Here is a 1138106-nt window from a genome sequence, read left to right on the forward strand (position 1 = left end):
TGGAAAGCCTCAAAACTTTCTCTCAAGTGTTCAATAAAGCGTAACTAAATACCAAGTATGAAGTAACAGTATATAGACTTATAAAAAGATTCTGTGCTTCCCCATACCAATTAAATCTAAAACAGACTAATTCCCCAAGCACAATTAACATCTTGTCCCAAGACAGACAAAAGCCCTTCATTCAAGCAAAACCACAGAAGCAGCAGAGAGACCACATCTGGGACTCCAGCTCCATAGAACTCATCAGTTTACAGGCTAAGGGAAGAGCTGGTCCCAAACACAGGCTGCTTCACTCCTGAATTCTCTCCCAGCAAGAACAGATGGGCCGTCCTTGTAAACAACTTGTTATGGTGGGCACTGATTCTCAATGGGGCATTTACACATCTCATTTTCAAGTAGTGTCTGGAGGTTAGCAAGGATACTTGATAGGCAAACAATTCCATAATGGGAACTGAGCTCTGTATGTCACCAGTCTACTTCCCAACTTTACTAAAAACAAAATGAACTCATTTAATTTTCATTGATTTTCCTTTCGCCTTTCTCTCCTAGGAAGAAGCCCTTATGGGCTCCAAAGAGGAACAGGCCTGGTTAGGGTCATAATTTGAAAGCATTAAGCAATTATGAGTTGATCCCAGAGCTCCACAGGATGCCCAAGCAAGGAATCATCTCCTTTATGGAGTGGGATAACAGGTCATTTCTAGATCGCATTATGTTAAACAATTGTCTCGGGGGCTGGGTGTGTGTGTGTGTGTGTGTGTGTGTGTGTGTGTGAGAGAGAGAGAGAGAGAGAGAGAGAGAGAGAGAGAGAGAGAGAGAGAGAGAGAGAGAGAGAGACTCAATGAGTAACGTGCTTGATTTGCAAGCCTAAAGACCTCAGTTCAAACCCCAGGATCTACGGGAAGCCCAAAGTGGTGTCTGTGGTCCTGCTGCTCCAAGGAGAGAGTGGAGGCAGAGGCAGAAGAACTCTTGGAAGTTCCCAGCCCTCCGAGTGGTTGTATAGGGAGAGACCGAGTCAGACAAGGTGAGAAGTGAGGACTGGCACCCACATGTACTGTGAGGTGTGTGCACCTGCATGCACACACCTGGATTTGCACACACGAAAGATAAAATTGTTTTTCAAATCCGAGTAATTGGAGCTAGGTTTGTGGCTCAGTTGCTAGACTGCGAGCACAAAGCCCTAGGTTTGATCACGAGCTTCTCATAAACCAGCTGTGGCAGCACATGGCCATAACCCAGCATAAGACGTTGATACAAGAGAATCATGATTTCAAGGTCATCCTTGGTAGCCAAGGATATGTAGCATCTGGGGTTCTGGACCATATGAGACCCTTTTCTCAATAAATAAATAAACAAACAAATAAATATAAATAAATACAAACCTTGAAACATGCTGAAGGGAAAATATTTTTATTTCATAGATGTGGCTAGAAAATTTCCTGTGTCCTACCAGGTCCTGCAACCATTCAGCCCCAAGTAAACACATAGAGGCTTATATTAATTACAAACTGTTTGGCCTATGGCTCAGGCTTCTTGCCAGCTAGCTCTTTCAACCAAACTCAACCCACTCCTATTAATCTGTGTATTGCCACGTGGCTTTGTGGTATTACCTGTTCTCTCACATCTTGCTTCTCCTGGAGGCATCTCTCAGTGTCTCCTGACTCTACCTTTCTTCCCTATCTCCTTTGGATTTCCCAGCTGGCTCCATCCTGCCCTGCCATAGGCCAATGCAGCTTTATTTATTAACCAATGGGAGCAATACATATTCACAGCATACAGAAAGACATTCCATAGCACATAGATATTTACTAAATTGTGAGTACTTTTGATGTGTTTAGAGCTAGGGATGATGTGGCAGGAGCTAGGGATATTTCAACCATAGGATGCTTAAGAATGCTTAACCAGCATGTGAGAGTTCCTAGGTGTGAGTCCAGCACCCCCCCCCCCCCCCCACACACACACACACACACACGCACGCACGCACGCACACACCTTTTCATGTTGAATGGTTTGTGAGCTTTAAGTGAGGTTTCATTAAATAGGGCATTTTGGACATTCCTTGCATATATGAAATGCAGAGAACCCATCTCAACCCTCCCATGGGTCTAATTCCAAGAGAAGGCAGGCAGGGTGGTGGTGGTGGAGGGAATTCAGATTACACACAGCTTTGGAAGCACATTTTACTTCTTTCTGTTAAGATGAGCTACATTTAACTCTGGACCTAGAACGGTTTTCATGCATGAGTCTCAAAAGTATCTCTCAGAATTAACCAGATGAACTATATATCCTGTTTTCAGAAGAGAATTGAAGACCCAAGAGAAACAAGAAGAAAGTCAGGATTCAGACCCCAGTCTGCCTTTCTTTAATAAAACACTTCATTTTTTAGGGACACTGCTGGACAGGTGGAGTTGTTGTGAAATGCTTATATCAAAACAAGGCAGTATGCCAGGCAGTAGTGACACATTCCTTTAATCCCAGCACTTGGAGGCAGACACAGACAGATCTCTGAGTTCCAGGCCAGCCTGGTCTACATAGTGAGTTCCAGGACAGCCAGGACTACATAGAGAAATCCTGTCTTGAAAAATCAAAAATAAACAAACAAGCCGGGCGGTGGTGGCGCACGCCTTTAATCCCAGCACTCGGGAGGCAGAGCCAGGCGGATCTCTGTGAGTTCGAGGCCAGCCTGGGCTACCAAGTGAGCTCCAGGAAAGGCGCAAAGCTACACAGAGAAACCCTGTCTCAAAAAAACCCCAAAAAAATAAAAATAAAAATAAAAAAAATAAAAGCAAGGCAGTAATAGAATAATCTACCATGTCTTTTCAGCAAAATGACTTTCAGGTAATTGGGGAAAGAAAGCCATCCACTTTAGTGGGACACAAAGATATGCAAGTATATATTCTGACTATGGTCTTCATCCTGCTGCCCAGGGAAGAGATGTGTATAGGGTGGCATTGGATGGGTATCTTTAAATTAGTGAAAAAGTATCTGGTAACTGAAACAGGAGGACTACACTGTGCCAAAGCAGTGTGACATTTCAGCACCTGCCTGGGGCTGACCACACTCGCTGGGGATCTCTGTCCCTGACCGGCATTGTTCGCTATCTCAGAGGCCTTCCATTTCAGTCAGGCTTGCCTTCCAGGATCAGCTCTGGGGAAGGAGCCTTCTTGGCAGCCCATTCCAGATGGCTGAGTGATGACCCACTTCTCTCAAAAGTCACATTGGGAGAGAGCTGCTGCTGGGGGCTTCAGGACAGCAGCCAAGGACACCAAAGGATTTCAGTGAGGGCGGAGAGGGGGAGGGAAATGATCTGCCTTCACCCCCAAAGTTTATTTCTTTTTCAAATAGGGAAGGGGCCTGAGAGATAGTAAAGGCTTGCTGTACAAGCATGGGAACTTTTGTTTGACTCCAGAATGCCCCAACACAAAAGCTGAACGTGCTGATATGTGCATATAATCCCGCACTAGGGAGATAGGGACAAGAGGATCCTTGGGGATTTCAGGCCACTCTCATAAATGCCAAGCAAGTGTGGCAATCTGCCTTTAATCTCAGCATGCAGAAGGCCGAGTCAGAAGATCCCTCAAGCAAGCCAGCCAGTTGGACTAGCCGAATCTGAAAGCTCTGGGTTTACATGAGTGGCCCTGACTCAATAAATATGGTGAGAAATTGAAGAAGACACCTGACACCAACCTGGCCTACACACATACACATCATGTGCACCTGCATGCACATATATGCTATATATACCCCCCCCACGGACATGTACACACACATATACCACTCATACATATACATACCCCAAAACAAACAACAAAACCTCCCCCCAAAAAACCCAGCAACGTGGGCAGTACCCAATGAATGACACCTGAACTTGACCCATGGCCTCCATACACACAGGTACAAACATACACACACACACATACACATACACTTGTACTTGCATATTCACCGACACACATAAACAAAAAGAAAATTCTGGAGTCTGTTACTAATTACAGTGCAGCATGGCCACCGAATTTCCCCTTTTTTTTCATTAGTAGGCAAGACCAAGAGGCTTGGCATGGGCATTTTGAGGGGAGGCTACACGTGTAATTAGACCTCGGTGGGAGAAAGGCCAAGCTCGTAGGGATTAGGGTTCTGCTGTCTCATGAGGTTCCCACAGTCAGGGCCCTGTCAGAAATGCTCATTGTCTCAACAACTTCAGTGGACCTCTAGGTCTACGTTCCTCTGCTTGGTCTACAGTTCTGCTCCGTTCCAATCCCTTGCGTCTCCTCTTGCTTAGACATTTGTGCCTATGTTCTCCTGAGCTCTTCCTGTGCGTTCTAGCTCCAGGCCCTGGCTTGTACTCTTCCCATTCTGGGTCTTGTAGAAATCTTGCTATTCTTTGAAGTCCTGATTAAATACTGTCCCACAAACAGTGTTCTGATTGGTGGCTGGGATGCTTCTACACCTGCCTTATTCTGTATCCCCAAGGGATCAGAAACTCTTTGATGGTTGTAAAGCCGGGGACCATGCACTCATTCACATCAGGACCCAGATTATGGGCCAATGGACTTATTGATTAACAAGTGAAACTTATTAATGGGAATAACAGAAGAGACTCGGGGTTGAAGATGTGCTAAGTCTGGTCCCTTGGCCTTGGAGAAGACAGCCAAACATGTCCCCATGCTTTCTTCTCCCCTAAAGTGACTGGCGCCCTGCTCCATAAAGAAAGTTACCCAGGGATGCTAAGAAGAACCTGAACAGACAGGCCTTGCTAAGTGCCCCTCCTGGTATTTATTGCCACTGAGCAGACCTTCTCACCCTCCAGTCACCTCTGGACTGGCAGCCGGGTGTGTGGGTACTCACCCATAAGCCTGGCACTCAGCATTGGGAGGCAGAGGTAGGAGAGTCAACACAAGCCAAAGCCTAGCCTGGTCTATGGAGTGAGTTCTAGACTAGCTAGGGCTACACAGCAAGACCATGTCTCAAAATATAAAGCAATAACAAAACTTGCACAGACTTCCTTGTTTCTTTGAGTTTTAATTTCTGAAGGTTCCAGTGGGACATAAAAGTTAAATTTTGTTAGCAGGGCAGTAGTGGTGCACACCTTTAATCCCAGCGCTTGGGAGGTAGAGGCTGGTGGATCTCTAAGTTCAAGGCCAGTCTGGTCTACAGAGCTAGTTCCAGGACAGCTGAGGCTGCACAGAGAAACCCTGTCTAGAAGAACAAAACCAAAATGAAACAGTCAAATTTGTTATGCGTTTCTCTTGCTGTTAAATCTTGTTGGAGGGGTTTTATCTAAGCCCTTGGGGTGGGTAAAGAAAGGAGAGTGTTCTCCTCTGCACAGGTCAATGAGAGAAGAAAGAAAGTTGGTGATAAAAGGCAAGAAAAAGAGAGGTTAGGGGATTGTTAAGTGATGACCATTTCCTGACAGGAGTCACAAGTGGGAAAGAACTGTGGGCAAGGATGCCATGCAGATTCTGGACAGGGAAATACTAAGTGGGACAAATGCTACACCACAGTACTGCTCCTTAAGATGTCCTGGGGATTCAGGGGACATTCTTAATGGCCCAGGGCAATAGCATCTTAGAGGGAAATCATAACAAATGTGTCACCTTGAACAAAGTATGGGTCCACGTCTTGTTCTATTTTCTTCTGTTATAATGGGATACCACGTGCTGGCAAATATATTGAGAAATGAAGTTTGTTAGACTTGTAGTTCTGGAGGCTGTGAAATCCTAGAGTATGGTGCTGGCATTTGTTTGGCCTCTGGTGAGGGCCTTGTATTCTAGGATAATGTGGCAGAGCTCCCACATGGTGTGAAAAGGGAAGCATGCTAGCTCAGGATTTCCTCCTCTGGGAATAAAGTCACTGATGTCATCATGGGGTTCCACCCTCACAGCCTCATGTATTCCCGCTCACCTCCCTGAATAGCCTCCTCTGAAGATCCACCAATATTAATTTTATGACTAAGATCTCTGCCTCTGGACATTTGAGGGACACATTCAGATCGTGAGTCTATATTCCTGAAGCAACTCAAGCGTATGTTTGGGTGATTCCTGAGAAGACAAAAAAGTCAAAGCAGGGTTGAGCGAGACGTCTCAGTGGGTAAAAGGCTTGCCATCCAAGCCTTGTGACCTGAATTTGTTCCCCAGAGCGCACAATGAAAGAAAAGAACTGACTACCAAAAGCTGTCCTGGGACCTCCACACGACGCTAGCGCATCCTTATATATTCTCTCTCTCTCTCCTATTGAAAGTGAATAAAATAATAATATAATAATCATAATCATAAACTCAAGACACCCAGGGCAACTGTAACAACAGCTCGCGGTAAGTCTGTAGGTTGAGAGGTCACTATTGAGATGAGCTGCGTCTATAATGCACTGACGCTGAGGGGAAACTGTGGGGCGGGGCCACATCACGGAGGGTATACACAGGACCATTGTCCAGTGCTGTTCGGGAGCGTAGCAGCCAGGAGAAATTATTTATGAATAGAACTGACCGTGTGCTCTCTGTACTCTGAGGAGCCAGTGTTAGGGGTGGTGGGTGAAGAAACCAGATGGGCTGGAGGGAGCAGAAGCCTCCATTCAGCACCGATGGCTGGACTCTGTTTACCAGAGTCGGAGTGTAAGTCATAGAAGCAGGAAAGGAGGGGCTGAGAGACCTGGTGCTGCTCCTCAGAGTGGGGCCCCAGAGTGACGCAGCTCCATGAGTCCCTGCACTATGTGGGAGAAAAGAGCCATGAATAACTCAGCACAAACCTGACTGGGGGCCATTCTTCTAGGTATGAAACCTAGGTGGTGAAATCTGAAGGGAGCCTGAGGGACAGCCTTTGACAGAGAGCTAGCTAGTCGTTGCCAGCTTTGGGTTGCTACAATCCCTAGGGTTCAACCAGGAAAAGAAATGTTTTTTTTTTTTTTTTTTTTTTTTTTTTGTTTTTTTTTTTTTTTTTTTTTATGGTGGGCTCTGGGGCAGGGTCTCATGTAGCTCAGGCCAGCCTTGAACTTGCTACATAGTTTAGGATTACCTTGAATTCCTGATCCTCCTGCTTCCACTTCTTGAGAGCTGAGGGGACCACTGTTTTGATTTCGGTGGTGATATTTTTTATGATCCCTTCAATTCAGAAGGGCTTTAACTTATAGTCCATTGCACTGATTATATCATATTAATTTTATTAATTTATAGTCCCATTGCACTGATTAGCAACTGTTGATTCTCTCTCTGCCTGGGTCTTAAGCACCTAATCACACCTCCCGGGATGTTTTATATCATCCCAAGGCTTTTGAGGCATCGTGGAAAAACCTTGATATTTCTCTAGTACGCATGGAAAAGCTAGGTATGAGCATAATGGAATAAAGACAGTCTAATCAGGAAATACTGACGATGGCTTTCAGTTCATGCTAAAGCCAGAGTCCTGGGAGCCTGGCGTACTGAAAAGAACGGTCGTGTCTTCACAGGCTTCAGAAAAATCTCCTTCTTCCACTCCTCACCTGCGTACCAGTGGACAAAGGCAGCCTGGGCATGTGGTCTAGGTGGGCCCAGCCTTCTGCAATGGCTGTGGCATTGCTCAGCATGTATACCCTGGCCAGATCTCCCCCAGGTACCCTGGTAAGAATCTGGTGATTAATGCCAGCCTTGAAGCCAGCTGGCACCAGCCCATAGATGAGACCTCTGCTCCTGGTCTGACGGTAGCGAAGGCAGTGTGCCTGTTTGTACCATGGTAGCATAAGCCCCACCAAGGAGCCCAGCTCTAATGTTGACAAAAGAAGCCCGAGAGTGGGCTGAGGGTCTGTTGCTCACCCTAGAGGATGGCTTCACCAGAAAATCCTGCCTCGGTGAATCTGGTCTCTGAAGGAGATAAATGAGACACAGATTGAGAGACAGGGTTTCAGAAGGGGAGCTGAGGGCCTTAGAGGGCTCCTCTGAGGTCAGGTATTGTAATAAGCTGATACTGCAATTGCGTCCCCTCAATTCATAATTTGGCATTTTAAGCCCAGCCCTCAGTGTGATTCAGTGTAGATGGTCCCTCAAAAGGAAATTAAATCAAATCGAGTCGTTAGAGTGGACACTGGTGTCCCGTAAGAAGAACACAGACAGGCCAAGGGATGGCCATCTGAAGACACACAGAGAAGGTGGCAGTGGATAAACCAGAAACGGAGGCTCAGAAACCAACCAGCGGACACCTTGGTCCTGAAGATCCAGCTCCACAACTGGGAGATGATTAACTAGTGTTGTTTCAACCACTCAGTTCGTGGTGCATGGTTAGCAAGCCTGTCAGTGGACCCAGGGAGAGAGACCCGAGTGAGGAATGCTTTTACGGCACGCAGACAACTGGACTGTTCTGGATTAGGGAACAGAATGAGGGGGATGATTTTAAAGCTCATGAGTGAGGAAGACTGGGCTAAGGTGGAAGCAGCATGCTGGGCCGGCTCTCTGCTCTCCAGTTTCTTCCCCTCAGTCCATGTGTAGGCACCACTTTCCCTAGCGGCCTAATTTACTGCTTACCAGTTAGGGACATAGTTGCCGCAATACCATCACGTCTCTCGGAAACACAGGCAACTTATTAGCAGATTCCTGAATACGGAGTTCCATCTTTTGGGGCCTGGGTATGCTAGGCCCGCACTCTGCCACTGAGTCACAGCCCCAGCCTGATGATGGAGAAAGATCTCACTTCTCCTCCAGTACTCGGTACTGACAGATTCTCACTACAGTGATAGTAAAAGAATTTAGGATAAAGGGGCCTCCATATTATATTCTATGAGGCTGCTGGCTTCTTCTACCCTGGAGCTGTCTTAATCAAGGTAAAACAGTCAAAGAACTAAAAATAGTATGTAAGGCAGATGCCAGATCTAGACGGAGTCTGGAGCCTGACTTGACTCCTGTCCTTGATTCATGTCCTGGATCTTTTTCATTCTGTTTTGTTTTGTCGAGATAGAAGCTCATGTAGCCCGGGCTGGCCTCATGTATCCAGAGATGACTTTGAGCTTCTGATCCTCCTGCCTCCTCCTCCTGAGGGCTGGCATTACAGTTCTGTGCCACCACATCTGGTTTATGCAGTGCGGGGCACTCACCCCAGAGCTTTGTGCATGCTAGGCCGGCACTCAGCTGACCGAGCTACGCTAGCCCTGTTTTGGCAATCCTAAAACAATCGACAAATGCCCGACATGGTTTTAAGGTGGGCCAATGGTGGAAGCTGTGTTACTGAGTACACTTAATTCTAAGTAAGTTATTCAGGGCTGGAGAGATGGCTCAGCAGTTAAGACCACTGCCTGCTCTCCCTAAAGGATCCAGGTTCAATTCCCAGTACTTACTTGGTAGCTCATGAACATCTGTAACTCCAGTTCCAGGGGATCTTCTACCCTCTTCTGGCTTCTGTAAGCAGAACACACATGTGCACAGACATACATGCAGGTAAAATATTCATACACACAAATTATTATTTGTTTAATTTTTTTTAAAGTTAGTGAGTTATTCCATTAGTTTGCATCTTGCTTGACTCTGCCACAAGCAAATGTGGAAGTTATGCTGCCCACCACTCCATTCAAAGTGAAGAATCAAGCTAAAACACTCTGCAGCTATTGGGTAGCTAGCTCACTCTAACCAAAGTGTCCCTTTGTAACCTTTAAGGTTGGAAAGGACTGCTTACTGATTTTTACAAAAAAAAAAAAAAAAAAAAAAAACCTACTCATTTTACTCATTAAATTGTTATAATTTTCTTTTAATAACAGGTCTGTAATAGGTAGAAATTCCTGAAACCTTGGAAAGAATGGCTTCTTGTTTCTCTATAATTTGGGTAATTATAGATGACAGCGGCTAATGCGGCTGGCATCATCTGAGAGAACTGAACCTTATCTTCTTGGTAATGTCGTTGACAACTGGCATTGCTGTACTATCATGTGTGTTGGGAGAATTCTCAAAAAGTCAGCTAATGCATTTTTCCTCCTAAATATTGTCTGTCTACACAGGGAAATGTTAGCTTCCAAGGTGGTAACACTAATTTTGTACTGAAGTATGATTCAGTGATATCATTAATGAGAAACTGTATTGTCTGTGGCTGGCTAAATAATTGTGTCTTTTGAGTCTACTTTGTGCTATTGCATTTTTTTTTTCATACTGTCTACTCTGAGTATGCCCATCCTCTTTCAGTAAGCTGGGAGGCCAGGCTTCACGCTTATTAAGAATGTGCCTATAGCTTCATAAAATAGGCTTGAATGCTCAGGACTCTGTAGGAAATGGGGGTACAGTGGATGTTATGGATTGAATATGTGTATCCCTCCCAGATACTATGTTGAAATCTCAACAGCCAACATTATGGTTTTAGGAGGCGGGGTATTTAGGAAGAATAGAACCTTCATGGATGAAATTAGTGCCCTTATGGGAAACCTGAAAGCTTAATTCCTGTCTCTGCTCTGAACCATGTGAGAACACAATGAGAAGATGAAAATGTGAACATTGGGAAGAAAGCTCTCGACAGATATGGGGTCTGCCAGCACCTTGACCACGAACTTCTAGCCCCTAGACCTGTGAGACGTAATATCTGTTGTTGTGGTAGCCAGTCTGTGGTATTCTGGTATAGGAGTCCAGAGAAGACAGAGGGCATTGGTGAATACTTCCTCAGCAGCACCACTCCCTTTCCCACTGTCTTTGATGTCTACTTGGGGATCTGTGTGTTTCTACTTAGTTTCCAGTGACAGAAGCCTGTACATTGCATTTCTGTAGGCATGTGGCTGGTCCAGAGGTAAACAGTAGATCCACTGCATTTCTGTAGGCATGTGACTGATCCAGAGGTAAACAGTAGATCCAAGCAGGCCCAGTCAGAGTATTTTCAGCAAGCATCTCCAGCCCATAATTCTATAATAAAGATGCATGGTTATTCTCTGGACATGGAAGAAGACACAGGCATCCCTGATCTAGTGCCAAGGAAGGCAGAGTGTGGAGAACAAATGTAGACAGTTTGGTGATATCACTAACCACTGGACCACCATTGTCTGAAGTTCTCTTTACCATTTTTTCCTTCTGGAAGGAGATTAAAAGCAGTAACTAAAACATTAAATAATTAAATTAATTTATTATTTTTATTATTATTAACCAATAATTAAAAGCTAACACTAGTGCTGATGTCTCAGAGTGTTCTGCCCTGCCTTGTATTCTCATCATGGACACATCTGAGCTCCCTTTTCACTGTTTTCAAATAATGAAATATTTTCCCTGAAATAACAGGGGTGGAAAAGTAGTTTATAAAAATAGTGTCGTCATTTGCATTTTCCTTTTGTCTGTTGTCTGTCTGGGGACAAGGTCTACTGTATCACAGTGTGTCCTACGCTTGCTGCGCTTCTGATTCTGCCTTCACCTTCTGAGTGCTGGAATTATGGGCATGAGCTACCACAGTTTTTGTGACATTGAGAATCAAACCCAAGCATTAAAACATCAAACCAGGCCTTTGTGCATGCCAGGCGAACACTCTACCAACTCAGCTGCATCCTTAGCATTTCCTGTTGTTTTATTTTAAGAAATGGAGAGCAGCTACTGAATTATAATCTGTCTGATAGATGGTGCTGTGCTTTTCTCAGAAGACATTGGTTGTGCAAAAAAGAAAATCTTCATGCAAAAAAGAAAAGCCATAGAAGATACAAAATAAATCATCTTAATATATGTACCAATATTCTCATAGCAAATATTAATATTTATGAGTGATATGATTTTCCAAGAAAATTAATAACAGAAAATTAAAAAATTCACAAGGTAGTTTTTCCAGACAGAGAATTATGTACAGCATCAACTGCATTTCTTTACACCAGCAACAGAGAGAAAATTTAGTTCAAAAAGATAAGGAAAAAAAAAAAGGTCAGGCAGTAGTGGCACACCTTTAATCCCAGCACTTGGGAGGCAGAGGCAGACGGATCTCTGGGAGTTCAAGGCCAGCCTTGTCTACAAATCGAGTTCCAGGACAGCCAGGTCTGTTACACGGAGAAAACCTGTCTTGAAAAACAACAACAAAAAGATACTTAAGAAGGTATGTGTCAAAAACATTTTCAGAGAAAGTTATGAAGTCCAATAGAGATCTTAAAGAAATAGGACGTGAATAGAAATGCTGTCATTATAAAAAGTAAGACTCAGTATCATAAGGAGGTCAGTTCTTATCAAAGTGATCTATAGATATAATGCAATTTCTTTTCAAGTTTTGACTTGAAATGTTAGACAAGATGAGTTCAAATTTAAAATGAAACGGAAAAGTGCTGAGAATAATCTGATCTCTCGATCTTCTCCACAGAGAAGAAGAGTCTGCAGGGCCCCTCCAGAGAACACGCTTTACTACTGAGCTGAAGTCAAGATGATGGGGTATGGGGTAGGTACAAGGACAAGAGGAAAATACACTGGGGTAGCCGCATAATGGGCCCTGGAGCAGACCTATATGAATAAAGAAGTCTGGCATACAGAGAAGTAAAAGATGGGACATTATCTGGAGCAAATGGACCAGCCACACACAGGTCACACAAATCAATTCCAGGAGAATCAATAACTTTTCCCCCAAATGCAAAACATTATAAGTCTTTGGAAAAATACTTATATAAATATATTTATATTATATATTATATTAACATAATACAATATATTGTATATGTAAATAACTTAAGAGTTATAGAGGTTTTTTTTTTTATGTTTGATATCTTGGGTTCAATTCCCATCAAAATACAGAAAGAAAATATTTCTTAAGACAAAAAGGCCTATGTTACAAAGGAAAAGACTGGCTGGCTTGACCTGGAATTAAGATCTTCTGTTTGAGGCAGGGATTCTGAGGCAAATCTGTGATCCTAGCGCTTGGGAGGCATTAAGCAGACAACTTCAAGTTCGAGGTCAGTCTGGGCTACACAGTGAGTTCAACCCCATACTGAGCTGCATAGTGAGATCCTCAACCGAAAACCATTATGTAGGGGCCAATGAAGTGGGTAAAGACACTTGCTGCCCAGTCTGATGACCCGGATTTGATCCTTGGGACCCATAGATGGAAGGAAAGAATTGACTCCTGTAAGCGGTCCTCTGACTCCCACGTGTCCATGGTAGCAGGCCTCTAACTCAAAAACAAACAAAAAATAAGTAAATAAGCAAATAGATAAATGTATTTTTAAAGCCAATAAATAAATACAGTTTAAAAATAGCTCCCAAAACAAAAGAACTTCTGTTTGTCACAAAATGTTATGAGAAGACAAGCCATGAGCTTGTAATCACCAGTGAGTTATTATGTAGAATTTCTCAAAACAATAAAAAAAATTTCAAACAACCTAAAAAAACCATACCTGGCACCACCACCAGGCCAAGAACCCGTGGCTGGACAGGTCCCAGACCCTAGGAGAGAACCTGCTACTGTTGTTCTGCTAGGTGACGTAGTGTTAAACTGACTCCTGATGAGTTATCATTACACCAACAGATAGAATCACTTCTCAAGCCTCATCAGGGAAGCTCTGTTTACAGCCCTCTGTAACCAACACAGAGACCCGCAACCAGCCAAGGAGCAGAGAGCTAGAGACTGCAGGTTGCTCATCCCCAAATGGAACACATACACTGCACCTCCTCTCCAAAGGCTCAGGGGTTGTTGCAGAAGACGGGGCAGAAAGGATGTAAGAGCCCGAGGTGACAGATGACTATAAGGAAGCAGTTGAGTCCTGGACACTGCAGGGAAGCTGTGCAATAGGAAGGCACAACAGTTGTGATGGCAGACGCAAGGCCTGCTAAACCCAAGCCAGACCAAATCCCAGCATGAGGAAGGGCGTTGGGCACAAAGCCCACTCCTAGCCCAGGAGCTATTGGCATTTCTTAGCTGCTGAGGGTGGAAAGGTTGGTTTTCTCTGTAGTGTAGCTCTTGATAAATCATCCGTACTCTAGTGGAAGGACACTCATCCCAGAATATTTAGGCAACACAAATTGACCTTGATGAGCTGGGGGGGGGGGGGGAGCTGGGCGGGACACAGGGTTGGGTGAGAAGAGAAGTGGGGAAGACTAGGAAGTGGGGTGGATCTGGGAAGAGTTGGGGGAGGGAGGGTGAATCGGGTCAAAATATGTTCGAAATTCTCAAAGAACTAACTTTAAAAAACATGAAAGGCACGCATCGTTTCACAGGAAAAATGTGAATGACTCATGAGCAAATGAAAAGATGGCCAGCCTCAGGAAGTAACCAGAAAAATGCAGCTTAAAACACAGTGGGACCATCCACTTGTCTAGTGAAATCATCAGCTCCTTGCAGTGAGACTCAGACTCTCACATTCTCTGGAAGGAGGCGGACCAATTGTCTTGGGCAGCCATACAAAGCAGAAACAGGCAAGATTCCTGTAACAACAGGTTTGTTGTCTACAGTTCTGGAAGCTAGGCATCCAAGATCAAGGTGCTGACAGGGTTGGTTTCTCCTGAGGACTTCCTTCTTGGCTTGTGGATATCCAAATTCTTCGTCCTCTTCACATGTCTTTCTTTTGGTTTGTACTTAAAGGACCCCAGTCTTGCTGGATTAGGGCCCACACTAATGGTCTCATTTTTAACTTAGTGGCCACTTTGAAGACTATCATTCCAAATAAAGTCAATGGAGACTGGGTTAATGTTATGAAAAAAAACCCAAAGATTTAGGGATATACATGGGGATCTGTTGTTATTTTAGACACCATGACTGGGAAGGCCTCTCTAATGAGGTGGCATTTGAACAGCACACCAGGGAAGGAGGCTTGAAGATATGAGGGGGTCAGCAGGAGCTCTCCAGGTGCAGGGACCCGTGTGTGCAAAGATGCTGTGGTGAGAGCAAGTTGGTGTCCTCAAGAAACAGCATGAAGGGCTGGGGCTATAGCTCAGCTGGAAGAGGGTTTGCCTTGCATTCACAAAGCCATGGGTTCAATCCCCAGCACCTCCTAAAACTTGGCATGGTGGCACATACCCGGAATACCAGAATTCGGAAGGTGGAGGCAGGAGGATCAGGAATTCTAGGGGAGTACTTTGATGCCAGCCGGAGCTACACAAGACCAGCGCTCCCTCATGAAGTAGAGAAAGGGTTTCAGACGGCGGCTAAGAACAAGGCATGCTGTGCGATGGCAGGAACTGTGGATGACGTGCGCGGTGATGGGAATGTTGGGGAGTTTTGAACAGGACGTGTTAGACTCACCATGCGTAGAGAGTGAGGTGGACAGAGGGAACAAATCAGGACCTCTGAGGACGCCAGTGCAGACAAAGCCGCCCAGGTTAGGTTGTGACAGTAGAGTACTGGAAGATGGGCAGATCCTGAAAGCTCAGTCCAAACTGTCAGGCTGTGGGTCAGCTCTAGCGTGGAAGGCATTGAAGAGAATCGTGGATGCTTCCGGGCTTTCTCCTCAGGAACTCTTGAAGACAGCAGTTTCAGACAGGGCATAGAGATGTCTGCTTTGGACATGAGTGATGCCTGATTGGAACTCGTGGAGCTCTTGTAGGCAGTTAATTGTGGGACTTTTGGACACAGGTCAGTGTGTAAAGTACCCCTAGAAGTCTTAGCATTGCTTAACCTATCAGTAACTGGTGGAAAAGAAACACACAGTGAACTTTCTTATGATGTCCAAAATGCAGTGGCTCTGAGGTTTCGGATGGCACTGCCCACAATTGGCTGAACCTTGTCCTTCATCAGGAAACGATGCCATCGAGGGACAGAAACCGACGCGATGAAACCTCGGAGATGCGGTGGGACTGAGTTTCCAGGCTGTTGCCTTTAGCAACCTGAGTGGGGACACAGAGGGTCACTGCACCTTGTCTTTCCTCCCCAATGCCTTCCACATGGTAGGTTCTTCTATTTTGCATCAAATGTCACTTTTCACTAAGTAACTGGTGAGCCCATAAGCGTAGCAGCCGTACAGAGAGCACATAATGACATAATGACAGTCCTGCCCTGGATGCTTGGCCATCTTACCCTTCTATCTTCCAGCGCCACAGAGCAGTCAGCGAGACACCAAGGGCCACGCTGGCCACTGGGGTTGACCTCTGCTCTCCGCGGAGGCGTCAGTCAAGTGCATTCAGACCTCAGACCCTGACTGCTTCTCTGCAAGCTGGCTTAATCTAATTTCAGAATGAAGAGCCAACACAAAGATTCTCAGAGCCAACGAGAAACACTCAGTTATCATAGCTGAATTCCTTCTCTGCTTTCCAAGAGGGAGAGGGGCAGATACCTCCTCAGATGGTCCCCAAGGAGTCTTTCTGATGAGGAATTAAGGTCCCTTGGAGGCATGCCTTGGGATGTCCTCCACGTTAACTAATGAGACAATCCTCGTGGCTCGGCTTCCGGTCCTGAGTCATGATGGGTGCTGCAGTCTTGCTAATCATTTCCTGCAGTTTCCCTCTCTCTGGCTGTGATAGATATTAATGCCTATAATTGGCCATTCCTCCTTTGGGCCCGAGTTTCTGGTAAGACCTAAGTTTACTTGCTTTCGATTTCCTCAGAGACAAACAGTGCTCATTTTCTGTAATGGCATTTGCTAGGTCTGGTTTTTAATTCAAAATCTCCCCGCTTTGTGCCCCAAAGAGGAGAAGACTACAATTAGAGCTGGACCCTAGAATTTGCAGCTCTTTGTGGTCTCATGCCTTGTCCAATGTTTGTTTGCTTTTGAGAGCCCTTAACCTGGGCTTTGAAGAGGTGGGGCAATGCGCTGAGGTTATATGCATGTTTTCTTTGAATATGTACCTTATTTCCCCTAGATATAGTATTGTAACTTCCTTTGGGTTTTCTTTTTCTATAAAATTTTTAATTTTTTAAAAGTTTTATGTGTATGGGTGTTTTTTCCAGCATGTATGTATGTGCACCATGTGCATCCCTGGTGTGAGCAGAGTCCAGAAGAAGACATTGAGGCCCCTGGAACTAGAGGCATAAATAGTTGTAAGCTACCATGTGGGTGCCAGGAATTGAATCCAGGTCCTCTGAAGAGCAGTTAGTGCTCTTAACTGGTGAGCCATGTCTCCAGCCTTCTCTGGGTTTTCAAAACATGATACCAAAATAAATGGAAAGCATTTTGAAACATTGATGAACTATTCTGAGGAAGAATAGTTTTTTTGGAGGGTACTTCTGGGTGACCCCACCACCACCCCACATGTGGGGACATCAAATACCATCATATCTTCTGGACATAATAAACAGGGGACCACAGAGCCTCAGAATGAAAACTGAGGGGGTGGAGAGATGGCTCAGCAGTTAAGAGCATTGACTGCTCATCTCCAGCACCCACCCATGGTGGCTCATAACCATCTGTAATCCAGTCCCAGAGATCCTTTTCTGGCTTCCTCCGGCTCCAAGTACACAGACATACATGCAGACAAAATACCCATACACACAAAAATAAATAAATTTGGTGGGACATGGTGGCACATGTCTTTCTTTAATCCCTCGGGAAGCAGAGGTGAGTGGATTTCTGTGAGTTCTAGGCCAGCCAAGGATACATAGTGAGACTCTGTCTTAAAAAAAAAACAAAATAAAACAAAACAAACAAAATAAAACAAAACTAACAAAAAAGGGAAACTGATGTTCTGCTCCCAGTTCCTCATTTTACACATCAGGAAACTGATTTCCCAAAACAGGAGATGGTTAGTCGAAGTCACATCCCCTGGAGTTACAGAGCTGAGTGAAAGAACTGAGTCTGTAAGTTCTTGATTCTGTGTTCTCCCCACCACTCACTATTAACCAAGAGTAAGATGATGTACAGCACTCCAGGTCTTGTTCTTCAGGTACATCCATTTACTCTTTTTTTTTTTTTTTTTTCAGAGATAAAAGCCAAGAGGTCAGAGCAATAGCTAAGAGCTAAAAACCTTACCCTTCACTATGCGGTGGTCCTACCTCTCCAAAAAACACCTACTTCCTGTGTGTCTGTCTTTATAAAGACTTTCTGTTCTGCCTTTTCATTGGTTGTAAACCCAACCACATGACCGCCTCATCACTGCCTGTCTGTACAGACCTCCAGGTCTTCTATGGTTGGTATTGAGATTAAAGGCGTGTGTCTCCATGTTGGCTGTATCGTTGAACTCACAGAGATCCGCCTAGCTCTGCCTCCCAAGTGCTGGGATTAAAGGCGTGCACCACCGCCGCCCAGCTTCTGTGATGGTTTGCTATTAGCTCTGACCCCCAGGAAACTTTATTTATTAACATACAAATAAAATCACATTTCAGTTACTCTTTTTAAATAAAGCAATTTCAGGGAAGTAAAAGTTCCTAACAGACAATTACTAGCAGAAAAGAAGCCTCTCCAACTCTTTAAAGTGCTTGTGTTACCCACCTGAGAGGATGTGGCTTGTCTGTCTCAGCCCACAGAGCATTCTGTGCCAAGCTCGAATCCCAGGCTGGCGTGTGGTGAGTCAGCATCGTGTGCACCACGTGCTCTGTGTGCTCCTGCTCCGAATCTCCCTCAGGATTTCTGAGTCCTGTCCTCAGTGCTCTTCTGAGATGTTCACAAGGGCCTTCAAGTCAGAGAGATGTTTCTGGAAGGATTAGCTAGCTGTATTTACAAATCACACTCCACTTTTAGGACAAGTGCCATCCCTGTGGACCATGGCTCCTAAGCTCTGGGACCTCCCGGGGACAGACAGCCAATGCAGATTAGTGAAGACCAGTGGAGGAGCACAGGGTGATGGGAAGCTGTGAAAGAGCCCTCCAGAGGCCAGACTCACAGCTATGGTGGTTTGTAGACATTAGGAGGTCTTCTCTTCCCTGTGTCCCATTCCCCACACTATAAAACTGATGGAGTGTGGTAAAAATTAAACAAAAACTCAAAACCAACCCTCCCAGGGCTCTGGACACCGGCCAAAGGCAGACACCACATACAAAAACATTAATCCTGAGAAACAGCTAGAACTTGAAGCAGGAGCAGAAGAAGCCCCCAGCCATCTCTGTCGGCTCTGTGCCCGACTCCACCCTCTTCCTTGGATTTTCAGTCACTTTCTTAGCAGGGAGCCCAGCCAGTACAGACACCAGCCTTGCTGCCAAGAGGGTAAATCAATTCTGGGCAGAGGGCACCCCTCACCCCAAGATACAGTATTGACAGTAAGCTATAGAACTCACTAGAAAACAGTTGAGAGAAAGCCCAGGCTTTGTAAACCAGAGGATGGGGTCCTGGCTGGGATGGGGAGTGACCAGCTGTGAACTGCGCAGATATGCTCACAATGAGACCCAGAGGCTCGGTGGGTTCCACGTATCCAGTGTGCAAGTGATGGTTTTGATGCCCTGCTTAATAAAGCCTCACATCTCCTGACCACTTCATATGGAAATTGCTATCATTTGCTTTCTTCCTTTTCTGTGGTCCTGAAGATGGGACCCAGGCCTTGCGCCTGCTGTACAAAAAAAAGCTCTATTACCAAGCCACAGCTCAATGGTATTATAGTGGTCTTCCTTTCCTTTTGGTTTTGTTTTCAAAACCATATTCTTTTTTACTAGGGTGGGGTGTCTCTCTATTAATTAGCCCTAGCTGTCCTGGAACTCTCGGTGTAGAACAGCGTGGCCTAGAACTCACAGAGATCCACCTGCCTCTGCCTCCGGAGTGCTGGGCTTCAAGGTATATGCCACTTTGCCTGGCTCTCAACATCGTATTCTGAAAGAAGTCATTGAGATTTTTCAAGAACTTAAATTCCAAATGCTCAAACCAATTTTGAGGTTCAGCTCCTCTCCAGAATTAGTGATGATGAAAATGTACATTTTTATTCCCATCAGTTGGGGACCAAAGTATTTCTTTAAAATGCAACCAAATAGCATTCAGTATCTATAGATCATGATCTGATCTCACGGCATGCCTCCCTTGAACTTTGGATGGATGGAGTCAGTTGTATAGGGAAGTCTTCCTTTCTCTGTCTCTATATGTGTCTCTATATCTGTCTGTCTCTGTCTCTGTCTCTGTCTCTGTCTCTCTCTCTCTCTCTGTGTGTGTGTGTGTGCTTGTGTGTGTGTGTGTGTGTGTGTGTGTGTGTGTGTGTGTGTGTGTGTGTGTAAGGGGACATGAATGGATGAGAAGAAATTCTCAGTTTTCTATGATGAAGGAATCTGGCAGTCATTTACCTTGTAAGTTAAGAAACGGGGCATCTTTCTTATCTCCTTAACCCTTTGTCCTACAAAAACACATTCAAGGTGTGCCCGAAGAACCAGATGCATACTTTACAATGCCCAGTGCAAAAAGAAAAAAAGAAAAAAAGGTCAAGCTATCAACTACAGATCTTTAAACCACACGTGAGGCCCTTCTGACTGGGCAGATCATGCTCAGAACGTGCAGGTGTGTCTCCTGACACGGCACAGCTCTTGGTGAAAGATCACCCCTTCCCCAGGTGACTTTTCACAGGAAGAATTTCCCATCATTTACTCCTCATCATTAGACCCCTTCTTCTCAGCCATTCTCCCGAGACTTGCCCCAGTTCTCTGGGCTTCTCAACTTTGGCTCCAGCTTCCTGTTTCTCCATAGCTGGGAGGTGTGGGTGAGGCTTGCTTCAGTGAGCATAGTAAACACATCTCCGTCATGGCCTCTCCCACCTGGCTCCTCCTTCTGTGGTTGACTAACTTCTTGAACTCAGCTGGGTGTGGTAGGAAAATCATAAAGGTCCTGTGAAACTGAACGGCGGGCAGGAATTCTTGGCATGTGCTTCCTCTCCAGTCAATCTTTTTGGTTTAGTGGGTTCTGAAGGGTAGATGGAGGTAACTCACCTGCTGGGTCGTGCCAAGTGCCAGCCAGTCCTGTGAACCCTGCCTCCCTGGCACTGGCTCAGAAAGACGGAGCACATGACCAGCTCAGCTTATTTCTTTATTCTTTCTCATCCTGACTCTTTGCCTGTTTCTGGTCAACATGGACATTAGGCACTGGCACCATGTTTTGGGGTACACACAGAGTCTCTTGGATGTTAGAAAGCTTCCTTTTTCCTACCCAGGTTCCCTTCAGACATGCCGAAAGGCAAGGATAAAGACTATCGCCAAGCCTTCTTCAGTGATTTTCCAAGCTGCACCTTAACACCAAGGTTCAAGCCTCTCCCTCTGAAGGGCAGGCAATGCTGTGGGGAGGGGCTATGGAGAGTATTGGGTGCATATGTGGGGAGCAGGATGGTAAGTGACCACTGCGAGAGGAAGTCCTCTGCCGCTATGTTTGAGCCTTTAGGATGCCCTTGAACCCTGGGTCTCCCAAGAGGATGGTTGAGACAGCTAGGGCTTGAGAGCTGTAGGGATACACATACCTCCCCCCCCCCCCATATCTCAATCCTCCAAGCTTGTGATTATGCTAATTTACCCTGCAGAAGAAACTTTTTACACCCCATTAAGTGAAGGCTCCTGGGTAGGGAGACTGCCTGGTTTATGCAGAGGCCTAATGGATCAAGATCCTTCTCAAGGGGAGGCAGGCTTGAGCATAAGATGTAACCAGGAAACAGAAGCTGGAATGATGCAATTGCCAGCTGATTCTTAAGTCAAAGAATGTTGGCAGTTTCTAGAAGCTGGCCAAGGAAGAGGGAAGGAAATGCAATTATTTCCCTTGCATCTTCCAGAAGGAATGCAGCTTTGTCCACACCTTCACAGCCTAGGGAAACCCACTGCAGACTTCTGACCTCCGGAACCAAAAGGCAATCTGTGTCTCAGTGGTTAAGTCGTTAAGTTTGCAGTTATTTGTCATAGCAGCAACCAGAAGCTAATACGTTCTACATCTGTGGTTAGGGAGCTTTCTGACTCTTCAGCTGGCGATTTCTTCCCCCTTCTAAGGTGTTTTGCTTTAGGGGGCATTACGCAAGCACATAAAACATTTGAAAGGACATCTAAAGTAACGATGTACTGTTTTCCGCTGGAATCCTATGTGGAAGTGTAACACAAAACAGAAGTGCAGCTTCTTTGTCAGGTTGGGGACCCACAGCAGAGGAGGTGGAGGTGGCAATGGTGGAAAAGCAGGCACTGTTTGTGTAAGACTGATTGACTACTGCCCACACAGACACACACACTTCGTCTAAACTGGGTGAGGCTTAAGGCACCATCACTGTGAACGAGGTGCATAGGTACATTTTATTCGGGGTGCTGAATGCAATATGAAAGAATAGACAACATCTTCAAGCAATTTCTTTTTCAAGATTCTCATTTCAAATCTCGTCCTATCGGAAAGCTCAAGCAGGAAGGTCATGTCCCTTTCTTCCACGCTGGTTTTAGTCATAACTAGTTTTTCATAGCGATTGAAGTTGGCTTTTGTAGTCTCCTGAGTCCCTGGGGGAAGTTCCTCATCCAGGGCCTTTTCCATCTGATATTTTCCTGTTCACCTTAGAGTCCAGCTCTGCAGAGAGCAGACGCAGAGATCTCCCTGTAGCTCTCGGTTGTAGCTGTCTAGAGTAGAGGACATCCTGAGACCCGGAGATCAAATAACCCCAGGGTGAAGAGGGCAGCAGACACCCAGCTTTTCCTGTCGGCACTGTCGACATTCTCTGGGAGGAGGCCAAGGACAACATAAATACAGCCGGGCTGTGAAATCAAAGCACCTTCTAAACATAAGCAAACACACGGAGTGGGCTGGGATTACTACTCCCTTATTAAAAGCAACCCAGGACAAGACAAAACAAACACGAAAGTGGAGGAGGGTTATTAAATGTAAATTCATCTTGTAGAGGAAAATTGCTGACGTGGTCACTTCATGAACGGACACAGAGAGCAAACTGAAACTCATGTATAAGTAATATTCCCTTCGTGTTGATATAATAAGCACCAGCTTAGGAACATGCTAAGAATGCAAGTTCCTGGGACTGGGGGATGGCTCAGTGGTTAAGGACTTCTGTGTAAGTCTGAGGATCCAAGTTCAGATCCCCAGAACCCACTTAAATGACAGGTAGGCATGGTCTCCCTTCTGCAATCCCAGCCTCTGAAGGCAGAGGTAGGGGTTCCCAGGAGCCTCTGGCTAGAGCTGTGGTTCTCACCTTCCTAATGCTGTGACACTTTAATACAGTTCCTCGTGTTATGGTGACCTCTGACCGTAAAATTATTTTGTTGCTACTTCATAATTATAATTTTGCCACTGTTATGAATCATATTGTAAATATCTGATATGTGACCCCAAGGGGGTCGTGACGCTCAGGTTGAGAACTGCTGGGCTAGTGAGAGTAATCGTGTTAACGGGCTCCGGGTTTGATTGAGAGACCCTGTCTCAATTCTCTAGCCTCCTCCTTTAATCCTCTATCCTCCCTGACTTCCACCCGAGGTAACAGCCCAGCTTTCCCTCCCAGCAGGCCAACTGAGGCTCGAAGCCACTGCTGGTCCCCGTTGCACAGGCCAAACTCAGAGTCTGCAGCAAGTTGCTTACTTCCTGGTAATAACTCCGGTCCCCACGAGGACTGGAGGCAAGCTCACGATCCTTGCCTCCCAGGTCCTTTTCTTTCAGGCTGGATCTCTTGCTGTTTTGTACCTACTCCCTCTGGTTCCTTTAACTGTAAGACTCTGATCTCCACGACTTTTCCTGGCACATGTGGATGGGTCTGTGTGGGTGTTCAGAACTCAGTATCTCTGGGCTGGATTCCTGGGCAAATTGTATACCTTCCCCTGAGCAAATATGGCTCTAGTTTGAGGGGTGATTACAGTAGAAGGCTGGACACGCCCCCCCCCACACCCCATACATACAGAGCAGGAATGCCTGGCCAGTGCACAAATTACACAGTCCAACCTTCTTCCTTCCTGGCCCTTGCCTCCCTGAATCTCATCTGCAGCCTCTTTGCCATCCTGATGTTATTCTGACCCTTGCCTTGGGAAAGGAACTTAGATTTTCCCCAAAGCTAATTCTCCCTGGGCAGCCCTCCAGGAACAGGGTCATCTCTCTTCCCCACTTTCAATACATATGTGAGACATATATAGAATAAGGCATGTATGGGGGCTGGAGAGATGGCTTATAGGTTAAGAGCACCAGCTGCTCTTCCAGAAGTCCTGAATTTAATTCCCAGCAACCACATGGTGGCTCACAACCATCTATAATGAGATCTGGTGCCCTCTTCTGGCCTGCAGGTATACATGCAGGCAGAACACTGTATACATAATAAATCTTAAAAAGAGACCTTTTCTTTTTTCTTTCTTTCTTTCTTTCTTTCTTTCTTTCTTTCTTTCTTTCTTTCTTTCTTTCTTTCTTTCTTTCTTCCTTCCTTCCTTCCTTCCTTCCTTCCTTCCTTCCTTTCTTTCTTTCTTTCTTCTCTCTCTCTCTCTCTTTCTCTCTCTTTCTTTCTTTCTCTCTCTCTCTCTCTCTCTCTCTCTCTCTCTCTCTCTCTCTCTCTCTCTTTCTTTCTTTCTTTCTTTCTGTGTTTTGAGACAGGGTTTCTCTGTGTTTTGACCCCTGTCCTGGAACTCACTCTGTAGACCAGGCTGGCCTGGAACTCACAGAAATCCACCTGCCTTTGCCTCCCGAGTCCTGGGATTAAAGGCATGTGCCACCACCACCCGGCAGAATACAGGATATTTTCAACATGGTAAGTATGACACACACACACACACACACACACACACACACACACACATATACATTATATATATCTTACCATATATGTGGTAAAAAAAGAATCATAGGCACATCATGCCATGTGCAAAAAAAAGTTATTGGAGTTTTGTGAGGGAAATCATGGAGCCAGCAAATTTCCTCCTGCGTCTTTGTTTTCTCATTCTCTTGTGGAGAATTGTTTTCTCATTGACCTTGATTCTTTTCACAATCCTTTTACTGGAAGGTTCTCTCCATGCAGACAGACTGCAGCTTTGTCAAGACCTGCTTAGACACCTCTGCCTTCCCACCTGCCTGCCTCCTTTGCTTCTTTCCCTCTCTCTTCTGCCCTTCCTCCCCTCCTCCTCCCCTCCCTCCCTCCCTTTCCTCTCTCTCTTCTTCCCCTCCCTCCCTCCCCCTCCCTCCCTGCCTGCCTTCCTTTCTTCTCCCTCTTTCCTCCCACGCAGAGTTGTTGAGCCTTATCTGTACTCCATCCTTACAGAAGTTCAAAGGTTCATCCATCCTTACAGAGATGCAAAGGACGGACAGGGTGCTGTTCTCGTGCAGTTTATATTCTCAGAAGGTGCCAGAGAGAGCGGGAATGGAGGGAAGATGGGGAAAGGAATGAAACCCAGAGTTCTAGGTGTCATGGGGAGAATTCAGATAGGATGGTGTGAGGGAGGACGACAGGGCTTCAACCAGGAAGGCCGTCCTAGCTCTGAAATCAAGGAATCATTAATGCTGACAGCGGTGGGGACGTGGGGGGAGGGAAGCACACGGCAGCATTCAGGCAGAAGGAAAACGAGTTTAGAGGACAGAAATTTAAGATCAGAACAATCAAACCATATAAATGTGTCTGTATACATATATATGAATTTGTATGTATGTATGTATACACACACACATACCGAGTGTGTGGGTGTGTTATTCATATCTCCACTGAAATAGGCTACTGAAAGTCGAAGCTGACGGTGGAGAAACACAGCTTAGCAGCAGAGACAACCAAGAAATGTCCAGGGGCTTAAGGGAGCAGCCAGTGCTGACCGAGTTTCTCCCCCCGCCCCAACAGTCTTTGTAAAGAAAGCAGAACCAAACCAAAGCTGTTCAAACTCAAACCATGACCGCGACCCAAAGCTAAGCAATCCCGTCTCTCCTCCCACAGACATGACTGCTCAGCAGCTCCTCCTGCAGCCGATCCCGGCAAGGTGGACGCTGTGCATTCGGTACTTCAGCACCAGAAGGCAGGAGAAGAGGTTTGGCAAAGTACTCACGGGACCCCACCAGCCCCGTTGGCAGTTTAGACAAACCTTGACGTTAAACGCTAAAAACACACCAGCAGTGCGATGTTTGAGCGGATCACTTGTCATTGACTATCCTGTGGGTCCATTTTCATGATTTGGAATAAATGTATTATTTAAACCAAAAGTTTAGCGACATTTCTTAGAGTGTCCCTCCCACATAGGCTGGGATGTCTGACGTGTTTGTTCAGTGAGTATATAAAATTATACCGCTGGCCCCACAATAGGCAGGAGTCGTAACTGGAATGTTTTTATCCTCTAGTATTAAACTCTTGTTTAACCAAAATTACACATATGTCAAGTGGGTACACATCATATACATTCTCACCAGAATAAAGTCAGCGGCACCACACAGGCGTCAGAACTGAAGGGTGACCTTAACGGCCCAATGAGGTGTTGTCACCTTCGGGATCTCCGTCCTCCATAAAAATAAAACATGTGTGTGTTTACTACACAAGCCATGACGTGTGATGCCACAATTAGAATTAGAGATCTTTGTGACTGGCACTAGTGGGTAGGGTACAAAGACTGTTCTGCAAGCCTCAGTACACATGTCCGCACCCGGAACCAAGGACTGTCTGGCCCCAAAGGTCCTGTGTTGCCAAGGTTGAGAATCCCTGTACAGGAGTCTTCCTGCAGTTCCCATCCCAGGGTGAAAACCAAGGAGATATATTAACAGCAGGCTACCTGGGCCGCTGGCTCTACCCCTAAAATCAAAATCAGCAAACAATTGTGTTTATGAACTTAGTCCTTTCTCCTCTGTGACCATCTAAATAACGTGACTGTATGACGCGCTAAATTGGTTATTTTTATTCTCAAGATTAAAAAGCGAATGGGCATATAGCTCAGCTGTAGAGTGCTTGCCTAGCGTATGCAAGGTACTAGGTTCAATCCCCAGTACCACCAAAGTCCCAACAACAAGAAAAGTGACTTTCCCATCAAGTAACCTGAAGCAAGTTTGGGTTACGATTTCAATCCAGAGGTAAGCAACTACCGCCCTCTGCTGGAAAATCACGTAACTGCTACACTAAGTGTGGAGACGTCAAATGAACACCGGATTGCCCTTTAGCAAGTACCCGGGATCCCTCACTTTCACCTTTGAACATGTAATGGCCTCCAAGGGTGGAGAATGTATTGCTTTATACAACCAACTAATATTTTAAATAATAACTTTATTCTTTGAAAATTCACACATTTATGCGTAAATCCATCCACTCCTCTTGCCTTCACACGCTCTTTGGTTGTTGTTCTAATTCCCTGAGTCCAGTTAGTGCTGTCCATATGCACACGGGTATGGGGACATCCCTTGGGGACATGAGCAATCTACCAGTGACCATGTCCCCAAAGGACGGTGACCTTCTCTCATCAGCCATCAACCGCCAAGAGCTCTTGTGTATAGGTAAGCACAGCTACTGTGAGCTGATGCACGCACAGGCATGTCCCATCCGGTGACATTCACAGCTCTCCTCTCCTCCACTGGCTCTTACGTACTTCCCTCCCCTCTTCCGAGTCTTGGATAGTGGAGGTGGATACTGGATAACCTATCCAGAGCTGGACACTTGAAGTGATTTCTGCTTGGCTTTTTGACCAGCTAAAGGTCTCCGCATTAACAACTCCCTGCAGCGAAAAGCAGCCTCTCTGCCACAGTTGAGAGCAGCCCACATCTATGGGTAAACGCCAGTATTTAGAAGGCAGTTTGACCACATGACCACTCAGCAAAACCACAGCAGTGGGTCCCTCTTAGGGTCTCTGATCTCCTCAGCCTTGGGCTTCTGACCTGGCTTAGAAGACCGGGCATGACATTCCTCCTCTTGAGCAAGTCCCAGATCCGATCAGAAAGCAGTTTGATACCCTTAGTACTGTCATGCCACAACCACACCAATGGGCATATGTTGCCAGCGGGTCAGTGTCATAGCTTGCAGAGTTCAATGCTGAGTAAGAAAGCACTTCTGGCCCTATGTAAGCTAGTTAGCAGGGGAGGGGTTCCTGGTCAGTGTGAGATTGATTTCTTTATGACTGCGTCCAAAGTCAGGGTCTCTTTAGCAAGAGTCCTACTATCTAGCTATGGTGGGCAGCCAAGAGCAATGGTAATAGCTTGTGTTATTTTGGGAGCCTCCCGGGCCTCCATGACCAGTACTCACAGGGACATAACACATGGTAGGCATTGAGATTTTCTATAACAGCCCAGGTCTTCTGGGAGCAGTGTTGTCCTCCCAGGGTACTTCTGTTTAAATTCTTCTTTTAAAAACATTTTAATTTGCTTACAAACTGGTGGATTTCCATAAAAGTTCTTCACGTATCCTTCGTTTGGTCTAACTACCAGCTACCCTCTTCCTTCCCCAATCCACCTACAGCCACATCAGCTTTCACCTTGAATGTCTCCCCATTTCCTCTCATGTCACTTGTGTGGTACGATCCCTCTCTAACTGAGTTTTGTCTTGGGTTAGAAATCACAGGTTTCCACATAGCCTTTTCAGGCTCCCTTCATTTTGGTTAAGGCTTCCACTGACATCTCATTTCTCCATTCCCTTTATGTTTCTTTCTTATACAGGACCCAAAAGGTTTACGTGTTATTTGATGATAATGAAACATTCTGTCCTTCTCTAGGAGAGTGGCATTAATGAATGAAACAGTATCAAAGTTTAACGATAGCACACAGAAGTAGATCCTAAGATGCCTTAAAACTATTTTTTTATTTTGATGGGCTAGAGAGATGACTTAGTGGATAAAGTGCTTGTCATGTAAGCATGCTCAATTTCCAAAACCCTCATTAAAAAAAAATCCCATGCTTGGTGGTGCATGCTTCTAACCGCAGTGCTGGGGAGGTCTTCTGGATTCTTTGGGCTTGCTGGCCAGCCTGCCTGGTCTAGTTGAACAGTACCAGGTCAGCCAGAGACTCACAAAACATGACAGACAGCACCTGAGGAATGACACCTGACGTTGTCCTTTGGCCTGCACATGCATGCACACACACATGCATACACACTAGCACACACACACATACACACATACACACACACACACACACACACACACACACACACACACACACGCCTGTGAGCACATATATACATATCATTTTGCTGTTCCATGGTAAAATTTATTTACCCTGCAGGCAGGCCTCCCCACCAACAACCCCCATCAGACCCTTCAATCTACAAGACCCACTCCCTACCCCAAACCCACCCATCCCCTGGTTACCTCAGCAGTTCCCTAAGACATAGAATCTGCCAGCTCTGATTGGACCAAGAGCAGCTCCCTGAGACACAGAATCCGCCAGCTCCAATTAGACCAAGAATTCCGATTGGTCCAAGAGTGGCTGCCTTGGACATAGACACAGCAAGCACAAATTGTACCAAGAGCTGTACCCTCAGACCTGAACATCACAATGTAGAAGAAGCAGAAGAAAGCAACCTTAAAAATAATTCTATGAAGATAATAGAGGCCTTTAAAGAGGAAATGAAAAATTCCCTTAAAGAAACCAAGGAAAAGACAAACAAAAAATTGGAAGAAATCAATAAATCCCTTAAAGAAAGCCAAGAAACCTAAGAAAAAGCAATTAAACAGGTAAAGGAAACAGTTTAAGACCTGAAAATTGAAATAGAAGCAATGAAGAAGACCCAAACCAAGGCAACGCTGGAAATGGAAAATGTGAGTAAACGAACAGGAACTACAGATGCAAGCATAACCAACAGAATACACGAGATGAAGGAGAGAATCTCTTGTGTGGATGACACAATAGAGGAAATAGATTTGTCAGTTAAAGAAAACATGAAAGCCAAAAAAGTCATAACACAAAACATCCAGAAAATCTGGGACACCATGAAAAGACCAAACCTAAGAATAATAGGGATTGAAGAAGAAGAATACCAATTCAAAGGCACAAAAAATACATTCAGCAAAATTATAGAAGAAAACGATCCCAACCTAAAGAAAGAAATACCTATGAAGATACAAGAAGCTTATAGAACACCAAATAGGCTGGATCAAAAACAAACAAACAAACTCGCCACATAATAACCAAAACACTAAAAATACAGAACAAAGAAAAATATTAAGAGCTGCAAAGGAAAAAGGCCAAGTAACATATAAAGGCAGATCCATCAGAATAATATCAAACTTCTCAATAGAGACTATGAAAGCTAGAAGGTCATGGACAAACATTATGCAGATACTAAGAGACCATGGATGCCAACTCAGACTATTATACCCAGCAAAACTCTCAATCACCATAGATGGAGTAAACAAAATATTCCATGATAAAAGTAGATTTAACAATAACTATCCACAAATCTAACCCTACAGAAAGCACTAGAGGGAAAAAAATCTAACCTAAGGAAATTAAACACACGCATGAAAACTCAGGAAGTAGATAATCCCACACCAATAAATACCAAAGAAGGGGAACACAACACTACCACCAAAAAATAACAGGAATTAACAATCACTGGTCATGTCATTAATATCCATCAATATCAATGGTCTCAACTCACCTATAAAAAGACACAGGCTAACAGAATGGATAGGAAAACAGGATCCATCCTTCTGCTGCATACAAGAAACATACCTAAACTTCAAAGACAGATACTACCTCAGAGTAAGAGGCTGTGAAAAGACTTTCCAATCAAATGGACTTAAGAAGCAAGCTGGTGTAGCTATCCTAATATCTAATAAAATAGACTTCAAACTAAAATCAATCAAAAGAGATCGGGAAGGACATTACATATTTATCACAGGGAAAATCCACCAAGATGAAGTCTCAATTCTGAACATTTATGCCCCCAAATACAAAGGCACCCACATTTGTAAAACAAACAAACAAACAAACAAAAAACAAAACAACAACAACAACAACAAAAATTACTAAAGCTTAAATCACACATCAAAACCCACACACTAGTAGCGGGAGATTTCAACACACCACTCTCACCAATGGACAGATCTATCAGACTGAAACTTAACAGAGAAATAAAGGACCTAACAGAAGTTATGACTCAAATGGACTTAATAGATATCTACAGAACATTCCACTCTAACACAAAAGAATATACCTTCTTCTCAGCACCCCATGGAACCTTCTTGAAAATTGACCACATGCTCGGTCACAAGGCAAATCTCAACAGATACAAAAACATTGGATTAACCTCCTGTATCTTATCGGACCACCATGCCTTAAAGTTAGATTTCAACAACAACAAAAACTACAGAAAGCCTACAATCTCATGGAAACTGAATAATGCCCACCTGAAGCACCAATGGGTCAAGGAAGAAATAAAGAAAGAAATTAAAGATTTCCTAGGATTCAATGAAAATGAAAGTACAACATACCCAAACCTATGGGACACTATGTAAGCAGTGCTAAGAGGAAAATTCATAGCACTAAATACACACATAAAGAAGTTGGAGAAATCTCACACTAGTGACTCAACAGCACACCTGAAAGCTCTAGAACAAGAAGAAACAAACTCACCCAGGGGGGATAGACACCAGGAAATAATCAAATGGAGGGCTGAAATCAATGAAATAGAAACAAAGAGAACAGTACAAAGAATCAATGAAACAAGGAGTTGGTTCTTTGAAAAAATCAACAAGCTAGACTAACCCCTATCCAAAATAACCAAAAGGCAGAGAGAGAGAGAGAGCATTAACAAAATCAGAAATGAAAAGGGGGGCATAACAACAGACAATGAGGAAATCCAGAGAATCATCAGGTCATACTTCAAAAACCTGTACTCCACAAAATTGGAAAATCTAAAAGAAATGGACATTTTTCTGGATAGATACCACATACCAAAGGTAAATCAAGACCAGATAAACAATTTAAATAGACCAGTAACCCCTAAGGAAATAGAAACAGTCATTGAAAGTCTCCCAACAACAACAACAAAAAGCCCAGGACCAGATGGTTTCAGTGTAGACTTTTACAAGAATTTCAAAGAAGAGCTAATACCAATGCTCTTCATACTATTCCACACAACAGAAAACAGAAGGAACATTAACAAACTTTTTTTAATGAGGCTACAGTTACCCTGATACCCAAATCACACAAAGATGCAACAAAGAGAATTACAGACCAAGCTCTCTCATGAACATTGATGCAAAAATACTCAATAAAATACTGGCAAACTGAACCCAAGAACACATCAAAAAATTATCCACTATGATCAAGTAGGCTTCATCACAGAGATGCAAGGATGGTTCAACATACAAAAATCTGTCAATGTAATACACTATATAAATAAACTGAAAGAGAAAAACCCATATGATCATCTCATTAGATGCTGAAAAAGCCTTTGACAAAATCCAACACAACTTCATAATAAAGGTCTTGGAAAGATCAGGAATACAAGGAACACACCTAAACATAATAAAAGCAATTTATAGCAAGTTGGCAGCCAACATAAAATTAAATGGAGAGAAACTCAAAGCAATTCCACTAAAATCAGGAACAAGACAAGGCTGTCCACTCTCCCCATATCTATTCAATGTAGTACTCAAAGTTCTAGCTAGAGCAATAAGACAACAAAAGGAGATCAAGGGATACAAATTGGAAAGGAAGAAGTCAAATTTTCGCTATTTGCAGGCAATATGATAGTATACATAAGTGACCTCAAAAATTCTACCAGGGAACGCCTACAGCTGATAAACACCTTCAGTAAAGTGGCAGGATACAAGATTAACTCAAAAAATAATCAGTAGCCCTCCTATACACAAATGATAAAAGGGCTGAGAAAGAAATTAGAGAAACATCTCCCTTTACAATAGCCACAGCTAACATAAAATACCTTGGGGTAACACTAACTAAACAAGTGAAGGAGCTGTATGATAAAAACTTTAAGTCTCTAAAGAAAGAAATTGAAGAAGATATCAGAAAATGGAAAGATCTCCCACGCTCATGGATAGGCAGGATTAACATAGTAAAAATGGCAATCTTACCAAAAGCAATCTACAGATTCAATGCAATCCCCATCAAAATTCCAACACAATTCTTCACAGACTTGGAAAGAACAATACTCAACTTCATATGAAAAAACAGAAAACCCAGGATAGCTAAAACAATCCTGTACAATAAAGCAACTTCTGGAGGCATCACCATCCCTGACCTCAAGCTCTACTATAGAGCTATAGTAATAAAAACAGCTTAGTATTGGCATAAAATTGACATGTAGACCAATGGAATTGAATTGAAGACCCTGACATTAATCCACACACATATGAACACCTGATTTTTGACAAAGAAGCCGAAACTGTACAATGGAAAAAAGAAAGCATCTTCAACAACAAATGGTGCTGGCATAACTGGATGTCAACATGCATAAGATTGTAAATAGATTCATATCTGTCGCCATGCACAAAACCCAAGTCCAAGTGAATCAAAGACCTCAACATAAATCCATTGAACCTGATAGAAGAGAAAGTAGAAAGTAGCCTTGGATGCATTGGCACAGAAGACCACTTCCTAAATATAACACCAGTAGCACAGACACTGAGAGCAACAATTAATAAATGGGACCTCCTGAAACTGAGAAGTTTCTGTAAGGTAAAGGACATGGTAAATAAGACAAAAAGACATCCTACAGAATGGGAAAAGATCTTCACCAACCCCACATCTGACAGAGGACTGATCTCCAAAATATATAAAGAACTCAAGAAACTAGACATCAAAATACCAAACAATACAATTAATAAATGGGCTACAGATCTAACCAGAAAATTCTCAACAGAAGTATCTCAAATGGCTGAAAGACATTTAAGGAACTACTCAACATCCTTAGTCATCATGGAAATGCAAATCAAAATAACTCTGAGATACCATCTTACATCTGTCAGAATGGCTAAGATCAAAAACACTGATGACAGCTTATAGTGGAGAGGACGTGGAGCAAGGGGAGCACTCCTCCACTGTTAGTGGGAGTGCAAACTTGTACAGCTACTTTGGAAATTAGTATGATTGTTTCTCAGAAAATTGAGAATCAATCTACCTCAAGATCCAGCTATACCACTCTTGGTCATATAACCAAGGAATGCTCAATCATACCACAAAGGCACTTGGTCAACTATGTTCATAGCAACATTATTTGTAATAGCCAGAACCTGGAAACAACCTAGATGCCCCTCAACCAAAGAATGGATAAAGAAAATGTGGTACATATATACAATGGAGTACTACTAAGCAGTAGAAAAAAATGACATCATAAAATTTGCAGGCAAATGGAACTAGAAAACATCATCCTGAGTGAGGTAACCTAGACTCAGAAAGACAAACATGAGCCTTCATTGAGTAACTGATGGAAGCAGATGCAGAAATCCACAGCCAAGCATTAGGGTAAACTCCAGGAGTCCAGTCTAGGAGAGGGAAGAGGGATTCTATGAGCAAGGGGCATCAAGATCATGATGGGGAAACCTACAGAGAAAACTGAACCAAGCTAGTGGGAACTCATGAACTAGACTAACAGCTGTGGAGCCTCAATGGGACTTGACTAGGCCCTCTGCATAAATGAGACAGTTGTGTATCTTAGTCTGTCTAAGGGGTCCCCTGGCAGTAGGATCAAGATCTATCCCTGGTGCATGAGCTGGTTTTTTGGAGCCCATTACCTATGGTGGGACGCCTTGCACAGCTTTGATGCAAGGGGAGGGGCTTGGACCTGCCTCAACTGAGTGTACCAGGCTTTGCTGACTCCTCATGGGAGGCTTTACCTTTTTGGAGGAAGGAATAGGGGGTGGGTTGGGAAGGAAGGCTGGGGGTGGTGAGAGGAGGGGAAAAAGGGGTATCTGTGTTTGGTATGTAAAATGAATAAAAAATTCTTAATAAAAAAAAAAAGAGTGCACCATCTCTGCCCTGCTGAAACTCTATTTTAATTACAGCATTTCCCCCTTCCGTTTCCTCCCTCCAAATCCTCTCATATACCCTTCCCTGTTCTTCAAATTCATGGCCTCTTTTTTATTAGTTGTATTGTATGCATATGTGTATTTGTAGATACACAAACATAGCCCGTCACACATATTTTTTGATAATCTAAATCTGATAGGGAATGGGCTGGAGAAGTGGCCTGAGGGTGTCATATTCCCTGGAGCTGGAGTTACAAGTGGTTCTGAGATACCTGACGTGGGTTTTCTTCAAGAACAGTAAATGCTCTTAACCACCGAGCCATCTCTCCACGCCCAGTACTGTGTGTTTTAAAGACTTTGAGCAGTATGAAAGGACAACCAATGCAAAGGAAGTCTTTCTCACTCCTGGATCCAGAGGTGGACACCATTATCCATTCTGTGTATCTGTCCAGGGCTAGCCAGTGCACAGACTCGCACAGATACTATGATAGTTAATTTTATGTATCAACTTGACTGGGCTTCAGGATGCCCAGAGAGCTGGTTGCACATTGTTTGTGGGTGTGCCTCTGTGTTACTCACTTTCCCTGTCACTCTAACCAAATGCCTGACCAGAAGCATCTTGAAGGAGGAAATGTCTATTTTGGCTCATGCTTTGAAGAGATACAGCCCTCCATAGCAGGGAAGGCGTGGAGGCAGGAGCATGCAGCAGCTTATTTACATCGTAGTAGATAGGGAAGTACAGCAATAAGTCAGACGTCCAATCCCTTTCTTCTTTTCCTTTTTTATATTATCCAAACCCCAGCCCACGAGACGGTGTCACCCACATTCAGGAGGTGTCTTCCCCCTCAGTTAATATCTGAAATGTCCTCCCAGACACACTAAATCTTCTAGGTGATTATAAGTCTAGTCAAGTCCACATGATGAACTATTTCAAGTTTTCCTTTGTCAACCTGACATTCAAATGCATCACTTTAATCCATATTATTTCATACTTGGCTCTCATAGGCTCATGGCCATCTTACAAGGTAAATTGCATTTAGCCTAATTCCAAATGTCCCCATAGTCTTAACTGTTCAGAAGACCAAAGTCCCTTCTGATATCCAGGGAAATTTCTTCATTTTCCTCTAAAAATTAAAAAGAAAAGTTACATCTTTCTAACATACAAGGGCACAAAGTAAACACTTCCATGAAAGAGAGGAGGGAGGGAGAAGGACATCAAATGCCTGAAGGTGTGTGTCCAGAGTCAGGGGCTTGGGCAGCCCCACCTCTCCCCCACCTCCCCAGCTCACAGTGTGGAAACATGGAGGCAGCTTTAGGTGGCCAGGAGCATGTGGCCCCTTACTCACATCTCAGCAGATGATGAATGCTGGGACTCAGCTCACTTTTTCCCTTTTCCTCTTCTCTTCCACCCAAGGCTGCAACCTGTAGGCTGGGTTTTTTTTTTTTTTCTTGACATGATGGTCTCTGATTCCATGGATATGGCCATTTTTGAGAATGCTGATTTGAGTCTCTGGTCTCTCTCCTGCAGAGTTGTGCCATTTGATTCGACCTAAAAAAGCATGTGCTCTTCCGATTCCCTTCTTCCTGTCTCCCACACAACTCTCTACAAGGTCAGTGGAAATGGCTGTGAGTTTCTGTTCATTTCTGGGAGATATGTCTTCCTGCTACTGGGGTTGAATACACTCTAGCCTCCTGCCCTAATCGCTGCCCTGCACTTCCCTCTGGTATCATTTTTGGAGTTCCCATGACCTCTTCTTCTGTTGGTTTCTTAGCCTGTGTTTGCCCTGAAATTAGAGTTTAAGGCCCAGGTTTGCATGTAGGTGGTTTATTCTGTAGGGTGATCCCATGGGACAGGAGCAGAAGGTCACACAAGAGGGGAAAAGTATACACCAAGGGTGAGCTACTGAGTTGGCCACTGCAGAAGGCAGGTGGGGCTCCATCCTGATGGGGCCACCCAAAGAGCCTACTCCATCCCCTGGCAGTCAAGGCTTATAACAACGGATGGTCAGCCCCTTGTACGTCTGTGATGAGTATGTGATTTGGAGACTGCTGAGTTGCCATCTGTGTAAATGAGTCCAAGGTGGCCTGGGAAGAGACGTGGCTTGACAGAGAAGCTATGGGGTTATTTGATTTCTGGTTTCTACATCTTCTTTCTTGGTTTATGCATTTGTTTTGGTGTTAAAAGGGAAATAATGACAATAGTCCTTTGAACTACCTGACTGCTAGTGGACAGGCTGGCTGCCTGTGACAATTATCTTCCTCCTACTTCACCTCTAGCACCCTTACCTGGATTCCCTTTTCATTCCAGGTGGGTTGAAATCCTGGTTTCTATACCCCTGCTTCTTCTTTTATGTTTACTCCATTGGGATGGACATTTCTCCTATTCTTTCTGAAAAAGGCAGATGGAGGAGGTCATTGTCTTTATGATATACATGCCTAGATAACATCCTTATTTTTATTGCCACATTCTATGAGAAGATTGGAAATCGTGTTTCTTGGTTATTTTGGAGGGATCTACTCTCTTGTTTTCTTAGTTCTAGAATTGTTGCGAAGCCCAAAGTCAACGCCTTAATGCCTTTATCCCTAAACTCCATACAGTCTGAAGAATGATTTGTGACAGCCACACTTCCAGTCTTTAGTGACTGGCTTTGTTAAGTATGTAGCAAGCCAAAATAAAATATTAAATAGCAAGTGATAGATAGATAGATAGACAGATAGATAGATAGACAGATAGATAGATAGACAGATGATAGTTAATAGATATAGATAGATGAGATAGATAGATAGATGGATGGATGGATGGATGGATGGATGGATGGATGGATGGATGGATGGATAGATAGCAAAACATCATCAAATCTGGTCCTCAAAACATCCAGCAGAAACTGCTTGGGAAGCCCTGTTGGGGCAGTCAGCTGGTGTCCCCAGTAGAGTCCCAGGCAGAGCTGAGCCCTTGAGTGTGGCTTCCATATAAAAGAATACCAGCAGAAAGGTGACACCATCAAATTCGGGGCTTACAAACACCCAGTAGAAATCAACTGGGGAAGTTGAGGCAGCCAATTGGAGTCCCCAGTTGAATTTTATCTCCATAGTTTAGCTTCCCATGGCTGAACTTCCCACTACCAGACTTTAGGCTTCTGGTTTCCACTGCAGGTACTTTTATATCATGGGATTAAACAGTAGGAACCTCTGTTGGAAACAGTTCCCAGCTTTTCTCAAGAACACAGTCTTATTACTCTTGAGCTGTTTTGCTATTCTCTTCCCTCCTGGTCACAAGAGTTGGGGGTGGAGAATTCATCCTGCGACAAGGGGCCTTGGAGGATATTTCAAAACAAACAAGATTGAATCTGAAATTGGCTGGGGGTGAGGGACAACCCCACTTCCAGAGTCAGCATCTCTGTGAGTGCAAACAACAGACACAGATTTGCCAATATAATGTCCACTACGATCCATATACTTCTCCCACCAGCTTCCGGCATCTTCTCCCTGTTCTTGTCCTGAGATTTCTCAATGATTCAACCTTGATGTGGGTCAATTTTACCCATGCTCTGGGCAGACGTGTCCTTTTAGCATGGAAACTATTATTCGGTTCTGGGGACGTTGCTTGGATTATTTCCTCTAAGGCTTCTTTCTCCATTTCCTCTGTTCTTATTTTGGGGAATTGCTATTGATCCTTTCAAATGTCCCTGCCCACTCCCTAGTGTTTTGAGTTTCAGCTGTTTTCAAGAGATTTCCCTCAGTTCAATATGACAATTTTATTGAATTTATGCCTTTAAAGATCATTTAGGTTCTTGTATGTTTTTTCATATATGTATAAAATCACATATGATATATAATAATATATAAAACATAGACCTCCCTGTATTTGTGAAATGACTCAGTCAATAAATGCTTACCTTGCAAACAAAGAGACCTGAGTTTGATCACCAGAACACATTTTAAAAGTTGGGTATTGTATTAATCAGGATTCTCTAGAGGAACAAAATTTATAGAACAGAATGAATCTGTCTATTATCTACCTATCTATCTATACATTTTATATATATATATATAATCTATTTACCCATCACCTACCTGTCTATCTAAAGTGGATTTATTAGAATGGCTTAGAGACTGTGGTCCAGCTAGTCCAGCAATGGCTCTCTACCAATGGAAAGTCCAAGAACCCAGTAGTTGTTCAGTCCCTGAGGCTGGATGTCTCAGCAGTTCTTCAGTATATACCAGAATCCTGAAGAAGTAGGCTCTAATGCCAGTGAAGAAATGGACTTGCCAGCAAGAGCAAGGGCAAGCAGGCAAAGAGAGCGAGCTTCCTTCTTCCATGTCCTTATGTAGGCTGCCAATAGAAGGTGTGGCCCAGATTAAAGGTGGATCTTACCACCTCAAAGAATCTGGATTAAAAGTGTATCTTCCCACCCTAAATGATCTGGATTAAAAGTGTGTCTTCCCTCTTCAAATGATTCAACTATGAAAAAAATCCCAGGGGCTGGAGAGAGGGCTCAGTGGTTGAGAGCACTGGCTGTTCTTTCAGAGGACCTGGGTTCAATTCCCAGCACCCACATGGCTGCTCACAACTGTCTGTAACTCCTGTTCCAGGGGATCCAGCATCCTCACACAGACATATATGCAGGCAAAACACCAATGCACATAAAATAAAAATAAATAAATTATTTTTAAAAACCCCTCAAAGGTGTGTTCAGCTGCTTGGGTTTTAGTTAATTCCAGATGTAGTCAAGTTTACAACGATGAATAGCCATCACAGATGTGGAGGTGCACAGGTTCTGGGGCTGTGTCATCTCTCTGACCCACTTACATTTTTTTTTCTCTTCTGTATGCTTCGTTCCTTCCAAATCTCTTTCTTGTAATACTACCTTCCACACTCGACTGTCCACAAATGCGGGAACCCCAGTGGTTGACTGCTGTGGTTAAGACTTTGCCTGTCACCATGGAGTGATCTGGCTGGGCCACGTGCAGGGAGTTTGGATGAGACCATCATCTGCGTGTCTTTCCCCATACGCTATTTAGGATCCCTCGAGTGTGTTCTCTCAAACTGTTCACCATAAAGCGTTGTCGTCCTTTTACGAGGGCCTGGGGAAGACGCGGTATTAGACGCGTGTTTCCCATCTGCTGCTTGGCTGTTCACAAGCACTTCCTGCAATTTCTCTCTTTCCCGGCATTTAGTCTCCTAATTCCCACATTTCTGTGTCTCTGAGGTTGAGAAAAGTGGTCTTTAAGAGCTTGGGTTAAAACGGTAAGGAAGTGTGAAATAGCAACCAGATCACCAAGCTGAACAACTCCAGGTGTTTGTGAAATAATTTATACAAGACAGCCTGGAACTCTGGATCATCAGTACTGTGTAATGATTTAGTGCATGAGATGCAGACTAAAACAACAACACACTTCACATCTCCAGTGAGGACCAATGAAGTCCTCAGATGCGCCCAGCTCTGTGCAGAATCTCTGTGATCTGGAGACAATGGATGCAGTCTGCTCAGATGGGTAGGGACCTGAATGCTGTAAGAAGTGCTGCATGTGGGTTTTCCAGATGGTGAATGACTCTCAGTAAAGTTCTAAACAACAATGAAATGAGTGACTTTTCAACTTACATAGTTAAACTTCTAGCACATTCTGTGTATAGTAAAGCCATGCCAACATATTATAAATTATACTTCTAAATGGAGTTATTTTGGATTTAGACCATTGCACCTGTCTGAATGAGTCCCGTATGGTGTGTAAGATACTTCTTTGGCCTGGGGGACTGCCTCATGTTTTATGAGACATTTTATAGCCCTGGCCTTTGGTGGCTGAATGCTTGTAGCACCTCCTAGTCTTGGGCTGTGAAAACCATTATACTGAAATTGCAGTTGCCCTGACCACTGGCAATTCTTCCACTGAGATTTGCTGTAACCCTACCACATTCTACTGGTCTAGGAAGCTCATCTCCTGGCTGGCTCACTGTAGAGGGCGTATCCCAAGATCCTTGGCGAAAATTGCTCTTTTGGGGGAACGTGTTCTCAGAGAGGCACTTACTGTTACGCTGTGCCTGGGAAGTGGTCAGGCATTAGTACCCTCTTACAAAAATTAAAACGTGGTCAGGGCTTGCTTTATAAAAGTCCTGGGTATGGGAGGGGTGGGTGGGAGGAGAAGGAAGGCTGGCCATAAATTAATCAATGTTAAAATGTGGTAATGGACCCATGGTAGTTTTTTTTTTTTAATTTCTCTCAATTTTCCCATGTGTTTGGAGTTGTTCACAAAAACAAACAAACAAACAAACAAATGTTTCTGAGGTGTGCCATTTCAGGTTAGATTCCTGTGCCTGCTGGTAGGGGTGGTGGAATAAGTAGATATTGGGGCCGATGAGTGGCAGAAATGCCAGGAAGGCCTTCAGATGCTTTTCTGTGTCACAATTATTTCAAGACGGTGCATTTGAGGGCTTAAATAAACAGCCTGTTAGGGACACTGGACACTCTTTCTCCTGCTAGCTTTCTAGACTTTTCCAAGGTAGACTCCTCGTCTTCTAGAAGATCACATCACCCCTCACAAGGAAGGTCTGGCGATTATTTTCACCACCAAGATCTCCATAATTTATTTTAAAAAGAAACAGAAGCACAGCTGTAATCAGTCTTTAAAGGGGAGCAGAGGCAAAGCCCTGGAGCATGTGCGATTCATGGCAGCCTGGCTGTTTGTCTCAATTCCCTGTGCATGCTCCAGGGCAGCCGTCACCGCCGCGGGGGTGGGAAGTGGATTATTGGAACCTTCGCTGCTGCGAAGATGGATAGCTTCTAAGTGGGACCTCTTCTCCTCGCAGTGACCAGGCGTGATATTGAGCAAAATAATGGTCAGAACGAACATTGCCAGGCCCCTAATGAGAAGCTGTTGACAGAAAAATTGCTCTAACATTCATCAAAAAGCCAATAAATGCCAAGGAAGGGAGCGGGAATGCAGTGGTTGATAAATTCCTCCTCAAGGGGACTCTGGAGGGGATCTGGGGCCGCACACCGCACTGCCTTCTCAGCATCCCTGAAGACGCCTCCAGAAAGCCTATAACACCAACGCGTGGCTTACCTGAGTAGTTTTCATCTACTTATTTTTGAGGGGAGATTATCAACAAGGAGGCCACTCCAGCCTTTGGTCAGAGGATTCTGTATTGGATACCAACAGTGGCTAGATCTCTAGCTCAGTCACGTGGCAGACTGTGTGAGGCCCCAGTTTGGAAGCTTTATAGGAATGAAGTACTTTGCTCGCTAACAAACCACACGGATTCCTCTGCGTTTCTGACATTCCCGTTGCTCACACTACTCGCTGTACAGATAGTCCTATTGCTTCACGATAGCATGCCTTCTGTGGTGGAAGTTTTTTTCCTAAGGGGGGGAGGGATATTTACTGACTGCCAAGTATGACTTAGCTTCTTGACTTACTTTGATTCCTGATGGCCATGCTGAAGGAGGGTCTTGTGTGAGGGAAATTGCTTTGGAAAGTGATCACAGGCATCAAGGGTGAGAGCTTGGGGTCAGGGAAGGCAGGGATGGGGCAGTCAAGGTTGCAGTAACAAACAGGTCTCCTAACTAGGCTCAGGGATGGATGGCTTGAGAGGATCCGGACAGTGACTGCTGGCAGGTTTGAGATTTCACTTGGGGGTGTCATGATTTCAATGTGAGATGGCCCCGTATGCTCACGTGTCTGAACACTTGGTCCCCTGCTGGTGGCTCTGACTGGGAAGGTGGTGGAACCTTTAGGAGATAGAACCTCACTGGAGGAAGAGGGTCATGGGAGGTAAGCCTTGAATTTTTCTAGTTGGTCCCACTTCCTGTGACTGACTACCTCAGGGTTCTGCCATCACGCCTTCCCCACTATGGTGGAGTATGTCCCCTCAAACTACAAGACAAAATGAACTCTTCCTTCCTTAAGCCTCTTTTTGGGTATTTTATCACAGCAACAAGAAAAGTGACTAATACAGGGCCTGATAAAAACTGATTGTGTTACACCATAAGGTGAGAATAGGAATAATTGAATTATATATCTTAAGTGGGTTCAATCATTTCATAGCATGAGGATCATATCTTTCTAATGCTATGTGTGTGTGTGTGTGTGTGTGTGTGTGTGTGTGTGTGTGTGTGTGTACATGTAGGTATATATACTTGTGTATGCAGTGTGCATATGCAGGTGTATGTGCATGTGTGCATATATAGACTAGAGGTTGACATTGGGTGTCTTAACAGTGTCTACCTTATTTTTTTCCCGAGACTTCGTCTCTATGAATCTAGGAATCTGCTTGTACTATGCTATCCACCCCCAACATCCCTATGCACGCTGGAGTACAGATCTGTGTCACCATGCCCAATTTACGTGGGTGCTGGGGCACAGTCTCAGGTCTTCATGTTTATGAATCAGGTACTTTTACTAACTGACCCTCCCCCCCCCCAGCTCCCTAATGAAATAAATATTATTATTTTTAAAAGCACCAGTAATTCTACCACCCCGGGGAGTCCTAGCAACCTATAATGTATGTAATAAAAGTGAAGGCTCTTCCCCTACTCTCTTCTAAAGAAATTAATGCTGGCAGAATACAATGAGTTGCGCGTAATATCGTATTTTATAAATGTGCGCCATTTTCTCATTCATAAAACACAGCCAGCCTCTTTCTTCACAAGGGATTCTAACTTACCGTTTGCTTTTAAAGATTTTGTAGATGTCACTTTAAAGATGAAGCAGGCTCACATGTCCTCTATCACGTTGACATACTGTTCTGTCTACAACACTGGTCTGTGGTTGTTTTTTTTTTAATTCTTGTTCGAACAAAATTGAGAATTTATTTCCCCAGATAAGCAACTACGTCATTTAGGTTGTCAAATAAGTAACTTTATACTTGCCTCCCCTGATTTTGAGGTAATGGGGATTGAGGCCATGGTCTTATGCATGCTAGCCCTAATACTGAGCCATAGTGCCAGCCCTTGGCTTTATTTTTTCTTTTCTTTTTGATATTATAATATAATTACATCATTTCTCCTTTCCCTTTCCACCTTCCAAACCCTTCCATATATCATTGTGTTCTTTTAAATCCATGCCTTCTTTTTTCATTGATTGTTATTGCGCGCGCGCGCGCGCACACACACACACACACACACACACACACACACACACATTTATTTATTCTTAAATATAACCTGCCCAGTCTGTATAGTGTCACTTGTTTGCCATTTTCAGGGCTGACCATTTGTATTGGATAGTCCATTTGTGTGTTCTTCCCCAGGGTAGATTATCTTTCCCACCCTGAGCATCCCTTTGTTGCCCATGGTTCTTTGCGTAGGGTTGATCCCTCGTGGTTCTGTTCCCACCCCACCCACTTTCAACCCTTGGTTTTTTTGAGGCAAGGTCTCCTTATGTAGCCCAGGCTGGGCTTGAGCCAGATTGGCTTTGAACTTATGACCCTCATGCCTCTGCTTCCCAGGTGCCAGGAATACATATGCGGGGGTACCACACCTGGACAATACTTCCTTTTCATTTATAAATTATGAAGCTGCAAACCTTTGTCTGCTGGGTTGAGGGAAAGCATCCCTCCTCTCAAAATCCGGAATTCCTTGTGTGATGTTGATCAAATATCTGACAGGGAAAAAAATATGGAAGACCCTGTGACAAACAACTCTGAGGATAACTGAAAGATGCTTGGTATATTAATAAGAGGAACATTTCGGAAATTCAAGCTATTGGTTGTCTGTTTTGTTTAAGCAGCTTGCTAGTGTCCAGATGGTGGCGGGCTCTTCTTTGAAGGTGTTGAGTCAGTCTGACAGAATGCACTGCCTAAGTTCACACCAAGGTAGACCCCTTATCCTCAAAGCTCAGAGACCCCTACGAAGCAGAGCACATGGGGTTGGCTCTTTAGAAGGCTGCTGGATGGAAGTTTGGAGAAAGAAGATTATATGTAAGACTGATGTTTCACCAAATCATAAATTTAAAATGAACTTCTACAAACCATCAAAAAAAGTTGGAATTTTCCTATTTTGATCCTACTTCTCAATTAGAAATCATACATGGCTCCCCACTGCTTAGCAGGAATAGCTTGAACTCCCTGGCTTTTTATCCTGGGAATTGGACTCTGAGCTAATCCACATGCCCCCATGGCTTCCTTGAGCAGACATCACATACCTAGCCCTCCAGGGGCCTTTCATGCCTTCTGCTGCCTTGTTCTTGGTTCACATTACCATGGTCCACAATTACTCATCCAGACAAACTTCATGAGGCTTCTCTAGCTGAGAGGAAACACTTCTTCCTCCGAACTCTTCACACAGGTCCCTCTGTATCTGAGGGCATCTTCCTTGGGTTTCTTAGATTTTCTTATCTCCTCCAGGAGCACATAATGGAGAATGCTTTAGGGTGAGTGTACAGAAGACTTGATTCGTTTTATTTCTTATTTTTTGAGACGGAGTCTCTCTATGTCTTCCTGCTAGTCCTGGAACTCACTGTGTAGACCAGGCTAACCTTGAACTCACAGAGATCTTCTTGCTTCTGCCTCCTAAGTACTAGGATTTAAGTTGGTCCTCACACTTGTATGAATGCTTGGCTGAATGAGCTACCTCCCTAGTCTCCTGGCTAACACAGACATCTTTGTGAGACAGTGAAGCAGAAAAAAACTGAGGTCATTTGGGTTCAAGGTTTACGTAAATGCAAGAAGAAATCTTAGCTATCTCGACCCTCTCAACCCTTCCCCACCAACCACCCATCTTATTCCTCTTTCTTTCTTTCTTTCTTTCTTTCTTTCTTTCTTTCTTTCTTTCTTTCTTTCTTTCTTTCTTTCTTTCTTTCTCTCTCTCTCTCTCTCTCTCTCTCTCTCTCTCTCTCTCTTTCTTTCTTTTTTTTTTTTGAGAGAGAATTTCTCTATGTAGCAGCTCTGGCTGTCCTGGAACTTGCTTTGTAGAGCAGGCTGGCCTCGAACTCTCAGAGATCTGCCTGCCTCTGCCTCCCCAGTGCTGGAATTAAAGGCGTGCGCCACCATCGCCTGGCTACCACCCATTTTCTTAGATCTTTCTGGAGACTGTTGTATCACTAGAAGCCGAGTGTTTGGAGACTAAAATACACACTAGTCCTGCTTTACCGAAACAAGCCCAGATTCCCTAAGTCAGATTTTCTCCAAGTGGAGTGGTGTTACTCTCACATGTCACCTTTAATTTAAAGAGAAATACCAACCGACTTCCTGACTTGAAAAAGAAAACAATTTAATTCATGTTTCACTCTGTAAAGCTGATTCAGAACATAGGGGCTGAGTACGGCAGAAAATCTATCTGTGTTGCATTGTGTATGGAAGGAAACTATGCATTGGCAACATCTAACATATAGCAAGGGACTCTGAAGGTCTGTTCTGTGCTAGGCACTGTCACGGACAACAATTCACTGTGCAGCCAGAATGAGCTGACATTCCATCCAAGAGACACAGGACACACAGCCCAGATGGTTTGTCGACTTTTCATGAGCCATCATCTGGAACATGAAAAAAACAAACTTTGAGGGCTGAGGACATGGCTGGGTTGGTGAAGCTGTGCAAGAATAATGGCCTGACAGGTGGATCTCTGTGAGTTTGAGGCCAGCCTGGTCTGCAAAGTGAGTTTGAGGCCAGCCTGGTCTGCAAAGTGAGTTTCAGGACAGCTAGAGCTGTTACACAGAGAAACCCTGTCTCAAAAGAAGAAGAAGAAGAAGAAGAAGAAGAAGAAGAAGAAGAAGAAGAAGAAGAAGAAGAAGAAGAAGAAGAAGAAGAAGAAGAAGAAGAAGAAGGGCCTGAGTTTGCCCCAGAACCCAGGTAAAAAGCCAGGCATGGTGGAACATGTTCTAGCTAGCGTTGGCAAGGGGATCCGTAGAGCTTTCTGGCTAGCCACTTGCACCAATTGGCAAGCCCTAGGTCCTAGTGAGCGACTCTGCCTCAAAACACAAGGTGGACAGCTCCAAGGTTGACTTCGGTTCCATGCACATGTGCATACACACACATACACACCACACACATGTACACATAAAAAAGAAAAATAAACTTTAAGCCTCAAATAATGAAAGAAAAATCTTTTCAGGTTAAAAATTTGACAATTTCTTAAACGCTGATAAAATACATGCCAACTTCAGTAATAGAGTTTAGCACATCAATATACTTGATTGCCAAGAAATCAAGACCTTTAATTAAGACACACTTGAATATCAGATTGCTCAATGCTTTCTCCTAAATATAAGAATAAAGTATGGCAGTTTAATGGATGTTTAATGGACTGGGCAGCTAAAAGCAGCAACATCTGGGGCCCATGGGAAGATTTTAAGAGGATTCTGGGCTCCCTTAGGTCTCTCTTCATACCTTTCAGATCAATTGCAACTGCCCATGATTTCATCATGCATGCTACATTGCTTCAACTTTACATTTACTTGTTTATTTACTTACTTGTGTTTGTGTGAACATGAACACACACACACACCATGGAGAGTGTGTGGAGGTCAGAAAACAGCTTGGGGGACATTGTTCTCTCTTTCTAACATGTGTGTTTTGGGGAATAAACTCAGGTTGCCAGGTTAGGGGGTGCCTTAGTTAGGGTTATACTGCTGTGAAGAGACACCATGACCACAGCAACTGTTATAAAGGAAAACGTAATTGGGACTGGCTTACAGTTCAGAGGTTTAGTACATTATCATCACGGTGGGAAGCAAGGCAGCACGCAGGCAGACAGAGTGCTAGAGAGGTAGCTGAGGTTCCTACATCTGGATCCACAGGCAGCAAAAAGCGACTGTGACACACTGGCCAGGCTTGAGTTTCTCAGGCCTCAAAACTCCATAGTGACACACCTCCTCCAACAAGGCCACACCTCCCCCAAAGGCCACACCCAATAGTGCCATGCCCTCTGGGCCTATGGAGGCCATTTTTATTCAAACCACCACAGAGGACAAGTGCCCTATTTGCTAAGACATTGCTGGACCATGCTGGGAGGACTTAACTTGATGCTTCCACACCAGTGCAAGTAGTCACAAATTTAGTGTGTGGCAGAATCTGGAAATCCTGTAAGGAATATTTTTGGAGCAATAGAAATTAGAATGTTCCCTTTAGTTGTTCTGGTGTGAAGTCTAGGCTTCTTCATTTTAACAGTCTAAACTTTAGATGTAGGTGACCCACGGGCCACACTGTCAACACCATTCTTTAATTATATAGTACTATCATTTTTTTTTTTTTTTTTTTGGTTTTTCGAGACAGGGTTTCTCTGTGTAGCTTTGCGCCTTTCCTGGAACTCACTTGGTAGTCCAGGCTGGCCTCGAACTCACAGAGATCCACCTGGCTCTGCCTCCCGAGTGCTGGGATTAAAGGCGTGCGCCACCACCGCCCGGCAAGTACTATCATTTTTTTAATGTATGAGTGCTCTGTCTTCATGTATGCCTGCAGGCCAGAAGAGGGCATCGATCCCGGGATAGATGGTTGTGAGCCACCATGTGGCTGCTGGGAATTGAACTCAGGACCCCTGGAAGAGTGCTCTTAACCCCTGAGCCATCTCTCCAGCCCTGGCAACACCATTCTTAGTGAAATGGGGTTTCAGAAGAATGAGAGGGACGGACGTGGGCTTCTGAGAACACCAAGACAGAATTAAGAGGAACGATCAAGTCCAGTGGGCTTTGGCTCTCTATGGGGTCCACTTTGCCATTGACATCCTCACAGATTGTGGTGTGACCTGAACTCTCAGGTCTGTGGGTGGACGTCTGGTTCCCAAATGGAACCATGTGTTTCTAGTGCTTTTCACTGCTCGGAGTCAAGCTCCGATCTTCTGCAAAGACAGGAAAGAAGTTCACTGGCATTGTAGAGTCCAGGATGTAGAAACTGGAAGGACAAATGAGGGTGTTTATTGGTGGAACAGCCATGATTTCTTCCTTCTCCATTTCAGCCCTCCCTCCTCAGGCAGGGCCTTGCTGTGTAGTCCAGCCTGGTTGGAATTCTCAGTCCTCTTGCCTTAGTTTCCTGCATGCAGGATTCACACGCATTTCCCAGCATGCCCAGCAGTGGGGGCACCTTTATAGGAAGAAAAACAGTGCTGACGGAGGCTGCCTCCCCCAACAGGCCCACACAACCAGGACCAGCAGTGAGTCACTCTTCTTGGTTGCCAAATGGATGCTTCTCCCCAGGTCTCCTTTGGAAAGCAGTGTTCCCTTTGCTCTGCCCCTTAATCTGGTCTCCTATGAGCACAGCTCTAGCTCTAGGCTGGTTAGCAGTTCTTGCACATGTTGGGAGGTACATGCTACAGCAGTTGGGAACGTAACCCTCATAGTCATGCAGATTCAAAAACCACGTGCTGGCTCTTCCCAGGGCAGTACCCTGACTTCTCTGGGCCTTACACATAGCATGAGGGAGAAGAATGGATTCTAGAGCTGTCTGGGACGGCTTTAGGCTCTCCTGAAGCTCTGATGTTCTTTCATTAGCCTGTTTCTATTTTCCAGGGGCCCAGCCAGCCTTTGAACAATGCTTCACTCGGGCCTAGCAGAAGTGAATGCCCATTCTACTGACTTGATGGGTACTGCCTGCTAGGGTATGGTCTGCTGGGCTCAACTCAGCTCATTCAGCTCAGCTCCCCATAGGTAAATGGTGCCTAGGGAAAGATGATATAATACGCTTTTCAAAAACGTGTGGTTATCAGAAAGTTTTCATTCAACAGCCTGGTAAAAGGGGACAGATACAAATAAACTGAGAATGATGTCAGCCTTGGGATAGATTATCTGACGCGGAGGGTGTGTGGCACATTTCTTGTTGGATTATTTTCTGCCCCAGTGACTACTGATATTTATAGCTAGTCGTCAACTGCACATCAGCTCACAGGCTGGGAGTCAGCCGAGAGGCCCGAGGAGCTCATAACTGGACGGAGCAGTGGTTGCTCATATGGAAATGGGGCATTTCGTTTGCATTTGTGGAATGTGTGGGAAGGCTTTGTTAGCCTCACCAAAGCCTGGATCGTGTCTGCGCCGTCTCTTTCTCGTCAGTATGATCCAGCACCCACCAGGCAGTCATCCAGCTACTCAGCTGGAGCACCAAAGAGGAACAGGCAGTGGGTGGCCCGTTTCTTTTGGACTAACTGCCATAGTCAGTCCTTAGATTAACCGGGAATGTCAGCCTGCTGTCCCTTGCCTGGTAGCAAAAATCCCTACCATCACCCTGCCAGTTAACAGACTCAATGTATCCCGTGAGCTGGCCAAGTCCCTAAGACCGGACTGTGTCTTCCACTCTCTTTGTGAAGACGGTGCTGCAGAGCAGGGCAGCCACTTGTCCTTGAGTTCAAGGCAGGCTCAGACCATCCCTGGGGACAGTGAGAGAGGAGCACAGTGTGTATCCCACCCACCCAGGGTAATTTTCTGCAGAAACAGTTCCAAACTGTGCTCAGCCTCTGGTAACAAATTCAGGCTAGCATCCGGCAAGCGAGCTCCCCAAGAGAGCAAGTGTGTGGATCGGGAACTAAGCCTTTTCCTTTCTGGATTTTGGTCTAATGATCTGGAACATTTCCCATGGGGCAGTGCAGCCAGGGACCGAAAACTATGGCTCCAGCAGGCAGACGTGTTGGAATCCTCAAACTTCAGTCCTACTGCTTGTCCGTGGACAGAGATGACGCCCCCGGCCTCAAAGCCTCACCTGAGGGCCACATGAGAGCAGGCAGAGAGGAGATGCTTGGCACATTCTGGGTCTGCAGGAAGCTGCAGCTCAGATGGTCTCTGCTCACGGGGCACTCTGACACCAAACTCTTTTCTGCTGTCTACAAGCTGGGGAAGGGAGCAACTGCCCGCCCTAAGAGAAGCCTGCCACGATGATATCTGGGGACATCCATGCCACAGGTCAGAACCATACAAGTCAGCCAGTCTCTGTCTGTCTCTCTGTCTGTCTCTGCCCTGCTTCCCGTTTTCCCCTCCCTTCCCTCTCTCTCTCCCTCCCCCTCTCCCTCTTCCTCCCCCCTCCCCCCTCCCTTTCTCTCTGGTGTTGGGGATAAAACCCCAGACCTAAATACATTCTAGACTAGTGGTCACCACCTAGCTACTACTTTACTTTTTAAAATTTTTGTTGTTTTGAGGTAATGTCTTGCTAAGTTATGAGGTCTGGCCTTGAACGTGTGATCCTCCTGCCTCAGATTACTGAGTAGGTGTGATTACAGGAATGTGCCATCACAGTTTGTTCTATTCGACTCTTAGGTGACAAAAATTGACAACCACAACAACAACAAAACAGGACTGGGGTGCAGCTCAGTGGCAGAGTGCTTGCCTCGCGGACACGAGGTTCTGAGTTCAATCCCTAGCCCTGGAAAGAAGGAAGGAGGGGAGGGAGGGAGAGGAGAGACAGAGATAGACAGACAGATGGACAGATGGGTACTCAATGGGTACTACCTGTTCTGGGTCCTCTCACTGTTCCCATCTGCTGTTATCCTCTGGTTTAGAAGTAACTGGAGGGCAAAGGACGTTCATAAGAAGACACGTGGCCCTTGCTATGTGCCCAGCAGAGTGGACATACAAAGAGAATGTTCACTCTTTTCTTAGCTTGCAGTGAGTTAGAAATGAATGACCCAGCTCTATAAATATTTAATTTATTCAGATCACATAAGATTATTCCAAAGCCACAGGCATGATTATTTCCTGATAGAATCAAGATTTTCAGTGTGGTGATGATCTCATGGAGATTTGAAATGTTCAGCTTGTCATGAGCAACCAGAACAGACTCCGCCTTAAGGAAAGTACAGGAGTGGGGGTGTGGTATCCCCACTTCAGGCCTCACTCGACTGTCACCCGTGTGTGGGTAGCACCTCACGTCTGGTGCCACTGGCTCTGTCAGGTACCAGCCTTTCTGTCACAGCCAGCATCCCCCAGTGCTCACTGACGTGGCCACTGACCAGCACTTCATTGACTCCCTGTATTCGTTTCCCACAGAATCATGGCTTTTAATGTAGACCACCCACTGGGAAGCCAGTCCCAGAGTCAGAAAGGCTGGCTGTCTTCTCTTACCCCCAAGAGCATGACTGGATTGAGAAGAAGGTGGGGGGGGGCGGCTTCTCATGCTGGCTCAGTGTGACCAGATGGGCTTTCTCTTCTGGATGAAGGCCTCGATTCCTTCCTGCCCGTCCTGCAGGCCTAGGTTGTCCACCATGGCCTGGGAAGCGAGGTAGTATGCTGTTCTAACGTCTTGGGAGAGCTGTTTGTAAAAGGTAGCCTTGCCCAACGCCACCACGGAGCGGCTCAAGGAGGCGATCTTCTTCGCTATTCTCATGGTCTCTTCCTCCAGCCGCTCCTCTGGGACCACTTTGCTGATGAGGCCGTGGCGGACGGCCTCCTGAGCAGAAATGGGCTCCCCAGTAAAAAGCATCTCCAGGGCCACCTGAGGGAAGGACAGGAGAGGTCAATAAAGCACAGTTCATGTCCCGTGGCTTCCTCAGCCCCCATCCCTGTTTCCCTGTTCTGAGACAGTCACTCTCCGGACTTACCTACATGCCTCAGCTCAGATATCTGTTTCCACAAGTGACATGTCATCTGTCACCCCTTGATGTTGTCAACACCCCTAACTCCCTGCCAGGGAGAAGATCAGATGATTCCAAGAGCCAAGAAAATACAGGTGGCCCAGAATGGGTGGAGTCTCCCTCTGGGTCCTCTTCCTGCACCACAGATTTGATGAGGAGGCCCTGGCAACCCAGGGGATCCCTTCCATCTACCCCTTTAAAGGCCACTCACAGAAAACAGCCCATCTGATGGGGGCCACTGTGACCGCCGCTGGAACAAGGCTCAGAGACTTCTGCAAACCAGTACAGGGGCCACTTTCCACAAGAACACATGTCCATGGGTCCCATTTCCTCAGCAGGACCCCAAAGAGCAGCTTCTGCCCTGGGGGCATGAAGGGACTTAAATATCCTCAAGGATCAGATACGGAGCCTAGCATGACTGTGATGCTCAAGGGGGCAAGACGAGGCAAAGAGAGGGTACTGTTGCCCTCCCACAAGCCTTCCCAAGAGATCAAGGTTGCAGGAGGATGGGTACGACCTCTCCCCTCCTCATAGGTCATGTACTGCATCCTGCCATGTGTTGGACCTCATTTAAGAACCCTAAAAAGCAGCACCCATAGTTTCAAGTTGATGGTATAAAGAGGGGCGTGAAGGTGCATGGGAACACAGAGTGAGGATGCTTCCTCTCCCTCTCTGTAAGCCCTGGTGGCCATTCTCAAACACACCAAGTGTGTTCTCACTTCAGGGTCCTCATACTTGCTCCCCCCTCAGCCTGGAATGTTCTCCCCCAGGTGTTAGCTCCCTGCTTGCCGCCTTATCCGTGAGCCTTTCCATTGCTGCCGTGTGAAAATTCTCAGTCAATCCATTTCTGGTTACACTTTCATCCTTTACACATTTCACCATTCAGTAGACTGTATATTTTACACACATATTTATTGATTGTGTTTGCTAGCATTTACCTCCAGTAAGGGAGCAGGTATTTGTGTGTGTTTTGTTCATTATCCCCAGCACAAGCAGACTGCTTTGCATGGTGGAAACAACCTTTCGTATTTATGAATGAATGAGCCTAGGATGGTAAGCACAGTGTGGCACAAAGGACATTATGGCTGTTGTAAATCTAGGTCAAAGGGTGCTGCAGTTTTCATCTGGCTCTCTCTTGGGTGCTCAGGCTTGGAACCTGCACCACGTTAAGGCGCAGGCTGAAAGAGGTCAGCCCAGAGCACTCTGGGGTGCTGCTCACAAGTTTGAGGACAAAATATTGGACTGTAGAAGGACACACGTCTCAATACGCATCTGTTTCTGCAATCCTGGATTCTTTTCCTTCATCCCAGAAGACTGAGAAAGTATGAATGGGGTTTAACACTGCATACTCAAGGAAGACCTGCCTGGAGCAAGGTCAAAGGTCAGAAGAGCTGGATGGAGTTCTAGCCTGCCTTTGGGTTCCTAATTCATCCTTCGGAGTTCATCCCCCTCTCTAGGGGTCAGTGTCTTTCTCTGCCTGATGAAGCCATATACTTTTACAGCATGTTGGCGTATGTACATTTTGTTCATGAGATTAGAGGTGACATTCACTGGAAAGCAGGTAGTTTTCCCAGCTAATCAGCGTGATCTTTTTGTTTCTTTGTTTTTGTTTTTCAAAACAGGATTTCTTTGTAACAGAGCCCTGGCTGTCCTGGAATTTGCTTTGTAGACCAGGCTGGCTTTGAACTAAGCAGCACACTCTTAACTTAGGGTCTAAGTTTCTACATTGCATGTTCTCCAGCTGAACTTCAGCTGAACAAGAAAAATACACACCCTCACCTTTCCCCCCATCAACTCACACTCCTCTTTGGTCATCCTAAGAAGTTGGTAAGTCAGTAGTTCTTTATTTCAGGGTTTTTTGTTTTTTGTTTTTGTTTTTGCATTAAAATAACAAGATGGATTTGAGGCTGTGGCTGAACCTGGACATCAGATGATGTCATAGAAAGGACAGGTTTGGAGTCAGACACACCTGGGTAGAACTGTGAGGGTTAAACAGGCCCTTCAGTGTCTGGGGCCTCTTCTGGACATGGGAATGAGTACCCCTATCCTCCATGCTCTCGTGACTATTACAGATAACAGGTGCTGGATTCTCAGTAGACTCTGATTCAGTGCTGGATTCTCAGGAGATACCAGTAAAGGGAGCGGCTAACATTAACATCCCCAACTGGATGTTTCTGAGACTCTGATTCTGGCTTCTAAGTTTCACCGCACCTGGACAGGTCAGTAAGGTAGAATGGTCACACAGGAGGGGACGGTGTGCTGCAGCATTCTGGGGTTCTCTGCTTATCATTTTGGGGGCCCCCATGTCTATCCAGACTGCTAGAACAAAATGCCATAAAACTGTGTAGCTTAGAAGGAACAGGAATGCCTCACACTCTGGAGGTTGTAAGTCCAAGTTCAAGGCATCAGCAGAACTAGCGTCCAGTAAGAACCTGCTTCCAGGTTGAGAGACTGAAATATCACTGTGTCCTACATGGGAAGGAAACTTGAGTCGGCAACCAGGTACTCCTTTTCTATGGGCACTAATCCCAACGTGAGGGCTCTACTCGACCTAACGATCACTTCCCCAGGCCCCACCTCTGACGGCTGTCACGTTGGTGGTCGCATTTCAACATATGAACTGGGAGAACACCACGTTCAGGCTATGGGCACGGTGTCTGTCCCCTAGAGATGATGAACTGCGGTTCAGGAGCTGCAGTGAGGTTGTGGAATGAGAAATGGGGTGGGGGAGGGTAGGACACGCTGCAAAGCCCACCAGGGGTGCCACAGGTGACACACTCGATCGCCGGCCTCATCTCACTGAGAACCTGAGGAAAGTCGCGCAGATTCTTAGATGCTTTTAAAGTGCGTTTCCTAAATTATGCTGGGCACACACATCACTGCTGAACAGTATGTGTCGGGAGTGAGTCTCTGGGGGCTGTGGTCTGGGTGAGGTCTAACTTTCTTTCCAGCTTCTAAATCCCACTCTCAGTTAGACTGGCAGGTGGGCAAGCACACAGTCAAGTGGGTAGGTACATGGAAGCGGGGATTTCCACTGTGGCGAAGGGACTGGTGTTGGGAAAGGGACTCAGAGTTTCTCCAGCTCTCCTGGGATACCCACGGCCTGAGGCACTGGCTCTGAGTGCGTGTGGCCAACCCTGGCTGGGGAAGGGAGCAGCTGGAATCCGCAGGGTATTTATATGGCACAATGAAGATGCATTATTTAATTCATGCAAAAAGAGAAAGACTTTAAAAATAAGGTGAATAATTCATGTCCTGGCACAGTAGACTCAACTCTATGACTTTTGCCCAGTAGACAAACAGCAGTCTTCGCTTTTCAGCACAGTGGAGCAGTTCCCCAGGTTGTCCAGCAGAGGGAACTAGAGTCTAACACATGCTGTCCCAATCTATGGGGAAAGGGCAGAGACTTCCTGGCCAGGACAGTTTGCAAAAGCATCTGCTGCTTGCTTCTTCTCTGTGGATAAACACAGGGACAGTCACCTATCGCCAGCACATGCATGGGCACGTGCACAGTGTGTTTGTTCAAGTTCAGTCTTCTTCTGGGGTCAGAATATGAAGAGAGACCAGAAGAGTCTTCTTCTGGGGTAAAAAAATATGAAGAGAGACCAGAGATCTCTGTAGGACGTGACTGCATGCACATCTGTGTTGTGTGTGCGTGCATTTGAGTGGGTGCATGTGTGTATGTGTGTTCAGAGGTCAGGAGTCAACCTTGGGTGTTGTTTCTCTGGAGTTGTTCACCTTATTTTTTGAGGCAGAGCCCTCAGTGGGGAGAAGGTGCTGGTTGCTTGGACTGGCTGGCCTGTGAGCCCCAGGGTTGCTTCTGTTTCTGCCTCCCCAGCTCTGGGATTCCAAGTGTGCACTACCAGGCTTTGATCCGTGGGTTCTGGGATCTAACTCGGGTCCTCATGCTTGAGCAGTGGGCTCTTTGCTGACTGAGCCTTCTCCCCAGCCCCAGGCCAGATTATTCTGACAAAAATAACTTTGGGATGGAAAAAGCAATCCTGGTTCACACAATGTCCCTGCCCTCATCTGTCACACTGGACATTGTGCAATGCTGTTCTGGGAACTGGGCTTCCATGGAATTTAAGGGATATTTTGACTACATTTCTCCTCCCCGTTTTAAAAAACAGATGCAAAGTTTGATAAACACAATACAGTATGAAGTTTCTAGGAATTTTGATAAGCCCTGATTTAGAAAGCATTCCCGACAATAAGGCTGATTTAAAGGCTTTAAATGCCTTGACCATGGAACCTTCCAGAAAGTCACGTGTTGGAAGAGAATAAACCAGTGCAGCAATTTCTAGCTCTGAAGGGCCTCATGGTTTCCTCTGCGGTTACAAGACAGTCTGTGGGTCTAACCAGAGATCTGTAACATATTTTGATTTAATGTCTGGGAACAAAGCAATGACCTAAGAAATATTCACTAAATAAATATGGACGCGCTTGAGGGAAATGTCTATCTTAGAATTATAAAAAACATCCCCCTTGTGGAAGACACTTGAGCAAACGATCGCCTCTCGCAGCATGTACCTGTAGTCGGCACGGTGGCGTGTAGGTAACCACAGAATCTCCCCAGGAGCACGTTTCTGCGGTAAGTAACAAGCGGTTCTATGGAAGGAAGAAATCCTCCCTGGAATGTCTCAGCTCGACCGCTAGATTCCCTGAGGGTCTCATTTCTTTTGTGCCTCAGGCATGTGAGCCACTGTTAATTTTTGTACTTGTTTCAAAACCAGAGAATCCATGCTAGGAAGCAGTTCACTTCTTTGCTCGCTGCATATGTAATTTGGGCCCTCCTTTCCCAGATTTCCCACTGAGAACAGAATGCCTTTTTCCTAGAACAGACACTGCTGTCTTCCACTTCGGGGATGCTCACTAAATGCTATTCTGTGAGGTCGCGGAAGGAAGAGAGCTTTACAAGGGAAATGGACTTGACTGTCACCTGTGATGACAAGACAGCCCTGACATACAGCTGCTCCCTGGGCAGAGTCACACAGTGCGGACAGGACAGTCCTGGCCTAACCATCGCCAACTCAACACCGTAAATCAGCAACTTTAAATCCTGTCTGGACTGAGGGAGGGTGTGGAGAAGTCATCAGCCAGAGATTCAGCCTCAGCTCCTTGAGGCTGGTGCTGTGTCAACATGGTGTTTATTGTGTCTTGTGGGCAGCCATTTCGTGTAACAAAGCTGCCTCAATTGCATTTCAAATAAGATTACACAAAGCCTATGCTTTCCCTGAAAAGGAAAAACCTAAACAGTCCTACTGAGGGGCTCCTGAGGTTGAAATGTGGCAAGTTCACAGGCTGATACCTGGTGTTTGATGCTACAGGAACAGGCAGTGAGCTCTTCCCTCCCCAGCACAGAAGGAACACTAGCGGCCTTTGGGCAGAGTGTTTGATATAGAAGATAGATACTGTGTGTGTGTGTGTGTGTGTGTGTGTGTGTGTGTGTGTGTGTGTGTGTGTGTGTGTGTAAAAGCCAAGGCTAACTTCTGGTAGTGTTTCTCAAGTACAATATATCGTGTTTGTTTGTGTAGATGGGACAAGGTCTCTCACTGAGCTGGAGCTCACCCAGGAGCCTAAGCTGGCTACCCAGCAAGCTCCAGGGATCCGCCTGTGTCTGCCTTCCCAGAGCCAGGATTACAAGTGTTCACCACTACACCTGACTTTTTAATGTGGATTCTGGGGATTGAACTCAGGTCTTCATGCTCGTGTGGCGAGCATCTCCCCACTCCCTTAGAGATACTTTCCCTAAGCTAATTCTGCAACCTGAGAGCACTAAAAGGCAGTTCACTTACCTTTCTGGGCACTGCTCTCCCCAGGGCAACCGCAGGGGTGGAGCAGAAAAGCCCGACATTCACCCCAGGAGTGGCAAAAGAGGACTTGTCGCTCGCCACAGCAATGTCACAGCTGGCAACAAGCTGGCAGCCGGCAGCTGTGGCCAAGCCATTGACCATGGCGATGATGGGGACTGGATGGTTCCGTATCAGCATCATGACCTGTAGGACAAATACACCCATTTCATGTCCACGAAGTGTGAAGAGCCGTGAACCTGCCATCTTACGGGACTGATTCCCCAGAGCGTGTTTCTCATGTACTAGCTCATCGTCGGAGTCAGGGGAAGAAGCGGAGCCCTGGCCACTTACATTTCGTCTCCACGTTGAAGCAGACTTGCAGGGTGTGGTGTTTTGGAAACCCATGAGCAAAGAGCCCTATTTAGCAACAAGGACGTGAAGCTGGGTGGGTGGGGAGCCATTCACCTAAAGCCGGAGAACCATGGGAAGTTGGTGGCAGTGGATCTGAGCCCATTGTCTCGCCTCCTGCCTCCCCAATACCCTGATGGAGAGCCGTGGGGTTTTGTTTCTGGGGAGCAAGCAAACCCCTTCACAAACTGTCAGCTCCCCACAGCTCTGGGCAGCCCTTGTGTTAAAAGTCTGAAATTGGCATTTGGTGCTTCCTTGGAAAATTAAGGTGGGAAGGGGACCCGAAGGCAATTTTCTTAGTAATTACTTCTCAAATTCCCATGCTGCAGAGTATACTTTCTCAGTTCCGTCAGAGTGGGGAGGGGGGGACACCCTACTGTCATAAAAATAAGCAAAATTCCTGAAACAGAGCCCTTGGCACAGAGAGGAGGAACACAGTCATGTTCGTGTGACCCCCACCACCATGAAGGGCCAGAGCTCTAACATATTTGAAGCTTTTTTTTTTCTTGACACTCTAAACAGATTGTGTTGCCATGGCAACTTCGATTTCTAAATTATTGCTCTTTGAACTTTGGCAAGTTGGGAGGGGAGATAGGAACTACATCTGGGCTTTCCCCCAAGGCAGCAATTGAAAGAAAAACGACCTTCACAGATTTGAAGAGTTTTGCCTGGGAAACTTGTCTTTTATATTCCTAAACATTTGATATTTGTCAGGTTTTTTCTCCCTAAAATATCCAATTATATAGTCAGGCACTATATAACGATGTTTCTGGTCAAGTACAAACTGTATATATGATGGCGGTCCTAGAAGATTATGATGGCCAGGGTGGGGAGATAACTCATTAGATAAGTGCTTGATGTGAGGTCCTTGATTCAATCCCCTGTCACACACACACACACACACACACACACACACACACACACACACACACACACAGAGCCTGGCATGGGGGCCTATGCTTATAACCCCAGTGCTAGGGAGGTGGAGACAGGAGGATTCCTAGGGATCACTGGCCAGATGGTCTAGCCTAATTGGGGAGCTCCAGGCCAGGGAGAGATGCTGTCTCAAAAGCAGTGGCTGGAGTTCCTGAGGATGGAATCTAGATTACGACAGGACTAATAAGTCCTGCCACATAAGTGACCATCCACCCTAACACTACAGCACAGTGTTGAGTGGGTGGGAATGTCAGCAGTACCGTAAAGAGCAATGCATAATCCTCAAGGATATGGATACCATGCTGTTGCTCCAGACTCACGGCATTAGATTTTGGTTTTGGTGTGTTGAGGATAGAACACAGGACCTTGTGCCTATCACTGCATCACATCCCCAGCTCTTCTGTTATATTTTGAGACAAATTCTTACCCAGTTGCCCAGGTTGGCTTCCAAACTTACTCTGTTTGAAATCCAAGGGAGGCCTTGGATTTGTGATCTCCCTGCCTCAGTCACCCAAGATTTTATGAATACACATTTTAAAAATAGTCACTGTAGGCTGAGCGGTGGTGGCGCATACCTCTAATCCCAGTTCTCGGGAGGCAGAGGCAGAAGCAGGCAGATCTCTGTGAGTTCGAGGCCAGCCTGGTCTACAGAGCGAATTCCAGAACAGCCAGGACTACACAGAGAAACCCTGTCTGGAACGAAAAAAATAGTCACTGTAGAGTGTATCCCTTCTACTTTTTAATAAGTTTCCTGGAAGACTGGCTGCCATATTCTTCTACACTATCCCATACAGCTTGTGTTCACCTTCCATTGCTGTAGCATCCACCTGGGCTTTATTTAACCTTGTATAAAATCTACTTAGTGCTGGATGGTGGTGGTGGCGGTGGCGGCGGTGGCGCACGCCTTTAATTCCAGCATTTGGGAGGCAGAGGCAGGTGGATCTATGTGAGTTTGAGGCCAGCCTGGTCTACAGAGTGAGTCCTAGGACTGCCAAGGCTACACAGAGAAACCCTGTCTGGAAAAACAAAACAAAAAAATCTATTTGCCATGTGGTCTGGTGTAGAGTTGGCTGTTCCATTCATATGTCATTAGTTTAGATGTGGAGTAGGCTTCCCCTCTATATACCATGTGGCCTGGTGTAGAGCAGGCTGTACCATTCATATGTCATTAGTTTAGATGTGGAGTAGGCTTCCCCTCTATATACCACGTGGCCTGGTGTGGAGCAGGCTTTTAGACTTTACCGTCTGCATACCACATATCGCAGGTGTGGAACAGACTTTCCATATCTACGTCATATTTTCTAGGTGTAAAGCTGGCTCTACCATCTTCAAGGAATGTAACCAGGTTTGCAGAGCTGGCTGTCCCATCTACATACGACACACTCTGGAAGGTTGTCAAATGGGCCTGAATGGGGCAGGTTATCCTGTCTATACCATACGCATGTAGTGTAGACTGTACATCAATGTTTGTGTAAGTGCGGTCTCTTGGTGGCTGGATTATGAAACCATCTACCCATGCCTTTCTCCAAACCCATCCTCATCATTAAAGAGTCATGCTTGTGTATTTAAGGGAATCCCTTAATATTTGATAGTAGCTTTTTATGATGCCTTTGGGAGGGTAGGGGTCATGTTTTAAGACTTTGATAAATGTTAATTACTCCCTTCCCAGAAAAATGCACATATGTATAAATGCATAAAGACTTATCTGTGAATATAACTGGTTCCTGCCTTTCACCGAAGGCCGTGGGGGCAGGTTTGTGATGGGTCTTGTTCCTAGAGAGAACTGGAGTAAAGAGAGGAAGAACTTGGGCACCCTCTAAAGTCTTGTTGCAAAGAAGAAAAAGGTTTTCCTTCATTTCGAGCATTGTTTTCTTATACCTCTGGTCCAGGAATCCTACTTGTAAGAACTCTGAAATAGATAGAGCTCTATGGTCAAATTGTTTGCCAGATCATTACCTTACAGCAGAAGAAACTAGAAATGATTCAAGTGTGCAAAAATGAGTAAGCAGGCAGTCAGTGAGATGGCTCCGTGGGTGAGCGCTGGCCGTGCTAGCTAGCCTGGCGACGAGTTCAAAACCCACAAACCACATAAAGGTGGAAGGAGAGAAGTGATTCCGTAAAGCTGTCTACGGATTTCCATGCTTGTGTCATGGCACGAGTGCCCACACACACCATGCCCCCACACACGTACATGTACACGTGTACACACACACACACACACACACACACACACTAATAATAATAATAATAAATCGAACAATTTTACAAATAAATGCTTACTATGGCTTGGGTGGATGTTCTCCAAAAGCCCACCCATTAAAGATTCATCTCAGGGTGGTGTCATCAGGAGATGATTGAGCCAGGGAGAGCAGGTCTTTTGGGAGGTCCTTGGGTCATTGGCACGTTCCCTCAAAAGGAATCGGGGTGAGGCTGGAGAGCTAGAGCAGCAGTTAGGAGCACTTGCTGCTCCTGCAGAGGACCAGGGTTCGCTTCGCAGCACCCGCACAGTGGCTCACAACCATCTGTAACTCGGGTTACACAGGCACCAACGCCCTCTTCTGACCTCCTCACACAATGCACACACACACACACACACACACACACACACACACACACACACACACACACACGGCGCACTTAGAGACCTGAGGACAGAACACTCATACACATAAAATAAAAATCAATCTAAAGGGGAGACATGGCTCAGGGGTTGACAGCCCCAGCTGCTCTTCCAGAGGTCCTGGGTACGGTTCCCAGCAACCACATGGTGGCTCACAACCATCTGTAATGAGATCTGGTGCCCTCTTCTGGCCTGCAGACATACATGCAGACAGAACACTGTACACATAATAGATAAATAAATCTAAAAAAAAAGAAATGCTGAAGTAAATTAAAATTTTAAAGTTTTATAAATTAAAATTAAAAAAATAAATCTAAACAAATGTAAAGGAACTGTGGGCTCTTGATCTCCTTCTGTCCCTTTTCTCTCTGCTTCCTGATTTGGGATTTGAGTAGTTTTTGTTTTTGTTTTTGTTTTTTACAAGCAAGTCCTCCCCTTGTCATCCGCACCTTCCACAAACTCAGAACAACAGAGCGACAGATCTTTGCGTGTTTGAGACAGGGTTTCTCTGCGTAGCCCTGGCTATCCTGGAACTCACTATGTAGACCAGGCTGGCCTCAAACTCACAGAGATCCGCCTGCCTCTGCCTCCTGAGTGCTGGGATTAAAGGCGTGTGCCACCATGCCCAGCCCCAAGTTACCAAATCTTAAATTTGAATGTCAAAACCCATTTTTTAAAACATAGATTCATTGCCTCGGTTATTTCTTTAGAGCACTGTGAGGCCGACAATACAATAGCTGTGCACACCGAACTACAGTGACTTAATACACGCAGCGTCCTCAGTAAATGAACATTTCTAAGGAGGAAAATAAAACATTTGGGTGATTTAGAGCTTATACGGTGACATGCAGCGAGCCTGCTAGGATTTGATGCCCAATCTGCATCTGCTCACTACCTAACAACTCTGAACAAGCCACATGACCCTTCCGTTTTCACAGCACTAAGATGGGTGTAATTTCAGCTCTAACCTAACACAGCACGGCGGTTACGTACATTAGCAAACCTGGAGTATATTAGAAGTCACTACCTGGCTTACTAAGCATGCAGTTATAATCATGTAATATACACCACTGTATACTATGAGCATACCCACCTAAGATCACTCAAACAATTATGTGCTTAGGAAAAAAAAAACACTAAAAGTGAATATACCAAAATATGAAACTCTTTCTGGGTTGGTGTGGTTATAATACGATAAGAGTATCTTTTGTTTTTTAAATTTTAAAAATCTTCTATAATGCATACTTATTTTCATCAATCAAAATATTTTAAATGAAGCCAGAGGGCAGTTCAGAAAAGACAAAGGGAAGTTAGATTAAAAACAAAAACAAACAAACAAACAAAAAACAAGCCAGGCTAATCAAGGCCCCGGGAGTCAAGAACTGATACCGTCCTTCTAATGTTCCTGAATGAAGGGCTGCTTTGAACTCTGCCCACCCCAAAAGTTGGCATCTGCTGAGCTCTGCCCTGGCATCATATAATGGCATCACTGAGGGTCTGCATTGGTTTGTTTTTCTCCTCCACATTATTTTCTAAAGCAGTCCACTCTCATCTCATTGGTGAGGACAGGGAGAAAGGAGGAGTCTTCAGGGAAAGACACTTCAGCTGTCAATGCATTGGATGAAGAGAGACAAGAAATGAGTCTTTGGGCCACCCTGTCAGTGCCCAGAAAGTCCCTTAAGCTTCTTCCATAACTGGTTCCTCCCATTCTTTCTGTTTGTCCTCCTGATTGGTAAATCATTAGCTGTCAGGCAGAATTTGTGGCCATAAGAATCGTATTCTAGCTTAGAGAGGCCAAGCCAAGGCAGGTCTGGATCCGCCTTTTAGAATCCGACTATCCTGTGCATGAACTGTGAAGCCTCGGCCTGCTCTGCTCTCAGATCACACGAGGAAGCGGAGATTTTACAAAGTTCCTGCTGTCCACATCTGTCCACGACGGTTTGAGTTTCACAGAATTAGTGTTAGAGAACAGCACTCGGGACCAGGTGATGACTCAGCAGCTAAAAGCTTGAGTTCTCTTCCAGAGTTCAGTTCCCAGCACCCTCTTGGGTGGCCCACACTGCATGTGACGCTGCTTCCGGGGGATCCAATGTCTCTGGTTTCTGTGGGCACCTGCAATCATGTGTACCTGCCCCCTCCACACACAGAGACATATTAAAAACAACAAAAAGAGCCAGGCAATGGTGGCGCACGCCTTAAATCCCAGCACTCGGGAGGCAGAGGCAGGCGTATCTCTGTGAGTTCGAGGCCAGACTGGTCTACAGAGTGAGATCCAGGACAGGTAACAAAACAACACAGAAAAACTCTGTCTCAAAAAAAACCAACCAACCAACCAACCAACCAACCAACCAACCAAAAACCAATATATATATATATTCAAAAGAACCAGTATCCTTGAATTCTTGTTTGATGCTTAGGACTAAGTCCTATTTATGTGCTGAATCTTTTCTGATGAGCCAGAGGCATGAATGGACTAGAAGCTTCCAAGGAACCAGGCCTTTACCTCCTGAAGAAGCCCAGGCTGCTGTGTAGCCCTCTGCTAACCTGTTCAGGTCTCTGTTCATCCAGATATTGCAGCAGACGGATAAAAAGCAACTGCTTTCAGGAGGTTATAAGGCATGTACTGGTTCTTTTAGATAGTTTTCTATTTTAGCTGGGTACACTGGGAATTTTTTTCCTCAGTGTAGTGGACTGAACTCAGGGCCTTCTACATGACAGCTAGCTGCTCTCCAACTGACTTCCAGCCCTAGTGGGAAAATGATTTTGAAAACATCAAACGCTGGCAAACCAAATAGGACACTGTGCAAACGTATGAAACCTCTTTGCTCTGTGGAGTAAGTGATGCACACTTACAGTCCCAGTGCCTGGGTGGTGGAGGCAGGAAGATCAGTTCAACAGTAGCCTTGGCTATGTAACAACTTCAAGGCCAGCCTGAACTACTTGAGACCCTGTTTCTATTTTGTCTCTCCCCGACCCCCCCACCCCTTTCGGAGCTGAGGATGGAACTCAGGGCCTTGTGCTTGCTAGGCAAGCGCTCTACCACTGAGCTAAATCCCCAGCCCCTGAGACCCTGTTTCTAAAACACTCTACGTCCTCGCTCTGGTTTGTTTCTACTCCTCCATAAAACTGAAAACGAATCACTTTTTCTTTTAGTCCTCCAGTGAAATGAGAAAAATGATAAGTTGATCTGCTTATGGGTTTTTTGAATGGGAAAGGAAACAGTTTGTGCTCAAGAATGTACCTGATCGTCGGGGGAGACAGGTCAGTCTGTAAAGTGCTTACTGAGGCCCCGTGAGTTTGTCCTGAATGCACTTGCAATCCCCGTGCTGGGGAGGTGGAGCCTGGAGGATCCCGAAGCTCACTGGGCAGCAAGTCTAGCCTAATCCCTGAGCTTACCTTCAGTGAGAGCCCAATCTCAAAACACAAGCGATTGAGGAAGGCACTTGGTGTCAGCCTTGGTCCCCCACATACAGAAAATAAAACGGACGAGGTTAAGTTTCTCTTTTGGAGGTCATAATTAGAAGGGCTGGCTAAAAAATTTAAAAGAATTGTAATTATTTCTATTTATGAATGCCCTCTTTCCCACTGACAATACTGTTTTAGTTTCTCTCTCTCTCCCTCTCCCTCTCCCCCACCTCTCTCTCTCTCTCTCTCTCTCTCTCTCTCTCTCTCTCTCTCTCTCTCTCTCTCTCTGTGTGTACCCACTTACACACATGCAGAGGCCAGAGGAGGCTGTCTGGTGTCCTGCTCTATCAGTCTGGACTCCCTTAAGGCAGAGTCCCTCACTGAACCCAGAGCTCACTATTTTGGGGTACTCTGCAGCAGCAACCTGAGGCGTCTGCTGTACCGTCACCCCTCACAGATGTGTCTGGCCATGACCAGTTTCCACAGGCACGTGGGGCTCCAAATGCAGGCTCTCACAATGGCACAGCAAGCGATCTCACCCCTGAGCCATCTCCCTAGCCCCCATGGTCACTTCTTAAAAGTCTAAAGCCGTGGTTCTCAGCCTTCCTAGAGCTGTGACCCTTTAGTACAGTTCCTCATGTTGTGGTGACCCCAACCATAAACTTATTTCATTGCTACTCCATAACTGCAATTTTGCTACTGTTATGAATCGTAATGTAAATGTCTGATATGCAGGATATCTGATCTGTGACCCCTGTGAAAGAGTCGTTTGACCCTCAAAGGTTTCACAACCCACAGTTTGAGAACTGCTGGTGTAAACCAAATTATCACTTGGATGAGGAACTCAGCAATGACTACAGAGCGTCTGGTAGCCATTCTCTAGAGCGGGCCCCATGGACAGACTCTTATCTGAAACCAGAAGGCTGTGATACCTCAGTAAAACCCCCCACTCTATCCCCTACAGACAAAGAGAAGCTTAAACCAGGATTCATAAGTGTAGATAAGAACTTAGACCCCTTTTCCCCAGGTGGCTGTATCTGCTACAGGGACTTTGGAAAAACACAGTCAGGATATTCGACCAAAAGACTAAAAAGGGAGGCAGGTTAAAATAAATTATATGGTCTGTGCCTTTAAGAACTAGCCTCACAAAGAAAGGGGAGTGCTCCTTCCAACCTCCCTGCTGTGAGTGAGAGATTTAGAAGAGCCTCCCTGGAGGTTTGTATACTTAGAAAACACCTTACTTTTGCATTCTGTACCTAAAGTCTCCAGTGGCGGCTTTGGGGACGTGATCTAGTCACAACAAGACCCTCACTCTATTGTCTCAAAAAGGGGGCCTTAGACAAAGATATCTCAATATAGATAGACCCAGGCCAGTTTCAAGTCCCCAGAAATGATGGCGCCAGCCCCAGGAACAAAAGAACAGAGTCAGGATGTCTGATGGTAACCAATTAACCACGAGATGCCCCTCTCCAGAGATAACATGACCAGACCCCGGAGATGAGTTGTAAAACTCCTGACAGGGCAAACAGACAAGCTAGAATAAGATAAAGTCCAGGCCCAGGAAAAACTGGACCAATCAAGGATGGACCCGTACTAACCCCCTCCTCTCTAAGAAATTTTATGGGTTTTGCCTATAAAAACTAACTTCCCCAAGAAAGAGGCACTCCTCCCTGCCTCACTGTATTGGGTGTAGGAATGAGTCCCTGTCTAGACTTGTATCTGCAGAATAAACCTTGCTGTTGCATTCTGGACATCCAAGGTCTTCGGTGGTCTCTTTGGGGGGTCACAATCTGGGCATAACAAAGGCTGCCTCGGTATTTAATACAACAACAGTTTTCATGCTTGCAATGCCGGCTGTCACCTTAGCTTACCTCAGAGCAGGTCTGAAACACTTCGGCGTGATAATCGCGGCCTTGTGCATCTGTCAGCTCCTTCAAATCATGCCCAGAAGAAAACACAGGGCCCTCAGCTGTGCGTGTTTCCAGTTGAGAAAAGAAAAGAAAACAAAAGAAAACAAACAAAAAAAACAAACAAAAAACAGTCAACCATCAGAGGTGGCCAAGTGGCAAAACTCAGTGACACAAGAAGACTCCGGGATCAGCGCCTTTTAGGGACCTCTGTCTGGTCTGATGATTTCAGCGATGCACTCGGTCTGGCCTAAGTATATCGACTTGGGCAGGGCCTTTGAAATCTGCCATGCCTTAAGCAATGCCCCTCTCATCCAGCATAGGTCAGAGTGTGAACAGAAACATGGGAGCCACCTGGCTCCAGCTCTTGATTTTACAGAAAGGGGCTGAGGCTGTCGCCGCCACCATTATCCTTAACAATGAAGTGACACTCCACTGGTAAGTGAGAACATTCCCTCCCGTTCCGTTCCCCTTGTGACAGGCAAACGTCAGCCTGCTTTTACAAGTGAGAAAGTGGTGTCGTCGTTAAGATGTGAGCTGCCTTTTTGCTGGGTCACGCCTCATAGGCCTGCTGCAAGCTACTAATTCCAACTTCTTTCCCCTGTCAGCGTACAAAACAGGTGAAAATTCCTATTTGGCCGTTGCTAAGAAGGTAGCTCCGAGTGTCTCAGGAAACACTGATGCCCACACAAACAAAGCGTCATCAAACAGTGTCTGTTGTATTTCTCTCGGGGTGCACGAAGGTGCTGGTGTGGTTTTTATTATGCCATCGTAATATGCATGAAGTGATTTTTATCTTTTTAAGAATTTATTTTAATTGTGTGTGTGTGTGTGTGTGTGTGCGCGCGCGCGCCTCTCCAGCTTCAAATGATCATTCTATAAAAATTTCTACTAGAGGGGCTAGAGAAATGGCTGAGCAGTTAGGATCACTGGCTGCTCTACCCCAGGACTGGAGTTTGAATCTCAGCACCCACGTGGCAGCTCACAACTATTTGGCATGCCAGTTCCAGGAGATCTGAGACCCTCTTCTGGCCTCTGCAGACACCAGGCATCAAAAGCGATGCACAGACATCATACACAAAGCATCCATACACATTTAAAAAAAAATCTTATTGGAAAAAGGAAGGGAAGAAATGGACAAAATATGACACACTTTTTGGCACCATTAAAGATGACACTACAGACTGGGACATGAGCAAGATTTAGCAAACAGAAGAGACAAACCAACCAGCTGTCCCAATAGCCAGCCTGCTAGCTGCCAGTGACTTATGAAGGAGATTAGTGACTAAAGCCATCTTATAAGTTCCATAAAGAAACGGAGCTTTTTAAATTTGAAATTCTGTTTTAAACTTAATTTTTTGTGTGTGTGGTCTGAGGATTGTCTGTGCTAGCAAGTGCTCTCTCACTGAGCTGCATCCCAACCCTGATTCTTTTATCCTGTGTGCATATGTGTTCATGTGTGAATGGGCACATATGTACATGTTCATGTGCAGTCAGAGCACAGCCTCGGGTGTCATGGCTCAGGTGTCTCCCATTTTTCCTTGAGACAGGGTCTCTCATTGGCCTGGAACTTCGCCAAGTAGGCAAGGCTACGGTTAGCAGGCTCTAGGCAGTCACCTATCTTTGCCTTGCATTCCCGCAGCCCCCATGTCTGGGATTATAGGCTTGCAAGACCAAGCCCAGCTTCTTATATGGGCTTGGCACTTGTGAGGCTAAGGGCCTCGCCAGCTGAGCCATCTCCTCAGCTCCCAGACTGTCTGGTTTTGATGACAAGGAGAAGCCATGCTTTCACTGAGTGAAGGCCTTTGCTACAGTCCCACAGCTAACAAGGACCGAGCCCACAGCATCCCGGAAGTTTTCAGTTCTTCAAAGGGGGTCAGAGCAATTCTCCAGTGGAGGGAGGGAAGGGAGTCCCAGCTCACCCACATGTTTTGAGAAACCTTACGTGAGCACCATGGACCACTAACAACAGGCTTCAGAGAAATACCTGCAATTATAATGACTTTCAGGTCTTTGCTTTCAGCTTCATGAAGGATGTCACTTCGGAGAGATTTCAGCATGGCCAGTGACAGCGCGTTCCTCTTCTTGGGATTGCTTAAGACAATGTTCCTGTGAAAAGCATTAGATGGTCCCTGGGTCATGAACCAGTCAAAACAAGCGAGGACCCGTGCAATTCCTTTCTAATTTAGGAGCAATTTTGGAACCCAAGAACAGAGAACTGCCAGGGCTTAGTGCCAATTTAGAGGGTCTGTCAGCACTCTGGAGTGACAGCGGAGGAAAAACAAGAAAAAAAGATGACCTGAAAGGTAGGCTAGCCTTTTTTTCTCTCTGGTTCCTTGATTTGTTTTTGCTCTCGCCCCCCCACCCACCCACATGTACTGTCAGACACCTGACTGCCACCTCCACAGCAAGGGTGAGTCACAACAGTCCCCGCATCATCTCTGCCCACAGAGGATGTGAGTTTCAGGCGGCAGGGCTAGGTGAATCTGACAAACAGGCTCTACCGGCAACTTCTTACCAGGCGGTGTTCTTTAGAATGAGGTTAGGAGGGGAGCCAAGGATGGACGTCACCCCTCCCCGTCTCCTCCCACCCATCCCAAAGGACAGGCAGTGGAGGCTGGCTGCCAGGGTGCACCCACCGCGGCATTTGTAAGGGTTTCCGGTGGGGTACGTCTGCAAGATCATTTGTGCAGCCCGAGAACAGATGATACACAAAGAGCAGACAGACAAACCCGTACAACAGACATAGCCTCTCACGAAGAGACGGCACCCAAAGGGCCTCTTGGCTATTTTGAAACCTCCCGCCTTCACGGTGAAAGCACCTGTATCATCGTCTTGCTGCCTTCCATAGAAATGTCTTATGTTTGCAATCCTAAGAAACCAGCGGTGAACCAGACCAGCTTCTCACTACACGCTTTGTATTTCCTATCAGTCTCCACCCACACGTGCTCTAAGCCTTCAATCTTCTCTGAATATGATATTTTATTGGTACATGGACAATTGGATGCTCCATAAATAACATTTAAGAGAATTAAAAAAAAAAACTTTGTGCAATTTTGCTTTGACGACTGACTTTATCTCAGCACAGTAAGAATCATCATTCCTTTTGGGATATCATCCCAGTCTCGATTCAGCTTCCAGGTAACTGTAGGCTTGTTTCGTTTCTCATAAACAGTCTCTCTCCTGAGTACAGGAATTACGTGTAGCAGACCTGCTGATACTCGGATACCTTTACCTGTGGAAGTCGTGGAGACTGCTGGTAACCTTTCAGTAGAATCATGACTGTGCTCACGGGGGCAAACAGAAAACCCTGTCACCCCAAGGCTGGGGAGAGGGCTCAGTCAAGTTCTTGCTTTGCAAGCATGAGAACCTGAGTTCCATTTCTAGAACTGTCTTTTTTTTTTTCCTCCTGGTGGGGTGTTGTGACATGTACTTTGGAATCCTAATGCTGGTGGAGATGGACAGCGTTTCAGAAGAAAAGGTGGGCAGCCTGAGAGGGATGCCACGCAAGTTGGTCTTCTGGCTTCCACATACATACACATGCAACTGCACACACACATGAACACATGCACATGAGAGTAATGCACACACACAAAAGCTGCCACCCCAGCATTTACGTCAGCTTAAATTAAATTCTAAGGCCTTAAGCAGAATGGCACAGAAATGTTCCTGCCCCAGTAGAACCTTGCTGTGTGGTGGTATCTGCTTCCTGTGGATCCCGTTCATCCTTCCGGACACACTGTAGGACAGTTCTCCCCACATGCACCCTTCTTTTCCCCCCAGTCCCCCGACACCCTTCTCAGTGGTCATCTGATTGTCAGGACCGGATGCACGGGCCTCCTGCACCCCTCCCCCCTTTTGGAAACAGTCTTCTCTGGGGAGGGGCTCATTCTTCTCTAGCCGCTTCTTGCCTTCTTTTACGGGGGCTCCCGGGTTCTGGCAGGAGACACTCGGTTCCATCCTTTGCCCTCTCTGGGTTCTGTGCACACTGCCCAGGCAACGTCAGTGGTGGCGGTGCCATCGACTGCTCCCTCCGTGCTGGTGTCTCCGGCCCCTCGCCCTGGTCCCTCACGCCTCTCTCCAGAGCTCTGCATCTGTGCGTTCACTATGACGTCGGCCGCTGCTCCACCAAGGTGTGCATTGGGCACTTTCCTCTCCCAACCCACCCCTCTCTGAGCTGCTGCTCGGTCACCCACGCGGGGGCCTGAAAGTCATTTCGCATTGCTATTGCAACTCTCCCTCATTTCACAGGGCATCCAAGCTCCTCTCGCCAGCTTCTGCCCTCCCAATGGCTATCTTAGTTCCAAGTGTGGACCGCCTTAAGCCGAGAGCATCAGCAATACCCACCCCAGCAAGGAGAAATTTCTTCCTGATGAGGTTTCTCCCAAGGCAACAACCGTATATGGGCAAAATCAGGTCCCTATAAATGCTCCAATGAGCTATCTGAAGATCATCACTGTAAAATACCATTTATTTTTTCATGGCTAATGCTACTGAACGTGGTGGACTGGAGTCGTCTCACGGGCCCACTCTCCCAGGATGGCACATGAGTGGAAACAACCTGGGAGGCAGAGGGGAGTCTCTTTGAGGCTGCTGACTCACCTACGCCTGACAGGCGTCTCTGCACTTGGCTGCCTCTGTGAAGAGGGGTGATAGCCACCTTGCAGGTCACTGTGTGATTTAGAAACACCGTGGAGTGCCTGACTCAGCACTTGTTTCGTAGCTGGGCTCTCACGGCATGACGGCGTTATTGCTCTGTGGCACAGCTTTAAAAGGGGACCACTGAAGTGGCTGAGGTGCACAAGCCCACCTGCTTAGTGCTTAAAATAGAAATGCTCTAATGCTTGACTCAGGGAGAATCTTAATATAGGATTCCTGTGATTTACAATCAATTGGTCTCATTATCTCCTCCCTCCCTTTCCGATTCCCTATACATGTCTAATTCTGAAGGACTCAGTCTCCTATCTTTTGCCAGCATTTTTGATCAGATATGACCAGACTTTATTTGGGGGGGGGGGAGGGCAGAGGTGATTAGTCTTACTATGTAGCTCAGGCTGGCCTTGAACTTGCTATGTAGTCCTGGTGGACTTTGAATTCAGGATCATCCTGCTTGGGCCTTTGAAATAGTGAGATTAAGTCTGTGATACCACACCCAGATTATGATCATATTTTCAGAAGCAGAGCTGTTCCTTAAACTTGGAAAGAAAGGCCCTATGTGGGCCCTACACTTCAGAGCTCTCCTCTGGCTTTCTTGGGGAGTGTCTCTATCTCTGTTGATGAGCAAAGAGTCCATAGGGAACGGATTACCCCTTTTAAGATACACTTTAAGTTAACTGAGCCCCCAAAATGCCTCCCTGTGGTGGCCACTCAGTGTTGTCCGTGGGAAGTTAGGGGACAGACAGATAGAGGCACCCTGCTCCAGCATCTGCAGACCTGTGTGCTAAGGCCGCAGTAGGGGTAGGGCGGGTAGATGAAGGGAAGATTCTGGAAAAGCTGAAGGCCAGAGACTGGCCCTCCATCCTTTTTGGGGAACACCTAAGACTTTAGGCGAGGATTAAAAAGTTAGACATGGTCTTCTAGGGTTAAGAACACCTGTTGACTGGAGTTGAAGAATACAGCACTGTAACCCTTGAACATGGAACCCGGTTTCCTTTCATAGCCTTGTCCTGGCCTGGCAAACGGTCAGGCCTGAAAGGATCTTCGTTACTCATGGTCCAGGTTGTGCACTGATTGACTCAGGGAGAATCTTAATATAGGATTCCTATGATTTACAATCAATTGGTCTCATCATCCCCCCCCCCTTTCCGATTCCTGATTCATGTCTAATTCTGAAGGACTCAGTCTCCTATCTTTTGCCAGCATTTTTGATCAGATATGACCAGACTTTATTTGGGGGGCGGGCAGAGGTGATTGATTAGTCTTACTATGAAGCTCAGGCTGGCCTTGAACTTGCTATGTAGTCCTGGTGGACTTTGAATTCAGGATAAAAGCCTTAAGGCTTTTAGGCTTGTTGCACAAAAGGGCAGAGAGCAGGGTGTTGTGCCCCTTACCCTGCTTAGTGACCCGCTCCCACCCTGCACTTCGGCATGGCCTCACCCTGCAGCCTGCCGAAGTTTGTAAAGACCATGGATCTCTTTCGTGGTGGGTTTTCTTGGAGACCATAGCAACGGTGGGTGGGGTGCTTGTACTGCCCACACCAGCAGAAATGTTCAGAAATGACTGGCGACTGGGCCCGGTAGCCCTGAGGGTTCAGGGGGCCACCAGGCAGTTGCACTTACAACCCTTACACATGCATTGTACTAGCGTGCACAGGGAAGGGACACCTGCACACGCGGTGTGCAAGGATTCCTCCACCAAATATTTTCTTTCTTTCGAAATGAAATCTAAAAGACGAGCAGTGACCGATAACTCGGGGTTAGTGGCGGCGAGGCCTGTTTATCCCGAGTCCTGGCGCCCAACTCCAGGAAAAGAGCCCTGGCACTGCCCGCAGGCTGACCTGATTCCGTCCAGCTGTCGCATGCTAGTGGGCCGTGGCTCCGACTCCGGCCGCGCGGTTGCTGCTGACCCCGGGCTGCAGAAGCCGGCGGAGAGAGGGGCCCACCGGCTGCGCCAGAGCCAGCTGGTCCCCTTCACCCCAAAGGCTCTTAGGCTGGCGACCATGGCCATTGCAGCCAAGAAACAGCGAGGTCGACGGTGCAAACGGCCTAGACCTCAGGTTTTCGCTTTTCCACCAGGCAGCTCAGAGGCTCGCCCCAGGGCCCCGCCCCCAAAGTCCTGCCCACTGTGTCCCTCTCCTGGAGCCAGGCCCCTGGAGCTCCGCCCCCTCCAACCCTGGGGCGCAGGTCCTGCCCACCCGAGTAGGTCACTGACCTGAAACTCAGGCCAGTTCCAGCGGTTTGTTTGGTTTAGTCAGGCTGTGAAAGAGTTTAAGGGAGGGGAGAACCGGGTTGGCTCGTTTCTTTCTGTAATGACACCCGGAATGTGCCGGATGTTATGAAACGGTGTCAGCAGGTGATGAGTGGCAGGAGCTGTGTGTGTTACACATTGCTGCACCCGTGCCTGCCACAGGAAACACTCTCGTGCCTTGTGAGTGATCCTGGATCACAAAGAGTATTTAGCCTACTAGAACTTCGAATGTTTTGCATTTTCTTCCCGTGCAGACGCGGGAGACCCATATGTATAACTTGGGCTGTCCACATTCATCCGGGGCAAGCCGGGACTCCTTTTCAGGACCCCAGTGGCTGGGTGAGAGACACATCTTTAAGCAGAGGGAGACTACTCTTCTTGTTTTTAGTAGTTCTTGCAAATGTGGGTATTTTGCGGGAGACACAGAATAAACAATCTTAGCTTTTAGGATGTATGTTGTTTTTAGAGGGAGGTGCCATCCCGAGGAGCCTGAACCCTTTCCCACAGGGTTCGGCAAGGATAACAGTATACAAAATGCATCCATTAAGTCTCAGAAAGTAAACAAAATTTACAAGTACCAGGAAGTTCCTGAAACTTATGTGATCCACAAGGCGCCTCTCCACGTTTTCATAAGTAGTAACAGTTGCTGGACAAAACAGACTGCTCTTTAAGCTGGCCCACCTGGAAGACATTCACGGAACTCCAGGGACATCACCTTCTGTGAGTCTTCACCTGTGTTGGTGAGACATTTTAATCGACGCAGCTGCCTTTGAGTTATCCGTGCTCCTGCAAGTAGCCCCTCGCCCCTACTTTTGTAGGGAACCCCAACAGACGTACTGGTTTCCTGAGCTAGCCTAGAGTAGATTGTTTCTTTGGTCTGTGGATGTCTTATTCATGTCTCCCTAGGAAAAGTCACACACGAAGGCTGTTAATGAAACACAACAGCTTAACATGAGTGAAGTCCTCACTCTCAGCTTCGTAACTGGACAGAACACTTAATGTACATGGCAATATTTTGAAATATCATTTAAGACTCCTCTACCATCCTTCATCCCTCCAATTTATTTTTATTTATTTATTTATTTATTTATTTATTTATTTATTTATTTATTTATTTATTTATTTATTTTTTGCATTTTGCTCTATCCAGAAAGCTGGATAATTCTTTGTTTCCTTGAAGAAACCCAAGATCACAAGATGCAGCAGAATCCAGGAGTTTAGAGGGTTGCAATTCTTGGCTTCTGAATTTTTAAAGCTTGGCTCTTAAGGATGAAAGAATATAAGCAAACATATTAGCCTTGCCTCACTGGACCAGACAACTGTAGCACTGACCTATGAGTTTTGGATTGATCTCCCTTACCATAGGGGTGTGGTGTGAGCAGTCCAGCAGTAGGTAGCAACAGGACCCGGATGTGTGAGCCTAGAGTGCCAGGCAGAGTGCCAAGGGCTGCATGCCATAGGGGGTTGTCTGAGGTAGGGTCAGGTGATTCAGAATAAAGCTTTCGGTCTGAGACTGAATTAAGATTTGGAGCAGGAGTAGGGCAAGTAGAGCCTATGGGAAGAGGAAGAAGAGGGTGACTATTATGGGAAGTTGGGAAAGAGAGCCAACCAAGGTCCTCTAGAGGAAGATGGAGGTAGTGAGATACCTCAGCTAGGATAGAGGCAGCCTGGCTCCTTTTTGGGGCCGGGGGTAGAATCTCAGAGAAGTCACAAGGACCCAGTGGTACAGAATGTCTGGGCAGATAGGCCTCAATACTACACAATACTACATAGAGTTTCTTGTGGCCTACAGAATGGTCCTTCTGAGAAGGGCTTGGAAATAGTGTGTAGAATGACATGTTGAAAACAAGGGATGAACAAAGACATGTTGGCAGCTTCATCAGTGATATCGCTTGTGCTGAAGTTTAGATTAGAAATGTCTCCCTTCCCCAGACCTATACATCAAAGGCTTGGTCACCAACGCCTGGTCTACTGGGAGATGGTAGAACCTCTAAGAGATGGGGCCTAGGTAGAGAGAGTTAAGTTGTTGACAAGATGCTTTTGAGAGGGATCCTGCTATTCCCTCCAAGATGCTAAAAGGTATAAAGCAAGAGGACCAAACAACCACGGGTCAAAACTCTGAAACAGTCAGCAATAGGAACTCTTTTCTCTGGTTAAGGGGGTTAGCTGAGGTTTTGTTACAGCCATGCAGCATTAACAACCCATATCCTTCAGCCATGCCAAGCTATGCTGAGGTAATAAAAGCAATAACAAGGAGGGCCATAAGTTCAAGGCCAACCCGGGCTGTGTAGTGAGACCCTTCCTCAGACAAAACAAAAACAAGAGCACACCCAGTGGTTCAGACAACATGTCTTCCTGTACGCTGTGAATATGTGCTGCTATGATTGGTTAATAAAGAAGCTGCTCTGGCCTATGGTGAGTCAGGTTACAGCCAGGCAGGAAATCCAAGAGAGACAGGAAGAAGAAAGGCAGAGGGTGGGGGAGATGAAACCCTGCTGCCCAAGGAGCAACATGCCAGCAGATCAGTAATGCCAGAGCCACATGGAAATACACAGATCAATAGAAATGGGTTGAGTTAAGATGAAAGAGCTAGCTAGCAAGAAGCTGAAGCTATAGGCCATGCTGTTTGTAAATAATATAAGCCTCTGTGTGTTTACTTGGGACCAAGCAGCTGTAGGAAGTAGGTGAGAGAGATTCGTCCCGACTGCCAGGCCAGCCAGGACTGGAGAAACTTCCGGCTACAGAGACTCATTGCCCACAAGTGCAGTGTCTGCTGCAGATCAGCTGAAGGCTTTGGGTCACATCAGCACTGCCCTCAAGTAGGATCTTGCTGGGAAGTTGCTAAACCCGGTGGCAGAGGGAGAGCAGAGAGAAAGTGAACTTTTCTATGTGGGAAAATCGTGAACAGGCATTTAAAATGTCCTTCTGGACATGCCACATGTTCTCATGTTTGATTTCTGAAGCAAGCCATGTGGCTATACTGAAGTGCAGATGTATGGGAAAATTTGGAAGAAGGACCCAGGATCTTTGCAAATAATCCCAGTGACTCACAGAACCATCTCAGTACAGTGCCTTGTTACGATAAGCTAATTTATGCTTACTATTTAAGGTTTGGTAATCCAAGTTGAAATGGGCTCAGGTTAAGTGTTTGCCGCTAGGCCAAATGGGGTTTGGAAATAACCTTAATCTCATAGAGCTGGTGGAATGGCCCAGCAGGTAAGGTTGCTTGCTGCCGAAGTTAACGACCTGAGTTTGATCCCCACGACCCATACGGCAGAAGGACACTAATGACTCCTGAAAGTTGTTCCCTGACTCCACAAGTGTGCCAGGGCGTATGCAGGTGTGGGAGTGTACACAGATGCACACATTAAATGTAATAAAGCATTTTTAAAAATCAAGCTCATATGCAGCCGGGCGGTGGTGGCGCACGCCTTTAATCCCAGCACTCGGGAGGCAGAGCCAGGCGGATCGCTGTGAGTTCGAGGCCAGCCTGGGCTACCAAGTGAGCTCCAGGAAAGGCGCAAAACTACGCAGAGAAACCCTGTCTCGAAAAACCAAAAAAAAAAAAAAAAAAAAAAAAAAAAAAAAAAAAAAAAAAAATCAAGCTCATAAAGTTATATTTTATAGTGATAGATACAGCATTGTGTTCTCTCTCTCTCTCTCTCTCTCTCTCTCTCTCTCTCTCTCTCTCTCTCTCTCTCTCTCTCTCTAAGCTTGAGGACAGTTTTATTAGAGTTTAAGTGGAAAGTCCCAGGGCAAGCAAGCTATAAATCTTAGCAACCTGGAGGAGAAGAAGAACAGAGAAAAGACAGAAAAAGCTAAGCTGTTTGAGTAACGTTGGCGTGGAGGTCAGCGCAGGGTGGCAGGCAGTCACATGGCAGGGAAGGGGGAGCGCAAAGTATCAGAAAAAACAATCTTACAACCGGCCAACATCCAAGAGAGACAGAAACAAGTAAAAGTTGCAGCTTTTTGACTCAGAAAGGTGGCTCACAACAGAAACTCGTGGTGGCTTATAGGGACTGCCATGTCTGTTCAGACTATCACCCCAAGAGATGCAGAGCACACAAAGCAAAGGCCTGCTCAGCTAATCGCATCATAGGCCAGAGCCAGTTGAAAGATGTTTCTTAGCTTATACAAGGCACTTTCCCTGAGAGGACTGGACGGTTGGTTTGGGGACAATATAGAGATAAAGAGACTTCATCTCAATTGAGTTGGAGAAAAGGAATTAATATGCAAAGATCCCTTGATGTCTGGGCGGCTTGATTCTAAGACTCCTGATAGACATCCAAATCTATGGGTACTCCTTTCTCTTGCATAAAATGGTGTGATATTCATGTAGAGTCTATAAAATACTTTTAATCATCCCTGGGGTTCTTATAACTTAATATTATACACCACTTAGTTCCAGGGATTCATCATAAACACTTAGTGTAGCAAATTCTTTTGTGGAAACTTTTTTTTTTTTTTTTTTTCAGATGGGTTTCACTGGATAGCCCTCACTGGCCTGGAACTCACTATGACCAGGCTGGTGTCAAACTTAGAGATCTGCCTGGCTCTACCTCCCAAGTGTGCCACCACACCCAACACCTTTTTGTACATCCTACATTTTTCCAATTTTGAATATGTAGTGCAGAATGTGTGGATGTGAGCAAGGCCTGGGGCTAGGGGTGTGTGGCTCATACTTATAATGCCAGCACTTGGAAGGTAGAGGTAGGAGTACCAGAAGTTCAAGGCAGTCCTCTCCCACATAATGAGTTCAAGTCCAGCCTGGGCACAGATTCTTGAGTTTATCATTTGCCTGAGACAGAGAAAACTCAGGAGCTTCCGATGAGGGATGAGGAAGAGTGGTATAAATATGGCAAAGTGTCAGTCTCAAAAAACAAAACAAAACAAAACAAAAAAACAAAAAACCACGCAGCAAAAGTATGGACATGGAGGGTGGAATATATAAGCCTGAGAAAAGGAATAAATTAGAACTCTCAGAGTATGGACATTGTGGATGGAAGGGAAAGTTTCAGCAATAACTTTCCCACAAAGGAAGATGTGGAGATGGACAGCTATTACAATATTGAGGCAGGAACCGACACATAACTGGGTGACCATTGCATTATGCAGGCAGGAATTGGCATGAGCCGCTGAAACGCTGGGCTATCCTGAGGCAGTGCAAGGCTCTTTGTGAATTCAGGCTGCTTCACCAGGCTCTGTCTTCCTCCCATTAATTTTTTCGGGGGACTGTCTGTCTTTATCCTCTCTTGTTCAGAGCCCTTCTAATCTATTTTCCACCCTGTCCTTCTCACAGACACAATTTGATTTCCGGGTTGCTAGCAGGCTTCTCTCTGGCTTTGATTTATTCACCGCTTCCTGAGACCCATGTCTGTGCTGGAGGACGTGTCTTCGCTTCCTTGAACATTCCCTTTAAAGACCCACAGGTGCTTGGAGACCGCTGCAGAAACCGTGCTGAATAAAAAGAGAGTTCCTGGGAGCCTGGTGTCTCGGGTTTGATGTGGGTATGAAGGAAGATTTAGGCCTCTTCAGGGTGCAGAGAAAGGAAAGTGATGGGCAGATTTCTCAATCTTTTGGAGTGATTTCTGAACTTTCTAAAAATTGTCTCAGTTCTCTTAGGAAGAAATGGGATGACGAGGTCAGAGGCACAAGGTGCAAGATGCAGGTAGGAACTTAGCTACAGCAATGACCCCTCTGGCCCCTGGCTGCCTCTGTCTTTCCAACACCATCTTCTTCCCTGTATCTCGCTCCCATCTCCCAGGCCAGTAGGAGGGTCAAGTGCTTTTCAACCAGAAAGGCTTCCGATGTTCATGATTCCCTATAGCCAAACATACTTCTCAATGCCCCAACACTATTATTTTATATTTTATTTATAATCCAGCAGCCAGCACCCAAACGTCTTTTGCAAACTTCCATCTCTTTATAAGGATCCATGCCTCAAGTGGAGTGAAAGTTAACGAAGAACCTAGGTAAGGGGAAGTGCACATGGGTGAATTAACTTTTTCCCCACTTAGCAGAGATCATTTTTTGTTTGATTGGTTTTTTGAGACAGGATCTCTACATAGCCTTGGCTGGCCTGGAGCTCGCTATTAGAGCAGACAGACAGGCTGTAAACTCACAGAGACCTACCTGCCTGGGTGCTGAGATTGAAGGTGTGCACACCGCACCCAGCCTGTAGCACAAATTCATTTGCTTTAGATAGAACAGACTCAGCACCTTCAGGTGAGGGATGGGGAACGTGTTATAAATAGGACAAAATGTGTGTTCGCAGCATTGTGCTTACAGATCTCTGGAGTCAGGCCCTTTCTAGTGCGGCGTGGAGCGCATCGTACACCTGTTCCCAGATGCTATTTTTCTAACTGGTGGGGAGATCAAGCTGTTACACTCCCTGTGGTGCTAAAATCCATGCTCATTGCTGTGACTATAGAGACAGTGGGGACCAGAATCGGTTCTGCTCTACAATACCCTGCCATCCTCCTCCTCTGTTCCTGCTCTGCCTTTACACCAATTCCCTTCTCCTCATTTTTTCTCCCCAGCTTTATTAGGACTGTATGTATTTATGTATTCTAGGGTGTATGGGGTGATCTGTGTGGGCTGTGGCATTTATTTATTTATCTATTTACTTATTTGTTTGTTTACTTATTTATTATTAAACAGGGTTTCATCTAGCCTAGGTTTAGACTTGAATTTGCAACATAGCTGAGGTTGGCCTTGAACTCCTGAACCTCAGCACAGTACTGGCAAGTATATATTTCCTTTTTTCCAGGTCTTTTTGAGACAAGGTTTCACTACACAGCACTAATTAGCCTGGAGCCTGCTGTGTAAATGAGGCTTGAACTTGCACTGATTCTTCTGCCTCTGCCTCTTGAGTGCTAGGATTTCTAATCAGATTTTTCTGTCCTTCCTGCCAGCTCCCAAGTAACCACATGGAGACTTTTCATTATGAAAGTCCTGCCAATAGCTTAGGCGTGTTGCTAGCTAGCTCTTACAACTTAAATTAACCCATGTTTGTCAATCTACTTTTTAATCTTGTGGCTTTATTACATTTACTCTATAGTGGCCATGCTGCTTCCTCTCTGTCTGTCTGGTGACTCCCCCTTTTTATTCCCAGCATTCTCTCTGCCCCCCAAATTCTGCCTAGCTATTGACCATGTAGCTTTTTATTAAATCAATCTGAGTGACATTTCCTCACAGTGTACACAAAGATTATTCCATAACAAGGATTGTGGGTCTGCACCACCACCCTAAGGTTGTTTTTGTTCTGAGAGTTGGGGATCTAGTTCTGTAGCTCAGGATGTCCCCATTCTCTCAATGCCTCTGCCTCCTCAGGCCTGAGATTACAGGTGTGCACCACCATAGCCAGCCTGATATATTTTTATAATTACATATTTATTTGTGTGTATCTATTGTGTGACACTCTTCCTGGGAGATATGAGCAAATATCTATTCACCCCAGAAAGGGAACCAGTGACAGACCAAAGTAATGACACCACCAAAGTCCAACTTAGTAAACAATGCGTTTATTGACGTTACTTATAGAAGTATGAGTGAAGGGTTACTTGTGGGAGAATGCACTGAAAGCCTAGCCCCTCCCCTTGCATGAGTGATGACTCATGAAAGCTAGATCCCTGGAGTTCACAGCACAACTTGCAGGCACCTTGGCAGGTTAGAGAATCTTTTCCATGCAACTCAACTAACTGGTCCAAGTCTCCTCAGCATCCCTTACTGATTATATAACTTTGGGGGCAGGGATCTTGTACATCTGGTTTTAGGGACTTCCTGAGACTTGTGAATTGTTTATTTCCTGTATCTTAGCAGCCTCCCTTTAACACTTACTGAGTCTTGTTTATTTGTTTGTTTGTTTTTCAAGACAGGGTTTCTCTGTGTAATCCTGGCTGTCCTGGAACTCACTCTGTAGATTAGGCTGGCCTTGAACTCAGAGAGATTTGCCTGCCTCTGCCTCCTGAATGCTGGGATTAAAGGCATGCACCACCACTGCCCAGTTACATTTCCTGAGTCTTAATGAACTTTCCTCCTGGATGGGACGTTTCAATATGAAGGAAATTGCTATACAACTCAGTGTGGCTACACACACATCCATGCCTGTGTGTGTGCATGCATATGTGTGTAGGCTAGAGGACTACTTGTAAGAATCCATTCTCTTCTTCTATCATGTGGGTCTCAGGGATAAAATTCAGGTCACTGGACTTGGTGCCAAGCACTGTTACCTACCAAACCATCTCACTGGCCCCCCAGCCTGGTATGTCTGATATCTGTATACATTATGAAATGATCATGATAATCAAGCTCATTAGCATATCTATCACCTATATAATTGTGATTTTCGGTGTGTTATCAGGACACTTAGGATGTATTCTCTCAGCAAATGTTAAGTGTATGATCCAGAGTTACTAAATGCAGTCATCTTGTTTTCCATTAGGCCTCCGGAACCCATTCTTCCTGCAAAGGTGGAATTTTATGCCCTTGGACGGCATTTCTTCAACTCCCCACTCTTAGCCCCTGGAAACAACCCTTCTTCTCTCTGCTTGTAAGAGTTTGATCGCCACTTATTAGAGTCCCCAAACACTTTTCTGCCTTGTGACCTTTACAAGGGCACGGAAGTGTCATCTCAAAAGTCCTTACTTGGACACCATTGATGTATCCTTCAGGCCCCAGTTCCAGAACTGTAGGTATATTTCTCGATCATCTCTCTCCTAAGTCTTCTGTAAGTTATGAGAACAGAGGCAATGTGTGTTTTCCTTACCCTGTACCTCACACTGATAGGCACACTATTTGCTTAATAAATGAACATTACTTCTCTGGCTCTCATTATGTTACTTAGACAAATACAAGTTCTTTAGTTTGATAAGCCAAGCCTTGATTGTTTTTCCAAATTTTTGTTTTGTTTTGTTTTTCATCCTGGGCATGGGATCCAGGGGATTGTACATCTGAGGCAAACGTCCTACACTGAGCTGGGTCCCACTCAGCCTTTGATGCTTTGAGGAAGGTTCTTGGGCTGTAGCTGAGTCTGACCTTGAACTCTGCATTCTTCTATTGCTTATGCCTCCCAAGTGCTGGGATTATGAGTCTATACTGCCACACACATGCCCACATGCACACACACACACACACACACATGCACACCCTACTCTTTACCTCTCTAGTCTTTACTATCCCACATAGAGGCAGGCTTCAGTAACACAAAGCTAGCTATTCTTTTTCTGGTCCTGTGTTTTTATACCTTGATGCCATTGTCTACTGTTTAAAATGTCTCCTGGGTGAGGGGATGAATTGGCCCTGTATGACACCCACTCTTTAAAGCAGGTATTAAATGTCATGTCCTGAAGTTGTTCAGATGTCCTCAGCTGAAATTCAGTCTGTTGTCTTCTAATCACCTCAGCATTTTTATTTACAACAATGAAAAGCATATCCCCACCTTCCTCTTCTAGCCCAGGCTGGCCTTGAACTCACTATGTAGCCAAAGACGACACTGAACTCCTGATCCTCCGTCCTCCACCTCGTAAATGCTGGAGTGATGTGAGCCACCACAGCTGGCTCTGTCATTTTTTGTAGTTTTTTTTCTCTCCATGTCTGTTCTTCCCCATGACACTAAGGATTTCTTGAGGACAAGCCCCATGCCCTCACCACTCCTGTATCTGCTACCCTGATGTTTTAGATGTAGCAGGTGTGCAGACAGAGAAGTGTGAAGATTCTGGGCTTCCAACTTAAATGACAGTTCTCTCCAGAGACACATGGTGGCGCCCTAACCAAGCAGACTTGCACAGATTCTACCAGACACATTTAGTTCCTCAGCAATTCTAAAGATAATGGCGACTCTTTTGAATGCTGTCTCACTGGTCATATCAAGCAGCTATGGATGATGGGGAAAGACATATAAAAGACAACTTAATGAGTAAAACGAGACAGGAAAACCCAACACAAAGACACTATCCGCAGAGAGACAAGCACCTGCTTTCTCTGAAGAAGGGGTCCTACCACCCCAGCTAAGGACATGACAGAGATTGTGGGCCTCCAGTGAAGAAAGGCTGTGCCCTGTGTGCTGGGGGAGAAGCTACCTTTCAGATTTTCCCTCTTCCCACGGGAAATTGCTTGTTTATGTAACAGGTCTTGAGTACCCAGGCTGGCCCAAGCCTCCCTATGTAGCTGAGGATAACCTTGACTCTCTCAGGGCCTCTACCAGGAAGTGCTGAGATGGCATGCACCAGCAAAGCCTGGTATTATTCGGTGTCAGGGAGCAAAGCCAGAGCCTCATGAATGCTAGGCAAATGCTCTCCCATGGAGCTCCACCCTACCTGTGAGTTCCTTCCTTTGTTTATGGTGGAATATTGTGCAGAGAATGAACTGTAACAGCTCTGTTGCCTCGGCTACATTGATACTCTCTTGTTTTATTAAGTGTGCAGAGCATGATGTATAATAGATACAAGAGTGTGTGTCCTGTCCCTTCATGCCTGCATCTGTCCACCGTCACTTCCTTGACTTTGCCTTTCTTTCTCATGATGCTACTATAAGACTTCTTTGTCTTTTTAATGGGGTCTCATGTATCTCAGACTTGCTTTGAACTTGAGGTATAGCAGGGATGACCTTGAACTTCTCATCCTTCTGCCTGTACTTCCCAAGTGCTGGGCTTCTATCTGTGACCACCACACCTGGTTTATATAGTGTTGGGGGTATTGGAATTCAGGGCTTTGTGAATACTAAGTAAGAATTCTCCCAATTGAGCCACATGCCCGGCGCCACTATAAGACTTTCATAGTTTAGTATTTTATTGGAATAAACTAGATGGCATATTGAGTAAGCTGAAGTGTAAGAAGCTGGAGAAACCAACAGAATTGAAAGCTGTGTCAGGAAATGGAAGTCAAGATGTGGTTAAAAGCGGCTTACAAATTCAAGCCATCCTCACCACCATGGTGAGACACTGTCTGAAGATAGCTGAATGAATAAATAGAGCTTTCAAAGCTAACATATAAACTCCTCCTTGCCTCTCTCTATCCCTGCACCACCCAAATGCTTTGGGCTGGTGTATATAGTCTCCTTCCCCAACCCCCTCTTTCTCTGTGTCTAATTATATAGTTGTATAACTCTTGGGGACCTACAGCCTTGATGTGGACTGGTATACCAGTGACTGGTTTACAGGGTCAGCCATGGAGTAGGAGAAGATGCTGGAGGGACAGATACAGGCTGCAGAAAACCCTCACTCTGAGTATAGCTTCATAGTGTTGAGAGGATAGTCAATGTTGGACCAGTGCAGAAAAGTCATCACAATAGACGGTCTCTGTCAACACATGCCTATCTGAAACAGACAGCTGTGCCTATTGGATTACTTCCTGTGCTTGCAAAGGAAAGAATCACCAAATCTCACTGGGTTTCCAGCATCTTATCTTTTAAAAAAATAAGGCACAGTTCGAAGATCAGAAATGATTTTCTGGGAAGCAAGGAAACTTTTGGTTGCTACTGTAGATTTACATGATTAAGAGGCAGCTTTAATTGTCATGATTCTCCTCCCCATCTGGAAGACTACCAACTGTCAGGACCACAGAAGTTACTTCTGGAGCTGTGGAAGAGAACACATCCCCCAAGTCTGATATAATCCTCACTTATTCAGTGAGTATCATCTATATAATTTTTTCCCTCAGATTGTCTTTTACTTTGTTTTTACAAACAACCTTCAAAATAAACTGTTAAAACACCAATAAATATAAATAAATTGCAAATGAGGTGCTGATGGGATGATGCAGCAGATACAGGGGCTTGAGGACCACAAGTCAGTTTTCAGGACCTACATGTTGGAAGAAGAAAATCGACTTTTGAGTGTTACACACACATGCACACACACACACACACACACACACACACACACACAAACTAGATATATAGATAAGTAAATGTAATTAAAAATGTAAAGGAAAAACAGGGCTGAGTTTCACATTGAGAGCGACCTGATACCCTCCCCCATCCCTATACCTGAAAGTCAGAGGCATCCTGGGAAAGTCTATGAGCTTCCATAGTTCATGGAACTGGAAACCAAATCGAAGTGGTGTTCAAATCAATTATAACTCAATTTTGAGAAACAGAGAGGTTTGTTTCGTATTCCTTACCCATGTTTTCTAAAAATGTACTTTTTAGATGATAAGATGAATCAATAGGGTAGGAGTTTCTGTTGCCAACCCTGATGAGCTGGGTTTGATCCCTGGGGCTCACTTGGTGAAAAGAGAAAAGTCCTCTCACCTCCATCTATGTGCCACAGCCCATGCACCCCCAAATATATAAATAAATAGATGTAACAAAAATACATTCTATAGTATGTAACATAAACTTAGAATAACATAGCATGCTGTTTTATAGTCTCCCTTTTCCCCTATAAATCATAAATACTTTCATGATGCAAGACTTTTCTTACAAATGGACTTTGTATTTAATAAAATGAACCATGCTATTTTATTATATAGCTTTACCATAATTTGCTTAACCAGTCTCTCTTGGCTGACACTTAAAATTTTAATACCATAAAAACAATCTTCGGCACAAATCTCTCTGCGCATCTCTGACATTCCTCTGAGGTTGAATTCCTGGGTCCAAGGCAATATCCTTGGGGCAGAGATTGTGACCTTGAATTGGGCTTAGAAATGACCTCTTGTTGTAGCTGGCATTGCTCTACAAATATAAAAATACCTGCTGGATACATTACCTTGTATGTGAGCACTCAGCCTTGTAGAATGAACAGTTTCTCAGATATTTTGAAGACTTCCTCTATATTCAGTAACTGGAGGAAATGAGGATTAATCAGAGTTCTCTAGAGAAATAGACTAATAGGAGGTGCATGCATTAAGATGTATTAAAATAGACAAGGAGATTTATCATGAGCCTTGGCTCATGTGATTAGCAGGCTGAGAAGTCCCACAGTCTACAAGCTGGGAACCTAGGACATGATGTAATGTGGCCCCAGTCTGAACAAAACCCAGGGAGCCAGAGTCTGAGGGCAGGAGAAGATGAACTGAGATGTTCCAGCTCAAGCAAGGAGACAGGAAGAAAAAAGAACAAGGGCCTCCTTTATTCTAATCAGGCCTTCAGTGGGCTGGATGATGCTCAGCCATTTTGAGAAGGAAAATCTTTACTGAGATCACAAACGCTAATGCCTTCCAGAAACACCCTCCTAGAGAAACACACACTGAGAGATGATATTTAATCTGAACACCCCTTGCCCTAGTCAAGTGGACATGTTTTAGCAATCACAGTGGATCTGCAAGTTTCAGGGAGAGAGAAAGAAGGATACTAAGCCTGGTGTGGGCTTTTGAAACCTCAAAGCCCACCCCCAGTGACACACCTCCTCCACCAAGGCCACACCCCCTAATCCTTTCCGAGCAGTTTCACTAAGTGGGGACCAAGCATTCCGACATGTGAGCCTATGGGGGTCATTCTTATTCAGACCTCCACCATTACTGTCAAGGGTTCCTACCATTCCCAGTGCAGTTAAAGAGAAGAATGAAGCAAGCTTGGAATCAAGACATCTGGGCTCGAGATCCAGCCTCTCTCGATGCGAGAGTCAAGCAAAATGAACTTTCACCGGGAAGCCCTGCACTTCTGAGTAGAAGGCTTAGACCTGTGAGTTGTGAAGGGATGCTACTGAGGCCCAGGCAGCCCAGCTCCAACCATACCTTACTCTGAACAGCTCTACTATTATCTGTCTTCTCTACAGAGTTCTAACCCAAAACTGAATGAATCCTGTGGATTTGATACAAGACAGCTTTGAAGACTGTTGAGCCCAAAGATGCATGAGTGTTCTTCAAACATTGTGTATTTATCATTTGGAGGCAGCCTAAAGAATGCAACGGGCTTCCATCCTCACAGACACCCCAGGGACTGGTTGGGTTGTTTGATTTTGGTTTTGGAATAGGGTCGCACTATGTAGCCTAGGCTAACCTTGAACTTGCTTTGTAGCTCAGACTCACTCTCTCAGGCCTTCTACCTTAGTCTCTTGTGTGTTCTGGCACTCACTACCACACCCAGATGAGAGGCTTTTTTATGAATGACATAAACTTATTATGATCCATCTCTTCTTTTTCTCAGAAGTGGATCCTTCTAGGGTGCACTCAATACAGGTCCCCAGACAGCATTCAAGCACTGTGTCCTAATGCATCTGCCCCACTTTCCAGGGATATCCAATCAGCCCTTCTCCTGACGTGGCATTCTAGGGCACTTGTTTTCTGTGGGAAGCCCTGATCCATTTCCACCACACGCCTGCTTCGTGGAGGAGGAAAAATGGGACAGAGAGGACGAGCCACACTGACCTCGAATGCATGCACCATCTGTCAGGAGGACCGCTTCCTCAGGCAGGTCCCCCCCCCCCCTGCTGCCCTGCCTGGGAGAAACCTCTTTCTCTTTTCTGATCTCTTGCTAGCACACAGCCTGCTTTTCTCACTTCATATTTTCTTCTCGTAGGAAAGCAGCCTGTCACTGTCTGACTGCTGTGTCTTGCAAAGGAGAGGCCACAGAGGGAAAGGGCACGTCTGCTCAGTCCAAGGAGCAAGGCCTTCCTTCCTGCGTGGCTGGAGGATGAGTGACAGGCATTGAGGACTGCCCTTGTGGTCCAACCCTGTCTCATTAGCTCTATTGCCCTATGTTGCCTTGGGGACATGCATATGTCATGCAAAGAGACATCCCAGAATAACCCAGATGGAACAAAGCAGTTGGTTGTTTCAAAGGAACACTGGAATTCACAGCAGAGTTCATGGTTTCAGAGCCCAGACCTATTTCATTTAGGAGAACCAAGCTGTTCTGAAAGGGACAGGATTTTAGTGTTTCAGAAGCTTCCATTCTGAAGGCTGAGAGGAAAGGCCAAGGAAACCAACCCTCTTGGCTTCCTTAGCTCGTCCTTTTTGTAGCACACACAGGAAATGATGACACTCTATTCACAGAGCATACTAACTGGCTACTAATGTAGGGGAACTGGTGGCTTTTAGCCCTAACTGGCCACCTGAGAACTGTGGGGCCGGGCATCTTAATCCATTCCTTCTTGTTGATGCTCAGCATGGAAACTACCGAATAAACCACAGAACCAGAACCAGTGGTACTACATACAAGCATGCTTCCAAAGAAGGGGACATAAAAGAGCACAGAGTGGTCCTTGGATGTGAGCATCCTGAAAAGGCTATTGCTCTGGAAGACTCTTGGGACAGACAAGAAGTCAATTAAAATTCAAAAAGAAGTTTTTGTTTTGTTTTTTTTTTTAAAAAAATGATGTGTTTGTGTGTCTCTGTGTTCGCACGTGCATATGAGTGCAGGTGCCAGTGGAGGCCAGGAGAGGATGCCAGACCCCTGGAGCTGGAGTTACAAACGGTTGTAAACTGAAGTGGGTGCTGGGAATTGAACTTGGGCCCTCTGCAAGAGCAGTATGCCTTCTTAACTACCGAGCCATTCTTTCTAGCCCAAGCTTTATTTTATTTTTAATTGCATATGTGTTCATGTGAGGGCAGGTGCCAAAAGCCAAAGGTGTCGGGTCTCCTTGGAGCTGGACTTTTAGGTGGTTGTGAGCCACTGTGATGTGGGTGCTGGGAACTGAGGCTGGGTTGTCTGCAAGAGCAGTACATGTCCTTAAGTGCTAAGCTTCCCCTTTAGTACCTCCTGTTTGTTTTGTTTTTAGATAGGATCTACAAATAGCCCAGGCTGGTGTGGAACTTTCTGCATGGCTGAGGATGATGTTAAATGATCCCTCCTCTACCTCCCAAGTCACCAAGATTACAAGTGTATACCAGTAAGCCAGGCTCACACTCGGTGCTGGGGACCACTTCCAGGGACTCATGGATGTTAGGCAAGCCCTCTGCCAACTGAGCTGTGTCTCCAGCGCCCCAAAGTCAACGTTTTCAAATTCAAGATTGAACCACAATGAGAAGGAGAATAACAACCATTAAAAACAAGCGAGCAAGCAAACAAAAACCCCAAATCCAGAGAATAACAAGTGTTGGTGAAGATGTGGAGGAGCTGGAACCCTTGTGCGCTCCTAGTGGAAATACGAAATGACTTGCCCACTGAAAACTAAACATACAGCTACCAGAGGACCCAGCAATTCTGCTTCTGCATATATGCCCCAAAGAATGGAAAACAAGACCTCGAAGAGATGTTTGTACTCCAGTGTTCACAGAAGCATCATGCCCAGTAGCTCAAATGCAGGTGTCTATCAACAGACAAGGAGAAAATATGATATAAACACCCAATGGAGTATTAATCAGACTTAAGACATTCTTTCGGGTGCTGCAACATGGAGGAAGCCTGGTGTCAGGGTTTGAATGAAAATGGCCCCAAGGCTCATTTATTTGCATACTTAGTATCCAGCTGAAGAACTGTTTAGAAGGAATTAGGAGGTGTGGCCATGTTGGAGGAGATGTGTCACTGGGAGTGGCTTTGAGGTGTTAAAAGCCCATGCCAGGCCCAGTCTCTCTCCCTCTCTCTCTCTCTCTCTCTCTCTCTCTCTCTCTCTCTGCCTAATGCTGCCTGTGGATCAGGATGTAAAGCTCTCCACTACTGCTCCAGCACCGTGCCTGTCTGCTTCTTGCCTCGATGAAAATGGACCAACCCTCTGAAACTGTAAGCAAGCTTTTTTAAACTGTAAGCAAGTTTTATTAAATGCTTTCTTTCCTAAGAGTTGCTTTGGACATGGTGTCTCTTCACCACAATAGAACCAAGACAACTGAGAACATCACGGTAAGTTATATAAGCCAGACACAAGTGAGTAGAGTATGGCTTCACTTAGTGATCCTTCTTATTGCTGAGCCCAGAGCTGTCAGAAAGAGAGAGAGACAGAGAGACAGAGAGAGAAGGAAGAGGAAGGAGAGAGAGAGGGGGAAAGAGGAGAGAGGGGGGGGGGGCGCGCAGTAATTGCCAGGAGCTGTGGGAGGAGGAAATGGGAAGTTAGCGTTTAATGGGAGCGTTTCTGTTTTGCAAGATGAAAATATTGTGGAGGTGGTGGTGGTGATGGTTGTGTAGCGCTTGCCTTTGACGGGATTTTCAGACTGTGTCCTCCACACTCGCACTTGCTTTCACAGGTCCCTTTCTTGGCTAAGGTGTGAGCTCTTACCCCTTTCTCCAGCACACACCCCTCCCCACTTTGGTTCTAACCAATCCTCTTCTAAACCCGTTGTAAAACCTCTCTTCTTTCATCTCCCCCTGCTCTGGACGCGCTGCTGTTTCAGGCAGTTCTGCCCAGTCTTGGGGCCCTCAGTGAACAGAATACATTTCCATTGTGGGTTTGGCCTCATCAAGAACCACAGCAGTCTCTCCCTTCTGGCTCCTGCCGGTCTCTGACTGTGGGTCAGTTTGTTTTGAGGCAGGGAGGGGAGCGGGGCGCAGCAGAGTAGCCTCACACAAAGACAGCCTCTCTGTTCCCCTACCGCTCTGGGATGCTTGGTGGGTGGTTCTTGGCCACAATCATTCCTCCTCCTCCTGCAATGCCAGCTGGACCTTTATCCCCTCTGTCCTGCCATGCCAGCAGAGTATGAAAGGACAGTTCTTCACTGAGGGCCAAGGAGAGCCTCTACCCCACCCATTCTCAGAGGACCTTCTTGGTCTGGGGCATGTCTGTAGTGCCAAGGGATTATCTCTGTGGCTTGGGGTGAATTTTGAAGTAAATCGACATGGAGACCAGCAATGGAGCCCTGGCTTTCTCTTTGACTTCTGCTCTATACCTGAAATCTCTTCCTTGAGGCCCGGGCTTCATGCTGGGCTGAGACCTACCTTGCCAGGTCCTCTGCCTGGGATTTCCTGGTTTTCCCAGGCCACCATTGTCAGAGGAAAGTTTTGGCACCACCCCATTCGGTTACTGGGCCACACAGAGGCCCTGCCATATCAGCCTCTTCACTTTCTAAAACCAACTGGACTGCCCTCCCCAACTGGGGACTCAGTTTTGAGGGGTGATGTGGGGATGCAGTTCAGTCGGTAGAGTCTTGCCCAATGTGCATGAGGGGCTAAATCCAGTCTCCAGGGCCATATAAACTGGCCTGTTGGTACATACCTATATGGATAAGAAGCTCAAAGTCATCCTTGGCTTCATAGTGAGGATAAGGCTAGGGCTGCATGAGATCTTGGAAAGAAAAAGAAAGAAAAGACCCAGTAGGGATTTTTCTACAACTCAGATCTTAATCCCTTTCAAAGATCCGCACGTCTTTTCTCCTCCACATCCAATAGCAGCTGTGTACACACATTCCATGACTTTCACAAAAGTTCCTAATGAGTCTTAAAGAAGTTTAAAAAGTTTAGGAGAGCCATGGAGTGCCTGAACCTTATTCCAGACACACACCCCTGAGCCTTTTGCCTGGGTGTGGCTGGAGATAAGTGGATTCTTGGCAGCGTGTGAATGGATGCTGGTGTGTGAGTCCCTGGGTTACAGTGACTACACACAGAGTCTCCTTCCAACACTATTTGTATGTTCAGCAGGGCCAGAGTTTGTTCCCACCATGTACCTCATGCAAGTTTCATTTCCATCTCTGTGTAGGAATGCTGGGATTACGGATTAAAGTCACCACATCTGGCTTAAAAATAAAGTGGGTTCCAAGGATCAAACTCAAGTCAACAGGCTTGCAAGGCAAATGCTTTAATCTTCTGAATCATCTCACTGACCCTTTATTTTCTTTTGAGACATGGGCTCACTCTGTATAGCTCAGGCTGGCCTTGAACTCAGTATGCTCCTGTCTCAGCCTCCTGAGTGCTAAGATTTCAGGAACTGGCCGAGTTCCCGGCCCATGATCTACTTCTGTTCAGGATGATTTCACAGCACAGTGGGTTCCAGAAACTCAGGTACCTCACTGTCAAAAAGTTCTTGGAGGAATGAGTACAATCAAGGGAAGAACTCCAGCAGCTGGAGGCTTGAGCATGCCCTAAGGAACAGATGTTTCACCCAAGTCAGTGAACAGAATTTGGAGGACTTAAGGAATTTTTATACGAGAAACAAAACAAAACATAAGTTATGTTAATGGTGATTCAATGGCAGAAATGTCTCTATTTGAAATAAAAACAAAATCCAAACCAAACCAAACAAACAAAATGAATGGTAACTGTGTCTTGTGCATCCTTAGAGTGTGCTAATGTGGATGAGAAAGCAGGTCGCTGAGAGAGACCCGGCGGTTGTCTGTCTAAAGATCACCTGTGATATTCCTGAAGGTCTCTCTGGACATAGCCAGTATACACCCTGGGGACCCACAGCAAGCTCTGCCTTCCCTTCTTAGACCTCGGAAGCCCTCTCTTCACCCTGTAGGAAAGGAGGGAGAGGAGAGACTGGTGGGCACAGGACTTCAAAGGACTAATGTGGGGATGTCTTTCTGTACACTGTGAATATGTGTTGCTCCCATTGGTTAATAAATAAAGCTGCTTTGGCCTATGGCAAGGCAGGATAAGAGCCAGGCTGGAAATCCAAGCCGAGATAGAGGGAGAAGAAGGTCAGAGTCAGGTGCAGATGCCAGGCAGCCACTCAAGGAGCAAGATGCCAGCAGACTGGTAATGCCACGGCCATTCGTGGCAAAATATAGGTTAATAGAAATGGGTTAATTTAAGTTGTAAGAGCTAGTTAGTAATAAGCCTGAGCAATAGAACAAGGATTTATAGTAATATTAAGCCTCTGACATAAGTAGCTGTGGGACCAGGCGAGATACAGAAAAGCCTCTAGCTACAAAGGACTCTCTACTCAGGTGTCACAGGGCTCTGCCATACTTCCCACATAGCATCACACAATGAACAACTTTTCTTTGTTCTGTTCAGATTTTCATGACCATGTCCCTACCTGCAGGTCACCCTAGCCTTCCTGTCATCCTCTGCTCCCCAGGTATGACCTCTACCTACTGATCTGCCCACCTTTTCACCTCTGAATAACCAGGATGAAGATAACAGTGATATAGAACACCCCTGGGTTCTACAGGACAGCAGGCTGAGCAGCCATGAAGAGCAAGCCAGTGAGCAGCTCTCTGCTATGGCCTCTGCATCTGTTACTGCCTCCAACCTGGCACTGACTTCCCTGGATGATGGACTACAAGCTGTAAGCTGAAATCAACCCTTACCTCTCTAAGTTGTTTTTGGCTACAGCATTTTAACACAGCAATAGACACTCTAACTAAAACTCCAGTCTCAACAAATTTGTCATCCTGCCAAACTGGAGCGCTGCCCTTACTATACAGCAAATTCCATTCCATCCTCCTCTTCTTCCGGCTGCTGGTGATCTACCATTCTACCTTCTGTTCCAATGAATACGATGGCTTTTGCCACCTCAGATAAGTGGGATCCTTCATGTCATCTTCTTTGTGACTGGCTTCTTTCAGTATTATGTCCTTGAGATCCATCCATGTCATAGCCTGTAAACCTAGTCTCTCCTAGACCTCCACAGCGACCTTATAAGTTGGCTTTGAGTCGCAGTTTCCAGGTAAGAAAACTGAGGCTCAGAAGGATAAAACAATTGCCTGAGATTGTATAATGGGTTGAATTATGCACCCTCAGATATACGGCTGAGTCCCCCCACCCATTGCCTATAAATGTGACCTTATTTGAACATTGGGTCTTTGTGGACATAATTAAGTTATGGACCTGGACATGAGATCACACTGTATTTAGACACAGTGGCTAATGTCTCTTCCTCAGGCATCTGGATAGGATAACAGAACTCTTAAGAACCAAGTAGATCTATAGTTACTTTCCTGGAGAGCACTGGGACTCCTCTCAGTGTCACATGAACTTACCTTGTGCCCCTCTGGCTTCTACATTTTCTTTCTTTCTCTGACAGACTCAGATGGAGTGGTCGGCATCGATCGTGTTTGCCCTTCCCTCAGGGTGCCTCCAAACATCCCTCCTGTCTGTCTCCACACTCGGGGGCAGCGCAGCCATTGACCTCTAAAGGTCAAGGGGCTCTTTATTTGCTGAAATGAAGGGCTGTTCTCTTCCTCTTCTCTCGCAGCGATGTTCCTGCATCTTCCCGCGCCCCTGCCCCTGTGAGCGTCCTCGGATCCATTTGGCTACAGAGTCTGTCTGCTTCTCTCCAGCTGCCACTCCCAGTGCAGGCAGTCACGTGTGGGCGGCCGGGACAGCACAGCTCCGCATTGCTTCCCGGAGCAGCCCGAGGAGTTTCCTTAATCTTTTAGGGCCCTCGACTCAGATAAAACTCCATCCTTGGCCTTGACACAGAAAACTATTTCAGGATGAGCCAGTAACAAGCAGAGTCAGTTTATTTAAGAATAGAAAGAAAGGTGCCTGGGGAAAGAACAAGGCACACCTGAAGCTATGGGTATGGACTTCTCAAAGGAGCGTTGCTTTTAAGTGTCCTTTCTGTGTCCGTATATAGGGTTTTAGAAGCTTCTGGAACTTCATTTGTGTAACAGGTTTCTAAGGGGCCCTCTCCTCCTCTGTCTCTATTCCCCTTTCCAATAACTGAGATCACAGGGTGGCCCTGGAGATGTCTTGGATGGGGTTACAGTGATAAGGTAAAGCCAGGAGTCACTAGGGTTGTACAGGCGGTTTCTGGTGAGATTCCTAGAGAATTGCAGGTATGGCTGGGAAGGAAGAAAGGCCTTAAGCAAATGTTCATTGCATTGCAATTCTTGATTCTCATCTTGAATGAGGCTTTTCCAGCTGCGTATCCTTCTCACGTGCAGATATTTCTCTTTCTTTCTGTTTTGCGTCAACAGTGACAAGCCATGGGTAGGCTAAATGCGGCTGGAGTGCCCTTGGAAAGCCCAAAGTCCTTCACCTCTGATCCCCCAGGGAACACCTCTTCTTTTTGGTTCCACCTGGCCCCTGCCTTACTTACACCTCCTAGTGCAGGCTAGCCCAGCACTGGCCTTCTGCTCCACTCTACTTAACTTCTGTGCGTAGAGGACTGTCCCTGGCAGTGACAAGTACCCCTTACAGTGTCCCTTCATGAGCTCTTTTATTTCCTCAAGTGGCTGTTGTCATCTGAAATGTCTGCCCTTCTCCCCTGTGCTGATTGAGGGTCAGGCTCTGCATTGGCCTTGAACAATTCAGGGTTGAAGCTAATTTCCCTTGATGTCGAAAAAAGAAAACAAAACAAACCAAAGCCCTACCCTCTCTGGAAGAGTGGCAGGTTGAGAAGCCCCGGAAGCCACCTCTTCTTGGCCCTAAGAACCCACTGATGATGCTTCTGACTTTGAGTCCAAGATCCTACAGCTCTGAGACAAAAGGAGCGGGATGACCGTGGCTGTCAGCTTTGTTTTCTTGGGTGGTGATGGGGACAGTGCTAGTTCCAACTCTGACACCGTTAGTCTCTGAGCCGGAGGCAGGGGACACAGCACTGCTTGTCAATCTGCTTCCTTTGGGTTTTAGCAGCCTATGGCGAGGCCGATGCAGCGTTTCTCAAAGTGTGCCCTTAGGGTATGGGGCAGCCTAATTTCTCAGGTTGTTACTGCTTCTCAATAAAAGTGTTCCTTGAGTCCAGAAGTCTGAGAAGTGTTTCAGGGCTGGTGGGATGGTTCAGTGGGTGGAGGCACTCGCTGTCAAGTTTGAGGACCTGAGTTTGATCCCTGGGCCCCACATGGTGGAAGGAAAGAGCCTCCTCTTGGAGGCTATTCTCTGACTGTCATATAGGAACATGTAAAAACACACACACACACACACACACACACACACACACACACACACACACTGAATAACTAAATTTAATTTTTAAAATAAAAAAATTAAATTACAAAATTAAAAACAAAACAGTGCCCAGCCAGGTGTGGTGGTGTTTCTAACATTTGGGAGGTAGAGGCAGAGAATCAAAGTTCAAAATCATCCTCAACAACATAGGGAGTTCAAGACCATCTTGGGTCACATGAGATCCTGCCACAAAACAAAACATCATACCCCAAAACCAAGTCAAAACCAACCAACCAACCAACCAACCAACCAACCAACCAACCAACCAAATCAAACCCAAACAACAACAACAACAACAACAACACAACTACAACAAATCAAAATAGCATTAGATTAGGTTCTTTATTCCAGAACTTTCTGGATAACTGAGTCATGAAATCAGCATATATTAACTGAGGGCCATGTGTATGGTCACATGAGATGCTGGAAACAGAAACCTGGGAAAGAGCCTTGTCTCCAAGTAGTTTACTTGTCTGCCGCAGACAGACTTCACACAAGGGGCTGCCCACTAAGTCACCTTTACAGAGCTACGAAGAGGAAAGACGAACTCCAGGGAGCGTGGGTTTGCCACTAGGAACATCAGCAATGGCTTTCTGGGGGAATGATGTCCACATTAAGACTTGAAGGAGAAGCTGTTTCCTAGGGGATGGGGTGTGGGTAAGAAGCATCTCAGGCAGGGCTGAGCGCACACAGAAGCTCTGAATGGGAGAGGACTCCAAGTCTCCTTGGAACTTTGAAAACCAAAATGAGCAGGGAACCCCCTTCCTCACCCCCACACCCCCTCTCTTCCCCACCCGCCCCCAGACTCTGTCTGGTTTAGGGGCTAGTGTTGGCTTTGGTGGCAGAGAAAATCCCAGCAGGGATTCTGGAGACCAGGGCTATGGTGGTAACAGTGTCATTCATTTCTGAATAGCAGGCTCACTCTATTCAGCCTTGGTTTTGTTGTCAATAAAGTCCGGAATAAAGAGTATGATCTCGGAAAATCTTCCAAGCTATGCTATTATTTTATTCTTTTTTATTGACTAGGGCTCATGTGTCCCAAGTTGGCCTCAAACTTACTGTGTAGCTGAGGATGACCTTGAATTCTTGCCTCCAACCTTGAGAGCTAGATTTGTAGGTCTCCACCATCTATACATTGTGTGTGTGTGTGTGTGTGTGTGTAGGTGTGTGTGTGTGTGTGTGTGTGTGTGTGTGTGTGTGTGTATACACATGTACATAATTTCTTGGGTTGCTTTTCTAGTACTTAGGGTACAAAGAGGATGAAAGCAGCCTTAATCATCAGTGAGAACATTTTTAAGCAGGAAGGGAAAGTAATAAAGTAAAAAAAAAATGCAACAAATATATTATTTATAAGTAAAATAATTATAAGTAAATAATAAAGTGATAGATAACTCAGCTCCATGGAGGGAGATGTGGGAAGGTGCAATATGGTTGCCACTCCAAAGCTTTGAGACACCTTTGTGGCTTGAGTGTGTCCCACAAAGCCTCATGTGTTGAATTTAATCCGTGTTGTAGGGTTTTAGGATGAAAACTTAATCCCAGTGTAGTGTTCAGAGTTAGAGTTCATGGGTAGTGATTACGACTGATAAGACCATCAGGGTGGGGCTCCATGACTAATGATGGCGACTTTATAAGTAGACAGACAGGAAGGGGCACACAATTACCTGCAATCAGTCTCTTTATCAATTGCCCTCTTCCATCTTGGGACACTGTCAGCAAGGCTGTCTTAGTCACTGTTCTCTTGCTGTGAGAAGACACCATGTCCATGGCAGCTCTTATATAACTAGGGGCTTGCTTACAGTATCAGAGGCTTAGTCCATTATCATCATGGCCAGAGCATAGAGGCAGGCATGATGCTGGAGAAGTAGCTGAGAGCTACATTTTGATCCACAGGCAGAGAGAGAGAGAGAGAGAGACAGAGACAGAGACAAACAGAGACAGAGAGAGACAGAGGGAGAGAGAGAGAGACTCTGGGCCGGGCTTTTGAAACCTCAAATCCCACCCCCAGTGACACACTTCCTCCAATAAGGCCACACCTCCCAATCCTTTTCAAATAGTGCCACTCCCTGATGTCTAAGCATTCAAGTAGGTGATGCCTATGGGGGGCCATTCTCATTCAAAATACCACAAAAGCCATAGTCAGATGCACCTTCAACCTTGAAGCAGAATCATGAACTGAAATAAACCACCTTTTAAAAAATAGATTTTTAAAATGTAACATGGTGGCACAAGTTTTTAATGCTAGAAAGAGGCAGAGGCAGGAGGATCTCTGTGAGTTCAGGGCTAGCCTGGTCCACATAGTGACTTCTAGGCCAGCCAAGGCTATATAGCTAGACCCTGTCCCTAACTAACTAACTAACTAACTAACTAACTAACTAACTAACTAACAACAGTTAGCTCCCCTCAGGTATTTTGCTACAGCAACAGACAACTAAACTGAACTAACACAGGGATCTAGGCAAGAAGCCCTGTGCTCACTGGGGCTTCACTTCAACCTATATTGATTGACAGATGTATTCGAGGGGCTCAGTAAAGAAAACATTGAAATGTTTGCTCCATGATTGGGGTGGGGGGTTACATAAGAAAGAGAGAGAACATCCAGAGGCTTCTGAAAGAGTCCAGAGTAGAGAGAGAAAGAGGCAGCCTGGACATGGCCAGCACTAGGGAAGTGGGGGTATGGAAAAATTACGTGTGTTATAAGGGAGGTAAGTAGCTGGGGGAAGGGAAGCCTGTGAGCTGGGGCGGGCCTGGGAGTTTAGGGTAGGGGAGGAGGGAAGAAGGGTCAGGATGCATGTATAACTGATACTTGCGGATAGGGACTGTAGGAGCCTGGAGGCCAGTATGGACTTTGACAAGCAACCACTGGTATAAGTCAAGGGAGACGTATTGTTCCTCAGCCAGAGGCAAGGGAAATGACTCCTTTTGGAGGAATCTGTTTCACAAGCTCCTGGGAAATGCTGGCTTTTATCTAACTGCCAGAAATCCTTCTGTAGTCCAGCTTGAGCTAAGCCAAGATTGTTGCTTCTGGACATATGCTCTCCCTTAGACCTAACAACAGCCATTATTTGTTAAGGATTATGGGGGAACAGACCTCTGAATACTGCACCCCGCACTTCTAACCCTCTTTCTTTCCTCCTCCTCCTCTTCCTTCTCCTTCCTTTTTGAGAGGGTCTGATCGTGTAACACTGGCAGTCCTGGAACTCGTTATATAGGCTAGGCTGGCCTCAAACTCACAGAGATCCGCTTGTCTCTGTCAAGAGTGCTGGCATTAAAGGCGTGCCTCACCAACTCTTCTTCAGGGCAGAGACACAGATGAAGGTTCTCACAGTCACTGGGGAGTCCAGAGAGCTGTAGAAATCGGTTGTCATTGCTTCCTCTCATCCTACCCCTGTCCTGGGAAGACGGGAAGCCGACAGCAGTGGCATGGAACAGTCTTGCATCTTGGGAATCCAGCAACCCTCATTGAAGCACGAGGGCCTTGCAGAGGAGCATTTATTGTCTAAGGGAGCACACTTGCTCAGTGTGCTTACCAAGAGGCCTGGTTTTCTAACTTCTGTCTTAGAGAAAAGATGCCCTGCGGCATCAGCTGATAAGTTAGGATGGATAACAAGGGAAACCGCTGTGTTCTAGGATCCTGTTTCTCCTTTTCTCTTTCTCTTTTGCTTTCTTTTGTGATAGTTAACCTCACTCCTGTTGTGGGATGACTGAACACTGTGAAGATGTGTTTCTGTGATTGATGTAATAAAAAGCTCAACGGCCAAGACCTAGGCAGGAGGTACAGGTGGCATTCTGGGGAGAGAAAGGGAAAGGAGAGAATCTAGGTGCAAGGAGATGCCAGGAGACACGGAATGGAAACAGGAGGGGCAAGATAAAAGAAAGGTAAAAAGCCACATGGTAAAATGTAGGTTAATAAAAGCAGGTTAATTTAAGTTCTAAGAGCTAGTGGGACAAGCCTAAGTTAAGGCCGAGCTTTCGTGATTAATAAGAAATCTCTGTGTCATCTTGTGAGCTAGAGGCCCAAAGAAACTCTCTCACTTTTTTCAGGCCTTGGGCCAGATCCTTTTGTCCTGTTTTTCCTTCTCTGCCATAGAAAACAGACACCATGTCAACCTTGCTGAGTTGTTATTCTCAGGTTATGTCACCTGAGGATGTTGCACACCTGTAATCCAGGCATTTGGGAGGCAGAGGCAAGAGAGTTACCACAAGTTCAAAAGCCAGTCTGATTTACATAGTGAATTGTAACACAGTCAGGGTTAAGACTCTGTCATAAGCAAATAAACAAAATAATAGAAAAGAATTTAGCAGGAGTCATTCAGTGCCTGTCTGCCCTGGCCCCATGGTAGATGCATACACAGTAAGAATCCTTCTCTTAGACCGCTGTATCAGTCAGTGCAATGCTGTTACAAAGCACCACAAATGAGATTCATCACTGCAGATCTGGAGGCCTAAAGGCCAAGGTCAAGACTGACAGGGCTGAGGGGAAGATTCTGTCCCAAGTCCTTCTCCTTGACTTGTACATGCTCATCTTGTCCTTATGCTCTCATCTTTCCATACCTGCTTCTGTGTCTCAATTCCCCCCCCCCTTTTTTTGAGACAGGGTTTCTCTGTGTAGTTTTGCACCTTTCCTGGAACTTACTCTGTAGCTCAGGCTGGCCTCGAACTCACAGAGATCCGCCTGCCTCTGCCTCCCGAGTGCTGGGATTTTAAAGGTATGCACCACCAGCGCTCGGCAATTTCCCCTTCTTATAAGGGTCTTCTCCTAAGAATTCATATCAGTTTGATTAGCTCTCTGTAAATGGGCACATTCTGAGCCACTGGGATAGGACGTTGGAATGCGAATTTGTAGAGAGACACAGCCCAACCTGTAACAATATAATGTAAGTTCCTTAGTTAGGGTTTCTATTGCTGTGAAGAGACACCATGACCATGGCAACTCTTATAAAGGAAAACATTTCATTGGGGCTGGCTTACAGTTTCAGAGGTTTAGTCCATTATAATCACGGCAGGGAGCATGGTGATGGTCAGGTAGATATGGTGCTAGCTACATCTTGATCAGAAGGAAACAGGAAGTAGACTAAGCATCACACTGAGAGAAGCTTGAGCTAAGGCACCTCAAAGCCCACCCCCACAGTGACACGCTTCCTCCAACAAGGCCATACCTACTTCAACAAGGCCATACTTCCTAATAGTGCAATCCCAGAGGACTGGAATAAAGACTTTCAATTGGCTGTAGACTATGTCTGAGTGATCATCTCTGGTGGGATCCCTATAATATTTTGGAGGCTCCACTGAGTTAGTGAGAGACCGGACCTCAACACTAAGGAGGTCCCAAAGCAGCAGGGAAGAATGTATGACTGGAGAGGACTTTTTGAAGGGTGCTCAACCAGTGGCATTCCAAGATTCTGGGAAAATCCTCTCTGATTGAGGATTTTCCTTGCTACCAAGCACTTTGGAGGCACCCAACTAACTCCACAACCCAAAATAAAAAGGCAAATAAAAAATCATCTGGTCTGAACACCTCTGGAGGTAAGTTTGGTCTATAGGAAGGGCCATCTGGTTGGGAGACAAGAGGGGAGGTTGGAAGTGACCATAGCCCCTATTGTGGGGATTTATCAAGGCAACTCCATGTAGTTTAAAAGGAGATTTATTTTGGGGTAACTTATAGCCAGTAAAGGGGTTGGTTACAGGATCTGGGAGAGGTGAGGTGCAGTCCAGCAGGGTTCTCTGGAGAACTCTGACTCCATCTGTCTTCCAGCATCCAGGATCATCAGGAACCAAGAGAGCCGGCACATCCAGATCTTGGGTCTTAAGGGCTCCCATCTTGGCCCCACCTCAGGGGCAGGTCATAGATAGGCATGGCAGTTACCAGAAGCCTCACTAGGGGTAGTACTTCCAGGTCAAAGCTGGAACAGCTACCCACTTCAAGAACCCGTTTCCAGGATCCATTTAAGACATCACCAGACTCCCCTGGTCTGTTCGGGTATATGGATGTGTGGTGGCCACCCCTATTTGTCTTTACCATGTGTCTTTCTGTGTGACTGTGTCCCACTGTGTGTCTCTCTGTGAGTTTCTGTCACTCCCGTTAGTTAGAAAAACAAACCTAAAGTACAAGTGGGAAGTTTCCCCAGCTGCTCCCATACTTAGGTTCCAAATACCTTGGGAGAGTCCCAGCTGGCGGGAGTAAAGACTTTCAGTTGGCTGTAAATGGTGTCTGAGTGGTCATCTCTGGTGGGTTCTTCATGACATGTATGTGTTAGGGAGAGTGCACATGTGTGTGGATGTGGAGGCCAGAGGTCAAACTTGATTGCCTTATTCAGTCTCTTGATACCCTGGTTTTTTTTGAGACAGGGTCTCTCACTTTTACCTGGATTTTGTCAGTTTGGCTAGCTGAGCTGGCCAGAGCAATAGGGATTCTTCCCGTCTTTGCCTTATCAGTACTGGGATTACAAACACCACCCACACTGGCTTTGTTTGTTTTCTGTTTTTGTTTCATTTTGTTTTTCGAGACAGGGTTTCTCTGTGTGACAGTGTCCTGGCTGTCTTGGATCTCACTCCGTAGACCAGGCTGGCCTCAAATTCACAAAGATCCACTTGCTTCTGTCTCCCAAATGCCTGAATTAAAGACGTGCACCATCACTCCAGGCATTTTTTTTTTTTTTTTTTTTTTTTTTTTTTAATGTGAGTTCTTGAGATTGAGCTCAGACCAAACACTGACCAGGCACTTTATCCATCAAGCCATCTTTCTAGCCCCTGCATTTTTAAATTTTGAGACAGGGTCTCAACTTTAGCCTAAGCTACACAGACCTTGAATTTGCAATCTTCTTGCCTTAGACTCTTGAGTTGTGTGGGATTATACGCCTGTGCTACCAGGCCCAGCTAAGACTCCATGCCTCTCAACCACCCCAGGATGAGTGTGAAGTTGCAACTCCAGCATCACCAGTCCTTCTCAGGATTGTTTCTGGATCGTGTGTAACACAAATGTTGCTCCAAGTCTGTGCTGCAGTGCAATCAAGGCATTCATGTCTAGACTTCTCCTAGGACCACTTCATGCAAAGGCCATGTGCACCTGTGTCCACACACCTCCAGGGAACCAACCTTCCTAGTCTCCCTTGCTTCCCTGTCTTTGTCTCCCTAAATGACAAGTGATGATGTCATAGGTCAGATTATAGAGTTGGAGAGCTGGTTCTGCCGCTTCATGGCTGGTTAGCATGAGCAGTTCACTTGGTCTCTCTGAGCCTGGGTTTTGCCATCTTTGGAAGAAGAGCCTTCCTTGCTGAGTCAGAGGGATCTCTAAGGCCAGAATGAAGCAGGACTGGTGTTGGATACATAGATAGGGCACAAGAGTTAGTAGTTACTACAGTGACTGACCCTACCCTACCATCCCAAACACAAAACCAGATTTCATTCATTTCTGCAAACTAAATAGTTTTTTTTTTCTTTTCTAAAGATAAGTGTGAGGAACAGAGTTTGGATCCCCAGAACCCATGTAAATGCTGGGTGGGTATCCTGGTCTGCCAAAGATCCTGGAGGGCAGAGACAGAGGTTCCTGGGAACAAGTGGCTGGTTAGACTAGCTGAACTGATTAACTCTGGAGAGCCTTCCTCAATATATAAGGTGGACAGCGATTAAGGAAGACTCCTGACATCAACCTCTGATCGCCTCATTCACACGCACGCGCACACACACACACACACACACAACACCACCACCACCACATACATATGAAATTTAAAAAATATTTAAAAAAAGAAAAAAGGAGATTATATGTTTAAAGCTCCTGGGAGCTGCCTGTCCTAAAACTGAGGAGAGTTAGCCTTGCCTTTGAACTCAGCCTCTCAGTGCTGGTCATGGAGATCTGCTGGGCCTGTGGTGAAAGCCTGGGTCCGAGTCCCTTTAATGACTTCTTGCTTCGAAGAAACCAGCTCACTCTGCCTACAAACTAGGAAAATGGTCATGCTGCCAATCATTCCCCCTACCCCACCCCAGGGTGTAATGGCCACAGGCACAGAGTCTGGAGCCAGATTGCCTAGCCCCAGGAACATCCACCTCCTACTATGTTATCTTTGGGGAGTTGTTTAACTGCACTGTACCTCGGTTTCCTCTTCCTCCTCTTCTTAGAAAAGAGGGATACACCATAGCTCTTATCTTATAGAATTAAATGACTCTGCAGAACCACCTCAGAGCTGAGCCCAACATGGAGCCTCTTGCCTCCACATGTTACCCTTTGCTGCTAGCTGTCGGTTTGCCCCATTAAATTTCTCCTTTATTTGTTCTCTCCAGCTCCATTTTCCTTCCTTTTCACACTGCCTGTTCTTGCACTTTTAGTCCACGTTCATTCATTTTCAGACATATGTGAGTGCAGATGGTCCCCGACTTACACTGGTTCAGCTTCTAATTTTTCAACCTATGAGATGGGGAAATCCCCTCATGCAAACATTTGGGTTTCATTTTCAATGTAGTAATCAATATGTTGCTTAAGATAGCCAGACAATAGACATATACCTTAATCCCAGCACTTGAGAAGGAGAGGAAGGTGGATTTCTGTGAGTTCAAGGCCAGCTTGGTCTATATAGTGAGACTCCATCTGAAAGAGAGAGAGAGAGAGAGAGAGAGAGAGAGAGAGAGAGAGAGAGAGAGAGAGAGAGAGAGGGAGGGAGGGAGGGAGGGAGGGAGGGAGGGAGGAAGGGAGGAAGGGAGGGAGGAGAGAAAATTGCACGTGACTGTCAACACTCTAGTATGAAATAGGCTTATATGAGATGACTCTGCCCTCCTGGAAGTTAACACGAGAGTTCTGAGCGCAGTTAATGTGTAAGGCCTAGGTTATGATGTTCTGTAGATAGCTGTTGTGATAATTTGAAAGAAAATGGCTCCCAAAGGAAGTGGCACTATTAGGAGGTGTGGCTTAGGAGTAGGTGTGGTCTTGGAGGAAGTGTGTCACTGTGGAGGCAGGCTTTGAGGTCTCATATATGCTTAAGCCATGCCCAATGGCACAGTTTACTTCCTGTTGACTGCTTATCAAGATGTAGCCCTCACCATGTCTGCCTTCATGCCACCATGCTCCCTGCCAGGATAATGGATTGAACCTTTGAAAACATAAGCCACCCCAATTAAATGTTTTCCTTTATGAGAGTTGTCGTGGTCATGGTGTCTCTTCACAGCAACAGAAACCCTAACTAAGACAGTTGTACTTAGTACATTTTTTTACTTGATATTTTCAGTCTGCAATTTGCTTTTTTTGTGTGTCAAGGTGTGTGTGGGGGGGTGGGGGGGTGGGGGTGGGGGTGGGGGAGTTAAATGTCCTCATAGGCGGAGGACATCAGTATATCACTTCCATTGTTTTGTGTTTGCTGAAAGTTATAAAGATATATTGTGTTACATGTCTCATATCTATGTTTGTTATTATCGACTTTTGTCATTAAGCCTCTGTAATCAGCCTGGTCCATTCCACTGTGTGTCAATACCACATCTTAATGACCTATTCCCCTGCCTATGGGAACTCAGGTGACTCCTAACTCTTAGGTACCCAACACTGCACTGCAGTGAGCATCCTTTACAACCCCCTGACACGTGTGCTTCTCTGGGCACAGGTGGTTCTTTGCCATCTTTTGTGTTCAGCAATCAGCTATTGCCTCTCCCACTGCCCTTCTAAAAGAGTTAGTGACTGAGTCAGTGCTGTCCCAGCAGCTCGCTGTGGAGGTAAGATCTGAAGTCACAACTCCATGTTGTTTCATAAAACATCACCTTATCACATGCAGCTAATGGAATGGGAGTATCTCTGTAGAATATGTGGTCTCAACCCCAATCTGTTGATTCCCATATGGGTGCGGAGATCAGGCACATGTGTCTTAAGAGGAACCTTCTGGATGCCAGCCACCCCAGGGGCATCAAGCGCACTTTGGCAAGCAGCCGTGTAAGTATGTCATCATTCAACACAAATAAATATTGTGTAACGACAAGAAAACTAAGGACGTGGAGCAGATGGTCTGGGCCTCCTGGCAGAGAAGGCAGTGTGAAGCCTTGGGTGGGATCGGGGAGTCTAGGCCACTGTGGCGGTTTCTGATGGTAGGAATTAAAATACTGAGAGCTTCAGAAGACCTCCTGTGGTCCAGACGACCAGAGTCTTGAAGAAGCCAGCTGATACAAAATCAAGGCTGGGAACCCGACCCAGAATGCCAAGTAGTGTGCTGTTTACTGATAATTTCGGAAGTGTAGGGGTCAGACCGTCTGGTGTTTAAGAAGAACCCAGTTCAAATATGGAGCTGTGAGAGGTGAGAGCCATTGCTCAGATCAAATGGAGCTTCATTCTTCCAGTAACTAGAAAAGAAACACAAGGCAAACAGAACAGCCTCACATTGGAGGATAGACTCTTTGAACTACGAAGAGGACAGAGACTTAACAAATGGGCCAAGTCCAGGGTAGGAACCAACAGGCTGAAGGAGGCTGAGAGTCACAGTGGGGCCTGTGCAAAGACTTACTTTTGGCTGCATCATTGTGCAATTCTCCAGGGCTCATTGTGCAACTCTCCAGGGCTAGGGTTGGGGCAGTGGCGTCTATTCAGAATGCACAGTACCATCTAGGGACCTGTCTAATGTGCGAAGCCTTTTTCCAGCCAGCCAAGAACTGAGGAGTGTGAGCCTGCACGACTCCATCTTGTTGCATTAGCTCTGGGGTGCGTGACGTTCGGGGCATCAGGCTGTGTCTGCGGTTGATGAAAAGGCAGACAGAAATCTAAGATCCGCGACAGTCTTCAGGAGAAGACACCAGCCTTTCGTCTCCTATTGTGATGGTGCCAGCAAACGGCCTCCAGAAGGGTTGCTAGGGACCAGTCTGGAGCTTTCGGTTTCTTCCGAACTCACCCACCCAGCCTGGGCCTCTCAAACGGGTGGGCCTGCCGTCCTTGGGCTAGAAAGCAGCGCCGGCACCACCACTCAGCAGTCAGTCAGCGCCATTGTACTAGTCACTGTTCTCTTGGAGACCAAATATCTGACAAGAAGCAAGTGAACGGAGGAAGGGTGAGCCCTGGCTCACACTTCTAAGGAAGGACACAGTCCATCATGGTAGGAAAGGCCAACGGCCGGAACAGACGTCAGCTGGTCACGCCGCACTGACAGTCACAAAGCAGGTGAACACTGGTGCTCGCTCAGCCTGCCTTCTTCTTCTGGTTCAGTCCAGGACCGCACCCATGGGATGAAGTCACCCACATGTAGGGAAGCTTTTCCTGTCTCAATCAATCATCTAGAAAGTCTTCCACAGACATACCCAAAGATTTGTCTCTTAGGTGATTACAGATCCTGTCAAGTTGCAATCAACATTAATCATCACAGCTGTCATAAAAAAAATAAAAATAAATACCAGAAACAGGCGCCTGAAACAACAGAAATGCTTCCCAAGGCACTGGAGGCCAAAAGGCCAAGAGCAGGGCACCAGCAGGCTTGATCTCTGAGGCTCTGACCTTGGCTTACAGGTGACCTCCTTTTCACTGTGTCCCCACATGTCTTTCCTTTGTGGTTAGCCCCTAACTCTTATAAAAACATCATCCATACTGAATTAGGGCACATCCTACTGGGCCTCATTTTATCATGTCTTTAAATACACACAGTTTTAATATTTTAAATACTCTGGAACTTTGTTAACGTCTGTGAGACCCAATTCTGGCCATAGTGGGTTTTCTCTCTTTAGCCTCTCCCTTCACGCCTACTTTGCATTCGTGTGGCTTCTGGCCATTTTGGACTGCATCTTGTTCTTGCAACTTAGACTTGAAGATGAAGCCCCATCTGCTGCATTGGCTCTGTGTCTTCTGGGACACAGCTGATACGTCTCGGTAAGCAAGGGCTTCCAGGAGGTGAGGGATGAAGCCACATGGTTCATCCTGCATCCAGCCCTTCCCCTGGGAGTGTTTATGGCATCAGGATTGACTCCAGGTCACCCAATCCCCTACCAACTCTTTGCCAGAGTTCCCAGGGTCAAGGGCATGTGATTAAAGTGTAATGAGCTGTGCGGGTCAATGGTCCAAGTTATTACATCTGTTCCCCAACTCACATGTGACCTTGGTGAGTTCATCTCTCTGAGCTTCTTCTCCACCAGCAAACTGGGATAGCTTATCTTTGGGGGAGAGTTGTTTTAAAGATTAAATTTAGTTGTTTTAAGGATTAAATTAAGTAATGTAAGAAGTGTATGGATATATAAGGCAAGAAGATTGCAAGTCTGAGGCAGATCCTTCTCAAAAGAAAAAAAAATTTTTTTTCAAGATAGGGTCTCACTGTGTAGTTCTGGCTGTCCTGGAACTCACTCTGTAGAACAGGATGGCCTTGAACTCATAGTGATCCATCTGCCTCTGCCTTCCAAGTGCTGGGATTAAAGGCATAGTGTCACTACACCTAGCTTCAAAAGAAAAATTTGGAAAGCCAGACATTGTAGCTCAAGTCTTCAGGAGGTTCAGAAGTTCAAGGTCATCCTTGTCTGCCTAGTGAATTCTAGGCTAGTCTAGGCTATGTCTATCTGAAAATGACAACGATTGGAGATGTAGCTAAGCAGTGGAATGTTTGCATAGCATAAGGCCCCACCACAAAAATATATACATGCATACACCATCCAGACACACACACAGATACAGACACACACAGAAACACACACATACAGATACACACAGACACACAGACACACACAGATACACAGATACACACAGACACACAGATACACATACCTACAGATAAACAGATACAGAGAGAGAGAGACAGACACACACACACACATACAGACACACTGGTACACACACATACAGATGCACACAGAGGCAGACACAGACACACGCATATATAGACACACAGATGCAGACAGACACACTATACACACCCATAGACAACAGAGATACACACACAGAGACACACTGATGCAGACACATACACCACACACAAAGACAAAGACACACAGAACCTGCTGTTCAACAGGTTCTCTGCTCAACTCCCTTTCTGGACAGAGGCCTGGATGGAAGATGGCCTTTGACCATCATATAGATGGTCATACAGACTCTGACTCATACAGAGAAATTTTTTTACTTTTTTTCTTTTTTTCAATTAAATTCATTTGCTTATTTTACGTCCACACCACAGTTTCCCCCTTCCTCCTCTCCTCAACTCCTGTCCCCTTCCCTCACTTCTGCCCCCCCCATCCACTTCTCACAGAGAAATATTTTTAAGATTTCAGAAGAATACCCCACTCTGGCAATATTTAGTAGTTATTTTTGTGGGACATAAGGAGCTTGGCTGAGATAGGAGTTGGGAGGAAAGAGCAACATTCTCCTCTCTCCCACCAGCAAGATGTGATGGCGAACTCGCGCTCCATTGGAAAGGCCATATTGGAAATTCTGGGGTGGGTGAGGAAAAGGTAACCGTTGCTCCTTGTGTAACTATTCTGAGGACTAGTGGTGATCTTTGGGGCATGGGTTTGTGTCAACACTGGTTTTAACCTTTACTGTGTGTTGGGAAAACCTAAGAGACTGGAAAAAAAAAAAGACTGTCCTTGGGCTAGTCTTTTTTTGTTTGTTTGTTTGTTTGTTTCAGAGGGAGATCTGGAAATCAGAATTTTAGAACAAGCCCTGGATGATTGCACTGTGTACCTAGCACAGCAACTGCTCACTTGATGGGTTCTACCAACCGTTTCCTCAGCAGTTAACAAGTCATCCAACGCTTATCCAGTGCCTGCTTCCTCTTAGACACAGTTCGTTCTTGGCTTTTAGATTAGAGCAGATAAAGTCCCTGTCTTTTTAAGGCCTCCACTAAAGTATATAGGGAAACATTCAATAAACAAAAATAACAAGTAGATTATATACCTTGTTATATGCTTTCCAGACAAGTGCCTGGGAAGAGTTCAATGGGGGAAGTTACCGGATATGGTGGGAATGTGGCGTTAGGATTTCACATAAGGTCATCCCTTGACAGGACATTTGAGCAGACTTTAGGAGGTGAGGGTCAAGCTGTGTAGTTATCTAGAGGAATAGTGCTTCAGGGAGAGGAAACAGCGGTGCGAAGGCCCTGAGGTGAGCGTGTGGCTCACAGAGTTGAACAAGGCAAGGAGACCGCTGTGGATAAAGCAGAGTGAGCTGGGAACATAATAGAAGGCGAACAAAATCAGAGACTAAATTTTGTATTTCTATTGAGTTCAGAATCCGTGTGAAGGTATGCGATGTGAGAAGATTTGATCTCCATTTTCAGTACGGGTTTTTTTGTTGTTGTTGTTGACTGTTGGAGTGTGAGGGCAGAGGCCAAGTTCAAGTCACCTTGCACATTGTGTCCAGTGACAAAAGCCAGACACAAAGGACAGATAGGTAATGGACAGTTCCGTCCATACAAGGTCCCCAGGGCAGGTACATTCATAGGGACAGAATGTAAAGGGTGGTCACTGGGGACTAGGGGAGAGGAAGATGTGAGGAAATGTTCAATAGACACAGATCCTGTTTGGGAAGATGGGAGAAGCTCTGGGAACCACCATGATTGTGCAACACTGTGAATGCTCTTAATGCTACTGAACTCTCCACTTGCAAAAGGTTAAAGTGGGGCCAGGGAGATGGCTTCAGGACCTGAGCTCAGATCATCAGAACCCACATAAAGCAAATGTGGCAGTCATCCCAGTGCTTCTGCTCTGAGATAGAAGGCAGGGATGTAAGAGAAAAGCTCATGAGCCAGCCACCCTGATGTAGGAAGTGGCCAGCAAGAACCCCTACCTCAGCCAAGGTGGAAGGCAGAGACCAGCGCTTGAGGTCATGTATTTTCTGATCTCCACGGGTGACTTGTGGCTTGTATATACCTGCACCCACACACTGAGATGTTTTAAAAATAGAATGGTAAATTTTACATTTATGTTTTCCACAATTAAATAAAAAAATAAGCAAGAGGCCATTGCAGTACTCCAGGTAATGGAATGGAGGCTTGGGCCAGAAGTTGATGGGGGGTAGAAGTGATAGATGTGGTCAGGTGACATCTAGTGGAACAGAGAATTTGCCAGAGTTGGAGGAAGGGTGTAGAATCAAGCTGCCAAGTCCGGCTCTGATGCTTTGGTTCTGAAAAAGTAGAAAGATGAAGGGTCCTTCTCTGAGAAAAGTAAGGTTGGGAGCAGAGCAAGTTTTATGGTAAGAGGTAAGGGGTTTGGTTTCAACACAGTGAGCTTGCGACATCTATCAGACACCAGAATGGACAGGTCAAGTTCAAGGTGGACGACTGCAGCTTGCATGGAGACCGACTAGAGATGTTGGTAAATGCCCAAGACACAGCCATTGTTTTCAGCCTGAGAGGAACTCTCAAGACAAGGTGCCAGGAACCTCAGAGGGGGGCTCAGCAAGGACAGGGGGCCCAGTTGGGAGAGGAAGGGAGACCCAGAGAGGGTGGGGAATGGAAGCCAGGCTTGGAAAGTGCTTCTGGTAGACCAGGTGGGATGAGGGTTGAGAAATGACCATTGCTTTGGCAACAGAGGCTGGCAGTGAGGAGGCGGGCGCAGAGCCCACGGATTGGGTGTAGTTGTAAGAACCGTTGAGGAACAGTCTCAAAACGTAGTAGACGAGTGTGCATACACCCACTCTGGACTGTTCTTTCGAGGCAGGATTAGGCACTGGAGTAGATGAGTCAGTGGAGAATAAACAGGTTTCTTCTCCAACAAAGACTACTCTAAAACCATCTTCAACCACTGGTTTTTTACATTAAAATATTTTTCTTCCTATATGAGAATTTGAACTCGGTAAATTTTTTTTTACAGTTTTAATTTTTTAAATTCATGGGTACGTGTGTCGGTATGAGTACGTGCCAAGTTTGTGTAGATGCCTGTAAAAGCTAGAAGAGGGTATCAGATCCTCTGGGGCTGTGAACCACCTGACTTGGGTGCTGAGAACTGAACTTGAGTCCTCTGTAAGAACAGGAAGTGGTCTATACTGCTGAGTCATCTAATCATCTCTCCAGCCCTGCACCCCCACACCCCATGAGTTTCTTTTTACTTTGTTAGTGTTGCTTGTTTGAAATATGATCTCGCTGTGGAGACCAGGGTGGCCTGAAGTCTACATCCCCCTGCTTCAGTCTCCCAGGATCTGCAACTACAGGTGCCTGTCACTGTACTCATGGTTATACTATGAATCGTGTCCCTCCAAATCTGTTTTCGGAAGTACTAAGCCCCAGTTCTTCAGAATCTGACTGAATTTGGAGACCTTTAAAAGAGGGTGATTAATGAAAAAGGAGGTGGGGTTATAATGCACCACACTTCCTCCTGGCCATATGCTGTGGGCTGAGCATGTTGATCTCTCCTGGGAGCTGCCTTTGAGAGAGGAGATCCTGTGCATCCTTGCTCTTACCTGCTCCCAAAGCCAGCTCAAAGTAAAAGTCATTATTGTTTAAAGCAGAGCTGAGGTGATGGGTAGAGTGGCATATGGCGTATGTGTCTGCGCCTTTCACCATTGGGGTGTTGGGGATCCAGGCTGTACTCTCTTTCTGCAGTGCCCTGCACCATCCCCTCTCTGTTCCAGTGATCACACCAGGAGGGCAAATAGCTCCCTGGTGCTGATGGATGGAACAGTCAGGGCTTGTTATAGCAGCATCAGCAACTGTGAATCAGGTGAGGATTCTTCCCATGGTGTGGGGTGGGGGTGGGGGGTGAGGGGGGTAGAAGAGGGGTCGGGGGCGGGAGTGGGGCGGGGAAGGTGTGCTGAAATGCCAGCTTCCACACTTCCACCAGTCTCCTGTTCCAGATGATGAAGATCTTGGCGGTGTTCCAGGTTCTTCCTTGGCATTTCTTGTTCACTCCAGTAAGGAGTGTGTGATAATGCTTCAAAATGGGGGGGGGGCAGGGAGCTGTGACCTAGCTTTAAATCCCTCAGAGGCATCTGTTGTAGTAGGGGCCTTCCCCGGAAAGTGTGGGGCACACACTGGGGCAGGAGCAGATGCGCTCTGCTGCACCCTATATCTTAGAGTACGGAGAATTTAAGGTAAGGCTATTTTAGAGATAGTGTAAAACTGTAAACTGGGAACTCCTGAAGACCTTGCAGGGGGCTCCCTCCCTCCCTTAGGATATAAGAGATGAATAATCTCTGGGGGAGGGGGAGGAGGGACCGTTTATTTTAGTGGTGTAGCTGTTTGTAAATTGTTCACACTCTGATAGCCCCTGACCCATGTTCATGTAAGTAATTCAATTAAGCTCACTAGTTTGCCAAGCTAGACTTGGGTACAATTATTATTATTATTGTTATTGGTCTGTCATTGGTACCCTATTTGGAGTCAATGGGCATTTGTTCACCTCTCCCCAGGAAAAGTCATGTGACAGCATGCTAGACATATGTGTCCATAGACTCTGGGGATAATTTTCAGAGTTTTAGTCCTACATGTCCAAATTGGTAGCTACTGCACTGAGAAAATAGCCTCTTTGGGGAGCAGGTGCAAAGGGAGGTGGTCACCAGCCATCATGAAGGGAAGTCTGGAAGGAACTCAAGGCAGGAACCTGGAGGCAGGCATGGGAGCAGACGCCATGGAGGAATGCAGCTTACTTGGCTTGCTTTTCATGTTTCCTTCAGCTTGATTTTTTCACACAACCCAGGACCAACTGTGTAGGGGTGGTACCACCCACAGTGGGCTGGGCCCTCCCACAGCAATCATTAAACAAGGAAATGCCCCGCAGGCTTGCCTACAGGCCCATCTGATGGAGGCATTTTCTTAATTGAGGCCCTCTCTTCCCAAATTACCCTAGTTTGTTTCAAGTTGACAGAAAACTAACCTGTAAAGCCGGCCACCTGAGCCCCGACCTAGTAGGCTCCAAGTGCAGGCAGTGGGCAGATGAAACTGGTTCTTCAGGCAAGGATGGGGGTGAGGTCACCAGCCAGCCACCCCTCCTCCTGTGTCTTAATACTATGAGTCCAGAATACTAGCAAGATAAAGAGGAAGAGGGATATGCATGGTCTAGTCTGACTCACACAGAGGAATTTTCTGCTCAGATGTTTCTCTCAGACCTGTTTTTAGATCTTCTATTGAGCAAAGCCCTCTAGTGGGCATCAGAGTCCCCTGTCACCCACTCTAGAGCAGGCTCGAGGCTACAGTACAGGCACTAGCCATCCCCAGGTTAAAGCCAAGCCAAAGAGGCCGAAAGGAAGGCTTGCTTGCTGCTGCAACACTGAGTAATGGTTTATCTTGAACACCTAGTCTATCCCAATGCACATGGTCCGGCCTTGCGTGGGGCTCAGGTTGGTGACACCCCCTCTCCTTTCTAATACCTCCTTCTCCTCCCAATAGCTAAAATTCTAGTTGGAGCCCATTCCTTTCCCTGAAGATTTTCTCTCCCCTCAGGAACACAGGAACACTTAGAGAGGAGCCAGCTCACTCAGCCACAATCTAGTCCTACATCTCAACAAAGGGTGAGCATCTGCTTCCTCAGGTCAAAGCTTTAGGAGCTTGCAGGCTGGCCTGGAGCCAGTGGAGGAAGGACAGGGTGAGCTAGAATCCAGGGAGAGGACACCAGAGAGGTTGAAGTCACTTGGTCTCTGGTATGGTGTTGGACAGGCCCAACATTGACCAGGTATGGACAAGAAGGTGACCAGAAACAAGGACTCATGAAGACTCCATGTACTGCCTCCTGGATCTATGCCAAACTCAGACTTTACCTTAAATATGATTGCAAAAAAAGGTCTTATTTATATGTAGAATCACAGATATTCAAATCCACAGAGCAGAAGGTAGAATGGTAGTCAGTGAAGGCTGCAGGGAGGTCATGGATAAATGGCTTCAAGTTTCTGCTATGTAACAAAAGTAGCTCTAGAGACTTACCTCACAGTTCAGTGCTTGGCGCTAACCATATAGTGTGCTCTCCATATCTGCAAGAGATACCTTCCAAGGCCCCCCAGTGAATATATGAAGACACAGTTAGTGTCAGATCCTATGGAGGCCTTCTCATATACACACAAACCTCTGATAAAGTTTCACTTATAAACTAGCCACAGTAAGATTTAATAACAACACAATAGAACAGTTATGACAGAACACTATAAAATGGTTATTTAAAACTTACAAATTATTTATTTCTAGACTTTTCCATTTACTATTCGCAGACAATAGTTGGCCACAGGCAACTAAAACCTAGGAAAGAAGTCAAAACTGCAGGCTGGGCAAAGCAGTGTGTACTGTTATATATTTACAGTTTTCTAAGAGGGGAGATATTAAGTAGACACACACACACACACACACACACACACGCACACGCACACGCACACGCACACGCACACGCACACGCACACTCACAGACCTGTGTGCCTGTAAGTACACATCCATAAATCGCAACAAAGGTTCGGGAAGAAACTTTGGAAGGAGGCAGACATGTTGATGAACTTGGTGGTGGTGATGTCATGGGTGCATATTAATCTCCATGTGTTGTGATATAATTAATGATCTCAACATCAAATATGTAGGTTTTTTTATTAAAAGGATATATTTATTTTTACTTTCTGTGTATGTGTGAGTGCTTGCACATATGTGCACACCACAATGCATGCCTGGTGCCTGCAGAGGTCAGAAGAGGGTGTCTGATCCACTGAAATTGGACACTTTGAGTTATCCAGTGTGGGTGCTGGGAACTGAGCCCAGGTCCTCTGCAAGAGCAGCAAGTGCTCTTTGAAAAGTTTCTGTACCCCAATATTGGGTTTCTCCGCTGATGCAATGACTCAGATCAGGCCTAATTAATAAGTCCAGGTTTAATCTGAGCAGAGCATTCCTGGGTGGTCCCAGGGGAAGAGGAGAAACCATGAGGGAAAAGCACTAGGGGAGTCTATGAGCCCAACCCAATACCTCCCAGGGGTGGAGCTGCTGCTTGGCTGACTTTCTCAGGGGCGGGGTCTGTGGAGAGAGGGAGAGGTGGGGCCAAGGTGGGGCTTCCACCCAAACCTCCCAGACTCCTTGAGTACGTGGCGCTGGTAGGGCTTTCACTAAACACTAAACACCTAAACACTCTTAATTGTTAAGCCTTCTCTCCAGCCCCCAATATGTAGTTTTAAAAGTGCCAATCATTCCTCAATAATATGGCTTACAAATCTAAGGTCAACCAAAGAAAGAGGCATGGTGACCTCCAGTCCCCACTCTTCAACTTGTTCTGTGACCAAAGAGGAAGGAGCCAGAAAGACCTCCTCGCCTGGCTTTGTGCCCTGCAGAGGCTGTGTGGTGACCAGACACTTAGTTTCTCTCATGCTGTCTCCGGGACTGTATTGTTTTCTTTATTTTTAAGAAGATGTTTGAAGTCCTTTAATGAGTTGGTGTTTATATTTCATGCCAAACGAGCGCTCATTATTATCTACAGCTACAAAAGCATGTGGTGTTTTCTGTGTTTAGGCAGCTAGTTTCGGAATCCAATAATAGCCTGTTTTACACTAGACAAGAGCCGGAAAAAGTTGTATGTAAATCAGGCTTCTGACAACTTAGTCCTGTTTCAAAATCACTGGAGGAGCGACCAAAAGGAAGGACACTTTGGATGGATTTTCTCTTTTTTCTTTTTTCTTTTTTTTTTTTTTTTTTTTTTTGTGAAATGAAACCATTCATCCCCTACAATGAACAGAATTGCCTCCCTTCTAGACCATTCCGATCTTAGAAGCTGAGATTTCGTGTTGGCACCTCTTTAGAGTCAGGATGCTTACATGCTTGCCTGCCTGACATCCTCACATTGCTTTGCCTCTTCTTTCTTTCTTTCCCTTGGCCACTTTTAATTGGACCGTGACTCCCACAACTCATCAAGTGCATTAGAAGCAGACCAAGATGTTCAGGGACAGTCCCAAGAAACCTGGGCCTGGCAGTCATCCCAGCTGTGGAGGAAGCCACATGTTTCCTCAACCAGCTCAACCGGCAGAGGTAATTACAGTCGGAGGCGATTGCTCAGAGCAGCAGGTGGGAGCAGTGAGAACAGGTCCAGCCGCCCTTTGTTTCAGCCCAGGACTTACGAAATGACTTCTGTTCACAGCATGCCCTAAGAGTGCTTACAAACCACTTCCCTAGGGGTCTTTAAAAATAGCAATGGTAAACACACTCACTACCCTGGGGGTTTTTGAATGGGCCCTGTCCAGAAGAAGAAGAAGTACAGAAGGAAAGGACTTCCCCAATGCCTGGCCCAAGCCCTCCAGCTTCCCAGAGAGAAGATGCTATGAAGATGCCTCCAAGTCCAGAACTACACTCAGAGCTCTGTTTCACTAGGATTTTGAGGAGTGATGCACTGGCTCCCATGAAATGTGACCTTCTCCTGTCCCCTCTGAGGGAACAGTCAGAACTCGGGTTTGACACGGGCCTCTGGTGCCAGAAGAACAAAGGAGTGTTCACCTTGAGGCTCCTTGAGTCAGAGGCTGGGCAGGGCCTCCCTGAGGTCTCCCCGCCGGGTCCTCTTGTAGACAGAGATGACCAGCAGGAGAACGACACCATGAGGAAGCAGGCCTGCAATCTAAATGGCAGATTCTTGCCTTGCTCTAAGCACACTGTGCGAGGAACAAGGTGTTCTCTTTTCTTACCCTTGTGCAGAGAGGGGGGTCTTTCAGAGGAGGGTTCTAGAGGATGAGGAAGTTTCTAGCTTTCTCACACAAAGGGTAATGTGAAGGAGAAAGCACCCTCCCATTCTGGAGCAGAGGACATTCAGGGTCCTGAAATCTCCCATTGCTCATCTCCAATACCCGACCCACCCCACACAGCCACTTTAGGCACTGTCCCCTCCCTTCCGAGTTCTTTCCTCCGTGTTTCTAGGGTCCAGTGAGAAAATCAGGAGCCCATCAGGCAGCAGAAAATTCTCAGTTGGAAGACTGGAGTTCACACTCCCCTTCTGGAGGTGGATGCTGTTTCTGCTTTCCTGTACATTGCCATCTGCTTATTCATTTACCAAACAGACACCTACTGAAATGCCAACTGTGTACAATACAGACTGTGCCTGGGAGGGGTGACAGCCACATCCTTGCCTCTGTGTGTGTGTGTGTGTGTGTGTGTGTGTGTGTGTGTGTGTGTGTGTGTGTGTGACAGAGAGAGAGAGAGAGAGAGAGAGAGAGAGAGAGAGAGAGAGAGAGAGCGAGAGCGAGAGCGAGAGCGAGTGTGTGAGACAGACAGACAGAAAGAGACAGAGACAGACAGATAGAAAGAGACAGAGACAGAATATGAACATACGATTATAATTTGTTTTAGAGGCAGAGTTCTATGGCACTATCTCAGATAATCACCACCACCACCACCCCGACACACACACACACACACACACATACACACACACACACACACACACACACACACACACACACACACACACACACACATGGCCACCCTCCCTCTATTGGACGGTTAGGTAAAATAGTAGGTCATCATTAATATCAAGTCCTCAATGAAAGGCAGCAGCTGCTAAAGGACACTGGGTAATTAGAGTGACGTGCAGCATGGCAGGCCAAGGATTCTTTGAGGGTTTGTTTTCAAATATACCATCACAGATCCATATCTGCGCCTTGACATCTAGGCCCGGCACTGTGGGCCCCTTTGGGATTTCTCAGTGGCAGAGACTGGGGACACTTCCCAGATCAGTCCAGTTCCCTTACAGCGGGGAGGGGCTCGGAGCCTGGCTGTGGTTGGCTCTGTCCTGGGGACAACACTGGTTTCATCTGGGCTGTGACTCACATATTAATAACGCTGTTTCCTGCTGTCCTCAATCAGGGTAGGTTAGACATCCCCTGCGGGTTGCCTGTCCTACATGTAAGCGCTTTCCTCCTCATTCTCTGCAGCATTTCAAGCTTAAATATCACCCTTTGTGAAGAACGTAAATGGTAGTGTGAGACTGTACAGAGCTAGACAGAGGAGAGTAAATAGCAGTTACGTTACTTTCTCAGAAAAGCCTGCGTAAGGATTTATACTGCATATATATTGCATGGGATTTGCTTCAGTCTCTTTGGAAGAGTGACCCTTTAAATGTAGCTGTACTGGTTTTAAAACAAGATCAAATTTAACGTCCAAGTACCCATTCTGTCACCCAGGAGTCAATGTTGCAGCACCAGGAATTAAACTATTTAACTTTGAAGTCATGGAGAGCCTGTGTCCAAGAGATGATTTTTGTCTTTAAAATGTTTAAAAGAAAAAAAAAAAGGCTGGGCAGCGGTGGTGCATGCCTTTAATCCTAGCACTCGGGAGGAGGCAGAGCCAGGTGGATCTTTGTGAGTTCGAGGCCAGCCTGGTCTACAAAGTGAGATCCAGGACAGGCACCAAAACTACACAGAGAAACCCTGTCTTGAAACAAACAAACAAACAAACAAACAAACAAACAAACACGTTAAAAAAAGAAAAGTCACCTGCGTTGTGACTTTCCTATGAGGACAGATTTTCCCTTGGTTTCATAGGCCAGAGTTGAGGATGGAGAAAGGCAGAACTCTCTAGAACTGAGTCTCCACGTGTGGCAACTCCCTCCAGGCCCTCTGGTTTTCCTGATGTTGAAATTCCCACTGTAGCTAGTCAGTCACGTTCAACGTGTGCCATCCTTAGCTAGTGAGATGAGGTAACAAAACGTCAAAAACTACACGCTGTTTGCTCTCCTGGTGTTTCTTCTCTTCACTCTTCATTCTCCCTACTGTCTATCTTTAGAGAGTGTGGACTCATGAGGATGACAGGCCCATAAATAGGCAAGTATAGAGCAATGGAGCCAGAGAACACAGAGACCAAGGGCCTACATGAAACCTTAGACCCCTCACATGGGCTGTTGCCTCAACCTAGCAATGTCTGTGGCTGGGCATAAGTATCACTGAATCTAGGCTTAGTATTAAGAAAATGCTTGTTTTCAAGAACTATATATGACATAGCCTGATATTAATTTTGTCACTACTAAAGGTGATACCTACTTAGTCTTCTCTGGACTTGGAACTTTGGTAGAGAAGAAGGGTGCTATTTGGGGACCATGCTGGATTCCAATGTGGACAGTTAATTTAGCCCTCAACCCTGAAAATGAAAAGAGAGTGGATGGCGGGAATGTGCTATGTATCAAAAATGATGGACAATGAAGAAGCTGGAGTGTGGCAGGTGAACTTTATCGGCATAGGGAACTGAAAACTTAGAAGTATAGAAGTGGGAAGAAATCAGTGTTTGAAGACTTAGAGTTTCTATTGTGATGAAACATCATGATCAAAAAGCAAGTTGGGGAGGAAAGGGTTTATTTGGCTTACACTTTCATATCACTGCTCATTATCAAAGGAAGACAAGACAGGAACTCAAACAGGGCAGGAACCTGGTGGCAGGAGCTGATGCAGAAGCCATGGAGGGGATGCTGCTTACTGGCTTCTTCCCCGTGGCTTGCTCAGCCTGCTTTCTTGTAGATCCCAGGATGATCAGCCCAGGATGGTACCACCCACAAAGGGCTGGGCCCTCCCCATCAATCACTAATTAAGAAAATGTCCTTCAGCTGGATTTTATGGAGGAATTTTCTCAATTGAAATTCTCTCCTTTCAGCTTGTGTCTAGTTGACATAAAACTATCCAGCATAAAGACCGTTGAGGCCGGGCGGTGGTGGCGCACGCCTTTAATCCCAGCACTCGGGAGGCAGAGCCAGGCGGATCTCTGTGAGTTCGAGGCCAGCCTGGGCTACCAAGTGAGTCCCATGAAAGGCGCAAAGCTACACAGAGAAACCCTGTCTCGAAAAACCCCAAAAAAAAAAAAACAAAAAAAAAAAAAAGACCGTTGAACATAGATCCTTCTAGAACACTGAATAAAGAAACCTATACTGAGAAGAAGCTGGAGAAGTGGCCAGATTAGATGATGCAGGGTCTGTATGTTGTGATAAAGAGCTTTGACACTGATGCTAAAGCCTGTGGGAAGTCAAGCATAATAATAATGACCTTAACTCTTCTAGGAGGCATTACTGTTACCATAAGAGAGATGACTCTAGAGATGGACCGTAACAACAGCCAGAGGAAGCTTATGTAAGAGATTCTTGCCTTAGTCCAGATGGGAGATCAGGGCCCCTTTGCTGGGGTATGACGATGCTTGAACAGAGAAACATTCTGATAGGAGATATCCTCGGGAGATCCAATCCTCAGAATGTATTGGTAAATTGAATGCAAGGGCTGGGAGAAGGGGTAGAAGTGGAGAGGAATCCCAAGTTCTTGGTCGATGAGAAGACAGGTGAGAGGACCATTTGTAGAGCTGGCAGAATGGGGGCAGGCAGTAAGGAAAATTCAGATGTCATGAGACTTCTCTACAGCAGCATCAGGTAAGCAGCTGGATACGGGGTCTGGTACTCAGAGGATGTTGAGCAGCACACGTGACCAAACCCACTTGTCCATCTCATCCACCTGGACAAGTTATTCAGCTGGTGTGTTAGTTACTCTGGGGTTGGCATGACCAGAATACAGGTGTAGATGAGGGCTCACGGTTTCAGAGAGATTTTAGTTAATGATGGAAGAAGCATTGGAATATGGCAGAGCCACACGACATGATGGCAGACCATGACGCACCGCAGTCAGGGTGGAGCCAGAGGCAGGTATAACTTTTGAAGACCTGTATCTGGTGACCTCCTTCTGCCAGGTAGGTCCCTTGTCCCAAAAGTTCCACAATGTCCTCAAATAGCACCCCTAGCTGGAGACCAGGAGTTCAAACACATGCACCTGCAAGGGGACATTTCAATTTCAAACTATAAAAACTAGAGGCCACCAGAGAGACTTCCTTATTATTGCTATTGTTCTTTTTGTTGTTGTTATTTCTCAGTGTCTGGGATTAAATATACAGACCCCCTTTGGAAAATTCAGCACAGACCAGGCTAGAGGGATGGCCCAGGGGTTAAGAACACTTAATGCTCTTTATAGAAGACATGAGTCAAGTTCCTAGCACCCATATCAGGTGGCTCACAATGACCGTGACTTCAACTCAAGGAGCTCTAACGCCCTCTTCTGGCCTCCATGGGCACCTGCACTCATATTCACATATTCATACACAGATACACAAACATATGCATAATTAAAAATAAAATATTTTTAAAATTCTGTCTAGAAAAAATCATAAAGAATTATTTCATGACTTTATTTTGAGGAGATTTTCATCATTTCCAGGATAATTTTTCCTCTTCATACAGTAGCTGATTGTCAATCATTTTCTTGTTGGGGCAAAGAATGCTGAAGACTTTTTATTCACTTCAATGAATGTCTTTTAGAAAAGAAAGACTCTTTAATTAATGTGTTTATGGGGCACAATAGCTTTTTAAAGACTCCAGTCCCTTCCTAACACACACAGCTGTGCTTCAGAGCGCATTCTTCACCCAGCCAAAGGGCCCCCCAGGGACCCACTATTCATCCAACCTCTGCCTCTCAGACTCTGCACAATGGAGCCACTTCCCTGCACTGCTCCTGCCTGCAGAATCTCATTCATCGGCCTGAAAGGGGCTGAGATATTTAAAGCTCATTTCAGGAATGTTTCATAATAAGAACTGGGGGAAAGAACATAATCTCATTTGAAAAGATTTCCTTCCTCTGTTCTGCTGATGGAATCAAACAATCGGGCATCCCATCTGTCCCATAACCCGTCCAGATTGTGTGATGTGGTTTTGAAGTTATTTGAGTTCCTTTGTTCCGAGGCACCTCTGGGAGGATTCTTCCCCCCCCATGGAATACACACACTCTGCCATTTGATCCTTGGATTTGCAATTCCAGGAACAAAATAATGAGCCAGCGCTGTAGGAAAATGTCACCCAGGACTGGAGAGTGAAGGTGATTGCTAAATGACAAAATGGATTTAAAGGAGCATTTTCAAGGTAACAGGAAAACAGGGCTGGCAAGATGCCTCAGTCAGTAAAGTGTCTGCCATGCAAGCCTGAGGTCCTAAGTTCAATCCCCAGAGCTCACATAAAAAGCCAGGTGTGGTGGTGTGTGCCTGTATTCCTAATGCTGGGCAGGAGGAAGACAGGAAGATTCTGCTTGTGATGGTGTACACCTTAAATCTTGGCACTTAGGAGGCAAAAGAAGTCGAATTTCTGGAGTTCAAGGCCAGCCAGAGCTATATGAGACCTTGTCTGAAGAAAAAAATTAATAAAAAATGACAAACAAGCACCCCCAAAACAAACAAAAACAAACAAGCAAACAAATCAGGTGAAAAACAGCTAAGGAAGACACCTAGGTTGATTTTTAGTCTCCACACGTACACACATGCACTCTGCACACACATGCACCCTGTACACACACTCACCCTGCACATACATGCATCCTGCACACACATGCACTCTGCACACACACTCACCCTGCACACACACTTACCCTGCACACACATGCACCCTGCACACACATGCACACACATGTACTATTTAATAGGAAAACACACAAATATTAAAAAATTAAAAACATTAGTAAAAACCTAAATAGGAACTAGGCAGTGGTGGCACTTGCCTTTAATCCCAGCACTTGGGAGGCAGAGGCAGGAGGATTTCAGCGAGTTCCAGGCCAGCCTGGTCTACTTAGTGAGTTCTAGGACAGCCAGAACTATTACATAAAGAAATTGTGTCTCGAAAACAAACAAAAAGCCCCCAAACAAACAAACAAACAAACAAACAAAAAAGCCTAAATAGGAATGGATCTCTGTAATGTGCTGACACCACACTTGCCATGTCCCCTCAGACTGCTTGGAAGAGTGCTTCCTGGAGTCAGCTCCGGCCCAGATGGAAGGGACGGCAGGCTATCACAGATCACCCTAGATGGTCTTTCCTGGTTTCTATTATACCCAGAACGTCTCTCCACAATGCAGTTCAAGGGCTAGCAAAACTTTTAAATGGTTAAAAAGTAAATATTTTAGATTTTGGAACTTGAGTGGAGCTCAGTGGTAGAGCCTTATGTAGTGAGAGTGAAGCTGTGATTTGAACCCCAGCACCTCAAAAAGTAAGTAAATATAAAATACGTTTTTCTAGTCGAGATTTTTTTTTCTTCTTTTGGGTTCTGGGATTAAACCCAGAGCCTCATGCATGCTAGGCAGCTAGAATTTGTTGCCAGCCAGTTCTAGAGTTTGTTGACCACGCGGTCTTTTAATAACAACTAGATTCTGTCATATAGCATAAAAGTTACCGCCCAGAACGTGCTAGCAAGTGGGATGACTGTAACCCAGCCAAAGTGTTTATGGGCGTTGAAAGCTGAATTTCAAATAATATTTACGTATCCCCAATTTTTTTTATTTTTAGAAAAATCATTTTAAAAAACCTAAGTAGCGTTCTTCTCCTGTGTGTTACCTAAGATTGGAGAGTAGACAGGTCAGGTGTGGCTCATGGGCTGTTGTGTGCCAACCCTTTTCTGGTTTCTGGGTTTTGTGTGAATCTTACCCCTGGTGACTAGGGTCGCGTGGCTTTGTCTCTGCTATCCTGGTCAAAATCCCTTGTCAACCAGCCACCATCACTGACAACATAAAGGAGAAGGCCACGAGGGGATGGGTTCACTTGTGGCTTGTTATGCTAAGATATGTCCTGCAGAAGTCAGCAACGTTTTCAGGATGAGACACAGAAATAAACACATGCCTGTCAGGAAAGCCAAACCCTGAAGAAAAAGCTGGGGGGTCCAGCTTTATAAAAATCACAATTCCATCTCACATAGCTCAGATAACATGTGATCTAATTAAGGTGGCCAGGTGATTCTGGTTGGGTAAATTTGCCTGTCATGGTCTTTAACAGCCTGTGCACAGCTGGATGGTAACAACTGACTACGAACTGTGGCTGACAAAACCATAGTTTGTATCTTCTCACTTTGATCCATCTTCTGCTTTCTGAGCATCTTCCATATGGTGGAAAACAAGACACGCAGCTTTGTTTGTAAGTTCAAGTGTACTAAAGTCAGCCTTTTGGTGTTTCTGCTTCTCTTTCACTTGGCGGAGTTCATATTAAGATTGTCCTTGAACACTGAGGCCTCCCTGAACCCTGAACAAAATGAAGCAGGACTCACCAAGGTCCCAGGGCCACATCCTGGCTCTGTGAGTGCAGGCTTTGGGCAGGTGTGTTCCCATCTGTCTTCACCCCACTCATAGACTCAGCCAGTTTCCATCAGAGGTCTGAAGGGATATTTCTTGCCTTTTTCTGTAGCACATTCATTTCTATTTACAAGAATCATGTGATTGTTAGCTGTCATTGCCAATTAGGTGTATCTGGGGTCACCTAGGAAACACACCTCTGGGTATGTTTGTGAAGATGTTTCCAGAGAACTTAAACTGAAGACTCACACTGGATGTGGGTGACACCATTCCAGGGGCTGAGGTCCCACACTGAATAAAAGACAAAAAAGGAGAAAGCCAACTGAGCACCAGCATCCATCTCTCTCTGTTTCCTGACCTTTGACAAAATGACCAGCCACCCTATGCTCCCGCCACCAATTCCATTCTTCCAGGTTGAATTCCATCCTCAGAACCATGGACCAAAAGAAACCTTTCCCTCTTGAGGTATTTGGTCACAGCAGCGGATACTGATACATGAAATCAACAGGAGAAGATGGAACCAAAGACTTTGGTCACACAAGCCATCAATTAGTTAACAGATGCCTCATTTCTTCTCCATCACAGGGGATGGAATCCAGGCTCTTGTACATGGCAAACATTTGCTTTACTACTAGCTATATATCTAATCTCGAAAGAGGTGTCTGAAGAGTCTCCCTGGAGACCCTCCCTATAGCAGGCGCTGGAGAGCTGCAGAAGTACACTGCTTCCGGTCTGTTTCCTGTCTGCTTTCTGTTTGTTTCCTGGCTGTCTGTCATTTGCACTTCAGGATACAGTGTTGTAGCTGGAAAGTCAGGTCCACCCACGTGAGGAGGATCAGGAAGAGAAGGAAGGAAGAAACCACCTGAGAACCCTGATGCTTGATGTTCTTTGCTGAGGCATGAAAGGAATGAAGGATCCACACGGAGATTGCAAAAGAGAACCGTACCCATTGACTGTCTCTGCTTAAGTTCTCGCTACAGCTGCCTGGAATGCTGTTCCCCCAGATACCATGGCCAACTCCCTTACCTCCGATCACACCTCTGCCGAGAAGCCTCCCTGACCTGGCTCTTGAAAACTGTAGTCCCCCACCCTCCTGAAGGACTTTGCTCCCGTGTTTTCCATCCCTCCTTTTTCTTTGGCAAATAGGTTTGCATCTTCCGATAAAGACAGTGTAAATATATTGACTTACTTTGCATATGCATTGTTTGCCATACCCTTGCCAAAGCGCTAGAATGTAAATTCTGTGAAGGGTTATGTCTTCATTCATTGATGTATCCTAAGTGTCGGAAAGATGCTAGATGCTCACTAGAGCATCTGTTCTGTGAATGTGTGATTTGCTCACATATTTTTGGTGAATTTACCTTTATTCACTATTATGGTTTGAATGTGATATGTCCCTCACAGGTACAAGTGTTCGAGCACCTGGTTCCCCAGCTTGTGGTGCCGTTCGGGGAGGTTTGGGAACCTTGAAAACATGGTGCTAGCTGTCAGATGTAGACCCTCAAGGATGAACCTCCGAGGATTCTAGCACAGCCCCGCGTCCAGTTTCCTAGTCCGCCAAGATAGGAAAGCTGCCAGCCATGCTCCGCCGCTGTGAACTCCACCAGGATGGACTCAGATCCCCAGAAACAGTGGGCTAACACCCTTTCTCTCCGAAGCTGCTTCTGTCAGGTCGCAGCAGCGAGAAAGGTAACCAGGGCACACACATTCAGAAGCATCCTCCCACCCGAAGACGGTCTTGACTAGCTCAAATCAGGCAGCTCTTGTTTCCGCCTATGATTCCCGATTCTTAGTCTTTTGTCACACACTCGGCACAGACCCTGCAGTCATTCCACTGAAGGTGAGAGCAGGAGTTTGGATGAGTGTGTTTCTGATTTCAGGTTCCGAAGACAGGGAATGAATGCATGGAAGCACGATTTTTGGATGAGACTTGAACCAGCCAAGATGCCACACGGGTAGAGGCAACAAGGAGGAAACAAAATGTTGGGGACAAGGCCAGCCCACAGGTCAGGGAGAACAAAGGTGAAACAGGCAGGAGGGGCTGGATCCGGCAAACCAGGAAAACCAGACAGAGGAGTGTTGGCTTTTTGTGGTAAGGCACGGCAGGGGAGTGGCATGCTAGAAGCTGTGTTTAGAAGAGTCTACAGATGCTGTAAACAGCCCTCGCTGCTCAGTGGAGCCTGCTGGGGATTGTGAGCCTCGGCTAGTGAGGGCTGAACAGAAGTTAGTAAAGGAACAACTCCAAGAAATCTTGAAAGAAACAACAGAAGTTTTCCCAGTGTCTCATTAGGAAAATCTCCAAACAGAGACACATGTGACAGTGTATTGTTATCTCTGTGTGTGACCTAGAATCAGCAACAGAAACAACAGAATTTTACTTGGGGTTGTTTTACTTCCAAGAACCTCAGTGATTGATCATAATAGATAAAACACACACACACAACGCCATTGCACACATGCACACTCACACACACCCCTGTACACACACACACACACACACACACACACACACACACACATTTTCAATTGTTACAGTGAAATCTGGCATTAAGTACTTGATCACATTTTCTTATCATAATGTCACAGAACCAAGACTGTAATCCCATGTGACCCTCTGTAGAAGTCACCATTCATTAAGTTAATGACGAGAGGAAGGTGCTGACTGGCTCAAGGCATCTGTGATTGTAATCATTACCAGCAAATTATTTTAAACGTTCCTGTTGGTTGGGTTGAGATGAAAAAAAAATGTTGTTTTATCTCTTTCCAAAGAAAATAAAAGCTTAAAACGTGGTTAATTTTTGATGCCGAACATTCTTTGCAGGTGAAGGGCTTGTCCAGGCTCCTCCTGTTAACCTCTCAGCTGGAAGAACAAAAAGGCAAAAGATGGAGTGTGAAGGAAAATCTCTCGAGGAAATGACACTCGCCTGACACCCAGTCCTTTCGGATTTCCACATTGCTTCCTGTCCCCAGACATCAGCTCTGCTTTTGTTTATTTGTTTTTCAGTCTGACCTGGTGTTACTTTCTGTGTCTGTCACTTCTCAGGTCCAGGGTGATGGCAGTTTCTCACCATCCTTGTCACTCTCAGGGTCTCTCACAGAGGACTTGTTAAAATGCCAGTTCAGGGCCGGGCGGTGGTGGCGCACGCCTTTAATCCCAGCACTCGGGAGGCAGAGGCAGGCGGATCTCTGTGAGTTCGAGGCCAGCCTGGGCTACCAAGTGAGTTCCAGGAAAGGCGCAAAGCTACACAGAGAAACCCTGTCTCGAAAAACCAAAAAAAAAAAAAAAAAAAAAAAATGCCAGTTCAGTAAATTCAAACCATTCCAGAGCCTCTGCTGTAAAAACCACAGATTTGCCAATTACTCATCGAAGTTAAACAGTGTAGAAATGAAGTGTCTTGTATTTGCTGCATAATAAACCCCACCTCCACACTGGACAGGGGCCAGGACAGACCTGACATTGAGTCACTGCTATAGGATAGATGATCATATGCCAGCAAGATTCCATTCACTCGGAGAAATGTGTCATTTTCCAAGTGCACTTACATAAATAATACAGTAGTTCCAGAATAGCTTGTGCATTCTTCATTCAGAGGCTGTGGGTATAAGGTGGTGGGATGCTGTAGTTGGACTTTTTTGTTGGGACCGTCAACTCCCCAATAATGACATGGAGACTTATTATTAATTATGAAATCTCGGCGGATAGCTTAGGCTTGTTTCTAACTAGCTCTTATAACTTAAATTGACTCATATATTTTAATCTATGCTCTTTTACATGGCTCGGTTACCTTTACTCTAATAATGTCCATGCTGCTTCCTCTGCATCTCCTGGTGTCCCCACCCTTCTTCCCAGAGTCCTCTATGCCTGGAAATCCTGCCTAGCTATTGGCCATTCAGCTTCTTATTAAACCAATCAAAGTGACACATCTTTACGGAGTACAAAAAGATTATTCCACAACAAGATGCCATGCAGATTTGGAACAGATTTGGACCTCCCAGTTAATATAGATGGGACCCAAGTGACAGGAGTTCATTCTGGAAGTGGAGACCAGGAGGGAGAGTGCTTTCATCGAGTTCCTTGAGGGAAAGTTCTATCCCTTCCAACATGCAATTCTTCAGTCCATCCCATCTGTAGTATTTGTCTGGCTCATGAAGACAAATGTCATGTTTCTTTTTTTCTCCATTCTCTTCAGATTCATTTTTAATTGCACAAACAAGACATGAATGCATTTTCATCATGAAAGTAGTTCTATAAGACATCATACCTGCTGGCATCTTCATCTTGAACCTCGCAGCCTAAGAGAAATGTGTTGTGAGAAATACAGCCCATTGTTTATGAATTCTTGGCCTGTGCAATTTGGAAATAGATGGGACTAAGGCAATTAAGAGATGGGCCTGTAGAAGGTTAAGTAAGAAGGGTGGGTTGGTTTAGGGACCTTCTAAAAGGGCAAAGTGATCTCGTTTCTTTTTCTTTTTCTTCCTTTTGTAAGACAGAGTTGAAAGTGCCATCTTGAAAGCAAAAACTAGGCTTCTTATAAGACATCACACCTGCTGGCATTTTCTTCTTGAACTTCCCAGCCTAAGAGAAATGTGTTGTGAGAAATACAGCCCATTGTTTATGAATTCTTAGCCTGTGTGATTTTGCAAATAGATGGGAGTAAGGCAATCCTGCAATCACTAACCCTTCCCCTTCAGGCAACCCTGAGATGCACAGCGGCAGCTCTGAATCTACCCAGGTTTTCTCAGATGCATTTGCATGATTGCATTTACACAGTCATCTAGTCATGCATTTACATTAACAGCAACGCTTTCCCAGGCATTCTGCAGCTTGCAGCTTCTAATTAACTGTGTCTTAGAAGCCCCCCATAAAGCCATTTCTATGTGCTTTCCCACACAAATCTTCGTGTTCCCCCGCCTTGCTACATTGTTCTTCAGATATGCCAGAATTTCATCATTATTCTTTTAAAAAATAATTATTATGTATGTTAATGTTTCGCCTGCATGTATGTCTGTGTACTACATGCATGTCTGGTGCTCACAGGGGCCAGAGAGGGCTTTGGATCCCCTGGAACTGGAGTTACTAAGTTTAAAAAAACAAAAAACAAATAAGTGTAGAATAGCTAAAAAAAACTATTTGAGGTGGCTGAAAGGGGATTGCTTAGATTTAGGACTAGCCCCCTTCCACTATGAGCAAGATCCATTGAAAGAGTGGTGCCCTCCCACCCCCCACCCCAGCTCCCTTGTGACCTACTGCTTCCAACTAGGCCCTAACTCTGACCATCTCCTGGGGCGGGGTGGGGGAGTGGGGTGCCCAAAACAACTTGACCACACAGCTGCCATGACAGGCTTAGAAACTCAGACACAGCTTCTGGCAGACAACACCTGGACCCAGGAAAAGCCATAAGCTGACCCCACCCAGAGAGGCCAAACAAATGTCAGCCAATCAGGGTCCTGAACCCTGGAAATCCCCTCACCCCAACCTCTGTTATGATAAAAACCCCACCACCCTGCCTAGGCTCTCTGTTCTCACCCTGCATCAGACAGGGAGTCCAAGCTCTGAGCTTGAAAATAAAGGCTCTTTGCTTTTACATAAGGGATTTGGTCTCCATGGTGGTCTTTTGGGGGAGGGTCCCTGAGATCTGGGCATAACACTCCTACTAAGGCAGCTCTTAAGTTATGACTTCATCAATGACTTGAACCATTGATGAAATCATAGCCTTCAGGCTTTGATTGCTTTCAGGAAGCCTATTAGCTGCAACCAAGCATCAGCCTTCTGGGGAGGACACTTTATAGCTAGTCCACAACAGAGTCTTCAGTGTGTGTATCCCAATTTAAAATTTCTGATTAGATAATCCTGACATTCCTGCCATGTCTGACTGGTTCTGGAACTCATTTTGTTTTTTCATGCTCATGTGTGCATGTGCAAGTGTGAGCATGTGACTACTGAGATGTGTGGACAGGGGAAACATTTTACAGTTCTGTGATTGGATCATTGTCTTTTAGGGAGACCGTGTTCCCAGATTGTGACCTTTACAAGTGTTTTTCAGCTCACCTTATGAAATGCAGGAATAGCAAGAGAGGATTGAAATGGAGGTATTTGTAGTCCCTCAGGTGGGACAGGCTCTGAGGAAACCCAAGCAGGTTAACAGTGGTTAAGCACTTTTTCCTCAGGAAGCTGAGGCAGAAGCACCACTCTGAGTTGAAGACTAGCCTGAACTACACGAGGAAACCCTGTCTTGAAAAACCAAACAAGTTTCTTCTCAGGGAGGGCCTTTTTAGGAAACAGAATTCTCTGGTGTATTTCTAAATGGTTCCTTTCCCTTCTTGCCAGAACCAGCACAGAGATTTCATCCAATATTCACTGTGAGGTCCTGATGGCCAGGTTCCAGAAAGTGCAGAACCCAATGTGGCTAGGTCCTATGGAGATTTTCACTTTCAAACTGGTCCACCCCCCAGCCAATCACCAATCAACTAAAGGTTCCTACTTCAGCTCCTGGGTGTCTGCAAGTATCTCTCTGACTGGTGGTAGGGATTTTCTCCATGCCTCATTCTTTCCATATGGAGGAGGGTTGTCACTTTTGTGTCTGTATAAAGACAGAACGTTCTTTGCTTCGAAGGCTAGATGACGCTGGGTTAGGTTTAATGACTTGTAAATCCCTAATGAGGTGTGTGTGATTCTAAATGCAAGCCAGCAGAAAGCAGAGACTCCAGAGCCCCTGTGTGCATCGCTTTCTGGTGTGTGTTGTTTTAAATTGTGTGTGTGTGTGTGTATTATATCATATCATATCATATCATATCATATCATATCATATCATATCATATCATATCATATCATATCATATATGAGTGCTCTGTCTGCATGTATGCCTGCATGCCAGAAAAGAGCAGCAGATCCCATTATAGAAGGTTGTGAGCCACCATGTGGTAGCCGGGAATTGAACTCAGGACCTCTAGAAGATCGGCCAGTACTCTTAGCCACTGAGCCACCTCTCCAGTGCCTTCCTGGGTGTTTTTATTCATCAGCAAAGATACCACTGGCCCTGCCAAGGCCATAATGTGGATGTAAGCACGTGTTCATTCTTGTGCTCCTGTGATCCCATGATGCTCTCCTCCACTGAGCACACATTTCTTCTTTTCATGTGTGTGTTACATGTGCACATACAGAAGCTAGAAGACCTTTACTGCTCTTGGCCTTATTCCCTTGAGACCAAGTCTCTCACTAAACCAGAAGCTTGGTGTTTTGACTAGACTAGCTGCCCAGTGAGCTCTTAGGATGTGCTTGTCTCTACCCCGCAGGCCAGGGTTACAGGTCTGTGTAACCACATCCGGCCTTTTGATGTGGGCACTAGGGATTTGAACTCAGATCCCCATGCTTGCACAGCAAGTGTGCTGATCTACTGCACATCAACCCCTGAATGCATTTAACCTTACTGGAATCCTCTGCTTCCCGGCTGTCACCAACCTCAAGCCTTCCAGGTCGTCTAGGACTCTGAGAACTACAGAAGGCTACGGAAATCCCCTGAAGCTGGAGGCAGAGATGGGGGATGGGGGTGTTTGTGGCCATCATAGCTGCTCTCTATCTCCTTCCAGAAAAGCCACCTCTGTCTCACTGTTCTCTGTGGGACACACCCTAACCATTGCTCCACTTCCTCCCACTCCAACCTCCCTGCTTATCCCCACACATCCTCACCTCCGCCTGGCTCCTTAGTTGCACACGCCAGCTCTACCTAGCAGGAGATTGAGGTGATGTCTTCAGGGGGGGTGGTGGTGGTGGTAGGGGTGTTTCTGCAATCCAGCCTGAGCATCCCGAGGAAAGCCACGGCCACTCACGCCAGGTGTGCCCTCTGCTGACTCCCACCACTAGGATGTCCTGACTTAGTCTGCTGAATGCCCCATTGACAAGTCATTGGGATGTTTAGGTTCCCACAGCTGGTTTGGGTTCTCAACCTGTTTGGCCAGGCAATTGTTATCTACCTTGCATGGTGAGGTCTTTAATCTCTCTCTCTCTCTCTCTCTCTCTCTCTCTCTCTCTCTCTCTCTCTCTCTCTCTCTCTCTCTCTCTCTCACACACACACACACACACACACACACACACACACACACACAGAGAGAGAGAGAGAGAGAGAGAGAGAGAGAGAGAGAGAGAGAGAGAGAGAGAGAGGCCAACACAGTTCCATGGGGCTCTCGTTATACAGTGATTAGCCTAGAACCATAAGCAATTAGATGCCTGGTAGGTGCACCTGGCAGTGAAATGCTACGGGAAATTATTCTAATTATGTATTTCTTGGACTTCCTCGGATTTTTGTCCCTCGAATTTGGCAGAAAGTGAGTAGAATTGGGGTGGGATTGGTACTTACTTTAAATTTTCTTCAGCAATCCAATTTCTAATTTTCACCTACCCAGTTCCCTAGGGTCTGATTTGAAGGGCAGTTCTGAAAATGAGAATCATAGTTATAAAACCGAGTGAATTCCCGTGCTCACAGCTGAGCGAATGTGAGTGAGGTCACCTCGGACTTGGCACTGAGACATTACAGGAGCCTTGTCACCCTACACCAGGAAGAACGTTAGGGTCAGGGACTCATCCCCCAGCCTAGGCATCACCAGGCTCTTTACCTAATGAGCCCCTGTCAGGAGCCCCTCCCCCATGCTCTTTCCCTTCCTTCCCTGTCTCTCTTCCCCTTTTAACCTCTCCTCCTTTTCCTTCCCTCTTGTCTTCCTCCCTCCCTCCCTCCCTCCCTCCCTCCCTCCCTCCCTCCCTCCCTCCCTCCCTTCCTCCCTCCCTCCCTCCCTCCCTCTCTCTTTCCTTCTTGTGTGTATTTGGTGTATGTATATGTGTGGTATGTGTGTTATATGTGCACATGTATGTGCAGCTGTGCTCACCTGTGCACACGTGCAGAAAGCAGAGTAGGACGTAAGATGTCTTCTATTGCTCTCACCTCAGCTTTTGAGGCAGACTCTTGCTGAGCCGAGCCTGAAATTGGCTCTCTGAGCTAGGCTGACTTGTCTGTTAAGTCATAAACTCTGGGGACAGTCCATGTAACATATCAAAGTGGGCCTGGCTGCCAGGTCCTCCCAGCATCCCTCAGTCCCTACCTATTACAGGGTAGGTCTCGTACCCTACCCTCAGCCCAGAACCCAGGGCCTGGCTGCCCCTCCTCCAGAGGCTCTTCCCTGTATGATCCGTCCTTTTGGTTACCTGCCCCTTTTGTACCCTCGCCCTCTTGGCTCCTGCACCTCCCTCCCCTCTCTCCTCTCTCCCTTCCCCTCCCCCTCAACCCACATAGTCCAGCTCAGTGTGGTCATGTCCACTCTGGACTCTCCCAGATGTCTCTGCCTCTGACTATGAGCAGTCATGTCCGTTCCTTTCCTTTTTATTTCTTTCTTTTCAGTCTCCACCCCACAATGTTGGGTTACAGGTACACACGGCCATGCTTTTTACATGGGTGCTGGGGATTTGAACTTGGGTCCTTTTGATTTCACAGCAGACACTTTTACCCACTTAGCCTTTTCCCTAGGCCCAGGCTTCCCTTTTAGACAGTTATGTGATTTACTGTTCCTTTCATTGTTTTGTTTTGTTAAATTTCCCTTTAAAAAAATAAAAATGTCCAAGCAGAAGAATAAGTTACTTGTAGCCTTGTGCGTTTCCTCATAGCCTTCAAGAGACATTACAGAAAGTGTCACCCTGATAATTGCCTTGGATAGATTTGAAAAGAATTGAGTTAGAGACAAAGACATAGGCTGGAACCCTGGCCAGATCCGGTGCCTCATTTTGCGGCTCTCACACACTAGAGAAGGTCAGATTGTGGTTTCCCTGTTCAAGATTAAGCATTCTAAGATAGGAATCGCTATGATGGTGGTGACCCTGGGCGACCGGGAAGAAAAACAGTGCAGAATGGGGAGGTGAGTTTAAAGGCTTTGCCCCAGGCCACAGATCTCAGCCTTAAAAAGACTCCCTGCCTCACCAGCTGGGGCCCTAGCAGAGAGGAAGTTAAAGGAGCCAGATCCAACAAAATGTTCTTGCAAGCTGCTGGGAAGTCTCCCAGAAGGAGCTTTCTCCCTGGTGCTGGGCAAGTCAAGTTTCTTCCTGGTTCTGTCCATGAATAACAGCCTTAGTGTGAGCGAGCTTCTGTCGGGGCCTCAGACAAGTGTAGCTGCTCAGAGAGAGGCTGGGTGTTGATGGCAGCCCAGCACAGTTAGACTCCTGTGTGTGTTCCTGTGCTTGTGACCATCAAAGCACACTTGAAGAACACATTGGTGGACCGGAGGATCCTGTTTGCGCTTCTGGGAACAATGCCGGAACAGGAACTCTGAGGAGGGGCTGGGGGAGGATAGTACAAGGGTAAGGGACAGGTAGAGACTTGAGGGGGATGCGTGCATGCACGTGTGTGTGTGTGTGTGTGTGTGCGTGCGTGCGTGCGTGTGTGTGTGTGTGTGTGTGTGTGTAGGAAATCAAGAGGCCAGGAGAAAAGTGGACTCCTTGTCCCATTTAACCTATTTTAGGATGATCTTCCTGTGGCTTTGTCTGTCTCTGCCCCCCATGGCTTCCACCCTGCTTCCTGGAGTTCAACTCTTCCCTTTGGTGTGCTTGAGTTCCTGGATGGCTTTGCCTTTTGTCTGTTTTCCATCTTAGCAGCTCCCTCCCCTCCCCCACCCCTCACTGGTTCCTGCAGTTGTTCTAGAACATACTTTAGCCTCAGTACACTTACGACTTGAATAAAAAGCTTTGTTTTTACAAGAACATTTCTTCTGCTTCCTCTCAAAAGAAGCCCTTTTGTCCGATTTTATTGTCCATTTTCACTCACTGCTCGCTTCTTTCTACCTGTTCCCATTGACACAGAGTTGGTCTGTGTAGAAGTGACAGTTTTATTGAGATATAATTCACTGCGCAACTCACCCACTTAAAGTGTGCCATTCAGTAGGCTTTCCTATCTTTCCCAGGTTCTGCAGCTACCACACAGTCGAAGTTAGAACATTTCACATCCTCCCAAAACATCCTGTGCCCATTAGCAGCCATGTCCAACTCCTGGCAACTGCCCATGCATTTTCTCTGCGTGTACCAGATCTTTGGATATGTTTTGAATAAATGGAGTCTGGTAACATGTAGTCTTTGCCTCTGGCTTCTTTAACTCAGCCTAATGTTTTTTGCCGTTCCTTGGTGTGGTAGTAACTGGTGGTGAAAAGAATTGCTACAATCATATTGAAGATCTATACATATCTCGGAAGAGACAAGATCAACACCAGCATTCAGGAGGAGTCCAGCCTAGAAATTTTTTTTTTCTTGAAAATCTTGTGCTCCCCGAACCCTCCCTCTTCCTGGCCCTCTAACGACCCCCACCCCCACCCCTGCCCCATGTAGTCTTTCTGTGGAAAGAGCAGGCCTGCCCTGCTTGGACACCGTGCCCCTTAGGCCGTTTCTATGTCTGCATATTTCGGTTCTATTCTTGGTGGAGCAGGGCAGACAGGGGGGAAATGATTTAGTTATTGCAATTTAAATGAGTTCAAATGAAAAATCAAGAGGCAAGAGCTAGACTGAATTGGCTTTTTCAAGTAGAAAAGACCTTATCAAATCAGAAGATGAAAAGGGCCCAAGACATTGAGAGGAGAGGGTTTGAAGCTAACTGACATTGAAGCTGGATGCCTTCACAAGATTAAAGAGGAGCCTGCGTATACAGGAGCTGGGATTCGGTTTTGGTAGGGTTTGCATGGTAAATGAGTCACAGGGATTTTGGATTGCCGTCTTTATGCCGACAGCAGTCAGAAACCTCTGGAATGCCTATGGCACAATGCTCTCCTGTAACCCAGATTATGATGTAGCAACAGAAACAGCTAGCCAGGTTGAAAGTCAAGGATTAAAGGCCCCTGGTCATAATACAAACCATTAGCCAAGAAATGAATATGTGAGCAGAGTAGGGCAGTTTGTCCACTGTAGAATTAGCTCTAGAAGTATATTAATAGTTACAAATCCAGTAAAGTTAAATATGAATCGTGGGTTTAATGTAATTTGTTAACACAGAACCAAAAGGAAAGGCCACCTTAAAGCCCCCGGGTGGCTGACATTAGGCCAGGCTGGGTTGAGGTCCGCTGGAAAGATAGAATCAAGGCTGCATAGACAGGCTGCTTGCTGCTACGAATTCTGAGCTCCCTGGATACGGAAGCTCCCTCCAGACAGTCCTCATCTGTCCCAGCCTCCGTGTGGAGAAGCGGTGTTGGCTGTGCCCCTGGAGATCTCCACACCAACTGCTTTTCTTTACTGTCTTTCTAATTCCCAAGATCTGAACCTCCTTTCCATGTGGTTGTCTAGAAACAGGCGAAGCAGTTAACCAGAATGTTCTACTTAGAATTAATCTATTTATTCAAATACTGAACGTGCCAGGGGGATTGAGCTGGGTCACTGTGATGACTATAATAGACATGGCGTGTGTTTATTTATAATTGAGGAAGTATCTGTGACACCTTCAAAGGTGTTTTCGGAGTCTTCATTTCTTTTCTCATTACTGTGGGGAAAAAAAAGACACAGCTGTCACAAGCACCTTAAGGAAGGATTTATCTTGGCTCATGGTTTTAGGGGGTCATAGTTCATCATGGGGGTGGGCTCTCATGGGAGAGTAGAGTAGCTCTGTCTGTCTGTGATGGGGGGCATGAGGCAGCAGCTTGTCTAGGTGGCTGCAGACCGGAAGCAGAAGAAACACACTGGACCCAGGGGCAGGTGGAACCTTCAAGGTCTGCTTCTAGCAACTTCCAGGTCCCACCTCCTAAAGACTCCAGGGCCTATAAAACAGTGTGGAAGCTGAGGACCAAGGGTTGGAAAACAAGTCTAGTCTGTGTGGGGTACTTCAGGTTCACACCCTAAAACCTTGCCTGAATTGGCAATTGATGAGTGAGACTGTCCCCGGTTATTGTTTTTTAAAGATGAATTCTCAAGCCCTTTTTTACAAAGTGCTGTCAGCCACTTTGGCATTTTTCTGGACCAGGCTGGAGTGGCTCATGAAACTGAGACGGTGGAACAGCTGTTTCAAAGGTTTTTTTCTTTTTCTGACAAAAAGACATAATGTAAAACTACTATCATAACCACCCTTAAGTTTGCAGTTTGCTGTTAACAATAATATGCATATTATTGGGCAACCATGGGCACCGTCTATTTCCAGAACATTGTCCTCTCCTCCGACTGAAACCGTGTGCCCATCAAACTCAACTCCATGTTTTATGCAGCCCCCTCCCTTCATCCCTGACAATGACATTCTTGTGTCCGCACTGACGGATTCATTCTGAGTATCTCATGTAAGAGGGATTGCAGTCTATTTGTCTTTTGTGCCTAGCTTTGTAGACTCAATGTGATATCTTTTTGTTGTTGTTGTTTTGGAGACAAAATCTTGCTACGTAGCCTAGGCTGACCTCAGACTGGCAGCACAGCAGCCTTCCTGCCTCTGCCTCTTCAGTGATGGATGGGCACTGCCATTCCTGGCTCACTTTAGCATAGCACCTTCAAGGTTAATCCAGGTTGGACCATGTGTTAGAAGTTGTGTTTGTATTCTTTAATGGCATTTTTCAACTTATTCCTTGAAAATTTCATATGCATAGTGTGCATCTTGGTCGTATCATCTCCCACTCCCCTCTTCAACATGCTCTGGCCCTGCTAACACACCTCCCTTCCAATGTCACATCTTTTTAAAACGTTTTTTAATTGATACATGTATCCACATGGGTGTGGGACTATCCACTGGACATGGGCAGCCCTACCAGTAGCCATCCCCCCAAGTGATTTCTCTCCCCCAGCAGCCACCAGCTGCCATAGCTCCTGAGATAGGGGTGTGGCCTTGGGGTCCCTTTCTCTTTCCATTTTTGGATGGAATTTTAACTGACTTTATCTTCTGCAGGTCTTGTTCAGGTAGCCACTATTGGTGAAATTATTAAGGCCACTCCATGTAGTTAAAAGGGAGGTTTATTTTGTGGGGTAACTCACAAATGGAGGGATAGGCTACAGGGTCTGGGAAAGATGTAGCGCAGTCCAGCGATGTTCTCTGGAGAACTCTGCTCAGTCTACCTCTAACGTCCAGGGTCTGGGAACCAAGAGAAGGTGGCATATCTGGATCTCAGGTCTTCAGGGCCCTCTCTTGGCCCCGCCTTGTGGGCGTGATAGTTACTGAAGCCTCAGTGTGGGTTGGAACTTCCAGACCAAAGCTGGAATGGCTACCCACTACAAGCCACAGCTGCTATGAGCTCATGTGTGTAACAGCCGTACCATGTCCACAAGACAGCACTTCACCCAGGTCCTCCCGACCTCTAGCTCCCATAGCTTTCTACTTCCTCTTCCATGCTGTTCCCTGAGCCTTTTGGGGTGCGGGATTAATATGGATGTCCCATCTATTGATGAGCACTCACAGTCACTATTTTTAGCACTTCGAACAGCTCTGAGTTTTTCTGTTAACCACTGCCCACTGCCAAAAGCTGCTTCTCTGACCGGGACAGAGAGCAGCACAGATCTGGTGCTGGAGGCCCTGAGAGTTGGGCTCCCGGGGTGTGGTTTTCATGGCTGTGTGGACTCTGTGTTGTTTTTTTTATTTAAGTACTCCTGCAGCCCTTTCCTCACTCTGTTGTCATGGTCCCTTGCAGGAAAATGCACGGCACTCTCAACATGGACATTGGGAATAACTTAATGAAGAGACTGCAAAGATATGGGCAAAGAAGGAAGGAAGGAAGGAAGGAAGGAAGGAAGGAAGGAAGGAAGGAAGGAAGGAAGGAAGGAAGGAAGGAAGGAAGGAAAACTAGAGAGGAGAACCAAGTGGATGGTGGCACTCTTGGCCAGTCTTAGGTTGAAAATGTGTGGTGAACCACACGTAGGACGTCGGTTGGAATCCGGGCTTCATGTTAGATGATGTCATTCTGTCAACGTTGGTTTCTGAGGTGCTGGTAATGGTTATGGTTTGGGCTGTGAATGGAGGAGATCTTTGTTCTTAAACATTCTCACATGCAGACTTTAGAGTAAAATGCCCTGTTTGAGATGTAGTTTTGAATGGCGGAGGGAATGGTAGGCAGGGAGGGAGACCCAGGTCGAACTAGAGTAGGTCACGTGGCAGAATGGTCGCCACTGGGGTGGAGCAGGGAGTCCAGCTCTTTCTGTAGTCTTGCTGGCGGACCTTTTCTGTTGTAATGAGAAGTTAGAGCAAGTGCTCCTGGATAATGTCTTCTTACGTCAAGGAGGAACACCAGGCGGACAGCCCTCTGGTTGATTGGCAGCCTCCTGAAAGCAGCAAGAGTACCACCTGGCACTCAAGCATCGTTAGCTGTGTGTCCTGGCTCCCATGGAAAGCACAGAACACAGTACCGTAAAAGATCAAAGCCTGTTCCCAGTGGGACTTAACAACATCTGTGACTAGGATTTATGACTCACCTAGCCCCAAGAAGGCAGGTCAAGCCTGGATGACGTCTTTAGGTCTTTGAAAAAAAAAAAAAATGGAGAAAACACAACCCTTTCAATGATGCAATGGGCAGGAATCAAGGCATTGTATTAGAGCTGCATCTCACTATTTTATGGGCTATCTCACTATGTTCTGCTTTATAGGCCAATTTGAAAATATGTTCTTTTTCCACATGAGGGCTGTTACAAATGTATCTGGTGTTTGTAGTTCTGTTACAGTGTATGATGTGAACACAGAGGCGTCTGTTTTGTACAATACTTTGTGGATTTATTTATTTTCATAACAATAATTTATCTCTTGGCTATAGGAGGGAGAGAGGAAGGGAGGAAAGAGTCAGAGGAGGGGAGGGAAGGGAGACAGTCTCTGCTGTGCTGAGTTCTGATAGGAGAGGGTTTCTTTTTGGATAGTTCAGTGAGATCTGATTGCAAATCTTAAATTGTTCCAACTGTATCTTTTAGGTTTGGGTGCAGGAGGACACATTGATGTCATAATGTGCCTTGGGGCATTGCACATTAATGGCATAAAGTCAAGACTGTCAGCCTAGTGGATAGCAGGAAGATTCCTCGAAGTCGTTCCTAATCCAGGACAGCCAGCAATAGCTATACGCAGGAGGGATTGCACGCCACAGGATGCATCCCACTCAATCCATGAACAGGCATCCCTAACTCAATCTGCTCTTAGTTACAACCCCGTGTGCCACAGCCATTCCAGGGTTTCATGTGCGTGGTCAAGTAGGATGGAGAGAAAACTGGAGCTCTGTGTCTGTCCCCTTCCCTGTGGCTGAAGGCATAGAGATACATGATTGCCCTAAACCGGCAGTCACCTTGGAGTCCAGAAATGGTAAGCCCACTCTGGAAGGCCCTCTTCATCCAGATGAGGACAGTTTTCCATGAAGATGAGGCTACAGGGTGGAACAGAATGGCTATCCTGTAAGAGCTAGATTGATCCCCACAAGCCACGACAAGGACTTCTCAGATCACCCTGCAGATCCAGAACACAGATAGAGGACAAGGACCACACTTTGACCAGGACTAATTAACTTTGCATATGTCTTGCCCCCTTCTCTATTTGAAACCAAAGCTCATGTTGGTATCCTGAAATGGACTTAGGGTCACTAGATCCCTTTACTTATTCATTTTCTAAAGTGGCCACATCAAATAACTCTTACCTCTAGACTTTTCACCATCACTTGTCTCTTAATTGGTGTGTTGGGGATGGGCGGCTGAGCCTAGCTCTTAGGGGCTGCCGGAGCTCTGGCTTCCCGAAAAACTCAGTTACACTTTCACCATAATCACAGCCGAGTGGATAGATGAATCCCCTTAAGTGAAAGTGTCCAAAGGAAGAAGAAAAAGGACTGAGCTCAGAACACTGGGTGGTGTGTGTATTTAGTTGTGGGGTATAGAAAGAGATGCCTTCTGAGCTCTGACTCAAGGCATCAGTTAGAGTGAGAAAGGGGAGCTGTGAGGGGAGAATGAGTCTAGACAGGGGTCTTCGCCATTAAAACAGAAAGGTTTCTATTTATGGGGTGCGTGTGAGAGAGCGCCTGTGAGTATGTGCTATGGTGCCCTTGTAGCGGTCAGAGGCTACCCTTGTGTGCTACCTTATTTAAACTTGTCAGGTGTTGCAAACACCAGGCTAGCTGGCCTGTGAAGTCATTGGGTTCTTCTGTCCCTGCCCCCCATTTTGTCCTAAGAGCTCTGGCACTGCAGGAACACTCGACTAGGCCCAGTTTCATGTGCGTCCTGGGGAACCAAAGTTAGTTCCTCATGTCTGCACAGCAAGACCTGTCCCCAACACGCCATCTAAGCCCACAACAGGGAGATTCTGACAATGCATGTATTTAAATATTTAAAACCAGACACAAAGTTATTGCCACTTTATACAATTATAAAATGAAAACATCTTCCGCACTAGCAGAAGCCTCAGCACTCATAACATTAAAATTAGCATTCAGTGCAACAGATGGTATTGTTTTGCTGGAATGAAATCATTACTGTGGGAGTTAACGGTCGAGAAACCCATTTCTATGGAGCAGCTCTCACATCTTGGTTTGGTCATGTTGATTTCACGCGTAATGTCCATCTTAATCTCTGTTGATATTTTTCTCTTTTTGGCAGAGTTGATTTTATGTTTCCCGTCTGCCGTTTAGCAAGAGGGAGTCTAATGTGCATCCCAAATATGATGACAAGACATTTAAAAATATCCTTTGAAGAAGTTCATTCACTGGTGGTTTGCTGCGCTACCATTAGCAACCTGTGGTAAGCTGGCGTGTGTTCGCACCACAGGAGACTTACATTACATCCACTCGCTGCATGAATACAGAACCAAATGCTGAGACGTGCTCTTCTGAGATTTCTAGGCGGTACCACCAGGTGTATTTTCATTGCTCACTTCTCTCACCATTGTGTGTGTGTCCAAGGCTTTGCAAGATCTTCATTGTCATGGAAGGTTTCAAAAGGCCTGTAAATTCGTAGGAATATAAAGAAAGTGACTAAAAATCTACAATGACTAAAATCGGGTGCCAGAGGGCAGAGGAAATAAAACAGAGATGGACCCAACTCACCCTTGTTCAAAAGAAGGCGTCAGACCCATGTAAGGAGTGTTCTGCCCAGGCTGGGAAGATGGCTCAGTGGGTAAGGGGGTTTGCTGTGCAAGCCTGAGGACCTGAGTTCAGATTCCCAGCACTCAAGGAAGAAGGCAGACGTGGCCATGCGTTCCTCGAACGCCAGCGTCATAGGGGTAATGACAGGAGGCTTGCTGAGCCTTGCTGGCTGCCAGTCTAGCTCCAGGTTCAGTGAGAGACCCTGTCTCAAGGGAATAGGGTGGAGGGCGACAGAGCAGGTCACTTGATGTCCTCATCTGGCCTCCATATGCAGACATGAGCACACACGTACTCTCATGTACATACACGCCACACTGATACACTGCGTGTGCTACACACACACACACACACACACACACACACACACACACACACACACACTGTACTCTTCTAACTGTTCACATTAAACCTTATCAGAGGAAGGGTAGGCAATAGGGAGGAAAGAGCACCGGCTTGGAGCCACGCAACTCTGAGTTTGATTGGTGCTTTTTATCAGCCTTGACATTGGAAATTTGCGTCATCAGTTGATTTTCTCACCTGTCCCACAGTGACGAAATGAGGTCCCGTAGGGAAAATGCCCATTGCCGTGCCTGTACACACTCGGTGACAGTAAGAGCAGCTGTGGTCGGGTGGCGAAGTTTGGCAGGCCTGGAACAAATGCTACAGCCAAACCCCTGGGCGATTAGCTCAGTAGTCCGCAGAGACTTGAAGTGGGTAGGAGAGGAGGAGGGCTGAGCTGCACAGGGTGGGGGCTGCCTGTCAGGAAACTCAGGCTTCATGCAGCGTGCTCCTTACTGTCGAAGAAACAGCTGGCGTGCAGTTTGACCCTAAGCAGTATTTGTGTTAAGTTCACTTACCTGTCTTCAGATAGTCAAAACCAACAACCCCCACCGTTATTCACGGTCACGCCTCTTCTTCTAAGTTTATGATCAGTTCAGAGTCTTCCTCTTGAAGACTCTGGACATCTTGGTTTTATTTCAATGTTTTTCATGTCTTCCTTTCGTAAAAGAACTGTTACTGTTCTTTTCGTTTGTGTGTTGCTAGCTGCAGAATTCAGTCCTGACCATATAGGATTTGATCATCTAAGCACACACAAGAAAGTATAGACAATTAATTACATCATTCTTAATCTTTGGAGAATAGGGAAAACAGTAGCACCACACTGGAAAAATAATTGCTGAGACATTCTTAAGCTGCAAGCTTGTTTTATTCAGCATGAGCAAATGCTGAAATTCTTAGGTATAGGCCAAAAAAAAAAAAAATTAACCGTTAACTTAAATAGATGGTTGTTAGCATACTATTTCCTTTTTCCTGGGGAGCTCAGATAAAGCTCTCTGAAGTTATTCTCTGAAGACTGTCTGTGAATGCATTCACTGGGGCAATGTGATCTGGCCCAAGTCCCTCCCTTACTTTGATATGGCATGATTCTTCTTGCTCAAGGAGGAAAGGAGTAGCTGAAAGTATGGCTGAGATATTGCTGCTATCCCAGTTGTTGTGAGGTCTGGGAGCTGGCTTCCAAGATGGCCATCAGTGAGTCTCGCTTGGTGGTGTTTAACCTCAAGCAACCCCTCCCATGGGATGCCAGGGTTGGCCCATGTGGCCAATAGGATACAGCAGAAGCCAAGGCATGCCATCTGGAGATAGGGTTCTGAATGGTATCACAGCTTCTGTCCCCCTGTGTCCCGCCTACTTCTCTGTGGAAAGCCTTATCGGGGGGCAGATATGAGGCCCATGCGGTGAAGAACTGTAGCTTCTTGCCCACCAGTCACGCCATCAAGTGAGCTTGGAAGCACTTCCTCCCCACCCAGGCAAGCTTCAGAAGCCTGCAGGCATGGCTGGTGCCTTGAATGCAGGCTCCTGAGAGTCCCTGAGTCTGACCCACCAGCTAAATTGTGTCCAGATTTCTAACCAATAGACACCAACGTAAAAAATAATTCTCGTTTTTATGATGCTAAGTCTGGAGTGATTTTCTTGTTCCATAGCACTAGACAACTAGTACAGAGCACACCTGGGTTTTCATAGGCTGAGTCAAGGATGCCATGTCCTACAGAGTAAAGACAGGCCAGCTCAGCAAGGACTGGGGTCCTCTAAGACCAAAGGCCTCTCCCAGAACTGACATAAAATCTCCCAGTTTGGAATATATATATATATATATATATATATATATATATATATATATATATATATATATATATTTACTTTCTTGGATTAAAAACAAAAGATTTAGGCTGGACAAGGTGATGCACACACTTAGTCCTAGTACTGCAAAGGCAGAAGCAGTCAATTCTCTGTGAGTTCCAGGCCATCTGAGGCTATATAACAAGACTGTGTCTTATGGGGGGAAAAAAAAACCCTAGGGAGATGGTTCGGTGGATAAAGTGCTTGCCATACAAGTATGGGGACCGGAGTTGGATCCTCAGCAGTGCCCAAATAAAGGCTTGGTGGGTGTGTTCGCCTACCTGTGTTCCCAGCACTCAAGGGGCCTGCTGACCAGCCAGACTAGCTGAATTGACAAGCTTTGGCTTCAGTGAGAGACCCTGCCTCAGTAAAATAAAGTGGAGAGCTCTGGAAGAAGACACCCCATGTCAACCTCTGTTCTCTCCATGCACAGATACTGTTACCCACATGAAGCAAGCATTGTCTTAGTCACTTTTCTATTGTTGCGAAGAGACACTTAGACCAAGGCACTTTACAGAAGGAAGAGTTTATTGGGGATTACAATTCCAAGCGTGAGTCCATGACCATCATGGTGGGGGACACGGCAGCAGGCAGGTGGGTGTGGTGGTGTAGCGGTAGTTGGGAGCTTACCTCTGATCCACAGCACGAGGCACAGAGAAAGCTAACTGGGAATGGCTTGGGCTTTTGAAACCTCAAATCCCACTCCAGTGACAGACCACACCTCCAACAAGACCACACCTCCTAATCCTTCCCGAACAGTTTCTCGAGTCAGAATCATCATTCAAATATATGAACCTGTGGGGCTGTTCTCATTCAAACCACCACAAAGCATGGCACATGAATATATACCACAGACAGATAGATGTACAAAAAAAAAAAAAAAAAAAGCCAGAGACCAAAGCCGGAAGTGGTGGTGCACACCTTTAATCCCGTCACTCAGGAAGCAGAAGCAGGTGGATCTCTAGGAGTTCCAGATCAGCCTAGTCTACATGATGAGTTCTAATCCAGCCAAGGCTACATAGTGAGGCCTTGTTTCAAAAACCTAACAAACAAAAAACAAAGTCAAAAATAAAAACAAAGGAACAAGAGCTCAAAAGGCAGAGGTACTCAGTGCTATGTGAATCCTCTCGAATAAATGCGGGTGTTCAGTGACCAGCAGTTCTTCCTTGAATGTTTCCTGAAGAAATTCTGACAGATACTCAGAAATATATGTACAATGAGGTCTCTCTCGTTTGTTGAAATTATCAGCATACTTTTTAAATGACCCAAATATGGAAAGTGTGATATATCTAGAAATGATATAGCTCTTAAAAATGAAGTTATTATCTATATAATGACACAAAATGAGCTCTAAAACATATTATCTAAATCAAAGAATAGTGTGATTAGTAACCACAAATTAGAGCTTTGAAAACTACATCAAATATATATATATATATATATTTGATGTGTGGGAAAGTATGTTTATAAATGCATAGAAATATTATAAATGATTCACCTCTTGTTTGTTTATTTCTTTTGGCTTATTGAAGGTCTCACTATACAGCCTTGGCTAGCCTAGAACTCACCATGTAGACCAGGCTGGCCTCCAACCCAAAGGAGATCCACCTGCCTCTGCCTCCTGAGTGCTGTTTATTAAAGGCTTCTGCCACCACCACCCGGCTCATCTCTAATTCTTAACAATGGATTCATTTTTTTCCCTTAAATTTTAGAGTGCACACGTGTGTGTGCCTGTGTGTGTGTGTGTGTGTGTGTGTGTGTGTGTATCTGTGTCTGTGTGTCTATGTGTAGGTGAAGGCTCGTGAATGCCAACATGACAAATGTGGAGGTGAATGTGGACGTTGTCCCACTTTTGGGAGTCGGTTCTCTCCTTCTACTGTGTTTTGGTGTCGAATCTCTCTTGTTTCTGCCACACCGTGTACTCTATGGCAGCTGGCATTTGAGCTTCTAGGCAACTGTGTCCCGCGTTGCTGTTGGAGTACCGAGATTACAGAAAGTCACCTCGGCATCTGACTTTTTATTTATATTTTTAACATGCGATCTAGGGCTTGGACTCAGGCTGTCAGATCATGCCGCAAGTGTTTTAACTCTGACTTATCTCACCACACCACCCATGGATCCCAATGGGGCAATAGCTATTCTAATAAAAATTTGGCTTTCTTTTTTTTCCTGTATATCACTGTACTGCTTGAATTTTTTCCCTAGTAAGCATTGTTTACAGTATCCTAAATTATTACATTCAGCAACATTGGTAATACTTATGTTCTTTTGGTGACTCTGAAGTTGCCCTGATCTTACCTGGCATGCAAAGGTGGGCTTGATTGACACTTGACTTCTTTCGATGGTTTGAGTAGAATAAAGTTAAGAAAAGTTCAGAAGGGAGGTTAGGACACTGTGTGAGCAGGTGACAGTATGCTAGAAGTCGGGAAGTGGGCATGGAGCAGGTTTTATTCTGGTGAGCTCTGCGCTCCAGAAATGAAGCCTCCAGAGGCTGTCCTGGGAACTCGAGAATCAGCTTCACCTTTAGAGGCAGATCTGGGAACACGGGAACCCAAGGAAGCCTTTGGCTCCTTCATTAAAAATTGAACTTTTGCTTCAACTTGTTGATAACCATTATTTTTGGTTTAAAAACTGAAATCAAAGACTTCAAGGGTGAAATACATTTTCGAATCAGTTTGCCTAGAATACACCCATTCCCTTACTTAAAGCTCATTACTTCCCGGTCATCGATTGTACTTATATGTGGGAACTTTGTCAAATAAGATGTGTGGCAGCAGAGCAGGCTTCATTTATTACTAACCAACAAAAGCTTGGAGCTTTGATTCCCACTCTGAGACTATGCCAGCAACAGGACTGGAATAGAGAGTCATAAATACAATGACGACAATGGAAGGCTTTGCTTTCTGTGCGAAGATCAAACAATAAACAGCGCGGACACCTCAGCAAATGATATAAATCAGATTCAAAGACTAGATGGGGGTGCGGGTGCAGGCTGGGGGGTGGGGGTGGGGGTGGGTAGAGGGTGTTGTTGTTAAAAGACTTGCTTTATCACTGTCTTGTCCTCTATGGAAAATAATAAATAAAAATGGGTATTTGGATTGCACAAGACCTCAAATTATACCAACATGTCTTTTGCTTTGAGTTTGTTACAAACAGTTCTCATCTAAGCTTGGTAGAGCCTAAGAGACTGGTATTTCACCACATCCCATAGACGGCTCACTCAGGGCAGGAAATGGACATTCAGTGACCGACCGTAAAGTCTCAGTCCGACCAAGGACGAGGAAACCTTCCTGCTTTTTTCTTTTGTGTGGAATTAAATTGCTGGAAAGAAGCCGAGGAAATTACGTGTCTAGCCTCCTGTTTCTGGCTGAATAATCCTTACATCATTGATAGTGATTAATCAAATTGTTTTGGATCTTAGATACCATGGATTTATTTATTTATTTCTCAGCCAACTAATTTTAATGTCTTCACATTTCCATTAGAAGTGGGATATGGTGCCTTTACATGAATTATAAATGTATTATAGCTTTTATTAAAGTTAGTGAAGAAATATCCTTTGTGTCATTTAGCTGACAGTTACTTTGGCTTGTGTTATATGAATGCTTCTATTAATCTTTATTTTAATTTAAGACTGTTATCATTTTGTGGTGTCGAAAAGATCAAATCCAAGGGCTTGTGTATGCTAGGCATACTGCTTAGCTATATCCCTGACTCCTTATGTTAATTTTTATTAAGAAATTTGTATTCAACCAAAGCAAGGCATAGACTAAATCTTTTGTTTTCCTCATGTTTTGAGGGGGTGGTGGGCAAACCTCAAGAGTCTTAGTTCTCATCTGAAGGTTGAAAGAATTTGTCAAAAGTGTTGTATATTTACACTATGTATTTCCTCTATCTATATTAACTGGTAGACAGATGAAGCTGACCTTGGTTGAGCCCAAGTTAATCCTAGCTATTGAAAACAGAGTCCTTTAAACTAGGGTAAAGTACCTAGTGGTGCTTCAACTCTCCAAGGGATATGTGAATCAGGTATTTTAGCAAACCCATTTCTAGGTCCTCAACTTCCATTTCTCTCTCTTTCTTTCTTTCTTTCTTTCTTTCTTTCTTTCTTTCTTTCTTTCTTTCTTTCTTTCTTTCTTTCTTTCTTTCTTTCATTTATTTTCAAGATAGGGTTTCTCTGTGTACCTCTGGATGTCCCGGAAATCACTCTATAGCCCAGGCTGGCCTCAAACTCAGAGATCCACTTGCCTCTGCCTCCCAAGTGCTGGGATTAAGGACATGTGCCATCACCACCTGCCCTTTTGTTTCTTCTTAAAAAAAAAATAGTTTTTTTCCAGTCAGGGTCTGTAGCGGTAATGCCAGCATTACCGATACCCATTTACCATGTCTGAGCGAAGGGCCGCGGATTAAAAAATAGAGACAAGAGACAGCGGGTCATTCGTACGATTGGTTGTCGAATGCCGTTTATTGAAAGAGGGAAGAAACCTTAAATACATACAGGCTTACAGCACAAATGGAGGAACCCCCGAGGGGCAGAAGTTCGCTGTCAATGGTCTACATTCCAGACCTAATGTTCTACATTCTTGCATCTAAGTTGTTAACGCCCAATATGCAGGATACACAAACAAGGAACTTCCCTTAAGCATTCAGAAGGGTGGATACCGGCAGGGAATCTGAATAGGGAGGACATCTGATCGAGGTCAGCAAGCAAGGCCGCAGCCACTCCCAGTCGGGGGCCAGGGCCCATGGCACCCACAAGGGTCTTACGTAGCTAAGGCTAACCTTGAATTCAGTATATTGTAGCCAAGGATGACCTTGAGCTTCTGATCCACTGGCCTCTACCTTCCAAGTGCTGGGATGTAGTCGGACTTTTTTTCAGGACTGTGAGCTCCCCAATAATGACACAGAGACTTATTATTCATTATGAAAGCTTGGCCAATAGCTTAGCCTTATTTCTAACTAGCTCTTATAACTTAAGTTAACCCATTTCTATTAATTTACTTTCTGCCTCATGGCTTAATTACCTCATCTCCATAGTGCCCATCCTGCTTGCTCTGCATCTTTTTCTTCTTCTTCCCAGCATCCCCTCTGCTCCGAAAAATCCTGCCTAGCTATTGGCCATTCAGCTTTTTATTAAATCAATCAGAGTGGCACATCTTCAACAGTGTACAAAAAGATGATTCCATAACACTGGATTACTGGTGTGCCACCTTGAGCTATTTATGTGATGCTAGGAATGGAACCCAGGGCTTCATGCTTCTAGGCAAGCACTCTGCCAACTGAGCTACATGCCCAGACCCTCAGCTTCCATTTCTTATCTTGTGCCAATTGCCTTTCTTTCCAAAAAAAAAAAAAATTATACCTCGCAGCATTGAGTTGCTTTATTCTGAGGCATGAAAACCCTCCTAGGCTTCAAAGGGGCAGCTGGTAATACTCAGATTGATTCTGAGGAATAGCCTCCCCCGCTGACCAAATAGCGGACCCTCTGCTAGCCAAATGGTTTCAGCTCTGCATGCCCAACAAAACCACAGAGGGGTCTTCCTGCACTGTGAGCTGTTAAAATTTTCCAATAGTATATGATTCTAAATGACTACATGACTTTTGGCACGAGTCACAAAGAGCTTAAAAATATTAGAGCCATTCCCATAAAATAAACAAACAAGAACCCTCTTATTTTCCCATCCATTTATTTATATGAATGAAGTTTCTCAGAGTTCACATGTATAAACATGAAAAATAGGAACAAAACTGATGGGAGTCCTATTTCATTCAGCCACAAGAACATGTTTGTCACCGAAACCACAGAAGGGGGAACAGAATCTGTCCATCCATCTGTCTGTCTGCTACGTATGTTTATATAGCTCTATCAATTAGAGGTACATTTCCCATAAAAATTTGATTTTAAAATCTTTAAAAATTTGTTTTATTTTATTATGTGTATGTGTGTGTCTGTGCATGGGTATGTGCACATGTATGCAGGTGCCTGTGGAGGCCAGAAGGGGGCATGACATTCCTTGGAGCTGGGGTTGAGCTGCCAAAGTAGATTCTAGGAACCAAACTTGCGTCTTCTACAAGAGTGATACTCACTCTTAACCTCTGATCCATCTCTCCAGTCTCCAAATTTTATTTTTAATGACAAAACTATAGTGACAAAAAACACATTTGTGACTGCCTTGGACTAGGGACCAGGCTTGGGAATTTCCTGCAGAGATGTGGACTTTTTTATTTTTTTAAGTATTTTGGTCTTGTTTGTGGTGTTGGTGTCATAATTGATGTAGTTACCCAAATTCACTAACATGTACAATTAAAGTGGGAAAATTTTTCTTGGATATAAATTATACTCAATAAAGCTGAGGGGAAGCTATGTTAAATAATTTTGCATCATATTTATAATATTTGCAAATATCACATTCAATCCATTGTATATTAATGATTATTTTAATATAGCACAATCCAGAAGAAGTCTTTAACACTTAGAGGCTAATTGATAACTTTGAATGAAAACAAAATTTTTTATGTGTGCTCATGTTTATCTGTATGTGTGTGCTCAAGTGTGTACAGACACATATGTATGTATGTGCATGAGTGTAAGGCTAGAGGACAACTTCAGCTGCATTTCTTTTATTTAAATTTTGAGGCAGGGTCTCTCACTGGTCTGGAGCTGGCCAAGTAGACCAGGCTGGCTGGCCAGCAATCCCGAGGGAATCCACCTGTCTTGGCGTTCCCAAGAGCTGCTATTAGAAGCACACACTACCATGCCTGGATTTTTCGAGTGAGTTCTGAGGATTGAACTCAGATCCCCCTGCTTGTGAGGCAAGCACTTTACTGAGTTATTTCCCCAGCTCTGGAAAGAGAAAATTTTAATTAATACTCATCCCACCCCTGAGAAAGTAATGATCGATAAAAGACTGTAAAGCTTAATATGGATAACATGGCCAAATTCTATCTGAAAGGAAATAAGGTATGAGAGAGGAAAAGAAGCCATATGCAGCCCCAGCTGCCAAACAAGAGCTGCTGAAGTATTTTTAAACACAGAAGGGAGGGGGCTATAACAAATCACTTTTTTAAAAGAACTTTCCCATCGGTTTAAAAGAATGATATTATCATGGTTGTATTTTAAGATACTGATACTTATAATAGGCTGGAAATTTCCCTCTCTGAAACTGTTTGGACTTAGGAGAAAGGTTTTAAGGTTTCCTTTTAAACATGTCCAAAATGTCTCAAAAAATTCTTTTAGAAACAAAAATGGTGGCTGGAGAGATGGTACGGTTGGAAAATTGCCTGCTATCTGTGAGTTCAAGCCCCTGAAACCGTTGTAAAAAAGTTGGGTAGTACCTGTAATCCCAGCCCCGGAGAGGTGGCATCAGGAGGATCTTCCCTCACTGGTCAACCAGTCTGCTTAACCAATGAGCTCTGGGTTTAGTGAGGGGCGTTGTTACTCAATGTTGTTACTCAAAGAGTAAGATGTAGAGTGATTGAGGGAGACACTGGGCATTGTCCTCTGACCTCCACATGCACACACAGACACACGCACACATATTCACACAAATGTACATGCATGGGCGGGGGGCGGGATGAGGAAACAAAAACAAGTTAGGGCTGTGAAGACCACAGAGGACAGAGAAACGATGGCCAAGAGCACCAAAGCAAACTAACTGAGAATGGGCATGAAACTCAGAGGAGAGCCTTGCGCGGGGGTGGGGGTGGGGGTGGGGTGGGGAGTTGGGATGGGGGTGGGGGTGAGGGTGAGGGTGGGGGTGGGGTGGAGAGTTGGGGGGGCATTTGTACAACACAGAGAGTTCCAGAAAAGCAAGGAAGGGCCACAAAATGCACTGTGTAGGCTTTTACTCATGGGTGAATACTTTGGTGGGAGAAGTTGGCATCTTTCCCCAGCCCAGGCACAGAATTTCCTTGGAGAACAAGAATTTCCTTGCCTCCCGGGAGCTCAAAGAAGTCTAAGTTGTCTGTGAGTGGAGGAGGACCTCGGTGAGCTTGTAAAATTAGATGCTCAGTAGCTAGGGATAGTAACCTCCAAGACGGAACACGATCGATCGGAGGTTGGGGGCAGGTGCAGTGTCTATTCAGGGAAGCGGTGTGTTTTCTAGACCAGGTAGCACCAGGCTTACTGCAAGGCAATGGACCCACCTGCAAGGCAGTAAGCCTACTGGCTTCTCAGGGGAGACTGTGACTTGACAAGAGGCACGTCACTCCAGACCTTACGAGCCTGAGACTCTACCCACAATGTTCGGTGCGGTCTAAAACCATCTTGACCCATGCACGATCCAGAATCTGGGTAAGGAATCCCCCAAATGGCTGGGATTGGATTTTTCTCTACTCAGCAGAACCTGGGTCCCCAAAAAAGGAACTCAGCAGCTGACACATTTTTTGGAAAACATAAAAATGTAGCATTTCTTAAAATTACTTCAGGATAAAAGGCCCTCTGTGAGAATGAGAAGTGTTGGGTTGAACATGCCAGGTGGGAAGTTCTAGGTGGCTTCAGCAGGGTGTGGAGTATGATGCAGATTATATGGAATGAGGAACGAGTGGGAGATGAGGAAGTGGAGGAAATATATGTAGATTGCTGCTCCAAGAAGCCAGGCTGTAAACAGTATGTAGACAAAAGGTGTGTAAAGAGGAGCCTTCAGCTGGGGCTCCATGCATCACTGATGACTGTTAGCCTGGCTTCTCTGACCAGCATTTTGATATTGTTTTTATTTGTATGTGTGCATCTGTGTATACATTTATTGTTTGTATGTGCACATTTATATGTATGTTTGTATTTGTGTGCTTACAGGTGTTCGGAGGCCAGAAGTCATCCTTGGGTATCTTTCCTCAGGTGCCGTCCACCTTGTGTTTTGAGGCAGCATCTCTCATAGGCCCAGCGTTCACTGATTAGGTTAGCTCTGGGGATCTGCCAGTATCTTCCTACCAAGGGCTGAGATCACTAGCACTGGATTCTGGGGATCAACGCAGGCCCTCATGTCTGCATGGCATGTATCTGAACCATCCTCCCAGCCCCTTTTCTTCATATTTATAAAAGTAATCATTAGGTAAGACAAGCGCTGCCACAAACTCCCAAATCTCTGACTTAGCACCACATGAGAAAGCTTTCTTTTTTTTCCTACTGTCAGTCTAGGTGGGTATTCCTATGCTATAGTCATAGCGTCAGGTTCATCTCCCTGGACCTCCCCCCGCCCCATGATATCTTCTATACTAAACCTCCAACATTGCTCTAGACAGGCAAAGAACATATAGGACTTCCTGTGGGAGGTTTGTCTGGGCTGGGACGAGACGAGGTATGCATATCTTCTGCCTACTGTGAGCAGAACTTGTTTATAACCCCACGTAAGTGTAAAGGGCTGGAAATGTGGCTCAGCCCTGTGCCCAAAGTGAGCAGGAGGTGGGTGTGATGAGTGTGTCACCGGGCTCTGCCTTATTATCCTAACCTATCCTTTACTGTGACTCTGTTACCCTATACCTTTGCCTGGTAGGGTTGCACCATCAATTCGGACTGGACGGTGTCTCTGTTCAACTTCCTGCCCTAATCTACTTCCTTCCTGAAATGTTCGAATCTCAGTTTCCTGTAGAAACAGCAGGGAATTGTTCCTGCTTGTAAAACAAGTCACACAGCCAGACTGCTACCCCCTCCCCCACCCTATATCCACAGCTTGGGAAATATCAGAAAGGAGGGCTGAGGGATTGGTGGTATTCCAGACAGCAGGGTCAGTCTCCCATGAAACAATTTCCTCCTTGACTCTGCCGTTGAGTTCTCCACTGTGATGACACCACCCTGGTGTGTGGGACTTTCCCCATTAGTAACCCACACCCAGAGTAAACAAAACACCTTCCACACAGCAAGATAAAAGGTAGTCTTTATTAAATTCAAAGGGAGAACAAATGGAAATTAACGGTGGTATTATGTCAAAGCCAGAGGCCACAGGATGTTGGGTTTGGCCTGGTTTAAGACGCTTCTCAAGTCTGAGATCTGACTCTTGGTCTCAGTGTTAGGTCAGCTGTGCTTGCTGCTGAATCATCCCACGGGCTTGGTTGGGTGCCCTGAGTTGTGGAGTGTGCCTGCTGCTCCAGGCTTTGGTGTGCCCCTCTGGGTGTCCGTCTGATTACAATGGCTTCCAGGTGGACTATCTTTATTGTGTTGACTAGTGAGCCAGCACCACCATCGGACTCAGCATGTGCTTCGGTCTGTCTTAGCCCCTTTCTGGTCACCTTTGTTTGGTTGGTTTAGTTTTTGAGACAGGGTTTTCTGTAGTCCAGGCTAGCCTTGAACTTGCTATGTAGCTAACGATGGATGGCCTTTAACTTTGAATCGCCCTGCCTCCAGCTGCAGGCTTCCGTTACCACATCTGGTTTATATAGTGCTAGGAATTGAATCCAGTGCCTTATGAATGTTAGACAAGCACTGGGAAGCCATGTGATAAGGACGGACATGATCCCCCAAAGTTGGTCCAATGAATGGGTCCCAGAGAGAAGATGCTAGATGAAAGTGCATGGAGGAGGGGTGGAAAGTCTGAGAGAGGGCTGGTATTTGTGCCATTTTGAGTGACGCAGTATGCTGAAGTATAGGTTGCACACGTACTCATATATGCATGTGCACATTTTTACATACTTGTCTTTAAAAAAAAAATTAGGCAATAAAAATTTTATTCTAGAAGCCTTTTCTCAGCATTACTGAAGCCAAAACAGAATTCTGGAATCTCATTGAGAGACTTATTTTAGTTTAAGCAAGACGACAATACTAACAGTAACTTGAATTAGAAAATGATCAAGATATGAATTCTTCCTGAAAAGAAACACACTAAAATTACCTTTCAATTATATGAAAAAAGTAATAACTAACCTAAATATATATAGGCTTTAATCTGTAAATATAATCAGTAAAGTACATCCCCACTAAAGAGGCCTCCAAACAATATGGGAAGGTCAAGGACATGTCATGTTTACTGTGGTGCGTGTGTGTGTGTGTGTGTGTGTGTGTGTGTGTGTGTGTGTGTGTGTAATAAAAACATTTAAAATGTTTGGATTTTTTTAAATTTGCATTTCCCTTGTGTCTATTGACCATTTTCCATTTTCATGGAGAAATGTCCATTTTAGTCCTTGGATCACTTTTAATGGTATTTAATTTTTTTAAATGATTTATTTGTTTGCATTGGTGTTTGACTACATTTGTGTCTATGTAAGGGTGTTGGATCCCCTGGGACTGGAGTTACAGACAGTTGTGAGCTGCCATGTGGGGGCTGGGAAGTGGAGCAGGCTGTGCTCCTAACTGATCCATCTCTCCAGCCCTGGTATTTAATTGTTTATACTAATGAAGTTCGAGAATTCTTTTTGTTAATTTTTATTTTTTGAGACACAGTCTTATGTAGCTCAGACTGCCCTCAAATCCACTATGTGGCCAAGGACGAACTTGAATTCTCAATCCTCCTGCTTCTACCTCCCAAGTGCTGGGATTGTAGCTATGTGTGACCTCACACAGCCATATTTGTTTATAATGTTGTTCTGTCTTGTTTTTACTTGCTGATCTTCTGTCTATTGAAAATAGAGTAGTGATGCTACTACCAACTATTGCAGATTAATTTTTAATTAATAGATTAATAATTAATTAATATATTTCTCCTCTCATGTACTTCGGGGTTCTGTTCATTGGTGCAAATTACATCTATTGTTACTGTATTTTCTTAACATGTAAAAAAAAGAAATGATACTTTTATTATTATCATTACAAAATATTTTTTTTGTTCCTCCTAATGATTGTATGAAAGTCCATTTTGTTAGCTATCCTTATAGTCAGTCACTCAAGGTATCATTTGATTGGTTTACTTTTACCTTCAATCTAGTTATATCTTTTACAAGAGTCTGTTTTATAGCCCACAAATGGCTGGATTATGTTTTTTTTTTATTCATCTTAGTAATCTTTGTTGTCTTTTAATTAGAATTTTAATTCATTTACATCTAGTGTAATTACTGGCTATGTAAGATTTATGTCTATTGTTTTAAAATTTATTTCTACTATCTACTGAATTCCTGTTCTTGTCTCTATCGTTGCCTTCTATGTCTTAAGTAGCTATTTTCTAGAGCACACTTTTCTTTTCCTTGCTATTTCTTTTTTATATAGATTTTTACTGAAAAAAAATTTTAGGCAGTATATTCTGATCATAGTTTCCCCTCCCTCAGCTCCTCCCATAACCTCCTCAACCCCTACCCATACATCTTCATGGCTTCTTTCTCTCTCTTTAGAAAATAAACTGGCAAAACCAAAAACAGACTAAAGAAAGAAAGAAAAAAAGCACAAGAAACACACACGCTATAACAATACAAAACTGGAAATCATAATATACAAGCAAAAGACCAGTAAGTTTAAAAAAAAAAAAGCCCAAACAAAGCAATAGGAGACCCCCTAAAAGTCTCCCCAAATACTATTGAGTTCATTGGTGTTGGCCATCCACTACCGGTCATGGGGCCTGCCTTTAATTGTAATTTGTATCATCAGTGAGACTCCATTGGAGAAAACTAATTTTTCTTTTGCAAGCAGTTGTCAGTTGGAGATGGCTTCTTGATTAGGGATGAAAGCTCATGTCCACTTTCTCTCTCAGTGCTGGGACCCCATCTGGCTTGGACCTGTGCAGGCCCTGTGAGTGCTGCCACAGCCTCTGCGAGTTCATATGGGCGTCAGTCCTGTTGTGTCTAGAGGACATTGTTTCTTTGGTGTCTTCCATCTCTTTCGCTCTTCCAGTCTTTTCACTTCCTTTCCCACATAGTTCCCTGATCCCTGAGGGAAAGGGTTTAACGAAGGCCTCCTATTTAGGACTGAGTGCTCCAAGGTCTTTCACTCTCTGCACATTGTCCAGTCATGGGTCTCTATATATTGCTGTGTTCCTTTAGAGTAACAATAGTATTTGGCTTTCCCCTCATTCCCTGGCCTAAGGCTCTGGGCCACCTGAGCAGTGTCAGGCATGGGTCCATCTCATGGAGTGGTCCATTCTTAACTGTCTCTATCAATGCCTTCTATTGTGTTAAGTCGATATTTTCTAGTGCATGATTTTATTTTCTTTGTTACTGCTTAACCAAAGTTAGTTATTTTCTTACTGCTTGCCTTGTAGATTAATATTGCATTTTAATTTATAACAATGTCATTTAGATTAATAACAAATTAATTTTAATAGTACACAAAAATCTTTTCTTTTTTGTATGTATAACCTTTCCCCTTCCTTTGTGTTATTATAATTAGATAAAGTACAATTTTATTCATTGCATTCATGTATCAACACAGACTCAAATTGTTGTTTATGTGGTTGAATTTAAAACTGGAGAGAAGAAAAAAGGAACTGAAACAAAAGTACATTTGTATCACCTGCATATTTACCCATATAATTTTTTTGTAAGCTACATTTCTTCATGTGCTTTTAAATTACGAGTATCCTTTTATTTTATTTTTTGCATGATTTATGTGTTTTTTGCACGTGTGATATGTATTTTGTATTGCATGTTCATGTGTGTACATGTATGCACAGGAAAGTGGAGATTGATGCAGCCTCTTCCTCAATGGTTACTGTTAGGATCCTGCCCTCACTCTTCCAGGTCTAATGTTTTATGTCATCAAGGGGGCGTGGGGCAACTTAATCCCTGCCTTAAAAATCCACACATGGACCCCCCCACACACACACTCTCTCTGCACTCCCCTTCTCTTTTCTGCTTCCTCTCTGCTCTGCTCCCGCTATCTTTCTGTCTCTCCAGGCCTGGTTTCTTTCTAACTCTGGTAGCTGTGGCTCGTAACTCATCCTTTCAGTTACCCACTTAATTTACTGAGGCAAAGTTTTTCACTGAACCTGGAGCTTGACTATTTAATTAACCTAACTAGTTGGCTTGCCCCAGGGATCACATGTTTCCACCTCAGGCCACCATGTCTGTGAGGTTTTTATGTGGGTTCTGGGGACCCAAACTTCAGGCCACATATTTGTGCAGCCGGCGACTGAATCGTCTCCTCAGCCCCAGTTCAATTTTTCTTTAGTGTTGTTTCTAGCTCAGGTCAATTACAAATTCACTTCTTATTTATCTAGAAATGTCTTGATTTCTGTTGGATTTTGAAGTATGGTGTTCTGGATCCTCTTCTGTTGGTGCTTTATTGCTTTCTGGCCTCGTGGTTATGGATGAGAAGTCAAGAGATGATCTGTTGAGGATCTTTAGATGTGGAACTCTTGAGTTCATCCTAGTCAGGGTTCTGGGTGGATGACTTCTTCAATGAGTAGATGAGTGGTTTCCATCATATCTGGGGAGTTTGGGCCATTATTTCTTTAAATATTTTGTTTTCCGTGTTCTGTGTTTTATTAAGGTTTTCAAATTTTATGAATTGTTTAGTAGAGTGGCACCCTGCAAATGGCAATACCACCTAAGAGAAGGCCAGCACCTCTGCAGGTCCTTCAATGCAGGAAGATTGTCCTGGAGACGGTCCACCTCTGGATGATCGTAGACAAGCTCATGATGCATTTTCTTGATTGATGATTGATATGGTGTCTTAGTTAGGGTTTTTATTGCTGTGAAGAGACATCATGACCACAGCAACTCTTACAAAGAAAACATTTAACCAAGAGTGCCTTGTTTACAGTTTCAGAGGTTCAGTCCATTATCATCAGGATGGGGAGGATGGCATCATGCAGCCAGACATGGTGCTGGAACTGAGAGTCCTACATTTTGTCTCAGAAGCAACAGGAAGTCCACTGACTGCCATGTTGAGTGAAGCTTGAGAAAAAGATCTCAGAGCTGGCCCCCACAGTGACACACTTCCAACAGAAGGTGTGGCCCAGATTAAAGGTGTGCCCTCCAACCTCAAGGTCTGGATTAAAGGTGTGTGCCACCCAGCCTCCTCTAACAAGATCACACTTTTTCTTGCAAGGCCACACCTCCTAATAATGCCACTCCCTATGAGTTTATGGGGTGATGGGATTATGGGGGCCAATTACATTCAAACTACCACATATGGGAAGGCCAGCTCACTGTAGGCAATATCACCTCTGGGCTGGTGGTCCTGGGTGCTATAAGAAACCAACTGAGAAAACCATGAAGAGAGGAGCAAGCCAGGAAATAGCATTTCTCTGTGGCCTTTGCATCACTTCTAGACTCTAGGCTTCTGCCCTGTTTGAGTTGTTGACATGACTTCCCTCAGTGATAGACTGATGTGGAACTCTAAGCTGAAATAAGCCCTTTCTTCCCAACTTGCTTTTGGTCACAGTGTTTTATCACAGCAATAGAAACCCTAAGACAGCATACAAATGAAATATTTACTGATAATGAAAGATATTTATTTAAAAATAATTCTTTGGTATATGTAGTTTTATCATTTATTAAAAACACACACAATAAATATTACATACTAGTGAGATTGATGTGTTTTTTTTTTTACATTTATATGAAGAATTAAATCTTTTTGGGCATGGGAGGACATTTCTCTGATCCAAGCACTTTGAGGTAGAAGCAGGTGGATCTCTGTGAATTTGAGGCCAGTCTGGTCTGCATGGTGAATTCCAGGCCAACAGAGAGCTACAAATAAAAGAGAGAAAAGAAGGAAGGAAAAAAGTAGGCAGGTGTAGATGAACAGTCTTATTAAATAAGAATCACAGAGCCAATTGCAGAGTTAAAAGCCCAAGAGGTCAGAGCAATAGCTAAGAGCTAAAAACCTTACCCTTCACTGCCACTGCTGTCCTCCTCAGCAAGAGCGCTACTTCCTGTGTATCTGTCTTTTTATAGACTTTCTGTTCTGCCTTCTCATTGGTTGTAAACCCAACCACATGACCTCCCCGTCACTGCCCATCTATACAGACCTCCAGATCATCTATGGTTGGTATTGAGATTAAAGGCCTGTGTCTCCATGCTGGTGGTATCCTTGAACACACAGAGATCTACCTGTTGTGTGATGGGGATTAAGGGCGTGTGCTATCACTGCCAGACTTCTGCTATGGCTTGCTATCATCTCTGACTCCCAGGCAACTTTATTTATTAACATACAAATAAAATCACATTTCAGTACAAATAAAATGTCACCATAGGCAGGTATCAAATTTTGATGGAATATTTGGATCTGCGGTTGTGCTAGATAGTTTTATGTCAACACTAACTGTAGTCATCCAAAAGGAAGAAACCTCAACTGAGAAAATGCCTCCATAAGATCGTGCTGTAGGCAAACCTTAGGACATTTTCTTAATTAGTAATCGATAGGGGAGGGTCCATGTAGCTAGAGTTTTCCTGCCTTGCCCACAGTCAGGACAAATCTTTGTCACCTGCCAGTCCCACAGCTACTCAGACCCAAGCAAGTAAACACAGAGACTTATATTGCTTACAAACTGTATGGCTGTGGTAGGCTTCTTGCTAACTGTTCTTATAGCTTAAATTAATCCATTTCCATAAATCTATACCTTGCCACGTGGCTTGTGGCTTACCGGTGTCTTCACATGCTTCTTGTCATGGCGGCAGCTGGCAATGACTCTCTGCCTCAGCCTTCCGCTTCCCAGAATTCTCCTCTCTCCTTGTCCCACCTACTTCCTGCCTGGCCACCTACTTCCTGCCTGGCCACTGGCCAATCAGTGTTTTATTTATTGACCAATCAGAACAATTTGACATATAGACCATCCCACAGCAGGTCCAGTCCATTGTGGCTGGTGCAATCGCTGGGCTGGTGGTCCTGGGTGCTATAAGAAAACAGGCTGAGCAAGCCATGAGGAGCAAGCCAGTGAGCAGCACCCCTCCATGGCCTCTGCATCAGCTCCTGCCTCCAGGTTCCTGCCCAATTTGAGTTTCTCTCCTGGCTTCCTTTGATGATAAACAATAATACGGAAGTGTAAGCCAAATAAATCTTTCCTCCCCAACTTGCACCTATATAATCCAACCATTGAAATTAATGGGGAAAAAAAGGAAAAGGAAAGGAAAACATGACTGCCTCTAGGTTTGGTGGAGGAGAAGGTTTGTTGTAGATATATAGGAGAGCATAGTCAGAGGCAGGGACATCTGGAAGAGTCCAGAGTGGACATGACCCTGAGCCAGGCCATGTGGGGGGAGGGGGAGGGGAAGAGAGAGAGGGGGGACCAGGTGAAGCAACCAGGAGGCCCAAGGACACAAAGAGAATGGGCAACCAAAATGGTTGGATTATATATGGAAGGGCAGCCCAGCCCCCTTGGGCTGGAGAGTTCAGGGTACAAGTGGAATAGGCCAGCCATATCCTATAACAGGGAGGGACTGAGGGATGCTGGGAGAACCTGGTGGTCGGTCCACTTTGATATGTTTAAATAGGCACCTTAAATAACATCCAGCCTTTTTGTTAATAATAAATGAATGATAAGGGGTGATGTAACCATTTATGACTGCTTCCTGTTGACATTGGGGCATCATTGTTGGGGTCCCCAAAAAACTAGAATGTTGGCCAAGTCCGGGAAGAGCAGGCTGTTTCATTTGCTATCCAGGCTCTTCAGGACCATCTGGAGCTAGGGATGTACAGGCAGCAGTTGGAGCAGTTTGCAGTCTTTAATTGATTAGAAATCTGCTGGAACACACACACACACACACACACACACACACACACACACACACACACACACACGGCAGAAGATAAGGAATTCAGGGGGAAATATTTGAAACTTTTAGGCCCATGGTCCTGATAGTTGGGGGAGGGGAGTCCCAAGACCAGGGAAAGGGGCAGGGTTCCCACCCTCAGGAATAGGCAGGTAAGTGGGGAAACAGGCTGTTGACTGACAGTGCTTATCTGGAGCCCATTTGACCTGTGAAAGGTGGATCAAGTCGAGTTCCTAAAGCTTACAAGAATTATTTTTTATATATAAAATTATATATATACATATAAAGATAAGTTTTAGAGATGTTAGCATTACCACTGTTTATAATCTATAATGAAATCCACATTGTAGAAAGAGCAGTAGACACACCTTTTAGTCATAGTAAAAGCTTGAAAACCCAAAAATGATTTGGGGTTAAGAGTATTAACACTCTTTCCTCTATCCAGAAGACTGGGTATATATAGATTTGACAGTTGTTTTTAACACCATGAGAAGCACTTTTAAGTCTATACCTAGAAAATAACCAAAGGGAATTTAAAATCTTGAGCTAGCAATTATGATAATAGTATTCAGCATTTATCAGAGCTAGATTAATAGCTTATCAGAACTCCATTGATTAATGTTTAGATTCTGAACTTTTTAAGTCATAGTATAACAATAACATAGTGAAGGAAAGAAATCTGAAGCATTTTTAATTTTTTATAAACCCTAGATACCCCCCCCCCAATTATTTACCATGAGACATCAGTCAGGTGGTTGATTACTAACAGCAGTCATTGTAAAGCAAATTACTTTAAATAAAGGGATAGTAAAAACCTACTTTGAAACCTGTTTTATGAGTTTATCTCTTTGTTTTTGCAGTCTGACAGCAAGGTAAACTGTGTCTAGACCTAGTAGTAGCTCTAGGAAAGTGAGACCTGTGTCCTGATTTTTACACATGAAAACAACAGAGAAGGCAGCTGAAGTCTTGGTTGCTGCTGTTAAACTGACAAAACTATCACTAACCTAGTCATCAACACACTATCAGAGACCTGAGAAGGGTACTAGAGAAAGACCAAGCAGCTTCCAAATCGATTAAAAATGACAGAGACTTACTGGCTACCTAGACTACTACCCTAGGTTCCTCTTGGTGGTTGGAGGTAGAGGTGCCAGGGCAGCATTAGTCTTTGGCTGCCAGGTCCAGAAGCTCTGAAAGACTTTTCTGCGGAGTAGGAACTTGGGGGTGGGAGGGACTGGCCTACCTTGTCTAGGTAAAGCAGGGCAATCAACTCTCCATTGTCCTGTTTGTCCACAGTTGGCACAGGGTTCTGGCAGCAGGCAAAGTGAAGGACAGTTTTTTTTTTTTGTTTTTTTTTTTCTACCCAGTGGCCGGCTTTGCCACATTTAAAGTAAGCACCAGGTTGAGTTCTTCTGTGCCCATAATCTTCTTTAGAGGAGATCCCATAGGAGCTGCAAGGAGCTAGCATGTCTCTCTATCATGAAAAGCCTTTTTTATTAAACATTTTAAATGCCATATTCAATAGATCTCTGAAGAATTTGAGGACCATCTACCATTAAGTATACCTAATTTAGTTACTTGCTTTAGTCTTAACTTTGAAACATATACAAGAGGCTAAATCTTGTTCTTGTAATGAATTCATTAGTACTTAGCATGACTACAAGTATAGTTCTGAACACATTAAAGAATTTGATCATTTATAAGGTGACTGACTATTAACTTGCATTTTTTTTTTTTTTTTTTTTTTTTTTGGTTTTTTGAGACAGGGTTTCTCTGTAGTTTTGTGCCTTTCCTGGAACTCACTTTGTAGACCAGTGTGGCTAGAGTTTTCCTGCCTTGCCCACAGTCAGGACAAATCTTTATCATCCGCCAGTCCCACAGCCACTCAGACCCAACCAAGTAAACAGAGAGGCTTATATTGCTTTATAAACTATATGGCCGTGGCAGGCTTCTTGCTAACTGTTCTTATATCTTAAATTAATCCATTTTCACAAATTTATACCTTGCCACACGGCTCATGGCTTACCAGCACTTTCACATGCTGCTTGTCCTGGCGGGCGGCTGGCAGTGACTCCTTCTGCCTTCCTGTTTTTTTATTTCTCCTCTCTGTTAGTCCCACCTATACTTCCTGCCTAGCCATGGCCAATCAGGTTTTATTTATTGACCAATCAGAGCAACTTGACATACAACCCATCCTCCCAGCACAGCCAAGTGCAGACCATCTCAGACACCTGCACTCAGGCCCGTGGTCCTAATCATCCTATATGTGGACCTGCTGGGTAAAGCCACGAGGAACCCAAGAACGGGCTCCCACAGGACATACAGAGCATCCCACAGCAGACCAGGCTGCCCTAGAACTCACAGAGATCCGCCTGCCTCTGCCTCCTGAGTGCTGGGATTAAAGGCGTGCGCCGCCGCCGCCGCCGCCGCCGCCGCCGCCGCCGCCGCCGCCGCTGCTGCCGCTGCCGCTGCCGCCGCCGCCGCCGCCACCGCCGCCACCACCACCACCCAGCTAACTTGCATTTCTTAATTATCCTTAACTGTTTTACAATTAATTAGTAGCTTTCATAAGACTAGTACTTTACATTCGTTTTTCCATCCTTGTTGGGTTTAGCCTTTAAAAATAACAATTTTTGAAATGAGGCTCTTCTAGTATCAAAACAAAACTCTTTAGTTATAGATACAGTCCATAGAGAGACTGACAAATTTACTGATCCTTTTATAGTGCTCTATTATGGAATATTGCAATTTTTTATATGGCTTAGTTTATCCAAGTAGCTAAAACAAAGTGAGCAAAGATGAACAAGCTAGCTAAATATTATTCTGAACCTGAGTAGACCTTAGGAATTTATAAATCTTGATTAAAGACAAGGAACCTAGACAAATACTGCTGTGAACCTGAGTAGACCTTAAGAGTTTATCAATCTTGATTAATCAAAAATACCGTACTTATCAAACATATATTGCTACTTATCTAAATTTTCTAGCAGCTTGGTGTTGAACAATTAGCAAAGACATAAGTAGTTAAACATAGATCTTAAATCAGCTTTTGTTAATCTGAGTAGACCTTTATATCCTTAAGATTTTATCACCATATAGAGTGTATTATAAACCAGAGTTGAATCACATATATAGTATGTTGTAGCAAATATAACCTTAAATTTTTATCATCATATAAAAATCCATACCAATCCAAAATATTTGAGACTTGTCGCTTCCTTATTATAAAAGGAGATACAATGATGAACAGAGAGTTCATTCGGACTATGAAGTTTGAGAATTGTTCTATGCCACGTGGTCATCTGAAGATGGTGAAGTCATGTGACATTTACCCTTTAACCTTAGCCAGTCATGTGGCTGCTTATGTCTTGAAAGTAATTAGCCAAGATAGAGGAGAGCCACGAGGTTGCTATTTAAAACATATTTTTCTAAACAAGAGTTGAAACTAAGTTACATATACAGTACTTTCTAGATAAGAGTTGAATCACATATATAGGACATTTTAGCACCTATTCCTATGTAAAGGTTTTAATTATAAGCCTTTAAAAATAAGTTTAAAGCCAAATTTTGTTATAGATTTTTTAGATTCTTTATCCATGCCCAATGAACTTACAAATCAATCCTGAGATAAAGACTGTTTACACAATAGTCTTAAAAGATTTCTTGAGACCAAAGCATAGAGACTTCATAGAGATAAAAGATTCAAGAGTGGAAAGTTATAAAACCTTAGAGATAAGAGACTTTGGAATGGTTTGCTTGTGTGATAGCAGAAGTTGTTACAATCTGGGAACTCAAGTGTGCCAACTTTTGCCATCAAGCTACACTGAGGCCAAATCTTTTTTTTTTTTTTTTTTGGTAAGACAGCACACAAGTCTTTATGAAAATCTCTGAGACTGAGAAAGGAATTGAGTCCAAGGAGAAACGGAGGATGAGTCAAAAAGAGAACTCAGTCACAGGGAGGGTTAGGCAGCTAAGAGACAGACAACAGTGTAGCCATAAGGGACAATGAAGACTCGGTAGGAACTCTAATATCACAGAAGCCAGGAGGGCATAGAAAAGCTGTGGGACTCAGCAGGCAGCTAAGGGACTGGGATATTGTTGTGATAGGCCTGAGGATGCCTTTGTTTGAAGAAATATGGACTTTGGGACTGTGGATTAGAAAAGCAGTTGAATGTTTTAAGGGCTGCTTAATGGGCCATACTAGTAGGAGCATGGAAGACAGTGGGGCTAAGTGTTATTTGAACTGTGAGGGGTTGGATCAAGAGGTTTCAGAGGAGGAGAATGTTAGTATGTGGCCTAGAGACTGGTCTTGTGATACTTTGGTAAAGAATGTGGCTGCTTTACTGCCTGGGGCTAAAGGGAACAGATTTGAATTAATTCTATTGGCAGAGGAAATCTCAAAACAGCCTAGTATAGACTCTATCATGCGGATATTATTGTTCACTCTAATGCAGATTTATAATAAAAAGGAACAAGCTGAGCAAATAAAAATACAAAATGTACAGATTGAGAAAAGGGGCACTAGGAAGTGGAATAGAGCTAAATCTTGTGTTCAAGGAGATAAACAGATTAAGAAATTGAATAAAGGGAGCAGTGACCTCAGGTCAAGATCCCACCCCGGTAAGTTTCTAACTTATGAAAAGGAATTAAAGAAAAGTTTAGGGGCTGGAGAGATGGCTCAGCAGTTAAGAGTACTGGCTGCTCTTCCAGAGGACCTGGGTTCAATTCCAAGCATCCACATGACAACTTATAACTGTCTGTAATTCTAGCTTTAGGGGATCTGACACCTTCACATCAATGCACATAATAAATAAAGTTAAGTGCACATAATAAAGTTAAAAAATAAACGCACATAAATAAAGTTGTTAGAAGGAGGAGGAGGAGAAAAGAGAAGGCAGAGGCTGGTGGATCTCTGAGTTTGAGGTCAGCCTGGTCTACAAAGCAAGTTGGAGGACAGCCAAACTTAGGCAGTAAAAGTAACAATCAAAAACAGAAAGCTGGTGAAGATGCAATTGAATGAGGAAGCCATGTTCCAGTCCCATTAAGCAGCAGAATTTGGCAGCTTTGGCTACATGGTGGTTCTGGCTTTAGAGTTAAGGATAGAAGAAATGAGTTATGGAATTTACTATTTACACCTAAGGAAAGCTGCTGAAGCCAGGCATGTTTCAAGTGTGTTCCTGAACAGAGGCCTAGTAGAGAGGCCATTTTGTAAAGCTGTGAAGTTGAAGCCTGCATTGCCTTGGAGCCCCCAAGATGTTAGAGTCATGGGGTACCTATCAAGGAACACTGATAACAGGGAGTGGAACCAGCCCAAGAGAAATAAGAATGTTGAAGTCAACAAAGCTGAAAGAAGTTGGAGATCTGAAGAGCATTTTGACATCGGACATGGCAATGCAGAGTTTGGAGTTTGCCCAGCTCGTTTTCAGTCTTGCTTTGGTCCTGTATTTCCTCATTATGCTCCTTTCTCTGAATTTTGGAATGGTAATCCAGTGCCATTATTGTAAATATGTGATTTGATTTTTGATTTTGATTTTTTTTTTATTTCTCTCCAGTATTTGATAGCTGATTTTGATTTTTATAGGTGATTAAAGTTTAGAGATTACATGAATCATAGAAGAGACTTTGAACTTTGGAATTTTAAACATTGTTGAGACTGTGATAGACTATGGGGACTTCTGAATTTGGACTAAATGTATTTGTTTTGTTTTTTGAGATAGGATGTCTCTGTGTAACAGTTCTGGCTGTCCTAGAACTTACTTTGTAGACCAGGCTGGCCTCAAACTCACAGAGATCTGCCTGCCTCTGCCTCCTGAGTGCTGGAATTAAAGGTGTGCGCCACAACTGCCCAGTGAACTAAATGCATTTTTGCATTATGATATGGCTACAAGCCTTTGGGGGCCAGGAAATATAATGTGGTGGTTTGAAAGAAAATGCCCCCCAACGGGAGTGGCATTATTGGGAGGTGTTGCTTTGTTGAAGTATTGTTGGAGGAAGTGTGTCACTGTGGAGGTGGGCTTTAAGGTCTTACATATGCTCAAGCTTCATTCAGTGTGACACTCAGTCCACTTCCTGTTGCTCTCTGATGAAGATGTAGCCAGCACCATGTCTGCCTGCACACCACCATGTTTCCTACCATGTGATAATGAACTAAACCTCTGGAACTGTAAGAGAGCTACACCAATGAACTGTTTTTCTTTAGAAAAGTTGCCATGGTCATGGTGTCTCTTCACAGCAAAATAAACCCTAACTAAGACAGATGGTCAGATAAGGTGGAGGGAAGAAGCGGCTGAAGAGGAGGAGGACTTGGTCATGACAAAAGCAGGCAGAAGCAAATGATCCATACATACCTTAGGAGAGTCAGATCAGCAGCTAGATTCAGAGTGGCTGAGGTCCTTGGAAGGGAGCGCATTTAAGCCACTGTTGAGTTTCGGCATCTGATGAATGAAAAAAAGAAAGAAAGAAAGAAGAGAGAGAGAGAGAGAGAGAGAGAGAGAGAGAGAGAGAGAGAGAGAGACAGAAAGAAAGAAAGAAAGAAAGAAAGAAAGAAAGAAAGAAAGAAAGAAAGAAAGAAAGAAAGAAAAAGGAAAAGGAAAAGGAAAAGGAAAAGGAAAAGGAAAAGGAAAAGGAAAGGAAAACATGATTGCCCTAGGTCTGGTGGAGGAGAAGGTTTATTGTAGATATGTGGGAGAGCACAGTTAGAGGCACAGACATCCAGGAGTCCGGAATGGACATGACCCTAAGCCAGACCATTTGGAGAGAGGGGGGAAGGAGGGGAGAGGGGGATGAGCCTTGGCAGCCAGGAGGCCCAAAGATAGAAAGAGAACGGACAACCAAAATGGTTGAATTATATAGGGAAGGGCAGCCCAGCCCCCTTGGGCTGGAGTGCTCAGGGTAGGGGGCAGGGTATGCCAGCCGTACGTACCTATTAGAGGCTGACTCCCTCATTTCTACCTTCACTATTGATTTTAATATGGGTTAAATAACTTATGTCATTTGCTAAAAAATAATAACAAAAACAGAGCCTCCGTTCCTCTTATTATTCAGCCCCTAGACCTGTTCCCAGAATCTTGATGTTTGTACTTGTGTTTCTTAGGTGTAATAAGATTTATGTTCCTATTGTGTATACTGTTTTTTCAAACCAAGAGACCACAAAGACCTTCTGAAAAAACAGGTCAACTTGACGAGGCTTTCCGAAACTGGCCAATCCCAATGACGTCAAGAGCTTTGACAGTGTGTCTGTGCTAAAAAGTTCTGCTTTTGTTTAAGCTTTGCTTGCTTGCAGAGGTATTAAAGAACTATATAAGATTCTCTCTGCTGCAACTGCAGACCACTCACAGTCTCCTACTTCTGAGGAGGGGACTGTAAGTTAGGCCTGGCTGTGAATAAATTTTACCCTGCAGTATCTTCTTCTTTAGCTCCTGGTTTTCAAAACCATAACAATACCCTGTAACAGGTAGGGACTGAGGGATGCTGGGAGAACCTGGAGGCCAGGTCTGCTTTGATATGCTAAGTTGGCCCCTCAGTCATTTGTCCCAGGTTTGAAAGTTGACATTAATAATCTTCCATAGCCAGGCGGTGGTGGTGCACACCTTTAATCCCAGCACTCGGGAGGCAGAGGCAGGCGGATCTCTGTGAGTTTGAGGCCAGCCTGGACTACCAAGTGAGTTCCAGGAAAAGGCACAAAGCTACACAGAGAAACCCTGTCTTGAAAAACCAAAAAAAAAAAAAAAAAAAAAAAAAAAATCTTCCATAGAGAAGGCAAGTCTCCTGCAGCCAGGCCAAGGCACTACCACCTCCAGCAGTGAAACCAAACAGGTTTGACAAGAACTTGAAGTGTTTGAAGAAAGAAATTAAGAAGATATCAGAAAATGAAAAGATCTCCCACGCTCTTGGATAGATAGAACCAACATAGTAAAAATGGCAATCGTACCAAAAGCTGTCTGCAGATTCAATGCAATCCCCATCAAAATCCAAACACAATTCTTCACAGACCTCGAAAGAACAATACTCAACTTCATATGGAAAAACAAAAAACCTAGGATAGGTAAAATAATCCTGCACAATAAAGGGATTTCTGGAGGTATCACCATTCCTGACTTCAAGCTCTCCTATAGAGCTATAGTAATAAACATAACTTGGTATTGGCATAAAAACAGACAAGTGGATCATTGGAATTGAATTGAAGACCCTGACATTAATCCACACACCTGTGAACATTCAATTTTTGACAAAGAAGCCAAAATTGTACATCTTCAACTAACTGGATGTTAACATGTAGATGAATGCAAATAAATCCTTATCTATCACCATGCACAAATCAAGTCCAAGTGGATCAAAGACCTCAACATAAATCCAGTTACACTGAACCTGATAGAAGAGAAAGAAGAAAGTAGCCTTGAACGCATTGGCACAAGAGACCACTTCCTAAATATAACACCATTAGCACAGACACTGAGAGCAATAATTAGTAAATGGGACCTCCTGAAAATGAGAACTTTCTATAAGGCAAAGGACACAGTAAATAAGACAAAATGACAGCCTACAGAATGGAAAAAGATCTTCATCAACCCCACATCTGACAGAGGACTGATCTCCAAAAATAAATAAAGAACTCAAGAAACCAGACATCAAAATATCAAATAATCCAATTTAAAAATGGAATACAGATCTAAACAGAGACTTCTCAACAGAAGAATCTCAAATGGCTGAAAGACATTTAATGAACTGCTCAATGTCTTTAGCAATCAGGGAAATGCAAATCAAAATGACTGAGATTCCATCTTACACCTGTCAGAATGGCTAAGATCAAAAACACTGATGACAGCTTATGGTGGAGAGGATGTAGAACAAGGGGAGCACTCTTATACTGCTTGTGGGAGTGCCAACTTGTACAGCCACTTTGGAAATCAGTATGGTGGTTTCTCAGAAAACTGGGAATCAGTCTATCTCAAGACCCAGCAATACCACTTTTAGGTATATACCCAAAAGATGCTCAATCATACCACAAGGACACTTGATCAACTATGTTCATAGCAGCATTATTTGTAATAACTAGAATGTGGAAACAACCTAGATGCCCCTCAATGGAAGAATGAATAAAGAAAATGTGGTACACATATGCTGGGGATGCTGTGAATGTGTTGCTATAATTGATTGATAAATAAAATGCTGATTGGCCAGTAGCCAGGAAGGAAGTATAGTGTAGGCGGGATAAGGAGAGAGGAGAATTCTGGGAGGTGGAAGGCTGAGGCAGAGGGACACTGCCAGCCACCAGGAGGAATAGCATGATGTAAGATACCAGTAAGCCACAAGCCACGTGGCTTACCGGTATCTTACATCATGCTTATAGAAATGGGTTAATTTAAGATATAAGAACAGATAGCAAGCAGCCTGCCACTGCCATACAGTTTATATGTAACATAAGTCTCTGTGTGTTTACTTGGGGCACGTGAGTGGGAGAGATTTGTCCCGACTGCCGGCAGGCAGGGACACAGAAAAACTTGAGCTACAAATATACACAATGGAGTATTTACTCAGCAGTAAAAAACAATGACATCATGAAATTTGCAGGCAAATGGATGGAACTAGAAAAGAAAATCCTGAGTGAGGTAACCCAGACCCAGAAAGACAAACATGGTATGTACTCACTCATAAGTGGATATTAGATGTAAAGTAAAGGATAACCAGGCTACAAACCCCAGAGAAGCTAGGTAACAAGGAGGCCCATAAGAGGGACATGCATGGATAAACCTAGGAAGGGGAAATAGTAAGATCTCCTGGGTAAACTGGGAGTGGGTTGTTGGGATGGGGGATGAGAACATGAGGGAATGATGGTCAAGTTGGGGGAAGGACAGAGAAGGAGTGTAGACGAATTTCTAAATGGTCTTATTAAATAAAAAACATGGAGCCAAATATAGGGGTGAAAGCCTTAGATCAGGGAAATAGGAAGAGCCACCCCTAACCTTACCATACCAACTCTGTAGCTTCCAAATGGGAGTTACTTCCTGTCTATTCTGTCTTTATTGCCTTGCTGTTCTGTCCTCTCATTGGCTCTCTTAGCCCAGCTACCTCACTTCCTCTTCCTACACAGCTCTGTCACTTTCCGTCTGTCTGTACAGACCTTCAGACCTCTATGGTTGGTACTGGGACTAAAGGCGTGTGTCACCACACTTGGCTCTGTTCCCTAGTGTGGCCATGAACACACAGAGATCCTGCCTGCTAAGGGATAGGAATAAGGGCGTGTGCTACTTCTACCTGACTTCTTTGTTTACTTAAAATGGCTTGCTATTTCCTCTGATCTCCAGGAAAACTTTATTTATTAAAGCACAAATAAAATATCACCACATGTCAGCACAAATAAAATATCACCACAAAGGAGAGCAAGGAAAGAGATATCTTGATAGAGGGAACCATTATGGGGTTAGGGAGAAATCTGGTGCTAGAGAAATTCCCAGGAATCCACAAGGATGACCCCAGCTAAGACTCCAAGCAATAGTGAAGAGGGTGACTGAACTGCCCTTCCCCTGTAATCAGATTGATGACTACCCTAATTGTTATCATAGAACCTACATCCAGTAAGTGATGGAAGCAGGTACAGAGATCCACAGCTAAGGACTGGGCCCAGCTCCTGGAGTCCAGTCAAAGAGAGAAAGGAGGCATTATTAGAGCAAAGGGGTCAAGATCATGATGGGGAAACCCACAGAGACAGCTGACCTGAGCTAGTGGGAGCTCACAGATTCTGGACTGACAGCTGGGGAACCTGCATGGGACCAAACCAGGCCCTCTGAATGTGGATGACAGTTGTGTGGCGTGGATAGTTGGTGGGATCCCTGACAATGGGACCAGGATTTATCCCTAGTGCATGAACTGGCTTTTTTTGGAGCCCATTCCCTATGGAGGGATACCTTGCTCAGCCTTCATGCAGGGAGAAGGAGTTGGTCCTGACTCAACTTGATATGCCAGACCTTGTTGACTTCCAATGAGAGGCTTTACCCTCTCTGAGGAATGGATGGGAATGGGGGAGGGAGGGAGAACTGTGGTTGGTATATAAAATGAAAAATAAACTTTTAAATAAAAAGAATAGCAAACCAACTAGAAATCAAATGCAAATATAAATAAATAAATAAATAAATAAATAATCTTCCATAGAGATGGAGAGGAGATAGAGAAAGTGAGAAAAATCAGGAGAATGAATGAATTTGTTTTAATTAAGCATGAATTTTAAGAATCTTAGGTCCACGTTACCCATTTGAAGCTAGCAGTGTTAAATGTAATCCTATTGCTGTATAAACAATATTCAGAACTTTTCCATCTCACCAACTAAAAGTCTGTACCTATTAAACAATAACCTCACTTCTAAACAGTTACCCCACCTCTGAACAATAGCCCCACCTCCGAACAATAGCCCCACCTCTGAACAGTAGCCCCACCTCTGAACAATAGCCCCACCTCTGAACAGTAGCCCCACCTCTGAACAATAGCCCCACCTCTGAACAATAGCCCCACCTCTGAACAATAGCCCCACCTCTGAACAATAGCCCCACCTCTAAACAGTTACCCTACCTTTGAACAATAGCCCCACCTCTGAACAATAGCCCCACTTCTAAACAGTTACCCTACCTTTGAACAATAGCCCCACCTCTGAACAATAGCCCCACCTCTAAACAGTTACCCTACCTTTGAACAATAGCCCCACCTCTGAACAATAGCCCCACCTCTGAACAATAGCCCCACCTCTGAACAATAGCCCCACCTCTGAACAATAGCCCCACCTCTGAACAATAACACATCCTCTAGTCCCTGGTACTCTGCCTTCTGTCTATCAGTCTGACAACTCCAGGTACCTCATCTAAGAGGATTGTGGAGTGTTTGGACTGTGACTGGCTTTTTTTCACTGAGCACATATGCTCAAAGATCATCCATGATGTAGCACATATAACATTGTTTTCACGATCAGTACAAGCAACAAATACTTTTAGGAATGAATCCTTTTTTTTTTTTTTTCCCCAAGACAAGGTTTCTCTGTGTAGCTTTGGTGCCTTTCCTGGAACTCACTCTGTAGCCCAGGCTGGCTTCGAACTCACCAAGATCCTCCTGCCTCTGCCTCCTAAGTGTTGGAATTAAAGGCATGTGTCACCACCACCTGTTTTTTTTTTGGGGGGGGGGGGTTGGTTTTTTTTTAATGTGGAGTATTGCATGATAATGGAATTCCTGCCTAGCAAAACATTGCTGAAGTAAATAAAGAATTGAATAGATATCTATGAAAAAGTTAGAATCATTGAGAAAACTTTTGTACAGAGTCATTTTGGTGATTCATTAATAAAACATAAAATCAAACAATGAGTATTGCTGTAATACCTTTGATTGCCTTAGTTTCCCCTACGCGTTTGTTAAGTTTCAAAAGACAATGTCCCCCATGGTCACAAATACAGCATAAATATTTAGATTTATGAGAAAGGCACATCAAAGTTATATAATCACTGATTCTGTGAGTTAAGATTTGGTTTAAAAACCCAACTAACAGTCATTAAAAGCAAGATAAAATGGTATTTTTTCTCAGATGTTACAGAAACCAAGGGTAAGCCACTTGGTCCAGTGTGATGCCACCCTGTTGTAAATGTCCCACTTTTCTTGTTTCCCCTTTTATATACTGAGAGCTCCTACAGAGGCTGGATGTTTGCTACAGGGCTCACTAAATTTCTGATTTAAAGAGGGAGAAAGGCCAGAGTAAAGGAGAAGCTTGAATCCATGCTTCATTTGTGTTCCATTGGCCACTCCTCATTCGGAAGGTCCGGAACTGTATTGTTTTGCCTGGATATGATGCTGATGTCACTATAACATCCTGGGAAGGAAGAAGATGATCAATGCAGGCACTTTGCAGCCTTTGACTCAGACCAATGAGTTCTTGACTAATATCCAATGAAAACTTAATTAGCTTTTACCTGTGGATATATTTTATCTGTGAATATTTCTCTAGTAGATGTGAAAAGAGTGGACGTTATTAATCACTGGCCATGGACAATTTGAAGTTCCTAGTTTTGAGTACCTTAGTCCTAAAGAAAGTGGTTATATTTAATTTTTTTCTGTTTTTGAGAATCTCATACACATATACAATGAAATATGGTGGTATTTACCCTCTGTTTTCCTCTCCATTCCTCACTAGCTTTGCCCCTCCCAGCTTCATGTCTAGCCATTAAGTCCAGTTAGTCCTGCCCACAAGCGCATGGGTGTGAGGCCATCCACTGGAACATGGGATCCTACCAGTAGCCACATCCTCCATAGAAGGGTTCTACCTCCTTCCGAATCTGTCTGCAGTCACCAGCTCCTCGGTAAGGAATGGGGCCTGGAGGCCTTTTACTCCATCCATGCCAGGATATTGGCTAGCCTGATTCTGTGTAGGTTTCATAAAGGTAACCACAGCAGCTGTCCACTCATGACTGAAATAGCCATGTCGTGTCTAGAGGACAGCGTTTGACAGCACCTCTCCCCATCTTTCAGCTCGTCCTTTTTCTTCCCGCCTTCCCTTCTGCAGTGTTCTCAAGCCTTAGTGGTGATGGGATTAATTCAGGTATTCTGTTTAGGCTGGACGTTAGGTGGCTTAGTCTGAGCATTTTGCCCGGCTGTGTATCTCTCTGTTGACTGCTTTCCATGGCAGAGAGAAGCCGTTGAGAGCAGCCAGGCCTTCTTTTGATAACAGGAAACTCTGATTAGTGTTTCACTAAGGATCTCTCTTTGTCTTTTGGAATTAGACGTTGTCTCTGGCCTCTGTCATTGAATGGGCCATGCCACGGTGATTGTACAGTCACACAGTCACAGTGAAGGACAGTCCAAGGTAAAGACTCACTATATGTGATAACTTCTGGGTCTCTGCTAAAATAGGAAACGGTCTTGTAAGCATTAAGAGCCGTCAGGAAGCCATAAGGGTGGGAATTCTTTCTCAATTTTTCCATACAAGTGTGAAGTTGTAGGTGGGTGGTGGTGGTGCATGTCTTTAACCCCAGCATTTGGGAGGCAGAGGTAGGAGGATCTGTGAGTTTGAGGCTAGCCTGGTCTACAAAGTGAGTTCCAGGACAGCCAGAGCTGTTACATAGAGAAACCCTGTCTTGAAAAACCAAAAATAAATAAGTAAATAAAAATAAAACAAAAGCAAGCATGAAGTTGTCTGGGGATGAGCTCCCAGGCAATAGAGAAAAATAAACATGGCCTCTTGCATGGAGCTAGGGACGACAGTGGGAAGGAAGCAGCTTGAGCGCTGCCAGGAACCCCTTGGCCTGAGAGTTTTGGCATTACAGCTGAGGGGATAGAGAGGACCTGGGAGTGCTGAGAACAGGTACTTAGCAAAGTGATCACAACGCTGTGCTCGGAAAACCATGACTGAGAGTTCACGAACTCTTTATCTTATGAATTTGATATTGATAAATCATCAAACAAATCTAAGCAGATGGACCTTTCTAAAACATAATAAACATGCCTTCTCCAAAAATCAATGCCATAAGAGAAAGGCTAAGGAGCCATCCCAGGCTTAAGAATGCTGAAGAAACATAACTACTAAATTCATTGTGTTATGGATTGACTCCTGGAGGGAAATTTTGTTTAACAGGCCTTATTAAAAGCCAAGGGCAGTAATACATGCCTGTAATCCCAGCAGCTGGGAAGTTAAGACAGGATGATTGTGAGTTGGAGGCCATCCTGGGCTTCATAGTCAGACCCTGTTTCAAAACAAAACAATATGCCTTACTGGGACAAGGGATTTGAATATGAGCTGCTTATTCAACTGCATATTAAGTTTCTTGATTTTGATAATTGTCCTGTGGGTATGTTCAAGCATGTGCAAATATTTGTGTGTTAGTAAAGGGGTATGTTGTTAAATTCCTCACAAGTGGTTCAGAACAGCCCTGGCACATAGATCAATGGTAGATCAAAATGTCTGGCATGCATAAAGCCCAGGATTCTATCCCCAACACCACAAGAAAAAGAGGAGTTCATGAGCTATAAGGATGTACCTGGTTTGGTGGAGGGCTTGCCTAGCATGCACAAAGCCCTGGGTCTGATCCCTAGCACCATACAAACTGGGCATGATGGTTCACTCCTGTAATCCTAGCATTTGGAAGGTAGAGACAGGAAGGTAAGAAATGTAAGGCCATCCTCAACTGCATTGTAAGTTCAAGGCTAGCCTGGGATAATATCAGATCCTGTTTAAAAACAACTTCAATGCCTCCCACCTCAAGCCCAGAAAACAAAGGAGAGAGAGAGAGAGAGAGAGAGAGAGAGAGAGAGAGAGAGAGAGAGAGAGAGAGAGAGAGAGAGAGAAATCTGATGTGTTAAAATGTTGACACTGTTTGGGTAAAGAATCTATAGGAATTCTTTGTAGCTTTTTCCCCTGAAAATTTTGTATGTTTGAAGTTATGCCAAGATAAAATGTTTGAGGGTAGAAAAGAAAAGATAATGCTAATGGGGCATAATTATGAGCAAAGCACAATGATATACATGTATAGAAACATCATGATGAACCCCATTGTATTGTATGCTCAATTTAAAAATTTAAGGAAACATCTTTAGAGAAGGCTTACTGCATGCCAGATATTGCTGTGAGTCAGACAATGAAGATTTTTCAATGTTAACAAAATTCCTGATCTTTATGGGGTTTTCTTCTTGTAATGGGAATAGCAGCAGCAACAACAACAACAACAACAACAACAAACTAAGAAAGTAAATATATTGGAAGATGAGAAAAGAAAACGGGGGGGGGGAGTGACATGCAGAGGTTGATGAAAAATTCTAGAATGAGGCCTTGGTGCTTTTATTCTTTTATTTTATTTTATATTCTAATTATTAAGAAATTTTCTATTCATTTTACATACCAACAGATCCCCCTCTCCTCCCTCCTTCTGCTCCCAGCCTTCCCCCCAACCTACCCCCCCTTTCCCACCTTCTCCAAGGCAAGGTCTCCCATGGGGAGTTAGCGAAGCCTGGTACATTCAGGTGAGGCAGGTCCAAGGCCCTCCCTCCTGCAGCCTTGGTGGTTTTAAACAGGTGGCAGGCTAGGCATGTCTCCTCAGCCTCACCTGTCCAGACATGGTAGAGCTGTGTGTGGATTCTGACCAACTCCATGCTGGGGGCCACCTCATCTTACTGCCTACATTCTCATCTCTGACCTCTCTGGAAATGGCAAGGCAGAGGCCACACCCCTCAGTGCCTAGGTTTGTATAGATCGGTTGCATAGTTTATTATATGGCCCTGTAAGGTTAACCTTTGACCAGTGAGAGGGGCCAGAGCTGATAGATACATGCCTTCACCTTTTACCTGCAACCTGCCTGTGTCTGCAGGAGGGTCTTGAAAGTCTTCTCAGCTGTTTGTGTAGAGCCCAGTGACCAGTTACCACATCTCTTCATGATTCTTAGTGATGGCTTCCCACCATCCCTGCTCATCTCCTCTGCTCTGTGTCTTCTGAGTCCTAGTAATGTTCTCATAATGACAGATTCTGCTTTCTGGGCAAACCAAAGCTAAGAGAATGGGCAGTCCCCAGCTCATTGAGATCTTTGAGTGGAAATTTATTTGGTGAGTTAAGTTCTGTTATTGCCGCCTCTTTTGTTGTTGTTATTGTTGAAGAAACATAGTTTTTGGAGGAGATGATGGAACTTGTCCAAGATGGTCTATCACTAAAGGAGCTGGTTGGTCTGACTCTTGCTCATTCTCTGCACCTTTACACTTCCTATCTGTTTTTGCCTATTGCATTTGTGTAGCTGTAAGTTTTCTCAGGTCCCGCCCTGCCCCACAGTCCATGTTCCTATGGTCTCACCTGGCCCCAAGGCCCCTCAGCTGCTTACAAAATAATCATTCAGAGGCTTAGTATTAATTATCAACTGTATGGCCTATGGTAGGCCTCTTGCTAGCTAGCTCTTACAGTTTAATTCAACCCATAACTATTAATCTATGTATTGCTGCGTGTTCCATGGCTTTACCTGCATCCCATTACCTGTTGCTTCTAGGATGGCAGTCTAGCATCTCTCTCACTCTGCCTTTCTCTTTCCTGTCTCTGTCCTTGGATTTCCCGCCTGCCTCTAAGCTGCCTTGCCATAGGCCAAAGCAGCTTATTTATTAACCAATGGGAACAACATATATTCACAGCATATTTGTTGATGCCATTTTAATTAATTAATTAATTGTGCATATGTGTGTGGACATAGGTGTGCTACAATGTGTTTGTGTGTCAAGGCTGGAGGACATGCTGTAGGAGCTGTTTCTCTCCTTCCATCACATGGGTCTCTGGGGTTACTCAGGAGGCCAGGCTTGGCCTTACTCACTGAGTCACTGTCATTTTGAAACAAGATTTTGCTCAGTAGCTTTGGCTGGCCTCAAATCTATGATCCTCTCCCTCCCTCTGGGTGCTGGGATTATAGGCAGGTACCACCATGCTTGGCTATTAATGTCATTAAATTTTTTTTCAGGTTATTTAGTTTTATGTGCATGAATGTCTTGCATGCCTGTATGTCTGTGTACCCTGTATGTGCCTGGTGTCCACAGAAGTCAGAAGAGGGTGTCAGATCCCCTGAAACTGGAATTATGGATAGTTGTGAGCTATCATATGGGTGCTGGGAACCCAATCCAGGTCCTCTGCAAAAGCAGCAAGTTCTCTTAATCGCTGAGCCATCTCTCCAGCTTCCTTAATGTCATTTTAAAAGTTTCAATATCTATCAAGTATGTCAACAGGAACTTAAGGTGTGTGTGTGTGTGTGTGTGTGTGTGTGTGTGTGTGTGTGTGTAGCAGGAATCTTAAAAGTTCTTATTAATAAAATCAAACCTGAGGCCAGTTATTGGGGTGAACACTGGAAAATCAAAGAGCCAGAACAAACCACAGCTATCTCACCTCACCGGATCCTCAGCTGGTCTTGTTTCCTCAGACTGGAGGCTTCTGAGTCCTCATCCAGAATGGGTCTCAGCTGAATTGCTGCTCAAAAGCCTGAATGCTTAGTCAGGCCAAATGCTTCTAGTTTCTGGTCTTCATGCCTTACATACCTTTCTGTTTTCTGCCTCACTCCCTGGGATTAAAGGCTCGCTTTCTGGGATTAAAAGTGTGAGTCACCATGCTTGGCTGTATCCTTGAACACATGGATTTCTGCCTCTGGAATGCTAGGATTAAAGGTGTGTGCTACCACTGCCTATCTTCTATGTTTAATATTGTGGCTGTTCTGTCTCTGACCCCAGATAAGTTTATTAGGGTGCACAATATTTCGGGGAACACAATACCATTGTGTGTGTGTGTGTGTGTGTGTGTGTGTGTGTGTGTGTGTGTGTGTGTGTGCATGTTGAGATATCAGTGCTAGGGAAAATTAATAATGAGGATCATGATATTAGTGATTATAAGAATCCTGTTGAAGTTAGGATGGGCTAAGTTCTTCTGTCTTAACAAATAGTCCCCAAATTTTAGCAGCAAAAGAGGATTAGGCTTTCTTTACATTGTACTTTAGAATAGTCATTGCAAAATAATTGGGGTTTTCTACCTCACACACTGCTTTGTAATTGATGCTGAGAGATCTGCCACCATCTGGAGCATGCCTGGCTATTGGGACAGAGAGAATACTCTGGATAGTTTCATACTACCATTCAGTGTTCTGCATAAGAAGTCACATATGCCACGTTCTGTTCACAACAGAGCAGACAGGATAACACCCCAACCCAAGGTGGCTAGCAAGCGGTCCCACCGTCTGTGAACAAGGCAGAAAGCCAGAAGTATTTGCAGAGCAGTACTGCCAACCACAGAAAACCCAAGGGGAAATGAAACTCAGAAGACAGATGTAAGTTCTCCGTGCCCAGCACCTTGTCCTCCACCACATTCTTCTCTTAGACATGAGGAAGACAGGAACTCTTAGGTTTGGGTGTGTATAGACACATATGCACACACTTTTAATTGTAATCTTCTGCTTATTTAAAAACAAATGGGGCCAGAGAGATGGCTCAGAGGTTAAGAGCATTAACTGCTCTTCCAGAGGTCCTGAGTTCAATTCCCAGCAACCACATGGTGGCTCACAGCCATCTATAATGAGATCTGATGTCTTCTTCCGGTGTGCAGTCAAGTCATGCAGATAGAACACTGTATACATAATAAATAGGTAAATCTTTAAACGAAACAAAACAAAAGCCACCACCAACAAATAAAACAAGACAAAACAAATATAGTTCAGTTGATTGATCACCATATAAGCCAGGCAGGTGACACGTGCCTGGAATCCTAGTGTTTGGGAAGTAGATGTAAGGGGAGCAGAAGTTAAAGGTAATCCTTGGCTATATGGTGAGTGTAAGGACAGGTTGGGCTATATAAGGGACCCTATTATACAAAATAAAAATAAAACTATTGGACAAATATTTTGCTGAGGATGACTTCTAAGATTAATCATCAATAATGTCCAGATAAAAACACAGGCTTCAACACCACTAGGATAAATGTTATTTTCCACCTTCAACAAAGTTGTGTTTCTTTTAATACATCCTGTTTACTCTGAAGACACTCAGCGTTATCTATGCAGAAACAAGACATGAGGGTTACCACTAGTCTTAGCTCTGTCAGCCACGATTTTAAGTTGGTCTACTGGAGCAAATTTTGTGATATTTCACAATCTTGATACAACAGAAGTGAAAAGGAGAAGTTTTATACCAATTTGTTCCTTTGCTCTAGATTCTGCAACATTTGAAAAAGTTGATCTTGAACTCTTCTCTGGAAAGGGTATTTATGCTGTTCCTTGGGAACTGGCTTGATGTGAGTGTCACACATATATCTGCAATTAGCCGCCCTTTAGCTGGATGGCATCCTCTCAGCCTCTTGGCAGTGATGTCATATTGGAATCTATTGAAGAGAGTTGATGACAGCTGGTTCTCCTTCCTTGCCAGCCTAGCCTGCCACCACATCACACACGAAAATTAAATTGCTCCTGTGCAGCATGCTCGGATCTGCATTATTGCCCCTCAGTACTTCTCCTTTTCTCCTCTGGATATTTAGAAATGACCTATTTCAAAGATTATCCCAGGTAGCACAGTCAAACAGATGATATATAATTACCACGGCTGTTTTTTATTTTTCTACTTTGAAAATGTTCCTTCCTCATCTGGGGCACTACGGGTCTCTCATAAATTCCACAGAATAATGCAAGTGACATACAACACACTCCCGTGGTTCTCTGAAGTGTCTTCTTGCCAGATGGCAAATATATGAACTTGTAATGTGTCACGAAACCTGGGAAGAACACACAGGGCAAGAAGCACTCATTCTAAGTCTTTGTTGGAGACCAACAGACTAGCTTATAATAGAAGATTTTCAGCCAAAGTCCTCCTAGACGTTCTCTGAATTTAATTGTTATTTACTCAGCCCACCAGTCATTTATTGACAGCTTTCCATAGTCTTTATTTTGAACCTACAAGTGGGCAGGTAAAACACATGGTCAGATTTAAACATTAGGAAATACCTGCTGTTGACAGAGGGAAACACAGCTTTAAACTTTTTGTATTGGTACTTTTGTTTTGGTAAGAATCTTTAATGTGAAATTTATCCTCAACAGATTTTGTTAATTGTTGTTGTTGTCTTTTGTTTGTTTTGAGACAGGGTTTCACTATGAAGCCCAGGCTAGCCTTGAACTTGAGCACCTTCTGCTTCAGCCTCCCAACAGCTGGGTTCCTGAGCCCCGGCATGGCTGAAAGTCAAAAGGGAAGGTAGGTGAGGGAAAGATTTTAAATTACATTTATCTACTCTGTGTGTGTGAAAGAACAACTTAGTACTTAATTGTACTGAAATGTGATTTTGATTGTATGTTAATAAATAAAGTTACCCAGGGGTCAGAGCTATTAGAGCCATAGCAAGAGTGTGGCGGTGGTGGCACACGCCTTTAATCCCATAGATCTCTGTGTGTTCAGGGATACAGCCAGCATTGGAAACATATGCCTTTAAGACCTGGGGGGGTTGTACATACAGACAGTGAGGAGACAGTCACGTGTTTGCGTTTACAACCAATGAGAAGGCAGAACAAAATACTATAAAAAGACGGACAGACAGGATATAGCTCTTTTTCGGGAAGCTGGGACACCGCAGGAGGAAGGGTGAGATTTTAGCTCTGAGCTCTGAGCTCTGACCTCTCGGCTTTCTCTTTTACATTGGTTCTGTGTTTCTTATTTAATAAGACTGTTGGTTACATCTACAGTTCTCCATCCCCCTATAAGTTCCACAATAGTGACAGTTCGACTGTCTTACTCACCACATCGAATAAACAGCTACTGCCCATACAGTACAATACAGATGAGCACCCATTACATACTCAATAACATTTATTGATTGAATGAGCAATGAATATATCTTATTAAATATCAAGATCCAGCATTTAGTGAATTAAAAATAATACCTTACCAATTTTAGAGCAATTTTATTTTTTCACCGAGAGTAAGTCATATTCTTTTTCTATCTGTTGCCTAATGAACTAAATCTAAACTCCTTACTCAGGCATTTGGAGCATTCCATGAGGTGCTCTCAAGTTACCCCCCTAGGATTGCTGATTTTCACCTGACACCAGTGGTCCAGTTAAAATGGGTATTAATCTCTATTTTTGTAAAAATGGATGACCAGAACACTCTTCTGCCATGTGACCAAGTAATCCCATCTCTTCTGTGAAGACCTACCTCTCCAGTGACCTTGGGGAACAGTATGCTGGCTCCTTAATATCTTGGTCTTTCCTTTTTTTTTATCATTTGCCCAGTTTACCATTTGAGAACCATGTGTGGAAGAAGCCGGAGTCCAGCTGGCAATGCAGGAAGAAGAGAATAATTAGCAGAAACTTACATTGTGACTATTGATATCCATGCAGGGATGGGGGTCGTTTCCTACCAGAGTCCAAACAGGCAAACCTTGGCTGGGAGCTGGCTGGCTGCTTTTTCTGGATGAGGTAGAGGAGGCCTGGGACTCTGGAAATTGTTGGCAGCCATCTTGGGTGGGTGGAAAGGAAAAACGCAGGCAGAGGAAGAAGCCGATGTAGACTCAGACCCCATGAAGCACACTGGTGTTCACCAGCCAGGTTTGCTGGTAGATGTGTCTGAGGTGGTTCTGTTATGACTTACAATTCTACGCCTTTTATCTCATAAACTGGTGGTTCAGTGTCTGGTCTCAGCCCTTTCTCACAGCGCGTTCTGTGTACTTCCTGCTTGTACATAGGACTAATATGAGATGTGAATAAATATAAATACAGATTGTGATAGAATCCACTACAGTAACTTGTTCATATTCTTGGCTAACCAAACTCATTTATTGAAGAAACAGTGTCAAGAGTGGGTAAATGCTTGTGGTTATAAAGTTAATCTGGGCCAATAGGTTTACCTTATATTTATGGAAGATATATAACTTAAAATTTTATGTTAATATAAGGGTCCAAACCATAAAACTTTAAAAAGAAAATGTAGAGATATTCATTACTTTGGATTGGCAATAGACAAATAAAAGTGATGCTAAAAATACAAAAGAAAAAATTAGAGAAATTGGATATCAGAAAAATTTAAAAATATGTTCATCAAAGGACATTATCAATAAAAATGAAATAGTAAACTGTTGAATGAGATAAAACATTTGCAAATCATATATGTGATAAGTGGATCTATAAAGAACATTTATAACTCAATAAAAATTTGAACAACCCAATTAAAAAAATGATCAAATGACCTGAATAGACAGTTTTCCAAAGAAGTTATGCAGAGCACGAATATGCACATAGAAGATAATCAACATTATTTGTTATTAGGGAAATGCAAATCAAACCACAAGATGCCACTTCGTGCTCACAGGGATGGCTATAATCATGAAAACAGAAAATAACAAGTGTTTATGGAGAATGTGGAGAAATTGGAACCCTTGTGCACAGTTGGTGGGAATGTAAGTCATTGTCAAAACAGTTTGGTGCCTCCTTAAACACAGAATTACAATAGGGCCAGCAATTCCACTCCTAAGCACATTCCTGAAATAATGAAAAATAATTACTCAAGCAAATACATACATGTTTATAATAGCAATTTTCCTGATAGCCCAAAGGTGGGAAAACCCAAATGGTTAGCCATACATGTACTAACCAATTGTGAAATGTATGACTATCCATGTAAAGGAAGTATCAATACACGCTATAATTTCTATGAACTCCAAAGACATGTTAGCAAAAGAAACGATAGATGCCGGGTGGTGGTGGCGCATGCCTTTAGTCCCAGCACTTGGGAGGCAGAGCCAGGCGGATCTCTGTGAGTTCCAGGCCAGCCTGGGCTACAGAATGAGTTCCAGGAAAGGTGCAAAGCTACACAGAGAAACTCTGTCTCAAAAAAGAAAAAGAAAAAGAAAGGAAAAAGAAATGATAGACACAAGGTCCCACATCACAGGACTGCATTTATATAGAATATTCCGGGGTTTGTCTACAGAAACAAAGTAGATTAGTGGTTGCCAGGACCTATGTTTGAGTGGGAAAAGAGAGTACATGTTTAATGAGCATGGGCTACAGGGTTTCTCTTGGGGGTAATGAAAGCATTTGAGAATTGGAGGAAGTAGCCATACAATATCATGGATGCACTAAACACTACTGAGAAGTTCACTTGAAATAGTTGACTTTGTGTCACGTGACTTTCAGCTCAATGACAGCAACAATGTGTTTGTGACCGAGTTAGCATGAGAAAAGCATAGTGACATAGCTCACACTCAGCTTCTGAGTAGTTGCCAAAATTGCATTACTAATATCCTGACTCTTTGCTAAAGCAGCAAATTGGAAGTAGCAGAAAGTGTGTTACCTGAAACACAGGGTATGGTCTACTGTGGTAGAGAAGATGGGCAAAGCTTTAAACACCATTTCATCTCATAGTGACCAGTTTGGTTTTTCATGCATTGTGGTGGTTTGAATAGGTATGCACCCCATAGACTCATGTATTTGAGTGCTTGGCCCATAGAGAGTGGCACTATTAGGAGGTGTGACCTTGTTGAAGGAAGTGTGTCACTGTTGGGGTGGACTTTGAGGTCTCCTATGCTCAAGCTATTCCCAATGAGGCACTCAGTCTCCTTCTGCTGCCTGCTGATCAAGATGTTGAACTCTCAGCTCCTTCTCCAGCATCATGTCTGTCTGCCTGCCACCATGCCCCACCTCCATGATGACAATGGACTAAACCTCTGAAACTGTAAGCCAGTGCCAATTAAGTGTTTTCCTTTATAAGAGTTGCTGTGGTCATGGTGTCTCTTCACAGCAACAGAAACTCTAAGATATGGCTCATGATTTCATTTTAGTCCTGGCAAATGTATCAGTTATTGAGTCTTGATTGGTGATAGGATATTTGCTGTTAGTACAACCAACATTTCTAACACATAATAATTTCCCTTCTCAACAAAGGGAGTAGGCATAGGGCGCAGAGCCTTCTTACTAACTAGTTTTAATGTTATTTTATTTTCAGTGTGTTCATTTTAATTTTTTATCCTCCATTTATATGACATGACATTTGTGTTCTACTGTTATGATTTGCATTTTACCTTAGATATTTATTCAAAATTTTCTCTATGAACTTATTTACATAGGAACGAGTCAACTTACAGGAAGGCAATTAGATAATATAAATTGAATGGAATTTTTTGAGGGGAGAGTTATTTGGTCTTGGAATGTTAAATGGGATGTGGAATAGCAAAACCTTTTTTTATTTGACACACAAATTCATTGATGGGCAACTGAACTTCTTTTTCGCCATCCACTCTAGGTGTGAAATACAGAATCTCTCCCCATGCAGCTGCAGACACATCAGGTAGCACCTCACTCTCTTTTATGGAAAATAGTGGGGCTGAAGATTGGGCATGTGTGTGCTTAGCACATGAGGGTCCAGGTTTGTACCCTAGCACTGCAAGAAACAAACAAACAAACAAACTGCTCTACCAATATAAACTGCTTCACTCAGACACTATTTATGCTGGGTGTTGAGTGAATCAGAAAGGCTGGGCACTCAGGAGCTGTGATTCCTCATGTTCCTCAGCAGTACAGTTCTGATGAGGTATAGAGTCCCCATGGCATCTGGAAGGCACAAGGACACACCATTGTTTCTGCAGCAGCTGGCCCGAGGGGTTTGGCAGATGTGCATTTTCGGAATGAAGCTAGCTAGACCCCAGTAGACCAGCACACATCCCTGGCAGTCACCAGCTGCTAAGTTGCAGGGCAGACAATGTATGGTCAGGGATGACATGGACAGTGACGATCTGCCATTTGCAGTGACTTTTGCTCTGGATGCAGTAGCTTCCTAAGAGGGTTCACAGCTAATTACTGGAAAGTTTTGGCCTTTCTTACCCTTCACCCTTCTACACATTCCAAAGACTCCAGATGCCTCTGATTCTCTATATCAAATGCCATTCTGCTGTTGATAATTTGGAGTAACTTTTTTTTTCTGACTAAATCCTTTTTGAAATATTATTTCCTTTGAATTTAGAAAAAAAATAACCTTGTATCTGAATAGTCTTACAGTAATTGTGGATGTTTGCTGAGTGTTCACTACTAGCCACTGGGCTAAGCATTTTGCATGCATGATCTTACTTAGCTCTGTAAAGGGCCTATGAGAAGCTTCCATTACTATCCTCATTTTTGCAGAGGAGCGAGATGAGGCCCAGGGTCACACAGCCACGCCAAGTCTCAGTGCTGACAAGCAGCTGAGCTGCAGGATTTGATTCCGGGGCTCTGACTCCAGAGATTGTGATTAAACACACTCAAATTTTGCAGCAAAATGAAAACCCACATTAAGATGAGAAGTATAAATAGGTGGCGCATGCCTGTAATCCCAGCATTGAGGAACCTGAGGCAGAAGAATAGCTTTGGAGTCTGAGGACAACTTGGGCTACAGAGGAGTTCAAGGCCAGCCTGAACTACACAGCTAGCTTCTGCCTAGAAACCAAAACCAAAGCTCCAAACCAACACCATCCCCAAAGAAGAACCAACAACAGTCATCATTTAGCTGCTAAACATATAAAAAATGTTTTGATTTATAGAGCTTTGTGGATTTCAAAATTACAGATTAAGAATTATGAACCTGTGATTTTCGTAGTGTATTAGCAAGCAGAAAGAACACGCAAGGCAGATTAAAAAGTCATTTTTTTTTTTCATCTCTATCCTCATTTTCAAGAGTCTTGAGCCTGGCTGCTTGCGACCCTTATGTCTTTTCCTTTTTAGTCAGAAGAGGCTGTCAAGGACTTATTTCATGTCTGAGTCAAATGTAATTGAAAGTACTGTGTATTTACTTTGATCAAGGTCATTATGTTGCTTCACACAGTCCAATAATGTATCATCCCACCTCAAATCAGAGAACCAGACAAAATTAGAAACTTCTCAGTAAAAGAAGGTGCCCTTGAATTCCCCAGAATCCACAGTTGTTTACCCTGTTTTCATAGCTTGACCTATGTCCATGGCACTTCGGCTAACTTTGATGATACTATTTTGTTATTAACACTTTAGGTGAAATATGGCTAAATATAGTTTTAGCACTATATTCTTTTTTGTGAGTGTGCTTATGGGTGCATGTGGGGGGGAGGTCCCTGCACAGTGTGTGAGTGTGCTTATGGGTGCATGTGTGTGTGGGGGGACTCATGCACAGTGTATGAGTATACTTATGTGTGCATGTGTGTGTGTGGACTCATGCACAGTGTGTGAGTGTGCTTAGGTGCAGGTGTGTGTGGAGACTCCTGCACAGTGTGTGAGTGTGTTTATGGGTGCAGGTGTGTGTGGAGACTCCTGCACAGTGTGTGAGTGTGCTTAGGTGCAGGTGTGTGTGGGGACTCCTGCACAGTGTGTGAGTGTGTTTATGGGTGCATGTGTGTGTGGGGACTCCTGCACAGTGTGTGAGTGTGTTTATGGGTGCATGTGTGTGTGGGGACTCCTGCACAGTGTGTGAGTGTGCTTAGGTGCAGGTGTGTGTGGGGACTCATGCACAATGTGTGAGTTTGTGTGTTTATGGGCGTGTGTGTGTGTGTGTGTGTGCGCGTGTACTTCTGCACAGTGTTTGAGTGTGTGTGTGTGTGTGTGTGTACTTCTGCACAGTGTGTGAGTGTGCTTGTGGGTGCATGTGGGGGGGGACAACTCATGCACAATGTGTGAGTTTGTGGAGGCCAGAGGTTAACCTTGGATGTTATTCCTCAGGACCTATTCACCTTGCTTTGTTGGAGACAAGGGTCTCAAATGTCCTGGAGCTCCCTGATTGGGCTAAGCTGGCTGACCAGAAAGCCCCAGGGATCTGCCAGTCTCCAGCTTCCCAGTACTGGGATTGTAAGAATGTGTCACCATGCCTGACTTTTTCACAAAGGTTCTGGTGATTGAAATTGGGTTTTCACACTTGTGTGGCAAATACTTTGCTGACTGAGCCATTCATTCTTAATACATTTATTGTCCTATTCCTGCAGGTTTGAGACAAACAACACTAAACTGTAAGTGGAAGTCTCTGTCCCGCCAGCAACTCCCAAATACCCAGCAGCCACTTCCTAAACTATCACACAGAGGCTTATATTAATTATAAATGCTCGGTCTGTAGCTCAGGCTTGTTACTACCTAGCCCTTACACTTAAATTAACTCATAATTCTTATCTATGTTTAGCCACATGCCTTGGTACCTTTTCTCAGTATGACATTCTTATCTTGCTTCCTTTGTGTCTAGCTGGTGAATCTTGACTCTGCCCTTCTCCTTCCCAACATTCTTAGTTTGGTCACCCTGCCTATACTTCCTGCTTGGCTACAGGCCAATCAGCGTTTTACTAAACCAACTGAAGTGACAAATCTTTACAGTGTACAAGAGGATTATTCCACAGCACTAAACTCCATTTCTTTTTTTTTTTTTTTTTTTTGTTTTTCGAGACAGGGTTTCTCTGTGTAGTTTTGCGCCTTTCCTGGAACTCACTTGGTAGCCCAGGCTGGCCTCGAACTCACAGAGATCCGCCTGGCTCTGCCTCCCGAGTGCTGGGATTAAAGGCGTGCGCCACCACCGCCCGGCCTAAACTCCATTTCTAAAGACAGCAGTTTGTTACTGTTCTATGGTTCCCCTGGCTGCCTAGGCTCAATGGAAAGGTTACCACTAAGAGTTTCTCAGGGTGTTGTTCAGCTGGAACTCCAGGCATGCAATGGCCAGCAGTTGAGGTTGGCTGCTGTTGGCAGTGGGCTTGGGTGAGGCTGGCTATCTAGTATGCCCTGTGCAATCTGCCTAGGTTTCTTACCTGACAGTATTTGAATTCTGAGAGAAAGTACACAAAATATTTCACAGACCAAGGTAGAAACCTTGAACCTTCTTCTTTTCTCACTTTAGAAATTGCTTGCCTCATTTCTACCAAACTCTTTTTAGGGGATAGAAGTGAGTCACAGGGCCATTGCAGATATAAAAGGAGTGTCACTGACAGTGTGTGAACATTGGTGTGCATGGTTCATTGGAAGGTTTCCTGGGAAAACTACCATACATAGAGTTTAAAAGTCAATTAAAATTCTATGTACATGAAGGCTGATGCTTTATCACCCTGAAATGAAGACAAAATGACATAAAATTACATTTTAATTTTTCAATATCTTATATATGTATGCATTTTATTATTTAAATTCCATCGATTTAATGAAACTTAAAAAAAAATAAATAATAGGGGCTGATGAGATGGCTCCATAGGTTGAAGCCCCAGCTGTCAATCCTGATGACCTGGGATCAAGCCCTGGGACCACATGGTAGAGGAAGACAACTGAGTCCTGAAAATCATCCTCTGAGTGCTATACTTTTGCCATAATGAATAAAATACATGCAATAAAAGTAATGGCATCAAAAGCCAGGCATGGTGGCACACACCTTTGGCCCCAGCACTTGGGAGGCAGAGGCAGGCAGATCTCTGTGAGTTCAAGGCCAGCCTGGTCTACAAAGTGAGGTCCAGGACAGCCAGAGCTTCACAGGGAAACCCTGTCTCAAAAACTCAAACCAAAACCAAATAATAAAATAATAATAATGATAATAATAACAATGGCATCGCATCTGAGAGGTGACTGAAGGGAAGCTGGAGTGTGGCAGATGGAAGCTCAGCTGACAGAAAGTCTTCCAGAGCTAGGAAGACATGATGACACACCTGAAAAATGATACAGACTCATAGATTTCTGGCGGCCCATGATAACTGTTTTACTGTAATCAGGAACAGAATGGCTGTTAGAATTCTGCCCTCACGCCAGCTGCATGACCGCACATGCGCAGTTCAGAAGTTAAGCAAAGGGTCTTGCGTCTTACGTCATCAGTGTGCTGGGGTGACCATGTAAGCGCAGCGTGGTTGCACAATCCATGCATGTGTGGCGTGGCTCTGTAAGCCCATCTGCACCTTAAAGAGCCTTGACTCAGACCCCACCCCTCTGTTCTGCTCTCTCTCTCTCTCCCCTCCATCTTCCCTCTCTCTGCAATGCATTCCTCCCCAGGCCTGGTTCTCTTGTCACCCTTCCCCCAGTAAAGCTCTAAAACTAATACTGGGTTCTGTCGTGACCGTGACCTTTCCACGCGGTAACCAGCGCTGCCACTGGTGCCACTTATCATTCATTTCAGTGGCTATGAGCACAGAGCAAAGGAGATAGTGAGAGGCAACTTCAGCAGTTGAAAAGGAGTCACTCCTAAACTTTTTTTTTGATCACAGATCTGTTTGAGCGTGTGAAAAAATTAGGAACTTCTCTTTATACATCAAAACATCGGGTATTGATACACCTTTGTGTCCTTTCCTCCTGACATTCTTTCCTTACTCCCCATTTCGTCTCTTTTCATTCTTTCTGTATTTTATTCAGAGGGAACTGACTCTGGCCAGAGAGCAAACTAGACTAAAGAACAGAATAGGAAGGAAGACAGACAAGTTCCCCAATCTCATGGAACGTGTGCTCTTAAGATAGGGAGATCTCCAAAGTCTCTTAGAATGCCAATAAGTAAGCCCATCCTAGATTGTTGTAACAGACTGTATGCAACATCTTACGTGCAATTATATTATCATAATCCATCCATGGAGTCTTCCTTTTGGCTCTGCCATCAATACTTTCTCTTTTAAACTGAAGGACTCTCTCTCTTTTTTTTTTTTTTAAAGAAAAAAATATGAGCCACGTGGATGTGGCTTTTTCATTGACATTTGGTCCACGGGTGTTGACTGATCTGCTTTATATGTTATTTGCTTTCACCATGATGAGTTACATACAGTGGCATTAGATCTGACTTCTCTAGTCAACAGAACATTCCTAGGGAATTTCAGAAATTACTGCAGGCGGTGAGATGAATCATGCTAGGCTTCCCAGAGTCTTCACCCCACCTCCCGCTGAGCAAGTTGTTTATTCTCATCCCCAAAGCTAAGTGGACCGTCCAGCCATGGATTCACAGTGCAGTCTCAGTTTACAGGAGACTCTAGGAACAGCCCTTTTCGTCCATATTTTTGAAGATGAAAGTAAAGGCTGGATAATTTTGGTGAAAACTTCCCCATGTCCTATATTTTCATGTTCTCCCCACAGATTGTACTCTTGCCTCTAGTGATTATGGCATCTCGTGGGAAATGTAAACATGTACTTTACCTTTGGCAGCATTCTAAGTATCGTCATTAGGATAAAATAACTTGCAAAAATGAAATGCAAATGTCAATCTCTTTTCCCGTTACGAGACAGGAGCAAGAGTCCTAAATGTTCGGCATTTGTGAAATAGTTTCATTGGAGATACTGTTTATTCCTCTTTTGGAATTTTATCGACAGTCAATTTTTATCCTTTTTTCCCCCTCCCAGTTGAAGGGCATCTTGGTATCTAGCATGTTCGAGAAAATATAATCATGGAGTGAATATAATCTAAATAAACATTTTTATGGCAGGGGTTGGCAAACGACTACCCCAAGGCTCAAGTGCTTTTATTTATGCAGTGAAATGCAGCCACCCTCATTATTGAATATGTTCCTGAATATTCATATTACAGAGTCAGAGTGCTAAGTCTAAAGTTGGACCAATAGTGCTGACAATTAAGTCCAGAATATAGCACTATCAGACTGATTTACACACAAAACATGTGAAACTTCTACTTCAGTTTGTGAAACAAGCTTGTGACCAGGGGTGTTCCTCCAACTCATTAGTGCTTTTGTATTTGCAGTGATATTTCTGAATGAGCTCTCTTTTGAGTCTCTGTGGGGTTCCCACAGTATCGTACAGAGATGGTAGTTCAAACACTGCGGTTTCATTCAGGAAGCAGTGTTTGGAGGACTTCTGCAATCTGCACGGTACAATGTGTGTCCAAAGACATGGAAGGGGTGGGTCTTGTCACAGACGGAGAATGCTTTGGAGATTTGCTAACTTCGGAATTCTTCACCTTTTGGAGAAATATTGGGGTGTTGATAAATTCCCCACGTCCTTCCATCAAACAGGTTGTGCCGTTTTGTACATACCAGAATAAGCAAAACAACAACAAAACCCCCCAAAAGTAGTATTTGCGAACCTGGTTTAAGTGAGAACCCAAATAAAAGCATACATTTTTATCATCTAATTGTCTTTAAACTGGGAATGCAGATCAATGGAAGTGTGTGTGTATGTGCGTGTTCAAAAGGCCCTGGGTGCCACTTGCAGGCCCTGCCTCCCCAACAATGTAAAGCGGTTAATGCGACATTTGAGAGACAGAAGGGCCATAGGAACCAACCAAGGCCTATTCTATTTACAGGTGTTCAAGTCTGCGTGCAGAGGAAGGGCCGGCCAGCGGCCTCCCCTTCCTTCCCTTCGGCCCTTAATTGCACACAGCACACAGTCATGAGTGTCAGGTTTCACCAGCTAGGGAGAGAGTAACAACAGTGCAGCGTTGCCAGCTTTAGTAATTCTAGTTCCTGGAAACTAGAAGCACAGAAGCCTTTTTAGTTATTCGCACACCCAAACTTTTGTAGCTTCCATTGAATAAATCATTTAACTGTCAGCAAATTGTAGTGTTGGGAAAGTTTACATCATCCTTTTTACAGCGGCTCTTAATGGACCGTGGAGATTAAAACTCTTGACAATTTCCACGACACACAAAAGAAAGCTGACCTAGAGAAAGATGGGACAGAGATGAACACGAACACGCTTTAGGCAGCAAAAGGCTCGCACACGGTAGCCTACTTAAAAGTTGTGCTGATCATTTGGCATAAATGCCTGGAAATTGCCTGTGCGACCTTGTCACTAACAGCGCCACTCTATTGACAGATTATCACTGTGCACACACTACCAAGCATTCGCTTGCGCAGGGAACAACTCCATGGAGCAGGTACGGTTACCATCCCCCCCCCCCTTCACGGAAGCGGGGAGAAAGCCAAGTGCAGTGGGCAAGGTCTCAAGGCTGGGAAGCAGTTGGCCCCCAGATGCAAACCGAGCCCCCCTGCTCTCCTGCCAGCTCCCAAGTGTCAGACACTGCATTTGGTCCCAAGCCATCTGCAGTTCTGGGGCCCTCCCTGGGCGCTGCCAGGTCCGCACGCCCACTCGCTTCTTGCAGTGGGGCGGGGGGCGGGGGGGGGGGGGGCTCGGCCTCGGCCTGCAGCCCGGCGGGAGCGCGCCCGGCGGGAGCGCGGGAGCAGCGCACGTGCCGCCGGGAAGGCAGGGGCCGCTTGTCCGCGCCAAGATGGCGGCGGCCGCCGCGGCCGCAGCGGCGACTGTTGGCGGCCGGTGAAGCGGGCGGGGCCGGCGACGAGGAGGAGGCGGGGTCCCGGGCGAGCCGCCCTGGGGAAGGCGGGGGCCGTTTCCATAGCGGCGGCAGCGGCAGCAGGAGGTGTCGCGCCGGGGAACTTCCTGGTTCCCGGGCTCGGCTTCGCCGGGAGCCTCCTGGAAGGGAGACAATGGGGCGGAGGGCACTGCGGTAGCCGCCGCCGCCGCCGCCGCCGCCACCGCGCCGGACCCGCTCGGCCTCCCGCGACTGGCCGCCGCCGGGACCACCCTGAGGTAAACTTCCTTTTCTCCTCGGTCGCTGCTAGAGAGGCTGGCGGGGGGTCTAAGGCGAGGGGGGCCCGGGACGGAATTGGCCCCAGGCAGCCGGACGCCGCCATTCCCGGCCCCGGGCAGAGGGCACGCGGTGGCGGCGCGGCCTGGACCGAGCCGGGCTCACCGAGAGCTCGCACGCCGCGCCGCGCGCGCCGGGGGTCTGCGGCGTGATTGGCGGGCGCGGGCCGGGGGTCCGGGGGTCCGGGAAGGCCCCGGCGCGGCGTGCAGAGCCCCTCGGGGAGGCGGAACCCTTCGGCCGCCATCCTCCCCCCACCCCGCCACCCCCCGTTGCAAGTTTCGGTCCCCGGGGAGACGTGTCTCCCTCACAAGTTTCAGTTGCGTCCTGCGGGAGCCGCGAGTGGGCAGGACCCAGGCAAACTTCGTTCCTCTGAAACCATTGCCGGGATGCCGCCGCCAGAACTTTTGTTTGGAGAGCAGCCTCGGGGGAGGATGGGCGTGAGGGAGGGACTCTGGAAAGCCTGGAAATGTGGGCGCCCTGGCAAAGTTTTGCAGGATCGTTTTGGAGCTCCCGGAGCCCGGTAGTTCGCAGGTGTTTTAATGCCGGCAAGTGAGAGAAGTCTGACTCCATGGTGGCGGCACGTTCGTATCAGTTGAACATTGGCTGTCTCTGGGCTGTGCCTACCACCCACCTAGCCACCCTCGTTTTAATCAACAGATACATTTTACTTTTCAAGTTCGCTTACAAGGCGTTAGCTGACATCCCGACATTTTCGAATAAAGCGTGCGTGCGTTAGTCGAGTCTCCTCATTCATCTCCTCTACCCTGTATGTTTTTAGAAGACTTTAATATGCGTTGTGCCTTATGGATTGGAAAGGCTCAGTGAATTGGGCCAATACCCAGTCTTTAGGAATAATGCCACACGCATGGAAGTAGTAGGGACACTGTCCCAGTATTCTTTCTGGACCAGCTTTCTTTTTTTCTTTTTTTTCCCCTTTCTTCCCCCCCCCCCACCCTCCTCCCGACAGTTATGTTTCATAGCTTAGAAAAGTTTTGCAGGATGTTTGAGATCACCCTGGTCAAGTCCTTCCCATCTTGAATCTTTGGAAAGTTTTGGTCAGGGGTTGGAGGGGGGAACTAAGTCAGAGTTTACGTTTTTTTTTTTTTTTTTATTTTTTATTTTTTCCCTTTCTTTGTTATCTTAGGAATCAATAAACTGGCACAGGATGAACAGTGTCTCATCACTTTTCTCCCTAAGACCCCACAATTGACAGAGTATTTTCTAGTTGGTCATAATTTTGTAAGAGAAGTTGTAAGCATGGTGTCGTTCACTCCTTAAGGTGGATGACTGGTCCTAGTCTGTACTCTCCACAGGCCATTAAGCTATAAGTCAAAATGGAAAAGGAAATGATGCTGATAACAGTGTAAATTAACTTCTAAGGCCCTAGTTGCAAGGACAGGTGTCCTGAGTTAAATAACCCGTGAGTTCTCAACAGGTATTCAGGAAGTATCCTTTGTCAAACTTTCAGAGTTTGGGTCCTGAGCCTTGGTGCTGGCCGCTGCTTAATTTTTATTTATTTATTTATTTTTTTTGGTTTTTCGAGACAGGGTTTCTCTGTGTAGCTTTGCGCCTTTCCTGGATCTCACTCTGTAGTCCAGGCTGGCCTCGAACTCACAGAGATCCGCCTGGCTCTGCCTCCCGAGTGCTGGGATTAAAGGCGTGCGCCACCACCTAGACTGTACGGCTCTGGGTTGTGGTTTTGGTGAGTATAAACCATTACACATTTCCCCTTAAAAATATTTTTTGAGGTTTATTTTATGTGTATGAGTGTTTTGCTGGCATTTATGTATGTGCATCACACATGTTCCTGTTACTCTCGGGGGTCAGAAGAGGGTGTCAGATCCCCTGGAACTGGAGTTGTGGATGGTTGTGAGCCATCACGTGCGTGGGTGCTGAGAGTCAGACCTGGATCCTCTGGAAGAGCAGCTAGTGTTCCTAACCGATGAGCCGTCTCTTCAGCCCTCCGTTCTTCCCTAACCGTGTTTTGTTCCGCAGGTAGCCAGCCCTCAGCGAGGACAGCTGGTCTGGTTAAACAAGTCAGGAAGGAGAAGTGACAGGCTTGGGGTTGGGTGTACATTGACTGATCCTCTTCAGGCATTGTATGGGAACCAGCAAATCCAGTCTGGGTCTCCAGGGCCAGGCAGTTTGCACTGGCCTGCCTTGCCGTCATGTCAAAGTATTGTGACAGTTTAGCCAGTTAAGATGGGCGAAGGGAGCTGGTGAGTTCAACCTCATAACAAATTGAGAACAAAATTATTTTGGTGAAAAGTTGAGGAATGTTAAGGACGTTCAGAAGTCAGCCAAGTAATTTAGGATACTAAAACTAAGAATTGCTACTTCAGGTAGAGAGAAGGAGACGTTTTCTGGATTTTGAGTTTAATTCTACTTCAGCCACCTTGTTTTGTAACTAGTGCAATTCAGACTAATTACCACAGACTTACAGTTTGTCCCTTCAGTGTAATTTGTGAAGAGCATTTTTCCATTTTACAGATGTGATCTAATTATATATTAGAGGATCGTCTTCCCTCTAAAAGGTTTCTACCATTTTTACAGTCAACGTAAGAATCACAGTTTGAAGTCTGACCTGTAGTACACTTCCCTATAGCATCCAGGACTGGAGGGGGGGGGGGAATTAGAGTCAGAGACGATTCTTGCCTGCTTAGTGTCATTTACCTGCTCTATCACCTCACAACTTAGGGGGTTTTTTGTTTGTTTGTTTTTCTGTTTGTTTTTTCGAGACAGGTTTCTTGGAGTAGTTTTGGTGCCTGTCCTGGATCTCGCTCTGTAGAGATCCAGAGATCCACCTGTCTCTGCCTCCCAAGTGCTGAGGTTAAAGGCGTGTGCCACTGCTGCCCAGCTGACTTAGTTTTAAAAAACATTTCTTTGGAAAATTAGGATACTCTGAGGGTGGGGAAAGAGTGTGCACATAGTAACAGAGTCGGGGAGATTGAGGTGGCGCTTACATGAGAGTCAGCTAGTTCCCTGCATGGCCGGTGTGCTGTCATCATTGGTTTGAAGAGACACTCCTGAACCATTCTCTCATCTGAAGTGGCTTGGTTTTGTTTCATTGTCATCACAGAAAGTGAGTCAGTCGGCTTGATCCTCATGGCCACAGGAGACTGTCCACCTCAGTGTCTGCTTTTAGAACACTTGGGCTCCATGTTAGATTCTGTAGCTCTAAAACTTGGATTAAGTGCCAAATAAAATATACTTCGATTTCCTCACAGACATAATGACTGTAAGGATTTGTTGATTTCCTTGTAATTCTATTTTCATTAGCTTAGACTACCTCATTTAAACATGTCCCACTCTTCACAAAGCTTTAGGAGTGATCTGTCCTGAAATAAAATGTCTAATAAGTGTTCATGTTTCATTTGCTTGTAGTAAGATCAAGATTGACTCTGGATTTTTGTGACTCCTTGAGTGGTTTTGGCTCTGAAGAGATGACTCAGTTATCTTGTGACAGAGGTCTACATTGCACCTGTGTCTTCCTGACATCGATAGGAGTGTAGCAGAAGTTACATTTTCCCCCTGGAATTTTCCTTCCACTGTATCAACAAGTGAATAGTAATAAGAAAAATGCTAGAGTGTAATGGTATACTGTCATTTTAAAACTGCTCAGTATATTAATTTACAGTTAGCCATGTTACCAGGGTGAAATATTCATGTGCTATTATGGTGTGGATGCAGTACTTATTTGCTCTAGATCTTCTTTGCCTGGTTTTACTTCTTTTGGTTTTCATGCAGTTTAATTTATTAGTATATGTGTAGTAAGATAAGACAAGGTGAAATAAAAATTTAAAAACTTAAGTCACAAAAGGAAAAAATTGAGTAGGTGTGGAGACTAGTTTTAGAAATTTGTCTTACTTGGGCAGTTTATTTTTATAATTCTTTCTAGGGTTGCTTTGCTTTCTTAAAAAATGATATTTCCACTTTTTTCTGTTTCAGTTTGGGATTATAAATGTTACTAGTCTCAGTGTTTACCTAGTTTTGATATTTTATTATTATTATTTTGTGTGTGGGTGTTAGCACACATACATGCAGGAGGTGTGAACACAGGATTGAATGTGGGCACATGTGCATGCCAGAGGTCACTGTCCCTCAGGAACCACCTGCCTTGTCTTTTGAGAGTGACTCTGGCCTTGCTGATTAGGCTGGGTTGGCTGGCCAGTGAGCCCAGGCATCCTCCTGTCTCCTGCTCCCTAGTTTATCCTTGGGTTTAGTTTGCTTTCAAGTTGTCCGTCCTTTGGGGGTTTGGGTTTTTGAGGTCTTAATTGAAATCAAGGGGATGGTTCCAGTGGTATTTCTCACACTGACACTCTGCCTTCTTAGTGTTCAGGGCTGCCTGAGTACAGTGTAACCTCTCAGGCACCTGTTCTGATCAGGTGGCAATTTCCTGGGATAAAGAAGCCCTAGGGTGTTATACTCTCCATTTTGGATTCTTTATTTCTTTTGGACTGTGATTGCCCATTCCTTAGTATCGTCTCAGTTCTTGGATATATCCTTTGAAAAAGTTATATCGTGTACATACTACAGTGTGTAATAGTCTGAAATGTATTCCTGAAGAATTTTTATAATGTAATTAACTGTGTAATTAACTCAGTTCAATCTATAGAGTATTTCTGGTGCTTCAGAGGTTCATTACAATTGTTTCCAATCAATACCCTCTTCCTGTCTTGCTAGGACTTAGTTTTCTGTCACCATAGGTCACTTTTGCATCTTGTAGTTTTTCATAGAAATAATGTCATGCAACAGATACTGTTTTGTGTTTGGTTTCTTTCATTCAGCATTGTATTGTGGAAGTGAATTTCATTTATGTTGTATGCAGCTGTTTCTGTTTATTGTCCAGTATTTGTTGTAGTCATTCTGACTACCTAAAAAATTGTTCAGAAGTGTATCTTAAACAGTGGGATTATTTGCTTTCTTCACAGATCCGCAATTTGGGCAGTGCTGATGTCTGTTTCACTCAGTTTCAGGTCGGGCTGCTTCAAGGCCAGACCTAGTGTTGTGTGAAGGGTTGCTTCTCTGTCTGAGGGTTGGTGATGGGACACGTAGATACAGCCTTGCAGTGGCTAGAGGGTGCTCACATGAGCGTGTGGCCGGAGTCCAAGAAAAAGAGAGGATTAGAGAGATTGGGGGTGAGCACACAGACGCTATATTGTTCTTGTCACTTAGACTTGGCACTTATGTGGTATTAATGCCCATTGTGTATTAATTACTACGTCAGGCAGTTGTAAAATGCCCGTCCTGTAAAGAAAGGGAAAATGGCCCCATTTCTTCACTGGGAGAGACAAGATTCTAAAACAATCACGCAGGGCCATACTGCAGTAACTATTATCAGAAAATACAGATTGCCACAGTGGTGGCCTAATCCATGACTATTCCTTAGTTTATCCATTCTACTTTTAACATTCTCAGTAACTGGCTGCTATAATACAGCTGCTGTGAACATTCTTGTGTTTTTTGTTGGATATATGAACAGTTTCCTTTTGGCTTTCCCTAGGAATGGAACTGTTGACCACTAGGTAGACATATAGTTATGTATATAGTTAGTAGCTACTTAGCAAACATTTGTTTATATCCTTGGCATTTTTAATGTCTTAAAACTATATGTAGTGTATATCGTTTGGCCTATTCTTTGTCTTCTAGTGAGACAAATGGTCTGGATTAACTTTTGTGGAAATGCAGATCCTTCTTTCCTTTTCTTATATGTGTTTGTGTGTATGGTGTGCATGTCTGTGTGTTTGCGTATTCTCATGTGTAGAGGCACACATGTGTAGGTGCACACGTGTGAAGATCCAAGGCCAGTATCAGGAGTATTGTATCACTCCCTGCCTTACTTACTGAGGCAGTGAGTGTCTCAACTGAAGCAGAGTTTGCTATTCCTGCTAGTGTCAAGCTGTGCACCGTGCTCCAGGGATGCTCTGCCACGGCCACCTGGCATTTACATGGGTTCTGAAGACCTCAACTTCATCTTCTCACTTGCTTGACGAGCACTGTTTAACCCCAAGTGATCCCCAGCCCATGAAGCTTTCATATGTTGTACCCAGCTGGATGCTTAGTTACTGGAAAATATGTCGAAGGGTGTGATTGTGGAGTACTAGGGCAGTTTTCAGAACAGCGTTTTATGGTATGTATTCAAAGATTTTGTACATTAATTACTGAAGAGAGTGTTGTAGATTTTTTTCTAGAAATTTCTTTGTAAAGACATTGAACACAGCCCCTTAACAATGTACATAGTATTTTGCTGATGGTCAGCACTTTAGTGTCAGTTTGAATCCTAAGCTCATTCCCCAGCCTTACTTGGGCTTTATTTTTCTGACTAGTAACGAAAAACTTCTCTCCAAGATTGTCATCATTCAGGATTGCTAAAAGAACACTATCTAAACTCTTAAATTTATAGTTGTATTTGACTACCTCACCATTAACAGTCACTTTGGCTTTTTTTTTTTTTCTCCCAGGGGTCAGTTGAATCTGTCCCTATCCCCCTTTAATGGAACATTTTAGACTGGTTTGTTTTAGTTCATACCTCATTTACTGCGATAGTTGATTTGTTGATCTTGCTTATGCTAAAGAAATTAGAGTCTTTCTCAGCTTCTCATTTAATTAGGATTAATTTTAAAGTCATAAATAACACAAGTTACAAATAGAACTTCAATATTGTGTTTCAACTTCCTTATTTTATGAGACCAAAAATGTGTCAGGACTGTTAATGCACGCATCAACTTTATATTTAGTTTACCAGGGCGTCTTTTGCACAGCATCCCATGATACATCTGGGTGCTAGTCAGCCTGGGAAACTTAGCTCTGGCTTTGCACACACAGGCCCAGGGAGGCCAAGTGACCTTGTTGCAGTGGCTTCTTTGAGAGGCCTTAGACTGTCATCTTGCTGACTTCCAGTTTCATCCCCACTACCCTGCAGATCTGTGTGTTTGCATCCTCTGGCTTGTAAGTTTACTTATTTTTACTTAATACAGTACTTAGGATACACTGAAGCCCTTGACTTCACTTCAGCCAATCCATTTCTATTGGCACTTTTCTTCGGAACTTATTCTGTTTTAGGATGACTGGAATCAAATTTGTCTTTTTTTGTGTCCTAAGCTAGTTGGACAGTTTTTATATATTGTACAGTTGAATTAATATTTTTTGAAAGAGCAGATAAGTGTATTACGGTGTTTAGAATCTAACTGATCACAAATCCCTTGGATATAGGTCTTAGAATTATGTCTACTTTTAAATCTCTTCCATCATGGTATCTGCTTTAGTGCTTATTATATGGCAACCTGGGATTTTAATGGACATGTTGAATGCTACCAGGCTTCTGAAAAGAAAGATACTGTGTTCTTCATTTTAGCTTTTATTTGTGGAGCTTAGCCGCTATGTACAGTTCTGATAAGATAGGCATATATCAAGTGCATATGGAAAATATAACATTATAAGCTACCTTTGAATACCCCTGCTTCTCTGTACCTGTTAGAAATAAGGAAGGTAAGCCGGGCGGTGGTGGCGCACGCCTTTAATCCCAGCACTCGGGAGGCAGAGCCAGGTGGATCTCTGTGAGTTCGAGGCCAGCCTGGGCTACCAAGTGAGTCCCAGGAAAGGCGCAAAGGCGCAAAGCTACACAGAGAAACCCTGTCTCGAAAAACCAAAAAAAAAAAAAAGAAATAAGGAAGGTTTAGAAATGACACTTGCTTTCTAAAATGCCTGTTAACCAGTGTAAACAAAGCCACTAGAATTTGATAAGCCACCTGGAAACCTAACTTAAACTCTACCTGAGGAGAGGAAATTTGACCTTATCCTTATCTTATGCATCATTAACATACACGTGTAAACAAACTGCTGAAACCGTTTATTCTCAGGCCTGTCTTTGATCTCATTAGTGGGAAGTATTTTGTTGACTTAGTGAGCAGAATAAACAGTCCTCTTCACTGTGGCAGTGACAGATTCACTGGACTACAGGCTGTGGGAATCTAGCGCTGTATTTTATAGGTATATGTTGCTCTAGAATATTGTTTATAGAAAGTCCGAGAATTATATAACCACTGGGGTGAGATATGTCTCAATGAATAATGACTGTAGTATTAACTGGAGTTATTTCTTCATCTAGAATAAGAAGACATTACCTGGGAATCTGCCCTGGCGTATGTAGTAGAACTAATGAACTATGACTGAATTAAAAAGGGAAGGTACTAGAATTATTATAATTGAACATTGCAAGGGGTAGTATTTTGTTTATAGCTTTGTTGGCTGGGCCTAGCATACTGCCTGTCTCCTGGGAGTTGCTTAGGAAGGGTTTATCGAATGCCTAATAAGTTTGTATGTTGTCTTTTTTAAATTTAAGGAGTTGTGTTGTTATTATTATTATTATTAGAGACAGTATCTTATGTAGCCTTGGCTGGCCTGGAACTTGCTCTGTAGAACAGGATGGCCTCAAGTTGTTAGAGATCTTCCTGTCTCTGCCTCTTGAGTGCTAGGTTAAAGGTGTATGTCACCGTGCCAGCTCATATCATCTATTTTAGATGTAAAAACTGAACAGTAGTCACAAGTCTTGGCTTGGGAGCCTTTGAGGAAATACATTTGAGTTGGATGAAGCTTCATTTCTGACATTCCTTTCTTGATGACTCTGTGATGCTGTGTAAAGGCCATCACAATGTTCGTTCATTACTTGTCCTTAAGTTGCCAGACAGTTTTAATGGCCGTGAGAGACTATTAATAATGAACAATCCAGTCAGTTATTTAATATTGGACATTTAAGTTTAAAATTTTGTGATATTATAATTAGTGCTGTGATGAAGGAAATTTTCTTAAGCATTTTGTGGGAGAGGAGAGAAAAATGACTTTTCAACAAATAGTAATTTAGAAAAATCAGCTACTAGAAAAGGATTATAGAGGGTCACCCGGCTGTGGAGGTGAGGTAAGGCACTCCAGTGGGTGGACAGTATAACTGATGTAGCTCTTTGGGTAGCCAGCTGTTCTGCCCATGGAAAACGTCTAATCAGATCTTTCCACATAAACCAAAAACCCCGCAAAGCCCCACAGTGAAGCTTGTAGTAGAGCTGCCCTTCACTTGATTTTTGTCTTTTACTCCTAAGGAATGAGTGAGTCACTACCATTGTTTCTGTCTCCTAATTACTGTTTAGAAATTATAACTACATTTAACACCTTTATACATGTAGCTCCATGTTTATGTTACTTATATTTAATTTTCTGTACTTTTGGGACGTTTTTGTTTTTTTATATAGAATGCTGTAAAATGCAAGATTCATAAAAGACATTACATATTGCATAAAGACTAACATAGTAACATCCATTCACTTCCCTCCCTCAGCTTAAGTGACATTACCAGTCTGCTCCTGAATGACTGTGTCCTGTCCCAGCCCACTGCTGGCTTGAGGGACCATCAGCCTCATATTCCTTTACTTTTCTTTATAGTACATTAGTGTGCAAATGTCTCTAATACATTATTAACTTTATGTATTCTGTAACATTATACAAATGATTTCATGTGTCCTTGTACTTTTATAAAATAGTAGACATGACTATATATCAGTAATACTTCTGAGCCTTTTTTTTTTTTTGGTTGATATGCATACTTTGGTTGATTTCACTGCTCCATAATGCTAAGTAATAAACAGATGATGTAATTAATTCTTCTGTAGAAATTTTGTATATTGTTTCTTTTGCTATTAAAAGCAGCATTGTGATAAGTTCCCCTTCCTCTCTCTTACAGTCAGACAAACTTGCTGTGAAATATCTCTTTTTTCCTTTTTCTGATATGCTGCTGGGGATTGTGTATGCCAGGCCAGTGCTCTGCTGCCGAGCCTTGCCCCCAGCTCCATGACCATTTCTGATTACATCTTAGCACAAACATGGCGTAGGTTTTATAGTCATATCTCTCTGTTTCAGTCAGTATTTGCCAACTCTGCATTTTTAATGCCTTAATTTCCAGCCTCTATGTGCTTTACTTATATAGATTTGTTTCCTGTGATAAGTTTGTGTCTAGATGTTTGAATACAGTATTTTTAATTTGAAATTTCTTTTTGTTGTTGTTGTTGTCATCACTACCCCCCTACCCCCAAGTCAGAGTTTCTCTGTGTGGCTCTGGCTGTCCTGGAACTCTGCTCTGTAGACCAGGCTGGTCTTGAATTCAGAGACCTACCTCTGCTTCCCAAGTGCTGGGATTAAAGACGTGCGCCACTGCCGCCCAGTTTAGTTAATTTATTTTACTTTTACTGATGTGTATGTATGAGGATCTGTGTATGTACATATATGTGTATGTGTGAATGCCAGGGCCCACAGAGGACAGAAGTGTTCGATCCCCTTGGATCTGGAGTTATGGGAGGTTGTGAACCCTCTGACATGGGTTCTGGGAATCAAACTTCCGTCTTCTGCAGAAGCAGTACTTGCTCTGTGTTGCTGAGCTAGCTTGCTTGCCCCTAAAGTCAGTGTCTTTATTCTCTGGCTTAGTCATCTTTGGCTGTAATAATGTAATTACCACAAAATTTCAGTGGCTGACAGCAGGCAGCCATAGATCTGTAACCTTGGCTGAGTTTGGTATGGTTTGGTCAGAAGCTGTGACCTGTTTTCAGTTATGTGTCATTTTGGGGCCAGTAGCCTCCTTGGGTGTCCATTTCTTATGCTGCTATGCTGTCCAAGAAATGTAGGCAAACCTGGTGTTCATACAGCTTCCAGTTAGGTGTAGTTCTGCCCCTTTCCAGGAAGGCATATCGCCACACCTCCCAAAGCCAATATGTGAAAAGTAAGATAAATGCTGGATTTTGCAGAAATAGTACAAAATACTTGGTATGTGAAGTTGTGTATTTGAGACATTGCTCTTCTCCAGAGAAGGGTAACTAGGTCAGGAGAAGGGAGCCTGAGTATTTTATCTTGTGTGCTACTGCTACTGAGCCACTTGGTTGCTGAAAAAATTGACTTTGAGAGTAGGTGGGGATGGGGACTGGGGAGCAGATCTCTGTTTTGAAGCTGTGATTAGCATAAAGAACCTTGACTAGGTGACCTCACTGTGTCATTCATAAGCACATTTCTAAGAGTTGCTCTATGGGTCCGTACATTAAATTCTAATACATGCGTTGCATGTTTGTAAACTGTAAGACTTGTGTGCATTTGTTACCTCATATGGTTGTAGTATACCCAGTATTTGTAAGTTTTATTATCCTGACTTAAAAATATTATTTTTAATTATGGGTGGCTATATATGTTTGCATGTGGATATGTGCAGCCTGAGGGCAGGTGGCTGAGAAGGTCAGACAGAGTCATTGCAGCATTGCATGTCCCTTGGAGCTGGAGGTACGGATCGCTGTAAGCCACAGTAACCGAACTTGGTTCCTCTGGAAGAACAGTCGTTTTTCTTAACTGCTTGTGCCCTTATCCTAATGTTTTTGAAGATAGTATTTTTAGGGCTGAGAAAATTCTTTATGTCTTAAACACTAGAATTAAGGATTTATTTGGCTTCTTGTGGTATGGTAGGAAGAGGGCATTACATCCTGAAGGGTACTTTGATATCGTTAAAAATGTATATAAACATAGGCCTCCGGGCAAAGACTAGTTGCTTCAAGTATGAATGCACGAGGACTCCTGGGGCCTCTGTGAATGTTTTAGCTACTTGGTGCTTCTGTGGCATTTGGCTGCCTGTCCCTCTTGCCATTCAGCATGTTATACCTTAGTTTCTAAGGCGGGGAATCAAATCCAATAAATTTAATGCAGTACCATCAAGAAGTGTATTTATTGTGAGAAACTTTAAACGTGTACCTGAAACTAACGTGAGATTATATGAGATTGTAGATTTGCCACGCTACTCATTTCCGTGGGATAATTGGGTTATCTGGAAATGGTAATCACTGGCTAATGCACAGATGAAGAAGAAAGCCTGTGGGCTGGGGTCAGGTGACAGGATGACAGAACTATGATTATATACCACTGCTAACTACAGTGTAGGCAGCCTGTGGTGCGTGTACATGCTGATGCAATTTCTGCATTGTGTAAATGTGTGCTGCTTATGCATCTTACATGATCTGAGTACAGTGTATGGATATGGCAAACTCACTCTTTAAAAGTGTTACCCTAACTTTGATTCATAGCTGAAGGGCTTACTGCTTTGCTGTTTTCTTGAGTGATTTGAACAATAAAGTATCACTTTTCATGGTTGCAGGAAGTAGTTTACTGGTTTATGAAGGAAGTTATGCTAGTGTGCATTATTGAATTGCAGAGCTGTAAAATTATGTATTAGATCTAGGAAGGCATTTATGCATCCCTGTTTTTGTTTAAATATACCACTAGTACTTATGCCTCATCTAAAAATATGTTAATCAATTGAGGAAGATTTTATAATGCAAATCTTAGTCAAGGGTCAAGTGTGTTTTAGTATTCATACTCATACAAGGCAATGATATTACACTTGAATGAAAAGAACTCAGTCTAAAAATTTAATTTACCAAATATATTTTTAGAATACTTAGAAAGAATGCCTTGAAAGGCTATGTGCTGCACATAACTAAATAAATGTGAATTCATATTATGTTTATAATGAGGAAAGGGGCATCATTAGAGAAAGTTCATAGCAATAACTTTTGTGGTCATTATTTGAGGCTTATATAAATACTTTGTATGCAATCAAAATAGACTTAGCAGGCTTTATTTATCCTAGGCAGACCACTCTTCTTTTTCTTGACTTTATTAGTTGGGAATAGGGAAGGAATAACTTGAGTACTGAAGACTCAGGATATCAAGCTTTTTTTTTTTTAAATGGCAGTTACCTTCTACATAGTAAATATCTGGCAGTTGTCTTCTACATACTAAGCTTCTGTGTGGCAGTTACCTTCTACCCATACTAAGCTCATGTATAATAGTTGCCGTCTACATACTAGGTTCATATATGGCAGTTACCATCTATGTATTTTTAATTCTCAAAGTTACTTGTTTTAGAAAGAGGGACCTGTGAATTGGATGGTAATTAGTAGTAATCTTTTATATGAAAAGGACTAGGGGTTCTATAGATAGTAGGAAAAATGGAATTAAAATAATTTTCATTTCTTTTAGGAAACTTTAAACATTGGCCTTTAAAAAATCTGACTTCTTTCTCTTCTGTTTTCAGAACAGGATATGTATTCCTCTGAGAAAGCCTGGACAGTAGATCTTGGTTTAATACTGGACTCGGACAACACACAGAGACTTTTCCAGTCATGAGTAAGTGTCCTGTTGATGTAATTTCTGTTGCCTTGGGAGCATGTATAGTTTTACTTAACAAAAGAAGAAAATGCTGCTATTACGTCACTTCCTGAGGGAATAATTGGATTCTCTCCAGTGCTGTGACCTGTCTCTCTTAAGACAACGAGAGACACCTTTTGATGTTTGGTTTATGCAAAGAGGTTAGATGTGATGAGGAAACCTAGCACTAGCTTATTAGCTGACGAATTCTATCATTAGGAGCTATTGGCTTTCTGTTTTCTCCTGGGAAAGGATTCTAAAAGTGTAATAGGGCATATTGTAGCTGACCACAATTAAGAGCGCGTTTATTGTGTGAAATTTCATCCTTGAGCAATGTAATAATATGTTTATGTAAAACCACAAAAATCTATCAGTGCTTTCCTTTATTTATTCATTCATTCATCCATTCATCCATTTATTTATTTATTTATTTATTTATTTATTTATTTATTTATTTATTTATTTATTTATTTATTTATTTATTTCTGGGGCTGAGGACCGAACCCAGGGCTTGCGCTCTACCACTGAGCTAAATCCCCAACCCCTCTATCAGTGCTTTTAATGGAGCAAGAAAATAAGGCTATCTTGGACTTAGAAGATTTGAAAAAAATTTTATCTTTTCAGTTTTAAGGGGACAGTATATGTCGTATTTTCTGCTCATTTCTGCCTGTGAGCAGAACTGGGTTTTATTGTCATTAACTTCTTACTTTTAGCGTAGGAAGAAAGAATTGGGGTTTTATTCTAAATGGGCTCTTAAATGGCTGTTGGAAGCATAGACTTTCTGATTATGGAAACTCTGGGATAGTGTGAACATTTCCTTATTAGAATGTTAGTTTAAACTTGCTTGTGTATTATTTATATTGGTTGTGTTTACCTTAATATGAATTAAGGCAGCTTTTCATATTTTGTTTTAGTTAATTTTTATAGTGAAATATTTGAGTCTTTCTACTAAAGATAATTGTAGAAAGTCACCTTTTATTTAAAACATCTGATGTGTCTTTTTTTTTTTTTTTTTTGGTTGGGGTTCTTTGAATAAAGAGGCTCAGTTGCTAGAGACATTCAGGTCCAGATTCGGAAGAGGCTACGTGTGCTAATTCAGTTCTACTCATGAACTTTTGTATGAGGTTATCTCATAGAAACCCCTGCTGCAGTCAAGATGGTCATGAGTTCATGAAAATTAAGGTGGAAGTTGCAAGATTTCTAAACTTAAAAAACCTCTTGAAAATTAAACTTCTCTTTGTAGTTTTAGAGTTCTGTTAGCATCGTTGTTACATGAGTTTCTGAGGACACGTAACTTGTATTTTCATTTTCTGATCTCACTGTTTTGTTCATGCAGAGATCAGATCTTTGTGAGGTTGAAGGTGGAGGCCTAGTAGGTGGTATTGTAGCATGTTTTGTTTTTACATTTCAATGGTTAGTGTTTTATTTAAAATTAGTTCTCTTTTAAAATATCTACTAACTTTTCTCATTTTTGCTTATTCTATAGCTGTTTCCTTTCTCTCTCTCTCTCTCTCTCTCTCTCTCTCTTTCTTTTTTTTTCCCCCTATATATGCCCTTATGTCTCTGAAGACCTCTTAGGGCTTAATTTGAAGTCCTTTTGAGATCATTCAGTACTGTATTTTCAGGTTTGTGTGCAGTGAGTTTATGATTGTTGATATTGCTGCTTTGCTCATGTTCTCTGGAACTTAGCAGACACACTCTAATGGACTTTGTTTTCCTTTGATGTTCCTGCTGTCTAGATCTGTCATTGTTTCTGCCTGGCTTTAGAATTCACAGATCAGAATTGGGTCTCATGGTGACAGAGACATTTACACTCAGTCCCTGAGTCAGCTGGCATTAGGCCAGCATCTTCCTGTAAGCTTCAGCACAGTTGACAGAAGCCTTCCCATGCGTTTTACAGCGAGGAAGAGTGCTTCGCCAGTCCAGGTTTGCAGTGAAGAGCCTGGATGCTGACCCTGCTTGTATTTACAGCTGCCCCAAGATACAGCCTCCTGCTGCCTTTCCTGCCCTCGGCAGGGCAACTTCACTTGTCTCACGGGATTTTTGATCCATATAGATGTGTTAACGTGCTTTGGGGCACAGCTGTGTCATCTTCGTGGTTTGTCTTATTTCATTTGTTAAAATAGTTGTTTCTGTTTGTCTTTTGTGAGAAGCAGAGCCCCAGAGAATGAAGAAGGTCACCAGTATTTCACTGTCATTGTTAGCGTATTTCCCATTTGAGGTTATTTTAAAAGCCAGCCTTTGCTTGCCGTCCTAGCTCCTAGCGGCCCTTCCTTTCATTCCCCATTCCCTTGCCAGGCGAGCCTGTTGCACTTGTAACGTGGTCAGTGAACTTCAAGGTTCATCCGCTTGTAGTTTTCTTTCTCTGGTCCATGTGCTCTTTGAGGGCAAACACTATTTTTGGCATTTAAGTACTTAATAAATCTTACAGATTTTTGTGTCTTTAGTCTGTGGTAGTGCTTCTGTGTGTTAACATTTTTTAGATAAAATTTGAGGTTTTCTTCTAAGAAGACTGTGTAGAGGGTGGCAGAAGAGAATACTTTGGGTAGATGGAACAGTGTAAAAAAGTCAGGTTGACTCCACAGGTGCACTGAGTGGCTGAACATGCTAGCATAGAGACAGATGGGAAGGGACGTTGGGAAAGAGAAATCTAGAGGAGGGAAGTCAGGCTCCTGGTCCTTCACATTGCAGCTTATGGTGTTAAAGATTTCAGTTACGGGAGTCTGAAAGATTTCATTGTGGAGAAATTACTCAGAAAAATACATGCTTTTATTGTAAATTTATAAAGTTAGTTACCTAGGCAGTATTTGCTTTTGCTAACTTGTTCTTAGACTTTGGTTCTTTTCAACTTTCTTTGAATCAGACTTGGTTACATTTCCTTTTCTTGACAAATTGATGCTATTATGTAGAAAAAGAAGTTGTTCTTGAATAGACCACCATAATAACGGCAGTCCTTCTAAAAGGAGTGTTACAGTAGTCATCACGTGCTGCGTTTCTAGGGGGTTCTAAATCTCAGAAGGTGGGACTTGAATGTAACAGAAATTCTTGTTTTGAAAAAACAAAATCCACATGGAAGTATAGTTAAAGTTGAAAAGGTAGTATCATATATTATTAAAACCTAGATGGAATTTCTGAACCTAGATGTGGGTGAATCATTGATTATTAATGATTATTTTCTTTAGTATTTATGTAGGTACCAGAGGAAAGATTGGATATTTGGATGTGTGAGCAGCTTTACCTGGCAGGTTCCCCAACTCATGTCACGAAACACATAGAATGTAGTAACTTTTGAACAGCACATGGGTTAAATGGATGAAGGTTAGAGACAACCTACTTTGATACTGCAGGCCTGGCCATCCTGTGTTCTCAGCAAGGGATGCTTTTCTCTGTCTCCCCAGGATTAGTCCTGAAATAGCAACTGGGATGCCCCAGTCCTGAGGACTTGAAAATTTGTTGAATGCTTTTTCAGCTCTCATTCTTGCCAATATGTATTCTAGTAAATTCTGAGCTGAGTACTTGTGATGTTATTATGACATTGTGAATTTCATTGTGGATTGTTAAATTGTTATTGCTTTTTTGTATTTTCATAGTTCGCATTTATTTAGTTTATTTTATCATGTAGAGCCAAAGGTGAAGTGAGGGAAGTGGGTATCTTAGATGATTATAAATATTATAGCAAAGAAAGCTGCCATACCTGGCAGTGTTTGTGATTATTTTGATGGGCATGTGTAAAACAAACAAAAAAAAAGGCACACAAATAACAGCAATTCAGTTATGCTTAATTTTCTTTTTCAAAGCTTCATGTTGAAACCCTGTTTTCTCTATTTTTAAATTTTAATCTCTGCTGTATTTTATTTCACTTTCGTCAGGAAAGTTTTATTTTGAAATTAATGACTTATGTTTTGTAAGTAGTTTGGATGTCAGTTCCCTTCTCCTCACTGGGTCAATCAGGAGTGCATGCTGTGTGTTGGTATGTTTGATCCTGCCCTTTGGCCTACATAATGGGATGCATTCTTTTTTAAAGATCACTTTTGCATAGGAAACATCTCTCATTCAGCTGAGGAAAAGAAATAGGCCTGGTATTTGGTGTAGTGTAGTGATGGTTTTCTAGCAGAGTGGGAACAGTTTGCTTTACTATGTGTTTTAGCAGATAATGTTATAAATCAAGTAGATCACTAAATCCCTCAGTGATAGCTTAGGGATTCTGCTAGTCTTGGTCATGGAAAAATAAGCAGTAATAGGTACTTTCCCTACATATTGGTTAACAGTTCTGTCTAGAACAATAGTCTACCTAGAAATCGAATAACTGCATACCTCAGAAGTAGGCTAGAAGTCAAAAGAAAATTTAAATTGACTTGTATTTTAAACACTGGTGTATCTGTCTTACCACCGAGTAACATCTTCAGTGTTGCTGCAGTGATTCAGTGTAAGAGATGAATCTGTAGATGTTTGGGGACTTTGTAGATGGCAGTTAAGGGGGGAACTTGGTTTTGTGGGCAGGGGAAAGTAGGGTGTGTTAGAGCCCCTGTTGAGAACAAGGGTGGTAACCAACCGGGAGGAGCGCCAGCAAACACTGCTTCTCAGGAAGTGAGTGCTGCTGGCTTCTGAATGAAACGCACTTCATTGTGTGACTCCGCCCACTGAGTGTGGAATGCACTCAGTTTTTAGCTGATTTTTCTTCTTGCTGTAGGAAAGTAAGTGAATAGCTCTTAATTTGAGACTGTCAAGACTAAATAGAGCCAAATGCAGTTTTATACAGTATATTCAGCTGTGATATTTTAAAGTTTTTAGGAGATAGCTTAATTTTTGTTTCTACTTTTGATACTTTTACCAAACTTAAAAGAAAAATTGTAAAAATAGTGGCCCAAATTCCCATCGACTTTTGACTGAGATTTATAGTTGTTTATATCCCGCCCGCCCGATTTTCATGTCTACTCTTTCCTTCTTTTCCTCTTCTCTCCTTCTACATTTATTTGTAATTAAAGTGTTTTTGATGAAATTTGGTTTCTTTTGATTAAAAGTCATTTAGAGTTTTATCATAAACATAAATCACTAAAGTAGTAATAGCTTTTCCAGCTTTTAAAATTACCTTATTAGTTATAATTGCAAGCCATTTATGTATTATTTCTCCAAAGCTACATTATTTACCACTTTTTGTAGGCCTGCCATTTAGAAAAATTTTTAGACATACAATATATTACAAAATGTATACAAATTAGATATATGAATTAACTTCAGTAAAATATTTTGGAATAACAGACATTAATGACTTCTTTATAATAGTTTTAAGACACTTCCTTTTTATTATTTATTGATTTTTTTTTTAATCTTTTTCGAGACAAGGTTTCTCTGTGTAGCTTTGGAGCCTTTCCTGGAACTCACTTTGTAGCCCAGGCTGGCCCTGAACTCACAGAGATCCGCCTGGCTCTGCTTCCTGAGTGCTGGGGTTAAAGGCATGAGCCACTACCACCGCTATTTATTGATATTTTCATGTGTGCATATTATGTGTTTCAGTTAGATCACTCTATTCCTTCTCCTCCAGCTCCTCCTTATTTCCCCCCACTTTCTCTCCTAGCTTCATCTTCTCTTTCTGTTTAAACCCAGAGTCCACTTAGTGCTGCCTGTGTGTGCCTAGGTGTAGGACCATCTCCTGGAGCATGGCTAGCCTCCCAGGGGCTGCATCCTTAAAGAAAACTGCTCCTCCCCACCCCCAGGCAACTGCCACTTGTCAGTAACTCCTCACATACAGATGGGGCTTCATGAGCCCCTGTCCTGTCCGGGCTGGGATTTTTGGCTGGTCTGATCTTATGCAGATCTTGTGCATGCAGTCCCAGCCTCGGTGATTTCATGCGTGCAGTGGTCCTGTCGAGGACAGTCCATTCTTAAGGGGACTTTTAGCATTCTATTGAGAGAGCAGTTTCACAATGGCAGTCCTCTTCAAGTTCTCAGAGCCCCAGGAGCCTGGGTTGGAACACTTCTGCTGCTGCTGACTAGCCTTATTGGGTAGGGCACATGGCTTGCTGTCGTTAATTGCCTGCCCATTGCTACTACTTACCTGCTGGCCTCCAGCTTTACTTATTTGTAAGTATGTGGATTGGAGTGGATTATTTGGAAGCCTCGTACCTCTGATATTTTTGTGATTAGACTGGTGGGAGGATTTTTATTCAGTTATGTCCTGAGGAGCATGCCTGGCTATGCCCTGATAGGCTTTGTAAGGAAACACAGTGTCAGGGCTTGGTTGGGGGCCTGTGTGTGTTGTTCCACACTTGTGTCCTGGCTGCTTTCAGAAGTTCTTTGTTCCAGATTAAGCCACATGTTCTCTGGTTCATTTTATTGGTTCTCTTGACAGTCAGATTTTAGAGGCATATATTTCAAATTAATACTTTTTATTTTCTCTTTCATGAGAGTTTGATTTTTGTGGTTCCTTTCTTGAGTCTGTGATTAAAAATGATGTAACATATAGAAAAGTTCACATTTCCTTTTTATTAAGTGCTCTAAAATTGAAAATAATATTTTTCACTTACCAAAAGATAGTGGACAGGATAGCTGAGGAAGTGGTATCTGTTATATGGCCTGTAATAAGCAAATTTATGATTGGCATCCAGCTTTTATTTTTTTATCTAGCAGCTGGCCAGCTGTGTTATCACTTGCTTCATTTCATATAAGTAGACATTTCTTGTCAAGGGAGCTTGCACCGTCTGTATGAATGAAGAATGTCTCCGTTTTCAGGACTAGGAAGTTGGTCTCCTAACTTCTGTCCATCTTCTCCAAATTGATATAAAATGGTATTTTGATATTATTATTTTTTTCTTTTTGGAGAGTCAGGGAGAGTAAATTTCCTGTGAGAGAAATTCTTTGTAGCTGTATGTAAGCTGGAGGTTAGAACAGGTCACAAATAGAATGAGCAGATCTAGTTCTTATTCCAGGGATCCACTTGCACTTCAGGCTTTGAGCTACAAGTTAGTGGGTTTTGTTTTTTGAATATATATCGTCTGTCTGTCTATTGTGTGTGTGTATACATATGCTGTATCAAGTGTGGGAAGGTCAGAGGACAGCTTGCTGGAGTCAATTTCTTCTCCTGCCGTGTCTGTCCTGGGGATGGCACTCAAATCTTCAGGCTTGGCAGTGGCTTTACCTCCCGAGCCACACAGCTGGCCCAAGTTTGTTTGTGTATTTGTTTTGAAATGGAAATGCCATGTCCTTGTATTGTGACTATGGCCCAGAAATTAGGAAGTCAAGTGAGAACAAAACCTCTAATGCAGTGAGTCTCAACCTGTGGGCCATGGCCCCCTTTGGGGGTCATATGACCCTTTCACAGGGTCACATATCAGATATCCTGCCTATCAGATATTTACATTATGATTTATAACAGTAGGAAAAATATAGTTACGAAGTAACAACAAAAATTTTATGATTTGGGGTCACCACAACATGAGAAACTGTATTAAAGGGTCGCAGCATTAGGAAGGTTGAGAACCAGTGTTCTAATGGGTTACCATTCATTCATGAACTCTGTAGCTACACAAGGTTATTTCCTTTTCATACAAAGAAAGCATTTAGGTATTAAATGTTAAGAGAATGTGAAAGATTATGGTCAGATAATACTTACAAAGATTTATATCAAACTATGGAACATTTGGAGCCATAATATCTTTTTTAAAATAGACATGCTTTAGATTCTAAAAGAATGGAATGGAATGGAAATGGAATTGATGTTATGTATTAGTAAAGTTGACACTGTTCTCTAGTGCCTTATTTGAGGTCTTCACTGGTTACCTTTGTTATGGTCTTATAAATACAAAGCAGGAAATACTTGCTTGTGTATGTCTGGTAAAAATCAGGTACGTGTGTGGATGATGTTTCTATGTAAACTAGCAATAGCAGACCCTGTGTGTCATCCTTAGTGCTAGCTTTATGTTGTCTTTTTGTGATGTGTGAAGTCTTCTGGGTCAGCTCTGGACCTTTCTTGAAAGGGATTTCCCTGTGGGGGTGGAGCACTCTGTTGGGAAGCAGAGCAGGGAGCTGCTCGCTGGGCTCTAGATTTCTGTCTCATTTAGTCTCCAACAGTAACACCATTTCTTCTTCAACTGACTAAACAGGATTCAGATTTCTTGCATAAAGAAATAATTTACTGTTCTGCTTTACTAAGTGTCTAGTTTGCTTTTATTACAAAGCTAGGAAAAATGTAACAAAATATTTCTAGAATACGAGGTGACCTTGTAAAGAGACAATATTTGGCTTTTATTTAGATCCCTTTTAGCAGAATTGCTGTTTTGAATTAGGTTAACAACAATCTCAGGATACTATTGAATAAATCCTCTGATGTTCTATGGAATAGTTATGTTCAATGTAATTGCCATATAACAATAAAATAGTTATAGAGATTAATAAATTGAGATTGCATCACTAACTTTCTCATAAACTAGTGTCTCTTTGAAATAGAGTAAATAAATGTGAAGACTGATTCCCAAATAAGATTTAGAAAGTTATTTTAATATGAAGTTTCAGGTACTTAGTCAGGTATAGGTACAACTTGCAAAAGTTTAATAATTATAAGGTATAGCAATACCTAGAAAATTCTTTTGGGTATTATAAAAATAAGCAAACAATTCAAGTATATAAAGTTGATAACATTGAGACACATTATACTATAACTTAGCTTCTTAAAATACTTTGAGTCATGATGTTTGGATTTTTAACATAAACTTTAAGGACGAGAATTAGGATTTTGTGTAAATACAGATTGTATTTTTATTTTAGTGTCTATAATGAGGGTCTACATTATATTGCTGCTGTGTTGGTCTTCAGAATTCAGCTGAGAACAAGAGACATAAGCTTGGCCTTTTAGAGCACAGAACTAGAAGGGAAGACAGAAATGACACTAGAAGCTTGGGATTGCTCCTAGAGGGAAGGAAACACAAGCGTCCGTGAGAGCAAGAGCCTGTGCTCAGCAAGGGCCTATGCTCAGGGAGGCCACAGGACCATGTGGGGATCTTACTCAGCTTCAGACCTTAGGAAAACAAGAAGAGGGAGCTGTGTGTGAAGACCTGCTATCTAGAGACAGGATAAGATTAGGAAATACGGGAAGTTCAGCTTTGGTAGAAGTAGGTGGATGAGAAGAGAGGGTGTAACTTTCCTGTGGGGAAATGCTCCACTTGTGTCTCACATTGCACTTTTTTTTTTTGTTTGAGAGAGTTTTGGTGCATAACTGGGCAGTCTGGAGCTTTCTGTGTAGATCAGCTTAATCTCTAACCTATTGAAATCCTCCTGCCTCTGCCTCCTGACTGCTGGGATTACAGTTGTGGACCACCATGCTCTCAGCCCATTCATACTTTTTATTTTTAAGATATATTTTATAATTTCCTTATGTTTATATATGTGTTTGTGTCTGTGTGTCTGTAGGTGCTCATGTGTATGGGTGCCCATGGAACTCAGAGAGGGTATCATGTCCTCTGGAACTGGAATTATAGGCATTGTGAGCTACCCAATATAGGTGTTGGAAACTAAACTCTGGTCCTCTGGCCAAGCAGTGTCTTAGAATTCTATTGCTGTGAGACCATGACCACAGCAACTCTTACAAAGGAAAACATTTAACTGGGACTTGCTTATGGTTTCAGAGGTTTAGTCCATTGTCATAACAGAGAGCATGTTGGCATGCAGACAGACATGGTCGTGGAGAAGTACCTGAAAGTTCTCTAAAGTTTTATATATATATAGGTCTACAGACAGCAGGAAAAGAGAGACTCTGGGCTTGGAATGGGCCTTTTGAAATCTCAAAACCTACCCTCAGTGACACACTTTCTCCAAATAGAGCCACTCCCTGGTGACCAAGTTCAACTGTGGGGACCATTATCATTCAAACCACCACAAGTAGCAAGTGCTCTTACCTGTGAACCATCCCTCCAGTACCTGCCCTTCATTTTTAAAAAAATCTGATCCAAAGTAATCTACTTTATCTTCTTCACTTACTTCTGCATCATTCAAATATATCATAGTAGTACTAAAATAAATATTGAGTTAGAAATGTCATTTGTAAGCCCATTCTGAAATAAAGAAACCACTTCTGATTTGCAAATGATCTGATATTGTTGAAAATAGTATATATTTTCTATTTCCTTATTCATAGTGTTATCTGTTAAGGATATTGTGGGTCGTCTCCTTTCTCGGTTGTATTTATAAGTTAGGGTCACTATAGATTTCATTAGGAAAATGACAGAGATGCCTTTGGCTGTTGTAGAGACACTTCTGTGTATACCATGTATATTCACACACTTTCGTGGTGTTTATGGAAGTAGTCGTTATAGTAACATGCTTTATATATATATGTTTGTATGTGATCATTTGATCTGAACTGTGATGTTTTGTTGAATTGTTTATTTCAAGACTATAAACATGCACCTAAATGCTTTTTTTTTTTTTTAAATAAATATGTTTTTGTGTCAGGTGGTGGTAGTGCACATCTTTAATCCCAACGCTTGGGAGGCAGTGGTCCGTGCAGAGCCAGGCGGATCTCTGTGAGTTCAAGGCCAGCCTGGTCTACAGAGCGAGTTCCAGGACAGGTACCAAAACTACACAGAGAAACCCTGTCTCAAAAAACAACAGACAGACAACAACAACAAAAACCAAAAAAACCCAAAGTTTTTGTGGTAATGAACTACAAAAAAGAAATGTTGATGTTTATTTGATAGCTTTGATAACTACATTAGGCTCAGAGTGCCTGAATGAGTTTTCTTGTGTTGTTGATTTTGAAAATGAATTCGTATTTAAATTTCCTTACTATGAAAAGAAAATGTCTTTTTCTTCTATATTTGAGTGGTGTTTACTTATATGTAGTTTAGAAAACTCAAAAGAGAAGGTTAGTTCTATGTAAAGCGAGACCTTCAGAAACTCAAAGTATATTAATTTGGAAATTAGATTTTGTTCAGTTATAATGCACTATGTATGCCCTAATTTAATTCACGCTTTTCCATAGGAGTAGGTACATTCTCCTGCTGTCCTGTGCTTGCAGGAGTCATCTTCATTGTAATTCACTAAGTACTTTTACAGTTCAGCATTTCATGCCAGTTTCTTAGAGACTGGGAAGAGGCTGAACATCACTGTGATAATGCAGTGGCGCGGACCACTGCATGTTAGGTGTTAGACATCTTGTGTGAGCACTCCTGCGATAGTGCAGTGACATGGACCACTGCATGTTAGGTGTTAGACACTTTGTGTGAGCACTCCTGTGATAGTGCAGTGACACGGACCACTACATGTTAGGTGTTAGACACCTTGTATGAGCACTCCTGTGATAGTGCAGTGACACGGACCACTACATGTTAGGTGTTAGACACCTTGTGTGAGCACTCCTGTGATAGTGCAGTGACATGGACCACTGCATGTTAGGTGTTAGACACCTTGTGTGAGCACTCCTGTGATAGTGCAGTGACACGGACCACTGCATGTTAGGTGCTAGACACCTTGTGTGGGCACCGCTGTGATAGTGCAGTGACGCAGACCACTGCATGTTAGGTGTTAGACACCTTGTGTGGGCACTGCTGCGATAGTGCAGTGACATGGACCACTGCATGTTAGGTGCTAGACACCTTGTGTGGGCACTGCTGTGATAGTGCAGTGACATGGACCACTGCATGTTAGGTGCTAGACACCTTGTGTGAGCACTGCTGCGATAGTGCAGTGACATGGACCACTGCATGTTAGGTGTTAGACACCTTGTGTGGGCACTGCTGCGATAGTGCAGTGACATGGACCACTGCATGTTAGGTGTTAGACACCTTTGGGCACCGCTGTGATAGTGCAGTGGCATGGACCACTGCATGTTAGGTGCTAGACACCTTGTGTGAGCACTGCTGCGATAGTGCAGTGACGCAGACCACTGCATGTTAGGTGTTAGACACCTTGTGTGAGCACTGCTGTGATAGTGCAGTGACGCAGACCACTGCATGTTAGGTGCTAGACACCTTGTATAAACATTAATGGATATTTCCTCTAAAATTACCTGGTTGTATATAGTCAGTAGTTTAGTAAATTTTTAATGTTGTGGAGATAAGTTGGGAAAATATTTTGTTTCTTGTTTGTGAAGCATTGCACATATTTATGACAGTTTCCACTGAGCTACAGATTTGATGACTTCTTTGCTTTTCATAAGAAAAATTAATTTCTTTTCCTGTTCCCCTGTTTTTTGAGACAAAGACAAACTAATATTCAAACTGGCCCTGAACTCTCTACCTTCAGCATCTCAGGTATACATTTCCAGATGTGTACCACCCTGTCTGGCCAAGTATTGCCTTTTGATGATATATTTTTAAAGATCAGTTTTAGCTGCTAATTAAATAGGTTCTTCTGTTTATAAGCAATTGTTGTTTTCTGTTCTGAACTTATGTAAGAAGAAGATGTTATTGTTATCTCCAGACACATATTTTGAGGCACTTTCCATATCCAACAATATCAAGATATTTTACCTTTTTATTTCTTTGTTTTCTTTTACTTGGTTTTTCTCCTTGGAATGAAAATTGTTGGTAAATTTTTTATAATATTTTGTGTGTGTGTGTGTGTGTGTGTGTGTGTGTGTGTGTGTGTGTGTGTGTGTTTAATTTCTGAGATAAGCTAGGGTGGTTTGAATGCTAGGCAAGCACTCTACCACTAAGCAGCAATGTCCTCAGTGTCACAGCATCAGTTTTTATTTTTAAAAGATTTGTTTTATTTGTGTGTGTGTGTGTGTGTGTGTGTGTGTGTGTGTGTGTGTGTGTGTGTGTGATGCATGTGTGTGAAAGCATGGGATCCCCTGGAGGTAGAGTTACAGGTGTATGTGAGTCACATGGATGGCCACTGGGAACTGAATTACCACCCTCTGCAAGACTAGTGTGTACACTTAACCAGTGAGCCATCACTTCAATCTCCAGTGTTAATTATTAAGTGAATTAAAACACTATTTGAGCATACAGTGTTACAGATTTTGGGTGCAGAAAAAGATGCAGAGAAAACAGTCCACAAGTTTTATTTATTTTTTTATAATTACCATGTTGTATTTCATATGTCAAGTTTATGGAGATTGATTTTTGAAATTTTAGAACAGAATGACATGTCTTTCCTCTAAAAATTCAATGGAATGATAAAGAAACAAAGTATGTAAACTAATTTGCTAGCGCAAAAGAGGGTGCTACTTAGAAATGGGTTTATAATTTGATTTTCAGTAGTCTTTTTCTATTTGTGGGTCATCTTGTCATCCTGAGTATTTATAGATTATTTTTGTCACAAGAAATGTGGCCTCTCACATTCTTTCCCTTGGGGGGAAAATGACAGTAGCTTAATTCTAAAGTACATTTCCAGGAAAGTAAAAAATATTATCTTGAAAATGGGTTAAAAAAACAACTATCTGAACTGTTGCCAAGAATAAAAGATGCTGGGTTGTTATTCGTAAGATCAAAAGGATTTCTATGTGGAGCACAGTGCCAGCATCCTTGCCCATGTTTATTGCATAAGGATGATGTTGATGAAATGTTTAGAAAGAATATGTGTAACACTATCACATTTTAGTAAAATCAATAGCAAGGAATATCTGGATCAGTCAGAAAGTTGTTAAATGATGCTTATTTCTATATGGCAGACAAGAAGCTGTTTCTTGATTTTGGTTCTTTTTTATTCTTGTCTTTCTGCACTAGAACATGGCATTATTTTTACTAATAAGAAAAAAAATCTCTTAAATTGACATTAACAAAAAGAAGACTAATAAGACCTATGAAGTTAATATAGAATTGCCTAAGATTCCGTGCTGTTGACTTGAATTATTTACAGCATTGCTTGCTGTATGTACAGAATTATTGTTTCTCTTTTGTAGTACACTGATTTTCTTGAACTTCTTCATACTTAGGGTCAAACAATATGCCCCACTGAAAATTTTTCGTGATTTTACTAAATGGATGAGAGAAACAATTCATAAGAGACAAGATCCAGTCTTGTTTTTTTTCTGTTTTGTTTTGATGAGTGAAAAGGTAGAAAAAGACTTCTTCCCTTGTCTAGCTAATTTTCTTTCTCCTTTTCAATATTACTCACTTCCTGATATTGATCCTTTCACCTAAAATATTTTTGACCAGTGTTTTTATCTGGAAAAAGTAGGTGATGAAGTCCGGTTGTGTGATGGAGGCAGAGTAGGTAGTGATTTTGTTTCTAGTCATTGCATCTCTCTATTGGTGATATTTGTTTGTGTTCCGACAAATAAAGCTTGTTGGAGATCAGAGGGTGGAGCTGGCCACTAGTTCACCATTGAGGCCAGGCAGTGGTGGCACACACCTTTGATCCTTCCCACACACACACTTGGGAAGAGGAAGCAGGAAGATCCGGAGTTCAAGGCCACCCTGGATTAAACAAGATTGAACCAGTCTAAAAGAGAAACAGAGCCCTGGGGGTGGGGTGGCTCACACCTTTGATCCCAGTACTTGGGATCTCATACCTTTGATCCCAGCACTTGGGAGGCTCATGTCTTTAATCCCAGCACAATTGGGAGGTGGAGACTGTAACACAAATGTTAAAAGGTCTTATTAATAAAAACCCAGAGCTTGATATTGGGGTGAATGCTGAAAGATCAGAGAGATAAAGGAACAAGCCACTGCCACGTCTTACTTCACCAACTCCACAAATCCTCTCACTGAAATCCTTTGAGTCTTCATCTGAAAGGCTCCAGCAGGAAAAGCCTTTAGTTCCTGTCTGTTCATGCCTTATGTACCTTTCTCTGCCCAGGCATCACTTCATTCCTACTGCTGGGATTAATGGCGTGTGTGCTTCCCAAATACTGGGGTTAAAGGTGTGTGCCACCACTGCATGGTTCTTTTTCTTTTCTAGAGATCTCCTAGTCAATCATGTAGTCCAGGGTAGCTTTGAACTCAGAGAGATTCACAAGGATTTCTGCCTCCCAAGTGCTAGGATTAAAGGTGTGTGCTACCACTGCCTGGCTTCTGTGTTTAATATAGTGGCTTGTTCTGTTCTCTGATCTTCAGGCAAATTTGATAGGGTACACAACGTATCACCACATTTCCTCTTTTTTTTGTCTAAAATAATAAAAGAAAGTTATAACTAATATAGTAATAAGTATATAAAGTAAGTACAATAAGTATATACAATATATACAGTCAAGAATCACATTAACAGGAGACAGGAATATAAGGTGGGTGGAGACAGGATGGTGGGCCCATTCAGTCTGAGGATTCGCAGAGACAGGATTGCCCCTCATTTGATCTGAGAGGTAAGAAGTCTCTAGTGGCTGGCTGCTCTGCTTCTTTGATCTTTCAGCTTTCACCCTCGATATCTGACTCCAGGTTTTTATTTAATAAGGCTAATTACATTCATGCATTATCTCTCCACCAGCAACTATCAACTGCCAGTAGCTTTTCAGTAAGGCACGATACCTAGAGATCATCTACCCATCTGTGCTGGGAATTTGGCTGGCTTGACCTTATACAAGTCTTGTGTAGATAAACCATAGCTACTGTGAGTTTATGGGTGTGATAGTCATGACAAGTCCAGAAGACAGCATTTTATAGTACTCCTCCTTGTCCTCCACCATTTAACTTCTTTCTGCTTCATCTTCTGTGTTATTACCTGGGCTTTGGGTGAGTGGGTGGGACGTAACAAGAATGCCTCATTTAGGAATGAGCACTCATTCTCTTATTCTCAGCATTTTGACCAGTATGTATCTTTCCACTGATAGCTGCCCACTACAGAATGAAGTTTCTCTGACTAAGGCCCCCTGCAGATGGTGCCGGAATAGGGACTTAGGAACTTGGCAAGCTTGGGGAGAAAGCCCCAAGAGAAGCAGTTGGACTGGTCCGGTTTTGTAGTGAAAGTGAAGGCTGGTTGATTTTTGACCCAGGCCCTCCCGAGGCTATCCTGTGTTTCTATCTGTCTCTCTCCTCTGTATTTCTGTCTACATATTCCTCATTTCTCCCTGCTCAAGAGTACCCTGGGGGAAAAAGTGGGGGCAGGACCCCCCACAGCCTACATCTATGGATATAACCAAGCATTTAGAAGGCAATTTGACAGGCCATTCAGCAAAATAATAATAGCAAGTTTTACCATAGGGCCTATGCCCTCCCAGCCATGAGCTTTTGACCAGGATTAAAGTACTAGACATGAAATTTATTCCTGTGGAGCAGAACTCAAGCCCCCCCTCCCCCCCCCAAAAAAAAAAAGCTGTTAGTTACTCTGGGACAGCAGTGCCAGTGCTGTACCAGTGGGCACGTCTTACCTGGGAGGTGAGTATTGAGTATTGGGTAAGACTGTGCACATGTATTTCTTAATAAGGTGATGGTGACATTTTATTTGTACTGAAATGTGGTTTTATTTGTATGTTAATAAATAAAGTTGCCTGGGGGTCAGAGCTAATAGCAAGCCACAGCAGAAGTCTGGCAGTGGTAGCACACACCCTTAATCCCCATCACATGTGTGATCAAGGATACAGCCAAGCAAGGTGACTCACGCCTTTAATCCCAGAAAGCTAGTCTTTAATCCTAGGGAGTGATGGCAGAAAGGTATATAAGGCGTGAGGACCAGAAACTAGAAGCATTTGGCTGGTTAAGCTTTTAGGCTTCTAGCAGCAGTTCAGCTGAGATTCATTCTGGATGAGGACTCAGAGACTTCTAGTCTGAGGAAACACGACCAGCTGAGGAACTGGCGAGGTGAGGTAGCTGTGGCTTGTTCTGCTTCTCTGATCTTCCAGCATTCACCCCAATAACTGGCCTCAGGTTTGATTTTATTAATAAGACCTCTAAGATGCATGCTACATAAGGTGATTAAGTTTTTTAGAAACCAAAAGTGTTTTCCTCTTTTAAAAGATAATAGTGAACTAATAAATTATATTTACTGTAAAAATATAACAAAAAGAAGAATGTAAACATTTCTATATAATGCTACTATGTAGGAACCCTCCTCTCATGTTAAGGTGGTGTCTTAGTTAGCGTTTCTATTGTTGTGAAGAGACATCATGATCGTGACAACTCATAGAAAGGAAAGCATTTAACTGGGGCTGGCTTAACAGTTCAGAGGTTTAGTTCATTACCATTATAGGAAGCATGGTGGCATGCAGGCAGACATGGTGCCGGAGAGGTAGTTGAAAGTTCTACATCTGATTGGCAGGTAGCAGGAAGAGAGAGTGACACTGGGCCTGGCTTGAGTGTCTGAAATTTCAAAGCTTACCCCCAGTGACCTACTTTCTCCAACAAGGTTACACCTCCTAAATTATGCCATTCTCTGTGGGCCTCTGGGGGCCATTTTCATTCAAATCACCCCAGGGGGTTTTCTGATGTTTTGTTATAGCAATGCAAAATTAACACAACTCATATCCTTCAGGCATGCCAAACTATGCTGAGGTAATAAAAGCATAACAAGGAGGGCCATAAGTTCAAGGCCAACCTGGGCTGTGTAGTGAGACCCTTCCTCAGACAAAACAAAAACAACAAGAGCACACCCAGTGGTTCAGACAGCAGAGACTCATTCCCCACAAGTGCAGTGTCTGCTGCAGATCAGCTGAAGGCTTTGGGTCACATCAGCACTGCCCTCAAGTAGGATCTTGCTGGGAAGTTGTTAGACCCCATGGCAGAGGGAGAGCAGAGAGAAAGTGAACATTTGATGCTGTGGTTCTCAACCTTTCTGATGCTGTGACCCTGTAATACATTCCTCATGTTGTGGTGACCCCCAACCATAAAATCACTCCCATTCTGACTTTATAACTGTAATTATGCTACTGTTATAAATCATAATGTAAGTCTCTGTGTTTTCTGATGGTCTTTGGTGACCCCTATGAAAGGGTCATTTGATTCTCAAAGGGATCATGACCCATGGGTTGAGAACCACTGATTCAGAGGAAAAATTTATAGGTACCATTTTGATATTTTCCTTTTTTTGATACACACTCCCTTCCTTCCTTCCTTCCTTCCTTCCTTCCTTCCTTCCTTCCTTCCTTCCTTCCTTCCTTCCTTCCTTCCTCCCTCCCTCCCTCCCTTCCTCCCTTCCTTTCTTCCTCCCTCCCCCCTCCCCCTCCCCTCTCCCTCCTTTCCTTCCCCCCTCCCCCACCCCCTCTGTGTGTTGGAATCCTTGTGTTTTGTACCTTCTGTGCTTACTTATTCCTGTATAGTCAGTGTTCCCATGACATTCTTCTAGAAGAGACCCTTAGTTTTTACCAAATGGTAGGTAGGATCATTTGAAGGAGGGTTTTTCAGATATTCTGGTAGTATGTTTTGGTGGTGATTTTCATTTTCAAATCAATACTAATCCAGTAGGGTGGGATAATGCAATTGAAATTTATGGAAAAATGAATTCTTTATATTTTTCATCAAACATAATGTTTATTGAGAGGATAATGTACCATATATCCCTTCATTACTGTGAAGGAAGAAGATTGGAAGAGAGCAAACTTTTCAGGGCCAGGCATATTGCTCAGTGGTAAAGTACCTGCTTCTTGGCTCTGGGTTGGATCTCCAAGAGGGAGAAAGGGAAAGTTGGTTTCCATTCAACTTGGTTTCTAGAAGAGAGATGCTAGGTATTTAGTGCTTATTACCTGTTCAGAACTGCCCTAGGAAATGAGGTGAGGGGTAGAAGGGATGGAGTTTGATTTGTTTCTATCCAGTCTTCATAGAGATTTACTAAAAGGACCACAGTTTTGGTTTGAGATGCTTTGACCTATCTGAATGTGTCAACCTCCCACTCACTCCCACCTCCTACTCACCTTCTAGCTGGGGACTCAGCTAGGGCCTTGTGCTAGCCAACAGTCTGCCACTGAGGAATATCTGCAACCCCTGAGCTTTAATTTACTAATACAAACATGTACACTAAAGCTAGCAAATAGTTGACGTAATTGCTCTGTTCTGTCCTTTCTTGACAAGTGTTTCCTGCTGTTATAGGGAGAGTTAACACCTGATGGGGACTGTGTTATCAGAGTGATATATATGCACATTCTAGAAGAGCTGAAAATTTTGCCTTGACTCCTAAAGCTATACATTTTTACAGAGGAATCATGGTGAGAAATCAAGATTTTACTTTTCTTTTAGCCATGTGGATCCATTGTGTACCTCAGTTGAAAAGTGGGAAAGCAAATAAGTCATTAACTGTCCATCTGAAGGCGAAGGAACTGCCTCTGTTTCTCCCCGGGATCCATTATTTCATGATGTTAAAAATATAAACACAATGACTTGGAAAGAAAGAAGAATAGGGAGGTTGGTGCTACAGCGAAAGGGAATGGGTTGCTGTGGGGATCACTTGAATAACTCCTAACACTTAGCAGTGTCAGCCTGGGTGCCTTCTCCTGTAGTTACTGTGGGATCACTTTGAGAAGGGCTGCTGAGTGATAAATGGAACGTGAAGCACAGGTAATTGTTGTCGGTTGTGTTTTGGCTGTTTTGGTCTTTGGGGGGCCTGCCACCCAGCTCCCAATAAATCACACACAGAGGCTTATTCTTGCTTATAAATGCCCGGCCTTAGCTTGATTTGTTTCTTGCCAGCTTTTCTTAAATTAACCTGTCTACCTTTTCCTCTGGGCTTTCCCCATTCTCTTACTCCGTGGCTGGCCCCTGATATCCTCCTCCTTCCTCTCTCATTCCTTGATCTTTCTCTCCTAGATGTCTCCAGAGTCTATATATTCTCAATGCCTGCCAGCCCCGCCTGTCTTTTCCCCTGCCTTGCCATTGGCTATTCAGCTCTTTATTAGGCCCTCAAGTGTTTTAGACGGCACAGTATCACAGCTTCACAGAGTTAAACAAATGCAACAGAAACGAAAGTAACACACCTTAAAATAATAGTCTACAACAGGTATTAAGTATTCATTGAGCATTGCTGTAGTTATGCTGTTGAAGCTATTACATGGCAGAAGCAGTGATTTTGCTTGTTTTGAGTTCTCTGGCCCATGTCTCTTTGTTGAGTGATATCAATTAATTTGTGGACTCCTTGGGGGAATTTCTGTGTTATGTGAACTTAGACTTATATTCATGTACTGAGAAGTCAGGTGTGTGTGAGGAGGAAGGGAGGGGAGGAGGAAAGAGGAAGGAGGGGAGAATGTATAGGATATTTTTGAGGCACTATATCTTTTATGCAAATCTGGGAGGTTGGATTTAGCAAGATAGATTTTTATTTTTATCTACATTTTCTGATTCAAATATGAGGTTTTTGAGAAATTGGAAGAAAGTATTAAAGCTTTCGACAGTACAGGGTATTTTGGTTTTACTTAAAAATTTGTACATCGCATCTGTGATACCATTTGAGCATTTATAACATAGACTTGGTTTTTCTTGTCGTGGCTCTTGTGCGAGAGTGTTTTTTGCTCTGATTAGTGATTTACAGATGACTCAGTTTGGTGCATAAGTAGTGTGTGCTTTGCGCAGAAACACAGTTTGGACTTTGAGGATGGCCTTTCACATGTGCTGAAGGCCTCCTCAGGAAGATAGAGCTGGCTCTCCCGGTGTCTTCTATTAACTGCTTCCGAGCTTCATTGTATCTAGGCAAAGCATTTATTTCTCTCAAGTTGAACTGTGTTCGTGCTTGAGCGTTCAGAAAGCAGAAATGCGTTAGCTCTCGTTGATGAAACCTGTTGGATCTCTAGTGGAAGCAGCTGGAGCCTTTGGCTTGTTAACTAGCGATGATTCAAGTCTTGCAGATTGTAAAGGAGCTGGTGACACCATCAAGGCAAAAGGCAACCACAGCGAAGGAAGGTAGGAGCATCCGCAGAATGAACAACGGGGCACTTTAAGGCACTTAGAGGCTTCGATAAGTATCCATCTAAAGAACAGCTGTAAACATTCTATTTTCATGTGTGCTTTTCCTTTCTGCATTATTACAGTGTCTGAAAGGGACTAGGCAATATGGCATGATTGTTAACATGCTCATTGTTCCTATTTTAAGCCCCAAATTAGAAGAATATTATTTTATTAAAAGGTACAGAGACCAAGAGGGAGTTATTACACTCTGCTGTGACAGTGTTTTCATATTGCAAAGATCCTCTTGCATTAGGGATTTTGGTGGTAGGCAAATAATTGCTATAATCCTCTTAATCTTAAAATATAATCACTGCAGAATTAGAAGGGAGTAAGCTAGAAGTCTGCTTGTAATAGGGCAGAAGTAGGTGATTCTTATTTCTGTGAAAAGCTGATAAAATAATAGTAGTAAATAAGACCTTGGCCAGTGCATGGTGAGTCTGTCTTTCTTAGTCAACAGTCATTTTTTTCTGTCTAAAATTGTATGCTTCATTAGCATGGTTTATATTGAAACCAGTCATGTATTTGGAGCATACGCCTGAGGCGTATTGAAATACAGTAAACATACTTTAAATTGCATGTCTGACTTACCTGTCTTAAAACGAGCGAATGCAGATCCGTTTAGAAGATGTATTGTATATTTTTGCTTTTTGAATGTTTGAAATAGTAAATCACTAATGTGGTAACTAGGGATGGATTTTCAGCATCTACAGGCAGTCAGCTAAGGTGATGACTGGCACTTTCTCTCATTTAGTTTCTGGGTAAAATGTAGCTGCTAATAAATGTATGTGCCAGCCTACTCACATATATATTAGAGTGTTCTGTTTTTATAGACTTGCATAATGTCAGTGTACCTCAGATGATGTTAAATGCAGATTTTAAAAATATTTGTTTCAACATGGTATGATAAGCGTTTGAAAATAAAACGTAATGAGATTCCACATATCCTGAGTAAATGGATTTGAGTCAGTGGTGTAAAGTGATACTGTGACAGGCAGCCCAGTCATATATAAAACAGTAGAACTGAAAAAAAACCCAAACCCATGGACTTGTCTTTTTACTTATTTTATGGTAGAAGATGGTATTTAAATGATCAAACAAAACTGCATCTCAGAAATCAGAGGAGCAGTTACTGTTTGCCATGGAATGTGATGGTGTTATTTATTTAGGGTACTTTGTAATCATTTACCTCCTAGTTTCTGCTTTCTTTTCTCTTCCCCTTCTGAAGTATAAACATTCCCCTCTAAATGGTAGGATTTTAATAATTAAGCACTAAAAAATTCTTACTCCATTTACTATTTCAGGAGAATATAATTAATGTACTCTCAATCTGTTTGAAAATGTCAGATTCATAATTTGACCTTTACAGTCAGAACTTTTTATTGGAATGTTTCTTCTAGTTTTTATGTTTTTAATTATAGTTACTTGGGATGTACCTGTGGCAGAGGATAATACTGGCTTTCTTTTTTAAATTTTTTATAATTTTTTTAAAGGTTTATTATAGTATTTTTGTGTATATAAGTGTTTTGCCTGCATGTATCTCTACGTACCACATGTGTACCTGGTACCTGAAGAGGTGGTGAGGCTCCATGTGGATGCTGGGAATCAAACACAGGTCCTTTGCAAGAACAAGTGCTTTTAAACACCGAGTCTACTCTCCACCCCAAAAAATGTTTTCCTTGTCTTTGAAATTACGTCTGTGTATCTTAAATACCAGGAAATAATATATGAATATAGAAAGAATACTGCTGAAAGGTAACGGCATATAAGGTGATAGTGTGCCATTTGCTCTCAGATTTTGGTTCGGGTTGGATTTTCCTAACTGGGAAAATGAAAGAAGTTTATAAAGAGTTTTCTTCTGAGAAGCCCTTTTAGACCTTTTCTAACTGTGTTAGTTGTGTCATTAACATTTATTACTTTTCTTACTTTGCAAAATACTCTTGTATTGTTCTCATTTTAAAGGAAATGGTTATTGTTAAAGACTTATTTTGGTTATTTTTTGAAGAGAGAGAGAGAGAGAGTGTGTGTGTATGTGGCTGTGCATGGATTTGTGCACATAAATGAATGTAGGTGCCTGTGGAGGCAAGAAAAGGGTATCAGATCCCCTAGAACTGGAGTTACAAGGCTGTTGTGAGCTGTCGGACATGGGTGCTGGGATCTGAACTTGGGTCTGTAAGAGCAGTGTGCACTCTTAACCATTTAGCCAGCTTTCTAGCCAACCATTACTTAAATAATGGCAGTCCCCTTAAGAAAAGCAGCGTCATGTAGAGCATTGGTTCTCAACCTTCCTATTGCTGCAACCCTTTAATACAGGTCACTACAGTTATGTTGTAGTGACCCCAACCATGAAATTATTTTCATTGCTACTTTATAACTCTAATTTTGCTACTGTTATGACTTGTAGTATAAATAGCTGACTTGCGACCCCTGTGAAAGGGTTGTTGGAATCCCAAAGGGGTCTCAACCTACAGGTTGAGAACCAATGGTGTAACTAACTATAAAACATGGGTAATAGGAGTTTAAAGTGCAGTGGAGAGTGGCCTGTGCGTGAGTGTGTACACACACACACCACAATTAAAAATAATAAAATAAATACTTTAAAAAGTTTAAAGTGACACTTTCAATGTAATATAGATTTGGGCCATATGGAGCAAATGTAGCATTTTTTTTTTTTTTTTTTTTTTTTTTTTAAGATTTATTTATTATGTACAGTGTTGTGCCTGATTGTGTCCTTGCTAGCCAGAAGAGGGCACCAGATCTCATTACAGATGGTTGTGAGCCACCATGTGGTTGCTGGGAATTGAACTCAGGACCTCTAGAAGAACAGTCAGTGCTCTTAACCACTGAGCCATTTCTCCAGCCAAATGTAGCATTTTTAAATACTGTGTTTACATTAACATTAGTAAGTAAGTAACATTAGTAAGAAAGAAAAATGAGTTTGTGAAGACATTTTACTATAATATCAAAGTTCAGGATGAAATAATCATGGTAAATGCTTTACGAAGTTTTCAGAATTAGTTTCCTTTGGTGCAAGATTGTAAACAGTCTTGAAGGATTCTAGGGAGTGGTTTAGAGTACCTTAGGCAAGGAGGAGAGTTTTGTAATTCAGTGACTAGTGAGCTTACACTTGTTAGGATGGTCTTTCTGAGAGGTCTGTCTAATCAGAGTAACCCAATGGGCAGTGTGTTCTGAGGCTCAGTCTTCAGGGACAGAGGTACAACAGTATAGCCTTGTGAAATGGAGATGGAAGGGATAAGCCGTGCTTTGTCCAACAGCAAACCATCACAGTTTCCTCTGAGGTTGCCTTAGCCTGCGTCTGTGTCTAGGGGAGTAAAACTAGTGGAGTGCTTGCTGTTCAGCAGACTGAATAGTCAAACCCTGCAGTCCCTTCTATGTATTGAACAGTGCATTCAACATAAAGGTGACTGATCACTGGGACTGGGACTGTCCAGGAGGCTGCTTTCTCTTTAAAAACCTCATGTTTATTTGGTTAAACATCCTTGAGAATAGTACATCTTTCTCTAGCTTGTCAAACAGAGGTATGCTAAATGTGATCGAATCTAAATGATTTAGACTCCTCATTTTCTTTTCAAAGAACATGCTTGTAAAATTTTAACATAGAATTGTAAAAGTTTTATGAGTAAGCAAGGCAGCATGCAGTGGTTCTTCTGTGATCTCTGCTTCAGTTCCTGCCTTGAGTTTCTGTATTGAGTTCCTACTTGGATTCTTTTAATGATGGACCTCTAAACTAAATAAAACCCTTTCCCCCAAGTTGCATTTGATTGGTGTTTTATCACAGCAACAGAAAACAAAGTAGGACACAGGCTAAATATATTTATCTCTGCAAATATCAATTCTTTGTGATGAAAACTTTTGTTGATGCAAAAAAAAAAACCCACAGCTTTTCACTTTAAAGGGACTAAGAGATAGTTTATTCTGAACCATTTTGAAGAACCATGGGGAACACAGATTTACCACACATTTCATGTCTAATGTGGAAGCAGTTTCATGAAGTTTTATAGTTACAGAACAAAGAAAGTCATAAATCAAGGCAAATTTAGAATTCTTGGTGGGCATATCATAGAGGTGGGAGAAGCTTTTCTGTAAGTTTCAAATGCTGATGACATTCTTAGCTTTTGTAAGCCAGTTTCTGCTAGGGATTTCTGGGAAACTTTACCTTTTGAGATGTATTGTACCTGCTTTGTTACAGACTTCTTTTACCTGGAATTCCTCCAGTAGCAGCAGCCATAATGTAACCACAAGGACAAAAGCAGTACAATACAAGAGAAATACAGAAGTCTAGACTTCTGTGGCACCAATGACATTAAGACACACGTGTCAACCCTGGCTTTCATCATCAAGTAATCCTAAGCAGCCTGCTATTCAATGTGATAAAGATGCAAGCAAGAAAAAGAAGTACAAAAAGTGTCATTTAAATATATAAAGTCTTTTAATGTACAGCTTTGTTTCGTGTTGATACTGACATATTTAATAAGGGGAAACACAAATAGGACCATTGCAATGTGGTGGTGGGGGATATTGGTGACCTGTGATTTTGTTTTGCTATTTATGACTTTATGTAAGTCCATATGTTTTCCAAGACTTCATACAGTTCCTAACATTGTGCTCTGTTTCTGAAAGCCATTTTTGTTTGTTTTTGTAGGGACCTTTTGGGCAATACTAGCAATTCCTAATACTTTTTGGAAATAAGTATTTCCTAGTAGTCTTAGAAAGTTAGGTATCTGGTGTAAATACGAATCACTTACGAGGATTTTCACAATTTAGTGCTGAGTTGGTACACAGTTATGTGAGATTGCTAACCGGGAAGGCAGTGTAGGAGGGTTGTTTAAGAGCACAAACTCCAGACAGACAGGTGGGGACTCTGACCTGGATTTGCTCACCTGGTGGCTGTATGCATCCGGTTTTGAACAGTAGGGGACACTAGTGACTGCTTGACAAGAATGTTGTGAGCACTGAATTAGACACTGTACTCGGGCTTGATACCTGATGAGGATGACATGTGAATTGCTGTTAGTGTTTTGTTGAGCTTGTTACTGTTGTGTCACTGTTGGGCATGTTTTGGTGTCTGTGTCATGGACAGTATACACAGCCTTGCAGTCAGCAGTTAGATGCAGTACCGCCATCTTTATGAGTTTCTGTGACAACGCCTGTGGTGGTGTGAGTAGGAATGGCCCCCATAGACTCACACTTGAATGCCTAGGGAGTGGCATTAGGAGGTGTGGCCTTGTTGGAGTAGGTGTGGTCTTGTTGGAGGAAGTGTATCACTGGGAGTGTGCTTTGGAGTTTCAAACACCTAAGCCCGGCCCAGTGGCTCCCTCCTTCCTGCTCCTTGTGGATCCAGATGTAGAATTCTCAACTACCTCTCCAGTACCATGTCTGCCTATATGCTGCCATGCTTCCTGCCATGACAATAATGACTAAACCTGTAAGCCAGCCCCAGTTAAATGTTTTCCTTTATAAGAGTTGCCGTGGTCATGGTGTCTCTTCACAGCAATGGAACAGTGGCTAAGAATGTACCCATTTACTTGTATTTTGAAAACTCAAGGCAAAGTAATTTGTCTTTAAATTTAGAAGTATAACATTGAAGTCAGAATTATGTGTGTGTGTGTATTAAAAAAACAAAAAAACACAGGGTTTTATTTCCATCCCATTGGGCAGGGCTCGGCAGGGCAGGGAGCAGGCTCTCCTAGAGGGAAGAGGCCTCTACTCTACTTGCCGGCGATGAGCGGGTTCCGCAGCACTACCAATGACTGAATCCCCGCGCAGGAACATCTTGGAGATGTAGCGATCCTTGTTGACAGGCTTGGACTTCTTCTTACCCTTGCCGCTCTTGGGGACCTCAGTCCACATGTCTTTCACATTCTCCAGCACCATGTTGCAGTGCCTGTCAAAGGCCTTCACCCATCCCAGGAGCTTCCTGTTGCTGCGACAGTTAATGAGCACCTGTGTGTTGTTCTTGACTGACTCTGTGAGAACCAGTAGGGGACCTGTGTTGAATTCCTCCTCCTCCCGCTTCTGCAGCTCCTCTGGGGTCATCTCACTCTTGGGTTTATTGAGGAGACTCATGGTGGAGGTTTCGCTCGCAGATCACTCCCGCCTCCACTGCGTTGCTCTGGCCTCCGGAGTCCAGAATTATGTATATTTTTAAGCAAAGCTAATTGATAAAAAGTTTATCAAGGTTGTATTCAGGAAATATATTTAGTTCAGATCATATGACCTTTTCTTTTCCTCAAAAACAAAAAACAAAAAACCAAAAAACACCTCCCTGGGTAAATGAGCCTTTTGGCTCGTGTGTCATTGCGTTGACATGGTAGAGAGAGCTTTTTAAGGAGGACAGCGTTCGAAATGGGGCAGTAAGTTTTCAGTCAGTCACAGCTTGAAACTCTTAACTTGTTGAAAGGTTACCTTTGAATTGATTACATGCTTCAAATTGGTGTAATAGATACCGGAAAGACTTTCTGTCTCTCAACGATCAGTAGCAGCAGTGCTGAGCAGTGCTGAGAATTCCTCATGTGGCAGCTCCTAGCCACATGTGGTTATTTCAGTCATTAAAATAAATAAGACAAAAATATGTCCGTCCCTCAGTTACATTGCACAGTGTTCAGTAGCCACACTGCAGTCAGATGGCAGTGCGTAGATGTTGTTTTCAGCTGCCTGCCTGGGTTTGCCTTTTGAGTTTAGTATTTACTAGATCGTGTGACACTGGGCAGGTTACTCAGTTTCTTGGTATGCCTTAATTTCTTCTGGTGTAAAAGGGGACAGATGGTCTTTTGTGTGTTTGTTTATTTATATTTTTGAGACGGGGGTTTCTGTGTAGCCCTGGCTGGCCTGGATCTCGCACTGTAGACCAGGCTGGCCTGGAACTCACAGAGATCCACCTGCCTCTGCCTCCCAATTGCTGGGATTAAAGGCGTGTGCCACCACTGCCACCACCCAGCAGGACAGATGTTTGTCAATTGTGGGGAAAGTGAGTCAGTATTTGTAAAGTGCTTAGAGCAGCACCTGGCAAGTGGTAAACAAATGTTTGTTAAATAAACAAATGTTTATTAAGTAATCAACATTCAGATTTATTATATTTTATGATTTACTGTTGGGTAATCTTTCTGTTCGTCCTCTATTTTCTGTTGACTTTTTAAAGAAAAGCTAAGTGTATTTTTTATTTTCACATTTGTCCTAATTTCGAATACTGTTTCTGCCCATACTTTACACACTTACTGACTGTGCACATTGAGGCCTCTGGGCAGAGCACGACCTTTGTCAGCTTGTACCTGCAGTTGCTCATCACTGCCTTTGTTGAAAAATATTGCATGCTGATGATTTCCCTCTTTAGACAGTGTGTAGACTCCTTTAGAATGTGCATCTTAGGCACATAGTAAATGTTCAGGGTGTGCTTGTTGAATAGAACCATTTGGTTTTGAAAGGTAACTAGTATTTCTATTAATATCAAAACTGTTTGTTCAGGTACTCTCTGAAGTGACTGACAGGAACCCCAGACCCATTCCACCATCTGTGATGGCAGTCTCTGAAAGTGCTCTGAGCGTATCTCTGCTTCTGTCCATGTGTCTCTGTGGAGAGGAGTGAGGTCATTTCTGTTTATTACCATTCACTACTCTGCAATACCATGACATGCAAATCACTGTTGTTAGCACCTTCAGATGACACTTTAATACAGGATTCTGGTCCTGGCTTCTCAATTCTTAAATTATCTCCTGTGTTTGTCCTGATTATACTCAAACACTTATCACACAGGAAAACATAGTCAATATCAAAATGAAAGCATGCCAATTAATGTGGCAAACAAGGTTTGATTTAGGGTTATTGAATCCACATGGGGAAAAAAAACCCATAAAATTAATTTGTAGGCTGATGTTTGCCTATGGTGTATGGTACAGCACATCCACTTATTAATGTAACAGTACATAATAGTGTTGATAGTTGCATTGAGATAGCTTGTATAATCAGATACACATTTTGTGTGCTACCTTACATTATGCTTATGAAGAGTAGATTATTACAAAACTGCAGATACACATCAAATGTATGGTTTTGCATATGAACACACTTGGACCTTGGAGGCACTGAGACACTGAAAGTATCTGTGCTCTTTTGGGTTTTGTCAGGGTGGATGAAGTAGGAATTAGCTGGGCATGGAAGAGCAGAGATACCCAGCTTCATTCGGAATGATTTAGAGTAGCTTTTTGAGCATATGTTCACACACTACCTTATAACATGTATATTTATAATATTTTGAGTACTGTTTTTTATTAAGCCATGACCTTGAGTTTTGGAGAAACTTAATTTCAAGAATGTAGTAATCCATACCTGAGCTTGCTTGGTGTTCACTTCCCTATAGTTTATCATCAGTGATGAATGCACATACAAATAACAGATAATTGGTAAATGTCATCAGTTGCCTAAGTACTGAGAGCATTCACTTCTTAGTATTACTTTATTACTGAAGCAGACTGCCCACTAGACATTATGAACATCCTCCAGAGAGTAATTTGGGTTGCAATGAGTTATTTTATTTAGATTGGTGCTTGGAATTAAATGTTTGTTTGTACCACTATCATAATATAATTTAAATGTCATTTAAACGTGCTGAAGCATCTTCATTCAAGTAACTTGTTACTCTTTGAAAATGGGCTGCTTGAGTATTGTTTCTCTCCCGTTTGGCAGACACCAGATGCAGTGATTAATAAAGGTCATTATGCTACTTAGTCATGGAGAGCTTTAATGATGATTCCCTGAACATCTGCTGGCTTCATCACTGAGTTACCAGAAGCATGAACAAATTATAGATACTGCGTCTTCAAAATATGGCTTAGACTAATGAAAGTATTTCTTAAGAATGTTTGACTATTCCTTGAAGTTTTAAATAATTTTGTGAAGCCCTTATCTTTCTGTAAAGCAAACAATCCAAAATGTCAACGAAGCAGTAGTGTTCTGGAGCAGTGGTTCTGACAGTCCCTGCTTCCTGCTTCAGGTTTCTCTCTCCTTGGCTGGGTGTGTCTGTGTACACACCTGGTGGGCAGCTGTGCTCTCCTGTGGTGATTACCATGAGAAACTGCATTTGGAAATGAGAAGTGTGGAGTATGACTGAAGAAAGGAAAGGAAGAGGCCTTACTGTAGCGGATTCCCTTGCACTGCAGTTCTGTTTGTGGACTGAGAGGTGTGCAAATTGGACAGATGCAGCAGAGGTGCTAGAGAAGTGCACATGGCTGCTAACTCCTGAGAAGAAGCTTGGTGTCAGAAGTATGAGAACGATGTGTAGGGTTAGGATTGCATAGAGATGCAAGAAACTTTTATCACGGTGAACAGCTCCAACTGTACAGGTAGTTGGATTCAGTAGCACGGTTACCGTGGCTTTGAGTAACCAACTCTTTTTACGTTCCGTCTTTGCCCTCATGAGTGTGCACTAGCTGCTGTGTTTGCGTCCTTTGGTCCAAAAGTCATCAGAAGGAAAAAGAAAACCAAGTCTAGAGTGGGTGATGCATGTGTAAGGAAAGCCAGTGCTTTCTCTTAAACCGCCCACCACCACCATGTGATCACCACTGCAAGCTGTTAGGGAAACTGCTGTTTTTTGTTTTTTGTTTTTTTGTTTTAAACCTTGCAGCATTTTTGTTAAAATGATTTGGGGTCTTACTAGCAGAGAAGTTATGTGAATATTGGAAAGGAACCTGCAGTGTTTGACAGTTCAGGTACACACGAATGAAATGTCATTTGCCTGAGACCAACGACAGTTAAAAAATGTGATTGATGTTCAGTGTGATTGTGTGTTATAGGTAAGAGAACAAGTAAGAGAATAACTTTAATTTTTTATTTTAAACTTATTTATTGTGTGTGTCTCTGTGTCTGTGTGTGAGTGCATGTGTGCATGTACCACAGTGAGTGTGTGGAGATAGAGGATAGCTTTTCAGGAGTTGGCTCTTTCCTTCCACCTTGCTCTGGCAGGACCCTTCTTGTTTTTGCAGTCACTCCAGGCTAGCTGGCCCATGAGTTTCTGGTCAATTCTACAGCTTCCACCTCCAGTCTCTCCTTAGAACTATTGGTGAAATTATTAAGGCCACTCCACGTAGTTAAAAGGAAGATTTACTTAGTGGGTAACTTACAAAAAAGGGATAGGTAGGTCGTGGGGTCTGGGGAAGGTGTATTGCAGTCCAGCAGTGTTCTCTGGAGCTCTGCTCGGTCAACCTCCACTGTCAAGGGTCCAGGAACAGAGAGAGTGCTGGCCCATCCAGATCTCGGGTCTCCAGGCACCTCCCTTGGCCCTGCCTTGTAGGCATGACAGTTGCCGAAGCCTCAATGGGGGTTGGGACTTCCAGATCAAAGCTGGAATGGCTACCCACTACATCTCCCCCTTTTTGTCTAAATAAAAAGGTTCTAACCTAATAGAAGACTATATACAAAGGAATGGTTATCAAATATTGTCCAGAAATAATGAGGGATAATGACCTAGATAAGGTGGAACTACAACCAATGCGAACAATATCAAGCAAGAAACACATACTAAAATCCAGAGAAGTATAGAGCCATAGGTAAATGGCATGTTACAAAGATCATTCCAAAAGGTGTCCTATCCTAAAGAACCTGAAACTAATACTTAATATGTTCTAAGATTACACACACACACACACACACATACACACACACACACACACACACACACACACACACACACACACACACACAAACACAAAGTTGTAACTGTAACTGTTAGTCTTCAATCCCATCGAAGGCCTGAGAAGGAATATAATGGTATCTGAGAAATGGTAGATGGATGCAAGCAACTTTCAGGAATCTTGTAAGAGTAGACCGAGACAGCTGGCAGCCTGGACAGTCACCTAATGTTTCTCAGCATTGTTGGTGCATTCAAATTGGCTACAGGCCGAGAGTATCTGACAGACCATTTTCAGAAGCAGGAATTCTGAAAGACCATCTTACCCTGTCTTGGCAGAGTACAGTGGTCGCTTTCCTTGTGTCCTGCTTGTCCAGAAAGGACAGCATTGTATTTGTACTGTCAGCTGTCAAGGCAAAGGCAGTTCTTTGCCCAGTAGGCCATTTTGTGCCAAGAATACAAACTTCCAAATGGAAATGTCTTAGAAGCCCAACATTCTCTCGGGATCAAATTGGTGCAGCCAGGAGCAATTGTGTCTCATGTCAACAGAATTCTAAGTTATTTAAATGCCATATTTTCTAGGGCTATGAAGTGTTTGAAGATTACCTATCCATCTGACCTATGTATTTGTAAATCTGGATAACCTAACTAACGTAATTATAGAGATGACAAGCATAGGTGACTATAAATCTATAAGTCTTATCTACCAAAATAACCTAAGGACTAAGGCTTCCTATAAACAAGGTAAACAGTCTATAAGCAAATGTATGGTAAAGAATTATGACTTCAAAATTGTGACAATACACAAGATATTTATAACAGAGGTAGGAATATACAGTGCGATATGCAATATGACAATAATCTTAAATATATGTCAATATACCAATTATCCTAAACAGAAGTAGAACATACATAAAGTATGACAGATATAAATTTACATTTGTATCAATATACAAGTATTTCAAATAAGAGTAGAAATATATGTACATTATAACAAATATAGTTCTGTATTTGTATCAATATACAAATTATCTTAAACAGGAATATAAAAATAGTTTACATTTGTATCAACATAGAACTGCTGGGATATGCTTGCCACTGCATGTGGTTTCTAACTTGGGCTCTAGGGGTCAAACTCAGGTCATGAGGCTTGTGTGGCAAACACCTTTACCTACTGCGCTGTCTCCCTGGCTCCTGGTAAATGGTTTTTAGTCTTTATTTATTTCATCTGGATTACCTATTCCAGTCTATGGCTCAGTGTTGTCAATATTCCTTCTGTGTGTGCACAGTCAATATTCCTTCTGTGTGTGCACAGTATGCAGTAAGGCCCTTACTATAGCTTTGTTTCAACCAACCACACTGCTCTACTAGAGACTGCCAGGAGAAGAGATGTTTATGTACTATAGTATATCCCCACAGTGAGTACAATGCAATGCCCTGAACAGACCTGGAAAAGAAATTGAAAAGTTGTAAAAGAACATGGGTAATACGATTCTTTGCATGCCTTCTTATGTGTATGTTTATATATCACTCATGTGTGAATATGATATGGTTATATATCTGTTTGGAATGTGCAGAGGAGAAAGAAGTTTTGAAAATACCTTTAACCCTGGGGAGTAGGATTGAGAAAGGGAGGAGAGGAATGAGATTGTACTTTATTTTTTAATTAAAAGAAATTGAGATTATAATTTGATTGCAACATTTCTCCCTCCCCCTCTCCTCCCTCCTGTTCCCCTCCCCTCCTCTCCCTGCTTTCCTTCAAATTTATGGCCTCTTTTTTTTAAACTAATTGTTATTGACCATATATTTCCCAAATATAACCTGTTCCGTCCATATAATGCTACCTGTATGTATGTTTTCAGGGCTAACTGTTTGGCACCAGACAACCAGTTGGTGTATTTTCCCTGAGGAGGACCACCACCTCAGCTCTTCCCAGCTGTCCTCAGTAGCCTGTAGTTCTTTGTGTATGGTTGAGGTCTCATGGGCTTTTCTCCATCCAGTCTGGCGTAGTTATTGATGTCATCCTTGTTCAGCTCACAGTCGTGTTGGTAAGACTTTATGGGTGGCTGACATGACTAGGAGACACAATGCCACAGCAAGCTTCCTGATCCTCTGGCTTCTACAATCTTTTCACATACACCCCACACCCCATTTTGCCATGTTCCCTGAACCTTATATAAGGTAGTGTTTCGTAGATGTATCTTAAAAAGAGACTTTTTCTTTCTTTCTTTCTCCTTCCTTCCTTCCTTCCTTCCTTCCTTCCTTCCTTCCTTCCTTCCTTCCTTCCTTCCTTCCTTCCTTCCTTCCTTCCTTCCTTCCTTCCTTCCTTCCTTCCTTCCTTCCTTCCTTCCTCCCTCCCCTCCCCTCCCCTCCCCTCCCCTCCCCTCCCCTCCCCTCCCCTCCCCTCCCCTCCCCTCCCCTCCCCCTCCCTCCCTCCCTCCCTCCCTCCCTCCCTCCCTCCCTCCCTCCCTCCCTCCCTCCCTCTTTTTTCTTTCTCTGAGACAGGGTTTCTCTGTGTAGCCCTGGCCCTCCCTCCCTCCCTCCCTCCCTCCCTCCCTCCCTCCCTCTTTTTTCTTTCTCTTTGAGACAGGGTTTCTCTGTGTAGCCCTGGCTGTCCTGGAACTTGCTTTGTAGACTAGGCTGGTCTTGAACTCACTGAGATCCATTTGCCTCTGTCTCCCAAGTGCTGGGATTGAAGATGCGTTATCACTGCCTGGCAGTTTTTATTTCTTTTATAGTTAATTTTTTCCCTGACTTTTTAAAAAATGAGTTTTAAAAATTATTTTTAATTACATGTATGTCTCTGTGTAGGCTTGTATACTTAAGTGCAGGTGCCCAAGGAAGCCAGAGGTACCAGATCCCCGTAGAGCTGGAGTTACAGGTGATTGTGAGCTGGCCAATGTAGTGTGGTTGCTGGGAACTGAATTCTGGTCCCTTGGAAGAACAGCAAGGACCAAGCCATCTCTCCAGCCTCTGTTTTCTGACTTTTTTAGACAAGCTCTTATTTTCTATACCTATTTTAGTATATGTTCTCCATCTTTAATTTTCTGTGTCTAGTCTTTCTTTAGCTTGGAATGAAAGCAACCATCAACTTGCTCTTAATTGTTTGTGAAAGTCATTCTGAAGATTTTGAGAGTTGTTTTTGGATAATGACCTTTCTTGCTATTTGAAATCTACTTTCTACTTTTTAGAAGCCTTTTCCCTTCTGTCTTTGTTAGCCTCAGGCCTCTGCTTCTTTGTTATTTGAGACAGCTTGATAAGTGAAGGGTTGGAACCTTAGAGACAAACTTAGGAGCCTTAAAAACAAACAAACAAACAATAGATAACCCAGCAGTGTGTCTTCCTCTTTTAGAGACAGTTGCTGTGATGCTGTGGGAAGGGGGCAGGTGTTTTAGGACCAAGTTATACATGAAGAAAGACCCTATATATTAAGTAGTTGGATCTTCTCTCTGTTCCTCAAGGTAAGAAGATTCTTGCCTGTGTGGAGAAGGTGCTAATGAATCTTGTTATGTTACATCTGGAATATATAAAATACACTAGGTATAAAATGAAAGTTGCTGTATGTAGACGAATTTCTAAACAGTCTTATTATATAAAAAAACACGAAGCCAAATAGAGGAAGCCTTAGAGATCAGGGAAATAGTGATAGCCATGACCCTTAACCTCTTCAGCTCTGCAGTTACCAAAAGTGAGTTACTTCCTATCCACCTGCGCCTTTATTGCCTTGCAGTTCTGCCCTCTCATTGGCTCTTAGCCCAGCTACATCACTTCCTTGTTACTGCCTGTCTATACAGACCTCCAGGTCTCTATGGTTAGTACTGGGATGAAAGGTGTGTGTCACCATGCTTAGCTGTTCCCTAGTGTGTCCTTGAACACACAGAGACCCTGCCTACCAAGTGATCGGATTAAGGGCGAGTGCTCCCACTGCCTGACTTGTGTTAATGGTTTGCTGTTTCCTCTAATCTCCAGGCAAACTTTATTTATTAACATACAAATAAGATATCACCACATTTCAGCACAAATAAAATATCACCACAGCTGTTACTGAGTTTAAAAATGTCCTTAGGCAGCCGGGCGGTGGTGGCGCACGCCTTTAATCCCAGCACTCGGGAGGCAGAGCCAGGAGGATCTCTGTGAGTTCGAGGCCAGCCTGGGCTACCGAGTGAGCTCCAGGAAAGGCGCAAAGCTACGCAGAGAAACCCTGTCTCGAAAAAAAACCGGAAAAAAAAAAAAAAAAAAAAAAAAAAAAAAAAAAAAAATGTCCTTAGGCTATATCCTTTTTTATGGTGTTTTCGAAATTTGAATTTGTTTTGTTTTGAGACAGGTCTGTGTAGCAGTCCTGCTCTGTAGACCAGGTTGGCCCTAAATTCATAAAAGATCTTTCTATTTCGGCTTCCTGAGTACTGGGCTTAAAGGTGGGCACCCATGTCCAGCCTGACATTCTAATTCTTCTGCCTTAGAGAAGTAGAAATTGTTATTTGGGTCAGTAAGTAACTTAAATATGCTGAAGCATTAATATTTTAAACCTGTAGTGTGTTTTAGTGTATTGTAAACAGAATATATCTATATTGGCACACACACACACACACACACACACACGAACACACAGTATATTTATATCGGTATATCTATGCATAGATATACAAATGCACACACAGTATATCTATATTGATCTATATACGCATATATACAGACATGGGCATGCACACACACACACACACACAGTCTGTGGTTTTAGACAGAATACCTTCATTACTTGAACTTCTAATTTAGGAATTTTAACAGCCTTAATTGGTTAGTATTGGCTTTTCTATAATTCTTTTCCCCTAAAAGTGTTTTTTTTTAATTAAATTGTGTTAGTATTTGAACTAAGTATATCATGTAGAGAATTATAAAACATTTCCTAATATTAGGCAAAATAAGTTATGCTTAAATGTAAATATTGTACTTTGAATTTGAACATTGACAAAAAACTCTAGGAAAGCAATCCTCATGTTTGTCCTTCTTTTGTACAAGAGGAGAGTGAATCTGTTTGAGATTTGAAAATATAGGTTAAGTATGATACTTTCAGTTTGAGTAGCATTAAATGGCAGGTTTGCTTATAGCAAGTTAGGTGAAGTAAATCAGTGTGGTGACCCATAGGAGCAGGAGTTGCTGGAGGAAGAGGCACACTGGGGCTTGATTTTGAGCTGCATGGGTGGAGAGGGGTAGCATGCAGTGATCAGAGGGCCAGACTGTCTTGTCTTGACACGTAGAGATTTCTATTGCAAGTGTCCAGGTACAAACTTCCAGAAAACTATGAGGAATGAGCTTAGTTTCAAGGGTGTGCCTTCCAGTTCTGTTTATCTGCAAGTGCCTTTTCCTTAAATTTGGAGGGATGTTCTTAAAATTAGCTGATGTTAAGTGCTAATAATTCTCTTTCTGTATTTTAAGGTTGTTATTTCACTGTCTTTTTTCATAGGTTTTGTTTAGGAATTTTATTTTTGCTTATCAAAAGCTTATCTGGCCTTTTCTCTGACTGCTTTTTAAGATTTATTCTTTGCCCTTTAATTTTTGCAAGTTTTTCTCCTAAGTGCCCTGAGTTCTTAATATTAATGGTATTGTCCTCTGAGGTTTTTATTACTTCTTCAAAAACTGCATCTCCATTGTCTTCTGGGGCTCTACTAGTAAGTGTTGTGTACTATTTCCTTGAGTTTTAAATGTCGCCCGTGCTCTTGTATCCCTTTCCTTTTTCTTCTTCCTTTAGTCTCTGTTTTCAGATTTGTCTAAAGAGTTGATCTCTCTTCCACTGTATCTAATGTGGTGTCAAATGGATTTTTAATTTTAGTGATTGTATTGAATCTAATTCTTGAAAAAAAAAACCTACTTGATGTCGGTGTCTGACACCCCCCCCCCCCCCCCCCCCCCCGCCTGCCACTTTGTTCCTCTTGTTTTCTCTCATTCCTTTCCTCCTTCCTTGATTGACAGACATCATGGATTTGTCTTATCCTGTGAACAATCTAATACTAATTACTAGAGTTGATTAATGAGTGGATGGAGGTGTAGTCTCTTAACATTGATTTTATAACAAGTATTCTTTCTGGTATTCTTGTCCAAATCACATTTCCTTTAGTCCCATACAAGGAAACAGAAATCCAAGTTAGTTAGAGAAATGTTATTCTAAATAAAATCTTGGATTCAAATGTTGGTTATTATTGGCAAGCCATGTATGGCATACCTCCAACGTGATCTCAGCAGATTATACTGGGCAATTATTGTACCTTTGTTTTGAATTCAACAAATGTTTGAATTCTATGGCCAGAATATGGTTGTGGGCTTATATAATAGTGAGACAAATAAAAAAATGCAAGGATGATTGAAAAGAATACAAAAAATTAGTGAGAAATTTTGTGCACAGGTGTGAAGGGGAAAAATTGCTAAAGTGACACTAAGGTTTTTAGTTTAAAGCTTAGGATGCTAATGGTATTTGTGGAATAGGTAAACGAGGAGGCGTGTTTGGCATTTATGAATTTCTGCAGGATGTAAATTTTGTTATCCCAATATCAAAGAGTTTGCTCAATCTTATTCTCATCCAAAAAAGTATTAGTTAACTTTACCAAGCCTGTGGTTGCAGCTAGTTATATGGGATATAAAATGCCATAGCACCATATCCACAGGAGTATTGTAAGGGTTTGTCTTTAAACCATATAGTTATTATACACGTGGCAAAATTATGACCATGGTTAGAACAGAATTCAGCACACAGCAGCATTATTTCCTTCATTTGAAGAGGGTTAAGACATCACAGAATTTATGGTAGTGTCCCTCTATAGTTCTGAGCTATGCACTTAAGGCTGACTCATTCTGACTCACTTGTTTAAATTCACTGTCTTTCAAAAACTCTTTTATTCTGTTTTCGTTTTTTTTCGAGGTTTTGTTTCTTCCCAGTGAATAGAATCATTGTAGAAAGTCTCACATTGCTGAACATAGTCTTTGTTTTTTTTAATTAGTGTATATAAGACATGCTACTACGTACATTAAAAGCCTTTATACACAGTGTCTTGCATTTTGCTCTTTTAGTCATGGCAGGAAGTGTAGTCTAGTGAGAGCTAGTAGTGTGTGAGAATGACACAACAGTGAAACAGCAGACTCCTATTAATCTCAAGTGAGACAAGAGACTCCTGTTAATTGAATGAACATATAAGCACTGCATTATTTAGTGAAAATGTACATCCCTTACATAAGGAATGTACTAAATTTAATTGTAGCTAATTAGTGTCTATTCTAGGAAGTACAATCAGTCTGAGTATCTCAGTTCAGTAAAATAATCATGCTGGCACAGCTATTCAAAGAACATTTGATCAAATAAAATTTCAAGAAAGGAATGTGAATACTTCTCAGACTGTGATGGGATCTGAGTTAAGATCCTGGGTACACAAGCCTAACATAGTCTGCTGTAGGGATCAGTGACTTTGTTAGGCTACTGATTGACACTTAACATGTAGTTAATTGGCTAGGACTTGGCATCAGAGGGGCCAGAATCTGACCCCTTAATAGCTATGTCCTGTTGGACCATTAACCTCTCAAGTCTGTTTTTGCATGCTTACTGTGGTACCTGTGTCACCAGGCTGTGATTAGTCATTCTGTAACTTTATTAGGTGTCAGGGTCCTGTTCCAGGATCTGGCTAGACTAGCAAATAAAATGCTGCACACTGAGCCCTGAGTCTAGAAGAGGAGGTTGAAAATGAACAGCACACAAACAAAGTGATGGTGAATTCAGAATTTTCTGTGAAGAGAGACACGGGGTGTCATACGACAGACATATCCCCGAGGAAACGGCTGTTAGGTCGAAATTGGAAAAGTGGTAGGAGTCAGCCATAGTGAATTTCACAAGGAACAGAAGGTGACTGGCTCCTAGGCATGAAGGTGAAATCACCTCATGGACTATCACTTAAGTAAAACCTTGAGGAAGCAAATGGCCTCCAAAGTCGGTGCCATGAGTGGTGCAGTGGACGCAGGCCCTGTTTGGAAGGCTGCGGGCTGCAGCAGAGCTGGCCGGTGAACACTTTTTGTACTGCTTATCTCTATCCAGTTCTTTGCATGTATAACAATCTAGAGGTGGCAGATTAGAAGGTACATGCTTGAAAATATGAAGTTGGGGTATAATAAAGCAAAATTTAAAATGCCCAGTGATTGTCAGAGCTTTTTTTTTCCCCTTCAGGTTTATTGCTGTGTAATTTATATAAAATAAGGTCCATCCATTTAAAGTCCAGTTTAATGAATTTTGGTAATTTTATAGTCACATCACTTCCTGATATAGAAAATTTCATCAAGAATCCTAAACATTCTTGTTTTCTTGTGCAGTGTGCTCTGACAGCCTCAGGCACCCACTGCTGCACTTTCTGACACTGTAATTCTGTGTTCTCTAGAGTTTCATAGAAATGGGTTTACACAGTATGAGGTCTTCGGTTTGAAATTGGTGGCAGTCTGCTATTGGTAGTTCTCTTCTTTTTTTTGTTGAGCAGCATTCCAATTCCAATGAATTGACCAATTTGCCGATCTGTTCACCAGCTGACATTTAGATTGTTCCTAGTTTTGGACTGTCTGAATGTTCACACAGTCTTTATAAATACGTTTTCATTTCTTTGGGATAAGTACTTGGCAATGAGGTGCTGGGTAGTGTAGCAAAGTTTATTGTTAACATGTACGATTCCTCTCTGTGATGTGGCTGAATCACTGTGTCTTTGCACCACTACTTTCTGCGAGTTCTAGGTGCTCCTCAGTGTTGTCAGCACTTGGTTCTGTGGTTCCTTTGACTTTAGAGCAGATAAATCATTGTAGTTTGATTTGCCTCCCTCTGATGATGAGTGATGCTGTCTTTGCATATATAATTTTTGGCCATTCAGATGTCTTCTTTTGTGATGTGTCTGTTCAAATACATTTTTGCTTATTAAAAAACACCAGCCTGTTATCTTTTTATATATGGAGTTGTAAAATTTTTATATATTCTGAGTAGAAATAAGCTTTTTATCAGATAGCAGATGTCTTACAAATGTCTTTTTCCAGTGTTTGTTTGCCTTTCATTTTTTATAGTATTTCTAACAGAATAGGAGTTTCAATATTTTAGAAAGTTTTTTTTTTTTTTTAATCTTATGTCTATGAATGCTTTGCTTGATGTATATATATTCTGTGTGCCTGGTGACCTTGGAGGTCCAGAAGAGGGCATTGAATCCTCTGGAACTGGAGTTACAAACCATTGAAATTTGCCTATCTCAGTGCTATGAAGATACAAATTTGGTAATTTTTGTTCTTGTGTATAGATCTGTGATTTATTGCAAATTAATTCTTGTGTACTGTGAAAAGTAATAGCCAAGTTATTTTTCCCTAATAGAGATAACCTGTTTATTCCAGAACCATTTGTTTAAGTGATTGTCATTTCCCTGTTGAATTACTCTTGACATTTTTGAGTTTATAAAATCTTGTTATTATTTATAATCCTCTTTTTTTTTCCAGTAAGAATTTGAGCCTGACAGCAGAACTTAATTATACACGTATAAATCCATTTAAGTATGTATGTTAGGAGGTTATGGGGACAATGAAAGGGATTGCTTTTCAAGGACAATTCCAGCTACCAAGTTATTTGTTAGTAAGATAAAAATGATAGCAATGACAACTTCTTATATTTACAAGGGAAGAAAAGCTTATGTGCCAATAGTGGTATATGCCTATCTTTAGGAAAGTGCACTAGAGTTATAGTAGAGCAAATTGGGGCTGGATTATACTCATAGGCTAGAAGAATCAGAAGAGAATCTACAGCCACTACTTAGTTCTTTGAGAAGGAAAAGGTTAAGGGATATACAGAAAATAAAATGACTTTGGGGGCTTCTTGAGATTGCACTGTAAAGGGTGTTGTTGGAAGGTGGAAGAGAGAGCTTCTAACCAGTAAGAAGTGAGAGAATGAGAAGGGCTAGGGAGATAGTTCAGGACTGGAGTTTAATTCCCAGAACCCACATAAGAATTGACAACATTCACAATCCCAGCACTAGGGAGGTGGACAGAAGCTGATCTCTGGGGCTTGCTAGCTTTATGAGCCCAAGACCTAGTGAGAAACCCTGTCACAAAAAACAAGGCTGCTAGGCTGCACGTAACTCAATGTGGGTAAGATGTTACCAAGCCAGACAACCCAGGTTTGATCCCCAGAACCTGCATGGTAGGAGAGAACCAATTATCCTTTGACTTCTATATATAGGCTGGGGTACATGTCCCCACAGACTCATCTACCCACAAGTAAATGATAAATATCTTTGAAAAATTTAAAAATATTTTTAGAAAGTTTTATTATTCCTTTATTCAAAGAAAACATTTCTTAGGAAAATCTAAGGCATTATAGACATGAACTAGCTAAAACAACCATTTTTTTGCCGGGCAGTGGTGGTGCACGCCTTTAATCCCAGCATTTGGGAGGCAGAGCCAGGTGGATCTCTGTGAGTTCAAGGCCAACCTGGTTTACAGAGCAAGACCCAGGACAGGCACCAAAACTACACAGAGAAACCCTGTCTCCTGAAAAAAAAAAAAACAAAAACCAAAAACCAAAACCAAAAAAACATTTTTTCTATTTTTTCATATATATATTACACACACACACACACACACACACACACACACACACACACACACACACACACACACATTGAAAGAACAGGTAGCCTAAGGAACTGCTGATGATATTTGGAGTGTTAGCAGGTATTTAATAGAGTCTTCTATGTACCTGCTATAATCTAGAAGAAGAAATGATGGTGGAGAAAATGTCATGTAGGGATCACATAATTAATTGATAGACCTTATTTAATTTATTGTTTTCAGTCAGAGTCAAGGTATTAGCTAGTGTGTCTTAGGGTTTTAGATTATTCAACGGTCTTTTGGTGACTAGGATGAAAATTTAGTTATAACTGGATTTATGAAGGGAATGGAGAAAGTATAGTTGATAGAGACAAAGGATGGATATGAAGTTTAGATTTACACAGATCTTTACAGACTAGAATCATGGACAATGATGAAAAAAACATTTAATTAAAAATGATACAGTATCAAGTTCTGTATTGAGATGGAGAAAATTGCTAAGGGGACTGAGAGATTTTAATTAAGTCAGTGCTAATATATCCATAATCACCTTGCAAACCAAGAACTGGAGGGCGAGGTGATGCCTGTAAATTCAGGAAAGTCTAGTGCTGAGCTCACTTGAGCCTCTTCTTGGGTATCACACTAAATTTGGAAAGTTAAGTTTTAAAGAGGACTTTACTAACTGTCATGTGTTGAGCAGTGTGAGAACATGTCAGTGGTTTGTATTTATAGGGCTGTCATGTGAAAAAGCCTAATTTTGTTTTGGACAAAAAGGAAGGCATTTCTAATAATAGCAAAAACATTTCAAGCTGGAATGGGCTGACCTGTGAGCTTGTGAGATTTTCATTTCTGGAAGCATTGGAGGAGAAACTGAGTGACCTAGTGAGAGATCTTTCAGGGATATTCATGTGAGGTTGAGCTTTAAAGTCCAATCCTTTAAGCTTAAACAAATAAAAATAAAAAAGTTTAGCTTACTTAGTTAAAACTCAGTAGTCAATTTTATCAGTCAATCATGATTTTGGTAATAAGTACCTTATATGTACATAGCACTTAAAAGCTTTCAGATGCTTCAATGAGTCTAAATGTGAACTTCACAGGAATTTTATGAGCTCGCAAGGTGATTATTTTATAATTAATAGGCAGCTATAGCTTAATGAGTGTGGATTCTGGATTCCAACTGTCTGTGTTCAGACCCTGCTCTGCCACCTGATGTGGGAGACATGTGGAAACTTGAGAGTATATGCAACTCATATGCAACTTAATAATTGTGGCTACAGTATAGGGTTGTTTGAGTTAGCAGGTGATAGAATGCTTGAAGATCTGTTTAGAGTATTATAACATGCTCTAAATATTACCTGGCTTACCCCGACAGTAAATGTTCATCTGACTTCTTTTTTCTTACAATTGAAGAGACTCAAGCTCTGGCAAGCTGTGACTTGCCCAGGCTGACATCAGCGAGTAGCCGAGAAGGTTATTTAGAGTACTGTTGAACTGGAAAAAAGCAAATGAAAAAATGGAGTGAAATTTTTGGTAGATGGATTAATTTTCTGGAACAGAATTGGTTTGGTAAAGAAATAGACTGTTGTGAAGCTCTTGACTTTAGACTTTAGGAGAGCTGAATTTTTTAAATGTTTACTGATATCTATGCATTCTGTACAGAATTCCACAGGAAAGCCCTTTCTACAGTATGTTGTAATAGAAGATAACCACATTTTCCAAAAGATTATAGTGCTTGATAGCATTTAAAAGGAAGTAACTTCAGTTTCTGTTGGCATTCCTGTGCACTTGTGGTATGAGAGCAGCCTGAGCTTCTGGTTTCTGGAGCAAATGGGCCAGAGGTCAGGCATGGCCTATAAGAAAAGTCAAAAGATGCTTGTTCATGATATTGAAATAACAGAGAGTGTTCACATTGAGATTTTGTTTAACTTTAGATAAGCTATGTAGTGGGTAGCTGTTCCAGCTTTGACCTTGAAACACTGCCCCTAGTGTGGCAGTAAGTAACTGCCACACCTCCTATGACCTGCCCCTGGGATGTGGCCAAGAGGAGACCCCTTAAGACCTGAGGTACATACGTGTTCGCTCTCTTAGCTCCTCATGGTCCTGGAGGCTGGATTTGCAGACCAAGTCAGAGTTCCCCAGAGAACTATGCTGGACTGCACTTCATCTTTCTCAGATTCTGTAATTGACCCCTTATTGGTTGTAAGTTACCCCTGAAATAAACCTCTTTTAATTACCAGATAAACTACGTGGAATTGCCTCGTTAATTGCCGCTATAAAGCTCCTCTTCAGATTAAGTTACCAACTGCTTAATAGTTCTCTCCAAGTAAGAAACAGTTGGTATTATGTAGTAACCTGGTGTCCCCCATAGATTGTATTGTGTTTTGAGAATAGCCCCCAATGCCTTTCATTGCTGATAAAGTCTTGTGGTAAGTACCTTTCTTAGGGGAAAGGCACGTTCATTGGTTGTAAGCATATTGAGGCCAGGTATCTTGCCTTTCACATGGGGAGTTTGTGAAATGATCAATTATGGATCATTATTTTATAAACTGAAGGACCCCACTAGATTGACTCTATTAAAATCATGTAGAGGCTATAGAGATGGCTCAAGTGATAAATCGCTTGCTGTGCAACCATGAGGACTTGAGTTCAGATCCCCAGGGAACAGAATCAGGAAGACAGAGCAAGACACTAATTTGACAGCCAGTCTAGTCAGATTGGTGAGCTCCAGGTTCAGCTAGAGACCTTGTCTCAAAAAAAAATAAAGTGACAGGTGACTGGGGAAGACAACAGGTATTGATTTCTGGCCTGCACAGACATGTGCACACATGCTTATGTGCACACGCACTTGAATGTACATACACACAAAATAAAAAATTAAAAATAAAGTATAATTCACAAGGATGGTAATATTTGTAAACAAGTTTGTTAAAGCCTTTTGTATGTATTAAAACCTTGAAAGTTTTGTTTTTGAAAAGCAGTATTTTTTTTGGCAAAACTGTGGTTGGTTGGCAAAATTAGTACCATGTGCAAAGCAGTTTAAAGGAAAAATCTTCCCAAAGCTCTAAAGGCACTTACTTTAAAAAAAAAAAAAAAGAAAGAAAGAAAGAAAGGAAGAAAAGAAAAAAGAAATTCCCAAAGACATTGATTTCAGAACAACTCAGATGTGTTTCAGGTAGGTAAACTGACCAGGAACATTACAGTGTTATCTGTTCCTTGGCTTATACTTAGTTCTGAAATATTGGAACCAGCTCTTGTTAGCACAGTGTTTGGTCCTGTCAGCATTTGTGTGACCTTTAAATCTTTCCATTTTGTTCATCACTGAGGCGATCAAATTTGTTTCTCTGGACCTTCTCTTCTGTTCATGTATTGAGAAGATGTGACATAGACACTTTTCCCCCTCTGTTCATTATGTGCACACTCCTTCCTGAACGGCCTGGTGGGAGAAGAACTTGCTTCGTTGTCTTTTGATCACAGAAGAAGCAGTAGCCATGGTCTTGGTCATTGTGTCTATCTCTTCATTTGCATCACTGCTTTTAGAGCAGCAAAGAAAGTGAGTGGGTGAAGGAGGCATGTGTGTGTCAGAAAGCTGAGCCACCCTGTGCCCAAGTCTCCCCTGACACAGTCTGGTTCCTTGTGTGGACAAGCTGGGTTAAATCTTCACCTTTTTCCCAAGAAGTTTTCTTCCAATGTTAATTATCTTTCCAAGAAAAAAAATGTTTTGTGTCTCGACTAGGTGGTAATTACCCATGATAAACACTTAGAGGTGCACAGAAGGTGACCGAGTGAGACATCAGTGTTCTCCATTCAGCTGCCTGTGTCAGTTCTCCAAACAACCACTGGATTACAGTGTCTTTATGCAAGTTTCTTCTAACCCCTGGCATTTCTGGCCAATTTTCAGAACCTGGCTTTGTGGGCTGTTCCCCTCAACTACATACTTAAATTATGTCTTGGAGATGAATCCAAAAGAGTACATGTAATTTTATTTTATTTTTCTTTTAAAGACCAGGCTGGCCTTGAACTCACAGTAATCTGCCTGCCTCTACTTTCTGAGTGCTGGCATTAAAGGCATGTGCCTAGCTGGTATGTGTAATTTTGCTTCAAGATTTAAAAACATTTGTATTCTATCCATCTGTCTGTCCATCCATCCGTGTGTATATGCGTGTATGTATATACATGTATGCACGTGCCCTGGACAACTTGTGTAAGTTCTTTCTACCATGTAGTCCCAGGGATCAAACTTAGGTCACCAGGCTTGATAGTAGGAAATGTTAGTCATTGAGCTCTTTTACCAGCCCCTGCTTCATGGTTTTTAATAGCTTGATTGATAGTTATTTATGTCATTTCTAGTTTTTCTTGCTGCATTGTCAAGTTGGTTATATTTATTAAAAGTAATTTAGATGAGTGTTATAAGTGGATTGTTACTTTGGGCAGTTTCCTCAATGAGTTGGAGACGCTCTTCACTGAATCTCCACCTTCTTCTCTCTGTTTATGGCACTGCTGACTGAACCTAGGGCTTCTTGCAGACTAGACAAGTGCTCTGCCATGGAGCTACATACATCCTTAGGTTTTTTAATTTTTAATTTTGCAATAGGACCTCACTTCGTTGTTCAGACAGGTCTTGAAGTTGTGGTCTTCCTGTCTCAGCCCCCAAATAGCTTTAAATTATTTGTGTTTCTATGTATGCAAGGATGAGCAACAGATTATGTAGACACACTATAAAATGTGTGTCTTTTTCATGGGCTCTGGGAATGCAAACTCTGATCTTTAGGCTTGTGTAGCAAATGATTTTCCATTGAGCTACCTCCCCAGCTTGAGTAGCATTTTGTTTATTTATTTATCTTTTGAGATAGGGTATAAGTCTGTCACCCGAGGCTGGCTTCCAACTCTCAGCAGCTCTCCTGCCTCAGCTTTCAAAGTGCTTGGGTTATAGGTGTTCGTCCCAGTCAGACTGTCTATTACTGTGATAAACTCCATGAACAAAAGCAACTCGAGGGTTCATTTCAGCTCACAGCCTATTGTCCATCATCTGGGAGGTCAGGGCAAGAGCTATAGGCAGGAATACTGTTTACTGGCTTGCTCCTCGTTCTTGCTCAGCCTACTTTCTTATAACACTAAGAATCACTAGCCCAGAGGTGGCATATATGACCCATAATGAGCTGGGCCCTCTGTCATCATTCCTCAGTCCAGAAAATGCACCACAGTCTTGTCCACAAGCCAGTCTGGTAGAGGCATTTTGTTAGTTAAGATCCCTATTTCCAGATGACTCTAGCTATGTCAACTAGACATAAAACTAGCCAGCACAGAATAATATTATACCTGGTTTGATAGTGTGTGTTTGTGTCTATGTGTGCACATGGGTGTGCAGGTTTATGTACAGTTACATGTGTGTGGGAGCCTGAAGTCGATGTCAGATACCTTACTTAATTGCTGTCCATCTGATTTTCTTGAGTCAGGGCCTTTCGTGAACCTAGAGCCGGTTGGGATAGAGCAGTGGCCAGCGAGCTCCAAGGACCCTCCTGGATTCCCCTGCCTAGTGCTGTGGTTACACATGGTCTCCTTTAGTCTGCACAGTGATTTCTTTCTTCCTTTCTTTTTCTTATTTATTACTTGTTTCTTTTTCTTTCATTTTGGTTCAGGTTGATCCAGGGCCTGGCATATACTAGGCAAGCACTCTACATTTAAGTGTATCCCCATCCCTCTGATTTTCTTGTATGTACGTAAGTTCTGTTCCACGGGATGATTATCCGGGTGTGATGGAATGTTGTGATGAAAGAGAGTGAGAGAAAATAGTCAGAGTATGAGTAACTAACTTGCCTTTCCAGGCCAGCATTCAGGTGGTCATAAGTGAGACAGCCGGTCCAGTCACAAAGGACCCTGCATTTTCATTGCTGCATTGTGACTCTTGTTAAGTGAAGAGTTCCTGCCATTATTGTTAACACTTTGGTCACATGTTGCTTTGTAGGTAAGCGACTTCACTGTTAACGTTATTAAGGGGCAGTATTTGCAGTCTCCCTTCCTTAAGGAGATTGTGACCTTTTGGAGGAACTGTGTTTTTAGACGTTTGTATTTGTGGTAGTTAGATGCAGTAGCAATAAATGGTGATTATAATTTTTGAATTAGTAAATAATGTATTGGAAAGTTTAATCCCTCTCATTTTTCCAAGAGAAGACACATCTTTTGTGTTCTTCATCTGCTTTTCATTCACTTATGTGACTGGCCACTAGTTATGGTCAGTGAAATTTTTAGATATCCATAGGGATAGGGGAGAATTATTTTGATTACTGTAGCTGACTTTTTTTTTTAAGTTTTTTAACTATCTGGCTAAAGTCTCATAAGAAAATTGAGAAAGTTTAGCTTTCTATTTAGCACAGTTGTTAAAAAGCTTAAAATGTGTTTGTAAAAATTTTAAAAACTATAAATTACAATTTCAATGAGATTTTAAAAAAATATTTTTATATTTATATTTTTAGGTGTATGGTATACATGTATAGTGTATGCTTGTGTTTGTGTGTGTGTGTGTGAGTGTGTGTGTGTGTGAGTGAGTGAGAGAGAGAGAGAGAATATAGAAGCCAGAGAGAGAGAGAATATAGAAGCCAGAGAGAGAGAGAGAGAGAGAGAGAGAGAGAGAGAGAATAGAGAAGCCAGAGATCTTCCTCTGTCACTCTCCACTTTTGCCTTTTTTTTTTTTTTTTTTTTTTTTTTTTGAGACTATGAGACAAATCTCTTTCACTGAACTTGGGAATTGCTTATTTGGCTAGAATGGCTGACCAACAAGCTCCAGGGACTCTCCTGTCTCAGATCCTGGCCCCAAGCACTGGGTAGAGATGTAATCTGTTGTGCCCAACTTTTACATGTGTAGCAAGCCAAGCACTTGACCTCCCGAGCCATCTCTCTAGCCCTGTATTTCTAAATTCTTTATATTTTTAAAATCCCAGTTTGTAATGTCTGTTAGAAATTCAGGAGAGTAAAGGGTTGTAGAAACTAGAATTGCACATTTGCTTGTCTCTGAAGTATTGTTAGTTCACATTAGCATTTTTGTGTATTTTGTTACAGTCTGTACTGCCCGTGTTGTCATTTTGTTTCATTTTACACAGTGTGTTGATGATTTATTGTTAAGTTTCATATAAAAAGTTTCAAACACAAATCTGGGGAGATACATGATTTTATGACTGCTGTAGATGTATCTGGAGAGGTTGTGCTGTGTTGCCTTAGTAAATCCCTCAAGTCAAACTTACTTCAGTGGACTGAGAGGTGGCTCAGCGGTTCAGAACACTTGCTCTTCCTGTGGACTCGGTTGGATTCCCAGCACCCACACAGTGACTTACAGCTGTCTCTGACTTGAGTTCCCAGGGATCTGATGATCTCTTCTGACCTCTGTAGGTACAGAGCATACGTGTGGGGCACTGACATACGTGCAGGCAAAACACTCATCACACAAAATAAATGTATCTAAACGTTTTTAAATTACTTCCAGGATACCACTTTTCCTCTCAGAGGCTGTTGCATTGTTTTGTTTGTTTAGGTTTTGTTGGTAATCCTCACCTCCACTCTCACCCCCGCCCCCATGGCCTTCTGGGCTGCGATAGAGAAAAATAGAGCTACATTGACAGGAACTAGCTGGGCAGCGAGGCATGTCAGTGATTTTATATTCAGTGTCTCAGGAAACTCACCATTGTTACATACTGCCTTTAGGAGTTGCTGCACAGTTGGAACTGATAAAACGTAAAATCTTCAGGTAGCAAGTGAACGCCAAAGACCTCATGTCTGAAGAGTAAGCCAAAGAAAAGTAATGAACAGAATTGAGAGAAAAATCAGCAAGGGGAGTAAAAGAGTGAAGGGAAAACTGTACAACTGAGGCAGTGAGTTTTAAGGCTAGAGAACATGTCCTACGGAGAGAGCGAAGATGACAAGTAACAGATTGTCCCCTCTCAGACAAGCCAGTTCTTCCTGGGTGCCTGGAGCAGTGTGGCCCATTCTCTCCAGGCATCTTCCTAAGGGGTCTGGAGCTTTGTCCTGTCCTGCTGGTATGGATCTCCTCTGGCTATCTGGGCAGACTTCCTCCTGCTGCACGGTCCAAACACACAGGTGGCATAAATCCCTTGAATAAACATACAACTAGGTAAATTGTAGTTATTTTAATAGCTATTTTTCAAAATTTGTCTCAGGATTAAGCATTGGCAACTTTACCTCCCACCCTGCTGGTAACCAACAAAAATGCCAAGAATAGGGCCTGTGAGATGGCTCAGTGTGCTTGCGGTCAAGCCTGCTGGTGCACGTCCTATCCCAGGGCCTTCAGGGCAGAAGATGAGAACTGTTCCCACAAGGTATCCATCCTTTGATGGCTATACGGCACTGTCACACACACACACACACACACACACACACACACACACACACACACACACACACACACACACACCGGATTTGGTGTTCATTGAAGATACAGTAGTGTTATGTATATTGTATAACATAATACAGTTGTACAGGTTTCTCACCAGACAGTTGGAAAATGCTTATATTTTATTAGTCATGTAAGTTAAGAGTTTGTCCCTGTCAAGTCTGGTTTTATTTATGTGTTTGTGTGTGGGTGCACAAGTATGAGAGTATACATTACGTACTTGTGTGTGTGTGGAAACTATAGATATTCTTGAGAGTGTACTTGAGGAGCCATCCACCTTGTTTTTTAGATAGTCTCTCCCTGGGACCTGGGATTTAGTGATTCTGCTAAGCTGGCTTGCCAGCCAACTCCAGGGTCTGCCTGTCCCCATCACGCCAGTGCTGAGGTGTTACAAGCATACACCAAGACACTCGGCAGTTTTTTAGTGGGTGCTAAGGCTCAACCTCAGATTTTCATGCTTGGCTAGGGCAAGTACTTTACCAACTGAGCCATCCCCTCAGGCCCCTGGCTCTACTTTTAAATTATTCACATTGATATTCAAAGTGATATCAAAGTTGAGTTTGTGTAAGTTTTAGTAAGTGGATGCTGTTTGAAGCAGCTGTGCCTTCATGGAAGCAGGAAGACAATAAATTCATGCTCTGTCTCTTAAGCTTTGTAGATGGTATTGAGTTTGCTTTATGAAACTGTCTTTGTTCGGAAATACTAAAGTCTTTGTACAATATTTAGATACCATAAATTGCCAGTGGTAGGTATGTTAAAAATACTGCCTTAAAGTTTGATCTTCAGAATTAATAAATCTTTGCTTCAAAGGATGTATGTGCCATGTAAGTTTATAAAAGAGATATTGAAAGGAGTTTGAATAAAATAAGTGTAGCACTGAATTCTATTAACTAGAATATAAATTGGAGACAAAAAATAGAGTATTTATAAATAAAGACCCTTTGTGAAGAACTTCTTTTTCTTGCCCAGCAACTTGCAATTGGTAACTAGTAAAATATTTTTAATATAAAGTTTTATTGTACTAGTGGTATATGAAATAATACCGGACTGCTTCAGTTTAACTTTGGAAAAACTCGTGTACTTGTTTATAATAAGCAGATTCTACAAAAGTCCATTTTGTATCTTTAAAACTCCTTGGCACTTTCTAATACTAGTGAAGCAAAACTGCAGAGACTTTATCCCTCAGAGTGCAGTGGAGTCAGCAGTGTTGGAGCCATCACAGCTTTCCTCTGACTGGAGGAGGATAGCTGCTTGTACAAACAGAACCCGAGCGAGCTGATTTGAGGTCACGGAAATCAGCCAGCCCACTTCCTGGTTACTGTGTGCTATTTTCTTAGTAGCATATGATTTATTAATTGGGAAGTCGACAAACATGTTCTCTTTTTGTGTATTTTGTGGCGGTGTGCCTTGGCGCCTTCTAGTGTGTGCTGAACTTGAGGCTCTCACAGTAACATAGCTTAAGATGGGTAGCTTTACCCCCGAGTTTCACTTTTCTCATTTGAAATGTGCAGACTGACTATTTCTGTAAAATGTAACTGGCAGTGGGGTTGTTTGGTATTGAGCAAGGTGGAGCTGTGTTACCTGACAGGTAGAGGAGCTCAGCGAATGTGTGTGTGAGCTGATCCCAGCAGCTGTTCTTTCCATGGGGCCTTGTTTCTTTCTCTGTGTTTCTCTTGTGTTCTCTTTATTTTGTTTCCTCTCATTGTCTTATTGACTCTGGGTATTTCCTTGCCTCTTGCCCTTATTTAATGCTGTGTTGAGCTTATGCTGACAAGTTTTCTTGTCCTTTTGATTATAGACCACATGACAGGTTTAAAAACCTTGAAGCCTTACCTTATTGCTTTGGTCCGAATGTCACTCGAGAACTTAAAAGCTGAATGATCTTTGCAGGTTAATTAACCTAATAATGTTCCTGCCTGTTTAATGACCAGTAATGATACTTACTTCATGGTTTTGATGTGAGGAGATTAAATGAGATAGATTTTAGACTGTGCAGAATAAATGCTATCTGTTATCTGTGAGCCAGGCCTTTCATTGCTAACTTAATTCATCTGGCCCCTGATGAGCGACTAGCACATTTGTATATCACTTTTGGTAATTATTATGTAGAGCACATCTTATTTAGTATAGGAGCCACCAAACACAGCAACTGTATTAGCATAATAGTAGTAATTGAATGTAAGGAATACCATTTCATATTAAACACACATATACATACATTTTGAAATGCTTGTTTGTGTATAAGGTTGCTTAGAATTATTGAGTTGTGTTTAAAATAGCTGTGTGTTGTGAGAATTTTGAGAGTCCATTTTTGAGTTTAGGGCCCTTTAAAATTTATTTTTTTATTTTATTTGTATGGATGTTTTGATTGCATATATATAAGTGCAAACATGTGTGTGCTGTGCCCTGGAAGGCCAGAAGAGGGCATTGGACTCCCCGGAACTGGAATTACAGACAGTTGTGATCTGCTGTGTGGGTGCTGGAAGTAGAACTCTGATCCTCTGCCTGAGCAGACAGTGCTCTTAACTGCGGAGCCATTTCTCCAGCCCCTAGAGCACTTAGAAAAAAGTAATTGGGTGACATTTTCTTGAGACAAGATTATATTGATTGATTGAATCATTTTTTTTTTTAATCAGAATGCTCACTTTGATGGCATTATGCTCCAGTTTGAACTAGGGACCAATGCTTAGACTCTTCCAAGCATGGCAATGCAGTTCTCTCTTCATATTTAATTGTAGTAGGCACTTTGTGTCCATTTTGGCAGAGTTTGGCTTTTACACACCATTTTTAAAAGAATTGAAAATAGAATATTTGATTGAAAGTACGTTTTCCAAACTGTCTGGAATTGTGTGCTATTGGAGTAAGCAATCTACAAATCACCTTCCGTTCCTTTTGTCTTATGCCTATAGCTTGCAGTGGTGGCACATGCCTTTAATCCCAGTACTGAGAGGCTAAGGCAGGAAGATCCTGAGTTCAAGGACAGCTTGGGCTGTAGTAATGGCTTAGGTCAGCTAGGCTGTGTTGTGAGACTTGGCTGAAACAACATCAGCAACACCTTGCAAACAAAATCTGCTCCAATTGCATTATTTTTTGTTAATGCATACAGGGTCAAATTCAGTACAAGCTTTTACTGTCGTGACTGTAAGTGTACGTGCTTCTTTTCTGAATGTCCTGGGAATAGCTGTAGAAAGAGAATAAATGAAATGATTCAATAGCATCTTCCTGTAATCGTGAAGGTGGTTGATTCAGTATCAACCAAAAGCATGGTGTTTACTTTATACATCAGGTGACTATTTGTCAAAGTTTTGCAACTTTTTGTTATTTTCTGTGTTTATCCTAAACCCAAAACATAATAGAAAGGCACGGTTGCTATCTCAAAGAATGTGTGTAAGTTGTTCTTATATTCTTTAGACACTATTAGTCTCCATTTTGCATAAATGACCAACAATTTGGTGAGATTAGAAGGCTATTGGAATCTAGAATACAACTGTAAGGACTTATAGGCGAAAAACTGGGCATGGTAGGACATTCCTATAATCTAGCATTCACGAGATGGAGGCGAGCGGATTAAGAGTTTCTGATTTGTTTCTAAGGAAAGTGTTGTAAGGACCAGTGACAGTAGGAGGAGCTGTAATAAGATTGCCATAACATACTTGGACAAACATGTGAGGTGGTTACAAACATGGCATTGAAACAGACAGCCTGGATTTCAGTCCTGCTCTGTAGCTTAATTCCTGTATGACCTTAATTGTTTAACCTCTCCATTCCAATCTCCCATGTGAAAACTAGACTTAGGTCATAAGCTAACGTGTAGGTTGTTGTTATAGGGAGTGAGGTTAAGCATGTTAAAGCCTAGCACAGTATGTGTCAGGTGGTAATAGCTCAGTAACCAGCTTCTGGAACATCCACAAATAAGGAGTTGTTGCAAACTACTCTTGTGTCATCTATTAAGACAATCATCCTGCTATAAAAACAGTTAAGGTATAATCTTGAGTTTGTTAGCAGCAGTAGGCGAGGCAAAGTAAGTGAAGTGACTCATGTCTTGTCTTGGTTGTGAGTATCATAAACATCTTGTGTTGGTAATGTGTCATTCTACCCTGCCCCCAAAGGTGGGAGTTACATTCAGATTCAACAGTTAGTAATTATATTTCTCATCAGTAGTAATGCTGTTTAAATATTATTACCTCCTTTTGTTTCTCTTTTCTCTGTGAATCATTGTACAAAGTGGAGGAGTTCTGCTCTGATTTTGAGGCTTCTGGGTGATGGTTGTGATTCAGTTTTGTCTTAAGAAGTAAGCCACAGAATATCCTCCACTGGCTGACTGGAAGACACACCATTGGGTTTTCCAGTGGCTCCTTCACTCTGCTTCACTTAGATGAACTTATTCAGTAGTGACTAACACAGCCAGGCGCTTCCAAGCCTTCCTATGGGGGAGGTACCTTCCTGAACAGGGAGGAGAGCAGAGCAGAGAGAGCAGGTGCCTGGAGACAGAGGTTGAGAGACAAGGAGGAGCCGGCCAGCCTTCTCCCATGCTTCTTTTGGATCCTTGACTTTAAACATCCTTTTGTTCCCTGGAAGTGGGGAGAGGGGAGTGTGGGAGAAGGCTCTAGGTGGTGCCCTGGCTGAAAGCTTTCCACTGGACCTGAAGGTTTATGGGAGCCTCAGGGAGCATGGAGCCTTGAGGTAGAGAAAGTGAGACTGAGCAAGACACAGGGGAGGAGGCACTGAGGAAGTAGGTGGAGTATAAATACTACAGACAAGGCGCAGGTGCCCATCCTTCCCAGGTGCCCTACTTTGTGAAAGACTTGTAAATAATCAGAAGTGCCAATTTAAAGAAATTGTGTCTGCTTGTGTCTAAGTGTTAGAGCCCATAAAAATGTAAATACTAGCTATAAACAGAATTTTAAAATAGAGTAAATATGTAAGAGAAAGCAGAAATACACTTTTGTAGTGGAAAACATGTATGAGACACTGATAGATTCCAAAGAGACCAACATGGAAGAGAGACTGTCTTCTGTTCATGGGGATTAGAGTTAGTAGAAGAGACATGTAAACTAATGTCACTAAACTTCTGTAGTTATGTGGAAATCTAGAGACCAAAAGCTCTAGCCAGTTCTCTTTAGGAAAATGGGCAGTGTACAGCAGTCACCTACAGCTGAGGTTTTGATTTAGTTTGAGTGAGGGGAAAAAAGATCTTCTCTTATACTGAGTCCTTATCAGCATTTGTTTTTTTAGACTTTCAGAAATTTATTTTGTTTCTTTCTAGGTGTTGGGAAGTAAGTTATAGAAGCATTTTCAGAAATTGTTTATTTTTTTTTATTTTTATTTATTTATTTATTTATTTATTTTTTGAGACAGGGTTTCTCTGTGTAGCTTTGCACCTTTCCTGGAACTCACTTGGTAGCCCAGGCTGGCCTCGAACTCACAGAGATCCGCCTGGCTCTGCCTCCCAAGTGCTGGGATTAAAGGTGTGCGCCACCACCGCCCGGCTCAGAAATTGTTAAAAATGTAACTTGTTTTTATAGAAATGTTGAATATCTACCCGATGTTAGATGTTTTATGTTTAAGGTATTGGGCATTTACCCTGCTCTCACTTATCTTAAGCATGTGTACTTACAAACAACTCACCTGCCATAAACTGTTAAATCTTTTTATTCCTACCACACAGAGGGGTGTGGGGACTGGGTAAGGCTGTCAGGGTGGCAGCTGAGGACCAATTGGAAGGAAATCGAACAATAATGTGACAAATATAAAAGTGGGAGCTGCAGCCTAATTGCTGCCCTTGAGCCCCAGCTGTGTTGCTGGGTCACTGTTGGGGAAGAGGAAAACAGTGGTCCCCCAGCCTCCAAAATCTGCTTGCCTTTGACATTTGAACTCCTAATAGAAATTGGTTTGCATATATGTATTTTGTAAATTTAAAGAAAAATATTTAAAGCATGACACAATGGTAATGTTGATTGATAATAATTCTGACAGTAATGTAAGGAATATTTTTAATGCAATGGTAAGGCATTCACTGATAATGAAAAGATAATATTAAAGCATTTAGGCATATTTCTTTGGTATGCTTTTATTTTATGAGATATTGCTTATTAATGCAGAGGGATGTATGTGAAATGGATGTGGAAACATGGCTGTTTGGGGGGACATTCGGTTGTTTCTGAGGATTCCCTGGCTTTCTTACCCTTCCCATGGTTACTTGTACTATTTTTATAATTGCAACTTTGATTAGAATCTTTTGTTGTTGTTCCAAAGTGAACATAAGAGAGAGGGCGGGAAGCCAAGTGATTTTTCTAAGATTAATGTAAGAGTTTAGGAAGAAGGGGGGAGAGAAGAGTTTTTCTTGAAGTTGCACATTTTGGGAAGACATTTGTGTACTGCGGAGTTACCAATTGAGATATATGGAAGTGGACTGTGTTGATGTGTTAAACTGGCAGTGAAGGGCAGGGGGGCACATTGGGCAGTGCTTCTTAGAGGATTCCCTGCTGAGGCCCTTGCTCGAGATAGACCAGGATGCTGTTTCAGAGTAAGCCATTTTGGGAGAGCAGCTGTGGGTGTCCACACTCATTTCATTTTGCACTGAACCACGAGTCAGAGTTGGTGACCCCTCAGGATCTTTTGTCTTGATTTGTTTTCAGTTGTACTTTGAATGTAATCTATTTACTTCTGCTTGAGTGTTCTAGCTTTGGGTTGAGAGCAAGGCAACGTAAGTGCTGAAGTTATTAAGGTCTTAGCATTTAAACATGTTAAAAAAACATAGTTTTTAAGATTTATTCACTTTTATGTATCTGAGTGTGTATATATGTGTATATATATTATACACACACACACACACACACACACACACACACACACACACACACACACATATATATATATATATATATATATATATATATATATATATATATATATATATATATATATCTGTATGTGCCCCACGTGTGTCCCTGGTGCCTGCAGAGGTCAGTAGAGGGTATTTAATCCCCTGGAACTGGAGTTACGTTTGGTTGTGAACTATCATGTGGGTGGCTGGGAACCAAATCCAAGTCCACTGCAAGAGCCCCCAATCTATTTTTTGGTACAGCATGGTTCATGATCCAATCAGAAAATCATCATAAGTCATTAAAACCATTACTTACAAGAACTGTTGATTTTGGTAGGAAGATGGAGGAGCTCTCAGTATAAGTAAAACAAAACAAAAAACAAAACTTATTTACATTCTTTTAGGGGAAAAAAGACCATTAGATTGAATTGAAAATCAAGTTCTCAGAAACAAGCACAAGCAGCTCCAGGCAGGCCGTTCTGTTTCTCTTAGGTTTAGGGGTCTCTGGTGACTGCTTGGCTTTGGACTTAGTAAGATGACTGTTTCCCTCCCTGTGGCAGCCCCTGTCCTCTGCTCTCTAGGAGTTTCTGCCTCCTCAGCTTTCAGCGTGCCTTTTGTCATGGTTGCCTATCGATTTGTTCCTTCAGCTTCTCCTGGTTCATGTTCTCCACAGTGATGATCTAGAGGTTACTTGGATGGGATGAACTTCATGAAAGCATCTTGGATTCTCTGTTCTAATGTAGATTGCTCTCTGGGCAGCTATGGATTTGGCACAGGGAAATGTCTGTTGCCTCTTGTGATTTCTTGGATCCTATGTTTTCTGTTTTTGACTCTGTAGAAAGAAAATTATTTTATACTTCTTTTAAAAGGCAAGGAATGTTTTGTTTAGGACTATTAAAACCAGTGTCAAAATTATTACTGTGGAGAAGAGAATCTAGATAAAATTCATTTCCAAATATAATAAGGATTTAAAATGACTAATTTGTGATGGGGCGGGGCAGTGTTCAATGCCTAGAAAATGACTTAAGAGATAAACTAACAGGAATCTCTCCAAAGGCTGGCCAGGCTGGCCAGCTGTGTAGGTGAGGGGGATCTGTACCAAACTGAGTTTGCAAGATCCCTCTTACAGTTGGCTGGAGAGGCTGAGACTAGGATGAAGACCAGGGCCAAGGTTTAAGGCTTCATAGAAGAGGAAGTTCACAGTCTTGACTACAGATTGATGGAGAGTGTGCCAGTGGCTTTTGTTATTTGCTGTTTTGGTTTGTTGTGTTGTTTTTCTGTATTCTCAAATTGCTTTAGAAAGAAGTAGTATAGAGGTAGCAAACTGTGAACCCTTGCATTTTTATGTTGCTGAAACAAATTGCCACATGGCTCAAATGGTCTAGATTTATTCTATAATTCTAGAGCCTGAAGTCTGAAAGCCATTGATTTACTGGTCAGTGAGATCGATTCCTTCTGGAGTCTCCAGAGGACACTAGGAGTCCCTTCATCTTCATCTTCTGGGGCTGCCACTCTCAAGCTACTGCTTCTGCTGTTGGCCAGCTTTCCTCCTCTTATTCTGGACTCTTATGGTGAAATTGGGCCCCCTGTGCAGTTAGAGTTAGTCTCCTCAAATCCCTAGTTCATCTGTGTGCAGACCCTTTCTCTTGTGGTGCTTCATAGGCTCTAGGGATTAGGCTTTGATCATCAGTTGTTTGATGGGAAAACACTCTTTAACTTATCTCAGATGTGACTTTGTAATATCTAGAAGCAAATTTATTTTTCCTCAGTTGTGTTGTAAAATTCTAAGTTCATGATAGTTTTTCTAAGAACTCTGAAAATGGTGCTTCATTATCTCCTAGCCGATAAGAAGCTTGATGTCAGTCAGATTCTCTTCCCTTAGTGTATGACTTGACCTCTTTCTTTCTTCCTGTGCTTTTCAGAGCTTTTGTTGTTGGATATTATCACTGCCCTAAGTGGAGCATAAACTTAATTCATGACTGTCTAGTTCAGTGTACTTAAAGTTCTTAGGCACTCGAAAAAAGTAACAGGGCTGTTAATTTATGCAAAATGACTTTCAAATTAGAGGTCTCTTCACATTTAAAGAGACAATAATGGTAAGGGAAAATAGATAAAAGAGAATAAAAGTTTCATTACAAGTATGTGGTTTATTAAAAATGTTTGGAATATAGGCTCACAAGATAATCCAGTAAGTAAAGGTACCCACCCTTATCCAGGTTCAGCTGGATGACCTAAATTCAATCCCTAGAATCCATAAGATGGAAGAAGAGACAGAATTCTTACAAGTTGTTCTCTGGCCTCCACACTGGTGCTGCTGTGATGTTTATGTTTCTCTTCCCCCCAAAAAAGTATAATAAACTTTAATTTCTTTTTAAAAGTTCCATTCCCAGGAGCATGTTTTTATATGAATATGAACCTTATAGATGTGTAATATGAACCTTAGCATATGTTTATAATATGAATCAGGGCCTGGCATTTTCACATTAAAATATGCTAAGATATAAAGTGAACTTGAAAAGTATTTCATCTTAGATTTAATTTATGATTTAAATCATTTGTCTGTGTGTGTATGTGTGTTTCATGACAACTTTTGTTGAAAGCATTGAGAATGTGGCTAATTTGAAATGTAAGAGTGGCATGCTTGTGGAAAGCCTGTTTGCTGAGATGGAATGCCGGGTGTAGGCTGCTCTGGCTCCTAGTTGGGATTCAGCCTGAAAGACATATTTTTCCTCTCAACAAATCTCATCTTTGTTTGAGTACCGAAGTCCGTGTAACCCCAGGGAGGCCTTTGCCCCTTTGGAAAAAGAAAGGATGCATTTTAAGCGTCCTCTCTTGTGCCTCTTTCACAGTAGAGCCGCACCCCTCCTTTGTTTCCGTCGGCTGCAGAGTGTCTGAGGTACCATCTCACACTCTCTCATAGTAAGGAAACCTTGGAGTCGATGAGTTTTCTATGAGGACTGAAACAGCTGTCATCTTCCAAGGCCAGCCTGATTATCTAACGAAGGGTAAAGTACTTTAAAGTGGATAGTGTTCTCTCTACTTCTCACCTCTTCAAGTGCGCACAAGGAGAAGGCAGTCTGCTGTCAGTGTTGCCTTATGGGATTGAATTTGAAGTTTACTAATGTTGTAATGTGTGTTTTTAAAGAATGTAGTTCAAATGGATACTTACTCTTAAAGGTTTGGGGGGAGATTTGAGACATCAAATGTCAGTTTTTAAAATGCTTCTGAAAATACTATAGTTGTCATTTTCTTCCATAAATTTGTGCAAAAAGATATTTTCCCATATACTTGAGTATTTAACATTGTAAGTAAGGAGACTGTTTAAAATAGTTATTTCTCATATTTCTCCACATGGCTTCATTTTTAAGGATATGGAATTTTTCTTTACATACGCTTATTTTAATAGCCATGGTATGTGTACTTAAATCATATAATATTTTGGCAACAGATTTTTTTCCAAATAAACATTTTATGGATTTATCATGAAAGTAGAACATGAAGTTAAAGTGGAAATAATGTGATAGCAGATTGTTTGCACTTGATTTGATGAAGAGCTGAGTAGCACGGCTGTCCTTGTTCAGGAGTTACCCACACTTCTGCATGCTTGTACAGACACAAGGTGGCTATTGGTGTTTTTGTGCCCAAAGCTTTGGGGTCAACTCTTAATTCTCACAATGGAAATGTTAAATAAGCAATCTAGTGTATGCTGTAAGCCGATCAACTGAGACAAGAGAGCAGGAAACACAGTGTCAAGATTGGCCCCTGTGCTATAGGTGACGACTGTGCAGTGTGAATTACTAATGCTTGCAAATTCAGCAGTAGAAAAGCTAGTGTGTTTCCTTTTAGTTTCTTCAAAGAACCACATTTGGCTATAATTTATAAGGTTAGGTGGGCCTTTAGTGTACTTTATTTCCAGAATACATTCATTAATGTTAATAAAATTTTCTTCCCAGAGAGACATACAAGGATAGGGCATGTATAAGGGAATTCTGAAAACTTATTTGCTAGAGTAAACCTCCCCCTCCCCTGCCCCGCACCCCGAGATAGGCTTCTCTGTGTAGCCTTGGCTATCCTGAAACTTGCTCTGTAGGCCAGGCTGGCCTTAAACTCATAGAAATCCACCTGCCTCTGCCTCCCGAGTGCTGGGATTAAAGTTGTGCACCCCCACCAACTGGCTAAGTAAACTGTTTTGCTCATGTTAAATAAAGTACATGATCATCCTCTCTAGAAATCAGGATGCATTTCCATCCCGTGCCGGAACAATCTCTAGACAATTGGGTCTTCCCTTGTAGAGTTCTTAGCCTGGTAGTGATCGGAGGAAAGGTTCATAGACAGTGACTTGCCCACGTTTTCTGGATTGTTGACATTTTAGCTCCTGCCCACATCATTTCCTCTTCTGTTCTTTCTTTTACATTTTAAAACTTTTCCTTCTTGTGTCAGAAATCTGCTGACAGTCCTGGGGCTGGTAGTGGGAATTAAGGGCTGCTGTAAGAGATATCTTGGGAAAACACTGGTCTGCTGGAAATGTTTAGCAGCTCTGATAGCACTCCTGGAGCTTAGTGGGCTTAAGTTGAATTTCTGTGCACTAACTTTCTCTCTTCAGGAGAGGTATGAGTTTGTTGTTTCAGAGCTGAGTGTCAGAGGGGGTAGGATGATGGTGTGTGTATGCTTATCTCAGACTTCTCTTTGCATTAGTCTGTTGCGAACATCTGAACAACTAGTGTGCATTTGGTTACTATGTAGAATCATTCTATTTACTTATTATTACACTCACACTGAAGGGAGAGCTTATTAACATTTGTGCTCTGAGAAATGTGAAAGAAATGGGTTTCTTTCCTGAGGAAAAGAACTTTAACCAAATGTACCAGTGCCTATTTTGCTGATTTTTACTATTATGAATAACCTGTACTTGTTTACTGACCTAAATCCCAAGAGGTAGGATGTTGGGTAAAGGATATGTCTCTTTGTAAGATTTCTGACTGTCCAGTTACTTTCCAGAAAGCTTTTGTATGTACATTTATATGTTTAGTCTTGTGTCCTGAACTACAGATGACCTCTGGCTTTTGTGAGTATTACCAGCACCTTTGCTATTGTTGAGTCCAAGTGCATGCAAAGTGAGATTTTCAAACTCTATTTCTGTAATTATTGAGGCTGATTTCTCTAAACTTGCATAGTTTAGTTTTGCGCGCGCGCGCGCGCGCGCGCGTGTGTGTGTGTGTGTGTGTGTGTGTGTGTGTGTGTGTGTGTGTGTACACCATGTGCATGCCTGATGCCTGATGAGGTCAGAAGAGGGGGTTGGATCTCCTGGAACTGGAGTTACAGATAGTTTTGAGCAAGCATGTATGTGCTGGGAACTAAACCCAGGTCCTCTGCAAGACCAATATGCTTCTAACCACTGGGCCATCTCTCCAACCCTATAAATTTTAGATTTCATTTTTGTTAGATCTATACATCAATATAATGACGCAGCAGTGTACAATAGTTGCTTTGGAAACAGTTGACTTGCACAGTATCTTTGCAGTTGGAATGATCGCTCTGCATCACCTAGACAGATTTCATTCCCTGTGCTAAGTGACATGCCATAATACTGTTGCTACGTCTTCAGTTTCCAGTGTTAGCTTTGTTTTCCTACTCCTACTTGGTTCACTGCCCTGCACTCACCTCTGCCACACAGCCCTTTCAGCATTGCCCTCTCCTCAGGAGTTCCTGTTTCCAAGGTGCATTGGTCAGTTCTCCTATCACCGAGAAAATGCCCCCGATAAACAACTTCAAAGGGACATTTATTTTGGCTTACTGTTGTGAATCTCAGTCTGTGGTTGGCTGGCTCCACAGTTGTTGACTTGTGGCCACATCATGGTTGAAGGATATGTTGGACAGAGAGAGAGCAAGAAGAAGGGTCCTGGGACAAGATAGACCCTTCAAAAGCATGCCCAGTGACTCTGATATGGGATACAAACTCTAGCTACAAGTGACCTATGAGTAGGCTCGACCTCCTAAAAACCCGTTCATTTGTGAACTCATCAATGGGTTAATCTTTGGGTGAGGTTAATGTCCTCATGATCCATTCACTTCCCTCAATGGTCTACTCAGCCAGGAACCAAGCTTTCAACACATGTCTCTGAAGGACAGTTCATATCCAAACCATAATGGTAGACCTTTAAGGGAGGGGTTCCAAGAGTCCCTAAACTGTCATAGCAATAGGATTTTAGGGAAAAATGTGTATGTATGTTCTCTCTGCCATCTTTTTTTGTGTGTTTTGAATTGTTTTTATGAAACAGTGGTTAAAGTTGATGACTATACAGTTAGGACTGTCTAATTTTGATTTTGAGCTTTGCTTTTTACTAGCTTTGTGGCATTGGACAATTTGTTCAATATTGCTAAGCTGATTGGTTATGATTGGTACAGGGTTAATAATGATACTTGTCTTACAGTGCTCTGAGAATTTTTTTGCAAGGCCCGTTAAAGAGCTCTGTGCAGTGTCTTGCTGTCTGCCAGCACCCAGAGCACAGCTGTAACTCTTGTGTTACTGTTGCTCTTGTGAATTTCTTGTTCCTGATGTTTGCCCAGGCTTTTTATTTGAACAGTGTTGTTTTTTTTCTCCTTGATTGTAATACCTTTTACACAATCTCTGATTTGTCCTTTATTTTTACTGTGGTACCTGGAGTGAGTATGTATGTATGTATGTATGTATGTATGTATGTATGTATGTATGTGTTAATCTTTGAGTGAGGTTAATGTCCTCATGATCCATTCACTTCCCTCAGTGGTCCACTCAGCCAGGAACCAAGCTTTCGTACCTACCTACCTCCCTACCTCCCTACCTACCTACCTGATGCGATGAAACATAGATCAAAACCAACTTGTGGCTCAAAGTGTTTATTCCATGTCACAGTCTGTCACTGAGGGAAGTAAGGGCAGGAACTGAAGCAGAGACCGCAGGAGGGGTGCTCTCCATCACTAGTTCAGTCTGCTTTCTTATACAACCCACGACCACCTGCCCAGGGTAGCACTGCCCACAGTGGGCTGGCTCCTCCCATTTCTATCATTAATTAAGAAAATGCCTCACTGACATGCAAACTGATCAGATGGAGACTATTTCTCAATTGAGAGTTCCTCTTTAGGGTATCTCTAGTTTATGTCAGGTTAACAAAACAAACCAAAGCACCTAATCAGCATACTCCCCAAGTTGTTTTGGGTCAGAATGTTTTATCACAGCAACAGAAAGCAAACTAGGACAACTTATACATTTTTTTTTTTTTTTTTTTTTTTTTTTTGGGTTTTTCGAGACAGGGTTTCTCTGTGTATTTTTGCGCCTTTCCTGGAGCTCACTTGGTAGCCCAGGCTGGCCTCGAACTCACAGAGATCCACCCGGCTCTGCCTCCCGAGTGCTGGGATTAAAGGCGTGCGCCACCACCGCCCGGCTAACTTATACATATTTTATATTGAAGCAAACATAAAATAATGTCCTCTATGGCTCTTAGTGTCCTTAGTGTTATTTATTCTTTCTCCCCCTCTCCCTCTGCATTGCCCTGACTCTCACTTCCCAGTTAAATCCCCTGTCCTCTTTTTTATCCGAAAACTTAAGAGCTTTCCATTTCAGTTTCTATTCCTGTTTCTATGAAATTTTAAATTCAAAGTTGATTCTTCAGTGCTGTGTTAGTTACTTTCCTTGTTACTGGGGCAAATACTATACCTCATACAAACAGTGTGAGGAAAGACATGTCTAGTTTGGCTCATGGTTTCTGGGGAATGGCTAGAAGTCAGGGTGGCAGGAACAAATGGCAGAGCCCTCTTAAATGGTGCTAAATCAGCAAGCAGAGAGAGGGGCTAGGCTGGGCTCTGTGTTCAAGGCCTGCCCCTGTGACCCCAACCCCATCTGCCAGTCAAGTTTCTGTGTCTCAAAGGTTTTGGCCTCCTAACAGCACCACCAGCTCAAGGCCAGAAGCTCAGGCATGGAGGTGTATGTGTGAGGGTCACAGCTCATTGAAATTAAGACCATAGCAGAGTCTTAGATTGTTGTCTGCGAAGTGTTTGCTGTATTAATAAATTTACACTCTTTGAACTTATACATAGTATTGAAGTGATAGATTAGTTGGTATTCTAAAGCTGCACCTAACTCATCATTTTGATTTTATTGCTTTCTCGTTGTAGGCAGTATTGCTTTTATGTTTTATTAGCTTTATGACTAACTTTATTATTCTCAGGATAATAGCCCATCTAAATTTGATCTCTCCACAGATTCGGACCAGGATGTAGCACTCAAACTTGCTCAGGAACGAGCTGAAATAGTTGCTAAATATGACAGAGTAAGTATCTATATTTATTCTTTGAGTAGGTTTTATTAAAAAATCCTTATAAATAGAACAGGGCGTGCTTTTTGGAGAAGGAAGATAACAAGGAGTTTGTTCCCTTTGTGAGAACATTGAGTTCCACCCTTTTTTCTCTGATTTCTGTGAATTCTCTCTCTCCTTTTTGCCTCCCTTCTCTTTTGCTGTTTTTCAGCACATGGACTTGCTCCTCCTCTGTGCTTATGCTTTGGCTGTTTCCTTCCTGGAGTACTTGTATCCTGGGTTTCTGAAGACCCCATTGCCCACTCCGTTTACATCTTTCTTCAGATCCTCCCTTCTGAATGTGATCTGCAATTGCTGTATCCCTGTGCTATCCGCTGGCTCTCCATGTCCATCCTCACACCAGTAACATCAGTGTGTGCTTTTATCTGCTGTATCCCTGTGCTATCCGCTGGCACCCTGTTTCCATCCTCACACCAGTAACATCAGTGTTGTGCTTTTATCTGCTCTTCCTTCTAGAAAAGAAACTCTCTGGGGCCAGGAATTGATTTTGTTTGATTTAGTTCTGAAAACTAAATACTTGGAACAATTTTTGACTTACAGTAGCTACTTAAATACTTGAGAGAGTGGATATATAGAATTAAATATTCTTGTATTAATAGTTTATATATACTCTATGAATTTACTATAAGTTTCAGATTCTCGTATTTATGTTTCATATAAATTTAATTTTAACGAGCATTTTACCTATATGTCAGAATGAAATCTGTTTTTCCATTTTCTGATATATTTTATTAATTCCTTGAGAATGTCAAACATATACAATGTGTTTTCTCATATTCATCCCTATTCCTCAGCCTAACTCCTCCCAGATCCACTCTGCACCTCTTACTCCTACTCCCAACTATCTCCTTCCCTTTCTCCTTCCTTCCTTGCCCATATACCACACCCCTACAGGAAACCGACTCTTCTTCTCCTGGCATCCATCACCCGTCAACAGTTCCTCAGTTCAGGGTGGGGGCTTACGATCCACTCCTCCTTGCTGGAATGCTGACTGGCTAGATATTCTGCAGGCAGCCACAACTGCTGTGAGCTCTTAAGTACATTGGACTTGGTTATACCCAGAAGCCACTGTTTTGTCCTCTTCTTCCTTGACCTCTGGCTCTAACAACCTTTTGGCCCTTTCTTCCACAATGTTCATGAACCATGGAGGAGAAGGGGTGATATAGAGAGTCCATTCATGGTTGAGCACCCCTCAAACATTTCCTGGCTGCATTTTGACCAGTAGTGAGTTTCTGCATTAACAGTTGAACAGAAAGAAGCTTCTCTGATGAGGCTTGAAAGCTGCAATCATCTGTGGGTATAGAGAGATACATAGGTAAGAAGGCAGTTTGATACTGTGTCATTTAGTAAAGTGGTAGTGTTCGGTTCACCCCTGGGACACATGAGCCCCCCAGCTGTGGATTCTTAGTCCGACTTACTTTACCAGGCATGTGTTTCCTCCCGTGAAGTGGGCCTGAAATAGAATTAGAAAGTAATTTGGTGACCTTTAATAGTCCACTTGACACAGCCCAAAGTTATCTGAGGGAAGCCTTCATTGAGGAATGGTGTAACCAGGTATAACCAGGTCTGTGGGCATGTCTGAGGGATTGGTTGATTGTTAATTGATGTAGGAGGGTCCATCCCACTGTGGGAGGTCCCATTCCTCAGGGGGTGGTCCTAAGCTATATAAAAATAGTTAGTTAAGCCAGAAAGCCAGTCAGCAACCAGCCTTCTTTCACAATTGCTGCTCTAGGTTCCTGCCTTGGGTTCCTGCCCTTACCTAACCTCAGTGATGGAGTGTGTCCTGCAGCTGTGAGCTGGAACTTCCCCATAATGCTCCTGCCACTACTGCACTCATGGGCGTGTATTGCCAAGCTTTCAGAGTTCAGAGCTGGGTCCGGCTGCTGATCTCTTCTCCTCCAATAGCCTACATAGCACTCCCTGATTCTAAGAAAGCTAGCCAGCAGGGAGGTGTTTATAAAAGAGCAGATTCTTTGTGGCCCTTACAGATATCCGTAGTGTTGGTTGTCCCTCTTCCTGCTTACCCCTTCCCCTTTCCCACTTAAACATCCTCCTCATTTCTCCTTTCTCTCTCTGTGTCACCTTAGCATGGAATCGTTCTTGGTTTTGATGTAAAAGATTATCAGCAATTTATTATCAATAATTTCTCCTTATTTGTCTCTTTTAATGAGTCATAACATTTATTTGTAGGTGCCATGTTCTATATCTGCATCACTTGAACATTGTTACGTATTTTTTATATCTATTTTGTGAGAATAATAGGAACATGAAATTATAGACACGCTTGACCTGTGCCCTTCCTCCAGGGAAGCACACAGGTAGTATTCCAACAGTCTTGTTCCCAGAGTTTCCAGTGTAGTAGTTAGTTGTTATTATCACCCATGAAAAACCTAGATAACTAGTTAACTAATAGCTAATGTAAAATGAGCAAGTAGCACTGTTTATCCATACCTACAGTCACCTCTCCCACTATGCAGCCACTCACCCATATGTAGTTAGCCTAAGGTAGGGCCTGAGAAACCTTTTTAAAAAAGTAATTCAAAAATGATTTCTGACAGCCCTTGCCCATAGGATGTTCATAGTCTCCTCGAAGGAAAGCATAGGAGTAGACATTATAAAATGCACTTAAATGGAAATGTCTACAAGTCTAAAATTTGAAGGGTTGATACGTTTTACTTGGGAATCCTAAAATCATCAGTGTTAGTGATGAGTAAGTGGTACCTAGAGTACTTGGAATTAGGGGTACACCAGCAGTTAAGAGTTACCTATGAAAAAGGAATCATCAGAGAGTTGGACTGCATGAAGAGAGCTGCAAGGGATCAGCAGGGGATAGTGCTCTGCAAGTGTGGAGGACAAAGAGCAGGTCAGCTGTTGCCAAGTAGTCCTTGCATGTTCAGTACTACAGACTGAATGAAGAGTGCTCTCAGACTTGACATTCTTTGGGGTGGTTTTTTTTTTTTTTTTTAAAGAGAAGGTCTAAGGTCTTGTTGTGTAGCTCTAGCTAGCCTGGAAAACTCACTGTGTAGACCAGGCTGGCCTTGAACTCATAGAAATCCTCTTGCCTGTGCCTCCTGGGTGCTGGGATTAAACGCATGTGTTACCATACCCATTTGGAACTCATTTTTGGCTTTAGCGATAAGAGTGGGTTCAGGGCCGGTGTAGTTGGGAGACAAGGCAGTGGAGAAACAAAGCGTCCATTGCCTTCTCTGAGAGGGTTGCGTGCAAGGCTTGTTCTAGATAGTTCACTAGAACTTAAGGTGTGTCCGTTTCTCCTGCAGTAGCTTTCTTGTCCTCATCGACTTCTCTCGGGACACCTTTTGATGGAGAAGTAGCTGTGTTAGTTCTTGCTGACACAGTATCTTCCATAGCTAATAACTAAGGAGCAGTGGTTACATTGCCAAAAATGGTTGAGTTAAAAAATACTCGTGTGTTTGGTATTATAAATTCCCAGTAATTCCTCTTGTCATCTTTTGTTTTAGGGTCGAGAAGGTGCAGAAATCGAGCCTTGGGAAGATGCGGATTATCTTGTTTACAAAGTCACTGATAGATTTGGCTTTTTACAGTAAGTTACACAGGTTGAAAGCTGTTGTTTTTCAGTTATAATCTGACTATAGTTATCTGTTACTAAATTTAGAATTTTTCTAAGACTCCAGGAGTGCTCTAGTATACATTTTGGTTCCTAGCATTTTTAACTACTGTGGTTAAAATTAAGCCATAGTTAAGACTATAACCTTTATACTTTTTGTGTTTTGTAAAGAGCATAGTAAGTGTGTAAATGAGTTGTATTAATAATTTATCAGAATTAAATGCATATGGATAACAGTTTATATTTTTAAAACAATATAAAAACATTTAATTTTATATAGATGAATTTTTAAAATAGCAATTGGAAAATGAGTGTTGCCTAAAAATGAGCAGTGAAAAAAATGCCATTGATCGTCCTTATAGTTTTAAAGGTAATCATGATATTGCTTCGCAAAATGAACTCTTGACCATGGTCTATCAAGACTCAAGAGAGGGAAGGCTAGACTACTGTAGAGTAATTCAGTTAAAGGGTTTTGACTTGTAAAAGTGTCCTGGAAACTGATGTCAATCTGCTTGTTTAGGCCCTTGTGTTACCTAAATTGGTGTGTCTTTTAGCAATGTGTATTCTTTTTGTCTGTTAGCTGGCTTCTCATCAGTAAATGATTCCATACTTCATCTAGGGAAAAGAATCAGAATTACCTTATGTATCATAAGTGTGTTGAGGCTTTGAAGAAGTCAAATGTAGGAATAATTCATAAAGCTCTTACTATGCTTAGAGATGATGCCTATCTGAAAATTTCTCCTGGATAGTTATAATCCAAAGACTTTGAACTTCACTAGACAACAGAGTGATGCTTACAAATGAAATTACTGTTCTCAACCCCCTGCCTCATTATTTTTATTTCTCCCTCTTTTCTTCCACTTCCCTTTTCTCCTTTTCCTCCTCCTTCTCCCCCTCTCCCTCCTCTTCATTGTCATCAAACATAGCCACAACTGTGTTGGGAAACCATTGTGTGTTTGTGTGAAGCAGGTACAGAACTGGGATGTTAATCCCATTTTGAAGTACTATTTGAATATGAAGACTCAAGCTCAGTAGGTCAATTGAAAAAAAGAAGATTTCTGGATTCTGTACTAGCTTTTGATTTAGCAGATGGGATGCAACTTAGGTCATTTTGACCATTCCATCCATATGGTAATGTCTTTTTTAGAATTATGGCATAGTCCAAATAGTATGAAGTGCATATGAAAAACCCGAACATGGGGGCTGGAGAGATGGCTCAGAGGTTAAGAGCACTGCTTGTTCTTCCAAAGGTCCTGAGTTCAATTCCCAGCAACCACATGGTGGCTCACAACCATCTGTAATGAGATCTGGTGCCCTCTTCTGGCTTGCAGTCATATATGCTGTATACATAATAAATAAATCAAAAAAAAATTTAAAAAAAAAAAAGAAAAGAAAAACCTGAACATTCCAAAAGGGTCTCTTAATTACCTAAATTTTCTTTCTTATTAGTTGAAACAAATTTAAGTGTTACAAATAAGCACATTCTTGCCCAAGACCCTAACTTGTATTTGTCAGTTGGAATGTTATAGTCAGCAGTTTTTCCCCCGTTTGTTTTTATTTATTTTTTTAAATTTTGGGCCACAGTCCAGTTGGTTGTAGGGGTGGAAGTGGGGGTTAGTCCATAACTTACCTTGATAATATTAGTTAGTACTCATTGAACACTTCCTGTGTCAGGCAGTGTTCTAAGCATTTACTCCTTCAAACATCTTTGGGGTGGGTTCTTTTTCTCTAGTTTTTAGATAGTGAACCTGTAGTTCAAAGAGCTCAAGCAAATTGCCATAAGTTTATTGACAGTGTCAGCTCCTAGGATAGGGTCTAGGATAGGGTCTCACTCCAGAGCCATGTTCTGAATTGCTGTAGGATGCTGCCTATTATTGCCTTCTTTTGTTTTAGATGTGAGAAATACAGGATAAGTGCTTTGAGATGCCTGTAGAGGAGGCTGAAATGGCTACATCTATTGACATAAATACTAAGATAGCAAAGGTCACCATATTTTTGAAAATGAGACTGGTAAGTGTCAGTTCTCATGATGTCACACTCATTTAAGTCCCAAAACCAAAGCCCAAATGAAAACGATGAGGCAGAGGAGTGGGTTTCAGTGTGATGTCGTTAGGCTTAATCAGTTGATTTTTTGTTACAGTGCCTACTCTCAGTAAAGCACTTTCCCCAAGGTTTGCTGCGGGTGGTTTTTATTGCTTGCCACAGTAGATGGACTTTATTGTACTGCTGGATAAAGTTTTTGCTGTAAGCATCCAGATATTATTTTCTCTCACACCTTGATTAAAAGAACACCTCTCCTGTCTTAGCTATGTGTAAGTCTTGATTGCTGCTGCAACTTAAATTAGATTTTAAAGTTATTGTTAATACAGTAAAAAGAACAACCCCCCAGCCTTTTCTGGTTATTGCTGAGTTCATACAGCTCTAGAAACTTAAATTCTTTGTTATGATATATAACGGAGTGACAGTAATTAACACAGTATGGATTGACTTGGTTTGATGATAGTGTTCACAATATGTACAAAAGCTGTTGGCAAACCAACTTGTAATGGAGGCACAGCTGCAGAGTAGGAGAGCTGAGCTTGCTTGAGCGGTTGTAGAACTTCAGTGTTGTAATCAAAACTAGCTACCACAGCTCTGCTGGTCAAGGAATGCTTGGTATTTGGATAATAATAAATAATGCTTTTAGGTCACAAGGTTTTAATAGGAGAAAGAATTAAAAGGAAACTGTACCAAAAATAGAGGAGCTCAAATTAACACTAAGCATCAGATGCTCAACTGCTTATTCAAATTTGTATATTTATAAAATGTAGTGGACTGTCCACAGTTTCCATGCTCTTAGAGATCTGTAGGAGCTTACTATTCTGTAGTAAAGGTGCTGTTGCTATCAGGATTATCCATTTTGATTAGAAGGGTTTGAGAATTCTTTTATCAGTTTTATATGTAAATTTTAACTTGGTTGAATCTAAACTCAGATATCTGCTTCAAAACCAGAATTGAACCATAGTCAATATATTCAACTTAATTGATTTTAACAAATTAGGTTTCTAAGTGAATGTTTATTTCTCATTTACAGAAATATTTTTGGGAATTGTTGAGAAATGACAGACACATACTAAGCTATACATTTAAAACCTAATCCAGATGAAAAAAATGCCTGCTCAAGTTTTTGTCTCTCTGCTGATTACTGCTGTATTTACTTACTGTGTATACGGAAGGGCTGTGCATCAGTGGAGTGCTGTCCCTGAGCGGTCCTCAGCTGTCTGTAGGTCCTAAAGCCACAGCTCTCCACTAGTGAGTTGCAACCACCACAGGGATCGAATATCAGATATCCCAATACTTACATTATAATTCATAACAGTATTAAAATTAAAGTTATGAAGTAGCAATGAAATGATTTTATGATTGGGGTCACCACAGTACAAGAAACTGTTTTAAAGGGTCGCAGCATTGGGAAGATTGAGAACCACTGCTCCAAAGCAAGGGATGGATAGTAGCATGTGTTACCAAGAACCAGGTACTAAGTGTTTCTGGATTTGTGGACTGTGTGTCTTTGTCACCATGACTCAGCGCTGCTGCTGTAGCATGAAGACAACCTCAGACAGTGTCTAAATAAGGAAGAATGACAGTGTTCCATCAAAACTTTATTTACAAAAATAGACAGCAAACAAGATTTGACCTGTGTGTGGGCCATGGTTTGCTGACTTTGCTGTGTATTCCAGACTCTGCTCTTTCCTCTTTTCTACTTGAAGGAGATTTAGGTAGCAAGATACAGGTTGTTGGAGCCAGTGTGGTTGTACACGGCTTTAATCCCAGCACTCGGGAGGCAGAGGTGGGCAGATTGTGAGTTTGAGGCCAACCTGGTCTACAGAGTGAGTTTCAGATCAGCCAGGACTGCACAGAGAAACCTTGTCTTGAAAAGAAAAAAGAAAGAAAGAAGGAAGGAAGGAACGAAGGAAGGAAGGAAGGAAGGAAGGAAGGAAGGAAGGAAGGAAGGAAAAGGAAGAGAAAGAAAAGAAAAAGGTACAAATTATTGGCATAAGCAAACATGCCTTTTAGTACACATCTATTTGGCATGTCACTGAATACCTTGGCTGTCCCAGTGAATATTCTGGACACACATCGGCGCTTGGTGAGGTGGAATTCTCTGTTCTCAGATGGCTGTGAGCCTCAGCATATACCAGCACAGAGACTTGAGGAGGGCAAGGTCTGTGAACACGAGATTCCACATGGAAAGTTCTAGGTATAAGATATGAAGACCCAATCTTGCTGTCATTTACATGAGGTCTGAAGACTACATTCAGTCCTTAGAATTTCTGTTTTTCTGAGAACTGTTTCCTCAGCCCATACCCTTCTTCTTTGTACACTCCAACAATAGCTGAAGATCATTTAAATGCTCTGGATTATGTTGTATTGAATATTTCTGTGTTAGGCTAAGTCACTAAATGAAAATGTTTATTTTCTTATCTATGAAAAGAGGGATTTGGGTTTTCTCTCTAAATTCTCTTTTAGCTTTTATACCACTGTTGTCTGTTCCATTGCTGTGGCTAAATGGTTCATCTAAGGACTCTTCAGAGAAGCAAAGGATGACATAAAAAATGCTGGCTCTTGAATACTAATCTGTCATTTTTTAGAAGTCATGCCACTTGATCTCAAAAGAAAACAGAAGCAAGAATATGCACAGATTGCTGCCAAAAGTCCATACTATTGAGAAAGCTGCTGAAATCAGCTTTGTTTATATGAAATACTTTATTACTGACAGTTAATATAAGAGTCTCAGGATATTTTAATGCTAGAGGTGATAGAATACATGAACCAGAGAAATGGTGTTTTTTTTATATTAAAAAAATAGTTTGAAGTTTTGACAGTAAAGCTTTATTTTACAGACTAAAAGTGTAAATTTCCTTTTAATTCACATGTCCATTGGAAGCCAATTTTTCTTTTCTCTTGTTTTGATATTGGTCATTAAACCTAGGGCCCCATTCTTGCCAGCCACATACCATACCCTACCACTGAATTACATCTTCAGCCTTCGTGTGTGTGTGTGTGTGTGTGTGTGTGTGTGTGTGTGTGTGTGTGTGTACACGCTTAGGCACATGTATGGATTTATGTGTATAGATGTTCACATGTGTATATGCATGTATGTAGAGGCCAGAGGTCAACCTTGGGTGTTGCTCAGAAGCCATCAACCTGAATTTTTTTTTTCTTCTGGTATAGGTTTCTCATTGTACCTCAGGACTTGTCAACTAGACTAGGCTGGCTGGCCAGTGAACCCCAGAAATCTGTCTCTGCCTCCCTAGTGAATGCCACCATGGTGCGTGCGTGCATGCGTGCGTGCGTGCGTGCGTGTACTCAGGTCCTCACGCTTGCATAGCAAGCACTTTATGAACTGAGCCGTCTCTTCTGGTCCCACAACCCTCACTCTTGTAGTGTTTTTTTGAGATGGGGTCTCACTAGGTTGCTCAGGCAGGTTTGCACTCACTGGAACCCAGGACGTTGTTGGATTTGGTATTTTTCTTCTACTCAGCCCCTTGGTTAGCTGGGATTTCAGTCCTTTTCCTCTAGGCCTGGCTCCGTTTTTTTTCTTCATGCAAAATTTTAAATAGTAATTTATTTTAGGCAGTAGTTGGATCCAAGAGTGAAAGTGATAGTCTAGGGCACAGAATGGCAGCCTGACCTATGTGTCAAGGCCAAATCTAGTTCACCACTTGGTTTTGTAGAAGTTCTATGGAGCTTAGCTTACCTGTCATTGGTGAGTACTGTCATACTCTCACTAGAGTCTAAGTAGTTGTGAGAAAGAGTATGTGATTCACAAAGCCTAGAACATTCAGTATTTACTGTGACAGGAGTTGCTGAACCCTGGTCTAGGGTAGTGTTCTCCAACAGTATTTTCTGCCATGATAAAAATGTTCAACATGGCAGCCTCTAGCTAGCTACATGACTTTAGTGTAATCAGGTTGTGGCTAGTGAGACTTACTTTGAATTGCTCCCTGCAGAATAGTGTCTACTGTGTTTGAAGATGTGGGATGTTATTATAGACCAGCCATTATTTTCTGTTGAATTCAGTGGAATGGAAACATGAAACACGCATCTCTTATGGTGACATGTTGCATATAATACACGCCTATAGGATACAGTTGGTAAAAAATCTGCTCTGATTTCAACCATTTCATGTATGTTGTTATTCTCTGCAGTGAGGAGGAGCTCCCATATCATAATGCAGCTGTGGACCGGGTAAGTGTTGTTCTTTGTTTATATGTAGTTATTGATGAATTGTCTCTAGAGGAACAGAATCTGCTTTTGTGAATTTTGAGTGCTGTGTTGTATGCAGCTGACATTATTAGAATTTGACCATAATTGTATTGCTGTTAAGAAAGTAGTTAAAATAAGGATGAAATAAGTTTAGGAGGATTTATGAGATTCTGGCCAGGCGGTGGTGGTGCACGCCTTTAATCTCAGTACTCAGGAGGCAGAGGCAGGTGGATCTCTGTGAGGCCAGCCTGGGCTACAAAGTGAGTTCTAGGAAAAGCTCCAAAGCTACACAGAGAAACCCAGTCTCAGAAAAACAAACAAACAAAACAAAAAGTAAGGCAAAGTTCAGCACTGTGAAATGCTCAGCCCCAGCTTGGGGCTCTACCTATATGAAACACTTCTCTGTGGCAGGAATTTCCATCCATCCATCCATCCATCCATCCATCCATCCATCCATCCATCCATCCATCCTTCCATCCATCCCTTTTGTGTGTGTGTGTGTGTGTGTGTGTGTGTGTGTGAGAGAGAGAGAGAGAGAGAGAGAGAGAGAGAGAGAGAGAGAGAGAGAGAGAAAGAGAAACAGAGAGAGAGAGAGAAACAGAAAGAGAGAGAGAGAGGCAGACAGAGGCAGACAGACAGAGACAGACAGACGGTTTTTGTTTGGTTATTTTCTCTCTCTCATTTTTTGTTAGTTCTTTGAAGAGCACACATAGTGTATTTTGACCACTCCTTCCTCCCATCCCTACCCACTCATCTTTGTGTCCTTTTTTGTTTTTAAGCCCATCAAGTACAATTTGTGCTGCTCAGATACCCTTGAATGTGCGGCCTTCACTGGAGAGTGGTCAACCCTTAAAGGAAATTGACTCTCCCTCTCTCAACAGCTATCAACTGCCAATAGCTTCTTAACTGGGGGCGTGGTTTCTTGCTTACCACCCTTTTCCATTCTGAAATTGTGTCTGGCTTGAGTCTGTGCAGATCTGATGCATGCTGTCACAGCTGCTGTGAGCTCATATGTACAATGCCCTGCTGTGTCCAGAAGAAAGTTTCCTTGTACTATCCACTGTCTCTGGCTCTTAGACTCTTCTTTCATAGTATCTGAGCCTCAGAGGAGAGGGTGTGGTGTAGATGTCCCATTTCGGATTGAACATTTCACAATCCCTTATTCTCTACACCTGAACAGTTTGAGTCTCTGTGTTAGTCACCATCCACTGTTAAAAGAAGCTCCTCTGATGAGGGTTGGCAGTTACACTAATCTCTGGGTATAACAATAAGTCATCAGGAGTAAATCCCAAGTGATGATCATGCACCCTCTGGATGGATAATAAAGCACCATTCTAGGCCAGTAGCTCCATAGAAAGTAACTGTCCATGAGATTTTTATCCAAATCCTCACAAGTAATAACTAGAACATTTCTTGTTGTTAGTTACCTTTTAACCCTTTAAGGATTAGACAAATGACATAAAACCTGTCAGCTTTTCCCTAAACATTTCTTCACTACTTAGCAAGGAGCTGCTTCTACACCTGGGTATTATATGAGAAGTAGGGATTGGAAGTTTTAATTGCTCAGAGTCTCCTTATTCCTCCATTTCTCTTCCTAAATGAATTGTAGATGAAAGTGAAGGTATTTTGTTTGTGTATATTCTACTGGGAATGGGGCTAAGCTTCAGGCATTGAGGGTGAAATTGCAATTATAATTTGAAAAATATTTTAGGAAAATTTTCTAAGATCAAATTTTTCTGAAAATCAAAACTGTAGAAAACCTTAAGATGCAAACAGAATTGTTATTTTGTATGTATGAAGAACAACTGTGAACACTTCCTGCAGATGAGAGCCTGCCAGATTCTCTGGCAGTACCATAGCATAGATGCTTTGACAGGGACTTTAACAGCTACATTGCTGAGTAATGTGTGTCTTACCCTGGACCAGCTACTGCTTAGAATCCCAGGAGTATGGAAAGCATCCCCCCCCCCCCCCCCCCCCCCCCGCGCGCGCGCGCTCTGGCTTAGAAGCCGTCTGTCCAGTGACTAGAGGAAAGTCATTTGAGATGAGATGGGAGGTGATTGATGGTACTCAGGTCTCTAGTACTGCTGAAATGAATTGTAGGCTGGCGGTCAGTGTGTAGTTCAAGAGTATATGAGAAGGAAGAGGCTTGATGGTGAACATCTTGTGATTTCTGCCTTAGGTGAACGTTGTACTGCTTCTGTCTTCTGACAGTCCCTTTTTGTGCAGTGCCCTGCTTCACTAATCATCTGGCCCACTGATGTCCTCACCTCCATCCCCTCAGCTCAGAGTTTATTGTAGCTATTCCAGATAGTCTCTAACGTAGGATAGTTTCACTCAAGGGCTGCTGGCCTCCCTTCCTCCCTCCCTTCCTCCCTTCCCCTCTCAGAGTCACAAAATCCATACTTTAGATTTTGAATTTGATCTTTTCCTTGGCCTAGCAATATTGGTCCCAAGATATGTCCTATAGACAAATGTCCCCATCACAGCGAGCGGGCGCTCCTTCTTCCAGACTGCAGCCCACGGTCTTCTGAGTTGTCTTTGACTCCTCCCAGACCCCATCGCATCTTTCAACCAGTGCTGTGAGCTTTGCCATCCAGGTCTATTCAGAATCGGTTGACTTCATCTCTACTTCTGCTACCCAGGTCCACTGTAACTTTTCTTCTGGAGCTTCCTGTCTTCCTACCTCAGTCCTTGCCCCTTTCTCTCACAGTCTTATCTCTTCACTGTAGTCATAAGTTTTCCTGTGTCCTGCCTGCCTGCATTCTGGACAAATCTCTCTCACCTGCATCCCGCAGCTGCCTGGACCCAAGTAAACACACAGAGACTTATATTATTTACAAACTGTATGGCCTGTGGCAGGCTTCTTGCTAGCTAGCTCTTATAACTTAACCCGTTTCTATTTATCTATAAGTTGCCACATGACTGTGGCTTACTGGTACTTTCACATCTTGCTTCTCCTGGTGTTGCTGGCATCTGTCTCTAGACTCTGCCTTTCTCCTTCCTTTCTCTCTCCTTGGATTTCCCACCTGCCTCTAAGCTGCCTTGCCATAGGCCAAAGCAGCTTTATCAACCAATCAGAGCAACACATATTCACAGCATGCAGGAAGCCATCCTACAGCAGCTCACACAATTAGAATGTTCCTGTTAAAATGGGTTAAAGTCACGCCACTTTCTGATCAGAAGGTCATAGTATCTTCCCGGTCCATCCCCAGTAAGGCCCAAGTGCTAAGAATGTTCCCCAAGGCTGTGCAGGGCCTCACTCTTTGCCCTGTGCTGCCTCTTTTCATTCAGCTGCTGGCTCCCTAGTGTCTCCTGAACGTGTGGGTGGGCCAGAGTTCCTTCCTCTTGTGGGATGTTTTGCTGTCCTCATAGTTAGCTGCAAAAACTTACTATAGTGTCACTTAAAGAATATGACTGTTCATCTAACCTAAAACTGGGGACTTCTTCCCTGATGTTAATTATCTTCTTTGTTTGTTTGTTTTCTGTATTGGACATGACACAATTAATGTGTTAGATACTTCGAAGATTTCTTCCTTTGTCTGTTTCTCCCACTAGGTTGTAATCTATATGATTCACATACCACTTTATAACATTAAATATATTGATGTAAAAGCTGCTGGAGAGTCTGTAGATGAAGTTAGGGAGAAAAGAATTAAAACTGTTGTTTGTTTTTAAACAAAGGCTAGGTTGATTTGGCAAAATAAAAATGTATTAATCTAGTACAGACGTCTCTCTCCAACTCCTCCTTCACTATTTTTGTTGTTGTTATTGTTGTTGTTGAGAAACCATAGAGTCTTCAAGCCAGTAATTAGATAAGTCAAAAAATGTACCAGTAAAGGAGAAATGTAAGGCAAATTAGCAGAGGGTACATGCTTAAAAATTAAGTTTGTTTAATTTTTTATAAGACTGAACAGTATGATAAGATTCTTACCCAATACAAGTATATATATAATTAATTTCCTATTTAAAGTCTTTTTTTTGTTTTGGGTTTTTTTTTTTTTTTTTTTTTTGGGTTTTTGTTTTTTTGAGACAGGGTTTCTCTGTGTAACTTTGCGCCTTTCCTAGAACTCACTCTGTAGCCCAGGCTGGCCTCGAACTTACAGAGATCTGCCTGCCTCTGTCTCCCGAGTGCTGGGATTAAAGGCATGTGCCACCACCGCCCAGCTAAAGTCTTAATATAATAGGGAATCACTAAAAGGTAATCTGTGTATGCCTTAATGATTTATTTGAACTTTCAAGCATGGTGGCACACACCTTTAATCTCAGCTCTCAGGAGGCAGAGACAGGTAAAGCTCTATAGTTTGAGACCAGCTTGGCTTCCATAGAGTTCCAGGCCACCAGGGGTCACTGTGAAACCTTCCTTACCACTTTTTAAAAAACTATGAAGATGAGAGCATATTTACATGTTTACTTGTCAGCCCTTTACTGGGAGAAGCGAGGATTCTGAGGTCGTTGTTGAGGTGGTTTCTTCCTTAGAGCCCTTTCACACATTGCACTGTTTATTTTATGATCTGATTTAATTTTTCTGCATTTATTGGTTGTGAATACACTCGTGCATATATGCATGCTTGCATATGTGTGTGTGCACATTTGTGTGTGTATTCACAGCACACATTGGAAGTTGGTTCTCTCCTTCCACCAGGTGGATACTGGGGGTTCAACTCAGGTTGTCAGGCTTGGCAGCAAGCGACTCTGACTTGTCCTGTTATTTCACCAGGTCCATAGATAATATAATAATCAGCATGGGATATATTAATAACTATATAATTATATAATACATATATGGACTAAAAACTCAGACATGTGCAAAGTAGTCTAAGATTGGAAACTAGCATTCCATAGTGTCTGCCTATATGTATGGCCAAGCTCTACCATTACTAGACAGGTAATAAAGGTTTATCTGTGTTTTTTCATTGAGTCAGATCGAGAAAAATGATTGGCTTGCTGACGCTTACACTCTGTAAAGCATGCAGCTGAGCTGTACTTCTTGGTGCTTAGGAAGGCTGTTGAATTGCTGTTTGTCTGGTCGAGTAATCGTGGCTTCAGTTCTAACTCTGCCCATGCAGAGTTGTTTTATGGCAGGCCCTTCTCCATTTAAAAGAGAGATAGTAAACCTCCCTCCAAGAGGATTAATGTGGTGTTTGCAAAATGATTTGGGTTCCCCCAAACAGGCACTTCAACAAATAAACACACTCATTATATTTACCCTGTAGAGAACAATATTAATAATGGATTATATTATTTCCTTGAGCTTATTGATGTTTTTAATAAGGAGGAAAGGTTATGTAAAACTATGAATTTTCATAGATAAAGCCATGAAGTGCAGTGCAGTATTCTGCATAATATATAAAATATGAGGGCCTTTTATTAAATTCTAATTTAATTATTAAATTTTTTATTTTATTTATTGTGTGCATGCATACATATGCATATATGCACATGTGCCACTGTGGGCATGTATAGGTCAGAGGACAACTTTTGGTGGTTGGTTCTCTGCATCCACCATGTGAATCCTGAAGATTGAGCTCAGGTTCTCAGGCTTGGTGGTAGGCAAGTGTTTTACCCCTGAAGCATCTTGCCAGCCTCCCCCCACCCCCCGCCCCTTATTTCTCCTAAAAAGTACACCTTCGTTTTACATAGCATCAAGTCATCAGTGATAAGTGACCTTACTTTCCACCAGCAAAGAATACTTTCCTATCCTCTCCTGACCTCTGCTGGTGAGATCTAGGCATGGGTGACTCGCAGCAACTTTACTCACATGTATCTTATTGATGACAAGTGGCAAAAAACAAACTTTGTACAACTAGTCTTGTCGTTTGCATTATATGGAGCACCTCGTATGTTTGAGTTTCTCCCCATAAGCAGTTCCTCCAGTGGAGAGTTGTTACAGATCTGCAGCTCAGTTCTCACCAGACTAGCCCCTTGTTAATGCAGATTGAGAGCCCAGATTTTAACCTATGGTGTACAGATTAGAGATTCACATGACCTGCTGTTTGAGTTTGCTAGGGCAGCTCACAGAACTTAAGTTTACTAAAAAAGGAATCTTCTCAGGAATGGCCAGATGGAATATGCATGTGGTGAGGAACAGAGGTGTAGAGCTTCCATGCCTTCCTTGAGTGCTTGAGTGAGATCCTGCTGAGAATGCCAGGGGATCACCAGCCTGGAAGCTGTCTAAACCTCATAGCTGAGGGAGGTTAATGGAGGCTTTATGACATAGCTGTAGTCAGGTGTGAGACCTGAGTTCAGCCCTCAGCGCTCGCGCTCTCTCTCTCTCTCCTCTCTCTCTCTCTCTCTCTCTCTCTCTCTCTCTCTCTCTCTCTCTCTCTCTCTCTCTCTCTCTCTCTCTCTCTCTCTCTCTCTCTCTCTCACACACACACACACACACACACACCAAACTACCATTTGGGGACAAATAGAAAATTTAGTGTATAGGCTATGAGATGATAATGATTTAATTGAAATTTCTTGGATATAAGAATGGTACAATGATGAGGATAAAATATTTTTCTTCTTAAATGGCTGCATCCTTGGAAATATTTGGATATGATATGCTCATGTCTGTCGCTAGAGTTTTCCGCCTTGCCCACAGTCAGGACAAATCTTTGTCACCCGCCAGTCCCACAGCCTCTCAGACCCAACCAAGTAAACACAGAGACTTATATTGCTTACAAACTGTATGGCTGTGGCAGGCTTCTTGCTAACTGTTCTTATATCTTAAGTTAATCCATTTCCATAAATCTATACCTTGCCATGTGGCTGGTGGCTTACCGGCATCTTCACATGCTGCTGGTCATGGCGGCATCTGGCAGTCAGTCCTTCTGCCTTCCTGTCCTTTTATTTCTCCTCTCTGTTAGTCCCGCCTATCCTTCCTGCCTAGCCACAGCCAATCAGGTTTTATTTATTGATCAATCAGAACAACTTGACATACAGACCATCCCCCAGCACAGCCAAGTGTAGACCATCTCAGACACCTGCACTCAGGCCCATGGTCCTAATCATCCTCTATGCGGACCTGCTGGGTAACGCCACAAAGAACCCAAGAAGGGCTCCCACAGGACATACAGAACATCCCACAGCACATGTCTGTGACTTTATAGTGAATTTGCCACAAAACCCAAACAAAGAAATAAATGAAATCTGGCAAAAGATTAATTGTGAGAGCCCACAGAGACTCCATAGTGAGGCCTTATTCCCTCTTGACTCAGGTCAAAGAGTTTGCTTTGCCAACTCTATTATGAGGCTGCATAATAGGCTGTTTTGGCCAAAGGTGTGGTTACCGGGTGTCTCATACTTCAAGGCCTAATTACAAGATCCTTTGCTGTAAGGCGTGGTCACCAGGTGTTTTGAAAATTAAGGAAGGGTTTACACTTGTTTGTACTTTGTACCTTGACTTTGGAACAGGGAGGTCCTTTGCCTCTCCTCTTGCTGGTGTATAAAAAGCCCATTAGGAATAAACTCGAGGTGATGTGTTATTGACCCAGAGCCCTCCCGAAGCTATCCTGTGTCTCTTTTTCTTTTACATCTACTACACTAGGTGTTATCCTTTATGTCTCTAGTTTTCATATCTATTATTTCTTAATCCTCACTCCTCCCTTCAAGGACTGTGTGATAGTCGGGTGGGACCCGACAATTAATAATTGTTAGATTTTTGTGAAGCATATAGAAACATATGATGTAGTTTTCTTTTAGTTTTCATGTAGGTTTGAAATATTTCAAAATGAAAATTAATAAAAGTAAGGTGTTTAAAGTCAAGAGTAAGTCAACAGAATCCATGCTCTATAGGCTTCTCATACACACCAGCAGTTGTGGTTTTTTGTCACATTTTGGAAACTGTCTGCCACCATGTGGAATGACATTCTTTCTAGCATTGTGCTACGTAGCGGCCTTGTTATACTTTCTTATGGTTACTTCTGTATTATGAGGTGAAGCTCCTACCTACAGCAACAGTTCATAGTCATCCTCTTTCCCACTCTGCTTTGGAGCCACAGGACGTTATGAATTATTTCACATTGCTGCCTATGTCCTGCTTTATGTAAACTGTTTAATATGTTGTTTTAGGCTCTCTTAGACAACTGCTGTCTTAGGTAATGAAATTAAAATATAAGCATATGCTTTGATCTCTGTGGTCGAGCAGTTAATACTTTAGTAATAGTCACGTGATTTGAGCACTTGGGCAGCAGAGTACACGTGTCAAGTACAACAGTAATTGTAGTTCTCATTCTTAGAGAAGCAAGGCAAGGAAGGGTCGAGTGCTTTGCCCCAAGGGAACCAATAGGAAGAGGCAGAACTCGGACTCAGCTGGGCCTTGGTCCGTGCCACTAAATGCTGAGGGAATAGTTGAATTAGCTTGAACATGGAGGCATTTGAGAGAGTCTCTGGACCTTGGATGTTTGAACTGGATCTTGAGAAGTTACAAAAGGTACTGCCACATGAATATGTGTGACTTTTCTCATTGCTTTGACAAACTCTCACAGAAGTCACTTAAGGAAAGGCTTGTTTTGGCAGTTTGAGGTGTAGTCCACTATGGTGGGGAAGTCATCGTGGCAGTGACAGGAAACAGATGAATCCTGGGGCTCAGATCACTTGCTCCTTTTTTATTCAGGTTCAGACCCCAACCAGCCTCAGTTACCTCAATTTAGAAACTCCCAGTTATGCTCAGAGTTCGGTCTCCTGTGCGGCTGTACATCCTGTCAAGTTGACAGGAAGCACGAGCCATCACAGGTGGTGAGGGAAACTCCACCAGCAGACAGACGGCAGACCCTGGTCAGAGAGGCATGGCAGTAGATTATGTGGTGGGAATAACTAGCAGTTCAGGACAACAGGTTTGCGTTGAAAGTGTCTGTTAAAATCTCAGGTAGAAATCCTGACACGCTGTTGTGTTCTAGTTTTATTTTGGTATAGATGAACCTGTGACTTTGATGCTCTGTAGCCTATTTTTCTAGGGCACTTCAGTTCACAGTTGTCATATGTGGTTTCAGTTACTTCGTTGAGATAATCGTTAGAACAGTGAGCTTCAGTATACTTGGTAAGGAAGTAGGTTTTAATGGTGAATTACTGATTAAAACAGAGAGGGAGACTTTCTGCATCAAGTCTAGGGTAGTGAAATGATAGTGTTGCGGAGTCAGCACTTACCTTTGCTAGTATCTAAGTTTAAACCTCTACACTAGGAGATTATCCAAGGTTTAATTTTTTTATATATATAAAGAAAAGCATGTTTAATGGTTCTTAAAATGGTATGTATATGTATGTCTTGTTCTTGCAAGATGCAGAACATTTGAACTACTTTAATATATGACAAATATTAATATACAAAACTGTATCTTAAAAAGAAAAAAATGACTACTTCCTGAAGTGATTTATTGGTAATTCATAGAAATAAAAGTGAAAGTTGGCAAGAGATGTCTGGATCACGTAGGGCTGCTCGGGTGAAGTGTGTGTTATGCTCTTATGCTGACTTGGATCACTTGGGTGTTTTCGTGTTGGTAGAGAAAGGGATTGGGCTTTAAGAAGCCAGAGGAGGGAATGTGGGATAGCAAAAACACAGCAAATGGCAGCTTAGATCAGTCTCCAGTTTTTCACAGTTTGGCCTTCTCTAAAGTCATATTTAGCGAAACATTAATTAGATTTCAGTGCCCCACTGAGTTTTAAAATTAAACATATTTCCCATCTGCATCATTTTATCACTAATAATATAATAAAGACTGTTTAGCCTTTTGAAAAAATGGGAATTAATGTTCTTTTGCTCACAAGTGATCATCTTTTATTATAAAAACTCATAAAAAACTTTAAAGAGTTAGAAAGTAATTACAGAGTTTTATGAATATACCTAAAGGTAAATTCTATAAAAAAACATTCTCATTGGTGAGGATCTTTTCTTAAATTCAGGATTTTCCTTGGGGATTTATGCTTTCAGATCTAAAATTATTGGTGGTGGGTGTGTACCATCTGCCAGCATCCTGCCTGCCTGTTGGAGGCTGGACTGAAGCCAGCCGGAAGGAGCCATAATTTTCATTCAGGAAGCATGATTGCCTGTGTTAGAAAGAAGACAGGATGGCAGCTGAAGACAGAAGAGAGGCGACTGCAGAGCACAGGGGGCCACCTCCCTGCTCTGAGTGCCTCTGCCTAGCTGGACGTGTCCCTTAAGCTCTTTGTATCTTAAGCTTCCTCAGCGGCAGACCTGCCTCATGAGGCTAAAGGGAGCGTACATCCTTGGAGTGTAAGATGAATCTGCAGAGCTGTTGCCTTTCTTGGATAGTTTTCTCTTTTCATTGCTTTTCATCACACATTTATTATGCTCCCAGGCCTAAGTACTGTGGGAGGCCAGCTCCTTCCCACCTTTTAAAGGGTTCCTATGAGGAGGTGAGAGGAATAAGAAACTTTTAGATAGAAAGATATCAGAGAGGAGACAGACAGAAACACAGGATGGCTTCAGAAGGACCTGGATCAAAATCCACAGACCCCCTTCTGTCTCTTCAGAAGGGCTTTTTATAACAATGCCAAGGGGTGGGGCAAAAGACCTCCCCCTTGCTAGATCAAAACACACCACACAGCCAAGTGCAGACCCTTCCAAACACCTGGTAACCACACCCGTGGTGCAATCATTTCTCTATGCAGCCTGCTGGGTAAAGCAAGTTCAGATCTCACCAGGAAGCCTCTGTGGGTCTCCACAAAATTCTTTTTTTTCTTTCTTTTTTTTTTTTTAGTTTTTCGAGACAGGGTTTCTCTGTGTAGGTTCGGGGCCTGTCCTGGAACTCACTCTGTAAACCAGGCTCTAGCATGGAGCTAGTTATATCACATGGTAACGAAATTGAATTCTTAAAATGGTCTTAGTCATTAAAACATCAAAAACATTAATGTGCTAGAATAAAGTAGATGAGAGAGAATTGAAGTTTGTAGTTGTTTTTTGTTGCTTTGCAAAATACTTCGAATTTTCCCTTTAAAAAACTTGTAGTATATGTAGGATTTTCTGTGATTGTCTTTACAGTCTTAGAAATGACAGACAAGCCCTTTCACAGTCTTCTCACTCACTTCAAGTGTTATGTACAGATTCCTAACTTCAGCGTTCGACTGCTGTCAATGCTAGTCTCTTATTATCCCATTCAGAAACAAGTTAGGTAGGGCATTTGCTCTCTGGAATAGTGTGACTTCAAAAAGCATTTTCCTTGGTTTTGTTATGTTGTGATTTATAAGTAAAGAAGCGTCAAACAAACAATAACACTACATTTGAATTTTATTTTAGCAAAAGCAACTGGAAATTGAAAGAACTACCAAATGGCTGAAAATGCTGAAAGGATGGGAAAAATACAAGAATTCTGAGAAGGTATTTAAAATAATGTTATTTCCATGTGAAACTATTTAAATTCATTGCGGATTTTCATAGTAAGAGTTTTCCTTCAATTATTCCAATGTTTACATTCATATTCCTTTTGAATTTTAGTTTAATGAAGCAGAATGTTTCATCTTAAAAGTCTTCACATTGGAAATAGTCGAATCCCCCGGTCAGAGTGGTTCCGTAGTCAGAGCTGTACTGAATGGTCCAGAGGTCGGGTATAATTGGGTTGAACTGCCCTGTTAGGTCTCCTGTGCCTCAGGTTTTTTTTGCCTTCACTCTGGCTTCCCTTGGGGTCAGAATCATTGCCTCAGTTCCAGGTTTCACATCCATGTCACATTGCTCAGAAGGAGAAGGAGCTGACCTCTGGATGCTTTCCTGGAAGCAGAACAATCTTCTTTCCAAAAGCTTCCAGAAACCCCCATGCTGTTCCGCCTTGAGTCCATGCTAAGTTTTAAACCAAGTAGAGGGGTTCTAGAGGGAACCAACAAAAACTAAAACTAAAACTCAAATCCTTTAAGATCACTTGAAGTCCTCAGCTGCTGAGATGGCTCAGCAGTTAAAGGTGCTGGTGCAAGCCTGTTGACCAGAGTGTGATCCCCAGAACCCGTATGAATAAAGTTGTCCTCAGGTGGCCATGTGAGTGCTGTAGCATGCTTTCAAAGTTTAATTTCTGCTTGGAAGGCCAAATGTTATCAGTTGCAACACAGTGCCAACAGTTTTCCTTCAAGTCAGAGCTCAGTGAGAAAATGCCTGTCTGTTAGTTCTTTCAATTAGAATGGCATTTTGGGAAATCAAACAGTTGGTGTAAATTGTCATTCAAACATCTTCAGAAGTGCTTTTTCTGAGGTCACCATCATATTTGAGTGGTACAAGCTCCAGAAGGACTTCTAGTTTCATTAGTCAGCATATTACTGCAACCTGTGCCCAAGAGTTTAAGAGTTCATTCAGTTAGTGCTTTCTTTGCTGTATCAGGAACATTCCTACGTGAAACTGAGCTTCTCAAAAACCGAGTCAAAAGCACAGTAATTGCAGTAGTCCAGACTGTACTGTCTTTGCCTTGGTTTGTGCCCACTGGGAGAGCTTTGTTGCCATCACTTTCTCCCATCAGTGAAAAGTCATAGTGAAAATGGGAAAAGATGTTGCGCTCATATTTTGAAAATGGTTTTGGTCTCATGCTTGCAAACCCCTGGTATCTCACCTTTAGTTCCTCCACGGTGTAATTGTACTCATTTTAAAGGGATGCGGGTCTGGTGGGCTAACACAGGGAAGCCAGCACCAGCCTGGCCTGTAGACACCACCAGTAAGTGCTAGCTAGCCACCTGTGCAAAGCTTTTAAAAGGGGGACATCCTATAGCAAAGCACAGCTAAACTAACTTAGAGGGTTCCCCCCCCCCCATTTCCCTACTCTTTAAAGTTTTTAGATTACATTTATTTAGCATGTGTATGATTATGGGTGCATGTGTGTTACAGTGCACGTTTGGAGGTCAGAGGACAGCTTGCAAGAGTCGGTTTTCTTCTACCATATGTGGGCTCTGAATTTTGAACTTAGGTTTTCAGGCTTGGCTGCGGCACCTTTACCTGCTGAGCCACCACCCTGGCCTGTATTTCTTTATACTTTTCCATGAAATCACACTTGTATAAATACAAATTATTGTATGTCAACATGACAAGAATTCCTTGGGTTTTAATAGGTCTGATGTAGAAGCAGCCTAGAGGTTAAGAGAAAGCTAGGTGGAACAGTCTCGCTTTAAACTCCAGCCTGTCACTTACTGACTATATGACTTTCTGTCACAGCATAGGAGGCGCTGCCTGCTAGCCCAGGAAAGGCTGTTTAGTAGTGTCGGGGAAGAGCTAGCGGAGTCAAGTAAGGTTTCTGTATCCTAGGACTCTTCAGTCGGTAATGTGGCCTGTGGCCTGCCTTTATAGGAAACATATTCACTGTGGGGATCTCTTGGTTATGGGGTGTCTCACAGACCTAATGTCATTGTTTTTTCTTTGTGAGCATCCCAAATAGCCTTATTTTAAAGTTAAGTTCTTACTATTTTATTTTACACCTAAGTGAGTTCATTTTGTGTTGTTGAGTCTTTGTTTCAACATTGGGTTTAGAACTCAAGATATTTTTGAAAGGAATCATTTCAGCATGGGAGATTAGGTGCAGCTTCTGTGCCCTTGTTTAATAGCACACCACCTCAGATCGGCTTGCGGCTGACAGCTCCTTTTCCTCTGTGGAAAGATTGCTCAAGCAATGATGACAGGATAAATTTCTAAGCATCACACCTACGCTTAATTTCACATGCAGTCTAATAAAGTATCTGTAGAATTAGGTGGCTTTATTCTTCTCTAGTATACATGTATCTGTTGAAGTAAGGAAGTCTCTGTAAAGATGAGTACTTCTGCTAGGCTATTACTCTGACAGCAACTCCAGCTAATGCAGTTCCCATTAAGAGGGATTTTAGCAGAACTATTTCTTTGATGTATAATTTTAAAGCACTCTCCCATAACGATAGTGCTAGAATCATTTGATGATATATATGGTCCAATTTGGTGTGAAACAGAATGTACCTTCTAAAAGAATTACCACCTTTCAATTCATACCTTGTTTTAAATTACACTGATGTAAAAAGGTAACATTTTATTTTTGTTTCTTCCAAAGGGAGGGAGGAATGTTTTCTTGTCAGAGTCCCTGCTTACATAGTAATAATGCAGAGAGATTCTAAATGTCTTGAAATACAAACGTGGCTCTAGAGGAGAATGTTTGGAGTTTTAGAGTTGAGCCTTCACGAAAGCTTTTGTGAGGGTCATGTTGCTTGTGTTCCCGCACTGACGGCCTACCTCCTGTGACAGGGAACTTGGCTTGTTTGCTTCCTTGTAGGTTTGAGATGTATGCTTACATCACGGCATCGCAGGGTAGTCACAGAAAATAGGTAGTAATGGTGTTCTCGTTGAGAGATCAGCAGATGGAAACTGTGCTCTGGGCTGGTCAAGAAACTACTTTGATGTGATGCCTAATGTTTTGCAAAATTTCAAAAACTTGTGTGATAATTGACAAGATGAAAGGAAAAATGTGTAGCCATAGCAAGTCAGTTATATAAGTGGTCAAGCATAGTCATCCCTCAGCATCTGAGGGGGTTGTTCTAGGACCCTTGTGGTTCCAGAGTCTGCAGATGCACTAGTCTTTCATCAAATGGTACAGTGTTTGTAAGTAACCAGTGCCCAGCTTCTGTCATCTCCAGGCCAAGTGTATATGTGGTGTGAATATTTGCTAGACAGCATTGACAAGAAAGAAGTTCGAGACATTTGTAAAACAGTTTTTTCCTGAATAATTTTGACTGTGACTAAGTCTAGAGATAGAGAACCATGAGTCTGGAGGGCCAAGTGTATGTGAAAATCTGTAAGTAATTAAAAATACTTATTTTAGAACATCTATTATTTTTCTGTTATGTTTAGTATGCATATTTTGTTGGATGCCAGAGATACTGTGTTTGTATTCCTTTTAACTTCATTTATATTGCTGGGCAGTGGTGGCGCATACCTTTAATCCCAGCACTCAGGAGGCAGAGACAGGTGGATCTCTGTGAGGTCCAGGCCAGTCTGGTCTAGAACGAGATCCAGGACAGGCACCAAAACTACACAGAGAAACCCTGTCTCGAAAAACAAACAAACAAACAAACAAACAATTCATTTATATTATTGTTTTAATGTTATCTATTCTTGAATTTTAAACCATCTGTCACTTTTCCATATATTTTAATAACTCGAGCTGACAAAACAGTTTGCTGTAGTTACAAAAGGATGACTTTTGTTCTTAAGAAATATACAATCCGTATTTATTTATGTATGCTTGCACATTTGTGGGTATGCTTGTGGGAAAGGGCAGAGGTTGACGCCAGTATCTTCCTCAGTCTCCTCTACCTCTGTGCACGTGTGTGCTGGGAGGTCAGATCAGGACTCTGGTTCTGCTCTGTCACTCTCTGTCTTATCCTCTAAAGCAGGAGCTCTCACTGAACCCGGAATCTGCCATTTCAGCTAGGCTGGCTAACAGTGAACTTCCTGTTGCCATACCCTTACCACAGTGCATGCCTTGTGGGTCTGCACAACCGTGCCCAGGCATCTTTACAGGGCGTTTGACAGAGATTGGAACTTTGGTCCTCAGGTTTGCACATCAAGTGCTCTTTCCCCAGAGCCACCTTCCCGGTCAAAGCAGCCTCCAGTCAAGGGTTTTTCTTTTTCTGTTGTTGTCATTTGTTTTGATCATACTAGGAGTTTAACCTAAGGCCTTATGCATGCTAGGCAGGCACCCTCCCTCTGAGCTACAGCCCCAGCCCCACCTTATTCTTGTTACAGGCTTGCTACCACTGGCCTGGAGCTCAGCAATTCAGCTAGTCTTAGCCAGCAATCCCTAGGGACTCTCCTGTCTGCCTCTCCAGCACTGGGGTTATGAGCACATGTTGCTGCGCTAGGCTTTTACACAGGGGCTAAGAATCTGAACTCAGGGCCTCGTGCTTTATGCTGCAAGCACTTTCCCACCCAGACCTCCCTTTTTAATAATCGGTAACTTTTTAGGCTTGTCATTGGGCAACTTATTTATCTTCTTTATGATTTACTTCCCATGTATGTACAGTTGGGTTGTTGGTATAATTAAATGGTATAAATATATGGCAACAAGTTTAAAATAGTTTCCTGGGTATAGTAAATGCTTAGTAAGATTTAGTAAGTTAGTTAGTTGGTTCTGTGGATGGGGATAGTGACAACATGTCAGTATTTCTTTTTCACTCATTTTAACATTTAGCTCTGGGATAGCCTGGTAGCCATTGAAATTTTTATTTCTTCCTGGAGTTTTGTTACTTTTTCTCTTAATTTAACCATGACAGCTTGATTTGTTCCCACTTAGATATAAAGTTAAAATATAGATTGTGCATTCTTGATAAAAGATTTTGAAATCGGAAATGTCCTAGAATCTAAAACTTTGTTGTGCTCACACGATGTTACAAGTAGACAGTTCCACTCTGATCGTATGTGACAGATCACAGTAACAACACTGAAGATACTGAATAAAATTACCTTACGGTGCTAGGTGTGGTGGCACATGCTTACCGTCACAGTTTGGGGGAGTACAGATAGGTGGGTCCCTGGGGCTTGCTGGTCTACCAGCCTAGCTTACTTGGCAAGTCCCAAACCTGTAGAGGCCCTGTTCCAAGAGATGAAGGTAAACAGTTCCTGAAGAATTAATAAACAGTACCTGAAGAATTAAGAATACTGCTGTGGCCTGTGTATGCACATGCATAACTTGTGTGTCTGCACACGTGTACCCTTGCAGCCCCCTGAAACAAAAATGTGTACACACACATACACACACAAAAAACAACAACAAAAACCTTCCAGCTTATGTGTTTAAGTTGTGGGTAAAACAAAAGAATTTAATGCTTAGACTTGGGTTTCATCTCCTAGATACATCATTATGTATATGCAAGTGTTGTAAAGTCTAAAGAAATAAGTAAAATCCCAAACCCTCCTTAATGGCTCCTGCCATAATTTAGCAATCATTTCTTTGTTTAGACATTAATTTTTAAATTTCAAAGTTATAATGACCTCAATAGATTTGTATATTATTTTGAATGGTCCTGAAATACATAATTATAAGGTAGGGAGGTCTGTTTTGTCTTAAGATCCTTAGGGTAATTGCAATACCTATTTCAAGAACCTAAGATGATAATGATTACTTAGATGCCTAATTTTTTTTTGAAAAGCAAATTGTGGGCTGGGGATGTAGCTTAGTAGTTGAGAGCACTTGCCTACCATGTGCAAGGCTCTGGGCTTGATTCCCTACACAGTTGGGGAAGGAGTAAGAAGGGGCCTTTGTCTTTCTTTGATGGAGATTTACCAACTGTTTTGCATGATCAGATAGGTTGAGTGCCATTTAAGAAAAGGAACAAAGGACGAGATGCACAGTTGAGCTCTGAGATGTAGCTCCCTGTATTCTACAGGGAGATAGTATTAGGAAAGAGGTTAGACAAAGCTTTCTCACTCCTGAGGATGCTTCCGTGCAAGGCTGTTTTCTGCTGTTTGGATCACCTTCTAGCAGTGTGGGGGAGAGGTGGTGTCTAATAAGGAAATGCATAAAATAAGATGTTCACAGGTACCAAAGAGCATGGGCTCTGTTCACATAACTCTAAGGGACACTTCTGTAATAGTCAGGTGTACCAATTCACCAAGTGTTCTTGACATTTTTCCTCCCTATTTTCTTTTGGTAGTTCTTTCTTTTTTCCTTCTGTGATTATGTTTCCCTTCTAGGACCTAAAAAAAGAAGAAGAAGAAGTGACAGAACTTAATTGTATTGACTAATTAAAATTTATAAATTAATAGTCATGAATATCTGAAAAAAAAAAAAAACCAAACCTGACAACTATTCAGTAGATCAATGGAAGGGACTGTCTAAGCTTTAGTCAGTTTGTAACCTCCAGTTTCTTTCTCTTTTAATCAGTTTCATAGACGAATTTACAAAGGAATTCCACTCCAGCTCCGAGGTGAAGTCTGGGCTCTTCTTCTTGAGATCCCTAAGATGAAGGAAGAAACACGAGACCTTTATAGTGTGAGTAGCTAAACTATCTATGACTCTAAAATGCAGAATCATTTCTCCTTGTTTTCAAGGTGACACGCTCTCCCCTGTCCCTGAAGTTGTGTGGAGATTTCAACACTTACTGCTTTGGTCCTGTTAGTGCAGTCTCCTCAGATTTTAGGTCAAGTGTTGTCTGTACCGACCAGGACCGTTAGACACCGGCGGGGATCAGTTAGTGCTGAGGCGCATTTATAAGGAAAACTGGCTTACATGTGATTGTTCTGCTAGAAGGAGCTTGACACCATGTTTAGAGTGTATGAGGAAGGTAAAAGCAGAATCGCATTTATCCAACACCTACCTGCATTGTGATTGTTCAGTAATGCTGAGTGAGGGGAACCCTGTTCCCAAGATGATTTGGTGTCTTCATGTTATAATTTATGAATTAAAAAGTTAAACCTGACTGACTGATGAATTTTTCCCTTAAATTGCATAATGATTAAATATACCTCCTTTTTATGTAGCCACACTCTTTCTAAACCTAAGTTTATATTAATTTTTGGAAAGAATAAGAACTTTACATCTTTACAACTTGACAAGATTCTTAGATCCATAGATTTTAAAGTTTGTTCCATGAAAAATGTATTTAAATAGAATGAATTACAACAGAACAAATGGGGAAGAAAAGGAAAAATCAATTTACACACCGCCGGTTGTAAAAGGCACTTTAGTGTCTTTTGATGTCTTTCTTTCCCATGTACAGATTCAGATGAAAGCTTGCCAAATGAAAGATAATAAGCAGTAGTTAAAGAGTTAATAGTTTTATGAGAATACAGGACTTCACATAGGCAGTGGGTGCATTTGTATTTCAGGGTATTAGAGTTTGAAATTATTTTAGACTACTGATAAGATATTTATTATTAGCCTCGAGGTTTTAGAGCCCACCCATGTTCAAAGTGATGTATGCCTGAGAGAACGTACATACAGCTTAACTCTAGTTCTTAGAACAGGGTACCCAGCATACAGTCCATACTCAGTAAATATCTGGGTAATGAATGAACATAGAAAATAACCAGAGTACACAGTAGTTTTATCTGTGCACTGTATTCACTTGCAGCCCTGCTAGAGCCAAGAGGTATAATGTGGGTGACTAAAAGCCACAGCAATCTAGTCTGTCACAATTCTGGAGGATAGAGTTCAGAAATTAGTGTTACTGCAGGACCTGGCTGCCTTTCAAGGTGCAGGGAAGACTCTTCCTGGCCTACTGCCAGCCTTTGTTGGTGTTCCTTGGCTTGTAGCTCTGTAGCAGCTTCTCTGTGTCCCGTGTGTCTGTGTCTTCCCTGAGAAGGTGGGACGGCCATTGGACTTCAGTTTCATTGTTATGCACATGGTCTCATCTGAGCTTGTCTTCAAAGGCTGTTTCCAGACAAGGTCATGTGCACTGCTTCTGGTCAGACATGAACTTTGGGGGACTCGTCAACCTAATATATATTTTTTTTCCTATATAAAGTCATCCCAACTAGTTAATGTAAGAGAGTGGGTTGGTAACCCAATAACAACAAAACAAATGAGCGTTAGAGCTCCCAGGCTCATTATTTAGTTTGAGACCTTCAAACATTACAATTATCATTTAATCCCCTCATGACATTATTTAATCATGCTTTCTTTTCCTGACCACTCTTTCCTTGTTCCTCTACAAAAAGTGGCTTATGCTTCTGTCTGCACATCTCCATGAACGACGCGTTCTCTGAGGGAGCCTGGCATGTTTTGCACAGTTGTAGTGATATGACCTTGGGCTGTAGGGTGCTTCTTGTCCTCCTTCGGGTCCTGTAGCCCAAGGTCATGGGCCGAGCAAATACCACTACACACAGTCAGGCCTTTAGCTTTGCCTGAGGACTACTGTGTCCCTTCTTGGAGCAGAGCTCTGCTTGGTGTTGCACAGCACACAGAGATAAGTAAGTATAGTGTCCACAACTGTTGCTTTCTGTAAGGACATAAAACTGGACAGAGATACTTACATTCTGGGTAGTGCATGACATTTAGACAGCAGAACAAAAAAGCCTTGACTGAGTTGAAATCACGATGTCTCAGTGGACTAGAAGGCATGAGAGGGGCAGGGAGAAAAAGGGTTGAGTTTTCAAGGTACTTTGGAATACCTTTGATTCCCTCTCTCTTCCTGGGATCTGGTTGGTTTTAGTTTGAAGTATTGTATTATTGTATTTTAGAAACATCTTTCCTACTTCACCTTGAGGAGCATTGATCTTGTTAGGATACTTTATGGACATTATCTGAGAGCTCTACAGGGATTATCTTACTTAATTTTTACCATTATAGCACCAGGCAGGTTTTACTACTGTTCTCTGTATTATCATTATCATTTCATTTAACAGACCAGGAACCTAAACTTGGTAAGGTTCGGTAACTTCTCACCAAGGGTGAGCAAAGAAGAAACAGGTTTTAAAATCCAGTTAGCTCTGGCTGTGAGCCAGTGTTTCCCCTTTTAATTTAATTATATCACATTTGTGTCTGTCTCGAATTTAGCAGCATACCTTAAAATGGCAGAAAGTCCATCTACCATGGTTATAAAATCTCCACAGCATGAGCCTGGCTCAGGCTTCTAGGAGGAACCCCACAGAGACGCTGCTGACCTTTCTCAGCTCACTGACTTCCTCTCTGCCACTATATTGGCTTACAGGCTCATTCCTCCGTGTATCCCTGTGATACTTGTGAAGATCTATCACAGGTCTCCGGTAGCTGGAGAGTCTGCTCACCTCCTGTGGGGGGGTAGGGGGCACTGGGTTTGTTTCACTGCAGCATCTTTTGCATTGGCTTGTAAGCCCTTGAAAACATGAGTACCATTTCTGCCCTGTACATTCCCCTACTCCCCTGGCCTTTGCTTCTGTCATAGTGTCTTTGCTCTGACTCACATGTCTTTGAGAAAAGCCAGTATTATAGGTATGTTTGGGTCTTTTTTTTCTCCAGCTAAATTTTAATTTAATACTTTTTTTTTGGTCATGTCTAAACATTTTTTCCTATGTTTTAACATCTCAGCTTTTACCAGGAGACCTTTAGAATAAGTTAAGCCTCTGTATTTGACCATTTCCTTAACAATAAAAGATATTTAAAAACCAATTATATACAGGTTACTGTGTGTACTGCTTCAAAACTCTGGAACATACTGTGGTTATTCTTCATGTTTTCTTTTGGGTATTTTGTAGTGCTGAGGATGAAACTTAGGGCCTCTTATAGACTAGAAAAATGTTATCTACTGGGTCACTCCCTAGCCTACTCTCTTATTTTAAAAAGCTGCAGAAGGTTGCACCTCAAAACATACTAAAAATACATACATTACACACACACACACACACACACACACACACACACACACACACACACACACGTTACATGTCAGGCCCATGTATATTCTAGATATAACCACATGGCCTTTACTACTGCACTTTTTCCTTCTTAACTTAGGGGTTAAAGTTATGTTTTATATGTATTTATTAGAGTTGATTTTCATCTCAGTCTGTATTACCAGTATATGATAAGTGAATCCATATGAATGTGTGTCTATGGATGATTATACTTAAACATAGATAAGTACAAATTGTTGAAAATGTTAATCATCTTTCTGGTTAAACACTGGTAATCAAAACAGTCACAAGTTAGTTCCCTTTCCCCAGAAATGCCACCAAATCGACAGCAAAGTTTTAAAAAGGCAAACCTATAAGGAATAAGAAAGTGGAAGAAGTAACATCTGCCACAGTCTAGACTGCAAGTCTCCTCCAGCACAGGCCCAGGGCTGTAGGTCTCTTACTAAGAGACACAGTCGGAGTGAGTCCCCAAGTCTCCTCCAGCACAGGCCCGGGGCTGTAGGTCTCTTACTAAGAGAAGTAGTTGGAGTGAGTCCCCAAGTCTCCTCCAGCACAGGCCCGGGGCTGTAGGTCTCTTACTAAGAGACACAGTCGGAGTGAGTCCCCAAGTCTCCTCCAGCACAGGCCCGGGGCTGTAGGTCTCTTACAGGGAGAAGGTGAAGCAGCACATGGCCCAGCTGTACACGAACATCAACCAAAGACCTGGGGTTCTCATGACTGCACTGCAGCTGCACAGCTACATCCCATTGTACAGTGACGTCACTGCACTGTCCTGAAGCCCCGTCTGGGCACACAGCTTTGTTTAATGCCTTACTTTCAAGTAAAAACAGATAACAAAACATTAGTAGTCATTTGAGGAAAGGGACTTAAATTGGAAACAAATAAAAACAAGTAGAAAAATACACCATAGAATAAGAAGAAAGCCTAAAAGATGGTTGTTAATATCTTCAGAAAAATGAAATCAATATTGCGTCCATAAAACAAGCATAGGAAGCTATAAAAAGGAGCATTCTGTAGCAACAAAGACCTTAAGAATATAAAAAATAGAAATGAAAAACTTAATTGAAAATAACAATTGAAGAAATTTTTCAGAAAATAGAATTTAAAGGCATAGATATGAGCACTAATAGAGAAAAAAGAAAATGAGCTGATTGCTTAGGAGATCCCACACTATAATAACCAAGCTCCAGAAAGAAAATGGAATCATGGCAGGGGAGGAAGAAGAAATTGATAGAGGAATCTGGAATCATTAAAGACAGTTTTTCAGAGATGAGACATGTATGAGTTTGTAAGATTAAAAGTGCCCAAGTCTGTGAGTGAAAATAGATCTAGAACAAGTAAAGAAATGGGCAACTTCTAAACAGAGTACTCCCACCAACTTCCAAACACAGAGAGTACTCCCATCAACTTCCAAACATGGAGAGTACTCCCACCAACTTTCAAACATGGAGAGTACTCCCATCAACTTCCAAACATGGAGAGTACTCCCACCAACTTTCAAACATGGAGAGTACTCCCATCAACTTCCAAACATGGAGAGTACTCCCACCAACTTTCAAACATAGAGTACTCCCATCAACTTCCAAACATGGAGAGTACTCCCATCAACTTCCAAACACAGTACTCCCATCAACTTCCAAACATGGAGAGTACTCCCATCAACTTCCAAACATGGAGAATACTCCCACCAATTTTCAAACATGGAGAGTACTCCCACCAACTTTCAAACATAGAGAGTACTCCCATCAACTTCCAAACATAGAGTGTACTCCCATCAACTTCCAAACACGGAGAGTACTCCCACCAACTTCTAAACATGGAGAGTACTCCCATCAACTTCCAAACATGGAGAATACTCCCATCAACTTCCAAACATGGAGAGTACTCCCATCAACTTCCAATCATGGAGAGTACTCCCATCAATTTTCAAACATGGAGAGTACTCCCACCAATTTTCAAACATAGAGAGTACTCCCATCAACTTCCAAACACAGAGAGTATTCCCATCAACTTCCAAACATGGAGAGTATTCCCACCAACTTCCAAACATGGAGAGTACTCCTACCAACTTTCAAACACGGAGAGTACTCCCACCAACTTTCAGAGAAGTAAAGATCTTGCATAAAAAGTAAGAATTCCAGTGGCAGCACAGGCCAGAAAATGATAGAGCAGTGCCTTTTGAGCAAGAATACTTGTGATTTATAACTCTTAAGCAGCTTCCAGAGTCATCTGAAAGAGTAAGTCACCAGATAGTCAAGGTTTCCAAACCTTTGTGTCTATGGTGCCCATTCACAGTAGCTATTGGAGAATGCAGTCCACAAACCAAGACCCAGGAATCAGGGACGCAGCCTCAGAGCAAAGCTAAGGAAGCGTCAATAGATGGTGAAGGAAGCCCTTGGGCCAGAGGCAGTAGCCCTGAGGACAAGCCACCCAAGCAGAGGCATGGCTGGCTGCTTTGGCAGAAAGTTTAAGAAGTTGGCCACTAGTGCATGTCTTTATACCCGGCACTCAGGAGGCAGTGGCAAACAGATAGATCTCTGTGAGGTCAAGGCCAGCCTTGTCTCTGTAGTGAGTTCCAGGCCAGCTAAGGCTACAGAGTAAGACCCCCCCCCCCAAAAAAAAAAAAAAAAAAAAAAAAAGATGGAAAGAAAAGAAACTGATCAGTGTTTGTTAGGATATCTTGCGAATTCTACAAAGTGCTCCAGACTTGGTGTTGAGTTTCCTACAAGGATGTAGAGAGTGAAGCAAATCAAGAAGCAGTCACTCATTCCAAGGGAAGAAAATACTGAGCCAGAGAGGAAAAGAATTCCTTGTAGAGTGCACCACTCAGCCGTCTTAGTCCTACAAACCTCAGACGTTCCCTGGCCTAAATCTCACTGTTGATACCATGGAAGAGGAAGGAAGGGGGGAAAGGCCGTGAGCAGAGTAGATGGGGTATAGAAGGAAGGAAAGTTTTCTTTGTGTGTCTTTTTATATTGCCTCGATCTTTCTTTAAACCCTGGGGATGATTTTCCCAGCTCTACCTTCTGCCAATACATACATACATACATACATACATACATACATACAAAGTTTTTTAATGAGGATCATTTTGCTAGTTATCGTAGACTTCCAGCAAGTGATTTTCATAAAAAATATGTTTTCTTCTCTTCTTTTTCAGAAATTAAAACATAGAGCACGGGGTTGTTCACCTGACATCAGACAAATAGACCTTGACGTGAACCGCACATTTAGGAACCATATTATGTTTAGAGACAGATATGGTGTTAAGTAAGTAAAGTTTAATATTATAAAATGTGAATAGCATGTGTAAGTGATCTTTATTGGATCCTTTAAGGTAAACTGTACTTTTAGAATGTCTTGTTTGAACTATAATCTTTATTTAGATCCTAAAGGCTTTTGCAGTTCATTGAGTCCATGTTGACTGAAACTGGGGTCTAACTTCATTTAACATTTTAAAACATTGACATAGTACATGCTGTAAAATTGGTAAGGGATTATTTTATGATTTTAAAATTCTTAAAAATATTCTGTGGACACTAGGGAGGCTGAGGCAGGAGGATTGCAAGTTTGAGGCCATTGATAGACATGAGAGCTTGTATGTGTTTGAAAACTGATAGTAATAAGTTTATCTCTAACTGTGACCTCATGAGTAAATGAAACCTGAAAGAAAGAGAGTGAGTTAAATGAGAAGTTAATGAATGGAGTGTGGCAGTTTGTGGGTCATTGGGTCAGTGTGTGGATGAAAAGGTGCTGTTGTGCCGACCTCTGTATCATCTAGAATCCAGCCAGCAAAACAGAAACTGTAGGAGATCTGTGTTAAGACTGGCTTGACCAGAAAGGGCAGGCTAGAAGTACATGGTTCAGTCTGTTTGGGTTGCCTTGGATAATTTCCCCAATCAAATTCAACATCCGTAAAGCACTTGACAGCAGCACCCAAGTCTGTACTTGAGTAATAAGGGATTGTAGCATAGCTGTTGACTGTTGTAGTTGGCCATCACAGCTTGTCCTTGTCAACTTGGTGCTCACACACATCCCTTTAAACCATTCTGATTTCTGTGTGAGGCCATAACAAAATCATACATCTGTCTAGCATGATGCAACTGTTTTACTAACAGCTGAAAACATACTAATCGTTTGTCCACAAGTGGATTCCAATTCCAAGATTGCTGGTATTCATGTTTAAATACTGTAGTATAGAGTTACCTATTAATACTTCTAATATAAGATGCTAAGAGACAGAAAATACTAATATGTAGACATTCACACCAAAATATAAGGGAAAGGTGCTAGTAATTACTACAGTTATCCTTATGACTAGCCATTTGTCACAGTATTTATCAATACATTTTTCCATTGCCTGTCCCTCAGCAAGTACCTCAGCTGTGTCTCAGGGCTTAGGACTTCAATCTTGAAAAGTCTGGACCCTTAGCAGTCTCCCTAAATCATGTTGCTATAGTTTTCCATAGCTTTCTTTACACATACACTCTTTGTATGTACTTAATACATAGTAAGAAATTCCTCAAATAGTCCCCTTTATTCTGGATGTGATTCCTTTGTGTCCTTTAGCATCAACTTCTCTCATAGTAATCAGGGTCAAGGTTACCCTGAACAATGCAGTCATCTCTCTTGCCTGGTGAGCCCAAAAGTGACATAAGAAATCCAGAGCAGTTCAGTGGCGGTCTCACTTCCAGCTTGATGGAATTGTTTTGTCTTCCTATGAGATCATTCCTCTCTTTTGTTCTGTTCTGCTTTGGTTTTTTGAGATAGGTTCTCACTATATAGCCCAGGATGGCTTAGAACTTGTGATCCTCCTGCCTTAGCCCCTGGGTGCTGGGATTACAGATGTGTACCACCAGGCAGTTCTGTTAGAAGCAAGATCTCTGAGTCAGCAAAGATCGAAGTGGCACCAATTGTAGCAGTGAGTCGTTAGGAGTGTAGTGAGCGCAGCTCTCCTGCCTCCACGCTGATGGATCAGCTAGTCTTAGGCTGGGACAGTTCAGCCTCCGAGGGGGTGTCTTCTCACGCTGCCACTTCCTGCACTTAGCTGCTGCTGTAAGAGTCTTCAAGAGGCCATCGACATGTTGTTTCACCAGTAGCTTCAGAGTGAGATAGGTGAATGAGAGAAGGAAGTGAACGTAAGAACTCAGCGAAGCCTTGATACTTCCCAGATTAAGTCTTTCTGTCTGAATGTATGATGGTGTAGTCTCAAATTTAAACTGTTGAGAATTCTGGTTCAATTTGAGCTTGGGGTGCTTTTTTAAAAACCAAAATAGTAATTTTATCTGGATTCTCTTTGTTTTTAGTCAACCTGGTTTTTTTAAATTTTATAATTTTAAAAATGAAATTCTTTTTAAAAAACTAAGTAAATTATATGTAATATAAATTTTCAATTCTCTAGGCAACAATCCTTATTCCATGTTCTTGCTGCATATTCTATCTATAATACGGTAAGTTGGGGCATGCTTGCCTAGTTCTTTGAATGGCGTTCTGAGGAACTAAAGGTTCTTGTTGGCACTCTCTACCTAACACAGCACTTGTAGGCCATTCTTCATGTCAGATGGTCTCCATAGTCTATGTTAGCTCTGGTGTTTTGAGAGCTCCCATGTTGATCCATGATTTGGAAGTAGGAAAACCTAAAGAGGACCACAAGGTGCCTGTGAGCCTCCCTTTTCCTCTCCCTCCAGATTGTTCTGTTTCGTTACATTTTCATGGTCCTTGGTTTTCTCCTTTAAGCATGTTAGACCAGGCATGGCAGGGTAGGAGAGGGAGCTGTGGCCTGATGCCTGGGCATTACTCTTGGAAGTGCTGTTGCAATAGCCTACTTTATCCCCATGGGAGCTCTGTGAGGAGTAGACCAAACTAAACCTTCTAGCTTCAGAAACAGAGGAGACAAGACATGAACCTGAGATTTCTGGAACAATTTGCCAGCATTGAGAACCATATACTCAATAAAATGAGGATTAGCACTCTTTAGAAACTATATTTCAGTATCACATACAAAACAGGCTTTTAAAATGGAGCTTGAGGCTTTCCCCACACCTGTTTACTCTTGAGCACAGTTGTGTTCTTGTATAGTATGTGCCCTGATGCTGTAGGTTTTGCAACAGTTATCTCTAGAATTGCTCAGTAATGTATCTAGGCATTTTCTGGTATTTTATAGATTAACCTTTCTCACGTATGTGTTCATGGAATTTGATTGTAAAGCCCCCAGTCTCTGTTTTCATTGCTCCTTAGGAAGTCGGGTACTGTCAGGGGATGAGCCAAATAACAGCCCTACTCCTCATGTACATGAACGAGGAAGACGCCTTCTGGGCCCTGGTCAAACTCTTCTCCGGCCCCAGACATGCTATGCATGGTAAGAAAGCTCATATATATATATGGATAAACAAGCAAGGGGGAAAGCAGCCTGAAGCAAAATCAACGGCTCTTGGCGAATTAAGTACAGCAGATGTTAATCCCAGACCTTATTTAGTTCATTTAGTTATTACTAATTTCTTGGTTTTTTTTTAATTACTCATTTCTTCTTTGATTTTTCTTTATTAACTATTTCTGTTCACATTGAGTTTTCTTTGTCTTTTCCCCAAACTGTATTATTGGCATTTTCAAATTCTTTTCTTTTTTACCCTCAGTCAAAAGAAAGTAATTTAGGTTTAGAAGAATTTAGGAAAATCTATATTAGGCAAAGTAAAAGGTAACCTTTGGGCCAAAACACTTGATGTTCTAATGAAATGTTGTCTTTCATTGAGTGCTCTGATGTATAATGTTGTTACAGAATATTAATCAGGAAACAACACTTAGGTATTTCAAGAAAAAGTACATAGTAATTAAGTAGTTTTATTTTTCAGGTGTGGTTTTTGCTTCTTCCTGCCTTATATATCGTTCCATTTTAAGGAAAAGGCCAATAACATGTTTTGACCTTAATTATTTAGTATTTCACAAAACACAAAACTTTTTTGTTTGTTTTCACATTAACAGATTGAGTTTAATGGCCTTTTCCTTACATTTGCCAAGAAAATGCATTGAACTTTATTTCAGAGTTGGCAGCTTGTCTTAGAAGTGTAAGTGATATTTGTTCCCATAATGCAGGATTATGTGCTCTTCTGTTTCCACTGCCATCCTAGATGGTAATAGTGGATTGAAGACAAGCATAGCGGAGGTCATCACTCAGTGATAGAGCACCTGACCCTGAAGTCAGTGCCCAGCACCGGTTACACAAAGGCAGTATTAGTTACTCTAAGAACAAACCTAAGAACCTAGGTCACTTTGTGAGACTTGACGCTTATACAGCAACTGAACCTAGCACAGAGAATGCTCATTTTTCTTTTTTTTTTTTTTTTTTTTTTTTCGAGACAGGGTTTCTCTGTGTAGCTTTGCGCCTTTCCTGGAGCTCACTTGGTAGCCCAGGCTGGCCTCGAACTCACAGAGATCCGCCTGGCTCTGCCTCCCGAGAATGCTCATTTAAATGTTTCAAAATTAGGATCCTCCATAATCCTATGATACAGTCAATCTGACAGGCTCGTTTAAAGAAGGGTGTGAGCGTGTGCTTCAGTCTTGCCCCCATGTTCCTCGGTAGTTATGTTAACAAATAGCTGCATGATAACTGATTCTGGGTACTTTGAGTGCCTTAAATGGACTGCAGAAGTGAGACATACTGTTGTATCAAGTTATCATCTAGTAAGCTGTATCATTTAAAAAGACATCTTGACAAAAAGAGCTCATCATTATCATTGGTCTTTATCTGGGCTCCCTGGTGTTCCCAAGCCACCCTGGAATATAGTGGAGTGTTTTCTGCTTCGGTGATAGGTTAATTGTGTGGTGATGTTTTTTTCTGATTTTAGAAAATGGCATTTTCTTTTAAACCTCTTGTGCTGACTTAGCTCCAGCTGTCACTGTCCTATCAATTGTTCTTACAGTACAGTTTAGGGCATTTTTATGGGCAACTTTGTACTTGAGGGATAATTTGTCTCTAGACCTGTGCAGTTTTGTGACTGAAGGTTACCTCTGCTCTTTGTATTTTCTGGGTGAAAGTTTATCACTTGTAAGTGTATGGGATCAACCTAGAACTGGGCAGAGACCAATTTTAGAATACTGAGCCCAGGATGTCACTGAAATGTGAAGAAATGTTAGATAATCATAGCATGTTTAAGCTGGTTCTTACTGATGTACACTAGCTTTTTAAAAAACACAGATTTTTCTTTAAATTTTTCTAACTCCCATTTTTATCTAATTGACTATGAAAGTGGCTCCAATGGAAAGATAAAGATTTTTAAATAAAATCACTTTACTGTAAAAAACAAAAAACACAACAACAACAAAAAAACAAAACAAAAAACTGCTACTACTACTTTTTGCACAATCATCAAAACTGAACACAAACTGTAAGTGCAGTTTTTCGTTGCTGTGTCCTGGGTTCTTGAAGCACACAGGATCCCCATTGCTTTTTGCTTTGGCTTTACTTCCATTAAATCATAAGTGTGAATTTTGTGTAGTTTTAATAACCAGTATCAAGTTATATTTACCAAGCTGTATGTGCATTTTGTTAAGGGTTTGTGTTAGAAAATTTACTAATTCAGTGTATTAGGATCTTTCATTATATTTGCTGATATGTTTAGAAAACCATTGTTTTTTAAATTATATGTTATGTGGAGGAATTAATGGACTCTCAGATCAAACAAATATGTGAGACTAAATTAAAGCAAAATAGGTTTCATTAAATCCGAAAGACAGCTCAATGTTTATAACCTATGGTTAATAATGAATATCCAAGGAGAGTGTGTATAACATACCTTGCTCTGGGTTCTTCGGAAGCCAAAAGATGTCTATTAAAATGTCCCAGATGTGCCTAGAAACTAGGTTCAGAAATACTAATTGCAAAAATAAAGTCCATTGAGTAAATGTTCTCGAAACTGATTGTATAACTATCTGAAAATATATAAAAATAGTTGTAAATTCAGTGAGCTTAAATATGCAAATTAGTACTAATTTATCATTTACAATTAGTTACTTCCTAGAAATCCTACAGATTACAATGAAGATAATTACATATAGGTTTTGGTATAACTTAAAGTGCCTTCATGTTTTAGCTACTGTTAAGCTATGAAAAGCTTTTGAAATGTTAGCTTATGAAAAGAATTTAAAAGTAATTTTAAAAAAATTTAGAAACACAGTAGTGAAATTGTTAATGTATACCTGGAGAGTGTAGTAAGATGTGAAAGGCATTAACAGTCGAGCGGGCTGGTTGTCAAGACTGAACAGCATGTAAAGGTACAGCCAGCACCAGGAAAAGAAGCTGTTTGACAAATGGATTCAGTTTCCTTTGTCTTTTGCTGTTAAAATTTTCCTCTTTATCGATTCTACAAAGTAAAGGTGGTAGTTAGCAAACAAGTACTAGCTAAAAGTTTTACTAACCTAAGTTCACATGAAATTATTTCCATGATGGGGAAAAAAAACACCCTGGTCACTAGGGATGGTCGTTTTGTTTTGACGGCTACATTATGTTACATTTTTAAGTTGGGGGTTTATTAGTATTGTCTCTGAAATTCTGTTTTTATGTTTGTGTTCTAGGTTTTTTTGTCCAAGGTTTTCCTAAACTCTTGAGATTTCAAGAACATCATGAAAAAATTCTGAATAAATTTCTGTCCAAACTTAAGCAACACTTGGTAGGTAGATGTGTCGCTGACTTATACCCACCTACACCAAGAGTGAAGATGTGGTGATTAATTAAATTCAGCCTGGGTTCCTTGTTCCCAGTTAGCTTACTGTGTAGTCAGAATCCTCAATTGTTTGAACAACATTAGATTTGTAAAATTTAGTATTAATAGACTACCACAGTCCTAATTCATAGGTTCAGACTACGTCTATGAAACTGATAAGTACTACTAATAAAAATTTTACAAATGTGTGATTTCTCCTTTTTTTTTTTTAGGTTTTAAATTGTACAGATAGTATTATAAGAAGCGTAAGAATTGCTTCCTTGTGAATCACATGCTTGCTTTACTATAAAAAATAATGGTGTAATGAAGCAGTTCACTGCAAAATATACTAATGATTGTGTTACAGTCCCAGTATGGTGACATAATTCTTGTGATAATTCTTATTAGTTAAATTTGGGAATTAAAAACAGGAATAGAAAAACAGTATGAAAAGATTTGTAGTGAGTTGCTCACCTTTGATAATCGCCTTTCTGTTGCTATTTTGTTTGCTGCAACTCAGAAATTATGAGATCTTTGTTTTTTAGGATTCTCAAGAAATCTACACAAGTTTTTATACAATGAAATGGTTTTTTCAGTGTTTTCTTGATCGAGTAAGTACTTTTTAGAAAGCTCAATTGTGAAAGTCCATGGCCAAGGTAAGGGGAAGCACTAACGGTACATCCCTCTGCTTTATCCTTTGTTCCAGACTCCCTTTACGCTGAACCTCAGGATATGGGACATCTATATCTTTGAAGGAGAGCGAATTCTTACAGCTATGTCTTACACAATCTTGAAATTACACCGAAGTAAGGACACGTTTGCCTGCAGACTTGACAGAAATCACGGCTTATTTTAACTCCTGCCAGCTTGGGCTCCCCTACCTTATGCTATTTTTTTTTTTTTTTTAGTGGTTTTGAAAACTACTGCTTGTTTTTACATTTTTCTTGACGATCATCAGAGAATTCCTGACTCTCAGGACTAGACATGTTACATCCGAAGCTCTTGGATCCTTCCTCCTCTGTCAGTTTCATTTTCACACTTAAACAGGAGGATGCAGGTCTCGGTGTCTTAATAATACACACTCTTCTCGTACTGGTTTCCACTGGGACCCTGTTCTCTAGTGGGTCTGTGTCTCAGGTTTGTAATAAGGCAGAGAGAGCAAAGAATCTAGGCCTCCTAAGTGAGTGGGCCGGAAAAAGAAATATGTCTATTACTGTTTCTTTCTCTAAGAGAAAGTACATCCAGTTTCAAGTCATGGATGGGACTTGACTCTCATGGCCTCTGGGACAAGTGCATTAAGTGTCTATCGCTGCATAAATGTGGCAAGGCTTTCAAAACAAAAAGTAAGGCCTTTTAGTCTTCAGTTTCAGTATTTCAGGGGCTGTGTGGATATTATGTGTTGGGCCTTAAAGGTCAGGAAATGAGAGTTTTTCTATCACTTTCATTTCAACCTTAAGCCTTGTGACTCCTCTTGTAGCTCTGTAGAGATGTGGGTCATGGCAGCCTAGAACTTTGTTGTGTACGTGCACATTTGTGTGTACCCTGGTCTTATACATCATTCTTGAATGGTTTGTTTGGCATTCTGACTAAGTCATAAACCAATTGAGAACATGGGGTCAAGTTTATGGGTTGTGTCCCTGCTGTTTCTGGCTATACTCAATGCTTTCATTGAGATTTCTTGATCACTGACTTGGACACAGTGAACAACACATCAGTGCCACATTAACCATGCTTCACCTGAGATGAGACCTCGGTATCTGTGCTTTTCCCGGGAAGCTGTCAGAAATGCTGTGGTTATGGCCCAACACACAGGCTAACACCAAAACGAAGCATTGGCAACACATTTCCTTCCCAGAATCGGGTTGTGTCATTGCTGGGTGAAAGCCCTTTCTCTTCCTTCTCCTCTCCTCCTCCTTTCTTTACGTCACTACTCTTGTTACAGGTTATAAATAGATCAAAATATACTTAAAAAGGATATCTTAATTAAACAGTAGTTTAATTGTCCCTCAACAGTGAAAAAAATGGAAGTGTAATGTTTATATTTCTTTATAGCTCTCAGCTCCCTCTTAAATTATTTGACTTAATATGACTCTTTATCCTTTACAAATAAACTCTGAGCATAGCAATTACTTTACTTGCCACTATATCATTAGATGGTATAAGCTATAAAAAAAATCCTGCCTGCTGCTCTTTCTTTCTCTTGTTGAGGAAGCAAAGCTCTTACATCTTCAGTGAGTTTCCTGTACCACCATACACTTCTATGTATACATAGAAGAATAAATGTTGAGGAACAGGGGACACCAAGAGATGCTGCCCTTGGGCTACAGAGTTTCAGTAGATGGCAGGATAAATTTTGAAGCTGTACTATGTGGATTAGTGAGCATAGTTAGTAGTTAGATATAACATGCTGAAAGTTACTAAGAGAGTAGATTTTAAATGATTTCCTCACAAAAGTAAGTATGCTTGGTGGTAGATCAAATAGTCACATTGATATAGTCCTTATAAACCCATTACAGTGGTCAACCTTTATTAAAACACTGTGTGGTGTGCTAGAACGTTTTACAGTATGTCACTTGCTAGTTTAAAAAAAATAGATAACAAAACAGAAAAAAATCTCTGGGTGCCTTAACAGCTGACACTAGCCAGAGTCTTTTCCTTCTCTTTGTTTCTTCCTGATTGCTTTAAAACTAGTATTACTGGAGAGTCATCACACAGTGATGTTAAATGGAACAAAATCAGAAACAATGCTGCTCAGTTAATATCCCTGCTAATAATAGTTGAGAGAGCGTTTGCATGCTTTTGAATAGGGCCAGGAAAGTGAGCTCAGACAGTGTAAGGTGTGGTGAGCTGACACCCAGGCATGCGGGGGAACAGAACACATCTAAGGTACGGGCAGTGACATCTTAGTGGGTGTCTCTTCCTGCTTTCCTAAGAAAGCTGATTTCCTCGGTAGAACTCATACAAATAAGTTAATACTCTTTTTTTTTGAGGGATTTTGTCTAACATTGTTTTAGTTAAAGATGACTTGTCAGTCTGAGTTAGAGTTCCAGCTAATAAATGAGATAAATAAACATTTATTGACTCATAGGAGCTCTTGTTACATTAGTACATAGGCTAGTACTAATGCCCAGACGTGGTTACTCTTAAACTGATGAGAAAATGTTTGGTCTTCCCTCCTCCTAAGATCAGCCTGCTGTTTCTAATGTCAAAATACTGTCCTACTGAGTTTTAATGATGTTCACAATGCCAAGTGTAAGCTGTGTATAATCCTTTTAGTACCCTTTTTAGAACTCACTACACTCAAATAGAAGTATTGACTGGCATTTGCATCTCTCTCATCCTTTCCTAGAACATCTAATGAAGTTGTCTATGGAAGAACTTGTAGAATTTCTTCAGGAGACTCTCGCCAAGGACTTTTTCTTCGAGGATGATTTTGTAATAGAGCAACTTCAGGTTTCAATGTCAGAACTAAAGCGGGCAAAATTAGATCTCCCAGAGCCTGGTAAGAAATGCCCTGGCATCCTACGTCGAGTTCTAGTGGCAGAGGGCATGGCACAGTTAACACTGACTGTTTTCTTATTGTGAAGATGTAAGCGTTACACTTGGTGATGGCATGGTATCAGTTAGAGTCTTACTGGCTGCTAGTGAAAAAGATAAATGAAAGTTTTATACATTTATGCAATGTATTTTGACCATCACCTCCTTCCAGTTCCCTCAAGTGCCCTGACTCTTACCTCCTTTCCAACTTCATGTCTTTTTAAAAGTTGTTGTCATTAATTACCTCTTTACAGGTGTGTAGGGTCGTCCTTGGGGTGGGGGTGGCACCCTCTCAGCAGCCATATCCCCAAAGGAGAGCGACTCTGCTCCTTCAGTAGCCATCGACTGCCAGTGACCCCTCTGCCAAGGGTGCGTCTGTATTGGAATTTGTTTACAAAAGTCATTTTCTCTGACCACGTTAAGAACAATACAGATCTTTGGTATAAACATAAATATTTAAAAGGTGATCAGACAAACATGGTCATTTACCAAATAGTAGTAGTAGTAGTAGTAGTAGTAGTAATGGATTTGCAAGGGCCTATAACCTTTGTAGTCATGGGCTTTTGACCAGATTTGTAGAACCAGGCATGAAATCCCTCTGTGGAGCAGGCCTCCTACCCCATCAGAAAGTGGTTGGTTACTCCTGTAACTGTCAGAACGTTATTGCAACAGTGAGCACATTTTGCCAGGCAGGCCAGTATTGTAGCATGCCGGGTCTAGCGCTGGATGAGACCGTGTTTGTCTTTTCTCCTCCAGCAGGCAGCATAGCACCTTCTGGTCCTTTATAAGCTATAAAGGGAGATGATTTTCCTGTTAATCAAGGTTGACTTCTCTGTGTTCTGCGACAGAAGTGTCTTCAACAGTAGTGTCTTTCCATCTCGCTGGTGGTCAGCCGAGAGGAATGGTGACAGCCAGCCTGTGTTCTAGGACTTGCTGACTAGTGTCTCTAGGGAGGTATTCTGTGCCTGTCACAGATTTTCATGTAATAATCGTGTCTTCTGACACGATTTCTCATTTTAGGAAAATGCATGTAAACATTGATTAAATATACCTCTGTTCACATTGAAACTTAGAAATTTGATTGAGAGATTATAACTAATTTGAAGAGCCATAACAATAAACGTTTTTTACGCTTAGCATCTTGTTTGGGAAACTGAGTGCAGTAGTAGAACAAGCAATGGCCTTTTGTAAACGAGGGAACTGATGCTTACGTATGGCACCCAGAACCACCAAATGCATCGCCATTTCTAGCTCTAATGCAGGCCTCTATGTAGAATGCTGCAATGTAGAGATAATGCATTTGCATATTTACCTCAAAGCATTTTATAGTACCTACCATTAGGTTTTCTGTGGGGACTTTGCTGAAGATTTGAAAAGTGAAAGAAAGGTATTTTTTTTCTTACTTTGGGAGAACAGGAGAGATAGGGGGTGAACAGGTTGTAGTGACTGTAAAAGGGACACTGACAGAGGCAGGTATGGGATCCATTGGGGACATAAGACAGCTAGTGAAGAGTGGGGGAAAACGAAGAAAACCTAGAAAGATGAGAGTAACAACATTTTTAAGTTTTGACTACATATTACTTGACAAGAGTATGATTTCTGAAAGAAGTTATTTTTTGCCATTTCCTTTTTTCACTGTTGTTATAGTAGATAGTATGGTAAGGGACTAGAAAAGTAGAAAGCGTGGGTAAATGAAAAGCGGATTCAGTTATTCATGATAACTGGGATTGGCATTTCCTGGTCATGTGCCCTGTTTGATATTCTTGTAAGAAAGGAAGCAGACTCACATCAGGAAGAGTTATTTCCCCTCAGGAAACCAAGCTGCTGTGCTTGGACTTAACTGAGGGGTTTAATCAGCACTTGAGTCCTGGGGTCATTAGAATTGACAAGGAAGCACCTCCTCACAGTGGTAATTGAGTTGAGCATAGGCTTTGGGAAAGTGTGGCCTTTGCTAAGTGAGGTCAGCCCTCCCTGCTCAGTATAATGATGCCCATTTTCCACTAATTTTTCCCTGTAGCAGGAAATGCACTTAGAGCAACAATTACTATACTCTCCCTATTGTAACATTTGTTTTAAATTGTCTTGCCTATATTAAAGAAGAGTTTAAGGCACTTTTAAGTAAATACATGTAAAGAAAAAAACATACACTGTAGAACTATTTAAGATCCTTATAAATACATGGTGAGGTAAGTTTGAAACCTGTGGAATAGATCATGATGATAACTGTTTAGGACCTAATTAACAACTAATGTTTTTCAAAATGTTACTATGTGTCACATACATGGTACTTTCTCATTTTCTCCCTATAATAATAACTGTAGAGTTGTGCTCTTAATTTTGTAGGAGTAGCAGTTGTAAAATAGTTTGTAAATTGTTTGTAAAATATTTTCACTAGGAAGATGAGGAGAGTGTGGCTGGGAGATAAAAGGAAAGGTAGGTAGCTAGAACCAGAAACACTGTAACAGTATTTATTTTCAGAGTGTTTCTGCCCCATGACCTCCCATTGTTTTCCTCTCTAAGTTGTAGACTACATATGAAACAGATGCGACATGAAATGAAATTTTATCAAGACCCTTCCAAGTCATACACATCCTTTAAACTTTTTATGTGCCTGGGTGTTTTTCCTGCATGTATAACTGTGCACCACTTGTGTGCCTGGTACTCAGAGGGACCAGGAGGATGTTGGATCCTCTGGACCTGGCGTTACAGACAGTTGGGAACTGCCAAGTGGGTGCTGGGAATCAAACATTGGTCCTCTGCCAGAGCACCCAGTAGTTTTAGCTGTTGAACCATCTTTTAAAAAGTATAATGAATGACACTCCCTTTGGCTCCTTACACAGTACACCAAATTGTATGCTTGCCAATAGTATATTGCAGGATCCTCACAAAAACATGCTATTGTGAAATGTTTAATATTTTTAGTGTTGGGGTAGAGGATCCCGTTCTTGTTTTGGTTTACATTCCTTGAGTTTTAAGTCTAGTATCCTCCTTATATATTTATTTCATCATCTGTGAGCTTCTCTGTTTACCTGTATGCATTGTTTGTGGGTACACTCTCCACGGGTACACTATACAGCTTCTCTGTTTACCCTCTGTGCATTGTCTGTAAGTATACAGGCCCTTGGCAGTTAAGAAAGTCACTGGCATACTCTGTGTTACAAATTCTTTACACATATTTTTTTCTTATTTGTACTAATAAAGACAATTTATATGAAAGTCTTCCCTCCCAATATTTCTCATAATTTTTGCAGGTTTATTTTGAAATGCTTAAATCTTTTTAGTGGGTGCCAATTTGTCTGATTAAGTCCTAGTTAATCTAGGAATTACTTTGGTTTATTGGATAATACTCCACTTTGCTTATTTTCCAAACAGCCACATGGATTAATACCATTTAATAATTTATATCTTTGTGTTTTGTTCTGTCTATTGGTCTCTACTTTTACAGTTGCATTTATTTGTAATATCTCTTAGGGCCAATTTTCCCTCGATGTTACTGTATTAAATTATCAAGAAAGAATCGCCTAATGTTTTCAGATTTGCACTTAATTTAAAGATTGATGGTTTTTGAGAGGGAAAAATCCTGTTTTAAAAATTAGATTCAGCTGGGCAGTGGTGGCGCATGCCTTTAATCCCAGGACTTGGGAGGCAGAGGCAGGTAGATCTCTGTGAGTTTGAGGCCAGCCTGGTCTACAGAGTGAGTTCTAGGATAGGCTCCAAAGCTACACAGAGAAACTCGGTCTCAAAAAACCAAACAAAACCAAAGATTGTCCTGAGGAAAAGCTTTACCCTTTAGTTGTACTGCTACACTGCACTACTCTAGTTGTTCCTTCCACGGACCCTGGTAGAGTTTGACTCCTGACTAAGGCTGTTGCTCACTTGTGGTGTACATACTTCGACCTCCCCATCTTCCCTTGCCTCAGTAGACACCTGGCCACCAGTGCCAAGGTCTGTTGCAGACTTGACAGCTCACTAAAGCTGTGGTTGTCATCAGGTTATGAGAGGAAAGTAGACAGAGGTCAGGCTGTGTTCCCCATTTCCTTGGGAGCAATGCTAGCTTTTCAATTGCTATTTTTTAAAAAATTAGATGATATTTATTTATTTTATGTAGTATGGTGGGATGGGGAGTGCCATGGGCACACAGGTGCAATTCAGAGAATAACTTTTGGAAGTTGGTTCTCAGTTTCCACCATGTAGGAGCTCCTCAACCTCGGGCCATGCAGCTTTACCCACTGACCCATCTTACCAGTCCATTTCCATTGCTGTTATAAGTTGAATCTATTTTATAGCTGGCAGCAATCTCCTGCTTCAGCCTCTCTAATACTGGGAATGAACTACCATGCCCAGCTTGTTTTGTTTTTAGTGTTGTTTCTGTAGTCATTATGTTTGATTGATTGACTCTTTGAGGTTTTCTAAGACTTTGGATGTGTTATTATATCTTCAACAAATAATCCTTCCTTGTTCCTCTTCCTTTTTTGATACTCAAACTAACTTTTCCAAGTTAAAAAAATATTCAGCTATTTCTAGACTGACTACTGTTATGTTTTTATACATTCATCTTATCTATATGTTTTAGTTACTTTTGGACAGTTTTGGAAACTGACTTTTCAAACATATACTCAAGTAGGGAAATTTTTAGTGACCATCCTACCATACACATGCCCATTACAGTTTCTTGAATTTATTGAATAATTTTCAAATGAAGTAAAGACATCAAGACACATCACCTAAAAGCTGCAGTCACTGTGTCCATGAAGCCAGGGTATTCTTTTGGCTTAACCACGGCACCATAGCCACATCCACAAGAGTAACAGTGTGATTCCCCAGGATCTCCCCGTCTGTTCCATGCTTAATATGTCTAGTTGTGTCCTGATTGCCTTCTACGTTGTTGTTTGAGTGGTTGATTGGTTGATTAAGGTTTGTGGATTTGGGGGTTATGGGTTGTTTTTTTTTTTGTTTGTTTGTTTTTTGTTTTTTTTTTTTTGTTTGTTTTTTGTTTTTTTTTTTTTTTGATCCAAGGGTTCGCCGTTTGACTCAAGTGGGGCAAGAATTTACTCTGTTCTTGAACAGGTCAGATATTTAACTAGAAGCCACAGAAGAGTGGATTTCACATTCATTGCTTTTACGTTTTTTGATAGACTTTCCTGTAACAGCTTTCCCTGTCGTAGCAGCAGGGGCTCTTAGATGTCCTTTAGATGTAATTTTTACTGAAAGATGGAATAAATGTTGAATTTCCCCCTTCACCAGTTTTCTCCTTGCCTGACCTCTATTCGGATGAAGCCATTGATAAACATGCTGTTAGGAACTGTATGTTGATCTATTGTGAACAACAGTTTAGGCAGAAGTTATAGCTTATTACCTATACACAGAAATCAAGAAAATTTTCTTAAATAACTTTTAATTTTCAGAAAATAGGAAATGGAGACAAGTTTTTTGAAAGCAAACATTTTGTTGCCATTGGCTCTGATACATGTGCTCCCTCCCCACCCCCCACAGAAAAAATTTGGCTTTTTGGTTAGCTCGTAAAAAATGAACTTCCACTTTGCATTTTTCTCCTGTACATGGTCTTTTGTACTGGTGGTGACAGCTGCTGACTGGAGCAGGGGAAGAAATCGTGCATTTGTGGGTGTCAGAGCAGCTTGGAGTCCTTTCATGCTGGGTTCCAGATGCTCTCGGTCTTGTTCCCAGCTCTTCTAGCCATTGCATTCCTCGATTCGGCATTGCTTTCTCTTGAGCTTATCTTGAATGCACTGTCTGAAGTTGTTTATTCTCTTCTGTGTACCTGAGAAGTTCATAATCATAGCAGGCTCTCTGAAGGACTTCTAATTTCTACTTCCATCCCAGACCTTAGTGCTGGGAACCTATGGTTCCAACCTCTTTTGTCAGTACCCTGAGTGGCCATCTTACCTGTCTGTCCCTCACACTTCAAACCATAACTGGTTCAGTTATCTCCACTCAACCTCTGAACTTCCTATTTTTCTGTATTTCCCAGTATGGTCAGCACACACTAATCCTTAGTCATTTAATATCTCCTATTCCATGTCATCTCCCAACTTCCCGGAACCCAGTCAGCTACAGTACAGTTGATCAGTTTCTGTGTTTCTGAGGCTTTGTAGTGTTTCCTGAAGATTTCCCTCAGAGCTGTGTCTGTTAAAGTGGGGCACCTGGCTTTGTGTTGCTTCCTTCCTTACCAAGGTGGGCAAGTGATGAGGAGTGGCCCGACTTGTAGGGAAGGCCGGTGCTTCAGGAGAAAACCCAAGGCTTTAGTTGGCAGAGAATAGTCTTTCCTAGCTACTTGTTTTCCACTTCATCTTTCCTCCGCTTCCATGCCTTTGGGGTGACCTCACAGTAGAGTGTGTGTCTCCTGTGAGTGTCTTTGCCCAGTGTTCACATCTGCGTTATCGACTCAGCTGTTCCTAACAGCCTTTTGGAATGTGGTATTTATTGACACATTTGCTTTTGTGTTTTTTTGGTCTTTAAAGGCAATTTTTCTGTATATGATTTATTTAGACTTTTAAAATTAGCATTTCATTTCTTAAAATCCAGATTATAAAACCTAGGGGTTTTTTGGCTGTTGTTTCATTTAAAAACATTAGCATAATATTTTTAAATCTAGTAATTAGTTTGTTTTTCAAGACAGGGTTTTACTGTGTAACCATGGCTGTCCTGGAACTCACTCTAGACCAGGATGGTCTTGAACTCACAGAAATCTACCTGGCTCTGCCTCCTGAGTGCTGGGATTAAAGGCATGAGCCGCCACCACCCAGCTAAATCTAGTAATTTTAACTTTTTTTGTTTTTGTTTTTGTTTTTCGAGACAGGGTTTCTCTGTGTAGCTTTGCGCCTCTCCTGGAACTCACTTGGTAGCCCAGGCTGGCCTCGAACTCACAGAGATCCGCCTGCCTCCGCCTCCTGAATGCTGGGATTAAAGGCGTGCGCCACCACCGCCTGGCACATTTTTTTTCTAAAGGAATATTAGTTAATGTTTGATTCTATTTGCAAATAACTACAAATATTTTAGATTGTATGTATAAATTTATTGTATCCATTTTCCTTTCAGCATACTTTAGGAACTAGTCTTACATAGCTGTAAAATAATCCATAATTGTTGGGCAGAAGCTCAGTGCCAGAGGGCTGCCCAGCACCCCACGGCTCTTTGCTTAAGTCCCAGCACTACAGACAGAACAAACAATAAAATAACCTGGAACTCTGTTCCTCCCCAAGACTGTGCTCAATGTCTGCAGTTAAAATCAAAAGTTCAAGTCAGTAACTCATTTAAATCAGTACAAAATTGCCAACTATAGTCAAATCCTCTTACATATTTTTAAAATAAAAATAATGCTGATGGTTCTTTATTTTATATCTAGAATCCACTTATGAGTGAGTACATATCATGACTGTCTTTCTGGGTTTGGGTTACCTCACTCAGGATGATTTTTTCTAGTTCCATCCATTTGCCTGCAAATTTCATGCTTTCATTGTTTTTCTCTGCTGAGTAGTACTCCATTGTGTATATGTACCACAGCCCATAGAACCATAGAGGCTATATATATAGTATGGAGGTCCCTAGGACGACTGTGGCTTATAATAAATTTCGGTTCTACTCAATTATTGAAAAAAAATAGCCAAATGAATGGAAACACATGAACTATGAACCAAAGGCTGAGGGGCCCTGTAGCTAGAGTTTTCTTGCCTTGCCCACAGTCAGGACAAATCTTTGTCACCCGCAGTCCCACAATCCACTTATAAAATAATCACTCAGATGCTTATATCACTTATAAACTGTATGGCCGTGGCAGGCTTCTTGCTAACTGTGCTTATAGCTTAAATTGATCCATTTCCATACATCTATACCTTGCCATGTGGCTGGTGGCTTACTGGCGTCTTCACATGCTGCTGGTCATGGCGGCGGCTGCAGCGTCTCCTTCTGCCTTTCTGTCCTTTTATTTCTCCTCTCTGTTAGTCCCGCCTATCTTTCCTGCCTAGCCACGGCCGATCAGGTTTTATTTATTAACCAATCAGAGCAACTTGACATACAGACCATCCCCCAGCACAACCAAGTGCAGACTATCTCAAACACCTGCACTCAGGCCCATGGTCCTAATCATCCTCTATACGGACCTGCTGGGTAACGCCACAAAGAACCCAAGAAGGGCTCCCACGGGACATACAGAACATCCCACAGCAGGGCCCCCAGCTGGATCAGGCCCTCTGAATACATGAGACAGTTGATTGACTTGGTCAGTTTGGGAGGCAACTAGGCAGTAGGACCAAGTCCTGTGTTCATTGCATGAGTTGGCTGTTTGAAACCTGGAGCTTATGCAGGGACACTTGGCTCCGTCTGGGAGGAAGGGGCTGGACCTGCCTGGACTGAGTCTACCAGGTTGATTGCAGTCCTCAGGGGAGGATTTGCCCTGGAGGAGGTGGGAATGGGGGGTAGGCTGGAGGTAAGGGGAGGGCGTGGGAGGAGGGAGAATAGGGGAACCTGTGGCTGATATGTAGAACTGAATGGTATTGTAAAATAAAATAAATTTAAAAAAAAGAAAAAAATAATAATGTTAGATTCTTTAATAAAAAATGCAGAATTGATCGGGTGCTTGATTCTTTTAAGCTTCTCTATGCTTAAGTCTTCAGGAGTTGAAAGATGTTGATTAATTTGGAGGTGGGTGTTGGGGGCATAATTGCCATCATGCTAGGACTCTGGAGCTCTTAGCAGTGACCCTAGCCGCTCCTGCTCCCGTGTTTGTTTGCTGTGTCCGGGTTGGTGCCCTTGTGGTGGTTTGCAGGCAGTCTAGATGCCTTGGCTTCTTGCTGCATACAGCCCCACTCTTCTAGGGAAGCCCGCTGCTTCTCACCAGGGCTTGCACTTCTTAGTTGTTTACCTCTGGCCTTTCCTTCTTGAGGTCTTTCAACCTGATAGAAATTTTTATCTTTTTTTTATTTCTTAGTTGTTAGAACTGTGAATAGTCATTATGCATCATTGTTACTAATCTATAGCTTATAGATGGGGAAACTTGGGTAAAGGTTAAATAACTGTCCAAGATCATCCAGCTGCTAAATGATAGTCATTTGGTTGTCCCGAGTGATTCTGGAGTATTATTATACTTTTGAATAATAAATGCTGTTTATTATGCTGTTCAAAAGTAGCTTCTACTGCTGTGCTCAGAGATTGCTAGAGTATACAGCCAGATGTGCACTTTAACCTCAGTTTGCCTTTGCATATGTGCGTCTTCAACATTGAGTTCTCGGACTTCACCCACTAATTGTCTGAATACATCTGACCTAAGCTGTCCGTCTTCAGTCTTCACACCCGACTTGGGCGTTATTTCCCACCTAAAGCCGCCTCAGCCTGCCCACAGGATCCCAAACCCTTGAATTTGATCACCTGTGCTTATGTCTGAACAGTGCTTGTGCATGCAGCTGTTTCTGCTTTTGGTGCTTGAGCACTCGTGTTAGTGTGCGTGTCCTTGGCTGCAGTGACCACATCTCAGCATCATGAGTGCTGATAATTGCCTGGCATGAAGCAGATAGCCTTTCGAAGTTTTCGTCCTTTTTGACATGGAAGAATCTGTACACCAAAGATTAACACAGAGACAATGGAGGATGGTGAGCCATTCTGTATCGTGTTTGTGTATGCCAGTCAGTTTCAGTGTGTGTTGAGATTGTGTGGTTGCATTTAGAAGTAGAAGGAGGGTCACCAGGAATCCCTGAGGAGCACTCTAATTACATCTCTTAGTGGGTTCAGAGAGCTGCTAAAGCCTCGGAGGCAGTCCACCTCCACTCTGTAGTAGAGTGTGGTGTCCACTGGGTGGTGACAGAGACCTGAGTAAGACCGGAAATGGACAGGCCTGAGGAGACAGAAAAAGGACCTTTTTGTCTTCTTAGGGAAGTTAGAGTAGACTGCTGGTGGCATTTGGGGGCTTTTAAAGACAAAAATGCTAAACAAACAAAAACTGAAAAGGAACCAAATATTTTGGCTTTGTTCTGAATTGTATTAAGTTCTATCTCTTTGAGTGGGGAGAGAAGATTGTTGCACTTGCACTACTGAACGTGGGTGAGGTGCCATTGGTGTGACAGCCTCACACAAAGCTATTGTAATAAGGACGTGGCCAGAGCTCACCTGCTGTGTTTTCAGGAAGAAGGAGAAAGTAAATTTCTGACATGAAGCTGAGCATCAGTGGAGGGAGCAAAACCATTGCTCTGTTTACTGAAAAGAGTCCCAGATTGAGAGCCTGGGCGATAAATCCTGACCCTAAAGGGTCCCGCATGACGCATCTGTGTTTACATCAGCTGTGCTTGAGTCTGCTCGTCACTGTTGCTTAGGGGTAATAAGGATGTCGGACATCGGGTGACCCAGAGACCGTGTGTGTGTGTGTGTGTGTGTGTGTGTGTGTGCATGTGTGTGTGCATGTGTGTGTGCGCGCGCGAGTGTGAGTGTGTGTGTGTGCGCGTGCGTGAGTGTGAGTGTGTGTGTGTGTGTGTGTGAAGGTAGCTACGCACACATTTGCTTAAATCTACTTTTGTGATAGAGAATACTTGTTAGCACATAAAAACAACTGATAGTGACATTTATTGTTTTTATGAGTTCCACACAGTTATTTCCTTGGCCCAGTAAAAGTTGAATACTTAATCTGAACCCAAAAAATAAAAATAAATAAATAAATCATCTTTTGTAGCTAGAGTTTTCTCCAGTCCTGCTTGGCCCACAGTCAGGACAAATCTCTCTCACCCGCCAGTCCCGCAGCTGCTCAAACCCAACCAAGTAAACACACAGAGACTTATATTACTTATAAACTGTATGGCCATGACAGGCTTCTTGCTAACTATTCTTTTTCTTAAATCAACCCATTTCTATTAATCTATAAGTTGCCATGTGGCTCGTGGCTTACTGGTATCTTAACATCTTCTCATGGCGGCGGCTGGCAGTCTTTAACTTTCCAGAATTCTCTCTGCTTGTCCTGCCTATACTTCCTACCTGGCTACTGGCCAATCAATGTTTTATTTATTAACTAATCAGAGCAACACATTTTACATACAGAACATCCCGCAGCAATCTCTGTGTAGAGATCATATAGGTTTTTTCCTCTTAATGTCATAGTTACAGAGGTCAAATTACATGACAAAGAGACTGTGGGTTTGGTCTGGCTATTGGAATTGAGAGGCCTTTGAGCATCGTTTAGAACCTGCTTCTGTGAGGGGAGCCCCGCTCATAGATCCTCTGGCACCACCTCCATCTCCTCCCTCATGTAGCTCTGGTCTCCTTCCTCTCTTGTCCTTTCCACCCTACCTACCACACAGGCGTTCCTTCCCTTGCCTTGTTCTCTTCTCTGATGGACTCTGTTCTGCTCCCCGTCTCTCTTTGATCTCCCTTCCGCACTTACTTCTCTTCCTCCACAGGAACTTTTACCCAGACCATCACTGAGATGCAAAAAACATGCATACATTGATTCATGGGAGTAATGTGATTGTAGTGTAACCCAATAGTCAGTCAGAAAGTATTTCTGGAAAAGGTATGCTATGCTGATGTCACTGTCGCAGGCTGTGGTAGTCCGAACCAGAATGGCCCCAATAAGCTCATATTTGAATGCTTGGTTCCCAGTTAATGGAACTGTTTGGTAAGGATTAGGACCTGTAGCTTTGTTAGAGTAGATATGGCCTTGTTGGAGGAAACCTATCACTTGGAGCTAGCTTTGAGGTTTCAAAAGTTCATACCAGACCCAGTCACTGTCTCTCTCCACCTGCCGTCTGTGGCTCAGAATGGAAAGCTCTCAGCTACTGCTCCAGTGCCATGCCTGCCTGCTTTCTGCCATGATGATCATGGACCAACCCTCTAAAACTATAATCAAGCCCCCAGTTAAATGCTGTCTTTTATAAGAGTGTCTCTTCACAGCAATAAAATAGTACAAAGACACAAGCTCTGCTGTAAGTATGCATTGACCTGTTTGCCATGCAGAGCAGAAAGTGGAAGTGAGTGGACACTGTTTGGAACTAAGCACCCGAAGCATTGCCTTCTGGCCCTGACACCTGTGAGGCCCCGCCCTCGCTATGAAGCGCTCTGGGCCTAGCTTGCTGCACTGCTTTTAACATTTAGAGGAATTGATTTTTAAGCACTTACATCTTAGGAGGCACTTTTCTGATATTCCTGTCTACTGCCTCTTTATTGAAAAGTTTTACGGGAACAAAGAGGCCGTTTCCTCTAAATGTTTTTGTGCATTTACTATATTGGCCATTGGCTTTTACACACAGGTACCTAATGAGGGCTTTTCACTTGAGAGTTAATTAGACTTTGTATAACTTTGTGTATGGCTTTCTTCCCCAGACTCTGTTTTTTAACTGTGTGAACTGTGGATATTATAATCAGAGTTTCCAGCCTACCAGCCATTGCTGTGATTCACACTTTTCTACTAATGTAGGTATTCTGAAGGGATACAGAAGGAGAAGCCACTGGCATGGTGAAAATGTGCTACATGTTGATGTAAGGAGCCTTTCTTGAATATTTTAGAACACAGACATTGTGCCTCAGTGTTCATTTTGGTCTCTTATCCATTCAATAAATGAAATATATTGAAAATTTCCTTTTTTTTTTTTTTTTTTTTTTGGAGACACAGTTTCTCTGGAACTCGCTCTGTAGACCAGGCTGGCCTTGAACTCACAGAGATCCGCCTGGCTCTGCCTCCCGAGTGCTGGGATTAAAGGTGTGCGCTACCAACACCCGGCCTTCCTTTAATTCTTAAATTTATTTATTTTTTTTTAGATTGTATTTTTTTTATTTTATGTGTATGGTTGTTTTGCCTGCATGTATGTCTGTGTACCACATACATGCAGTGCCCACAGAGACCAGAAGAGGGCACTGGATTCTCTGGAACTGCAGTTGCAAAGGGTACTGGGAATTGAACCTGGATCCTCTGGAAAAACAACCAGTGCTCTTAACTGCTAAGCCAGCTCTACAGCTCTCCTTCAATTCTTATACTATATATATATATATATATTGGGCTGAGAGATGGCTCACCAAATGTCAGATGCATATACTATTAATCACTTTTCCTTTGACTTACTTAAATAAAGTGAGAGGTAAAAATGTTTCTTGTTATTTACACTGAGAAATAAACTTTCCTGTACCTGTATGAAGTTCCCACCTCAGTCTCTTACTTGCTAGTTTAAAAATTCCTTCTCCCGAGAAAAACAGACCTTTTACCCATAACTCCATATTTTACTGTCATCCTGTTTTTACTTGAATCAAAGGCTTTCTGAATGAACACCAGTGACTGTTGCCAAATAAATATCAATGTCTGTGCCTAAATGTGGATGATGTGTGTTTTCTCATACATGTTCTTGGAATCCTCATCCAGTTTTTCCCCACCATCTTCCTGCACTTCTGGTTTTTCAAAGTTCTTCTTTGGTTCTTTCTTACACACTCTAGCTGTCTCCTTACCTTTCTTCTGTATCTTACAATGGAACCTCAGCCAGTGACTCTGTGTTGAGTAAAGAACCAGGAGCATAAGACACTTACAGCTGACTGGTCTGTAGGCATGCTTCCATTTAGGTTTTGCTTCCATGTTTCCAGAAAAATAAATACATAAAATTGGCATGAGAAAATTAAGTGGTTTCCTTCCTATATGGAATGGATTGAGTGAGGGTTCTGGAACTCTGCATTTGATGAGGTCAACTGTGGCTGTCAGTCAGTCACCTTTGTAAAATTATAAAAGTATGGAGATGAGAAAACTCTATTTTTCAACTTTTTGAAAGTAGTAAAGCCAGATGATTTAAATCCCATACCAGTAAACATTACATCTATGTAAGAAAAGAAGCAATGAATGGATTAGTTGGAAATGGATATTTGAGCATGTAGAAAGCAAAGTGTGTGATTGCTAGTACCAGCTCCATTGAGAATGCCTGATCTATTAGTCTGATCTTGTTTTTCCTGAAGGTTGCTCATTTAGTGAGTCAGAAAAATACTGTTAGTGTAATGTATAGAGTAAAGCTCTTGGAAATGTGGCCCGCAAGTCTTAAGCTAAACTGTATGTCCTTATTGTCTGGCCTATTGAAAAACATTATTGTGCAAGTACTACATGTTAATAGCAGACGTTTATGTCAGCTAAGGAAAAATAAAAACCCTCTGTCTGAGAGCACTTTTGTTACGTTAACCAGCACTGACTAGTGCGTATTCGGTACCTTCGTGCCTTAGATGCAGACTTAGAACTGTATAGAATTTGTAATTAATGGGATGTTCTCTGCATACTGCTGGTAACTCATTTCAGTTCTGGTTCATGTTAAAAATATTAGCATGGCAGTAGACTTAGAAATTTATTTTATGTTACCTATCTTATTTCATCATATTTTCTTTCATAATTTTAGAGATTCTCCAGTTAGGCATGTAGGTATTTTTTCTAACACATTGCAATTGTGAGCATTCTTATAACAATTGGTACCACAGTTTCCCTACTTTTAAGCAGCTGTGTGCACATCAGGGTCCCACTCAGTCCACTGCTGTAAAGTGGGTTTTGGTGATTGGCTGGTACATCATCTGATAGGATATTAACTAGGATTGAACTGCTCTACTCTCCTGGAATTGCCAGAGTTGGAACAAGAGGAAAGTTGTAAGCTGGGGTTTTGTGTTGCAGGTCTTTGTGTCATTTTGTTAATCAGTGTGTGTTCTAGACACTGTCCTGGCAGAGAAGATGATAGTCACATATTTTTCTGGGACTAACTGATTAACTATTGGAGAACTGATTTAAAAATAAAAACACTTTGTTGGGGTGCTAAATGGATTTTATTACTCGTTGGTCTTTACCCTAAGGAGCTGAATGCTCTGCCCTCAGCTGGCATTTAACCCACTGTACATATTCATAAGCAAAAACTTTCAAATGCTAGCTTTTTCAAGTTTGTGTTACCACTTGAAATAATTTTGTAAATAGCATGAAATAGCTTGGTCATAGAAGAGACACATGGGAATGCTGTTGAAGTCAAGATTGCTGAGTGGTGTGCTCTGCCTCTGAAGCAGCAGACGTCCTTCACTCTGCTGCTGGCCTCCTAGCTCACATCTTAACCAGCTGAGTAAGCACATGGGCTTCACATCAAATGTCCAGAACAGCCCATCTCACTGCTCCACTGCAGCAGAAGGGGAATGTGAAGATGCTAGAGCCAGCTTTGGGGTTGAACTCGGGATCTGCTACTTGCTAGCTGTGAACCCGTGAGCAAGTTCCTCTCTGCCTCAGTTTTCTCACATAAGAGATAATGAAATTACGTTCCTGTTGTTAATGTTTATGTGCACAGCGTTCTGAATGATGACTGACACATGGTGATTACTTCATAATGTTAGCAATTGTGACTATCATTGTCATTTATTATTACTGCAATTGAAGTCTAAACCACCACTTCAAGTAACTTCTGCGATATATTTCAGATTATGAACTGATCTGCTGAGAAGTCTCTAGAATTTCCCAATTAACTCAGGACAAAATCCCTAGTCCTCTTCATAGTGCCCTGTGGGTTGTGAATTAAGTCAGTTTTTTGGCCTCTTCCTGGGGCCTCTTCTCTTCTCGGGCCATTGTTCAGAGAGAGGGTCTTGTTCTTTCTGGCACTCTTCCCTGCTCTGCACCGTCCCACTCCCAATTTTTAATTGTTTTTACCACTTTAATTTTCCTGTTTCTTTGTTTTGTTTGGTGGAGATAGGATTGGGTTGGGTTGGAATGCTGGTGATGGCATCCAGGGCCTTGTACATGCTAAGCAAGTGCTCTGCCATATCTGTTTATTGTCTGTGTCATGTGCACTCCAGGATCGAACTTAAGTCCTCTGGTTGGCAGCCTTTACCCTCCAACCCATTCTGGGCCCTGCACAGTTCTGATGTTGGCAGCTTTTTAAAGGGTGATGTTACATATTCTCCCCCTCCGAACAAAGCATTGTGTTTTTCTTAAAATATCCTAAAGAAGTGGTTCTGTAACTGTTATGTACCAATTAAAACTTTCTATAAAGAAGCATGTGGTGTGAGAATTCTAAGACTAATCAACATGGTATCCCTTCCCCCCACTAAACAAAACAAAACAAACAAAACAGAAATAACAAGATTGTGGTGACTAGGACTATGAAAATATCACATCTTCATGTTCACAGCAACCCAATGCAATCATAGTAAGTACCAGTTAGATGGATCATTAAGGGAATATTTGAAGAAAGCAGAGCTTTATTTTAAGGTGACAAAAAACTGTTTTATAATAATGGGTAAAACATTTTGCAATTTTTACAGATGAAATCTTCTTTTCATGGTAGTTTCATGATAATCTGGCAATGTTGTAATAGAGCATTTAAAAATATTTCTTGCTAACTCGCCAGTTTATTGAACCTTCCTTCAATTCCTTACAATTCTGTGTTAATTATTTAAGATATAAAACTAAAATGGGCTGGAGAGACAGCTCTGTGGTTAAGTACACTGGCTGCTTAAGAAGACCCAACTTCAGTTCCCAGTGCTCACAACCATTTGTAACTCCACTCCCAGAGAATCTGGTACTCTCTTCAGGATCCCAGGCCCAGGCATGCAAGTGGTGCACATGCATACGTTCAGGCAATACACACACACACACACACACACACACACACACACACACACACACACACACACACATTTTTTTAATTATGTAAGTTACCTAATGTGGTTTTCATTCTTTTTAAATTTCTTTTCCTGTATTTACATTTTTAAGTAGGATGTTTTTAGGATGTTTGTTTTCAGTTGGGAGAGTATGTTTCTTTTAAACAGTAAGTTATGCTGTGAGAAATAACCAAGATGATGATAATTTGGGGAGAACTTTGGGACCACAGTAAGTTACCAAGTGACTTTCAACTTGGACAGATCTGCTTGAAGCTGAAAGTAAAGACTTCACTGACTTCAAAACCATTTTTGTTGAGATGAGTTAAAATGAAAGTAACATAATGTTAAGACTCAACCACTGACCAGGTCTTTTAGGAATGAGAGCCTCAGCTTTGCACAGAAAAGCTGTGGGACAGTATGTCTTAAGAAAATAAAAGAAAATAAAAGAATTAGATGTTAGGCAGTTTCATGAACCTTGCCTGTGAGGCAACAGGCCGTCTCCACCTGCACAGTGCCTACTTAAATTTTGAAGTTAGCTCTGTCTTAGTGTCATTTTCTCTAAAAATTGCTTCCTTTTACAGTATGAAAGTATGTGTTTCCACATACACAAGACAATCTGCAGTTGTTATAATGTGTCTCTTAGACTAAATACTCATCATTCCTATATTTGTTTTACTTATGAATTTATCTTTCCTTTTAGGTAAGGAGGATGAATATCCAAAGAAACCCTTGGGGCAACTTCCACCTGAGTCTAATTCTGCTTGTATTAATCAGTTGAGCAATGGACAAAGAAGTGTTGGCAGGCCCAGCCCCCAAATAAGCAGCAGAAGAGAAGGTGGATCACCTCACAAAAAACATGAGCATTCCCCTGCCCACCGCAGCAGAACTGGTACACCAGAAAGAGTCGGACAACCACGACAGAAGTCAGGGGATGACGATAGTAAAAATCTGAAGCATGAGGCAGGCTTTCAGAGAAAACCTTCAGTGGGTCCACAGGACAGTTCCAGGCACTATAACCATGCAGCTGCTAACCAGAATAGCAATGCAATGTCAAACATCAGAAAGGAATTTATGCCCAAATGGAGAAAACCATCAGATGCCTCAGCTATTGAAAGAACTGCTAAATATACCATCGAAGGCCGAAGTTCCTCGGTGCATCCTACACCTACAGCTGCTGTCCCAAGTTCTGCTGAGACTCGGATGTCCAGCTCAAGGCAAAAGATGAAGGGGTTTGATGGCAGTGATGGGAAGCGGGGTTCTAATGCTTCACAGTATGACAATGTGCCTGGGAGTGAAAACGAAAACGGAGCATCTGCGGAGGAGGCATCAGAACGGACTCACCCTCACAGCCCAAGAAAGCACACTGAGCCAAGCTCCAGTCCATCGAAAGTACCCAACAAGTTTACTTTTAAAGTGCAGCCTCCCGGCCATGTGCGATACCCATCCCAGTTAGAAGGGGAGGATCACAGGGTTGCATATCCACCCTCCTACAGCAACCCCCCTGTTTACCATGGAAATTCTCCAAAACACATCCCTATTCCCCACAGCAGCTTTGTGTCCCCACAGATCAGCCCTGGGACTCAAATTAATCCTTCCAGGAGACCGTATGGCTCTTCTCTTTCAGTTGATATTTCTCCGGAGAAGTCTTACAGCCGCCCAACTCCTGTTGTTCTACCATCTAGTCGAATTGAAGTTCTTCCCATTGACATTGGTGCTGGGGGATATGCAGGCAGTTCAGGCTCACCAAAGAATGGAACATTCATCCTTCCTCCAGTGGATTATTTACCAGAGAGCAGAAAGTGGTCAGAAGTTAGCTATACATACAGACCTGAGATACACGGACAATCATGGACTCGCGATCCTAGCCGTAGCCACTTAAGCAATTTACCAAAATATGCAGCCTTTCAACATGTACCTTTCCAGGACCATGGCCTTCCAGAAGTATCTGTAGACAGTCCAGTGAGGTATAAACCTACACCAACTGTGGAAGATGCCAGTTCTCCTGGGTATCAATATGCAGGGCCCTCACCTCCACATCACTACAGAAATAGAGAGGGACTTTCTATTCAGGAATCAGTATTGCTGTGAGAGTTTGGCTGTATTCACTGAAGACAAAAGAATAGATACCATATGGTAACCACATCGCTATGTTTATAATTGCCAAAGCAGTATTTTATACTATTGTAACCAACTCCTGCAGTTACAGTGTATGTCAGTATGAGAGTGTATGGATGGAAATGCTTCATCCCATGTAGATGCTGCTGAAGATGAGCGTTTCAATTGCATCGTCACTGAAACGTTAATAGGAGATTCAAAAGCTGGAAACATAGCAATAGCATTCAGGGATGCGCACACAGTGAGATTCTAAATGTTGTTTCATTCCTATCTTTCCCTCAGACCAAATGTTTTCGCTCTGGATACATTCTGTTCTGACTGCTGTTAGAAAGCACTGAGACGCCATAGAGGAGGTGTTCTGAAGGCTGCCACTCATTTTTTAATAGACATGACAAAAACCCGTGCATAGATTTTAATCACAGAATTTAGAAATGTTTTTTAAAACTACCTTTAATCTAGATCCGTGAAATAACTGTGGTTTTTTTCCCCCCTTATCTTTCTGCCCACCCTGACCCTGTCATATTTTAACCTAGGTTCTAAACTGAAATGACTTTAAAAATTTGTCCAGACTTTATGAATCCTGCATCTCACAGAATATCTTTCTCCTCCTTTTACTGCCCTTTTATCTCTACCTGGAAAGTAAAGACACTGAGGAGAAAGGCTAACCACTTAATGGTGCTTAAAACGCGGTCAGTTAGCTTGAGTGTGTGGCTTTAGTCTGGCCTGTGCCCAGCGTCTGCCTGCTCCTTGCCAGGTGCAAGGGACAGGCTGCAGAAGGAGCTGGAAGTCACAGACCCTGCAGCACTCGCTCCAGGCAGTGGAAGGTTGCTTTTCAAGTTCATTTGAAAGCAGCATTAACCATAATGCTGCTCCACACTCTGCTTCAGGTTTCATAGGGCCCCAGGGGAACCATTCACATGGGCTTTTTCGGTCACTCAGTCTTTACTGAGTGTAGTGGGTGGATATCGCTACATTTACTGGGCCATTACATTATCCTGGTCAAAAGTATGAAAAATACCCTAATTATTTATAAGCATCTAGAATTTTGATCTTTGTAAAAAAAAAAAAAATTACGTAGTATGTTTCTTAGTTTTTGAAAAATTTATCAGTGAAAAATAATTGAGGTTCATGGTTTAAAAAAAAATAAATTATGCTATCGTACACTACTGTTACCAAGACACTGACAACATGCTGGGCTCTCCAAGAGAGGGTGTCTTTGTGTGGATGCCTCTCTCATCGTTAACCTCCTTGTATCTGAATATCAGAAAGTAGGAAGTCCAACAGGGATGGCCCCCTCCTCCACATTGGGGATTTAAGCATTTGAGGTACAAGAATATATCTTAAGAGGAAAGTAACATTTGTCTAGCTAGCAAACGTGACTATTTTTTATGTATATAATGATTCTAATGTAATTTAATCAACGTGGTAATGATGTTATTAAGTGTGGAAACAAATGTGGTGTATTAAAGGTGAACACCACACTTAAACTCCAGCTCCTGGTTTAGATCATGTGGAAGGTGAGAAATAAATGTATAGAGAAATGTAGTTGAGGATATTAATTACAGTTCTTAAAGTATGACTCTGTGACTTATAAGGAACCAAGCTGTACAATTTAGTTTATGATGGCAGCATATATGCCTCTCCAGAAAGTATATATCATAGTGGTAAATAATGTAGATTATATATATATATATATGCAATATCTATATCACACACTATTTTCTTATGTCATCTATGGCATTTTTTATCTGTATACTTTTTGATGTGATTGTTTTTAACATGCTAAAAGTAATACACATATTTTGTTCTGTGTCTTCTATGTGCAGTTTTCATGTGGCAAGTGCTTTGTCCTGGTGCTTGCAGGGCCAAGCAGATGTCCTTCTGTGCTTCCCCCACAGCATCTTACACATGCCACAGTTCTCTGCCTTCATCTCCAGGAGACCATGTTTAGAACTGCATCACCTTTCCTTGGTTTAAGTAATAATGGCAATAAGTTCTTCCCCACTATAAAATGCATCTCTGTTAGTTTTTAAGTAGGAAATTTTAATTTAAAATTATTTTGCCACTATACAGTTTTATTATTTTAAATTTATTTTTAAATAAAAGAAATGATAACATAAATAATATTGGCAAAGTGATTCAAAATATATGTATAGAATACATTTGCTGAGGACATTCCAGGCACAGCAGCCATTTTGGTCTGTAACTGCATGCCCATAGTGTATTTCTTATGGTATCTTTGCCCGGTAGGATGAGTGAGCATTTGGGGTCGCATTGTAGGTTTCCTAAGAATGAGCCCTGCTGATTTTTAGTCTTAACTAGTGAACTTAAGTTTTTGTTTTTGCTTTTGTTTTTTTCTGCTCAAGTTTCACCCCAGACTACTTAAATCATATCTTGGTAGAACCCAGGTATTAGATAACTGTATTTCCCTCATGTCTTGATGCTTTTACCGTGTAACTGTCTTTAAGAAAAATGCCCACCAAGTTGTCTTATGTTTCTATTGTGGGATATTGTGTTTGTTGTTATTTCTGTTTTTGAAGACAGAGTCCATCCCTGCTTGACCAGAAACTCACTATGTATACCAGGTTAACCTTGACGTTGAAGTGATCTTCCTGCATTAGCCTCCAGAGTGCTGTGGTTACAGGCATGCGCCTCCATCTTACTTGGTACAGGGCTTTTGAGTGGTGGGGATTGAACCCATGCTCTCAAATGCAAACCCTACTGGTGAGCTAGCTTTTAAAATTCTTTGAGGTCAGACATTTCAGAGTTTAAAAAGTGATGTCAGGAAAGTTAGGAAAAAGTCCACTGGCAACAGCATTATCAGCTGTCTGTAAATTTGATGAACTTCTAGTCACGACTGAATAGCTTCAAGGAAGAAGGTGCGACCTTCCTTCCTTCCTGACCGCTTACACCACTCCTTCCAAATAGAGCCGTGAGATCGCCATTTTCCTTCAGTGGCCTATGGTGCAAAGCCCCGGCTTTTTAAAGATCTAAGCAGAGAGAAAACCCTGGTCTAGCTTCATCTGACCAATCAACATTTTGAGCAGCTAGAACTCACAAGGACTGTTTTCACACTTGAGAACATGAAAGGATTATTTTGAGTGCACAGATAATCCTGAACAGTTGCCCCCTTAATGGTCTTATTAAACTTTCTGATGTGTGCGCATGGAATGGTTGTCTGTTTTGAGCTGTAGTCTCAGTGATTTGTGGGTTTGGTGTGTGTTTTTACTACAGCTTTTCTGGAACTGTTGCTGTGTCATCAGAGCTGTTTTCTTCAGACCCTGTTCCCTGAAACCTGCCCTGCCATTGAAGGGGAGGAAGGCTTGGCTGGTATTCCCAGGGTGTTGGGGAGCTGGAGAATTGGGGCCAGTATCCCATCCAAGGAATCCTTGAGTCAGTTTCAGTTGAGTGACAGAGCAGCTTCTGTTGTGACGTGCGGGGTTTGAGGATTGGGGTGGATGGTTGTCGTCCTCCGTAGACAGGTGGTTGTTCCAGAGAGAATGGGGACTTTGCCAATATAAGGGAACAAATGTCACCGGAGAGCGCATGCCCTGGAGAAGATGGTCAAGCAAAGCAGTCACCCACATAGCAGAGTTACCTGAGGGGAGTGGCAGCCATGTTGTGTGCATCTCAGTTGGGCTATGTGGGCAGGAGGCTGGTAGGCCGCATGCTAGGCCATTTGCTCTTCAGTGGTTGTGTGACGTTGGGCAATTCTCATTCCCTTTTCTGTCTTCACTGTCTCAGCTATAACATACGGGCATTTGAGAAGTATGGGTGGAAGAGAAGACAGCCATGATTGAATTGAGTGACTGGAGTTAATAGTGATAGTGATGAGTTTTGTGTCTGTACCAGCTGCTCTGCTAAGTCCTAGTAGAAACTGTGATGTTGGAATTCCCTTCATGGAGCTTCCATTCTGACCCACTTCCTCACCTATAAACTGAAAGTGGTCCTCCCCACACACACACCCTCCACCCCGTTTCCTAGGACCGAAGTGCTTGGTGCAGTGTCGTGAACTCATACCATGTTGTTATCTGTGATTATATGCCACCATAGCACTAGACTTTAGTGGCCAGTATGATTTGACCTTGCTTCAATGGGGTTGAGAATTGAGTGAGAAGCCCAGGGATAAAGGCAGTTAACTTGCATGTGATGTAAGAGGAAAAAACATGGTGGAGACTTGAGATTTTGTCAGCCTCTCACCAATGGTGGTGGTATAAAATGCAGCAGACATGCCCTTTGATGTGGGGCTGAAAAGTCTGTTTGGATTTGACCAGGAGGAGCACTTGCTGGCCTGCTGTCTTCCTAGAGCCAAGTCAGATCACAGCGTTTGCAAGCGCAAACAGAAGGTAGCAAGCCCCTTAACAGGCTTGGATGAGATGAGATGGACAGTTACTGAAATGAGGAATTGTACTGTGGTGGAAGACAATGGAGAGGTTGCCTGCTGCATTCTCAAGGGTTTCTCGCTGGGTTGCCCCTTGCTTCTGGTCCAGTTCCTTCTTGTCCTCAGAAGTATTAAACACTGATTATTAAACTTTCTGTAATGCAGACTTGACTTTATTTGGAAGAAATCGCAGTCAGAATCCAAAGCAGGCAGCGGGGAGCAGATGATGTGTGAGCATCAACTTGGTGGAGCAGCTGTTTAAATGCTGCCACCACGAGTGCTGCACGAGGAGAATGTGACAAGGAGAGGGCACGTGTGCATGAGTGGGAGAGGGGAGCACACACTAAATACAAGGCAGCAGCAAGCAACGGCTTACAGAAAGCTGGGCCTTCTTGAGGGAGTTAATGAGCTCTGCCACTGATCTGTGGCTGCAGTATTGGCAGGTGCCTGAGCCCGTCTGGGACTCAGATGTGTGCACAATGGCAAACAGAAAATGGGAGTCTGAGCATAGTTCCTGCTGCTCTGAGGGGAGGGTGCCCCACTCTAGGCTGCTTGCTGCCTCTGCAAGGACCTTGAGTGCCAAGTGGTAGGAAAACTATGGGGAGTGGGAAGACCCTGCTTGGGGAGCAGATTGTAATGGGGAAGACATGTGTTTACCTACTTATGTGCAAGGACCAGGGAGGAGTGCTACCCAGAGCCATAAGTGCCGTAAAGTAATCACCTTGGCCCAAAGGTGACTCTCGAGAGAAAAGATGGGACTTGAAGTGGCTGTGTGTTGGGAGTAGCCAGGAGAGCAGGCAGAGGAGATGCTTACAGCCAGGAGAGGCCAGGCAGCTGAGTACTGATGTGGGTGCAACCAGCTGATGCTGAGAATATAGACAGGTTTACCTTAGCAACATGAATAACGGTGCCCGTGAATAGTCACCATTAGCATAGTATAGTTTCAGTGGTCCTCTGCATTTGCTAGTTTGGTACAGTGGCCTAGAGGCCAGTCTGTACAATAGCTTGAATTTGGCACTTAGTAGCATGATTTTGGACAAATTACATTCCCTCTCATGGCTTCACTTTCCTCTGCTGCCAGATGTATGAAGGGCAAGTCCGGGGAGGCCATGGATCCCAGCCTTAGCTGGAAAGTCTTGAAGGGCCTCTGCTGTTCAGCCCAGCCCAGGGAAGTCACAGCCTCTCGGTGAAAGTCCCAGGAATTGATTTTTGTCTGTTTGTTTTTAAGTTAAACACATGTCATGATTTAATAATCTAATCCTTAGAAGTATTACAAGAACAATTTAGGTTCTTGTAATAAAATTCTATTCTTCAGGAAACTGGAGAGAACCTTGAGCTTTACACCCTTGGTGAGAAATCACAAATGGCCCACCACAGTTAACAAGAAAAACAGTTTGACCCTTGGAGAAAGAAGGATGTCCCTCCCTTAGTTTTCTTTCCAAATTCTTCTAGCTCCCATATCTTGCTTCTGTTAGTACCAGGGAACACCTTGTAATCCTGTTAGAGGATTTGTATGTGAGCTTTGGAGTGATGATGCTGAGAATAAGAGCTGGGAAACACTTGGGAGTGTTCGCTTTCCCGCAGCCTTGCCAGACTCGGGCTCGGGGGTAGAACAGAGAAATGAGACTTGTGTCATTTCGTAAGTCAGAGAATGAGAAGGAATGGAGACTCCCTTCGGTCTGTGTCACTGACGGTTAAAGGATGTTTCCCATTTGGACTAGCACAATACTCCATGGAAAACGGGCCAGTAGTAGCAAAGGGAGATGGACCTACAAGGAATCATGCTACTAAACCTGCTCCAATCCCCATTTAACAGAAAACTAAAATCTCAGCAGTGGCATTCCAAAAGTGTGGAAATTTCTAGCACCAGAATTTACATAGTGCATATTAGGTCAAGCAATACATACTTCTTAAAGGATGTTTTGCACTGTACTTTCAATAAAACAAAACAGTAAAAACAGCCTGAATGTAGATAAGTGATAGGTTATGTTACTCTCCTATAGAGGATACTCTTGGTTTTAAAATATGTAGTTTTATAGGAAAAGATAACGGGGTTATCCTGACTAATGCCACAAGAAAATTGTAAAGAAGCCGGTAAGCCACCAGCCACGTGGCAAGCTATAGATTTATAAAAATGGGTTAATTTAAGATATAAGAACAGTTAACAAGAAGCCTGCCACGGCCATACAGTTTATAAGTGATATAAGCGTCTGAGTGATTATTTTATAAGTGGATTGTGGGACTGCGGGGCTTGGGGAACCTGGAGAGAAGCCCTCCAGCAACAAATGGCGCCCAACGTGGGGCTCGAACCCACGACCCTGGGATTAAGAGTCCCATGCTCTACCGACTGAGCTAGCCGGGCTATTCTTTGGGCCCTCATTGGTCTGCTAGGACAGTTTTGCCTCAGAAACACAGTGTCAGAGATAGAAATGGATTGGAGATGAGTGGTTTGAAGACTGGGCCATCAGGAGGACTATGAGAAGTTCTATTTGCAAAAACTTTGGGAGCAGACAGTGAAAAACCATTAGAGTAGATGGACAAGACGTGGGGAGCCACACTGGAACACAGCAGAGAGGTAGTAAGGGGCAAAAGCAGAAAGCCAGAGTAGTGTCTGGTGAGATGGCTCAGTGGTTATGAGCACTTGCTGCTCTTCCAGATGACCCAAGTTCAGTTCACAGCACCCACACTGGTTGGTTCACAACCACCAGTTTCAGCCTCTGAGGGTGCATGCACATGTGTGTGCACACACACAATACATCTTAAGGGGGGGTTAACTTAAACTTTCTTTGCTTTTAGCATGTTAGAAAGTGAAGACCATGACCCAAACTTTGAAAATAGTGATTGTAATGATTTAAAGGCAGATATCTCAGAAATATGAAGACCTTAAGACATGGAGCATCTCAGATCATATGCTTCTCTTTATGCTGAATATATCAATGTTGGGCTTAATAGATATTTTTAAAAGCATGTCTTTTAAAAGACTCAGAAGCCAGTCTTTCTAGCCTTTGCCAACCCTGTTCAGAAGCAAGAGAAAGGTATTGAACCCAGAAAGGAAGTGGAAGAGGTCTTGAAATATGGCTTGTTCCATATTTTAAACATCACCAGATTAGGGCACAGTTAGTTATATGCTTGCATTTTACCAAGTATGTACCAAGAAAAGCACAAACTCAGAAGCATAACAGTCCTTAAACTGAATGAACAGAGTGCTTGCCAAGCATGCATGAAACCCTGGGGTCGATCTTCAGCACTCCATAAACTCAGTGTGGTGACACACCTGTAATCCCAAAACTTTAAAGGTGGAAGCAAAAAGATGAGAAGTTGAAAGTCATCCTGGGCTACCCGAATGAGTTCAAGGCCAGCTGGGGCTGCATGAGATCCTGTCTCAAAACAAAACAACAAATCCTCTATATTGATTCATTAACCCTCTTTACAAATCAATAAAGAGCTGTGTGGTAAGTGTCAGTCTGCACAGCACTTAGGAGCTCCTAAATGAGTGTGTGTCTTGGTACTGGACAATATGATTGGAACATGTGGTTGTAGGAAATTAAATTCTTTAGACAAACCAGATGCTAAGCTTCTGCCCAGAATCAATATGCTGTCTGAAGTCCTGGAGACTAATAAACATACCATAGCTACTAATTTATGGATAGGTTTTTGGAAGTAACTTCAGAAAAGGAATCCAGGCTTGAAGTCGCTTTTGAAATGCCAGATGAAGTGTGTGAGTTTAATCAGAGGCCTGAAAAGGGAAGTGTAATTAATGATATACTGTGATCTATGAGTTATGTCTGAAATAAGCTAAGAAGTTCAGGCAGTGAGAACATGATTGAAGCTGATGGAAGAGATTGTGACCACTGCAAAGAAATCTGGAAGTTCTTTTAGGATAGAGTTTGATGATGAGCAGCAGGGTATGCCTGCTTGCCCAGAATTTAATCACCTAGATATTTCATGTGAGGACAAAGAAGCCATAAAGAACCTGGCCCAACCCAGAAACTGTCCCACAGCTCAAAAACTGTCAGAGATCCCTCAAGACACCTCAGGTCACACCCAATGCCACGAGGCTCAGTTCTGTGTCACTGATCTCAAACTAAATGGTTCTTAAACTGTGATTATTATTGACGTGTGTGACATTTGTGGGGGTGGGGTTCAGGCATGCTTGTGGAAGTCAGAAACTTCACTGGACAAGCCAGGCTAGTTGGCCCATGTGCTCTGGAGATTGCCCTGCCTCAGCCACCCATCTCTATGTGGCCTGCTGGGATTTCAGACACTTGAGCTATTGCATTCAGGTCTTATGTGGGTTCTGGGATAACACGGGTCATTAGGCATGTACAGCAAGTGCATTTACCCACTAGGCTGTTTCTGCTGCTGAAATCCCTGGACTAGGCAAGAGCCAGGGCTTACCATCCTCAACTGTATAGTTTTTTCTTGTCACTGACCAGACAGAAGCCTCTTAGGAAGGAAGGATTTATCAGGGTTTATAGTCTGAGAGAGGGTGGCCATTGTGATGGGGAAGGACTGGCAGAGGTCATGGCAGTGGAAGCCTGTGGCTGGGACTCCTGACACCTCTGTGGGCCTGGAAACAGATCTCTGGCCTCTGTTTGTCTGCTTTCCCGTGGCCCATTTCCTCCAGTTAGACCTTGCCCCCTAAAGCTTCTGTAACCTCCTAGGACAGCACTGGTAGCTGAGAACCAAATGTTCAAACACGTGAGCCTGTGGGGGACATGTCACATTCAAACCACACCACCAACTCCTGCTTCGTCTCTATGCACATTTAAAACAGTGACTAGTTAACATGCTCCTGCCCCAAGCCTAAGACCCAGAGAAGACCAGAAGCCAGATACTGTAAAATTAGCCAAGCAATCAGCAAGATTCCAGACGTGGTATTTTGATCTAGTTATTAAGACTGGAAAATGCTCTACTAAACTTAGGGCTCAGTGGCATGGCTGTAGGTTGGCTTGTGATCAAGCCATTCCCCAGGCTCAGGGCCTCCTGAGGACGAAGCTTCTCTTCAGAAGGCAGTTAGGAAAGTTCTTGAGGAAATAGGGTAAACAGCTGCCTTTGGGGGATTCTTGGAGAGGCTTCCAGGAAGTGCAGGTAGTGTGTGTTGACATTTTCTCAACACCATTTTCCCTTCTAGTTTGCATACAGATGGGACAAATTCTTTAAGCAACAGTTCCTGAGCGGACAACACCCACCCTTTGTTTACTTCTCTGTGTATTTCCACGGGAAAGAGAATGAAATTTAGCTTAACCAAGCTGTGGGTTGGAAGTTATAACCTACCTAATTCCTTAATTAAGCTATCAATTAAGCCTGTGTCTGTGCCACCTGCTATGCCTGGGCCTCGTGCCATGTAGAAGTGCCAGCACTGACAAGCTTGTCCCCACCGAACCCGGGGCTCCAGTCAGTCTTCACTCTTTCTTCCTCATGGTGTTCTCTTAAGGGATATTTCAGAGAGGTCACCCAGCTCATTCATAATGCATGCGAGGTTACAGAATGTTCAAGACAGCCAGCAGACTTGAGGACTCCCAGCTTCCCCGAAGGGAGTGTTTTATGTTGACTGTACAGCAGCCAGACACCTCTTTTGCCCCAAGTGTCCCAAGTTTCAATTCCGCAGGGCAGCGCTAGGCTGAGAGCTTGAGGAGAAAGAAAACTCAAAGATGGCGAGGGCATTGCAAATCGACTGAAACCTAGAGGAGTCTTCAGGAGCATTGTTGAGTGAATGCATGAATGAAAACGAGAGAAAAAGCTAGTGGGTGTTAAAGCATGGGTGTCACCAAATGCTTTAGTGTTTTAGGACTCATTTCAACTTACAGGAAGGCTGTCCACATACATGCCATGCTCCCTCTTAAGAGGCAGAAGGGCCATTCCCTTTGTGGGATCAGAGCTAGTCTCAGGTTGCAGAGCTCAGAGCCATGGTTGACTCTGGAACCTGGAATGAAGGAAGCTCCTAGTCTGCGGCCTGCACCTGCGCTGCATCTAACCATTGGTGCATCCCGGACATGTGCCCCCCGCCTTGTTTACTCCACCATGAGTGGTGCTCATGAGTTAAGTACCAAAGCCTTGCCACGGGCTGAACCAAAACATTTCCTAAAGAGATGACATTCCAGAAAGAAGAATTCATTTTTGAATTCTTTGTTCTACTCTCCACTGTGGGCAGGCATTTTTATCTCCAGAAGGGAACTATATTTCACTTACCAATGAGAGCAATGTCTAGGATCATAGGAAGTATGGACTGCAGGTTGGTAGTGGCTCTGAGGTATACTACTACATAACAGATGAAGATGAAGCCACCACACCACCTTCTGTGCTAGGGAAAGACCAATGTGACTGTATTTCAGTTAAAATATGAAGGATCCATACATGATGAGCTTGGGTGTCCTGTGATCCATCCTCCGTACTTCAGTGAACATAAGTTGAATATTTGCTTTTGTTGGCAATTTCCTTAAGAATCCATCTGTGTAGAAAAAGGTAAGTCAGTCAGTCAGTCTCTCTCTCTCTCTCTCTCTCTCTCTCTCTCTCTCTCTCTCTCTCTCTCTCTCTCTCTCTCTCTCTCTCTCTCTCTCTCTCTCTCGGCATTCTGTCCCAGGAAGCAGCAAGCAAGGCCAGTCTGCCAGACATGTGAGCATCAGGAACAGAAACAGCCTGAGGAGGATGGAGAACCACTGCTGTGCCTTTACTTCAGGTGTTGATGGAGCGCTCTCTGAGAAGTTGGCTTGGGGAATAGATGGGAAGGCATTGAGAGCAGCCCCCTAGATGTTTGCAGAAGCAGTTCTCAGAAGCAATGTCAGGTGCACCTGTTCTGAGGCAGGGGCCAGCCTGGCATGTGGTGGGAGAACAGGAAGCCAACAGGGCTGTGTTAGACTTCTTTCTGCCTTTTGTTTGGCTCACAGTCTTGAGGTTTTAGCCCATGGCCATTGGGTTCTGTTGTTCTTGGGTCTGTGGCAAGGTGACTATCAAGGCAGGGAGCATGTGGCAGAGAGTAGGAGACAAAACATGTCTTCTTGAGGCATGCTTCCAATGATCTTTCAAGTAGGGCCTACCTTCCAACTTCTCCATAACCTCCCTGTCACCATCAAATTAGGAATCCATCCGTAGATTAATCAATCCGTTTATGAAGGATAAACACTATGCCTCAGTAATTTCCTAGGAGCTCATCAGCTGGCAACTGAGCCCCTAACACATGAGTCTGAGGAACATTTCATATTCAAACCATAGCAAGAGCTAATGGGTAGTGAGAAGGTGTCAGGCTGGAGGGAAGATGTGATGGTTAATCTTGGTTGTGAACTTGACACACTTGGGGAGAAGGAACCTTGATTGAGGAATTGCGGGCATCAGATTGACATATGGGCATGTTTGTGGGGCATTTTCTTTCTTTTTTTTAAATTCATCTATTTTACATCCCAGCTGAAACCTCCTTCTCCTCAGTCTCCCCTCCCAACCCCTCCTCCTACCCACCAATCCCTTCCTCTTCTGTCTCCATCCAGGAAAGGGCACTTCTCCTATGAATATCAATAAGAAGACATGGCATATCAAGTCACAGTAAGACTAAGCACCTCTGTGGGGCATTTTCTTGATGGTTAATTTATGTAAGTGGGCTCAGCCCATTGTGAATGGTGCCATTCTTAGGCAGGTGGCCTCTGACTTGTATAAGAAAGGTAGCTGAGTAAGCCAGCAAGCTGGGTTCCTCAATAGCCTTGGCTTCCCTCCATTATGGGTGGTAACTTGTAAGCCAAATAAACTGTTTCCTCCTCCGAGTTGGTTTTGGTCAGTGTTGTATCACCACCACAGAAGCAAACTAGGACGAGATTCAAAGTGGGAACAGACTACTAGGTCATGAGGTCAATAGGAGGGCTTGGCCAAGATGAGAAGGTGGGGTTTTTGTTGTTGTTTGGGGGGGGAGTTCTTTCAAGACAGGGTTTCTCTGTGTATCCCTGGCTGTCCTGGAACTTGCTCTGTAGACCAGGCTGGCCTTGAACTTGGAGATCCGCCTGCCCCTGCTTCCTAACTTCTGGGATTAAAAGTGTAGCCGGGCGGTGGTGGCGCTCGCCTTTAATCCCAGCACTCGGGAGGCAGAGGCAGGCGGATCTCTGTGAGTTGGAGGCCAGCCTGGGCTACCAAGTGAGCTCCAGGAAAGGCGCAAAACTACGCAGAGAAACACTGTCTCGAAAAACCAAAAAAAAAAAAAAAAAAAAAAGTGTGTGCCACCACTGCCCAGCAACAAAACGTAGGATGCTTTCTCTCCCAAGTTCCCTTAAGGAGATAGCCCCATAGCAGGGGACAGGGAGAGGGAGGAGCATGTCTCAACTGCTAGACGAGTGGGTGGTGATTTGGGGAGGGTCAGAACAGTGGGGATGGGAGGAGGTCAAGTCAGCATTTGAATGCAGATCTAAATGCAGAACCCAAAGAGCGTTGCCATGGTTGGATGTAGAGTGTAAATCTAGGTTGTGTGTCTGAGGGGGGTGTTTGATGTGACAATTTCTACACTAACATGCCATTACCTGGAACGGAGCAGACAGGAAGTACAAAGGGCAATGACAGTACTGGACATACTTTATCAGAGAACGAGAAGAGCCCATGTAGGAAGAGCTTCCTGTGCCGGCACTGTGGGACATTCAAAGCTGTGAGAAGCACTAGTGTCGTCTCCATTTCCGAGATAAGCACACTGGCAGCTGTGCTCCCTTGTAAGCTTAGCAGATCTGCCTGCTTGGTTTCTCTGCCCTCACCATGCCGTGTCCAGGTTGGTATTAGGTCCTTACCCTGTTAACAGAGGGGAATTTTCATCTTTCCCTTCCAGAGCAGCGGGAGACCATTGACTTGGTTCTGCTCTCAGAGCCTGCTGCTCCAAGGCACTTGGGGAGCTGGTGAATAAATGTGGAAGTCTGTGGCTACTCCCAGGACCTGGACTGACAGAGCTGCTTACCTGTGAGGGTTGGAGCCTAGGAGTTAGTGCTGAGGCTGAGGGAGGTCTGAGGAGTGGATGCATACTTAGCATCCAAGTGTCCCACTGGTCTCTGTAACTAGAAGCTTCTGAAATAGCAAGACCGGACTGGCAACTAGGGTACAAATAGTCCAGTGCCAGGTATGAGGCAGAAATGAGCCTAAGCTAGGCCAAGCATTCAAAACTAATAAAAACTGTGTCATGATTTGGGAGCTGGTTGGCATTCTAAAATAAAAAGCCTCGTACAAGAGGACCCTGAGAAAATTGGGATAATGATCAAATCTTGGGATAGCTAGCTGTATCATTTGTTGTTCAGTCTCTGTATGATGGGAAAGTACAGGGCTTATCTGAAGTCCTGGCTGGATATTTTGTGAGGCTGGACCATCTCAGCTAGCCACTTTGAAGTTATTCTGGATGTAGAATTTTGAGGAAACTGTAACAGAGGCATTCTGAGAGCCTGGATCACCTGGGCTACTTGTCCTCGTTGATGTCTTGTCCTTTTGTTCTGAAAACACACCAACGTACATGCCTGCATTAACACAAGTATGGAATGTGTGGTGTGCACAAATGAGCTAAAATGATTCTGTGCTCTGTGTTTGGGCAGCAGATAAAAGACATCTGTCAACCTTATAAGACAGTTTGGACTGTATAACCAAACTAATATAAATCTTCATGCATGCCACATGAAAGGACGGCATGTAATAGTAAGTCATGAGGGCTCTGTAGCCAACAAGATTTATCATGTCTTATCCAGTCTCAGAGCTGTTCCCATGTAGAGGGATCAGCATATATGTCACCTGTCTTGTAATTTTTCTTTGTTTCTTCCTTCATGTCCACAGCCAAGATTTTCAGGAGGTCTCCCCTGATCAAATCTCATCTTCATAAATTTTGAAGGAATCCATAGCTTTTTGTTTCCTGTGAAAACAAAGGCATAGCCTCTCCCCCAATGCAACATATTTTCTGACTTCCATTCTAAAGTCAAGACATCCTTAAAATATATAGGCTAGTTTAATTTAGCAGTCTTTTCTACAACCTAATGTCTCTCAGCAGCATTTGCCCTTTATTCATCAGCATTTAAAAAATCTAAAGTTAACAAAGCACCATACAGGATCCAGATGCCCTGTGTATTTCCCATCCTATGTGACTTAATCTTTTTATATTACTTTACTCCCTTTTTTTTTTTTTTTTTTTTGGTTTTTCGAGACAGGGTTTTTCTGAGTAGCTTTGTGCCTTTCCTGGAACTCACTCTATAGTCCAGGCTGGCCTTGAACTCACAGAGATCAGCCTGGCTTGTTCAGGGATTTCTTTTCAGTCTGGACCTGACTTTTTGTGTGTCTGCAGCCTTTTCTGACTGTGTGAGCCAGGCCTTAAATGGCATGGCTCTGCTTAGTACCTGGCACTGGCAGCTGGCTCTGCCCACTTTGGGTCTACAGGCAGCAGTGAGAGCCATGTCTAACTGTCTCAGCTCTGGGAAGTTGCTGAGCCCACTTTCCAGAGTCCCCGAGAGCTGGACCATTGTGAGTGCTCACAGAGAAGCCCAGGTAGCAACTGTGACAACACTGGCAGGCATGACTTCTCCATTGGTGTGGTTGTGCCATGCATTGGAGTGCCAAATGTAGTTGGACTTTCTTGACCCGCCAGACCCCAAATAATGACATGGAGACTTATTGTTAATTATGAAAGTTTGGCCTTTACCTTAAGCTTGTTCCCAGTGAGCACTTACAACTTAAATTAACCCGCTTCTGTTAATCTACATTCTGCCACATGGCTCATTAGCTTTCCTCCATACTTTATGTCTGCCTCCCTCTGTATATTGCTGGCATCTCTCGCTTCTCTTCCCAGAAGTCCCACCTGTCCTCTCCTGCCTAGCTATTGGACATTGAGGCTCATTATTAAACCAATCAGGTGTCTTAGGCAGGCAAGGTAAAACAGCAGTAAATTTTACAGTTTGCTCAGATATCCCACAACATACCTTAGCTGCCTGAGTCCATGGTTGGAGACTTCTCCAGGCTCTTCTTACCCACACTCTGCATCTGGCCTGGGACCTGTGTGCTTACTAACCTTGAGCTTTTTTCATGCTTGTACGTTGGTGTGTTCTGCTGTGGTCTTACTAGTGTGGTGTCTTCAGGACATAGGCCATTTCTTACCTGCTAACTGTAGGCTCTAAGCTGTGTGTCCCCAGAGGTAGACTACCAAGCAATCTGCACCCCCTTTTTAACCTACTCAATGAAGATGGGTAGCCATCTTTTCTGTTCCCATGTTCTTGTAAGAAACAAGTGCCCACGGTTGGCCCTCCTTCAAGGGCAGAGGGAATCAGACCCTTCTCCCTGAACCTTGTATCAAAGACTGAAAGATGTGGCTGACACATTTTCTATCCCACAGAAGCCTAAGGCATAGTCTGAGGTCATCCTATTTATACCCTGTGTCTGTGACAAGTCTTTTGAGGTCTCTCAGGACTAGCAACCCATTTTTGAGATGAGGACGGTTCCTATAGCATCATGCAAATAAGTATGTTTTCTGAGATTAAATGATTGATCCATCTGTTTAGGATGGAAACTCCCATTTTTAAATTACATATATCAGAGTAGATTTTAAATTAATAAACCCATAGACAAAAAGCCTCAGAAGGGCTGGGCAGTGGACAAGAAAGTGGCCTTGACTTTGGATTGGAATAATAGTCACAGAAACACAAGTCTGTGAAAGGTGATGAATTCTAGCTTGACTTGTCACCAGTTGCCTCGTGAGGCTGAGGTGGTGAGCAGAGTTCAGGGACATCCATGCTGCTGGTTGCTGGTTCTAGCAACTTCAGTGTGAATGGCACTTAGCGCTCCTTGTCAGACACTGAATTATGTGGATAATTGTGCTATCAGAGGGGACTCCGGAAGCTCAGTGAAGTCAGATACACTTCAAAGCGGAACTCAAAGGCCCCCAGTAAGGAAACTGGCTGCATGTTAGCATGTGTGATGCCAGGTACTTGGGAAAACCCACTCTGGGGACTAGCTTGAAGGAGCTAGGGAAGGACAGGTGTCCCTCAAGCCAGCAGGTCAGAACCCGCTGACTCATAGCATTGAGTTTATCCCAAGCAGCCTTTCACTAATGCCCACGTGAGCACGAAGTGCTAGGCAAGTTTCCAAACTGCAAGTATAAGCGGCGGAAGTGCCTACGCACCAGAAGTGAGCCAGCCCTGCGTTTCCTGTGCGGTCCACACCCTGATTCCAGCACTACCATCTCAGTACTGACCCAGGTAGGGGAATTTTTCACTTTTGAGTTCCAGTGTTGTGGACAGATTCCCTGGAGAGGCCAGGCCCTGAGCAGGCACTTCTTATCCTGGCTGTAGCATGCACTCTAGCAAACAGAACAGAAGTGTAAGAATCAGTGAGGGCTAGGGCTGTAGCCCACTTGTAGACCACTGGCCTTGCATGTGTGAAACCCAGAGTTTGATCTCCTGTACCACAGAAACAAATTTAAAGGGAGAGAAAACGGAAGTAATAATACTTGTTTGGAAAACTTATCTCCGTAAAGGGTAAACAGGATGTTTTCTTTATTTCTTTTTAAAACCAGAATTTCTCAGCAGCTATATTATATCACCATGTGTCTTAGGGTTTCTACTGCTGTGAAGAGACACCATGACCATGGCAACTCTTATAAAACATTTAGTTAGGGTGGAGGTTTAGTCCATTTATCATGGTGTGACATGGTGGTGTGCAGTCAGACATGGTGCTGGAGAAGTAGCCCAGTGCCCTATATCTTGCAGGCGATAGGAAGTGAACTTAGACACTGGGTGGTATCTTGAGCATATATATATGAGACCTCCAGGTATCTTGAGCATATATATATGAGACTTCGAGCTTGCCTCCACAGTGACTCACTTCCTCCAACAAAACCACATCTTCTCCAACAAGGTGCTACAAGTGGCACCTCCTATTAGTGCCACTCCCTTTGAGGGCCATTTTCTTTCAAACCACCACAGTATGCAAACTCATTCTCCAACCCCAGTATGTCTCAGCACCTGTGTTACATCATTGCTCATTCCCTAACCCCAGTATGGAGCACTTTCCACACTCTTTGAATGTCAGACCATTTCTAGTGTTCCCTAGTCTGGGTCAATGCTGAAATGGTGATGCAGGATCAGTGTGCACACAGGAAATGCAGCAACCCACCTCTTGGGGAATAGGTATTAAAGTGACTACTTTGGGATATGCTATCCTAGACTAGAGTGGCTCAAAATGTGGCCCTAGGAATAGACAATTCAGAGACAAACTTGTTAACTGTTGGTAACGAGGTGAGGACAGAAATTAGCAGCAAACTTCTAGAAACTTTTGTGGCAACTGGACACAGCATTTCTGTGTCTTTTTAACCTAATAGTAAGTAATAAGATTTGTGTTTGTTTCACTAATTTCCTTGTCCTGGAAATTGACTTTGAGAGGTTTTTTTTTGTTTTGTTTTGTTTTGTTTTTTATCTGTGTATAGGATCCTGAAAAACTGAAAAGTTCGTTCTTTCCTTCCTAAGTTACGAGTGTTCATTGGGGCTGGAGAGATGCTCAGAAGTTAACAATACTTGCTGCCCTTGTAGACGACTCAGGTTCCAGTCCCAGTACCTACACAGCGGCTCCCAACCTTGTAACTCCAGTTCCGTCTGGGACTCTTTTCTGGCTTCTGCTAGCACCAGGCTCACACATGGGGCACATGCCTCCTCACCTAGTGTGTGTGTTGCTGGAGATTAAACCCAAGGTTCTGGGCATGTTAGGTAAGTGCTTTACCATGGAGCTAGACCCTAGACCCTGTGTGTACAGACTCTTAGACCCATGTTCCTTTTGGAGGGACTCTATTTCTCTTTCTCTCTTTGATCCCTGCTGAGCATCTAAACACCAGGAGCTTGCATATGAAGAGAGGCTTTCATGAAGGAGGAAGGTGACAGCCATGTGTCTCCACTGTGTGTGTGTGTGTGTGTGTGTGTGTGTGTGTGTGTGTGTGTGTGTGTGTGTGTGTGGCTGTCCTCATGTGTCCCTCCCACCCTGGGTTCATGGCTGACAGATCTTCGAAAATTTCAGGAAGTTCAGCATCCCTTCATGAATGGTGGTGGCCATGAAGTGTTTAAGCAGTGGGATTCCACAATGCTTGGCTCTTTGTCTCCCTAATGGTCATGTGGTTGTGTGGCCTCCCCTCGCCCCTTCCTAAGTGATCTCTGATAAGGACTTCAGTCTTAAGAACAGTAATTTCTGTGACAATGGTAATTACTTTAATTGGCGCTCTTTAAAGGTAGACCCTTCTCGACCACATCCCCTTGGGACTTGAGTCAAGTTCTGATGTACTGCATTCCTCTAAATCAGTGAGTTATAGTTGTTAATGGGCAGTGTGGGAGTAAGAAAATACTTCCTAACTTCGCTATTTTTTTCCATCTAAAATAATTGCAAGTAATTTTTCTTTGTTTCTAGGCAATAGTAGCTAATCAGCCTTACGTATAGAGAGAATGCAGGTTGCAGATAAGGATTGCACGCACTAAAGTCCTTCAAACAGGAAGAGAACTCACAAAGTCCCACAGAGCTCCATTTCACCACAAAAGCCTCTCCTGTCCCCTGGAAGATCTGGTTGGTGCTCCCTTTTCTAGGGGGACTTGTCCTATTATTAAGGGATAGTAGTTGGCCCTACGTAGTTCTTTTATCCCCACAAATAGCCACATCCTTTAGATTATTATTTGAGCTCCTTGTCAAAATAAGGCCACTGATCCAGCCTTTTAGAGCCTTTTCTTACTGGGTCTGTCCTGGGTGGCCCCGTCCCCCGGCTGGCCAGCTCCTCCCTTTGCATGTGTCACTGACTTGGATCCTAAGCGCAGCTGCTGCTAGGTCCAGGATGTAACTTTTCTAGTCTGAGGTGCCATCTCTACCTCCCATTTCCTTTCCCAGATGGTAGACACAGTAGTACCCCCTTGGAGGCCCCTGATAGAGCACAAATGGGCGAATTGGGGGTGTGTGCACATGAAGTTGGGGTCAGCGGTGTCTCATACTGCCATTCCCAGGCTCTTCGAGTCACCTGTTCCTCCAGGTGGCATTCCATTGCATTCCTTCAGAACTGTCCACGATAGGGGCATTGATGAGAAGTGGCAAGATCACATAGTTCTCTCAAGGTTTCAAGTTCATGGGTAGAGCCAAGATCTGAGAATAACTGTGACATTCCTGCCACACTAATTGTCCGGATGAATGGATGGGCGTTTTTTCTGCATTAGCCCTTCCACATGGCCAGGGATGCTGGTAGAACACAAGGAGATTCTGTCAGACGAGAGCAAAGGAACCTGCTGACCTTGACTGTGAGCCATCTTTCCAGGCATGTATTGCTGATTTTTAAAGGGTTATGTTTCATGTTGATATTATCCCAGAAGGGGGAGAGATAGACTCCCAGTGGAGCGTGCTGAGGATACCTGTATGGAATGTCCAGCATGGCTGGCGCTCCTCACCTTCCTTCCTTTGCTCCTGATTCACGTGTCTTCCTCATCCAGCCCAGTCCTGCCATAGTCAGGAAACCTAGTGTGACTTCTGCTTTGTGGTGCTGGGATCAAACCAAGGGCCTTGCACATATTAAGAAAGTGCTTGACCACTGAGCTACACTCCCCAGGTCTTATGGTAGGCTCATTCCCTACCCTGCTTTATCTTTATTATCTTTGTTACCTCTCTCTCCCACCCACCTGCTGTTGCAGGTGAAGCTGATTTCCCATTTGCCAGGCTCTGTCCCCTGCCAAGCAGTTCCCACGGGCTCCTCTGTGCACCCAACCTCCTGACTCCAGAGATGCATTCCTATTTTCAAGCCTGGTAGACATTTCTTTTTTTGGTTGTGCTGGTGATAGAATGCAGGGTCTTGCCCACGTTAGGCGAATGCTCCGCCACCAAGCTAGATCACTGGCATAGCCCTGCTAGATTATATTGAGCACTTGGTTGTAGAGAGCTGTACTTCCAGATGGAAGGAGCTCTAAGAAAAGTAATGTCTTCCATGCTGCACGCGCAGTTCAAGACCAGGAGCTAACTTTCTGAATTGTTCCTTAGGAGCCATCTAACTTGTATTTTGAGACGAGGTCTCATGCTGAGACCTGGAGGTTCATCCATTCAGCTGCTATGACTGGCCAACTTACCCTAGGGATCTTCCTACATCCCCAGTGACGGAATTACAAGTACATGACATCATGCCTGGTTTTTTAATGTGGGTGTTAGGGATCGAACTCAGGCCCTTATGGTTGTGTGATGAGCACATCACCAGATGAGCCATCTCCCTAGCCCCTCAATGCTAATTCTACAGCAAATTATCCCTGAAGCTTCCCAGGGCTCGCAGGCTGAATTTACAGCCCAAGGAGAGATTGGATGGAGACCAGCTGTGTTCCCATTAGCGCGGCAGCGCAGGGGAGCGAGGCGTTTTCATTCTGCCTCCCATCAAGGGTCTCGCTGCAGGTCTTTACATAATCTGTCCCTAGAGTTCCACAGAGGAAAGGATGTTTTTAAACTGAGGACAAGACTCCGACCCACGCAGGCTGCAAGGTTTGTGGGCTCTTTGTAGGCAGCTCTCAACGGAGAAATCAGCCACGGCTTCAGACGCTTGCAGTGCGAAGCATTGCTCACACACATTCCAGAACCCAGAGCCCCCAGGAGCACCACTCTGCCTGAAGCAGTGCGTTCAGCCACTGGAGGTGGAGTGTGGGTCGTCCCAGAAACAGATGCCCACCTTCGCCCTCCTTAGAGGAGGGTCTGTACTCCTGGGTGTCCTTCAGCAAGGCTACTCTGTACCACGAAATGGCCTTAACATTGACTTGCAGCCTGCTCATCTCTGTCCAACAGGCCGGGGGCTGCTGACTAGGCGCAGGGCTTCTCAGGGCTTCTAGAAATGGATGCCCAGCAGGCAGTTCCCCAGGAGTCCTGTGGGATGCTGTTGGGCCCAGTGGGCTGTTTCTTCCCGCGATGAATCTGTTGCTCTGTGTCCTTGAGGGCGCAGCCATGTCTCCGCAACAGCTTTTGGTTTTTATTTATTCATGTGTGTTCTCTAAGCTTGGTGTTGTTGCCAAAGGCTTTATGGCCTCTTAAAGTTTCAGAGCCTCTGATTTTATGGCCACTGTTTGTGGAGGAGAAGTGGCGTTTGGGGAAATGACTGGTTTCATTCTGACTGGATGATGAATGGAGGATTAGATTTTCCTATCTTCATTTAGAGCCCTCACTCAGCCTAGATGTATGTGTGCATCCCTGCGCTACCAGCAGGCCCGGAACGTGGGTTGTGTGACTCTGCTGTCCACGGAGCCTTGCTCTGTTCTCCTAGCGCCGGGCTTATGCAAGGGTTCCTGAAGTTTATCACCGCAGTCCAGGGGCTCAAAAGTGCGTCTGAGGACGGCGTGGCAATGGCACCATCTGGATGCAGACAAATGCGGCCTAAAGTTTCAACACAAGCCCTTTCTGACCTGGCCCTGTCGGGGGGTCAGGCTTCCAACCAGTTAGGTGCACTGCTGGAGACCTGCTGACTCCTCCAGTCGGGAATTCAATGTCTTAGGGCGAGCTGCTGTGACAAAGCGCTGTGACTGCTGGTTCACACATGCTACTTATTTCCCATGGTTCTTGAGGCCGGAACTCTGAGATCAAGAGGCCAGCGCGGGGTGGGGGTGGGGGTCCTGTCTAGGACCACCTTCTTTCTTATAGGTGACAGCTTCCCCGTTGTCTTTATTCAGCGAAAGCGGGAGATTGTTGTCTCTTTGGCCCATTCATGAGGGTTCCAGGATTGGGATCAGCTCAAACCCCACCTCCCTCTGCCACACTGCCTTGACAGTTAGGTTTCAGTAGGAGAATCTGGGGATATCAGCGTCTAATCCACGGTCAACAGAAATGCCACCAGGCGAAGGGAGCTCAGGAATGTGTGCCCCGATGCAGCAGTGTTCTGTCTGCCCAGTATCACGAGGACTGGAGTCACAAGGCCCACAAAACTTCATCTTGTGTCACCCAGTCGAGGACATGAAAGCGACTGGAGTGTTCAAGGCAGTGTGTAAGGAGAGAAGAGAGGGCACTGACCACTCCTGGGTGTGCTGGGCTCCTCTGAACCCCGGGGCGTCGGGGCAGAGGAAGGAGTATCCCACCTTCTAAAGCAGCAATGCAGCCCACTGGAGGCTGGCCTGGCCAGTGTCTTGGGGCATGCAGGCAGGCAGGGCCCGCTGCAGCAGGGAAATCCCTAATGGCTATCCTGAGGAGAAAGAGACCGGCCGGTGCCCACTGGGGCAAAAGATGCCATCAGCCCTGATGCAAACTAAGTCATCTAGGTAGGATTCACAACAATTCCAAACTGCTTCCACCTGAAGTTACCATGGAATCCCATGATATTAATCCGTGATGTGTATGATAGTGCCATGTAAATCCCAGGTCATATTTTTCAAGCTCTGAAGTCAGTGCTGGATAACCTACCAGGAACAGACACTATTGAGAGTGACTATGCACAATAGTATGTTTGTGTCTCCCCCAAATGAATATATCAAGACCCCCCACCCCCAATTTGATAGTGATAGGAAGTGGACTTTCAAAGGATGTTGGGTCATGGGGTGCAGCCCGTAGGAATGAGATCAGTGCCGTTATGAAAAAGACGACAGAGAGTTCCCTCTCCCCTCCCACAGCTAGAATATAGCTGTCTATGAAGGAGGAAGTGGATCCTAGCCAGATACCAAATCTGCTGATGCCCTGTCCACCTTCCCAGTCTGCAGAACTCCAAGAAATAGCTCCCTATCATTTATAACTCACCAGTCTGCGGTATTTGCTTAGCATCCAAGTAGACTAAGGCTTTCCAAGGCTTTCTTTATCTTGTGTTTCCAAAATAGCTGCCACAGCTCCATACAATATGTCTGTATTCAAGGCAGAAAAAAGGGAGTGGAGAGCTGAAGTAGTGATGTCTGTTATCCCTTTAGTAAGAAAAGCAACGCTTTTCACAGCCGCTCCCTTAGGTCTCATTGGCTAGACATGAATCACAGAGACACCCTGATTGTGAGAGTTCTTGGGAAAGTGAGGAGGGGGCTCGTCATGATTCATTCTGTGGTGCTGGGCATGAGGCCAGAGTATTAAAAAAACCAAACCAAACTGGAGTGTAAAACTGGAGGAAGAGGAATGTCATGTAGGCATGGGCAGGTGGCTTGTCTGGACTTACTTTTGAGAATCGTCTCTCCATCTAAAATCCTCGCGATTGAGCCTTGTTTATGATGTCATCTTTGGAGTACACAGGAGTTTTTCGGTGGCTGTCATATGTAAACCAAATGGCTTCTACAAATGACATCATTAACATCCCAGCTGAGCAGCCCTGCGGTCTGACCTTGGCCTACCACCTTGGAGGAGACTGCTGCGCACTGCATGTTTCACCAGCTGCTCTCTTCCGAATGTCTGGAAAGGGAAGAAAGCAGGTGGGCCCGAGCTTTTTGGAGGAGGTTGGAGGTCTGAGGAGGGGCATCCCCCTTCCATAGAAAATGTAGTCTCGAGAGCAGCGATGCTGTGTTCTGGAGAAGGCCTCTCAGAGCAGAGGGGCAACTGCTGGTTGCCCGTGGTAACAAGGTGAACTTTATCCCTGATTGGATAGCTTTGTGAGGGAACAAGAAATGGTAACCTTGGTGTTCGGCTTTAAATAAGATTCTATTTACTTATTTTTTTTAATTACACAAAAGACAAGAAAATGTTAAAGCGAGGGCTAAGAGCCATGCATGGGTTTTTACCCCCCTGCTCATTTCTACTTAAAAAGCCTTTCAGAGTGAGGAGTAGGCCTGAAACGCGGTGGGCATTAATACAGATAGTTCTGATCCAGCAGGGTAATTAATCATTTCTCACCCTAAGGTAAGGTGAAGTGATCTGTAAGGGGAGGGTGTCTAGTGAGTTGGTGCCTTCTGATGAGGAAGATGTGTGCTAGTCTGAAAACAATGAACACATTTGTATTAGATACCGTTTGGCTATGAGAAAAATTCCAGAAGAAGCAACTTAGTGGAGAGGGAACTTGTTTCAGCTCACCGTTTTGTGATGAGGAAGGCATGAAGCCCAAGACAGCTGGTCCTATTGTAGAGGCAGACAAGGAGCAGTCTACAAGAAGCCAGGCCAGCCTTGAATCCTCTACCCCCGATGGCTCCAAGGCAGCCAACCAGACCCCTAGTCCCAAAGTTTCAGCAATCTTCCCAAACAGCACCACTAGCTGGAAGCAAGGGCTCAAATGCATGAGCCTGTGGGGGACATTTCACACATGGCCCATAAGAACCCATCTTCAGATTACGGAGGGTAAGAGGACTGAGTTGAATGGCTTGTGACTTCTCCCCATCTCTCAGGATCTCTGGCTGAACAAGTGCCATCCCTACGCACCAGACTACCAAGTGGCCAAGGCTCATAACAGTGTCCCAGAGCCTGGGTGTTCTCTCTTCTGAGACATGAGTAGCAATGCAGCTCTTTTTCAGAGTCAGCGAGGAGGCACCATCTGGGGCTTGGCCTGACTCTCTCAAATGGCGATGCCCGGCTTCCTGGTCCCACCTCCTCTCAGGACGCAGCCCCTGATTTTCCCTCCCCATCCTGTGGAAAGAGCCTGGGCCTCGCTCTCAGGCAGCTGAGTACACGTTGCCTCTGTGGAGAGCTGGTGTTCTGTAGTACCCTGAAGCACCACTCCTGTTCTGATAAGAGCTGATAGGGAGTGGAGCTGGAAAGATAACGCAAATTCCCCAAGTGAGGAGTGGGGGGCTCTAACAGTGTGTTCAGTCAAGTGTGAAGAGGCCACTTGGAGCAAATGGCTCAGGGTGACTGAGTCCTGTCTCTCTGATCAAAGGACACACCTCCCTTCCCAGGGAAGGGCCAGGAGAGAAGCACTTTAGTTGCTGCAAAGGATGAAAAATGCACTCCTTCTCGGGCATCACATCAAGGTTCTAGAATATGTTTTTACAACTCCGTTTAGGTCTGCTTCTCTTACATGAACTTTGCCTTATTATGGTCCATCTAGGAGACTATGTGAATGTCGAGTGAGTTAATGTGACTTACGTCCTATTTGCTTCTTTTGGGAGAATCACCTCAGACCAATAGGAAGCTGCTCTCCTGTTTGCTTTCTACCTAGTGGATGGTCGTGGCTGCGGCTCAATTTGACCCTTCACCCTTATGGGTTATTTGATAATATGTCTTGTACATCCCCCACCCCATTTCCTGTGACACATCGAGCCTACACTCTGTGTGTGTGTGTGTGTGTGTGTGTGTGTGTGTGTGTGTGTGTTTGCTTGTATTTATGAAGTGGGGTGATAACTCAAAAGATACAGGGGATAGGATGGCAGAAGCTCCATCTCCCTTCCAGAACCATCTGTGAGAACAGACTGTTCACACCTGCCATCCACACCACCTTCTCCTGTGGGATGGGGAACCCACCTGGCCAAGGGATAGGGCTGTGGACTTCCCTGCCAAATGGTTCCAAGCCCAGTTCTATGGCCCTTTTCCTTGAGTGCTAAGGGCACTATAGGTATGCTCAGCTTGGACTTATATATGTGTGTGCAAGGCTCCCTGTGATGGTTCTAGGATGCCATTGTGGAACTCTAAGAAACCAAGAATTCAACATCGGAAATTGGCTTCAGTATCAGAGTGAAGTATAAGATGGGACACATTCTATTTAAGAATTCACTGCCTCAGTTGATAGCTTTCATTGTTTATTGTGTGTACATTCATGAGTGGAGGTGTATGGGAGTGGGGGGGGGGCAGTGCTGCACGTGTGTGCCCGTGGAGCCCTGTACCACGCTTTTTCTTTTGAGCTGCCAACCAGCTCCCAAATCATGACAAGGTGACTTATTAGTTTTGAATGCTCAGCCTTAGCTTAGCTCTTACTTTAATCTGTTTCTCTTTATCTACATTTTGCCTTGGGGCTTTTTACCTTTTTTTCTTTCTGTATATCTTACTTTCCTGCTGTCTCCATGCCTGGCTGGCAGCTGCCTGGCTTCTGGCCCTGGGAGTGGCCCTCTCTTTATCCCTCATTCTGTCCTCCTTCTCTCTCAAGCCTCGATTCCTCCTCCTACTTATTCTCTGCCTGCCAGCCCTCCCGATCCCTCTTCTGCCTAGCTATTGGCCATTCAGCTTTTTATTAGACTAGTCAAGTGCCTTAGGCAGGCAAGGTAAACAGCACACATCTTTCATAATTAAACAAATGCACATAAACAAATGTAACACATCTTTACATTGTTAACAAAGGCAGCAGGAACAAATGTAACACAGCTTCACACGGTTACAGTAATATTCTGCAGCATAAACAAATGTAACACATCTTTGCCTAGTTAAGATAATATTCCCCAACAGAGGCCAGAGGTCAGCCTTGGGTGGCATAGGAGACATCCTCGTTTTTGCAGACTGGGTCTTGCTACATAACACTGTTTGGCCTGGAACTCACAGAGATCTGCCTGCCTCTGCCCCTCAAGTGGGATTAAAGGGGTGCTCCATAATACCTGGCTTCCAATTGGGTTTATCACACAGGGTCTCTCACTGGGACCTGGGGGTCACAGCTGGGCTAGGCTGGCTGGCCATCCTTCTGTTCCTGCCTCCCCAGCGTTGGGATTACAAGCATGTGCCATGATGCCTGGATTTTTATGTGGGCGCTGGGTGCAAACTCAGCCCTCAGGCCTGCATGACCAACTCTTCACTGTGAGCTACCCACCCCATCGGTAACTTTTATATAGACACAGAATAGAGGCCTCTGTCATCTTCTCACAAATTAGATTGCTTTGAGGTATGACAATGGCACTGTTATATTTTTAAAAAGAGTATAATTTAGTTAGGTTAAAACAGATGGAACAAGATATGTATCAAAATAATTATGGGCAAGAAGTGGGAGAGATGATATAGACAAGACTGGCTGTGTGTTAAAAGGATTTAAACCAGGTACAGGGACTATTGTGCATTTAGTGTGTTTCAACTCTTCCATGTCTCAAAAGGTGTACCTTTTAGGGACTGGGGACATGGCTCAGTTGGTCAAGTGCGGAGTACCGATCCCAACACCTTGTAAAGGTTAGGTATGGCAGTGCATGTTTGTAACCCTAGATGTGGCATGGGGGTGTGGATAAGGGGGGGCGCCCCCCCCCCGAGACAGGTGGATTCATATAGCTTATTGGCCAGCCATACTTCCTGAATTGCTGAGCTCCAGGTTGAGTTAGAGAGCTTATCTCAAAAAATAAAACAGAAAGCAACAGAGGAAGACATGTGACATCAACCACAGTTCTCCACACCCCGCATGTGCACATACATCTGCATGCACACCATGCACACACCCACATGAACATGTATATGCACACCACAAATAACTTGAAAGGGTATTTTTATTATGCATGTGTGTGTGTGCATGCTGTCCATGTGTGAGTGTATGGTATGCAGGCATGAGTGCAGGCATGTGCATCATGACACAGGTGTGGAGATGAGATGACCATTCAGATCTTTATTAGACCAATCAGATGCTTTAGACAGGCACAGTAACACAGCTTCACAGAGTTAAACAAATGCAATATAAAGGAATGCAACCCATCTTTGCATCATTAAACAAATGCTCCACAGCATAAGCAAATGTAACACATCTTCAACTAATATTCCACATCACTTCTGTCTCCCCTACTTCTTCCACCCCAGGGTTGGGGTTATAGGCTTGTGTGGCCGTGCCTGGCTTTTTATGTGGGTGCTAGAGAGCTAAAATCCTTGACGCTGGCACAGCCAGTGTTCTCACTCACTGAGCTAGCTCCCACCCCCTGATCTCTATTCCTTTACTTTTATATAGGTGTGTTGTTGTGTGACTAGAATATGATCTGTCTTGGAGGAGGCACCATGCCAACAATGTGAGAAGAGGCTGTGTCCTGCTGTTGGGTGAGGCAGACAGCTGTCACTCAGGTCCAGTTTACAATGCAGTTGCATTCACTTACATCTTCATTATTTTTTTTAAACTGTGCCTTCTCCTCCTGGTTCAACCACATCCTTACTGGTTTGTATGCTGACTGATGGGTCCATTTCTTGAGTCTGTTTTGAGAGGGTGTGGCGGTCTTTGACAGTGGCGGCGGTGGATTTGTGTGTTTTTCCTAGCCGCTCTCATATGCAGGATGGCTCTGCCGTTAGGTGCCGATGCCTTAGGGCTGTTACACGCTCCTGGAGAGCTGACCCTCTGTCTCTATGTAACGCCCTGCCTTATCTGTGACAGCTTCCAGTCCTCGCTCTGAAGTCAGATCTGTCTGAAAGCGCCTCTAGCTTTTTAAAATTAGCACCAACACGGCAAATCCCATTCGTTTATTTTTAATGATGTGTATTTTTATATTTAAATTAGGTTTCTTTAGATATCTTACAGCTGGTCTGCTTTTTTGATCCATTCTGACAACTTTTGCTTAGATGTTTTCTGTATGCCGCCCCTTGATCTCTGTGCCCATTTCCCCTTCCATTTGTCTGTTCTTAGGACTTTAAACTGGCCTTCCCTCCCTCCCTCCCTCCCTCCCTCCCTCCCTCCCTCCCTCCCTCCCTGCCTCCCTGCCCTCTCCCACCCAGCTTCCTTCCCTTCCTCCTTTCCTGCTGGCAATAGAGCCAGGGCCTTGTGCGTGCTTACCCGAGAGCTCTGCACCCCGCCCTCCATCCACACACCAGCTCCAGTCGGTCCCCAACCCTGAGTGTTCTTTCTGATTCCATTTCCTCCACTTTTGACCTGTTTTTCCTCCTTACCCATCTTTCCTTCTTCCTTTTCTAAGTGCTTGTCCCAGACTTTGCACATTTATAACTAATCCACGGTCACTTTCAGATCACACTATGCTGTCTTGAGGGTAATTGTGAACACAGCAGAAGAATCCCGCTAATTCTCTCTCTTGTCTTTTGTGTCATTGGTGCATGATGGTGTTCCCTATATATTAAGTGTGTGTTACATAACTGAATATATTGTTGTTCTTATTTTGAACAAATTTAAAACATTTAATATTAGATCAATTAATTTAAAAAATGAAGGTTGTTATCTCCACTCACCTTTTCTCTGCTGTGTTTCCCCCCTCCATGGAGAGCTTACTTTACGGCATAGATAAAGACTTTCTTTTCTCCAAACGGCTTCTTCTTTTGGAGTTTCTTGCAAGGGCCTATCAACAAAGTCCTCTCCACCTTTGTTCGTCTGATAATGTGCTTCTCTTCAGTTTTGAAGGTTAGTTTCACAGTGTCCTTTCCAGATGGTTCTCATAGACTTTCCTCTCTCTGCTCACATGGCCCTTGGGTGCTTGTGTGCTGTCCACTCTGTCCATTAGAGCACTTCACATCACAATCACAGTTATTTTCCCATTCCATGTCCAATAATCCCACCATTCATGCAGTATCTGAGTTCTTTAAAAACAAAACAAAAACTGTGCTCATGTGTGGGTGTTGTTTTCCTTGTAGATGTATTATAATTTTCTTACATTGTTTTCTTAACCACCAGACATAATGTTCTGGGTAAAATGCAGAGCTCTGGATAAGCAAGACTGTGGCCACGTGATGGTAAAAGGTGGGGGTTCTTGTGGGGGATGTGGACATCAGTAGTGTTCCTCATGTGGTGGGATGGGCTGGCTCCAGTGGCTGGACAGAGCGTTCCCTTCCCCTGGGCCAGGGAGGCTCTAAAGACCTGTAGGTGAGCTCAGGGAGAGCAGACCTTGTTGAGAAGGCTCACAGTACTTGTGAGTAGTTCCTTCCTTCCTGGTGGGGACACGAGAATAAGAGATTTTCTTTATGACTCTCCAAGCAAATCTAGTTGAACTCTGAAGGTCAGAAGAGGGGGGGATCCTCTAAGGGTTCCCCTAGGACTTTTCTTCCCCAGACTGGTCTACACTGAGACTTCAGCAGTGGGAACCTGAGTTCTGGCTTCCCACTAGGAACCCTGTTCACTGCTCAGTTTTCTGTCCCATGAGTCTACAGCTCCCCAGGTGTCGGGGTACTGCTCAAGGTGTTGCTTTCATAGTGCGGGAAATTAAGGCTCACTGAGGATCCAGAATCTCCCTGGAACCCAGAGCCAGCAGGGCAGGGGAGCGAGGTTGAACCCAAGGCAGCAACAGTTAGTCTCTGCATTATGACACCTCCGCGTGACCTCGTGGCTTCCTGGGTAGCAATGACGTCATGCGGAGTAGCCAGTGCGTCTTTACTCAGGTGCTCTGCAGTTCTCTGGTGTATGGTGTGTGGAGCTCAGTAGATGAAGGGGACTTAACCATCCCCATTCCCCTCACAGCTCACCCACCACACGACTCAGCAGGCTTTCCTCTAAAATGGGACTGAGTAATAGACAGCAGGAGACTCACCATCTGGCTTTCACGGCCTGCAGAGATTTTTCTTATTGTTTTGGGTGGTGGTTGTTTTCCTGAGCCCTTTCCCGTTGGCTCAAAATTTGGAACATGTCGCTCGAGGGCAAAGGATTCTCAGAAGTCTCCCCAGTAACTGCTAAGCGAATTCTCTGCCATTGCAGCTGGAGACTTCGCCTCACCTCTTCTCCTGTCCTCGAGACAGGCTAGTCTCCAACCCAGGCCCCGCATACCTCGGCATGATTTCAGGATTACAGGCACACGGGCACCACCACACCTGGCCTAAGCCTTGCCCTCTTCCGCGGCTCTGAATTTAACAGCAAGCCTCGCTTTCCTCGAGGCCCACAGACACCTGTGAGACAACAGTACCGCTCTCTTCAGAGGAGGAAACAGGCTGAGCGCGTCAAGGGTTCAGCCAGGTTTTACAGAGTTAGGGATGGAGGGAGGTGGTTGAGAGTAAGTCGGTTCCCTCTTGCTCCTGGCCAATGCTGACCTGCAGTGCGTCCCCTAGTGGCAGGACTTGGAATACAGGTTCAATCGCTTCCCGTTAGAGTGGTTCCAACACTGTTTATTCCCTGAATAACAATCTGCAGGTAGACACAGCTTCTTCCTTGTCTCCTCTGTCCTCTAGACTGCGGCCACTGTTTAGCCGGAAGCTGAGTTGATCCTTCCTGTTGCCGTCCACAGGAAAGGAGAGAGGAAGACTAGAGCCTTATTGAATGTGCTCTATCATTGGCGTTCACAGTAGGAAATACACTTCATTTAAAATCAGATATACACGCATGGAAGCACATATTAGGCATTCTCACACAAGGGGATACGTTGATCCCCAAAGCTTGGAAGCAGACTTCTGCTCACTATTGCTGCTCCCTGCCCTGTCGCCGTCCCCACACCCAGAGCGGAGAGAGGGAGCTGTGATCACTCTGTGGCAACAGCATTTTGCACCAGGCCAGGGTGTGTAATTCTGCAGCAGGTGGGAAGGTGGACTGGCCTGACCCATCACGGGCAGCAGAAACAGCCTGGCAGCCAATTACAAATCCACGCAGGGCTGAGAGAAGGTGCAAACTCGTCTCCAGGCTTCTCCGATCTCTCTTCCACCGTGCAAAATGTCCCTCTCCAGGGCATTTTCTCTCTCCTCACCCCTGCCTGCTCTAAAGTATCCCCAGTCTATGCCTTGTGAATAAATTGTCAAGTCCCCTTCCTTCCCCGGAGATCCTCTTCCAGCGAGAGTGCCAGAAAAGCCAGCGGCCCCCTGTCTTGGGGATATTGGTCTCTTCTGTCCGCCTAAGTCTGTTTAGGCCCCTGCAGCCAAGTGCTGCAGTCTTGGAGGCTTGAGCATCAAGCATTTATTTCTCATGATTGCAGAGAAAACCTAAGATTGAGACAACGGCTGATTCTCTCCTTGCAAGGCCACTGTCTGTCTGTTTAGGGGCCCTTGCACATGACCTTGTTTTCCGTGACTCCCTAAAAGGTCTGTCTCCAAACATAGTGTTAGGGTTGAACAGTGGCACGCACTGTGTGTGTCCTGTGGCACCCTCATACCGTAGCTCTCAGTGTTTGCGAGTAGCGACGGTGAGGCCACTGCTACCTCCCTCTGTCGTGGGTTAACTTGTGTTGTCCCAAACTCTTACACCGGTGTCTTAAACTCAGTGCCTTGGCACGTGGCTGTTTGGAGAAAGGTTCTTTCCAGATGTGATAAGTTAAAATGAAGCTGTTAATAGTGGAGGGGAGTGTTATATGACTGGTGTCCTTGTAAAAAGAGGAATTTGAATATACAAGCGCGCGCGCACACACACACACACACACATAGAGAGAGAGAGAGAGAGAGAGAGAGAGAGAGAGAGAGAGAGAGAGAGAGGCCATGTGAGCAAGAAGGAAGGATATGCATGCCAAGCAACTCCTGAGGCAAGGGGAAAGGCACACAACAGGTCCTTGCTGCAGTCATTAGAAGGGACAGTCCCTGACTGTACTTTTATATTGGATTTCCAGCCTCAGAGCACTCCCACACCCCATTCTGTGTTAGTTAGGAAACAAGAACTCCTGTTCTGTCCACGAACAGAGAACATCGGAAGTCTCCAACTTCACACAGCGGGTCCTGAAGGCGTATTCTACAGTGGCTGACCTCAGACGATGGATCAGGGAGGCTGTGTCCTCTGGTCTCTGGCCCACCACCATTCATTCTCCTGTGCGATTGCCAACCTGTGTTTCTTTCTCCAGCCTCACACTAAACAGGAAGCCCCTGGCAGGAGGCCACAGTAGATGGAGTCTCCCAAGTCCAGATGTGACTTCATTGTTCCTGATTTATGAAGGTAAGACACAGAGCCGCACAGAAGCCTGAGGGCTAGTCATATTGTGTTATTCATCTTACAATCTATGTTGAAAAGAGTTGAATGATATATCTACCCCTTGGTAATAGGACAGAGGATGTCTGCCCTTCACAGACATGGGCTGACCAGTCTGTCTCTTCCCATTGTTTTGGGAAGATCCCTTTTCTCTCAATAGAATCTACGAATGTGTCACACAGAGCCTTCCGGATTCAATATTCTGAACTTCGTTAGCTGTCCAGCTTGAGTTCTTTCTAAGTTCTGGGGCCTGTATCTTCTGTTCTCTGAATCTCTGAATCGTTTTTACAACATGGGATTTCAGCTGTCTCTAACGCAGAGAAGTCTCAGTCCCCATGTTTAGGAGGAAAAGGGACGTTTCTGTCTGACCATAGCAAGAGGGCAGGAGAGATGCATAGTGCAGGTCTGCCTTCCACCAGGAATTCTTGTCTCCTGTCGCTTTGAGCCCTCAGCTGCCCTCTCTCATTGCTCGGTCTGTCGGACAGTGACTATAGAGGTACCTGCCAGGGGACTGTGTGATTCCTGAGTTATTTCATAGCTGTTAGTAAAGACTCCTCAGTGACCCAGTCCCTCCCTGGAGCTGCCCAGTAAGGACCAGCTATTTGAATAAGGACATGCTCCATTCTAGTGTGGGTTTTTTCCTGTCCAACACTGAATTCCTAGGACCATGCCTGAAACACGGTCCTTGCTGCAGTGTCCATGTGGGTCCAGTCAGGAGGCAGAAACCATAAAACGATTTGAACAAGGGGAAGACACCTCTAAAGAACTATTGAGCAGCAAGAGCGGTAACTGTAAGCATGGAAAGAGGAGCCTAGTGGGCACCCTAGGGCCAGGAGAGTGCACAGGGAAGGGCAAACTTAGAGCGGAGGTGCACGAGTTAGATTTGCACCCATGTGATAGACTACCAGCATAAACAGTACAGAGGGAGAAAGATTTCTTCCACTTGTGGCTTCAGAAGTGTCAGTCTACCATGAAGGGGAGGGTGTGCGAAATCCAGCACATCACACCATGGAGGCCAGGAAGCAGAGACATTGCAAATGGGATCATGAGCCAGGTATAACATCCCGAGCATGACCCAGAGGACCTACTTGCTCCAACTAGACCCCACCCCATAAAGTTTCTACCTTCTGCCAATGCAATGCCACAAGGTGGACAGCAAGTGTTCAACACGTGAGCCTGTGGACCGCATTCTGTATTCAAACCACAACGAAGGGGCTTCCTCATCCAGGAAAGCTTGGTTGTAGGACACTAGGCAACACACTCTTCAGGGTGGTCCTGGCCAGAACTGACCCAGGTCACAGGCTACAGCAACAGTCTTCGGGCACAGGGTTAAGCAAGGTGCATAGAGAGGTCAAGGCTTTGCTGCTGGCCTGAGGCTTGGAGCATACTGGTGTCTGTGTAGAGAGACCTTCAGCAAGGTGGTCATTTAGAAGGTCCAAGGGCCTGAAACCACTTGTGTGCTAGGGCAGAATGCCACAAGATGTTCTCTACAGGACCCCAACCATGCATAGGCATCAACCACCAGCAGGACGGCAGGAGCATCATAGAAGCAGCCCACACAGTCAAATATGCAGTGCCCCTTCCCTCTCCTGCCCTCTACTGGTGGATCTAAGCATTGCCCTTATGATAAAGGGGACTGGTTCAGGAGACCTTCCAGCTGCCACAGATCAGGTCCTTAAAGTGGGGATTTGGAGCAGTTAGATGATAAATTAATAATTGAAACCCCAGGCTAAAAACCGTGGAATTTATCCACAATGTAGAAAAGCGTGACATTATTAAGTATTATGTTTTAGAAAACTGTTTAGCATTTCCTTGGGGTTGAATGGTGTTGAACACCTGTCTTTTGCCCGCACATCACATGCCTTCCATGGAGCGGTCCTTAGCCCACTTTTGAGTTGGGTTATTTGGTGTTTTATCAAATGTTTGTTGTCGCTGTTTGCAGTTGTGTTGAGGGAGTGTCTGTGTATTTTGGGTAGTCTAAGTGGTCTGCAAATATTTCCTCGCCTCCCGTAGGCTGTTTTCTGTGCCGTGTGGAACATTTGGCCTCACATAGTCCTGCTTCTTTTTGGTCATGTTTAGGAAATCATTGCAAAGACAAATGTCAACACGTTTCTCCCCTGTAATTTCAGGAATTTTTATAGTTTAGCTCTTTAACCCATTATTGTTATTTTGGGGAGAATGGCATAAAACTGGGGTTCAATTTCACGATTCTTCATTTGGCTGTCCAGTTTTCTCAAGGCCAGATAGATGTTCAAGAGAGAGACTGTCTTTTTCCTAGTGACTGTTCATAGCACCCTGCCAGAGACCAGTTGACAAGTCCAGAGCCTCCCGTCCAGTGAGAGATCCTGTACTGAAAGCCGTAAGGATGGGAATGACAGGCAAGGACACGTGATGGCTTGCTCTGGTGCAGCACCTGTGGATTTATGGGTACATGCACATACATGTACATGTATCACCCATCTACCATACACAGAAATAAATAAAGACACTGACTATACCTCAATACAGCGGTGTTTCTTCAATAAAGAGGTCTGTTTAACTCTTTGAAAGATATCTTTGTGATCTGTTTTCTCAGTGGGCCTGGCATGTGAGAATTCTTTCCTTCTGGCACAGAGGATACTGAATGAGGGTCTGCATATGCAAGGCAAGTACTTCTCCACGGAGCCTCCTCCCGAGCTTTCTCCATGATGTAGTAAGTTAAAAAAAAAAAAAAGCAGATTCCTCAGAGTCAGCACAGTGCAGTACTAATTTTATTAAAAAAAGCAAATTCCCGTGTTTCAAAGGATGGTGTCTGATGCATTTTCTTCTTCACACTGCCTGTGACCCCCCACCCATTGCCTTTTCTTTATGTGATGAGAATGAGAAGATATAATGAACTAAGGGTTCCAGTTCTTCTCATCTGCCTCAGCCACGCTCAGGAGGAGCTGGGGAGAAAGCATTTAATTGTCTAGACTCACAACCAACAAGCATAACCGCCCCCCCCACATCCCCCCACCCCTACCCCCCCACCCTCCCCCACCCCACCCCCGTCCCCATCTCTGGGGTTCGCCTCTCTCAGGCCTAGGGAGCTGGAAAGGGCTCAGGAAGGGCAGTGAGGAGACCTGACTTCCTGACCCATACAGATCAGCGCCCATCAGTGTCATGCAAAGACACAGTCCCTGGTCCCTGACCCAGGGTCCCCTGTGCTGGGTAAACAGTGCTTACTCGTCTCTGTTGCTGGACTTTATATTGTGAATCTCTGCAGGGTCTGCAGTGTGTCCCAGCTTTTACAACAAACTCCACAATGTGTTTTGTGGAACACAGGAAGACTATTGAAGATGTGGAAGCTACCCGAACACCTTTAAAACTGTGTATTCTCATAACATCTTTTCTTATACTGACGACTGAAGACTGACTTCTATTTTAAGCGCAAGGGTTTGCTCATCAAGACATCACTGCAGATATGGACGCATGCCTGAATACATCATGCACACATGCATAAGCACTGACAGCCGAGGGTTCTGCACCCTCGCAGGAGCAGCTCTCATGGAGGAGATCCTGTATGATTCATTTCGTGGGTGCTCCTGCCTGATGTTTCTAGTAACTGCAGATCGCCTTCTATTATTTATTAGAACCACTGTGGTATTTAGACTCATCTGCAAGGCGGCATTCAGCAGGAGGGTGGGCATATCACCAGCCCCTTTCCCTGTCAGGGTGAGCGCACGCGGGGGGGGGGGGGGGGCCGGTGTCACCCATGTCAGATGTCTCGATGAGGCAGAAAGGACGCATACGCTAGCAGGGCGAGTTCCCTGACCTGCTAATGGACAGGCCCCCGTTTCCTCTAAAGGGGCGCTCTTTTGTTTTCCCAGCTGGTGAAGCCCTGACCCTCTTCTGACAATTATTACTTCGTGTCAAAGGCTGCTGTGCTGAGCTGTCCAAATATGACAGCAGAAGACAGAGCAGACCCCATCACATTTTCAGACCATGAGGCTCCAATCGGGGGTTAAACGTTCTTGGCTTTTTTTATGGAAAGTTTAACAGCTTCCTTCCTGTGTTCCCTCGCAGCTCCTGGTGGCTCGCAATAGCGGCCTCTGCCTCTGTGCTGCAGCGGAGAGTGCATCTGGTACCAGGGCCATCTTGGGGCCTGCCTTTTTTCCATGAACATGTGACGAGGAGGAGGATGGGGTGCTGGGGGCTGGGGCATGGGCTCTGTTGGACAAGTGCCTGTTGCATGAGCGCAAGGACCCGAGTGGGATCCTCAGAACTGGTGCACCAAGGCTCGGGGCAGAGGCGCATACTTGTAATCCCAGTGCCCCGGAAGCAGGAAGGAGAATTCTAGTGCCCGCTGGCTGTCCCGCCTGCCCTAGCCAACCAGCGACAAGCCCCAGGCCAGTGAGACTGTCTCCAACAACAAGGTGGACAGCGCATGAGAAGTATCACCTGAAGCTGCCCTTTGGCCTCCATATGCACGCACACACATGTGCACAGATATAACACATGTATCTGCACACACGGGAACATGCACACGCACACATTCACATAAACCAAAAAGGAAGAAGAGGAGAGTGGGGAGGGAGGGAGAGAGCTGGCTGCCCGTGTTTAGGACACCAAATCTTTATCTCCTGTAACCTGTGTTCAAAGAGAAACTGCAAGTGCTTTCTTGTTCTTGGAATGACAAATGGCGCATTTAAAGGCCTGGGCTTTCTGCATGTATAGAGTGGGAGCTGGAAGGGTCATGGGTCGGTGGCCCCTCTGTCTTCTTCACTTTATGTCACGCTGATGGATGCCTCTGTTGTCTGTTGTCTTCTTAGTGTTGACTCTTCTGAGGAGAGCAGAGGCTTCCCCAAGGAAGCAAGGCCGAGGTACCCAGAGCAGCTAACAGCCCAGGAGTTCCCACCTGGTTTGTCTCCGGAAAGCCACAGGGGAGAACCTCCCGGCTCCTAGAAGTGGCTCCTCGGACAGTCTTCTGGTCAGCTAGGGGTGGAGCATCTTACAGGCATAGACTCAGATGCTCTGTCAATGCTGAATCCTGTCTGGCCAGGTCTACTCAGCTCTGTGGCCTCCACATTCCCAAGACCACAGTCTCATGGACATGAGTCAAGTTAGAAGGGGGACAGCTGGTCATGGCACTTACTGGTATTTCTAAACGGTTTTGTATTGCCTGGGAGAATGCTTCAGGTAGATTATTTCATTGAAATCATCCTTTTTAGCATGAGGTAAGTGCCTCCTATGTACCACCATGGTTCTGGATGCTTCCATGCCACAAGAGACAAGAAACAGCCTCCTATGATAAACGCTGAATGATCTAACCACACAATAAGCTACAATTCTGCCTGGAAAAAGGAGGAAATCCCAATACTTGGCATAATGAAGATGGACATTTGAAGACATGGTGTTAATGAAATAAACCAGTTACAAAAAGAATAATACCACGGGATTCCGCTTACAGGAGGTCCCTGGAGTCTGAAGGGACAGAGCATAGCAGAGTGGCAGCCTGGATCTGGGGAGGGAGGACGCAGAAGGTCATTGATTAATGGACATGGGATTCATTTGAAGAGAGTCCTGGGGAAGAGTGCCGTTGGCTGCACAGAAGCATGAAAAGAAAGCCCTTGCTGCCCTGCACACACACTTGAAGGTGGCGGGGATGGAACAGTGTGTGTTAGGTGTATTTCAGCATTGTCTAACAAGGGGGGGGGGCTGTCAACATCCGGTCATGAAGGCAAGGAGGGGTTCATGGGACCCCACCCTTTCTGAGAATTTCTGCACAGTTAAGGGTTAATGGGGAAGAAGGAGCATTGTTAGCATTTAGGCATCTGCACTGGCCACCCTTAGGGTCCTGACGGGATACAGCCTCAGCTGCAGCCACTAAGAGCGCCCCCTGTGCTCATTCGCTATAAAAGATGGGCCTTGCCCACCTCCCGTCTTCTCTCTCTCTTCCTCCACTCTCGTCCCCAGGGACCAGTCTCTGCCCCCTTCTCTGCCCTCCCTTCAGGAAACCTCCTACATGGGCCCTGTTGTGTGGTGTGACTCCTTCCCAATGTCTTTAAAATGCAACAGACATGAGCTCCATCCCAGCCCATACTTTAAGTTCTTATTTTGTTTTCTCAGTGCTAAGGATCCAACATCTCAAGCCCAAGTCTTATTTTTTGGTGCCTGTCCTGGATCACACTCTGTAGACCAGGCTGGCCTGGAACTCACAGAGATCCGCCTGGCTCTGTCCGTCCCCCCCCCCAGTGCTGGGATTAAAGGCGTGCGCCACCACTGCCCAGCTTATTTTTATTTTATGCACCAGTACCTAGATATATGTCTCTGTGCCATGTGTATGTATGCAGTGCCCACAGAGGCCAGAAGAGGGTGTCAGGTCCCCTGGTATTTGAGTAACAGATGATTGTGAGCCATCATGTATGTGCTGGGACACATGTGTTGTTTTATGTGTAAGGCTTCTCGGGTAATTGGACAGCTGGAGTGAGAACCACAGATTCTCCACTTTGATTGCACCCTTGAACCAACCGGACAGCTGTAGATTACCAACATCTGGGTCATGTCCCTTGAGGTTCTGTGGCCGAAGCTGGATTGCCACATGGAGACAGGGTTTCTAGAAGCTCCCAGTGAAGGGACATTAGCCCACTCAAACATGTGGCTCTGGCAGGCCTTGCCCTTCTCCCCCATCCCCTCTGCCTTGCCAAAAGAAAAAAAAAAAAAAGGTTAGATTACATTCCTAAAGCTAGCCCAAGGTCTGTTCCCTCATCTGGCCACTCCTCCCCCTAAAGCTGACCTCTAAGTGCAGTATCAGAAGCTCCTTTGGCTCACCTAATTAACACGCCCAGTTAAATTAAACATCTCATCCTAAAAAGGCTCCCCAGTTTACCTTTATAAACCGCCATTTGCCCTCTATCCAGAGGTAGTTCTTTATCCCTCCAGGACAAACACCCCTGTCCCCTGTCCCCTGTCCCCTTCCCCTCGTCCCATCTCCTTTACCGTTCCTCCTGGCCCGTTCTAACACAGACCTCCCTTCTCTTCAGAGTACACCTGATGGTCATGTGCTGCTGTTTTCCTGCCTGAGTCAGAGAGCAGCCACTTTAATTTTTTCCACTTAATAAAGGATCTCTCTGTGGAAACAGGTGTTTGGGTGTGGTTTGTGCCTAATCTGGGGTCTGGGGATGTCTTAGGTAGGGTTTCTATTGCTGTGAAGAGACAGGCACCATAACCACGGCAACTCTTATAAAGGGAAACATTTAATTAGGTGGCTTACAGTTTCAGGGGTTTAGTCCATTATCGTCATGGGGGGACGTGGCAGCGTGCAGGCAGACATGGTGCTGGAGAGGTAGCCGAGAGTTCTACATCTTGCATAGGCAATAGGAAGTGGTCTGAGACACTGGGCATGGCTTGAGTATATGTGAGACCCCAAAACCCTGCTTCCACCATGACACACTTCCCCCAACAGGGCCATACCTACCAGAACAAAGTCACCTCTCCTAATAGTGCCACTCCCTATGGGGACCATTTTCTTTCTACTACCACAGGGCGGAAGCCCCTGCTCTGCAGAAGGGGAATCCCCATCACCCCATACATTTGGGGCTGAGCTCATGACAGCAAGTCTGAAATAGACTGCCAGCTCACTGAGGCTCCCACTGTCTTCCAGGGCCACACTCCACAGTGGAACACAGCCAGGACACTGTGATCACCACCCACTGTCTTCCAGGGCCACACTGCACAGTGGAACAGAGCCAAGACACTGTGATCGGCTCCCACTGTCTTCCAGGGCTGCACTTCACAGTGTAACAGAGCCAGGACACTGTGATTGGCTCTAGGAAGTGCTTTGATGTTCATTTCCTTCAAAATGAAAATGGGAAGGAAAAAAAATCTCAAGCTTTCAGTTTGAAGAGAAGGTTGTAGGTAATATGTGTTTGTCTTTGTACAGGTAAGTCATACAATATAATTTTACATATTTGCGGAGCAAGAGGGCATCCTATGCAGGTCCCCGTGGCTGCTGTCTGCTTTACTGCCCTTTCGGCCTGGTTCCCTGTCCAGACCTTCCCAGCCCGCCACCTCAGAGTGAACAATGCTGGGATGAGAGAAGCGTTCACAGGATTAAGTAGGTCAAGGGAAGATAAGAAGCCTGAGCACAGAGTGGGGGTGCTCCCCTCATGGAACTAATGCCCTGAAGGGAGCTGGAGAGATCTGGAGAGGGCAGGCTGGGAAGGAAAAAGGAAAATGAGGTGGAGGGGGAAGCCGCCTGGGGATAATATCCAGAACATCAACCCACCCGAGAGCAGCTTCCTGTTGACTGCTCTCAGGCTCTGAGAGAGCTTCCTGTTGACTGCTATGTGCCGTCTCTGTTCTCCTTAGTTCTGCCCTCCACCCCTTCCCTCCTCTTCATTCCTTCCCTCCCCAGCCCCCAGCTCCACAGGAGATTTTTTAAAAGAATTTTTAGTTTATTTATTTATTCATTCAGTGTGTGTGTGTGTGTGTGTGTGAGAGAGAGAGAGAGAGACAGACAGACAGACAGAGAGAGACAGTGCTGTGTGCATGCAGCTGCCTGTGGAGGTCAGACGAAGACGTCAGACCTCTTGCAGCAGGAGTTACAGGTGGTTGTTAGCCGTCGTGTGTGTGTGTGTGTGTGTGTGTGTGTGTGTGTGTGTGTGTGTGTGTGTGGTGGGAATGAACCGAGGTCCTCTAGAAGAGCAGCAAGTATTCTCGTCTGCCGAGTTGTCTTTCCAGCCTTCCACAGAGCTGTTAGCATTTTTACCTTCCAGAATTTAGGGTGGATAAGAAAGTAACTTCTAGAACCAACAAATTATCCAACACAAGAAAGAATTAGTCCTTATCACAGCTAGTTTTGAGTGAGAGGCCGGGGTGTGGAACATGAGGAGACACTAAGCTGTAAGGAGAGGGAGCGCCAGAGACAGTGCCTGACCCAGATCACTGCCTTGATTCTACAGCTCTGTGTGGCTCTCCTGGTCCCATGGTATTGGAGATGGCAGATGGCCATGTTTCTTCGAGTCTCCCAACCCGCCCTGATGTGGAAGCAGAGAATGGATGTGTTAACTTGGTAAAATCCCTTCTCGTGGGCGGAGCAGTCTTCCCGAGAAAGCCGAGAGGATCCTGGCCTTGGGCTCATTTACAAATAGCAAATGGAGACACAAAGCAAGCTGGCTGCACGGTGTCCCGGGATCCCAGAGTGTGTGACTTCAGTCGAGGGGAGATGTGCTCCGAGATTCCATGGTCAGCGCTTCCCAGGAGCCCCGGCCCAGGTGGCGCCTCCTCTTTCCAGTGGCCTGGTTAAGAGATCTACATAGGGTGAGGGTAGAAGGACAGCCTGTGTACGTGACTTATTCCCCAAAGTACAGAGGCATTTCCTTACATGCTGGGAGCGTCTTCACGCCTGTGTTTAAGGCATGGAAACCAGCATACGTCATGGTCAAGCCTGCTCCCAGGAGGACTGGATAAAGACCCTAGCCAAGTCCACAGAGCCCGCGGGCCACTCAGAATGCAGGCCGGGTCTCTGTAGGCGGCAGAGCTGGCAGCCGGGGAAGCAGACACCTGCACCGCCCCACTCTCTCTTCCGGTGGCAAGTCTGTGGAGGAGGCGGGGCTGGCATTTTCAAACCACGGTAACCCAGGCTTTTGTGCTCTGTCATTAAGGCTGTTATGTGACCACACAGAGCACTTTGAAACCTCCTCGGCTCCCACCATGCTCCGGAAGTGGTTCGCTCAGGATTCAAGACTACGAAAGGCCACAGGACCTTTCCTTCAATGGCTCTGCCTTCCATCAGTAAACGCCGGTTTAGTGATGGAACCATTGTCTGCCCAGGATAGTGCTCAACCCACTTAGAGAACCCGACAACACTATTCCTGTAACAATGCGTACAGCAACCTGAGACCCCATTTGTCTCCACAGTAGGAGACACTGCCCACCCCCCACCTGTTCCAAGGCTCACTTTCTGCTAGGATAATCAGAGGTACTCTGGGGCAGCCTGCCTTCTGAGGCCCCTGGGTATGGACCTGCCTTTTATCCTCAGCCTCAGCTCCTGGGGTGCCACAGCCTGTGACTCCTGTACTGCCTCCATCCCCTGAAGCCTGTAGCCCAGGCTGCCCCCCTGGGGGTGTAACAAAGGATGGGCGGCCACTTAAAATGTAGCAGTCCTCTGACAGCCCACCCTCTGGGCTTCACCACTGTGCATCTTTGTGGAGTGCTATAGACACCTTCATTTCCAGGGCGTTCTTCCAATCCCTCTCATCTTCCAGGCAGAAATCAGGTTTTGTTTGGCCTTGAATTGCTGCCCCCCACCCTGCTTTGGTATGTGAGTGTATAATAAAATATACATTCATGTGTGTATAAGTGTTTGCACATGTAGGGTGTGCATGTATATATTCAGATACGAATGTATGTGTGTACATGGAAGCCCAGTTTGGCTTGACTGTCTTCCTTGATCACTCAGCACCATATATATGAAGGTGGGTTTTCTCAGTTGAGTCCAGACCTCACTGATGGACCGAATTAGGCAGCTTGCTCTAGGGATCTCTATTTCTTGTCTGCTGGGATTACAGGTGGGCTGCCACACCCATCCTGCATTCCCGTGGGTACTGGGGATCCCAACTGGTCCTTGTGTTCTCCTGGCAGGCACTTTATCTGCTGAACCATCTCCCCAGCTCCACATTGCTATTCTTCACAGTGCTGATGGTTCAGCCCTGCTCCGCCAAGGCCAAAAAAGGCTCTTAACTGTATGAGGCTTTCGCAGCGGGAGCAGCATGTGATTCACACCCAGAAAGCCCTGGAAGGGTTGTTTTTGTGGTCTTCAAACCCAAACCACCTGGTGTCTATAATTACCCCTCCTGCAGCTCACTTGGGTTTTGGAAACTCTTGCTGAGATGCTAAAGTAGGTTGAGTGGGGTGTTTACAATAGCAGTTCCTTCCCCCATCCTGTGACAGTCAAGACCTGGCTGTGCATTTGACCCTGAGATAGACCCTGGCTTTAGGAAAAGCTGTAGGTGGCATCTAGCTCCTTAGTTGCCATGCTGGGGATCCCTGAACAGGGTTGTCGTCTCTCGGGGACCAGAGGCCATCACAGTCCATCCTGGGAGTGCCACCACATCCAGATGGGGTGTGGGGCTGCTTTCTCTCACTGTTTGTGGTTCCTCTTGTTCTAGGTGTGTGTGGGGTCACATCAGAGAAATAAGGTTATTACTGAATGTCTGTTAAGATCAAGGTCCAATTCTCCCCACTTCTAGCTAAAATCTTAGAGAGTGGGAAGGCCCTCAGGGACTCTGAGTGATTCTGAGTCAGAGAACACAGCATTTGAGACTGGCTTCCTGAAGGGAATCGGACACTTAGATGCATACCCATGTAAAGATACACATGTGTGAGCATGGATGCACAAGGACACATGTATGTTCACACATATGGGGAAAATACACATGTGCTCCACCTATACGTACACAAAGGCAAACACATGCGCCGGCAAACATGCATATGCATTTATGTACACACACTTACACGTGGTCACACTCATGCACCTGTGTAAGTAACTACACACACATCAGTAAACCCTGAAGCTGGACCCTGAAGGCACAGTCCCTGAGGGTCTGTGAACCGACAGAGCAGCTTTGGAAAGAACGCCAGAAGTGTGTTTTGTGGGTTGGTAGGTCGTGGGCGTGGCTCTGACAGGTGTGGGTACTTTAACCAGCTTCTATGGAGAGGGAAGAAAAGAAGGAAAAGCAGACACAGCTGAGCTTGTATCTTGGCAGGCAGCTAGAATGAGCACAGGCAGAAAAGATGTGGGACCCTTTTTCCAAGAGGGCAGCTCAGGGTGCGGGACGGGGGTGGATCTCAGTGAAGTTTTAATTCACATTTCTTGGTGGCTAAGAACGTTGTTGAACGTTTTTTTGTTTGTTTGTTTTTCTCTTGTTTACTGGCCATTTGCACTTTATTTTTTGGAGAATTGCCTGTTCATTTCTTTATTTCATATATCACACTCCAGTTAGAAACAGTAACTAAAATGTAACGACCAGTGCTGGCAAGGATGCAGGAAAAGGAACCCTCGACAGACACACTCTCTGGTGAGAGTGTAAGCAGTCGGGCCAGTGTGGATATCAGCGTGGAGGTGTCTCAGGAAACTGAAAATAGCCTTCCTGTATGAACCAGTTATGCCATGCCCGAGTGGATACCAAAGGTCTCCTAAGATAACATAGCACACATCCACACTACTGCGACACTAGTCACAATTTCCAAGTTGCAGAATCAGACTAGATGCCCGACAACAGGTGAATGCATAAAAGAGATGTACATAATGGTATTTCATTCACCTGTGAAGTGACATTGTTTATAGGAAAATGGATCAACTGGAGATCATTGTATTCAGGGAAATGTTAGACTCTGATAAACATCACATTTTCTTTCAGCTGTGAACCTTAGATTTAATATAGATGCACAAAGTCACTTACATATACATGCACTCAAAGCAAGACTGGTAAAAATGAAGAGGCCTGTCTGGAGTAGGGAGAGGGAGGGAGAGGTGTAGGGGGATGGGTATGATCAAGGAGAGTGAGAGACTGTGTGAGGATGTCTTTCTGAAACCCATTACTAAGTACAATGATTTGAGCCAATTGACAAAAGGTAGTTGCTGGGGAGGGGGAGGGGAGTGGAGGCCAGTGGTGGAGCCTCTGCCTAGCATGCTGGGGACCTCAGGTTCAATTCCCATGGCCAAAGCCAAATAAATGAACAAAGGGGGCAGTGTAAGTAAAGGGCAGTGACACAATTAGTAACCTGTGGGAGGAGACTGACGTGTAAGGGCAGCAGGTGTGCTGGAGAACAGTCTAGAAACAAGATTCAGTGTTGCCAGATCAAAATGGACAATGGGGCAGATGTTAGGATCTACAAGTGTTCCCAGAAGAAGCAAAAGGGAAGCCACACATTGACATTCCAGTTTGCAGGAGTCTAAACTAGCTAGTTTGCATTTATTTCATCCTTTCCAAAGTTCTTTGGGAGTAAAATCACATTATGTCTATGTGAACTAGTGTGCAAATCGCCTCAGAGGAGTGATGAGTAACCCAGAGTGATCCTAGAACTTTTTATGGATCCAACAAGCTTCAAACTCAGCTCACCCCAGTTCCCAGCTCCTCACTGCCCTCCATTCTGCTCCCTCCCAAGAAGATAACCGAGTTAAAAATCAGTTTAAAGAAATGGTAATTTGCCGGGCAGGCAGTGGTGGCGCATGCCTTTAATCCCAGTACTCGGGAGGCAGAGGCAGAGGGATCTCTGTGAGTTCGAGGCCAGCCTGGGCAACAGAGTGAGATCCAGGACAGGCACCAAAGCTACACAGAGAAACCCTGTCTTGAAAAACCAAAGAAAAAAAAAAGAAAAAGAAAAAGAAAAAAAAGAAAAAAAAAAAGAAAAAGAAATGGTAATCTAACTGCATTAAAGACACGGGCAAATTGGAGGCTGGCCAAGGGAAACACATAAAGAGGAGACGGACGCACAAGCAGAGCGTGGCAAATCTCATCACAGCAGAAGGCAAGGGAACTCTCCAAGTCAGTGTGAGCATTCAAGAACTCCTGCCCAAGGGCAGGGCAAGTCATGCACTCGGTACGACAGTAATGACAAGGGATGAGGATAGGTCAGCTGTGGAGAAATCCAAGCCTCAATAACATGGCTGCTTTGTGTGAAGATGTGATCTAAGAAAAGAAAGGTTGGCCGGGCGGTGGTGGCGCACGCCTTTAATCCCAGTACTTGGGAGGCAGAGGCAGGCGGATCTCTGTGAGTTCAAGGCCAGCCTGGTCTATAGAGTGAGTTCTAGGACAGCCACGGCTACACAGAGGATGCCTGTCTTGAAAAACAAAAAAAGGAAAAACAAAACAAAACCAGAAGAAAGGTCTAGGGAGACGACTCATTTGGTAAAGTGCCTGCCACACAAGCATGAAGAGGTAAACTTGGACCCTAGCACCCATGTAAAAGGGCTAGTGTGGTAGCTCATGTCTGTAGCCCCAGTGCTGGAGCTCACTGTCTAAACAGAAAACTGGAGAGTAATAGCAGCACACCTGTCAGTCTCTGGCCTCACCTGCATGCATGTGCACATACACACAGACGTGCATACCTACACACACAGTAGAATTTAAAAAATAGTGACGAATTGAGATTCACTCTACTGTATAAAGCCCCTCATTTGGGAAGTGATCCAGCAGCGCACCAAAGAAAGAGTTTTAGCGCGAGATCATCACCTTTTGCAACCTCTAATGAGTGAATGGATCTGAGTAACATTACAGAGTAACATTATAAACATCCTCCAAAGAGCCAACCAGATCTGATGTGCAGGGATGTGGTGAGATACCTGAGCATAGTTCCGAGATGGAGCACTTGCTCGGCGTCCTTCAGAGCCTGTGTTTGGTCCCCAGTACAGGAATCACAAACGACATGGTGCACTTTCTGATGGAAGGAACGTCCCTGTATTAGAAGTTTCTTGCCCAGACAGCCACACTTAAATCTGATTCTTTAAATTTACATATCAACTTCCAGGAAATTAAAGGAATGGGAACATATCAGGTAACACTTTGGGGACACAATCAGCAAATCCAGACCGCAGGGTCGTTGATTGGGTGTTTGATAATGTTCGGGAGTTAATCACTGTGGAAGGAATGATGATGGTACCGGAGATACAGTCTAAAAACCTGATCATTTGGTGATTATAACCAAAAATTCATGGATGAAATGATACAATGTTTGGGGCACAGGCTGGGGAAACTGGGGTAGGGGAGTATGAACAAAACAAGATTGGCCATGGGTTCAAAATTGTGGAATTTAAGTTATAGATGTTTATTAAATTTTATTATTATTATTATTATTATTATTATTATTATTATTATTATTATTATTTTGACTCTGAGTCTCAGGCTGGCCTCGAAATGACATTCCTCCTGCCTCGACCTCCCCTCCTCTAGGGGATGTTTCAAAATGCACCACTAATTGGGTCTGGTTAGTTTAGACCTGCAATCTTAGTTACTGTGAGCAGGAGAATGACAAGTTCGTGGCTTGTCTGGGCTGCAGAGTGAATTCCAGGCCAGCTTAGTGAGCAGCTTAGTGAGAATGAGTGCATCCCTCAGTAGTGAAGAGTTTGCCTGACATGCATGAAGGCCTAGGCTCCATCCCCGAGTGGTGAAAAACCAAACGACACAAAAAACAAATTAAAAGCCAATGCATGCATGAAGTCCCCTGCAGTGGAGCTGGAGAGGCAGAGTATGCAGGAGGCATTTTCAGAAGACACAGTCTGATGAGTCAGCTGCAGTCAGATGGAGGGAAGTGAGGGGCACAGCGGAGTCTGAGCTCTTCAGTGCTCGCTCCTCGGTGAGCTACCAGCAAAGTGGCCTGGCGTGACCCAGGTTCCCTCAGAGCCAGGTCCTGACTGCAGGGGAACTGCCCTAGGGAGCTGGGAGATGTTCTCAGCCCAGCTGGAGAGATGGTCTGCCGATTCTTAATGATCTGTCTGCTCAGTGTTCCAATGTCACCCACTCTGAGACTCTTTCTGGATCCCCCCAGGCGGAAGCAGTCATTTTTCCTCTGGGCTCTCCAGGGCCAGCACTGGCCTCCTTCCCTGACTGTGGACTGCTACACATGGGTTGTGCTTAGCCTTCTCTACTGGCTCTTGTGTCCCTGGGGGCAGGCTCCACACAGGAGCCCCAGTTCCCCTCATGGCAGAGGCCTTTTCATTATGTAACTCATTCCCTTGACAAGGCTCAGCCATAAGTCAGAGTGGAGGGTGGACAGACGAACATGCCCTTGGATAGCCTTGGCCATCACGGGGTGTGATGCTTTCTGTCTTCACCCACGACCACCTAAGACACCATCAGAATTGAGACCTGTTTCCATGGTCGCTTGAGCTGCTGGCGTCTCAGAATCAAGGACATCAGGATTCAGGGCAAGAGGATCCTGAGAGCCCTTCTTACCAGGGCATTTTCTGGGTCCTTTGTACCCCGCCCTGGAAGAGAGCATCCCACCTGGAACTTGAGATCTGAGCCCACCCTGCCTTGGGAGCCTGTGGGATAAAAGCACGCTGGAGCAAGCTCAGGTACAGCCTAATATACCTGCTGGGGAGCAGGAGACCAGGGCTCCAGGTCCCTCTCGGAATCCCTTCTCTGCTTAGGTTTGGGGAAGTTGGGCTTCTTCTCATGCTGTCACACTGTCGCTCCCGAGACCAGGTAGACACCCTGGGAGCAGGTTGATCACATCCCAGTCAGTGCAATTACACAATACCCTTCTTACCCCTTGTTCTGTTCCCTCTGTGGTCTCACCTGGACACTGTATTGCGTTTGCTTTGGAAATCTTTGTAGCTGAAAGTTTTTCTGTGTCCCACTGGGTCTGCAGCCACTCAGAACCAAGTAAACATACAGAGGCTTGTATTAATTAAAACTGCTCAGCCATTAGCTCAGGCTTACTGCTGACTAGCTCTTGCACTTAAACTCAGCACATTTCTGTTAATTTATATGTTGCCACATGTTCTGTGGCTTTACCTGTGTGCCATTACATGCTGCTCCCTGGAAGGCGGGCTGGCATCTCCTCACTCAGCCTTCTTCTTCCCAGAATTCTCCTTGTCTGTTTACCCTGCCTATACTTCCTGCCTGGCTACTGGCCAATCAGTGTTTTATTAAACCAGTGTACAAAAGCATTATTCTACAGCATTTCCCCTTTTCTGTTTAATTAAAAAGGAAGGTTTTCACTTTAACATAGTAAAATTACATATAATAAACAAGAATTACAGTTACAATATCTAGTCTATTTGTATTTTGTAAAATTAGAGAAAATATTCTATCTATCCTATATTTGTGAGTCTCAAGTTTCCTATCTACCTTATCTCTTATCATAACAAAGGAAAACCATAACTATAACTATCTAGTCTTCAGCTACATCAAAGACCTCAGAAGGATATAATATTATCTAAGTAAACAGGAAGTGCATTGGCTTTCAACAGGGCACGTGCAGGCAGCAGGCTGCTTGAACCTGGCTCATGAAATGAAGACATGGACCTAAAATGGGCTTTACAGATGTGGATTTCAGGAGTCCTGGCCACATCCCCTCTGCAGGGGTCAGGGTCCATCGGAGGCTGCTGTGGGCTGATGGGACAAGGAGGTGCTGGGGGCGGGGGTGGCTCTGTGCACTTGTCCTCCTGCTTAGGGCAGAACAATGAATGAAAACATTAGGACAAATAAGTTGTTCTGACACTGGGCAGAGCCCACTATCCAAAATAGATTCTTCTGAAGTCACTTCTAACTGCACGTTCGAGCGTGTGCGTGTGCGTGTGCGTGTGCGTGTGTGTGTGTGTGTGTGTGTGTGTGTGTGCGCGTGCGCGCGTGCGCACATGCGCGTGCGTGTGTGTCTAGGCCAGAGGTTGGCACTGGGTGTCTTCTTCAATTGTTCTCCACCTTCCTTTTTGGTACAGGTGTCTCACTGAACCAGAAAGTCACCCAGTGGTGGTCGAACCTTCCAGAGCTACACACCTTCTTGGAACCCTGCACTGGAGAGAGAAGTGGAGTTGCCTGACTGAGCCCCCTCCTTCTTGAAATCACATGACGCTTTGCCACAGGACCTGTGGGCACAGTCTCTGGGGCCTGGGCATTTGTGAAACCTTTGGGCACCTAGGACTCATCTTACACTTCCAGGACTCCTAGGAGCACAGCTTGATTCCATTTAGTCCAGTCCCCTGTAACACGAATTGCTAAATGGTCTTTTAATAAAAAACCCGGAGCCAGAAATTGGAGTAAATACTGAAAGATCAGAGAGACAAAGGAACAGGCCACCTCTTACCTCTAGGACTTCTCAGCCTGAAAAGCTTCAGTTCCTGTCTCCTCAGGCCTTATATACCTATCTCCGCCCAGCCATCACTTCCTGGGATTAAAGGCGTGTGTGCTTCCCAAGCAAAGGCAGGAGATCTCAAGTGCTGGGATTAAAGATGTGTGCCACCACTGCCTGGCTTTGTTTCTCTCCTAGACCAAGTCAATCTCTTGTAGTCCAGGGTGGCTTTGAACTACCAGAGTTCCAAGAGTTGTCTGTCTGTTTGTTTGTTTTTCTGAGACAGGGTTTCTCTGTGTAGTTTTGGTGCCTGTCCTGGATCTCACTCTGTAGCCCAGGCTGGTCTGGAACTCACAGAGATCTGCCTGGCTCTGCCTCCCGAGTGCTGGGATTAAAGGTGTGTGCTACCACTGTCTGGTCTCTATGTTTAATCTAGTGGCTTGTTCTGTTCTCTGATCTTCAGGCAAATTTTATTAGGGTACACACTACATCACCACAGTCTCCCTCTGTCTCCAAGCTGGAGATGGAGGTGCAAGGTCATGTGGCTCACTGGGGAACAGTGCAGCACCACAGCCCTGTTCTTGACAGCCTGTTCTAAGTTGTATATCCAGCACAGCCGGCCTTGCCTGACTCCCAGCAATTCGGAACTCCCCGGAGGAGACACCAAGGGATTTATCTTTAGTGCCTGTTGGTCACAGGTGCCCACGCAGTCTCTGAGAGAACTGAGCTGACACATGGGAGATGGAGCTGCTGGAGGCCCTGGATATCAGGAGGGATCAGGTGTTCCATCTATGTCATGAAGTTGCGTGCCCACTGAGGGAAAAAGTGGTATCTGAGTCCAGATCCTTTGGTAAATAAAACAAGGAACCTAACTCATCCAAGGTTCTGAATGTGCCTGGTCTATAGACAGCTGAGGACAGCTGGCTGCTGCTGAACTAGCTGAGGAGGTGGGCAGGAGGCCTGTGCAGTCTTTATTTTAGAATGCAGCCTGACAGTCCATCCCCTGTAGATTTGTCCTATATAGGAAACAAGACCAGATAGGTAGTTTTTTTTCTTAGAAAATCATAGTGGCAGCTGGCTCACAGGGCATGGTGGGTTTTTGTTTGTTTGTTTGTTTGTTTTTGTTTTTTGAGAAATCCTCAATGTGCCTGCATGTGGGTGCCATATGTATTGTGAGCAACACAGTGACCCATCCTAATTTCCTCCATCACAGATCCTTCTAAAAGATGGCACACATCCAGAAAACCTGATCTCAGAGAGGCCCCTCTGAGGGGGGCTTAGGGTATAGGGGTCACAACACAAAAGTTTCACAAGCTATGGTCTTAGTTATGTCACATGTATAGGGGACCAGGAGGGACCTAGCACTATGGCAACCAAATAGGACATAAGTTGGCTCAAGAGGCCCCGAGACTCAGAAGCCTCTCCTAGAGCATCTCCCCTACAGATGCCCTAAAACCTACCAGGTAGGGGCAAGGGTGGGAACTGTTACAGTTGCACTGTGAAATGTCTGAACACTTGATCCTCCACAGATGTTGCTGTTTGGGGACCTTTAGAATTGTGGTCTAGCTAACAGAGGTGGGTTGTCGGGGTGGCCCTTAAAGATGGCTGCACCAGAGGCTGTTTCTATTGGGTCACCAAGCAGCTCCCAAATCATAACATGGAGACTTCTTACTAGTTATAAATGCTGGGCCCAGCTTAGGCTCGTTTCTGGCTAGCTCTTTTAACTTAAATTAACCTGTTTCTCTTTGTCTACCTTTTGCCTCAGGGCTTTTTCCTTTTCTTTCTGTCTGTATACCATACTTCCACTGCTTCTTGTGTCTGGCTGGTTGGTGGCTCCTAGCCTCTCTGCTGCTCCATTTCCTCTAAGGCCTTTTCCTTTTCTTTCTGTCTGTGTACCATACTTTTACTGTTCCTCGTGTCCGGCTGGCTGGTGGCTGCCTGGCCTCCTGACCCGGGGACGTCACTTGTTCCCTCATCCTTCTTCTCTCGTCCTCCCTCAAGCCCGGATTTCTCTTTCTATTTCTTCTCTCTGCCCGCCAGCCCCACTTATTCTTCTCCTGCCTAGCTATTGGCCATCCAGCATTTTATTGGACCAGTCAGATGCCTTAGGCAGGCAAGGTGAAGCAAATGCAACACATCTTTACATAATTAAACAGACATCCTTGCTTCGTTAAACAAATGCAGCACCAACAAATGTAACACTTTACACACTTAAAGTAATATTCCATAGCATAAACAGATATAACACGCCTTTGCCTGGCCTGGACGCTCTACATCCTGATCTGCCACCTTATACTCCTGAGGCAACACTCCGGCCACCGTGCCTTTCCCACTGTGATGAACTGGCATCCCCTGGAACTGAGGCAATACTTCCACCTAGAGTTGCTTCTGTCGGGTATTGTCAGTGATGAGGAAGGTAAGCAATACAGTCACCGAGGACCTGACAAAGTCTTCCTTCCTCCATCCCTTGCCTGCTGTCTACTCTTGTGTCCCATCTGTTACATTCCCCCCACCATCACCTCTCCTGATCACTAAGGACCTCTGTGGTGCTACTCATGGGGAAGACCCTGGTTCACACATCATGTTTAAGACCACAGATGAGGGTCCCAATGGCAGATCACCACCTCTGTGATGGCAGACCACCACCTCTGTGTGAGGCACTGTCCTCCATGGAGGACTTTGGCCCACATAGGGAGGCCCAGGGATCCTGGCATTGCTATGACTCCCACTTTAGAGGAAATGGAGCAGCAGAGAGGCTAGGAGCCACCAGCCAGCCGGACACGAGGAGCAGTGGAAGTATGGTACACAGACAGAAAGAAAAGGAAAAAGCCCTGAGGCAAAAGGTAGACAAAGAGAAACAGGTTAATTTAAGTTAAAAGAGCTAGCCAGAAACGAGCCTAAGCTGGGCCCAGCATTTATAACTAGCAAGAAGTCTCCATGTTATGATTTGGGAGCTGCTTGGTGGCCCAATAGAAACAGCCTCTGGTGCAGCCATCTTTAAGGGCCACCCCGACAACCCACCTCTGTTAGCTAGACCACAATTCTAAAGGTCCCCAAACAGCAACATCTGTGGAGGATCAAGTGTTCAGACATTTCACAGTGCAACTGTAACAGTTCCCACCCTTTCCCCTACCTGGTAGGTTTTAGGGCATCTGTAGGAGAGATGCTCTAGGAGAGGCTTCTGAGTCTCAGGGCCTCTTGAGCCAACTTGTGTCCTATTTGGTTTCCATAGTGCTAGGTCCCTCCTGGTTCCCTATACATGTGATATAACTAAGACCATAGCTTGTGAAACTTTTGTGTTGTGACCCCTATACCCTAAGCCCCCCTTTGGGACCTCTCTGAGATCAGGTTTTCTGGATGTGTGCCATCTCTTAGAAGGATCTGTGATGGAGGAAATTAGGATGGGTCACTGTGTTGCTCACAATGCTTGGCAGGCACCAGAGAGGTGTTCCCCACTAAGAATGGCAAAAGCAACCCTGAGCGGTAGTTGGGGACTGGAATGCAGTCTAGGCTGAGTGATGGTTGTGGGACCAGTTCACCTTCTGTGTGCAAGACACTCGGCATCCACTCTCCTCGTGTGTGATGATGCCCCTTTCGCTACTAATAACATCCCTCCAGCGAACGTTCTAGTCCATGCACACTTGGACACTCCTGCTGTCCTGGTTATGCCTGAAGCCCTCAGATTAAGTCCATTCCCTTGATGAGATCTCACCTTTTCAAGGTGATCAAGCAAGTAAACTGGATGACTGGCGGTGGGCAAGAAGAGCGTCTTCCTTTTTGCCATGGTCTCTGGAGTAGCCCCAGAAGAAGCATCAGTGGAGTCCAAATTCCCAAAGGGCTCTGAACCCAGAACTTTCTCAGTTGCCAGCAGCTGCAGATGTCTCCCTAGAACCGAATCCCAGGAGCATCTTGGTCTGCCTCGCTGTTTCTGGCAGACCTTACTATTGAGTTATCTAGTCACTGTCAAAGTCCTCACAGTTCCTGGAGGGAAGACGCTGGAGTGCTTTGACACCCGTGGCCTGTGTGGTCCAAGTCAACTAGGCTGCCTCGGTGGATTCCACTTTTCCTGGCAAGCAGCTTCTAGAAGGTTCTTCTGACTCAGAAGATCTCAAGCTCTTGTCTGTGGATGGATTAGCAGTGGGACATTTTGGGGTGGTAGATTTCAGAAGCCTGAACTTACGTCTCTGGGGTGCATGGACACATGTCCATTCTGGTTGGAAATGCATCCTGATGTGTCCATTTTTTATGCTCTAGATCTCCTCTAATCAAAGGAAAGTTCTTCCCAAACATTAAAAACTTCAGTGGTTTTGCCAGTGACCTTCTCCTCCTGTCTCTCTAGTGGAGTCATAGAGGGGCAGTTTCCCTTCTTCACTTGCTCATGGCCCATTAGTGGCAAGAACTGTTCCATTATCTGAGCCCCGATGAGCTCACCAGCTGGAAAGAGAAGGGCCTATGGGGGCGATTTAATTTCGAATTCAGTGGCCCAGTTATTCTAGTGGGTTTAGTCTAGACCCCAAGGTCCACAGAGGTGGGTGTATCACGACAATCAGAGGTACCTGTGCTGGTGCGGAGGAAGACCAGAGGCAGGCGGGGAGGAGGAGCAGGAGGAATGGGCAGGGGGCGTGGAGAAGTTCTACTTCTCCATCAGCAAAGCAGAACTGCTGCTTTCTCTCCTCCTGACCCGGGCTCAGCCACAGTTCCTGCATGCTTTGTGGTCTGCGGCTTCAGGGGCTTAATCAGACTCCCCCAGCTTTTAGACCTAATTCAAAATGTTCTGCAGGAGAAGTTTGGTTTGCCCGTGGGTAGCTCAGTGGCCTACTTGCACATGGTAATAGGTGCTTCAGTCCGCTGCTGCAAGTACCAGATAGCCGAGGGGCATGTCTCAGGACAAGCCTTATACAGAACAACAGGCCTGAGCCAATGTGTCTCATCAAGTGCATTTCTCACGACTCATTTGTTCACCCCTATACTAATTTATTATCCTTTCTACCTCTACACACACACCCCTTCCATAGGTTTCCATTAGAGGTGAACGCAGAACTGGCCTGTCTCTCTCCCAAGGTCAAAGTCCCTGCTCACTGAGGCCCTCTCTTTCCTGTTCCGTTCCTCTCCAGCTTCGTCGAGGTGTGTCCAAATGTCATCCTGTCCCAGTGGGGCTGCCAGGCTCTGCTCCACCTTCCTGCTCTCACCCTGGGTCACTTTCTCTTCAGTCACGGTCTTTACCCACGCTGACCTCCTCTGGTTGTTTGAGCATACTTAACCCTTGTCTGCCCCAGGACTTTTGTGTCTTCTCCTGGGAATAGCATTGTTCCCCTTGCCTTTTCCTCGCTGTCTCTGTCTTTGGGTCTGACGTGCACTCCTCCATTCCAGAGACGCTGGCTGTGTGAGTTAGGGTCTACATCTACCTACTTATATCTCTGTTATCCATCTGCCTATGAAACGTACATTTTATTCCATTAAGCCGGGTGACATCAGGCAAGGATCTAATGTACTTTGAGCATGCTACTCCCATTCTCGGCTGCCAGCTCCTTCCCACCCCTCCTCCCTTCTGTTGGAACCTTTTATTCCCTTAGACAATTTCTACATATGCAATCTCATGTATCAGTGTCCAATTTAGAATATTTATCTTTCTGAGACTGATTTTATTCGCTTGTATGATGGTCTACAGTCGTGTCCATTTTCCTGCAAAGGATACATTTTTTTTTTCTTATAGCTAAACAACTCTAGTGTGTGTGCATGCATTTTCTTTGTCTGTTCCTCTCCTGTTGGACACCTAGGCTGGCTCTGGGGCTTAGCTGTTGGGAATAGCGCTGCAGTAAACCCCGATATGCAAATATCTCAGTGATGTGCTGACTTGGAGGCTTTCAGGTAAATACTGAAGGTTGATTTATATTTGTTCACAACTGCTTGGTAAATAATAATGTGCTTGGTGAAGGAGGAATAATGAATGGAAAGTGGGGTAGTGAAGAACCTCCCACCCCCACCCCTCACATACATAAAACACATACTGTAGGGTGTAGACGGTTCCTTCTCAGGCTTCCATGTCACTGAAAACATCACCTTCCCTGAAGACATGTCCATGGAGGTCAAACTCCTGCTGAGTCCAGTTTCTTCCTTTCTCCGCATAATTATCATCCTTATTTTAAAAACTCTCTTCTGTGTGGTGGTTATTGATGGCCAGTGTGAAGGGAGTTCAATTGACTGAGGTGTAGACCCAACCCTGAGTATGTCTGGGGGGTCGTGTGTGTGTGTGTGTGTGTGTGTGTGTCTGTCTGTCTGTCTGTCTGTCTGTCTGTCTGTCTGTCTTCTTCCATCACTTTCTATTTTACCTCTTGAGATGGTATCTCTCACTGAACTTGAAGCAGTCTGTCGGCCACACTGGCCAGCCGAAAATCTGAGGGCTCCTCCAGTCTCTATCTCTACAGCACTGGATAATAGCACATGCTGCCATACATAGGTGCTGGGGATTTGAACTCAAGGCCTCATGCTGTGTGCCAAGTACTTTGCTGACTGAGTCATCTCTTCAGGCCTGTGAGGGCGTTTCCAGAGACAATTAATTTATGTGGAAAGACCCATCCTGAGGTGGGCGGCATTACCTCATGGGCTGGCAGTCCAGACACAATAAAGGGGAGACACCAACACCAACAGCTTCTCTTGGTGTTTCCTGGTCCCTGGTTAAACGAGCTGTGAATTGTTTTCGTGTCTTCTCTGCTTGGAAGGGCCCAAATACATCTTTCCCCCTTTAAGATGCATATGTCAGATATTATCATAGCCACATAAAAATAATGTACTTTGGGGGTGCCTATGCCCCCCAGCTTTGGAGACTCCTTTCTCTGATTCCTTGCTTTCTTTCCATAGCTTTCCTTCTAACAAAGTTAGATTAGCATCTAAAACGTTTGTGGGCCAAATTGTACCTTTCCAGACTTCATATGTTGAAGTCCCAATCCCCCATAACTTAGATGCAGTTGCATTTGACGATAGACTCTCAAAGACTGTGATTAAGTTACTATAAATAAGTTATAAATAAAGTACAAAGTAAGTCATTAGGCTGGGACCATACCCTGACTGGTGTCCTTACCAGGAGATTAGAACATAGACCCACATACCAAGGGGACCAGGCAAGGACCCAAAGAAGACGATATGTACAGGCCAAGGAGAGAGCCCTCAAGCTCACGGACACCTTGACCAGAGTGTTCCAGCCTCCGGAAATTAGAGGAAATACATCTTGTTTAATCAATCCTAATACATGTGCTTTCAAATCCGTTTAAACTCCATCTAGTCAAGGGAGCCGTCACTGCCCCAGCCCCCTCCTCCAGTACATTCTTTCCATGCTCGAGGCTTACCAGGCAGCATTTCTTCGGAGTATTCCTTCCAAGTCGGAGGGTCTGGTGAGAGTGGAATCTTGAATTTGGGGCGTTTAAGGTTGTACTGCTGGGGCCTCGTACCTGGCCTGGTATCTGGAAGAATTTGTCGTGTGTCCAGCAGAATGAGCAAGTGAACACATCTGAAAACACTCTAGGAGGATCCCCTGAGCTAGAGGACTGCTCCATGTAGACAGCCTTCACTGCAGAAGCCAAATGAGGAAGGCAATAGGAACCTAGCTCCTCCATCTTACATCCTTTGCACTACGGATTGTTTGGGAGTAAATGGAAGGCAGGATTTTAAAGATTAGTGAAGGGAATGGTAGTGTGGGTTCCATTGTCCTATTTGTCTCCTGTGAGGTGACTCTCTGGGAAAGCAGAGAGATGTTAACGGAGGTGGAGTCTGGAGAGACTGACAGGAAGTTACTCATGGCAAGGACAGTCATCTTTACCCACAGATCATGTTCCCCAGAGTCTGTGTGAGAACTGAGGATCTGACAGGCTGCTCTTGTCTGGTAGCTACTGAATTCAGGAAAGATGAAGGGGGATTCCAGAGGTTGCCACAGGCACCTCAGGGGAGGTCTGCTGAGACCAGATTTTCCAGTCATGTTTTATCCTTTCATGCAGAAGATGGGGGAGCATCACACTTCGTCAGAACAGGAAGAGAAACTCTCCTTCCGTCTTCCTCCCAGGCGTTCTCTTCCCCTCTGACTGCTCTTCTTTATCTCATATTTTGCCACTTCCGCTTCAGACTGGAAATCCCTCCTGGGTAGATGCTGGTCAAGCTCACAGATGTGTGCATGCAAGCTGGCTCGATTTCTGTTCTCGGGAAACTGGTTGGAGACTCCCAAGCGGCCTGGGTTTTTCTGCATGCAGCTGTATGTGGGCTGTGGGCTGATTGCACAGATCCATGTGGATTGAGAGAAGAAAGCGGCCGCGGAGAGGGAAATGAAAGAGGGTGGAGGAGGGAGGGGGTGTGGTGAGGATGGAGACAGGGAAGAGACTGAGAAGGGATCCGGTTTTGGAAGATTTGCTAGTTCTTGTTCTAGAAATTTCCTTAGGTGTTTGATACAGATTTCCTCAGCTCTTCATCCCCCCTTCCTTTGCCATGGATGCTTCTCTTTTATTTATTAATTTATTATTATTATTATTATTATTATTATTATTATTATTATTATTATTACAACCATGGGTTTTGATGCTGGTGGTACAAAATCTTTTTGCCCACAGATCACTAGGGAAAACAGGAATGTTAAACACACAGGGGTCTCTCTCCAGTGGAGGAGATAAAATACCTGTTTTCCCGTCCAGAATGCTGGGAATGGATATTGTTAATGACCTGGTGACCTTTTTGCTATCTGTGGAGGCAGACCTCACCCACCTTTTGCTATAGAGGCAGACCTCATTCAAACCCTCCAGAATGTCCATCCCAGACTCTCCCTGCCTAGACCTTTATCTTTAGCTCCCAGTTAATAGGACCCATCCTTAGTGGGGATGTCACACGTACTTTACGGCCTGCTGACCTCTATGCTATTTCAGTCAGAGACCACCCTAGAGTCTAGGCCCTTAGCTATAGAATCCAGCCTCGTGGCCACATGTACTTTGCAAAGGAATTTCTAAAAAGTGACACCTTAAGCTTTATTCTGCACCTGGAATGGGAATGATTGTTGCCTGGAAACTTTTCCCCAAATTGTACTGTGTTTTAAGTAGGCTGACAATGAACCTCCTGGCCTCAGACTCCCCAAGTTTGATCCAGGTTGATGAAGTCAATCTGAGCCCTGTTTTTATTCTCACCTCTTCATGGCTCGTTTCTCTGACTTGGCATCTGCAAGGTCATCTTTGTTTCATTCTGAATTTCATGTATCATTGTCTACATAGTGATATATTGTATGTATCATTGTTGACATAGTGACATGTTATATGTATCATTGTCTACATATTGATATGTTGTATGTATCATTGTCTACATAGTGACATGTTATATGTATCATTGTCTACATATTGATATGTTGTACGTGTCGTTGTGCATATGAGCTAACTCCTGTTAATATGTACCCCATTGCCCTCCCTTGATGCTCAGCTCTTCTTTCTCTTGGCCCCTCATACCCTCTGCCATCTCCAATATATATATATATATATATATATATATATATATATATATATATATATAGAGAGAGAGAGAGAGAGAGAGAGAGAGAGAGATGCTCTCTTTCAGCTTAACTTTTCAGTTAAGCTGGTTTGAGCTGCTCTCTCCTGAGTGAGACCAAACTCATTTGCAGCCTTCCCCTCCTCCCCCCCCATCTCTCTCCCTCCCACCTCTGCTCTCTCCCTCCTTTTCCTACCCTTCCTTTCTGGATCGACATGCCCCGTGCTAGGACAGAGAACCCCAGGTCACAGACAGTGATGGCCAGAGTTGGGCGTCTTCTAGAGCTCTGGCAGTTGCTTCCAGGAAAGCCTCCTCCACACGTCTGGCCTGGCCTCCCTGGTTTCCCAGCCGGCCTCTCCCTAACCCAGCTCAGTTTCCTTGAGCACATCAATGCACAATTCTCGTGTTCCCAAATTTAATACCATTGCTCTCACAATGGAGCCAAGCAAACACTTGCTTTTATACACAGCCGTTCATTGTCACCTACATTTTCATATGTAAGGCTTCCCCCCCCCCCCCCCCGACAGATCCGAAAAGAGATGTTCAGTCCTACAGAAGGCTCCATTGTCCTCACCAGGTACGAGTGACGCAGCATGCGTGTGCATATCCACATTACACATTGAATGGAATCACAGTAGTGCGGTGTTAATGGAAGAGGGAGAGAAGAAAGCCCTTTAAAACACTTTGTTTGATCACACTTTCTCAGCCCTGTACGTCGTGTTTGTTAATCCTTCTGGAAGAGAAATGCTACAGTAATGACTAAAGCATGCTGAGTTTAGCCTCGCTTTATTGAAAATGTTTTTTTTTTTTTTAAAGGAGTTTAATTTGAACAGCAGCCTCAGCTGGCCTCACTTTAATTACAGTCTTCCATTTCTATTGCTGGTTGTATCAAGTTCAGGAGAGTCCTGGGGGTGTGGGGTGGGCAGGGGACCGGCAAAGGAAGTCTTTCTCAGATGATTTCAGTCACTTTTAAAGATATGGATGTGTTTTCTATTATTATTACTATTTTTTTAATGAGCCTACAGTTAACATACAGGGTGAGCAGCTGGGTTTCCGGAGCAGAGCTTGGAGTGAAAAATCCATTCTGTGTGTGTGTGCTTTCCCCCATGACAAACTTCCTCTGGTCTCTGTTGTTTGTTCTTCCTGCCCTTCCCATGCCCACTGCTGGCCTGCTGAGTGAGGAGAATCAAAGTGCCACACAAATGGAATAATCAGGGATGCAGGCAGCTGATGGCTTCAGCTGGTCGCAGAGCCCTGTGCTGTTGGAGTCTACCAATTGTCCCCAGCCTGCTGCGTCCCACTGGTCACATGCCTCTCCGTCTAGCTCTGTGTTTGGGATGGTCAGCTTCCAGGGATATTAAGATGCGCCCACTGGATACATACCATCCCTTACCCTCTGTTCCCGACACTGGGAACAGCCTCTATTTTTACCCTGTACCAACTTGGGAGCAATTTAAAACAGTCCCTTTGCACATAATGCTGGTGAGCAGAGAAGCACAGGCCTTGTTGGGAGAAAGACAGAGGATGCCATCACAGCAAACTACCTGAGATGCTTTCCTTCTCTGCACTTCTCCCCAAGAGGGTTTCTATATGTCCCTGTCCCCAGGAAGCACCCAACCCAGGTGGCTTGTCCTCTCCTCTTTCAGGTAATGCTTCCCCAGGGTCTTACCAGACCTCCGTGCAGGGCATAGGAAAACAAAGGTTGTTGGGTTCACTAGCCTGGCTTTTTGTAAAAGGCAGTTTCGTGATCTTCTTTTATATATTACTATAGTTACGTCACCCACCATAACTGATGAATCACAATAGTTCTTAGGCCTGGTGTGGTGGTTCATATTTGCCATTCTAGAACTTGGGGCACAGAGGGTGGTGGTGACTGGGGCACACACCTTTAATCCCAGCACTTGGGAGGCAGAGGCAGGAGGATCTCTGAATTCGAGGTCAGTCTGAAAAACAGCTAAGGACTGAGGATGTGTCTCAGTTTGAGATTTGCCTGCCTAGCATGTGAAAGACCTGGGTTCAGTCTGAACACAGACACCAATGTCTTCAAAAGAGGTTTCTCTGCTGAAGAGAAATAACTGAATAATCTTTTATTCTTCAGTTATTGAGTTTTAAATTGGTGGTTGTAACTGTCATGTCACATTTAACATCTATTTAACACCCTTCCCCTTTGGGGTTCCATACTGTATTGGCCATTAATTATTTCAGCAAATTCCTCTCGCCCTTCTCTGGGTACTGAGCCCTGATGAGGAAAGCTGCTTGAGCATCAGGGTCCCTGGTAGGAAGTAAGATGTGTTTCTGGCTCACACCCAGGCTCCAATCCACCTGCCTCCCACACAGCTTCCAAGTCTGCCCAGTGCTCTCTAGAAATAGTCCATGTTACTTAACCCAATGCAGAAAACCTTCCAATATGGCATCCCTTGAATTCTGAGACTCTCCTTCTTTCCATTTCTCTGCCCATTAGCCAAGCCAGGCATTAACTTGTCCTGAAGATTCCCTTATAATGCCATTAGTGGAGTGTGCTTTGAAACAAATCCTTAAATGGTTGGCTTCCAGAGATCTCCGGGGACTTGGAAGGTAATATCTGGACAATCTCCCTTTCTCACAGCCCACTGCACCATGGAGGGACAGTTTCTTGGTTTGTTTCTGTTTCTTATAACACAACACCACAGACCGGGAACATCACAAAGATGTTTACTTCAGCTCACTGGTCTGGTCCAAGGTAGGTGCTAATCCTCTTGTTGGTAGAGTCCCGAGATCTCTCAGAGCACACAACGGTGAAAAGGAAACTCGTGTGTGCGCGTGCGTGCGTGCGTGCGTGCTTGTGTGTGTGTGTGTGTGTGTGTGTGTGTGTGTGTGTGCATGTGTGTGTGTTTCTATCCTATTGATGCCTCACAGTGGGATTTAATTGCATGAGTTTCCAAGGGGACAAAGTGTATTTAAACCAGGGCAGAGAGCAACTTTGGCTTTGACGCTGTGGGAATCTGGTCACCCATGTTCTGTTTCCCCATTCGGTTCTGCCGGAAGCTAGCTCTGCTTCCTTGCTTGTCTGCAGCTGGGTGGAGTCGGCAGAGTAGAAGGCCCAAATCACCAACCAGGGCTCCACCCTGTGGCCAGAAATGATGGCCGGATGCTCGACAGGACTAGGAATCACGGGAGATGAGTGGCTGGGCATGCCTGTGGGGATTATCTGGTTGGGTGACTTGAGGTGGGAAGACCCTTGCTAATTGTGGCTGGGAACCCTGGGCTGTATGAAATGGGGAAAGTGATTGAGTTCGGCCTTCACCATTCTGCTCCTTCCTGTGGTGGATGTGACCAGCTTCTGTCACCCGCCATCACAGACTCGGACCTTGAACCTAGCCAGAATTAACCCTTTTTCCTCAAGTTGCTTTTGTTAAGATATTTTTATCACGGCCACAGGAACGTAACAATGGCATTTGGGTCGTCATATGGGAGAGTGCGCAGGAGTATATCTCAATGAGCTGGCCCGTTTGCTAGGCCTAGAGGGTAGGGGACAATTTCTTTCACACACGTGCATCTGGAATCCTTGTCTCAATAAGCCCCACACAGGTATCACTGTGTACCAAGCACTGAACACTCTTGAGTCCTGTTGTGGGACATAGGCAATATGCTGCTTGGATAGGACAAAAGAAAAAGTCAGCCCGGGACCTGACATCTGGCACAGCTGGGGAGTCTACCTCATCTCACACAGGCACCCACCTCACCTCTGGTCTCCCCAGCAGGAGGGATGGGCTCAAAAGTGACTGTGGGGGCAGCTTTGGGTCTCACTGGTAGATGGTTCAACTGTTCCGCCCCGGGGCCCTGATGTATTTTTGAGCACGAAAGAGCGTTTTGTGGAATACTGCAGCTCAGCTTTAATACCATCCTATTCAAATGTTGACAGCAGTAACCCGAACTGGCAAGCAAGGAAAACTGAGCCTCATGCTCTGGGCTGGAGGGAAGCTGGCAGCTTTCCCATCTTCTCTCCATGGGGTGAGGGTGGGTGGGGGGGTGGGAGGGGGGGAGGGCGGTCCTAACCTGCTTGTCTCTGAGACCTGGGTTTATAACAGGATTCTCTTTTTCCCAAGTTCCTCTTGCCTCTCCTTCCTCCCCCTAATCACCCTGGATCTGGAAGGTCCTCGGGCAGTGCACAGAGCCTGAGGTGTTTGTTAATGGGGTCAGTTTTCGTTCCAAACGAAGCTTCCCTGCATTGAGCCCAAACTGCCTCTGCCTGACCACACAGTTCCCTAACCTTGTCGGCCTTTTCTCCCTTGCCCCCAGGCAGCAAGAGATTGATTTGTTATTTCATATTTTGAAATTTTAATTGATTGTTTTATGGGTATGGGTGTTTTTTCCCTCCGCAGGCGTCTGTGCACGACGTATGTGCAGTACCTGTGGAGACCAGAAGAGGGAGCCAGATCCCATGAGACTGCAGTTACAGATGGTTGTGAGCTGCCACATGTGTTCTGGGAACTGAGCTCAGGTCTTCAGGAAGAGCAGACAGTGCTCTTAACTGCTGTCTCCCCAGCCCCAGCAGTAAGCAATTTAACTTGCATTTTCTTAAAAGTCTCTAGCAGATCTGCCCTTGCCCTCTAGGGCTAAGTGGTTGTGACCCTGAGCCACACATACCCATATGAGAAAAACGTTTAATCCCTAGTGTGATGGTATTTGGACATGGGGTAATGGAACAGTAATTGCGTCATGGTGGGACCCTTATGGATGGAATTAGTGCCTTTATAAAAGGACAGACAGGAGAGATGACCATGCTGTCCACCACATGAAGATTAAATCAAAAGGTAGCATTTGTATACATGGAAGTAGCCCTCACCAGAAATCAGTTCAGCCCCAAACTTCATTGTGAACTTCCTAGACTCCAAGACCAAGAGACAATATGGTTTGGGCATGAAATGCCCCTGTCCAGGTGTTGTTGTTGTTTTTGTTCTTTGACTCTTTTGGGGGGCCCACCACCCAGCTCCCAAATAAATCACACACAGAGGCTTATTCTTAATTATAAATGCTCAGCCTTAGCTTGGCTTGTTTCTAGCAAGCTTTTCTTAAATTATCCTGACTACCTTTTGCCTCTGGACTTTTCCTGTTCTCTTACTTCTGTAAATCTTACTCTTACTCTGTGGCTTGCTGTGTCACTGGGTGGCTGGCCCCTGGAGTCCTCCTCCTTCTCTGGCTGCTTGATCTCTCCTCCCAGTTTTCTCCTTCTATGTATCTCTCTGCCTGCCAGCCCCACCTATCCTTTCCCCTGCCTTTCCATTGGCTGTTCAGCTCTTTATTAGACCATTGTGTATTTTAGACAGGCACAGTAACACAGCTTCACAGAGTTAGACAAATGCAACATAAACAAAAGTAACACACCTTAAAATAATATTCCACAACACCCAGGCTCGTGTGTTTGAACACTCTGTCCCTGGTTAGAGGTGGTGTTTTAGGAGGTTGTAGAATTTTTAGGGGTAGGTGAATGGGTTGCATTGGGGGAGAATTTGGGATTTGGTTGTGCATCCTCCAGGAGGTTAGCTGGGAGCGATAGGATTTAGGGGTTAGAGGCTCGGTGTATTTCCGGCTAGGCAAGCAGGCTGTGCTGCAAGCTCCAGCGACCAGGCTTTCCTCACCATATCAAAGGGCAAGCCAAAATCAGTCTGCCTTTAATTTGCCTCAGCTCCAATTCACTGTGAGGAGTAATGTGGCTGATAAAGATGAGGACGTCAGTGAAGTCACCCGGTTCTTGTCATTCTGTTACACTAAACCCCACATTTGTCAGCTCTTATCACTGTGACCAAAGCACCCGAGAGAACACATCAAGGGAAGGGATTATTTCTTTGGCTCCAGGGTTTCTGTCATAATCCTTGGCTTTGTTGCTTACAGGCCCATGGTGTGGCAGAACATTATAGGAATGGGAGCATGTGGCAGAGGTGTCTTACCTCATCTCACGGCACACAGGAAGCAAAGGGAAGGGTGGAGGGAGCTGCTACAAGATACAGTCCTAAAGGAAGTACCCCTAGTGACCTGCTTTCTCCAACATGTCCAGGCCTCCTAGGTCTTTCAGAACCTCCCTAGATAGCTGCTACCCATTCTATGCACAATGGACAGTTCATACATAAACCATAATGACCCCCAACTGCCTAAGACATTGTTATTGCCTGAAGCTTTAGTACCAAAAGAGGAGGATTCATAATGACCTTCCAAGTAGATTCTAGAACCAAGGTTCCAGCTGTCTAGACCCAGCCCCTCTACCTCTGAGCAGCAACTCTGGTCCCAGGAACCTTGTCCCGGACACTGCAACAATCCCAGTACCAGAGCCTACCTCTGACTCTGTGGGAACTTCTGTGTGATTCAGGCACATCTCACAGAACCCTGAAGCTGGCTCCTTGTGCTTTCATCTAAGGTTCTGAAGCTAAGACTGGGAAGGGAGAGGCCAACTGACATTATCTTGTTGTTTGTATTAGCCGCTGATGATGGCTCATAGCCACACAATCTGAAGATGAGGCTATTGTCTGGGTTGACTGGAGCTGGGTTTGCAGCTTAATGTACATCTGTAGTGGCTGACCAACTTGTCCATGGTTCCCCTGAGTGAACAGAGCAGCGTGGGGGCTGAGGATGTCCGAGAACTTTAGAGTCTCTGGGGGTGGAGATAGAAGAAAACTAGACGGTAGATTGTTGTGGAATATTAGTTTTAGATGTGTTACATTTGTTTGTGCTGTGGAATATTCATTTAATGATGCAAAGATGTGTTGTATTCTTTTATGTTGCGTTTGTTTAACTCTGTGAAGCTGTGTTACTTTGCCTGACTAAAACACCTGATGGTCTAATGAAGAGCGGAACGGCCAATAGCTAGGCAGGAGAGGGATAGGCAGGGCTGCCAGGCAGAGAATAATAGGAGGAGAAATCTAGGCTTAAGAGAAGAGGGAGGAGCAAGAAAAGGAAAAGGAGAGGAGGACACCAGGGACCAGCCACCCAGCCACACAGCCATCTGGGGAGTAAGAAGGAAAGAAAGGTATATAGAATAGAGAAAGGTAAAAGCCCAGAGGCAAAATAAGGTAGATGGGATAACTTAAGAAAAGCTGGCTAGAAATAAGCCAAGCTAAGGCCGGGCATTTATAATTAAGAATAAGATTCCATATATTTGTTTGGGAGTTGGGTGGTGGACCCCCAAAAGAGTTAAAAAGAATCACCTACAAATCCCCCATCCCCAATCCCAGCCTGTGAGCCTGGTGTCCCGTTTCCATTCAGAGGCTCAGACCTTTGGGATGGCTGCTGGCAAGAAACTGTCAGCGTGAGGCATCGTCTCTGCTACTTATCTCATTCCTTCGCACCTAATTCTGTCCGACTCCCTCGTCTCTTTTATGGTATGACAACACAATTTCCGATGCTGGCTAATTCATGAAGAGGAATATCTTTATATTTTTGCAGTTCTAAAGGCTGGGAGGTTCATGTAGAGGGGCTGCATCTGGAAGGGCCTTTGAGCTTCTCCACCATATGGAAGAAGGCCAAAAGGCAACAGACCTCACACAAGGTGGGCAGAGAGGGCTGAGGCCATCTTTGTATGAGGAAGATGTCCTTGCTCCCTGGAGAACACAACTTCTTCATTCATGAACCCCCCCCTCAAAAAAAACCACACATGTTAAAGAGTCCACCTTCCAGTACTGTTGTGTTGTTGAGTAACTGCCTAACATTTCACCTATGGAGGGCACATTCAAACCTTAGCGTTCCTCTTTCCACAGGTCCCTTCTCCTGTTCCACCTACAACCCCAGGTGCCACTAGAAGTTAAGAAGTTTCAAGTGTCCTCAGCTATTTTGTGAGTTTTGGTACTTTGGGTATGGTCTTAAGCCCTGGAGAATGGAAAGACGGGTCTGGGGGCTTTCTGATATATCCCAGATGTCAGGAGTGTGTCATCTCCTTGAGCTTCTTAGTGACAAGGCAGATGGGACATTATCATGGGGTGTGATGGACAGTCTTCTTTGTTAGCAGGATTGGATTTGGAATCACCTGGGAGACACACCTCTGGGCATGTCTTTGAGGGCATTTTCATTAAGCTTTAACAGAGAAGGGAAGACCCACCCTGAATGTGGGTGGTGCTATCCCATAGACCATGGACTAGGGTCCAAGACTAGATAAAAAGGAGAAACTGCATGATGGGAAAGGGGGAGAGACCAGTGTAGCTCTTTCTTCATGCCTCACCTTACCTCTCCATCCGTGGGGCAAAGAGCCAGGTGTATGCTGGGCCTCCACACATAAAGGATCGCAGCATCCCTCTGCACTGCACTCCTCTGTCAGACCACCCAAGTGTGGCCACAGGATCTGACCCAAGAGCTGTCACCACTGCCACCATGATTCCTGAGCAATCCTCAGCTGGACGCAGAGCCAGGCAAGGGCTTAGAGTGGAGCCGCCTGGGACAGGGGAGGAAGCTGGGCCTCGATGACACTGTGGACCACAGCTCTGCCCGTCGGGTTCCAGGGAACAGCTCTGAGTTGCAGGCAGCTATGAGGCCAGCAGAGATGCTAAGTGAAGGAACACTGAAGGTCATCAAGCCTTAGAGATGGTCACGCAGCTCCTTCACGTGCATGGCTGGGACTCTGCCACTGTGGATGGGGCTTCCGAGGGAGTCCCAGTGCGGCTCTCAGGATGGGCTGAGCGGTTGACATTGCTAGTGGAGCAGCCACTGTGTGTGTGTGTGTGTGTGTGTGTGTGTGTGTGTGTGTGCAGGCATGTGTACCATGGAATGTAAGTGGGGATCAATTCTTCAGGGTTTATTCTTTTCTCCATGCATATTCCCCAGGGTGGAACTCAGATCTGAAGGTGCCTTTACCCATGGAGGCATCCCAAAGAACTCTTAACTGCCATTAAAAAACAAAAACAAACAAACAAACAACTTTTTATTGCTTCTTTGTTGATTTCACAGCATACACCTCTATCCCATTCATCTTCCCATCCCTTCATATCAGCCCTTTGCCCTTGCAACCTCCCCACCAAAAAAAAAAAAAAAAAAAAAAAAATTAAAAGAAAAAATCTTGTCATGGAAGCTGTAGTGTGACACACTGTGTCACACAGTCTACCCTTTAGCCCATACACCTTTACTTGCAAGTGTTCATTGCAACCCCAACATCCACCCCATCTATGAACTGCTGGAGCACGTGAAGGGGCCAAAGCTGTAGTGTAGATGTAATTCTGAACGGTCTTATTAAATAAGAAACACAGAGCCAAATGCAGAGTTAAAAGCCCAGAGATTGAGCAGCAGCTAAGAGCTGAGACCAAGACCGCCTTCTTACCCCTCACTGTCATCCTTCCCCTCAGAAAGAGATCTACTTCCTGTGTGTCTGTCTTTTTATTGACTTTCTGTTCTGCCTTCTCATTGGTTGTAAACCCAACCACAAGACCTCCTCGTCACTGCCTGTCTATACAGACATCCAGGTCTCTATGGTTGGTATTGAGATTAAAGGTGTGTGTCTCCATGCTGGCTGCGTCCTTGAACACACAGACATTCTGCCTGTCATGTGATCAGGATTAAGGGCATGTGCTACCACTGCCAGACTTCTGCTAAATGGCTTGCTATTAGCTCTTGCTATTAGCCCCAGCAACTTTATTAACATACAAATAAAATCACATTTCAGCACAAATAAAATATCACCATACTGTAGGGTTCCTATGACACAAGGCACCAACAGGATATCCAAGAGGTGTCCCAGTGAGGACTCAGTATTGATTGTATAGCAGAAGCCAGAGGCTTCAAACCAGACCAATGACTCATTGCAACAAACACTTGCAAGTAAAGATGCATGGAAAAGCCAATTTCTGAAGCATGGTTTCTTGACTCTGATTAACAAGAGCAGGGATTTCAGACTGCCAAACATCATCACCCTCCCTGGCTCAATGTGCATGTCCACAATGTGCATATCTACACTGAAGTATTTTAAAATGTGTTTGGTGGAGAAAAGAGCCTGAGGTGGGCTCCAGTTTTCAAATTTAATGAGAACGCAGAGGCCGGATCGAGGGGTTCCCAGAGGCTGCTGCCTCAGCTCTTGCCTTGAGGCTGCACCAATCCGTGACTCTGCCTCCCTGCGGCTCCTCCCCACAGTCACCCTTAAACTGGCTGGATCTTTTCCCTGTGCTCACAAATCTCAAATGCTCTCCAGATCCCAGTGGGATCGGATCTTCGTGCCCCAGGTTGGCATCTCAAGCCCAATCTACCTGGTCCCTCCAAAAATCCCTGCTACTAAAGGAACATCCCCTAGGACCATGATTGGCTTGCCCTCCCTCACTTTGGGAGCTGAGTGGGGACCATGGGGACCATTTTCCAAGCTGTCATTATCTGGAAGGAAGCCTCGGGCAGAATGCAAGCCATTGCTTGACCTACCTGGGACTTCTAACTGCCCTGCCTGGCCCTACCTGGGTGAGCCTTGCTCTCTGTTTTTCATGAGTCTCAGAAAGTTGGAGCTTGGTTTACCCTGTAGGAAAGACTTAGCTCATTAGCCATTTCCTATCCTGAGTCCCCTTGTCTCCCCTAACCCCTCACCCTGTATGTGCTTGAAATTTCTACCTCCAGCATTCTTTCTCTCTTCTTCCAAGATCTATTGCTCGCTCCCTTCAGTTCTGCACATATTCTGGGCATGACACAGCCCATGCAGTCATGAACCCACAGACCTGCAAAAGACTGGGCCCATCCTCAGCCAGTCATGGAGGGAAGGAGGCCTCATGGGACCCCACCCCTCCCTTCTGTACCGATGGATTCTGCAGGAGGAGCTGCTGTTTGTTTGTTTGTTTGTTTGTTTGTTTGTTTATGTGTCTCCACTGGTGAACCCACCAGGCTCCATTGGACATTTCCATGCCCATGGCCACATACAGAGTTCTGGTTAAACCCAAAGACATGAACATGGAAAAGGATTCTACAGAGTAAGGAATGGGGATTGCCAACGGTGGGAAGATAATAAGCGGATTGGTTGTATGAGAGCAGTCAGAATGTTACATAATTTCATACATGTGTGAAACTGTCAAATTAATTAGAATTCAGAGAGAGGTGAGGCCCAGAGAGGATAAGGGGTATGGACTGGACCACACAGCATTTGAGGCTAAATATGGTCATGCTTACTTTTCTGCTTCGGGAAGTCTTCTCTTGACACCCCACGGGCTACCTCTGTGCTGTTTGGCTGATTGATTTCCTCTAGGCCCCCTCCAACTGGGTCCTATAAGGAGCAGTGACCCCAGTGTGAGCAAACACTGGGGGAAGAAAGATTCCTGGGGGCTAGGCCAGCTCCTTCCACCTGCCAGTGGCCTTTGTCTGGAGTTTCTTGCTGATCGGAGGCATCCCCCTATGGCCTGTCCAAACCTGTTTCCCGCAGTGCCTCTGTCTGCTGCTCTGGGCGATCCTAAGCAATTATCTCTCCCATAAATGTGACGGATGGTCCCTCCTCGGACACTAAATCCACAGCTAAGCGGTTTGTGCTCATTTGCAAATCAGCTTTTCTCTCTCTCCCTCTCTACCCATCTCACCTCCCTCCCCACCCCCCCACAGCTGTTGATGCCTGATGCAGCCCAGGATTCATGGTTTTCATTAGTCTCCTTCCAGGGGCTCAGCTGACTATGGAGGCTGCGGGGACCAGTGGCTTCCTCCCTTCCATGTACTCTCCACAGGAGTTCTAACAAGGAGTTGATTTTCCGGGCTCATTAAAAGCAATACGATGAGCCAGCCAGGCCCGAGAGAGATGCTGCGGCGGATATGGGTGTCCTGGCAAATAGCATCTGTGGAAAACCTACGGGCTAAATGAGAATCTTAGGTCTGTCATCCAGTTCTAGACCTGCCCCTACCAGGCTGTGTGACCTTGAGCAGGGCTTTGGTTTCTCTGAATACCCATTTTTTTCTCACATGATCCTGGTCCCAGCTGGAAGGAAGCTGGTGGAGTGATTTGGATGACTTGGTCAAACTAGGTTCCAATTGCCGAGTGCTCGCAAAGCAGCACTAATGCTGTGCAGTTGACGCAGTTGATGCTCTTAGGATCCTCACGTAGGAAAGAAAAGGCACAGATCTCACAGGCGTTCATTAGCGTGTCAAAGAACACACAGCTAGTTAAGTCAAGGCTGAGTGAATCCCAGGTCTGTCTGGGGCCACACACAGGATTTTGTACCTTGAACTACTGCGATGGTTTGTTTCCATGGTCAGCGTGGTGGAGTTAGGAAATGCCTATGGCATTAGTGCCGCCCACCTTTGGGTCTTTCTGAGGGAGTGTTTCTAGAGAGGACTAACAGAGGGGGGCTTTACCCGAATGTGGGTGGCATCGTCCCACAGTGTGGGTCTGAGTCTGATTAAAGGGGAAGGTAAGCCCCCTCTGGAGCCTAGTGTTCATTCCACTGTGCTTGCTGATCTGTCCAGATGTGAGCAAGCAGCCCCTGGTCCTCCTGCCATGCCTGCCTTGGTCTCTGGTCTGCTCCCTGCATGTTTCCAGATAGAGAAAAATCCTTCCAGAGTCCCACAGTTGGACTCTTCATCTCTAAAACGGAGGTTGGGCCAGTCCTGTGGCCTTACCCCACAAACACCTAGTGAGGAGCTTTGAAAACACAGTGATGCTCAGCTGCACCTCAGACCAGCTAACCCAAAGAGAGGCTGGCCCTGGCCCTTCACAGCTCCTTGGGTGACTCTAGCATACACATAGCTGACAGTCAGCAGACCAGGTGACCTCTAAGCTCCTTCTCCACTCTAATATCTTTGCTGGCATAATTTATGGGGTGGTTTTTATCATTCCAGAATCAGATTCATTCAATGCATGATGCAACCTCAGATTGCATTAGTACCAACTACAGGTGAACTCGGAAGTGGGAGGGTCTTGTTTTAAGCCTAGCCTGGAGCCAGCTGGCCTCTGTATGAACAGGGACACCCAGATTTCCCTTGCTTATTCCACTTCCTCCTCTGCCACACCAAGCTGTGTCACCTCTGCTGAGACTGGCAGGTCATGTGACCCGCTTTGAGCTTCCAAGCCAGGGAGCTTGGAGATGGCTGTCTCTCTTCCCAAACGTTTCATTCCCAGCTTCTTTAGCATGTCATAGCCCCATTCATTACTTTGGTTGGTATGAATTAAAATTCTGCATGAGTTTTTTTTTTAAGTCATCTGTGACACCCCATGAAGAAATTGTACCCTCCCCTCAAGTATTCTGTCCTGTTTCCAATCAAGATGGTTGACTCTTGTGGAGTCTAGGATTTTGTGCTGACAGAAATGGCACAAACAAGGACACTGGGGTCCAAAAGGCTGATTGAGGTTCCATAGTGGCCACTGAGCAACCTTGGGAATTTGGAAAACATCCTGGACTATCGGGAACCTCTGCTTGACCTCTGTAAAATGGGCCCAATATGTCCTAACTCATGGAGATTTTGTGAGATGGCAGAGAGGGGTGTTCTGTGATGGGTCTTTAGTAGCAAGAAGATACAGCATGGGCTAGAGGCCAGGCCCAGGGAGACAGTGGCTCCACACATGACCTTCCTCAGAGAAGCACCTTGAAAAAGTCATAGCTGTGTCAAATGACCTAGAGCATTCTCAAGAAGAGCTTGGAGCAGGTGCCATGGTTTGGACACAGGAGCAAGTCTTAATCTGCCAACAGAGCAGTGGGATTCCTGGATAAAGCATTGTTCTTAGTGGGATTCTTGGGTCAACTGTGTTATTCATATCTGCACTACTGTGAGCCAAATCCTGGACATGAGCAACTTAAGTGAAGAGAGACTCACGTTGACAATTTCAGAGGGTTTCAGTTCATTGTGTTGGGGGAGGCCAAGCAGGGTTCACGGCAAAGGGAGTTGGTGGTAGAGGCTGCTTCCATCATGGTAGACCAGGAAGCCAAGAGCTAAAATGAAATTAGAGGTGAGCATAACCATCCAAGATCTGGCCCTAGTGACCTTCTTCCATCAACAAAGCCCTACTTCTTAGGAGTTCTACAACCCCCAGAAGCCCTGTCTCCAAGTGGAGGAAAACACACTTAAAACATGTCCCTGTGTGGCACATTTTAGATACAAAATGACACTCTCCAAATTTGTGTGGTAAGATCGTCACACAAAAGACGGTAATATATGGAGGCAGGAACCTGGGGGTGATTAGTCATGAGGGTGGGACCTTCATGTTGGATTAGTGGCCTTGAGAAAAAGACCTCAGACTCTCTTACATGTGGAATGATGGTGGCCTCTGGATGGAGTCTACCAGCTCTCGATTCTTCTGTCAGCACACTACTCATTTCTGGTTTGAGAGTGCTGGATTTTAATTTCGAGAGGCCACTGGTTATAGTGGCCTTCATGGAGAAAGTGACATCTGAACAGATTCAGGGAGGATGGGGAGTGAGCCTTGTATGGTACCTGAGGCAAGAGCCATCCAGGCTGAGGACACAGGGCTGTCCACAGGTGGGTGGCAGTCATCAGAGAAAATTTGAAGGAATGGCTGAGCAGAGAAAGACACCCAGGCATGGGCTGGGGACGTGGGAGTGATTAGAAGTTGAAGCGTGACAGAGTCAACAAGGATGACAGATGAGAAGGGAAGTCAGGCAGGGAGTGGTCAGTGGGGTGTGAGAAATCATGGTCCAAAGTCCACCTCACTTTGTACCTTTGTGTCCCCTCTGTGATCAAACCACCACCCTGTCTCCCTCTTTCCCTCTCAGGAGCAGCCCCAGTAGCTGCCACAGACCACTCCCTTGTCCCCTGCTGTCTTGGGTCTACAGTCTGTCCCAAGAGAAACCTCCACCTAGGCAATAGTCACACCCTGGATTCCCTGGGTCCCCGTATGGCCTGGCCTGCAGCTTTGCACACAGGACAGCATGCACAAGGACTGAGGTGAGAGAGAGAGCAATGGGATATCATTTCCTCAGCAGTGTTGACTGAGTCCCTACAACATGCAAGTCACAGGGCCTGAGTGACTTAACGTGGTGACAGGAAAAGCAAGTCATTTGGAAGACCCTCCCCGAGGGGCCATAGAGAGGGTTTCTGTGGATTAAGTGCTTGCCTTGTTCCGTCCCCAGCACTCACTCGACAGTGTGTACCTGTGATTCCAGTTCTGGAGCTGAAGAGACAGGAGGATTCCTGGAACACACTGGCCAGACACACTAGCTCAGCCTGTGAGCTCCAGGTTCTGGGAGAGACCTTCTCTCTCTCTCTCTCTCTCTCTCTCTCTCTCTCTCTCTCTCTCTCTCTCTCTCTCTCTCTCTCTCACACACACACACACACACACACACACCCCTATTAGAAAATCAGATCATAGATGTGTTCCAGGAAGGAAATAAAATGGGTAGAGAATGAAGCAGTCTCAGGGAGGGCTTTTAGGTTGCCTGACCCAACACTAGCTAATATGAGTCACCTCAGAGGGGAGACTTGTGAGACCTGGTGGATGTGAACTTGCTAGGCAAACTGTCCTTCCTTTGGTCTACCTATGTGCCTTGGTAAATCCTGGAGGTAACTGAGTCCTCAGTAGAGCATGTGGAGATTTTAGTATTGCTACCCAGAGTAAGGTGCCACTCCATGACCTGCTTTCTGCTGGGCTCTTCCTTATGGGGAGGCTCCCCACCACCCCCACATTTCCCCAGAGTGCTCTTGAGTAGGAGCAGCAGGAAATATTAGATAAAAAAATTTAGATGGGGGGAGAAACAGATAGACAATACAGGATAACCTCGAGAGGGCCTGGAACCTATTCCATTGGGCCCTGACTGTCTCTGCCCTAGGAATTATAGGAATGCCAAGGGGTGGAGCAAAAGACCTCCCCCCAGCACAGCCAAGTGCAGACCATCTCAGACACCTGCACTCAGGCCTGTGGTCCAATCATCCTCTCTATGCAGACCTGCTGGGTAAAGCCACTAGGAACCTGAAAATGGTCTCCCACACTTCCTGCTGGTCTTCCTTGTTCAGGTTAACCTCATACTTTTTCAGTATCCCCCACCCCTGGCCTTATCATTTGACCCCGAGAACAATCATTTCCAGACACATTCTCCAAGCTGCAGTCATGAGGGTCATTTAAGTCTTCCATCAAAGACCACAGGATAGGACTTCACGATTTCCAGAAACACAGGTGAGGAATGGGGATCTTCACTGGTCACCTGAAAGCTCCAAGCTATTCCTTTCTGTCCCTGAGTGCTCGTCCCTGTGGAAAGTTCTAGACCAATTCCTTTTTCTCTTGCATGGTCCCTCGGGCCAGAATCGCCCTTTCTTTATTTTGTGTTATTCTGAGCACATTTTGTCTGTGTCTGCCTCACTTTCTGTGTGTCTGTGTGGTGTCTCAAAGCCCAGGATCTGAGTCCTGGGCTTCTCCACTAATCCGGACTTTGCACAGCGGCCAGGTGACTGCCCTCTTTAAAGCTCAAAGTGCCCCATGCTTTTTCTGGAATCTGTGCCCTGCCTAGGGTTGAGCTCAACGGTAGTTTAAACGAAGGGAAAGCTTTGAAGATGCCCTTCCCTCACCTCTTACATCTACAAAGACACAGACCTTTCTGAGCGCAACTTTCCAGTCAGTTTTATCCCACAGAGCCAGCATGGGGGAGGCTGGCCTTGTGGGCAGGCCTCCCTCTAGTTTTTGCTTCTCTATGATCTGGGTTTATGTAATATTCAGTCATTCAGGTCATCACCTTTCCTGTTGCTCCTCCTAACCATAGGCCTGGGCAGAAGCCACAGCTGAGAAGCTTGGGTTATTTCCCCAGCTGGGAACACTATACCAGAAGGACCACAATTTGGTGACAATGGCGAAGAGCTGAATCAGCAGGGGTAGGATGCGTGTGGTCTTAGGTAAGCACTTAAGCTCTACCAGCCTCAGTTTCCCTGCCGAACATTAAAGATTACAGCATCATACCATCCCTCCCCCCCCAAATCTGTTTTGGCCTAGGACATCAAGTGGGACCTTACTTGGACGTAGGCTCTCTGTAGGTATGACTAAGGTGAGGATCAAGAAGAGGTTAGATGTGTCTTAAGTCTTATAAGGGTGTACACCTGTGTCAAAATAGAAGAGACACAGGGGAAAGGCCATGTCGAAGATGGGGGCTCCTGGCCCTCCTCAGCTTAGTCACTATGAGCTGAGGAGGGCCAGGCGCCAATAGAAACTGAAGCAGTTAATTCACTAGGGGCGACATGTCACAGTAGCCTTGGTAAACCAAGGCAGGGTGCCATCGTTAAGACATGTTCTCTTCTGCTCCTCCTCTACAGGGAAGACTGGATTCTGAATAGATGAACTCTCACAGTCCTCCTGCGTTAGAGACACTGGCCCTAGCAGAAAGCTGGAGGCTGAGTGGATGGAGGAGCTCTCTGGGGACCCAGAGCTTGTGGGTTGAATGGGGTGGGGTGGGGTGCATGGGTTCCTGAGGCTGTTTCTATCTTTTCTGCTCCTGTCAGTGGGACCTCCTCCCTGGGGGTGGGGACACAGAGTGGCTTCCATTGACTCAGAAAGCCAGTGGGCTTCTTAGAGAGCCATGTCTCCTGAACCAGGACAGGAAAACATTCAAAGGTGATCTAACTGAGCCTGGACCTCTATTTCCCCAGGTGCGGTGCCTATTAGAGGTGGCTTATCTTGCTATGGGTTGAACTGTACACCTGTCTAAGGGTCACAGTTTGAACTATGTGACTGAGGCCCAGGGCTCAGGGTACACAACAGGCGAGGGACAAGGAAAATGGACAGCAGTTGGGGTTTGGATAGGAAGCCTCTCCCTCCCAAAGACTTATGTGTTGAAGGCCTCACACTTAGCTGGGTGCGGTGTTTCCGAGTCCTGGCCCTGACAGTCTTTTCAAACAAAGCAGTCACATGATCACATCACTCCAGTATCCTTGTCATCTCTGCTAGGGGCCTTGGACCTCTCTGACCAGCCCTGGCTTTCCTTTTCTCCAGTATCCCAGTACCCTGGGGGATGGCCATCAACTTTTTGAGAACTGGCTCCTTGGAGCACAGCTGGACAGGACCATGGTGAAAGAACTGGGTGGGTGAGGGTATGCAGTTGGGCCTAGGGTTGGTGTGGAGGTATGTCTAGAGAGGGGGAGGGCACTCAGCTGGCATTAGCTCTCTCAGAACCCAGAGGCGAGGGCACAGGTGCTGTGCAGTTTCTTGGCTTTGAGGATCCTGGCTGTCAGGCCTCGAGGGGGGTAGAGTAGGTTCCCATGGCAGCGCTTGCCTAGCCCCTCTTGTTGTTTGTGGAAACACAGTTCACTGGCTCCAGAGTCTTCTGAACTGGCGAAGCAGGAGTTTTCTGGGCTCCTCACTCTAACTTGGTTGGAGGAGAAGAAATACAAGGCCAATTCCAAGAGGCTGCTAATGTCACTTTTTAGGTCTTAGAAGCTGTACGGTGCCACCTTTCACCTTTTCCTTAGTTCCCGTTACTCCTGTCAGCTTTGGGAGTGTGGTTCTGAGAACACTGCACGCTTCTGCCAGGGAGCTGCCAGGGCTGGGAAGTCTTAATTGCTGCTTTCAGGTGATCTGCAGTTCCTCCGCATGCCAGGGAGAGGTTAGGGCACTGAGCATTTGGCACAGTGCTAGAGGCTGGGTCTGGGCCTCATCCCTACCATACTCTCACCCTGGAGTGAAGCCCATGCCGGAAGGAGGGAGGTCTGAGCTGAGACAGGAGCAACAGGCAGTCAAGCTTCCTTAGCGTCCATGAAAGGATGAAAGACTCTTTGTTCTCTTGTAGACAATGGTAAGCAGTCTCAGTACAGCCCTGTTCTTTTGCTATTACAAAATACCCGAGGCTGGGTATTTCATAAGGACTTCTATATAAAAGATGCTTATATAGTTTGCATTTCTGGAGATTCAAGAGCAAGGAGCCAGGATCAACTTGGCTTTGGTGGGGCGGGGGGCTCATGCTATATGGCCTCATAATGGTGGGTATCTGCAAGGATGACAAGAAGAAGAATTCAGGAAGATTTCAGCTCCTTTGTAACAACTGACATTGTTGCAGGAATTAATCCAGTTCTGTCAGACCTTCATTAATCTCTTCCAAATATGGTTGCCCGCCCTTTCCTAATTAACTTTCCATGAGGCCTCGTGCCCTAAAGATTTTTCTTTTTTGACACCGCCACATAGAGGACTAAGCTTTCAACACACAAGCCTCTCCGACACCCTCAAATTATATTCAAATGATAGCAGAAGCCTGCGAAGGAAATTGGGCAGGGAGTAATATTACCAGATTTGCCTTTAAGAAAAGAATCAGAGCATGGGCAGCCATGAAGGGCTGCAGCAGAGGTCTGGGACAGAGGAGAGTGTCCTCAGTGGGGAAAGAAGCAGGAGGAGTTTGGGACCCATCTTCAGAGGTGAGCCAGGAAAGGCGAGGAGTCTGGTGGATTGGCTGGTCAAGGGGTGAAGGATTTTATACAGAAGCGCTCCAGACCCGGATACTCTGTGTCTTTCTTTTTTTCCCTATTTGAGAATCCTGCAGATGTCACTGATCGGCCACACAAGCACGATGACTCTGGAACTCTGTGTAATGTGTAATTATAGCAACACAGGCGTAAAATTACCAAGGACAAGGAGCTGCAGAGTAATTATACGATCCTTTGTTATTTGGATTTTTTTTTCCCCTTCTCTCAAAGCTGCTTCCATTAAGCACTCCCATTTGGTGGGTGGGTGGGGAGGGCAGGTGGCAGATGGGTAAGAAGATGAGTTGACATTGAAGAGTGAGTTCAGCATCGCTAGGGTTCCGAGTGGGGGAGGAGGCTGAGGTGAGGGAAATCTGGGGGTCCCTTCAGTCTACAGTATTTCTGCCCCCCCCATCCTTGCCCTTAGCAGCTTCACAGCAGATCCCCACCCCAACCCCTGTGGACTGGGGCGGAGCAAGGATCTGGGCCGGTTAGCTTTCACTGACCCTGAAATCACCATGAAGGAGAGCAGTGGATGGTCTGTGAACCACGGCATTCTGTCACAACTGAATCACACAGGCCGTAGTCACAGCTCAACTCCAACACCATGTACACCACTGTCACAGCTCACCTCTGACCCCGCAAATACCACTGTCATGGCGCAACTCTGACACCACACGCAGGCTGACTGAGAGTTTGGGGCTAGATAGAACTACATCGTGAGACCCTGTCTCTGGGGGAAAAAAAAAAAGACTGCTCCTGTATGTGGAGGTGGGTTAGCCTCTGTGGGGCTCGTTGTCTTGGGCATATGGGGAAGGAGAACATCAGTTAGCAGATCTTTTTGACACCTGTGTGTGGTGTCTGTGGCTCTTCCTTTCCCAGCTGCTCCCAGCTGAAGGCATTTCAGCTTCTCTGGAGAAAGCTGTCCCTGTTTCCAGGCTGGGAGCACAGCCCTGATTGCTTGAGTGGAGGCCGACTGTCTTGTTTCTCAGAATGCTAGCCTCGTTGTCCAGTGCTGCCTCCTTTCTGCCTGCTGTCTGCGGGGAGCCACTCCATATTTCCACGTCTTAATATTCTTGGAGGGTGGTGGAGAACCGGTCGTATAACTGGGTGGGGTTTGGGCAAAGGAGCCTTAAATTTCCTCCTAGGGACATTAAAACCATTTTCTTGGGGGGAGGCTGGGATTGTTGGCTCAGTTGGCAGAGTGCTTGGCTGAACACGAAGGAAGAGCTGTGCATTAGAGGAACAGCACTGACAGAATAAATATATGTATTACAAGGGAATTTGTTAGAGTGGCTGACAGACGGTGGTCTGGCCAGTTCATCAATGGCTGCCTCCTTTAGAAAGGCCAAGAATCTCCTAGGTGTTCAGTCCATGGCTAGATTCCTTAGCTGGTCTTCAGTCTATGTTGGAATCCCCAAAATGTAGATTTTTTTTTTTCCCCAGACAGGGTTTCTCCGTGTAGCTTTGGCACCTTCCCTGGAACTCACTCTGTAGTCCAGGCTGACCTCGAACTCACAGAGATCTACCTGCCTCTGCCTCCCGAGCACTGGGATTAAAGGTGTGCGCCACCACTGCCCAGCTCCAAATGTAGATATTTTTTTTAACACCAGCAAAGTAATGGGCCGGCAGAAGGAGAGATGAACTTGCCAGCAAGAGTGAAGGCGAGAAGGAAAAAGCAAAGCTCCCTCTTCCAAGTTGTTTTATGTGGGCTGCCACCGGAAGGTGTAGCCCAGATTCTGGGTGGGTCTCACCACCTCAAAAGATGCAGTCAAGAAAATCCCTGAGAGCCAAGCCCAGCTGCTTGGGTTTTAGTGGCTTCCATATGTAGTCAAGTCAACAACCAAGACTAGCCATCACACACTGAGTTCCATATAAAGCAGGTATGGCAGCTCATACCTGTAACCCCAGCACAGGAACGGAGAGGCAGGAAGATCAAGGAGTCAAGATCATCACTGGCGATACAGTAAGTTCGAGGCTGGCCTACGTGGGACTCAGTAAAACAGAACCATTTCCCGCTTCACCTCCTCTTCATTTTCTTCCACCAGTATGGTCTGAATTAGTCTCTCAGGCCTTGCCCAAGTACTTTTGAGGAAATCCAATTCCCAGTGTAATAGTGTTGAGAGGCGGGGCCTTTTCAGGAAGCTTAAGAGAGAACAAGGAGGGCTGGAGAGATGGCTCAGAGGTTAAGAGTATTGACTGATCTTCCAGAGGTCCTGAGTTCAATTCCCAGCAACCACATGGTGGCTCACAACCATCTATAATGAGATCTGGTGCCCTCTTTTGGCCTGCAGGCATATATGCAGGCAGAACATTGTATACGTAATAAATAAATAAAATCTTTAAAAATAAAAAAAAAAGAGAGAGAGAACAAGGACCTTGCTTCTTATTAGGACTGTGGTAGAGAGAGATGTTCATTCTGTGAGGCCCCAGTGCTCTACAGTTTGCCCAATACCCCTGGTGATTCAGTCACTAATTTTGCCCCTGAGGGATGTTTCTCTAAAGGTTTATCCTCCCACCAGAAGTGAACTGTTTTCATGATGTCTGATGTTGATGCCAGTGCGTAGGTGTAGGTATGGGGTAGCCTCAGACATCATTTAGTTATGACTGGGTTTAGTTATGTGGCATGAACTGTTGACTATGGGTATTTTCAATTTACAAAACTTATAACGGCTTCATGGGAGAAGGAATCCTGTGATGGCTTGGATTGAAAACAGCCCTCATGGGTTCATGCGTTTGAATATTGGTTCCCTGGTGGCAGAGAGTCTTTGGGGGCTACAGAGTCTTTAGGAGGCAAGGTGGTGCTGGAGGAGTTGGGAGACTCTTGAGGGTTACAGTGCAGCCAGCTCCGGCCCCAGGCTCTCTCTGCTTCCCGGTCCTCTGAGATTCAAGCAAGCGCCTGCACATTGCTGCTGCTGTAGCCTCAAGCTGTTCCACTCCAGGAGGGACTGTACCCTCAGGCCGCAAGCGCCAACATACCCTTCCCTCTTCCTCTGCTTCCTGACAGGAATTTGGTCACAGCAGCAAGAAACATCACGGACACAACCGGCAAACTGAAGGACTTTTTGCTCAGGCTTCTCTTTTGAGCAGATCTCTCTGGTTGTAAAGTGAGTCACTGGGGGGCGGGGAGTGGGGTGTTCAATACCTGGGGGCTGAGGACCCAGCTGAGTGAGTTTCCTCAGCTCAGAACTGAGACTGTTCCTCGCAGGCTGGCTATGCTGATTCCCGGTCCCTCTCTTCCTCCCTGGCACAATTCTGTTTCTCCTGTGTTGTCAATCACATAGACTGTATGGGAGACAAAACTGGCATTCTTTGTAGAAAATTATTATTTATTTTTTATTTCACAAAACCCAAGGTTGAGCGGATGCTCCGTGGTGCCCTTCAGTGGCGAGAGTGTTTTCCAGCTCTGGCTCAGGCCCGGCTGCTTATTATGCGAGCGTTGTATTGTAAATGTGGAACAAATGGAGCCGAGATATCAAATTAATACTGTGATCTGCTTTCCTGTTCTGTTGCCATAACAGTGTGTGGCTCTTGAAGCAGAGAGAGAATTAGAATTGTATTAAAGGTGTTTACACCGTGTGTACTCCATCCTGTGTTGTTAGTCCCTGCTGTAATAGGTGTGTTTAACATTCGCTTACGGAGGCTTGGCTGCTGCTGCGTTCTTGTATGGCAGTTTTCTGCGTGGCCTTCTGTCCTGGCCTTGCTTTTGATCCAGGCTTTTCTTATTGTCTGTGCAAGAAGGAAGGGGACATATGACTTCATGACTCTTTGTACTGGTCCTGTCCTTCTCAGTCCATAGGTCTGTCTGTCTGTCTCCATGACCCCTCTCTGTGAGTGTGTGTGTGTGTGTGTGTGTGTGTGTGTGTGTGTGTGTGTGCAGGTGTATGTGGAGGCCAAATGCTGATGTTGGGTATCTGCTTTCTACTTTATTCTCACTGCATCCAGAGCTCACAGATTCATCAAAACCATCTTTTCTCTGCTGCTCAGGAGGGCTGAAGTTACAGGTGTGTGTGCCACCATGCCCAGTTTATTTTTTTATTTTTTTATATTGGTTCTGGGGATCTGGCTTGCATGACAGGGACTTTACCAACGAAGCCATTTCCTTAGAGCTCCTGCCTCTGTTGAGACAGGTCTCATGTAGCCCAGGCTGACTTCAAACCCACTATTGCCAAGGATGAGCTTGAAATTTTGGCCCTCCTACTCCATGTCCCCAGTGACGGGATTGTAGGTGTGTACCATCATGCCCAGTTTTATGGGGTGCTGAGAATTGACCCTAGGGCTTTGTGTGTGCCAGGCAAGAGCCCTACCAACTGAGCCATGCAAAATACGAGCTCGATTAAGTTCTAATTATTTCTTTGTCCCACTTACAACCACTAAACCTTCCGAGGAGAGAAATTCAGAGGTGGAAAAAGGAGACATAGTGTCGTGTGTGTGTGGTCTCAGGAAGGGAGAAGTTGGAGGCCACGTCCCCCAACAACACCCTCAGCCAGTGCTTGGCTGCTCAGAGCCATCTTTGAAGTTTTCTGTCCCAGTCATCCCAGGCTGGTGGCAGACTCACCACTGAGCAGAGACCCATGTGGATGCCCAACCCCTGTAACGCTGGTATAGAAAGGTCTTTGAGGGCAGAGGCTTTTCCCCATGTGTGCACCTGTGTGACGTGTGTGTGTGTGTGTGTGTGTGTGTGTGTGTGTGTGTGTATGTGTGTATGTGTGTGTGTGTATGTGTGTGCTCAGGCCAGGTGGGTTGGGTATCTTTTGAGTTTGCTCCGCACTGTTTTTGGAGACAGGGCCTCTCACTGATGTTTGAGCCTCCCTGGCACTGGCTGGATCACAGGTATTGCTGTACCTGACTTCTACATGTGTTCTAGGGCTTGAACTCCCGTCCTCACGCTTGGACAGCAAGCACATTACTGACTGATCCATGGCCTTCTACACCCGAGATTCTGCCCAGTGGTGAGGGCTACAGATGCCTGGGATAAGAGGAGAGTATGTGTTAGGATCCTGCCCTCATTCCCACACATGCGCAGCTCAGAGTCTTGTGTCTTACATCATCAGCGGGCACTGGTGACTACGTCCCCCGCCTTAAAAAGCCGGATGCGGACCCCCACCCTCTCTCTCTGCTCTGCTTCCCGCTTCCCTCCCCCACCAGGCCTGGCTTGCCTCTCTTTCCCTCCCCCCCTTTCCCTCCTAATAAAGCTCTAAAACTAACAGTGGGTTCTGTCGTGACTGTGACCTTTCCACATGGTAATCAGCACCGCCACCAGTACCACCACCAGCGCCATTTACCTATCTTTCAGTATGTGCTGTCTGTATTTGCATGCTACTGTATAGGGACAGTCAGATCTCAAGGCCTGGACAAGATGAAGTCTTTCTTTGGAAACAGGATACACTGAAACCTGGGATGAGCCCGGGACACTCCAGTGACAGAGGTGAGAGAGTCTGCTAGGACTGGGCAGAAAGCTAACCTTTCTCACAAGGACAGTATTCTTCTTCTTCTCAACACCCCTCCCCCCACCAAGATTATACACGATGAAAAGTACAAAAATAGTTTGGGAGGTTCAGGTTGCTATGTGTTTGGTCATCGTCATCGTGCTATCAAAGGAGGCAGCTGCTTGTGACTATGGAAACGTCAATGCTGAGGAAGGAGAATGGAAAGGAAGGTGTATTAACTTGGGCTCAGGAAGGGAAGGTGTTTAGGAAGGCTGGGAGTGACAGGGGACTGTAAGACGGTAGGGTGAGCTTGTGGTAGAGTTGACATGAAGTGTTCTGTCGAAAGGTTTAGATCTTGCAGTGTGGACTCTGTTGCATGGTCCAGATCTGGGGCTTTTTAAAAGTTATTGGTTCATGAGGGATTAATCGATGGATGGATTCATAATTGAACAGACTATTGATATGTGGGGAAACTATGGAACGTGGGCCTGGGTGGAGGAAATAATTTTCTGGGGTGTGCCTTTGAGGGTCCATCTTATCCCTGGTCTCATCTCTCTATTTCCTGTGTGCGTTGACTTCCTCTGCCAAGGCCATCCTTCATAATGCCCTGTTTTACCACAGGAACACTGGAGCCAGCCAGACTGAGTCTTTGGAGACGAGGAACACAAACCCATCTTCCCTCCTCTGTAGCATGAATCTTAAAGGTTCTTATTAATAAAATCAAACCTGGAGCCAGGTATTGGGGTGAATGCTGGAAGATCAGAGAAACAGAACCAGCCACAGTCACCTCACCTTGCCAGTTCCTCAGCTGTTTCCTCAGACTGGAAACCTCTGTGTCCTCATCTGGAATGAATCTCAGCTGAATTATTGCTCAAAAGCCTAAAAGCTTAACCAGCTTGCTGTGGGATGTTTTGTATGTCCTGTGGGAGCCCTTCTTGGGTTCTTTGTGGCGTTACCCAGCAGGTCCGTATAGAGGATGATTAGGACCATGGGCCTGAGTGCAGGTGTCTGAGATGGTCTGCACTTGGCTGTGCTGGGGGATGGTCTGTATGTCAAGTTGTTCTGATTGATCAATAAATAAAACCTGATCGGCTATGGCTAGGCAGGAAGGATAGGCGGGACTAACAGAGAGGAGAAATAAAAGGACAGGAGGGCAGAAGGACTGACTGCCAGATGCCGCCATGACCAGCAGCATGTGAAGATGCCGGTGGGCCACCAGCCACGTGGCAAGGTATAGATTTATGGAAATGGACTAATTTAAGCTATAAGCACAGTTAGCAAGAAGCCTGCCACGGCCATACAGTTTGTAAGCAATATAAGTCTCTGTGTTTACTTGGTTGGGTCTGAGCGGCTGTGGGATTGGCGGGTGACAAAGATTTGTCCTGACTGTGGGCAAGGCAGAAAACTCTAGTAACACCAGCTAGTTCCTGTTTTTCTCGCCTTATATACTTTTCTGCTTCCTGCCATCATTTAATGCCCTTCCTGGGATTAAAGGCGTGAGTTACCATGCCTGGTTGTTTCCAGTGTGGCCTTGAACTCACAGAGATCTGGATGGATCTCTGCCTCCAGAAGGCTAGGATTAAAGGTATGTGTGCCACCATTTTCTGGCCTCTATGTCTGTCTAGTGGCTGGTCTATTCTCTGACCCCAGATAAATTTATTAGGGTGCACAATATTTTGGGGAACACAATATCGCCACACTCCTCTACATGGTTTGTATTTAGTATTTTGTTAGAGCAATGGAAAAATGACATTGGGCACATCTTTATGAAAAGCTAATTATGCCTTTTAGAGTGTCATTGTCATGGAGTCTTGGGGGCAGGGACACTCTGTAACTAGGGATAGGTGAGGCAAGGTTTCTGCTGTTATGACAACCTCGGTCACGGTGTTCCATCTTACACACGCTCTCTGGCATGCACAGACACGGCTGCTTCTTTTTTACTAATGGGTCTAAATTGCTTAGGAATGTCGCAGATGCTGCTATGGTCAAGCCACCAATTCTGACTCAGCCGGAACGGTGTGTGGGTGGAGGTGGGGAAGTCACTAGGACTTTGCTCAACTCTTTTTGGCTGAATTTCCTTTTGTCCTTGTGGCCTGAATATCCACTATGGAAAGAATCAAGGAGAGCAGGTTGTGGTGACTGTGCATGCAGAAGCATGTGCTTCCCAGCATATGCAACGCAGGATAATTTAGTGTTCTCAAATTAAAAATGCCTTGAGATACCCAACTCCATGGGTTTAGCAAATAAAAGGTCCCCCCTCCTCCTTCTTCTTCCTTAAGTTCATGAAAGGTGAGCATTTTGAGTGGGAAAACCAACTGTGAATATAAATGTGATCTCCTGTCTACCAAGGGCAAACATAGACCATTTATCTCTTGGCATTATTCCAATTGAGGGTACTAAAAAAAAGAGACCCATGTATGCCCAAAGGATGGCTGTCAGACTTAGCAAATAGAAATATAGGATGCCAAATTAAACCTGAATAAGTCAAGCAGCAACAAAATGTTAGCAAAAGTAATATCCCATACAGTATTTGGCACATACTTATGCTATAACATGACTTGGTATTTTTCTGGAATTTGAATGAATTGGGTATTGTGAATTTTCCATTATGCTCTTACCTTCAGTAAGAGTGAGATCAAAGAACAAAATGCCAAGTGCTTGACTTTACAGCTTAGGAGCCCAGGACCCAGCTACAGCACTCCTGGGTATATATACTCAAAAGCATCTAAGTCAGGACATTGCTAGGATATCTGCACATCCATGTTTGTCATGTCGCTGCTCACACAATAGACAGGTGACGATGGAGTCAGCTGAGGTGCCCTTCACCAGCTGAATGGGTAAGGAACATGAGATACACAGACATCATAAAGTTTTACTTAGCAACAAACAAGAATAAAATTAGGTCACTTTTAGGAACATGGATGGAACCAGAGATCATGTGTTAAGTGAAATAAACCAGTCCCCAGAAGACAACTGTTGTGTGTTTTTTAAAAATATGGAATCTAGATGAAAACAATTAAAGAAAGTAGAAGGGAGACTAATTGGGAAGAAAAGGGGACCATTGGTAAGGGAAGAGATAAGAGAGTCAATAAGGGGGTGACTATGATCAAAATAGCTGGTACACATACATGAGATGGTGACCAATCCCCCCTCCCTCACGCTGTTTGAAACAAAGTCTTACCATGTAGCTCTGGCTGGAACTTGCTATGTAGACCAGGCTGGCCTTGGACTCACAGAGATCTGTCTACCCCTGCCTCCCCAGTGTTGAGATTAGAAGCTGTACACCTCCATGCCCCGTGAAACCTATTATTATTATTATTTTTACTAAGTTGGAAATACTGAAAGACATTGGGCTGACTTTTCTTTTTTTTCTGCCTGAGATGGGAAAACTCTGGAATGGAGATGACACAGAGGGAAGGGAAGGAAGAGGCAGTGGGGAAGGTGATGGCTTCCTGCCTTTTTCTTTGCTGCCCATGGACCAGAGGAGATGGAGGATACAGGAGTCTTTACAAATGATGTCTGCTTCACCGGACCTCTGGGAGGGCTAAATGAGAGACTAGGACAGAGCTCCTAAGGCTCAATGCCCGGCACACTGCAGAGGTGTCAAATACTATGGGTGTTGGGCATGAGAGGCAATTTGTATCTATTTGTTCTACCTCATCTGTTGGAGTAAAATCACCTGTCGGAGACGAGCCTTTCATGGCTGCAGGTGGCCTCCTGCTGTTTAGCTGTGTCAGGATGGCTGCATTCTGCCCTGGTGTCCAAGCTGGAATGGATGGTACAGATGGCTTCCGTTTGCGTGTGGAACTTGTTAGGAGGCTCTTGGTGCAGAGACAGCATCTTGGTGGCAGGCATCAGAGCAGGTGCAGCCTGAGGAGTGACGTGGCCTGGGGCCAGGCTAGGGTCTGGCCCAGGGTTGTTTCACAAGGTCCCCTGCTCTTCCCAGTCTCACCTGGGCGAGACTGCACCCTGCACCATTTCATGGGCACACCACAGCTGGCGTCTGTTTTTGGCTAAGCCGGTTAGCCTCAAGGTGAGAGTCAGACAAACAGAGAACAGGGGTTTCATGCAGGCAAGGACATGACGGATGGTGGTTGATGAGCGCTGTGCTTCAGGAGAGGAGAGGCAGCTAATTGGATGAGCCAGTCCGGCCTGGAGATTCCGCCAAGCCACTGGGACTAGAAATGAGCGGGGCTCCGGGTAGGGAGTTTTACTGTGGATTTGATAGAGTTGCTTTGACATAGGTGTGACAGGAGGAAAAACATGTTTTATTTTCCCCTTTTATTACAAAGTAATGTGTACAACAGATACTGTAGACTCGGCACCCATTGCAAACTCCATCCCTCTGCCTCAGTGAACTTCAGGGATGCTGCATTCGGTCCAAGGAAGGGATGAAGGGATGAGAGCATCAGGGATAGAGTGAAGGTATTAATGCAATTATTGGTAAATTGAGCATATACTGCTGTGTATGTGTACACGCGTGTGTGCAAGCGTGTGTGTGTGTGTGCGCGCACCCTGGTGACTGAACCTAGGCCCTCATTCATGTGAGGGCTATCACTGAGCTGTAACCTCAGCCCAATGTTCCAGGTAAAAATTGAACTGTATTCCTTATTCCTATGCTAGGTTGCCATATTATACGGATTTTAACTTGACGGTCACTATCATGAATTGTATCTATCATGGTTGCCCCTGAGGACCCTTGGTTGATTTTTCCCTCATAATAACTTTTCATACTGGAAGAAGGTAAGACATCAGAGTAGTGTGTGGAGTTTTACCAGCATGTGAATCCTAACTCTTTTATTAGCTGGAGACATATGAGCTGGATTCTGGCTTAGGCAAAGTCATTTTTTTTCCTGACCACCAGTGGCCCAAATTGCAGGGGTAGACCTGATTTGTTTGCTGTGCAGAACCATTTCCGTCAGGAAGTCCCCATCAATGGCACTTTGCAACCCTGGGCCCCCATGTCTCCCTTCCTAGATTCTAGGGGACACTAGGATCTGTTTCTCATATGCTGAAAGTTGATGTTTTGAAATACATACTACATAGTTTCATGGACTGAAAGGAATTTGGCAATCCCTAGCCAGCATGGAACAAGGAGAAGGGACCCAGGCTGTATTCATCAGTAGGAAGCTCAGGCCTCTGTCACTGGGGAGAGGCAGGAAAGGAAGAGTTACAGCTTCAAGATGTTATCATCCCTGTTGCCCAGAGTATTCATGATGCACTATGCTCCTGCATCTCTCTGGTGGTGTGGTCCATGGCTCAGGACAGGGCTCATTCTCTCCTCCACACATTCTTGTACCATATGAACCCAGGCATTCCCATGATTGCTTGCCTCTCACCATGTGAGATCAAGACCAGGATAGATTTGAACCCTCTCTTCCCAGGGCACCCATCATCTGTATCCATCCTGAGGATGGTCCCTACTGCCCTGGCCTCCTTCTCACCCTCACCTCATCGTCTGACCATCTTTTCTCCTGTCTCTGCTAATCTCATGTCTCACGTTTCTTCTTGGTGTAGTCCCATGGCATTTTGATATTTGTCAGTTTGGCTACAGACTCTCTCAAAAGCTCCTTCACCATTAGAAGTATTTATTCCTTGCCTTCTCTGAGCTCCAATGTCCTCATTCATTTCTCATGATTTCCACTAATTTGCCATTTTCTGAGCTGGTTCCCACTATGTAGCCCTGGCTTGCCTTGAACTTACTACTATGTAGACCAGGCTGGCCATGAACTCCACCTGCCTCTGCCTCTCCAGAGCTGGAATTAAAGGCATGCAATGATCAGCTAGTCTGCAGTTTTCTCAAGGAGCCCCAGAATCCTACAGGGACTCCAATTTTCTTGTACTATTTCCCCAAATGTCTTAGAACATGGGTTCTGCTTGGCATATAAATGCTGCTCTGCTGTCCATTGTACTGCAGTACAGGAACTATCACTTTACACGCTGGTGGGTATCGTGATCACTACATTCATGTTATGGCTGGAAAAGATTTACTAACATGCTTCGGGTCATTCAGCTAATGTGTGGCAGAGCCGTGGTTAAATCCAGGCCGTAGCTCTTTGACACATGGTTGCTCCTGGTTACTGCATGCCATACGGCAACACAGTTCAAGGTGAGGTGTGTACCTTCATCACTGGTTAAACACTGAGGTAGATGGACCTGGCTGGGGGATGTGAAGACTTCTCCCATGTCATGGCACATGACGAATTGCTAAGAAGGAAGCGCATCTGACAGCATTTCACACCTCTCTCTGACCACCAAATGGTTTTGTTTTTTTTCTCTCAGAGATTACTTTGCAGTTTACGTTTGTAATGTAATCTGGGACACAAGTAGTATAGATCTGTGCTTCCAAATTAGTAGGGCAATGTCAAAAGGAAGCAGCTGAACGTCAAAGGGACCGGGGCAGTTGCAGGTGTGTGGTACCTTCGTCATCATCGCCTTGTTGCTTAAGGTGCTGAAGTTGGAACCCAGGGCCCGGTGCCTGCAGGGAAGCACTTTGCCACCGAGGTATATCCCAGCCCTGCCACATTCTTTAATGAAGAGTGTCTGGTCATTTGTTTCGGTTTTACTCTAGTTAACCCTGGACGGCTGCCTTTCTTCATCCTAGACTCAAGAAGGTAGTTGGTTCTCTCTTGGTTTTTGACCCCTATTCTGCAGAGGTCAGTGCCAGAGAAAGCAAGCTGGTGTTGACCGAAAAATTATAGCTACCAGCTATATGTAGTGTATAGGGAGAACTGAATAGGCCACATCAGGGATCCAAACAGTCACGATGGGATGGGAGGTGGGCAGACTGGGGATGTGGATGGGGGAGAGAGCTTCAGCTTTGGGCCCCCAGAGCTCTGGTTGCCTGGTCACCGCAGAGTCTGCCTAATGGAGCATTTTCCTCATGCCGCAGCTCCATCCAGCATACCTACAGAGGCCCTGGCCACCAGTCTCTTTCCCGCTTCCGCAAGGCTGGCAGGCTTTGCTTTTTAGTTCATAGTTTGTAAAAGGGTGAAGTTCTTCCATGGAAAATATTTCTAAACTGGTTAGAATGTGCCTCCTGATCACACGGGCCACTTTTATCAGCTCTGCCCTTGGGGGAGATGCTTGTCTATAGATGTCTAAGAGAGCTCCTTTGCCTCATCACCTGTAGTCTTCTTCCTTGTGCTACGACCAAGCTCCAGCACGGAGACATTGAGTCTCAGCAGTAACGAGCTTAGCCATGGGCCAGAGAGTCTGGGCGAGTGGCCACCTGTCCTAAGTCTTCTGTGCACCATCAATGTGGGCACTACAGCGATCCAATGCCTTTTAGAGAGAGTGTGGTTTGACTGGACCATCTTCCTTTGAAGGGCTTTCCTTTATTGGGCAGAGGTGCCAGCTGTGGGAGTATTCTGTAGGCAGGGATGGTGTATTAGCTTTCTATGTATCCTGGTTCCTACCCAAGGAGGGGTATGGGGGAACTGTTTACAGCAGGTCTTTTGAACAAATGATTAGTGGATTATGCCTTACCTCTTTGGAATCTATGAACAAGTTGGGACGCATTTCTAGGACTCAAGGACATTCCTGGATACCTGGGCCTGCTGGTATCCCAGAAGCAGTATGATCCTTTTGCCTCTTGAAGGCTGTTGCAATGGCTGTTCTGCTGTGCTGCTGAGGGACTGGGTTCCAGCCAGCTATTGACTCCAGCTTGCCAGGCCCAGCAAGAACACAGGAGGAACCAGAGAAATGGCTTCTCAGGAGGGCCTTCCAATCAGCCGCTTTCACTCAGTTTTCTAGAATTGTATTCAATTCTACCACGGCTTTGTTTTCTTAGATGTTAGAACTGTACCAAAGAACATCCCTCGGATAGAAAACCGTCTTGAGAGGGTGAAAGGTCACTTAAAAGAGATCTTCAGTAGAACCAGGGTGGGTGGCTTTGACCAACTTATAGGCATCCCCACCATTGAGGACCCAGTGCCTAAGAACTCTGGGAAGATTCTTTCTGCTTATTTGGAGCTCACAAGCACAAGAATTCTTCCTCATTCCCACCTCTGTCTGTCCTAGACCTCCCAAAGTGGTTCCTGACTTTTGCAAAGAGGCTTCCAGTTTGCACCGCCCTCAGCTCATGCCACAATCAGACCTCTCTCTGCATGGATTTCCCAAGTTATTGTCCCTTTAATAAGGAATGCATTTCTACAGTCCCAGCCAAATCACTGGCCACATTCCTTCGTCCATCCAGTTTGCCCACTGACCCACTCTCTCTCCCCGCCTCCATGATCACCACGGGGCACTGAATAGAGTGAGGAGTGAGACTCAGTCCCTTTCCTCGGAGAGCATTCACCTTGCCTGGGAGGAGGCATACACAGCCTGTACTCAGCACCTGGTGACTATTGGGTATCGTGCTGTATTATCGTGTTCTCCAGGGAGTTGAGGGAGGCTCCACACACAATGTTTGCTACGAGGTTTAGGGAGTGGAGGACCGCTGTCACTCTGTGGCCAAGCAGTGACTTTTTACGTGTGCCCTAACGAAATTGTTTTTCTAAATGACACACGATGTGGACACTAAGTAAAACAATGGAAGGAGAATGTCTTTGGTTTAAGTGGAGGTAGGGTAAGGATGTTGTAGAGAGCTCTGCACTCGGCTCCTCTGTGCTTCTGAGCCTTCCCTTTGCCCTTCCCCGAACGGTCACAGACGGATCTAACCAGTTTGTTGTTAAAGACATCGATAGGCCTTGGAAAGGCCCAGAACAGTGGTTCTCAACCTTCCTAACGCTTCGATCCTTTAATACAATTCCTCACGCTGTGGCGACCCCCCAACCATAAATTTATTTGGTTCCTACGTCACAGCTGTAATTTTGCTACTGCTATGAATCACCATGCAAGTGTCTGATCTGCAGGGTATCCGATCTGCAACCCCAAAGGGGTCCAGACCCACAGGTTGAGAACCACTGCCTTAGACCCTGCAGGCCTGGGAGAGGCAGATCCGCAGGGGACCCTGTCTCTCTCCTGTGTTGGCTACAAACCGGAAGAGCCAGGCTCTCCTGTTGGGAATGATGACTAACCCTGATTCTGAGGCACACAGGAGCTCACTGAGAAGAACGTGTTGGCTTGCTGGCTCAGGTCCTAAGTGTGGTCTGCTGGCTTCACAGGAGGCTCTCACCCCTGGACAGTTTCTCACGAGGGAAAATGTCTGTTCTAGGACTTGTTAGTACAGCGCGCTCAGATGGAAAGACTGTAGATTCTGGCTAGCCATGATTGAGTTACCCAGGAAACCCAGAGAGCTGCGAGGAATTCCGGAGATGGCTGAGGGGATACCAGCTGGAAGGCCAAGCCTTGACCGTGTACTGCTGCGCCTTTGTTGAGTCTTACTGGACAGTTGTGTTCCAATCATCCAACCAAACCTCGTGGGTTTGGTTAATCCTCATAACAATGGCACCCACTAGGTACAGGTTCACCCTTGTTATGCTAATGGGGAAATTAAGGCACCCAGAGGCTACAACCAGTAATTAAGGGGAGCTGGCATTCAAACTGAGGTAGTCTGGTCTCTCCAGGGAGTGTGCCTTTTTTCTGTGCTTTTCACACCAACTTCATGACAGAAGCGTCATCCAGCGATCCACACTTGGGGATCCTAATGTGCAGCTTAAGCTGTGGCTGATCAGTTACAGAACACAGAGCCTATGCGAGTTCTGTTCGTAGATACACATTTTTGCCTTACAGACGTCCCTTTGATGCAGCAAGGGGGAACTGCTCTGCTGACCACCAGCAAGATTAAAGAAAATGCAGTATTCCCCATGCAGCAGCTCTTGGTCCTGGCCTGACATGATGCCAACTCAGCTGGCACCCTGAGCTGGTCTCGCAGGCGTGCATTCTGGGTTTCCAGGCATGGAGCACTCCAGACTCAGGGCTGTAGACCTCTAGAGAGGGAAATGTGCTAGTCTGCATTTCTCTTGTGCTACCAAGGCTCAGAGTGCTCCTGCCAATAGCCTCGGACATGGTCTTCAGCGAGGGAACGTTGTCTTTTGTCTGGCCAGCCCCTAATGTCTGAGCCCAGATCAGCACACCAGTGTTTCCAGTGTTGTCTCTTTTACTTAGACAGCATGGTGCCACCGAGAGCGTGTTATCAAGCCCCTCCCTTGATTTGACAACCTGTTCCTGACCCTCACCTTTCACTACAAGCTTTGATTTGGGGGTGTGACAAGTTTATGAGTTGAAAATTTGGGGTGGGAGGAGGCAGAGAATGGAAGAGTTCTGGTTTCTCAGTGGGTTTTCAGGAGCCACATTCTTTCTGTTTCATAAAGGGTTAGGTAGGTGTCCGGGCCATTTTGCAGGCAGAAAATTAGTTTTTCTTAGACTCATACGTAAGTAAGAAACACAAATTTAACATAAAACTCCCAAGGTGGAGAGATCTAATAGAAATGCCATTCTATTCAAACTTAAAGCCTGTAGGAATATTTCAAAAGCCTCCTTTCAAAGGGCCAAGCAGCAGGCCTCCTACTTACAGCCTGGAAACTTACAGGCTCGCTCCCCTCACAAGCGACTTTGAAATCTTACCATCTCAGGCAGAATGATCAATGCTTTCTCTGCTGTCCCTCACTCTGTAGTCTTGAATAGAACTGCGACTGCCCTCCACAGGCTGTGGTATTAGTGGCCACTCATCTGACACAGTCCTGACACACCAGCGTGAGTCTCAGGCCTGCCCTTCCTCTTTTGTCCCCTTCTTCAGAGCCCAAGATCACACGTTCGAAAGGCAGTGGGCTTTCTGGGGGAAGATGTATAGAGTTGCTTCCTCATGGTCTTTGGAAGCAAAGGGATTTTTCTGTTTTGCCTCATGCATCTCTTGGCTAGAGATTAGCCACAGCCGCCAAGGAGGATGAGACTTCACACCTCACTAAAATGCACTCAGAAGAACTCCCCCCACCAACTCTGTTTTGTTTCCAAAGTCAATTTATTGAATATTAATTCATAAAGACAACGATATAATTTTAATGAAAAATATTCTATATCACTCAAGACTTAAAACAATACCCCTTAGAAACACCACTTTGAGAAATAATCACATTAACTTTACACACGAGTCCTTTCTTAAGCTTTATTTAAGAAATCGAGTACTATATAGTTCAATATATATAAGACACATCCAGTATTGTGTTCCTGATAGCAAGTGCATAGATTTTGTTAAGATACCATTTTCACTCGATAGAAATGGTTCATGGTCACATGAAGGTAATATTCCCAGTGATTTTGCCCAAGCATGAGAGGAAAAAAACAGAACACAGCAAAAATAGTGAACTACAACAGAAATGAAAAACAAAAACAGTGAATTAGTAGAACAGTCGATTCCTGATAAGTGAATAAGCTGATTGTCTGGCCACAATGTTTTATTCACTTATCAGGAACGATTCATGGTCCGCTTATGTTCACTGCATTGCCTAGCTTGCTAGCTCTGAGACTGCTGATCATACCCTGTTGCCATGGCCTGGCAGGCATGTGGTATCCATCAGCCAGGAAATGTATCTGGTTCTGTGGTTTCTCAAGGTGGTCTGTGCATGGGCAGTAGACAGACCTGCTCACACCATAGCAGCGTTTTATAAAGTCAACACTGAGTGCAAAGTTAAGCAGTGGCCAACTTTACAGTCACAAGTGCTTACAGGAGCAAGCCTTTGTCTTCTGTAGAGAAACCTACTTTGTCTCTCTGTGTGTGAACATTATGCCTTGTGCTGAATGGTGACCATATTTGTGTTTCAAAAAGAAACCCATCCTGGAAAGAATTCGATCATCCGCTTTCCCAGTCTTTCCCCGCCCTTATGCCGCCCATTCTTCCAGAAAAGAAAGAAAAAGAAATCACACCTTTGGCTATCTCTCCTCACTAAGGGAAGCAGCGGCCTTTCCGAGGCAGACTGACTGACTAGGCGGTGAGACAGAGCAGGAGTGTGGCTAGAAATCAGCTTCCAGCAGTACAGGCTGAGGATTCTGAAACGCATTCCCAGTGAGCTGTTCAGCCTAAGCAAAGAGTCGCCCTTCTTCTGCTCGGTAGGCCCGAGGTTGTTGACCTGACTGAAGAACAGGGACCTGAGGGGCCGGCTGAAACCAGAGGGTGGGCAGCCAGAGCTGCAGGGGACTCTTCCTGGCCCTGGGCTCAGGGTGGCCTGTCGCAGGCCGAGCGCACACCGAAGAGTTAGAAGGCGTGAGAAGGGAGGAGAGCAGCCAGCCATGGCATCTGTGAAGAACACCGTGAGGGTCGCCAGATCCCTGAGCTGGTGGGTAGCAGAGCAAGGCGGGCCTGTGGCTTTCACTGCAGGGAGTGGGGACATTCTCTGGCCAGGGGCTGGGTGACCGTGGGAACACAGCTCTTCCTATCCTGGGTCCATCCAGGAGGGAGCATGGGACCTATGGCATTATGAGCTACCCTCTGGAACTGGACAGTGAGGACTTGAGCAGAAGTGCCCCACCTCCCTCATTCAGTCCAGCTGCCATTGGAGTACCTGGCAGTCTTCCCTCTTCCGTCCGTTTTAATAGTTGAAGCTACTCCTGGATTGAACTGATTAGCTTGTAGAAATGCAATTTTATACATACCTATTCATCGATGTAGCAGACACCTAAGTTTAATTCTTTTCATACCCCCATTGACCAGCTAGTTTTCTTTTGTCTTCCCTAAGAGCTCACCTCTTTTGTAAAGGTGATCCTTTCCTAAGCTCAACTGCAGGGAGGTGACTTTGGACTGGAGGGCAGACAGAAGAAACCCTGGGTCTGCTGCTTCTGTTCCTCTTAAGGTTGCAGCAGAGAGTTCATGGTGGTTAGTTAGGAACTGTGGATATGAGGGAGAGGAGAGGGAAGGAACAGGTGTGGTCAAAAGACCATAAAATGCCTTGTCAAGTCCAGCCCTGTAAGCAGTTATTAGATGAGTCACAGGGAAAAGACATACTGTCTTGGAAGCAGTGGGTAGGGTAGGTTACGCATAAACCAGAGGTGGGATGTGCAGTTTCCTCGTTTCCCAAATCAGATATTCACTTAGGTGGAATCGACTGTATCTTTTTACACAACATATAGAAAAAAAAACGGATACGTGCAACAGTGAGGTGTAGAGATGCATCACCAACACAGAATGACTACCAACAACACAACACGCAGAGAGAAACAAGTATTAGGAAAATGGTTTAATATTGGAGACAGAAGCAAAAAATCGCATCACACAATAACATACATTACAAAAATAAGTCTGACTGTTTCAACTACACGGTTATGTTCACAATGAGGACAGGAGGGTCAGAAAAAACTTCGATCTAAACAGCAAAAAAGCAAACTCCTAAAGTTTAACTAATACATTTATCCACTTAAAGTGACTGAGTACTTCTAAGTCTAGTTATCTTATTGTGTAACTGCACAATACAGAATAAAAAGTGAAACTTACCGCTGTATTTTCAGACAAAATTCTAATGCTAGATATAAGCAAAGGGAACAAAGAAATCAAGCCAAAGTTTTTAATTCTTAAAAGAAAAGCAACTTTCTTTCTATCAGCCAGAAATCAAACTTGAAATCAGTCATTGTCAGGGGCCCACAAGAGTAAGCCACAAAAATTTCCATTTTTTAATCTCCAGTATAAAAAATCCCACTGGTACAAAATGCATAAGTACAATCAGTTGTAGAAATAGGAAAGCCTGCGTTTTTGTTTTTTGGCTCAAATTCCATCAAACAACAAAATCCAAATGCATCAATAAAACAGAAACAATACTCAAATGGTCTTACAGTTTCCACTAGGTTGCATTAACTTTGGCTTTTCTCAGACAATATTTAAAAACTATTTTGTAATTCTAAACAAAATGGTATTATTAATCTACAAACAACAATTCCCACAGCACAAAAAACACAAATACATTTTTTGTATGACATTATTCAAAAGGTAATGAAACTACATTTTTTTAAAATTTTATTTCTTTTTAATTAGCACTTAAGATAATAAAAACAGAAACAGTAAATGATTCCAGAGTAGCACAAGCCAAAGAAGCAGAACCCCTGCGGTGAGAGAAAGGTGAACTTGGGACACCTGGGGGGTGCCATTCAATCAGAGTTCTCGGAGTGAGCTGGAAAAGACTACGCTCTACACTTGATGTTTAAAAACGCAGTTTCCCTGTGTTTCCAAAGTCTTCCAAAACAGGCCCTGTCCACCTCGCAGCTTTGTCCTTTTGACAGTGAAAGATAGAGGACAGTTTGTCTCTGAGGAAGGTTATCTTTCTAACAATGAAACATGCAAAACCAAAAACCTCCCTCTTAATGTACTGTCTTGGTTGCCTGCAAAATGAGAAACACTCAACAGAAAGTCCTGCCGGCCCGAGCCTCTTCGGGGGACTGCAGGGGGTGAAAAGGAAGGAGGGCAGTTTGCATCCATGGGGAAAAAAAATCTGATTTTTTTTTTTAAGATTTATGTCACTGATAAAGGAATAGATTCTGAATGAGATGGTCTATGAAATACAACTGGAATTCTCTTGGTTTCTACATGTGTATCTACACACCACCATATAGTAGAGACTGAGAAATGCGTGTGACCACTTTGTTATTAAGCTGAGTGCTGCAGAAAGTACAAAATAGCCCTCAAGGATGAAGGAAGGCCCCGGCAGTAGTAAACAGGTGTGGGGAACACGAATCATGTCATTGGAAGTGCACGTGCTGTAAGGAGGAAACTTGTTTTTTTGCATTGTGAGAGGCTAATCCTTTCCATCTCAGGGCTATCTAACACATTCACACACACACATTTAAACCAATGGGGTGGGTGAGCAGGAAAAGGGAGCTGAGACCAGAAGCTTGCAGGGTATGCTTTCCCCGAGGCTGGGTGTGTGCTGGGACTGTAGGTGTGACATTAGGGTCTGTCAGAACAAGACTTCTGTTCATCCAAAGCCAGACTCAGAGGAATATGGCACTTTAAAAAGTGGCAGCAGGAACTGGGCCTGGGTATTTGGTTCATTGTGGTGAAGAACACAGCTGAGCTCCTCTTACATGGCCAGCCCCTTTAAATGTGTTCAATCAAAAGTCAAAACACCCTGGAAAACTGGAGTGCAAGGAAAGGCCGGGGGCTTTTCACACAGATACCCTGCATATTCAGGTGTCCACTGGAGTCCAGGAATCCCTAGCACAATGGCTGATTCAGCATTACTTACAAGTGTTTAAGAAACAGGAGCAAAATTCCTTGAAAGACTGAACCATTCAAAAGCCATTTAACTGCAGGGTGTATGAAAATATTATACACTAGGACATACCATGGAACCCCATCTCAAAAAGCCAATGGTGTCTTTAGGGTTTATGTTGGGGCTAAGTCTACCTGTTTTTACCTTCACAGGGTTTAACTCCATCTTTTACACTTAAACTAAAGGAGTGTAAGACAATAGGAATGAGGGGGAATTAAAAAAAAAAAAACAGTGTAGGAAAAAGACTCAAGAGTTTTGGGTGTGTGGGTGTGGGTGGGTCTTAAAGAACAAAAATAAAAACTTAGAAGATGTAGATGGGAAAAATCCAAATCAGAAACACCCCAAAACCACCCAAGGCCGACAGTATAAAAAGGTACCAACATTCCAGATAGCTCTGGGTAGAAAGGGTTAAAAGTTCAAGACTTTCTCACCTTAGAGGTTTCCAGATATTATGAAGAAAATACATTGTGAGGGTGGCCTTCACAGCAGTGATGTGTGTGTGGAGTGGTTAAAAAAGTGACACATGGGCACTTATACAATGTCTTACAAAAAACAGCATAGAGAAGTAACAAACAATAACAAGTTCAGGCAACAAGACCACAGGATAATAGCAAGTTAACAAACTTTGTAACCTTTTTTTTTTTTTTTTTTTTAAATATTAGGGATTTATACAAAACACATAATAAAATACCCATGTTATCAAATTACTTCTCACAAGAAACACACCGGAGCTCTAGGAAGGAAGTACCTTTGGAATTTGGCACTATATAGTTTTCACTTTTTTTCTTTAAAAGAAAAAACAAAAACAAATCACATTTTGCTGAACACAAACACATCTAATAGTCCACAATAAAAAAAAGTGACATCAATGCTTCTCAAGCCAACACAAAACTTATTCTGGAATAGTTTTTTTTTTTCTCTCACATGAAATTATTTTTTTAAGCAAACAACTTTTTTTTTTTGAAATTCTTTTTTTTTTTGTTTTAAGAAAACCAATTCTAAGCTTGTCTTATCAACAAGTAACATTAAGACCTTGAGACTCATGAGGAGAGCACAACTGAATCCACAGAAGCACCGACATAACACAGTTTACAGTAACCTTTCTCCTGTACATTGAGACAGTATAAAATATAGGTCATTTCATGGGCGTCAAACCATGGATTGTCTAACTGTGAGTCAGTTCAGCAAAAGGTGACACAAATAGGTAGCATTTGCCCCAAAACAGGGTAAATAGTTTTCTTATACTAATCTACAAAAAGTGGTTCTATATATATATCTTAATGAGAAAGTGAGCCACCTAAAATGGCCTTATCAAAAAACTTTACACTGCCTGAAAAATGTAAAAACTATTACAGACCTCTAGAGACTTAAAATCAGACAGTTTTTTTTTTCTCAAACTGTTTTTGGAAGTAGTCTGTTAGAAACCAACATTCTGTGTCCCTGGACACATATTGCTATTGTCACCAGTGACCGGGAAGAATGACAATCCCTGTGTAATACTTTCAAGTCTGTTTTATGAAAAGAAAAAAAATAAGAAAGAAACATTTTTGCCACAGGTTTTTTTTTCTATAATTTGTCTAATAGTTTCAGTCTTGCATGAATGCAGCAATGTTTTTCACATTGACTTCCCAGAATTCATAGCTAGATGAGGTCACATGCAAATTTCAAAGGTCAAACTAGATCAAAGGTCAGTAGGAGAACCAAATATGATGTGAGGTCAGAAAGACATCAGAAACAATGACGGGACGATGAAACTTTTTTTGAGACGCCACAGGGACATGCTAGGCAAACGATGAACTAACGGGCATGAAGATGTCTAGGGAAAAAACAAGGAAGAGTCAAAAGTTACACAGAATCTACGCAGCAGCAACAAAATCACTTTCAAGGGTGCAGGAGAAAAACTAATGCAAATCTTAGGTCTTCAGGGAGTCTATGAGCCATTCACATAATTTGCATTTCTTACACTCTTTTTCCACAGCACAATGAAACCCCAAGAGAATCCATCTGGAGAGAGTGAGAGGGGATGGATTCTGGGTGTTTTGGGGTGAGGGACCAGCGAGGGACAGAGGAGAGGGTCCAGTCTGAACAAAGGTGACATATGGGGAAGTCAAGACAACTGAACTGTAAACTAGATAATGGAAATTACAAACAAAATAATCAGACAGATACAAACAACGAGAGGATAAAGCATGAACTTTAGGTCTAGGGTTCAACAGTGAAAAAAAGCCCATTCCTAGAACAATTCCTCTAGAGACTACTTCAGAAGGTCCTAGCTAGACAGAGAACTGCTCTTTAGGTACCCAATAAGTTAACAATAGGCAATAAATAACTTCCATTATTTCTGAGGCAGTAAAAATTTTGTATAAAAATAGAAATGCTTTTTTTACAAATAAAATTTACAGGCCTGTGGCTTTCTTTTTTTATTTAAGTATTATTTATGTATTTATTTATTATTAAATTTATCTTTCAAGAAACATCAAGTATTTTCACTCATTTTTATTTTATTTTTAAACCCTGTAGCTTTAAGAAACAGATCTCTAAATCTTTTTTTACATTAATCCTTTCTAAAAACAAAAATAAAACAATAACAAAATAGACAACCAGTGTAATAATCTGACCAATAAATGTCATGTTTCTTTGAACCCTAAAATAAAACCCTACCTATAGTAAAACAAACCAATGTAGTGGGAGGATGTTCTGTGGTGGTTTAAGTGCATCTCCTGGCTTCCCCTCTGCTAGGCCACCGTGTTAACTCTGAAGGCGGGGCCCCTGAGGGGCGGGCAGGCGGGCGGGCGGGCGGGAAGGAGGGGTGAGTTCTCCAGGCAGTGCTCTTGGGGCACCAGTGGTTTCTCAGAGTTAGAACTGCACATTAGTGTTTGCTTGCCTTTTAAAATCTCAAGATGTCATCTATTTGTTTACATGTTTTTCTTTTAAAAAGGAAAACAAAACAAAAAAAACTTTAAAAAGGAGTAAGGATATTCAAATTGCAAAACGAAGGAGAATACAGTGGCACATTAGAGGAAGGTTTGCTCAACAGAAACAAGGTAGCCCAGGTTTTGATTATGGCAAACTGGGTGGGGCATGAGTGGAAGGAATGGAGGCCTTATTGTAAAAATAACCGTCTCTCCTGGTAAAAGTTGGCATTGTGGTCCCTCCTCTGCCTTCCCTGTTGAGAACAGGCTGGCTTGTGGGACTTACCCTAAGAAAGCTAAAATAAGAGCAGGGAGCTTCTGGGGTTAGGATCAGTAAGGTTTGCTGTCGTTTTTGGAGCGCTTCAGCTGCACCTTCAAGCGTTTCATGCCGATCTGAAAGCCGTTCATAGCCTGGATTGCAGCTTGTGCAGAGACTGGATTGTCATAGCTAACAAAACCTGGAAAACACAAAGGGGAAGGAGGTAGGGAGGTCAGGGTGAAGGGGAAGCCAATCAGAAAATGGGGCTGGCGGGGCTGGCCGGCGGCGGTGGCATAGTGTGACAGCAAATGCTGAGAGGTGCCTGTCCAGGATCTGAGCTGGGCTCTGCTAGGTTTGCGCTGTCCCATGCATGCACAGTACATGCCTACGGACAACACTGGTAATACCCACTGGCAAGTAGTCAAAGAGCTAGTTGGGAATGCAAATTCTCCATGTAGGACAAAAACCCTCTCCATAAAACTAAAGCTAAGTCGTTCTAGTCAACCTTGTCCTTCTATTTAGTGCTTGGAAGTCATACCTGTTTGTCTTACCCTCCCCCTTCCTGCCCCCCAAGGGATCCTTTGGAAAGAATCCTTAGAAGAGAGTAAGTATTCAATCTATTCACAGACAGAGTCTACAAGGGGCTGGCTTAGGATGAGTCAAGCACCAAATTAACTGAATTAGAATAATGTATACTAGCTTCTTAACAGTTTGGAATTACTGTTCAAACCCAGAGTAAAAACCTCCATGCCTTTCTCTTTGTGTCAGGACTTAATAATCATCTCAACATATTCCAGTTATTTGTATCTGCAACAATAAGCCACCATCAGAGAGAGAGAGAGAGAGAGAGAGAGAGAGAGAGAGAGAGAGAGAGAGAGAGAGACAGAGAGAGAGAGACAGAGAGAGAGAGACAGAGAGAGAGACAGAGAGAGAGAGACAGAGAGAGAGAGACAGAGACACAGAGAGAGACAGAGAGACACACAAAGAGATACAGAGAAAGAGAGACACACAAAGAGACACAGAGAAAACATGGAGAGAGAGAGAGAGAGAGAGAGAGAGAGAGAGAGAGAGAAGGCATGCCTGTTTCTGAAACAGAACTGATATTCTGGAAAGATTCAAGAATTCTGGTTGCAGAGTTTATTTTAACAGGGTAGTGGGAGGCCAGTCAGGCAAGTGGTGAGCTTATGCACCTCCTGATTTTGAGTGGTGACAGAAAGCTAGTCCATGGATTGAATTTCATTTTGAAACATCAGCAACTTGGAAGATTCTGGCATTTTCACTTATCTACTACTATGAAGGTTTAAAACTAAAGCGAAAATTCTTTTACAAACCAGTGGAGGGAGCAAAGAACATAAACATACTTTGAGCAGAGTTCTCGGCTGATAAAAGTGGACACACGGTCTAAGGCAGGAAGGCATTCAGTAGGTAGGTTATATCACAAAAATGGTTGTTTACATTCTATTTACTCCAGTTCTGTAAAAGTAATCTCAATTCTAAGACTTTCACTCTGATGTGACTTCTCCTTTCTCTCGGGGTCTTTTAGGTAGAAGTGGCAAGATGATTAAAGAATGGAAATGGGTCAAGAGTGAGATGGATGAAAGAATGGGTTTATTACGACGAGCAACTCAGCAAACTGGGAGCTTAAGACATAGACTCACTCACTGAGAAACTTGGGAGGCAAAGCTTTTAAGACAAATTGAAAATACATCCTGGATTCTCACAGCTACAGCTTGTATTATCATGAACATATTGGTTAAGTAGTTTGTGGACTGATAAAATCTCTTTCCAAGGTAATGTTTCCTCAAATCATGGACTACAGTCCCTTTCAGTCTCCAGATCAACTTAGAACAATTATGCAGCTATGACAAATATGTCTGTCTAAAAACCTTGCCCAGGAAACCTTCCCAGAGGTAAGCCCTGGCTCTCACATGCATGCACCCTACGTGACAGCTTAGTCTCCATCTCACTCCTCAGCTGTTACAAGGGTTTCTATACAGTTCCCACAGCAGAGGTGTAGTGCGCTTAGGCTGACAGCCTTTCTCCTAGGGTAAAAACAATCACTGGAAATGGTTGGTGCATTAATTCTTCTAACCCCTGAGGCTTAGACCATTCTGGATGATGAAAGACTTTAGCACCAGAGCTGTAGAACCAAAACACTACCTACCAGTCAGCCAGATAAAGTCTGAACTTATGGCTACTTGAGAACTACTCTACTTTAGATATTTTTCTTTGTAACACATACAATCCTATTTCTTTTGGTCCATATCTTACTTTCATAAAATGTACCACCTCCTACAATATGAATTATTAAACTGTAGGAGTGATGTCAACAAAATGCTGTGATACACACTGGGCCAGAGCTTGCAAAACAAAGCTCTGAATACCCTGGTCCTTAATATCTTTGGGGCTAAATCAGTTTGAAAAATAAGGAAGTCATGAATTTAACAAATGCTCTCCTTGTCATATAGAAACACCAGGACAGGAATTTTCATTACTCTGTTATGAAAGGGGGGAGGCTCCCTCTGGACCCTAAGGGTGCAAGGTCTGACAGCTAGGTGCTTTGTAGTGTTTGATGAATACCTGCATATTTCTGTGCTCTGGCCTATGCACACAGCCCTGGCCATTTTACAATCTAAGCCTATCATAGTGCTTTGTTCTCTGTAACCACGGGATACACCAACTGCTGTCCTTAGTCTGCAGAGATCCAGTGTGGCAGCAGCCTGCTTATGAGTGTGGACATTTGTAAGCTAAGTCTGAGCTCTTGGAGACTGTAGGAGTAAGGAGAGTTAGTGGCAGAGTGTCTGCAGTGTCATCTGTAACAGTACAGACTGAAAACTCATGGCTCCATCTACAGGGCTTGAAGGAACTACTGCTGCTCTATGGTGAGAAAGAATCAAGATATATAGGGAGATGCTTTAATACTACAGTATAGACTATTACCTAAGATAAGGGAATGTCCCCTTTTATGTAGCACTTCCCCCTTTTCTGATTAAATAACTTTGCCCAAATCTGTTTACATGCAACTAGAAAGTCAGGAGCCACCACCATAAGGAAGGCCCTATCCTGACTCCTGACTGGGAAACCTGCAATATTTAGCTAGGTTTCTTTTGCATACCAAAGCACTTGCTCAGATTGGTCTGTTTGTCAATGAAGACTTTAGCAGAGATAACATTTCCAAAGGGCATGAACATCTGCAGAATGTCCTGGTCTCCAAACTCCTGTGGAAGGTGGTAAATAAAGAGGTTTGCCCCCTCTGGACCTAAAGAGGAAGAAAAAATCAGAGTAAGGTATCCCCCAAGTCTTAGTCCCCAAAGCCTCTTAGGAATACTTTAGTAATAGGTAGGTTAGCCATTTGGCTTTTTCTTATAAAGAATAAGCAGATGGATAACTTTAAGTGCCAGCATGATCTTCAGGAAAACACTCATCCTTTAAAATTTCTTAGTTGGTGGCGGGGTGTGGTGGGGAGGTGGGATGTGCTCTAAGTAGCTTCTGTTTCACAGAGACTCTTTGGCTTACTTTAGCTGCGCATTAGATCTCATCTCCATGGTGGTGAAGGTGGTTGCAGTAAGCAGGACAGGCATGGAAATTATGCATGGGTTATTCCTGGGTGGCCATGTTTTATGTGTAGACTATCTCCTGAAGTGGAAGAGAATGATCTTTGTATTCTAAGCAAATTGCAGCAATTTAGAATAATGAATACAACAGCAGTAATGCTGCTCAGGTTTCTCAATCATTTGCCCAGGTATTCAGGCAGTTTTGATTTGGCAAATCTGTGCGCACACACTGTAATAATCATCTTTATTAGAATGACTGGCAGAGAGTCAACAACTAGGGGAAAGGTAGCTAGAATCTTACAATTTGGACAGGCCATTATCAGTGAGAATTAGACTTTGTGAGTGCAGTGGACCCAAGAACTTCTCCAAGAGGGAGTTAAACACAGCCTTTCCCTTTCCACGCAAATTCCAGAAAGCAAGGGGGAAGGGAGAAGGTCTTTTTAGCTACACTGTTTGAAAGGTTAGCTGTCTTAAGTTCCTCACTGAACTCAAGACTCACCTATACAAGAGCTGCATGGAAGTTAAAAGAATGAAAAGAAGGAAACCAGGTGCACTGGACAGAGAGAGGATAAAGCTGGGATACTTCTTGATGCTGGGGAGAAAAGGAGCTCACAGACCTGGGGAAGTGACTTCTATACGTGGCTATCACAGGAGAGGGAACTTGCCTGCCTATCCCATGTGGAGTTCAGGGGCCCGCATCCTGTGAGTTCCTTATAGAACTCTTACAGTGGGGAATGGTATCTATGTGTATGGACATGAGGAAGATGAGGATTAAAAAGAACTTTGTAAAAATAAGTGAATTGGCACATCTTTGTCTGCCCCCAGAAAATTAATGAAGACAGTGTCATAAAGAATAAGACTTTACTGAAGCCAGAGATGTAGTTACTTCTTGTTTACTTAAAAACATGTCTGTATTACTAGATTGCTCACAGATTCTCTATTTCTAGAATCCAGCTCAAGGGAGGCCTGTTTTAAAGGGAGACAACTATAGTTGACACTGCTCCTTCTCTGTTTTCTGATCCTAATATGGATAGATGCGAAAACTCAAATGCTGGAAATGGGTGTGCTAGGTGCTACTGTACTATGTGTGTTCTTAGTAATAGGTATACTGGCCAATTGTATACCGCAGACTTAGTGTGTCTTTAAACAAAGGATTTAAATGCTTCAAGAAGGATGAATGGGGCTCAATTTGCATTGTAAGGAATGTTGCTACTCCTGAAGCCTGAGCAGCAAGTGCATTTTAATGAACAAGACAGACTATCTGTGCTTGAATGATCCTGGGGATGCAGAATGCTATATACATCCTGATTCTGTCCATGCCAGAGAGGGGGAGACCATGAACAGTGACACAGAAAAAAAAGAGGTATTGGTCCTTTTGTTTATTATTTTCCCAGGGACAAATTCCCAATATCTTGATCCCCCTCCTCTGCCATGCCATTACCAAGAAGCAGTTTGATCTTTTAACCCTCCCAACTGAGATTTAAAAAAATAAGTTTCATATAAAAAAACATTCATTGTATGTAACTGATGTAGCTGATACCCAAACCAACAAAAATTCAAACATACACACACACACACACACACACACACACACACACACACACACACACACACACACCTCCCTCTCTCTCCTAGATCTCTAAAAGTAATTTAAAATCTTTTCATAACTCACTCGCTTTGTCTGTCTGTCCACTTTCTCGTAGCACAACACCTTAACTGGAAGTTCTGTTATATTAGTGGTCCCTACAGGCTGGTTGCTGTAGTCTGTATTTCTCATAGGGTGCTTGATTTAGCAAAAAACTCCAAGGCCCAAAGGCAACTATCTTCTAGAACAAAGCTACACTAAACCACAAGTGCCACTTGCTGGGTACTTGGGGGCTCTAACTATCTGTGTGTACAAAACTTGCCTCCTGTTGAGGAAGGGAGATGGGGATGTAGGAGAGCAGCCAGAGGATGTTCCCAATGGCAGGAAAGGTGATGGGCTTTCCTGATCTTAGATCTGTAGAAATGCTATCATCCTTCAGAAAATTAGCTATGGAAACATTCATTTAAATCTTTTTTTTTTTTTTTTTTGCCAAGTAAATGGCTAATTTTCCTGTGGTGGAAAAATATACCAGAGTCCATGACTAAATAGTTCAGGGTACATTTCAACTCTAACTAAAGGTCAGAACAAGGACAGATCTTTAGATTAGGGAATCTCAAAATCTGCTGAGTAGTAGACCTGTTCTCTCCCTTCATTTTAAACTAATGGCAGATGGATGATATCCTTGAGTTACATTAACTGGGTGAGAAGATGATCAAAAGAGAGATATGAGAAGGTAAGAGATGGGGCTGGGGGCAGGGACAAACAACCCACACCAATGAAACGAACAAACCAAAAGCTATGACTAGTACCAAAAATAAAGAGCCCTAAAGCAAATCACTGGTAGCCAACATCCCTAAATTAGAAGTAGGACGTGGTGATCCTGACTCCTAGTCCTTACACGCCATAGAAAAGCAGCTTACAGTAGCAATAAGCTGGGGTGAAGTCATTTAGAAAAATATTGTTACAGTGCCCAGACTTTAACCATTGAATTTTTAATCTTTTGGTACAGTTTTATATCTGAGTGACACAAGTATATTGTCCCGTAAAGCTATGCTGGATAATGGAGAGACATCCAGCATTCTCTGGAACCATTTAGGGGACTTGGCTTTGTTACCTCACAGGTTCTCTCCCATGGGACTTACTGCTCACAGGCTCATAGGAACTAAACAAAGACGGGCTTTCTCAGGGGAGATCTGTGGTGTTCATGATGAGGGGGTCCCTTTCAAACACCCCATGAGACACAGCTGGACAAACACCTGGGCATGCTTGAATACTTACAGAAGTCACAGCTCAGAGGAAAGAGCTGAGAAGTAACTTAGATCTCATGGATTTTTTTCTTTTTTCCATGATCTCTATGCTATTTGTCAAAGGAAACTTTTATTTTCTATTTTTAAGTTGTATCTCCTTAAAGATACTAACTTTGCAGAGTAAAACTATGATACCACTTAGCAGATTACCATCTTTAAATTAATATCCAAGCAAAAGCCATTTGTAACTAGAATGAGTATAAAAGGGAAGAAGAAAACAACCAACAAAATCTTCTCCGATTTACCTTTTCCCATATTCTGAACAAGTCAGAAATAAAACCACACATTACTGACTGCTTTAAAGCAACTTCAGCTAATAAAGAGATGAAAACAGTGGAGTGTGGTAGTGTGCAAGTGTAATCACAATCCTAGTTCTGGGGAGGTGGAGCCAGCAAGACTGGCACAAATTCAAGGACAGCTGGGCTCAAGGATGAGACCCTATCTTAACCAGTCAACCAATAAAGCGAAAGAATGAAAAGGAAGAAGGACAAGCTATTCTTATTTGAATGAGGCCATATACCATTTTATAATTAGCTGTAATTTAGTCTTAGTATTAGCTTTCTGAAATGTACCCTGCCTCACTGAACCCATCACTTACCTTCTTTCCCAGAAGACATCCTCCCTATGCAGCAAACTAAGTCATTTCTAACTGTGGATTCCATCATTAGTTGGAGCCCATTGCTTACTGAGAACTTCAAGGGACATGGACACCAAGAACCTGGGGAATTCAGGAGAGAAGTTCTTCCCCCACACCAGACTGCATTAGATGGCACCTCTCACTAACAAGTTTCTGTGTGAGGAGAGAGACCGAGTGTTCATCCTGACTGGGGAGAGGATGTACCAGGCATTTTTGATGATAGCAACTAGAAAATGATTTCCTGTAAGCACCCGATGGATGAGAACTTCTTAAGGGATTCGTAACAAGCTGAGGAACATGTAAGATGAACAGGAGATTGTGACAGAGGGCTCAAGCCTGAGACTTTAACAGGAACACCAGCAATTAAGCAGGTGCTTCCTCTTGAGACACTGGCTTGAGTCAGCGTCTTCTGGGCATGTTGTAGAGGCAAATGCAGACCCGGCTGGCCCCGCCAGGCCCTGAGGTGCAGCTAGACACCCACCTTCCTTCTGGCTGCCCGCAGCACTCTGCTGTTGCAGCAAGCTCTGGCTGTACAGAGTGGGCAGGGCAGCTGCCGCATACTGCTGAATTCCTGAGTAGGCCTGGGTTAGGGCGTCCATGGTGCCCGCAGTGCCATTCGTCAAGCCCGTGGCGCCAAGTCCTCCATTCAGAGCCGCCATACCTGAGAGCATTTGAGCAACTTTACAAAAAACCCAACAATAGAGAAGAGAAATAGCACTTATTCATTAGTGCTTTCCAAAGGAAGTCAGAGAATCATTTGACACAGTACAACAGCAAGAGCATGCAGCCAGCACACCAATTAAACTGACAGAAAGTCAAAAACGACACACAGGAAGAAATAAATCACAAGAATGTGGAGAACAAAAAGAATTAAGCAATGATAACTCTCCCTCCCTTTGCCAGTGATAAAAATGCAGTGAGGCCCTAACGTCAGACAGAACCACTCCATGCAGTGTGCTGCTGGCAAGTACCATTGCTACCTTTTTGAAATATATACCTTCTGTTTCTTAGATCTTAGAAGCATGTAAAGGAAAAGAAAACCAAAACCAAGCCCAAACCTTCGTGGCTGAGGCCTATCACATCTGTATGCTGCTGTCTACTGACCACAGGCTCTTAGGGGCCAAGGGTGGCTCAGGAAGCTTGAGAACCTTCACATTCAAGCTGCGTGACTAGGAAGCAGCAGAGCAGACCAAGTCTTAGATGTGTACTTCAGTGAGTCAGCAGTACCAGAGAACTGACTTCCCTAAATAGCAAAGGATGCTGTGAGGGACTGGGCTGCAGGAGTACTTACCTAGCTGGTTCTGAACTGAGGAACAGGACACCTCGAGCTACTTAACAGAGAGCAATCAGTGCCATGTTTCCCAGTGAACTGGAGTGACACTGTCTGTAAGCTGGATTCTGGCAGCAGCTTGGGGGATCTGAATGTTGACCAGTATGTGATTTTGTCCTGGTGTCTTGGTTGCTCTGTGTGGTTGCTGACTGTGTCATTTTCTTAAATATTGAGTCAAATCAGACAGTGCTTCATGTAGTATGAACTTTCCCATGAACTCAGGAAATGGAATAGGTAGCACAATTACCTTTGGTTTCTTTTATGATTAAAAAGCTTTTAAAAAGATCTGTTTCTGAGAACAACTTACTGGAAATAATGCTAATCTTGATGGTAATGGAGGATCGCTACCAAAAGGTGCTTGCAAAGTATGAAGAAAAATCAAGTGTCAGAAGCACTTAACACTCCATCAGAGTCACCTGCAGTCCACAGGAAGGAGAGAGAGTAGGAGATGTCCTGTTTACACTGTTTGTACTTATACTATGTGGACAATGTCATCTCTTGAGATAGGAAGTTGGCTATGACTTAGCAAGAGAGGACTCTCCTAGTGCTTTGGCATTGGGTTTCCTATTGTGGGGCTTGAGGAGACTGAACTGGGCCTTTGGGGAGTGGTACAACATACAGTGTCTTCATAGACACTATGTAAGGACGAGTCTGAAGGCCTCAAGAATGAAATACTAGGCCTTGGAGAAAGAGAGTAATTTCGAGTCATTCAGCAAGTACAGAGTAGGCCAAGAGGTGCTGGCCAGAAGGGGACCTGCTGCATCTGCTCTAGGTTCTTATTATGAATAACTCTATTCTAGTCCACTCATGCAAATAAGCACTGTTAAAGAGCTTGGAGAGAGTTTGTCCTCCTAGTTACTCCAAATGATCCCTCGGACACCAACTAATCACGCTTACCTCACTGTGTCTTTTCTTCCCACTCATTCCTATTGTTATGGCTGCCAAAGGGCTGGAGAGGAATTTTCTTTTTCCCTTTTGGTTCTGTTTTATCCTTACTGCTCAGTGTGTGTGTGATACTTCTGAGAAGCCTAAAGGAGTACGTGGGACAACGTGGAAAAACTAGTTCCCTCAGTTCACAACGATGTTAGGGATACAGACCATCAAGCTGTGGACTCAATTCTTCTATAGGAGGGAATTAGGAAAGGAAATTGTCCTTCTCCCAGGCTGTGTGGTTTCATGTGCACACAGAACCTTTGGAACTCTGGGTTGCCCAGCTGCCTGACATGTGCTGAGGCCTAAGTTCTACTCTAATGAATACCTCCAATTCTGTCACTCTTCATAGCTTGTCTGATAAGGGCCGTGGAGTTCCCATACGCTGTCACATAAGTCCCATACAAGGACTCTACTTAGTCTGCATCTTTGATTCTTCCCATTTTGTTATGTTCCACCTCTTAACACAGAAACAGAACGAACTTCATATTCACAAATATTGAAGGAGGTTTCCTGACTAAGAAGAGTATGGGGGAGGCCTGCAACTCCAGCTATGTCCTCCATCCTTCTGGGCAGTATTTTGTTATGGCCTGCTGTGTTTTTACACTATACTCTAACAAAGACCTACTTTCTGGAAGCTCTGCTGGCTTCTACTGCTGCTTTGTGTGTCGAAGAAAACTCCTAGCCATCTGTACTTGGGGACGGTTATACGAAGGCAGGAAGTAGTTGGAGTACAGATGCCAATGTAGGGGAACTGGTCAGGGACTTATGCAGATAAGAATGAGACAGCTTGGTCTTCCCAGCTGAAAGCTTCCCTTTTCTAGAACATTACCATATTCTTGTATAAAGAATAGAGGGGAGTTTAAAAAGTTCTTTCAAATACAAATGCATTTAGAATGTTTATACTGTCCTGGAAAATCTGGAGGCTATGTGTTGGCCAAACTCAGGGAGCATCTGAAGAACCATCAGAGGAGGATTTCAATTTTTGAGAGTAATTCTTATGAATTACCTGATGCTATTCTACATTAAATAATCATGGTACCAAAGTTAACACTTAACAACTCAGCTGCTGGCATCTGATTACCTCTAAAAGCCTTGGACAACAGAAGCAGAGATTTGAAAAAAGTTTAGTTGAATAAAATATTTCAATGTAAAAGAATAGGGCTTTTCTTTGAGAAAGCTGCACAGATCAGTTCTTTTCCCCATTCATCTAAATTCTCCCGTAGGCTATTTAGACAGAGAAGGCTGGATAAAAAGATAGGTCTAACAAACCTCTGTACGGGAGTCTGGGTAGCTAGCCTGACACTACAGTTGGTATGCAGCCTGATTACTCAGTCTTTTACATTCACTCTTCAGACCCAAGTGAAATGACAGGCACACCCACAATTATTTTTGTGAGCATCATGGAAATTGTACTAAAAGAGCAGAACTAGAAGTGTGCCATAAGTAGACTACATTTATTTGCAAGCCACTCTTCTAGGAAATAGATCATATAAATAAGAGAAAAAGTAAAAGTTAAAAAAAAAATAGAATAGGTTTATGACCTACTGACTGAGGTAAGTTTTCCTTTGGGTAATGTGCCCAACGCTCTCTTCTTTTCTTCACACAAAAGAATTTCAAAATAACTTTTCACCAAGTGTTCATGACTAGTTACAGTAAAACAGTCATAATTTCAAGGACAACATGTTAAGCCATATGGAACACTAACAATTTAAAAAAAGAAAAGGAAGGATGCCATTTCACATACATTTAGAAATAACCAATCAGATAGAGGCTCTCAATTAGATATATCTGCACAAAGCATTTTTCATCTTAATTTAGATATACAGAATATAAAACATATCCATGGAATCCTTGAACTGTCCAGATGAAAGATCTGAATGACCAGTGTTCTTTTTGATCTCGTTGATTCTGGATTTACCTTTAGAGGGCTGAACTTCTATTTTGCTTCACTCATTAATATATAAGGGAAAGGAAAGGTTTTTCAAACAGTTTAACCTAGCAACTTAGCTATGAAGCCTTTCAGAGAGGGGCTGACCCTCTGGCAGGGAAGAGGTCCAAGTCTAGGCCAAGATGCCTCTTCTACCTCCTTCCTGTCTGCTGCTTTGTTCATGGAGAATTAGCTGGCTCTGTTCAGAAAACCAGAATCCTCTCAGTACTGTAGCCACAGGACCAGACAATAACCATCCTGGGGCATAGCTGGGAGGAAACAACACAAGCTGTCATGAACTGTTTTAGGAGCTGACTGTCAGAGAAATATTTCTTGATTACCTTGAGAGAATTATTTGCAACAGGTAACAACATAATTTCTGTTGAGGAGAATGAACCAAGAGGAAGTTCTACCTTAAAAGAGTTTCCCTTACTATTTAATCTGAGACAAGTATTAAATACTCTCCCCAAGTTGATGCTGAGGTTGTAGAAGGGTTGCACTAGTAACACAGCGATCAAAAAGGAATGTATTTCTATTTGTGCATAATTTTTGTTTAATTAAACATTTTCTTCCTGGTTCACATTGACTGGTAGGTAGGGATATGTAAAATTAAAAACATTCTTTCCTAACTTGCCACAAACTATGCATATTTCTATTAGCCCAATTGCAAACGATGAAAATCAGCAACCCAATTTGAAACTGTTGTCCTTGCCAGAGCAAACTTTGTGTTACACGTGACCCCACACAAGGACTAGCTGTGGTTTCTCATCATTCAACAAAGTTCCCCCTCACGATAAAGATGGGAAAAGCCCAGCAACACAAAACAGAGCAGGTGCAGAGGCACAAGACACGGACAAGACACACAGCAGTCATGAGCACGTGCTGAGGAGGACAACCATTCCCACTGGCCTGTTACTCTGCAGACCAAGGACAGGCAGGCGATCAAATCAAAGTCCTTGTTTGAGGGGAACTAGGTCCTGGGGCAAGAGAAGCAGCATGAGGGATGTGTGCACCGACCCCAGGGGAGGGTCAGTGGAGGGCGCTGCTGCAGGACAAGGTCAAAAAGAGGAGCTGCGCCGGAAACGGCCCCGGGCCTCCAGGCTCCTAGGTGGCTGCGGGAAGATGTAAAAGCTGGAGGCAGTTTTAACTGGAATAAAACATTCTGGCTGTTACAAGGTTACCAGGCCGTGTGCTATATGTTAATTAAGAGCCATCACATGTGGAAAGAAACTTTTTTTTCTTTATGGTGAGATAAAACTCAGTCTAGTTTTTTTGCTTTTTTTTTTTTGCCTCCCTAGAACATCTAAATGAAAAGACTTAATAAAACCTGAATATAATCTACTTATTAAAATATGGTTCACTTTCTTACGAGGATTAAACAAGTTAATCTTTATGTGGATACATCTGAGAGTTTAAACTCTTTCATTACATTTATTTATTTATTTGCATGTGTGTGTATGCATGTGTGTGTGAGTGTGTGTGCTTGTGGAAGTTAGAGGACAACTTGTATAAGGTCATTCTCTCCTTCTACCAAGTGGGTCCTCAGGGGTTGAACTCAGTTCATCAGGCTTGGCAGGTAAGGATGCTGCTGGTCCAATTTGTTTTTGCAAATTATTACTTTTTGAAATTTTAAATGTACAGGAGGATTTGGGATTTAAAATAATTGTGGTGTGGCTACTCAGTAAAACAGTTTGTTACTTACTAAATCATGGCTTAAAGTGAGGTAAATGGCCAGGACCCACTTACTACAAATTTAAGCAGGCAGGTGTTACAGTGCTTAGGCCGTCTGGTAGACAACTAGGTCCACAGTGCAGAACTCTGTTGGCTGTTCTGGGCCTCCTGGGCAACCAGGGTGACCAAATGGATGGGCAGGTAAATTAGATGACCTCCTTGTGGCTGAGGCTCTGTTTCCCCAGTGCAGAAGCCCACCTCAAACTTGATCCTCAAGTGTGACTCATCCTCAGGCCTGGGCACTATTCCACATGCATCTGAGTCACAGAACAGTTTGCTGTGTGGGGCAGAGGCTAGCATCCTTTCTAAATGGGTCGGTTTGTTTCAGAGTCAAGTGTAATTTGCTAACCTATTTGCCCAAATCCTGTGTTGTCTGCAGCAGTAAAATGACACCCCTTTCCAGTCACTGTTGTAGAGGCACCCACCTCTCCAGGTACTTAGTGAAGATAGGTCTCTTCCTAGCAGCATCGCCTTGACCAATGAAAATGGATTGCATTTCTCGCTTTCCAAGGACTAGTTTTTTGCTTCTACACTTATCTGGAATCCCTGATTTTTCAGGCTGGAGGCACCTTTAATATCATTTGACCCAGAATTTTCAATTTTCCCATGGAGACAGGCCAGAGGGAGCTGTGATTTGCCTGAGCTCTCACAGTTGACTGGCAGTAGAGCTGGACATTTGCTCCCCAACTTCCACTCTATTTAAACTTTTCTATTCGAACACCCTGCCTTGCAGCAGGGCTGAGAAAACCAAAAACAAAACCAAACTCCCTGGAACCTGAAACTATCTGTCACGATCTAAGGATTCGGACTGATCCTAGACATTGGAAAGGAGCAGGGACGGGATGCGGTTGGGTTATTTTGAGAGAAAATCAGAGGGGAAAGCTGTTGCCTAGTGAACCATGTGCTCCTCCATCCCAAGTTTTAGTTCTCCCCATTTCATATCCTTTTTTGGTCAATTCTGGCTGACCATTTTCTGGAGAATTTAGGGGAAGGCTGTCCACCAGAGCAGCGAATACTCACTGTTTAAGGTACCTGCTAGTGCATTAATATTATTCAATCCGACAGTGGCTCCAGCCAATCCTTGCAGAGTCCCAAGAGAGGTCAAGGAATTCATGGCTGCACCAGCAGTGGAGTTGGGGGTTGAAGCAGCCACTGTGAGAGAGAGAAAGGGAGAGAGAAAACACAAGGTAAGAGCTGACTGGAATGGAAAGAAATCTGTTGTCACTATACAGGCTAACCTGGAGTCACCAGGCATGTGATTTTTCCTTGAAGTTTTTCTGTAAAAAAAAAAAAAAAACAAATGGAACTGTACTTGTAGGGCCTTTGGCACTTAGAGTGTGTAACTGAAGAGATCACATGGTGGGCTGGGTTCGTAGCTCAGTGGTCTTCAGCTTCACGGAGTAAGGCCTTGATTTCAATGCCCACCTTTGCAATAGCCCACCTCCATCTGTTTTGTCAGCATCGTGAGTATGCTGCTTTCTGTTTCCTGGGAAAAGTTGTGAATGGCAACCCTGCAAGTCCAGGTTATCCTCTCAGTTCCACTGTAGGAGACTCTCAAATTTATATTTTGTACTATTTTGCCCACCAAACTTTCTTTAGCTATATCTAAAATGCTCTTAGATTTAGAGTCACCGTATGTTACATTATAATTTATATTTCTAGAAGCATCAGTATGGTCATTTCAATATTAAATTGCAATTCTAATTTTTAAAATCCCTTAAGTTTCTCTAAACATATTAGTTTTACTTCCTTTCTGTAAATGTGCTAATAGTTCTAATATCTGAGGCCATGGATTGATCTAAATATATTGTCCAACTCTGACTCTGCTGTTTAGTTTTTAAAAAGATTTGTTTTTACTGCTTATTTATTTTTATGCTTATGTGAGTATATGTGCATATGTATGTTGGTACCTGTTGAGACCAGAAGAGGGAGTTGGATCCGTTGGAGGCACACTTAAGATTCAGAGACAACTTGAAAATATAGATGCCCCTTGACTTCAACAGAACAATGAACCCATTCAAAGCAGGAAATATCCTAAATTGGAAATGTATTTGCTACAGCACCCTACTGAACATTACTGATTCAGTAACACAGCTAAGACACCTGATATTTCTTCTTGTGACTAAGTGGCTGACTGGCCCTGTAACTCACTGTTGTGCATACATGGAAAATGCTGAACCCACTAGCTCAGGAGAAGATCACAGCTCAAATTTTGAAGTATCGTTTCCACTGACATATATTGCTTTCAGTCCATTTTAAAGTGAAAAAGTCAGAAGTGGATTCATAAGTCTGTTAAAGAACAGAAAATATATACCTGCCAATAGCAGCTCTAAGAAGACATGTTGGCTAGACTAATAAGAGACTAACATAGAACAACACTGAAGAGAAAGACATTAGCCTAATCTATTGCATTGCAAAGGAGTTTCATATATTTTCACAAAACCTGTATTTCATCAGGGACTAAGAAAATTACAAAGAATTTGTCCTGATGAATGTAGCCAGTACAGTAGCTCAAGTGCTAATGTACAGTGCCTATCAGAAGACTAATTTTACTCAGAGATCGATTTTTCTTTCCTTTCCTCACACTCCTCAGAGCAAGGAGAAGTGAATGGAAGAGAATGGACTGAGACATGGGATAATCCTCATACAGCAGTTCAGGAAATGAATAGAAACCAAACTTGGAGGACATATGGAGGGGAGGAAATCTCGGTCACTGGTCATCTGAGAAATGTGTAACTACTGTTCTATCAGACAGATCTTACATTTGGCTGCCAATTACACCAACTCGAAGAAACAAGGGTCTGAGAACCACAGTCAAACTGCAAAGACTAGGTTCAAACTGTTCTCCCAAGCTTTGTTTTTTTTGTTTTCATCATTGTAACTAAAGATTAACAACAACAACAAAAAGACTCAGCTCACTGTCACTGTAAGATTACTTATCTTTGGTTCTCATCATTTACAAATGGAAGATGAAATGAAGAGATGACTATCTAGGATGTATTTCCCACAACAACAAAGAAGAGAACTCCCCCCCCCCCTTCAGTCTAAACCACTATGATTGTTAATCTTGATGGCCAACTTGGCAGGACTTAGAATCACCACAGAAACAAACCTTTGAGCATGTCTTTGAGGGATTTTCCTGGATTAGGGGAACTGAGGTGGGAACACACACCCTAAATGTGCACAGTGCTGGAATGAAAAAAAAGTAAGGTGAGCACCAACACTGATCCTTGTCTGCTTCCTGACTGCAGATGCAGTGTGACCAGCTGCCTCATGCTCCTGCACCGTGACTTTCCTTGCCAGTATGGACTAGAGCCTCAAACTGCGAGCTTAAACTATATTTCCCTTCCCTAGGTTGCCTCTGTAAGGTATTTTGTCTCAGTAACAAGATAAGTAACTAATAAATCATCTTGAACTGTTGATGACATCATGGCTATTATTTTATTCCTGCTGGGTGGCCCTCCTCCTCCACTTATAAAGAAGTCAGAAGGTGCCATGTGTCAGGCTGTTTGCCCACTGTCTGTGGTCAAATACAGAGGAAACAACACAGAAGGAAGTGGACTCATCAGCAGCTTACTTCACCTTCGAGTTTCATTTAGTGGTTAGAGAGAGAATGACTTTGGAACTGGCAGATTCTATGGCTCATGGATGATTTTAGGGGGTCCTTTAGGTCTGAGAGGTGAGTCCGAGGAGAAGGGAGTAACAAATTTCCTCTGCTTGCTCTTGTGTACACAATTCACAGCTCCAAAGGTAAACAGTAAGTTTTTCTAGTGAGAACCTCATTAGAGACAAATAGAGTACTCCATTGTCAAGTAAGCCTGGATTTATGGAACAAGAGAGCTAGTGAAAGAGCTTGGGAACCACAGGACCATTCTGTCATGGGCAATAAACAAACAGGGTGCCAGTCACAGGTCTGTTTGTACCTTGTTTTTCTACTTAATTTAAAAACACTTGGGGCTGAGTATAGTAAGTAGATTGAATATGGTTTCTCACTTCATTGAACTATGTTCTGGAAATCCTAATAGAAGGCAAAGAATAGGTACAAAGTAGAATTAAGTATGAAAATGTGAGAAGTTACCTGCATGAAGTGTCTTAAAGTGAGAGGACTCTATGTATGCTGTGTCATTGGCTAAGACTTTAAAAATCCGCCCTAACTTTAGTGGCAAAGAGATCTTTCTATTGCATATGGAGCTGCCTTTAAGAACCTTCTGAATTTTAACCATCTGTTTAAATTCAGATTTGTCACAGGGCCAATCTCAGTCAAGCACTTAAAAACTAAATGTTCGGCAGATGCACAATAGACGAAAAAGATCCTCAACACAACACAGGAACAAATTAAATGACATCAACCCACATATTTTCCTATTTCAGTGTTGGCAGACTGGCAATGGGTAACTGCATTCTGTCCACCTAAAATTCTCTCCAGCCTCTACTGGGAGCCATTATCTTTTACTTTCTCACAAAAACTATTTGTAAAATTCCAAAAGAGCACTCAGGAAAGGTCTAAGTGTTGGCTCATTTTCCAAGAATGCTTGTGGGTAGGAGGCTGTTTCATTTCATACGAGAGGTTGCAGAGTAACATAAGGAGATATCCAAATGGGGCCCAGCCACGTTTGCTTCACCTTGTTTCTGTGGCGACAGTGATAATTTTCATGCACAGCATTTGAAGCCTGCTTTACCACAGGTTAGATCTTACCAGCCTATAGCTGTTTGGACAAGCTGGCTAACAGGGAAAGAAAATGAAACACAGTAGACAAAAGCCTTGTCTTTATTGGCTCCTGCTGCAGACCCAGTCTGTGCCCTTGTGTGAAAACCATTTGCAGGGCAGTATAAATTCAACAAGTGAGATAGTCAAAGGAGACTGGTGGTGAGGACATGCTTGCTTTGATATAGTCACAGCATTTCCGTGCTCATTGACTAGATTTGTTCCTTACTGTAAAAACTCCACACTGAGGAATCCCTAATACCAACCCCAAAGGAGGGAACCTAATGGCTTGTCTTCAGAATTTGTCCTGAGTAAACAATAGATCCAGGAATTTATTGGTTCAGATGAAAACTGTGGGTTACAAGACTGAGGGCTTTGTGATTCAGAACGGCAATAGTGTCCGTAGATCCCCTAGAAGAACTGCTATCTACTATGGTACTCAACCAGGGGTTTCTCTTTCTTTCTTTCTTTCTTTCTTTCTTTCTTTCTTTCTTTCTTTCTTTCTTTCTTTCTTTCTTTCTTTCTTTCTTTCTTTCTTTCTTTCTTTCTTTCTTTCTTTCTTTCTTTCTTTCTTTCTTTCTCTCTCTCTTTTTTTCTCTCTCTCTCTTTCTTTTTTTTTTTTTTTCCCGAGACAGGGATTCATTCTCTGTGTAGCTTTGTACCTTTCCTGGAACTCAATTTGGAGACCAGGCTGGCCTTGAACTCACAGAGATTCGCCTGCCTCTGCCTCCCGAGTGCTGGGATTAAAAGCATGCGCCACCGCTGCCCGGCTCAATCAGTGGTTTCTACTCTCTAGTTGTCAACAATTAACAATTAACAAATCTCTCAGACATTCTTTCACTGTAGGTATATCCTTTAAGACAACTTGAAAACTAGTCAGAAGTCATTTCCTTTACTTTAAGGATGAGGAAGCATAGATTAAGGTGTGAATAGATTGACCTAGTTAGTACACAAGAGAGGCACAGACGGCAGCTAGGATTCCAGCTGTGTACAGGGTTCACAGAAAGACCACATGACATTTTCATGTGGATATAAACAGAAATCTTTCTTTAACCAGCCCAGATATTAAGGTAGGATTAGTCATCACTGTTAAGAAAGTTTAATATGGGGCTAGGGGTATAGATCAGGGATAGAGCACATGTTTACCATATACAAGGATCGGGGTTTCAATCTCAGCAATAAATAGTTCAGTTTGTTTTCTTTCAAAGGTGATTTGTGCCAGAGATAAATGACTATTTTCATTTTCTTAGTTTTCCAGTGATGAAAGGACCATAACTTTTCTTCCCATCATAAATTTCACTTTGCTTATGGGAAGACTTGGTGACTTCATGGAATGGAGAGAATGGCAAGATCTTGCACTCACTGACCATGATCACCACAAGGGCACTGAACTGAAACAAAAAGCATGAAGCCTTGATAAAGGCCTTCTTGTCTGTTCTCTTTCTATCCTGGGTAGGAAATAAGCTTTGGTTCCAAAAGACTGTGTTTCAAGAAAGAGACAGGCAGAACAGCATTCTCTCCTGTGATGTCCAAGCTTTAATTCCTTGAACCTGTGAACATGCTAGACAACATGACAAAGATGAACTAAAGATGCAATTACAGTTAGTTGGTTGATACCCAAATGGGGATATTTTCCATATTATCCTAGTGGGCTCCTAGAAGTGGACGTGAGAACTGGAAAAGGAAACTCCAGGAATATGGCAGCATGAGGAGGATTTGGCCTGAGGTCCCTGGCTCTGAAGATGGAGACAGGCCAGGAGGGAAGTCAAGTCAGTGGCCAAAAGCTGCAAAGGGGATGAAGTGGGACCTCCTCCAGCACTTTTGGAAGGAATGCAACCAGCTAATATATTCTGGTGTCAGTCCAGTAATTATGCTTGATTATTTATCTGTAGAACTTTAAGATCGTGTATTTTTGAAGCAACTATACTTGTAATTACTAACAGAAACAGAAAACTCATTTTCACCAGGAATGACACTAATAATGATGGCAGCTAATATTTTTTGAGTGCATACCAGGTGCTAGGCATTGTAAATGATGGAACTAGGATTTACATGTAGCTCGTTAACTATAGAGGCTCAACACTATGTTGACACTGAACTTAAAATCCTATTTTGTGTTTTGGATGGACCTCATAGATACCACAGACTTACTTATGGAGGCAATGAATTTGCTTGTAGATCCTAGATCCACCTTTAATGTTTTTGGTTTTGTTTCTTTCAATCTGTGAGATATTAGGCAATCTCAATTTAATTGAGGCTTAGCATTAATTCCCAAAGAAGTAATTTATCTTTGAGAGAGGGCATGAAAATCAGATGGATACACTGGTTTGCTATATAGCAGGATATAAATTTGTTGGAAAATCTTTGGCCATTCTGTCCTTAAGAGAATTCACTACCATTTCATCATTCTGCAACACTTGAAGATTCAAAGCTTCCTCACCCCTTGGTAACTGGATGAACAATGACAAACTGTAGCTTTTACTGCTAAGTTACTCATCAAGAAAACCATCCCCCTCAACTCACTCACTCTCTCTCTCTCTCTCTCTCTCTCTCTCTCTCTCTCTCTCTCTCTCTCTCTCTCTCTCTCTCTCTCTCTCTCTGTGTGTGTGTGTGTGTGTGTGAGTGTAGTTTTGAGAACATCCAGGAGAATGATCAGATATGAAAGTTGAAAAAAGAGAAAAAGTTGAAAAATGTAATATTTAGTTTACAAAGAGAAAACCAAGGAATGAAACAGTTTTAGGTTCTGACATTAAAAAGGTATTCTTTGTAGCTCGAGAAATCCAAATTAGAATCAGTGGATAGAAGTTATGAATGATAGATTTTAGGTTAATATGAAGGAGACTCATCTGAGAATATATGTCTTCTAAAGTGAGGGAAGCTGTCCCAGAGACATATTGCTCTTGCTTGTAAAAATTCTGAGTGCAGGGACCTGGATAATTATGTATGACGAGCTTGCTGCAAACCTTGGAGCTAGCCCTGGTAGCCTCAGAAATCTCTTCAATCAGCTTTTTAAAAGCGCTTCGTTTTTACTAGTTCCAAACATGGCTGCCATCTCCAAAATGAGCACTCCAATGAGGCAGAATTGTTACAGTTCAAGGCAAAACTTTGGGAAAGTTTCCAATTTCACTTCTCACAGCATAAATGAAGATGTACAGTGCAGCTCTATTTAGATAATATCAAAGCTATCTATGTAACTTTATGACCCCTTATGCTTGCCCTATTTGTAGTTTCTGTCTTCTCTCCAAGGGATGTTTACTAGCACATGCCACTCCAATTCCAAAGGAACAACCACAAAGGCCAGCTTTTTTGTGGTGTAAACCCAGAAGCCAGTGTTGCTTAGATGTTATCTGGGCCATCTGGTCAGAGTTGCCCCCCCCCCTTTTATTTAAAGAAACAGATAGCTGTAACCATATATGCACTTAGTGATAAAGTTGTTTTTTTTTTTTTTTTTTAAAGAGGTAATTAGGACTCCCCACATCTCAGAGTCAGGAGACTCTTGGGGCTCCCTTGGATTCACTACATACTCTACCTGCAGGGAAGGGCTCTCAGAAATCTGATTCAGAAAGCCACCTTCACTCTATCTCTGCATGAGTGATTGACTTGGAACCATTGGTCTTAGGGATGTCTGATATAATTCTATGAATTCCCCTTAGAACCATGAAGTGAAGGTTTATGGAGAGAGGTCAGATCTGCCAAGGAAGTTAGAGGAAGTGCCTGGCAGGAGTTTGTTGACCTTTCACACCTGCTACTTCTTTCCTGAAGAGTCCTTTCTACATCAAGACATTCCCTTTACCCGTGTATTTACAGGTCTTACCTAGCACAACTCTACACACAGGGAAAACACAGATTTTTCTATTGACCCTTTTCCCTACATTTTCTAGGCAGCAAGAGTTTTCTTTTAAGCTACATAAAACAGCATTAATAGAAAAGAGCAAGAATTGCCTTCAGTGCATTCATTAACCACTTTCCACAGAATAATTGGATAGTGAAAGCACAGTGTCTTTGTGGTTTAGGAAACAAAACAGTTGTAAGCACACAGAAAATATCTTCTCAGTGTAAGTCACTGGAGCCCGTGGTTGCTGGTTTGTCTCCGACAAGCCTGGATGCTGTATCCCAGCAGTGCAGGAAAACAACGTGAGGGGCAGCACAGTGATGCAAGGGCACAGGCACTGTCATTATTAGCTGATCACAACCCGAGGGCATTAATGAAATACTGAGTGGCTCATTTCCCATGGGGCCTCATTATTCCCCAATAACCGTACCTCTGACTTTAACTTATTTCTGAACAGATTCTTGGGAAGAGAGAGGAAAGGAAGGGGTGATGGGAGGAGGAGGAAACCGTGCTGCAGGACAGCATACAAGGTGCTGAGGCAGTGTTAGCTCATTACTTGACGGTCTGTGGTGGCATGTGCTTTACCCCATGTGCTCTGCCCCTTCACTGGGAAGTGTGTACAGCCTGGTGCAGCACTCAGACAGAGGGACTCTCCAGAACTCCAGAGAGGAAAGTTCAGTCTCAGGACGATTGTGATTTGAAATTAATTTTCAAATTTTTCATTCCAAGAGCCAAAATTTTGGAAGAGGAGAAACTGATGTGGACAAATACCATACTTTAATATACAAAGTAGTCTCAGTGATTCCATCACTTTAATTTTCATTTTAAATGCCTTTTGGAACTCTCACTAGTTTATTTGAAAAAAAAAAAAACAACACCCTATAATTGTCACTAAACCGGGTATTATTTTTGGTATCTTCTCCAGTCCCATAAAGACACACTTAAGGACAAAAATGGCCCTTGAGGCCTTGAGTTTGAAAGAGTTAGTTTATATAATTTTACCATACATGGATCTTTTAAGAATGGAATAGAAAAAAGAGAACACTGACACTTTAATAATATTTGCTCATGATTTATCCCAATAAAAAGTATTAAGCCAGCTGTGGTGGGGCGTGGCACATGACAGCAGCTGGGAAGCTGAGAGAGGCAGAGGCAGTGGCAGTTAGCTCTCTGTGAGTTCAAGGCCAGCCAGGGATGCATAGTGAGATCCTGTCTTTGAAAAAGTACATTTCCCTTCTTAGCTGCCCTCAGACAGACATGTGCTTTTACAAATGGTCATGGATACAGACTGAAAATGATGTTGACAACTACTGACTGACAAGGGCGAGAGGATGGAAATACAAAGATCCAGAAATACAGATCTTGTTTCCCAGAAACTCTTGCTTTCTAGCCTTTCACAGTCTAAAAATAACTCAACACCTGCTGGTAAAACATTCTTCCTTTCAGAAAAACTATCCTTTAGCCTCTGGGTCCTTGTCAGGATTATGGATGAGGTGTCTGGATAGATGACCACGAAGACTTTTTGCCCCTTTAAAGTATGGTATGGTGTGGGAGCCCATTTTCAGGTTCCCTAGTGGCTTTACCCAGCAGGTCTGCATAGAGAGGATGATTGGACCACAGGCCTGAGATGGTCTGCACTTGGCTGTGCTGGGGGGAGGTCTTTTGCTCCACCCCTTGGCATTCCTATAAATACCCTAGGACAGAGACAGTCTGGGCCCGTTTGGATTGGGATCCAGGCCCTCTCGAGGCTATCCTGTATTTTCTATCTTTATCTTTTCCCTCTATATCCTTCTATCTAATATTTCCTGCTGCTCCTACTCAAGAGCACTCTGGGGAAATGTAGGGGTGGTGGGGAGCCCCTCCACAGTATGGCCCCAGAAAAAGAGTCTGAGGAAAGGGGGCCCAAGTCATCTGCTTTACTAACTTCCTGCCTTATGTCTGACCTTCACCATGGTGGAAAGGGGGGATTTTCTCAAATGAGAGGATGGCCATTGCTATGTATGACACAGACTTCTCTCTGAATAACAGAACCTCAAAAGCTCATGTCATACTGCCCTCCATTTGGAAAACAGGGATGTGGGCTTGTCTGTGTCAGGATCAACAAAACTTTGTTTTTTTCAAGTAGCCAACACAGACCACACATTAGTGTGTTGCCCGGACAAAAAAACAAAATGACTCTGGACAGGCCTCAGTGCCTGGTCCTTGATAATAAAACCCACTCAGACATGAGTGTCCCACTCTATTTAATCCAGTAGCATTGTTCTGTCTTTGGTAGGGAAATGTTAGTCTTCCAACCTTGCATTTTAGGCATTGTGGGAAGTTTCCTGACAGCTGGGCAATGAAACACAAAAGGGGACAAGGGAAGAAGCCACACTAGCAATCCATTCACATTCTAGCACTGTTGGGAAGACTGTGGAAATGTTTGTTTCCCCAAGGCAGGGGACTACAGAAATACCCCTGGGTCCTGGTTTAGCACGTCTCCAGGAACAGCACTGTATGGCCATACCAAAGAATGATCTTTCCCATAATACTTAACAATTTATTTTAGAAAAAGTGATTATAGAATACATATGTACTATGTGTGTATATGTATATAAACTCACGTATGTCAAACCTCAGTATTTCAGTGAGGAAAGTGAAACAATTCCATTTCACCACTGAGAAAATTAAATGATTAGCTCCACTGACTCTTGTTAAGATGTCAGCATTCTCTCTAAAGACAAAGGCTCTTCCTCCATTACAATCTTTACTGTTTTTTAAACCTCTACCCTGAATAGGAATCTTTCTTGTTTCTAGATACAGATACTTAATATTTTCAATCTATATGTGCAATAAGTACTTTTCAGCCTCAGCTTCTGGAATGTTTCCAATTCTGCTGAATTTTCCCTCATGTCTCAGAAGCTCTTTTAAATTCACAGTTAGCAGATTTGAGTAAGACACTACATAGCCATCACTGTCAGACTTACTGGGAAACTGTTGGTCCAGTTTTACATCCTGGATGAGTGCCTTCCCATCTTGTTCTGCAGTACTAGGAATTGTACAGAGGACCTTATGTATGCTAAGCAAGTGCTTTATTATAGAGCAGTATCTTCAGCTCTGTTTCATTTTCAATTTTAATACAGGGTCTTCTAAGTTGACTAGGCTAGCCTTGAACTTGTGATCTTTCTGCCTCAGCTTCCCAGGTAGCTGAGATATACTGGCCTATGCCAGTAGTCCTGACTATGAATGCATCCCCCGCCCTGCAACATCTATCACTTTGGAAAGCATACCAGCAGAAAAGGGGAAGGGTTCCAAGCGCAGTTCCTAAAAACAGGCTTTGGAAGTAGATCCGAAAGTGGGAAAGCATTTATGAAATGTTCATCTAGTGGACAAAGCAAGGCGGTTTCTCCAACACTCTCGGCTGGGGTTGTTGTACTGAATCAGTGAGCCAGGTTCTGAGGTCAGCCTCTCAGCTTTCCCTGGGGGCTTCCAGATATATTTATTTAGCTAGGTGAACAACACGGGACAGGATAGACAGGCTCCCATCTATTCTTTGGAAGGACATCTTGGTGGCTGGTTATAAAACTATACCCACTTCATTTCTTTGTTTTAAGGTTACAATCCACTTACTCAGCATTTATTCCGTGTTCTGCCTTTCACTTTGTGCACTAGGTGCCTGGGAGAGAGGAACAGGCCATGGCTGGGGATGTTACTAGAGTTCCTCTGGGAGATCAACTTTAGGACTGACTCTTCCAAAGATGGTTCTGTGACTATCACAGCCCTCCAATCTGCCTTCCTGTTCTAGTTCCTCAGTCTGCACTTCAAATCTTCCTCTTTTTGTTTCTTTTGTTCTGGCTACTTCTCTGCAGCCTAGAAAAACGTTTGTTTTGTCCATCTTAAAAACCTTTTCCTTAGCAATGATGTAACTTTTACAGACTTTTAAGAATTGCTTATTTTTTAAAAGTTATTTTTAATAATGTGTATGTCGTGTGTCTGTGTTGAGGTATGCACATGTGAATGCAGGTGCCTAGAGAAGCCAGTGACATTTGATCCCCTGGAACAGGATGGCTGTCAGTGGCCTGAGTGGGTGTCAAGAATCTAACTCAGGTTCTCTGTCAGAGAACTACATGCTTCTAAAAGCTGAGTCATCCAAGTTCAAAAAGTTGTCTGTAATTGCAGTCTTTAACTCTCTCTGCCTACAGAACAGACCTCTGCTCTACCAATGTAGATGACTATTTCATAGAGAAGCAACCACATAAATGTCAATGTCACAACATCACCTCGCTGCTCTCACCTTTTCCAATCCTGTTCTGCATGGCCTTCTTGAGTCTGAATCATCTAGAGAGTTCCTTTCTTCCTCTTGCTCCATCTGTCTATCCCACAAGTACAGAGACTAAGGATTTATGCACAGACCTCTATTTTCTTCCTTGTTGATGCTACTATAATGACTTCCTTTATGCTTAAGTCAGCAGCTTGTCCCTGTAGCTGGTTTTTAATTCACTCTTCTAGCTGTGAGGATGAGCTAGTCAACTTCTATTTGATATATTCCAGCAAGGTTCATTCACAGGCTTCAGTTTAACATGTGCCAAATCAAATCATCTCATACTATAAAGGTTTCCTTCTCCTTAAACATGTCTCTACTAAGTCAAAAAGCCGGTTGTGGTAGTGCATACCTTTAATCCTATTGTTTGAGAGGCAGAGGCGGTTGGATCTCTGTGAGTTCGAGGCCAGTCTGGTCTACATAGTGAGCTCCAGGACAGTCTGGACTATAGAGAGAAACTCTGTCTTAGGAACAAGGTTCTTATCACCACACCACGCTGTGTCCTTGATCACAAAGAGACTCTGCCTGCCATGGATAGGATTAAGGGCGTGGGCTACCACCGTCTGACTGCTGTCCCTGGCTAGCTATGACCTCTGATCTCCAGGCAAACTTTATTTATAAACATACAAATAAAATCACATTTCAGCACAAATAAAATATCACCACACTATTGCTCACCAAACCTAAACTTGCTGGGGTTATCTCTTAGTCTTCCCTTTGTTCTTCTTCACATCAAATTGGTACCTACGTCTAATGACTACATTCGTAAGGTTGAGGTCCACACATGGATAGCTCTTCTCTGCTGCAAGTTCTGGCTCTAAACTCTAGCTTCCAGGAACCCCCATAGTTATTGTTTTCTGAATATCTCATACTTTGAAATAAATGAGAAGATCCATTTGCTGATTAGACCATTTTATATACACATTCACACTTGATGTGTTCTTCATTCTACTTCTACCTGCAACATCTCCTACTAATTCCTAAGATTTTGGCTTTAGTACCAACTCATCTATCAAACTCCTTTTCATTTCCTCAGGACAGAATACTTCCTGTCACCGACAGCAGGCACTTTATCTAGCTGACTGTTCTCCAACTAGATTTTATAGGTTGGAGTGTTTTGCTTATTTTTCTATGTGTCTGTGCTACATAATTAATAAGGTGTTCATGACCTAGACTTTGGTGGCACACATCTTTAATCCCAGCACTCAGGAGGCAGAGACAGGCATATCTTTGTGAGTTCCAGGCCAACATAGTCCACAGAGTTCCAGGACAGCCAGGGCTATACAGAGAAACCTGTCTCAAAAAACAAAACAACAACAACAAAAAATAAAACAAAACATTTTATGAATCCACATATAAAATGAAAACTCCTTTTATCTTTTTTCTAAAAAGTGTGTTTGCCTAATATGAGTGAGGTTCTTGGTTTAATTACCACTACTTCCAGGAAAAATGGAGTCTACTGACTTTAGGTTGTCTTGGCAGAACTTTACGGCTGGGCTACAGCTCGGTGGTAGAGCACTTGCCGCATGTGTGAGGCCATTAGTTCCAAAAGTTTCTCAGGTGTTTAAAAAAAATAGACATTAGATAATAGAATTCTAGGGAGGTATGACTAGAATCATGTTTTGTATTCCCCATCTATTGTAGAACACAATTGGGCAATTAATACCAAATACTTTTCATCAGTGCTAGTAATGATGCATAGCTGTATTTCACAGCAATCTAGATACTCTTGCAGAATAAAAATCTCATTAAATGGTTATGATGGACAAAAACATACCCTAAGTTCATGCAAATATCACAAGAAGATTGAGTGTAGATTTGCTGTATAATATAAGAGATTGTGAAGACTGAGGATCAAAAGTCCATCACTTAACACTTATCCAGGGACAGTAAAAGCAAAAAGCAAACATAAAGAATTAAGAGTCAATATCTGTAAATATTAAAAAAAACAACACATCCAAAACAACAATGCACTGAGTCATCACAGGGACTGTTTCTCCTTAGAATGACAGGTTACCAGAAGCAGAGTATGGGGCACAGGGGGAGTGTGTTTACATAAGTCAGAGTATGGGCTCTGTGGTGAGCCATGAATATCCCTTGGCTGTTCAGCTTTAGTAACTTTGGTTCAGAACTATTAAGAAGCTCTGGCCTGCTCTATGCTCTAGTTAGGAGCATCATCACACAGACCTCTGGCTGCTCAGTCCCTGTGCCCAAGTCATTCTGCTAGGTGCCAGACCCTCTGGCATGTGAAGATACTAATGCAGTAGAGAATGAGCTGTGGATTTGACTATTTCAGACTCCTCACAATCATTTTCGTTAAAGATTATTATTTTAAATGTGTGAGTGTTTTGTTTGCATGTATGTCTGTGTACAGTGTGTGTGCCTAGTGTCTGTGGAAGCCAGAACGGCTGTGGGATCCCCTGGAACCAGAGTTTCAGAGGGTTGTGAGTTGTCATATGGGTGCTAGGAACTAAACTTGGAAGAGCAGCCAGTCTTCTTAACCACTGAGCCAATCTATCAGTCTTCTTAACCACTGATAGAACCAATCTATCTCTCTCCAGCCCCCACTCACCGTTTTCTTGATGAAAAGTGTAATTTAAAGGCAGTTGCATGCATGCATGCATACATTCATAGAACACACACACACACACACACACACACACACACACACACACACACACACACACACACCCACACCCCCTTCTGTTTGAGAAATACTTGCATGCTTTACCCTCACTCTTAGTTCTTGATTCCTCCTGAAGAGATGACCTTTCAGTGAAAGAACAGGGTATTTCTACTTTTCAAAAGCTCAGATTTGAAAGTGTCAGACAAAACACACACATTGGTTATCATGCAATGCTTCGACTGGGAAGCCAGCAGGCAGCAGTGGGGCAGACCCTTTCCCATGGCAACCCCCTGTGTTTCTAGTTTCGTTCCTTGTCAAGTCTCTGAAGAAGGACAAAAACCACCCAGAGCTCTTGGTTACACTGAATATATAGAAAAACACACAGCTTAAAGAAGATAAGGAAAACCAAGGAAGGTTCTTTCCTTACATCTATCCAATTCAAACTTCAATATTAGGTATTAAAATATTATGTAAAGTTTTTTTAAGAGAGTAGAAATTATAGTTTATACTTACAGGCTGCTTAAGTTATTTTACTATGGGGAATCTTAGAAAATAATGGTTCTCAAAAAGCTAATTGTAGCGTATGCACTATATGGGAAAAGACTTTTTGTCAGCTTATCTACTAACATGTTAAGCACTTACAGGAATTCCAGGTCTGAGGCTAGTGGTTTAGAGCACTTGTTGCTCTTGCAGAGAAACAGGTTTGATTCCTAGCACTACATAGTGGCCCCAAACCACCCATAACTCCAGTTGCAGGGGATCTGATCCCATTTTCCTACATCCAAAGGCAGCAGGCACACATACGGTACACGTGCATACAAAACATACATCGAGCCGGGCGACGGTGGCACTTTAATCCCAGCACTTGGGAGGCAGAGAATTCGAGGCCAGCCTGGTCTACAGAGCGAGATCCAGGGCAGGCACCAAAGCCACAGAGAAATCCTGTCTCAAAAAACCAAAAAAAAAAAAAAAAAAAACAAAAAAAACCAAAACAAACCCATTCATATACATAAAATAAAGGGAAAAAGGAATTCCAAGTTCACAATAGATGGTCAACAAATACTTGCTGAGTGAATGAACACTCTATCAGGAGATTATAATTACCATGGTGTCATTTTACTTATAAAACCTCTTATGTAATGTTTGATTCCATTGAGTTATAATGTCAGGACCAAGAACAGATGTGGGAACTTTCAGAAAAGCAGCTCAAAAATGTTGAAACTTACAGGAAATGAGCCAGTAAAACTTAAGAGGAAATGAGTCATGAATGTCAATCTCTTTTTGTAGTAAAAAGGGCATGGGGGCAGTTGACTGATTCAACCCCACAAATAAATAGCTCATTTTACTAACTGGTTTGACTTTGCTTAACTAGAACACATACAAGAATGGCTAATAGAGGGGAGAATTGCCTGCTTTGAGATTTATTTCCTTTCTGTGATAATAAGCAATGAAAAGCAATAAGCACGAGGGGATAGAGGGGAAGGTATGAAACTGAGGTATTCTTTATGAGTAAGATGAACTAATTATGAATTCATTATGAACTAACAAAATGCCTTGTGTTTTATAAGTACATTATAAGTAAAAAGTAGTCTAAGCTAAATAGATCTCATTTTATCTACCCAGTGTAGCATTCCATTGCTATATGGAATGAGCAATACACATGTAATTAAAAGGTGCTTCCTAAGGATTATTTGTGTCATTTTTCAAAAGTCTACATTAGAGTAGATGTTTCTGAAAATAAAGTGCTTTTTGTTGATAAACAGTGGTCACATATTCTGTACTATGAAACAAGAACATTCTGAAAGCCACACTTCTAAGGATCTTGTAATAAAAAACAAACTACCTTGTATAACTTTGTTCTAAGATGTTAGCACTGATTAATTCTCAGCATCCCATCAGAGGTGAATATCCACCTGTCAGGTAGAGCAATGTTTGGATTCCTTAGGAACCAAATACTATGTTCATCTTGTCAACATCTCTGTGAATGGGCCTGGCATCTGCTCAATGATGCACGCACGCACTGTACTAGACTAGAATAAATGGCTCTTACACAGTAAATGTAGAGTTTTCATTTGGCTATTCCATTTGCATGAAAAATCAAAACATTAGAAAAAACACTTTGAAAGTTAGTGTGATGTCTCAAATGCAAGGAGGAATTATGAGCAGAGAAACTGTTTCTACTTTGAAAGTGTAGGAGCAATGCTTCTTAACCTGTGTGAGTTGCAACCCCTTGGGGTCGTGTATCAGATATTTATAATTCATGACAATAGCAAAATTACAATTATGTAATTGAATGAAATACTTTTATGGCTGGAGGTCACCACAAGATGAGGAAATGTATTAAAGAGTCTCAGCATTAGGAAGGTTGAGGACCAGTGAAGAGAGTGTCTTACGAAGACAGTACGGCGAGTGTTACAGTGGAGGGGTGAGGCATGTACTTTGGCAGCAGAGAAGAAAGTGGTGTGATACAGGATGCTTATTTCATGTTGACACCTCTCTCCCTTCTTTGCCCTCAAGGAGCTACTTCCTGGAAGCTCCTGATGAAGGAACTCCTATTGACTTAGTTAAGCAGTTGTGTTAGAGTGATACCCATTCTGCATGGAAGGCTTACGTGATGAGGAAATAATTTACACTGATTATTATAATGTAATTGAAAATATAAGTACTGGGATATTTGAGACAATTTTTAGTAATTACCACAAAACACTTTACTGCAGTTTATTTTACACAAGTAATAATATGTAATTTTTTTATAGCCACTTTTAAGCTGGTATGGTGGCGCACACCTTTAATTCCAGCACTCAGTAGGCAGAGGCAGGCAGATCTCTGTGAGTTCAAGGCCAGCCTGGACTACAGAGTGAGTTCCAGGCCATCTAGGGTAATGGGAGATCCTGTCTCAACAAACCAAACCAAGGGCCAACTCTGTACCTCCATGCAATCTCAGGAACAAGGACCACTATAAGCAGTAGATGGCTTAGAGCTTTACAGAAAGAATGAGCGGAAGGAGAGATTCCAGGATTCTAGAAGACAAAGTGCAAGAAGAAAGGTGGAATGGCCAGGCCTGAGTTTGCTGAAGAATGACATAACTTGGTTTGAATGTTGGCTGCCCAGGGGCAGTGCCTTTCTGACAGGAAAGGAAAGAGCAGCCAGGCAGGACCTGGCCATACTCAGGAGCTTGTTTTACTCCAGCCTGGACCATACTTCTGAAGTTCTAAGCAGGGTTATTTTGTTTGTGTGAAACAGTGTGAAATGGTCAGAGGGTGGGAGTTGCACTGGGGGTTCTTACAGCAGTACAGAGAACGTGAAAGCAAGGGCCTCCATCAGGCTAGTGTGGGCTGTCAGGAAAGGGACCTGTAGGGTGAACCCACCAGGAAGAAGACTGATGAGGTATGCTACTGCTGTGGTTGGATGTGAGACTCAGCTACTATATCCCATTAGGTTGAACAGAGTGGGAAGGTAGCAGAAGGTCAACAGGAGATGTTTAGTCTTGGAATTCCTGAAGCTCATGCATCATTGTAGTAGCTTCAGAGAGATAGCATCGCTCAGTGTTTTTCTGTGTCTCTCTGGGCCTTCACATACACCCACATGTCATTGCTTGGGGTTAATGCAGGGCCTAACACATCTTAATACACTGGACTTGCACACACTGAAAGGCTCATACTGTGGTTCAGTAATCTGCGGATCACTTCTTTCCACAGAGTGCAGACTCTGGTGATGAAGATACATATTAAAGATGACAAGGCCTCCTACAAACTGAAATGCTGCAGGATCACCTCTAGGGATAATTTTTGTATCGTATTATGTATGTATCTGCCTGAGTGACACAGATATGGAACAGGGATAGCAACCACTCATCAGTCATTACTATCTGAGGAGGGCAGAATGGGTCCGAATCACATGAAAACGCCTCTGCTTCCTCTAACCTCAAGTGCTCCAGCAGGTTGAATCAGTGTTTCCCTGGAACTCTGAGACTGTTGCAGTCTTCAAGGATACTGAAGATAGAGGGAAATACTGCCAAAAATTCAAAGGGAAAACTCTTTGAAGAGCCAGCAGTGAGAACTGAGTAATGCTTCCTGGCATTTAAAAATGTCTTACGCTATTGAAAGAAATTATCCATTATCTTGAAGTGTGTACTTGACTGAGTCTGCTCTTACAGAAACATTTGGAGAATTTTAAAACATCTTTTTCTTAAAAAAAAAAAAGAAAAGAAAATGGGAGACCAGTGAAATGAATGCAGTATTGCAGCATTAGGTTTTAGACCAACAATGCCAAAGAACAGTTCACATGTGCAGAAAGGAATGCTGTTTCCAAGCTCTCAACATCACCAGACAAAAACAGCCAACCTATAAACAGTGTAGGGAACAAATCTTACTCCCTTTAATATCTAGCTACCTGCTGGACATACAATTTGCCTTTCTATAAAAACAGACACAATTCTAAAAAACAGGTTTAAAACTGGATAATAAGAAATGACCCAAGAATTAATTAACTAAATAGAAGACTGAAGTAAATAAAGGAAAAATTAGCCTATCAAAATAAAAGAAACATGATTAAATTAGGCTCCAAAAGACCCATGAGGAACTCATAAAAGGAGTAATATGCACTTACCTGGTTTTTATTCTTTCATGATTTAATTTCTAATTTTATTCACTACTATCTGATAATTGCATGAAACAGTTATTCTAACCATGGGCAATTTAAACTATTTTAATTTTTATTTCAAGACCATGAGACAAAGGAACCTATTTATTGCTTAAGGGAATTTTTTAAAACAAAAATTAAAGCTTAATCTTTCATGTTTTAAAGCCAAGACTATTTAAAATCATTTATAATAATGCTGTAGGGAGACTTTTTCTTGGTATGCAAAATTAAAAAGATAAATTTACAATTATGAAAAAAATTAATAGTTTGGGGATTAAATTGTCCCTTTCCTTTGTAGATGAATTTGTCTGGAAATGAAGAGACATTTAAACACAGGGTAAATTCAAGCCCCATGTAAAAGTGAGAGGACGAGGCTTCATGCATTTTACAGTATGACCGTTCATGGTACAGAGAGGGAGCCCGTTCTACTATTATTGTTAAAATGTGTAATAGCACTAGCCTTGGGAATAGATTGTAACACTTTATTTTATAAGTGATAATCCTGATGAAGAATAGAGTCAGGAATGCTACTAGCCACATTTTCTATGTCTCTGAAAGAGTCCCTGATGGAAATTAGACAAGTACACTGACTTTTAGTTAAACAACAACAAATTTTTTTTTTAGTTACGTAGAAAAAATAATCAAAATGTAAGATTTAAATAGTTCCCATTGCCACACTTAAAGGTTCTAATGAAATACTTTTAGTTATGTTGCAAAGCAGTGAAAAGCACTTTCAGTGGCCCTTAGGCAGCAGCATCTACTAAAGGGCAGCACGCTGCTGCTTAGGGAAGACAGGGAAGGACACTTTGCTAATGGGACATTTTGACCACAGCAGAAAGGAGGCAGATACATCTTCAGATACATTGTCTCTTTGGCTGAAAGGAAATGGAATGTTTTCATATAAGTTAAAATTCCCTTCTGGCAAACAGGCCATCTTCCTAGGCTGAGCACCCTCCATTTTAAGAAGGTTAAAAATACATTCATAGCCAGGCATAGTAGCACACAATTTTAATTCAGTACTTGAGAGGCAGAGGCAGGCTGATCTCTGTGAGCTCCAGGCCAGCCAGGCATATACAGTGAGACCCTGTCTCAAAAACCCCAAAACACAATACAATAAAATAGAATATAAAAAATTTATGATATCCAAAATATTGGATGAAATGGCATTATCTGAAATGTCTCCTATAGGCTAATATGTTGAGAGCTTGTCCTCTAACTAGTGGCATAACTTTGTAAAGCAGTAACTTCTGGAGTTGGGAACTACCTAGTGGAAGTACATTACTGTTGGCATATTGGTAGAAGTTGTATCTTGCCTTGGCCACTTCCTGTATTTTGTCTTTACTTCCTGTTGGCATTAGGCAAAAAGCCTCCTCAGCTACACGTTCTCACGAATAGTGAAGTTCTTGTGATGGGCCCAGAATCAGTGGCAAATGACTGTGGCCTGAATCCTCTGAAAGCATGCGCAAACCAAATCTTTCTTCTCTTGGCAATCTTATGTCAGGCATTCTGTCCCAGTGCTGGCAGAGCTGACTAACACAAATGGCTATGGATCCACTGACATGGACCTGTTTTGCTCTGTTTTTGAGACAGAGTCTCACTATTTTCTCTAGCTATCCTGGAACTCACTATGTAGATTGGCCTGGTCTCACAGAGGTGGAACTCAGAGGTCCTCTGCCTCTCTAAGTGCTGAGATTAAAGGCATGAGCCACCACACCCAGCTAAGCCTTCCTGTTTCTTTCCCCTCCCTCTCCCTCATTCCTGCGAGTACCAGGACTGCTTGTTCGTTTACTTTCACTCCAAGCTCCTTCTGGCCGCTGTCCTTTTCTGAAAACTACACGGCTTCCTTCACTCCATTCAGGCTTTGGCGGAAACGCCACCTTTTGATAAAGAACTCACTTCCTTCAGATCCTTCACTGTATACCTTACTCTGTTTTTATCAATATCAACAGCCTTATCTCATCCAAACGAACATTTATGTACTTAAGTTTTTTCTGAGTTCTCCTGAAAGACTTACAGACTCCTAGGTATTATGTATTTCTGGTTCACTTGCCATATTCCTACCACAAAGGCAGTACCTAACATTGTGAAATAACTTATTTATTGAAGTATATTTTCACACTTAATGTATTTCAAGAAAATCAATGCTGTTTTCATATGGGAGAAACTGATAATGTTAAAGGTTTTTGTGATGACTGATACTGTCAGCTCACAAGGTCTAGAACCACCTAGGAGACAAACCTTCAGATGCATCTGTGAGGATATTCCAGAGATGTTTAACTAGAGAGAAGAGACCTGCACTGAATGTGGGCTGCACCATCCTCTGATCTAGAGGGCACACTAAATGAAAAGGTGAAAGTGAGCTGAGTACCAGCATTCATCCTCTGCTTCAGACTGTCGATGCAGCATGACCAGCAGCCTCAAGCTCCTGTGGCTATGGCTTCCCAACCATGATGGACTTGTATCCTTGAACTGTGAGCAAAATACCACCCCCGCCCCCAAATTGTTTTTGTCTAAGTAAGAAAAGTAGTTAATATAGGGCCATTAAAGGATTTATTCAGATAAATCTGTGGATCAATTAAAGCTATAAGTTAATTTCTTGAAAAATTAAACTGTCAAAAGTTGATTTTTCACCAGGCGGTGGTGGTGCACACCTATGATCCTAGCACTTGGGAGGCAGAGCCAGGTGGATCTCTGTGAGTTCGAGGCCAGCCTGGTCTGCAGAGTGAGATCCAGGACAGGCTCCAAAACTACACAGAGAAACCCTGTCTTTAAAAACCAAACTAAACCAAACAAAACAAAACAAAAACCCCAAACAAACAAAAAACGTTGATTTTTCAGGAATACTATTCATTGCATAAAATGAAGCCCACATACAGTAATGATGCATTTTTAAAATGCTTGAAAGAATTAAGTCACTATACTTATGGGCTGTTGTTAGAAGATTTTAGCATATTAGGGTTAAATCTAGGCAATTTGCATAAATGTTGCTTGGGTTTCTTCTCTTAAAACTAAACTGGTATAATGTTTTAGATACACAATATTTTATAAAGATCCAAGGGCTATTTCTCCCTTCAGTTTTACATGTTGGGGGCATGACTGGAGTTGGAATTCTTAAGAAAGCTGGTCAGTAAAACGCCGCAGCTTTCATTTCCTATTTTTCTACCAGAAAACCTTGCAGAATTACAGTAGTGTTCTCTAACTATTTAGCTAATTATTTGGGCACAGGTGATATAGAATGTCATGGAATTTTCAAAGTTATAAGCAAGATTGTCCAAGCCAACTCCCTCATAGGTTACAGAGGAGAGAAGATTATATATTGAGGCCGAGAAAATTCAGAGAAGAAAACAGATGAAACATAGTTTTTTTTCTTTTTAAAAAATAAAGAAAAAAATCATGGTATCTAAGTAACTATATTAGGTATTTCTTGTACAAAAAAGAAAAATGGTATTAGCCCTTGAAAAAGGCAACAAAATTTCTAGAGAAAAAGGACAATTACACAGTGTGTAATTACACATTGTCCAAAGTGTGACCATAAATGAATGACACAATGTCCTTTACTACATCATGAATTTTAAACTCAAAGGTACAGGATAGAGTTGGTGTGAAGTTCAACAGAAAGATCAGAGTTTGAGAATCAGCAGAATTCTTCAGTGGCCCTTCCCCCCTTAAGAGAACAGGACACCAAAGCAGGACTGTGAGACTGAAGGCCATAGCAGTAATACCCAAGTATCAGGTGAACAAATGGAAACTTCTGTGAAAATAAAGTGAGTATATAAATTCTTTCATTGAAAACCTTTCTCATTTTTCCTTGGAAAATAAAACCCATGCATTCAATTTCTTCTTAAGAAAGTCTGAACTATAACAAATCTGAGTCCCTGTGTTCTCCTGGCTCTATCCTGGGCACATCCAGCCTCAGCCCTTGCCTCTGGGTGCATGAAGACTTGCATGAACACTAGTCTTGTCTCATGTGCAGGAAGAGTAAGACCTTCCACTTACCGGGACTTGTGAGGGCTCCCAGGGCACTGCTTGTAGTAGAGAGAGGGTTTGCATTGGTGCTGGTGGCTGAGGTTTGGGCGGCGGCAGCAGCAGCAGCCAGTGTTGCCAGATTCTGTAATTGTAAAGCATTCATGCCTGGAGAGAAAAGAGAGGGTGATGTTAACCACAGACCCAGATTTTCCTGTTTCTAAATTGAAATTGACTACACACACACACACACACACACACACACAAAACAAAACAAAACAAAACAAACAAAAAAAAAACAATTTCTGCACTTGATCCTGTGATATTATGCTCATTAGAGTTGCCTCAGGGACATATGTGATTACACCACTTGAATAGGAACTGGGAACTGTTTCTCAGAAGACACCTCCTTTGAGTTTTAATGATATCATCTTCCATTTCTAGAGATGGAGTGCTGAGAAGGGGGACCTGCACTATATCTAGTACTTCTGAGCAGACTCAGCTCAGTGGGGTACTGTCTATTCTAACTTAGGACTGTCTTCTCTCCGAGTTGTAGAGGTGACTGTGGAAGTTAAAAGAGTATTCTGTATTGGCTGAGTAGGCTAATGGGGACTGGCAACTTTTACCTATGCCTTAGCTGTTGTGAAAGTGGTGAGCGCTGGGCATGGGTGGCTGCAGGACAAGCACGGGGTAAACTCTGCATTCCCTAATTTGACAGGTACACAGATATTACAGAGGAATTCAAGTTCACTGCCATGAAATTGAACTGACACAGGCTCTAATCTTTGCTTTGTCATTTTTCCAGGTATGTAGATGTAGGCAAATTGCTCAGCCTCTTCATTTCTTGGTGGCCAAGCTAATTGTACCCGAATGCAGAGAGTTGGGCAAATAAATATGATGAGTGCAAATTATTTTAGCATGATCTAAGTACTCAATGAATGATAGTGATGAATATCTGGAGATTTATCTTATCATGCCTCCACAGTAGGAACTCATGATAGGATGGACAAAAATTAAGTGTAGCCTGATGACATAAGGTCTCCATCCTCAGGACCTTACATGGAGGAGAGAACCAACTCTGGCAAGCTGTCCTCTGATCTACACATATATGTGGAAGTAGACAGACAGGCAGACAGACACACATGCTAAATCTACATCCAACATATTTTTTTAACTAGAATGAATTTCTGATTAGTAAAAGTTAAGAAACAAAATGCAAATGAAAATGTGCAAGAGTGTAAGATGGGCTGAGATTAGGTTCCAGCCTGTTGCCTTTGCTGTTTATACTTTTAACATTTTTCCCTTCACTGCTATTTCCCAATCAACAGGTTCTCTAAATACCTGAGGTATTTTATAGTAAGTAAAAGTAACAATGTTTCTCTTCTTCTATAGAAGAGTTCTACATAGAAAGAGATTGGAGTCAAGTAATCAGCTTAATTTTACCTTCTCAAATCCAGATAGTCAATAACTATCTCCTCAACAAATTTGATTTGTTTAAAAAAAGTGGCCTGATAATGGTCCATGTGTGCTGGGGGAAGGAATATAAGTTTTTCTAGCAATATTCCTAAGCAGCCTTCCAGGCAGCAGCGCATGGCTGGCTGAGTGCATGAATAAGGCCTGGCTGCTGAGCCCTAGAAACAGCACTGCTTCTGTGCTCTCTGGCTTGGGCTCCTGATTTGAAAAGAAGCTCCTGAGGGTTCTGCTGTAAAATGAGTTCTCAGTATGCCCCAAATCACATCTTGCCTTCCCTCAGGAACCATTGGACTTACTGGGTTGTGGTAAAATCCAAACAGTCACCCACTTCTTTGGCAGCGATGCATAGAAGCAGGATATGTAATTTGTGAAATCTAGTGATCAAATGTGTCTGGGAGTAAAGCTCTCTCTTTGTCTCTCTGATAATGGCCAAACAGTGGCATATTTATTAGAAGCACTGTGGGTATTAAGAAACACTAGGCTAATTTTTCAGTTTCACTTTAACAAAGTGGAAGTGGAAAAGTATGGGTGCTGCCTGGCTTTAGTGGAGACCCACTCAGACCAAATAAAGGTTGCATGAAAGCTACATGAACACACTTCATACTCAAGTGTGATAAGAGGATCTGGACTGAGTGATCTTGCAAAGAGTGAGCCTACTGCACAGATTCATCTGTCCCCTTTTATTACTAATGGTCCCTTTAATGTTCTAATGATGTGAACCAGATGACCATTCTGCATCATCAACAGACAGCTGGGTATATAAGAAGAGGATTTAGCACTGAAATTAAAACCTCTACCATATATTTGGCACCAGTCAATAACAGATAATTATTATAGACTCAGGCCAGAGGGTCCTTTTTCAGTACATCTAGGATTCTCCCTAAGAGGGAAGCACAGTGTTAGAACCAGTCAGAAGGCTCTGTATCAATTGGCCTGACTGAGTACATTCAATGGGTTAGTGACATCAAGTCCTTGTCTAAAGCCTTGAGCATAGTCTTCTGAACCCATGGTCACCACATTCTGCCATACCTCACTGCCTCACTCTGACAACTCAGTTTGCATCTAACACATCCATTTTCTGTTAACTCTTTGTGTTATCTACAAACTTCTTTACTTGTCCTGTATCCTGTCTAGAAACTATATGTAATTCCTTCCTTTATAACAAAATACTAAGGTTTTTGAGAACAAAGATTCTCATGTTCAAGTCTACACACACACACACACACACACACACACACACACACACACACACACAATGTATGATAGGTCATAGACTCACATAAATTGAATGATCTGAATAACAGCACACAATTTTAGTAAACTGCTATAAAGAATGTTGTCTAGGGGCTGGAGACATGGCTCAGCGGTTAAGAGCATTGGCTGCTCTTCCAGAGGACCTGGGTTCAATTCCAAGGACCCACATGGTAGCTTACAGCTGTCTGTAAATCTAGTCCAAAGGGATCCAATGCCCTTACACAGATGCACCAATGCAAATAAACAAGTCACACACACACACACACAAAAAAAGAATACTGTCTATACAGCCAATCATGGTTTTAATTTTACCCACTGAATACCAGTAACAAATACTCACTGTTTCCCCCAGTCATTAGTTAATTAAATATATACTTGTTAGACAGACAGCCTTTACCTTACATACTGACGTACACTACAGGTCTTGGAGCCAAGCTAGCAACAATGAGGCTCTCTTCCTACTGTTTTGTCCCTGTATGAATTCAGGGTGAGGGTATGTGTCCCTTCCAATGTGACCTTTCTCATTCCCCCTTCACACATATCACCACCTGAGAGAGTCTCTGCCATGCTCTTTTTGATAAATAGAAAGGCAAGGCAGAATGACAGACTCTAGGATATCACTCTGGGGGAATGGCTAACACAGTCCAAAGACCATACTGCAATGCAAACATAAGCTGTTGTCCAAGAGAGCCAAGATGAGTAGGAAAATGGAAAGACTTTCATAATTCCTAGCATCTGAGTGATTTGAGGACAATGGAATGGGACAGAGTTTGACAGAGTCAGACAGACTCTTTATTTACCTATTAGTCCATTCCCTCATCCATATAGCTAATTAGTACTTACTAAAGAGCCATGATGAGACAGCCCCTGTACAAGACACTGAGAATAAATGTACCACAAGGCAGACTGGGTCCAAGGAGGCTGCTGGACACTAGAGCAGGAAGAAACCAGTGACTGAGAGAAGTCCTTTTAGTTCACTAGTTTTGGGAAAGAAGCCCACCCTCAACTGCATCATCACCAAAGGCTTTGTTTGGACAGAGATGAGAGAGCAGCACAGTACTGGCTTTCCCTGCCATGGTATCCTGTACTCTATTCTAAAGCAGAAGCACTCAGTATCATGGGGTAAGAGGGGTAAGACAGCTTACCTGCCAACCTCTGAGGGCTAGGCCCACTATTTACAGCCACGGTCCCTACATTTCTGGTTTCTTAATCCAGCCCTGGCAAGAACATCTCATCCTTTACCCTTATCTTCTATTCCTAATGCCTGGAATGCACAAGACTCTATGTTGACAACAACAACCACTATTTATCAGAAGCAGTGTGGCCTGGTGAAGAAGTGTGCAGGCTCTGCTGTGAGATGGCCTGAATGTAAATAAACCCAGCTCTCTCACCTTTTCTTTTTTAAGACAGGGTTTCTCTGTGCTGTTTTGGTGCCTGTCCTGGATCTTGCTCTGTAGACCAGGCTGGCCTCAAACTCACAGAGATCCACCTGGCTCTGCCTCCCGAGTGCTGGGATCAAAGGCGTGCGCCACCACTGCCTAGCTCTCTCACCTTTTCTGATTCCAGCTATCTGGAGTAAACTGGCTAACTGCTTATGTCTTGGGATCCCCAACTAGAGTATAATTCAAATAGAATCTATTTTCTGAGAATCACATGTGTAAAGTCCAAAGGATGTGACCTTGGACACAGCTGGGTTCACACAGTAAGTTCTCTTCACTTGAACTAGCAATAGAATTTCATCTCAGGTAACAATCAGGAGAATGGAGACACAGCAGCTGCCAGCATGCTTCTCCTCATTGCTTTACATGGGATCTCAGTGCTCATATCGAAATCACATGGTACAGGCACTCCTCCTGTGGAACAGGGCATATAGACAGAGGGAACTGAAGAATGAAGAGGTCAAAACACCACTACTCACTTGTAGCAGGGGCAGTCCTAGGTAAGTGTGAGCACAGTCATGCTTTCTTCTTTACACACTTGTCTCCTCCTGCCAATCTCGCCTTTCCATGGGTTTCCTCTGTCCTCCTGGTCCCCACCTGGGGCTCTCCTGCCTGCCCTCTTCCTCCTCATGCTGTAGCTCCCATTTACTTGACTAAATTGCACCTCAGAAGAATTTAGAAGGGACATGGAGAAAGAGAAGGGAAGAGTGGTACTGAAAGACCCTAGCCCTTCAGGCTTTGAAAGACCCTAGCCCTTCAGGCTTTGAAAGACCCTAGCCCTTCAGGCTTACACCCCCAAGCCTCAGGAAAAGAGAAACTTCAAGCACCAGGAAATGAGAAACTAAAAATCTAGTTCCAAGAGCAAGCTGACTTAGCCATTGTTCAATCTCCCCTGCAGCCATATAACAATGTAAAAAGATTTCTGTTAAGAGATGTGCTCAACTGTGACTGGGATAGTTGCAGGTATTCCAGGAAGGACCACTGTGACTTTGTGTAAACTCCACTCCTGCCCTGATACCCACCTTGAGGTTTCAGGAAGAATGTACCTGTTGACGTAATTGTACCCCCTCTGTACCCAGACCATGATCTTGTGAAATGAAATTGTATGGGAATTGTAATCTTATGGCTTTTGTGGGTTTTTCCTTTAAAAACCCCCACGTGGCTGCAGTAAGATGTGACTCTTGCTCTTAGGAGCAGAGGAGACCTTCTGTACAGAAGCTTAATAAATCCTCCTGCTATTGCATCAACTGGACTGGAGTCTGGGTTCTTGGGGGTGCCCACTTGAGACCCCAAACTTTGGGGTCCAACAGTACCCCATAGTTTCAAGAGAGAATATGGTTGGGGCACCAGAACTTACCTCTTCTCCATGTTTGCCTTTAGTGTTGTTAACTTCCAAAACAATCTAAGACAATTAAAGCTGTCCAGTGAGGAGGCATTTGGGTCGATTGCGACCAACACAACTCCTGCTTGGTAGTCATGCCAAGCCCGAGAGCTAGCACTTCACAACACTCATCTCAGCTGCTTCTAGGACTTGAAATTCAGGGTAATCTTGCTTCATCAGTAGCAAAAACCCAAGTTGACCCGTAACCATTTCACAACATGTGCTACATCATCTTTCTGAATCAGTTACTTCATTTCTTAATTTGATCTCCTTTTTCACCCTCTTCTCTTGTTTCATCCATGTTGGACACAACAGATAACTGGCTATAGTTGCCTCAGTGAACAGATGGATCTCCATGTTCTCCCCCCCCCCCCCCCCGCGCCCCTCCCCAGGGTTTTCAAGACACAGTTTCTCTCTGTAGCCCTGGATCTCGCTCTGTAGACCAGGCTGGCCTCGAACTCACAGAGATCCGCCTGCCTCTGCCTCCCCAGTGCTGGGGTTAAAGGCGTGCGCCACCACCGCCTGGCACGGCCTCCTTCTAAATACTAAGTCTGTTACATATTCTTTCTCTCACACAGCTGTTAGTACACTGACGGGGGGTTCAGGCAGTGTATGAACCCTCTAAACTTTATGAAAAAAGTATGTTTGTTATGTGTGAAACTCTTTCTTTGGAAGACCCCAGAAAGTTGTATATAACCTTGGACTTACCAAGATAACTGAAAAAGACAAAGGTCCTGGCAGAAAACTGAATGGAATTTCTAGAGATGGGGCAATGATTATGTGATGGGAGAAATCAAGAAAAAATTAGAGCCATGGGGTGGAAGAAAAATAAAAAGAAAGAGATCCTCTTCTGCAGTATGAAGACACACACACACACACACACACACACACATGAAACAGAAGAAGTGCACGAAGCCAGAGTCGTCTGTGTTCATATTGGCACAGGTACAGCTGAAGAGAGGACACCACAGAGTGGAAGCCAGGCAAGGCCACAGGACAGCGCTGAAGCTGGAGAAGGGCCCCATCTCCCCTTGGCTGTGTCCTTACACCAGCTGAACAGAGTATGCACAACAGGTGAAGCCAGGACACAATGCCTTCTCCCTCTCCCCAGACCCACAAGCCTGATTCTGCGGCCTTCCCTCTCTGTGGATATTCCCACAGCAGTCCCTGGTCTAAATGCTACCAACATCTCATGCATGCTTTGTTCTAGAATGGTTCTGATCCTACGATGAACAGAGGAGCTTGGAAAACCTACTGGGCATGGTGTTTCCTCAACCCTTTACTGACAAACAACATATCCCTGGTGACAAATTTGGGCTTTTTCTGCCACAAATAGGTACCTGGCCAGGGTGTTCTCATTTAAGACTAGACATCTCACGTACTATCCCCTTCTTCCTTAGGGTCAGCTATTTGGAGATAAGGCAATAGGCTCCATGTAAGAAGGGGCAGGCTCTCAGAGTTCCTCTGCTGCCTACCATCACCAGACTTCCCCAGAGCACTAATTGCCTTCTGCCTTAAGCTGCTTCCCATCTAAAGCTGCTCTGAGGGATTGCAACATCTTCCCTCTATTAACTCTGCCTTCTTCTCCCTCGGCCCAAGTCAACAGCTAGGGTTCCAAGGTAGTCTTTGTGTGGTCTTTGCTACCTACCAGTCATTTGGAATTCCCGCTTCTGGTTCCTCTCACTTCTTCTCGGGGTGGGGAGTGTTCCCTGTCTTTCCTTCTTTCCCAGTTCCTACAGCAGGCCCTTCTTCCCACCCAACTCATACTTTCTCTTTCACCATGAAAGGGCACCAGACAGGAAGGCGCCTGTCACCCTTCTTGGAAGCTGGCTCAGGCTTGGCAAACAGCTTTTCTGAGAAGAAAAATGGCCACATTTAACTTCTGCTCAGCTGGGCACCTCTCAAACCAAGGGCAATCATCTAGGTGACTAAACATAGGAAACATTTGAGTTTTAGGAAATCTAAAAGTGAGCTATTATGATGATGGCAAAAAGAAAAAAGTCGAGAGTAAGGAGATTTAAGTTTTCATTTGTTATTTAATAAGAAAATTCCTCAAAAATAAAGAAATTAGGTACAAACCAAATGCACAATATTCCTACTTGAAATTTAAGATTAAAAAAATTATTTATAAGGAGAAGGGCATGAAAATTTAATTTAATGTTCACCTTAGGTAATTTTGTGTCTTATTGTTCATGGCAATTACCATAAATCTGCATATCAATAAGTGAGAACAGATGTCAGTTGTTACAAGTGCTTGCCAATCAGGTCTGTTAAAAAGTGACAGATGGGTGGTTATAGAACATTCTCATAAGGCCTATTAGCACATTCACAGGAAGTGTCTGTGCTGTGGCCTGCTGGAGACTCGGGGAAGAACACAGGGTCTTTGTGGGCCTCTGAGCACACTTCACGCTGGGAGCTGCTCCAACCGGGACTTCTCAGACTGCCCAGACACTGTTTCTGCAAACCCTCTTCTCTACTTGGGAAAGACACTTTCAGACAGTCTTCTCCGAGACTGGACTTGAAATTCACAAAAGGAGAGAAGTCTTGGTTGTTTTAAGCAAATGTTTCACTTTACACTTTTCTATTACTTTCAAAATCTAGAGCAGACTTCTGGAAGGGAACTGCAGTCAGCTTCATCAGATTTAAAATGAAGCCATTGCACTCTCTACGATTTTCTGATCTGAGGGGTAGGACAGAGTTCACTTGGGAGAGTACTTGCTCACCATGTACAAAACCCTGGGTTTCATACCCAGCACCATGGAAACTGGCTGTGGTGCTACATACTAGCCCTTCAAAGGGGAGAGCCAGGAGTTCAAGGTCATTCTTGGTCACATATTGAGTTTGAGGCTAGCTAGCCTAGGCTACAGGAGAACCTGTCTTTAAAAAACACACACACACACACAAAACCAAAAACAAACTTTTTGTTCTTGAACGAAAAAAGTCATTTACATACATAGCCTACTCGTAATAAACTGGGAACATTTTCCAGAAGGAAGTGAGACAGTTTACTGTCTGCCCTAGCAGCTACTTCTTGAGCAGCTGTGGGGTTCTGCTTCCAACTTGGATTTGTCATTTGCCCATTAGGCCATCTGTGCAGGCACTTCACTGGAGCTTCCGTTCATGCAAACATACCTGGCCGAGCTGCGACACAGTGGCTGTTCATAAGCCTGATGGGGACAGGCAGCTCAGGTTTTGGATCAGGCTGGACTGGTCTTGAAATATGGGTCCATACCCACTAGTTCAATGACTTGGGTTAAGTTTATTAGCCCTTCTTCTCAGCCTCACTTGCCCACTTGTTAAAAGACACGCCTACAGTCCCAATTGATAGTGGTATTCAAGAGGTCTGTATCCTAATCCACGACTCCACTCAATGGTGCTATGGTCTCAAAGTAACCTTTGTAACTATTTCATACTTCTGCTTTTCCAATTTGCAATGTAGTAAACAGGTGATTTTTGCTTTTGGTATACTCTTAGAACTGCATTCAAGGATCCAAGTTAAATGCAAATGTTGAAGTGTTACCGTTATTTTCTCATTAGACAGTCTGCTGAGGTAACAGTAGCCATGAAGAAGTTGAAGATCAAAAGGATACTTGGCCCTTGTTCTTTCACCTAAGATACAGTCTTAGGTGAAGTATGTAGGCCAGAAGTAGATCCCATGTTTCTTAAATTTCAAAAATTCACTTAACAAATACTAGAGGAGAGCTAAATATGACTATGCTTTTGTTAGAAGTTTTAAAAGGGAAAATAAAATCAATTACCTTCAAGCAATACATAAAGGGTTTAGCTTATGAAGATTTGATCATAAACCCATTTCTGCTTTAAGATTCCACATTTAGTAAAGGTTCCTTTTTATATAAATCATAAAAAATTGTAGTTTCAAAGGAAGATGGTTAAAATTTTTTGAAGAAAATATATACTTGATATATACCTGCAGTATAAAGCATAGCTCATTATGCCATAAATCAGAGATACAGGCCAGATGCAGCTGGTTTGGGAAAGGAGCTTATATGAAATTACATTCAGAATGAGCATTATGAGACCACTTGGGAGAGATATATGATACCAAAGACAACATGATGGGGCCTTGAAGGGAGAGAGCCTTCTTTTAAAAAACCTGGAGTAGCTTCATGAGGAGAGAGCTTGAAGTGGTAGAGTAGGAGAGACAGCCATGGAGAGATAGGAGAAGCATGAGGAGGTTCCTAAAGGAAAGCCTTCGGATGCTCTCAACAACAAGAGGAGTTTCTGACTTCTCTAGGTTTTCAGGAGGTGGTGAGAAGTCTGTCACATGATTAAGTATGGCTTAGCATGTGTGCCAAGATGCAGACATTAGGTAGTACTTTAAACTTATCTTGCAGTAGCAAGAGGGAGGGGCCGCAAGGATACTGTGTAGCATAGCTTTTTAACTGTCCCACAACAGGTGCAGGGGTATGTGGCCTGATTTCTGTGACTGACAGAGAAAGGCGGTAGCCACAGGGTCTGTGGTCTAACAATCACACTTTACTGATGCAGTTACTTTGTAATGTGTCATCTAAAATTAATTTTTTTATGTTTTCTTTTTTGCCTTTTTTCTCTCTTCAAATGAGAAATGTTTTGCTCATATAAACAGTGGTGGCCCGCAGAGGCTTCCTAGTGAGACCTGACTCAGGGTCAGAGAATCTGCACTTGCTTTACCCAGCAGGGCTGCATAATGGATGATGTGGCCAGGGGTGTGGCTACCAGGTGTTTGGAAGGGTTTACACTTGGTACTCTGTGTTTTGATCTTGTAAAGGGGAGGTCTTTTGCCTCTCCCCTTGGCATGTTATAAGAAGCCCTTTTGAATAAAGCTCTGGGTGGCTGGGTATTGACCCAGGGCCCTCCTGAAGCTATCCTGTGTCTTTGTCTTTCTTATCGTTCCTTCCTTCCTTCCTTCCTTCCTTCCTTCCTTCCTTCCTTCCTTCCTTCCTTCCTTCCTTCCTTCCTCCCTCCCTCCCTCCCTCCCTCCCTTCCTCCCTCTCTTTCTACCTATTATTTCCTCACTCCTCTCTCCTCTACCCAAGAACCTTTCGAAAGGTGGGAGCATGTCGGCATTGGACTCTGGCCGACTCCCACATATGGTGCCAGAACCTGGAACTTTAGGTACAGAGGATAAAGAGAAGGAACACTGTGAGTTAAGTGGGCGTGCTCAGCATTAATTAATTGAGGCGGTGATATTCTTGTCTTCAGGAGTAAAATTGTAACCATAAAGCACAGTAGTTCAAGTTAGGCTGTAGCAAGTATCTCTTTCTGTTTCTCTCTCTTTACTAAGTTAGGTTTAAAGTTGTAAAAAAGTTTTGGTGAAGTTTGAGAAAGATAGGCTTTAGGTATAGGGATATGGTGAAGGTTTAATAGAAGGTTTAACTTAGAGTAGGTTTTCCTGAGTGCTGGACCTGGGATGCAGAAGCAGCGTCTGGATCCAAGCAGCCACTGTGGGTTTAGCAGTCCAAGAAAAAGAAGCTGCTTCAGAGACTGGCAGTTTCAGAAAGCAGCAGAAGCAGCAAGAACAGCAGCTGCCCCAGCCAGGTGTGGATGGCTGAGACCTGGGGGACTTTGTAGTGTCACAGGCAGCAGGCGCTGAGCCAGTATGAGCAGCGAGGGTCTGAGAGTTTTAGGTCTTGAAGAAGCCGTTGTGAGATCACAGTCAGCCAGAGTGATCAGGAGAACTGGACTGACATGACTAGAGGCTATGCTCAACCTTGATGAGCCAGGCAGAGACACTGCAGCAGAGGTGAACGGCAGGCAGCAGCTGCAGCTGCAGCAGAGGCTTTAGACCCCAGTGGCGGGAGCAGGTCTGCCAGTGGGCAACTGGAGGTGGGGGGGGGGGGGAGTGCACTGGGCGCCTTGGCTGTGCAAGAGACAAAGCCTCCAGAGAAAGATGCCTGTGGGGTGCATACCAAGAGGGCCAGGGAACAGGTGCCTCTGAGTGCATGTGTGCATTCTGGGGACACCAGTTTCCTGCCAAGACAGGGCAGCATCCCCCCCTCCCGTAGGGTGGAACTATGGCAGAGGTAGTGCTGAGGACCCAGGGAAACTGCTGGCTGACAGAATGCCTGGGTGAGACATGCTGGAACTTGGACCAGCCCAAGCTCCCAGGAGCAGGGTGTGGCCAGAGCCATGGAGCTGCCTTGGGGGTAGCATTTGGCTGTGCAAGCAAGGCAGTGCACAGAGGACACCAGGCTATTGGCAGAGCAAGTAACAGAGCGGGGTGCAGCAGCAGCCATGACTGGCTGTGGCTGGGTTTCTTCCCTTGAGCCCCTGTGGTGTGAAATGATTGAAAGCCCTTGGTCCCCAGGAAACAGGGGTCTCTAGGACTTGCAAGCCAGAAAGGTGACCAGGACTGTAAAAAAACAAAAAACAAAAAACAAAAACAAAACAAAACAAACAAACAAAAAACAACAAAACAACTGAATGGGAACAGCGCTAGCAGCCAAAACCATGCAGCTTCTGTTTGCTGTGAACCATTGCATGGCTCCTTTAAGAGACAGTTTCCTGGGTCATGCTGGCTGCATTGAGGTCTTTTTCAAGAGGATTGATTCTACAGCAGCTCAGCTATGGTGACACAACCTTCATCGTGGGGCAGAGTTCCTAGGGGAAGACTACCATAAAGTGCCTCTGTAGCTGAGAGTGAACGTTTCAGAGACTCTTGTTTGAACTGAGTTGTTGCATTCAAGGGAACTGAAAAAAGTTTTTGGTTTTGGTTTTCTTTGTATTTGGAACTTTAAGACTGTTATCAGAAAGCTTTCAGTGGAACATTAAGACTGGTATCAGAACTGACTTTTTGAAATTTTCAGACTGCAGAAATAAGACAATTTTGATTTCACCAATGCATAGATGTTTTGCTAACTGTGATGACTCATGAACTGTTTGTGTAAAAATGGAACTTTTTGTGTAGAAATGGAGAAATTTGTTTTTTCTACCCAGGCTCAAGATGTAGCTTAAATTATAAAGAAAAGGGGGAGTTAATATTCTTCAGTCTCTTTAATTAAAAAAATATTTTATTGTCCCTTGAGTAGATTAATGTTAACTTGTGTTAATGTAACCTATGTTTTGTATAGTTCTATTAAGAGATTGCTTTTGGATGTTTGCTCAAGTTTGTAAAGTGTAAATAGTTCTATTGAGAGTTTGCTTTTGGATGTAAATTTGTGAGAATTATAATTGTGTATAGTAATATTCATACCAGAGTTATGATGTTAACCTGTTTATGTTAATGGTGATGCTAAGGAGTCTTTAGATGTGGTTGCATCAGGAGTTTATCGATTTATTTGATGCAGTTGCATCAATTTTTTATTGATTTTAAAAAAGGGCTTCGTGCAGCTAAGAACTGCAGTAGTCATCTTAGATCCATTCAAAAAGGACATTCCATCATTATCATCCTCTACTCCTTTACTAGGAGGTATAGCACCTATAAAGAGCAGGAGTTTTGCTATGATTATTCCAGCTGTTTGCAAGCTCTTAGTGGAAAGTGGTTTCAGAGTTGCATAGAGTAAGCTCTGAATCCTCACCTGAGGTCTTTATATTGTTAAGTAGGGAGAACTGTGGTGGCCCAGAGAGGCTTCCTAGTGAGACCTTACTCAGCATCAGCGACCCAGCAGGGCTGCATAAAGAGATGATTTGGCCAGGGGGCATGGCTACCAGGTGTTTGGAAGGGGCTACACTTGTTGGTACTTTGTGTTTTGATCTTGTAAAAAGGAGGTATTTTGCATCTCCCCTTGGCATATTATAAAAAGCCCTTTTGAATAAAGTTCTGGGTGGCTGGGTATTGACCCAGGGCCCTCCCGAAGCTATCCTGTGCCTGTCTTTCTTATCATTTCTTTCTATCTTTCTACCTAATATTTTCTCATTCCTCTCTCCTCCACCCAAGGACCCTTTGAAAGGTGGGAGCAGGTGGGAGCTGGACTCTCATAATAAATGAACCATTTTTAAATCTCTGTCTCCTGAAAAACTATTATGGCCTTGAATGCTGTTCATAGCCACATAGTATTGGTTTCCAAAATGTTTCATACTCTTTGGTGGTATGAGTTGTGTATATCCTCACTTTTACTATGTCAGACTATTAACCATTCAATAAACACTTGAACACCAAGTAGGGCTGGGATTAAATAACTTCTTGGGTTCCTTCTACCTTATTATGCTGTGGCTTCTACTATATTTGTCTTGTATAATGTGCTCTGTAACATGTTTTATATTAAACTATCTCCAAACTCTCAGTATTGCATTTGTGAAGGTAACAATGATTTTTTTAAATGGTGATTTTCAGTTTATATGTAAGGCTAAAGTTAAGTTTTGTAATTAAAAAAACTGGGCATTTAACTTGAGCTCTGTTGGGAATGCATCCAAAATACAAATTTACATCTCTCAATTCACAAATTTATTTTCACTTATCTGTTCAGAAATAGTATCTAGCATCATTATAGGACCGGCTGCATCCATAAGCCATTGGGGCAGGCCCTGCTCTCCAAGAGTTCAGTGTGGCTTGGAGCACTGACCAATTTGAGGTATTCAGGTATACTCTGTGAGGGAGGAACAACTTTAGGAAAGTTGAAGGAGTTAGCCAGTGTGGTGTTTGGAATGAGAATGGCTCCTATAGGCTCATATATTTGAATGTTTGGTTCCCAGTTGGACTATTTAGGAAGGATGAGAAGGTGTGTCATTGGGGATGGTCTTTGAAGTTCCAAAGGCCGGTGCCAGATCCACCTACATCTGTATTGTGCTTCTGGACCAGACCTAAGCTGCCAGCTAATCTCTCCAGTGCCACGCCATGCCTCCTGCCATGGTGATCATGGACTAATCCTCTGAAACTAAGCAAGTACCCAATTAAATGCTTTTTTTTAAGGTTGCCCCGTCATGGTTTATCTTCACAACAACAGAAAAGGAACTAAAACAGCAAGCAATCGATGTCACCCATCCACCATGATCACCCCATGATGCTGTGGCAGATAAATGACAGGTAAAAAAATTAAGTCCTAGCAAAGCTAAGTACTATTTTGGGGACATGACATTTTATTACTTTATTGAAAAAATAAAATACTCCAAACCATCAAGCTTTAAATACTTAGAAAGATGTAACTTGATTATTCTCATAAGTGAGAAGTACTTTTTCTAAAGCTAAAAATAAAGAGGTGATACACACACACACACACACACACACACACACACACACACACACACACACATATATATATATATATATATATATATAAATATTTTAAATATCCAAGATGTTGGTACATAATGGACTGTTCAGGATTTGATTTTTACCGTCTGTGCAGACTTAGTATGGTGGATTTAACATGGTGAAGGTTCAAGAAAAGGATATTTTGGAAACCTCAGGGCATTTACAGAATGTTTTTAAATTAGCCATCTGCTCCATGACACCTTTTAGGGTGACTCTAGATACCCTTAGTTTTCAAAGGAGCACACAGAACATGTAAATGCTAATATCTTGACCTGTAGCTGACATGGCAGAGGCACACACATTCTAATGAAAAATGGTAGGGTAATCTGTCCACCTGGGAAGGAATGCTGTGCCAGCCTCAGGAATAAATGACCTTTCTGCATAATGCATCTCTGAGAGTAGGGGAGCCTGAGGCTTCCTTTGAGGAGAACTCCTAATTTTGAATATGGGTGGTCTGTGCTACTAGAAGGGAAACAAATCTCCCACCTACCCAAAATGTGACAAATGTTAGCATGTATTTTAGCAGCTTGCATCTGAGAGGTTTTTTTCTTTTCCTTTCAAAGAATAGAAACTCCCTGTATATTTTACTACTATCTCTCCAGTTTCCTTCACAGATTATAAATACATTAGCCATTCAATGTGATTCTTAGCTCCAAGGCCAGCTTCCTAATACATTTTCTTAAATATGATGCAATCATTTAACTATCATTTTAAAATACATTTTTGAATAATCTAAAAGCTGTATTATAGTGATGACAATAGATTTGACTAACTTATACAATCTGAGTTGCCCTTACCCTGTGGACCACAACAGACGACTAGGCTATTATTCACAGAATACACATGGGGAGAAACCCTTCAGAATGTAAAACAACAACAATAATTAAACCAAAACAACAACAATATAAAAACCAACTAAAGGTATGTATTTGGAAAAAATAAAGTGGAAAAGAAGAATTTTTATAGTGACAAACAAATCTGGCTTTTATTTTACACATGTGAATTTCATTTAGCGTAATTAGGGATGTCTCTAATTAACGAAAACTGCTTCATTCTAATATGCCCCCATCACTTCTTTGCCTCCCCCCATTTTGGAATCAAACAGAGAAAGGCTTTTTACTGCTCCTCCTGGCAGGTTAAGCACCTGCATTCTGACTTCCTGCACATACTCCCTTCCCGGGCCCTGAGCTAGGGTAGGGTGTCAGCATGGAAGGTGGCACAGCAGGACTGACCTTTCACTAATCACTCCTGCAGCAGCTACTGGCACAGCTCATTATGAAAAGGAATCCTTCAAGAAGCTGCTTTTCACATACAGTCACACTTTGATTTTTCTGAGAACAAAGATTATACCTTTACATAAAAGCTTCTGATATACAATTCTGTTAACTGCGTATTAAAGTAAAAAAAGGCACTGTGTTAATTGTCTGTCATTATCAAGGGACTACAAACTGTATCAAATGTAGGCTGGTAATCTTGGCTTTTGTTATGGGGGTCAGAACATTCTTATTGATTACCAGTTATTAAAAATTTTAGAGATGTTAATCATTTTAGCTGCCCTTAGATATAAAAATATCACTAGAAACCTCCTAATCATCAACCTATTAACAACAACAACAACAACAACAACTAAAAATCCCATAAATAATTAAAGAATATATTCTGCTAAAATTTGCAGCCCCTCAAATAGTTCTGCAAGGTGAAGTGTGAGCATGAAGTGCAAAGGGCAGAAGGGCACTTCCAAGCAGTTGATTCCAATTTTAATATCCAAGACACAAAACTAATTTATTGCTAAGTACTCTCTACCCTTTTCCTTTGGTTCTTTCCTTTATCCTTCGAAACAACCAAAAATTCAGAAAATAGCACGGTCAAAGGAATGGCATGCTTCATGACTTACCAGCCATTTGCTGAATGCCACTGAATGCACCCAGGTTGCTGGAGGAGGTGGCCTGCTGTAGAAGCTGCAAAAGAACACACGAGCTCAGTCAGAACAATGCGGAGACAAAGCGACTTCCTCATTATACTGGGTACAAATTTATTTTCCTTTACTCATATAGTTGGCTGCCACTCCCTGTTGATGGGCTGAAGGCCCCAGAGTTGGAGGTATAAATCCATATTAATGTCTAATCTCTATTAAGAGACACAGACACTAGGGAAACTAACACTGCTGCCTTAAAACAATTAATCAATTTACTCTTTTAACAGCCAGGTGCTAAATCTTTTGACACCAACAAAGCATGACTAATTATAACTCTCTGTAGTCTAGTAGTTACCATAACTCATCTCTGTCAATCAAGGTCCATTTCCTCCTCCTTTCTACTTTCCTTTCCAGATCAGTTTTTCCTTTTTTCTTTATTAAATAACATTTAAAAATATTTATTCTTTGAGAACTTCATACATGTGCACAATATACTTTGATCACCATTTTTCTCCTCCAACTCCCATTAATCCCCCTCCATGTATCCCCCTCCAGACTTCATTTCATTTTTTTTTGAATCCCACTGAGTCCACTTAGCCACCCATATGCACATGGTTAATGAATGGGGGACCATCCATGGAGCACAGGCAACCTACCAGGGGCTATACACTGACAGAAAAATGGCTTTCCTTCACAACAACCACTGACTGCTAGCGGCTCCTCAGCTAGAGGGCGGGCCTTGTATGCTCCACCCCATCTCTATCCAGAGTCAGTTTTCTTTAGCTCTCATCAGAAGCACATGTATTTACTGACTTGGAACAACATAAGAATCATAACGATGACTGCAGACCTAAGAAGAGCTATTCACAGCCATAGTCAGAGCCATATGGCCAATCAAGTCAGACCTTCTTAAGATGGTCTTTACCAGCACAAAAAAGACAAAGTACTTGTCAAAGTCTGGAATTATCTGCTATATACTGAATCTGTGTATACTAGTACATGAGAAAACCTACTTACAGCTTATAAGAAGGCAATTCTATAAATGAGGCTGTTTTATTATCTTTCAGGTAATGGAAATAATTTTCAGAAGTGGTCACAGGAACACATTCCAGAGATTTCTGTGAGCTATGGAGCAAGGGGAATATGTCCTAATACTGAGACAGATACCCATGTCTTGGTTTTCAGAGATGAAACAAAAAGCTGGACTCAGGACATATAAAAAGGCAAATTTGATATTAACCTTGAATGAAAATTTGCTAACTACAATTAAGATGATGGTCTGTGATACCTCAACAAACAAATTTATGAAAAAAATAATTCATGCAAATTTTAACTTTCTCATTTAAAAAACTTTTAAATGAGCGTATAATGCAGTGATAGAATATTTCACAAATACAAAGGTATAGTTAGTTTTAGGGTTGTATAGTTACATCTATAACACCTTATGAACATGACTGCCCAAATGTGAGCTGAACAAGGTTGACACCGATAGATATGCCAGACTGGATGGAGGCCTCAACCCTACATGAAAAACTAGAGGCGACTAAGGAAAGCTGGGAGAGGGAGAGAGAGAAGCTGGTTTTTCCCGGGAAGACCACACCAATTGGTTGTCTGGTGCCAAACAGCACTTAAAACATAATACAGGTAGTATTATATGGACAAAACAGGCTATATCATGGGCCTATACATATATACATACAATAACAGCAAAAAAAAGGTTATGATTTTGAGAGGGAATATATTGGATGGTTTGGGGGGAAGAAAGGAAAGGGAGAAATGTTTTAATTATCTCAACAATTAAAAGAAAGATTAAATAAGTAAAATACTAATTACTTCTGGAAAAGAGGAAGAAAGTGAAGAGTATTGGGGGAAGGGAAACAGGACAGTGCTAGTATAGGTTATATTCTACTTTTTGATTCTTTCTTGAAAATAAAATTACTGGACCACAGACTAGGAAAAAACCATGGCAGCATATATGTAGATTTAAGCAAGACACCTGGCAAAAATATCCATGCTATCTTTAAGGATAAAATGGAGAAAGAGCCGGAAAACGACAGTCCACATGTCTTTTACTGGCTCAGACAAAGACAGGAAAAGCAAGCCCCACCCCGCCCTCCATGCTCGCAGGGCACGGGGGAAGTGTTGGTGATAAAGGCCGACAACTCAGATAGCTGAAGGCCCACAGACACTAGCAGCTGTATGATCTAGGTAAAGGCACTAGGCCTCCTTGAGCCCACTTTTCTCATCTCCCCTTCCAAGTCAGTAGGGAAGATGTCTTACAAAACAGTGCAGCTCCTGCTACAGAGTACAACCCATGGATGATACGTGCCTGAGAGGAACAGTTAAAATGTGAAATGGCAGAATTAGGGCGTGAACATGTTCTTGCTAAAACTCTCAGGCTAGAATAAACAGTCTCAATGAATCACAAAATTAAACTTCATTAATAAACATGTAGTATGGAGTTGAGGTTTCCAAACAGGTCAATAAAGCAGAGAAGCAGGGCACTCACTGCTTCCCAGCCCACAGTTTCTACAAAGGCTGCCTACCATCTGTAGCTGCAGTAAGAGGTTCTGAAGTCCATGCTTGGGGTTGCTATTCTGTCTGGCTTAGATCTTAAGAGAGGAACTGTCTTAAATTCTGGCTACTGTATCTCAATAAGGACAATGACAAAGTGAGATTAATACAAAGGAAACACTCAGAAACTATGAAAAATGTTAAGAGATGGTTCAAAGATGGGAGTCTGGCCTAAAAAGAACCATCAGGGTCATCCAAACAGTTCCACTGGAAAGACACAGGGTACAGACTGAAGCTGAAATCTCCCTCCTGGCTACTACTACTAGTACTAACCGCAGCTGGTGAGCTCTCTGCCAATTCTCTTGGGATCTTTAGAATCTAAAGTTTAGATGGTCGGTTATCAAGCATGCAGCATCACTTATCTAGAACAAGCTTTTTACGGTGCCTTAAAACACTGTTTAGAAGTCTAGTGTATTAGGTTCTACTCAATTGCCAACTAGCTACAGTTAAATTTGGCACATTCTTATGCTAATCAATTTAATTAACAAAAGCCTCCCCTAACGCTGGTTTTATAATTCCTGGGACTCAAAAGGTATGGAAAGTAAATTTTGGCCTAGTTATGGACAAGTAGCTTTTGACAGTTTGGAGTTATGTTCCTTTCCTCCATGGAGACCACACAGAGACCACTTTCTCTAGCACTTACCGCCAGGTACTGTGGGGTAAGTCCGCCCAGCCCTGTCAGGTTCCCCCAAGTGGCAGTGTTGAGCTGTTGCATCTGCTGTGCCAGCTGCTGCTGGAGGCGTCTTTGCTCTTTGTCCTTCTGAGTGTCAGCAAACTTCACCACGATAGGTGAAGAGCAACCCTGTGGTCAGATACATTGGAAAGTGAAGAGGATGTTACAGCGTGATTGAATCCCTTATACTCGTCAGTCATCACTGGATTTCTCTTTCTTAACTATCTTGGGGCACACAGAATGGTCTGGGATGGTTTAAAATGGTTTGCTATTCCTTCTTCTCTGAATGGTTCCATCAATAGAAACTCCATATGCTGTCACTGGCTTCTTTAAGGGGATCTGTTGGTTGGTTATTACACTGCCTCTCTTCTCTTCATGTGTCTTCCTTCAACTCTCCAGGACTTCCTTCAAGACAAAGACCTAATCTTTAATTAAACTTTATAGTTTGCTTGACTTAAAGATAGCTTGTCTGTGTGACTGCCATTTCTATATATGGGTAGAGGATAAAGGGACAGAAATCACAATTGGAATGAAAATATCTCACTCATTTTTATTTTTACCATTTATTTATTTTAGTTATGTATTTCTGAACACTGGAACAGTGAAAATAACTGACACAATAAAAGAAAGAAGTGAGTTTCATTTTAGGAACATGGATGAAGGACAGAGATATGAAGAAATACATATAGGCACTGATCAAAGTAATTATTTACATGTTCTCAGAAAGTCTCTTTTCCTCCTTCCATGTCACTTCTGTTCTATCCAAAGTCCCCAGAGCAAACCAAAAGGTCCAGAAGCACACTCTCCCTAGTCCAAGTGATATATCTTACATGGCAGGAGAAGGAGTCCATATGGTTCCTTTTCTCTAGAATTTCACAATTCTACAAGCCTTATCCAGTTTAATTTCCTTTAAAAAGTAAGGAATAAGAATGGCGAGAAAGATATGGTCAAAGTCATAAAATATATTAAACTCATCTTTGAGTTAAATATAATCTTTGGGAAAATATTAGCCTACTCCTATCCCAATCACCTCTGAAACATCTGCTCCGTGGTAAGAGCTCAGCAGAAAACACCCTCTGACCCCAAGCCTCTGCTGTGATAGGGAGCCTGAAGCACATACCATCATCATCCTGTTGCATTTTGCTGAGTTTTTTGAAAAAAGGTATTTCTACCCAATTGATTAAATCTTATTTATGTGATAACGGGACTTCTCTCACAAAAGATATATTCCTCTTTAAATGAACTCTTCCCTTCTCTTCCCATTTGGTCCTTTTTCTTTCTTCTAAAAGACAAATTTGCATGCTTTTCCTTATCACTTTGGGCAGTTACTGGGAATTTAGCTTTGAATTAAGGCTATCAAGAAAATGAGAAGAGTGAGGTGACAGTTTCAGTGTGGAACTTCTATCAACCTACAGCTCTGGTAAGCAGAGTCATGATCCAGAATGTTCAAGGACAGTAAATTATACTTATAGTAACATTTCTACCATTAAAAAAATCCACTATGCCTTTTTCTTTATCTGCTCCATATTTCAGTACTCTATTACTTCTTAAATGAGAGCAAGACAAAAATAACACAGAGAAGTTTTGCATGGAGAAGTTCTACTGCTTCATCAAATGTGTCCGTAACAAATGACAGCATCTTCTCCTAATAGTACACTCATTGATTTCTTGTTCTTAAATATGAAAAAAGGCATAAAAGCATAAAATTAGGTAAATAACTGTAGTTTTAAATGTGACCTGTTTAAGTCATGAAAGAAAAACAAGTGGGCATAGTGTAGAAGAAAATGGGGAAATAGATGCTATATGTGTGTTTAAAAACAAATCTTTGAACATTCTCATCATTTTATATTAAATAATAGTGTCTTACTTAAAGATGTATACCAAAGTCCTGAAAAATAATGTAGTTTGTTAAAACTCAAACAACTCTAGTTGTATGATTGTAGTAGAACTCCATGGCATGTACTGTTCTGTTTAGAGGTCAATTTTTGTAACTCAAACTGAGGGTCCTTTGTTTAAACATGGGTATCCAGTTTTAAAAAGAAGTATACAAACTCTGATCACAACAGAGATCTTAAAAATAAACCTGTGCCAGCCTTATATAGTGTTTCTTCACACAAATGTCTCCTGTACTTTGGTTTAGGTTCATGCCCAGTTTGGTCTTATATCTTGGGTTCTTCTGTAGTAGAATGAGAGTCTTAGACCATAACAGCATTCTCTATGAACTCATTTGGGGATGGCCACACTTTTAAGTGTCAAAAGAACTTGAAAACCTTATCTACGGGGAGATAAATTTTGGTATAAATCTCTGAAATATAGGAAATACAAATAGTTAAATGCATGTATATAAGTAAGTACACATGAGGACTGTTTTCTTAATGGCACTTTCATTTTTAATGTCTAAGCTGAAAAATAGCTGGAAATCTACCAGTCTGGAGCAGTCTACGAGAAAGGGAAAGTCAAAATATCAGCAATGTGACTGCATGGTATGCAAGATTGGAATCCTGTTTATTATTTTATATCATGTTTGATTTTCACCCGAGCTTGCCTTCAGGTGGGGTGGGGGTGGGATTGTCTTAAAAATGCATTGCACTGCAAGGAAAACACATTAATTATATATGTTAGGAATATCAAAGTCAAGATAAATGTTCAAAAAAGACAATAGGCTTTGCAATGCTGGTGTCACAACTCAAAAAAGTACAGTAAACACTTAATGACAATGCCATGCACACCCCTCCCACCCTTTCCACCCACCTTCTGAATTATATATAGACGTTTCCCATAAAACATGACGCATAATGATCACTTAGCTCCCAACATGCTTTGGAAGATGCAGCATTGCAAAAACAAAAACAAACAAATAAACAAACAAACAACCCCCCCAAATAAAACTCCAATCACGGGGATTTTAAAAAAAGCTCAAACAATTACTATTTTTTGCACATTAAATAAAACTGAAAGTATTTTTGTTCAAATAGAAAAACACAGCTTCAGATAACACCACAAGGCCACCACCTCTGGAGAAAATCACCCATACACAGATACAGTGTACATAACACAGCAGCACATGCACTCTCAAATGATCCTATCAGACAATACAGAGTAAGTGATGGCATGTCACTTTTGGAATGTTCTTGTGCAAAATTCTGAAAGGCCACGACCCAAATCACAGACTGAGTACAGAGAGCCGTGCGTCTCCACCTGTGGCATATTTCACATTGCTGATTCTCCTGTTCAAGTCACAACCTCTTAAGAGATTGGATTTGAGCCCACGTATTTCTTTGTTGTTCACTTTAAGTAAAGGGACCAATTTGATTTTTCAGGAGACTGAAAATTAACATTTCATCGTTAAGAAGGAGAATAATTAACTTTCTTCAATATTCCTAAGATGAAAAAAAATCTTTAGCCAAGTGACTTATTATAGCAGCAATCTGAGGTAGGAGTTGTTCAGCTTAGTCCATACCAACCCTGCTGTGGGGTATACATTCCATCCTCTAGGTCCAGAATGACACTTTGCTTCAAGTGCCTCATATCTCAGGACCCGTGCTACTCCAATAAAAGGCTCAAAAGACAGCTGTAGGGCAAGTGGAAGGTTTCACTAAAGTGCATTTCAAGTCATTAGGAGGGAAATGCAAGTGGAAAGAGAGAAGAGGGAAGGGAGGGAGGAGGGAAACAGAGAGAGAGGGGGGATGAATATGAGTGAATGAAAAGCGAAATGGTGAAAGTTTAATCTGTGATTGTCATGTGAACAATCCACACAGGAGAGAATTGCTTTACCATTCCCCATCATTTGCACAAAGAAAACAAAGAAAGGGCAGATGATACAGTACCTCCATGGTCTGAGACTGATGCATGGCTTTGATTGCATTCTGTGCCATTGCCCTTGTAGAAAATGTGACAAACGCACAGCCTGTGGGAAACAAGGGGACAGGGAGCAGGAAAGACAAAAAACAACAAGACAAAAGGGTTGGACGCTTGTTAAACCAACACAGTCTACGAGAACCGCCACAAGACGACACTGTTCTCAGTAGTACATGAAGATAAACAGCTTCTCGCTTTGGTTTCATCTTAGTTCGCTTTTTATTCACAGTGCTGAATTGCTAATCCAACTAAGCAGAACAATGAATTCATCAGCTTTTTTTTTTTTTTTAAAGGGAACTAGGGAGCATGTTGTGTACTCTTTTCTTTTTCTTTTTCCTTTTTTGCCACAAGATTTGAAAGTAGCAAGAGGTAACTTGCATTTTCTAAGTTAAAACTGGGCTGCTTTCTATCTTCTTCTTGGCTGATGATTTCTACACTGAGAGCATGCACACACCGGGGGGTTGTTATTTCAAACTCTATCTCTGAGTTTTAAGAAGTAAATAAGGAATTCATCACACCAACGGTAAATAAGCAAATAAATTTCAAGGTCTCAAAATGTTAACAAATATATCTAATTCATCTTGGATAGTTAAAAACATATATAAATAGAAATTGATGCTATTCAAATGTAAACAAATATACTAAATCCATTACAAAGTAGTAATTATGTATTAGTGACAAGAACAAACTATTATTCTGAGAAAATTCAACAGTGCATACGAAATAAATAATAAAAACTGTAATTTGTACAAAAATTTTCATAACTTTGGAAGTTGTAACTTTCTGAAAGGAATCAGAGATTTGAGCTAAAGTTTAACACACACAAGACAATGCACATTTCTCTAAACATCTACTGTGAGACCCGTAAAGCTTTCTGTGTTTGTTTTCTCTAGTTCTATTCAATAACTAGTGTCTAGAGTGCTGGCTCCTGCTTCTGATAGCAGCACTGGCCACCATGCAGGTCACCATTTGAACTACATGGCTCACCACCCTTTGTACTAATAGAAACACTGCCTTGTGGAATTTACATTTTATTCATCATGTACCCTTGGGCTTCTTAGAGAAAAAGGCTGTGAAATTAATGCAGATTTAGGCTGATTTTATAATATACCACAGCACACTAAAAGCTTAGCTAAAGCAATACAGACTTATTTCATTTATGATCGCTAATGACTTTAAAAGTGCATTGATTTTCAGCTTCTTTTGCCCTGCACAGTTTGAACTTAGGTATCAGCGAATAATTTAGTGTTCCACTCAATTTCCTCAAAACATTATTATTACTACTTAAAAGATTTCCAAATGAAGCAGATCTAAACAGTGAGAGGCTAAAGCCTATTGTCATTTCAGAGCAGATGCATGAAAGCAGAATTCTGGCATCAACAGTGTAAGACTGTTGCCCCTGTGGCCAATAAACAAAATAGAACATTCTACATTCAAAAAGCCAGTAGACTTTTTGCTTTATGTAAATCAATTTGTGAGTCATAAAATACATTTTCTTCTTTTGTCCTTCATTTTACACCTGATAAGAATATCAAGTCAATACTGCTGTAGTGCCTTTTAATCAAACAGCATTAAGAGAAAGCAGTGCCTGTCCATGATCCCCCATGCACCATGACATCCAGTCATGAAAGTAAGTAAATGCATAGTTTCCCACCATGTTATAATCATTACTATACAAAAGTTCCCAGTACAAAGGAAGGTCATCCCATACTCCCCCACCAGTCCAACAGTTCTTAAGAAGCAGGCAAGAAGTCTGGCTGTTATGGAGTACTGAGCTGCTGCATGTAGTTCTCTGACAGAGCAGCAGCCAACAACGCTTACTACTTAAACATGTTGCATGTGCCCAGACATGACTGTAGCTTTTGTTACCAATGAAAGCAATGGCCTCCTCTAAGGCATCTAGATCTCGTGTGTAAAATAGCATGTGAGACAGACAACAGTGTCTCCATTGGCTTCCATATTGATTCTGAGGTCTAAAATTATACTCTCAAATTAACCATCTGTTTCAAAGTATTATCTCCTTAAAATGTTATGATCATCACTAAAATTTCTGAGGAAATAAGACTAAGAGATTTTAATTTTTTCCACTTCTTGCCTTGAGACTACAATATGGAGGCCAAAGCAAATCATCTAGCAGAAGTATATTTGAAAGCATATGAATTCTGCTTTAATAGTCACAAAGATTGTTATATTCACTTCATTTGCTCTTATTATCTAGGAATATGTGCCAAACTGACAGTTTCCAAGTGGAGGTTAAAATGCATTAGAAACATGTAAAATGTCAATAGGAATCAATAAGGCACAGTTTATGCATTTATCACAATTTCACACAAGTAACTTGTAACTAACTTTGAGAGAAAGATACAGCAATTAGGAGGCACAATAAAATTTCTATCAACTCAAACCACTGCCCTCTCCTTTAAAAAGCCTGCAATTAAAAACCCAAGCAATGCTTCTAATTTTACAAGCCTAACCCATTCAAAAAATGATCTGACAAATGTGATGACTTCTTTAACCTTTTTTATCCTACTGGCAGTGATTCAGGAAGAGAGAAGCTGTCTCCTTAGGGGCCTTTGTCAAGTTCTGTACTGTGTGCTGTGCTCAATTACTTAGGAGAAAAAAATTACTGTGTCATTTATAAAGTGGGAATACATGTGAAAAATTTTATTCTCAGTGCAACTCTGGATGAAGTAAGCAACTTAGGAGTCAACTACTTCTTGGGATAGTAAAGCTTGTTAACCTTTGTAATTTCTCTAAATCAGGAGAGGTTGTGGCAGTTGTCTGGCTAGATTTTAATTTTCCTTTTAACACAAGTACAAATACAGTAGTGGCTCCAGTTCTTGGTCTCTGATGTATCAACACAGGGTCATAAGAGTTCTACTATTAAAATTGGCTACTGCTTTTTCTACAACTGAATCAGAAGGTTTTCTATTGGACAGAAGTCTCTTATGTCCTAACTGGTCCTTTCTTCTGCACACAGCAGCACCGACTGAGTCTTGACAGGACAGCACCTCTGATTTGGTAGTGTTAGCCCTTAACTATTGAGGATTGTTAAACGTACTATCTAGGCAACTAGTACTCTGATAACTGACCTCAATGTTGGAGAAATTAGACTGGAGGAAGAAAGACAGAAATATTAAAACAATGACACCATGTTTTGTTCATTTTTGGTTTGAATATAGTAGCATATATACATCTAACTGTCTTAATACTGCCAAATAAATATAAAGGAAAAAATCCTTTTGTGGATAACCTGTAGTTTAGCTTGCAATTACTGTCTCTCCTTTCAGAATGCCAGAGATTACTAATAGGAATGAGGAGTGGAATTCTTATTTTGGTGAGGCTGCCTTCTTGCTGCTAAAACAGATAGGTAATTGACTGGAGAAAGGTTTCACAAAGTGATTTCCTCCTACAGACAGGATCTAAGTAAAGCTCGAAGCTGTAATAGAGGGTGGGGTTTTTGTCATTTATCACACTTGTCATTTTAATTGAAAGGGCATTTCCCATTTCTTTTCTTTCTTTCTTTCTTTTTTTTTTTTTTTTTTTTTTTTTTTTTTTGAGATGTTTCTCTGTGTAGCCCTGGCTGTCCTGGCACTCGGTCTGTAGACCAGGCTGGCCTTGAACTCGTAGATCCACCTGCTTTTGCCTCCCAAGTGCTGAGATTAGAGGAGTGAGCCACCACCTCCAGTGAAAGGACGTCTTACCTCAGAGGTTCTACCTCTTATCTCAGTTACCAAGAAAATTCTAAAGAACTAGATGAATTCTTGCTTCACACACACACACAAAAAAAAAAAAAACCCTACCCCCAAGTTAGAGGTACTTTTAAAAGCATAAATGATGACAAGGTCTCTTAGTTTTTTGTGACCACTTTCAAAGAGGCACAGTGGCCTGCTGTATCTCAAATAGAAGAAACATGATTTTAAGTTACTATGCAGCATGAAGGAGACTTCAAACTATGGAAAACTTACTTATAAGTGAATCATTACCTAAAGAAGACATTAATGTAGCCAATTTTCCTTGCTGTATCTTTTTAGCACTGGTAGCAATGATCAAACACATAGTCCAGCATAATACTTGGGCACATGCATTAGTAATCTAATATATCATAGGCAATGTTGGATTAGTGTTCTGAAAACTGACATTGATATATCATTCATTCATTTATGGCACCTGAATTTGGGTACAGACTAGGACCCACTTAGCAGCTGGAAAAATCTCATTGCTTAGATGGGGCTGGAAGACTATTTTGAACAAGATGGCAAAATGTAGTCAGTATTCCAGGGGACATGTGATGAAAGTTTCCATGTAGATGAATGTTTAGGTACTGTGTGGACAGGATGTGAACGACATAGTCTTCTCCACATACCTGTCTGAATAGTCAAAAGCCCTATCCTAATATACTTCTTGAATATAACAAGGAAAAACAAGGATTTAACTGCTAAATCCAGTCTGTGCTCGTCCCTGAAAACATTCATTTGTCAAAGGTTTAGGCAGGGAAATGTTAGAACACAGTTGGAATACAAGCAGAAATAAAGTTACCCAAATGGCAGTGAAGATTGGACTATAGTTTGTGGAAAAGAAAAGTGAAATCAACGTTTTCACTGACTCCAAGTTATAGATACTCAATTGCCACTGTGCAGAAAATCCCATAGGTTAGATCTCAATAACCTTTCTGACTATATGGATCAGTAAGAACATGTTTATTTTAGGAGTTCAACATCCTAAAGTGACACTGTCAAATATGTACATTTGGTTTAGAAACCTGAAGCTTTGCTTTTGAGAACAAATGTCTCACTGGAAAAGCAATAGATGGGTTGTGGTAGCCTACTAGTTTTCTCATGGAGAGCTGTGCAGGTGCCTGAGAGGTGTAGCTGTCCTTGCAGATGATGTAACTACTGATATGAAGTTGTTTCAAAGTGATGGGCAACATGCTTTCCAAAACAAGAGAGTCCAGACTGTCCCCAGTGGAGAAAAGGCCTCCTTAGATTTGGGCATATTGTCCTTTGCATGGATGAGACAAAATATTTGCTGAGTAGTCATGTATGACTGGCAGGTGCTAGGTACTTTCCATGTTGATACTTACAACCATTTCTTGAGGGTGTCTGTCCTGGGACATGTACTAGTTATAGTGAGTTTTTCCCCACCAAAAGATAATGACTCTAATTGAAAGTATAAATAGAGCTTGATAGGTACAGTTGTGAGTCCTGGCAGCTTTCAGGCCTCCATGCTGATGAGTGGTGTCCTGAGTCAACATGTCTGAGGAGCCTCGGCAGAGTGTCTATTAGTGAGGAATTGAAACAGTTGATGTGGCAGAGGAAGAATGGTGGGGGAGGCCTACTTGACTAATTGTCTTCATAGTTATAGTTAAACTGGTAAACCCAGAAGAAAGGGAAGTGGCCAACTATTTGACTGCACTTTGCCTTTATCGTCACTAAACAGTCTAATGTAGAAACTTTCTTACTGAGCAGTTTATATTCTGATTTACAGGTGCTCTTCAGAGCAGCCATACTTTCATTTCACTTAATTTTTATTTATTATTTTTTTCAACAGTTGAGCTAGCAACAGATATTGAGGGAAAAAATGCCAAGTGTCTTTTATCTTAAGTGCCACTAATAGGAGGCATTTATTAATATAATGATTGAAAACTCCTATTCTTTAATGAGAACAAAATAGTAGCATGAAAAAGAATTGTTCTTTTATCAAATACAGGGATTCAGGATCAGGTCCCTGTAGCCAGCAGTCCCTAGGTTCTACTAATTGAAAAACGTACCACTGCCTGTCTTTGTATTTCAGAACAAATGGTTATAAATGAGTATTTTCTTTTTTCCAAAGGGAATTCTTACCAGTTCACTAGGAATTACTTTTCCGTTGAAAGCAAGCAGTGGGGAGGGTATTCTCTTCTTTACACTGAGCCCAGCCATTTGCATAAAATACAAAATGAGAAGGCTCCCCTAACTTACTATAGGAAGAAGCTACTTATGTGGTTAAGTGTTGGTTAATCAACTAAACAGTAGATAATTAGCTAAGTTCTCCTAGCAAGTAGTGAGTGTTCTGCTCTTTCCCATGAAGTTGTACTGTTTTGAAATCTTATAGGCAAAAAATACTAACATATACCTAAAGATAACCAAAATGTTTTCCTCACCATCTCTCCTGCACAGCAGAGGCAGTGAGATGGAGGGTCACTTCAGAGCTAGCCAAGGCAAGCAGAGAGATGACAGAAAGTCAGCACTCAGCTTCACACTCACGGTCTCTATGCACTCATACAGACAGTAAGTGAGCAAAAACCAGTAACTGGTTACTAATGTTGTCCTGTGAGAGAAGCAAGACAGATACACGTTCACTGCTGTCGTCTATGAATGGGGAAACTAAGAAATAGAAATAGGAAAATAAATTGATTAAGGTCGCATGTCATTATCAAAAATTCTGGGACTGGATTAGAGTCACTGACCTCTGAGCTACAGTAAACTTCACTCTGATTAATTTAAAGACATTCCTGTCTCATTGTCTTCTTCATGCTGTTTGTATTGCTTGTCTTAAGTACTGTCTGTTACTTAAGGGTGACAGTATCTTCTTTAGCTTTTAGAGATTCAGCCTTGGAGTGCAGGCTAAATGACAAGATTTCAGAATTGACAGAGAATGAATGAACTGGGATTTGCACACTGCTCTCCCTTCCCCACCCCCTTAAACCACCCTCAGAGGAAAATACAGGAATCAAAAGTTAGGTGTCAGTCTACTCTTCCTAGTTTCTTGACAACCTCCATTTGGGAACTCTAAAGGTGGATGTGTGTGACACTTTTGTTCTCTGAGACTTTAGTTCCAGAAGCCAACAACATGAAGCTTTATGTCTAAGATTAAAAAAAAACAAAAACAAAAACAAAACAAAACAAAACCTTCCTCCCATGGTTTTAAAATTAGGTAAGAATGGTGAGACAGGTGAAAGTGATCACCTTGATACTTATGGCCTGGCTACTTATTTTAATGTTGTGGTTTGGGTACCAGAGCCGGCCCAGAACCTGAGCTTGAGAATGAGCAGTCTTAACTATCCCCCATGGAAACTGTACTGCAAAGTGATTTCTTCCTCAAACTGAAAAATGTGTGACATACACACTTTCTCTTTGGGTTGACTTGGGACACTACAGTCAGACAACTGTTAATATGCACTGTCAACCTTTGTGTAGTTTAAGGAAGGAGGTGTGTGGTCTTGTTAAGGGGAGGAGAATATGGGAAGAGAAGGGTGATCTCCACTATTCCATACAGTGCCTTACAAGACTGTGGCACTCCTCAGGGTGGGAAGCCACGGCTTGTGCTCCTTTTGTTGTGGCAAAAGAAGAGCCTACGATTTTCTTAAGGTCAAAGTCATCTTTTCTACCATTTAGAAGACAGGACTGTGGACTAGAGGCTTGGTAAGATGCAGGGCAGGACAGGTCTGTTTACTCTGAGATTATATACCTGCTCTGCACTGCATGGGCAGTGATACTCTCTCTGGGTTTGGATGGCTGTTATGAGGATCACATCTTTAATGTTTGTTCAGGCAAACAGAAAGAAAAGTATGGCTGAGTATCTATCCTCATCTTCCACCTCTCCTCGTCACCTAAATTTGCTCAATTTGAAGATGAAAAGGGAGTACAGAGGTAGGGCAGCCTGTCAGCATTCCATGGGACCTGGCACTCAGACCTTTTCACCTGGAGAAGTATGAGATGATCATTTTGGTTACAGAGAAAAGTTCAGGTTGGATAACTTGCTCACACGGGATACATTGCAAGCTGACCTCCTGCTGTATGTGATGCCTACATCTCCCTTGACTGTGACACAGAGTTCCAATTAGCACTTAAGGAAAGCGACTTTACAGAGAGCACACTCACCTCGACTCAGCCCGTCGGGTCCCCGGAGAATCCGGCATTCTTCTATCTGGCCAAATGGAGAAAACATCACTCTGATATCATTCTCATTACATTTCTTCGAAACCATTCCTATGAACAATTTTCGGTCTTCCACAGCTAGGAGATAAAAATAACAAACAAACAAAGGCCATGTTATTTTTTTTTTCTTGCAATCAATGCTTCATTACCAACCAGGCTTGACCATGTGTGAATGAGTACAGTCCTAGAGCTAACTGTAGACCCGTATCTGCCCTCTTCCTCTAGTTCACCCCATCCAGTCTGTCTTCCACTCTGACCCCAAGAACAATTGGTTAGCTTCTAACTAGCCAGGCTGGTTACACTTGACACAGAAGTCGATTCTAGAGGAGAAAGTTGTTGCTCTTCCCTGAGAGTCATCTCTGACAGCCCCTTCCTGGCAAAACCAGAAAAAGAAGAGCGAGGGGAAGCTGTATGGGTGCAGTAACTTGGAGCTAGGTTTCTCAAGGAATGGGGATACATTTTGAGTAGCACGGCAATACAATGCACACACTTTTGACCCTGACAGAGGGAAAGATTAGACAGGCTTTTCTTCAGATCTGGAAGGTCCCCCCATCTCCATTGTTTTTGCTCACAATATTTGAACTACATTTAGCCTATGAGGCAAAATTACAGCTGATTTCAGGACAGTGTTTGCAGCCTTTCTAGGAGAGAGGCCCTTTTTAAACATGTCTGAAGTGCTGCTAGAAATAATACTTGCTTATTTCCTATTGCTTCAATTTAATCTATTGCTCAGAATTAAAAGTGTGGGTGGGGGAGGAGGGAGAGAGTCATACACCTTCAAGACCTGTCTGAGGCTCTGTCCCAAGTCACTGTGTGACCTCTGGTACTGAATGGATAGTAGCATCTTGACACTGCTGTTCAGGTGGCGGTTACTTCTCTTTCTTTTGTCCTTTATAGGGCAGGGTCTCATTGCCGTGTACACAGTAAGTATTTAGTCTGGATTTTCTGAGTCTGGGCGCTACTGGAACTCAAGTTAAGGTATGTGATCTGAGCCCTCCAGGACTGGGTCATCTGTTCCTGAAGACTGTTGCAATTCAGTGACTTACCCTGAAGCAACACTGTTGCAGAATTCCTTATGATGGCCCCAAAGTCCGATGTCTGTGCTACCCCATATCCAGCTAAAGCCATGTGAATTCATTGAACACTTAAAAGGGTCCAGTATGATGGAGAAACACACTTTTTAATGTCATCTCAGTTTAATTTAAAATTTCAAAGCCCTATGTATCTATTACATTGGTCAGTGCAGCTCTGAAGAACCTAAATGAAGCAGAGAATTCCATGTAGTAAGTAAAGGACTTAGGCTATCCATTTGTAAAACAGATCTGAGTCCATAAAGGGGAAAGGGACTTTCCGAGGGTCATTCAAGAGCTCTGCGGTTTAACGTGGACTACAACTCACTTTCCTACTCCCAGCCCAGTAGTGTTCCTTTGCCCATTCCTCCAAGCTAGAGGAGGCAGCTGAGCCGGAAAGGGAAGAGCAGCGGTCACGACTCAGAGGCTCCGCTCTCTGCTCTAGTGTTGTTATTAATCAGAACGGTGGCTCTGAGAACTGTCTCACTTCTGTCAGCTTCTCTTCTTTTCCTTTTCTTTCTCTTTCTCTTAGCACTGCAGAGAAGGCAACCCAGTTAACCAACCCAGCTGTGGTTAACTGAAGCACCGGGATGGAGGGTGCTAGAGCAGGGTGCAGAGTCCCTCTTCTCCTGTCTCCCTCTACACTCAGGGTACTTTCCAAGACAACTCCAAAGTCTAGGGCTCTTTTAATGTCCTCCTGAGATGAAACTTAAATAAAGGCAGAGTCTGGAGAGACCTGTAGTGGGATGGGACAACAAGATACTTAACATACAAGGGACAAAGTCAAGAACAACAGTGGTGTATCTGGGAGGCAAAAAAAATCTTATGATCAGAGAATGGGCTCAATGGAACAGGACAGTAATAGAATTAAAAGTCACTGGGTGGGCTATAGAGTATCTTTCATTTGGATAAAAAAATGTCAAGTACTGTTCTTTTTGTCCCTCTGGAACAAGCGAAATACCAGCTATCTATTATGAATTAGCACAAACCTAGTGGTTCCAGGGCACCAAGCTCCAGCAACCCCAGATCCCTTGACAAGGAGCCTTTACAGCCTCCCACCTGTATGATTATACGCTACCTATGGGCTGGCCACTGACCATGCAGGGTTTTGGACAGCGGGGCTGTGAGGATGTGGCAGCCCCTTGATGGAGGCATGGAAATGGACAGAGGAGGAAGGGAAAGACTACCAGTGTCCACCTCTTACTATTTCCTGCTCAGGACTCCTATACCTACTAAACACTATGGCTGGCAGCTGTATGAGAATAAAAATTCCTGTCATGTTTCTTATCTTGAAGAATCTTGCTTTAGTTCTTTAATATAAAAGCAAATTTTAAAAGTTTCATTTGGTTTCTAGTTTCACTGATAAATCTGAAATTACAGTGTTTAGCTAAAACAATTTGTACATTTTGAGTTCCAGGGTGGTATTACAGTAAACTATACATGCAGATCCTGAGCCTATGCCCACCCCCACCCCACGCAAGATGAGTGCTATAAAAATGGAAATAATTTAAGAGGAAATATTGACTTCCTGGGTACCACTAAGAATAAACTCAACCAGATATCAAGAAAAAAGACAACTCTTCCTTAAACTACTATTAGCTAAGAAAAAAGGGAAGGGGACCTCTACATGCTAGTAAAAATGCTAATTTCCCTTTGTGTGAGGCTCATATCTAATTGTCAATCAGTAAGAATGTGGATTGTTTAAGTCAATCTACTGTATCCAGAGTAATCTGGTAGGTGCTTTAGAGGAATTTAAAAAACAAAAGGAAGCTCCCTTTTCTTTAGGGCAGAACCATTTTCCTCCAGGACGCAGTGAATTGAACAGGGGCTGGACTTTCACACAGGAAGTGCTGTACAGATGGGTTCCCTACTTCATCAACAGCAACAATAGAACCAAAAGACCTTCCAGACCAGAGGTCAATAAGAATTCTCCTCCCATGGTATAATGAGAAAGAGTTAATGTTCTGAGTATGAGGATAACTTCTTAAAGTGAGAGGTCTACAAATGTCATTTTAAAACATTCCTAATTGTAAGTCTGTGCTAACACCCTGGCATACAATCTGTCAAAGTCACACCTGGATTTGGGGCTGCTTGAATTAATTAACAACTTTTCAATGTGTTGGTGCTAACATATGGCATTTAATTACTGCCTCCAAATCTGCGAGTGGCTCCACTTTGAATTTCAAAATTATTTTTTCGTCTTGTAGAAAATCAGAAAGTGACTGGATGAAAATATTTTGTGATTTCTACTTGTAATGGTGGCTTTGAAGGTTTTCACCTTTCCATGAAAATAGTTATTAAGACTTTGGCTAGCTCTGAGCTTGACAAAAGAATACAGAGGTTCTAGAGGCCTTGAGAAAGGGACAGGTCTTAATTAGCATTTCTGGAGTCTAGGAATTAAGGTCTCTCAACAAGTATGGCTGTAAAGTTAAAACAGGATATATTCTATGTTCTTTCTAGATAGCATCTTCCTTGACAACAAGACACATGACAACAGTCAATACTGGCTCTAGCCAATGAGACTCAAGCACAGCATAAGAAGTAAGTAAGCTCATGCTTTTGTTATCACTCACTGGTAGACTAGCTTCGGCAACTGCTTTTAAATCTTGCACAGCTGGCACCTTGTATTTCATAATAAGAGAACTGAAAGCTCACTGAAGACTGAAAGCTGGATGCTACAGAAAAATATATATGGAGAATGGAAGAAAGTAACTGTGCTTATGCTAGTTAATGCAAGTACTTATGTCCACACCTCCTCAAACACACTTTTCACACCATCACTCAATTTTCTGCAGTGGAAAATAACAAGAAAGTTGAATTCTGTTGATGCCTGAGCATTTTAAGGTATTTGTATTAAACACCCCATCAATTATTACTTATCTAGAGTAGTATTTTTTATTTCCCTTTGCACATATGGCTTAGTAACACAGAAAACAAAATGCCATGGAGTAGAATGAATGTGATAGAGGATGTAGATTATATTATAGCTATTTGAAGGATGGATTAAAGGAAGCCATAGAGGTTTAGGAAGCCCATTCAGTTAAGATCCAACAGTGCAGAGCTGGTGTACAAGCATCTAACATTTCTGAGCTCACTAGAGAGCCCCTGTATCAGACTATGGACGGCTAGGGACTCAAAGGGTGACTATTTTGCTGGAATTTACTTATGTATAACTGATTGATCCATGATTAGCAGTCCTTGCTCAGAAAATACAAAATTTCAGAATCTGAGCACACAGATAATGAAGACAGTAACTGTCTAGCTGTGATGAGTCTTTTGTGCTATACATAAATGTCAGCAAACTCAATAAAAGTGCAATTAGAGCTCGTTATACTTCTTTCATTGCTACAGGAGCGATTCAGCGCGTCTGAACCAAAGAAATCTTTGTGTTCTTTATGCTTCTGAAACTATGCTTACCTGTCAAAAATGCCACAAGGAATCAGAAAGAGCTGCACCACTTATAATTTGAGTTAGAAAAGTACACATTTCTTCTGATTCCTAAGTTAGGTCCAAAGGGGACTATGTAAGCTGTTCATATCTATGCAAGGCAAAGTTCCATTTGAGTTCTCATAATAGAGTTTTTGATACATAATTATAAGTCTATTTGCACGTTTTGACTTTTTTAAATCAGAAATTCAGAAAATGAAAGCAAAAGGAGAACTCAACCCACAAGCAGGTTTGGGGATCCTCAGTCTGTGTGTGAGCTTGTACTGTGGTGTGAGCAGTCTAGGTGTGCCAGGCTGGCCACATAGAATGCAATAAAATGTCTCACTCAGTTTATGGGCTGTGCTGCTAACTTAGCATTAGCATAACACAGCAAACTGAGTGTTTCTGGTGTGCCAGATATTAGGCCAAGTTCTTTACAGACTCTGTGGGAGTTTGCTTGATAAATGTTCCCCAAAGGCTCATGCATCTAAACACCTGGCACTTTTTGGGAAGGTTATGGAATTTTTAAGACATGGAGCCTTACTGGAGGAAGTATGCGAGTTCCCACAGCCTCACTTCACTTCCAGTTCACTTTGTTTTTTTATGTGTGCTTGAGAGGTTGAGATGTGATCTCGTAGCTTTCTGTTCTGGCCTCCTACCATCATGTCTTCCCTAATCTTATGGACTCTCCCTCTGAAACTATCAGCCCAATAAACTCTTTCTTCCTTAAGTTGCCTTTAGTCATAATCTTTTCTCAGAGCAACAGAAAAGTAACCAATATAGAAGTTGGTACCAGAGAGTATGGCTGTTTCTGAGAAAAACTTGATCATGTTGTTTTTTGGAAGAATGTGGAAGACTGGAACTTTGGACTAGAAAAGTAGTTAAATGTTGTAAGCATAACTTAATGGCATATTCTAGAAGGAGTGTGAAAGCCAGAAGTGCTGAACATAGTGAAGGTCTGGCTCAAAGGTTTCATGGGGGAATAAGGACTTTATTAGCAATAGAGCTAGAGACCATTTCTATCATATTTTGGCAAAAAATCTGACTGTCCACTTCTATGATATTTTGGCAAAAAATCTGACTGTTTTCTGTCTATGTCCTGAGAATTTATGCAAGGCTAAATTAAAAAGAAATGGACTGCTGGGTGTTTAATCCCAGCCCTTAAAAGGCAGAAGCAGATGTATCTCTGAGTTCAAGGCCAGCCTAGTCTACATAGTGGGTTCTAGGCCAGGCACAGCTATACAGAGAGACCTTATCTCCATAATAAATAAATAAAATAAAATAAATGGCCTAATTTCTTGGTAGAAGAATTTCAAATCAGCATAATATTGAATCTTTGGCATGATTTTTACTAATAACTCTTATGCAGGTCTACAATAAAAAAGAACAAATGGAGAAGAAATTAAAAATGCATAGGTTGACTAGGAACAGAACACTAGGAAGCTTAATATTTCAGCTAAGGCATGTGCTTAAGGAGAGACTGATTGTTAAAGAGAGTGGGGCCATGAAAGAGAGGCCTCCTGCTCTGCACTGGAACAACAGGAAGGGTGCCATCAGGAAAAGACTCTACCCAGCTAAGACTCCAACTTAAGAAAGAAAGAAAGCCCATGGGGTTGCTTGCTCATAGAAAGCAATTGCTTCAAAACAGAAAAGCCGCTGATAATTCAGTCAAATGCTACAAGGGGTTCATCTCAAGCTGACAGTTAACTTGGCAGTTAATCTAGATGGCACTGCCTTTGAAGGCATGAAAGATTCCGGAGTGAGGGGGTTATGTATTCTTCCTCCATAGTTTGAGAGAGAAACTGAAACCCGACAAGCTGGAGTCCCTTTGAGAAGGCCCTGACAGGCCATTACATGAAGTTGTAAAGCTGTAAAGCCTGGTTGCAAGAAAAGACTACAAGATGTTGGAGATGTCAGAGCCAGGAGACACCTGCTACAGAGAGCTGAATACAAGTGGTAGAATCAGCTCAAAAAAGAGATGTATGTTACATCTGACAGCAAAGCTATAGGACTGAGATATCTAATCCCTTTCAAACTAAAGCCCTAGATACTGGACACAGAGCTACAATATTTTCCCTGCTGGGTTTTAGTCTTGCTTTGATCTAATATTTCCTTACTATGTCCCCATTCCTCCCTTTTGGAATTTTCTAAATTATATACTTAATTTTTGGTTTTATAGGGGCCACAGTTAAGAGACTGCCTTGAGTCTTAAAACAGACTTTGAACTTCTAAATAGTGTTGAGACTTTAAGGACTATGAGGACTTCTAAAGTTGGACTAAATACATTTTACAACATGAAAGGCCATGGACTTTTGAGGGCCAGGGAATGGCATGTGGTGATGAGTGTAAGAAATGTCACCCATAGGGTCATTCATTTGAATACTTGGTTCCAGCTGTGGCTTACTTTACCAGCTACTCCATGCAGCTTCCTCAAAAGGGGAATTTTAAGGTCTTTTTATTGTAGTAAAAAGGATACTGAAAACCTCCTTGACTTTGGGGCACATAGTTTAGTTTTAGACTTAAAGGAAACGCTGTGTCCAGAGTTAACAATGTAGATAAAAGCAGCAAAACACTGAGAACTCTTGGCAGCAAAGGTTTGTGCATCCGGTTGTATACATGAACAGTAGTAGACAATATAAAGAAGAAAACATACCATATTTCAATACTTGGGTATTCCAGGCCCTATGTGTTCATCTCAATTATCTAATTTGTGTGTTTATAAATGCAGCATAAAGCTTTCCACAGACTTTCATTCCATGACTTTTGCTCTGATATAATTTAGAGAAGTGTGGAGCCAAAGCATAGGGAGAACATCTTAGTGGCTAGAAACTTCAAGAAGACATAAACTGACAGGGTTTGTCTCACATGATTCCTCTCCTCTGTTTGCCACAGAGTATACAGGAAGTCTGGGGGTAGAATAGAAATGGCTGTCTTTAGAGGAAGGTATGCTCAGCAAAGAATGCTCCACAGCCAGGGTATCCCTCTGGGAGGTAATAACTAACACTTCAAGGAGTGTCCATCATTTACAAAGACTGTGTAAAAAATCTTATTGAGACTCTAGAAGAAACAAAAATCCGACCCATTTAAGGTAGTTACCACTATTCCTATTTTATGAATGAGCAGATGCAAAGTTCCATGTTAGTGACATAGTCTTTCTTCTTTTTCAGATTTACTGCTGTAATACCATTCCTTAGACAACTTGCCTGGCACATAGTAAATGATAAATGAGTAACTAATGAAGGAAGGAAGGAAGCAATTTGTTCATGGTCTCACAACAAAGCAGTGGTAAATTTTGAGAAGTTTCTCATGATAAATGCCATTGTGTATGATAAGAGAGTACAGGGAAGGGGAATCAGCACTGAGGGAAGTATGGGGCTGAGAGGACACAAGCAAAGCCCCAGAACCTGCTCAGAGGGAGTGGGTAAGTGGTAGAGAGTGAGCGCTAGCTCTGACAAACCAGGGTCCTTGGGACAACTTGGGAGTTTTCTTCAAAACTTTACAGTCCAGGAGGAAGCCAGAAAACAGGATACCCTACAATTAGCAGAAAACAAAAACAAAACCCCCAAACAACAACAAAAAACAAATAAAAAACCAAAAAAAACCCAAAACCCAAAGCAACCAACCAACCAACCAAACAAACAAAAAACAAAAAAACCCCACCTTGTGGTGAGATTTGGAATCCAATCATCATTTACAGGTGCAGATATATAGATCTCTAAGTGCATGGCTTCTGCCCTGATTATTAATTAATGAGGTGCAAAATTCCAAGCTGGAAGGAAACAGTGCTGATTATGTCAGTCTTGCGGGACAGAGGAGCTCTGTGGTCCAAGAAGATAGATGATTTTTTTAAACATATATTTCCGTAAATTAAAGGAGACAGGAGGCTTTTAGAAATGGGAGCAAAAACAATAAAAAATGTGGACTATCAAATACATATTTTTTTTTGTAGCAACTGTATGTTTATTTAATCAGCAGAGTGAATACTGAATGGATTCTGGTGCAAATGTATTGGTACAATTTAGAGAAAAATGTAATAAGACAAAAAGGAATAACGAGAGAGCAAAAAAAATGGTGGCTTTTACTGGGCTACTCACTTTCCACTCATGTTCTCCCCACTCGTTAGGTAACCCTGTGTTGTACTAGGAGTAGATCGATACTAGCCAAATCCCACAAGGTTACCACACAGGGCAAACCCTAAGCAAAGGAAGTGGAAAACCATTCCTTGTCACAGTCATTACAGTTGCTGTTGTTTTTTCCCTCCACAAATAATTGAGAAGGAAGAGTGGAGCACAAATTTCACCAGATGTGCTAACCATAATGGCTGGAGTAGTAGCTGTCCGCCTTCCAGAGGGAGACAACAGCTAGAGTGGCTCCTCCCTCCCCCCCCTGACTTAAAGTAGAAGACATTATTACATTAGACAGTTGGTTGCCACCTACCGTTTGACTTTTCACTATCTGCAGGTTTCATCTGAATGGGATGATGCATCTAAAAATATAAAAGTGAGAAAGTAAAGGCACATTGAACAACTGTAAAACCAGTCTCAGAAATGTGATACTATTCAAGTACTGCTATAATTACAAGGGCACATAACTAATAACAAGGCTTCTAAAGAATGATATTACCTTAGTTTGTTACCTAAGTTTATGTTCGGGAATCTAACCCTCAAGCCAGGGAACACTGTAATAATCGGTAAAAACGTGAGCTTTGGAGTCAGGCTGGAGAATGAAACCCTCTACATCACAGGCGAGGCCGGCCAGCTCTGCGATCCCAGCTGTGTAATCTGGGCAGTGTAACTTCCCCAGGGTGACCGCTCATCTGGGAGATGGGGGACACCTGCAGAGAAGGGCTCTGCGAGTCAAATGAGAGCACACATGGAAAGAGCTCAGTGCATGAGCAGAGCCCAAGATGTGCTGAAGACTTTAGAATTACAGCTGTACTACTTAAATGATAATCATCTTTGTCCACCACCTACTCTGTTTGCTTTATGGGTTTATTTCAAGTCTCAATAGGAAATATTTGAAGGTCTATTAGTGGCTTGATAGAGGTACGGATATATAATGCGGAGTCACTGGGACATAGGGAACAATAGGAGCAAGGGCAGGAGGGAGACAGGAACCTATTAATTCAGTTAGTACATGTGCAGGCAGGAACAGAGAAAACTTGAAACAAATGAAGCTGAGCTCCTGAACCATGGCAGACCTGGATGCTCCATGGTTCATTATACAAGCTGATGACACTGCTGTGTATGATCCAGGGTTTACTCCAAGCACAGAATGCTACCACTATTTCCAATTAAAATAAATTCCTTAAACTACTTCCAAAGGTCCTCTTGCTTGATATTTCATCATACCCCAAGGAACAGGGAAGCCACAGGGTGGATGGAATCACTGGCTGTGCAAAAGCTTTTATTATAATGGGTCCACTCTTAGTGAACTTTTAATTTCCCCAGTGGACTTCCATTACTTGCAAGCCACAGCTCTGGGTTTTATCTAATTGAAATGAAAGGGGAATGGTACTTAGTTATGGCACTTAGATGATGGGACAGTATGATCAGGTAGTTTGTGTGCACTGCCAGTGTCTTTAGAGTACCTGAGGAAGAAGACAGTGAGAAAGAACTGCCAAGGGATAAGACCTTAAGTAATTTAAAGCTGCCTATTGCCCTCAAAAGCAGGATGTTTTTATCCATAGAGCACAGGCCTCGAGATACAGCATCTGCTAGCATTCCCACTTCATAATTCATATATTCAGTTTGTGGAGCAGAGACTACTTGAGGGTGATGTGGAATATTACTTTAACTATGTAAAGATGTGTTACATTTGTTTATGTTGCATTTGTTTAACTAGGCAAAGACATGTTACATCAGTTTATGCTACATTTGTTTAATTATGTAAAGATGCATTGTATTTATTTCACCTTGCCTGTCCAAGGCACCTGATTGGTCTAATAAAAAGCTGAACGACTAATAGCTAGGCAGCAGAGGGATAGATAGGGCTGGCAGGTAGAGTGAATAAGGAGGAGGAATCTAGGGGAGACAGAAAGGAGGGGGGGGGCTGGGGCCAGCCTGTCAGCCAGCCAGCCAGCCACCAGCTAGTCAGACACAGAGGAGGAAATACAGAATGAAAGAAAGGTAAAAAGCCCTGAGGCAAAATGCAGATCAAGAGAAACAGGTTAAATTGAGTTGTAAGAGCTAGTGGGACAAGCATAAGGCTGAGCATTCATAATTAAAAATAAGTTCCTGTGTCATGATTTGGGAGCTGGTTGGTGGCCCAAATGAAAGTCTGCTGCATGAGAGTATAATGTTTAGGAGTACTAAATAGTCCTTAAAAAACCACAAAAGCAAAATGTGGAGTGTTCTGATTCGACCAAGGAATAGGGAGAGAACAAGGTTTAAGAAAGATCAATATCTTCGAGAAGGCTATCCTTTGGTTCCATTTGCCCACCCATTTAGCCAGCATGCTCTTCTCGTGCCAGGATCGAGGCTAAGTCCAGCTAGCTGTCAATGGCCATGAGAGAGGGTTTTCCCCTCAGGTGCTGTACGGCTGGCAAACACAAGTGCAAACAGCTAGCAGAGCAACATGCCAAGTGCTGGAGGAAAGGCAATACACAGTTTCTAGGAACCAAGGGACAAAAGAATTTTCACTTTGCCTGGAAAAAAGGAGAAAGTTTCCTATAAAACATGGTATCTATTTCCAGTCCTCAGACTTGTTAGCCAAAGAGAAGATGGCTTGTCAGACCTACAGATGTCCTATCAAAGACCCAATGGTAAAAATGAACCCATATCTGACACTGCTCGGGTGGCCAAGAACCTGAGACAAGATAGGCCAGGGACCTAGGGGAAAAGGAAATACTCCTGTTCTGCTAAAGGAACACAGCAATAAATGGCTCCTAATGACATTCTGCCATACTCATAGATCAGAGCCATCATCAGAGAAGCTTCTGGCATTAGTGGGGAACGAAGATAGAGAACCACAGCCTTACAATCTCAGAACACTCAGTCCTAAATGGGATGTCTCCATCAAATTCCTCCTCTCAGAGCTCAGGGAACTATGTAGAAGAGGAAGTAGAAAGAGTGTAGAAGCCAGAGGGGATGAAGGACACCAAGGAAAAAAGGCCTTTTAAATACAGCAGGACCAACGAACAGTAACTCACTGAGACTATGGCAGCATGCACAGGGCCTGCTTAAGTCTGCACCACATGGGGTCCCAGTGATGAGAAGAGAAGTAGACACAAGCCTCCATCTCTAACCTAGAAGCAATCTCCAACTGATGATCACTTGCAAATGAAAAATTTATTTTCTCCAATGGAGTTTCAACAGGGATACAAACCAAACAACTCTTTCTCCTCCTTTTATTGTGAAAATAGGAGTTTTTTTCTTATATAATATATCATGATTGTGGTTTCTTATTTCTCTGCTCCTCCCAGTTCCTCCTTGCCTCCCCTCCCATCTGGCTCCATTATCTTTCTAACTCTCATTAGAAAACAAACAGGGTTATAAGGGAATATAATATAATATAATATAATATAATATAATATAATATAATATAATATAATATAATATAATATAATATAATATAATATAATATAATAATATAATATAATAATATAATATAATATAATATAATATAATATAATAAATATAATATATGAAAAGGCAGAACTGAGAAAAGTTACTAAGCCATGTGGCTAAACATAAATAAGAATTATGGGTTAAATTAAGTGTAAGAGCTAGTCAGTAATAAGCCTGAGCTAATGACAAAGCAGTTATAATTAATATAAGCCTCTGTGTGTTTACTTGGGGGATGTGAATGGGAGAGATTTGTCCTGACTGCCAGGTGGCCAGGACACATGAAAACTTTCAACTACATTTGATGCCCAATGTGGGGCTATTGAATTTCCATAAGGCCTAAAAGAGTTTAAAAAGGTCTTCTAAACACACATTAATAGAGCCCCAAAGAGCTTCCTACTTCATGTCTCATACATGTCAAGATATAGAGACACTGAGGTATAGAGATTCTGTGGCATAGAGACTTGAGCTACAGTATGGCAGGTTCATGGCATATGGGCTTGAGTGCAGCATGGCAGATTCCTGCCACTGTACACAATGGCGTCTACAAGCCACACAGCATGGTGTGTGGCAGATATAGCTTTTGCTAGCACACACACACACACACAAAAATAAAAAATAAAAAAAAAGGAAAGAAAAGGTTTTTGGGTTATACACTACTGGATGGAAGCATAGACCCACTGCTTCCCAGAGTTGACAGTGAGCATAGTTCCCAGAGCTGGTATGTTATTCTGTATGCAGTGAATGTGTGTTGCTCTGATTGGTTGATAAATAAAATGCTGATTAGCCAGGCAGAAAGTATAGGCGGGATAAGCAGACAAGGAGAATTCTGGGAAGAGGAAGGCTGAGTTGGGAGTCACCAGCCAGACACAGAGAAAACAAGATGCCAAGGCAGAACTGAGAAAAGGTACCAAGCCACATGGCTAATAATTCTAATAAATAAGAATTATGAGCTAAATTGAGTGTAAGAGCCAGTAAGTAATAAGCCTGAGCTAATGGCCAAGCAGTTGTAATTAATATAAGCCTCTGTGTGTTTATTTGGAGGATGTGAGTAAGAGAGATTTGTCCCAACTGCCAGTTGGCCAGGACACAGGAAAACTTCCAATATAAATATAAATATAATATAATAAACAAAAAGTAACACATTGGAATTGGACAAAACAAACAGAAGGAAAAGAACCCAAGAGAAGGTACAAGAAACAGAGACCCATTTATTTGCACACTCAGGAATCCCACAAAAACACTAAATGGGAATATGCAAAGTATATATAGGGTAAAAATAAATAAATAAAATAAAAATTTAAAAATTAAATAAAAATAAAAAAAGAGAAAAACTCTGATATGACATTGTGAGACAAGAGCCTCCAAAGATGCCTCTGAATTTGTTTTCTGTTGGTCATCTACTGCTGACCATGCAGTCTACCCTTAAGAATAGTTTTACCCCCTGTGAGACTCCCTTGGTGGAAATTAAATTTTCATTTGCAGGTGGTTCTCAATTGGAAACAGCTTCTGGGTTAGAAATGGGGGCTTGTGTCCATTTCTCCTTTCAGCTCTAGCACTCTGGTGCAGACCTGTACAGGCCCTGTGCATGTGGCTTCAATCTCTGTGAGTTCATATGTGCATCCATCATATTGATTTAAAGGGCCTTGTTTTCTTGGTGTATCCATTCCCCCTGGCTCTTACACTTTCTGTCTCCTCTCATTTGACAGAGACATCCCATTTAGGACTGAGTGTTCCAAGGTTTTTTATTCTCTGTATAATATCTGGCTGTGGGTCTCTGTATTTGTTCCCTACTACTCCAGGAGGAAGCTTCTGTGATGATGGCGGCTGGAGAAAGGCACTGATACATGAGTATAGCAGAATGTGTAGTAAAATGTCATCAGCAGCCATCTGGAGCCATTTTGTTGCTAGTGTTGTTTTGTTTGTTTGTTTTACACCAGTAGTGTTTGGGATACCAACCACTCTTAAAGGCAGGCCCATGCCAAGCAATAGATGGCCAACACAAAAGTCTTCTTCAGAAGTTCTTTGTCTAATAATGTTTGTCAGGGCATTTTCTTTAGGCCATACAGATCCTTTGTATATAGATTATGGCTTCTGGTTTTTGTGTTTTTATGGGATTCCCATGTCTGCAAACATGTGTGTCTCTCATTCTATGTGTTTATTGTGCTTTATTTTCAGCTATTTTTCTTCTCTTTGTTTGTTTTGTCCTATTCTAATTTGTTTACTTTTGTTTTATCTCATTTTATTATTATTATTTAGATGTCTGTTTTCTATGAGATAGAAAGGATATGGATCTGGATGGGAGGAGGAGGTGGGAAAGAACTTGGAGGAATTAAAAACTATGAAAAAAACTATATTCAATATCAATAAAAGAAAAAGAAGAGTGAACACAGCTCCTTTCCAAAAGGAGTTTACCATGCCAGCAAAAAGGCAGCATAAGGCTGTGAAGGAGGTTAACATACAAGGCTTATGCAGTGTTTCTCAACCTGTGGGTCTCAACTCCTTTGGGGGGTGGGAAATCAAAGGACCCTTTCACAAGGGTTGCCTAAGACCATCAGAGAACACAAATATTTACATTATGATTCATAACAGTAACAAAATTACAGTTATGAAGTAGCAATGAAAATAATTTTATGGCTAAGGGTCACCACAACATGAGGTGTTAATACACAACATGTATTAAAAGGTCTCAGCATTAGGAAGATTGAGAGCCACTGTGTTAGAGGGTCTTGTAAGCTAATAAACTGATGGTCTGTCAAGTGTATGGTCAGGACAGAAGCTTTAAGTGGGAAAGGCAAACAGGAAGAGTTTTGAATTTAGAAAAAAAGTCAGTTTTGGTGATATCATGGAAGGCAGATGATATAAGACACAGGGGCCAAGAGGGAAACTAGTCAACAGCCCCAGTGACACTATGAGCTTTAGTGCCAACTGCCTCTTTTGGGGATGAGGGAGAACTCCAGGCCCAGACAGCCAGAGAGCCATGAGAGGAAATCATTTCAGAGGAAACAATGCCAGTCTGAAAATACTAAAGTTGATGTGACTATGGTATAGCAAGAAGTTGGAAATGCAAGGCTCAAGCTTGAGAAAGGATCCAGTATAGGAGAGGTAGCAGTGGAAGCCACAGGAATTAGTGGATTGAAAGGAACCAAGAGCAAGGACAGAACCATTGAGGGTATATATTAGGAGACATCTTTAGAGGACAGAGCGAATTGCTGGCAGAAAGGCAGGAAGCCACGATAGGGAGCTTTAAGAATAAGGGAGTTAGAACTGGAGAGATGACTCAGTGGCTAAGAGCACTGATTGTTCTTGCAGAAGAACATGGTGGCTCACAAGAACTATAACTCTAGTTCTAGGAGAAGTCTTCTGACCTTGGAGGCATTGCATGCACATGGTGCACATGCATATATGCAGGCCAAACACGTATAGCCATACAACAAAAGTAAAGAAATCTTTTAAAAAAGAATAAGGAAATGATCAGAGCACATGGTGTTGAAGGCTATAAATGCCAAAATATTTTTCTAGATTAAGCAATAAAAAATTTAGGGATTTTTGTTAAAAGCAGTATCTGTGGAGTAGTAGGGCCTACTATAGGAAGTAGAGGAGTGGGAAATAGGGAAGACAACAGTGCATATGATAAATGAAGACTACTGCTTTCATTATTTGCAAAGGGATGAATATACGAATCTTGACAGATGGCAACAGTGGCAGATGGCATTTTTTTCTTTCAAGATAATGAAAAACTATATGGGTTAATACACTGCAAAGAGTCAGATGAGATTCACAGATTAAAGATACAAAAGATAGAGGTAAGTATATATTTTATGGGATATAAAGATGGAATGAAGGTGACTCTTTCCCTCAGGAAGCCTACTGTCCATCATGGTGATTGATACATACATTTTATAAACGAAAGTGACACGTACCAGAAAAGGAACAGGTGCTGTGAGCATCAGGCCTAAGTGCTATGGCCATCTAGGCTCATCTGTGATCTGAATAGGACACGTGAGGAGGAATCTGAGTCACATGAGCAGTATCCGTCTATAAAGCTGCTCTCAGTTGCAGTTATGAAGGGAACAAGTGCCTTCACTAAGGACACACAGCTGGTTAACCACAGACTCGGGATCAGAAGTCAAATCTCCCTGCTTTTAATACAGTGATGGCTCTCCCAGACCACACTGCTTCTCCACAAAATGCCTAATATGGGACTTGGACATATGGGCCTTTAATTAAGAGTTTCAGGCTTCACTCACCAGAGTCAGGTAAAAGTATTCTCTTTTCCCTCTAAACTCCCCAAACGCTTGATCTCCTTAGGCTCAAGACTAGTATTACAGTAATACGTCATTCTTCATCTTTCTGTAGCTGTTCAGTTTCTGACCTAAGACCATCTAGAAGTAACAGGAGCAGTAATAAAGCAGCTACTGCCACTATAGACTTGAACTTTGTTTTGTTCTTTATTGGACCCAGAGGGGGGTAAAACCTAGTTCACAGAAATCTTGGTTGTCAGACTATGGCGAACTCTGAGTGGGTGATCACCTACTGCAGGTACATTCTGAAGATAATTCGGTAATGTATGTAAAGCACTGTAACCTTCGAGAAAGTGTTCAATCAGTACTGTATTAAGAATGGCTCATTATCATGAACATTGTTCATTTGAGTTACAAATTTCTGATCACATACAAAATGTAAATGTCAAAAAGGACAAAAGCAGCATGGAGGAGTCAGTCTCATCATGTTGCTTTCCTTTCTCAAAACCTCCTGATTTAAAGAACTTTGAGGGATTTCTTTTCTTTTCTTTTTCTTTCTTTTTTTTTTTTTTTTTTGGTTTTTCGAGACAGGATTTCTCTGTGTAGCTTTGAGCCTTTTCTGGAACTCGCTTTGTAGACCAGGCTGGCCTCGAACTCACAGAGATCCGCCTGCCTCTGCCTCCCAAGTGCTGGGTTTAAAGGCGTGCGCCACCACCACCTGGCGAGATTTTTTGAGTGGAATAGGGAGGTTACTACAAATGAACGGGCATTCTAGTTTCTTTCAGATTATTATAAAGGGATTCTTTCTTCAACAAAGAGGGTTTTAAAGGTTTGACCTAGAATTACCCTGGAACTATTCATCCATCCATTTGTTTTTGCTTTTTCATATACTGTTATATGAAGGAAATGAAAAGGAGAGCTGTCATCATGATGGAATATGTAGAGGATATTGAGACAGACCCATCAACATTTTTCCAGAGTACAGTATGTGCTAAGACAATATGGGGACTCAGAAATGCCCAATACAGACCAAAGAAGGACAAACTGAATGTGGTGTCTTAGGTACTCAAGGTGTTCTTTCTTGAATAAATCCTTGCTGAGCCTATGGCACAAGGATTGTGCATTTAAAGTCTGCCTGGGCTATAGAATGGGTACAAAGCCAGCCTGAGAAACTGAGAAACACCTGTCTTAAAAGTCAAAGAAGACTAGTGATATAGGTTAGTGGGAGAGCATTTACACAACATGCATGAAGCCTTGGATTAATTCCTAGTACTATAAAAAGAGCTGCAGGAAGGACATCTCAAGGAAGAGACCACATATCCAAAGGCACAAAGCAAGTGTAACAGGATATATTGTTAGTATAGAATGATGCTATGACATTCTAACCAAAATATGTTATTAAAGAATGATGCTATGACATTCTAACCAAAATATGTTATTAAAGAATGATGTTAAGACTTTCTAACCAAAGCAACAGGAGTTCTTAAAAAAGACCATTCACCATGAACAAAGTAGCTGAAGCATAGCAAGACTAGGAAAGGAGCTCTATAATCATGAGAGACTTTCAAAGAAGTAAGTGATGCAAGACTACCCAACTGTGAACTAAAACTGTCCTAGTCACCAGGATTGGCAGCTGAAAGCCACGTCCTCAGCATCTTTTTCAAGAACTGAAGATGAAACCAATGGTGTCAGCATGGTTGCTTTGTAACACTTTCCAACATGACTAGGGAACCTTATCTGCTGCCTAGGCTGTAAGTGGTCCAAGGATAGATTTCCATGTTGTGCATAGCACCTGGAGCTTCTACCTGATGACAACAGAGCAGAAAAGGCTCAATGAACTTGGTAGTTCCCATTGTAGTGTCTAGTGTCTCAGCAGTGCTAAGGGAATTCCAGAGTCAGAACTGAGCCTAGTTCTGTGTGGCAAGTGATTGTCAAGCATATGATTGCCAAGACTTTTTTTTTTTTTTTTTTTATCAAGGAGTTTCCTTAGAGATGTGTGCTAGTTAAATTAAGGCTATGTCTTCACAATCATATATAACAGGCCATGTCTGAAAAAACATTCAGTGATCTGTCTGAAATTTCTGATGAGTCTAAGAAGTTTTATAAACTCTAGCCACTGACACGGAGAGGGTAGTCTTCTTGGGTCATGATGAAACATGAGCAATGAGTCCACTAACTTATGTACTGGTAGCAAACTGAAAAAAAACAACAACAAACCACATATCCCTACTCTCTGTGAGTAGTATGCTTTCAGAGAAAAATGATAGGTGCCAGTTTTATACCCAGATCCTTCACACAGGAGTACAGTTGACTTAACATACTTCAGGTTGGCATATTTATGAAGAAAGGTTTCTGAATTTGTGTTACTGCAGATTTCTTTGACTGACAGCAAACTCCTTTTCATGCTTTCATAACAACTCTTTGCCCATAGTTACACATCAAGTTGCTGGCTAGTTTCTTGGTCTCTATTTAGCCTTACTGTTTTGAAATAAATGAAACGTAATGAAAAGGGAAAATTTAATAACTCCCTCCCTTCTTTACTGGGGGTAGGAGAGTTCTAATTATGGTCTTTATATAAGGACTACTTATTTCTTTTACATTAACTACTGGAATTATGTATATAGTCAAAGCAGAACCATTCAGAGCAATATTATCTTACTGTAGCACACTAAGCAATGCTTCTGTGGAGCTACTTAACTTTCAGTGAGGACACATTTATATTTATCATATTTTCTACCCTAAAGTTATGAGTGTACAGCATCCACAACATGTAGCTTTTTTTTCTCAGACAGGGTTTCTCTGTGTAGTTTTGGTGCCTGTCCTGGATCTGGCTCTATAGACCAGGCTGGCCTTGAACTCACAGAGATCCACCTGGCTATGCCTCCCGAGTGCTGGGATTAAATGTGTGCGCCACCACTGCCCAGCCAACATGCAGCTTCCTTTCTGTAATGCTGGTATCTTGGACATACCCTGAATGGTGCTGCAGTACACAGGATTCCTATATAAAGCTTTTCCACTCTGACCCCTCCTCTTATTGGGTTAGTATCATGGGGTACATCTTCTTTTCCCTTCATAGATAACCTAGAACTGATCTGTCCACTACTGGTGCTAAAAATGGCAAACTTGAATGGAATGGATATACTTTACTCCTGAAAGTGTTTTAGGTTCGTCACAGAAGAAGCCAGCTGTGGCTGATGAAAATGAAAATGAGATTAGAACTTTGGAACAAAGCCATTATTGAAGGTCTGTGAGGGTAATAGAGTACTGCACCTAGCTCTGACAGCAGCTGTCACTGCCTAGAATCCAAATATTATGCCACAGTGACAGGTACAAGGCAAGGCCACATCACCAGCAATCACTGACCACTCTTTATAGAGCCCATTATAGAAGACCCTAGACTGATTTCTCTTAACTTCTCTTCTCAGTGCAGTGATACCTACAAGGAAGATTTTGACTTACAACATGTCACTGGGGGATGGTGAGAGGATAGCCGGGCAGAGTTCTTACATACATGAGATCTCAGGTTGAAACTTGTTAATCCCAGCCATCACCAATTGATGAATTAATCACCTTCCACACAAGATTCAAAATAAAACATACCATTTCAAACCTGAAATAGGTTTTAGAAAGTCACTGCTATGCATCTCATGATTAAAGCTATCTCAACTCCTTGATAGAACAGCTGTGCTGGCACATATTATAAGCTTACTGCAATAAAATATTTAAAAGTAGAGAAGGAGGGGAGTGAAATAGGCAAATTTGTGAAAGAGCTCCATGCCAAATGAGAGAATCAAAGGGTTCCAGTTTGTGAACAAACAAACAAACAAATTAGTATTTCTATTTCACTCCAAGACAACACAAAAATGATTTGTGCAGAATACTTGGTATCTTGCTTCCATAATGACAATGAAATATAAAATGCAACTATACTGTACTATCAAAGTTTTTATAAAAACAATTTTGTGATCGATAAGTTGTAAAAGAGTTGCCACCAACTGTAGGTAGGTGATTCCCTGAACTAGAAGACTGCATGTACTGCCAAAGGTCTCTTTCTTACAGCAAGACACAGTGATATAGCTTTGCTACTCTAACTTAAGTACTTCCGTCCTTCCAGTCACTGTTATACCATGCTCTGCATTAGGAGACAGGGAAGATACAAGGGCGGCTTTACGACTGTCATCCACCAGCACTGAGCAAGAACCTCTCTCTGCATGTGCTGTTGTTTCAATGTAAATCTGCTAAGATGTGGTTACTAGAATGAAAGCTAAGCAGGAACACGGATGGCAAAAATAATTTCTCAGATCAGTCATAAACAACTTTAATCAATAATTACCAAGTATTATGAATACAGAGGAAATCATCCCTTCACTCCTAATTTTCCAGGCATTTGTTGAAGGCTTTCTGAAAGTTAGTCAATTATTTCTCACAATAGTCTTGTGAAGTTGGCACTAAGAACAATCAAGAGGGCAGGGCAAAATGACTTGGCCTAGTCACATAGCAAAAAGCAAGGGGCAGGATTCTAACTCATGTCGGTCTGTGACAAGAGCATAAGTCCATAGCCTTTGTTCTCTCTATATATGGTTTTATGTATCTACATAAAATATAAAAAAACGCAACTAAAACATTATATATCTTTCTGAGATTGTCTTAATTCACTTAATATGGTTATCTCCAGTTGTTGGAGTCTTTAAAATCAATGTATGGACAACTTACTGCTATGTAAGCCATCATTCACCCAAAGGCTGTGTTAGATTATTCTTAGACTTTTCATTGTCATAGTTATTTCAACACTTTTTGTAAATTCTGGAGAAAGCTGTTACCCTCTGAAGATACACATTCATGAAAGTAACAAAGTATACAAGATTCATCTACATCTGACCACAGGGCCACAGGCCATTCATAATAGCTCTTTTGGAGCATTATGATTGAGTTACCATCATAGGTACATGGAGAATTTTCAATCACTGTTTGCTGGCTTATTTTTATATACATGCTCTAAGCCAGGGGGGAAAAATAGGATTTGAATGGGATAGAAACAAGAAATATGACACACACATAGATATTTTTTCCCCACAGCAAATCACAACTGGAGAAAAATTCAGTAAAAAAATTATGATTTCTTCCTCATAGTCATTGAGCTATGTGAAGTGCCCAATAAAGTTATTATCATCTTTTTTATATAGAACTTGCCCTGAGGGTTCAGTAAAGGTCTATTTGAAATGAATGGCCTTTTCTGGTCCTTGGGAAGGAATGCTCAACTCCCAGTTTTTTTGAAACATAATAATAATATCGTGATAGGGAACATAGATAATTCAGAATTCTATATCTGCTTTTGGTTTAGTGGGCTCCAACTCAGCCTTTTAAAACCATAATAACATGAACTATTTATATTTCTGCTTGAATAATGCAGTGTACTAAAGGGGATAATATAAGCAATATAACTATTTAGTCCTGGCAAAATATAAAATAAAATATGGCAAGAAAATTAGATTACTCTGGGTAGAATTCTATGAGGGAATTTGGAGTTTGTTATGGTGATTAAGTCATCATTTCTGACAGATTACTCTAATCGGCTGTCAAATAACATTCCCAACCCCATCTGTAACTTGGCATCCTAGTTATTCAGTCCATGTTACCTTCTGTGTATAAAACACACACCAAACAAGAGAGGTACAGACTAGCATTTATTATATTCATTAGCTATGATTAGGTTCTGTTTTCACACTAAATAAAAACACAAGCTTCCATTTTGCTTTATTTATTCCTAAAATTAGAAGAAAAAAGGAATGATTTTAAAATAGGAAGCACAGGCCATGAATAAAAAAATTACAATAATAAGAGAGTATATACCTTTCAGAAACAGTGCTATTTAAAAGTGATAATCCTTTTAGTTTTCTTTGACATATTAGAGATAATGGCAAACCCATGTTACTTTTTAAAATATGGTTTATTTTACTTCTATGTGTATGAGTATTTGCTTGCATTTATTATGCACACCACATCCATGTCTGATGCCCTCAGAGACCAAAAGAGGGCATCAGATTCCTTGGAACTGGAATTATAGATTACTGTGAATTGTTATGTGGGTACCAAACCTGGGTCTTCTGCAACAGCAGCAAGTGCTCTTAACTACTGAAGCATCTCTATGACCCCGCCCTCCATGCCACTTTGAACTCTCTTAACAGATCTGTTACTAACTGGTGACTTCTTCAATAAAAGGCACTGTGCTTAGCAGTTACTGTGTGCACATTTCTTGTGCAACATTCCAGTCCTTCCACATTTGTCACTGCATCTTGGTGATATAAACATCTGGTCTAGATAATTGTACTACCAACTAAAAGCCAAACTTGCTAAGACTGTGCCTAGGTCTTAAGATCTACATGTATTAAAGACAAAAACAAGCCCTCCCCCCCAACCAAAAAGGAACTTAAAGGTATGAAGCAATTTAAAAATGGAGATAAATGGGGGGTTTCAGATAAGAAAAACCTTACAGAATTACAATGCTGCTGAAATGAAACACACACCAGCTACAACAGAAGCAAAAGACCACAAAAACCTTGTGTGAACACAGCTGCAAGATCAAAGTCACCACTGCTTAATGAGCCAAGATGAAGAGAAAGGTAATACTGTGCCCTTTCTTATCACTGAGTGGGAAATACATCAGTATCCTTTCTATTTCTTTTTGTTGTGGAACTGTCTTCCAAAGTCAACAATTGCTCTAATGATCATTCTTCCATATGTTAAACAGATGCTAAATTAGACATGATGTTTAATGGAGCAAAACAACATATTCATTGAAACAGTAATGTCTTACCTGGCCATTAAAGATTGCTCAATGATTTGGTAGCTTGTGTACACTTCTAGTATGAAATTCCATATGCCATAAATTTAGTATAATCTAGTACTTTAAGAGAAATGAGTCTCTTTTTTAAAATAAATTATCCCTTTTGATATTAGTCTCTGCCCATAATTATCACATGTGGCTTCTGGCTCTGTTCCCAGTGTTAGTTATTTTCAGGTTCGTAAATTCCTCATCCCCAGAATTGGGATGAACAGGGTCCTGCATGCAGGCAAGATGTAACACTGCAGTCTTAAGTTTTAGTGGCTGTGCAGAAACCTGAGGTGCTGGAATGAGAACACTGCTCCTGAAGTGTCCCCTCTGGCACAGGAACAACCCTTCCCACAGAACACTGTGCTGTGGCCTTCAACATGCTTAATTTTCTTATCTTTGGAGTCTCCAGGTTAGACCTATTCTACTCATTTTTCCCCTTTTCATACTTCTTCCTATTTCCATAGTCACTACCTTAGCTAGGGCCTCATTTCTGCTCATCGGAATACCTTCAGCTCCTCCTCACCATTTCTGGTCACTGCCTTCCAAACTGTTTTCTACACTATTACCTTCTGAATACTCTTGAGACTTAGGTCTAGAAGTTTTCCCTTGCTCAAAACCTCACAAGTATCTTCTAAATCTAGTTCCAGTTCTCTGGCCTGCATTTCAGGGTAGTGTAGACTTCAACTTAGTACTTTCATCAGTTTTGTCTCTCATTGTAATGCTGTATTTCTCTTTTATTCAAATTAGTTGACTCTTTCTCTTCTCGGAGCTTCTGCCATATGCTAACCAATAAAAAAGCATCAGAACCCCTTCTTATGCATGTAAACATGCTGTTTCTTTTGGCAAGGGAAAAACTTCTAGATAAAGAATAGTTAATAATCATATAGTGCTTTACACTTAACCACACACTTTTATTTATCTTAGGCAATGTCCTCACAGTCAGTGCACTGACTTTTCTGCTGAGATACTTACTTCAGGCTTGAGTTTAACAAAGCTTAAGGATATTGAGATTTTATTGTAAATATTTGAAATTGGCAAAGCCTGTCTGGTCAATCCCAGACGTTATGGTTCTAATTATAATCTTCTTTTTCCTACAAAATCAAGTGCCCCAACTTCTCAATCCCCAATTAAATGTTCCGTATATGGTTAAGTGTAAACCACTATATGGTCATTAACTATTCTTCCCTAACTTACCAAACTTACCATCTATATAATTTATTTATTTACTAAGAGAATGTCTATGACCAAAAACTACTCTTGAAAATTCACTGATTCAGAAATATTTGTGGGCACCATCTATGGTATGAGGCTCTGACAATATTTCCTCTCCACAAGGAATTTGGACCTCATTGTTAGTACTGAGATGCTAATTATTTTTCGGGAATATTAATATTTTCTTTACCATGATAAAGGCATTGTGAGGTTACATGACCCTTTAAGATGTTTCACTGGGTTCTCTTTTATACTCAGTTGTTCTCTAATCCAGCTGCTTCTATCTTCTAACTGTAGGACAGACCCCACAATTCCTTTTCAAATTAAATGTCAAGTCTGATCAGTTGACACATTTATTCTCTCATTGTTTAGTATTTCCTGAAGTCTAAACTAAACATTATCTTTCCCAGCAAAACTTTTAAAATTATAAGAAAGTCAAGATAGAATGCCAGAGAACACACTGAAAAAGTGCATCCATAGAGGATGAAGATGATTGTATAGGAGTATAGGATGCTATTTTGGGGAGTTAGACAACTTGGAACTTCACTTTGACAGAGTTGCCTCTCATTAGAGCCCATTGAGGATCCAACACATTCTTTCATCTTCCTTTCACATCTAAGAATGTGGCTATGCCATCTAAATCAAATTATGTAAAATGATATACCATGGACATGTTCTTAAAATCAGTATAGGCCTTTTAGTTATCAAGACCATCTTAGTGGCATTAACAAAGATATCCAAAAGGATGAAAATATCTCTTTAATTTTGTTCTTTTCTTCTTTTCTAAGCAACAAGATTAGTCAAGTGGGCTCAGAGTCCAGACTTAATTTTACTAGCGAGCTGAGATGCTGATTATGACCATGTGATCTTGCTTCTGTGTAAGCAGCTGACTTCAGATGCTTTTCCCCAAGACTAAGGGTCAAGAAGATTTAACTCATAAGACTCAGAGGCATAGACACTGATGAGAAAGCAGTAAGGATTAAAATCTTCAAAAATACACCAGTAAGAAACAGCTATTCTTTCATTCCCAGTCTGCCAGTTCAGCCCCAATTAGATACTAAAACACAAAAATGGATAGAAGAATGTGTGGATGAACGGTGTCAGAACTATACACAAACTCAGTAGACAAGGTTTCTACCCCAAGAGTTAGATATTTGACTGTGATGAGAAAAATAAATAAAATTCATGTGTCTTTTGTTTCAAGGGAAGATGATTTTTTTTTTAATCTTCCATCCTACATACCCCTTTCTGAATGTCCAGTTCTGTTTAGGTTTATCACACCACCTGGCTGATACTAGTCCTCAAGATTGCTTTCCTTTTGGCGTGTGCATTATCCCCACTTTACTTCTTTTTCTACATGGGTCCTTTATCCATGACCTGCTTTATATTTGGTCAACTAACTGAAGCTCACCCTTTGATACTGGGCTGATAAGCAAAGCTATTAATTTAGACAATGGTAAATTTCAGTCTTATGTGGTAACAAATGACTGCACTTTGTGGTGATATTTTATCTGTGCACCCCAATAAAGCTTATCTGGAGGTCAGAGGAAAAAGCCAGTCACTGTATAAAACATAGAGAGGTCAGGCAGTGGTAGCATATACTCTTAACCTTAGCATTCAGGAGGCAAAGATTCATCCAGATCTCGTTGAGTTCAAGGCCACAGTGGGAACAGAGCCAGGAGTGGTGGCCCACGCCTTTAATTCCCAGTACACCAGTTAACCATAGAGGTCTGGAGGTCTGTACAGATGGACAGAAAGTGATAGAGCTGGGAGGAAAGAGGAAGTAAGAGGCATGGACAGAAAGGCATATAGGCATGGGTATACAGGAAGTAGCTCTCTCTGGAGGCTGAGGAGTTAGTAGGGTAAGGTTGGCTGTGGCTTGTCCTATTCCTCTGATCTCTCAGTTTTTACCCCAATATCTGGCCCTGGGTTGTTTTTTTTTTTTAATTAATAAGACTGTTTAGCAATTCATCTTACAGTACTTAACAAACTGTTATGGATGTCTGCTGGACTATAAGCAATCACAAAAATCTCAAACTGTGAAAAACTCCTGATCTGTAAGAAATAAGGTTAGCGTTCAAGAACTTATTAGAAAAGAAATCTTATAACTGTTCAGGGCAGATAACATTCTTTTAAAGTCTTCCAAACTGAAGAAAGATAAGTGTATACACAGCATCCCTTATTATGCAGTAGTAGATCTACCTTAGCATTCATGTGGTAGTTAAATGTTCTTCCTCAGCAAAAGTCTCTCAAGCTGTGGGTATCAAGAAAAACAGCATAATAAATGCTTTGCTTTCCTAGCAAGTAATTTCAAACTCATGAATGATGAAGCAGAAGGAACTCTACATTCTTATGGCTTCTTTACAGTGGAAATGGGCTGCTGAGTATTACTGATTAACTCATTGTAGGCAGAAAATTGTTCCTCATGCTTTAGGATTAGTTTATTCTGACCAGGAAGAACAAAATAATACAAAGGAAAACTGCTTGAAATAGCACCAATTCCATTAATCGCCTCATAGTCTAGGACGTATTAATTCTATGTAGGTCTCATTCAAAGATTTTTCCCAGCAGGTTTAAAGTACCAAGGAGAAGAGAAAATAGAGTTATGCACTAAAGATCCTAGAAAATACAGGCCACCCTTGTAGATCTATTTACTTCTTTTCCTAGGTGGTCAGGTCACCTTACCTTTTTTTTTTGAACATCTGAAAAGAGTCAGCAAAATGAGTCTTTTGTGCCACAGCAGATTTTTGCTTCTTTTTAGTTGTCAGGGGTGGAGGGTAATAACAATTCACAAAAGGTACATCTTTACATATATTCAGAATTGACTTATGTTGGGTTATGAGAGAAACCTAGAAATACAGTACTAGTGAAACCTAGTCCTCTGAAATGTTACTATATTTATTACTAATGACTTAGTTCAACTTTTGAAAAGTGAGCACTGTACACATAATGATATTTTAACTTATAGATAAGAAGCACTGCGAAATGAGTATCACAACCAAGAAGTGAAAACAAACAAACAAACAACTTCGTGTGAATATGTGGCAAGGACTAGGGATTCCATTTAATTGCAGGTCTGGAGTAGAGCCTGAGAGTTTCACTTCTTACCCAGTCTCAGGTGATGTTTATGCTGATAGTCTAAAGACCACACCTTGAATTAGCAAGATCATGCTGTACTTGGAGGAAGATAATTAGCAATGAGAGTCCGTTCATCAAGGTGAAGACTGATTGCAGATATTTACTAGGGATGTAGAAACTGCTTATATTAAAAAGAACTGGCTCCTTACTTGGGTCTAAAAAGTAACTAAAAGCTGGATGAAATCATAGTATCTCTGTCTTTACCATTTCGGTCTACTTTACTTTGGGACCACCTACTCACCTTTATATGTATTTAGGCATGTTGTAATAGCTGACATTGTCAACTTGACAGGATCTAGAATCACCTAGAAGCCAAACATCTGTGCATGTCTGTGAGGGAGTCGCTTGACTAGATCTGAGGTGGGAAGGCCCACACTAAATGTTGATGGTATCATTCCATGGGGTGGGCTGCTGCATTCTAAAACAGGAGAAAATGAGCTGAACACAGCTTTCCTCTCTGTTCCTGGCTGTGGATGCAATGTGACCAGCTGCCTCATGCCTCACACTCTTATTATACTTTTCTTGCCACAATGGACTGTATTCTTGAACTGTGAGCTAAAATAACTCTTTCCTTCTTCAAGTTACTTTTGTTAGGTATTTGATCACAACAATGGGTAACTAATATTCATGTTAACTTGTCAAGGTGTATCTGTCTACAAACTACAATATCTAACTCGTCTCATTCTTCTTCAAAGCTAAAGTCACAAAGGTAAGAGTAACTGAGACACCTTACTATCAGCATACTTTAATGACCAACATATTATTTTCCTGATCTCCAATAGGTGCCTGAATGTCTTCAGTCAAATCTTCCTAAACCTGCAGTCACCATGGATTTTAGGGCAGTAGACCCTCACAGGACAAGCCCCTTGAGGCAATTATTCGTGATGAAGGTCTGCACCTTAAGCATGAGTAATCATCTTCTGAGAAACAGCTTGTCCCTTCAAGTAATAAGGACCCTTTGGAACACCCTGTAGAACCAGAATGGAGAGAAGGGTCTCAGACTACGCTTTGGCCAAGACAGTTTAGTTATGCATATCTTTAACCCTGTGCCACAATTTTTCCTCAGTTTAAACACAAAGCTAATGTCAGTATGTGAAGATAAAACTGGGGACACTGGACCCTTTATCAGTTTCTCTTCCCAATACACACTGATTAAATCCCCTTTGTCTGCTTTTCACTATTAATATCACTCGATTTTGTAACCGATGAACTGTGATGGTCGGCTAAGTCTAGCTTATTGGGCTCCATGGGGCTAGGGCTTCTACCTTAAAACTCCAGTTACAGAAAAAGAAAACTTGGTGTTTGTTCATCAATGCTCATTCCTTGAAGCTGATACTGGCCACTTTATGAACTAGCAGTTCTGAAACGAAACACTGGAACCACTTAGGAGGCTTTAAAATACTGATGCTAGGCTCCCATCTAAGATAGACTCTTATTTAATCTACCCATGGTACAGCTTTGGCATACATAGTTTTAAAAGCTTCCCAAGTGATCTTAACTTTACAGGCAAAGTTGGGAATCACTGCCCTAGTTGTAGACACAAATAGATTGAGGATGAAGGGTGGCTTTCATTTCCTTCGTCAATGTTACAAACTCATCTACTTTATGGTCATTTTAGGTGAATGGCCAGAAAGATGATTAATATTCCTTTAGGTCTTCCTCAGAATATGAAAATGAGGAAACAACATCAACAGCTCCCTATGAAGGAGGAAAACCCAAGAATATGCTGGTAATTTGGACTCTGCATTTCTGATTCTTTAAACTACTGTACTTGGCACAATTTCATAGAGAAATTGTGAGAACATGACAGGATTTTTTGTCCTATCTCCACCAATACTTGAGTGTGTTATTGTTAGCAAAGAGTCTATCATCTGACCTTCTGGGTTTCAGTTTCTTCATCTATAAAGTTGGGAAGTTGGCTAATAAAAGCTTCTGCAATATGTGAACTATCATTAGATTCAGCCTACTTTCTTTCCTCCATATGTCTTATTCTTCTGTTGACCCACATAACAAACTGAAACAAAGAAAAACCTATTTCAATTAGTTATAGGATTTCCTGAGACTTTGACTCTTTTCTGCACTGATACTTAATTTTTGTTAATGACCTATGAATGTTTTACATTTACTCAACTGTGACTCAGGAGTGAATTAAGTCACTTTATGACTGAGATTCTCTAGCAAGTGATTCAGTGGTACTTGTCTTGTGAGGATATTTTAGAGCTGTGGTTATGGTTATCTTCTATGAGGTGTACACAAACAAAACAAAATAAAATAAAACACAAGAATTATAACTAATCAAAATCCAGGGCTAGAATCTATGCACCTACTTAAATGACAGCTTGTAAAGAATAGTTCATAAGTCTGATACTAGCAATGAATTAGAAAGTCAGGATGAGCTAAATCTCAATTAAATGACAGTTGTCCTCTATGTTATACAGTAAGAAGTTGTCAGAATTTTTGCTTTCCATGGTCAAATACATCCTTGAAACAGTAAATGGAAACTTCCAGAAGTAATGTGTAAGTTTTAAGCACCATGCTATTCTGAACTTGATGCTGAAATGTTGCTCAGTCCTTCCCTGACTGTGAGCCATTCCTCTCTCTGGCATACCCATACTATACTGTATGAATTTAAAAGTATGTCTGCAAGAAAGAACTACATACAGGGTTCAGTACTATGAAGTTTCAGGTGTAAAGTGGGGTGATGGAACCCATAAATATACTTTTTACTTGCATCCAGTTGGACAAGGTCATAAAAGACATTCATTCATTGATTTTGTTATTTAAAAACTTCTTTATTATGTATAATTACTTTAGCTCTCTTAGTCTTAACAGACTTCTGGCTGAAAAAGGCAACCAGAAACAGAAAATAAACCATCACTATTTTATTATATGTAATCAGATACAGGTCGGTAGGTACATAGACAGGTAGGTAGATAGATAGTGCTCTTGGCCCATTTCCCAGGACACAGTAAACACAAACACTATTACTTTTTAAGTTTTTTTAAAGCTTTATTTTTGGTTTATATGTATAAGTGTTCTGATTGCACATGTGTCTACACATTATATGTCTGCAGTGGCCATCAAAGGCAGAAAAGGGTGTTGGATCACCTGGAACTGGAGTTACAGTTGGTCATGAACTGTCATGTGGGTGCTAGGAATTGAACTTGGGTCCTATGGAAGAGAAACCAGTGCCCTTAACTGCTGAGCAATCTCTCCAGGCCCTAATTATAACTTTTATTGATTGAATATGTACTATTATTTTATTAGATTACTTAAATCTTGAAAGCCACTAAAAACAGAAATCATGTACACAAACATTTACAGAAGCACAATCTGATAGAAACATACTTATTCTGATGCTCTGTAACTACTCTGCTCTACAGCTAGCATATAAAATATATGAAATGATAGTAATTTATTTACAATTTCCCAATCTCTATCACTTGTTGACAATACTTCCATTGTACACTGGGCATCACAGGCTAGTTAGTACAAAGTATCTCACACAGTTCCCTGGTATGTATTTAAAAAGGTGCTCTTTCTGAAAATAATAATACTGTGTTTGGGCAAGCTCATAAACTGTTCAGCTCACACAGTAGAATATATAACATTGAGTTAAGCTTTCAGAGGTAAAACGGGGTTTCTTGTCATTTTGCACCTCCTGTCACTGAAGTGTGACAGTGCCATGGAAAGTGTGGGCTAAAGGGGTGGCAAAAAGTAATTTCATAAACATGACTGCTCCTTTAAATTTGTGTGAAAACAAGAGATCACAACGAACAGAAAGATTAACATTTCACTTACTGCTTCATCTCTTAATGGGAATGGGGAGGGCAGCCACGAGTCCTTCTGCAGACTGGCGATCTGTGTTCCCAGTGCAGCAGTCACTGGTTTTCCTGGCAGGTGAGGGCTGTGCTTAGTCTCATTACACTGTGTCTAAGGAAGCTGATGTCTGGTTCTGTTGCTCAGAGCCCTCCCCCATGGTGGAGTCCAATCTCTCACTGGCAGCACTTCAATCTCTGACTTCTTAAATGGTTATGAAGACTTCACTGCACAAATCTAAGTTTCCTCATCAATAAAACCACAGGGTAAACATAGCTACTTTCTGAAAGCCTCCAAAGGTATCTAGTACAGTAGCGTGTGACGGTGGTGGGTAGGCTGAAACTTGTAGTTATTTCCTCATCTCCCCCCTCCCCCCAGACAGGGTTTCTCTGTGTAACAGTCCTGGCTGTCCTGGAACCAACTAGTTTTGTAGACCAGGCTGACCTCAAACACACTGAGATCCACCTGCCTCTGCCTCCCAAGTGCTGGAATTAAAGGTGTGCGTCACCACCACCCAGCTGTTTTCCCATTTTTTTTAAGTCAATGACCATGATTCTTTTTTTCCTGTTGCTTCAACCATAAGAGGTTTTTGCTTAGCTTTTTTTTTTTTTTTTTTTTTTTAATTTTTTTTTTTTTTTGGTTTTTCGAGACAGGGTTTCTCTGCGTAGTTTTGCGCCTTTCCTGGAGCTCACTTGGTAGCCCAGGCTGGCCTCGAACTCACAGCGATCCGCCTGGCTCTGCCTCCTGAGTGCTGGGATTAAAGACGTGCGCCACCACCGCCCGGCTTGCTTAGCCTTTTAAGATAAGCCTCAGGCCTTGTAATGTCTTCCCCTCGGAACAGGGAAACAGAACAATGGGGAAGAGTATTGAGGCTAGCTGGATAGAGATAGGTCTTAGAATGCAGATGGTGGGCTGGCAGCAAACCTGTGTGTATATAAAGAAAAGCCCCTAAAACATGAATCTCAATGGGATAATGTTAGTAAAACTATATTCCTCTGAAGAAAGGTATTGCATTTATAATCTTTTTTTTTTTTTTTTTTTTTTTGCCAAGCTGTTCTTCTTAGAATAATGGCTGTCTTTGATATTCATATTCTTCTTGGAGAGCCCTAAGGTAGCAGCTTCATACTTGAGTTTTGAGCAAACTTCTTGCTTTGTTTGACCTGTGTCTGGTAGATAGTATAGTTTCATATTTGGGGCAGAGTTGAGCCACATGCTCTGATACATATGCTGCATCTGGATCAGCCCATGGTGTGAGCACGTGTGGAGATGTCTATATGACCTTCTGGTCTCAACTACTGGTGCCATCCTGAACAGCTGGAACCTGTATAACTATCCTGATCCCACTGACAGCTCAGCACACCAAACTGCACACTGCAGCAGGATAAGGGTTGAGGACTTTTGATTTATTTTGAGATAGTCCCCAAAAGGAACTCCAGGACTCTTGGCAGACTCTGTTGTGAAGGAGTAAGGACTGCCATACCAATAGGGTCCATAACAGTAGAAATCCCGTCATTGACTTTATAATCCAGACTCTCAGTTTTGAACTTGATTGCCTGTGAACTCAGTTCTAGGATACTCATTTAAAAAAAATGTTTCTTTTTTTTTAATTTTCCATGTAGCAAAATCAAGCAGTTCAACATGTATTTTGTGACACTGAAGTCAAAAGTTAAAATATAGTACTGGAGTTTCCACAAGGGCAATCAATCAGGAGTATGATTGTAACTGTTTTTACTTTTTGCATGTGCCTATGTGTATGGTGTTTACACATATGTGTATGTCTATATAACAGGGTTTAATGTGTAAGTGCATGAGTATGTGTATATCTGTAGAGGCTTGAGGTGGAAGTCAGGAGTTTTCCTGATTGTTCTCCACCTTATTCCCTGAGGCAGCTTCTCTCACTGAGCACAGAGCTTGCTGTCTGCACTAGTCTAGCTAACCACATTGTTCTTGGACACTGTCTATGACTGTCTCTGCTGGAATTATATGCACAGTCTGCCATGTCCACGTGGTATTTAAGTGAGTGCTAGGGATCTGAGTTCTAGTCCTCAAGCTTGTTTGGCAAGGGTTTTATTACTGTGCTGTATTGTTTCTCCAAGTCATGCTTCCACTCTCTAAAACACTCTGTCTAAGTCCACTCAGAGACACAGAGACTAGTGTCCTAGAGACTGGCCTGTTCCTTGTTGGTACTGCTTTGCTAGAGGAGGCCAGAGAAATGAACTTGATCTCTGGCACTTTAGTGTCCCCAGTTTAGCAAGATGAATGCTATTGATATATCCCTGAAACATTTCTAGAAAGGATAACAAATAATAACCCCACAAACCTACTTACAAACAGAGATGACTCAGTTAGCCTTGTTAACTGGGGACAAGAATCAAACAGAAGACAAAAGAAACCCACTAATAATCCTAAAGCCTCATTAGGTTAAACATCCTTTCAACCTAACCAAACCAAAGGTTGTAAACAAGGAATTAAGTTGACTTGACAGAGTTCATCCTCTTCCTCTTTCTTTTTGCTCCTTGATGGAAAAATGATGAATGCTAAGATACCTGTAGGTTCTTAGAAAGGAAAGGGAAGCAGGTTCCTGAAGAATTTCCAAGTGGATAGTGAAGTTCTGTGTGATCCAGATTTTTCTATATAAAGTACTCTCCAAATATTAACCAGTAACTGAAGGAAGTAAAGTCCGATAGATATAGACTTTTTTCCCTCATTAAATAAGACAGGACTACAGACAAGGCAGAGTATAACTGTATAAGACTGGAAAGGACTCCTTTAAGAATCATTTATTCCAACACCTTGATGTTGCAGGTGAAGGAGGAAGTAATTTCAAACACCTTAAAGTGCTTGTAGAGGAAGGGATGGCAGCAGGCATATGTGATGAGTCCTCATGGGAATCAATGATAGGAACAATGAAGAAGATAAGAGTATTTGTCATACTGTCTTTTTTTTCAATCTCCCACACATACTGTTCACTGGTTTTCTTTTCATCTCAATGACTGTGACAGCTGTAATGGCATTTTGAAATACTATTTTATTATGAAAACAATTTTAATAGTGTGTGTCACAATGCTAATGAGACTTCCTGAGCACCTGTGTACAATGCCATTTACAGCAAAAGCAAGTAGAAAAATACATGAAGCTCTTTTCTCTGTTTCCCCTCTTTTTTTTTTTTTTTTTTTAAAGTTAAAAGGGAGGTTTATTTTGTGGTATAACTTACAAGTGAAGGAATAGGTTACAGGGTCCAGGAAATGTGTAGTGCAGTCCAGCAGTGTTCTCTGGAGAACTCTGCTCGGTCTACATCCAGCGTCCAGGATCCAGGAAACAAAAGTGCAGGCACATCTGTATCTTGGGTCTTAAGAGCTCCTCTTTTGGCCCTGCCTCATAGGTGTGACAGTTACCCGAAGCCTCAATGAGGGTAGTACTTCCAGATAAAAGCTGGAACAGCTACCCCCTACATCTCCCATCCAGAATATATAAAGAACTCAAGAAATTAGACATCAAACTGCACAACAGTCCAATTAAGAAATGGGCTATAGAACTAAAAAGAGAATTCTCAACAGAGAAAACTCAAATGGCTGAAAGACATTTAAGGAATTGCTCAACATCCCTAATCAGCAGGGAAATGCAAATCAAAACAACTCTGAGCTACCACCTTACACCTGTCAGAATGGCTAAGATCAAAAACACGGAAGGCAGCTTTTGCTGGAGAGGATATAGAGCTAGGGGAACTCTCCTCTGCTGCTGGTGGGAATGCAAGCTTGTATAACCACTTTGGAAATCAATATGGCGCTTTCTTAGAAAATTGGGAATCAATCTCCCCCAAGATCCAGCTATACTACTCTTCGGCATATGCCCAAGGAATGCTCAATCATACCACAAGGGCACTTGCTCAGCTATGTTCATATCAGCATTGTTTGTAATAGCCAGAAGCTGGAAACAACCTAGATGCCCTTCAACTGAAGAATGAATAAATAAAATGTGGTACATATACACAATGGAATACTACTCAGCAGAGAAAAACAATGACATCATGAGGTTTGCAGGCAAATGGATGGATCTAGGAAAAAATCATCCTGAGTGAGGTAACCCAGACTCAGAAAGACAAACATGGTATGTACTCACTCATAGGAGGATACTAGATGTAAAACAAAGATGACTAGACTGCTAATCTGTTTCCCCTCTTAAGTGAACAATGACTTCTTTTGTACTAAGAAGACCTGGCCCAGCAGTGGGGTTCTCTTTCTTCAGTTCCCAGAAGAACATTCTCTACATTTACCCATGACATACACTTTTATTTTGGGAGCCTCAAGCTTGAGGCTACAAATTGGCCAACCTGCTTCAACTGTACATAAGTCTTCTGAGCCAAACATAGTTCCCAATGAAGGATTAATGTTCTGCCACTATTCATTCAGATGATGAATTCTTATTACTATGGTAACAGAATTTGGACAATTATTTGGTTTTATGTCAAATTTTCTATCTTTGACTCTTAAAACCCATATTGTCTCTTTCTTTTCAACTGCGTGGAGACCTTTAATCAAATTTATAGATGCTTCCTCTCTGGTTTTCTTTTAAAGTTTTATCAATTTTTTTGGGATCTAAGGTCTTAGAAGTGAACTTAGCATTCCAAGTTTACTACTGAGCAACTGTAGAAAAATGGTGATATTTGAAATCTGTTACTTTATTTTCCAAGTGGGCCATTCTCTCAAATGTCATAAAATAATAATCAAATCATAGTCCTTGTCAAAGAATAACAAAGAGCAATTTTGAAAAGTTGATCAGGTACCAGTGCCAGGGCATTTACACAAATTCTCTCATAAAGCCTCAAAAGAATCCTATTATTTAGGCATGTCACCGAGACTGTTTGCAATATAAAACAGAAACACCCTTTACAGAATTCTGTTTTTAAATTTTTTTCAATTATTTTTAAGACAGTATAGCTGGATCTCTACTTTTATCCTGTGCTGGCATTTTCAACTTTTTATCACTAAGGAACTCTCATAAATTTTCTCCTGTATATTTCCTTGTACTGAACAGGCCATGTTCAAAAAGTACTTTGATTTTCATTTCATTTAATCAGATACATACACAGTAACTGCCCGTCAAAGCCAGCTTAAAACAAACATCCTACTATTCAGGTGGCATGCAAAAGTCTACAGTGGGTGGGATGAATAATTACCCATGGTCTTTAAACACTTTATTTTTATTTTATTATGTGTAGAATGTTTTGCCTGCATGTATATCTGTGTACTACATGTGTGCCTAGTGCCCACAGAGGTGAGAAGAGGGCACTGGATCCCGTGGAGTTGGAACTATAGACAGTTGTAAGCCACCTTGTAGGTGCTGAGGATAGAACCCTGTTGTCAGAAAGTGTACCCAGTGCTCTTAACTAGTGAATCATCTTTCCAGCCTCCATGGTCTTTTATGAAGTATTAAAATCTTCCCAGGTCCCTGGGATCTGGCTGGGGGTATAAACTGGTGACTATTTGGCTAACGTTTCTTTCCATCCTATAACCATAACTCTTTTTTTTTTTTTTTCTCTAAAGCCATGAGCTTGGAGCAATCTGGTTATATCTGACTGAGTCTCACTTGGGGATGGTTCTACACCTTGACCCTGATATATCACTCTGGTGTGACTCTTAGGGTAAAAGGGACTTTTGCACCTATGGAATTCCTGTGCAGCCATACCTTATAAGACTTCCTTTTCTTCTTCTTTTTTTAATAAGACTTCTTTATAGCCTTAAGTTATCATAAAGAAAATCAAGGACTTAACTTTTTGGTTAGCTCATATTTCGGCAAGATTAAGCATTATATGAAAATAATAGCAACAAGCAGGGCATGGCTCCTTATAGGCAGTTCTATGAAGCCAAATATTTTAATTCTGGTCAAATTTTGCAAATGTAAAACTACATGTGGTAGTTTGAATGTGACTGGCCCCCATAATCTCATGAGGAGTGGCACTATTTGGAGGTGTAGCTTTGTTGGAGTGGGTATGGACTTGTTGAAGGAAGTGTGTCACTGTGGGGGTGGGCTTTGAGGTTTCCTATGCTCAGGATACCACTCAGTGTCTCAGTTCACTTCCTGTTGCATGCAAGATGTAGCACTCCATTGTTCCTCCAGCACCACATCTGCCTGCATGCCACCATGCTCCCCATCATGATGATAATGGACTGAACCTCTGAGACTGAATCCCCTCAATTAAACATTTTCTTTAGGAGTTTCTGGGTCATGGTGTCTTTTCACAGCAATAGAAACCTAACTAAGACACTACAGAAGGCAAACGGAAATGAATGCTCTGGTTTATACAATCCATAAAAAGTGTACTTTCTGCTCTGGGTGGCTGCCTAGAAGAGTTCACACCTATAGAAGCTACCAAGTAGAAACAATGACTTCTAAGGCATATCTCCAGATTCCAGGGGCTTCACAGGCAACATGCCATTTAGTTACCAAGTGTTTTGTTAAGGTGAAAGACAGGGATCATCGCTATTTAATAGCAGTTCTCAAGTATTTTTTCACAATGTACAATGCATCAGCCAAGACTCTTATCGAAATATAAGAATTATTATTATACAGTGAAGTTGAGACAGTTGATGAGGCCTAAGAAAGATGACTATAGTGAAGCAATTAAGAATGTTGGCAGGCAAAGTAAGAGAGTAGGACTTACCTTGTATCTTTCTGCATTTACACAACTGAACTGCATATACCTCTTTATAGCTGTATAAAGATGTACACAGATACAGCTTTGTATATGCAGAATGAACCAGGTCATCATTCACATATATATGCATTAACATAAATTCATCTTGTATTATAACATTTACAATACAGGCAGAATTATCTCTCCTTTCAAAGTAAAACATGACTACTTTGGAAATACTGGAATAAATAATATTAGCCTATTATTTGGAAATTAAATTTCCTACAGCTATTTATTGAAAATTTACTTAATATAAACATGGTGCAATCATTTTTTTTTTTTTTTTTGGTGATTCAGTTATGAAGGGCAATGGTACTACTCTGTATTCCTTAGTATCCAGCAAAGTATTGGGAAAACAATAAAACATTTCTAATTGTTTGTTGAATGAATGAATGCATATTTTATATTACATATGGCATGCAATTTTGGAGATGCAAACCTAGTTATAAAGATGTTTTGGCTATTTTTTAAATTAATTTGTGTGGTGATATTTTGTATATGCTCTAACAAATAAAGCTTGTCTGAAGATCAGAGGGCAGAGCCAGCCACAGAGTTAGTCATAGAGGCCAGGCAGTGGTGGCACACACCTTGAATCCTAGTACTCAGGAGGCAGAGGCAGACGAATCTCTGTGAGTTCAAGGTTACCCTGGATTAATCACAATATTAATCCAGTCTAAAAGAGAAACAGAGCCAGGCAGTGATGGCTCACACCCTTGCTCCCAGTACGTGGGAGTCACATGCCTTTAATGCCAGCACTAAGAAGGTTGAGACAGGAAGTAATATGGCTGTGCAGAGAAAGAAATATAAAGTGAATGCAGACACGACTCAGGGGTATTCAGTCTGAAGATTTGCTTTCAGGCTGAGTAGTTGGTGAGGTAAAAGGTGGTAGCTGTGGCTTGCTCTGCTTCTCTGGTCTTTCAGCTTTCACCCTGATATCCGGCTCCAGTTTTTTATAAATAAGACTAATTAGAATTTGTGCTACAAATTTATTTAAAGGACAACTGAAGAAATTTACTCAAGTTGGTCTAGTTAGGTGTTAATTCAAACAGCATGACTTTTTTTTGGGGGGGGGAGGTGGAGGGCGTTCCATGATATGAGGATATAAGAGTTGAGAGATTTTATGACAGAAATAATGATGATAAAGGTAAAATCATAACCATGGCTCTAAGAACAAAGACATTAAATACACATTAATAATTAGGAGAAGTGCTTCAAAGAAAATGAGTGACTCACATTACAATTGGCAAATTAAATTTGGTCCCAGGGAGAGCCCAGATGTTCTGTAGAAAAGAATAAACCCTAGCATTCTACTATTAAGGACATGAAAACAATTCTATAGATAGCTTAGTCAATTCCACTTGGAAGGAAGGTGCCTACCCACACAAGTAAATTATCTCTTCCAGGGCATCCAGGAAAGGGCCCATTCATGTCATACGGGTGAACATACTTGTCCCAGGAGGCCATTTTATTTTCAGCTTCTTCCTAATGTATCAGGATCATTTGTTTTATAACTCAAATATATATGTAGTTCTTGCCCACACTGCATGTGTTATTATAAAACACCTTTCAGTATGCCTCTGCTAAAATGGAGTGCTCTAAACAAATGTTCTCTTGGGGCAATATCTCCTTAATATAAACTGCATTTAATAAAATTGGGAGTGATTCTAAAAAGAAAAGGATAAGGCATATTCATAAAATATGACTGAAAGAAATTTATGATTAATATTTTACAAGACATTTAGATTTCAGATTCCTCTTTGCTGTTAAAGTTTAAGAGGTTTCTCAAATTTGTATTCTATGTTATTACATCCTTAATTAAATTAATTTAAACAGAGAATGCTCTACTGATACCAGTGTAGATTTCAATTCAAAAGTCTTATTGCCATAGACTGTGTTAAGACCTTGAGAAAGTGGCACATGGCGCAGTGCTATCACTGGTATGAGGGGATGTGACTCTAACATTTGACCACTGAAAAAGTCTTAGGAGTTTTTCTGTGCCGCAGACATCTTTACTTTCAGTTTGTAACTGCACCAAATAAATAAGATTAGTTAAAACAAAAGTATAAAATCCAGGTTGCAGTCATAGGAATATCCTCTGGAATACACAATGCTGGACACTGACATTTCCTCTGAATGATACTACCCTGCTTGCCAGTTCCAGCTGCTTGAGGGAGACTATTACTGAGAGTGAGTGGGTGCACAAACCTGTAATCCAAGCACTGGGAGGTTGAGGCAAGTTTGAGACCTTGAGCTGGACCTTTTTTTTTTTTTCCTTCAACAAGCAAAAAAGGACACTATCTGTTTGTTGTTTATTTTGAGATTGTAATTTAATCACAAAGTTTCCCCCTTCCCATTTCTCCCTTCAAAGCCTCCTCTGTAACCCTCTGAAGGGACTCTAGCCTTCTCCACAATTCCCTCTGCCTTCCTAAAAACTGTTAGATTACATTCTTAAAGCAAGCCACCCAACTCTATTCCCTTATCTGTCTACTTTCTCATCCTGAGGCTCACTACCAAGGTCCAGCTATCAAAGTATTGAAGTCCAGAATCAAAAGACCCATTAGCTCACCTAATTAACATGCACAATTAAAATTAAACAACTCCTCCCAACAGGCCTTACCTTTATAAACCACACTCTTGCCTATGGGCCACGTTTGTCTCCTTTCTATCTAGAAGTAGTTCTTTGTCTCCCCTCTCCCCTTAGACAAATACCTCTTTGTCTTCTCCCTTGTTCCCTTCCCCTTCTCCCTCTTCCTCTGTCTCCCGTCTTTGTCTCTTATTCTCTTCCCCTTGTCCCTCTGGGGCAAACACTTCTCCTTTGTGCTGAGAACTTGGTCTTGGGGGTCCTAAGCTGATACCCTCCCCTGCTCTCCTTGGGACGCTATGATTTTAGAAATTATGATTGATACATTCTCTGTGTGTATGGTGTTGGGGGTTGAACCTGAAGCTTTGCACCTATGAGGCTACAACTCTGCGACTGGGAGATACTGTATTCTTATCATGAAAGGAGACATTCTTTCAACCTAGTATGTCATTCCTTGAGATCAGAGGCAACTAAAGTTTTTCCAAAAACATAATGACATAGGAAAGAAAAAAATAAAATACTGCTGCAGAAAATGCAACGGCTTATTAGGTATCCTCGCCTGTGCACACAGGACTACAATATTCTCTATCAGACTATAAGAGTACTACTTACTAAGGACCTCAAGTGTGTGTGTGTGAGAGAGAGAGATTTCCATACTGTGTCAGAAGTAGAAAGGCACTAAAGCACGGGTCAAATATGTATTAATTGTCTACTATCCTTCAGCTAGACCAAGTAGAAGTCTTGTCAGGATTGATCCTTGCTACTTCCTATATAGTACCTGGGACACAGTAGTTGCTCAGTAACTACCTGTGACTTATTAACCTCATGAAGTATTAGATATAAATAAACTCTATGATTTAATCTGTTGCTTAAGCATTAAGCAACCCCTTCTAGAAGTGAGGTTGATCCAATGAAAAAACTGATTCAGACTCTCATTCTTTCCTCTCAGGGTGGAGTTTCTGGATTAGCTCCCTTTGTTTCTACTATTCCATTTCTAGGGGTTTGTGTTGAACATGGGGATACAAGATTTAGGGTTTTTCTGAGTTACACATTTCTCAGAACAGGCTTAAGATATACATTGTGGGTTACCAAAAAGGTCCCCAACTCTTCACCTCAGTCACATCTTACTTAATGAAAAAAAGGGTGCTTCAAAGTTCAGTTGAAGAGCAGATACATCAAACTGCCTGCCAGATGGACCTATTGGTTTCTTTCTCTCCTGCACTAATCAAGTTCTTTGTTTCTTTCAAGATGGGAAAACGGTGCATCAGACCAAAAGGAAACCCCAAACATTAGTCAAGTTCCACTGTACAATAAAATTTCCTTAGGATACAAAACATGAACTGTATAAGAAAGAAAAAAATGTACTATTTGACCTTGTTATAAACTGAAAGTTTTGGACACGTTAGAAAAGAGGCAGTAAGTAATGGACTTTATCCACAGGAAAATAATTACAACAACCAGAAAAGATTTAAAGTGTCAGCAGATGATGTGCTTTTCTTTGTCCCTTTTATTTTTATTCAAAAAGAAACTAAAGGCATATGGCAAAGTGCATCATTAATTTCTTATTAATTTTATAATACGAAGGCAACCAGTTAAAATAGTCGTGCTACAACTTTAAATAACTGAGCTTACTGGGTATTTAATGAGAGATTTAGCACAGCAGGGGTTCTGCTAAATTAAGTCGTGCCTTCACATCACAGTGGGAAAACAGGTGTGTATTGGTTTAGAATTATGGAAATGTTGACTAATTCTAAGGCTTGTAATCAAACAGCAAGGTAGTCTGTAATATTTTTTCTCCAAGAATATGCATTAATCTTTTATGTCTGGTCCCATTTCTCCCTGTCTACCAAAGGCTCACAACTGAAAGGCAACTACTTTCATGTCTTCCCTGCAGCTGTTAAAGTGATGCTTTTAAGACAAAGCTACACATAAATATGAGATGTGAGATTCTATTCCCATTGACCACAAGTGAAAAGGTAAATGTAGCAAGTGTGTGCAGGGTAAAAACTTTGAATCATTCTGTCACTACAAACTTGCTCTTCTATCCTTTGATTTGCTCAGATGAAAATGAGGAAAACCAAAATGGTATGGTGAATAGCTGTGTTCCCTAATTTATTGCTCTTGGCAATCACTGAGTGTGGGGACAGTTGCCTGTAAATTTCTGCATTCATCCACAAGTTAGAGGTCAGCATTTTGAGATCCTGTCTCAAAAATCCATCTACCTCAAAAGAAGCAGCTCATATCTTGAAAATCTTTTGCTAAACATCTTTCTACTACAGACATTATACGTTTTTCAGTGGGCCTAACATGAATTACACAAATCCTATCTTTTGGGGAAGCAGAAGGAAAAAATATATATGTGTGCCCATATCAGTCTGTGACTGCACATGGTTACATGTGTACAGGTACAGGTAAGTAAGCAAACATTGAAATTATACCTTGAAATATCAGGAGCATTTTATCCTTCTTAACAAAACATGTTTCAATAAAATCATGGACTTAAGTGTTTACCACAGATCCTTTGTAACAAACACATATCACCATGATATTGAATTAACTCTCCACTGACATTTAAGTAAATGGAGAAAATACACCATATAAACAGCAACGGACAATTTGTACTACCATGCAATATGTAAAAGTCCCACAAAAACCTGATAAGTCTTGATGAAAATGTCCTATGCAACATCAGTTCATGTCTAATAATTGTACTAATCATCAGCTATTACTAGGAAGGAAATGAAAAATAAGCACGGCAAGCTTTCTATTTTCTCTTCTAACCAACACCAAGGCACACACAGGCATTAAAACACTGACTTTGTTAACACATTGACTGTTTAGAAGTCATTAGGAGCTTTAATATTCTATCTATACAAAGCACATTGTGTCCTTTCAAATGAAAATCTAAAGAGTAAATTTGAAAAGGAGACCCTGGAGAGTAAAAGCTTTTCCCTTCCCATTGGCTTTCCTTGTATGTGTGGGTTTCCACCACCTTTAAAATCTTAACCCACCCAATACTCTTTGGCAGCTGCTGTACCCAGTGGGGTCACTCTGATTTCCTAACCAGGGGACATGCTATTTGAGAATTCTTCCCATCAGTCTTAATGCCAGCCTTCTTTGTGGGCTGGCCAGCTAGTCTGGCTACTGCAGGGAACAGAGGGGTCAGAACATACTCCTCAAAAGACCAAAGCCATTTTTGGCACTAAGAACCCATAACTAGAACCTTTAGTTGAAAGGACCATTTTCAAGCAATAAAGTGATTCTGGTACAAAAGTAAACCAACTCACCCCAGGTAAAGTTTTAATATTGTGCAGTGCATTCTGGGCCTCAAGTGCAGCTTTTCTTGTATAAAATGTTACGAAACAACAACCTACAGAGAGAAATGAAAAGGTTTTAGAAATTTCTGTGAAGGCTTTGCTTAGATATAATGGAGACTGTGGTGAACAAATAATCTACTTAAAAGGATGCACAATTTAAAAATAATAAAGCACATGAGAGCAGTAATAACAACATCTCAAGCATTTACACAGTGCCTTTCATCCTAAATTACATTTATTAGCTTTACCTGCATTGGAGACCTATTCATAGCTCCCTGTACTAACTACCTGGGATACAGCTATTTAGAAATGAAAGGAGGAGGTGGAAGAGGGAAGGCAAGGTGTTTCTGGGACTTGGACCATAGCAACTACAATAAAGGGATGTACTTAACCACAGTAACATTTGTATACATTTATATTATTTGTAATTTTCTTAGAGTATATCTAGAATGTCACACTTACAAAACACTTTGTAAGCTTAAAGGTTTAGAAATCCAGATAAGTAAGAAGGTTCTTAAAAGCTTGGGTAGTGCCTTATTCTCTTATCTCGAAAACAGAGTGCATAAAGTCTGTGCATAGGACCATTCAATTCTGGTTTGTTAAAAAATGATTAGCTAATTTTAACCAATTTAAAATTAACTTGAGCCAGGCATGGTGGTGCACACCTTTAATCCCAGCACCCAGGAGACAGAGGCAGGAAGATCTCTGAGTTTGAGGTCAGCCTGGTCGACAGAGCGAGTTCCAGGACATCTAGGGCTACACAGAGAAACACTGTCTCAAAAACAAAAAAACAAAAACACCTGCAATATGAATAAGTATATACCCAAACAGTTGTGAGCTGAATCTAGCCCATGTAATAAATAATGGCTGTAGCACATCTCTAGGTTCTTCATTTCTAAGAGTCGATAGAAACCTAGGCCAAAAATCCCCCAAAGCAGGCCAGAAGATACTTCTTTTAAATCAGTCTTCTCTCCCATTCTCAGATCATTACTTCAGTGACCTGAAGGCTTGCCTGTCCCTTTCATCAACTTGTAATGAAACTGGTTATCATCAACAATCTGTTGATTAACACTATACAATTCTCAGCATAATCATCTTGGGAAGGAGTAATATACATAATTTTCACAAATTGTCAGCTAAGACTACATAGTGAGACCCTGTCTCAAAACCAAGCAAAGCAAAAAACCCCAAATAAACAAACAACCCTCTCAAAAAACTCTTTTCCAAATTTACTCATGGCTCAGGCCACAGCATGAGGGAGAAGACTGGAGGACAACTTGCAGGAGTTAATTCTGTTTTGACTACAGGGATCCCAGATCGAACAAACTCAAGTTGTCAGGTGTGGCTGCATGTGCCTTTACCCAATGAGTCTTGTTGCCCCAACTTTACAAATTTGAAGAGAAAAGATTCTATCTTTGATCTGTCTGTTAAGTTTGAGATTGTTACAACCAAGAACTGAACTTTTAGGCTTGATTCCATAGCCATATCTCCCTGCAGCGCACGCTCTCTGGGACAGAGAATTAAGAAGTTGTCTGTGCTGTGGTATAGTGGCATTCTCTCATTTTGTAATTTCAGTTCCAATTGGTACCTGGCTCCTCTATGGTCCCTATCCATATGCTATGCTGAACTAAATTATGTGAAGCAAAACTTCTTACCACTCTAAATCTCCAGATCAGAGCCCTTGAGAAATTTCAGATCAATTCCCAGAACAATGTACATCAATTTAAACAGAGATTCTTAAAGATTACACCAAACAAACTCTGGCTTTCCTTGTAATATCATAGAAGAATAACTGAAGACCTGGGTAACATACTTCTTTCACTACTTGCCCATTTGCTGAACCCAGTAGCTCAGTTCCAGTAATGCCATCTTAGCGAGCAAATTTGGGAGATTTTTATGTAAATTCAAAAACTCATCCCACCTTCAGGTGGATACAGTTTCTTACCATAGTTCATTAATGGTCCAGACTAATTTCTGCCCCTAATTATAACTTCAGTTGGGCACTCTCAGAATGAATAAATCTTAGTAATGTGGGAGGAGTGTCATAGGACAGACATATTTTCTTTTGGTTTCATAGTTTGGTTCTTGGATTACTTAGAAAAAAATACATTTCTTTCTCTATATCTTAGTTCCTTTTTTCATTACTCTAAACCTGTCAAACCAATTTTTTAAAATGTAAAACCTTTTTTTATTTGTTGTGCTAAAAGTGACTTACTCTTCATTTCACACACATAAAAACTATTGTCTTTTTTTCAGAGTAAATATAGACATCCACACTTACCATGGATACAGAAATTTAGTGCTTCCCTCCCAGTGTGATTTTGATTTGTATAGTTCTTGAATTAGAACACATCTAAAGATTACTGGTTGAGTGCTCTTTTACTTTACGACACCCTTTTTACCTATCTATCTCCTAATATTAACTTAAAGTCTCAGATTGATTGATTGGTAGAGAATATCTCAAAAAAAGGAAGAAAAAATATCATTTCCTCTGATTTTTAAAATAATTGTGGCAAAGGAAAGGGAGCAACTACAGATTTCAGATAACCCATGAAGGCTTAAAACAAGCATAAAATTGTCTTTCTTGCTGGCCCTAACTGTAAGTACAGCTGTTAAGGGAACCGCCTGTTCTTAGATTTTCCCACACCAGCTGTAACTCAGGTCTGAAATGTACTGATTTCATTTTGAGGTCAGATGTAACACCATATGGCTCAGCCACCAGATCCAGGGGACAAGCCCCCCTCCTTCTGCATGTTCTGCTTCAATTCCAGTTTTTCAAGGTGGGTGGTTAAACACCTACAATACCCAGATGGTCTTCCATGGTCAATGGCTGCAACACATAGCAGAGGGGTTAGCCCTCTTGCGGCAGTGTTCATCCCTGGAACTCCTCTTTCATGTGGTACCAAGAAAAGCCTTGCTCCCCTTCAAAGAAGAGCATCAGTATCCTGGTGATCATCAGAGTCCCTAGAGGTGGATGCAGTCTGAGCCATGTGTTTCAACAAGTCCCAACCCTTCTATTTCTGCTTTACCCTGGTATTTCTTGATACTTTATATTTTTCTAATTTGCTCACTTGACACTGTGTAATGAGCACTTACACTTTATAATTTGTCTCACACTTATCTACTCATTCAAGAGTTTCTGCCAGTGTCAATATCCAAGTTTGGCTTTCTGGCAAATCTAAAGTGTAGAGAATACAAACATAATGCCCTGGTTACCTTATGGCATCCCTGTTGCAACAACTTCAACAACTCATTGAGTTAATAAAAGTCAGAGCAGAAAAAAAATATATAATTATCTTTCATGTGTCCATTTAGTAACCCCTTCCCACTATCCTTCATTGGGGCTTTTGACATTCACAGGAACTGGTACAATGGTAAGTTTTCAGAGGTGACCCTAGAATTCAATATCATAGTGTCTGATTCATAGAGAGTCTAATATTTCCATTACTGATTACTCTCTTTTGGTAATGTGTGTATTTAGGGCACACACTTGTGTGTGTGTGTTAATATTTTGAACTTCTGTGTTTACAGACCACTAACAACTCACTAAGAATTAATTCCTCTGTTAAACTTTAAAAAAAAATCTATCAGAAGGTAACATAGCCATAAGCATGGAAAAATTTGGGGGTACCCACTCTGTATGAAGGCAACCTATGTGCAGCTATAAGAAGAACATCTCTGGGTAGTCAGGAGATAGTAAAGCAATACTGACCACTGAAGGAAACTGAGAAACACACAAAACCCATTTATTTCCACTTCCATACCTGTCATTCCATCAACCTTGTCACAGTACTCACAGGGGTACTTAATGCCTTTTACTACCCATATTCCCAGAAATGGGTAAGTCCAGCAATACAGTTGTGTAGGTTCAGTTGGTAAAGCAATCAGTGATTAGTATTGTAGCTATGAAATTTGACTATACCATCATGTGTCAGAAGTTGAGAGTGGTAATTCCTAGACAAATCCAGAACCACACAGTCTAAATAGGGCAGTCCATGTCTATTATCTTTTCACTAATGGTTTCTGCTGTCATAAAGAGTTCCCTTGGGTATATTCCATTTTAATTGCTGAATAATTTGAGACACTGTTAAGGTTTTGTTCTGTTTTCAAAGATAAAGGCCTCAACAGACAGGCCAATGGAACATGCATGCATGTACACATACACACACACACACACACACACACACACACACACACACACACACACACACACGCATGCACACGCGCACACGTGCGACACACACACACACACAACACTCAATTTTACTGAAAGACTTTAATTTTAAATTATCAAATACATTTCTTTTCAAAGAAACCATCTGGATTACTGCAAATCTTTTCAAACCACAGATGTTTCTCTAGAAAATCTGTACTTGGAAATTCTTAGTAATAATATCCACAGGGTGGAGAAAGTATTGTTTATGTCGAGATAACCAGCTTATATCCTGGTTTGCCCTGATTTAGGCAGTAGTTACATTCTTCAGTGTGAAAGGTAGTGTCAACACAGCTAGAGAGGATGACACTAAAAGATCAGATTTTAAAATTAATTCTGCCCTTAAGGAAAGTGGCAAAAAACTCTTTAAGGAAATTTTACCTGAGGTTTCTAACCTGACCACATTGGAGAGGGCTACAGCTGTGATCTGACTCTGTGGAGGAACATTTTATTTCAGAAGGTCAGTTTCTTTAAGCCCTTGACTAAAATATGGACAATAAGATAGATCTTTTTCAATCAAATTTGTGTTTGTATTTAAAGAATCCAAGTACAAAGACAGAAGGTCAATGACTTGGATTGTTCTTAATTACTGAAACAGTAACTTTAGGGGCAGGAAGAAATTCCAGGTCACATGTTGACAACATCCATTCTCAGTGGCTGGAGCCAGCCCCATGTGCTATTGGGATCAAGGAAAGAGGCCTCATAATATCTCCTGCAGTCACTAGCCTGGTACAAAGACAAACACTCCTATACTAAAGTGCTTCTTAAGTGGCAAAAATGGTCTATTTGGAATGTCCATATTCTTAAACCAATACTTTAATATTGTACTACATTAAAAATATAAATAACCATACATCTGGAGGACTGAGAAGGGGAAAATAATTTTTCTGTGGCTAAAGTAGTTTTAAAAACAAGATTTCAGATTTGAAGCTTACTATGTTCTGTACTAGTTAAGTATCTACCAGAAATGAACTCAAGAGACTTATCTATGTCTTCAAGGTTATTCATCATAACTACAGGAAATCTACTTTCTTTTCTAAATTGAAGCAAATGTGTACTTAAAACCGGTTACAGAATGACCATTAAATGACTAAATGATATACCTGTGGGTTTTTGCCCCCTCTACCAAAGTAATAGTCCTGGCAGATAAATTCAATTCACGTTATACTGAAATTCAAGATCTCAACAGTTATCAAGTAAACTAAAATTTTCTTTACAAGCTGCCTTTGAATTCTGAGGGGCTGGGAGATCAAGGAACCAAAGAAGGCCCTGGAAGGCTAGATCAGTAAACCTGATATGTTTTTCTTACTGTGAATGAAGGTTTTTTGTTTTTGTTGTTGGCATCCACATTTATGAGCAAACTGGGTGTCTGTTTACTGAGGTAGGACTGCGTACAAGCCAGTTTAAGCCAAAAAAGGACATACTCCACATACTCATTTTCTCTTGTTAGCTCTCCAAATTTATCTACTTTTTAAAGAGTCTGAAGATTGTTGATCTAAGTGGTTCATTTTATGCTCTAGGAATCTCCCATACACTATAGTTTCACCTATAAATTTCTGGCTTTGCCCTTGCCAAGACCATCTATTTTCACTTTCTACAAAGCAGTTAAAGGTTTCAAAAAAACCTCAAAAAATCCTGATTAATTTTTAAAAGCAACGTTACGATTCATCTTTAAAAAGACAGTGTGTTGCTCAGTGGTCTAGAATGTGACTAAATCTTTATAGTGTTCCCAGGCAAAAAACGGACAAAATGCTATTCTTAGAAAGTACAGAGATGCTTCAGGAAGCTAGTTGGTACTCTGCAGAGTCAAAGAAACAGCCCTTTTCTCAGCCAAATCTACCAAGCAAGAGTTACCATTGCCAATTAAAACATATCAGATGCATAGTTATTAACTTGTGGTCTTGGTGGCTAAGTGCCCCGTGTGTTCATTCATTCTACTGTGTTCTTTTTTTTTTTTTTTTTTTTTTTTTTTAAAGATTTATTTATTTATTATGTATACAGAAGAGGGAGCCAGATCTCATTACAGATGGTTGTGAGCCACCATGTGGTTGCTGGGAATTGAACTCAGGACCTCTGGAAGAGCAGTCAGTGCTGTTAACCTCTGAGCCATCTCTCCAGCCCTCTACTGTGTTCTTAACATGGGGTTTGCTTAGGAAAGATGTGAGGTATGTTTTAAAAGTGACGCTATTAATTTCACAAGCTAATATTTTACACTTGGTCCCCTATCTGCTAAACATATTCATGTGCTCTTGGTTAAGATTTAATTACTGTGGCTTTTCTGCACTTGGATAGGGAACTAGGAGGGCTGCAGTGGTATACGCAAAGACAGGAATGGAAGGCATAAAACAGTGACAAATAAAGCAAAACCAATCAAATAAAAACAACTTAACTAGGGTGAAAAATAACAAGCCAGTATGGAAAACCACATGGAATGGCTTCCCTAAGGTCACTTTCCCATGTCATCTTGGTAAGGTAGACCAGATGCCAGTAGTGCTGGCAGTAATGGGACTCCTGTAAGGAGGAAGTGAGTCAATGTATCTTAACACACATTAAGGAAGACACTATAGCACTAAATGCTACATGGCAGTTCTGTCTTAAATCCAATTAAAGAGGATTTCGTTTCTAAAGTACTGAGAGATCTCATTAAAACAAAGTTTCTAATATAAGGTTATTCCATAATACAGATTCTCTTGAGGACAGAATGGCATTTTGATTGGGAGTCCGGTGGCAGAGAGAATAGGTAGGTTAAATTGCTATCCATTTTTCTAAAAACTTCAATTTTAGCATATTGCATTCTTAGATGCTTCTAGGTCAGGACAATTTCTTCAGTCTCAATCTCATGACTTTGTTCAGGTAGAATGTCAACTTATATTCATAAGAACATAGGCCCTCTAATGTAAGTCTGGCTAAACTGCAACCTAGCCTCATGCCTCAATCCATATCAGTGACATCAGTGTTCTTTTACTATAATTTTTAATGGAGGATCCCTTGGTACACTGCTAGTCTGAACTCTGCAAGGGAACATTTGCAACACAAATAGAGCAAGTTTGTTTTTGTTTTCAAGGAACTGGAAGGAAGATGTTATCCTTACTTCCATACTCTGGCCTTTACAAAGTCAAATGAGGAGGGAAATCCTCTGGCTATGGAAATCATAATGTTAAGCTGAAGTAAATACTGAACTTATGTCAGGTTTTTTATTGCCATATATGAACTCCTTAGAGCTAATATTAATAAATACTATTATAATTGTTCACCACCTCACTCCAAAAAAATAAGCAAGCTCACGTGAAATAGTGGAAATTGGGTAATAAAATTAATTTTGGAGCCACGTAGACATATCTCCTGAATTCTCATGGCAGATGTGACAGTCTTCTAAGTAACACTGATTATTTCTCTATTTCATTCATGACTTTTTCCAGCAAATCCCATGTAGTTATGTGACATCCTGAGTCCTAACCAGCCATGTTCCCTGATCAAAGGAGGCTGCCAGATATCCTATTGTCAAACTCATAGGTTTGGAAAATTATTCAAGATACCCAAATGGTGTCCCTGGGACACTGCTGGACAACCCAATAAAAAAGATGCTCCTCTTTAGATTGTGAGTTAGATACAGATGTCTGGTTGTGAATCAACAAATAGAATCTTGATTTTACTCAGGTTTTGCGCATATACTGCCTACCTCTACTGGACAATACATATGGTATATCATCAGAGACATCTATTTCTGGAAAGGTACCCCCAACAGGGTAATTACTTTAACTAACTTCTCTCACAATGTTTCCAGGGGTTTCCTCCTTATGCAGAAGACCTATGTAGCAAATAGCTTATTGCATTGTTCCATTTTGACTTGTCAAACACAATCTAAGTCAATCTAGATAAACAAAAGATAATTTTTCTGATTTTATCCTTCAACAAGACTCTAGTAAGAAAGTTCTGGTACACAGTCCATTCAGCTACACAACAGGACTTATGTTAATCATAACATGGAAGAATTCTCCTCATTAACTCATCTCTTGGCATTCCCCACAAGGTTGGAGTATACGAAACTTAATGACTGTGTAGTCAGAAGTTTTCCTGTGCTCATCCAGCACTAAGGTCCCATAGGCACTTAACAAAATTCCTGTGTCCTGCCTGGTCCTGTAACTGCTCAGACCCAAGTAAACACACAGAGGCTTATATTATTTACAAATGATATGGCCTAATGGCTCAGGCTTCTCACTAGCTTGTTCTTACATCTTAAATTAGCCCATTTCTATAAATCTATACTTTGCCACATGGCTTGTGGCTTACTGGTACCTTTACATCTCGTTTCTCAAGGTGGCAGCTTGCAGCATCTCCTCTGCTCTGTGTTTCTCCTTCCTCTCTCTCTAGTTGGAATGTCCCACCTAACCTTATTCTGCCTCACCATTGGCCAAACAGCCTTATTTACCAACTAATCACAACAACACATATTCACAGCATACAGAATGACATCTAAACTTAAATTGGCTAAACTTAAAATGGCTCCTTGAACTCTTAAGATAGATTAACAGCCTCCTCTATAGAGTACATCTTTTTTAAAAAAAATAATTATTTTAATTTATTTTTTTTATGTGTATGAGTGTCTTGCCTGCATGTATGTGCATCATGTGTATATATGCCTGATCTTTCAGAGACTACAAGAGGGCACACCAGGTTTTCCTCAAATTGTAGTTATAGACAGTTGTGAGTTGTCATGCAGGTGCTGGGAATCAAATCCATGTCCTCTGCAAGAGCAGCAAGTGTCCTAATCTCTGAGGCATCTCTCCAGATTCCATGGAGTACACTTTATGGTAGATGGTGGTGGCAAAGAAATCATCCATCTTGTTGATACCTGTGACATCGCCTCCTGAGGATTCTTTGGATGATTTTCTGTCTTCTAATAAGGGTAAAACTGCCCTAGCTATTTTTCGAACTGCACTCTTAGTAGGAATTATAGGACTACTAACTATTTCACTCTTTTATGTGTTACAGATCTGCTGTGGAATGTTGTTCTGTATGATGTGAATGTGTGTTGCTCTGATTGGTTGATAAATAAAATGCTGATTGGCCAGTAGCCAGGCAGGAAATATGGGCGGAATAAGCAGACAAGGAGAATTCTGGGAAGAGGAAGGCTGAATCAGGAGTCGCCAGCCAGACACAGAGGAAGTAAGATGTGAATGCAGAACTGAAAAAAGGTACCAAGCTACATGGCTAAACATAAATAAGAGTTACGGGTTAATTTAAGTGTAAGAGCTAGTCAGTAATAAGCTTGAGTTAATGGCCATACAGTTCATAAATAATATAAGCCTCTGTGTGTTTACTTGGGTCCAAGTGGCTATCAGACCAGCAGGTATGAGAGATTTGTTCTAACCACGGGCCAGGCAGGACACAGGAAAACTCCAGCTACACAGATCCTACCTCCAACCATGGCAAGCTCCAAAGATACATACTACCACCACATGGCAATCTTATGCTATGGATCACAGCCATCATCATCCCTTAGACAGATCTCTTTCTGAGGCACTCTAACTGCAGCCTGTCCTTCATCATCCCTTTTGGCAGCTATAAACAGCTGAAAGTGGTTGGCACTCTCAAATCCCTCAGGGTAACTACTGAGAGTGGGGAATGAAGGACTAGGAGTTAGAAAGATTACCAGGTAGGGAGAGGGGTCATGACTAGGTAATAGAGGTGGTGAACTTCCAAGATGGCTGACTTCTTCCTCACTGTCCTGACTTGAGGCAAAAGCCAGGCAGTTAAAAACAAAGGCCTTGTAGGCTTTTGTCTTCCACCAGCAGGCACTCTGCTAATGGACTGGCTTAACAAGTTCAAAGCCAGATTAAGACATGAAACTGTTGTGGGCCAATCAAACACCCTATCCTTCTTCAAATAGACCAACTCTAATTAATGGAGAAAAACTCTTTATTTAGAGACTTAAAAAATCCCAGCCATCGAGAAGAGATGGGTTTTCATCTTCTTGAGTCTTTCCTCTGCCTTGTAGAAGATTTTTTTTTTCTCTGTATGTCTGCTGCATGCATGTGTTCCCTGACCCCAGATAAATGCCTTTCTGCAACTGCTGATTCTGCCTGCTCCTGACTGTGGTGTCCAAATTTCTCCATTGCTACCTGTCCCACTTGAGATTTATCTTCCCTTTTAATTCTTTAACTGGTTGAGAAAATGAACCCAACCAAGGCCCCTAGACTGTATCAGTTACTTGTTCCTTATCAGTGTCTCAGTTTGATGGCATTCTTGACAAATTACTTCACCTGTTTAAGTCTCTTATTCTTACATGTAATGCAGGGTTAAAAATAGTATTAAACACAAATAAAATACACAAAATGTTCTTTATAAATGTTAAGGATTATCAGCTATCTTTCGTGGCGATATATTGTGCACTCTAATAAAATTTGCCCGAAGATCCGAGAACAGAACAAGTCGCTAGATTAAACATAGATGCCAGGCAGTGGTGACACACATCTTTAATCCTAGCACTTGGGAGGAAGAGATCCATCTGGATCTGGGTGAGTTCAAAGCCAATTTTGATTATATGAGGTTGATTCATTCTAGGAGAGAAACAGAGCCAGGCAGTGGTGACACACATCTTTAATCCCAGTACTTGAGAATCACACACCTTTCATCCCAGAACTAAGAATGAAGTGATATGGATGGGTGGAGAAAGGTATTTAATAAGGCGTAAGGAGCAGGAACTAAAGGTTTTTCAGGCTGAGAAGTCCTAGAGGTAAGAGGTGGCTGTGGCTTGTTCCTTTGTCTCTCTGATCTTTTAGCATTTACTCCAATATCTGGCATCAGGTTTTTTTTATTATAAGACCATTTAGCAATTCGAGCAGCAATCTTTAGTTTATCATGCTTCTCTAGGAAGCCTTGATTGTAAACACAGTTCAAGCAGAATTCCTTTTGAGTCAGGTGGGGGTGGACTACATTATGACTCCAATCTTTTAACAAATGACACTGAGCTAAGGAAAGGCAGTATTGACAAGCTCACCACATGCTAAGCTGCCCCATTGAGTCTCTGGACAGGAGGTAGGGAAAAGAGACCTCTTTTTCTAAGTGATGACCATGAACTCTTTAATAGGGTTTAGAATTGATTGTCTTGACTGGCTTTATGAAGTAATTACTCAGAACCATCTAAGTTCAACCATTTGCATGGCCTCTGAATACTCTGAACATCCATTTATATGGCCTTTAAACAGAAAATCAATTTTAATAGAATCATTTTGATTGACTTTCTTATTTAGGGCATAACAAAATTTTTTCCCAGTTGTATATTATATAGTATGCCTACACAAGGCAAAAATTCCCTAAATGTTTATTTGAAATAAAACCTATGTTATCCATTGAGTACACCCAAGTGTCATTACTATAAAAAGACTTTAAAGCCAGTTTGGTTACTTTATTGTAATTCAAGAGCAGAGAAAAAAAAAACAAACAAAAAAACAAAAAAACAAGCCATTCTGGACTTTGCATGGAGATGCAGTGTCCTGGGTGCCAAGGGTAGAAAGGGAGGAGGAAAGTGTCAGGCAGAAGTTTGGGGCACACACTGCTAGAAACGTTATGTACCTCCACAAAAAGGAGTTCCAAGATGCCAGACTTCATTCTCCGAGTTTCCCATCAAATATGAAATGCATTTAAGGATCCCTTACTTCTGCTTCTGGCTGCAACTCTGTGGTGACTTTTTTCCTATGCTACTTTAATGATCACTGCAGCTCTGTGAGCATCCATGGCTCCTTGGCCCTACTTGGGACATAGTATGCTGTCAGGCACGGTGTTTCAGAATGCTAGGTTTTACAGTTTTCAATTGATTAACATTTTTAAAAATGTATATTGGTGATGGGAATGTCACTCTGTATGCTGTGAATATGTTGCTCTGAATGGTTGATAAATAAAATGCTGATTGGCTAGTAGCCAGGCAGGAAGTATAGGTGGGATAAGGAGACAAGGAGAATTCTGGGAAGAGAAAGGCTAAGGAGGAGACACTAGCCTGCTGTCCAGGGAGCAGCATGCAATGGCACACAGGTAAAGCCACAGAACATGTGGTGACATATACATTAACAGAAACGAGCTGAATTTAAGTGTTAGTGGTAGGCCTGAACTAATGGCCAAGCAGTTTTAATTAATATAAGCCTCTGTTGTGTTTACTTGGGTCCAAGTGGCTGCAGGACTGTTGGGTGAGAGAGATTTGTTCTGACTGTGGGCCAGGTGGGATACAGAAAAACTTTCAGCTACATATAGGTTTTTGCCTATATGTATGTCCATACACATGTACATGCCTTTGTGCCAGCAGAGGCCAGAAAAAGGTGTTGTTTCTCTTTGGACCAGCATTACAAATAGTTGTTGATCCACCACATGGGTGCTGGAATAGAACCCAGTTCCTTTGTAAGAACATTCAACATTTTTAACTACTGAGCCATCTCTCTAACCCTAAGACACGAGTTTTTGAAATAAGTATCTAGCTCACCTAAGGGCCTTTCCCCACCTACTCAACCTACAGCATTATAGTTTTCTTCTGTGCTTTATGTTCTGTAAGTATGCCTTTCTAATCTGGGCCACAAGTGATAAGTACTGTCAATGTAACATTCAATTTTCTGAGAATCAAATAGGTATAATTTTCTAATTTCTGATCCAAGACAGTGGTGGTTTAGCTCTTATACAAAACACATTTGGTTTGATCCATTTAATCACCAAATGTTCACAGAGTGCTAAATTCAGAATCAGGACATAGTACATAGGAAACAGGTAGGTTCTTTTCTTCCTGCTAATACCTTGTTTTATGAGCACCATTAAGACCACCCAGGTGAGGGCATTTCTCAAAGTGGAAGGGATAATGTTAATAGTGATCCTATCTTCTGTCCCAATCATTCCTCTCATTTTTTTTGAGATTCATACTTTTACTTTACAATTTAGATTGACAGTAAAACAAAATTTTCTTATAAGAAACAGCACCATGATGTACGTTCCCAATGACCTAAACTTCTTCATAAACAACCTGTGATGACAGGCTTTGATAAATGTCTATATAGTGAGAATGTGGCTGCTGAGTCAGCCATGAGAAAGCTGTGAAAGAGGAAAAATGACCCCCAAAATTTCATGGTTAGGACAAAGTGACAAATTTTAGTCAAGTACTACTGATTTCCTTGTGATCAACTTCTAATGTTGGATTAAAGAAAGAAGTAGATCTTAGAAATAACCATCTAGTTTAATCTTTATTTCCAATAAAAGAAATAGAAACACAAAGAGGAGTTATCTTGAGAGCATCCACACTAGTTAATGACATAGCCTAGGCAGGCAGGCAGGCAGATTTATACTTTCCAGAGATTGCTACTTCTTCATTGTTCTAGATCTCTAAATAGACAGATGAGTATGGCCTTTGATTTTTCAGAAAATAGGATAAGGTGCAACTGATTTTGGATAAAAGAAAAATATATGGTCCTGTACTTGAAGTTCCCTAATTTAGCTGCAGCTAACTTCTCATTCATTAGCAGGCAAAAGAGATTTGTGTCCTATGAAACAGAATCTACCCCTAGAATACCCCAGAGAAGTAAAAATGTCCTTGACTTTAGGGTTTCCAGAAACTTTTCATGCCATGAACTGAGTGCCAGAGGCACTTAGTCCATAAGAGGAAGAGGTTGCCCTCTATCAACTTTCCACATACTGCTTGTATATCCAAGTAGTATCTGATCTAAAAAAAATTCTTTTTTTTTTTTTTTTTTGCAATTACTGTCAATGACATGTTTTCTTCCATTAAATTCTTAAAAAAAAAAAAAGGGAAAAGAAATATCTCATAGGCTCCTAGTTTTTCTTTATATGACTGCATAAAGATTGGTTTCCAAGTACTTTAGCCTTTTTGGATTTCAGGGTCACTGCTTCTTTAGATTTTACCTCAAACATACGTTATTATGGGGGTGTGAAAAAAGCTTGTTATTAAACAAAACAAAACAAAACAAAAAAACTGCCAAGAGTAGAAAAGCTGTAGGTGGCAAAGATTTATTTGCATAGAAAAGCCACTGCTACTCTATTGATTTCTAATTGTGCAGAAGACAAATTATAATAACACTTATTTGTGATTAAAAGAGATTTCTCCACCACTATGGGTCTCATAGTTCTAGCTATCTTCTCTAACAAGACTATCAGTAGCTCAAGTAATTCAAAACAGTAAATATTCCAAACATCTTTTCATGAAGTCCTGAAATACTTTGGATGTTAGTGAAAGGAATACTTACTTCATCAATATAACTGTCTAAGGTTATTATTGAAGCTGGCTGGAATTCCCTGAATAATTCCAGTTTGTCAAAGAGCCTTTGCTCATGTAGACTAGTGAGCAGCACAGCACATTGGGCCAAGGATTCAAATTTATTGTGAAAGCTTATAGAACAAACATTTTGTGTCACTCTTCTGACATATTTGGAAGGCTGGATAGACAGGCTTTTCTTTCCATCTGTTTAAGGTATGATAAATACTTTTTACTCAGTGATTTAAGAAAATCTAATCACTGTTCATCCAGTGTATCTATACTTTTACCTTCCATGATGGGGTCCTGACAGTTTCAACACTATGACAGAAGTGGGGAAAAGTGCCCTAAGACTTCATCATTAGTCAGTTTTATCCGCTGAGCTGTGCTAAAGTACTGTCATAAGGTGGGGAATATCCTAAGTATTGATATAAGCCATAGAATCTTCTTATTTCAAAATGATTGGTAAACTTAGCCAAATAAATGAAATAATCAACTTATCTAACCAAAATGCAGGTTTGAACAGATGCATCAGTGTTATGCCTCTACAAAAAATCATGTAGCTGAATTCCAAGGCTGCTGATATATAGGTGCCATGAGTTAGTCTACCATAATACCTTAAACACAGGACTCTTAAGCAACTCTTAATACATCTTAGGCAACAGATGTATATAACACCTTTCCAAAAATCTAGTTACTTCTTAAAATATTGTTTCCCAAACATTCTTCAAGATAAAAATCACTTGGGGTTATTGGAGAACCATAGATTGTTGGAACCATGTGAGACTTGTTATTTAGAGTTTTCAGGGGCAAGGATGGACAATCTGTGTGATACTGATCCCTGGGATTCTGACTCTCTATAAAGTCTATGAGAAAAAATAAAATAAAATAAACCCTGAGGCAGAGAATACTGGCTGTCCACCAACACCCATCCCTTCTGCACCCCCAAAGTGGCAAGGTTATAGTAGAGTACATGTATAGTACAGTAGATTACTAAAAGCCATATTTGCTAGTTCCTTGCACAAGGACACATACATCTAGAGGATGTAAGTACAAGCATCATTTGCTACCTCAGGACCCTGGAATTCTCCCACTCTAGGAAGTCTGAGAAACAATAAAAGAAATAACCCATGTAACCCTATCGGGATTCCAAAAAGAATTTCCTACCAGGCAACACAGAGACACCACACCCTCCTGAGAATTGGCAAAGACAATGAACAAACACCCACCCAACAAAGACAAGGCCAGATATCATCATCATCATCTAGACTTACAATCTTCCCAAACCCAGACGCCTAGGTGCCAGTGTAAAAATATAATCAATAACAGGCAGGACATAAGTCTCCACTAGAAGTTAGCAATCCTACCACAGCAGGCCCTGAGTATTCCAACATAGTTGAAGAAAAAAAAAAAGGAAAGAAGACCTTGTAATAGTCTTAATGAATATGATAAAGGGAGGTCCTTAAAGAAGATATGAATAAATTCCTTAAAAAAAAACCAACAACTGTGAAAACAAAGAGTGGAAATAAATGAACAAAGTAATTTAAGTCTTGAATATAGAAACAGAATCAGTAACAAAAACTCAAACTGAGGAAAATCTGGCAATGAAAAATTTAGGAACTTGAAGAGGAACCTCAGAGGCTAGCCTCACCAACAGAATATAAGAGATAGATGAGAGAATTTCAGGCATTAAAGACACAAAAGAAGAAATAAATACCTCGGTGAAAGGAAATGTTAAATCTAAAATATTTCTGGCACAAAATATCCAGGAAATCTGGGACGCTATGAAGAGACCAAATCTAAGAATAATAATAATAGAGGAAGGTAAAGACAGACAGAATATTTTCAACAAAATCACATAAGAAAATTATATAACCTAAAGGAGGAGATACCTATCAATGTACAAGAAACATACAGAACATCAAATAGACTGTCCCAGAAAAGATAATCCCTTTAGCATATAATAATCCAAATATTAAACATACAGAGCAAAGACAGAATTTTAAAAGCTGCAAGGGAAAAGACCAAGTAAAATGCGGAGACCTACTAGGATAACACCTGACTTTTCAATAGAGACTCCCTGAAAGCTAGAAGGGCCCAGAACGATAGCTATGGACTCTAAGAGACCACAGATTCCAGACTACTATACCCAGCAAAATTTTCAATCACAATAAACGGAGAAAAGACATTCCATGATAAAATCAAATTTAATCAATGTCTACCTAGCCCTACAGTAGGTGCTAGAAGGAAGAATCCAACCTCAAGAGGTTCGGTATACCCCAAAACCCACAGTGAATGAATAATTACAGATCAGAAAATCAAGAAGACACACACACACACACACACACACACACACACACACACACACACACACACCAACAAAATAAGAGCAATGAACAAACACTGCTTGTTGATCTCTCTCTGAACATCAAACCAATGGTCTCACTTCCCCATATACAAAGACACAGAATGGATGCAAAAACAGGACTCATTTTTCTGCTTTATCCAAGAAACACACCTTAACATCAAGGATAGACATCACCTCAGGAAAAAGATATTGCAAGCAAATGGACCTAAGAAGCAAGCTGGTATAGCCATTTTAACATCTGTCAAAATAGATTTCAAACCAAAACTAATCAAAAGAGAGAGGGAGGGATACTACATACTATTCAAAGGGAAAATCCACCAATAGGATACTGCAATTCTTAATATCCATGCGCCAAACACAAGTGCACACAAGTTTGTAAAACAATAACAACAACAAACCAAAAAACACTACTACAGTTTAAATCACATATTGACCCTTACACACTGATAGTGGGAGACTTCAATACCCCACTCTAGCCAATAGATCATCCAGACAAAAACTAAACAGGAATGCTGGAGCTAACTCAGGTTATAAAACCAATGGCCCTAACATATTTATAGTGCATTTCACCCAAATACAAAATAATATACTTTCTTCTCATCACCTCTGGAACTTTCTCCAAAACTTACCAAATACTCAGACACAAAACAAGTTTCAACAGGGACAAGAAAACTGAAATAACTCCCTGCAACCTACCAAACCACAATGAATTAAGGCTGGTTATCAACCAGAGCAGAAACAACAGAAAGTTTACAGATTCATGGAAACTGAATAACTCACTACTGAATAAAAAATGGGTCAAGACAGAAATTAAGAAGGAAATGAAAGACTTTCTAGAACTGAATGAAAATGAATACACAACACATTTAAACGTATGGGACACAATGAAGGCCATATGCTAAGTGTTCACAATACTAAGTGCCTACATATAAGTTACTTATACCAGTAACTTAACAGCACACCTGAAAGCTCTAGAAAAAAAAGAAAAAATCATACCCAAAGGGAATGAATGGCATCAAATAATCAAACTCAAAGCTGAAATCAATGAAATATAAACAAACAATAATTACAAAGAATCAATGAAATAGAGAGTTGGTTCTTTGAGAAAATCAGTAAGATTGAGAAATTTTTATTCAAATTGACTAAAAGACACAGAGAGAAAATCCAAATTAGCAAAATTAGAAATGGAAAAGGGGAAACAACAGACACTGAGAAAATCCAGGACGTAGTTTAAAAGCCTGTAGTTCCACCAAATTGGAAAATCTAAAAGAAATGGATAATTTTCTTGATACGTATGTATCAATTTACAAAAATTAAATCGAGATCAGATAAGCCATTTAAAGGGACCCATAACCCCTAATGAAATAGAAGCAGTAATTAAAAAAAATCTCACAACAAAACAACAAACAAAATAACCTCATGGCCCAGTGGTTTTAGCTCAATTCTACCAGACATTCAAAGAAGAGTTAATGGCAGTACTCCTCAAACTATTCCACAAACTAGAAACAGAAGGGACACTGCTCAATGATTTTAGGAGGCCAGTTACCCTGCTACCCAAACCACATAAAGATACAACAGAGAAAGAGAATTACAGATCAATTTTCCGCATGAACATGGATGCAAAAATTTTCAATACTTGCAAACTGAATTCAAGAACACATCAAAAAACCGTCCACTATGGATGAAGTAGGCTTCATCCCAGAGATGTAGGGTTGGTTTAACATATGTAAGTCTAGAAATGTGATCTATTACATAAACAAACTGAAAGAAAAAAAAACCATGATCATCTTATTAGATGCAGAAAAAGTTGGCTATGATAAAACCCCTTCATGATAAAAGTCTTGGAGAGACTGGGGATACAGGGAACATACTTCAACATAACAAAGGCAGTTTACAGCAAGCCCATAGCCAACATCAATTTAAATGGAGATTATCTCAAAGCAGTTCCACTAAAATCAAGAACAAGACAAGGCTTGTTTATTCCATATTTATTCAATATAGTTCTTGAAGTCTTAGAGCAACAAGACAACTGAAGGACATCAGATAAAAGGGATTAAAATTGGAAAGGAAGAAGTCAAAGTATTTTTATTTGCAGGCAATATAACAGTATACATAAGTGACCCTAAAAATTCCACCAGGCAATTCTTACAGCTGATAAACACTTTCAGCAAAGTAGCTGTATATAAAATTAACTCACAACTATCAGTAGTCCTCCTATATACAATTGACATATAGACTGCGAAAGAAATAAGGGAAACAACACCCTTTACAATAGCCTCAAATAATATAAAATATCTTAGGGATTTTTCTAACCAAACAAATGAAAAACTTGTACGATAAAATTTTTAAGACATTGAAGAAAAAGATTGAGGAAGATATCAGAAGATGGAAAGTTCTCCCATTCTTATGGATCAGTAGGATTAATATAGCAAAAATGGTCATCCTATCAAAAGCAATCTACAGATTCAATGCAATCCCCACCAAAATTCCAACAATTTTTCACAAATCTTGAAAGGAAAATTTTCATTTTCATATGGAAACACAAAAAACTCAGGATAGCTAAAACAATCCTGAACAATAAATACAAACAAACAAAAACAAGGGAGATATGTGGTGATATTTTGTATACGCTCTAATAAATAAAGCTTGTCTGAAGATCAGAGGACAGCATCAGCCACAGAGTTAGACCTAGAGGACAGGCAGTGGTAGCACACACCTTTAATCCTAATACTCAGGAAGCAGAGGTAGGCAGACCTCTGTGAATTCAAGATTACCCTGGACTACACCAGATTAATGCAGTCTAAAAGAGGAACACCTTTGCTCCCAGTACTTGAGAGTCACATGCCTTTAATGCCAGTACTAGCAAGGTTGAGACAAGAAGTGATATGGCTGGGCAGAAGAAGAATATAAGGTGGGCGAAGACAGGACTCGGGAGCATTCAGTCTGAGGATTGTGGAGACAGGATCTTCCCCTTTTGGCTGAGGAGTTGGCAAGTTGAGAAGTGGCTGTGGCTTGTTTCCTCTGATCTTTCAGCATTTACCCCAATATATGGGTTTTTATTATAAGACCAATTAGGATTCGTGCTACAGAGGTATCATCATCCTTAATTCCAAATTGTACTACAGAACTATATTAATAAAGACAGCATGGTATTGGCACAAAAACAGATATGTTGATCAATGCCATCTATTTGAAGACCCAGACAGAAAATCCACATACCTATAAACACCTGATTTTTTTTTTTTAATAAAGAAGCCAGAAACACATACTGGAAAAAAGAGACATCTTCAACAAATGGTGCTGGCTAAACTGGATGGCTGCAGGTAGACAAATTTCAAATAAATCTATACTCATCACCTTGCACAAAATGCAATTCCCAACTGACCAAAGACCTCAACATGAAACCAGATAAACTGAACCTGATAGAAGAGAAAGTAGGGAATGGCCTTGAACTCTTTGGCACAGGAAAAGACTTTCTGGGCAGAACACTATTTGATTAGGCACTAAGATCAACAATTGATAAATAGGACTGCTTAAAACTGAGAAGCTTCTGCATGGCAAAGGACAATGTTATTTGGACAAAATGGCAGTATATAGAACAGCAAAGTATTTTTTTTTTTTTTACCAACGACCCATCCAATAGAGGGTTAATATCTAAAATATATTTTTAAAAACTTAAAAAAACCCTAGATATCAATCAAGAAGAAAAATAACCCTATTAAAAATGGGGTACATATCTAAACACAGAATTCTCAAAAGAGTACAATAAAAAAAATGGCTGAGAAACACTTAAAGAAATGTTCAACATCCTTAGCCATCAGGGAAATGAAAATCAAAACAAATTTGAGATTTTGTCTAATAACTGTCAGAATGGCTAAGATCAATAAAACAAGCAACATCTCAAGCTGGCGAGTATGTAGAACAAGGGTAACACTCATCCACTGCTTTTCGGAGTATAAACTTGTATAGCTATAGAAATCAGTGTAGCAGTTCCCGAGGAAGGTGGCAAGCAACCTACTCCAACATCCAGCTATACCACTCTTAGGCATATACCCCAAAGACTCTGCATCCTACTATAGAGACATTTGCTCAACTATGTTCATTGTTGCTCTAGTCATAATAGCCAGAATTTGGAAACAACTCAGATGCCCCTTAACAGAAGAACGGATAAAGATAATACGGTACATTTTCACAATGTTGTATTACTTATCTGTTAAAAAATGAAATTTGCAGGTCAATGGATGCAACTACAAAAAAAAAAAAAAATCACCCTGAGTGAGGTATTCCAGATCCAGAAAGACAAAAATATGGTATGGATTCACTCATATGTGGATATTAGCTGTTAAGTGAGTGATAACCAAGCTACAGTTTGTAGAACCACAGAGGTTATATATAGAGTAAGAGACTAGGGGGACAGATAGATCTCCTTAGGAAAGGGATACAGAGTAGACAGTTATGGATGGATGGGGGCTGGAACAGGAGGATCAAGTGGGGAGGGGGAGGTGAGAAGAGAAGCAGGGACAAGGAAGGAAATACCAGGGAGAGTCAGCTAAAATTAAGAGCCATTTCAGAGGTAGTATGAAAACCTAATATAACGGAAACTTCTTAAAATATATACACATGAAGACAATCTAAATGAAGTCACCAAATAATGGGGGAAGACAGATTCCCAACTGGTTATCTTTTGTTACCAAGTGAACCTTCCAGTACTGGGATTGGGTTGTAGCTAATTGAGTTCTTGGCCAAAAGGGTGATCCCCAAACCACCCAGTCTCCTGCCAAGACTACAAGTTTCTCTCCACAAACTGACAGCAAGGCTCCATTGCTGAAGACAACATCTACATAACCCACTGAAAATGGAGAAGTCCCTACACAGAGCCTCATCCTTACATCCTACAGTCTTTGCTTCAGGATGGTACTCTGCACACTACCAAAGGAGAAATATAAACACCAACCCAGCCCCAAACCCTTTGATCTACAATGGTGTCCTGTCTGCAAGATATGCTAGCGCAATAGTGGGACAAAACTTGTGGAGATAACCAACCTATATCTGATTTGGTTCAAGGCCCACTCTACCAGATGGAATCTATATCAGACACTGTTTCAGTGACCATGAACCAGAGACTAGAAACCCTAGGGGTATAGAGTAAAACCAAGTATTACTGTTCTAAAATAAAACAAAACAAAAACCCAGCAATAAAATGACTCCTGATGACATTCAACTATACCATACATCAGTGCCTTAGTCAGCCATCATCAGAGAAGCTTCCTCCTACAGAAGATGGGAACAAATACAGAGAAAATATGCAGAGAGTGAGAGACCTTGGAACACTCATCCCTAAATGGGATGTCTCTATCAAATCTCTTCCCTCAGGCCTTAGGGAACCCCAAGGAAAAAGAAGCCCAAAGAGTATAAAACCCAGAAGGGATGGTAGATACTAAGAAAACAAGGTCCTCTAAATGAACATTATCAAAGCTCATACAAACTCACAGAGACTAAGGCAGTGTCATAGGCCTGCACATGTCTGCACCAGGTCCTCTGCATACTTATGGCCTCCAGTTATTGTTTTTTTTTTTTTTTTTTTTTTATGGGATTCCTGACTGTGTGAACTAGTGGGTCTCTGATTCATGTGCATTTTCTTCTTTTTTTTTTTTTTTTGGTTTTTCGAAACAGGGTTTCTCTGTGTAGCTTTGCGCCTTTTTCCTGGAACTCACTTGGTAGTCCAGGCTGGCCTCGAACTCACAGAGATCCACCTGCCTCTGCCTCCCGAGTGCTGGGATTAAAGGCATGCGCCACCACCGCCTGGCTCATGTGCATTTTCTTGGGTTCTTTTCCTTCTGTTTTACTTGTCTAATTCCAATTTGTTGGTTTTTGTTTTATCTTATTATCTTTAATTATATTATATTTTAATTATTATTCCTTAGAAGCCTGTTTGTTTTCTAATGAGACATAGAAAGGGAGTGGATCTGGATTAGGAGGGGAAGTAGGAAGGAACTGGGAAGAGAAGAGGAAAGGAAATCGTAACTAGGATATATATATATATATATATATATATATATATATATATATATATAACTATTTTAAAAGGAAAAACAAACAACAACAACCCAAAAAGAACCCCTGTGGCAGAGAATACTGGTTGTCATTTACCCAAACCCAATACCCAACCCATTTCCCCCCACAATGCAGGGCTAGAGTACATGCTAGAAACCACATTTGCTAGTCCCTTGCATGAGGCCACATACATAGAGGATGCAAGTAGAAGTGACATTTGCTGCCCCAGGACCTGGTTTTAATAGAACAGACATGACTGACCTTTTTCCTTCACATGAATGGAGATGGCACAGCTAAAAGACAAAGATGCCTAGATCCTTGGAGCCTCATTCATGGGGGGGGGGTGCAAGCTGTCTATCAGCCAGAAGCACCCATGCAGGACTCTTTGTTATTGTTTTGGGACAGTGTTTCTTTATGTAGCTCTGCCTGTCCTGGAACTCACTATGTATACCAGGCTGGCCTTGAACTCATAGATATCCATCTGCAGCTGACTCTTGAGGTTTGGGATAAAAGGCACACACTGTCAGGCCTGACCCATGCAGAATTCTTCATACTAACAAAAAGTTATGCAATTTGTTAGAGTTTAGCTTATCCTCATTAATGTAATGCCTGGTGGCTGAAAAAAAAACTTTATGGTAAAATAATGACAACTCAGAATAGATCATCACATACCTTGGCATATTTTCTAGGGACTATTCTAAATGGCTATTATTTCAAATACATGGTAAGGATAAATTTTGGTTTTTGAATTTTAAGTACATAGAAGTTGTGTGAACAAAGAAACTGATGTGTTTCACCTGTTATTTATATAATCTTGGTGAGAAAATCCTTAAAAAAAACCCACTTGGTAAAATTCATAAGCCTGAGAGGAAAATATGCTTCCTGGTAATTATGTCCAACATTTTTTCATTGCTAATAATTCTTAAATTTCATTTGATTAAAGGAAAAAAATTGATGCAGTCAAGATTTAGCTAAAAAAAAAATACAAAAGTTAATTTCTATCCTTTCTTCCCAACTTATTCCTTCAGTTAGCATTTCTATTTTGAATTTAAAAATTATTTTTATCATTACTTTTTATTTTATGTGTAAGGGTGCTTTGCCTAGATGTTTATCTATGTACCATGTGCATGCCTGGTGACCCTGGAGGCCAGAAGAGGGTGTTGGATCCCCTAGAACTAGAGTTTTAGATGGTTATAAGTGCCATGTCGGTGCTAGGAACAGAACCCAGGTCCTCTGGAAGAGCAGCAAGTATTCTTAGCTATTGTGGCCTCTCTCCAGCCCAGTACTTTTAAAAAAGCTCACCCAGTGGTCACATTAAACTCTACTCCCTTCCTTTACTGCTTCCCTAAAGTACTAGTGGTCTCAACTGATCATGGAGGCCTGAGAGGCCGATGTACAGCAAGTACAGGGGTTGATATAAAGAAGTCTGGACTAGAAATGACTCAGGCAACCTTGAATGATTGGGCAAAGGAAAGAAGCAATAGCTCATGTGTTTGTTTGTTTGTTTTTCTGGTAAATTATGAGCTAGCAGATGGAGGTCTGGAAGTCCATGTAAAGTATTCATGAATGTAACTATATGCCCATATATGACAGAGTATTAGAACTATCAAGAGCAAGAGAAGTTGTACCAAATAAATATTTTAAAAAATCATCATTTTTCTTTATTCTTATTGGTTAGGATTTCATGTACAATGTGTCATTGCTAGAGAAGATATTCTTAGCCTTTTATGAATCATATACTCCATAACAAAGAAAAATATTTGCAATGAAAATTAAGTAAAATATAAGAAAGACATCCACATATAAATGTGATCCTTAAAATAAAAAGAATAGAAATCACTGGGACAACTTGCTTCTTGAAAACTATTTGTATAAGTCCTCCAGTGACCCCAAAGAGTCTATGCTCACAAGCCTGTTTTCTTACCACTGCGATGGCATTTAGAAAGTCTAGGTGAGTTTTAACATCAATTATTCTCAACTACAACTGCAAATCCAGAATCTTAAAAACTGCACCCAGATTTACTTCTATAGAAGGTATTATCCAGAACATACTCTCATGGCCCAGTTTTGTGACACCAATGCCAGGGAATATCTGGGTGTTGGCTTCTCTGGAAAGTCCCCAGATAGGAAATTCAGGCCATCCAATTAGGGCACTTCTAAATTCTAGAGCCTAAAGACTCAGAATAGTTTTCATCTCATTAGTCTTCTTCATACTCCTTATCTGATGCTAAGACTTCTTTCAGTTATGCTGCTTTGGAGAAACAATGAAAAGATTTTGTTGGCATTAAAAACATCTAAACTCCACCCATCAAGTCTAACTTTGTCTGCTAATAGCTTTTAAATTTCCGAATGTTTTCCCCTTCAAATGGAGTCTGGAGGGTCTGCATGTAACTTACTACAAGTAAACTCCTTGTAATAAATCATCTTTTCCAGAAGATATACTTGGGAAGGCAGGGAATGTGGGGTAATATCTAAATTCCTTTCTAAGTTAGCTACATAAAATTGAAAATACAGACAGTGTATGTTGTATGTGCCTGAGCTTGATATCTTCTTTTAGTACTTTTTTGGTCAGGCTGCAATAGCAAGCATGGCTCATACTCAAATTGTGACACAAGAAGTATACGGCTGAAGGGCTAAGCCTGTTTGAAAGTGATTAGCTATATATTCAAGTAGCAAAGAGAAGGAGGTAAGAGATGACTGGCAACTGAATCCTAGAAACAAACAGAAACATCTTGTTCTATCTTAACTAATAACATCCAACTAGTTTCCAATTAAAGGGTTTGGTGCTAGAAGTCATATTTTTGAGTTTTAATAAAACAATTTCTTCCTTGATAAATTTTCACCTATAAAAGAATAGCCATACATCTCCTCATAATCCTATTCTTAGCTTCCACAAACTTCTGTTCCATAAGAAATTCCTAGCTACTTTACAAGCAAACTCATTGGAGGCTGTAAGAACAGAACTACTACACAGTGCAATTCATTGTATTCCTTTCTTTGTTGCCTGAAAAACCCATGTGGTACTTACTGTTCAAAAACAGTCCATGTACTCTAACTGGCTAACCTTTGTATAAAAGCTTTGTGAGTCTCAGGTCTTCCTTGAAATATCAGCAATAGTCTACAGATTACCTGAGAGAAGTCTGAGATATGAATGGAAATAAATATGATCAAATACCTTGTACAAAATTCTCAAAGATTAGTAAAAGTATTTAAAAATAGTATACAGATTATTTCTAACATTTCTGCAAACAGGAATAATAATCTCCAGAGACTACAGTTTATGAAAAAATTTGATGTTTTAAAGATAAGCTTTGTAGAAAATGCTAGAGCAAGCCATTTAAATTCTCCTTTACAAGTCTCTTTTTTAGTCATAACTGTCTATGAAAGTAGAGTATTAAAAATACTAGCCTACATTTTGTTTAGAAGTCTACATCTTGCATCTAGAATCTTTTGATTGCTTTCACTACAAATGAAAACTGTAAGCATCAGCATTCTTAATTCCAGGGGGGCCTACCTATATCTAAATGAATGAATAACAGTCTAGCTTAATCAAGCTTATCTAAAAACAAAAGAGCAAAGGTACAAAAAGACACTGGTGATAGATTAAGTATTCTGTCTCTTAGTACTTGCTCTAAGCTCATGGGCTTCCGGGAGGTCTGATGATCATAACCCTGTGTTTTCATGGAGGAAGATAACAAAATAGAACTATCAATTTGGGTAAGCAACTGATAGATGTACTTTTATCAGTTGCTACCTTTGGCTCTCATGTTAGTTACAGCAGTGTAATTAGTTTTGAGATTGTTACAATGCCACATAGAATAGAAAAAGCAGAAACACCAGAAGATAATGGATTGATTACACAGCCATCTTTTAAACATTTCATCAGTCTTAGACTAGGAGATAAAATAATTATTTCATGTGCACCAGCAGGTTCCAGATTAACCCCACAGTGTTAAAACCACAGAGTCATATATTAGCTGATTTTGATTTAAAGTAATAAAACAGTGGTGAATGTTGACAGTTATATGTGGTCTGGTTACCAGGTGATAGTTACTGTAAGTGTTAATCCAACTTCTGCATCGAAAAAGATAGTATTTTGCAACTGCCTTAAAGCTGCCATAAGAATACATTTTAAAGGAATAATAAAACAAATAAATATCCTCCTTAGTAAAACTGTCAGCATCAAAAAGACACCAAAGAAGAAATAAACGAATTAAAAACTACCTAATAAATTGTAACAGTAAACTAAGCATGAAGGAAATGGACCAGATTTTATCTACATGCACCTAAGTACCAGATAGATACCCCTTTGGGACTAAAGATGTAAGTGTGCTTTCCCTTTCTCCTGCCACTGACTATGCAAATCAAAGAGAAGTAAGAATCTACTGCATCGATCAAGCAAGGCATCCCAAAGGACTGTCTGTGTTACTTCCACACTGTATTGTTTAAAATAAAAGTAGTTCATTGGGAGCTGGCCAGTGAATGTGGTAGCCACTGCTTTCAGTGGAAGTATTTGGAGGTATTAGAAAACCTGGTGACTGCACTGTATTCTGAGAGCAGAGAAAATGACTGTTTTCTTTCCTCTGTGACATTTGATAAGGGACCATTTGTTACCTTAGAATCTGTTTATTCTATGGGAACTGAAACTTGAGATAAAATGAAAGCTACTTAGTAGCCTTTTTATTCAGGAGGGTATTGTGTATTAGAATGGAAGGGTCCTGATTCCACAGTCTCCCAGGTGTAGCAGAAAGAGCACAGGCCTCAAGACCTATTGAGGCCTTAGTCCTACTTTCACAGATGAGTCAAATCACCAAAGCATTTGGACTACAGATTCCTTTTTTTGTGAGAAATGAGGATACTAAACCCTATTCTGCCTTCTCTCTGGGCCAGAATGATGTGAAAATGCCCTATTCACAGATGGATTCCTTTCAGATGTTAGGTCTTATCAAACAGGGATCCACGCTTTCGCGGCAGAAAACCCACGGTGACAGCAGAAGCTAAGCAGCTTTCAGCAGGTTTCTCACCACGCCTCATTTTTGTCCTCCTGAAAAGGGGTTGACAACTCTCTTGTGCTTCTCAGGGCTACTGTGTGATGACTGGTCTAAATGCTCTAAATTACCCACTCACAGATAGATTATAATATATAGTTGCCAACAAATGAATGTAGCCCAATTATGAATGCAAACTATATGCAAATATAAATGATAAAATAATCCTCTAGGGACTAATTTTTTTTCTTGTTAGGTGTTCATCAGGGACATAAACAAAGAACGTTTATAAAGATACTTGTGTGACATCATCTGTGAATGAAGACATTCAAAAAGCCATTATGTTTTCAATTTAGGTTAATAATAGAGCTATTTTTCCACCTACTCTCTGGCACAGCTATAATGCAAAGCAATGTGGATAAAGGTACCAAAAGATAAATGATGAACAGTACACCAATGTTAGTTCACATAAACTATTACTAGGCTGGTGATCACTGCTTAACTACTGTCCCTACCCTCCTTCTCCAGTAAGCATGCAACTTGGATATTCAGGCCTGCCAACAGATCTTGGCTTATAGCACCAAAATGATGGTGAATTAATTTCTGTTATTCCAATTAGATACTATTCTAAACTTTAAACACAAATTCTCTCCTGTCCATGTTTCTGTGAGTGACACTCCTTTCTACAAGCATTGCTTTTGGTATGGATAAGAATGCCGTTTAAGTCCGATGATTAGTGAATACTAAAGAATAAAAAGAAATGGAACATAGCATGGTTTAAGGAGATAATGACCTCCTGTAGCAAAGGCACAAAAGTAGGTGTTAGTAGATACCACATTGCCTTCTGGAAATGACCCACGGTACACAAAATCTCCTCCCTGATGCCTCTTGTGTTTCTGTTATCTGCTGCACAGGAAAATGAGCCAAAAATCAATCAGCACACTTAGAAAGCACTTTGGGATATCTAGGAAAAGGACAGTAAAAGTGCCCACTGTGACATTAGTCTGTTTTAACAGAAGGAAATATTGTTACACCTAGAAGCAAGATAAAAGATGAGTTTAAGTTCATAGTTGAACACTGACAACAAGTATCATGGACCTCTAGTTTCCAAAAGGGCACTTCAAAACCCTAACTCTACAAGGAATACTCCTATTATCCTCATTATAATGAGATGGCATTAATATCATAGGATACCTAAAAGTGGTTCACTAAATTTTTAATTATGAGCTGGGTCTAATCAAGTACAAGTTCATGTCCCTGCCTTCCTGACTATACCTTATCAGACAAAGAGCTAGCATATCTTGATAACCCAGATGGCTATATAAAGCACAGAGGTTAGCTACTTCCCGTGAAATAGACAGCACTTAAAAATGGAGTTGAGCTTCCCCACTGATGTCTGTGACCTTCCATATATAGAAACTTCCATATAAATCATCACCTTCCATATACAGAAACTCCTAACTGAATTTTCACACTGAGAAACTCCTAACTGAATTCCTGTTACAATTTAATACCTACAGTTATAATAAAATGCCAAATACATTAACATGCAATGATCTTCATTAATAATAACAATGGTGAGGCTAGTAAGGGTTTATTTAAAGGCCAGGCAATCTTTTCTGTATGTAGTTTACTTTACTCTTCTTCCCTTCTACTGTTAATATTTGAATCTTACACGTTTTAAGACACATTTTGGAAAAAAAGGACTGATTTCTTCTATAGGGCTAGAACAATGTACAAGTATAAATCAACTTTTTGGTTATTGAGAAAAAAGCTAAAACTGTCATTTTAAATTTCCCATTTTTTTACTTGAAAATGAACCCCAATTAATTTTTTTTTATCTCTAACCACTTAAACAAAGGCAAGCAAACAAACAAAAACCCAAAATTCAAACCTAAACAACAAAACCCAAACTTAAATACAAAATAGAAAAAGTACTAAAGTGAGTATTTTAAGATTAGGAGTTAATAAACTTAAGTCCTGATCCATGAAATTCCTAGCTATGATCACTATTTAACCTATGAGAATCTTAGTTCTGACTTAGAAACTCATTTATGAAATGGTTAGCATTTCTCCAATTCTGAGAATTCATTCTTTGTATATTTATAAATGAAGAACACATAAAACACATATTTTAGAATTTGTTGGGAATGAACCCTATTAGCAAAACATTTCAGAAAATTGATGTCTGAAAAGTTTATATTCTTCTATTTCACTGCACTATTATTTTCTTGCAGTGAAAGAAATGTATCATCTATTAACATGTATCATCTATTATACGAAAAAATGGACCAGGAGACAGGTTTGACTTCAGTCCTTTACTCCTTCTTCCACATGCAACAACTAAGAGTCCTTGGCTGAAGACTGCATTAGCCCAGACAGAATGTCAGAGCAGTAGCATATAGAACTTACCATTAATTCATTTACCTCCTGGTACAGAGAACCTTTTTAGTTAACTCAGTTTGTGGTAAAATTTTCCTCTGTACCCATTTAAACATAATTATTGAAACTTCTGAGTTGCTCTCTTCACATAAATCTGTGATTTCCCCCACACTGAGCTATAAGACTGAAACTACCCCTTCCATCAAAGCTGTTCTTCTCTCACCCCACCCCTTGCAGCCTTATATCGGGCATCTCCTCCTTGAAAGAGCTCTTAAAGGTTTTCCAACCAAGAAGAAATTACTGCCTGTAAGTAATTTTTTTGGCGGGGGCAGCAGTCCACAAAAGTCCCCCTTTTTTCTCCCAGGGAAAAGGGTATCTCCTACAGAGATACTCTTGGAAGCTGAAGGAAAGGCTGAGAATTTGTGGGTGTGTTTTCAAACCGGTGAAACTGAACTGGTGAATTTTCATTAAAAACAATCTGATGTAACAATGGTATGGGAAAAAAAAGTCTTCAATGATTATAATACCTTTAAGAGAGGAGGAATGGAAAATGTAATGATAGTCATATCCAACTAAACATAGTCAAGCAGCCCTTTCTCTTGATTTGAGTTCTTGAAGACTTTCATAGAATGTATTTTGATCATATTCACTCCCTTCTAAGTCCTCCCAGACCCATTTTCCCTCCCGACTCACCCAACTTTGGGTTCTGCCCTCCCCCCACCATCAAGTACAGTGCTGTCTCTAGTCTGTATCTTCTCAGATGGATCGCTTTCATTTGAGGGTGGTCAGCCCAACAGGGGCCAAACCCTTACAAAAAGCTGACTCTTCTTCCAGCATCTATCATCTGGCAATAACCACCTTCCCTTTCTACACTAGACTGTTGTCTGGCCTGAGCTTGCACAGGTCTGTGTAAGCTGTCTCACTGCTGTGAATCCATATGGACAACTGCCCTACTATGTCCAGAAAACACTGCTCCTTTGTAGCCAAGCATTCTTATTTCTTCTTTGGTCTCACTCCACTCTAGCTGTACATTAGAATCACCTGAAGACCTTCAGATGTACCTGGGTCCTTATGTAGAGGAATTAAATCAGAATTCATGAAGGTTAATGGCAGGGTTTTTGTTTTTAAACTTCTCTAGGTGATTCTAGAATACAGAAGGATTGAAAACTCCTGCTCCAAGCATCTAATTTGAATTTCATATCAAATGTGTGATAAGAGATCTCTGAAAGGGTGGACCATATACTGCAGACTACACAGTGGGCTGATACTCTCTGGATCCCATCTCAAAGTCCCTAACTGGTTTCCAAAATAACAGGCTCAACTGTTATTGTTATGACAGCTGGTCACAGGACAGTAGTTACAAATGAGGTGAACAAGTAAAGTGACTGACTTCCATGGAAACCAACTCTTATGCAATCTCGTACGTGGTAGTATTAGCACCTGACACCTCCCTCTCCCTCAAATGGTCAGTTGCATAGTGGCACATTTTTGCCAGGCTACTCATTAGCACATGAGAAATGGCTTCTTGGGAATCAACAACATCTGTGCTTTGTAATGCTACCAGAGCAAAGCAAGCAGTGTGGCTGGCTGCTGTTTTCAAGTGACTGCATCACTTTTTCTAACTCCCAACTGCACAAGGACAAAATCAGACAGGAATTCTGGAGGCAGGGCTTCCTCAGCGCCGCTTGCTGGAGTACTGTGAGAGTATACTGGAAGAGGTGCATCTCAACCGTGACTAAACACTACTTAGTGGTTAGGAGATTGACAAGATTCCAGCCCGAGGGGCCGCACAGCTGCACAGGTGGGACAGCTGGCTCCTTAAAACTGATGAACAGCCAGAGATGAGCAGGTGACAGCCCTCACTGCTAACTGGCTCTTCTGGGCAAACTGCAACAACCTAGGGAAATTCTCGGTGTTGTCAGGTTACTAAGAAGTAAAACTGACAGAGGGATGCAGAGGGAGAATATAAACCCAACAAACTGTATTTATATGCAGACATTAGCACATATTCCCTCCCTCATCTACTATCAGACTTCAGGTAACCATTGGGTGCAAAGATATACACACAAATGGAACAACAACTAAATGAACACTTTCACTGACAAAAGAGCTTAAATTTAATGCTACTGAGAGTCTAACCACTGTCCAAGAAGCAACTATGGAGTATGTACCTGGGAAGGCCACACTTACATAATGCCAGGCAGAAGACCAACCCAGGGTCTCAGGGCTCAGTGACTTCAGATTTCAAGACAGTAGTCTGATTTTGTACCCCTGCAGACTACCATACTGATGGATCACCTCCTATTGTACAAGCTGGTCTCTTCCACTGCAACGGGAGACACAACTCACAGAATCCTCTAGGCCCAGGTATCCCAAGACTAGATGTAGGGTTCTGTGGTGGGATGGAGCCCCTTATACATTTGAGGATGGAGGCATTCACATTTATTGATTCAGATGAACTAATCACTACCCATCTAAAGGTCACCACCCTTGATCCTTTACTCTTTAAGTCCACACCTGGACTGAACTGTCTAAGTAACAGAACTTTGTCTACAAAGCCGACAAAGAAAGAACTCACTGAGTACTTACCAACATACACTGTGTTACAGTGTGATGTTCAATATATTAGGCCACATTTGTTGATGAGGAAACTGAGTCAGAGAAAATAAACAGTCTGTTTAATTGGGTGATTAGAAATTAAATTCAGATTTACTTGGCTAGGACTTCAATGTTTTTTTTCCCTTTTACTGAAATAAGTATAGTAAGGTAATTTTAAGGGTACAGTTCAGTGGTACTACTGATGGTGACACTCTTGTTCAATCATAATCACCATCCATTTTCAGCCCTTCTACATTTTCTCTCACTGAACCTTCATAACTCATACAAAACTCCCTCTTCTTTCCTCCCTTTCGCACTCCCAATTGCCTTTCTCTGCATTTTATTACAGTGCTATACAGCCCATAGCACTTTAGGTAGCAGTGGGAACTTTAAAAGTGGGGCTCAATGATGAAGAAGTTACACCATTTTTAGATGGGGTTGCCTCCTCCTCCTCTTCACATTTGTCACGAAGTGCACGAGCTTTTCCCATCACTTGTTTCCAATACTCATGTGACACCTCTTCCATAGGCCAAACAACAATGGTGCCAACCGATCATGGACTGAAATTGCCAAAACTGTGAGCTGAAATAAACCTTTCTCCTAGTAAGCTGATTATCTTTGGTGTATGTCACAGTAACAAAAAGCTGACTAATGCATCTACATATGTCCTATAACTGGAATCATTCCAAATGAGATCACACACTCAATGTCCATTGGAAATCAGAATCTAGTTCCATGCTTTCTCCTTCTCTGGATACTTTCAGTATTTCAAAAGGACTTTAGAAGAAAAAAAATGATCCTAACTGCTTCTTGGGTATTGCTTACTTTGTGGAGGAAAGAAAGAAAAGAAAAGAAAGCAAGCATTATTCTTTTGCTAATACCTCCCACTGAGAGTTACTGCTGTGATTAAACTCCATTTATTGAATGGTACAGTCCTGGGTTGAAGGAATACAAAGATAGCAAACAAAAATCTCTGCCTTCAAAGCTCATTCATTCAAAGGGAAAGGAGTGATCTTATGTGACAACTGAGGCACAGAAGGGCTCTACCCAGAGAAGATAGAAGTGGAATCCAAACATCCTACAGAGTTAATTCTATCTTGCCACTGACTTTCAGTCTAAACCATTCATTATCATTGAGCTAAGATTTAATCAATATCTACTCAACTGTCCAGTTTCAATTTGGAGCAAGTATACTAAGTGAACCTGTAGGTATTCACTATTATATATACATCGTTTATTTTTAACCACGTGTAAATGAGATGTAAATCACATCCATGTGAGATTTCTAGAGAAAGGAAATGAGACATGTGCATAAACACGTTAAGACAGGCTAAATAGAATTAGCTATACATAAAACTTGAGGAGTGTGGATAAAGAAGGAGTCATTTTCAAGTTGGAGATTTGCTCACATTTAGTAGGAAATGGTTAAATCCTGAAGGAAGGTGAGAGGTCAACAGACCCAAAGTGCAGGAATTCTAGGTATCAGATCTGTACAAAATCAGCAATACCAGGAGAATTAAAGAAAAAAAAAAGTGGTTTATGAATGGCCTGGAATAAAACCACTAAGGGAACTGGCTGTGTTTGCTAGCAATGGGGGGCCACCAAGTTCATGCCCATGACTGCTCTTTGATAATCCATTTATCCCCTGGACAGATTGGCCAAACTTGTGAGAAAAGAAGCAGGGATAAGAAACAGTATGGGCAGACTCTGATTCTAGCACAGGTGGCGAGCCCTCCAGACTGAACACAGCTTACTGCTCTGAAGTAACCAGGTCACAACACACAAGTTGGAGGCTGAGTGGAACTCTCTGGCTTCCCAGACTTGAGGATGTGGAGCTGAGTGTAGTAGTGAGAATTAGAATTCAAGGATCAAGCTGCATAAAAGGAACTCCAGAGATCCTTAGAAGGCCCCGTCTCATGTTTACAGAGTTCTGGTCAATGCACTGCACGAAAAAGCTACCACAGCCAAGGAAAAGAACCAGGCAAAGCGACCCACGGTTCCCCGGGCACAGCGGTTCATGCCTGTGATGTGGGATGGAGGAGGAAAGGAAAGGCAGGAGCAAGAATTTGAGGCCTCGTCTCAAGAAATAAGAATTGGGGGAAAAAATGAAAAAGTTTAAAAGCTCAAAATAGTGCCTTCTTACCGGTTTAGAAAAACTTGTAATCCATAGTACATTGAGACAAGAACTCAGGAAGGATTAACTTTAGAATGGAAAAAATAATAAAGACATTAGAAATAGTAAAGACTTAAAGAAGTTATTACCTATATATTCAGGATGTCTCAAAAATGAGACAACAGAATTTAAAAAGGATTCAAAATGGATTTTTTTTTAAAGATTAAAAACTATGTTGACAGAAAAGGACAGTGAATAGGATTAAAGACAGATTAAATATTGCCCAGAAAAAGATACTTATCTGCATATGAAAATCAAACAGAGAAAACAAGACCCTTAAAAACAAACATCAAAAGATAAGCAAATCAGTGAGTCACAGAGTATATGAGACTGGAATCTCCAAGGAAAGAAAGAGGCAGTACAAAGTACTAAAAGAGTGCTGAAATCTTGCCAAACTGATGGATACTATAAACTCAAACATCTAAAAAGCTCAATGAACTTCCAAATACAAGAAATGAAGAGATGCAAACCAAGACACAGTATAACTCAAACTCAGTCATTATGGTGGGACTGCAAACTGGTGCAACTGCTATGGAAATCAGTGTGGAGAACTCTTAGAGGCTAAAACAAGTCTACCATATGATCTAGCTGTACCACTTCTTGGCATATGGCCAGAGGACTCAACATCCTACTGCACAAATACTTGCTTAGCCATGTTTACTGTTCCTTTAATTCCCAACAGCTAGGAAATGGAAACAAATGTCCTTTAACTGATACAACAGGTGGATAATAAAAATGTTGTATATATACACGCTTGAGCTGTAAAGAAAAATGAAATCATTTACTTTTCAGGCAATTTTGTGGAACTAGAAGAGATCATATTGAGTGGGGTAACAAAGATCCAGAAAGACACACCTTGTATTTTCTCTCTCATTGGAGGTGCCTAGCTCCAAACCTTCAGATATAATAATATAACTTAAGTAACTGCAGAAACCAGGAAAGTAAAATGGACCATTGTCAGGGTGGGAATCAAGAGAGGAATAGCTATGGGGACATGGGAAAAGGGGGTAATTTAGGGAGGAAAGGGGGTAAATACAGAAGGAGAGTAAAATAACAGTGTGTCTGAGAAAGTCATACTATCAATTATTCCCCTAAAGCCCCCCAAAATAAACAAGCAAACCCTGTAATACAAATAAGTCTGTATAAATATATGTATACAACTTAAATGAAAATTTCTCATCTGTGCTGATAATGTTCCCTCTGAGAGCCCAAAATCACCTAACCAAAACCTCAACACCAGGTGTTAAGAAGCCCTCTTTGGAGTTGTTGGTCAGGGTATCTTACTGCCCATTGGTTGCTCCCCAGAGGTGGAAGGTAAGGCTGTGTTGCTGTAGACACTTTGCACCTGAGACACAGTCTTACCTAGCTATGACACCTATAAACTACAATGATCAGCATGGCATGATAACCCTAAAGGGGTAATAGTGGCACAGACACATATATTGAAGTCAGAGTGTGTCTATAGCTCTCAAAAAAAAAAAAAAAAAAAAAAGAACCAATACAATTAAAAATAAGAAAAAGGTCTGAACTCACGTCATCAAAGATCATATATATATGATCCCCAACACACGAAAAAATTCTTAGCACCCTTAGTCATGATGCAAATGAAAATTACAGCCACAATAGCATATACCACTACACCCATACTAAAGAGCTAAAATTAAGAATACAGATTATACCAGGTGTTGACAAGAATGTGGAGAAAGAAACATGCAGAGCTTGTAGGAGTGTAAAAGGGTATAATTACCTTAGTTTCTTGAAAAGCTAAATATAAACTTACTATATAGTCACTCTACTTGCAGACATACACTAGGAGAAAAACACAATCTTACAAGTATTTGTGTTTGAATACTTAATAAGAGCTTAAAAATATGGTCATAAGCTATCAAAAAGAGGAGATCTGGCCAGGCGTTGGTGGTGCATGCCTTTAATCCCAGCACTCGGGAGGCAGAGCCAGGCGGATCTCTGTGAGTTCAAGGCCAGCCTGGGCTACCAAGTGAGTTCCAGGAAAGGCGCAAAGCTACACAGAGAAACCCTGTCTCGAAAAACCAAAAAGAGGAGATCTGATAAAAATGAATACACATGTTGCTGGGCATGGTAGTGCACACCATTAGTTCCAGCACTCAGGAGGCTTCAGCAGGCAGTTTGAGGCTATGAGTTTGGGGCTAGCCACGCTACATAGTGAGACTCAACAACAACAACAAAAATGAACACATGTGGCAGCAACAACAACAATGAATACATGCTGAATATATCCAATCAGTGGAATAGTACTCAGCAAGGAAAAGGAAAATATTAATTCAAAAGAATTACTGACTACTAATATGGACTTAAATAAGAATATTAAGTAAAAGATCCAGACCCCAAATAAGTACATGATGTATTATAAGTGTTATAATAAATTTGAGGAAATAAAAAACAATATATAGGAACAGAAAACAAATTAGTGTGCTGTGTATGTATGCATGTGGTGGTGATAATTCCAAATAGCTTGAAGAGGCTATCAGATACCGAGAAATATGTATATTATTGAGATGGTAGTGATGGTTTCACAGGTATACATGTATGTTGCAACTTAACCACATTTTAGACTTTAAGTATGTGATGCTTACTGCTTATCAATATTACAAAAATAATTGTTTTTTAAAAAAGGTCATTGTAAAGACTACTGAAGTGCTATAGGAAACCAGAATGAGCAGTTGCAGTGATCAGAATGGCCAGAATTCAAGACTGAAGGCAAGGAAGCAGGAGGGAAAGATAACTCCATGACCATGAGAGGAGCTGACATGAAGTGGCTATTATTATAAACAAGGACAACATAAGGAAGTGTATGCAAAGGCATTTGCTAACAGAACATCTAATTCCCAGAAACAGTTAAAATTTGCAATGAGACATGACAGGCTAGAGATTACGTTAGGATTCTACATAATTATTTCAACTTCATACTTCTCATTTCTCATTTCTTTCCTCTCTTATCCCTGAAAACAATTTGACTCTGTGTGTCACAATGCAAATTCTCAAAGAAAAACAAACCAACAACAAACAAACAAATAAAATACAACTCTGAAGTCTCAAAGAGTTCATTCACCTACACATGACCTTCAAGGAATTTCTAGGATCACACCCTGAGACAAAGCACACCACCATCCTACAGTTCCAAACATACACTCAGCAAAGAGGGTTTTCACAGCCTCATACAGGGATTAGTGGTACTAAGTGAGCAGAGTAATGTATGAAAACTCAAAGGAGAAAGGCAGTGTGCACACCACAGGATCTAAGAAACTAGAAACGGGTAAAACCACGAGGTCATTTCTGTTTGTGGTTGCCTCCCTTTTCCATCAGTCCCTACCAGAATAGAATTTTTCCTGAGAAGTTAGTGTGGTTCTTCACACCAGAGCCAAAGGAAACATCTGTAAGCCTGGCAGGGTTTCAGATGAGCATGCTGCTGAGAGGGCTCAGAGCCTAAGATGGGAAGAGATCCTGACTACACAGTGAATTGTTTTTCTCCTTTCTTCCTTTCATTTTAAATGTCAGAGCTCTTCACACTACAGTGACACCCTAAAATGATTTCCTTACTTTGCTGTTTCACTTGAAACAATATTATTTCATGCTCCATAGAGTGCCCATCAGTCGACTCAAACCAGGAATACAATGGGTACTGTATTTTAAACATGAAACGACAGAAGATAAGCTGGTGGGATGAAACACTTCTCTCTCTGCAATGATTTACATTTGCTCAATCTACAAATGTTTATCACTCTTTGAAGCCACTGTATTAAGTTCTAAATGTACTGATGAACTAAAATAGCCCCAGCTGGATGTGATGGTGAAAATCTGTGATTTCTGTACTTAGGAGGCTAAGCAGAAAGATTCTGAGTTCAAGGCCAGTCTGAGATACAAGACACTGCTTCAGGGGAAAAAATGAATGAATAAACAAATATAAATATCAAATAGATAAAATTACCTCTGATAGCAAGAAACTTTAGATAAAATGACCTCTCATAGCAAGAAACTTAAAGTTCAGAAAAAAGTGCACACATAAATGCAGCACAATGCAGCAAACACTAGGCATGGGGAGAGATACAAAGTGCCCTAGATATTTCTGTGAGAATACGTAATAAGAAAAGAGCTAGTAGGCCTCTGGCATTATCCAGGTATGGACCTGGAACAGTTAGTCTGTAAGTATCAGTGCTACAATTACTGCCATGACACCGAGGACTGCTTTTACTGAAAGGCCAATTTGCTTTGAACAAAGGCTATTCTCACCTACCCTGTCCATAAGCTTCCTCCTCTGGACTAATAGCTTCCTGTACAAGAGACATCAATGAGTACACTAAATTAGGACCTCCCTTAATCTGTGTAACAACCCCATGTGGCTTTGTTTATAGATTAGGAAGCCAAGGCAAGGAGAAGCCAAGTAGCTTATTCTAAGTCACAGAGAGGTGACTTATCAGGGATTAGAAGTCAATTAATATTAGACAAATACCATCATTCAAATCCATACCATAGAAACAGAAACTAAATATGGCACAGAGATTAACTTAAACTAGTAAAGAGCATTATCCAGATATCAAATGTATACCATGTTCAATAATTTATAAAATGCTTTCACATTTTGGTTAGTCTGTTTCTTCTGGCCCCAAGTGACTGAGGGCTATAAACAGGCCAATAAATAGAACCACAGATAAGAAATACCTCAGTTCTGTACATTTAGGGTGCTGACAGATATCAGGATTGGGAACAGAGCAAACCTCTTTTAAAAAAATTGTGTGTGGCATGCATACCATGGCATGCATGATGAGGTCAGAGGACAACTCTGTGGAGTCAGTTCTCTCCTTCCACTTTTACATGGATCCTGCAGATCAAACTCAGGTCACTAGGCTTATAAAGCAAACACATTTAACCAGGGAGTCATCTTGCCAGCCCTAGAATGAACATTTCTTTTCCTGTAGCTATGCTGAGGGTGGAGGTCAGGTGCAGCCTTCTCAGTAACCTCTAAGTTCTACTATTAAAAGTACGGTTTTTAGCCGGGTGGTGTCACATGCTTTTAATCCCAGTACTCAGGAGGCAGAGGCAAGTGGATCTTTGTGAGTTTGAGGCCAGCCTGGGCTATTTTAGTATGTATCTGGTAAGATACTGTACACACTGAACAAGATCCTGTGTAAGAAGAACAGTCCTAATGTTCTTTCCTCTGATTTGTACATTACTATTCTTACTATTTACTGAGCCACGGAGTTTAAAAAAAAAAGGGGGATGTTACAGTTCCTTTTCCTATGATACACAAGTTTGCACGTGTGCGCGCACACACGGAGGCACACACACATTTATGCAATTGTACACTCTACTCCTACCTCTAGAAGACTTTTGAGGGTCTGTGGATCTGGACCATACCTTTTGCCCTTGTATTCCCAGGATACTACACACTGCCTATCATATAAGGTTAGCAAAGTAAGTGCACAGAATACACAAAAACATGTGCCTGCTTGCTGAGAATCAACTGTAAAAATGGATAAGCTAGTGCTAAATCACAAAGTAGAGCTTACTTTACTCATTCCTATTTTCAGTGAAATTTGAATGTCTCCTTCACTTTAGGCATTGATCTAGGCATAGAAAGTTTTGAGATTCAAAAGACATTCTTCCAACAAGTAATATAAGGGAGCTGTATGAAGTATATTTATGAAAATAAGTACTAGAAATGCAAAATGATTTTCAAAGTGTTCATGGAGCTTTGATTTTTTTTAACAGTATAATATTATATGTCTATTTTTATTTGAACAAATGCCAGGAACAAAAAATGGAGGCTAAGCTGGCTTTTGAACTTTATATACAATATAAAGGTTTAGAACAAGGTCATATGGAACACACATGGTTTAGGTAAAAGAAGTAGGGACATTAAAAATTACTCTGAAAGGTGTGCTAGATTTTAAGACTAGATCAACAAATTTTCCTGGGATTATAAACTTTGTTCAAATATACCACTTAATCTTTGTTTCAGGTTCCTTTTCTATAAAATAGGGTAAATTTTCATGGGAGGGGGTGGGGGGAAGTTGCTGGAGGGCAAAAAAGGATGCAGTATGGTTTAACGGTTTCCTGACTTTGAAGTGTTCTAAAAATACAGCATTTTCATTGCAAACACGGGATGGAGTATTGTCAACACAGCACTCTGTGTTGCTAGGGCAGCCCGACCATAGTTTTAGTCACTCTCATGCAGCTCCTTCAGCTGATGTATGGGAAAGGGAGCCACAGAGCCAGAGTCCCTTCCTTATCGCCCAAGCATCCCAGTCCTGATGACACATGGCTGGCCAGCCAACTCATAACTAGCCCAGATTAAATAATCCAATTCTGCCATTTGATGCTATTGTTTTGCCTCTTAAACTGTCACAAACATATTTGTCTTGGAACTTAACCTGAGGCACAAAAGCCTGACATGTTGGCTTAAAAGCAGTGCTCCTAGACACAGGTTAGAGTACAATAAAGTGAAGAGAAACACCTGAAAGAAGCAATTTTAAAATGTGGTATATTTGTTCATTACCTTTCCTTAAGTTTTTTTCTTCCTTTACACAGATCAGACTAAAGCCTTGGTTTCTGGAAGCATTTTCTTTGAAGAGCCACGGGCGTGTAGAAAGACGGTACGCTTTCCACTCCTCGAGTCAAATACAACTCATACTGGACTCACAAAATCGGCTAAGGCCTGTCACCATCTGGCAGCTGTATGGTGGCCTCTGTAAAATGAACTGGTAGTCACAGTCCAGCTCCCATTTGACAGATGTCCACTTCACAAAGAGAATCTCACACTCAGCAGCCTGGTTGGCAGAGGAGTGGTGACTGGGCATGGAAACTGCCCTTACTTTTCCTGCCTAACTCGGTTGCTTACTAAAGCACCAAGCCGCAGGGCAGCCAGCCAGAGGGCATGTGGCAGGTGATACGGAAACAGCTCTCAGAGCCAAACTTTGTGCTTCTCATTTTTCCCACTTAGGAACTCTGGGTTTGTTTGTTTGTTTGTTATTTGTTTTAATTAGGCTGTGCTTTATTAGTCACACAATGGTTGTCTTCTAAGACCACTGCTAGAACATGTCAACTTTATTCAGAGATTAATGGAGACTGCAGCTCCTACCACCCTCTCAGCAGCTTTCATTATAGTGTCAGGGGAAATATTTTAGAAACAACAGTTAGCCTGTCCTGGGTTAACTAGTATCAGCACCCCAAATGAACAAGTTATTAAGGAATCCTAAGGAGAAGGGAAAGAGGGTCCTTCATTATAAAATGTAATCTCTTATGAGTATCTCATGAAAGACTTAACAACCAGCCAACCTGAACGTTTAGTTTCTGTTTTGCCCCCTGGAGTCTGTGACTCCATCTCAACAGTGAGACTGGCCTGCTTGCTCTGCTTTCGCTCTCTTCACGAAGGGAGAGGGGACATGTACTTCTAGCACAGCAGAGGAGTGTACACCACATGCAAGCATTTCATTTATAGTTTCTTTTAAAAAACCTCATATTGTTTTTAAACATTTTAACATATAAACATAAAGAAAACAAACACTGAACTAACCTGATTTAAAGAAGAACCTTCAAAAGCATTGAAGAAAGTGAAAAAGAGTAGCCACATTTCTTTTCTTATGCAACAATACCCACTGTGTGTGTATAAAATATAGGGCCTATTCTGAATTACTATCAATTATTATAATATTTTCCTACTAAACACAATTCAAATCTTCTTGGAGGGGATGTACTAGCAATATGTGTTTTTAGAGAAGTATATCTATCAAAATTGTTAACACATTTACTTCCCTCTCAGTGTTGTGGTTTCTGTAAGAAGTATCTCCCCCCCAAGTGAGCTATCTTGTACAGGCTTCTGAAAGCAGTGGAGATTCTGGGTAGGTGCAAGTGGGGGAAAAAAAACCCAGCCTCTGGAAATGACTGTGTTCATTACTGAGAGCTATGGTTCTTTGAGATTCCTGCTATGAAAGTCAGTGAACTTCCTCTACTGGGCACAGAACATAGCTGTAAAACCAACCCATTATTTTTAAAAGTAGATACAGCTGGCAGTAAGAGAGGTTGTGTGAAAGCTAGTCAAATAACTGGCATAAGCAATGAAATCTGACTCAGAAGAAATAACATTGTAGTTGATAGTTGAGTTGTAATGTTAATTTTGTACAAACCATAAAGTCTGTTTGTCAATGACAAATGTAAACCTAAAAATTATAGTGCAATAGTAAATATAGTACAACACTAAACAGTCCAGTGTGCAGTGGAATGTATCCTAAGATCTATGTTACTAATAGGATGCCCATGGAAATCTGAGCTAAAATAAATGGGCATGTAATGGCTTTGAAAGAGTCTGCTATCTTTAAGGTCAGGAATAGTAGGATCAAGAATTTGGAATAGTGACTTAAAGCTTGGAATCTAAATGAGCTCCTTTATAGTCCCTGATTATGAATCAGAAAACAATTGTTTTGTCGCACTTTATACTCTTTCTCAAGAGATCACTGACTTTATCTGAGTATTCTCATCTTTTGACTCTACCACAATCTTATAAGCATTAAAGATAATTACTTCAATTGTGTATTCCTAGCAACACAATTAAAGCACTCAAGATTTCCCTACATAAACATTATTTCACAGTTTATCCAGCTTACAAAGTCAGGTATTATGCTTTTTGCTTTCTTCTTGTTACTTTCTTCTCCTCTTCTACTTTTTAACTATGCTTATCTAGTTCCCACCACATACTAAGTTCTTCACTGAGCAATGGCCTTACAACATTTTATACTTTATTCCACAGAAGTCTGCTGTGAGATGTTATGTATGTCAAATGTGCTGCTCTGATTGGTTAATAAATAAAACACTGATTGGCCAGTAGCCAGGCAGGAAGTATAGGCGGGACAAGCAGAGAATAGAATTCTGGGAGGTGGAAGGCTGAGGAAGAGAGACACTGCCAGCTGCTGCCATGACAAGCGAGATGTAAGGTACTGGTAAGCCACGAGGCATGTTGGCAACTTACAGACTAATAGAAATGGGTTAATTTAAGATAGAAAAACTAGATAACAAGAAGCCTGCTGTGGCCATACAGTTTGTAAGCAATATAAGTTTCTGTGTGTTTACTCAGTTGAGTCTGAGTGGCTGTGGGACTGGCAGGTGAGCGAGATTTGTCCTGACCGCGGGCCAGGCAGAACTGGAGGAAAATTCTAGCAACAGAAGTGTTCCAGGGAGGATTTCACATTCATTGGGAAAAGGGACAAAGAAATAAATAAACCAATTTCAGGTTACAATGAAGTTTAAAACAATAGATAAAAGTTTAACACACAAATACACATGCTTTCTATAAGGATTAAGGCTACTAGTCAGCTTAATGTCAAGTACTATCTCTTAGTTAGAGGCTGGTAGTTCTTCCTCAGAACACTATGTTAAATACTGTTATAGTAAAAAGGGGGTTTGCACTGCCGAAGCAACTAGGTTCCAATGGATACTCTAAGTCCATGGTCGCACAAATGATCCTTGCTAAGTGAGTGGGTAACAAAACAAAATGAACAGACAGGAATGTGACAAAGCAATCTCTTAGGAAGTGGGGGTTAGACAGAAGTAATAGTGAGATGGGAGAGGGCAGGGGAGATGATAGTGGTCAAAATGCATTAAAAATATGTGAAATTGTCCAAAAACTAATTTAAGTAATTTTAAAGAGGGGTTTTTGTTGGAAGACATTGATGGCTGGTAGAGGTTGCAGTCTTACCATAGCCTGGCAGCTTTCTCTAAGCTCAGCAACATGGCAACTCCCTCCTTCCCCAGCAAAGCTCCCTGCTTTCTACCTAGTGTTATCTAGAAGATGTCTCTAGGCCCATGATGTCTGACTTATCTCAAGTGACCCTTGACACACTTCCCTGTAAACGCTCTTCCCCTGATAACTCACATGGTAATTAGGCAACTGTTCTAGCCATTTTGATAAGGCCATGCTTCCACTAATTCAGCTATATGATAGGAGTGTGCCACTTAATGCAAATTAGGGCTTGTCCCCGGGCTCCCTAATCCTATATATTCCATATACTCTGGAATAAAGTTGAGCTGATTCACTGAAGTCTGTCTCCCAGAGGGCTGTCTCCTGCTTCTGTTACTTCCACCTTTGTGGACCAATGAGGCCAATGATCCTAATGAAGAAGTAGAACCACAGGTTTTAAAGGCTTATATAGTGGTTTTCTCCACTCCTGGAGAGAAAAATGGAAGATGGAGACACATAGGACTCAGGAAGGTCACATACTGAATGGAAGGCCTCTTTCCAAGGGGATAGGATAGGTGACTATTCATTGGAGCTCCCTGCAAGCTGGTCAGGGAGCTCCAGAGACACAGTTTTCCTGTTGTCAGCCATGCTGGGGTTGGGACTTTTCATTGATGCAGCTGCTTTGGAATCATCTACCCTCCTGCAAGTAGTCTCATGATAGACTTGGGTGGAATCCTTTCATCAAGCTGTCACTGGTGACCTATCTGGGTAAACATGTTTGTTCATGTTTCCCCAGGAAAAAACTGCAGCAGAAGACCAGATTGTTGCATTAGGGATGACTTAGTTATGCTGATGTAAGGGCTGCAGCAGACTTGTACTGAATTAGAAAACCTTCAGAAAGGCACACTAGAAAAAGACTTTAACTGTTCATGTTCTAAATCCCCACCTCTGGGAGATGAAAGAAAAAAAAATACTAAAAATGAAGAAAAAGAGGAAGGAGGCTATATGGGCATGATACTGAAAAGGGAAACATCATGCTTCCTGTCACATGACCTTAGCTCCCCTAATCTCTCATTTCATCTATGTCATAGGAAAAGCACTGAACTCTCAAGAATATAAGTATAATGCCCTTTGAACAGCAGGCCACCAAAAATACTTATTGTCACAGGACTCTGGGCCATCTATTTTCCTTTCAATAATACCTTAACCTATGGATCCTGGTTACAAAGGTTTTGCATCAGTGTTTTTAAGACAGATGGGCAAGGTCCACTCTTAGGAACTGCTAAGTTAGCTGCTGCATCTCCATCTTCTTAACTTTTATATAATGCTATAAGTTTACCACTTCTATATAAAAGTTTCACTCAAACTCTATACTTTACCTGCTGTTCCAACATTTTAAGTAGAAGCATCAGTGTCCCAGGGTTTAGCATTGGTTCAAAAAGCTTATCTATATACAGCCTCACCCTGCACCTTAGCATCTTCAAAACTTCAATCAGAGTCTACCCCTACTATTTTTTTTTAGAGCACAAACCCTCCTTTTAATGTCTTGCTATAGGTTTTCCTTCTTTTCATTCTTATGGCTTAATGTTCTCAGTCCTTTTAAGTTAACCTGTTAGACCTTTCTATGTGGGTCCACCTTCCTAGACTTTTGTGATTCATGCTGCTCTCCTTTGGAATGCTCTGTCTCCTTGATATAACTTCAATAACACTAGCTAACACTGGGCATGGTGTCCTAGATAGCAGCAAAAAGGCTCTGTGGTAGAAAGTTGTTAAGTTACCTGCTCCATAGTGCTTGCTTCTGATATTACTTGTAATGTTGAGCATTTGCGGAGCAGGTTCCTATTCACTTCTATGCCTACAATATTTGTATAATTTTCTAAATGTCTATGAATATGATCTCCATTGAATTATAGCAGCATCTGTTTTAACTTAAAGTTAAAATGGAGAAAGAAGGCAAAAGAAAGAAAGGAAGAAAGAAAGAAAGAAAGAAAGAAAGAAAGAAAGAAAGAAAGAAAGAAAGAAAGAAAGAAAGAAAGAAAGAAAGAAAGAAAAGGCAGCAGCATTTCCTGGATACTCTAAGACATACATCTTGGTCCCTTGGCAAATTAGGCCACAGAGTCTGCTACATAAACTTTAAGCCTAACTTACCTCAAAACATTTTATAATGATATACTCTAGGAGAGCTGAAGAATATCATCACAGAACATTCTATTTCAATCCTTTACTTTACTTCTATTCTCTGATTCCAACCTATGATCTTCTAATGGAAATAGAGAAATTATACTTCTTTATTCTTCAACATAATCACTGCTTGAAGTGTATACTATGAGTGTCTCTAATTTAAATTAATGCCAGAAGTATGAATGCTGGATTAGAAGCTTCTCTCTCAGTCATTTACATAGAGAGTGAAAAAATACTGATCCTAAATACCAATTTTTGTAGTGTCTGAATTGCTGTCACCATCCACTTGGATCCATTAATTTTACCATTGTGATATGTCCCCATTCAGCTGATTAGCTGCCTTTTTTATTTGTAGGAAAACTTGCTATTCTGCTTTCTACTTCTATGTGGCTGACCACACAACTCAGCTTCAAAGAAGACGAGAGAAATCCAGCACATCACTATCTATCATCTCACATGTGCCTTTCTGTGCTTCTCTCTCCATGGCATGTACTCACCCAAGTTAATCTGAAGGCCTGATTCTTTAATATGCCTAACAGGTCTAGTTTACTGCCTGAGTGTTTCTGATGCTAATCCTAAAGTATCTCTGAGATGCCTAGTATTAAATTTTGACTGAATTTCACAGTATGGGTCAGAATACTTTCAATTGCTTTAAGCAACTCTCCTAATAGCCAATATACTAGCATCTATCTTTTATCAAAACACATAATTTTCTTTTAAGATAATATTATTTTAGGTTAATTTCTCCAGCCCATTTGGCTAGTTATCTAAATTCCCTGGTAGTTTTCAAAGGTTTTGATGATCATAATGATTGTTCTATATTTATTCATGGTACCTTCAGGATGCCTACATCTATCTGAAGGGAGAACACTTCTTGTAAAAAGTTTGGTTAACTAATATTGAAAAATAAAGTATGAGAATAGGGGGGTCTCAGAACCAATAAAATTAGGCTGAAAACCCAACAATTGGAAACCTTAAGCCTAAATAAACTTTGTTAGCATTTTGAGTAATATTTATAAGAATGAACAGTGGTATTAACTATACCAACAATTTTACATTTCACAGTAGGTGGAATTATTAAGGATAATAGACTTTTTCAAAAGGTATGTAACATTGTTTTTTAATGCATTTTAAATTCTTTTTAAAATAGCTATGATTAATTTTAAATTTTCATCAGAAGTAAAGTTTGGAGACAGAAAAAAGTAAGCCTTTAAACAAGAATATGTGAATTTCTAGGATCTTTGGATCCCAAGTGAGTAAAGGAAGCAAGCCATGGCAGCTCTCTGGCAATGCATAAGGTGTTTCTAAATAAGTAACAGGATTGCCTTGTAGAGGGTACCTCTTTCTTCTGAAGAAGCTGGACTGCTTATTTCTAAAGGACTGGTTTCATAATGTCCCACAGTCTGGTCATCCACAGTGGCACAACTGTGAAACTGATGTACAGCCCTTCCACCATAGAGAAATCTCACTGGGTACCAAGGAAAGGCAAATGGCCTCTAGTCAGGCAAGCTATCAACATAAAATGGCAAATGCAAACTGCAAGCCTTCCTAGACTGCACTTTTTCCATCAACCAGCTTTATGTGTTGGAGGCATTCAAAGAGACACAGCGTTGAGCTCATTTCCAATTTCTACTACCCAGTCTTTTCTTTTCTATCCAGAGCCTGTATTCTTTAGTCTTCTAAAACTTTATTTCCAGAAACACAAATCTACCAGGAACCAGACAACTGGGGATTTGCTGAAGGCTTAATGTTCCAGACAGAGGAGAAGCAAAACAAAATAGTCAGAGGCAGTCTCGAGTAATTTCTTGTCTACTTTGATACTGGCTTTGATACTGGCACTCTATGTGTTCTGTATCTCCCTCATTCCCTGTCTTTCTTTTTCTCTCTCCAGAGACAATAGAATCAAAATGTACCCATGGTAACATTTTATTATTATCTGCTAGGGTAGAAACGGCCCTTTGACAGAAGTAACAGAAATCAAAAATAGCCCAGCTACTCTCTCCACAGTATGGGCCATTGAAGAGGATTCCTTATGAGAACTTAAAGGAAATTGTTTTTTGCATTTCTCACTCCTTTAACTCAAATAAGCTAATGGGTGGTATTTAAAACTCTATTCAAAAAATATTTAATTGTTAACTCTCATTTATTTTTGTGTGTGATGTACATGTGTGTATACATGTGTACTTGTTCCTGTTTGTGTGTTCATATGTGTGAGAGCAGCATGCATTTCTGGGGAAGTCTTTTGTCTTTCACTTATTGTGGGAGGACTGGAATTACATATGCTTATTACCATATCCAGTTTTAAATAAGTCCTGGGAATTGGAAGTCAGGCCCTCACAAATGTAGAGCAAGCATTTTACTCCACTGAGCCATCCTCCTAGCTCTCTGATAAGTCTTTTTAATATAACCGTATGATAGAACTAGTGAAACCACCTTTCATAAGGCACGATTAGGATCCCTGCCTACACATATACAGAAATTCTAATTGTGCTTCATATTTACCCTGCTAATCCTCAGTCAGTAAACAATGAAAGAGTGCCACAGTAAGTAATACAGTGATTTCTGTTAGGATAAAATTAACTCTGGATAAAAGGATTCTTCCTGAGGACCACTAAAAATAGGACAGTCCCACACAATCTAGGGTGCAACCCTCCTTTTTAAGAAATATAGAACAATTAGATGTAGTGGCGCACACCTATATCCTAGCACCATTTGTATTACTTAAGGCAGAGTTCTGTAGAGGTTTTTAGGAAGAAAGGAAAGGCTTACAATTAGAATCATATTTCACCACCTCACTGTAGCCTCTGAGCCCCTAGTATCACAACATAAACTGGCCAGGGATGTTCTTTATAAACATGTAACATTTTCCAGAAGAGTACAGCTTGTAAGATTCTCAACTACCATTGTACTATACTAGCAGCATTCACATTTGGTATTTATTGGCCATGTGAAACATCCCTGAACGGTAGGTATTACCTCTGTTCTATGCCTAGAGAAACTAAGCTATCTTACAGTAGTAAGTACCGGCTCTAAGTCTCCTGTCTCCAGGGTGTATGCTCATTCTACCAGAACAAGAATCATCTGGATTGTGAGCTGTCACTCTGTCCAATACTGAAATAAAAAAAATTAGGTTTGGTGTCTTTTCTCCTGTTGCTGTTCATTCTCTAGTCTCATTTTCAAGAAACTTATCCACTGTACTGATCTAAAGAGAGACTAGGACCAAGTGAGACTTTAGTAATGGATAATTATCAAACACCAAGTAGAGTCTGTGAGATGGAAAGAAATGTCTTGTCCTCATATTCTAAGATCAATGGGGACAGCCTCCTGGGTCACCCAAACTGCAGCCTGACCAAAAGGAAGGTGAAATAGCAGTAGTGTCATAAGTATTATGAAAGCTGCTCTTCTGAAACTTGAAGGTAATAACTCTTCCAAAAGAAGACATACACTTAAGTTTTGTTCCACCCAGAAAATACTGAGTTCTGAGCAATGCAGGGTGCAGAGCTATGCAGTACTTATTGATGACCTCCTAACATACGACATGAAAACAGGGAAGTTTTGTTCTTCTGGCCCGGGCTATGCAGAGATAGTCAACAGAGATCACTTCCACTTTGTGTTTCTCTTTTGGCGTAGAAGTCGTCAAAGGAATGACAGTAAAATGTAATCAGCAACACATTAGATGAGGACTGAGGTTCTGTTCCTGCATCACAGCCTCAAAGGTTCCGCTATTTCAATGTAATCACTTGGTTTTCAATTATGTAAAATTAGACGATAATGATTTAAATTTAGAAAAACAGAAATAGCCTTTATTATAGAACATGTTTCTTCAGAAGCCATGATCCTGGATTATAATTTTGATTTTGGTGAAACCCTCCTATTTCATTACCAGTAGTTACAGTTCCCATGTTTGGTCTTGATTGAACACAATCACATCTTCCAGTTCTTCATCTGCACACAACTCTTCTTCTCCTCTGAGATAAGGTAAGGTAATACTCTTTCAGTTTTGTTAGCTCCCTACTTTAGACCTTGGAGAGCATATTCCAACAAATTTGCTACCTTTTCCAACTTTTTGTTTGTTTGTTTGTTTGCTTTGGGTTTTTGAGACAGGGTTTCTCTGTGTAGTTTTGGAGCCTGTCCTGTGGATCTCACTTTGTAGACCAGGCTGGCCTCAAACTCACAGAGATCCACCTGACTCTGCCTCCTGATTGCTGGGATTAAAGGTGTGTGCCACCACCACCTGGCTCTTTTCCAACTTTTTACCCCATCAGCTTAGCCACCTTTAGGTACAGGTTCTCCATGGCTCCAATTCTGTTTGTTCACAGACCAACAACATGTTGTCCTTCATTGTCTTCTGTATTCTCCATAACCTCAGCCTCTAGGGCCCATTCTGAAATAGTCTAAGTGTATCAGGGTCCTCTTTGCTCCTGAGTAGCTCTTCTGTTCAATTTTTCAAACCAATAATTTTACATCTATCTTTATTTTACTCAATTCCACTTGGCATTCTCAGAAATTTACTATTTACTACAAGGACAAAGGGCATATCTATTAAATATCATCTACAAATATAGTATTTCCCCTCTGTGTTGACATTTTCTGTATGTAACTTCCTCCTAACTGCACTGATGTCTCAAACTAAGCATCTTTCTACCTTTCTACTTACGTTCGTCAGCTTTTTCTTCTCTCTGTTCAAGGACCTTGACTCCGTGGTCTTTATATTTCTACAATCACCTTTTATTCTATCTTTTATCTTTTGTAGAAGCAGTAACATCAGTCACACACACACACACACACACACACACACACACACACACACACACACACACGTTCTTTCACGAGCAAGGCACTAGAGTAAAGGAATCTACACTCACAGCCCCACATATACAACTTCAACTCCTCTTCCCCAACCCCACTGTCACCTTGCTCCTGAAGTGCTGTTTAGTCCTCATAACCACAACATCAATGTGTTGGACCTTATTCTTCTTGACCTTCAGGGGCACCTCAAAATTGAACCTGTTTTTCTCTTTCCGAAATTTTCTCCTTATCATTGTTCTCACCATTGCTGATTCCTTTCCCATTTCTTCCAGATAACCCAAAAGTTCTCCATCATTGTTGCTCTAATTTATTTATCTATCTTCCTTCTTTACACTGCTGTTTATGCCTTAGTCACTCATTCCTTTCCTTGACATTCTCAGGAGAGGCAACATCCTTCTCTGAGTAAAAGATAACAGACTACAGTGGTTTCTTTATTGCTTTTTTGCTTAAGTATCTTTCCAGATCCTCCTTTATCTAAAAGAGAAATTTTAATTTTTTTTTAATTCTAAGAATGAAGACTCTCTAAAACTACCCTATAAAAATGATTAGCTTTCTAATTTTCCTTTCTTCCACTGCATTTCACATATTTCACATTTGTGAGACTACAGTTTTCAGACTATACTCTGTCATTCTCTCTTTTTTGTCTGAATTAGGCTAAGCTAATCCATCGACTTGTAATGTTTAACATCATCTCTATTTACTAAAATTCCATTACTGGTTTCAAAATTTTGTAAAGATGCTATCTTTTCCTATATCCCATAAAATAAAATATATTTATTTCTTCTGTGAACTTCTCTAATTTCAATATGCATGTCTTCTTCTTTTGCAGTTAGTATCTCATATTCTTTTATTGTAGTGACCTGTAAGTTTACTTTAATGTTCGTCTTAGATTTTAAGTTCATAAAAGATAGTCATGATGAAGAGAGCAACTATAATAATAATCTGTTATAACAAGTTCCTACTGTACTCCATCATGGAACATTACTAACATAGCATTCTGTCCCCCGCCCCCACCTTTTTTTGTTATGATTAAGTGAAGTGCTCACGTGAACTACTTAAAGAAAACCAGAGCCAAGAATTGGATTTAGGCATGTATGGTTTTAAAGTCCATTTCATATCATCTGCAGAATTGGCAGATAATCGCTGAATAAAACATGTTTCTCTTGGGCTGGGAAGACGGCTCAGTGAGGAAAGCACTTGCTATACAAATGTGAGCATCTGAGTACAGCTCTGCAGATCCGTGTAGAGCCAAGGGCAGTAGCACATATGTGCAATTGCAGCACTCACTCACTCCTATATGGAGAACAGAGGAAAAGACAGCCTCCATGTAAGCTTACAGGCCTACTACTTTGGCTGGCACACACAGGAATAAACAATAAAAAAACCAAACAAGGTGGAAGGCATGGACTGACACTTAAGGTCATCCTCTGATCTCCACATGTGTGCTCACACTCATGCACACAAATATACATGTGCACACATAAAACACACAGAGATTAAAAAAGTTCCTCTTAGCCGGGCGTTGGTGGCGCACGCCTTTAATCCCAGCACTCGGGAGGCAGAGCCAGGCGGATCTCTGTGAGTTCGAGGCCAGCCTGGGCTACCAAGTGAGCTCCAGGAAAGGCGCAAAGCTACACAGAGAAACCCTGTCTCGAAAAACCAAAAAAAAAAAAAAAAGTTCCTCTTAAGTCCTAACAGACCAGAATCAATTACCTAAATTCCCTAGTTTCTGAAACTGCTTGAATACATTCTGTAAGAAGAAGAAACAGACAGCTTAGACTTCAACTCTTGAATTAAAACAGGGTAAAGCTTGTATACGCCAAGATTAAACAGAACATAAAATGCAAAGAAACAGAAAGATCTAATTCACCTGGATTAAGTAATAGCATAACTTTTTTCTCTTTCCTTGGAACCATCAAGGCCAATGAGGCAATGAATCAAGGCCATCCAAAAGCCTTGCTTAGATAATTTAAACCACATTTAGACAAAGCCTCCAGTATTTCTAGTTTCTAAGGCTCTAACATCAGTGCTGTGAAAACATGGTAACTGTACTTTGTTGACAGAGCCAAAATCAATGTAAACTTGGGGTTGAGTTTTATATATGAACTGTTAAAATTATATATGGATGCACAGATATTGGTGTAAAGAAAACAGTAGCTGTTGCTTTCTACATGTAAGCAGTTAAGAACTGTAATCCTATGAGAGCAATGTCATTATATATCCCAAATCCCATCACAACAAATACCTTTACAACAGAGATATCTGTATAACAAAAACCCTTTCAAGCTTTGGCTGACAGCCCACATATTTCAAGCAATATTTGATGTGAGACTTGGAGTTCACAGTAATGGGAATTGACCTGTATTTCCAAAGGTAAGATTTGAATGATTTCATCTCTAACTTCTATCCCGTGATACCATGAGTCTGAGTGATATACAACCCAAACCCATGAGTATAAAAACTAAACACAAAGGCAGAAATGAAACCTTCAGTGCTCTTAAAGGTAGAAATCCCTTCCTTTCACTTGGGAAATACTTAGCCATGAAAATGAAGCCATGAAATGGAGCAGATGGTGCTGTTTTTTTTTTTTTAATCTCATTTCACTGAGAGACAAAAAAGTGAAGTATCTGAAGACTGACTGAAGAGTGGTCCGATATAAACTTCTAGCGGAGGAAACAGGGCTACATTTCTTTACTTCTTTGAGCCTCAGTATCCTCATCTGTAAACTGTGACTGATACTATATACCTTCAAGATTTTGGTAAAAGCTAAATGAAAACATATAAAAGCTCTCACTAGAGGGCCTGAAATACTGCATATAACCCCAAAGTTCCCTTATTTGGCTTCCCTCCCTCTTCAAGAGCTTAGGCTTCTGCAAACTGTTTTCATAAAATTACTTAGAAGACCCAATGAACAGAAGTTAACAAAATATATGGTCTCAATCTTCATCTGGATAAGGTTATTTGTCAAAGGAACATGTATGGTAAAGACAGAGCCCTACATTGAATATACTTGACTGGGAAAAAGGTCTTTCGGGCATTGTAAGGAACACATACGCAAAAGATTTAAAGCAACCAATCAGGCATCATAATAACAATTGAGTTCTGATTATTTTGCCAGAGGCCATTTTGAAAACTACCGATAAACCCAGCTCTAGTGTCCCATTTTCCAGGTGAGGGAAAAATGTGCATACTGGTATAGATAAGTTTTCTTTGGGTACTACTTTAGGCGATGGGAAGGACTCTCACTTGAAAAGCACTGAGTTGAGAACCATGCATTATACTGTCTCTCTTAAGTAGTGTACTATTAAAGTATTAAAATGAACCCCTATTCTTTGTGTGGAAAATATCTAAATATTCACAAAAGTCTCTAATATAATCCTGATCTCTGAGGATTTATATTTTACTGATTTAAGATATCTGAGTTTCTACTTTTCTAATTATAGGCAGTCAGATTTGTAGACACAAAATTCTAGTTTCTTTAATAGCTATAGTGTTACATGCAATATTTGGAAAAAAAAACCCTAGTTTATTAATAAAATCTGAAGGCAAGTCTGTCACTTGAGAGCAAGTACTGTCTATGGGCTTTTAAATTCCCTTTAAAAGCTCCCCAAAGCTCAAAAGACCTCAGCACTAGAGAACAGAAGATGTCCTAGCACTTCACAAAATTACAGAATATTGGCCTTAAAATTTCCTTACTCGTTTTTTTCAAAAGGCTCAGAGAAAAGTGTGAGGCAAGGTTCATGTGCCTAACTAAAGAGCACACACAAGCCAAGCAATGAGCTCCCTTTTATAAGATGCACATAAAAATAAAACAGGCTAGAAAGAAACAGCAAAGCACAGAGGAAAAGGAAGTGTGATATCCATAGAAGACAGAGAGGCCCTGAGAGGAGAGGCTGAAAAAGGACAGCATCACTGAATGAGAAGGTTAAAATAGAGAAAGAAACCAAGTGGTGGCTGCAGAGAAGGTATTTTAAATGTAGTCTATGTAGACTTACAATGTAGGGCTCAAAACCACAGAAGCATCAACTTAGTACAATTCTTGGCCTCTATTTTAATAATTGTAACCTCTTCCCCATCACCATTATCTTAAAATGGAGGCGGTAATAAGCACCAGAGTTTTCTATTTAATCTTACCTCTGATAAGGGTGTAAGCCTTGAGTATCTCTGAAGGTGTGTTAACTATCTCAGACCACTAGGGCACAGTTCTCCTAATGATCCCCACTGGCCCCCGAGAATGGATGTCCATCCTCAAAGTGAACCTTTTTTTTTTTTTTAATCCCACCAGTGGCATCACACTAACAGTTTGCTAGTCATTTCAAGGTCTCTACAGGCTATGAAAAAGTGTAATATATTTGTAATTACATGAGTAATCATGGGAAGGTAGCACAGACAGAGATAGCTCCTGAAATACAAGACTGAGAAACATTGTTCCTTACAGGGTCAGCAACCCCACCCAGAGGCCACATTACTTAGAAAGTGACCTCATAGGAGCAATCAGGGGACCGTAAAAAGCTGGGCAGAATTCCTGCCCTCCTTCTTGAGTCCCCACCTGTCCCAGCAGGCGGGAGTTCTGGGAGGAGCCCTGAGGCACAGCCAGAACACCAGGGCTGCCAGCACCAGCTGCTCTCAGACTGCCTTCCCTTCCTCTTTGTCACCCTCCCTCCTGCAGACAGAAGGCTCTGGGAGCTCTGGCCACCCAGGGATGCCCACCCCAGCCACTAAGCCCACCCTGAGTGACCCCTACCCCATGTGCCACATGCATTCTGTACCTTTACTCTGGGGAGGGTTCTGACTCCGGTCCCGGAGGACGTTGATCTGGTAGACAGCTCCATAAGGCTCAAAAAGTTCTTTCAGCTCCTTTTCTGACCAGGATCTAGGGATCTGTCCGACAAACATCTTAATGGCATCTGGGTCTGGTTGGTCTGAATGATCCAAAGCTCCGTTCATCTTGTTGGCTGTGCCGTTACTGTCAAAAACGGAACCAGGAGCCAGAGTTAGGGCTTCAGGGCGAAGGACAGGAAGAAAAAAATAGTGGGGGTTGGGGGTGAGGAGGCGGAAAGAGGAAGAGGAGCACAGGGGAAAGTGCCTAATGACTCGTAGAAATTTGATGAACTAAAACAAAGCAGAGGCACCATTAGGTTGCTTCTCAGCAGCAGCGCGATGCTTTCACTGCATGCTGCTGCTGTTCAGCATTGACTCCCGAGCACAGGGCAATGCCTGGCCGCCTGTCACCTAGGGCATGGACATCTTAGAACCCAGGCTTGGGAGGCAGCTGCAAGTTAAGTGCAGGTCTCAATTGGCAAGGCTGCCATCAACACATCACAAATCGGCAGCATTATCAGCTCTGCATTGGTTATCGCTGGGAAAGAAAGGGAGAGCTGGATTTCTCACCCTTTCCCCCTTCCCCGCCCTTTTTTCAGAGGTTTTGGAAGAGACAGCGAGGTGGTAATAATAAAGTCACATGGAAAGAAAATGAAACACTTGGCAGTCCATCAGATGACTAATGCAAGATGCTGGTGATGAATTTGCAGAGTGCAAGAGGCATCCATGTGTGCATCAAATTAGTACGTTGTTGCTGCTCAGAAAGGAAAGCGCTCCAGCTATGCAGCTCTGCGCAGCTGATTGGCTGCCTGCACTGGAGGAAAGGGCTAAAGCTTGGGGGGGGGCTCCCCTTTAAAAAGCACATTGTTTATGGGACCCAAGCACAAAGGGCTTAATTCAGAGAGGCAAAAGTGATCTCAGAATTGCTTGCTTTGTGTTGGGGAAAAAAATACAGCACAAAAAGTTGAGTTCCCACTAAAGGACACTGAATATTTTAAATCTTTCACACTCCATAAATTGCTCTCTGTATATCTGACTTCCAGATGTTGCACTTAAGTTCTAAACAATCACACGTTTGGGAAAGGAAAAAAAAAGATCTGCCTTTTCTTCTCCTAGCTTCAGTAAATATTTGGGGCGGATACAAAGAACTAAAGCATAAGGTTTTATGTCTTTCTTCCTATCATTTCCCAGACCCAAATTTGGGAGAGAATATTTGTTTAAAGCCTAACATGGTGAAAAATTCATTCCATTTTACCTCGGACAACCCCTTTGAACTAGAATAACAAAGCAAACCCAACACCTTTTTCTTCATAACCCCCACCCAGCACACTGTATATCCCAGCTCCTCTCTTAAGAAGACTAAATACTTCTGAATGTGCCTGTTGGTAGCAGAGTACTCTTGGTCTAGCTCCTCAGTCTGTGAAAACACAAAGCACCTGAACAAGTGCAAAGACAGCAGCCCAGTAGCTACAGACTTGCAGGTAAGCACTCCACGACGTAAGGAGGGCAGGAAGAAGACACACTAAAATGTAAATGGCAGGTGTAGCCTCCCTGAATACCAAAAAAGTATTAGAGATCTTAACAGAGTTTCTTATTTTGTTGTAAGAAACATACAAACAAAAAGAACTCTCTAAAGCTGCTGCAGATCTAGGCTCACTAGACCTGAGTTCTTGAAAAAACAAACAAAAAACAGCATGCCTGCATTCTTTAGCACGGGAGCAATTGGGAGCTAAGGCAGAATTTAAGGACAACTAATGTACACAGTGAAAAGTCTCTCTCTCTCTGTCTCTCTCTGTCTCTGTCTCTCTCAAAGCTTGTAGAATGGAGAAACTTCAATTCAGATTTAATCCAGAGAGGAAATAATGTCAGATACTCTTCACTAGGTTTTGCTTCAATTTCTACTACCTCTACCTCCCTATTTTACCACTTTGTTTTTTTTTATCTCTGAAGTAAACAATCAGAGTGTCTAACTTGAAGCATTCTTAGAGCGTTCTCTAATCAACCTTATTGTTATAAAAATGTTCTACTGAATAAAATATTGAGTACAAGATCCTTTTTCATCAATTCAGGTATAATGCAATGCTTGTTTATATTAGAGCTAGATCATTTATCTTGTTCTCATCCATCTACACTTATTTCCCACCACTGAGAATTCAATAAACAGTTTAACCTGTGGAGCTGTGACTGCACAGGCTGGAGGTGGCACAATTCTTTGCAGTAGACTATACAGTGTTTATAGCACTTTGAAAGCTGAGAGTGTGGCAAGACTCATTTTGGCACAGGAAGGACTCGTGGTTAGTGCTGTTGACAACTAGCTAGATGCAAAGAGGAAGGTATTGCCACAGGTCTAAGCTAACGGAAAGCAGAAGTTGGACCATGATTAATATAGTGCAAGAGTTAGGCCACAGTATACTTGTCTAATATCTAAACTTAGAGTTCTGGAGCAAGTACTTGTTAATGTTTGTATCTCAAATGAACATTCCTTTTTCGTTTTTCAAATAACAGAAACTCACTTTTTCCTCAAAAAAGGAGGAAAGCTGCAGAGGGATGAAGGCTTACTCCTTTGGTCTTTATATAGTAGAAAGTGCTTATTTAGAATCTCTCCCAGTCAGCTCTTCCTCCTAGACACCTGAAGACCTCTTATCATTCAAAGGGCATGCAGAGTAGCGGTGAAGTGTGTGGCCTCTTTATCCTGACATCACTTTTTTACTGTGCTACTTTGAGTTTGATTCTTCATCTATAAAATGGCAACAAGAGATTCTGCTCCATAGAGTCCTATGACCCAGAAATAAGCGTTCTATAAATGTCTGCTATTCCTTTTCATAACTGAAAAGAGTGACCATCATAAATCTATTTTTCAATTAAACCTAAACATGACTCATATCCCTAGGAGTAATAGTATTTTACATATACCAGTACTATGCTGTGTACTTTACATTTTTTGTTTATTGGTTTTGGAGTTGTTTGTTTTTCAGACAGAGTCTTACTATGTAGACCTGCCTGGCTAGTCTGAACTGGCTATACAGAACAGCCTGGCCTTGAACCCACAGAGATATACTTGCTGTAGTGGGTAGCCATTCCAGCCTTGATCTGGAAGTTCCAACCCCCATTGAGGATTCGGTAACTGTCACGCCTACAAGGCGGGGCCAAGAGAGGACCTGAATACCAGAGATCCAGATGAGCCTGCTCTCTTAGTTCCTGGACCCTGGACGCTGGAGGAAGACTGAGCAGAGTTCTCTAGAGAACACCGCTGGACTGCGCTACACCTTTCCCAGACTCTGTAAACTATCCCTTCACTTGTAAGTTACCCCACAAAATAAACCTCCCTTTTAACTACGTGGAGTGGCCTGAATAATTTCACCAATATCTGGTGCTCACGTGCAGCAAATTCCAAAGGCCTGGGTGGCTCCCACCCTCAGCTTCCTCCCTGGCTGGCGGCTGGCGGGCACTTGAAGCTGCAGGGTACCACCTACAGAGCTCCTTTACCAGGAAAAACCTACAGGGTTCCATTCCTAAAAAAGAGCTAATCCGGTCTCAGTTCTGCAGTGAGTCTGTGGAGTGGCCTTAATAATTTCACCAATAACTTGCCTCTGCCTAGTAAGAGCTAGGATTACATGGGTGGACCACTATATCTGGCAGTGCTTTACATTTTTAACCCTCAAGACAACCTATGAGAAACTAGTATTTTTCAAATGCCAACATGTGAGAAATAAGTTCTGTTCCTAAGATTACCTAAGATTAATTATAAACTATAGTGAGAATCCAAATCTATGTCCTCTGGGCCCCAAAGTGCAAAGCATTTTTAATCCACCCCATGGCCAAACATTTTGTACAGTCTGGTTTGAGTGGCATGCAGAGAGATCATAACAAATCAAGGGGAAGACAAATTCCAGAACAATTCCTACTGGAACTCTAGAAGCAGACTCCCAAATAAACAAACAAGGGCTGGAAAAGATTTACACACATGGTTCTATCTGTGGAAACATGCTGCAAGGCACACAGATTATGAGCCTTTGACGGTGCTTTGAGTCCCATATCTTCTCAGTCATCACATAAGATCTCTGTCTGTCCAGATCCCTTCATCTCTAGTCCCACAGAGTCACTTTGATGAATAGCTGTCACCCATCCTTATTTACATCCTTTCTTGTCTACCATTTTGCAAATGACTGTTTGTATCCACTTTGAAATATACAATAATTCTGTCTGTAAGGAAATTCACTCATATCTAGTATAAATTAAAACCGCCACCAAAAAATTCCAAACAAAACTTTTTATTTGGGATAGATGTTCTTATCAGAGTGACTTTCCTATTGTTACTGCATCTTGATGTATCTAACAATTTTGTTAATTTTGTTTTAATACACCTAAAGTTTTCCTTTGGAAGCTGAATCTTTTATCTTGGCTAAAGCTCATTTCTCTGGGAATCTGGTGACTTCTGTTCTCATGGGCTGTAGGTATATATACTTCTGAGTAAGCCAAAGATTACATGTTAATTATGTTTTAAGCTAAGCTTTTGGGGATTCCCTGAGAGAGGTCATAAATAGCCAATTATAAATAGAGAATTATAGATACATATACCCCAACTCAGCAAAACCCACTATTAAGATCTTTGTCAAAAAAAAAAAAGGAATTAAATTTAGATTCAACTCCAGATAATATTTACAGAGGGCCTAGCCTCTGCCAGAAACCTTTGCCAACTATTGACACACAATATCACAATAGCTTCTATTGGAATCATCTTCATTTTAGAGATGAAGCAAATGAGAGCCATGGGGGTAATGTGCCTTTTCCAATGTAACACCTGTAAGGAATCATGATTGTAAAATATGGACACAGTAAGACTTAAAAGCTAATTGTCTTCCCTTCTTGTTCCATGAACTAGACTTCTTTGAAGAAATGCTGAAATAGTGTTTCACATGGACTCTGTGACCATTTGCAGATCTTGGACACATACATCTGTAGTCACCTTGCCTAAAAACTTTAACAAGATCCTGAATATCAGTTCTGCGTTTGCCCTTGGCAGAGAACCTACTCTAAGACTCCTCTAGGATGGGTGCCAAATGGAATGGGACCATAAGTCAGAGAGCAGGGAGCCAGGGGACATTGTTGATATGAGTCTTAGAGCCAAGATGAACTCCTAATGATATTTGGAGGGTGGTGAGAGTGCTTACATTTTGCTTTTAGCACTGCACTGACCTACTTACCTACTCTATTTTCTAGTAAAAAGAAATCAGATCAACAGAGAATATGCAAAACCATCTGTAGTTCCTCTGAGAAAGTAGAATATCATTAAAAATAAGTGGTTTAATGCATTATTATTATGATTAACTTCAGGAAAGGGTTTTATAAGAGTGAAAACTTTCAAGACTAGAAACAGGAGAAACAGATTTCTGATTTTGTATTTTCTTGGATAGTTTTCTATGTTTAACTTACTTTACCTATATAAAATGAGCAACAAATTTACAAAATGGCTGTAATAAGCCAATAAATACTCATATTAATGTACTAAACCAAAAATACTATGCAAAAAAGATACTATTTCTGAATACTTTTGACTAAAGATAGCTGATCTTACTGGTGTTTATAAATACTCATATTATTAATTTTTTTTGTTTGTTTGCTCTTTACCTGTTTTTATTTCTTGGAATGATCTACATCAGTTCTATCAAGTCTATGCTGATGGAAATTATCCCTATGTGTATACTTGAGTATACTAGGCACTAGTTACATCTGGCTACTGAGTATTGAACTGTGGCTAATGTAATTATATAAATGAATTTTTGTTAATTTTATTTAAATAGCTCTAGAAACAAATATACTCCCTTTCCTCCTTTAAAAACACCGATTATAGTTGAGATTCACCTAAATATATTATTCTGAGGGAGCTGTTTTGAAAATCCTATTAATGCCAAGTTGCATAACTACAAGCAGATAATGGGCTAATGGGGCTAGTCTTGGCTCAGCATCAAATTAACTGTGTGCCCTCCTCACTTACTCCCCCCCACACACCAAAGAGAATAAATAGCTTCTTCTATTTGGCTATAATTTCTACAAAAAGGCTATAAGAAATACTAAGTTCTTATAAATACTTGTATTAATGTTTAAAAAAAATATGCTACCTTCAGTGTATGTTTGGTTATGGTTTGGATGCAGAGAATGACTACAGGAAAGATAATTTAGATAATAGGGGCAGTGGCCTGAAACTTCAGTATGATGCCCCTCCTATGTCTAATTTACTCCCCCAAATCATAGACAACTGCACACAGGTCAGAGAGTTGACAAGGTGTCATGTACACTGTGGGAAACAACACAGGCTCAGATGGAACTAACTGAGAGTGGCCCACTGCCAAGGGTGCTTCCAAAGAGCCATCCCTCTCAATATGTGCCAGTCTTCTTCATAACAAAGTGAGCTGCAATCCCATGATTCCAGCCAGCTGACAAAACCACTCTTTCAATAGGTTTAAGAATCCTTTTTAATATCACTTGTACTTAAGTGATAGCACGCAGACACACACACACACACACACACACACACACACACACACACACACACACACACACACCTCTTTGGCTGTCACAGAAAACTATCCAAGACAGAGCTAAATAAGGCAAAAAGGCAGAGAGGACTGGCATTGGGTCTGACGCTTCTGGCAGGCCACAGGATAAGCTAACATTCTTCTGCACACTCCATCTTGGTATTGGTCATTTCATAAGAGCCTTATCTTCTCCCTAGATTGGCAGCTTGGCAACCAAGGGACAGGCAGAAGCACTGTATGGTTGCCTGTATGGATAGCCACAACTTGTACAACTTTCTGAAGTTCAACTGTCACTACTACCTTATTACAGTTTTTCAGTTTTAAAAAGAATGAGAATTTCAACTTCAAGCTCTGGGAACTGCAACTCCTTTTAAAATGTTTCTTTAAATGTCTGACATGACAGAAACCTCTTGGCATCTTTTTTGGCTGCTTTTCAACAAGGTGCAGTTAGATACTGTTAGGCACCCAGCTGTGTCCTAACTGTACTGAGGTTGTGAGGAGCTGAATACTTTTAGCAAACTAAAAACTTTCTTGACAGCAATTGTACCATCAATAAGGTATAGCAATAATGATGCTCCTGTATTTACTTGGAAGATACTGTTATCACTTACCATGTGTAGCAAAACCTTTTGAATTACAGCCATGCCAATTATAAAATAAGGCCCTAGTTCTTTGGGGTGGAATGGCCCAAAAAAACTTCATTGAAGATTAATTGGAGTAAATAATCCCAAAAATATCTGAAAGAGGTAAAACCTTTTTCCAATGCTCAACTTTTAAGTAAATTAGCTTGTGTTACTGTGAAGAAAACATTCAAGGTTACTCTATGCACACACACACACACACACACACACACACACACACACACACACACACACAATACAGCTTGTCTATAAGCTTTGACAAAAAAATGAGGGGGAAAGAAATGTCATGAGAGTGTATAGGATATCATTTTCCTTCACAGGCCAACTTGGAAACAACACATTTGTGATATGTTTTACTGAATTACTAGAGTTAATACTGGATTATATTTGGTCAGAAATCTGAAAGCTGTACATCTTTTATTAGGGTAAAAAGTAACTATTACTCATGGGGAACTGTTCCTCTTTAGAAAAGGTCACAGAACAACAGCATTTGGACTCACCAAGTGAAAAGGAAACTTGATTACCTTATCTCAATTTGACTGCTAGTAAAAAGCAGAAAGCTGGAAAACCCCACCAAGAAGTAAATTTGGAGGCATGCAGGAGAGAACATGATGGCTGAACACACACTAACCCTTGCTGGGAAAGTGACAAAGAACTGGCTATAGACCGCCCTCACCGAAAAACTCATTTCCTGCTGAGATTTGTCAGAAATGGTTTAGTGGACTTCAGGGCTTGGGCAGAAGGCATTTTCACTAGAGGATGGGTGTTTCCGATGAATGTTTATAAGTGGCTACAGGGAAACAATCATCCCAAACAAGATTTTCAAAGTGCACAGACTCAAGCTGACACACCCTCTCCTGGATGGCCAAGGTTACTACCACTGCTCCCAATTCCTCTGGCTACCAATTGAGAGTGTCTTCCCAGTCTGCTTTACTTGGCATACATGGCTGCTGACTATGACTGCCTGCTGTAGGCTCTTTAGGATGACTGAGAGGAGATTAGTTTAGCTATCAATGAACTGAAATTTAGACTATTACTAAATGAAGACAAATATTGCAGGAAATCAACATGGGCTCACACTTCCCAAAATGAACACTGATTTTTTTTAATCCCCTGCCCCACCTATTTATAATCTAGTATCAAGTAACAAAAATAAAATGTGCACAAAAGAGGGGCAAATAATATAGACACTGTTAGACCCTAAGTTAATCTGTAAATGCCAAGTGCCTCACCTACCCAAAGGTACCTGAGTGTTGTAGTTCATGGAAAATAACAAAAGCCTTATGGGAAAGTACAGTGACCCATGGGTTTTGTCTTTATAAGCCCCACAACAAATGCCTAGGGGCCACTCACCTGGAAAGTTTCCAGGTGATGGTCCTGACCAAATTCCATCTTGGTCAGTATTTACCATTTTAATAAAATCTTGCTTTAATTTGGCAAATAGTAGAACTGGTTTTTCTGGCGAATTTCAGAATTAACAACACAATGTCTGGTTTCCTGTAGACTAGGTTTTTGCAGGTGTAACTCTCAGGGAAAACAAATTCTGCTTTAGCCACTAGTAAAAACAGTGTCTGGATTTATTCATGTATGTGACAACAACCAAGGAAGACTCACATCAACCTCCACTCACTGCACACATGCTGTCTGTCTAAATCATAAGAATTCTTTGTGGAGAGCCTAGAGGTGGTGGTGCATGCCTTTAATCTCAGCACTCAGGAGGCAGAGGCAGGTGGATCTCTGTGAGTTCGAGGCCAGCCTGGTCTACAGAGTGAGTTCCAGAACAGGCTCCAAAGCTACAGAGAAACCCTGTCACGAAAACTCAAAAATAAAGGATTCTTTGTAGAGAATTCAAACACCCTAGAAGTTATCACCACATAAAGTCCTTGTAATTTCTTCCCATTCTTTTTATTTTCATTTTTATAATTTGTGTGTATATATGTGTATGTGTGTGTATACTTATATATTTGTGTGGGTGTGTCTACTTGTGTGCACATGGGTGCACATGCATGATACGTTTGGAGGGCAGAGGTCTATGTTTAATATCTTTCTCACTCTCTACCTTACTTTACCATTTAAAAAATTATATTTATTTATTTATAGTGTGTGTAAGGTAGATGTATATTTGTGTAGGTACAGGTGTGTCACAATATGAGTGGGGAAGTTGGGTCAGAAGATGAAAGAGTTCATTTTCTTTTCCTACCATGTAGGGCCTAGGGAATCAAATTCAAGTCACCAAACTTCCCAACAAGCAATGTTACCTAATTCAACTTCCTTCCCACTTTATTTTCTGACAGTTTCTCACTGAATCTGGAGCTCATTGGTTCAGCTAGACTCCAGGGATATGCCTGTTTCTTCCTCCCTGGTGCCAGTATTGCAAATATATGCTCTTGTCACCTGTGGGTTTTGGTTTTATGTGTGTGTGTGTGTATGTGTGTGTGTGTGTGTGTTCGTGTACTAGGGATCCAAAGTAACGTCCTCATTATTTGCTTGGCAAACACTTTACCAACTGAACCAATTCCTTAGCTGCTTCCCACTCTTAAAATTATTGAGGGCTTGCTTTATGGCAGACATATGCTAAGTATGAAGGAGGAATTGAAAAATATATAATTTATGCTATTAATGAGCAATGACACATATAAGAATCAAGATATAAATGACACAATCTTTAATGGCACAAGATACATGGAATGGTCCTTTAGTAAGGCAGTAACAAATGACTAATATAGTCAACATCAACATTTAGGTAAAGTTTAAACAAATGAAAGCCAAAAGATGGTAAACTCTTGTTATTTCACTTAATTGACCATGTGACTGAAAAGAATGGGGTGGGGACAAAGAAGGGTGAATGTAGAGGTAAATGCAACTTTGACAGAAAAAGCAGCCCCAGAAGCACTTCCTCCTAAGCATGCATGTGAGACCCAACATTTGTGGGCCACTAGGAAAGAAGCCTGGCAGAGATCTCTGGCTGGGATGGTGGTCAAGTGTGCTACTGGCTTTGGAAAGGGTTATAGGCCAGTCTTTCAACCCATGCCTATGTTGTGTATCCGTGGGGTCTTATGATACAAAATCTTTCCCTTCTCTCCTATTACTGTTACACTCGGTCAAGTCCAGCATAGAGAGTCTATATTTGCAAATATTTCTTTTATCATGTCATTATGAAAATAGCCTGATCAAGACCATCCAACTTCAATCTGAACAAACATTCTAGTACTACCTTAAATTGTGTACATCTAAAAATAACCTTTTCCTGTGTGTTTTGCCTCCTATAAGGTAAAGGTGTGTGGAGTGGGGTGGGATGAGGTATATTCACATGTTTGAGGGTGGGTGAGTGGAAGGGTGCATGGATCTACGTGCATGCAGAGGCCAGAAGATGTAAGTTGGAGGTTTGTCCTGTTCTATTGCTCTCTTCCTTATTCCCTTGAAACAGGGTCTTTGACTAACTTAGAGCTAGGCTGTTAATCGGCAAGACCCAGTGGTTCCTGTGTCTCTATCTGTCACAAGATTAAGGCTATAGATGGTCATAGCCACACCCAGATTTTTATGTGAGCACTTGAGATCCAAATTCAGGTCATGAATGTATAGCAATTCTCTTACTCATTAAGCCTTGTCCCTAGCACCTCCAATGAAGTTTTACGCTCAACGTCTCTATTATTTTTATGGCTTAAATTCCCCTGGCACATACAATAATCCTGAGAAAACAGTGTTTTATATTCAACAGGTATATAATACAGACTGAGTACTTGCTCTTGCTCTGACTTCTTCTCTTCTCTGACCACTAAACCTACAGAAACAATTAATTAAACCCCTACATGAGTACAGTGTGAAATTCTGGATGACAGGAATGTCTTTTCAATTATAAAATCAATAATTATTTATGGAGTGACTCTCACAATTAGGACATTGTTCAAAGCACGGAGGGCAAATCTATTAGAAAAACTGAAATAAAATACTCTTATAGAGGTTATATTCTAGTGGGTGACAAAATAAGTTAAATATATTAGAAATATCATTTCAGTGGGGAAAGTAAGTCAGGGAGGTAGAGCTTTGAGTACAGTTTTGCAAATAAACAAGGTAGTCAGGGAAGGCTTCATCTAGAATTCTAATGCTGTCCCTGCCTCTTTTCAATACATATTTCTATGAATGAAGAGACCCAACAGGCAAGAAGATTGAAAGCTTATAAACATTAAATCTCATATGATTGTATCATCATAAAAACATGCTATCCCATCTAGTACTGCTTAGTGAAATCTTAAGAGCCTAGTTCAAATGAACTCTTGTATCATATCCAATTTTCTCTCAATGCCTGCTGAGTTTCCCTGTCCTGTAAAGTCCATGTCCTAATCCTGGCTATCATCTTGTGTTTGAATCACTGACAAATTATTCAGTGGTCTTTCCCACTCTGGACTATAGGGCTAAGAGTTTGCTGACCTTTGGTATAACCTGGCATTCAGACTCTACCTACCTTTCTGTTAAATAGTGATTACCCATCCATTCATTATTCATTTCATCATGTATCATGGTGAAATTCAAGCTCGAGTTGGTCTCTCATCGGCCTGCTCTTGGCCTACTCTTCTTGGTCATTTATGACCATAAATGATGTGTAATCAAGCCGGGCGGTGGTGGCGCACGCCTTTAATCCCAGCACTCGGGAGGCAGAGCCAGGTGGATCTCTGTGAGTTCGAGGCCAGCCTGGGCTACCAAGTGAGTTCCAGGAAAGGTGCAAAGCTACACAAAGAAACCCTGTCTCGGAAAATAAAAAAAAAAATGATGTGTAATCAAAGAATATAAATAAAATGCAATTGCAGCTGAAAGAAGGCAGCTAGCAATACATAAGTTTTTTTTTATTTCTTTTAAATACTGATTTTGTAGATTTTCATGCTATAAAAAGGGAAAATCTAAATGACAACTTATTTGGCTGGTTATTAAATCCCTAAATTGAACTATAAGATGAAAATGAAATGAACACCAAAAAGAACATACTGATTTGCAAATTTGTACCTCTTCTTTCCAATAAGAAATTATCTTTTTGTTTTGTTTTATTGTTTTTCTGAGACATGGTTTCTTTGTGCTGCCTTGGCTGTCCTGGAACTCACTCTGTAGATCAGGCTGGCCTCAAACTCACAGAGATCCACCTGTCTCTGTCTCCTGAGTATTGGGATTAAGGGCATGTGTCACTACCATCCAGCAAAGAATTACTTTTAATATCATAAATCGCCAGTAGAAAAATGATTTAATATCTTAAATCAGAATTAGGCTTTGGCATTTAAATTACTTATTCTTAATAAATATACAACATCAGATCTAACCCCCTAAACAAATAGAATTAAAATAAGGCTATGTGCTAAATCAAAATGTCTCTTATACTAAGAGGCTAAATATCATTATATGAAAATTCCCCCTAGATAATTTTTGAGACATTTCTTCATTTTTTGATACTACATCTGGCACAATGAATACAGATAATCATGTATTTATTTATCTGTCTAAGTGCCTTTCCTAAACACAGCCAGATGGATGGAGTCTTTCAGAATGAAATTAATTTTAAATCAATTCACTCTGGACCTACTCTACTTCCATGACTCTGTTTTGAGGCAGCAACCAAATCAATATTAAGTTATGAACTTGAGAGAGTTCAGGTTCCTCAACATTAAGAAAAAAATTAGTATAACTATAGTTGTTACCTCCACCCTAAAAGAAATTATTCATACATCATCATAAGCTGGCAGTTCATGACTGATCAACACTGAATAGTGGCAAAATGATATGAATTTTTCTTTTGGATTGAAATAAGATCATGGTTAATTTTATATTCAATATTCATAATAACTTGAGATGATTCCAGCAAAAATCAGTATCATTATTACTAACATCATAGCTGAAGATGTTATAATAAACTTGCCATATAGACTGAGTCAGGTACTATTGTGACAGGAGAGAGTTAATTCCAAGTACCCAAAGTGCACATTCTCTGTCTCTAGCTGTCGCTACTGAAGGAACTATAAACAAATGCAACTAGGCTTTGCTTGCTGTCAATCTTGGTGGATGCCTTTATTATCATACTTGTTTCAATTGCAATTTAGGTTTCCATGGAGACACAACAGTCAGCTCCAGAAAATTATAAGATAAATGTCAGGCAGCGATAACAGTGTTAATGAAGCTTCAGTGACAAGCAGCTCTGTGCTTCAAATAATAAGCCTATTTTCTATTAGCATATGTGGAACCTGTCAAAAACCTGGAAAGTATTAAAAATTAAATATATATCTATATTTAAAAGAGGGGAGAGATCACTCTAGAAATAGCTTACATTTCTATGGTTGGTAAATTAGACATTAGTCTTGGCTTTTAGGGATGCTTCAGCTGGCATCCAGAAATGCAGAAATGCCTTTTTCTACCAATGGTGGCATAATTTTTCAAATACATGGTTAGGGAGGAAGTTCTTATTTTAGGAGCTGAGACCTCCACTAATTCTGGCCATGACACAGGAAGAGCTTTAAAGAAATCACTACCATAACTCATGGTACCTGAACTGATTTAACCCAGCTATTCCTCTCTGTTTTAGGTTACTAGAGAGATAAACAACTGGATCGCAAATATCCAGAATTATCTTTGACTATTCTAAAGCTGAAGATGTGCCACTGAAATTTTAGAGAGTCAAAAATGACAATTGTGGATCTTTAGGAATTTGATGCATTCTGAAGATGAATTCTCAAGATGGAAGTTAAAACTGCTCCAGTAAATTATTAATATGGAAAGGCAAATTTCCCCCTACTTATGTAACAAGTGTTTACTACGAACATACTGTATGCCAGTCACTGGGTTAGATCACAATGACAAGACACTGTCACTCTCTACAAATGTCTCATTGTTTAGTAGCTTATACAATCTAACATCCAATATTCTAAAGAAGATGTTCTTTCTTTTCCATTCAAAGTTTGGTTTATTTTGAAATTAGTGTATGAGTAAGATTTTCTGGGGCAAGCCTACAGTTCTCCTGCAGGAACAGCAGGTTGTGTAAACCACCTCCCTGACTCACTGTCATGCTGGGGTCCTTTTACTCAACAACACTCTTCGGGAAGAAAGCTAATAGGAATCAAGCCTAGAGTCTAGGGTATAAGAGGGCTAGGATGGGAACTTTCAGCACCATTTATGAAAAAAATGCAAGTTCTTTTGAACTTGCTCCTCACACAGGATTTCTTCTCTTTAAAATGTTCTTTGGTAACTCCAATGTCTCTTGTTTGCATAGTGCTCCTCACACAGGATTTCTTCTCTTTAAAATGTTCTTTAGTAACTCCAATGTCTCTTGTTTGCATAGTGCTGCTTCCCATTCAGAGGATGCATGAGCAGAGTGACATTCAGCAGTAACTAGGAAAAGGATGAATGACTTCACCTGGAGCCTCTAGTTACTTTTCCTAGTCACACTTAGCTCTATTCTTTTCAGTTTGGCTCATTTCACCATGAGATTTGAAAACTCAGGGATATTTTTAAAGGTTTGGTCTACAAGAAACTGCCTTAGGGAGCTGGAGAGCTGGTTCAGAGGTTAAAAGCATCTGCTACTTCTACAAAAGACCCATGTTCAGTTCCTAGTACCCATATGGTGGCTCACAACCATCAATAACTCCAGTTCCAAGGGATTCTATACTGTCTTCTGACTTCTGTGGGTACCAAGGATGCATGTAATACACAGACATATTTGCAAGTGGAAACACTCATTCACATAAATAAAATAAATCTAATTTTTTAAAAAGAAGCTTTCTCAATTTCTTTTATATAAGCCATACTGATCTTTTGAACATCTTGTAGCCAGGCTGACTATGCGGAACAATAACTGAGGCTTACAGGCCACTGTGTAGATAATACCAGTGCATCTAAACTGGACTCATAAACTCATAGATTTCGGAGCTCCAAATTAAACCAACTCAGTCACCCACAAGAGACAGCCTCTCCTCAAAGCAAAGTTACACACAAACCATGCCAAATACTGTCAACAACAACAACGATAAAAGCCTGTACCATGTTTCCCCTACCTACTTCCTTGATGATTTTCCTGATGTCCTACTCATGAAAAGACACAGAAGGAAAAATAATTGAAAAAGCACACACAAAACTCAGGATACTAGCCATACATACTAGCTGTACAGGTTCAATTGGTAACCTGAATGTAGGGAATACTCAGGAAAAGTTGTGAAACTTAAATTTAACAACTTCAATAATGGAGTTAGAATTAGAACTTTCATCTGTAAATTAAAGTCTACTACTATGCTACTAAACACTGGATAAGGAAGCATCTGTAATTGATGAATGAAAAAAGACTACAACAGCATGCCTTTCTCACAATTATAATTACTCCACTTTATCTTTCCAGAAAATTTGTTTATAAATATTGTGTGTTTCTTCCATTGACTTTTCATGACAATACACTGTAAAATACCCAGGAATTCAAATAATATTGAAACTGAAAAGTTACCTGCAATTATTATTTGTGGTATCTTTAAATTATTGAAATAATTACTTCTATTTTTAATAATAACACAATATTAAAATAGTTCTTCTGTGTTAAAATAACAGCTGTAAACTGGGGCAACTGAAATTGCAATCATAATTTTCCTGAATTGACAGTATTTGCTAAACAGCCTTCTTGAAGTGAAAGGAGTTATACATGCGGGAAGTAATAGGATATTATATGTTGAGTGTGACACTTGTTTCAAAAACAAGTTCAAAAGTGAAGGCTGAAAATATAAAGCTCTGTCTCTGAGATCTGCTTTCTTACTGTGTTTATTGTGGGGACTTTGGCTATGCAGAAGCTCAATGTCTGCTGACTTGAAAGCAAGAGGTCGGTGCTGGCCACGGATGGAAAAGCAACACCTTCCCCTTCCAGGTATCTGTTAGATTTTAGGTTTGTATGCTCTTTTTTAAATAAGCAATTTAAGGAAGGTAATCAATTCACCAAATTGAAAGGATATTTCCCTACCAACAGGGTCACTCAAATGCTGCCATGAAAGAAGCTTTTCTACAAAACATGGAACACATAGTAAATATTCCTCTAGGATATGGGATGCTAGGTTTGTGTTTAATAAGAATAACCTTATAAGGCATGTGCATCACAAAGTTAGTAACTATGCCAAGGCAACAGGTATGATACCTATTCTTCCATCTTCAGGTATTGAAAATCAAAACTTCTTTTTCCTCATAGGAATGATTGAGAACAAACTACTTTGAAGGATGTCTGGCTTATATTACTGCAAACAAAAGTGACATGGAAACATTATTACGGTTGAGTCCTGAACACTTATCAAGCACAGAAATATTAAAAACAACCCAAATTGTGACAAAAATGACCTCAACTCCCTCCACAAGGTCATATGGTATAAATATCAGAAACCCTATACCTCTGAGGGAAATTTAACTGTGTAAGCTTTTGTATTCACAGTATTAGGAATAGATTTAAGAGTACAAAGTCATTAAGACTTTCAGAGATCAGCTGATGAGCATACAGCTAAATGAGTGTGCACCCAATAACAAATAGTATTGGGGAGGAATAAAAGATGATGAGCTGGCTTCCTAATTATGTGCCCATAACTTTATACCCACACACTGAAATCAACTTGTTTTTGAGACCTCCACACAGAAATTTAATTCCTGACCCAAAGAATGGCAAACTCCAAGAGTAGCTTGGCAATGGTTCACCTTAACACAGAGTTCAGCATAAGGAGGAGTCAAAGAAAGTAGATGAGAGCAGAACATAAGCAAAATCAGAAGGACTAGAAACAGATTGTACTAAGGCTGTGTTCAAAAGTGTGAAGCCTCAGGATTCCTTATGGCCCTTGCTTTGGCCATGGTGCTCTCATTTATGTATGTATGTATGTATGTATGTATGTATGTATGTATGTATGTATGTATTTTAGACCAGGCTGGCCTTGAACACACAGAGATCTGACTGGCTCTGCCTCCCAAATGCTGGATTAAAGGTGTGTGCCACCGCCGCCTGGTGGTGCTCTTAATTTATTGACATGGGATTTATAGAATGGATTTGGACTTCAAGATATTCTACCCAGGTGAAATAAAACGTGAAGAATTGTGGATTTAGCTGTGTAGGAAAATAAAAATCTTATCAGCTAATCCATGTAACACATATATCGGCATAATTTAGGTGTGGATGCAGGAACTTGTCGTAAATTAGAAGGTTACTGCTCTATAAAGGTTCTAGCTAGGATGCACTTTGCCTGTGAAATCATATAATGGGGTTTACTGAGACAATTTTTAGTTCACTAATGGCCCTTACTGGCAGACTACTATGCTTGTTTGGAGTTTTCTTTGTTTGCTTTTATGACAATAATCTATATTAAGAAGAACTAGGTTGGTTGGGTCAAAGTAGATATTGCTCTTTTTCTTTAACCCAAAAACATTGAAATTTCTGGTAGAGAAGAATTATGGTAAAATAAATTAAAGAGGTACTTATGAATGAAACCATGTTATTAAAACTACTCCAAATATGTTCTTAATTTAAATAAAGGTGGTCATTTTAACAAAACAAAGTTTCTCAAGAATGAGGAAGGACAGAATGTTACTCCAAGATAGAAGAGGTGGATTGCTTTGCAAACATCCAGCATAGTATTATACTGCCCTTGACTTTTATTAAAATTCATCTATGGCTCTAATGCGGGATAGGTCTCAACTTCAATTATTTACAACCCCACATTTCTATTGGTTAAAAATAGGAGAAAGCAGCACATTGGACAAAAGGCACTTCTAATATTTATACTTGGTCTAATATTTTTAGACCTGTCAGCAAAAGTAGCTTCTTGTGCTCTGTACTGGGCAAATGAAGTCAAAGACTATTTCTGGTAAAATATGAATGATGAACAATGCAACACAGCACAAAGGTCCTATTACTAATAATCTCAATTTGAGTGTAGCTGGAGTACTATTTATTTTATCAATTTTACTGTAAGAACACAGTACATGCAGTTAGGAAGCATGTCGATTCCATTCCCGGTGAAACCAATCCTCATTATACCGGTGACAGGTCTTGCTGCTGAACATTCACAAATAAGCCAGCACAGGTTTTTGGTAGCTCTGCTGGTGCTAAACTGTAGTGTTCCTTTAATGTAAAATCTCTTTTACCTTCACATAGGTCTATGACCTCCCTGACACCTTCAGGCTGATCCTCACTCTGATATGTGACTCCCTCCAAGACAGAGAAGGCAGTATGGAAGGAAAGCAGTAAGGCTCTGTGCATGAGCCCTAACACAGATCTGCTTGGCATTTGTACAGGCTTATAGACAGGTACTCACAGAAAGGGATATTCAAGTGACACAGTACTACAAAATCTCCACTCTATGAGATAGAGATAATAATCAGAAAATTTTCCTTCTAATAAAAGGCAAACAGTTATTATGTATGCTTCTGCAACTTCCATTCCACATTCAAGACAAGAGAAATCCATTTGTTTCGCATATATTTCCTTGTGCTTATGAAACATTGAACCCAATCATTTTAACAGGCTTGGCCCACTTAACAAAGACATCCTGGTTGATATTCATAGAAGTCACACTCAAAAGGGCTTATGAGGACAAACTTTGCACAAGCATTTTAGTTTTTAATGACTACAGAAACTCTTGGGGGATCATTACATTAAAAGAACCAAAAAAGAAGAGAAACAGAATTGGTTGTTAATTACTTCTACCTTTGAATAAAAAAAAATTTTTAATCAGAGTTGTTTTTTTTTTAAACATCTAGAAACTGCAATACCATCACTGTAGTCTGTCCAGTCATTGAGTTTTGTTGGCACCAATACTGTTGATAATGTTTCACAATGAGTTCAAGGCCAGCCAGCCAGAGCAGTCACCTGACCCCAAGTATCTTTCATGAAAGCAAACATTAGGAATCCCAAGTAAACCAATGACTGGTATAACTTGAGACCCATGCCATAAGAGGGAGCCCATGGCTGACACTGTCTGGATGGGCAGGAACCAGAGGATGAACAGTCCAGAGACCTAGGATAAAATCAAACATGACTGACAAGAAAAATATGTCAATGAAATGATTCCTAATGATATTTTGCTACACTCATATATCTGTGCCTAGCTCAATCCTTATCAGAGAGGCTTCATCCAGCAACTGATGGGAGCAGATGCATGAATGATGTAACCCATAGCCGAAAATCAGGTGAAGCTCTGAGAACCCCAAAGAAGAGGGGGAGGAAGGTTTGTAGGAGCCAGAGGGGTCAAGGACACCAGGAAAACACAGCCCACAGAATCAACTAAGCAGGACTCATAGGGGCTCACAGAGGCTGAAATGACATCATGGAGCATGCATGGGTCTGTGTTAGGTCTTTTACATATATGTTGTAGTTTTTCAGATTGGGGTTTTTGTTGGACTCCTAATATGGGAGTGGGGGGTGTCTCTGACTCTATTGCCGGCTCTTGGGACCTCCTTCCTCTTACTAGGTTGCTTCATTCAGTCTTGACATGAGGGTTTGTGCCTATTCTTATTGTAAACTGTTATGTCAAGTTCAGTTGCTATCCCTGGGATGCTTGCTCTTTTTTGAAGGGAAATGGAGGAGGACTGGATCTGGGAACGAGATGGGGGTCTGGGAGGAGTAGAGGGAGGGTAAAGTGTGGTCTGGATGTATTGTCTGAGAGAATAATAATAGAAAAAGAAATCCAAAGTAATAATTTCCTTGAATTACCTCCTCCTTCTCACTCCTATGGTCATTATTAGCCCATGCATCTTTGAAAATATTTATTTTTATTTTTATGTGTATAACAGGGGTTTTACCTGCATGTGTCTATATACCACATGCATTCAGTACCCACAGAGGGCAGAAAATGGCACTGGATCCCTTGGAACTAGTTACAAATGGTTTGGACCATTATGTGAGTGCAGAGACTCAAAGCTATGTCCTTTGGAAGAGCAGCTAGTTCTTTTACTGTTGAGCTATCTCTCTACCCCATCCCATCCCCAGCCCCATGTAGCACATGAGGGTGGGAGTATCAGAAAGATATCTGATAGATGAACAGGATATAGTAATCTTTGTAAGTTCAAGTACTAATCTAATCTAATGGTTCCTAACAACTGTTATTAACATACCATATAACCTCACTATCATTTTGTATAGCTATATTTACCAAATCGGCACTATCCTCTTCTGAATATGGATGGCTGATGAACTGCTTTATTTTTTTACCTAGGAGTATCAGAAAAGATAATACTTTATAGATGAACACACTTAGGGATGTGGCTATGAATTGTAAATGAAGGATGAGATATCCAATGACATAGAAAGTCAAGAGGCTTTTGGTCTTCGAGGAAAAGAATCCTGAAAATTCTTAGACTATAAGAAAGAGTCCATTCTTTAAGAAAGGAAAGAGAGAAAAGTAAAGTAGAGAAAGTAAAGAAAGAAAATAATCCACAGATAGACAATGAGACCATTTGCTTATCAGGGAACCATAAACTACGGTCAAGTGATCCAATGGAATTCTTCTCCAATTCACTTTTTGTGGAATTGAATTCAGCCAGTTAAAGATGAACCTGAAGATACACATATCACACAAGGATAAGGGAAAGGGGAAAAAAATGAAGTTTCTAAATTGAGATTATACAAAAGTCTTTCCTTCTCTTTTATTAGGCAAGTTTGAATGTTCAAATATGGAACACAGGTCTGCTTATTATTTTTTGCACTCTATCTTTTAAAGGTATGTTTTTAAAAACAGCCCTAGAGCCAGCTGTGGTAGTACATGCCTGTAGTCCTAGCCTATCAAAAGTGGGAGTCAAGAGGACCAGGAATTCAAGGTCAGCCATTTGGTAACAGAGTGAATCCAAGGCCAGTCTGGTCCACATGAGACCTTCTCTAAAACAAAACAAACACACACCACCAAAAAAAAAAAAAAAAAAAAATCAGGAAGAAGAACAAGAGACCTACTGCTGTTATGTTATAGTGCCTACAGGACACAGAAAAATCAACCATAAACAAACTAGGAAACTTTCTTTCCACTGTTTAGCTTTGATAGCGCCAGATGGTAGCATGTAGGCTGCTGGGAGCAAAGGTGGTCTGACCTAGTGCAGGACGCGACTCTACAAGCTACAATACTGACCTACTAGGCAAGATGTATCCACTGATGTGATTAGTGGTATTACTGTTATTGATAGCTAAGTGCATTCTGATTGAATTTGAAGTTGGATCCATACAAGGAACTTTCATGGCTGGGTCAAAGGCCCAGTGACTGTGACTGAGGAGGTGACAGACCCTAGGGTAGAACCTGCTGTTGTTATTTTGCTAAAGGTTATATTGTCAAATTGCCTTCTAAATATTTATGTTTATACCCATAGACCTGAGTTGCCCTCAACTTTGGTCAGAGATGTTTCTTTGTGTAGTGAGTTGCATCAATGCTGTGATGCATATCTAGTCAAAGTGGTGAGAAGGACAGACAGACTCTGGTTCTCCTCTCTTCCTTAAATATACATACACCATGTCCCAAGGCTCAAGGAGCATTGTGGAGAAGGAGATGGGAAGAAGGTAAGAACTTGGTGATGGGAAAGAATGTTGTGAAGTATAGACTTCTGAATTGGATGTGGCTAGTGAACTCATGAACTCACATCAACTGTTGTCACCCGTGTGAGACCCATGCAGCTAACATTCTGGCGTAGATGGGACATCCTCCTAGGCCCCATCCCTTGCTGAGGAGCTGCTGACAGTTGCTAGCTGCTGGGGAAGGAGGATCATTCTTTGTTTTTTGAATGTGTGGCCCCTGGTAGATTTCCCATGCTCCAGTGGATGGTCCCACACCTGGAACAGATAGGCAACACTACAGGACCAACGTTATTTAAGCAGATGGTTTAAAAACGAAGTGAAATAGGGAGGGGTCGTGCTGAGGGGAGTTTGGGGAGAGCTGGATGAGAGAAATGGGGATTGGATAGAATTGTGTTTTATTTTATACATGCTTGAATTTATCAAGAAAGAAATTAATATTAAAAATCAAGAACAACAAAAATAATGAAATAAAATTTTAAATTAAAAAAATAAAAATATTTGGTAAAAATCTTCATTAGACTTTGAGATTTTTCTTTTGGGGGGACTTCATGGTTTTATGTACAGAATGTTCCTAGTAATGTACAATTATTTAAAATAATTATTTAATTTTGATGAGTCCCTGTAAAATACTATAAGATATGTTGAGAAAGTTTAATGAATTGGAGGGGTTATGATACTAGCCAGACTCAAGTCTGAATCAAAGCTATGCAGTACTCTTGGCTCTATAAGTCTGGGCAAATTACTCAGAGTCCCAGATAACTCAGCCACGGGATGAGCACATGGGGCTTCTCTGTGCTACTGTGAGGATTAAACAAAAACAACAACAACAACAACAACAACAACAAAACACTACATGTTTAACAGCACTGGGAAGAGTAGGGGCTGATTGTTTGCTGATTTTAAGTAAGGAAACGTCTGGAAAATAATTTTTGAAAAATATATATAAATAATACTGTTTCTCATACAAAGCAAACAAGCAGAATACAATATAGATACATTAAAAAAAATAGAATCCGTATAGTTTAACATGATCCCTGCATCTATTATACTACATAAAGCTTAAATATGTTTATCATGATATTACAGAAATTTGAAAAATAAATAGTTTCTCATCTACTGTGGAGGCCCAGCTAGATTTCCTATGCCCTGTTTGGTTTCCTTTGGCTGTTCCACATTCAGGGTGAACAGAGTTCACTGTTTACATGATGTTCTCTCTGCAGTCACAGTTCACTTTCGCCCTCTACTTCCTGCTTTCTGCATTCCCATCCTCCTCTGTAGCTGGTTTGCGAATATAGATTTCCCAGAGCAACTCTATCCTTTAATATCTCCACTCTACCAATTGGCTCTATGCAGACAATTTTACCTGATTCTTATATTAAATGTAATCACTCACCAGGCAACTGTGGCAAGAGTCCTACATACAACCTGCTATTATTTGCTTGGTCAGCACAAAACATATTTCACAGACGCTCATGAATCTCTATGCCCTTGCAAACCCATCTGAAGCTCAGCCAGCTCTTTCAATGATACACAAAAGTATCTCTGCCACACAGATGCCTGAGTCTCATTTATGGAGCAATTACAAAACTTGAGCAGCAGTGTTTCACATTTGTTCAGTTATGTATTTTTAGCTCAGGCTTTTTCCTTTCATGGATTATGGTAAATACAACATTTACTTACTTCCAGAATGTGTGACTTGCTGGGATCATAAAGGAAAGTGCATAACAAGCAGATTACCTTTGGCTATAGCATTATAAGGAGGTAGACAGTTACACTAAATGGCTGAATTTAGTCATATTAAAATTCTATTAAGTTGTCTTGCCTGTAACATAGAAATTAGTATGCTTTCAACTTCCAACCTCCAGTCAGAGCTTCACTTGGGGTACTTTTTAAAAAAGTAAATAAATGTGTTTAAGTTAGTTTCTACAATTATTTTCCTTAGTTTACTGTTCTGCCTTCTCTGCTAACACAGTAGTCTGAATACAGCAAAGAGCTGTACTTGAAGCTACATACTGTCCATCTATAAAAGCACTGCATTTTGTTTAAAGATGACATCCCATATGGCATTATATTCTGTGGCTAAATCTGCTACTCCATCAAACTCTACTTTGTGTATTCATTTTCTCTAACTGTCCAACCATAGCAATCATTATGAACATAAGGAACATTATTTTCTATTTTCTCATAAGTCTGCTTCTTTTCCCACCTTGCTTACTATTAAGTTAGATACTGATTTGTAAATGCACTGCTGCAAATATCTTTCAGAAGCAATTGCTGTGAAATTCCACTCCAACATTACCAAATGTAGCATTTTCACTACATAATGTCCACATGAGCCACACACTACAAGCTGAGACAGTGACTCTGAACACGTAACAAAGCATTAACCACAGAGATCCGCTAAGTTGCTTTACATCAGTCTGCAGACTAAGTGAGGCCACTGCTACATGGTAATGCTATGGACATATTTGAAGAACATGATCTTCTAAGTCCAATTATTTTACATAATAGTTTCACAATTTTTGAGAAATAAAAAATTTATCACTCAAAATTTTTATTTATAACTTAGGCATAGGTGTTGAAGCAAAATATGCTTTGAGATTACAATAAATTAAATAATATATCTGGAGACTGCCTAGGTTAATGTTTGATGTGGCATTAGAAAAGTTAGTTCAAATCCTAGACTAAGAATAACACTTGTGATAGGAATTTTGAAATGGAATAAACAGCATGCAACTTTGTAGGGCATGCTAAATTGTACAGGAATCTGATGTTACATATGTATATGGGAATGTCCAACTAATTCATATAGGAAGAAAAGAAACATTAAAAATGCAGATATTCTAAATGCCAATGAAATAAGGAGACAGACATGCTAAGAATATTCTAGTTAAGGGTAGGCCTAACCAAAATATAAACGGAAGTGAAATAAGAGCAACAATTGTATATTCAAAAGCAGAGTCTCTAGCATCTGAAAAGCAGTGATATGTTTTGTCCTGTTTGTTTGCTTTGCTTCTGTAAAGCTGGATCTCATTATGTAGCCCAGACTGGCCTCTAACTTGCAATCCTCCAGACCCTTCCTCTAGCTTTGAAACCTTAGTCATGAAGCATCATGCTTGGCATTGTAAACATGTCTGTCTATAAGTCTCACATTTCAAAGGCTTCCAGATTTTCAAGCCATCAGAATCATGGTGATTAAAGAACAACAAACTATTTCATTAACCAAATGCACAAAAAGATGACATGGACAACACAGGTGTGTGAGATAAGAGTGAGAACTCTAGGCACATGAAGGATGTGAGGAAGAAACTGAACAAAAGCAGTGACTTGGCCCACCGGAGGAACAGCACATCTATCAGAACATTTTTCTACCTGGCCTTACATCTATCTATCTTACCCTGCCCACTCAATCCAAGTGCTACTCCGGTGTTCTTTTTTTCTAATTGTATTTCTTGCATCTTATGGCCACCACTCTATTCAGAAAATTCCATACACTTTAAACATTGACACTAAGATCTTTACTATTAGAGTCCACTGATGAGTCTAAATCTTTCCTAAACTCTCCTACAAGAATCACAATATACCAAGTCTTACATCCTCTTGCCTGCCTGCATACATTTCTTCCTTTATAGAAGTACCCTTGAACTGGCATCCTACCCCATTAAGAAATTATCATTCAAGACAGACTGATCAGTTCTCCAAATTTACCACATAATTCTTACCTTTCAAAGTGTCTGAGTAGTCATGTTTTATACAATGTCACATATTTTTAGCATAAATATCACCAAATGATCTTGTTTTTAACAAGTAGAACAGTACAGTGGAGTGGAAAGATCCTATTCTGGAGTCCATGAAGAGTGTTTTGAATTATATTTATGAATTGTGCCACAAGCTTTCATTTATAAAATGTCAGTTACTTTCTCAGAGACCAGGATTTTAAGGCTCAAAAGAGGTATTGCACACACAAATATACTGGAAGCTATTAAATCACTATATACTATGAATTGTGTCTTTGTTTTTCTTCCAAAATATACTTTAAATGTCTTGAGGGCAGGAATCAGGTCTAACAGTTATTTGAATTCTCAGCTTCATTTATCAAGACACACCCTGAACAGGAACTAAATAAATATGCAAGGATGAATTATTCTGTACTTCAAAGTCAATGGCAAAAGGCCTGAGGAACCATAGCCTGTTGCTTAGTATTCTTCCCCACTTCAAGCCTGTCTTGTCCACACTAATTCATTTTCCACTTGGCTTCTAGAGCATATTTCAAGAATATAAATATGCTTCTGTTTCTCCCTAAAATCTTTTAAAGCTCCTTCAGATAATCTTCAAACTCTTGAGAATGATCATGACTTTCTAGGAGCAAGCTGGTGTCTAATTCTATATAATGTCACTATTATCACTCTATCATTCTCAAATTCTCTGTCCCAGACATATCATTCACCATTTGTCTCAGAATATGCCCAACTTATTCCTTCACTGTCCTACAGTAGGAGAATGCCCATTTATTCGGCAAAATTTTATTTGCTACTGAAACACTTCTTAGGAAGCTCTAAGTAACAAAGCTTCATGCATATGACCTAGACAAAGGTCCCTTTCAAAGAAGCCATGTTTTCACTCTCAGAGCCTGCACAGGTTTCAAAAAATGTGTGCTAAAGAATATTCATAAAATCGTTACTTACTTTATGAATGAATCCAAACATCTATATCTATATTTGTATCTATCCATCTTTCTATGTATATATATGTATGTGTATACACACACACACATGCACACAAAGAGACAGAGACAGTTGGGGCAAGGGAGGAGAGGAGAAAGAGACAGAAAGTGATAGAAACAGGAGGAAGAGAAGGGAACAGGGAGAGATGAAGGGATTGAAGGAGAGAGATAAAGACAGAAAGACAGAAGACTGACTCACTGTGTATCCCTGGTTGGCCTGAAATTCACTATAGACTAGGCTGGCCTTGAACTCACAAGCCTGCTTACTTCTGCTCCCAAGTGCAGGGCTTACAGCCTCTGCTACCATCCCCAGCAGCAGTCCTATTTTCTAATGCAAGTAAGAACATTATTTTAGAAAATTAATATTTTTAGATTCACTAAATTTATTTTTAAAATCATAAAACCTTTCTTACAAAACAGCATTACAGTCTGCATAATATTCTGAACCAGGGACATTAGACTCTAACTTCTTCCGCACCTTCCTCCGACGTTCCTTGACCACAAAGCAAGGCATTCACAATAATTACATTGGGGGAATCTTTTAATAAACCAACAACAATGAAGAAAAAATAAAATTCACTCTTTGCTACTGTTTCAAATTTTCAATATTAGTTTTTATGTGTTCTCCCCTAATCCTGTTTGTAAGGAACTAAACCTCTAAATCTGATGAACAGCAAAGATTTCACTACACCTCAAATGCAGATCACCTATGAAGCAGAGGAATGTTGGCTTTTTAAACAGAGGAAAAAGAAAAGATCCAGGATGCCTTCAGTTCTTTATCAATCTTAGAAAAACATTCTAGAATACTGCTTTACACATATGCATGTAGAAGAATGTAAATAGATCCATATTTATGACCCTGCACAAAACTAAACTCCAAATGGATCAAAGACCTTAACAGAAAATTAAAACTTTTTAAATGGTGAAGACATTAAACTGAAATTGATATATTTATAAGATGACAAAGACAATCCAATATTTTATACATTTTTTACTATAACACATTTTTTCATGGTTAAAAACACATGCTCATAAAGTGCAATGACTTTTCTAAAGCCAATGCTATCCCTGCAGAGAGATTCATGAGGTTAAATAAAAGGAGAGTGGAGATTACATTGTTCCCACAATATTTCATAGAGGAAAATACTAGATAACTGAAATGAGTTACTGTGGCGGCCAAAGATGATGTCTTCCATGGAATTACTGACCTCCTGAGTACCTATAAAAACATACCAAGTAGATTTCCTTTAAATGAACTTTAGTTATCTCCAATTAACCCGTTAAACAGTAGGGTGGTTTTCCAAGGTAGTACTGGGCTATACATGCTCAAATGCCAAAAAATGTCTTTTGCTTTTTTTTTTTTTTTTTTTTTTGCTTTAAATGAAATCATCTGAGACTGTTTCTCACTTTGACATTCCAGAACACAAGACAGGTAAGAACCTGAAAGTGGTTAATATAGAGTGTTAATGATGGGGAGTAAGAGAAGTGAATCAAGTAGGCAGACCCAAGGGACATGTAGAAATGACTTGAGGAGATGTCACAGAAAATAAAAACGAGTGATATAGTTGCTTTTAAGGTGCCAGAAATGGAAAGGGGCAGTGTACAACATGCATCTGTGAATTTAGAAGTAGGATAACTCAAGTATCAGACTTAGTGTGGTAGAAAACCACAGGAAAGAGCTAGAAACTTCAAAGGTTTTATCTAAAGAGCTTCTAGAGAAGTAAGGAAGATGTTCTATTAATTGCACTGAGATGCCACACAGGCATAGGTGATAATGACTTCTTTCTTGCAGGTTTCACTTCCACATAAAAAACAAAAACAAAAACATATCATCTACATGAAGTTTTGCCCCTAAATTAACCAATATATTTTTGAGGAGACCTTAATATAGCTACTTCTTGCAAATAATACTATTGGTAGTAATGCAAGTTTTTCTTAATCATTTCAAAATATTCCTCAAAAAGTAGATCAAGGGTTGAAAAATAATCCTGAATTATAAATCTTTTTAAAAACCCTTTTCAAACAATTTAAAAATATATTTTGCAGATATATGTTTTAAAAACAAAGTTCTTATCACTTAAAAATTTAACTTTACAATTCAAATGATATGATGCCTATATATCATATAAAACTGACTTATAAGCCGGGCGTGGTGGCGCACGCCTTTAATCCCAGCACTCGGGAGGCAGAGGCAGGCGGATCTCTGTGAGTTCGAGGCCAGCCTGGGCTACCAAGTGAGCTCCAGGAAAGGCGCAAAGCTACACAGAGAAACCCTGTCTCGAAAAAACCAAAAAAAAAAAAAAAAAAAAAAAAAAAAAAAACAAAAACAACTGACTTATAAACAGAAGCTAACTATCAAACTCTGGTATTGTTTTTCACCGATAACCTCTCACATGACATAAATTTCACATCTATTCATTCCATTTCCCTTAAAAGTAATATTTTAAGAATTAATACTTCTATAATTATTCTTAATACATATTAGTTGATAAATTCTCAATACAATGGTAATTTATTTTCATGCCTCAGGTCATTGAGCCTATATCTGCAGTTAGTAATTACATTGCATTTTCTAAAGAAAAAAAAGGAAAGAAATAAAATATAATCACTATAGATACACTGTAAAAACCAATAATTACATATTAGTCCCTATCAGTTTAGTTATATATCATTCCAAGCACAAGTTCATGATAAGTACTGACTTCTTTTTAGACTTAATCATTTATGACCCTTTTCATTCACAGCACCCAAGGTTCCAATTTAAATCACTATACATTTCTAGGAGGAAGAACACTACTCTGTTTAACATCCTCAGAAGGTGGGCTCCTAATGAACATATGACATTAATTTTCATATCTTAGCTTTTTTAAGGAAAAAAGATTGGAAACAAACTAAACAAAGTCAGCTAATGATATCTGTCCAATTATTATTCTTTATTATTTTCTATGATATGTATGGACACATATATGCCAAATCATGTGTGTGTAGGTCAGAGGAACTCTGTGGAACTGGTTGTCTTCTTCCACCTGATAAAATTATTTCAATTTTTAGAATTTTTCTTTGTTTGTGAAGTCTTAACATAGTGTCAGGTCAAGAAGAAATGTTATTTTTTTCATGAGAGTTCAGTGACTTTTTAGCAAACCAAAGGAAACATAATGCACAAGCTATGCACTTGATCTGGACTTCTGACCTCCACTATTTCATGCCATGTATGAAAAAGAGGAATATCAGGGAAGTGAGAAATTGCTAAAAAGAGGTGTGCAAATTAATATAGAGGTTGAATATAAATTATTTTAAAACAAGTACTGACAACAAAATACTGTTGTGGAAACCTTGGGGAGTGTTTTTTTCACATAACTTGAATAAAATTGAGAATTAAATATTGTCATAATATGCCAGAACTAGTTGATGCAGATGATTTCTCAAAATGAAAGGTGCAGAAAGTTGAAACTGAATATCTTTTCCTTGTAGTGTCCTTCAACTTTGCAAAGCATTGGTTGATAAACATACAGGTTCTTTTTTAACAAGAGGAACCTGTAAGGATTCTATGAATTTGCAGAAACTAACATTTAATGATCATCTGACGACCTAAAATTTCAAACACCATTGACATTAGGTACTGTGACCTTGATATTCTATTAAGCCAGAGGCCATGGCTGTTTAAACTATTTGAAAAGAAACTAATACATCTATGTAACAAACATATAGCTCCCTTAAGGTCCCTCACCTTCTCTACTCAGCAGCAATTCTGTAGGAGTGGAGGCATAGGAAGGGAAGGTTTCCTTTGTAGTCCTTGATTCTTAGCTCTCTGCTTGTCATTGGCCACTGCAAACTGTGTAACACTTAAGAACAACATTCATTTATTCCATCACCTAGCAGACACTCAATGGAGGTCCACAACATAGCAAACATTTAAGTACTATAAGGAAAAATACAGCATATATCTTAGGAGAATACAACAGTGTTGTCGCCCCAATCCAAAATGCCAAAGCTTTGATCAGGTTAAATGTAGTTATACACAAAGCCTTGCTTGGAGTCATCTGAAATTCTTAATGGATCGTCTTTCTGAGGCAACACACAATGATCTACTCCTACATCACTCTTGTGTTCAGACCTCTCCCTAAAGCAGTTTTTTCCCACTTTACTCAGAAGAGCAAGGGCTACAGGATCAAAATACAGCTCTCTAAATGATGACTTGAAACTCAGAGGAAGTACAAGGACAAATGTTCTGGCTTATAGTAGTCTAACGTGTTACAGAAGGCTGTGATGACTGATTACTGGTATACATGCTTGTTGGTGTGGGGTTGGAACACATGAGAAGACAAAAATGATACTCATTTCTCTTTAAAAGAATACTGATAACCATAGCAAAGTATATGTATGTATTTATGCTAATCATTTTATAGTCTATGGAATGAATTAATATTTATATTTGTATTTGCAATCCAAGATGCAAATAATTTATTTGCGATAAAAGGCAGCTGTGAAAATACCACACAAGTTAATGTACAAATATTGAATTATCCTGTTTTTGCTTAGCATTTGCTGAGGGAAGAAGGGGCTTCTTTCTAGAAATATTTTTATCTATGTGTGGAGGTGGATCTGCACAGGCCAGAAGAGAGCATCGGATCCCCTTGAATTATAGTTACAGGTGGTTGGGAGACACCCAATGTGGTGCTAGGAATCAAACACAGGACCTGCAAAGGAGCAGATCACACCCAACCTTTGGGGCACTTTCTAGCCTGGAAAAGGAGCTTCATTAAGGATTTCAAAATTTTAAGCAGGCCTGTTCCTAGGGACTATGTGAGGAAGCATATGCTTTACTAGACTTCCAGAGATGAAAAACTGGTCAATGAATATCATCTAGTCAAGTAAAGGCTTACAGGTATGCAAGCAGGAGACAGAACCAGCTGGTAAGCCCCCTAGCCTTTGGAGACTTGACTTTCCTCTACAAAGCAGCAATGAAGATACTCACTGGGCTGAAGCAACAATGATATAAATATGTCAGATCAGACTTTATAAACACCACTTCCTGTACTGGTTAATCTTGACTGTCAACTTGAGTAGATGAGAGATACTCAGATTAGTAAAGCATACCTCTGGATATGTCAGTGAAAGCACTTCCAGAGAACAACCATGTCAGGATAGCTCTGACCTAGTCCACTGATGGATTTCAACAGACTGTTTAGAAAGTGGTGGAGCTGTGAAAAAAGAATCTTAGTTGGCAGAAGTGGGATGCTGGTAGTGTATCTCTGAAGAGTATACCTCGGCCATAGCCCCTTCCTATTATTCTTGCATGATACATGGCAACAATGAGTTTAAGCAGCTTTGTGAAACTTGTTTAGCCTCACTTAAGGTTCAGATTGACTATGAATTTAAACTTTTGAAACCATTGGCCAAAATAATCTTTCTTTTTACAAAGTTGATCTCAGATATATTTATCACAGCAGTGGGAATATAACACATTTCTCTTATGTTTTTAATTGTTTATTCTGTTGTCAGGACCTTAACATATTCCACAGCTTGGATGTGTATGTAAATAAAGCTTCTTCTTCACAGTTCTTTATTAATATCACCATTAATTACAGTATAACTGCACAGACTTCTAAACAAAGAAATGTAGACTATTTTGCATTTCTATTGTTCTTTGTCCCAACGCATAACCTGTTGGATATAAGATCTATCTTTCAGAGTGGCCAGAATCAACCTTAGGATGGGAGTGGGCTCAATGGTTCTAGCTTTCAAGATTTCAATGCATAAAAATCCTGAGTTTAGGTTCTTGATATCTATCAGTTGAAGCCCCCAACTCCTGTTATTTTATTTGGCCCTATTTCAAGGGTTCCTTTTGCATGAAGTGACCTCTTTAGAATGAATTTGTTCTTCCCTATACATACATTTCCTGTTTTCTTACTTTATGATAGAAAGATTGCTAAGATTCTAGAGTACCTAGGAAGTCCTACTGCTTTCGTCAAGCTCTTTGCAGTTTTCTCCTTTGAACATAAGACCAGTACTAATGGTATTTTCATGTTCACAGTGACCCACATTTTTGCCTTCTTTCTTATTACTGTATCTTCAGTTCAAATAACCTCCTGTACTGCCTCTTAGGTCACTCATGTTATTTATTCTATTTTGAAGATGAGAGACTCTGTTGGTGACCAAAGTAGATACCACTGTGCAAACAATCAATATTTTGGATGCATGATAACAAAGGCCTAGGAGTCTAATAGGTGGCTTTAGTCTTTTGTTTCCTATGACACCCTTTGGACAAGCAAATACAACCCTGTGCCACTTTCTATCCAAGGAAGGCATTTATCAGTGCTTTCCATTTAAATCTTTTACCAGTACAGTGATGTTGCTGCTGTCAGACTACATTATGGATATTAGGTCTTGAATGAGCTATAACTTTCTGTAACTGAAATTGAAAATAACACCAAGACTATTTCATTAGCCCTGTCATTGTTTAGCAACTCAGCCTTGACTATTCAAGATCATGCTGATTTCTAGGGCTCTACTTTTTTTCTATGCAAGTGTGAAAGCAGTAGGTTTTCACTCCTTGACTGTACTGTTAAGGCCACATTAACCTTTATCATCCTAGAAGGATAGCTATATTTTTCACTTGATATTACTCTCTTGTAGGGCTTTCCCTCTTTGAAAAATATTCTACTTGAAAAAAAAATGTACAAATGGATTAATAAGATAAAAATACTCAGAAGCTCTTTTCAAATATATCTTTAGCAAGAAATAACATCAGTGACTCCCTGCCCCTGTCTTTTTTCTCTTGACTGTGCACTCAAGGACAACTTTAGTCACTACAGAAATTCCTAAACACAATGGCAAGGGATGACTGAATAATATAATACAAGGAGAACTGGACTGGACAGATCTATGTTGTACTGGTTTAAATGCAAACAGCCCTAGAGGCTCATGATTGTTTGAATACGCTTAATTGGTGAAACTCTTTGGGAAGGGTTGGGAGGTGTCATTGTCGGAGGAAGTTCAAAAAGCCCAGGCCATTCCCAGTTTGCTCTCTGCTTTGTACTTAGGGATCATGGGAACTCTTGAGTTACTGCTTCAGTACCATGCACACCTGCCTGCTACCAAGATGGTCATGGACTTTAACCCTCTGAAACTGTAAGACCCTAACAAACCCTTTCTTTTTTAAGTTGCCTTGGTCATAGTGTCTTATAACAAATAAAAAATTATCTAAAACAGGATACAACTCTAACTTGTTTTATAAAGATCTGAATCATCAGAAGTTTTCACTTTTTATAATATTATGAATTTTAATTCTGAATGCAGGAATTAGAATTTAATTAGTACCTGGAAATGTATAGAGAAGGATAAGAAATATGTGGTCATCCCTGGCTACATAGTGAGTTTAAGGCTAGCCTGAGCTACACGAGACTATTTCAAAAATAGAAATAAATCAGTATTTATTCAAAATATTACTTTTAAAAATAAACTATTTTCTGTATGAATTAGTAGTCAACTTTTCATTAAGCGTTGCCATTTGGGAATGCTGGCCTGTATGTCTAAGGGGCTCCAAGATTAGATCCCCAGGCCAATATTTAAATGATCCCTCTTTCACTAAGAACTCTTTCTATGAAAAACAAAACACAAAATTAAACTGAAAGCAAACCAAGGTCAATTTATAACTGGACTCACACATGCTACAAAGTATATTTCATGTGTAATAGTTTACCCTTCCCCTTTGTCCTTTGTTTCCGTTTGCTTTCTACTGCTTCCATAAAACACCATGACCAAAAGCAATTTGAAGGAAAAGCTTTACTTGGCTTACAGGTTACAGTCCATAACTATGGAAAGCCTATGTATGAGCTCAAAGCAGAACCCCAGAGGCAGCAACTGACACAGAGGTGATGGAAAAAAGCTTCCTGCAGGCTTCTCCTCATAGCTTGAAATGCCTGCTTTCTTACACAACACAGGACCACCTGTCCAGCGATGGCACCACACACAGTGGAATGGGGCCTCCCACATCAATAATTAATCAAGAAAACGACTGACATACATTCTGAGAGGTAAGTTGATGGAGGAATTTTCTCAATTGAGGTTTCCTCCATCCAGATGAACTCTTATTTGTGTACAGCTGACATAAACAACACACATACATGCACATACACACACACATCAACAACCAGAACACAGTCATTACTTATGTAGTTATGCTTACTACTAAAATAGTGAAAAATACACAGCATAGCTTCATGCGCAATAATATACAGAGAATACTAAAGGAGGCAGTCTACAATTGATGAATGATCAAAGATTCTTTGCTACAAAATCTTATTATTGATGCTGTTGCTTTAATATACTTGGATATTACAAGTAAATTCTAAAAAGTGTAAAGCTTTTGGAGAATGCTTATTATGACCAGTGTATCCAAAAGCTAATATGAAGTTTTTGTTTGGTTTGGTTTTTTTAAAGAGTGATAACCCAGGAGATTGACATTGCACCCAGTCCTACAAAAATACCATGACATCTTTTCTGTAGGAACATAATCCTCAATGTCCACAGCAAGTTCCCAGATTCCATTGTGCTTTGGAACACAGCATCTTTCATGAAATTGAAAGTGCTCTAGAGAGTTGCCTGCCTGTAAGGCATGTGTTAAGGTCACTGTGATCTCTCAAACTGTCTCTTTGATTTAGGCTCCAGGCATATCCTCAGTAGTATCCCCAAACTTGATAGTTTTTTTTTCCCCATTAAGTCAAATAATCAAACGTTAAAGCTCTATTTTCATGAAACATATTTTAGTGTTATTGCAGAACTTGAAGCAAGTCAGTCTACATCATTCCTTGGTTACAAATTACTGTGTGTGTATTTGTGGGTGAGTGAATGAATGAATGAATGAATGAATGAATGAATGAATGTGTGTATATTAAAATCTTGGATATGTCAATGAATATCTCTTTATAACAATAAGCAAATGCTCTAAAAATCACTTCTGGGAATTTCTCACATTCTAACACCAGATGAGTCAGCTTTCTTTACATCTAATTGTATATAAACTAGCAATAAAATGTCTGAGAGATAGTTGTATATAAGAAAATAGTGGGAAGATGAAGCAGAAAATAGCTATTATATTATAGACATATTAGTTTCAGTAATTTGCCTTATTCTAAACAATTACTAGCTAACAAATACATTTTATAAGAGATTGTGATATATACAAAGTAAATCAAATAGACTGTGGTCTTAAACATGTAATCTGGTTAGAAAAAGAAAGTTCTTATACTTCAAAACTTGGCCACTGACATGCAAGTGAATTGCATAAGCACAATTATATATTTCATATCTCAATACTTTTAATGATAAAATTAGTAATAGAATACTATAGAACATCAGAGTAAAAAAAAACTTCTATGGGGGGGGCACGAGGAGAGGCAGTTTGTGTAAACATGGTAAAAACAGTGTCTACCTCCATGGTGATCACATGAGACAATTTTGTACTTCCAATTTAGGATTAGAAAAAATTTGGACTGTAATAAAGCTGTCTCAAGATAAATGCATAAATGAGTGAATGACTAAAAATACGAATGATTACAAATGACTGAAGAGAAAACCCATGTCCTGAGATATGTAATAAAATGTTAAGGCAAATGCTATTTGTTACAAGCAGTAGTGTAGCTAGAGTTTTCCTGCCTTGCCCACAGTCAGGACAAATCTTTGTCACTTGCTAGTCCCACAGCTGATCAGACCCAACCAAGTAAACACAGATTTATATTGCTTACAAACTGTATGGCCGTGGCAGGCTTCCTGCTAACTGTTTTTACATCTTAAATTAATCCATTTCCATAAATCTATACCTTGCCACATGGCTCGTGGCTTACCGGCATCTTCACATGCTGATTGTCCTGGCAGCGGCTGGCAGTGATTCCTTCTGCCTTCCTGTTCTTTCTTTTCTCCTCTCTGTTAGTCCCGCCTATACTTCCTGCCTAGCCACTGGCCAATCAGTATTTTATTTATTGACCAATCAGAGCAACACATTTGCTATACAGAACATCCCACAGCACAGTAGGAAATATAAAATGTAAGCTACTAATGATGAGTTCATTAAAAAATTTGCCAGACTCCAAACATTCATTCAGTGTCCAGATATAACTGTTTTATTCTCTTTTCCTTCTAATCAATTTTGTGTACAAACACAATTGCTTTGAACAGAGATCTGTAAATATTAAATAGCTACAATTAGATTTAACCAAGAGAATGACATCTTAAAATACACACCAATATTGATAGTCTTTCAGCAAAGCTTTGAAAAGATAATCTCATTACACTGATAGAACTAAGTATATACTCATGTATGTATAGTTTTGTACGTATACTACCACCTTAGAAATTTCTGGAGACATGTCTAAATCCTCACTTACTACTAATTTCCTTGATATTATAATCTTGGGAGATTTGAATTCATACCTAAGTAGGCATTTGGATCTATTCTTGATATTGAGAACTATGAGTAGATAGATGTGTGAGAGTAAAAACAAGAAATGGTTAAGAGATACAGAGATCACATATGGTTTTGAAAATAAGATTTCTTGGTTATTAAAGAAAGGACTGTGAAATATTTTTTAAACATAACATAAAGTAGAAACTTAGGAGAGTTTTTGATATTGCTCTCTCCTATGCTACTAGTCACCAAAACAAACCATCCTTAAGGGTGTGCTGCTTTCTAGATAGAACATTTTGGTTAGTCAAAGAAGGTATTATGGAAACTCAAGTCACTACAATTGTGGATTGTGGGACCTAATATGTCAAGGAAACAGACCACATTTTCAGAGCGATGAGAAGAAAATTTGAAGAAGTTTACTGAATATTGTGTGTGTGTAAGAGAGGAATGAGATGAATGGTTTACATCAGTAGGAGAGCAAATCCAAAGGCTGAGGTTTTACAAAACAGAAAATTTAGAAAAGAGAAGAGTACTACTCTGTTTGAAAAATGACAGACATATAAATTAAGTTGCCAAAGAAGACATAAAAAACAAACCATATAAATGAGTTTTAGGAGACAAGTAGACACTTTAATGGGGACAGCAGGGATTTAAGGCTGTAGTGACAAAGTAAGGATTTGGGGTAGCGAAACTGAGAGGTGACAGGCAATGTGACAAAATGAGACTATTACTATTTTAGAAGCATCAATTCTAGACCACTTGCCATTTTAAAGTAACTTAAAATGAAGAGAGAGAGAGAGTTCTTAGGTAACTGATCATCAATTTATTAAAAGGAGGTGAATGGCAGTTGATGCTCTCAAACGAGGAATGTTTTCAGAATTTAGTTGTGAAAGTTGTGTTAGCTTCCATTTGGCTGCCTTCTGAAAGTGGTTATTTTTTTTTTACCAAATTATTTATTTAAAACTGCTTTTCTTTATTAATGTTTCATACCCTATGGTCACATTACAAATAACAAACGTCATTGAATAAATATGATTCATAACTCATAGTAGTTTAGATTTATATTCAAGGAAATTATTTTTACAGCCAACAAGAGCAATGACCATTCTTTCTCTCTCTAGACTCTGGGTGTATAACAGTTTAGGAGTTTGGTTTGTCTAGTGTATGCTGTTTAATGAGCTGCTCTCAGCTGAGGCTCAGAGGTCTTCACACTACATTTGTCTAAATTCTTGGCCATTTCTACCACTGATTGGGTCAGCTTGAAAGAAGAGCCTTTGAACCTGAAACCACCATACTTAATGGTCCAGATAAGTGATTCCTATTAGAAAAGAAGTCATGTAGATTGAAGTAACTAGTAAAACAACCACACAAGGCAAAGCAGGAAATTCTGCCTTATGCATATTTAAATGTTCCTGTTGTTTCGAGAAAGACAATTCAGTCAGTTTCTTTTTCCTCTTGCATTCTTGTCTGTAAGAAGCAATTCCATGTTTTCTTAAAAGAAAGATTAAGTATGAATCAAAGCATATTATTATTCACAATATAATTAGAAGTGATCAATATGTATCAAAAACAGTTTCCAATCATTTGACCATCTTTTTCAGTTTCATCCATATGGTATCATGAATGTATGACTGTATATATCTTATTGTATGTCATACTGCAAGCATTCAACACAAGCACACACACACACACACTCATATTATGGGATAGATAAATTAATGAATGATTAGCAATGTTTCATAAAACTTTCTATTCCCCAATACAAATGATCACTAATTTTTTGAAAATGTCAAACATTGCCATTCAGTATTGTTTCAAAAAACAAAATCAATTTCTGTTTCAGATATGAAAAACATGAAATGAATTGCATGCATATTTGCATTGTTTCTTACTTTCAAATGAGCTACTTTTATCTCATCTCCAATTTTATTTTCATCGTTATTAGGACTAAAAAAATGAGATATCATTTGACAGGAAAATTATCAAGAATAATAAGCATGATGATATTAGCTGTATTTTTGGATGCACATGTCTAGTCGAGAGGGGAGGAAATAAGGGGAGAAAAGAGGGAGAGGAAGAACATAATGGAAAGGCACGGGTGTTCAACTTCTGTACATATTAACTTCGTAAGATTCCCTTTGTCAAAAGCACTTCACCAGGTTGTCATCTGGCAAGAGAGCTGTCACTAGAGCAGGCTAAGCAATGTGCAAGACAACAGAAGCAGGCTTTCTGTGTAGATCAAGTACTTCCAGTTCTCAAAGAATCACCCCCAAATTCAGGGGATGTTCAGCTCAGCTACACTATGGACTCCACAAAGTAGTCTAATCAAATGTTGATTTTTAGCCACCTATTTCCATTCTGTCTGAGAAATGGGATCTTATTTATGCTCAGGAGCCCTTGCCTATAATAGCAACACTCAAGAGGCAAAAGCAGGATGATCTCAACTTTGAGGCCAGCTTGCTCTACAAATGAGTTTCAGACTAGCTTAGGCTCTACAGTGAGACCCTGTCTTAAAATCAAAACCAAACAAAATCAAAACAAAAGAAGAAGTAAAAAGCATGACTCTCCACACAATATTGCATGTATTGGCATCAGAGTCATATTGTGTCTCTTGGGCACATTACTCTTATACCCTTTTTTTTTCTTTTATTGATATATGATGAGCTTTTATAGTGGCCAAAGGGAAGGGATAGAGGAGGGCTAAAAATGTAACTATGAAGAGATAACCAGAAAAGGTTGAAATCCAGAAATTGTGATTCATACAGACTATGGTTTCTGGCCTCCAAAGTTCTGTATTTTATGTACCCAAAGGTCCTCTTTCAGAATATCTTTGTAAACAAGGACACTTCAGAGGCCACTAATTTTCCCATTATAGAAAATGTCTTTTTCTTCTACATCTCTGACTTCTACTCCCAAGATCAGTTAGTAGGATAGGAGATAGAGAGGCAGGGAAAATCCATTCCTCCCTCCCTCTCTCTCGATTCCTTCATTTCTTTCTTTCTTCTGACAGCCATACTTTGAATCCTCTCTAAAATCTGTACTAAAATATAATTCTTAACACAAGGAAATAGAGGTGGACCTTAAGAGGTGAAATTAGGGAGTGCTCCATAACTGGATTGATGCCATTATCGCAGGAGAGGGCTAAGTATCTCAGGTATGGGTTGCTGATAATGAGGACCAGTTGTTCTTCTCTGTCTCATGAGTGCATGATTACACTTCTACAGTATTATGACATAGCATGAAGGCCCTTACTGCATATCATCATCACACTCTTGGACCTCCCAGCTTCTAGAATCATGAGCCAAAGAAACTTTTGTTTAAAAGCCTCTCAGTCTTAGTTAAATTTTTGCATTACCAGAAAACAGACTACTACAGAAACTGATATTCAAAATTGTAAATTTGGGTCCAATATGTGGTAATCTTATCTGCTGGGATAGATTTTCTCTTTGCTTCAGTAGGAAGTTTCCTGTAAGTGCTATCCTAATTGGTCCCTGAACCAACATCTCCCTCCCTGATATCAATTTCAAGTGCTAAAATAAATTTCTGTTTCAGTCCAGGAGTATAAATTGGCTGAAGATAAAAATTATTTTATTGGACAGAAAGTTTGGCCAATAAATATCTGCTATACCTAAATAAAGCTTTAAAGTTCTACAGGAGACAATTTTTAAAATTTAATTTTATTAGAATTACTTGCTTTTGGAAGATTATTCCTTCTAGTTTTAAAGGAACAAATGCAGAAAAAGAAGAAAGGAAAAGAAATACCATAATTAAGTTAGAAAGTATGCTAAAATACTATTTATGAATGAACTATTACTTGATGACTTTTTGAATGAACACCAAAATATAGTGTTAGGTTGTGACTGTTTAATGGGCACAGCTAGCTTTTTGGAAGGCAGCAAAAACAACCAATTAGATTTTTTGACTGACAATTTCTGAATATCATGAAAGCTTTTGAAATTTGGTTCTGTGTTATGTAAATCAGATGTACTTGGTTACTAAACTCACCAGTAAGCACAGTTTACATAATTCTAATGGCTGCCATCCTCACTGCTAAAAGTGGGAGAGGGGAAATAAGAAGGTCAAAGAGTGTGGCTGGAAAACAACACAGTGGTTCTGTGCAGCACTGGGAGTGACGTAATGTCATATTCAGAGAGGGTACAGTCAAGGCCTTGCAGCATTGACACATTTTCAAAGCAGCCTTTCCAAATGCAGAATGGTACTATGTACATTTAAAAAAGCAGGGGGTGTTTCATTCTTGTAAACACAACAAAAGTAAGACAAGAACCAAAAAGTAGTTGCCACAGATGTTCTAATCTTGGGGTGCATCACCTAGAGTACCTGAGATCCTTTAAGATGAGCTCATATTCTGCCTGTCATTCTAGTCTACATAGTTATTGAGCAAATTCAAAAGACAAAGGCCCTTACCTAGTACTGAGCCCTTCCTTGAAGAGTGAATTGACTCAATTCAAGGTATTATTTCTACTTTTCTTTTTTTTTCTTTATTTTTTTTTATTTTACAATACTATTCAGCTCTACATAATCCCTTGTTCTCTCCCTTCCTGCCCCTCCTCCCCTTCCCCCCAGCCCACCCCCCATTCCCACCTCCTCCAGATCAAGGTCTCCCCTGAGGACTGAGAGTGACCTGATAGACTCAGTCCAGGCAGGTCCAGTCCCCTCCTCCCAGATTGAGCAAAGTGTCCTTGCATAAGTCCCAGGTTTCAAACAGCTAACTCATGCAATGAGCCCAGGACCTGGTACCACTGCCTAGATGCCTCCCAAACAGATCAAGCCAATCAACTGTCTCACCTATTCAGAGGGCCTGATCCATTTGGGGGCCCCTCAGCCTTTGGTTCATAGTTCATGTGTTTCCATTCGTTTGGTTATTTGTCCCTGTACTTTATCCAACAATTCTCGCTCATATAAACCCTTCTCTTTCTCCCTAATTAGACTCCCAGCGCTCCACCCGGGGCCTAGCCATGGATGTCTGCATCCAGATTCCTCAGACCTTGGATGGGGTTTCTGGCCCAACTATTAGGGTGTTTGGCCATCCCATCACCAGAGTAGGTCAGTCCCGACTGTCTCTCAACCATTGCCAGCAGTCTTTTGTGGGGGTATCTTTGTGGATTTCTGTGGGCCTCTTTAGCTCTTTGTTTCTTCCTTTTCTCATGTGGTCTTCATTTACCATGGTCTCCTATTCCTTGTTCTCCCTCTCTTTTCTTGATCCAGCTAGGATCTCCCGCTCTCTTTCCCTAGACCCTCGCCCTTCATTGCTCCCACTCATGTCCAGGCTGTTCCTGTAGATCTCAACCATTTCTCCGTGTCTTTCTTGGGGTCCTGTTTTCCAGGTAGTCTCACTGGTGATGTGAGTAGCAGTCCATTCATCCTTGTTCCACATCTAGCATCCTCCTATGAGTGAGTACATACCATATTTGTTTTTCTGAGTCTGGGTTACCTCACTCAGGATGATTTTTTCTAGATCCATCCATTTGCCTGCATATTTCTACTTTTCGTAGAGCCTTTCCCTAAGCATACTGAGGTTTTGTGTATTTGGAATAAAACCTCCCTAAAGACCTAAAGACAGTGTCTACAAGAAGCATTATGGAGAAATTCTTCAATAGTAAACACATGGAACAATCATTTTGAGAAATGAAAAGTTAAAGAAAAGAAAGACAATAAATTTCAGCATTAAGAAAAAAAACTTCCCATTGTACTTATTAAATTAAAGAATTTAGGTTTAGTTTTGAAATTATATGACTAATGTCTGTACTTTTATTTGGTGACAAGATTCTCAAGTAAACGAATTACTTTTGTTTCTGTCCATAAAAGTGACCATAGAATAGGATGGTGGTTGGCACATAGTAGGGCCCCAAATATTTGTTGGAGGAGAAATAGACAGCCTCCAAGAAAGAGAGAGAAGAATAAAGAGCGGTACAAAATTGAAAGTCATGCTTAGTGGTTTGGCATTAGAAAAAAATTGTGTAATTTTTCATACAAATGGACCATACCTATAAATATTCAAATATCTTACATGTGCTACTCATTAATAAGACCATAGGGGCGTGGCTAGCCTTAAAAACAGCAAAATAGACATAAAAATTCTATATCAACCATGTCATTGGACCCATTGAGGGAAGAAGTTTGTTTTCTTTGTCTAGAAACAGGTGGGAATTTTATTACTTCTGAATTTATAAAACTGCAGGTAGGTGTAAAGTCTAACTCTGCAGACATAAATATTTCTGGCAAGATATGAGTTTAAGTTGCTGTTTGCTAATCCAAGTGAAACATGTCCTAGGGTTGAAGTCACTTACACTGTAGACACTGAGCTCACTTGTAGGCTGAGATAGATAGATGGATGGATGGATGGATGGATGGATGGATGGATGGATGGATGGATGGATGGATGGATGGATGGATGGATAAATGGATAGATAGATAGATAGATAGATAGATAGATAGATAGATAGATAGATAGATAGATAGATAGATAGATAGATAGATAGATAAATGAACTTTATTAATCAAGAAGCCAGTCTAAACATTACTTAAGCTGCACCTTCAGTTATTCTGTACTCCAGGGACTACAAGCTTTAGGCAGGAACACCCACAGAGTAACTGTAAGAGCTTTAAAGCAGCATTTTTCTGTTTCTATATAATAAACTAGGAAACTAACAGCCTAAACTAGCCACATTATGAAGGAGCTGCACAGGGCTGAAGGAAATCAAGAGTGCCCCAGATACAGCAAGGCGAGAGTCAAGAGTCACTCAGAAATTCACAGTCTAATGTAGCCTTTCTAATCTGAATTTGATTTTAGAAAAGAGAGTGGAGTCATGGGCTTCAACGAAGGTGTTTGGAGATGCTTGAAACAAGGAATTCAATTGCAAAGACAGTGTAGATTAGGCAATTCTCTGGATAGTCTGGAGTTAGTTTGAGCCTAGTATTCTCTGGGTAAATTTTCTGTTATTTAAAAATTATTCAAATGTTGAAAAGGGAGACCTGCTGGAACATTATACATTTGGAACAAAACCCAGCAAGTTGTCCTGTTGCTTCTTAGGTAAATAGTATACTTTATGTGAACAGTCCTACTATTTGATAAATAACTACTTAGGGAGTATGTGCTTCACAGTTATTAAGTAAGGTGTTCTTTTCTTCTCCAATGTATAAATTCATAGGCAAAATGCATACTTCTACCAGCAACTGACTATATTTCCTGCTATACAAACTCCTTGAAGATGATGTCTCTGCACCTGGTAAGGGTGCCTGGAGAATGACTGAGTACTATTGCAAATGAATTCTCTCATAATCTCCAGAATTAGCACTGGACCCTTCCTCCCATTAAGTTCTTGTTTATGTAGTAAAAAGTTTGAGATAGGAAAATGGATATATAAAGAGCTAGATGGATTGCAGTAGAAATTGAACAACTGCCATCCAAGGACTGAGGAATCTGGATGCAGAGATCCATGGCTAGGCCCCAGGTGGAGCTCTGGGAGTCTAATTAGCAAGAAAGAGGAGGGTTTATATGAGCAAAAATTGTTGAAACCAAGGTTGGATAAAGCACAGGGACAAATAACCAAACGAATGGAAACACATGAATTATGAACCAAAGGCTGAGGGGCCCCCAAATGGATCAGGCCCTCTGAATAGGTGAGACAGTTGATTGGCTTGATCTGTTTGGGAGGCATCTAGGCAGTGGTACCAGGTCCTGTGCTCATTGCATGAGTTGGCTGTTTGAAACCTGGGGCTTATGCAGGGACGCTTGGCTCAGCCTGGGAAGAGGGGACTGGACCTGCCTGGACTGAGTCTACCAGGTTGATCTCAGTCCTCAGGGGAGGCTTTGCCCTGGAAGAGGTGGGAATGGGGAGTGGGCTGGGGGGAAGGGGAGGGGAGCAGGAGGGGGGAGAACAAGGGAATCTGTGGCTGATATGTAGAACTGAATGGTATTGTAAAGGAAAAAGGAAAAAAAAAGAAATTGAACAACTGTATTTAAACATAGAAATTTATCACACTCTACATAAAATAATAAATTCTACTTTAGCTAAGTCATAACTTCTTAAACAAAAAGGGGGAAGCAACCACCAATTAAATAGTATAATAAGGATTCAAACCTAAACATACTTGCTTCTTTTTTAAACAGTCATATTAAATTATATGTATATGTCTGTGATTAGCACTCTATACTTATGTGAAAAGTCAATTTATTTTTATGTACTTTGGTAGAGAAGGACAGTTTTCCAAAATATTTTAAATATTTTAAAACAAATAAAAATTTATAGTATTAAGATATAATTTCTGAATAAGTCACTTCTCTTTTAATTAACAGGATAAGTAATTAATGGTTAGACTATGACAGAGCAAACCATAAATTTGATTACTTAGCATATTTTCTCTATTAATTTTTTGGTTGTTTATGGAGAGCCTGCTACTTATACGAATTCATTGGGAATCAGGTATACTATCATGAATCAGGAAATTCCCCAAGTCCTCTGAGACAGCTAAGAAGTACTATTTGTTAGCAAGAGGGCTGTAGTAAGCCCTGACTTCCAGAAAATAAGTCTATTAAGTCTGCTCAACTGACTGCTTTGTTTTATTGAACTATGAAAATAGTCTGCTCAAATTTATTCAAGAAATGTAAAGTTTAAGGAAGAAAATATTACTTCTGGGTGATCACATCCTCATTAACACAAAAAGATGAAAGGTGACAAATATTTCTCTGATGCCTCTTGTTAGAACGAGACATCATTCGTCATCTCATTTTGGCCTTATTCATGTTGTGCACGACTGGATGGACGGTGATCTGGCAAAGTGCCACAAGCAGGCCACTCTGTCTGACAGCTCCATTCACCTTTCCTGACGAAGCCACTGTCTGAGACAGGCAGGGGAGCAGGGCCTTCCATGCTCATTTAGCAAAGAGTGACAGAGACATTAAGTGACTTGTGAAAGTCATACAACCAGTCATTGGTCAGGACCAAAACAGAACTGGGGTTTGCTGACCTCCTTGTCCGTCTACTGCTAAAACGATTCAAAGACAAGAGAAATAACTTCTGAACTGTAAAATAACATAGTCTTTTGATTGTCTTTTCCTTATACAGGATGAGTTCACACATTTATGTAGCTCATCATTTCCCTTGGACATCCACAGGAAAGGGTGTTGAGTTGGTAGGAAAAACTGAACTTCAAGAATCCAAAAGTGAGTAACTTTAGTTTTTCTGCTAGGTAGCTGTAACATCAATCATAAATTTCAGGCTGCTATTCTTTATATCTTCTGTCTATAAAATGGGGACAATAAGGAGTCCTCACTATTCATGGTGTACCAGAAGCCAGAGGCCTTGAACCTGACCAACAACATATTTCACAATGAACATTTGCAAGTAAAGCTGTTGGGACAAATGGGTCTATTGCATGATATACAGCAGTTTCCAATGCCACTAAGACAAATGAGGAGGCGATGGAGAGGCAGCAAACAGAGAAGTGAAGTGGTCTTTTTTTGCTTTTTGTTTTTGTCTTGTTTTATTGATTTGCTTGCTTGTTTGTTTTTAATTGATACTGATATTCTTTTTATTTTTATTTCATTTTTATGTTTTTTTATTTTTATCTTACTTTTATTATTTAAGTTTCCCAGGGGGCGTGGCACACTACAAGGGTGAAGGGCAGATACAGAGGTGCATGGGATTGGGGAACAAGGTGTGAAATTCCCAAAGAATCAATTTAAAAAAAGAAGTACATACTAAATAATTTCTTAAATTACATGCATGTGTACTATGTTTATAGCATTTCTCTCCTCTCATCCTTCCAACCCCATCCATGTTCTCATTACCACTGACATTTGCAACACACACACACAAACACACACACACACACACACACACACACACACACACACATATATATATATATATATAACCTGCCAAGTCCATTTTGTGCTTAGCGCTGAGCATGTGTTATTAGATAACCAGCTAGGGGGCTCACCCCTGCAGAATACTAATTCTCCATTTCCTAGAAGTCCTTAATTGCCTGTAGCTCTGAATCTAGGGGTGGAATTGTATGACAATTCCCTCATCCACATTGGCATGTTAACTGATGTCCACACTGTTCAAGTATTGTTTAGGCAGCCAGATTGCTCAGATGGCTTTGGTACGGCTTTCCTTTTATATACAGAAGACATTATCTCGTAGCAGATTTTCTGGTTCTTTGGTTCTTACAATCCTCTGCCTACTTCCATGATCTCCTCTTAGTCTTAGGTGTAGGAGCTGTGTTGTAGATATAGAAATCATCTAGCTGGACTTAAAGTACACTCAGTGTGTGGGAATTCATTCCTGTTACTCTAAACCTAGCCATCTACCAGTGGCTAATAAGGTCATGGATCTTAGATAAGAATCTATTACTGCTTCCATCCTAAACCAGTATAATTCCTAACTGCATTCTCAATGCTTATCCTTATACCCACAGTTACATGTAGCTCTCATTCCTCTTCAGAAGCTTCTTTTAGCAGCTTATGGAGACCATTACAGAAAGCCACACCTGATCAAAATTTAGAGAACTGACAATAGTAATTTTAAAGCAATTTTTAAACAAACATGGCAGAGTAGTGAGTATACTCAAAACTTCCAAGATAGATGATATTAACACAGTTTGGGGGTCATGTCATTTAATCCCAAAACAAGCATCCAGTGTAGCTGACATACTAATAATAGCTCACTCATCTTTGGAATGGGATGACAGAGAAGAAGAAAGGGGAGTGTGAATAAGACCCCAGTGTAACATCTCATCAACCTTTGGATTAACTTATAGTGAAGAGGATTAGAGAAGAAACAGATTTCAATGGAATTTGCTTATAAGTTTTGACATTACTAAGCAATATATTAACTTTTCTGTTCAGATCAGGATCAACAAAGGGTCATAATAATCAACAGACATGTTTATACTTTTGAAAAACTTACAAATGTAACTTTTAATTATGATTTTGAAACATCTAAGACAATTAAGCCATTCTGATAACTCTCTTAAAAACAAAACAAAACAAAACAAAACAAAACAAAACAAAAAACCAGAAGCAGAAAATAAACATTTCTACACAGCCTTCACAGAAAAATGCCTTTTGAGACAGAATGCTTTGAATACACCTGCCTTATAAAAAATGTATAAAAGGATAGCACACAAAGGGCTGTGAGGTATGACATGGGATATCATGTTGTGCATGCATGAGTTAGATCAGAACCAGACACTAAGACGAATACTAGCCAGCCTAAGACTGATGCTTTGGAAGTTCAGTATCATATTGCTCATGGTCAGGGCCAAAGCCATTCAATGTTACTCCCGCTGGAGAGTCATACATTTTAAAAATACTTGGGTGAATATGTTCCTTATCACTTAGGATGGAGATTCTTCTGCTTCGTTTTAACGTGTAAAAGGATCATACTCATGTTCTGATACCCATACATAAGTGGGATTTTTGTTTTTATCCTGAATAAAAATATCCTGTTAAGTAGATATAACATCCCAAGCAAGATCGGGTCTAAAGAAAGCGGCCCCTATAGTGGCTAGTAGAACAGTAGGAAGGCTGAACCACAGAAAGCCAGCAAGGCACCTGAGGGCATTCTTGTCTTTGGAGAAACTTTGGTCTTTCTCAATGATACCTACCTATTTTCTATAGTGCTTTTACATTTTACAGAATATTTTTCTGATAATCTCACCAGAATCTTTGCATTTATTCTAATAAAAAAAATGACTCCAAAAGATGACTCTTCCAAAGCCAGTTAGTAAATGTTACAATTCAAAGACACTTCCTCTACTTCCAACATAGATAGCATTCGACAAAATCTCTTAATTTCAATAAAAGATGTGAAGGGAGAGATGATATAAAGGGATATGTATGAGTACACATACTTACACACACACACACACACACACACACACACACACACACACACACACTACATTCCAATTACTAAGTCAGGAAAAGGATGATGAAAGGGATTTTCTTTGGGGAGGATCTTTGCCCTTTGGGATCTTCATTGTCCTTTTACCAACAGTTATAACTACACATGGCTTGGTCTTTTGATCTTCTGAAGAATGATCTGCCCATTTGTACTGTCACAGAAAAGAAATTTAAACACATTAATTATACTAGTAAATTCAAAATTATATTTTAGAAAATACTAAAACCATTTTAAAGAATATTTGCTATTTCCTGAATTCATTATTTGAAAACAAAGAGATAATACCTTCATGGCTTCTACAGGGATTAATGTCTTTATGTTTTCTCTTCAGATACCAATTAGCAAAGCGTGAATGTCAGATGTATTAAAAGGAAAGGAGTACAAGATGTGAAAAGTCAGCCATTTTTTCACTCTCTGATAGTAGAAAGAGACACAAAACTGATTCACATGAAAACTACTTTTTAATAGCACTGACAAACTAGAGTAGCAACAAAGTGGATTAGTAGTAGTGATGAGTTATTTGAATCTCTATATTTCTTATATATTTCAATATTTGGTTCCTTAGATCTATTGTTTTTCTTCTGTAGCTCTGTCATGTCTCAGTTATGACTTTCTGAGTAGTTCTGAGTAATGGTATCAACTAACATTCTGTACATAAAGAAATTCTGTATCACTTGTTTTTCTAAAAATACTGCTGCTTGCCACTGGAGCCAGTCACCAGTGATGAATAGCTAAAGAGACAAGTAGGTCTCTAAATTTACTTCAGATATCTGACAGCCCTTCAGCAGATATGGATAATGGGTCCCTATGACTCATAAATACAACTTCCCCACAAGCACGCCCTTTCTTTTCTACCTAAGAAAGGGCAAAGTTTTAATAAACAACTGCATCCTACATCACTCTTTCAAGAACTCAACAAAGATTTGTGAAAAGCATATAACATCGGGATCTATGCAGTTCTTGGGATGAACATAAAAGGCTAAATTGGGACACCTAATATTTAATTAATCAGAGAGTCACTACTGTGAAATTTACTACTAGGTTCCAGTTAATGTTACCAATCAAAAGGAAGGCTGAAAAGAACAGAAATTTGTACCAGTGTTTATGTCTCACTCTTTTTGCTTACTGGCCTTTAGGTAGACTTGATCAATCTGCCATAATGCACTATTGGTCACAAGTACATTCCCCATAATTACATGGGGATAATTTTATTTCCTAGGTGTATAAAATATATATTTATTAATATAAATAAAAACATCTCTTAAGCCCTTAATATATGCCAAAAGCCATGTGCTACATTTTTGAAAATCAGTGCTAATACAAGATAAGGAGAATTACATACAGAAAGTCAGTTACCTGTTGAGTTGATGAACTTTCAGAAAAATGCAAAGAGTTTTTGATGTCCTTATTATATGTTTCAGCTGATGAAAACTCAAAATTACATGGTAAGGTTGCTGTATTTCCTGATGCATAAAACTGATTCAATTACAATATTCCTAGAGTGTAAACATCTTTTTGAGGCTAAAGATCTTTGTTACTTTTACATTTACCAAGTTTGTTTTTTCCCCCTCTTAGGCTTTTGCTAACACACTAGATAATCAGAGAATCTTTTCTCTAAAAAGTCTATCATCATCCTTACTCACTCAACTCCACACAAAAGGTTGTCTGACTGTATCAAAATTTCAACCACAGGTCTAAATTCTGATTTACAACTCAATAATATAGCTAATTAGGAATTATGTTTTCAGTAACTATGAAATGTCTTACAACAAATATAAATTTTGGGTTATGAAAAGTTTTGATACAACATCTAAAACATTAAATTGTCTTCAGCAAGCTATCTATTTATTGGTAGATATACCAGCTTTACTCACTGCATCTACTTTATCCTGGCATTTAAAAATTATCGCTATTGACCTATACATTTATTAATATTAAGAAATGATTTCAGTGTTCAAAACAGTTTTTCAAGTATTTGGGGTCACTATTAACTATCATATTATGGACTTTTGTTCTCTGTATGTGCTGAGCATTGGGTCATTTGTTAGGCTCTAGGATCAGACAAAAAAAACAAGAAACAAAGAATTCTTACATGAGATATTATAAACTACTTTTAATAATTAAGCAAAAAAGAGAAATAGAAAAGAACATAATAATCAAAACATAGAACTATTTCCCAGAATTGGATTTATGAGCTGCTTTTGTTCAATTATCATCTGAATGGAATGAGTTGTAATGCCTTCCACTATGTTTTCAATCTAGAGGAAGCCAGACACAAGACATCATACATGAAGCTAAAGGCCAGCATATTTCCTGACAGCTGAGTCTCCCTCAAGTCTGTTAAAATCACAGAAGAAAGAAAAAATGAAGAAGTGATGGTCCTGGAAGATGATACCTGTCAAGTCAAGAACCTTTATTTCATTTCTTATTTTTAGGGTAAGTTTCATAGAGAGGATAAGCTGGGAATTGAGCCAGAACTTCAATTCAGGAAAATTCACATACACAGACCTGCTGCACACACAGGTTAAGACAAACTGTCGTGTTTAATAAGAGATTCTCAAGAACCTAGCTCTACTGGAAAATTAGACCCTTTTCAACTGCAGTTTATATACTATTTGCTTCCACTGAAAGGTATTTATGAAATTCACTTTAGTGCTCTATTTTAACTTAAAGGTGTAAAATTGGGAGACCTTCTCTTTTGCCATTCTATCACCCTATCTCCAGACAACTTTAATTAGCAAGAAGAGTTCATCAAATGTTATCAACCCTTTTCTTCTATTCTTTAATACATTCCTATATTCCCCTAACAGCCAATTAGTGATAGCAGACAGGAAAATGAATTCTATAATATTCAGGGTCCCTAATTCCCCACACACCATCTAGTGGTAATGATAATTCTATTAATAGTAATGATGATGCTGATTATGTATTCTCAATGAATTTAAAACACCCAAAAAGACCACTTAATATCAAATAAAACAATCTTGATTTTTTCTTTTAGAAACATTTCATAAACATCATAAAGTACTTGCAACATACTAGAAAGAATAACAATGGCATCAGGGATAGAATTTGTTTAGGTCCTCCATATTTTAAAGTAAGGTATTGGTTTACTGAAGAATTAAAGACTATATTTATTTCTATTAAAAAGCCATAGCATTTAAGCAAAATGGTGACTATTATACAACCATGAGGGGATTAAGGTGGAGTCAAGATGATTTAAGTACATTTTATGTATGTATAAAAAATGTCAAAATGAAACCCATAATTTTGTATTAGATACACTAATAAAAACTAAAGCATGAAAAAAATCCATTTCCTTGTCCACTGGCTCTCTAAATACCATCAGTAGGATACAGTGTCTTTGATGGTAGAACACAAACTTTTGAAATGTATGGAAAAGAAATTCATCCACTCATGACTGTTTCAAAGCTACCTTCCATCATAAATGAACATTTGACATAGTTCTGTTTATAACGCATTTTATGTCACCAATTTTTTTTGCCTCACATTACTACCATTGATTTTTTCAAAAATATATATTGTTGCTATAGTTTATTGCCATTTGAATTCTTTTTCCTTAAGCAAATATTAAGGCAATTATCTGATTATTCATCATCTACCCTACACTTTGCTGCTAAAAACATGTATAAACTTAAAAAGCAATAAATAGTTCATTTTGAAGCATTTGCTTTTATTATCAGTTAGAAAACTGATAAGCCTACAGTAGTTCAGCCAAAAGTTCTAGACTCTCTTGTATGAACATTGACTATGTGTGTCCATGTGCACACGTCTGTGATTATTAGTCAGGCATATAGACACACATGTATACTATATATATATGCTTTGCTATGAATGTAAATTTGTTAGTCTTTAATTTCTTCAGTTACTCATTCAGTTTAATTTCTTCAGTTACTTTCTCAGATGAAATAACTTACAATCTCAAATTATCTATCCCTATGATCTTTTAAAGATGCTTTCTACATTCTGAGATCCATCTTGAAACAAAAGCAGTCACTATTCCCATGGCTAAGATGAAGAACAGTATGGAAAATCCTATCATTAGTAAGATTTCCTTGAGTAGAACAGTCACTTAAGTGACATAAAGTTTTGATTAAGTATCTGTATTAAGATACTATGTATATTCAAAGGTGTAAATATAGAAGGCATACTCTTATAAGCCAAAACTGGAGACACAAAATTGGTAAGAAAGTAGATTTAAAAGCCATTTTGGAGTATTCTCGAATACTTACATGTTTTCCTTATAAAAGCTAGTCTGAAACACATGAGTAGCATGATTTGTCTTTTGTCAAGGAATAAAGTGCTCCTCTATCGAACACTACTGTGTGTATTTATGATGTGGAGGCAAGAGGCTGCCATTGAGTGTCTTTCTCAATTTCTTTCTACCTTGTTTTTTGAGACAGGGTCTCTCGTTGAAGCAGGGGCACCCCAACTGGCTAGAGTGGCTAGCCAGTAAGTCTATAGATTCTCCAGTCTTCTCTTCTCCAGTGCTAGGATTACAGGTGTGGACCATTATGCTTATGTTATTTGTGTGCTGGGGGACCAAATTCTGGCCTCATGCTTGCTCAATAAGCACTGTACTCACTGTGCCAGCTTCCCTACCAAAACCATGACTATTTCCAATCAAAACTGCTTTAGAAGACTCTTTTTGGAATACACCATCATCTGAGGACTGCTTAGTTCTCAAATCCCTCATGAAAACACACCGATGTCAGTGACTTTTTTTTGCCTCTACTAGACATGGAACAGGGTGACCTATTCATGTAATTTCTATCATTATTTTTCTATAATGTCTATGCCATTGTTTAATGAGAGAGAATGCTCCAAGCCTGGCAGAAATAAAGATATTCTAAAGAGATACATATTTGGTTCCTCTAAATCTATCCGACTACAGAAAAAAAACAAGGATACCCCTCTCCACTGCTCACTGCCAATGGGAATTTCTCGCAGAATCTCATGCTGGGAGAGCGGAAAGGGCTCCGACCACAGGGGAACATATCTCCAGACAGATTTTACACAGCTCTAACAACCTATCAGATCACCTTAAAGAAAGAGAGTAAAGCCTAGACAATGAGTTGATGGTGGGTGGGACCACACCTTGACTAGGACTGCTTAAATGTGCAAATCCTTGGCCCTCTATTTAAACTCAGGATCTCCCTTCAGGACCCCAACTTCCTCTTCCAATGTGGCCATACTAAATCAAACTCCTTTTTCTGTTACTACTTTTAATTTTTTTTTAAGTTGACTTATTGAGGGGCAGGTGGCCAGACCTGACTTGGGGCTCAAGTTGTGACCTCAAGTTAGACTATAAGAAATACTTTTATATCAGACAGATAAGAACTTATTCCATCACAAAGAGCAGATGTACATTTTTTTTTTTTACTAAAGGGAAAAGTAAAAATTAAAAACTCACTCTGAAGTTTGGCTTTGGTAGAGAGGAAAAGTTTTAGTTTATGATATAGATTTTTATGAAATCTGCACCAAAGAAAAACCAAGCTTACTCATAATCAAAACAATCTAAATACTATATTTTATGGAGCTACTCTTAGACAACACTAAATGACTTATTTAGTGAATAGGGAAATTATCAGCTCATTTAGTCAGTTTATCCATTTTAATGCCCTGTAGGAATGTGAAAATTAACCCATCAGAGGCCCACAAAGTCTCTGTCTGAATGAAAAATCTTATTAGCAAAATGTAGTGGTGCACACCTGTAATCTCAGTGCTTGGAAGGCATAGCAAGAGGACCACAAGTTCAAGACCAGCCTCGGCTGCATAGCAAGAACCTGTTCAAAAGAACACAAACGCCGTTTCTTAAATACATGTTATGTCTTATTATTTCATCCAAGGACTTTACATACCTTTCCAATGACAGCTCCCACTGTCAGAGGCAGGTAATAACATGAAAAAGATTGTAGAGCAAGCACATCCTAGATATATACCACTCACAGAAGAAGCTCAGCTCATTGACTCACAACCTGATAGTCACTCATCCCAAATGCCTCCTGATACCATTCACACAGTTGTGTGGTTTTGAAAATAAGAATTCGGTAAAATGCACTATTGTGCTATGCAACATGAATCCTAAATGGTCTTATTAACAAACCCGGAGCTAGGTATTGGAGTGACTGCTGGAAGATCAGAGAAGCAGAACAAGCCATAGCCACCTCACCTTGCCAATTCCTCAACTGATCCTGTTTCCTCAGACTGGAAGCCTCTAGATCCTCATCCAAATGGATCTCAGCTGAACTGCTGCTAAAAGCCTAAAAGCTTAACCAGTTTTAGTTCCTGGTTTTCATGCCTTATATACCTTTCTGCTTTCTGCCATCACTTCTTGGGATTAAAAGTGTGAGTCACCATGCCTGTTTGTTTCCAGTGTGGCTCTAAACTCACAGTGGATGGATCTCTGCCTCCCAAGTGATAGGATTAAAGGCGTGTGTGTCACCATTTTCTGGCCTCTATGTCTATCTAGTGGCTGTTCTGTCCTCTGACCCCAGATAAGTTTATTAGGATGCACAATATATTGGGGGACACAATATATCACCACAGTGCTATATAGGCAAGAGCCTCACTCCTTGCTAGTGGTGGTCAAGGCTTCTCAGCTTGCAGGCATGAAATAAGGTAGCAATTAAGGTCAGGCTCACAGTTCTGGACACAAGAAGAAACTCCCTCTAGATAAGGTTGCCTTTGGCACAAGTCATGTGGCATTCCTGAAGAAAACTCCTTTGTCAGTTCACTGCTGAGAACACCAGTGACTGCAGATGACATCATCAAGACTGTACTGGCTGCCTTACTACCCTGCCCTTCCGCAGAGTATATATATATATACCTAAACAGTATCTAAACCAAGCAAAACGAATATGAGAAGCCTAAATGAGGTTTGGTTCATATTTATGTAGCTGATCAGGAAAAAAGTATAAAGGGCTGAATGGCTTCCCAAAAGAGTTGTTTCACACAATTATTTTCTGTCTTACTAGGTAGGAAATGAGAGGAATGGGTGGATCTTACAAATGTAAAATTCTTACATTCAGTTAACATCCTGTTAATGCACCTCAAGACCTTGCTTCCAGAAAGGGCTAAAGGTGGGTAATTTTTTGAGACATATTAAAATACAAGGCATCAAGCGGTCACTCTTGTCACTGCTGCCCTATAGCTGGACTACTCACCTGTTCCTGGACTGGTAAAAATAAATTCCTATTTGCTACAAAGGAAAGGAAGAAAGAAAAGTGGAGAAAATATAAAATACCTGCTCCTAGTCCAGGAAAATAACCAGCTCAATTCCAGAAGAATGCCTCGCCAAAATAAAAACAAAAACAAAGAACAAATGCCACAATCACACAACTAGAAACTGACAGGTAGGAATAAAAAGTTAGGTTCAAAAACACTTGCTTGAGAGGTAGAAAGGGAAGAGGCCTCCTGACCTAACTGATTCAGAAATATTATCTGCCCTAGGCAAAAGTTGGGTCACAGTCCCAGGTAAGCCAGTGGCATGCCACCCTGAGTTCTTCTGTCTCTAACAGGAAGTAGGCCATATTTAAATACTTTTCAATTTTTATCTCTCTGCATGAGGTTTCAGAATTCCTGCTATCACTGCTTTCTTAGAATCCTCTGGGGCCTAGGTCTGTCTGCTACTCTCAAAACTGAGTCAGGGTCCTAAATCAGATTCTTGTAAATATGGCATTTTTTTTAATATGACAGAGGTAACCATGCAAATCAGTGAGAAATAGGTGGATAATTTACAAAATGGAACTATATAAAGCCTTCCACAGACAAAATGGTGAATCCTTATCTCACTGCCATACAAACAAATCTCCACACCTACCCCCAGTGTACCAAACGAGCAAATAAGAAGTGTAGATCAGCCGGGCAGTGGTGGCACACGCCTTTAATCCCAGCACTCGGGAAGCAGAGGCAGGCGGATCTCGGTGAGTTTGAGGCCAGCCTGGTCTCCAAAATGAGTTCCAAGAAAGGTGCAAAGCTACACAGAGAAACCCTGTCTTGAAAAACCAAAAAAAAAAGAATCGTAGATCAAATGACCCCTATCTGCCCTTATCAGAAATATCTGCTTCTAGTGCAGACATCTACGGCTAGGCCCGGGGTGGAGCGCTGGGAGTCTAATTAGCGAAAAAGAGGAGGGTTTATATGAGTGAGAATTGTTGAAACCAAGGTTGGATAAAGCACAGGGACAAATAGCCAAACGAATGGAAACACATGAATTATGAACCAAAGGCTGAGGGGCCCCCAACTGGATCAGGCCCTCTGAATAGGTGAGACAGTCGACTGGCTTGATCTGTTTGGGAGGCATCTAGGCAGTGGTACCAGGTCCTGGGCTCGCTGCATGAGATAGCTATTTGAAACCTGGGACTTATACAGGGATGCTTGGCTCAATCTGGGAGGAGGGGACTGGACCTGCCTGGACTGAGTCTATCAGGTCGCTCTCAGTCCTTGGGGGTGGCCTTGATCTGGAGGTGGTGGGAATGGGGGGTGGGCTGGGGGGAAGGGGAGGGGGGCAGGAAGTGGGAGAACAAGGGAATCTGTGGCAGTTATGTAGAACTGAATAGTATTTTAAAATAAAAGAAAAAAAATAAACAGGATAAAAAAAAAGAAATGTCTGCTTCTAGAATCATTCATAGTTACATTTTTTAGATTTAGAAATTTTGCATGGACTTGAGCAGTTGAGCATCTCTAATCTAAGAAGCTGAAATCTGAAACCTCTGAACACCACCTCTCAAGTTAAATGCTGTAAAGCAGTTCAGATTTCTGAATTAGAGATGCTCAATCTGTGTACTTATGAAACTACCAGAAGTAACTTATATTGGGAAATATCCTTACAGTTCATGCAAATGGAATATGAAGGATTTCTTAAACATTTGTGTCATAAAGGAATACCCTGATAAACAGGCCTATATCATAAGAGCATAGTAATAAAAAAAGATATTTGCCATATTAAAATAAATGGAATACTACTTCAACTGTATAGATGAATGAGGAAAAAAGAAAAGCAACAGAAGGATATGCAAAAGATATAACTGATAATTGAAAGAGGAAAAGAAATTCCAAAGGCTAAGCAGTATATAAAGAAAAGCTCTATCTCATCAGTTATCAGAGAAATGCAAATTAAAATGACAGCCATACAACTATCTCATTAAAAACACAAAGTCAAATAAAACCAAGTGGTGCTATGGGAAAACAAACACTGCTCACAGCTCTAGGGAGGTTTAGTGGGTCTAGTCACTGTGGAGGGTTATCTCTTGCATTTGGGGAGATAGAATGTATACTTAACCTATAGCCCTCAGAGTAGAACTCAAAACTTCTCCCATAAAGCCATAATTGGACAGTACAGTCATAGAAAATCTACTTGAAATACCTGGGAATGGGAGATTGCTTTGGACAACCACTACTAGTAAAGCAAATAAAAAAAGAATTTACATGAGAGGATATCATGGAGCAGCCAGAAGAAATGAGATTTATTCCTAGCAACCTAAAGTGCTCTAAAAGCAGCAATGAAACAAAACACAGGAAGTAGACATTTATTACCCCACTGCATTAATTATAAAATTCATTCATGCAAATATATGGTTTTCCAGAAAAAATGTACATCTAAAGAAACATTTAATGCTCTGCAGTGATTAGCTTTGATGGGATTTGGGTAAGGGTACTGGCTGAGGGGAAAATGAAATGACAGTATTCTTGTAAGATCTGATCATGACAGCTTGTTGTGAGGTACCAAGCAGCAGGCTCTATCTATCCCTACTATGCATCTGCAGGAGAGAAGGGGGCGGGGGGAGAAGAGTACAGGAGTGTAGCACGAATCTTAAAAGGTCTTATTAATAAAAACACACCCGGAGCCAGGTATTGGGGTGACGGCTGAATGATCAGAGAATCAGAACCAGCCACAGCTAACCTCACCTCACCAATTCCTCAGCTGATCTTGTTTCCTCAAACTAGAAGTCTCTGTGTCCTCATCTGAATGAATCTCAGCTGAACTGCTGCTAAAAGCCTAAAAGCTTAACCAGGCTCTAGTACATGGTCCTCACGTCTTAAATACCTTTCTGCTTCCTGCCATCACTTCCTGGGATTAAAGGTGTGTGTCACCATGCCTGGCTGTTTCCAGTGTGGCCTTGAACTCACAGAGATCCAGATGGATCTCTGCCTCCAGAATGCTAGGATTAAAGGTATGAGTACCACCATTTTCTGGCCTCTATATGTAGTGGCTGTTCTGGTCTCTGACCCCAGATAAGTTTATTAGTGTGCACAACATATTGGGGAACACAATATCACCACACAGGAGCCAGGGGAAGAGAAGAGAAGGGGAGAGATGAGATGTCTAAAGAAGAGGGACCAGAGATACAGAGAAGCAGGGGAAAGAGAAAGGGAGGAAGAGGAAGGGTAAAGGTAGCAGGGTGAGAAAACAGTAGGAAGAAGGTAAGAAAGGGGGATAGGAGGGAAGGACAACCAAAAGAGTAGTGGGTGGGTGGAACCTGGCTTGCTGAAAACTCTTATGTGGGCAAGTTCTAGGGTTAAGAATTGCAAACTTTGAATGAAAAGATTCTAAAAAGTTGAGTGGTGTTACAAGCCTATAATCATAGCACTAGGCAGGCAGAAGGATCACAAACTAGAGACCATCCTGGACTGTATAGCACAACCTGTCTCAAAAAAACCTAGCTTCCAATAAAAGTGGAGAATTGAGATGTCTTAAGTAGAAAGAGAGGTTTAGTTAAAATACAACATGGCATCAACCTGTTAAGTATTTATCAAATGACTGGATTTATAGAAAGTGTAAATTCAAACTAAAATTAATCTTCATATAGATAATGTTGCTTCCTAAAATCTTCTAACAAAACTCATTCCAGAATATTAAGGCATCTATTGTTAGATGGGAAAAGAGTCCCAAAAAGCTCAGCTGTGTGTGTGTGTGTGTGTGTGTGTGTGTGTATCCACAACTTGCATGCATATATATGTATTATCTGAACCCTAACTGGCTTTCTCATGAGTAGTAGTAGTGTAACAATCTAGAACACTTCCTGTTTTGATTAAACAAACATAATGCAAAAAGTTCTGATGATGATGCAAGTTTGTCTTTAAGGAACCAATGACACCACTTAGAAAATGTTCATCAAATATAATTGCTGGTCAATATTTAGGTTTCACATTAAATCTGGGCCTGAGAGTTCTCAGAGCTGCCTTCCTATAGGGGACATGTGACCCTGTTCTGCCAAAGCTCCCACCTACCCTCCTAGTTGTTTGTACTATCTCAAGGCCCTATGCACACACGAGTTGATACTGCATGTAGCTACTCATTGCTAGTAGGGAAAGTAACCATGCAGCTCTAGAGCCTCAGAGGAAGCTATGAGGTATCCTGACACAGGCCACTAAACATAAATGATGTAAATCTACCTTAAACTAGCATTGGGCCCATTTAAATGAGATGCCCAAAAACTACGTCTTCACTTTCTTTGGAATCAGACGTAGCAGAAAATAACAGACCACAGAAAGGGAAGCCCTCAAGATCTCTGGTAGAAAGATATTCAAACATTTGAGACCCCTAAGAGCCCTTTGGAAGGTAAGGATTTAAGACAGGAAGCTTAAATTGACAGAAAGCCTATATATACCCATAAGTTACTCTTCCTCTAGACAGTGTTTCTTCAAAATATCATACTGAGTGTTTCCCTGCTCAAATATCATCTCTTTCCATAAAGATGATGAAAGTACAAGTGATGGCTACTTATTGTTCAGTTTATATTACTTTTCTCATCCTTGATGAAATATCTAATGCAAATGGCTCTAAGAACTTTGAGAATTCCACCCAAGGGTTCCTGAATCTTTCTCCTCATTTCATAGTTCTATAAAGTGAATATACTGCTTATATTTTAAAACCAATGGTAAAAAAGTCAAATTGACTAAATTCTGGCTTTAAATGTTCTTTCTGGAGTCAGCCTGTCTTTAATGTGGGTCATACCTTTTCAAAATGATTGTGGACATTCTTACATTGCCATATTCTGTACAATGTGAATTCCTGGTACATAGTAATAAAGTCCAATCAAAACAGTTAAAGGAATACATATATAGCACTGATTTGTTTCAGTTAAGAAAAATTTGTAAGTGAACATACTATAATACAGGTAATGCTAAGGGTAAGATTAAGTATATAATACACAAAATAGTAAAGAAAGATCTAATGAAAAATTTTAAAATCACATTTATTTGTTTGTTTGTTTGCTTATTTGTGGGGGAAGGAGGACACGTGTGCCGCGGCATGTGTGTGGAGGTCAATGGACAACTTGTAGGAAGTCAGATCTCTTTCTACCAGGTAAGTCCCAGGGACCATCAAACTCAGATAGGCAGGCTTGGCAGAAAGTACCTTTACTCGCTGAGCCATCTCACCAGCCTAAGAAAAACTCTCTAGAGAGCTATCATTGCAACAGAAACCCAAGTCAAATGAGGGAAACTCCAAGCTATGTAGCTATAAAAGGGAAGAGTAAATGCAAAGATACTGAAGAGAAATACTTCAGGTTTCTTCAAACATGAGGAAGGCCAGAGTACAAGAGAAAACAGCAAGAAATGGAGAAGAGGGGCCATTTACAGTTGGATGAGACAATAAAAAATGCATTAAGTTACAGACACATATAGATAAACATAGTCTAAAATGAACACTCAGCAGTGACTTTTACTAGGGAACCAACAAACGCCAACTAGTTATGAAAAAAGGGACTGAGTACTCAGGAATGCAATACTGTTCTGGCTGCAAACAAAATTGTGGCTTACTCATCCTGAAAGGTAAGAGCAACCGCAGCTACCACTTCTCACCCCTTAGGAGTTGTACATTTATAAACATATTGTCTCAATAACTGCAACACTATTTTGTGATTGGAATGTAATTATTCCATTCTACTGATTAGGAAACTCTACTCCACAGCCAAACTAATCAATTCAAGGCCGTACAACTATAAACTGGCTGTCAGGTCGAAAGGACACTCCAATTCCTCAAACTCCAAAAGGCAGTCCAAATATTCAGAAATGTGCTCAACCTGGACTATGAAAGGATTTCTGGTGGTTAGTTAAAAGCCAGCAATCCTCAAGAATTTGTGAAGCTGGTTCTCCTTTACCAAAATAAGTCATTTCCTTTATCTCTGGCAGAAGGAACACATGGCTATATATGGCATCTATTAGCATATCAAAGCACATACTGGCTTCTGGGTCCCTCAGTATCACAAGTACCTGCTACACATTTCAAAGTCCATGCTTGCATTCTAGCCCTTCACACTTCCTCCCCTGCCCTATATCGCAGGCTTCCCTCTCCCCAGATACTCTTCCTATAACCTTTCTATTCTTGCCATGTTCTCTCTCTGCTCTACTCTTGCTTCTCCTACTATGTTTTCTCTATTCTCTATCCCCTCTATTCTCCCTTCCCTTACAGATATCCCTGGCCATGTCCAGTCTGCAGGCCGTGTTTCCATTTAATCCACTTCCTCTCTCTGTTCTGACTTCTTCCAGATGCTTCTGGCTGTTCTCCCTCTCACATATCTACAATAAAAATCTTCCCCTTTATCATAGCATGGAACAATCATGTCATCAGTTTATATACTGGCAAAGCCAGCTTCAAACTCATGCTGCTCTCAGAATTTGTGCTCTTCAACCCCACAGTACAGAGGGAGAAGACATACTTTTACTCTTCGTCTAACGAAAGTTAGATGTCTTTATTAATCTGGACCTAAGACTTCTTATTTCTAACACATAATCCAAGTGGACACAAACTGAGATCAGTGTTTTAATTTTGCCAGTCATGAAATCACAGTATTAGAATAAAGATGCTTAGCCCAAGTACACCACAGCTAAATGAAGGCTTTCATTCTCTGACTGTAGATCTGCAGAGGTGCTCATATACAATGCAAGTGGCAGCTGCTCCCGTAGGCAACATTCATATTCCTCACCAAGCTGCTGGTGCCTAGCACAGTATATGTAGCATAACTATAACACCAAACTACACATATTGATACAAAAGATCCGAATACTCCATTTTTACAAGAAAATAACTATATTTAACTCCAAATAACAATGAGAAAATGAGATGTATCTGATTAAATACTTTTTAAAACTATTTCTTATCCATGTACTATTCTTAGTAAATATCCAAACTCTTTAAGTAACCTCATGAGGATCTTTTGTATATTATGCCCTGGGTGTTGACATTTTAAAATCTTGATTGTTTCATAGTTAGCTTCGGCTGTCAACTTGACACAACCAGAGTCTCCTGGCAAGAGGAAGAACTTCTAAGGGAGAATTGCTTAGATCAGACTAGTTTTGTGGACTTTTTCTTCATTATTGTTTGATGTGGGAGTGTTCTGCTCACTGTGGACTGTACCATCCCTGAACAGGCAAGTCTTGGTTTACATAGGAAGCTAAGTAGAAACATAACAAAATGAAGCCTGTAAACAGCATTCCTTCATGGCTCCTAGTTGACTCTCCTCACAGACAGACTATAACCTGGAAATGAAGGACAAAATAATCTCTTTCCTTCTTTCCCCAAGCTGCTTTTGGTCATGGTGTTTAACACAGCAACAGAAAGCAAATTGAAACAACTGCAGATCCCACTTGTCTGACAGAGCATCAGAATACTTGACATGCATATGGAAAAATACAAGCAAAGAAATTTGAATTCCTAGACAATTCTCTAAAAATTACCTTTCTTCAAACATATGGAATAGATTGATTTCACATAGTTTAGGACATCTTAAACACTGGCATGATCTGAATAGCAAGCACTATCTTTGAAAAATCAAATGAATGCTGGGATTCAAGTGTCAGAAGTTGAAGAAGAGTGGTGTCAGTCTCTACTTCATTAACAAACTCTTTGTTGTGCTTTGCCTGAATTTAAAAAAAAAAAAAAGAAAAAAGAAAGACTGAACATTAACATTACAACCAAATCCCCCTATTGAAGGAAAGGCCAAATTTAAGTGTTATGACATTCCATCTTTTCAAATTTAAAAAATATCCAATAATTTTATCCTTCTAATCTCATGGAATAGTACTGTGTCTCATAAGAACTTTTACTTTAGTGTTTGGGGATATTAAACTCACACTCATATGTGAGTTAGCCTACTTTCTAGCCTTTTATTAAGTATTTACTGACCTGGTTTCTACTAAGCACCAGTTACTGTCATTCATAATATTGAAAGAAAGACAAATATTACCATTATCACAACAAATAGAACATACACCAAGTACAGTATTCAATGTGCCTCAGATAATTGTAATAACCCTTTAAAAACTCTGTAATTAGAAAAATAATATTCAGAGAAGTCAAATATGTTTGTTTCATATTACTTTTGGTAAAAGTCAGGCTTTAAAAACACAGGTTTATCTAATTCACAAGATTATGCCTTTTAAAAAGCACCAGGCTTCCAAGCTTTCTTGCTGTAATTATGTTAATAAAAATGGAAAGGAAATGTATTTATTGAAAGCTGATACAATGTCATAGGAAGAGGTAAAAGAAATAAACTACCTATCATGTATAGGAAGGTGTGAGGGCAAAAATTACAACTGACTCTTGAATAAGGAATGGATATTCATAGAAAAAAATCACAGTGTGGGACTGGCTGTTGACAAACTGATTTTTTATAAGCATTTATAAATGGATTTGGATAGCTGAGGTAAAGAGTGAATATAAATTACTGAACAAGACACTGGAAAAAGGCAGATTGGAGTCTCATTATGAGATGCGCTAATGATATGCTAAGAAGTTGAAACTGCATCCATCAGACAAGGGTAAGATATTGGAGAATTTAAGGAATAAGATAGTGAGTCTGGGCTTAGAAAAATCAGTGAGTTTAGTAAGTAGGCTTGGGGTAACTGAAGCAGTGATTACAATTACACAATTAAGGAGATGGCCTGCCTGTGTATTATCAAGAGAAATATGCTAATTTTTGTTTTTGTTTTTTCGAGATAGCGTTTCTCTGTGTAGTTTTGGTGCCTGTCCTGGATCTCGCTCTGTAGACCAGGCTGGCCTCGAACTCACAGAGATCCGCCTGGCTCTGCCTCCCGAGTGCTGGGATTAAAGGTGTGCACCACCGCCACCTGGCTAAATTTTTAAATTGTACTTAGGAAAGAAAAATGAACAAGGTGAGTGTTTTAATTGTTGGGGGTGAAGGAAAGAAGGGAGTAAACCACAGCCATGGTGCATGCTTCGGAGACTTGATTTCTGTAGAGAAATAGATGTATAGCAGCCGAGTTTCAAGTTCCATTTTAAACGTAAACCTCATTGTCTAAATAGAAATCCAATAAAAAGTAACTGCAATTCAAGCAAAAAGTAGTACTTAAGACAAAGCTGTAGAAGTCAGTGCTGTATGGTTATCTACAGATACAAGTATACTTAATACTAGGAATAAAATAGGGCCTAAATTTTGAGGGGAAAAAACCACACATTCCCCCCAAAAGGTACAGGCAATGGTCTACTTATGATGGCCAAAGAAAAGTTACTTTTAAAGAAAATATACATTAATATATGAAGACTTTCTATTATTAACTAAAACTCAGGCAAGTTAAAATCTAGTTAACTCACCAGGAGAATCAATGGTTGTGCAAATTTTGTTCTGTCTTTACTTTATATCAGTAGCTGTTTCTACAGAGAAAATGAAGTTGTGTTATAAAGAATTGCTTACATATTTGTGACTCTTATTGTGTATTAAAAAATAACCAGCTGATGTGTTTTAATTCAGTATTTTATGACCACCATACTGGTAAAGGTATCTTGAGTCATATTTTGTCATGGATTGGAATGCAGGGAAAAGTAAACAGTGATTATTATTTCTAATACATTTCTATGCATGTAATAGATTATTGGATCATAATTTAGTCTAAAAATGAGTGCCAAGATCAGAAACTTCTATGTGGTATGTAAAATTGAACATTAGTCAATCACAGTAGCTCTACCATAATAATTGGCTCAATGGACTCCTTATGCTCCTATGCAAAAAAAAATTAAAAATACATTTAAAAATTTGGACTACAATTTTATTGTGAGAATTTGATGCCTTCCCCTAGGAAATGTCTTTGAAATAGGATACCTCAAGGAACAATGATATTTTCCTGTCATTAGCCAAATTGTCAAATTGTCATTATAATCCTATATAAAATGGGGGGAAATGGGGGCAGTAAAGTAGATACATTTCCCACAGGGTAGCATTAAAGCAAAATTGTTGCAGGCAAAAAAAAAAAATGATGCTTGGAATATAGAGGTTGGATTTTCTTTCCCTCGTTACATTACAGTCAACTAATAAAGGTGTATCTTTGCTGATTTTCTACAACAAAATTTTAGATTATTGTGTTGCCAACATTTGACTGTGCATTTGACTATGCTGGAACTGGTAGAGAAAGTCACACATTTGTTATTCAGGTTATTCGTTTAAGCTCTAAATGGTGTTTTGATACTCACCATGAGGAAAATTCCTGCCTACCTCCTGTGCAGACCCATTTTCCTGTTCCCAAGTGCATGAATGATTAAACAATCTCACTCACTCCCACAAGTGAAATGATTTTATATACATATAGTTAGTAGGGTTTCAACTCAGATCTCCCTTTCGATGCTGAGATCTCTGTATACTATTCACTATTAGATTTCCTAGATGTCTCAAAAGTATGACAATTCATTCAACACATCTAGTCTTAAACACTCCCACTCATTCAATCATTTCCTCTAAACCCATTTTTTCCTTCCAGTGATAGTCTATCTCTCATCACACTCCTTACTGAAGTACACACAAACAATGGAGTCATTTATATCTCCCATCTCTCTCACTCACCATACTCAATCCATAATGTCTTATTGGCTTCTCTTTCCAAATCAACCTTAAATGCTCAGTTAAAGATGTGTAGCATTGAGAAACAAATGCATTAGAAACAGTCAAGCTTCACAGTCATAAGGAGAAAGACTGAGAGGTATTGAGTGAAACACCTGCCTCCACATAGTGTTTCAACATTTCACCATCTGTATCCTCCTCTGGACTTCGTTTTACTGACTGAGTCTTCCAATTTATAGAAGATAACTCTAGTTATCTGTCTACAGTTGGAATATAATACTCACATTATAAACACAGACAAAAATTTGCTTTTCCTACCTGCCCCAAGGTGTATGTTCATGGGCTTTGAATACTAAACATTTTGCCATGCTTTAAAAGTGCTTCATGTTATCGAATACTATGGGAGCTCTTCCAAACAAAAAATCCTGTACATTATTACACGTATAAATTTCAATGTTCAAATACTGGTGGGGATATGGAGAGTAGAGTGGCTAAGTATCATTTTTTAAGTATGAGTACAAATTTCATACTAATTTTTTATTTTTCAGAAAATACAGTCTACTTATATTTATTACACGTATAAATTTCAATGTTCAAATACTGGTGGGGATATGGAGAGTAGAGTAGCTAAGTATCATTTTTTAAGTATGAGTACAAATTTCATACTAATTTTTTTATTTTTCAGAAAATACAATCTACTTATATTTATTATGAACTCAATATAGTTCATGTCATTTATGAATAATATGTGTTGACTACTTATAAAGGGCAAAAAAGCAGACTATTTTACGATTAGTATCATTCTTAACAGATATTCCACAGTACCAACCAAATGATATACACTGTAGAAATAAGTCATGTTTTAAAAAAGTAGGAACAGTGAGTTCTAATAATAGGGATAACTAGGTAATCTGTAGTAAGAACACAGTTCTTACAATAAAATCAAGCAACTATTTTCCCGAGAATGACTCTCTAATTTATATGGTAGAGAGGAGAGGTAAGTTATCTACAAAGAAAGGCCAAATATGTAAGGAAAACAACCAAGAAATTAACTGGTTGAGAAACAGTTTTACTTGATCATGAATAACAATACAAACTTTCAGTATGATCAATTTCACTGGTGTTAACTGTATTACAACCAAGGTAGAAATAGAAGATCTAGAATTCCAAGCCTATGTGCTTATCCGCTTTCTGAACTTTCTTTGAAATATGTTTATCTTTGGTAAAAACTGAGTAAAGAGCCAAGGAAGAGGGAAAAAACTGACCCCAAGATTATCTTAAATGAAAATAAAAGCTGGAGGGAAGATGTGCCAGAATTTATTGAAAAACAGATTTTTCTCCTTCAAAATGTTATTAAAATATGAATGTTTTTGTGAATTATTGCCAAATATATTTTATAAGCTTTCTGCTACTCAGATCCACCATACTGTACAGTGTGATGGATGGGGGCTATTAATTATTTTCACTGAGGAGTGGAACAGTTCATGTAATATACTGGCATTAAAATGTGAAGGTATTCTACCAGCACATTTACTTCCTCATGAAGTCATAATTTCATGTAACCCTTGTTTTTTCAAGCAACTCTCCTATTTTATACATCCTGAAAGATGGGAACAACTCATAGTGTAAAAAGTTGTCTGATGCCCCAGGAGGATAGTCTCAATTCTCTGTCCAACTCATCTGAAATCATCTCCGTATTTCTTGTAGCTCAGCCCTAATTGCCTTTCTGCCTATTATCTGCATCTTAAACTGTTTTTTAAAACTCTTTTGGAGTCTACACAAATTGAAGAGATAAAAGAGTTATGAGGGACTTGTCCACTTTCCCCTCAGCTCATAGCCAGGTAGTGTTACCACCATATGCACAGCCTAGCTTCCATCAAATCATCTAGTTGTCCATAGAAATTAGAGAGGATGAGACAGTCCCATTGACATAAGAGAAAGAGCATATATGCTACTTTAGATAGGATCTTCGTTATTTTCCTCAGAGAGGAGAAGTATGCTATTATACATATTGTTACAACATTCAAAGTTGATCCGTCTTAAGGCTGGTGAGAAAGCTTAGCAGGTAAAGGTGCTTGGCACTAAGCCTGACAACATGAGTTCAGTTCCTAGGATCCACATAGTAGAAAGAGAGAATAGACTCCTACAAATTGTCTTCTGACTTCTACACATCTGTCATGATATGCACTTGCTCTTGTGTACATACATACACACACACACACACACACACACACACACACACACACACACACACACACACACGAGAACATGGACAATAAACAAACAAATAAATAAATGTAACAGAGAAAAAAAGACATCTATCTTAAATGGAAAAGAAAGAAAGGTAACCTGTAGTAAGCATTTCTTTCCTGAAATGATGAGTGATGTCAATGTTTACTCTCTTCCCTTTCAGCTTTTTCCTTATGAATTTTCACCACATAAGTGTCTCCTCTGTGATGCCTTGTCCAAAGCTAGAGATCTTTTATTCTTCCCCAGTACACTTGGATTTGAACTGTTATTAAACTTGCCCTGACCGAAGAGCAAACAGGGCTAAGTAGGAGCAAGAACTTTGTTTTTGAACTGCCCTGGCTTCCAGAGCAGTCTGTAGCTCTCAACTGAACTAGAGAGAAGCTGTTTGGCTCCTGATCCTTCACGAAAAGGAATGAAGACGGCTGAGGGGGCTTGTCTCTGTTGATGGGAAGCAGCATTTACTCATCAGTTTCTATCTCAGCTACAACAGTGTGTCCTTTACGTGATCTATTTGATCAAAATAGGTTACATAAAATATATTAATTTGTCAAAAGACAAAATTCTAAGCCTTCAATAACACTTCTTTCAATAATTCTGAATTTGTTTTTCTAGTTAGTATGTAGACTGCTGTGGTTAAGTGATAGGCCTCATGACCTTTGGTGAGTGACATGGTATGTCAAGATTCAATAACTGAAGCACAATGATGAGAACCTAAAATCAAATGTTGTGACATCATGTGTTAAGACTTTCATGTGGTCATATGGTGGGGTGTATTATATCCTGGAAGGTCAGGGCCTGGAAAAAAAACCAACCTCTTACCAAGCTGAGAAGTCCCTTATTAGAGGTAATGAAGTTGGCAATTTGTAATTTGACCAGAAAGATCTACCATCTGGGGATATCCCTAACCAAAAAAGCAAAGTGCTAGGAAACAGTAGAAATTCAGGCATCCAGCAGGATCCTAAAATCAGAAATAAAGACCAAGATGAGGGCTGGAGAGATGGCTCAGAGGTTAAGAGCACTCACTGGCTGCTCTTCCAGAGGTCCTGAGTTCAATTCCCAGCAACCACATGGTGGCTCAACCATCTGTGGTGGGATCTGATGCCCTCTTCTGGAATAAAGTCAATAGAGCTCTCATATACTTGAAATAAATAAATAAATCTTAAAAAAAAAAAAAAAAAAAAAAAAGACCAAGATGAATACTACCTATGTACTTGGTCACAAAATCTGAGAGACAGCTATTTGGTTCTCAGAGCCAAGTCACCGGACAGAAATAGGAGTGGAGGATATCTGTTCCTGAACTAGAATATTACACTTTTTTCTAAACTGGTCCCAGGGTTCAGGGTTGAGAAAGCCTTGCAAAAAGGGGAGTTAAGTGACGCTAGGTAAAGGAACTACCCCAAGAGGTCATTTTATGGGGTAGTTAGATTTTCTGTTTTATTTTCATGTTCTATTTTTCACTCTTAAAAACTCTCTCAATTCAAAAGTATACTTTTAAAATTTCTGGCCTTTCTCTCATCATCAGAGAGACTTCATCCAGCAATTGGGACAGATGCGGAGACCCACAGCCAAATGTTAGTCATATTACCTTTATTTTTAATTTAAGGGAGATTTATAGCTTGAAAAATGTAAGACAGATATTTAATAGTCATATATACTGTATATAAATGATATAACAAATGTGTATATATATTACATAGACTATAACAAGTATATTATGTATATATGTGTTAATTTCCCTTATATTTTTTCTTTTTTATTTATTCTTCTCTCATATATTATATCCCAACCACAGTTTCCCCTCCCTCCTCTCCTCCCAGTACCACTCCCCCTTCCCCTCTCCCCCATATCCACTCCTCCCTTTTCCCTGCAGAAAAGAGCAGGCCTCCCAGGGTTATCAACCAAACATGGTGTTACAAGTTACAATAAGACTAGGCATATACTCTCATATAAAGACAACCCAGTAGGAGGAAAGGGGTCCCCAAAGCAGACAAAAGACAGAGACAACCGCAGCTCTCAGTTGTAGGAGTCCCACAAGAACACAAAGGCACACAACCATAATATATATACAGAGGGCCTAGGTCAGACCTATCCAGGCTCCCTGGTTGTCCATTCAGTCTCTGTGGGCCTATGAGCCCAGGTTAGTTGATTCTGTGGTTTTTCTAGTAGAGCCAGAGGGGAGGACGACAAAATAAAATTCTGAACTTTCTCTAAATATGTCAAAATTGGACAATATCATTGAAATTTCATTTGGATATGTAAGTCAAAAGGAAGATATGTAAATGTTTTCTAAGACAGGTTTCTTTTATTAACCATTCAATGAAATAGCTCTTCCACCTGTTGTTTCTTAATTTTTACTATAGATGTGAAAATGAATGGGCAGGGCAGCTCTACTTGGAAAACTTGTGATAACTATTATAACTACTAAACTGCATTAGATAAAACAATATGGAATTTGTCAAGATAGGGAGAATTTTACAAGAAACAACAGTATTCCTTAGGTCATAACTTTGAGTCACATTTAATAGAAAAATAAAAACCTGAATTTTAAACTATTTTACTTTTTCCTACATTTTTAATATTAGATTGTAATACATCTGAAGTCATAAGAAACTGGTACTAAAGAAGTAGAATGAGATAGATTTGATTAGTAAAGAGCTTATTTCAGATGTGTTCATATTAAGGACAACCACAAGATTTCCTCCTTTTTTTTTCAGTTTATTTAAGTTAGGACTATAATTACTTGAAGATCAGACTGAATCACAGCAAAGAGAAATTGCCTATTACTTCTTAACTTACAACTAAAAGATACTTAGAGCTGCTTAGAATCTGAACTTTCAGTATGTTTATTTTCTGTTATTTTTGTCAGAAGGGTTCCATGGCAACAAGCTTTGCCATTCTTAGTTTGGCCAGCCATCAAACATGGGCTGCCTTAAGTTAGCTTACTCAAGTGGACTTCAGAGATGGCAGTATGGCAGTATTCCCCACTTTGTTAACTTCTTGAATTGTCCATTTTACTTAAGGCACTTAATTTGTTTTTAGTGAATTACTCCTCTTTGTAATTAGATACCATAATTAAGCTAGTATCTTTTCCTTGACAATGCAGTTTTCCTTCAAAATAATGAGCTTAAACCAACATTACAGTTGCCATTCCTTAAAAGGATTTGTGGAAGGGAAAGCAGCCAACTAGAATTTTCTTTTTCTTTTTCTTTTTCTTTTTTTTTTTTTTTTAAAGATTTATTTATTTATTGTGAATACAGCATGTATGACTGCAGGCCAGAAGAGGGCACCAGATCTCGTTATAAATGGTAGTGAGCCACCATGTGGTTGCTGGGAATTGAACTCAGGACCTCTGGAAGAACAGTCAGTGCTCTTAACCTCTGAGCCATCTCTCCAGCCCATACAGTGTTCTGTCTGTGTGTTTCCTTGCAAGCCAGAAGAGGGCACCAGATCTCATTACAGATGGTTGTGAGCCACCATGTGGTTGCTGGGAATTGAACTCAGGACCTTTGGAAGAGCAAGCAAGTGCTCTTAACCTCTGAGCCATCACTCCAGCCCATTTTTTTTTTCTTTTTCTTTTCTTTTTTTTTCTTTTTTTTTTTTTTTTTTTTTTTTGATTTTTTGAGACAGGGTTTCTCTGTGTAGCTTTGCGCCTTTCCTGGGACTCACTTGGTAGCCCAGGCTGGCCTCGAACTCACAGAGATCCGCCTGGCTCTGCCTCCCGAGTGCTGGGATTAAAGGCGTGCGCCACCACCGCCCGGCAGAATTTTCTTTTTCTTAAGTAATGCAAATAAGAAGTAAGACAAAGGAAAGAGTATGGGGGTGGACAACAAAATTTATATTGTAATTATAAAATTGATTAATAACACAATACTTACCAAAGAGAACTGTTTTAATAGATTGCCTTGGTGAAAGGCATTACTTAAGCATTAGTTATTTAGATCTGGAAGTAAATGCATCTCCTCTGCATTTGGTCCATAAGGCCTCTTTATACATGTAGGTGAGTATGAAGCTACTTTGTCTTTGCAAAATCAGGTCTGGTATCAATCAGTACAAAGGCAAGAGGAAATAAAAAGAGACAGTAACTGATGGGTGATGTCGTTCTGTATGCTGTGAATATATGTTGCTCTGATTGGTTGATAAATAGGGCTGTTTGGCCATTGGTGAGGCAGAATAAGGTTAGGCGGGACATTCTAACTAGAGAGAAGAAGGAGAAACACAGAGCAGAGGAGATGCTGCTAGCCACTGCCAGGAGAAGCAAGATGTAAAGACACTGGTAAGCCATAAGCCATGTGGCAAAATATAGATTTATAAAAATGGGTTAATTTAAGATATAAGAGCTAGCTAGCAAGAAACCTGCCATGGCCATAGTTTAAAAATAACATAAGCCTGTATGTGTGTTTTTGTGGGTCCAAGCGGCTGCAGGACTGGCAGGTGAGAGAGATTTGTCCTGACCAAGAACCAGGCAGGACACAGGAAAACTTCCAACTACAAGTAACCTTTGAGCATGCAAAGTGCAGGTCCAAACACACTAAGCTGTTTTACTCTAAAAATCAGCTTACAATTCATCTTAAACACATCTTTTTTTTTTCCACAAGGGAATTTCAAAAATGGTTTCCTAATTTTCCTCTCAATTCTAAATGTTGATCTCATGTTTTACTGCAAAGTGTCACCTGTCATTATGATGAATGCTAATGTCTAGATTGTATATATCCCATGACAGCTTTTGTTACTCTTTTTCTGTCTCCAAACAAAAATTCTACCACAACTTTTTTAAAGTAGAAAAGCAGTAATAGCCTTCCCCAATCTGAAAAGTGCTTTCCAAATATCAACTCCTTGTCATAATTAAAAACATGAGCAAAAGACGTGGAAGCTTACATGCCTTTTGAAGCCTCAGCTGCCCAACCATCTATGAATTAAATGCTCCCTGATTGCAACTTGGTTCAAGTAAACTGGTGACTAGTAAAAAAATAAGCCTGTAGACTGTGGGGATGGATCAGCAGGCAGAGAGTGTTTGTTGTGCAAGCATAAGGATCTGACTTCATATTCCTAACCTACCTGCATATAGTTGTTAGGGACAGAGACAAGAGAATTGCTGGAGCTTATTGGCTGCCAACCTCTCTTCCAAGTTTAGTGTCAGATCCTGTTTCAAGAAATAAAAGGAATAGAGTGGAAAGTGATGGAACAGGACACCAAATGTCCCACTCTGGCCTCCACACATGTCCATGTGTATATACCCACGCACTTACATATGAGCCCACACGACATGTTTTACGTTTTTCTTCTTTTTGAGCTTAAAGCCAAGAAGCTGCAAGGAACAATATCCAACTGCAGACAAGGACTCTTGACATTGCTTGGTGATTTTATCCAAATGATATGCTCTGAAATTATCCAGAATAAAACTGTATAAAAAGAGGACGTGACTGCTCCAATGTATGGCTGAGGAAAATGTTTTTATTGTAGATATGAGGGAGAGTATAGCCAGAGGTATATGGAAGAGTCCAGAAAAGGGAGGGAAAATAGTTGACTAAACAAGACTAGTAGACTGAACCAGGCCATGAGAGGAAAGGGGTGGGGAGAGTGAGAGAGGAAGAAAAAAGAGAGAAAGCAAAGGAGACCAAGACAGAGGACTCAGAGAAAGCAGAGCAAAAAGAGCATGTGGCCGAAGTGGCAGGGTTATATAGGAATGACAGGGTGGAGCAAGAAAAGCCCATGAGCTGGGGAAGTTCATGGCAGGGTGCAGGGTGAGAAGAGCTGAGAGGATCCAGGATGCCAGCTTGGGCTCTGTAACAAGTACCTGTGAAGCTAAAAGAACCTGGAGGCCAGCATGCACTTTGATATGCTAATAGGTACCACAGTTAGCCATTTGTCTTCGGTTTCTTTTGGACCTGACAATAACCAGACAACATGGCACTGCCAGACAAAAGCAAAGATGTTAATTTTAAGGAAGTCACCAACTCTGATTACTAAATTAGCATATGAGTGTGTGTGCACCAGTGTGTGGACATGCATGATTTAGCACCACTCTCTAAAAGAAGAGACCCTCAAAGTATTTTGCTAGCAAGCACAGGAAGAAACTTCATTTTGTCTATCTGCCCTATAAAGTATCACAAGAACACAGAGCAGGAACAGGGCTGCTTTTGCAGTGTAATAAAAAATAAAAACAGAAAAATGGGAAAAGACATAATTTAAAAGAATGAATGATTGATGAGAATAATAAATAAGTTTAAGATCAAAAGCAAATCAAACCCAGTTATAATTCTACCAAAAATATCAAAATGTAATTACACTGTTTTCATACATCATTATTTGCCATTTTGGGGAATTATACTGGACACAATAATTAATATAGAAATGGCGTTCAATTAAAACAAAAGCAATATTCTCTTAAAGGTTTTACATTAGAATTCTTACAACTTCCCCTATTCTAAGAGTTTACATTATCTGATGGTTAAGACTCATCTGCCAGAAAAATGTTCTTCTTCATGAGGACTCAGTGTCCATGACACCCTGGCATAGACACAAAGCTTGCCATCTTTTCTCACAGTGCTTACAATACTTTGTCACTTTTTTTAAACCGTAAAAATAAATCAGCCAATGTGTTAACATATAGACGTGACTTGCTTTCTTTTTCTTTTCTCCACTTTCAAAGAAAATGTTTTCAGGAAAGAAGTCAGTTGCTATGGAAGCTGTTATTGTAGACTACTTCAATATTAAAAGGCTGAAAAAAAATTAAACTGTTTCAAGTCATCTTTTTAATTAAACACAAGTTCATTTTAATAAGAATGAGGACAAAAAGACAAAGTAATTTCAGAAAACAATGCAACTCTTTGCTCATAAATAGATTTCCTATCAGTAACTGGAATCTCTAAAATCACTGGTAATTCTAACACACTTCTCTTACAAAGCTATTTCTTAGAAATGATGGCCTTTTAGAAAAATAACAGTCTCATATTTCTAAAATCACATTCAGTTCTTGTCATTGTTATGTACTTAGTGTAAAGTTAATGCTCTCAATTCTATTCATTCAGGCAACAAGGCCTCCAGCAAGTTAATTTGCCATAAAGACAGGTTTCATAAAATTCTGTACAAATAAAGCATGGCAACCCACAAAAAGCAGTTTTCCAAATCGGCCTGAAAAATGGAATCACTTCCAATACCATTTGGACACCCAGTCTCCAAGAACTCATGTGGACTGTCATGTGGTGGATACAATCTCATCTGTAATATCATTAGCAGAAATGAACTGTAACCAATTGTAAGTGGCTACTAATTGCCCATGACAATAATGGAAAAATACTGACTCAACCTTAGAAGAGTTAATTTAGTCCGAGTATAAGAACTAAAGTCTTGGGCTATCACTATATCACAGGCTGGCTTTATTAGTCATTTCTTCTGGAGTTCTAGCTGAAAAATACAGATCATGGAATGAACGAGAAGCTGAGTTGATACTGACAATCTCAGTTGTGTTAACTGAACTCTCTGGACTAAAGGACTGAAAAATACAGCTTGGATAATACATGTAAAAAAAGTTGTTTGGAGTCTGGGAATTTGCTCATCCAATAAAAGTACAACTGCAGCACAAGCTTGATGACGTGAGTTTGATCTCTGGAACTAATGTAAAAAAACTGGATATGGTTGCATAAATGTGCAACTCCAATGCTCTTGTGAGGAGGAGGTGGATACAGGATATTCTGGTAGAAGTTCAGGGGCCAGGTCACCTTGATCAAGCAGCAGAAACAAGACAGACAGCAGAATATTGCCTTAACAAGGTATAGGCCAGAACAAAATAAACAAACAAATAATAAATAAAATTCATCATTCTCTGATAAACTCAAAACCCTGAAGGTGTTTTGCATACCTGGAAATTATTGCTTATGTGAAGTGTTCTTGAGACTGGGGAGGTAGATCAGTGGTAGTGGGCTTATCACTTACAAGGCCTTTGGTTTAATTCTCAGAAATGATGATGATAATGATGATAATGATGATGATGATGATGATGATAATAAAAGTTTGTTTGGCATACAGGAACACAACAGTACACTGCTGTCAATCAAGAGAAGACAAGAGCTGGCACTTTCCTATTTCCTCACAAACACAGCTTACCTAGTGCTGGAACGGTTAAGAAAAGCACTGACGGAAAAGGCAGAGCGGTCATTTTCTCAGAGGGCTGTATCAAATGTTCATGGTCTCATTTCTTTTCAGTCCTGGGCATACGGGTCAGTATTTTCTCAAGCCTGAAAGAGGCTGATTAACTTCTGCAAAAGAGGCCGTGTTTCTTACAACAGTCTTCATTCCTTTGCCAAACAGTCCCCCCAGGGAAAATAGGCCTTACCTCCATGATCTGAGAGTCCAGAAATTTCACTTAATGTCATCAAATGAGCTGACTACATGGTAGCTATTTAAAATAATGAATCTGAATATGGGCAGGGGTAGGTCAGCTTACTAAAGTAATGCTATTTTAAGAAAGTAGTTAGACAAAAAAAAAAAAGTATAATTAAACTTTAGTCAGTCTGTCTCGTCTCTGTCTCTTTGGGGGTGGTGGATATTTTTCCTCCTACAATCATCCTGCTTAAAAGAATGGATCACTGACCTAAACGTGGTCCATTGCTGACTACAATGTTGTTAATGTTGCACCTGACTCTTTAATTTCGAGAAGACTACTTTTAAATCAACTACTCAGAATTCTCTCCAGCGAGTCTATTATGCTTTGTGAATATTATAATCCACAAAATGCATTAAAGAAGGCATATATAGACTCAGACATGACTTACTCCCTATTTCCTAAAGGTTAAAAATAGAAAGCCTCTCATCTAGGGGACTGCTATTTATTCTTTTAAGCATGCATTATAGTATTAGATAAAAATATCTAACTTGCTGCATCTTTAACTACCTCCTCTCTGCTTCATCAGAGTTAAGGTGATCCACAGGCCATCTACTGTTTTTTTCACTTTCCACTGTTTACCTACTCCTTAAGCACCTGCCATCTGTCCTCTGCCTCTACTCCTCAATGAGCCTCTATCCAAAGATCATGGAAAGGACGTCTTTCTGTAAATGTTTTCTTAGTTCAGCTTCCATGGTTTATATTCTCTCAAGAATCCTGCTGTTTCTTGGGCTCTTTTTCTTTCTGTTCTGAATATAGTAATACCTGAAAGAGCTTTGTTAATCCCTAACTGCCTTCTCTTATCTTTACATACTCAGTCCCTTTAAAATGCACTATCTCTAGACTAAAGTATTAATTCCTGTATTTTTTTTTACTATACCTTTCCCCCTCTAAAATCCTATAGCTATCTCAAATGTGTAAGTACAAAATTCAAGTAGTAATCTTCGCTGATGCCAACTGCCAATCTCCAGTTTTGACAAACTATTTTTCAAAGATAGCCTCAATAATAATTCTCCAACACTTTTGTACACTAAGACCTTACCATTTCCCAATGAAGAAAGGGAGATCTATTCCTTCCCTTTGAATTTAGGACAGTCTATATGTGTTCTAGTCATCAGGTCCAGCATAGCCCAGCTTTCTAGGAATCTTATCCTGCATGTTAGACATGTAAGTGAAGAAGCCTCCAGATCTCCAAATGATACCAGTCTCAGGCATCTGAGTTATCATCAGCCATTTGAACAGCTGCAGCTGAGGCTGTAAGACGCTGTAGAGCAATAAGCAATAAACAATAAACAATAAGCCCTGTTTTCAATAAAGTGGTAGCATTCTTAAGCTACCAAGTTTGAGGTGAACTGTTACACTATAGTAAATACAGTATAGTAATATTCCAGTAAAATCACAAATTGCTCCTGGATCCTCCTGTCTTCCAGGAATTGGTTGTCTCGTAACCATTTACACAGGTAAGACAAGTCATTGTTTTCCAAGACAAGACAAAGTGAGCAGGAGTCTGCACACTGACTGTTTCCACCTGTTCTCTTTTAACTGATTCTATATATTGCTGAATCAACACTTTTAAACTGTAGCTCTTACCATATCACTTTTCACTACAGATCTCTGGCATCTAAAAAGAAAATACCAAACTCTATTTCATCATTCATAGTGTTCTATGATTTGGTTTACATTTACACTTTATGCTTTACTTATACTGCTGATCGTCTAATTCCATTGGTTTAGTTACCATCCTCTACAGATAACCCTAATTTGTCCATGCTTTAACCTTGCTGATGTTGCTCATGTACTTTTCTCTCATACCATAGGCATAAAATTTATAAATTTATGTGTTGATTGCATAGCTCTGCTATACGCAAATGCCCTCAGTGTTTATTACCTTCTGACATGCCTTACCTTTCAGCTCATGAGTATTTTCATATTTTTCTCTCCTCTGTTGAACTGTAAAATTCATTAAAGACTTCCACTGAATTTTAATAATCTCCCTAGCTTCTAATATGTTGCTTTACACAGGAAAAAAAATCTGGCTTGAAAATTCTTCTACTTTAATACTTAATAAACATGAAAAATGTGCAAGGCTGTGAAAAGTGGACCTCCTGCATTGTCTTCTTTGATGTTCTGAAAAAACAAAACTAGTTACTTTAGTTAAAGAAATGGTTAGGAACTTGAAGAAGAGGTTCTGTCAATGGATATGCTCAGTTTAAAAAGTATAAACTATGATGCAATGCTTCTATAAGTATGTGTTGTAGCAATGCAGCAATTGCTACATGCTGAATAATACTGAGTTAGGATCCTACCATAAATGTTAAGTATCTCATATCAAGCCCATATTTTAAGTACTGGCATTATGAGAAAAAAAATGGATGGGATAGCCTCCATTTATATGTTAACAAAGCCATTTCTCAGTGCAACTGAGATACCCAAATAAAGGCATAATTTAGGAAGGAAGGCTGTTATTAATATTCTTTAGGTGGGCAACTTCAGCTAAAACTCTCTTTGAGCACTCAATGTACACTCAATTTTTTTTGACCCTGTGAGTTTTTAGTTATGTAACATTCTAGTGTCACCTCTTAAAACAACAGAAACAGAAACAAAACCCAAACCATTTAGTCACTTATAGATAATCCAACTACATAGAAAACATATCTCCCATAATCTACAATCCCTTCTATTGTTCATTCTGCTTAATATTTGAAGAACATACTTGGGATAATCCAAGTACCACTTGCCACTCTTTATAAATTATTACACAACTATGATACCACTATTTTTCATTTGGGTACTTTTCCTAAACATCATCTAGAAACACCCCTCTCAATGACTATATTTTATTTTATATAATGGTATAGTAGCCTCTAGAAACTGGAACTGCCCAATTTTGTTGTATCATGTGGACCTAAACAAACCTACCTTGCAAAATGGTAACACAAAAGTCAGCAGATGTCTCCAATGAAACCTACTTAAAGTCTCCTGTCTTAAAACTCATTCTTGAACACCAATTTCTCTTGCAGTGGTTGTGACAGTCATCTCTCCCTGCCTCTTTAAGAGAGTAGAAACACCATTCATTAGAATAGAAATGTATTTGTAATGAAATTTTAGCTTGGTCTAACCATGCAAGAAGCTATTATCCATCCGTTATCTTTATGTGCATGATTAGGAATAATAGCTGATTTGTGAAGTTATCTATTACTGGAAATAATCAAGATTAATGAGCCCTGTGGCACTTGCTGAATGCCTCGAGAGATTTATTGCTCAGGATGTGCATTTCTCTTGTTTTGTTGTTGGTGCTGTCAGGAGCTTTTTCTATAACTGCAAATGGAGACATGGATTAATTGGAAAAGAGGAAAAAGGCTCTTTCAATGTTATCAAGGATTTTAGCCTGTTCAATCACACCTTTCTCAATGACACTATTTTATGTAATGATGTAGGATCCCAAATGCCAGTATCCTCTAGATTTGCATAGAGAGTATGTGGCTCTCACCTTCAGAGACACAGGTAGCAGATACAAATGATAATGTTCAGTTAAGAATCTTGTCTCAAGTCAAGAGAGTAAAAGAAAAGAGGAAACAAAAAGGTTGCTATCACTGTGAATGCCACAGGAGCTAAAATCATCTTCTCAACCAGGGAGATCCTGCTTCTCCTCAATGGAACTGCCATATAGTTATAGGGCTGTACAAATGGCAGAGATACTGGACTCACATGAAACTCCAGCAATGTGTACGTAAATGTTTTTAAATTTTTTAATTTATTTTATGTGTATGAGTCTTTTGTCTGCAAGTGTATTTGTGTATCACATGTGTGTCTGGTGCCCATGGAAGCCAGAAAAGGGTGACAGATACCCTAGGATTGGAGTTACAGATAATTCTAAGTTGCCACATATGTGCTGGGGATAGAACCTGGGTCCTCTGCAAGAGCAATCGGTGCTCTTAACTGCTAAACCTCTCCAGCCTCTCAGTCTTTTTATTTTACCAACTGTACAGTTAACATGAAGTTACAAAAACTGATTTTGACACAGGAAGATGGAAAAGTGAGAATAAAACCTTCCAATGACTAGATCTCATTTTAGAGAAGCAGAAATAAAAACTCTGAGTCTGATCATCTGCTTTGGACTCCAAGTTTTACAACACAGCCATATATTAATTCCAGGAAGTCAGGTAAACTTTTTACATTTTATGGTTTAGATGTAAACTGGGGAAAACAACAGTACTAATAACCTAAATAACTAATAACTAGTTGGGATAGACTAAACAACAATACATGCAAAAGTGCTATGGAGAACTTTAGAAAAGGGAGTTATTATTGTTTCCAATAATAGCTTGCCAGTCAAGATATACTCCACAACCTCTTGAATTTTTAATTCATAGTGTTCTGAGGCACTTGTTCAAAATTTTAGATCTATTTTGCCCAATGGTCAAAATTACTATAGTAAGGATGGCCATTAAATAGAAATACAGATTTGGCTGCTAGATTCATCAGCCATGAAGTAACAACATGATGTTGGTCAAGGCTCTTTATTATTTTTGGTTTAGTTTTCCTATCTATAATGAACTGAAAACTGATTTTTTTAAAATTTTATTTTATTATGTATACAGTGTTCTGCCTGCATGTGTCCCTACAGGCCAGAAGAGGGCACCAGATCTCACTATAGATGGTTGTGAGCCACCATGTGGTTGCTGGGAATTGAACTCAGGACCTCTGGAAGAACAGTTAGTGCTCTTAACTGCTGAGCCATCTCTCCAGCCCTGAAAATGGATTTATAATGTCTTAAATGATAACATTACCTAAAATTTTAGATTATACTTACTCTTTTTAATTAAATTTGAGAAGAATATCATCATAACATAAAATCAATGCAATTTACTCAAAATTAAGTTGTAAGAAAAAAGAGTTAGATTTGAATATTCAGAAGATCACTACGTTATCTATTAGCAACTACAATGAGGCCACAGGGTGTTTACTTGTAGGAAAACTTCAGAAACCAAACCTTTTGCAAAATTCAATAATAGCACAATATCCCAACAGGATTCTCTTAATGTGGTAGAGCTTGCATTTCCATATTATTAACAGGATCATTGGGTTCACTTAAAAGCATATATGCTGATGACCTTAGTGTTCGATGGTAACAGAACTTTTTTATTGGTGAAGAGGTCAGTTAATCTCTAGATTATAATTACCCACTATCTTGTCAGAATTTAGAATAAACTGTTTTTTTTTTCTATTCCCCTTTCCACAGACTTGTATCTAATTATCAATAGGATCTGAGATTTCTCCACCAATGGAAAACTAGCTATTTTTAAACTATTGTTTAAGCAATACTTTCATTCTTCATACAAAAGCATACTGTGTATGAACTCCAGTGCATGCATTTCCTAATTTCTCTCTCCTAAATCCTACCCATGATTTTGTCTGCTAATATACTATTTACCTTTTAAAGTCAAAGTCAAATTCCATGCTACTGCCAGTTTCAACCTTTTCAAGTGACAGTCATCTCTCCAGTAGTGCTCCAAAGCTTCTTCTAACTTCTAATGATTTTGTACAATCTTATAAGTATATATATATATATATATTTTCAGTGAACCTAGAGAAATCTAAATACTAACAGAGGCCATCACTAAATCAAGTTAGCTAAACATATAGCAAAAAACTATCATATGTTTGTGCATTCCCTGTCTCTCCAACAAGAATTAAGCAAAAAGATGACCTCTTAATTAGTGTTTTTTCCCACCCCTATATCTGGTGCATATTATCAACAGAAGTTGTTATTCAAATATGTTTCACAATTATTTTTACCTTTTGTATTATAGCCAACTAGAGAACAAGACTGCAGGTTCTTTTAGAGTCCTATGTCTTCTGGAGGCTAAACAACTATTTAAATTATAGTTTCTCCTTTGCCAAATTCAACCTTAAGCAGACTACAGACAACCAGCAAGGCTGGATCATTATGGTAGGCTGGTAACTGCTCTGAATATCATGAGGTCCATGTCTCTAGTTCCAGGGAATGACAAATATCAAAAGTTGTTCATATTTTGGTTGAGATTAGCAATGGGAAGCATGAGTGAAAATGTGTTTGCTATATGAAAGCCTCTCTTTTGAAGCTCTCTGCATGCACTCTCTGATTTAATCCTGTCACTAAGAAGGAATAATCTGTCCTTTTTGAAAATGAAGAATGTAAGGTAAATAGATTTGCCTAAATAAGTGGCAGTACTAAGATTCCAATTCAAGCTCTCAGAACTCCACAACCCTTGATTTGAACCACTAACCTCTCTGCTACATGAGTGAAGAAATAATTGTATTCCTCTCCTTTGCAGGGGAGGGGGTGTGCAGAACAAAGAGATAGATGAGCTGTAGGTTCAAAGAGGAGATATGGTAGCACTTAGTGCTTTTACCTAAAGCCCAAGGGCTTCCCATTATTCACAGTCTAGTTATATATCTGGTCACCATGCTGATTCTAGAAAGCTATACATATCACAGTCAACAAACTACACTTAAGACCAGTCTTCACTACCTTCTCCCACTAAATTCAATTAAGATTATCTTCAAGAAGTCATTCTTATACAAGGACTCACAGTGACAAGTCAAGAAACTGGAATACTTATTTGTTTCCTATGATTAGCAACCTACCAGATGGAAAAGCTGACCCTCCCCAAACTGGGCATCTGTCAAAACAATAATATCCTTTTACCAGTTTGTTATTTTCCCAACAGAAGTGTCAGCTGTCAATATATTCAATGGTATGAACAGAGGGTCATTAAGATCCCTCATCTCACTGCCAGTCAGGAGAGAATAAAATCACAGCCAGCCAAAGGAAACATTAAATGGACATTAGGATTTTGTTCCAAAGTAAAGACTGGCTCAGCAAACCTGTCCACTATCCAGAAGAGTAGCTTATCATATATGTTTTAAATCAAGTAGTCAGATGACATTCCCTCTGTAATGAACAATAACAAGGGCCCTTCAATATCTGAGTTGGTAACATACAAAAAGTACATTCCTACACAATGAGTGTTGGGTAGAGATGAAGGAACTGGCCAATACATGTAGGAATTTATACATCTATTACCAGCTTTGAGTGAAATGAAGTCTATAATTCATTTGAATTTCTAGATGCTCATGTAGTTGGTAATATATGTTTGAATAATCCTGAGACAACTGAAAATCCATGCTTCTGGACTTGTGAAGGAAACAATAATATCCACAACCAACTAAACACAGGTGCCATCCAGAAATTTCTTCCATCATCATCCACTCAGTACCTAGCAAAGGCCCTATATTAGGCACTAAGAAATTATGTATTAATGATGTTAAAAGACTCGCAAACAGATATGTAAGCAAAGACAGAAAAGACAAAGCAAAGTTAATAAAGGAAGTCAGTATTTGGGCCACTGTTTAAAACATGTCCTCACTTAATTTTTACAAGGAATCTTTGTCACCTCCATTTTTTTAAAGACTACTAAGAGTTAAATAGATCACTGAGGATGACCACTGATACAAAATTTGGCACTTAACTAGTGGCTATAAAGGGCAAAATTATTTCCACTCTACCTTACAGGCTTCCATACATAAGAGAAAAACTCAAAAACTGGAAATCTATTTGTTGTCATTTGTAAATTTCATGGTTTACGAGAGATTCACTTCTTCTTAGTGGTTGCTGTGAGCATGCTAGCAGTAACACAAGGAGTGACTCACAAGTGCTACAGTCATCTGTGTCATTACTAAATGGTATTTATGGTGGCTCCGCACTGCTGTGACTGTGATCACTCCACAGTGATACTGCTGGAAGACAGCAAAGGCTAGCCCAAGAGTGAAGGCTGAATTACAATCTCTCTATCATGAACTGTTCAATTCCACTGACGTAAAAGTGGGCTATGTGTGTTTTCTCTGCATTTTTATAGAGTTGACAGCTGAATTTCTACCTACACATTGGGTATACCCCAAAACAAAGTTCTATAGAAGCACGTGTACAAACACACACACACACACACACACACACACACACAGAGAGAGAGAGACAGAGACAGAGACAGAGACAGACAGACAAGACAAAGAGAGAAAGATTAAGGAAGAGAGAGAAAGGGAGAGACAGACAGACACAAAAGTTCAAAGACTAAAAATAAAATATAGTTTTACACATTCAGTGTATGAAGAACTTATACTGGTGACATACCTCAACTGTACATACAAATAAAGAGATGAAAAGAGAATGTTTTAATCAATTGTGAAACAAATCTTTTAGTCCATGTATTTGCTTACCTCTTTAATCATACTACATTTATACTAAAGTTGGAGTAGCATAATTATCTAAATGAAAGCAATTGCCATGCCCAAGAGCATCATTCCTCCAAGAAAAAAACTGCTAGGCATCAAAGGTTTCTAGTATTTTCATGCATAGGTCAAGAATACGTCATAAGCAAGATAATATAGAATTGCTGCCTTGTTTTGTTTTTCTTTTCTATTTTTTCAAATTAAAAGATAAAACAATCTATATTTCTGTTGTTAGAAATAATCATTCATTATCCCAGTAAGCTTTAAATAGGTACATATAATGTTATAGTGTCATATCTCTACCTATATCTATGGGGCAGTGTGTGAAAAGGGCTTGGAGTCTGAATAAATTTTGAAGAATGGAGGGCATGGAGATCAAGGATACACTAGAGTAGCAGTTCTCAACATGTGGGTCACCACCCCTTTGGGGTTGAAAGACCCTTCACAGGGGTTGCCTAAGACCATCAGAAAACACAAATATTTACATTACGATTCATAACAGTATGCAAAATTATAGTTATGAAATAGCAACAAAAATAATTTTATGATTGGGTGTCACCAAAACATGAGAACTGTATTAAAGAATCCCAGCACTAGAAGGTTGAGAGCCACTGCTCTAGACCTATGCAACTGAGAATTCTAGAAATGGACCAATCAATAAACTGAGAAGAGGGAAAATATATGAAGAGATTTTCTTCTACAACCTGGAGTTGAGTTATTCTCTATGAACATCTGCAGTTGGGTGGATTTATCTCAGTGAAAGTAGTAAATTCATCCCCTTTTGTTATCATTTTTTCTAAGTAAAGCATGAGTCCACCAAGGGATAATAGGTGTGGAAACTCATTTCCCATAGCCATATATTCCTTCACAAACTTCCTTTGGATAATACAAAAAAGGGAAATCACACAGAAACCAGATAAGGGAAAGAAATTAATAAAAAATGATAGTAATGTGTTTTAAACACTCTGAAATTTATGTATCTATTAGATTATGGAATTATTCTCAAAGAAAAGAATTCAGAACTTACATGGATAAAATAGGAACTATAAGAATAGGAAATTACCTTGACCAGGCAGAATATGATCTATTCCAGTCTAACTAATGGGTCACTTCCCAATTCTCATTTATACTTTTCATACCCTCTGGTAAGCTTTTCTTAAAGGATTATTTTGGGCTTCAAAACTACTCATATGCTTTTATAGATATTACTGTATATCTAAATTCTGACACAGCAGTTTGAAGTCAGACTATAGATTTTGTACTACATATTTTCTTCCACTCATATAACAGTTCCTAGAGCTATGGAACTAGAGTTCATAAAAGTGAAATTAATTTTATGTTAATATATATCATATGGTTATGATTAAGAGTGAATTGTTCAAAGTATATCTGTCAAGAGGTTCATGCCTGTATTTCAGTATATCTCACAGAGCACTGGAATATTTAACAATAAATAGCTAACTCTGAAACTAATTACTCTCTAGTTCCAATTTGACATTTCATTGAAAAGACTAACAGGTCCTTTCATGAGGCTCAGAAGACTTGCATTGTTTCCAAAAGACAGAAGTATCTAGTTATAAAAGCCTTACAGTACCTTACAATGAACTATGCAGAACTGATTTACCTGGAATTGTTTCAAAAATTTTCCCCAGTGCTGTGCTTCCTTATCCTATCTGAGTATGGCTTAAAGAAAGAAAAAAATGGCAATAGTATCCATTTGAATCAATCACTTGAATAAAAACTTATGCATCAATGAGCATCCTTTTACAGGGATATGTTCTGATGTTATATACCTATTCTTAGAAACTATTCTATACATTGAAACTCTAGTATTTATAATGATAACTCCAAGACATTGCATGACCTATAATCACCAAGGATATGTTAACTGAATGAGTTAATGATTTTTAAAACTGCATAGGATGAGGGAACTTACCATTTTATAGGTAAGGAATTTAGATCCATGAAAATAAAAGTGACTTACCTAAGGTTACTGAGCAGTAAACAAGTCCAATACTTCTTTCACAGTCTCTAGTTTACCTGTCTTTTTAAAAGCTGTATGCTACAAATCTAGGTTAGATGTTGCAGATGGGCTTTCCTATACTCAAATTCCTATAAGTCTGAAATTTTACTATTGACTACCAATATCTTGATTTTTAAAGCTCAAATCAGCAGATTTAAAATTTCTTTATATTTTAGGGCTAAAAACAGTCTATGGATCCAAGTTACACTCATTTTTTTCTGTAATTTTTTGCTTAATGAATCCACATCATTTCAGTATATACCAAAAGAGGGTATAAATTAACTAGCTACAGATAGCATTCATGTGGGGGGGGGGCAGGGCTGTGGGTGTACTCATGTGTGGAAGTCAAATTTGACATTGTAATTTTTTCCTCAACTGCTTCCCCATTGGATATTTTTCTTTTTTAAGAAAAGGTCTCTCAATGTCAATATACTGAAACTGTATATTGACATTTCCATCAGACTAGCTGCTCAGGAACCCTGGAATCCACTTGTTTTTGTCTCCTATTTCTAGGGTTTACAGGTATGTGCCTCCATGCCTGGCTTCTACATGGACTCTGGGGATCTAAACTCAGGCTCTCAGGCTTGCCCATGGTGAGTACTTTAACTACTGTGCCAGGTCTCCAGCTTTCAAAAGTAGATACTAGTTGCTACATGTATGCTCATTCAGATGACTTGTTATCATTCGGTACTCCATTTAATTCTGGGCTATAAAGTATACATATAAGGACCCCACCTTAGAACATGTCCAAGCTGGGTGGTGGTGGCACATGCCTTTAATCCCAGCACTTGGGAGGCAGAGGCAGGCGGATCTCTGTGAGTTCGAGGCCAGCCTAGCACACAGTAAGAGCCCTTGGGCCACATCTATCCAGCTCTTGTTGTGTAATGCAGTGGGCCCATGTCTCTGCAATGCTAATGCAGCCTTAAAGCATCTGACTTGTTACTGTTCAAAAAATTCTATTTCTTTTTGCTAAGTACTAATTTTGGGCTCTTAAGCATTACCTAGGATTTTAAGGTAAAGCCACAACCTACCCCCATAGTATTCTCCAAATCCTCCAACATTTTCCCTCATCCATAAAGTCTGATTTTATTAAAGCTTGGCAACTTTCGATCAGACAAATGTGGTTAACAAGCTTTCCCCATCTAACTACATGGCATCTTTTTTAAAAAATCCTACTTTTTTATGTCTATACTTTATTAAAGATGAATCCCAATTTTGCCTTCTAAATTCAAGAGACTTCAAATAATTTAAAATAATTAGTTTTCTTACACTATTTTTGTTAAACTACCTTTTTGAAAAAAAAACATTTCAACCAAAACAAAAAAGCCAGACAAATGGCAGTTGCATGTAATTCCAGGACTCAAGGAAGGCAGGCAGGCTCTGTTTTTTAGCTAACCAGGGCCTCATAGTGAGACTGTATCAGAAAAATAACACCAAAGAAACCAACAAGAAGAAAAAAGACTTATTTTGATCACTTTGAGACATTAATGTTGTAGTAAATTAAAGATTTCAATTGGGAGTTTTTCCTAATAGTTTTACCTGGCCTAGGAAGTTTCAGATCACCATTTCACAGTGTTTGCCTGTTTGATAACGTTGATGAGTCTCTCTCTTCATTTCACAAACTGATGCAGATGCTCATCCTCACTTTATCCTTGCCATCCCATAAACCTTACTACTAAGACAAGTCTCCAGTGGGGATAAAGAGAACTAAGGTAAACAAAACATATACTCATTTTTGAGACCTTGGACATATGAGTCAGTACTTCAGTTCCAGCATGAATCTATCTTATTCAAAGTACAGCAGATTTCTTTGGAGTTTTTAAAAACATCTCTTTACAAAAGAACACTTTCAGCACAATGCTTTTAGGGATCAAATTACCATCTCTCACAAACTTTCCTTATAGCTCATCCACCTATCCACACTTTCCAAACCCCAAACAGGATAGGCTACACTCCTCACAAAACATAAAGCATAGATGTATACCAGTTAAGTTCCCACAACACTGCACTACCTTTCTTATACCCAGAAATATCTATCCCATGGTTAGTAGTAAAATTAGTACTCTGGGATTCAAGGCTATTTTGATGTAATAATAATCCTTAATAAGTGAACCACATTTGAGTACAATATAAAAACCATTTCAGTTAAAATGAAACCTATTGCACATGATGTATTAAGGCACAACGCTTGATCTAGGATAGATGAATTTGCTGTGTTTATAACTATCAAAAGCTGATAGTTCATTAAAATTAGTATATATTCCAAATGCTATTAAACTGTTACACACATATGCTGCAGTGAAAATTCTTAAGATTACTATAATATTTCAGTTTCTTATGCCACTATCATCTCTGTTGTATGTCCATCTATCAGTATTCCAGAAGAAGTTACATAAAAAGACAACATCAAGTGGAGAGGTAGGGTGATGAATTAAATTTCATTAAAATAAAATATTTCAGAGGGGAAAATATCATAGTACCATACGATCTTACTTCCAAAGCTGAGATTACTCACTCTACAGAGAGGATGTGAGGTGTATTGGGTCTAAAAAGTCACCCCAGATGGAAAGAACAATGTCAAGCTACTGTGGTTCTCAAAGGCCAGTAGTCATACTATATCCTTAAAGCAAGAAAACCAGTATTTACGTGTTCATGGTCTGGGTAATGTGCAACAAAACAGATACCTATGCCCTTCTAACTACTCATTATGGTGTGCTTAAAAGAAAATCAAGCACCAAGATCTGATTTTCATATTGTGACATCAAAATCTTTCCCTTAAGGCAAATAAACAATGTCTCACATGCATGTCAATGAGTTGATGTCAGTTACAGAGAGAAAGAAAGAGGGAAAGAGTACTAGAAGGAACAAATCCCAGGAGAAGAAACAGTAATTCTGTAAGACTCAGACTTTGGTGCTTTCCATGGGCTGACTGCATTAATTAAACAAGGACTTTGATGCTAGAAAAACTGGCAGGGACTGAAGAGATGCTCAGGGGTTAAGAGCACTTGCTCTTGCAGAACACCCAGTTTAGGTTCCCAATACCCACACAATGGCAGACAGACATCTCTAACTCCAGTTCCAGGGAATCCAACATTTCTTCTGACCTCTGTGGGCATCAGGCATGCATGTGGAGCACATACATACATACATAATACATGCCACTCATATATAAAGTAAATAAATCTAAATTTTTTAACTGGCAAAAGTGAATTTAAAAGAAAGTGAGGAGGGGTATATGAGAGGGTTTGGAGGAAGAAAGGGAAGAGGAAAATGTAATCATATTATAATTTCAAAATTTAGAAAGCTGGCAAAAGAATATGGCTTGAATTTACCTATACCAACAATTTCTTCTGTTTTACTTGGCAACATGAAATTCAGCTACAGACACTCTTGGTCAGCATGGCCCTACTGAGAAATCGTAATAGTATAAAAAGGGGCAATCTCCAAGCCCAACACTGTTGTCACAAACTCACCATTTTATTTCCATAAATGATTAACTAATTATGCCAGTTATGCCGTTCACTTATTTAAGGTTTTCTATGTATGTCAAACGTTTTATGGGGTGAAATGTGAAACTTTTCATATCTCCTTTTCTTCCTGCATTGGGGTCTCAAAGTATTGGTGAAAGATCAGAAATGCGTTTCCAAAGCTTCTGGAAACTCATTTTATTAATTTGATTTTCAAAAGGACTAATTAAAAAACCAAGACAGTTTGGAGAAGTATAGTATGAGGCAACATTAGAAAGCAGTGAAACTGATCTTAAATTGGTTCTGTACTGACAGGTTGTATGAACTGTATGTATCTGCTGCATAGTCATGTTTTGATCAATGACAGATCATGTATATGACAATGATAATGATGAAAAATTCCTATTGGTCAATGGCAGCATCATAGTGCGATGCAGTACTCATGTTTGCTGTTACAAGCAAACTTATTGTTCTGTCTACTGTATGAAAATTTAGCACATAAAATTATATACACTATATAATACCTGATAATAAACACCTGTGTACTTGCTTATACATTCACTACATTTTTATCATTATTGTAGAGTTTATACCTTATATACTTAGAAAATGTACTGTAAAACAGTATGGTGTGTAATGCTAGTAGCAGCCTCATGCACCCCATGACCACATCTCTTAAATGGATTAAGAGGCCACATCCAGTGATTGGCCTCAACAATTTAGGTTTACATAATATACTTTATGATGTATGCACAATGAAGAAACTGCCTAAAGACAAATTTCTCACAGTATATCCTTATTTTCAATCAGCATTATTATTTTACAAATAGTAAAAATAATCCTAAGACACTGAGTTTGTCTACTTATTTTAAGAAAATATCTTGCTATGTAGTACTGGCTAGCCTCGTCTCGCCTTGCCTTGAACTCCAATTTTTCCTGCCTCTGCCTCCTATATGCTGACATTACAGGCATGTACTAGTATGTCGGTCAAGAGCCTAGCCTTTGATGTGAAAAACAATTCATTACTTAGACTGTGCCACTATTGCCGTGAGAAGACCTATGAGGAAATGTGGAGCCTGACTCTTCTGGGTATGAATCTCGGTTCTAACTCCTCCTACATGGCTGATCTCTGAAAGGAAATATTCCTTCTTTAAATCATTTAATCACATTCAAATGTAATAACAAATCAAACTCATAGGGCTATTGTGAACAATAAATTTGATGTAACTCTAGTTGGGTGCCTGGTCTAATACAACCTCACTATCTTCAATTTGATTATCAGAACTAATGCCCTCTATATCTTGCCATAAGAGATAAGTCAGAATTCAAGGAGACTCCTGGATTTGAATGTTCAAAAACATGAGCATTCAAGTAGTCCATACATGTGTACACTAATTTAAATTAAAGATTAACATTAATAGATACATTAAAAAGAAAACAAACATAAAAGTGAACAGGCAGCTAGGCGGTGGTGGCACACGCCTTTAATCCCAGCACTCAGGAGGCAGAGTCAGGTGGATCTCTGTGAGTTCGAGGCCAGCCTGGTCTACAAAGCAAGTTCCAGGAAAGGCGCAAAGCTACATAGAGAAACCCTGTCTCGAAAAACCAAAAAAAAAAAAGTGAACAGGCTCACTGTTTACATCTGATCATTTGATATTACTATCTTTTCTTCCTTTAAACAGCCAAATTTACAAACAAACAAAACAAAACAAAACCTGACTCAAACGCCCCACCTCCAATTTGGAATCTTACTGCTTTACTGAAATATTTCTGTAAGTATCAAATATCTTCATGTTTCTCAATTCAAGAAGAATTTTTAAAGTTTTCCTCTTACTTGAACCCTCCCTATAATATTGACTACTGACTTCCTTCACTTAACATACTCCATGAGTCCATCTGTGCTCCTGCTCCTCTCTCTGTCTCAGTTACAAGACCATCTGCCTTTCTGGTGGCCAGGACACTGGGTGCTGGGTCTTCTTCTCTCATTTTACATTCCTCATAGGCATATTTCATATTGTTAATGATCATAATAAATTAAGATTTCCAACTAAACTAAGTACGGCTGAATCATAACCATATTCAGTCAGAACTCTCATGAGGTTCTCTCCCCCACGTACAGGTGGCTACTTTAATACCATTTTGTGTATTTCAAAAGTCACCTCAAATGAACTCATCTCTTTTAAAATGTGGCAATGCTGACCCCTCTGCTTGTTGGCGTCTCCGCTCTTATGATCCTCCAAGGCAGAAGCACTGTGCCATGCATGTTCACTTCCTACTATAGCTTAGTGGAGCTATCGCTGCATTTCAGCTAGACAAGCCTTCATTCAGTCCAAGTGTGTCAATCCCCTACCTCAGGTCTTTTGCATTTGTTGTTTTCTCTACATCTATCTACTCCCATAGCTCTGTCTCTTGTATTCCTGGTACACCAGAGATTAAACAAAACAAACCAACAAAAAGCACTATCACCACTATCTAGGTCTCCAATTCCTGCCTCCCTCCCTCCCTCCCTCCCTCCTTTCTTTCCTTCTTTCTTTCATTCATTTGTAAATCAATGTTTTGAAGGGCTGGTGTTCAATGTCAAGGCCCCAAATACAGTACATAGGAGCTCTCCTGATGAAGTACATTCCCAGTCCTACTCTGAATCATAATTAATTGTAAGGCATATTTATTACTTTCCTTCTCTTCATTATCAAGTTTTTAACTGAATCTCAAGCATGTTTTATTAAATATTTTCCTTAATTTACGTAAGATTTTTCCATTGTACCTTTGTGAAAGATGCTATAAAACTGTGGACAATGCAGCAAAGAAAATTCAAAATAAAGTTGTGCACTCTTACTCCATAATTGTATCATCCTTCTGAAAATTCCATCATTCTGCCTCCTTTATTCTTTTTTTTTTCTAGTGTGCTGGGAATAGTTAATAAGCAAAGATGTACTAAGTCCTGAGGTAATGAAATTGGAATGAATGCATAGGATAGATAATCACTTAGATGCCACAATGCATCCTAGCTTTGGAAAAGGATCCAATGGCATCATTTCTTAATGATAAGGCAGCATGAGTTATTTCCTGACTGAAAGAAATTCTTTCCCCTTGGAAGATTCTACAGGAAGATAAAATGTATGAAATATAGTTAGATGTCTCAACAATAAGACCCATCCAAAACTAATATATGGTCCAAAGGCCCCTGAGGGTTCAAGGTACTTCCCTATCAATAAGGCATCATATTACTGTCATTATTTTGAAGGAGAGGTTTTCTGGATTCCTCTAACTAGGATGAACTTTCCCAGTACATAGCTTCATAATATTATTGTCTTCCCTTTCATAGCACTAAGCACAGCTGTACTTTGACATTTATTGGTCTAGTTAGTAAGAAATTAATGTTCATTCTCACAAAAATAAGGGTTATGAGGTAGGGAAAATTTTCATTTCTAGCATATTCTTGGTGCCTGAAATCAAGCATGGCACATACTGTAAATTCTCAACATGGATCTTAGGGAAATGAATCCAAATGTACTTGTTTTTATCCAGTCACTACAGACAAAGGTTGTAAAAGTGGCACACTACTGAATCATCATTTTTCTATGGGTTATATATTTTCATTCTTCCCCACTTTATTCCCCATTGTGTGGTCCTTGACGATTGTAAAGGACACATTTACTAAGGACCGACTGGGGTGAGGTGGCTTCTATTTTAATTCTCAAAATCTTGCAAAGTGAATACTTATTACTAGTCTTATTTTACAGCTGGGAAGCTGAGATTTAGAAGGTTAAATAACTTGTTTAAGGACACAAAACCAACAAATAAATACAAAATAATAAATAAAATAAAACAAACTAATAAAAAAATACAAGTAAGTACAAAAGAAGATTTAAATTCATACCTGATCTGATTCTACCTAGTGTTCTTTCTATTCCTTTCACTGAAAGCCACCAGGGAAACATGATCTAGTTCTGTTACAACTCTCCAGAACAGGGAGTTTCTTGGTTAGTGGGGACAATATGACACTATCAAAAGAGCGATGATTCAATTTAAATCAATATTTAGATTTGGTTTATCTGTATGAATTGCTTTTGTTTTTTCTTAAAAGCTTGTACTCTCCTTGCCTCATGTAAGGAATCTTATTTAAGAGTAGAGTATTTGCCATTCAGGTACTGTCAGACATTTCTATTTTCCTTGGAAAATAGAACTTTGGCTCCAATATAATAACAGGTATGTCATAGATATTGCATATTTGCAAATTCCTTTTCTTAATCAAATTCAGTAAGACCCCCCCCCCCCAATCAGGGACTTAGTTCTCACATGCTTCAAAACATGTTTGTACTTCATATAAGAATGCTTGCTTCCATACAAAGACATCAAAGAAACTGTTTATAAACCTTTCCCCAGTGCACATATTTATGCAGTCTTCTTAGTTATAATGGCTTCCTCCTTGGAACTTGTTTCACCACATACATTTCATTAGAGACTTTGCACCCTCCTTTCAAAATGTAACAGCAAAGTCATGAGGTGACATCAATAGCCATAAAAAGGTTGGAGTGACATTAAATATAACTTCATGTTGGAAGAAACTGGGAGGGAACTGAAAGTCACAAATTCAATCCCTCTACATAATTTCTACCTTTATGCAGAAGTATTTATCATACCACATGACAATTACTACAGAGTCAAAAAAAGTGCTATCTTGATTGTTTTGCTTCAACCCAACAACAGCTATAGCAATCAGTAAAGAAGGAGAAGATCCAACATGAGCACATGCAGGTGTATGTGCAGCAATCAATCCATCCCTCTCCACCCCAAATCCGTGCTTTCTGGGACACAGAAAACTATGGTATAATTTGGCCATACTTTGATTATGTCTCACACAAAACTGACTCAACTAACCCTGCTAACCCTGCCTCCTTCTCCATCCCTGCTGTTCAACACATAAGCACACACATGGGGTGGAGTGAGAAAGCCAGAGCCATAAGGTCCTGCATGAACTTCCAGGTCTATTTGTAATCCTTGTCCATCACCTAGGCATAGGAATTGGTGCCTGGCATTCCAGAAAAGATAAAATTTAAGGCAAGAAATTCTGAAAAATATCAAGACATATGTGGGACCAGATCACTTGCTTTTCTGCTCAATCACTTTCAAAGGCTTTCCATGCACTGATAAAACCAAATTTTTGCAAGGTTCTAGGTAGTTTGGACACTACTGTGCCCATGTTTCCCTATCTTCTGTCCATCTGCACCATTTCACTTCCACAACTGCCACAGCTGTTTTCAAGCTCTTGTTCCAACATTCCTGTTTCACAGAGCATTTTCACTGATGTGCTTTCTGCCTGGACTGTCCTGACATAACCACATGGTATACTTTCTATATCCTTGTTATGTTTTCATGTAGCTCCTTTCAGATAAAGTCCATACTGATATAATATTTAACTGCTCTCTCCCCAAATTCCCTTGACTTGCTCTATCTTCTCCAGCCCATGCACCTTTTAACATAGTTGTTGCATTATCAATTTTCTGTTTTTCCTATCAGACTATATATCCCATAAAGCTATGAGAAACTGTTCCCTTTGTTCCATGATAATCTATAAACACACTAGTTGAATGAATGAAGTCTGAACTTCATTTTAGGGTTAAGTTTTCCCTTGCTGGCTCTAAAAGTAAAACCACATCTTGCCCTTTTCTTATTTTGACATCAATACATCAAAAACAACTACTTAAAATGATCCTGAAAACCCTCTAGCCAACAAATTAGATTATCACTGGACATTAACTGGTTTATGAATTCATTTCTGCCAATTTCTTTTTTAAAATAATCTGAGGTCCTTCTAGTGCTAAGGCTATCCCAAATTCCCAATTCTCCAAAGTAGAAATTCTTTGACAAAAATGTGAACTCCCCAAGTTTTATACATGTATGTATATATATATATATATATATATATATATATATATATATACTTAGACATATATATGTTTTAAATATAAAAACTGCTTAATCACCAAATTCCTTTGATAACAAGGAATTTTGTACTAATAAAGGCAAAGACTACAGGATTACCAGGTCTAATTTAGATGACTAATTACACGCAACTTAAGAAAGAACTATTTTTGAAACAGAGACCAGACCTGCAAAGCTCTGCAATATTTTTCTGCCTGATCTAATTTTAGATGATTTTCCTGACCACTGAAGAGTTTGTGCTAAGCCAGGCTTCCCCAGCTCAGGCAATAGATTTCTCTCTCTGGCTGCAAGTCACATTATCTCATGAATGAACTGTTATTTAGGTCAGTAAAGAGGCTCTGGCCTAATTGAATGTGCATTTATCCCTGATGTTCATGCTCTATATATCAAGATTTTTATATAGTTACTGAGAGTGGATGCAGAAGAGACTCTGATGATTAGACTACATTGGAAGCAGAATATTTCAAATTACCAGAATAATTTAAAATATTTAATTCTTTTTCAAATTACATCTTTATTTAATTTGTGTTGAAAGAGTTTGCACACTATGGTGTACAAACAGAGGTCAGAGAACAATTTGAAGAAGTTGGCTCTGTCCTTCTACTTTGTGGGTTCCAGATATGGAACTCAGGATGTCAGGCTTGACAGCAAGTGCCTTTACCTGCTAAGTCACCTTATTTTAAATCTCTCATACTTGAATGATACCTTCTGAACTCATTTTTTCCAAAAAGGGCAGACTATCTGGCTTTAACTTTGGAGCCTAGAGTTCTACAAAGACAAAGGCGATCAACTGCTTCTTTATATTTTTTACTAAGTGTGTGTGTGTGTGTGTGTGTGTGTGTGTGTGTGTGTGTGTGTGTGTGTGTGTGTGTTTATGCACATGCATGAAGGTGTTCTCAGAAGACCAAACAGGGACTCAGAAAACCTGGAGCTGGAGTTATAGGTGGTTGTAAGCCACTTGATGTGGGTGGTGGAAACCAAACTCAGATCCTCTGTAAAGACTGTGAATACTGTTGACTGCTGAGTCCAGCCCATTTCTTTATTATAGGCAAACAAAATATATTCATTGACTAAATGACTATCCCATACTCATGAGGAGAAGGATGGGGGGACTGACCTTGGTAAATAGTGATTCGATCCAAATAAAGAATGTGGTTGAGAAGAAACAAGATCCAAAAGTCTAAAAGAAAAAAAAGGTGAGGCCCTGTGAGCTGATTAGAAAATTCAGCCTGTACCCACAAATTACCTTAAATATGCCAAAGAAAATAAGATGATTCTGCTAGTGGTATATTTAAAGAAAACTAAAATATCTTTCACCAAAAATAAATATAAACTATAGGATGATATCCTGATGAGTCTTTTCCGGAAGGAGCTGGCAGTCAGGCCTGACATATATGGCAGACACATAAGTTATTTTCTGAACAAACTTATGAATGTTTAGCATTTGCTGTAATGTAACTGAGAGACTACAACTCCACTGGTGAACACTGCTCCGCAGGAGCTATGGAACATTAGATTATTTATACAGAGTGTAGTAAGTACATATCTTCTATTCCTCTTCCTGCCTAAGGTTAAAAAAACAAACAAACAAACAAAAAAACAAAGATATTGAGGCTCCACTTTCAGAGACTATGACTTAGCTAGTCAGAAAAGGATCCAAGTATCAGTGTTTTTAAAATACAAATTAGGTGAATGAAATTCATTTATATTCAAAAATGACAACCATTGATCTCTTGGTATAACACTGACTGTTTTGTTTTAGACAAGGTCTTACTATGTAGCCTTGGCTGGCCTGAAACTCACTACATAGACAATGTAGACTAGGCTGGCCTGAACGCAGAGAGACACTCCTGCCTCTGTTCCTGCTTCACAGGTACTGGTATTATAGGCATGTGCTTGGCCACAATGAATTCCTAAATATACAATACTCTCTTACCTATTCTGATAAACTAAAAAAGTTTTCTTTTTATTTAAAGATATTTGCCATACTGGTGTGACATTTCAGAAGAGTCTGATACACAAACTTAAAATATGAGAGTATATCCTAATTATGTTTTATTTACTATCAAAGAAGAAATAAACCTTATTTCTATGATGCTTTCATGTAAAATTTGTGGTCCCAAATTACTCTTAAAAGGAAAATGATATACATGATGTCTAACAGGCAGAAATGTTTGAAGTCGAAATGGATAATTAAAATACTACAGCTTCAATAATGACTTTTAATGCTTCTATGCCTATGTTTTAATAGGAAAAATCACAAGAATTACAGTGGTTGTTTAACCATTTCAAATCAGTATCTCTCATTTAATAATTTCAAAGTACTTCACAGATTTCAAAAATGGAGCAAATATTTAACAGGCTTCCACCTCTTTATACGTAGCATGCATATTTTCTAAACATTCCTCCACAAAAGCATATCAGAGAAGAATGACCCTGAATCATTAAAGAGTGGCAACAGAGTTAAAAGCTGCAGCACTGAGAGGCTATAACAGGCAAGAAATCAGCATTACTAGGAAACTGCGCCACAGAAAATATTTCCTGTAACTACCATATTCTTTTTCTAGAATCAGTTATACTATTATGACAGAAGCTTGCCTATGGCCACCTCAGTCCTCAGGAAGTACAAGGCTTTGGTGCTAGAAAAGAAGTGCCCACAGCCACCTTATGGTAGCAGGGGACTGAGTGATGCTTACTCAGTATCTATGGGTAAATTAAAATGCAAAGCATATGCCATGCTATCTCAGGCAGGAGAAGAGAGTAAAATTCTGCTGTCTAAGGACAAAGGGTTGTGTGGCAGCATGATGAGACAAACTGCCTTCAAATGCCATGCTCTGTGCACATGCTCCTGCACTCCGAAGTTGGTTCACAGCACTAGTTTAGGAACTTCTTTACTTCTCGTTTCTTCCTCTTTCCTTCTTCCTTCTAATTTCAAAGATCAGCATTTCAGCTAAGCTTTTGTACTAAATGAATACATAAAACTAGGGGCCAACTTACTGCTTTTAATTATCTGTTCTGTGACAGACCAGAGACTCAAGATTGAAACCTAAACCAAATTTGTAAGCTTTAGTAATTTAAATATTAAAGCACTATGTTCTCATTCAGGCACACTGTCAGAATATGGGAACTTATGTCTGAGATTTCAGACAGTCAAGAAAACTTGCTAAAAACTTTCCAGAAGTAAAAACACTCTTCTCCTCTCAGGGAGCCCGAGGCTAAGCCTGCCTCTAATAGACAGAAAGTCCTTGCATGCTCCATCCTCTGTCTCCAGGGCACACACTGGGAGTGTGCAGCCACGCGCTTACTGCAGTTGTACAACTACTTTCTTTGAACTCTAGAGAAGGTTTTAAATTCTCCTCCATGATAGGATATGTTTTCACCATCTCTCCTAGTGTCTGCTTCAAGGAGGCTTTTTCTTAAGAAGGACTATGAGGCAAGCAAAATACTTCCATTATGAGAAGAAAAAAAAAAAAAGCCCATTGTCTATTTTTACTTGCTTAGTAAATGCTCTGAAAACTCTGCTTTCCAGCTTACCAAATGTCTCAAACCTCCCATCATCCCTGTGAGGCAGATCAAATTATTAGGTACACTGTAAAGATAAATGCACTGAAGTATTCTCTCTCCATTCCAAACCAAACATTTGATTTCATTCAAATCAAGTGGAAAAATCAGGGATTAAGGAATAGAATACACATGTTAGCTGACTCACTGAAATAGCATCATCAAGTGACAGATACAAGGTTGAGGATGGAAAAAGTGGTGGAATGTGAATAGGAACGTCTGTGTCCAAGTCATAGTTCTGTTATCTAGCATAGAACACTGACAGAGTCTTAATTTCTCTACAGTCTGCCTCACATCCAAAGAGCAGTAGGCAATGCCCCTCCCCAATGTATGAGTGGTTAGTGGAAAATCATACTCTATACTTTAATACAACACATAACAGATGAAAAAGAGGATGTACGTAGGGTGTAACTCTTTAAAATGAATCTTTTTTTTTTAATCAAGAAAACATACACATGGGCAGACACGGCTGAATATACTGTACCTATAGGAAAACAATTTGTAGACACAACAGTACTTAAAATATTATTACATGGCTGCACTCAGGCTAAACTAATCTGCTACTTTATTTATAAATAGTCAACTCTTTTACGTCACATTTAAACACTGAACCCAACTGAAATACACCAAAATCTCCAGTGACTCCAGAAGAGAGGGTTTAAATTAGAGTTTTACATATTTTTCCTTTTGATAACATATTCCCAATTGGTTAGGGAAAGTATTTTCAACATGGTTAGCCTCTTATTTCTTTTCAGACAATATAAAATCTAGGCAGGATAAAAAAGGAGAAAACAAAAAAAAATTCATTTAATTTAGCAAATCTTTCTAACAGTGAAAAGTAGTTTCTCTTGCTACATACAGTTGTTCTTAGTGGTACACTGCTAGTAAATGTCAGAATCTTGTTGAATACAGTATCTTAGCATGCATTTTTTCTGGTAACACGAGTTAAAGAAATGAATGATCCTGGGGTTTGGAGAAAAAAAAAAAGCTTTTAAAAATATTTTGTAAATCCTATTAGTCCCAAATCATAATCTGACAATCATCATCACTATATTGCTTCCTCATATTTAAAAATCAGCATTCAAATCTTTCATCAGAAAAGTGATTTCTATGGCAATAGCTTTGGAAACATAAATGTTTGAACCCATAAAGGCCATGCATTCTCCTTGGATTAGCATTCATTCAAATGGCATCCTCCACGACAAGGCAGTGTCTGGGGCTTCTTTGTGAGAGTTCTCAGAAGAGTAGTTTATATGTCTATAATGCCATTAACTTATTTTCCTTTTTCTCTTCTTTATAGATTCATTTTTAACGAATTGAAAATTTCTCAAGTGGATTGCCTGACTGTATTCATGATACTACTATATCCTCAAGCAAAGGTCATATTCCCACTAACAAGAGGTCAAGAATTTGTGTTTAGAATTCTGTGGTCTCACTGGCCTCCAACCCTTCTCTTACTGCACTCCCAAACTACAAAACTACAAAACTTCTCAGAGGCTCCCCGAGCTCTTACACCTCTTCTGACCCACACCAGCTCATTAGCTATAGCAGCACTTCTCAAAATTGGGCTGTAGACCTCTTACTCCACCAGGGGCTTTATCTGCTTCTCTCAAGACTGACTGTTTTCATCAGGCAGGCTATCTTCTGTTACACCAAGGGTACCATATCCTCCAGGCACTGCTGCTGACTAACCAGCCAGCACAGCCTCTTTGAGGCCCAATCAACTTGGAATCCATTGTCGAGGAGGTGACTGGACTCCTTGGTCCACTAGTACTCATCACTCCCAGAAGCATCTGGTTAGGATGCTGGTTAGGTTAGCATCTAGTTAGGAGCTGGGCTTAGTGACTGATGTTCCTTGAAGGCCTTTGCCTGGTCTCATGATTTCTTTTTGGTTTACATTCATGAGCTATTTCTAATGTTTATGCCCACTCAGACTCTACTTAGAATACAATAATCATTCAAAATGGTTTGTTTCTAATGCCTGGACCTTGTTTCCTCTTTACCTCTTATGATTAGTGGTATACTATGTTAATGAAAATGAATCCCTCCAGGTTTGCATGCTCTAAAATGTTTTGTGAGACTTCTAACCAAGGAATATATCAGCATTCTTTGTAAACATTTCATTCTTGCCCTTTATCATCTCAATTCTCTTATTATACAGTCAAAGCCTCCTTATCACATAAAGGTTCCTTAAAGATTCAGTAACTCACATCCATTTCTCTCCCATCTTTTGCATTACCAGTGCATATTATAGAACTTACGCTTTGAACTTAATCTTAAATTTACTTCTCTTCATCTGCCAATGTAGAAAGGCTTTGATAAGAAATCATCACCCACTGATAGATTACAAACAGAACATGCTATTTGCTACCAATTCCCAACTATGCATTTTTAAAAAGGAAGATGTTATTTATCAAAACATACTTATTCATTTTGCATAAGAACATTTCATTTATGGAATAACCCTATAAATAGAACAAAATGTAAAAGGGCATAATCTATATGCAGAAGACATTATTTGTGTGGTCATAAATGTGCACTAAAGACTTTTACAGACTATGGGATATAGGTACATGATAAACACACAGCACAACATGTAACTGAAATATGGAGTCTCCAACAAAGAAAAAAAGTATTCTCTATTTTCAATAGACAAACATGCTGAAGTCAATTTTATCTAAAACAAACAAACAAACAACAACAAAAAACCTCTAAATGCATTTCCTGGATTTAAGCCATTGTCACAAAATCTTCCATGTGGCTCCCCTGGCTGCTTTTAAAGCTTTGTTTTCCAATACAAAAGCAGATTTTAGCACGCTTGTAGTGAGTGCAGTAGATGGGATTTAAATAATACAGCGGTTGGGACTGAAAAGGAACTTTCACAAATGACTACATAGGAGACACTACAGACAGGGAGAGGGAAAGGAAGCAAAACACGGACAAGCAAGAGCACTTAGCATGGGGACTGTATCATGTGCACTTCGTCTACTAACTCGGTCATATCTTCTCGATGCCATCAAAACTTCGGGCCAACAAAATAAAATTCTGTTGTCTTCTTCAGGTTTCACTTCACGTAATATCAGGTTTAGAACAGATCATAAAAAGCATTCAAGTCAAGCATGTCTACTACTCTGCTTACCTACTCACAAGCACATGAAATATGAGGGCACAGGGATAGCCAAAAAATAAAATTCTTTAAGAAAATGCACTACTTTTGGTCTGGGTTGTCTGTCAATATTAAAACTATAACATTGTCTTTCATCAAACCAATATATTCTATTATTATTCTCTGTTATTTCAATTCAGAAACTTTGGAGAAGGAAACATTATCTTGTTTGTAAAATCTGATTATGATGATACCATTACACAAAATAAAGGATGATGGACATCAATTTGGACTTTTAAAGACATTCTACAAATGTAAAACCTACCTATTAATTTTGTGTGAATATTTTTCACTTGTAATTCATACTGAATAGTAAAATAGAAAAGGAGTAAAAATAAAATATTATAATGTCTTTCTTAGCTCTCCTGTTTTCTATTCAACAAGAACCTGACACAAATATACAAACACATGGGTTATCTATTATGACCATTATGGTAATGTTCACAATGTAATCCATTTTACAATCAACAATAATTCACAGGCTATCTCACAGGACACAGGGGAAAAAGGTGTGTACAGTCTCAATCCTCCTGTCATGTCCTCCATTTTCTCTCTATGGGTCACCTGATTTTTATACAGTGCAGAATATAGGCTACATTTCTGCCACAGAGTTTCCCCTAGGCCACTATGAAGTAGGATCAAGGACACTGTGATTTTCTTTCTTTCTCTTTCTCTTAGGTGTTTTGAGACAGGGTTTCACATAGTCTAGGCTGGGCTCAAAGTCACTATGCAGCTGAGAATAATTTTGAACTACATTCTCCCCGTCTCTACCAATCACGTGCTAAAATTATATGTCATCACACCCAGAAATTATTTAAAAGACAATCTTAATGTGTACCTATCGCCTATTTCTTTTAAAAATATGAAACAAATGACTGATAGGTATTTTTTTAAAGTCTTTTATTGTCAAAATGAAATCTAGAATTAACATGATGGAATACACTTGTAATCTAGGCATTTTGGAGGCTGAGGCAGGGGGACTGAAAAAGAGGCTGGCCTAAATTACACAGCGAGAACCTGTTTAAAAAAAAAAATTGAAGCATTTTTATATACGTCCCTCTGAGTCCAGAAACCCCTGTCCTAAGTATCAGTTACCTCTTCCTAATGACAATGAAGTAAGTAATCAAGGGATGGCAAGGTAAGGAAAAGAGAAATGAAAAATCGAAGCTTTAATGAGGAGAAGAGGTAGGATGGAATAAAAGACATTTGCTGTATATCTTATGATGGCTATACAATTACGTACCAGTTTTAACACAGAATCTAGAGTATTTACTATATGGTAGGCTCTAAGTTAATTGGTTTATGTATATTAATTCACTCCTTCACAACTTGAAAAATTTGGAAACTTGTTGCTTTCTAAAGATATTAGCAACTGTATATCAAAATTAATTGTCGTTATATTTGATAATATCAAAATAGAATTTCTTTTCTTTCTTTCTGCACATCTCCACTTCCAACCCTGTTCTTTGAGTTTGGGTTTCATGATGTAACCAAGGCTAGCCTGGAATGTGCTATGTGGCCCAGGGTGGCCCTGAAGTCTTGCTCCTCCTACTTCAGCCTCTCAAGTAGTTGGATTACAAATAGTGTACCTTACCACACCAGGCTATTTTTATTTACTTAAAAAAATAAAGCAAATCTAGTATTTGTAATAACATTAATAAAATCTATAAACAGAACTGTCAAATATAGTCAAGACAAACTACCAGAGAAGAATCAAATGTCTACAAATGTTCAAAGAAACTAGTTTAGTTCCTTAAAAATCCATGTTTTAGACAACAACGACATAACTTTGTTGATGTAAAAAGTAAAGTTCTATTAGTTTAACCCTGCGAGTCTTAAAAAGAAAAAGACAGTAAGATATCTGACCTAATCAACATAGTTGAAAATGATGCTGGATGCATCTGAGTGCATTTTATTTTCTTAGCTATGCTTCTCAGATTACAGAAGGGATCAACAGCAGTTTAAGGGTTTTGCACTAGAAAATGTAAAAATATCAAGGCATTTCGTCTACTTAACTGAAGAGATGGTCTATTGAAGGAAAACTAATTAACAGTTTACTAAAGCAACAAAAGAACGCTATTATGTGACATTCTGTTGTGAAAGTGTGTGACAAGAAAAAAAGACCAAAGAAAACATCATAGTCACAGTGTTTATGGTTCCTAAGCTAAAGCTATAGAGAATTGGTTGTCTTAAGGGCTCCTCTACCCTTTGAGAACAAAACTTTGTTACAACCTTGATTTTCTAAAGAAGAGAGATTTGAAATAATGAAGAGTATATCAGAAAACTTTTTTTATGTTTTAATCAAGAGGTAAATTAAATAGAATAACATGAAATTTCAATTTCAGGTCACTGGCAAGTTCTGAAATACTACTAAGAGCAGTTGCAAAACACTGTGAGGAAAAACAGCAGATACTGAAGCCAGGAGCTCTCTATTACATGGCATACTAGTTCTAGACTCCAAATCCACTGCCTTGATCTTTTCAGGTTCCCTTAGATTTATTAAGAAGGCAATGCTCACTCATAGGACTGTTCATTTGATTTCCATGCATCTTAATCTGACTGATAAAAATAAGACCAGTCTTAACATCAGTTGCATTTCTCTCAGAGTTTGGGTTTTTTTGTTGATATCTCCTTCAATCTAAATGGTAGCTTTATGCGAGACAAATAAGGATAAAAGAGGCAGGCAATGAGAGACAGGCTCATTGATTCAGTCAGTGAAAAGGAGGCATGACAAGAAAGACTGTAGTTTGTAGATTAAGTAAAGGTAACCACTGAATACTGTGAGAATAGGCATGATCCCACAGGACAGGCTGTTAAATAATTGATCTAGCTGTATGGGATGGAAAGAAGTGGGGATGAACACAAAATACATGGGCATAATAATTCAATGGTAAGAATGGTGATAAAGTAAAGGAGAAGAAAGAACCACTAAGAGCTGGCAGAGACATGCTCTATAGAAAAACATGTTTCCTATAGCTATGAACCAAGGAGAAATAGCCCTCTCCCCCAAAAGTAGTAGTTACAGTCCAGGAGAACCAAATTAAGATATACCAGGCTCAAGAAAAGCCTCATTATGATATGAGAAATGTCTTCCATTTGCCCCAATTTCTGTCTTTTAGTAGCAACAAGCATCTCATGCATGTCCCAGAACCTAAACCTAAAACTCAAGCTCAACATAATGCTCAAACCATGTGGTTTAATGATTTTTAAATGTTCCATTTTCTTTTGCCATTCAAAAGCGATCAACACAATCATGATGTTTTTAAACCCTTTATACTGGGTTTCTCTGAAAACTTTAGGGACAAAGAGTTTGGGACACAAGCAACGTTCTGTTCTCAGAGAGCTACATTTTCAGTGGCTCATTAATTCCTCCCATTGCCATTAGGTTCCCTGCCCTTAGCAGGAGGCCAGTTTGTCAAGACACCCAGAGGGAGTGAGAAAGCTGTAGCAGTCCAGCTGAGCCCCAAATCCAGATAAAACTACTCAAGGACTGCCTGCCTCTGCTTGTCCTCTGAACACCTGAGGAGTCACAGGTGCTATGTGTGACCAGCAAGTTTTCCTGACATTCCTGAGAAAGGACACAGACAATGGAAATCTATGAAGATATTAATAGTTCTCCATACTGGTAATGCTCTAGCCCCCTCTTAAGTGTAAAGATATATTTTGTAAGCTGTATCACATTTAACATGGGCTTCTCCATTATATAATACATAAACATCCTATTTTAAAAAAAATGACTACCTAAAGAAAGTTGTTAAGATATTTTAACAGTCTCTCTACGAACTTTTCTATTTCAAATTCTGAGTCTACATGCATAATATGTACAGAAAACACCTGGCAGTGCAGAAAACAGGAGATACAGATTCCAAATTAAAAGTAATATTTTAAGAAAAACAAGTCAGGAAGACAGCAGTGCACAGAGAAACACAGTTGAAAGATAAAGTGAAAGAGAACACAAGCATCAAATAAAGGCATCTTATGGACCGATTTAGACTAGAGAAAATCTGAGGTCTTGGTTCATACTGTTTTCACAAACTGTCTTTAGCATCTCTTTCATCTATATTCATGATCAAATGATTAGATACAAACAAGAAATCTGGGCTAGTAAAATCCCATTGACATTAGTACACAGGGTAAAATGATGATAGATTCCAGCACTTGCACACATTGTAGTCTTCCAAATACATAAAATATTACTGTAAGTCAAACTGCCAAGGCTCTCAGTCCAGACTCCTATCTGCAATCCAACACTTGGGAAACATGAAAGGGGGAACAGCACACAGAAATGCAGTTTGGAGGGAGGGGGAGGCACACAGAAGCACACACAGAGTGCAGTGTCAACAGTGTTTAGAAGACTGGAGGTCCATTTCATTTTCTTCACTAAGGGAAAAGTAAAGGCTTAAACACACACACACACACACACACACACACACACACACACACACACGTGTGTGTGCGTGGGGGGGGAGGGGGAGGGGGAGGGAGAGAGAACAGTTTGTTCATGGTTACATAAGAATATGCAGAAAACAAGTGATTTCCTTCTTGCCAGTATTTCATGGTTAATAGGTTACACCCAAGATCCCACTCAATTCTCAACATATTTTGTAGCTTTCTTGGCTTTTCACACATGAAGGCAGCATGCAGAGACAAAAACAAGGCTGTAAAATACCTAATTTCTGTTTTCTTCACAATTTCAATGATGTTTGTGCTTCCTGTCATTCACTTAAATTAGGTATTCTATACTTGAAACATTTACATGCAACACATTTATATGTGTGCACAATTTGGAGTTTTTAAAACAACTAATTCACACACCTACACTCATAATTACAGTCAGTGAATAAGAACCAGATTGGCTGAAACAGAAAATAACAGTACTCTGTAATATATCAAGTTAAAAAGTTTGGATTACTCCCGAAAGCAGGAAGCCTGTATTCTTAAATTCTACCTTAGATGTCTTATGGATGTGTTTTCACAGTTCAGTGCATCTTAACAAGCACAATACTGCTGTCAAATGAGGTTGATCTCTTTCCAGATGCCAATAGCCCTGAAGCGAGGGGCGGGAGGTAGACTGAGGGCAATGAATAATTATTATCTCTAATAACCACTTTGGGATTAAAAGTTTAACTATGCTGCATATCTGAGAAAACCCTATTTTCAGGTTTCATCACTCAACACTTTTATAAATGCAATATTGAAACAGCTAAAAATGCATGATTCTGTTCACTGCCAGTTTCCCCCCGCCCCCCAATATGCAAGAGCCCAAAAGAAAAGAAAAATGTCAACTTTTCTATTGTCAGGAGTGTTAATAACCTGCAGCTATAAAACTGTACTCTCTTCTTTGACATTGTCATCGAGATTAATAGCCTCCACAGTTGGAACTACACCTCCTTGACATTTTCTAGCAAGTGGGAAAGGCAACATTACAGGCAGAGTATTGCTAACTAGAATAGTCCTGGGGAGGGTTTGAAGGAAGAGTGGAGAACAATGAGCCTGAGAAGAATAGGAATTGGCAAAGAACACCCCCTCCATTTTGGCAGAGGATTCATGGGCTTGTTTAAAATGTAAATGGTTGGACCTTAAATTGATAGTTGAATTTTCCATAATTTTGAAATGTGACAGATACAAGGGGTCAACTGTAAGATTTTCCTGCAACATTTCATTCTAAAAGAACATCTGGCAATAGCATCAGACTGGATAAATTAGAAAATGAAATTTTGTCCATATAAAGGCAATAAAGAATGAAAATGTCTATAACTCAGAAAACTTTTTTAGCCAGGACGCAACATTCCAGAAAGGCCTTGAGTTCTCAACAGTAAGAGAATTGCGGAATAGAAACTCTTTATTACCTTATATCTTTCCAAAGATTCCCATCATCCCCTCTTCTCCACTTTAAATAAAAACAAAACCACGGACCTCATACTGGTGTAAGAGCTCAGTTCTATACCTGAGACTTCTTGAGGAATAGTGTATGATCTGACATACACAGTACTTCTCAAAGTCTGTTCAGCTGAATGTCAGCACCAAAAGTTTCCATGATTATATAGGGTCTGAAAATATACTGTCTCCATACTCACAGCTTACAGCAGCCAGCAAACATTCTGTAATCCCAAATTAAAGACACCTTAACTTCGTTTCAACTTGTTTTACTTAAGCTTTATTTCTGCTGAAGTCCTTTTTATCCACAAAACATCCTCTTAGTGTCCCAGGACTCTAAGGGAAACAGTACTCTGAAAACTGAATTCATATGTTGGCTGTGAGTAGAGTAAAAATTACATTCAGAAATTGAGTGAAAAAGACATTTCAAATCTGTGTATAATATTTTGCTTCAAGTGGTGTAATGAAGGTTCTGTGAAAGGTGAAGCTTACAAAAGGTACAAAGGCTGGCTTGGGGCTCTTTTTTGTTCGCTTTTGTTATTGTCTTTTCCTGTTTTAATGAAGGAAAATACCAGTTTCCTCTCAATTGATTTAATAGGAGGTGTATAAATGATATGGCAAGCAATCTTGCAAAATTCTTTTCTGATGAAGAAATATCCAAGTACTCATACTCAGAAAAATGTGAAAGAAATAAACAATGAATTTAGCAATTCCAAACAATTTTGTTCTACAAGTCTAATTTATTTTTATTTTTTTTTATATCCTCTCCTCTCTAGTAACATTCAAATGTTAGTGGGAGCAGTTATGGTCAAACTTAAAATTTACCAAAATTCTTTGGAAAGTACAAGAATTCTCATCCACATATTTGTCCTCAGGGTTCTATTTGATATTATTAGTGATTTGCCTAAAATGAGTCAAGAAAAGAAAGGGTAAATGAGAAGCTTGGAGTAGATGAAAATGATAGTACTTCAGGGACCACAGAAGCTATGAAAATTAGCACTGAGCCCTCACGCCCAGGACATAAAAGAAATCAGGACAGTCTTAATGGGAATCAGGCAGTACGCCTAATGAGAACCTTAATATGCTTTATCTTCCTTTGATAGTTCATCCCAGTGTCAGTAGATGCAGTGAACCAACCAGCATTTACTGAGCAGCACATACTGTGTGCCTCACTTTGGGCCAAGCACTCTGGGAAAGACTCAAATTACCAGCAGTAGCTGGCAGAGTGTGGCTTCCTGACCAGCAGCATCAATACCAGAACCTCCCAGGAACTTGTTAGAAATGCAAACTCACAGCCCCACCTGGATCCACAAAAGCAGCAGCCTGGGAAGGGATTTGGGGTTTGGTGTTTTTAAAACACCCTGCAGTGATTTCAGAAGCACTAGCCTCTAGGATCTTTGGGGAGCCATGAAAACGTGAAGTAGCAAAGCTGCGAAGTATAAAAAACTCAACGTCTGATAATCTCACTGAAAATTCAAACTCCACTATAGCAACGTTGTTGCTTTTCAAAACAAAGCCAGAGCATTTGAGAATACCTTCTCTTCCTCTCACTTCTACTCCAGGAAGAAGGCAGACTCTCAAATGAACAACATGATCTAATGAGTCTCAAACAGACAAAATGCTACAAAATATCCAATTCTGTAGCTTCAGATAAGTGATAAAAAGGTATGGTCCCTCAAGGGAGTCTGTCTGTGTTGAACTTGTTACGTTGTTTTTAAGGGCAATTCCAGTTCTCTTTTCAACAAATCATGATACAGTCCTAGGAGCAAAGCAGAAATGATATATTTGTGTTGTACTGCTCTACTTGACGATGTTTTACTCTCCTTTACCTGATAATCTTTCCAGCATCACTTTGCCAAATACACAATGTTCAAAAGCTTTAACAGTAATAATAATAACTATAGCTAGCATTATTGTTCACTTTATTAGTTAGTTGTTTTTCATGGGTGGTCTTATTCACTGCCTAGGTTATTCACCTCACTTTACAGGTGAAGAAACAGAAGATTAGCAAGATTAAATCCCTCACTGTTACACATCATATTAAAATATAAAATTAAAACTAAAATTTTGGTAAGAATGACTATAGGGCTCAAGTTTCTGTCACTATCTCATGTGTCCTTCAATTATTTTAATGTGCTAGAACATTATCTGCAAAACTAATTTTAACCTTACTTCTCTTTGGCAAGAGCATAAAATCACATAAAAGTGAGACAAGGGCTAGAATACACTTAATCTGGAATTTTAGGTGAAAACATGTAACATGGTTTAAGAATTAAAACAAAAAAGTGCAATTTAATTATACAGATATATTTTGTCAAAATTCCTATAGATACAGTATTTTACATTTTAGACAAGATTCTCAATGACAAATTCTTAGTCGGAATATTTATCCTTAAACTATGAAAACTCAATGTGTTTATAACTGAGATCCTTATTAATGCAACCACAGTAATAAAAAAGTATTATATTAATTATAAGGTGTTATAATAGAAGGTTATTACCATGTTCTTGGCTAACAGGGTCCACATTGTTATAACATATTAAAATTAGACTGAGTTATAAAATGATATTATAATCTTGTATTTATGAGGAAAACATTTTCAAATGAGATCTCAAAGCACTTACCTAGCACTACTGCATATATGAAGGAATCATGTTACAGAAAAACACATATTTGTTCCAAAATATATGGATGACTTTCCAAAATGTATGAAAAATTAAGGGCTCACCCAATGTAAGTTGGCAGCAAAATGTTGCAAGTGATGCCAGGGAGAAAAAATGAAATACCAATTCATTTAATGATAATTACTGACTGCCTATTACAAAGCAAATAGTATTCCAGTTACGCATATATAGCATCAAACCAAAGAGAAGATTTCTCTACTATTGTGAAGCATTCAATCAGTAAATAATAATCATAATATCAAATAGTCAAAATGTTACAAAAGGAATATATAACAGTACTAACAGAAAATGGCTAGCTGCTACTTTTGATATTGAAGTTAGGACAATATTCTGATGAAGTAACATGTAAGTAAAATTTTAAGAAGTGTGCTGGTGCATGGTGAGATGCCTCAGTCTCACCAAGCCTGATGGCCTGAGTTCGACCCTTGGAACCCAGATAGTAGAAGGAGAGAAGTGAGTCCTACAAGTTCCCTCCAATCACATATGTGCTCTACATGTGTGTACATGAACCCACATGCAAACACACACACACACACACACAGTGAGATAGAAGTGGTCAGAACAGGAATGGCTACATGTTGAACACAAAAACTGTATAACTGATGAACTAGGTCTAGAGAATGAGAAAGAGGAGTTAAGAAATATGAGGATTTCCCCCCATATACTTAGCTACCACTTAGGGAACCTGGAAAGGGAAGGGTGAGAACACTGGGTTTAGGCTGGGATAGCAAAGTTCCACTTGCCCAGTATACACTGAAGTAGAGACAGTGAAGTAGGCAGTTGGCTATTGAAGCCCATTAGAATAAAGACTGAGGCTAGGGACACACAACTGGATATCATCATGGAAAAAAAAAAGAATAACTGCTTTATTTTTATGAGAAAACAAAATAGATACTTCTAAATCATTTCCTTTCCTCTTCCCTCACCACCCAGCTTTCCTGAAAAAGCGAGGTAGGAAAAAAAAATTATATCAATAAGGACATATGCGTTCTCAGAATGATACTTGGACAGACAATTACAAATGGAAAATACAAGAAAAAACTGGAACCCATAACTGATGATGGTAAGGTAAAACAGTCAATTTAAAAATAAATGGGCAATTTTTCGAAAATTACATGACCTGGAAGTTCCATTCATAAGCTAATACACAAGTTACTAAAGTAAATATTTTTATATTTTGCTGGGCATGGTATAATGTAAGAGACAGAATCAACAAGATCAGGATGACTGAGAGTTCCAGCCCAGTCGGGTCTTCATAGAAAGAACTATGATTTCAGTTGTAGAACATTTGTCTAACATGAGAGATGCTATTGTTTCATCCCCAGCACTGAAAACAAATTCCCACAAAAACCTTGTACATGGATTAATACTTGTAGCAGAATTGTTTCTTACAACCTAAATATCTATCAACTAATGAATAAACTGTGGTATTGTGTGCATGTGATAGAATAAAATATTCAACAAAAAAAAGAAATGAAACACTGACATGAGCTGTATGGATTAGCATTTAAGATACTACTGTGCCACAGGAAAGAAGCCAAACGCAAAAATTCACATATTGTGTGACTCTATTTATGGGAAATGTACAGAAGAGGCAAGCAGGCAAATTAGTAAACATAAAGTACATTAGTGGTTGCTACAGCTAGTGGACATCAGAAAGGGGCTGGAAGGTAAAAATTAAGGGGTATGAGATTCTTTCTGGGGTGATGAAGATTTTCTGAAAATACAGGTAATGGCTGCACAACTTTGTGAACATACTGAAAACATTTTAGAAAAATGATTATCATGCCAAATGAATTGTAACATGAGGTTTTGTAATTTTTTGTTTTGTTTTTGTTTGTTGACTTGGAACAAAGACAGTCACAATTTCTCATAGAAAAAGAAATGATAAAGCAGACAACTCTTCTTAGAAGAAACATCACTGAGAGTCTTAGTCAGTAGACTGTCAAGTCATTTGTATGGGACCATAGCCACAGTGTGCCTCAGTTACAATCTCATGCCCACCTTTACTAAAGTCCTTAGCTCCCAAGAACTCTAACTTTTGGGTACCCAGTTTGATTTTTTTTTTCTTTTGGTTTTTCGAGACAGGGTTTCTCTGTGTAGCTTTGGAGCCTGTCCTGGAACTCACTCTGTAGCCCAGGCTGGCCTTGAACTCACAGAGATCTGCCTGCCTCTGCCTCCTGAGTGCTGGGATTAAAGGCGTCCGCCGCCGCCGCCGCCACCACCACCACCACCCGGCCTGGGTACCCAGTTTGAAGCCAATTTAACATAATACAGACTTTCTAGTCTTTTTTAAAGCTCTTCTTTATGGAGAGAGCCTACTGTGGAAAAATAACAGAAATCTTAAAGGGATAAACATAAAATTTCCTTCTATCACAACAGAAAACAAGCTTCTTGGTGGATCTCTTAATCCAATATGTGAAGCCCTCATATTTATTTTCATCGTATAACTGAAATTTTTATCATGCAAACAATTATTTTGCCCCCAAAGTCACTGGCTATCTTGATTCTACTATGACTAACACAACACCCATAATGTGCCCCAATGGGTAGATATATCATAGATCGTCTCAGTAAAATCCACAGTAGATACAATGAAAGTTAGACAACACAGTAACCTACACCTAGGAAGATACCTAATACATAAAAACAAAACAGTTCTATCAGAATTTTTAAAAAGATATAGTCACAGGATTGTAAACATCCAAATATATTAACTTAAACAGGATATCAACTCTCTAGGACATAGTTCCAAAGGAGTTAATGTTACGCCCTGATAAAGGTGTGACAGAGATGTCAGCTGCTTAAAGCAGAGAAAAGGGCCTTTTTGTGGATATATATTAATTTAACTATAAAATCCTTTTAAAATCCAGGGAAGAAAATTTCATTTAACTTAATTGAATAGAAATTTAAAATTTATGGAGAAAAGTAAGAATTACGACGTAATAATTATTAAATCTTACATACTTGACTCTGGTTCTATCTATACTTCTTGTTATTCTTTTCAGCGTGCATCTCATAAGAGAGCTTGGGGGGTTTTCAGGACAGCTTTCTAAGTGCTCCTGCTCAGAGTCTGAAATAAAACTCCTATGGTATGCATGTTTATGGATATCATCAAGTCATTCACAGCCAGTACATGACATGTGTTCTTTGTTTTTGCAAGCTAGGGATTAACTTAAGGTCTTATAAAGACTAGGCTAGTGCTCTACCACTTGGGTATTCCCAGCCCTACCTAGCTAGTGGGTCTGGGAGGGTTGTCTGGTAATCTGATTTAACACAGTGCTAAGCCAGAAGCATTCCACATAGTGAGGACTGCAGCTCCTCCATCTCTCCTGGGATCTGCTTTTATGTCTTAACTCTACCAGTGTCTGCTATTGGCTGGATAACTATGTATCTACAACCTCTCTAAAACATGCCTGTCTGTTTAAGCTATGGCTTCCAATGTGACAGTTTCAGGAGATGGGAACTTTGGGAGGTGATTAGATCAGATTGAGTTTACAAACATGGAGCCCCCCTGTGGTGGTATTGTGTTCCCCAAAATATTGTGTACCTTAATAAACTTACCTGGGGTCAGAGAACAGACAAGCCACTAGTTAGTCAGTGATAGCACACGCCTTTAATCCTAGCATTCCAGAGATAGAAATCCCTCTGGATCTCTGTGAGTTCAAGGCCACATTGGAAATAGCCAAGCATGGTGACACACGCCTTTAATCCCAGAAAGCCAGCCTTTAATCCCAGGGAGTGGTGGTAGAAAGCAAAAAGATATATAAGGCGTGAGGACCAGAAACTAGAAGATTTTGGCTGGTTAAGCGTTCAAGCTTTGAGCAGCAGTTCAGCTGAGAGCCATTGGGATGAGGACACAGAAGCTTCCAGTCTGAGGAAACAGGACCAGCTGAGGAATTGGCAAGGTGAGATAGCTGTGGCTTGTTCTGTCTCTCTGATCTACCAGCATGGACCCCAATAACTCGCCTCAGGTTTGATTTTATTAATAAGAACTTTTAAGATTCCTTCTACACCCTCCTGAGAGGATTATAAGAGGAAGAAATGAAATTAGAAAATTAGGTCGTATGAGGATACAGCTAGAAAGCACTCTCCATAAGCTAGTAAGAAAGCCTTCACCAGCTAAGTAACAAGGAGGGCTCAAGGGGGGATGCTTGGATTTCCCTGGAAGGGGAAACAGAATAGATTTTGAGAATGGACTGGAGGTGGGTAAGAATGGGAACAGGAGGGATCAGGTTGTGGGGACAGAGTGGGAGAGTATGGAAGAGGTGACTGGAAAAAAAGGGGGCATTTCAGGGTGAGGTAGAAACCTAGTGCAATAAAAACTCTCAGCAATCTACACGGGTGACCCCAGCTAAAAATCCTAGCAATAGAAGATTCATAACCTGAACTGGCCCTCTCCTGTAATAAGGCAAGACTTCTAGTCAAGGGGTTGGAACACATAGACCAGCCACATAACCTACAATTTGTCCTGCCTACAAGATGTGCTGGGGTAAACTTTGAGAGTGATCAACCAGTGACTGGTTCAGTCTGAGAACCATGCCATGAAAGGGAGGCCACTCCTAACTCTGCCTTGAGGGCCAGGACCCAAAGGCTGGATAGCCCAGAGACCTAAGAGAGAACCAAACACACCTACAGAATCAACTTACCTAGTTTCATAGGAACCCACAGAGACTGAACCAACAACCAGGGAGCCTGCATGGGACTGACCTAGGCACTCTGCCCATGTTACAGTTGTGTAGTTTGGTCTTCTTGTAGGACTCCTAACAATGGGAGCAGGGGCTGTCTCAGACTCTTTTGCTGGATTTTGGGACCCTACTCCTCACACTGGATTGCCTTGTCCAGCCTTAACACGAGAGGAGTTACACAGTCTTATTGCACCTTGTTATGCCATGTTTGGCTCCCATAGGAGGCTTCCCTTTTCTGAACAGAAACAAAGGAAGAGTGATAGTGGGGAGCGGAGGAGAGAAAAGATTAGGAGGAAAGGAGGGAGGGGAAACTGTGGTCCCAATGTAAAAATAATAATAAAAACTAAAAAATAATTTCAGTAATAAAAAATAATATAGATATTAAAAGAATTTAATCTTAAAAAAAAAAGACCAAACAGACAAAACATTCAAAGGAAACAATAAAACAATAGTGAAGTCTTAGTGTTTGAGCTCTCCAAAATTTCTACAGAGAACAGCCTGAGTTTACTATTCTACAGAGTTTAAAGAAGGGTGTGGTGGTTTGAATAAAAAAGTGTCCCCCACAGTCTTATGTATCTGAAGACTCAGTCCCCTGTTGGGGGTGCTCTTGGCGGAGTTTGAGGAATGTTTAGGACTTGGAGCCTTGCTGGAAGAAGTATGCCCCCAAGGGCAGGCTTTGAGAGTTTTCAGCCCTCCCCACTTGTTGGGTCTCTCTACTGCTTGCATGTGGATGGAAATCGAAGTGGCCCGCTTCCTGCTCCAGCCACCTGCCGCCACGCCTCCTCTGTCACATAAATGCTCCCTGTGGAACTGTAAGTCAAAATAATTTTTTAAGCCTCACCAAATCCAAACCTGTAGGCCACACTTCAATCTTGAACTTCTCAGCCTTCCAAACTAAGAAACTAGTGTAAGTTGTCTAAGCCCTTCTGTCCATGGTATTTTGGTACATCAGCCAAAACCCAGCAAGATGTTATGAGTGGCAGGCAGACAAAGAGCTAAAACAACCTTTCTGAAAGACAAAGTTCAACAGAAACATCATATAACCCTGGATGATAGAAAACACTAAAAGGTTATAAAAAAAAAAGTTTACAGGAGAAGTCATCAAACAGAATGAGAAGTAATCAAACAGAATGAAGCAGTATTTTCTATGAATGGGAAATAACATTAATGATACAGGATTTCCTCAGCACCTACAATGGTAACTGATACAAAGGTAGGCACCAAACAACTTACTGAACAAAATAATAACGTGTTAACTCATTACACAAGTAAAAGGGAATCATTAAGCAGACCAAAACAAAACATAGTTGCAATGATTATATATAGGATTATGGTTCTGAGTTTTATTTCTCCATAAATAAAATCTCACACAAACTATAACTTTAAGCATTTTTATAAGCTATTGTTACTTTTATAGGATCCAATTTATCAGCTATGAAACTGTTATTGTAGATTAAGATCTTATCAAACAGTACACATAACAGTATGTTTATAAAACAGAAAATCTATTTTGTTTCTTTAAAGCACTGTATCTACATCTTGTCAATGCTTGTTTTAAATGATCTTCATATTGTGGGAAGCAATTCACACAAACCACAGTGAAGATTTCATCGGAAAAATCACTGTGTCCCTTTGCTCTGCTTCGCGTTGCCTTGAACGTTTCTTCACTTCCTCTCGTCCTACACTTGCCTTAAACTCATGTGTCCCTGTATAAATAACAGAAAATTTGTTTTTCTAAGTTGCACAAACTCTGAAACAGAAGTCTTCAATTAAAAAGCAAAAATCTATCTGGCCAGGTATGGTGGGACACAAGACAGCAGACTGCCATGAGTTAGAAGCCAGCTTGGGCTACCTAGTGAAACCATTTCAAAAAATAATCAATCTATTATAGCTCAAATTTACCAACACACTTTGTTCTTCTCAATGACCCCCTCATTCATGTGTGTGTATGTGTGTGTGTGTGCATGTGTGTGTATATGTATATGTGTGTCTGTGTGTATATGGGTGTATATGTGTGTGTATATGTGTATATGCATGTGTGTGTGTTTATATGTATATGTGCATGTGTGTGTACATGTGTGTGTGTGTGTGTGTGTGTGTTTATTCAGCCTGACAAAAGCAAGCAGGGAGGATGACACTGAGGAACTCCTTGCAAACTTCACCCTCAACATATATTACATTTCAAAGTCACTTAGAATTAAGACATTTATCTACCTATTTATTTGGATTGTGAGAGTCCACGGTTTCTTCCAGTGGCAGCCAGCATATAGTATAAAATGTAATAGATGATTATCTATTTCTTAATTAGCCTTAATAATGATAAGCTTCTACTTTAGTCATCAAAATTATAACGTACAATTAATATATCTTCTATTGACTGAAGTGTGATCCTTATTAGTCTCAGTCAATAAAAACCCAGAGTCAGATGTTAGGGTGAAAGCTGAAAGATCAGAGAAGCAGAGCAGCCAGCCACCAGAAACTTCTTACCTCTGCTGGAATTAAAGGTATGTGCCACCACTGCCTGGCCTCTATGGTTAAGTACTGGCTAGCTCCACCCTCTGATCTCCAGGCAAGCTTTATTTGTCAAAACACAAACAAAATATCATACAATTGACTTGCTATAACCATTAAAAAATGATATTTTTCAATACGAACTCAGAAGCTTATACATGCTTTGGAGAGAATAAAGTTGTGCCTGTGAAAATACAGAACAAATTATGAGGTCTTATGAAGTAAATAAACAAATGCAAAGATTAATCAGAGTGCTAATTTTGTGGCATTTTTCAATCTACAGTGTAAATACAGCACTTCCTGCTCTCAGTCTGAATGTATGTAACCAATAGAAGGGGTAGGTAAGAGGAAGACAGCCCAAAGTACTGTCAGTAGCTCTGAAGACACGCCTTTGGCTTCTATATTCCAAATTCTAGAATACTGAAGTCACTCTGTAAGCATCTGGCTCACTCAACACCAGCAGTATCATTTCTCTGCTTCTCTGTGATTTTCACCTGATAGGCTTCTACTCCTCTATGTGATACAGAGTGCCAGAAACTGTGGTTCCAAGTCTCACTTTCACCCAGGATCTACTCCCAGTTTTCTCCTTCAGGGCTACTGGGAGACTATACAACACTAATGTTGCCATTACACAGTCAATGCCATTAAAGGGCAGTGTGGACATCTATATGTACATGCACAAGTCAGGACAATAGGGACACAAAGAAACACTCAGCTTAAGGTGCTAAGATTATATATTCATTATGTATATGGATATAAACTAAAAAGACAAGTGGTTAATTGTAGAAGGATGTTTTCCATTCTCTACCACCAAGAATTTATAAAACTTTCCTATTTCTTACTTTTTGTTTTTCACTTGGAATTTGTTATATAGTCCAAATTGGACTCATGGCAACCCTTAGTTTCCCGTTTTGTGATCATAGGCATGAGCCACCGTACCTATTTTATGAATACCATTTTAAACTCCAAAATCCTATTTAATAAGTAAATTTCATTGCTACCAGAAATGTTTTAATAAAAATGAAATCAACCAGTACAATTTAAAATGATTATGATTTCAAGCCCATCTATAGTGCTCCAAATATTAAAATAGTTTGAGATAGGATATTTATACTAAGGTTATATAGCTCATTAGAAAATCATAATCCTTAAAAAAGATTTGCCCTACTTTCATAATTTGTGTGATTTTATGATTTACATATAACTTATATGCATAATATACACAAAATCTGTGACAATGAGTATTTCACTTTTCACTCCAGAATCCATTTTTATAACTGTGTACTGCATAACATTTCCCTGATAATAGAAAACCTGTCAGAATTCCTGCCATCCTAGTACCATAACTGTGTCAATGCATTTTTGGTTGTCAGGTAATCACTTTGTAATAGGATTATCTTCATACCTGGCCTAAGTCGACAACCATCCTGTATCAATAACTTAATAAGCACTACAGTTTGAAAGACCATTCAATTTCACACACCACATACTTCTATCAGCACAACTCGGTAAAGTACTATGGTGCAAACCACCTTCGATGTGTTCTTTCTTCGAATTTTCTCTGCAGTCCAGAGACGACGAAGAGATGAAGGTACAGGTAAGAGGAAAGTGACTCATTCTCAAATAGCACCGTAATATCCATCCTAGGAACAATGACTCATGCTCATCCTTGCTGGTATGACTGGGTCTCCCAAAAGGAGCCACTGACGCTTACACAGAAGGACACCCAGCATTTCCCATGCTCCATTTCTCCTTTTTTGTGATTACTAGCAGAGATGACAGCTACACAATCTAACACAATTACCTACTCAGAATCGAAGTACCACAGGACATTTTTGGAAAATCAAATAAATACAAGGAAGTAAAATATTTTTTTAGTCAACCTACGTTTCCAAAAATGAGAAAATCTCTAGTTTTTTAAATACTTTTAGTTCAACCTAATATTCACATTTACAATTTCTTAAGTTTAAAGTTAAAAAAAACTACTAAATGTGATGACACACACCTTTAATCCCAGTATTCTGAAGGCAGAGGTAAGGGATCTCTGTGAGTTTGAGGCCAGCCTGTCTTTATAGAGAGTTTCAGACTCTTGGAAGGACTTGAGACCCTGTCTCAAAAGAACAATCACCACCAAAAAAACTTTAAAACCATGTAAAAGCAGAACACCATGATACAAAAGCTAACTGTCACAGCATATCCATTTTAAAGTAAGCAATACAATGTGAGAAATTAACTCAAGCTAGTTCATGAAGTACTTTCATCTTGTAGAATCCTGAGTCAAAAAAATGAAACTCTGTTTTAGTAAGTTATGAAGCACTTAGTCGAGTCCTTAACATTTTTAGTAAACTGCTGAAATGGGACTCTGAGCCACTCAGGAATATTCAAAATGTGCCTATCAATGAGCAAGCAAATCTATCCATGGTTTCAGCCTAGCTACTGAGGCTCAAAAACAACTCACCAGGGGAAACAAGAAGATAAAAATGCCAAATGTTAAAACATAACATCTATACTCCCCCTTCAACCGAGGCATGGTATGTGAGTATGTGAGCTCACTCACTGGAAAGGAAAGCTGGACAAGAAAAAGTAAGAGCCCAAGATGTTTACAGTTAGAAAGAACGGGGGTGTGGTGAGTTAACAGAAAAGGAGTAGAAAGCACAGAGGTCAAGAGAAGACTTTTAAGGAGACAATAAAAGTTGTCAAATATGGCCGGGCAGTGGTGGTGCACGCCTTTAATCCCAGCACTCGGGAGGCAGAGCCAGGCGGATCTCTGTGAGTTCGAGGCCAGCCTGGGCTACCAAGTGAGCTCCAGGAAAGGCGCAAAGCTACACAGAGAAACCCTGTCTCGAAAAAACCAAAAAGTTGTCAAATATATGAAAGATATGAGATAATTACCCTACCTCCAATAATAAGCCTTCTTCCCCCTCCTCCCTCCCTACCCTACCCCTGATCCACCAGTGAGGAATTGGAGGGTGAAATCGGCTATGTAATAGTTTCAGGACACCATCTTCCCACTGGAGTTGGGCCTAAGGGGGCCCAAAGAGATCAACACCACCACCAGATGGCAACACAGAGTCAAATATAATTGCCATTTATTTATCTAGAATATGTAAGGACAGTAGATCATAATGATGGTCAATATATCAATTGAATGTCTAATTTTACATTAACAAAAGATTAGAGAAATAAAAAAAAATCTCTCCATAGAAAGGTAAATATTGAGATGGAAGGAGCTGCCTGTCACTATACAGCACAGACCCTCAATTAGTAACTGTACCTTTACTGTGTAAACGGCAGAGGAAAGTAATTAACAATTAATAGAATCTGCCCTCAATTTAAAGGCTCGAATGGAAGTAATTAAATTTAGTAGAAGCTGTAGCTTCTAAACAAGGGTACATCATACAAACAAAAGGAAACACAGATTTGAATAATAAATGTAAATTAAACACAAGATCTGACTACAGAGGTTAAAGAGAAATGATCATAAAATTATGTTTCTGAAGAAATCTCTGTGCACAGAACTGGTTTATGGACCTATTTTAATCTAGACAAAGGTTTTTATTGGAATCTTGGCTGATATTTCCAAAGTACAAACTTGCTTCTAGTGTATTTATGCATGCAGATCAGACAGCTTCCTGCAGCTTGAATTAGCTGTACAAGTACCTTTCATATCAATGCAGACAGATTTGATATACAGTGTCAACATTACTACCATGGATAGAGATCACAAACACTGCTCTGCTTGTTGATCATGAAATAAAATTGCCAAGCAGAATTTGCGTGGCTCCAGAGGGTAAATTAATGCAGGCAACATGGTTATCAGCAGTCTTTAGCCTGCCTCTCTAAGCTTCTAACAGAAACATTTGGGGAGAGGAAACATTACGTCTGGCTACAGCTGCACATTACACGGTCCATTGAGACTCATGCTGATGGCTGAACTGAATAACAAACAGCTGGGTATAAATGTAAAAATCAGAAAATCGATTTTAAACACACATATTTCACAAATCCTCTGAAATTCTAGCACTGTACAAGAAAGATAACTTGACATGATAGAGTAAAAAAGTATTCCAGAGATTAAAGTGCAAAAATAAATCTGGGCAGCCTGGTGTCATTATGGCTTCTGGAAGGGCAGTGTGAGAACAAACAAAGGCAGGACCATCAGCTCACTCTCTGGCTCTGGTCATGCTTGACTTGATAGTCATCAGAAGTACCGTAGCTTCCTCTTTGAGCTTTCCAGAATGAGGAAAAGTTATTTCACAAATTTAACTGAATTAAACAAAAAGGTCTCTTGCAAAGTCTCATTGCAAGTCCTCCATCAAGAATCCAGGTCCTGGGGAAGGGTGTTGACAGCGATTCCCAGAAATTTCCAGTACAAAAGATCTGGGTTAAAGAATAAAAATAACCTAAGGAAATGACATATTTTAAAATGCCCTGCAGGGTGCTAACACATCAGAACCATTAAAGGAAAGGTTGTCACATCTTTGCTTGTTTAAGAATTAGAGAGAGGATCAAAATTTCTTTTCCTGGGAAGTTTAAGAGCCTTCATAACCATTTTTAGAAAGGTTTGTATTAACCTCACGTATCAGCTCTTGACGACCAGCACATGTTTACATTTAAGAAAGCTAGTGACACAGGACACCTGCGATGGGGTGCCACACAGCCTATTATTCAAACTAGGTCAGTTTTGAGAGCAAAGGGAGTACACTATTAAAGTTGACACTGGTACAACAGTGGCAAACCGGGATATTATCCTAGAAGAGCATGTCACATGTTCACTCTATCTTCCATACTGAGAATGTGCAAAGAACTGGAGGTCCCCACTGGAATGCCAAATGAGCGGTGGCCATGCCCTCCTCCTCCTCTCGTCATCTGCCATCTCCTCCTACATCTCCTCATTTCAGCTTCCGCTCACGTAAATGAAAGAACTCTTCTAAAGGAAGTTCAGGGAGCAACAGAGGGACTAGACAAAAATCACCACCTCTTTGCTCACACAACTTATCCTGTGGTTCACAGCAGACATAAATCGAACCAGTGGGGAAGGGCACGACTATTCTGCAACTTCTGCAGATAGGAAGAACTAGAATCTTCCCAGTTTTGACTATGTTGGCTTTTTGCTATCACAAACTAACGGCACCAAGATCACAAAAGCACTAACATACATGAGCACTGTCATGACAACACTGTATTTCTTTAATGTTCTTAGTGATAAATAATAATTACTTTTAAGGATCTCAATCTGCCAAAAATGATGTGGCAATATAATATTAATGTCACATGATCTGTAGGTTAAAGAATGAAAGTCATGGCTGGGGAAATGGCTCCTGGTTAATGGTGTTTGCTGCACAAGCATGAGTCCCAGGATTAAAATTTCAAGAAGCAATGTAAAAAGTGTGATGTTGATGTATGGCCCTATAACCCCAGCTCTAAGGATGGGGAGCAGGAGGATCTATAGTGCTTGCCAGCTGCCAGCCCAGCTCCAGGTTCAGTGGAAGATCCTATCTCAAGGGAATAAGGTAGAGAGTAATAGACTCTCTGCCTTCATATGTGTGCCTACACACGTGTGCACATACCACACATATTTCCCCAACCTCTTTCTCTCACACATTAACACACACACACACAAATTTTTTAACTTAAAACCTTTTCTATATTAGCATACAACATATTAGATATTATGGCATTTTTGGACAAAGTGTGAAATTACTCTTTTGAAGAAAATGAAGATCTATGGAAAGTTAGGAAGATTCAATAAGAAAAACCTAGACTAATTCAACATGGCCTAACCAAAATGAAATTGAAGATCCTTCCTGTCAAATTAGTGTCTCCCTGAAGAATATCTTGGTATTTCTAAGGGCCACAGAATAAGTTCAGAATAACCACAAGTTTAATGATTTTACTCTAAGAACATTTTATAAACTCTTAGAACATTTGGAAGTGAGTAAACACCCAGTCCATTTGAGACTTTGAATGTGTGAAGAATTATGCTTAGAATAATGTAGCCATTTTTGTTCATTGGCAAGCATCTAAAAACAATATAAAAAAGAATAGATTCCAGTACAAAAAGATGCTTCGCTTATTTCCACATGACAGCAAAAATCTGATGTCTCAGCTGAACAGATCAGTTGTCACTCCTAAATGCTCCTCAGCCGTCGAACTGAATTTTACCTATTCAACCTGCAGAACAAACTGTAAGAATAAAATATACTTTCTGACCTGTGCTGTATTTACAGGACCACAATGGAATCAGATTGCTACAGAGAGGCACACAAGAAATGTGGAAAATTAGGTAACTTTAAAGGCTAATATACTTTAGTTCTGGGCTAATTACATTTCTTAAAATGAGTTCTGCTGATTGGCTAAAAATCTAAGATATCAAGAACTCAGGTAGTTAGAAACAAATACAAACTGTCAAGAAAAACAATCCAGGAAAGGGAGTGGAGGGGAAATTGATTGATTGTAATTCATAGAGGAAACTCAAGAAACAGACAAACTGAGTTGCCCTTACTTATACCTTACAATTGGGCAATTATAGAAAGTGCCTATCTCTCAGAATATTTACTGCCTGAGCTTGCTTACAAAGCTGTAACAATACATTTACATTTCAAAAGAATAACAACAATAAAAATAAACCTTGTTGGTATATTGTATTACATAAACAACCTTTTATTTAAACCCTGGTAATCTTTAAATACATAATGTAATTGGAAACCTTCATATTAGACTATAAAGTGGTCTGTTCAAAACATAACATACATTATAATAATTTTGTTTGAAAAGATAGCAAAACACTCATATTGGGGAATCTACCATATATCCACCGGCCCTAAGTGAATGTTAACTATATAATAACTTAATCATGACCCAATAAATATTTCTTTGATATCAAGTTTGTCTCAATTATCAGAAAAGGAACACAAGACTCAGTAATAGTTTGTGGGCTTTGGGAACAACCTTGTTTCTCTGTTTTGCTGCTTCTCTGAAATAAAGCCATCACAGTATTTTTTCTTTAAAATTTTCACCAATTTTAGGCTGCAGTATAGATTAAAAGGTGAATTATAATACCATAACATGGCACAAAAACTGTAAATTTGGCATTTTAAAAACAAATTAACAATAAAATCATCATAACTTCTTTTTCCTATAAGTTTTCCACTCTAAGTCAAGGCACATTTTCTATTTCATGAATTTAAAAATCATAAACAACGATGAGCAAAATATAAGGTACATTAAATCTAATTCCTTCTACTTTGTTTTAAAAATCCAAGTGGTTTACACTCTTACTAAAGCTAGATATGAAGTCTGGTGTCTTGAAGTATGACACTAAGGCAGGATGTTTTTCTTGTACAAGGGCCAGAATTTAAGGACAAGGCAAGAATACATGAAGCAGTAGGCCTCTATAGGAACTTTTTTTTTTTTTTTGGTTTTTCGAGACAGGGTTTCTCTGTGTAGCTTTGCGCCTTTCCTGGAGCTCACTTGGTATCCCAGGCTGGCCTCGAACTCACAGAGATCCGCCTGGCTCTGCCTCCCGAGTGCTGGGATTAAAGGCGTGCGCCACCAACGCCCGGCTATAGGAACTTTTTTTTTTTTTTTTTTTTTTAAATCAGTGGTACAAGAATGGCTGGGATTTATGATTACAACGTAAAGTCAGAGGAACGCAACTGTACCTGCACCCAGAAAGCAACAGTGTCTGTACCTCAACAGATGTTCTCTATTGCCCTTTGTGCTTGAAGCTAAACTAAATTGGGGTTTCTTGTTCTATGTCCTGGAAACAGAAGATCTGTGATAGCAGATACACAGTGATTGAGATGACAGAACAGCAAACGAAGCCCTAAAAGAGTAATAGCATTTTCCCAATTACATGATCATCATAGGAAACCCAGCATTTTGACAAAGTGTTCAAACATCAGAGAATGGAGTTGGTATCACAGAGTTGAGAACCATGGTATTGGCCTCATAGTCTGATTTCTGAAAGCCCTATAATGAGGATAGAGTGGATATACATTCCTTTCTTTGGCTGTATTTTTGTTCAACAAAGCCTGCAATTTTCAGTCACTTGAAAATGTAATTATAGATAATGTTTGCATCAGTAGCAAGAATACAATAAGCACATGGGGCATGAAAACCCCACTCCAATCACATCCTCTTAGGTTACAGTGCTTGTCTCCTGCCAAGAGTAAAGGCACTTCGACAAGCTAATATTTGGTATGAAACTGCTGATATTTTAGATCAACCCATGCATGAATTCTACTCTAACTTTGCTATTAACTCTTAGAGACACTCAGTGTTAAAAGACAAACTTCTAGTCTCCTAAAAGCTTGGGATCCTAGTAAATGGTTCTACTCTTGAGCAAAAGCTATGCTATGGAGAGGATGAAAGGGCAATGTAATGATACCTGAAATGAAATAGGTCCCGGGGCTGGAGAGATGGCTCAGCAGTTAAGAGCACTGGCTGCTCTTCCAGAGGACCTGGGTTCAATTCCCAGCACCCACACAGCAGCTCACACCTGCCTGTAACACCAGTTCCAGGGGACCTGACACCCTCATGCCAACATACATAAAATAAAATTAAATAAAGATGGTGAGTCAAAAATAAAAAGAAGAAATAGGTCCCACACATGAGCTGATGGCAGCTGTCAATCACCTAAAACCAATTATCACCTTGTTTAGATTTCTCTTAATTTATTGCCTATTATATGGTTTATTTAAGGAGGTAAGAATGGTTGCAACTCTAGAAAAGATGCTGCATAAAATTGCCAACTAATGGAGACAATAGGGAATCAACACTACTTGAGAGCCTTTTCCTGATTCCTAAGAAGCAGAGCTACAGTTACTCCAGAAAAAACAAACTGTTCATTTAAATCAAATGCAAACATTCAGAAGCTGAAAGTAAATCTCTGGAGTGAAATTCCAGGTGTCTAATAAGTCCTCAAAAGAAAACTAGATAAAATATACAACCATAAATGAATAAAAAGGATCCACTTTAACATTCAAGATGCTTCTTTATCCCGAGTAGGTAAGAATCTACCTCAGACACAGAGATCTTGACACTAATATGCTCCCCTTTCCATTGACACATCTGCAACACTATTGCCTTTTCGCTGAAAAAAAAAACTGGGTCTTGTCATGAAATAAAATTTTAAAAAATCATTTGACAGAAAAGTATTTTAAAAAGCACAAGAGTGTTGGTTACAACTAAGAAACTGTACTTAAATATAAAAATCCTAAAACAAAAAATCCAGAAAATCTGGGACACTATGAAAAGACCAATCTCAAAGTAATAAGAATAGAGGAAGGAGAAGAATCCCAGGTCAAAGACACAGGAAATACTTTCAACAAAACCATAGAAGAAAATTCCCCTAACCTAAAGAAGAAAACACCTATAAAGATACAAGAAGCAACGAGAACACCAAATAGACTGGACCAGAAAAGAAACTCCCTTCACCACAAAATAATCAAAAAACTAAATTATGAAACAAATAATATCAAAAGCTGCAAGGAAAAATGACCAAGTAACATATAAAGGCAGACCTATTAGAATTAAACTGGACTTCTCAATGGAGCCTCTAAAAGCAGAAGGATTTAGACAAATATCTGCAGACTCTAAGAGACTGCAGATGCCAGCTCACACTACTACACCATCCCAATAGATAGGGAAAATAAGACATTGCATGACAAAACTAAATTTATTCAATAGCTATCTATAAATTCATTCCTACAGAAGGCACAAGAAGGAAAACTCCAACCTAAAAAGGTCAATCACACCCAAGAAAACACAAGAAATAATTGAAGAGCAGAAAAGTCATAGAGGGGAAATCCCCCACACTCCCTACAGAGCTGGTGTAGCCATTTTACTATCTGACAAAACAGACTTCAAACCAAAACTAATCAGAAGAGATAGTTGAGGACACTACATAAAGAAAAAAAAAATCCATCAAGGACACTGCAATTCTTAACATGCATGTACCAAACACAAGGGCACCCAAGTTCATAAAAGAAGCACTACTATAGCTTAAATCACATATTGATCCTCACACACTGACAGTGGAAGACTTCAATACCCTACTCTTGCCAATTGACAGGTCTTCCAGACACTAAACTGAGAAATGCTGGAGCTAGCTGACAGACCTAACATTCACAGAGAATTTCACCCAAACACAAAAGAGCAGACCTTCCTTTAAGCACTTCATGAACTTGCTCCAAAACTGACCATATACTCAGACACAAAACAAGTCTCAACAGATAAAAGAAAACTGAAATAATATCCTGATCATCATGGATTAATGCTGGAACTCAATCACAACAGAAAGCTAAACAAACTCATGGAAACAAACAAAAAGACTCACTGCTAAATGAAAAACAGGTCAAGACAGAAATTAAAGACTTTCTAGAATTGAATCAAAATGAATACACAACATACCCAAACTTATGGAACACAATAAAAGCAAGTTCATAGCACTAAGTACCTACATAAAAAAATTTGGAGATAACGCATACTAATAACAGCATACCTATAAGCTGTAGAACAAAAAGAAATCACACCCCAAAAGAGTAGATAGCAGGAAATAAACTAATCAGGGATGAAATCAAATTAAACAACAACAAAAACCAATACAAAGAATCAATGAAACAAAGAGTTGGTTCTCTGAGAAAAATCAGTAAGACTGACAAACTCTTATTCAAATTAACTAAAAGGCAGAGAGAGAATATCCAAATTAACAAAATTAGAAGTGAAAAGGAGAACATAAAAGACACCAAAGAGACCAGGTGGTGGTGGCACACTCCTTTAATCCAGAGGCAGGTGGATTTCTGAGTTCAAGGACAGCCTGGTCTACAGAATGAGTTCCAGGGCAGCCAGAACTACACACGGAAACCCTGTCTCTAAAGACCAAAAACAAAAAAAAGACACCAAAGAAATCCAGAGAATCATAAGGACATACTTTAAAAACCTGTATTCCACCAAAATTGAAAAATCTAAAAGAAATGGTTAATTTCCTAGATACATATCTCTTACAAAGTTAAATCAAATACAGATAAGCCATTTAAACAGACCTATAGCCCCTAATAAAATAGACACAGTAATTAAGTTTCCTAGCTGACAAAGCCCAGGACTAGGTGGTTTTAGTGCAGAATTCTACCAGACTTTCAAAGGAGACTTAATGCCAATACTTTTCAAATTATTTGAAAGAAAGAAAGAAAGAAAGAAAGAAAGAAAGAAAGAAAGAAAGAAAGAAAGAAAGAAAGAAAGAAAGAAAAGAAAGAAAGAGAAGGGACATTGCCCAATTCATTTTAGGAGGCCAAAGTCATCCTGATACCCAATCCACATAAAGACCCAACAAAGAAATAGAATTACAGAACAATATTCCTTATGAACATAGATGCAAAAATTCTCAATACTTGCGAACTGAATCCAAGAACACATCAAAAAACTGTCTATCATGATCAAGTAGATTTCATCCCAGATATGCAGGGATGGTTCAACATACATAAATTGATAAATATAATCCACCATCTAAACACACTGAAAGACAAAAAACACATGATAATCTCATTAGACAAAGGAGGGGCCTTTGAGAAAATCCAATACCCCTTCATGATAAAAGTCCTGAAGAGACTAGGGATAAAAGGAACATAACTCAACATAACAAAGGCAGTTTACAGTAAGTCCATAGCCAACACCAACTTAAGTGGAGATTATCTCAAAGCAGTTCCACCAAAATCAGGAACAAGGCAAAGTTGTCCACTCTCTCAGTGCTACTCAATATAGTAACTTGGAGTCTTAGCTGGGGCAATAAGACAACTGAAGGAGATCAAGGGGATGCAAATCAGAAAGAAAGAAGCTAGTGGCCTTGGGAGGATCTAAGAACTCAAACATCTGAAGAGCAACCTCTAGGTTTAAACTTCAGGAAGTGACAAAGAAAAGGTCTTAGGCTTCAGGAAGATCTGAAGGAAACACATGCTTGGCTTTGTAGCACTCCTACTGTATTGAACCTCAATCTGCATCTAAAATACTATGTCCCAAGAAGACCTGGAAAAATAAGGCATAGAGGCAAAATAATAGTGTGGCTATAATTCAACTTTGGTTGCTTTTTATACTATCTTGGCCCAAATGAAGATCTGCCTTTAAAGCAAATTAGACTTCTTAGACACTGATAAAACGTGCTAATTACAAAGAACTGACTTTTTCTCACAGAGACACTCAGTATCCTTGCAACTGGCCCCTTTCTAAAGATCTGCCAGTTTCCACTGGAGACCTAGTTTTGCTCTACCAACAAACTTAAAAGACAGCAGTAATTGCCACCATCACCCACATCCCCTCTGCCTTCATCAAAGCCCCTACCTGGCTCATCTTATAAGTGAAATGCTCTGCTTTATAAGGCAAGAGAGTTTGTGTTTGTGAGGTCAATTTCATAGCTTACAGAGTTTCTCCAAACAATGTGATGATTTAGCCACAGTAGAGGCCAAGAACTCCCCTGGCCCATTATAGAGGATATTTCTTAGGCAATGGATTCACATCCTAAGACTGGCTTCTGAAGAAAACATGGTCATGACTAATCTAAAACAATCAAGTGATTTGTAGTATTAGAATCAAATGATCACATTTATAATTGCTCTGATCTGTCGAGACTATAAGGAGCTTATCAACAATGTCCAGAGAAAGAGGAGGTTCTTCAATAAGTACAAACGAGAACTAGAATCCACCAACAGCTGGGCACCAACCTACATGCTCCAAACAGCCCACATACTATGCTCACTGTCTTATGCCACATTGTAAATTTAAACAAAAAAAAAAATCACTTTTATTTTTTTCTTTGGGTTTTTCCCTCCTCTAGCTACTAACCCTGTGTTCTTCAGGTGTGCTGTGGCTAGAGTAGCTAATGAGGCCACTGGGTTGCAAAAGCTACATTATTTCCTTTCCACATTCCAATCAGAGACCTGGGTAAAATGCAGGGGCCAGAGTCTCAATATATGAGATTGTTTAGATGATTCTTTTCTCCTAAGAAAATTGCAGTCTGAGCCAGTAGGTGTAGAGATGGGCTTCACAGATTGTATATATCAAGATATTAAAAGGAGATACTGGTTTTTCTTTTTTTTTTTTTTTTTGGTTTTTACGAGACAGGGTTTCTCTGTGTAGCTTTGCGCCTTTCCTGGAGCTCACTTGGTAGCCCAGGCTGGCCTCGAACTCACAAAGATCCGCCTGCCTCTGCCTCCCAAGTGCTGGGATTAAAGGCGTGCGCCACCACGCCCGGCGGTTTTTCTTTTTTTTATCCCATCCCAGAATGGGAGGTCTGAGCACAAGTTCACAGTTAAAACATAATATTTCACTATCATCATACAGAAAAAGGATGGAAAAAAAATCAGTCATCATAATGTTGTCCTGGCAACTGAGCATTTCCTGAAAGTTTACAGGAGAACAATACTGCTTTATGGGTCTTTGCCTGAGACTATAGAATGAATGTTCTGAGAGAAAAAACATTAACAGCTCAGTTATAATGAAGTTCCATTATATTTGATGCTCCCAGGAAACAGGTGAATGTGTGGTCAGTTTCAAGTACTATGGAAGTGCAAAATATTTGAGTTGTCATCCTTGTTCCAAGTTAGTCTTACAATAAAACTGTGTGACAGCTGAAAAGCATCTTATTACTCATATTTTCTTGACGAGAAATTCTGGCAAGCCATTTGAGACTTGGAAGAAATCAGCATAAAACCAATTAGAAATGAAGTCAGCAGAAGACCCGGGGTAGTTCCATATAAAGGATACCCAACCACGAAGGAACACCTTCCACTGGGCTGAAGAGACTCCAGAGATTCCATGCTACCATACTGAAGTGAGCATCACTGATGGACAGAACAATACAAGAGGAAGTTATTATCATTTAAAAATAAAACCCACACATGGCCATAGAACTAGGGTGTTTTTATACTAAGGAAAAAAAAATTCTTATGAAGAAAACTAAATAGACGGCAATGTCAATAAAAAAAAAATTGTGTCTCCAATCCAACATGTTAGAGGTCTCTAAGACACAAGAATTCAGTAAAAAAATATACTTCAAATACTTTAGTAATAAAGAGGAAGAAATGCCACCCATCAAATGTTGGGAGCAACTTTTCAACATCTAAACAAACATGAAAGAAAAGGAGTAAGCAGGAGTCAATAAAACATAGACTTTGTGTGAAGAGATAAGTAGGGTTATCCTGCTACAAAAAGACAAATTTATTACTAATAAATTGTTTTGAGATCAAAACTGTCCACACCAAATAGCATTCATAACATTTGGGCTTTTCAAAGGACTAGTGTGTCATCTCTAGAAGCTAACTCTATGAAAGGACGCTCTAGTAGACAATGCAATCCCTGAGGAAAGAGGCTACCAGCATGGACTTAGTGAACAACTGCAGTTGGAGGGCTCCTGGTGATAATTCTGGAAAAGCAAACACAGCTGCAGCACAGCCAAATATAGCTGGCCAAGACAATGGCATCCATGAAGTTAATCACTGAAATATGCCACCCATATGCTCAAGCCCTTCTATAATGCAGGGAGTCAAAATATAGTTTAAAGCACAGAAATATACAGCTGTTCCAGGCTGATATAGGTGTTTTCATTCTTGATCCAACTCTGAGAACTATAGCCAGGAATGCATATGACCCCTCTGAAACCAAAGAAGGGATCAAAAACCAAATGGACTTCAGAGAAGACTAAAATAAAAGATTATGTACAAAGAAAAAATAAAGGCATCAGGAAAACTTCAAAAAAAAAGATGGACTTTTATATCCTCACTGAGTCTAGGTTGAGGTACAAAGAAAGTACAGATTAAAATAAATAAGAATAAAAAAATACTTGTGCACCAATCTCCTGCCAAATGCTGTCCTTTAAGTTGTTCATGTTACGTTACCCTTCTCTTCTTTTTTTCTCCTAAAAATTTCAAGGACAAAACGAAACCCCAGACCTCAATCCAGTACCTATTTTTGCTGTCCAACACCCAGAACCTCACTTCAGTTCCCAAAGGCAAAAGAACTGAAGTTCTGCATGGGTGTGTAAGTTTGTTTACACTAACAGGTTCTCGGGGGTCATGGGCTCGTCAATCTCTTGTAATGTTCATTTTTGTCAAATACTTAGTTTAGGTGCTAGATTCCCTTTACAATGCTCAAAATTTCAAGAACTGCTTTGAGCATCAACTAAAAGCTGAGGCTTGATGATACAGTGCTAATCAAAGAATGCTAACACCAAAGAAGTACAGCCCAAGGAACTCAGTCAGGCCAGCACCATATCCACTAAAACACGGGAAAAAAGAAACATGTGGGACTTACTGCCATGACTTTTCTATGAGGAGTCCCCATCGTATTCAAATGAAGACTTTGTGTGGCAGCTCAAGTACAAGCACTGAGGCCCCAGCACTTTACACTAAGAAGAAAAGTCTCTACACTACTGAGGGCTGTGGCTATTTACCCAGTAATAAATGATGGAATTATCAGAGTGAATTTCTTTTCCTTTTTTTTTTTTTTTTTTTTTTTTTTCTGAGACGGGGTTTCTCTGTGTAGCTTTGGAGCCTGTCCTGGAACTCACTCTGTAGCCCAGGCTGGCCTGGAACTCACAGAAATCTGCCTGCCTCTGCCTCCCGAATGCTGGGATTAAAGGCGTGTGGCCACCACCGCCTGGCTTTTTCCATTTTTTTTAAAGAAAGTAATCTGTGGTCTAGATCAAGAGATTGAAACAGTTCTGAGACCTTTGGATAGCAGTCATCATAATATGTAGTGCGTGACTGGTCACCATGCAAAATATTCCTGAAACATAAATTCTTCAGTTATAAAGGTAATAATCTATAAGCACATTTTATGTTATGTCACAATTTTATAAGTTCCACAAACAAAGACCATTAAGTGGAAGATATCTCAAGAAAGTGAAGTATTATGATCACTAAAATGAAATCTTATAAATATATATTCTCTTTCTATATATATGTATGTATACACACACCACACACACACACACACACACACATACACACACACACACAGACCACTGTCAAGTAAAGTTTTTGCCTTTTAGCTCACTGGATCAACTAAGTCTCTTTATACTAGGTAACTAAGGTCTAACTCTCTTGCTACAGACAGAGATGAAGAAAAACAAGAATATAATTCACAGAAAAGGATGTGAAGTACCATCTTAAAACTTAATGAACCTAAGTTTAACTATGAACTTCAGTAGAAGCATGAAAATTAAGTCTTTAGAATAAAAATCATAGAATGTTGGACTTAGCATAGTAAATTAAAATACACAGGACTATACTTTATGGTATGTAAAATAGTTTTAAACTATCCTCATAGAAAAGTCATGGCAGTAAGTCCCACATGTTTCTTTTCTTTCCATATTTTAGTGGATATGATGCTGGCCTGACTGAGTTCCTTGGGTTGTACTTTTTGGTGTTAGCATTATTTGATTAGCATTGTATCATCAGGCCACAGCTTTCAGTTGATGTTCAAAGCAGTTCTTGAAATTTTGAGTATTGTAAAGGGAATCTAGCACCTAATTTATGTCACATAAATTGGTTAAAGTTAATTCTGAATACTATGTGCAATTCATTAGTGAAAATTTTCAGTCCTAAATAAGCCTGTAAATGTCAGAAAATGCAGCTAATGTACTGGAGAAACATAATTTCCAGGGTTATGTCAGAGAGAGAGAGAGAGAGAGATAGCATGTCACTAGAGAGACAAACTTCTTTAACTACTGAGACTCAAAACCAAAACATTCCATATATCTCATTCGAAAAGCACTGTTACTCAAAAAGGAGATCTGGGTCAACTGGTCACGGATGAGTGGTTCCTACTCTCATGCAGACCTAAAGGAAGTACAGATTATGTCAACCAATCTAACCGTAAGGCTACATATGCATGACAGAACAGTACAGAATCAGCGGAAATGATGTTTTATAACTTATTCTAAACATAATCTAAATTTATGTAAATTTTTAGAAAAAAACTAGATCTAATATTTTGCTGCTAAGTTTGCTAAGACTTTTGTTAACTGGAATAATTATTAAACCCAGTGTGAATTTGTATTCGTAGTCACTTTGAAAGTCATATGACTGCATATTTATTATCACTACATTTTAAATTATAAGCTGATTTTAAATATTAATTTCCATATCTGAACATGGAACATAATATACAACCTGCAGTTCATAAAAGAGAATGTTCATAAACCTCTGCGTTGGCACTAAAAAAAAAAAAGTGTAAATCTCTGATGTGCTCACAGAAGGCATCTCAGCCACATAAGTGGAATCGTATTTCTATAGAAATAGTTGGAGTAATCACTTTCTGTCATGATTGAGGACAAACGGGAAGAGGGAAGCTGTTCAAAACCTCCCTAAATGTTCTCCTCTTTCTTTTATAAGTCCTCTAGGAGGAGTGTGCAGCTCACACTAAATGAAAAAGACATTCCCAGGAGGAGGAGAAGGTTGCTATCCCTTCACATCTGGATTCAGAGCAGGAAGATATTGGATAGCACAATTAAACAGTGATGATGCTAAAGGGGAATAATTATTTTACAATTACCTGTGAGCATCACATTTACTGCTCTAATTAGTTTTTGTTTCCCACATAGGTTTTTCCAGGAACACTCAGCTCCATTTCTCTTAGGTTCAGCAAGCGTTTTTCTTAAGGAAAACATAAAAATACATTTTCTGCACGGCTACACAAGTAGCACAGCATTGACGCTGGCTTCATTCCATGACTTGATACTTGTGTGATAGTGGAAACAGACAGGGTGTCATGAGAACTTGGAGGTGCTAATGAACTGGAAATCATTAGTGTTTTTTAAAGCCTCCCTTTCTGGAGTTTTGTAAAACAATATTATACTCAGAACTACCTAGCTCTTTATGATGACATAATCCATACCTAAGAACAAAAAATATCTCTCTTCCCTAAAGAAATAAAATTCTGTTTGAAATAATGAGTTTCTAAAGTTGGGTGAAGTTCAGATTTGGAAGTAAACCAGAGTAATGACTTATTAACTTAGCTCCTTCAAACATGCTGAAAGTATAACATTTCCATTTAAATGCAAATAAGGGATGCGTATAGATTGTTGAACACTTATGAGAGTGGTTCATTTTGTTTGTTTTTAAAAATTCCTGTTAATGACCTCAGATTCCTGTTATAAACACTACTGAATTTCTGCACAATATTTGGACTTTAACATGTGCTAGCTGTATCTACATTCATGTGGATCAAATTTAGCATATCATAACATCACCTGTTCTATGGAAATTCAATGAGTGTTAACTTGTAAAGAACAAAATCACACACACCAAAAAGAAAAAAAAAAAGGCTAAAAAGAAATTAAAAGTTTGGAGATTTATATAAAACAGAAAGACTGCATTCTTCAAAAGCCAAATAGTTTTATTATAGCTGTTATGGGGAGGGAAAAAAACTCACTTCGAGGTAGAAAACATCATCCCATGAAATCTTAATTACTAGGTTCATATCTGAAAACCCTATCTCCTTTTTATCTTGTCTTTCAAGGTTCTTGTTTTCCTAGTTCACTGCATCTCATCGACAGATGCTGGAGCAATCTCAATCCAGCACATTACAATTAAATAGCAAGACTTAACAATTAGAGTAATACCTCTGCCCAGATCAAAGATAACATTCACATCCTTTAAAAACCTATGTGGCAAGAACTTTTGGTCTCAGAAGGCAGATGATAAAGAAGTACGTACTGTTAACTGAAAAGCCTACCCCAGAATATTCAAACTCTTCATGAAAGATCCATATACGAGCACAGCTAGCTCTTCTTTCAGAGTTTCATTTTAGTCTCCTTTCATGACCATTACAGAATCGGGTAATAAATGTCATTAATCTTGGCATTTTATGATTTGTAATCACATTTTCCACATCAAGTTTAAAAGCAATACAAAAGGTGAGGAGGGAGTCTCAAATGTTTTTAATCTCCATCTTGGCTGGTAAACTTAAAAAAAAAGTTTAAATCAATGCATATTCTAATTAGTGAATAAAAAGATGTAATAATCTGAGTTTGAATAAAAACCAAGAGTATGTATAGCAGTTCTAAGTAGGTGATCCATTTTTCTCAGATGGCACAATTTTGGTTTTTAAGCACCACCTGTACAAGAGGAACACTTCCTACCCTCTAGACCTACTATGAGGATGAGAGACCAAATAAATCAAGTGTCCTGGCACACAGTAGCCACACAGCTTACTAAACACACATTTTCACTTTTACAGAAACAATAATGACTATGCCTCCTGGGGCTAGTCCTATTGCCCTGGAAGAGTTTCCTAATCTATAAAATGAGGTCAGATGAGATGGTCTCCAACCCCCTTTTAACTTTAACAATGATGTCCTTAGAAGCCCTTTTCAGCTCACTTACATACAAATATTTTTTTTTCCTGTTATCAACAAGCAGATGATTTCCCCAAGTTTACTAATTTATAGTCAGGATGATTTATTTTCTTTAAGGTTATTTACTGAATGTGAAAAAAATGAGATTCCATTTTTATCAGTAACCTCTTCTCAGCCTTCTAACACTGCAAATCTAAATACTAATACTAAACTAGTAATTTTCAAGCCACATTTTCACCTGTAGCCTCATTTCTAAGCCATTATATATTGGTTCTGTTTAAAAAGCCAAAGAGAAGAGACTCTAAGTGTATCACTAGTGAAGTTAAAACAAAGAGGAAATACTCATCCCCATTCTCAATTAAAACCAAATTCCCAGCTTAAAATAGAATTTTAAAAAATCAGTTCCTATTTTCATTATGCTTTGCTATGAATAATAGTTTACAATAACACACAAAAAAATAAACAGCCAAGATTATTTAAAATGCTTATTTCCATTTACAGTTTTGTTACTGAATGTTTAAAATCCCAAAACTTTGAAGCATATGTTATAACAATTCTACACCACTACAGAGCCTTAAATGATCTGGGCTCTTTAAACATTGGATGGCTCATGGGGCCATCAAGCGTAATAATTCATCTCAAAAGCTATTTGTTCATCTGCCTGGAGGACTCAAACATATTACATCTTGCAAACTTATCTAATATATTCCTGTGGGAAAATGCCATTGAGAAAATATGTTCTGCCGATTTAGAAAATCAGCACCAGAAAAGTCCCTCTGCCTTATTTAAACTCCTTTTACGAAGAGGCCAATATCTAGCAGACTGCATTTCAGTCCAAATGGCAATATACCTCATATGACAACCAGTCCCCCAAACAATAAAACCATATAGCTATCTCCTCCAGTGTCCGAATATGGCTATAAAATATACCGCCTGGGTGGGTTTCAAGCATTTCAAAAGTTATGTTCCCACTTGCACACCACTAGCCCCCAAACACAATCTCTAACATGAGTTAATTACACGCTCTTGTGGAAAGTACGTCTCAGGACTGTGGAGATGTACAACAGTTATCTTGGAGACAAACAAGAAAAGTGTCATTTGCAAATTCTTTTTTTCTCCTAGTTCATTTAGCTAACAAACACGGAAAACAATCTGGGGTTGATTCCAAAGGCTATCGTTTGGAAATCATGAACTTTGGGAAGGAAAGTGGGGTAGAAGTCATATTAAGATTCATATTTAAAAAAAAAAAATCCATGGCTGAGATACAAAGGCTCCGTTCAGAGCTAAGAGTCTGAACAAGCCACATTCATCTACCAAATGAAAAGGAGGAATTAAATTTTCATAATCCATAATTTAATTGACAAGAGACTACATCTTTCAGAGGCCATTAATGCTTTAAATTCATAGAGCATTCACTAGTTAGATATATCATGTCACTTATGTAGCAGGTGACCATAAATTCAAAATCATCATCAATCCAACTCCTTGATTCAGCTAACATTCTAGCATAATAGAGAAAAACACGTAAGACTTGCAAAGTAACTCATGTGCAGATATGGATTATGTGTGTGTGTAAGGTTTATATTTTAAGAGGACAGGACAGAGATCTCTTAAAACTATCATGAGAATATTACTGATCAAGATTAATTTTTCAGAGAAAAGTGCCAAAAGGGAATTTGATATTTTAATTTGTTATCTGATTATCTCTGAGACAGTGAACTTGACCGTGTCCTCTCAAGTTAGCAGCCCTAACATCGACTGAAAAGACAATTCATATTTAACAGATTCTATCACCTTTATCTCCCACTTGATTTTTTTTTTTTTAAATTCTAGGGCTTTAATAATTGGCCACGGTGGAGTTTCTCAAGATTCTCAACTCATAATACTTAACATACCAGAAAAAGAACCTACCCTCACAAGGGAAACTTGGCTGCCAGGGAAATGGATCATAAAGCCTGGAATGGCCTGAGCATTTTGACGACTACCATAAGGTGCCAGAAAGCATATGGATGTTAAGTCTCACAGTGGAGAGAACAGGAAAAATTTGTACATTATCTTACTGACAGCAGCAGCCCCCCACCCCCACCCACCCCGCCTCTGATGCACTATCAAATACCTCACTTGACAAGAGAATTAGATACATCCCATGTCTCAGAAGGACACAGACTTTTCCATCTCTCTCTGGCAATCCTTTCTCTATCTGGGGTTTCTTTACATAACATGCCAAAAATACAAGTGGATCCTACTGAGATTCCTGAGCTAAAGAGAGAAACTTCCACACGAAGACAAACCAGCCAGATAAAAAATTATACATAGTTTCTTTCCTTGACTCGCGGATCCCAGCCCTCTACTTGTCCCAATAACCGCTCCATCCTAGTTTGTCGGCCCGTAAAACCACCAGAATCACATTAATTATTAAACCACGGACTGCCTATCAGACAAAACCGTCCCGATTACGTAAAAAAAAATTACCTCTAATTTCTGCAAGAGAGTACACCTGGCTAGTTTAAGGGGTCTGTAATTATCCTCTTTCTCTCCCTTGTCCTCCTTTCTCCCATCTCAGGACGGAGTGCAAGAGCCGGGGATGTGCCGCCGGGCCACCCCGCATTTCTAATGACACGAGCGAGCGTGCAAGGCAGCACGCGCCCGCCCCTCCCCGGACCCCGCGCCCCGCGCCCCCGCCGGCCCGTCCGAGGATCGCAGGACGCCGCACCCAGCTCGGGCTCCGGGACGCCGCGCGACCTCTCGCGGGTTCCCCTCCCGCCAGCCCCGCGCCGGCACGCCCGGGGAAGGCTGGGCCGGCTCCCCCAGCTCACCCAAGCTCGCCCCGCTCTCCCCGCTCGGGCCCTACGGCCGTCCCGGCCGGCCGCGTCCTCAGAAGAGAAGCCAGCCAAAGGGAGGCGGCCCGCTGCCTCTGAGGAGACGACGCCCCGCTCGGCCGCCGCACGGCCGCCCCTGGGCCACTCACATTCTGTCAGCCACGAGCAGGCGGCCCTCGACCATCATGTCCGGGAGGAAATCCAGCTTGAAGGCAGAAGTCATGGTCTCAGCGCACGCAGCGGCGGCGGCGGCGGCGGCGGCGGCAGCGGCGGGGGGCTGTGCGCGCGTCCGAGCGGCCGCGGGCGGCGCGAGACAGGCAGGGACAGGTGCGCGCGGCCTCCCCGGGCGGCCGCCGAAGCGGGCACTTGTCACATTCTCTCCCTCGCGCGCTCCACCAATCCCCTCCGCGAGCCAGCGCCGGGGCGGCCGGGCTGCCGAGCGCCAGGTGCGGCGGGCGGGCGGGCGGGCGGGGGCGGAGCTCCCTCCCGGGGCGGCCGCTCCACGCTTAACCCCTGCGGGCCCGCCCGCTCGGCCCCGGCGGCGCCCCGGCCTCTCTGCGCACGGCCCCAGCAGCCCCGAGGCGCCCGCCGAGCTGCTGCCGCCGCCGCCCTGTCCCCGGCTCGGCGCCCGGTTCCCACGGCCACGCGGAGTGCGAAGCCGCGGGAGACCGGTCCCCGCGAGTGACCTCCGTGCCCCTCGGGGGTCGGGGAGGCTGGCCGGCCGCCCCTGGGACGGGATCCTCTAACTGCTCCTCCAGGCGAAGTAACTCAGAGAAAAGGGCCCCAAGTGACATGGGAGGACAAACGTGCCGCCTTCGGCAGCTACTTCAACACCGAGAAATAAGAGGGTCTTAAAACGACAAGGAGAAACAGCCAGACATCGAGTTGTTTGGGTTTTTTTTTGAAAAAGGGTGAATTGCAAAATCGGCGTTGCCCGTGATTTAACTCAAACGTTAAAAGCCAATCCTGTGACTTCGTGGCACACTTGAGATTTGTGGAAAGACAAGAGTACGCGGAATTGAGAGGAAAAGCGACAAATGAATAGATGCTTAGCAGAAGTTTTTAAGAAAAGTAGTTTATAACGTGGCTTGCTTGTTTGGTTATTTGGGTTAAAGCAAACTTTTCACGGTGTAGACACACGTATGTTTAATTTCATATTCTAAGTCAATATCATAAATTGCACACTAGACACTTTATAGTTTACTTTTTGTGGTAATAACTTTTTATTCCATTTTCAAATGACATGTCTTAAACTTTGAGGTAATGCATATGTATACACTAAATTTATGTGTACACATAGGCATATGTACATATAATAATACATAGTACAGATATATTTTATGGTTTTGTTTGAATTTTTTATTTCTATTCAATGCTGTTGTTATTCTAAAGAAAACCAGAGCATTGTACTGAGGAGCTGGTCGTCCCACACACACACACACACAAATCAAGGAATGCCTGGATTATGGTAGCCAAATAGTTAAACTAAGTGAACAATAGTTAAATTTATCTGACACAATATAAAGAAAGGATTTAATTTTTCCTCATCAATTTCTTGTATGACAATGGAAACTCTCCTTGGAGATTATAAGACAAAATAGTTATGTGTCAATTTTAAATTCAGATGGGATAGTGAGCAGTATGGGGTAGCAGACCTATGCTATTCAGTGAAATCCACACAAACAAACTCAATTGATTCGACTTCCCTCTTCAGCTGAACAACCTGTCTGGCTTTTAGCCTCCTTGCTGCAAGGTAATTAAAATGGAAGAGTTGATGAACTTTTGCCTTTCTGGAGGCGCCAGATCCCAGTTTATAATCAATTGACAGACAACAGCACCAAAAATGAGTTATTAGAACAAAACCATACCCAAGCTTTCCCCCCTAATTCTAACCTGCTTTTATTCCTTACCAAGCTATTGCCAGCTACTTTTGCAATTATCTTACAGAAGTAGTTAGCTGAATAACTGAAGACAAATCTTGACCATTCTCAGTGTATTATATTATTTGCAAAATCCTGAATGCATACCATGAGCTGGCTGTATAGTAAATTTAAGATAGATCGAACAAAGCCAACCTCCCAAACAAACAAAACACAACCACACTAAAAAGAAAAGCATTTTCAAATCAGCTACAGAATAAAGCTCCACATGTACCTCTATTCTATAAGGTAGAAAGTGCTTCATCAACATATACACTTCTAAAATATTTATTTTCTCTTTAATTGCGTGTGAATTAGTTAGGCGAAGCTGTAGGGAAGCCCTCTTACTGACTTAAGCCTTCTCAGCAGTTTGTTAAATTCTAGCCTCAAATCCCTTGAGGCAATAGTGGATTCAAAGCAGCTTTTAATCATACTATAAGGAGGGTGAAGTAGGATGTAAGTAGGTCATAGGGAGAGAATTACAAGTGCATAGGTTATTGCCTTATTTAACAACTACAGTGTAGCATGCTTTTCAAAGCACATTGGCTTTGGCCATTTGAAGCTAAGCAAAACCAGGGTCGAAAATAAAAGAAAACCACACTACATGGAATGTGGTGATGTGAACCGAGAAAAGCCACAGAGTGTAGCTGAGTTTAAGCACTCTGGCTGGCAAATACACAAATAATGGTGTGAGTGCATAGGCACCTGATGGAGAAGCCACAGGGAAGCAAAATGTGCACACTCCCCCACCTGACAGGTGACGCGGAAGTCTTCCAATGACAGCTTTTATTTCTCGTGTCTGTTCAGTTTCTATGATCACATCACATGCATGCTGCCCGCTTCTGAAAATCAACTTAAACATAAAAAATAAAATACCCAGCAAAACAGCTCTTGAAGAAAAGCTTCAATTTCTCATTTTGCTGCTTTAGCTGAAAAAAGAAGAAGAAAAAGGGAAAAAGAAAAGCCCACCCCAAAAGGACTCAACAAGGATCCTTTTTAGATTGCCATACAGCAGTGAGCCATCAGGTATCATGTTTTGGCAGTTAAAATTAACTGGCAGACAGCTTCTCTGGGCCACAATTGAACACTTGGTTTCAATGAAGAGCGATTTTCAAGCCAAGGATCTTATCAAGAGCAGTGAAAGGGGACGGGGACATTAGCAGGGTCTCTCTTTTAGACATGAACTAGTTGGTGACACCACCTTGTGCAGATATCCCTGGGGACCAGGCTAGCAGGAACAATGAAGTTTCTTCGTAGTTTTAGCTCCATTGGAACAAAACCTTAAGCTCTTCTCTATCCCATCCCCCTACCTCCCCTAATTGTCTCCTTTTTTTAATCAACTTGCTATTCATTTCCCAAACAAAAGGCAATTCAAGAATTGGAAGCACTTCAAGGGAAAGTTTCTGAATGACCTCATTTTATATGAGGCTTTCCAAGGCAAGGCACACTGTGCTGTTTCAGCTCCCCTTTCCCTCCTCAGCATCCCATACCGTTTTGTCCAATGGCCATTGTTTGAGCACTGAATTATCACTAGTGTTCAAAACAACTCTCAATAAAACAGGGTGCTAATAAACGCATTGCACATAAGAGTGCACATGGCTTAAAATGGAAGACTCCTTTCCCTGCCACTCTAGGCAATGAACCAGAATACATTCCACTGACTGAATCTTTCAACGTTTTTTTTTTTTTTAACAAAATGCATACTAGAATTGGAAAACTGACACCTGACAGGCCATGATTAATGTTCATAATAAAAGAAGTTTATTTTCTTCTTCTGCAGATAACGTTGTATAAGACAAATTTCTATCTTTTATTATTCCTATTCTTAACTCCCCACATAATTGTACCTTGAAAAGCATTAGCCATCAGCAATTAACATAGATCTGTTAGTATTGTTCGCCGGACGCCAAATGCCCCGTTTTAAAAAGCATTTCTTTACTGCCCTCACTGTTGGCTACTCAATACAAACCAAAGGCCAAAACAGCTTTTCCCTATCACACTTTTGAATTCAAATTATATTAACATAGTTGTTTCAGTTTAAAAAAACAACAACAAAATAACAAGCCCAATGTGCTCAGAGCCATTTGGAGCAAGAAATGCAGGCCTATTATGAGATTTTCCATCATTTCCAGGCAATAAACTTGAAATCCACATGAATTTTAAGTACCTGAGAGAGTATCTCACTTTGTGGGCATGTTTTATTCTTAACTCACTCCAGTTTTCGATAACAACTTACAAAAATAAACAATGATTAAAAAAAAAACGTTTTAAACAACCCCAAACAAGTCCTTAAGCAATACATTATAAATATAGCTTTTTTTTCCATAAAGGTCATCACTTAAGAATAAACTTATCACTAATCATAAATCTAAAACTATCACGTCTGTTCTCCCCATATTGAGTGCATTCTTAACACATTCCTACAACTAGACAGGTAAAAGTAAATACCCATGCAGAAATAAGTAGTTATTAAACAGTCATTTTACATTTCTAAGGGAATATTAAATAGTCTATCTTCCTGGAGAACAGTGTCCACAATGTGGTGCAATCTTATCTGTTGTGGTTGCTGTTGTTATTGTTTCAATTCGTTTTTAATAGAGCCCAAATGCAGCAGGGTGAATTTCTATTCCTTCTGAAGAGGCCCTTCAACGGAAGCTGCTTCTTTGTATACCTACCTTCGCACTGGAAAATGAGATGCCCCTCCAGGGCTGTCAGGAGCTCCCATTCCAAGGGCAGAGAATGTTAACATCCTGGGTCTTTCAGACCCAGAGCTCAGCCAGCGCCTCATTTCCCCCACTAACCTGCCCCTTCCCTTCTCTCCTTTCTCCATTCCTCCACTCCTGCAGCCTTTAATCTTCCCCTGCTCAGCTTTCTCTTCCTTTCCCTGTTCCCCCTTGCTTTTTCTTTCTCTCTTCCAAATGGGAGCCAGACAACCGTCTGCACTCTCCTCTACAGCTGTGTGCCCGAGGAGGTGGGTAGCAGCTACCAAAGTGGAGAGAGGAGCTGGCCGAAGGGTTACTTATTTGTACCAGAAATCAAATTTCACTTGCCTTGACCTAGGCTGGTTTCTGAAGTAGCAACAGCTGTCTCTATAGGGAGCAGCAGGATTCCTTTCCAGACACTGCCAGGAGGGACAAGGGGGAGGATGGGAGATTGTGTACCATGAGGCAAGAAAATAGGATGTGAACATTGGGAAGAACAAAAAAGGCTTCCCTGTCCAGCGTGGAGATTTGCACATGGAAGGCATTGGAGGGACTAGGGGTAGCCTTTGAAGGAATGTTCCAGTATCCTTTGGAAGTTACCGAGATTTGTCAAATGATACCAGTGCCCTTATCTGGTGCCAGCCTGGCGGCAGGAACAAAATTTATACTTGATTAGAATGAAGTTTCTAATTCCCTCCCAACCCACCCATCAACACCCCACCCCACTGAATGTTCCCCCTAATCCACAGAAAGTTATCTGACTCTCTCCCAAGTTGTCAAATTTTCAAAAGGAGAAATTGCTGCTTGACAAAATACAACAGCTGAGCAGCAACAGCTGAGAGGACGCAGTTGCCGACATAACAAGAGGTCCCAGAGAGAGCAGGAACAGGTGGGCACGAAATAAAAAGAAATGGACAAAGGCATGTGGGAAGCTTTTGGCTTGGGCACGACTGAGGCAGATCTTATCCAGAATCAAAATCTCCAAGGAAAATGACAATCGGCCTGCCTGACTTGTGTGAGGCTCCTTTTTCCTGAGCAAATACAACTGGAAGACTGAGGATTAAGAGACTAAAAGGTTGGGTTTCTATGAAATAAAGCACAAGAATCCACTTTACTCACAGTGATAACTGATCCCCAGCAAGGACATCTGGGCTCCTAAGATCAGAAGATATCTGCTTTGGTGTTTACAGATCAGACCCTTTAGGACAAATAGTTCTTTCAAACTGAGTGAAACGATAGTGAGATTTAAAGACCAAACCTGTTGGATTCTGAATTTCACTTTGTCAAAGAATTTGATGAACACTGGGACAAAGTCATTTAATTTTTCTGATTCATCAGCTAGACCTTTGTCTTATGTGTGGCCATTACTTCCTAGTAGAGATGAATGGATGACAATTCAAAGCTTGTCATGATCCTCAGATAAGTATAATGTGTTAGCCTAATTATTACTACAGCGATTATATAACTGAGCAATTAAAGTGACGTGTAGGTTGAAAATATATCAAGCAATTGAGATCAGGAAAAATTTCCCACTATAATAATAGTTCAAATATGGAACCACTTTGATTCTATAAGAGAAGTTTTTGAAGATCCCAAATCACTATTTAACTTTCCTAATAAGTCTATTAGAGGAATTGTTTTTTTTTTTTCTTTCTCTTAGGAGAACCACAAAATCTTCATGGAAATTTTGCCATTTCATAGAAGTAGTCTAACTGTCTATCCAGGATGAATATAATGTGTATGTCTTCTCTCTGTCTTGGCTCTTTATCTCTATTGTTGAGTGTAAAGCTGTTATCTAGTCCTCAAGTCTCCCAGTTCTCTCTTACTAGTGACAGCTACATTTGCCCTATTTTAGAGGAATATGGAAAGAAAGGAGGCGAGATGAGACTTTGGGAATTGAGGAAGAAAAGTGACTAAGCTTGGGAGTTTGTTTTGCTTGGTTTTAGTAACAAAGATAGACATCTTCTTTACCCCCTTCCTTGTTTCTACCTTGTACATCCTTCACAGCTACGTTCAACTCCCATCTATGTGCATTTTACTCCTAATCCTCCTGCAGCCATCATTTTCTCTTTCTTCCCCATGCATCTTGGAGCTATTTGATGGCCAAAGAGTGTCTTTTATTGAACACTGTGTGTATGTTGTTTGATTGGTAATGACTAAAATATGACATTTTTTAAATTCACATTTTAAATCCACAGTGCTTTAAAATTCTCTCTTGTTTTTTTCCAACATCAGTTGCTATTGTGTGTATTAAAGTCCAAGAATACTTCCTTCTGAGACTTCATGAGTGCCAAGTGTGGTGGCATACTCCTATAAATCCCAGTGTGTGGGAAGCTGAGGCAGGAGGATATGGAGTTTGAAACCATCATGGGCTGTATATGAAAATCCTGTCTAAAAGTACAACAAAGACCTTATAAAAACTAAGGTAAGCAAGTAAGAATTCACAAGCAGTGATGCTTTCAAACAATTTCCTTCCTTATTCCCTTAATCCTTTCTCCTTTATTGTTGTTGTTGTTGTTGTTGTTTTTCCTTCTGGCCCACAAATCCTACACTCTCCCAAAAATTGACGCTGGGAAATAAGTAAAGTTATAAGAACTGTGATTCAGGAAAAACAGAACAGCTAAAACCATTAGCTGTTAAAGTTTTGCCAATGGCAAATGAAATGCATGTGCCAACCAAAGTATATGGTGGGAGTGCTGCAAAATAGGTTTTAAGATGGCAAATACCTGGGGCTGGATAGGTGGCTCGGTGGTTAAGATCATATACTAATCATGTAGAGAACCAGAGTTCGGTTACCAGCACCCTATTTGGGTGGCTCACAACCATCTGCAACTCCAGCTCCTAGGTATTCAACACATAACCACATATGCATATACCATAACTCTCTCTCACATGCACATACCCATACCCAGAATACTAATATATACAATTAAAAACAATACAAACAACTATTTTTTTAAATGGCATATTACTGGGCCTGGTAACATAGGCCTGTGATCCCAGCTACTCAGAAGACTGAATTGGGAGGATCAGCCTAGGCTACAGAATGAGTTCAAGGCCATCCTGAGCAACTTAGTGAGATCCAGTCTCAAAAGAAAACAATAGGTGTGGTGTAGAGGTTGTTGGATAGTGTGCAGTGATAGAGCCCTTACCTACCATATTCAAAATCCTAGATTCAATTTACAGTAACAGGAAAAAAATTGAGAAGCAAAAATCAAATTGTCTCTGCCCAGAGAAGGAATTTAGCTGAGCCTTGAGTTGTAGTCCTTTCTACTATGATCTCTATGACTCTAGCTGTGTGACTTTACTATTCTCTCTCTCTCAGTTTTTCCATCTTTAAAATGGGAACAACTATAAGGACCACTTTGGTATCTATGAGAATTACATTAGATGATATGAACAGAATCACTTAATGTAATGCCAAGCAAAGAGCAACTGTGAATAAGCCTTAATTGTATTCTTTCTATAATAGCATCTCATATCCCAATCTTTGTCAGAAACTAAAAATGGCAGTTGAGAAGAGAAAAAGCCAGTCTTAATCTTATAGCATAAGAGTTTCAATGATGTCTCTAAAGCTTGATGTAGATGGAAGAGATGGGGTACTGTTTATGAAGAAAGGGGACCTGGAATGCCATTCAAAGGAAAGGAATGATAAAATTTATAAGACCTGTGGCCCTTTTTTAGGACCAAGATTTGTGGCTTCCCAAGAAGGTGAAAAAATGTGGGTAGATTTATACAGAGACCACTCACTTCCCTGATAGAAGCCAGCATCACTTCTATACAGAGTTCATACTGATTGCAACTGCGAGCTTTCTCAAGATGTAGATAAAAAAATAAAAAACAAAGCAACAAAACCCATGAACCTCAAGTGTACAGTTAGTATGCAAAGCTCCTCTTTGCAATCACAACAAACTTTGTTGAGTGGAATAATTTTTAGAGGTAAATTCTGATTTTTTTTGTTGTTGTCATTTCTTAGAGGCATTCTGATAGTTCTGCTTCATAAACTCCAGTGATTCATCCTGATCCTGTGTAGCCAACAATAGGCAGATCAGCCTGAAGTGTGCCAAGGCAGTAGAAGCTCAAGCTGCCCTCATGATACATGTCACTCTGGTCCATCCTCTCTACAGATGCCACTTTCTGTTTTCTTAGTTTTGACATACAGGGAAATGTGCCAGGGTGGATCATAAGAAGAAAAGCTATGGAAAAGATGAGCACACCCATATGTGATCATTTCTAATGCCTTCCCATGATGCATGAAGGTATATTTGGGAACAAAATGGACTTTTCACCAGGCCAGACTCCACCAGCAGCAACGCTAAGTTGAGTGGAGCTCAACACACACACACACACACACACACACACACACACACACACACACACACACACACACCACCTTTGTTGCATTGTGCCATGTGATTGTAAAGGCACCCCAGCTCTCCAATACTTTACTTTTTGCTCTGAGTGGGCTACAAGATAATGCCTCATATTTTCACATTCTCACACTACCTTCTTTCTCTGGCAGCCTCTTCCTAATGCCAGCTGAGAAAAATGCCACAAAATTATAATTTATTTCATACCACCACAGCTTTGTCTTTTCTACAGAATAAAAATTACCTTATCTCACTCAGAAAAACTCACAAGTCCAATAATTAAAGAGGCAATCTGCAATTCCAGGAAATGAGAAAGAAGAGTCTCTCCCTGGCCACCAAGTCCCTTGGGAATTAGCAAAATAAAGAAATTATGAGAAAGCTGTTTGATGCAATTCAAGAAGACATTACTGTCACTAAGTAGACTTGAACTTGTCACGGTGGTAAGAAGGGTAAATAAATGCCACAGAACAGAGGTGCTGCTGGGCAAACTGCATTCTGTTTGTAACTTTTATTCAAATACCTACATTACAAAAAGGTTGGACATTTCTAATTTCATCACTATCCTAATGATAAGAAAGCAAATTATGTCTTTCCTTACAAATGTTGGCACCTTCCACACTGAGCAATCATCCCCATGTCCCATGTTCCTCTTTCATTTCACCTTCCCTCCATCAACCTGGGTGTTTCTAGGGCTGTAAGCAATGAACTTTCCATCAGCTACATTTTCACCTAATTAACCCCCCTGATTACAATAATTAGTATTGATTCACTCTTTGAACGACTTCCCAGGTATTCAAGCACAATTCACACTTGCTATAAAGTTCCAGATATGAATATTAGTCAGATGCTCTTTGTCATTTTTCCAGTCCCCAAAGGATATCTTGCAATTTTAATCCAGTCACATTAAAAAAGAAGAAGAAGAAGAAGAGCCAATAAAGAAATATTGTCAGGCTCCATCCTTACAAAGAAAAGAATTTTAATACATGGGAGTTTATAGATAGTGTTCTGTAGTCTGCTGTACACATTTATGTAAATACTCCTGAGCCTCCTATATAAAGGGGCTCAGGGTGCAATTGTTATTCTCCAGTGAAAGAAACCATTTTACCAGTTTGAATCTCTGCCTATTCCTTTTCTTCAGGTCTGAGGTTAGAATTAAATTTTATTTCTACACTTGTTTGGGTTTCCATCCTGGAAAATCATTGCCCACAGAGTGATTAACATGATACATTATCTTGTTACTTTTGTAGATATGAGAAGAGACAAGTTTGCCAACTCTCGACAATATACTTTTTCTATCAGCATAGAGAAAAACACATTGTTCTGTATGATGGATGCTGGAATTGCATGTTGGTGGGGGAGACATTTGGGGCCCCAAATTCTGGAAACTCATAATGTATCAAAGCACCAGAGAAGGGAGGAAAGCAGAATTTCCCCTGTTTCCGGCTTAACTGTGAGCACTCAGAAATTTAAGTGAATATATCACAGTTAAATAATTACCAATTTAGAAAACAAAAATTCAACACGGTGGTCTCCAAGTGATTTCTTTATTTAAATGAGGTTCTGACAAGCATCTAGCAAGCATGGAAGACTACTTTCCTCTCAGACCACACACACACACACACACACACACACACACACACACACACACACACACACACACGCACTGATTTGCAACCTGTGTTTTAGATTGAAAATTTTCCCATGAAAGCAGAACCTAGGTGTGCTGGTAACAGTTGGTTAGCCTCGGATATGAAGATTCACCCATTACCTTTTATGAGCTCATCCTAAAAGCAATTATTGGTATACCCAATGCAAGGAGCAGTTCAGATCCCATTGGAACTAAGGGAACATAACAAGCATGCCTTTAAAATCCACTCTATTCACAATGGATAACTTAAAGAATATTATTACATCGCACACATATGCTTTGGGTGTACCTAAGCTCTGAAAATATTACCAGCAGGAAATCTCAACTTGCAAAGGCAATTCTGGGTAACCGAAAACATTTATGTAAATAATTCTACCTTAAGTATTTAATAACATTTCACCTTAAGTTTAAAAAAATTAAAATTCATGTCCAAATATAAGGAATAACTGCTACTTCATAACTGTATTTTTATGAATAATATATACATCTCCTTCCTTATTGAAGGGGAGCATCGTCAGTTTGAACTAAAATCTATCAGGAAATATTTGAAACCAATTTTATTCATTTCAACAATTTCCCTTTTGTTTCTCAAATTAGGCCCTTAGTCTTATTCTATGAATTTATTAATATATATATATATATATATATATATTATATTGATCTGGCACAAACAGTACATCAAGCAAAGCACTAAAACATTGTAAATATATATTCTTCATAGACATCAACCTTAAGAAGAGGATTTTCATGTAAGTCAATTACTATTTTACGAGCTGTTCTTTTTACATCTAATGTGTAATAAAAATGGTTTCAACATTTGAGAAGTTTGAACCAGATTTTCCATGTTCTCTTCCCCAGTCTCATAATTTTCACCTTAGACACCAGTGTTTATCTTATAAAATGAAGGGCATCTGAATAGGCGTGAAATGCTTGCGTTGTACAGAAATGCAGTTTATAAGAATATAAGTACTAAGTCAGAGATCAGCTTATTCCACCAAAGCCATCAACACAACGAAGGAACAGAACAACAGTTTGTGATCAAAATTATAAAGGCAAAAGTTCTTACTTGTCCTTGGATTTCTAAACTGTTTATCTATGGATGCCAAATGAGAAGCTAAAAGCTAGGAGTGCTGGTTACTTAAGCATTAAACATATCCCTGTTCACTTCTCTCTCATGCTACATTCCATAAGTCCCCGAAAAGGGCACATTTTAAAACCCTAAGCATTAAGTACAGTAGAAGCAGGTCTGATCAACAAGGCATTTGCCACAATGATAATAGTATTACAAGCATTCTCAATCAATAAGTTTTCTTTCTGTAGTTAACAGACAGGCAAGCCATAAATCTCTAACTTAATCCAGCCAACGTAACTGCAAAATGCAAAAAGCTCCGAGAACGGTAGATAATAAATTTTTAAAAGCATAAAACCACAAATAAGCAGACCGAAAGCTCTTCACTCTGATAGTCCATACAAACAAGATTATAGGAGATAAAAAGGGGTGTTGAGGAACACACACACACACACACACACACACACACACACACACACACACAGAAAAAAAAAACAGTCCAGACATGCATTAAGCTAGTTTGACAGCTCCATTGTTCGACCGGTCCCATTGTCAGACCCAAAGATGTATTCAGTGCTACAATGTCTGCTAGCAAATAAACAAAAGACTGCATTTTAAGAAGCAAAATGCCAATTCTATCATAATTCTCTCTCAGCTTCCCCAAAGGTCAGCTGTGCCTCCTTCTTGGTCTACGATAGAACCCCAACACCCATGCAGGAAGCAGATATCTGCTTCCCCACACATGAAGACCCAGGACGCCATGCATGAACAGAGGTCTCCAAACAGGTACACATTTTGGCAAACAGGATAAAGTGATCCAAACCTGATAACACAGAAGGACTATTTAGGTCGCTAAGTCCAGATTAGAGTGGTATTTGGAACGCAAGTCTAATATGGAGTCTCCTCAGCTCCTTTTTCGGTGATTATTCCATGCAGAGTGCATAATAATGAAAGAGGCTTAGACATTGCAAAGGAAAAGACGAACCAACAGCCAGATTCGGAACCCTTAAAACATCCACTGGCTGCTCATAGATAGCAGGGAGCAAATGCATGGTCTGCTTTCAAAAGGCAACTAGTACACATCCAACTCCCTCACAACAGTCCTTTTCCTTTCTCTCCCTGGCTCTCTCTCGTGCTCTCTCTCTCTCTCTCTCTCCCCCAATCTCTTGGTCTCAATTTCATTTCCCCCTCTCTGTTCAGATTCTTTTTTCCTCCTCCTTCTCTTCTAAGATAAGGAAGCTGCTTGATTCGGGGCAAGATTAGTGTCTCCACCAGCTCTCGGAACTAGAAAAGCCTATATTAAAAACAAAGGACCCAACAACATACCTTAAAAGCAGCTCCTCATTTCTCATAGTAACAGCGGATTTGGGACAGCGCATGCTTTCTACACTGATAGTCTCAACAAAAGCCAGTTCAGAAGTGCGCTCAAACATCAATGCCACAGTCGCTATTCACTAATGCGCCCCCTCTCCCCTCTCTCTCTCTCTCTCTCTCTCTCTCTCTCTCTCTCTCTCTCTCTCTCTCTCTCTCTCTCTCAATCCACTCTTCTCCTCTCAAATGCTGAATAGTATAGAAAAGGGCTCCTGCAGACTCACTAAGAAGAAATAATCCTCTCCGACAAGTTACGTTATCTAGGAATGTTTTTGCACTGGTGTGCTGTGTCTCCTATAGAGAGCTTGTTTGTATGCACTCAAAGCCTGGCTGGTGTTGGTTCTCCTAATTACTGTCTTAAAAACTAGAAAGATTTTAAGCAACTTGGTGACCTGTTATTTATGTATACATTTAGTGGCAAAACCAATCTGACAGTTTTCACTATCAACTATCAGCAAAGCATCACAGAGAACTGAAATTTGAACAGTTCAGTGTGCTCAGAAGGATTTTTGCCTCTCTTTTCTGGGACACTGCATTCACAGTTGGATTCATCTGTTCCTCTTCTCTTGTCCTCAGAAAGAGTGACAAGGTCAAGACCCTTAGCCCCACCCTGGATCATAGATGCAGAGAACAGAGACAGGGAGACTCTGAAGTGTTTTAACTCTGTGCACGCCAGAGTTCCTATAAATTAGAGCTTCATTCACCAGAAGCAGGGCATCAAGGAAGCAGGCAACACAAAAGTTGTTTAGTCACATCAAATACCTAATCAATAGATATAACTGCTTCATCCCCAAAAGGCCTATGAGTGGCTTTTTTTTTTTCCAAAATAAGAAAGTTTGCTACTCTGCTTCACTATATTCTCAGGGCTTTGCACATACAGTTGACCAGGGAAACATACATTCCCCTTTCTGATTATTGGAATAGGAAGAATTCCATGCATAATTAGCCAAATCAAATAGCAAGTTAAACACACACAGAGAGAAGACACAATGCTACCGAACTGAACAAGTAGTCATCCAAAGGGCAAGTTCAAACATCACTCCAGGAGGTGCATACTGACCTTGGAAGTTGAAAACACTGTCAGCTTGTATAGAATAACCTAGAACGTTTCAAAACAGATCTGGGTCAAAAATACTGGTGTGAATCCTGAATACTCATTCCTATGTGACATCAGCACAAAGTGTATCCTCCCTAGTAAAATTCTAGATGTGGAGGATAAATGAGAGTGGAGAAAAATAATGGTGGGCTCTGTTTTGCCACCTGTTTGAAGACCTGAAGTAATAAACCCAATTCTTGCAAGATCCCTGACTTTTGAACTTGGTCTTAGTTCACAATAGGGACATGGAGATTTGGGGAAGGGGTTGAGGAGAAAACTCTTTAGTCTCTGCTACAGAGTAATCTTGCTTAGTGTATCAGTTAGGCCATGAAAATAAATGAAAGGGTAAGTCAACTGCCATTACCATTTCTATCCATCCATAAGACATAGTGAACCACTTGACAAAGGTCATGGCCTGAAACAAGAGCCTTATTGTGAGTACAACTCAATTTTTACACATCTTTGCTTCATTACAGTATATGAAAGTCACAGAGTAAATATATGAAAATGAATGCCCTTGCCAGGAAATACTATCGTGTGAAACCCAACATGTTCCTTTGAAGTAGGAAAGGTACCATGTAAATGAACTTGGAACCAGAGAGACCTTGGGGAACTAGAGTGTGACCCTCTTCCACTTGTGGCTTGTGCTGAGTGTTGGGGCAGAAGGCTCTTGACCTCCTTGTAGCTCTCTTTGCCCTGTAGTTAAATGGAGCCAAGGAATGCTAATTTATTTTAAAGTACGTGAAGAGCCTATAATAAAACTGGGTATGTTTGGTTAGTGCAAATATTAATAAGAAGTGGAATGGTGGCATGGACATCTGGCATGAGTTTGTCTGGTAGGGAAGGGTAAAAAATCCAATGCCCAGGCTGATGCTATGATAGTTCATGCAACTCTCCTTACATTTCAATGAATTATGGACCAGAATTGAAACAAACCACTAAATCTTTCCTATCTACCCACTTCCTTTTTAGTCTTGAGTCCTAAATAATGCAAAAGCTACTGAAGTAAGGGTTACTACTTATCCCACTTCTACTAAGATGACAGACTGAGGACCTTACACACTCCAGTACATGTACTGAATATGGGATTATAAAATGAGTGAATAGAACATGTATGCTATTTGTAATATTTGCATACTGTATAGGAAGCTTGTAACCCCAAGTGTACACTGAATTAACCTCTGCTCTTCCTCACAGATCCAATAGACTGTCTTGACTACTCTTATTGAATATTGACCCAATGAATATTTGTTAGTAATTGAATACCCTTTTAACCATTGAAACCAGGGAAAGAATCATTTCGTTTTCAAAATATGTGCTTTTCTTCACAAATACGAAAAAAAATCTCCCATTTTAGGTGTGATTTGGCATAGATGACAACACAGGAAAGTTCCTTTCACACTACTGTGCTCTAAATTTCCAGGTCTTTTTGTATTTAGCCATCCCACAACATTGATAAGGGTGGCATAATGTTACAGTCCCACCTAGAAAGTTCAAGTGCAGGGAGATTGAGTGACCTGCCTACAGAAATGCAATAATGACCAAGTTTGGGAACTCTGTCTACTGCACCCTTGACACAGAGCTTGGCTTCTAGACACACTAGGCGGGACATGGCTTTCAAGGAACGTTTACTGTAATCAATCTGATGCTTTCTTAATGTGATCGTAGCAGCCTGGGAGGAAAGATAGTAAGTTAATGAAAACTTAGTTAAAGTGTTACTCCTCTGATACCAATTTTACACCAGTTCATTTCAAACTTTATTCCAATTGAAGATTAAAGCCACACAGACTAAGCACTCTTGAGGGCAAATTATTATTTGGGTCATCAACAATAGTTAATTTTAACAGTCTTGATTATTAAATTAGGTTTGTAGGGGAAATTTGTTTGAAAGAATTACAGTGGCAATTAACAAGGAGCCACAACCAAAACACAGATTGTTTCCATGCCCTCTATATTCAAAAAGACAATTTCACTTCATAAATTAAAACTTTAGCTAAGAATACAAATTTGGCAAAGGACAAAGTAGGAAAGTGTTGTGATGTGGGAATACTGGTGAGAGCTGAGAATCAGCCAACTTCTTGATCTTTCTGGATTTGAACTTCTCAAAAGTTTTTTGAAAGGTAAATTATATGTGAGTTTATTTCTGTTACAATTTCCAGAATCAAAAGTGAAATTTTCACATGCCGCATTAATGACTCCAACTGCTTTCCACCTTCTGTGCCTTGACTTTGCATTTTAACATTTGCATTTCGAAAGTAATAAAAAGGCACCATTTCAATAGGCTTGTGTAATACGAAGAGTGACAAGGATGTGGGGTCTCTACAGAACAAAATCCTTCTTTGATGAAAGGTTGGAGCACTACAGAAACCTAGCCTACCTCTCAGATCCACATCCTCAAAGGATAGTCTTGAAATGCGAGGGCACCAAGAATACCAAGTGTATTTGGCTTCGAGTTTCTGGTGTTAAGAATTGCCAGGTGTATTACTGGGTATACACCAGAAGGAGTCTAAGCCTGTGTACTACAGAGATACTTGTACATGCAGGTTCGTTGCTGTAGTTTTCACAATAGTCAAGACACAGAACTAGTCTAGATGTCCGTCAACAGATGGATGCATGAAGAAAGTGTGGCATGCACAGACAATGGAGCTTTATTTAGGAGTAAGGAAGAATGAAATTATGTTGTATTCAGGAAGATGGATGAAACCAGAGACCACCCAGTTAAGTGAGATAAGCAACACACAAACATCCTCTGTTTTCTCTCATCTGCTAAATCTAGATTCAAAATATATATTTACATGCATGTGTACCTAAAGAACAACACATAGGTGAAAGTAGAAAGGAAATAATGTAAGAGAAAGAAGAAGGGGTCATAAGGAAGATAAAGGGAAGAGAAGAAATGGGAGGGGAAATAAAAAAGAAACAAAATTGCAAATTGTTTAATATGAGAATCATATTTTTATATATATATATACATACCCATATATGTACACATATATGGAGGTGATATAAGAAAAGGTGATTAGGGGGCAAATATGAGCAAAGTATAATGATACATATGGATGAATGTGTCATAAACAAAGCCATTATTTTTGTACTCTTACTAACCAACTAATCTAACAAAGGAATTGGGGAGTTGGGTGGTGGCTCTGCTGGTAAAGTGCCTTCTGTGCAATCGTAAGGACCTGAGTTCAGATCCTTAGTGACCACGTGCAAGCCCGGCCCACTGGGGCATACCTGTAAAACCATCGCTGGAAGTATGAGGAAGCAGAGACTCATGGATCCCTGGAGCTCGATGGCCAGCCACTAACCAGCTGCTGGGCTCCATGTTCAGTGAGAAACTGTGTCTCAAAAAATAATGTAAAGAGTAACTGTGGTAAACACTCGATGTAAACCTGTGGTCTTCACACAACTGAGCACACACATATGAACATGTACATATAACACAAATACAAATACAAATGAAAGAATTACTTGGTCTTCATAAGAAACACTTTGCAAGCGTGAAGAACTGAGTTAGAATCCCAAGCACTCACATAAAATCTGGGCATGGCTAGTCATGCCTGTAGCCCCACCATTGAGAAGTGGAGACAGGAGTATCCTGAGGGTTTGCTGTCCAGCCAACCTAGAGGAAGTAGCAAACTATTGAGAGACCCTGTCTCAAGGGACTATGGGTCAAAGATGATAGAGGAAAACACCTGAAATTCTTTTCTGGCTTTCCATGTGATTGCATTGGTACACACACACACACACACACACACACACACACACACACACTGTATATATGTATGTATGTATATATGAAACATACCATATTTCTACCACAGATGGAAAGAATACACAGAAAAATTTCAAAGTAAATATGAAGTAAATGAATAAAGTTTAAAACAAATAGATTTCCAGATGCCAAGTACAGTGCAAACAATATGTTCTTAGCAACATTGATAAACACATGTGTAAATTGTGTGCGAATAGATGTAGTTTCTTTCATTTCTGCTGCTATTGAACAAAAGACACAGGATCCTTTGACTTAAAGCTTGCCAACCTCAGAGGCAAAGTTTTTGTTGGTGTAATGGGGGCCAAGCAGAGAATTCAGCTTGGGGTGAGCCGTGGATAGGACTAACAGAACGCTACAACCCTGTTCCTTCAGACCCCACTACTCTCAGCTGGCTTGTACAGTAGAAGGGTGGGTGTGGGACACATTCAAAGCCATAGGACATAGGTCTGAGCAGTCATGCCTCAATACACAAGACTGACAGGTGGTCCAAAGTAAAATCACAGTAGTTTGGTAAAGCAAATGTTTGATGGTACTCTGAGGAACTGTGTGAGAGTTCCCTTCAAAAGGAGTGCTCACTAATTATCTCCAACTCTCATGTGAGGAGCAGGTGGCAGCCATCTCAGTGACAAGAAGTGGTTTGAATTCCAAATGGGTATGCTTTCCCCAAGCCATGGGACCATTTATTCATTTCAAAACTGAAGATGCTTCCTGGGGTGAATAGGGCAGGTGGATGAATAGTTAGTAAGAATAACTGTAATATGCCTTAAGGTAAAAGTGTTATATTTATCAATGAGTGTGTGTCCATAATAAACCAGGAAGTACTGAGGACTCCTAGAAGTCACTTAAAATAGGTAGTAGGTAAATCTCACTTGAAAATAGGTATGAGGTAAATCTAAGAGGCCGTATGATAAACTAATAATGACAGCTTGCTATAAATGAAAGCAGACATCAAACTTTGGAGAACTGTGTCTGTCCACTGAGGACAGAATGTAGAAGATTTTCATTTACATCATCAACCATAAATAGCCTAGTTGGTAAAATAACTGGCTGTGAAATCTTACCACTTAGCAGACAACATTTTCACAATGAAACAGTCATTTTTGGCCAAATGATTTGCCAACGGTAAGCCTGGGGCAGATCTATAGGAGAATGTCTTTAAGCTAGGTGGTAACAGTTGCATGAAAAATATGACAAATACATTCCTAATATTTGTATCACATTGGTTTATTTATATGAATGTGCTCACACATGCATGCGTGCACATGTATACTTATGGAAGTGCACGTTTTTTTGTACACTTTGGTTCTTCCCTTCCACTGTGTGGGTCCTATAGGTCAGACTCAGTTCATCAGGCTTAGCTGCAATTCTCTTTACCCACTAAAGCATCTTGCTTGCCCCACGTTTGCTCTTTTTTTTTTTTTTTTTTTTTTTTTGGTTTTTCGAGACAGGGTTTCTCTGTGTAGCTTTGCGCCTTTCCTAGAACTCACTTGGTAGCCCAGGCTGGCCTCGAACTCACAGAGATCCGCCTGGCTCTGCCTCCCGAGTGCTGGGATTAAAGGCGTGCGCCACCACCGCCTGGCTCGTTTGCTCTTTTTAAGCGAGACATATGCATAAGCAACTGCTTTCCTGCTTGTTCAAACTGTCAAGTCAGAGGCCCAATGCAATGTCGTCACTATTCATGCACTGTAAAAGGGAATGCAGATTTTACTGCACTTGGGGAAGCCCCCTCTCTCGGTGATTTCCATTCTAACAAATGCAGAGAGGTAAGCTGCACAGCATGAACAAAGAACACGATTGGAGCTGAACAAAACTTCCTTTTAAAAGACTGAGACCAAGATGGCGATTTATATGGGGAAAAAAAGTAAAAAAGAGACCAAGATGGTCTGGGGAAGATGGTTTTGAACCTATCACAATGCATTTATGCTTGTCAGAGTAGCGAGGTGACTCTAGGGCTACTTTTCTTTCTGTGGCACCTTCTGAAGTTATGGGCTTATTTATTATTTGTTCCTCCTATCTGAATTTACATCACTTGGGATCAAGAAGACACTCATTTTTTCACCACTATAAAACACGGTGGAGCCTAGGGTGGACACTTCATAAATTCCTGTCTGGTGGCTAGAGTTCTCTGTGTAGTATTCTCTCCTGATACATTGTCTACTCTCACTGGCTGGCTTTTATTTTATACTATTTCTAAAAGTCTTGTCAAACTCAATGAAAAGTAGCTACTGAGTCATTAGGCAAGAACCTGAGAGGTCCAGAAGATTAGGAAGGTCCTGTTCCTAACTTAAGGACTTTCATGTGCCTAGAGCTTGGATCCTAGGGTTTTTTTTTTTTAAATATTTGTTTGAACTTTAATTTTTATTATATTTCATTTATTTTGTGTCTGTGCATGAGCCTGTGCTTGTATGTGTGTGGGTGTGTGCTGACCACAGCACACAAATGGAGATCAGAGGAAGCCTGTGAGTCAGTTCTCTTCTCCAACATGTGGGCCTCAGGGATCCAACTTGGGTCATCCTGCTTGTCAGCAGGTGCCTTAACCTACTGAGCCATCTTTCCAACCCAAAGCTCTTTTTTGTTGTTTTTGCTTTTTCAAGACAGGGTTTCTCTGTGTAGCTTTGGAACCTGTCCTGGAAATCACTCTGTAGCCCAGGCTGGCCTTGAACTCACAGAGATCCACCTGCTTCTGCCTCCCAAGTGCTGGGATTAAAGGCGTGTGCCACCACTGCCTGGCCAAAGCTAAGCTCTTTAAAGCAGCTGTAAAGAGGTAAGAGTCTGTATTTCTTTTAGTGCTTTCTATAAATGTGGGTGTTTGGGACTTGTTAAATTGCAGGCTGATGAGACTAGATGAGACTTTCAGATTCGGGGCAATGGGAGTGGAAGGGTAGTTTGGGTACCATCTTGACAAGAACCCGACATCTTTGTAGGCAAGGAAGAAGAATTAGAAGTTAGACGGCTTTCTCTCCTCTCCCTTGGTTCCCAAAGTGGGTCTGTTGTACGCGTCTAGCTAGTTCGTTGTCACACAGCACTAAGTGTGGGCCTCAGCTCAATTCTTTCTGTGCATCCTGTGTTCTAGCTCCTTTTCACTTCACTGGCTTCCACAGCAAATGGCATTCTTACCTGTTCTTCCTGCTGTGGGAAACAGGGCAGGCTATTAACTGCCACGAACATTGCCTGCAATCAGTTCCTAATGAATCATAGCCTTACATTTTAAAGGGTTTTACATTGAATGCTGTTTTTATTTGCTGGGACAGACATGTAATGTTGTTTTGAGTTCTTTATTACCATTAAACATATTAGTATAATTAGGGTATATATAATAAATGTCTTAAGAACGTGATTAAGTCGTACTTCAAAAGAACATTTCTGACAAGTTAAATAGAGGCCTGGAAGGAATGAAGACAGGGCAGAGAGCAGTTAGAAGCTGAGTGAGGAAGGCTACTGATTTCATGCTGGAAATTTGGGGTAAGAAGGCACAGAAAGTTCTGGGCTCTATAAAGAAACTGTTTCTACTTGGAGTCAGAACCAAGAACAGGACAGAGAAGGAAGCAGTTGGGAAGTCACTGTGCAGATAAGAATGGGCGAGGCTTTGAGGGAGGTTCTTCCATGAATTGGCCACTGTTTATTTGCTAGGCCTGTGCAAGATGTTTCACTAAAGATCAAATCGCTAAATCCAGTAAATACAAAGTATCGTTCTATAACTATGAAGAGACTGCTTGCTTTGGAGATTAGGAAAACCCCAAGATAACAAGCCTGATCAACAGCACTGGTGGGAGTGAAGCCTAGTTCTTTTCCCAGTGCCATACTTCTTAGCAGCTACAGAAAGGAGAATGCTCACACATCTCTTTAGTGGCAGAGTCATGATACAGACAGCTGGGCAGGTGGGAAGAGCACAAGAGAGGAGCTGAAGATAATGATGACATGTTTTCAGGATGGGGCATTTGGCAAATCATGCTATCATTGACTGAAACAGACCATGGACACACACACACACACACACACACACACACACACACACACACACACACATTGAAAATCAGGGTAGATAAGGAAGTTACTTTGATCCACTGAGAACAGACTGAGCTCAGGATGCCCACAGGCAGATCTGGGTTGAGGATGCAGTTAGCAACATGGTTGTGGGTGAGATCAGCCAGGAAAAGAATTGAGAGCGAAATACAAAGAACTGAATTAAGATCAGAATCCCAGGTGAATCAACAGTTGAGGAAGAATTGAAGGAGGATGCTTCAGTGAAAAAGAGCTAAACATATGGCAAAGATACTTAGACCTAGTTGAAAGGTCTAAGTATGGACTACATTAAAAGTTATTAGTTAACTTGAGCTGAGTGTTAACAGGAACTAAGTGTTTGTATGCTAGATGGAAAACAAGCAGTGCAAATAAAAAAAAAAGTGGAGTTTCAAAAAGCCAATTGGTAATTGGAGTAATAATTAGAAGGCAGCCTACTTTTAGTTGGGAGCAGGCTACTTTGAACCCACAAACTTGCCAAAAAAGGAGGTAGAGACACATCCTACAGGGCCAAAGTAAAATTCTAGCTTGACTAGACTGTAGCCAAACATTCAGCTGCTTGCCCTAACCACTGAGATAAATATGAATGTGTTGAGCTGTCCTCCACCATCTCTTCCAGTATATAAATAAAAGTTGAGGTGAAGGGGTGTATAACCAAAATATATGCTTTTAACAGGCATGTGGAAGCTCATATTTGAAAAAAAAGAAAGAAAGAAAGAAAGAAAGAAAGAAAGAAAGAAAGGAAGGAAGGAAGGAAGGAAGGAAGGAAGGAAGGAAGGAAGAAACAGTAAAAGTAGTTCTTGAAGGTATCTGAATTTTGTCTGATGAAGATCTCAAAAGTCAAAAGGAGTCACAAACTCTAAACTTAGATAAATCCTTCTATGTCACTCATAAGATTTAAAGCATTATATAATCAAAGAAAAGTGCCTATAAGTGTTCAGCTCACCAAATATTGACAGACTGAGCATCCACAGGCAATCAGCCCCCAGACTAAAACATCCTGGTGACTCGGGATTTAGCTCAGTGGTAGAGGACCTGGTCAGCATGAGTAAGGCCCTGGATTTCATCTCCAGGATTTCAAAACATCAAACCAAACCAAACTAAAACCTTGTGTCTATTTTTGGCCCTGTAACCAAAGCATGATTTGTTGACTATAAATAGAAATGATCCAGAATGTATGCAAGTAAAAACTGCCAGAAATAATGGGGCATTTTGAACAATACTTTCTCCAGAATGTGTCCAATTTCCACCATCCATATTCTCCTAATTCGTATCACCATAAGTCTAAGGGATCTCCCAATTACTTGCTAGTCTTTTGGGTTTTGATCACTCCTATGCATTTGAGCCAGAGTTATTTAGAAACAAACTATGGTCATAACTATCTCCAGCTAAAATCTCATCAGAACTTCAAACGTCTTACCACTTTCTATACAGTCCAATCCATGTAAGATCCACCTATACCCAAAGGGCCACCACCTATAGGATCAACTTATCTGTCAGTTGTACATTATGCTCTTTGTACTTTGAACTTCTTCCAGTCCTAAAGATAAGATTTCTCTTTCTTCTGTGCTTCTGTTCATGCTTTTTCCCACAAAGCTCCAGTCGTCACTAGCACCTCACTACGTACATTTTTGTCCATCCTTCAGGCCTCGGCTAATGTACAAAGTTCTAGGCACAAAACAGATGCTAAGAAACAATGGCTGTTGGCATATATGAATAATATATTGAAAACATCACTTCAATGGCAAATGATATACAAAGATTCCTTAATATATTCTCAGTTAAAAAAAAAAAAGCTAAAACTTGTGGTGACCAAGCACCTCTTTTTCTAAGGACTACAGAACTGACTCTCTAACACTGAATTGCATAATGGGGTATTCAAAAGCAGCACTAGACACAGCCTCTGACTGAGGAATTAATAATCATGTTGGAAGAAGACAAGTGACAGGTGAGTTGAACAATATGTATCTTATACTGAGAGGTATTGTAAGCTGCAAGAGCTCCCAGACACTGCACATGGTAAGAGTCAGTGCAAGCAAATGAATGGATAAGGAAAATGTAGTGTTCATATATAGAGGAGATTCATTCCCTGTGAAGGATGAAATGATGTCATTTTCAAGAAAACAGATGCAACTGGAGCTCATTGTGTTAAGTGAAACAAGCCAGACCCAGGAAGACAAATAGCATAAGTCTACTCTCATATGCAGAACTTTGATTTAAATATATTTACTTACACATGTCTATGAAGAAAGGGGACTATGTGTGGGGAGAAAGGATCTGAAGTGAAGGAGAAAGAAACAAAAGAGGGTATAAAAGACAAAAATAAATGCCACATATTTTCTCTCATATAGACTGAAACACTAATACTTTAATAGTATGAACTCTAAGGCAGACTTCTTTTGTTAGGAAGGGGACCAGTAGCAGTTTGGGAGGAAGAATGAGGAGAGTGGGGTGGGGGGGTGAATATGAGCAAATACAAAGATATATACATGTGGAAATGTCATAATTAGGCACATCATTTTGTATATCAACTAAAACTAAGTTAAAATTTACCAAGAAACAATAAATAAATAAGCACATAAAATGGAGAAGAGAGAAATGTTAGCCAAACCAGCAGAGGCCTTGGGACAATCTTGCAGTGAATGCTTTCATTTGGTTAGGCCGTGGGTGAAAAGTAGTGAGGAGCCCACTCAGAGGTGACAAGTCTAAGGTTTGAAGAGAGGCCATGGAAGCAAGCCTGAGGAGGGCAGCATGGGCTGCCAAGGGTTGAAAAACAGATACTTGCAACACCAAAGCCACACGGTGGATCCTGTACATTGGGAAAAGCTATCGGTGTTTAGTATAATAAAGGATGGCTGGTCCATGGGACTTCTGGATCAGTAAGTGACAATATTCTCTGAATAAGCCAACAAGGAAGTAAAAAGCAGATTGGGGAACTTGTGTCTTAGAGAAATAGCATAATGTTGCCAGGTGAACATGAAAACTCTCAGAGAGAAAAAAATATCCAGACTGTGGCCATGGTGAGATAAAAGAAAGGCCAGCCATCACAGACATAGTGAAACATCCTCTTCTTCCAGTCACTTTTTGACAATGACAGCCTCCAGTTTGCTCTGCTCTCTCTTGTATAATATTAGAGGAACCAGCCTTAATATTATACATCCCAGGGGCTCAGGAGAGAGAACTACTAACGGCGAGGACTGTTTTCAGGAAACAGAATCTCAGCACACTGAGCTCTATAGTCCACTTGCTTTAATTCCTCTGGCATAACATCCTTTAATACACAGCTTCAGTTCTGTTCTCATGTCTAGCTCCTTCCTTGGCTGATTTCTCTCTATATTTATCTACTGCTTCCTCTAAGTTCTATCTTAATTCTCTTGTCTTAACTCTGCCTCATCTAGGTCCTTTTCATCTTGTTCTTACCCAGCTAGTACTTCCCCATCTGACTCTTCCTCATCTTCCATCTCATTCCTCTAGTCCTCTCTTCTAGCTCTTCAATCTAATTCTTCCCCATTTCAGTTTGTTCCTCTCAAGTTCTTACCTGTCTAGTTCTTCCATTCTCTTTTCTCTTCTCCGTTCCCGTTCCTGTCCCCGTGTGTCCCCCCACCCCCGGAAGTCCTGGTATATAAAGTCAGGCTTCCAGGATCAAATGGAGGGGTGATAAGAATCACATTGAGAGGCAATAACCATTAATTATCATTTGCAACCCCAAAGGGAAGTGACCAATGGGGAAATGAATTAACTAAAGGCTAAATTCTGGTAACATCTAAGAAGAGGGATCTTATGTGCTCAACTATTAAACTCTTAAACGTGATTAGTAGAAAATGTTAAGAATCTATAAGTTGCTAGGTCAATGGGAGAAAATAAAACTGTCTTCTTTTTTCCTGTGGCTCATATCTGTCCAAGCCATCTGCCGTTTTTCTGCAGGGTGGGGGAAGTGTGCTTAGTTACTAGGCAACCTGTGTACAGCTAGATGCCTCTGGTGATAGTTAAAGGGAGATCTGGAACTAACTAGAGGTAAGGTTTGGGAAAGCAGGAAGTAAAGCTTAATTGGCACATCCGCCAGGCCTTCTCAAATGGGTAGGCTGGATGCTTAAGTCTGTTCTTAGAAAGTACAGAGGTATCTCTGATAAGGTACTTTCCTCCATCTGGGGATGGACCTGGCCGGATGCTGCCAATGATGATAATTACAGGGAAGCTTGAACTGGGGTTCTGGCTGAGCATAGCTGTCATAGATAACGCAGAAGGTTATCTAAATATTCCTAGAAGTGGTTAGGTAAGGAGTTAGAGGTCTATAAAGTTAGTAAGGCTGTAAGAAAGGAGGGTCCAAGCTAAATTGTGTAAAGCTATTACTTAACGTCCACTTGACTTAGGTGGTATCTCCTTATGGAATTTACCTTAAATCAGGAGACTTACATATGGACTGTTATTACTGCTAGTCCTTGAAAGTGGCCAAGGGAGATATCTGATTCCAGAGAAAGCCTTTCCTGAGGCTGTTCTCCAAATACCTGGAATGTATGTCCAGAGAGTGATCAGTCCACACTGTTAGCCCTTCTTAGGGGAAAGTCAATTGGGAAAACTATAAAGGCACACATGATTTTCATAAAAGAATACAGCTGATATATAACAAGCCAAGTGACACCAAAAACTCCTTGGGATTTGTCTTCCTCTGGAAGAATTCCCTGATCCCTCCAGGTTGTGACTTTGCCATAACCAGCTGAGTTCTTATGATATATTCCTGCGGCCTGTAGCAGCTCTCTAGCTTTAAAACTGCCCAGATGCCTTTATTAGTCAGTTGGGGCTGCTATAGCAAAATACTATAGGGCCTTAAACTATGGGCATAAAATTCACAGAGTTCTGGAGGCTGGAAGTCAAGATCAAGGTAACAACAGGGTTGGTTTCTTTCTGGGTCTCTCTTGCATTGTGGTACCATTTTCTCTTTTTATAAGGCTAGCAGTCCCTTTGGGTTGAAGCCCTACATTTCCAGCTTCAGTAAGCTTAACTAGCCCCTTAAAAGTACTCTCCACATACAATCACACTCTGAGGTACGGGAGGTTTGGACTTCAAGGGAATTGGAGGAGGGTTATTATATAAATATGACTTCTGGGGTGTGATTCTAAGGAGGTTTTAAGGAAATATGGTAAATTTTAGGTTTCTTTCTTTTCCCCCCCCGGTAAGTATGAGGCATTCCTATGGACTAAACCATGTCCTCTTCCAAACCTACTCACCCCTCCCTTATCATCTATCATCTATGTGACATATGCATGTATCTGTAATCTATCCACCATCTATATATGTATATAGTATGTATGTATGTATGTATGTATGTATGTATGTGTGTATGTATGTATGTATGTATGTATGTATGTATCTATCTATCTATCTATCTATCTATCTATCTACTCATCCATCCATCTATCCATCCATCCATCCATCCTTCCACCTATCATTTACCTATTGACTCTACTCATTCTGTATTTGGTTGCCTAAATCCTGATGGATGTACCCCTTCTCTGAAATATTTCACTGCACTTCCTCTAAACATTGAACAGACTTCTCTTGCACCCTTTTCATGCTTCATTGTCATAATTTGTGTGGAAGATTGGATTATTTTGCCTATTATTCATGCTCTGCCCCTGTCATGTGACTTAATAGTGCACTGGAGTGGGTAGACTGCATGTATTCGCTCCACTGTCAGTAAGCTTGACAACAGGACCTGCTTCAGCTATTAAAATGTAAGTAGATGTTGTGTGAAATGTTCCTGTGCAGAGAGGGTTTTTTAGGTGTTGTGGCCCATCATGAGAAAAAACATACACCCCTGGGAATCTGCTGACTTTTCTATGTGAGCCCCAGAAGGCATACAAGAAGAGATCTGAGCCTACTCAATAATGGGAGCCAAGCACAGCTGACTCATAGCCTGAAAGAGAGCCACCCAGCCTAGCTCTGCCAAACTGCCCTTGATCTGCAGGCTTGCAGATGGAAGAAGTGTTTACTGTTGCAAGTCCCTCCAGCGTGGAAGGATCTGTGTGGAGCTTGTTGCAGCAACTGATTAGTCAACTCATTTTTTGTATATGCCCCAGTTAGTGCTGGCTTCTTGAGTGATAATTTACATGTCTCCAGTACCTGCAGAGGCGACTGACACACTGTAGTGGCCCAGTCAATACTCACTACACAATAAGATAAACAAACAAAATAATTGAAGAGGTACATTGAAGAAAGGTGTGACAAAGCCATGTTTAGGAAACAAAGGGATAAATGTATGGAATGGAAATGAGATGTGAGCTGGTAGGCAGCATTGTTTGAATTCAAAAGATTATGGGATTAGAAAGCGATTTGCAAGGAGGCTAGGGGATTTGAAACCAGCCTTGGCTTGGCTATGTAGTAAAGCACTGTCTCAAGAAGTTAAGACAATCATCACCAACAATTACCAAACGACAACAAAAACTCACGTTAATAACACCTGAGCAGAAGAAAACAAACAAACCACAAAGCGTGATTTGTGTTTTATATTCAGATGATCAGGGACGAGAGAGACAGCTCAGCTGGGACAGTGCTTGCCTAGCACGTACAAAGCCCTGGGCTCTGTCTCGAGCGCTGGTCATGCTGGCACATAACTGCAACCCCCCGTGCTTGGAAGGTAGATGCGAGAGGATCAAAAGTTCAAGGTTATCCTTAGATATGTAGCAAGCTTGAGGCCACCCTCGGCTGCGTGAGAACCATATACATATTTCAACACACTCAGATGATCAAAGGTTCCAGATTGCAGCAGCATCATGTGACAAGCACACAGGACACAACTGTAGCACCCCAACAACTGAAGTTATCTTTTGGGGATACTTCTTTTTGTCTACCAGGCCTTTGGAACAGCTGCAGTTCCTGTCTTTAGCCACATGTAATACAGGGAAACAAAGGACGAGAAGAGATACTCCTTCAGAGAATTCAAGACAACAAAACTATAGGAAAATAAAACTTTATTTATTCTCCCACCGAAAAACCTTGCTTTTAGGTGTCCATCTCATTTGATCCAGACAATCTATCTCCATCTCCCTTGATCTACTGATGGTTTTTGCTCCTGACAGAGAGGTGTGACACCACATCTGAGCTTTTGGAGGGTCTTTGGTCACCAGAGGTCTCTGCAGCCTGTCCTCCTCAATCTCCTCAGCAAGGGATGTTCCAACAGGGACTCTTGTCACATTCTCTTAGTACATATGTCATTAGCCTGTCATTAGGAGACAGCTTGAAGAATTCCAAATTCATTAGCTGTCTGCAGCTGAACTTTGTAAAATTTTGCCTTCCATTGAACAAATAGCACATGCATGTACAATGTGCATGCACATACAAAACCAAAGATATTTACATGTCTTCCACTGTATTGGGGAGAACAAAGAAATGATATTCATTTTGTTTGCTGTCAATCATAACCTGAGATTAAAGCTGCTGTTTAATGCATTCAAAAGTTACTCCCGCCAAATTCAGGCTTTCTCTAAGCTCTGAACTTCAAAAGGAATATTTTATATGGAAAACACACAACACACACACACACACACACACACACACACACACACACACACACACACACCACATAGAAAACAACACACATAGAGAGACTATACGCATTAGAATACATTCATTTTCATGTCTATAAATGAAGCTCAATGGCAAACACCTGCAAAATCATTAGTGTTATGTAAAGCTACAGAGAACACAGACTGCTCCCAAATGATACCCCCACCATCCTGAACCCAAGTAGAAAAGCATCAGTTGGAGCACTGGTGGGCAACTTACTGAGTCCCACTTCTACATGTTTCAGACTAAAACAAATCTCCTTTTGTAACAATTATTTATTCAGAAATTTCTAGAAGATCATTTCCTTCCTCAGCCTATATTTAGCATCTTGCTACAAACAGAACTTATCAACATAATATACTGAATTCCCACTAAGCATATGATATTATATTACTAAAACTTTACTATTAAAATGTTCTTAATTTAGATGCCATTAATGCAGATTTAGTGACATTTTGGACATAGGACATACTTCTTTAAAAAAAATAATGTTTTTTTTAATGATCATAAAAGCAATTCATGTTTATAGTGTTGCTTTGAAATGCCAATAAACATAAAGGAAATAATTGTCATCATCTATATCCAAGCAGAAAATAGAGTATTTAACTTTTGGTATATTTCCATATAGACATTTCAGTGTATATACTTCATCTTTTTAAATATAAAATTTTCATGGTATTGATTACTGATTAAAATATTTTCTTTTTAATTGATGTGTATATATGTATATGTGTGGGAGTTTGTGCATGTGTATGCAGTGCACATGGAAGCCACAAGAGGGTATTGGATCACATAGAGTGAATTTGCAGGCAGTGTTGCATACTCTAACATGGGCCCACAGCTCTTGGGTCCTCTACAAGAGGATTCTGCACGGTTAACTACTGAGGCATGCTGTTTCACCGACATCCTTATGTATGTTTCTTAAAGTATGTTATTAAAGGTGTTTTCTAAATTTTGCACATGTCACTGAGATGAAAAGTCTTTTTAAATATTCATTTTTAAAATGTATTTATTTATTTATTTGTGTATGTGAGAGAGAGAGGAAAGAAAGGAGAGAGAGACAGAAACAAAGACATAGAGACAGAGAGACTTTAAGAGATTGTATCTGTATATACCACCTATGTGTAGATGCTTGCAGAGGGAGAGGGCGTGAGATCCCCTAGAGCTATACCTACAGGTGGTAGCGAGTGCCTCATGTGGGTGCTGGGAGCCAAACTCTGATCCTCTGGAAGAGCAGCAAGTGGTTTGAACCACTGAGCCATCTCTCCAAAACAGAAAATTCTCAAACCAGTGGTTCTCAACCTCTGGGTCATGATCCCTTTGACAACCCACTATCTCCAAAAATACTTACATCACAATTCATAATAGTAGCAAACTTACAGTTATGAGGTAGCAATGAAAATAATTTTATGGTTGGGAGTCACCACCACATGAGGAGCTGTATTAAAGGGCTGCAGCACTAGGAAGGTTGAGAAGCGTTGTCTTAAACACTAATGTTGGCAGCATTTCTCATTTTCTTTGGAGAGAACTATTTTAAGCTTGAACACATATTTCTAAATTGCATTGCTGAAAATTTACACTTGCTGACACACCCTCCCCAGTATAATTCATGCCTTGCTATTCTCTGAAGCACACTATTATTTTATTTTACATTTGCAAGTATGATGAGTGAAAACATATTACTTCACTGTTTTATTTGCATTTCTTTGAATATTAGTGAAGGTGAGTATTTCCCCCAATGATATTGTCCTTTGTCTTCCTTTATGGCAATTTTATGTGTCTCAGCCATAAAGCAGAGATTTTTTAAGTGGAGTTGTAGCAATCTGATATATAGCTTTGCTGTAAGTTTTAAGAAAAGACTTTAAAATTAATTTCTAGTTCATTTACTTTACTACATAAACAAAGATCATGCTTATTTTATTTTATTTTTATACAAAAATATCCTGCCCTGAAAGATTGGTATTTACCTCTGTATTTTGTTGGATTTTATCTTTATCATCTGATTCATGTACAATTAATTTTGGTGCCTGGGATAAAGTGAGGTTGCAACATCAGTTTTCCCTCCTTCCCACATACATCACTTTACCAGTATTGTTTAGTGTATGACCTAGTGGGTTTGGAGGCAAGACATATGTCTTTCTGTATTAGATTTCATGCTTCTGGATCCATCTGCCATTTCTTATGTTTAAATATGAAGGTTTAGCATTGCTTTATGATATCTGATTGCCCCATTGCTCTCTCCTTTCAGATGAGCAATAATCATCTCTATTTGAAATAACTCTACTACACTGTTTTCTTGAGGGATGAGTCTGGGGTTTGGTGAGGGCCTGTGTATGCTAAGCAAACATTCCAGGATTTTAATTGACATTTGTACTTAGAGAAAAATTAGCACCTTTATAATTCCTGCTTTTTACATCTAGAAGCATAGATGGATGCTAAATCTACTAAAATCTTAATGTCTTCTGTCTTAGGGAAGACAATATTTACTTCAAATAGTTTCCACATCGGGGAAGTTATTGATTAAAGTACTTGTATAATCTCTTTGAATTGTTACAGATTTTTACTGGTTATTTTTATTTTTTGTACTTACATTTATCTCCTTTCAAGTGACGGAATTTTTATCTTTGTGTTTCTAATGAGCATATCTGTCATTTTAATTAAATGGCTTTTTATGATGATAGGGCCTTCTAGAACATTAATTAACAAATGATGATAAGTTGCACCCTTGTTCATCTCCAATCCAGCCGTTGCTTTAAGATGGATGTCTTTTATCATGTTTTACAAGTTCGTCTACTTGTCATCTTTAAGCTTCCCTCCCATTTTAGGGACGAGGCTTCATTTTATTGAGGATTGTTTTAGATTTCCCCTTAGTGTCTTATGAAATGATTTATTATGCTATGTTACACATTATAAATTTAAAACAACCTTTTATATTCTTGCAAAAACCATATTAAATTGTGCGATATGATTCTCTCAATGTACAAACCTATCTTTGGATTATGTCAAGGGCCATAAATTGAAACATCTTAACTAGAAAGCTAAAGAATATGTTACTTTTTTAAAACTAAAATGTCAAAAGCAAATGACGCACCTTGACTAAATTTAGGAAACATGTTTAAAATAGTCTCATTATAATATAGCTGTTTTCTTAATATACTCCACTCAATTAAGTGATGTGTGTGCGTGTGCATGCATATATATATGCCTTAGTTTATTACAGTATTTATAACAATATTTCACATTTGTAGAATTCCAAGTTTGGAATAGGTTTCTAAGTTACTGAAGTTTTAGTGCATTCCTAAAAATATATATTAAAAAAAAATTCTAAAGAACAGTCACACAAGTTTTTACGACTGATTGATGAGGTCATTTTAATTTATCAGCCATTTTGCTGCATGCATTTTGGAATCCACAGTCTCTGCTGCCTTGCCAATCTTAATTTCTTTCATTAATACCTTGAGACATGTTTCAAGTGGTGGAGTCAAATTGAAATGGCGGAACTAAAATTAAAGATTCCTACTGCCAAGGAGGCTGTCCACGGCTGACCTTCAGAAAACTCTCCTGGCGACTTTGAGCTTCCTCCCTTCAAGTAAACAATTTACACACTTCTTAGCATTCCTTTAACACTTCCATCAATTACACCTTACATGGTGTTTCTCTGCTCCATGGAAAGTCCTTATGGCTGTAGTCAGTTTTCTTCCTCTTTTGTAGCCTCCTACCCATCACATCTGTGGACAGGGACTGTTGGCTCTTGTATTTCTGCTTCCTAGCACTCATTCTTATGGTCCTAGCAGCAAACCTGGCCACAGTGCCGAGAGGGACAAGGGAAGATCAGTTGAACTCTTTGTTAAGGTTCTACCATAGACACTGTTGAATTCACTAATCCAATTTAATTTAAAAATTCCCGCATAGTTCATACATGAGGTAGATACTGAATCTGACCATCTGATGTTCTTTCCCCTTTTAGAGTTGAATTAAAAGTTTAATTTCTACTAGTTTAGTGTCAATATCTAATTAATTTCAATTTTAAGAAATGACTTAAAAATCACCCATTATATCTTTTAAACTTTCATGTAATGTGTTCATCTCATAGGAAGCCCATGAATTTCATAAATTAAATGACGGTAAGAAGACAAAGCAGATAGACATTTATGTGATTAATCAAATTTACATAAAACTTGGTCATGTCCGCATTATAAAATATCACTTCTTGATAAAAGAGAGGTAAAACACTCCACCGGTACTTTTATATATCTCAGATTCTAGCCAATTGTAAAAAAAAATTAATCTTTTGTGGGTTTTTTTTTTTTTTTTTTTTTGCTTTATAAAGTTTGAAATGTAGAAAACCTACACTTTTTTTTGAAAACCTACTCTTGGTCTTCAAGATTTATACTAAAAATATATAATTTCAATATTATAACAATAATATATTGTTGCTCTATGCCATAATAAAATCAACAAAAGGGGAAATGAATCAGTCATCTATGGGACATTTTGAAGATTGGCCCATGAATGATTAGAATTTGCCTCTCAAAGTCAGTGAAATTTCTGTATTTTGATCTCAACACATAACTATTTTGACCAGAATTTCTATTTGTCAAGTCCACAAATTTCCTAGGTTAGAAGCACAAAACGCTAAATTTTACAAACAAATGTCACCTTTCATTGTCATTGGAAAGGGCAATGTCTATTGGCTGGGTGCAGGGATCAGTATAACCATCACCATGGTAATCCTTGGACTCAGCTTCTTTGTAGGCACCCACGCACTGGTTTTTAGAGAGATGGAGGAAAAGGAGAGGGAAGGAGAGAATGGGGGAGTTTGGGCTTGCACCGTGGAGAGTCTCAACTTTATTTCACACGTGATGACAACGCCAAGGGCAAAGGTTTAAAGACGGCTGCTGCTGCTTCCACATTTCACTAAGGATACTGTTTCTAGCATGAACCAGACTCCCACACACAGCATCAAAATCCTCACAAAAGGAAACTTGTACAAGATGATTACCAAGCACATATATCAAGACAATGTGTGCTTTGTGATCAATTAAAATGCAAGAATAGTTTGCACTGGGGCGTCTTACAAAGGGGCCTTTCTTCTCAGTGCTGTAAAAAAGGCAGATCTATCAAACTTATGATAATGCATTGCCACGATGATTTAATTGTCAATTACAAATTACTTAAATGTACTTTAATGATCTATATAAAGCCTTATTTTTTTTTTTTACCACTAATAGCTATTAATGGTTGTTAAAGAAAATGAAACCACTTTACTGAAACATAATGTAGGGGTCTATTAAGAATAAGTTTTCAAAATGATAAAATATTATCATGAAAATGTGAACTCCTGTAATTTTTATATTCCGGAATAGGTCAGTCCTCACCCCACTGAACATTCTCTTCAAATTACATGCAATTACAGTTTAAACATCTTTATGTATATTCTAGCTAAAATACATTTTACCCAATTCCCAGTCAAAATGCTTCTTCAGAAGTTGGAAATGGAGGGAGAGCAACTTGTGATTACATTTTCTCAAAAAGCTTTTGGGATGCTAGTCATTAGAGTCAGCGCGAGTGACCATACTCACTCCTGCTTAGGTTCATCTTGGCTCTGGTCCCTGTTTGCTTTGAAAACTTTTGATACAATGAATGAAAGAAGCATTTTTTTTGTGCTGTCCCTAATGGTCAGCATTTAGCCAATTCAAGGTACATATTTGCTTCGCATAATACATGTATTGTCCAAGAAAGGTACAATTCACACTTATATATTAAAATAATATTGTAAGCATACCAGTTCTTAAAAATAGAATCAAGGACAGGCTTTTTTAAAATGAAGAGTTATTTTATAATCAAACTATTATTTGCCAGTGACCTGTTTGCAAACGTGATTTTCCTGCATGTGGCTTCCTTAAGAGGGAAGGGGGCACATTTCTGTCCCACCCTAACACTGCTGCATACACATTCCTAAACTGTCCTCAAGTGTATATTTTCTCTTTGCTTTAAGCTATTTGCTCGACAAGGAGCTGTTAGGAATGGGTGTTAAATATCACTGGAATCACAAACAGCATCAGGTATATGTCCACATCACCTAGAGTCATTTCAAGACTTGAAATGATCCATTTATTTGGTAACTATAGACAGTTAAATAAGCCAAGTAGTCCAAGAAATATAGCTATTTTGGACTTGTAATTATTCTCCCAAGAAATGTAGCTATTTTGGATTTGTAATTATTCTCCCTGGCTAATCTGCACAGATTATCCTAAATAGTCATAGAGTCATCCCTTAACTGAACTTGTCATGACTGGATGTGGAGTGGAAAAAAATTGGTTTTTAGAGTATGAGAAGGTCTGAGTTCCAACTCTGACTCAGTAAACATCTGTGTTTTATTTTTTAACACTCTAATCCAATCAGCCCAGTAAATTCTTTGATTAAGGAAGAAGTCACTTGTTGGAGCACTCTCCTGCTCCTCCTTATTGCTTTTGCTATAACACTGTGTATCAGTATTGCTGCATGGAGTTATGTAGCATTTAAGTTAAATTGGTTAAGACACATAATTCAAATGTATAATGGTACTTAATGTTGAAACTTGTATGTACCTATGTGCTTGAATTTCCTTTTGGGAAATTTGGAAAACAAAATAGAAAGTTTCACATTTTGAAGCACTGGGGACTTTTGATGTTTGGATTAGATAGGTACAACTCGTGAATGGCCTGCTTTCACATGGCCCTGTCCAATCAGCTTTGACCTGAAGGGAGAAGCTGCATTCCTTCTGGACTAGGCTTATTTTGTAATCTAAGGTATATTCATTCAGATGTCATCAGGATGACTTTTTTTTTTTTTTACAGCCATTTGAAAGCTGATTAATCTATCAAGGACTTGTCAGTTTTCCTTTTCTTGTTAATAAGCTACCCCCTAAATCTGTGTGCCCTTTTTAAGCCTCCGCTTTCTCATCAATAAATGAAAATGATACAATTTTACCTGCCTAATAGAGTAAAGAGGATTAAATAAGGAAATGCATGAAAGGGTTTGGCGCAATGCCTGGCACACAGAAAATGCACCATAAATGTTAGCTATTCATACTGTTTTTTTTATAATATTTCAGTAAGAAAAATCTCAATGTAAAATGTAATAAAATTAGCGGTGTCTTACAAGGGAAAATAGCTACAGTGAGCACTGTGGGAAATACCGATTTTCTCTGAGACACCAGGAAGAAATAATGTGTGTGTGGACAATAGAACACTAGGTATGTGCTTTTTATAAAACAGGTGTAAGTGCCCAGCATTTTAACATTACAGATGACAACCTGTAAAGTGCCTATTAACTTGTACAAACTACTGTAGATGCAGAGTTCCCCACCTTGAGTATATTAGGCAACATCCATGTCACTTCTTCCCTCCATTAGTGATGGTAGAGCACAAAGTGTACAGTAAAAACCAGTCAGTGTTTGGACAGGAGGTTAAAGTGCAGTGAGCTCATTCTCTTATCATCTCTTCAACAAATCACAACCACTCTAACTCCAGAAAAGGGATCGTGGAACACAGGTATTTAATTGAAGTCCTGATAATGAAGTGGAATCCAAGTGAGAAGAAAGGGATGAAATGAGTGAGGATTGTTCATTCCTTAGACAATACTTACTGCGCACCTAATCCATTCAGGTTCCAGGAGGGAGAATGCCATGGTGCAGGAAGAACCTCCTGTGTCTCTAGCATAGAGCTGCAGGCACCAGTAGGAATTCCTGGTGACCTTTGCTGTCAAAAATCTCTCTGGGTAAAGACACAGGAATTTTTATGTGATCTCATGGCAAATAATGAGCAGTGCTATTAACAAAAGAGAAAATAAGAGAAGGGAAAGGCATTGAAAGGGGGTAGGTGAGGATATTTTGTATAAGTTAATAAGGACACACTTATTTGAAGAAGTGGCATTAGGGTAGATATGGGATGAGGGTGGGCTATTGCATTCCAATTTGTGGGGGGAAATCTCATCAGGGTGATCTAATTACTATTTTTTTCTTTTTAACTTCAGTTTTTGGGAATTTCACACAGACTGCACTGCATTAAGCCCCATCCAGTGGGTCGTGTGAGCTAAGCAGAGGATGGTAGGCAGGAGAAAGAGGCTGGAGAGTGCAGACTTCTACAAGAGTGTCAACAGAGATGCACAGGACGGCACCACCCAAAGATGCCTTTAACGCTAATATCCCTCTAAAATAATATGAAAGAAAAAAGAAACAAAAGAGAGATCTTCTTTCAGATAAACTTGGATATCTGTAAAAGTACAACTCCAGTTTGGGAAGAAAAAATCCCACGTGACAAAGCCAAACTGAGGCTGGCCCAACGTGAGACAACAGTGTGTGTTCAGTTCTTTGGCATGTGAAGCTGCTGTAGATTTCTTTCTCCTTGCATTCTTGTGTTTCTCCCCTGTTGTCAGTGGTTTGTTAGGAGAACAAGGCAGATGTCTTCTAGTTGATTTATGAGTGCTGATCTCCCAGAATGCAGATTCCTGGTCATTTTTTTTCTTTCCTGCTGCCTTACTAAGTAATGTCAACATTCCCTCTAAAAATAACTTGGACTTTCCTAAAACAAACTTAGGGACAGACACTATTTCATCATATCAAAAAGGAGCAAGAGACACAGTCACACCCTACCATAGCAAGTAACATGTTTCCCCTTTCATGTCATCATAATTAATATCCCATACCTCACCATTTCAGATGTCTTTTAAATATAATATTTTCCATTCATTCTTTGAAAATTTCATACATGTATATAGTATATTTTGATCTTATCCATCTCTACTATCTGGCTCCAATTGTCCTTGAAGCCCACTAACATGTCTCCTTCCTGATTTCATGTTCTTGCTATTATTAATAATATTATTATTATTAGCCTCTTCTGAGTCCATTTAGTGTTGACTCCATATGCATAGGTGTGGGGCCATCCATGAAGGTGTAGGCAACCTACCAGCAGGCACGTACCCAAACGACAGTGACTCCCTCCTTTAGCAACCATCACTTGCCAATGTTTCCTTGACCAGGGCTGGGGCCTCAGGAGCCCCTCCCCTAGTCACACTGGAATTTTGATGGGTTGTATCCAGTGCAAGTAACCACAGCTACTGTAAACTCATGTATGCAAGGACCATGTCATGTCTAGAAGGTGGTATTTCATGGATCTCCTCTCCTTCTCTTTCATTCTTTCAGCTGGTGCATTTTTCTACAAGGCTCTCTGCATCTTGGATGTGGGGAGATGATGCAGATGTTTTAACAAAGTATGTTCTGACTTATTTCTGCTCTTGTGGGCATCGTTTTGACTTGTTCTTTAGTTGGAGCACTTTTTATATTGTTAAATTACAATCCTGTGCAATTTACATTTAGTTAGTATAGTTTATAATTATTTAAGAAGTTTCCATGGAGTGCCCTATCCTTTTTTCTTGGATATATAGCCTGAGGTTTGTTGGTTGATGACTCTGTTGTCCTCAGCCCGATTGCAAAGCTGGAAGCCATATACCTAGCATGATGAGGACAGAAACGACATCACTGCCATCAGAAGAACAGTGGTACAACAAGGACCATGACCTATACTTCCTTTCCTTGCTCTCAGTTCTCACTGTATCCATCACTTCACGCCTGGAAAAGGATGAGCGAACTTGGGGCAGAGAAGTGTGGTTGAGGTTCCGGAGTCATGGAAATAAGAAGCTTGGAAAACTGAGAACAGGGACAACGTAAACACACACCCCAGTCCTGCCAAGGAGGCCAACTGTCCAGTCAGGAGTTTCTAAAACAGCAAGCAGCATGCTTACAGAGAGCTTTGCCTAGCTCATGGATAGTTCTGTTAACATGCCTCCTATCTGACAACAATAACAATATTCTTTAAACCCTGGGATTTTAAAATTCTCTGTTTCATAACTTTCCTCTATTTATACTTAGTTTTGTGGCTGAGGGCATTAGAGTCATGGCAGAAATAACTGGCAGTTGTTGATTTTTCCTACCAGGTAATGGCCAGGCTAGATATGGCACTTGGTGGTCCATTCCTAAGCCATACTCCAAATTTTTAGTACATTCTTGGCATGCATGGAAGAACTCGAGTTCTAATTCAGCCAATTGTTCTGTAGGCTGGTTAATTTATTGTTGCCAATCTTCTATCACTTTTCTTGTTAAAAACATACAAGCCTCTTTGAGACTGGAGCGTCACCAGGAATGCTTCAGTTCTGACTGTCTTCATTAGGAAACAGCAAAAATATCAATATAGGAAAAACTTTCCAAGTTAACCTGCTTTAAAAAAAAAATCAGCTAGGCAAAGGGGCATGTGCCTGTAATCTTAGCACTGGAGGCAGAGACAGGAGGACCAAGAATTCAAAAACAGCTGGCTACATTTTGAGTTTGAGGACAGGCGGAGCTCCAGGAGACCCTGTTTCAGATTCAGGTTGATAGCCACCTTCTACAAAACTTGTTAGAAGTGTAAGAAGATAGTGAAATGGTTAAATTGTGGAAAAGATGGGTTTTACATTTTTTTTTTTAGTCTATTAGTCTAAAATTGGATATTCATTTTCTGAATAACAGAACAATGGTATAAAACCAGTATCTTGAGAAAGCTGGAAATGTTTTGAGAGCAATTGCATGGCTTTCATTTTTGAATTACATAATTTCAATGAGAGTCAAGTACAGTAATTTCATAGAAAGAGTTTTATAAATCTATTATCAACTTCAAAGAAGAATCACCTAGTGTTAACTATCTCTGTTTGAGAAAAAAAAACCTTATGCCTTTCTTAGTACATTAAGTTCTATATAATAGCAAAATAACAGCTACATTGACTGAGCACTTAGTGCACTAGACACCTGCTTTAACTCTTTGTAGATACGTCCTTTGTTCTTCCCAATAGTCCTAGGGGACAGGGGATATTGATATTCCCCTTGTTAAACATTTATTTACTATTTTGGGTGTGTATGCATGTGTAGGGGAGTGTGCATGTGTGTAGAGGGCAGGTGACAAATTGCAGGGGGTCAGTTCTTTGATCATGTGGGTTCTAGGGATTGAACTCAGGCCATTAGGCTTGGCAGCAAGTGCCTTTAGCAGCTGAATAATTTTGCTGGCCCTGGTGTCACCCCTTTGACAACGCAACAAATGAATCTGACCTCAGAATGGTTAATTACAGTGTTCACCCCCCCATTTAGCAATGAAGTTGTGGAATCAAAATTTGAGCCCTATCCAATTCCAGGGCACATGACAATTAACTTCCAAGTAGGCGATATTATACTTGAGTATGTTCAGGGGAGATACACAAAACCCCTCTATTTTTCTTTAAATCATTGCAGCAAAGTTTGTCCTGTAATTTTAGAAGCAGATGACATTCAGAGGGGGAAGAAAGCTTTCTTTTCATTTCCGTGTTTTGGAATATCTAAGCTGACTCACTCCTAATCTTTAGAATTTGTACATTTCACACCAGGAAAGACAGTCTAAGAAGGGAACATTTTATTCCCAACTGACATTCAGGGTTTAAATATCCTTTGCAACAGTTTTGTTTTGAAAAATCTCAGTGGCTGCATATGAACCTGCCAGATGTCAACAATGTGTCTGCCATGTACAATATCCCCCAAAGACTAAAAATACCTCACAGTGATACAGTATTTGGAAATAACCCTCGAACACCATTGGCCCGCTGCATCACTAAATGTCTATGTAAACTTCTTTGAAACAACAGCTGTTCTGTAGTCTTGTTCCCTTTGAATAACAAAATGATTTTGCAGGGAGAGGGGGTGATGCTCCTCTCATTTTTTCCAGGATGCATTCACCAAGGATCCACAGTTCTGCTCAGATCAAGTTCAGGGCTTGAAATCCACCTGTAGCTACTGCTGGCTTCTGCAGGTGTTTGCCTGTGGGAGGCTGTCAAGAATCAGTCTAAATCAGGGCAGAGCTACTGACAGAAGGATATTAACTGGCAGGAACTGTTTTAGGTGTCAGAATTTCTTTCTGGGACACGATACATAGGGGGAATCTGCACTCAAAAATAAATCAGTGATGAGGACAGCAGAGACGGCGGTAACTGAGTATCTTGGCAGAAGGAAGGCTACCTGGAAAAAAAGGGAAATGTAAAATGACACATGACAGGGGGGGGGAGAGAGAGAGAGAGAGAGAGAGAGAGAGAGAGAGAGAGAGAGAGAGAGAGAGAGAGAGAGAGAGAGAGAGAAGAAAGAGAGGAAGAAGATTGCTGCAAATAGCTGTCATTTCCAGTTAATTTAAGAAGAATGGCAAAGTTCCTAGCAGTCAGATGCTAAAAGATAAGGGAAGCCAGGTGTGGTGGGGCACACCTTTAATCCCAGAACTTGGGAGACAAAGGTAGGTTGATCTATGTGAGTTCCAGGTCAGCCTGGTCTACATAGTGAGTTCCAGGACAGTCAGGGCTACACAGAGAAACCCGGTCTAAGAAGTAAAATAAAATAAGAGGGAAAATGACATCCAACAGGTACTAACATGGAACTGGAATCTGTCTATCTGTCTGTCTATCTGTCTATCACCTATCTATCTATCTATCTATCTATCTATCTATCTATCTATCTATCTATCTATCAATCAGTCTATCATATATCTACTATCTATCTACTACTATCTACCTTCCCATCTATCTTTCTATCTACTATATATCATCTATCTATTTGTCTGTCTATCTAGTCATTTATCTATTAAGCATTTTGCAATTTCCAATGCCCTCTTCAGTGCACTGTCAATGAAATGATTAGTAACCTGGGACTCAGAAGTGGAATCTGATTTTGAACCCAGAAATGTGAAGACAAGTAAAAGGGCACAAATTGAGGGGATTTGGGGAGCCCTCCTTCCTGCAACTACAGACATAGGAAAGAAGGGGGAACAAACAGGCTTCAGGTGAAAAAAAAATCAAAATTCCAAGCCTGGTGTGCATGAAGCATGTTAATTTCATGAAGATGTATACGGGTACACACTGTCTGCAGCCAGACCTGTGGCTCTGGGAGGGAACATTCATTCGCAGGCAGAAGAAAGATCCACACTTTAGACTTGGCTCAGTAAGTGACCAACTGTGTAATTTCGGCAATGTCGTTTAGCAAACCCAAGGCCATGCTTCCCAATCTGCAAAATAGGAGTAATAGGATTTGCTTCCCTCCAGAAATGCAAATGCATTTACTGTATTGCTTGGCCATAGGGAACCAGGCTTCAATGATAATCAGATTCCTCTGAATCAATCACCTACAAATGTCTCTCAGTAGTATAGATTCAAGTCCTAGGATCACCATCCATTGATGCTGTTCCCACCATACAAGTGAAGAAAATTGAAATTGAGTGGTCAGTTTGTGAAACTGACATCAGAAATTAGGTCTTTGAACTTCTGATCTCTGGATCTTTTCACTGGGGAAAACAAATCATGTAAATAATGTGCCATGGAGCTAAAAGGATATGAGAGACAGCATTTGACAGCAGGACTATCGAATTCTAAGCCCTGTGTTCTTTCTGCTATACTCAGAAAAGCTAAAAAATAAATAAATAAGTAACAACAACAACAACAACAAAAAACCGCTTAGCATTTATTCCACCCTCTATCCATTGTGGATTACAAATGACTGCCATTCTTTCACAGACAAATATCAAAGGGATGTTCTGCCAACACAGGAAGATAAATTTTTGAGTAAGAACATTGTAAAATCGGTATATACTTTGCCTTTATGGGGAAACCAGAAATTCACCTCTGTTCCTATAATGGAAATTAATTTTGGTCTTGCTTCATGAGAATTTGATGAGGCACAGCCTGACGTGTCTTAAAATGGTATGTTCAATTTTGTTATCGCAGTTGAGAGGTGGGGCCGGGGGGGGGGGGCGGGGACTATAGTGAGCGTTTATTTTCTTCCACTGTTGGTAAATTGCTGTATATAATCACATAGCCAGAGGGGATGGCTTAGTGAGCTAAGCAGCAGGTTTGCTCTCCAAGGCAGCGTGAGACCTCAGGTTCTAAAGCCAGGAGAGTCTGTGTGACTCTTGATCTCCTTGAGTTTGATCAATCACATTTCATAGATTTTTTTTTATTATTATGTAAGAGACCCAAACAAGGCTCTCCACTAACACAAATCCAGGCTATCTTATGGAGACTCTAAATACTTTCTACTTTTTGTTTATCTAAGTATGGACTTTCAGGCATGCTGTTTCTAATACCTTTACCATAGCTAGAGAGGAAATTATGTGAGAACTTCTAATTAAGCTGAGAATATCTGAGTGGACTTGGGCACTGTACCATTTATATGTGTGATCTAACAGTGTGTTGGAAAAAAAAATGGGTCCATGAAATAAAGATGAATCCAAAAGATTAAGTGACATTAGCCACTATTTATTAAACAGCCAGCAGGTTCTTGACACTCAATAAGAATTATCTATTCGATCCTCACAGCTGCCTTTACAGGCAGGTTTTTTTTTTTTTTTATCCAGTCTACATGGAGGTTTGAATGCCATGTGTAACGTCACTGAGCTGAAGGGGGCCCTGGATTTAAATGGAGATGTGTGTGACCCGCAAAGTCCAGTTTGTTCTGTTTCCTTATGCTGCTGTGAATTACTGTGTGTCTCATTAGGAAGTAAGAATGGGGGATAAGGAGATGGTTTAGTCAGTAAGTAGTTGCTTTGCAAGCACAGGGACCTGAGTTCAATCCCTAGAGTCCATGTTAAGAAAACAAAATAAAACAGAATAAAAAAACCTTCACATCTGCCCCCCCCACACACACACACCATGATCAGGTGTTGTGATGCATGTATACTTGTAATCCCAGTTCTGGAAAGCTGGAGACAGGAGGCTCCCTGGAGCACGGAGTTTAGCCAGCATAGCCTCTGGGTGGGCTTTAGGCCAATGAGAAATACTGCTCCCTTGACAAGGTAGAAAACAGCTGAGGAATGACACCAATATGCCATCAAAGGTTGTCCTTTGGCACACAGAGACACATACATACGCACAACTGAACCTGCACATGTGTTTATCCACATGCAGAAACATGAGCCGACATATATACTCCTCCACTCCATCCCCATCCCCATGCACAAAAGAAAGAACAAAATATGGGGAAGGTACCAAACATGGAGCTGTGAGGGAAAGCTCAAATCAGGAAGGCAGCAGGACCCTGGAACTCAAAGAACAAACGTGTGCCACAGCATCATACTATTGCATAATGGCTGCCTTTAAAGGGCCAGTGGAGGATTTCCCCACTTTCATGCACTGCAATTTCTCTTCCACATGGTGAGTAGGCAGGCTTTCAAGCATGGTCTCTAGAAGAGCCCAGTGTAGGTGGGTGTGAGGGTACAATGCCCTTTGAAAATGTCTTTAAATGCCAGAGGCAACATTCTTACACTTGTGTGATCTTCCTTTCTGAGATGGCTTATCAGGGGCATCTGGGGGCCAAGAAGTCGGAGCTCCATCTGGGCGTACGTTCTCTTGTGTCTTTTATTACTCCTCTTTCTGGTACTTTGTTTTAAACTCTCCATCCTCAGTTCCTACCTTACCATCTATCACGAGACCATTCCACTGTGTTAGTCTTGCTCTGTGCTACATGCAAAATCATAGACAAAATGAAGTGTCTTATGTTTCAGGCAAGGATAATAGCAAATAGTCAAGAATACGAATCATCAAACATGCTTGGTGGAAGCAGAAATGATCTTGTTAATTTGAGATCTTTTAAAGATGGGGTGTCTGAAATCCATCCAGGCAAAGAAAGCACCGGGGAGCATCCAGGTGGGTGTGCATGTTAGAAAACTAAATGTGCAAATCTGAAGGACACAGGAAGGTCAGCAAGGAACCTAGTTTAGGAGTCATTCATTTTTAGGAGATAGGTGAAACTGTAAGGAAGTATGATACACAGAATGAAGAGCTATGGGTCAAAGCAGAATGATAGGGATGATGGGAAATATCCAAAAAGATGGGGAAAAGAAAATAGAGTTAAGAGAACTAGATCTGGAAGGGTAATTAACTTTGAGGAAGTAAAGTTTTAGTTTTATAATAAGATTTTACAGACTAAAGCAAAACAGGACCATTATTTAATACCGTGAATCTATTTTTTGTTTGTTTGTTTGTTTGTTTTTGGTTTTTCGAGACAGGGTTTCTCTGTGTAGCTTTGCGCCTTTCCTGGATCTCGCTCTGTAGACCAGGCTGGCCTCGAACTCACAAAGATCAGCCTGCCTCTGCCTCCCGAGTGCTGGGATTAAATGTGTGCGCCACCATCGCCTGGCTGTTTGTTTGTTTTTTAAGATCAGGATGTTACTATGCAGCCCAAACTGCCCTGGAAGGAACCTATGAATCTCCTGCTTCAACTTGAAAGTATGCAACCACAGGTGTGCACCACCATGCTTGGTTACACTGTGAATCTTTAAAAAGATTACAAATGTAGAGCTTTATGAAATGATCAAGTCACAAATCTTTCTTTTACATAAAACTCATCCATATCTTTCAAAGCTAGTGTCCCCTGCAGGATATTTTGGGGAATTGTGTGGTGAGGCCCCAAAACAGCTTGACCACACAGCTGCCATGACAGGTTTAGGGGCCTAGACACAGCTTCTGTGACAGGCTTTCTGGCAGACAACACCCAGATCCAGGAAAAGCCTTAAGCTAACACCACCCAAGGATTGAGCCAGAGATGGGGAAGTACCTGACATCCCAAACATCCCAGCCATTAGATAAGGTGGCCAGATGTCCCTGAGTCTAGCACACGCCTATTTTTGTTTTACAGATACCCCTAGACAATTGTCAGCCACTCAGGGTCCTGGACCCTGGAAATTCCCTCACCTCCAACTCTGCTATGATAAAAATTCCACCCTGCCTGGGCTCAGAGCTCTCTGCTCACTGCTGCCTCAGACAGACAGAGGGACCAAGCCCCGGAGCTTGAAATAAAGGCTCTTTGCTTTTACATATGGCATTTGATCTCCGTGGTGGTCTTTTGGGGGTCCCTGAGATCTGGGTATAACAATTGTAGGTAGTGAGCTCCTCTAAACAGTATGTGGTCTATGACATAAGTACCACATTGAGATCCTGTATAGAGCAAACTCTAGAAAGGCTAAACTTTGACTATTTCCAGGTTATTGATTACTTTTATCAAAGCAGCATTAATTGAGTAAAGAGGCCAGGTGCAAGGGTAAAGTGTTGAACAGAAAAGGGAGTGAAAAACTGACTAAAACATCAAGGTATATAGCTCTGATACATAATTGTGTCAATCATACCTAAATAAATATGAATAAAGGAAGTGAGAATATAAAACTAGTGCATATCAATTACTCTTTTGAAAAACTTGGGTTCCTGGGTCAACAGACACACATTATAATAATTAGTAGGATATTTCAGGGGAAGAGAGCTTTGCATAAAAATATGACAGATGTATAAATGGAAAGAAGGAAGTGAGGGTATGAATGTGTGTGTGTGTGTGTGTGTGTGTGTGTGAGAGAGAGAGAGAGAGAGAGAGAGAGAGAGAGAGAGAGAGAGAGAGAGAGAGAGAGAGAGAAACAACAAGCAAATAAGGGACAGGACATGGAGGAGGAGAGGTCTTGTAGAAAGATAAACTCAGCAGTCTATGAGAAGGCAAGGAAAGATAAGCTTAATAATGTAATAATCATTTGAAGAACTGGGCAAGGCTCCTTTGACCTTGGGTCTGGAAGTGGCAGACAGAGAAGAGAGTGGAAAAGGAATACATTCTGAAGACCAGAAGCCAGGAGAAAAGGTGGAGCAGTGCTGAAGATAAGAATACAACCAAAGGCTGGGCAGTGGTGGCACACACCTTTAATCCCAGCTCAGGAGGCAAAGGCAGGCGGATCTCTGTGAGTTCAAGGCCAGCTTGGTCTACATAGCAAGTTTCAGAACAGACATAGCTATGCAAATGAACTCTGTCTGGAAGAACAAAACAAAAACAAAGTACACTCAAAGACATTTAATACCAGAATTCAGTACTCCCATGCTCCTATGGTTAGATAATTCCCTCTTTACTAAAAATATTGGCTTCCTAATCCAATTTGGATTTGTATATTTCTTTCTGTGTATGTGTGTGTTTTAAGAAACTTTTAACCTCTTCGACTCCTAATATTTAAAGTTGCACAAAATTTCAACTGAACAGAAAATAGAGAGCACAGAGCCTTCACAGAACACTAGGTGAAGTGCAACACAGCAAAACTGTGCTGTTTGTTCTGCAAATTTGCAAAGAAGAATTGAGCCAAGGATTTATGGGAGACACAGTCTGGAAAGAGATGTTTGTTAATCAGTCTGGACAAAACTCTATCTTCTACCTTGTTGGAATGATACTCTTTACTAGACAAGAAGATGGGAGTTGCTATGGAAAATTAGTGTTTGCCACTTGAAGATATGAAGTAATCAGTATTTGGGGTAATATATTAAAAATAATTACTTTAAGGGTTTGGCATGTCTGTGCAAAGTAAGATCTCATTCCCCATCACTTGATTTTGGAGACTATGTATACACTGGGAGTTGGAAGCTTTCTGATGACGTTTCTGCAAAATCCTATTTTGAAATTGCACAAACATAAACTCTTCAGCTGTTTTCTTGATTAACACTGCATTTTCATCCTTTAGCCAGTCATATTAAAAAGGACAGAAATGGGAGTTATTCAGTTCTAGCGGTGCTGTTGTTGGTTTAATTAGAAGCCAGCACTTCCACCAAAGCTTGATGAAGCATCATTGTGAGTCTAAGCCAGCAGTAAGACAAAGCTGTTGCCCATCTCAAACAAGTATTTAAGCAGCAATTACTAGACAGTAAATTGGCAACCTATGACACCAGCATTAGCCAACATCCTACTGATGGAGCAAGACCATTAAATATACATATCTTTAATTGCCACACACACAGGGATAAGCATCTTCATTTATGAGGCAAAAGCTTTTATGGAAATAGACCTAGAAAAATAAGATAATACTTCAGCTGTATAACATTAGGGAATGCACCTTTATTTGACCTGAATTTGGAGGCAAGAAACTATAGACACAAAAATCTTCCTTTATGTATATGGGTAGGTGAATGAGTGTGTGTGTGTGTGTGTGTGTGTGTGTGTGTGTGTGTGTGTGTTTGTGTGTGTGTGCATTGAAAAGCCTGCTGCATCTTCCTCCCTCCCTCCCTCTCTCCCTCCCTCCCTCCCTCCCTCCCTCCCTCCCTCCCTCTCTCTCTCTTTCTCTGTATGTGTGTATGTATGTAAGAGAGAGCATAATATTGAATATTGCAGATGCCTTTGTATAGCAAAATAGGAATGCCTGAAGGTTATTCATTATTCATATGTAAACAAAGAGGATAGACTGATCTATACAGGCAATTACTGGGTGTGAGAGCTATTTTTCATTTTACATGAGAAAATTCTTCCAATACTGGAAATAGTCACACTTTTTAGCAACCCCTCACCACTGCTGCTTCCTTTTAATGTCCACCTCCATTCTGAGACCACTGGAATTCATCCCATGGCTTTTGGACTATGCCCAAGGCCCCTCATTTTGTATCTGACCTTGAATAGTCTTGTCTGAATCATCACTACAATCATAACCTTAGCTTTTCTCTCCACTAGAAAAACCCCAGGTCTTTGTTAACCTCATTTGTGTATTTTCAGGCTACTTCATGCATTTCATTTTGAACAAGAAAACAAAAAGGTATTTTATTCTTAGAGTCATTATCTTATTATTAATTTTAACTCTAGTAGTTAGAGGCTTATCTCATTAACTACATGAAGAACTTTATCAGGGGCCATAATGGTTTGACCTTTGCATTCTTTCCCAAGAAAAACAATATTGAACACTAAGCAATGGTATGTCCCCTGATAACTGAGTTTTAAAATCATTTTAAAGTAAAATCCATTAACATATTGTCATCGTCGTTACAGATTATTTTAAGCCTGAAAGAGCTGAGAGTGAAGTGCAATATAATCGGATTAGACTGCAATGTGAGTGCATCTAAATAAGACAATTCAGAGCACTGGCTTTCTAAGAGTTATCTGAGAGGAATCCTCCTCTCTGCACACTCCTGTCAACCATGTAAGCATGTAGTACCCAAGATCTGGAGAAAACAAGACAAAAAAACCTCCCCATTCTCCCTTTCAACATTAAACAAACAGAAAGCAAATTGTATATATAATTACAATACAACATGATATGTGCATATTTAACTTGGAGGAACATTGCAAAATTAGGTACGCTAAATTTAAAAGGCAAGGCTTTTTGTTTTCTTTGAGTTTAAAGAACGAAGATTTTGGAAACCTCTGAGAATAGATGTACCATCAACTCTCCATGACTCAATAGCAGTGATTACGTAAATTGGGGCTTTCCTGCAGCCCATCCTCACCCCTCTGGCTGCTATTTTGATGCCATTCTGTTGCCCTTACCCTCAAGACAAAAATGAGGCCGAAGTTGGTGATTTCTTTTTTTCTTTTCTTTTCTTTCTTTCTTTTTCTTTTTCTTTTTTTCTTTTCTTTCTTTTTATTTATTTATTTATTTATTTTTTATTTTTCAAGACAGGGTTTCTCTGTGTAGCTTTGGTGCCTATCCTGGAACTCACTCTGTAGACCAGGCTGGCCTTGAACTCACAGAGATCCACCTGGCTCTGCCTCCCGAGTGCTGGGATTAAACGCACATACCACGGCACCACTCGGCTGAAATAGAATTTTTAGATAAAGTCGACTTTAATTTGACCCTCCGTTTCCTAAGTAGTACCACCAAGGACAGTGAATTGCAACTTTTTTTCAACATTAATAAATAAAACTGTACCATCTGTTTCAAAGAACAACAACTTCATTTACACTTATTTCAAGATACTTAGGCTACTGCTCCATATGGATGACATATCCCTCACGGAAGTCCAGCTATCATGTAATTCACCTACAATCCCAGATGCTGGGCTTTGAAATATGAGTACATTTGAGTTGTACCCAGCTTCCCAGGCTTTGATTGAGCACAGCAGGGAGTGTCAAGCAGGTTCTTTCCTGGGAGATACAAGGAGATTCATGGTAAAGTTTGGGTCAAGAACGCCAAGCAGTCCTGCTGGGTCTTCCTTAAACCGCACTGCATGGCAGCCTGGCCATTCTCCTCTATTCTGGCTTCTGTTGCATCTTCTTCTCACAGTTATTTCCTCTAATACAGTCTTCGCTGGCACCCTTTTTCTTCATGCCCATGTCTCCAAGAACTGGGACTCCTATAGTCTATAATTCTATGTGAGAATCAAATGTAGAAATGCACGAATTGGTAATCACTGAAACCGACTCAGACATTTCATTGCCTGAGTGTGTAGTGCGTGTTTGTACTCATGATTTCCCTACTTTATAAATACCCAACTTTAAATAACAGTCTTTGCCCACCTCAGCCAACACCAGAAGTAGTTTCTGATTTGCCAGTAATGAATACTTTCTTCTGTTCTGTTCATTTGGCCACAAATGAAACAGATAAAACTCCCTATACAGAGGTGCAAGGCCACAGGAATGAAATAACTCACTGATTGATTGCAACCATGCTGGTCCTTTCTCTGGCTTCCTACTCCTATCCTTTGCCTACCTCCTCAGTCTCTGGACACCAGGAAATCTTTTCATGCTCAGAGGTTTTCCCTGAAATCCCAATGATATTCTATCCCAAGTCTCATCCTGAGCAGATTTAAGTCCTTTATAAATCTGGGTAGCAAGAGAAAAATAGAAAGGTTAGAGTATGACAGAAACTTACAGAAGAGGGTAGAAGAGGGAACAAAGCCATAGGTGATCATGGCTAGTATATCTAAGAACGCCTCAACAGTTAACCATCCTCCATGCTCTATTCCACATGACATGCTATGTTTCCTCAACTCTTTAGCTACACGGTGCTGGGCTCACTGACCTAGCCATGTAAAAGAGATGTCATTAGGGTCCCACATCCCCATTACAGTCTGACTAGCCAAATGAGAGGAGCAAAGGGGGTCTGTGAGTGGGCTCCAGTAGAGGGTGACATGTGTATGGATGTCCATATAATGCTGTAGTGGCTTTAACTGGGATGTATCAAAAGAAACTAATATATTAGACATCCAAGATGAATCTAACAATGTTCCCTCTCCCTGCGCATCTACAGAGTACCTACTCTAAGTTGGTGGCCACACATATCTGTAAATGCTAAGGCTTCATGAATAAAGAATAATGTGAGGACCTGACTTTGAATCTCCAGAAGTCATTTGTAACCTCAACATTCAGATTCACAAGAATACTGTGATGGTGCTTTGAGAACAATCTTTGAGTGAATTCCATGTAGAGAGACATTTGTTGTTATTGTCTTTCATAATTCTACAGCAAAACACATTTCAAATAAAAAAAAATCCCAAATAAACTGCGATATGATCCATTCATAAGTTGGGTAATAACTGTGCTAATGATGTGGGATACAGCCTCATTTAGAAAATTATTATTATTATCATTAATCAGTTAGAGTTATTCATTCATGGCCTGATGTATTTGGAGCTCAGCTTGATTTCTCTTAGGTCTTTTAACTTGTGGGTTTAGCATTAAGCTCCTTTACTATATTTGTTTCTGTGAATAATGGCTTCTATCCTTAAACTTCAATTTAAAAGGTTTAAAATGAGTGGAGATCTTTTACATAAGCAAATAAAACATGGAGGAGACTAAACACGAATCTAGTGCAATGGTTCTCAAAGTATCCTCTCAGGACCAATGGTATCAACATCACCTAGTGGCTTAGTGACTTTTCCTGTTGCTGTGAACACACTCTAACAAAGGCAGCTGAAGTGAAGAAGGGTTGGCCTTCAATTTGAGAGTATACTCCATCGTGGTAGGAAAGCTTAGGGAAGCTGGACGCATCATATCCACAACCAGGAGGCAGAGAACCACCAATGTTTGTGTGACTCTCACTTTCACTTTTTTATTCAATCTGGGGCCCATCCCAGGGCACGGTGCCAGATACATCTTCTCATCTCAGTTATCCTCAGCATCCTTGTCTCACAGGTGATTCTAGATCCCACCAAATTAAGAATATTAACCATTGCACCTGGGAACTAATCAGAAATGTAAACCATCAGAGCTATTCCATATTTATTGCTACAGAAATTCTCATGGTAGACCCTGAATTGTGTTTTAACCTCCAAATACCTTCTTTTTCTCAGGGTCATACGTGTGACTGGCTGACAACCTTTATCACCTTGTTCCTGCCTCATGTTCTCTCACAGAGATTCTGAGCCGTGCTCAAGTTTAGGACCCAATGTATCTACCAACTTTAGGTCCAGCATCACTCATGCATCACTCATAGCTCTTCTAGTGGCCGGTGGTCATACTCCCTCTAGCTAGTTCAAAAACAACTCTAAGTACCACTTGAAGTTTTTAAAGAGTTTTTCATTAATCTAGGGAAACTCAAAAATAGAATTAATAGAAAGCCAGTGGGACAATAAATAATTAAATTTGTGCAAAGCAAATTTTACCATGGGTTATTCAAGAGAAGAGGGCTAGATTCATTGCATCATATCTATTTGGATGAGAGTCAATCTTGGCCTTACACCTGCATAATTGCTATTGATGGAAAGGTAAGAAGTTCTTTTGGCCAATGAAAAGGACTAGGGTAAAGCTGATTTTTTTTTTCTGGACTGCAAGAATTAGATTGGGGCAAATTTCATAGAATCTTTAAATATGCAGCTTTATTGTCAGTGACAATGAACTCAAGGCTTTTCTCATTAAACCATACCTGTACCACCAAGTAAGAAAGGTTTTTTTTTTTTTTTTTTTTAAATTTTGTTTTGGTCAACTGAATTCTTTTTACTGGCTAGGAACAAAGGCTGCTTATTTTTAATTCTCAGTTGATTCCATGAAATAGCTGTTGTGAACCCATTTTAGACACTGTGTGTATACACACACACACACACACACACACACACACACACACACACACACACATCCATCAAATCTTTTAGGTAGAAGCAATGCCTAAAATATATTAAATAGTTACTATTATTATTGTGTGATCTAAAGTGCTGCATTGCTTCTGCCTAAAAGATTTGATGATTTTGTTAATTCAAAAGTAACAATAGAAAATAGGGGTCACATCCACTTTAAAAATTAAAAAAGAACTATTTTATTATTTCTTCTTTAGATGTGTCAGAAAAAATGCACACACATCAGACAAATCAGAAGTGCCAGTCTTTTTTGAGGTCTCAAGTTGTTTTTTTTTTTTTTTCTGAAATGACATAAAATCATGTCTGTTTGAAAGACTATGGCCTCACACGGTGTTCTATAGGCCTGACCCTAAACAACAAGGACAATGATTTGCTCACTTTAGGTGGTCATTAATTCTTTTAAGTTACAAAAGTATTATTTAGTAAATTACTTTTTCCAGAGCACTAAGTGACATCTTAAAGCTTTAAAGTATTAAATCATCTTCCAAAAGTGGTCACTCTACCCCGTTAATCACTAATAACATCAGTCTAAATAGCTTCAGTTTTTTTTCATGCTATATTTTGGTAAACATAAAATACTTTTATAGACATTATTAAATTCACTCTGAACACAACAGTCAGGGTGAGAGATGGAGGTAAGGGAAAAAGATTTCAGAAGTGGTTTTTTGTTTGTGTTTTTTTTTAAGATAGGGTTTCTCTGTGTAGCTCTGGCTGTCCTGGAACTCACTTTGTAGACCAGGCTGACCTCAAACTCACTGAGATCTGTCTGCCTCTGCCTCCCAAGTGCTGGGATTAAAGGTATGTGCCACCACTACCTGGTTTAGGAGCACTTTTATAAGGCAAACCCTTCCCCATGGTTTCAAAGATTTTAATTACAAATGCATTAAAATTGTGAAATATTATCTGAACATTACTTTTTGTCCATGTTTTATATTAACAAAGATGTCTCTTTTATTACCAGTTTGATTATGGTTTGTGCTTTTAGGCTGAGCGGGAGCACAGGGTGTTAGAATTTAGAATTTGGTTGAAGAAGGAATCTTTTTGAAACTAGTGGAGATGGCAGGAACTCTGAAAATGCTTAGGATGTGTCCCCAAGGAATAGGCAGGTGAGATGCATTTACTAGAAGGAGAAAGGTTGAGTACCCATTAAAATTGGGATCGATGTTGCCAAGTGACTGTTGAGGAGAATAAACCCATTTCTTCTTCTGTGCCTACCTATAGCAACCTTTACTTCAATCTCTTATTCTTACTCAAAAGTCAAAACTAAATCCAGTTCACAAGCTACTTATCCTTTTCTTTTTTTTTTTTTTTTCTTTTTTCTTTTTTTTGGTTTTTCGAGACAGGGTTTCTCTGTGTAGCTTTGCGCCTTTCCTGGAACTCACTTTGGAGACCAGGCTAGCTTCGAACTCAGAGATCCGCCTGCCTCTGCCTCCCGAGTGCTGGGATTAAAGGCGTGCGCCACCACCGCCCGGCTTACTTATCCTTTTCTAACAGAACAAGGACTAAACGCTTTCTCAACAAGTAATAGCTTGTCATTTAATAGTGTACTGGGTTCACTGTAAACAGGGGCTCACTCATGCCTGGAGGAAGCCTATAGAGACTTCATTGTCAGGCAGGAGCTAGCTAGTGTCTGCCTTTCTCCAATTCTTTGAGTTTTCAGATCCCTAGATTGCTTGTGCATGCACATTGACAACTTCAAGAAAAAGTTTTAAGTTTTTGTGGCAAGATGCGAAAGAAAACACTAAGTGGACAAAGTTAAAGATGGTAGCTCAAAGTGTGCAACTGAAGGAAAAATGTGTATGTGTGTGTGTGTGTGTGTGTGTGTGTTTACAGGTGCATGTACGTGTGTGTGTGTGTGTGTGTGTGTGTGTGTGTGTGTGTGTGTGTGTGTGTGTGTGTGTTTGGGAGTGTATACGAACTACTAAATGGTCTTATTAAAGAAAAACCCGGAGCCAGATATTGGGGTTAAAATTGGTGATCAGAAAAGCAGAAAGAAGCCAGCCATGTTCTTACCACTTGGAAATCCTCAGCCAAAGAGACCTACTTCCTGTGTACCCACACCTATATGCTTTTCTGTTTTGCATCTCACTTCCTCTTTCCGCCCAGCTACATCACTTCCTGTCTGTCTGTACAGACCTCCAGATCTCTATGGTTAGTGCTGGGATTAAATATACCACCATACCTGGCTCTTTTCCCAGTGTGGCCTTGAACTCACAGAGATCCAGATGGATCCCTGCCTCCTGAGTGATAGGATTAAAGGCATGTGCTAACATTGCCTGACTTCTATGTTTACTATAGTGGCTGACTTTTTCCTCTGATCCTCAGATAAATTTTATTGGGAGACACAGACAAAATATCACCACAGTGGAGGCCAGAGAACAACCTTAGGTAATGTTCCTTAGCTGCTATCTGCTTTTTTCTTTCTTTAGATCCATTTTAATTTTTTATTTTATATGTATGAGTGTTTTTCTTGAATGTATGTCTGTGTATCATGTGCATACCAGGTACCTGAAGAGGCATCAGTTTCCCTGGAACAGGAGTTACAGATTGTTCTGAATTGACATGTATGTGTGCCGGGAATGGAACCCAGGTCTCCTGAAGTGTAGCTAGAGCTCTTAACTGCTGAACCATCTGTCCAGCCCCAATTAAAAAAAAAATTATTTGTTTGTTTGTTTGTTTGTTTGTTTTAGGCAGGGTCATTCATGGAACTCACTGAGCAGGCTAGGCTGGGTGTTCAGCAAGTCCTGTGGATCCTCCTATCTGCTCCCCCAGTATTGAGATTAAATGTACAATACCATACCAGATTTTCTTAAGTGGGTTCTTGGGATTGAATTCAGGTGTTCATACTTGTACAACAAGCAATTTGCCGACTGAGATATCTCCCCAGCCTATGCTTTTCCTTTTCAGCACGGACTAAAACAGCATTTCCTCATAGAGAGAGAAAGTCACTCCATTTAACTTACCAAGTTGGTTATTTTACATCTGATTTAAACATGACTGGAGGCACTCAGGCAACAGATGGCCACACAGCAGAACAGAACCTACTTCAGCACTCACTGAGAGTATGGGTGACCTGTGGGGAACTTGGAAGAGACGGGAAGATGATTTTCTCCTAATTTTTTCCTGCCGTTTCCCCTCTTCTCTCATTTCCCCACATTAGTTGTTGAAAAGAGATTTCTTGTTATGCTTTTTTATCGGCTGTGTCAAGCATAAAAGCCTCTTAAAGAAAAAAAACACAATTTACCCTGTAACCAGCAGTGGTTCCTAAGAACTCTTCGGAGCTTTGTAAAAAGCCTTCAGAAAAGCCGAGAAAGGACATACAGGACTGGTACCCAGCACTCCATTCTGATTTATTTTCCTGGAAACCTCAGCCATATGACTCCATGGGGCTTGTGTGCTACAAAGGGATGGAGGAACCCCCAAAGTCTTACATTGGCTTTTTTTGTTTTCCTCCATATTTGCATTGAAAAAAAAAAAAAAAAACTAAGAGAAGAAAAGGAGATTTTAAAAAGTGAAAACAACAAAAGAATAATCTAAGAATCAAAAATTATCACAATTTGTGTGTGTGTGCATGTGCTTGTGTGGTTCATACACATGTTCATGTGTGCACGTGCATGTGGAGGTCAGAGGTCAGAGGTGTCTTCCTTAATCACTCATTGCCTTGATTTTTGAGGCAGGGTCTCTCACTAAGCTGGAGCTAATGGGTGCCGCTTAGGCAGCTGGTCAATGAGCTCCAGGTCCACATGCCTCTGGCTTCCAGTTTTAGGATTTCAGAAGCATGCTGGTGTGATTAGCTTTTGACACAGGGGCCAGAGATTCAGGCTCAGGTTCGCATGCTTGCATGGACAGCACTCTACTGACTAAACTGCAGCTTATTTCCCTTAAGTTAAATAATGTAGAAATGTTCAAACTTAAAAGTCACAGCTGTTTTATTTGTCAAATGAATAAATTTACCTGCATGAGAATGTCAATCACTTCTCCTTTAATATGGTAACATTTCACAGTACATTTTTAGTTTTTCTCTTTAGAAAGTCAATGTCACCATCTATCTATAAATACACAGTGTAATCTTCTGCCAATAAAATGAGGTCAGCTTCCCTTCGGGTCTCCTTTAAAACCTGAAATTATTACCTCCCTCCTCTAAACCCCTCACCTACTTAGAAAACTTACCTCCTTTTCCCTTGGAAAGAAGAGCAGAAGTCTTTTAGCTCCAAATTAGCTCCGTGGCCTTCATCAGGCCTAAAATAAACATGAACTGTGAGAATACCACTGTGGCTGGGTGTGGTGGCTCACATCTATAATCCCAGCACTCAAGAGGCTAAGGCAGCAGGAATATTGTGAGTCTGAGACCAGAGAGGGCCACATAGCAAGTTCTGGGCAAGACTGGGCTACAGAGTAAGACATTGTAAAAAAAAAATTGTGGAATATTTGTACTTGTATGAAGAACACTGGCCAGCTGAGAACTAGTGCTGAAGAACCAGGCAGGGGTATTAAAGCAACGAAGGAGGTCCCGTCCTTGTGCTCTTTTTAATCCCATTAGCTAAAGAGAATGCTAGACTTTGAGAAATCTAGAAGGACAAAGCCCTCTAGCTAGGAGCATGCCTACTTATAATACTGTGCCTGGTGTATTTAAATCTATAAAGCTAATGCCCAATTACCAAGAAAAAGGAGGTAGGTTCCAATTCATACCTATTAGTTTCGCTATAAAAAATAAGAATGACCTAACGCTGCCTAGAGCAGAACAAGCAGCCAGCTATAACAAAAAGGTTTCTCCATCCTGCTCTATTGGGAAATGGGATGTCGCTTCAAATCAGACACTCAGTTTAATAGAATATTATCAAAATACTAGGTATGTATTACCAATTTTCCAGATATGGAATGCAATGAAATACTTAACACTAAGACAACACTGAATGTATTTTAATCTTTCTCTCACGATTCAAGACATTTCAGAATTTCTCATTGACTCCAGATCACCTTTATGAACCTCAATTTTCACTATATCCAGTGAAGCATAGTTATATCAATTAATGGAAGTTTCCATTTGACAGAATATTCTAACAACTAGCTTTAACAGTATATTGTTTCTACTGGGTGGGTTTGAACAAAGCAAGAATACTAATCAGTTGGATTTTCTCCCCTTCCAGTCCATTTGGCTCAACAATGTCAAAAAAATAAAAAATAAAATAATAAACAGAACATTGTCTTCAGTGGATGTCAGTAATAAGAAAATATGTTTTCTTCCCTGAGCCTGTAGGGATGAGGGGGAAGCATGAGGCATTCAATTCTTCCCTCTTTGTTGTTCATGTTATTCTGATAGAAAGCTTTCCCATCATAACCAACTTATGCCGGCTGAGCTCCAGTGTCTCTTGGAAGACAGGCAGGGTTGAAGGCCAGCAAGTTGCCTCTCCCACCTGTCGCTTTATGCCATTCTGGGAAGTGGGAGAGTTTAGGAACCCACACCAGGCATCCCGACAGCCATGCTTATGACTGTAACCACTGCTTTGTAATAAAAACATGCTGATGCTAATTCTTTTTCAGTTTGGGTCACACAAGGTGCCAGCAACTGGTGCTAATTGAAAAGGAAAACGATAATTCAATATTCTAGCAGCTTGCATCCACCTCATGCTCTTTGATCCAGAAGACTACAAAGACATTTTTCACAAAAGAAACTAATCAAGTCCCTTCGCCTGGGGGAATGGGGTCGTACCTTGTCTATGAAAAGGCCAGGCAATAGTCATGTGATGACAGCCCTTCTGCTGATTGACCAAAAGGACCCATGGAGGGAAAAAAATGTAATACTCAATCTTAGAAGAAGGTTGAACAACACTGAATGTGGTAGTTTGCATGTAATTGGCCCCCATAATCTCATAGGGAGTGGCACTATTAGGAGGTGTGGCTATGTTGAAATGGGTGTGGCCTTGTTGGAGGAAGTGTGTCAATGTGCAGGTGGGCTTTGAGGTTTCCTATGCCCAGGATACCACCCACGGTCTCACTTGACTTCCTGTTGCCTGCAAGAGGTAAGATTCTCAGCTACTCCTGCAGCACCACATCTGTCTGAATGCCACCATGCTACTGGCCATGATGATAATGAACTGAGCCTCTGAAACTGGAAGCTGTTGCCTCAATTAAATGCTTTAATTATAAGAGTTGCTGTGGTCATGGTGTCTCATCACAGCAATGAAAACCCTAAGACACTGACTAACATTGCCTAGAGGTTTGAGAATATTCCAAGCTCCCCTGGATTGGTTCCCCATTGTACAGCTTAGTTTTTATTGCCAACCTGACACAACCTGGGTTTCACCTTGGAAGAGGAAACCTTAACTGCAGAACTACCTGAAGCAGACTGGTTTGTGGACATATCTGTGAGGGATTGTCTTGTTGATTGATGTGGCAGGGCCCAGTCCACTTAGGGTGGCACCATTCCTAGGCAGGTAGGCCTGAGCTATATAATAAAACAAACTGAGCATGAGACACTGAGCAAGCCAGTAAGAAACATTCTTCCATGATTCTGGTCTCCAGCTTCCTGTCCTGACTTCCCTTGATGATGGATTGTGATCTTAATGTAAAAGCCAAAATAAATTCTTTCCTCCCCTAAGTTTTTTTTTGTTTTTGTTTTTGTTTTTGGTTGTGGCATTTGTCACAGCAACAGAAAAGCAAACTAGAACATACATGTTAGCTTGGTTGCATTTGGAAAAATGCATGCGATGTTGTTTAAAAAAAGAAAAGAACATTTGTATTCTGAACAGAATCAAAGAATATTGTTGTTGGGTTTTTTTGCTTATTTTTTGGAGGGGGGCTGTCACCCAGCTCCTAAATAAATCACACATGGAGGCTTATTCTTAATTATCAATGCTCAGCCTTAGCTTGGCTTAGTTTCTAGCCTACTTTCCTTAAATTAAATTATCCCGACTACCTTTTACCTCTGGGCTTTTCTTTTTCTCTAACTTCTTATCTTACTCTGTGGCTTGCTGTGTAGCTGGGTGGCTGGAGTCCTCCTCCTTCTCTGGCTCCTAGATTTTAGATCTTTCCTCCCAGTTTTCTCCTTTTATATATGCTCTCTGCCTGTCAGCCCCACCTGTCCTTTCTCCTGCCTTGCTATTGGCCAGTTCTTTATTAGACCAACAGGTGTTTCACACAGGCATAGTAACACAGCTTCACAGGGTTAAACAAATGCAACATAAACAAAAGTAACACACCTTAAAATAATATTCTACCACAAAAGAATTATAAAAGTTAAACAAGTATTTATGGAAGACAATCACACTCTCTTTTTGAAGGTAAAGCACAGTATGGTAATGGGTTGGCAATGATAAAATTGAACTGACATTGGTAACTGATACATAAAAACTCATAATATAAGGTGACTCAGGAATATGACAGTCGATTTGGGACTTGTTGGGACTGGAGAAACTTGCCAGCCTATTCTTAAAACATACTACCCAAAGCATCAACTCTATACACAGCATGATGATGTGAGCTTGTTCTTTCTCTGTTTTCTAACATGTTTGAGAAGTAGACTATGATGTAATACTTCAAAATTGAGCACAGGATGGTTGGCTCTCCAATTTAGAGACCCTCCACTGAAGCTTCACCAGGATGTTCCACACTCCATGAGCTAGCTCCGGAGAACCCCAGGGTGTGCAGAATGTCTTAAGCAGATGGCTGGCTTTCTCACTTCCATCTCCTTGACTCTACAGTTTGTTCTATTTTTTTCCCTTTTGAAATGTGGCTCATTCTAGAAGCAGCTGAATTGGTACAGATAGTACTTCTGAGGATACATCTCTGAGAATTTTGCTGCAAAGCCCAGGAGAAGTCAGATCCCTGGGAAGAAGCCAAGCACAGATTTCCGAGAAACAGCATCCTCATGCTTGAGCAAGTTTTCCTCTCCTGATGGAACTTGTCAAATTCCCTTATACACCCTCCTCTCTAGACAGATGGACACAGAGAGAAACAAAGATATAGATTCATGCTTATATCAATGTAAACCTTTTCTTTTTTCCAAAATACAGCTTTCAGAGAGTCTCATTACCAACTTCTGAGGAATCACTCACAGTTAATCTGTCTACTTCATGCTAGACTATTTAATGCTTCTTAAGCATTCCCCTTAAGTCATAACAATCCTGAAAGAGATAACCAAGACGGTGTCTCTGGTTGGACTTCACAGAATGATTATCTTCTGATTCATCTCCCATGGGATGGTGAGGAAGAGAAGATGTAGCTGTGACTGTGATATCCACTTGGAAGATGAAGAAATGAAAGCAAAGGTTGTGAGTTGGTGAAAGGGCGGCTTTGTTAGTAATGACGCTTCTTGCCAAGCTTGATGGCCTGAGTTTGAGACCCAGAACCCATATGGGGGAAGGAGACAGCTGACTCCTGTAAGTTGTTCTCTGACCCTCATACACATGCTATGGTACACACACACACACATACATATATGCAATAAATGTGTGTATGTGTGTATATACACATTTATTGTCTGTATGTGTGTGTGTACATATATTGTGGTAAGAGTTTCTGTCTGCCCTGACCCCCAAACCAGTTCATACATACCTAAACAATGCAAAAATGAATGAGGCATTATTTTATGAGGTGCCATGAATATTTAAGTTTCCTCTGGAGGTAAAATCGGTCAATTATTCCTCTTTTCTAGGGGAGGGACAGAAGGAGAAGGATGCAAAGTGAGGAGGAAGGGCAGGAGGGATGAAAAGAGAGAATTCACTGGCCAAAACTTGATGGTTGGCTAAAATAGACCTTGCTAATTTTAGTAGTCTCTCAGTCTCTCTGCCTCTCTCTCTTTCTCTCTCTGTATGTGCGTGTGTGTGTGTGTGTGTGTGTGTGTGTGTGTGTGCAAGTGTGTGGAGGGCAGAGGTTGACAATAAATTTTGTCTCTATTGTTCTTTGTTCTCCAACTTACTTTTGGAGCAGAGGCTCACATTGAATATGGAGCTTGCCAGTTCACTTAAATTGGCTGGTTAAAAGGTCCCTGGGAGACACACACACACACACACACACACACACACACACACACACACACACACACACACCCCACAGCGGTGACAAGTGTGTTCCTGTTACACACTTGGCTTTTTATGTGTTTCCTGGGGCTCCAAACTCAGGTTCTCATGCTCACATTGCAAGCATTTCACTGGCTGAGCCCTTTCCCCGGCCCTGCCATAGGGCTTCTCACGGCTTTAACTCACAGGCGAATGCATTCATCCTCTTAGTCTCAGACAAAGGCATCTAGGGTCATCCTTCACAGAGCTGATAACTCCCAGAAGATACATATGCACAAAATGTTAATTCTATTATACCATTAATGTACCATTACCTGTAATAAATGTCTTTCAATAAAATGGCTGGTACCATAGGTCATATATAAATATATAAACCAGTTTGAGTGAATCATCGGAAAGACTGGCTTAATGGTAGAGGTTACAAACGATCAGATGTGGAAAAGGCAAAAAAAAAAAAAAAAAAAAAAAAATCCAGAGTACCATAAAGCAAAGGGTGTGGGGAGAAAGTGGCTACCTTGCAGTACTCTGAGGGCCATCCTATGAAATATTCTACACTAAATCCTGAGGTGCTGGAGGATGGAGCTGGGACCATTTACAGAGATCACAGGGAAGCAGATTTTGGTTCATTACAAGAGGATGTGAGATTTAAGTGGCATCTGCTGTGTGCAAACCACTTTTTGGGTTCTTTTACATTGGGTGATTCACTGTCTTATCTGTCTTATCTTATAGACTCATCTAGTACACAGCATTTAACACGATGCCGGTGGAGAAGTGAGCAGAGGCTCACAGAAGGTAATAAACAGGCTTCGGGTCTCTGCTTTCAGGCAGGGGAAAGAGCTGTGCGCTCCAAGTCTGCGTTCCTCTGAAGGGTGTAGTACCCACTTGACAGCCTGGCAGCTGTTACCCAAGAATAGGTAACTTCCCTAAAGAGAGATCTATGAGCTAGCAGGGGACCGTGGCAATTTCGTGCTAGTGACTGGAAGATGCCTTCTCTAAAGAAGACTTTTAAAGGACTCACACTTTGATTATGGGATTCTCTTGAAGAAACAGAGTGGGGAGACCACAAGCTCCATTCTTCTTCTTTTCCCTTCTTATTAAGGCAAGTTTTGTGGCAGCAATAAAGGAAGATCACTCAGTATCGATGTTTTGTAAGCTCCCCATCAAACACAGAGGAAAAAGGAAGAAGGATGCTGCTATAAAAATATCTGCGAGCTGATCCATCCACATCAGACAACTTTAAAAGCCAGCGAAAATGGATTCTCAGTTGCCCTTTCTCTGCCATTTCTTTCTAACAAGTGTAATCTTTCCTAACTTAGGTCCAGACAATTCCAAATGATGACTTGATTTGCAGTGATGGGCCTAGAAGGAAGCGGGGGAAGCCTGGTTACGTGTTTAAACCACCGAGAACACGCACAGGGTGCCTGAAAGTCACTTAGCTACTTGCAGCTTTGGTTTCCTTGCGTGAGGTGTATGAAGGGATCCCCACGGCTTCCGTGACCTCAGCCACGCAGACAGAGAATGTCCCCACAACAGTACCGCAGAGTCCGCTTATCTTCCTATTGAAATTATGGTTGTGGTACATGACTGAGCATAGAGTACCACGGATAAAAGTGCCAGAGTCAAGTGACCTCAGCTTGGAACAGAGCCAGCCACCCACACTATGCCTTCCAAGTGGTAATATAGCCTTGGCAAGCTGTCTCACTTCTTTCTTAAAGGCTCAGCTTGTGCAGCTGTGAAGTGGGGGTCACTGAAATTACACTACAGCATACTCGACACAGTCATGGACCATTGAATAAGTTGCTAGGTTGATCTTTTCTGCTGCTCACATTGTCATCGTGGAGCTGTGTTTCTGAACACATAGGGTTCATCCAAGGAGCTATGAACAGCCCACAGGCAAGAGCTCTGTCCTGGTGGCTTCAATTCTAATGATCTGAAGCTGTACAATCTGTGGGTAGTCTAGCAGAACTGGAGGTAAAAACTCAATTCGCTGAGTAACCGATGTCCCTCCCCAAGGCAGACCAGACACATTTGCTCAGTGTGGTCCAGTGTAAAGCATATGATCTATAGAGCCAGATGGACCTGGGTTCAAACACTCCCTCTGCCATTTCTCGGCTATGGGACCTTGATTGACTTACTTGGCATCTCTCAATCCGTTTTCTCATTTGTAAAATAGAGAGAAAACCATCTTTCTGGCAGTTCTGTTTCGAGGTAGAAAGAAAGATCAATGGTGACAAATTTAAAACCCTGGCAGGCAATCAATACAAGATACTCAAAAAATGTGTAAGTATCATTATAGAGAATGCTTGACCCAGTAAAAGATATCATGGAAAGAGGAGAAGTGCTGGGTTGTTTGAGGCCTTTGAAACAGGCACTCCATCCTCTAAGAACTGTGGATCATGATTTATCTTCTTAAAACAACAAGTATGTGTGTATGTGATTTTTTTCTCCCCTTTGAATGAAAGATACAGCATGTTTACATTATGTATTGTTTTATTTTTTTACTAACAGTACATCTTGGAGATTTTTCCAGCTCTGTGCATGAAGAACAAGCTCATTTTTACTTTCTAGAATCATTCTGTTCCACTGAATTGCTCTCATAACTCAAACTAGTCCCCTATGGAGGGAGAGTCAGGTTGTTTTCTAGCCTTGGTTTTTCACAAACAATGCAAGAATGAGTGATTTTTTAAGTGAGTCTTTTCACAGTGTGTTTGTAGAGTAAATTCCTAGAAGTGGAATTGCTGGATCCGAAGAGTTGTACATTTGCTGTTTTGTTAGAAATTGCTGAATGGCCCTGTTTAGTTTGTACCAATTTACACTCCCATCAGCAGTGGGAGAGAGAGAGCCTGTTTCTTGCCCCACTACAATATAACTTGTCATCAAATTTTCTGACCTTTTCCAACCCGATAATCAAGAAATGGTATCTCAACTTGGCTTAATTATTATGAGAAGTATTGGGCATATTTCCATACACTTTAGAAAAAATACAAACACCCTTTTCTAAGAAAGCCTTTGCTTCTTTCTCTACAGGTTTGTTGGACATTGTCATTTTGATTTATAGCAACTCTTTACATATTTGGCCTTTTGTAATATGAATTACAAAATTTTTTCATGCATTTTAAAACTTTATTCATGGAGGTTTTGCTTTGAGTATGCTAATTTGCCATGTGGATTATTTTTCAATTATGTAGCTGAATTTACCTAATTTTTCCTAAGGTGCTTGAGTTTCATATGATGGTTTCAAAATGTCCTCCTTATTCTGGTGTAATAAATGAATCCTGCCATGAATACTTTTGATAAACTTATTATTTTATATTATTTAATGAAATCTTTGATCCATTTGAATATATGCTGCTGTAAAGGTATATCTTCCTAATTAGAAGAACTATACTTTTTTCATATCTAGAGAAGAACAATATGTAATAGAGCTATGGAGGATTACAAATAGCCTTGAAGATTTTGAATAAAGGGAAAATGAACAATTATTCTTGTTAGATCACTTCCACAGCTGAATTTTGCCTGGTGAGAAAGCACACTCAATACTCTTCTCTCTCTTCCAACAGTTGTCACTCATTCACTAAAAATATTAATCTTAACAGTGAATTGAACCAGAAATCACAGATGGGAATGGGTAGAAAATGTCTGATGATGACATGGCTCATGAGCTCTAGAGCCTCCCCTATTCACAGGACTCTTTTCTGGGCATCCTATCTCCTTGATTTCCAATGCTTAAAAAGCCTCAATGCAATAACAATATAATCATAAAAGCTAATTAGTAAAGATTTTGTGTCTTGTTAATGATGTACAATTGATCGTGGCTCGAGGACAAAACGAGACGAAGCATTCATCCGAGATGAGCATTGCATTTTATCTTCCTACAACGTGAAGGGGATGACATTTTTATGACTGTGCTACTATTATGCAGACATCTGAACCAACTCACCAATCTGTTTGTATCTAGCAGTGTCTTTTACTACTACCAAACCTGAGCCCTTTACAAATATAGAGATAATTCTGGAAGCATGACTAGAGGAATGAGAAGGAAAATTAATTACACATGGGCCAAATGGTGAGCAAGAATTCGGGCATCATTTATCTGCTCTATCTTTGCCTAATTTTTTCAACTGTTCTCTTCTCCCATAAAGCCATAGGCCATAATTACTTTGTACAAATGCCTGATTAAATATAGCTTTAAAATAGCCACTTAAATAACTATAATGCCCTGCCTCCCTTTTCCTGAATCATCTTATGTTCACTATTTCTTTATAAGTAGATAGTTAGATACACAGATGTGGATATAGACAGACATCAAGATGCTTGCTGGGAACAAATTTCCAGAGACTCTGGGACTCTCCACAAAGTCTGCTGGCTGTCTCTCCCAAGTCTTTATTGCTGTCATCCTTAGGTTGCTGATGCCCTTGTATTTCCATGATTTCTGCCTCAAGAGGCTTCAGATAAGAAGTCATGCACCATTGAAGCTCATGTCTCCCAGGCATGCGCCAACACCTGATTTTTTTTTTAAGGAATGGGAGCTTTGCTCTTTTCAGAGTTGGTCGAGATCACACAGCTGTGATGAGAAAAGTACATAATAGGTGCAGAACTTCAATGGGGAAGGATTAAGAGTTTGTTATGACACAGCTTTTTAATAGAACATAAAACCTAAGACAGTAATTCTGACATAGTAATTCCCTGTTGCTACTTTCTGACATTTGAAAATTTCCAAAGACTTTTCTTCTCCTTGGATGCTAGTAGAGAGTCTCTACAGCCTTGACTTAGGTAGCCACGTCCCCTGCAGGGCCCAGGCACTGGTGTGGATGCACAGGGCCATACATACGTACTTCATTTTCACATCTGTGCCTTTCCTAGATCATGGAGTCAAAGGTGCCCTGTGGACAATCAACAAGCCCCAAAAGTTCAGCATGCAGAGACTGAAGGGAGCCTGCCATGTAAGAAAAGAGCAGGGCATTTTGGGGCCAGGATTGAAATGTCTTCTGACATAGAATGCTTTTCAGCTCTTGGGCTGGCCTACTGGCTTGATGAAGGCTGCATTAAATCTGTTCTACCTGGATCCGTAAAGGAAGGAGATGGAAGTTGGGTGGGGATAATTGATTTTTCTCTACTTTAAAGGTGACTAAAATTTGATCTAACTGGAAAAGCATGTCTGTTTTTCCCCCTTTTGGCCCAAGAGTCATTGGCTATCTCTAGAGGAGACCTTAGCAGCATTTGAAACCTGAGCGCAAAACAATTGAATTGTAGAGGGCTTGGGTAGTTTCTGCTCTTCAAAGTGTGTGACTTTGGAGGAGAAATATAGCATGACAACACTCTGTCATTCAATCATTCTTCTCCTTTGTTGGTTATTAATCATGAAAAAAGTATTGTTTTTATTAATTGTATACTCTGTAGTATGAAAAGGGGATGATGTTATGGGTGAGTTCCCAATAGGTTTGAAAGATTTGCTCTAATGGCTTTGGTAACTGACATTTTTATATGTATCCAAGGGTGACCTTGGTCTCTGATCTTCCTGCCTTCAACTCCAGAGCGCTGTGTTACAGGCATACACCACCATGACTAGTTTATGTGGAGCTAGGGTTGAATCCAGGGCCTTATACATAGTAGACATGTGCTCTACCAACTGAACCACATCTCTAGCTTCAGTAACTGACTAGTGTAGACACCAGTTATATAGGCAAATAATAAAACATGAAACAGAGCACATCAGAAACGGCACAGCAGCTGTTTCATAAGTTACCACATGACTCTCATGAGAAGAACAACTCTTGCCATGTACAGACATCACAAGGCTACAAATGGACCATTTCTTGAATTTACCAAGAGCTGTCTGTGAAAATCCTATTCTGTGTAGCACACACCTCTATTCTAGGATGCCACACACGACAAGCAGTTCTAAGAGGCATTTAGCAGCAGATATTTTAATAGGTGTTGATAGCTGTTGCTGTTCCATCTTATATACTGTAACAGAACTTTCATGTTTTGCACTGTGCCCTGAGGCAACATAAATAATCATGAAAGTTTCAATCTGATGTGCAAAAATGATAAGTAAACACATGGCATCCAATCTCCCAAAGTGAACATTAACAGTGGGGATCTAGGGAGATGGTCCCTCTTCACATCATTCTTATGAAATCCTAGCATTTCTGCAGTTCTTCTTTCCTGCCTGCAGTGGGGCAGTCCACGAGTAATGTGTTATTAAAGAAATTACACATACTACCCACATGGACAGGACATTAAGAACCATATTGTCTGCTCTTGTAATTGCAAATATTCCTAAGACCAGTACATGATTCCTTTGTCCCTATCTAGGTCTCCATCTGGAATCCTCACTGAGTTACGTCTCTGGCTACCTTTGCTCAGACACAGCTTTTATGTGTGTGTGTGTGTGTGTGTGTGTGTGTGTGTGTGTGTGTGTGTGTGTGTGTCTGAGAGATGTATGGATGTGTGTACACATGTGTATATGTGCATGTGTGTGTGTACGTGTGAGCGTGTGCGTGTGTGCATGGATGTATAAGGATATTGAGGCTAGAGATCAATGTCGAGGATCTCCCTTAGTCACCCCCAACCTTATTTTACACTAGCCAGGATCTCCCACTTAAAATGAAGCTCAGCACTTCAGCTAGGCTCACTGTCCTGCAAGCACCAGAGCTGCTTCTTTCTGCCTCTCTAGCTATAGGGTCAGACACATGCCACCATGCCTGGCTTTTTTATTTGGGTGCCAGAGATTGAACTCAGCATTTGTGTGCAGCAGATACCTTACCAACATCCCTTAGCTCCTGATTCTTCCAGGAGAAGGTGATTCTCTCACAGTGACCATCTTCTCACTAAAGCATCTGTCCTCAGACATTTGCTTTCTCCTAGGAAAGCTTCCTGGGGGTTCCAGAAACCTGATCTAGGACACATTCTGAACTACTGTTTGCATTTTGGCTTTTCCCAACTCCAGATTTCTACCTTTCTTCAAGGGCACAGATGAAAACAGAGGCCCACACAGAACCTGGGAACCAATGTCCTGCCCTTCTGGGATTCTCCTCCTGCTGCCGGAAGCTAAACTCAGCAAGAAGGGGAGGGAGGCATGATGGCATATGGTCCCCTGCTTGGTCAAAGTAATGAGATAAGATGCTCAAGAAATTTAAGGTCAGAAAGGAGACAGATCTTTTAGCACAAAATGAGCAAGTTCTATCGTCCCGGGGAATGTGAATTTCCTATCTCAACAAAACCAGGATCTTATGCAGAAACTGCCTGCGGGGATGCAAAGTGAATATGGGTGTCAGTAGGGATTTTCAAAAGACAAAACTGAGCACAACACGTGCTGTGCACCCCACCATCCGCAAACATGCTGTCCTCCAAAGGGACACTTGCTCTTCCCTGATGCTTGATCACAGCTGTAAAACCAGGCTTGGGTGGAGGTGGTCAGGCTAGCCTGGGCCTCCTGAACATGCTCATGGCTTTCAGAAAGGTTTATAAAACTACTAATTAGTCAGACAAAGAAAAGATAGGAACCCACAAACTACTAAGGCAGAAGAGCATGAAGTCTTAGGGCCAGCATAGAAACATCATAAGGAAATACAATGTGGCTTTGAGAGCAACTCCCAAGTTTAGTGACTGCTCAGACTTCCTGTCAGGATAAGGAGCTCCAGGTCTAGCTCGGTGTTCTTCTGAGGCTACTACATCTTCTGCTGCCATCCTGGATGAGAAAGACACTCCCCCGCCCCCGCAATTGGGAATAAACATGGGCTCAAATGGAAGGCCTGGTCTTTATAACAGGCTTGGTGAAGACACAGAAGAGAACGCATGGGTAAAGAAAGTTTAAACTCGTCTATGATTTGGAAACAACTTGCATCAGTCCTTCCATTTGTGTTAAGTTGTCTACTTTCTGGTGTGTGGTTGATAAGGCTAGGCTTTCGATAAAACTCAGAGAGCTTTAATTTTTGGAATTAAGGAAAGCAGACGTCAGTGTGACAATGGGCTAGGATCCAGGATCCCTCTTGATTTTAATCCCTTCTGGGTGTTAAGTGAATGTGGCCAGGAGCAAGTCAATGGCTTTTATCTGCATGAGTTCCACTGAATTCCAGGAGTGCCTCTGTAGCCAGGTGGAAGCCAGGTGGAAGCTGAGAGCAGCGGAAGGAGAAGCCATTTGTTAGGGCTGGTGATGCCCTAAGCACTGAGCATAGTTTCACTGTGTCAGGTGGCTGGGGGGAGGAAAGTGGTGTTCTGTTACATGAGGAGTGGACATAGAAGAAGGAAAATGTGTCTCTCTCAACTTGGCATTCCTTCTAGTTCAAGAGAGCATTTCAGTATACCCTATGTTCCACACCACCTTTAAGCTTCTAAGGGAGATGGTGGCTGGTACAGTGTACTACTGGCAAATGCTAGAGTGTTCTGACAAAATATATTAGAAATGGCTTTAGGAGAACATGAAAAACAGTTCCTTAAGGCACTAGATTGTTCCAGAGGATGATATTTGAATCTATCTTGTGGTATACGTCAGTTCTATGACATTTCAATGGATTGTGTATTATATATACTAACAAAGAGAATCACAGATCCACAGATTAATTTTGCTCTATACTCAGTCCTATCCCATAAACCAAGTGAAGCAACAGAGATGTGAATGCTCAGTGGCTACTATTAAAGGCAACTGTTGGGGCTGGAGAGATGGCTCAGAGGTTAAGAGCACTGACTGCTCTTCCAGACGTCCCAAGTTCAATTCCCAGCAACCACATGGTGGTTCATAACCATCCATAATGAGATCTGGTGCCCTCTTCTGGTGTGCAGACATACATACAAACAGAACACTGTATACATAATAAATAAATAAATCTTTAAAAAAAAAAAAAGGCAACTGTTGACCCACTCACAACTTGATCCATGGCTTGAGGCAACCCCATCCGCAGAGGATTAAGTGGACAGGTCCACTGCTTCTCTGAGCCATGGTTGAACACTAGGGGTGGACATATGTCATTTGGGAAGTTAGTAGATGAGATAATCAAAGTATCAGAAGAACTTTTTATGAGTGATTACAGGCAGTTTAGAGTCAAATGGACCAATGAGAAAGAACTGTATTGTGCCAATTCCTTAGAATCTGATAGCAAAATCTGATGCCTTTTAAGTCTTGACACTGGCAGTCCTGGAGAAGTTTAATGATTTCAAGTTTGAAATGATAATAACCGTTTTAACCATGTGCTAGCTAGAGTGAAATGGGATTTGGCCTTGAACATAAGAGAGAACAGGACATTGGCCTCTCGTGTTGGCCTGGGTTTCACCGTAGAGATATTGACACCGTGCCTGGGCCCTACAGAGGCTACCACCCTTAATGAGAGAGAGCAAGTGTGAGCTCTAAGATGCTGAATGTTCACCAGTTTGGTAGAGTGAGCAGCTCAAAGACGGGATTCGTTGTGGGATTTTTACCTAGGCAGCTCCCCTGACCCAAATGGGACTGAGAGCAGAAGGAAAGCCCAGTGGCATGGACTAGGGCTATGGAAGATGACTGCAGGGACAGATCGAGTAGAAAAGATGCTGCCTTCTTTTATAGACCTGGGACCTTTGGCACTGGGATCGCCATTAGTTAAGGGAGTCACACCCATGATTTATATAGGATCACACCTCAGCTAATTTGGGCAGCATATTTGTTTTTTTTTTTGTTTTTTAATTTGTTTGTTTGTTTGAGCTGAGGACCAAACCTAGGGCTTCGTGCTTGCTAGGCAAGTCCTCTGCCACTGAGCTAAATCCCCAATCCCCCCACTTTTCCTAATATCAAGATGGAAGAAATCAGAAACAGATCCAAGAACAGAGAAAAATGCTACCAACATTTTTATTCCACAATACTGTTTGCCTATCTGTGTACCCATTTTAGGCATTGAGAATACAGTGGTGGACAACATAATGAAAATTCCCAATAGTGAAGCTGAGAACCCTCTAGAAACAGAGATTCATATGCAAGGAAACTGGTAAATAACATGTCCAGTGATGGTAAACACTATGAGAAAAAAATTTACCTTTACCCTTTCCAAAAACAAATGTCTCAGGCAAAATTCCACTTTGCACATGAGGACTTGATCCTAGTCACAGCTCTACTATACCCCCATTTAATGGATGAGAAAAGTGAGGTCATGAAGAGATTAAAGGAGTTAACCCAAGAACATGCATTTGAGAAACAGAAATGGCAAAGGTTTACCCCCAGGAAGTACAGTTCAGAGTTATAATCATGTCCACACTGGAGGGGGATGGGGAAGGAGGGCTGGGAAGGGTTGAGACCAGAGTGATGACTTTAATAGGGATTTTACTAGAAGCTGTACTGGGAAAGGGGCACACAAAGGTGAGCAAAGAGAGAAGGACAGAGACACAAATCCAAGTGGAAAGAATCATTGGATTGTGAAAGTCCCCAAAGGTGGAGAGAGAGAAATGAAAATCACGGAGTGGCTGGTGCAGGGAAGCACACTGACCAGGAGGGCAGTGAGATTTCTGCATAGACTGCAGAGGGCTCAGACATGCTTAAGAAAGCTGTGGCTCGTGGCTTGGGGAGTCTGAGGGGACAAGTGACAAGGTCTGATTTTTATATTAAAAACATTATTCTTGTGGCCTGTGTTGGGAATAGACCAAGGAGGCTAAGTGTAGAAGCAGAGAAATTCTGGCAATCTAGCCACTACTTCTGAACCCTGGGAACAGGGAGAATTCATCCTGAACATTGTCTGTGTAGATGTGCCTAAGGGCTGGAGCAGAACACCATCCTGTGCCCTGTGGACATGCCGGAGAGGATGGGGGTAGATTCTGCTTACCAAGGAGGAAATCTGGGCTCCTATTCTTCAGTGTCTGCTCACAAAAACCTAATGATGAATATTCCTCGTCTTGTGAACGAGCTGTTCTCGAATACTTCACCTCACTTATTTTCCCTCAGGGTTGTGACTCATGCTCACCTCTTCATTGGTTACTTTTATTGAGAGAACTTGGGACTCTGTAACTCTGGTCTGGGGAGGGTAACTTCTAGTTCCCGTTTCCTGTCCTACAAAACTCAACTCTACAGTTTTCTACCCACACTGGATCGTCCTCTGAACTATTCTTTTCTTTGTTTTTTTTAAATTACTATTATTATTATTGATGTGTGGTGTATGCATGTATGTGCAAATGTGTCTACCTGCATATGCTTGACAGAGGTCAGAGGGAGATGTTGCATGTCCTGGTCTCTCGCTCTTCATAATGTTTCTTTGAGACAGGATCTCTCTCTGGAACCAGAGCTAGGCGGGAATCCAGCCAATTCCAGCAGCCCTCCTGTTTCTACCCATCAGTGCTGGTGTTAGAGGCATGGTCACGACAAGTGAACAGCTTTTACACACCCAATGTGATCTGAGCTCAGGTTCTTGTGCCTGGGCCGCAAACATTCACACCCATGGTCCTCTCTCTAGCGCTCACCTTTTACCCTCTTTCTTGACCACTAATTACTCTGGCTCAGTTATGTGGTGGTAAATCCGAACCCTCCTCCAGTTTTTCTCTTTCATCCGGATGATTCTGATGCTCACAAATTGTGCCTCTGAGACAGTTTCTTCCGCCTCTCCTGCCACCATCTTTGCGCAACTTTGCCTTTCATCTAGACAACTCCATCTGCCTCCCAAGCAGTTTCCCCGTGTCCAGCCACACTGTTATTGTGAACTCAGTCTTACCAAAGGGAAATTTTGATTTCCTCAAAACCCTCAAGTCTGTTTCTTTGTCTGGTGAACCGTGTTGAAACGTTGAAGTTTAGCATTTGACATCTCATCATCCATCCAAATCTGTATCCAACTTTCTTATTCCGACATAGGTTAAGTTCATGTCCAACTCCTAGGACATGTCAACTGTGTGCTGTGCATTCCTTCTGGCCTCTGGCTCCTGTGGACTTCACTTATTCACTACCATCTTTCTTCAACACTCTCTTCATGAAGGCTTTCTTGTCCTTTTAAACTGCAACCATCTCCTCTCTCCTCTAAGATAGCACATCTCTGTCATGCACCTGTGGTATGGTTTTGGACATTTGTTCTATTATAGTACCCATGACCTTGAGAAGCAGAAATGTGAAGGAATTTTTTAAGTATCTTAAAGGGAATATGCAATAGGTTCACTTACTTCTTAGTTTCTTTACTCTTCTTTCTAAACAATGAAAGCCAGGCACTGTTCTAGGCATGGAGATGCATAGGGAATTGGACACAATTCTCTCCATTGATATGCTTGTTGGGCATCCAACATGACAGGAGATAATTTATAAATTATGGGGGTAGTAAGCTGAGCATCATCAGTTAAAATAGTGTTTCATGCTACCTTCCATTCATTCCTACCATTGTAAATCAAGATAATTACTCGGCAGTCTGGCTATTCCTTGTAAGGGAAATGTGCTATTCATGTCTTGTTTGAATGGTGAACAGGGAGGGGGAGGGAAGGGAAAATTACCTTGCCTCCCATCTGTGCCCAATCAACTGTAAATCTCCAGGAGAGAGGAAAAATGTTTGTGATGAGCAAAGAACCATCTCTCAATTTTATAAGTAGAGGTGGGGTTTTATGTAACAGGCAAGGAAGAAGCTGGAGGGGGTGTGTCAGCATGTCTGGATCCTTCTGTTGACCCTTTATTTTTTTATGTTTGAGGGCGAGCTTGTGCACTTCTAATGGATTTAAAAGATTACCTTGCCTCCTCAGACTGTACACACAGCAAGCAGAGTGAGGCTCTTCAGGCCTGACTTAGGACTACACATTTTATAGAGGCCTCATGAAAATAGAGAGTACCCTGTCCCTCTAGCGTAAGCACAATTCTATCTCGCTGACCCTTTAATGCAGCAACTGCTTTCAAGGCTGAAGTTTTAAAACGTGGTGTATCGGCTGGTTTTATGTCAGCTTGACATAAGCTAGAGTCCTCAGAGAGCCTCCATTGAGAAAAATGTCTGCATAAGGTTCAGCCGTAAGGCATTTTATTAATTAGTGATCAGTGGGGGGAGGGCCCAGCCCATGGTGGGTGGTACCATTCCTGGGCTGCTGGTCCAAGGTTATATAAGGAAGCAGACCAAGCAAGAGAGCGGGGAGCAAGCCAGTAAGCAGCACTCCTCCATGCCTCTGTATCAGCTCCTGCCTCTAGGTTGTTCCTGCCTTTTGTGAGTTCCTGCCCTCACTGCTTTTGATGATGAACTTTTATATGGAACTGTGAATGAAAAACACCCTTTCCTCCCAGAGTTGCTTTTGGTCATGGTGTTTCATCACAGTAATAGTAACCCAGACTCCAGAACCCAGACCCAAAAATGCAATAAACAAATTTAATTCAAGTGCCCATTACACTGAAAATAGTCCAAATGTGCATATTGTGGCTGGAGAATCCGAACAATTATGACCTTGCTGCTGGAGGAAGATGGATGGGGTTGCAGCCCCAACGGCACAACAGCCTAGCTGTATAAGCTTGGACTGGTGTACAGGTAAAGTAGCCTGTGGTGGTTTGGATGAGAACGACTCATAGACTCGTGGGTTTGAATGCTTGATCACTAAGGATTTGAAAGGATTAGGGGGTGTGATCTTGTTGTGAGAAGTGTGTCACTGGGGGTGGGCTTTGAGGTTTCAGAAAACTCATTCTAAACCCAGAGTCTCTTTCTCTGCCTGGTGCCTGCGCACCTGTGTGTATAACTCTTGCCTGCTTCTCCGGCACCATGTCTACCTGTGTGCCACCATGCTTTTCACCATGCTGGTCACGGACTAACCTCTGAAACTGTAAGCAAGCCCCAAATAAATGCTTTCTTTTCTAAGAGTTGCTGTGGTCATGGTGTCTCTTCACAGCAATAGAACACTGACTGAGACATCGCCTTTCTGTACCTCATCTCTAAATGGATGTGATCAATTGACTTACTTTCAAAGTGGTGAATGTTGAATTAATATTTGTAAGATTTTTAGAGTGGTGTCTGGCAATAATTCGTGTCATTAATGTATTTGTCAAATTGACAACCTTCTAGTAAAATCTCTTTACAAAAAACAAGATATGTGGTATAAAGATATGACTCAGTGGTAGAAGACTTGCATATCATGAAGGAGGCTCTAATTTCAACCCCCAATCTACCTCCACTATCGAAAAAAAAAAGGAGTCAGTGTGAAAAACAAGGTACATAGATCTATCAGTATCTTCCCAGCACAGAAACCCCACTTGTCTCGCCGTCAGCTGGACCCAGCCCTTGATACAATGAGCATATGGCATCATTTAAAGGGAAGAGAAAAAAACAAACCAGGAGTAAGTTTTGATGTACACAGTAAATTTTATATTTACTATTACTACTGCCTGTTATAAAGGAAAACATGCAGAGAGGAAAAAGCACGAAGATCCTTCCCAAAGGATACTTGAATAGACCGGAATCATCAAAAAACTCTGTAGGTGAATTAACCCTCTGGTTACAGTAACACAGCCTATGCTTTGAGTGAGTGTCACATGCAGTCCTGAGGGAAGAGAGCATCCCCAGTTGGCCCTCTTTATGCCTTGTTTCCTCTTTTTTTTTTTTTTTTTTGTGAGATCCCATCTCTCCGGAGCCCATATAAATCTCTCTGAGCTCGTATCATCTTCCCATCATGAGTGAGCGTCCATAATGACAGCCACCTGTTTTAACGACAGAGCCAGGACGACAGCAGCATTTTCAGCAGAGTTGTTAATCTGCCTAACCTTTCCCTTCAGGAACGCCACCCCCCACCCCCACCCTCACGCAGCTACTTGCCAGTTCCGGAGCACCTGTGCAGGGCTAATTTTAAAAGGTAAATTCCTCCCCAAGGGGGCTCCCCTGCCTACACCTTATCCCCTGGTAAAGGAACGGCATAAACCTTGCATTTTGGGTCGCTATGGTTTTCTCAATCAAAGCAGCGGGCGGGGGCGGGGTGGGGGAAGGAAGACAGAAACGCATTGTTTGAGAATGCACATTAACAGACTGTAATGGCCCAGTTAGAAATTTGTCAACATCGTTAACTGCCACTTTCCCTCCACTCCTATCCTGGAGCAGCTGCTGACAGCCTCTCACTCTCTCTTCCTCCAGGATAATAGGTGTGTAGAGCCAGCAACACCTCGGGTTCTGGTGCCAGGGCCACCGCAGACACTGCTTATCACTCAGACTCGCACTGGAAAGAGGCCCCTGAGCTCGGGCCACACCCAGTTGTCCCCCGCAACCGTCTTGGTCAGCAACACTAATCTATCTAAGTCTGGATCCCAGCATGGCCATGCAACTCTCTGGCCAGCAACACTAATCTAGTTATCTAAGCCTGGATCCCAGCATGGCCATGCAACTCTCTGGCCAGCAACACTAATCTAGTTGTCTAAGTCTGGATCCCAGCTTGGCGAGTACTGAAGTCGCACAGCCTCAGCGTGGCACGTTACTCCCGTTCTCACCCGCTGAAGTACTGCAGGAAGGGCGGACTCGTCGTTTCGCTGACAGAAAGCCATGGAGGTCACAGAGGTCAGAGTTCCCCAGAGAGCAGTTTCTCAGTGCATATTTACAGCCTTCTTACTGCCCTTTAATCACTGTATTCTGACGATTTTCCTTGGCCCAAGCAGAGGCACAGTCAGGTTCTGTGCTTCAAGGCAAGGTCTGTCCTTCCCCTGTGACTCAAGGATTCTCCAAGCGGCCTTACTGTGCTGGTCGGCTCTCTTCCTGCCCATGCTATGCCTTCCTCCCGCAATGCTTTTCCCATCTGCTTGATGCGTCTTTTCTGCTACACAAGACTCCATACTCTGTTGCTCAGGTATAAGTGACCAGGTAGGAGGCTGTTTGTCCCCGCAACCTCTGCCCACCAGCCTTGCTTCCTCTGCCAGATGTTAGGCCAATTAGAATATCCTGGTCTCGTTGGTTCTCCACTTCTGGTGCAGCTCATTCTTAGGTTGACTTTTTAGATTTACTCATGCCCCCAGACCCATAAGCTGATCCGAATCTGCACACACACACCATTCTTCCTTCCAGGCTATTGCTTTAATATATCATTTAAAGAGATTTAATTAATTTATTTTTATTTTATGTGTATGAGTGTTTTGCTTACACATATGTCTGTGCACCATGTGCAAACCTTGTGCCCTTGAAGTTCAGAAGAGAACATTGCATCTCTTGGAACTAATGATAGAGATGCTTGTGAACCACCAGGTGGGTGGTTGGGAACATCACTCTGGTCTTCTGCAAGATCAACAAGTACTCTTACTTGCAAGGCCATCTCTCCAGCCTCTTAATTTATCATCTTAAATTAATTAATTATTATTATTTTTTTAGACAAAGTTTCCCTATGTAGCCAAGGCTAGCTTGGAACTCTATGGATCTCAGGTTGGCCTTGACCTTGCCTCAGCCTTGTGAGTACTGGGAAACGTGTGTAGCATTAACATAGAAAGTTGGCTTCTTTATTATGGAAATCCCACCTGTGCTCGGGATCCATTCCCATTGTTTCCTACTTAGGGGTTTCCTACCCATCCTAAGCCTTCTACACATTTGCATGTGAGCAGGACCCACTTACGAATCACCTTCTCTTAGAGACCATTACTTTTCCTCAGCTGTCGTCATGATCTTGCCCACTTGAAGTTTCCAGTGACTTCTGTAGGGTTTTCCTGGTGAAGAGGAGGCAGAGCCTTCCGTTTTGCAGATCAGTTGACTAAAGTCAGTGACTCAAGACAACTTACCAGGTTAAATGCCTACTTCACACCTTAACACACTGCAAGTATTTCCAGCCATCAAGAAATAGTCTAATTGCCATGTTTTCTTGGCCATATGGTTTCTTTTTTATCCTCAAAATTTTAATCTACAGCATTAGAAATGAGGATTTATTCTAGAACACAGCATAATTTACTGCAGCATAAATAACTACCTTATTTTAGTTTGGCACCATATCAATGTAAGTAGCCTTTAAAATATTCTTCAATGGACCCAGATATTTATATCCTCTAGATAATCCCTCCTTTGAATATAGGTTGGTCCTGACAACTCATGTTAATGAAGAAAAGAGTCATGGAAAGTTATAAGATTAGGTTATGCAAAAGATGTGATCTCCATCTTTCTGGTCCTCCTTTAATCTTTCTTACTGGCTTCAATGGAAGTCAGCTTTTCTGTGGAGAAGCCCACAGGGCAAGGAAGTGAGGGGAGGCCCCAGCCCACAGAAAATCAGGAAGTCCAACCCACGGCCTTACTAACTCCAAAGTCCTGAGAATCATACAGTGAATCTGAAAGCTCATCTTTTCATTGTTTGATGGCTATGGCCCATTCAAATGGGAGTTTCAACTTTCCAGCTAAGCCAGGACCATTTTCCTGACCCAGAAAAACTGGGATAACACAAGCTAGTTCCTGTGAGCCTTTAAATTCCAGGATAATTAGCTACACAGAGATAACTAATACAGCATCCAACCAATCCTTCTGCCCGGTTCAAGTATAGAAAAGAAATGCAGGCAGGATGATTTTTCCCAAGGACTAAATCAAAATAAAGCAAGCAAACCCATGTTGCCAAACATGTGATGGGAACACGGTGTTGGTGAAAGTCATTGGCTTCTGGTGTCCGAGATTTACTGTTGAGATGAAAACAACACTCGTGCTGGATTCCAAACGGTCCTAAGGAAGGGAAGGCTGCTGCTTGCCTGCTGTCAGTTTCTTGCTTGCTGCAGTTGATTTGGGCAGATGGGATCGAGGATCCAAGTGCAGTGTGTTAGCATTAATGAATTCCCAAAATATCCTGTTTTCCTGGGGTAAATTTGCATCATAACTACCACCGTTGCCAACCAAAAATTAAATCAATAAATCAGTATGAGGAAATTGTCGAGAAGAGATAGAAATGCTGCTAGACAAAAGAAGCAAGTGTTTGTGGGTTGAGTTCCCATCCTCTAAGTAGCTGGCCTGCCACCTAGTTCTTGGGTCATGACAGTCATAGAGAGGGAGGCAGTATCGGGTCCCTGAGGGCAGTGAACTCAGTGCTCTGGGTCCGTGTTGGCCCTGATGTCTCTATGGTGTATTTCTCCACTTCTGCAGGAAAAACATAGACAACAGCCACTGCCAAGGCCTTTCTGCTCTTGTTTCTGGCAAGGAATAAGTATTTCTAACTTATTAACTCTTTGCTGGCATTTTCAAACTCTGCTTGCTCAAATGTTACTTTTTTATGAACCTCCTTCTTCTCTGGTGCTAGTCCCCTAGCACACATGACTCAAGGACCCAGCAAAGAGGATGGGGGAAAGTCTTGATTCTCAGATAAGACACTAACAGTGTAGCCAGCATTGTAGACTAGTGTTCAGCAGGGAAACAGCCTTCCAATGCTTTATATGATCCCTACAGAGTCATTCTCATGATCACATGGAAACCATGATGACTACGAAAACGACACACGCTCAAAAGGAGAAATTAAACCAAAACAGACACATTTCTGGGAGGAACCCCTCTTTATAACATTTCCTACTCCCTGACTCTCTAACAATATATGCATATACACTTCACATATAAACAATGTCAAATCCATGCTTGACCAGATATTCACTTTCAGGTCACAACTATTTAAAAAGCAAAATGAGAACTATCAGAGAAATAACATAATCACATACTATTTTTAAAAATTTCTTTATTTAATGCCATGGATTTAATGCCTATGGTAACTGAATTTTTATATTCTATCTTCATATATAATCAGGATATAAATAAAGTCATTTGTGTTATGCTAAACATTTTGATATTAGTGGAATCCAAGGCAAATGTACTGGCTGGTTTTATGTCAACTTGACACAAGCTAGAGTCATCAGAGAGGAAGGAGTCTCCATTGAGAAAATGCCTCTATAATATCCAGCTGTAAGGCATTTTATTAATTAGTGATCAATTGGCAGGCCCAGCCCATGGTGGATGATACTCCTAGGCTGAGCAAGAAAGCAGGCTGAGCAATAAAAGCATAACCTCCTCCATAACCTCTGTATCAGCTTCTGCCTCCAGGATTGGGCTCTGCTTGAGTTCCTTGTCCTGACTTCCTTTGGTGATAGACAGCAATGTGGAAGTGTAAGATGAATAAACCCTTTCCTTCCCAACTTGCTTTTTGGTTGTGTTTCATTGCAGCAATAGAAATCCTAACTAAGACAACAAATTTTCCAATTTTTGTCTAGTTGGGTGAACAATGTCTGTCCTATCTTAAAGCTGCCCTATTCAGACCACTCAATTCTTTTTCCCTGTGACCAAGAAGTATCCAAACCCTTTCATGACTGTTTGATAATTGTAAACTCTCTGGAACACTGGAAACTCATCTATCGTGAATAATCAAAAGAAATACACTCTTAATCTCATAGAAAACTGGGTAGTGGAGATGGCATACTCAGTTAAGAGCTTGCTGTGAGAGCATGAGGTCTTGAGTTCAGGTGGCCAGCGTTCATGGAAAAAGCTGAGTGTGGCACTGTGTGCATCTAATCCCAGCACTGGAGAGATGGAGACAGGCAGATCCCTGGGGCTTGCTAAGCAGCCAGTCTAGTTAAATCAGTGAGCTTCAGGTCCAGTGAGAGATGTCTTTACAGGTAAGACAGAAAATGATAGAGGAAGATTTCTGGCCTCTATGGACATGCATATGCACCTGCACTCACATGAAATGTTCATCCACATAGAACACACACACACACACACACACACACACAGAGAGAGAGAGAGAGAGAGAGAGAGAGAGAGAGAGAGAGAGAGAGAGAGAAAGAGGAAGAGAGAGAGAGAGATTAGATATTCTTTATCTAATTCTTTTTTCTTTTCTTTCTTTCTTTCTTTCTTTCTTTCTTTCTTTCTTTCTTTCTTTCTTTCTTTCTTTCTTTCTTTCTTTTTTTTTTTTTTTTTTTTTTTAGCTGAGGACCGAACACAGGGCCTTGTGCTTGCTAGGCAAGCACTCTACCACTGAGCTAAATCCCCAACCCCCTTTATCTAATTTTTTAGATAGGTATAGCTCTTAAGCTCAGAATTGAAGTTGGTGATATACAGAGCTATTGGAGCACTCATGTCTACTCTCCGTTTCCCTCTCCCATATTTTCATACACAATAAATGCAGTAGGTGTAAACTTTGATATTAGCTTAATCAGAAGGGAAATACCAATTTTGAAACCTACCTCTAATCTTTCATCTGTCATTATTGCCAGGTAATATGTTATCAAGGCTGGCTTTTTAAATATTATTTGAATCATTTCCCTTCCCTCCCGTCCTTCCTCTCTCCCTCTTCACCTTTATCTCCCCTCTTTTGCTTCCTTGAGTAAATTGCTAGACAGAGGATAGTTTCATAGGTTCTGGGCACCCAATAGTAGTCATACTGATAAGGTAAATTGTAATAGTGTCTTGCTTTTATGCCATTGGCCTTCTCAGAACTTTTCCTGAAGATTCTTCCTCAAAAACACTCATGTTTTTATGCTTTCAGAAAGAACTTTCTGTGTCCTACAAATGCTTGGGTTGGGCAAGGGCAAAGAACATCAAAGGCCCTGGAGTGACTTAAAGCAGTGAGGACTTGGGCATGGAAGATGAGTATATCTCTTCTTGTTTCTTCATAGGACAGTATTTCACAGAGTCTCCCATGAATTAGAGCTCCAGTTGCCCAGGCAGTAACATATTTACCCACAGCATTCACTGGCTTTATTCCATTCCTATCACATTGCCCCACCTACTCCCTCGTGTCATTGGATTGAAATCCTTGTCTTATGGTCTCCTTTGGGGAGATGCAGTGATCCAACAAAGTCATGGGGGAGAGACAGAAAGTGACCTCTGCAGCACATGATCCCTATAATTGCCCAAGTCACTCAAACAGCAGAAGGCTAAAATAACTCCAATCTAGAACCATCTCAGCCTAATTTGCCTCACATGTTTGCAATGGTATCTTAACATATCCCAAATTATCACAAAAAAATCTATAAAACCTTCATCTAAATGAAATTTGAGGGCCACAGAAAACACAAATTCCCCAAAAGAATTATCATGCTACACCCTCACTGTAATGCAACTAGCAGTTTCCATTTTCTAAATTTGAAGACAATCCTTGGGTATTTGGGTCTTTGGACTGGCTGAACTGCTCATGTTTCTGTTAAACCTGGATAACATTTCCTGTTCTGCACAATGGTATATCATTCTGAATCAAACCAACGCCACTTGGTAAACCTGAACGCTATTGCTATTTCTCATCAGCATCACATCCCGATTAGAAAACAAAGAACAGCTGGCTTTTCACTAAAGTGATTATTTTTTATTATTGAATTCTGAATATGCAGAATTACCTATCACTTTCTCTGCCTCTCTTGAGTCATTTCAAATTAGATTGCTTTATATAAGACACCTCAGTTTACTTTAGTAGAAAAGACAAGATGAATGGGAATAGAAGTAAAAGTAGAGAAGTAATATTGCTTCTGTAATACTTTTTGGTTTTGTGTGGAATAAATAAACAAAGACAATGTTAATGTCTGTCTAGTCAGTAAATGTCAGTTGTTGACAATTAGCTTCTAAACCAGAATCAGTTCATGGTTTCCTCTCTTGTCTCTCCTTTCCTCTCTCTTTCTCTCTGTACATATGTACACTTACTAACAATCTCTCTCTCTCTCTCTCTCTCTCTCTCTCTCTCTCTCTCTCTCTCACAGACACACACACACACACACACACACACACACACGCACACACACCATGCTTCAGATTAAAAAAAAACTTTCTATTATAAAATCTGGTCTTTCCAGAAATTATAGTTACCTATTATGAACTCAAGGCCAAATCTTGGTTGAGATTTTATCTTAAACTCACATGTTCTCAATAACATCATCTTACTCCACCAAGTTCTTTATGACCCACAAGCTTCTGCAATGGTTTTATAATATCTTAGGCCTACCAAGAAATGAGTCGGGCAATGGAAGACTCCACAGTCTTTTGTTGTTTCTTGTTGAAAATAATTAGGAACAAGTCAATCAGATATAAGGCAGAATGATAGAAACATAGCATCCTCAGATGATTCACATACACATCAGAACTTGAACAATACCACTGTGTACCATGATGTGAATAACCAACATTCATATTTGCTCAGCACTTCTCTTCTATTCAGAAGGGACATGGTTATGGAGGAAAACACTGGAAATAAAATTTTTGTCCCAAGGTGCAAGTAGGGGAGTGAGATAGACCTAAAGGAGATAGACCTAAAGGGGATAGACCTAAAGGAGAATGTGTACCAATAAGCCAGTGGCAGTTAATGGGGTCCTTAGGGCTACTGTCTGAAGAATGTGCTCTAAAATGGTAACAGAACTGCACACACACACACACACACACACACGCACACGCACGCGCACGCGCACGCGCACGCGCACGCACACGCACACGCACACGCTCACGCTCACGCACACGCACACACAACTTATCTAGGAAGCCCACATTGTATGATTATGGGAATTCCCTTTATTTTCTCTGATCTTCAGTCTAATCATCTAGAAGTCAAGGAGAAGACCCCAAAGAAGTGTATTATATTATAGCTGTATGGTACTACAATTCTAGATGCCCAAACTAACAGGCTGGTGGCATAGTTCAAGGAAAAAAGTCACAAAATGAAGATATTTGAGCAATTTATATTGCTATGATGTCTTTGGATCACTTAATGTTAAAATGTCATCATTGCTCTAAAAATGCTAGCAATTTACCCCCCTTTTCCCCTTCTGATAGTTTTGGAGTTTCACGTAAAGAATATAAGAGTTTTTGGAGTCACAGGGTCACCAGAATCCTAGAAAGCCCTGCTGGCTCCATCTGGCTTTCTAGTGCTTAGTTCATTTTGTGGAGCTTCATTTTTTTTTTTTAATTACAAAATGTGACCATCTTTTGTTACTGCTAGATATAGGAGCATAGTTTTCTCAACCTCACTTGCATCCCTGTCTAACACTGAATAGTCACACACAGTAACAAACAGAACTGAGGACCTTCAGAATTCAAGGACCTCAGGATAAGATGCTGTGTCAGCCACTAATCACCCACTGCCTCTAAGTCCTTTTAAACTCCTGCCAAACAAACTTCTGGGCTATGACAGAAACTATACACTTAAAAACTCTGGGCAAGCCTGGAGGTAGATGACAAAACTGGCAACAAAAGCATGTGAAACTTGGGTTTCAATTTAGTCTGGTATAAAAGAGAGTCTTGCATCATGGAAGTTGAACTTAGGGCTTTCTCAACTGAAAACTCTCTACTGCCAGAGCTGTAGGCAAGAACCCAAAAAAGTTGAAACCCCAGGCACGTTGAAATAAACCAAGATCGTGCAGGCCAAGCTGGACAAGGCCAATCAAGAAGACACAAAGCACACAACTCTGTTGCCAGGAATCTCCTCTAACAGCATCACATACAGAACTTTCCATCTAGGTGGGAAAAAGATGGCTACTGAGGTATCCCAGACAGTCTTTATACCCTTTTCTCTTGAGAAATTGCCAGAATGAATTAAGGAGCCATTTGTGTATTACATTATCTCTGAATCAACATAGTTTTCAAAGGATCTCTATCTGCTTTGCATGTTTTTGTTTTGTTTTTAATTTGGCAAGATTTCCCCCATGAAAAAACAACCATAGAATCATAGGAGATTTAAAACGGCTTCCTCTAATCCTCCATGTAAACAATGCCCACCACGCTTTAATATTAAATGCTCAAGGCTCCCATCTGATATTCAGAACTGACCCTCAACCTCTACCCCTTGGCCTAAGTTTACCTTAAACTCAATACAAAGCAATTCCCTTCAAAGTGCCACATTTCCACCAGGCACTTAGATTAGACCTCCCTGGTTTTGGTTGGAATTGGGGGAATTTCATGCAATGTTTTCTTCTTTAAGTCCTGAACCTAAGTAGGTAAAGTTAATTTGTTTTAATTTTTCCAATTTTTAGCAGTCTGTTGCTTTTTTTTCTACAGTGATCTGTTCATGCATTAATTCTCTTTTCCTGAACTATTTAGAAAAAAACAATTGTATCTCTCATCTAGTCATGAGTCTGGTGCATATTTAAGTCCTTCCCTCCCCTGTGCTTGGGAGCTGTGATAGGTTTGAAAGATAGTAGAGTCAGGAGGATGGACTCATCTACAGAGCCCTAGGAGCTCCCAGCCTGGTGGCACTTCTCTCTGTGACAGACACTGCAGCACACCCACACGTTAACCTGGTTTGTACACTCACTGAGTCCCATCCTTATCTTACTGCAATGCTGCTTGTGGCCTACTAACAGCAGAAACAAGCAAATCAAAAGCAAATTTCTTCAGTAATTCTAAAGCCTTTACCTATTTCTCTACTCTTGTATTTCATTATTCTCTGAACATGCCACCTAGGTGGATGTAGCTGATGGTTCTTCATCTCAGAACACTCCACATTCCTGGTTCTTTGCATTGTTGCTGCTACTTCTTGTCTCCAATACATTTGTTTCCAAGTATCATATGTAAGTGTTCTCTCTCCTCTGTACTTAAATATCTGGTCAGTTTATAGGGTAACTGATATTTTCAATATGTTTAACTGTATAATGTGTCAAACTTTGTATCAATAGAGAACATACTTTTCTTATTACAGTTAAAATTTTAAATTTTGGAATATCTTGCTTAATAGTTACTTCTAATTGTTTTAATTGAAAAACAAAAACCATATAATTTGTACCACATAACACATTCTGATATGTATATGCATTGAAAAATAATTAAATAAATTAGTTACATATCTTTACCTTTAGTATTTTATAAGCTCATTTAAAATCTACTCTCCTAGCAAACTTCAGGTGTTGCATTATTCCTAACTATAGTCACTATGCTGTACAAGTACAATAGACAGATATTCCCAAAGTCATTCTTTCTAGTTTAACTCTATAACCTTTAGCCAACTTTTCCCTGCTCCATTCTACCCCTTGCCTCTAGCCATTGTAATTACCATCATGCTGTCTCTTGTGAGTTCAATACTTTTTAGTTGAATCTTTTGACTCATAAACACAAGATCACTTTACCTTGCATCCTCTGTAGCCAGATCACATAATTTCCTTGCTCATATGGGTATTCATGGTATAACAGGAAATCATGACATTGCTAATGTCAGCACATTCATTTTAATGCTTCCTTATTTATTATGCGGATCAACATCTTCATTATTCATTCAAAGTTTTGTTTCTGAATTGGGAACTCTGCACAGAAGCCTAATTAGGGAACGTCTTTCTTTTCCTTTTGAAGGAGGTTTTAGTGTCCTATAATAAATTAAAGGCCACTGGTTGTCACCATATTGTGGATGTTGGCTTGGGTTCTGGAGGTCTGGTGTAGAAGGAGGAGGGTCCCAAATGCTGTATTTGTAGAAAAGTGGAATTCCACTTATTCACTGGACAGTCGTGTTCCTAGTTCACATTTGTCTTTAGCATCCTTTGTGTAGCTCAACAGGACTCTTCAAAGTTGCATTGTTCCCCTTTAGTGTGACAAGTACAAGGCTGAGGATAGAGAGGCTTGATAGGGAACATTCTTTCTCTGTTGGCGATGTCACTGCATCACCTTGATTTTATATAGTGTTTTATGACTTTAATGAAAAGCAAAAATGACCTAGTGTGTGTGACCAGTTTAGGCTGCAAGTACAATCTCGGTATTTACCAAAAAGAAGGGATAAGAAAATGCATAATAGAAACATTTACAAAATCTAACCTGAAAAGAAACATTTATAGGGCTTTAAACTATTTACATCCAAGAAAAAATATATTGCAGATGTCTATATGTCCTTGCTTGCTTGACAATGTCAAATATCAATGGGGGTAAAAATTTATGATGATGTCAAAAGCAAGGAACTCAGGAGGGAGACTGCTACGGAGTAACCCTTCTGTATACTGTGTGAATATATGTTGCTATGATTGGTTTAATAAACAAGCTGACTGGCCAATAGCTAAACAGGATAAAGTTAGGCGTGAAAAGCAAACTGAGAATGATAGGATGAGGAAGGGTGAAGTGAGAGGAGTGCCAGCAAGATGGAGTATGAGCCTGACACACAAAATGGGATAGAAGTAAAAGCCACAAGCCTCAGGGCAGCACAGAGATGAATAGAAATTAGTTAAGTTGTAGGAGCTAGGTAGTAACAAGCCTAAGCTATTGGCTGATCATTTATAATTATATTGGTTTTTTGAGACAGGGTTTCTCTGTGTAGCTTTGCACCTTTCCTGGAACTCACTTGGTAGCCCAGGCTGGCCTCGAACTCACAGAGATCTGTCTGGCTCTGCCTCCCGAGTGCTGGGATTAAAGGTGTGTGCCACCACTGCCCGGCAGAGCATCTATAATTTATATCAAGTCTCTGAATCAGTTATTTGGGAAGTGGCTGCAGGTTGTTTGGGAGCAGGCGGTCAGGACAGGAAAACTTTGCCTACAGGAGACTATCCCACCTTTTTATTTTTGGTCAAAGTTGAAGGGACATCAAAATGTGAAACTCATCAATAGAGTAGAACACTTCCCTCATGTGAGTGTGCCTCATGCCAGGAAGTGTTACTGCAGAAACATGAATGACTGCAGTCAACAGCTATCTGGCAGTATCTTTTTAAACACAGAAGAAAACTAAGTGACAAAGCTGTTAAACAAAGTTATTCATTTGAGAAGCTGCAATGGTTCTTAGGGTCCCCAAGCTAGGAATTCATTTTCCTGCAAAGGCTCTTTTGCCTGAGCATTCTCTCTCTCTTCTCTCTCTCTCTCTCTCTCTCTCTCTCTCTCTCTCTCTCTCTCTCTCTCTCTCTCTCTTCTCTCTCTCTCTCTCTCTCTCTCTCTCTCTCTCTCTCTCTCTCTCATTGTGTGTGTGTGTGTGTGTGTGTGTGTGTGTGTGTATGTGTGTGGTGTGTATCTTTAATCCTTTTAGGAAGTGCAACTTTTACATAGCAAATAAGAAATCCCAATTGTAAAATTATATTTTAGACAGAAACCAATTTCTATCCCTTTGCTCTATAAACTTTGAAGATGTGAATGCTTCCACAAACAGACTCCAATTCTCTACAGTGACAAAGCTCAGGAAATGGCAGGCTTTATCTTAAAAGAGTTCAATTGCTACACAAAAGCACTCATCCACAAATAATGGAATTCTGAAATTGGGATAAGCGTGCTTTTAAGAATTTTTATTTTCAACATTTATTTCAGATAACACTTATGGATCAGGTAACAGAGCACTGAATTATAGAACAGATAGGAAAAACCTAAAAGAGAAAAAAAATTAGGGCAGGCCTTTATTAAATTTTAAAGTATGTCTTTGCTAGATTCTTATAAAGAGCCAAATAGGGTATCGAAATCTCTGGAGATCACCAGTATAATTTCTTTATCATGTTCCATTTAAAATTTAATTATGCAGTCTACAACAAAAAGAATCTGATCAGTCTAAATAGGTCAGGCAGTGAGTAACTTAATGATATTCTGAAGTTTTCCTTGTAAGGATCCTTCCTTTAATAGTGTGTTACACATCAGAACACCGTATTATAAAACAAGTGTAATTTAATCCCATCACTACACTCTTAAAAACATCTATAAAGAATGAAATGTTTTGATTTAGGTACTTTGGAGAATTAATGAAAACCGTGTTCTGGATAGTGCTGCCTGTGATTGATGAGACATATTTGCATATCCAGGTGCTCCCTGACCTATGATGAAGCTCCGTTCCTATTAAGTTCATCACAAGGTCAAAATATCCTCAATGGAAAATGCACCTAACCTATTAAAAGCTATAGTTTTATCTGCCTTGTCTTAGACATGCTTGTAACCCATATAAGAGCCTATGGTTGGGCAGCCATCTGACAAAAAGCCTATGTTATAATAAAGCTTACACTGCCTCATATAAGGTACTGAATATGTGTACTGAAAAACACTGGCAATGCAGAGCACTTAGGGTATCAGTTGTGTCCCATGTTTCATGGCTGATGTGAACTGTGAATCCATGCTACTGTACACATGAGCAAAGAATAGGAGAATCAGTATCTCTAACCTGGGAAAGAGAAAATTCAAAATTTAAAGTACGGTTTCTACTGAGTATATAGCTCTTTTGTGCCATCATAAGACTGAGGAATTTTAGGTTGACTCATTATAAGTCAGGGCCTATCTGTGTTCTGGCCAAATCAAGGTAATCACTGTTTTCATGTGTTATAACAAAGTCAAGTGGCTACAAATGCACACACCCCTCATCCCCACCCCACCCCCGCCACATACATATAATACATAATTTAATGCTTAGAATACTTTGTTTTGTTTTATTATTATTAGTTTTGTGTGTGTGTATGTGTGTGTGTGTGTATCTGTGTGCATGAACATTTACATGTGTATGTGTAGATATATGGAGGCCCTAGGTTGATCTATTTTCACTTTATTTATTGATGTTGCATCACTTGATTGAACCTTGTGCTTGCACACTGGCTGGTTTATCCACTTTGCCCTCTTCTGGCATCCCACCTCTGCTTCCCCATGCTTAAATTATAAGTAGCAGCCATATCTGCTTGGCTTCCATGGGCTCTGGTGATCCAGACTCCAGGCCTCATCTTGTGCAGCTAGTGTTTTTCCCTGAGCCATATGCCCAGCCCTTGTCAAACTTGGTTCTAAATCACCAAATATGTCATTCATAATTAGACAGACATTTAGGCACTGAGAAGTGAAATCTGAATCAGAGATTCATATATAGTCACTTATTCTCTCTATCTCAAACTTCACCTAATAGTCTACATTAATTTTTTACTACAATAATAAAGGAAATACTGTGTAAGCATTTTAAATGTATCATGTCACTTACTTCTCAGAAACACTGTTCTGCCACTGTCTCCTTTGCAGATGAAGGAAAACAAAGTATTGTGAAGTTAAGGGATGGGCACAAGTTCACAGAACTAAGTGGCTGGGCAGGAATGGGAATAGAGGCTGGAGTCTGGATCCAGAGCACAGGTGCCTAACTGTTTTGCTGGCAAGTTTCTACAATGCAGTATGATGCCACCCCATACATATTAATACTAGTTAAGTGTTGATTAAAAAAAAAAAACAACTAGCTAAAGCTAGCCTGGAATGAACCACAGTATTAGCCATCATGTGTCCACTGTGGGCTGTGTGCTAGGTACTTACATAACTGCTTGACATGGATCATCTCCTTATAGTGACTCTATGAAATGAATATTAGAAGTTTGCCAAATTTATAAATGAGGAGTAGAAGCAGACATACCAAATTCACATAATCAGGAAACAGAGAATTCAAGTTTATCTGAGGCCCATACCTGGTCTTGCAGACAAACACTCAACAGTAACTACTCTAGACAGCGTATTAACAACTCAGCCCAATAGATGGAACCCTTTGGGTGCTAACGATCATGAAGCATTGAGCAGAGTGGGAAGAGTGAAGGATGGCAGAAATCACACACCTGCTCCAACACTGGAGATTGTTCTGGTCCTATTCCCCTCCCTTCTCAATTCAAACATTTATTCATTCATTCAAACATCTATTAATTAATTCAATTATCTCCTCACCCAGACAGTCAAACACTTATGCAAATATTTATTCAGTGCCTACTATGTTCCAGACAGTACTAAGCATTTTGGGTAAACCATGAATAATAATGGGTTCTCAGCATATTTTTTTCTGTAGTATAAAAGGTATAAATGTCTTCTGGAAAGTGACATATATGCTGTACTGGGGACTTTGGAAATAATAGAAAGAATGTAAAATTATCCAGGACAAAGAAAATCTTATAGAAAAAAATTTCTCCTATGCTGTATCAAGGAGAAGGGTCAGAAAACCTTTATATACAATGCTGTGGAATATTTTCACATTGTCAGGCTATGCTCTCTCAACCACAATGAATCAACTCCAACACTACAGTGCAAAATCAGGCTTAGACTATATATAAACAAATAAAATGTCATTATTCAAGTGAGTATTTGCTTATAGGTACAGGCTTTGGGCTGGATTTTGCTTGTGACTCTAACATATCCCTAACCCCCGAGATCATATGGGAGGCAAAAACAAGAAAAGGGAGATGATAGAGCACCCAGGAGAAGGAAGAAGAGCAGATTGCAGACTAGATTTCATTCTTTTTTGTTGTTGTTTCTAAAATGGGGGCTTACATAGTCATAGTCATTCAACAAACATTTCTTGATTGCCAGTTCTGTTCTGGGTCTTGCAAAGGGTGTAACAAATTGGACGACAGGCAGTGAAGATACTGCTCTGGGTCTGAGTAGGAAGACAGCAAGCACATCATGACCATGGACGGACACAGAGATAATGACAGTTGCTGCACAGACAACACAAGATGGCAACGGGACAGTGGGTAAATGTGTCCCAGAAGGAGCTGCTAAGCACGGGGTGCTCAGAAGAGTGTTCTCTGAGGAAGGAAGGGTGAAGAAAAGCCAGTGGGTCAGAAAAAAACGGAAATGAAGAAAAGATAAGAAGGAAGCAAGCATTTGCAATGGCAGAGCAATGAATGAACCCAAGGGAGTTGGTGATCAGCTTGCTTTCTCCTTTTCTGTAGTCCGGGATGCCCCACCCAGCCATGACCCTGCCCACATTTAGATCTTCTCACATAATTAATCTAATCAAGACAATCCCTCACAGACAGTCTCAGAGGCTAACTTTAATCTGAACACTGCCTCACAAGTGTGCCTGAGGCTTGTCTCCTGGTTGTCAAGTTCTCAATTCATACTAACCATTGCAGGTGTTAACCATTCTGCTTCTTCTACACATAAAGCACTGTGTGTCTAGCATGGGTCTTTTCTGTACCTTCTCTACTAGATGAAAATACCAGAGAGAAGAAATGGTGTTTTATCTATGTTCTCACACAGAGCCTACTCTTGGCACATACCTAGCACTCAACATAGCTTTGTTAAATTAGTAAATAAATAATGAAACTCGTCAATGTGGAGCCACACTGCGTGCTGGTCCCAGGATAGTAGAGGAAATTGTTGTTTCCTTGGCGTTATAAAGAAAGAAAGAAGAAGTGTGCATCTATCAGCTCTTTACCAAATAAGAAGTTGACCTGGAAGAACCAATGTACTTATCCACTACTTTCTAAGGGTCTCAAGGGAGATAACATTTTGTATTGAGGACAATGAGAAATATGAGTTTGTGTTAGCTACCAAAGCTTCCACAGAGAACTAAAGCCCCGACCTTAAATCCTCTAGAGCCACAAATAGCAACTTGAGCCGCCCAAGCTTATCTTAATTCCCTTTGCTTCCACCTTTCTTCCTGACCAGGCACATCTATGACATAAATATGGTGCATGAGAAATGGTATAGTCCACTTCAAACCTCAGAAAACAAAGCTCTACACGTAGTCTTGGTACTCTAGTATCAGTACACCAATACTAACACTCAAATACTAGTACTCCACATGTAAAGCTACAATGGAGTGACTTTGATCTGATGGTCCCAGACAAGTAATTTTATTGTCTTGATAGAGAGCCTCAAATACTAATGCACTGCTCATTCCTTGTAATTTAGGAACTGGGGTTCTATTGCTTATATGGATTCTTCTTGTCTTATGAGGAGGGTTATGTTCTGATAAATACATAAGCTGAAAATATCATTAAATCAAAAAGCACATGATTCACTTAATATATTGAATCTCCTCATCCTATAGTACAAGTCACCCATTGAATGGTTGTGGCTTCCTCCTAGGATCAAGGGGCTGATTCCCGAGTTTAGAAATCAGCCTGGAGAGTGTCACACTGCCTATGGCTAGCCTCAGAAATGTCCAAAAGCCCAACATAATGTCTAGTGTAGTGTATGGAGACTAACTGCTCAGCTCAGTGCACTGATTTTTCTTTGAGAGCCAAGTAGTAAAGCTGAGAGAAGAGGATGTTTGGGATTGCAAGATCTAGGGATATATCATGGTGATATTATTTTTCCACCATCATAGGAGATTCAAGGAAAAATTATTAAGGTATTGAATTTGAATGCTAGAGGAATTATTTAAAAATTTCCTTCATAACATTAATCTTTAGCTCTGACTGCTGTTGACGGATGCAGAAACCCAGTAGAAGACAGAGGCTGGGTCGCTACCCTCTATAGCTGCCTAAAGTTATTTTAAGTTTCACTGACTGACACTTCATGTTCTTCACAGAGCATTCTGAATTGTAGGTTCTGTGTATAAGAGCCGGCTCATGAATCTCACTTGCAGTACTTAAGATGCTTCTATGACAGTCTACTAAATCCCTTTATTTTCCATACTCTTAAGTCTATAACCAGGGACTGTAATAACAGGGAACTGAAGTCCCTTCTCTCTCTTTCAAAAACAGCAGCTAATGGCACATGATGGTATTAAAGCTTGAGTTGCTGTAAGGCTTGTATGTACCTTTACTCTGTTATCCAAAATAAGTTTTTCTTTGTATAGGCATCATTTACATTAAAAAATTCAGCTTATAATTAATTTAGTGCCCTCACTCCATTGAACAATTGGGATCTCATCATGGTTTCTTTTGAACTCATCTACCTGAACTAGCCACCCTTCAATAGAAGAAACAGATTCGGAAAAATACCATTCATTATAGGGATGGAGAGATGGCTCAGTTGGCAAGGTACTTGGCTTGCCAAAATGAAGGCCTGAAGTGGATTCCTGGAAGTCATTTTAAAAAGCCAGGCATGGTGGCATGGACTTGCAATGCCAGCCCTGGGAAAACAGAGACAGGCAGATCCTTGAGGAAAAGGGACTGGGGTGCTAATGGCCAGCCAAACTAACTGTTTTCAGAACTTCAAGCCAGTGAGAGACTTCCTTGCAAAAAAAGAAGAAGCAAACTCACAACACAGCAACAGAAACAATGACTGCCCCCCCCAAAACAAATCCAAGGTGGATGGCACTTGTAATATAATACCTGAGGTTGTCCTCTGGCTTCTACAGATGCACATATACAATTTACCCACATATACATGAATACACACATGTACATGTGCGCGCGCGCACACACACACACACATACACACACACACACACACACACACGGTTGTAATAGAAAAACTGTTTAGATTGCTGAATTGTCTTTTGCTACATGTAAAATAAAAGCAAGAAGCCATATGCAAGATAAAATTATTGTTTTCACAGTTCAAGGAAGGGAGCATGCATCCTATTTGCGGGATACTTCAAGATGAGTATTATAGGCAGTTGGTTTAAATGTTTGTTTTAATCTTGACAAGATCATTGGTTTTTAATATTTATAATATAATTACATTGCTTAGAGTGCATGTTGCTCATGTAATCTAATATTTTTCTGGTGACATATTATTACTAAGCTTTAATTTCGGCAACAGCAAGAATTCAGAAGCACATTTAGGTTATCATTAGCAGTGGAAAATGAAGCTGATGCTTGTTCAAGCACCTTGTGCATGTATCTTGTTTCAACTTCAAAGCATTTTTAGCTTCTGAGACACAATCCATGCTTTGTGATTTGTGCATTTGTACAGAGTATTATCAACCTGTGGCCGGCGACTTGAAATTAATGCCATGTAAGGCAATTAAAGGTGAAATATTCCACCACCACTCTACACACACACCAGAACAGCTCTAAAAGGCCTTTGGGAAAATTTCAAGACGGTCAAAGCCAATGAAAACCGAATCATAACAGTTATAAAATGCACTGTCTTCCTTCCTAGCCACATATCACCAGCTAGCAGTTGCCGGGATTGCAATTTTCCATTTTTCTTAGATGTCACAGCAAGAGCATGCTTTTATGACTAAAAGGATAAAAAACTCCAAGTGTCATGTCCCACTAATCATTAGCCGACAAACAAACAAAATAACTACAGATGCCTTGTTCTAAATGGTACGCAGGTATCAGAGGGCTCATTTTCTAGTGACAGGCTAAAGAAATCTGAAGACAGGTGGACAGCTGAACAAGGGATGGAATACTGCTAGGCTGTGCAAGCAAATGCTTGCCAAAAAAATAGTCTAGACACCACAGGGAGCATTTATCATGAAATAATTACGTTATTTTATGTTAATGTGAGAAGAGAAATACTAGTCAACGGATATATCCCAAGCTGCCCCTGGAGAAAGCCAACAGAGCACCTGAGGCTGTATTAGATGCATAATTGAGAAACAACTAACCTTGTTTTTCATACTTTCACACATGCATGAAAATGACTTCAAGTTGCAGTTAGAATCGGATCGCCACTGCGCTGTTGATTTTCAACATTATTCAACAATAGAATAACAAAAATTCATGACAAAAAATAAATAGGCTCATTACCAAAATACCACCCACCAAACTCAAGAAGAGAGCATTCTGTCCCTTGGGTAATAAACCAGCTACAACAGAAGATCACTCCTGGGGAATACGCCAATGGCTGCTTGGTATTCACAATGAAGCACTGCTTAATAGAATTCAGGAGGCTCTGCAGATTTTCAGACATATGAGTAATTTTCATCTGCATGATTACAGCACAGTGTGGGTCTTCTCTGACAATACAGAGGTGGTCCGTGTCTTAGCCGTAATATAAAAGTTTGGAAGTCATTCCTCATCCCATTATTTCAGGATTAACTTCTTCACCACAAACATGAGTAAATACACAACTCTCCCCCTCTGCAAATGATGGGATGCTCAGCCCTTGATGGCAGACGTTTTCCAAGTGGAAATAAGCACTACAACAAATGAACTCAGCAGTGACACATAACTCAGAACACACTCAGGTTTAACCCCTCAAACTGGCACACCTTTGGGATGCTTCTTTGAGATGCTCTCCAAAGAATGAAGACACATAGTAAGTTAAATATTTGGATCACACTAAATAGTTTTTTTGGGGCAATATCAATCATGAGTCTACAAGTAAGTTTTTCTTAACATACAAAAAACAGCTAAACGGCTTCTCTGTTCCAGATTGTGATGATCTATAACCTCCTGTTCCCTAGTGCCATTCAGAATCACTTTGTTGTTCCTTGTTCTGTTCTCGAGATTATCTTAATGGCCATTCAATAGTTCCCAACCAATCCTCCATGTCAGGTTAATTAATTCTCAACTGGTTATTAAGCACCTTCAAAGACTGAGCATGAGTTTAATGCTAAAGGCCAGATTTTAGATACACGGTGTTCAGTAAAATGGCTTTTCAAAGATGGCTACCCCATTTCTTTCTTTTTTTCTATTTTTCTTATTTTAACCACAATAAGAATTACAAATGTGTTTATGTCACCAAAACTCAAATCAGATTCTTTGGAGGAAGAACAGGGTTCTTTTAGAAATCAATTAACCTCTGAATACAGTAATAATTGGTACATTAAAAAAACACAAAGTATCTCAGATTGCCAATTCTTTTGACTCTAATGAAGGAATTAGTACTTTTATGATTTTGGGGGTAAATATAGCTACTGTTATCTATCTATACAGCTATTATCCATCCACCCACTCACCCAGTCATCCATCTATCCATCCACCCACTCACCCAGTCATCCATCTATCCATCCATCCATCCATCCATCCATCCATCCACCCACCCACCCAGTCATCTACCCATCCATCTATCCATCCATCCATCCATCCATCCATCCATCCATCCATCCACCTCTAAATGTGTCTATCTAAAGGCACAAAAAGAATGAGAATGATTTTGAGAAATCATTTGTAGATATTGGCCCAGTTACTTTGTGATGATATTGCTTCCACATAAGTCAATGACTCATACATAGTCTTTGGGCACAATAATATGAGAAAATGAGAAGCCCACTTAAAGAAGATGCAGCCGGGCGGTGGTGGCGCACGCCTTTAATCCCAGCACTCGGGAGGCAGAGGCAGGCGAATCTCTGTGAGTTGAAGGCCAGCCTGGGTTACCAAGTGAGTTCCAGGAAAGGCACAAAGCTACGCAGAGAAACCCTGTCTTGAAAAACCAAAAAAAAAAAAAAAAAAAAAAAAAAGAAGATGCAATATTGTTTTCTATAGGTTTCAAAAATCAGGAGGAAAATAAGAAAAGCCAGCTGCTCACCTTGGTGGACTTCCAGATAATTCTGTGGCAGTCTCTCTGTTAGAGAAAAAAAAAACAAGCATGATTAAATTCATTGTGGTAAATATAAAAATCAAACACATCATGAAATGCCATAAGGCAATGTGTGAAGATGATAGGGAACATGCCAGTGGTTTATCATATTTCTGCTTATTTCCATAAACACCTCAATGGTTACTTTAAAAGGGAATTTCACACATGTTACATGACTGTTTCTACTTTCTGCTGGTGAACTTTAACTGAGATTAAAACACTCAAATTTAAAAAGGAACAACATCCAGAAGGAAAATTGGTGAGAAAAAAATCCTAAGCTACCTTTTATATATTTTTAATGAAATGGAGCATGACAATCTCTTTCCAAGGGTCACTAAGAGCAGAGGACTCTGGGAATATTGCTACATGTTCTTAGTCATCTGCAGCTTAGGGAGGAACATGTATGATACAAAATTCAATTCTTTTAGCAACAGAAGACTGCTTCTCTTTGTCCATTTCTTCCTTATGATGTTCTATGATTTTGGATTGCTGAAGACTGGAGATACCATAATTCAAATGTGTAAAAGAAACATGAATAATTAAAGGCTGAGTCATGTAATAATAAAAATGACCAGACACTAATTTCAAGACTAAGTTTTTCCTAACCACCACATTGTGCCTTTCAATCACAGATGTATTCTTGTAAACATAGGGGAACAGAGAAAAGTCAGAAGAGAAAGAAGTTTTATGTTGTAATTTTTTAAGAAGGGACTGGAAAGATGGCTCAGTGCTTCAGAAAATGGACTGCTTTTCCAGTGGGTCTGGGTTTTATTCCCAGAACACACATGCTGGCTCACAACCCTCTGTAACTCCAATCTCAGGAGACTTGATGCCCTTTTCTGGCCTCTATCGAGGAATGTATGTACATGGTGTGCAGACATACATGTAGACAGAATGTCCACACATTAAAAAAAAAAGTAAAAGAGGGCTCAACTTTAGATTAAGGGATTGAAGATGTAATTTTCAGAAACAGCAATTTAATGTTTTAAGGGTCATGCAATCTTTTGAGGACTCTCATTAAAGATATTTACACATATAAAAAATCAATGAATGTATACAACACAAATGTGGCTCATGATCACCAATGGTTCATGACTTTCCTATAACTCATGCTTCAACATGGTTAGGAGGGTCATCTTTAAGCTATTTCCTTTACTCATTCAAGAAGTCTAAGTAAAAGACTTCATACTCCAGGAACTTTTCTTGCCCATGAAGCTTCTAGAACTGTCTGTCTCCTTATACTTACTGTCTGTGGTAGTATCTGACTACTGTGGGGAAGTGATAAATCTCACAGAGCCAAGCTCCCTTCCAAAGGAAAAAAAAAATGAATGATTATAAATTCAGCTCCCTTAGAAATGCTCATTTCTAGCAATCATGTAATAGTGAGGCTTCTGTTTTCATTACTGTAAAAATAGCTTTCAGGGAGAAAGTTTCCATTCTTCCAGTAAAATTACCCCTGAAGGCATTGTACACAACCATATTGCTGAATCTGTACATGTTCATCTATTTTTTGTGGGTTTTTTGTGTGTCTGTGTCAGTGGTGTATGTGCATATATGTGTAATTTGGGAATTTGCACATGCTGGAAGATGTTGTTGGGTATCTACTCTACCAATTTCTGCCTTATTCCTTTAAGACAGAGTCTGTCACTTGAAACTGGAGCTATGTTGGTGGCCAGCATTCTCCAGTGAGTGATGCTCCATTACCCCTCACTGTGCTGCTATTACAGGCATGTCTTTACTGGGATTACAAGTAGCGTCCCCCTGCTAATAAAGCCAGCACTCTTAGCCACTGAATTATCTCTCCAGCCTTATATTTATTTCCTTTAAGAATTTAGTATCAACTGTCTCACCTCTTACACAAGAACTTTCTTCTTCCAAGTAGAATTTGCCCCTGTGAGTTAGCCAGCTGAGAAGCACCCTTTTCTTAGTTTTACTCTTACAACATTTATTATAATAAAAGTACCCATTAAATGTTTATTATTCTTCACTTTGCTACTTACATATACATTAGTATTCTGTAAATATCAGTTCATCTTATCAGAATTGGCTTAATGAAGTTGTCTGTTATTCTTGCTGACATTGAGGGTTAGATCTATGTTCAGAGTGAGCTCATAGTAACAGCAGCAGCCCGTGGTTAAGCCATAACTATCTTTTTTTTTTAATCCTTTAGATAATTATATTTCTTTCCAGATTACACATTTCTAATACTGTAAGTTTCTTGATAACTTTTAAAAATATGTTGTTCATGCATTATAATAAACCAATTAGCCTTGGCATTTTCTGGCATTTGGGGCCAGATAATTTTCCACTGCGCACACGAGATGCTGTTCTGGAGGTTTTCTGTGGTTTGGATCTGCAATATCTCCCAAAAGTCTCATTTGTAAGAGGCTTAGCTCCCACCTGGTAGACCCATGCATTGAGAAATGACTAGCTAATGAGGGCTCTGACACACTCAGTGCATGAATATCTCGATGGATTCATCATTGGATGGCATTGTTGGGAGGCAGTAGAAACAAGGAAAAGGGGGTTAGCTGGAGAAAGTAGATCAGGAAGGACTAGTCCTAGGAGAGTATGTATTGTTCTCATTCTCTGTCTCCTGTGTCTCTGCTTTCCAGTTGACCCAAGGGACTGAAAACTTTGAAACCATGAGTCAAATTAAATTGTTCCTTCTTTAACATCTTTCCCTCGGTATTTTGTCACAGTGGTGAAACAGCAACTAACAGAGCAACACAGGATGTTTAGTGGCCTCCCAGTGTTTCATTCTTTAAACACGGAGAAATAGTCGCCCATCTCCTACCCTGTTACAACTACCCAAAGTAGCTTCAGACATTGCTAAATGTCCTCCGGAGACAAAACGGCCCTCACTTGCAATGATTCTGACACAACAAAAGAGTACTCAAGATTCACCTCTGTTTCAAATCCTCACTGGATGAACAGCATTCTCCAGTACCATGCTTGGAAAACAGGAGGGCTGAGCCTTCCCAACAATGCCTGCCTGGCTTTGGCTCCTCCCACTTAACTTTCTATGCTTACAGAGAGTACCACTTCCCCCACCAACTGAGAGCTGTAGTACCACTGTACATTTTCCATTCAACTAATCATGATGTAGAACTGATGAAATGTAACTGTAAAGAATGTTCTTATTTCTCTGAGAACTACACTGAATACTTTGGAAAGACCAAAATTGAGTCACTTAAGAGAAGTTGATGTGGAATTAGATCTATGGACAATAAAATTCTAAATGCTGAGGAAAGGATGTGAGTCTCATAAGTGTGTTCAAGTTCTTGCTTTTCTAACAAACAAACAAACAAACAAACAAACAAACAATGAGCTGAACATTCCAAATAGTGACTTATGGGTAGACTTATGTGTACAAGTCAAAACAGAAGTCTACCAAGCACAGTTATATTCTCAAAGAAGAGGCATTAGCCCTGTCTTTGCTAGAAAAAAAATGCTGGGTAAAAAATGACCTTCATCATATGTCTGAAAATTCTATTTGATACCTCAAAGATTTAGACAGATAAATCAAGCTAGGTGTGGTAGTACAGACCTGTGATCCCAGAGTTCAAGACCCTGTCTCAAAAACAAACAAGCTGGCCAATCATTGTGTGAGGCTGTAATAATGAACAACTCAGCATTTTTGAGATCAGCAAATCAGAAAAAGCTCAGACTTCAAAAACAAGTTTTTTTTTTTCAGTTTTAGAACATTTACTATTGCCAACAAGTCATCTCAATTATTTATACATTATGGCTTTTGTAGAAAAACCATTGAGAGATGTAAATTTGGTAGATGATACTATGATGTTAATTCTCCTCCACAGCCCTGCTAAGAGACTTTAAAGGTGTTGTAGAGACCATAAGCTTTGCTGTGGTCTGTTGAAGTTCAATGCCTATCACTCCAAAGAAAGCTAATAGGCAATGCACAAAGTGATGGGTACTTTCTGATCTTCACTGTTCAAGGAATCTCAGTTACGTTTCCTGTTGCTGTGATAAAAATACCTGACAAAATAAATTAAGAAGGAAGGGTTTATTTCAGCTTGTATAGTTGGAGGGTGCATCACAGTGGGGAAGCCATGAAAGAACAAGCTTGAGGCTGCTGGTCAAGCTGCATCCACAACTGGGAGGCAGAGAGCAGTGAATGCTGATGCTCTGCTCCCTCCCCTTTAGAAGCCCAGGGCCCAAGCCTAGTGTGGTACCTCTCTCCTTTGGGTTGATCTTCTCACCTCAATTAATGTAATCTAGATCATCCCTCTCAGGCATCCCCAGAGGCTAACTCATTTAAATAATCCCTCAGAGAAGTGCCTGGAGGCTTTGTCTCCTGTAGGTTAACCCAGATCCTGCCAAGTTCATGGTCAACACTATCACAAAAAGCAAGCTTTTTGAAGTCAGACATCACATCTCATACAAAAATTTAAATACTTGGTTTCTAGGACACCAAAGACACTAAAAATCTGTGGTTGTAACAGAAGCATGTCATGCTTTCTACTTGGAAGTAACCCCAGCCTCTTCAGCTCATGTTTAGAAATGGCTGTAGTTGGGGCAATATTTGGAATTGAATCACACTAAGTTCCTTTACTTCTTTTCATCTCCAAGCTGCTTTGATTTCTCCAAGAAGGTGAATGTCTAAAACTGAGTGAAATCAGTAACGAAAGAATGACAAAGTGGAATACTATACTGCAAGGAAAAGGACCATCCCAAGGGCTACAAAGAAGAGCACGGTGGAAAGGTGACGAATGTTCTCTTGGGTTGTGCAGCCTACACCATGCCCTTGACCTCATGAGAACCTCTGTACCTAGGATAGACTAATACTTGTATCTTTTGATCTGAGGCTATTGATAAATGGGAACAAACAGGAGGGCCCTGTGGAAATCCAACTTTAACAAGATGGGGAGGTGAACTAGAAGAGACAGACACTTTTCAGCATCAAATGGGGGTTGTAGCTGTGTTACATGGTTTTTGTAGATATTTTGCATTCCTTTAAATAAAAACATTCTGTCCATTTTAAATACATAGCACTTTGCTAGTGGTGCCAGTCTTTCTCAGCTGTCTGAAGGAAGATGTGTCCTCATCTCCCATCCTTGCTCTCTCCTCACCTGTGTAAACAGGTCCTTTTTAGGATGTGCTGATGCCAGAGCTTACCATATATCTTGGCAGCTTGCCTGTTTCCTAAATCAGCTGGCAACCATGCAGTGGAGGACATAAGTCTCCGTGTGAGTGTGGTAGGCATGATAAATATGTTTTGGAACTGGGGTGTTTGTCTTCCAGGGGACCTTCGAGTCTTCCAAAAGTACAAGGACTTGATTTTTTTAAATATTAAAATACATTTAATTGTTATTACTTATGCTGGTCCTAGATTTTGGTAAGGCTTTCTATATTTTAATTAATTAATGGTGAAAGGATTATCATTAAATAGACATTTTTTTCCTTCCTTCCTTTTCCCTTCAATTTTTACCTTCCCTCTGTCCCTCCCTTTCTTTCTCTCTCTCTCCTTTTCCCTCTCTTTATTCCTTTTAATCTTCATTTCCTTCCTCATCCCCTCTCTCCCCTCCTCTGTTCCCTCTAACTCATCCAACTTGAGACAAACTGGGGCCCTTTAAAATCAGATCTGTTTCCAAACAATGGAGAACCGAGAATCTAGCTTAAAGACATCACCAGCAAACTGTGTATTGACTTAGGGCAGGTCACTTTTTTTTTTTTTTAAACAAGGCATCACCAGCAAACTATGTATTGACTTAGGGTAGGTCATTTTTTTTTTTTTTAAATTTACAGGGTGACTCTTAGCTCTAGAAAACTGAGAATAATCTAGACATTCCAGTTTCTTCTCCATTCAACAAAACCCAGAAACGCTCCTCAGCACTTACAGCACTTGCTCTGCCTTCCCACTGATCATGCATCTATTTTCATTTTTGACTTATTTTGGCTACCTTTTCAACCTCCCCAACTTTCACTCATGTGCCTAAGATGTGTACGCATATACGTGTGCACAGCATAAGCATGGTAAAACCTACTGTTGTGCACACACATACCTGTCACTGATCATACATTGTTGTGGAAATTCCTTTACGCCATATGAAGATGTGTGATTGGTTTAATAAAGAGCTGAATGGCCCAGAGCTAGGCGGGAAGAGGTTAGGTGGGACTTTGGGGGACAGAGAGGACTCGGGGAAGAAGAAAATCAGGGTTGCCAGGCAGATGTGGAGGAAGCAGCATGAGCAGTAATGAGAAAATTTAGATTTAAATAGATGGGTTAATTTAAGTTATAAGAGCTAGTGGGACAAGCCTAAGCTAAGGCCAAGCTTTCATAATTAAAATAAGTCTCTTTGTTTTATTTGGGAGCTGGTGGTACAGAGAAAGATTTGCTACATATGGGGTACAATGTAGGGCTTGAATATCCAAGCATAGGGCCTGAGAAAGCTAAGAAAAGTTCTGGACAGGGAGCTAGATGTAGCTTCCTAGTCCCAGTCTCTCAGGTGGGCTGGTGTTCAGCAGCATACAGAGGCACAGCTACCGGCTGCTGCCTACACCTGGAGCCAGCTGCCAGCACCATGCACTAAGCTAAGCTACATGGCAGCTGACAAGGCAGTTTAAAATTTGCCTCAAGCAGTCAGAAAATGCTACAGATGTTTAGTAAAGCCAGGTCCAGATACAGAAAACTTCCAAAAAGGTACAAAATGTTTAAAAATGTGCTTAGACTCTGAAGAAAGAAAAGAGAATGGGTATAGAGAGTCATAGAAAAAAATAGTTAAAAAAAAGAAGTAAAATCTTTAAAGAGAGAGTAAAATTTTATATATATAAAAAAGCCATGTAAAGATGGAAAATACACAGGGAATCTGGATCCTACATGGTGTTTTGTTGATTTTAAATTTTTTGAATGCTAATGAACAGAAAGTTGCTGAACACATTGGATTGTGAAAGGGACTGCTGAATTAAACCAGCCTATACACTTTAGGAATATCTTGGCTTCAAAATGAAAGTTGGGTAATGTGTTGTGTTGGAGAGAGGTTATGCATTTGTTTCCATGGGATTCTTTCAAAGTTAGTCAATCGAGATCAGATTTGACCAGGAGAGCTGGGGGGAGACCTGAGGATCTTGGCTACAGACATGGTGGAGAAAGCCAACAAAGACCACATGACAGGTGACATGTAAGCTGATCCCTCAGTATGGGAATAACTATGAGACTGGATGAAACCAGACCAATCTTATGTCATCCTTTTATATATATTACAGTTTCATTATACAGTCTAAACAAACTTATAAAGTTAACAGATGCCTTTTACCTGCTCAAACATAAAATAAAATATCATCTTTAACTGACTTATACCCACTGCACATTCCATACTTCTGTTAATGCAGATATAAATGTTACCTTTAAAAGTTTATGTTTTCAGAAAAAAAGGACCAGATAACAATAAAGACAAGTAGGCTAGGTAATCCAGTCTCTCAGAATGCCTCTGTTACAGTTTTTTTCAAAATTCTGCATCCAGAACAATTTCAAAGTTGCTAGCTGAGATGGTCCAGCCTCATGCACTACTCCAGCCAAGACTTTAGATAACCCCTACACTTTTCCATTACACAGAGACTGTACAACAAATGATACAGCTAGCTATTCTATGACTTGACCATTATTTCATGGAGATACCTTCACCTCCAGACTACAGGAAGCAGTCTAGAGGACATGATGCTCATATTTCCAAGAGGTGGGGTAGGTGGTTTGGGTTATTTGGTGGGTTATGAATATTTGTCGTTGTTTAGGGGGTTGGTTACAAGTTGCTACTGGTAATGGTCAGGAAAAAAGCTGAACAAAGGAGATTATATTCAGGGATCTCATTCTGAAAAGAAAAAGGGAGGATATAGAAATGATAGGAAGGAAGGGTACATTATTGAATCCACTTTCAAACTAAAAAAAAACGACTAGTCTCAAATATTTTGCATTGGTATGGGTTTTTATGTATTGATACAAATTTTAAGGTTATTTTGTTATTATATATATATATATATATATATATATATATATATATATACATATATTCTTGTTTAAGGTATTATACCTCTGTAGCTCATTTTAAAATGTAATGTAAAATTCCAGTCCTTGAAAACTATTTAGGATAATAAAGAAATACAGATTAATAATTAATCATCTATAACAATCAAACTTATAGTCATGTTAGGTATGTTTTCAAGGTCATACAGAGATATATTTTAGATAAATAGGTGATCTTCAAACACTGCAAAGACCTACAGAATATGGCATTTAAAGTGTTTTAATAACATAAGGCTTTCATGACAATAAAACATGTCTTCTGGCAGCATCAATCTACTAAAAAAAAAAAAAAGCATGATGGGCATAAAGGAACCTCCATATGGAGTTTGCTTTCAATGTGGCAAAGCTAGCCATTTGGGCAAGAAACTGCTCTTGCCTCAATTGTTGACAGAATGGTATCCAAACTGGATAAGCAGGACACAAACAAAAGCAACTGTAGAACTTTGTCACAACAAGGTAGGACAGTCCTTTAAAATTTCTGCTTCACAGAAGAGGCTGTCAGATATTCTAGGCCTGTAGGGTAAAGATGGATGCCCCAATGTTGTAGAGGAAACATGGGTGACTGTCCAGGCAGCCAGATGTTTCTATGATTTCTATAGTTTTGGAAGTTGTTTACTCTATATTTGCTGTTTATTCAGATAATATTATATTCTTCTCAGGTCTCTGATGGAGTTGAAGGTAAGATAGTTATAGTTTTCCTTGTTACCAAATTCAGAAAAGAAACTCACAAAAGAGGTATAAAGTACATAAAGTTGAGAGACATAAAAGCTTAAATTGTTTATCTAAAAAATGTTTTGAGGCCTAAAAAGATAGTTTTGGGTTGATAATACAAATTGTGATAATAAAACTTTGGACTCATCAAAATAGGATAGATAATAGAGTATTTTCTACAAAATTGCCTAATACAAATGGACTAGATATTGTAAATGTAATTCTTACCTGATAATTGTTCTTATTGTATATAGCTTTACTATGTTAGAGTTAAAACCCTTTCCTTTTTATTTAGGCAAAAAGGGGGAAATATTGTGAGATATTTGATTACACTGTGTAAGGATATGTCAGTATAGCTAGGTAGCCAATAGCTAGGCAGGAGGTATAGGCAGGACTTCTAGACAGAGAGAGCACTGGAAAGAAGAAAGGACGAGTCGCCAGCCAGATGCACAGGAAGCAGGACATGCAAGAGGAGAGGTGAAAGCCACAAGCCACATGGTAGCTTGTAGATGAAAAGAAATGGGTCAATTTAAGTTGCAAGAGATAGTTAGAAGCAAGCCTAAGCCAAAGCCAAGCTTTCATAATTAATAAGAAGTCTCCATGTCATTATTTGGGGGCTGACTGGAGGGACAGAGAAAGACTCGTTACAATATGTACTGGGGTTTTATTGAATTAGCCAGCTGCTGATTTAGACCATTTTCAGGGGTTTATTCACACAAACCTAGTATAGGATTAATGAAATAGGGGGTCATTATGAACTATAGGGCATTCGAGATAAAAGACAAGATAGGAAAAAAATGTTCATCAGCTGCAGAGTGAGAATATGAAATGAGCCCAGATATTACGATTGTAAGGATGACATCATGATGGTATTGTGCACCTCAGCATATGGCAGCCATGGTGCATTCTCTCTCTCTCTCTCTCTCTCTCTCTCTCTCTCTCTCTCTCTCTCTCTCTCTCTCTCATATGTAATGTATGACCACATTTACTCTTGGTTATGTGTTATCACAGTGAATAACAAGGGTTAGGGATATGGTTCAGTTGGCAGAGTACTTGGTAAGCGTGCAAGAAGCCCTGGTTCTATGCCTAGTATTACATAAATCCAGGCATGATGGCACAGGCCTATAATCCCGACACTCAGGAAGTGAAGGCAAGTGTATCAGAAGTTCAAGGGCATCATCTGCTACATAGGCCATCTTGAGATACACCGGGCCCTGTCTCACAAACAAACAACAGATTTTACTAATAGAGACTTTACATTCTAGACAGTAAAGAAAGAGGAAAAAAACTCAAATATTTATTATTATTTTACATAGTATATGCTATTAAGAAGAATGAAGTGTAGTCAGTAGCTAGAAAGTAAAAGCTGGGGTAGTGGGGGGAAGCTATAGTGTTATATGCAGAGTTCCTTATACACCTCTTTGAAGACATAACTCAGAAAATATCAGGATGCCTTAATTGCAGCCTCTTCCACCCCATGCTTATTTCCTATGTTCATCTCTTTTCTTTGTGCAAGCTCATTTCCTTCCTTCTTTCAGGGACTCTTCTTGGAGTAACCCCCCCACCGCACACAGACAGGAGGTGTGCCTGTTTAGAAACAAACAAAAACCTATAGGCTGACATGGTGTGTGCATTCATAATGCTGACAGAGACAAGGAGACCAGACCCTGTGGTGAACTCAGCTAGTCACGTAGGAAACTGCAGATTTCCCCAAGAGATATCTCACGCTGGTAGAGGCAGCCTTGCCAATCCTCTCCTGTGTGTCTGTGAATGCACGGTGAGGCAGCTGCATTCACAGCCATGCTTCTGGCTTCTCTCTTTCACCAGCTTTGCCAGAAAGTGGAGGTGGGGTTGGGTGGAACTTTCTACACCTTTCAGCTTAAAAGCAAACACCTGTGAGGTAGCATTTCTCTTTATGTTACCCAATACACTTTTGGGATTGATTTGTCTGATTAATATCCAGACAGGCTCCAGGCTCTGGCCTGTTGAGAGGTCTCACCATGGAAGACTGGACTTCTGTCTACCAAATCCCTCAGGACACATGAGGAATGGAGTAGGCAGGGTTTGGAGAGCTAGCGCCTTGCCTCTGAGAGTAGGCAGGCATGTGCTCAGATGGTCAGGAAGGCCAATACAGTTAAGAAAAAAGGACTCTAAATTCGTGTGCTGTCCAGTTTCCTTCTCATAATCCTCATTTTCATCTTCAGAGATGTTGCTTAAGATTTTACTTGGCTCAAGGCTTATTCATGATATTTTAGTATTCTTTACATGACATAGCCGAAAATGCCTGCTATTGTCTGTGTTCTTGTGCTCAAGTGCCTTGAAAGCCAAATTGCTGGGTGTTTCTCCTCATCAGCACTGCATAGAGCCCATCTGGCCTGACTGGGCCACAAGAGAGGCCACTGTTTAGATGGCACTGTTGTCCCCTCACTTTGAGGTGGTGTTAAGGGCTCTTGTTTTCTTTCCTTGCACAAATGCCATCTTGTCACTTGGCTCATGAGTCGGACTCTAGCACTGCCAGGGGCACGGAGGTGGAGGAGGCCCCCACATACTCTTGGTTCTGTGTATTAAGCACCGTCCTCTTGATGTTCAGGGATGTTCTACTACCATGGTTAAATAGTATGAGATAGTAAGTACCTGGATAGGCCATCAGTAGTAATTCCTGCTTATTAAAACTCACTTACTTAGACTTTAGCAATGGCAAATGTTACCAGCCCTGGAGGACAGTCGCTGAGCCTGGAAACCGTGTATTAAGTTTCATTTACCAACTTGTACTCTCAGATGAAAAGGAAATGCAAAACCACACACACACACACAAAATCTAGTTTCTTTTGTCACAGTGTGACTAAATACTGACAAAACAATGGGAAAGAGGGAAGGAGGGAGGGAGTGGGGAGGGAGGGAGGGGGAGAGGAAGAAAAGGAGGTAGGGAAGGAGGGAGGGAGGGAGAGAGGAAGGAAGAAAAGGAGACAGGGGGAAGGAAGAAAGGAAGAAAGGAGGGAGGGAGGGTTTCTAATGGCTCCCATATGTGATGGGGAAGACATAGTCACAAGTGTATAGACAAGTGGACAGATAAGTGTAAACAGCTAAGTAGCTGGAGAGATTTTTATCCATCTCATTCCATTGATCACTGTGTGTGTGTGTGTGTGTGTGTGTGTGTGTGTGTGTTTGTGTCTATGTGTGTGTTTGTGTCTGTGTCTGTGTGTGTTTTGTGTATGTGTGAGACTGTGTCTGTGTGTATATGTGTGTATGTATGTTTGTGTGTGTGTGCGCACACACAAGCTCTTGAGAGTACATGCTAGGGATTGAACTGAGAGCCTATATATGCTAGACAAGGACTCTACCCACTGACCCACATCTCCAATCCACTGTACTTCTGTGGAGGGAAGTTTTGGTGAAACAAATCTGGAAAGATTCGATTAGCAGAATAAGCACCACCAGTCATGACTGGCAAAGCAGATTCTGTTTCTCCAGGGAAGGACGTTTTATCTTAGACATGTTCATTGAAGAGGAGTCTAAAGTCAGGGTGGGAGCCGCCAACCCTTCTATGTGGTAGAGGCTGCTGAGGGTGGAAGGCAGGGAAAGGAGGGGAAGGCACTGCAGACTAAGGATTTCTGGGATGGAGTGACATGATGAGAGAAATGAAGAGATGTGCTACACCACCTCCTGCACTTTGCGGAATGTTCTAGATGAGCTTTGGGTTGTCCTATACCTCCTGTCCTGTGCTGAGAGGTCTGTGAAGAACTCAGCTGGAACTGAGGCCTCATGGTCCTTCTGTGACAGAAGGGACAGACCATTACCATCAGAGGTGGGGAGAGGCAGTGTCCTCTGGTACAGGGGTCGTTCCCTAGGGGGCCTCTAGTCTGTACAAGGAAATGGAGCTCAATGGTGGGTTGCTGTTTGTTTTTTTCTTTAAAAATTCACCAGAAATGATATCACAGTGAACTCTGATCTCAGGGCAGAGAAGTCAACCATGGAAAAGAGAAGAAATGAAGGTTGTTTTGATGTAAGAACAGAACCTTTTTGTTTATTTCTTGTCTTTTTTTTTCCCGGAGAAGTTACCCTTACATCATAACAAAATACTCTGTTTTCCTAAATGCAAAAAGGCCACTTCTTGAGTCAGTGAGGTGGCCCAGCAGGCATAGGTGTTTGCCCTGCAAACCTATTGACCCGAGTTCTCCCCCCAGAACCCATGTAATGGTAGAAGGAGAGAGCTGACTCCACAAAGATGTCTTCTGACATCCTCATGCATGTCATGGCACGTACTTGTGCACACACAAACACATATGCACACAATAATAAATAATATTTTTGAAGCTAACATCTTTTCTATACTACAGTATTAATTTTAGATCAATTTTCCTATAGTTTCACAAGGAGAGAAGATGTTCCCATCAACACTCATTTACAGAGGCCCCGAGGGGAGGGGGTGCCAACAGGTTCACTTAGCCCTGGGGACCAAGGGCCAGCCTTTGTGCAGACACAGAATACAAGGCATTTGTGTGTGTGTAAGGCGGGAGAGGTTGCAGAGGAAGGGAGGGAGGGAGTGAGGAAGGGAGGGAGAGAGAAAGAGGGGTAGGGATCCTTTTATGAATAAGATAATTTTACCTATTTGAAACAACATTATTCTAAGCGTCATTAGCAGGGGGACAGTTAATGCCATTTTAGAGCCTCCAAATTTTCCATGTTACTTCAGAGAGCCTCTGCTGGGCCCATTAAATTCGGTATTCATATTACCTCTGAAAATTCAAATGCACGCATTCAGTGTGTCAGCCCCAGTGGGTCATGTCCAAGTCGCTCATTGAACCAGCACCATTATGTCCTGTTCTGCAGCAATGGGAAATCTGAACCAACCCCAGATGAAATCTACCACCTTCAGCTCATTCAGAGATGACAATTATGTCTCTACAATCACTAAAATAAAGAAATAAAATAAAACAAACTGAAATGGAATCAACAGCAAAAGAGCTAAATTATAGATAAGAGAATATTCATAAAACTATACCTCATCTCATGAACGTGGGTGCTCTGCCTCATGCCAGGATTTCTTTAGGCATTGGTGATATTCAGTATATTGCAATTGAGTGCAATTACAGTTAGCTATAATTAAGAACAATTACAGCTTTTATTTCTCTACTTGTTCTTTAAAAGCACATTTGTAATAAAACTTTTTTTTAAAAGGTGAAGAATATAATTATACATCCTTATAACATCTCAAATAATTAGTTTGACTAAAGTTTCCTCTGGAACAATTTTCATTTTAACTGTCAGATCTGCCATTTATAGTCAATGGAACATACTTTAAAAAAATTCCATCATTAACCTTTTTCACCCCATATAGCTGTATATGAATTACTAGTACAAATGAAAGGTTTCAGTATTTAAATATCCAGAGCCTGCTGCAAGGTAAATTTTTTTAAACTAATGTTTGCATGTATATGTGCATGCACACAAATGTGTGCAAGTAGGTATGTGTGTATATATATGTGTGTGTGCATGTGTATGTATGTATGTGCATGTATATGTATTTGTGTGTGTGCATATGCATGTTGTGTATGTATATATGTATATAAGTACATGTATATGTATGGATGTGTTTTTGTCTTTGAAAATAAAAGGTAATTTGTAGAAAATATTTTCCTCATAATGATTTTGGGGAACAGCTGCTTTTTGCAGGCCACCATGTCCTCTATTTCATATATTATAAGACGCTGCCCTGTTTAATTGCTGTGTATTTATGAGGTGCAAAGCCAAGAGGTCCCGAGATTATGACAGAGCCTTCTTTGGTTTCACAGCTCAATATGAGCTTAATTGGGAACAGTGAAACAATGCTTTCCTATAAATCAGGACTGCAGCTCAACGCCATATCATTCCTGCTGTCTTCTTTGTTAAATTCCAGATCAGGACTTGATCATCACCTTTGAACATCTCTGTCACCAACATACACAACTAAGAATGGCTGCTGCAAAGAGCCCAGTGAATTAAACATGAACAGCGCCCCCAAAAGAGCCTTCTTTTTTTTTTTAAGTTTTTTTGCCATCAATGTTGAAAATAACTGATTATTAATTATCTGAATGACTACTTGAACATCAGAGAAAATTTAACAATTTGGCCCTGGACATTAAGGATAATCTTACTTCTTATCCAATTGAGCCATGAGGCCTGGGAAGCAAATGGTTTGACAAAGTCTATGCACCCCGAGAATGAGCAATTGGGGTAAATCATCTCTCAAGGTCCTTTCCCACCTTGAGATGACCTAATAGCTGACCATGTAGCACTCTGATGCCAATCAGGCTAAAAGGAGCACATGTGGCTGTGATGGGTAGATTGGTAGCAAGCTACTCCACAGGAAAAGATCAATATATCAATGATACTAACCTATTGAGACACGGCTGTTGCTCATATATACTCAATATTACAAATCCTGGAAAAGACCTGGATGTAGTTTATGATTATATATTTACCATAAGATTCATTATGTATTTTATATGATATCAACCACAAAGAACTATGTATTTGCTACTCTTTAATCACTTTGCCTAGCACTTGATACACATTTTACCTTTTGCTCTTCACAATATTATTATGCTCATCGTTCACATGAGAAAACCAAGGCTCGGAGGAATTGAGTAAGTAAGAATCCAAGCATATTAAATTCTAAGTTATGTGAGTAAAACAAGAAAAAGAAGCAAAACATAGCCAGTTATTCTTAAGAGACACCAGAAGTTAGACGATCTGGAAGTCTCGACAAATTTTAAATTCAAAGTAAGTGGGAACTAAACAAAAAGTTCCATTTCTAACTTTAAATATAAATCCGTAAACATGTATTTCACCATTGATTTGGCACAGAAATATTCCTTTCTTATCTTTCCTTTCTTGAGAAAAAGACAATATAGAGAGGCTGGCCTCAAACTCTCCATCTCCCTGCCTCAGTTTTTCTAAGTTCTGGGATGACAGGGAAGGTAGAGACATTTTCTAAGTAAAAGGTCTATGTGTGTCAAGAATTTTAAGACCAGAGGAGGGGTAAAGTGGTATTTCTCAGAGTGAGGTATTAGGTACAACATTCTCTTCAACGTTTTCCATCATCCCAAAGTATGTATGATGGCATGGACGTTGGATCACACAGCTGTCTCTAACAGAAACAATCTATGTGTCCAAAGATAAGGTGATGGCGGGAGCAACTGTACTGTGGCTGTTTTGAAGTCTGTGGAGAGGTTAAAAGGAATGATGTAGACTCCAATGCTGCAAGATAGAATTACAAGGCATAATGGGTAATATAATTACTATTACAGAATAATACAGTTTAGCTGAAGGATATTTATGTCTAAATTAGAAAATAGAAAAAGATATTCCATGGGTAGATTTGAGTCTGAATATGGACAGCAATAGACCAAGGAAGTGGTGGTTTCTACTTAGAAGCACTCAGTACTTGGTGTCTATTATCTGCCTTGCATCCCAGGGCATTCGGCACCAAGGATGTGCTCACTCACTGTGCCTTTAGCTAGGCCAGGTACCAACACACTGTTAGTGAGTTTGCAGGCACATGTGCATGGCCTGGGCATTCACAGACCCTGACAAGGGCACGGGGAGCTGACTGTCTCCTATGCACTGTATATAGCCTACTGCCCAGAGAGGTTTAACTGAAGAAGGGAGACCTACGCAATGTGAGCAGTGCCATTAGACCCAGGTCCCACATCGAAGGGAAGCATGAGCATCAACATTCATTGTGTCCTGGCTGTAGACACACCGTGACCAACTACCTCGAGCTCCTGTTTCCATCCCTTCCCCACCATGGTGGACTGTATCACTTTTTAAACAGTTTTCCCTCTGCCCCATCATAGCCCCTCCTCCCATCTCTTCCCTGTCACTAATCATTTCCTGTCACCATGCCTTAGCTTCCACGTCTAGCATTTTCTATAAATAGAGTCAAATGACAAGTATGTTTTTGGTCTGACTTTTCTTGCCCAGTGAATTCCTTTAGAATTCACCCTCATTTACTGAGCCTTGCTCCATTGTTTGAGTACAGCCCAGGTTGTTTGTTCCTCTTCTCTTCTTGCTAACATGTGAGTCATTCCTATTTCTTACTATTACAAATAAGGCTGCTATGATCATTTTCATTAATGTTATTGCATTATTTCCTTGGAGAAGCAAGAACCTACTTGTGCACTCAGGGGAAATAAGATTTTTCCACAGGTAGATTTGAATAAACACACCAGCAAATGGCATACGTGTGCTTAGCTTTCTAAGAAATGTTCAACTGTTTTCTAAGATACTATACCATTTTACTTTCTACCTGTACTGTAACAGGAGTAGATGATGTTCCATTGCTTTCTTTCAGACTGGTTTGGAATAGAATTTATTTCCACCATTCATCAAATAGTTAAGTGATAGTAGCCCACACTGTGCATATAATTAATGATATTGAGAATCTTGTAATGTTTATATGTGATATTTGTTTATCTTCACTGAAATATTCCACACAATTAAAATATTAAATTTATTTTCTTACTGATGAGTCCTTGGGATTGTGTGTAAATTCTGAAAGCAATTCCTTCGTTGGATTTATACTCAGTGTCTTATTTTTCATTCAATTGATTATACACAAAGAGAAGATTTCTTTATGAAGCCCAATATGCTAGTTTTGACTCATGCTTTTAGAGTTGTACTTAGAGCTCTTTGCTGGGGTGGGGAGATAGCTAAATGAATAAGGCACTTGCTATTCAAATAAGAAGGTCCACATTCAGATCCCTAGTACCCACATAAAAATCCACACACATCAGTGCCTGCCCACAATCCTAGTTTGGGAGAGAGGGACAGAAGAATCCCAGGCCTTGTTGGCCATATAGTCTAGCTAATTGTGAGCTCCAGGTTCAGTCAGAGACACTGTGTCAAAAAATAAGGTGAAGAGTGATTGATTAAGACACCTGACATTGACCTCAGGCACCCACAAAGATGCACCTGCACACATGAATCCTTACAACACACACACACACACACACACACACAGATACTTTGCCTACACAAAATCACAAAGCATTTTCTTTCACATTTCTCCTACATATTTTATAAATTAAAGCTTGACATTTGGGTTTGTGATCATTTTAAGTTCATCTTAACATGGGACAAAAGTTGAAGTATGTTTATTTGCATACAGACATTCAATTGTTCTAACAGAGTGTGTTGAAAAACCTAGTTTCCCCACTGAATTACCTTAACACCTTTGTTGGAAATCAGTCATCCATATAGTGGTAGGGCTGTTTTCTTATATGTAAAGATTCTTACATATGCTGCCTTGATCTACTTGTCTGTCTTTGTATCAATTCCACATGGTTTTGATTGCTCCAGCTTGAGAATAAGTCTTGAAAACATAGCATTGGGCTTCCATCTTTTTCCTATCTTGTTGAAGCTACTTGGTTATCTGAAAGCCTTCATGTTTCCACATGTGTTTCAGTCAATTTATACCCCAAAACTTTGCTGGGATTATAGCTAATAAGTTGATTTAAATTTATTAAATTTGAATCTATTTTGTTAAACTTATAGATCCACTTGGAAAAAGTTGCTACCTCAACAAAACTGAGTTTTCTGATCCCTACATCCAGCGTTTCTACATATGAACTTCTTTAATTTATCTTCAAAGTATTTTATAATTTCAGTGTGTAGACTTTACCTGCTTGGTCAGATGTATTCCAAAGAATTTGATACCTTTATTAGTTTAGTTATTTAGCATTGCGGGTTTTTGAACACATCTTATATATTTCCAACTTACACAATGTATTGGTTTTAGCAACTTCTTTTTTAGAATTCTGTCAAATTTTCTATGAAGACTACCATGTTGTCTACAAAAAGACAGTTTAATTTCTTCCATTTCAATGTAAGCATCTTGTATTACATTCTTCCAATTGTACTGGTCACAGTTTCTAGCAACATGTTGAGTAAACACAGAGAAGACAGGTGTCACTGTCTTGTGTCTGATCTCAGGAGAAAATCTTCAGTCTTTCATTATTAAACTTGCTACCAGGAATACAGATTTTTTTTTTCTTATTAAACTGGGGAGGTTTCTGATTGAGGATACTTCCTTCTTTTCCTGATTTGTTCATGGTTTGAATGAATAATGTATATGGCATTTTCTTGAATGCTCTTCTCCATGTTTGGAGATGAACCTATGAGTTTTCTCTCTTGTTTGATACAGTGAGTTATATAAATTTATTTTTGGCTGTTAAGCCCAGACTGAGTTTGTCACATAAATCTGATATGGTTTTAATAGTTAGCCACAATTTGCTAAAATTTTGTTTGGAATGTATACATCCATGTTCCCAATGGCTAATGATCTTACACTTTTCCTTCCTTGTATTTTTGTCAGCATTAGGGTGATACTGGTCTCATAGAATGAGTTGGGAAATACTCTTCATAATTAAATTTTGTATGAGGGCTTGTGGTATTAGTCTTCCTTTATTTGATAGAACTTGCCAGCGAAGTGCACTGTATTGCAGTTCCCTTTGTGACAAATTTTCAGACTCAACTTCATATTAATATAGAGCCATTCAAATTATCTATGTCTTATTAAATGAGATTTGTACATTTTCCTCTCAATAATTTGGCTCATATCATCTAAGCCAGGGGAATCTAATATCTAAAAGCCAAGGATTATTTTTAAAAATATTTTTAAAGGTTAAAAAATGTGACACAGACCATATGTGACACCCAAAACCTAAAATATTTACTGGGGGTGGGGGTGTCTGCTGTATAAAGGGCTTAATGATCCCTAATTAAAACTCTCAAATTTATTGGCATAAAGTTTCTCATGATATTCATGTTTAGCCTACTCATACCTGTGGGATCATTAACAATCTTTCATTTTTCATATTAATAAATTATGTTTTCTCTTTTTCTCCCAAATCAGCCTCTCTAGAGTTTTTCCAATTTTATTGATCTTCTCCAAGAAGTAGCCTTTTGTTTCATTGATTTTCTGTTTCCCATCCCACTGTGGTCTTTATTATTTCCTCTCTTCCTCTCATTTTAGGTTTAATTAGCCCTTATTTATTTATTAAAGTTTCTTAATTGGAAGCTGAAGTCAGTGATCTGGGATATTTCTTTGTTTTTAATATAGAGGTTTAGTGCTAAAAGCTTCCCCGTAAGACTGCCTTAGGGGTATAGTATAAATTTTGATACGCTGTGTTTCTCTTGATACTCCATTCAAAATACTTTCTAATTCCCATTTGATTTATTTGATCCATTGAAGCATGTTAGAAGCATGCTATTGTAGGGGGTGAAAAGATGGTTCAGTGGTTCAGATAGAGTACTGCTCTTTCAGATGACCTGAATTTGGTTTCTAGCTTGCACATTGGGTGGCATATAACCACCCATAACTCCAGATCTAGGGGTCTGGTGGCCTACTCTGCTTTTGTAGGCACCTGCACTTAAATGAACACACACACACACACACACACACACACACACACACACACACACAATTTAAAATAACTCTTAAAAAACATATTTTAGTTTTAGATATTTGAAGATTTCTTGTTACTAATATCCAATTAATTTTCTTGTCAATTATGTATTTTGAATTATTTGAATATTTTATGATTTTTTTCAGACATGTATTGTGGATCACAGTGTGATCTCTTTGGCTAAGTGGCCTACATATACTAGTATACTAGTAGGGAATACATATTCTGTTCGTGGATGTAATGTTCAAGGAATATAAATTAGGTCAAGCTCTTTCAAGTACCCACCAAATGTTTATATATTTTTGCTGATATTTTTGTCTATTTGTTCTATCAGTTGTAAAGAGAGGAGTATTGAAATCTCTCTGTGTCCTGGGTTTGTTTATCTCTCCCATCACTTTATTTAAATCTCTGTTATTAGATGGACAAAAATTTAGGATTACTATGTCTGTGCATACACTGCTGAATTGCCAAATGACCCTCTTTATTCCTGGTGATAGGCTCTGCCCTAACATCCACTCTGTCTGCTATGAGCAGAGCCTCTTCGATTTCCTTCTGATTAATGTATTTGTTTCTTAGGCTCTGGTGTAAAAAAAAAAAAAAAAAAAAAAAAAAGCAGAAAGCCAGAAAAATACATGGCTTATGATAATAGAGCTTTAGTCTCTCACAGTTCTAAAGGATAGAATTTCAAGATTAAGGTATCAGCATGGTGAGGGCTCTGTAAAGCATCAAATGTCACCACAGAAATCATGTAAATCAGATATGGGTGTGATTCTGAGAATGATCCTTGTTGGGAAAATTCCTATCCACCTCTGACACTAGAAGATGATTTGTGTACATCTGAGTACTGAGTACTATAGTGAGGCTGGCACATGACAGACATTCCAATTCCAAAAGACAGATAAGAGTAAATTTAGGGATCATTGTTCTACAGTCAGTTACAACCCAACAGGAAACTTTACCTCTAGTTTCAAGATCTCACAATAATCCCCTGTAGCTAGACCTCCTCTCCAAGCACCTGGAGGTTGTGCCAGTCCCTGCTGTGTGTCTGAAGAACATTTAGGTCCTGATTCTGGGGTTCCACTTTAGTCTCCACCCTAGCATCTTGACCTTTGAAGCCATTCTTTCTTTTCTTTGATGAGTAGAGCCTTTTTGGAGTTGAACAATTTTATCAGACTTTTCTGCCTGCAGAATCCTAGAGTCTGGTGGGCTTCTTTCATCTTGTTCTGTCTGTCATCTCTTCTCTAGAACCTGCCAATGTTTCTGTACACAGAACACTTTCTGAAACCCTTGCTGATCTGTGTATGTCAGGGATCCATACCATCACACAAGAGGATTTATCAAGGATCCTGCCAGATAACCCTTCTGTATTCCTGGCTTCTGCAAAGACGGTTAGAACAAAAAGTCATAAGCTAACCTCTTAAGCAAATGTCTGTTCAGCTATACCGTTGGTCCTACCACCAAAGCATGTCCTCTGCATAAGTTCTTGTAGATGTAACCAACCGTCTTATTAAATAAGAAACACCGAATCAATGCAAAGAAGAAAGCCAAGAGGTCAGAGCTAAGAGCTAAAATCCTTACCCTTCCTCTCGTGGTGGTCCTACCTCTCCGAAAGAGAGCTACTTCCTGTGTATTTGTCTTTATAAAGACTTTCTGTTCTGTCTTCTCATTGGTTGTAAACCCAACCACATGACCGCCTGGTCACTGCCTGTCTGTACAGACCTCCAGGTCTTCTATGGTTGGTATTGAGATTAAAGGCGTGTGTCTCCCATGCTGGCTGTATCCTTGAACACACAGAGATCTACCTAGCTCTGCCTACCAAGTGCTGGGATTAAAGGCGTGCACCACCACCACCCAGCTTTTACAATGGTTCTAATAGCTCTGACCCTGGGCAGCTTTATTTATTAACATACAAATAGCATTTTAGTACAAATAAAATATCACCATAAGTTCTTGTTTGCTTTACAGTTCCCTTCTCCACAGACCTCCCTTATCTCTCAATTTACCATAAGCAACATGGACACACCAGGCCATAATCTCTACATCTTACCAAATATTGAAGTTGTTACTTATATTTTCTATCTTCCCTCCAAACATTACATTCAGTTCAGCAAAGTGTCCTGTCACTTTCTAACAAGGATTGTCTTTTCTTCAAGACCTACGAACATGTTTTTTTGCTGAGACTTCACCAGGAGCACTTGAAATGTTTGTATTTCTATCACCATCCTGTTTAGAATGACATAAGCATTTTCCAAGATGATAGGAGATTTCTACCATGGCCTTCACTCCCTCCTAAGCCCTTACTAGACCCAGCTTTAAGTGTCCAAATTTCTGCCAACAATCTCTTTAAGGATGTCTTAGGTACCTATCAGGTACCTAAAAATCCTTCTAGCCTGTGTGCAGTTCCAATGTCACCTCCACACTATCAAGTGCTTGTTCAGTATCACTATATTTCAGTATCAAAACTGTATCAGTCTCCCAGTGCTGCTAAAATTAATTACCAGGAAGTAGATAGCTTAAAACAATAGAAAAGTATTCTCTCATACTTAAGGAAGTCATAAACCTGAGCTCAAAGCATCAGCATGGCCACATTCTGTCTGGAGGCAGTGAGGAGGAACCTCTTGCTCCTTCCTACCTTTTGCAGTTGTCCAACAATTTTTGACATCACTCGGCTTGAATCTATACCACTCCATCCTCTCTATTACTATTGTCACATGTCTCTCTATGAGTACCTGTGCCTATCTCTTCTCCTCTTCCTATAAGACCACATTATGTACAGGAACTGTCTTGATCCTGCATGGCTTCATCTTAACTAATTTCATCTCCATAGGTCCTATTTCCAAATATGTTTTAAGAATCTGGGAGACCATGAACTTTTAGCAGATGCAACGGTAATCGGTGAACTAAGTGTATCTCATCTTATCCTTTTGTTGTTAAATTTATATTATTAATATATTATTATAGTATAATATAGTATAGAAAAATTATATATAATATAATACTATATTAATTATATTATGATTTAATGTTGGCTGTGCTTTTCTTGCAGGCAGCATATAGTGGGTCTTGCTCAATTTATGACTTGTTGTCCTCCATTGCTGAAGCAAGACCCTTTCTGCCCTATATTCATTGTCCTGTGAATTCTGAGGTGTTCCCAACTGGTACTGCTCTCAGCTCTGTGTCAGGGCTAGTTAAGTGCCACTTCTCATCTCAGATGGTTTTCTTTACATGCACATATTGATCAGTGTGAAAGTGAGGACTGAAACTGACCATTCTTCAGATGTCTGTTATTTTTCTTCTGCATAGCTCCCAGCTCTTTGGCACTCTCCTGGTAATTCTGATCATCTGATTCTTAAATTTTCAGTTTGCCTCCTCACCTCAGAGTCTACCAGTCTCATCCTTCTTCTCCCATCCTCCTATAATCTGAGCCCTAGTTTAGAAACTTAGACAAAAGTGATATATCAAATTATTGTGTTATACCATAGAAATACATACCAATAGTACATTCCAAATCAAATACTTGAAAGGAACACAGTTAAATAGAGTCTATATATAGATCACCTCATTTATTTCCTCTCTCTCGGAAGGATTATTGACTTCATTATCTGCTGTCCAATGCCTTGCAAACTAGTTTCTTTTTTAAAAATATATTTAATATACTTAAAAATGTATTTAATATGTTTTGTCATTATTTTGGGCTGTTTAATTATACAGGAAAGAAAATCTAGTCCCTTTTATTTGTGTTCTTCAGAAGTAGAAATTCTTCCAGAATTTTCTTGAACTAGATAGTGTTTAATTTTACAATTAAAAATAACACAAAGTATTGAGGGAAGATAACACTGTCAAATTCACATCAAGATAACTAATATATACCTTTTTCCAGAGGAAATATCCTTATGAGGTAAGTCCACGAAGAAACTCAGTAGGCAACACTGATAATATGGGCTGGGGACTCCAGATGCCTGCATTCAATTCTGAGTTCTGTTGCCCATCAGTCTTGTGACATTATACAGCAGATTATTTCATGTTTGTAGCAAGTGTCTCATTTGTAAAATGAAGACACATCTGGACTCTCATTATGATGTAATGTGATATCCTTCCAAGAGTGTCAGGTGTATGGTAATTATCACATTCAAGTCTCACTCAACTAATGGATTTTATTACTGTTCTACTTCACAATCTGTCTTAGGGACTATAGGAGTGCACAGTGTAAGAGGAATTCCTTTCTAAAATACAGCTCTGGGTTTCTAGGTAGCCAAATATTTTCCTGGTTATAAACAGAGAATGAAACAATACTAGATTTCTAGTGCACCCATTATCAGTGGGTGACAGGCAGGCTTGCAGTGCAGAATAAGTTTGTGAACTGGCTTGGTGTCACTTAAGACATTGTGTGTCACAGGTTGCCTGCTTTCAAGACACTTTGTTTTTTTAAGGTGGCACATTTTATGTTTGAACACAGTAGATGACTCTTTGTAGTTAATCATATATGGTCCATGCTCAGACAGGCCTTTCTGATCTATTGCCTATGATGAGACTAACTGATATGATTGAAAGATGATGATGTAGGCTGAGCCTGCCAAGTCTCTATGCTAGAGGAATTTCTATATATCTCTTAACCTGCCCTGTGTCTGTGGCTTTGATAAAGAGGATCTACTTTAGAGCAATACCAGAAAAAGAAAAATCATGTTACTTTAAGTATCTCACTATGCGGTCAGGCTGCTTACAATATTAAAGCAAAGCACTTTCGGACTTTACATTAAAGCCATCATGTCAGCACCATTGAAGTGGTCAGGTGATTCATCATAGGAAACCCAGTAGCATGTTACAGCTCTTATTCTCAGCCCTCAATTTTATTGTATTTGGCTCTTTACAATCTATCCTAAAGCTCCCATTGTATTCCTGTACTACAAGATATGGCCTCTGGCCCCAAGTGGTGACCTTCTAAAATGACCTCAAATTCCTTTTGGCTCCCAAAATAATTTTTTTCACTTAGACTTTCTTTGTCCTTAAAGAATCATCTTAAAACATGTTCCCATTATAGTTGCTGTTAAAACTGGTTTTGAAGTTTCATCCATACTCATTACTGTTGTGGCAAACAGGTCCAATGATTCTCGCTGATTTTAGAAACCAGGATGGGTACCACCACTGGTAGACTGGATTTGTTCTGGGAACTCTGCAGTAGAACAAGGCCATGGAGTTAAGTCCTGCAGCCGTCTACATGAGCACAGTGGTGGCTTGGGACTCTTGTAAATCTTTCATTCTGTTCCTGCCAACTCCTTGTTTGTAACAGTTACTCCCTACCTCATGGTGGTTGATATGGCAACCACTGGGACTGCAGAGTAGCTGTCGGGTGCCTCAGATATCATGACATTTCTGAAATCCCAGAGCACAAATAATTAAGATCTTTCTATATGTGTAATTGCTCCCATGCCGCTTGGTAACTTGCTGTGTGGCCTTGAGCAAGTAATTTACCCTCTCTTGTGTCTCTGTGTGAGATGCCCTGCATTAGGGAAATAAGTTTACTGACCTCCCTCCTGGAATTTGGGTCAGATTAATTTGTTGCTGTATTTAAAGGGCAGTTTCTTCTGATCCATGCTTCAAAGTATAATGTTAGCATGTTCTGCTCCAGTGTTATACAGGATGCCCCCCAAAGAGTGAGAAAGCATGCACAGAAGAGGGAGACCATCCTGTGAAGAGAAAGATGACAAAATAGTACTAAAGATGGCCTGGTTGGTAAAGTATCAGCTGTGTAAGCAGGGGGACTAGAGTTTGGATCCTTAGAACTCAGGTTAAAAAAAAATTGTTCATGACCATATGTGCCTAAAATCTCAGCACTTGGGATGCAGAGGCAGGTAGATTCCTGGAGCTTACTGGCTAGCCACTTTGGTTGGATAGCTGGGTTCCAGGAGATGGGAAGGATGAGTCCAAAGACCACAGGGCTCAACCCCAGACTCCTGGGACCAAGCTTCTATTGGATAAGTGACCTTGAACAAGTGACTTTTACCTACTGCTCCCTAGGAAAACATTGTCTCTAACTGTGACCCTAGACATAACCAAGAAATTATCTTGATTGTTTTTTTTTTTGCAAATTCCTTTCTCTTAATTTCTCTAATTATTGTGTCTTTCACTCAAAAGTAGAGTTTTAAAAAGGGATGAAAACCTAGGTGTGGCATCACACACATATAGTGTCAGTGCACAAGAAGGTGAGGCAGGAAGACTGCATGTTCAAGGCTGCCCAGGGTATGTAGCTGGATTGTGATTCATTATATATTTATTTGTGTGGGTGTGTGGCACATGTGTGTGTACACATGAATATGTGTGTACATTTGCTCATGTGTGAATATGAGGAGGGCAGAGAAGGTTGTCATGTGTCTTCCTCTATTACTTTCTGTCTTATTGGCTTCACATAGGGCCTCTCACTGAACCTGAAGCTTACTGCTTAAGCTACATTTGCCAAAAAGGGGTTATCATTCAAAGGAGCTGGAGTCATAGGTGGTTGTGCGCCACCCTACACAGGTGCTAGAAATTGATATTGGGTCCTTTTTAATAGCAAAAAATGCTGTAACCTGAGCCATCTCTCCAGCATCCCATTTTTAAGATGATTTCAAAATAAAGGCCAGAAATGGCTATTTCAGCTAGACAGGATTCACTGGTTTCTGTTTCTCAATGCTTGATGTTATAGGCACATGTAACCATGATTGGCTGTTACACAGATGCTTGGGATTTGAACTCAGGATATGTTTGCATATTAAGCACTTTTGCTCATGGCGCCCTCTCCCCAGTCCCAAGGCCCTGTTTCCAAAAGAAGAGAAAAAGAAATGAAGAAGGTAATTAATGATTTTGGATTACTTAGCCTCCAATTAAGTAAAGGTTTTAATGTATTTAATTGTCTATATCCTTGATTAATATCCATGTATTAAAATAATGCAAAACCTAGAAAACAAACATAATTTTTAGATTCTACAGTATACCCAAGAGGCTATCGATATAAAGCTTTGTGTTGTCTAGCGTTTAGTACAGTGTAGCATCTGGTCCTCTGAGGACACTTTTGAGGATTGATGGCCCAACACTAACAACATTTTATGGATGAAACAACAGGCTTAGAGTAATTAACAGCTCTTCCAAGATCACAGAGCCAATAAGTGACAGGCCTGAAACTAGAAGCCAGAGGTCATATGACCTCAAGGTCTGTTGCTCTAAATCCTACGACTACACATTTAGCTAATAAACACAGAGACAGCATCACGGAGTACCAGAAAGAATGAACTGAGGCATGGAGCCATATTTGGGTAGAAGTCCTGCTTTGTCTCTTATAAGATGTCCAAAGTGAGTGTCAACAGCCAGGGCTACCATTTGTACATGTAAAACCTAGAAGTATGATACACACCTCTCAGGTTGATGGAAGAAACTGCATGAGCTAATATATGTAAAAACTCACAATGCACCTGACACATACAAGGAATTCAGCAAAATGCGCACCCCTCCCCCATTTTTCTTCCCTTTCCTTCTCTTTTATACAATTAGAGAAAGGGATGAACATTTTCCCATGGGGGTTTGACTACAGGGTTAGTTAAATTCCTACTTGCTCTCAAGTGAACTTCTTCGGCTAAGAATTTGCATGTGAGAGGATTAACAACAGCTTATCTTCAGCTTTTCACAAAAACATATAGAAGAAGCAACACAAATAATACTAAACAGATAGTCAAAAATTATATTTGTTCTTACTTAAAATGGTGTGTGGGGGGGTGCTGGAAATAATTTCAAACAAAAGAGAAAAAAAGAATGAAGTTTGATGTCTAATATTTTAGAAATGGCTGAGGAAGAAGGAGAGAGAAATGGAGGGAGGCACGCAGGAAGGGAGGGAGGGAGAGACGGAGGGAGGGAGGAGGGAGGGAGGAAGGAGGAAGAGAGGACACTGAATTCTGGACTTGCACACTCCCATTCCTTTTTCTTCTGTGTCATGGAAATGAAAGACTCCACACTGTGCACCCATGAGAGTAATCCAGACCAGAGTTCAGTTCTCTCATGGAGCATCATGCTTTCCAAGGCTGATTGGGTGCTTCAGAAGGAATTTTTTTCCCCAACAAATAGAAAAGCATCTCATAGACACCAACAATAAATGCATCTACACAAATACTGGATTATATAAACAGTAAAATTATAGATCAACAGTCTTCCCGTAATGAAGAGTTGAGTTTGGTGTTATAATACTTTTTAGTTCACAGAGTGCTCTTCCTTCCCAGGACATCCTGTGAAGTTCCTTATGAGACAGTGTGGCTGGTGAGTGACAGAGAGAGATGCAATCTCAACTGTGCTCTCATTGTCCCTTGATGTGCTCAGCAACCCATGTCTAGACAGGAAGCCATAAGGAAATGCTATTGATCTTCAGCAACCCAGATTACCACTGTTTGGGTCTTCTTAGAGTATATACAATGATTCTCATTCTCTTTGGTTATTAATTTCACTTTCATTTGAAGAGAAAGAGGAAAGTCCTGACAACACACCATATCTATACACCATTAAAATCCTCTCTGGGAAGTATGGGGAGTGCTGCCCTCGTCACTCCGACCCCATTCTTTACACTATGAGAATCTGTGGCCCCTTCTTGGCACTGAAGGCTGGAAGACACGGTTTCTGTTGAGCATTTATTGGGCAGGACTCTCCTGCCTGTGCCTTCTTTCAGATGTGTTATGCAGAGAGAGAGGGGAGTGTTCCTTACAGGTGAGTACCGCGCATTTATCAGAATCAGAACCAGAGTCTTGTCACTATTCCATTCTGCTGAAAATCCCCCAGTTAAGGAACTCACAGAGATCTGCCTGCCTCTGCCTCTGCAGTGCTGGGATTACGGGCATGCACCACATGTCCTATCTAGAATTTCTGCATGGGTTCTGGGGACTGAACTCGGGTCCTTATGCCTGTGTTGCAAGTGCTTTTCTTACTGATGTATCTCCCCAGCCGGAGGCTAAGTTCTTAGTATCAGTTCCAGAGCCAAGCTGCAGATGGACATTTATTCACTACTTCCATTAGAAATCAAAGTACAGACTGATTGAGTCAGAAGCCATAGTGGCCTTTGGAAACAAAACTTGTCGCTTGGCTCTTGCATGTTTCTCTGAGGATTTGTGAATGCTGAGATGAACGCAAGAGGCACTCACAGTGAGACACCTTCACTGGGGTGTGAGGGAATATGGCATCACTGCATCAATATGCATCAGATACGCATCACGTTTGTACCCACGCTGCCCAGCTAAGAAAAACCCAGATCCCCCATGAGCAGAATACAGTGTATGAGTCCTTTGAAACTTCATTACGTGTAGATTAACCTCTGCAAAATGCCTCCATCACGTGGAATTACTGGGGAGGCGGTGGAAACGAGAAGAAAGCAAAGCCGTGCATTTCTGAATGAAAATCCCCAAGGCTTACTTCTTCTCTCTTTAGATCTGCTCACATGAACATTTTATATTAGAGGATTTGGGGTTTCACTGCCTTCCCTGCTTTCTTCATCAGATGTTTTTACATTAAGCAAAATTTGCATTCTTTGACAGTCTAAGAGATACCAAGGAGGATGAGAGACTGTCCCTTGGATGGGCTGGTGTCTCTTCTTTGGGAATAGACTGCAGCGTGGAAATAGAAACATGAAACTGACACAGTCCCCAGTCTAAGAATCTGATCATCTATTGGGGATGTAGATCATATCATTATAAAGATTATTGCTATGTATTATTGTTGTAAATAATAAGTCCTTTATTAATGTAAGATTGCACCATGTACTTGAGAGCTTCTGCAAAGAATTACTTTTGGTGATGCCCGTCTGTTCTGGGTCCTGAAGGACTAGTGGGATGTCACCTGCCTGTCTGTTCTGGGTCCTGAAAGACTAGTGGGATGTCACCAGAGAATACTAGCACTTTAGACACAGAGAATGGCTCCATCAAAGGCACAGAGACCTGAGAAGGTTCCTGAATCTGTAAGATGAGCTCTCCAGTATGGCTTCAAGCTCCAGGCTCACAGAACATGGGTGAGAGGTAAGAAAGGGGGGTGCCCAGGTGAGTTTTGTTTTGTTTTGATACAGGAAAGACCTCTTAAATGAAATAAGAGGTTTCTCTGTGCTTGACTTCTCACATTTCTTTTGTGTTTGTGGGGGTGGTGGTGGAGGAGGGAGGGGGTGGTGTTCAGGTGAAATACACCTTGTACCTATGTGGATGCCAAAGAACAACTTTGAGTATTGCTCCTTAGAAGCCACCCACTTTGCCTTTTGAGGAAGAGTTTCTCATTTGGCCTGAAACTCACCAACTAGGCTAGGCTGGCTGGCAGGCAAGTTCCACAGATCTGTTACCTTCAACCTCCTCAGTGCAGATATTACAAGCAAACACCGCTATGCTTGGCTTTTTTTGTGAGTGTTCTAGGGGTCCAACTTGATTCTTCATGCTTGCAAGAACAGCATTTACTGACTGAGTAACCTTCCAGCCCTGGGTTCTCACCTTTATACAGCCCTAGACCCATTTATCTAACTGGCCCTTACTCCTCACGCTATATATACTTTAAGCAAATGATAATTTGTAGCTCTGTGTAAAGTTATGGTGTTAGATGAAAGTATTTCTCTAATTCTTCCCCCATAGAATTTAATTCATAGGGAAGCCTGCTGGGTTCCCTGTAATACCCTGCGTGCACAATTAAATTTCCTTCGGGATGTTTCCAGTAGGCAAGTCTTGCCTTGAAGGGATGACAGTATTCTTTATGATCTGATCAAACCCATGGTGGGTTTTTTTTTCCCAAGATTTAAATCTCTTGTCATTTAGAACGTTCAGTAACCCAGAATCTTTTGCTCATTTTATCTGTAACCGCACATGTACAATGTAACATGCTAAACTACCCCGACCAAAGAGTTGTAACTTCCCAAACTCATAGACAACAGCTGTCCTTCCATCTTCCCTCTGAGAAATCCCGTTTTCTTTAATTTTAAGTGTGTGTGTGCACCTGCACACGTGCATGCATGCATGTGTGTGTGTTGTGTATGTTTGTGCTCATGTGTGTGTGGTTGTGCATGCACATATGGGGTGCAGGCAGGAAGACAACCTTCTGTTCTGTGTCCCATGGCAGGTGCCATCCACTTAGTTTTTGAGACAGGTCTGTTGCTGTTCTGTGCTTGCCATGTAGCATAGGCTGGCTGGTCAGAGGACTCTAGGGGCCTACCCAACCCTGCCTCTTAAGTTCTGGGAGTGCACAAGTTTGAAGGCAGAACTGAGAAAAGGTGCCAAGCTACGTGGCTAAACATAAATAAGAATTATGGGTTCATTTAAGTGTAAGAGCTAGTCAGTAGTTAGCCTGAGCTAATGGCCAAGCAGTTTTAATTAATATAAGCCTCTGTGTGTTTACTTGGGTCCCAGTGGCTGCAGGGCCGAGGGAGCCAAGCAGGACCAGAGAGAACTTCAGCTACACACAAGAGGCTCTTCATGCTTTTTCACATGATGCCGCCATGCATGTAAAACTAGCACTTTGCCCACTTTACAGATGGAGATATCCCCTCAGACCTCTAAAGTGATTTTAAATTTCCCTAATTTTATATTCCACAGGAAACCCAGTTGTATTAATTTCTATGAAAAATAAAAATAAAAAGGACAACTGGGAAAAGTCTTCAGAGCATGAACACTGGTAGAGAAGTGGCTAGCAAGTGAAATACGTGAGCTGCCGACAGATCATCTCCATCCAGTGCACATGAGCCTCGGCCTTGTCAGTATTTGTTATTCTCACAGCAGAAGTACAATCAATTGGACAAGAGACCTAGTCGATTCCATTGAACTTTGCGAAGTACCACCCTGTCATAATAACACGCCTTGGAACACGCCTGCCCACACACTTACATAACACAGCTCTTATCAGAGATTTATCAGCAGCCACATTTTTCTCAGTAGGCTGGAGCCCAGTGAAGTCAGTGGTGAAAGAGTCCTATTAATCACAGCTGAGCATCACGTGCTATCTGTGATGCCTTGTAGAAAGGAGGGTGATAAAAAGAGATGTATAGTGACACAAATGTCAGAAATGTTTAGAGGGTGATGTGTTTGTATTAAATGGCTTACAAGTTGGATTGGCATTAAACATTCCACAAGTGGAGTTTTGTGGGGGTGGAAATAACAATGCTACCAATCTGGGAAGGGACTGTTTAGGCCTCTGCCAGTCCCCAATTATTTTAGACCCGGCGACAGAGAGCTTAAAGCTAAAGAGAGGTGGCTGATGTCTTTGCTTTCAGCTGGAAAATCAAGAATCTGGGATACCCAGACAAAAATGTGCCCAACCACCCCACCCCGTCTAGAAATGCCATTCCTGTGACAGTCCTTTCTCCATAGACACACACAGCTTACAACGACGTCAGCATATCATTTACTTGCTCAGTACTTTATCAGCTGTCAGATCCTCGCTGGTAACAGTTTGATCTGTCAGAAGTGTAAGGAGCAAGAGGCGACACCTCTGCTGGTCCTTTGCTCTCTGTCTGGATGTTTATATGTTCAGTAAATGTGGCCATAATAATGAGGCCCAAATTTGTTTATAAAGAGATCCCTACACTTGATTTGGAAAAGCTGATGAATGAGTCTTATCATAATAGTGTTGTCTTAGAGGAGAGAAGAGGAGAAAATAGCCTAGTGACTTCTTCTGTTGGTACATTAATATGGGCTAAAATGGTTGCCTGAGTTTAATGGAGCATCTCTAAATAATTACAAAAAGAGGAGAAGGAGGGAGAGAGGAAGAGAAAGATGTGAGGAAGTAAGGAAATATACTTGGGTAGAAATTGCTTTATAACTATAAAAAATAAGCTGTCAAGATCCCTGGACTACCTGGGATATAACCGGAGTTATTTCTGCCATCATGAGATGCTGTGGGCACAATGGTCCTCCACAGATTTCTAAGTCCCTGCCACTAAAATCATTGAATTCGCTATTTTGCATGGTATAAGGAGCCTTCTGGGTACAATAATCAAGGATCCTAGGATGGAGTGAGCATCTTCCTGTGTCATCCGAATGGGACCAATGTAACTCTGGGGTCTTCCTCAAAGAGGGAAGCAGGAGAAGTAGACAAAGATGTCAAAATGGGATGGTGGAAGCAGAGGACTGATCAAAGGAGAGATGTGGAGATGGCTAGCTTTGAGTGAAGAGGATGGGGCCAGGAGCCAAAGGATGCATGTGACCTTTAGACACTGGAAGAAGCAAGAAATGTCATCTCCTCCTCAGACCTAGAAGGAATGATGACTTCCAGAATGGCAGGATAAATTGTGTGTGTGTGTGTGTGTGTGTGTGTGTGTGTGTGTGTGTGTGTGTGTGTGTGTCACTAAACTCATGTTAATTTTCTTCAGTGAGAATAGGAAAGTATTATAAGACTTCCACTTTGCTTTCTGGGGGTTTCTGGGACACTTTCAAGATAAAAATGTTCTTTGGTTCTTTTATGTAATTATGCCCATGCCTTTTAAGAAATCAGACAAGATTCATTCTGGTGCTCAGCATTCCTAAAAGGTTTGCTTTCTGTTTGCATCTCTGCAATCTGAAGATGTTCTGCTTCTGCACTGATGGTATTTCTCACATACTGGTTTTCCCTGTGTGTAGTGTATGTGTGTGTACATGTGTGTGTGAGGTTTGCTGGCGGTGCTCACACACATGGAGGCCAGAGGTTGACTTTGGGTGATTTATTTTTGAGACAGAATTTTCCTGAACCCTGAATTTGCTTTTTCCCCCTAGATTGACAGGTGAGCATGGCTGGTAAGCCTCTGGGATTTACCTACCTCCATCTTCCAGTTCTGGGGTCACAGGGGACCAGTAATCTGGCTTTCCCATGGTAATGTAGCAAGCGTGCTTTCCCACTGAGCCAATGCCTCAGCCCCATCTCAAATAATGTTTAAGAATTGCCTTCTACCATTGATAACTGTCTTTTGCTTCATATGTTAGCACTCTGAAAAAAACATATAATGTATCATGAGGCAGATACTTACACATTATCTGTAAAGAACCGCTTAGTAATTACCAGATGAGGCACCACCTCAGGGACAAAAAAGGCAACAACAAAGAAGCTAGACACGCACAAGCATGTGCGTCATCATGAGCAAAAAGACTGAGTGGCCCTAAGTTAGGCACAGTAGCACTGCGGAAAAATGGAATGATTTGGGAGGCTAAGCTTTATTGGGAAAACCGTCACAAAGAGGACAGGGCCTTATGTGGTTCTTGGTTTATTTAGATTTCCTAAGATCAAGAAAACATAAATCAGTGGTTGTGGTCATAGAAATATAAGACATGTCTAGAAATAGTGGGAAACCAAGAAACAAGTAAAGTACAAGGTGTGTGTGTGTGTGTGTGTGTGTGTGTGTGTGTGTGTGTGTGTGTGTGTTTGAGAGCGTGGTTAAGCAAAATAGCAGGACATGTGAAATACAGTGTCATTCTGCTTTGTGTGAACTTGAGACCCAAGCTGGTGCTGGGTTGGTTTGGAATGTAAATGAGGATCACCCAACAGGGCTGGCATGTAGGCAGAAACTGTACTTTCTCAGACAGACACTGAAGTGCCTGTCGTCTGCACTCAGAAAAACCCAACTGAATTCCAGTTGCTCTCCCAGAACTTCTGTTCCAGTGTTGACTTTGGAAAGGGCTTGTGGGTGTTGCTTGCTGGGCTGGCTTGTTTGTTTTTTCTTTTTGTTTTGTTTTGTTCTTCTTTCAGTTTCTTGCTCTCCTTATTATAAAGGGGTAAGAAGGAAGATGAGGAAGATTATGTGGTTCCTTTCAGATTCCCAAGTCAGGTTCCCAGGTTGTTACTGACAGGAAGAAGGATGGAAAGGAGAGGATGAGAAGAAATAGGGAGGAAGGACAAGATTGGTAGGAGGAGGGGCGGAAATGGCGGGGATGGAGAGGAGGGAGGAGGAGGGGAGGATGGGGAGAAGATGGCAAGAGGAAGAGGAAAGGGAGGAAGGAGGAAGGGGGAAGAGGAAGTAGCAGGAGAGGGAGGAGGGGGAGGCAGAAGGGCAGGAAAGAGGGAGAGGAGAACAGGACAGTCACGCAGAGCACCTAATCCACAGCCTTTGTTCAGCATGGGAAGCAGGAAAGAATTTTAAGCTAAACCATAAGAAATTGCCATATTGGAAGCAAATCGGCTTGTGGTCCAGGTGGACAGGGTCTAGCCTGTCTTTCTCCCAACACCTCAGGATTCAGGAGCATCTCAGCCGCAGCAGATGGGTCTAGCCACAGCCCTGGCACTGAGGTGCTTCCTGTCACTGCGTGGTGCTGGCCTGCCAAGGCCTCTGAATGACACCACGTGTTGAGGCCAGAGCCTGGGAAGACTGTGGCTAACACACAGAGCAAGAACAAAGCACTTACGCAGGAGCATGCCTTTCAACCAGGAGTCTGAGGTGCTATGGATTTTCAACATTGCTGCCTGAATAAAACATGTCCCCTCATAATGCAGGATATGAAATTCTGAAACATGAAAAATGCTGTGCTTTTCAAATTTTATTTCTTAAAGGCTCAATTTCTGTGGTGGGAGTTGTGAAGCTGCAAATAAATACAATAAACTCAGTTAACACACAGGCTTGTTATTTTTCTGTGGATTTTTAATATGTGTGTATATTTCCTCTAGTCAGTATTTAAACTTATGAAGATTTATGGCGATGTTTCTCTTGAGAAGTCAAATGGATGTGTATATTTCATGCTGAAAGGTGAATGTGTCCATTCTGGGTCTCTGATAAAGGACTATTAAAATATAATTAAATGAGAAGATTTTTTTTTTTAACTCTCAGCATTATCTTCATTAAAAAGTGTTTGTGTGTAGTGCTGGGGGACAGTCTAGGAAGACGGCTCTGTTGGCTAAGTGCTTGCCACACAAGCATGGGGACCTGAGTTCGATGCTCAACACCCATGGAAAACAGCCAAGCATGGCAGCACATGTCTGTAGTATCAGTGCTGGGAAGACAGAGACAGGAGGACCCCTGGAGCTCACTGGCCACCTGGTCGAGCCACATTGGTGAATTCCATATACAGTGAATGGCCCTGTCTCAAAAAGTAAGGAGGGGAGTGATTGAGAAATCCAAAGTCAACCTCTGGCCTTGGCATGTGTACACATGTGTGCACATACATGTGTGCATAAACACACACACACACACACACACACACACACACACACACACTGACACAAATACACTGACCCCTCAAAAGACAGACAACAAGCATTTTTTGTCATCTCCCAATATTCAGGGCTTAGAAACCAAGGGACACATGAGCTACACAGTCAGGACAAGAGTACCTATCAGAATACTCAACCTGAGGCTGACAAAGGGCCCAAAGCTAACATCATTCTCAGACATCAGAACATGATGGTTTTATTTGATGTCTTAAAATTTGGAATAATAGAATAAAATGGTGAGTGCAGAAGAATAAAATGTACTTTATGTATCAGGGGTCTGAGTCATAAGAAAACCTTCAGAGAGAAAAATCCTCATGAGATATACTTACCATGTACCATAATACTTTTCTTCCCTTAACATATTACGGTTTCTTTCATCAATGAAGGAATTGCTTTTTAGAGCAATAAAACCCGATGGGATAATTCCATTTGTTCACATTACCAGTGGGATTTTCCTATAATGAATTGAGTTTCATGAGAAAGAGAGGGCACATTTTTATAGTTGAATGAGGATTAAACCAATATAAATGTCTTTCCCTGGCAGGGCAAGTAATTTAGTGACAACAGAACACTTTGTCTTTGTGGTCAAGTAATGACAGAGTGGAGATGAATTTAACAAACAAACTCTGAGCAAGACCACATTTGGTTCTGCTGTTCTGTGACAATTTAAGCCAGCCAGACGGGTCACTCTAGGGAGTCCATGCGTCCTTCTCCTTTCCCTTTCTTGGGGAGGCTTTTAAACCTCAATTCTTGGCTTAATTGCTTCATTTTACAAGACAAGATTGAAGGCTAGAGCATAAGATTCAAGCCAATGGCAATATGAAGGATGGCACAGGTGAATCTGTCAGCAAGAAAATGCTGTGTACAGACAAAGGTTGGCTTTAAAAATCCTGATATAACTTATCTTCACAACCGTAGATCAGCGTGGCTCTCAAATCTCATCAGAGAAGTAGCTGGAGGTTCCTACTGAAGAGTCCTAACTGACCAATTTGCTGAGAATGAGCGACTGTGGGGTGCTCTGTATCACATGCACATTTATATCACACCTCTTCCTCCCAAGACTTAGGGGTCATTGAGGAAGAGGAGGCAGAAACATGCTAAAAGCCAGAGGTGGTACAAAATGACTGTGAGTCTGACAGGACATAGGATAAGACCCAAACAAGATTGGGGCAGAGAAAATCCTAGCACAAATAGGGAATGGTCTGTGAAGACCCCCGCCACCCCCCACCCCCCCACCCCAGCTAGGAGCTATTGGCCCATGATGGCCACTGGGGTAGGGAAGGTCAACTTTCTTCAGGAGTGTGGACTTTGATAAGTTACCTGTACTAAAGTGGACAGCCCTATACCCGCACACATACTGTGAGCATGAAATGAACTCAGTGGTTTGAAAATAGACTGCATTCTGTAGGGGAGTGAAAATGGCATGGAGGTCACATAGGAAGAATAGGAAGGGAGGAAGTAGGGGTGGATTTGAGAGGGAAAAATAAATCAAGATAAAGAGAAAAGGAAATGAATCAATGTGCTGGCCCTGGAGAGGGCGGGAGCATCTCAACGTTGGTGGCATCATGCAGCATTACCCTATGCTGGCCTCTCAATCAGCACTAAGCTTTCGAGGATCATTCATGATGTCACATGTTGCAGGGTTTCCTTTAAAAGTCAACAGGTACGCACTTCCAGTTCTACAGGATGAATAATTTCTAACTTGCTGAGATTTATGTGTTCGATTTTTGCAACTGTTCCAGACGCTCTTGAAATAAACTCATAAACTCTCACAAAGATGAATGAGTCCTAGAGCACTGCCGTGTAGCACTGTGCCTACAGACAACGACGCTGCAGGAGGTGCTGAACACCAGGAAAATCTATTAAGATGGTAGATTTCACGTTTAAGCCTCTTATCCAAGGAACAGGACATCAGCAAAACATTAGCATAAAAAGAAAGGATCCACTGTGGCACCCAAAAGCTTAAGTGTGAGGGCTTAAGTTGCTGGGCTAATATCCCAATTCAATAAGATATGGATGTAGCTCATTGCTTGCCTAGTGTACCTTAGGTTGTATATTCAGTGCTTGCATACTTGTGCATGTGCACACATGTTCACATACACTCACAACACAGCTCTTTCATGTATGAATTACTTAGGCTGAGCGTCTCAGATTCTTTGCCCATGAAATGGGGAGGATGTCAGCACCAATGGTGAAGAGGAAATGAATTAGCATGTAAAGTGTCACTGAATAAGGCTCCAGTGTTTATTATCACTCAAGTCACCACCAACACCCTCTAAGATTAGGAGCTGCGACTTTAGGAAATAAAAACCTCTCAAACACCAGAGAGAAATAGATCTTGGGAAGGTGTGGAAAAGAAATTGATTGGGTAGAAATTCATCTAAAGAAACAAACACAGACACCAGCCTAAGGGAAAATACATATTCAAGGCAGTAAAAACAAAAAGTCAATAAAGCATATAGGAAAGTGTTCCAGTGCTAAAAAGTCATGTAAAGAAAAATAGAAGAAAATAAAAATTAAGTTAAAAAAATCAAATAAAAAAATGGAGAGCTAACAAATCTGCATTTCCAAGGAAGAGACCAGAATGAAAACAAACAGAGCAAAACAAGTCAGGTGTGTAAGATGGAGACCTCTGTCACCCACGTCTCCTTTCCTATGAAGACTCTTTCCTCGCAGGCTGGAATCGAACCTCTGCCTGGCATATGCAGGTGCTGTTACTACTGGGTCACATTTTTAAAAGTAAGTGTGAAAGCCAAACTTATTTTTCATGATTTGTGTTATAAAGTCACATAAAATATACACATATTTTACTTACTTACATTTATATATAAATCTGTGCACAATGGACAATTTTTTGTATTATATAATTCATATACTCATATATATATATAGTATATACACACACATGTAATAATATCAATGAGATATATTACAATGAATGACATTTTAAAATAGAAAAAATCAGCAAGTGCTTTCTTAAACTAAGAAAATTGAGCCAGTAGGAGGGGGGTGTATCATGTTCTAGAAGGAATGAGTCACAGTGGACTTTCAAAATGTTGAGACAAAAGGAAAGTAGTCATATGAGAAGTCAGTCTTGGGCTTGGCATAATGGCACTTGCCTATAATCATAGTGCTTGGGAGGCAGAGACACAGGACTCTGTGTCAAAAAACAAACAAGAACAGCATCAGACTGGGAACAGATAACTCTTAGCATTGTATTTCTTTAAATGCTGGAAAACACTATGTGAAAAAAATATTTTGTAATGTTAATCTGGATGGCAGGTCTACCTTGTCTAATTTTATTAACCTTTGGAAAATGGTGTATGTCTGAAGCATTTTATATTCTAATAGAAAATGCTCCCTTTAGCCAGACTCTTCTTTCTCAATTATAAGCTCCAAGGGCAAACTTTTATTGTTCTCCTGAAGACAAGAGGTGGTTACCTATGATGTCTGCATGTAGCCATGTGGCTTTCATACTTTAAAGCAACAGCAAGTCTTACTTAGATGCATACAGTCTCTGAAAGGACACCACTCATGTATCATTTCTAAAAAATGATGTAAATATATTCTCATGGTGCATGAGATTAATTAAGGTAAGAACTCAGTGTGGAAAGTCAAAGCATAAGAAGGTGGCAGTGAGCAGTTAAACAAGGTAAAACCATGGAAATGCAACCAAACAATAGCTAAATAAAACCACAATCTAAACGTGCATGTTAAAAATGAGTTTTGAAAGAAAGTCTACTGACTGTAGAAACTGACAAGGGTTACAGAGGAGGGGCTAGGAAGACAGCTTGCCATGCAAACACTGAAGACCTGAGGTGACTCCCTAAAGCCATACAAAAAGCCAGGTCCGCACAGTGAGTTTGAGTAGGGCCAATGCTAAGTAATGAGAGCCTGTCTCAAAACACCAAAGCCCAAACCAAAGCCCAGATCAACAACAGCAACCAAGGTGGATGGCTCCTAAGGAACCCCAGAGGTTGATCTCAGGTCTTTGTGTGTGTGTGCACTCATGAGTATGTGCTAACACACACACACACACACACACACACACACACACACACACACACACTCCCTCACACTCATGTGCAGGTTCATGCACACACATTCACTCCCACATATGCATGCGCGCGCACACATAAGAACATACACAGGTGGAATTACAAAGTAACAAGAATTAGAGTCTTGTGGTTGTTTTTTTATGTAATTATATAAATGTTAGCTGATACATAGACGAGAAGTAAAATTCCTTAAAACATTTTTAAATTTAAATTTTAATGTTTTATTTGTATGTTTTTGTGTGGAGCTGATTTTCTGTATGTGCACCACACACATACAGGTGACCATCAAGGCCAGAAGGATCCCCTGGAACTGGAGTCAAAGGCAATTGTGAGCCACCTGATCTGAGTGCTAGCAAGCAACCCTGGGTCCTCTGCAAAGCAGAAAGTGCCCATCAAACTGCTGGGCCGTTTCTCTATTTCTCCAGTTCTGACATAATATTTCTTATTATAAAGAGAAAATCTAATAGTCCATGAGTCAGGTCATTGGACTAAGTAAAACTTTTCTCCCTTTTAGAAGTGTGCCTTCTTTATGATTAGAAAATATAAAAAAAAGAAAATTATGGAAACAAATATATAACATGGAATGTATAAATTAATGCAAACAGTAGGAGTGAATATGAATATTATGATTTAGAGAGAAAAGCCAATGTTTGAATAAGATTTGAAATCCTTTTGCAGGAAACAATACAAAGTTGTTAAATAAAACTTAACGACTAGCTGTTTTTGATCAAGGAACAGGGTACGAAAGATGAAAAAGAAGACGAGTGATCTTCACCAGGCAACAGCAGAGGAAAGAAAGCGGAAATGATGGCAACAATCTAAAGCAAACGTAAACTCAGAAAATCAGGACAAACATCTTTAAGTGAGAAAGAGTGCCATGTTCATGAGTACGAGCTAAAATCTTGATAAATCATTGTCCTAAATAGTGACAGATTAGTGTGTCCATAAAGCCAGAACCCTAGAGACATGAGGAAGAAAGCTAGAGCTGTGACAATTGTGCTTGTGTGTTTGACAGATCACAAATCTTAAAAAGGGGGGAAAGCACATGCCTGTAATCTCAGTGCTTGGGAGATGGAGGCAAGAGTTCAAGGCCAGCCTCAGCCACATGGTGAGTTCAAGATCAGCCTCAGCCACATGGTGAGTTCAAGGCCAGTCTGGGTTATAGGAGACTCTGTCTCAAAAAAAAAAATGAGATAAAAGATTATAATATCATAAAATGTATAGAGAAAAATCAATGTATATCAATGATCTAATTGCACAATGTAATGACAATGCAATTGCTGCAAAATACTCGGTCTAGTAACAGGCTATCAAAATAGTAAATTACTAGGAAAAAGGGTCGTAAAGGCTGTGGGTTAACCAGAGATCTGTAATTAAAACATTAAGTTCACATTCCCGAATCTCATAGAAATCAAAAACAAATATATATATCTACTAATCAGCTCTTACAGAGAAAAAAATTTTAATTGTAAGAGGATAAAATATTAAATGTAACACCAAAATACACATGGAGCAGATTTATTAAACAATGATTGAAAAATAAAGTAAGCATTTTGCTCATGAGAGTAAGAAAGAGAGGGGAAAACAGAAGCTGAAATGATGGAGCAGAATTTATAGAAAGAAAGACGAAAATAAAATTTCAAGTCAATTAATGAACTAATTATTTGGAGAAAAAAAGGAGAAATCAAATCAAGAAAATGAAAACCCAAAACAAGCAGGAAAATGATCTTCACAGGAAGTCCTCAACTCAGTTCTGGTTTTCCCCTAACCTCTGACCCTTTAAACAAGCAATAAACTTTCAGAACATGGTCCCTGCTGTCTGATTGGCCCAGAACACAGAAAGGGCAACAACCTAAGCAGGATATGTGGTGAAAGTAGAAAAACCATCAAATGTTAGCAGGAAGGATAATATTAAAACTATGAAATTTCCCTTATATGTCTAGATATGAAACTATTCTAAATGCAGCTTTGGAAACACACATTGAAAACATCTTAGGTCGTTTCCACCAGGCCATGAGTCTTCTTAGGTATTGGGTAGTTTGGAGTGGACAGATTACATAAATAGTTGTTAAAAAAAATAGGTAATATGGAATCAAAAAGTACCTCTGTTTATGTGATTAAAGACATGTTATTATTATTAGACATAAATACCAGAAATGTGCTGTAATTTCAGTCAGTGTGGTAAGTGTTCCTAGGCTGGTTGGTGGCTCAGTTGGAAACACGCTTGCTGTGCAAGCCTGAGGATCTGAGTTTGATTCCCAGCACACACACAAAAGTTGTAACCCCAGTGCTGGGGAGGCAGAGACATGGGGTCCCTAGGGCTTGCTGGCCAGCCAGCTTAGCCTACTGGCTGAGTTCTAAAAATAAGGTGGATGGTTCCTGAGGAAGGACACCCAAGATTGTTCCCCAACATTCCCCCCTGCCATGTGAACATGCACACGTGTGCATAAATACATGTATACACATTCCTTAGCAAACACACACACACACACACACACACACACACACACGCACGCACGCACGCACGCACGCACGCACGCACGCACGCACGCGCACACACACACCTCCTAAGCCACAATGGCACATCATTTTTGTAACTAGCCTGGCTGTCATTATCTGCATAGAAGTTATTTACATCTGGATGGTGAACAAGGAATGATTCCTTAGGCATTTGCTTCTGCAGTCTTCTTCCTGGGCACACAAGTGTCTACCTTACCTCTGTTGTTTGTGGCCCATCTGCCACTCCTTTGAAGAGCTACCACCATCTTGGGAGGGAGCTGTCTAACATTGTAGGCATATGAGTTACTTCTACATCACCATGACCAAAATCGCCAAGAGAAACACTTCCAAGAAAGAAAGGTGTATTTAGTTCCATGGTTTCAGAGGATGGACCCAGAGTCACTTGGCCCTCTGACCTTGAGTAGACTATCCTGTGTTGGTAGCTTGTAGAGGAAGAGAGCTGTCCATAACGTGGTAGGCAGAAGCAGGGAGCACCAGGAATTGGCAAGGGACAGTTTCTCCAATAACCCATTCTCAAGGGGCCTACTTCCTCCAGCTAGACTCCTACTTACCAGGATTTCCACACCTTCTCCAAATAGTGCATCAGTTGGGGAGCAAGCAAGCTATAAGGAATTTTCCTGACAGCCATTTCTTATGCTTCAGAAGCCATGCCCCTGTACAGTATGCATAGGCTCACATGCTTTAGTAGTACCAACTGCAACCCACATCCTTACATCACCAAATTGCATTTGAAGGATCCTTAGGTGAGAATCACAGCCTTAAAAGAATTTGATAAAGACACTCCTTAGCATTCTTCTTGATTTGGGCGTCTTAAGAAAAGAAAGCATGCCTGGAGTACATTTCTTACCCCTGCTATTTTTCTGCCTGTAACATGCAGGCCTAAAACACTCCCAAGCCTATTTCTGCAGTGACTCTTAAGTTAAAAAAGAGCAGAAACTATCATGTGTGCCCTATTACCAGAGAAGAGAAAAATCTGCCTCTTCCCAAATTCTGGTCTCCTTTTCTCCCTTGCTACACTCAGCCCTCAGAGTCTCTGCAGAACTTGTCGGAACCCACCTTTTTCTTAGCCAACAAGGAACAGCTGCCCATTGTGCTACCCCTCAGGTCATTACCATGCTCTTCTATTTAGCTCTTCACAGACTTCAGATTCATGGTCCTTGAAGACAGGAACCCTACCTTCCCCTCCTGACTCCCATTAGATTGAACACATTTTCTTCTACTTAGCAGGCTGAATAAATATTTGCTAAATGGATTTAAAAATGAAAATTGAACTGCTTGAGTTCACCCTGTGTCAGATTTCTCAAGAGGTTAGATGTCAGGCTTTATAATTAGGAAGACGGTCACCTCTGGGGTGCCATTAGTGTCGGACTAGATGAGAGGTTGGGAATGTGTATGTGTGGTGAGGTACAGGGGTGGGGGCAAAGCAAGACAAGCTGAAAACATTGGAATTGTTCAACCCAGCAAAGAAAGGGCTAAAGAAAAAATGATGAGCTCTGAAGGAGGACTTTGGAGAACAGCTTCTAGCTCCAAACGGAAAGCAGAAGTGGACACGGGATAATGAGATTACATTGGACCGAAGCGTTCATGACATGTCGAAGGAGGAACTCCTTAACTCCACATTAAGTTACTTATTTGTCCTGTAGACTCTTTTCCTGGAGTGGCTTTAAAATAAACCTGCCTCCAATCCAAAAGTTTAAATGCAGGGACTTCCTGGAAGGGTCTTAGTAGATTTGGTGTATTTTGTTTATATTTTTCTTTATATTTCTAAGAACCTGGATTATGAGCGAGTTGAGTCAAGAATGGGTTTTGCAACTGCATGACTTCTAAAAAGTTAAACTTTCCCTTAAAACAGAGGTCAAAGGTAAAGTCCTAAGTCACATTTGGAGTCTGAGTTTAAGCAGGATGCTTTTGAAAATGTGAACCAGTGTGTAGCAGGCATCCTCCGCACATTCGAGAGGCGTTGAGAGGGTGCCCAAAGGGAAAGGGGAGGAGCATGCAGCACCTCTGTTCCTTCCCAGTCAGATGTGAGCAGATGTGCGCAGTTGTGCCAGCCCTTTCTCTATGTGTGCCATGAAAGTGACACAACTCGGTGTTTACTTTCCATTAGCAAGAAGTACATTGCTGCACAGGTTTGGAATGAACTGTTTTCATTTGATTGCCTGAAGGATAACTCCCTGGGATGTGAGCACAGCCATCCCTGGTATTCTCCTGGATATAATGAGACAAGTAATTAATGGCCACTCGTGCAGCCTGGCAAAAAAAAAGGAACTGCCCTAGCCATGCGTATTAGAGGTGTGAAAAATAAAGATAAAAATCTAAGCCTACATTTTCCAGCCACTGCACTGAAACATGATGGGAGAAAGCAAGTGTACAACAGTCCTGGTTCCTCACTTCCTCTGACCACGAACTTCACCCAGAGGGTGATGGAGATGAGAATGCCAGGACCAGCTGTCATAAGTGATGTGGCATTCTTCTATGTGTTTACTGAAAAGAAAGTTTTGTTTTCTGCCATACACAATTATGGGATCTTAATTTGAACTGGAAACAGATACCTTCTCCTCCACAATAAGTTAAGGCTTATCGCTTGAAAAATTCTTTATCTGTCTCAGATAAGGAGACTTGTCAGCACAGACTGCCATTCTGAGAGGATTCAGGCAAGTTTAAGGCCTCTGTATGACCATCTGTTTAGGCATTTACCCTTAGAAACTTCCCATCCGATCTCTACCCACTATCTCATTCAAGGGAGAAAAGCCCTGAGCCTCAGACTTGGACAGGGAATGGTTAGAGCACAGAAATGCAGAGGGAACTCAGGATTGGCACAGAAAGGGATCCATACGAGGCACTTGGCACTGGGCACTCAGTGTCTGCCTTTCCCTTTAGCAGGTGACTCACTGTGCTAAGGAACTCACAGAAAGGCCTTTGGCTTATGTTCTTGCATGGCTGGTTACCAGATGAGACAAAGAGAATGACTTCTCCAAGCAACAAAAGGAAGAACAGCTCTTGGGCCCATAGTGCCTGATGCTAGAATTAAACTTTCACCCTTCCCTGTAAGTATGAGATCTGAATATAGTCACACCGAGGGCCACCTGAGTGCCTCCTATTGGAAAGGGTGTTGATGAGGCAGTTACTCCCATCTTTAACTAGGAAGTTCCTATTGGCATGCCAGATAACTTTATTTCTCTTATTGCCTCAGCTTCCCAAGAAAGTCAGAAATTGTAGCTTTCATAGGTTGGTCTCACCATTGGTCGTGTGTGTGTGTGTGTGTGTGTGTGTGTGTGTGTGTGTAAAATTTTGTGTACTATGTATGTGAGGGCATATTTGTGTGTGAGCAAATGTATATGTAGGTACATAAACACATCTATATGCTTGCATGCGGAGGCCACAGGCAGATGTCATGTATCTTCTTCAATTACTCTCCACTTACACTGATCCTGCTGCTCATTGATTGGCTAGACTGGCTAGCAAGTCCCAGGGTTACAAACATCTCTGCTTCCCCCTCCCTCTCCTATTCCTCAGATACAGACATGTGCCACCATGCCTGGCTTTTATGTGGGTGCAGGGAATTCAAACTCAGATCCTCATGCTTGCATGGTGGCATATTATTGACTGAATCATCTTTCCAAACCCACTATTGGGGTCTTTTCTATTTCAGCTACCCAGTGTGGCCTTTGAAATTTCTATCTTGGAAGAGTGTATGTACTTGTTGGATTGATCTGGCCCAGGCTGGTAGGAAGTCATGTCATTCTGGTTGAGTAAAAGAAAAGAGATGCCTGTTGTCACTTATAAGACAGAGGCTGTGCCAGCCTTGTTGAATACAAGATATCTTAAGTTGAATTGATGAATCAATCAATGAATGAACATGGGAACCTATTCCACGTCTACTTAGAATGAATGCAATGAATCACTGCCACCCAACTCTTCTCTTTAACTCATTAACTCCCAGCCTTACCAAGTATCCACCAAATTCCCATACATTTAAAATCAGTTTGGCTATAGTGCCTCAAAGGTTAGGATGAAGGGGAGGTGAATCACTGCCTGCTCAGGTCTATATGACCTCTAATTTCCTATTCAGAGTCTACATCAGTTGCTTATTTTACAGTGCCCGGAGATATTTTAGATATACTAGGGATTAAGACCTTTCTGAAAGGCATGCAAAATTGCTGACAGATAAGAACGGAACAAATGGGACTCCTGGATTCCATTCAGCTGAGGAAATGTGAGTATGGGAATTTGAGGCATGCACCTAATCCCCGTTTACATGCCTGAGACCATATGTGCACATGGTATGTGTGTGCACATGATTGACTGATGTTCAATGATACCACACCAATCTTTACAAGTTGTAAAAAGTATTTTAGCTTGTTTTCTTTTTTAAAAAAGGTTTTACTTTATTATATGTATGTCCATGTCTTTTTGTGTGTGTATATATATATATATTTGTGTATATATATATATAACAAAGAAAGCTAAACATAATAAAATATATATGTATGTATGTATGTATGTATGTATGTATGTATATTCATGTGCTCACTGGGGCTTGAAGAGGATATTGGACCTCTTAGAAATGAAGTTACTGATGGTTGTAAGGTATCTGACTTGGGGTGCTGGGAACTTAATTCCAGCCCTCTGCATTCTTACCCATCAAGCCATCTTTCTGGGCCCCAGCTTATACTTCAAGTGTCATTCCCATATGAAGAAATGTATGATGATCCCTTCCTGACAGGATCCAAAGAAGGAAGGACAGAGAGGAGGATTTAAGAGAGCTCATCTTGTCACTGGGGGAACCCTGAACAGAGAAGGAGAACTGGCAATCGCAGGAAGGATGGAGGCCAGATCAAGGTCATCTCATTATGTGCAGATCCTGCAGCCTCATGCCACACTGGGCTCTTTGCTGCATTTCATTTCCGGTAGACGTGTTTGTCCTTGTGTGCAGGAGCGAGGGAGTTAACAGGCATACCTGTGAAGCACAGGCATGTGGAACAATGGCAGAGTGCTTGAAATTTTTGTTTTAAAGCAAACTTGGGACTTGGTACTTAACTGTGAGGGTTGAATGAGATGTCACTAAAGATGGGCACACTGGGAGAGCTTTCTTCTAAAGTGTCACCCTGCTTCTCCTCACCTCCCGTGTCTCCTACCATATTTACAGAAAAGGTACTGCTCTAGTTGCCATCAAAATGGAAGCTGACATTTGGTTTTTGGTTTACTTCTAAGAGAGGAATACGTGCACAGCCTTTTTTTTTTTTTTTTTTTTTTTTTAATTTTTTTTATATGGCCCTTTGGACAAACCCAGAGATTAAAATGAGCCTCAACAAAAACCATAGGGAAGAGCACAAAAATGATTCTAAACCTCACCTCTGCCCAGCTGACACCTGTAAAGCACAATTGTGTTTTAATGATAACACTTTGGAACGGCTCCAGTAAACAGACTGCCATATGCAAGGCTTTCAGATCCCAGCGAATGCCATCAGTACTTGCCATCCCCCTAGGTAGGTTTTGCTCTTGATGTGTTCAGGTTTGAATGGAATATAACAGCACCATTAAGGGTGCCCTAGAAGTACAGAGAGCGGCTGTTGCATAGTTAAGTGAAAAAGGGAGCATTTTATGTCTGATAGAGCAGTCATCTTGCAAAAGGTAAATTGGGAGAGAGAGGCAGGGGAAGAGATCTTTAAAGAGCAGTTTCAAGAGGACAGGCAAATGGAAGTGCGAATTCTTTCATAAATTCCTTTCAAGTAACACACCTTATCAAGCTTTTAGAAGAAAAATGCAGATTCTTTCCCAGGCTCAGAAATAAGTCGCGTCTCCCCACCCCGCAGCCTCTGAATGCTTCAGAGGGACTCTGATCACCACCCTGTTAGCAGGAAGGGGAAGAGAGGAGAAAGGAGAAGAGAAGCCATCTTTCACTACAATAAACAGACCAAGTTCAGCTTGTCACTGTGAGTGATGAATGGCTACCTATCACTTCCCTAGGGAGAGGGAATCCAGAGATTGTGTATCAATTTTTATAATTTTAAGGCTGAAAGATAATAACTGCTGAAATGGGGCAGAGTATATAACAGTCCCTTCTGAAAATGTGATTATACATAAAAATCCATAAAAATGTACAAAGTGATAGATGAACCAAAAGTAAACAAATGCAGTTTTTTATCCTTTTGGAATGGAGCAGAAATAGCATATGCAGAGAGAATGATTTTATTTTGTATTTTTAAAAGAAATATTTGGAACTTAATTGAATTATGCTGCTGGTGGGAATTGAAATTTTCAGACAGAATATCGGATTTTATTTTAAATTGAATTCTATATTGAAGAAATGAAGAACGCACCGTCAGTGAAATATTAGCAATAAAGTTGACACATTTCAATAGACAACAAAGAAAGCTAAACATAATAAAAGCTAGCACAATCATCCCCACATTTTCCTATCCTCCCAAGGGTTTATATTATGTATTCATGCTAATTTTGATAAGAAAACCATCTTTGATCTATGTTTAATTAAATTTAATTTACATCTGATATTTATTTTTGAGGATTTTCTTGAAAGATCAAAATGATATTTTTCTAGCTACCTTGCCACATCAACTGTACCTCTCATATTTCTAATAATTTTATTAATGAATTTATTAATGTTTGAGATGCTTCTCTCATTTTATTTCATATACGTTAACAAGTTAATTCAAAATTCAGTGCAACACATTTTATCAATAAATATATTAGTTTTTCATTTATTTTTAGCTATTTTGTTTGATTTTTAGCCTTTAAATATGTCACAGATCTTCCACGAGGTAAATTAAACGATAATTATTGCATTTATTTGTGTGTGTTGTCTGGGAGACGCACCTCTAACACTGTAGGGTAGAAGGAGATCAAAGGGTGAGTGGTGGGGCTTTCACCATGTGGGTCCCGGGCATCGAACTCAGGTCATTGGGCTTGGCAGCAAGCACCTTTACCTACTGAGTCATCTCATCAGCCTCAAATAAATAAATGTAACTAAGTGTACATAATGAAAAGTGCTTACTCTGCTTACTAGAAGAAAAAGAAGAAGAAGGAGAAGGAGAAGAGGAGGGGTAGGAGGAAGAGGAAGAGGAAGAGGAGGAGGAAGGAGGAGGAGGAGGAGGAAGAAGAAGGAAGAAGAAGAAGAAGAAGAAGAAGAAGAAGAAGAAGAAGAAGAAGAAGAAGAAGAAGAAGAAGAAGAAGAAGAAGAAGGTCTTATCATACAGGCCAGGTTGGCTTCAAACTCAGGATCTTCCTGCCCAATTCTCGAGCACCAAGATTATAGGTGTTGACACTATATCTGGCTAACCTAAAATATGTTTTGGTTTATTTTGGAATAAGGGGGTTGGTGAGAGTGATAGAAGGATGGGAGAGGGTAGTTAGGGGTAAACATGACCACAATGCAATGCATGCAGATATGATATCACCAAGCGATTTAAGAATAATTAAATGAGTAAAGACACACAAACCAGACATGAAAGTAGGTGGGGACAGAGTGGATGAAACATGTGACTTTTTAGACACGGGGTGCAAAGGGTGGACTCTGATTCCCAGGCAGAAGGCACGCTTTATTTTGGTGACAGATGAGAGTCAATCCTCAACAGCTGGCACCTGGTTCTGATCTTATCAATTATTAAAACGTATGTCTCAATATTCAACCTACATTCTGTTCACGTTTATCGCTATAAGATGATGTTTAGGAATTAAAAAGTAATTATAGTCTTCTATCTATTTAAGAAACAAATGTTTGGTTTATAGAATATTTTGGTTGTGTGTTGCTGGGGGTCAAATCCAGGACCATCTTCCTACCTAAGAGCACACCACCATGAGCTGCATTCTCAGCCTGTACTTACATCTTATGCAATTAAAATTTGCATTAATAATTTATATCTGAATATATAGTTATATTCAATGGAAAGTGCCCCTTTTCTCCTATTAACTTTGAAAATTTTGTAAAGGAGGTACTTTGTGGTCTATTTATATTCTCCTACTCATGATTAACAAATAGCATTCATATCATAAGAACAACCTCAATGGGATAGACAAATGGAAGGCTTCCATAGTTTCTTTTTAAATGACATACTCTGTTGAGCATTTAGAAGAAAAAATTGGGTTCATATAGCATAATGAAGCCCCCAACCCCATTCCCCACATTGTAAACACAATGGAAACGTTTTTTATTGTCCACTTTGAATGTATTGTTTATAGCAACCAGGCTTGGGAAAAGTACAAAGAAAAAGATAAGATTAGTTTTATACCAATTAAGGCTGTATTTTTAAATGACCAGGAGGAAGAACAATGTAGCATCTGCTCAGGTCATCTATGCTTACAGGAAGCTCACTCCATTAGACACTCCAAGGCAAGTGTGGATGGTTGGGAAAACCTCAATGGAGAAGATTGAGAGAATGGAGAGGAACTGTAGGGGCTGTAGCTTGGAGAAAGAATTCCTGAGCAACAGGGAAGTTAGGAAAAGAACAAGCCTCTGGTTGAACTATTTCTTTAATATTTGATGACTCTGAAAGCTTGGTTAAAAACATACTCAGATTATTTACCCTCAGTTTCCCCAATTCCTAATAAGAGAGACCCAGGAAGACCAGGCAGGAAGTGAGGGCATGCATGAGCCTGTTCCTCACAGCACAAACTGCAATTCATCTCACTAAACACCTTGGATGAAGTCCAGCTTGAGAGTCATAAAACACCTTTGAATGAAAGATGTTGTCACTGAAGCAGTCGTGTTTGCTTATCAGAGGAAAGGCAACCAATTAATAGCTTTATTACTAATACCATTACCCTGAGGGCTAAAATCAGGTTTATTTATTTATTTTAATTCAACATACTGAATTCTACATAAATGCACAACAAGGCACAACTCGTATTACAAATGAATAACTTAATTAAAAAACATTGATTTGGCTCATTGACTGCTGCAAATCTTATTAAATATTAATAATAACATTTTGTATTTTTTATACTAGGCATGAAAGTTTTATGCACTCACTCCCCTACAGGAGCCTTAGATTTTATAACAGTATTTTGGGCAGCTCAAAGCACAAATATAAATATTGCATTGGCCGTCTTGGTACAATATATGTATTATACACATGCCTATGAGTGGATATGTGTACATTTACCCAGATGGGCATGAAGTTAGGAAAACTGGCTATAAGCAAGCAAGGAGAAAACTTGAAGACTGTAGGTCTGTGTTTTAACCACCAAGGATCTCTTGAAACAAGAACTGTATGAGACAGGTCAGAAGACTCCCTAGTCAAGAATGTTTGTTTCTAAATTCTGAATGTGGAATCCACATCACAAAACACTGCTCTACCAGTGATGTGGCCTTCCGTGTTAAAAACCCTCTCTGGCAAGAGTTTGACAAATTTTTAAGTAAAATTTCCCAAATCATAGAAAAACGTCCCAAATAATGGTGTCTGGTTCACTGCCTACAGCCGTCAGTTGACGCCAAACATTTATGCTTCCCGAAAGGGCTCAGTTGGTAATGTGCCTGTCCAAGGTGATGACCCGAATGTGGTTCCCCAGCACCCATATCAAAGGCACATCTGAGGGCACACATCTGAAGTCCCAGCTCTGGGAAGATGAATCCCTTGGAATTCACACTGGGGAGTCAGCCTAGCCAATTGGTGAGCTACAGGTTCAGTGAGAAACCCTGCCTCAAAAAATAAGGGGGAGAGTCAAGGAGGAAAACACCAGGCTATGGCCGCATATGTGCACCCATATGCACGCAAACGCCTCCCTTGCCCCCCCCCCCCACAGTTTTTACAAAAGACAAAATTCCAATTTTCTCCCCACCCCATGTGCCCAGAAAACCAATGAAGTTCACTAGCCTATGGGACAGATCTTAATGTTTGGATATTTTGCTTTATTTTTGTCACTGTGGGTTTCGTTTACATGGTTATATACAAGAGTCTGCCCAGCATAGGACTGTTCCCAGTCTAGATGGACAGCAAGGGGCCATTTGAGTCCCTCTAGGCTCTTATTGGGAAGCATAAATGTTTGGCATTAACTGACGGCTGTGGGCAGTGAACCAGACACCATTATTTGGGACGTTTTTCTATTATTTGGAAAATTTTACTTAAAAATTTGTCAAGAGTCCAGCAGAACATCATTACTTTGAACTTCTGTGGTGACTTTATTTGTGTCTTGAAGTCATTTGACAACAATTGAGGACTTAATTTGCTTAAGTCATTTCCTGCAGTCACCTCAGAGGTCAGAGGGACAGCTCGGACCTCTGAGTTAAATATTGATTCCAAAACTGAGCAAACTTCCTTAGGGATGTAATCATAGCAACCAGACTAAAAAACAAAGCTCAAGCCTTACTAAATACTGTCAAAAGCTTCCAGCCACACACTACAGAACCCGAAAAGCCCCACCACTGACACCTGAATGAGAGAGGGAGGAGGAGAGCGATGTCTTCCTAAGACAGCATTGATATTGATAATAATAATAATAATAATAATAAACAACTTAGTGTTTTCCAGAATGTGTAATTGGAAAAGCAACCCAGAAACAAAATCTGTAAAATATACGCTTCTTTGAAATGTGAAAGCGAAGTTTGTATGTAACAGATAATGGCCAGTGTGGTGATTTCACTAAGAATGGCCCCCAGAGGCTCATATATTTAAATGTTTAGTCACCAGTGAGTGGAATTTTTTGATATGATTAGGAGGATTAGGATGTGTGGCCTTGTTGGAGTAGGTGTAGCCTTTTTTGAGGAAGATGTGTCCCTGGGGGTAGGCTTTGAGTTTCTAAAGACCATAGTAGGCACAGGTTCTCTGTCTGCTCAGGGATCAGGATGTCACTCCGAGTTACTGTTCCAGACCTTGTTTGCTGCCATGCTTCCTGCCATGATAATGGACTGACCCTCTGAAACTGGAAGTAAGCCATCAAATAAACGCTTGCTCTGTTAAGAGTTGCTGTGGTCATGATGTCTCTTCAGAGCATAGACCAGCCACTAGGACAGTCAGTACTGTGTAAAGAAATCAGTTTATGTCACGCTATCGTAGCACACCGAAGGGCCCAAGTGCATGCTTCAGCAATGTATTGGACTGGGCTCTTTACTGCATTGCTGTAGTTTGCCTCTTGCCTCTCCTCCACTCCCATGAAGCTTCAGTTCTAATGGGCCTCTAGAAACACTCTCTCTTTGCTCCTGAGGTTTCCTGCTGCTGTTAGCGTCTGGGTTTCTTCTACAGCCTGGTTCTGCACCTGATACAGACAGCAATTAGAAGTCTTTGAACCTCCTTAGCCAGGATTCCTTCCCCTTCCTCTTCCACTCCCTCCTGGCCCTCCCAGAAACCCTCTTCCGTATACTCTTCTGAATGTCCATACAGCCTGCGTGAGGGAATACAACAACTCCGCACCACTGATCAAATAAGTCACAGAGGGGTTTAAAGAGAGCAAGAAATCTAAAGAAAACAACAGGTGAAACAATCACCAATCACGAGTATCAGAACCAGCGGATGCCTTTTTCTTTGAATTTAGAGATATGGGATGTGCCACCTCCTTACTTCAATGTAGTATCCTGTCCCTTTCTGCTGTGGAATGAAGTTCCTTTTCCCAGTGGCAAGCACTCGGGTACTCGAAACAAAAGACAACAAAAAAGAAAAGCAACTGCTTCTTGCCTAGCAGTTCAGCACTAGACCCGAGGGCATGTGCCCTGTAAGTGACACATTTCAAATTGTGCTGGTGTCCCCAGCTCACTTGTCTGTGTGCTGGGTCTATACAACCACCTTTGGTCCTCCCAGGGAATAAATTAAATCTGCATCTTGTCTGTGTTGCCTGGAAGAGTCTCTTCAATTATTTATAGAGCAATAGCAGGGGGAGGCACTTCTCTGCAAGTTGGGGTTGGGGGAGGGGGCATATTCTGCCTCCTGCCTCCTCCAGGCCACTGTGTCGGTACGTCCAGTGATGTCTAGAGAAAATAACAGGACCAGAGGCAACTAAGATATATGAACTCAAAAGAGGCAGTAAATCACTTTTCCCTTGCTTAAAGACTACTCTCAGCCCTATTCAGCTGCCATTGAGTTCTGCTTCTGTCTAGGATGCGGCAGCTGGAACATGACTCCCAGCTGGAGCAGAATGAGTTGATAATGGGTTAAGAAACACATGGATTTCAGGCTGAAGTTTTAGAACAAAAATATGACATTTGAAAATTTGTAATTGTGGGATGGACTAATGGGAAATACCAATTTCTGGGTTTGGTTTGTTGGTCTATTCGGTACTGTAACAGCTTTAGGGGGACAGTCAGAAAGCATGGCTTGGCTTTGCATAGAGCTTATCAGTGGTAAACTCCTGAAGCCTTCCTAGTTATATATGGGTATTTTGGAAATCATGGAAGCATAGATATGCATAAAGAGCCTCAGAGGAATTTCTACTTGGAATTGTGTTTCTTATGGAGACGAACTTCCTGTTCCCAATGGCCAAATAAATTACTTTAACAGAGTGAAAAACAAAACAAAACAAAACAAAAACTTCTGTATAAAAACGCTATTTAAACAAGCTCTGAGACATGCCATGCATTTACATGTTGGCATGTAAAGTATCTCAATGACAGACATCTGATTTTCTTAAAGCACTGTTAGTTAACCTAAGACAGAGCAAGGTTGCAGTATGCAGTGATGCGATATAATACTGAAGGAAAGATACAAATCTCTGAAGAGTGCCTGGTTCATAATTTTCCCCTAAAACTAGGTCTTCGAAAAGGCTTTGTCACAGTTGCCTAAACAAAGCAAATTCCAGTTATTATTTGCATATGTATGCATGTGTGGCAGGCATGTGTGTATATACAATTTACATGTGCTTGGGTGATATGTGTGATCTTATATGTGTGGGTGCCTGTGTATGTTCACATGTATGGGTCGAATGTGCACATTTATGTGCATAGTTTGAGGGTTCATGTTAGGTGTCTTTCTTGATTGCACTCTACCTAGCAAAGCACTTTCCCATTGCATAATTCACAAATTCCATCTTACAATGAATATGCAAAGTCATCTCTGTTTCAGTTTCCAAGGGATATTAGTAAGCCTAATTCCACTGGAAGAATAGCAGATCAAATCATTATATTTACATGGACTTTCTCTCCAGACTTCCAAACCTTTCCTAGTCCTTATGAAATTCCCCCAATACCCAGGTCAGAAATTAGTTTATTACATGGTTTTACTATTAAAGAAATTAAGGGATGGAAAATTGAAAGATTTTTGAATTCTACATAGATGTAGTGGGTTCATTTGTTCTAAAATTAGCACATGCCATTTTATATCTGTGGTAGACACCAATTTGTTCTCTAGATTTTAAAAAGTGCCAAATTTGAGGTTCTATCTAGCATTGAAGTTAGTATCAAATATAGTCCATTGGATGGCGAACTCAGTTGGTAGAGTGCTTGCCCAGCATGTTTGAGACCCTGAGTTTAATTCCCACCACCACGTAAATCAGAAGTGATTGGTCACCCATGTAATCTTGGTGCTTGGGAAGTTAGGCAGGAGGATTAGAAAGACAAGATCACTCTTAGCTTGGAAACCAGTCTGGTATATATATGCCTGTCTCAATAAATAAATAAATAAATAAATAAATAAATAAATAAATAAATAAATAAATAAAAATAAAAAAAAAGCACTGTGAATATGAAGACCCACACATTTTGCTAGGACTAGTCTCAAATCCATCCCTTTCTTCTTGCAGTGTTTATACTTTTCACTGAATTCTATATACAAACAGAAAAGACATATGTGATAAATTTACTTACCTCCCTACTTCAAACAAAACAAAATGTCAGAACCTGCTCATAAGTTGAGGAAGGAAAGGACCAGTACAATGGACGCAGACAAAAAACGAGGAAGGTTTCAGTGTTCTAACAGACTGTAGTTTGTAAAGACAACTGCAATGTAGAGGGGAACACCTCACTTCTCTGTCTACCGAATCTGCTGGGCATGGAACTGCTCTGACCAGTAGACAGAGTAGCCCCAATACTTCATCATTTCTAGGCTAAACCTGTTACTGGCTTGGTGGCTTCTTACGCCTCATGAAAATTTGCTTTTGGTATGCTCTTTCTTAGAAACAAGCCCCCAGGCTATAAGAAGTACTCTGGTCCAATCCCAGTGGAGCTAACCAATTATCAACTTCCAGCATGCTAAATGAAGCATCTTCTATATCTAGATTATTCAAGAATTACTGATGACCTCAGTCAACAGTTGAGTCCAGGTGTTTGGGGGATCCTATGGGGAAATGCTCATGTGAACCTGCATCACCTAGTAACATATGGGAAATAGTAATGAATTGTTTGAAAGCCATCAGGACTTGGGAAGCTGTGGGGGAGGCTTGCCTTGCTGCAAGTTCAAGGCTATAGTGAACTATATAGTGAGACTCTGCTCATCCCCTGATCCCATCACTCAAAAAAAAAAAAAAAAAAAAAAAAAAAAAAAAAAAAAAAAAGCCAGTAACTTGGGGATAGTATGATAACTAGGAACAGATAATTGAGCTTGCCTTTGTCAGGAGGAAAGTAAGAAAGACAGATGAATAAGACAGTTCCAGATATATTTTCAGATTGAATGGGTGAGAAATTTGAGGTGAAACTTTAGACGCAATATTGTTTGGCAAGAAAGTGAAAAAGATGGGTCAGTGGGTTTAAGAAGTGAATAAATATTTGAAATATCAGATAGTGTAGAAATGCAGAGAGAACTCAGCCAAAAGGTCACGGGCATGCTTGAGGGAGGGCCATGCTGAGGCTGTGTGTTACAAATTTGAAGGATACCATCTGCACAGGGCTGGGATTTTTCCCATCTGTGCTCAGCTGCACAGATCAGAAGAGAAAGCATAGGACTGGTTAGATTTTGGACTGTGGCTGAAGACAGTGAGAGAGTGAGGGGCTGTGGGCTCAGGCCGGCGGGAGTTGAAGCAGTGCCTAGGACGGACGGTCGCCTGTTTGGGAACAGAAAAGCCCAAAGCAAAGAAATGAAAAGAAAAATAAAGATGCAGAGACTTAAGGTCCCTAAGATCATCTTTATGAGAGAAGCAAGGGAGGAAGCAGGGGAGAGTGGTTGTGACCCAGTCATGGAATGTCATTGAATCCCTTGACGCATTGTTTAAAGCCATTACCAGTAATTAGGAGTCACACAAATAAAATATTTAAAGACTAACCTAAAGAAAGAACAGTTAATTTTTTTCACTTGTCAGAACTTCATAAAGTCCCTGGTTGGGAAAATGATGCCCATGAAGAATAAAACTGAGGTTTTATTTATTACTATTGTTATTATTATTATTATTAATTATTTATTCAAGGGTGTGCCAAAGCAGGCTGGAATCCATTCATGAGACCCAACAGCATGCAGTTATTTCTGTATCTGCATTCAGGGCAACATTAAAAAGAAAGAGTTTATTTGGGCTTATGGTTCCAGAGAGAGTCTGTAATGGCATGAAAGTGGGGCTGGGGTGGGGAGCCATGGCAGCAGGTAGCAGAAGCAGGAAACTGCAAGATCACATTTTCAACCACAAACACGAAGCAGAAAGAGAGATTGAAAGTGGGGTAAGGCCATGGACATTTAAAGTCCACCTCCTGTGATGTACTTCCTCCAGCAAGATTGCATCACCTCCCTCAAACAGTGACACCCGCTGGGGACCTAGTATTCAAATACTTGAGCCTATGGGGGGCATTTTTCCATTCAAACTAAGTAACACAGGACATTCACTTTCTTGAAACCAGGATTTAAGTACATAACTACTTTCACCATCCCTGGATCCTGCTTGTCATAAAAAAGAGAATTTCATTTGATTCATCTCTCATCAGTGTAGACTATTAGCTGATGCCTTAGTCTGCGTAATGTCCTCAAAGGTCATGAGTGGAAAATTCGAAGAGTATTTCACCATACTTTTATTAACAGCATGAAGCATAATGGTTGGACTAGAAAATATGTGATTGATTACTTGTGACGAGACACATCCTCTTTTCCCTGTGCCAGAACATTCCAAGACTGAAGGAAACAGGCAACAAAACAAGCTGAAGTCAGCAGCACGCAGCACTGTGCAGACGCAGTTCCTAGCCAGATGTATGGGGTGAAATGATCATTTTAGGAGGAGAAAAGGCACTATCCAGCTCCTCACTGAAGTCAGGGCAAGCGCACATGACTATCCCCACTCCTGGTTAAAAGTCCCCAAACCAGTATCCTACCACTCCATAAGATTCATCTTTGGACAGGGTACAAAAAGATTGTTCCACAGCAGCCTACGATGTAGACGCGTAAGCCAAATAAAATCCTTTCCTCCCCACCCCCCCAAAAAGGAAAAAGATTCATCTTTGGTTTACTAACACTAAGTAAGGCATTGGCACTGAAAAACATGTTAAATATATCAATCACTTAAAATATTATCTTACTTCATCATTTTATCTGGTAACAGAACTAGTATGCTAGAATATAGGGCTCAAACCGACTTGTTCTTACATGTTATCTTTTTAAAAAAACATTTTTTCCCCTACCAGTTCAGTTTCTAAATAACTGTCCTCATTCTTTCTTTCTGTTTCCTTTTGCTTTAGGATAGCAACAAAAATAAGTGAATTAACACACCAAAAAGAAAAGGTTACTAGGAATATGAATAAAAACATGATCCCAAGAGGATTTCAAACTCGTGGGTTTGAAATAAGACACAGAAAGTTTTTATCAGTGAGGCAAAGCAAGGCTGAGGATTTGGAGCTGTTACTTTGTATACTAAACTATATTAATATTTTTTCCACTTGTGCAATAAAAACTGATTGAGAATGGCTTAGGAGTGACTATGAGGGTAATAAAGTGCTTTGTGACTCACTCTCTGAATTGTAATATTGACTTGAAAGGTTTCATTAAAATTAGAAGCCTTTTAGCTTGTTCTGTTTCTATTAAATAGAAACACATTAGTGTATTTTATTTCGGGGAAATTAGAAAAGAAGACTATGTAATAACTGGTATAGAAATATTGGGTTATATTTTTGAGAGAATGAAAAAGAGAACCCACTGTAAAATCTCCATGCCATTTGCACTCTTCTGCAGCATTCTTTAACCTGGTAGCCTCAGTGAAGGTCCCAGTAGGCATTTCAGGCATGACACTGGTCACTAAAGCTCTTCCTCCCTCTCCAGTTTCCCCTGGAATGCAGTAGGAAGGAGCTGCAGTTTCCTGCTGAGAACACTTGAAAAGTTAGGCCCATGGTGGTGGATTCTACTTAATGGCCATTCTGTTTAGTGAATGAAAATTATCTAACAGGGAAAAATAATTGTCCTCATTTTTCCTTCCAAGGGCACTTATTAAAATGGATTTTTAAAATGAATATGCAAAGACACAGCAAATTAAGCTCGCTATATCAAAACAACAACACACTCTAAGATATTGAAAATACCCACTATTCTTTTATAGAAGAGGAAACTATTATATTGTGGATATATATTTTTTCATTTCTTCTGGCTGATAAAATTTGATGACAAGAAAGGATTTTTAAATCCCCACAAGCTTCTCCTAAGGAGAAAATGTGCATGCAGTACACAGGAGACCAAAGGGGTCTGTGGCAGCCTGAACATTTGTGCCTCCCCGCTAATTCAAACCAGGAAGATCTAATATCCACAGTGATGGTATACGAAGATGCGCTTTAGAGAGGCAATAAGGCTTACATGAAGTCACGTGAATACAGTCACTACGACGGGGTTCACAGTTTTCTAGAAAGAAATACAAAGACTGGAGACATGGCTCAGTGGGTAAATGTGCTGGCTGTGCAAGCCTTATATTTGATCCCCCAGACTTACATGATAGAGGGAGAGAATGAACTCCATAGTTTTCCTCTGACCTCCACATGGGTGTGTATGCACACACACTAAATGTAATAATAATAATACTTCAAAGAAAATTACAAGAGCCAATGAGATGGCCCGTCAAGTACTGTATGAGCATGATGGCGCAGTACACCCAAAATTTTGGCTCATAGAGCCAAACACTTCCTTTACTCCACACAAATCCCTGTGCGTGGTCTAAACTCCTGAGGGTCCTGTGTGGAGGCTCAGTCACCAAGGTAAAGGTGTCAGCAAGTGGGGTCTTCGGAAAATGATTGGGTCATGAGTATGGAACCCTCACAAATGGGATTATAATCCCAACAAATGAGACCCAATACAACTTCTTTGCCACTCCAAACATTTGAAGACACAGCTAGAAGGTACTGTTTATGAGCCAGAAAGCCAGCCCTTAAGATAAAGAAACTGCCTTGATAGTTGACTCTCCAGACTCCAGACTGTAGAAATAATATGCCATTGTTATGTAGTACCCAGTCGACAGAGTCTTATTAGGGCAGCCCCACTGGATTAAGACTCTTCCATTCTTCCACATAGCCTTCTCTCCTTCCAGCTTGCTTGTTTAAAGGGCTCCAGGGAGATTGCCCTTTAAGTGGATGGCTTGTGACCTCCCAGCTCCCTGGCTACATTCTCCTTCAGCTTCATCTACATTGCTGTTTACCCAGCTTAGATTCCAAGCCCAGTCCCGCCACCAGCACTCTCTGCCTTTTCCTCCTTCCCTCTCTACATGCTGTTAAGTCATAATAATGTTAATCTCTCCTTACAGCTGCCCTGGCCTAGGAGGTATGGGAAGAGAAAGTTGTGTTTTATCACAACTGGATTCATGACTTGGAATACCAGACTTCCCTAGACTAACCAGAAATGATTTTCCTAATAAGCGAAGGATGCTAAATATTAACCCTGTACAGACCTATGGGCTCATTTCAGTCTAGCACGAGTCTTAGGACTCTAATCCTTCATTAGTGTAGTCTTTATGAATTGCTCCACTCTCAGTGAACTCAGACTGTTTCCTTTGGCTAACTATCCTGTGAATTTCTTCACTGGTGTGTGTCCTCTGGCCTAGTGGCTTACTGAAATTGCCTTTGAACTATTTCAAAGTTCTGGTCGTAGTATTTTTGCTGTTGTTGTTCTTTGACAATGGTGAAGCCTCTAAACTCTAGACAAAATTAGTCACTCTCCGTCTTTGGCCTTCAGTCTGAGCAGCTTGAGAAGGCTGAATGAACCTAACATGAACTCACATATCGCAGTCACACAAACACCTCCTCAGCTAAGTGGTTTAAGTTGGTGCCCGTATTAAAACAGCTGTCTCAGATTCCACGATGACTTACCATTTGTTCAGTTACCAAGTCATAGGCCTATTTTTAATCTCTCTAACTTAAGCCTAAAAACATTTGATCCCACTGCACAGTCACTACTGCTTAGAATTTTACATCATCTCCTTTAACTTCAGTGATTCTTTCTCCACTTTCTCCAAACTCTCTTTCTATTCTTCCCATCCCTCCCTTCCCTGTCCCTCCCTTCCTTCTTTCCTTCCTTCCTGTCTTCTCAAGGTCTCATCCTTGTACATTGCTCTCATCTTGTCCTTTGCTCATTGATCCACAGTTATTACTGAAGCAATTCTGAAAGCTTCCAAGTCTAATTATTCTAGAACCTTCTTTGGAATTCTTCACTTAAAATTTCAGCTGCCCATTACTGAATTTCCTAACAGTGGGTAGGAGGAGTTCCCCAGGGAATCTACACAGGGAAGTCAATGGCCACTCTAGGCAGGAAGGCCAGTCCTAAGGCATACAGTGTGAGAAGATAGAGAATCAGGACAGACACAGGGCCTCAGGGCATTTGTGAAACCTTTGCTTTTCACATGGAAAAGTTTCATGACTGACTCAGTGTTTGAAAGGGTAATAATTCTGCCAAAGAGCATGGAACATTCAGGAGGCGAAAGCAGTAATCTAGACAAAGGGGAAGGGGAAGATGAAAAGTTTTATTATGTGATTTTTTTTTAAAAAAACCTTTAAAAAATGACATCAAAAGATTTTCACGATGGTTGTGGTGGCACACACTGGTAGGATTTGCTGAAGGAAGCAGAGGCAAGAGGATCATGAGTTTGAGGCTAGAATAGGCTACACATTTTTAAAGGGGCTAGAGAGATGGCTCAGTGGTTAAGAGCACTGACTGTTCTTCCAGAGGACCCAGGTTCACTTCTCACCACCCACATGGCAGCTCACAACTGTCTGTAACTCCAGTTCCAAGGGACCCAACACCCATGGCAAAACACCATTGCACATAAAATTAAAAAAAAAATTTCACATTTCAAATATAAAGTAAATATCATGCTGACTCTAGTACTGTGAATGTCAACTGAATTTAACATTCCAATTTTCCTAAATTTGACTATTTCATTGTAACTTTCTTAAACCCATGCTGGTGATTAAACTGTCATGGATCTGGATTAATACTTGGGGTTTAGGCCAATCCAGTGTCTAAAGCTTTGAGTTTCTCTTGGCTTATAGACAATGCATAGTTGTAGCTTCCAGAATCTGTCCAGTGGCCTCCTGTGAACTACCACTTATATGTGTAGTGCCTGTAATTCCAAACAGATCTGTTTTCAGATTTTTCTTCTCATTACTCTTCATTCCTACATGAAAGATAAGGTATTATTGGTCACCCTCTTTCTAAGAATATATAAATATCTTCCTTGTATTCACAGATATATTTCATGTATGTTCCAAATCAAAAGACAGACACAAACTGATTAAGAAACTTGAGCTCATCTGAACAATTTTTAATATAATAATATTTAAGAGTCATTCCAGCAATGGTTTGGCAGCCCATAGCTTTTACAAATTAAGTTTCAAGAAAAATTATTCTTTGCTATATGTTTTCTGAGAAGATTGCATTTTCACCCTAGAACTGGAGACTGCACTTAGGTATTGCATATGCTAGACAAACATACTACACTGAACTATATCCTGTACTCTCACTTTTACTTTTAGGTTTGAGACAAGAAATCACCAAGTTGCCCAAGTTGGCCCTGGGTGTTCTACAACCTAGGCAGGCCTTGAAATTGGAGTGTTCCTGCCTTTGCCTCTCAAGTAGCTGGAACTGCAGGTCTGGGTCATCAAGCAGGAATGAAGGTTGCATCCTTGATACAAATTAGAATTGTGTTTTTTATGGAATTAAGATAAAAATTGAGGCTATAACTTATTGCCTTGTGATCAGGAATATTTCAACTGAGAATAAAGTTGTATTGCATTGCATAATTTTCACGGAAATGTTTTTCTTGATTTGAAAATATGAAGGCAGGTGCTCTTGGCTTTACATGGTATATTGATCTCAAAACACTTTTTATACTACTAAATGTGCCTGCCATTGACAGGGAGGGTCATGTACCCTCTTTTTCTATCTGGATTTATCCTAATTACAAGCTAGTATCAATAGCACAGGGGAAGTGATGTTGAATGACTTTTGAGATTATCTATATCTATATCTTATATCTATATCTATATATCCAACTAGCTTCTGCTAATTCTCCAAAGTGCTTATCTGGGGTAATCCAACCAGGTGCCGAATAAGCAGTTTGAAACTGTCACACTAAAAAAAATCCATGTACAGGCATTCTGATTGACAGCCCAGCTGAGTTTCAGCTGACGAACGGCATCTGCTGCCAGCCAGGTGAGTGAGCCAAATTGGATATACACCCCACAGAGCCTTCAGATCACGGCGGCCCAGCCAACATCTGACTGCAGCTGCCTGAGGGACCCTTAGTGACAACTGCTCAGCCAAGTCCTTCTTGAATTCCTGACCTACAAAATTATGAGCAAAATAAAAGGGGTGTTTCAAGCTGCTAGTCTTGGTGGTAATTTGTCACATGGCTAGTAGTTAGAACATCTGCATATTAGAGCCTTTACGAACCTAATGTCCTCTATGCACTGCTCTTTGAACTAATGGCCTACAAACACCATATTAATGTTTCCAAAGAGGTGCACTGTCACAGGTAGAAGTCAGATGGTAATTTGAAGAGCCAGTGTCATCTCTGTCTCAGCGCCCCAAGAACCTCATTTTTAACTACTGTGAAAAGCTGGATACAACTGGAGAAGAGAAAAAAGAAAAAAAGAAAGGCTGACTCTGATAATTCCTTTTATTATACCTATTGTTTTAGGAAGATTATTTCTAATTATATAACGGTTAGAGAGTCAAGGACCTTGCCTAACTTTGAGCACATTAATTATCTCCATCTTCATCTTGCAATCTTAAGGCTTTGAGAGCAATTTTTATCTGTCTTGATCAGAACTTCCAGGGCAACCAGAATTTTCAAGAAATGAACTTTGAACACTTTTTCTTCGAAATGAAACATTTTTATGATTAAAAAAAAAAAGCAAGGTCCCATTCTTGCAAGTTAGGAAGTAGGATATACAGGTAAGGAGAAGGGCTATTGGGGTGCAGTTTTGAGTAATGAGTAAAGCCACTAGGTGTTGAGTCTGCTGGTCGTCATATCTAAAACCCATTTGCAAATGAGAAATATTCTATGCATAGTCAATCTTTCACAAAAGAATGCGAACATACTTTTCTTTATAAAAACATAATTACATCAAATCTAATATTACATGTAGAGTCTGCCTCCCATTTAAAGTTACTGCAAACTTCAACAAACTACAACTCAATAAAAGTTTATTCTTGAAAGAAGAAGTAGCTAAGTTTTAGCCAATCACAGCAGTTGAGTTTTAGCCAATCCTTGGCTGCTAAATGATCAGCCTATGTCCAAACAAGGCAAATAGTGTGCTAGGGTCAATCAAATTGTTTCTCAGAGTCACTTTTTTGTTGTTGTTTTGTTTATATAAATATCATCTCCTCTGTTACTGGATAGGGTTCTTTCAACTTTGGTAAACTTAGTTTGTCTGAAGTTTTTCTTTCAACAAGTCTCATCATGTAATATTTATCACTTAAAAGTGAGTTTTGCCCTAGAAAACAAAGGGAAAATTTTTCTTTCTTCAAAATGTTTCATAATTTTCTGTTACTTTGTCACTCTCTGTCTCTGTCTCTCTGTCTCTCTCTCTGTCTGTGTCTGTCTGTCTGTGTCATCTCTGTCCATCTCTATTGCTGTCATTCCTCTCAGTTTCTAGTGTTCTCCATCACTCTGTCACTCTCTTCAGGGTCTCTTCTATTCTATCCTGGCTGGCTGTCATCTCTGTCTTTGTCTCTTTCTATCTCTGTCATTTCTATCTGTGTCTCTCTCTATCCCTGTCTTTCTCTCTCTGTGTGTCATTTCTGTCTCTGACTCTATCTCTGTCATTTTATCTTTATCTCTCTATCTCTATCATTTCTGTCTCTCTGTCTCTCTTTCCATCACTCTGTCACCCTCTTTAGAGTCTCTTCTTTTTCATCCTGGCCTCAAGTTTACTATGTAGCCAAGGAAAACCTTGAACGTGTTGTGATTATAAGCTTATACTATAAGCTTATAACATCTGGTTCATGCAGTGCTGAAGACCAAATTCTTTCCTAACTTAAATGTCAGGAACTGTGTCTACCAACTGAGCTCCAGCTCCAGCCTGCACTTAAGCTTTTTTTAGGATTTATTTTGTGTTCATGAATGCTTTGTCTGCATGCATGCCTGTATATATTTGTACCATATGTATGTCTGATGCCCATGGATGTTAGAAGAGGACAGTAGATTCCCTGGAAGGGGATTAAAGGATGATTCTGAACTGCCATGTAGGTGATAAGAATTGGACCAGTGTCCTCAGCAAGAGCAACAAGTGCTCTATACCACTGAGTCATCTGTCTAGCTCCCAGGCTGTATTTTTGATATTGAGTCATAAATTTCCCTCACATAACTTTAATTGGGCAAAATGCTTTGAATTAGATAGGTTAGGCACTCTGAGTGGCTTGGGGGCATCTATGGGTCTTTTAGGAGGTCTGTGAAATCTAAATTACTTTCATAAGAACTTTAAGATATAATTTTCCATTTTTATTTCATTTTCTCATGAAGGAACTGTGGTGTCTTGTATAGACTATGTTGTTATGATGTTGCAATAGGTCAAATATAGAAGTATATATGAGTACCCAGTTATCTAAGACAATAAAATGGTTTGAGAAAATATAAAACAAGGAGCTGAGGAGATAGCTCATAGGTAAAATGCTTGCTATGTAGGCATGAAGATAGATTTCAGATATACACAGCATGTAAAAAGCCAGGTATGATAGTGAAAGCTTGTAATCCCAGACTGAGACAGAGAAACAGGAGGATCTCAGAGCTACTAGCCAGCAAGTCTAGTCAATTAATGGACCACAGGTTCAGTGAGAGAACCTGCCTCAAAATATAAAGTGGAGAGTGGTTGAAGAAGACACCCACTGGTGAGGTCTGGTTTCCAGAAGTGCATGCACAGGCACATACTTGCACATAGATGTGCACACATGCATTGAACACACACATGCACACACACACACACACACACACACATACACACACTCAAATAAAATGCAAGGTAATTCCTATGTTTTCACGACAATAAAAATATATAGCTATTTTCTAGGGCTGGGGAGTTGGATCAGTGGTTAAGATCACTTGTTATTCTCGCACAAGATTTGTGTTTGGTTCTCAGCACCTAGATGGTGGCTCACAGACATCCTTAACATCATTTCCAGAGGATCTGACACCCTTCTGACCTCTGTGAACACCAGAAATACACAGAGTGCACATATATACATGCAAGCAAAACACTCATACACACAAATCTAAAACTAAAAAAAATATATTTAATAAAATTATGAATAAATATGTTCATTTTCATAAAATATATTATGTAATGGATTTAACATTATACATTATGAATTAATACATATTTAACATTTCCTTGGTTTTAATTTCTAAGGTAAATATTGATAGGCTTAATGTATACAGACAACTCCTTTGAGGCCCTAAACATGTTTTTCAAAACTGTAAAGGGGCTGAGAGTAAAATATTTGAGAACTTATGGTTTGGAATTGATCTGGAGAAATAAACACTCCTGCCTTAAGAATAATATTTATACTGGACATAAGTAGATCCATAAACTGAAACCTTAGGCTCCCAAGTCTGTGTTTTATTGCAGTTTCAATGATTCTAGAAAGAATCAGAAAACATTGTGGCATAATGTATGATGTGATGGAGCTCCTGGAAGAGCTCCTTCAGTCAGGTTTGGCTGGCCTAAAATTGTTTGTGTGTATATTTATGTGTATAGGATTGCTCAGTGGCAACTGAGTAAGGAGGATTTTCCTAAATGGGATATCATTAGTTGAAGAGTTAGGTCACCTTAAATATATATGTCTTTCATCCCATCTTACCACAGCACTGTATGGGCATGGCTATTGACTGTTTCCTTATTTGCTTAGCAATGAAAAATCACATAATAAACGGCCAGGTCCCTGTGTTTCAATGACCTACTCCATTTCACTTCTCACTTTTAATCAGTAAAACAAGAATATGAAGTCCTAAAAATGAATTTTAACCAGAATAATAAAACTTAACCATCCTGACAGTCTGAATCTGCAGCCAAGCTGTGATCGGGATCGGTAAATTTCAGGGGAATGTGAAATTCATTTGTCATTGCTTAGTAGCTTGCTCTCAGGTCTCTACAATCACAGTTTTAGTGAAACAACAAACAAATGTGGCAAAAACGGGGAAAACATTGAGAACTGTAATAATGAGACTTTTGAAGAAAGCTCAGTTCTCTGAAAGCCAGCCTGCCAGAGAAGAATACAATGTACTTATCATCCGTTATTGAAGCACTTGTGAGCACATAACAAGTACACAAAAGAGATCGCACTGTCCTCTCCGAACGTCAAATTATTCTTGGGTATGCTGTGCTCTATCAAGGCTTGGGAGACAAAATCACATCTCTCCTTCCTTTCCAACTCTCCTGGAGTTCTCAGTCTCCTAAACGTGTTAAAAGCGTAGTGCTCCTTAACTGTCCCACTGAAAAGTAGAGGCTGTAACACCCACTCACATTTAAGAAAATGTACTTATTTAAAAAGCATTTGTTGATCAAGTACTGTGCGCCCACACTTGATAACAGACTGGGAGAGAGAGTTTAACAGATTCTGTTCTAATGGAGTAGGTAAATTGGTATTTCCTGTGATTTTGAGTATTTATAAATAATAGAAAGGAAAGTAGTGGATGTAGAAGAGCTCAGACTGAGTCAAGGTCATCAAAGGTTTGCTGTGGGATGTTCTGTATGTCCTGTGGGAGCCCGTTCTTGGGTTCCTCGTGGCTTTACCCAGCAGGTCCGCATAGAGGATGATTAGGACCACGGGCCTGAGTGCAGGTGTCTGAGATGGTCTGCACTTGGCTGTGCTGGGGGATGGTCTGTATGTCAATTTGCTCTGATTGGTCAATAAATAAAACCCGATTGGCCATGGTTAGGCAGGAAAGATAGGCGGGACTAACAGAGAAGAGAAATAAAACAACAGGAAGGCAGAAGGAGACTGCCTGGAGTCGCCGCCAGGACAAGAAAGATGTAAAGTACCGGTAAGCCACGAGCTACGTGGCAAGGTATAGATTTGTAGAAATGGATTAATTTAAGCTATAAGAACAGTTAGCAAGAAGCCTGCCACGGCCATACAGTTTGTAAGCAATATAAGTCTCTGTGTTTACTTGGTTGGGTCTGAGCGGCTGTGGGACTGGTGGGTGACAAAGATTTGTCCTGACTGTGGGCCAGGAAGGAAAACTCTAGCTACAAAGGTTAGTGTCTTCGGATCCGGTACTCTTCCCGGAACATCCTCCCTTCTGTGCTGTCTGCATACTGAAGCTTGGTGTTCTGAGCTGTGCTCGAGGTGGGTCTCATCTCCTGTACTGATGACTGCAAAGTTCCTCTAGACAGAGAGCTTAGCCAGTTTGTCTCCCTCTCTAAGGGATTAGAACCCTGTGCTCCTTGCTGACTGTGCCTAGACAAACGTGTTTCATTTTCTTTACTAGTTTAGGAGTACATGTACAGTATTAATTATTATCCCATTTGAGATGGAAGTGCAAGATCAGAAAATCACAATTTGTTTGTCTGAAGATGAATGATACCACAGCAAAATTGTAATCTATGCTAATATTCTCATGCAATATTACAATGTATGCTAATGAGAGTGATACAACTATGGAAGGACAGCTGGTAAGCTCAAAGGATTGGTATTTCACATGTGAATCCTTTGAGGATGGTCATGTGTGTATGAGCAAAGGGCTGTCCTCAGTGGGGAGAATGGGAATTGTAATATTGACTTGGCATTTAAGTAAGATTTTAGGAAACTCACAATAGCAAAATAAAAATAGTATATAATAGGAAGACTGTTTTCATTAATTGTCTGATCAAATGACTTGAGTAATCAGGATATAAAATATGATTATGTCTGCTCTTTGATTCAAAATGGGAGTTATTTTTCCTCCCAAATTATAAGTTTTTAAATCTTTAGGTACTAATTGTAGATATGTCCTTGGAGCATCTCCATATCCAGAGGGATAAAATAAACTTTAACAAATACTATATGCTGTGACTTGTGATGGATTCTGGTTTTAGTGATGGTCAGTTTGCTCTTTTATAAAGTAAAACATTTGAATTCTATTATTTTTTAGTTAGAAAAACAATTCAATCTGATATAAAATAATAGGAATTATGTGGTTGGTCCATTGTAGAGGCAAGAGAATTAATAGTTAAATGTCATCCTGGCTGTATTGTGAGTTCAAGGCTTGCCTGAGATACAGGAGACTGAATCTCAAAGAAATCCCCCTGCCCACCAACACACACAGATATATATGCCAATCATTTGTCATGAAATCTAGCCCCCCCTTTCCTATTCTTCCTAGTAAAGTTCTTTGGAAAGATTAATTAATAAGATACCATTAATAGCATCCCCCAAAGAATAATAATGAATTTGCTGTTTCCCCCCAGTTCTCCTTGCTAACATAATTCTTGGACACCATTTCTCTGAACACATCCCTTGCACATCTTTCCTACCTTTTGTTTCTTTGGATCTTTGCTGGTTCTCTTGGCCCCAGAATCACGGACAACCAGGAGACACTAAGCTGTAATGGCTGTAGAATCTGTTGGGTGTTAGTTCTGATGCAAACTTCCAGGGATCTTACAACTCCCTGGAACAGATTTGGGAAATTCTATCATGGAGAATAACTTGGTTTTTAGTTAACCATCCTGTTTATCCTTCTCTCTGATAAGATTGCTTTAGAAGAATTCGTGGGGAAGCCTTTCTGTGTATATGTCAAGAATATGCTCTATCATATGTCTGGTAGCTAAACCTTCCAAGGTCACAATCTGTATAGAATTTATGTGCCAGTGACAATGACAGGTTTATGTCTTTCTAGGCTCTGCCAGCCTTTGGTGACAGCATTCTGCTCTTCTATCATTCGAGCCTCTCTCCTCAGCTCTCACACCAGTACCAGTGCACTGTGATGAGCAGGCTGGGCGTCACTGTTGTGTGTACACATGTCAGCTGCAGGAAGCCCATCTTAGGTGACAGCCGTGTCACTTTGCTACCACATCCTCCTTTACACCTGATCACACTTGCAGATGGGAAAGCCGAAACTTTCAAGGCAGGAGGTAGTGACTGAGGAAATAGGCGCCAAGTGGACATGTTGATATGCAGAAGGGGACAGAAGACCCTCCATCTGAGTGCCACGAGCGCTGATGAAGCTGGTACCCTCTGCGCAGATTCTTGCTGTGACTGGAACCCAATTGCATGAAGTGGTGTCAATTCAGGAACCAAAGAAGGGCAGGTGGGTCTACCCCTAATGGGCACCCAGAGATGAGGTTTCACAGCAAGGAAGGCGGATCTTCACTGACTCTGTCTGTCTGGCAGAGCTATCACTGTGTGGAGGTGTGAACTCCCTCACCCAGGCTGGATGAAAGAACTCTGTCTTTCATTCTCCTCACCTCATCTGGAACTCACGTTCTGTGCACTCACACAGGACTAAATCTTTATATGATTAAACCATTCAGGGGATTAGGAGAGGTGAAAAAATGATGGGGGTGTTCTGCATTCAGATATCTTAATGCTTACATACAAATACCTTTTAAGTCCTTTGAGAGAAAGTTGGGTGAGGACGGATCTTTGAACTGGGAATTTAGTTAGAGAGAAAGCCTTTAGGTTTGTTGTGCAGTAGAGAAATGCAGAAAGGTGGATTTAGGGAAAGGAGTTGAATTCATTTAGTCTTTGTTTGAGATATGCCAGTAAAGTTGGTCCATTTTTTTGTCACTGTTACTTTTGGATCCTATGTCCTTTTTGATGTGTGGACTCATGCACCTTTGAGTTGTGTTTGCATGGAGTCTAAGTCTTACCTATAGCTGTTAACTGACTAATGCCGATGGACTGCTTTCTGGAGCAAATGCTATTTGCAGAGAGTGATGTGAAGATTCTTCACAGCATCTGGTTTCTGGGCACCTCACATGCCTATAAGCACTGCTGTTTCCACCCAGCTCCACCATTTTTCATAGCTGGGGACCAGGGACACCAACAACAGGAACTTGCTCCTAAACTATTCTGGGGTGAAGCAGGCTCTGAACAAAACTGAAGGAAAAGCTGGGAGATGGCTCAGCAGGTAAGGACACTTGCCACCAAGCCTCATGACCCGAGTTCTATCCCTGAACCCCACATTATGGAAGGAGAGAGACGACTCCAACAAATTGTGCTCTGAGCCCTAGGGCATGTGTATGCATACACATGCATACACACACACACACACACACACACACACACACACACAAATGTATTTTTTTAATGACATATCTAGAGCTGTTTTTAAACTTCCATTGTCCAGTTCTTACTCTCATCTTGACACAGTGCCCTCATCACTGTCCTCTAGAGAAATCTGTCATTCATATTTAGGTATCTATGACTTAGCATTTGCCTTAGTGAGAAGGCCTATTGTAAGTAGGCCATCAAATGAAAGCTAAGTTAACAGGAAACTCTTCCAAAAGATGGAACTTGAGGATCTAACTGAAGGAAGTGTCTGAGAAATGGATTCCAAAAGTTTCCTTCTGACCAGTCTTTAAATGTCACCCCTTTCCCAAGTTTCTAGTGCACAGAAGTCATATTCCCACTTTGGGATCCTCATTCAGGAGTACATTCTTCATTCCGTGGGCAACTAGATTCCATCTCGTCTCTCTAAAGACTCCCTGTTTTCTCACTGATGGAGGGGGAGGCAGCAACTCTGGATGCATTAAGCTCTGCTGTCTGCCTGTCTCAGGAGACTGACACAGCCAGATGCTTGCTCTCATTATGTCTGTATCCAAAGGGAAGGCATGTCACCCAAGCTCCGCAGTCAAAGACTTGCTGATGTATTTGATCAAGGTGTTTCAGTTCATGCTGTTGTCCTGTTCTTTTTATTCTTTCTGAGATTTTGTTTTGTTTTTGAGACAGGGTCTCAGGTACTCTGGCCTCACATTAGCTATGTAGCTGGCTAGAAAGGTATGTATAGAAGAACAAGAATATATATACTAATTAAGTCATATTAGGTAGTAGAGATCACTTAAAGATAATTTAAAATACAAAGAAGACTGTAAGTATATTTTACATAGATACTGTGTTTCCTGCCTTTTGAAGACAAGTACTCACACAGCCTAGGTTGGCCTTGAACTTACTGTGGAGCTGAGGATGAACTTGAATTTTGATTTTTCTGCCTCTGACTCCCAAGTGTTGGAATTACACATGTATGCTACCATGTCCTAATGCGTGTGTAGGAATTCATTTTTCACTGAGAGATAACTGCAGATTGCTATCCAGTAGTAAAAAACAACACAGGATGACTCTGCACATGCTTTGTCTATTTACTCCGATGGAAACATCTTGCAACACGTCACACCCATGACTCTGATGTTGATCCAAACTTTGGATCAAATCCAGATCTCCCTTGAACTCATCCATCTACAAAAACCCCTAATTTCCTTGTGCTGCAATTGCCACTGTCTAGAGATGATTGGAGAAAGACAGGAAATAAAATGTAATTTTTTTCAATTTAATAGATTGACAAAGGCGACAATAGGAACGAATATATTCTTTTGATAGTCTCTTTGTATCTCCTTTAGAATGACCCAGACTTGTGCTAAGGCCAAACAAACACATCACCTCTTGCTCTGAAAGAGAAGAGATCAGCAAAATTCTACAAAATTTGGAATCCCTTCCATGGCCAGGGGTGGGGGCGGGGAGCAGAGCTCTTGTCCCTGTCCCCTTTTGTTAGAAGTGAATGCAAACTACGTTCAGAAGACTTCTGCCTTCATCCTACTCACAAATTAAAGCCAAATTTCCCACAGAGCATCTTCTGGCCCAAAGAATATTTCTAAATCTGTAGCAGATTTTAAGTTTCAAACATCATGTTTTTTAAAAGCAGAGCCCAAAGTGATGTATCTCAACCTCTAAGGCTCTGTTAGTACATTTCAAGGCTGAGGTTCAGATAAGGGAAAGAAGGCAGTGTGAACTCTAGGCATTCAGAATAGCTTTACTCCCAAAGTCAAGAGCATTCCAACTTATTCAGGACTACACATTTTTATTGCAGTAAAGAGGCAGTGAACAAATCAAATAGAAAAGCTTTTTACCTAAAATGTACTTGTTTAAAAGGGCAATTTCACATTTAAAAAAAGAGGAAATGAAATTTCCTTGGAAGGATTTAATCTGAGCTGATATGCACAATATAGCAGGGAACTGTAATCTCCAGTTATTGGATGGACTTGTCTACCTTGAGGCTAAAGAGAAAGAAGAGAGACAGGGAGGGAAATGGAAGTCATTCTGTATGCATGCTCTGATGATGTTCTGTACGTTAAAAATAAAATGCTTACAATAGTCACCAGTTGTCATTTTAATATGGTCAGTTTGGTTGCGAGTGTGTTAAGTCCTATATCTTGAAATTCACAGCTAAGGATATAAAATCCGTCTGCCCCTTGGAGGCCCTGCAGTGCTTAATCCAAACCAAGGCTAAGCATCATCTCAAAGCAAATGAACGAGCAGCTCTGGGCCCCACCGGCTCTGTGGAACTGTGGGAGGTAGAGCATGCTTTAAAATGAGCATTCTGCTGTACACATCACCACTGGCCTGCAAAGGGAACCCTGTGACATCCAGAGACACTTGCTGTTAGAAGTCAGGTCATCACAATGCCTTTGAGGACAGAAAGCTACTCTTCCTTGCTGAAATGTAAACCTGAATTTTTATATGTGTATTTGCTTTAATTCATGTAAATTTTTACAGAGGTGCTTGTGGCAGAATGAAAGCATGCTACTCTTCACAGGCACTACACAGGGTTGCTATTGATCCTTGCATTTGGATTTCCTTTCCCAGAACCCTTCCTCATGTACGCCTATAAGTAAGTAGGTCAGATGATATCATCAACTACTTTATAGACCAATGAAGAGATAGGGTAAAACTGAAGTGGCATTTTAAAATTATCTCTGCCAAGACCACAATATAGTTTTTTTTGCACCTAACATATGACTTTTCCCACTTTTGCTTTTAATGCATATAATATTCATGATGTACTTTATATATGTACTACATCAAATATATAGCATGTTATAGATACTTTGTAAAACACATATATTGGGCTGGGGTAGTGGCTCGGTGGATAAAGAACTTGCTGCACAAACATAAGGACCAGAGTTTGAATCTCAAGAACCAAGTGTGATAGCACAGATCTATAATTCCTGTGTTCCTGGGGCAAGGTGAAGACAGAAGGGGAATCCCCGCGAGGTGGTGGGCCAGCTAGTCTAGCATGTGCAGAAGAACCACAGAGAGATCTCATCTTAAGAAAGGTAGACACCAAAGGACTGACATACAGGGCTGCCCTCTGACCTCTATGGGTGCTACATGGCATGTGGACACACCTACACTCACACACATGAACATGCATATACACCTCACACACTGGTGTTTCACAGGGTTGCTACTAACCTGCATGTTTAAATTTTCCTTCCTAGAACATATCACATACACATGAACACACATAAATTTTAAACACACATATTATAAAATGACTATGCATATATAATATATGTAGTACGTGTGTGTGCGCGCGTGTGCATGTGTGTGTGTGTGTGTGTGTGTGTGTGTGTGTGTGTGTGTGTATTTACATGTATCCTGGGAATAAAAATATTAAACTACTGTTTAACTTTCTTTAGAATGCCCTCTTCAAGGTTAATAATGGACTTGGCTACAGAAATTGTAAGTCAAGTATAGGTAATAAAAGAAATCATATCAAATCTTTCTTTTTTAACCTTAGGCTAACAGGTATGGGGAAATTGCAAGAAGGAATTACAAACAGAAAATCCAAACCCTACAATTACTTGAAAGTGCCCAAATCTTATTTAAGCAACACGTACAATAGTTTGGTGCTGAAACTCAATTTCTACTTCAGGAAAACATAACTTTTCCTCAGATTGTTTTCTAACCTCATTTTCAGTGGAGTCCAGGATTCATACACACTGGGCTCTGCTCACAGGCGTGACTCTGAGGGCATCTTTCTTCACTGTGTTAAATGGTAGAAAGCATCCATTAAGACCTGGACCACTTGGAGCCTCATGCAGGCTTGGCATTTTGCACTCAGCTCAAGGGCAATTAACTGCTTTTTCTTGCAATGTATGGATTCCTTCTACATTTTTATCCCCGGTGATAAAAACATCAAAAGGAAGACAAGTTCTTGAAAAGAAAGTGACAGGAATGATCACACGCAAAGATTCTTCTGGGATTTGGGGAAAGTTATTTGCTTATCTGAATGATATTTGCCAAGATGAAAAGACACCAGCGGGTTCCTTGGGCTCTCACTCTCTGGGCAGCAGCTGCTGTTCTGTTGATACAGGGGACATCTGTGAGAGACTCTGGGCAGTAGGTGGAAAGATTCACCATCAGCAAAACACAGTTGTGGAAGCAGCCAGACCCTGGGAAGCCTGAAGAAGCTGGGAAGCAAACTGCTTGGATGTGAAGAGATTCTCCTGTATCCAATTAATCAGGAGAGCTCAGAGTTTCAGCAGAAAAGGAGGCAGCCAATTCTCCAGGGTGAAGAGGAGTCCCAGATGCTTTTTCCTGTTTGAACTCAGGTAGCAGAGAGGGACCTGCTCACATCTCAAAAGCATAGATGGTGAAGGAGAGGCGGCAGCTCAACTCACGCTCCAGTTGGGGAAACAGAAGCATACCGAAGCACTGACGTCTTGCCTGACCATGTTACGTTTTGGTTCACTGAGGAAGGGTCTCACCATGCAGAACAAGGCGGCCTTGAACTCACAGCTATCCTCCTGTCTCAGGCTTGCAAGTGTGTTGGCATAACAAGCTCACGTTACTGTATTGAGGACAAATTTGCTTGTCTTTGAACCAAATGTTTAGCTCACATTGAGTGCTTTTGTAGTTCCTTTTCAAGATGTAACAGACAAACAGAAATTGTACAGATTTATGGTGTGTGTAATACTTTGTTATATGCATTTGTTTTGAAATGACTAAATCAAGCTAATTAGCATATCCGGACAATACTGATACTGGGTTTTATCTTCTGCTTTTAGAATCTCTCTTCACCTTTCCCTAGGATACTGTCTTCTTGAGAGAAGAGATACTGCAGAAATGACTGGTAGAGTCTAGCAAGGGGTCCTTGGATATTTTTCTTCTTTTGAAATTTATGTATGTGTATGTGTGCATATATATATGTGCATATATGTATGTGTATGCCTATATTTGAGTATGTGACTGTGTATGCACATGTGTGTTTGTATATGTATGTGTATATGTAAGTTTGCATATGTGTGTATCTCAGTATACGTGTTTATATGTCTGTGTGTATATATGTATGTAGATATATATATATACATGTATATGTGTGTATATATAACTAATATACATATGTGTATGTAAATATGTCTGTTTTTGTGCATGTGTGTATGCATATATGCATGTCTGTATTAGTATATATGTATCTCTGTGCATGTGTGTATGTGTCTATGAGTATATATTTGTGAGCACATATGTGTATACATGTATCATGTGTATTTGAGTATGTATATATGTATGTATAGATGTGTATGTGTGTATTTGTGTGTGTGTGCATATTTGAGTGTTTTGCTTTGACTTGTTTCATTATTATTATGAATTATATTATTATTATTATTATTTTACATTTGAAGAGTTTCCACAGATCCCATCACAACAACATAAGATTATTTGTAAATCAGCTCCTGTTTTCTTTTGAGCAATGTGCTGAATGCTAAGGACCAGAAGCTGAGATTGTGTGTTCTTTCTTCCTTTCAAAGACAGCTGATTTGCCTCGGAAACTGCTTAAAACATAGCTCTCATTTGCGATCCTCAGAGAGCAAGCCTGTGCTCTCTGAGACACTAGTTATTCAAGCAAGAAAATGGCCAAAGCTATTTCCATCTGTGATGGCAAAAGCCATTCATCATTAGATAAAACATTTAAGCAGTAATTTAAATATTACAGGCTATGAAACTGCTTAGGCAGGGAACGGGAACCGGAATTAGAAGACCAGGCTTGTCCTTGAGCAAATAATTAAAACCTTGCTGTTTCTCACGCTTGTCTTAAAAAAAAAATGGAATGAAAATTCTGGTCATTCAGCCATTTCACGTGAAGCGCTGAACTAATGAACAGTCACAAGGCTTTGCTCAAACGCAAGTTCTTGTGGCAGAGATAAGCTTCAACAACAGCCATGGCACTTGCCTGGTTTTCCAGGACAATTCTGATTTAAAATCTTCTGTGCCTATCCTGTGTCAAAAAATCAATCTTTCTTCCAGAATTTTCTGCTAACCCCAATCAAAATCCCCTTTCCGGTGATCCTAATACCCAGGTAAAAATGTCTAAAGTCAGACAAGGCCAAGAAAACTCAACAAAGAGTAAACAGGAAAGAAAGGCTTAGGGATTTCTTTAGGACTGAGCACAAGGCATATGCTAATTTGCTACAGTGATTGACAGACATGGTAAAAGGGCCATTTGTCAAAGTCTCCCCGAGGCTTTTAACTTTTGGGGATAAAACTGAACATAGTGATGGTATTGTAAAGGGCTGGGATTTCTCCATTCACTACTCTTTGGCATCACGACATCACCCAACACATGTGCCTAAGAAAGTTCATTTGTAAATTTTCTTTACACGTTTGAACCAGAAGACAGCAAAAGAGTCATTTTGGTTAGAAGTTTCTATAAAGAATCCTTTTCCCATCTTTTTCAGACTTGGCCTTTTTATCTGGCTCTAGGTGATGTGGATTGCTTTGGATTTCCTTGGTCTAAATGTTCTGGAAGTCCCTTCAAACTTAGAGTAGAATCTCATAAACCAAACAAACCCTAGGATGGCATCTGATCAACCTCGCCAGTCTCCTAATAGACCTCTGAATATGGACCATAAGTCACAAATTGAGCATTATTAACAGACAGTCTATGCCAACAGAAGCAGGAGGACTGTGAGGTAGGATCTGCAGCGGAAGACACATGCTAAGTTCCTCTTCACCACCTTTGCCACCAAAGCAGTTAAATTACACCATCACCCGTGGCCAGGTGCCTTTCCACAGTCAGCTATGTGACATGTGCACCCCTGAAAAGTGACCAGCGGGCACAGCTCACCCTGTTGCCTCTTGTTCCTCTCTTACCTTTCTTGCTTCTCTTGCCTCTCTTCTCCCAGTTGTCTCTTCCCTGTTCTGTCTGTCTGTCTGTCTGCCTCTCTCACATGCCCACTCCCACATGGGCTTTCACTCTTTCACACTCCCTCACCCCCAATAAACCTCTTGCACTAACTCTGTTGCGTGTAGCGTGTCTGCTTAGCGGCATACTTTGGCATGGATCTTTGAAAACTACTCACTTTGCCTTTCTTTCCTCTTCTTTTTTTTTTTTTATAATCCTTTTACCAGGAGGTAAAAGTGTCAATAAAAATGATCACCGACAGAGAGCCTAGAAACAACCAGGATATGACAAACTCCCAGAATTGAAGGGATCATAGAAATCGTCAGTGTCATTTCCTCCCAGATGCATGATTCCCTTCCACAATGTCCTCCATAAGCAGATGTTCTGCCTGTTGCATTCATACCTCCAATGTAAAATTTCCTTAGCAAGTCTAACGATTCAACATGACCACTTTTCAAGATGGTTTGTGTGCATAGTTCCTGGAAAGGCAATGGGTGGGGACTCAGAGGGAAAGTGAATCCGCAGCATTGAGGGTCGACTTTGTTTCAGACATCAAATCACAGTCGGTATTTCAGTACTCATCTATCAATAAGGAATAGCTCAAGAGAGAAGAAAACCAGTAATCACACAGATAATGTCAGCAGCATTCCTAGTCACGGTGATGAAAAAGACATTCAAAGAGTATGCCGTGCGACACTCTCCTATGCTTACACAGAACACTCACCGAGAGAGATCACATATTGTGAGCCTAATATACAGTAGACACACAAAGTGACCGCAATAGAATTAAAATCTAAATTAATAACAGACACAGACAACTTGGGGGGAAATGTGGCTGTGTAGCCAAAGCAGTAGTCAGAGAATAGACAGCACCAAAGGTTTAGCCAAAGCAGCATCCAGAGGATAACACCTTCAAATACATATATTGGAAATGAGCAACCTAACATTAATAACAGCCATATCCATGCTATGGAACTAAAGAAGGAAGATTTATCAAGTAAACAAGAGAAAAGAGATGGTCACAAAACGAGAGTAGAAATCAATGACTGAAACAGGGAAACAATGGAGAAAATCAATGACGCCAAAAGACAGACTGTTGGAAAGTTCAATAAGCCTGTACCCAGGTGAGAAGAAGACAGAAGGAATGAGGAGACAAAGTCAAAAGTGAAAGGCAGGTTGTTATCCCAGTTTCCGTGGTCATTAAAAGGGCAATAGAACAGTACTGGAAACAACACTATGACTGCAGACTGAGTAACCTGGGTAATAATGGACCAGTCTCATCGAAGATACAAATTACCAAGAACCACAGAAGAGAGACAACCTTAGTAGTCCTACATCTACTAAAACATTCAAATCAATGATTAATAACATCTACAGTAATATAAAATAGTCTTTTGGGTTAAGATAGATCCACTGGCCATGGCTACCAAGCATTTACTAGAGACATTACTTCTTGATATTATCTTCTGGAAATTACAGGCAAGGGAAACACTTCTAAAAGTGTCACACCAGGCTAGCATTAATAGTAAATTAATATAACAGCCAGAGACGTATAATATAAAAAAGGAAATCAACAGATAAATATCTTTCATGACCATACATATGAAAATCTTCAACATGATGTTAATAAATCAGACTTAAGAAAATGTATGTAAGAATTTTTCACCATGGCCAACTGAGGTATATTCCAGATATGCAAGCCAGATTGTAAATTAAAAGAATATTCACCTAAGTAGCCTGCCATGTTGACAAAATGTAGCAGAAAAATCACAGGTTCATATTGGTTGATGTAGAAAAAGTACTTGAAAATTCTGATGTCCATTTATGAAAAGAAAATTCTTTATACAAATAGGCTGAAAGAAAAAATTCTTCATTTTGATAAATAACATACATATGTACAGACATATGCACACCCCCCCCACAGACACATGTACAAATGCACACACACATATATACACACTTATATGCACATTCATATACACATGTTATAACTGATATTCATAAAATAATGAACACTTCCTCCTTGATATCAGGTATAAGATAAGGATATTTCTCTCATAATTCTAATTCAATATCATACTGGAAGATGAAGAGAGAAAGAAAGGAATAAAGCTGTGCAGGTTAGGAAGGAATAAAATAGAATTGACTGCATTATCAGATATCATGGTTGTCTTGGTAGAAAGTCAGAGTTTGTAACTGGAGGTAGTCAGTTACAAATACAACATTGTCAGACACAGGACAAGATGGAAAGGTGAATTCTTCACACATGTCACTAAACAACTAGATGTTAAAATTTAGAAATGCTATTTCAATATCACCAAAGACAAAACAAAATATTTGACTATAAATTGAAAAGAAAATATTCATAGAACCCTTGTATATAAACATATAAAGCACCAATGAAAATAATTAAAGAAGAATTAAATAAATGGAGCAATAATGGATGCTCATCATTTGAAGATTTCATTATCATTGAGATATCAATTTTTCCCACCTTCATTTGGAGATGTAATAAAAACTCAATCAGAATTACAGCAAGTTATTATTGTGTCTATCAGTAAAGCATTCTAAAGTTTAAACAGAAATGTGAAAACATAAAAAAGTCAAAATGATACTGAAGAGGAAATACATAACTGGAGGATTCAAGCTATCTGATTTCAAAACTTACTATTAAGCTATAGTAATCACACTGGGATCTTGGTACTGGTAAAGGAATAGAGATACAGATCAATAGAAGAGAATGAAAGGCCAAGACATGGGCTGATACAAATACAGTCTAAAGGCAATACAAGTAAGCAAATGGTATAATGGAAACATTGACTACAGGCCTAGACAGAAATATGAACACACTATGGGCTGGTAGGATGGATCAACAGATAAGCTGCTTGCTATCAAGCTTGATAACCCAAGTTTATTCTCTATAATTCACATGGTAGAAGAAGAGAGCTAACTTCCTTGGCTCATCTTCTGACCTTTAGCATGAGCGGCACACACACACACACACACACACACACACACACACACACACACACACACACAATAAATAAATAAATGTAAAAAAAACTTAAATACAAGACTCATGAAAGTTCTATATGACTCAGGATTTAATCACTTACTTTTAATATTTATTTGTTTTATGTGTGTGTGTGTGTGTGTGTGTGTGTGTGTGTGTGTGTGTGTACAGGTGCCCATGGAGGCCAGATAAAGGTTCTGTATTACCTGAAGCTGAGGTTACAGGTTGTTGTAACCAATCTGACATGGGTGTTGGGAACTGAACCAGGGTCCTATGCAAGAGCAGTACATGTTATTTATCACTGAGCCATCTCTCCAGCCTGACAATGATTTTTTTAAAAATACATGCACATTACAATCTATACAAGATTTTTAAAAATGTGCTGCATCAGAATTTTAAAACTTTATTTTAAAAGGACATGATTAAGGAAATGCAAATACAATCCAAAAGTTGGGAAAAAATTGCAGAACACATACCTGATAAAAAGGACTTGGGTCTTAATACATAGAACGTTTACACTGAGCTACAAAACAAGCAACCCAATTAAAAAATAAGCAAAAGATCTAAAGAGATACCTCATTAAAGCAGATAGACACAAGGCAAATGAGCATATGAAAAGACATAGAGTCTCATCCATCATTTTGGAAATACTAATTAAAACAATGTGCTACCCATTAGAATGGCTTAAATGGAAAAAAAAAGTGATGGCAGCATTGATGGGGAGGATGTGGATAAAAGCGTTATCTGTCATTCATCACCAGAGGGACAGCATAACTTTACAGCCACTTAGGAAGACAGTTTTCTAGATTATTTTTCTTTTCTGGTACTGGGATCAAACCAGGAACGCATAATAAGGTATAGCATTGAGCTATACCAAGGGTCCTAGTTTTCCAGTCTCTTATGAAGCTAAACATAGTCTTCATTTATGATCCAGCAATTATGATAAGTATGTACCCAGCTGGACTGAAAACTTATATACATCTAGAACCCTGCCATTATTGTTTATAACACATTTATCTATAATTGACTCAAAGGTGAACAGCCAATATGCTATTCAATAGGAAAATGGATAAATAAACTAATATAAGAAGACATAATACTATTTATTTATAGAATTAGCTATTGAGCTATGCAAATACAAGAGCATGCTATGAAAGAGAAGGTTACATATTGTATCATTATGCACACAAAATATTCCAGAAGAAAACTATAAAAATATAAAAACTGTCAGTAATTTCCAGGGTTCGGGGTGGGATGGATGAGTGGAGGAAGCACAGAGGAATGTATGAGACAATGAAACCAGGCTGTGTGATCCCATAATGATGGATAAATGGTACTGTATTTGTCAAAACCCAGAGAACAAAGAGAGAACAAAAGAGTGAACCTTTCTATTTGCGCATGTTTCAGAAAAATACTTTAGAAGATCAGGGGATCCCAGGATAAAATGCAGAATATAACAAATTAATGCTCAACAACAAACCTTTAAGGTAATATCACCATTGAGGATGGTGAAGAAAAACTCTAACTTATGTGGCTTTGGAGTGGAATCTGTTAGGAACAGAGAGGTAAAAGGAAGTGTAAATGAGATTGTCCCCTAGCTAATCAAAGGCATTCTCAATGGGGGACAGATGCAGGTTAATTAATATTCTGAAAACACCACATATATAAAATTATACACATAAAGGAAATGGATGGCACAAAAGAGCCAGGGGGCTTATTGGAAAAGTGGGAAGTTCTAGTTATGCAAGGAGAGAAAGCAATGGGTTAAGATTGGCAGAATTAGGCAAATGGATGGAACTAGAAAATATCGTCTTGATGGGGTAACCCAGACTCAGAAGGACAAACATGGTATGTACTCACTCATAAGTGGATACTAGATGTAAAGCAAAGGATAACCAGACTGCAACCCACAGCTCCAGAGAAGCTAGCTAGCAAGGAAGACCCTAAGAGGGATGCATGGATTACCCTGGGGAAGGGAAATAGATGAGATCTCCATTAGTAAACTGGGGATGAAGGGTGAGCAATGGAGGGTAGGGGTGGGAGATAAGAACATAAGGGAATGGTGTGGTCAAGCTGGAACAGGGATGGAAGGGGAAAGCAATGAAAGAGATACCATGATAGAGGGAGACATCATGGGGATAGAGAGAACTGAGTTCCCTAGGGAAGGAAAGCTCCCAGGAATCCCCAAGGATGACCCCAACTGGGACTACTAGAAATAGTGGAGAGGGTGTCTGAACTGAACTGGCTTACCCCAGTAATCAGATCAGTGAATACCCTAACTGTCATCACAGAGCCTTCATCCAGTAACTGATTGAAGCAGATGCAGAGATCCACAGCCAAGCACCAGGCTGAGCTCCAGGAGTCCAGTTGAAGAGAGAGAAGAGGGATTCTATGAGCAAGGGGCATCAAGATCATGATGGGGAAACCTACAGAGACAACCAAACCAAACTAGTGGGAACTCATGAACTTTAGATCAACAGCTGTGGAGCCTCCATGGGATTGAACTAGGCCTTCTGCATAAGCTAGACAATTGTGTAACTTGATCTGCTTAAGGGGCCCCCTGGCAATAGGATCAGGATTCATCCCCAGTGCATGAACTGGCTTTTTGGAGCCCACTACTTATGGTGGGACACCTTGCACAGCCTTCATTCAGGGAGAGAGGCTTGGATCTGCCTCTACTGAGCGGACCAGGCTCTGCTGACTCCCCATGGGAGGCCATACCTTGTTGGAGGAGGGAACGGGCGGGGCGGGGGGAGAGATGGTTGTGAGGGAAGGCTGGAGGAGGGGAAGAGGGAAGAGAGGGGGATCTGTAGTTAGTATGTAAAATGAATAAAAAATTCCTTAATTGAAATAATAATAATAAATAATAATAATAATAATAATAATAATAATAATAATAATAGTGCCAGTGTCAGTATGCAACACATTTAGCTTAATATTGACATAGCTGGTGTGGTTTGAATGTGAAATGTCCCTCAGGGTACATAGCTGGTGTGGTTTGAATGTGAAATGTCCCTCAGGGTGCCAGCTGGTGGTGCTGTTTGGGAAGGTTGTGGAATCTTTAGGAGGTGGTATCTAGCTGGATGAGTGAGTCACTAGGGAAGAAGCTTGAAATTTTACAACATAGCTCCACTACTGGTTTACTCCATCTCCTGGGTTTGGGGTACAATCTTATTACAGATGATTGTGAACCACCATGTGATTGCTGGGAATTGGCTCAGAGGTTAAGAGCACTGGCTGCTCTTCCAGAGGTCCCGAGTTCAATTCCCAGCAACCACATGGTGGCTCACAACCCATCTGTAATAACATCTGGGTGCCCCACGTTGGGTACTACTTGTAGGCTAATCCACAAGAGTCTGTTAAAGGAGTATCGAGGATTTATTAAGATATAAAATGGAGAGAAAATACACTCATGGATACAAAATGAAGTAAACAGCCACCCTGGTCTTCTACTTTGCCTGGGGGTAAATGGGACTAGCAGTCTCATTTCCGACCACCACCAAAAAGAGCTCAGGACTCAACTCCTTCTGCTCTTAAGGGGTCATGTATGTAGACAGAAAGCCACGCCCTAGGTTCTGTACCCCTAAAGCCATTGGTGGAACGAACTCCCACAACATACAATGTGACCAGCTGGCCTTCTGCTCCCGTAGCCATATTTATTTTTCCTTTCATGATAGAATATCTCCCTCTAACTGTAAGGCAGAATAAACTATTTCCTCCTTACAATGTTTCTGATCATTGGTGGGTCACAGAAATGACAAAAGTAACTAGTAGAGATGGTAATAGAGGAACATTCACACACACACACACATGCAACATTACATATGTACATCCATTTCCATGTGCCGCCTACTGAGGAAGTCTTGGATATAATGATAATCCACATGAAAATCCAACAGCAATGAGTGTGCCTAGGGCTTCATACCATTCTCTAATCAGTGAAGCCAAAATGGCCCATTCTAGTATGAAAGTAGGAAACACATGTGTCTGTCTATCTATCTATCTATCTATCTATCTATCTATCTATCTATCTATCTATCTATCTATCTATCTATCTACCTGTCACCAACATCTATCATTTATCAATCTATCTATATCTTCTATATTTATCATCTACCAATTATCTATCATCTATCTATATCTATCTACCTATATCATCCACCTATCATCTATCTATTCATCTATCTATGGAGAATACAAAGAAGTACTTAAAATATAGCACAACAAACAAACAAAATCTCACAAGAGCTTGTACTGAAGGAGATGTATATAGTAAATAACTGAATGATAGCTCCCTATGGTCAACTATTTGAGCAATAAAATAATCAGAATAATATTAGATCATGATCAAAAGTTTAAAATACATTCCATGAGACCATGCTGACATAAATGATTTAACAACTATATAAATGGAAACAAGAGATATAGCTCCCATTAAGAAGAATTACAAATGCTATTTATAGGTAATCCACCCTCAAGGGGATGAGTCATGACTCCACACCACTTAAATGTGAGCAGCTTGCTTCTTTGCACAGAGCACAGTATGGAAAGAGAGAAAACAAATAACTATAAAATGGAGACTACCGATGACTTCCAGGTGATTCCAGCCAACATTAGCATGATACTAGGTATGCAAGCTTGCTATGTGTTCTTCCTTCCTAAAATCCTGTAATTTCAGTCCAAATAGGAGCATATTAATGAGGAGCATATTAGTTATCAAGTGAGGGACTTTTTTTTTTTTTTACAAAGTATTGAGCCAATATTTAAAATTGACAAGATCATAAAACATGAAGGAAGTCTGAGAAAATGAGGACCCAAAAGGAGCCTCTGGAGCTACCACAACTGAGTACAATGTGACACCCTAAAGGGGATGTTGGGACAGAAAGAGGTCATTAGGTAAAAACTCAGGAAATGTCAATCAATTGTGGGCTTTAGGTAATAATGTGTTAATCTTAGTTCATTAATCTTGGGTATGAAGACGTTTTACTATCTGTGCAGGTTTTCTATAAACCTAAAACTATTCTAAAATTTATATATATATATATATATATATGTGTGTGTGTGTGTGTGTATATATATATATAATGTATATATATACAGGCCTGATGGCACAGGTTCATAATCTCCTGCAACCCCAGCTACTTGGGAGTATGAGGCAGAAGGATTACCAAGAATTCAAGGCTTGTCTGGGTAACAGGATGGGTTTACCGCCAACCTGAGACACCATCTCAAAGGAAAATGAAAAGAAGAGAGGGGTGCTGGGCCTGTAGCTCAGTAGCAGAGAAGTTGTGGGGCTTATCCCCAGTACTCCCCTGCCCCCCAATTTACTGAAAGTAAAAACAAATCAAAACGTAAGGCTACCTTGCTGTCGTTTTCCGCAAAGAAAGCTCCTGCAGAGGTGTGTGGCTATAACTAGGACTATTTTCCTTGATGATGATTCCAACAGTAAGAGTGCAGTCAGCTAGTCCTAGGTACTAGTTGACTGCACTCTTAATTTTTACAGCATCTAATAAATGTCACTGCAGGGGCTGGGTCTGGCACTGACCAAAAAGGAGAACGTGAGCTCCTCACCCGCATTTGTGGCTTTCTGCTTCCTGACTGAGGACACATGTGACTGGCCGCTAAATGTTCCTCTCACTACGCCTCCGAAGCCATGCTGGTATGCACTGTCAAAGTATGAGACAAAATCAACCTTACCTCCTGAAGTTACTTTAGTCAGTTTCTTTATCATAGCAATGAGAAAATCCATCTAATCTAGCGCTGAGGTTTTCAGCTGCTTTTTGTGTGTTTCTGTCTCTTCATCCATTATATCGTATGCCCTAGAAAGATGCAGGTAAGTCTCTTTTGCCTACATGACTTATATGTGCAAATTCTGACACATTGTAAGCACCCCAACATTTAAAAAGCTAACTTGGATCTGGGGCTGTAGTTTGGTGGTACAGTACTTGCCTAGTATACACAAGGTTCTGGGTTTGACTCCCGGTAGCATACAAATCAGCAGTGGAGGCACACAGCAGCAATGCCAGCAGCTGGGAGGTGAGAGAATTAGGAGGTTAAGGTTATCCCAAGCAATGGAGTGAGCTCATGGCCAGTCTGGTATACACAGATTGTCTTAAAATAAAACAAAGACTAAGCTGGCCACATGTAGGGGCAGTTCCAACATCTACATTGGAGTTGGCTCGCTAATGGTCCAGGCTTCATGTCTGTTTCACAGCAAGAGAAACTAGAGTGTGCGTAAGAGATGCTGAAAGGAAAAGAGAGACAGAATCGTGTTCCTGACCGGATAAGGCTGAAGAAGAGCAACGATGGAGCAACAATGACTCTGAGGTGCCGATCCAGGGAAGACACAAAGGCCAGTCATTGGGGTAAAGTGAGGTAGAGTTTGGGGAGACTGTACAGAAAAGGATCCTGAACTGCCAACTGGGAATCTGCACTGTAAATGTACCAGGCTTCTTTTGTCCTTTAACAAATGTTGTTTAATAAATTTTATTATATATCACATCAAATCAAAGTTTGGCCTTAAGGGGAGTGTATAAATATTTTTGGTTAGTTTCTCATGTGTGTGTGAGTGTGTGTGTGTGTTCATGTAGGTTGTTGTGTAGGTGTTATGTAAGTCCAGAAGTCAATCTTCAGTGTTGTTTTTCAAGAATTCACCCCCCTTGTTTTATGGGACAGGTTCTCTAATTGGCCTGGAGCTTATTAATCAGGCCAGGTGGGCTAGCCAGGCCCCAGAGATCCCTGTGTCTGCCTCCCCAGGGCTAGGACTAAGGACACTTACCATCACACTTGGCTTTTTAACATGGGTTCTGGGGAACAAACTCAAGTCTTCATGTTTTCAAGGCAACACTTCACTGGACTATCTCCCCAGCTCCAAGCTTCCTATTTTTGATGGAAAGTGTCAAGTATTTGCTCAGTTAAACTTCTGAGTATAATGCCCAGCTCTGGAACACCACAGGGGCAGGTCCTCCCCGTGCCAATGGACCTCTTGGATTTTTAGAATGCTCGGTAACACAGGAACAAATATTTTATGTCACTGTGTGACTTCAAATGAAGAGTACGCAGGGCCTAGCTACTAAGTGGTATTCACAGCCCCGCCCACCTCTCACCCCTTCTAAAATCTCAGTTGTTTTCCTTGAACCTCACCATCCAGCATTCCTGGCTTTATTTCTGCCGGCTTTCAGGGGATGGTGTGGGAACATTTGAGATAATGCAGTTGGCTCCTGATTACCCACTTTCTAGCTTATGTACAACACATTCTTCCTCTTAGTCTGGCCTTAGCCTGAACCTAGGAGACATCTTCCTCCTGTCAGATGCTCTGTGTTATGAAAAAAGAACTTAAACTGAAAACCACTCTAATGGACACAACTGGTAAGAAGAAATTCTACACACATTTCAGAATCAAGCCTCTATGCCTTTGCAAATTATCTGTGGTTAATTTGGATTAGCCCTGTTCTTTATTCAGTTACGTTAACCAGACTGATTGAATGGGCTACTTGCCACAAACCTTAGAATAAAGCTCTTTGGACAGCTTAACCATTAGCACAAGGCCTTATCTACCAAAGAAGTTAGGAAGGGCCTGGGAGATGGCTTAGTAGAGGGACCTACATGGTGGAAGGAGAGAACCACTCATCAAAGTGGTCCTCTGATGACCACACATGCTGTGGGAGATCTGCAAAATATAAAGGGTAAGAAGCATCTTTATTTTCCCTTTGTGCTAAATCTATTTTCCACAAAACTTACCTTACACACACACACACACACACACACACACACACACACACACACACACACACACACACCCATACACATGTGTGCAGACATATGCCCTCTATGTACACAAGACTAAAAAGTTCCAAACAGTGCTGGCCCATAGAGATGACATGGAGAACTTCAATATGGAGTCCTGCTATAATTCCTAGAATTTTTAAGAAAGTTATTTTTTAGTAACTAACACATTTAATATTTTATTGTTCTTAGAGGTTGATTTTTTAAAAATCTTTTCTCCCCTCCAATTTTACCAGATGAAATCATGTTTTCAGAGGTTGTATATTCAAATATTTCCACTTCAAAATGAAGCGCTGGAGTATTGAGACACAATGACAACTATGAAGGACCTTAGCAAGAAGTTCTTGAAAACAGAGTAGACCTTTGACATTGATTTATTGTCTGTATAGACAAGGGATGGATCATCAATGTGCAAGCTCTCCACGTTTTTTGCTTACCCAGTATGTATTTATTAAGACCTACCATGTGTTAAGCACTGTTTCCCTTTGAGTACCTACAGTATTTGGCAGATAGCCCAGGCAGAGGTCAAATTTTCCAGGCTATGTCAGGGATTCCCAATGCACCTGTGAGTCAGGGCTCCCCTCATGAATAGTGGAGTGAAGAGTTGTCTCACATGTCATGAATAGGAAAAGTCCAGGGGACTCTGAGGTGTGAGCGCCATCTCAGACATCTTTATTTTACTCTTTCTCTCTCCTTCCGTATGCATACAGGTATGGTTGTATAATGTGTGTTTGTTCATATGTGAGTGCTCATGTGTTTGCATGCCAGTGTCCAAACACCACAGGAAGTATGTGGAGGTCAGGGGTCAACCTCAGCTGTCAGTCCTTGCTTTCTCCCTTGTGTGACACGGGTCCTCTTGCTTGCTGTATCCCCAGTCTAACTGGCTCATGACCTTCCAGGAACTCGGTCTCCACCTTCCATCTCACCTTAGGAGTGCTGGGGTTAGAGATATGTTCCACTCTACCTTAACATTGGCTCTGGGAACCCAAACTCAGCTCTTCAAGCTTGAGTGGCAAAGACTTTGCACACGAGCCTTCTCCCTGGCTCCCCAGCCCACATTCTCAGCTTTCTTTTCAACACCTTCCTTTAGAATTGTTTGAATCGCTCTTCAGGCCCAGCGCCTTTATAGGAAGCTGGCACACAGCAGCTGGCGACATCAGTCTGGTTCATGCAGAGACAGAAAGCCTCCCCAGTCCTGGTCCAGAAGTGCCTTTGCTACTCTTTATAACCCCACGGGGGTAAACATGGGGAATCTGGGATCCCACTCAAGTTTTGCAGGGTCCTCATTATGTCACGGGAAGTCAACACTAGGCCATTTGTTATGGACTAATGCTAACATACTTGGAATTTACAATTGGGAATTTAACTCATTTCAGCATGTAGGAACATTCCTTTCTTTGTTCTACAGCTTTCAGGAAAAGAATACTGGGGGGGGGGGGAAGTCTATTATACTACAAGTGTCCATTTCCAGTAGTTTTTTTTAATATTTTATATATCTTTTTCATACCCAATTTCAGGAGAGGCTAGTGTTTAACAAAATGTTGTGTTAACCAAGAAGGATTTAATCAGGAATTTGGAATTTGACATGTTGATATCTATTGTCTTTAACACATTCTGTAAAAAGGGAAGTAGATTCATTGACACATGTGTGTAATTGTGTTGAAAAAAATAGTTTTGCAATATATTTGTGTTGCGCAGCTAGGCAACCAGAAAGTAGAAACACACAGGAAGTATGTGGCTGTGTGCTTCCAGGCAAATTACCAGAATTATAAATCTCTTATTTTCTTTATGCGAATTCCCTCTATGTCAAAGAATAATACATAAAAGAACTAAAGCCTTTCGAGTAGAGAGGGCTCGCTTTTGACTGGCTTCTCTCCTACAGACCTTTTATTTTATTTCCTCAGTCTTTCCCACAGAGCATAAGGAGTGGGAAGGACCTAAGAAGAAAAGAAAGCAGCGAATTGTAAGCTATTAAATTTTTCAAAAAAAAAATATACTTTAAGGGAGTAAGGAAGAATAACAGGAAATGAGAAGTCAATCTTTGCTTCATTGTGGGGTGACTATATGAACTGTTTCATTTTTTTTTAAATTCAGTAAATAGACCAGCATTGAAGGAAACTACTTCAATAAAATAGCTATGATTATATTGTAACTCAAATCCAACGATCCATAATAAATACTGTTTGTATTATTACTGTAATCCCACAATATCCTCCTGATTTTTTAAAATCCATAGCATTTAATAGTCCATGATTTATATTGCCCTTTGGAAACCTTTTCAAAGCCTGAACTAAACAATTGCCTTCATGAATCTGAGTGGAGAGACTTCCATTACTGAGCATCACCCAGGCATTTTAATGAGTGGAATCTTATAAATGTTCTCAAAAGAAATGGCTGTATCTTGGTGCTCAGTGGTTATTGTTAAAAAATATTTTCACACTGACATCGATACCAAGACAAGAGAAAGAAGAAATAGGATATGGAACTGAAGAAATGGTACTAGTCAGGGGAGAAACAGAAAGAAGCGTCAATAGGCTATGCAGGTTGCTTCGGTTTGGGTTCCAGTAAGTACAAGTGTTGTGAAAAAAGACAGTGACAAAAGCCCAAGGATCCTAGAGACAACTCAACTGCTTGAGCACTGACTCTGTAGAACATGGGTATCACACAGTACAGGGGTGAAATTCTGCAGGGGCTGAAAGTCATAAACTTATCTGTGCCAGGGCCTCTGTACACCAATCACCAAAGCTTCTCTGGGTCACTTTTTAGTTAATGGGATGCTGGCTGCTCTGATGCTGGGCAGCTTAAGAATATTTCAAAAGTTTTTACCTAGAATTCCTTTCACCTTGTATCCCAAAGCCAATTTTAACTACAAATCTGATAAATCTGATATAGTAGGATTTTTGTTTGTTTTGCAAGAAATTTTGGGCAAAGAATATAGATATTTAAGTCAAAACTTCACAAAATGATTAAAATTTAAAAAAAATCCATGTATCACTGGCTCTCCATATCTATATATTATGTGCCTATAGACTAAGTCAAACACAGTGTCTTAGTCACTGTTTTATTGTTATGAAGAGACACCATGACCAAGGCAACTCTTGTAAAAGAAAGCATTTAATTGTGGTCTTGCTTACAGTTTCAGAGGTTTAGTCCATTATCATCATGGTGGGGAGGATGGTGGCATGCAGGCAGCCATGGTGCTGGAGAAGCAGGGGAGAGTTCTACATCCTGATCCATAGGCAGAGGGGGGGAGGAAGGAAAGAGGAAGGGAGGGAGAGAGGGGAGAGAGAGAGAGAGAGAGAGAGAGAGAGAGAGAGAGAGAGAGAGAGAGAGAGAGAGAGAGAGAGACTGGGCCTGGCATGGGTTTTTGAAACCTCAAAGCCCACCTCCGCTGACACACTTCCTCCAACAGGGCTATACCTCTTAAGCCTTCTAATCCTTTCAAAGAGTTCCACTCACTGGTGACTAAGCATTCAAATATTTGAGCCTATGGGCCCTTTTTATTCAAGCCACCACACAGAGATCAAAACTGTTTTTTAAAAAATGCATCTGTGCTGAACATGCAGACTTTTCCATCATTATTTCTTAAACAATGCATTGTACCAACTATTTGCATACGCACTGTATGGACTTATGGCAGGATGATGTGTAGGCTATAGTAAAAAACTATAGCACACACACACACACACACACACACACACATTCATGCACACCTGTGTGCATGCATGCACGCACATGTACATTCATTATTGACTGTGCTGCTTTATACTCTTGTCAACAGCATGCAAGGATCTTAGTGTTGCCCTGTCTTCATCAACACTTGATATATTTTTGTGTTTGTTTTTTTGACAATAGCCATCCTAATGAGTGTGAGAAAGCACCTAATCATGGTTTTAATCTGCATTTCTCTAACCCCAAGTAATTCATTTCTGAAAAGAATGTGCTTTATTCTATTCTGGAAAGACATTCATATCAGTGAAAGTGAGATGCATAACTTGTGCACAGCCACTCATGATTTGCATCTGTACTGTCATTGTATCTCTGTTATGAAACTGAGATGTGCACAATGCATACATTCCCTCACACAGGAAAATGTAACCATATCTGACACATCAGTAGTTTCTAGAAGTGCTTTAAGGAGCAACTATGAATTACAAGAATAACCCAGCTTCATGGTGACTTGTTAGGAACAAGAATATTTTCCACAACAAAGAGAGATTAGCATAAATACTCTCTTCTGGATAATTCTTGGTAGCTAGGGTGCAGGATATGATACATTACTTAAATCATAGATAAACTCTGTCTTTGGTTTGAACATAAAGTGTTCTCACAACAGTTCAGGTTGTTAAAAGTGTGGTCCCTAGAAGGTGGAGCTGTCGAAAGGTGACAGGACCACAAGGGCTCTAACTTCAACCATGGGTTAATCCATTTGTTGCATCTATACTAAATGGGTTGTTAGAAGTTGTTCCTGACTGGAGGCACAGATAACGAGATGCTATCATTAAGTTTTGGCATATTAGATATATGCCAAAGGTAAGGATACAGGATGTCCACTTGAATTAGAATTTCAGATAAACAACATTTTAATTCAGGTATGATTAGGGCAATATTTAATGCAGACTCCCACTAACTCATTTGTTGTTTTGATGAAATTAAAATTTATCTGGATGTCTTGTAGTTTTATTTAACTAACCCTCAGTGTAGTCATAGAATGTCATATTTGAGAGCATGAGCTCTCGAAATGGGCATATGTGGGTTTGATGTCTACAGTGGTCACAAATGGATTATTCACAGAGAGCTGTATATGACCATCATGTTCTTTTATATAGAACATTGATTTATCTATTGAATATGAATAATAATCATCTTCTCCCAAGGACAGCCAGAACTAGATGAACAAGTGCCTGGGAACACTAATAATTTTTCCTTTGTACCATCTAGTCCTTAATCATATGAAATTTATTTAGTAAAGGTTTATTTAGAAGCTGTTTCATTTTAATATAAAATTATGGCTCATCTTAAACTATTAGAAGCTAACACAATTTAACTTGATTACCCTGGCATCTGTTTGGTACTGAAACTTCTTCTTCTGACCCAACACTGAGTGCTATTGAAAAGATGGTTAATAGTATGACACCTGGCACATAGTAGGCACTATTTGCTGCTATCTTTAAAATATTTGTGTATGAATAAAGGGCCTTTCCAGGAATTCTTTGGGGGAATTTGATAAACATCATATAATCATAACTGAGGATCTGAGAGATGGCCTTGTCTAATTTAATAATTTTACAAGTAAGGAAACCAACTGAAGAGATGAATAATTTACTCAAGTCTTCTTCCTAGATGGGCTCACAGCCTGGAGTACTCACTGCTCTGTGATGTGATTCTGTCTGATAGAGAATGATACCACACTTTAGATCTCTACATCACTGATAATATGCACAGAAAGGTTCATAGTATGCACAGAAGGGTTTGAGGCAGAAGCAAGGAATGTAGTTGTAGTGGTAGACATTCACCTAGCACATGCAAGACCCTGGGTTTGTTCTATGACCTGAGATGCAAAAGAGTACCAGATAACTTAAGTACACATGAAAGTATTAGGTTAGTATTATAAAAAATTACAGGAACACAGGCATTTGAATACTAGCATTGAATGCATAGAACAACAACAGTGATTTCTTCCTCCAACAAACTTCACTCAACTCACACAGAGGAATCCCAGGGGATGTTTCTAGAACAAGCTCCAAGTAAACGCCTATTTCCAGTTGTGAAATAGCTCAAGGAGTATCCAAGAATCTTTGGAAAATAGTAAGATGCTCTGTGGATTAAAATCACAAATGCTTATTAAAACAGCATGTCCAAGGAAACAGAAACAAACAGAAAGGTCACTGCTTGAATAAATATTTCCATGAGGTGGCCCCATTCCATGCCCATTCTCTATTTTCCTTCTTGAACAAAAGAGGTGTGAGTGGATGGAGGGAAGTTAACTTTTTATGAGAGCGAAAACCTTCAACTTACAACTCATTGTTCTACACATGTTCTTATGTTTTTTGGCAGCTTGGACGTGCTGGCACATATCTGAGCTGACCTCTTTTGGCTCCAGTGTGCTCACAGTCTGTTCAGCATTGGAGACTAAATATTTCTGACAGAGTGAAGGAGGCAGTTGCTCTAAGTGGGTTTACAATTTGCATTCTTATTAAAGCTGGGGCTCAACATTACTGATGTTATCACCCCAGTTGTAGGCTGTGAATAATTACGATCTGAAAGTCATGTGGGCTTCTGAACATGTGATATCCAAGATGTGTACTGAAGTTTGGTATGATGTGGATTTCAAATGTCCATTTTCAAATGTTTTTGCCTATGTGTTTTTTGGTTTAAGATATTAGGGTCTAGACATGCACTTGAATTTGGGGGATGTTGTGGAATAAAATTAAGATGTAATAAATACTATGAGGCAAACAGAAAACTCTAGAAGCCTATTTGCTATACAAATAAAAGAATAAACAAGCAAACATAAATATTGATAGCATGTCAAAGTGTGGTTCAGTCATAGTATGTCATACTAGAAGAGAAAGCAAAATGCTTTCAACTTAGATTTTTTAATATATCAGACCTCTTACTTTTAAACTTTAATATCTAAAATTATTTGTATAGTAGGAACAAATTCCAAATGAAATTAGATGGGGAAATGAACTTTTATTCCTCAGGTTTGTTTCAATTCTATTGGTCACACAGATAGTTAGATACACTTTTTTTTCAGCTTAGTATAGTTATTATTCATTTGTTGAAGGTCCTTATTAAGCAAGCATCCTAACAGTGTATATCTGTGTGAACTCGGTGCTTTGCTTTTCTTGACTATAAAATGGGAATAATCATGGTGCTGCTTTATAGGGATGTCACAAGGATGGAATGATTTTAGGACTGGGCTTGACATACAATGATTATTCTAATGGAGGGTGAGCCATATTTTTAGAGGACTCAAATGATCCATTTTCAATATCATCTACCATATTTAGTTTCATATTTTTCAATAAGTTAAATTATTTTGATGTTATTTTTACATGCATTTAGCATAACTCAGCTACGTCATTTTCTTGCCTATTAGAAAACACACACACACACACACACACACACACACACACACACACACACACACACACACACACACACACAGCCCTCCATAGCAAAGGCTTACTTTCTTTCTCTGGCCACGGCTTAAAGCATGTGCAAATAAGAGGTAATTTTTAAGCCTGAAAGGTCCCCATCTGATTCAGGAGCCCCCATCTGAATGCCAGACCCTAGCTCCCCTCCTGGCACAGCTCTAATCCTTGTAACTCCTTCTGCAGTCCATCACACCATGCGGGGGCTGCCTGTAACCTGAGACAAGGAATGATTAAAATGCTCAGACAGTGCATATGTCTTCAACAGGATGTAACATCCAACTACAGTTTCACTATCAGTTACTAGAAGTACAGGACACGGGGACACACACAAACACACACAGAGGTTTTGTAGTGCAGGGTCTGGTGTGTGCTAAGTGAAGTGTTCTACCCTGAGCTACACCTCCAGCCTCATATATGCATTTAGTATCACTTATACTACTTTATGAACCTTTCTGTTCATCACAAGAAAATAACAGTTCTCAAGAATTCACATAGATTAAGGCACTTAATAAAGTAAGAATTGGGAAGTGGTGGCTCCATGTGTATAACCCTGGCACTAGGGTGGCTGAAGCATGATGATAGAAGTTCAGAGACAGTTTGGACTTCATGGCACAAGATCCTCAGAACCACCCCCACCCCTTCACATAACCCTAAACTAGGACAACTGTAAATAGTTAAAGCTTTCATTTTGGATTTATCTGCATCTAGTTGGGAATGGGGAGGAGACAAGACCACACACATTTCACAGTGCAAATCCCAGAAGAGTACAGGTTTTTTTTTTTTTTTTTTTTTTAATAAGTAAATTCTTTGGAATGTATCAATACTGGGCAAGCTGTTAAGACAGCCAGTTACTTTCCAATCAAAATGAAAAGGAAAAAATAAAATCTGTAATGAGCAAATAATCTAATTTCCTTTACCCCAAGTGACTAGATTTTTGGATTTATATAAAAATATGTTCATGTTCTTCTCTGTGTTCTCATGTCTCCCTCCCACCCCCTCCCTCTGCCTACCCCGCCCCCACCTTCCACAAGTAAACAAAGAATCTAAATTAGGGGAATTCAGTAAAATCGTGTCTAAGGACAGATATTTAATTGCTTAAACAGACATCTTTTCCTCTGAGGTTTTTCACATTTGAAGAACAAGTTTGAACTCTTTCTCTCTGAACACATATAATTAATCTGTGGAATTTAATCCAATGAGGTATTAAGGGCATTTTATTTTGAGTAACAATAATACCATACCTGAAGCTGGCACAACAGCTTTGGCTACTGATTTAAATGACTTAATGGTAGCTGTCATCAAAAATATCCTGATTTTTCCTAAGCTCCTTCTTCAGAAAGGTCCTTTCGCCTATCAAAGCATGTCTCTGACACAGGAAAGGGGGAGACTTGGCATTCACCTTCGCCCCGAGGAAAGGAAGAGCCCCTTCCTGTGTGCTCCCTAAATGCCAGCTTTCCTTCAAGGCTTGAGGGGCATCAGGAGGGTGAGATCCAGCCCCTTCCTCGGAGCCTGCCTGCATTCCAGCTGGGGAGGAAGCAGGCTTCCGGACAGGCAACTCTAGCGTAGTGAGAGGCCTGCCAGGACACCAGAACCAGGCTGTTGTGAGAGAACAGAAAGGGAGGGAGCGGATCCATTGTTAGCAGTCTTGTGTGCCAGCTCCGGAAAACTTTCGCTTGATTCTGCCAGCAACAGGAAGCCCCAGACACTTGGAAGCAGGGGAGGAGGGAGACCACACTTGTCTTTTCTGAAGTTCACCCAGCAGCAACTTCAGGAAGTGCTAGGGTTGGGAAGGAAGGTGACAGTGAGCTTTTTAGACTCTGTCAGAGCTTTGGAAAGGACCAGTTAAGATAGGAGTGAGAGCCCGGAAGGACTCAGCTCTCAGGTGTTTCCAGGGCCCAAGGGAAGGAACAGAATGACCATTCAACCTGTGTGGCAGGGCACAGGTGGTAAACCACGGGCAAAAGGCAAGTTTCCAGCCTCAGTCCTGATGCTCCTCCTATTTCATGCCAACCATCCATGGTTTAGCTCCATCTCCAATCAAACCCACACATCCTATGACTACATGCCCATCTAAGGATCTTCTCTACCCAAATGAGTTGTGCATGGATTTCTCTAGCCATCTCCTCAACAATTGCAGAGCCAGATAGTCAAGTGGCAGTTTGGGATGCCATCTTTGGGGCAATACAGGTCCCTCAGACCTGAAATATCCAAATTAAACAGGAATTAAATAGGATAAATGATCAAATGACACACCTACTATGCCAGAAACCTACAAGTGACACTCGGCCCCTCTTTTCTTCAGCCTCCTGGCCAATATCCCCCACCCTATACCCCAGGATTTAAATTTCTAAATATCATTTGACTCCGTCCATTTATCTCCAACCCCATAGCTATTTCCCTTGTCCAGATGATGTCATTTCTGGCTTGAACATCTTTAATAGTCTCCCAAATGTCTTTCCCACATTCACAATTGTCCCCTTGAATGTGTTCTCCCAGGAACAAGATGAACAGAGAAGTACAAACTTCTCTGTGGCTTTCTGTCCTCAATCCTGAGGGGGGTTCTATTGTTCTGAGGATAGGAGAGCAAAATCTTGAAGATGGCCTTGAATGTGTCGTTCTGTCTCCTTGTTCTAGATAGTTAACTTCTACAATGTTTCAGCCTCCTATCAAGTCTTCCGGAGCTCCTCTGTGGCCTTGCCTAACTAGATCACAGACCTGTGCATGGTTGGCACTTTTCTCTCTCGTTCTGAGCACAGATGTGATCCGCGTCTTCGTTAGATCATTAATGCTTTGGGTTACATTAGACAGTTAGCTCCATGAAGCTTGGACTGTGTCTGTTAGTTCCCACTACTAAATCGTCCTCCTCCAGCACAAAGTTCAGTATACTAGATGCTCAATAAATACCTCAGTGAAAATAGACTGAAGGAGTACGCTTGGTTTTCAGTGTAGAAATGCAAGAAGTAAAGAAATCTATCGGTCAAAGTTGAAAATAGGGTTAGACATTCAGATAAATTCAGTGTACAGACTTTTGTGAGGGTGTGTGTGTGTGTGTGTGCTGACCAGGCAATAAACTCCAGGGATCTGTTGCTGCCTGGGATTTCAAATACAAACACATTACCACAGAAAGATTCTGGTTTTGTTTGTTTGTTTATTTGTTTTGTTTCGTTTTTTGTTTTATTATTTTTTTTTACATGCATTCTGGGGAATGAACTCAGGTACTTTACCAACCAAGCTATCTCCTCAGTCTCTTAGTGTACAGACAGTTTGGCTTTTTGTTTGTTTGTCTAGGTAGGTTGTGGGGTAGACTAAAATGTTTTAACAGAGAGGTTGGAACTAGGAGTTACCGCAGATATGTATTTGAAAGCATGCATTGTGAAGGGGGTGGGGGCACAGAAGGGTTGAAGTCTCAAATGCTTGGACAAACTACCCAGCCAGATAAGGGACAACCAGGGACACTGTGAAATGGTGAACTGGGAGGCAAGTGAGAATATCAACAGGTGCATGCTGTACTTTAGCATTCAAAACCCGAGCGAGGAAAGATCCCATCAGCAAAAGCCAGACACTTCTGTGAGTGCCACCAGCCAGCCTGGAGAGCTGGTAAACATCTTAGAGAGTGCTGCCCCAGGAGGTCCAAGATCGAGGTATGCAGAGGCTGTGCTAACAACAGGATGAGGAACAAAGAGAGAAGCAGTGGGGGCTCAGAGAGGCAGCTTCCCAGGGAGAAGAGGGTGTCAGAGCTGGTAATGCTTCTGAGAGTTCAAGTTCAGCAGGAGTTCAAGTTCAGCCACTGCGTACGACTGCCAGAATCTGGCATTAGTAACCTTAGCCAAAACAGTTTAATTGCGAACCTCTGTGAAGATTCATGTGTAGTTCTTTCTCTGGCCAGACTGATTTTTGTTACCTCCTCTTCAGGGTTCTCAACTGTTTCTGACCTCAGGTAATTCAAGTTCTCCTCGAAAAAGCATGCATATCTCACATTCTTCTTGAATTGTTTAGAAAGAAAAATAAAAATTAAAATATAGCTAACATGAAATCAAAGTGAGGGCAGCTTCGCATCTGCTTGATGTTATCTTAATTTGAATCACCAACAGCTGCTAGAGATGTATAGGGCAGGTACTCTCCGTTTTATAGGTAAGTATACAGAAGAGCAGAAATGCTAAGGGTTTGCCAGGATCAGCAGCCAGACAGATGCTGTGGTACCTATCTCTGGTGGATATCTGTTCCAGTTTGAGCTTCTGCCTCATGTCTGTGCTGTCTGTCCCTCAGTTAGCCTACTCCATGATAAACAGTTACCAGCATCACACCCCTACCGCACACACATGCGTGTTCACGTTAACAGCACCTCAGAAGCCCAACTTTCCATGTGAAGGAAGCACAATACTTGTTGGAGCTACATAAAGCTGGACCCTGTAGCCTGTAAAGAGGTTTTCTTGTAGGTAGCCTATACATGAGGTCATATGACTCCCATCTGTACCCGAGGGTCCCTTTAGCAGAAGTAGAACCTGATCTTTAGAGAGAGAAAATTTCTTCTGGATATTTCTCTTGAGTCTTCTGATTTTTGCTCATGGTCCATGCAATCAATATGTCCCTGCCAGTCATGTGGCTGCCTCCTGCTGTCGGGACAGATGAGAGGGTTACTGAGGGCCCTTCTTGAATCACACTAGTGCTTAATAACCCATGACTTATGATTACCCCTTCAAAAGGACTGCGTCCAAAGAGTTTCCAAATGGATGTTATCTACACAATCTTATTTACTCTACAGAAAATCCCATATATGACCAGGAACATTAGTTTTTAGAAACAAGTGGTTTTAATCCCTGAACAACACATCAGTTTGTTGAATGAGGGCGTGAATACTGCATGCTGGGGAATCTTATAAAGATTATCTGTAAGGTTACAGCACCCCTATACTGTAGGCTGAAAGGTGGACTGCTCAGAGGATTTAATGCTTGTCTAAAGTCAAACATCTATTAAGTCACAGAATGTATTTGAACTTGAGTACATCTTTCTATAAAACTTCTTACAACGTATTGTATAGCTCAGGAACAAGTTTACAATAAGCTAATTCACTCATTATTTACTACATAATTGTGTCAGTTCAGAACAAAAAGTCTAATACAGATGGATGTGCACATCCCTCTCTTCTTTGATTCTACATGAAGCATCAGTTCCCTTTGGACAGCCTCTAGCTCCTCACCTCCTGGCATATTCACTGTGTGCCATCTGAAAACTTCTGGGCCCAGTTTCTGAGTCACCTGTCTGAGATTACACAATGGCTCTTGATTTGCTGTTACATCTCCCAAGCTATTTTTTTTCTCATAAAAAAGACTCAGAGCAGTGTGTATTAGCATACTTTATCTTCCATTTATGAAAGTTTTCATGTTGAAAACTCTAGCATAGTCCATGGTTACATGCTGTCTTTTCAAAAGAATATCTGCTTAACTTTAATCCATTACCTGAATCTGGACTATGCTAAACTTAATTGTTATATGGAGTCACCTGTGGAGAGTTTAATGGAAAAGCTGGGCAGCAAATTAGTAGCATATGATCAGCTTGAGTAGCACTAAGTTTGTTTATCCAAGGCCCTTCAAGAAGAGTGGACTGTATTTTTAAGATATGACTTGTTTTCCATATCTGCACAGAACCATGTCTCTAGTTAACCGGGCATTTAATTTTCCACTTACTCATTTTTTCCCCTTGCCGATAGCTCTTTGGCTATTCAGGATGTGCATAATGCAGAGAATAATTATAGGAAAGGGGACATAGAAAATGTCATAATTAAACCATGCATTTTCAAAATACACTCAATATACCCAAAACATCTTGATTGCTATAATCAGGTAGACTGGGGTTCTGGCAAATATTATTTTGAAAATAAGGTTTATTTAAAGTCAGAAGCAGAGGGGCAGGTTTCAGAATTACCCCAGGACTCAAAACTCAGTAAATTTACCACTGATTATTTGTGAGAGATCAGATATAAACGAAAATGGATGGATTTACGAAACATTAGGGCATCTCACGCCGCGGCCTTCTAGAACACGCTTATTTGTCTCTCCCATGAACTCTCATCAACCAAGGCTTCTGTATATACCAATGGTAAAAACTGCAGAAACGGATTGCTGGGAGATGGGATTTAAACTTTGATTTTATGGTTTGGAGATTGTAGTTTAGTGCATGCACACTTGCAAAGTCAGTGAAAGTAGAACACCTACGGGAGAGACTGTGTTAGGAGTAAACACTCACTATTTATATCCACAGGCACTGTCTGCCAAAAACTAAGAAAGGGGACAGAGGCCAGTTTACGGGCAAAAGACCCAAACTATGTGACACAGACTTGAGGAATCGTAATCTTTTCTCTTTCTTTTTGGACTTTGTCGTGTTGGGAGTTTCTATGCAATTGTTTAATTTTGTCCCTTATCTAACTAACATGCTTGGAGAGAGAGAGAGAGAGAGAGAGAGAGAGAGAGAGAGAGAGAGAGAGAGAGAGAGAGAGTGTGTGTCCTGGGTCTGCTGATTTACTGCGTGGAAAGCTGCAGGAAACAAGCAAAAGACAAGGAAGCTAATTTTTATGGCTACAAAAAAATTAACTAGAGAATTAAAGCTTAATATAGTTTCACCCTCTGGAGAGCTCCGTCTGATTGCAGACAGCTTAAAAGCCAGATTCAGAAGCACAACAGAGCAGCCCTCTTCTAAGGGCTTTGCCCAAGACAGGTTCAGTAGATGGAAAACCACCTTTGCGTGCTGTCTGCTGTAACGAGCCATGGCAGGAGAGCAGAATACTAGCCTGGGAAGCAGTGCAGAGATTTGGTTCTCCCACTCAGTTGCTAGGTTGGAATGCAACAGAGCCCAAGTCTCAGGAGCTGTTTTCCTCAAACACCTGCATGTCCCCTTCAAACATGAGAAAAAGGACTGTTCCTCCTTCCCTAAAAAATATGTCAAGGTTGGAGAGATGGTTCTATTGGTCAAGTGCTTGCCACACGAGCATGAGGTCGGTCATGAGTCTGATCCCCACAGGGAAAGCTGGTGTGGTGGCCCAAGTTTTTAATCTCAGTGTTGGGCTTGGGGAGGGGGGGCCAGGCAGAGACAGGGAGCTCTCTGGGTTTATTGGCCACTGCATCAGTGGTGAGAAAAGAGAGTAACTCTGGAACCAAAGTTCCTAAAAAATAAGGTGGGGAGACCATCGAGGAAGAACACCAAAGAAAGACATCTGCTCCCCAAAAGTAAGCGCACACAGCTGTTCACACACACACACACACACACACACACACACACACACACACACACACACACACTGAGTGCAGTACTGTTCCTTATTCAGTTTCTATCATCCACTGTATGGGGGATCCTTGCCGTGTAAAATTTGCGTTTTCACCAGGGTGGGGGCGGGGAGAAGAGGGAAGAGAGGGTCAGAGGTGGCAAACTAAGAGGGAAACTGACCCAGTCCATGCTTAGGCAGGGGCTCCGCAGCTTCTCTTTCCAGCAGGAGAAAGTCATCAATAAAATTAAATGTCTAAAAGCAATCGTGTCCCATTCCACTTCCTTCTCTGGCGATCTTCGTGAAGCCCCACTCTGACATAATTCTAGTTCTTTGACAAGGCGGACTGACACTTTCAATCCAGTAATTTATGGGCAATTTATTGTGAAGTGGCAATTTATTAAGTAAGATTCGAGAGGGCAGATGACTGTCATAACCAGGAAGTACCTTACCTCTCACTCTGCCCTCCTGACTCAGGTCTACTAGGCAGAACTTGAGGGTTTTACTTAGGGACCACAGAAAGCCTCGGCAGATTTCTGATTCCAGAGTTCTTCTGTTCCCGTCTCTCATCCCTCATTGCATAATTGGACAAAAATCATAAAATGTAAGCTCCCCCGTGTCCCATTACACTGATTTAGATGTGGGTTAAGCCGTAACCTGCCAAGCTTTCTGAGAGTCTCAGACGCCAGAGGAAATGAGGAGAACCAGGTGACCTCATTTGGCCCAGGGCCAGCTCTTAACCCTAAATCTCTCCACAAGTTCTACTTCTGCTCTGCAGTGACTGTGATGAATGGCCCATCATGGATGGGGCAAGGAGACACCATCGATCACCCAGAAATGGTGGCTTCTCCGAGATGCCAAAGCTCTCTGCTTCCCATGACCTGGTACACATTCCATCTCACATTCAACCCACGAATGAAGGAGGTACATTTTGTCCAATGACAAAATGTGGCCATATCAAAAGGGAGAGGTGAATTTGAGGGTAAAGAAGACAAGGATACTGGACACAAACCCAAGGCACCAAGAGTCAAATTTACAGTTTTTCTGGCCACATGTTTGTGGGGTCAGAACTTCAAATTTTCCCAGATGCCTTCCCTCCGCAGATGTCCAGAATCCTTCTGGGGAAGGATTTTCAAGGATTCTCTTCTTCTTTTACCCCTCCCTTGGTCTCATATTGCGATCATCTTCTGTAAGGGAATGGGCTCTGGTTATAAATTGATAAGATTCTGGTGAAGGCAAATGCTAAGTCTGCCTTAGGCACATGTTCTGTCTTTGTCTCATTATAACCAAAATGAAAAGTGATCTCAGGTCTGTGAAAGACCCTTCCCCAGGCTCTTCCTGGCCTTGCCCTTTCTTCCTCCCCTCAGTCCTTGTTTATATGCTCTGTCTTCTTGCCAGGTCTGTGGTCCAGGTCAGCCTAAGCTAGCTCAGCCCATAGCAGTATGGGAAACTTGCTCTCTCTGGCCGCTTTCCCTGGCTCCCACTCTCCACAGACGGAAAGGTCTAGAACTCAATGGAACATATGTTGTCCATCAACTAAGCCAGGTGATGGCAAACTATGATCCGGGGCCAAATCCAGACCAATGCTTGCTTTTGTAAATAGTTTTATTGGTGTAGACACCATATTATGGAGTCATGGACACTCAGTTTTCACGATGGAACTGTTATTGCACAATAATGATCTGTTGGCTCAATCAAAAGTAAATTGAAAATATAGGGGAAAAAGTAGGCCGGTACTGAAGTTATATACATGTCATTCTTTGTAATGCAGCATAATTATTTGTATAATATTTATGTTGCCTTGGGTATGATAAGTAACTTAGAAAGGATTTCAAGTATATAAAAGGATATGAATAGCTTGTATGAAAACAGTTTGCTTCTTTGGTTGTTTTTTTTTTTTATTTTGTTTTGGACAGGGTCTCTCAGATCCAGCCTGGATTTGAACTTCCTATATGGGAGGGTGACCCTGAACTCCCGATAGTCCTGCTTCAAATTCCAAAGTGCTGGGGTTAGAAACTTGTGCTACCTCTCCTGGTTTATGCAATGCTAGTGATAAGCCATGGCTTCCTGCACACAGGAAGGAAACATTCCAGGTAAACACTGGACTGCCTGAGCTGCATCCCTGGCCTTACTATGCCGTTTTTGAAGAAGGGAGTTAAGCTTCAGCTGACTTTAGGATTTCAGGTTGGGGGACTTGATTCTCGAGCCAACCTCCTATGAATACTAAGGGTTACTGTAGTAGTAACTGACTGAATAGTTAGCAAGGTCAGCATGTGCTCATTGGCATCTTGACAGAACAAGTTTGCAGACTCTTGTTTTAGACGTGTAAGACAGGGCTGAACTACTTAGCTCTAGCTTCCCGAAGCTGATATATTCCTAATAGATAAAGACTTCACTGTTTCCTCCCAAACACTCACTGACTCTTCTCTCCACAGTAGTAGCAGGGAAAACTTCCTAGTCCGACATGGTTCTGGATCATCTACGTTAGAAAAATGAGGTACCTCATGTAGCTCAGTACAGCTCATTCGATTGATGTATACAGGGATGCAGAAGCCAAACTAGGCCGATTCTAAGCTATTGCTCTGCTGGCTTGTTATTATTTCTCCCAACCTGGAAGGGTACTTATGGCCACATCCATATCCAGTAGCATAGGATGTTGACAAAGTGACACAGAGTACTGTACTTCCACTGAGAGCACCCAGGAAATAAGGTTTTTCTTGAACCTCCAGTTGAGAAACTAAAGAAACTGCTGTGATTTGGACATCCTTAACTGTTCTGGACAATGTGGTCTACACCTGGACTGAAATATTCCTGGGTTCCCTAAGAATTTATAGCACTAAATATCATGTATCATTTGTATTATGGTATAAATATGAAATGTCCCCATAGGCTCATACACAAAAGCCTAAGTCCCCAGAAAGCAGAGTTATTTGAGGGAAGTTCTGGAAATTTCGAGAGCTGGGGTCTAGCTGGAAGAAGTAGGTCATGTAGAGAGAGTCCTTGAGTGGCATCTTGTCCCTGGTCCCTTCCTGTCTTTCGTTCTCTGATTGCTGGCCTCCAGGATGTGAATTGCTATTTCCTACTACCACCAAGACAGATTGGCATCTCTGAAACTGTAAGACAAAACCAATAATTCCTCCTTTTCAGTTGTTGCTGTGTGACATTTCTTTTCAAAGTGAAAATAATAATACAATCTACATATAAAAGAACTGCTTTTGTTACAAATACCCATGACAGAGGGCCTTCAAATGCCGGACAAGGTGTTTACTCTCATGGAGATCCATCTACAATGTAGAAGAGCAAAGAAATGCAAACAAACAAACAAACAAACAAACTATTGAACATCACTACTTGAGAGTGATAACCAAGTATTGAGGAAATTTGGAGACAAGAAGGAGATCCGGTTATGATTCTCCAGATTTACACTCAGGAATCATGTCAGAACAAACCCTCTCAGTCCCTGTGACTTCACAGAGAAGAAACAAAGCCCAGCTTCAGGAAACCTCATAATGCACGTCACATCCAACCACGATGACGATAATGGTGGGCAGGGAACTTCCCTGCAAAGGCTCAGCAACGTGGGTATCGCTTACAAACAAACCACTTAAACAAGGACAACATCTTTCCACTTCACAAAACCTCTCTCACTTGGCTCACCAGGAAACAGGATGAATGAGTTTAGCACTGCTTCCACGGGCCTCTAACAATTCTTTCTGGCTCAGACATTTGTGTCTCTATAAGAATGAAAAACTAGCATCACGGAAAACACAAAATGGAGTTCTATAGCCATGGTTAACAGAACACCTGCAACCTGGATGGATTGCGATAGTCTTCCCCACAGGACTAGTCATATGATTGCTAATGTCAGCGAGTGTCAGCACGACTCATCCCCACCACAGCTGATTTACATTATAGCACCAGTTCAGAGAAGGAACATCTGAAAACAGATTTGTAGTTTAGTCCATCAGCTCTCCAGAAGGATTGGGAATAAAAGAGCCTTGAAAGAAAATGAGGATCAATAGAAAGAGAATTGCTTTGCTGTGAGAAAAACTCAGATGTGTAGGAAATAGATTCACAGTATCACTCAGAGGTGGGACTCATGATCCAGGGGAAGGTGCTTCTGTTCTACCTCACATTGATCACATGCTTTTATAGATGGGAGATTGTCAGTTACAATCTGGTTCAATTTCTCATTTCAGAAGTGAGGAATGTGTGGGTGTCCAGCCATGTATTGGCTTAGGAAATTATGGCAGCCATGATGCAGAGAACGCAGGTAGGTTGGGTAAGGTGGTTCAGCAGGACAAACCACTTCAGCGAGCAAGCCCGATGACCTGAGTTTGTGCCTTGGAACCCAGGTGGTGGAAAGAGAGAACTAACTCTGAAAACTTGTCCTTTGACTCCATATGTGCACTGTGGCATGCACACACACACACACACACACACACACACACACACACACACACATACACACAGTCCATATGTATGTACACACACAATACTAAGTGAAGATTTTAAAATGCAGGTAGACAAAAAGATATCTCAGGAAATGAATATCATCAGTCTTGGGAATTTTTAGCATAATAACAGAACTTGTGTGTGTGTGTGTGTGTGTGTGTGTGTGTGTGTGTGTGTGTGTGTGTAATATAAAGTAGAAAATGTGCTTACATCAGTACATTTGGGGATCAAAGTTTAGATTCAGCTCAGAGAAAGAGAATCTTCTGGTCGGGTATGGTGTTTAATGAGAAGTTCTCAGGTAAAATCAGATAACACCAAGCCTAGTTTCCAAGGACAGGCTCAGGAAATGCTGGGGATGTAGTAGTGACCCAAGATATTTTCTGTCTTTGTAAATTTGTGGTTTGGGGACATAAGGATGTCCCCCTAACATAAGATTTAAAGCAGAGAGTCCTTTATCTCTGAGATTCCTTCTATCTTCACTCCATTGAAACTAAGATGGGAGATAAGTACGTGATGGCAGACAGAAGTGTGCACACAATTATTCTCTGTGCCATCTATTCTACAGCAGGCGATTCTTAGAATCTAGGACATCCTGCCTAAAACAGTATCTGGGGAGAAGAGGGAGGGGCACTGCACACGATGCTTTCTAGTTGCCGGGTGAAAGGCATTCTCTGTCCAGACTCTCTGCCAAGCCCTCTTTGTTTATGCCCGCAACCAGGCTGATAAACACAACAGATTCCCTGCGAGAGGTGTCGTGCACTCTCTACCTCCCACTAAAAGACCTGAAGAAATACTTACACGGTTTCTATTAGTTTAAGACCACATGTCTGCGGTGTGACTCAGCTCCTGTTAAACTTACTGCTTGAGGAAGCCCAAGCAGCATACAAAAGCCATGGTGAGGCCCCTCCCCTGTCTGATCCCAGGGGGGGCTTATACCTTGGTGACCATCTCCGTTACTGGAAGATGCATGTTTCTTATATAATCCAGGAATGCGTTCCCCCCTGAAAGACTAGAAAGTCCTTGTTAAATTTGGAGATTAGGAAACTTAGGGATCCTGCCTCTCAGTGTCTGAGGCAGACCAGCCAGAGCTTTCTGCTCTGAGACACAGCTGGCTGGATCTGGGATCTGAATTCACAATGACAAACCCTTTGTAATTTTCCACTCTCCTGAGTCTCTGAGGCCCTGATCACCAGCCCCATACTTAACTCCATCATTTTCCCTTCAGAATGCTTAGTTCCCCCCTCTAGAAGTCAAAGTAAAGTGGATGCTGGATTTCTGGGTGCCCTGCTGTATTGCAAATGCAGACTGCTAGTTAAAAACTGTCCTTATCATGTTTATGTCTGGCTTTACTTATCACTGACAGTCATTTGGCAGAAAGACTCAGACCTGGATCTGGCAGTGCTTGACCCTTGGATGGGACAAGTGGACATGTGCCTAGAAATCCCTGCCACACCGCCATGGGCTTGCTCCTCTGGGTCACCAATGCCGAGTCTCTGGATCTAAATGTCCCCTGGAGCACAGTGAAGATAGATTTCATGCTCAGGATTCTGAGTGCAAGCTCAGAGGCTGACTTAGTCTTGGGCAGCTCCCTGCAGAAGCAACATGAGCTGAAGGTCTTCCTCTCTAGATACTTGTTGCCAGTGGGGATCTACTCCCTAAGCCTAGGTAGAGATGGAATTATTACTATGTTTCCCTTCCGGGCTCCTTATGAACCATCTTTTGTTCCACTTGATTCTTCTCATGCCACAGAAACTTCCCAGCCTATCCCATGAAACTCCCCTCCTTGAATTCCTGCTGATGCCATGTACCATCAAGACTTTACTACTGTCTTCTTGCTGATGAGATGGTACCAAGGATGGTTGGGAACTTTGATAGTTTCTTTAGGAAACTGTCTCTCCTTTCTCATCACCTTTGGCCCTCCCTCTTCCTCCTTCCCTGAATCCTTTGGTATATCCCCCTCAAGCTGCTACTTCTCCTGCTCCTCACTTCAGCTGCCCCCGCAAGTTTCCATCTAACACCCCACTTCCAATAGTTGCTGGGACTTCAGGTTTTGACTGAGAGACTGAAGGACCCCCAAGAACAACTACTCCTCAAAAGAAATCTAATAATATTGAAATCAAACATTTAGTACATAGTGCCCTTAAGATTTCCCACCCAAGGAAAACAGAGTGGAGTTTCCTCTACAGAGACCTGCGTTATGTTTACTGCCATCTTGAGCAGGCTGACTTTAAGTCATCATATCCAGCTAAAAAGCAGTTTGGATACACATAAAAGGCAGAGTAGAGAAGAGTGGCATCTCTTATGTAAACGACTTAGTTCTGCACTATTGCACTTGGTACTGAGTCATGAAACAAAAATATTTGTGTGCTTCAGGGTAAGTTACTAAGTTGTTCTGTGTACCATGTCCCTCAAAGGTGACAATCCCACTACCCACTTCAGAGGCTTGTTTAACGATATTATGAGGGGGTAAAATGGAGTGCTTAGCAAAATGTCCAGCACAGAGCAAGAACAAAGAGTTCTCTCAGTGGTTTTCAACTTGTGAGTCATGGCCCCTTTGGGGCCACCTATTGGATATTTACATTACAATTCATAAAAGTAGCAAAATTACAGTTATGACATAGCAATGAAATGATTTTATGATCAGGGCCACCACAACATGAGGAACTGTATTAAAGGGTGGCAGCATTAGGAAGATTGGGAACCATTGCCATATCCTCAGAGAAGATGCCTGGTCATCAGATGGCCCCCTGGATACTCAGTTTCTACAGACCTTTCCAGGATATCCTGTGGTGTGAACCAAAAAGCATCTCTAAGGATGCGTTAAAGCTCACAGAGCAGACTCTCTTAAATAAGTTTGGAATTTATCTGGGAAGGTTTATTAGGCATGTGGAAGGGAAATGTATACTAAACAAGCCAGAGAACAATGAAAAAGAAAGATGCAGGTCAAGGTCTGGTGTATTTTTTTTTCCATCCTCAACATGTGCTATTCTCATTAATGGGAATCTCACATACTCAGTAAGGAGCAGGCAAATGTTAGCATTTTCAGGCTCATCCAAACACTTAAGGGATGTGACAAACTATACATTGTCTACAGATTATTACCATCTTTGTGAGGTAAATGCTCATGACTTCAAACATCCCTGACCTTTGAACCATCTCCCAGACTTCTTAATATTTTCCCTAATAATGAGGCAAACTTATTAATTCACATTTTCATATGAGATTTGAAATCATCTCTCCAGTTATCTGTCCAAATCACTTCTGTTTTCTTGTTGGTCACATCTTTAAGTCTCTATGATAGACGAGAGCCGTGTGCCAAGTCTAACTGATTCCCTACTTTTTGTAAATAAGTTTTATTGGCTCACAGTAAATCTCCCTTGTTTACATTTTATCAGTGGCCATTATGACACTACAATAGCAGTGCTGAGTCATGACAGTAATTGTACAGCCAGGAAACCTCAAGCATTTACTACTGGCCTTTTATAGGAGGAGCTTGTTAACTTCTATCCCAGACCATTCACTTGTCCAGAAAGAACAGATTCCATTTGAACAATAAAGAGGCCTGCTAGAATCTCAGACTCACAGAAAATTTCCATGTCATTGAATCTGATATTTGCTGGAATTGGGAACCCTTCACTCACTCATTCATTCATTCATTCATTCATTCATTCTTCATTCATTCTTCATTGACTATCATAGCACCAAGCCACCATGAAAAAACACTGGAGTTACAGTGTGAACAAAATGCACAAAGTCTCTGGCCATATAGAGTGTACAGTCAGATGAGAGAGACAGTTACACGTTCATTCATTCCCAATTTTACTCAGTTAATCATTGTCTGCTCAAAACAGCAAGAGAATATTTTACACACCGAGTATGCAGCAATTAAACCTACAATTATACACTCTAGTGAAGGAGGAAGAGACAACAGATAATCAAATACATACGAAAGTAGCAGGGCCGTGGCAGTGCTGTGATGAGAATATGGGTCGAAACATAAGACACTGATATTTTTATCAGCAAAAAGCAGTTGAATACTGAAAATTCCCCTGTGTGGGAGATAAACTGGAGAGTGCCTTCTGGATAACTTTGGGGCGGGAGCTGGGAGAGGCCTCACTGAAATGACCGCCCTGCCCATAGCCGAGGAGAGATTTCCAGGTAGGGAGAGTCAGTAACTAATGCTATGAAAGCCCACATAGGTTTGTGAGAAAGAGGATGATTCGAGTTGGCACAGCAACAGGAGCTGGGAAAGAGGGAAGAAAGGCATCTGGAGAGGGTGACACAGGTCCTGTCACACAGGGGGAGGAGGCAGAGACTGGCTTTTCTCCTAGGGAAGTAACAGGATCTGATGGATGGCTTTGAGAATGTTTGCATTGCCTACTTGTGTGCAAAAACCGACTGAGAAGGAAGGCGTTGAAGCAGAGATACAAGGAAAGAAGTGAGGCCAAGAGAGGTCCAGAAGAGGAGAGATCCACAGCAGTTGGGAAGTGTCCAGATGTAAGTTAAGAGTGAAAACGGAGGACTAGGGAACGCTACCTACTTCTCTTATCTGAATACCAGAATGGGTAGTGGTGTGCTTCAGAAACCTACTAGAGCAGGAAAAGGAGGCCATGGGGTCCCCTAATAGAGAAAGCTTGCATCCTGTTCAGCTTCAGCCATCTGTACAGCCCATGATGGGCTCTGCTGAGAATTCTAGGCTGACCTGCCTTAAATGATGTGAGGACACATGGGACCAGAAATGCAGGTGAGGGACAAAATCCCTCAGCGAGAGGTTGCAAATGAGAACAGTCTAAAGCCTGGCCCAAAAATGAGTCAGTAACTTCTGGTCCCTTCACTGCTAGTACTCAATTCCCTCATCTTGAAATGGGAACGCAAAACAGGAATTTCTTTGAAGACCCTCTGATGGAAGAGAAGTAGAAGTATGTATGGCAGGGTGAGGAGAGGCCAAGTATTCAGAATGCTATTCCCTGGTCAGTTTCCTTCACTATTACCCTTCTTTTTACCTTTCAGTACCCACAAACAGTAAAATTTATAGCAATCATACTACTACCAGGCTAATTTGTTTTCTTTTGCTCATAGCCCTACTACATATTTTTTCTTCTTCTGTGTAGAGAGAATTGTGTGTGTGTGTGTGTGTGTGTGTGTGTGTGTGTGTGTGTGTGTGTGTGTGTGTAAAGCTGTAGACTCTGTGCTTTCCCAGAGGTCAAAGGGGAGTCTCCAGGTTGGAAGCTGGTGTGTCTTCCGGTAGCAGTAGGTTTCTTTTGTGTCCCTTGTGTAGAGAGGAGTGAAAACAGCTACTAACACTGCCTGCACTCCTATTTTGCCCTGTGACAAGCACGGACCTAGAATGGAGTGTCACAACTACAAAGCTCTGCAGAGGGGTTCGTGACCCAGAGTTGTGCCCTGCAGTAATGGTTTCTTAATCACCAGAAGGCTTTTGAAGATGTACTTAAGAAATCTTTTATTTTCAGGTCCTATCTTACAGCACTCAACTGTGACACACACACACACACACACACACACACACACACACACACACACATACTTAAAAATCATCTATTGCAATTATTTTCTAGGGGCAGCGGCTGCAGCAGGACTCCTGACCACAGTCCTGACCAAACACCTGAAAATATTTCAGGTTGTGTGGGCTTGAACACCTCTCTGCTTTCTGATAGGCTGTTGCTGCCGAGAGCAAGGGTTCTCCTCAACTGATGATTGGCAAGGACAGAAGCTGCTCCTTCTCCACTGGGATGGGGTCTTGTGCCCAATCTCTGTGGAATTTTAAAGTATCTATCGATAAAACTCTTACCACAGACCACCGAGAATGGCATTGGAGCACACACTTTGTGCGTCTGTCTGTAAAGTTACCCACTGATGTAGTTAGGTCCAATCCTTGCCTCTCCTAAACATTATAAACAGAGAATTCCTGTGAGTGAGTACACAGGTCAGTGAATCAAAATAGCCAACTAGGGGGGTTGGCGCAAGAATTCAGTCAGTAAAGTGCTTGCTGCATAAGCCTGAGGACCTGAATTTCATCCTCAGAACCTATGTGTGGTTGTTTGGATGAGCAATGTCCCCCACAGGCTCAGGTATTTGAACACTCAATCCCCACATGGTGGCGCTCTTTGAGGTTATGGAACCTTTAGGAGGTGGAGCCTCCTGCAGGAAGCATGTCTCTGGGGGTGGGCTGGGAGGTTTTTATAGCCTCACCACATCTCCTGAGCTCTCACACTGCTTCTTGTATCCAGGTAAAATGTGACCAATCTACTTCTTCCTCCCACTCCCAGGTTTTCTCTGATGGTTGCCATGCCTTTCCCTTCGTGGTGGACTCTATCCTTCTGGAACTACAAGTCAAATGAAAACCTGTCTCCCTTAAGTTACTTCCTGTCAGGATATTTGATCACAGCCATAGAAAAGTAACGAATACATCGCTGTTAAGTGGGGGAAAGGCCTAGCATGGTGATGTACTTACTCCTAGTGAGGAGAAAGTAGAGGAGAGTAGATCTGTGGGGCTCACTGACTAGACAGCCCAGCCTCTCATCAGCACGTTCATGACAGTGAGACACCTTGTCTCAAACAAACAAACAAACAAACAAACCCAATGTGAACAGCACCTGAAGAATGACACAGAAGTTTCCTTGGGCCTCCGCATGCACATGACACACACATACACACACACACACACACACACACACACACACACACACACATCACACACACACATCACACACACACACAACACACACACACATCACACACACACACACATCACACACACACATCACACACACACATACACACACACATACACACACACACACATACACACACACAAACACACACAGAGTTTCCTGCATATGCATGTGCACCCTCACACAGGAACACAAACATATACATCCATAGGTGTATACACATCCCCTGGATTAGCCCAAAGTATGCTTTACAGTAAGCAACTGGGAAATGTAAATGAAACCAATAAATCTAACCACTTTATAATTTCTTACCTTGGAAAAGGGCTCTACATAGTTAACACATTGCCTGCCAAGAAGAGGTGTGTATAAAATTAGCTCAGTGGACCCAAAGCATCCACGTAAAAATGTTTATATTTCCCAGGTCCAAATCTCTGCAGCTTCACTTACTCTAATCACAGAACAATTTCTCTTACATAAGAAAAGGCAACATCACCAGAGTTTTAAATAGGTTAAGAAGGGAGCATTACTGAAAAGGCCTTTGAAGGACCGAATTCTCAAAGCTTGTCATCGTAGCCACACCCATTTCTGAAGCCAGGGCCCTCCCCGTCTACTTGTGCAGTAATATTGAGTTAAACACCCAAAAAGAATTTCTTGAAAGCACTCTTAAAATACCTTTCCATTTTAGAAATAGGTTAGTCTTCAGGGAAAGAAAAGGCAAATGAAACATTTTCCAGCATCTATGCCGCGAGAAGATTAACAGAAATGCTCTACTGCAACCCAATTAAAAACGAAGTTTAAGCGGCCAGTGAGATGGCTCAGTAAGTAAGGGCACTTACTGACAGGCCTGAAGGCCCTGAGTTTGATCCCACAAGCCACGTGGTGAAGGAGAGAAACAGTTCCTGCACGTTAGCTTCTGATATCTCTCTCTCTCTCTCTCTCTCTCTCTCTCTCTCTCTCTCTCTCTCTCTCCTACTTGCATATGTATAAAAATAAAGAAACATAATTTTTTAAAAATTAAATTCAGTCACGCAAACAAAGTAACCAAAAGACCCATAAAGTGAACCTTCCCATTCAGAAGTCCTGGAATTTACTTAATAAAAGTAAAACATCTATACCTGCAAAGATGTCCACCCTGTTGCTGTCAGTACAAGCCAAGGCCTGGAAGTAATATAAATATTCAACAAACAAGGTAACTTGGCCATCAATGAGCATGGTAGAACAGTGCTGCGCATGGCTGCTAAAGCCATAGCTATGACAGGTGGCCAAACATGGATATGCTGTAACTGGAAAAAGATTATGAAATAGCACATATTATATGATGAGCAATGTGCATATGCAGAAAGTTCTAGACTGTAAGATTCAGGACTAGAGGGCCAAGGGTAAGTCTGCCACACTGAGCTTGACACCCGGATTCCATGTAAAGTTGGAAGGTGAAAACTGTCTCCATACGAGATAGACTCTCCTACATGTGGGCTGTGGCATGTGCCACTGTCCTCCACCATTTCACGAACATTCAATAAAGGGAATAAATACACAGATAAAGATAAGTGACGCAATAATTGGAAGAGAAAAGAAGATGAACATCGGTCTATTTTTATTTGTTCTTGTTTATAGATATTGCTTTAAAAATAATGAAATCAGATGAACACCGAGGCAGGACTCATGAAAGGGAAATAAGTCAGATGGCACAAGGCGCATGTCACTAGGCAGGTCCCCAGTCACGTGCATGCTTCTAGTCATCTGTATCCTGTGCTTGGGTTCTAGTCTACCTCTGACAAAACCAAGGTTTGGAGAAGGTATTTGGAAAACTGAGTACAACCACTTTCAATAGTACTAAAAACATCTGTGAATTTAACATTTTAAAAAAACTGTCCCAAGTGCTTGCCCTTGGAAATATCACTTACAGTTAAGTTAAACCCACCAATTCGCTGTGCACTCCTGCAGAGGGTCAACTCAGATTCAAGTGGAGACGACCCATGAGCTTGCCCTGCTTAGCTTAGGCTCTAAGTGCTGGTGTGAAGAGGTCAGAGGTTACTCTTTACATTTTTATTATATATTTATTTGTTTTTTGAGATCGGGTTTTAGTCTGGCTTTGTAGCCAAGGATGACTTTGAACTCCTGCCTCTACTTTCTGAGTGCAGGGGTTATGAACACGTACCGCCATGTTGAGTTTACACAGTGCTCTGGACCAAACCCAGGGTCTTCCGCATGCTACCTAAGCATTCCACTAGTTAAGCTACTTCCCAGCCCCAGTGTTGAGAGGAGAGAGAGAGAGAGAGAGAGAGAGAGAGAGAGAGAGAGAGAGAGAGAGAGAGAGAGAGAGAGAGAGAATTACTACATACCTACTATCTGATCAGCCGAGTTTGTATCTATCAACTTTTCCAAAATTGACCTGTGAGTGGATGTGAGGGGAGAATTCACCCGAGTGACACACATTTCTTTGGACTCTTCAAGTGTGCGCAATACTGAGATTTCTTTTGAAAAAATTTACTCTTCTATGTGAAGTCCCAGAAAGTCCACCATATTCTATTTCATCCCTTCAGTGCCCCCTGAAACAATAATTAACCATGAGGACTCATTTCTGAGCCAGACAGCGGTGGGTGGGAGCATTGAAATAGCAGGGAGCTCTCAGGAAGAAAGCTTGTGTTCTCCGCTCCCCTGCAGTGAAACTTGAGGACCACTTTCATGTGCCTGCCTTGTCGGTCTGCCTAAAGTTGTGTCCGTGTTCAGAACACGGTATTCCTCCGGCCATGTTGGCTTGTCACTTAAACCCCACCGCAGGCATTTCAGAGAATGCCAGGCAGGCTCTCCTTAGCTGGCGGGGTGGGCAGGAGGAGCTGGCCTGAACTGAAACAGCGCGGGAGAGAAAGCGAAGCAGGCCTACCTTAACACTTTCCAGCCTCTCAGGGAGTCCAAGTCAGAGATTAGGGAAACCATTGTCTGAGAGCTTCGGAAGGAAGGAACGCAAGTCCGAGAGCAGAGGTGCCTGGACAGGGTGACAGGGACGCAGGCAGAGGCGGCTTCTGGGCTCAGGCTGGAGGAGAAGCGCCCAGCAGCACGGCTCTTCCTCCGTCCAGGACTGATAAGCGCTTGTCCTGGCTTCTCTCCACCCCCTGAATCAATCTTGTGCTCTATTACTTCCCAGACCGGTTCCAGCTCTCCACACCACCCTTCAAAGCCCCTGTAATCTGCTCCAACTGATCAAATTTGACCTTTTTTGTAGCCCACTTTATTCCAACCACAGTTCTCAGTTAAATCTCTCTTTATTAACTCCGTGCTCCTCGGCTTTCTTTTGGAACACACACAGCTCAAGCCTGAAGCTTCCAGACTTTAGGAGCAATCATTTACAGATTACTGCGGGCTGTAGCCTTCTCCTCCTTTGGGGGGCTTCTCCTGCCTCCGAGACTTCCTTTCATATTCCCCTCAGAAGACTGCTTGCTTCCTTTCTCTCCCGCTTCGGTTCCGGGACACTGATACCTGGCTTAGAGCTTCCCTCCGAGGCTGTAACTGCATTACTACTAGGATTTGTTTTTAAGAAATAATCCGGAGCCACGCTGCTAACAAGCTCGAATTTACTGTGTTTTCTGGCATCAACTTCCTACAGTATTTCCATCTATCACCCTCCCCCCTCTACCGCATTCCTTTCTTTCTCATTAAATGTAAATAACAAGAAGAGGGAAATGCGCCATCACTCTAAATATGAAATGAAAATGTCCGAGTGTCTACCAACTTGTGCCTTTTGTCCTCTATTTCCAACCAAACACAGGGCCTGTGAGGTGGCCCAGTGGGTAAAGGCGCTTGCTTCACTTTTTTGCCAAGCCTTTGTTTGATTCCTAGAACCCCCATGGTGTAAGGAGAGAAGTGAGTCTTGCAAGCTGTCTTCTGACACCACACACACACACACACACACACACACACACACACACACACACACACACACACACACACACACACACACACGAAAAGCAAATACCCTTGCAGTGAGCATCTGACCAAGCAGGCAGCCAGCGCTGTTTCCTGTGGTGTCCACAGTTCCTGGCTCACCCTTCTGTCCTGACAGGGTGGGGGATTGCTTTCTGAGTACATGGAATTCTTATTTTCTTAAGCACTGTCTCCTGGGCTTGGGCTCTGTCTTGCCTGGGGGATGCTGGCTCTCGCTAATGCTTCTCAGCAGCTGTGGCAGGACCCTGTCCTCCTGTCACCTGTCCTCCCAGGATCCTGGTGGAGTCAGACAACCTTGAAATCATCCAGTCCAGGCTCTCAGACTGTCAACGCTTTTGTTAGAGCCGTGAGCCATGTAAGCTTTATGTGCATCCTTCTTTTATGTCAGTTCCCCCTTTTTTCTGACTCTAATTTTAAAAAAGAAAATTTTAGATCATTACCATACATGGAGAAGCAGCTTGAAGGAAGCAGTCTCCCCCGTGCAGAGCAGATGGAGGCCCTCACAGTGGCCTCCTTATCTTTGCTGAAAAACAAGTTTAGAGGCTGGGGCGTAGCTCAGGGCTAGAGCTGCAGAGCTCTTGACTAATACAAGTGAGGTCCTGGGTTTGAATCCTCACAGCACCACAAAAGAACAGGGTTTGGGGCTAACAGGTACACGCTCCATCAGTAAGAGGCAGCCCTCAGAAGGAGGGTGGGATGTGATTCAGTGAGCATTCTGGAATGCCTTTCTGCTTAAGCTGGGCAGCCTGGGGGGGAGGGGGTGGGGTGGGGTTTACAATTTCTTCCAGTTTCTTGCCTCTTAGGTCATCAAAAAAATAAAGCAAAATACAATGAATGAGTGAGTGAGAGAGAGAGAGAGAGAGAGAGAGAGAGAGAGAGAGAGAGGGAGAGAGAGAGAGAGAATACGAAACTATCTTGAGAATACCATGGTTCTTTCTCAGCTCTTCCAGAGAGAAAAATACAGATCCTCAGACCCTGCTTTTGGAAGCTGCCGTTCTTATTGTCAAAGGTTCTAGTCACTCCAAAAACCTCTGCCATTTTAATCCCTTCTCTGTTTCCCTCTTCTCCTTGCTTCCCGCCTCCCTCACTTTACCCCAGTTCTTAAAATAGTTAACCCTCAACGTAGAGTTACTTTCTTTCACAGTCATAAATATCATCTAATGGCTGTGAATGACACTCTTCAAAAGTGTGACTATCTTTATGCTAAAATTAAAAGACAATTTCATACCTTGTAAAAAAAAAAATCATTGCCTCCCTGGGGCTTCATGCTTCTCTCTGGGCTGTTGGTGCCGTCCCAGTGTGAAGATGGGGCCATGTCATAAGCATGTGTAAACATTTACATAACGCTTTTAATCCCCGAGTGCTTCATCCAATGTGCCTCATAGCAGTAGCCTTCGTATAGAGTTTACCTCCAAAAGGCTGCGAGCACTCAGCTAATTAATAAAGTGTTTTTCCCTTTCGAAAGCTAGCAAGAGAAAAACAAAAGATTACCACGAAATAGTTTCAGCAATCATAGTGACATCATCCTTATCTCATTAGCCCACTGTACCACAGGGATCCAGATCTGGGGAAAGGAGAGCAATGAGGCCTTAATACTTAGAGTTCAGGGTTAATGGGAGGAAAAAAAGGGGAAGAGATTTGGCTGCGGGCCAAAGGACAAATGGATAAACATGATCCTAAGTTGCAAAATCATTTATTTTGTTTTGTTTTTCTTAGGCAGGGCCTTATTGTAACCAAGTTTGCCCACATACTCTCTAGCCCATGTAATTCTCCTGCCTCAGCCTCCCAAGTGCAAAGATTAGAGGTATCAACCACCATGCCTGGGAAAACAGTACCTTTGAGCAGTGGGTTTTTCAAACCTTTAGAAAGGAAGCGAGTAGAATCTTGCTTTCAAAGGAAACCTTGCACCAAGACCCAATGAACAGATGCAGCAGAAGTCTGTTTTAAAGTACAGAGCAGGGTCTGATTTTCCTGAGTCAGCCCACCTGCTGCACTCCTCACAGCTAACTTGTGCATGAGGCCAGGTACCAGTGGCCCTGCCATCTTCCTGATGTCAATGGGAGTTCTGGGGTGTGAAGGGATGAAGCAGCTGGCTTGCTGCCTAGCACTGTGTTTAGCAGGTATCCCTACAAGTCCACCAGTGTGGTATTGTGTTCCCCCAAATACTGTGCACCCTAATAAACTTACCTGGGGTCAGAGACAGAGCAGCCACAATATTAAACATAAAGGATAGGCAGTGGTAACACACGCCTTTAATCCTAGTATTCCAGAGGCAGAGATCCATGTGTTCAAGGATACAGACAGGCATGGTGACTCATCACACCTTTAATTCCAGAAAGCAAGCCTTTAAACCCAGGGAGTGGTGGTAGAAAGCAGAAAGGTACATAAGGCATGAGGACCAGAAACTAGAAGCATTTGGCTGGTTAAGCTTTCAGGCTTCAAGCAGCAGTTCAGCTGAGAGACATTGGGATGAGAACTCAGAGGCTTCCAGCCTGAGGAAACAGGATCAGCTGAGGAACTGGTAAGGTGAGATAGCTGTGGCCTGTTCTGTCTCTCTGATCTTCCAGTGTTCACACAATAACGGGCGTCAGGTTTGATTTTATTAATAAGAACTTTTAAGATTCATGCTACACACGAGGGCAATCCCAGCCCCTCACTCTTTTCCTGTCAGTGTGATGCTCAGGCAGAGCGCATCTTGATGAGGTGGGGATGGAGTCAGGATTAGATCCAAGGCCTCTCCCTATCACTCCCAAGCTAGTAGAGTCCAGAACATCATTTGAAACCCATTTCTTGGAAGCATTTATATATAAGGGAGAAAAATGATCAATTAAAGATGCATTGAACTCTAAGTGCTCTAAATATTTTGTTTTTAATTTTAAGGTTCAAGTATCTTACGTGCAATGTATGTTCATTTTGTATCTTTAATTGAGGCAAATTTCCTTTTTAACCTTTTAGCTCACTCTTCTATTTCTGCTATAACTGAACACTCATACCAAATGTGTTGATTTTTTGTTCTGCTGTTCTGCATTGGTTTTTGGAGTCCCTCTATGTGGTCCAGGCTGGCCTTGAACTCTCAGTGAGCCTCCTTGGCTCAGCCCCCAAGTGCTAAGACAAAATAGATCAATCTGCTAATTCTTAGGCCATCAGAATTATACATTTCCAGTCAACTCAGTATGCTTACTTCAAACAAACAAAAACATTGCCTTGTTCAGATTTGAGCCAGCTACTTATCTGGAACACAGCAAGCCAACAATAAGCATTTTGTTCTCAGAAGTAACATGTTAGGTTCAGCCTTGAGAAGCTCTATCTTCCCTCTGTGTTGCTGTGTGAGTTGCTGTGAAGTTTCATTTTTTGTCTCATTTTTCTCGGTTTTGATAAAGTGACCCGTTTACATGAAATTATTTTGTTGCTTTGTTTGCTTTCACCATGTAGCCCAGGCTGGCCTTGAACTCTGATTTTTCTGCTCAGCCTTCTGAATGCTGCGATTACGGGCATGTGCCATCAGACCTGGCTGCTACTGCTTTGTTTTTTTGGGTGTGTTTGTTTGTTTGCAGATAAGGCCAAGTTAGTGACTCTGTAAGACAAAACCGTCCGTTCTTTGTACAACTAACATCTTTGTGGATTCTTCATATAACTAACATCTATCTCTGTGGTGCCCTTTCCTCTTCTTCAGTTTCTTCAGATAAAATGTAAAAATGAAACTACAACCCAAATTCTAAACAAAAAAGGAAATCCACTCTTTGCATCTCCTACATCCAAACAAGCAAAGTCCTACCAGCCTGTGGCTTCACGAGCTCTGGACGATAGTTATGTGGGAAGCAGACAGACATGCAGAGTCCCTGTCAGGAGACAGCCAGAGTCCGGGAATTTGTACTGTGCACCAGGCCTCTGCTGAGAACAACCTGGGAAATGCTAGTCCTGGGGTCAATGTCAGCCAGCAAGCAGAGCAATTCCTGGTCCTGTGGCACCCTGGGTGGGTTTCCTATGGCTGAACAAATATCACTGGAGCAAAAGGCAGAACATTGGAAACTCATTAGACATGTCAGAGGAGTAGGAAACACCTGATGCATGAGGCAGCCAAATGAAGAGAAAGCATTTACCACCAACTGTAAGTTAAACTAGCTACTTAACAGGGGCTCAGGAAGACAGATATGAGATCTCAGCATGTCTCTGTCTTGTCAATGCGTAGGTTTCTGGTAGTCAAGAAATTGTGTGTGTGTGTGTGTGTGTGTGTGTGTGTGTGTGTGTGTGTGTGTACGTACTTGATACACCAGGGGAGTGCAGAGGTCAGAGAACAATTTCCAATGTTTGTTTCAGGCACTTCCTCCTGTTGTTTGAGACAAAGATTCAGTGGCCTGGAAGGCTGACAAAGCAGACTAGGTTCACCAGCCCAGGAGCTTCTACCTCCCATCTTGCATTTGCTTGTATTACAGACATGTGTTGTCAGGCTTGGGGGGTTCTGGGGTTGGGGGTCTGAACTTCACTCTTCATGCTTATGGGTCAGGTGTTTCATCAAGTGAACCATCTTCCTGGCCCCCAAATTTCTCTTCTCTTTAAATGTGCTTTGTACAGAGAGAAATACACATTTTTATTTCTTTTTGCTTTTAACCGTGTGTGTGTGTGTGTGTGTGTGTGTGTGTGTGTGTGTGTGTGTGTGTCTTAAATGCATGTCACATGTCTGTGAGTGTGTGTATGTGTGCACCTGTGTGGTACAAGTAGAGGCCAGAGAGGACCATCTAGTGTCATTCTTCATTGCTTTCCACACTATTGCCTTGGTAGATGGTCTCTCACTGCATCAGGAGCTATCCAGTTTGGATAGGCTGCCAGTGAGTTCTCTGAGGATGCCCTGGTCTCTGCCCACAGTACCAGGGTCATAGGCATGCCCAGGCTTTACATGGTGACATGGACTCGAACTCAGATCCTCTTGCTTGCACCCCACCACTCCCCTAACCCTGCTTTTATTTTATTTTTATTTTTTATTTTTATTTTAAAAGTCGTTCTCCATGTTTAATAAAGTATAGTTTCTTCCTGGGGACCAGATTTTTCTTAAAGTTTTCTTGTTTTTGTTTTAGAAAATCTTGCTTCTTTCCTACTCATTTCCTGTTCAGCTCCTTCCTGACAGAGACTCTGCAGGTCTGTGCATCCTCGTCTTCCCTTCCTTCATAGCTGCCAGATCTCACCTTCTCCTCAAATGGCTGAGCGCCTTCTCTGACGGATGTGGAATGACTAACTGGAAATGTGTTCTGCTGCTGGAAGAGAAGACTTCCTGGGCTTGAGGATGTGTGAAAGTTTTTAAGATGACAGATGGAAGGAGCTGAGAAACTTGCATGCTTGTTCTTGACCCTGGAAAGTCCTAGGAAGCTCTACAGCTTTTTATGGCACACCAAGCCTGGAACCCACAGCTGGAAACCTGGGACAGACCAGGGTAGCCAGAGAGAATACAGTGTGCTTGGTTTGTGCTATATTTCAGAGAAACAGACAATCATATTTTAGTATGACTGTGTCCCTGAATACTGTGTAAGACATAACTCTACTAAAAATTATATGATATTTAACCATATATAATTAATAATATATAGTATATAATATTAATTAAATATAATAAGTATTTTATATATATTACAACTTTGATTGTGGGCCCTGGGTTTTCATTTGTGGAATCTGGCAATCACATGCCAGACTAATTTTCAAATAAAAATACTAGCATCACTGTCAAGGTTAGCTGTTATTTATGGAGGTCTGTAATGGTTCTCTTGATGTTATTGATAAGGCATCGAAACATATTTAATTATTTTTAATTATTTTCTTGAAGCTTCTATTGTATTAGAATACCAGAACACATTGTATTACAAGGCACACAGAAGCCCTATTCCAGGTTGCTTTTGACCAAAGCTGTAATTTAAAAACAAACAACAGTAAAAAAAAAGAGAGTCAGTAAACAGGGCTGCTGGATTTTTTTTTTTTTTTTTTGCTTTCACTTCAAGCTCCTTATGTCAGAAGCCAGCACAGGAAGGGTTAACCATTAATCTTCAGTTACATAAAACGTGCATTGTAGATATCTTCACTTAATGGTGTCTATGGAGACAAACTTCCCAAGACAGCATTTTTCTTCTTTTAGATAAAGGAATGTAGCTTTAATGGAATTTCAAGTGCTTTCGTGCTTTACTTGCAACATCTGATGCTATGAAAAGCCCAGGAACAAAGATACGTGTTTTGGTGCTTCGTCAACCAACGAAGGACCGCTATTCCAGGACACTACAAACTAAAAAAAACCCCAAAAAACCAACCTCGAAAGATCTCTGAACATACAGCTTCAAAACCTGCTAAGAATAGAGGAAGGCCCCTGCACAATAATTCAGGGTCCACATATTTATTGGTATGTTTTCCACTGGGCTTGGGCCCTCCTTTAAAGATTGGGAAGGAATGCTGTTTCTCATTTGGAATCTTGTTCAGCTGCACGGGAGAGCAAAGTGGAGTGGAGTCAGGAGGGGGAAGTTGGGTCTGTGCCAGACATATTTGAAAAGTGAGAAAGAAGGGAGACGAGGGGACTCACACCCAGCCGGCTGCTTTGCATGCCATTCAGAGGAATCAGAGGCCAAATTCAGTCCATCCAGGAGGCAAAAAACATTAGAGCTTTGGTTAACTCTTGAGCTGCCAGGGCAGATGCGATGTTCAAGCTGTGTGCTTCCAATTCCCAGCCTGTCTTTGTTAACACTCATGGTTTACAGCAACAGGCACAAAGAGACATTCAAAAGAGAGATGTATTGTTCGGTCTCTGTGCCACAGGCTAGGGAGTAAAGCCTGAATATTGATCTCCCAATCTTTTCCTTTTGTTTTGCTTTGCGTTAAACGGTGGCATTAGGGTCTTCTGGGTTGTGTGTTTAAAGACTCAACTCTTTGCCAGTTTAAAGAGGGAAATCTGAGATTCAGTGGAAAGCCAAACACACTTGCCAAGTTGCCTGTCAACCACACAATGCCAATTTCTGTTCCAGGACTGCCTCGCCTGGAATACTGCCCCGGGATCACTGAGAGGAAGAGGCAAGCCTTCCCACTGATGCCACAGAGGAAAATGGAGTTAAAGTGTGCAATATGTCAGGCCAGAGTCAGAGATCTAAACAGCTGCTCACCTGTTCATTTCCTGTAAGATATTAACCACAGTAAACAAACTATAGATTGACTGTATATTTAGCAACCAAAGGATGTTGTAGCATCCAGACATTATCAGGTTTGTCTATCACACGAGGCATGGCATCTCACTGTGATAAAGGATAACCTTTTACCTTTTTGTTCTCCTCTGCTTTGTAAAAGTTCCAATATGTGGCAGATCAATAATTTTGTAAAGTAAAATATAACTGAATTACTGAACAAAAAAGCAAATTTGTACAAAAATGCAACCCAACCTCCAAGAAGAAAATTAGATTAATCGTCATAAAACTACTGTGCCAAATGCATTTACAAGTCCCTCACTTCTTGTCGCTGTGAAATATGACAACCAATCCATAGATACCATCGGTATGTTTTCCACTCTGCAGAGAGCCCTGGTAAGTCATGTTGAGCAGCAAGGATCCATGGGTAGAGCTGTCTACTGAGCAGGTGTAGGAGCTACATTGAACCTGTCTAAGGCTGTAGGGCTGACTCGACCTTCACGCCGATGTTTCAGATGAAAGTGTAGCATAGAGACTGTAAGCGATGCTCCTGGTTAATGCTCAGCACAGGTGAAGCCGACTCCAGGCAGCTGCTTTTCCATTAGAAAAGGACGTCTTCGGCTGACAGTCAGGAAGACTGGTGAGGATGTGCTAGAGTCATACATGCAATTCAAGTGGACTATTTATAGAAAGAGCAATGCGATTTCAAACAAATCTTTTCTGTGAATATAGGTAATTCACAGACCAAGCCAGAAGGAAGAAGCCAGAAGTTTGCTATTAAGAGCAAGGAAAGCTCCCTGTTCATCTGCTCCCTGACTAAAGCACCACATGACTTGGTGCTCTGAACCATGTAGCCAGTGCAACATAATGGCCACCTGCCCACGATAATATTGTGGCTTAAATACAACTGTCCTGAATAGGCTCTTGTTTTTATATACTTGGTCTCCAGCTAGTGGTATTGTCTGGGGAGGCTCTGGAACTTAGGAGGTAGAATCTTGCTGGAGGAAGTACATCACTGGGACCCAGCTCTGTGGGTGTATAACCTGAACTCACTTCATATTGAAAACAAAAAAACTACTATCAGGCAGTGTGAATAGTTAACTACAGAAGTAAAACCACAGAACACTGGAGAAAAACAGAGGAGTGGTAATTTCTAACTCTGCTTTCAAGTAAAAGCAATTACAAAGGGAATTCTTAAATAAAAAGTAACTATTAAAGACACAAAGAGGGAGAGTCAGTTGTCTTTAAGAGTGTGACCCCTGTAGGTCAGCCACTCTCCAGGATAGGCCCCACACCCAAGAGTATTTGAACAGTAAAAATTGGACTTGATGGGGTTTAAGAGAGGAAAAGGAAGACAGACAGAGGATGGGGGTGGGTCAGTAGTTAAGTACAGGTAAATATGGGAGGAGCTGTGAGTGGTATGAATGAGATCAAACACATTGTATGAAATTCTCAAAGCATTAATGAGAATATTATTTGTGGAAAAAAGGAAACTTTATATATTTTGAGTACATGAAAATCCATTTATCAAAATTATATATGCCATTAAAATATGAAAAATCAATTAAGGTACAAATATGCATCTATGAAAGAATAATGCTCACAGATATGATAATGGGAAAATATAAGTAAAAAGCAAACCAGGAAAAAGTATATAAAAAAGAAGGAATTCAGGTTGAAATGGCATAGAAAGGGAAGGCTCAAAGAAATGTAAATTAAAATAAACAAGGCACAGCATTTGGCTCACTGAACTGGGAAACCCCTCAAAGAGAACATATGGAATTGGGAAAGTGATACAAAGAAATGATGCCATTTAGAGGTCAATGCTGAGTTGTCCTTGTCCTCAGGGAAGCCATTTGTTCTAAAAACCTTATAAAACACATCCTTTTGAAATATTTGTGCAGTAAGACCTTCACAGAACTGCAGGGTATATTGGTATATATTGAAGAGTTATCAAGGAAGCCTAAACATCCATCAAGATACATTACATCAGTACCCATGTTTATATGCACAATGTTGTATCTTATGAAATGGGATAGTGCGACACCACTAAAAAGATATTTTGATGGAATAATATTGAAAGACTTTAAAAATGAAATAAGCAATGAAGGCAGGGAATTAGATGTTACAGACAATGTGGTAAGTGTATTTTTATCTTGCTACCAAGATTTTTAGGTATGAGTGCCCCAATTTACAGAGAAGTACCATGGTGGAAGAAGGGGGGTGCTCACTAAAATACATCAGTTTTCCATTTTATTTTTTTTTTCTGGAAAGAGATTTATTGGTCCAGCACTCTCTTTTATATCAGTCTTCTCTCTCCTCTTCACCTACATTTTCTTCATCTCGTACTGAAGACCAGGCACGGGGAAATGTCTCTCTAATGAGAGCTAGCTAGGATGGCAGCAGTGTGCTGGCTGAAGTGTTTTATTGTGTAAACTCCTAGGTCATCCTATCACCACTCAGATAGGTGTGGCTTTTCCAATGGAAAAGAAAGCTGTTCGGGTGTAAGCTAGCTCTGCCATGCCATCTCTTCCTCCTCCTAGGCTCTGATGGTCACCTTACATAAAGGGACCAAAACTGAGAAAGGAATGCAGCCACTGAGAACTGTGCTCTAGCAATCTAGGAAGAAAAAGAATGTAACGGGCTCAGCTGATTGAGAGCAACGATAAAAACAACCGGCAGAAACCACAAAGCCCTCTCTTTATGTGCAGACAAAGAATGCTTTTCACAAAGCTCAAAATCCATTCATTACAGAATCCCTGCTGGGCACTGCACTCATCTTGACTCCCCTCCCCCTCCAATGGCCTCCTGAGGCTTCCTGGGAAGTGAGCTAGCTTGACATCTCTCTCTTGATAATATATAATTGTTCTTTATGGGAAGTGGGAAAACAGAGGAGAAATTGGATTTTTACCTTTAGCTTTTGTTTTTCTATTTTTTTTAAAAAGATTTACTTACTTTTATTTTATGTGTACAAGTATTTTATCTGTTTGTGCACCATGTGCATGCATTGCCTAAGGGTGCCAGAAGAGGGCATCAGATCTGTAATGAGAGTTATAGATGATTGTGAACCATTGTGTAGGTGCTGAGAACCGAGCCTCAGTCCTCTGCAAGAAGAGCAAATGCTGAGGCATCTCTCCAGTCTCTCTGCTTTCTTTTACTGTAAAGTGTGCTCTGTTTTTAAATGGTTGGGGTGTAGCATCGTTGGTAGAGTGCTTGCCTAGTATGCATGAAGCTCTCCGTTCAATCCCTAGCTCCTCATAGACTTATAATGGCAGTGCACACCTGTATTCCCAGCACCTGAGAGGTGTGAGAATCAGGAGGGGCAGATGCTCATGGCCATCCTGGGCTTCAAGAAAGATCATATCTCAAAACAACAACAACAACAACTAATAAAATAAAAAGACAAAACAAAAATCAATTCGTTACTGTAGCGTAACAAAAATCCCCTATAACTTTGCTATTAGGCTGGCATTATGGACTAGAAAGTATTATACTTTGTTTTTCAGAGGAAGGCTTGATCTAATCTTTAAAATAAGATTTTTTCTTCTGGTGTGTGTGTGTGTGTGTGTGTGTGTGTGTGTGTGATATCAGACCTTAAGGGCTTTCTTCCTGCTGAAGTACTGAAAAGTGAGAATTCTGATCTCTTGCTGACAATGTTTAAATGAATATGCCAGTTTATAATTAGAAATGCAGGGAGGGAGGACTTTTTATAACTGAATATTTAACACGTATTAAAGTTATCACAAATCCACACAGTTCTTATCCCATCTAATCTGTGCTTTCTCTCTACAAGGCTTATTCACTTGTAAATTGGAAATTCTTTTCCGAAACGTTAGGTTCACTATGAAGGCAAGTATTTGGCCAATTCCTCTATGGCTCAATGCTTTGCTTTGTGTGTGTCTGTGTTTCTGTATTTCTTTGTTTTAATAACATCATTCTAGCTGCGGGTGGTAAGCATACCTGTAATCCTTGCAGTGGGAAAGCTAGAGCAGGAATGGGACAATCCTAGGTCAGCCTGTATTGCATAGTGATACCCTGATACAAAACAACAGACAAAAAAATCCCTACTCCTTAATTCTTATAGGCGAATAATAATTGCAAAGAGTAGGCTGTAAATACTTCCTTCAGAGGCAAGGGGGATTGTTTACATCCACTATGCTTTGGTTTTCTTTTTTGACTACGCTTAATTCTAGATACATTTTGCTCTTCCACCTCCCAAGGGAGATGGCAGACCACCTGGTCACTATGGCAACATGTTTTCCTGCTTCCCCATCCTTCTCTCTACTTCTCTGGACTTCTTGCAAATAACAAGAAGCCATTTGTTTTCTGTTAATGTGACTTCCACTCTTTGAGTGGAATCACAGCATCCAGAAAGCTTGTACTAGCCATGGGGAGACATCTCACTGAAGTGCTTGCCTGGCAAACATGAGGACCTAAGTTCAATTTCCAAAAACTGCCTAAAAATAAAAAACAATGAAACAAACAAACAAACGAACGAACGAACGAACAAGCAAAACTCCCAAATGGACATGGTGGTATGTGTTCATAATGCCGGTGTTGAGCAGGCAGAGGAAGGTAGATAAGCTGGGATCACTGTCAGTCAGCTTAGCCTTCTTGGCAAGTTCCAGGCTACTGTGGGACTCTATTTCAAAGACAAAGATAGTTGGATGGCACCTGAGAAACGATGTTCAAGATTGTTCTCCACAAGGACTCACTTGCACATACATCTACCCACAGAAGCACATACACAGTAACTTCATTTGAAAAAATAATTAGTCCTTTATTAGAATTTTTCTTCAGGGAGATCACAACTGAAGCTTTCTTACCATGCAGACCTAATTTATAAGAAGCTGCCTGTCATGGAGGCTTAGGTCATCCTTGTTGAGTCCATTACATACTCCCGACTAGGAATGAAGGAATCTCTGTTAATGCTGGCATTCTGATGGCCCGAGGTGTTTATATATTGTCGTTTTAATGTTCACATAAACATTATGGAGTGTAAGGAGCTATCATGGTCTTGGTTTCAACAATGCCAAACAAAAGCATAGACAAAGTAGCTGAGCCATAGACTGTGGAGCAGCAGGGAATCATACACACAGCCCTCACAGAACCTCTCCTTTATGCACTAAATAGCTTATGCATTGCCTCCCATACTTCTAACTTTGTGGGGAGGACATCTAAAATTAATTTTTTTCTCAATTTCAATAACACAATATATTTTATTAACTATAGTCATCATGCTGTTAAATGGGTCTCTTAAGGTTATTCTTATTCATCTAACATTTCTGAACCTTTGGCCAATGTCTTGTCAATCTCTTACTCTCTCCCTATTCCCTATTTCTGCCCTATGGGAAAATACCACCCTATTCTTAGCTTCTATGAAATTACCTTTGAAAAATCCATATGTAAGTGATATCATGTGGAATGGCTTATTTCATTTAATATAAGGACCTCCAGGTCACCCATGTTACAGATGACAGGCTACCATGCTTTTTAGGGCTGGATATTATTCTGTTGTACGTGCATACCTCATATTTATCTATTAATTCCATGAATGAATTTAGGTTGTGTGGTGTTTTGTACTGAATGTCAATCAGATGGAATTTAGAATCAGCATGGAAACAAACCTCTGAGCATACCCTTACAGATTAGGTTAATTTGGGGTGGGATGCCCCCCTGCGTCCCCCCAACTGTGGTGGCACCATTCCTTGGACTAGGCTTTTCAGGCTGCATAAACACGACACAGTGACTGAACAGTGGCATTCATCACTCTTTGCCTCCTGGCTGTGGCAGCAATGTGAGCAGCTGTCTCCAGCTGCCGCCACCATGACTTTCCCACCACAGTAGACTGTATCCCCTCAAACTGTGAGCCCATGAAACCCTTTCCCCCCTTCTACTTGCTCTTTCTTAGGTATTTGGTAGCAATGAGAGAAGTAACAAATGCAAGTTCCTTTCAGAGATAGACTGCTGTGAATAATGCCACAACCAACAGGCTGAAATTGTTGATTTAATGTCCTTTGCATAAATCTTAGGGTATAGTTGCATCTATGGGAGAGTTGTGCCTCATCTGGGAGTTTTGACAAGTCCAATGTCTAGAAAGAAACTGAAATAGAACTTCAGAGGCTGGCAGTCCAGTACCAGTGTTTTTTAAATTTCTAAGGGACGCTCGTGGGCAGGATGAGCCGAGTACCACTGTGCTACAACAGGCTTCTTTACTGATCACTGAGGAGAGGACTGGCCACAGCTCAAACCTAAGTCAAATGCATAATGTAAGTTTTGCGTTTGAAAATAATCCTTCCTAAGCTTCACCATGCAAATGCAGTAGAATGCAACTTGACAAACTCTAAGACTATATAATTAAGAACTTCCAATTGCAATGTTTTTCAGTGTGATCAAGTGCTTTGCTTGGAAGTTTTCCTGGAGCCAACACCGCTAGTATAACGTCTGGTAGTAGAGATAAGGGCATGCGGAAGGCCCTTATCCATGTCCCTCCCTCTTTCAGGTAAGAGGACAGAGCTAAGGGCTAGCCAGTGGCAGAATATCCAGCTTGGGTTACTCTCTGAAGGTTTGAGTGGTGAGGTGGGTCAATAATGGCAAGCCCTTCAAGATCATGTCTACTGCAAGGGCTGGTCTGAATCCTGTTTCCTTTTTGTTGCCATGTGAAACAACCACCACCTCATGCTCCCACTTCTGCAGCTGCAACTGTTCCAACAAGCTTTCCCAGTGCTAATAGTAATCCACCGAAACTGTGAGCCTAGACGAACCTTTCAAGTGAGATACTATATCACAGCAACATGAAAGTAATTAACGCAGGTGGAGTGCCCACTTCGTCTCCAGTCCTCCAGCCTCGTGCCTATTTACTTTTTTTTTTTTTGTTAAATACATTCCTAGTTCAGTCATAGATCATGGGTTATGCAAGTCAAGAAACCTCAAAGCCTTACTTCAGGAAGTAAGGCCTTCAAGATGAGAGCCTGAGGGAAAGGGGAAGACATGGGCTACCATTTTCTGGGTATCCTATAAGTGCTATTTGTTGGCAAGAGTGAGGAGGGTACACTGAAGTTTAACTGTGTCGACTTGATTTGGCTACAGCGTGCCCAGATTCAGCCATGCTTCTTGTCACATCAGAGAGAGCAATTCCAACAAAGATGAACATTCTAAGTGGTGGACTCAGGAGGTTGTCCTCACCAATGCAGGCAGACATCACTTCATTCGTTGATCACCTGAACATAATCAATGGTGATAGAAGGTAGTAGCAGGAGATAAAAAGAAGCATTTGCTCCCTATTTTATGCATAACTGTGATGGAACATTTAATCTCAAATGCTATCAACTGTTCTTGGTTCTCTGGCCTCCTGATTTGGACTCAATTCTACCCCCAGGTTTCCTGGAACTCTGGTATATAGATGACAGGTCTTAGATTTAGGGATTCTTCAGCTTCTACAACCATATAAACCAATTTCTCCTAAGAAATCCACCTCCTTTCTCTATTGTTTCTGCTTCTTTAAAGAATCCCAAGACAGACCCGGAAGACTATCTTTTTTTGATAAGTGGGTTCATTTTCACAAAATGTTCTCTTTGATAGAATTATTTGCTTTCTTAACATTTCTGGGATGACTTGGGGAGAGGAGGATGTTTTATCAACAGGCATGTTGCTTATTGAAACCTGCTGAGCCCCAAGTGAAGCAGTTACTGGAGTCTGTAATAACCCCAACTTAATACCACTGACAGGCTAAGCTAATTAGAGTCGTGTTGATGTGCTGGGTTCAGGATAATGGTGTCACCAGCGCTTGCAAATCCCAGAGGCTACAGCTGTGTGAGTTCCTTGGTTTGGAAGGATTTCCCTGCTGTTCCCACACACTGTGGCCTCAGATGGGGATGGGGTAAGATCTCCAGAGTTCCCCACTCTACTGTGACCCTGGCAACTCCACAAAGCACCAGCACCGAGCGAGCCTCTGCTTCAAAACGCTCAGGCCCGCAGGGGCCATTCACTTTTGTTCACTCCAGATGTACATATGCCTAGAACTGGGTGAGATTGGAAAGGGCCACTCTTCCTTTAACTCTAAACTTCACATCAAAACCAAAATCACTAGATAATTTAAATCCTTTTAGATAGCCAAAATATATGATAAAAAGAGTTTTGTTTTGTTTTCTTCAAAAGAAGTATGGGTTGTTCTGTTTACAAAGAACAAAGCAAAATCAAACCAAACCACAAAACTCACTAATTTCAGACCTTCAAGTGGGCAAAGTTATTAAATCCACTCATTTCGATCTTACCTTGAACCTCACCCTTATCCACACTGACTCTCAGCCATTAACAAACCTTCTTCCAATGCTATGGGTCTTTGGAAGGGATTTCACGCCACAGGAAGATTAAAACCTTTTTTGGATTGAGGCTGAGGCTATGGATAAGAGTGTATGCCCAGCTTGGGTGAGGCCCTAAGTTCAAAAAGTTTTTATACACAGCTTTAAACTGATGATCCCATTTTATAGATAAACACATAAGAGTAAAGAATATAGAACACCATGGTTCTCAATATTGAATGCACCTTAGGATTTTTTTTTTTGTGTGTGTGTATGTGTAGGGGGGAATACTTTAGATATGCTAATACCTAGATCTCCTTCCAGAATATTTGAATTCAAACCTGGAGAAATGAGGTCCGGAGGAAAATATCCCAGCTGAGGATGCTGAGAATCAGAATTTGTGAACCTTGGGGGTGTATGTTCATGATGGTTCAATTTGCTACCTGTGGGGTCTGGCCCCATGCTTCCGAACAGAAATGAAAGAAGAGGTACAGGGTAGGGAGAAGGAGGAAAGAAGAAAGGAACAAGCATAGAAGAACCAAGAAGGTTTGTAGAAGGGTAATGAAAGAAGTTGGTGGCCCCTCCAGCCACGCTCTGGCTTAACTCAGGGTTTATGTTTATGAAATGTATGGCTCTCATTTTTGTCTCTGGCTCTACATTACCCATATGCTGCAGTTGCTTAATTGACTGTGTAGGAAAAGACCTTGGCAGAGAAAGCAGGGCAGAAGTAGCTAGAATTTTTGGCTTCTGGATTTTGTGCCTGTTCCTGAAACCATTGATAGTCTACTGTTGGCAAGTATTAAGTGAACACAGTTGGGATCAGGATCCATTCTACGAGTGTAATGCTCGGAGAGAAGATTTAGTACATATAAGCAAAGACAATGTGAATGATGGGCTGTTGAGATGGCTCAGCACGTAAGGGTGCTTGCCACAAAGCCTGACAAGCTTGGTTCAGTCCCAGCAACTCACAGAGTAAAAGGAAAGAACCAACTCTTGCAAGGTCTCCTCTAACCTCCATATACATTCTGTGGAGTGCATGTACACACAGAGACACACACATGTACACATCAACAAGGGTAAATGAAGAAAGAACTTGGAGTTAACTGCATATTACCTACTGGGCTCTTTATAAATGCCTTGTAATGAGTCCTTGGTATATGTCTAATCCATGCCTCTGTGTGTGTGTGTGTGTGTGTGTGTGTACCAGAGGTTCATGTTGGGTGTCTTCATTCACTCTCCATCCTCCACTATATTTTTTTATGTGGCAGAAATATATCTCAAACAGATATACATCTCCTCTCACCACCCTGGAACTCAGATTTAGATACTCTTGCCCAGGTCACTCCAGATCCTCCTGTCTCTACTTGCTCAGATTACAGGCACACAATACCATGTTCAGCTTTAAATGGAGGTGCTGGGATCTAAGTCAGGTCTTCACAGCTGTACAGCAAGCATTATACTGACTAACCCATCTCACCCATCTCCTCTTATGTCCTTTTACCTACCTGTGTTATCCATAGAATACCATAAAGAATTACAGTTTTATTAGAGAAATAAACAAGGAGTGATTTTTTTTTCTTCGAGGCAATCTAAACCTTAGCTCACAACACAGGAGCGCAAAACTCCTTTTCTTTAAATTTCATTTAACTTCCCACAGGGTCTCAGATAATTTTCACTTAAATCTAAGTTAACGCATTGTTTTTGGTTTTTTTTTTCTCTCCTTTTTTCTAGGCTAGGTTCTGGGAACTTACAATTACTAAGGTCTGTGGGCAGGAAGTTTACCCAATGCTTGTATTTCTGCTTAGATATGGAAAGGGTAAGGCACCAGCTGCCTCACATGCATGCCTACCTGGTTCCTGTAGGGGAACTGGCTCCCTCTATTGGGACACAGCACCTGGCAATCAAGTCACCCCACCTTTGTCTATGAAAGTGGGACTTTCCCCAATCCCTCACATTCCTTGTCCACTATTATGCTTTGACTATGAAATATTTACCAAAGGCTTGTGTGTTTGGACACTTGGTTTCTGGCTGGTAGCACTGTTTTGGAAGGTTGTGGAATGTTTAGGAGGTGGAACCTCACTGGAGGAATTGGGTCAACTATTGGTGGGCCTTGGGGTTTTCTAACTGGGCCCTACTTCCTGTTCACTCTGCTTCCTGACAGGGTGCACTGTGACCAGCTACCTCTCACTCTTGCTTCTGAGCTTTCATGCCATGGTGGACTGATTCCCTTGAACTATGATCGATATTTCATCACTCAGTTTCTCCTTGCCATAGCAATGAAGAAAGTAACTTATACACCCACTCTCTGGCCAATTGATCTCATGCCGGGCACTTTCTGAACGTGATGAATGGAGTTCTTCCATCTTGGATCCAATTGTGGCATCAGAAGTCAAGCTTGTTTTAAAAATATTCATTTTACTTTAGGTTATGTATATGTATGCACACCTCTGTATGTAGAAGTCAGAAGAAGGCTTCAGATTGCCTGCAGTCAGAGTTACAAGTGGGCATGAGTGACTCAACTTGGGTGCTGGGAGCCAAACTCGGTTTCTCTTTAAGAGTAGCAAGAACTCTTAAATTCTGGATCAGCCATATGAAGCAGGCTTTTGTCCTATTTTTGTGGAATTTAAACAGGAAGCAAAGCCATGAACTTGCCAAGTAGAAATGATATGTGTCCCAAATGCTGTGTTAGCAAAGAAATCTGAGAGAAAGGAGACATATTCTGGGCAAGAAATACCAAATAGTTCCTAATGAGTAGATGCATGGTTACAGCCATGTAGGGATAAGAAATCAGTTTGGAGACAGAGGCAGGAGGAACCAGATCATGGAGGACTACAAGATCACGGTTGAGACTTCAATTCATTATCAAGAAAATAAAGATTAGGGCAGATAACCACTTATGGATGTAAGCAGAGAGCTAACAAACTTTTTCATGTTAGAAGTAATTGTCCTGATTGTAAGATGAGACATGGACAGGAAAGAAGTGGGTTTTGGGTGGGAAAACCAATTAATGAGTGTGCCATTGACACATGTAAGGAATGAAAGAAGATATTGAGATAGCTGTGGTAGGAAGAAAGGACAGGCTGGGCAAAAAGACGCTGTGAAGGTAGACAGAACCTGCATAGAGTGGCTGACTTGATGAAGAGTGAGTGAGAGAGGCAGGTATGATATCTAGGTTCTAGCTTGATCAACACTATTTATGGTACAGTTCTTAAGTCAGGAAGCACAGACTGAGGGCTGCTTTGGAAAGATGCTTATGGATTCAGTTTGGCAGCTGTTAAATTTGTAGTACTCAGAGATATCTTTGTAAGGGTGGCAGATGGGGCAACTGTCTTCACAGACCCAGAACTTAGGACAGAGACCTGGGATGAACCTGCAGGATGAGGATCATTAGCATATCATTGGCATATGGAAGTACTATAGCGTAGAAGTGAGTTGCCTGGTGTGGTTGCATGTAAAGTAAGGAGAAATGAAGACTGAAAACATAATATTGAAGAATGCTAACCACTAACACCAAAGAGAAGCCCAAGAAGGAGATTGAGGAGTTAGGATTGAATTGGCAACATCATGGAACTCAAGGAAAGAGCATATTCACAGAAGAAGAGAAGGCAATTTGGTTAATCAACATTGAGGAAAACAGAGTACGGAGGACCTAAGCTTACCATGGACATGTTGGCCTTTGCTGGAGATCATCTTCAGAAAGCAAGACAGCAGGAGCCAGATGGCACATGACCACAGAGCTAATGGGACACAGAGAGCCATCATCCACCCAGTTGCGAGGGGTTATTGCTTATTATTACTCTTTGGTTCCTCATCTGTGATCTGCTTCTTAGGATAGTCATATTCTTTGGAGAAAGTTCATTGTGCCATATAGCCTCACTACCCTGTTCCTTGTCTATCTGTGACTCCATCTCTCCCTGCGTTCCCCTTCAACCTATGCAGCTATAGGTGTCTCCTTCCTATCTCACAGGCATCTGAGTAGAATTCCTATGGCAGGGCCTTTGCAATAGCCCCTTCTCCCAGTTTCTCTCCTTATATTCTAGGTAGATAGATAGATGATAGGTAGATAGATATATACATACATGATAGCCATATGATAGGAAGATAAATAGATGAAAGATGGATAGATAGATAGATCAATTGCTCAATAGATAAGGAATATAAGGAGAGAGAGACTAGACTTAGAAATTCATTTACCTGAGAAGACTTCCTGAACAGCTAGAGAAAACAATGCCACTCTGTCAGACCCTTTGTCACCTTCTGCCTTCGTCACTTTTCTTGTCACCGTGACAAGTAAGCAACAGGAGTAAACGTAGGGAAGGTGAGCCAGTGTTTACTTTGGTCCACAGTTTGAGGGGACACAGTCTCTCATGGCGGGCAAGGCACAGCAGCCAGGACATCCCTGTCTGCAGTGGCAGGAGACTGTAGCACCGCTTGTTATAAATGAGGAAGCAGAGAGAAAAACCAGAGCAGGTTTTTATAGCAGCCTGGCTAACGCTTCAAAGGCCTGCCTCAGTAAAGGTCTGCCACCAGCCAGGTCCCACCTCCTAAAGGCTCTGTAACCTCCTAAGACAGAGTCAACATCTGGGGACCAGGTGTTCGCACATATGAGCCCTTGGGAGGATATTTTAAACTCAAACTGAAATACTTTCTTAAACGCATGGCGTATTCAACCTCTTCATAGTATCTACCAGCTCTGTACACTGGTACATTCATTTATGTGTCTACATTTATTGTATGTCTTCTTTGAGTTAATATGGACCCTTAAATCCAGGGACCTTAGCTGTAGTTACAATACCGAAAAGAGTCCAAAGTAAATGTTCAATAAATATTTCCTGGGTGATTGAATGGCAGGAATAATACTTAGCAAAAATCCTTCAAAACTGTTACCAGGGAGGGGGCTGGTACACAGAGTGCTTGCCTGGATAGCAAGCATGAGGCACTGGGTTCAGTCCCTAGCATTACAGAAAAAAAAAAGTTACCAAAGTTATTGGGAAGACCAGGTGTGATGACACAATCCTGTATTGCTAGTGTTTTTAGAAACATCTCCCAGACAACACTAATACACAACAAATACAATGTTAATGTGACTATAATCTAGAACTTAAAGTATAATATATAATGATAATAGAAAATCCACACAGAGCAAATGGAGTCATGTTCACCAAGTTCAATCTCAGCACACTTGTCTAGTCACGAGACCTAACTTCTCCAGTAGCTTGCTTTTTACTGATGCAACATGCTAAGCTTTACATCAGAAGAGTCAGCACACGTACACAGGAATTTTAAATCTCATAATGAAACCAAATGGAATGAAAGCCTTCTGTGTGACATTGGGAGGATGCAGACAGCTTTCAGTTAAAATGAATGTGTCTGTTTCCACCATCAATACCTTCATCCACATATATTTGCTGTATACTTATGTATCAGTGCACAAAGTGATAAGACCTTCAGAGCACCGTCTTCAAACACATATATACCCCTGCAACAGTATTAAAAAGGTACAATATAAAATGTGTGTGGGAAGGGAGCTTAGTTTTCCTTTCTGATTTGTCAATTTTCTAGAAACCTTCCCCATATTTATTTAGAGAGATGCCATCTGTCTATCTATCTATCTATCTATCTATCTATCTATCTATCTATCTATCTATCTATCTATCTATCTATCTATCCATCCATCCATCTATCTAGAAAATTTACTTTTTCCCTGCAAACTGGCTTGTGCTGCTAACAGTAAAGGCTAGACCAGCACATGTTGGGCTGTTTTGAATGCCCTGTGCTGCTCTCCCATTCCAATATGGCATACAAGCCTTTAAAGGTATACATTCTAGTGAAATATTACTCATGGTGCTGAATTCTCCTCTACTGTATAGAAATTAAAAGCGGCATCTCTCTGGCTTAAAGCTAACTTTTTATGACTCCCTGGGTGCTCTCTTTTTTATCTCCATTCTTTTAATATGTTCAAATAAGTGAGTTTTCTTTTGACTTGACACATTTTCACATATGTTGCCTTGATCTTTTGCATCTCTTACCCAAATGGGAGCTTTCCTAGGAAATAAAGGACTGTGTTTAATTATCTCATGGGGACAATTTAAAGAGGAATCCATAGCTCCTCCAACACTCTGCCTCCAGAAGTAAGTAGCCATGGTGAGTTCTCTGCTTTTGGCTTTTGACAGAGATTTCTCTCAGTCTCAGTGGCAGTGGTACCATGCTCATGTGTTTATTTGAGTGCATGCCAAATTCACCAATTCAGATCCTAACTTCACATTGGGACCAGGTTGTGGCACATGGGTGTACTTATTACAATGATGTACTTTGCAAAATTTTAGTTATAAAAAAAGATAAGAGATGAAATTTCAAGTGAAAACTAATTTTCAGGTATTTTTATTCATGTAAAATAAGTGTCCATATATATTTGGGAATTTAAAGTTGATGTTTAAAAATCTTTTTTGGGGGGTGGGGTGCTGGTTTTGACTATTTTAGTCCCTTCTTTCTTTTAGGAGAAAGAGAGAACATAAAGTTGGGTGGGGGAGGGAAAACATGATCAAAATACATTTTATGGAAATTTTTTCAGTTAAAAAAATCTAGAATGAGAAACTGTATGTTATGGCTGAAACTAAGTTTAAAGAATTTAGGAAACTTACTCAAAGTTATGGTGCCGGCAGTGGTAAGACCAAGATCAGAAGGTGGTTCTTCAGATTGCCTGCTGTGTGATAGTGCGTTTCCAAGTTCCACTGCGAATGGAAGCGCAGGGGCTGGAACGGCAGCCCAGTAGCAGAGCTCTTGCCTACCATGTGTCCTGGGGCCCCAGGTTCAGCACTGAAATCAGAACCAAACCCCCCAAACCCCCAGAATTTCAGAGAGCTTCTAGGTTAATCAGAATTGATTTTATTCTTGAATATAATAATATTTCTGGCTAAGGTACAAGATATGATCCAGTTGAAGACCTTTTCTCTGAATAGTCAGTAGTCACATTAGCAAAGTTCTATTCTATTTTGCTACAGTATGTAATATATGTTTTTGTAAAAGAGTTTTCTGTCCTTGTGGAGACATGAAATCAGAGAACTAATCAACAGCATTGTGTGCTTTGGAAGAGTTTGACACACAGACGTATATATCTATATCTATATCTATATCTATATCTATATCTATATCTATATCTATATCTATATCTATATCTATATCTATATCTATATCTATATCTATATCTATATCATCTATATCTATATCATCTATATCTATATCTATATCTATATCTATTCTACTATCTATCCTATCTATCTTTCTTAGTTAGGGTTATCACTGCTGTGATGAAACACCATGACCAAAGCAATCAGGGGAGGGAAGGGTTTATTTGGCTTATGTTTCCATATCACTGTCACTGAAGGAAATAAAGGCAGGAACTAAAATAGGTCAGGGACCTGGAGGCAGGAGCTGATGTGGAGGCCAGAGAGGAGTGCTTCTTACTGGCTTGCTCAGTGTCTCATGCTCAACTTGTCTTATTATACAGCTCAGACCTACCTGCCTAGGGATGGTGCTGCCCACAATGGACTGGATGCACATCAATCACTAATTAAGAAAATGCCATATGCCGCCTGTGGTGGGAGAGGGAGCTGACCTTTCCTCTTACCAGCTGCGGCACTCATGAACGTGGACCTTGTGCTTTGCCTGGGCAGCACAGTAGAGTTGACCCTACTGACGGGAGTGCAGGTGAACTGGTCTGAGAACGTGAGCATGGAGATCTGGTCCTGCCCCCCTCATCTTCCGTAGGTGCTGTGGGTAGGGGAAAAATGCCCTCTACCCACTCCTCACTGCCTGTGGCAGGTGGGAGAGCAGTCCCTGCCCCTTACCAACTGTAGCACTCAGGAGAGTAGTCCCTATACCTTGCATGGGCAACACAGTAGAGCTGGCCCTGAAGGTATAAGTGTGGGAGAGATGACCCTGAGGGTGTGAAAACAGGTGAACTGGCCCTACTTCTTGCTCATTGATTCCAGGGGTGAACTAGTCAGGGCATTGCTGGAGAGCTCACCCTGGTGGTCAAGACAGGGGAGAGATGGCAGTTTGGCCAGCCCTGCAAATACCTAGGCCCAGAATCAGGACTATGAATTGGCCAGTCCCAACATCCACCCCATCTATGATCTGCTGGAGCACATGAAGGGGCTGGTCCTGCATATCCAAAGCTGCAGGATCTCCACGACACAGGGCAACAGCAGGATATCCAAGAGGAGTCCCAGTGAGGGCCTACCATTGACTGTATAGCAGTAACATGAATTTCAAATGGTCTTATTAATAAAAACAAACCCGGTGCTAGTTATTGCGGTGAATGCTGGAAGATCAGAGAAGCAGAACAAGCCACATCCAACCTCACATTAAGCGACTTCCCAGCTGATCTCGTTTCCTCAAACTGGAAGCCTCTGTGTCCTCATCTGAATGGATCTCAGCTGAACTGCTGCTCAAAAGCCTAAAAGCTTAACCAGCTCTAGTTCCTGGTCCTCATGCCTTATATACCTTTCTGCTTCCTGTCATCACTTTCTGGGATTAAAGGCATGTGTCACCATGCCTGACTGTTTCCAGTGTGACTTTGAACTCACAGAGATCCAGACGAATCTCTGCCTTCAGAATGCTAGGATTTAAGGTGTGTGTGCTACCATTTTCTGGCCTCTATATCTAGTGGCTGTTCTGTTCTCTGACCCCAGATAAGTTTATTGGTGTTCACAATATATTGGGGAACGCAATATCACCGCATATAGCAGAAACCAGAGGCATCCAGCCAGACCAATAACTCTTTGCAAATGAACACTTGCATGTAAAGATATAGGGATAAAAGGGTTTACTTAATGACTCACTGTGTCACACCACAGCTTCCATGACAAGATTTCTCCTCTTAAATTTTTTTTGAGGGGGGAATTACAAGGGCTGAGGGCAGATATGAAGAGACAGGAAATGAATGGGATTGACATGAATGATGTAAAAGACACAAAGAAAATAAGTAAAAAAGTTTAAAAAAAAAGAAAAGAAAATGCCATAAGGCTTGCCTGTAGTGTGATCTTACGGTGACATTTTTTCAATTGAAGTTCCCTTCTCTCAGATGACTATAGTTTGTGTCAAACTGACATAAAAGTAGCCAGCACACTGCTATCTATCTATCTATCTATCTATCTATCTATCTATCTATCTATCTATCTATATCTACCTTCCATATATCTGTCTATATAATCTATATTCTATCATCTATATAGCATTTATGTATCTATGCTCTATCTTATTATTTATCATCTAACCATCAATTATTTATGATCTATTTATTTAACTGTCATCTGTAGCTATCATCTTTTTATCTATCTACCAATCATCTATTATTTTATTTATCCTCTCTCTGTGTGTGCCTCTCTTTTTCTGCCTGTGTCTCTATCTCTGGACTTGGTTAGCAGCAAGTGTCTAAAATCAATATCGTTGATTCCTGTCTGGGAAGAATACTAGGACAGCACCCATGACTAGAAGAACTTTTAAGAACCTAGATCAAGAACTCCTGTCATTTTTGTTTCCCTGTATTTGGCTTCATTTTATAAACTCCTTCAAGTATCTGATCTGGGAACATGGCCACAGAGCCTGAAATTTACACTCTCTTGGCAACACTATTGTAAGCTGTGGCTTCCATATCTATTCCTAAATCTCTGAGAACGTCTCCATTGGGATGGCTTGCACCACGTATTCCGCTCTGTCCAGAGGAAAAGGACTCTGAGGCTTCCGAGGGTTATTTCCAGTTGGGTAGGGTAGCAACACAATGAGAAAGTTGGGAACGGGCAAGCTTTACAGAGAGGCGATCAATCAATCACAGCCAATTACACAAAAAAGTTATTGACTTGAGGAGCTGGGACGGTTATCTCTTCTCCCATCTCTCTCCATTAACTTGCCTTTTAAGTGGAGGTATTTGCAAAAATTCAGGCACCCAGACCTTATCTCAGAGCCACTGAATTAGGACTTAAGTGTCCGAATGGAACCATAGGGTGACTCTGTTGCATTCCCAGGCTAGAACCTCTCTTTTAAGTTGGTATCAACAGTGTGTTTTCTGAGCTGGATAACATATCAAATACTCTTTAGCTGTCAATATCTTATCACAAATTAGTCCAATCACAGATTACTCTAATTCGCTTAGCTAGATTCAAATGCATAAGAGACATAATTTAATAAGGACCAACACAATTTAATGAGGAAATGAGGAATTAGGGCTGGCACTAATGGGGTCCCACTGTAGGAGAGAGAGCATTGCATTAGGGCCCTATATGGTTATAAACCAGCTGGACTTCACATTCCGTCTTCTGGCCTGTTTATGAGTCTAGCTTTCTGACACACTTGTGTGTGTTCTAGCGTCTGTTTAATCTCATATTTCCACTTTGTGGCTATCTGGTTTGCTTTAAATACATTTTAGCTAGAATTCCTTTCTCCCATTCTAGAGCATTAAAGCTGTTCAGTAACCCCTTCCTCCCAGTGTCCTCATCGATTGGGGCTTGTACTCTCTGTTAGTCCCACGGTTTACTTTATTCTGTCCTGCTTACCAGGCACAGTTTACTGGTCAGTGATTGTCCACCACATTACTTACGCAACTCTCCTCTTACACAGCCAGCACCTTTTCTTCCTCCAGACATTGAAAACTTCCTGGGTCCCCCATGAATCCTTTCTTTATCCCTTCCTTTTTGGAGAATTCTCTTTGCCTACCTTCTCCTAAGACATCAGATTTATTTAAGAATATGTTTGTGATTCATCCTTCTCTCTTACCTGGGTGATCTCATATAGTCAGGTCAAAGTTGATGTTTCTAGATCTGGCTTCTTTCTACACCCATAGTTGAATATTCCCAGAGATTTTAGTGCTAATATATCCAGACATGATTGTATCATCTTTTCTGCTAAGCCCACATCTTTTATGTGCTGCTCCCATCATCTCTTTAGGGCCAGAAAACCATCAAGTTAGACAATGTATGTTTACCTCAATCTCAATATCCCACTGACTACAAAATCTTGCTGATGCCACCACTAAATTATTTCTTTGTCTTGAATCCTCTGCATTAGTCTTTCCATCACCATGGCATGTACTGGACACAACTGGAAGGGGGAAACAACTCAGTTGGGTTCCCAGATGCAGAGGTTTCAGCCCGTGATGGGTTGGCCTAGCTGTTTTGGGTTGTCCTTGGATAGAACGTCATGGTGGACGGGTAGGGAGGAGTCAAATTACTCACTTCATGGCAGCCATGAAACAGAGGGAAGTTGCTGGGAAGAGGCTCAGGATAAGATATGCACTCAAGACACAGGTTTCCTCAGGATGAACTTCCTCTCTCCCCATTTCCTAGTAAGTTGATCAGCTATGAACTTATCAATGGAGTAATTCCTTGGTGTGGTTAAAGGCTTCACCATTCAATCATTTCTCAGTTGGCTTACCAGCTGGGAACCATGCTTTCATCACATGAACTTTTAGGGGGACACTTCAGGTACAAATTACCACCCTCAGTAGCCATGTTACTTGCTCAGATCTTTATCATCCTTTGCTTGGACAGTTTCAAAAACACTACAATTAGTCTCCCTATTGCTACAAAGCAATTAGAATAATATAATTGAAAGTTAATTCTGTGATATTCTTATTTAAAAATCTAGTAGGTAAATTGACATCACCTACTGAATTAGGAGCAGATTCCTTATGGCAATTAAAGGTACCATGCAATCTATTAGCCACTTGTCTTTATGTGCCACATTTTCTGCAAGTAAAGGACTGATTGTAGTTTCTTCATGTGCTGTTTCAGTCCTGAGCCTTGATAGAGGAATTTTCTCTATTGAGGAGGGTTTTTCCATCAACCTTTTTTCTTCTCTTTTTCCTCTTTCCTTCTTTCCTTCTTTCCTTCTTTCATTCCTTCCTTCCTTCCTTCCTTCCTTCCTTCCTTCCTTCCTTCCTTCCTTCCTTCTTTCTTTCTTTCTTTCTTTCTTTCTTTCTTTCTTTCTTTCTTTCTTTCTTTCTTTCTCTCTCATTCTTTCTTTCCTTTTTTCTTTCTAATGGGCATGTGTTTGAGTGTAGGCACATGCCATGGCACACATGTGGAAGTCAGAGATCAATGTTATAGAACTGGTTCTATCCAGCCATCTTTACATAGATTCTAGAGAATCAAACTCAGGTCACCAGGTTTGCATGACAAGCTTGCCCACTGAGTCATCTCATCACCCACCCACCCTCATCAACCTATCCTGACCAACTCCTACCTAGCCTTTGAGATACAGCCTGAAAGTTACCTACTCTTTGACAACTTCACCCCCTCTCCAGTTTGGGAGAAATGCCAAAATTGGGGATGATCTTCTGCCAACTTGTATATTTAAAACAGGGCCACAGCTCTACTCTCTACATTCTTACCCCACAGCATAATGTCAAGCTTATGGTAAGTGTATATATCTGTTGAATAAATTGGTTGATCTACCAGAAACCTAAGGAGGGAAAGATTAGAAAGTCAACCACAAAGATGTCTACAGGAGCCCTATGATAACAGGTCAGGTGAGTGGGCACAAAGCATGTTGAGAACTGTATGGTCATGCCCAGCAGAGAGTATGCACTGCAGAGGATGGTGTCAAGACCTACATAAGCAGGAGGACTCATTTCCATAGCCTGGATCTTTAGCAGTTTTAGTGCAGGTGCAGTGGGCCCATAAACAGTAGCTATGGAAACAGGGATGGAGACCAAACCTGTGTCTGATAGCATGTGTTCTCACAATGACTGATTTAGCTCCCATTCCTACTAGATAACCACCTTTCCACAGTAAGGCACTATTCCTCACACAGAACAGCCAGGCACCTGTGGTATGCTGTAGCAGCTGCTTTGAAACCTGATGGGAGCAGCAATCCATTCTTCTTAGGTTCAGTATGTTCACCATGTATGATTCTCCTTCCTTCTGTTCAGAGATTTATTCTGTTTATCTACACTGTTTAAGTTTGTCTCAGAAACAAAGAAAGTACAATGGCCAGATTGTGGACAAATCCTCTTATTCTAAGTTACACTCCATCCAGCAACAGTCAGCCTTATACAACAATTAAATGGTCTATTAAGGATTCAGCTAGGACACTAGTTTGAGGATGTCCTAGTTAGCTTTAATTGTCAACTTGGCACAGCCTAGAGTCATCTGAGAAGGGGATTCTCAATTGAGGGATTGCCTAGATCAGATGGACCTATAGGCATGTCTGTGGGGGAGGGTTGTCTTGATTATTAGTTAATGTAAGAGGGCCTGGTCCAGTGTGGGTGGTGTCATTCCCTGAGAAAGTGGTCTCGAGCTACAGAAGAAAGTTAGCTAAGCACGAGCCTGGGAGCCAGCAAGCAGTGTTCCTCCTTTGCTTCTGCTTCGCATTCTTTTTTGAGCTCCTAGACTGACTTCTTTCAATGATGAACTGGAACCTGCAAGGTGATGTAAATCTATGCTTCCCCTAAGTTGTTTTTGGTAAGAGTGTTTTTAATCACAGCAACCGAAAGGAAACTGGAACAGGGTTTGTTTGCTAGGTGAGAAGAGTTGGGGAGCCATAGGAGAGAGGATTGGTACCTCTCACCATCTGTGACCTAGAAACCCAACTAAACAGTCTGTGCTTCAGTCTCCAGCAAGCTTAGCTTCTACCAGCTTAGACATTCTAGTTTTCAGGACTGGTGGCTGGGCCTTTTGCAGAGGGGCATGTGGTTTCTCGGGTGAGCATGCTAGAGACTAACAGAGCAGTTATTATAAATTGCTTTTCCCTTTTGATCTTGGCTGTCATGAGGGCCTGGGAGAGCTGCTGCACAATGAAGCAGAGGACATTTCAGGCCACTAGGTTAGGAACCATGCCTATTAAGATCCAGAAGATAGGAACAAAACACATGAACGAGTAGCCTTGTTCAAGGAAGGCACAGAATTTAGAAAATTAACTCCAGTGTTTCCTGGTGCTCCCCTGCTGCCTGATGAGGATGATACATGATAGACTGACTACCTCAACCACAGGAATGGGAAAGGACAACCACTTTTCAGGGATGAAGGCCTAGCATAGCCTAGCAGGTGAGTTATACAGAAAAGCCCTGGGACTTGCAGAGCCTAAGAGAATTTAGAATCGGTAGACGAGGCTTCATGGCAAGCACGTCCCCAGGCCCAATGGCATAGGAAGGACTGCAGTTCTTTTAGTAACATATTCATTTTAGTTCTCAGATACAGAGACTGGCTTCCTTCTTCACAAGGACTGGTTGGTTTCTCTATCAGGGCATCTCTAGGGCACCAAGAGATTGTAATAGGGCACCAAGTCTATTGTAACAGGGCCATCGGTGCACTTGAGGGGCATGGAGACAGTAGCAGATGCATCTTTGGGACCTCCTACCTTTGTCTATTTCCTGGCTCTGGCCGTTTGTGCTGGTCTGGCTACTGCTTTACAACCAACTCCACATGGAGTCAGGCCAACATCACTTCAGGTGAGTGGTACCCAACAGCTCTATATAAACAGTCATCCCACTAAGCACCTCCCACCTCCCACCTTGAAGCTTCTATTTTTATTTTTATTGTTTTTGGTTTTTCTTTTTGGTTTTTTGAGACAGGGTTTCTCTGTGTAGCTTTGCATCTTTCCTGGAACTCACTCTGTAGCCCAGGCTGGCCTCGAATTTACAGAGATCCGCCTGCTTCTGCCTCCCGAGTGCTGGGATTAAAGGCGTGCACCACCACTGCCCAGCTGCTTCTATTTTTATAAGAACTCAAGTAAATGGTAATTTGCGACCTTCTTAGAGCAATGCTTGTGTATCTTACAGACGTTCAGGACACTCATTCCATGAAGTGAACTTTGAACTTTTTTCAGCATTTAATGGGAGCTGGCAGTTACGTGTTTCCTTCTCTCCCAGAGACACTGTCTGAAGTTACAGTGGATCATATGGAGTTTTGGACATCAGTCCCATAAGATCCAGCAATTGTTAATATCAGATGTGCATCCCTAAGGACGGCCAGTTTGGCAATAGTAATTCGCCCTTGTAGTGGCTCGCACTCCCTTCTCTTTTCATACTTCTTGCCCCTTAATCCTGCTTTTTGGGGGGATTGTACTTCCTACAAAAATACTACACAGAAGCTTTTGCCTCAGGCTTTACTTTCTGGGGAGCCCAGCCAAAGCAGAATTCACATAAAAATGCAAAGACGTGGCGCAGAGAGATTTAGTTCATCCCGAAGACGCACAGGCTAAAGCTAGAAAGGCAGCAGAGGGGGCGGGGTACCAGCGCCGTCTGGAACACCGAGGAGACTATTTTTGTCCTGGTTGTGTTACTTCCAGTTTTAAAGGTAGAGTACTGGTGTGATGATTTATAAGATTGTTAGAGAGGATGACATGAAGGGGGGGGAGAGTAAGCTTGTGCGATGTGACAGGGTCAAAGGGCGGCCCTTCGACGGATGCTTTCCCTGCCCAGCCTGCCGCGTTTTCCTCGAGAGCACTGATCCTTGGCCTCCTTCTGGGAGACCTGGCCTTTGCGTGTCTTCTTAGAGGGCCTCTCCTGCAATGTACAGAGCCATTCTATTGTTGGACTAGGTTTCCAGGAGTCATTTTGTGGAAGTTTGAAGTGTCCTGCCGTAAGCGTGTTTGTTTAGACTTCCTATGCATGTGGAAACCCTGGCTGGACAGATGAAAGTAATTAAGGGCAAAAGCTTAGTACGGAGCACCTGAATTGCCAGATGGAACTTTTTTGTGGAAAACATGTTTTTTTTTTTTCTTTTTAAAGAACAAAAACCCGAAACGACAACAATAACAGAACAACACAACAGCAACAATTCAAAGTAGCTTTGATCTGGAAGTTTTGGATTTTCAAACGTGAGCTGTCAGAGTTTTATTGACCATGCACACCATAAAGCCGGCTATAAACAGCCTCGCAGCAAAACATGTTAATCTCCCCAGAGTGCCCCACTGGCATCCACTTCCCCTTCTGGATTTTTACATGACCCCAGTTGCTTTGCTCCTAATAGAAACAAATGGTTGAGTGAACAGTGAAAGCAGGAGGCAGGCGCAGCCAGTCTGTGGGTTACCATTTCAGACTCTGTCAGTCAGCAGCACAGCGGGAGGCACCAATTCACTCCATCTCCAATGCCATATCCATTAGCACTCCCTCATCCCCGGATTTAAATAGTCCGGAGCTCAGAGCGTCACTACAGAGTAATTAATGCAATAGCGCAATCCGCCATGCTTCAGGTGATACGATGGCTCGCCTTACCTGTCACCAATACACATTACAGGAGACAGTCACTTCCCGCTTTGCATTTTCTAATCGTTCTCCTCCCTCTCCATGTTCAAACATTCTCTTTCCAGCTGTATTTTATGCTTTTGTCTGGTGCAAAGAGACTGGCCCTCCTTGTTCCCAGGCTCATGTTTCTGCCTTTTGTTTCACACAACTCCAGAGTTTCATAACTGCATTTCTGTGAAATGATATGCAAGAGATTGCGCACATTTCAGTTTTGCTTGTGTCCACTCTTTCACACCCAGGGCAGCTCGGTGGAGAGTACCAGTTCAGTCTATGACCATCCAGAGTGGGTTTTCTGGCCTGGACTGCCTGCCCAGGTAGCGGGATCTGGGTTGTCTGCATTTCATAATTACGGACTATTTGAGCCTGAGTGAGCAATCTCCATCCCCAAGCGCATTACCAAATTCACCTTGCAAGCAAGCTCACAAGGCTCACCACAGGGAGAGAATTGCTTTCGTATGCAGAAAAAGGGAGGTGTTGAAAACTGTCCCCAAGTGTCAAAGTGCTCAAATGACTTCTTCACAAGAGAAAACCCATTGCTCCACGTGTCTGAATTCCTAGCAGCTAGCATCTTGCTCTCAAGGACATCGGGTCTCATGCACAGTCTCATGGGATTCCTGTGCCTGTTCTCTCAGTTCTATAGGGCAAAGTATCTGTCTATTAGGCACAGGGTTTTAAAGGAAAACTGAAGCTCACAGAGGCTGAGACTGCATATGAAAAATCTTGAGATAAAAATCTAGAACTTGCAATACGAAGTTCTAGTACTAACTAGAAACTAAGAATTTCTTTTTCTTCTTTAAACTTTATTTTCCTTGGATCTTTGCTTAAGGAGTTCAGTGCCTCCACTCAGGGCAAAGTCCCTTGTCACAGACATTAGCTGGGAATCAGCCTGAGATTCAAGAGCTTCCCTCAAAGCTCGAGGCTAGTCTTTTCCAGAACACCCTGGAATACTGTCTCAGATCCTGAGCACAATCCTAGGTGCCTGTAAAAGTCCATCATAGGTCTAATGCCCTTCTAGGCCCCCAGGTGCTTCAACATCTACTTCTCTCCCCTCTTTACTTTCCTCCATGTCTCTTCCCTCTCCTCCCCTCCCCATTTCCCTTTTCCTTCTGTCTGTCTTTTCTCTCCTCTCCCACTTCTTTCCTCATTTCTTTCTGTCTCTCTGACTCATGGGTGTCTTATGAGTGAAATGAATCAAGGAATAATGATACAGTGAATTAGAATGAGAGCAGTGAATGAACCAATGCAATGACCAGCTCTTTCTACACAACAGACACCAAACCAAGCAACGGTGGAATCTCTTCTCCATTCAAGAGCCAGAAGAAGACTTCCAGAACCACATATTCTTGGGGAAAAAGGGAAGGACTGTGGCGGGATGATGAGGGAATCTAAATGGACCAGGAATAAAAGGTTAAGAGAGAGGAAATGAAGATAATGATGATAAAGAGCTAGTTATGTTTGGTGCTGTTCTATTAGCAATACTGTCTTAGTTAGGGTTTCTATTGCTGTGAAAAGACACCATGACCAATGCAACTCTTATAAAGGAAAACATTTAATGGGGTGGCTCGCTTATGGTTTCAGAGGTTCAATCCATTTTCATCATGATGGAGAGCATAATGGTATGCATGCAGATGTGGTACTGGAGTAGTAGCTGAGGGTCCTACAGCTTGCAGGCAACGGCAAGTCAACTGAGACACTGGGAAGTATCCTGGGCATAGGAAACATCAAAACCTGCCCCCACAGTGACACACTTCCTCCAACAAGGCCATACCCACTCCAACAAAGCCACATCTCCTAATAGTGCCATTCCCTGTGAGATTATGGGAGCCAGTTACATTCAAACTACCACAAATAGCACAACTATAATGTGCCTTCTCTATATGATTTTAATCCAGGCATGCATATTCAGAAAACCATGAAGCCTGGTTTTCTTATTTTTTGGCAAGGATAAGATAAGCATTTAGACTTCTATGATTTTGGTGACTTTTCTGTGTGTTTGTTAGGGCTACCTGGTTCTCTAGAGGTGGAGGGTCAGGATGAGCCATGCTTGACTGCTTAGTGAATGGTCACTGATGAATGTGGCTGATACCCATAGATGCCTGCTTCATGAAGGGTGAGTTGGGCTCAGCATCTCTATGCCTGTGTTTCTCACTTCACTTTGTAGTCATAGCGTGATGCCCTTGGGATTAGCTGCAGTGATGAATTTGCCGGTTAGGTCACAGGATGGTCAGCAGCACTGTGCGTTACAGTCTTTTTAAGCAAGGGTCTACGGACTTCAGCTTCTGGCAAGGTTAAGAAAATATAGAAGACTGTCTGACAACTAAGAGATAGGAAAAGCTCTCTGAGCCGCTTTTCTCAAGCACAACTTTAAAGACAAGTGAAATTATAAGACACACTCTATCGCTTTGGGTGAAATGGAAGGAGGTGTAATTCAGAGGAACAGAGGCAAATGTCATAAAGGGGAAAGGTATTTGCTTTGGGGTAGGTGGCTTGTTTCACTGCACACTATTTAAATGCATTCCAGTCTGTCAATTATGCAATGGGCACCACACCTTATAATTCTTTGTTTACAGGCATGCGATGTCTGAAATACATTTTCCCATTAAGGCTCCAAGGTCAATGACACAGATAATTAACCAGCTGATTTAGTGCATTTAATTTTCCTTGAAGCTTGAACAAGGCACCCCCACCACCCAGCCCAGCCTCGAGATCTGTATTCCTAGCAGACAATGGACAGTACTGCCTCTGTAATGGGACACTGATGTGATCTGTGGCTGAGGTTTTGTCTAGCAGCATCGTATGTCTGCTTAAATGATGATGAATGCTGCCTTTGTACCAGGCAGGAAGATGTCATTATGCTAGCTCATATCGCTGACCTCTCAGGGCTTCCCAGTCAGCATTGCCAAAGGGTTTAATGCTGATAATTCCTTACAGAGCTCCAAAGAGAATAAAGTAAAAAGGTGAGCCCAATGAAAAGTAAAGAAAGAGCCCAAGGTGAAGCGAAGCTTAGCACACCAAACAGAATGAAGGGAGACTGGCTTCTCCCTCTCCTGTTGGCTTTTCTCTTTCACTCCGTGGTTGTGAGTCTGGTTGTTATTTCTGCCCTCCGCCAACTTTGTTCACTTACTAATATCTGGTCCTGTACTTCACCTATCAATAAAAATAATTTGAAAATCTCTCAACCCAGGGATATTATTTCTGCTTCAACTTATTTCAGGGTGCCACAACTCAAAATGAAAATCTGCAGATTGCTGATAGCTATGTCAATATCATCCAACTGCTAACACTTTATTGGTGGTATCTATAGATAGAGTGAGGGCATTGGAATCCAATAGATGGAGAGAGAGAAAGTCTCGAGGCTCAAATAAGTCCATTCTACAAGGGACCTAGTTTATAGACTTTGCTGCTCCATTTTTCAAAGGATCCCTGCAAGTTTTAAACTATAAAACATGCAGTCATCTTGGGACGAATTCTGTGACAGAAGACCACAGGCAACACTGTGCTTGCTCTCTTCCCTCCCTCCCTCCCTCCCTCCCTCCCTTCCTCCCTTCCTCCCTCCCTCCTTCCCTATTTGCTTCCCTTTATTGCTTTCCTTGAACATTTATTTCATGCTGAAAAAAGGTGAGTATTTGTCATAATATTGCTTCAAATCACAGGTAAATATTCATCTTCCTCAAACATATTTTAAGAGAAACCATTTTATTTTCTGAAAAAAAAAATTTTTTTTTGAGACAAGGTCTCTTTGTGTAGCTTTGGAGCCTGTCCTGGAACTCGCCCTGTAGACCAGGCTGACCTCAAACTCACAGAGATCCACCTGCCTCCGCCTCCCAAGTGCTGGAATTAAAGGCGTGCACCACCACGGCCTGGCTTTCATTTTTCCTTCTTATATTTAGGCTACTGAGTCTCTTTTCCTATGTATCTGAGTAGAGTCGTGCTTTGCTTTAAGAAAGGTTGTACTGTGAAAAGCTCACTGTCAGATCACTTGGTTTTACTGACATCAGCTCAACACACAAAACTAGATGCATGGCTTAGCACACACATGGCCGCATTTCACACATCACTCCTGCATCACTATGCTTTACTGTCTTGTCCTGTCTCATTTGATCTTTTCATCTACATACGTGCACACATACGTGCCCATTGTTGTATTCAATGAATTCATTGAGCTGTTTTTTCAAATTATGGATATTGATTTTTCATGCAGTGAATTATAAAAATTATTGATTCTTCTAGTCAGTGTTTGGAGTCTTGATATTAACACTGTCCTAGCACTACAATTCCTAGAAAACTACCAATCATAAGTGAATTTAAAAAAAAAAGTGATTGTGCAAGAAAATAAAATGAAAATGTCAATAAAATGTTATTATGGCAAGCTTATTTAAGTCATTATGAACCATTAAAAGTCAATACATTAGAGACATATTCCATAGGTCTCTATTGTCTTCACTGAAGTGGCTCTTGATATTTAGTAAGAAGAAAAAAAATCACTCAACATACAAGAAACAAACTTATGTTTCATGGATTTTATAAATTCAAGATTTAATATAATTTTTATTTCAGAGAAGTGAAAGTGAACTGTTTAAGTAAAAATCATGACATTGTTTTCATAGTTAAAATAAATTCCCCTAAATTTCAAATATAATAACTATTCCCAATGCTGTGGCTAACAGTACATACCCACATTATGGCACCTGGGAGGCTGAGTCAGGAGGATTATGAAATCAAGGCCAGCTTTTTTTAATGTAACAATTTGTGTTCAGCGTGGACTGTACACACAGACTCGATGTCTAAAATACAAAAGTAGTGATTCTACTCTAAATATTTATTTTTGAGATGTTAGGGAAGGATAGTTCTCTTGCCTGTTATATCCCCAATAATAAAATGAAAATAATTGAAAACGTCTTACTAACAAATTCTGCATGCCAATGGCAAGGGACTCCTATCAGCAATTAGTGATCAGTATAATGACTTTGCATAAATACTTAAATTCACACAGAACTTTTAAAATGTCTGATGTATTCAATTATTAAATTGTTGAAAAGTGTCATCTTTCCCCTTAAGAAAATATATGGAGATTAAAAGAAATGACATCAATAGGTTGGGGGAACTGCTGTGCTCTTCATACCTCTTCAAGTACACAAAACACATAAGAAAACTATCTTCGATGGCATGTGTCATGGATTCTTCTAGTATAGACTGATAATATATGTGTGAAATTGCTGTAAGAAAGTAGGCTTTCTTCCTGGAACATGTATATTTGACAAAAGCCAATTCACCCACAGAGATGGCCAGCTGGATGGTAAGCTCAGGTTTTGCTGAGGAAAAAGAGAATTTGGATTTGAATTTCAGAACAGTGAAAACAGAGCCAGACCAAGCACTCTGAAGGTAAGTTTCACGACAGTAATGCTCGTACTTTGAAGTTTTATTTTTCTCTCAGCATTAGGGATTGGACTCAGGACCTTGCACTTGCTAGTAAAATGCTCCCTCACTGAGATACACCCCAGCTCAATGAAGCTATTTCTTTAATGGCCAGATTTTCTCCTGTTGATCACTTCAAGCTGAATTAGTGTCTCAATTTCTCTCTAGGATGCTAAAGAACACAAATTAATTTGTTTCCACCCCTCCATGTGTATTGTCTGTGTGGTGTATATACCTGTTAGTGTGAGTGTATGCATGTATATGGAGGCTGGCATTGACACTGGATATCTTCCTTTGATTATTCTGTACCTTTATTTTTTGAGACAGAGTCTCTCCCTAAACCTGGAGTTCACTGATTCAGCTAGAGTGGTTGACCAATGAAATCAGGTACTCACCTTTCTCTATACTCGCCCCAGCCCTAAGACTAAAGGCATGTGTCATGGTATCTGGCTATTTGCATAGATCATGAAGATCCAAACTCAGGTCCTCCTGCTTGAGTGGAGGCCACTTTACCAACTGAGTCACCTCTCCAGCCCAAATTTATGTTTTTATATTTCATCAGTTAAGTGGTTAATTTAAAATATTGTTCTAGAACACTGTTAAGATCAAAACTTACCTCAGAATGTACACATATCCAAACAGAATTTATTTACATTTATTTTTATTAGAAGCAATAAAACATGCTTCAACAAGCAGTAATTAAATTACATCAATGCATTTGACCTGTTGAGGTTCCTGTTCATAAAAAGCCTTCATCTTTAACTACACATTAAAAATACAAATTAACCATTCCTGTTACGTAGCATGGTCTGTTTCCTAGACATGATAAACTGCTCTTGAATTATTTGCAACAACCTCTGGAGGGGGCTATGTTCTTTGCACAGTCTTACTTTCATTTTAATTTGGAAAATCCAGGGTATGTGACTACATCTCCAAGGTAGATACAATAAAGATTTCACAGTTTAAGAGTCAATGTTCATGTTCATCCTATGAATTTTCCAGAAAAACTTGGGATTTTTTTTTTTTACAGAACAGAAAAATGATACTCGTTTAGTTGTCTAACAATAAAAGCTATTATCTATTGACCAACATAATGTTATGTTTTTTTTCTAGTCATTGTCTTTTAGAAAGGACTCTAATCATAACAGAAGCAAGAGACAAAAGTCAAGGAAGGTGGCTTTCCACTCCTTCTAAATAGACAGGACTTGGAAGTGAGGCTAGAGAGTATCATATGAGGTCAAGTAGTCATTCTTTTTGAGTGAATCACTTTTTAGTGTGTATGTATGTGCATATGTATATTACTATATATGCATGGGCACATGTGCGTGTGTGTGTGTGTGTGTGTGTGTGTGTGTGTGTGTGTGTGCATCAGAGCTCTGGTATCATCTTCAAGAACTCTGTCCATGTCCTTTGAGACAAAGTCTCTCTCTCTCTCTCTCTCTCTCTCTCTCTCTCTCTCTCTCTCTCTCTCTCTCTCTCTTTTGCTTTTTTGAGACAGGGTTTCTCTGTGTAGCTTTGCGCCTTTCCTGGAACTCACTCTGTAGATCAGGCTGGCCTTGAACTCACAGGGATCCGCCTGGGTCTGCCTCCCAAGTGCTGGGATTAAAGGTGTGCGCCACCACCACCCGGCGAGACAAAAGTCTCTCATAGGCCTAGAACTCACTAATTAGACTAGATTAGGTGGCCCCGCAAACCCTAGGGATCCTTCTGTCTCTGCTCTCTTTCTTCTCAGGACTGGAATCTCAAGCATGAACCCTCACTTAGGCTTTAGTGATCCGACTCCAGTCCTTGTGTTTGCAAGGCCAGCACTTGACTAACTGAGTCATCTTGCAAACTTGTGAATCACTTTTGCTGTAGATGATAACACACACACACACACACACACACACACACACACACACACACACGGGAAGCACCGATCCACTCCTGTTCCACACATAATATACATTTCTCTTTTGAAAATTAAAATCCATGAAAATTCAGAAGGCATGACTCATTATCACCAAAGTCAAAGGGAAATAAATTTCTATGGTGTTGGCTTCAAATTTTAATTCCCATTGTGACATAAGATACAGGTTCAAAGCACACACAAACAAAAATGTTTTACCGAATAACATTTACCTTTGTCATATGAGAGGCACTCACAGAATCATTTATCTATAGCATCTTTCATCTAAATATAAAACAGAGAAGTTGCAATGCACAGTATTGATTTGGAAACTCACTAAGGGGATCTATCAATTGGAAAACACTGTCTTCTGGTACATTATGCATTATTTGTGAACAATTGTGAGGTATATAAACATGTAGTATTAACTTTTGAATAGTGGAACTAGAAATCTCTTAAACTAGGGATTAGAAGTAGAATGATTCCAAGACTTGGTATTATACTCTAATGTCTATTATGGTGGCTTATTATTGTGACTTTTGCTGGCACTTTCTCCCCTGGGTAGTATCAATAAACTACTTAGTCTGAATTCTTTTTCCTCTCTAGACAGATCTTGAAATATAATGAGCATCATGACCTGCTCTGTCATAGTGTGGTGTCACATTTGTGGAGCCAGTGGTATTTAGATGTATCAGCCATCCACGTGCCTCTGGTGGTGGCTTAGCTCACAGAGAGGGTTCTATAGTATGAGTGATAGATCAACAATGGTTGTCAAGGACAGAAAACCTCCAGGAATTAAATCACAGGTCAGATTCTCTTCAGGACAGGGGTGGGGAGCTCAAAGCAAATGGGACCGTGGTTTACATTTGGTACATACCATGCTTGAATGCTCCTCTTATCTGTCTCCACTTGATGGTTTTGGGTTTGAATACCAGTAGATTAGGTTAAGACAACACCATTGTCAATTCAGTGACCAAAAAGGTTATAATTTGTTATTACGAACACATTCTTTCCAGCAAAGATATTTATTGTCATCAAATCTGTTTGATCTGTGAATGTACTTTAACCTTAAAAAGTCAAGGATAAGAAAGCCATACAATGAAATGCTATATCACCAGAAATACTCAATTTTTAGATTCTTACTCAATATTTAAGACTTTTCTATTATCACAAATTTGACATATGATATATCTCACAAACACTCCAAATGAAAATCCATAGAAGCTTGTTAAACTGATTTTTCCAAAAGCTGTACAAGATTTGTGTTGATCTGTCTATCACTTTATCTCATTCCTTTGCTATTGGGGGTAATGATTAAAACTAATTCATGAAATTTAGAATCATAAAAAGCAAACATACCTGACTTGTTTGGTATATATATATATATATATATATATATATATATATATATATATATATTGCATTTAATAGCATTATGCTATTAAAGTGGGGTTCTATTAAATAGAATTATGAACAACAACAACCACAAAAAAGGCAAAAAGGAACCATCTGGATGGAATGACAAAATGGCTGAGGCATGTTGTAGCTCCCCCTAGGGTGCTTTGTCTAGCCTTTTAAGGAGTTATAATTCTGCATTCTTAGATAAAAACTTGATTTTTAATGTGTCCAAAGTTCTATCTGAACTGGAATTCTGTTCTTTTGTTTTCTAGAACATTCATAGCTCTGTCAATAGACTTTAGCTGACCTTTTTGAAAACAGCTTTCCTCATAGAACTCATTAGGCCCCCTCTCCATCTCATGGAATTGAATGTAGGGCAAGGGTAGTTATTTTTAAACAAAAGGACAGGAGGAGGGGGCATAGGAAAATCTGATTTATAAATGTATTCCCAAACCAAGATTATAGAAAGATTTCCCACCAGCTCCACACTCCAATATTTCTCAGAGAAGGAGCTAGTGTTAGCACAGAGCAAGCTTCTTAAGCCTGCTGGATTCCATCAAGAGCACAAGGAATATGCAGGGATTTCTAGACACCACTGAAACAACTTTGAAATCCTGAAACAATTATTTTGAGAAGTGATGTTTGTTATTTTTGCAGGTCTTTATATCAGCCTTAACAAAGGGATTTGGGTTTTACAGATGCCGGTATCTAAGATGGAATAGGGATTGAGCGGATTTAGAGACTCCAGGGACCTCAATTTGCACCCATGGTAACTATATCTAAACATGTCTCACCACTGGAGTGTCAATGATACCTTCACCAGCTGAGCTTTAATTAATGATAAATCAACAGACAGACAGGTGACAACCATTATATTCTTCCACCTTATCACTAGGGCCAGAATTAGCGACAAAATTTTTAATTAAATTTTAACTTTCTCTTGATTAATTAACTTCATATGAGGATGGAATACACATGTGCCCCCACATTTGCATCTGTGAATTTGTTTATTAATTTTTTTTCAATTCCTTGTTCTACATGAGAGTATTTGAAAAGGGGAGGGATAGTATTTAATACAAATTCATCCAGTATGAATTTAACATTCTCACTTGTCTTTCTTAAATCAGAAATTCCTAAAAGGTTGCCTGACCCATCATGGGCGCACACACATGTTGGTCAACAACTTCACTTATTATTTGTCTACCTTTCTTCTTAGGCATGTATCTTCACTGTTCCTCCCACGCTTGCTCCCCAGAACTCTAGTCAAATGATTCACTAGCCGTAGACAAACAAACAAAACCCAAAAATGAACTGATCCTTGCACGGAATCAAAAGGCCTCATTCTTGAGGGCAAGGGAACATTTCTCCTCATTCCTCTTATTTCTCCTAGGTTGATACCCTAGTTTTCTTTTATCTCTAATAATCACCACCAACTTCAATTTAGAGAACCACTGGAGTCAGGTCACTAATTCAAACTTTTTAAAATAATCAATTTACAAAATTATTACTTTGGATAATGTTTTTTAATGTTATCATCTGCTGACAACTATAGTTGATATTTTTACTAATTTCCTTCTAGTCATTTTTTCTTCCCATATATTATTTTCAGTCTTTAAATCAAGCTGGACTCATAAATAATCCCAATATTTTCACTTCTACATTTAAAGTTTTACCTCATGCCATTTGTCTATAATAGCTACTTAGCATTCTTATATGTGAATATATACTATGTAACATTTCCTTCTGCATTGGATATTTGAGATTTTGCCAGTGTTTTGCTAATATAAACAAATAATTTTACTCTTTGCACATTGGTTATTAACACCGCTGCTTGGGCTCTGTCACAAGGTGTCCTTGAATCCACAGTTTGATGACTGGCATAAAAAGCTATAATCTAGTTCATTACTTAGGAGCTTTTTGCCACTCTTAGCTTCTCAAGATGTGGCTTGTCATTGTGCTAGTCCAAGTTGTCTGCCTCTGGAGCAAAGCCAGTATTTTTAGATGATTTTATAACCAGCACAAATTCCCCTAGATCCAAAATCAAGAGTCTTTGAAATAATAGGATACTACATGACACATTCTAGGTATACCTATGTGTAGACTGGCTAGCTGAGTATCTGTTTGACATTTCCCTTGCCTGTCTTCTGGGTATTTCAAGTTTAACACACCTGTCTACTGAACTTCTCATTCTGCAAAACAGGCAGAAACACCACCGGTCTACCTCCCCCCTTGCCAACTGTGCCTCGAGTTACACTGGTTTGTCAAACCAGTAAGTGGGGCACTGCTCTGACTGCCTTAATCTCTCTCATGAACATGGCAAGTCCTTCTGTTTGCCTTACATCATCTATGTCCACTCTAAATACTTCTCACCCGCTCTGTCTCCATCCCCTGGGAGCTGCTATCAGCTCACCTTGTGCCCTTTTTCCTGTTCTCCTCACTCCCATCACTGACCTCTTCTACAGAGAACTCTCTCTCTCTCTCTCTCTCTCTCTCTCTCTCTCTCTCTCTCTCTCTCTCTCTCTCTCTCTCTCTCTCTCTCTCTCTCTCTCTGTTGCATACTTGTGTACATAGTGTGTACAGGATTGTGTGGAGACCAGAGGTTGCTATTGGGATGTCCTCCTCTGTCACTCTCCAATTTGCGTTTTTTGAGACAGTACCTCTCAGTGAATCTGTAGTTCACTGCTTTGGCTAGACTGCTGGTCCAGAGTCTGTCTCCACTGCCCAGCTCTGGGATTACAGGTGTGTGATACTTCATCAGGCTTTCTCTTATGAGTGTTGGGTATTGGAAGTTAGGTATTCAGGCGGTGTGTGCAGCAATCACATTACCCACACACCGAGCCATCTCCCCTGCCCAGAGAATTCTGTCTCTTGTAAACAATATGGTACTGATTTTTGCCCTAAGCATTTTTAATAAAGTACAAAGCAGACATCTCCCCATGGCTTACCAGGAGTTACCCAATTTATCCCCTATCATAGGCCATATTAAAAGTCATGTTACTATGCTACTCTCAGAGCATCCACCTAGCTCTTCATCCCTCATCATCTCTGTCCCCTTTCCTGATGCGCATTGCAGATCTGAATCCTTCTTACACTTGAGGACCAAACTTCTGTCCCCGTCTATACCAGGCCCCAGTCACTGTCGTGTGACTGCCTCTTTTTCTTTCTTTGCACCTACTGCAATTTGTAAATACAGTCATGTGTCACTTAACTACGGGGATAACTTCTGAGAACAGTGTCAGGTGATTTTGTTCTGTGAAATCACAGTGTATACTAATACAAGCCAAGATGGTTTAGAAGACCAATAACACAGCCTGGCTTCTTGCCATGATCATGGGGCTGCAAGCAACAAGAACTACACACACACACACACATACATACACACAAACATATATAGTACACACATGTATACACACATACATATAGTTGTCTGCAGCTCATGATTATGTCATAAATATATATGTTTGTGTATGTATGTATATGTGTATGTATGTATGTATGTATGTATGAAGCTACTGCCAGGTCAATGTGGCAAAATGTCTTGATGTTAACCAATTCTTTCTTTCTTCCTTTCTACAGGATTACTACATTTAAAATTGACAATAGAAAGTATGATGAAAGTATAAATCAGTAACACAGTTGCATATGCTTATTATCAAGTGTTATGCTTGCATATAGCTGTGCATGTTACATCCCAGTAGGACTGACAATGGCCTGCTTTGTCCTATGGTGCCTTCAGGGCTAGGTAGGATGCCACCAGACAATGGGGTTGTTTAATCTCCTTCATAACAGTATGGGGTTACCATTGTATGTGCTGCCATTGATCAAAATGCTGTCTGGCACATGCCTACATTTATTACTTATTTTTTTTTTTTTGTCTTTCTCACTAGACTAGATTCCAAAAAAATAAGAAACATACTATCTATTTGTCTCGCTGTGTGTTACCTAGTTCCTATTAGAATGCTTAACACACAGAATATACTGGGGAAATACGTAGTAAAGGAGACTTTAGACCCTATTGCCCAAGGTGGGCAGGGTTAACTGAGGAGAACATCTATTTAAGTTCACCACATTGCAGGATAATTTATTTTATATTTTATGATATTTATCTTATTTTGTAGAGCTGGGGTTTGAATCTAGGGCATTGCATATGCTAGACAATTGCTCTAGTACTGAATATATCAACAGGCCAAATCTCCCCCCGCCTCTCTCTCTCTCTCTCTCTCTCTCTCTCTCTCTCTCTCTCTCTGTGTGTGTGTGTGTGTGTGTGTGTGTGTGTGTGTGTGTGTGTGTGTGTGCGTTACTGGAGATGGAGCCCACAACTAGCAAATGCCGTACAAGCAAGCCTCTTGCAGGATTTTAAAAGATTGGATTTTCTACTACTCAGCAATACCAGCCTCAGTTCTATTTTTTCCAAAGCTTCCTGAGTAAATCCTATCCCTAAAAAACTCAACAGTTGTTTAATAAATTGATTAGTATTTCCTAAGCAATTATTATGAGGTATCCAGAGCCTAAGTAAATGCTGCACTCTGATGACCCCAGATCTCACTTAGAAAGTAATATAATGATTGACAGTGTTTATAGTTCATTCTCTGACATACTGCTACCAGAGAGAGAGGCTATGCTTTGGAAATCACTAGAAACAGGAACATTAGTGACATGGTGCTTTCCCATTTTTAGTGCATTCTAGATTTAAGTTATTAACTTAATAATTAAAAAATGTAATGACTTCCTTTTTGTAATTATTATGGATAGTGGCTTTAAATCCAATACGATCTAATTCTCTAATTCTGAAGTCTGAGAGATTAGTAAAAGGTTTTTAAAAAAAAATCAAGAAATGACTTCCCAGTGATTGTTGGTATCTGCTCAGTTTTAAAGCACAGAAAGGTCAGAAGGATAATGAGATTTTTTTTCTCACACAATATGCTCTGGAACTTAATTTTCAGATTTGGCCTCCTCAGCAGCCAAAGTTAAAATCATTCACTTAGACTTCTGAAATGTTTGAATTAGAACTCTGTATGAGATAGCTAATCAGTCCAGAATCTGGCCTGCCTGCCTGCCTGCCTTCCTTCTTCCCTCCCTCCCTCCCTCCCTCCCTCCCTCCCTCCCTCCCTCCCTCCCTCCCTCCCTCCCTCCTTCCTTCCTTCCTTCCTTCCTTCCTTTATTCTATTTTTAGTTTTGGCTGAGCTTATCTGACATAAGGCCTTTGCAAAAGACCTTAATCAAATTCTTATGTTCTGCATAGGTGAACAGAATGATTGTGACATGTTTTGACAAATGAATGCATCATCAAATGTTAAACATCTGATTTACGAAGGCTGTGTCAACACTGTCCACATTGTCAGCTCTCCTAGTTTTCTCCTTTACTGGTTGCCTTTGCAGAACACAGGTGATTCCATTTTCATAACAACGACTCTCGCTGCAGGACTTGAAAGCAAAAGACAGCGGCATCAGGCAGTGAAAGGCAGGCAGGGCAGGCTGCGTTAGATGAATGGCTGAGACTTAGGCAATGTGAGGATTCATGCCCTGAACTGGTTGTCTAATTAAAATGAGAAATTGGCACAAGATGCAGAGAGAAGCTAAGCAGATTGGGATATTAACAAGCAAGCAAAAAAGAAAGAAAAGAAATTATAAAATAGGCACTCTTATTTTTTTAAAAAAAGATGGTTCATTTCTACTCTTATGTCATCTAAACCAAATAACAGGCAGGAAATAGTATCAACAGGATGTGGATGACATTAAAATGTGCCCTGAGTTCACAGAGTACACACAGATGGGAGGACCCAATGATCGTTTCCATCAAGAACAGAAATACTGAAGGAAAATGACCACGGGTTACAAATAGGACATACCCAAGGATTGCCTGTTAAGGACAGGGTGAAGTGATGATGGGCAAGACACAGTCTTTCTTGGGAGGGCAAGGAGAGAGGCATCCTCCATTAGCAAACAGAGGCAGGAAACCATTCATAAATAGTGAAGCAGAGCGAAGAGGTGGATTTACCGACTGGAGGCAAATGGACTTGGCTTTGCGGCCATACAAACTTCTGTACAGCAGGCCAGTTAGGAGGAGGTTAAACACAGTCCACAGCAGAAACCCCCTCAGGAGGATGCATGCTGTGTTGCTGGCAAGGATCTGACAAGTTCTCCACTTCAAAGAGAGACCGGCAGGGGTGCGGAAAAACAGAAGAACTTGGATGAACATGTGAAAATGTTTACGTGGACTTTGGAGAAAAGACGGAACAAATTCATGCGGGCTACAAAATTGCCTTGAAATTGGTAAGAAGAGACATGAAAAAAAAAAAAAAAGAATGAAAGAAAAATAATTAAGAAAGAAATCAAGGCCATGAAGTCGCCACTCTGACCAGGAAGCAAGTGTTACTGTATTGTGTGAGTTCTAACCGCCATTTGCAATGTTTCTCCTTGTTTGCTGAGTGAGGACATAAGAGGAACACCATACGGAGGTCATACTCATAAAATGGACTTCTTTGCAAATGTAGCTTTGCTTTGTCATAGTTTATTTCCTCCCTGTGCCTTCAGATGGTATGTCTGAGGGATTTTAGAGCAAGCACACTACTTGTGTCTTTTATGCAGGACGCTTTCCCCACAGGAACAGACTAATACCCAAGTCAGTTTTCCTAAACCATTATGCTTTGGTCTTGTGAGCCTGGCTATGAGTATTCTGGTTTGAGAGCTCCATACATTAAACAAAACAAAACAAAACAAAACAAAACAAAACAAAACAAAACAAAACAAAACAAAAAACCCATTTGACAGAAAGGGCTGGGAAAATGGAACTGGGAACATTGGTAATTGCCTTCCAATTTAAGTGAGGGGAGGATTTAGGTGGTTAATGATCAGGGATCATTTGAGCAGGCTCCTCACAGGCAAAATGTCTTTGATTTACAGATCTTCATCTTACACTCAGAATCTGAGGGAAGAACCAAATTAGTGACGAATATTGACTAATTAAGCACCAGGCTGGAGAGGGCCCCATTCCAAACACATGCTCCATAAATGTTCGCTAAACGTAAAAGAGATGAATCATATTTACCAATGTAATCAGCATATATAACTGCATATATATTCATTTAAGACCAAAAAGCAATGTATTCCAACAATTGCATTTGGAATTGACAGGGCGATACTTGACTGTTTGGGATGAGGATGTGAGTTATTCACAGTGTTTCTATGCCATAGAAGCCATCATCAGGACCATCGTTTCTTTACTTGGGAACAACTGGGTGTCATAGGAAATTACTTATAAACAGACACTTCAAACACTTTGAAAATGCACTAATACATGTAAGTACTAAATTACATGCACCATTACTGTTAATTTATGACCCAAAGATTTCTTCTTGCTTTTTGCAAAATGTGAATAATTATACCTAACATCTTCAGGGACTGGAATGATATGCATTTGAACAATTTAGGATGCAAAATCACACTAATGTGTTTTAAACTCGAAGAGAAGAAGAAATAGCCATGTGGAGGAAACTGTGGTTTCTAATGCTTTTCTGAGTGCAGAGGTGGTGGGGTGAATGGTAACATTTGCACTTAAATATTTCTTATTTTTTAGCTTTTTATTTTGGGGGTTTGTGAGAGTATATTTGTGTTTGTGTGCACATATATGTGCATGCATGTGAAAGTCCAGAGATTAATTCCTCAATCACTTTCCACTTAATCGTCTTTTGAGACAAGGTCTCTCATGGAGCCCAGAGTTTACCAGTTTGGCTAGACCTGCTGGTCAGCAAGCCCCAGGGATCCAGCTAACTCTGTTTCCCTAGTGCTGGGCTTATGAGTGCTCACTGCCACAGGTGGCTTTTTATGTGGTTATGTGGGTGTGAACGATCCACACTGAGGCTTGATCAGCAAGCACATTTCTGGCTGAACCATCTTCCTAGCTTCCCTTTTGAAATAGAGTCTCAAGTAGCCAGGGCTATCTTCCAACTAGGTGTACAACTGAGGCTGACCTTGAATTCCTGACCCTCCTGCCTCCCAAGTCCTGGAATTATAGGCATGCACTGTCATTTTCGGCCATTTACACACACACACACACACACACACACACACACACACACACACACACAAATATATGTATATTATACACATATGGGCTTGGCTCTGAGAATTTCTTGGGGGACTTTTGGATCATTTTCATAGTTGAGATTTTTATAAAACAGTTTTATCTGAGTTGTTGAGGGAAAAAAATCTAGTTACAAGACCACTTAATATAAAATCTGGGGTACAACAGAAGTTAATATAAAGAACAAAAAGGGGTTATTAAAATTGTACATCTCTATATTTCACAAACTGTTACAGTTAAAGATGACCAAGCCTCCTGGCGTGGGGTGGGTGAGCAGAATCATTTTATTTACGTCAGTGTATTTGTGCATCTGCAAATCTACTTTTTCCCCTCATTTCTCACTAACACACTTGCCTTTAGTGGTGTCTTAAGAGTTCATAGTCTAGATGATAACCAACTGAAGGTAATAACCCTTTGTGTAGGAAATTCCAATCATTTCCATAGCAACCACTTATGGGTGAAGATGTCAAAAAGAGGATTTCGACTTTATGTATGAAGTAAATAAGAACTAAATATCACTAAGACAAAGATGCTACTTATGTGTAAAATGAATGAGAAAGCAGTCAAAATGGAACAGCAGTATTCTCTAATAAAAAAATTATTCATTGCAGTCTTAAGTTGCTTGTCAGTGAGGAAACCATCAAATGTGCATTTGGGCAGATGGCATCTTCTCATCAGGGGTGATAATGGCCCAACGACATGGAGCCATTTAGAGATTAGAGCCGTTCTCCTTTTTTCAAAGGGCAGTCCTTTATCTAGCTGCATAGCATGAAACACTTTGTAGCAAAATTCCATGACTGTGTACCTAACTTGTCCTTTCTGTTTTTCATTTAAAAAAAATCTTCAGTTTCTTTCAATCTCCAGGGGACTTTGCTTTTAAAGACCACCTCTCACCCTAATGGGGACTGCCAGCTATATTCACACACTAAATCTCAGTAGGCAACTGTGAGTGTTGAGCAAGATTAGAGGGACATTTTTCTGGTAAAGACTAATACCACTATGGGAAAATCTTGGACACACAGTAGATGGTCAGAAGTATCTTAGGCCAATGAATTAATGAACATAGCAATAGATATCAGGAAAGCAAAGAGAAAACAGTAAGTATCAAGTATAGCACTTTCCCAATGTTTCTTCACAAGGTTGAGATTACAACTTCCAGTCTAAAAGCATGAACTTGAACCCTTCCTCCACATCTGGCATCTGCACTCTGCTTGTTTGCTAAGAGAGATTAGACATTTCTTCCTTGCACATTCCCAGTGAGGCAAACTCCTGCCTGAGACAGTGAACGCTGTCCTGACTGTGGAGAGGTGAGTCTAGAGGGATATATGTATATATATCGAAATAGAAAAACTACCATTTAATAGGCAATGGTAATTGTTGAATATGAGAACCACACAATAGGTAGTCAAGTTAGAGGATAAGCAGAGGAGGAGGAATCAGGGCATTTGCATTGTCTCAAAGAATTTTCCTTAAGATATAGTAATTTCAAGAGAGAATCCTGACAAACCCAGTAATCAGTGTGAACTTCATCAAGGATGGTGACTATGGGCTTCATGGACACTTGGATGAAATGCACTGAGAAGGGCAAGATCATTTTGTCGTTCTTGCTCAAATGCTCTGTCTCCTTCTAATGGGAAAGTTCCAAAGGAGAACATATTGGAAAATTATTGATGAGATCTTTTTGTCTATATCAAGTTCATTTTAAAATTTAATATATATATATATATATATATATATATATATATATATATAGTAAATGGGTTTGAAGCATGTACACACACACACACACACACACACACACACACACACACACACTATAGGCAAGCAGGTTTTCTTACCCATCCTCCTCCTTAAGTACTTTTTTTTTCTCATTTTTATAGTAAAACACTGAATGGGTAATGATGATGGATATTTGGTACCCACACATTCTGCAATGCTATTATTTTTTTTGTAAGTCTAAGGTCATTTCTAAATATAAAAGGCAAAATAAAGTGTATGTGACATCAAATTATTTGTTTCAGTTCTAAAGGCTGTATACAGTATGCGTTTTAGGTGGTTGCACCAGTAAACACATATATTTAAGAATTTGGAAGAGTTCAATGAAACAAACAAAACAACTAAGTTACTTTTATGATACAAGTAATCAACATTAAATAATAATAATAAAACAAAAATGTAATCTCACTATTTGCATCTTAATGTTTGTGCAGACATTTCTGGAAACATACAGGCACACCTAGACAATAAATCTTTTTGCACTTAAAATACTTCATCATTAGGTTCTATCTTTGATCATCTATCTTCAGAAGAATAAACTAATTAATGACATTTTGTGTTAACATGCACACATTCACAGCTTCATTCTTGTCTTTCAATCATGCTTTATATTTAGAAACATATTAGGTTGACAGAAAAACAGGGAGTTTTGCACAGATAATTCTCATATGTGCCTCCCCCCCCACATACCCCTCCTTTGACAAACAGTATGACAGTGTGGTATGTTTGTCACAAAGCTAAAGTTCATACAATATTTGGAGTCCCTTAGTTTTTACTTGGTGTCCTTTATATGTCCCCAAATCTTATCCAGAATATCTGTTACATCTCTTGGTCCTGTCTCCTTAGGATCCCGTTGATGGTGACAGCATCTTAGCTTTGTTTCCTCTTGATGACATTGATAGTGAGAGATGTTCTCATCAGAAATTGAGTGCATACACTTCTGTAGGAATTTTTCCAGTGTCTCTCAAGACCGAGATAATGGGTCAAAATCTCATATAGTGCATCTTAAAGTTATCCAAGTTAATCCTCAGTAGCACTAGGCAGAGAGAGATGAGTAATGGACTTGGGAGAGGAAGACCAGACAGTTAAGCTTCATTTTTATCACTTCTAACAAGGGTATAGCAACCACCATGATCAATGACACTGTACATCTGGTCAAGGGAGCCTCTCCTTAGTTTTCTCCCATGTAGGTGCTTCCTCCTCTCTCTTTTATACTGTATTGTATTTTTTTTTTTTTTTAGAAAAAATTAATGTTACTGTATTTATTTATTTGTGTATGGATTGTGTATGTACCTGTGCACACATGCATGACTGAGTGCATGTATATCACTAATAGAGCCAGTGTGGAGGTCAGAGGACAACCCTATGGTTTATGTTCTCTCTTTTGACCAAGTAGGTCCTGAGGATCAAACTCATGTAGTCAGGCTTGGCAGCAAGCACCTTTATGTGCTAAATTGGGCTTCATGATGTATTCTGAGAAAGAGAATCACTGTGCACTTTCACATTTAAGGATAAAGTCTAATTTTAATAGCTTCAGAAATATTATTGGGTTACATTATATTTAATCATGTTTGTTTGGGCAGACATCAAGGTAATTGAACCTTTAATGGCCACCAAGGACCTTGATGTTCACTGTAACCTTATCTATCTATTGGTTTATATGTCACTAGTTATATCTTTAAGAAAAAAAAATGGTGAAGCTGCTGCATCAAAGTATCTGCAGAGCAAGGTGTTGTATACATTGTGCTCAATGGGACCTGAAGAATCTGCATGCCAATGCAAAGCTCCACACCCCTACTCCAGCAGGCACTGTGAAAGCATGCTATCTCTCTTAAGTCCTCTGTGAGTGGTTGGGATAAGCCAGGGTGATGATTTGAGATGATGCTGGAGTGGCAAACACAGACCAGCTACGCAGAGAGTTTGCTTTTTATTCTCAGTGTCTTCGGAGGCCATGGGAAGCTCATTAGCAAAGGATAAAACTGGTGTACTTCATGTGATTTGTGCTGTGTCTTTGCTTCTTACAGGGCTCCTATAGATTACAGCTGGGTGTTGCTTTCTGACCTTAGTTAAGAGGTCATCTGAGCAAAATGGCAATAAGACAGATGGCTTGCTATGCTTTCTTATGCCAATCTAGCTTGCCATCTAATAGGGAAATTCAGAAGGGGGGATTGGAAAGAGGAGAGGGAGTGCCAGGATGATTCATTCAGAGGGAAGGGGTTGAGTGGTGGTATACAATAGGGCAGAAGAGAGGACAGATCTCCCATTGCTATAGACTTTCCAAATGACCCTGCTAAGGAACATACATACTTACTGTACATAGCACACTATGCTGGGTGCAAAGTAACAGCCAGATACGAATGATGAAACTCAGACCACAGGCAGTGTTCTACTAGTTCTGATTCCTGGCAAAAGATATGATATCCAGAAAAAGGACAACACAAGGTGGCATTGGAGAGAGCTGTTTAGAGTAATGGATGTAACTCTGTATATGTATAATGTGAAATACTGGGTTCATCTTTCAGTGTGACGTACTAATTCTTCACACAATGTGTTTATCATGTTAGGGATGACAACAGGCTGATATAAAGTACCAGAGTCTCCTAAATCTCCATAGCTTTTCAAAAAGGAGGCTTAAAGAGAATTATAGAGCTACTGTGTGAGCCATTAAACAGACTCGTCAGACAACTTTTTAACCATGGAGGGAATAGAGGGGACCAATAAAAACATTAATGTAAAAAGTGCTGAGACTTCTTAGTGCATTTTCTCTCTAAAAGGTCTTGTCATTGATTTGGACATATAAGTATCAAGGCTTTTTAAATGTCTCAGGAACATCCAGATGGCCCATCCATCATAGAGCCTACTGAGATTTAGAATTAATCTTTAATTACTTATTTATAATTTATAATTACACAGATAGGGCTAACTCATCCCACTTGCATCATTTTCTCTGTGGGATTAAGTTGGGCCATTTGAAAGGCACAGTGACTCTTTCAATCCCTCGAGTGTTGAATGCTTTGCCTGCCAGAGTACCATAGCATTAGGATCCAAACATAAATTATTATTCCCGTGAAATCTCTTAAGTAGAATGGTCTTGGCGTTTCCACTGTTCTATTATTATTAAAACACCTTAGTATATGAACCCTAAAAAACTGATAGTCTACACATATTTGGCTACTATGGATTCTGAAAACACTGGCCCCAAAGTTTCTTTCTTTTATTCTCCCTCATTCAATCCTCCTGTTACACACTCACACACACACACACACACACACACACACACACACACACACACACACAATTTTGTGAACCAAAACAGTGCAAGGAAGCAACACTGCAGAAACACCTGCATCTCTCTCTTAAATTCGTATCATTCATTTATAACGGTTGCTTTAGAGAGGCTGGTCTACGGATATCCATCACTTTGTACTGTGATACCTGGTCTACGGATATTCATCACTTTGTACTGTGATACCTGGTCTACGGATATTCATCACTTTGTACTGTGATACGCTCAAAGTCATCAGCTGTGTAAAACAGAAAATTAGTGGAAAAAAAAAAGAGAAAGAAAAAGAAAAGAAAACCAATGGGTTTAGAAAGCACTGACGAGGGTTGATGAGACGGCTCTGTTGGTAAAAGCTTGTTGACCCAGCGTGGATCTCTAGAACATGTTCACAATAGCCAGATGAGATGATGAGCATCTATAGCCCCAGGACTCCCACTGAGAGATGGGAATAGAGACAGGAGGATCAGGCTAAAGCTCATAGGCCGGCTAACCTGGAGTACTCAGGCCAGCTGACCCAAGAAAGACCGATTTCAGTGAAGAGGGAGGCAAGAGCCAACTCCCAAAAGTTGCCTTCCAACCTCCATGTGTGTGCTTTGGCACACACCTACCTGCACTAACACACACACATGCATCATATACATGCATCCGTAGACTACTAATAAAATCATTTTAAAAAAATAAATAAAAAGGTTTTTCATTTTGAGAGACTACCACATTCCTAACACCCCTTTAAATGCCAGAAGGCTTTAGTAAGCCTTTGTAAGGAAATAACTAAAGAGGCAAAGGTGAAGAAGACCTGCCAGTATATTGGACTAAATATATTTTGGGGGATTTTTATCTTGCTTTGGCTACCCAGAAAGAGCCTCGAACAAAGAATGAAAGTTACATGGGAAGTTGACAGAGGGTTTAGCATTAGACTGATGCTTATGGAAGTCTAACCTGGTTTCCTTACTGTAATTATGGGAAGAATTTGGTTCACTGAGGTTATGGGTCTTGCTCAGATTCACACATCTTGCTAGCGGCAGGCAAATTAGGCAGGTGTTTGCAGGCTCTATATTGAGTGTGGGTTGAGTGTTGCTGCATTTTACATGCACAGGATGTAGTGCAAGTTTACTTTGAAATTGACATTCAGGCTCTCCTAAGAAATGCTGAGAAGACAGAACATCGTTAAACTGATACTAGGAAAGGGTGGGTGGTTGTTCTCAGTGTATAGATGCTTCTATGGTGGTACTGGTCATTTATTGTCACTACAGCAGCGCAGATGAGCACAAATGGATCAACACTGGCATGGAAGAGAACTCAGTCAAGTGTAAGAAACAACTTACTGGAAGTAATAGTTATCAAACACTGAAGTCACGGGGGAGTGTGAGGACATTACATAACAGAATGGGCACACGTCAGCTTTCAGCTTTTCCACACTGGTATTTTTGTTTTCTATGAGAGCCTGTCTCAAACTACTAATTTCATGGTCTCAATTTCAAAGTTGTCTTTTCTAAAATATAAATTATATCATTCTTGTCTTGATATGCTAAAATGAATCAAAATTTAATTTAGCTGTGTGCTTCTGTTGAAATATTTTTTTATAACGCACTGCTCCTGGAAATAGCCTGTAAAGTGACATGTAGGATTCTTAAAAGTTGACTATAAAGTAAAAGTTTGAATTCAGCTTTTATATTTTTCTTACTGACTTCTCATTATACCGTTGAAGGGATAGATCCATGGAAATCATTTTGGTCTTGATGTCAGTAATAATCTCTAAAAGTTGAATTCCCATTGTATACAAGATATTTTATACTTAAAAATTTGTATACTTTTCTTAGGTAGCTTGTTGCATATGTGATTTTTTTAAAAAAGAAGGAAGCCTGAGAGACAAAGCAAGTGAGGCCCTAGAGTATGGATTAGCTTCAGTGTAAGGCAAGTGGAGTCTGAACTTTAGGACCCTTCAAACGCACAAAGACCCTCTACAAGTGCCCCTGACATACATTTACAGAGAGTCACACAGGCTGTTTTGGTTTCCCTGGCACCAAGAAGTTTATCAGGGTTCAGGGCTTCTACTTCTCAGCTGAGAATGTCTCAAGCAAACTGGGGCACTAAATCAGCCTAACATGACGGTTATGTGTTCATTAAAAAAATACAAAAAGGACTAGAGATGTAGCTCATTTGGGAGAATGTAATCTGACATACATGTAGCCCCAAGTCACATCTCTAGCACCACATAATTTCAGCATGGTGAAGCATGGCTGCAATCCTGGCACTGTGGAGGCAGGAGGATCACTGTCCACTAAATACTTCAAGGTCACCTTCTACTAAATAGTAAGTTTGAGGCCAGCCTAGAATACATAAATTGCTGCTTCCAATTTTTTCTTAAAGATAATCATAACCATAGATTAAGATTGCTACCTTTTCTCATTCATATTTCTCTTCCTTTGTCTTACTCTCTCGTGTTATTGGGGTATAATACAGTTTTAGTCTGTAGCTTAGGGAAGGTTGAGTTGTGATTAGTAGGACACACATATGTGGTCAATAGCTCCTTCAGTCCATGGTGGAATATTTGTTAGCTATCTTGGCTTCGGATAACTTCTGGCACTGTCCCTATGCTCATGTGGTAAACTTCACACGGCACTGTGATCTGACAAGGCCAGGAGTTGAGCAAGAACACAAATATGTCAGAAAAGCAGCCTAACAGAGAAAAGAGTGGCAAACAAGGAGAATGTAGGATGTGAAATGCATAGAACAAGGAACTGAAGGGACTCTAGCCAGCCCGAGCATGGCAAACATGGCTCTGGCAGGACTTGCCCTTCCCCCATTCCCTCTGGTTTGCTGAAAACCATTAGAGTATATTCCTAAAGCTAGCCACGAAGGTCTATGCCCTTATTTGGCCACTTCCTCCTTCTGAGGCTGACTACAAAGGTCCAGCTATCAAAGTATTAAAGTCCAAAAATCAAAAGCTCCCTTTGGGCTGCCCTAATTAACATGCCCAATTAAAATTAACCAAGTCATCCTAAAATGGGGTTTCCTCTTTTACCTGTATAAACTGCCATTTGCCTATGGGCCAAGTATCTCTTCTCTATCCAGAGGCAGTTTATTGTCCCTCCAGGATAAATAACCATGCCTGTTATGCAAAGCCCATGCGAGTCTGTTCAAGGGGTATCAAGGATTTATTAAGATATTAAATGGGGAAAAATGCACTCACAGATACAGAACCAAGTAAACAGTTACTGTTGTCCTCTCTTCTGTCCAGGAGCCAATGGATCCAGCTGTCCAGTCTCTGATCACCCCAGAGAGAGTGAGCACATGCCCCCTCCTCAGATTTTAAGCAGTCATGAAACTTGCTAAGAGGCCACTCTCTAAGGCTGGTACCCCAAAGCTGTTGGTGGAACGAATACCCACAACACTTAGCCTTTTTGTCTAAATAAAAAGGTTTAAACCTAATACAAAACTATATACAATAAGAATGATTATCAGGTATAGTCTAGGAGAAAGGGTACTAACATCATCAAGCAAGAAACATGTACTAAATGTCCAGATCACAGGACCCTTGTCCTCTGTCTCCTGTCTTTGTCTCTTATTCCCTACCTTTTGTCCCTTTGGGGCAAATAAATCTCCTTTGTGTTGAGAACTTCATTGTGAGGTATTGAGCTGATAGCGGTCTCTTCAGAAACACTGCTATAGATCTAATAGGAAAGCAGCTGGCTGCCCCTGCAATGGCCATGCCACGAAGGCAACACTACCATCTTGCCTGGCAGATCGGTATTAAAATTCTATACCTTACAGACCAAATAGGAAAGAAAGTTGAAGAGGTTTCCTTAAACATGACAGCAATCTTAAGAATGTATGTTCAATTAATATCAACTGTGAATTTAGAACTCATATCAATAATAATATTAATTAACAATAATAAAAACCAAAAATTTCTGGTCAAACATGGAAGCCCAAATTCCTCTTTCATTTTGCACATTAAAGAAAACAAAACAAGAATATTGATATATCTAGTGATTAATGAGAATGAAACAGAAAACTCATAAAACAAAGCAAAAAGCAACCAAGTGAGCTAGTGAATAAACTCAGTACATGATAAAATGGGTATCATTGGGATTTATTGGACAATTATTAATAACCATGTTCATGCTATTTTTCTAATTTCTAATTTCTTTAGGTTTTTGAAGAAAACAACATCTGTAATGTCCTATGAATTCTCATTAAAGTATGAGTTTACTTTTAACCTTATTTTATTTTGGAAATTTCACATTATTCTCTAAGGACAGCTGCCAAATTTGAGTGTTAGGACTGAAAAAAAAATGTAGCACCACCCCAACTGGCTTTACAGACTTGATTATTTATTATTTATAGACCTGATACATGGGCTGTAGTCTGAATGCCTATGTTAACAGTAGCACAGGCTTTCTTTCTTTTATCCTTTGCTTCTTTGTTTCTTTTTTCCTTCCTTCCCTCCCTCCCTCTCTCCCTCCCTCCCTCCCTCTCCCCCTCCCTCCCTCCCTCCCTCCCTCCCTCCCTTCCTCCCTCCCTCCCTCCCTCCCTCTCTCCTTTCCTCCCTCCCTCCTTCCTCCCCCCTTCTCTCTCTTTATTTCTTATTTTTTGAGGCCATGTAACCTTTATAAAATGGAACCTGGGTGGCAGAAGGAGGTCACTAGAGGCAGAGTTTTGAAAGTGAAAGCCTAGAACTTGGTTCTAGCTGCTCTCTACGTACTAGTTCACTGCCATGCAAGAGGCCGCTAACTCCATCTTTCACTTCCATAAACTCTACCGGGCTTTCTCTACCACGATGAACTGAAATACCCTGGAAGGATGAGCCAAAGGAAGCCCTTCTTCCCTTAAGCGGTTACTGTCTGGTATTGTGATTAGTGTGTTGTCAAAGCAATTAATACAGACAGCAAATCTCTTAGAGAAACTTTCAGAGGAGGGGGGAGAGAGACACAGAGACAGAGACATAGAGAGACACACACACATACACAGAGACAGAGACACACATAGAGACAGATACAGACACACACAGAGAGATAGATACACAGAGAGAGAGAGAGAGAGAGAAAGAGAGAGAGAGAGAGAGAGAGGAAGAGAGAGAGAGAGAGAGAGAGAGAGAGAGAGAGAGAGAGAGAGAGAGAGAGAGAGATATGTCATCTTTCAGGCCCAGGACTAGACTAAATTACTGGAGGGCAAACAGAACATGGGTGCAGGAACTAGCTCTAGCTAGCTCTTCTTCCCTATGAGGAATTTTATCTTCGTTGATTGAATGCGTAGATTATGCACCGATACTCCATTTGAAAAAATTTTAAAAGTGGCCCTACAGTCATCTCCAGGAGATACATTCTTTATCTTTTGATGGTTCATCCTTAACTCCTTGTTAATTGTTAGTAGTAATGTCCCTCACTCCTTTCTCTTCAAGAGGCATTTATGAATAGGATCTTCTATCCTAGTCTGCCTGCTCATTATGGTTCTTTTCACATGCTTCTGAGGTTGTCTGTCATGGGACTTTTTCAACTCAGAGCTGGTATGTTCCTTTTCCTCTTCTAAACAGACTGTCTTTGTTGTCAGTTTGTAGTGTTCAATCTCTTATGATTATATTACATACATCATTCATTGAGCATCATTCAGCCTGGGAAGATAGCTTTGTCAGTAAAGTGTCAGTAAAGGCAAGCATGAGGACCCTATCTCAATCCCTAGCATCCAAGTAAAATTTCAGATGGTGGCATACTCTTGCAGTCCCAGCGCTGGGGAGGTGGAGATAGGAGAGGCCCTGGGGCTGGATGGCTATCCATTCTAGCCTACTTGGCGGTCCCTAGGTGCCAGTGAGAAACCTTGTCTCAAAAACACTATGTAGATGACTCCTGAGGAATGTCACCTGAGGTTGACTTCTGACCTCCCCATGAACACACACACACACACACACACACACACACACACACACACACACACACACACAAGAAAGTATCACTGTTGATTCATTATTCTGAGGGGTCCCCTTTCTAAGTGATTTTCTTTTGGGAAATGTTATTTTGACAAGCGAGCATGCTCAAATATGGATGAACCACATTTTGTCTCTTATTTTACATTTCACACTGCATTTAAAAATATATTTCCATATTTCCATAACAGATGCTGGAGAAGTTTTCCATCCACAACTTTCAGAAGGGAATGTCATTTAATTTAGATCCCCATTTCTTCCTACTTTCTATAATTATGACATTTCTTTCTGTTAATTATGTTGTTTGCAGTCTAATGACCCATCAGTTCAATAATACTAGTTATGGAAATTTAAGAAGACACTAATACTCTACCTGAATGACCACAGTAATACAGTTCATCATGCAAGCTTCCTTTTCTCTCTCAGTAGATCGAGGGTGGATACAGTGACTCAGGGGACTGTGCATGGACACCCGCATGCATCATTTTCTGCAAAGTCGTCTTTGCTTTGGTGCCTGAATCCATGTTGGGAAGAGGCAAGGATTCAGATGTGGATGCCACTGCATCTAATGGCTAATTAACATGCTTCTTGGGATGAAGACTGCTGAGTGAGAGGGAAGTTATGGTAACTGCAAAGCTGTCTACCATTTTAACTAGCCAAGCTTTGTTTCTGGGAATGTTCACCATCCTTCATCTTTGTCTATCATGCCACTCAGGATCATCCCAGGAGTTTAGGAAAACAGGTTATTTCTTACTTGGGCATTATCTCCACAGGTTGGTAGCAGTATTCCTTATTTTCAGTTTGGAACTCGGACTGACAGAGCATCTGGCATGAATGCTGAGAAGCAGGAGCTTGCTCTGCTGGGCCTCGCACTAGAAGCAAGGTAGTCTAGCCTAGGGGGTGACTGTACTGCGTTCCTTTCAAGCCCAGTAGGCAGAAGGTCCAGTCTTGGGGCTCCATGCTACCATGTAAAGAGTAAAATGCATCCCATCCCTGAACATGGAGAAAAAGAATTAAGTTACAGAAGAGGGTGAATGGATTTCACTTCCTTTCTTTCATCTCTAGGTTTATTTAGTTACTTGTGGTACAAGTTTTCCTGCCAATACAAGGGACAAAATGGTGGCAGATACATTTCTGGTACCCAGAATTATTAACTGTATTGGAGGAAAACACAGAAGATGTATATGACACTGGAAACAACTTCCTCTCTCTTTTCTCTCACTTTCTTCTTCTCCCATTAGGGCCCCATACTGTAGCCCAAGCTAACCTGGAACTCACTATACAGCCCAAGTTGGCCTCAAACTGTTAATAATGCCCCTGCCTCAGCCTTCTTGGTGCTGGGATCACAGGCGAAAGTCATACAATACTGAAGTTGATATTGAAATTGACATTTGCCAATATCTCTGAAATCTTAGTACATTGTCCTTTTCTCTCAATCTATAGATGATGCTACAGATATGTAAAATGCAATGGTTGTCTATGGAACCATTTGTTCTCAAAGGTCCTATCCTACCGAGGCATAGGAAAGCCAGTGGGGGAAGAATGTTGGAGATTAATCTTGATTTATTTTCTGTTCAAAGTGAAATGTATAGTTTTTACTGTAATAAGCTCATCTCCAACAACTATGTAATTTTTCATACTTAAGTCAGTTATACATTTCTATAATGTATCAATTATGAGGGATAATTAACCACAAACAGAAGTATAGCTTTGGCATGTTCCTCTCTGTGGATAGGAACTGATGATCAAGTCCACTCAATGGCACTCTGGGTGGAGAAGAATGAGGCTTAAGGATTCAAACCTGATCTATTACATCATTCAAATCACAAATAGATTATTGTTTGATTGGCTGCACTTCTTTTATTATCATTAATCTGCTGTCTTCAACTTGGAACAGTTAGGAACTTGTCCGCGTGTTTCTCTGCTAAACAAAGGGCACAGAGCTCTCTAAACATCTGGACAGAACACTGAATCTTCTTCCCCTATGAAGATTGGTATTTTTATCTGCTCTCCTCAGTTTGTCTGCATATTTTTTCCCTTGCAAATTGGTATTTAAACCTCAAAACCTTTAGCTAACTACATCTGTCATTGATATTTTATTGTTTAATTTTCATTTTATGGAGCCAAATTACATCTCTCCCCCATACAGCAGGCACTTTACATGTCTAATTTGTCGACATGTTCTATAATGATAATTTCATTGATTTAGAAGGTGACATTATGAGCAACATATGTTCGGTTTAGCAGTAGACCTTGTTATTTCAATCAATTTTTCCCCTCCAGAACTCAGCTATATTCCACATTTAGAGGCAGGGGAGTCACTTAACCAGTTAATGTACGGGAGACAGGGCTGTTGAGGGTGGTGTGCTTTCCTAAAAGAACAAATTCCCATTGTGTAGTCCATAGGGTGCTTATATTATGACTGGATACTCGAGGCAGGTGAAAAACGACAATTCCACAAAGGCACTTAGTAAGCAACAACTGATGAGGAACAGGGCATTACCCAAGTCCTTCCTCCCACCCTCTCTTATTCACCACACAACTCTAAGCAGCAGCTCTGAAATATAACTTCCATGTGTATGTGGTGTGGTGTGTGTGTATTTGTGTGTGTGTGTGTGTGTGTGTGTGTGTGTGTGTGTGTGTGTGTTTTGTGTGTATATATACAAGTAGGCATGGGTGCATGTACTCATATGTGCATGAATGGAGGGCAGAAGTGGGTATTGTGTGTAATCAATCTACTCTACCACTCCTTGCATTCTTCCCTTGAGACAGGGTCTAGCACTGAACCTGAAGGTATGTTCACCACTAGCAACCCCTAGAGACCATCATTTCTCCTTCCCATAGCACAGGGTTAGGTGAACACAGAGACATGCTCAGCTTTTTACAGCTGGGGATTCTAACTTCCTTTTCATGGTTGAACTGCAAGCTTTCCTTACCCACTAAGCCATTTATTGAGCTCCTGAAAATATAATGTATGAGAACAGACCCTCCTGCCTGAAACGCCCCCCAATGGAAGACTGCAGAGACCAACAACCCAGAAAATTCAAAGGCAGAAGACAAAATTATCAGAAGAAAAGCCTGCTCTCTCCAGACACCCTGGATTTCCTAGTATATCTGTATGTCCATACATCTGCAGGAGTTTTTTCTTTACCCCATACTTGTGTGGCAAAAAGAGTTAGTTCTTATGTGTCAGGATCCAGCCCAAAGGTCAGTTCAACAGATGCCCCCTCTTCCCCTTCCTCCACTGCCTACCAGCATTCATCCTGACATCCCTACCTGACCTGCGTGTGTGTTCGACTTCTTTCTCATTCTCCTCTGAGTCACTTGCAGGGGGAACTTATCCATCTATGTGTCCACAGCAGCTTCAGGCCTGGCTTATTGTAGCACTCAATAAAAATGAATTGGATTAAATATAAAATATTTTCTATGTGACAAAGTTATGGTATGTCATAAAGGAAGCTTCAAGATGGCAGCCTGTTTTTCTTTATAAAGCAATCAAGGGCAGGCTTTCAGTGCCCTTGCTGATGGTGATTTATAAAACCAGCCAGGGGTTTAGTTCAATATCAATACCAGGTAGCCTGCTTTAGAAACGATGTGGGAAATGCGGGAAAGTGCTTGTGAATTCTCTAATAAAGTTAGGGTAGGTAGCTGTGGAAAAAAGAAAAGCAGTGTATGAAAATGGAAATCACCAGAGTAAAGTATTACAGGGTCCTGATGCTTCCTGGAAGGAATTTCTAGGCTCTGGCCCGTGGTGGAGATGAGTTCCCCATAGCTACTAAGCCTGTGGTGCATCTACAACACAGTCCCAAGAGTAAATGAAACACTGTGCTTCAATATACAAAATTAAAACATGGTTTCTGGAGAAAGGGTCTCACTATGAAGCCCAAGTTGTCCTTGGACTCATGGTTTGTTTTTGTTAAAGCTTTGGTAGTGCTTGCCCCTCTCCTCTTCTTTTGTCTAGAGTGAGCATGCTTTTCTCCTGATATTGTTGTCTGCTGTCTCTGGATTTTGTTGGCCTTTACAGTCTCCTATTGGAGAATGTTTAAACCAAAAAAGAAAGCTCAATCTGACTGACTCAAGGCTATTATTGGTTTAAACGTGAGGTATCTACCCCAGCAGCCCATGTCTCTTCATGTTGCATATATATAATATGGACACGGACACACACACACACACACACACACACACACACACACACACACACACACACACACACGAAAAGGGCAAGCCAGCAAAGTATGAAGATAATCATCCCTGGACAGCCTTCAAATGGCATGGACAAATTCTCAGCTCTGAATACCACTGCCCATCCTTATTCCCTGAGGGATAGAGTGTGAAACATTAACTGAAATGTGGAAGCACATCCTAGGCACCCCATCTGTCTCATGCCTATAACAGCTCACCAAGGGAGCCACAGTACCACCTTGCATGTACCGCATGAAGGAAATGCAGCTCACAAGAACTGGACTGTGGGCCCCAATAAGGATGCTTTCATGTGGAAGAAATCCATGTTCCATTTCAACACAGCTCTGATGCTCTGTGCAATGTGGAAGCATGAGTTCTAGAATTGGGATTTACTATGTGCAAGTTGAGGTTTGCTTTGGTTGGCTAAGGACAACTAACAGGGGGTATGCATTACATAAGGCAATAGATAAAGACATCTATTTTGTTCATCACCATCCACAATCCTGCACTGTTATAGACTATTTAATAACTACCACATCTCACCCCAGGTGATGGGATCGATCACTAGGATTCAGTTTGTTTATCACCCTGTCAAACTGGAAAAGGGCTCTTTCCTCCTTTGATAAAAAGAAAATCCTCTCTAAACATAAGCACTTTCCAATATCACTATTATTACTATTATTTTTGATACTTTCAGCTAATTAGACTCACTTTTCCATTCATTTATAGAAACAAAAACAATCGATTTGTCTGTAACACGGGAAGAAAGCTTCCCTTAGGGAAATTACAGTCAATAAGAGAGCTTAAGAATTGGAATTCAGGTAAAAGCAAAAGTAAATTCAGGAATAAATTCACAGAAGTTAGTGCTGACATTGAACATGTTTTCAAAACAACATAAAACGAGTTGAAGGCAGTTGTGTGACTCAGGATGAAATGTTTGAAGTTGAGCAGCCGTATTTTAAGTTTTAGGACTACAGTCAAAATGACACTCTCTTCCTAGCTTTCTGAATTGATAACCAAATCACCACTGGCTACCAATATCCTAACAAATACAATCTTTATGGCAATTCTGAAAGGCTTAGTGAGCCATTTATGAAGAATTTTAGAGCTGAGAAACATTTACAGGAGGTAAGGATTTGAGAAAAAGAGGTAAAAGTCAGTATGAATGCCAGGTTCAAGGGTATAACTTCCAAAGCCCAAGAGATTTGGGTGCAGTGTAAGCTCACACTTTTAAAGTATGAAGGGCCCAGGGAAGCTGTGAAGCTTCCACTCTCTCATTGAGGGAACAGGTTGAGCACAGTATTGAGTCCTCATCATTTGTATAGCTTAACAGTCAGAGATCTGGGGTGTGAAACACATCACAGCTATTATCCAGAACTTGGTTTTTGCTCTGGACTCAAAAGGAATGGGATTTTTAAGGAAGATGCAGAAATAAGGGCAGATAAATTTGTCACAAGCTTCAAAGATGGGGTCTCATTTTCTTTTTATTCTGAGGTCAGTGAAACCGGGGCATGAACGTGAGGAATTTAAATGGTGGCTTCTTGAACGCATCTGTCACTGATTTTACATAGCTTTTCATTTAACAGATGGGGCTGCATCGTTTCTGGTCCTTGCAGATCAAATCCTCATTCAACTCAATCTTTCTGTCTTCACAATGATACTGAAATCACCCACCTCACCCCAAGAGGGAAGAATATTGCCAGTGAGAAGTGATTTTAAATGAAATAGATGGATGATTTCTATAATGTTTTCACTGATTCTGAAATCCATATTGTGGCTTTTAATGTTTGCCTTCTCTAGGGTTCTCTTTCTTCCTCCCAGAAGGGCTCAGATATACATGCAAGAATTTTCTGCACCTTATGTCTTTGATCCTTTAAACATCACCAGCTCAATAGTAATATAATTTTTGTGCTTAATTAAGAGTGTGTATATGTAGGTGTGTGTGTGTGTGTGTGTGTGTGTGTGTGTGTGTGTGTTGTGCATTCCTGTGTGTGAAAGCACATAAATGTCACAGAGGACAACCTCAGATATCAGCCCTCACCTTCTAGCTTGTTTGAGATTGGGTCTTCATTGTTTTTCTGATATGTGTGGCAGGTTAGCAGGTGCTTAGGCTTCCAGGGAGTCTCTTTAACCCACTTCCCATCTCTTGGTTGCAAGTGAGCTTTACATCAGTTAAATTCAAATTCAAATATGGGAATTTGAATTTAGGTCCTCACAATTGCATGACTAATTATTTAACACATGGAGCCATCTTATCATCAGATAAATCCAATACAGTTGATAAATGCTTTGGTTGTTTTTTTTTTTTTTTTTTTTTTTTGCTACTGTGAGACACACTGAGGGGCATAGAGCTGTGTGGGTTTCTCTTTGACATATGCCTTAAATTTCTTTTGAATATATGTCTAATAGTGAAATTTCTGGCTACTGTAGTCTCTCTCTCTCTCTCTCTCTCTCTCTCTCTCTCTCTCTCTCTCAGAAGCTACCTACTATTTTCTATCCTGGTCATCCTAATTTATATTCTTCCAAACAAGTTATAAGAGTTTCTCTTCTTGACACCCTTTGGTAACTTTTTGTCCCTTTGAACACAACCATTATAATTAGAGATACCTTTGAGGCTAATTTTGATAATTAGTGCTAAGTACTTTTTCAGGTTGGGATGTTGGACATTTTTTATAGGCTTTTTGGTTGTTTACATGTCTTCTTTTGAGATATGTCTATTTATGTCTTTTGCTCATTTAAAAAATCAGATCATTTTTTAAAAGCAGTAGTTACTTGGAGATTCTGTATAAACTAATGCATCTTGGTGCTTTTGTCAAAAATCAGTTGGTTGTGAGCATATGGGTTAAGTTCTGGATTTTCTATTCTGTTCCACTGACCTGTAAGTTGGTTTTTATTCCCATGACATGTTGTTTTAATTATTATAGCTTTGTAGAAATGGAGTACCTCGATGCTTTCCTTGTCAGAAAATTGTCTGTAAGTGTTTCCTCTTCTTCTGAGGTTGACTGTTGTATTGATTGTTTTCTTAACTGTGAAGGCTATAGACATGCACTACAAGACCCAGATTTTACATGGGCACATGGGGATCCAAATGCAGGGCCTCATGTTTGCATCATAAGAGCATCACTAACTGAGCCATCTCTGCAATTATCAAATTTTCATTTTAAAAATCTTTTTTGGTTATGAAGGCTATTTCCAGGTTAAGAACTTGAGAACAGAAAAGAGAAACCACTACCAGCACCACCACTATCACCACCACCACTGCCACCACCATCACCACCATCACCAAGACCACAACTACCACCACCCACAACAACAACAACAATGATGATAATGATAACAAATATTCATTTGTTTTCAGTTTCCCAATCTGGGGTTTAAGGACATTGCATTTAATCTACTCTTGGGAAGAAGGTAATTTAGATTCTATTAATCCTTATGGGCCTGTGAGTATTTCTTATACCCTCTCCTAAATATTTCAAATATTTAGTATTAATATGGACAATTTAAGGGTCTGAAATTTTAAAGGACACATGCTGAAAATAATTTTCACTACTTATAAAATGCTCTCCCAAACTCAAAGCCTCTTAAACTGCAGGCTGAACCCTCCATGAGACTTCACAACTGAAAGAGGGGATGCTGAAAATTTTGGCAATAGTCAAAGGTTTCTGAACATACGATGACCATAAATGAATTCAATTCAGACATATAGTGAATCTGAGGTGCTTTCTGTGGCACTTGCCCGTGCTGTGTCCCAGAACCTCACTGCAGCCTTGGTTCCGAAGTCATACGTGTGTCCTTCACACTCCGCCTGCTGTCACACAAACCAGTGAACTCTGCTTGAGACACCTCAGGCCCGACTCCTGACTCTGGTCTGCTCTAAACCCTGGGCTTCTCCTGTATATACAAGGTTTGCTGTTCTCAGAGAAGCATCATAGTTCAGTGACGCAAAATATAGACTTTTAATATTTCCCCACCATCAATTCTCAGCATGTAAGTATCAAGTTATGTCTTCTTGGGTTGCATTGTGTTAGAAAGTTTGAATTTAAAAATTTCTGTTTAAGTTTCTGACTTGAGTTTCATAGGAAGAGGATTTAAGGAATTTTGACTTGGAATTAGAACAGGATTCCCAATATTTTCTGAAATTGCCCAAAACATACCTGTTATTTTGTGCTATGGTATTTATGAGAAATGCTGCTTGCAGAATTAATGACAGTAAGTTAAATATATCAATCAACTCAAAAAACTTTTGAAGATGCTCTACTTCCTGAAGTAGCAAATATTCAGCCAAGATTTCATTTTTCACATAAAAACAAACAAGCACATTCATCTCACTACTATGTTAATATGATTTTATCCTTAGTAAATAAGTTAATATGAATTTCAAGAAATTAAAAAAATAAACTTCTTTATTATCAGTGTTTAATTGGTATGCTTCTTTTGTATATTATATGCACAGGGTTGTGTAAAAAGGTTCACGAATGGAAAATATTTAAGGAGCCCTGCATTGTGCCTTGGGTAGTCATTGAGACAGCCCATTGCCTTGGAGGGTGGCCTTCATGACTCAAGTTAGGCTCACTCATTCCTCAGATCCCCCACAGTACATGCTCAGAACTATGTTTTCTACAGACATTCAAACCACACCACAAAGTGATGCAATCCCAAGGAAGCAATATGGGGAATGTTGCCTTGTGGACCCTCAGTTAACTATAACTGACTGTGGTTAGCAAGCCACCAGAGAAGGCAACTGCATCCGGGGCCGTGGGCACACTCTTAATTTATAGAGCAGAAATTTTTGTGAGTTGATAGTTCTGTGGATCAGAGCAAATGCAATTTTGTTATAGAAGCTAAGGCTTAATTTAAGAAAGTAATCGTACTCTATTTTCAAGAAATGGTAAGGTGAATAATGGTGTGCTGTTATTGAAAAGAGAGGGAACATTAGCAGCTGTTGAGCACTGATGTATTATTTTATCCTAAAACTTCTACTTGGCAAACATTAATCAAAGAGAACAAATAGTAGCTTTGAGTTTTACCAATTACTTTTCCTAAACAGATACTAAATATTTGATGGTTGGGTATAGATTGCTATTAAACTCCAAGTGATATTTCAGTGTAGATTAACAGGGGTAAAATGCATTAAGAACAGGTAAACATATGATTAATATTTCAAGCTAGATCTATTTGGCTACTTTTAAAAGTTGACCTCAGCCTATTTCAAAATCTCTGCCCAAACCCAGCGTTTGGCTGCTGTCCCTAAATGGCATGGAAATAACTTTCCATCAAGTGTGGTTGTATATGACATTAAGGCTTTGCATTTAAAATAAGGTATGCTTTTAAAAACTCATAAAATGCAAATGCTTATAGTCTCTGAGCAGAAGTTGCAAGCTGCGTAAGAGTGCTTTACCCACACTAAATTGACTAAACCATTACCTGTCTAACATGGCTTAATTATTTTATTAATCTGTGTTACCAGGCAGAACATTTTGTTTTGCACCCAGAGGGGTTGTAAATGATACTTTCAGGATTTGCATTCATTCTTTTTTTCCCCAACAGGCTATCCTAAGATTTTATTTCTGCTTATTTTATTATGCATTATATGCTGAATTTAATTGTGAAGGGGGAGGGCAAAAGTAGGTTTGCAACCCCAGCTCAGGAAGGAGCCTGGCCAGATTGCATGCAACCATTGCTAACCAATGTCCATCAGGGTGAGTTTGGCCTATATCAAACCATGGACCTGGTGATTAGTAAGGGTTATAGTGCATAATAAGGTTAACGAGGTAAACTTCAAGGATACTCATAAACTTCTCCAAAATCATCTGCGTGTGTGTGTGTGTGTGTGTGTGTGTGTGTGTGTATGTGTGTGTTGCTCTTATTTTTTATGTGTGTGTATTGGTGAGTGAACATGCAGGTGGGTATATGTACTTATAAACATGTGTAGGTCAGAGGCTAACATTAACTCTTTCTTCAATTGCTCTCCACATTATCTTTTGACACAGGGTCTCTCACTGAACCTGACACTTGTAGGTTCAGCTAGGCTGGCTAGACAACGACTTTTAAGGATTCTCTTGTGTACCTACCCCTCCCTCAGTGCTGGGGTTATAGGAGATTTCTATGTGGAGTCTGGGGATCTGAATGTAGGTCTTCCTCTTTTCCCTCCAGGCATTTCACCCACTGAGCTCTCTTTGCTGTTTTAAGCAAAAACGTTCAGTCAGCATAAACTCCGTGCTATGACTTATCAAGCCACCCCATTGCCATTTTCCTTTCAAGGTCTTCGCATGCCAGCTTCTGTGCTATTGGCCCTCCCACCAAAACTAGGAGAATTTTTGTGTAGGGTTTGCCCGGTGGCTTAAGTTGGTGCTAAATCTTCTGCAGCAGTATCTCTGTATTTGACCTTGAATGTCAACTTGACTGGACTGAGAAGCACTTAGGAAGGTTAGTCAAGCGCAGTTCTGAGTGTGTCTGCCAGGACATTCCCAGGACGATTAGAGATGAGATCTAAATGGCTTAATTCATTGAAGGATTCAAAATTTGAATAAACTATTGGGAGGAGTTTGGACTTAGAGTGAGACATACTTGGAAGCCTTCCACTGGCAAGAGTTCCATCTTGCTCTGGGCCTCCTTCCTGTTTACTGCTCCATTTTGTCTCCATTTGCTATGATGTGATTTGCTCTGCCAAACTCTCCCCACCACAATGGATTGAAGCCTCTGAAACTGTGAGCTGAAGGAAGTAATCTTCCTCCCCTTTGAGTTGTTTCCTCAGGTATTTTGGTCACAGTTACAGAAAGCTAGCTAGTGCAAATATGGTAAGTCTGGAAGACACCTGGTTTTAATTTTTCTTTAAATGAATTGAGAACAAATAAACAAAATCCATGTGTTCCCCAGAGCAGGAAGCCACTGAAGTTCTGTATGACTGTGTGCCTAAAGCAATATGCTGGTCACACACCTACTCTGTCCTATTGACAGTGTGTTGATTGTGCAAGCACAAGAAGCAGAACTGTTCCCATCAACTCTTTAGGGCCCTGAAAACACTACCAACCGGAATGCAAGCTTTTGATGTTATCCTCTCTGCATGGCTGGATCTGAGCAATAAACCACAGTGTGTGGCTAGCTCTGGGAGATGTGGAGAAAAGCCAATAAGGATGCAGTAGAGATAAGCAGAACAGCTTCACCGGACTTTGCTATTGATTAGCCCTACACAGCACAAGACCATTGTTGGAGGCACCTTTGTCATCCATGGAGCTGGGGGGGGGGGTCATAGCTTTTCTATCCCACACAAGTGGTTGGCAAGTACATCCCAGGTATTTTAACAGGGGAGAAACCAAAAGGGCAAAGGAATGGAAAGAACAAATGTGTTCTCTCTCTAAATTTACTAGTTGTTACAGCAAATTGGATGTAAACTCTGAATGCTTGGTTTTCAGCTAGTGGGGCTGTTTTGGGAGGTGGTGGGACCTTTGGGAGGTGGAATCTGGTTAGAGAAGGTCTGCTCCTAGAGGCAGGTCTTGATGGTTATAGCCTAGCAATATTTCTGGTTCTCTCTGCTTCCTCACATGGGAGAAATGTGAGGAGATGATGCATCCCAGCTGGATACTCCATGGAGCACAAAGCTCCAGGCAGCCACGTCTTTCCCACCTGATGCACTTAAGGCGTCAAACCATAAGCTGGAAAAAACTAGTTCTTCCCTCCCTTAACTTGCCTCTTGTCAGCTGTCCGTCAAAGAGACAGGAGAAATAACCAATTGCACTGGGTGGTGTGTGATCTTTCCTGATCACACACCACCCAGTGCAATTGGTTATTTCTGAACTGACACATCCCCATTAGAAAGAGGAGGGAGGCACATAAAACTCAGGAAGCTAACTGAATACACAAGACTCTGGAAAACAACGAAACCCATGGGCTCAGTGCATTGTAAGGATCCTCTCTCTCAGGTTATAGAAGCAGTGACAAGAAGTTGCTAGGGAGAGAAAGGAAGGGAAGACTCTCCATCTGGCCAAGCTGCCTGACGGATGTGCAGAGAGCTTAGAGATGCAGGTTTTGGGAGCCACTCCTTCTGGGGAAGGCTTTGGCTCTGTAGTGATGCTCCCATGACCTATCCCAATAAACTCATTGGCTTGTTAAGCCGAGTTTGCCTAGACTCATTTCTTTGGTCTGTTGTCAGTGCTCTATCTGGGTGAATTGCTGCTTGTTCATGTCTCCTCAGGGACAGTCACACAACACTAGTTTCTCTTTGCTTTCTGTAAAGAGGTTAGTACACTTGTAGCTTGGATCTTAAATGTCTTCCAATGGTTTCTTCATTTTTCTGCAGGTCTGCGCTATTGAGAGGTGATGGTGGGGGCTTTAAGACATAGGGATGAGTGAGAGATTCACAGATCACTGAGAGCATGCTACTGCAAGGATAGCAAGACCCTGTTTCTTTGTCTCTTTTTGACTCTTGGCATCCTGGTTATAGGGGTCGGGATAAGCGGAGGTTATTTTGTCATACCCTCCTTTCCACAGACACCTCACAGCAGACCTAAAAGCAATGGGGATGACCAAACTGCACTAAAACCTCCAAAGATGTAAGACAAAACAATTTCTTACAAAAATGACCTCACAGCTGTTGATTATAATGACCACCAAAGAGATTATCACAGGAATTCGTAATCACATAAACACATTGAGTGTGTTGGTTTAAACTTTTGGCAATTAAAAAAATTGGATTGAGTGGTGGCACACGCCTTAAATCCAAGCACTTGGGAGGCAGAGACAGGCATATCTCTGTGAGTTCAAGGCCAGCCTGGTCTACAAAGCGAGATGCAGGACAGGCACCAAAACTACATAAAGAAACCCTGTCTCAAAAAACAAAACAAACAAAAAAATTGGATTGATTGTTGAACAAGAAACCATTTATAGGTAGCTTTTCCCTTCAAGATTTCATTTTCTGTATTTCAGAGATAATAATTACCTTTTCTCTTTGTTTTTAACTCCAAATATGGAGTTATATAATTTAAATGAATATATATTGTCATCAAAGTGGAAAAATTGTAGTTCATGAATTTGACAATATATTCTTACCTGGAAATAGGAGTCTACTGTTATTTTACTTATTTATCATAGTTCAGGAACACTGGGGTAAAGTGAGGTGAAGAAAGTTGCCCTAGGGAATCAATATCCACAAAGACACCAATAGAAACTTGGAGAGTAGTATTCCTCTTGAGAGGATTGGGAAGAATCTTCCCAACTGAGAAAATGTTTCCTGGTTAAATCCAATATCAAGCTCACTATCTTACTCTACCCCTTCAGCTGACTCTGGCTCTCATTTCCTTGATATTTATTTATTATTTATTTATTTTTGCCCATTTAAGTAATCCCATAAAATATTGACACATTGCTCTCTGTGAATTTTATTTCCTATAGGTCAGCTCATGACTTAGCCACTAAGAGAAAAGCCTTGCCTCTTCATTCGGGAGGCATGAGGTTAACTATTTTATACGCAAATTGTTCCATCTCCATTTTATGAGAGGACTAAATATAAATTTATTTTTTCACATAATGGTCTGAAAATTCCCTTCATGAATAAAAGTAATGACCTATGAAGTAGTTGAAAAAGCCATTCAGGAGGTTGTTTTGATTAGGTGTCGGTATTTGACTAAGATACAGTATTTTCTTAATAAGTTTCATAGCCCTTTCGAGATTTTTCTCCTCAAGGAAAGGAGAGACTGGTAAATTAAACGTACACGCTAGCACGTTAAAGAAAGTTCCAGTGGCAGGGCACAAATTATTTTATTACCACACCAACTGAGCCACGGATACTTCACAATTCATGAACAAATTTTCCATTACTATAGAGTCATGGTTTTATTGACTGCTATAAAAATCACCATTTGTATCTTTTTTATCCCGCTGTGTTTCTATTTTATTGAAAAAGTCCTGTAACAGGTAGAGTATCAGCTCAGATTACCAAGAAATCTATAAAATACTTTCCCACCACTGTCTTTGAACAGATTGAAAGAACACATTATGATCCCACTGAGTCCCTGATAAAAACTGTGATTCACAGGCCCCCGTGAGCACCCTCAACTGTTAGACATCTGAGATCTATTGCTTTATTAAATCATGGGAGCCTTTTACTGTATTGATTAGGTATGTTAGGCATAATTAGAGCTCCTGGGTTATAAAATTTAGGCACATACTTTGGTCACAGTAATAAAAAACAACCTCCCAAAAAACTTGTTACAGTGAATAAGAAATGTTAAAACAATAATTTTGACGGATGCTGTGGTTGCAATGGATTGTTTTTCCCTTTGATGTTAAGACATGGTGAGTTCCTGGGGTTAGAATGGAAATAAATAGAAGAGCATGGCCACACACTGCAGGTGGGACTAAGCCTATTTTATGGTTACATTTCAAAAAATAAAAATAAAAATGAAATGGGTGGATTTTTAAATGATCACTTTCAATACTTTTTAATATAAGTGTGGATTAATTTTTTTTAAATTTCCAAGAATTATTTGACTCAAATTTTCCAGCCCTTGTCCTTGGGTGCTGATGTGAGGAAGTCTCCCCACAATTCCATCCGTGGGTCACTGTATTAGTTACTTTTCTTGTTGCTATGACAAAATGCCTGTCAAAAACAACCTAAGCAAGGGTTTATTTGGCTCATAGCTTGAGGTTACAGTCTGCCATAGGGGGGAAATGGCATAGGAGTAGGAGGCTGGAAGTCCTGCTACATCCAGAGTCAGGAAGCAGGGGTTGATGAGTGCCCATATTAAGCTTGCTTTCTCTTGTTTTACTTAGGGTATCACTCCAGCCCATGGAGCGGTGATGCCCACAATTAGGGTGGGTCTTCTTTCTTCAGTTAAACCTTGCTTTAAACAACCTTGGTAAGTCTAAATCCTACCAGGTTGATAATGAACATTAACCGTCATAGTCACCAATGAAACCCACCTGGATATATCATATCCTTTCATGTGGTTTAAATTCAAACAGAATCTTACCAACTAATGAGGAATGAATGACTGTTTAACTAGAGAGACCATATCCGAACCATGCCAGTGTCAGCAGTACAGGTCACATGGTTGCTTGTACAATGATTTATACCATTTGAACATGCAATGTCCTCTGACAGATTGACAAAACGAAATATGACCCTGCAGTTTTATTTTAATTATAAAGGCAGAGAACAATAAGCCTTGAAAAATACATTTCATGCATTGTATGATATGCGATATTCGTATGTGCTCACGAGTGAGTTTCTTTGTGACTGGGTAAGTCTTTCTAGATGGCCTGAAGGCTTCTGTGTCTTTAGTCTGCCTCCCATCTGCCCAGTTAGGGATGCTAGGATTGAAGACACCTGCCCTGCTGTGACCTGCCTTTATTTACCCCTACTGGCTTTTATTTTCCTTCAGGGCACCAAAATAGGTCATGGGGCAAGTGCTTTTACCCATTAACCCAATCCCCTGCCTCAGAATTGAATCCCTCCCCCACCCAGCTATTGGAAATGCTAACAACCCATTTTCTCTCCTTCACAGCTTTTGATGAACTACATTAACTACCAATATCCTGTTTTAGATTGTGGTTTTATTCTTTAAAATGATCCACAAAGTTTTGAAAATGTTAACTAACTCCGCTATTGACTTGCTTAATGATTCCAGAGATATTTTATTTTTATTTCTGATAGCTCTTCAATTGGCAATGACTTCCAAAACTTGAACTTTAAGTCTCATTCTTTCCATTATCCAGATCCAATAATAATCTCTAACTAAACACTTAAAAAACAGAAGTAGAGCTGGGAGATGGCTCAGTGGATAAAGCATGTGCCATGTAAATGTTAGGACTAGAGTTCAGATCCCCAGCACTGGTATAAAAGCTGAGCATCTCAGCATGCAGGAAGTGAAGAGAGGGACCCTTAGAGGAAACTAGCTACCCAAGTGCACCAGAATAGGCAAACTCCGGTTTAGTAAGAGGCCCTGCCTCAATAAATTAAGTAGAGAGTTATGGGAAAAGACCTCAGACTACACCTTTGGGCCTCTGCAGGCATGTAAAGACACATGAAGCCCCATATATGTTGTGTAAACATGCATACACTCTTCCGCACCTCCCACATCCCCCACATACACCTTATAGCACCTACCATACCATACACACATATACACACACATTAAAGAAAACAGAGAGCTCTCTGCTCAGCCATCATCAGTAATAGGTCTTTTATAAGTCAGAAAAATTCCATTAGTAGGAACTATTTCCAATAAATTAGATTTTGATTTAAAAGAGTAAGACTACTTAAATGTGTATGCCTGCTTGAGGTGGGGCTGAGCTGACGACAGTACCTTGTAGATCTGCCAACATAATTATCTGTCAATTAAAATGTAAGCACGTATGTGCCAAAAGAAATAGCTGAGCATTTCCACTTTAATACTTGGTAGATGCTATTTTCCCTATGATTAAAAGATACCCCTTATAAGGCGTCTATCAAAAATCCCTGTCTTTCTTAGCACTGAGATGATTGTAATTCTGTCATGTCATAGGGGCATATATAACCTCCTTTTTATTGTGTCAGCCCATGGGCACCCTTGATCTCAATTGGTGTGAATCTCATTTAATTGCTGAGCCAGGCGAAGATGCAAAGATGGGCCTGTGATATTTTTTCCTTGTTCACACTTTCTTTTCCTCTTGAAGCTGAGCATGTCTCCTCACAAGAACGCCCTAATTCTGATGGCCTTTCTCTAATTAGTTATAATTCAGCTACCATCCTGTCTTATATTCCGGGTCAATATTAGTAATTACACTACGTGCTTTCTTTACTTTTCCAGATAAAATTTCTTTTTACCAAGGCTAATGCTGATGAGGTTGGCAACAGCTAAGTCATTCCAAACAGAATGAGAGCTGCACAAAAGTTAAAGGAAGATTAGCTTCAGGAAGATGTCCCAATTAGAAGTGCTATTCTGGAAGGAAATTTCATATGTCCTAATGCCCAAAAGATGTTGGGTATTTTGAGGGGTTGCATTTATGGTCACTGTTTGAACATAACCTGTTCTTTTGGAATGTATCTCATTCCTCTCAAAGCTTTGACACACATTTTCTTCTTCGAGTATTGTGCTATCCTTGATTAAACTGTATAAGAGTACTGGAATTACCAAGGCGTAGAGGTACTCAAATCCATGCAAGTCGAATTGCAAGCCATCTAAGGATCTGAAGCTGTCTCAAAGGAGGAATTCACTTGATTGATTCATAAATCATTACCACTGAAAGAAAATTCAGGGTCATCTCCGATTCTTGGGATGGATACTGCCATGTGAAGGGGGTGGAGATGAATAGCCACAGCAGCTGGTTCATTAGACAGAGGTCTAAGTGAGGTTCTTCTATATTACATATAGGGGTAATCGTTTCTCTCTCTCTCTCTCTCTCTCTCTCTCTCTCTCTCTCTCTCTCTCTCTCTCTCTCTCTCATCTAAACAATAGAAGAAACCCACCTAAGGCACCTGCTGTCTAAGAAGCCAGCTGCAGCTGCTGGTACACACACACACACACACACACACACACACACACACACACACACACACGAAAGTCATAGATTAAAAACTTCCCAAATCATTTTGTAAGTCAGAAAATAATGGCATTGAGAAGTGCTGGGCTATTTGTGGATGGTTTGAACTTCGTACTCCTGGTGTCTATTCCTTACAAATCCAGAGATAAGCAGTTTGGTGTAAACCAGTAATAGGGTGAACATATTCACTTCCCCTCCTCTATTTTCATGGTACTTATATTCATTACTTCTTATATGTATCCCCAGCTGTGAAAATTGGGACCATTGCTCCTGTTCACCTTTGCTTAGGAAGCTTGGGAATGAACTTTTAATGGCAGGCAAGATTTTTAATACAACCACGAGTCAGAAAGACAACTCTGAGATGAGTAACATCTCACCTAACTTACTCTGCCTTAAGTGCTCATATAAAGCAATGCTTTTTAATGATGATGAAGGTGATTTTCCTTCCTGGGGACACTGGGTAATGTCTAGAGACAAAACAAAACAACAGAACACAACAAAACAACAAAAAACAAAAGCAAAAACCAACAACCTCACTTCCTAACATTGAAGGCTATGGGTATGGGTAGCTGACAGAGGCTTGGGATGCTGTGGACTAACTCACAACATACAGAGACACCCCCCACCACCACCCCGAAAGAAAATCCTGCCACTTCAAATGTAGTATTGAGTAGGTGAAGTTCATACATTATCTTCCAGAAGCATAGTTAATTCTTAGTATTCATGTTCAGTCTAAAATGGGTAGAGTGTGAGCAGGTTAGTTCATTCTTTTCTACTATACCTCTATAACCAATGTTGATGTTTCAGTTTTATGATATTTGTTTTGCTTTAGAAAAAAAGAAGTAAGAATAGGATTCCATTAGAGGTACACAGAAACGCTCACAGCTTTATAGTGATTCTGTTAATTCATTTTAGCATCTCTCATGAAGTTTCTGTATGTCACTGATCCTGCATATGGAACCCCTACTGTTACTGAGACAAAAGATGACATTTTAGAGTCATTCCAAGAGAGGAACAAAAATGAAAAACAATCGAATTTTAAGCTCACCAGGTAGTGGGTACCCGATGCAATTGATTTTTATCCAAATAATTTGTTCTTTAATCATAATATCAGGTCAAATATGTTCTTCAGTTATGCTTTGAAAATGGCACTAAAAACAGGGGCATATCTTTGGATACATACTTTTTGAATAAGCAGCACTGACTGAAGGGACTATTGCCTATAATCGATTATGTTTACTTAGAAACATAAAATCCTATCCTTAGGAAATTGTTATGTGGACACAAATTATTTACAAATGATGGGCCGCTTACTGCAAATCCACCTCCTTCTTGCCACCTTAGGACGGTAATGACTTGGTCATTGCAAGAGCTGACCTACACATTTCAGTTAGAGAAACACATTCTCCTCCTTCTAAGTTTGTTTTCTCTGCCTTTGTGAAGAAAACTGTTTTGACATTTGATTCTTAAAACATTTTCTCAGACGCATGTGGTAGTCCTTGCCTATGATCCTACGTGCTTTCTTTACTTTTTCCAGATAAAATTTCTTTTTACCAAGGCTAATGCTGATGAGGTTGGCAACAGCTAAGTCATTCCAAACAGAATGAAGCAGGAAGGTTTTGAGTAGAAGGCTAGTGCAGGCTACATGGTAAGACCCTGCCACAAAAAGGACAAAAGGGAAGAGAAAGAAAGAGGAGGGTAAAGGAGGAAGGAAGGAAGGTGAATAAGAAGAGGGAGAAAAGGAAGAAAAAATATGTTAGTTTTTGTAAAATAAACAGTGGTGGTCAGGACTCTTTTTTATGAGTTAAAAATGTCTTTCTAGCATCATACCACTAACCACTGATCAGGGTGCCACCAGGAAGTAGACAGAATGAATATTCTTGCTTCTATTACCCAAGCAACAAGGGATCTGTTTTCTTTTCGGGAGACGAATTTTTACAGTAGATGAGGTGGTACAGAAATAGACGATGTTCTCAGATCGCAGACCCAGCCAGTGAAAGGAGGAAAGCACAAAAAGAAAATTTGAAAAACCCAAGTGCTTCATGTTTAAGATTTGTCCTAGTTACCATCATTTCTTAAGGATGTAACCAAGTCAGTTGATTTTCTATGCTTTGAAGAGCTTGAGCCATTATTCTGCCCACTTCTTGTCAAATAATGATTAGACGTGCTGGAAGGACACATTTTCAGTTTCTCTTCTCTACGGAGTAGCTTGGACAATTAGTTAACTACTTTCAAAGTTGAGCACCTCCGAGGCCTTTGGCTCTCTGCTCATCAAGATGATATGCATATGCTAGGTGAAAAGTTCCTGTCCAGCCCTAACTTGTCTCTTTTAGAACAGGGAAATTACAAGCTTCAGAGCTGAGAGCATGGGCTACAACTGGAATTAGTGGGAGACACGTGGAGAACAACAACAAAACCAGTGAAGTCTGAAGTTTGGAAGTCAAAGCTTGCTAAGAAATTAGAAAGGGGCTGGGAAAGGAGAAAGGAGAATGGAGAATTCTTTTCAAAGGAGTCCCCACACTCTGGGCTTCCATTCCTTTAGAATGTTAATTACAGTCTTTACCTTGGCATTTTGCTCTCATATCAGGGAAGCAATTACGGGCCTAATTCAAATTCATAGCAGCCATTAACAATGAACAAACAGATACATTATTTTAATTCCATTTGCTGCTTCCTTTCTGCTGATGTATTGACCCATGAAGCCTTGACTGGATGTCCTGTAATTGGCATTTGGCAAAGGTTGTTGTCATCATCATCCTTCCCATATCTGAGTATTTATGAAGCATATATTGCACACATAACACCTTGCAAGGAAGGGCAGGCAGCTCAAAGACCATGAGCCAGAAATAGCCTTTGCTTTTACAGAGTTTTTATAATGATGGCTTCATTTTCTCACGTAAAAATATAGTAAATGAGTGTGTGTGTGTGTGTGTGTGTGTGTGTGTGTGTGTGTGAGAGAGAGAGAGAGAGAGAGAGAGAGAGAGAGAGAGAGAGAGAGAGAGAGAGAGAGAGAAATGGTCAATGTCAATAATAACACAGTAACAGGGTCATTATTTCTCAACTTAAATACACTTTTCCTTCTTCTGTTTGTTTTGTCTAAAATTGTTTGTTTTAGTTTGTTCAAACTAGGCTCTTGTGTAATCCATGTTGGCCTTGGGATTCTTGCATTGACAAAGCTAACTTTGAACATCTGACCCTCTTGCCTCAGCTTCCCAGGTGCTGAGATTACAGGCAAGAGCCACCATGCCAAGTTTTAAATATTTTCAATCATTCTCAGTCTATTATTTTAATCATATATGTAGACATGTATTCTTGCCATGGTAAACATCTTTTATATCTAGCTCCAAGGCAAGATCACAAAATACAATGTAGTTATTAAAAAGAGAGGAAAATGAGAGAAAGAACTAAAAGAAAAAAATGAAATAATCTCCAATCCTTTCTTACTATGAATCCCTATAATCAATACTCTCTTCCATTAGTTTTATATATTGACATTATTTCTGATAAGTTTCAAGTTAAAGGTGTTTTGTATGTGCCAAGTCCTTCTTTTGCTTTTACTTCCACTGTATAACTTAAGGCCCTTGTCTTGTGTCTTAAGGTATCAGCCAAACATTAATAAATTAGTCTAAGTAGTAATAGTATCAGTGTCTCCCATATGACATTCTTGTGATCAAAGGCTTCTGGAGACTGAATTTCCTCACTGGTAAAGCAGGATGCCTTCTGGTTCTGAGATTTAACATATATGTTCATGTTAGTATCTACAGAGTTTCTAAGTTCATGAGCTAGGCTATTGGTATATAATGTAGGAAAGGCTTCTATTTACCGTTGCTTTTCCCTCCTCTATGCCCTTTGATTTTGATCTGTGCCCCAAGGACTCAGTGTTTCAGTGGCAACTCCTCTCTCACATGAGCTCCTAATTCTTCCATTTACATGAAGATGCCAGCAGCCCCTAACTGTTGAAATACCATAGGTCCTTCACAACTTATATTAACAGTGTATATGAATCCACCATCTAAAACAGAAGGTGTTCGGACCATATCTGTTCCCTTTTCTGGTCTGACTACACAATTCAGGTAGGATTAGAAGTAAGGATTAGAGCATGTTGCTAAAAGGGACAAGGGCATAGATCACTAAGGCACAGATAACTAAGGATTAGACTATGTTGTAAAAGTCAACACAGGCATAGATAATTATAATTACCTTTAGGTGTTTAAAGCTTTGAGAATTGACCAAGCTAAATATACAGATCAATGAACAAGAGAGATAGGTTGGCCATTTTAATACAAGCAGACTAACAAAATGGGCACATACTGACCTGCCTTTTGTAGTAACAGAACTGGTTTCACAATGGGACAAAACAGCACAATATGTGTTGCAATCACACAGTCCATCAGGTTTTTAGTATACTGTTTATCACTCTGTTGGTTTTCTTTTAAATCTATTCAGTGCCAGTGTTGATGGTTTCCCTCAATCCCCCAATGATCTGAGTTGGCTGTCTGTCCTTCCCCCTTCTCCATCACCAACACTGTTTTTTGGTAAAGATTTAAATTTTAATTGTGTGTATGTTTGTGTATCTGTGTGCAGGTGCATGCCATGGCCCATGGAAACCAGGATAAGGCTTCAGATCCCCTGGATCTGGAGTCACAAATGATTGTGAGCCATCCAATGTAGGTGCTAGGAACTGAATTCTGTTTCTCTGCAAGATTATGGTATATGTTCTTAGGCACTGAGCCTACTCTCTATCCCTCACCACTGTTATTTCCATTTGCTGCTCCAAGATCTGGATAAAACTCCAGGTATTACTGTCCATTTTAAATGCAAGGGCTTGGGAATTCTCCCATATTCTATTCAGCAGATCCTTTCTACTTCTCCTTCTTCAGTGTTCTGAAGATGCAAGGCTTCACTTAGCATGTACTCTGAGTGAAGGGTGAATGAAAGAAGTTGAAGGAGATTTTTAGAGCAAGAGCAATATTGAAGCCACAAGTAGGATACAATTAGGGAACAAAAATAATGCAAAACTTAAATGATGTACTGACACAGTCAATCCCTTATTTATCTGCTCACTCATGAAGCAAAAAATGTTGAGTTTCTCCTTTGAACCTAATTAAATGTTTGCTGTATAAGGACCAGGATAAAGATGAATAAGCAAATACAAGCCCTTCCTTCATATGCAGCTGACATAGCAGATGCATCAAAACAACATGATTTGTCCACTATTACCAGGCAAAGTAGATGTAGAAGGGACCTTGGCACAAGGTTGACTTCCTGGAAACAGGTCTGTATGCTGCAGAGTATACAATAGTACACATAAAATGGGACATATTTTAGCTAAACTTACAAGCAAATTGGAGAACTAACTCTATCCTGAAGAGAGAGAGAGAGAGAGAGAGAGAGAGAGAGAGAGAGAGAGAGAGAGAGAGAGAGAGAGAGAGAAAGAGAGAGACTGAGAACCTCACTCATGGGGAGTGTCTGACCCCAACCCATCATGGACTTCTGAGCCCCTAAGCACTAAGTTACTAAGTGAGACGTTTCGGGCTCCATTTTAGATTTTTGTGCATAATTTTAGACAGATTTTCTTCACCCTTCCTACTACTTTCCTTTCCTTCTCCTTGAAGTTCAAGCACAGCCTTTGATTTCACAATGCAGAACTCAACGTTTTAAATGCAAATGCTCCAGGAGTCATCATCCCACTGCTGTGGTCTGACCCCAAGCTTTCATAACTCTGTAGAGACAAGAAAGATGCCTTCTGAACCAGAGAAAGGAGAAGAAAATGGAACTCCTACATTCTTACAACAAGAACACCTCACGTGTATGGGGTTGAGTCTTCATTTGTAGAAGATGCCAGAAAATAACTGGATTGGTTAGGTGGGAGGGACAAAATGAGGGGGGAAATATTCTTACACATGGCTCTTTGTGTCCTGCTTAGCAGATTGGAGGTGGGTGGGTGGATAGTGGGAATGTTGACATTCTCTTGCCATTGTAAACTATGGTTACAGCAAAAATTTCTGCTTCTCTGTTGAGTCCTGACAACCATGATGTGTGAGACCAGTATGGACAGACGGTGAGGTGTAGAGAGAGAGTCTAGGAGTTCACTGAACTCCAACTGTCAAACTAAAGATCTACAGAGAGGTAAGAGTGGAGTTCAGTGGTAGAGCACTTACCTAGCATGCACAAAGCCCTGGGTTCAGTTCCCAACACTACACATATTACCAACAAATGAATTAGTGAGAAAATAAATAAATAGAAAAATAAAACAAAACACTTTTGTGTGTTTGAGGCAATGTAGCCCAGGCCTACCTGGAACTCACTATGAAGCCCAGGTTGGATTTGAACTGGTGACAATTGTCTTGCCTCAATCTCTTGAGTGCTGGGATAGTAATGAAAGCCACCATATACAGTTTAAAAACAAAAACAAACAAACCAAAACTCAAACTTATATAAAGCCACAGAGAGACTTGAAACTGTTTTTCACTGCCACGGGCCCTGATCATCAGCCATTTAATTTTGCAGTTTCAGATGAAGTACCGCTTGATGTATGTTTGATTATTAATTATTATATTATTGTTCATTATTTCTGAAAAGTAATAACATGTTTAATAAAAATCTGAGCTATGATAATGAAAATCATTTAGATAATTTCAGGCATTTCAACCTCCTGAGGTCTTCAATTTGATTTCTTAAAATACAGTAGGAACTTTCTAATTCAGACTAATGACAGAAAGACCCATTGTGAATTACCAAATTTTGCAGATGAGTGGGTATGCAAACAGACAGGGAAAAAAAATATACCAGGGAAACTAAATCACACACTATGCTTTCTCCATTTATTTTGACAATGGTGGCTCAGATTTAACAGTCTATGATAAAACTTGCCCATACGTATTACCACTTGTTTCATAAAGATAATGAAGTCTTGGTAATCAGAAATCTCACTCTAGGACTCACGCATTAAATCTATGCTCAGAAATGGTATTGGGACTGCAGGGGTTTCAAATAATGATCTGGCTTACAGAGTACTGAAGCAAGAACAACGGACTGTCTGCTGTAAATGCAGCGTGAGGGACAAAGGAAAAGGCTATTTTAATAGTTACAATTTAGCATTATTATAACATTTTTCTTAGCAATCACAGATCTCGAGGCAGAAGAGATTTTATATGAGTTCTGTGTGTGTGTCTGAGTGCATGTGTGCACGTGCATGCATAGGTGCACTCACCTGTGTGTGTGTGTGTGTGTGTGTGTGTGTGTGTGTGTGTGTGTGTGTGCGCGTGTGTGTGTGCGCGCGCACTTGGGTGTCAGGTGTTAACTTTAGATATCTGCCTCTGTTGTTATCTATCTCACTCTTGAGATAGGGTTTCCACTGAAGCAGAAGCTTCCTATTTTGGCTAGACTGGCTGGAGAGCCCCTAGGATCTATCTGCCTCTTCCCCTAGTCCTGGGGTTACAGACATGTGCTGGCGTGGCTTTTTATGTGGGTGCTTGGGATCTGGACTCAGGTCCTTTTGCTTGTGCAGCAAGCTCCTTTCTTACCGAGAGATCTCCCCAGATTTCCACATGTGTTCTTTTACTCAACTCTCTATTCTTTTTTTTCCCCAAGTCATAACCAGTTTCATTGCAAATGGACCTTGTACACATTTATCACTTCTAGTATCTTAATAGCTACCCAACAAGTCATTAACATACAGAAACATGCATCATGGGAAGCAAGTAGTATCACCCATCCCTTCTGCATATTAGCAACGTGTCATTCCTGAGCCACAGTGCTCACATCACTGAGGTCTGTGAACAGTCACTCTTCCCATTCATCCTGAGTGAAAGATGGAATGACTTAAGTACAAATGCAACATATTATAAACAATTTCTTACAAAAAAGTCACAAATTAAACCAAAGTATTTTACAGAATTTACTACAAAATCCCATAAAACCTGCCTCGACTTAAGCTCCCCCCACCCCCAATCCGGCGAGCCAACTGGATGTCTTTGGGCATCAACTCTCTATTCTAAAAGCTGCTCCATAGTCAAATATTGTTAATTCCCCTTTCCAGAAACAGGGAGGCCCAACTTGCATGCAGTTTTCCCCTTATTTGAGAAAGAGCTATACAGGTTGGTGTGTTTAAAGGCTCAAACATGTAAGAGTAATAGTGATGTTCAGAGCCTGATAATACTCCTGTGCTTTTCCTACCCATCATTTCATAATATCTTCTCATAAGCTACCTTCTGTTAAGGCTGCTGAATGGTCCCCTGCCATGGCTGCACAATAGAATCAACTAGGGAACTATTGAAAAACATTCCCCATCTTACAGACATTCTGCTTTAATTTCTGTTTAAGAGCCTTGGGGAGATGTGGAGAGTTGGAAGTCATGCTTTTGCACTGAAGTTCGCATATTCTGGGGTTTTAGTGGCACTACAGTGGTGAGAGGTGTCAGATATGGAAGGCATGAATACGGATGTGATCGCTGTACTGTTGGCTAAATCAGGCTAGTGCCAAGTGAAGGGAAGGAGGTAAAGGATGCTCTTGCCTTGCAATGGGCACTCCTAGCTTTGAATTCTTCCACTACTGATTAGCTGTGTGGTGTGGTGATGTGACATTTATTTGTGATGGCTTCTGTAATTAAATGGGCTCATGCAAATGACCAGTCTAGATCTATTCTGGGCAACAGTGAGAACAATGAGGTGGTCATTTGTTATTCTTTGGGATATGTAGGTTACATACAGAGGAAGCAGAGGGCACTGCATCCCAGTGCCTCCAGAGTCTAAAAGTGATCAGGCTGGAATCCTCAGGAGATAACGGGATTGCTGAAACAGCCTGGCCCCTTGACATAAACTCTGTAAGTGGTTCTTAACAGAGTTGGCTTTACATGACCTTTGACTTTTTAACCTATTTGGAGGAAGGTCACTTACATGGGGGGGAAAGGTCAGAGAAATAATGCTTACATTTAGAGAGAAGTGTGAGCTGGGATGTAGCTCAGTGATAGAAGCCTGGCTTAGCACGTTCGAGGCTATGGGTTTAATTCCTTCCATGAAAAAACAAAACCAAAATCAAAGTCTAAATAGTAAATGAAATGTTTGAGTTCCTTTTTATTAAGTTTTAAGAATGTACTACATTTACTTTGTGTACGTGTGTACCTGTGTGTACACTTTGCAGAGCATGTATGTGGGAGTCAGAGGACAATTCCTTCCATTATGTGGCCACAGAGACTGAACTCAGTTGTCACCCACTGAGTCATCTCTCAGTCCTTTCTCTGATAGGGTTTCATGTACCCTAGACTGGCCTCAAACTCAGCTGAGGATGACCTTGAACTTCTGATCTTCCCGTGTCTACCCCCAGTGCTGATATTACAGACATGTACCATCACACCTGCATTATGCAGAGCTGGAGAATAAACCTGGAACTTTCTTCTGCTAGGCACACACTCTACCAACTGAACAACACCTCAGTCCCTAGAATACCCAAGTTCTAATGAACTTCTGCTTTACAGGACCTTTAGAAATCTACAAAAATAGATTTCATTTCCTTTAAAACTAATTCTTAAAACACTTGCCTATTTGTGGAAGCAAAAACTGTAGAGCCAGAAAAGGCTTGGTTAAGATGACCCAAATCAACATGGCGGAAGTGATTGGTTTGGATTGAGGGAAGGGAGAAACAGTACAGCAAGATTAAACCACAAATACTCATAGATGAAGAGATACAAAAAGCCAACCAAGTGAGAAGAAATTTTCTGAAGAGAAGTTAGGGCTGGGGAGATGGCCCAGTCAGTAAAATGCTTGTTTCACTAACATGAGGAATTGAGTGTGGATTCCGAAACCCACTTAAAAGTCACACAACCTGGATGCAGTCCCAGCACTGGGGAGGCTGAGACAGGAGGATCTCTGAAATGTACTGGCCAGTAAGTTTTATCCAGTCAACCTGGGTTCAGTAAAGGGCCATGTTTTAAAGCCCAAAGTAGAGAGCAATAAGAGAGAGAGACATTCCTGATACTCACCTTGGGCCTCCACACATAAATACACCCTGTCCCCCCCCCCCCCGGAAAACATACACATTCATAACATACACACACACACACACACACACACACACATACACACACACACACACACACACACACACACACACAGAGAGAGAGAGAGAGAGAGAGAGAGAGAGAGAGAGAGAGAGAGAGAGAGGTGCATGCATCATCTCTCTAAAATCAAATCCACATAGAATGTTAGGTAAATTGTTTATTTTTTTTGTCGGTGTCCTCCTTCTCTTGATTTTTGGTAGCAACAGTTACATTTAGTTACTGCATTCCTCTGCACTGTTTTGTTTCCAGCCAGGTAGGGCTCATAGAACAGAATACACATTTAATACTACCTTAACCTAAAACTAATTAGGAAAACAAGTCTATTGTTCCCCTCAACAAAACCTAGCATCAAATATTAGAGTCAAATCCAACTGACTTGTAGAGGGCTTATTTGGGAATATCTGCACTGTACTTCCTTCAATTATTAGGCCTAGTTTGGGAGTTGACTGCAAATTTAAGCACTTTTAACAGAAGATGTCCACGACTCATGCAGACTAAACCTAATTCATTCATACAGTATTGTTTGGGCGAAGGTGGGGATCATCTAAGGCCAGCAAAGTGGAATATTATAGCACCTGCGACTTCATAAAGGCCTCTGATTAAGGATGCCAGCACAAATGGAAAAGGATGTAACTTCTCTTTGTCCTCAGCCCATGCTGCATCTTGGCTGGTGAAATTTGCCTCCTGGCAGCTGGGAACTTTTCCCAATCGCATCCCTCTCCTCCTTGCTCTGGCACAAACACACTGGGGTAGGCTACTTGGGAAAACACCAAGCCAGGCCACAGCAATGCTTACCTATCTTTTGCCTATTGTACCTCTGTCCTGTGCATGTTCCATGGAAACCTGCAAACCATGGCGTTTGGGTGTAATCGAAAGGCTCTGTGCTAATTTAGGGCACTGCGACAACAGCCTCACTGAAACGTACAGCAGCAAACGGTTGACAACTCAGCTCTTGGGTGATGAGAGGTTGATGGGAATCTGATTTGATAGGATGACCCTTCCTGACATGTGAACAAAGAAACCTGCATATCTATTTTTAACCAGGCTCTGGAGACTTCTAGTAATTGACATTTGGAACGGAGGCTCGTATTTGTCCCTGTTCCTGGGGATATTTGCATCTTTCTCTGTTGGAGTTCCCCAGATCTAATCCTTCCTAGCAGCTTGGGAAGGCATTTGGTGCTGGCTTGGGCTGCTGGCTCACAGAAAGCAGCTCTTCCCTCACACTCAGGCACTCCCTGCGGTCTGCCTATATTGTCTGGGGCTGAGCCTTTAAACCTGGAGCCTGGCCTTTCATTCCAGTGGGAATGAATTCCCACTTTGAATTTCTGTAAGTACCTACAGTTGAGGGTTGCTGTATGAATAAATGGATGAAGGAATGAACAGATTGACTCTCTGTGTGTGTGTGTGTGTGTGTGTGTGTGTGTACTGCTGGCGACAGAATCTAGGACTTTGCACATAACAAGTGAGTACTCTACCACTGTACTCAATTACCTAGCCTCAAGTTTAGATTTTATGGTATCAGTAAGGCAAAGCAAGACACCATGGTTGAGTCATTGAGTTGAGGCCTGGCAGAAGGAATAATGAGGCTAGCACCTGGCATTTGGGAGTTCAACGTCACAGACACATCTCCCACACCAGCAGGAGATGATAGTGAGTGAAAAGCAGTAAAAAGTGTGAGTTGCCCTCCCGTTCTCTACAGTGCTGCCTATTCCACAGGATCAGCTTTCCTGTAATTGGTCTCTTATTCCGTCTCTTCCAGAATTAAGCCTCTTCCCATGAGAGGATTCAGTGATTAATCCACAGTGAGGTATAATCTACAGATCTGTATGCTACTGCTCAGAGCCCTCTTAACATATTAATAGGAACAAAGGCTGCAGCTAACGGAGTCAGTCCTTTATCTGGGGATGCCACATGTCCAGTGGGGTTGATATTCTCAGCTAAAGGTAGAGGTGAAGTGTTTCCTGAAATGTCAGCATTTAAATATTTAGGGTTCAGCTATTTCTATAGCCATAAGACCAGTCTCCCCTAAACGGGAAGCAGAAATTTGTGAAATCTGAGATGTTCAAGATGTCATTCTAGTCCTCAATACGGATCACTATGGTTGTTTAGGAGTTAAATCTCTCCACTCCAGTGTAAAAGCTAGAGTAGGAACCTGGGGAGATAGCTTAATAGAAAAAGTGCCTGCTGAAGCTTGAAGACCCAAGTTCAGATCTCTGTCACTCATGTAGAGAAGCTGGGTGCAGTGGCACACATCTGTAATCCAAGTGCTGTGGATTCAGAGGCAGGCGATGCCTCAGAGCTCACTAGCCATTCACTGGCCACTCAGTCTAGCCAAGCATGTGAGCTAGCACCAGGTTCAGTGAGAGATCCCATTTCTAAAACTATGGTGGATAGTAATACAGGAGGTCATCTAGCACTGACCTCTGGCCTCTGAATGCACAGTTGCATGTGAATGTACATGTACATGTGTACACACACACACACACACACACACACACACACACAGAGAGAGAGAGAGAGAGAGAGAGAGTCAGAGACAGAGACAGAGACAGAGACAGAGACAGAGACACAGAGAGAATAAAGGCAGACTATTTTACAGGGTTGTGAAAGAACAAAATCCCTGTAATGGCCAGCAAGGCACCAGGCGAGTTCAGTTTCTTTCTGAGACTCTTCCCCTGGAGCGCCCATTATGTCTGGCCACACCAAAGATATTTTGTGGTTAGGCTGTCATCTCCTCTGAGTTAGGATGTATCATGGGCTCCTCTGCTGGATGGTGCTTCTCATAGCTCAACACTTTATTTCTACCCTACTCCTTCTGCCTAGCTAACCCCAACCACCCTGCACATGCCAGATCAAATGTCTTTTCCACTTTCAGATAATTCTTTGACAACTGAGAACCATCTCCCTTATTCTTATCACTTATGGCACTAGACTGTTGGCAATTATACTTCAATTTGTGCCACTGTTTTCTACCTCCCAGAATACCCCTCTCTCCTCGGACAAAGACTGCAAGTGAATGGCTCACCATTGGTGTCTCCAGCTTTTCCATATTTCCTGACACAGGTGCAGAAAGAAGTCAATGTCACAGGATGACTTTAACTCTGGGGCTGACTATTATCAGGGTAATTACTTTATGATCATATGAAAAATGACATGAAGGGAGTAATCTTCAAAAACATGTTATTAGTTAGACATTGTGGTTCACATCTATAATCTCAATACTAAGGAGGATGAGGAAGAGGAATTCTGTAAATTCAAGACCAGCCTGGGGTGTTGAGTGAGCCTCTGTCTATAAACAACAACAAAAACAATTGTGCAGAGACTACCTGTTCAGCACCTCAAGTGAAATAAACATGTATGATTTTCTTTGATATGTTTGGTATATATATATATGAATACATAAAATGTATAATATAATTGGTATAGTTTTCCAAAGATATTTTTGTATCTACTGTTATATTTGCTCATGAAAAAATGTCTGTGAGGGGGTGGTGGGAGGCTCAGTCAGTCAGAGGAGGCATGGATTTGATCCCCAGAACCCATGTAAAAATGCCAGGTGTGGTGGTGTGTGTTTGTTAATTCTAGTGCTCAGAAGTGGCAATAAAAGGATCCTAAGAGTTTGGTGGTCAGCTTAATTGGTGAGCTCCAGGCCAACAAGAGGTCCTGTCTCAAGTGAAGTGAACAAATTCTTGAGGATGACACCCAAGATTGCCCCGTGGCTTTCACATGCACACACACACAGTGCTGAGCACTGTCATACACACATGTACTTATACACATGTGCATGCACTTATTCAAGAAACAAGCAAAATAAGGTATTTTATTGTGATGAAATTAAAGTATATATATATATATGTTTAGTTATATATACACTACGTAGTTATGGAATTATATAAGATTCTAGCATGCAATATACATATAATTAACTAGTATATATTATATACTATAATAATACACTATGCTGTCGATGTGTGATAATACATACAAATATGCTAAGTATATGCATTCACCTTCAGGATTATTGAAAAGGCAGAAATCATTACTGAGCTTCATCAATGAGAGGGATGACTAAGATGGCAATAGCTCTATGTGAGTGTTGTTTAAAGGACACACCCACCTTTGCCTGTCCTGCTGCCTTGTAGAAATTCCCCTTTAATTTTTGCATTATCATTTCTTGGTGCTTCTAGGAATAAAACCCAGTGCATTGAGTATCCTAGACAAATGTTCTACTCTTGAGCTGTAATCTCAACTCTACCCTTTGTTGTTTGCTTATGATAAAAATAGTTAAGTGTCATGAGAATTCTTTTATTACTAACATTCTGTAGAGCAAGAGAGAATAAAGCAGAAGTCAGCTGGAAAATAGCTGAGCCCAAGCATGTTGTCTCATGAGCACAGTTTTAGATAGGATTCAACTCTGACCTGTGGTTTGTTGAGAAGGCTGCTCTGTAACGTAGTTTGTACGGTTACTGTGAAAGTAAACAGATATATAATTTTGAGGAGATGGAGACACTTCCATCCCTTCTTTCTGTGTAGAGAGATAAGATCTATCTCACTGTGTTTAAGGCTGTCCTCCAACTCGTGGTCTTCCTGCCTCAGCCCCAGTGGTAGATGCCCTCTCACACCTGCCTTCCATTTCTCCTTTTCAATGTAGGAAGAACATTTAGGAGGAATCAAGAGAAGTTGTATATGTTTGCTGTGGGATATCTTTCTGCATGCTGTGAATATGTGTTGTTCTGATTGGTTGATAAATAAAGCCGTTTGACCTATGGCAAGGCAGCTGAGAGGCAGGCAGAAAATTCAAGCAGATAGACAGGAAGAAGAAAAGAGGGAGAGAAGAGATGCCAGCCGCCGCCAGGAGAAGCAAGATGTGAAAGTAAGGGTAAGCCACGGACACATTGCAACCTACAGATGAATAGAAATGGGTTAAGTTATAGGAGCTAGCTAGAGAGAATCCTGAGCCATCAGGTCACACAGATTTTAAGTAATATAAGCCTCTGTGTGTTTACTTGTCTGAGTGGCTGTGAAACAGGTGGGACACAGGAAAACTTCTGACTACATATGTTCATTATTTGTTTTGCATCTCATGTTTTGTTAAGCACTTTCATAGCTTTATTATTTCCTTATTTAATCCTCCTCCATGGTGAGATATGGAAATACTATTTTTTTTTTACATTTTCTAGATATTAACTCAAAGAGCATGGAAGCCAGTTATCATACACAAGGAAAGAGAGAGGAATAGCCTAATCTGTGGGAGTACCTACCACTCCAAGCTAATTAATTGATTGCATTGGGTTAAGCTCTCCTCCTGGGGCCTTATAGGCTCCCTTAGCTGGCCTACCATTGATTGATTGTCTCATCATATTCTACATGGTCCTGGAGTATATGTAAGGAAACGGCTCCATTAAATTCAGGCTTGACTCCAATGCTATTATCACATTCCTGTCCTCTCAAATTCGCATGTAATCTCCGGGGAGGTAGTACCAGAGGTGGGACATTGAGGAGGCACCAAGGTCACTGGGCCTCCAATTCTCTTGTCAGGACCAGTGCTTCAATAAAAGGGTCCCCAAACATGGTCAGGCATGTTTAAGGTGTTATGGCAATAGATAAAAAAGAATCCCCAGAAAGATAGCCAGTCCCACTTGACTATCCGAGGACTCAGCTAAAAGCTGGCAGTCTACAAACTGGAAAAGAGCTCTCACCAGAATCCAACCCTACTGATGCTGTGATTTTCTTCATAAGAAATAAATGATTGTTGTTAGTTATAATAACAATCTCAGGTGACAAGACTGTTGTCTCTGATGTCTGTAGAGCCAATCTCTAGAGGGCTTCTGACTCTTACCTCTGGCCCTCTGCAATGCTCAAGTACACTCTCAGTGAAGCGGGGTTGTGTGGTTCTTCTGCTTATAATGGGCAGTTCTCATTCAAGGACTGTTTGGTAATTTACCAATAAATCTTTACACCTTACTTGTCCTGCAGAAATCCATCACCATCCTGGCAATTCCCAGCCTGTTACTTATTATACTCTACACCCTTGCTGTATGTTTGATGCCTTCCAAAGTTGTTGAATGTTCCAGGTAGACAGCAACTTTTTGGCTTCATTCCAAAGCAAGCATCAGAGTAATAGCATATGGCTTCCATGATACCATCATCTTAAATATTTTTTATTGTTTAGTCTATAAAACCACAGAAATTTTATCTGAAAAAAAATTGGGGCAAGAAATAAAAGTCAAGTTTCCCAAGGACACTTCGCTTAGAGAAGGTTGAGGTGAGGGTTTACATCAGGGTGATCTGTCTTGAAGCCCTGAGCACATCCTCTCACATTTGGCTAGCATTTTTTCTTTTTAAAAATACTTACAATTAGGAATAACAGAGAAAAGAAACTTGTGTATGCTCATCAAATTTGTTTTGCACAGTATGCTTTGCTGAGCACTTTTCATAATCAATTAGTCAAAAGAGGGAAAGGTACAAGGTTGTGGGAACTTCCAGGATGAGGTCAGAATTTTCTACAGAGGAGGGATGCCCTATGGAGGTAGTGAAAGGAAGAAGGAAATAAGGAACTGGGGAAAAAAGATATGTGGAGAGCCCATAGTATCTGACTGGAGACGGTAGTGTCTACTCTCTGTGCTCACATACTACAGGACTGTAGACAGTCATGGTTTTAACTGCAGTCTTGTCTATGTGACCCTGCCACAGCTCCTGGGTGGAGGCCTTCTGTGATGCTTCACATTCTCTTTACCTACATTTCTTAAATTAAGTGGCCTGGAGAATATTCTCTGTGGGGTTTTGTATTTGATTTCTTGATGAAATTCAGTAGGGAAATGTTATGTATAGATAGAGAATTTTGTTAGCATATATGTATTTCAACCAACCAGTAGCATAATGTGGGACTAAACTCGACTTCAGTTTAAAACCTTTCACTCAACACAGGCTGTCCTTGTGGTAGTCATTGTGTATACTCAGCTATTTGTCAATTTATGTTCCTGGAGAAAATTTGTTTTCTGCTATGGTGATTTGAATACTATCTCTGGGGTTTGCTTAGGAATAATATCATTGGCCTAAACTGTAGAATATCTTTTGATAATTACATTAACCATATGTGTTTTAAAAACATAATATTATAAAGTATATTAAAATACAAGCTTTAATTTTTCATGAAGTTTTATAAAATATACTTTTATAAGTTTCTATATTGAAAGGTTATTAAATATTATGACATTCAGAAAGTATAGCATTCATTTTCATACAACTAATTATGTAACAATGGACTGGTCTTTATTGATTCTTTTATTTTTTTTATTGAGGCAGGATCTTATGTGCCTCCTTTGTAGCCCAGGCTGGCTTTGAACTTTGGATGCCCCTGCCTTTACCTCCCAAGTGCTAGGATTATACATATACCCCACCATAGTAACAGATTTGATTTTCAGGTAGGTTCAATAAAAACAAATCCAGAAGCAACTATGCCACAAACATGTAGTGATCAAGAAACCATGCATGGGGCTGAGGATATGGCTCAGTCAGTAAGGTAGTCTCAGAATCCAAGTTTGAGACACAGAGTCCAAATAAAAAAGCCAACCATGGTCATGTGTATTTGTAATCCTGGCACTAGAGATGCAGAGAAAGGTAGATTGCTGGAATTTGATGGCCAGTCAGTCTAACCTACTTGGCAAGTTCTGGGCTAATGACATACTCTATCTTAAACAACAAGATAGTTCATGAGAAAAGAAGCCCAAGGATGTCCTCTGGGTTCCATGTGCACTGTACACTTACATGAACACACACACACACACACACACACACACACACACACACACACACACACACCTAGATTAAGGTTTTCATGTTACATTTAGGATGTCTCCATAATAGCAGTGAATCAAATACCCTGTTGTTTCAATCCATGGTGAAATGAAGCTATTATCCAGTTCAGTATCCTTAACAGCAAACAGCAGGAGTCTGGGCAGGATGTAGGCAGCACTAGAGGACAATAATGATAATTTGTTTGCATCTTTCTTTCTGAGAATGGCCGTAGGAACACCATCCTTGACGTGTCATGGCTTTGCTTCATTGCCCCATCTGTGCAAGGCAGTCCAGGTCTGTTTATAAACAAGCTTTTTTCCCCTCCTACCCTTAAGGGTGTGCAGTTTGGAATATATTGATAGTTCTAAGCTGAACCAGTAAGACCTACAGTTCTGGCCTCTGTAAGAGTGAACACAGACCATCTGTTGCAATGCTGAAATGAAAAGAATTCAGGTACCATCCTAAGTCCAAAAATATAAAAACTCCATATTGTAGCTATAACAACTGTCTTAGTGTTCTGTTGCTGTGAAGAGACGCTGTGACCACAGCAACTCTTATAAAAGAAAGCATTTACTTGGTGCTTGCTTACAGTTTCAGAGGGTTAGTCCATTATCATGGTGGGGAGTGTAGCAACAGGCAGGCACAAGAAGGGCCTGGCTGGACTTTTGAAACCTCAAAGCCCACCCTTAGTGACACCCTTCTTCCAACAAGGCCACACCTCCTATCCCTTCTCAAGCAGCACCCCTCTCTGGTGTATGACCTTATGTGGGCCATTCTTATTCAAACCACCACAGCCCAGGGAATGGCTTAGCATGTACTGAACTTGGCTGTGAATGTTCAGAGATGTAGAGCAGCATCAGGACTTGTTGGGACCATGGACTTTAGAAAGAACATCTGTGAAGTCTTCACATACTTCACAGGCCAGGGTGGAAGGAGTGATTTTGCCATCAGGCCTTTTAAACAGGCTCACTATTCCTCTTAGCACAAATCTCAGCCATTCTGCCTGCTCAGATCATTTTTCTTTCTCCTGCTTCAGGTAGCAAACTGACATTGGGTTGAGGAGTTTAAACGTTGGGGCAATAGAAATTATGTAAATGTTGTGTTTCAGCAAGAAAAAATTCAACCCCTTGAGGTCTTCTAAAGAGCATTAATCTAGAAATTAGGTACAAATTTTTACTTTTTCATACTAATAATGATTTCATAAAGAAAAACTCGTTAGGAATTGTGACAAATAAGAAGTTCGATTGAACATTTAAATTCAGGAACCTCAGTGAGTGCCCGGGGAGATATTTACCCAGCCAATGACTCTCTGATGTTATTAAGAAGTAATTTATTCAAGAAAGTCTCCATTCATGAGTTTACATAAGAACAATATCTACTTTACAAAGGCTTGCATTCTCAGTATATCACATACCTAATTTACAATGACTTTTGGTTAAAATTTTCATTAGGTTGGTTCAATAGCATTTGATAATTTTAATTCGGTTTTATGAGATCCCAGGTTCCCATTTATAGGAAGAGAAACTGCCGAGGAAATAAATTTTTAAAGAGCACATTCATCTCTCCAGTGAGGTCTGCATAGCAAGTCTGAAGTGGAGGAAAATTAACCTTTTCTATTTCTATGGCAGTCCTTCTAGGTATAGATTCTGGGCAACCATGAAAACCAATGCAGATCCAGAGTATCAGTGTGTTGCATATTCTGATCACTGAGGCTAGTCTACAGCAAAGTCTTCTGTGAGATACTAGAAAGAGAGAGAAGAAGAAAAGGACCCCAGAGTAAGTGTAGAAACATCATGGATGTAGAAAAACAACAGGCATACGTCACTGCTGTGGTTTCCTGAAACAAGAGTCAGATAGCTTATAGGAGACCAGTCCTCAGGAATTGAGGTAGGAAAACAACCAAGTAAGGCTGATCCAAGAAGGTGAAATTGCAGCCAGGGCTCTGAATCCCAGCAAACCATCCTAGAGCAACTGTAAGAGGCCCCCTTAGGCACAGAATCTGACTTTCTGTTCCAGGATGAAACAGGTCTCAGGCACATGGTGGACTCAACCATCCAGGGTGATGAGGAATTTTTCTCTGTTTAGTCTGAAAAGGTGAGTTAAAAAGGAATTGTGGAAAACAGATCCACCAAAAGCTCTTACAGAAACTAACTTTTCTGTGAAAGCTCATGGTGGTAATTTCAAACACCTTTGCATGTCATCTGCAAAATAGTGCATGGCTGTGTAGTATTAATACAGCCATATAAGGTGGTTACCATGTTGGCATTGTGGAAATACCAATGAAATTCCCCATCACACCAGACTGAAGCATCCTGAAAACTTGGCACTTATTTGCCTAGATGGCTACAATAAAACTCAAAAAGGACAGTCCATACCTAATTTTGAAGTGATCTTTTATGTAGAGAAAGATTCTGAAATCACTATCAATATAGAAAAACAAAGTAAATCATGTATCTTCTGAATACTGGTTTTCGTTTACTAAGAATCTTACTTGTATTATTCTCTTTATTTAGCAATCCCATGGTTTATTTAGGAGACAGATTCTTTTGTACCCACATCATCCCACATCACAGAAAGAGCTGCCTCTTTTCTCAACAAAAGTCCTGGGCTATTGAGTCAGCTTCAAACAACTGGATTCAAATGACCACCTTCTCGGTACTTGGAACTTGGCTTATGACATGTAATTTAAAAGCTTTGAAACCGAAGTTACAACCCCTGGGTCACAGCTGGAAATGGCCTTTCCAGTCAGGTATGTTCTGATATCATGAGAGGCAAATTTGCAGAATGTATTGGGTGACTGCCACTGCCATTTTAAGTTATGCTCTTTACTTTATAGTACATCATGAAACCATAAAAGTGACATTAAACTTCGGATTTCAGTGTTTAAATCACACATTTTATTCATCATTTGGCAGTTAAATGCTTCTTAAATACTATGGAAATTTGATGATTTGACACATGTAGGGATGAATTACTAAGTGCAGTAAAACTACACCATACAGATCTACCACAAGGCAGAGGAAGAACTGTTTTCCTTTTGTCTCTGAGAAAGGAAGGCTGTACCAAAGTCAGAGCTGATCCCTGTACCCTTAGATGCCCATTCCTACGTGCTCATCAAACCATAATGTGCATGGACCAGGTAAAAGTTTACTATTTTCATTTCCCACCACTGCAGTAAACTTGTCCTGACAAGTCTTGAAAATTCCTCATCATTCCAATGAAACAGATGGTTTGGATCCTAGGGTCATCTGTGCCTAGTTTATAAACACAGAAAACAGTACACTCTGATGTGGAAATCTCAGTTGGCATGGTTCAAAGCTTACTGTGCTAGCACCCCCTTTGGCTTGCCCAGACTCTGTAAGTTGTATATCTTGATGCTCAGATTTACCTGCTTCAAAATATAATGCTCTAGTCTTAGTATGGAAGCTGTCCTTATCTGACAAACATTTTGTTGTTTATTTTTGATTTCTAAACATTTTTGACTGATGCTTTTTCCAGTGGGATGGGCTTTCCACACCCCCCACTTATCACTAAGATAGCAGCAGTCACTGAGATTCAAACTCACTTGGTTCTAACTCTAGCTCTGAGTACATGATCTTAATCAGCCTTCACACTCATGGAAGAACAACTTAGTCTGTGGTTTGTAGTCTCAGGACTGTAGGGATTCTGGGAAAGAGCTCTGACTTCCTGCAACAATTGCTCATCTGTGGATTCCTACTACAACAATTGCAACCCCCCCCCCCTTCTGCACTTCCTTTTAAGGCCTGACTTCCAGGCAGCACGTAGAAATCTTAGCAGAGCACTTTCTCAAAGTATTTTTAATCCTATGTCAAGGTCCCAGATACGTCAGTTTTTCTTCTTTTGTGGGAGTATGAGACCATGAAAGTAGACATTCTAGAAATGTAGAGCAAAAAGGGACCACCAAAGAGATAAAAGGGCCAGAAACCCAAACCCTAAAGTTATTCTTGCTTAATGATTTTTTGCCCTTGGCTTTGTTAACAAAACTCTAGGAATTTCAAGAACCTAATTTTTTTTTGCCACCCTCTCAGGAAGTCTAACCCCAATGTTAATGAAAGTCTGGATTTACAAAATATGCAACATAACAAAGCTGATCCTCTTATAACCAAGCTGATCACATAGGACTCAGACCAGAGTTACTGTCTAGAAAAATACCTATGTGTTTTATAAGTCTGTGACTTTTTTGTTTAGCATCTGTGTTCTGAATCTGCACCATTGTCACCTAACAAGGCATTTTCCATTATTCTTTTCCTCAGTTCACTGCATACTGTTCCTTGTGTCCCTTAGAAATGAGCTTGTCGGTAATCAGAAATCACTTTCACTACAGTTCAGTGCATTTACTGTAGATGTGGCAAATGCTTGTTTACAGAGCTGGTAATTGGATTAAAACATTGAAAAGAAACAGAAACAGGGAATGTGTTGAAAAAAAATGAGAAATACAACCATGAAAATCAACAAAATCAAAATGAATTAAAGAGCTCTAATGAATGAAACTGCTATTAACAGGAATCACTCATAGTAACAAATACTCCAGAGTGCTGGGTCCTCAGTATTCAATGCAACAATACTTAATAAGCTAAGGATGGGAGGAAAGGGACTTGGGAAGAGATGTTCTGTGAGAATGACTTGAAAACAGTTGATTAATTTCTAGGTTTCTTCTTCCTTGAAACTAGGCTGTGTGTAAGTCACTTCTATGTCTAGATACTGAAATACACTAGTAGGAAAAACTCCGAGGTAAACTATTTAAGAGAGGAGATTATTATTATTGAATTTAGACACTATTTTAACAGCTCAAGAATACAAGTTTCTCTTTTCTGAGGTTTCTTTTCTTAGTTTTGCTGACATTGGGGGACAGAAGGAATGTGACATTGTGGCCTGTGTGACATTGTGTACACTCAAGAGTGGAGTCAATATATAAGCATACGTGACAGCTTCCATTCTCAAAAGTAGATCCATAGAACTACTTTTCTGAATAGACTTCAAATAACCCTTTTATAATCCTTTTATTTCCTTAATGAAGAAGCTCATGTCTTGAGTAAACAAAAACACCTCGCAATAAAACCAGAGCAATAGTAATATGCGAATGTGAAATCAAAAGTGATCTATTATAGACACGCCAACACCCAACAACAAAACTCTCCTGCAAACATGACCCGAAGGCACAAGGATCAGACTCAGCAATACTCAGAATCCAGTGGAGAAAATTCTCAAGAGAAACAACCAAAATGTTTACATCCCCGCAAAGTGTGAGAAGGAGAAAAGCAGCAAGCAAATAAGGCGTCATCACTACCTTCCGGGTGGACTGCAGGGTGCTCCTCTGGGCTGAGGAAGACAGTATTCTTACCTCAGTGCCCGGCTCACTCTTTTCTGCAGCAGCGTAGACCTAAACAGAAACAAATATGCATACAGGGAATGAAGTACAGTCTTTCAATCTGAGAAAGCTTTTTCAATGCAGCTATAATTGTTAAAAACTTCCTGTTTTAAAATAAAATTTATCCCTCTTTCTTTCTCTCTCTCTCTCTCTTCCTTCCTCTCTCTTTCTTTTCTTTCTTTCTTCCTTCCTTCCTTCCTTCCTTCCTTCCTTCCTTCCTTCCTTCCTTCCTTCCTTCCTTCCTTCCTTCCTTCCTTCCTTCCTTTCTTTCTTTCTTTCTTTCTTTCTTTCTTTCTTTCTTTCTTTCTTTCTTTCTTCTTGTGTTTCTGTGTATGTGTGTGAAGGCCAGAGGACAGCTTTTGGGAGTTGGTTCTCTCCTCCTATTACATTGTTTTTGGGACTGGAACTCAGGTTGTTAGGCATATTGTTGCATTGATTTATACCTTCTACTGCTAGGGTTGGTCTATGATCCTGGAATCTATTATCCTAAGCCAGGAGTTGGCAAACTAGAGTTGATGGTCCAACTTTAAACAACATCCTGTTTTTATGTGGTTCATAAGCTAAGAATCATTTTTACTTTTCTAAATGGTTGGGAAAAAATCAGAAGAACAGGTCTTGATGTGAAAATTTTAATGTAAAATTCAAATGTTAGTATCTATAAAGTCTAACTGGAATTCAGCCACACACCTCTGTCTACATTCTGTGACTATCTTTACACTAAAGTGACAGATATGAGTTGTTGGAAAGGAAAGAAAGAACATGGCCTGCACATCTTAAAAGAACTACTACCTGGCCCTTTAAGAAAACTTTACTGACATCTGGGCGAGGGTGTAATTGATTTCAGTTTTGTTGGAGGAATGGGAAGTAATGTGAACAGATCCTAAATATTGAGGCTAGTCAATAAAATAGGTGACTTATAACCATACAAACTGCCACAATAAAAGTATATATATATTTTTTCTGGGATCATGTACGTCCTCATGGTTGATTATGATGGTGACCTAAGTAGAAGTCGAATCCTTGGCTTTTAGTGACAGAAAGTGTGGGCTGGCTTTACTACTAAATTTTGATGTTTATCAAGTTAATTCTTGATAATTCTTCAAGATGATCCTTAATATTTGATAAGAATAGCTAGACTATTAACTGAGTATGAAGAACTATAACACATAAGTGGCTATCTAATTAATCATCTATCAAATTACTACCAGTCTATCTATCATCTATCTATCTATCTATCTATCTATCTATCTATCTATCTATCTATCTATCTATCTATCTATCTATCTAATCAAGCATCTATCAATCTATTGGTCCATCCATCTATTATTTATCTATCTAATCAATCTTCTATCTGTCATCTTTTTATATAATCAATCATCTATCATCCATTTATTTATCATCTATCTATCCAGTTAAGCATCTATCAGTTTATCATCCATCTGTCTCTCATTTATGTATAACACACAGGTGGATAGTTACAGAATTCAATTCTGGAAATAGTGAGTGCTTGACTCTAATGAGGATGCAGATCTCAAAGTCTGTTTATTGCATCCATAGAGATAAACACAGATCCAGTTCCTGGTGTTCTGCAATAATGTGCATTTAGGATATACATACAATTTATCTAAGAAGACTGTGAAGGGAAAAACAGCTTACAAGCAGAATATGATGCTTTTCAGACAGTTTATTGACCTTCTTTAACAGTTCTCAATCCTAGAGTTTGAAATATTTGGTGAGAGATTGAAAATACAGATGTTGCAATTTTGTCACAGCAAATTAAAAATCATTTTAAGAAGCTATTGCACTTCATAAGATAATTAGATATATTAACCTTTAAATATAACCTTAAGGCTACCAGTTTTGAAATATTTTTTTTGTTTGATGCTCAGGTCCATGTATGTGAGTAATAGAAAGAAAACATTTTGATGTCTGGCAACTGAATAGAATAGTCAAAATAAGCCTGACTAGTCAGCTCAAGCTGAGGGACACATTTATACTGAAGAGAGTAACTTGCTAGGTCAAATTTTCAAGTGACTGTCTTGAAAAGTGACCTTGAGAGACTGTCAATCCCAGCCACTGTATTACACATGTATATTACACTGATTTATCATGTGAGTTCATTGTCCATCTGGATCTATGGAATCAGACCACTCTCAACAGTTAGCAGCTCTTCTGGTCAACAGAATAATTCAGTTGATGCTTAACAGATAGCAGATAGGAACATCCCAAAGGCCAAGTCAGCTTTATTTGGATCATTTTAAAGTACGATACGTATTCCTTACAGAGAATATACTTAGAGGGATGAGACCAGTTATAGCATTCTTTTATTCTAGGGACACTTCAGCCACATAGTAGAGGCTCACAACTCTTACGCTGGGTTAGCAGTTACTCAATGAACCTTAAGAACTCTGAATTCTAGGTCCAGTTTCAGAAGTGTTGATTCAATGTTTCACAGTGGGGCTCCAGGAATATGCATTTTTTTGGTTATAGTTTTTTTTTTTAATAAAATACTTCCCTGAGGCATATGTATTTGAACAGTGGGTCACCAGCTGGAAGCACTGTTTGAGCAGGCTGAGGAATCTTTTGGATGTGAGGCCACACTGGCAGACATGAGGTTATAACCTGGGCATATTTCCTCTCTGAACTATCTTCTCCCTGACTGCTGCCATGAGGCAACCTCATACTTTCTCTGCCATGCCCTCCCTGCCATGATCAACTACATTCTCTCCATCCATAAGCCAAAATCAATTTCCAGCCAAAATCAATTTCCCCTACCTTGAGTTGTTTCTGTGAAGTATTCTACCATGATGATGAGGATAGTAACTAACATAATTTTCAACAAATACCCAAGTGATATGATACTGATGGTTTCAGAGAACCTTAGAGAAATCCAAGGCTTTCTCTGTGTTTTTTTTTCCCAAATCTAAACAGAACCTCTTCTTGGCCCCCCAAGACCCTTCTTCTTTTTAGTATTACCATAGGGTTCTCATGCACATGGCGACTTTTCTGTAGCCACACATTTTATGACCTCATGAAAAAGTTTTCTGCCAATTGTCCTGTCCACAAGCCCTAAGACATATTTGGCCAGTGTCTTATGTAGGGTTTCTATTGCTGTGATGAAACAACATGACAAAAAAGCAAGTTGGGGAGGAAAGGGTTTATTTAGCCTACACTTCCAGATCATAGTCCATCATTGGAGGAGGTCAAAACAGGAACTCAGGCAGGGCTGGGACGTGGATGCTGGAGCTGATGCAGAGGCCATGGTGGGTGCTGCCTACTGGCTTGCTTCCCCTGGCTTGCTCAGCCTGCTTTCTTACAGAACCTGGTACCACCAGCTCAGGGAATGCACCACCCACCATGGGCTGGGCCCTCCCCCATTGATCACTAACTGAGAAAATGCCTTACAGCTGCATCTCCTGGAAGCATTTCCTCAAATGAGGCCCTTTCCTCTCTGATGACTCTAGCTGGTGTCAAGTTGACATACAAACCCAGCCAGTACAGCCAGTGTATAAATGGTAGTCAATGTATTTCTATTAATTTTGAGGATGGAAATGATGTGATTTTCCCCAAGTATTTTATGATCATCATGTAATTGTATAGTGTAATGTCTCCGGAGACTAATCCTGGCAGATTTCTTTTCCTAGCCCATATATTGCCTTGGCCATCATTACCTTACATCTGTCAAACAAAACCATGAGCAGCTGTGCTGATAAGATCTGCTTCTTTTGGACCATATTAAAAGGTTTATCTTATTAATAAATGGAGGCAATTAAAGGTTAACTAGTTAGCTCATCCAGCCCTTAGCATAATGACTGATTATAAAGACATGCTCAATTTAATTGCTCAAATTTAAAGCTTGTGTTTCTAAATTTGGGAAATCTGAAAGTAATTCTCCTCTCCAATTCTACATGTCAACTCTATCAGAGCTAACTAGCAAATCAACAATGCTTCATGTATCTATAGGAGAAACAGGGACAGGGTAATCTGCTGCCCTCCTACATTGGAGACATATTATTGGCAGATACAGAGAATCACAGCACACTGAGCAGAAACCTCCATGGGAGCCAAGGATGGAATATAGATTAGGGAACTGCAATTCATGAGTTGCTGGAGTCTCAGTATGGACAAGGCTGAGAATTGTAAACATCAGAGAGATGTAGATATAAGGAGTTCTATTACATTTTTGTAAATGTTAACTCTAGAACTTAACCAGGTTCTCATAGCAAATACTGCAGGAAAAACCCTTCATTGTTTTTCCAGGAGTAATGGGGAAAAAAAGAACCATGTTGAAGGCTGTCGGGGTACTCTGCTAACAGTCTACCCTCAGGAGAAACAAGTTCAGAGCCTGACTTGGAGGATTTCATCAGAGCCCAGATCACTGGAGTGGGGAGATAGTCAACTTTAACCAGCTTGGGATATCCCCTTGGGAGAGAGACATACTCAATTCCAAACCACTGTAGCCATCTATTGTCATATGGTAGGTAGGGGTGAGGGTGGAGATACACAAAACTATAAAGTTCAGAATCCAGTGATCTAGGTCCAGTAAAAGGCTTAAATGGAATCATAGGACTATCAAATACTTTCTTATCCCACACTCTTACCATCTGTTTTTGCTGAGGTCTATTGACAGCAGTTTCTTTCACCCACTACACACTATGTGAGTACCAAACCAAACCAAACCAAACCAACCAAATCAAAAGGCAAAGAGAAGTTTAAAAAGACACTATGAAGAGGCAGAACAATATTCAGAATCAGATAATGTAGGATGAATGTTGTCACAGAGAAGCTAAGACAACAAATCAGACAGCATCTAGGAACATATGGGCAATATAAGAAGAGAGATGGAAAGGCTAAGAAAGAACTAAAATGATGCTAGAGAGAAATACCAGCATGGCAGAGCTGAAGGTGTCTTTCATGGGCTTGTTGTAGGCTATATCTGGCTGGGGAAAGAATTCTAAGTTTGAAGACAGCATGTTAGAGACCCTTCCAAATTTGTGAAGCCAAGAAAATAAAAGGTAATTACGAAGTCAAGAACAGAGTATTTCCAGCACTGTGGAAGCATTGTAGCACCTATAAAATACACGTAACATCAACAGCAGGAAGACAGAGAAGAGAAGGAACAGGGGAATTATTTGAAATAACAGCAACTGGGAATATTCCCAAGTAAATGTCAGATACCAAACCACAGATCCCAGAAACTCAGAGAATACCAACCAGTGTAAAAGCCAAAAGAACTACACCTTGAACGTATTATTTTCAAACTGCAGAAAAGCAAAGATACAGACAAAATTCTAAAAACAAACAAACAAACAAACAAACTAGGGTTAGACAAACAGTTTCTCCACAAAGATATGCAGGTAACATTTACATAGACATGCATAAGAAAGTGGTTAAAATATTGAGTGTTGAGGGAAACAAAGTCAAAACTTTACCAGTTTTGTGCCCTGTAGAGTTATCATTTAAAAATGGAGGAATAAAGACTTTCTCAGACCAAACTAACAAACAAACAAAAAACCACCAACTCCCTAAACCACAAAACCAAACAACTAAACAAACAAAAAAACAAGAGACCTTGGTGACCTTAGATCTGTTCTGCAAGAAATATTAAACAATATTTTAGAAAGAAACAAAACAAGTCAGAACTCAAGGTCACATGAACAGAGAAAGGGTGTCCAGGAAGGATAAGGCAGGGTAAGGGGGCTGGAGAGATGGCTCTGTGGTTAAGAATACACACTGCTCTTAGGAGGACCTGAGTTCTATACTCAGCACCCACATTGGGTGTCCCACTGCTACCTGCAACTCCAGCTCTAGGAAGATTTGACACTCTGGCCTCTGAGGGCATTGTCATTCATCCTCACAAGCCTAAACACATGCACATAATTTAAAACAATAAAATAAATCTTTTAAAAAGAAAGAATTAAGTGAAGGAAATACCAAATATAGATAACAACTTATTCAAAATCATAAGGAAAATGCAATTGACAATATATTGTATCTGTATATTAAAAATTGGCCAAAGATCCCAATGACTTCATCAAAGAAGACACACCATGAATGGCAATTTGGGAAGATATCCCTGATGATGACCTATCAGGAAATGCCAACTAAGGCAGCAACAATAAGACACCACTGTATACGTAGTTGCTCTAGTTTTACTTCTACTGTGATAAAAATACCCTCAAAAAAAGAAATTCAGGGGTTTATTTCAGCTTACAGTTTGAGTTCACAGTCAATCATTGTGGGGAATCCAAAGCTGGGACTTTAAATAGCTAGTCACATCACACTTAGAGCCAAGAGCAGAGAGAAATGATTGCACACATGCTCACTTGCTAGCTTATGCCTTACTCTATCCACTCATGGGAGCCCCTCCTTAGGAAACCTATAGTGGGCTGGATCTTCCCACATCGGTTTACTTAAGACAACTCCTGCCTCACAGATATGCCCATAGCACAACTCTATGTAGACAATACTGATGATTCCAGGTTGTGTCAAGTTGACAATGAAAGCTAAAAATCACACTACTAGAATGGCTGGAATCCAGAACCCTGAACATAAGCATTGTTGGGTCATGGAGGAACTGATACTATTACTCAATGCTGTAGGGAATGCAAAAGTGGTACACCTATTAGCAATTGCTTACAAGACTAAATATACTCTTACTGTACAAGCTAGCTGTCCTGTTCCTCCCATGTTACCCAAAGGACTTGGTATTTCATGTGTATACAAAAGCCTCCACATAGATGTTGATAGTGACTTTATATAGAATGGCCTCAACCAAAAAGCAACCAAAATGCCCTGCAGTATGGGAAAGAACTAATAAACGGTGGCATATCCAGACAATGGAATACTCGCTAATAAAGACACAGGGTAACTTAAATGTGTATTATTAAGTGAAAGAGACCATGTAGACATGGCTATCTCTTCTGTGCTTCTGTGGTGGTTTGAGTAAGAATGGCCCCCATAGACTCATATTTGCTTGCTAAGGATCCAGTTGATGAACTGTTTGGAAAGATTAGGCAGGAAGCATGGCTGATGCTCTGAAACTGTAAGCAAACTCCCAGTTCAATGCCTCGTTGTAAGAGTTTCCTTGGTCATGGTATCTCTTCATAGTAATAGAGTAGTGACTAAGACAATTTCCAAATGACAGTCTAAGAAAGACAAAACTATAAAAGTAGCAAAAAAAAAATTAGTAGTTGTCAAAAGGTGAGAATAATGGTTAGGGCAACAGAGGACTTTAAGGTTTTCATTTTATTTTATTTTATTGTGGCCTGAGAATCTAATCCAGAGCCTTATGCTTGAGTCAAACACCCGCTTGTGCACATTCCTGCCGCACAGAACACCGTTACAGCAACAAAACTCTTCTAACAGCATGCCGCTATACATGTGTCCAGGCCTACAGGATATACAATGCTAATGTAAACCTAAGGCACACAGGTGATTATATTAGGTTGATAATTACTCAATTTGAAAGCAATCAGCATGTCCTTCAGTAGGTGAATGGATTAATAAGTGTGATGTATTCAGACACTGGATATCACTGAGCACTCTGGGTCATAATGAATTGTCAAGGTTAACTCTGTCATTTGTAATAAATAACCTAAATAGTTCTGGGGAAAAATGAGGCCTGAAAAAAAAACTAATTGTTAATCTATCAACAACCTGTTTTATTCATCAATTTTAAAACAGAATTTGTTGATTAGCAAGAGACCTCTTAGGCTATAAAATCAGTATGGGTGTTCTTTCCATGACTGGGAACACAGATTGAGATTACAAGTAAGTTAAAGTTGATTCAATAAATACACATAATACTTATGGTATGCTTAAAGTATATCTCAGACTCAGTTCCTGTCTGCAAAAGGCATGCTATTTTATACAAACAGCAACATTACAGTGTAAAACTGTGTTAGAATAGAACTCTGATGAACCTCTCAAGGGTTCAGAGGCAAAGGAAATGATATCTTGTGAACATAAATGAAGATACCTAGAGGAGAGGTGACAGAAATAAGTCACCCAGCTCAGGTGTTTGGATTATTTTAGGGAGTGATAGCCAAAGACAGATCTGTATGTTTAATCCTCTTACGTGTTTGGCTTCTGGGAGGGGTGGCTAATTGTGAATCAGGAGCAAGACTTGCTCATCATCTTGAGAAGGAATAAGACTATGAAAATAATGCCACTTAGCTTTTAATACTGCAATCTGGTGGAACCGAGCCTTTGATACTGTTTCCCAGCTTGCAAGGTGGCTAGCCTACTTGCTGTGTGTCTCATTTTCTTCCTCTATACAGTATAGCAATCTGTATTGAAAAGGGATCTGAGAGCATCTTCCATGTCTCAGATGAATGCCATCATAAGAAAATAAGCACAATAGCACTGGATTAAGACTTTACTCTTTGCATGTATATTACCTCTAACTCAAGCACTAGACTTTCCAGCCATCTTCTCTATTTTTCAAGCAAGGAAAAACTAAAGCTAAAAGAAGAAAATTAAATTAATTACCCAAGGTCATTCTGCTTTCGCTACAAAGCCTGGAATTAAATTCACTTCTGGTCACCCTATCACATCGTCTTTCTTCATCATGGGAAGTAAATAAAGGTGTCCATAGAATATTTTACAATGCAGACAAAATTCAAATTCTCTAAACAATGGGTCAGAGAGGTGGCTTAGCAGCTAAGAATTCTTGATACCCTTCCAGAGGAGCCAAGTTCACTTCCTAGCTCCCATGTTAGGTAGTTCATAATCACCTGCAGCTCCAGGAGATTCAAAGTCTCTAACTTCCCCAGGTACTCAGAGGCATGTCCACATCCACACAATTATACATACAAATAAAGTAAATAATTTTTTAAAAATTTCAAGAACCCAAGAGAGGTCAAAGTAACCAGATATTGAGAATGAGTATTTCTCTGCTTTCAGGGATTGCTGTGGGGATTAACATTAAAATAGATAGATGGGTTCCCCATCCCAACACATACCTTATGTGGCATGTAACTTTTAGGGTAAGTCAGAAACAGAATAACAAAACAACTAAAACCACTATTAGAGACACTAGAACAGAAATAGTAGGGTCAACAAGAAATTGATTGGTTTTGATGTGACACCACAGGAAACATACAAGTTATGCTTAGCCCAAGGTGCTCAGTATGAATGCCTCAGGAATTATTGTTAAAGACAAGTGTTCTCCACTTGCGGGACAGAAGAAGGGGGCAGGAAAAGGGTGAAAAGAAAAGGGGAAAGAGTGAGAGATAGGTATGGGTTGAGAGAGAAGGAGGGCCCACTAGCTTCAGGAACAAGCAAAAAAAAAATCTAGAAATCTGGGCAGCTTGGCAACACAATAGATTTGCTTGCTTTCCTAAAAGGTCCACTTTATAAATTGCAGGATGAGGCTAGAGAGGACAGGGAGTGATGGGAAAGATTAAAGGGGGATCTGAAGGGAATTTGAATGACACCATGATGGTGTTGGTGATTTCATAGATGATCACACAAGATCAACTCGCTGAGTTGTACATTTAATCTATATTGTTGTATGTTGGCTACACTGATATAAAAGTGGCTGGCATGTTAATCACCGGAGCAATCCCTGAAAGCAGAGAAATGCTTGTTCTCAATTCCTGGTTACATCAACCTTTCTCCAGAGGTTGGCATTTTGCTTGAATCATTGGGTTCTGCCTTCCAAACAATAGAGAAAACAAAAAGATGAAGTGTAGAGCTGCTTTTGTGAATCTGTGTTTTATTGGGGTATATAATTTGAGCATCTAATTTAGTCAAAAGACTGCTGTTGATGAGGGTGGGCAAAGAACCAGTGGGCTCATGTCAGCAGTAAAAAGTGAAAATGAGTGGCTAGTCCTGGGTGCACAGAACAGTCTTGGCTGGAGGATGATGTGTCTATGCGTTAAGAGAGCCTAGAGGTTTAATTTTATTTTCATCTGAACTTCTGATCCCAGGTTGCACCTTTACTACCCATGCCTCCGAGGGATGGGGGCTAATGCATGTGAACTCACTGGAACACCTTGGAAAAAAATCTACTTTGCATAGCCTGCACACTGAAGGGTGTTTAAAAGACCCAGTCAGTAAGAAAAATATTGCTTCTGGACATAAAAACGTTCCTTAAAATGTCGAACGTTATTCAATAACTGCAGCTTACTGGTTAAGTTATAGGAGATATTTCAGCACCAATTCATAAGATTTATAGTTATGATCAGCCAACTCTTCCTGTGGCCTTTTGTGCTTAAAAAAATCTCCATTTCTGTCTGCAGACACCACAGTCACTCATATATATGTCCATATATATGTTTCCTTTCTTCAGAGGAGCTAGCAAGCAGAAGTGAGCTTTCAATAGGTTATTTTCTTTTTCCAAAACAAATGCTTGGTTACATTTTCACAACATTCACCGATAGAGGTGGTCACTAACTCAGAAAGGTGACCCCAGATACTGTCAGTTCTGCTGCACAGACTTGCATTATGATTTGACTGCATGCATTACCAGAGAAGACATGTCAGGTGTTTGAGTTCTAATGACCATAACTGGTATAGTCACAGGACCAGGGGCTCAGTCAATTCTCTTATTTCAGGAGCATGGAGTTCTTCAGCCTGATTTCTTACAAAGGAAAGAGACCTCCTGGATCATGCATTTCATTTTCCCTTCTGTTATTCACCCCTGTTACCTTCCCATCTGGTCTGTTTTGGAGCGCCTTTTGGCCTACACGCACATGATGAGACTGTGAATGTTTGCTTATGCACACAGCCTCTTTGAACCAACCCCCCAAACATACACTAGATGGTGAACTAATTTTCTTATTCCTCTTTCTCTCAGGCAGAAATTGTGAATGCGTTTGAAGCAGGTTATTGGAAGGTCTTACTCTCCTCATTTTCTTCTCCCATTACCAACTTCAGAATTATCTCTGCTTACTGTATCTCATGAACAGAAAACAATTTGCTTAGAGTAATTATGGGCAGGAGGTGGAGCTGCTACAGGCACTGGCCAATCCCCTGCCTCCCTGTCTTATTTCCTCTGGATAGAGAGGGAGCCACACAGGTCCTACTGCCTGAACTGGTCTGACTACTGGAGCCTGACAATTGGCATGTGCACCCTTGGTACTTACTGTCCAGGGAAAAGGAGAGGTTAGTGTTGTTGGGCACCCTGGATGCAAAGACTGTAATTTCTTCTCTAGGGCAATCCAGTCAACGCATATGAGCAAAAAGGCAGGCGTGATATACAGCAGCCAAGCCAAGGCTGCAGCCCACAAGACATAGATTTCACTTTTTGGGTAGCAGGGAGAAGGATGAGCCTTCAGAGAAAGCTGGGTATTGCTATCACTTGACCAGGAAAGGGTGGGGGAAAATCCTATTGCAATTCATACCCACGGATTTCTTCCTGGCCCACTGACTGTGTGAGTGATTGTATGGGTAAGCTTAGTAATTCTTGCAAAACATTTTTTTCTCCTCTGAATTACACACCTTTTTCTACCCAGAGTCTGTTGTGTACCACAGCATTTAACAATTCATAAGATTTTGATACTTCGAAGGCTACCTCCCAGAACAATCCCAAATTTTTCTGCTTTATTTATTAACGGCTTGCAAAGTTGCAGTATTAACCATCTGTGAAAATCACTTCAAGTCTTGAAAGTGGAAATAGCATAAGTAAATAAAACCCAAACTGAGGGAAATCTGGAAAAAATTAGGAACTGGAACAGGAACCTCAGAAGGAAGCCTCATCAGTAGAATACAAGAGATGGATGAGAGAACCTGAGGCATTGAAGACAGGATAGAAGAAATGGATACATCTGTCAAAGAAAATGGTTAAAAAAAATCCTGGCACAAACATCAATGAAATCTGGGACACTATGAAAAGAGTGAATCTAAGAATAATAGGAATAGAGTAAGGAGAAGAAACCAAGGTAAAAGGCACAGAAAACATTTTCAACAAAACCATAGAAGACAATTTCTCTCATCTAAAGAAGGAGATGCCTATCAAAGTACAAGAACAATACAGAACACCAAATAAAATGGACCAGAAAAAGAAAGGACACTTGGCACATAATAATCAAAACACTAAATGTACAGAACAAAGAAAGAATATTAAAAGCTGTAAGTAACATATAAAGGCAGACCTATTAGAATAATGCCTGACTTCTCAATGGAGACTCTAAAAGCCAGAGGGCCTGGACAGGTGTCCTACAGACTAAGAGACTACAGATGCCAGCCCAGACTACTACATCCAGGAAAACTTTCCATCACAATAGATGGAGAAAGAAAGACATTCCATGATAAAAGCAAATTTAAGCAATATCTGTCTACAAATCCATCCCTACAGAAGGCACTAGAAAGAAAACTCCAACCTAAAGAGGTTAATCACACTGAAAACACAAGGAGTAAGTAACCTTAGACCAGGAAATTAAAAGAGGAGACACACACACACACACACACACACACACACACACACACACACACACACACACCAGTAAAATAACACATACATCAACAGTAAAAAAAACAGGAATCAACAAACACTGCTACTTGATATCTCTAAATATCAGTGGTCTCAATTCCCCAACAAAAAGATACAGACTAACAGAATGGATATGAAAATAGCATCCATCCTTCTGTTGCATTCAAGAAACACACCTTAATATCAAGGATAAATATTACCTTGGAGTAAAGGATGGCAACATCTATTCCAAGCAAATGGACATAAGAGGCAAACTGGTATACTCTTTTAATGTCTGACAAAATACACTTTCAACCAAAAGTAATCAGAAGAAATAGGGAAGGACTACATTCTCATCAAAGGAAAAATATACCAAGAGGACATTGCAGTTCTTAATAGCTATGTACCAAACACAAGGACACCCAAGTTCTTAAACAAAAAACTACTATAACTTAAACCGCATATTGACCCTCCCACACTGATAGTGGGAGACTTCAATATCCCACTTTCTACAATAGACAGGTCATCCAGACAAACATTAAACAGTGAAATGGTGGAGCTAACTGATGCTATAAACCAAATGGACCTAATAGTTATTTATGGAGTATTTCACCTAACCACAAAAGAATACACCTTCTTTTCAGCAGTTCATGGATTTCTCTCCAAAACTGCCCACATACTTAGACACAAAACAAATCTTAACAGATCCAAGAAAACTGAAATAGCACAATGCATCTTATCTGATCACCACAGATTAAGACTGGATATCAACAATAGAAACAACAGAAGTTTATGAACTCAAGGAACCTGAACAACTCACAACTGAATGAAAAATGGGTCAAGACAGAAATTAAGAAGGAAATTAAAACTTTCTAGGACTGAATGAAAATGAATATACAACATGCTCAAGCTTATGGGACACAATGAAGGAGGCTCTAAGAGGCAAGTGGCAAGCTCATAGCTCTAAGTTGATGTATATATGGAGAGATTTCATACCAGTAATTTAACAGCATTCTTGACAGCTCTAGAACAAAAAGAAGAAACCATACTCACAAGGATTAGACTGGAAGAAATAATCAAATTCAGAGCTGAAATCAATAAAATAGAAACAAGCAAACAAACAATAACCACATTATAAAGAAGCAATGAAACAAAGAGTTGGTTCTTTAAGATTGACAAACCCTTACCCATATTAATTAAAAGGTAGAGAGAGAGAGAGAGAGAGAGAGAGAGAGAGGAAGAGAGAGATAGAGATAGATAGATAGATAGATAGAGAGTACCCAAATCAACAAACTTAGAAGTAAAGAGAGAGGCATAACAACAGACACCAAGGAAACCCAGAGAATCATAGAGACATAACTTTTAAAAAGATATACTCCATCAAGAAGAAAATCTAAAAGAAAGGGATAATTCTCTCAATACATACTACTTACTAAAGTTAAATCAAGATCAGATAAGCAATTTAAACAGACCTATAAATTGAAGTGAAATAGAAGAACTAATTAAAAGTCTATGGAAAAAAAAAAGCCCAGGGCCAGATGGTTTTAGTGCAGAATTCTTTCTAACAGATTTTTCAAAGAAGAATTAATGCCAATACTTCTGAAATTATTCCACTAAATAGAAACAGAAAGAACATTGTCCAACTTGTTTTATGAGGCCACAGTTACACTGATGTCCAAAAAACATAAAGACATAACAAAGAAAGATTTACAGACCAATTTTCTGTATGAACATAGATATAACAATTTTCAATAAAGTAATTGCAAACCAAATGCAAGAACATATCAAAAAGATCATCCACCATGATCAAGTAGGCTTCATCCCAGAGATGGAGGGAAAGTTCAACATATGTAAATTGATAAATGTAATCCATCATATAAACAAATTGAAACCACATGATCATCTAATTAGATGCAGAAAAGGCCATTGACAAAATTGAAGATCCCTTCATGATAAAAGTCCTGGAGAGACTACGGATACAAGGGTCATAGCTCATCATAATAAATGTAGTTTACAGCAAACCCATAGCCAACATCAACTTAAATAAAGAGAAACTCAAAGCAATTCCACTAAAATCAGTAATAAGACAAGGTTGCTCACTCTCCTCATACCTACTCAATATAATACTTCAAGGCTAATAGAGCAATAAGACAACTAAAGGAGATCAAGAAGATATGAATCTGAAAGGAAGAAGTCAAAGTATCTTTATTTGCAGATGATACAAGAGTATACATAAATGGACCTGAGAATTCCACCAGGAAACTCCTATAGCTGAAAAACACTTTGAGCAAAATAGCTGGATACAAAATTAACTCACAGAAATCAGTAGCCATCCTATATACAAATGCCGAAAGAACTGAAAAAGAAATCAGGAAATCAGCATCTTCCACAATAATTCTTTTCTTCCACCATGTGGATTCTGGGGCTTGAACTCAGGTCATTAGGTTGGGTGGCAAGCATCTTTACTTACTGAGACATCTTGACAGTTATTTTAAAAATTGATGTCTCTTTGGGGGGCATTTTTCAAATGGCTTTTTTTTATGAGATTAAAGTATGAATTATCTAAGGGTTTTGTATATGAGACTTGTTTCTGTACTCTCTAGTGAAACTCTTAAAAGTTGGCCCATTCCATGGTGGTATCTTTCTTTCCTTTGGAAAAAAGAACGGGATGGAAACTTGATTCTGGATATTAGAAATAAATGTGTTTCTACATTTCTATGTTCAGTGTGATGAGGAAACAGCTTTGTTTTAGATCACCAAAATTCTGTAACAGCCAGAGCTAAAATATAACCCCTCTCTGTAGAAATGGCCTTTCTTTTCCTCCATTCCTGTTGTAGTCCTTGTTTTCTTCTACTTTACTATTTACATTACTCTTTTAGACTGCTGCTAACCTGGAACATTTAAGTCTATGAAATAAGTAGAATGGAAATATTAAAAAATCAACTTATAATTTACTAAAATTGAGATAAGCACATGAACAGAATCATATTTTCCTTATTATGTCAGTATTCAGATAACTTTCATGCACAAAATATAATCTCTCTTAATACCAAAGTATTGGTTCATGCTGGTGACTTTTATTAGCCAGACAATGGGCTTCCTGGAAGGTTGCAGTCTCATTTTGGGAGATGGACAGATAATTGGAGCACTCAGATTGCAAGAAAAAATATAAATTATCTCTTGTTTAGACATACATTTACATATATTTTAATGTATTTTCATGGTGCTGTGTATTTGAAATACAGAACTATGGGAACTTAAGTTGCAGATGACTTTGCTACTTTCCCAAATGGAAGGACATAAGCTCTGTATTTAATTTTGATTGGCCCAGTCTTTTCCTCATGCCGTTGTATTCTTTTGACCCTAGGAACAAATTTTGACCTTTTCGGCCTCTTTATTCACTTTGACATTAATTTTGATTCTTTATTCTTAAAAGGGTTTCCATTGTACTTAATGAACAATAAAGCCCTGGAGGCCCAAACAAACCTGTGAAGTGCCCATGAATTTTAACCAAAGCAGGCAGCACTCCATGATTAAAAGCTTTAAATTCTCAAAGAACAACATGATTAATCCAGTACCACGGTGCTGAGTGGCTTCACACTGGTTTCATTTGTTGGTATTGTTATTTTCCTCCATTATAGTTGATTCACAAGAATGATGATTTCCACTCCCACCGTTTGTAAGAATATACCTCCACCATTGCAAAAATGTCTTAAGGATTTCAGTAGTTTTGCCACCACTTCTGTCTGTCTTTGTAACATCGGTTGGAGGCTGTGCCTATGAAGGCAATGCCACCTAAGCTATAACGTCCAGATTAGAGTGTGGAAGTGAGCGCAAACCCTCTTCAGTTTATACTTGGTAGAGCAGAGGGAAGACGGTCCCGAGTTTCCTGTTTGTCTGGCTGCCTTTAAAACTCTCCGGGATCCCCATAGTTGTTTGATAGTCCATTCCACTATGGAAATCAAAAGGTAAACATGATGACAAGATTTAGTTCTAGACTCTGTCTCCTGCTTGCTCTTTTGCAAACAAGGGGAAACCTCCTTTTGTGTCTTCTTGTCAGTATTGGCTTGGGTATCTGAGAGTTGCCAGAAGGACCTCTCTGAACTTCACTTGTCCAGGTTTGAATTTTTATGATCATTAATCTTCCAGCAGAGATTTTCTTTTACAACGCCTTGTAGATTTTCTTTTCATTTCATTTTTCTTTCTTTTTTGAGACAAGCTTTCACTCTGTAGCCCAAGCTGGCTTTAAACACAGATGAGATCCTTCTGCCTCAGTCTCCTGGGTACTAGAATAGAAGGTGTGTGTTACCATAGCCACAGCCATGTATTGTAATTCTCCATTCATATTTTAAAACTTGGGGTCCAAGTTAGCTGCAATAAAGATTTCTGTAATGAGTATTAAGTTCTGGTTTGACTTCTTGTTTCATCTCTATTTTTTAGAAGAGTTAAATGCTTTTGTTGCCACATTGAATTGATATGCCTATTATTTTCAGTTGCTGAAAATCTCTTTCTGACTTATTATCTGCTGTGATAACTAAGCGGCTTTGTCTTTTAGTGTGTGTTCTTTTTGTTTACACACCTCCTAGTATGATTATGCAAAAGCATTTTATGTATTTATTATTTTATTTTTATTCATTTTGGTGGCATAGGCTCCTACTCTGTAGCACAAGTTAGCCTCTAACAGTTCTGCCTCTGTTGCCTGCATTCAGGGATCACAGGCATGCGCTACCATGCAGTGATCTCATGATACTTTGAATTTAAGGATGTTAATATGCTTCTATTTTCAGTAGTTTATATCCTTGACTAATGCGTCTCTTTGGAGGTGGGGGATTCAAAGTTGTTGGAGATGAACCGTAGATGGTAGAATAAATATTTTCACAGCCAGCTTTACTTCCAAAATGTCACTTTCAACACAACAGATTCCTTTTGTTCCAATAGGTTAGCTGTCAGTAATAAAGTGAAGATGGCTTGCTGAAGGGTCTACCCATGCTCTGATTATATAACACGGGCTGCTGTTGAGGTTGGCACATAAAATAACTTCTCTTGCATGCTGTGATTCGTCTCTGAGGGAAAGTGAAGATGTTCGGGTCAGTGACACCAAGTCTCAGATGTCATAGTAAGTTACTGCCAACAATAGTCATCCTCACACACTTTTCAATGAGCCAACGAATGAAGTGACTTGGAAACCATTTGGTTCCCATTATCCCCCAATAGTCTTCCTCTTGGTTGGCAATGGGCATTATGGGATAGATAATGAGCCTTTGGCTTTTGTTCCTATTTGTCTTTGTCTCAATGCAGCTACGGACAGACCGTCTTTAGGTCCCCTCATATCACATGGTATGGACAACGTTAGTACTCAATCAAAATTATAATAGTTTGAGAATAACTTAAGAGTTATCACTGTACTCTCAAAGTCCATGCTATCAGTGTAAGGATATCCTAGATTTCATTTTTCTTGTCTTTTCATTCCTTTGGAGGAAACTGTGAAGGAATTGTAGCTGACCAGCAATTCGCCTTGAACAGTCCTAAATATTAACTTGTAGCCACTTGTTATTGAACAACAACAGAGAAATAGCCAGAGATTAATAAATGTTACTGGGTTTCATGGTTGTTGTTCTTGGTCAGGCCCTTCCTCACAGTGTTTTGAGTGTCCGCAGCAGCTGCTGCACACTAAAATGAAAGGCTTTTCAAGCTCACCTCTCGGCCCCTGTCATATTTCAGCTAAGCCTGCCTGAGGACTTCCTCTCTCTCTTTGATGGAAATAATAAAGTATGATGAGTTTGCAATAACAGCTCTCGCTTCCACCACCATGTGATTTGTAAGATGTGGAACAATGGCTCCTTAGAGTACAGTGAATAGGACCCTCCAGACTGCGGCTGAGACAGACAAGACAGAACCGCGCTTTGTTCACACCAAGTGCGGCAAGGGTCATGGGAAGGCATTTTGACATTGAGTTGCCATGGATGCGTGTGACGCTGTCCCAACACTTCTTTTCCAGCAAGTGGTTAATGCGCACTCTAATTAACACATCAGAAAGCAAAACTGCTGGGTCAGAAGATCACTCGGGGCTCCAGCGGCTTCTTTATCACCACGCCCTCCAATATCGCTGGTTTAGGGCCAAGTTTCTCTCCATTTAGGATAAAATGCACCTCTACAGACACTCCTTGCTCTGAAGGCTCGGCCCATGGAGTTGAGAGGTTGGTTTCACTGTGGCAGGGTACTTCTTAGGCACATCGCATGAGCTTCCACGCAGTAACTAGCACTGACTGACTCATCTGCCATGCTGCACAGTGACTGGTCCACAGGCCCGCAGACCAGCAGCCGTCACTGGGAGCTAGGTAGCACTGACCGATCTCAGCTGGCAGCCATACCATTCCTGTGTCCCCAGGTCGGAAGTTCAGTAGTAGCAGCTACTGTTGGCTTTTATTCCCTAACAACTCATGAAAGTTTCAAATATCTGTGAACTGGAAACATTGGCTCTGAAGGGTGAGCTTTTCTCAACCTTTCCTTGGTATGGGTTTTTCTCTCTGCAATTATAAAACTATAAGAATTTACATCTTCTGGTTGAAGGGATTCTGGTCAGCCCAGGTCTGACAAACACGGCTCTGGCAGACCTTGCCCTTCTCTCCCATTCCCTCTGCCTTGTTAAAAACCCTTAGATTACATTCCTCAAACTAGCCACCAAGGGCTATTCCCTTATTTACCCACTTTCTCCTCCTGAGGCTGACCAGCAAGGTCCAGCTGTTGAAGTACTGAAGTCTAGCAATCAAAAGCCCCCTTTGGCTCACCTAATTAACATGCCCAATTAAAATCGAACACCTCACCCAAACAGTTTATAGCTTTATAAACTGCCATTTTCCTGTGTGCCACGTCTGCCTCCCCTCTATCCAGAGGCAGTCCTTTGTCCAACTCCAGGACAAATAGCCTTTCCTCTCTCCCTTGTTCTCCCCCTCCCTTGTCCTCTGTCTCCTGGCTTTGTCTCTTATTCCCTTACCTCTGTGCCTCTGGGGCAAATAGATCTCTTTTGTGCTGAGAACTTGGTCTTGGGAGTCCTGAGCCAATATCTGTCTCTTAAACTGGTGACCTGTCTGATACAGTAGCTGCTATTGGAGCTACCATGATGGACATACCCATAATCCAGATTTATATATATAACTAATATTATATATATATAATACATACACTAAGGAGGGGCTCTACTAATAGCTCATAGCCACTCTTCTTGTGAATGGTCACCCTTGAACCTATCAACAGCCATCTCAAACAGGAAATGGCTGCAAGATTACTTCCTACAAATAAATCTTATTACATAAAGAAGCTTGCTCCCCAGAAAATGACAGGGTGATAGATAGGTGCAAATGAAAGATTTTTGATCCACATGTAAGACGTTCCAGAGCTTTCTATGAGATGAAAATGAAGCAGGTCTTCATCTGAAACTCTCTTTGCCTAGCCACTTCCTTGTCCTCTCTTTTCCTTAGTTCCTCACACCTTCCTCCTGATATGCTTGCTAAGATCTCCCACATGAAGCCAGCTCCATTTCAACCACATCATTGATAGAATTTGAACTCAGATACTTGGTTACTCAGCCTCCTACAGTGGTGCACTGACTATCACAGGCAGGTTATGAACCACTGTGTATTGTTGACCATACAAAAATTTACACAATTCTGATTTTTAATCTGTTAAAACATACAGATACATGCTTATAATATATACAGAGTTCTGCTTCCTCAGGATATATCCAAACATAATAAAAGCATAGTCACAAAAATCTCTGGACAAGAATGTTTATCATAGCTTTGTCCATAAGAACAAATAAAACACCCAGATGTCTATTAACAGAAGGATGGAAATATAAACTGTGGTGTGCTCATAAAATAGACCCCAGATCAGCAACCAAGAGACTGAACCATGGATACATTCAGCAACCAAGAGATGCACCATAGATACATTCAGTGGAATAGAGGGATCCTCAAAAATACTACGGAGTGAAAGAAGCATCTCACAACAAAGGAGACCCTTTATGACTCAATTTAAATAGAAATCTAGAATAGGTCAACTGACCTATAGCATAGAAGTCACATCAGTTATTGCTTTGGAGAAGTACATGGAAATGATGGGAAAAGGACAGGAAGGAATTTCAGGGATGATGGAAATGTTCTGCCTGATTTCACTCATCAACACTGATTGAAGAACATATTTAAGATCTGAGCAGCTCACTGTATGTAAATTATACCCCAATTTTCAGAAAGCAGATGTAGGAAGTATAGTGTTTTTTTCTCTCTCTATCTCTCCTGAGTTTTATTTATTTTGCTCATCAACTGTGTTATACAGGGACTAAGTCAGCTCAAAGCCCTAGACACAGACCAAGGAGATTGATCAGCTGCATTACTTTAGCATCCCTGTGTGCCCGCCCCACAGCTTTCCATTTCAGTTGAACTTAATTCAGGTTAACTTGGATTTGAAAGTGAGGCAGATGTAATAAAGGGAGAAATAGGAAAAAAAAAAACAGGAAGAAAGAGAGAGCACATTTATTTTCTACATTGCTTTAAGAAATGAGCACTCTGGGCTGTGGTGGTGCATGCATTTAATCCCAACACTTGGGAGGCAGAGGCTGGTGGGTCTCTGCGAGTTCAAGGCTAGCCTGGTCTGTGAAGCAAGTTCCAGGACAAAAGAAAGAAAGAAAGAAAAAGAAAAAAGAGAGAAAAGAGAAAAGAAAGAAAATGAGTGTAGTAAGTGCTGAGGAGATGGCTCATTGGGGACAGCACTTGCTCTACAAGCATGAGGATCTGAGTTCAAGTCCCCAGGACCCATGTAAAAACAAAGCATGGCTGGGCATGCCTATAACCCCAGTGCTAAGGGTCAAAGGCTCTTAGATCTCTCAGATCATGAGACCATGGCCATCGCCTCAGGATCAGGGACAGACCTTGTTACAAACAAATGAGATGAAGAGAGGTCAAAGAGGACACCTGATATCCTCTTTGGACTCCCACATATGTACACTTGGGTGTGTGTACGTCCTTATACACATGCATATACTACCATCACATACATTCTTCACACACACACACACACACACACACACACACACACACACACACACACACGGATATGAATTCAATATAGGTCACTTTAAATTTAAAAATATTTTTTTACACTTATCCATTTTCTGTATGTGTGAGCATGCACATGTGATGGGACATGCGTAGAAGTTTAAGAACAATTTATTATCATCATTTCTGATTCTCTACCATGTATGTTCCATGGATTGAACTCAGATCCACAAGCTTGGCACCAAGTACCTTTTACTGCTAAGCCATTTAGCATACCTACAAGCTTTTTGGATGATATTTTAATTGCAAAACTGTTACAGTTTTATCATTCATTTATTTTGACTTATCACACATTTGTTGTTTACTAATAGTCATGGAAGGGATTGATCGAAGCTATAAGACTAGGATACGACCATTGTAAGGACTATATGGCACCTGGCAGATGCTAAATGAAGTTGTCCTGGGAAAAGCTACCTAGGGATTTGAGGTAAAAAAAAAGAGATGATGCTTGAAATAAGATGCCCAAGGCTTAAGAAAGCTTAGGAGAGAAAGCATGGAGCTTCGGCAAATCTGACCTTTACCCCAATCTTTGCCAGTGTTGTGGGCAATGTGTTTTCCATTTGTGCCTCCATCTGGTTATTTCTCCTTTTAGGTGATATGTTCATCTTGTAGTTTCGCTATAGTGCCATATTGTCTTGGGAGGGTGACACATTAAGTCAGGATCATTCATAAACATTTCGCTTTTATCAGATTAAGAACTCAAGAAAAGCAAGAAAAGGTTAGTGGGTACAATTCATCGTGGGAGTTAAAAATCAGGAATGCTTTTGCTATCATATGCAGCTTCTAGAGGCTTCTTGCATCCTTTACCTCATTTATTCTTCAAAGCAAATAAGCAGCATCTTCAAGTATCATCGTCTGTGTGTCTCTGTCTTTTTCTCTCTCCCTTCCCTTCTTCCTCCTTTGCTTCCACCGTGAAACTCTCCCCTCTCTGCTTCTGTTGCGTCCTCTCCTCATCTCATGACCTTCAAACCTTCCTATTAGAAGAACCCTTTGGATCACACCGAGGCCACTAGGACAATCCAGGAAAATCTCCTATCATTATATTTACTTACTCATCCTTGAAAAGTTTTTCTAGACATGTAAAGTAACAGACAGCAAATTGTGGGGATTTATATTTGGTGAATTAGGCACGAGGTATATGTAATTCCCCTTCCATACAAGTCCTGAGACTATGACAGCTCTGAGGGGGTAAAGGGCAGGTCTCTGGGATCTGGTGGAGAAAAGACTACGCAGGTTCTTGCATATCATTGTGAATAAACTAGAAAAGACACACTAGAAGTCTCTACAGTGATCATCTGAGATCTGTACCTTTGTAAACCATTTCTGACCTGGGGGGAGGGTGCTTGCCAGGGTCTGGAAACACGGCCCTAAGCTTGCAGTTATTGTAATGTGCCAGACATTCAACAACCCTCCCAAGATGAGCATTAATGTTCTTCACATTGGGTTCAGCCCTTATTCACCACAATCAGGGAGGATGTTTTGAAAGAAGAAGAGGTTGGGACTAGGAAGCTGAGACTTGTGATTTTCACATTTGACAGGATAGGTCAAGACTAAGGGAAGATAACTTTCATGAAATGAGTTTGTAATTACTCACTTTGAAGTTCCTTTAAATACTGCAAGGCTAAGGGCACTTTAGACTTAGCAACATAAATATTTTATTAAAGAGCAAACAATTCACTGACTAACTTGACTGGAAGAATCCCTATCATGAGAACAGTGACAAATTATTTATATTATAGGGTACACTATTTTTTGTGTGTTTCTGTTTCTTTATGAATTAAGGGATTAGGTAGGTCAAAAAGAATGAAAGAACAGAAAACACTGTTGTCAAGCTCTTGAGGTCATTTGAGATTAAATGAAAGAATTTAAACATCATTTTTATAATAAGGGCCTACATGCTTGTATTTGACTTTCCTCAGAATCTCAAGTCCAGGATGAGTCTGGCATTCCTCCTGTGAATGTCTATTTAGAACATGAAGCACTCTACACAGGGATGAAGGTGGGTTTGGGAGTTCTAGATAAGAAGACGGAGTTGTTCTTCAAATCAAAGAGAAATAATCTAGCTCATCTGGAGATTCTTCAAAATGACCTTGGAATTTACTCTGTGTTATTAGGGAAAATGTCTCAGGACACAGTAACTTCTGGAAAACAACCACCAAGCCTTCTGAAGAACAAATTCCAGGAGGCTGAGTAAAATGTTAAATATGTTATTTGCAAAAGGAACAAGGTGAACCTGGATAGAATATACTCACATTTAAAAAAGTTAAAAGGTGAGGATGCATTTTTGAAGGCCATAGTAGGAATATTTCTTTCTCTACTCTAGAAATTTAAGAAAACACAGGAAAACAAGTCTAAGTTACTTGGGGGATGATACAGAAAGTTGCTTAGACGATGTGTGTACCATCTAGATTTATACAAATTTACATGCCTAAAAAGGAGTCTATGTGTTGTATTCCTTAATATGCAATAATTATAAAACACACAACATTTAATTAAAGTATAAGATGATGTTAATCTGACAATGGAGGAATGGATACACACAATGGAAGTTTTTTAGCCATATAAAAGAACAAAGTTATGTCATTTGCAGGAAGATAGATATAACTGAAGGTAATAATATTGATTGTATAATCAAACAAGTACTAGAAATAAAATGATCATGTTTTCTCTCATTTGTGGATCTTAGATTTTGTATAGATACATAAAATTACATGCATATATATGTCATATATGACACACATAAATATCTATGACATGAAAGTAGAAGTAAAACTGCCTAGAGAAATGAAGGGGACTGATAGGAGGAAGAAAGAAGAGAACAGAGTTTGATGGGAAATTATGCTCAACACACACACACACACACACACACACACACACACACACACACACACATATTATACAGAGATATCATACATGGGTACATATATATGTACGTGTGTGTGAATATTTTTAAGTAGAAATATAATTACAAAGACACAATTGGTCAATAGTCTAAGATGGAAGAAACATTTTTCTTATTTTCCTATTGCTGTGATAAGACACCATGACCAAGGCAAGTTATGGAAGAAAGAGTTTCTTGGGGGCTTACAGTTTTAGAGGGTTAGAATCCATGACCATCATGATGGGGAGAATGACTGAGGACAGGCATGCATAGAGCTGGAACAGTAGTTCAAAGCTAACATCTTGAGACTCAATCATGAGGTAGAGACAGCTAACTGGGCTTTTGAAATATCAAAGCCTTCCCATAGTCACACATCTCATCCAACAAGGCTATATACTTCCTAATCCTTCCCAAACAGTTCCACCAGCTGGGAAACAAGTATTCAAATATATGAGCCTATGGGGACTATTGTCATTCAAACCTCTACACATTTCAATGTTCTAAAGGGACCAACAGAAGATTTTTGTAAGTAGATGAACAAGAAAAGACTATGTTGATCCTAGTGGTCCACAAGCTAACTATGCATTCAGTTTGTATTGAGAACTTTGGAATCATAAAACACCTTTCTAGACAGGACATTTTAAGTACCTACTTTCAACAGGAGGATACGAGCAATGGGTCAGGGCTTTGGAGTTTTATGTGGCATATACAGAAATACATTCTCAATTTCCTTTCAATGTTTGATTTTAGTTTGATTTTTAAGTTAGAAACAAAATCATGGAAGGTGATGTCTGATTTTACAACCCGGTGAGAAGCTCAGAATGGGTACAGAAAATTAACCACAGGGGAGGCACATGTGAATAAATCCAATAGATTCCTGTGGATGTATGCATTCCTTAGTAACTGTCATTATTCTTTTCTTATTAAATATCCCAACAAGTTAAAAATATACAAAATGACACACCATGTATTTCCAGTTCAAGTAAGGAATGAAAATACTGTGAACAGCACTGAAAATCCTGGGGCTGATCTGGAGTCTCACTTGCTCTCCCTTTCTCTGTAGCCCTCCTTTAATATATCTGTGGGTAGACCCTCGATACACAGATACCACTGTTTGGTACACACATGAGCTTTACCTAATTAGATCCATATTACAGACATATTTCTATCTTACTCAACATTTCATGAAGAGTGATAGTTTTATCCCTATTTAACTTTTCTTTTGTATTTTTTTAATAAGCAGCTTATATAGCTTGCATATCACCCAACTCACCTAATAAAATATATTGTTCAATTTTCTGAATAATCATAGTTTTGTGAACTATGATTTCAGAACATTTTTAGTCCTCCCCAAAAGAGCTGACTTCCTCATCGGCAATCCATCTTCATGTCCCTCTTTCCCACCAAGCCAAAGACAAGCATTAGTCATCTTTCTGTCAGTGTTGATGTGTGTATTCTGGGAACCTCAGAAAAGGAGACTTATACATCACTTGGCCTTTTGTGTCTAGTGTCTTTGACTTACAATTTTCAAGGTTGAGTCACGCTGCAGTACACATCAGAGCTGTGTTCTCTTTTATTGGTGAATCACATATGAATTAGCCGTCCATTCTCCAGTTGATGGACAATTGTGGAGTTCCCATTTTGGCCTGATATGACTAATACATTGATTTTCACACATAAGATTATTTTTGTGAGGGGTTCATATATTTTCATTTTTCTTGGACTGGAATTTGTAGGGTCAGATGATAACTCTATGTTAGACCTTTTGAAATGCTCAAATAGATTTCCAAATTGGCTACATCATTTTATATCCCTACTAGCAATGTATAAAAGTTCTACTTCCCCTCATTCTCACCTACATTTCTTATTTTCCATCTTTTTGGGTAACAATCAACCTAGAGTATGAAGCGGTGTGTACCATCTCACTTTTTAATGTATAATATCATCTTTTCACCTGTGACAATTGTTTGTTTGTTTGTTTGTTTTACTATTGTTGGATACCTTGGTTGTTTGAGTTCTGAATGTACATGGACCTATTTTGAATATATATTCAGAACTGGAATTTCTGGGTGGTAGATTATACATATTTTCAACATCATGAAAAATATGACAGTTATTTTTAAAATAAGAGTTTGACTAAACATGAGTAGATTTAATGTTTTGAAGTAAGGTTTTAATGTGCTCAATGAAATAGGTTGGGTTCTTTCACCAAGATACCTGAGGCCTCGTGTGCCATGTCTACCCATGCTTTGACTGCAGGCTCACAATGCTTTCAACAGGACCCTTTGTTTCCCATTATTCACCTTGCCATGATTTTTGTTTTCAATTTCCTTAGATTGCCTCAAATTAGTGCTTTAATAACAATCTACTAAGGGACAAGGTTATACTTTGTATCATCCTTTATTAATACCAGAGAATAGCATTGTGGCATTAAATAGTCTGAAAGTTTCTTGCAGGCTGCAACATAATTGGCACTTGTGCAGCTAAGCCAAGGCTATCCACACACAATGAGCAGATTATGACAGGGCAGACATCTTTGTTGGGGTGTCTCAGGAATCGATCTAGAGCAGTGGTTTTTAACCTATGGGTCGTGACCCCTTTGGGGTTACATATCAGATATCCTGCATATCAGATATTTACATTACAATTCATAACAGCATAAATTACAGTTATGAAGTAGCAACAAAATAATTTTGTGTCTGGGGGTCACCACAACATGAGGAACTGTATTAAAGGGTGGAAGTGTTAGGAAGGCTGAGAACCACTGGGCTTGACAATCACTGAGACTACTGCCCAGTGGAGACCAGTGTGGAGGCACAGAGTCAACAGGTGTATGGCCCCTCCCCAAGATACTCTGAATATAGATGTGGACAGTGGAGTCTCCTCAAAAGTAAAAGCATACAATTTAAGGTTTTTAGTTTATCTCTACTTTTACAATTACAGGAGGGATGTGGCCACAAACACAAGTTTTGGGAGCTTCAAGCAAATTTGAGATGATGAGACTTTGATTGCATTTTGGGGGCGGGGCATGAATGAGCTATCGTAGCTCTGGAATCAACTTGTAATCTGCAGGCAGGGAAGGTCAAGCATCACACAGAGGCAATGTTTGTGAGTGTACATTAATTATGGTTGGTTAGTGGTGTGGTTTCTGGGGCTATACTAGTTACATCTCTATGGTGTTGGTAAAACAACAACAACAACCCCCCCCCCAAAAAAAAAACAAAACAAAAAAATAAAAAACAAAAAACAAACAAACAAAAAACCTGTAACTAAAAACAACTTAGGGGAGGAAATTGTTTTAGCTTAAGGTTTACAATTGGTCACTTAAGAAAGCCAGGGCTGGAACTCAAGCAGGAACTTGAGGCAGAAGTGAAGGAGGAATGCTGCTTGCTGGTTTGCTCATAGGCCCATACTTAGCTAGCCTTCTGACATAGCCCAGGACAACCTGCATAGGGAAGGGTGCTGCCCCCAGTGGGCGGGGCCCTCCTACATCAATTAAGGAGACACTCTTTGATGGGCATGCCTGTAGACCAATCTGATCTTAGTAATTCATCAAGTGAGATTCTCCTTTCATATAACTCTAGCCTGAGACAGGTTGACAGTTAAAGCTAGCCAGGTCAGGGGCTACCTTCTTTATAGAATGTAGCTATGAAACACAAAACAACCTTGTAGATTGTCCAACTTGCTTGTTCAGAAGAAAAATGTTGGTGTTACTGACTTGATTATGGTAATACCTGAGAACATAAAAAAGTGGGATGTTGTATGATATTTTGTTTGTGTTCTGACAACTAAAGCTTGCCTGGAGATCAGAGAAGCAGAGCAGCCAGCCACTCTACAAATCCCAAGACCCAATGGGGGCTGAGATCCTGTCTCCACTCACCTGATATTCCTGTCTCCACTTCCCAGTTGTGCTGGGATCGAAGGCCTGAGATCCCAAGTGCTGGGATCCAAGGCAAGTGGTAGGATTAAAGGTGTGAGCCACCACCAACTGGCTCCATTTCTCTTTTAGACTGGTTCAATCTCATGTAGCCCAGGGCAGCCTTGAACTCCTGATCTTTCTGCTTCCTCCTCTCAAGAGCTGGAATTAAAGGTATGTGCCACCATGGCCTGGCCTCTGTGGTTAACTAGTGGCTAGCTCTGCCCTCTGATCTCCAGGAAAGCTTTATTTGTCAGAACACAAACAAAATATCATACAACAATGGAAAACACACAATGATACCCACTTTTAGCAGATGCCACACCCAGTGGAAAAGCAGGCTCACCCCTCCTTGTTCTTTTTTTTTTTTTTTTAATTTTCTCTAAGGTAGTGAAGATGAGTACATTCAGAAAATGTCGCTAGCTTCTATCTATTAAACCATTCAGAAAGTGAAAACCTTACCATTCTTTGATAACAATAATGCATACATGCGTGTAGAGTGATCTCTGAGCATCCATATTTCCCCAGAATGAAAAATACCAAAAGATGATGGTTTCTTTGGATATAGCACCTCTATCAAAGAGAAAGACTTGGGAAATCAGTCTCTACTTTGCAGCTAAAAGTCCAGGATAGATTGAGAAGTTATAGAATATCATATAGAAAAGTGAGGCACCTGCAACATTTCAAGTTAGTGGCTCTCAAGAGGGGACATGAACAGTAATAGGCAGGAACATAGTCTGTAAGCTGCATGCCCCTCCCCTTTATTTCAGCCATGAGCCAAATGGAATGAGGCTATTGTAATACTTTCGAGAAGATCAAATCTCAAATAAGAGTGCCTTAATATCTCAGGATAAGTAATCATGGCATTTAAGGCTGGTGTCCCTGGGCTTCTGGCTAGCATGGTCAATCATCTTGGATACTCAGAAACAAAATTACAAAACCATAAAATATCTTTCAACAGGCAATAAGAGAAAATCAAAATATACACCTGATCCATCTAAGCTACAGACATTTACTTCCGGAACACCATATATCATTCCAGACAGCAGAAAGAAATGGCTATAGACCTGTGTGGTTTGGCATGGTGTTATGTATTCCTTGTTGCAATTATTCTTATCCTTGGCTCATGGAGAAATGAACTCTTAAAAATTATTTAACTCATTTCAATCCTCCCCAGACAGTTTTGTGTCACTGGGAGGGTAGTTCCTTTATTAATTCAGTTACCAAGTACATATAGAAGAACATGTAGGATGGATGAAATGCTGAGCCGAGACTCCTATATTCTCTAATGTGTGTAAAAGAAGATGCTGAAGGTAGACAGACATGATGATAGTGGTAATTAAGTGCTTCAAGAAACCACGACACTGCTGTGGTTTAGATGGGGAGATGTATGTGACCACAGAAGTGGCCGGAGCAAGGTCTGGGTAGAGTCAGTCAACCGGAACATGAACCACCACTGGACCTGGACACTGGACCATTCCTATCTATTGCTGCTCTGTGGTGAGTGTAGATACACCAATATGCTTATCATGTTATAAGCTTGTGCACTTGGAAGATTCTTGAGGGACAAAAATAGTAATACATGATATTCAGAGCTAAACACATCTATTTTTCACATCCTTGCCCTGTAACCTGATCCTGTAACTTAGGGAAATGATCACATTGCTGATCAATATTGTCCTCTGTAATAATGGAAAAGTACCAAGTATCTCACTGTTTACAGCGCCATGAAAAGGGTCAGTATGAACAACACAGTAGTGCTTGCCACCAGGAGAGGCGACTCATGGGAGCATTTTGGATTAAGCACATTCGCTCAATGGCAAGTCATTTTAAACCAGTTTAAAACTGAAAATGAGTGAGCTTTATCATAGAAGATAAAAACTGGCATGAATTTAAAAAAGTTTATGTTTATGTCTACTCTTGGGAGCTACAGGCTAGGGCTTAGAGCTCTGGTGTCAGGGCAGGACAGTTTAAAACATGGCACCCACGGAAGTGCTAGATAAGAAGCGCAGCTCTGAGTGAAGGCTGATTTAATGATCTGCATCATTATTCATCAATAGGTTATCTGATCCCTGACCAAACATGACCAGCACTTTGGTGACAGAACACTGGCTTTGGAATTTGGTAGCTAAGTTCTGTCACTGATACTTGCTTTTCAAATTTGCTTTAATTTGCCCAGCACACACAAGTGTTGAGAACAAATGTAAAAGACTGTTTATGTAAAGACAGTGGTGGTGCATATATTCACATAGAGGGCAAGGTGGTGTAGAATTCAGACAACAGGAAACCACAGGGACTCGATTTTCTTAGGGCAGGTCAGCAAAGCTGTCAAGGGGGTTTAGAGTTTAGCATGGAGGAGAAAGGGGGCAAAGAGCTTTGGGCCTGAAGAGAAGCCTTAAAAAGAAACCAAGCGGGCAGGGATGAGGCTTTGGACTGTGAGATGTGAAGACAGGCCAGTGGACTCAGACTCCGCTAGTCAAACTCAGAAATTCAGCCGGAATCTAAAGCGAGGTCAGTCAGACCTGCTTCAGTGACTTTCTTTATGAAGGCAAAAGTGAGAAGTGTGGGGTGTTTTTGTTTTTCTAGCACTCACAGCCACAAGGGGGTTGTTGAAAAGTGTGCGGGCCTCGTGAGCCATGTGGTTGACTGAAGGGCAGGTAGAAGTCATTAGCACGGGGGCAAATCACTTACTTTTCTGGGCTCAATTTCTTCCCTCAAAGCACAAAACTGCAGAGGTCATAACCCCAATAAGACGCAGAGCTGATGTTTTAGAGATAAAGTCCCACCGGAGTACCACAGAAGGCTGTGGCCCCTCAGTGACACCTGCTTCTAGTCAGAACATCCTGGATCAATATTTTATCACAGCTTGTCATAAATATTCCATGAAACAAAACCCAGGAAGTAATACTGGATTTGGATAATTTTTTCTAGCCTCGAAGTTACAGCAGCGATTTTCATTTTCAAAGCGTCTAATCCAGTTCTTAATTATGCATGAAGAGGGATGTGACTGAGATCATATTTAACACAAATGCTGTCATGGTGGAAGGAGACACAGCTAAATGGTGGGAGAACACACTAAGGGCTGAGCGACACTGCGAAGGAAAGCAGCCGATCCCGTGTGGGGTAACACACGATGAAGCCCTGTTTAATGGGAGAAGCCAGATTAGAAAATAACTCTAGACATAGCTGCTGTGGGAACGGTCTCACTGGCTTCCTTGTTCTCCCTCTGTTCGCGCATGACCGTTCCGCTTTTGGGAAGTTCTTTTTTTTTTTTTTTTTTTTTTTTTTTTTGGTTTTTCGAGACAGGGTTTCTCTGCGTAGCTTTGCGCCTTTCCTGGAGCTCACTTGGTAGCCCAGGCTGGCCTCGAACTCACAGAGATCCGCCTGGCTCTGCCTCCCGAGTGCTGGGATTAAAGGCGTGCGCCACCACCGCCCGGCACTTTTGGGAAGTTCTTAAGTAGGTTGAGTTCTACTTCTGGAAGTTTCCTGTCTGTCCTCAGCTGAGACTGACTCACCCCATTCTACCCAGTCCTTTGTCTGTGGGCGCTCAAAAGGCTTGAGGGGCTTCAGTCTGTCTTGAGGGAACAATGCTCAGCATATGCCTTGACACTTTTGAGCAACCCCCTGTAGTAGCCCTTAGATCAGAATTTGTATGTTTAGACGGAATAAAATGTCAAGATCTCCAGATTCTAATTCATGGGATTAGGGTGAGTTCCTCTGGAAATGTCATGATACCTGTCCCTTGTCACTCAGGAATAAAAGGAAGCCATTGGAAGTTCATGTTCGGGGGGGTTACCCCAATCAACAAAACACAGAAACAGGGCATAGGTATTCAGTGTCACGCCTTTGCAAAACCTTTGTGTGGGGGTACATGTGTGTGCACATTGGTGTGTATATGTCCACATAAGCATGTTTGTGGAGGTCAGAGGTGGGTGTTGGGTTTCCTCCTTAATCACTTTCCATTGTATTTATACATTTATTTATTCATTTGAGAGAGGGAGGAGGGGGGAGGGAAGGAAGGAGAAACAGAGGGGGGCACGGGGAGATAGTTTCTCTCTGGACTGGAGCTCACAGATTCAGCTAGTCTGCCTGGCTAGCCTGTCTAAGGGGACCTCCTTAGCTCCACTGGGATTACAGCACATACCTGGGATTACAGCACATACCACATTCAGGTTTTTACTCAGGTGCTAAAGATCCAAATTTAGGTTGTCATGCTTGTACTACAAACAGCTTACCAACTGAGCACTCCCCTTGCCTGCTTTTATAATCTTAAATGGGAATTTTTGCTTTACAGCAAAGAATTTTAGACAGATGTATCTTCTGTATGTTCAGTCATACGTCCATTCAGAAGGAAATTGATTGAGTGCCTGTTCTCAAGGTACCTGTGTGATGTAGGAGTTGTATAGTGAATAGCACATCCTCCGCACTCTGGGAGCTATGAAGCTGATATTTGCTAAATCACATTTGTCACAAGTGCTTGAAGAAAGATCACGAGAGCTGGGTCTCCCTTCCAAGCTTATGTGGAGAAGAACAAAACGCTGAATTAACAAGAACTCAACCTATCCTCCAGATGTATTATCCTTCTTCACAATATCCAATCACCGGGGATGAGGAGGGGACTCCAGAGCATTCCATAATGCAGAATTCAACACTGTCAGCTACTCGTGTCCTACAGCCACTCAGCACGTGAGTGACATGGCACCCTACTGTCCTGAAAGCATCTGTGCTTCCAGAAGAGACCAATATCCCTGGGAGACTATTTACAACCCTGGAAGGATATTTTTGTTTTTGGTTTGTTTTTACAGCTATTCCCAGAGAGGAGCTTTCTCTGGGTGTATGTGTATTAGCTAAATTTACCAAATGGGGTTCTGATTTCCAATTGTCCCACCTCATGTACCGGTCACCTAGGAGTACTGAAATGATGCAAACAAGTCAAATTCCGTCTGGCATATTCTAAATCCCTCTGATCTGTCGAGACATTCTCCCAGTTGTTAGGGAGGCTACTGTGGACCATTCCAAAGTCAGAAGAGCTCCCTGCATATGAGTGAGTAAAGAAGGCTAGGGGACTCACCAGAAGTTTGTGGGGGCCAAGAGAGGCCTCTTGTTGGAGCTTGGAAACAAACTACCTCAGAAGAGACATCAACACATCCGTCACTTCACAGATGGCTGCCTGATTTGCTTCTTTACCCACATTGATCCTGTCTTAGACAGATCAGGGGACCTGAGAAGAACCTATCCCTCTTGCCTCTCTGGAAGCAGATGCAGGGTTAGGTTTAACCTTGGGACAAACTGAGCCCAGGAAATTCCTGCAGACACTTCTGTGCATCAAAACAATATCCTAGGTGCAAACATTCACTGTTGCGCGCGCGCGCGCGCACACACACACACACACACACACACACACACACACACACACACCCTGTGAAGTCTCCTAATTGAATCTAAAATGTAAGTGCTTTGGTGTTTCAAAGGACCTTGCAATCTTGATAAGAAAAACTAATGAGATGCCCTTTCCAGGGCTGGTCACACAATAGTCCGAGTGACAAGGACCCCTATCAAGAAATAAAGCAGAAGATAAATGAGATTTTTCTAATATCCATTTCACCCATTGTTCACCAGTGTCAGGCAGTACAGATTCTATTTTATCATGGGGGAGGGGGAGGAGAGAGAGAGAGAGAGAGAGAGAGAGAGAGAGAGAGAGAGAGAGGATTTTTATAAAGAAAGCCTCAATTGCAGCCTGTATAAAAGTCTTCAGCTCTAGGTAAACCTCTTCTGTCACCTGGGAGAAAACAAAGGCAAGGTTTAGGTGTGGGCTGTGGGGGTAGGAAAAGGAGGGTGCCCATTATATCGCATTTTTTACCTTAAGGACAAAATAATATGCAAGAAATTACCCTTTTCAAGACAGAAGAGAGATTATTTCTGACTGTGGACTATAAGAGGTTGCGATTTATGGCCCATTATTTATAGTATTTATAACCCATTAAATTGTAACTGTGTCAAAGGCTCTAGATGCAAATGGGGATTGTGAGATTGCCACTTAAGACTGATGCAATTGAGATTTCTCTGAGGGTACATTAAGACATAGGGTGAGCAGCTGAGGCTGCAGCTCCCTTGGTAGAATGCGTGCTCACCCTGAAGAAGCTTTAGGTACCATTCACTGCACATACAAAATGGGGATGGCGACAATCTCAACAATGGGGAGGCAAAGCCAGGAGAATCTGAAATTCAAGGTTATCTTTGGCTACATAGAGAGTTTAAGTCTAGCCTGGGCTACATGTTTTAAACAACAACAACAACTAAAGAAGACAAAAGGTAAACAAGGATGCTTGCTTCCTAGTCTAGGAGAAGTTTAGCTGTACTCACAGGAAAGATGCTCTTCTGTCATCTGTCCTAGTGACTAGAATTGGGGTCACTAATGAGATCTTATTCCTTACAATCCATTTATTGTGGCATCCTTTAATTGAGAGCATCAGGCAAAAAAGATAAAGTATAAACCAGGGGGAACATTTAAAACTCTGGTCCAACTTTTAAAACATTTTACCCTTACAAGGATTACCTCATATTTAGAAATCTGACTCTGTAAAAAGCTCATTCCCTTGGGATGTCTAGATGCTTCTATGTTCTCTCCCAGATCTGTTGGGCGTGACAGCAAGTGTTACCCTGTGATGGCTGAAGCTTTTAAAAGTATTTTACATTTCAAGAGAACTTGCCTAGCTGCAGAACTCAAAGGGCTGTGCCAGCTCCAAGTCTCTCAGCAACTGCTGTTTGCCAGGGATGCAGATGAGGAATGTCCTTGTTCCCTCAGAAGAGGCTGACTGAGAGGCAGCCCATGTGTAATGACAGTCCCAGGGTCAGATGGCAGGCCAGGCTCCTACAGCTCAACATGTGCCCCTCCAAATGCTTCCTGTGCAGTCCAGGAAGGGGGTGGGCAATAAGAAAGGACAGTGATTTTTGACCCAGTGTTAATTTACTCCTGGAAACTTACACTGTTCTTATTGCTGTTTTAGAAAGAAGCATGCATTTAAAAAATAAAGTACCGCCTCTCCAAATTCCTTATATGTTTTTATATTATTAGTGCACTGTGACTTTGTAGCAATAAGAGGGGAGGGGTGGTGACTCGAAGGCTGCCATCTTCTTACAGATTTTCTGTTTCAAAAGAGCCAAAGGACATGCACAAAGGATTCATTTGCATTTCAATAAACATTTTCTCTGTCTAGTTGTTTCATTTTCCCACTTGCTCCCTGCTAGAAAGACATCTTCAGTCTGGTTATGACATCCCTGCTTAATGCAAGCTGCCGCTCAGACAACACGGTGTCTGTTGGGTACTGTGAATTTCCAACTAGCCAGTTTGGCTTTGAGACTTAGAAAACATGATTGACAGAGTTAAATGGTTGGTAAAACTTGCCTGAAGTCCCTTTGCTCCACCAGTATCCTAAGAGCACTCCCGGACAATACTCAGAGGGAAAGAGAAAGCATTTGCCTCAGCTAATAACTAGGAAAGAACTGGAGCAGGAATTCAGCTGGCAGAGTACTTGCCCTGTGTGAATGAAGTTTTGAGTTCAGTCCCCAGGACCCCAGAAACCAGGTGTGATGATGCCTACTTGTAGTTAGCCTTTAGGAGGTAGAGACAAAAGAATCAGAAGTCCAGGGTCATCCCAGGCTATGTAGTCATTATGAGGCCAAGCTGGAATATGTGAGATCCAGTCATAAAATAAAATAAAATAAAATAAAATAAAATAAAATAAAATAAAATAAAATAAAATAAAATAAAATATATGTATAAATAGAAAATTCAGCAATCCTGGGGCATTAAAAACATATCCTTTCAATTCAAGTGAGCCACACTTTGTGATCTTCTGCCTCTATCAGGCTTCCTGATTTTCTAAAATTTTTTACAGGTTGGTGTTGACTGATTACTGAATGAGTTAGCGAGTCAACGAGCTAACCCTTTCTTGGCCATGTACCATTAAGTCATTTGTAACTACTCAGAATCATAAATTAAGATAGTGTCTTAGTTAGAGTTTCTACTGCTGCAACAAAACACCATGACCAAAAAGCAAGTTGGGAAGGAGAAGGTTGATCTAGCTATATGTCCAGATTATAGTCCATCACTGAAGGAAGCCAAGACAGGAACTCAAACAGGGCAGAAACCTTGAGGCAGGAGCTGATGCCAGAGGCCACAGAGGGATGTCGCTTACTGGCTTGCTCAGCCTGCTTTCTTTCTTTCTTTTTCTGTTTTTCTTAGAGGCAGGGTTTCTTTTGTAACCTTGGTTGTCCTAAAACTAGCTCTGTAGACCAAACTGGACTCAAACTCAGAGATTTACTTACCTGTGCCTCCCAAGTTCTGGGATTAAAGGAGTGCACCACTACAGCCTGGCTCAGCCTGCCCCCTTGTAGAAGAACCCAGGACCACCAGCCTAGGAGTGGCCCCAATCCACAATGGGCTGGGCCCTTTCCCACCAATCACTAATTAAGAAATTGCCTTATAACTGGATCTTATGGAAGCGTTTTCTCAATTGAGGTTTCTCATTGAGCTTCCCTCCTTTCAGATGACTCTAGCTTGGGTCAAGTTGACATAAGACTAGCCAGTGTAGGTGGTGGCCTCCTCCTAAGGGGTTTTACAATTGTACTTGGGAGCATATTAAACTATTAAAATAGAGAGATCAAAGTTCTATAATAACAGAAAATCCAGGGTGTGTCAGAAGATTAGAGAGTGAGACCTGATACAGTATGGGGGTGATCTATATGAATTAAACATTTAAAAATAAACAGAGTGATAGGGAGGTTTCCAGGAATCCACAAGGATCACTCCACCATAGACTACAGGCAATAGTTGAGAGGGTGCCTGAGCTTGCATACTCTGGTGATCAGATGGCTGAATACCCTAACTGTCATCATAGAACCCTCATCCAGTGACTGATGGAAGCTGATGCAGAGATCCATGGCCGGGTCCCAGGTGAAGCTCCAGGAGACCAATTGATGAGAGAGAGGAGGGATTCTATGAGCAAGCACTATCGAGACCATGACTGGAAACAGTACAGAGACAACTAGCCAAACTAGTGGAAATGCATAAACTGTGGACCAATAGCTGAGGAGCCCCCATGGTACTGGACTAGGCCCTCTGGACAATTGAGAAAATTGTTTAGCTTGAACTGTTTAGGGGGCTCCCAGGCAGTAGGACTGGGTCCTGTCCCTAGTGCATGAGCGGGCTTTTTGGAACCTAGTGCCTATGGTGAGACAATTTGTGTAGCCTTGGTACAAGAAGGAGGGTCTTGGATCTGCCTCAACTGAATGTACTAGGCTCTGCTGACTCCCCATGGGAGACCTTGCCTTGGAGGAGGTGGGAATGGGAGGTGGGTTGGGAGAAAGACTGGGGGGCGGGAAAAGGGAGGACAGGGAATCTGTGGTTGGTATGTAAAATGCATAGAAAATCTCTTAATAAAAAGAATTTATTTAAAAATATATATTTACTTATTTTTTATTTGTGTGTGTGTGTGTGTGTGTGTGTGTGTGTGTGTGTGTGTGTGTGTGTACACATGCATTTCACAGTGGGCATATGGAAGTCAGAGGATATGTAGCTGCCCGTTCTATCATTCCATCATGTAGGTTCTGGGAATCGAGCTTAGGCTGTTAGGTTTGGCAGCAGTCCATCTCACCACACACCTAGATGAATTTTGTTATTCATTTTAATACATTTTTTTTAAGATCTAAAACTGATTATGGGTTTGGTGTTAAGGAATGTGTGATTGAAATTGAGATCAGTGAGAAATCTGTCTTATGATTGCTTTTGCACTGTACCCATAGCATGTTCTAAATGCTGTATGTGTGGACACTGTGCTATGTAATTTAATTCTTAAGCACACATGATGAAGTAGTTACAGATAAGGAAGCCAAGATGACCTTGCCTAAGGTCACATTGGAAAGTGGAGTTAGGCAATGTAAACCTTGATTTATGAGTATGTGAAGTTCTCATTTTCTCCACTACCACCTGCTGCTGTCCAAACAAAAAACACAGCCACTGTTGTGGGTAAGTTCAGATTGGAGGAGAGTGGTGACATTTTCCATTTCTCTGGAATGATAAGTAAGGTGTAAAAAGGACTGAGGTACCATGATGCTGCAACAGTGTGGTGCTTGCTCCATTCAGATATTCTAAAATGTTTCTCTTTCCTTAAAGGGAGTAATACCCTATTCATAGAATTGAATTATAACTAACCAGATTCTTTTTGCTATTCAAAACCAAGCAGATGGGAAAGGAAGTATGGAGGAAAAGGATGGTTGATGGATGGGCAACACATTGCTATAATGGAGCCAGTGTGCTTGTGGGGTGAAGCAGTGATAGAAGGTAAATGAAACCAAGCATTCTGCAATGTGTTGTCATTTAAAAAGCCCCCCGAAAAATAATACAAGAATGATCACTAGATCCAGATTTATACATCAAATTTTATTTAAAAATCTATCAGTCCAGCAAATATTTATTGTCTACCATGCTAGTCATAGGAACTCAAAGGTCCATAAAATGTCTGCTGTCTTCAAAAAACTCAAAATTGCAGCGTTAGAGCACTGGGTAAAAATGAGTCATGCTGCTATTAAAGAAGATAGAGATTTCTCTGGAAATGTCAGGAAGAAGCCCACGTCTCACCTCGCAGGTGAAGGAGAAGAGAGTAATTGGGGAAGTTCATCAGAGGGGAACAACAATTGAAGAAGTCTCAATTCGTATGTAAGAGGTGTGAGTCGGGGAGGAAGCGGTACTTGGAAGGTGTCCCAGGCAGAGAACCTAACAGGGCGGCTAAATGGGAACGAGCATGGCATTTTCACTGAATTGTCAACTGAAGGAGCTGAGCATTTACTAAGCAACCACCTGCTTTCATAGTCAAAGAGAAATCTTAAGCCCCTTAGTGCAGTCTGTGGTTTAATCTACACAGGAAAACGATTTGTCATGATTAATAGTACCATAAGCTATAAGCTGACAATATTAGATACAAAATACTTAAGACACTTATGGTCTTCCACTACATAAAGTAAATTTTACCTTGAGTATGTCAATCATTCACAATTCACAATTGTACATTCACCTAGGATATATTTTAGATTGTTTCCAATGATAATAAAGCAGTGGCCTTGGTCCTCTAGGAAAAGCTCTCCTCTGGGGTTTTGAAAACAAAGAAAAGAATAGAACAAGCTTAATCTTAAAGAAGAAATGTTAAATCAGCATGTCAGTCCATACTCAAGTTGGTGATTAAACAGGCATTGTTAGTGATGGCGGATCTATGGTGTTGGGTCTGTGATGGCAGGTCTACCAAACCTGTTCGTTGACTTTTATAACTTTTATAATTTGTATTTTTGCAAGTCCGGATGAAGCTGACATTTTGATAGGGAAGTAATGTTTAATTTCAATCTGCTTAGGAGGCAGATGTTCATGGGATTAAAGAGAGATCTGCATTTTGGAGTAAAGCTGGTCTCTGACTGTACTCCTTGACTGGCCTAGAGGCAAGTTCCATGATGGAAATACGTGTGGTCTTGCCTGGTATGCTCATACACTGTTAACAGCAGCTTTTTTGGTAATCGCACATTTCCAGACCATTGTACTAACCACGAGGTGCCACCCAGAATGATTTAGATGATATAGTGGTTAGTCTCTGTGTGGTGCTTTGACTGGTTTATTTTCCATGAATAACTCAGGAAATGTACAGCTCATTTGGAACAGCTGTAGCCTTCTGGTAGATGGTATAATGACTAGTGTGTAGTTCTGAGCTCCTACAATATTGTAGTATGGCCATTGTCATCATTCTTGAATAAATGGACGGATGGGAGGATAGATAAAAGAATGGATAGATGGATAAATGAGTTAGTGGAATTAGGTGGAAATTCGTTAATGAATGAATTGCCTGGGAATAATTAGTTATAGGCTTGGAGACTACTCCAGCAGAGCTTAGGACACATAGTCCAAAATGGTATGCATTTCTAAAAGCCTGGGTCCTTAAAGAAATTTGTTTGTTTGAGACAGAATCATACTACTGTAGCTCAAGCAGGCTTGGAACTCAAGATCCTTCTGCCTGTAGTCTCCTTGGTACAGAGATTATAAGCACGTGTCACTGTGCTCAGACTTTCTTTAGGTGCTAAGAATATAAACAACCTTCATATAATGGCATTAACTTTCATAATCCAGAAAATTTGGTAGGTGTTTTATTCTAAGGATGCTGTCAACACTGCTTACTATATGTAAAGCACAAGTACGCTATTATGTCCATGCCAGTGCCTTTAATTAAATTACTAAGGATTTCTTTTATATTGAAAGCCTCATCAGCCACACTAAAGGTGAAACCATACCGAATATCCTTTTGATTGTTCTTTTCTTTGCAAAGAAGTACAAATTTTAAACTATTATTGAATGTTGTATATATGATGCTTATTTTTACGAACTTCAGAACTTCTACTTAACTCCTATTCAGATGAGGAATTGCAAGGAAAAATTTCCTGGTGCAAAGGACCAAACAAGAGCAATGAAGCACTCTTCGGGATAGGAGAGCAGAGGTTACGGCATGTTCAAATCACTGGATGATCAGAGTTAACAAAAAGGTGAGTTTGTTTTGCAGATGGCCACTGGAGTCCTGTGTCCATGCAAGAGGAGCAGTTAGCAGCAGCTCAGTCTGCTGAGCATTTCTTGTTTGAAGTATTGATGTGACAATTCATCAGAGTTCTGAAAGCACATTTCTATAGCAATAAAGGAGATGGAACAGTGTGCGGGAACTCTACTGGGTTGGGATCTGGAATATGGCCTGAGGTAGGACCTTAGTCCTAGTCCTGTGACAGGATTGTCTAGGTAAATGTATCTATACTCAGGCTGAGATACTAGACATGTTTTGCAGGTGAATAACAAATTCCTATAGGAAGTAGATTGTTAGTTATTTAGAGATTTTACTCCTTTGGAAGTGTTGATCATACATGTAGTATGATGGGAGAATCATCTAATGTAAGTCTACTGATGAACCATGTAACTGCCACTCTTCTCTGAGCCCAGATCCTAATCTTTGCAAAAGTCATGATGTCTAAACACCTTCCAGTTTAAAAACTCCTGGGCTACTGACTTCTTTCAGGTGTTCTATTTATATAGTCACTGGGAAATGACAAATTTTAAAACTTATATCCTAATTAGAAAGCAATGCTCACTTACTTATCCTAGTCATCTTATAGCCACATCTGCAAATGTTTCATAGTTCTACTTCCTGAATTTGGCAGACTACACCCCTTCACAATGTCTTACAGATTGTCCTCACAAGGAAGATTGTTTTTGATAGGAGAAATACTTATGTGATGAGTTACTGATCCCAAGACATTAAGGGAAAGACAATAACCGATGGGGATTTCCATTTCCTCAGACATTAGAGAGAAACAGACAACTGAAAATGTATGTGGAGATGTATCTGTATTTTTGTATCTGGAGATGGTCAGAGAGAAAGAGGAAGGCATGTATCTCCATAACATTCTTCCTACTTAAATTGCCCAGCGCAGTGAACTCTCAGTTATCATACTGTTGCTCACAGACTTCCTCTGAGATGATGCATTCTGCTCCAGCACAAGGCTATTCACACAACAGAAATCTGGAATCTGATTTCAGTGCTGAACTCAAGGCTACTTTAACAAGTTGAAAGAAAAATGTTAATATATGCAGCAGAAAGTATTTTAAATAAATATCTGTCATCTAGAGTTAAATCTCTGCTTCCTTGGTGTTAATTATGCCATAATCATAAGAGAATAGAGAGGAAGGTATTTATTGCGGGTTGAAAAGCCAAATATTAACTCCACTACAAAGTAAGGCAGGTGAGTAGCAATTACATATTGTTTTGATCATGCAGGGAACTCTTTAAAACAGATATTTTCTTGTGCATCTATTATTGATCAGAAGGGAGAGAGTCAAATAAAATTTTTAACTAATTGGCCATTAAAATGATACTTTAGAAACGCTAAAAATTTCATTCCTTTAAATTCTTTGATGCATTTCTTCTATGAAAAAGTTTCTTACCTACTAATACTTTCATGATATTTGTCACATACACCCCTGTTTATGTACTCAACTGGGTCCAGAGGGAAAAAAAAGATTTTTACAACTAGATAATAATGACTCCTAAGAATATGTCAGTCATCTGAAATTATACTATTATCTAGGTACAGTGGGGCATATCTGTAATCACAGCACTTGGGAAGTAGGGACAAGGGGATTCAGGAGTTCAGGGCCATCTTCAGCTGCACAGTGAGTTTGAGGCCAGCTTGTGCTAGGTGAGATTTGGTCTCAAGCCCCTGAACACACTACCCATCAGAAGAAAGAAACTATGTTATCAAAGTCACTATATCAATCATTAAGGGTAAGGACTTTATGGAACATACTCAGGGTATCTGTTAAACAATTGAATGACTCTTCTTCATCTTTGGATAAAATTTGAAATAATGACAAAAAATCTTCTCAAGGTCATATAGTGTCATTTCTTCATATGCTAATCTTTAGATTTTACTAGTTGACAACTTGAATATTCTTCACTTGATGATGTGACCTTTGAGGAGCAGTTATAGAAAGTGACTTTACATGTATTCACATGCTATGTTTATTTATGGTATGCATATAGCCTTTATGCCTAAATGTAACAAGTGGTTCTTAAAGATAGTCTACCCACTCAAAATGATGGTGAGGTATGGCGGCACATGCCTTTAATCCTAGTGCTCAGGAGGCAGGCAGATCTTTGTGATTTTGAAGTCAATCTGTCCTATACAATGAGTTCCAGGCCAGCCCAACTAATGAGATCCTGCATCAAAAATTAAATTAAATTGATGAAGCAAGTGAGACAAATTCAAGGAGATGGCCCTACCCTATGGTGGGGCACGATGCAAATATTGGTTCTGGAAGAAACATGGTTAGACCCACATGGATGCTGGGGACTTTCCAACAAAAGGAAGTAATTAGAGCCATCCTTGGGTATGTGTGAGAATGGAACTTTAAAAAGAATATTTTTAGCAAGATCTGAAATGATTTTAATCATTCACATATACTTTTTTCTTTTATTTTGAAGAATAATAAATCACCTAAAGAGCTACTTCTCCAAGCAGCAAGTGAACACATACCTTGTTAGTAATTTCAGAAAATGAAGGGAGAAAGTACTGTGCCTACACCAATCACTTGTTTCTGGGATGTGTAAGAATGCTATTCTAGCCCTTTAATCTCAAGTTAGCTCTGCTACTTGCTTCTTATGTGTATGGCCATTTTGTCTGCATGCCTGCAAAGGCCAGAAGAAGGTAGTGGATCCCCAGGAACTGGAGTGACAGATGACTGTGAGCCTCCATATGAGTGCTGGGAACCCAATGCAGGTCCTCTGTAAGAGCAGTCAGTGTGCTTAACTGCTAAGCCACCTCTCCAGGCCTCAAAATGAAACATTTTAGTCACATAAAACTGAAAAAAAATTTTTTTCTGTGGAATAAAAAAGTTCTCACAAAATTAAATGGCAAAACAATTCTTAAAAACAAGTTTAAAAAACCCTCAATTAATGTAGTGGAATTATTATCTTTGACATAAAGTCATTTGTAAAGCAATGTCAACAGAACTCTTGGGTTTACATATAAGAAAACAGAAATGCTGGGTGGCGGTGGTGCATGCCTTTAATCCCAGCACTTGGGAGGCAGAGGCAGGTGGATCTCTGAGTTTGAGGCCAGCCTGGTCTACAGAGCAAGATCCAGGACAGGCACCAAGACTACACAGAGAAACCCTGGCTCGAAAAAAAAAACAAAAGAAGAAGAAGAAGAAGAAGAAGAAGAAGAAGAAGAAGAAGAAGAAGAAGAAGAAGAAGAAGAAGAAGAAGAAGAAAGAAGGAAGGAAGGAAGGAAGGAAGGAAGGAAGGAAGGAAGGAAGGAAGGAAGGAAGGAAAGAAAGAAGGAAGGAAGGAAGGAAGGAAGGAAGGAAAGAAAGAAAGAAAGAAAGAAAGAAAGAAAGAAAGAAGGAAGGAAGGAAGGAAGGAAGGAAGGAAAGAAGGAAGGAAGGAAGGAAGGAAGGAAGGAAGGAAGGAAGGAAGGAAAGAAAGAAAGAAAGAAAGAAAGAAAACAGAAGCAAACATGCTAAAGGTATTGAGCCAGAAAAGGCCAAGTAAAGCCATACTGAGATAACATTAGCAAAGAAGCCACTGCCTAGACTTGGTGCTGATGAGCATGGAGGAACCTGGGAGGGAACTGGGGATTCTCAGTTTTGTAATGGCAAATTGAAAAACCTATCTGGGAGCAATTTGGAGCTGTCCATCCATCTTTAGAAATGTTTTTGTGAGTCCTCAGAAGCAGAGCAAGATGGCCCTATGAGCATGCACCTGTAGATACACCAGTTTAAACTGCTCTTCACAAACCACACTCTCATAGGAGAGCAAAGAAAACCAGACAAGAGACCATGGTGCCTGGTTAATGAAAAGAGAAGACCTACTGAAAAGGACCAAGGACAAGAACCACTGACATCACTCTTTCCCCAACTCCAGCCTCTGAAAGATTCTTTGTGCTTGAGGGAAGAAGAAGGAATTAATTTCAACCTCATATCTGAACACAATTTAGGGCCTGCCATAACAAAATCATATGTGGACAGATTCCCATAATCTCTGCTTCCAGGCTATTTCTCAGATATATAAACTATTAATTCTTAAATTCCTATGGATAAACTCATGCAGTCATACAATGAGTTAGGTTCATATAAGTTTAAAGACTAGTTTCCAAAACAGTTATCATGATAATGATAATGGTAACAAGAATACCACAACTAAGGTTGATGTTCATAAGAAGAGGTCTAGATTAAGAAAAGTACAGTCCATACAATAGAATATTATACAATCTCTATACAGAATGAGGCATCTCTATATCTATTAATAATGAACGAGCTACAGGGTGTGTTATTAAGTATAAAAACCAAATCCAGGTTCAAAAATATATATTTTATAGTGATGTTGTGTGTACATCTGTACCTGTGTCTGCATATCATTTGGAAAAATGTCCTACAGCCTTGATGCTAATGATTGCCTCTGGGGATAGGACAGAAACTGGAAGACTAGGAAAAGAGGTTAGGAAAAATGCTTATTTTCTACCTATTTCATTTCACATTATTGTTTTGTATTATCTAGTAAAGTAACAGAGCAATTTCTCAAAGAGAACATGGAAAACAAGCACACAGGGAAAGAGATTTTTCTAGAGAGTCCATGCTCACCCAGTGCTAATTGTCACAGAGTTCTGAAGGATGACTCTTGAGAGCTCATTGCTTAGCCTTGTCTTGTTGGCAAATGACAGGGCATTTGTGCTCCCCTCTTACCTTTCCCACTATGTCAAGGTTATTTTTAGAACATCACGCTTTCATCCTTTCAGGAGATAGCTAGGAATGGAATTGTGCTCACACAATCCACAATGTGAAGCTTCTAGAAATTCTTAGCTGTGAACAGCAGCAGAATCTCTGGCTGAGTCAGGTGGGAACCACTTACAAGGCAAGTTGGGGGTTTCAAATTCCATCCTATCCTCTGTGCCTCTCAGCATCCATACTGGCGTCTCTAACCGCATCTCTAAGTGGGAAGAAGGTACCATCTCCTTTGCTCCAGTGGGTGGAAGTTTCCATTCGTATCAGTCTTAAGCAGCACTCAGGAATAATAGCTTCTTCCATTTTCATTTAGATCTGAGACTCTAGCCTGAACTATTGTGGTACCCGAAAGCAAAGCTAGGAGGGTGTGGAAGGAAGAAGCTGTGTTTGGACAAAAACATCAAGTAGGAAGGCCACCTGCCTGGTTGGTGCAAAGCATGTTATAGTCATCTCCTTTGCGTTACTAGATAACGACACCAGCAAGTATGTTTTGCTAGCATCTTCCCATGCTTCAAGTAAACTGAGACTCTAAAATGTGCAGCCCAGCCGTTCATTTGCTAGGAAGGGAAGCAGGTTTCCTACCCACTGCTTCTAATCTACACTGCATCAGAGGTTTGGCCGGAATTTGAAAATTTCATTCCACACTTTCCCTACTTTTTTTTTTTTGTATCCTATCTTATAGAATATTATTCTTACCTTATTGGAAGGATTCCACCTGTATTATGCTTAAACCTTTGAGGAGGACCTGAAAGTTGAGTGTGAATATTCTTCCAAAAAAGAAAAGGATGACGAGTGAGTCACCCAAACCTCTGTTTACATACATCCCTGAAACCTACAGTTCCAAATTTTCTTCAAATTTTTCTTCCAATGTTTTAGCATCTTAAGTAAGTATATGTAAGTGTATTGTCAAGTTTTAAGCTATTTATCACCAGAATCTGGTGCTGGAGTGAATGTTATTTATCTTGCTTTTGTAGAGCTTCTAGAACTTTTAAAGGGAATATTTTTAAGTGTCATGGCATCTAATGATGTCTCTGAAGTATGATTTTTGGGGTGGGGATGCTAAGTGTCCCAGTTCACTTTCCGTTGCTGTGACCAACATTGTGACCAAAAGTAACTTGGGGATGAAAGGGTTTAGTTCAGCTTACATGGCCCAGTCATCACAGTCCATCATGAAGGGAAGTCAAGGCAGGAACTTAAGGCAGGAACCTGGAGGCAGGTACTGAAGCAGAGGCCACAGAAGAACATGGCTTACTGGACTGTTTCTCATGGCTTGCTCAGATTGCTTTTTTATAGTGCCCAAGACTATGAGCCTATGAACAGCACTGCCCACAGTAGGCTAGACCCTCTCACATCAATCGTTCATGCAGAAAATGCCCCCAGAGATTTGCCTATAGGCCAAACAATATGGAGGTATTTTCTCAATCTAGGTCTGTCTTCCAATAAGACTCCAGTTTGTGTCGATTTGACACAAAACAAATCAGCACAATGAATGAGTCCTAATCCCTTTGGGTCACTTCAGTGTTTATATAAAGACTGTTAGGTCCAAAGGACAATTTCAAAATGCAGTTACATATTTTGATGAGTGTTTTCTTTAGTCATCATTCGGCTTGCTAAAACTCACCAAGAGTTTGGCTCTGTTTCCAATGAAAAAAGGTGTCTGTGCTAATTCAAAGTCTTCCATTTAGGGAAACACAAAACAAAACAAAAAAAAATCCCAACAAGTTCCAAATGTCAGGCTGAACCTGAAAGTGATTACTCATAGGAATAAAACAAGATGAGTAGGTATTTGAATGAATGTTCACAGCTGTTATTTTTTTTTAAATTAAAGACATTCAGTGAGAAAAGTTTAACGCTGTACCACAGTCACAAGTTGTAAGGTGTCTAACGTTGGCAGTTCCAAATTAGAGCTCCCCTGGCAACTGTCACTCTGTGACATCACATTTTATCTAATGAGGCATAAAAATGTACACTTTGTGAACTCCACAGCTCCTTCATGAGTGTGAAGAATGAGAGTTATGGGGAAAGTGGGAGCCATCTCTTTGAAATCTTAGCTGGAATGTTCACCTATGCCTTGTCTACCTGCAGTTACATTCTCTGCAGTTTCACAGCCAGTAACTCTCAGGCATTGAATTGGCTATAACTGCTAAGCAGCTGTTAGTTAACTCACTCTCCCACCTCATCAAGCTCATCCCCCAAATCTGCCTCTCAACCCATAAGACCTTCTGATGTTACTAACAGGCTCTATATGTGCCCTTGTTCAAGTTTCATTCCTTTAGGAAGCCCTGGTTTAATGACCACAGAAGACTTTGTAGCATTTAATGACAACTTCCATCCAATGAGTCTGGTTTTGACTAATCACTTGAGTCCTGTCACTCTGATGAGGAAAGGTGTTCCATGTTTTGGTTTCTGACTCTTTATAGTTAGGGGACCAGTCACTGTTGATTAGAGACCCTACTGTGTTCCAATCAAGATGGTGGGTATTTCAGGGTTATTTCCTACCCAGATGGCACACTATCTAATATCTAAGATAACAACAATAGCAACAACAACAACAAAAGACAAAGTTAATGAGTACTGAGGATGCTTGGGCCATCTTTGCAATTGCTCAATGTATTTCAGCAAGCTACTGTGTGTGTATAGATACACCCTTACATTGAAGATGTGACCTGAACAAGCACAGATTACTCAGTCTCTTCCCCCACACAGAGTGACACAGATGGGCTGATTAAAATCACAGGTCTGTGTGAAAGGAAAATTACTGCATTAGAGGACGTGTTTGGGAAAAGTAGGCAATGGGCTAGGAGGAAAGTAACAAACAAAAGCAGATGGAGAGTCTTGCCTGGCATAATATTATCTTATTATACCCTTATCATCTAATTTTATGAGATGAGAGCACGTTGAATAATATAGGATTAATCAGTAATGAAACATCAGCTAAAACTCTTTGAGGGGTGAAACAACTAATGGGTTATTATGTAACAGTCTTATGGAAGTCTAATTGTTCTTCAGTTGTGCTTTGCAATGGTTTGCTTAAGCAAAGACCTACTGAGTAATAAGACATCCTGCACAGTGTCCAGATTCCTAAACCATGTACCTTCAATTCACTTTCCAGTATGGAGGACACAGGTCTTTCCAACATTCTCCCTGGAGAACAGTTAACTTCAAACACCCTGTTTCTTTCACCAGCAAGAATGGTTATTCCTAAAGTATCTGAGTTTAAGTAATCCACAAAGAATGCAGTTTAAGTAATAACAATGTTCAGTTTATGTAACAGAAGACACCATAGTAAGACAGTTATCCCAGATGATAAAAGGAGAGTTTGAATTTAATTTAAGGAGGGAAAATTTTAAAAAAAGAGGTTAAAAATCAATTGGCATATTTTTCTAGGTATTCAAAATTTCTAGCAATTTAAACCCCATGTGACAATTGACTCAATCATTCTGAAGACAGTTCTCAGTAACAGCAGTGTCTTTTACAAGCTTAATTTTCTTCTTAGTCCTGGAGGAAAGCTCTTAGTTTGGGACTTCAGAGCATAAGAAAATGGATCTGGATAGAAGGGACACAAGCCCAATGCTGAGAAACTAGAGCCCAGGATCCAGCATTAATAGCTTCTCAGGGAAGATTGAGTTCCTGTATTAGCATCAGTGTTCATTAACTCAATTGGATTCTATGTGTGGGTTCTTGCTACATGCTGAGGCTTTGAGGTCTTAAGGTGAGAATGTGCCTGTAATTTATAGTTAAGGAAGTTTCTGGAGATTCGTTACTCTCTAGCTATACATTTCTGAGGCAGTGGCCTGGAAAGAAGGCAGTATGACTAGGCAGACTCCTGTGAGCTACTTCTAGGAAGTGACTAGTGATAAACTATCTGAGACTTCATTTATTTTAGCTCTGAAAGGAAGATCATGCACTTCTGAAATTTGGGGAGGGGGTTAGTGAGACACACACAGAATGGATAGAGTAAAGTGTGGTTGATGTATGGTAAGCAACCCAGTTTCTTTCCCTGACTTCATTTCTTGTCATGGGAGCACCTTTGTTATAATAATGGAATATTTGGTTCCCTAGACACAACAGTCTTGAGTTTTGGACTATCATGCTGCTTTTGTTAAGAAATTAGATAAGAATAGGGCCACCATAAGTTCTCAATTAGTATGTCAAACATGTTGAATATAGTGATGAACACACATGATGTACAAGGGTCTACTCTCATGGGACTTACATTCATGCAGAAATGAAAAAGAATTACATTTGTAAGAGATTATGTAGAAAGTTTAATGAAGTGTTCTGAGATCTCTAAAGTCCTCTAGAAGGGTTTATTAAAGTCAGGCAGGGTCTTATTAAGATCACATTGGTTCTTTTCTCCTCATACCAGGCTCTCTATTTTTGTTCAAGAGTCCTCATCCACTGAGATCACCAGCTATCTGATGGTAGATGGTGACACTTCGGTGAAGAAAAGCCTGGCACAGAGTTCGCAATGCACAGATGTAGAGCATGGAGTGAGCAGGTGTGGTGGACTAGATTAGAATGGCTCCCACAGACTCAGATATTGAATGCTTAGTTACCAGGAAGTGGCACTACTTGAGAAAAATTAGGATTAGGACGTGTGGCCTTGTTGGAGGAAGTGTGTTCCCTGAGAGTGGGCTTTGAGGTTTCAGCCTCCCCCCCCACCAGGCCCTGGGTTTCTCTCTGTATTTGAGTCAGGACGTGGCTCTCAGCTTTTTCTCCAGCACCACTCCTGTCTGCCGCCATGCTCCCCACCATGATGATAATGGACTGAGCCTCTGAAATGGTAAGCAAGGCCCCAGTTAAATGCTTTCTCTTATGAGAGTTGCCATGGTCATGCTGTCTCTTGACAGCAACAGAATAGTGACTAAGACATCAAGGTTCTTCCTTATTCTCTGCACCCAAGGGTCTTTTGATCTCCTGCAATGTCTCTGTCTGTCCTACAGCTGGTCTGTCACCTTTCTAGGCCCACTGAGAACTCACAGAAATCAGTTCTGAGACCACTCACACACTTAAGAATGGCTGACAAGCAGCTAAAAATGTCATTACCATGGCCACGTTACTAACTGAATTCAAATTATCTTCAGCAAGCCAGACACATGAGGACTGTTTGAAGCCTTCTCTTTGAAAGCACACCATGCTAGCTTTTCCTAATGGTGTGACCAAAGACCTGATGGAGGCAACTTAAGGGAGCAAGGATTTACTTTGGCATGGCTATGGGGAATTCAGTCCATCATGGTGGAAGGGCATGGAAGTAGGAACTTGCAGTGGGTCACATCACTGTGGTATTCAGGAAGCAGAGCTCTCATGGCCCAAACTAGCCCTGGGCATCACATTCAAGAATGGTCCTCCAGTGATCTACTGTGTCTAGTGAGGCCCTATTTCCCAAATGTTCCACAGCTTGCTATAAACAGCACCATCAGCTCAGATAACTGTCCAATGGGGGGAACATTCCAGATTTATTCAGAGGCTTTATGGGAAAGTTCAAGGCCCTGAAATATGAAGTCATACAGACTTGCTTAAAATGTGCACACCTCCTTCCAGGAATGAACTAAGATCCTATAGAAGGCTTTACTTAAGAGATCTTCTGGATGCTTCTTATTGGATGCTGAGAATCTGATTATTCTGAGAAATTTGTGATTCAGTTACAAGAGCCATTTGGCCTTAGATTCTTTTTAATTTTTAAAATGTAATTTTAATGTGTCTGTGCCTGCATGTGTACGCATGTGTGTTGATGTGTTTAGTTGTGTGTGTGTGTACACATATGTGTGTATATGTGTGTATGTATGTGTGTATATGTGTATGTGTATAGGTTGTGTGTGTGTATGTATGTGTATATAGGTGTGTATGTGTATATGTGTGTGTATGTGTATGTGTATAGGTGTGTGTCTGTGTGTGTATGTGTGTGTATGTATGTGTGTATATGTGTATGTGTATAGGTATGTATCTGTGTGTGTGTGTATGTGTATAGGAGTGTATAGGAGTGTGTGTGTGTGTGTGTGTGTGTGTGTATTTGTGTGTGTGTGTGTGTGTGTGTGTATGTGTGTATGTATGTTCAGGTGCATGTGTCTCTGTGTTTGTGCATATGCAGAGGCCAGAGGCCATATCAGGTGCCATTATCTAGCACCTTTTGCCTATTCCTTTAAGATAGAGTTTTTTTTTTTTTTTATTGAATCTGAATTGAGTCTCTTGGCTAGGCTGGCTGGCCAGGGAGCTCCCAGGATCAACCTCTCTCAGACCCCAATACTGGAGTCACAGGCTCATGCAGCAATGCCTAACGTTTTTTATTTGTGTGGTAGAGATTCCAGCTCAAGTCTTCATGCTTGCACAGCAAGCGCTCCTACCCACGAGCATCTCCTCAGCCTTGGCAATAAATGGTAAATATAACCAGCCTAGAGTTTAGAATCGGGATGACTCTCCAATGTGTTCTTAGTTTATAAACCCCAATAGCGTGTCTGCTTTAAGGAATGCTGAAAACAAAGAACAAACAAAAATCCCAGAACATAAAAAACCCTTCGGAGTCCTGCAACATTTGGTATGTGGTCAGTAGTGCTGACAGTGAGAAACACTCAGCATCTTAAGATCTTATTTTAAACAGGTAATTAAAGATTGATTTTTTTTTTAGGATTTGAGAACTCCAAAATTAATACACAGAAAAAAGCACATTTTAATAGGGTGTCGATGAAATACACCAAACAGAAAACATACTACAGCCCTCTATCAGAGCCAGAGTTATTCTGTCTTGACTCAATAATATAAGAACCCTTAAAAAGATTAAATTTCAAATTTAAAAACACCCCCCAAATACCCCACCAAAACCAAAAACAGAACCTTGGAGAAGAGAATTCTAGAAGATTTGTTTATTTGTAATATTTTTTCATCTCCTCTATGAGAACTTTGTCAGTTACTGGTGGACTTTACAGGCAAGAAGTTCTTGATCTTATTTAAGAAATGTGCACGCTGTTAAGGGTATGTGAAACCCAGGTTGGCCATATTCACTACTGTAGATCAGTCTTATCTCATGATCTCTGTACCAACTGGCAATATAAGTTCTTTTCTAACATAAATGCATGGAGAGGTTTTGGCTATGAAAACCCTGGTACAATCCCCAGGGTCTTTGGAGATGGTGGAATTTTACAGCCTGAACTTATGATATAGTATAAAGTAAAGGAAACAGCCAATATGCTCCTCAACTGGATGTGGGAACATAAGAAATTCCAGGTGAAAGGGAGTCCGTGATGGCTTTTTACTTTGCCTGGAGTTGAAAACAAACCCCCAGATGCCAGTCTCTTTGTGAAAGTAAAGGCTCTACGTGGCAGGTAGAACATGGTGAATCACTGCTCTGTAGTCCCCAACGTTGTACTGGGTGTGCCTCTTCTTAGTGGACAGCTTGGTCCTTTTAGAAGAACAACACAAAACAAAATATAATCACATGAAAAAAAAAGATGCAATACCAGAACTTTTAAAGTAGTAGTGAAAAGAATAAAGAAAATTGTGCTAGCTCAGAGAGACCTAAAACTTGTGTCTCTTTCATCCCTTGGGATCTTAGATTGATGCTGCACCTGCTGGTACATTTACATTTCTTCAATGAGGAATGGTATGAAGCCTGAATGGAGAGCTTGGGCTAAGGATCAAAGAGCAAGGATGCAGTAGGAAAAGGGAAGCTGGCCCTATAAGGATGCTTTCTAAACACTACCCATGATCAAGCATGGGTTTTTCTATTTCAGCCCCGAGGCTAGTTCATTAAGGGGGAGAACCTTGCTGTTGGGGTTTTCTCTTCAATATTTGAAATTCTGAAACTCCTCTTCATTCCCAGTTGATTCAGCCAAGCATGACACTTTTGTTGTACAAAAATATAAGGAATTTTTACTATGCTTCTGAGATATGCAATGTTGCCTCCAGTATAAGGTAAGATTAATATCAGTATCCACTAAAGTGCCTTATACGAGGTTGCTATGGGCACGCAGTCCAGCCATAGTCTATGAGAGCTGCCCACAGCACACATTTAGCAAATGTTAACAGCTATTGCTTCCACACTGTAGATTGTCATGTTTGAATTGTCCTCAGTCACAAGACTTAGAAAACAGATAAATGATAATGGAAAAGGTGGATATAAGGCCATATTTTGGAACAGGGATTTGCCCCTTATCAATACTATACCCACACAAATAGTTTAGTGAGACTCTCCTGTTCTCATTACATTCTTAACGGTTACTACTTCATTTAGCTGAGAACAAAGCAGGGAAAAGTGTAAAGGAAAAAGAAGACACAAAGGGGCAGTGCAGGGGCTTAGGGAATGGCTCAGAGGGTAAAGAACTTGCTGTCATGTAAGTGTGATGATCTATGTTTGATCCCTAGAATCCATGCACAAAGCCAGGCTTGATGACACATAACCTGTAATCTTTGCACTCGGGAAACAGAGATGCCTGGAGCTCACTGGTCAGATATTCTTCCTGAATTTGTGCACACACATGAACACATCCACATACCATATGCATATACAAAAAATTTAAGATGGGAAGCATTAAAATTGAGTTGTTTTAGCTCACTTCTCTTTTTCTTACGCCATATATTTATAGTGAACTTGGGTGAATATCCCCACTGACTGAGGCTTGGCAATGCTGCTGGTGAAGGGCAGGGACAGAGCAGCTACATGTGCTCATGTGACATCTTATTTTTATCATTAACAAAAGTGGCAGCAATAGTCCCTTTCTCTCTGCCATCTGCCTCTTTGTGTCTCTGGGAATCTGCTCTTTCTCCTCTCATTCCCTGGAGGAAGATGATTACCCGTGAATTATTTCAGCAGACAGAATTTTCTACGAAAATCTCTCAGCCTAGGATGATTGTCTTCATTTATGAAATTCCAGGCAAACAGCTGAGAGAAGTCTGCTATCTGCAGACTTCTAGATCTACTGGGATTGGAGACTGCGTCCCCAGAGTTTTCAGCAATCAACATATGCAATAGCAACAGGGCTAGGTTTCTGTGATGAAAACACAGCCTGACATTTACTTAGGTCACTTTTTTATAACCCATTCTTCATTGACTGACTAAATTACCAAGCACAATATGGACTAAGGTGGCCTGACTTGCCAATTGATTGCATTGAAACCAGCATCATTTTGACTGTACAGATGCAAACCAAATCTTTAAAATCACTATGGGCATGCAGTGCAAACGTTACTAGGACTGCTTAATATGGCTCTTACGGGCCGGAAGGAAAGTATAGTTTGAAGATATTGAAGCACCTCTGTTTGGGGACTGCAGAAACTTTTATGAATCCATATTTTTTCATATGGGTTGCAGAAATTTGTACAACTGTCGCTACAACTGAAGAGAGGATAAGAAGGAAGTTAAGGACATGGGGACAGGGAGCTACTGCTGCCCTTGGGAATTTTCTTCCCACTGCACACTGCCTAGTACATCCTGTTCTTTCTCTTTCCAAGCCACAGAGTAAGCAAAGAAATCATAGATAAACAGTCAATGGAAATACTGAGACAAGAGCATAGGAGTTGGCTGGAGGAACTTGAAGAGTCCAATTTCTCAGATGACTCTCCTTTGCACATAAGGTCTACACTCAGAGTCCCATGGCATCAAGCTGGTCTCACTAGCTCAAGTCACTGGATCACACTGAGATGTTCATTTAGCAGCTGCATCTTAGACATCATTTTTATACTAGAAATCCTATCTTGACTTTAGCACATTCAGTCTTAAGTGAGGTGTATTCACCAAAGCCCTCCCCTCAGGGCCCAGCAAACTATGCTGAAGAGGAGATGGAAAGACTGTGAAAGTCAGAGGAGATTGATGACACTGGCAAAAGACACAACAGGACTGTTGCACACATGAACTCACATAGACTGCGGCAGCTCACACAAGGCCTGTGTGGGTCCAAGCCAGATGGGGTCCCAGCATTGAGAGGGGGAAACGGACCCAGGTTTCCACCCTCAGACAAGAATCTATCTCCAGCTGACAACTACTTGCAAAGGAAAAATTCCTTTGCTTCAATGGAGCCTCACTGGTTTATGAACCACACTTGAGGGCAGCCCACATCCCAGCAATAGAGGGCCATACAAATAAACTCAATGGTGTTTTTGTAGATTTTGTTTTGTCTCATACTGTTTTGTTTGGGAATTTTAAAATATCTTACTTTTTTTTTTTGCTTGTATGTTATGATTTCTGATTTTGTGTTTTCGTATGTGTGTGTGTGTGTGTGTGGTCTGTGTGCATATGTGTTTGCCATGTCTTTTATTTTTTAGCCTCTTTTATTTATTTATAAATAAATAACTTTATTATTATTAATAATAAAATAAAATTTTATTTTTTTTATTTGCCTGTTTTCTAAATAGAATGAAGATGTGGAATTGGATAGGTAAAGGGGATCTGGAAGGAGATGAGGAAGAGGAAATCTCAAGTAGAAAAAAAATTATTTTCAATAAAAAGGTGAAAAAAAATAAAGGAAACCTTATCTTGTAGAGGTGTGGTCAGGGTTAAATAAGAATACATACTACATTTAATACGGTGGATGGCATGTTGTAAATAATAAATGGTAATTTGTTCTCTCTCTCTCTCCTCTCACCGCCCCTCTAAATCATTCTCATCAATGAAGAATAGCCTCCTCTCCACTCATGTTCTCTGATTTGGTTCCTGCTTTCTAATGACCAGCTCAGGGGCTTCCTGTCTCCTAAAGCTACTACTATTGATGCACTGTTTTCAAGAGGTCAACCACTATTGGGGTACCGTTAGATGACTACTGTGACCATGGAAAACAGAGTGACAGTCCACCCTGCTTTATGATATTCAAACAAGGTCATCCTGACATGATCCCCTGTGGTAAAGGGTGGTACCCCCACAGACTCAGAAGGTAGTATCAGTAAAGTGAGCTCAGAGTAAATTAAGTGAGGACTCTTCAATCAATTCACAAACTGCCCTTTTTACTTTAGTAAAGTGCGAAGGTCTTTTCTGACATGTCTTTATTCCATACATTGTACACATTCAATGTGGTGGGAGAATAAGAAACTCCTGAGTACTCTCTGACAGGTTTCAAACTTCGGCAAATATTTTTACCAAGGTGCCATTGCACACCTGCATGTCCTTTGTGACTGACAGACAGCATCTTACCCAGGTGTCCCATCATTTAGAACTAAATTGGTTGTGGACATGACGAAAGCTCTGCACAGCCTGCTTCCCAAATCATACTTTGCCTGCTGTCTACTCCTTAACTCCGCTACGAATCATAACAGTGCTAACCTGCTCAAGTATTTTCCCCAGCTCATTGCAATGACTTAGTATTCTCTGAAAATTGCTGTGCTCTTCTAGATGATTCTTTCCTGTGTTACATGAAAACTCTTACACTGGTAAATCTTGAAACAAAATAATCATTTATGATCTCTTTCTTAAAGTACCAAAAACAATCATCCTTAACCACCAAGAGTGAAGATGGGTGAATAGCAATCAGAAAACAGTATATTGGGGGTCAGTGCCACTTATCTCTCATCTAGAGCCTGATTGTTCCTCTCAGGGAATTCTGTGCATTTTGAGCTGATACTAGGTTCTCTTGTGGTTCATAAACTCACTTCTTTGGATGTGGATCTCTGGAATGTTGCATTGACCCAGATGTGGAACACAGCTGTTCTTCCAATGTTCTGAACCAAGCTCTCTCAAATGGAATTTTCACGAACAAACAAACTCTTCCCACAGAATTAAGGAGGCATGATGCTTATGTTGCAAGTGAGTTTGCTTACTGACCTCTGTGGTCTGCAAACTTCTGTTGAGACATTGTAATGAGGGAAGGGTGATGCCCACTGGTCATTTCTCTAGCCACACTAGCAGTTTTTTTTCCCTTCTGTATAAAGCCAGATGGTAACTATTTTAGTTTCTATGGGCCATGTGTTTTCTGTTAACCTACTGAACTTTGCCCTTGAATTGTGAAAGCAGCCACAGATGATATGTAAACAAATTAATATGGCTATAGTCCAATAAAACTTTATTTGCAAAAACAGGCAGTTGGCCAAACATGGGCTTTGCTTCCAAAATTGTTAATCTTGCCCTCCATTGTTATGTCTGATATCTGTTAAGTTCTGTCTACTTACTCATGTTTGTCTCTTTCCTTCAACTGTATCCCCTATCCTAATCATCACCAGCAACCACAAATTAACCTTTTTTCCCACATAGAGCATCTCTTACATCTTTTCAAGAACTGTGGCATCAAAGGCAACTAAGCCTCTGATATCTCAACTTGTACCCAAACTTTTAGGATGATGTTTAACAAACAGTATAGTTCTCCCATTACAAAGGATCCTGGCATGTACTATTTAGATAATACTTCATTCTCTATATCAATACATTCCATAAACATACAACTCTATCATCAGTGGCTTCAAGCTCTAATGCCTCTGGGGTGAGGTTTGTAAGGCCTAGGGGAACATGGAAAGCTGGGGAAACTTGGGAGTCTATTGTAACCGAGGACAATGTCAATCTTCCAAAACAATACTGTGGTCAATCAGCACAATAGACCCTTGGACCCAAGTTAGTCCAGTGTCTTCCAATGAGTGGAGCATACTAAAATGACCTGCATGTGCTGTTTCTATACACTTTAAACTAAGACCCAGTACCCACAATAGCTTTTCTCATAGCTGGTAAGTGACAGAACATTTTAAAATACTAGAATGTTGCTACTATATGTCTTCAGAATCCCTTGACAATCCTACTTCTTGTCTTTAGGGAACATACAGTCCAATAAATATAAGATACAAGTAAGATATTAATATAGGCCGGGAAGTGGTGGTGCATACCTTTAATCCCAGCACTCTGGAGGCAGAGGCAGGTGGATCTCTGTGAGTTTGAGGTCAGCCTGGGCTACAGAGTGAATTCCAGGAAAGGCTCTAAAGCTACACAGAGAAACCTTGTCTCAAAACACCAACTTTTTTTTATATTAATATGGTTACTTTGGGCTAAATGATAGAGTTGATATGTTGGTGCATGCCTGTAATCCTAGTACTTAGGGGCCAAGGCTCGGTGAGTTCAAGTCTATCCTAACCTACATAGTGAGTGTGAAGCCAACCCAGGCCACATGAGTCCCTGTCTGAGGAAAGAAATTAAAAGCTGTGATAAGAATTGGTTGGGGTGCTTTGCAGGAGCAAGGTTGGTGGAATCTAATTATGTGCACTGTGATTCATTTCCTGCATTATATTCCAACACTCATACAAAAGTCAAGATTTCATCAGACAGATTTTTGTATGGACCCCAAAGTTTGAGAGTCCAGTAAGTACAAAGACCCCAAGGTGAAAGGGATCAGGCTTCTTCTTTCAAGGGAAGGAATGGGAAATTGAGATTATAGTGGAGAGCGACAGATGAGGATGGCTAGAGGAAAAGCATTGAGGAGAGATCACTCCTAGGCCATTAGGAAGTCATCAGCAGGTTTAACAGTATCAAGTTTCCTTTGCTAGTATCCTTCCAGATGACTGCAGACAACAGCTTGGAAAGAGTGACGAGTGGAAGCTAGCATGGCATGCAGTTATAACCCATGAAAGAGATGATGGGAGCTACATGAGGGGATCATTCAGCAGCACTGAGGTGGGAGAGACATTCAGCATCAGTATCACCACAGGGGGAAATGGGAGAAGGAGAAAAAGGCAAAGTAATGTCTAGAATCGTTTCTGAGGTTCATGCTTTCTCTCTCTAGCATAGTAAGTTGGTATAATTGAAGAAATAACTAGGGTGTTATGTGATTAGAAACTAGTGCAGCTAGGCACGCCCTTCTTGATAAGTCTGTTACACCCTGGGTTTTGCTCTTTTGTTCCAACCAAGTATTGTGATCTGGTTCTTTCTGACTTTCCTTTCCTATACCTTCTCCCTCCCTGCCTTCCCCACCGTCTTTTTTCTAACCTATATTCTCTTCCTTCAGAGACAAAGACTTGGTGGAGTTTCTGACTTATTCATTTTCCTAAGAGGAAACAGGAGGACCTGTACATAGAGTGATCAAAGTGAGGCCTCTGCAGTCTGATAGACTAGGTGGAAAGCCCAGTTCAGCCACTTAATCACTTTGGAAACTTGGGCAAGCTACTCAAACTGTTTGTGTCTGTCTTGCTTTAATCTGAAACGGGGTTAAAAATAGACTGTTTGTTTATTTTGTGCTTTAATGACATAATTCCATGATACTTAGAACAGTGTCCAGCATAGACTGAGTGATCAGTTGGAACTACTGATTCTGCAATCCATGTGACCCCGACTTTCTGCCATCCCTATGCTGTGAACCCATTGTTTCAATGGTATCTCATCCTATAATCATGCAAAGGCTCATTATTTTGAAAAGATCTGAAAACAATCAATATATATGAACTGATAACAGACAATCCATAAAGTTGTTCTATCTAGACAGGGAACTTTGGAGAGGAATATATCTCTCTTTGTTCTCTTAGAGGGAACTGGAGAGCAGTTTCATCTTCCTGAAGGGACAGTGGCTTGGCTCCCAATGATACTGCCAACTAGAGAAGTCTACTCTAATGATTCAACACACATCATATTGTTTTTGGTCAAATCTGATGCCCGGAAGAAGGCTTTATATTTCTCTTCTATTTCATACACCAAGCTGTATCAGAAGATGGAGAGACTAGCCAAAAACTAATATATAAACAACAGGAGTCATTTCTAGGACAGAAGAGTATAGACCCTTCCCTCTTCTCCTAATCAGTAGGTTCCAAATTTTATTGGTTGTAGAACTTTGAATGAAAAATGACCAACAACCTTTCAATCTATGGAGTAGTTTTCACTGTTTAAGATTTAATTCATGAATTTTATGTTTATAAAAGTTATAATAAATACTGAATTAGCAAATAGTGAGCTATTGCTTCTTGAGAAAATGCAGGCTTGGGCTCGTACATTTTTCACTAACTTGCCAATAATAACCCTTTAAATATCTGTTTCTATGTTAAGACACCTTACTTAGCCCAGACCTTTGACTCATTAACACTGACTCATATGGCCAACACCCCATCACTTATGCCTAAATAAAGCTCATCTAACACATGAGAGACATCACAACTTTCTTGCCTTTTGGGAGGTTAGACATAATTATTCTGCTTGGAAATCAGTGGAAGATAAAGCACTAAGTAGTCTGTGAGGAGGATGCTACCATGTAGTAAGAGAATTGAAATGAGAAGGCCCCACATTGCCTTGTTCACCTCACCAGAGAATGTTTACAGGTTGGCGCAGGCATTTTGCTATTGAGTGCAGGCATCTCAAAGGCACCACTAGCCTAGGAATTAGGTCATTGAGAGTATTTGCCTAGCATATACAGGAATCTAAATTCCCCCTCCCCAATCTCTCTCTCATATACAAGCACACATACATACACATGCATGTATACATATGTACAGACATGCACACACACAGCACCATAAGTATGGATTTTTGGTCTACAAAAAATTTTAGAAGGAAAAGTGAACATATTGAGACTCTGTGAATCATTTGAACGGACTACTTTCCTGTATACTGTATCTTCTTAACAACTGGAGTACTGTATGTTTGCACTTCATGGCTGTAGAAATTTAGATAGCAAACTCACAGTTCACATGCCTTGCAACAGTAACTGGGGTTTTGGAAACATCATTTATTTTGGGTAGACAATTGTTAGGAACTGGAAGATAGGAGCAGTTGCCCAAACTGAAGCTTTATGATTAAACTGATCCCTTGGGTGTCATCAGACTCTTCTGAGCTTGCTTCTTCACCAGCTCCCATGACTTGACTGTCAGCCACATTTCACTGTACAAGCAGAGTATATGGACATTCTCTGTCTGTCTATAAGAGCACTCTGAACTGTTCGTTATGTCGATTTCCTAAAGAGGAAGTGTTTTATTTACCAACTTATCCTTATCTATGCTCTGGGCAGTACTTGCAGAGAGAAAATCCTGAATTCACTATCTACCTTCCAACCAGTGGCTTCGAAACCTGGGTAATCTGCTTTATCTTAATAGTGTGATAGCAACTGGCAAGGGCAATAACAAGTAGATAAGGCTGGCCCCGTCTCTCTCCCTGTCAGCAGGCCTGGCATCTTGTTCATTTTTATCCTTGAATAAGTGACTCCATCAATGCTCCTTGGCTGAGTTCCTTCTGGCAGCCTTTGTGAAGCTGTACGGACTGTGAATCACTCCTATCAGGTCTGGAGGCAGTAGAATTTTATAACTTTTGTTTAGTTTTGTTTAAATAGGGCCATTTGCCATATAATGGATCAGCCTTTAACACCAGAGAAACAACTTCTGCAGAGGACATTGCTTTTAGGGGATGCTACTGAGGGGGTAGCCTTGTATTTCACACTGGCTTTCTTGCAGCTGGGACCTATGTCCCAGGCACTGAGAGAATTTATTATTTGGAGAGAAATGGAGTGGGAAGCAAGGTTGAGGGATGATTTTACAACCCTGGTAGAGTAGGGACGCCCAATAGTGCTTAATTCAAGACATAGCAACTGTTGAAAATAGAACCTATGGGATGGCTGCATGGGTAAAAAGTACTTGTTGTACAAGCCTAAAGACTTGAATATATTCCCTGGGACCCACAGAAAGTCAGACACAGCACACAACTGTGATCATAGCACTCCTAGGGCAAGATGGGTGGTGGAGAAAGGAGAATGGCCTGGAAGCTCACAGGCCAGCTAGGTTGGAGTTTGCAGAACAGCAGAAACAAGAGTAAGCGTGTCTCAACAAGGTGGAAGGGGAGAACTGATTTCACAAAGCTATCCTCAGACCTCCTCATACATGTTATGCTTCATGTGCTACTGCACACATGCATAAGGATAAGATGATGATGATGATGGTGATGATGATGATGATGATGAATTGTTAAAATACTGGAAGTACCTTAGCTGGTAAAGTACGTGGCTGCAAGCATGAGGGCCTGAGTTCACTCGTCAGAACCCATGTAAAGTAGAAACAGTTATGTGGGTCAGGCAGTGGTGGCACATGCCTTTAATCCCAGCCCTCAGTGGGCAGAGCCAGGTGGATCTCTGTGAGTCTGAGGCCAGCCTGGTCTACAGAGCGAGATCTAGGACAGGCACCAAAAACTACACCGAGAAACACTCTCGATTAAAAACCAACCAACCAACCAACCAACCAACCAACCAACCAACCAACCAACCAACTAACCAAAAGAAACAGTTATGTGGTATGTGTTTATCATGCCACATTTGGGGATGCAGAGACAGGCAGATTTCTGGGGATTCCTGGCCAATCAGCCTAGCCTACTGAGAATATTCTGGGCACTGGAACACCCTATTTCAAAACAAACAAACAAACAAACAAACAAATCAACAAACACACAAAATAGACATCAAGTGCCTGATGGTGGAGACTGGGCTCTGGTCTCCAATTATGCCATATGTGCTCATGTCACATATACCTGAGCACACACATGAAGATGAGAACACACCTGATCAAATTTCCCAAGAGAAATGGAGGGAGAAAAAAATATGCTCAATCTAATCAACCTCACAGATTCTTTACAACAGATTCTTACATCCCAATTATCCAAGAAACACAAGACCAGATTCCTGTTCACAAAAAGCTCTGCATGAGCTGGGAGAGGACCAAGGCAATAGTTATCCCTCAGTGTGACTTACTTTGTACTATAGAGTTTTTAGTTTAAATATCAGTATTTAAAAATTATAGATACTGATAATAGTGTAATAACAGAATATCAGCTCTTTGTTTTGAAAGTGCCCATCACCTTATAGGATTATCAAATTATAAATCTAGAGGACATTGACTATATAAACCATTATTTTCTGGACATTACCTTACTCAAAGTCATCATTTGTATTCTGATTGTGATTCGCCCTCCACAATCACACCCTTGTACTACATTACTATTCTTTAGAAAGGTCCCATCCTTGAGAGGAAACCCCTGTTCTTTCTAATGCATTGTGGGGAAGGATTAGAAGCTATTCTAAATATAAACAATAGCCAGCCCAACAATGATACCAAACTTCATACTTTTGCACTCAACAATTTGAGAGTAATTAAAGAACAGTCAAGAATCTGCTACATGCTGCCATTTCCATAATTAAACAATAAAACTACTATATTATTTCACACAGACATTGTAAATACTAAATTAAGAAGCTCCGATGAAATGTCAGAAGCATTTTCTTATGAGTTTATATCAGCCATGTGATTACCATATTGATTCTGCATGCCAATGAGATAGCATTCCTCTGTGTTTATTTTTCTCCCAATTGCCTTCCGGAAAGTAATAAAATTAAATCCAATATGATATTAAATGTAAATATGCATGGATATTATATGTAAATACCCATTTTAAACTCTCTTTGCTTTTTGATATTTTCTGAGCATAATGTTGTCAAGCCAACAGTAATATTCCTATTCCCCGCACAGCCCACCCTCACTTCTAGCACCAAGAGGAAGAACACCCTTTATAATTCCACTTGACATTTGTTTCATGATCTATGGAAAATAAAATACTAAAAAAAAAAGTTTTTCAAAGTTCCAGTGCTAAGAGCCTCTCAGCTAAACAGTTTTGATTTCCCATGCTGCCATTCAGAATGGCTGTTCACCACAGGCCTTCCTTTACCCTTTTACTTCTTCTGGTGTTAGTTTTATTTTCTGCCAATTGTATCACTTGGCACTAATTGAATAATTAAAACAGCTGCACTCATCTGGCTATGGATTAAAACTGCCATCTAGGATTCTGTTCTTGCCTGTCAGTTATCAAGAAGGCCTTTGCTGCATTTGCAGAAAGCGAGGCTTTTCATCAAGATTAACCAAAGAGAGACCTGCTGCAAGAAGCAGGCTCCCAAGCCACAGGAGGACTGGCCACACAGAGCAGCAAAGATTGGTGCATAAGGTCCCTGAAGAAAAATAACAAAGATAACATGGGGGGTCTGCCGAAAAAAAGGAGACCAATCCAACTCACTTCTTTATGTATGTCGGGACAGTTCAAGATCTAGAGGCCTTAAAGGATTTCTCATCAAATTCCCTCCGCCTTCCTGGTCTTCTCTGCTGTGGAACGTCTGTCCCTTTGCACATGCTATGCACCCCCCCCCCCCGCCCCCCGACCTTGGGCAAGTAAGTCACACATTTCCATAGACATTGGTCTTTGTCGAATTTTCTCTTCACATGTACATTTGCACAACTAGCTTCTTTCTTTTTGTAAAACTAACTACATATTATCCCAAAAGAATAGATGTTCTTGGAGTCATGTGTAATTTTATTAATGCTAATTGTGAATAAAGAGTCTGAGACTCCTTCTCTCTAGTCATGATGGACTGTTCAGTTTGCCTTTGACAAACAGCTTTCCTGAGTTAGTTTTACAATAGAAAGATTAAAAACATATTTTATATACCTGCTTTTAACTGTCTATTCATCCATCTAGTGGTGTGTGTGTGTGTGTGTGTGTGTGTGTGTGTGTGTGTGTGTATGTGTATGATGTATTTGAGCACATGTGTACACTGTGCATTTAAGTGTATGTATAAAATTAATAGGTCTCATGTGTCTCTGAATTCACTTATTAATCTCTAACCAAAGCAAGAAATCAAGTTAGACGAGGGCAAAGTGACATTGACTTGCAGGGAAGGGGCTTTTCAATCAAGCTGGAGTTTTAGGAATGCTAGTGGTAATTTAAAGTGATCTTAGTTACGTTTTGTTATGGCTTATTACAACTGTATCTTCTTGTCAAATGCGTGTGACTTTGGGCTCTAAAAGACATTATTCATGCAAAGTGATGCCATCTTTGTAGCTTGATGTCAAGATAAATTAATCAGAGATGCCATCTTGTAACTTACAAGTGAAGAAACTGAATGGGATGATGCAGAGGTATGTGGTTTCCTCCAAGTAGCCTTAGTGGAGGAAGTCAGGATGGGCAAAGGTGCATTGTGTGTTTTTTCTGATGTATCTCTGTGTGCAGCTCAGGGTCAATTCCTCTGGAGGACCTGCTACAGAGTTCTTTTCTAATCAGTCGACAGTGTTGCAATGTCAAAAAGAGATGCACAGGGGTGGCTGCTTTCATGGCTCCGGCAATGTCTGCATGCCATCAGAGTTAGTTCCTCATCTATATAGTAACTCAAAGAACAAAAAGAATAAGTAACACTTCTGACCTGCCCCACTACAGGTGAGATCTCCAACTTTCCCTTTTCAACTCACATCATAGCTAGATCGTAGGAGAGTCTATGGAGACCCTATTCCAAACTCATTGTCCCTGTCTCTACTCATCCAGAAATGAAGGGGAAAGTGATTCAGTCTCAAGATCCTGTTTGGTTGTCTGGCTTCCAGACTTCCAACACTGATTTGCAAAAATGTCTATTTCTGACTCTGTCATCACTTTCCAACTATTTCTTTTCTCAGCTGTCCCCTTAACTGCAAAATCTGGTCTGAAGTAGAGCCATCAACTTGTTTACCCCATGCTTATGAGATTACAAGTTTGACTATTTTTAATGACCTTTTCAGAATCTATTATTGGATCTTTCACTCCCTATAGAAAGCACTTTCATTAACATTAAAGAACAGTTTCCTATAAATTAAGTAGAATTGCATCAAAGAAAATGGCTTTCTTCAAACTTCCAACTTCTCAAGGGGCAGATAGCCTGTCTAAAGATAAATTTAAGATTTTTTTTTAAAGTTCTCTCACATTAGCAAAAACAACTTGAAGCCATTATCATTTTAAATGAACCATCAAAAAGTGTCACTTCTAAAACAAAATACCACCCTCAAATTATAATTTATATAAACTTTCCAAAGCCACTCACAGAATGAAATGATATTCACACATATTCTACATTTTGAAATGAAAACTTTGGGGAGAGTTGGCACCATTTTTTCAGAAATGTTAAGGGATAGAGGATGTGAAGATATATCCTTGCTTCTGTAGGAAGAACATTTTCAGCTTTGAAAGCTTGCATAGCTTAAAGATACAGGTCTAAGGAGAGAGATGATGGGCTGTATGTTAAGGCTTATTTGTTTTGAAAGCTCTTGTTTAACTAACTGGAGGATAACAAGGTTCATTGTCTTGTTGCCTTTCTTAGTTTTGATCAAATTGTCAAAGGATGGTTTAGGCTGAACTAGTTATCTTAATTGATACAATGCACACAGCACAATATATTGATTCACATGAATAGGTTCCAGATCAATCGTCCTTCTGAAAATAATATTTACATTTAGAAGGGGCTATGGGTACTCTCTGAAAACAAAGGTTAAAACTAATTTCCCCTTAACCATAGTGATTAATACATCCCTGGTATCCTGAGTGGTTTTGAATCAATACAGAATATCCTAAGGAATTCATTTATTGCTCCTCAAAGCCCATCTTTGAGTCTAAGAGGTACAGAAGATGGCAAAGCCATTACTTTAGCACACTGGCAGATGGAGAGAACTGAGTCACAAGCCAGTTGGGTGATTTGGCTAAAACCAAAGCATCAAATATGATGACTGCAATCTCAGAATAGTGTTCTCAACTCCTACCTCCCATCTGTTCCTTACAAGAGATTGAGAGCCAGTTATCTGTTACTTTGCAAGACACATCTAGTTATTCTATTAAAAGGGTTAGAGCTGGTCCCAGCAAAGTTTGCCTTGTCTATCTCGGCTCACACTTCTTGTTCATCCCGTAGTTGGGAAGGAGTGTGTATGGACAGCTGGTCTAAGGGATCTTTATTCTTGATGAAGGAAACAGTATTTAGCTGCTTTCCATGGGTATGGAAATTGGTATTTTACATCATTTTTTTTTAAAAATTCCACTTTACTAGACCTTTTTGGGATGCTATGAAGCAAATTGTCAATGGCAGGGCAGGTGTTGGCAAAACAGAATATTTACTGAATTGTAAAGAAAATAACTGCGTTCTGGATTTACATGTGGCTAGAGAGCCTATGTGATGTTTTGATTGTAATTTTCCTCTCTGGACTTAATTCTGATACCTGGAATAAAAGTACGTATAGTAGTTTGCATGACCCCTGAGGCTACCCTGACAGGAAGATACTAGAGGAATGCTGCAAGGATTGTTTATCTATGGCAGGGAAGAACTCTGGTCCCTCACAGGAGATTGCATCCTCAAGAAGGCTGCCTT

At 41.3% G+C, this 1138106-nt stretch overlaps 3 protein-coding genes, 1 long non-coding RNA gene, 1 other non-coding gene and 2 pseudogenes across 41 annotated transcripts; 2 read left to right on the forward strand and 5 right to left on the reverse strand.

Moving 5' to 3' along the window:
• Positions 1–51071: 51071 nt before the first annotated feature.
• On the reverse strand, positions 51072–73848 carry Echdc3 (enoyl-CoA hydratase domain containing 3). Its single transcript, XM_042278133.2, has 5 exons — positions 73574–73848; positions 69065–69186; positions 67042–67139; positions 57805–58005; positions 51072–51870 (listed from the first exon to the last, which is right to left on the reverse strand). The coding sequence occupies exons 1-5, from the start codon at positions 73741–73743 to the stop codon at positions 51559–51561; spliced, it is 903 nt and encodes a 300-aa protein (XP_042134067.1). The 5' UTR covers positions 73744–73848; the 3' UTR covers positions 51072–51558.
• An 11300-nt stretch (positions 73849–85148) lies between these two features.
• LOC121829835 (protein dpy-30 homolog pseudogene) lies at positions 85149–85533 on the forward strand (annotated as a pseudogene).
• A 109961-nt stretch (positions 85534–195494) lies between these two features.
• On the forward strand, positions 195495–339902 carry Usp6nl (USP6 N-terminal like). 9 transcript variants are annotated; one of them, XM_042278135.2, is made up of 16 exons: positions 227650–227689; positions 228404–228519; positions 230095–230203; positions 274946–275013; positions 278538–278620; positions 284836–284875; positions 296136–296216; positions 302710–302817; positions 309319–309428; positions 311560–311608; positions 312396–312516; positions 315726–315820; positions 316399–316464; positions 316560–316659; positions 319203–319355; positions 336669–339902. In XM_042278135.2, the coding sequence occupies exons 3-16, from the start codon at positions 230131–230133 to the stop codon at positions 338054–338056; spliced, it is 2535 nt and encodes an 844-aa protein (XP_042134069.1). In that variant the 5' UTR covers positions 227650–227689; positions 228404–228519; positions 230095–230130; the 3' UTR covers positions 338057–339902. The 9 variants fall into 9 exon arrangements, with proteins under 9 accessions (XP_076428890.1, XP_076428889.1, XP_076428891.1 ...); XM_076572775.1 differs by lacking the exons at positions 227650–227689; positions 228404–228519; positions 230095–230203 and adding exons at positions 195495–195563; positions 209401–209492; XM_076572774.1 differs by lacking the exons at positions 227650–227689; positions 228404–228519; positions 230095–230203 and adding exons at positions 196096–196231; positions 209401–209492.
• LOC102922222 (small nuclear ribonucleoprotein Sm D2 pseudogene) lies at positions 235884–236390 on the reverse strand (annotated as a pseudogene).
• A 4851-nt stretch (positions 339903–344753) lies between the features above and the next one.
• Trnak-cuu (transfer RNA lysine (anticodon CUU)) lies at positions 344754–344826 on the reverse strand. The gene has a single exon. It is a non-coding gene; the product is annotated as a tRNA-Lys (tRNA).
• Positions 344827–352598: 7772 nt separating this feature from the next.
• Positions 352599–368448, reverse strand: LOC121829532 (uncharacterized). The gene is made up of 4 exons (XR_013051463.1): positions 367365–368448; positions 361546–361775; positions 361146–361246; positions 352599–354744 (listed from the first exon to the last, which is right to left on the reverse strand). It is a non-coding gene; the product is annotated as an uncharacterized LOC121829532 (long non-coding RNA).
• A 67618-nt stretch (positions 368449–436066) lies between these two features.
• On the reverse strand, positions 436067–969146 carry Celf2 (CUGBP Elav-like family member 2). 29 transcript variants are annotated; one of them, XM_076572782.1, is made up of 16 exons: positions 968904–969146; positions 850272–850307; positions 708494–708556; positions 610404–610600; positions 553890–553972; positions 518955–519003; positions 509965–510099; positions 502072–502151; positions 498215–498373; positions 494977–495040; positions 478379–478513; positions 455311–455430; positions 448839–449018; positions 444390–444533; positions 441302–441473; positions 436067–439919 (listed from the first exon to the last, which is right to left on the reverse strand). In XM_076572782.1, exons 1-15 carry the CDS (start codon positions 968954–968956, stop codon positions 441346–441348), a joined length of 1626 nt encoding a protein of 541 aa, XP_076428897.1. In that variant the 5' UTR covers positions 968957–969146; the 3' UTR covers positions 436067–439919; positions 441302–441345. The 29 variants fall into 29 exon arrangements, with proteins under 29 accessions (XP_076428897.1, XP_076428894.1, XP_076428895.1 ...); XM_076572779.1 differs by having other exon boundaries at positions 448839–449036; XM_076572780.1 differs by having other exon boundaries at positions 455299–455430.
• Between the last annotated feature and the right edge of the window lie 168960 nt (positions 969147–1138106).

The sequence above is a fragment of the Peromyscus maniculatus genome, chromosome 5, assembly GCF_049852395.1.
Source record: "Peromyscus maniculatus bairdii isolate BWxNUB_F1_BW_parent chromosome 5, HU_Pman_BW_mat_3.1, whole genome shotgun sequence".
In the NCBI taxonomy this organism is placed as follows: domain Eukaryota; kingdom Metazoa; phylum Chordata; class Mammalia; order Rodentia; family Cricetidae; genus Peromyscus; species Peromyscus maniculatus.

Excerpts from the sequence above, each read along its gene's own strand:
- Echdc3 (XM_042278133.2), bottom strand. The coding sequence starts at position 73,743 with ATGGCCATGGTCGCCAGCCTAAGAGCCTTTGGGGTGAAGGGGACCAGC. Across the intron at positions 67,140-69,064 it reads GAAAGTCATTATAATTGCAG|CTGAGGGCCCTGTGTTTTCT; the intron begins GTATTTCTCTGA and ends AAACACGCACAG. Across the intron at positions 51,871-57,804 it reads GGAGAGCAGTGCCCAGAAAG|GTGGCCCTGGAGATGCTTTT; the intron begins GTAAGTGAACTG and ends TCCTTCCCTCAG.
- Usp6nl (XM_042278135.2), top strand. The coding sequence starts at position 230,131 with ATGATTCAAGTCTTGCAGATTGTAAAGGAGCTGGTGACACCATCAAGG. Across the intron at positions 296,217-302,709 it reads AATACAAGAATTCTGAGAAG|TTTCATAGACGAATTTACAA; the intron begins GTATTTAAAATA and ends TCTTTTAATCAG. Across the intron at positions 302,818-309,318 it reads AAACACGAGACCTTTATAGT|AAATTAAAACATAGAGCACG; the intron begins GTGAGTAGCTAA and ends CTTCTTTTTCAG.
- Celf2 (XM_076572779.1), bottom strand. The coding sequence starts at position 968,956 with ATGGTTTCCCTAATCTCTGACTTGGACTCCCTGAGAGGCTGGAAAGTG. Across the intron at positions 610,601-708,493 it reads TCGAATCACTATTTACCAAG|TAACGGCACAGCCAACAAGA; the intron begins GTCAGTCCCCCC and ends CGTTTTTGACAG. Across the intron at positions 444,534-448,838 it reads TGCGGGCAGCCAGAAGGAAG|GTCCAGAGGGGGCAAACCTC; the intron begins GTGGGTGTCTAG and ends CTTCCTCTTTAG.